The 1,153,433-nt window shown below is 41.4% G+C and overlaps 6 protein-coding genes, 6 long non-coding RNA genes, 2 other non-coding genes and 5 pseudogenes across 77 annotated transcripts in view, besides 37 other annotated features; 8 read left to right on the top strand and 11 right to left on the bottom strand.

Annotated features, from left to right (window-relative positions):
• Positions 1-68,151, top strand: part of SCRN1 (secernin 1) — a 70,187-nt gene extending 2,036 nt beyond the window's left edge. For 2 of the 5 annotated variants that reach the window (NM_001145514.1, NM_001145513.1), the window contains exons 2-8: positions 19,186-19,345; positions 32,894-33,075; positions 44,075-44,277; positions 47,378-47,572; positions 51,533-51,698; positions 61,622-61,802; positions 64,139-68,151. In NM_001145514.1, the coding sequence (NP_001138986.1) occupies positions 19,186-19,345; positions 32,894-33,075; positions 44,075-44,277; positions 47,378-47,572; positions 51,533-51,698; positions 61,622-61,802; positions 64,139-64,297 (1,246 nt within the window). In that variant the 3' untranslated portion in view covers positions 64,298-68,151. Of the gene's footprint in view, positions 1-19,185; positions 19,346-21,843; positions 21,928-32,893; positions 33,076-44,074; positions 44,278-47,377; positions 47,573-51,532; positions 51,699-61,621; positions 61,803-64,138 lie in introns of those variants that run through there. The other 3 variants (NM_014766.5, XM_047421085.1, NM_001145515.2) reach the window with 3 other exon arrangements.
• Positions 26,800-27,589: an enhancer, noted in NCBI's record as "NANOG-H3K27ac hESC enhancer chr7:30000281-30001070 (GRCh37/hg19 assembly coordinates)". NCBI's record gives its function as "activates a minimal SCP1, AML or CMV promoter by ChIP-STARR-seq in primed H9 embryonic stem cells {active_cell/tissue: H9 hESC(primed)}" and the evidence as "EXISTENCE:reporter gene assay evidence [ECO:0000049][PMID:30033119]".
• Positions 58,416-58,915: an enhancer, noted in NCBI's record as "H3K4me1 hESC enhancer chr7:29968955-29969454 (GRCh37/hg19 assembly coordinates)". NCBI's record gives its function as "activates a minimal SCP1, AML or CMV promoter by ChIP-STARR-seq in primed H9 embryonic stem cells {active_cell/tissue: H9 hESC(primed)}" and the evidence as "EXISTENCE:reporter gene assay evidence [ECO:0000049][PMID:30033119]".
• WIPF3 (WAS/WASL interacting protein family member 3) lies at positions 71,193-181,746 on the bottom strand. Of its 3 annotated transcripts, NM_001080529.3 has the most exons (9): positions 181,576-181,746; positions 153,440-153,586; positions 112,292-112,424; positions 109,114-109,245; positions 103,661-104,404; positions 100,037-100,186; positions 98,847-98,948; positions 83,892-83,968; positions 71,193-73,761 (listed from the first exon to the last, which is right to left on the bottom strand). In NM_001080529.3, exons 2-9 carry the CDS (start codon positions 153,527-153,529, stop codon positions 73,738-73,740), a joined length of 1,452 nt encoding a protein of 483 aa, NP_001073998.2. In that variant the 5' UTR covers positions 153,530-153,586; positions 181,576-181,746; the 3' UTR covers positions 71,193-73,737. The 3 variants fall into 3 exon arrangements, with proteins under 3 accessions (NP_001073998.2, XP_016868011.1, NP_001378902.1); XM_017012522.2 differs by lacking the exons at positions 153,440-153,586; positions 181,576-181,746 and adding an exon at positions 116,970-117,249; NM_001391973.1 differs by lacking the exon at positions 71,193-73,761 and having other exon boundaries at positions 82,756-83,968.
• Positions 75,622-75,726, bottom strand: LOC124901827 (small nucleolar RNA U13). Its single transcript, XR_007060663.1, has one exon. It is a non-coding gene; the product is annotated as a small nucleolar RNA U13 (small nucleolar RNA).
• Positions 97,138-97,677: an enhancer, noted in NCBI's record as "H3K27ac-H3K4me1 hESC enhancer chr7:29930193-29930732 (GRCh37/hg19 assembly coordinates)". NCBI's record gives its function as "activates a minimal SCP1, AML or CMV promoter by ChIP-STARR-seq in naive H9 embryonic stem cells {active_cell/tissue: H9 hESC(naive)}" and the evidence as "EXISTENCE:reporter gene assay evidence [ECO:0000049][PMID:30033119]".
• Positions 104,127-105,022: an enhancer, noted in NCBI's record as "H3K4me1 hESC enhancer chr7:29922848-29923743 (GRCh37/hg19 assembly coordinates)". NCBI's record gives its function as "activates a minimal SCP1, AML or CMV promoter by ChIP-STARR-seq in naive H9 embryonic stem cells {active_cell/tissue: H9 hESC(naive)}" and the evidence as "EXISTENCE:reporter gene assay evidence [ECO:0000049][PMID:30033119]".
• Positions 133,106-133,684: an enhancer, noted in NCBI's record as "OCT4-NANOG hESC enhancer chr7:29894186-29894764 (GRCh37/hg19 assembly coordinates)". NCBI's record gives its function as "activates a minimal SCP1, AML or CMV promoter by ChIP-STARR-seq in naive H9 embryonic stem cells {active_cell/tissue: H9 hESC(naive)}" and the evidence as "EXISTENCE:reporter gene assay evidence [ECO:0000049][PMID:30033119]".
• Positions 162,052-162,391: an enhancer, noted in NCBI's record as "active region_25802". NCBI's record gives its function as "activates an Ori minimal core promoter by ATAC-STARR-seq in GM12878 lymphoblastoid cells {active_cell/tissue: GM12878}" and the evidence as "EXISTENCE:reporter gene assay evidence [ECO:0000049][PMID:35858748]".
• Positions 181,101-182,010: an enhancer, noted in NCBI's record as "H3K27ac hESC enhancer chr7:29845860-29846769 (GRCh37/hg19 assembly coordinates)". NCBI's record gives its function as "activates a minimal SCP1, AML or CMV promoter by ChIP-STARR-seq in primed H9 embryonic stem cells {active_cell/tissue: H9 hESC(primed)}" and the evidence as "EXISTENCE:reporter gene assay evidence [ECO:0000049][PMID:30033119]".
• Positions 193,804-194,633: an enhancer, noted in NCBI's record as "OCT4-NANOG-H3K4me1 hESC enhancer chr7:29833237-29834066 (GRCh37/hg19 assembly coordinates)". NCBI's record gives its function as "activates a minimal SCP1, AML or CMV promoter by ChIP-STARR-seq in naive and primed H9 embryonic stem cells {active_cell/tissue: H9 hESC(naive and primed)}" and the evidence as "EXISTENCE:reporter gene assay evidence [ECO:0000049][PMID:30033119]".
• Positions 193,804-195,464: a biological region, named in NCBI's record as "hESC enhancers GRCh37_chr7:29832406-29833236 and GRCh37_chr7:29833237-29834066". NCBI's record gives its function as "regulatory_interactions: WIPF3".
• Positions 194,321-194,733: a transcriptional cis regulatory region, noted in NCBI's record as "candidate enhancer chr7.1421 targeted for multiplex CRISPR interference". NCBI's record gives its function as "positively regulates WIPF3 gene expression with high confidence in K562 cells {active_cell/tissue: K562}" and the evidence as "EXISTENCE:mutant phenotype evidence [ECO:0000015][PMID:30612741]".
• Positions 194,634-195,464: an enhancer, noted in NCBI's record as "OCT4-NANOG-H3K27ac-H3K4me1 hESC enhancer chr7:29832406-29833236 (GRCh37/hg19 assembly coordinates)". NCBI's record gives its function as "activates a minimal SCP1, AML or CMV promoter by ChIP-STARR-seq in primed H9 embryonic stem cells {active_cell/tissue: H9 hESC(primed)}" and the evidence as "EXISTENCE:reporter gene assay evidence [ECO:0000049][PMID:30033119]".
• Positions 203,632-204,226: an enhancer, noted in NCBI's record as "H3K27ac-H3K4me1 hESC enhancer chr7:29823644-29824238 (GRCh37/hg19 assembly coordinates)". NCBI's record gives its function as "activates a minimal SCP1, AML or CMV promoter by ChIP-STARR-seq in naive H9 embryonic stem cells {active_cell/tissue: H9 hESC(naive)}" and the evidence as "EXISTENCE:reporter gene assay evidence [ECO:0000049][PMID:30033119]".
• Positions 239,987-240,281: a silencer, noted in NCBI's record as "tiled region #13440; K562 Repressive DNase matched - State 12:CtcfO". NCBI's record gives its function as "represses a minimal TATA promoter and a strong SV40 promoter by Sharpr-MPRA in K562 cells {active_cell/tissue: K562}" and the evidence as "EXISTENCE:reporter gene assay evidence [ECO:0000049][PMID:27701403]".
• On the bottom strand, positions 245,633-303,100 carry DPY19L2P3 (DPY19L2 pseudogene 3; annotated as a pseudogene). Of its 2 annotated transcripts, NR_158194.1 has the most exons (9): positions 302,389-303,100; positions 300,855-300,975; positions 297,226-297,336; positions 293,629-293,686; positions 291,210-291,301; positions 263,936-263,982; positions 256,171-256,306; positions 254,676-254,801; positions 245,633-246,107 (listed from the first exon to the last, which is right to left on the bottom strand). The product of NR_158194.1 is annotated as a DPY19L2 pseudogene 3, transcript variant 3 (transcript). The 2 variants fall into 2 exon arrangements; NR_036482.1 differs by lacking the exons at positions 245,633-246,107; positions 254,676-254,801; positions 256,171-256,306; ... (2 more) ...; positions 293,629-293,686; positions 297,226-297,336 and having other exon boundaries at positions 300,011-300,975.
• ZNRF2P2 (zinc and ring finger 2 pseudogene 2) lies at positions 302,433-303,482 on the top strand (annotated as a pseudogene). The gene has a single exon (NR_027347.1). The product of NR_027347.1 is annotated as a zinc and ring finger 2 pseudogene 2 (transcript).
• On the top strand, positions 303,116-342,332 carry MIR550A3HG (MIR550A3 host gene). Its single transcript, NR_024278.1, has 2 exons — positions 303,116-303,481; positions 336,915-342,332. It is a non-coding gene; the product is annotated as an MIR550A3 host gene (long non-coding RNA).
• Positions 303,271-303,320: a silencer, noted in NCBI's record as "silent region_18048". NCBI's record gives its function as "represses an Ori minimal core promoter by ATAC-STARR-seq in GM12878 lymphoblastoid cells {active_cell/tissue: GM12878}" and the evidence as "EXISTENCE:reporter gene assay evidence [ECO:0000049][PMID:35858748]".
• Positions 307,426-307,520, top strand: MIR550A3 (microRNA 550a-3). Its single transcript, NR_039600.1, has one exon. It is a non-coding gene; the product is annotated as a microRNA 550a-3 (primary transcript).
• Positions 338,255-338,856: an enhancer, noted in NCBI's record as "H3K27ac-H3K4me1 hESC enhancer chr7:29689014-29689615 (GRCh37/hg19 assembly coordinates)". NCBI's record gives its function as "activates a minimal SCP1, AML or CMV promoter by ChIP-STARR-seq in naive H9 embryonic stem cells {active_cell/tissue: H9 hESC(naive)}" and the evidence as "EXISTENCE:reporter gene assay evidence [ECO:0000049][PMID:30033119]".
• Positions 338,857-339,459: an enhancer, noted in NCBI's record as "H3K27ac-H3K4me1 hESC enhancer chr7:29688411-29689013 (GRCh37/hg19 assembly coordinates)". NCBI's record gives its function as "activates a minimal SCP1, AML or CMV promoter by ChIP-STARR-seq in naive H9 embryonic stem cells {active_cell/tissue: H9 hESC(naive)}" and the evidence as "EXISTENCE:reporter gene assay evidence [ECO:0000049][PMID:30033119]".
• Positions 362,253-362,390, bottom strand: TMSB4XP3 (TMSB4X pseudogene 3; annotated as a pseudogene).
• Positions 365,427-365,721: a silencer, noted in NCBI's record as "tiled region #12919; HepG2 Repressive non-DNase unmatched - State 10:DNaseD, and K562 Repressive DNase matched - State 8:EnhW". NCBI's record gives its function as "represses a minimal TATA promoter and a strong SV40 promoter by Sharpr-MPRA in HepG2 and K562 cells {active_cell/tissue: HepG2 | K562}" and the evidence as "EXISTENCE:reporter gene assay evidence [ECO:0000049][PMID:27701403]".
• PRR15 (proline rich 15) lies at positions 420,959-424,419 on the bottom strand. Of its 5 annotated transcripts, none has more exons than XM_011515199.2 (2): positions 423,592-424,419; positions 420,959-422,069 (listed from the first exon to the last, which is right to left on the bottom strand). In XM_011515199.2, the coding sequence occupies exon 2, from the start codon at positions 421,922-421,924 to the stop codon at positions 421,535-421,537; it is 390 nt and encodes a 129-aa protein (XP_011513501.1). In that variant the 5' UTR covers positions 421,925-422,069; positions 423,592-424,419; the 3' UTR covers positions 420,959-421,534. The 5 variants fall into 5 exon arrangements, with proteins under 5 accessions (XP_011513501.1, NP_001316926.1, NP_787083.1 ...); NM_001329997.1 differs by lacking the exon at positions 423,592-424,419 and adding an exon at positions 422,501-422,721; NM_175887.3 differs by having other exon boundaries at positions 420,961-422,069; positions 423,877-424,419.
• Positions 421,933-422,796: an enhancer, noted in NCBI's record as "H3K27ac-H3K4me1 hESC enhancer chr7:29605074-29605937 (GRCh37/hg19 assembly coordinates)". NCBI's record gives its function as "activates a minimal SCP1, AML or CMV promoter by ChIP-STARR-seq in naive H9 embryonic stem cells {active_cell/tissue: H9 hESC(naive)}" and the evidence as "EXISTENCE:reporter gene assay evidence [ECO:0000049][PMID:30033119]".
• A 143-nt stretch (positions 424,420-424,562) lies between the features above and the next one.
• On the top strand, positions 424,563-478,069 carry PRR15-DT (PRR15 divergent transcript). Of its 4 annotated transcripts, none has more exons than NR_183548.1 (3): positions 424,563-424,607; positions 426,332-426,395; positions 472,937-478,069. It is a non-coding gene; the product is annotated as a PRR15 divergent transcript (long non-coding RNA). The 4 variants fall into 4 exon arrangements; NR_183547.1 differs by having other exon boundaries at positions 424,563-424,866; NR_183549.1 differs by lacking the exon at positions 426,332-426,395.
• Positions 436,030-436,744, bottom strand: GTF3C6P3 (GTF3C6 pseudogene 3; annotated as a pseudogene).
• CHN2 (chimerin 2) lies at positions 473,926-841,663 on the bottom strand. Of its 24 annotated transcripts, none has more exons than XM_011515105.3 (16): positions 841,509-841,663; positions 841,294-841,405; positions 695,291-695,329; positions 694,646-694,684; positions 633,591-633,629; positions 620,267-620,322; positions 594,544-594,575; positions 589,768-589,881; positions 587,426-587,711; positions 507,898-507,975; positions 492,218-492,302; positions 488,214-488,387; positions 483,433-483,510; positions 480,889-481,026; positions 478,848-478,953; positions 473,926-475,690 (listed from the first exon to the last, which is right to left on the bottom strand). In XM_011515105.3, exons 9-16 carry the CDS (start codon positions 587,561-587,563, stop codon positions 475,519-475,521), a joined length of 969 nt encoding a protein of 322 aa, XP_011513407.2. In that variant the 5' UTR covers positions 587,564-587,711; positions 589,768-589,881; positions 594,544-594,575; positions 620,267-620,322; positions 633,591-633,629; positions 694,646-694,684; positions 695,291-695,329; positions 841,294-841,405; positions 841,509-841,663; the 3' UTR covers positions 473,926-475,518. The 24 variants fall into 24 exon arrangements, 22 of the variants coding, with proteins under 22 accessions (XP_011513407.2, XP_016867211.1, XP_011513408.2 ...); XM_017011722.2 differs by lacking the exons at positions 841,294-841,405; positions 841,509-841,663 and adding exons at positions 658,222-658,239; positions 793,264-793,479; XM_011515106.3 differs by lacking the exon at positions 694,646-694,684.
• Positions 570,638-571,137: an enhancer, noted in NCBI's record as "H3K4me1 hESC enhancer chr7:29456733-29457232 (GRCh37/hg19 assembly coordinates)". NCBI's record gives its function as "activates a minimal SCP1, AML or CMV promoter by ChIP-STARR-seq in naive H9 embryonic stem cells {active_cell/tissue: H9 hESC(naive)}" and the evidence as "EXISTENCE:reporter gene assay evidence [ECO:0000049][PMID:30033119]".
• Positions 571,138-571,639: an enhancer, noted in NCBI's record as "H3K4me1 hESC enhancer chr7:29456231-29456732 (GRCh37/hg19 assembly coordinates)". NCBI's record gives its function as "activates a minimal SCP1, AML or CMV promoter by ChIP-STARR-seq in naive H9 embryonic stem cells {active_cell/tissue: H9 hESC(naive)}" and the evidence as "EXISTENCE:reporter gene assay evidence [ECO:0000049][PMID:30033119]".
• Positions 613,257-613,763: an enhancer, noted in NCBI's record as "H3K4me1 hESC enhancer chr7:29414107-29414613 (GRCh37/hg19 assembly coordinates)". NCBI's record gives its function as "activates a minimal SCP1, AML or CMV promoter by ChIP-STARR-seq in primed H9 embryonic stem cells {active_cell/tissue: H9 hESC(primed)}" and the evidence as "EXISTENCE:reporter gene assay evidence [ECO:0000049][PMID:30033119]".
• Positions 659,954-660,154: a silencer, noted in NCBI's record as "peak6458 fragment used in MPRA reporter construct". NCBI's record gives its function as "represses an SCP1 promoter by STARR-seq MPRAs in K562 erythroleukemia cells {active_cell/tissue: K562}" and the evidence as "EXISTENCE:reporter gene assay evidence [ECO:0000049][PMID:32103011]".
• Positions 662,439-662,964: an enhancer, noted in NCBI's record as "NANOG hESC enhancer chr7:29364906-29365431 (GRCh37/hg19 assembly coordinates)". NCBI's record gives its function as "activates a minimal SCP1, AML or CMV promoter by ChIP-STARR-seq in naive H9 embryonic stem cells {active_cell/tissue: H9 hESC(naive)}" and the evidence as "EXISTENCE:reporter gene assay evidence [ECO:0000049][PMID:30033119]".
• Positions 677,854-678,422: an enhancer, noted in NCBI's record as "H3K27ac-H3K4me1 hESC enhancer chr7:29349448-29350016 (GRCh37/hg19 assembly coordinates)". NCBI's record gives its function as "activates a minimal SCP1, AML or CMV promoter by ChIP-STARR-seq in primed H9 embryonic stem cells {active_cell/tissue: H9 hESC(primed)}" and the evidence as "EXISTENCE:reporter gene assay evidence [ECO:0000049][PMID:30033119]".
• Positions 683,867-684,367: an enhancer, noted in NCBI's record as "H3K4me1 hESC enhancer chr7:29343503-29344003 (GRCh37/hg19 assembly coordinates)". NCBI's record gives its function as "activates a minimal SCP1, AML or CMV promoter by ChIP-STARR-seq in primed H9 embryonic stem cells {active_cell/tissue: H9 hESC(primed)}" and the evidence as "EXISTENCE:reporter gene assay evidence [ECO:0000049][PMID:30033119]".
• Positions 684,368-684,868: an enhancer, noted in NCBI's record as "H3K4me1 hESC enhancer chr7:29343002-29343502 (GRCh37/hg19 assembly coordinates)". NCBI's record gives its function as "activates a minimal SCP1, AML or CMV promoter by ChIP-STARR-seq in primed H9 embryonic stem cells {active_cell/tissue: H9 hESC(primed)}" and the evidence as "EXISTENCE:reporter gene assay evidence [ECO:0000049][PMID:30033119]".
• Positions 699,122-699,899: an enhancer, noted in NCBI's record as "OCT4-NANOG-H3K4me1 hESC enhancer chr7:29327971-29328748 (GRCh37/hg19 assembly coordinates)". NCBI's record gives its function as "activates a minimal SCP1, AML or CMV promoter by ChIP-STARR-seq in primed H9 embryonic stem cells {active_cell/tissue: H9 hESC(primed)}" and the evidence as "EXISTENCE:reporter gene assay evidence [ECO:0000049][PMID:30033119]".
• Positions 774,367-776,141, bottom strand: NANOGP4 (Nanog homeobox pseudogene 4; annotated as a pseudogene).
• CHN2-AS1 (CHN2 antisense RNA 1) lies at positions 779,284-789,214 on the top strand. The gene is made up of 3 exons (NR_120522.1): positions 779,284-779,441; positions 787,507-787,562; positions 788,131-789,214. It is a non-coding gene; the product is annotated as a CHN2 antisense RNA 1 (long non-coding RNA).
• Positions 792,191-792,826: an enhancer, noted in NCBI's record as "H3K4me1 hESC enhancer chr7:29235044-29235679 (GRCh37/hg19 assembly coordinates)". NCBI's record gives its function as "activates a minimal SCP1, AML or CMV promoter by ChIP-STARR-seq in naive H9 embryonic stem cells {active_cell/tissue: H9 hESC(naive)}" and the evidence as "EXISTENCE:reporter gene assay evidence [ECO:0000049][PMID:30033119]".
• On the top strand, positions 792,803-993,618 carry CPVL (carboxypeptidase vitellogenic like). Of its 21 annotated transcripts, NM_001371255.1 has the most exons (19): positions 792,987-793,177; positions 801,707-801,807; positions 802,657-802,741; positions 803,706-803,833; positions 806,842-806,964; positions 813,396-813,519; positions 814,485-814,556; positions 867,183-867,361; positions 875,432-875,550; positions 892,037-892,151; positions 893,112-893,170; positions 895,552-895,631; positions 901,704-901,770; positions 915,831-915,953; positions 916,350-916,481; positions 922,133-922,231; positions 924,020-924,193; positions 957,495-957,677; positions 992,372-993,618. In NM_001371255.1, exons 8-19 carry the CDS (start codon positions 867,193-867,195, stop codon positions 992,480-992,482), a joined length of 1,431 nt encoding a protein of 476 aa, NP_001358184.1. In that variant the 5' UTR covers positions 792,987-793,177; positions 801,707-801,807; positions 802,657-802,741; positions 803,706-803,833; positions 806,842-806,964; positions 813,396-813,519; positions 814,485-814,556; positions 867,183-867,192; the 3' UTR covers positions 992,483-993,618. The 21 variants fall into 21 exon arrangements, with proteins under 21 accessions (NP_001334981.1, NP_001334983.1, NP_001358184.1 ...); NM_001371257.1 differs by lacking the exons at positions 813,396-813,519; positions 814,485-814,556 and adding an exon at positions 804,544-804,718; NM_001371256.1 differs by lacking the exons at positions 801,707-801,807; positions 802,657-802,741.
• Positions 798,288-798,437: an enhancer, noted in NCBI's record as "active region_25801". NCBI's record gives its function as "activates an Ori minimal core promoter by ATAC-STARR-seq in GM12878 lymphoblastoid cells {active_cell/tissue: GM12878}" and the evidence as "EXISTENCE:reporter gene assay evidence [ECO:0000049][PMID:35858748]".
• Positions 848,373-849,572: an enhancer, noted in NCBI's record as "CDK7 strongly-dependent group 2 enhancer chr7:29178298-29179497 (GRCh37/hg19 assembly coordinates)". NCBI's record gives its function as "activates an origin of replication core promoter dependent on BRD2, BRD4, P300/CBP, MED14 and CDK7 cofactors, with strong dependence on CDK7, by STARR-seq in HCT116 cells {active_cell/tissue: HCT116}" and the evidence as "EXISTENCE:reporter gene assay evidence [ECO:0000049][PMID:35650434]".
• Positions 860,082-865,819, bottom strand: LOC128966558 (uncharacterized). Of its 5 annotated transcripts, none has more exons than XR_008485572.1 (3): positions 865,612-865,819; positions 861,628-861,925; positions 860,082-860,240 (listed from the first exon to the last, which is right to left on the bottom strand). It is a non-coding gene; the product is annotated as an uncharacterized LOC128966558 (long non-coding RNA). The 5 variants fall into 5 exon arrangements; XR_008485569.1 differs by lacking the exon at positions 865,612-865,819 and adding an exon at positions 863,167-863,221; XR_008485570.1 differs by having other exon boundaries at positions 860,087-861,398.
• Positions 860,849-862,048: an enhancer, noted in NCBI's record as "CDK7 strongly-dependent group 2 enhancer chr7:29165822-29167021 (GRCh37/hg19 assembly coordinates)". NCBI's record gives its function as "activates an origin of replication core promoter dependent on BRD2, BRD4, P300/CBP, MED14 and CDK7 cofactors, with strong dependence on CDK7, by STARR-seq in HCT116 cells {active_cell/tissue: HCT116}" and the evidence as "EXISTENCE:reporter gene assay evidence [ECO:0000049][PMID:35650434]".
• Positions 905,706-907,970, bottom strand: CPVL-AS1 (CPVL antisense RNA 1). Its single transcript, XR_001744918.2, has 3 exons — positions 907,926-907,970; positions 906,776-906,913; positions 905,706-905,932 (listed from the first exon to the last, which is right to left on the bottom strand). It is a non-coding gene; the product is annotated as a CPVL antisense RNA 1 (long non-coding RNA).
• Positions 965,016-965,783: an enhancer, noted in NCBI's record as "H3K4me1 hESC enhancer chr7:29062087-29062854 (GRCh37/hg19 assembly coordinates)". NCBI's record gives its function as "activates a minimal SCP1, AML or CMV promoter by ChIP-STARR-seq in primed H9 embryonic stem cells {active_cell/tissue: H9 hESC(primed)}" and the evidence as "EXISTENCE:reporter gene assay evidence [ECO:0000049][PMID:30033119]".
• Positions 965,784-966,552: an enhancer, noted in NCBI's record as "H3K4me1 hESC enhancer chr7:29061318-29062086 (GRCh37/hg19 assembly coordinates)". NCBI's record gives its function as "activates a minimal SCP1, AML or CMV promoter by ChIP-STARR-seq in naive H9 embryonic stem cells {active_cell/tissue: H9 hESC(naive)}" and the evidence as "EXISTENCE:reporter gene assay evidence [ECO:0000049][PMID:30033119]".
• On the bottom strand, positions 974,885-1,008,287 carry CPVL-AS2 (CPVL antisense RNA 2). Its single transcript, NR_038965.1, has 5 exons — positions 1,008,156-1,008,287; positions 992,003-992,089; positions 987,199-987,285; positions 986,870-986,925; positions 974,885-978,231 (listed from the first exon to the last, which is right to left on the bottom strand). It is a non-coding gene; the product is annotated as a CPVL antisense RNA 2 (long non-coding RNA).
• Positions 1,001,544-1,002,043: an enhancer, noted in NCBI's record as "H3K4me1 hESC enhancer chr7:29025827-29026326 (GRCh37/hg19 assembly coordinates)". NCBI's record gives its function as "activates a minimal SCP1, AML or CMV promoter by ChIP-STARR-seq in naive H9 embryonic stem cells {active_cell/tissue: H9 hESC(naive)}" and the evidence as "EXISTENCE:reporter gene assay evidence [ECO:0000049][PMID:30033119]".
• A 21,636-nt stretch (positions 1,008,288-1,029,923) lies between the features above and the next one.
• On the top strand, positions 1,029,924-1,034,896 carry TRIL (TLR4 interactor with leucine rich repeats). Its single transcript, NM_014817.4, has one exon. The coding sequence runs from the start codon at positions 1,030,208-1,030,210 to the stop codon at positions 1,032,641-1,032,643; it is 2,436 nt and encodes an 811-aa protein (NP_055632.2). The 5' UTR covers positions 1,029,924-1,030,207; the 3' UTR covers positions 1,032,644-1,034,896.
• Positions 1,038,167-1,038,462: an enhancer, noted in NCBI's record as "tiled region #6215; HepG2 Activating non-DNase unmatched - State 4:PromP, and K562 Activating DNase unmatched - State 9:DNaseU". NCBI's record gives its function as "activates a minimal TATA promoter and a strong SV40 promoter by Sharpr-MPRA in HepG2 and K562 cells {active_cell/tissue: HepG2 | K562}" and the evidence as "EXISTENCE:reporter gene assay evidence [ECO:0000049][PMID:27701403]".
• Positions 1,133,941-1,134,140: a silencer, noted in NCBI's record as "silent region_18047". NCBI's record gives its function as "represses an Ori minimal core promoter by ATAC-STARR-seq in GM12878 lymphoblastoid cells {active_cell/tissue: GM12878}" and the evidence as "EXISTENCE:reporter gene assay evidence [ECO:0000049][PMID:35858748]".
• Positions 1,149,348-1,150,039: an enhancer, noted in NCBI's record as "H3K27ac hESC enhancer chr7:28877832-28878523 (GRCh37/hg19 assembly coordinates)". NCBI's record gives its function as "activates a minimal SCP1, AML or CMV promoter by ChIP-STARR-seq in naive H9 embryonic stem cells {active_cell/tissue: H9 hESC(naive)}" and the evidence as "EXISTENCE:reporter gene assay evidence [ECO:0000049][PMID:30033119]".

Below are 1,153,433 nucleotides of genomic sequence, written 5' to 3'. Positions count from 1 at the left end.
CAACCTGGAGGTCGTTTGATACCTACAAGCTCTTAAAAGAGATGTGTGCACATTGTAAACATCATCCAAGAGCAGTGCACATAACAAATACCAGGTTCTTAGATCAAGTTTCATTGGAAGAACTGATTTAGCGACACGAGGAAGCACCCAGGCATGAGGAAATGGGAAATTCTTGAAAGGTGACTCATTTTAGAATTTTTTTTTTTTAAACAGCCTTTCTTTCCCTTTTCACTTCCGTGCTGCCAGCCATCTTGTCTTTTGGGAAGGAGATACATGAGGAGGCAAATGCTTCAGGGATAATGGAATAGAGGAGGATGAGCTAAGGTCGGGGGGCAGAGGTGGAGGCAGTCTTAAGGAGCCTGCTGTCAACCCCCTTTTTACAGCAGGAAGGCTGAGGCCAGCGGGGCGAATGGACGCCAAGATCATATATCTGGCTGTCAACTGGCAGTGAGAACCCAAATCCAGGTCTCATAACTCCCCCGGGTTCCACATGCTACCTTTTAGAGCCTGGGGGAGAACAGCAAGTCTGTCATTATTAGGAAGGCAAACACTTCGAGCAATGGGAAGCCAAACTGTAATATGAATTACAAAGTCTATAGGTGTTTAAAGTCAATGACAACACCTTAATTTCCTAATTCAAGACTTTTAACTTCTTAAGCTGTATCTACCTCATGTTCACATTTTCCAGTGGTGAAACTGTTTCTATAGTTAAGAACCAAAAACATTATTTTAGTAAAGTCTTTGAGGCAAGAAGTACATTTTTTGATTAAAAATTGAGTTGCTTGTGTTTGTGGAGAACCATTAGGCCAGTTTATTTTGAAAAGGAACCAAAGTAGGCCATGCATTTCATTTTTTTCGACTGTTTCTAATTTTAAGTAAAAGTAAATAACAAGCCTATTGTAAACATAACTTTGAAGCAGTGAAGACAGGCTTTTCCTATGATTTGCATTTGACTTTTCTGAGTCATGAGTCAGTGACCTTAGATCTACTAAAGCAGAGCTAGAAATTGTGCATGGGTTAGTGTGAAGAGGTGGTGAAGATGTGGAAAACGTTTCTTCTGGGCATCTGAACCTTCACAGCCAGTGATGTGCAGAGGGAGAAGGTGGCAGGAGGCAGGGAACAGGGAGAATGTCTTGAGGCAGTGGAACAGATAGGAGCTAAATATGAATATATATATCGAAGTGAAGACAGATGCTGATGTGACATGTGCCATTTAGAAAACTAACTTGCAGCCGGGCGCGGTGGCTCACGCCTGTAATCCCAGCACTTTGGGAGGCCGAGGCGGGCGGATCACGAGGTCAGGAGATCGAGACCATCCTGGCTAACACGGTGAAACCCCGTCTCTACTAAAAATACAAAAAATTAGCCGGGCATGGTGGCACGCGCCTGTAGTCCCAGCTACTTGGGAGGCTGAGGCAGGAGAATCGCTTGAACCCGGGAGGCGGAGGTTGCAGTGAGGCGAGATGGTGCCACTGCACTCCAGCCTGGGCGACAGAGCGAGACTCCGTCTCAAAAAAAAAAAAAAAAAAAAAAAAATTAAAAAAATTAGAAAACTAACTTGCATTAGAGGATGAATGTGAAGATATGCCAAAGATATTTAAAATAGCAAGTTGTAAAAATACAGAAATGCATGCAATTTGTGTCTGTTGAAGAATAAGAATACAGATAAACAAAAGTTATTTTTTTTTAAATCCGTTTTCATTAGAGTCTAGATCTGTGCTGTTTCATCTGGTAGCCACCAGCCTCATGTGGCTATTGAGCACTTGAAATGCAGCTAGTTTGTATTGAGATATGCTGAGTGTAAAATATACACACAATTTCAAAAATTTAATATGAAGAAAGAATTTAAAATATCATTAATAATTTTATATTGATTTTATATTGAAGTAACATGTTGGATATATTGGGTAAAATATATTACTAAAAATAATTCCATGAGTTTCTCTTTACTTTTAAAAATGTGGCTACTAGAAAATATAAAATTGCAAATATGGTTCGCATCTGTCTTGCTCTCTCTCGAGACAGGGCCTCCCTCCGTCACCCAGGCTAGAGTGCAGTGGCACGATCTCGGCTCACTGCAACCTCTGCCTCCAGGGTTCAAGCGATTCTCCTGCCTCAACCTCCTGAGTAGCTGGGATTACAGGCGTGCGCCACCACAGCCCGGCTAACTTTTGTATTTTTAGTAGAGACAGGGTTTCACCATATTGGTCGGGCTGGTCTCGAACTCCTGACCTCAGGTGATCTGCCCGCCTCGGCCTCCCAAAGTGCTGGGATTACAGGCATGAGCCACCTCGCCCAGCCCTTGGATTATATTTCTAGTGGTTTTTAACAGGAACTGGAGGGTGGCTGAGCTCATAATGCTGTTTGTAGAACTGGGTATGTAAGGAGAAGTTAAAACAGAAACTGAAAAGGGGACAGGATGGACGGAAAAGGGACTACAAGAAGTGAGTGACCAGGGAAACTGTAAAGGGAGAGAAGGAGTATGTGGTGGGCTGGGACTGCTGAGTATGAGACTATGAAGCAGAATAAGCACACTACGTGGTGATCTAGGACATGGGGACAGTGGAGTGTCAGGGTCTATGGTGGTGGGACTTCAGCTAGGATGGAGAAATAGCATGGCTAACATAACTGCACAGTGCATTGGAAAGTAACTTCCTCATTCTGACACATCTGTGTTCCCATATCGAAATGAGATGAATACACCCCAGTACAGTGAGAGGGCCCTGGGCTGCAAGTTAGGGGACCTGGGACCTAGCTCTGGTCCCACCTCTAATTAGGAGTTTGGCCTTGAGCACACCACTTATCAGTCTCCTTCCTTTTATTTTTATTTTTATTTATTTATTTTTTGAGACAGAGTCTCACTCTGTCACCCAGGCTGGAGTGTAGTGGCGTGATCTCAGCTCACTGCAACCTCTGTCCCCCCAGGTTCAAGTGATTTCTCCTGCTTTAGTCTCCTGAGTAGCTGGGATTACAGGTGCGCACCACCATGCCTGGCTAATTTTTGTATTTTTTAGTAGAGACGGGGTTTCACCATGTTGGTCAGGCTCGTCTCAAACTCCTGACCTCATGATCCGCCTGCCTCAGTCTCCCAAGTGCTGGGATTACAGGTGTGAGCCACCGCGCCCAGCCCAGTCTCCTTCCTTTTAGGATGAGATGAACAAGAGCTGTCTACCAACTTCACTGGTTATGTTAATCTGTTAGATTTGGCCAAATTACCCAAAGCTACTTTCCCCACACAAGTCAAGACTAGATATTATCAAATTTTTAAATCTTTGTTCACCTTATATATTTAATTGGCTCCTTATTTTAATTTGTAATTCTTTTTTTTTTTTTTTGAGACAGAGTCTAGCTCTGTCACCCAGGCTGGAGTACAGTGGTGCTATCTCGGCTCACTGCAACCTCTGCCCCAGGTTCAAGCGATTCTCCTGTCCCAACCTTCTGAGCAGCTGGGATTACAGGCGTCTGCCACCACGCCCAGCTAATTTTTGTATTTTTAGTAGAGGCGGGGTTTCACCATGTTGGCCAGGCTGGTCTCGAGCTCCTGACCTCAAGACCTCGGCTTCCCAAAGTGCTGGGATTACAGGTGTGAGCCACCACGCCTGGCCCTTTAATTTGTAATTCTCTAATTGTGAGTGAGATAAATATTTTCTAGTAAATATTTTGGCTATTTATAATTGTTCTTCTTTTAACTGGTGCTTATATATTTTGCATATTTTTCCTTTGAGGTGGTCATCTTTTTCTTATTGGTATGTAAGAGCTCTACATATATTAAGGGAAATTATCTCTTTTTCATGTATTTCCTAGTTTCTCATTAAAAAAACTTTGCCTCACAAGAAATTTTAAGTTATTTTATAATCGAGTCTATATTTTCCTTGTTGAATTGAGTTTATGTTTTTGCTTGCTAATGTTATTTAAAAAATTTATCCATATGATTTGTATTTTTGTGGTTTTAATTGTAAAAATTTAAAATTCTAAATTATAATAATTTATTTTGGCTTAGGAGTGAATTGGGGATCTCAACAGATTTCTTTTTTTTTTTTTTTTTTTTTGGAGACTGTCTCACTCTGTCGCCCAGGCTGGAGTGCAGTGGTGCAATCTTGGCTCATTGCAAGCTCTACCTCCTGGGTTCAAGTGATTCTTGTGCCTCAGCCTCCTGAGTAGCTTGGCTCACAGGTGAGCGCCACCACGCCCGACTGATTTTTGTATTTTTAGTAGAGATAAGGTAATGCCATGCTGGCCAGGCTACTTTTGAACTCGTGGCCTCAAGGGATCCAACCACCTCAGACTCCCAAAGTGCTGGGATTACAGGCATGAGCCACTGCGCCTGGCCAATCTCAACAGATTTCATTCTTCCTTTCCCCATCCTGTTATAGTCAGTTATTCTGGCAACACTTATTCATCTCAGTTTCAAATTCAGTCTTCATCATATGCTAATTTCCTACATTATATGGCTATATTTCAGGACTTTCTACTTCTGATTCTATCAGTAACAAACTATCTTAATACTGGAACTTTATAATATAGTTTAATTCCATGCAAGTCTAGTATTTCCTCATTAATTTTCATTTCTGAAACTTGGCTAATCCCACATATCCTTTGCAGATGGACCTCAAGATCATTTTTTGTCAGATTTTCTCCAAAAGCCCTATTTATATGTTGATAGCTGTCATATTGACTCCACAGATTAATTTAGGGAGGGCTGACTTTTTTACATAACACTGAATCTTTCTAGCAAAGAACAGGAACATTCTCTGTTCTTTAAATCTTCTGCCATGTCACCATAAAGTCTTTTTTTTTTTTAATTATACTTCAAGTTTTAGGGTACATGTGCACATTGTGCAGGTTAGTTACATATGTATACATGTGCCATGCCGGTGCGCTGCACCCACCAACTCGTCATCTAGCATTAGGTATATCTCCCAATGCTATCCCTCCCCCCTCCCCCCACCCCACCACAGTCCCCACCATAAAGTCTTAAGAGTTTTCTTCATTGAGGATTTGTGCATCTCTCTCTCTAGTAAACTGACATAAAATGGCAGAATCCCTGTAAAGAAAACTATAGAACTCTAATGATGAACTTAAAAAAAAAGCTCACACCAAAGAAGAGACACTTCTTGGGCCAGGTGTGATGGCTCATGCCTGTAATCCCAGCACTTTGGGAGGCCGAGGTGGGCGGATCACGAGGTCAGGAGTTCGAGACCAGCCTGGCCAACATGGTGAAACCACGTCTCTACTAAAAATACAAAAATTAGCTGGGCATGGAGGTGCATGCCTGTAATCCCAGCTACTTGGGAGGCTGAGGCAAGAGAATTGCTTGAACCCGGGAGGTGGAGATTGTGGTGAGCTGAGATCACCATTGCATTCCAGCCTGGGCAACAGGGCGAGAATCCGTCTCAAAAAAAAAAAATGAAGAGACACTTCTTGCCCTTGATTGAGAAGATAGAGTCAGGGCAGCCTGGTGTTTAAGAGCATTTTGGAGTCTGAATTTTTACTCCACTACGTATTAATTATACAACCCTGGGCAAAGTACTTCACCACTTCACCATTCTTTTTTTTTTTTTTTTTTTTTTTGAGACAGGGTCTCGCTCTGTTGTCCAGGCTGCAGTGCAGTGGCATAGTCATGGGTCACTGGAGCCTTGACCGCCCAGGCTCAAGCAGTCCTCTCACCTCAGCCTTCTGAGTAGCTGGGACCACAAGTGTACACCACTACACCTGACTAATTTATTTTTATTTTTTTGTAGAGATAGGGTCTCCTTGGGTTGCCCAGAATGGTCTTGAACTCCTGGACCCAACTGATCCTGCTGTCTCAGCCTCCCAAACTACTGTGATTACAGGCATGGGCTATAGCACCTGGCCACTTCACCATTTGTAGCTTTCATTTTCTCAGCTGTAAAATGGACATAATACGTGTGTGATGGGTTATTGTGAGGATTAAGTGATTACACACACACATATATGTATATGTATGACTTAGCATGTTATTAAGCACATGGTGAATGCTTAATGTTCTAACATACAATTTTAGATGTTATGATTGTGATTATTTTAGCTACCCCTGTCAAATGAATCTGTAAATTCAGTATAATTCCAATCACAGACCCAGAGGAACACTGGAAACACTTTGTCAATTTTTTAAAAGTTTGACTTGGGAAACAAACCAATGGAAGAGCCCATAAGTGAGGAAAAGAGTCAGTGGGAGTGAGCTAGAGTATTGCTTGCTTTATGCCAGAGTATATCAACCACAGGCCTCCAAGACTTTGTGCCTAGCCTGTACTAGTGACAGGCGTGTCCTTTCCCGCTATTCTTTGCCTCCTTTCTACCCTCACTCCCATACCTACCCACAATCTGAGCCTTCTATGGAATGTTCTTCTCAACATCGCTTAGGCATGGTTATCAGGCTCTCATAGGTGGAAGGGATGGCAAAGACCACATACTCTCATTCATGAATTTTTTTGTGATAGGTGAGGTTCTTTATGTCCAAGAAGGTAAGAAGTGATGTATATGTTAGTCATTTCTAGCTGTCCTCCCTTCCTCAGAAGCTCCCAGTGTCATCAGGGCCCTCACCCAATCTTGTATGGGGCTGAAGGGAACTGGGTGGAATGTCAGTTCACTCAGTCAGGCTAGTAGATAGAGAGCCTGGGGCCTCCCAACTTGAACTTCACCTGAAGCTGGGAGAAGGAGCTTGAGATGGTTCATGATCTCTTCTTCTGTTCTTAATGATTATGTATTTAACCTAAATCTCCAAGTGCTTAATTTACTCCCCTGTCAGCTAGGCATGTTTGAAAGCTCTCATAAACATTTCTGATCAATATCCTAAGTTGGGTTACTAACTTTCTCTCTTGGTTGTGTTCATAGACAGCTCTTCCAAATGATAAAAACCTTGAGACATCTTAGCTCTGTTTTCCCTGCAGTTGAACATAGTGCTTGTAGGTGGTTAGGGGCTCAAAATATATTTTAGTAACTCATCTGACTTAAAAATCCTAACTAAAATTATGTAGTGATCAAAAGCTTTCCTGAGTATCTTTTTCACCTCTTTCTTAAGGTAAAGCTTTAGTGTATTTTTTTTTTTTTATTGCACTTAGCAGTGCCTTAGTGACCTGGAAGAATTAATGAAATGTCTTAAAGTGTTCTTCTTAAGCACTGAAATGATCAGATTTTAGAAAATAATTAAAAGACCAATAAAGCAATATGAGCTTGCTGTAAAGAATTTTAAAACTATATAACTAGATGAAGTAAAATTTAAAGTTTCTATCTCCCTATCCCCATCTTTACTCGCACTCTCAACTCCCAGTTAGATATTAATCCTTCTAGGTCTTTTAAAATCTATCTATCCATCCATCTATGTGCCTATCTTTCTATCTACCTACCTATACTTATATTTACATAAATGTATATGCACGCATATATAGGTATATACATATACATAATCATGTATTCATATATGTGTATATATTCCTTTTTGATAATAAAATGTTTTAAATTTGATAATGATAAAACACAACAAGTAGCTCTAGAATTAATGGACATTATTAATGGACTTTTACAAAGTAGTTTTAAATTCCACTTTGCCAGACATAAAGTAACCCTTTGTTTTTGGACCAGCAAGATTTACATCTTATTACCTTATTTCTTCTGTAGAAAATGAATGTTTGGCTAATTTTTTAGTGATGGAGAGTTAAATGGCTAACGACCATTTTAAGGATGATTGGGAAAATTTTTTTTAAATCCCAGTTTACAGAGTTAACAAAGTACATATCAAATCACATTAATGGGAAAAGATCAGAATACACAATGCACTGTTTTGATGGGAGAGGAAGACAGATGGTGGGAATAGGAAGGTCATAATTCAAAGCAACCTTGCCAAATTAGTGGACACAATGGCAGCAATGTCAAAAATAAGAACAGAAGGAAATGAAAGGACCTGAGATGTGGCTTGCTCAGTACCTCCCTATTTCCCACAGAGAATGCTTTTGGCAGCTCACCACAGCCTGCCTATTTCAAACACATCCTTCATCCTTTATGTCCATCATCATTACATCCCTGTTCTTTATGATCAAGTTAAAGGAACAAACCTTTCTTGAATTTATCTCTATTCCTGACACTCTACATATATTATCTCATGTAATCCTCATAACTGTACATGGTTGACATGGCCCCATTTTACAGATAAGGAGCTTAGTAAGTAGAGGAGCATCACCTGGAATCTGGGTCTATCTGACTTTTTTAAAAAGCCATAATATAACCTCTTAGAGTAATTATCCTGACTGCATAGGTCTAGCCTGTAGGGATAATCTTATGTAAATCGTTTTCTTCCTTTCTTTATATTTCTATGAAAGAAGGAAAATTGTTTTCCAACCTGCCATGTATAGGAAAACGTCTTTCTTACAGTGAACTTGATCTGACTATATTTTTCTAATTTGGCTAGCTTAAGTGAAAATGAATCCTACATAAGTTATCTGTTCCTTAATGCATTTTAAAAAAATGTATCCAAGAACAGATGCCATTCCATTAATCTCTCCTCTTTCCTTCACTTACAAAATCCCTAAAAGAGTTCTTACATGATAGATGTGCATGAAGACTGCATTTTTAAAAAGTGGGATCATATTTTGAATGCACAGCGGGGTGGATAGAGAATCACTGGGTATGGAGGAGTTCTTGCAGGTGGTCCTTGAATTCAAGTGTGTCCCAACATTGAATGGGCACGGCGTAATGAGACATGTATCTACACTATTATTTTTCAACTATGTAAGGATTCTATTGTCATTGCGTACCTACAGATTCATTAAAGGTGTTACTAAATTCATAACATATATTCATTACATATTTTCCCCAGCAAATTACAAGGACTGTTATGTGGAAATGTTCATGAATTTTTTTTTCTTTTTCTTTTTGAGATGGAATCCCACTCTGTCATCTAGGCTGGAGTGCAGTGGCGTGATCTCGGCTCACTGCAACCCCTGCCTCCTGGGTTCAAGCGATTCTCCTGCCTCAGCCTCCTGAGTAGCTGGGATTACAGGCACGTGCCACCACGCCTGGCTAATTTTTGTATTTTTAGTAGAGACAGGGTTTCACCATGTTGGTCAGGCTGGTCTCGAACTCCTGACCTTGTGACCCGCCCGCCTCAGCCTCCCAAAGTGCTGGGATTACAGGCGTCAGCCACCACACCCGGCGGAAAATTTTTGACATAAAAAAATTGGGAAACATCATATAAAAATATTTTGCATTATAGATAAATTCTGAAGTGACTTGAAGAATACTTTTGTAAAATGATTAGTTACCTATGAATAAATGTAGGTTTTGAAGCACAACATTCCGTTGAACTCTATATTTCCCTAGTTACTAATCTGCCACATGAATCACGACAATAAATTAGACATTTTGCTTTAATTCATATTTCTCATTATGACTGTATCTTGCAAATGAGGCAAAATCAGATGTGGCCAAAAGGTAAAATTAGTTCATTTGCCATGGCTGAGCTATGGGGTTCTCCCAGAGTCTCCGCCTTATTGCAGGGCCATACTTTTTAGCTGCAATTAATTGGATAACAGATTACTTTCATGCAACTCTTTCTTTTCTTTTTTTAAAAAATATTTTCGTTACATTCACAACACCATGCGATGTTGTGTATGGGGGGTTAATTCCATTTGTATATGAGGAAACTCTGGCTCAGAGTTAGAGAAGTCAGGATGGCTACTAGGGCCTGGTGTCTCTAAAGTGTGTCATTCTCTTGTACCTATACACATGGGGCTGCAGGGCTAGGCAGGCGGTATCAGTGAGTGCAATTACACAAAGGTGAGGAGAGGTGGCGCTTTCATTGGCCTCCGTGTCAGAGAGTGGAGGGGACAATAGGAAATACAGGCCCTGTTGAGAGGAGCCACTACCCAACTCCAGTCTTGCCATCATGCGGGAATGTGGATTTGGTGTTGCCAGATCTTTGAGTTTTTAGCAGAAGCCAAATATTTGAGTGTCCATAGGAAATCTCTGGATCTTAAAATATTAGCTGCTAATTCAGATTTCTAAAAACACAATCTAATGCAGCACTCTGGGCCAAACCAACCAAATCTGCAGTCTGTCACCCCTGTTCCACACCACGCTGCTGGGAAGTATGTCAGCTGCAGACTGGCACTGAAGACCACAGAGTTAACTGTCAGAAGTAGATATTGCCTTTGAAATTGGAGAAAGAGACTGTTAAGCAGCTCTTAAAAGACATGAAGTGACAATGAAGCAAATCTTCAAAAGGTGAAAGAGCATTTAGACACTTCAAGGAAAGTTTCTGAAGTCTGAACAGATAGGCTTTGACAAAGGGACCGCTTTCATCACGTATCCTTCTCTTGTTCTCACAATAATTGAGTCCTTGCTGTGTCCCAAATGGTATTCTGAGCACTTTGTAAGTAGGTATAAGCATTATCTCATTTAAATCTCACTGCAACCCTGGGAAGAATGAACTACCTATCATTATCCCTTTTTTATAAAAGCTTGGAGAAGTGACAGGGCTGAGATTTGAACCCAGGTGGGCTTCAAAGCCTGCTTACTCACTTAATAGCCCATACAGTTATTCTTCCATTACTTGGTTCCTCATTCAAGGCATTGAATATTAGGAGCTGGAATTCACTGGCTGTGGAGTCCCAAAGCTTTATGCTCTACTCTCATGAGCTTTCAATGAAACACTTAGTAAAATCTTTCTTTTGGGCAGAGCTTGATGAGTCTGAGCTAATTTATATAGATGACTTTCATCAGCTGGCATTTACATCCCAATTTTTAATTAGCTAATTCCTTTCCCAAACACTTCATTTATTCCTATTTCAATAGAAGGTTTAAAACAGAAAAAATCAATTTGTAAATGAGTATCATTTGTCCTGTTTTCAGTTAAGCAGGAATGGCAATCATTTAAAAATGAATTTATTAATGAAGAGTATAATAATTTCTCCTTTGCTTTTCTGGAAGGTGGTAATTCACAGTCATTGAATTTAAATGTATTCAGTCTGCTCAATAAAGCTGGTAGTGTGGAGAATAGGGAAGTCTAGCTGGACATTTGGGTTTCATTCTTTACGTAAGTAAAGGCAGTTGGTCATCGGTACTTGCAAGACGCTTAATAAACCGATAGCTTATATAGACAGTTATTTTCTTTCTCTTAGGCAGTCAAGGCTTTCTTTTCAATGGGTAAGGTAACTGATGAGGGATACTGTGTGCATCATTGAGATAAAGGTGCAGGGCAGTCTGGCAGTCATGCAGAAAAAAACCTTGCCTTGGCTCAGAGCATTCACGCCTTCAATAACTACTCACTGAACTTGAGGACAAAGACCTTTTCTCCCACACAGCTTCCTCCCTCCTCAGCTACACATTCTGTATGTGGTCTCCTAGTTACGAGAGTACAGTACTCCAGTCCCTCAAGCCTGAACTTGGGCCTCCTGCCACCAGTCAGAGGATGAATGCTGGTACATGCAGCTCCTTTGCAGTAAACTCCAGGGAAGCACTACTATCTTGTTCCCAAGAGGAAGTCATGAATCCTGAAAGAAGTTTGATAAGGAGGACAGTGGTGGTTAGAAACTAAGCTTAGGGATGCTTTATCATAGCCAATGGCACAGTAGCTAAAGCTGGATGGTCTAATATGGTAGCCTCTGGCCACATGTGGCTCTTTAATTTTCTAATTTTTACTTCTAATTGTGGTGAAACGCACATAGCATAAAATTTACCATCCTAACCATTTTTAACTGTAGAGTTCAGAAGTGTTAAGGACATCCATATTGTTGCACAACTGATCTCCAGAGCCTTTTCATCTTGCAAAACTGAAATCTGTACGCAGATTGTAAACAACTTATTCCCTTCTGCCCAGCCCTTGGCAACCACCATTCTACTTTCTATTTCTATGAGTTTTACTATTCTAGATGCCTTATGTAAGTTTTTTCGTGACTGGCTTATATCACTTAGCCTAATATTGGCTGTTTAACTTGAAATTAATTAAAAATTTGGTTCCTTCGTTGAACTAGCCACATTTCAAGTACCAGATAGCCCATCCGGCTGGTGGCTACTGTATTGGATGGTGCAGATAGAGACTATTTCTATCATCTCAGAAAATGCTCCTGGACAGCGTTGGTCTGAAGGAAAACTGGTGGCTCGCACTGAGAGCTGATTGGAGGGGGGACAAGGAGAAAAAGTAGCAGATATTTTTTTATACTCTGCCAACGTGAATAATCTGACTTCTTTTCTCTACCACAAAAATGTACCAGCTACATGATACCTTTACATTTACAACTTCCATCCTTATCCTAAACTCCAGTCTTTAATGTCTCCTCTCCTCCAATAGCATGCAACATTAAACTAATCAGTTGGAAAATACAGAGAACATAAATGTATAGTACAAACTACAGATAAATGCACTTTAAAATACTCTTAACAAGGACTTCTTAGGAAATGCTTGTCAGCTTACCCATCTATGGGAGTTAAATTAGAGTGTTTCATTAATTAGAACTGTCAGTGTATTGCTAACCTGGCAAGAATCCTAATGGGTATTTGCCACAAAGAAGCCTTATTCAGCAGACCTGCCCTTTTAGCCTGTTGCTTTTAAGTTTTTTCCTTAAGACTCACAGTAAGAAATGTTACATCTCAACATAGTACCTATAGACGCTTATATGTGCATGTGTATGGACCTAAACTTAAAATTAGAGTTTCTGGCATTAGTACTTACCCTTACTGTATGAGATGCATACATGCTTTCTAAAAATGCTTTTCTGAAAAAACTTGTTCCTATCCACTAAATTGATTTCATAAACCACAAAAAGGCCACAACATACAGTTAGGAAAACACTGTTTTGGATACACCCACATCCAGTTTCAGGCCTATAGTGTAACACTGAAGCCCCACCGCCATTTCTGGGTCCCCACGGCTCAGAAAGCAGCTTCAGAATTATGCCTCAAACAAGGAAGTTTTTTAAAAAGCCATCAATTATAGCTTTATTTCTGGACAAACTCTGTTCACTGATTTTAACACCCGTTTAAGTAGAATGTAGTTATGATGGAAAACCCCATCATCAAATGCTTATATTCTACTTTTCAAAGCTGAATATAAATAAGTTTTCTCATGTTCTAAGTTTTTATATTCGTGTATGTGATTGAGAGTTAATTGAATTTTAGGTTCTTTTTTTCTTTTTCTTTGTGAAGGAGAATATACATTTCATAACGTTGTATGAGATTATAAAGGAAAAGGAGAAAAATCTTAAAGCCAGTTTCTTGTGTCATGCATGAATAATTTAACAGTTTTTAAGAATCATGTAGGGCTGAGCACGGTGGCTCATGCCTGTAATCCCAGCACTTTGGGAGGCCAAGGCAGACGGATCACGATGTCAGGAGTTTGAAACCAGCCTGGCCAACATGGTGAAACCCCATCTCTACTAAAAATACAAAAATTAGCTGGGCACGGTGGTATGCGCCTGTAATCCCAGCTACTCAGGAGGCTGAGGTAGGAGAATTGCTTGAACCCAGGAGGTGGAGGTTGCAGTAAGCCAAGATCGCGCCACTGTACTCCAGCCTGGGCGACAGAGCAAGTCTCCATCTCAAAAAAAAAAAAAAAAGAAAGAAAGAAAGAATCGTGTAAACAAATATTTTAAAATGCATGTTTTATGTAATATATAAATGATGTAACTTGTCAGTTTTTTTTCATTTTAGTGTGAATGTCTGGTATGTTACCCAATATTTTGACAGATAATAGGAAGAGAATTGAGTTCCTTTGAATCACTTTCCGAAGGGTTTCGTCTCAGGTTCATGAGAGCTCTGGCTTCCAGACTGGCCAGTTTTTCTTTTCCCATGTGGACAACTGTAGGAGGCCAACTCACTATTTGTGTGAAACATAGTAATGAAACATTGTGTGCTCTCTGAGCAACTCTGAATTGGGCAGGTGTAAAAAAGGTAAAAGAAAGTATCAGAGAACAATGCCAAATAAAAAAATTCATCCTAGCTATAACTCATATAAGAATTTGCCACTTTTGAAATTTCAGATGTATTAGGATATAGATGCAGAACTAAAATTTTTCTTTAAAATTAAATTCCTAAATTGCTATTCTCTCCTGGGTTTACTTTAAAAATCATTTCTGGGATTATATCAGTAAAAATACTTATAGGAAAGTTGGAAATTAGAGGAAAAGATGAAAAAACAAAGAATATTTCATTGCTGGGCTCCCACTGTTAATATTTTGAATACATTTCCTGGGCAAGTATTTGGGCATAGTCTTTTTCTATCTATATTTTAAATAAGATAATTTATCTTGCCCCTCAAATCATTTCTTCATGCAATTAAAAACTCTTCACAAACATATATTTAATGGGTTTATAGTATTCTACCCGATAGATGTAGCAGACATTTTCAGCCAGTTCTCTGATGCTGGACAAGTAAGTTTCAGTTTTTCGCCTGTATGAATACCACTACGTGAACACTTATGCATACCCCTTGCCCATATTCCTGATTGTTTCCTTAGGATACGTAGATAGAAATGAAATTACTTATTCTATTTTCATCATTTCTGTCTGCTTTGTGGTTTCCTTCCTATCACAGGCAACTTCTTTGATATTGTCTGTATGCAATTTTCAACCTAAAACCTGACTTAAAAGCCTTCAGTGCTTTACTGTGTGTTGTGAAATAGACACTAAAGTACTTGATGTGACCTTCAAGGCTCAGTGTGGACCTGCCCATCATATACCCACCTCTCCAGGCCTCTACCCTACTTTCCCTGTCCTCAGTTGCATCAGCTTTTTAATTTCTTGGCTCCGTTCCTTTTCTCCAGTTGCAGGGCCTTCAGGCCTGCATGTCCTTTCTCTGAAACATTCTCCCTCCATTCACCTGTCTTTTGTGGAATAGAAAGTGAGACCTCTGCTTAGAGGAGGTGGTTGGAGATTTGAAGAAAAGTGAAGGTGTCAAAAATTCATTTAGGAAATAGAGGAATTGGCCAGACAAGTACACAAAGGATTCCCAGATAGTAATGAGGGCCACTCTCATGGTGTTTTCAGAGTCAGGATATGAGATTCGCACCAAGAGAAGTGTAATTGGCATCTACAGCTATGATTACCTTTAACTTATGTAATCTAAGTCAGCCTGGTGAGTTTTGTAGCTGCTTCCTAAAGTTTGTTTTCTTCAGTCTTCCGGAAGTGTCCCACCTCCTCTTTGCTAATTCAGTTTATATGGATGATAGCACATTTTGTCCTTAGAATAAGAGGACTTCACAAACAAGAACTTCTGAGATCACTGGAAGCCTTAATATGAAAATCTTCATTTCTGGGTTTCTTTGGGACTCTGTGTCACTGTCCCGTCCAATGGAGTTTCTACTAGCTACATGTGGCTATTTAAATGAAAATTAATTTACGTTTTGAATAAAATGGAAAACTGTGCTCCTTCATCAGTCTAACTACACTTCAATAGCTGCCTGAGGCTAGTGGTCACCATATTGAATGGTGGACATACAACATTTCCATCATTGTAGAAAATTCTTTTGGAATTTTCTACAGAAAATTTTCTTTTCAGAAAAGTCATCTCTGAAGCTAGTCAGTGCACACATGGTGATTCAGGAAAAATTAATGGACTGTTAGCCTGGGCTAGTTTGCTCCTAGGTCTGATGCACACTTTGCTGGTTCATCTAGCTTTTTAATTCTTAAAACAGACTTTGAAATTCTGCTCCCTGCTGGCATTCCCAGTCATTCACAAAATTTAGTGGAAAAGCCAGCCTCCCTTGGCCCACATACCCCTGGGCTTCTGTTGCCTATATCCTCATCATGATCATGCGACCCAGATTATTTGCTGACTAAGCAGGTGCCTTGGCCAAACAATAGGTGCTTGCCCAAAACCCCATGGGTTTTATTTATATTCTATAGATAAATCTCATAAATGCAAAATTGGTGGATTTCTACCATTTTTAAGGATCAAATAAAGTAAGGTTCTGCTCCTAGGCAAGACACTAGCTCTTTTGAAATGGCCCAGTGATGGGGAGAGAGGGAGCATATGAGATACTCGAGGCATCACACAAGATAAATGCATCCTTTCCCCATCTTATCTTCCTCTGGGTCTGTTTCACTTTATTTGTCTCCAGCAATTCCCCCGATGCCCAGATTCTAGTAGCACTCTATAAAGGCATTTGATTTCATAATTATTCTAGGTCTTTCTTGTGCATACACATTCTTTGTTTATCTCTCTCTACTCCTCCAGTCTGAAGATAAAGCCGTTTTTGTGAAAATGGGAAAGGTTAAGGGGAGAAAGAACTGGAGCCTCTTTATCTTTCTGGCTTTTCTTCCCAGAGGGAAGGGGTGATGTTCTACTGAGCTAGAAGGGAATTATTTTCAGAATTGTGGGGGCTCCTCCATTTCTCTGCACTCTGGGGAGGGGCCTGCCATAAACAATGCAGGGAAGAACTCTGAGTGTGCATGTAGAAATTAACCTGAAGTAGATTGGATATAGAAATAGCAATACAGTCCCATACAAAGAGGTTTCTAAACATAGAATATTGATGACTCTGCAATTTGGTAACTGCTCTAATTAGGAATGAGGCAAGTAGATTTTGATTGGTTTGCTTAATAGAAAATTTTAGATATTGCTCTATTTTAACAGTCAAAACCCAAATAAAGTTTTTTTTTTTTTTTTTTGAGACAGGGTCTCACTCTTTGCCCAGGCTGAGAGTGCAGTGGCGTGATCTCGGCTCACTGCAGCCTCAGCCTCTCCGGGCTCAAATGATCCTCCCTCCTCAGCCTCCCAAGTAGCTGGGACTACAGGTGCATGTCACCACACCCGGCTAGTTTTTGTATTTTTTGTGGAAACAGGGTCTCTCCATGTTGTCCAGGCTGGTCTCAAACTTCCAGGCTCAAGTGATCTGCCTGCCTTGGCCTCCCAAAGTGCTGGGATTACAGGCATGAGCCACCACACCCAGCCAGCAAATAAAGTATCCTATACTTATGCATCCTCCACAGTTTGCAAAACATGTTCTCAAGGATCATTTTATTTGATACTCTGATAAACCTGTGGGCTGTGGCAAAACATTTGCAAGAGGGAAACCTAGGCTCAGAGAGGTAAAGTGACTTAAGCAGGTCACACAGCTAGTAGGTGGTGGAGCTGAGTTTTGAATCCCATTCTTGTGCTTTTCTGAAAAGATTGCTGTACTTCTCACTTATATTTCAGACTTGTAAAATAAAACACATGGAAGTTGGATAATTGATGACACAAATACAATAGTTGGTACACTAGATAATGTTTCTTGAGTGCCTGTAATGCCAGGGGTTGGGGAAAGGGCTACTATGGTTGGATGGCATCAGTCCTGCCTTCAGGGAGCTTTCTTTGAAACAGGTAAAGAAATATACAAGCAACATATGTACATTATTTTATAACAAAATGGATGTATTAGTACCTGTGGGTGGTGAATAAATGAGAGTCCTTTATAGAAGTCTTTATGAAAGAAAGGGTTTTGAATCAGATCCTGAAGGATATGTACAAAGACTAAGGGCAGGGCATTCAAGCCAGGTGCAGAGGCATGGCGGGAGAAAAGAGAGATATTAGAGAGTCAGCTTCAGTATGGTGGACTATTAATAAACAAGAAAAGAACCCTTGTTTATCACTCATTTAAAATCTACTCTGCATAAGACATAGTGTACGGCTGCGGTTACAGCAGTGTGCAAAAGGGAAAGGTCCTTGCTTTCATATTGCTTAGATTTTGCTGGGAGAGACTAAATAATGATTGTTGGTAATAAAATAATCAAACAAGTATTTCAGATTATGATAATTACTTTGAAGGAAAAGGACAGGATTCTATGAGAGTGTATAGTACAGCAACACACATTAGAGTACTAGAGTGATATTTGAGCTGGTACATGAAAGAGGAGGAGTTAACCAGGCAGATTGTTTTGGTACAGGAAGCAGGGAAGGGAGTGGTGAGGACAAAGGATGGAGCATGTGCAGAGGTCTGGCAGGCACTGGAGGAGCTAGAAAAAGGCCTGTGTGCCGGCATTGTGAGAGTGGAGGGGTGAGTGGTAGAAGATGGGGCTGGGAAGGGGAAACAAACTTGATCATATTTTGGTCTTTATTCCAAGAGCCTTGGGAAACTGCTGAAGTATTTTAAGCAGGAATGGTGTGATCAAATCTTCCTTCTAAAAGGATCACTTTGGCTGCAATGCAGAGAATGTTTTGGAGTGGGGAGTGATAGAGGTTTTGGAGCAACCCCTCCGGAAGTTATTGTAGTGGTCCAGGCTGGAGATGGTGGTGGCTTGGTGCAGGGTGGTGGCAGTGGAGGTGGAGAGGAGTGGGAGGTTTCCATAGAGATTTAGGAGATGGAATGTACAGGACTTGGTGATATATTAGATAATGGAGAAGCAAATGGCAAGGATGGTTACCTTGGCTACCAAGATAAAGAACCTTGAAAAGGGAAGAAGATGAAATCAGCTTCGGATATCAGGCAGGCAGCTGGGTCTGTGGGTCAGAGGCTTAAGGTGAGAACCCAGCTGGAATTAAATGTGTAAGTCATCAGCATGTAACTGACAAGGGAAACTCTGAGCATGGATGCATTTTCCCAGATAGAAAAGATCATTAAATGAGGAAAGAAGGATGAAGCAGTGAGGATGTGCACTGGCCAGGTAGAACAAGCCAGTCCAGGAGCAGCTGGGGAGGTGGACGGAAAACCAAAAGGTGTTTGAGTGTTATGTCATCGAGGTGGAGTAAAACTACTAAAAACAACAAAGCAGGGTATCTGTCAATTGATCTGTAGACCCATTTCCTCATCACACCCCAAATCTGTTATGTGGTGGCTATGCATTTCTGGATCTGAGGCATTTGTGTAGTTAGTTTTAAGGTATGTTTATTTATTATTTTATTACTGTGAACAGATTGCAGTGTGTGTATGTGTGGTGTGTGTCTGTGTCTTCTGCCTAGAACAATAACCTCCTTTCCTTTCTCCCACATCACTGCACTTTTGGCTGCCGCTGTGGTTTGTTGCAAATCTGAGCTCATTTAATCCCACAGAGTATTAAACAATATCTGGTCTCGGTGGCTCTGTCATTCCACTGCAGGCGTCCCACCTTCATTTGCCAGCTGGGATCTCTTAATGAGCTAGCTGTGCACAGTTCAATAGTAAAACCCTTTTAGCTGGTGAAATATGTTTGAAGAACTCACTGTTGGAGTGTTCCATGTGAGGCCTGCTTCCACTCTTGCTGGCATTCTCTTTTCAGGATGGCTGCAGCTCCTCCAAGTTACTGTTTTGTTGCCTTCCCTCCACGTGCTAAGGATGGTCTGGTGGTATTTGGGAAAAATTCAGCCCGGCCCAGAGATGAAGTGCAAGAGGTTGTGTATTTCTCGGCTGCTGATCACGAACCGGAGAGCAAGGTTGAGGTAAGCCGTGCATTGCAGTCTCGCGAGTCACACTCTCTTTTCTCTGGCTTTGCCGCTAGCACAACCCTAACTTCTTGCTTGGAAGCTTGCTCACAAGTCAGAGCTATCATGTCAGTTCTGCTGATTCCTGTTTCCATGCAGGTTTGCTCATAGCCTTGAAAACAAGGTCATGGGAGAGCTCTATGCTCACTGCTATGGCCATTGTTTTATAATTAAGTGAAATATGTACATAGTTCTGAAATCAAATCTAAAAAACAAGATTTATTCATAGAAGTCTAACTTGTATCCTTGTCCCCTTTACTCCATGATCTTTTCCCCTATAGGTAATCATGTTTTGGAAGATCTTGGTTTATCCTTCCATTTGCAAAATTACACATATATATGTAACAAATCACACACACATGTGCATATTCATCCTGGTCCCTTTCCTCCTTTCTTCGATTAACAGCAGCATGCCATATATACTTTTCTCTACTTTGCATTTTTTTTCATTTTTATTTTTTTATTTTCTTCAATCAGCTTTCTCAGGTTGAATCTCTACTTTGTATTTTTCAACTCAAAACATATTCTGGAGATCACTCCCTACGGTACATGCAGGTCATAATTCCTCATTTAGAGCTGCATGGTGTTTCATTCTATGGATGTATCATAGTTAACCAGCCCCATATTACTGCTGGACATTTGGATTGTTTTCAGTCTATTGCTATTACAAACAGCACTGAAGTGGATAACAGCCTTATGCATCTGTCATAGTGTCTGGTCTCAGTTTATATATTTTTATCATAATAAAACATTATCCATTAATTCTTATTTCAAATCTTTTAAAAATACTATTTTTGTCAGTATTTCTTTGGGATAGATGCCTAGAAATGAAATTGCTGGGTCACAAGGTAAATAAAAATGTAATTTTATTAAATATTATCAAATTTCCTTCCATAGGTGGTGTACCGTTTTGCATTCCCATCAGCACTGTATGACAATGCCCATTTCTTCATATTCCCAGAATGTGTTGTCAAACTTTCACGATGGCTATTTTATGTTAATTATACTTTCTGCCATTTTACTAAATTCTTTTATTGGTTGTGTCAGCTTTTATCATTGCTTTTCTTGGGGTTTTCAGGTATATTTTTATATCACTTGCACATAGAGATTGTTTAGTTGTTGTTCTGTCTTTAATTGTTTTCTTGTTTGATTGCTTTGGCTTATAGCTCGGGTTTTATGTTAAGTAGTAGTGGAGATAGTGGGTGTCCTTGGCTCTGCACCTGACCTGAGTGGGGCTGTCTCTAGTGCTTCCCTATTAAGTAAGCTGCTGGTTTTGGGATTGAGATTTATATAGTTTTATGTGCCACTGCACCTGGCTTATGATAAAAAGTATACATCAGTCAGGTACAGTGACACATGCCTGTAGTCCCAGCTACCCTGGAGGCTGAGGTGAGAGGATCACGTGAGCCCAGGAAGTTGAGACCAGCCTGGACAACATGGTGAGACCCCATCTCTTTAAAAAAAAAAAAAAAAAAGTATACATGAATTTCTATTTTGAGTATTTCTAAAAACAACAACTCAAGAATAGATATTAAATTTTGTTAAGTATCTTTTCAGTAATTATGGAGATAATCACTTATTTATGTGATAAATTGAACCATCTTTGCATTCAGGGCATAACCTTCTTGGTTATGTTTTGTTTATAAGTGTATTTACCTGTGTGTGTTTGTGTGTGTGTGTGTGTGTGTGTGTTTAGATGGTAGTTTGTTAAAGGATGAAAAATCTGGAGAAAATAAATTAGGGCTAGTAAATGAAGAAGCTCTTTTCACTACATAACCTCTATTCTTTGGTGCTCTGTGCTTCACAAAATAAACTGATTTTTCTGATGATTGTGCTTGGTTTCAAATAGGCATTCATCAATTTGTATTTTCTTTTTTTTTTCTTAAATTCTTCCATTACATCCAATGTGTATTTTATTTTCATATCTAAATCTTAAATCACTGGCTCTGTTTCAGTTCTTTAAAAGCAGTAATCAGCACCAAAGAGCAACAGAACTCTATGAGGGGCTGCTTACTTTACATGAATTTAACAAAGGCACTGAAATGAACAGGCAGCTGGGCAGGGCTTCACATGGGCTGTCTGGATGGTCTGGTGGCAGACTGTCTCCTACTGGGCTTTCACCAGACCCACTTTCCTCTCTTACTGAGCCACTAACTTAATAAAAGCCCTTGCAACTTTAGTGGGATTTTCCTTTCGTATAGGTGAAGAAGAGTGCTAGGTTCCCTGGTGAGCATGTTAGGTTTTAAATGGGTATTCATCAATGAGTGAATGTCCATGTTATTTGGGTCCAAATGTTTCTCTCTTTTCCTGGAACAGAGTGGACTCTGTGTAGATAAAGTTTGCTGATTTGAGTTGTTACTGACCTTCCTTGTCTGTCCTCCCTGAACGTTTCTATCTTTTTTTCCCAAAAGACATACAAACTAAAATAATCTTTGATTTTTACATGGGCAGATTTAAGTTCTCAAAGGTGGCTGCACCAAATCCCATCCCAAGTGCCCTTCTTCCAGTGTGAAGGGCACTCCTTCCACGAAGAGGGAAAGGTGAGTCTATGCCCTTCACTCTCACTGTGAATCTTTGAGGGCTTGTGATTGCTCTGACCGGTGGAGCATGGTGGAAGTGATGCTATGTGACTTCCAGGGCTGGGCCATAAAAGGATACAGCTTCTCTCTCTCTCTCTCTCTCTCTCTCTCTCTCTCTCTCTCTCTCTGTCTCTCGGTCTCTCTCTCTCTGTCTCTCTCTCTCTCTGTGTGTCTCTGGTTCCTCTCTCTCTCTCTCGTTCCTCTGTCTCTCAGATGATTCCAGGCCCCAGACACTGGAGTGGAGACACATTATCCCTGCTGTTTGCTGTTCAAATCCATGAGCATTAAAAAAGTTGTTTTACACCACTAAATTTTGGGGTAATTTGTTAAGTAGCCATACTAACTTCAAAAATCACACAAAGCCATTTATAAACATGTCTGAAATAAATATTTCAAAAAAATTTGTTTTCTTTTTTGGAGGATAGGCTACATAACTCTTACTTTACTCTCATGGTTACAATTATTTTAAGGACGAGGCTAGATTCCTTTTGCTAGTTAACCTATGGTATATGATTACTCAGATATATTTAGGTTAAATCCTGTCCCCTTCCATACATAAGTATAGTGTGATATATACCATAATTAGCCTCTAAGGCAGCTCTGACCTCTCTTCTGAGTTCCATACCTGTGTTTTGAGCTGCCTCTTTGCGTTCCCACTTGCATATTCTGCAGGTGAAATAACCTCACGGGTAAGAAAGCAAATTCATTTCCCCCAGCTCATATATGTTGCTGTAACAACATATGCATTGTCGGCCACGTAGTTTATACTAGAAGCCCACGGGAAACGTCGACCCTCACTTCCCCCATCCCCAATGCACAGGGACAGCTGTCACTGAGTCCCGCTGCCCCCTCTCTTGTTTGTCCATCTCCTCCCCGCTGCCCCTGACTCGTTCAGACTGAGTCCATCTCTTTTCTGCTACAATCTTCTCATTTGTCCCTGGGTCTCTTTCTCCTGGGTTCTTCTCCCTACAGGGTTACCAGAATTTTCTTCCCAGAACATAGATAGCTCTACCACTCCCTTGCTGAAAAGTGTTTCGTTTTGTTTACAGGATGAGAGTCCAAGCTGATTTGTATGCCATTCAGAACTCTTCCCAACTGGCACCCTGCTCACTTTTCCTTTCTTTTATTCTCTTTCATTCTTTTCTATTTTAAATTGATAGACTATTTTTAGAGCAGTTTTATGTTTACAGAAAAATGAACAGAAGGCACAGAGAGTTCCCAAACAGCCCCTTACCCTGCCCTCTAGTTTACCCTGCTAGTAACGTCTGGCATCAATGTGGTACATTCGCTACAACTGATGAGCCAATATTGACACAGTATATATATATATATATATTTTGTTTTTTGAGACAGAGTCTAGCTTTGTCGCCCAGGCTAGAGTGCAGTTGCACAATCTTGGCTCACTGCAACCTCCAGCTCTCGGGTTCAAGCGATGCTCTTGCTTCAGCCTCCCAAGTAGCTGGGATTACAGGTGCCCACCATCATGCCTGGCTAATTTTTGTATTTTTAGTAGAAACGGGGTTTCATCATGTTGGCCAGCCTGTCTTGAACTCCTGACCTCAAGTGATCCACCCGCCTCGGCCTCCCAAAGTGCTGGGATTATGGATGTGAGCCACCGAGCCCGGCCTGATACAGTATTATTAACTAAAGTTCATAGTTTATACTCTGTGTTGGATATCCTGTGGGTATACCTATATGTATAATGACAAGCCATTGTAGTATCATAGAGAATACTTTTACTGTCCTAGAGGTTCTGTGCTCCACCTATTCACCCACCCACCCTAGCCCCCAGAAATCACTGATCCTATTGTGTCCATACTTTTGCCTTTCGTAAAATGTCACATAGTTGGAATCATTCAGTGTGTAGCCTTTTCAGATTGGCTTTTTTAAACTTAGTAATGTGCATTTAAGGTTTCTTCCTGTCTTTTCCAAGCTTGATGACACATTTCTTTTTATCACTGAACAATATTCCATTTTCTGGATATACCAGGTTATTTATCCATTCACCCACTGAAGGACATCTTAGTTGATTCTAAAGTTTGGCAGTTATGAACATAGCTGCTATAAATATTTGTGTGCAGTCTTTTGTGTAGACATAAGTTTTTAACTCATTTGGCTAAAGACATTTTAAAATGTAATTTTTCATTTTGAATAGGTAATCATATATTTATGTGGTTCAAAGATTGAATGATATTTAAAAGGTTCACAGTAAGAAGTCTTCCTCCCTTGTCTCCATCCTGTATAACTCTTATTAATTTCATGCATATCCTTCAAGTATTTTATGCAAATCCAAAAAAACTGAATATCAGGCCTTATTTTCTATTGTTTTGTGTGAATGCAGCACATTATGTATACTACTATTAAACATGATTTTTTAATATATAACTTTGAACTTACAGAAAAGTTCTGCACTTTCCTATTTTCACTTAACATTTTCTAAAGATTTTTCTATAGAGATTGTCCTTATTTTTTTCTTACAGCTACATAGTAATCCATTGTGGAGATGTACCATAGTTCATTTAATTAGTGCTCTATTGGTAGATGCTTGGACTCCTTCCAGTATTTTGCTAGTCCAGAAAGTGCAGCTGTGGAGAACCTTGTACATAAGTCATTTTGTGCATGTGTAGATACCATTGGATGTACTTCCAAATGTAGCATCATTGGGTCATAGGGTAAAGCTTTTATAAGAATTGACCTCCGTAAGGGTTATACAATTTCCTGCTTACTTTTCTATTCTCATTGTTAGCTCTGCCCTCTCAGCTTGTACCCTAGGCCCCAGCTACACTGAACTGCTTGCCTTTTCTTGAACAAATAACACACTTGCATTTTTCTGTGCTTTTGCTCTTTCTGTCCTTTGCTGAGAAGATCCTTCTTCTCCCCTCCTCTCATCTACTTGGTAGACTCCTGTTTATCCTTCCAGGCCTCAACACCAATATCCACTCCTCCCTTTAGCCTGATACTCCTCTATGCATGTCAATTGAAATTTACAACCACCTGAAACTAGGAGGATGAGTTCTGGCCCAGGAGAGAGGGGTCCTAGGTTCGTGTTTTGCCTCTCCCTTTATAGTGTCTTGGGCCTTTGAGCCTCTCTGAAACTCAGTTTCTTTATTTGCCAGATAGAGATCATAATACCCCCTCTGCCTGCATTACAGGCTTTAGTGAGACACACGTGAGCTGATGCATGAAAGCACTTTGTAAAGCTTTAAGGAGAACATTGTGAAGAAGGATTTTTTTTTTTTTTTTAAAGAATTGACTAATGAGAATTGCTGTGACTCCGGGTCTCAGTTCCAAAACTGTCTTTGGCACATCACATACTACTGAATCTGCTTTTCAAACTTACTCTTACCCCTTTAGTTCCCTTACAGTTACATCTGTCTCCATCTCCTATACTTGTACCAAGTACAGAATGATGGGTTCTTTCCATATTTAGGTCTAGGAGCCACAATTACTATCATGTAACTTTTATACAAGCAACTATTAAAATACAGACTTTTTTAAACTATGAAGAGTAAGAACTTTTCATAAAAACCCATCTATTCCTCAGCCATTTCATGACATTTTATGTTATTTTATGTTATTTTATTTTATTTTATTTTATGTTTGAGACAGTCTCACTCTGTCACCCAGGCTGGAGTGCAGTGGCATGATCTCAGCTCACTGCAACCTCTGCCTCCTGGGTTCAAGCAATTCTCCTGCCTCAGCCTCCCAAGTAGCTGGGATTACAGGCATGTGCCACCATAGCCGGCTAATTTTCGTATTTTTGGTAGAGACAGAGTTTCATCATGTTGGCCAGGCTGGTCTCAAAACTCCTGAGCTCAAGTGATCCACCCACCTTGGCTTCCCAAAGTGTTGGGATTACAGGCGTGAGCCACCATGCCTGGCCCATTTCATGACATTTTAAACATGTGTCCTGAGGTTTCCCTAGAAACCTCATACTTGAGTGTTGAGGTCCCAGGAAATCATTTTCTGAGAATATAACCCTCTATTATATAATTTATTATATAATAATTTAATTATATATAAACAATTATCTAATAATTATATAATTTAATTACATATACATAATTATATTTAATAATTGTATAATTTAATTATATGTAAATAATTATATTATTTAATAATTACAGTGTTTAATAATTATATGAAACTAATTATATACTAGGTGGTTATATTCTCAGAAAATGATTTCCTGGGACCTCAACACTCTCAAGTATGAGGTTTCTAGGGCAACCTCTGGACACATGCAAAAACCATGGAAAAAGTCGTGTGGACTCCTCATTCATCCACTCACCCACCTGCCAACTGATCCCCCTTTCCAGGCGGTTCTCCCTTCAACTTGTCCACTTAGCCTCTCTCCATCTTCTTGTCAGTCAGTCCCATCCAGCCATCATCTCCATATGTCAAGTTCACTGTATTTAAGACTAGAAGAGTAAGAAATAAGATCCTCCAGTGGGGGGGTCAGCCCCCCGCCCGGCCAGCCGCTCCGTCCGGGAGGGAGGTGGGGGGGTCAGCCCCCTGCCCGGCCAGCCGCCCCATCCGGGAGGTGAGGGGCGCCTCTGCCCGGCGGCCCCTACTGGGAAGTGAAGAGCCCCTCTGCCCGGCCAGCCGCCCCGTCCGGGAGGTGAGGGGCGCCTCTGCCCGGCCGCCCCTACTGGGAAGTGAGGAGCCCCTCTGCCCGGCCACCACCCCGTCTGGGAGGTGTGCCCAACAGCTCACTGAGAACGGGCCAGGATGACAATGGCGGCTTTGTGGAATAGAAAGGCGGGAAAGGTGGGGAAAAGATTGAGAAATCGGATGGTTGCCGTGTCTGTGTAGAAAGAAGTAGACATGGGAGACTTTTCATTTTGTTCTGCACTAAGAAAAATTCTTCTGCCTTGGGATCCTGTTGATCTGTGACCTTACCCCCAACCCTGTGCTCTCTGAAACATGTGCTGTGTCCACTCAGGGTTAAATGGATTAAGGGCGGTGCAAGATGTGCTTTGTTAAACAGATGCTTGAAGGCAGCATGCTCGTTAAGAGTCATCACCACTCCCTAATCTCAAGTAATCAGGGACACAAACACCGCGGAAGGCCGCAGGGTCCTCTGCCTAGGAAAACCAGAGACCTTTGTTCACTTGTTTATCTGCTGACCTTCCCTCCACTATTGTCCCATGACCCTGCCAAATCCCCCTCTGTGAGAAACACCCAAGAATTATCAATAAAAAAATAAATTAAAAAAAAAAAAAAAAAGAAATAAGATCCTCCAGCACAGAGTTCCTCAGTTTCCAAAATTACACTGGATTTTTTCTTTCAGCTGCAGTTTGCGATTGGAACATCCCAATTTTATATTCTTTAGTATTTCCCTTGTGTATTCAGGGCTTTTAACAACATCTCTTTTGGTTGCAGAGTAGGATGGATAAATAGGTATCAATATTTATAATACCTATTGATAAATAGGTATCCTCTCTGAGGATGCATCAGAGAACTCATCTCAACTTTACCCCAAATCCTGCCCTCCCTCTAGGTAGGCGTGTTGAGGAAGCAGAGGAATAACTTCCTGGATTATGGTGTGTGGATGTGTGTGTGTGTGGATGTGTGTGTGTGTATGCATGCATGCTCATGGATGGTACAGGTCCATTCTTACATGGTTGAACCTTCTATTTAGGAAAAAAATGGATCCAACATTAGACTACTTTTCCAGAAAAACAGTGGATTTTGGCTAAGGTTTACATTACTTATACTTGGTGTCCAAGAGGCTAATTATACCAGAATTTACAGAGACAGAATTCTTGATAACAAAGTTAGATTTGACACATAATATTTTTTAAAAGAGTCTTTCTTTGGTAATAAATATTGTCTCCATTATTTCCTTTCTTAAAGTCTTTATCATTTCCTCATTTTTTTTTTCAAATTAGCTTAAATTTTTGTCTGTTTTCCACTACATGAAATACCGTATGGATTCACTGTCGTCAATGAGTTTATATAACTTTCATGATTTGGGGGAGGCTTTTGGTAGATTATTTCCCCTTTCTTTATCATTGAAAATATTTACAAGAAGAATAGAAAATTACCAGTTAATGATGGCTGGTAGCATTGTTAGTAAAATTGTCCAGATGGAGGCTATATTTGTGATGTGTGGGGTGTGTGTATGTTGCGGGAGTCGGGGGAGCTGAATTTTAATTCTGAAAGTTATTTCTTACAATAGGAAAGTACAAGTCATTCTGGAATCAGAGAGAGCTGAGCAAAGCTCCATGACCACTGGACAGATTTCCTCCCTCCCTCCCTCCCTCCCTCCCTCCCTTCCTTCCTTCCTTTCCTTCCTTTCTTCCTTCCCTCCCTCCTCCCTCCCTCCCCCCACTTTCTTTCTTTCTTCCTTTCTTTCTTTTTTTGTTTTCTTCTAGTCAGCTCCAGAATCAGGAGTCCCCAGTCTTGTATGGAGTCAGAAGTGTCTCCCTCACTTCCAAGAGAACATGGCTTAGCAGAGGGCTTCCTTCCATAATGTCCCCTTTCCCAGATGCATTTCTGATCTCAGACCTTTGCATTGTTCCTCCCCAAAGATCTTATGCTTCAGTGAAATAAAAAACAGTTCTTCTAAAGTGTGGTTGAGGATGTTGCCCTCTGATCTCAGCACCTTCTTTTGTCTTTATTTAAACTTATATGAACCTTAAGAATACATTTCCTAAAACCAGTCAAATAGCAGGCAAGACACTGGGGTAAAAAAATAAAATAAAAACAAACATGGAGGGCATGGTGGCACACACCTCTAGTCCCAGCTACTTGGGAGGCTAAGAGGGGAGGATCGCTTGAGCCCAGGTATTGGGAGGACAGCCTAGGCAACATAGTAAGACACCATCTCTAAAACAAACAAACAAAATACACACATACACACACACACATATATAATTTTAAATAAATAAAAAACCCTCAGTGATAGTTATTAATGCTTCTTTAGAGCTACAAAGTTTTAAAAGCTAAAAACATCTCTCCAAAGCATCCCATTTTCTTTGCCATCTTCTCCCACCGTAAGAAGTTTGGCTGACTCATCAACTCATCTCACAATGGTTTTTGCTGGTGGTGCCAGGGTTGTGTTCACCATCTTGAGTACAGTACGAAAGGCACAATGGTTGTGTTTCATTAATTGAAACGTCTATTGTGTGAGTGTCTCTGTTTCCCCTTTCACTGGGTCATATCCAGAAATAGTGTGTGCTGGAATGTGGATGGGGTGAAGTGACGGCATGAAGCTGATCTTTCTTTTCATTTTCGACGTAATCTCACAAAATAATGAAGGGCTTGCTCTGTGGAATTGTTTTTGTCTTTGGCTCTAGGTTCTTTTCGAGGCTCATGTTTTCTATCCTCCAACCTAACCTGGCAGGTGGTCCCTGAGAGAGTGGCAAGCTCAGGACAGGCGGATCCTTGGAAACCCCCTGATTAGCACTGGGCAGTGCTGACATTTAGAAGAATGCTTGCCCACACTCCAGCTCTGGGCATTCTTATATTGTTATGTGACTTGGGCACCCAGAAGTCACACTAGCTGACAGATTTATTTTATGAAAGGCTGGGTGGGAGTGGCCATGGGGCAGAAAGACCAATTGCTCATCTCTTTCCACAGTTCACTTTAATAACCAAAGGTGAGACCAGCACCGTCTCTGTAAAGATCCATCTTTTAAGTGGTGAACACTTGCCTTTTTTCTTTTTCTTTTCTAATAGAAATTAAGCTAGGAATTTTGACTTGGGGAACTAAATTGTTTTTGCCACACTGAAAGAAGATGTCAGGTGCTTTTTGGATATTTGTACCTAGAGAAACCTCTTTTGCTTCCTCAAATCCCACTTCTCTGGCTCATTAATAATGTGGCAGTTGTAAAGGTGGGTGGATTTTATATTTAAAAGTGGCTGTGGAGTTCATGTTCTAGATGGCTGACTTTACCAAGTTGAGCTAATTAAATTTTGTGTAAGTGTTCCTGATTTTGTGAGATCTGCTCCCAAAGTGGGATTTTAAGTAGCCAGTCTATCTACATGAGACAAGTGTGTTTACCCCTCCCCAACCCCACCTGGTTGTGATTAGCCAGATTTAAAACATAATGGAGCAGGTGTGAATGGCTGTCATAGAAGAGCCCTTATGAGGCCCGTGCTCTGTGGCCCGTGACAAAGATGCAGCAAGGGGCATGTGTTCCAGGCTCGGGGCCTGTGAAGGGATCTGGCTGCCTGGCTTTCGGTCTGGTGCTTAGGAGGGCTGATTGGGCCCATCTGGCTACTTGGGGATCCCCTTCCTTCCTCACCATTCCGAGTTTGGCCTGAAAAACATCAAGTTGGCTGCATATATTTTGAACTCCTGCAAAGACCATCTGGTCTTTTTGATTCAATTGTCAACATTTTTTTAATCAGGCAATCTGTATTAAGCCCTTGTAGTTCTGTGCCTTAATGACATCATGGCAGCTCCCCCACATGGCACAGCAGGGACCTCTCTGGACCATAGAGACCCTTCACATGCCCCTTCCTCTCTTAAGCCCTTAGCTCTGTCTGGAGTACCTTGATGGCTGGCCCATTTTTTAAGGTCAACCCAGATTTCTCCCACGTGATACAGCCTCTAGCGGACCATGCGGATGTGTTTCCTCATTTCTTTGGACTTTTACCTTCTGTGCTCCCTTAGAGCTTTGTAATTTCTCCAGCCATCCATTCAGCCACCGATCCAACAAAAGGCTTATTGATGCCTGATATATACCAGACTTGGGGCATGTCAGTGAACTAAATAACAAAGATATCCCCCTTCCCTCTTGGGGCTTACACTCTAGCTGGGGGAGATAGTATACATAAACAGTACATGTAATAAGTCCATCAGTTCTGTAGTATTTCAGAAGGGGATAAATGGAATGGAACGGCAAAGAGGAAAAGCAGAGCTGGGCTGGGTGGATCAGAAGGGCAAAGCAGGAGGCAGTGGCACGATGCTTCAGGAATGAAGCAGGCAGGCCTGGGAGACACTGAAGCTGGCCTGGGCTCGTAGGAATTTGTGTGCGCGCCTTTGCCTTCCTCCCCAGCCAAAAGGACAGGGCCTGGGCCTCCTCACTGATTTTCTGCTTGCAGCATTTAGCACAAAATGCTTTGCATGTAGTTGGTGTTCTGTAAATAATTGGGGAAATGGAAATGAGTGTGTAAAAATGAATTTGAAGACAAATAAACCATTTCCTAATTTTTACTTTTTTTCTGCCCTTTTAAAAACCTGTATGATAAATCTGTGCTTAAGAAGCTGAGATTCTTTTCCTATTTACTCATTGTTTTCAAGACAAAAGTTGCCACTGGCACTCAGTGCGGACAGGGGTTTTGGAAAGTGTTGGTCAATGCCTGGACTACTTTTTGACATAGAGTGCAATGTTAAGATGTAAACGTCAATTCCATTTAGAAGAGCACAGAGGAGCAGAGTTTGATTACTGCTCTGGCCAGCTTCGTGCTCTACAAGAATCATTTTTTTTTTAAATAAATAACTTTTGGGAACTGCATAGAGGGAAAATCTTGAGTATATTTTATTGTCAGTTTGCCATGAAAAATTCAAGAGTCTCTTGAAAACCTCTGGATATAATTAGTTTTCAGTTTGCAAATATTTATCAAGTAAAATGACATTATCCCAGTGCAGAGCAACACCTTAACATGAATTGTGCAGACCCAAAGTCACCTGACCAGTGAGTGTGTGTGTCACACGGGTTTCAGCTCTTACCTGAGGTTTAGCGATTATGGGAAATCAATACAGAATAGCTTTGTGGGCTGCATTCAGTCGATATAGCTGGGTCTTGAGTTAAAAAAAGAAAGATCTAAGGCTGCTGTTGCTTTCAGCTGCCCCGTTTAAAATGTAAATGATTCCTGCAGCTGATAAAATTCTCCCTTGAGAGCTCCAGAGCACTGTGTAACTTAGAGACTTGAATTCAATACAGCGTCCACCACACAAAGGGTGTGTCATAGGCTCGTAGAATGTCAGAGTCAGGAGGCCCCCATGGGGAAGCTAGTTGCAGGTTCCTCTGCCGTGGGTCACAACGTGGGGAGGGGAAAGGGAAGCACAGGAGGGCGAGACTCTGAGGGTTACCCACATCCTGGTCCCGGGCCTCTTCCTCCCTTTGCCTGGACATACTTTGACTGATTTTATTGTGCTTATGATTCTGTGTAAGAGTTCGTGTGAAGAAGGTGTTCTGAGGTTAAAAATACTTGGGAAGAAATAGTTTGACTCAAATTAGCTCCCCCATTTTCCAGGTAAAGCCACTGCAGCCTGGAGAAGGTAAGATGCACCACTAAGTTGTGTGTTCTGCAGTTCTGACAGCAGCTGGAGATGCACCTCCATGGGACTGTTTCCTTCTGTGTCCACCTCACTGTCTTAGTGTGAGGATCAAATGGGACAGGCAGGAAATCCCACAGTGTAATGCAGTAGTTAAATGCAAATGTTATTATCCTTTTCTGTTTTCTACCACTAGAGCAACCATGTAGGTTATCAAACTGTGTTTCAGGAAACCCAAAGGGTCCTTGCAGGGGGACTCAGGGTTCTGCTTTCTTTAGGCAAAGATCTTCCCTTTTACCTGCTTTCTATCTTAGGCTTCTAGGTGAAGTTTCTTTTGAAGGTAGGGCTCGTAAATAGCTGTGTTCAATATTGGTGAATGCTGGCAGCCGCCTGTGCCTGTTGAAATGGGCAGGCTTAGGATGTTCAGGATGATGATTGGCTGAATACCTGGTTCAAGATGATTGCCCTATTACGTGAGCACCAGGAATAGATTGGCATAAGCCACACAGTCTGAAACTCACCATGGAGACTTTTGAGCTGCATTGTGAAGACTTAAAAATCAGGGTATTCCCAAGGCCTTTTATTTTTTGGCTCTGTTTGTAACTAATATGATGGTTCAGTATAAGTACCCAGGCAGAAATGAGGTGGTACCTGACAGGTGATGGCGCTTTCTTTCCTGTGTTTGTTTTTCAGTGCACTTACATTTCAATCGACCAAGTTCCAAGGACCTATGCCATAATGATAAGCAGACCCGCCTGGCTCTGGGGAGCAGAAATGGGAGCCAATGAACATGGAGTGTGCATAGCCAATGAAGCCATCAACACCAGAGAGCCAGCTGCCGAGATAGAAGCCTTGCTGGGGATGGATCTGGTCAGGTACTGCATGGTGATTCTTTGAAACAACTTCCTAGAAAAGGTTGGAAATGGGGACAGGATTTATTTCTCCCTAAACCTTGCATTTTTTAACATAATCCTTCCAAAGATGATGTGTGCCTTTTGATAGAAACTTTAAGATGATGAGATAAATGAGTGGATTACAATGGAATATTACTTAACAATAAAAAAAAATCAAGTGGCTGGGCATGGTGGCTCATGCCTGTAATCCCAGCACTTTGGGAGGCCGAGGCAGGTGGATCACCTGAGGTCAGGAGTTCGAGACCAGCCTGGCCAACATGGTGAAACCCCGTCTCTACGAAAAATACAAAAATTAGCCGAACGTGGTGCTAGGCGCCTATAATCCCAGCTACTCAGGAGGCTGAGACAGGAGAATTGCTGGAACCTGGAAGACGGAGGTTGCAGTGAGCCGAGATCATGTCATTGCACTCCAGCTGAGGCGACAACAACGAGTCTCCATCAAAAACAAATGAACAAAGAATCAAGTATAGATACATACTAAAGCATAATGATCTTGAAAACATTATACTGAGAGAGAAGCCAGACACAAAAGGTCACATATTGTGATTCTATTTATATGAAATATACAGAATAGGCAAATCCATAGAGGCAGGAAGTTAGATTAGTGGTTGCCTGGGGTTTGGGTGTGGGTGAGAGAATGGGGAGTGATTCCTAATGGGCATGAGCTTTCTTTTGCGGGTGTTGAAAATGTTCTAAACCTTAGATTGTGGTGATGGCTGCACAACTTTGTGAGTACACTAAAAACCACTGAACTGTACAGTTTAAATGGGTGGATTTTATAGTACTTGAAATATATAATATATATATAAAAATATGAAAAATCATAAACTAGAAAAGAAAAATAGAACAGAGATCACTTCCCTCCTTTCCTCTCTATGTCTCAGTTATTTTTTCTTCCTTTTTCCCCTCTCCCAGCCACTACACAGCAGAAGGAACCTGCTGTGCGAGCTGGATAGGGCAGGGATCTTTGTCTGTACACTGCTGTGTCATAAGCACTGGGAACTGTGTGCCTGGCCTGTAATGAGTGATCAATAACTGAATTTTGAATGAATGACTAAAGTAGAAGGTAGGCTGGAACAAAGCAACATTCTGAAATGCCTTTTTTTGTCCCTGAAATAGTGAAATGAAATAAAATCATGACATAGTTGAAAGAAGATTGGGCTGGGAGCTGGAGTTCTTGGCTTTCAGTGTGGATGTACCAAGTTACATCACCTCTCTGGGCCACAGTTTCCTCATTTTTTCAATATGAGGTCTAGATTGGATGACTTCCGAAGAACTCCCAAAGCTAACATCCTAGAAAAAGGAATGGGGTTGGATTTTGGTTTTGTAGGGGGAAATGGCACATTTAGACAGTGGTCTCGGGAACTCACTCCTCTGCCACCTGATGGAGAGGTCTGCGAGGGACACCCTTTTGGTAGCACAGTGACTTCCTGCCTTCCTTACCTTTCCTTACTGTTCCTCATTCTTATAAACTCAGGAGGAGCAGCTTCCCTGAGCTGGGGAAAAGGCAGAAAAAGCCAGTTTTTAAAAACCAGTTATATATAGCTAGTTTTCTCTTGATTAGCAAAATGAAATGTATAGAATAACAAGAAGTTTTTTTTTTTTTAGCTTATGTTTTGACAGCTCTCCAGTATTTTTTACTGTATTTGCAGTATGAGACTTATAGAACAGGCAAAATTACCATTTTAACAGTTGATTTCTAAGGGACAGTGGAAGAGGATTTTTTGCCTTTCTTCAGAGCACCTGATATATCTTTTTAAGATTATCAACCAATAAAGCAACAGGAGTTTACTGAATATCTACTTTGTTCTAGACTCTGTGGGTACATGAAGCAGCTCAAAGCTTCAAAGGGATTTTAGTCTGGTTGCAGGAAGAAGAAAATTGAGCAATGGAAATTTTAAGAATAATATAAGAAGATAGTAGGAGAGAGGTAACTCAAAGTGATCTGAGATTTGATGCCACGTGAATGGCACAGAATTCCAGGGTGTGGCCTTCAGCAAACACTGCGGGATGTTCACAGATTATCACAGACTGGTCATATTTGGGAATGCTTTGAGGGGCAGGTTCATTTGACCTGAAGCTGCAAGGCTGAGGGAGGTAGACACAGAAGATATGTTTGTCACAGACTTGGCATTGTGATAATTAGCAAGGTCAGGAGTAGATGACAGGGTGAGAGTTTAACCTTCACCATATAACGTTAACTCCATCTTGGGCTAGCCATGTCCAGCTATTGTAATAAAAAGGGTGTGAAGAGCACTGGTAGGTTCTTCAGGGTGGGGATGGAGTCACAGGCATCTGCACCTTAAGTGGATCTTTTGAGTTCATCTTTAAAGCAGCTATGATCAGTTCAGCCAAGCATAGCCAGATTTTGAAGGGTCATTTCATACCAACCAAATCCTAAAAGTAACTCATGCTCATTACCCAGCATTCTCTCTCTCTCTCTCTTTTTTTTTTTTAGACAAGTCTTGCTCTGTTTCCTAGGAGTGCAGTGGTATGATCTCGGCTGATTGCAACCTCCGCCTCCCAGGTTCAAGCGATTCTCCTGCCTCAGCCTCCTGAGTAGATGGGATTACAGGTGTATGCCACCACACCCAGCTAATTTTTGTATTTTTAGTAGGGACGGGGTTTCACCATGTTGACCAGGCTGGTCTCGAACTTCTGACCTCAAGTGATCCGCCTGCCTCAGCCTCTCAGAGTGCTGGGATTACAGGCGTGGACCACCACATCCCACCCCAGATTTCCTTTTTAATGATTTAATTCTAGTATTAATTTTTAAGAAGCTCCAGATGATATTGATACTACAAGTCAAAAAACCACAGTTTGAGTGGCAAGTTCTAGAGTAGTGGTTCTCAAAGTATGGCTGGTGAACAAGCATCACCTGGGAACTTGCTAGAAATGTAAATTGTCGGTCCCTATTTCACACCCAGGGGCCAGCAACCTGTTTTAACAAGTTCTCCAGCTGGTGCTGATGCACGGTTACGGTGAGAACCGCTGCTCCACAGGAAACTTTCTATCAGTTGGTTTCATTCTCTTAATTTGGGGCTCAGTGCCTCCCTAGGTATTGCTGTGTGAGGAACCACTACTTTCTCTGGCCTTGCTTGCACTCTGTGTCTAGTGCCAGTTCCTCCCTGGACAGCTTCTATGAGAGCAGGCTATGTCCATTTCACATGCTCTTTCAAGGGCCTGCTAGACTGTGGTTGATTATTCAATGAATACAGTAGTTGCCCCTATACTTATCCTGGTACTTTGCACTTTCCAGCAGCATGTGAAATCCAACCTCAGTTCAAAGAGACATAAGGGAATGACAGTAGCAATGTAATAGGCACTGATTTTAAGATAAAGGTATAATTTGTGTATGTTTCCTAGAGGCTTGTGGGAATGTAAGCATTAGGCAATATTGTTTTTATAATGCGTTTTCAGTGACATTTATCTCAAAGCTAAGCTTCATCTGTTATTTTTGATTCACTGTTCTCTGACCACTAGTCCCTTTCTCCTGAGGAAGAGGCATATAAAGACACGTACACATTTTTGCATGTTTCATGAAGTTGGTTCCAAGTAATGAGTAGCCAATAGAAGCTAACATAAAAGTGGGAATTTGGCCAGGTGCAGTGGCTCATGCCTGTAATCCCAGTGTCACACGATCCTTACGGTGTTGCTTTTCCAGCCGGAAACCTCTGTGGCTGGTGGCACCTTTGCCTGAGTTTTGGTCGGGCTGCTGGGCTTGTTCCACCACTTGGCCCTGCACACTGTACTCAGCTTATGCTACTGGCCTGGATCCCATGCCTTCCAAGCACAAGCCAGGCGCAGAGAGGAAAGGGGTGTGTGAGCAAGCATGGGGTCCAGCCACTGCACACAGCCAGGTGTGCCAGCTGTGGCGGGATGGGCAGCTCTAGGCGTTGGCACAGGCACTAGCTCTGTGCGAGGCTGCAGCTGGACCAGGCGTACTGCAAATGGCTTCCACTGCAGTCACCAAGAAACGTGGTGCCTGGAAGCTTGGAAATGCCAGGAACTGCAGAGCCCCAAAGAGAGTGTCACAGTCCTGGCTCAGGGAGCCCCTAGGTCTGGACTCCCCAAAGGGCTGCAGCTCTTCTCTCCTTTTCATCACCTGCAATTTTGCAAATGGTGGGGGCTGGGGGTGTGCTTCAGCACTGTTTGTGTTATAGCTCTTTCAGTCCCACCATTTGGCGGGTCCCAAGCTCTTGTCCCATGTTCAGGAAGAGTGAGATACATGGACAGCTGGAGAGTGAGCAAGGTGGTGAGGAGCTTCATTGAGTGACAGAACAGCTCTCAGGGGACCCAAAGTGGGTAGCTCCATTCTGCAGGCAGGTCATCCTGACGAGTATCCAGCTCTCAGCAGAGAGGAGACCTGTAGTGGGTAGCTCCCTTCTGCTGCAGGCAGGTCATCCCAACGAGTCAAGGAGGCCCAAACTTGGTAGCTCCTTCCTGCAGCTGGTAGTCCTAACGTCTGTGTGAGTCTGACTGAGTCTGGGGTTTTTATGGGCTCAGAAGGGAGGAAGTGTGTGCTGATCGGGTCATGGGCAAGCCTGGAAAAAGCACCATAAGTTCTCACTCTGGGCTGCGTACTCCACCCGGAACTAGCAGACCAGCCTCCGGGCTTCCGGCCATTCCTGGCTTGAAGGTGGGGTTTCACTGGGGACCTGCTCCTTTCCGCCCAGGAAACTGTCTGCCTCCTGCCATCAACGTGCCATCCATGATGTCCAGGTTTTTCATCTTGGGGGGCACTGGCAGGCCCACACTGAGCTGCCCTCAGCCCTCCCAGCCTCCCTCCTGTGCTCATTGATGCCCAAAGTCTGGAGAAGCCCGAGGCGGCAGGGGGCTGGTGTGTCAGCACCACCCTAAGCATGTGCACACCCAGCCAGGTTGCAATAGCACCTGGGCTCAGCCACAACTTTGCTCTGCACTGGAGCAGGTGCTGGGAAGCGGGAAGAGGTCAGGGAGCAGGAAGCAGGCACTTCCAAGCCTGTAGGGGCAAGGGCTTCCTGGGCTCCTGAGAGTGCAGGGATGCCCAGGTCCAGAGCAGCTGCAGCTGTGCCTGGGAGCATGGGGCTCCCACCCTGCCAACTTGGTAGGGGGTGGGGCTCCCACCAGCCTCGCAAAGCACGCAACCCAGACCCTGCCTCCCTGTTGCAGCCGGCATCTTCACAGTGGCTCCTCCAGATGGGCCACCACTGCTATCACCACTTTAGGAGGCGAGTCATGAGGATCACTTGAGCCCAGGAGTTCAAGACCAGCCTGGGCAACATGGCAAAAGCCTGTTTCTACAAAACAAATGCAAATTGTAGCTGGTTGCACTGTTGCATGCTTGTGGTCCCAACTACTTGAGAGACTGAGGCGGGAAGATTGCTGAGTCCAAGAGGTCAGGGCTGCAGTGAACCATGATTGCACTACTGCACTCCAGCCTGGGTAACAGATCGAGACCCTGTCTGAAAGAAGGAAAAAAGGGCCTGATGTGGTGGGTTATGCCCCATAATCTTAGCACTCTGGGAGGCCGAGGCAGGAGGATTGCTTGAGCCCAGGAGTTAAAGACCAGCCTGGGCAACATGGTAAAACTCTGTATCTACAAAATATACAAAATTAACCCAGTATAGTGGCCCACGCCTGTGGTCCCAGCTACTTGGGAGGCTGAGGTGGGAGGTTTGCTTGAACCCAGGTGGGGAGGTTGCAGTGAGCTGAGATCATGCCACTGCACTCCAGCCTGGGTCACAGAACGAGATCCTGTCTCAAAAAAAAAAAAAAAAGAGTGAAGGAAAGAAAGGGGAAATTACTTTCTGGTTGTTAGGGTGCCCTTTTTTTTTTTCTTTTTTTAGACGGAGTCTTGCTCTGTCACCCAGGCTGGAGTGCAGTGGCACCATCTCGGCTCACTGCAACCTCCGCCTCCTGGGTTCACGCCATTCTCCTGCCTCAGCCTCCCGAGTAGCTGGGACTATAGGCGCCTGCCACCATGCCCGGCTAATTTTTTGTATTTTTAGTAGAGACAGGATTTCACCATGTTAGCCAGGATGGTCATGATCTCCTGACCTCGTGATCCGCCTGCCTCAGCCTCCCAAAGTGCTAGGATTACAGGTGTGAGCCACCGCTCCTGTCCTAGGGTGCCACTTATAATCCAAGGTCTGTCAGACATGATAATGCCTCTGGGCCTCAACATGGATGAGAACTATGAAGCGTTTGGAACCTCTTTGTCAGAAGTATGCTGGTAAATGTTTAATAACCAGCCTGGTGGAGGGAAGGGGCAGCGCTGTTTGAGTCCTTTTTCAATTTCCATGGTGTAAATACTCCCACTGTGAGGGGTTTCAAGCTACCAACAGTTTCAGAACTGGCTCAAAATCCCTAAAATTTAACCATCTGCTCTCCAAGCTGGTAGCAGCTGGCTCCAGCAGATTGCTGCATTCTTTCAGTGTTTCTTGCCTCTTCTTCCCTTTGCATAACTACTTTATTCTTTTTTTTCCTGCATGCTGACTTTTGCTAGTCCCATTTGTGTTTAACAATGGCACTAAAACCTAGTCAATTCCAATATTTCAGAACATCTTATAATTCTGGACACATTCCATCAGACCTTCAGCATGTTAAAAATCACAAAAGTCCTTGGCAAAAGGCCAGTGTGAAAATTTGGAAAGGTCTGTAGTTTGTCTTTAGGTTGTTGGTGAATGTGAGGACTCAGGTGATTTAAAAGGAGGTTCAGTCACCATTTGTAGGCGGGAGGAACCTGTGTAATCAGAGTTACTATTTCCTGAACACTGTAGTAAGACATGCTTTGCACATATTATTTCATTTAACTCTCACAGTAACCCAATGAAGTAGGTCTCCTCCCCTTGAGAGTGAGGACACTGGAGCTTAGGAGGGTTGAAGGAGTTGCCCAAGGCCCCAGAGCTAGAAGGTGGCTAAGCCAGGGATCCCAGGGCCTGCTAGCCTCAGAGAGGCCACTCCTCTATGTAGTGGAGCACATTTTACTTCACCTGTCAATGACGCAGGAATTTCGGGACACTGAGAGATGGAGATAAGTCAAAAAGTTTCACACGCTCTTTCCCTGGATCACCTTCACATCCATCACCTGTGTTATCACTCGTCTTAGTCCATTTGGGCTGCTATAACAAACATACCATAGCCTAGGGGGTTGAAACTACACAAATTTATTTTTCACATTCCTAGAGACTGGGAAATCTGAGATCAAGGCACCGGAAGACCCAGTGTCTGGGGAGAGCCTGCTTGCTGGTTTGCAGACGGCCATCTTCCCCCGTATCCTCACATGGCAGAGAACAGAGAAAGAGGACGTGTTCTGGTGTCTCTTCTTTTAAGGGCACTAATCCCATCATGGTGCCTCCACCCCTCATGACCTCATCACCTCCCAAAGGCCCCGTGTACCATACCATCACACTGGGGATGAGGCTTAACATATGAATTTTTGGGGAAACCAGGGGGACAAGCAATCACTTCATAGCATTACCTTCCTGCTTCTAGCCCTCTGGCTGAAGGCAGGGAATTTCCAATTTCCAAAAGGTCCTGACCTCAGAAGGGCCTGGCAGACTGCTTGATTGTGGGGAGGAGGGAAGATTATTTGCACCTGAGTCCTATAAGAATACTAGGCCCACCTTTCTAAGGGGGCTGTGTTGCCTATTTTTATTACTTTTCCCAAGTCAGTGATTATATATCCATGGCAAATCTAGTTTTACCTGATTTGAGATAGAAAAGGACAGGGATCTCCTAATCCATGGAGGCACAGATGTTGAAAAGATAAGCAGAGTTTCTAAACAAACGGGCTTTAAGCAGGAGAAGTACAGGTGTGACCCATCTTTCTCAGTGAGATGTGTTAACTTTTCAGGAACGGGCAGGGTGAGCTTGACATACCTGTGAGAAGGTCATGGGCTCCCAGGGAAAGATTTTCCTATAAAACTAGGAATTGAATTCAGGAGCATCTAATTCCCAGGCCCAGAGCAAGCTGGACAAAGCACACACTTTGGAAGAATTCGAACTGCACAGAAGATAGATGTTACAGTGGAACTCTAACCTTGGCCCATTGAGTTTCTTCCCCTTCCCTGTCCTGGTCCTGCCCAGGCAGAGGGGTAGCAGCCAAAGTGAAATTAGGCATGGGGCCAGAGAGCACTGCCCTCTTCTGGAATCACATGAATCTGCCGCATGTAGGAGGTGAGACTGTTGGGAATGGCTTTAACATTGGCCTCTGGATGCCATGTGACTTGTGGCCCCAGGTCTCTCTGGCATCTCTTCTGCACCCAGTGACATGGGATTCATCTGCATTTCTCAGTTGCAGAGGGCAAGGGTGTAACCCTGGTGTTATTCACGGCCCATGTACTATGGAGCAGTTGGCCCTGTCCTCATGGCATGGTAGGAAGACCAGGTGGGAATAATCAGGTGGGACAAAGGGGTATCTCTGACCCATGGTCCTGGCACAAGGGATAGGAGGGTGAAATCAGAATTAGGTCTGTGGATAGTGCTGAGGTCCTGTTGCCAACTCTGCCAGAGGACATCAAAGTCAGCATGGGAGGGCAAGTGCAAGTCTAGGGCCTCAGTGTGGAATGCAAACAGGCAGAACATCAGAAGAGTACACTGGAAATCAAAAAAGATAAGTCACAAGCTCCGAAGACAGGGCTGTTACAGCTGGCTGTGTATTCACATGCTCCCAGCACATGTTTGCACGGGCAAGTTGGGGCCCTGCAAAGGCCCTGGGAACAGGATTCTGCCTGGAATGTCTGTATGAGGCATTGTGACCAGGGGGCTACCAGGGACCTGTGGAAGGGAGGAAGGAGGCCTTCGAGTGTGTACAACGTGGGGTTCTGAGAGGCACTCACAGCACCTTTGTTTGTTCCGGAGCCTCAAGGTAAGATGAGTGCCTGCTTCTGTTCCTTCTCTTTGGAGAAGATGACATTGACCAAAGGAAAAGTCAGCTGAATTCAGTCTTCTAGTGGGTTTGTTCTTTTATCCCTCTCCTAAGGTTTTAGGGTTCAGCTTTGTAAATCACTGCCTTGTAACCGAGTCTTGCTACATAAGCTTAAAATGAGAAATGTCAAATGAATTGTCATGTAATTATTTGACTATAAACATAAGCCTGTTATAATAATCAGCCTATAGATTAGTTGTATTAGCTTTTCTTCTCCCTGGCAGCACAGTGAAATATCCCTTTAGGAAGCATCAAATTAGATAAATTTGAATAGTTTTTACTTCTCAAGTTGAAAATTCACCAAGAACTGGCTTGTACCACCATTGTAGTAGCACCATTGCCCAGGTTCTAAGACTCCTGTGTTCCTGCCACCTGAATTATAATTTGAATGAACAGATGAATATGGACACTTCCTGAGTACATGGCATGTACCATCCTCTTTCATAACAGCCAGAGAGGGAGGTAGTATTGTTTTCAATCTGCAGATGAGAAAAATCAAGGTTTGGAAAGGTCACATTACTTAAGATCTTAATGCCAGTGAGTAGCAGAGCCATAGCTAGAAGCTGGGTCCATTTATCTCTGAGTCATATGTTTCTCTGCCACAGTGTTCTACCTCCAGAAATTTACTGACCACTTTCCTGGTCACAAGCACTAGCACTGCATATTTTCATGGATGTTATCTCATAAACCTACTCTTACAACAACTAAATGATGTGGGCGTTCATTTTATAGATGACATAAAACTGAAGTTCAAAATATATAACCTGCCCAAGGTCACACAGAGGGCAGTACTGTGCAAGAGAAAATGAGGAAGAAGCAAATGCGGGAGCCCCTGATAAACTCATCAGATCTTGTGAGTCTTATTCACTATCACGAGAATAGCACAGGAAAGACCGGACCCCCTGATTCAGTTACCTCCTTTTGGGTCCCTCCCACAACAAGTGAGAATTCTGGGAGATGTAATTTGAGATTTGGGTGGGGACACAGCCAAACCATATCAGTGCCCTCTTTAAAGGGTTTATTAATTGGAAAGGCTAGGGGGAGATGGATGTCTCACTTCAAAGGGAATACATATTCTTTTGATGACTGAAGCTGTAAGCCATACCAATAGACGTAGGCTGATAGGCAGGAGGAGAAATATGTAGAAAAGGCTGATTATGTCCCAACCAGCTGCCCATTCCTAATAAGGTCTCTGAGACAGAGACAGGACAACGTCCTCTCTGGACACAGGATAATGTCTGGCATTTGAACACTTTTAATAAGTAAGCAAAATACCTGGTGTAGAATAATAGAGATCAAGGCCAGACTTGGCCTTGGTTTCCTTTTGCCCAGGTTAGAGTCAGGAGGGAGTACATGCCACAGAGGGGTGGTTTTGTAAGGGCTAGAGCTGAGGTGGCCAGCTCTGTGGGAGACACAGTCAGAAGAGGGGAAGACACACAGGTGCCTTCCAAGAGGGAGAAGACACTGGGTTCCTGACTCTCCTGTGTCGAAGGGAAATGACCAAAGACAGAAAACACCCCTATGATTTTTTCTTTCTTTCTTTCTTTCTTTTTTTTTTTTTTTTTTGAGACAGGGTCTCACTCTGATGCCCAGACTGGAGTGTGGTGGCATGATCATGGCTCACTGCAGCCTCGACCTGCTTGGCTTAAGCGATCGTACCACCTCAGCCTTCCAAGTAGCTGAGACTGCCAGTGTGTCCCGCCATGCCTGGCTAATTAAAAAAATTTTTTTTTGAGGAAGAGGTCTCGCTATGTTGCCCAGGCTGGTCTTGAACTCCTGAGCTCAAGCAATCCTGCCACTCCCAAAGTGCTAGGATTATAGGCATGAACCACTGCACCTGGCCACCCCATATGGTTTTTTAAGCAAACATGTGAGAAGTGTGTTCTGGGATACAGTGCAGTTAATCAGTTTGCTTATTGTTCTGCAGACTTAACATGTTTACACATGTTGGCATGCTTCATAACTCGGCCTTGCCCAGTCTTTGGTTACTCTAGTAACAATCCTGTGGTATGAAATGACTGAAGTATGGTTCTGGTTTCCTTCCTGCAGGCTTGGTTTAGAAAGAGGGGAAACAGCTAAAGAAGCCTTAGATGTCATTGTCTCCTTGTTGGAAGAACATGGACAAGGTGGGAATTACTTTGAAGATGCAAACTCCTGCCACAGCTTCCAAAGTGCATATCTGATTGTGGATCGTGATGAAGCCTGGGTGCTCGAGACCATAGGGAAGTACTGGGCTGCCGAGAAAGTCACAGGTGAGTGGGTGTGGATGATGGAGAGTTCTGAGGACAGGGAAGGCCACAGAGATGGGGTGGCCTGCACGTACAGTGTCAGACCTGGAAGAAAGACGTGCCGTTGCAGGTCCTCTCTGTGTGGGACTGTCATGCTTTGGCATGCCTCTCATTTCTGGGAACCTCCAAGAAGAGAACCTGGAGTCTCCTGAACCTGGAGTGAAGCAGTCTCTTAACATTTCGTATTTTCTGTTTGCTTTCTGGGAAGAACCTGCTTTTGACTACCAGGAATTCCATGACTTAAACCATTACTCTATTAATTGGCCAAGAGAATGGTGACTCTTCTTGTGTAATAGGTCAACAAGTCCCTTCACTGGACAGTAGCTCCTTGTCACCCCCAACCCTGTAGATCTTTGTGCTTGGCATGTTCCTCTAAAATAGGAGTTTAGATCTGTGTGAGGACCGGTATACGCCACTCTGGGATTTCTTTGTGAGTGAAGTTCATTTATCTCACAGTGAGACAGTGTTTCTAGAAGAGCAGAGGACTAGATGATCCACCCAGAAGAATTTAGTGCCCATAAATTTGCTGCTCTGTGGCCCGTGCAGCATCTTGCTTCTAACACAGCCCTGGGGAAGTAAGTGTTAGGGGTGGGAGTGGTAGTTTTGTATCCCCACCTCAGCATCCTCATTTCTGGACAGGATGAGATCCCAGAATGGGTTAAAGGGCTTCGAAGAGAACTAAGTAGTCCTAAGAGGGAATTTTGGCCCGAGCAGCTCCTTGGGACTGGGTGGTGACCATGTGATGTGTGCACTGCCATTCTTCCCTCCTGTGCTAATGGTGGAGTAGTAGGTCACGACACTTCTCTTTCGTTGAACCTATTCTTGGCCTATGTATTTTTCTTAACTAAATTTACCAGGAAGTCTCTTCCAAGTAATCCAAAATGATGTTGGGGATGAAACTTGTGTGCCGTCCCTATCTTAGGGGTGAATTGAACCAAATTTGACCCGAGTTAGAAGCGGAAGATCTACCACAGTAGATGGGAATCAAGCCTGTTTTCTGTGCACAAAGTTAGTCCAGTGATCAGGGCTTCTCTGGATGATGGGTACGTTGTACTCTATACAAAATTGCCCCAGTGAGGCAGTGAAATCTAGACTGTGGCTTCCTGGCCAAGCTGTATGAAGGCTGTGTCTGTCTGGAGGAGGGGGTGGCCTCTTTCTATCTCAAAAGGGTGTAGAATGGGCTAGTGGTGTCCGTCAGCAATCACGGAGAGTTTCTCCACCTCATATGCCCAGCATGTACCCACCTACCAGTGTGTGTGCCTACTTGCCCAGCTCTTACAGTAGTTCTAGAACTAAGACAGCCAGTGCAGCCCACCAGGTCTCCAACTCTCCTACAATGCAGGAACTTAAAACTCCTTGATAAAAACCCCTCCTAAGATGAAGTCTTACTATTGAATGCTTCCATCAAGAGTGCTAGTAATCCATGCTTCAAAGCAGTCATATTGCTTTTAAGTTGAACCTAACACTTTTTGATCTATGACTGCGTTTCAAAAGCTGAGCGTCTCTTCAAAATGTAGCTTAAAAAATTACACAAAATGAATGCTTCCATTAGTTAACTAAATATTTAAATAAAAAAGAACCCCAGCCATTTCTTGGACTTACTGATTTCATGTCGTCTGATCCCAGCAGCGGTGTGATGGATTGCAGTAAGATTTAATGCACTCCGTCTCCCAAAGGCTAACATTCTTAAAAGCAAATGTCTACTATAAATCTGCCCACTGGGAAACTAATATCTGTAGAGTTGCTTACAAGAGTATTTTTTAAAATAACTTAGTAGGAATGATGTCAAAATCACTTGTTTAGGCCAAAACTGGTTTTTATTTTTAATTGTTTATAATTGTACTTTTATGGTCCTCTCTGAAAAGATAAATGACAAAGGACCAATGCCTACCAGCCAGGAATGCTTATTTCAGAAGTGTAAATCAGTGAAGCAAAACATACTGAAAGAACTTAGTCCAGCACTGATCCTGCCTCTAGGAACTGGTTTTCAGGCAATGATGGCTTTCCTGTAGCTTGTAGTTTATGTTCTTTATGTCACTTCATTCTCCAAGAATCCCTGGAAGCAGCAAATAGGAATGGCCCTTTTAAGCTAGCACTGATAACTTCCTAGTGTTTGTGCCCTAGACAGCATCTTGAAGCTGGAAGGCTGAGTTGTCCTGTGTGCATTTGCAGCTCAGGCTTCGAAGAAGACATAGCAAGCCAGCCAGCTGGTAGGAGAGTTTCTGGTCTAAGCCCTCATTCATCAAAGTGAAATGTACTCAGAATGCAGGCATTTCTAATTCTAGATTTATTTAGTCACACTTCTATTTTTATAAGAAAAAATTTCCCATAGATTTTTCAAACACATACACACACGCATGCACACACTTTATCTCACACACTCACACGCATGTGTGCACACACACATACCCAGACATATGTATATTCATGAATATATTCAATTATTTTAAAACAATTTGTTGTCATTGCCACTATGATTTTCTAAATGTTGAGACCTGAAAAAAAAGTTGAATGAAGTATTTGATTTGTATTTTTTAAAAAAAACCATATAGATTTGGCCAAGGAGTAGGGGTGTAAAGTGTTTTTCCAGGTGAAAAGAAATCAGACCAGGGAGGGGGCTTTCTATAGATGCGATAGAGCATTGCTGTAGAGGAACAGCATCTCTATTATAGAGGACTCCCTTGTGGATTGCTAAGTCTTGTTAGCTCAGTACCTCTTTCAAAGGACCTGTCCCTTTTTTTGCATGTAACTAATGAATGCTTGGGGCTTATTTAGCCAAAATGAAGAGCCTTACATATTTCCTGTTGATTATGCTTTTAAGATGGGTTAAGTGACTGTTGCTCATTTAAAATGTGATAATGCCCAGTCAAGACTGGTCAGACCTTTTAGGAGGTCTCCTAGAAAGAGACTCAATGATTGTCTGTTTCTCTCTTCAAAAATTAAATGGATTCCTCCCTGTAGTTAAAGTCAGTGTTTCAGGAAAAGGATTCCCTATACATTTCCATTTGTTGATTAAGTCTTTATAAGTATATTTTTAACTTATGGGGCTTTGCACTCTCTGCAGAGGGAGTGAGGTGCATTTGCAGTCAGCTTTCGCTCACCACTAAGATGGATGCAGAGCATCCGGAACTCAGGAGTTACGCTCAGAGCCAAGGTTGGTGGACGGGAGAGGGCGAGTTCAATTTTTCCGAAGTCTTTTCTCCAGTTGAGGATCATCTAGACTGCGGTGCTGGCAAAGACAGCTTAGAAAAACAAGAAGGTGAGTTAGTCTCTCCCTCACGATTCTCCTTCTCATACCCTTTCTCTTGCAGCTGTTTCTGAGAACTTGTCTGAACTTAGAAGGGTGAACAAAAAGGAATACAGAATAGTCCTTGTATGTAAAGACCAACTTCTGCTAAAAGTCCCTGATGTGCAGGCAAGAAAACAACTTGTATTTATTTTTACATGGTGCTTCCTCATCCCTGGAGGTTTCCTGCTCCTACCCATGTTATTCTCCTTTAATCTCTGATGTCATTGTGTTGCCTTTTGTAATGCTTACTGCAGCCATCCTCATACATCAGTAATTATATATTTGACTCATCTTTCCCTGCCCCGCTAGCCTGCTGGGACTTGAGGGCAGAGGTGTTGTCTCTTACTCATCTTAGGGTCCCTTTTTGATGCCTGTATAATTTTTTGTTCCATGGATACTTGATGAGTTGAATTCTTGCCACTCCGTCTGCCAACTAGTTACTAACTTATTTTATTTATTTATTTATTTATTTGTTTGTTTGTTTGTTTATTGAGACAGGATGTCACTCTGTTGTCTACACTCAAGTGTGTTGGCACAGTCTCGGCTCACTGCAGCTTCCACCTCCTGAACTCAAGCGATCCTCCCTCAGCTGCACCCCTGCTGCCATCCCAACAGCTGGGACTACAAACATATGCCACCATTTCTGGCTAATTTTTTTTTTTTTTGTAGAGACAGGGTCTCATTTTGTTGCCCAGGCTGGTCTGACACTCCTGGGCTCAAGAGATTTGCCCGCCTTGGCCTCCCAAAGTGCTGGGATTACAGGCCTAAGCCACCGCACCCAGCCCCTAGTTATTAACTTAAATCAGAATCCATGTTTAGGTATATGTGGCGACTAGATAGCTTCTTACTTTTGTGCCTATGTGGAAATCCTTCCAGAAAACCCACAACAGTCATTCTATATTTGTTGGTGATGCATGTATTTTATAAGGCGAAGTTTTGGATCATTTAGGACAGGGGTCTGCAAACTATGACCTTTTGGCAGCTGCCTGTTTTAAAAACAAAATTTTATTGGACTGTAGCCACACCCATTTATTTATATATTGTTTGGGGCTGCTTTCTCACTATAATGGCAGAGTTGAGCAGGTGCAACAGGAAAGTTTCAACGGAAATTCTATGGCCCATAAACCTAAAATATTTACTGTCAGGCCAGGTGCATGCTTGTAATCACAGTACTTTGGGGAGGCTGAGGCAGAGGATCACTTGAGGCTAGGAGTTCAGTTTAAGACCAGCCTGGGTAACTTAGCAAGACCTCATCTCTCCAAAGAAATAAAATTAGCCAGATGTGGTGATGTGGGCCTATAGTTCCAGCTCTTCAGGGGCTGAGGTGGGAAGATTTTTTAAGCCCAGGAGTTCAAGGCTGCGGTGAGGTATGATTGCACCACCTCACTCCAGCCTGGGTGACAGAGTGAGACCCTGTCTCTTTTTAAAAAAAACAAAAAAGAAGGAAAATGCTTCCTGACTCTTAATCTAGAACACTTTAGGACTTTTGCTATAGCACTTATGTAATATATTCTGGGTAGGAAGGTAAGAAAATACTCACTTTTAAACAGGAGCTTTTAAAAAATCAAAATTTTTTTAATTAAAAAAAAACTAGCTTGGTGAAAGATATTAAATAATGTTGCCAAAACATCAACTCTAAATCTGATAAAGCCTTTAGGTCTAGCTACTAATTTACAGAAAATACAGAGGATAGAGGAACAAATACGCTGTTTAATATAATAATTGCCGAGACCAGCTTGGTTGGGGAGACCCTAACCCAGTGGCGCTAGAGGAATGAAAGACACACACACAGAAGTGTAGAGGTGTGGAGTGGGAAATCAGGGGTCTCACAGCCTTCAGAGATGAGAGCCTTGAACATAGATTTACCCATGTATTTATTGACAGCAAGCCAGTGATAAGCATTGTTTCTATAGGTTATAGATTAACTAAAAGTATTCCTTATGGGAAACAAAGGGATGGGCCGAAATAAAGGGATGGGTCTGGCTAGTTATCTGCAGCAGGAGCATGTCCTTAAGACACAGATTGCTCATGCTATTGTTTGTGGTTTAAGAAAGCCTTTAAGCGGTTTTCCGCCCTGGGTGGGCCAGGTGTTCCTTGCCCTGATTCCGTTAACCCCACAACCTTCCAGCGTGGGCATCATGGCCATCATGAACATGTCACAGTGCTGCAGAGATTTTGCTTATGGCCAGTTTTGGGGCCAGTTTATGGCCAGATTTCAGGGGCCCTGTTCCCAACAAATAATGCCATGAGGATGCCATCTGCAAAGCTTACACTGTGCGAAACTACAGGAAAGATGACTCTGACAACTAAGATGCAAGCTGAGTGGGTGCGGTGGCTCATGCCCGCACTCCCAGCACTTTGGGAGGCCCATGGAGGGTGGATCACTTGAGGCCAGGAGTTCAAGAGCAGCCTGGGCAACATGGTGAAACCCCATCTCTACCAAAAAAATACAAAAATTAACTGGGCGTGGTGGTGCATGCCTGTAGTCCCAGCTACCAGGGAGGCTGAGGTGGGCGAATCACTTGAATCTGGGAGGCGGAGGATGCAGTGAGCCAAGATTGCGCCACTGCACTCCTGCCTGGGGGACAGAACGAGACTCCATCTCAAAAAAAAAAGATGCAAGGGGAAAAAACAAGAGGCAGAGACGTTTCCAATTCTGATTGGTTCCAATTCAAATCAATAGGCTCATTTATAAGACAATGAGGAAATCTGAACATTGGACAGTTGAAGCAAGCAAGGATTTGTTGTTAATATTTCTAGGTATGACATGTAAGTAGAGATTTACAAAGAGGATGTGAATGTGCCAACAAACCTCTCCGTGTGATGCTTCAATTCCATCATGGTGAACACAGACTGAAATAGTGTTTTAACAAATTATAACCCAGGGGAAGATGTAGAAATGGGATCTCATGTAATCAAGGATTTGTTTATCCATTTATCTGTGGTCACCGCCAACAGTCCTAATGGCTCTGAATATTCTAAATGCCTCTCTGTGCATATATTTCCCACCGCAGAGAGGACATTCTCCAAATAGAGTATTGACTCTGACCAGCAAGAGTTTATGGGAGCGAGTTTGGTGGACTGTGCGTAGTAGATTGTATGTACTTTCTTGTGGATATCTATTGAGTTATTGTACTGGTTGAGGTACAGCTAAATGCTGTAACAAAGACACCCCAAATTAACGTAGCTTAAAAAAAATAGTAGGTTATTTCTCTCCCATGTTATAGTTCAGGTATATACGGCCAGTCCAGGGCTGGTTACTGTGACTCAACACAGGAATTCCATTTGTGGTCCGCTTGTTTGCATCTCCTAGTTGGCAGGAAGGGAGAAAATAAAAACAAAAGGCAAACATACCTTGTTTATAGATGTGATGAGGAATTGCACACATTGTTTCTGCTTACCTCCTGTTGATCAACATTTATCACATGGCCACACATAGTCACAAGGGAAGTGGGGAAATAGACTGTAGTTTGGTAGTTACAGTCCCAGATGTAATTTCAGAGTTTTTATTACTAAAAAGAGAATGCAGTGAATGGATTTTAGTTAGTGGCCCGCCACGCCACAGTTTTGTGTTATAGCTACTCTTTTTTGTTTGTTTGTTTTTTTGAGACAGAGTCTCGCTCTGTCGCCCAGGCTGGAGTGCAGTGACGCGATCTCAGCTCACTGCAAACTCTGCCTCCCGGGTTCACACCATTCTCCTGCCTCAGCCTCCCAAGTAGCTGGGACTACAGGCGCCTGCCACCACCCCTGGCTTTTTTTTTGTATTTTTAGTACAGACGGGGTTTCACCGTGTTATGCAGGATGGTCGCGATCTCCTGACCTCGTGATCCGCCCGCCTCGGCCTCCCAAAGTGCTGGGATTACAGGCGTGAGCCACCGCGCCCGGCCTATATCTACTCTTTCCATTTGTCTGTCTTTTGTGTTTTTGCAGAAAGCATCACAGTGCAGACTATGATGAACACCTTACGGGACAAAGCCAGCGGAGTGTGCATAGACTCTGAGTTTTTCCTCACCACAGCCAGTGGAGTGTCTGTCCTGCCGCAGAATAGAAGCTCTCCGTGCATTCACTACTTCACTGGAACCCCTGATCCTTCCAGGTTTGTCCGAGGCCTGGTCACGTAGGCAGAACATAAGTGCTTCCCTTGAAAGCTCATTCAGCAAGTGCGTAGTAAGCGCCTGACCATGTCCTCCCCTTGGATAGCAAAGTCACGTTTTTCAGTCAGCTTCAGTGTGGGCAGTGTAGCACCAAGGGCTTTGATTAAGTGAATTCCTTGGTTTTAGTCACATAGTATTTATGACAGTCAGGGAATCTAGTAGTTCTTTTAAATTTATTAGGTTGGTGCGAAAGTAATTGTGGTCCTTACCGTTACTTTTGCACCAACCTAATACCAAATATTTACTCAGTATATATCATGGGCCAAGCATTGTGTGGTACATGAGGGATACAGAAATGAACAAAACACAGCGAGACAGAGAGATGTGGGAATGCTCATGATTTATCAAAACAACCAGTTCCTGTGAGTTAGAGAATAAAACAGTTCGGAGGCAATACAGATTGAAGCAACTTCAAGTGTACTGGCCCCTTCTTTAAGACATTGTGTTTTAGGGGGTTGCTTTCTGCCCATGTGCTTCAGCAAAAAGGCAGCATTACACAGGGATGAAGAATGCAGCCTCTAAAATGACCTGCCAGGATTGTGAATCCGACCTTTGCCACATAGTAGCTGAATAAGTTATTTCACCTCTCTAAGCTTCAGTTTCTGTGTTTGTACAATGGGGATAATATCAGCCCCTACCTTTACATGCTTGTTGGGAGGATTAAATGAGATAATCCAAGTCAATACATAGTAGATTTAACGATTATTTATGAAGACGATCTCTGATCTCCCAGGCAGACAGCAGCCCCTCTCCCCAGGAACATTCTGTCATGTATATCAGGAATCATATCATCAGTAGCTTAGAACCAGCCATCCAGTGGTTTCTAAACCTGTTCATTGCTAGAATCACTTGGAGGAGTTTTCAAAAAATACAGATTCCTTGACTGAAACCTATTGTATCAGAATCTTTGAGGTGGACCTAGGAATCTGTCAGGTAAGTCTGATCCTCAGCCTAGAAGGCTCTAGAAGCCTGCCCATTCCAGTAGGTTCTCTGGTGTTTTTTTGGGTGTTCCATTGGCTGAACATCATTATCAGTGTCTGAAAGTCAGCTTGTTAAACTTTGAATCTGCTTCCAAGGTATTTGCTGGTATTAAATTTCATTCCTTTTGCAGCTGAAAATATTTATTCTCCTTTTACTGTTTCAGGAATATAAGACAGTGATTGCATCTAGCTAGGGACTGGTTCTTAGATGACTCAGGGGAAAAGTGAAGCACCTCTTGTGACCCTTTGGCCTCATTTTTTAAACTACTGCCAATATCAATAGATGTTTCTAACCAGACCTGACTGCGGAACTCAGTATTAGCTGTTCTTAGTTTTTCATTCACTCGTTCATTCAACAAACACTAAGCACCTACTGTGTACCAAATATTGTGTCTGTTGTGTACCATGGATGAAGTGTGTACAAGGAAAGTGGTGGCACAAATGAGATGATGAAGGGGAAAACTTCACAGAGGAAGGAGCTCTTGAGCACTGGGCATTGTGAGAAGAATAGGGGTTCTTTAGGTAAAAAGCAGGAACAACAGTCTGGGTGGAGAGGACGGCACATGCAAAAGGCAGAGAGTCATGAAACCACATGACCACGGGCTAGAGCCGTGCATCCTCCTGTAGGTGATGCTGGTCACTAGGTGACTATTGCTCCTCTACCCCCAGCCCCTCTGTGAAACAAGCCCACCACCCTCCCGTGGCACCCGTCAGCCTTTATCTGTGAGCCTCAACTGCTCTACGCCGCTCCTGGCAGCCTCTCAGGAGGCTCCTCCTGTTTGAGTCCAGTTGCTATTCCCTTGATTTTCTCTCCCAGTTCTGAATGTTTGGCTCCATGGCCATACCTTCTACCCACTTTTTGTCCCACCAGATTTGGGGCTCCGTCTTCCCTTTGTGTCTGGGCCTCCCTCCTCCTGGACTGTGACCTAGTTTGCTCCCCTAATGCTGGTGGCTCAATAGCCCCTTGTGAGGACCCTGCTGGATGACAGGGGTACATATGGACATTTGGAGTTCTATTTTCAAGTGTCTGGAATGCTCTGCGAAGTATTTGGGCATGGCTTTTTAGGGAACAGGACCCTTCCAAAGAGTGAGTTGAGCTGAACCAACTCCTGTTGTCCCTGATGTCTCAGATACCAGCTCTAACTGTGCTCAGGAGACAGGGCCTTGTGAGCCCAGGACACCAACGTAAAGGAACTCCACTTCCTAGGCTGAAGGACATGGCCTAATCCAGTTATAAAAATGGCTGGGCAATAGCCTTCTGATAGTTAAAATAAAAAATTTTAAGTACTTTTAAAAGAAAATTATTCATGGTTAAATTAATTTTAAAAACCTTGTATTATAGAAGATTAAGACCCTTCTGGAAGACATTCGTTGTTATCTTCCATGGTAAAAGAGCTGCATTTCCTACCATGACTGTAGAACTTTCATAGGTTGTTATTCTTTCTATTCAACATTTCAGTTGTTTCTCTGTAATTGTGCTTGCTCGACTTACTGTCTTTTGTCAGCAAGAAACATAATTACCTTTTGTTAGGTTTTTAGGCAAGAAAGTTAGGGAGATTTTGGCTTCTGTTAATGCTAAAAATGTTAGAAATTGTTTCATAGTAGCAGACTTGGAAAAGAACAGCACTTTAGTCTTTATCCCTCCCAGTTAATGTTAAAACCAAAAAACGTGATCTTACCGTTGTTCTGCCTGCCTGGACACTTGTCTGTCCTTTTCTCACTGTATTAATTATAGATCTTGTCCTTGAAATAACTTGCGCTCACATCCTCTTTTCTACTCCCTCCCTCCCTCCTCCTACTATGTGCTAGGTAGTATGTAAGGTTGAGAAGTGGAAGGAGATGCTAAAGTCAGAGTTTGAATGCCTGAGGGAGATGCAGAAGTTCTTCACTTAATTATATTGAGAAGGCAAATTCCATCACATCAACATGTGTGCCACAGTCATTCAAAGAGTGACACTGATTGGCTTTAGTATACTGGTTCTGACTTTTGGAAACCATTTCCTAGGAAGCCAGCACTTGTTAAAGCTTCATTGATGTGAAGAATTGGAGAGGGGAGGAGTAGAGAGGTACCTTAGCATTGTGAGAGTGTAAAATTCGGAGTCTTACAGTGTGCTGGAGCCACGGAAAGCTGATTGTGAAGAGAGCCTCTCTTCCCAACTCCACATTTGGTGATGTCATTGGCCCCTTGAAATGGGCCACAGTGGGGGTATTTACACTACAGAAATTGGCAAATGCCATAAAACTGAGCTATTTTTTTCAGAGATATAGTTGTTAGACCAGTAAACCACTGAGAGGTCCCCACATGCAGGAAAATACACAAATAAATACTCAAGATACAGGCCAGGTGCGGCCGCTCACGCCTGTAATCCCAGCACTTTGGGAGGTCAAGGTGGGTGGATTGCTTGAGGTCAGGAGTTCCAGACCAGCCTGGCCAACATGGCGAAACCCTGTCTCTACTAAAAAAAATACAAAAATTAGCCAGGCGTGGTGGTGCACGCCTGTAATCCCAGGTACTCTGGAGGCTGAGGCAGGAGAATCACTTGAACCTGGGAGGCAAAGGTTGCAGTGAGCTGAGATTGAGCCACTGCACTCCAGCCTGCATGACAGAGTGAGACTCTGTCTCAAAAAATAAAATAAAATAAAATAAATAAGATACAGGATGGGTAAACCAGAAGGGGGAGAAAATGTAGAAGTTCTAGGAAAATAGGGTGTCTGAGCTACTTTAAGTAGTGGCAGGGTGCTGGAGAGATGCCAGGGACATTCCCCTCTACCCCACCTCCTTATTTGTATGTCTGTGTGTCTTTTGTTTCCTCCTCTTCTCCTCTCAGTGTACTAATCTTTTTTTTTTTTTTTTTTTTTTTTTTTTGAGATGGAATCTCACTCTGTTACCTAGGCTGGAGTGCAGTGGCGTGATCTCGGCTCACTGCAACCTCCACCTCCTGGGTTCAAACGATTCTCCTTCCTCAGCCTCCTGAGTAGCTGGGACTACAGGCACGTGCCACCACACCCGGCTAATTTTTTATTTTTAGTAGAGACGGGGTTTCACCATGTTGGCCAGGCTGGTCTCGAAGTCCTGACCTCAGGTGATCTGCCTGCCTCCGCCTCCCAAAGTGCTGGGCCAGTATACTAATCTTGAGAAGTTAAATTGGCTTGGGCAAGATATTACCATCTAGATAATTCAAATGTCAGAAACAGCTTTTTGTTACTGGAGCAAACATCATGAGCCTTGGTCAGCATGACTCATGCAGCCTTTGGAGCCACGTGGGGCACAGCCTGCACAGATAGACAGAGCCGAAGGCCCTAGGCAACATGGTGCCTACCCCTCCAATTCCATTCTGAATTCTTCCAACACCAGCTGTCTCCTCTCTCTGTCCTACACATCTGACTTTTCAAAACCCCCCAGAGCCGCCATCCTTAAGGCTGTTCGGTGCTTCAAAAGTACTGGCTCTCTTTCCCTTTAAAATGGAAACTCCCTTCATGGATTAGTTCTGCTCTCAGCCAGGTATGACTTTAAAAGTTTTTTTTTGTTTGTTTTAATTTTTGTGGGTACATAAAAGGTGTATATGTTTATGGGAGCCAGGTGTGACTTTGACTCTATGATTAAAGTGGCTCACAGTAAAGCTGGAATAAACATAGATGAACCACTCTGAGGGGCGCCTGCGTTTTTGAGAGAAACTTGGTATTGCAGGTTTATTTGAGATTGGTTCAAATTTGAGCAGCTTCCTCTGAACAGGGATTTATGTATTGTTCTTTCTGTGCTAACTCTCCTCAGTAGATTTGCCAGGAACTCCAGGTCACAGGAGCAGCCTGGTTTGTTGCTTGGAGAGTTTCTGCATCTTCAGTAAGAGCAGAGCCATGTTTGAGGACAACACTGTTGGCTAGCCAGTGATATTAAATTCTAAATTCTAAAGCATAAAAAGTATTTTATTTTTCTGCAGCAGTATAAGGTGTATGGAAAAACTAACAGAAGAATATAAGAGTGAGAGGTAGTGGGGAAAACTGACCTTGCATTTAGATCTGAATTTACTTCTAGATCTGCCACTTAGTAGGAATGTGATTTTGGACAAAGCACTTAGCTTCTGTGAGCCTCAGTCATCTCATATGTAAAATGGGACAGAAATGTTTGCCCTTCTTTGTTCACTGCTGTATCCCTAGTACCTAGAACAGCATCTGGTACTCAGCCAGGGCTCAACACATATTTGCTCAATGAATGAATGAATAAGAGTACCATGAGAATTGAATGCAGATGCTTTGAGAATTATGCTGTGCTATGAAATGTTAGAGATTTTCATGGTAATGTTGCTGTTCTTCCAAAATGAGAAAACAAATGATTGGAAAATAGTTTTTTTTGCATTGGCATGCTGCATCCCTCACAAGGCTTTAGAGGGAAAAATGGACAGATGAGGTAATGGTATATCCAGTGGAGTATGTTTCTTGGCTGTGCCTCAAATTGTCACTCAAGGCTAAAATTCTGCAGATCTCTGCAATGGAGTTTGGATGCCCACGCTGTGCGTCGTGTCATGGGACTGTGTGTCTCAGCCCTTGGATTTGTCTTCGTGAGAGCTGGATGCTGAGGGAGGCTTCCTTTAGTGTTGCTCATGGTCTCATTGATTTAACTGTCCCTCACAAGGTCCCTTTAAAGTAGCTCGGCCAGCTTTGAACCTCCTCATGAACTGGCTGCTGGGCTGTGCCTTGCCATTGGAAGCACTTTGTGCTTTTGGGCCCATCGTCTTGTATTCCTGTCACACCACACCACAGAAGTCTGAGTGACTGGGGCAAATTCCCAACCCAGGGTTTGGTGACTTTTCTGAAGGTTGGTCTGAGAGTCAGCCCTGAGGACAGAGGCAGAATCAGCCTTCTGGAACCTTCTCAGGTGTGTTCTGCATCCAAGCCATCCACGGGACACTCGGGGGCGTCCCATGCATGTGATGAAATGGGCCTCATCCTGGTCAGGTGGGCTGGACACGGTTGGGTGTATCTGCTAATTGTAGGTGGTGGAGACAGTTGGGTGTGTCTGTTAATGGGCTTATGTTCATTCAAGTAGCATTTAAGAAGCTACCGTCTGTGGCTTACCTGTGGGAAAATGTCAGAGTATCTCCTTATCTATTTGGAATTCTAAATGTGATTTTCTGTAAAGATTGATAAGAAATCAAAATGTTTGGGAACCACTGAGTTACCCCCATTCCCCTTTTCTGGGTACATAGACACAAATGATGAAACCTGAATTATAGATAATTTCCACATCCTGGTTTAAACAAATATTAATATTGCAATTATTATCAGCAATAATTTTTGTTAATATTTTATGTAATTATTATTTTTTAGATAACCTTATTTATTAGTTATATAATTTATTCAATCTCAAAAAAGCTTTTAACCACCTCAATACATTTAGGCTTTATATTTTTTATTAGTTGAGTATACTAAGCTTTGAAAAAATATTTGGAGAGCTTTGGCTGCTTTAGAATATTTTGGGAACCTCCTCATATTTATTATGTATTCTTTTTAAACTAAAATGGATAGATGAGAGGGACAAACTTATGGTATCTCTTCTCTTAGAAAAGCACCAGACACCCTCATTGATTAACCTCTCCATTCCAGTGAGCTTAGGGTGGGTTTAAAGTTACATCACATAGAGCATTCTGAGTTTTTACTATGCATTTATCCTATATTGAATACAGAAGACCCTGACTGTGGTTAGCATGAGCTTACTGAAGCTGGCATCACAAGTTTACAAGCTTCATGACAGAAATAGAAATAAACGAGTTGTAGAAGCTAGAAGGGACTGTTGAGATCACTGTAGTCAGATGAGAGCCAGAGAGGGAAAACATGGACCCACAGTGGGTCAGACGCAAAGCGGGGACTCACACCCCCGTTCCAAGTCCCAGCCCAGTTCCCTGCCCTGCTCTGTGGGAGGTAGCTCCGCCCAGCGGTGCTGCCAGGCTGTCCCCTTCCCTCACTTCTTGGCATGGCTCTCCCAAGGGGTCCTGTGTCAGAAGAGTCCTGAGATGCGCAGTAAGGGAAGCACTGAGGTTTTAGGAGTGAAATGGCAGGTTTCCTGATGAAGATACTGCTCCCACTTGGGTTTGGAGTGGGCTTTGGAGTGGCATGGGGATTGAATGAAGTAGCATTGCATGGGGCCTGCTCAGTAGGCTCCGCAGGAGGGCGTGGTCGCAGTTCCCTTGCCTGCCAGGTGTTGAGCCTGCACCAGTTCCACCGTGAAGCCTACCAGCCCAGGTGGGAGTCTTGGCTTTGCCCAGTTCTGCCCAGCGCAGAGCCCTGGAGCTGAGAAGATGTGAACCGAGCTGACTCTGGGCTGCTGGGTGGGAGCCCCGGGCCTGTCTACCACTGAAGGGTTTCTGTGCCAGTGAAAGAGGCTGATGCTGCTGAGGTGACATGCGCTGACTTCCCAGGAAACCCCGAGTGCTGTCTGGCCCTCAAGGGTAGGACGCCTGTCTGTAGTGAGACAGTCCTGCTGTCAGAGCCCAGAGGTAGCCTGGAGACAGCTGGTTGTGGATGGCTAGGCGTGCTCTCTCCTGGCCCTCCTCCTCCCCACTGCTCCATTGCAGCGAGCCCTCCATCTGCAGCCCTTTTGCAGAATCAACTGACTCACCAGTTAAAGAATTCAATTTCATATAGTAAAAATTGGTTTAAACAGTTTTAGGTTTTGCAATAATTCCTTTTTCATATTCAACAGCCATTCATTCAACACTCAGTAGAGGGGTATAGCAATCATCTATTTTCAAGGGGCTGTAGGAAGTGGAAGTGTGTGTTCCTTCTGTGCAAGGGTAGCTCCCCTATGTCTTTAGGGGGTCTTCTTTTGATGATGGCTAGGGAGGGTAGGTTCTTGGCAGGGCTTGACTTTGAGCAGGTGGGCGCAGCCTGGCATGCCTTATGCTTCCCAGTGGATCGGAGATGGGCCCAGTCTCCAATTATATTTGCGTCATCTATAGAGAACAGCAGAGTACCTGACACTAGTCCTCAACTAGTACCACTCAGTTCACCAGCTTGGGGTACGAAGGTCTCACTGCTTTTAATACTCAAATTAAATTAGTCTGGGCCCCAATTTTGCATATTGTGATCAGTGTCTTTCTTTTCTCACTTGAGACTCCTGTCCCATGGCAACATCAGGAAGCTAACCTAAGAGAGTACTTCTCATTACTGTTGTGTCTTTAGTAGTGCTCTTCAGACTGGGATATGTTATGAATCCGCAGGGATCTTGTTAAAATTGCAGATTCTGATTCAGCAGGACAGGGTGGGGCCTGAGGTTCTGCAGCCGATACTGTTGCTGCAAGTCCGAGGACAAAATTGGCTGGCAAGGGTTATTGGCTCCCAGTCCTTTTCAGGTCATGGCATACCTGAAAATAGTTTTTCTTTGTCTGTTTGTTTGTTTTTGAGACAAAGTCTCGCTCAGTCACCCAGGCCGGAGTGCGATGGCATGATCTTGGCTCACTGCAACCTCTGCCTCCTGGGTTCCAGCGACTCTTCCACCTCAACCTCCTGAGTAGCTGGGATTACAGGAGCACTCCACCACATCCGGCTAATTTTTTTTTATTTTTAGTAGAAACGGGGTTTTACCATGTTGGCCAGGCTGGGCTCGAACTCCTGACCTCAAGTGATCCACCTGCCCCAGCCTCCCAAAATGCTGGGATTACAGGTGTGAGCCACCATACCTTGCCCATACCTGAAAATATTCATACCTGTGTGCCATACTGGCAAGGCTGCCCTGGCTTCCTCAAGCTCCAGATGCCCCAGGGCTGAGGGAATCAACATCCTAGCTCACCTCTAGCCCACTTGAGGTACCCGAGGTGGGCCACAGTGCACCTGTTGAGAGGAGAAAAAAATGTCCAAATCTGACAAATCTGACCTATACATATGGGGCACATATGGGGAGTTCCTTCTCTCCTGCTGTTATTGCAGGTGCTGCCCCATGGTACAGCTGAAAACAGGCAATCCTTGGGACGCAGAGGTGCCCATGCCTGCCAGGAGCAGCCCTCTGATCCAGCAGTGTTTCCTCTGGATGTGGGGAGGGTAGGATAAGGCTCTCTCCCCGGCGTTACAGTTGGCCATAGTGGTCCCTTAGCCCGTTGGCCTGGGATCCCAGGCCACAGCTGTTTATATGCGTGGCTCTTGTGTGTGTGTGTGTGTGTGGGTGGGTGGGTGGGGGGGTGATGTATCCTAGACTTGTACAAGTACACACACATGCAGGCATACGCACAGCCATTTTCCCGAAGATAACATCCATCCTGCCGAGAGAACTGAATTGAAGAGAGCTGGGGGGCATTAGCTACCTGCTGTGCCCTGTGCTAGCTCTCTCACACAACCAGACTTCTGTGTGGTGTGCACCCTCCAAGGCCTCTTCTGTCATCTTTCTTACTCTGTCCCCTCCTTGGGTCTGTCAGAGATATTCCATAGATTTTTCAGTAAGGTAGAACCTCAGAAAAAAACTAAAAACAAACCCAAACCAAAAGGCCCTTCCTTTCCCAAAGGCTGCTTCTCAGACCACGGTATTAAAAAAAAAAAAGGCAAACCTCTCTCGCTCAGCTAGATGGCTCCTTGCACCGTTTCTCAGAACACTGTTTGTTTGCCTCACTTTTTATTGCTAAAAGAGTCCTCTCAAATGGTTCAGAACAAAGGAAGTCTGTTTTGATGTCTCTTTGCTGTAAGTAGAGGAATTTGCAGCTTGTAAATGGCTGCAGTTTTGCTAAAATAGCGACTAAAACATGCAGTTATGTCTCTCTTGGCACTCACCCACCCACCCGTCACCCACACCCACCACCCACCATAAGTTGGCTTGGGAAATGTTTGCTGAATAAAAGGACAGTCTCTGGGTGTTCCCGGGTCCCAGCCTCTGCCTGGCTGAAGTGCCTCTCCTTCCTCTCCAGGTCCATATTCAAGCCTTTCATCTTTGTTGATGACGTAAAACTTGTCCCCAAAACACAGTCTCCCTGTTTTGGGGATGACGACCCTGCCAAAAAGGAGCCTCGGTTCCAGGAGAAACCAGACCGCCGGCATGAGCTGTACAAAGCCCACGAGTGGGCACGTGCCATCATCGAAAGTGACCAGGTGAGCTTGCATGAGGGCCACAGAGGCGGAGGCGGAGGCGGGCGGGCGAGGTCAGCGAGGAAGGAGGCAGGGAAGCAGATGTCAAGCTAGACCCTACCCCCACCCATCCAGTGTGACCGGGCTTCTCCCAGAGACCAGGTTCCTGGGGCCTTTCCTAGAAGGCTGGTGTCCATTTTCCTGCCCAGGCTCTTGAAACCAAATAAGACAAAGCTTCTGCTTCTCATGTTATTTTGGAATTCAGCAGGCTGAGTATCTTACTTACATTTACTGTTTACGTAGGAATAATAGGAATATGCAGTACGTTAGGGATAACTGTTATATATTGTGTAAAATTCCTTATGTACTTTTGGGGGTAAAAAGTTGTTATTTGCTGGCAACATTTTATTAAAGATACAATCATATGTTGTTTCAAAAAAGTTCTGGAGTTGGCTGGTGGTGCTGGTTGCACAACATTGTGAATGAGCTTAATGCACTGAACTATACATTTTAAAGTTTTTAAATGGTCAATCTTATGTTATAATACATATGTTTTACCATAGTACAAACATAGTTTTAGAAAATATTCTCATATTCCTAGGGTTTTTTTTTTTTTTTTTTGTATTTTTAGTAGAGACGGGGTTTCACCCTGTTGGCCAGGCTGGTCTTGAACTCCTGAGCTCAAGCAATCCACCTGCTTCTGCCTCCCAAAGTGCTGGGATTACAAGCAGGAGCCACCGCGCCCAGACTCATATTCCTAGTTTTAAAAAAGAAGTCGTAATCCTTCAAAGTGCAGCTCTCCCCAGTCCCACACCTTTGGTTAATAAAGTGATAAGTCATCAATTCAAACAAGAAAACCACCCAAAGCACGTTCCACAGCACCCAGTGTGTCCACAGCAGCCACCCCGATGGACTTTATATAAATTCAAGCCTATATTTTGCTGAAGAGAGGAAGAAGGAACGTGCTTGTTAGACACTCATCAGTTTTCCCCAACTATTTATGTAACAACTTTTAATAGGTCCAAACTGGCCTGAAGGGCCCAAAAGGGGGACCTTTTGTGTAAATTGGTGCTGTGGACTGTGTGAGCCTCTTGCATTTGACATGGTGGACTATAGAAAAAGGATATCAAGAGAAAAATCCAAGCAATAAATCCAGATGAATTCAGAAAGCATCTCTGAGAAGGGCTGTCTCACTTTTCTGAGAGCTTGCCCTTCTCTTCCATAGAAGTGACCATTTGACACGTAAAGGTCGCACAGTTATTTTACATCTCTCCTCCCTGCCAGCCTAAAAAGGCTGGCAGATAATCGGAAGCATGCATGCTGCCACTGCATTCAACTGTGTTTTCTCCAGGGCTGTCCACATTAGTTCCTGATAGTGCTTATGTTCTTGGTGGATGACCATAAGCCCCAAGTAGATGAAAACTGTCGCTGTGTGGTGTATGGTGTTTTGGGTATTTGGTTCATTAGAATGAAGAGGTAGAAAGGGCTGTGTGTTCAAGATGAGGCTGCTGAGGCTGGTGGGTTTTGAAATTTACAAATGACTCTCAGGTGGAGTCACATGATGCTGCATGAAGCAGTGGTGGGCGGGTGGTGAGAGCAGCTTCTCAGTTCTGGGACTCATGGGGCAAATGAAAGCTTTCACTGTCATCTGCCATAAATGAGTGAGTCCCATGGAAGAAGTGAACTCACCATCTCAGAAAAAGAGTGAACAGGGGAGAGACATGGCACCTGTTTATTCATTGATCCATTTTTTTTTTCATTCAATGAACATTTTTTGAGAGTGCCCTCCCAGTCACTGGAGGATAGAAATGAGCCCAGTTCCCATCCAAGGGGCCACAGCTGCAGAGGCAAGCCAGCACAAGGTGGGAGACAGCGCCCATGGCAGGGGGAACGGTGTGGCACTGTGCGGGGAAGAGGAAAGGCTTTGCAAGGAAGCTGAAGATGGGTGCACGTCGACCAAGCGCTGAGAAAGGGGATGGCCCTCCAGAGGGCAGGGCCACCTGTGCAGGGGCGAGACAGCAGCAGAGGCTGGAGGGCTACAGTGAATTCAGTCCAGCTGAGGAGTGGGGAGATGCAGGGGAAGTGGTCTTGGATGTCAGAAGGGCCTTCCCTCAGTGTCACTCTGGGGTCTGGGCTTTGTCCTGAAGGCAGCAGAAAGCTGTGCAGGTGTTCTAAGCCGGGCAGTGACATAATCATACTGGCATTCTAGAACAATCCCTGCGGCAGTCGTGTGTGAAACGGAGTGTGGGGAGGACAGGACCTTGAGCAGGAAGCCAGCTGGCCCCCTAGAGGGTTTCAGTGTCCGCTGCAATGTCCCCTGCTATTTTGCTGACACCTAAAGCAGTCGTGTCCTTCCTCAGGAGCAAGGTCGCAAGCTGAGGAGCACCATGCTGGAGCTGGAGAAGCAAGGCCTGGAAGCCATGGAAGAAATCCTGACCAGCTCCGAGCCACTGGACCCTGCGGAAGTGGGGGACCTTTTCTATGACTGTGTTGACACGGAGATTAAGTTCTTTAAGTGAAGTAAGCGTTCCCTTTCCCCTTCTTATTTAAGACTTCCCACCTTACTAAATTACCAGCAAAACAAACCACTCTCCTGTTTGAGTAAAATGAGAAAGTTAATATGTGGCCTCCTTTTCTGAAGCCAGATCAAACTGTTACCTTGTGTTCCACCTTGAATCTCACAGCGTCCCCTTCTGCAATGTAGGTCTCCTTCCTGTGCAGTGTAACATGTATCCCGTTGCCTGTTGTTCGGTTGTGTGACTAATTGTGGATTTTAAGCTGCTATTATTGTATTTCAGTGGCAATGGACACATTAGCCTTTTACAAGAGGACTAGAGTTCATCAAGCCTTGAAAGGCAGGCTTCACAGTGCCGAGTTGGCGGGAAAAGCAAATTCTTTTGAAGTCTTAGTCTTTCCCTCAGTAGCGGTTTCTTTCAGGTTAACAAGAGGCATTTGTGCACACACACAGGGCTCTTGTGTGTGTTGTCAAGGGGACCCTCCGTGGCCTCCCGTGAGTGCATGCCTGTAGTGCACAGTGTCTCTACAGGTGTCTTCTGGGGGGCAGAACCAATTGGAAGGAAGAAAGGGACCCCTCTCCAGTCCTGGCTCCTTCCTACATCCTGGGCTCCTGAAGAAGCTGTCTTCCCATTTTCCATGCGCTGTGCTTATGTGTGGTGGACTGCAGAGCTGCTTCCACTTACAGGAGAGCTGATAATTTGTTAGCTGGAACCTATTCACTTCCGAGATTCAGACATAGCCATGCTGGTGGCCTTCTGAATCACTGCATGGATGTCCCAGGAGGCAGCTCTCCCCACACAGCAGCACAGCCATCACAGGATTCCTTGTGTAGAAATGATTCCCAGTCTAGTTACCAACAGCTAGTCTAGGAGTAATTGAATGGCCCTATGGCACAGTTCCACCCACAGAGTAGTGAATCTCTCAGCCAAGGAGGGAAAGAAAAGGAAGAACTCTTGACTATTTAGATTCTAGTTAAATATCTGGAATCCTAGCAGTCACTACATTATCTCAGCAGAGAGACTTTAATTAAACTGATTTGTTTCCAATGTCGGGTTCACTTAAAGGATTTGACTTACCACCAGAGCATAGAAAAGCATGCAAGGAAGACCAGATGGGCTTAGCATTGGGAAGACAGAGGGCAAGGAGGTGATAGATGGATATAGAAGCATTTCTCTGCAGGATACCAGTTCAGGCCCCACCATTCCTGCCAAGGCCATTACATCCCACAAACCCAAATACAAAGCAGCTGACTTCCCTGGATCTTCCCCCCACTCCTCACACCTCACATGTCCCAGGAGCTGCCTTCATTCAGGCGGGTAGCTGCACTGGGCATGGGGTGGTGGTGGGAGCTTACCGCCACCTATTCAAGCTCTCAGCTACTCCTGAAACGGGCAGAGATGATGAACAGAAGTGTATGTAAATACAGCAGCTAGTGGGAGAGCACCAGTTGGGCCTAATCCTGCCTCATCATTCTTGGCAGGAATCTGCAAATGGAAACATTGTGAGTATCAGCAATCTGGGAAGTGACAGGGTTAATAACTCCTTCCCAGAAGCTGTATCATGAGATTTTGAGGGGACCGAGCCCTGTTACATGGATGTGAACAGTGAGGATCAGAGGTTTTATCAGAACACATTCTTTTTTTCTACCAACTCTCCAGAGCGTGAGTATAGGAGTGCCATGAGCTTTTTAGTCAGCAGTTTTGTAAACTCTGTATATAAAATCATTAACCACACATTGTGGGTGATGGGAAGACGATTTCAGCTGACAGAGTTAATGGCAACCAATAATGGTGGCCTGTAGCTGCTAAGAGCTTCACGCAGGTTTGGCCTGGGCTTTCACTGTTGGTGAATTTAGAGTGTCCTTTTAGGTGGGGCGGCTATTCTAAAAGTGTCTTTCTATCACTGTTAAGGGGGGGGGAAAGTGAGGTTCGAGGATGACGTAGGTAACTCTCCCCTCCCAAGTCCATGTTCCAAGTGGCTATGTAAAGCAAGATGATACAGAAAGCTGCTCTAAAATCTCACTGAGTGATTTCACCTTCGCCTACTATGAAATGTCTCATCAGACCTGACATGTCTGAGATAACCAAGGTGATTCAGGATTTGATCAAAAGAAGTCTAGTAAGAATTAATTACACAGAAGCCTCCTTTCATTTCTATGGGCCAAACAAAGGCCATGGATAACCCTACCCGCTTTATGTCATTACCCATTGGGAAACACAATGGCTACTTCTGTTAGGGTACATTGACCTTGGTCAAGCATCTTAAAGAAGGCAACCCTAATTGAGAGCTGTCTTGGCTAATACTCTGCACCACAATTGTGATGTCCTAGTCCTACCACTAGAGGGCATGGTACAGCCTGGCAAAAGTTAAAAGGGGTGTGGCAGCTCCCATCAGGTCTGGAGGTGGTCTATAAGCACAGTTGACAGTTGTGCATTGGGATGGGTGGAGAAAGACGACAAGAGAGCAGAGAATCTGCTGATGTGGCTGCGCTTACTTTTAGTGACTTTATGTACTTATATTAACAGCTGGAAATAGGTTGTTGGGTTTTGAGCAGGCTGTTATAGTGAGGAATGTTCATTTTTAAATGTTCCTAACAGATTTTGCTTTTGAAAAATGCTTGTTACATGAATAATTTGTGGACCAGGGATTGCTTTTCTGAAGGCAGTATAGGGAACATGAATATTCAAGATGAAATACAAAAATTATGTTTAAGGGTCATAGTGTATAAGTAGCTTCCTAGGAAACCCTTTGTGTATCTTTTCAGACTGGGGTGGGGGCTGAGCATGCTTGTGCAGAAAGAAGCCATAGCCAGAAAGGACAGAATCTCTCCCCCACTCCCTTGCCCCATAACCAAACATAAGCTAGCTAGTCTTGTCTAATAGATGGGATTTACTATAGGTGAAGATAGCCCTCATATTCAAGGACAGAAGCTCTGGCAGGAGTAAATTAGCAAAGCAGAAATAGTACCCTTTCATTCTTGGAGGTGCTTTGAAATTTTAGGTAGAATATAATCGAAATTATGGAGGTTCCTTAGTGCTCAATAATATAAGACCTGGTGTTATTAGAACGAGTCTTTCTTATAAACTAACAGAGCAGGTATATGCCTGTTAGACCTTAGCTGTGGGGTTCCTTTACTATTGGGTGAATCATTAGGTATAAAAAATAATCATCAACCAGGCAAATTACTTTGCTTCCTAGCTGATGTCATCCCACATTGGTACAGGTGTTATTCAGTACTGGGTGGTTCAGCAGGGAAGCCGGGTGGGACCAGTGTGTCTGTCATGAAACCACTAACTGCATTCCTGACTGAAGAGCCATCTGTCATTTATTGGGGAAGGTCTTCAGTTGAGCTCTCAGCCTTAGGAAGGAAGCACGTGGAGGAGGGACGGAGGAGGTTCCCTTGCTGGGCATGCTTCGTAGAGGGCCAGGAGCAGCAGGTCATGTGCACATGCCGTTGCAGCACAAGCTTATGCTTCCCGTAGCCGTGGCTTTTCATTCTGCACAGTCCCAGGTCCCAGCTCCCCTCTTATGGTTTCTGTCATAATGTGCTTTATCTGATTGACTCCAAACATCCCGAAATGTCACCTGCAGATTTCTCGTGGGAACCAATATGTACATGTTTGCAATTATGCTGTGAGAATTTAAATGTGTTAGATGGAAAATGCTATTGGCAGGGAATAATAATAAAAAAAAAAGAAAATCATTCTGTTTCCTGCAGTGGGAACTGGCCATGTAGTCTTAACAGTCTTTTGTACAAATATCTACAAAGCAGATAATATCCCTATCCAGTGCTTGCCCTTGGAATTGTCTCTAAATGCATCAAGCATACAATAAAAAAAACTGAAATTAACATCCAGTGGAGTGGCCTCTTCTGTTTTGTGTCTCGTGAATAAACGTGGGCCTCAGTCGCAATATAGAAAATGTATGAGAATGGATATATTTTTCTGGCTAGAATCTTTAGAAAACAGTCAGTTCAGCAGTTTCTTGCATCATGTAATGTTCTGTGGATAAATTCAGTCTTTAAATATAAAACCACAACGAAATATCACCTCACACCCGTCAGGATAGCTACTATTGAAAACAAAAACAACAACAACAACAAAAAACCACAACCAGAAAATAACAAATGTGGGTGAGGATGTGGAGAAATTGGAACCCTTATGTACTGTTGGTGGGAATGTAAAACAGTGCATCCATTGTGGGAAACAGTATGGAGTTGCTCAAAAAATGAAAAACAGAACTGCTGTATAATCGGGCAATCCCACTTCTGGGTATACACAAAAGAATTGAAAGTAGGGTCTGGAAGAGAGGTTGCACACCCATGTTCATAGTAGCACTATTCACAGTGCTAAAATCTGGAAGCAACTCAAATATCCACAGATGGAAGAATGGAGAAACAAAATGTGTTCTATCCATACAATGGAATATTATTCATCCTTAAAAAGTGGAAGCAGATTCTGACATGCTACATGGATGAACCTTAAGGATGTTATGCTCTGTGAAATCAACCAGTCACGAATATTATATGGTTTCATTTCTATGAGGTACCTAGAGCAGTCAAAATCACAGAGACGGAAATTAGAAGGGTGGTTGCTAGGGGCTGGAGGTGGGGGAGAAATTGGGAGTTACTGTTTAATGAGTATAGAGTTTCAGAAAGTTTCGCAAGATAAGTTATGGAGAGGGATGGTGGTGACGGTTGTACAACAATATGAATGTACGCAACACGAATGAATTAAGCACTAAACATGGTAAGCATGGTAGACTTTATGTGTATTTTACCATAGTTATTAGAATGGAAGTCTAGATCATCAGAGTGGCTGGTACTCTGTGCCAGACATCTTGATTCCAAGGCATCAGCAATGCCACAACAGGAGAGGATGCCACTTAGGGAAAAAGCCAGCTCTCTTCACTCCTGTGACCCAGAAATGCCAGCTTGCTTTCCATGACTCTCCACTGTGACAGGTAAAACGCAACTGAATGTCTTGCTCGTGAAGATAGGACTTAGTCACCTGCAATGAATGACCTATTTCAAGGTCAGGGTAGATGACTGCTCTGTTTACATGATAAGGAGCTGCTAATTCTGAAATTTTATTCCCAGCTCTCTTTTCATAAACATTGTACCCTCCTGCAAAGCTCTGGGTGACAAAGCCTGTATTCTTTTGCTGGGGCTGCCGTCACAAAGTACCACAAACTGGGCAGCGTAACCAGGAGAAATTTCCTGGTTCACAGTTCTGGAGCCCAGACGTCCCAGGAATAAGACATCTGCAGGGTTGGTTCCTTCTGAGGGCTGTGAGAAAGAATGTGTTTCATGTCTCTTGCCCACCTTCTGGTGGCTTGCTGGCAATCTTCAGCACTTTGGGACCCATAGAAGCAGCATCCTGATTATCTCTGCCTTCATCTTCATGTGGCGTTCTCCCTGTGTCTATGTCTGTGTCCAATTTCTTCATTTTATAAGGACACCAGTCATATCGCATCAGGGGCCCACCCTAATCCAGTATGACCTCATCTTAACTAACGATATCTGCAATGGGCCTATTTCTAAATAAGGTCACATTCTGAGGTACTGGGGGTTAGGACTTCTTCAACCTATGGATTTTTGTGGGGACACAATTCGACCCATAACAGAATGGGTGGGTGGAGGATGCTGAAGCCTCCCGGGGCACCGTCTGAGAATTTGGAACTTGCTTCTGGAGTCCATGGCCCTTCCCATTAACTTGCTCCCTCTCTAGGAAGCACGTCTCTCACACTTAGCTCCATAAAAGGTGCTTACACTTCTAGCTACTTCACCACGGCCATGCTCAATGTGACTCTGAAGTTCATCATCCACTTTGTAGATTATCTTCGGCCCTTACTTTTTCTTCCCCATTCAGACTGGCCCTTTTGGCCATCAAAGAGCCAATCTGTACCTCCACCAATAAGAGAGCAATAAAACGGCCCCTTAACTAATTCTGATGCAAAGTGTGTAGTAACCAGCTTTGAAATTAGTTTCTAGATGAGATTTATTTCAGGAACATCTATGAATTTTAATGACTGCTCTCTCATTGTTATCCAGCAGCAGAGTTAGTGAAGTGTGGTCTGAGTAGCTCAGCAAATACTGAATGAAGTGCCTGGGATGCAGCCAGCAGAGCCCTGTTTGTGCCCAAGCATGGAACCAGCAAACTGGCTGCTCCCCGGGGTGCAGGGTGTGCATCACTGGCTCCGTTGTGATCCAAGGGTTGAGGGCTTGCCCATGTGTATTACATCATTGAATCTTCACCAATATACACTCGGGTACATATTTATGTCCCCTTTTGACAAATGAGGAAGCTGAGGCACAGATTGTAAGAGGCAACTTGTAAGAGGCAAAATGGAGATTCAGATCCTGGTTTGCCTTCTAAGCACTAGCTCTGAGATAGCTTGCCTAGCAGATAAATCTCACCTCCCCTGAACCCTGTTCCCAAAGGTCCACCTTAAAATACTACAGGGGGATTCAAGATGATTCTGTTCCTACAGGAGGCTTTTTTGGGGGGTTTGCTGAGTTGGGAGTGGGGACTAAGTGCACGTAGAGGGAAGGTTGTTCTATTTCAACACAATTTAGCAGAATTTATAAGCAATACACTGCCCATTCTGTGTTAATCAAACTGAATAAATATAGTGTTATCTACTTTTTAAAAAATGCACCTGAGAAATTTTTTTTTTCTTGCTTGTTTTTTCCAAATACCAATTAGGCTAGTTAGCTCAAGAAAGAAAGGCCCTGTTTCTAACACAGTATGTTACAGCAAGCACCGTATCCATGTAAATATCTATTTTTTTTCTATCATTCTTAGAACTTCAACTTCTCCTGATCCTTAAAAATGTTTGGTTTAGATTGATACTGGTGACCACCGATGGGTTTTAACAAGGAAACGACTGGAAGCATTTCCACTTACTAAAGTTTATTAAGTACAAAGAAATGAATCTGCGGAAGGAGACATCAATAAATATAAAATACACGTGAAACATTGGAGGAGTCACAGACTGCAGTGTCAGTGAGAATATGTGACAATGGCGGGGACTGTGTGACTCAGATGTCTCTAAGTCTGAGTTTACAGTCAAGGGGTTAAACCTTTACAGCGCCCAAGGGACTCAGTGCACCAGCATGAGCTCGAAGGGTTGTGAATTCAGTGATAGGTCTCAAGGGGAGATGGGATGCCACATTCCTGAGATTTCTCCCTAATTGCCATTTTTGGTTTCTGCTCCTTCCTCCCCTCTGTCCTTTTTTTTTTTTGAGTTAGGGTCTCGCTCTGTTGCCCAGGCTAGAGTGCAGTGGTGCCATCTCAGCTCACTGCAACCTCCACCTCCAGGGTTCAAGCAATTCTTGTGCCTGAACCTCCCAAGTTGCTGGGATTACAGGTGTGAGCCACCATGCCTGGCTAATTTTTTGTATTTGAGTAGACAGGGTTTCACCATGTTGGCCAGGCTGGTCTTGAACTCCTAACCTCAAGTAATCCACCCACCTCAGCCTCCCATGCTGGGATTACCTGCATGAGCCACTGCTCCTGGCCCGCTCTGTCCTTAAATAGTGTTATTTTAATTTCCATCCCAGCCATAGGAGACACGAATGTCTAAACACCTCATTAGGGCAGGCAGTCTACTCTGAAGGTGGAATTGCCTTTGTCTAGGGTCTTCTTAATCAGGATCATTAAAACTTCTATAATTATTTTACACAACTGTGAGGGCAGTGGAGTGGACACTGTTATAATAATAAATTCTGGCTTTTTGGAAATCTTCCAGAACCAATAAAACAAATTAGTTATGCCCAGAGCTGATGACCTGCAAAAACTTCTACTTATTTAGCTGTTACAGTTTGGGCTTGATTCATTCCCCTGGAGAAGGGAATTTGACCCTGGCTCACTTGCTTCCATCTGGAATGAGAAAGCACAGCACTGCTGCAGGACACCACCTGAGTCGTTACTCCAGACAACAGTGAGGCAGATGCAGTCATGTTTGCCCACACCCTCCTGACCGGCTGCCTTTCTGGATGGCTTGGTCTGTTCATGATATACTTCAGGGGTGAATGTGTGCGTGGGTTGTTGCAAAGCAAATTTCTTTTTCGCTGGTTTCCCTCCCCTCCCTGCCTGATTTCCTTTAAAGGGCAGCTATTTTGAGCACAGCCCAGGGATCAGTCTGTTTCCTTCTATTTTTTCTCCTTCCTCTGTCACAGTCTTCCCCGACCAAAGATGGGGAACATCAGGGGTCAGGCAGCAAGCAAAAACACATTTCCACTCCCTACAGGATCAAGAAGAGGGAGTGAAGAGCAGGACCAGCCCGGCCTGACCTTTTCCATATTCAGAGTGGCTGAGCTTGCACACATCTCCCCACAGACAGGTGCCCACCACAAGGGAATGAATGTGGAGTTGTCAGGCAAGGTTCTCCTTTAGCTCAGAAGGGAGCTAGGTTTTGCCTGACGGGTGGCTCCAAGGATCCTAAGATGGGGGCAGTGAGGCACTAGGTATTTGTGGCAGGTATTTCACACGATGTTTCGTTCTACACTTTTTCATGTCATATTTTCCATGGAAGTCCACACTCGAAGCAAGGGCAGAAGGGGAGACCTCTGAGATACAACTGGTAGTTTAGCATAATGATGAGTTGTGTATGTTTTTAATCTGTAGGGAAGAAATACCAAAATCTCATAAAGCTGGCTACTGGGATGGGACTGGGAACTTGGAGGGAACAGGATGAAAGTGACAGAGACTTGGGCACGAGGGACACTGTAAACAGTAGGAGCACTGGCTACTTGGAGGATTATTCAGTTACAAAAGGGGCCCTGTGGTTGGCATCGGAGGGCCAAGCCCACTCTTGCCTTTACTTTGTGATGTATTACATTAGGCAGCAAAAAAAAAAAAAAAAAAAAAAAAAAAAATTCCCTGTACTGCAAAATGGAAGCGAGACATGGCACCTCGTTCCCTGGAGGCTGCGCGGCACTGTCTGGGTGTGGGGGACACGCTACTTCCTCTGAGCTGCATCATTGATAAGGCATTATTTGGTTTGATTTTGCAGTTAGTGTGATGAGAATATGAAATTATGCCAATAAGAAGCCGTTGTGGATATTTATAACTTTGGGGCTACCTGCAAACTAAGGACTCTCTACAAACGGTTCAGAATCTAGGAAGGGCCAGCCTGCAAGCAGATTCACAGTCATGGAGTGGGCACTAGGTGGAGGGACAGGGCTCTATCTGTGCTGACAAATGCCAAGATGCAATGCAAAAAATGGAAAAATGAGGGGTGTTTTAAAAAATATTACCGAAATAAAAGTCAATTAAAATACTGCTTTAAAGCCCGTGCAAATCACATATTTACAATAAATAAATTCTCAATTCCAAGCCTGTATGCCAACTGAATTACAGCTTGAGCATGGGGTGGGTGGGGTCTGACATGTTGTTCTGCAACCTGGAACCCCAGGACCTTCGCTTCATCTGTCTTCTCACCGAAGAGTCTTTAGAGATAACTGTGGAAACATAACAGAACATTACCAGGTGGAGTTAGAAGACTCTTGCACATGAAAGCCTTCCTCCTCCACCCCCCCAAACAGGCTGGGCCCCGAAGCTTCTCATTCATGCAAGGCTGTCAAGTTTGGGGAGATGCCTATGCAAAGAGCTGACTTTTACCCAAGGGGCTGTGGGTGGAAACCAGATGAAATGGGGTATGTAGTTGATGGTATGTGAGGACCTAATACTGTCTTATAAACATTTATAGAACCAATCATCAGCAATTCACTTGACAGGAAGCTCAGAGAAATAAAAAAAACGTGCTGGAGACCCCAAGTTAAGGCAGTGGAAAAGCAAGAAACCGATTTAGGCATTCAGACTTCCAGCCCAGGGCTCCCACCCCATGCACTGACCACTCTAGCCATAAAAAAGAGCAGTCCCTGGGGTATTGTTTGCAATGTCTAGAACCCAGTGATTTCTCAATTGTTTTGTGTCTCACTGCAGTGAGAATTAAGATGGTATCCAGTGAGATACAAAGATCTTCTTGACTGTGGAATGCCCAAAGGAGACTACAATCCACTTTGAGTAGACTTGCAGGCGGAGATCAAAACCACCAGACTCAGGTGATCTGGGTGCATGCCTGCCGTGAGGCTGGAGACCAGATCCTGCACAGTGTGTGACACGTTGGTAGTGAGGAGGATTCTTGTCCCTGGAGATTCTAACATGCCAGGAAAAGCAGTGAGGCATTATGGAAGAAGCACTGAACAAGAGGTCAGAAGGTTTGGGCATTGTGACATGGGCAAGTTCTTCAAATTTCTAGAAAGTTTTCTCTTTTATAAAAATGGCATTAAAGGTATCTCTCCAGCTTCCATCACAGGGTTATTAAAAGGATTAGATGATATAACATATGCAAGCTAACTGAAAAATGTAAAGAGCCATACGAATATGAAGGAACATGATTATGATTATTACTATATTTTCCTGGTCACGGGAATAATATAATCATTGTAGAAAACTTGGAAATTGCATAAACGCCAAAAGAAGAAAGTACAAATCAGCCATAGTCTTCTAGAGTGAATGCCTATTAACATTTTTTCTCCATTTTTATTGTGGTACAATATAAATAACATAAAATTTACACTAGTAACCTTTTTTTTTTTTTTTTTTGAGACGGAGTTTCACTCTTGTTGCCCAGGCTGGAGTGCAATGGCGTGATCTCAGCTCACCGCAACCTCCGTCCACGGGTTCAAGCGCTTCTCTTGCCTCAGCCTCCCGTGTAGCTGGGATTACAGATATGCGCCACCATGCCTGGCTAATTCTGTATTTTTAGTAGAGATGGGGTTTCTCCATGTTGGTCAGGCTGGTCTCGAACTCCCAACCTCAGGTGATCCGACTGCCTTGGCCTCCCAAAGTGCTGGGATTACAGGCATGAGCCACCACACCCAGCTGACTAGTAATCATTTTTAAGTGTATAGTTTAGGGGTATTAAATACATTCATAATGTTTTGCAACCAATCATCAGTACCCACTTTTGTTTAACTCTTTTCATCTTGTAAAACTGAGACTGTACCCATTAAACAATACCTCTCAATTTTCTTTTTCCCTCTAATCTCTGGCAAGCACCAGTCTACTTGCTGTTTCTACTACCGTAAGTACTTAGGTAAATGGAGGCATATATGGTGTCTGTCTTTTGTGAGTGGCTTATTTCACTTAGAATAATGTTCTCAAAGTTCATCCATGTTGAAGCATATTTTAGAACTTCCTACTTTTTAAGCTGGATAATATTCCACTGTACATGCGTGTATCACATTTTGTTTATCCATTCATCTATCTATGATACTTGAGTTGCTTCTACATTTTACTTTATTTTTCCAAGTTCAGGTCAGACAGGTAATGTGCCAAGGTTGTAACAAGGTTCAGAGAGTGGCACATCTCACACATGCACATGAATACTCAATCATCACGCTCATGAACTACAAGAGGATCAAGTTGCTTCTACATTTTAGCTATTGTAAATAATGCTGCTATGAACATGGGTGTACAAATATCTCTTCCAGGCTCTGCTTTAGGTTCTTTTGGGTATATACGCAGAAGTGGAAGTGCCAGATCATATGGTAATTCTGTTTTTTATATTTTGAGGAACTGCCATACTGTTTTCCACAGCAGCTGTACCATTTCACATTCTCACCAACAGTGCATAAGGGTTCCATTTTCTCCACATCTTTGCCACCACTTGTTATTTTGTTTTGTTTTGATAGCAGCCGTCTTGATGTGTATGAGGTGGTATCTCATTGTAATTTTGATTTTTATTTCTCTAATGATTAGTGATGCTGAGCAACTTTTCCTATGCTCATTGGCCATTTGTTTATCTTCTTTAGAGAAATGTCTATTCAAGTCCATTGCTCATTTTTAAATTAGGTTATTTGTTTTCTTGTTGAGTTTTATAAGTTCTGTATATATCATGGATATTAATCTCTTATCAGATACACGATATGAAAATACCTCCTCCCATTCTGTGGGTTGCCTTTTCTTTTTTATATTGTCTTTGATATGCAAATTTTAAAGATTTTCATGAAATCCAGTTTGCTTATTTTTTCTTCTGTTGCCTATGCCTTTAGTGTCATATCCAAGAAATCATTGTCAAACCCAGTGTCATGAAGGTTTTGCCCTGTGTTTTCTCCTAAGAGTTTTACAGTTTCAGGTCCTACATTTAGGTCTTCGATTCATTTTGAGTTAATTTTTGTACATGATATTAGAAGGGGTCCAACTTCATTCTTCTATGTGGGGATATCCAGTGTTCCTAGCATCATTTGTTGAAAATACTACCTTTTCCCTATTGAATGGTCTTGGCACCCTTGTTAAAATCATTTGACCATACATGCAAGGGTTTATTTCTTTTTATTCTATTTATTTATTGCTTTTTATTCTATCCCATTGGTCTATATGTCTGTCTTTATACCAGTACCACACTGTTTTGATTATTATAGTTTTGAAATAGGAAGTGTGAGTCCCCTAGATTTATTCTTCTTTTTCAAGATTGTTGTGGCTATCTCAAGGAGTTCCTTGAGATTCCATATGAATTTTAGGATTCTTCTTTTAGGATTCTGGGTTTTTCTATTTCTGAAGAAAATGTCATTGAGATTTCGGTAGGGTTTACACTGAATCTGTAGATTGCTTTGGGTAGTATTGACATCTTAACAATAATGTCTTCTAACCCATGAACATGGGATGTGTTTGCATTTATTTATGTCTTATTTAATTTATTTCAGCCATGTTTTATAGTTTTCATTATGCAAGTCTTTCACCTGCTTGGTTAACTGCTAAGTATTTCATTCTTTTCTATGCTATCATAAATGGAATTGTTTCTGTAATTTTCGTTACAGATTGCTCATTGTTAGTGTGTAGAAATACAACCATATTTTTGTGTGTTGACTTTGTATCCTGCTACTTTGCTGAATTATTTCTAACAGTTTTTTTTTTGGTGGAATCTTTAGGATTTTCTACATATAACAACATATCATCTGCAAACAGAGATAATTTTACTTCTTGCTTTCCAATTTGGATGTCTTTTATTTCTTTTTCTTGCCCAACTTTGCTCTGGATAGACTTCCAGTACTATGTTGAATAGAAGCGATGAAAGCAGGCATCCTTGCCTTGTTCCTGATCTTAAAGCAAAAGCTTTCAGTCTTTCACCATTGGGCATGTTCACTGTAGATTTTTCATATATGGCTTTTATTATGTTAAGGGAGTTTCCTTCTATTCCTAGTTTATTGAGAATTTTTTTTATCATGAAAAGGTGTTCAATTTTGTCAAATGCTTTTTCTGCATCAATTGAGATGATCATGTGTTTTTTTCCCTTCATCCTATTAATGCAATATATTGCATTAACTGATTTTTATATATTGAATAATCTTTGCCATGCAGGAATAAATCCTACTTGGTCATGGTATATAATCCTTTTAATATACTACTGGATTTGATTTGCTAGTATTTTATTGAGAATTTCTGCATCAGTGTTTATAAGGGATATTGGTCTACGGTTTTCTTGTGTCTTTGCTGGCTTTGGTATCAGGATAATGCTGGTCTCATAGAATAGATAAAAAGCGTTCCCTCCTCTTCAATTTTTTGGAAAGCTTTTAGAGGGATTGGGTTAGTTCTTTGAACGTTTGGCAGAATTCACCAGTGAAGCCATGAAGCCCAGAGCTCTTCTTTTTTGGGAGATATTTGATTAATGGTTAAATGTCCTTACTAGTTATAAGTCTATTCAGATTTTCTATTTCTTTTTTTTTGTGGGTACATAGTAGGTGTATATATTTATGGGGTACATGAGATGTTTTGATACAGGTATGCAATGAGTGATCATCACATCAAGGAAAATCGGGTATCCATCCCCTCAAGCATTTATCTTTGGGTTACAGACAATCCAGTTATATTCTTTGAGTTATTTTAAACTGCACCATTAAATTATTGTTGACTATAGTCACCCTGTTGTGCTATCAAATAGTAGGTCTTATTTATTCTAACTATTTTTTATACCAATTAACCATCCCCAACTCCACTCCCCCGCTAGTTTGTAACCATCCTTCTACTCTCTATCTTCTTTTTCTTTTTTTTTTTGAGACAGGGTTTCACTCTGTCACCCAGGGTGTAGTGCAGTGGTGCAATCCATAGCTCACTGCAGCCTCAAACTCCTGGGCTCAAGCAATCTTCTCACCTCAGTCTCCCAAGTAGCTAGACTACAGCCACGCACCACCATATCTGGCTAATTTAAAAATTTTTTTGTAGAGACAGGGTTCGCTATGTTGTCTAGGCTGGCTCAGACTCCTGGCCTCAAGCAATTCTCCCACCTTAACCTCCCAAAGACCTGTGATTACATGTGTAAGCCACCATGCCCAGCCAGATTTTCTATTTCATTGTGATTTGGTCTTGGTAGGTTTTGTGTTTTTAGAAATGTGTCCATTTCATCTAGGTCATCCAACTTTTTGGCATAAAAGTATTTATAATACTCTCTTATAATCCTTTTTATTTCAGTTGGATTAGTAGTAATGTATCCACTTTCATTTCTGATTTTAGCAGTTTGAGTCTTCTCTGTTTTTTCCTTAGTCTATCTAACTAAAGGTTTGTCAGTTTTGTTAATCTTTTCAATAACCAACTTTTGGTTTTGTTGATTTTCTGTATTGTTTTTCTGTTCTCTATTTCATTGATCTCTGTTTTAATTTTCTTCATTTCCTTCCTTCTTGCTAGCTTTAGGTTTAGTTTGTTCTTCTTTTTCTAGCTCTTTACATTGTAAAATTAGGTTGCTGATTTGATAACTTTCTTGTTTTTTAATGTAACAATTTATAGCTATAAATCTCCCTCTTAGCACTGCTTTCAGTGTTCCATAAATTTTGGTATGTTGTATGTTCATTTCAATTAATCTCCAAGTGTTTTATAGTTTCCTTTCTGATTTATTCTTTGATCCATTGGTTGTTTAAGAGTGTAGTGTTTAATTTCTACAAATTTGTGAATTTTCCAGTTTTACTTCTGTTCTTGATTTATAATTTTATTCCACTGTGCTAGGAAAGATATTTTGTCTGATATCTATCTTTTTTTTTTTTTTTTTTTGAGATGGAGTTTCACTCTTGTTGCCCAGGCTAGAGTGCAATGGCACGGTCTTGGCTTACTGCAACCTCTGTCTCCTGGGTTCAAGTGATTCTCCCACCTCAGCCTCCCAAGTAGCTGGGACTACACGTGCCCACCACCATGCCCGGGTATTTTTTGTATTTTAGTAGAGATGGGTTTTCACCATGTTCCAGGCTGATCTGGAACTCCTGACCTCAGGTGATCCACCCACCTAGGCCTCTCAAAGTGCCAGGATTACAGGCATGAGCCACCATGCCTGGCCTGATATCTATCTTTTAAAATCATTTAAGACACTTAATTTGTGGCCTAACAAATGGACTCTCCTGGAAAATGTCTCATGTGCATTTAAGAAGAATGTATATACTGCTGTTGTTGGGTAGACTGTACTGTATATGTCTGTTATATACAGCTTTTTTGTGTTCTCTATTTCTTTCCTTATCTCCTGTCTGGTTGTTTCACCCATTATTAGGAGTAGGATATTTGATTCTTCAGCTATTATTATAGGTCTGTTTCTCACTTTAATTCTGTCAGTTTTGCTTCATGCATTTTGATGGTCTGTTATTAGGTGAACTAATATCTGTAATTGTTATGTCTTCTTGCTCTATTGAAACTTGTATTAACATATAATGTCCTTTTTGTTTCTTGTAAACTTTTTGATTTAATGTCTATTTTGCCTGATGTTAGTAGAGCCACCCCTGCTCTCTTTTGATCACAGTAGGAATATCTCTTTCCATCCTTTCACTTTCAACCTATTTGTCTTTATAGCTAAACTGAGTCTCTTGTAAACAGCATACTGTTGGATCAGATTTTTAAAAATCCATTCTGCCAATCTCTGTCTTTTGATTGGAAAGTTTAATCCGTTTGCATTTGAAGCAATTACTGACAAGGAGGGATTTACTCTGTCATTTTGCTACTTCTTTTCTATATAGCTTTTTTGTACCTCATACCCTTTCTTTTCTGTTTAGTTGACTTTTTTTGTAGTGAAATGTTTAAATTTGTTTCTCATTTCCTTTTGTATATATTCTATAGCTATTTTCTGTGTGGTTACCATGGTGTCTTAGTCTTTTCAGGCTGCTATAACAAAGCATCTTACACTGAGTAATTTATGAAAACAGCAGAAATTTATTTCTTAAATTTGTAGAGGCTGGGAAGTCCAAGATCAAGGCACCAACAGATATGGTGTCTTGTGAGGGCTCGCTGTCTGCTAGATGGTGCCTTCAAACTGCATCTTCACATGGTGAAAGGGATGAACAAGCTCCCTCATGCCTATTTTATAAGGGCACTAATCTCATTCATGAGGGCTCTGCCCTCATGGTTTATCACCTCCCCAAAGGCCCAACTTTTTTAATACTGTCACATTAGGGATTAGGTTTTGGCATATGAACTTTGAGGGACACAAACATTCAGGCCATAGCCCATAGGAATTACACTTAACATCCTAAAGTTGTAAGACTATAATTTGATTTTATAGTAGCTTAGATTCAATAACATACAAAATATCTGCTTTTTTACAGCTCCATCACCACTCCTTTTAGTTGTTGATGTGAACAAATTACATCTTTATATACTGTGTGCCCCAAAACATAAATTAATAAGTCTTTTAAATACACTAGTCTCTTAAATTATGTATAACCCTAAATATATAGTTACAAACCAAAGTTACAATAACACTAGCTTTTAAACTAAAAAATTTAAAAATGTTTTGTCTTTTAAATCATGTAGAAAACAAAAAGTATAGTTACAAACTGTTGTTACAATAATATTAGATTTTATAATTGGCCATATAGTTACCTTTAGTGAGGTCATTGTTTCTTCCTACAGCTTCAAGTTACTGTTTCGTGTCCTTTCATTTGACCCTTTAGGACTCCCTTGGGTATTCTTGCAGGGCAGGTCTAGTGGTAACAAACTCCCTCAGCTTTTGTTTATCTGTGAATATCTTAATTTCTCCCTCACTTTTTAAGAATGGTTTTGCCAGGTAGAAAATTACGGCTTGACAGTTTTTTCTTTTAGCACTTGGAATATATGGGCTCACCACCTTCTGGCCTTCAAAGTTTGGATGATAAATTTACTGATAATCTTACTGAAGATCCCTTGTATGTGATGAGTCACTTCTCTCTTGCTGTTTTCAAGATTTTCTCTTTGCCTTTTGAAAATTTGATTATAGTGTTTCTTTGGTGTGGTTTTTTAGTTCATCTTACTTTACTGAGCATTTTGGATGTTTATATTCATGCCTTTCATCAAATTTGGAGAGTTTTGAGCTATTATTTCTTCAGAGAGTCTTTTTTACCCTTTTTCTTTCCTTTCTCCTTCTAGAACTCCCACAATAAGCGTGTTAATCTGCTAGATGGTCTCCCACAGGTCTCTTAGGCTTTGTTCACTTTTAATTTTTTTTCTTTCTGTTCTTCTGACTCAATAATTTCAGTTGTCCTATCTTCAAGTTTGTTGATTCTTTCATCTGCCTGCTCAAGTCTGCCTTTTATTCCCTCTAGTAAATTTTTCATTTCATTTGTTGTATTTTTCAGCTCCAGAAAATGTTTTTTTCCTCTTTATTGATACTTCCATTTTGTTCATACATCCGTTTCTTGACTTTCTCCACATTTTCCTTTAGTTCTTTGAGCATCTTTAAGACAGTTGTTTTAAAGTCTTTGTCTAGTAGATCTCCCATCAGGTCTTTTTTAAGAGCAGTCTCTATTGATTTGTTTTTTTTCTTCCTTTGAATGGGCCATACTCTCCTGTTTCTTTGTATGATGTGATTTTTGTTGTTGTTGAAAACTCTACATTTTAATCTAATAATGTGGTAACTCTAGATATCAATTCTCTCTGTCCCCCAGGGTTTGCTGGTTTTTCTTATTGTTTTTGTTCATTTTATTTTTTTGATTGTTGTAGGCTGTCTCTGTGCTAAGAATCAGTCTGAGGTGTAATCTTAAGGTCTTCTTGGTCTTTTCTGAGCCTGTGCCTTTCCCTGGGCATATGTGGTCACTTTCTAATTTTCATCATATATGTAGTAGCCTTTGAATGTTCATCTTTAATGTTTGGCTCCCAAATGGGGAAAAAAAAAGAGCAAGGACAGGAGGAACAAAATGGCCACCAGCCCTTGAAATCCCCAGGAGGCCACTTCAGCCAGAGGGAAAGGGATTTACAACAATAAGAGGAGGTGCAACAATGGCTGCCCATCTCTTTATTTGTACCTCTGTGATCAGAAGCAGCAATAACCAATCAGAGAACAGATTCCCCAGTATCTGGAGGACAGGGTTTTTTTTTTGTGCCCACCTTGGCTCCTGCAAGCTGTATGCAAGCTGCTCCAGGAACACGTGCCCAGTTGCCTGCCATGGGGTGGGGGGTGGAGGATGAGTAGTTACTATTGTACTAAGAGCACAATTTACTGTCCAAGCTTTCCCATGGAAGTTTCAAGCCTTTAATGAATCCCAGAGTTCCAAAATACATGAGACAAATTACATCAGACAGATTCTGCCAATGCAATTGTTGTCCACAGATTCCTGGTGCTTTCTCCTCTGCCATCTTCTCAGAATTCTCTCTACCTGTTAACAATATTGTGTATATTCTTCCTGTCTTTTTTCCTGTGTATATATACTTCTTCCTTAACTACAATCATACACACAGTTTTGAACCTGTGATCGTCTAAGAATCGTTACTGCAATTCTTGCATCAGCTGTGGTTAGAAAAGGGGGATACTTATCTGCTAGAGGATGTACTTTTTCCTCTGAGGAACTCATCCTAGCTTCCAGGAACCTAGCCTCTTCCTTCTCAGGTCACTTTCCTTGATGTTCCACACAGTTGCAGAATTGCCTGGTTTAACTGCAAGTGACTCTGTAGTCTGTCACATAGTATTCAGAAATGGGGAGATTATTGTTCGACTGAATACATGTTTTCAAAGAAACAAAGGGCTTTTAAAGATGAGACCCTGTCATGTGCAGGGAAATGTGTCCAGGTTAGGAAATAATTCGGTTCAAGATGCCCTGGGTGAGATTAAAGGTGTTTCTTCAAGGACTGTCTTATCACAAAAGCAGCTGTCTGGCTTGCCTTCTAGTTCTGTTCATTTCTTGTGGGTACTAGTACTTGAATTGTGACTAAATTTGGCCAAAATCAATTATAACATTGGTGGGGGAAAAAAAAACTCCAAGTGTGCTAAAAGAAACCATGTATTCTACAGATGAGAGAGAATACTGAATTATGTTTTATACATGTTATTCAGTTTTTCTCACAGGCCATCATAACCAAGGAAGAATGGGAAGTGATTGGCATGATTGTTGCAGAATGTCAGAGTTGCTAAACTTGCTTCTATATGTAGTGGTGATTCCAGGGAAGCCCCCTTTTGTCACACTTCAGATTTTGAAATGGTGAGTGTTTCATTCTGGCTTGAAAAAAGGTCCACCAAATGGCTTTCCCTGAGGAAAAGGAGTGTGAGGAAAAATATAAAGCTGTTTAGGAGAAAGCATACCCTTACCATTTCTGTGCCTCCTGAGGAGAATTCCTGGTTTTACATTCAGAGACATGAGGCTTGTGTTACCTGAGAATTTCTGCCTTTGATGTCATCAGAGCTCTGCCCGACTGCTTCCGCTTGGAGCCAGGGACCAGGTGTACGGCCTGAAGGAAAAAAGAACAATCTCATTATCTATTGGCCCAGGGACCGGGTGTGCATGTTTCACAGAGAAACTTTCTCTAAATCAGCACTTAAAACAATGAAACCTTCAGGATCCTGGCCCTAGACTGTCTGTTTCCACCACTCCCATCTTCTATGTCAAAGACCATGGATGCAGAAGAGTCATGTCTAATACTCTGAGAAGAGAACAAATTATTAAGGCCCATCAAATAAATGCACGTTAGAACTTCTTTACCCAAATATACCATCTCCAGGGATGCTCATCCATTATCCACAATGTGCCCAGCAATACCAGGGCTGGCTAAAAAAGTAAAAGATGAGTAACTGCTGACAAATCAGGCCTCCCATCCATGAGGAACCAAATCATTCTCTCAAGTGTGCTGTGCTTAAGTATTACACAAGTTACATATGAATATCTTCTTATAGTTAAGAATTCAAAAAATAAAGGAGATAATGGAAAAAAACCTCAAAGTTCCTCTTCTCTTCTTGTTCCTCCCCCAATCCCAATTTTCTATCCCAGAGTCACCATGGCTAAAAGTTTGATGTTTATCTCTTCAATTTTTTTTTTTCTTTTTGGTATTTCCATACATACATCTGTATATATACAGATACATGTTTTGGTTGGTCTACCCAAGCTTAAATCCCCATTCCCAGGTGTTCCAGAACTCTCCCTTCAACTGGTTATTCCAAATGGTGTTTCCTCTGTTGCACTGGTAGGACACCTATCTATTCTGTTTCTGTCATGAACTAGGCATTAAATAATCATGTCCCAAAGTCTCCAGAACAATCCAGATTGCTGTGCTATTTAAAAAGCAACAGAAAAGCATGAATGTTCATTATAGACTATTTATAATAGTGAACAATTAATGACCTGTGTTCAACATAGGTTTTTAGGTAACGTAGGGTTCAGTATTACATGATGGAGTACTAAGCACCTGTTTTTTTATTATTTTATTTTTCATTTTATTTTATTTTTTAGACAAGGTCTCCCTCTGTCTCCCAGGCTGGAATGCAGTGATATGATCATGACTCACTGCAGCCTCAACCTTCTGGACTCAAGTGATCCTTCCACCTCAGCCTCCTGAGTAGCTGGGATCACAGGTGTGCATCACCACATTCAGCTAACTTTTAAAATTTTTTGTAGAGACAGGGTCTCACTATGTTTCCCAGGCTGGTCTTAAACTCCCAGACTCGAGTGATCCTCCCGCCTTTGCCTCCCAAAATTCTGGGATTACAGGCATGAGCTACTGCACCCTGCAGGAAACTGAATATTTACAAAGACTCATTTTGGAGAAATGAATTTGTATAAATAGAATGATCTCAACTATTTTAAAAATTCATTGAGAAATACATAATAATATTCTGAAATGTTTCCTTCTAAGTGGTAGAATCACCATTAAAAAAAAAAAACACGCTCTTTTTTGTTTGTTTGTTTTGAGACAGAGTCTTGCCACAGGCTGGAGTGCAGTGGTGCTATCTCAACTCACTGCAACCTCCGCCTCCCAGGTTCAAGCAATTCTGATTCCTCAGCCTCCTGAGTAGCTAGGACTACAGGTGCTTGCCACCATGCCTGGCTAATTTTTTTGATATTTTTAGTAGAGACAAGGTTTTGCCATGTTGGCCAGGCTTATCTCGAACTCCTGGGCTCAAGTGATCCTCCCACCTTGGCCTCCCAAAGTGCTGGGATTATAGGCATGAGCCACCATGCCTGGCCAAAAAACTCCCTTCAGAAATATTTTTTCAACTTTTCTACAACATATATAAGTCATTATAAAAACCTTTTAAGGTAAGGTACAATTTTTTAAATTGGACTATCACGTAGAAGGGTCTCTAAAACTTATAACACATTAATCAAATGGACACTGTAATTTTCATTAAAACTTCTTAATGAGTGCACTTGTCCTAGAATAAAGATATTTTAGAGCAAAATATATAGTAACTGCTAGATTTTTAGCTAGTTTATTAACTGAGCAAAAAGTAAAAAAAAAAAAAAAAGAAGAAGAAGAAGAAGAAAACACTAATATACAGCCCCTTGTCTAATTCCATGTGAGAGGGTAGCCTTGGAAATGACTGTTCTTAGATTTAAGAAACTCCTGTCCACTACAGAAAGACCTTCTAGGCCAGGGGTCTGCAATCTTGGCTTTATTGACATTTGGGCTGTATAACTCTCTATTGTGGGGGCGGTCCTGTGTGTTGCAGAATGTTTAATAGCATCCCCGGTCTCTACGCACTAGATGCCAGTTGCACACCCCAGCCCCCTGCTTATGGCCACTTGTAACAACCCAAAAATGGCTCCAGACATTGCCAAATGTCTCCTGGGAGGCAAAATTCCCCCTGTTTGGGAACCACTAGGCAATAAAATAGGCTTCACCATAGGTTAGCAATTCCCACTGGTTTTCTTTCTTTTCTTTCTTTCTTTCTTTTTTTTTTTTTTTTTTTTTTTTGAGACAGGGACTTGCTCTGGAGCGCAGTGGCATGATCTCAGCTTACTGCAACCTCTGTCTCCCAGGCTCAAGCAATCCTGTCACCTCAGCCTCCCGAGTAGCTGGGACTACAGGTGCACACCACCACACCTGGCTACTTTTTTATATTTTTGGTAGTAAAAAATGGGGCTTCAAATAGAAAAATAGAAACATGAAAATAGAAACATGGGGTTTTGCCATGTTGGCCAGGATGGTCTTGAACTCCTGAGCTCAAGCGATCCGCCCACCTCAGCCTCCCAAAGTGTCGGGATTATAGACATGAGCCATCGCACCTGGCTCTTCCCACTGGTTTTCATAAATATGACAAGAAACAATATTGGGGAGGTTAAAGGGGAATCAATTTCTCCCTAAAACAGAAAGGCAAACTCTGTCTTGTAAAAAAAAAAAAAAAAAAAAAAAAAAATCACTGCTGCTAGAAGTGAGTGGCCGGGACTTAGTCAGGGTTTGTCAGAGTGCTTTTAATCCAAATATTCCCTTAAAGGGAATTTCCCTTATGAGATGCCACCAGAATCTCAGAATTCAAAAGCAGAGCCATTCTGCTGAAGTAGTCCTTCACATGGGCTCCCTTCCCACAGAAGGGCTTTGCAGATTCACCAAATCAGGGGTTTTCACACTTGGGATACTGTAACTCATCAGCAGAAATATTGTTTACCTCTCTCCTCAATCTCAAGCACCTACTGCACTTAAGAGCAGGCTGAGTGGACACTGCTTCCATCTCCTGTCCACAGATGGCTCTTCTTCCCTCCCATTCATAACCACCCAGAATAACCACCAGCCCTGGGCTGCAATTCCCTCCCAGAATAACCACCAGCCCTGGGCTGCAATTCCTGTGAGCCAGGGAGGGGGCTTTGAAGCAAACCTAACTGTCAGCTCTGGGCCAACACCGTCTGACTAAGCTATGGGCTGCCCTGGCATCAGAGTGGAGAGACAGTGCAATGTGGTGCAAGGAGTGCTGGACCCCAGGGCAGAGAACTTGGACTCTAGCCCCAGCTTTGCCACCAGCTGTAAACAGGGCAGGCCACTTTACTTCTGCTTTGGCTTCTCTAGCTGTACAGGAAGGAGTTGGGCTGTCTGACCTCAAAGGGCCTTTCTTGTTCTTACATTGGAGGCTTCTCATCATCTCTAAGTGAAGGAAATGACAAGTGTGATTGGAAATGATCATTCTAGTGTCTTCTAGGTTTAAACCTTAGAGACTGCATATCTGGCCTTTCCTCTCATCCCCCACTGTTGTTGTCATCATTTTGGCTGGTATGAGAGCCTCCATCACTCCTTCCTCAACCTCCTCTCCTCGCAGAGAACTGAGCCCGCTCAGTCTCTGAGAGAGGTCACCCTGCATACCAGCGGACCTCACTTCCTGTCCACAGGTGCTTGGGCCAGAGGTGAGCTAATCATATTCTCTCTCCTGACAACTTGCAATTTAAAAAGTAGATTTCAAGATTGTTAAGAGCAATGCACATGTATTATAAAAACTTGAACTAATTAGTAAAGAAAATTAATATCACCCAACTTTCACCATTGAGCGATAACCACTTTTAATATTTTCGTGTACAGGCTGGGTGCAGTGGCTCACACCTGTAATCCCAGCACTTTGGGAGGCTGAGGCAGGCGGATCACTTGAGGCCAGGAGTTGAGAACAGCCTGAACAACATGGCAAAACTGCATCTCTACTAAAAATACAAAAATTAGCTGGGCGTGGTGGCACACACCTGTAGTCCCAGCTACTCAAGAGGCTGAGGCAGGAGAATCACTTGAACCTGGGAGGCAGAGGCTGCAGTGAGACAAGATTGCACCATTGTACTCGAGCCAGGGCAATAGAGTGAGCCAGGGCAATAGAGTGAGACCTAATCTCTAAATAAATGAATAAATAAATAAATAAAATATTTTGGTGTACATATTTCTAGTCTCTTCTCTCTTCTATTTGATCAACTTCTCCTTTTCTGCAGATACACGAATTTATTTTTTACAAAATGTAGATTTTATTTTATATACTTTTTTGTATACATTTTTTGGTATTGTTTTTACATAACAAGGTGTTTTTACGTAAAAAGGTAAACATTTTCCCATGTCACTAAATATTTGATAGCCCCATTTTGTAATGGTTACATAGCGTTCCATTGTGTGGCTCTGCCTCCATTTATTTAACCCCAATACTGGAGATGTGTGCTATTTCCAAATTGTTTTATTATGTAAATGGTTCAGCAATGCATATATGAGTGAACATTTTAATTTATTAATTCAACAAATACGTAAGGAGTGTCTGTGTGCCTCACTTTATTCTGAGAGCTGGAAATAAGCCAGTGAATAAAAACTGCTGCAGTCTCTGCCATTCAGGGCCTTACACTGTACTGCGGAGGCAGACAAGTAGCAGGTAAATAATGTCTGGAGGTGATAAATGCTTTGAAGACAATTAAAAAACAGTGTAAAGAGAATAAAAAGTGATAGGGCAGGAAGAGCTTCTGTCTTATACAGGGTAGTCAGGGGAGACCTCTCTGATAAGTTACTGCCATGGATTGAATCGTGTTTCTCCAAAATTCATATGTGGAAGCCCTAGCCCCAGTATGATGGTATTTGGAGGTGTGGCTTTTGGCAGGTCGTTAGGTGCAAATGAAGTCATGAGGATGGGACCCTCATGATGGGATTAGTGCCCTTATAAAACAGGACACCAGGAAGCTTGTGTGGCACCAAGTGTGCACACAGTGAGAAGGTAGCCCTCTGCAAGCCAGGAAGAGAGCCCTCCCCAGAAACTAAATTGACCAGCACCTTGATCTTGGACTTCTCAGCCTCCAGAACCATGAGAAAATAAATTTCTGTTGTTTGTGCCACCCAGTCTATGGTATTTTGTTATGGCAGCCTGAGCTAAGACAGGTACCATTTGATCAAAGATCAAGAGAAAGTAGGGAGACGGTCACATGGATATTCGGAGAAAGTATACTAAAAAGTACACAAAATAAAACCTAAATTTTGTAAAAAATAGTTTGTATATTTAGGTAGAAAAGAAATTGATCAAATAAAGAGAGAAAAGACCAGAAATATGTACACCAATGTATTAAAAGTGGTTATCATCACTCAGAACCAGGTATCAGAAGGAACAGCAAATGCAGAGCCCAGGAACAAATGTGTACTTGGAATGTTCTGGAAATTGCAGGTGTTGTTAGAGCACAATGAGGTAGGAGGAGAGTGGTGAAAGGGGAGGGAGGAAGTTCACGTAGGTCTTATGAACCATGATAGGAATTTCCAGTTGACTTGGGGCGAGATGGGGATTCCCTGGAGGATTCTGAGCGGAGGGGAGTGACTGGACTTGGACTGTAGACAAATCACTTGGGCTGCAGTGTGAAGCAGTGGATCCTGTTAGCAGGTTCCAGCAACAATTCAGGTGAGGAATGACAGTGGCTTAGGGCAGAATGGGAGTGGCAGAGGAGGTAAGAGAGATCGGATTCTGGGTGCATTTCAAGGAGAGACACCCGAGTTCACTGGTAAGTTGGATGCAGGAGTAGAAGAGAGAAGTCAAAGACGACTCTGAAGTGTGTGGTGTAACAAAAAACTGAGAAGGAGTCAGTGTACAGTGGAAGGAGAAAGGAGAGAGCTGTCATAAAATCTAAATGAAGAAGTGTTTCAGAAAGAGGGAGTGACGGGCTGAGGCTAGAGCCTCTGACACTGTAGTTGGCAACATGGAGCTCCACTGGTGGCCTTGGTAAGAGCGCTTACCATGGTGCTGAGGGGAGAAAGCCTGGGAGGACTTGGCTCCAGAGAGAACAGGGGGTGGGGAAGTGGAGGCAGTGTTGGCTAAGAGAAGAGCAGAAAAATGGCTCAGGGACCAGAGTAGGTCCAGAGAGATACTTTATAGACATTACAGTACCTTCATGGGTTCAAAGAAACAAAGGATTGTCCTGGAAGGACAGAAGCTGTGGTAAAAGAGTGGGGTGCTGGAAGACAGCTTTTGAAGAGGTATGGTCAGCAGTAAAAACCAGGCTTCACCAAGGAAAGCTCATCAGGGCAGAGGTTCTTACTCCCCAGCTGCCTTCCGCAAAGATGGAAATAAATACCCTCCTACTGGCAGTATGTTTTGTTCTCTGTCTTGGGACATCTAATTCTTTAATTTTTATGACATGAACTATTCCATACTGTTGAAATTACTGCAGTGCCTAATGGAGAGTTTCCATTGCTAATGGAAATAACGGTGCGTGTTTTTACTGTTAAGTGTAAAGTAACTCTATTTTAAAATAGGAGTTCAATCACAAAGAGATACCACCTCACACCTGTCAGAATGGCCACTATACAACAAAAATAAGATAAAATAAAAAACAGAAAATAAAAATTGTCAGAGAGAATATAGAGAAATTGAAACACTTGCACACTGATGGTAGAAGTGTAAAATGGCCCAGTAGATATGAAAACAGTATAGCATTTCCTCAAAAAATTAAAAATGGAATTACCATACGATCCAGCAATTCTACTTTGGGTATTGAAAGCAGGGACTTGAACAGATATTTGTACTTCCATGTTCAGAGCATTCACAGAAGTTAAGAGGTGGAAGCAGCCCAAGTGTCTATCAACAGATTAATGGATAACAAAATGTGGTACATCCATACGATGGAATACTATTCAGCCTTAAAAAGGAAATAAATTTTGACATATGCTACAACATAGATGAATTTTGAGGACATAAGCTAAGTAAAATAAACCAGGCTTAAAAAAACTAATGCTATATAATTCCACTTACATGAGGTACCTAGAGCAGTGAAATTAATAGAGACAGAGAGTAGAAGGGTATTGCCAGGGGCTGGGGGAAGAGGAGAATGGGGAGTTGTTCAGGACTTGGGATATAACCACAATTATGTTTGAAATGTGAATTTTTCAAGCACATGTGAGGTACTTGTTTATCTAAATCTCTCCAAAGGGCAAGGGCCTCAGTGAGTATCTGTTGATAGGAAGATGATGTCATTCTTTATACCATCATTATGTTAACAAATATTTGTGACCTTTGCATTTTTCCCAAAATTCCTACTGACAGTTTTTGTTCACTTTCTTTTTATTGTTGTAAAATACACATAACATACAATTTACCATTAGTGACATTTAGTACATTTACAGTGTTGTGCAACCATCACTTCTATGTAGTTTCAAAATGTTTCTATCACCCCAAAAGGAAAACTTAAAAAAAAATTTTTTTTTTGAGACAGTCTTGCTCTGGCACCCAGGCTAGAGTGCAGTGGCACCATTATGGCTCACTGCAACCTCCACCTCCCGGGCTCAAGCAATCCTCCCACCTCAGCCTCCCAGGTAGCTGGGACTACAGGCATGCACCACCACATTCAGCTAATTTTTGTATTTTTTTGTAGTGATGGGGTTTCGCCATGTTGCCCAGGCTCGTCTCGAGCTCTTGAGCTCAAGCCATCCACCTGCTTTGGCCTCCCAAAGTGCTGGGATTAGAGACATGAGCCACTGTACTCAGCCTAAAATTTTTTCAGAGAGAGGATCTCACTGTTGCGCAGGCTAGAGAGGATCTCACTGTTGCCCAGGCACAATCATAGCTCACTGCAGTCTCAAACTCCTGGGCTCAAATGATTCTCCTGCCTGAGCCTCCCCAGCAGCTGAGACTATAGGAGCACACCACCATGCCTGGCTAATTTTTAAAATTTTTCTGTAAAGACAGAGTCTTGCTATGTTGCCCTGGCTGCCAAAAGAAAGCCTTGCATCCATCAGTACTCACTCACCATTCCCTTCTTCCTCTTCTCTCTGGAAACCACTAATCTATTTTCTGTCTCTGTGGATTTGCCTCTTCTGGACATTCCATCTGAATGAAATTATACAACATGTGGCCTTTCGTTTCTGGATTCTTTCACTTACATAATATTTTCAAGGTTTGATATAGTTTGAATACGTGTCCCCACCAAATTTCATGTTTAACTGTAATCCCCAATTTAGAGGTGGGGCCTGGTGTGAGGTGTCTGAGTCATGGGGGCAGATCCCTTATGGCTTGATGCTGTCCTGGAGATAGTGAATTCTTGCAAGATCTGGTTAAGTGTGTGGCACCTCCTCCAAACACTCTCCCTGTTGCTCCGCTCCGTCACGTGACACAAGTGCTCCTCATTCGCCTTCCACCATGACTGGATGCTCCCTGAGGCTTCCCAAGAAGCAAATGCTGGCATTATGCTTCCTGTACAGCCTGCAGAACTGTGAGCCAATTACGCCTCTTTTCCTATAAATTACCCAGTTTCAAGTATTTCTTTATAACAATGTGAGAACAAACTAACACAAGGTTTATCCATGTTGTAGCAATGTATCAGTGCTTCCATCCTATTTCTTGTTGAATCATATTCCATCGTATGGCTACACCACATTTTGCTTCTGTGTTCATCAGTTATTTCCACCTTTTAGCTATTGTGAATAGTGCTGCTATGAATATTTGTGTACAAGTTCTTGTTTGAACACTAGTTTTAAATTCTTTTTAGCCTATACCCAAGAGTGGAATTGATGGGTCATAATGGTAATTATATGTTTCACTTACTGAGGAATCTAATGCATTTTAAAAACATTAGGAAAAAAAAACTAGGCTGGGTGCGGTGGCTCACCCACCCAACACTTTGAGTTGCCGAGGTGGGCGGATCACTTGAGGTCAGGAGTTCGAGCCCAGCCTGGCCAACAGGATGAAACCCTGTCTGTACTGAAAATACAAAAATTAGCTGGGTGTGGTGGTGCATGGGCTACTTGGGAGGCTGAGGCAGGAGAATCGGTTGAACCCAGGAGGCAGAGGTTGTAGTGAGCCGAGATCACGCCACTGCACTCCAGCCTAGGCAAACGAGTGAGACTGCCTCAAAAAAATGAAACAAAACAAAAGCGAAAAACAACAACAACAACAAAAAAAAACAACAACACACACAAAACACAAAACTAAACAAAGCCATTCACTCAATGGAAGAAAATAGCAAACACCTGCAGAGTGGAGACAGTGATGATGGCTAGTGGAAGAGCTAAGCGTGTGTGCTCGTGTGTGTGTCGTGTGTGTGTGTGTGTGTGTGTGTCAGAAAGAGAGACAGCAAACAAGCAGGTGGGGACAGAGGGCACATAGGAGACCACAGGGTATGAGAACACACTCATCTGATAGAAACAACACTGTCTCCCAGACCACGAAGAACTCATCTTGGGGAGCCAGGTCAACAGTGAACAAGAAGAAAACTGGTAAGGAGAAATGTAATCAGACAGGCATACACCACATCTGATTCACACTAATATAATTTAAAAGGTTCTGCACTAGGGCTCACAGGGATGACAGGAACATGCATATTTAATTTTGCTGGGAGGCTAGTGGAGTACTTCGTGTCCACCGATGCCACATCAATCTAAAACAGTATCTTAATTTTGAAATTGCACTTGCCCTTTCAAGTCTGTACAATGTCAGTTCATTTAATAGGCTGTTTAAAAAACTGCTCTTTGTAAACATCAGGAGATTATTTTTGGTGCACAGACTGCCAATTGCACCCTCCTGGCAAGCTGTGTGCAGTGAGGGGGTGTAGCTTTTCTTCTCTTCTTGAGGACGCGAGTGAGCACCACGGACATAAAATGCAGCTAGCTGTAGATTAGCACTGACTGAATCTGAAGGTTGAGGGACCCCACAGCACATTACTGAGAAAGACTGAAGAGCAGAAAGAGGTTTTTAGGAATCTGTTTTCTGGAATGGTTTAGGGCAGATCAGCAAAACATGACCAGCAGACCAAATCCAGCCCACACCTGTTTTTGTAAATAAAGTTTTATTGGAACACAGCCATGCCGATTCATTTATGTATTATTTATGGCTGCTGATTGATTTAATAATCAGCAGAATTGAGTAGTTGTAATCGAGACCTGCATTACTTCAAATATGTATTCTCTGGTCCTTTACAGCAAATGTTTGCTGACCTCTGGTTTAGGGTATAGGTTACAATTAAAAAGCCTTCAGGGGCCAGGTGGGTGTAAGGGAAAGCTGTGGGGCTTATGGCATGAACGTGGCCAGTCAGCAAACCCTGCCTCAGGGGAAGGAAAGGAGCCTGAATGAGCCAGTAGCTGGGATTCTGTACATTTGCATTTTCCAAGGGCACAGTTATTTCAATACTGCCAATAAGTGTACTGAATTAAATTAAGAAAAACAGTATACATTCTTGATTTACAACTTGGTGACAGTATAATAAAAGGAATTCCTTACCTCCCCCCTCAGCTTTCTGTCTAGGTCACCAAAGTCAAGTCCCATTTATTAAATGCTTGCACGGGCCTGGCTGTCTGGGAGGGACTGAGTTGACCCTGTTCATTGGCAGCTTAAAGCCTCCTGTCACACAGACAGACCTACTTCACGCACCCCGGCCGACATCATGGCCATGTCCTTCATTGTTCTATATTTCCATCTCCAAACTAATGGCCAGCAAATCAAGTCCTTGCCCTTGCCCCACCCTATCAGCCCCAGACCTGTATACCCTGCGCTCCACCTGCCACATGGCATCTCCCCCTTGTAGCCCTTTAGCCACCTCCCCTCACCATAAATGACAGGAATCCCATCACCTCCCCCTGAAACCTCCAGTTCCTTCTTGGTGTCACATTCTCCAACCAGCCCAAGGCAGGCACTCCTGGGATGCTGGCTCCTCCACTTTCCTTGATCCCATCTGCACCTGGTTCTCCAAACCCTGATCACTCTGAGGACCTCCTCCATCCAACCTCCCTTGCACAGACTCTTTTTTTTTTGTTTTTTGTTTTTAGATGGAATTTTGCTCTTGTCACCCAGGCTGGATTGCAATGGCACGATCTCAGCTCACTGCAACCTCTGCCTCCCAGGTTCAAGCAATCCTCCTGCCTCAGCCTCCCAAGTAGCTGGGATTACGGGCGTCCGCCACCACACCCGGCTAACTTTGTATTTTTAGTAGAGACAGGGTTTCACCATGTTGACCAGGCTGGTCTCAAACTCCTGACCTCAGGTGATCTGCCTGCCTCAGCCTCCCAGCACAGACTCTTATAATAGCTGGCTAACAGGTTCCCTGACCCTGGTCTCTACCTCCTCTGATCAAGCCACTGGTTATCTGTCTCAACCTGCATCTCATCACGTCCGTTCTCAGAGTTCACCACGGCCAAATGGAACTGGCCCTGGGTTCAGACAGGTGTGGGTTCAAAATTCCTGGCTCTGGCTTTAATCTGCTGTGAGGCTTTAGGCAAGTCACTTGGCCTTTTCCCTGTCTGGAAACTCTCTGCATTAAGGACAAATGATAAGGTATGCAAAGCACCTAGAACAGTGCCAGGCATGAACATCCACAGCATCCACTGCAGGGTCCATGACGGCCCTGGAACTGTCATTTAGTGTTTGCACTGACAGTTCTTCCCTGCTTACAGGTTCACGCTCCAATGCCTTAGGCAGGACACAGACTGTTAGAAGGCACCCTTATCTCCTTGTCTCCATAGGTTCATGTGCAGGCAGCCCCGTGCAGCCTGGCTCCTTCCGGCCCACTATGAGATCCAGCTGCCTGTTGATGAAGGGGGTCCCTTGGCTCTGCTCTCCTTGCCATGTGGAAAGTCCCGTGAGGCACACTCTGTGACTGTAGGGGGCCAGGCTCAGTTTCCTCATGTGTGAGTCCTGCTGCCTGAGGGAGTAAAGGAGCCTAATTCTGGGGCAGTATTAGGAGGCCTGCTGTTGGGGAACCTAAGCTGTGTCCTCCAATAAGAACACAAACACTTAGGTTTTTATCGAGCTGATTCCTGTGCATATTTCACAAGATGGGGAAAGGGGTGTTATATATGGACACACACTCCCAACCTTGCACCTCCGGCAGTCTGTATGGTCTTATCTAGCCAGGCACCTTGGGCTCTGATGTACCACGTGGGACAGATGGTTCCTACATGCACCCAGCACAATCACACTCTCTCCTGGGTCTGTCCTGTCCTCAGCCTGGATGCCTTCCCACCCACGTGGAACTGTGACCCTCTCTCTCTGGCTTTCAGGCCCCCAGCATTCACCTGCACCCCCTTGGCACTCTAAACAATCATTGATTAAGACACTCTTATGGGGTCTAATTCTCATCTATCTCAGGAGGGTGGTGGGTGCGTGGTGGAGGAGAGCTTGTTTCTTACACTTTGCAGCCTCTGGTGCCTACAGGGTGCCTGCCGTATGACAGGCGGTTCATGTGAGCGCGCTGAACTGAGCAAGGATGGGAGATGGACACAGCACCTGTCTTCCCCCATTGCTGGCCCTTCATGTTCTATTTAACCTTCAGTGGGTGGGATTTCCCTCCATCCTCCTTCATACTGATCCCTTTCTCTCTCTCTCAACTCAGAGCAGTTGGTATTTACATTTTATTAGAAAGGGCACACAGGGTTATATCTCTAAATGTACAGCCACGCAGGCCAGCAGAGAGATGTCCCAGCGGACCCAGAGATGAACATCCACCTGAGCACAAGGCAGGCCTGTGTTCCCCTCACCTGAGCACAGGGCAGGCCCACTTTCCCCCGACCAGAGCACAGGGCAGGCCCGTGTTCCCCACACCTGAGCACAGGGCAGGCCCTCGCCCCCTCCACCTGAGCACAGGGCAGGCCCTCGCCCCCTCCACCTGAGCACAGGGCAGGCCCTCGCCCCCTCCACCTGAGCACAGGGCAGGCCCGCGCCCCCTCCACCTGAGCACAGGGCAGGCCCGCGCCCCCTCCACCTGAGCACAGGGCAGGCCCGTGTTCCCCCGACCTGAGCACAGGGAAGGCCTGTGTTCACCACACCTGAGCACAAGGCAGGCCCGTGCCCCCTCCACCTGAGCACAGGGCAGGCCCTCGCCCCCTCCACCTGAGCACAGGGCAGGCCCTCGCCCCCTCCACCTGAGCACAGGGCAGGCCCGCGCCCCCTCCACCTGAGCACAAGGCAGGCCCGCATTCCCCCCACCTGAGCACAGGGCAGGCCCTCACCCCTTCCACCTGAGCACAGGGCAGGCCCACATCCCCTCCACCTGAGCACAGGGCAGGTCTGCGCCCCCTCCACCTGAGCACAGGGCAGGCCCTCGCCCCCTCCACCTGAACACAGGGCAGGCCTGAGCCCCCTCCACCTGAGCACAGGGCCCTGGGTTCCCTCCACCTGAGCACAGGGCAGGTCCACGCGCCCTCCACCTGAGCACACGGCAGGCCTGCATTCCCTCTGCTCTGCAGGAAGTTGAGTTCTGCAGAAAGGACTTCACTAAGGTCCCTCTGAAAGAAGACGGGCAAAGAGCCTGGCTCACGATTCCTGGTCTTAGGCTAACCCTGGACACTGATTTTCCATCTGGGTCCACAGAGGTCTGGAATGGGGGCTTACTTAGGGTGTCGGGTGGGAACGCATTTGACACTCACTCTATAATGCTGACTCTGGCTCCTGCCCAATCTGATTGGCCCAGTACCAGACAAGAATTGGCTCTTCCACCTCATCACCTCATTCTCTCTCTCTCTTTTTTTTTTTTTTTTTTGTGGATACAGAGTCTCACTCTGTCATCAATGCTGGAGTGAAGTGGCACAATCATAGCTCACTGCAGCCTCCAACTCCTGGGCTCAAGCAATCCTCCCACCTCAGGCTCCCAAGAAGCTGGGACTACAGGTGTGCACTACCACACCTGGCTAATTATTTTGTAGAAATGGAATCTTGCTATGTTGACAAGGCTGGCCTTAAACTCCTGGCCTCATGTGATCCTCCTGCCTCAGCCTCCCAAAGTGCTGGGGTTACAGGCATGGATCATGCCTGGCTCATCTTTCTACTCTTAAGGCTGAACAGTTAAGCTGGGTTAAATGTCCTCTCTTAAAGTCTGACCACACAATGAAATCAGGAGGAGGAGGGCCCTTACTGGGCTATTATTCTCAACCTTGGCTGTATGTTGGAATGACCTGGCAGCTTTTAAAAATCCTGACACCTTGATATTCTGATTATGTGGTTTAGATGTAACCTGGCCTTCAGGATTTGTAAAAGCTCCTTAGGTCATTCTAATATGTTGCCAAGGTTGAGAACCATTGACCTGAGGACATTCTCCATGTCACGATTTGCCAGAGTTCTGAATTAGGGGTTTTCAGGTTCCTCCTCAGTGATTGATGCAAAATATCCTATTTTGCTGTTATCTGGGTTGGTTAGTTCCCTTATCAAAAGCCCCAGGGAGGAGAGAGATGAGTGGTAAGTTTAGGCATCCAAATCTGATGCCAAACAGTTACCCTTAGTGTTCTATAAAAATCTCTAAATGAACACTTAGGTATCAGGAGAAATCAATGTCCTGAAAGTTCCAGAACTATGCACAGCACTACATCCTTGCAGTGGTACAGTGAAATCATGACATCATCCTTTAGACAGTCTGTGACCAACTGATGCACAGTGGGCACCTAATTTTGAAGGGTCGGGAGATGCCAGGAGTCTTATCAAGGTGGTACTTACTTCTGGGGATCTTGCTGGGGTAAATCTTCTGGCATGGTTTATATTCATCCGGAGGGGGAAAGTCTTCCACAGAATGGAACGTGAATTTAGACTCGAAGTCATCTGCACACAAGCGAAATGGAAAGAGTTACTCAGGTTACTGTCATGATCCAAGTTTTGATCATTTCCAGGAGCACAGAGATTACTCTGACTGCATCCACCGTTTTCTGTTTGCCTGCTCAGTGCAAGGATTTTAACAACAGGGCCATTCTCCCTAAGACATCCATTCACCTCTCAAGTTTTACTGGTTGGTTGGGATGGAGGGAAGCAGGAAGAGGGAAATCCAGTCACTCCCTGTCACCCACCTGAACTTACTTCAACCAATAACACCGTAAGGAAGCTGCTAAAGGGGTGGAAGTGGCATGGGGCTCTCCAGGGTCCAGAATCAGAGGTGGGGACCCTGGTCCCAACAAGGAACTGGCAAAGCCCCAGCAACCTGAAGCACCTGAGAAGCTCCTGGGAGGGTTTTGAGGGGAGGGAGAGGTGGGCAGAATGACTGGGGAATGGAGGAGCATGGCCTGTGTCTAGGGTGGGACCTGAGCTCCACAAAGCAAACAGCTTCTGCTCTGGGATCTGTTGGCAGGAGGGGAGGGCTCCTGTGGCCCTTTCATGGGCTGAGCCCCTGCTTTGTGATCTGGGCCTCTGTCAGACACTAGCCCAGCACACAGAAGGGATCGAAAGATTCCACGGCTTCACATCTGACCCCAGGTGACTTTCCTTCCTACCTCCATACTTGTACTCAAAATGTCCCTCTACCTGGTGAGTCTTCTATGTATCTTTCTCCTTATCCATATCATTCTACTCTTTCAGGCTTATGCATTGATTTCTCCATAGACACACACACACACACACACACACGCACACACACGCACACGCACACACACTCACACAGTTTAAATGCTGCTTTTCTTCCCTTTCTCTAATCTGAATTAGAAGGCTAGACAGTGGGCCTTGAAACTATGCAGAAAGCCTTGAAAGGAACCCTATTTAACAGAACCTATGGGCTGGTTGGTGCTGGAGTGAGCCCCTGTTCATGAAAGAAGCATGCACCCTGAGATGGCAGCACTGTGGCCAGCAAACTCTCTCTCCAGAGGTTGGGAGAATCACTTTCCTACTGGCAGCCAAACCGGCAGAGGGTGCAACCCACTTACCAATGATGTGCAGGCTTCCATTTCGCAGTTGACCTCCAGGCTGCTGCGTCGGGGTCCAGGCTGTGGCCTGCTGGCTCTTGCTTGAAAGCTCTGTGGTAGGTGATCTCGCAGGGGGTGCTGGAGGTGGATTTAGCTTTCCCCCACCGGCCCCTTACAGAGAAGATGATGGTGTACTCAGAAACACGGATGGGAATGGTGGATGCTATAACCTTATGTGAGATATTAGGCATTTCTATCTTCAGATGTAATATGATACAGCGAGTAAAAGGGCAACCTCTGGAGTCAACCTGCTTGGCACTGAATTGCAGTTCTCCTGTTGGGATAAGTAGCATAGCCTCTTTGTGTTTTAGTTTCCTCATCTGTAAGATGGGAGTAGTAATAGTACACCCACTTCCCAGGGTTACTGAGAAGATTCAATGAGTTGAATTTAAGTTGAGTGGCATGTAGTAAGTCCTCAATAAATGTTAGCTGCTGCAATAATATTAATGATGGTGATAACCTTCATCATCAGGTACAGCCCAAAGCAGGGGAATCACTAGAGAGTGGTAAGAACAGGAAGGGCTGTCTGTAGAAGAGGCCCAGAGGGAGGCTTGAAGAGGGAGCGGCCAGGGGCTTGTTCTGCCCCTGTGTCCCTGCTCACACTGGTTCTCCAGCACTGCAAATGCTTGTTTCTCTTTCCGGTCCACCTAAATCTTACGTGCCCTCCAGGGCCTAACTTGAATCCAACCTACTTCCTCCAGCCTTCTCTGATCATGCCTGAGAGGCTCACTATCTCCTTTGCCAATACTTTCCTGTATGGTTCATCTGGCAACCCAAAATCTGCTATCCTGGCACATCAGTGCAGGGGTTCCACTGCTGCTTATTTCTTCAGTGGCACTGCAAACATCACTTTGCTTCTTGAAATGATGACAATTACATTATTACTATCTGTGCTAAGATGTTCACAACTACTACCTCTCTCTTTTCCCCCCATGTTGGGCTAAAGTAGAAATTGCCCTTATTTTGAACATGGACAAACCAAGTTTCAAATCCAAAGATGCAAACAAGAAGGGCAGATATGAATCCCCATCCTGGCCTTGGGCTCACTACTCTGGAGCAGATGAAGGGGCCCCAGCTGCAGCAGGCATTCTCAGTCATCAGCCGCCATCCTCGTGTCTCATGTCCCTTCAGCATCTGCTCATCTTCTTTTCTTCCTCCCAACTGCCTTCCTCTCCCTTTCTGGTCTTCCCTTTCTGGGCACAAGGATCTATGAGGAATTTACTTGCTCCCACATGCAGTAAAAGGACTGCAGCCCCTCTTCTGGGTGAACAGCTGCCCCACTGTGTGGTAAGGAAATAATGCTGCTGGAGCTGAAGTTACATGCAAGCCCTTTATGCAGATTTCTCATTTCATATTCCTAATAATCCTATGTGAAAGGTGTTATTAGTAGGCCCATTTGTCAAATAAAAAAAATTCAGTATTAATAAAAAACAAACCCAAGTGGTGTGAGTTTCCACAGGAGTGGGTGAGGAACCCAGGATCTGAACTCATAGCCCTCTGAATCAAAAGCCTTGTTTTTGTTGGCCGGGCATAGTGGCTCACACTTGTAATACCAGCACCTTAGGAGGCTGAGGTGGGCTGATCACTTGAAGTCAGGAGTTCGAGACCAGCCTGGCCAACATGGGGAAACCCTGTCTCTACTAAAAATACAAAAATTAGCCAGGTGTGGTGGTGCACGCCTGTAACCTCAGCTACTCGGAAGGTTGAGGCACAAGAATCACTTGAACCTGGGAGGCGAAGGTTGCAGTGAGCTGAGATCCTGCCACTGCACTCCAGCCTAGATGGCAGAGTGAAACTGTGTCTCAAAAAAAAAAAAAAAAAAAAAAAAAAAGCTTTGTCTTTTTCATCACATCATAAATAGATGAAAATAACAAATATCAGAAGGGGCTTATCAGCCCAAATGCTGGCCCTCATGGTGACCAGTCAATTGAAAAGAGAATGATTAAAACCTTACCTCTTGTAATCAAGAGGCTTAAAAATATCTTTGCTCTTTGCACCAGGAATTCCCTTTAAGACACCAATACTTTTAGAAAAATATCAAAAACGTGGATTAAAATTTCTACAAAAGTATTTCTTAAAATATTACTCATAATAACAAAAAATGGAATCAACTTAGATATCTAACATGAGGAATATGGAATATATTGTCATGCTTATAAAGACATTTTAACAATTTGATAAAATTGTTTTTAACATAATGTTAAATAAAACACAGAACACAAAACTGTATGTGAAAAATGGTATTAACCATGTAAACGTGTACATATATTCAGAAAAAAGAATTGAAGAAACCTATCCAAATGGCAGTTTTCATCTCTGGGTGATGTTATTATGGGTGATTGAATTACTTAATTTACTCAGAGACAGCAGCATCTGGCTCTGTCATCCAATCTGGAGTACAATGGCACAATCATAGCTCCCCACAGCCTTGAACACCTAGATTCAAACGATCCTCCTGCCTTAGCCTCCCAAGTAGCTGGGACTATAGTTGTCTGCCACCATGCCCAGCCAATTTTTTATTTTTATTTTCTGTAGAGATGGGGTTTCGCTGTGTTACCCAGGCTGGCCTAGAACTCCTGACCTCAAGCCATCTTCATGCATGGGCCTCCCAAAGCAGTGGGATTACCGGTGTGAGCCATCCGTACCTGGCCAGTTTGAATTTCCGTCTATTAGCTCTGCAACAAGCTTGCGTTATTTTTAAGTCAAGAAAATACTTTTAAGAAGCTTTCTGCATCAAAAGATTTTCTAAAAGACAAAGGAATATGTGTGTTGGGGGTGTGCATGTGGATGTGTGTGTTATGAGTGTGCATATGTTTGAGTGTGTCTGCCTGTGTGGATGTGGGTGTATCTGTGGACGTGTGGAGGTACTTTCCATTCACAGGGGCACTAAAACTGAATGAAGCCTCCTACTAGCGGGATCAAGGAAATCAGCCATGGGGCATGAACGCTCAATTCAAATAACCTGTGCTGCATATGTGAAGGAATTATTTTTAATATTTGGCTCAAAATACAGGCCCTCAGTTTTCTTGAGTCAGCCGGAGAACCTGCGAAAACTAAGGCAGAGTGGGAATCCAGTTTACTGAGGGCCGGCGAAGATTCTGGCTGGGATCCAGATAGGAAAACGCGGGCAAATATAAAAGGAGGCCTGGTTCTGGAAACAAGCCACACTCACGCCCCCTCCACCTCAGGGAGGAGATTGGGAGTTGGAAGGTTGGTAGTAAGAATAAATAATCCCTCTCAAGCTCACTGTTGCCCTGTTCCAAGCACCTCAAACCTAAGAACTCACTTAATCCTTAACAACAAACCCAGGAGGTAACAACTATTGCCATCTATCCCCATTTTACAGATGAATAGAAGGGAGAACAGAGAGGCCAAGTGGTCGCCCAGGGCCACAGAGCTAGTAAGGGCAGGGGATCAAGGCCGGGATCCCTTGCTTACATGCAGCATGATTTTGGGCAAGTCTCTCTGCCTCCCTCACCCCTGGTGTCCATCTCTGAAACGAATACCTCCAACAATAAAGTCCTGTGCAACGACGAGATTTTATCGCACTCCACCAGGGGCACTGGGCCAGGCAGCGCTCCTTACCTGGTCGGCCATGCCTCTTCTTCTGCAGGAACGGCTGGGAGCCCGGAGGGGCAGGCGGGGCGGGCAAGGCCTGCGCACCGGCCTTCTGCGGTGGGGCCTGGAAGCTGGGGGATTTAGGGGGTAGCGGGGGTGGAGTTTCACTGCTGCTATTAACTCCTGGCAAAGGGGGCGCGGGCAAAGAAGCCCTCGGGGAGCAAGAAGCATAAGGGGGGAGCGGGGGCGGCGGGGCGGGAGGCTCCTGCGCATCTTGCGCAGGGCTGGCGGGCTCCGCTTTGAGCCCCGGATACCCACAAGGTGGGAGCAGAGGGAGCGGGGGCGGGATGGGCGGGAGGTGCAAGGGAGCCAGCTGAGGCTTCACTGCCTTGTCACTAAGAACCGAGGCCGGGGGCAGCGGGGGTGGCGTTGGGGGAGGTGGCGGAGGTGGAGGTGGTGGCGCACAGGGGACGGGGGGTGCAACCACCGGGAGGTTCCCTTTGGTCAGTGGGCCGGGTGGGGACACAAGCGGAGTTTTGATGGGGGAGGAAGAGGGAAGGGGCGGGGGTAAGGGTGGAGGCGGAGGGGGTGGGGTGGGAGGGGGCGGGGCAGGCACGTTGGGGCGAGGCGGGGCTGTCCTGGCAGCGCCATGCGCCTCGGAGGTATTGCCTAGCCTGGGAGAGGCAGGCGGGATAAGCGGGCCGCTGATGGTTTTGTTGGGAAGCCTGGGAGAGGGCGCGCGGGAGCCAGGGCCCTGCCCTGTCTTGCCACCTGGAAGTGAAAGAGATTCTGGGTTAGCTCGGCAATAAAGAAGGAGAAAGCCCCCGCAGGTAGGCGGCACTCAGGACACTCAAGCCTGCCCGCAGTGAGCTGCACTGTAGACCGCTTTTTCTGCACGTGTCCACTGAGAGGCCTCAGGTGCCACAGCTGTCACCCAGAAGGACCAACTGGACCAGATCCAAAGTCCTTGCCAGCATTAATGACAAGCCCAGGTCAGGCCTCCAGCCCTCCTATCCATGCCACCTGTGCTGTCATCTGCCTTGGGCCTCTAGTATCCCAGCCAGGGCCAGGACTGCCCGGGTGTCTTTTGCCCTTCCTAATCAAGGCCACACTCACGAACTCATTCACTGACACCCGCTAGGTCCATCAGCCCTTATGCTCTAATTTGGACCCTCAGGTGTACCAACCAGCACTCCTGGCTAGGGAGGTTTTCTTCACTCCCAGCATTTTGTGAAATTTGACTTTCTTTGTTTCTGTGTTGAGAGCAGAAAATTCATGATTCCCTGAATACATAAGGTAAGACTGGAGGGAGACATTTGCCCTTGACAACCCAGGTCCAATGACCTTGAACCTCACAGTTCTATGACCTCTGGAAGTTCAAAACCTCCTTTCCCAAAGACTTATGCTAATTCCCAAGGGTTTTGGCTTTCTCATCCTATAGATCCTTCATTGCATCTGCCCCAGCTTGAAATTCAATTCCTCTTTTAAATTCAACAACAACCATTGGCTCTTGATAAGCATTTGCGTTTGGTTTTCATGGAAGACTCAGGTGGAGCACGTCCCCAGGAGGGGCCTCTATACTCCGCACAGCCTTGCACCTTTTTGCCAGTTCTCACCCTTTTTTCGCTCTGCCTCTCTCTAATAAGAAAAAGTTCCTCTCGTTGTTTACTGCCTCGAAGTTCTGCAATTACTGCTTAGAGATGTCCTTGGAGTATCACTGTCTACTCAGGAGGCAGATTAAAATATTTCTTCCAGATTTAGTGCTCTTTTTATAAGAATTCTGGGGGGTGTTTTCCCCTATATTTTATAATCACCATGACAACATGTGGACAACACTTGAAAAATGATGTTTTCTCACACCCACTACTTCCTGGGTGCTGCAGCATGGGACCTGCAGCTTTCATTTCAGATTAGAAATCCCAGCATCTGTTGGGGGTTCTGAGATTTGCAGTACTTGAGTCTCCTGTGTGTTTACCCCAATCAGGGGCTAAGCCATACACTTAAAGTACTGGATGTCAAAAGCCAGGCCAATCAAAGCACGGCCTAGCAGAGGTGACTCAGGTGAAGCTAAGTAGGCAAGACCTTGGTATCTGGCTTTCCAAATATGAGCCCCTCTGGCTATAATGTGACAGTCACCTAGACCATAATATTCCAACCACATTATGGAATGGCTGTTCTTAAGGTAGGGTGAGGATGGTATTAGCAGGTGTCAGCTCAGGGATTCCTGCCTAGAAGTTCTCAAACCTTTTTCCATATAATACAAAAAGATGACGAGGAGAACCTAGGCAGCTGCCTAAACAAGGCAGAGCCTACCTACATGCCCAGTGGCTGAATGAAATTGAAAGGGATAATGAAAGTTTACAAAACAGAGCAAAGCCTACCCTTAAATAGCCTATCCAAACCTTTTAAGTAACTGAGGACACCATGTCTCAGAGATTCAAAAACCCTTAAAGTGAGTCAGTTAAAAGTAGGGGATCCTGTGTTGATGAAGCCACCAACCAAATGAGAAATGTGGGCAAACTCATTTTTATCCTAACATGCGCAGCAGAAGCGAGGGCGGGCATGCCCCTCAGGGAGGAAGGTGAGACTGCAGAGGAGAAAGGGGCTGATGGTGTAAGTGCAGGCAAGTGGAGGAGGCAGGCCTGGGCCGACAGAGAGCTCCGAGGGAGTTGAAGGAAGTAAGGGAGGAGGCTGTCCTTCACAATGGAAACCCGAGCCCTAGAAATCCAGAGAAAACACAAAGGAGGCCAGGAGGTGGCGGGAAAGGCCAGATTGAGGGCATCAGGGATGCTGTGCCCATAGGAAAGGATTCAGCTTTTAGAACATGCAGGTTTAGCAAAAGATGAAATATTTCTTCTTCCTCAAATCTGAATGTTCTCCAGAAGACCTTGGAAGTCTCATTACATATTCTATTCAACCCAGAAATAATGTTTACTCATCATATCTTATTGTAATTCTCACTCCCTTAGAGCTCTAGGCCAAGGTTGCATTATGACTCCAGGGTCCCTAGGCACTTTTGCCTTTGTGGGCCTCTTCTCTATTAAAAAAATATTTATATTCATGACTGCATTGGTACAAAGACAAATACATTCTTTGATCCTAAAAGGTCATATGTTTTCTTCTGATTTTAAAAGAAATTTAAATATTTTCATGGGTCCCTAAAAGTACCATGAGCCCATGACACTGTGCTATGGTCCCTAATGAATGTCAGCCACCACACTACCATTCACACATGCAATTCAGCAAGTATTTACTGAGCACCTGCCATGCGCCAGGCATTTCTATGGCAATGAACAAAACATAGTCCCTGCCTTCACGGAGCTTAGCTTCAGATGGATCAGACAGACAATAAACAGATAAACCAGTGAATACATGATATGTCAGGTGGTGCCGAGTAATACAAGAAAAGTAAATTGAGGAAAAGGAGATATGGAATGAAAGGATAGGACTAAACCTTTATATGGGATAATAAGTGAAGACCTCACGGACACTTTGATCAGCTGCCACCTGAGCAGAGACCTGCAGGAAGGGAGAGACTGAGCCACGTGGACACCTGCGGATGAGCCTTTCAGGCCAAGGGAGAGTCGGTGCAAGCGCCCAGTGGCAGCAACATGCTGGTGTGTGAGAGCAGCAAGGAGGATAGTGTGAGTGGAGGGGATGGCATGAACCACCAAGAAAGGTAGGCCAGAAGATCAGAGAGGGAGCAAAGGCTCAAGTCCCTTCCTCTGATGAGAAGGGGGCTGTTGGGAAAGTGCTGGGAGCAGGGAGCCACGGCCTGCCTTGCCCTGACATGGTACCCAGTCCATGTGTTTATCTGGTGGCTTTCTCCTTGAGTTTCCATCCTGGAACAGGCATCATTAGTCACTTCCTTATGGACCTCCATCTCTAAAGAGATAAATTCTTGTCTTCCCCATTACAGCGGCTCAAACATCTGACACTTATGTCCCACTGGTGACAAGCAGACCAGTAGGACTCCTGCTGGCTATTTTTGGCTGCTTCCTATGAAAACCTGACTGGGGCCCATTTCTCCCATCTTCTATGAAGAGAAACTGGTGGAAGCCTTCTATTCCAAAGGATATTTGTTTGATAGCACTCGGGAATTTTGAAAAAGAAGAGGACACTGAAGAATATCCACTGTCTTTATTGAGGAAGACCTTGTACTCTACCTTTCCTGCTAACCCCTCAGCAAAAATGAGGAAATGAACATGGCCCCTGAGAAGGTTCAAGTTGGATCTCAAAATATCCTAGAGTCTTTTTCTTTGCTGGACTTTTATTGGTGAGTGAGGCAGCATAATCATCCCATAACATTAAACAGTCACAGAAGCCACTGAAAAAGTTAGAAAAGTCGCATGATGGAAGATCTGGTACGAGGAAGGTTTGGGCCTTTGTATTTCCTCCTGTATTAATGGTATTCCTGGAGTTTATTCAGCTTGCTGGTTAAAGAGAACAAGAATAGGAAAAACAGGTTTTTTTTCTCAGAGTAAATTTGTATTTGTTCAATTTTAATGCAATATTTTCAAAACATCTGATGCCCACTGAAACAAAAATCACTGAGGTAGACTGATTACAGACATGGCCTTCATTACCCACTTATGCTTGATTCCATAATCTTTGAAATATGATTTTACAGTTCCTCTCATCAAGAGGCGAAGTCTATTTCCCCATCCTTGTGACTTGTTTTGGCTAAGAGAATGTGGTAGGAAGTGATACTTCTTAGACTTCCAAGTTACATCCTAGTAATACTTCCAAGACTAAGCCTCAAGAGACTTTATTTATACTTCTGTCTTCTCTCTTGGAACCCTGCTGCTGGCATGAAAACAAGGCCCAGACAGCCTGCTGGATACTGAGAGACCACGTGATAGAGGTGAGTCAGGCCAGTGGTTATAGCTGAGGCTCCAGAGGTTGGAAAAATATGAGAAATATAAGATTAGCAAAGCTACCTACACAACCTGCAGTTCTTTATAGATGCAAGAGGGAGCCCAGCCAAGACTACTCTAAGCTGCTAACCCACAGAATTGTAGGCTAAAAAATGATTGTTTAAAGCTTTTAAGTTTTAGGGTGTTTCGTTACACAGCAGTACCTAACTGATATGATGACCGAATCATTACAACTCATGCATTGCTAATGCATCCACAGTGATGTCACTATGAAGTTCTATTACAATTTGGACCTTCTGTTTATATACACTTTGCAGTCTGGGCTACCATCACGCCATCACTAAGTATTACACACTATTACAAGTCATTTTTAAGCTATTACAATGGAATAATTTAAACAGGATGATGAATTAAAAGATTTCTCAAGAACCATTTTGTACTTTGGAAGTTTCTAGTGCTTAAGGTCCCAAGAACATGATCTTCTACTCTATCATGCCCGTTCAGTAAAACCATGTTGCTTACTGGCATGTGTGGATTGCCCAGATGGTTCCACAAGTTAAGGAGATACAGACCACAAGGGAGCCAGAATGAATTCTTCCTTACCTGCTACATCCCGCTGGCCTGCTGGTCGCAATACAGGAAAGCCACCAGCAAACAGATCTCCCAGGGTGGGAGGTGTGCTCGCGCCTCGTGTGTTTGCAGAACCTCCTCCTTCTTTGTTGGTTCCTTTAGAACCTTTAGAGAGAAGACACAAATAGGCAAGGACTTGAGAGCAGAGCTGAGCAGCCAGGTCTCATTTCAGACCATGGTCTAACACTGGTCTACCACTGCCCTTGTCAGCCTTCCCATTCTCCCACCTCCAATGTCATCCTTTCACTCAGCATCCTCCCCAAGCACCCTCTGCCTTGATACCCTGTAGACTCACATGCCCTGCCCTCTCCAGTCCTACCAAAGAACTAACCATCTGTGCCCAGCTCCCCTGAAAAGTGACCAAAACAAAGGGACCTGAACACTGCCATTTTGTAGATGCTAACAGAGCAACTGGCAGCACCTTCGAATTAGAAAACCCAAATGTGGTAGGTGTAGAGCTGCTCTTATTTTCAACTTGGCTATGGAGGACTAGACAAAGAAAACCCACAGATTTAATTCAGTCAGTCATTTTAACTTCTTGTCCACAGAGCGCTGACCAGAACAGCAGGCAGGAGGTAAAGCCTGCCATGACTGTGCCCTGGCAGTTTCCTTCCTGTCTCTCCAGCCCTCAAGCCCCCAGCCCCTCGCACCTCCCTGCACCTTTTCATCTATGGAACGGAAAGATCATGAGCCCCTGAGGAAAGGTGTCACTAACTCCAGCCTTCCAGACATGTGTGATTACCAACTACAGAAAACGAGAAGATACTCAGCTTAGACAAGAATTCCTGGCAGAAAATATTTAACAACTTGAAGCTAATATGCACAGAGAAATTAGGGCACAGTGCCCACTGGTGGATGAAAGTGGCCAGATTATTCTGAGTATTAATATTGTACATTACTTACTCATGAGAATGATTAGGAAGTGAGTGTTTCAATGAAATTGATTTACCTGTTAATTAGGCTTAACCAATTCGATCATGGGTTTAACCAGAAACTAATTTTTAATGTACTCAATGTTGAAAATATTTCTCAATGTTGAAAATATTTCTTTAAAAATTTGTCTATCCTTGTGTGTTGACATTTATAATTACAGATAGGAGATATAATTCTATTTTTAGGACTATCTTTAAGAATTACCATCACGCACATCATAGCAAAACATAGGAAGACATAATAATACCTTACATTACAGGGTGAGTATCCCTTATCCAAAATGCTTGGGACCAAAGTATTTCAGATTTTTTTAAAATTTTGAAATATTTACATATACATAATGCGATATCTTGGGGAATGGGACCCAAGTCTAAACATGAAATGTATTTGTTTCATATGTACCTTTACACACAGCCTGAAGTTAATAAAATATTAATTTCATGCAATATTTTAAAATAATTTTGTGCATAAAACAAAGCTTGCGTTCATGGAGCCATCAGAAAGCAAAGGTGTCACCGTCTCAGCCTCCCATGTGGACAATCTGTGGTTTGTCCATTACCATCATTCCTGACACTGAATTTCTATGCTACCAATAAGCAATCATTTTCCTACACTTCTTCACACATAAGTACTTAGCAGTTAAAAATATGGCATACCATTAACACAGCAAAAAAATAATGTGTTCAAGGTAACTAAGCAACACAGTAGTATCACCAGAATACCCGGATCAGCTGTTAGACAACGGCAGCAACAAACAAAGGCAGGCTTTCAGTCTCCTGCGATGCTGTGTTTTGATTAAAGGTTACTGGACACTGGATCTCATTGTTTTAGGTGAGAAGAAACATCAGAAACCACTGAGAGACCAGGAAGTAGGTCCTCTAGAGTTGAGGCAGCATTCTGCTAGCTGGCTTTTAAAAATGTTTCCTCCAGAGTCATCTGCTTCATCAACAATGGTTTTTGTCTCAGAAGCCTCTCTCTGATTTTGTAAACTGACATCATTTCTTGTTCTGTTATGAATGTATGCTACTCTTGTCCTTCAGTAAACACATCATACATTTCCACCATGTCACCTGGAGGCACATTTTCTTCAGGGTTAACGTCATCTTCATCATTCACATGAGGCATCATGTCGACATTCAAAAAGTTTCAGATTTGGGATTTTTGGATTAGGGATGCTCGATCTGTACTAAAGAGTTCTGCATATATTATTTCAACTTTCAACAATCGACCAAGAAAAAAAAAAGGAGCCAGGTATTGTCTCCCCATTTCACAGATGACCAAACATCCTCAAAGAGGCTCCCCGATTTGTCTGGTTGCAGAACCAGAACTCAATGTGGGTCGTCTGACCTGAGCACAGGACTCAATTTACTCTGTCACATTCTAGAAGACAGCAAGCTTCAGTCATATCATCCTCTGAAACAGAATTCTTAATAAATCTTTCTCCTTGTGAAAAGTGAAACAAAAATTTTGCATTTTTTACAAAGTGAGCCCTTCACTTTCTATCACTGAGTTTAAGGACCATGTTGACACAAGGTGAGTGATCTTTAAATGTTACCCTACAAAGAATACACAAAACGTGGTGTGTCCATACAATTAAATATTCAATGATAAAAGGAGTGAAGTACTGATACATGCTCCAACATCTATGAAGCTTGAAAACATTATGCTAAGTGAAGGAAGCCAGCCACAAAAGGCCATATATTGCATGATTCCATTTCTTTGAAATAACAGAATAGGCAAATCCAGAGAGACAGAAAGTAGATTGGGTTGGCAAGGGCCAGGGACTAATGGGGAATGACTTACTAATGGGTATGAGATTTCCTTTAGGGGTGATGTAAATGTTCTGGAACTAGATAGAGGTGATTGTTGCAACAACATTGTGAATATAATAATTGGCACTGATTGAACACTTTAAAATGGTTAAAATGATGAATTTTATATTATGTGTATTTTATCAAAATTTTTAAATAGGTGTCCCATTGCAGAGTTGTTCTTTTTAGCATATGAAAAGGATGGAAGTTATGCTCTAAACCATTTGCAGATTTGGAGGGAAAGCTCTGGTTCTCTCGCCCACTTGGCCTGTCCAATGAGCAGGTCTGAGATGGCTCCATATGCATCCTGGGAAGCAGCTGTGGCCCCAGCCAGGGGTGTCTGGCTGTGCCTCACATGCCTGTCCTGTCTTTGGCTCACAGGAGGCCTGGCCCGGCTGCTCACTTACTCTCGATCTGCGGGGCACTGCGGTCGTTGATCTGCGTGACTTTGCGCAGGCGAGTTCCTTGCTGGATATCAGCCAACAGCGCACTCCGGCCTTTCGGATCTGCCCTTCGCAAGCTGGAGGTGTCTGTGCTTACCTGTAAGGGAGTAAAAGGGATTTGACTATAGTAGCATTTTCAGATAAGCAAAATGTCCTGTCTGCTGTCAGTTTCTCCTCTTGCAGTTCTCTGTCTTCCCCGTCCCACTCCCAAGGCTGATCTCAGATTACCTATGGGAGAGACACTTTTGGGTCCTGCTCACACCTCTTTTCCTGGTGACCTAGAAGGGACTCTTTATTTTAGATGACCAAGTCCCAAGTGCCTATCTTGTGCACAAGCTCCTGGAGGTCTTAGGGAGCCCTAAATCATAGCCCCTCTTTCCTCTCTCTTACACTCCCCACCCCAGGGCTTCTGTCCTTGAGTACCTGGCCCCTGCTCTCAGGTTTTGAATGATCATCCTGCTTGGTGCCCCAGGTCCCCTCCTGGACCAAATCCTTGACTGATTCCCCACTTGACGATGGGAGTTGCTCCTGTGCCCTGTCATCCCCTGGACTGTTCTGCTGAGCAAGACCGAAGTCTTGCTCAGTCCTTAGGTACTCACATCCTCCTTGCTATTGGGTCCTGGGTGGCTCATGCTGGGCCCATTGTGTCTCTTAAGGGAAGCAGATTCATGCTCTAGGAGCTGGCTTTGAATGGAGGATGGTGGTCTTCATGTGATCATGGAGCATAGGGGAGAACTGGGGAGCTCAGGGGAAACTGGGACCCATAGAGGTCAGAAAGTTGTGGAGAAAGGGAATGCAGAAGATTACAATGAATGTCTGGTGACTGTCTTCTGTGCCTGGGTGTGTTACATTAGTCCTCACAAGACCTTGTGCGTTTAAAGTGAGTTTGCCCTCATCTTACAGATGAGGAAACTGAGACTAAGAAATCGTCTGTTTGAGGCTACAGGGCTGGGGTTCAAACCCAGATCAGCTGAATCCCAAAGGCCATGTGCTTTTCACTTTGCAACGATGACTACCAAGGATACATGCTCTTTCATTAGGATAAGTGTCTGATGGACTGCAAGATGCTTCATTAATATATTTGCAGGAAAAAGTTTTGTCCTATTTCTGCAAGTAGCCCTGAGATACACCTGCTTCACTTCAGCTGTAGCTTCAGCTGACATGGTGGAGGTTTCCACGGGTTAGTAGAGCCAGGGAACACCAGAAAGAACATTAGGAGATTGGTGGCAAATAAAGGAGGGAAGGGGTTGCCCTGGAAGCCACAGCCAGGAGGATTCTCCACAGTTATAAGGTTCATACCAGCCACGTGACCTTAGAAATGGCTGATCATTTCTCAAAGCAAGAAATACTTGTTAGCCCTACTGTACGGGGATACCATGTATCTTTGGGTTTCAGCTTAAATATCACCACTTCAGAGGCCTTTTCTGACCCCAAATCTAAATAAGGCCATTCACTGTTTTCTCTGAGGGTACCATATTCCTTTTTCCTCTGTCACATTTATCATAGGGTATAAGTTTATATTATCATTGTGGAAAATTTCCATTTGTGATTATGAGTTGAATGTTCATTAACCCCAAGGACTCCACATCAGGAAAAAATATTCTGTCTGTTTTGTTCACAAAAATATCCCCGAAGAGTAGAATTGGATCTGGCTCAATAACTACTGTATGAACGAATGAATAAATGACTTGAGTGAGTGAGTGAATGAATGAACTAGACCCAGGGTATCAGAGCTGTCTTTGCTCTTAAGGGCATACGCATGCACCAAGCAGAGAGGCATACACTATAGCGAGTTAAGCCACTGTGCAATGCACAGCACAGGACTGGGCAGCCATGCTGGTTCCCCAGAGAGGAAGGCCACCAAGAGGCCAGAAATGACCATGTTTTTCAGGCTGAGCAGGCTTCAAGGAAGACATGAGACCTTAGAGGATCCCTGGAGTATAAATAGTATTTATCAATCCTTGCTATTGCCATTTTCTGTTTAAAAAAGGACAAACCAGGTTGGCTGACTAGAAACTCATGGGCTCTCTGGTGTCACAGACTAGAAGCAGAGGCAGTTGCGGTTTTGGCTAAAATGTGTTGAGTCCACATTTTCACTGGCAGACTCCACTGTGTGGGTTATGAACCTTATGCAGGTTTTGAAGGGCATAGGCTTCAAAGTCTGATTCTTGCTGCCTGGAAACAAGCTTTTGAACCCCTGAGAGGGACTTATGAATGATGGTCAACAAGAAAGTGGAGAGCAAGGAGCCTCAATCCTGATTCACTGGAGATATTATGTATGTATTTATTTATTTATTTTAGAAAGGCAGGGCATTTCCCATACAATATGCTTTTAAAAACCCCATATAAACCATTAATATCATGAGTTCATTTTAAGCTGCAAAATTTTAAGATTTTTAAAGTTTCCTCTCATTTTATTTATAAATAATGAATGACAGAAATAAGGGACCAAAGAAATATCACAACTGTAGCTAAGAGGGTATGAAAATTTTTGTGTGAATTTGGCATTACAACTTCAGGTATGCATTATGGTCAGGGAATTTGGGGAAAAAAGCGTGCTTTGTAATTTTCCTTCTAGTATAAGAAGATAACCCACTGAATTATAATAATATTCACAGCCCAACTCAGAGGAGCCTTAGGGAAGGCAAGGGTGAGAATGGTGCATTCTTTTCTTTAAAAAAGCAACTGGAATGATGAGAAAACCCCATCCCTCACTAGCCCTTGGGGATTGGAGGGGAGGGTCATCTCATCCAATTTAGACTGTTTATTACCAAAAGGTATCCCCCACTCCTTGACCTCGCCCAGGCCAGGCATTTCAGGTGAGGGCTGTGAAGAACGTTGCATGTCCTTAAAATGATGATTTTAACTTTGGACATGCCTCAATAAGTTCTTGACAATTCCACAGGGCAGATTTGTTAGTAAACATCTTCCAAGTCAGCAGGAGGACATGGCAAGTCACAGTGTGTTTACTTACACGGTGCAGTTCAACCTTGTGGGCTAAATTTAACATTCCCTCTCTGACTTCTCAGCTGTCTTCTGCTCCAGTGTCGGCCCTGATGAGCGCCCCGATGATCTCCCGCTAGAGGTCTCTCTCACCGGATCTTTTTTTTTTTTTTTTTTTTTTTTTTGAGATGGAGTCTCACTCTGTCGCCCAGGTTGGAGTGCAGTGGCGGCGCGATCTCGGCTCACTGCAAGCTCCGCTTCCCGGGTTCACGCCATTCTCCTGCCTCAGCCTCCCGAGTTGCTGGGACTACAGGCGCCCGCCACCACGCCCGGCTAATTTTTTGTATTTTTTTTAGTAGAGACGGGGTTTTACGGTGTTAGCCAGGATGGTCTCGATCTCCTGACCTTGTGATCCGCCCGCCTCGGCCTCCCAAAGTGCTGGGATTACAGGCGTAAGCCACTGTGCCCGGCCTCACCTGATCTTAATATAGTGTTCGCCAATCCTCTCCTCTCCTGTGCGGCAGGAAGGAATTAACAATTTTGTGGCAAAAGCGACCATATACAGTATATTTAGACTTAATTGGTTTTGCACAAAAGGACATATCCATTTGCACACTGAAGGCCACTTTACACAAAACCAGTCATTTCTCCACTTCATCTGCAATATTTATTAACAATTCAACCATAATTTGCTGTCTTAAAAAACCTCCTGCCACCTCAAGAATTCTTGTTACTGTGGTTACAGGATGCAGAAACAGGAAAGAAAGGATTTTCAAATATTCACTGAACGTTTCATGTTGTGCAATCCTGATCATGGGCAACGTCACTAAAAAGACAGTCAAGGGAGAGAAAGCCATTCCTGGACACTTTTCCCACGGCAAAACTATGCACCAAAAACTAAAAACACACAGACAAAACAAAACAAAAAAGAAGCCAACAAAACATTACTTCCAAGTTCACTCTTGTTTTGTCTCATTAACATGGTGCTTGAGTAGTGACAATTTGTTGGGTTTCACATAAAGCTTTTGTTGACTCAGTTCTACAGCAAGCTTCAAAAAAGACAGCCCAGAATCCCCAAAAGATGAACCATCGTAGAATAGACGTTCACCTTAGCTCATCCCCTTGGTTATAAAGGATGCAGACCTGAAGTGTGCCTGTGAGATTAGAAATACAAAAATTGAACAACAGTCTTAACAAAGTCAAGGATAGAATAAAAAAAATACGGAGGGGCCTTTTCTCTCACCTGGATACATTATAAAAGCTTTCGCATGTCCATTTGTCATTCCAACAAATGAGTCAACTGCCTTACAGCATAGGCTGGGGAAGGGAGATGACAGTCCAGCCCAGATCAAAACTTTGACATACACATCTCCTGCTATTTGGCACCCTGTCACCATATGCCATCCTCACCTTTCCAATACTCGTAATTGTGAAAAATACTAATAAAAACCTTAGCTGGTTGATTCTAATCTAGCGGGTCATTTCTCTCAACAAGGGTCCAAACCCTATCGTTTTAATACAATTTCAGCCTTGCGGTCTCCTAAAAGTAGCTTCTCCAATGTGGCCATTGAACCGAAAATTAGTGCACAGGTTTCCAGGCATACAAGCCTGCTGATCACCCCAGCCCTCAGCCTACCCCTGTCTCCTAAAACTTGGGGGCAGACAGGCGTCAGCAGCCAGGGTGTTTGCAGTTCATTACCAAGTCTGAATCCCAAGGACAGCCAGAATGGCAATGTCTCCCTTCTACTGTTGCCATCTTTATGTAGGAGAACACAGAGAACCTGGAATCCAAAAGAGAGACATGAAATATTTGCTTAAAAAACTAACTTTCTCCTGTCAGGTCTGACACAGTGTTCCCTGCACCCCATATGTGCATAAGTCAAGTTGTTCTAGAATGAGGTACATTGAGATCTAACAGTTCCAAGTCTCATTTTTAGAAACCCAAATATCCAATTCCAATCCATGCTCAAAAAGAATGCACCTGCTAACCTTCTTTTCTAAAGCCTGATTCTTTTTTTTTTTTTTTGGAGATGGGGTGTCACTCTGTTGCCCAGGCTGGAGTGCAGTGGCATGATCTTGGCTCACTGCCACCTCCCTCTCCTGGGTTCAAGCAATTCTTCTGCCTCAGCCTCTGGAGTAGCTGGGATTACAGGTGCACACCACCACGCCCAGCTAATTTTTGTATTGTTAGTGGAGATGGGGTTTCGCCATGTTGGCCAAGGTCTGATATCTTAAACAGTACAGTGTACAGAACTGTGACTGTTACCTGGAGCACAGAGCTGATTCACCCTGTGCCCCTTTGCTTCCCTGGAGGTAAAGCAAAATGAGGGGGTCTTTTTTTGGGGCTATGAGTCTGGTCCTGTTCTTTACACCCATAAAACAAGCATACCCATCAAGGTTATCTCATCCACTTTCATAACTTGGTTACTATCTGCAGCTGTCACATCTTTGCTTAGGGATGTAAAGGTCACCTCATACTCATCCCTTTTCCTTATTCTTAACAGCCAATCCATTGCAAACTCCTGTTGTTTTTCCTGATTTCTCAGAAATCTGTCACCTCTTCTCCATCGCTGCCATGATGCCTTAAGCAGGCATTCATCACCTCTGGATTCCCTTATGTGGTTTTCATGTCTCCTTGCCCTCCCCCACACAACAGACAGAGTAATCTTTATAAAAGATGTATCATTAATTGTGTCATTCTTTGCTGCATCCATTTGAATTGAATCCTGAGGATTCAAATCCCCTCACGATGCATAAGGCCCTTAGTGACCAGCCCAGACTTTCCACTCCTTGAGCCTTCCATGCTGGTGCTCACCTCAAGACCTTGGCTTGAGCTGATCTCTGCTCTTTTTACACTTGCCTCTTGGCTGTCTCCCAAGAGGCCTCTTGATCCTGGAAGTCCAGATGAAGATCCCTATCTGTGTTCCTAGAGCAACATGCTTACCCTTAGCAGAGCATCTACTACCCAGATCATGTTATTCCACTCAAAATCTGCAATGACTTTCCATCTCACCCAGTGGAAGAAAATCAGAGGCCTCATTAGTATTGCCTGCTGAGCTTGCCCAGATTTCCACGGGGTACCATGAGTTTATGTATAAATGCCAGCTTTTTCCTACCCAAACCAGTGTTATCAAGCAGTTCTACTGTGTGCCAATCCCTTCCTAACTACAAACTGCACATCTGGCAATATATTGTAGTACTAATTTTTAGCAACAATGAGAATTTCGATTCCAGTATTAATTCTAAGTCTCTTTAGTAGGGAATAATCAGAAAAATATAAGAATAAATGTTAGGGATGGGAAGAATAGAAAGAAATATGGAGAAAGAGAGATTTGGGACATGTGTAAATTGGGCAGATACAGATGGATTTCAGAGGCAGGGATTAGAGACTCAACTACCCCATAACTAGCAATTCAAAAGGACATTAAACATATAAATGGTGGATCAGACACTAGACAAAAGCATGTCTTTAAATGCACATGATGGTTACTTTAACTGGTAAAAGTAGTTCACAGAAACTTCTGGAAAGAAGGGGCTTGAAAAGATGGTAAATAGAAATCAGTAAAGCGAACCCCTTGAATAGTAATATAACCCAATATTATTTAAGATTTGAGTGCTAACTCTGTGCTAGGCATGGTGTTAAGAGTGGGGATACAGGTGGGGCGCAGTGGCTCACGCCTGTAATCCCAGCACTTTGGGAGGCCAAGGTGGGCGGATCACCTGAGGTTGGGAGTTCGAGACCAGCCTGACCAACATGGAGAAACCCCGTCTCTACTAAAAATACAAAATTAGCCAGGTGTGTGGCACATGCCTGTAATCCCAGCTACTTGGGAGGCTGAGGCAGGAGAATCTCTTGAACCCGGGAGGCAGAGGTTGCAGTGAGCCAAAATTGCGCCATTGCACTCTAGTCTGGGCAACACGAGTGAAACTCCATCTCAAAAAATGAAAAAAAAAAAAGAGTGGGGATGAAGTATGGGTAAGATTGCCAGGATGTTGTGCTTGGGGGGTGTATGTACATGTGTGTGCGTGTGTGCACATTCTCTGCATAATGATGTATCAGTCAGTAATGCACCACACATACGACGGTGGTCCTATAACAGTATAATACCATATTGTTATTGTACCTTTCCTATGTTTAGATATGGTTAGATACACAAATACTTACCACTGCGTTACAGTTGCCTACAGGATTCACTGAGTACAGTAACATGCCATACAGGTTTGTAGCCTAGAGCAACAGGCCATACCACATAACCTAGGTGTGCAGTAGGCTCTACCATCCAGGTTTGTGTGAGTGCACTCTAGGATGTTCACATGATGACAAAATCACCTAACAATGTAGACGCTTCAGAACATATACCCTTTGTTAATCGATGCATCACTGTATATATGTGTGTATATACACACATATATGTACATATATTTAATATATTTGTGTATGTGTGTGTATATATATATATATATACTTCTCATTATTTATACTCTAGACCCAGAGCCTCCTAGCTGGTCTCCAAAATTGGACTCTCATCTCTCTTTGAGACAGCCTTCAAATGATCGTTTTTAAAGTGCTAATTAACTCCTCTTCTCAAAATGCTTCAATGGCCCACTAATCTCTACCGAATCAAGGAATTCAGCCATACTGTCCCAAGATATCTTTCCTTGGCCAGTTGGAGCCTCATTTCAGCTGCTCTGGGTTTATCCCCTGTCTCTTCTTTCCCACTTCCAAGCCTGTGCTCAGCCCACCTCCTCTTCTGGGGATGCCCCACACCCCACTCTGCCATATCTGCCAAACCTTTCATCTCCCCGTGAAGCTCTTGACACCAAATACAGTTTACTTTAGAAAATGTATTTTTTCCACTTTCTCAACTAAACTTTTCCTTGTGTGATCTGCTTTTCCGCTGCCAAGGCACATCGTTTTTAATTCTCTACAGCACTGCTCATATCTTGCCCAGTATTATAGCTTCTACATATTGGTCTTGCTTCTTATTTTTGAGCACAAAAACTAAGCCACTCCACTTTCTCTTACCAGTGAATCCAGCTTAAAAAAACTGTGAGCAACCTATCAGTATTTTGTTGACATGAACTCTATAGAAACCTTAGTCCCTGGATCTTCGACTCTGCCTCCCCTGACATTTATCTGCTCCCACAAAGCACGCAGGTGTGGGAAGAGAAGTGGCTGTTTTTTGAGGTCACATTTCAGCCCTGATTCATCCTAATGTCTTCACCCTTTTTATCCTTTGGCCACTGTGTCCCTAGAGATGTGAATTCAATTCCGCACCATTCTCTCCTTTACAATGATGCCAATATTCTCAGGCTTTTAAGACTAAATTTTAAATTACGAGAAAATTTGATCTTCAAACTTAAGTTGGACCTAGAAAGAACAATCTCATGAACTCAAAAAAAAAAAAAAAAAAAAGCTGGGGTGTGGAGGGGGCGGGGGCAGAGCCAGGAGTCAAGGGCATGGCACCAGGAATAACTAATAAATAATACCTAGTTAGAACAGTGTGAGGTTTCATATCTTCTATTTCTTCTAGACAAAAAGTACTATCAAAAAGAAACATGCCCCCGCCTGGCAGATTAATTTGCAAACTAATGAAATAACATTACCGTTGTTATTTCCAACTCACAGTGCTGCTGGCCCTCAGTCTCTGTTAAGGGCTTCTCCCCATTCATCCAGGCTCGAAACCTCAAAGGTCCCTATGGCTCCTTGCTCTCTTTCTCATTTGAAATAACCAGTCTTTTACAGAGTCCCGGCTCCTTCTCTCTACTTAGAGTGCACACAGCGGTGACTTTGGCGTTTGGGTAAAGGAATTAACAAGACGGCTGCAACATGCAATGGGTGACAATGACAATACCAATAATAAAAAGAAATGGGAAGGCATTTGTATGTGCCAGGCACTGTCCCAACTGCTTTGCATGTATTAATTCATTTCAAAGGCCCTGAACAATTCTATAATGTAGGTGCTAGTTATGAGTATTATGTCCAGTCTACAGATGAGGCACAAGGGTGAAGCAGACCATCCACTGCTACCAAGTACAGAGCTGAGCAGTGAGTACAGGCAAGTTTGGCTTTCTTCATCACAACACAGCCTCTTATACCCAGGAAATACAAGACAGGCCTGAAGCTGGGAGAGCGGAGAGGTCCCACTGCTCTCTGGCTTGAGGCCAGGCTAGATGTTGCCTCACAAGCAGTGTGAGAGCCAGAGCAGGAAGGAGTGGGCAGGAAAGGGGCATCAGAGAAGGAAAAGGGAGGGTGGGTAGAAACAGACAGTGAGTGGAGCGCCGAAGAAGGCTGGGGCCAAAGGAGCTAAGTGCTAGGCTTTTGCCAGAGCCAGAAAGGACAGCCAAGGCTGAATGACAGGCTCTGAGAAGAGCCTGATGAGTGCATTAAATGCCAGCAGCCACCTTGGCAGGGGGACTGAAAGCACTTAAAATGGAAAGTGCACAGAGTAACCCTATGCTGTGTGGCTGATACCCTCAACTGTAAATAAGCTGTACCTGAAACTCCCTTGTCAGGTAACAGAGAACCTCTTATGGAGCAGCCCTGCTGGTCCACCTCTCTCTTGTGAGTGTTGGGCCTCTTCTCTCCTTGCTTGTCTCCCTATTGGCTGCAGGGCAAAATGCAGGGTCTTTGGCATTTGGCCTCCCTTTGTTGGCTCTAAAATAATAGTGGTTATGAACATTGCTCACATATGAAAGGAGACAAAGGTAATGAAAATAACTAAGCAAGGGAAAATTCCAAAATTTCTAGAAAGTTCAAGATGTTTCCACAGTATTGTCTGTTATACATGATAATGTAAGTGAATCTAGACTTCCTTTTTTTTTGAGACAGAGTCTTGCTCTGTCGCGCAGGCTGGAGTGCAGTGGCGCGACTTTGGTTTACCGCAACCTCCACCTCGCAGGTTCAAGCGATTCTCCTGCCTCAGCCTCCCAAGTAGCTGGGATTACAGGCATGTGCCATCACGCCCGGCTAATTTTTGTATTTTTAGTAGAGACAGGGTTTCACCATGTTGGCCAGGCTGGTCTTGAACTCCTGACCTCAGATGATCCACCTGCCTCGGCCTCCCAAAGTGCTAGGATTACAGACGTGAGCCACCATGCCCAGCCTAGACTTCCTTGTCTTACAGTCAGTTTCTAGGACCTTTGCATGAAAAGTCCAACAGACGCCTCTGGGTCCAGACTTGGATTGAATCCTAGAGAAACAATGACTCACAGCTAGCCCAAGGACAGTCCTGAAATGGTTGCATTGCTGGATCTAATGGAATTCTCTTCCATTCCAGAACCTTCTTCCAAATCTCTCTGGATTGGGCCCCTAGGTCACCAGACCAGGCTGCTGAGCATATGTGTTCTATAACTGTGTCATCCCTCGGCCTCACTCCAGTTCTAGGCCCTGTCAATGAAGAGTAGAGGCCTTTCCTTCCCTGTCTGCACCCAACAAGTCCTTCTTTGGTTTGCAGTGATCCTCCATACCCCTAGTGTCTCTGTGGTTCATGTTTTCAACATTCTTGGCTCTTCTCTGAGCCACTTCTTCCTGCTAGTTGGGCTGCCAAAAGCGTATTTACCCACTCGTTATTAAGAAGGCAGTGTGGTATAGTGGAAAGAGCTGAGTTCAGGGGTCAGTTCTTCAATTTACTATTCTGTTCTGGCTGTCTGCATTTCAGAAAGCATCTGGGTCCAGTCTGCCAGTGGCCAAGTGTGCTTGGTGGAGTAAGTCACCCCTAAAGACACCCAAGACAGCCCCTCTTTGCAGTTAAAAATGAGGGCTCCAGAGTCCCATCACCTCGGTTGGGATTCTGGGTCCACCATTTATTGGTGGCAAAACTTAGCCAGGTTACTTGACTTTTGAAGCCTCAATTTCCTCATCCATAAAATTTGGAAGAGAGTAATAACTACCACATAAGTTGTAGTGCAGATTAAAGGAGGCAATCCCTACAATGAGCTTAAAACAGGGCTTGGCACCTGGTAATTACTCAATAAATGTTAGCTATTAATATCAGTTCCCCCTAATAATTTTCAGCAGACTCCACCTTTTCCTGTTTTAAAGCTTGCATTCCCTGGAATAAAGCCAGAGATCCAATAAAAAGAAATCCCTGGAAGACAGCTGTGTAGCAGGCCTAGAAAATAGCCAGTTCAAATTAGAAAAGAATGGAACACATTCTGAGCAAGAGAACGTCTAAGAAGCTGGGCGATGCTGGGCCTCAAGGGAAGAAAGAATATGGCTCCCTTTCCTCAACCACTACTAAAAATAGAGAATCTGAAATGTGGGAAAAAGAGAAAATTGTCCAAGAAAGACATTGATTCTGAGTAACTTAATAAGAGTAAGAAAGGAGTTATCATATCTTACCCTATTAAAGCGTTGAGAGTATTTCGGTCACAAAGAGAGAGAAATGCAATCATACAATCCTATTTGTTTCCATACAGACAGTATTTGTACTTCATAACCCTAAAAGTATTGTCTTTCAGAGATTTTCAACTTTTAGAGACATTTGTAGAGACAAAGCAGGAAACACTTAATACGATTACACAACTGAACGCAAACGTTATCCTTAGCTATGAAGAACTGACAGAGTCCAGCAATATGTAGAAATAATAATAAACTACCACTAAGTGGGGTTTATTCTGAGAATACAATATAATAAAATCTGGTTCAAAATCAATCAATAAAATCCACCATATTAATAGTCTAAAAAAGAAAAATCACATGATCACATCAATTGATACAGAAAAAGCATCTGACAAAATTCAACATCCATTCATGATAAAAACTCTCAGCAAACTAGGAATAAAAGGGTACTTCAACAACCTGATTTAAAAAAATAAACAAAACTATAGCTGACAATACACTTAGTGGTAAAACATTTTCTCCCAAGATCAGGAACAAAGCAGGGACATTCACTCTCACCACTCTCACTGACCATCATAATGGAAATTCTAGCAAGTACAATAACATAAGACAAATAAATAAATGGCATAACAGATTGGGAAGGAGGAAATAAAAATTGTACCTCTTCTCAGACAACATGATTTTCTATGTAGAAAACTCATAGAACTGATAAGTCAATTTAGTCAGGTCATAAGATACCAGGTCAGTACACAAAACTATATACTGTACCAGCAAAAAACTGGAAATCAAAAATTTAAAAATACCTTAAAATATGCTCCAAGTACAAAGGAAATACTTACGTATAAATCTAACAAAACACGCACAGCATATGGATTCTTAAAATCAAAAAATGCTAATGAAAGAAAGTAGACCTAAATAAATGAAGAGATATGCTATGTTCATGAACTGGATAACTCAACATAGGAAAGATGTCAGTTCTTCCCAGGTTGATCTGTAAATTCAATGCAATTCCAATCAAAATCCCAGTAAGATTTGAAAATAGATATAGACATGCTAACTCTAAAATTTATATGGAAAGGCAAAGGAACTAGAATCATCAAAATGATTTTGCAAAAGAAGAGTAAAGTTGGATAACTCACATTACCTGATTTTAGGACTTCCTGTAAACTACAGTAATCAAGATGGTATGGTCTGGTTATGATAGAGAAATAGAGATTTATGTTCATATGAAAACTTATGTATGAATGTTTAGATCAGCCTTATTCATAATTGCTCAAAACTGAAAACAACCAAAATGTACTTCAGGAGGTGAATAGATTAATAAGCTGAGGACTACTACCCAGCAATGGAATAATAATGATAATAAAGGAAGAGCAGTGGCTGCCATGGATTATGGGTGGAAGGAAGGTGTGATTACAAATGGGTGGCACGATGGAGTTTTTAGGGGTGATGGAATTGCACTGTGTCCTGATGGTGGTGGTAGTTACATAAATCTATGCATGTGTTGCAATTTACAAAGTTGTTACCCTCCCCTGCAAAAGTCAGTCTTACTATATGTTAATTTCAAAATAAATAAATAAAAACAAACAAAATAAAAAATACAGTTGAGAAAAATTGGGACATGGAAGATAGAAAAGAGATGTAGCAAAAGGGAGAGGCACCACAACCTCATTTCACAAAACAGAGGGTGAAAGAATGCTGTCAAAAGCTGACCAAAAGCAACAGAGGCTTCAGTGTATTATTTAAAGTTACAAAGGTAACCACAAAAGGAAGTAAAAATAGTGCCATAAGGATAAAAAAAATAAGGAGGAAGGTGGGGAAGAAGAGAAGAGGGATGATTCAAGGAAGCTAAATCCTCATCACTCATAGTAGCAAGTCAACAGATGATGTCTCAGTGTGATAAATAAAGAAATAACAGTGTTGGCATATTATTTAGAGATTGCAACTTAAACTCAACACACTGCAATAAGCTTATTATCTCTCTTACACCCTGGCCAAAACAGTGAGCCCCATTAACGGACACAAACTACGCTTGCAATGTTGCTCCTTTCACTGCCGACTCTTTGCACAGCTCATTTTTTAACCATGGACACATAAAAATTTGATATGCCCACTGGGCCACTTGCTCAGTTCTAATTTCTTTTCATTTTCAGGACAGAGATGATAATATATCCCCAGGCCAACAAATGACCAGGCCTTTCCCAGCCCAAGTGACCATCCTTGCCGACTATCCCATGTCTTACTGACCTTTTATCATTTCCTGGCCCTACAGTATCTTTTATCATATGAGAAAGTTTAGACATCCGGAAACAACCAAGTCTGACATTTTCCCTAGGAAAAAGAAGGAGCATCTCCCCCAGCCTCATCTTGAACTCAAGCTGAGTTGTCTAATGGTCTAGTTTGTGTGTGTGTGAGGCCTTCACAGAATAAGGTAAGTGGGCCAGGAGGTGCTGCCAGCAAGGAATCTAAATGGATGTGTTCTGGGAAGAAAATGCCCCATGAATTATATGCCTCAGGGGACCCGTGGACACCATGGAGTGCCAGAATGACCTCCCCTCCCATGTCAGCAACCACACCAGGGCTTCCCGCTACTGCATGGCTGAATTGCTGCAAAAACACTTCCAGATAAATCTTCCCCAAATGCCATCAGTCCCTCTTCTGCGTAAGAATGGACAATGGCTCTGTCTGGCTCAAATATATCTTTTCCATGAAGTATGTTCTGAAAACTCTGGTGAATCTTTCTTCATTTACCTGATTTTCCCCAAATAACGATGACAACAACATCAGTGTCCTATGATTGCAAACATTTGCAGCTTATAAGTCTGTCCCTAGATATGATGGCATGTGAGTCTCCCAACAACCCTGAGGGGTAAATGTCAGTTCCTTCATTTTTCACCACATAAGCCCAGTGACCCTGCACGCCAGCCATTCAATCCGTACTTGTTTGACTTTCTTCTTCTATTAAGCACAACCATTCTGGTCTAAGTTCTCTACAAAAACAGACTCAGGCTGCTGCTCTTTAGAGGACAAATATCTATAATAAAGAAACAATAAACAAGCAATATATTAATAAATAAATAAATGGCAAATAGAAGGTAGTATAAACTACTATGCTAACAGGTCACAACGAAGAGAAAACAAAGGAAAGGAGGCAGGAAGGCAGGACTAAGACTGTGCAGTACCCCTGCCACCACCCCTTTGCCCTGTGTATTTAAGAAAAATCTCTCTTGTAAAGTTACATTTCTTTTCCTAGGAAAATATTTGTTATGTCCATATGTTCATGGACAAAAGGTCAAATATAAGCAAATATAGTAAATGAGTGCTTCCATATCATGATTTGCAAGTAAAGTATAAACTCTTCCACTCCCCCCAGAATCACCAAACTGAGGGTATTGCTCCCACTCAAACAAACATTCACTGAGAATCTCCTATGGGCAGGGACAGAGTAGGGGGAAATCCAGACACTTCCATATATTACTTCCATGGTGAGGCTCAGGAATGAGCTGAAACACCTAGAATCTACTCCATCTACCTCTGGGCTTTGCTGGCATTTATGCGACATAGATAAGTCATTTAAGAACGAGCTTAGTGTGCAGCCCCAGGCCTGCATTTCCAACTGGCTGCTGAACATCTCCATGTAAATATCCCACTAGTACCTCAATCTTAACACATCCAAAACCAAACTCATAATCTCTGCCCCACCCCCACCGCTCCCCACCGTGCACAAACACACTCCTATGCATCTCTTACTCCTATTGTGATACAGAGCTCAATAATATCTTTCAAGTTAACCAGACTTAAAACCAACAATTCCCTGTATCAATAATTTGTCAATTTTACCACCTATCAACCGTGCCTCCAAATGTATCTCTGATTCCTACCATCCTTTCTAGTTCTACTACAATTTCTTGTGTTCACTCTCTTTACTTCTCACCCATACCATTTGAACTATGGCTCCAATCTTAGCGATGGGAGTAGATCATCCTCCAGGGGTTATCTTAGTCTGTTTGTGTTGCTATAAAGGAATACCTGAGCCTGGGTAATTTATGAAGAAAAGAGAGGTTTATTTGACTTACAGTCCTGCAGGCTGTGCAAGAAGCATGGCGCAAGCATCTGCTTCTGGTGGGGGCTTCAGGCTGATTCCACTTATGGTAGAAGGCAAAGTGGAGCCAGTGTGTCCAGATCACATGGTAAGAGAGGAAGGAAGAGAGACAGGGGGAGGCACCAGGTTCTTTTTAACAACCAGCTTTGGAGGGAACTAATACAGCAAGAACGAACTCATGGGGAGCTGTCCCCATGACCCAACCACCATCCATTAGGCCCCACCTCCAGCACTGGGGATCACATTTCACAATGAGGTTTGGGGAGACAAGTATCCAAACTATAGTAGGTGTATAGGTGGAAGTGGGAAGTTTGAGAATCATGGATTTAAATGGTCTTCTAATGGGACTCTTGCTTTCAAAACTTTTCCTTACAAACTTTCATGTTGTTTCTCCAATTTAGTTCTCTAGATGCAGATCAGACATCCACAGACTTAAGTCAAAATTCACTAAGCACAGAGTTTAAGGCCTTCCAGAATCTGACCACGGTCCATGTTTCTACCCACCCACACACTACAGATGCCAACCACACATGCCTAGTTCTCCATTCCCTGTCCTGTCCACACAGTTGGTGTCTCAAGGCCAATTCTCAGGCATTCCCTCTACCTGACACAGCCTTCTCCAATTCTGTTTATTGAACTCACACTCAGCTTCCAAGGCCCAGCTATGAAGGCTCTCTCAGGGAGCCCTAAGTTAATCTGAGTCAGAATTAATTATTCCCTTCTGTGCATTTCCACTCTTATAAACTTATGTAAAATGGCCATGCATTTTAACAGTTTAACCCAGACAAGCAGATATCAGCTGGGGTTTCCCAAGCCCTTGAGATCGAGAGGAAACTGGCTCAGACCTCCCGCTTGACGCCCTCAGGAAGTACAATGCCTGCCAAAGACTTCTGCAATTTCAGGGGAGCTTGTGTCTCAGGGTCACATTTGCTTCCAGGTTCCTACTTTCATATATCCTGTCTCTGCTGTATTCCTCATGCTCTCAGAAATGCAGCTCAGAACCTTCTGGGATAGTCCCCACACCCAAACAAAACAAAACAAAACAAAGAAACCCCAAAACACTCACATAAAGCATTCCTGATAAGCACAGTAGATGTTATTGAAATGTGGTAGAGAACAGAAAGGCTCTCCCTCCCAAGCATCATCAACACCCTCACACTGAGCACTGGGCATCCCTGGCCCTCAGATGGCCTTTGATCTTCCCGACATGGAATGTCACCTGGTCCAGCGCTCCTTTTGTCCCAAACCTCAAACCAGTGTTCTGGATCTTCTCTCTCAGCTCCCTGCTCAACCGTCTTCTCCCTCTGCCCAGCCTCTTATGCATGGAACGAATTCTTCGCCTTGTCTCATGTGGTGTGGTTTATCCATTCTTACTGCTACCTTGTTCCTGCCCTCAAGTTCCAGCCCTACCTCCATAGTTCATGAAGATATTTCCCCAAAAACAGCTCCCTCCCTAAGAAGTGCCAACTGCAGACATCCTAGTTTCACATCTTGACATGTATCTGTCTTCTCCAAGTAAGTTCCTTGAGGCAGGAATTATGTCTCAATCAACCCTTCCAGTACTGAGCATAGTGTCTTATACATAATAAGCACTCTTAAAGCTTCATTAAAATAAAATAGGTTCTTCAATGTGAAAAATACAGTGGGAGCTGAAAATAGAAACAAGTATTTTTGTCATGAGAATCACAGAAGGGGCCCACTGGTATACTTAAAGTGTGACTCATACAACATACCCTCCTTAATGACACTCTTTGTATATTAATAAAATGGGGCCACCTCAAACTCTCCCTGAAAAGTACAGTAGCATCTGTTTAAGTGAATGCCAGCAATTCTAAAAAGGAGCAGAAATAAGTGGAAGGTCACGACAGCTGCAATGAATCAAAATAAAATGTAGGCTCTCATTGTTCTTAATCATCATCGAAAAGTCTTTATGACAACTATGATAGGCAGAGAATTTTGCTTAATGGAACAGACCAACTATCTGAGGAAGTACATTGTAACAGAATAAGGGGGGTGTATTTTTAGTTCACTTCTCTCGACTGTTTTTGTCTTGCACCTCCTAAAATTAGGCCTGCTGATTGAGGCTATATGTAATGAGAGTGGTGTGGGCTGATGTAACCATTGCTCTGAACCTAAGATATATCCTTACACACTGTCCTTCTTTTGTGCTGATGGGTCTCTGCCTCCTTGGTATTTCAGTGAAGTTAACCCACACGCTATGGAAGAGGCTACAGCCTTGTTGAGGGTGGGGTGAGGGGAGAAGCCATTTAAAGACCATGAAGCATCTGGAAGTCACAAGACTCTGAGAAATAGAATATCAATGTAGTTTAACAAACATCATCAACTGCCTTTGATGTGTCAGCTACTATTCTGATCTCTAGTATATTCCATTTCACTTTAAGAACCAAAAATACTTGTACTGGCAGAAAATATGGCTATGTAATATGAGAAAATATGGCTATGTAATATGACTGTAAGACACTTACCATAAAAACTAATACATAAACATTTTAAAGAAATCACATTAAAATGCCAATAATCTCTGGTACTCAGTCTGCTCATTTTGAGTAACAATAGGTTCATGCTGCAACAACCATGAAAAGGAGGGTTTTAAAGATGATGAATCTTTAAAAAATACAGAATGTAAGTCTTGATGTGCACAGTGGGAGAGGCTGTGCATGTGTGGCAGCAGTGGGTGTACAGGAACTCTCTGTACTTTGTGCTCAATTTTGCTGTGAACCTAAAACTGCTCTAAAAAAGTCCATTTAAAAATTAAATCACATATACACACAGAGATATATTCAATGTTTACATGGAATAGTTTAAAGAAAATCATACATTAAAGCTCCACAGTCATCAACATCCCTGGGAGAAGTCACTGGGTAGGAGGTGGGAGAATGTAGAAACCCCAGGTAACACCAATGGCCAACAGCAGCTGGGCCATAGGAAGCAGAGCTCTGAAAAGTGTGTCTTCTCCTTGAATTGGTGGACACCTGCACTGAGCTTTCTGGTTTATTTTGTCAAAAAATAAATCAGACATCTTATAAACCAGAAAAAAAAATCTGTAGAAGCCAAGTACTATGGAAAGGGTGTAGGAAAACTCTGCGGGAAAATCACTGTCTCAACTTTTTGTGGAATGAGTTGGGGCATAATCTACTAAAAATCAAGAAAAATAAATTCATCAATTTATATTTTCCAAAAGAATCAGGGACACGTTGCCATGATTCTTTTTAAGAGAAACAACTTAGTTTATCTTCTGAAATGCCAGATTATGGGGGAGCAAAGTTTAACTACCCTATGTCACAGGTTGGGGACAAGGTGAGGTGAGGGAGGTGGTTAGGGTGTAAGGTGAGGGAGGTGTGTGAGTTCCCAGTGAGGGCCCCAGCACTGTCTGCTCTGTGCTTCACGCTGGTAAGGAGGGCAGCCATTCTCATCCAATCCCTTAATCACCAAGGTCTCTTATCACTCAGTTCCCGCTCAGCCTACATTCTTTGCTACAATGAATATATATTACTTCATATTATCTCTTCATATGTCTTACCTGACGGCAGAGACAAATAAGGCTCCACTGATTTGGGTCTCCCATAGCTTAGCATAGTGATTTGCGAAAAAATAGACATTAGAGTAACTTGTGCCTATTGACTGGTGGATTTTGAGATTTGCTAATAAAATATGACAAGAGTGAAAAAATATTTATTCCTTAAACTTTCCATGTTGCCCAGAAGGTTCTTACATGACAAGTATTCTACCCCACCAACCTTCTGTCTAAGGGTATCATCCCATTTTCAATGACGAGCCATTGATCTGACAAGGTAAAATCAATATAAACAAATAAATAAGAATGACAATAAAATGCAAGTTCTGTTTTTAAAGAGATAGCTAGAAAGTTTTGTTTGGTTTTTCTTTTGAGACAGGGTCTCATTCTGTCACCTAGGCTAGTGTGCAGTGGCAAGTTCACACCTCATGGCAGGCTCAAGCAATCCTGGGCTCAAGCTGGCCTCCTGCTTTAGACTCCTGTGTATCTGAGACAACAGACAGCACACCAACATGCTCGGCTAATTTTTTTATTTTTTGTAGAGATGAGATCTCATTTTGTTGCTCATGCTATTCTCGAACTCCTGGGCTCAAGCAATCCTCCAGCCTTGGCCTCCCAAAGTGCTGGGATTGCAGGTGTGAGACACTGTGCCTGGCCTGAAGATTTTTACTTCTCAGAATTTTAAAGTAAGAAGGAAACTTAAAGTACGTATTAAATATGACCAATATTTAGGAGGAAATACCATAGTTTTTAAGGATAGATTAGGGAGATATACAATAGGGAATAGAATACAAAGGCATGAACAAAGGAAGAAGAAAAGATATGTATAAAAACCCCTAAAGATATGAATAAAGGTGGGAGATATGTAGGGTGGGGTAGGTTTACAATGGAAAAGGACAGATTAGCAAAGTCTGTGAGGAAGATAGCTATGTGTATGTCTATAGTCCTATCTACATATATACATACATATCTAAGAAACACACAAAAGTCATGTTGAGAGACATAGGGTTACCAGATAAAATACAGAATTCACAGTTAAATCTGAATTTCAGATAAACAACAAATAATTGATTTAGTGTGAGTTTGCTACACACTTATACTAAAACAATTATATGTCATTTAATTGAAATTCAAGTTTAACAGGGTGTCCTGTACTTTGATTTGCTCACTCTGGCAACAGAGACAAAATAATAAAGGGACAGTAGAGTGAGAAAAAATGGAGACAAAGAAAGGGCAGGAGTGAGATGATTTGTAAAAAGTGAGTTAACATTCACTTCTTGTGGTTTCTTTGGTACATGTTTGCAACTATCAGCCTACACTAAGTCCCCCTGAGGCTAACCCTGGGTCTGCTCGTCCACTCCAGCCATAACTGAGCCCCATCACTCCAGCAAGAATCAATTAGAACAACAGTGGCCCCCAAAAGGGAGCCAACAGCTGCTGCATGGCATGTGAGAGGGACAATTCACTTTGTGATTACTGAAAGACTGTCCTATAATGAATGCTGAGACCATCCAAGGTTGCAAGGAATTGACACAATTCTCCATATAAGCTTCTAGAAATAGCAGATATCTGTCCATTGATTCTAAATGCATTGCTACTGCAGCACACTCAGCAATTTATGTCATTAGAAGCAAAGCCCTAAAAGGCTCCTTCTAATCAGAGATTCTGCACTTTTTCTAAACAGTAGACAGAACAAGGCAAAACAAAGCAAGTACGACCAAAACAAAACAGCACAGACACTTGGGGGAAAGGATGTGCATCCACATCCATGTATGAGCACGGGGTGAAGATACAAGGTGCAGATTCTGTCCAGGAACACTGAATTCTGCCTCAAGAAAAATACGTTTACCCCTAAAAGCCTTTCCTCAGGTTAATGGCAGCATCTCAGAGGATGGAAGCTGGGACTTCATAGAGCTGAGGGAGCCTCAGTTGGTTTCTGCACACGCTTGCTAAGAAAGACATTGTGCATTAGTTTGTTAGGGCTGACAACAAAGTACAAAGACTGAGTGGCTTAAACCGCAGACACTTATTTTCTCAGAGTCCTGGAGGTTAGAAGGTCAAGACCAAGGTGTTGGCTGGCTGGTTTTTTCTGAGAGCCTCTCCCCTTGGCTTGTAGATGGCTGTCTTTTCCCTGTGTATTCACATGGGAAGTGAAGCACTAGCACTTCACTTTATCTTAATTACCTTTTCAAAGGCCCTCTCTCTAAATACATTCTGAGGCACTGGGGGTTAGGATTTCGACATTGGAATTTGGCCAGAGAAACATAATTCAGCCCACAAGAAGCTGAGTCTACGACCGAGTCACAGGCTGCGGAGCCAACACCCATCTCCCTCTACTGGGTGCCTCTGACATTTATCAAAGAAACGTGGTAATTGTGAACAAGCGACCTGGCCCAGGTCACTTCTGCTGCAGGGGAGTCTGTACACCTCAGTGGAAGGGATTCGTCATCTGTTAAACAGGACTCCTCAATTTGGCCCTGATGCATTTTCAGAGTGTGTCAAAGTCAAACAAGTGTTAAATGTAGTCCACCTGTTGGCATATAGTGCTATCCATAATAAAACATTAATACTGATCATCAGTGGTGGATGCTAATAGTGCATATTAAAATGCCACACTCCATATTTTAGCTTTCAATTTCATCCTACTTGGGATTAAAGAATCGAGCCACAGCTGAAAATACTTTTGAGGGTCTTATAATAGCATTCTATAAATATAGAGAAAATTCTGGGAGAAGTGCATCTTTTGTGCAGCCTTTAAAATTCTTCTTACATTAATGCCACCAGCAGCAGGTGGCTAGGCTGTGTAACATGAGGCTTTGGTGTCACTGGTGAACCTATGGAAGGATGTGCTCTCCTCACTGAGTGCGTATTTCCTGAGCAGCTCCAAAGGCCGGGTGCCTCACTGATTCATGCTGCTGATGCCAGGAACGGCAAGGCAAGTGCAATCTCCTTCCTTAGGGAGTTTACCAGCGTGCAGTGAAGGCAGGTGATACATAAATCATCCGAAGTGTAATGGTGTTTAAACTTCGTGAGATCCCTATCAGACATAAATGCTGCAATGAAATGTGAGCTTTTGTTTTACCGGTTCACATTAATTCCAAAGCCAGGAAAACGGTAGTAGAAGGAAAAAGAGCATCGCTATGCCCAACCACACCACCACCAGTGAACACCTGGATGGTCCTTATTCTCTACTAAGCTCTTCATATGTATTAATTCAATTAGTCTTCACATCAGCCATAATGAGATAGGTAGTATTTTAATAGAGAATGAAACTAGGGCACAGAAGATTTAAGTAATTTGCTCAACCAAGGCCGCAGAACTTCTGGGATGGCAACACAGGAAGTCTGGCTCAGGAATCTTAATCACCATGCTCTAAAAGAGCCTCTAAAAGAAGGGGCCACACCAGCCATGCAGGGCCCCTGTGTGAGAAACACTGTCAGAGAAGGCCATTGCTACTGGCCCTGTTGCTAGTCTCCTAATACTGACTGCCCTGGGGCTTTAGGGGATGCACTGTGGTGGAGGGGACAGAGGGCAGGGGATGGAGTCCTGTGGACTCTGAGCAAGCACTGGAGCTCACTGTGCCTGTTTCTTCCCCTATGAACCTGTCCCTGTGAGAAGCACAGCCATAGCAGATGCTGTGGGTCTCCCATGCACACCTGCTCAGCCTATTCCAGAGGATGACTTCACCTCCCCTCTGGGCTAGCTGCCTGTTGGACTCTGCCAGGGGAACTCCTAGAGGAGAAGGCACACCCCTGCAAGACAGATGGGGAAAGTGCCTGAGAGTCACAAGAGTTGGTGGAACGACTTGAGGCAGGCTCCACACAGTCTCTCCAGGATACAGCAGGGGTGCAGCCCCAGTTCCCCGTACACCCATTACTGGTTTTCCTCCCTCTTCTATTTCACTTCCTCACTCTCTTATCAGGGCATCCAGGAATCACCTCCCAAACAAACTACTTGCACCCAAAGCCTTGTCTCAGAATCTACTTTTAGGGGAGCCCAAAATTAGACCTTACCTGTCTCATGAAGGTGTTGAAAGATCCAGTGATATTCTATGGGGAGATGTTTTTTAATTTGTCACACTGCTGACAGCAAAATGTTAGAGGATTACTATTATGAATAATAACAGGAAGGTATGATTATAATTGCTGTGGAAAAGTCTCCCTGTCAATAAGTGACTTTGGACACACACTCCTTCCTTTTTCTAAACTTGTCCTCCCAACCTGAAACTCAGCCATCACCACTGGGTCTGTGTTAGAAATCCTGAGTTCAGGGTAGGGGGCAACTACATTTGGCAGCAAAGAGAACAAGTGGTTTCGCAATATGCACCTGTTTCTTGGGGAAGACATACAAGAAGTTCCAGCAGGTTGCATAGCCCTAGGGCTACTGCTCCAGGTGTCAAAGCAGTGAATCAGGGAACTGAGTGGTAAGATGATTCTTGTTGGTCTTGATTCTCTTGGTGTCTGGCTCTTGTTAAAGCAAGAATAATATGTCCTAATATAGCTGCCATATTTCAGTTCATTTCACTGAAGAACAAGGCTGTACATGATTTTGTATTTTAAAGAGTTTTCCTATGAAATCTCATTTTGTTCCTTCTATCCTCCTTAGGAAGCTGATGTGGTATGGTCATGGCACCTTCTACTTTTGGCCAGCCTCTCCCTGTTTTACTCTTGAGAACCCAGCCTTTGAAGAACATGTTTAAAGCTTTAGGCTAGGCATCGTGGCTCATGCCTATGCTTTGGGAGGCCAAGGCAGGAGGATTGCTTGACGCCAGGAGTTTGAAACCAGCCTGGGCAACAAAGCGAGACCTGTCTCTACAAAATAAATAAAAAATAAATTAGCTAGGCATGGTGTTGTGTGCCTGTAGTCTCAGCTATTTGGGAGGCTGAGGCAGGAGGACTGCTTGAGTCCAGTAGCTGGAGGCTGCAGTGAGCCATGATTGTACCACTGTACTGCAGCCTGGGTAACAAAGCAAGACTCCCATCTCAAAAATTAAAAATTAAAAAATTAAAAAAATAAAAATAAGTAAAATTAAAATAAAAAGCTTTAGAGGAGCCTTTCTCTTCAGGCATTGTCTAGCAACACTTTAAATGAAACAAAAGCAACATGAAACAAGAAAGAAAATCAATAGCACGCTCAAACCTCTCCCTATAGGACTGTCCCCACTGTGGGGCCTGAAGGGTGAAGGGCACAGAAATCCAAGGTTACCCAGAGGGCACTGATGAGGCAGATGTGAAAGAAGCTCAGCTCTCAGGGCACCCGTCTAGTCAGCCCAGCCTGCACCAGCATGCGGCCATGCAGCTGGTCTTGCCAATAGCCCTCACCATCTGTGCCAACAGCAGGAAAGAACGACATTGAACGTCATAAAGTCCACCGAGCCTTCCAGGTCCACTGCTTGACAATTGCTTTTATCTAAGCCAAACAGGCCAAGCCTGGCACTGTCAGTCACGGAAATTTTGTGTGCCTGGAACACAAAAGTATATTGTTACTTTGAATGTAAGTCAATGGTGAGGAGGGAGTGGTCTTGCATGACCCTGGTGAGGAGGAGCAGCCAGGGTTTTTCCCAGATGAGGGTCAGGATTTGATGATTCCATTGAAAAGATTCGGTCAAAAAAAGAAGAGGAGGTGGGCTAAAAAGTGACAACCCCAATAAGGTAAAGAGGAGCTGATGTGTGAACTTGCTTGTGGCCGAGCCAAGGAGAACATCGCAGACACCAGGAAGTGAGCTTCACATTCTGCTCTGCAGAGCCCTGGGGAAAGGGGGGTTCAATCTCCGTCCCCCACCTCCAGTCTCAGCACCCTCCTGAGGGCAGTCTCTCCTGGCACAGAAGCAGAAGGTGACATGGCCGGCAAGGTCGGGCCTGGCAAGAGCATAATACGACACAGGAGGGTTTGCTGTATTTCCAGAGAGGACAGTGCGAAACTCAGTGAGGCTGAGCACCATCCCGAGATGCCAAGGACTGGGGGAGAGGGGACTGCCACTGATATAACTGAACACTTAGTATGTTCCAGGATCTGTGCTGATGCTTTAAAGCATCATTGCAGTGAATTCCTTTACAACCCCATAAAGGTATTATTATTTCCATTTCACAGATGAGGAAAGTGAGGTCCAAAAGAATTGGCCCAGATATCAGAGATGACTAAACTCGGGAGCCAGGTCCACCTGACACACAGGCCTGTGGCCTTTTCTTTCTAGCTCAGGTATCCCTCCAACACATGGGGAAGGTGAGTGTGTGCCAGGTGGGGCATGGTGCTCTCTGGCCCCCTGGAATCATGTTTATTGGTGAGTCTCCATTGTCCCTCTTTCAATCCTCACTTTCTGTAGTGGTTCTCAATGGGGTGAGTAGGGGTGGCATGTTCCCCTGTGTGAGCCTGAATCTCTGTGGTGGACTGTGAGGTCTAAAGAAGTCCCCGGGTACCCATGTTGTGACGTCTTGAGAATCACTGAAGGGGCGCTGCCCTGCCCTGTGTAACCACAAAGAACCAGACCTGCTGTGCTCCTCCAGCTCGGGAGAGGCCCTGGAGTTTGGCTCCAAAACCTTCTCTTCCATTCTCCTTCATATTCCTAATTCAAGGCTCCTAAACCTTCTCTTCCATTCTCCTTCAAACTCCTAATTCAAGGCTCCTAAACTTTCTCTTCCGTTTTTCCTTCATACTCCAAAGTCATGGCTCCTGAACTTTCTTCCATTATCCTTTATACTCCAAAGTCAATCTCTCTAATTTTACATCAACCATTGCTTTTGGTTTTTCCTTTTAGGAACTACCTATCAATAAAATTTTACTTTTTTAGAACAAAAACTAGAGGAAGTTATGGGGAACAAGCATGGTGCCTCTTCACGAAATGAAGTTTCACATTCATGGAAAAACATGCTCCTTTTAAATGTAACTATCTGAGCAAGCAAGTATTAGTAAACAGATATAGTTTCTGATGACCCAAAAGGCATATGAATGAGTCTTGAGATATTTTAAATTTCCAATTATTCTTTTATCCCTAAAGACATACCCTTCCCTCTGACAAAAAGCAATTCCCAAAAGCAACCCAGAAGAAAATACAAACGATTGCTCTGATGATGCTAAGCCCTTAAATAACTATTCCACCACGGTCTTAGATTTAATTTTCTAGAAAACTCCATCATCTGACATGTTTCTGTTCTAGAACATACACTGACCTATGCTAAGGTCTAGCACAACCAAAGACCTCTTTTCCCTTTGATTGTCTCTTAATAGTTCAGATGATGGTCTTTAACAAATATGTATATATAAAGAAATACAAACACGTGTATGCACACAAATTTTTTTTTAAAGCCGCAACACACACTTTGTATGCTATCTCCATGACCAGAAGCTTTTCTCTTAGAGTTGGCTTTAAGGCTCCTTCCCCCTCACCACCTTCTGAAATTCTTCAACAATACAGTCACGAGAGGCATTTAGTCAGACTAGAGAACACTGAAGGTGAAAATTCTTCCATATCTGGTGTCCTTGGCATCAAGAAGAGTTGCCAACTGGGAACTTTTGATTTAATAATTGCCCCAATGTCCTCTGTGCTTTGTGGGAGAAAACACCAGCTAGTGATAGATGTCCTTGTACAAGGGCAGAGAACAGTAAATGCAACAGTTTCACAAAATATTGTTTGATATCTGGTGTTCCCATTTGGTCTGTGGTTTATTTACATAAAAAGTAGCAAGGAAGATTATGATGGCAAGTCCCACAGCTTCTCTGACATTCCTGTTGCTTGTATCCATTTCCACTCTTAGGAGAAAAGACCCAAACTATTGCATATGTCAACTCAACGATTAGGGCAGGAGAGCTTAAAAACAAAACAACACAATAAAACCTTAACGTTAATCCCTAGAAAAACAGGAGCCAGATTGGGCTAGGCTGGGGTCGAGATAAGGGGAATAAATCACAGTGACATACAGAATTTCAAGCAGATGACTTATGAACTTTTATTTTTTAAATTAAAAAGCATATAATATTTGATCTCAAATGCCCACCTGAATTAGTGAAAGCATGCTACATAACTCCTTCCTTGGTTCTGCCAAATCACTTATATTTTGCACTAAATGTGAGGTTGTTGATGTCCACTAAAGTTTTTTTACTATGAAAAATTGTTAGCATACGTGATGTGAGTAGTACAATTGAGCCTCCAGGCATCATCATCCACCTTCAACAATTATCAACTCCAGCCCATCTTGTTATGTCTTTCCACAACCCACGTTCCCCCTCCAAATCCCTGCTTATTAAAAACATATCCAACACTGTACGAAATCACCCACAAATATTTCAGTATATAGCTATAGAAGAAAAGAGCTCTTAAAATATAACAAGCATATTATTAAATAAAATTAGCTGTAAAATTATCTACAGTTCCTTTATATAAACCAATATCCCATCAGTGTTCAAATTTCCCTGGGTAGTAGAGTTTTAAATGAATGTTTGGCTCAGGTAGAGAAAGACCAACCCACAGCACTAGAATCTCAGCATCCCAAAGCTGCCACAAGGCCTAAAGAACTTCTTTCTTTGCTTTGGAGAGGGGCTTGGGCTCAGGTGATCCAGAATTCTTGCATGAGTATCACGATTAAACCTTCCAGGGAAACGCAAGTCTAGGGAAACCCACGTCCTTCCCTTCCCTCTTGGTCTGCTACTGGTGAAGCTGCTTGTGAAATGACGAACCAACGGCAGCTTAGAAAACAAAGTCCTCTCCAAATGTTTAAAATGTTTGAATGGAGCTGCCATCTCACTGGAGTGGATGCTCAGGATGCCCCCGGATCTTCGTGTATTTGTTGCTAGCTTTAGCAGTTACAGTCCTATAGCTGCACCCATGTGGGTCTAATCTGTGGCTGGTTCCAGGTACCTCCTGCTACACCCGTGGGCCCAAGTCCACTCAACTCAGCAAAAGAGGAGAGAAGACAAACCATTCCACTCCTAAGAATCATGCTGCAGGAGCAAGTACTGGCCCCATGGACTTGGAACCCCAGATGACCTAGAAATGGTAACATCTGCACATTGTTTGGAATTAAAACAATTCCCCAAAATGAAGGCCTCAGAAGTAGCCTCAGAGGCAAAAGTTTATCTCTGACCTTCACCTGACCTCTTGTCGCTCAGTCCCATTCTCCCCCAAGGCTAACCACAGAAACTAGAACCCCTCTTCCCCAAGGAGGGTCATAGAAACCAGAGCCCCTTTTCCCCAAAGCCAGCCATAAACCTAAAAATATTACTCTAACTCCCCACCGCCTTCAGTGTAAAAACTGGCCATAAAGAAATTATCTGACCTGTTTTGTTTGATTGTAGGTCATAAGACCTCATTCCAGAGAGGGTCTTGTCCCACACCCAGAAGGAAGGAATGCAGCTCAGGGAGGCCGAAGGAGTCTAGACAGACACACCTTGCTGGGTTTCCCCTGTTCAGTCTATTAGCATCGGATCTACCCTCTTTGTCTAATCATATTTCCACACGGCTGTCAATACTCTGTTCAACCTAAACATAAAATAGATAATTTCCGCTACATCGTTGGGTCTTTATTCTAAAGACTCCCAGGTACACGTTAATAAAATTTATATGCCTTTTCTCCTGTTAATTGGCCTCTTTTCAGTGATTTTTAACAAACCTTCAGAGGGCATAGGAGAAGCTTTCCCTTGGTCCCATACCACCTATTTTTGGGCTATTTTCAGACTGCCGGCCTGACTTCCCACTTGGATAACTCAGGTTCTCAATTTTGATCTTGGCTTCTAGTGTCTGACCTCCTGCCCTGTATTGACCACAAGGACTTTTGACCTGAACATGTCGGTCCAAGATCGGGTTATTTATCCAGTTGTTTTCCAGTCCCCAAAATGAAAGTAGGTACTATTTACTAAGGAGGCTCTTGGTAAGCAACAGCTGCTACTGCTATCTTATGGGATCCTCACAATAACTCTATGCCTGCTATACTCCTGTTCAGGGCATTAAAGATGCATTGTGAGCAAAATAGACAAAAACAATCCCTCTATGAAGTTTCCATTCTAGGAGCAATGTACCCTAGGAAGTGGCAATTATTAGTCCCATTCACAAATGAGGAAACTGAGGCTTAGAGTTATTAAGTAATTTGCTTGACATCCTATGGCTAGGAAATGGCACAGCTGAAATTCTGCTTCCAAGGTGTATGACTCTAGAATCCACGTTTTGTTTTTAATACACCAGGCTGCACCATTACATGATCCCTACTGAAGCAGACAGCTTAGCACAATGAGTGCTGATTGGACAACTGTGGGACACAAACGTGTTTAAACCTGTTTTTACACCCCGTGTTGTTTTTTGATTTTTGTTTTGAGACAGAGTTTTGCTCTTGTCTTCCAGGCTGGAGTACAATGTGGTGTGATCTTGGCTCACTGCAACCTCCGCCTCCCAGGTTCAAGCGATTCTCCTGCCTCAGCCTCCCGAGTAGCTGGGATTACAGGCGCACGCCACCATGCCCAGCAAATTCTCGTATTTTTAGTAGAGATCGGGTTTCACCATATTGGCCAGGCTGGTGTTGAACTCCTGACCTCAGGTGATCCACCTGCCTGGGCCTCCCAAAGTGTTGGGATTACAGGCATGAGCCAACGTGCCTGGCCACCATTGTGTTTTAAATACTCTATGTGGTACAGGTGGCATCCTGCTTTAACCAACTTGAAAACACATTCAGACTCCTCTATTGTGAACAGGCCTTATTAAAATGGAAATCTATTGCTAGCATGTACAAAGTGGGTACGCTGTGTTCCTTTCTGTGAATTTTTAAAAAATCTTCATGCAAAGCAAAAGGCACAGGGTCTATTCTCTTGGAAAATAATGAGTTGGAATGAGAAAGGCTGTGCCAAAAGATACTTTATGGCTTTTAAAATAATACCCAAGTATTAAATTTTGCTGTCCCTATATTTGTTACTTCTGATATAACTGCATTTGCTTTATAAAATATTCTTACTAAAATTTAAATGCATTGAGGGTGTTCTTTTTTAATTTTATTTCTTCTTTAAAAAATAACTTTCATATCACAGCCAGGTCCAATGTTGATGGTGTTCTCATACAACACAACGCAGAATGTTGTTCTGGCTTTCAAGGCTTAGGCTCACGGCAAATGGAAAATCGTGGTTGGTTAGCTCATAGTGGGTTTGCCTGGTGAATTACAGTATCTGCACTAAACTCACTAGATCAGGAAGAAAGGCTAGGAACTGAGTGCCTACTACGTCCTTCGGACTGACCTAGGCACAGACTCTCTGTCTTCAGATCTCTCATTAGCTGCTTTGTGACCATTGGCCCCAAGATCCTCCCTCATCCCTCATCCGACTCTGGTCTGTTTAGGAGAGAGCTCACAACATTATCTAGGCACATCTAATGCCTGATATGCAGAGAAGCAAGCTTAGGGATGAAAGGTGACTAATTCAGAGGGCAAGAGGGCTCTTTAAAGATGAGACTTCAGGATCCCGTATTCAGGAAATACTTAATGAAGAGGCAACATATGGTACAAAGTTTTAGTCTAGGAATAAGAAGCCAATTCTATACTCATCTTTCTCATGACCAAGCAGTGACCAATGTCATGCCCTGGTTTCTCTGGATTCAGGTTCTAAACTCTTCAGAGGCAGAGACTTAGTAATTTTGTGTGGCCAAAGCTCAGTTAAATTTGCATGATAGCCTGATCAAGGTTAAGAACACAGTCTGCTGTCACTGAGCTCAAGGGGCAGCCACTGTCCTCACTATGTGCCCCGCACTGCTAGCAGCAGAGACCCTATCCTTCTGAGCTCATCTGCCATTAGCTGTAAACGAAGACAAAACAAAACCGAGTTCCTTTGCACTGCATCTTCTTTTTCCATGCTGATTCTCTATCAGAATCTCTCTAAACCATGAGTTTTATTCCGAGGACAATATGCAATATGTTTTTTGTGTTTTTTTTTTTCCTATTAGAAGGGTGGAAGAACCAAAAAGCAAGTGGGGAAAACAATGGAACCACACAGAAAAAAAAAAAAAAGGAAAGAAAACAGCAATCTCAGGAGGCAGCTTGGAGGAAATGTGGAAGCTCTGGCCAAGGTATGGGGAGCCGAATCCATTGACTTCCTGGCTTTTAGATTGAGAGAAGTAGAAGTAATCCTTGAGAAGATCTGCATCGAAGGGCTTTTGGTTTAGCGCTTCAGAGCACAGCCGGGAGCCGTTCGGCCAGAGTCCCAATAATAGCCCTGCCCAGTAAGTGACGTGCCCCCAGTGCCTGAGTTAGCTCATCCTTAAAATGAGAACAGTACCTGCCTCAAAGGGTTACTGTGAAGAATAACTCAATTACTATGTGCTAGTCCACAGGCCAATGCAAAGGTCATAGTAAATGCTAGATAAGTGTTCATTGCCTAGTCATCAGTACCACTTACTGAACCCGTTCACGCAGCTGGAGGCAGTGGGGCACACGGCAGTTAGGCTCAATGGCCAGAAAGGCAGGGGAGGAATCCAGCCTCTACCCATGACTGGCTGTGTGACACTGGGCACGTAAGTAAACTTTCTGTGCCTCAGTTCTCTCATCCTTAAAATGGCACTACCGGTCCCTACCTCATTGGATTGTTGTAAATATTTAGATAATTTAGACAATCCATGTTAAGTGCTTAACACAGTACTTGGGGGCACAATAGCTATTTAGTAGATGCCTGTTATTATGAAGCATTATTGTTACAGGATCCAACTCAGCCAATGGGTAAGTGATAATTCATTCCTTTTTAAAAACCTTTTCTTCTAATTATAAAAGAAACAAATGTTCCATGTAGACATCTGAGGAGACGCAGACTCACAAAAAAAAGAAAATAAAAATCACCCAACCCTTTTCCACCCCAGATACCCAGTGATGACACGTTTTCCATGTCCTTACAGCCTTTATGTGAGAGTGCATAGGCAAGCCTGTGCACACACAGTTTTCTTTTACGTAATTGGGACTACACTGTCTACATGTATCCTGTTTTTCTCACTTCATGTTACCTGTCCTTTTATTAAACAATCTAGGAAACGTGACTTCCTGGCTGCCAAGCCAGCCCTCCACTGCAGAGATGTGGCGTGTTGGCTTGGCAGCCAGGAAGTCACATTGCAGAGTCCAGCACCACTAGATGTGGAGCTCAGCATGGGCCACCCCTCCTCACCCCACCTGATGAGAGCTTTTCCTCCCTGGGCAGGGCTGGTTCTCTAACCACCAGCAACAACCTGACGTGGGTGGAGTTTTTTTTTCCCTTTTATGACAAGAAAGGTTAAAGAAGGAAAGAACAGTTTGGGGAAAGAAGTAAGTGGCTCCAAAGATCCCAGCCTCCCAACGATGGTGACCTTCGCAAGCACAGCAGCGTACAGATGAAAAGACAAACCTGGTGGAGGGAGGAAAGGTTCGCTGGCAGTTTTCTAGGAATCGTTAGTTACCCTGGAATCTTAAAATATTTCCAAGGCAAAGAGCCAGAAGATTTGGGTATAACAGAAAGCTCCAGTTAGGAATCATTGCTCCAGAGACAAACCCTAGGGTCACCCTTTGGCATTGTACCCCCTGTCACCTTCCTGCCGTAACCCTCAGCTCAGACACCGCCTGCGAGCGGCTTATGCTCCGGGCTCCTATGAAACTCAACAAAGGCCCTTAACAAGCGCTCGCAGGCTTTTCTTGCCAAGTCCTGGGCATTATGAGTCTGTAATCGCTGCCTCCTGCACACCACTGCAAGCCCTCTCCTCTTTGTTCCTGCCACCCCTCCCACCTCACAGCTGTGAAAAAAGAAACACATTTAAATACCACCCTGAATGGCCCTTTGGAAGTATGAGTGGCAGGTCCTGCCACACCTCTTTCTCTTCCAGACCAAGGAAACCTGCTGCCAACACTAGCTCATTTTTCACTAAAGCCATGTTCCTGCTCCTGGTGTTCACCACCAAAGAAGAGAGGGAAAATCAAGTTTTTAGAATTGCTTAAAGACAAAGGTGTCATTTTGCAAACTGTTAAGCAGCAACCAAATGTCAACTTAATACTATCCTAACAGCTTGGCCTGATGCAAATGCCTTATCCTTATTCCAGTGGCCACTATCAGTTCCTGGTAAGCGTCCCCAGTCCCTCATTAGTGACACTAATCGAAGTACCAGAGTGTCAGGGGAACCTAAGTGAGTGACAGTGTGTAAGAATTTTTAAGCCTTTCATTATTCCAAATGAACCAGCAGACATGCAAATTACCTTTTCCAGAATATGGTGCAATATGCAATTCTACTAAGCACCCTTCCACCTAGCGACCCTCTGCCCCTGCATTTTTTTTTAACAACAGCAAACACAAAATTCCAAAAAAAGCTCTCATGAGACTTCAGAGGGCACTCCATTTTCTCCATTTTCTTTCACAGATTGGCATGTTTTTCTACACTGCATGCACCCCAGCATGTTAAAGACGGTGGGAAAACCTCCCAATATATGTCACAGCTTATATTTCCTACTCGAAAGCCCACTTTGCCGAGGAATCATGCAATCCTTAGACTACAAGGAGAAAAATCATGCCACTGAATTTCCTGAAAGCAAAGACTCTGGCAAACAGGAACGAGGGAGGAAAACAGCTAGGGGTGCGATAAGCCTCTCACTGTAATCTCCCTTCAGCATTCTATGAAACATCACTCCCGGAACGGGCAGGCAGAAATATACGGCACCTCAGTGTCTTCCTACTTAGAGCGTTGCTTTTCATGGTAAAAAGTGATTATCAAGCCAGTTTCCCCTTTGTATTTAAATAATAAGACATGGCCTGCCCTAGGTGAACTGTTTCTTCCTTAGGATATTGAAACTTGAATGGCAACATTAAATAATAATGGTATAAAAATCCACATTCTATTTTATAAATAAACACAAATGCTGTAGCCATAAACCCTACTGTCAGGCTTTGCCTGGGCAACCCAACTCCAAAGAATTTCTCAGCTGGTCAGTGACATGTAGGGAGAGTGCACTGCCCATGGTTAGGGACTGTGGCAAGAAAACCGAAATCACAGGCCCCCGAGGGGCTTCTTTGCTCATCTTGGAATCTACCAAGGGGTCAAAGTACAGTTGAAAGGAAAAGTTTGGTAAAATTCTGATGCATTTCAAATATCAAATCCATTCTATTTCCTTTAGATATATTTTTAGGTTACATCTTATAAGTAAAGCAACAGTAATAATTTAATTTTAAGTGGACCAACACACCATGTGGGCAATTTTGACATTGATATTGGATTTTATTTTTTATTTATTATTACTATTTTTTTGAGCCAGGCTGGAGTGCAGTGGTGTGATCTTGGTTCACTGCAACCTCCGCCTCTTGGGTTCAAGCCATTCTCCTGCCTCAGCCTCCTAAGTAGCTGGGATTACAGGTGCTCGCCACCATACCTGGCTAATTTTTGTATTTTTTAGTAGAGATGGGGTTTCACCATGTTGGCCAGGCTGGTCTTGAACTCCTGACCTCAAGTGATCCACCTGCCTTGGCCTCCCAAAGTGCTGGGATTACAGGCTTGAGCCACTGTGCCAGACAACATTGAATTTTAAAGAGATCAGACAAAGGAGCTCAAAAACTGGGGAACCAGAAGCAAGAAAAGAGGGAAAGGAGATGAAGAGAGCCCGTCTGGCTTTGCTTTAAGCCTGCTCCACAGCTTCAGCAGGCTCCATCAGCCCTTTTCTCTGTTCCACGCTCTTGAAAAAAGAAAAGATGCTCATCAGCGACGGAGATGAGGAGGAGCAAGAAGGGGTGAGGGGAGAGAGGTAGAAGGCTGAAACTAAAAAATGTTTAGCCTAATTTCCCCCTAACCTACTCCCCAGGTCTTCCAGAGCCGGTGTGAAGTTTGCATTTCGTTACAGAGGATCAGACATATCACACAAAATGATCCCCATCTTACAAAGATTACATATAATAAAACCTGACATGCTGGCTTATGCCACTGACAAAGGCTCTCTGCTTGACCAGAGAATCCTGACCTTGTAACCAAAATTTAACCAAGCTTCCAAAGCTTCTCCCAGGCCCATCTGTGCACTCCCTTGTAAAATCCAGTTTTGGCAAAACCCCCTGCTACGTCGGTTTAGCAAGAACGACCCCATCTCGATATCTGATCACCCTTGATATCCGATCAGGTGCCTTATCCTTCACCAACCACCAGGGTATGTCCGATCACCCTGGCTTGTCTTCAGTAAGAATCTTGTTAGCTGCATTCAGCCAGAATCTCCTTTAGCCCTGATGTTTCTTTTTAGTATATTCACTGACCCCCACCCTGCTCCTGGGCTATACATTCCCTCTTGCCCATGTTGTATTTGGAGTTGAGCCCAATCTCTCTCCCCTACTGCAAAATCCTATCCACCTGTTGTGATGGTCCTAAACAAAGTCTTTCTTACCATGCTTTCTACCTTCAAATATACTTTTTTCTTTCACAACATAGATGTTTAGAGTCCTGAACACTGATTATAAAAAGTTTTAACTCCATTTCTTAACCCAATTTACATAAATAATTGTTCATTCATTCATGTATTCATTCATTCAGTGAGTTGAGTACTTATTTCGAGCCAGGCATGAGTGACACAAAACATCAAATATAGACCCCAGTCAAATTTTTAAAAAAGTTAAAAACTACTACCTGCTCTGAAGTGGGGGGTTTGCAGATATAAAAGATATAAAAGCCAGTAATGTAGGAGGAAGGGACACCTGAGCTGGGATGACTGTGTAGAGCCTTTCCAGGCTCTCAATGGCTATGCAGAGGCCTTAAGTAGGAGACTCCAGGACAGGGGCACAGGAGGAGGTCTTAGAGACAGGCAGGGGCCAGACCATGCAGGATGGAGTGGGCCACAGCTCAACAGGGTCCAGGAAGTTCTCGAGAGGAGAAGCAGAGGATGTGCGCATGCAAGATCTCTGGCTACTGCAGTGGGTGGGTGGTGGGTAGTGGGAATGGGAGGCTGAATGAGCCCAGCTGACTGCGGGACAGGTGTTGGCAAACTTCTCTTGGAAGGGGCCAGGCTGTAAATATTTTAGGTATGTGGGCCAAGAGGCAAAAATCTAGAATATAATGTATATACTTATATAACAAAAGAGAAAAGAAACTTCCACAAAATATTTATTGACAGAACTCAGAACATAGTAATAATAATTGAGTAAAATTTTTAAAATTCAAGCCTACTAGTGAGAAGAATGGAATTCTTTGAGGAATAACATTTTGCTTAATTGGTGTTCTGCTGCTGTAGCATAAAAACAGTCATAGACAAATTGCATGAGTGTGGCTGTGCTCCAATAACACTATTTATGGATTGAAACATGAATTTCGTATACTTTTCATGTGTCACAAAATATTACTTTTCTTTTAATTTTTTTCCAGCCATTTGAAAATGTAAAAACCAGTTTTAGCTGGAGGACGATAAAAAACAGGTGGTGAGCTGGCTGTGGCTCAGGGGTCCTGGTTTGCCAGCCTCTGTTGCAGAAGGTCCCACATTCTGCATGTGTCTGATTGCTTGCTCATGAGGTCATTCATTCCGGGCAGATTACCACAGGGTGACGCTCTGTGCGCCTCCTTGTATCCAGCAGAGGCTTGTGATAGGAGGTCATTCCATTACACGTGACGGTAAGTTTGATCCATTTTAAAGAGACACTTTCCCCTTTGCAGTAAGAAGCATCTGTGGGTGATACTTCTGACCCTGAGAACATCTTTTTCCCCCACAACCTTTCACCCAGTGGTTTTAGCTTTCATAGATGATTCTTGTCTGAATCAATCACGACATTGGAAGTTACAAATTAATTTGGATATGATTTTTTTCTCTTTTAACCTTTTAAATTGTCCAGTGCCACAAATAGAAAAGCACATAAAATAATTTTGTACAGTTTAACGTATTTCTATAAAGTGATACTGTATGTCATCGCCACCTGTGTCAAGAATTAGAGTCTTGCCAGCACTCTAGAAGCACCCAGGGCCTTTCTGATCCTGAGTCCCCCACTCTCCTCCCAAAGGGTGCCATCTCCTGATTTTATGGTTATCCCTTTCTTGCTTTTCCTCATAATTTTACCAGCTTGTCTTGCATTCCTAAACACTGTAGTTTATTTTTTTCTGTTTTGGAGCTTTATATACATGGGATCATACAGCATGTATTCTTTTGTCACGTGGCTATTCCTCCACATTGTTGCATGTATTGTTGATTCATTTTCACTGCTGTATAATACTTTAGAGCATGACCATAACACACATTTTATCAATCCATTCTGCCATTGATGGACATAGGGGGTTGTTTCCAGTTTTGTGCTATTCATGCTGCTACAAATGTTCTTAACATGTCTTTTGGGTCATGCAGGCACATACTTCTCTTGGATATCTACCTAGGATGCACATGTTTAACTGTGGTAGGTGCTGTCAAACGGTTTTCCAAAGGGTTTATATCAATTTACACTCCCACCAGCAGTGTATGAGAGTTTCCATCACTCCACATCCTTGCCAACATTTGTCATTTTCTTCTTTTTAATTCTGATATGATTTTAATGGCTGCTTCATATACCATTTAGAGGATATATAATAAATTATTGAATCTGCTGTCATAAAAAATGTGGGTTGTTTTTTGTTTCTTTCTTTTTGGTTATTATTACAAGTAATACTTTCATTAATCTCCTATAGCTATATATTTCTGTATATCTATGATTAGTTACTTAAATAAAAATTACTTGAAGTGAAGCCATGTCAAGAAAATTACTTGAAGTGAAACTAGGTCCATTTTTTACTGACAAATTGTATCTTAGGGCATTTCACTAAGTTTTGCTCCCACCAAGAGTTATAAGTGCCTAGTTCCTAATACTCCAGCCAACATTTAAAAAGTATCTCACTAGGCTGGGCGCAGTGGCTCACGCCTGTAATCCCAGCACTTTGGGAGGCTGAGGCAGGTGGATCACAAAGTCAGGAGATCAAGACCATCCTGGCTAACACAGTGAAACCCCGTCTCTACTAAAAATAGAGAAAATTAGCCGGGCGTGGTGGCGGGCACCTGTAGTTCCAGCTACTCGGGAGGCTGAGGCAGGAGAATGGTGTGAACCTGGGAGGAGGAGCTTGCAGTGAGCCGAGATAGTGCCACTGCACTCTAGCCTGGGCGAAAAAGCAAGACTCCGTCTCAATAACTAAATAACTAACTAACTAAATAAATAAATAAATAAAAATATCTCACTAAACTGATAGATAAAAATGGTTTCTCATTATTTTAATTTGTTCTTATTAAACTGTAGTGAGGTTAAAATATTTGCATTTCTTCAATCTAATCATATCCTGTGCCCATCTTTGTATTCATCATTTCCATAGTAATCTGTAAGAGCTCTTTATATGCTAAAGACGTTAATTATTTGCCTTTAATATGTATTGTAAGTGTACACATTATTTTTCTACATAAATGTAGAAAATATGTTTTAAGAAAATATTAAAATTTACATGATTATTTTACTCCTAAATTGACCTGTTCTTCAGAAAGAGAAAGAGAGAGAGAAATGAAGGAGAGAATTCAAAAAATTTAACCAAATGTACAATTATTTTTATTATGCATTTAAGCATCTTTAAAGAAGAAATTCCCTAATAAAATATTAAATGTTATTGTCAACATTATCAAATTCTCTTCTGATTTTTGCTATTTATTACATATATTAAGTAGTTGATTTCATTATGCACAAAATGTGTTTTTCATTTGTTTGTTTGTTTGTTTTTTTGAGACGGAGTCTCACTCTGTTGCCCAGGCTGGAGTGCAGTGGCGTGGTCTCGGCTCACCGCAAGCTCCGCCTCCTGGGTTCACACCATTCTCCTGCCTCAGCCTCCCGAGTAGCTGGGACTACAGGCGCCCACCACCATGCCCAGCTAATTTTTTTGTATTTTTAGTAGAGACGGGGTTTCACCGTGTTAGCCAGGGTGGTCTCCATCTCCTGACCTCGTGATCCACTTGCCTCAGCCTCCCAAAGTGCTGGGATTACAGGTGTGAGCCACCATGCCCGGCCAAAATGTGTGTTGTTTCCAATCCATCATTTTATATCTACTTTTCCATATCAGCATAGATGTAAGTTGTTTTTGTTTTTGTTTTGAGACAGAGTCTCACTCTGTCACCCAGGCTGGAGTGCAGTGGTGCGATGTTGGCTCACTGCAACCTCCGCCTCCTGGGTTCAAGTAATTCTCCCTGCCACAGCCTCCTGAGTAGCTGGGATTACAGGCACCTGCCACCATGCCTGACTAATTTTTGTATTTTTTAGTAGAGATGGGGTTTAGCCATGTTAGCCAGGCTGGTCTTGAATTCCTGACCTCAGGTGATCTGCCCACCTCGGCCTCCCAAAGTGCTGGGATAACAGGTGTGAGCCACTGTGCCCCGCCAGATGTAAGTTTTAATTACCACCACTGCATAATGCAATTTTTAATTAACAGTATGACATAACACATTTCATTTAGTTCTCGTAAGCCATTTAAGATCTATTTTTTCGCTAGAATAAATAGCATTGTTGGACATATCCTTGCATAAATTCTTTTTGGTATTTTTAGGGTTAAATTCTTAAATCAGTCTCAAAAATAAAACTACCTGATTACCAGGGGAAAACTATGATACATACACATTTACTGTTTTCTTACAGAGAACACTCCAGAAAGACCTGTTCAACTTTTACTGAGTCCTAGACATTTGTCTGTCACCAGCAATGTTTAAAAAGGATTATTTTCTCAAACCTCCAATAACATGGATTTTGTTCAGTTTATTTATTCTGGCTAAATTTATGGGTACGTCAGTATTTGCAGTTATTCTAAGTTGTACTTCTTCAGTGCTTGCAAGATCCATATGATAGTTTCATGTGTGTTTACTTACAAACCATCACTTTGTGGCAATGACCTTGAATTTGACTTTGGGTCAAATTCAGCAGTGAAACTTCAATACCTATTCCTATTCTTTGTTTATATTGGTTAGAAAGCTCTCAAACGTAATTTATACTATGTGCTTTCTTTCTACTGTCTTGCAGGGCAAGAGCCAAGTTCCAGGCAGGTCTAAGCCCTTGGCACCTCAGATAGGGTCAGTGTCCAAACGAATGTCACGTGGGGTGACATCTCAGGCATACTCTCACCCTCACCAGGGCCTGTGGTCATGCAGCAGGGGCCGCAGGCTCTCCCTTCATAGCCAACACTCCTCAGGGCCATGTCATCTGCACATCTGAGGGAGGGTTGCATCCGGTGGGGAGGATGGCAGGGAGGTTCTGTTCCTGGCTTCTGCTGACTTGGCTCACACCATCTCTAAGCAGCCCTGTCTCTGTGTGCCATACCGTCATCTCGTTCATTTTCCACGGAAAACAGAAGCTGCGGAGCGGATGCGAGACGCCCCTCACTGAAGTGGTGTGAGGAATGGAAAATGAGTGTGAGAAGTGCTCCTGGTTTTCTTCAGAGGAAAAGTTTGCCATAAGCAGTAAGCACTAGCATTTTTCTGAAACCGTGTGTGCGGTGGTGATTTTTGCCCCACAAGGGGACATCTGGCAATATATAGGGCCATTTTTTTACTGCCACAATTGGGGGGTGCTACTGGCATCTAGTGGGTAGATGCCAGGGATGTTGCTAAACATCCTACAATGCATAGGACAGCCCAAACAACACAAATGATCTCACCCCAAATGTCAGTGGTGCCAAGGCTGAGAATCCCTGTTCCAAAACAAAATGACCACCCTCAGTGGCCCACTTCTAGACACAAACCAAACTATGAAACCAAGAGAGAACATTCAGCAACACGAACTGAAATAGCCTCGATTCAGTCTTGTGTAGATAGGGAAACTTCATGTAAGGATTTTATATCTCGTTGTGGCATTTCCTATTACACTAGGGGACTGAAGCTCAATCTCTCATTATCACCATCCAAATTCCACACTGGAACTTGACTTCACAAGGCCTCATTGGCCGTGCACTTTGGCATGGCCCATTGCGTGAGGTTTCCAGTGAGACAGAAAGTCACTCAGACTCGCGAGCCTGTACCAAGCAGCAGGAATGAGAAGAGAAATGAGGTAGACATCAGTAGACCAATGAGGTGGAGGTGGAAGCTGCCGAAGAATGGGGGAGAGAAATGGCTGAGCCAGGCTGGTTTGGAATCAGACTCTAAAGCTGCCAGATCCAGCCACCTAAGATGCCACCTGCCACAGGGAAGCTAGGCAGTGCTACTTCTGAACATTTAAAACCTTCTGCTCAAGTGTATTCAAGCAGTTTATGCTCCACAGTAAACCAATCAGAAAAAAAGGTCTTACCGGGGGTGCTGATGGTGGGGGAGGGGGAGGAGCCCCCAGAGGCGGGGGAGGTGGAGGCAGAGGAGGTGGGGGTGGCGGTGGCACTGGCATGTGTCACGGTGTTGATGTCTCCTGCTTATGAATGGTCCCAAGAGAGTGGCTTCTGCTCTGAAAAAGAGAAAAAGAATGGATTTAAACTTGGATTTCTTTACTTACATGCAGGAAATGTGTATCTTGCAGACATGCATATTATAGTCAGCTTGATTCTTTCACCTGTTCATTCATTCACTCATTTGTTCATTCATTTATTCACAGAGTGCCCACTCTGAGGCAAGCTTTGTGCTAAGTGCTGGAGATTGACAAAAGCAGCCAGATTCTAGAGATAATAGGTGTTAAAACTGATAGAATTTAGCTATTTGTGTCTCAGTACAAATAGAATATACATATATATGTATATATATATAGCAATCCTTCATTCCATAATAATTTTTCCAGATAACTGACTTCTACCTCTTTAGCATTAAATTTTTAGTTTTATCATTTTCAATCATTCTGCATAGACTCCCATTTTCCTAAGCAGAGCAAACAGAATGAAATGTAACCTTTTCTGAATGTCACAGGCTCAACATGAACTCATGATGCCAGCCTCGAGCAAGGCTTAGGGCGCTAGTCATTTTCCTGCCTCTTTCTCTCCTGTCAGCTCTTACTTTCCCTGCTATTCCTGTGTCATCATTTCTACCCAGCCATCTGGATGAGGATGGGCCACTCCTCTCCTCTGCCTAGACTTTCTATCTGGTATTTGCTATGCAGGGGGCTTTTTGGCATGATTCTGCCAATATGATTCTGTTTCAAATAGTTAATATTATAGGAGGTCTGATCTCTGGATAAATGTGTGGAGCCTGTATGTGTGCATGCATATGTGTGTATGTGGGCATGTGTCTTAGAACCCATAGCAAGGCACACTGCAAGGACTTAAAATCTGTATTAAAGAAAAACCCCATAGTTTATAAGAATTGGAAAAACCTATATAAGAACCTAAAAACAATCAAAGCAGAAACTGAAATAAACCTTACACTTGGGCAGGGGTGATTTTGTATTCCTGCTGTCCCTTTGGTTACTGGAGGACCAGAACAAGGCCTGTCCCTATGTTTTTTCATCTTTAAAATCCTGTGGCATTTATGTTTTTTCATGTTAATATTCTTGTCTCCACAGAGGCCAAAAGCATTTATGCAATGTGATGCTTTCTTGTTAGCATAGTCCACTGAATTTTGCTCACCTAATATGTTAGTTCTTTTTATCTTTTTATAAATGGCAATTATGTGACACACTAATCACACTTATTTCTACAAGAATCTTCTAAGGTCAGGGCTTCAACGCCCTAGCATCCCCATTTTTATAGATAAAGAAAAGGATGTTCAGAGACATTAACTCTTTTGCTCAAAGTCACCTATACTATAACCAGCAGACCTGGGATTGGAACCAAGGCTTAACAGGTTCTAAAGTCCAAGAATATCAGATTTATCATTTTAACTCCTTTTAAGTATACAATTCAGTGGCGTTAAGTGCATTCACAATGCTGTGCAACCAGCATCACTATCCGTTTCCAAAACTTGTTCATCATCCCAAACAGAAACTCTGTACCCATTAAACAATAACTCCCCACTGTCTCCTCCCCTCAGCCCCCAGTAACCTCTGTTCTACTTTCTGTCTCTATGAATTTGTCTAGTCTAGGTACCTCATATATGTGGAACCATACAACATTTGTCCGTTTGAGTCTGGCTTATTTCATTTAGCATAATGTTTTCAACTTTCATTCATGTTGTAGCATGGATCAGAAATTCATTCTGAATTATTCCATTGTACGTATACACCACATTTAGTTGAGCCATTCATCTATTGATGAGTGCCTGGGTTGCTTTCACCTTTGGGGTGTTGTGAGAAATGCTGCTATGAACATTGGTGTACAAATATCTCTTCAAGACCTTGCTTTTCATTCTTTTCAGCGTATATGCAAGAGTGGAATTGCTGGATCATATGGTACCATCTTTTTTCCCAGCAGGATTAATCTAAATTTGTACAAAAATTGAAAATGGCGTAAAATATGTGTGTCAGTGCAACTTTTTTGGGGAAAGAGTCCATGATAGTTTTCCTAAGAGTTCCAAGGAGGTGCATAAGCTGATTGTTGTACACAACTACACTTTTCTTACAAAGTATTTCAGGCTCCTTGAAAGAAGGAGCCTGATCATCACTGTGTTACTGCCTCATTCCTTGATATTAAAACAAGAACAGAAAGACCGAAAAGGAAAATACTCATCAGAGTCCACAGCATAAAACCATAGTAAAATTGAGCAGAGATCTCATGGGGTAGTACGTGTTTCTTTCAGGTAACATCAGTGTTATTTTATTACCAAAACTAAACTAATGGTGCACTAAACTAATACACACAATGACATAGGGTTAGACACAGTTAGCATTTTACAGGCTGGTGCTAAGGCAACTTGGATGCAGGCCCACAATTTAGTTGGAACAAGCACAAATTATCAGATATTTGTATTTTAACACTTTCTTTTACAGGAGGCACTGGGTCTATTTTTTATGATCTTTTATTCAGTGGCAAAAATATTTTTAGTCAAAAATTTATAGCAAAGATTAAAGAGTTGGTTGAAGTATTAACAGAACGAGAATATCTAGAGGTCTCATTATATAAGGATCTCATCTTTTAACTAAGACACATGACAGGAGACAGAAATGCTTCCCCTGGTGAAAAACTGGAAAAGGTGGGGAAGAATAACCTTTACAAACGGAAATACCACTTACCTAAGGGTTTTGTCATTTACCTAAGAAAAAATAACTGTATAAAGAGACTTTAAGGAGAACTGCAGCAGAGCTATTCCTGTAATCCCTCAGCACATGGCTAGACTGCATCTCCCAGCCTCCCTTGCAGCTAGGTGTGACCACGAGACTGAGTTCTGGTCAATGCAATGAAGGTCGAAGTGATGTGCTATTACTTCTGGGCTGGTTCAGAAAGACCTTCTGCCCACGACTTTTCTCTTTCCCCGCCCATTGACTGTAGCAAAGGTCCTATGTGTTGGCAGAGCCACAAGATGAAAGGAGTCCGGGTCCCTGACTCACCTGTAAGACTACCTGCCAAACACCTGATTAGACTTTACATATGTGAAAAATAAACTCCCATTGTGTTAAGCCATGAAGATTTTTGAGTTAATTTGTTTTATCCACTAATATTGAACCTATCCAATATAGGAACTAAATAAAATACAGTTGATTCTCATTATTCACTATAGTTATGTTTAGAAAGTTGTCATGAACACAGAGCGTGATGATTACTTTTATGTGTCAACTTAATTGGGCTAAGGGTTGCCCATCTGGCTGGTAGAACATCATTTCTGGGTGTATCTGTAAAGGTGTTTCCAAAACAGGTTAGCATTTGAATCTGCAGACTGAGTAAAGGTCTTCCTCACCATTGTGGGTGGGCGCCATCTAATCCGTTGAGGGCCCAGATAGAACAAGACAACCCATGGCCAACGGCACTAGGAGTCATGTCTGAACAAATCTTATCAAACACTTATATTTTCTCCATAAGGCACATCACGGCCTTCTTGGGCTTAAGAATACTAGGCAGCGCTTCAGCACTTTGCTTGGGGCCATTTTAAACTGCAAAACCACCAACAATAAGTACAAAATTTGGAAAAAATGTGGCATTACACAGACTGAGAGAGGAGCACTTGTTTATAGGATGAGAGCTGAAACAAGAAGGCAGAGTGTCCTGTTATTTCAGCTCAGCTGGGAACATGCTCGTCAGTGTCTACAGTTTTTCACCACTTTTCACATGCCTGGGAATGACCACAAAAGCACCGTGAGTACTGATTTTGGAGTTACAAATACACTTTCGTGAGTACACGTAGGTGAATTTGCAAATGTAGAATCTGCAAGTAATAAGGATTGGCTCTATACCTTTTTGACTCTCCCACCCGGTAGGTGCTCAGCACTGCACTGGGGACTTCTAAGACATTTTATGTAATCCTCTCAACAACCACGTGGTAGACGCTGATATTTCCATGTAGCAAATAACCCAACTTTGCCTCAGAGAAGTATGCAATTTCTACTAAATTTCAGAAAGATCATCAGAGCTGAGTTTAAAGCCCTGGTTTTTCTTATCTAAAACCTCATTTCTTTCTTTCTTTTTTTTTTTTTTTTTGAGACAGAGTCTCGCTCTGTCACCCAGCCTGGAGTGCAGCGGCGTGATCTCGGCTCACTGCAACCTCCACCTCCTGGGTTCAAGCGATCCTCCCACCTCAGCCTCCCAAGTAGCTAGGACTACAGGCACACACTGCCACCCCTGGCTAATTTTTGTATTTTTAGTATAGATGGAGTTTTGCCATTAAAACCTCATTTCTACTGTACCACATTACTTTATTAGCTTGATATGATTCAGGTCAAGTTATATCCCTGCTTCCATTTTGCAAAGATTTAAAAATATTTTTGAGACCCTTAAGTGAAAGAAACCCCATAAAGGTGGCTGTAATTCTTCTGCTTGCCCCTCCCTCACCTGAGCGGCCTTGGTTTCCGTCTAGTTTTATCTTTAGGAACCTGGGAATGCTTAGGTGCCACCGAGATGCTGCCTCGCTGAAGTCACAGGCAAGGATTTTTCAAAATCCAGGATTAGAGGATAGTTTTATATGTAGTGTTTGATGGCTGTGAAAGGCTTTTTTTTTTCCAGATACAATAATTAAGCAATTATCTAAAGAAGTATTTGTTAAAATCTGACAGTTGAGAATGCTGAGCTCCAGGAAGTCAGGGGCTGCACGCAAGAGCTCTTCGAGGCTTTGTGTTCTCTCAACCCATTTAAAAATGTTGTTTTGCTCTGAAGTGTATTTAAAATGTTTAGGATGTAAAAGGACAGATTCTCAAAGGCTTTTATACTTTCTCCCAATTCATGAACTATCGCAAAACAGCATCGAAATACACATCCAAGCACCATTAGAGGGTGGTGAGGGAAACAGAACTAACACTCACTTCCACGCGAGGCCCGAATACAGCACCTGCTCTCAGAACCAGGCGGCCCCAGGTTCCGCTTCCACCTTTCCCTTTTCCTGGCCGTGTGGCCTTGGTCAGGTCACTTTACCTTACTGGGCCTCCTTTTCTTCATTTGTAAATTAGGAGTGATAATGCTTAATTCTGTTTGTTTTCACTATTAAAACAAACACTGTATATGAAGACACAGTACACGTCCTGACACATACGTGGAAGTGACACTTATCATCACCACTACAAATAACTATGTTAAAAGCAGGAGTCAATTCAGGCACGGTGGCTCACGCCTGTAATCCTAGCACTTTGGGAGGCCGAGGCAGGTGGATCACTTGAGGTCAGGAGTTCCAAACCAGCCTGGCCAACATGGTGAAACCCCGTCTCTACTAAAAATACAAAAAAATTAGCCAGGTGTGGTGGCAGGCTCCTGTAATCCCAGCTACTTGGGAGGCTGGCTGAGGTGGGAGAGTGGCTTGAACCTGGGAGGCGGAGGTTGCAGTGAGCCTAGATTGCGCCACTGCACCCCAGCCTGGGCAACAGAGCAAGACTCTGTCTCAAAAAAAAAAAAAAAAAAAAAAGCAGGAGTCAGATAAATGCCCCAGGAGAGGTAGAGAGTGCTAAGGGATAGCATCATCCATTCAAACTTGAGGAGGAGGTGCAATAAAGAAACACTTGGTGGAAGTGATCTTATTTTTCACCAGGCAGAGAGGTGACTAAAGGAGTCTGTTCTAGTAAGCAGGAGCAGCAAATAATCAGAGATTTGGAAGTGGGAGAACACAAGCAGCCTGGGAGGCTCTGCATGTGTGGGGGAGAAGAGGAAAAGGCTGCCATGACGGAGGCTCTTCAATGACACTCAGCTACCCTGCAAGCATCTTCCTCCTTGGGCAGGGGTGCTCATCTGTCTTGTGGTTGCCCACCGTCTTTTGAACACTTACCCTATGCTGGAGGAATTTCCCACATTGTGAGTCCCACCTCCTCCAGCCAGAAGTAGGAACTCCTTCCCCAGCATCCCTTGCCAGCAGGGAGCAGGCTGTGACCACCCACTCAGAGGTGGGCTAAATAACAGGTGAAAGAGCGCAGGCGGGACATGGCTACAGGACATGGACCTGGGTCTGCAGTAGGAGCCCCTCTCAGCATGGGTTGGGTGATATTCCATGGGAATACGAGCCCAGTATTGGCCAGAACCCCCTACTTCCCTCTTCCAAAAGCCCCATATCTATCTAGATTTTTGCGCGAAGTTCAATTTTGAAATCTGGGTATGTAATTTAAAAAGCATTTTTAAAAGCCAGTGGGCCACAGAGCACAGAACACGTCTGCAGGTCGCACAGGACCTGCACTGCAACCTCTTTAGCGGGAGCTATTCCAGGGTGAGGGTACGGGCGCCCTACTTGATCCCTTTCTTTCCCTACATGTTCAGCCTGTCTGTACTCATTCAGAAGTGATGTGGACTGGGCTTGCCTCTCTTTTAATAAAAAATTATATATGTCTGTGTTCCAACCACACTTTGTGAGTTATTTCAGAAAGAAAGAACTCATGTAAGTAATTTTACACACTAGTTGCTCTCGTCAAACTCTTTTTTTTCTCCAAGAGTAGTCTGTGAGAGTACAGCTGTTCACACACAGAAAGTGTGCTTATGTTTTTAAATATAAGCAAGAAAGATTACTGCCACCATCTGACAAAAGCATGTGGGCTGGGTGCAGTGGCTCATACCTGTAATCCCAGCACTTTGGGAGGCCGACATGGGTAGATAGCTTGAGCCCAGGAGTTTAAGATCAGCCTGGGCAACATGGCAAAATCCCATCTCTACAAAAAATACAAAGAAAATTAGCCAAGTGTGGTGGTGCACACCTGTAGTTCCGGCTACTCAGGAGGCTGAGGTGGGAAGATCACCTGAGCCTGGGGAAGTCAAGGCTGCAGTAAGCTGCGATTGTACCACTACACTCCAGCCTGGGCGACAGAGTGAGACACCACCTCAAAACAATAATAATAGTAAAATAACACACTTGACTAGGAATCTGCAAATAAGGTACTCTGTGCAATCCTAACTTTGTATGTTTTGACACTGTTCCTCTTTCAAAGAAACACATCCCTTGTTTCTTTGGCTATAAAATGGGGCAGAGGGAGGAGAATAATGATTTCTCACTTCTGAACCAATGAAGGCTAATAAACCCCATGACGCAATATATATCTCACATTATGATCTCAGTAGGGTCCTGCCACCTCTAAGCGTCCATCATTCATCTATTAAAGGTACCTTGCGGCCAGGAGATAGCAGCCCACAAGCCCACGTGCAAACAAGGAACAAATAAAGGGTTCTCAACGTAAATGTAGTAAAGTTTCTAAAGCTATAAGTAAAATAATAAAAGAATTTTATTTTTAAACTTCTCTCCAGGTGATGATGAGAATGTTTTATGATGGTCACTTTCTGTTGTCACTTTCTTGTCATTTAATGAGCAAATTCTCTGTTCACATCTCTCTCCTTGGACTTCCAACCTATGAGACTGTCCTCTTTTTGGCCAAATGGAAGTTGCTGCTCTCACTCTTCTCAATGATATAAAAAATCTGTAAATATTTAGCTTTTGTGGGGAGGTGGGGCATGTTGGCCTGAGTAAGCAGAGAAGCCAGGAACAGGATTGGGGGAAATCTGATGAAAAAATCACTGAGCATGTATTTGTGCTCTAGATAACAGTGAAGCAAATTAGCCCTGACACAGCCCTTACTATGTGTCAGACACTGTTCTTAGAGTGTTTCATATATTAGCCCTTTTTTAAGCACCATGACACCCCAATGAGATAGATACCATTATTATCTCCATTCTCCAGATGAGGCAATTGAAGGATGGAGAGGTCAAGAAACTTGCCCAAGGTCACACAGTGTCATTAGTGGAGGAGTTGGTACTCAAACCCAGAGTGTCAGGCTCCAGAGGCCAGGCTCTTAAGCACCATACTAAGTAAGGCCACTTGTATACAAATGACTTTCGTGGTTTTTGTGACAGCCGCATACCTCCTAAACTCACATTTATTTAACATTTACTATAAATCAAGTCATGCTTTCAGTCAAGTAAGTTTATTTTGGAAAATAAACTTTATTATCATAAATGGAAAACCAATACCACTTGGTTTATAATAATGGAAAGTAATACTAAGAATAAATGGAAGGTAATAATAAGAATAAACACAGGATCTCAGGAAGAATAAACACTTGGAAGGTAATAAAAAGAAGGAAAGTAATAATAAGAATAAACACAGCCATTATTTTAAAATGTTTATACACTCTCTGAACTCATCTCCAGTTTCCCTAGCAATACCTAAACCAGGCTTTGGGGAACAGTGATCTAGGGTGGTATTTACCAAACTCCAGTGGAGGGTGAGTCACTGGAGATCTTGTTAAAATGCAGATTCTGATTCAGCTGATTCAGTAGGTCGGAGTTGGGGCCTGGGATTCTGCATTTCTAACAAGCTTCTGCGTAAGGCCGACACTGTGGATCTGGGGCCACACTGAGCAGCTCTCCAATGTGGAAGGCTGTAAGAAAGGCACCATCTCCACACAGACCTACTGAAGCACAATCTCTGAGAGCATCTTATCTACAGGGGAGTTTTATGCTCGCTAAAGTTTGAAGAACCCTGCTCTGGAACATCTAGGATGATGAAAGCATTCTCTCTCCCATAGAGTCAGAAGTTGTGGCCTTTGCTGAAAAGGCTCATTTTCATGTAGATTCATTTAATTTCAGCAGGCTGGGTCCATGCAAATGCTACTGTACTTGGAATTGAATATGACATACAAAGTGAAAGGGAAACCATTGCTCTCACACAGGCGACATGAACGATTTCTGACACCTGAGAAACACCAGCCCAGACATCGGCTCCAGAAACTGAACTGGCTCAGCCCTAACTGGGTATTAAAGTTAATTATCTGCTGAAGTGCTGAAAGGATTAATGTGGGTTTATCTATGTGAATTCTAAAATGGAAACACACTTTAACCACATCTAATATGAAACCTACTATGTACACATACTAAGATGAGCTCATACATTGGTTTTCTTTTATAGGACTCTTATTGAAATGCAAATTTGTTCCCAGATCATTCATTGAATTCACTCTAATTTTTGAACAGTATTTGGTGAAAGGAAAAAATGAAGATATTAATAATATTTATCACTGACTCAGGCATTTAAATGAGGGCTGAGTTCCATAAAAATTGTTATATGTGTGGTTCCCAAGGGTGAAAGGAGAAAATATTGATTTCCTGTCTTTCTTCTCTTTCATCCTTGAATTAATTAAGAACTGGATTTATTAAAAATACATGATATTAATCACACATTCACGAGTAAGCTGCATTTTATATAACAGTTATACTTCTAAAATAGGGTATCTCTAAGTTTTGGAAAATCAAGGTAAACCTTAAGCATAAAAAAGGAGCTTAATATTTTTTTTCCTTCAACTTTTATTTTAATTTCTGGGGTACATGTGCAGGGTGTGCAGGTTTGTTACATAGGAAAACACATACCACGGTGGTTTGCTGCACTGATCAACCCATCATCTAGGTATTAAGCCCAGCATGCATTAGCTAAAGGGAGTTTATTATTCAACGGAAACTTACAATTAATATCATAAAATAATGAGCCATTTTACAAAATGAATGACCACCTCTTTAATTTATGTTATGATGCTAGATTTTATACGAATGGTGTTTTTTGCTTTCTTAAGGCTAAGGTGGTAACTTTTCACGTTGTACGTACTCCAAAAATGCTACTATTCCAAAAATCATTGAGGAAATAATGTGCAGATGGGAGGTAGTATTGGGTACAAGAAGAAACAAATCCTTCCTTTCCAGGTTTTGGGTGCGACTTTAGGTTAGTTTAAGTGCTTTAACCTTATTCCTACTGTTCCAGGATAAGCAGATTCTGACGCCCTGGCTCCCTCATCCAGTTTGAAGTTAGGCTAAAACCTCAAACAGCCTGCAGCAAGGAGCCTCCCTCATCTCAGCTACCAGGCAGATTCCTTCCTGAGGCAGCCGGCACATCACTGACAGCCAAGTCTCACAAATCGACTACAGGTGTCACCTATCAGCGTCCATGACATCACTCCCAGGTTTAACATGTACTCCTCTCTGGGCTACTTACTATGAAGTCAGACTCCACATCTCATCCTCCACTGTGTTCTGGGCCTCCTCCGTTTTACCCACATCACACTGTTGACATTTTCTTATATCCTTTTTTTTCTTTTTTTTTTTTTTAAAAATACATCTCTAAGTCTGCCCATGGTATTCAGGCTGCAGGTCAGGGCCTTCACCATCTGGAAAATACCTGTTAACCTGCAAAACTGTGTTCAGGTGCCAGCTTCTCTGCATTGGCTTTCTTCTCCCTTTGGGAGGGCTAACTGCCCCTATAGCACTTTGCACTTTGGTCACACTTCTACTATGGTACTGAGCACTCTGGCAATTTTCTTCTTCTTTTTCATTTTCGTTTTGTTTTGTTTGAGATGGAGTCTCGCTCTGTCACCCAGGCTAGAGTGCAGTGGCATGATCTCAGCTCACTGCAAGCTCTGCCCCACCAGGGCCAACCAATTCTCATGCCTCAGCATCCGTAATAGCTGGGATCACAGGGATGGGCCACCATGCCCGGACCTATTTTCCTTTTATATGTCTCTGTGTCTCCCTTCACTGGACCATGGGCTCCTCAAAGGTTCAAAGATAGGGACTATGTCTTTGGGATACTGGTATTGCCAAAGCCAAAAGTAATGCCGAATGCCAAATGCCACTGCCTTGGTGTATTAGTCTGTTCTCGCGTTGCTATAAAGAAATACCTGAAACTGAGAAATTTATAAATAAAAGAGGTTTAATTGGCTCACAGTTCTGCAGGCTGTACAGGAAGCATAACGGCATCTGCTTCTGGGGAGGCCTCAGGGAACGTTTACTCATGGCAGAAGGCAAAGTGGGAACAGTGTCTTAAATGGCAGAAGCAGGACTGGGGTGGGGGTGCCACGCACTTTTAAACAATCAGATCTCGTGAGAACTCACTCAACATCACAAGAGCAACGATGAGGGGATGGCACTAAACCAATAATGAGAAACCGCCCACGATCCAATCACCTGCCACCAGGCCCCACCTCCAACATTGGGGATTACAGTTCGACATGAGATTTGGGCAGGGATACAAATCCAAACCATATCAGTTGGTATCAAGATATTTTTGTATCAAGGCAATGGCATATAAACAAGGAATCAGGCTCCCGCAAAAGATGGAGACAAACCTTGTTAGCAGAACACTGGGAAAGTTATATGTGAATCTAGAAATGAGATATCATCTTAATGATTATTAAAGAAAAATATTGCAAACTAGAAAAGGGAAGAGAACTGTCAAAGTTTCTGTCCAATGGTAGACCTCATTATCGGCGTGGGAATAAAATATATTCTGAATGTTGGGTTCTCCCAGGAGACGGAGGTTGCAGTGAGCCGAAATCGTGCCACTGCACTCCAGCCTGGGTGACAGAGTGACACTCCATCTAAAAAAAAAATGAATGTTGGGTTCTCAAAGCTTACAGTGCACACTAGAAAAGGCTTCTCTGGCATGACAAAAAGCAAGGCAATCAAAGAGAAATCATTTAATAGCTGGGAAAACTGGTTTCTAGTTCTGGCTGTAATTCCCATCTATTTGTTCAAGAAAAAGGTAGAATGTTTCTTCTTTCCTAAGTTGTATAAATATGAGGAGCAAAGGAGTACTGCTTTGAGATAAATAATAAAGAAATTTAAAATTGCATATGATCCTGTCCAAAAAACAAAGTTTTTCCAAATGTAATTTTTTAAAGTAAGGATATGGTGGCTTCTTGGAAATGGAAGTGGTCTCACTAAACTGCAGCAGAGAGGAGGCAGCTTGCTTTTAGATTTTTAGATTAAAAAACTCACTTTTCAAAATAAAGTTCAAGAAGGTCTTCCGGTTTTAAGACGGTAAAAATATCTGTTTCTTCCTTTTCTTGGAAATCATCTCAAGATAACAAAGAAAAAGAAAATTTTCTTTGGTAAAACTATATCTCCGTAACTCTGCACTTTAATGAATGAGACAGGACGGTTCATTGCTCAGGATGATCTGACACGGGTTGTGGATATGCTGTAGACGATACATTTGTGGCTGTAAGCCTCAGACAAAGCCTGCAGAGCCCTGCTCTCCAAAGTGGGAAACACTAGCTCCTTGGCAAAGAAAACCCATCAACTCTCGTTTAGAATAATGGAAAAGGGTGTGTAGGATGGCAGCAGAACTGATCTTAGACCCTAGACCCACCAGGGAGCAGAGAAGATGGCAAAGGCAAGGCATTTCTGTAGGGACATTCTAGGAATGAGGTAGGCCAAGAAGACAGTGAATCTTGGGCAGCCTCAAAGCTACCCACCTCTACCGGCTGGGGAAAGGAGGGTCCAAAATTATTTGCAGGCACAGATGCAAATGTGCATTTCAATGAGTCTTATAACACACATACTTCTCTCTCTCTGTGTCATAAGGAGTTCCTCCCTAAGCCAAAAAGAATTCTTGCTGGTCTAGAACTTGCCATGGTCATTTCCTCAAGTAAATCTGAAAATAGTTGGTCCAAGAAGAGTTGACCTCATTTTAAGATGAATAATGAAAAAGAGAACCAGTATAAGATCTATACCAAAAAAAAAAAAAAAAAAAAACTAAGAAAAAAGTAAGGAAAGGAATAGGAAAAGAACGATGATAAGTAAAGAACATTTATTAGAAAAAATACTGCTGTAAAGCAGATAAACACTGTGACAAGACATACAATTATTAACTTAAAGGATTTAATGAAATAATTAACCCTTTAAAACAAGGAATCAAAGAAAAGAGATAAGGACTCTGAGAATATCTAGCAAAATAATAGAGGATGAAAAATATCATGGCAGAAGTAAAAGAGAAAAATGAAGAACACACTAGAAGAAGCCCAAAGAAAACAGGTATTGTTGAAAACACACTGAGTACCATGGAGGATTGAGAAAAATGAGCAGAATGAAATGTAAATGGACAAAGAATTTGAAAGGATTAGAGAGAAACTGCTAGATATGGAAGACAAATGAAAAAGATAACTGGTTTTCCTGAGTAAAAGACATAAACAAATGGAAGAGAACAAATATTCAAACACATAATATCAAGCATATAATTTAAGAAAGCTTTTCAAAAGGAAGATTTAATTCTATACATTTAAAGGTACAAGGCAAGTCACAGTGGCTTATGCCTGTAATCCCCATACTTTAGGAGGCCAAGGCGAGAGAATCACTTGCACCAGGAGTTCATGAGCCTGGAAATATAGGGAGACCCTGTCTCTAGAGAAAAATTAAAAAATTAGTTGGGCATGGTGGCGTGTGTCTTGTCCCAGCTACTTGGGAGGCTGAGATGGGAGGATTGCTTGAGGCTAGAAGGTGGAGGCTGCAGTAAGCCGTGATCAAACCATAGCACTCCAGCCTGGGTGACAGAGTGAGATTCTGTCTCAAAAATAAATAAATCAATTTATTAATAAATAAAATAAAAGGTCTGTGATATCCAAAGGAAAATCATATAGTTTTGGAGACATATTAGCCATGCCATCATATCCCAGAGAAACAATGTGTGACCTAAAAGTTTATATCCAGCCAAACTGTCATTGTAGTAAGAAGGCAAGTGGCAAATGTTTTTAAACATGCAAAATGTGTGTTTCTTGAATTTGTATTGAAGATACCACTGTAGGAAAAATGTCAGCTAATCAAGAGTTGAGGAGAGAAAGTGGGGACAAAGAAATGGCAGTAAGTATTGAATTAACTGCTGAATCAAGACTGAAACAGCTATGGAAATACGCTATCGGAAAGGAATGGAACTACTATTAATCATGGCAAAATGGAAAAATGTAACTTGCAAAAGTTATCAGGTAAAAAGGAAGATAAAGTGGGAGATATATGCATGTTGATTCCTTAGCTATTATACTCAAGCATAATACCTTTAAAGTTAATAAATCAAAATATCTTTAAAGAGAATAAATCACGTCTATTTCTCACAGGAGTATAAGTCAAGCATATTAAAAGGTTTAGTTTTGGAAAAACTAAGAAAAAGTGATTATACCAACTAGAATTGAATGGTGGAAAGGAGGTTTGGAAAGGGATAGATGGGAGGTGGGAAGAAGTGGATATTCAGTATCATTTCTGTTGGGGAATCAGTGGATACTCTCTAAATTAAAAGAAACAACAACAGAGAATTATTATCATTATAAAGGGGATTGCTAGAAGAACTAAAGATAGGACACATCTCCCAAATGAATTACATGGGCACAAAGTAAGGAAAAAAACAGATCATGTAAAAAAGCAAATTAAGCAATAAAAAATAGAAAACAGAACACATAACAAAAATAATAACAAACATATCTGCCATATCAATACACATAAATAGGCAGAGCTCACATATTAAAAGAAAAAGCCCTCAAACTGGACCAAATTCAACTATATACTGTGTAAAAGATACACACCTGATTTGAAACAGAGAAAAGTCAAATCACCATAAAAACCATTAAACAAGGCAAAGAAAGATTCTTTATAATGGTAAAGGGAATAATATACAAAGTTTGAGTTAGCAGCCATGAATATCTATGTTCCAAATAGCAGTAACAAAATTAATAAAGCAAAGCTATAGGATATTATTCAAGGAAAGGAAGGCAAATGTATATTCAGATCAAGACTTTTATGGGTTCTCTCTCTGTCCTTATCATATTTAGTGGATCAAAAAAGTAAGGTTTTAAAATATATAAATAAAATAATTGCAAGGTACGGGGAAATATATGACTATACATTCTAAATATAGAAGACACATATTAAAGTGTCCCTAAACTAGCCACAGAAGGGACTATATATTAGCTGTAAATAGTGCAAAGAAAATCTCAACAAATTCTAAAATGTAGAAACAGAACAGACAATATTTTCTGTTCACAATCCTATCAAATGACAAAAATACAAAGAAAACTTTAAAATTCTATCACTTAGAAACTTTTAAACTTTATTTAACAGATCTTGGAACAAAAAGATGTGAAAACCAAACTTAATGTGTACTGAGAAAATAAGGATAATGAAAACATTGCATATCAGAACCTATGGAATGCAGCTAATGAAAAATTCAGAGCAAAAATCATAGCTGTAAGTAAACATATTTATAAAACAAGGAATAAAAAACTCTCAAGAAACATGAGTAACAATAATATGAACCTAAAGGAAGCAGAAGGGAAGGAATTAACATTTATTTGTGAATTTTTGAAACCAGATATTTAGGAATTAGGAAAAAGATAAATGTTTAAATGAATATATCTAAAAGCTTAGTCTCTGAAAAACAAAAAACAATAAAATAAGTAACCATCTTACCTTAACCAAATGAGGGGAGGGAGAAAGAGAAAGCACAGATACACAAAATAAAACAAGAGACAGGGAAAATAATGATAGATAGAGAAGACATTAAAAGATTTTGCTGAAATCTAGGTAAAGAAATCTGAAAACTTGAATTGAAACAGACAACCATTATGAAGAGTTGAATATGAAAACATGAGTTAATCAAGTGACCAAGACAAGAGAGAACATCTAAAGAGAAGAAATAGTGAAAGTTGTCAAAGATCCACCACCAAGAAGTGTGAAAGATAGATGGCTGAATTCTGCCCAACCTCTAAGAAGCAGTTAATTACCACTTAGCAGTCAGATCCAAACCTGAGAAAGAATAGAACAAATAAAAAAAGAAAACTACTGACCAATCTCATTTATGAATATGGAGGAAGAAAATAATAAGCATAAATGAACAGAATTCAGCAACACACTAAAAATAATACACGCCAACCAAGTAGGGTTTAAATGCAAAGATGTTTTAATGCTAAAAAACCTACTGATATGACTCACTATAGCAGGGGCATAAAACAGGAAAATCATACAATCATCTCCATAGCTGCCTCTAAATATCTATAACATAACTCAAAATACATTATGGCAAATGGAGAAAGACTAAACAAATTCCAATTAAAGTCAGGAACAAGACAAGCATGTCCACTATTGTCACTACTAGTTATCATTATCCTACAGCTAGTAGTCAATTCAATTAGATAAAAGAAAGAACTAAATTGTATAATAGTTGAAAAGAAGGAGGCTCAATTATCATGTTTTCCCCCCAAATAATATGGCAATATATATGGAAAACCTAACAGACTCCACGGAAAAATTATCTTAATTTTATATAATTAAATTAAATAAGTATACATATTATATATAATATTATATAATTTTAATTTATAGAATTAAATCAAATAATTTAATTATTTTAATTATTTTTATTTTTTATTTTAATTATTTTTTTTGAGATGGAGTCTCGCTCTGTCTCCCAGGTTGGAGTGCAGCGGTGTGATCTCAACTCATTGCAACCTCCATCTCCCAGGTTCAAGCGATTCGCCTACTTCAGCCTCCCGAGTAGCTGGTACTACAGGCATGTGCCACCACCCCAGTTAATTTTTGTATATTTAGTAGAGATGGGGGTTTCACCATGTTGACCAGGCTGGTCTTGAACTCCTGACCTCAGGTGATCCACCCCACCTCGGCCTCCCAAAGTGCTGGGATTACAGGCTTGAGCCACTGTGCCTGGCCGGAAAATTATTTTAATTAATAAGATAATTTAAAAAGGTAGCTCTTCCAAACCAATAAACTCCAAAAAGTATCCCTGTATATAAACAATAACTGCCAGAAAGTACTGTGAAGAAATAATTGTGTTCACAATAGCAACTTTAAAAAAGTATACCTAAGCATAAACTTAACAAAATATGCAAAGACATGAAATAAAACTTCAAAACATTACTGAGAAACAGTGAAGACGTGGAAAAACACACTATAGTCTTGGGTAGGAAGACTAAATATCATACAAAAGTTGATTTTTCTCTATATTAATGTATAAATTTAAGGTGATCATAATGAAAATACTAACTTGTTTGCTTTTTATAACTACTCAAGGTGATTTCAAAGTTTACATGGAAAAATAAAATCATTGGATAATAAACAAATAATAAAGCCATATTCATTAAAACCATTTGATATTGCTATATGGAGAATCAGTAATGGTAATAGACCTGAGAGCCTGGAAATTGACCTAGGTATTTTTGGAAATTTTGGTTATTATTTTAAAAAAAGAAAGACATTGGATATCAGTGGGGAAAAGATAAGTTATTCAACAAAAAGTATTGAGTAAATTGGGTAGTAATCTGGAAAAAAATTAAGTTAGCTAACAATGTAAGGATCTCATGCCTTACATTAAATTGCAAGGAATCAAATTTTTAATTTCTAAAAAAGGAAATTATAATCATACTAAAAATATGAGAGAATTTTTAAAATCTACAAGTCAGAAAGACCTTTCTAAAATGTATAGAAGAAAAGGTTTCTGCAAAGCAATAAATACATATCTATATACATAAAACCACATTAAATAAAGCCCAGTCATACTACAAATTGCAGGGAAATTACATTAAAATAAGTCATATTATAAACTGGGGGAAATTACAGTAAAATAAAAATTATAGTAAAATGGCTGTTTTATCTTCTCTATAAGGTGTTCCTACAATAAAAATCAATAACCCGATAGAAAATACACAAATAGGCCTAAACAGTTCACACATAAGGAAACATATATGGCAATTAAACACATTCAAAGACCCTCAATGTTATTCCTAATGAGAAAATGCAAGTCAAAACCACAATCAGATACCATTTTCACCTATCAAATTGGCAAAGATAAAAAGTTTGATATGTATGTGTTGGAGAGAGTGCAGGGAATCAGACAATTATTGGTAGGAATATAAATTTGTACAACTTCTGTGAAGGGTAATGGGAAAATGTAGCAACATTTAAAAATTCACATTTCAATTCTAGGAATTTATCTTACTGATCTTTCTCACGTGTGAGAAATAATTTGTACAGTGACAAAACTTGCAGCATTTGTTTTAATAGGAAAAGGCTGGAAATAGTGTATATACCTGTCAACTGAAAACTAATTATTAAATTATGGTTCATACATTATACTGACACACTAGGTAGCTGTCACAAAGAATATGGCAGCCCTGTATGTATGAACCTGGAATGATCTCCACATTGTGTTATGTGAAAAAAGCAGGCAGCAGAAAATGTATATAGAATGAGTTTGCAGCTGGGCAGGGCAGCTCATGCCTGTAATCCCAGCACTTTGGAAAGCAGGGGCAGGATTACTTGAGGCCTAACATTCAAGACCAGCCTGGGCAACAAAGCAGGTCCCTATCTCTACTAAAAAATAAAATAAAATAAAATAAAAATAAAAATTAGCTGGTGTACTTGTAGTCCCAGCTACTCAGGAGGCTGAGGCTTGAGCTCAGGAGATGGAGTCTGCAGTGAGCCATAATCAGGCAGGCCACTGCACTCCAGCTGGGCAACAGAGAGAGACTCTGTCTCTAAAAAAATGATGATGATGATGATGATGATAATAATAATAATAATAAAAGAACGAGTATGCCTTTTCTCTGGAAGAATGCATAACTAGGTGGTCTGAGGATAGAGTACAGGAAATATTTTACAGTGAACATCCTTTTTATACTTTTTGAAGTGTCATGTGCATTATTCCTTATTCAAAAAATTAATAAGCAAAAGTTCAGGATTACCACCTCAGAGAAACACTTTATTTGGGACAACTGTGAAGAAGTATTTTTAAAAGTATTTTGAACTATCCGAATTAGGAGATCTCTTTACACCTCAAAGGCAAATACAAATAAAGAAAAAGATTAAAATGGTCTTGACGATTTGGTCTAAAGGAGCAGCTGCTGGAGCCATCGAGAGTAGGACTCAGCACTAAGGGTGGGATTTGCTGTGCTGGCCTTGCACACAGACTTCCTGGGACAGCTGAAATCACCACCACAGCCATCCACAAGTTAGAGGCGACTGACCAGGTGCACTAGGAAAATAGGCAAGAGCAGAATAAAATAATTCTCCCCAAACCAGTCATAACCCCTACAGTTTAATTCTTCTGTTATCACACGGTTAACACACAACAAGGAATGGTTTTAAGACATGATGCTCTATTAGGCATGGATAATTTTAAGTTGGTTCCAGCTGTAGCAGACCCTGTCATTTATTAACTGTGAGAACACAAGCATGCTGGTGAGAAGGTGCACATGTCTGAAATAACACGTGGGGGCTCTGTTCCCCTAGCCACAAAATACTGCCTCCCTAGATCCTATGGACAGGTATCTTGGCTCGTCTTTTTTAGATACATGTAATTCATACGGATACTGTCAAAATGAGTGCAGATCAAACACCATCCCTTAAAACTCACTGAGCATCCATGCATGCCAGGAAGGACAACAAAAGGCATAAACCCTGGCTACTCTTTAGCCTTCCTTCTATGTCCGCAGGCAAATTTCTAACCTCAAGACATACACATTTGGGTGAAAACCAGAACAACAGCAACAAAGAGTCGAGCAAAAGCTTTTAAAATGTGGGGAAAGGGAATTTGAAACTCAGGAAAAATGGTTGCTTGCTTGTCTTGTCTTACTGTTTTTTTTTCCTTTTGTCTCCTCTGACTGTGTATTTCCAAATAGCCTGTCTTCAAGCTTGCTAAGCTTCTCTTTTTCTAGGTAGTTGTCTTACCTATTTCTGACGCTACTTTATTTTTTCTCTGAATCCCTGGAGAGAAGCATGACTGAAACAAAAATGTTTCATTGAAACGTTTAAACGAGTGTTAGAATAAACGGAAGCTTTAAGGGACATCGGAGACTTAAAATCGACTCCTATTGTTAAAAGGAAGAAGAAAGTACACTTTTGGTTGTTTTCCTTGGTTCTACCATGTGAGGGGAAAATGTCCCCTCCTCTAATAGGGCGGTAATAACTTACATCAGCCACATAGGAAAGGGGCCAGTTTCATTTTTGACTACACCTTTATTCCCTGGGCAGTCATGGTTGGTGTTTCAATACTGATGTACATGGTTGGGAGGGTGCTCAGTTAAACAGTTCACTGAGAAAAACAATAGTTCACATGTACTGAGCATATTCCCTACACTAGCAATTCTGATTGTCACTTACATAACTATCTCTCATCCCCCAAAACAACTCTTCACAACAGATGTTATCATCCCCATTTCACAGATGAGGAAATGAAGGCTCAAAGACATAAGGTAATCACCCAAGATCAAATAGCTAGGATGTGACAAAATCAGATCCAACCCAAGTGAATTTGATCCCAAGCCTGTGTGCTTTCCACAACTCCCCCAGCCTTCGACAAGCACATCAGTCTCTGCACAGTCCATGCAATGCAGCAAATATGTACTGAGCTTCTTCTATCTGTTAGACACTAAGCTAGCCATGCAACAAAACTATAAACACGAGTAGCAGGTAATCAATAAATGTTTGATGGATAAATAAATCCATAGCTACATGGTTCCTGCCCACAAATGATAGCTTGTAACACTTACTGAAGGTTACTATGTGCCAGGCACTTTTGTAGAAGGCAGAAAAGGAAGGGAAAAAAAGAAGTAATAATAAAGCACAGGGTATACAAGAAAACACAAAATAAGTTCCAATATATGAGTAATCATAATAACCGTAAGCAGGTTATTACATTTATTTTGGGAGGTGGAGGCAGACAGATCGCTTGCCTAGGAGTTCGAGACCAGCCTGGCCAACATGGCAAAACCCCATCTCTACTAAAAATACAAAAATTAGCTGGGTGTCATGGCACGCGCCTGTAGTCCCAGCTACCTGGGAGGCTAAGGCAGGAGGATCACCTGTGCCTGGGTGGTCGAGGCTGCAGTGAGCTGGGATAGCACCACTGGACTCCAGTCTGGGTGACAGAGCGAAACCCTGTCTCAAAAAAAAAAAAAATTCTCTTACCAAAAAGGCCACATATTGTAAGATTCCGTTTATAGCAAATATCTATAGAAATAAAAAATAGATTAGTGGTTGTCAAGGATTGAGGGGAGGGAGATGAGAAGCGACTATTAACGGGTTTCTTCTTGGGGTGATGAAAATGTCTGGAATTAAATAATGGCGATGGTTGCACAACTGTGAAAATTCTAAAAACCACTGAAATTGTGTATTTTAAAAAGCTGAATCTTATGGTATGTGAATTATAGCTCAATAAAACTGATTTTTAAGAAAAAAACTGCTGTAGCATTATTAATATCAGGAAAAAAGAATCCAGGGCAAAAAATATGAATAGAAATATAAAATAGTTTGGAAGCATACATGAAAATTTACTTAATTGTGCCATAAGTTACGGACAAGTAAAGTGTCAGAAAGAAATGTCTGAGCCAGGTCTTCCATGACTGAAGCAGGGGCGGGTATGAGCAGAGTCCTGCCCTGTGTGAGTGCATGGGTGCTGTGGCTTGGGGGTTGTGGCAGGAAGCTCACAATGCCAGGCTGTCAAATGCTGGGCTTTTGGACCTTATTTTGTAGGTTTTTAAAGAGAGGAAAGATGTTGTTAGACATCTGTGTTCTAAAAACAGCACCGTGGGGCTATGTGTGGAAACTGAATTGTAGGGAGAGGAAGGAGCAAACAGGTATATCAATTTGGGGACCCACATGAGTAAGGATGGGTATTTATTTAAATCAGAGTAACGGCAATGGGATAGAGCCAAGGAGGAAATCAGATTGGATGTCTGGGATGGGGAAGAAGAAAGAGCCTGGGGTGACCCCTTGGGTCCTTGGTGGTCAAGACAATGTAGTGTTAAACGAGACGGAGGAGAGAGTGGGAAGCGGTGGTCAATGAGCAGAGAGAATAGATTTTAATTCGAAACATTTTGAGTTTGAGGTGCTTTTGGCAAATGGAAATTCAGATCTGAAATTTAGAGAAGAAGCAAGGCTGACAATAGCGATTTAGGAATCTTTACACAGGCAGTTGGGTGCATTTCATTCTCTAACACTAATTCCATGAAGATCTAGAAGAGTACAACATTTAAAATTACTGAGTCACCTTCTGTAATTTCTAATTAAGTCAGACACATGGCTAATAATGGAAGTCAGTCAGGTGGCTGATACTGCTAGCTGCCTACTCAATAACCATTCCCTCTTCTTCCTCACAGCAGAAGCCCTAATTTGAGTGATGGGGTTGCAATTTACCCAGCTAAAAATATTTGATTTATCAGACTCTAATATATTTAGAACAACCCTGTGACACTGTTCTGGCCAATGAGATGCAGGTGGAAGTCCTAGGGAGTGCATCACTTCCTGAATAAAAAGGTAAAACCTCACTAATAGAAGGACATTAATTCCTTTATCTATTTGCACCTTCCTTGTCTTCTTGCCTAGACTGCAGATGGAAGCCTAGAGATACTGCAGCCATATCGTCATCATGAGGCAACCAGATTTAGGATGAAGTCCTATAGGCTAAGTGTGGTGAAGCAGGAAGATGGATGGATACTGGTCTCAGATAGCTCCTGCACAGGCCCCAGACTGCCTTTCTTAGGAGTCTAATTCCACAAGACAAATAAACAAATCCATGTAAGCCAGATTTGGGTGTGTGCACTGGTTTGGTTTTGTTTACTTTGGCAGCTGCTACAATTCACATCTGGATATATATACGGGAGTGGGGAGCTTAAAAGACATGAGCACTATTATTTCAATAATAAAAAATGTTTAAAAAATAAAATATTTATGCTTTCTAGCACTGGATTTTTCTTTTTCCAAGTAGGTAATAAAAATTTTCAGCTAAAGGGAAATTATGGACTGCTGGTATTAAGAAAATTCATAAATACATAATCATCTGTTAATGAGCACATGTGCACAATGACACCCTTTGGACTTTTCCTGGATGAGGTAAACTGATTTGGCTCATTTAAATGGCTTCAGCCAGAGCCAAAGTTCTTAAAGATGAGACTGTTCACTACCTGACTCTCATAAGAATTACAATCTTTGGAAGGAAGGCTCTGGCTCTTCCAGGCACTCAGTAAGCATAGCTAAGAATACAGAATGTCCCTGAACCACAGCATTTTGGCCCTGCAAAGAGCTTTTACTGAGCTGTGTGGGATTATGTCTCCGGAACTGCAGTCAATAAAGTTCTAGGAAACACTTACTTTTGCCTTCTACCACAGCACTTCCATTGTCTTTATGGCAGGGATGATGTTGAAGACTTAGGTCTCTATGGCAACAGTGAGTGCATTGAACACCTGCCAGGAGAAAGTTATCCCAGGTTTCAGGACCAGGAAAAGCTGTGTAACCAATCTGTTTTTATCTCATGGTCACTGTGGATCAGGTAACTATTTATGTTTTCTTTTTTGTTTTGGCTGCTGGGAAGCTCTGGCAAATTTTTACTCCCACCTCTGGAAACTATCCACAACTTATGATCTATTCTGGTTCTGTAAATTACCTCTGATTTTATCTCACTTTCTAACCCGTGTGTTCCCTTTACCTCAGTTTCATTATCTATTAATTTTATGTTGTTTGCTATTTTTGTAAACTCCTTGAACACTTTATGGAACACGGAACATTTAAGGCAAACAATTTTTAAAAGCATCAGATCATCATCATCATCATCATCATCATCATCATCATCATAATGGCTAATTGACTGAACATTGCTATGAATGAGGCACTGTCCTAAGTACCAAATCTATCTTATGGCTGGGCAAGGCAGATCATGTCTGTAATCCCAGCACTTTGGGAGGCTGAGGCAGGAGGATCGCTTAAATCCAGGAGTTTGAGACCAGCCTGGGCAGTATAGTCAGATCCTGTCTCTACAAAAAATAAAAAAAAATTAGCCGGGCATGGTGGCACGTGCCTGTAGTTCCAATTCCTCAGGAGGCTGAGGTGGGAGGATCACTTGAGTGTGGGAGTTGGAGGCAGTAGTGAGCTGTGATCAAACCACTGCACTCCAGCTTGGGCAACAGAGCAAGACCCTATCAAAAAACAAAAAAACAGAATAAATCTATCTTATTAGCCTTAAACATGAGATAAATACTATTATTATCCTCATTTTCTAGATGAGAAAACCAAAACACAGAGAGGTTAAGTAATTTGTCCAAGATCATACAGCAAATAAATGATGCATGTAAGATTCATGCAAAATAGTCCAGGGATTCTGACTTACATAAGTTATACAAAAGAATAAATAATTTCTTAAAGAAGCAGAGGCTTTTTGATTTTATAGGCTGAGCCCTAAAGGAGATAACTATTGGAAATCTCATCCATACAGTTATGCCTGATGGAGCCATATTAACAAAAGGGAATGAGACAGTGAAAGTTAAAACAACAGATAAAACACAACAAATAATTGTCTTTTGATCTTGGAACATACTTCCAGATATTCATTCATTCATTCATTCATTCATTCATTCACTCACACAATTACTGATTCCTCCACTTACACAGTCCTTTAATTCATTCAACAACCTTTAGGGAGTACCCCTCACTTGCCAGGCATGGGGCAGGTGCTATGCTGGGAATGGAGATGAACACAGTTCCTGCCTTCCAGGAGCTCAGGTGCAATAAGAGAGAGTCAGGTAGGTTGGGGACACCTTGGGGTTATGAGTGGGTTGATAAAAGACCACAGCAGGGTGCAACATGATCATTCTGAGAGTAAGTCAGCCTTCGGCTTCTGTCTCCCCTTTGATAAAGGAGTATGAAGAATCAGCTCCCTATAGGGCTGCTGTAGTGATGTCCTACATATAAAGCTCTTAGCCTAGCCCCGGGCAGGGCTAGCTAGTCATTAGCTCTTAAGGAACAGTGGATGGCAACCTGGGCACCTTGCTCAGACACACATGTGCACTCACACAGACACACGTCCTCAGAAACTCAAGCACTGAGACTGGCTACTGCCTCCTCCTAGCTAACCAAGAGCTGACTCTCACAGTCCATGTGCAGGCCTGGCACTCTCTCCTGGATGCCACCATCCTAGATGCGGTGTTAGCTGGAAAACACCACCCACATAGGATGAACATTCCTTCAAGATGCACTTGAAAATCTTCCTCCACAGTGCCTGGCCCACATAATGCCCGCTGGGCATTTTTGTCACGTTTACTCTGCTTTAGTTTACCTCCTTGGCACTTGAACACCGCAGTTCACTACACAATTCCCCTGCTGCATAATGGTCGGGTTCCCTCTTGAACAGGTCTAAGGAAAGACGCAGCTAGAATTGCAAAAGGGGAGTTTCAAGTGCCCTACTGGCTGAAGCCAGTGAGAAAACACGTGTGCTGCCCCTGCCCAGCATCGGCTGGGGAAAGGCATGCCTCTTCGGTTTTGTACAGTGGCTAAATAAAAAGCAATTAATCACTTTCTCACCAACCCTAACTCATATTTAATAGTTCCCCTCGAAGTTTGTTTTGTCATGCTGTCGGCAAAGTCAGTCAAACATTACGATTCTTTTCTAAATATTCCAGCAGCCAGATGGCAGAAGCACCACTGTGACAAGGCAAACTTGCCTAAAGATAACTTTGTGATGCAGAACCATGCTCGATGGCACTGGGCTGAGGGGACTCACCCAGAGCTATTTCTAAATTGCTCCCCTTAACCCACGTTCTTTACACCAAAACTTCCTAAGACAAACATTCAACTCTGCAACTTGAAACTGGTGGTAAAACAAAGACGTTTCTACCTCTTTAAGTTCGGAATATTAGGCAGAAAAATAAAATCACTAGAAGACCACACATCAGGACAAAGTTCTCAGGATTTCTCCGTAGATTTAAGGCTACTGTACCCTAATGTTTCAAATATTTCTGCACCAAAGTTCATATATATTAAATATTTATAACACATTTGCTAGAAAACACATTTCCTTCCTTTTGCTGAGTTATTTGTGTAGGTTTCTTTTTTAAAAACTTCAACATTAATAAACATATTTATAAATTCTAGAATGTAAAAAAGTTGACTGCCATCCTGGTGAAAATTCTATGTTTCCCTCTACTGTTAATCACATTTTGTTTTCTCGGATCTTTCCTAGGTTATATTCTTTATTCTTTGTGTATGTGTTGGAGTGACTGCAAACTCGCAACCTGTACTATATGGTTTCTGAACAATAAGTCTCCTAAAAAGAGCGTTGCCAGGCTAGACCAGCTGGCTTTCCCCTGTTCTTATAACTGTATGTTCTTAGACACACACACACACACACACACACACACACACACTTCCTCCATTCCTTCTGCTGCTGGGTAACTGCAATCTGTGACACAATGTCACACTCACAATTACGTGAAAACAGAGACTCCTAAAGGAACAAAAAGGGGGCAATGGCAGGAAGCCAGCCTACAAGTGTCTGTCACCCTGACCGCTCTGCCCCGATTCAGGTGGCCACAAATTGCCTGTTGAAGGTTGCCTGTCTAGAATTTGAAGTCTGTGTGCCCAGGCTGTTACCCTGAGTAAGTAATTTAACCTCTGTGACCTTTTATTTTCTCATCTGTAAAAAAGGCACAATAACAATATCTCTGTTAAAGAATTGCTGCGAATCACAGGAGGTGATGCACATAAAGGCATCTGCAGTGTATGTTTCATTTCCAGTTACTTCTTAACTTTCTTTTGCCCCTCCTCGCCACTTCTTTTCTGATTTGGTTTTTGTGGTTTTTAAATGTATCTTTGAAATGCATTAGCTGGAAAACTGCAGCAATCTGTGTGTTACCACAATGAGTGGACTTTAGCATCACATTTTTATTTACTTTTTCACTGAGGTAGAATTTACGTTAAGTGCACAAGTCTCAAGGGTATAACTTCAGTAATTCTTAGGTCAAGGTGAGAAGCATTTCTAGCATCCCAGAAGCCTCCCTCATGTCCTGTCCAGGTATTGACCTGGAGTTTATCTCCTTGCAAGGCCCAAAAACAACCTCTCCTCTGACCTCTTTCGTAATGATAAAGTTAAAAAAAATTGAAGGGAGGCAGGAGTCCCAGTGATAACTATTAATGCTGGGCACAAGAAGTGCACTCCCAGTCCTCCCTGTGAAGTGAGAAAAGATTCTGGAAAGGAGGAGGCGGAGGGGCACAAACCTTCTAAATCACACTGGTCATGCCAAACAAGGCCCTCATTTACAGCCAAGGACCCCAGGCACAGAGGCGAAGAGACAGCCTAACTTCCTGCTACAGAGTAACTTTCCTCCCCAATACAGCCAGTTACAAAGCGCCCTGAGTGTCAGGGATTGGCCACACTGTCCCAGGGCGCATGGAACCGCTCTCCTGGCCTTTCCCTGCAGAAACTTCTTTCCAGAGGGAGGCGCACACACGGTCCCCACGCCGCCCCGGCGCCCGCCACGGGCACACCCACGCGGCTGGCACGCCACCCTCCAAAGGCGCTGTTCCTGAGAGCCGGTGCCTGCCTGCCCACGGGGCCCGGGCGGCGCTCCTCCAGGTCCAGGGCGGCCGGGTGCCCGCCCTCCCCGCCACCTTCAGAGAGTGCGTGTCAGGGGCTGGGGGAAATCTGCTCTGCCACCTACCTACCCACCACCTAATCCTCCAAAGGACCCTAAACCCATTTGTGGCCAAATGTACATTGCTGGAGCACAGTCTGACTACTGACCCCAGGGGCTTGGAGATGAGCACGGGAGGGGTGTCCAGAGACCTGCGCTCTGTCCCCATGAGCTGTGTGACCTTGGACAAGTCACTTCACATCTCTGGAGTTGGCTTCCTCACTAGGGGGCTCCTTCTGTATTCCCCAAGCCACCTCCGGCTCTGCAATTTCCTAGCTCTCTTTTACTCCGCCCCAGCCCTTCCCGCGACAGCCCCCTCCCCAGCGAGACCCCAGCCTTTTGTTCCGGGGGCGAAGCGGAGAAGAGAGAGCGTCGCGAAGGACCAGGCCGAGGCGGCCTCGGTGCCAGGGGCTGCTCACCGGGGAGTCCAGTCCGGAGAAGTCACCAAGCAACCCCGTGGTGACCTCGCTCCCCACCCCGCGGTTTGTTTCCGCCCGGCCCGGCCCGGCCCGGCCGGGGCGGCGTGGCAGGGTGCGGGTGGGGGGCGTGAGCGCCGCGCGGCACGTCGACAACCTCCTGGGCCCGGGGCTGCAGCCCGGCGGGGGTTCCCCGGCCCTCCCACGCCCTCAGGATCTCTGTCCCGGGCCGGGCCACTCTGCTCCGGGACCGACCAGGGCGGCGGCCGCCACACCGCCCGTTCCTTCCACCCTCGGGCACCGACCCGCACCCGCGCGGGAAGCCGCTACCTGCAGGTGGCGGAGCCGGGGGCTGGACTGGACTCGAGCTCCGGCCGACGTCTCCGCCGCCGCCGCCTCCGGCTCCGGGCTCCGTCCCGCAGCGCCCGTGCTCCAAGCGGCGCCGCTACCGCCGAGCTGCGCTCGGTGCGCCCGGCTCGCTCCCCGGCCACCGGCTCTGGTGCTGCCGGGACGCGGAGGCGGGGCCGCCGCCCCCACCTGCTCGCAGGCTCCTGCCTGGGAGCCGCCGCCGCCCCGCGGCAGGGACACGGCCCCGGCGGGCGGGGTCGCTCTGGGACCCTGGAGGCGGGTCCCAAGTCGGCGGGCGCGCCTCCCGGGTACAGAGTCCCAAGTCTCAGCTGCGGAGAGACTGAGGCCTAAGGCTGGAATTCCCCAAATAGGAGCTGTTGCGCGGGCGGCACACGGCCCAGCACAGCTACTCTGGGGACACGCCACTCCTTGAATTTATTCCAAAATGTTGAGCCCTTACTAAGCTCCAGGCGGTGTCATAAGCGATGGGGACGAGAGAACAAGATTACCTCTTGCCCTCGTGGAGTTCACAGTCTAGAAAAGGAAAGCGACCAATGGGCGATTACAGCACAACCAAGAGGAGGCAGAGGCCTCCTGAGCCGGCTCCCAGAGGGAGCACCTGATCTAAACTTGGGGTGGGGAGTAGGTCAGGGAGGGCTTCTTGAGGAGCTGACGTCGACGAGAAAAACTGAAGACTGAGTGTGAATTAGCCAGGTGATGAGAGAATTATCCGGGTAGCCTGGGGAGGTAGATTGATGTCCCAGGTAGAGTCGAAGGGAGGAGAAAGCAGACTGAAAACTGAAATAGGGCCGGGCGCGGTGGCTCAAGCCTGGAATCCAAGGACTTTGGGAGGCCGAGGTGGACGGATCACTTGAGGTCAGGAGTTACTAGCCTGGCCAACATGGTGAAGCCCTGTCTCTACCAAAAAATACAAAAGTTAGCCGGGTGTGGTGGCGCTCTCTAGTCCTAGCTACTCGGGAGGCTGAGGTGGAAGGATCTCTTGAACCCAGGAGGCAAAAGTTGCAATGAACCACTGCACTCCAGCCTGGGCGATAGAGTGAGACCCTGTCTCAAAAAACCAAACCAAACCAAACAAAGAAACAAACAAAAACAAACCTGAAATAAGCTTGAAGAACGGAAAACCTTGCTTCTGTCACATTTCTTGTTCAGGCCCTTGGAGGATGCAGAAAGTTTGTGTCCGAGGCTGAATGCATTGCTGTAGGTGCTGAGATCATTGGGTGAGGATTCTGTATTGCCCATGTCCTGGGCATTCCTGCTAGTGGAGGAGCTAAGCGGGTACTCGTGGACTGTTCACTCAGCCTCGGTGTTTGAGTATCTGCCATGAGCCAGACACTCTGCAGGGCCTCAGGGCAAGGTGTCTAACTCTAAAGTTGCTGCTGGTCTGGAATAGAGGAGAAACCTGGCGCTCAGCGCTGTGCTGAGGCTTGTGTGAAATGTTGGGGACCCAGGTGAGGGAGCAGCCAATGCCAGCAGGGAAGATCTCACACGTGGATTGCAGCCTGTATTCAGGTTCAAGTTCTGTAGTGGCTGCTGTCAAAGTATGTTCCCCAAGCAGCCCTTAGCTGATCTCTTAATTACTCATGTTTGTAGCTGGGCAATGTGTCGAAAGCAAGGATTAATAATACACTTTTGATGTCTTTCACTCCAGTGTCGTCAAGAACATGGTTTTCTCTTTTGATTTAGGTGACGAAAGGTCTATGTGTAGTGAGTGGAAGCTGATGAGGCACTTGCTTTCCACCTGTTTGTCCTGAGTTCCTCTTGCCCTTTCCTCCTTTAGAATCATAATAGATGACCACAGGTATGGAACCTGAAGAACAGTTCTCCAACATAAAATTCATAAGCCCTCTTACATGGGTGATTGTTACTAAAACAAAAACAAAACCCAAAACCCCAAAACATGACCCAGCCACTCTCCTTCTCTGGACCTCCAGTGCTAAAGCTCACTAAATACATAACCACTAGTATTCTAATTCAAAAAGGAAGAAAAGTCAAACTATTAGAGAAGACATTGCCATGGGCCTAGAGAGTTCCCATCAGATCTCCTGAGCAGCCCAAGCATGAGCCAGTTGGATGGAAAGCCTGTTATTTATCTCAAGAGATGCTGGATTGGATCAAAGAATTTGTTTTTTAAAATGCCTGGTTGTAGGGATGGGGAGGTGGTGAGTGAGGAATCAATTTGGACATTTGGGGCTGAAAGCTTCAAGAGGCATTCCATTCAGGTGATCAGTGTTTTCTATCCATGTGAAGTAACAATACCATTAGCATCTTGTTCCTACGGACATTAGGGAGGGATTCATTTCCACCTAGCTCCACTAAGACAAATTGACTTCAAGAAGGCACTAGCTCTTCCTAGTAGATGGTACTTGTTCAGTGGCAGACACTGTGAATTGTCTTCCCAATTATCAGTCTATTCTCCACTTCTTCCTTAGTGACAGAACCCAGGATTATGATTGATCCAAGACGACCATGACAATCCCCTTCCTGATTTCCCAGTCTTTCTTACAGCTAAGGAAGTCATTGACCCAGTTCTAGCCAATGAGTTGAAAGAAGGGTCTGGTGGGGGAGCCTCTGAAAAATTTTTTCTGGTTCTGTCTTTCCTTTTCCCTCTTTTCTTTTTTCTTTTTTTTTTTTTAGACAGAGTTTTGCTCTTGCTGCCCAGGCTGGAGTACAATGGCACCATCTTGGCCCGCTGCAACCTCCGCCTACGGGGTTCAAGAGATTCTCCTGCCTCAGCCTCCTGAGTAGCTGGGATTACAGGCGCTTGCCACCATGCCCAGGTAATTTTTGTATTTTTAGTAGAGGCGGGGTTTCACCATGTTGGCCAGGCTGGTCTCGAACTCCTGACCTCAGGTGATCTGCCCACCTTGGCTTCCCAAAGTGTTGGGATTATAGGCGTGAGCCACCGCGCCCAGCCCATTTCCCACTTTCTTTATGATTTGAATGCAAATGAAATGCCTAGTAATGCTACAACCAGATTGCAATCAAGAGCCAAAGACTGTGAGGCCAAAAGGTCAATATAATTGGGACAACACACTGGGAAATAGAGTCAGTGTGGTATCACTGCGCACTTGAGCCAAAGTGTGCAACTGTCCACCTCTGGATGGACTATATCCTATGTGAGAAAAATAACCCATGTTTGTTTCAGCCTCTGAGAATTCGTTTTCTAATTTTGCAGCCAAATGTATTCCTAACTTATACTATGACCTGGTAAAGAGCAAAAACCTCCTCTTTTCTTCTCTTCACTCACCAAGTGTCTGCAATAGCTCACCTTTCACACCTTCCACTTGCAAACATATATTTATATCTGTTCTGTAACTTCTTGAGCTCTTCAGGAGAAAGGCACTCCAGAAATATTAAGTGTTTTGTACACATGTGCTCACTTCAATCTCTCAAATATGTACAGATCAGCTATTTTCTGGTGATACTGCACTGGTGCTAGGGGTGCAAAGATGAATTCACAGCCCTGCCCCCCAGGAAGCCAACAGCTTAGTAGAGAACACAGCTTGTGAAGAGAATATTGCAATTTTGGGTAGGAGAGGAGCTTGTGCTGTAGAGAGAGCTGATACAGGAGAAGAAATGATGAACTATCTGTAGAAAAGGAGGGAGCCTGCAAGACCTGAGTTGGGCATCCATTAATGAATGGAGTTTCTCCTGTCAGAAAGTGGGGAAGGGAGGGCATTTCAGGGAAAAGAAAGTCTGAAAGAGCTTGGTGGTTTAGGAGCCTCAAATGCTACAGGTCTGGAACCACACTTCAGGTCTTCCTTCCAAACCTGACCCACTCTGTTGCCCATCCCCCAATGCCCCCCACCCCCCGCCATCTAGTTGGACCACCCAGAAATTTTGTAAAGCTACTTTTCCCCCATCAACCCTCCTTGAGGTTGAGCCTGTTGAATCTGTCCAATTTTGCCCATCTGTACCACCAGCTGAGACTAGAGCCCATCATCACCTCTCTCCAGGACTTTCCCAGGAACCTGTTAGCTTTTCCCTCTGTAATCATATGCCACTTCTCTCTTCTAAAGCATTCTCCCCAGTGTGGCCGGGGAGAGCGTCTTGAAACCCAAAGCTGATCTTATCAATTCACATTATCTGTAGTTCAATGAATTCTCATTGCTCTGATGATAAAACCAAGATCCCGAGCTTTGTCTGAAGGCCCTCATGACCTGGCCTGACCCACTCTCCAACGCACCTTTCTCAGTCCTCCCCTCCATCTCTGTCCTCCAGCCATGTTGCCCTGCTTTCAGATCCTTTGACAGCAATATTCCTTCGTGTCACAGGCTTTTTGAATGTGCTCTTCCCTCTTTGTGAAGAAGACCCCAAGTGTCAACTCCTCTCCATCTTTCAGATCTCAACTAAACCTTGCCACAACTTATCTGAATCTCAGCTAGGTCACCCTCTTCTATAAGCTCTCAAAACCTCATGTACCTTTCTTTTGTGCATTTATTACAGTTGTATGATGACAATATCTGTTTAATGATGTAACATTTGTCCTCCAGGCTAGACTGTGGTATTCATGACCTCAGGAACCATCTCTGTCACCTTTGTATCCTTATCTCACAGCACAGAGGCTAGCACATAGTAGGTACTCAATACACATTTGTTGAGTTCTGAAAGAAATGAATAAATTAGGGTTGGGGACTGGAGCTACATATCTGAGGGTTTGTAACGTTTCTCAAAAAAAGTTTATATCAACTTTACTAAGGGATAATGTCATACAATAAAACGCACTCCTTTTAAGTGAACAGTTTAATGAATGCTGACAAATGTTTACTCTGATATAACCACCACCTTTATCAAGGTATAGACTATTCCATCTCCAAGAAAGTTATCTTATCCCCCTTTGCAGTCAGTCCCTATGCCCAGCCCCATGCAACTGAAATGAGAGAGCTCCCTGACCCCCTTGTGGGATGTGAGGCAGGGGTGTGGCTCATTTGTTTGGCCACTGCACACTCAAACTTCTTATGGGATGGGGAGCAGATGGGCAGGTGCAGGAGCCAGGGCAAGTGCTTTTGGGCTCTGGGCCCATAGTAGCATCTAGGGGTGGATGCCTGTGACTCCTAAAGCCCCAGTGGGCATATTACAGTGCTCTTTTAGCTCTGCTGTCTGCAGATGGCCTAAGTGTTAACCAGCTCAGTACCCTCTTGGTACCCAGGTTTTTGCCCAGCATCCAGGAAGAATCAGGTCACATGGACAAATTGAGGGACAGTAAATGTGGGGGATTTTATTGCTGGATGGGAGTGGCTCTTGGTGGGATGGATGGAGCTGGAAAGGGAATGGAGTGTGAAGATGATCAACCATGGAGTTTGGCCGTCCTGCAGCCGATCTCCTCTCCGACCGTCCCCAGCTGAACTCCTCTCGATGGTCAGACCCTCCTCTTATCTCCTTTGCTGCTCTGCTCTGCCGCTCTTTTGCTCCTCTGCTCTTTTGCTCATGGGGTTTGGGGTTTATATGGGTACAGGATAGAATGATGTGGCAGGCCAGAAGGCAACATTTGGGCACAAAACCAGGAATGTCTATTCCCATTTAGGGCCGCAGGTTTCCAGGCTTGAGGGTGGGGCCTTTGCTGGGGAACTGCCCTCTTTTATCCAGTACCTCCCTGCCTCCTGTCAGTATCACAACCACGGAGCTATTACTGTGGATTAGTTTTGTCTTTTCTGGAGCTTTGTGTACTAGAATCATACATGAAGAACTATTTTGTCCTGACTTCTTTCACTCAGCCTATGTGATTCACCCATGAGTTATGTGTTATATGTAGTTTATTCCTTTTTACTGCTGATTGGTATTTCATTGTATGGATATGCCAGTATTTGTTTAATCCATTTACCTTTTGGTGGACACTTAGTTTGTTTCTAGTTTTTTTTGATATTACAAATGAAGGTGCTTTGAATATTTGTGTACAAGTCCTTTTGCAGATAAATGCTTTTATTTCTCCATGGTAAATACTTAGGAATATAGTTTTAAGAATCATTAACATTTAAAACAAAGATAAAACCTTAGAACCACACTGAGATACTACTTCACACCCACTAAGATGGCCATAATTTTTGAAAGTGTTGGCAAGAATGTGGAGAAGTTGGAATCCTCATACATTACTGGGGAGAATATAAAATGGTACAGCTGCTGTGGAAAATAGTTTGGCAGTTCCTCAAAAAGTTAAACATAGAACTTCCATAGGACCCAGAAATTCCACTCCTAGGCATGTACCCAAAAGATTTGAACACAGGAATTTAAATAAAAACTTGTATATGAATGTTCATAGTAACACTACTCGTAATAGCCAAAAGATGAACACAATCCAAATTTCCATCAACAGGTGACTGGATAAACAAAATGGGATATATCCATACAATGGAATATTATTCAGCAATGAAAAAAATGAAGTACTGATACATGCCACAGCATGGATGAACCTTGAAAATATGCTAACTGAAAGAAACAGACACAAAAGACCACATATTATGTAATTCTATGTATATGAAATATACAGAATAGGGAAATTCATAGAGACAGAAAGCAGATTGGTGGTTGCCAGGGGTTGGGGAAAGAAAAGTGGGGAGGGATTGCTTAATGGCTACAGGATTTCTATTGAGGGGGATAAGAATGTTCTGGAACTAGGTAATGGCTATATTTGCACAAAGTTGTGAATGTATGCAATGCCACTGAACTGTACAGTTAAACATGGTTTAAAGATTAAATTTGAGACCAGGTGCTGTGGCTCATGTCTGTAATCCAAGCACCTGAGGAGACCAAAGAAGGAAGATTTCTTGAGGCCAGGGGTTCAAGACCAGCCTGGGCAACATACCGAGACCCATTCTCTACAAAAGAAAATTAGTCAGGCATAGTGGCGTGTGCCTGCAGTCCCAGCTACTCAGGAGACTGAGGTGGAAGGATCGTTTGAACGGAGGCATTTGAGGCTGCAGTGAGCTATGACGGCACAGCTGTACTCCAGCTCGGGCAACAGAGCAAGACTTCATCTTTCAAAAAATAATAGTTAGGCTGGGCGTGGCAGCTAACGCCTGTTAATCCCAGCACTTTGGGAGGCCAAGGCAGCAGGATTGCTTGAGCCTGGGAGTTTGAGACCAGCCTGGACAATATAGTGAGATCTTGTCTCTACAAATTTTTTTTTTTTGATTAGCCAAGTGTGATACAAGTGTGTATAGCAGCATGCCTGTAGTCCCAAGTGCTTTGAAGGCTGAGGTGGGAGGATTGTTTGAGCCTGGAAAGTGGAGGTTGCAGTGAGCTGAGATCACACCACTGCACTCCAGGCTGGGTGACAGAGCAAGACCTTGTCTCAAAAATAAATACATAAATAAATTTTATGTTATGTATATTTTACCACAATAATTCTAAAAGATAAAGCCTTAGAGGGGTGTGAGAGGCTGGGGCAGTGTTTCCCACCCTCTGTAAAAGCTATTCCTTCATGCACTACAACTGAGGGTGGGCATGTCTGTCAGCTCAAATGTAGCCCTGAGCCTTCTGTGCAAGTCTCTGTGCAGAGAGGAAGCTCCATCTTGCCATGAGGAAAAGTTAAGAGGCATGGCACTCCATCACTTAACATCAGGCCAGGGCCGTGCAGATTCCTGGGTTGAGAAACTTGACTTCACAAGAAGAGTACATAAAAGAGAGCAGGAAGTTCTATTCAAACACCCACACTGTGCCAAAAGGCAACCAGGGTGGCGATAGTTCAATATAGCTGTGGATGCATTTTAATCCCATCAGGCTGCCTCCAAAATTTCTCCTGCTCCAAAATGTGTTGCAAACACAAAAGGCTGAGATCTACTTTCTTCATTTTTTGGAGTGAGAAGAGAGGATAGTCAAGGCGTGTGGAGAATACAGGGCTTTACTGAACAGGCAGAGAAAGAGGAAACAATCCACAGGGCAGGTGGGAGAGAGGGGCAAGAGAGAGAGGAAAGAGCCCAGGAGAGTGAGGACACAGAAACCAAGGGGAGAGAAGACATGGCTGGTAGTGTCATGCTACACGGAAGTCACATTCAGCGGCCAAAACACGTGACAAAGGGAAGTCATCAGTGACCTTGGTATTTGCAAGGTCAGTGCAGTAGGCCACTCAGAAGGCTGATCTTACTGGGCTGAGATATGGGAAGTACCTGAGGAAGTAGAAACCACACTTCGAGTGTATTTTTCAAAAACCTTGACCTAGAAGAGAAACAGAGAGACAGGGCCATGTCTAGAAGAGGAGCAAGAATCTAGAGAAAGTCGAGACTCTAACATGTTGTAGGGTAAGAAAAAAAGATCCAAGACAGAAAAAAGTTTCAAGATTTAGGAAAGCAAGAGAATTGTAAATGGAGCAAGGCATTCTCTGAAATTCCTTCTTAAACCTGTTCTTTGAGAAACTGAGAAGAGCTTTGCTAAAGAATATTTTACAATATTTTTAAGACCTTTGATCCTTCCAAGTAAATAACATAAAGTAGTATAGAAAGCCTGGATCTTGGAGACAAAAGACATAGATCCAAGCTGGTTTGTCTATATCCACATTGCCAACTGGCTGTGTGATTTTCATCTTTCAGTAGTTTGTTAGATCCTTAAATCTTAGTTGTTTGAGGTGCAAGGCAGGTGCAGTCATTTCTGCTGTGCCTCAAAATCACTATCAGAATACCTAGAGGTGAATTCTATGAAATTCTTTAAAGTGCAAACACTGCATTTTACTATGAAGGGCCACAGAAATAAAAGAAACTACCTGTTTTACCGTATCGTATTTTTAATTAATCTGCACTCCAAAAACACCTACTGAAAAATAATTATTATTTAAAATAAGGACTGTAACTGCCAACTATTCTCACCTTGCAACCTCCAGCCTGTTATTTCGGAGTACTTCCCTTTGTCTACACAAGGGCCACCTTTTTGCACACTGTGAATACAAAGGACTGTCACTGCAATGTAGGAACAAGGGGTGGTGCGCCTCCTGAGGCCACTCCCTACTTCTCTCCAAGCCTGTTGCACTGCTAAGATTGCTTTTCTTCACCAGTCTTCTCTTGTCTCTTCTTTGCCAGTATGGTCCATTATTCACAAGGCAAACTCTGCTCTCAGCTTCGTGGTGGAAATGGCCATTTGGTTTACAGTAATTGACAGTTTTCTAAGGGCTTTCCCCTCCATTGTCATAACGATCATCATCACAAGTGGAGGCCTCAGTCACTCTATTTGAGATGATGAAATGGGGGCTTAGAAGTGAATGGGCTGACAACAGTCCCAGGGCTGGTGAGGAGCAGAGCTGTGAATGGAGATGAATCCTACTGTCTTGCCACCATGCCACAGGATGGTCATCTCACTGCCAGCACAGGGCTTGTTGCAAGGCACCTTTATTGAATGTGTGACTGGACAAATGACTCATGAACATTTCAGCTTAGTCGTGCCCCCTGCACCCTCCATCCTGGTAAGAGCTATCCTGTCCTAATGGAAGCTCTTTTTAGAGGATTCTGTTCTCTTTCTGGCTTGTTTGTGGTAATAGCACTGACACTCACTGATTCTCTCAAGTGAGGAACCTGGGTCATCCTAGTCTTCTCCTTGATTTCTACCACCACCATCTAATCCATCACAAAACCATTGACCTTCTGCCTCCCAGACACCTTTCCCTGTTGGCCCCTGGAGCCACTGCTTTAGCTCAGGCCTGGTCTATTGCTGTCATCTGCAACATGATGTTATGGGCTCCAATGCTGTGTTCCCTCCTCCTAACTCTTCTCCACCCTGAAGCCATAATAATCTTTCTAAAGCAAAATTTTAATCATCTAACTCACCTGCTTAGAGTTCCTCAACCACTCTCTTTTGAGCTTAAGATAAAGCCTAAGTAACTTAGTATCATCTACAAAGACCCCCAAGATTGGCTTCATCTCATCTTCTGACTCTGCCACCCCACAACCACACTGTGCTGCTGCTGTCCCAGAGGGCTCGGAGCCCCTCACATTCACCTGACTCTGCCTTCCTCAAAGCCACTTCTTGTCCTGGTATACCTTTTCCCTCCTTATTTCCCGGTGAACATCTTATCCTTCAGTATCAACACTCACCTATTCTGAGAAAGCTTTCTGAACCCTCAAGGAAGACCAGGGCTCCATTTCTCAATATTTAACATCCTCATCCCCTTTGTTCTTAAGCACTTAGAGCATGACATTGTAACTGTCTATTTGTCTATATCCTTAAGGGCAGAAATGGTGCCATTGTCCCAGTACCACCAGCACTGAACAAAATAGGCTTCACATAATAAGTCAGCACTCAATAAATCTTGAATTGATGAATAAGTTAATGACAGAGTATCTAATCCTCTTTTTCTTGCCTGTCCAGGGAAAATTCTGCACCAGAAAGACTACAGCTTAGTGGTGATAAGTCAACAAAAGTGGATGCTTTACTTCTCTCTTGGTGAGAAAGGACTCTAGCTTCAACCTCATGGTGTGAAGTCACAGAGCCCTTTAGAACAGAATGATAGAATAAGAAAGCAAACAGTTTTTGAGCAATCCTGACTTGGCTCTCTTTGTAGCTTTGCTTTTTTTTTTTTTTTTTTTTTAAATAGTGGGGCAAACTTCTGAACAATCATCACAGACATTTCAAATATGAAAACAAAAAGTAGTTCAAGGCCAAGTAGACATGCTTTAAAATTTTTTGCCATTTTGGGCTATCTGTGCTCATACTCCCTAAATAGAGTCACATTGTTTACAGGGATGATCAAGGATAGATTGTTCTCAAAAGTCCTGGAGTTCTGCACATTAGGATAACACGACATGGCATGTGACATGGTGATAAATTGCCACTTACTGGCAACGAGGAATAGTGATGACTTCTGTATCTAGTCAACCAGGTGACATAGCCAGGCCTTGGTCAGTCAATTCTCAAAAAAGAGAGACTCATCTTCCACCCACATCTAGAGGGTAACAAGTTCAAATACAAGATAGCCATGTTTCCCTGTCATTAAAGAGATTATTTCTTTTTATTTTTCAATGCTGGCATTTCTTGACCACAGAAAGGTTGAAGAAAGACATTGTGTCATGTAGAAAAAAAAGAATAGCATGCTTGTCTGATGGCATTGCCTACCAGTTTTCTATAGCTTAGTAAGAATAAAAGACTGGGTCTTGAAAACACTTGAAAAGAGATGATCATAAATCAAAGTACACCTTAATCAGCTTAACGTATTAATCCTTCTTCTTGGCTATTCAAGAGAAATAGTCAGGAAGCACTTAGTGAAAATGGGGGAAGGCATGAGCCTGGAAAAGCTTGCTGACGAATGAAACACCAGCCAGATTATTTTACCAAAGGGCATGTGATCCAGCTCAGAAAAAAAAAATGCATATAATTTTAGTGTGCAACTCCCATATATCTCCACAAAGCCAAAATCTGCATTATAATATAGAAGATGTAAACGGGCAGAAAATATACTTGCAAGTTCCTTAAGGACCATAAAGAACTGCTCATTGTCTTGGAGAGGAAAGGAACTGGAGGGGTGGGGGTGCCAGAGGCGTTTGAACCAGAGCAACTCCATCTTGAATAGGAGCTGGTTAAAGTAAGGCTGAGACCTACTGGGCTGCATTCCCAGATAGTTAGGCATTCTAAGTCACAGGATGAGATAGGAGGTTGGCACAAGATACAGGCCATAGAGCTGGCCCAAACCCACCAGAACCAAGATGGCGACGAGAGTAAACTCTGGTTGTCCTCACTGCTACACTCCCACCAGTGCCATGACAGTTTACGAATGCCATGGCAATGTCAGGAAATTACCCTATATGGTCTAAAAAGGGGAAGCATGAATAATCCACCCATTGTTTAGCATATAATCAAGAAATAACCATAAAAATGGGCAACCAGCAGCCCTTGGGGCTGCTCTGTCTATGGAGTAGCCATTCTTTATTCCTTTACTTTCTTAATAAACTTGCTTTCACTTTACTCTGTGGACTTGCCCTAATTTCTTTCTTGCCTGAGACCCAAGAACCCTCCCTTGGGGTCTGGATTGGGACCGCTTTCTGGTAAAAGGGGGAAGCTACCATCTCAGAGTAATAATAATAATAGCTAATATTTATTAAACATTTTCTACCTGTGCTTACCAGTGCCTATAGGCACTGCTCTAAGCACTTTACTTGTGTCAGTTCACTTCATTCTTACAATAACAATTAATCTTACTTTCTGGCCTCTGCTCTTAGCCACACTATCTCTGAGACCAGAACTTGGTGGGTTCTTCCAGGTGTGGGCAAACAATTGCACTGTGGCAACTCCAGTAACAAGCCCCCTTTCCTTCTTTTGATTTAAATAGAAAACAGAAAAAAGTTTTATTCAAGGTTCCTTTTATTTTGCTTTTAATGCTAAAGGAATATATTGTCCTTGGTTCCCTGTTGAGATAATTTGGAAAATACAGAAAATTACCAAGAATAAAATTACGAATCACTCACAATTCTTCTACAGCACAAATAACCACAGATAATACTTAAATGCATTTCTCTGAAACACATGAACACAGACCCATCTATATGACATATGTATACACCCATGTTCTGCTTTTTTCACTTAACATCATATCATGAGCAAGTTTCCTTGTCATTACACAGTTCAGTGGAAAGAGTGAAGGGACCCAGGAAGCTGAAGGTTTGTTTTATGGTTCACTCCTCCTTTGATGGTTCGACCTGGGAGTGACATTACTTTTGAGGGCACCTTGATTTCAAAATCTAGTGTTTATTTGTTGTCAGATTGAGGGCTACACCCACTTGTGAATGGAAAGTCTGCATCTGTAAAATAAAATGACATTTCACTAGAGGTCAAATCACAAGGAAGCAAAGAGGGGATGGGCACGCAGCTCAGTTATAGCAGAATTGAATTCGTCCTGCTCTTTCTCTTGACTGAGGGACAGCACTGAACCCCAGCTGAGCAGTGGAATGTAGGAGGAAGGCTTGATGTAGCTCTTGTTTTTCTCACCTCTGTTATCTACACTTTAAAGGCCCATTAACTGCCTTTCAGTTGCTATCTAAAGGAGACAGAAGCTTCTTAGGGCTCCTCAATCAACTCCTCTTTCAGAGAAAGAATGAAAGGGAACACCTGGGTACATTGACACATGTAAAATAACAGTGCATACATGCTGTCCTGTCTTTGTCAGCCCAGTAAAATGCTTTTTTGAGTAGCTGGATTTCCTAGTGACAAACTTACACAAGGAGTTTTCAAATAATACTTATCTTGGGAGAAATATTTGTTAGCTGTCTCTTTCCTTGATTCAGTTTGACAGATTCCTTCCCTCTACAATTTATCTCATTAATGCATTTTGCGTTAATTTTTTTTTTTAAATCAACAGTTAAACTAGATTTCTAAGGACCCAGGAATTTAGCAGTCTGGTGCTTGGTAAACCATTCCAGTGGATCTTTTGTTCTAAAGTCTTCAAATTGAATCAGTGAAACATGGACAGAAATACTATGTGTGTGTGTGTGCGTGCGTGTGTGTGGTACCTGCTGCCTTCCTAAGATAAAATGTCATTTCTTATAGGTGCTGAGATTGAGATATATATACCTTGAGCACAGAAACCTTGATTTCTAGAATTCACAGGACTAGTTGATAGAGTTATTGAATCACAGATAAAGATAAGATTAATCCAGATCAATCTATTAATTTATTTCTTCTACTGTTTTATTTCTCTAATTCCAATGAAAGATGCCACTGAAGTAGTTTGGATAATTTAGTGAAGGAATGACAGGATTGTTTTCATTTTTCAAAAATGTATTTTTTATTTTTTATTTTTGAGACAGAGTCTCACTCTCACCCGGGCTGGAGTGCAGTGGTGAGATCACGGCTCACTACAGCCTTGACCTCCTGGGCTCGAGCAATCCTCCTACCTCAGCTTTCCGATTAGCTGGGACTACAGGCTCACCATGTCTGGCTAATTTAAAATATTTTTTTGGTAGAGACAATATATTCCTTTAGTGGACTACATAGCCCAGGCTGGTCTCAAAACTCCTGGGCTCAAGCCATCCTCCAGCCTTGGCCTCCTAAATTATTGGGATTACAGGGATCAGCCACCATTTAAAAACTGATTTTTAAAATATCAAAGATAATGCACCTATTTTAACCATAGTGCTAAAATTCTTATATGAAAAACAGAATTTCCTTGCTTCGGTTTCCCCCTTCCTCTTCTGCTGAGGCAACTTTCATGCGCGTCCGTGTGAAGAGACCACCAAACAGGCTTTGTGTGAGCAACATGGCTGTTTATTTCACCTGGGTGCAGGTGGGCTGAGTCCGAAAAAAGAGTCAGCAAAGGGTGGTAGATTATCATTAGTTCTTATAGGTTTTGGGATAGGCGGTGAAGTTAAGAGCAATGTTTTGCGGGCAGGGCTGGATCTCACAAAGTACATTCTCAAGGGTGGGGAGAATTACAAAGTACATTGATCAGTTAGGGTGGGGCGGAAACAAATCACAATGGTGGAATGTCATCAGTTAAGGCTATTTTTACTTCTTTTGTGGATCTTCAGTTACTTCAGGCCATCTGGATGTATACGTGCAAGTCACAGGGGATGCAATGGCTTGGCTTGGGCTCAGAGGCCTGACATTCCTACCTTCTTTTATTAATAAGAAAAATAAAACAAAATAGTGTTGAAGTGTTGGGGCGGCGAAAATTTTTGGGGGGTGGTATGGAGAGAGAATGGGCGATGTTTCTCAGGGCTGCTTCAAGCAGGATTAGGGGCAGCGTGGGAACCTAGAGTGGGAGAGATTAAGCTGAAGGGAGGTCTTGTGGTAAGGGGTGATATTGTGGGGATGTTAGAAGAAACATTTGTCATATAGAATGATTGGTGATGTTAGAAGAAACATTTGTCATATGGAATGATTGGTGATGGCCTGCATACAGTTTTGGATGAATTGAGAAACTAAACGGAAGATACAAGGTCCGAATAAAAGAAGGAGGAAAATGGGTATTAAAGGACTAAGAATTGGGAGGACCTAGGACATCCAATTAGAGAGTGCCTAAGGGGGTTCAGCATAATTACTTGCTTGGTTGGCAAGTTTTTGGGCTCTATCCTTGAGTTTTTTTATGTTGTCATACACCAAGCCAGATTGATTTAGGTAGAAACAACACTCTTCATTTAAGAATATGCAGAGTCCTCCTTTTTCAGCAGTGAGTAAGTCAAGGCCTCGGCGGTTTTGGAGGACAACTGCAGCTTAAGAGTCAACTTGGGCCTGGAGGACTGATAAAGTTTGTGTTATGTCTGTGATGCTAGCAGAAGTCATTAGACAGGCTACAGAAGGTCATAACAGAGGTTGAAATGCCTGCTATTCCAGTACCGAGAGCAATAGTGGAGGCAGAAAGTCCTAAACCGACCATCAAGGGAATTAGTGGAACAACTCTTCTTTGTCGTGTGGGTGTCATGAGGGGAACAGGGAGCTCTTTGGTCCTATTTGCAAATTGAATTTTGGGGGTAAGGAAGACTACTGTGCATGTGCCTGTCCAATTAGCAGGTAGACACATGTAGGTAGAGGATCCACAGAGGAAGAAGAGACCTTGTGCGAGGCAAAACTGGAGATGTAAAGTAAAAAGATGAGAAGGAGAGCTGAAAGGGGTGTCTTGTACCTAGAGTCCTAGGGATCCAGCTAGGGCGGCAGCTGTCAGAGGTTGTAATGAGGACTGATTGGGGTAACTGCTTAGAGGGGGAGGTTCGATTTTCATGGTGTATGAGAAAACGTTGAGTATCTACGAGCAATCTTTCACTGTTATTTTCGGGGCTGGGTATAAGTAAACAAGAAGAGGGCCTGGGAGGAGAGTCTGATGAGCAAGGGGAAGGTAGCCAAGGATGGAGTGAAATACAGGGTAAGTGTCTTCCTAAGCAATAATTACTGCTAATGTTTTTAAGTTTGTCAGTATTGATAGAGGGCTTGTCTGTAACATGGAGCGGGAAGGCTCCAATTGTTTCAGTGATGTGTGTAGTTGGGCTTCGGAGATGAGGAGTAAATGAACATTGAGAAGGTAAAAGGTTACCTAGGGGAATTCCAGTGGGTCTTTGCCGAGAGATACATAAAGGAGTGGCCACAGGAATAGTAGTTTGTGTTGTGAGAGGTCTGAATATGGGGGGAGTAGAGTTAATATAAGGAGAAAGGTTTTTTAAATAAGTGCGAAGGAGGGCAGCAGCTTGCTGATGTGAAATGTCTGGGGAAGTCTTGCTGGACCTGTCTAGAAAGTAAATGAGTTCTTCAGGAGGGTAAAGGTGAGGGCTGTTAAAGGAAGTTCGGAGGTGTAGGGAGATGGGAGATGTTGCCCAGTCTGCCTGTAAGGCGGGGACAGCTGTGTAGGCACTGGAAGAAAGGGAAATGCAAAGCCAGCAGTTGTTCACTAAGGAGGTATTAGAAGCGGCTAGGAGAGAATGGGTAAGGTTGATAGTGTGGTGGAGATAGCTGGGGAGAGGTAGAGGGTGGCATAAGAATGGGAATGAGAATAAGAGTGAGTATAAAATAAAGAATAGAACTTCATCAGGGTGGAAGTATTGGAGGGTGCCTTGCCAGCAAAGATCATCTATCCACTCTAAGAGGGAGTTAAGAGTGGCAGTTTGGGGATAGCACCAAGAGATATCAGCTGTGATGGCTTGAAGAAACAGTGTAAACCAGTGGTGTAAACAAGAGTAGGGCATTTATAAGTAGTTGAGAATGGAGAATAGGAGTATGACCAGACAGAAGATAGTAGGGATGACTAGTTTTTTGGGACTCGGCCTAAGTGGTGGGGGTGACTTGGTAAAGTCCTGCTGCAAAAAGTAAGGTAAGGACGAGCAGACCTAATAGAATGAAGGGATGTATTAGGCTCATAAGGGTTATTACTGTTCTTCAGAAATACGAGTGAGTTTAAGGGAAGTAGGGGAGAGTACTTGCAACTTCCAGGAGGAAGAGGAGGGATTAGGCTGGCTGTCCTACGGACACAGCTTTATTCTGGAATGGTGAACCTAGTGGGGAGGATCCTGCAGGCAGACGGCAGTCGGGGTACTATAGATGATGAAGTGGGGTCCGGTCCATCGAGGTTGTAGAGTTTGAGGGGTCAGATTCTTAACAAGAACTGATCGTCCAGCTAGGGTGTCTTCATGTGGCTGGGGATCTGGAGTAGGCAAGAGAAGATTAGCAGCCTGTCTAGCCTGCTGGAGGACTGGAAGATAGTCGCCTAGAGGGCTGGTGTCTGGGATGAGGTTGGGGCCAAGCAAGAAAGTGCGTCCATATAAAAGTTCAAATCGACTGTACCCTGTAGCATCTCGAGGACAGGCTCTAATTCTGAGAAGAGCAAGAGGTAAAAGTACTGTCCAATCCTTTTTAAGTTGGAGGCTGAGCTTGGTGAGGTGTACCTTTAAAAGACCATTAGTCCGTTCTACCTTTCCTGAAGATTGAGGATGATAAGGGATATGAAGGTTCCACTGAATACCAAGAGCCTGAGAAACTGCTTGGGTGATTTGACTAGTAAAGGCTGGTCTGTTATCAGACGTATAGAGGTGGGAAGGCTAAACTGAAGAATTATGTCTGACAGAAGGGAAGAAATGACTGCGGTGGCCTTCTCAGACGCTGTAGGAAAGGCCTCTACTTATCTAGTGAAAGTGTCTACTTAGACTAAGAGGTATTTTAGTTATCTGACTCGGGGCATGTTGAGTGAAGCTAATTTGCCAGTCCTGGGTGGGGGCAAATCTTCAAGCTTGATGTGTAGGGAAGGGAGGGGGCCTGAATAATCCCTGAGAAGTAGTAGAATAGCAGATGGAACACTGAGAAGTTATTTCCTTGAGGATAGATTTCCACGATGGAAAGGAAATGAGAGGTTCTAAGAGGCGGGCTAGTGGCTTGTACTATAGCATAGCCTGCCTTTGCTGGTGTGTGGCGATTAGGCCTTGGAACTGCCATCAATAAATCAAGCATGATCAGGGTGAGGAACAGGAAAGAAGGAAATATGGGGAAATGGGGGGAACGTCAGGTGGATCAGAGAGATGCAGCCATGAGGGTCAGGTGTGGTATTTGGAATAATGTGGGAGGCTGGATTGAAGTCTGGGCCAGGAACAATGGTAATTGTGGGACTTAACGAAGAGTGAGTACAGCTGAAGGAGCCAGGGAGCAGAAAGTATATGTGTCAGGTGTGAGTAAGAAAACAGATTTTGGAAATTATGAGAGCTGTAGAGAGTGAGTTGAGCATAGTTTGTGATTTTTAGGGCCTCTAAAAGTATTAAAGCAGTGGCAGCCACTGCCTGCAGACATGAGGGCTAGGCTAAAACAGTAAGGTCAGTTTGTTTGGACAGAAAGGTTACAGGGTGCGGTCCTGGCTCTTGTGTAAGAATTCTGACTGCACTAACCATGGCTAGGAAGGAAAGGAGCTGTTGTTTTGTAAGGGATTGAGGTTTGGGAGATTAATCGGACACGATCAGCAGGGAGAGCACGTGTTTTTATGATAATTATGCCGAGATAGGTAACAGATGAGGATGAAATTTGGGCTTGACTGAAGTAATGGGGGCTGTCTATGAAGCCTTGCAGCAGTACAGCCCAGGTAATTTGCTGAGCCTAATGGGTGTCAGGGTCAGTCTAAGTGAAAGCAAAGAGAGGCTGGGACGAGGGGTGCAGGGGAATAGTGAAAAAAGCATCTTTAAGATCGAGAACGGAATAGTGAGTTGTGGAGGAAGGTATTGAGGACAAAAGAGTGTACGGGTTGGGCACCACAGGATGGATAGGTGAAACAATTTTGTTGATAAGGCGCAGATTCTGAACTAATCTGTAAGACTTGTCCAGTTTTTGGACAGGTAAAATGGGGGAATTGTAAGGAGAGTTTATAGGTTTTAGAAGCCCATGCTGTAGCAGGCGAGTGATAACAGGCTTTAATCCTTTTAAAGCGTGCTGTGGGATGGGATATTGGCGTTGAGCGGGGTAAGGGTGATTAGGTTTTAATGGGATGGTAACGGGCATGTGATCAGTTGCCAGGGAAGGAGTAGAGATGTCCCATACTTGTGGGTTAAGGTGGGGGGGATATGAGAGGAAGACGCGAAGGAGGCTTTGGGTTGGGGAGAAGGGCAGCAATGAGATGTAGCTGTAGTCCAGGAATAGTCAGGGAAGCAGATAATTTGGTTAAAATATCTCGGCCTAATAAGGGAACTGGGCAGGTGGGGATAACTAAAAAGCAGTGCATAAAAGAGTGTTGTCCAAGTTGGCACAAGAGTGGGGGAGTTTTCAGGGGTTTAGAAGCTTGGCCGTCAATACCCACAACAGTTATGGAGGCAAGGGAAACAGGCCCTTGAAAAGTAGGCAACGTGGAGTGCATAGTCCCGGTTTCGATTAAACAGGGGATGGACTTACCCTCCACTGTGAGAGTTACCCAAAGCTCGGTGTCCGTGATGGTCTGTGGAGCTTCAGAGGCGATCGGGCAGCGTCAGTCTTCAGCCGCTAAGCCGAGAAGGAGTCAGTCAGAGAGCCTTGGGCCAGAGTTCCAGGGGCTCTGGGAGTGGCTGCCAGGTGAGTTGAACAGTCCGATTTCCAGTGGGGTCCCGCACAGATGGGACACGGCTTAGGAGGAATCCTGGGCTGCAGGCATTCCTTGGCCTGGTGGTCAGATTTCTGGCACTTGTAGCAAGCTCCTGGGGGAGGAGGTTCTGGAGGAACGCCTGGCCGCTGCAGTTCAGGCCTTTGGAAGTTCTTGTGTGCTGGAGATGTGGCTGGGGTTTGTCTCACAGTGGAGGCAAGGAATTGCAACTTTTTTCTATTATTGTACACCTCGAAGGCGAGGTTAATTAAATCCTGTCGTGGGGTTTGAGGGTCAGAATTTAATTTTTGGAGTTTTATTTAATGTCGGGAGCAGATTGGGTAATAAAATGTATTTTGAGAATAAGACGGCCTTTTGACCTTTTAGGGTCTAGGGCTGTAAAGTGTCTCAGGGTTGCTGCCGAACAAGTCATGAACTGGGCTGGATTTTTATATTTGATGAAAAAGAGCCTAAACGCTATCTGATTTGGGATAAAGAAAAAGGAGTGTTAACCTTGACTATGCCTTTAGCTCCAGCCACCTTTTTAAGAATAAATTGCTGGGCAGGTGGGGCCTCCCACAGAACGAAACTGTAAGCCAGACCTGGTGTGAGGAGGGGAGGTGATAGGATTATAGGGTGGAGGAGCGGAGGCTGAGGAAGAATTGGGACCTAGCTCGGCCTGGCAAGGAGGGGAGAGGTCAGATAGGTCTGTAGAAAAGGAAGATTAGAAAGACTCAGTGACGCTTGGGGTTGGGACTGAGGGGAAGGAAGATTTGGGACGAGTTGCACTGGGCACAGAGACTAGGAAGGGACTGATGTGTAAAAGAATGCCTGGACGTCAGGCACCTCAGACCGTTTGCCTATTTTATGACAAGAATTATTTAGATCTTGCAGGATGGAAAAATTCAAAGTGCCATTTTCTGGCTATTTGGAACTACTGTCGAGTTCGTATTGGGTCAAGCGGCATTGCAGAAGAAAATAAGGCATTTAGGTTTTAGGTCAGGTGTGAGTTGAAGAGGTTTTAAGTTCTTGAGAACACAGGCTAAGGGAGAAGAAGGAGGAATGTAGGAAGGTTGCCCATAGTGAAGGAGGCAAGCCCAGAGAAAAGGGAGCATAGAGACATGGAGGGAAGGGGTTTGGGGGTTCTTACCCTCCAGAAAAGCGGGAAAGGGGTTGGGGCATGGAAATAAGGGATTGGGGTGCAGAGATACAAGGTTGGGGTACTTGCCCCTCCCCCAGAAAAGCAGGACTTGCTGCTAAGGGTGAAGGAGAAGGGGTTGGGGGGTTCTTGCCTCTGCCCCAGAAAATCAGAGAAGGGGTAGAGACATGGAGAGAAGGAGCTGGGGTACTTGCCCCTCCCCCAGAAAAGTGGGACTTGCTGCTAAGGGTGAAGGACCAAGGCAGGCATCCCTGCGTGGTCTGACACCGCTGAAACGTGGGTGAATGATCAGAGAGGCGTCCCTGCAATGGTTAAACACCAAGGGAAGGCTGCCTTCCCAGTCCGTGACCAGCGCCGGAGTTTTGGGTCCACAGATAAAATGTGTCTCCTTTGTCTCTACCAGAAAATGAAAGGAATTGAAATCAAGAGAAGGGAGAGATTGAAGTGTGGCGCCAAGAATGAAAGGAGAAAGAGGTTGAGGGATAGTGAGGGAGGTTGGAGAAGAGAGTAAAAAGAGGCCACTTACCGGATTTGAAATTGGTGAGATGTTTCTTGGGCTGGTCGGTCTGAGGACCTGAGGTCGTAGGTGGATCTTTCTCATGGAGCAAAGAGCAGGAGGACGGGGGATTGATCTCCCAAGGGAGGTCCCCCAATCTGAGTCACGGCACCAAATTTCATGCGCGTCTGTGTGAAGAGACCACCAAACAGGCTTTGTGTGAGCAACATGGCTGTTTATTTCACCTGGGTGCAGGTGGGCTGAGTCCAAAAAGAGAGTCAGCAAAGGGTGGTGGATTATCATTAGTTCTTATAGGTTTTGGGATAGGCGGTGAAGTTAAGAACAATGTTTTGCGGGCAGGGGTGGATCTCACAAAGTACATTCTCAAGGGTGGGGAGAATTACAAAGTACATTGATCAGTTAGGGTGGGGCGGAAACAAATCACAATGGTGGAATGTCATCAGTTAAGGCTATTTTTACTTCTTTTGTGGATCTTCAGTTACTTCAGGCCATCTGGATATATATGTACAGGTCACAGGGGATGCAATGGCTTGGCTTGGGCTCAGAGGCCTGACAGCAACCACTCTCTATTTTTGTTTTTTTTCTTTTGTTGTCTGCATCTATGTGTTTATAAATATGCATAAACTTCTATTTCTCAATCGTTTCTCAAACGTTTTAGACGTTATCATCTAACTTGTATCATGGTAGATGAAGATTTGCTTTTGTAATTGCTTAAATGTTTTTTTTTTATTTTTGAGACAGGATCTTGCTCTGTCACCCAGGTTGGAGTGCAGTGGTGTTATCATAGCTCACCGTAACCTTGAATTCCTGCGCTCAAGCGATCCTCCCACTTCATCTTCCCAAGTAGTTAGGACACACGTGGGTGCACACCACGACAGCTGACTATTTTTTTTTTTTTTTGAGACAGAGTCTCACTCTGTTGCCCAGGCTGGAGTGCAGTGGTGTGATCTTGACTCACTGCAACCTCCGCCTCCTGGGTTCAAGCAATTCTCCTGCTTCAGCCTCCAGAGTAGCTGGGACTACAAGTGCACACCACCACACCCAGGTAATTTTTGTATTTTTAGTAAGATGGGGTTTCATCATATTGGTCAGGCTGGTCTTGAACTCCTGACCTCATGATCTGCCTACCTCGGCCTCCCAAAGTGCTGGGATTACAGGTGTGAGCCACTGTGCCCGGCCAGCTGGCTAATTTTTTTAACTTTTTGTAGAGACGAGGTTTCACTATTTTGCCCAGGCTGGTCTCAAACTCCTGGGCTCAAGAGATCCTCCTGCCCTGGCCCCTCAAAGCATTGTGATTACAGGTGTGAGCCGCTGCTCTCTGGCTTATAATTGGTTCATTTATTTAAATTGGATTAGTTTTATTTGGATCTATTGCTAAATTTTCTTCCACCCCTAGTTTTACAGTGTAAATTTCAAATAATCTATCCATTATTTTCTCCTACTCTAAACTGGGCTGGCTGCTCCCTAGGCCTGCTAAACAGCTGCCATCCTGGTGGAATGGGAAGTTTCCTTATCCCCCTGGCAGAACTTGTGACAGGGCGTGGCTCTCTTCTTTGGTGCCCCCCTGCTCAAACCCCTATGGGGAGCATGCAGACAGGCAGGTCATGGGAAGCATGGTCTCCAACTCCATGGCAGTGTCTAGGGTTGAGTGTTTACAACTCCTGAAGCCCCAGTGGGCATGTGTTAACAGTGTGCTCTTTCAGTTTTGCCGTCCACAGGCAGCTTGTGTTAATCAGCTCAATTAGATCTTCTGTCTTATTGCAAGGACAGAGGGCTTTCTGTGTCCTGGGTTCTTGCCCTAGTGTACTGGAAAGCCCACATGTGGGCTTGGAGGATGGGTACAAGGTTTTATTGACTTTTATTGTCCTTTACTGGTGGAAGTAGCTCTTGGTGAGATGGATGGGGAGGCTAAAAGGGGGATGGAGTGGGAAGGTGGTCTTCCCTGGAATCAGGCCGCCCAGAGCCCAGACTTTCCTCCAACCGCCCCCCACTGAATTCCATGTCGCCTGCCATCGATGGCCTCCAAGTGTCTGCTGGTGCCTGTTGGTGTGCTCTTCTGCTCCTCTGCTCGTCCAGCTGCTTGTGTCTATGCCTGTTACTGTCTTGAGTTTGTATAGACACAGGATGGGGGGCGTGGCAGGTCACAGTAGTCTTCGAAAATGCAACATTTGGGCACAAAAACTGGAGTGCCTGTTCTCACTTAGGTCCGTGGGCACAAACCCGATGGTGGAGTCCTCGCTAGGGACCCTGCCCTTCTCTACCCAGCACTTCCCTGTCTCCCTCCCATATCACTGGGAATTCCTTCATCCTTCCTCCCATGTTGGCTCCACTGTTTCCTAAATTCCACATTCTCTTTTTTCTTAGTTTCTTCTCAAGAACATTTTTCAACAGTTGAGAATCTCTGTAAACTTGATTATTCATTTTTCCAGGTGTAGAACTCATGTTCCTGAGAAATTTTTTTTTTTTTTTTTTTGAGACAGAGTCTCGCTCTGTCCCCCAGGCTGGAGTGCAGTGGTGTAATCTCAGCTCACTGCAAGCTCTGCCTCCTGGGTTCACGCCATTCTCTTGCCTCAGCCTCCCGAGTAGCTGCGACTACAGGCGCCCATCACCACGCCCGGCTAATTTTTTGTATTTTTAGTAGAGACAGGGTTTCACCGTGTTAGCCAGGATGGTCTCGATCTCCTGACCTTGTGATCCACCCTCCTTGGCCTCCCAAAGTGCTGGGATTACAGGTGTGAGCCACAGCACCTGGCCGTTCCTGAGAATTTTAACGGTGCTGTTCCACTATCTTCTAGTTCCCAGGGGTGCTGCTGAGAGTCCCTTGCCATCCTTAGCCCTGATCCACTGTTTGTGAACTTAGCCTGGATCTTCTCTTTGTGTCCAATAATCTGAAATCTTATAAGGATGGGCCTTGGTGGGATCCTTTCTTATTCATTATGCTTGATCCTTAGCAGTCCATCCATCTGGAAATATATTTTCCTTATATGAATTCTGAGTAATTTCCTCCTATCCATTTTCTCTAGTCACTCTTCACAGACTTCCTGTTAACCAGAAATGGGACCCTGTAATAAAGACTGCTATTGCCTACCTAAATATATTTATATCCTCCCTTTCTTCCTTAGTAGGAAAACACTTATTAGTTGGCTGTGGTAAAGTACCCAGATAAAAGAATACATTTCCCAGACTCCTTTGCAGCTAGAGGGAACCAGATTACTGTTCTGGCCAATAAGACATCAGTGGAGGTATTGGTATAGGATTTCTTGGAAAATTGCTTTTGGCACTGACCTGGCCAGCTGTCCCTATGTCCTGCCTGGCTTCCTCTTTCCTGATACTGGAATGCAGACAGGATGGCCAGAGCTCCAGCATACTTTAGACTATGATGTGAATTTGAGGATAGTAGCCACATGCTGAAAAAGGCAGAATAAAAAGATAGAGGCAATCTCTCTGGAGCTGCCATATTAACCTTAGCTTGCCTATCTCCATTTGAGAGAGAATAAATCCTTGTGCATTTAAGCCACTATTATCTTTGGTTTTCTGTTATATGTACCCAAACCTAAGCTTTCTGACACAGACCTCCTAGACTGATACTCTAATTTTAATATTGTTGGCTGAGCGCAGTGGCTTATTCCTGTAATCCCAGCACTTTGGGAGTTTGAGGCGGGAGGATCACTTGAGCCCAGGAGATTGAAACCAGCCTGGGCAACATAGTGAGACCCCATCTCTACAAATAATAAAAAACAATTAGCTGGGCGTGGTGGTACATGCCTGTAACCCCAGCTACTTGGGAGGCTGAGGTGAGAGGATTGCTGAAGCCTGGGAGGTTGAGGCTGCAGTGAGACATGATTGTGCTACTGCAGTCCAGCTTAGGTGACAGGGTGAGACCCTGTCTCAAAAATAAAAATATTAATAGTTTTAACATTGTTTTCTCTGATTTGCTTTTTGGTGAACTTTCTTGGACACTTACTTGACATTTTCTTCTTTGGTTTGGCTTTCAGTTTTATAATTTTCCAGGGTTCTTTGTTTTGTGATTGCTCTTATCTCATAGTTGCAATATCTTCTCTTACCACTGTTTTTTGTTTATGGAGAAGTTTTCTATTTCCAGCACTGTTTCTGGCCTCCAAGTTCCTTTTTGTTATTTGCTTGTATCTCTGTTTTGCATGTTAGAAGCTTTCCCCAAATACCAGGTAATCTTTCATTGCCAATTATATTGAAAAAGTCCATTCTCCGGTTGGAAGCTCCATGTCCCTGGATGAGCCTTGTTGATTGGTAGGCTCCTAGCGGGGATCAGGAAGTTGACAGTCCTTTACTGGATAATCCCCTGATGTCAACATTTGAAGATGTTTTTCGCTAAGTCTATTGAGTTTTTCCAGAGAAGAATCTTCTAACCTCCCATGGGAGTATAGTCAACCTGATTGTGGAAATTCTGGGATCTGAGCAGGAGAGTGATACCTTACTGTTAAGTATGCAGATTTATAATCCTGCAATTTTCAGTCCCTCACTCTCTCCTCACCCCTCCATGGGGCCTGTTGTCCCAGTGCTAAAATTTCTCTGGTTGACTTCTTGGTTACTAAAAAACAAAAAGTAACAAAATTAGATATTGTTTACTGCACTCTCTTGACTTGGCTCTGGAAGTTAGTGAACAACGATTTAACATGAAATTTCTAGAATGCACTTGGTAGGTAGAATGTGGACAGGTTTTCTCTCCCCACCCAAAGATATAAATAAGCCATAAAATAAAGAAATTGGGACAAAGACCCATAGCAAAAGGCATGTGTGCCATCTCTCCATCTGCCATTGGCACATGCCAGATGGGCTGCAGGCAGTTGCCTTCTTTCTTCTTCCATATAACTATAGGCTCAGCAATTCCCTTGCTGCTTCCTTTGTGGGTTAAGAGAGAAGGATGGAGAAACCAAAGTTCTAGTTCTCACATTTCATGTGTGTAATGCTACTGATGTTTGCGATTGTAGTCAGCTTTCCATTATATTTGCCAATGAAAGTAGGTCATGGCATGGTGATACTCAGGTCACAGAAATGTGAACTGAGGAGAAATGACATGATGACAATAGTAAGAATAGCTGGCCAGGCATGGTGGTTCATGCCTGTAATCTTAGCACTTTGGGAGACCAAGACAAGAGGATCATTTGAGGCCAGGAGTTCGAGACCAGCCTGAGCAACTTAGTGAGACCTGTCTGTACAAAAAATAAAATAATTAGCTGGGTGTAATGGCTGTGTGCCTGTAGTCTTGGCTACTTGGGAGGCTAGGGTGGGAGGATTACTTGAGCCCAGGAGTTCAAGGATGCAGTGAGCTATGATTGTGCCTGGGCAACAGAGAGAGACCTTCTGTCTTAAAAAAAAAAAAAAAAAAAAAAAACTAGCTAATTGCTTGATAGCTAATTGCTTGATACTATATACACATTATTTATTTAATTAGTACAGCAATACTATGAAGTATACACTATTATAATTATCCCTGTTTGTCAAGTGACGAAAATGAGGTGCAAAGGGCTTAAGTAACTTGCTCAAAACCATACTGTGGACAGTGGAAGATCTGGGATTTAAAAAAAAGTCTGTCTACACTCGCTGCACAAAGGCTCTGTAATGTGTTTTATTCTCATTCATTTTGTTCTTTTTTAATCACGTGTCAGACATTAAAAATCTGTTGTATGTTTTTCTAGATTTCTTATCCATATGCTAATATTTATATTTTTGAAATTGGGATATAATTTTATCTTAGTTATGTTTTAAAGTAAAATAACGATGTTTTATAATAACTACCCAGAAATTCATTCATTTGTGAAATATCAATAGATCACCCTCTTTGTGCAGGGAACTGTGCTAGTCTCTGGGTAGGATAAACCCCATGGTATTCCTCCTCTCTTAGGCTTTAAATTTAGTAGTTTGCAGACACGCATTCTACCTGTTAAGGAATGAAACCAACTATCAATATACTAGCTTGAAATTTTTTAAAGTGGCTTAAAAGCATCTCTCATTAAAGAATTTTCAAACAAGCTGAAGACCCTATCTGACTTAGCCCATGTAATAGAGAGTCACATGTAGAATCAAATGTCAAAGCCTAAACTTTGGTCTCTGTCTTAATTTGCATTACTGCTATGAACCTTGTTTTTCTCATGTAGAAAATAGGGATAATAAGATAATAGGAAAGCTAGCCTATGTACAGTTACGATAAAGAAATGAGAGAATACACATGAAGCATAAGTGAAATGCATTGCAGAACCATATCGTCTTGGTGTTAATTAGATAATTGAATTAGTGCAATGAGAAAATTCTAAGCAGTTGAGGAGGCAACAGCTAATTAACCAAACAAATAATCCACTTCTCCTTTTTTAAAAAAGCACAAGTACTTGCTTAGGATTGGAACTGCTGGGCTTCCATCTTGATAATATAGTTATGGTTGCTTGGTGGGGTATAGATTTGCAAATAATAATTCAAAAACCATGTAAGCTTGGGTGCTTTAGTAGGTTGAACTCAATTAATCTAAGAATCTTCTCTATTCCTTCCTCACCCATCCTCCAGCATCAAGTTTTACTTGGTTGAGGTAACTGTGGCAAGTAAAAATTTGCAAAGTTGCTAGACTGTTGCTGGGTTTTGAATTCACTGAGGGGTAGGAGGATATGGCATGGAATCCAGTAAATAGTCAGGATTTCTCTTTATCTATCCTTTTAAGGAAACAGGGCAGGAGAAAAGATCTTTGGAGCAATCCAAAATCTTCAGGATTGGCTATTGGGCAGCACTCTGGTGATTTCAGCACAAAGGAATCAGAGACATTATTGCAATTATCCATAAATTGCACTTAATTTAAAGCTTGATGAACAAAAATGATTATGTCAGGTTTTATATAACTCCGAAGACAAGACTGAGGGAGGGAAAAGCAAATCGAAGCACTATTCAAGCTCAGAACATTAACTTATTGCATTCTATCAAGGATTTTTCTCCTTGGAATTACTGGGGAGAAAAACGGGGAGAAAGAGAGAGACAGAAGATGGAAATCTGTATTGTGTCCCTATATGAATTTGAAAAAGAAAATGTTCCCTAGAGACTGAGCTTCAAATGCTGCCCAATTTGACATTTATCAATTCTCCTGGGACATTTACTGCACTATCTGGGAATAAAAAGTGTATTCTAGAATACTTTTATGAACCCCTAAGATCACAAGTACTTGCTGGCACCACGATGTGTAAGGAAACAATAAGTCAAGAAGTCTAACCTTCCTCTTTCTTCCTGGGTATCTTATTATCCTCCCTCTGAACACCTTAGCCAAGGCTCCCAGCTCTGACATCCATTTTTATTTCGCTACTATTGCTGTTTGGCAGCCCTCAGAAGATGGAATCATGGTTCATTTTTGGTTTGAGTAATGACAGGTTTCGCCATTTCTCACCACACATTTCCAGGAGTTTTTAAAGAAATTGTCGCAGGTTAAATAACCATGGGCAGGCACCTTAATGCACTTGTGTTGGCAGCTGCTCTTTTTCCAGCCTAGAAAGTGAACAGTTCTCTCTCTCCCCTTCACAAGAGCATTTGAGAATATCTTCTATATGGTCAGGTAATGTCAAATTTAAAAAAAAAATCCCTAGAAGAGGTGATGAAAGAGAATCCATCTTTGCTCTAAAATTGAAAGTTTTTCAGATTTAATAAACTTAAACAGAAGGTAAAAATCTCATTAGTCCATAAAAAATCTCTTCCTCTTCTCTTTAAGAAGGGATTGAGGTTGCCCAGGGAATGATCCCTAAAGAAGCTTAGTGTCCTGGCCTAAGGAAGCCCCACCCCCACAAAGCAGGCTCTGCATCTGCCTCAAATTTCCACAATATCCTCAGAAAGAATTTTGAAAGCTCTCCCTGGGACTGTTTTACTGGGTGGGACTAGGGAAAACCATAGGTTTTGGAACCTTAAACCCTGAGTTCATGTCCTGGCTGCCACCTACCTGAGGTGGGATCTCAGGCAAGTAACTTAGCCATTGGGTAAGTTTCCTTTGTCCTTATCTGGATTTCTGGGCTTGATGACAGTACTAATACCCAGTCATTTCATAAAGCTGAGTGTGAAGCACAGTAACACTTACGAGGACACTTGCGTATAGCAGGTGCCCAATTAATTGTTGTTACCTCATTTAACTGCCCACTCAACATCTCCACGGGATGTTTCATAAGCATCTCAAACACAGCATGATCTAAAGGGAACTCTTAGTTCCCAAGTCCTACCCCCTTCCACCAGGCCCTCCCCGAAGTGATCCACCTTAGTCCTCTCCATCCTAGCAAATGGAGCTGCCAGCCCACCAGAATGATTTTGACTCCTCTTTCTCTTAACCCCTATAATGAATCAAAATCAAGCCCTGTTAGTTCTGTCTTCACAACTTACCCCTATCCCACCACTTTTTCTGCTGTTTACCACCCTGGTCTGAGCCACCATCTTCTTTTGCCTGGATTACTGCAATAGCCTCCCAACTGGTCTCTCTGCCTCCACTTTTAACCTCTGTACAGTCCATTCTTTACACAGCTGCAGAGTGGTCTTTTTAAAAGGTAAATCAGATCAAGTCACCTGCCTGAGTAAAACCCTCCAATGCCTTCCAAACTTTCCTCCACAGCTCACAAGACCCTACACATTGCTGCCTCTCTGACTTCATGTCTTACTTCCTGGCTTATTATGCCCAACTCACTGCCGTACTTGAGGCTTGCTTGCATCTCAGGGCATTTGCACGTGCTGTTCCCAGCCTGGAACACTCTCTGTCAGATCTTTGTGTGGTTGGTTCATCCTTATTATTCAGGACTCTGCTCAATTATTTCCTTCTCAAAGAAGTTTTTCTGACTTCCAATCTGTAGTCACTAGGGTCATTCTCTAGTTACTATCTGTAATTCTTTTTAATTTTTTCATGGTACTTATCATTATCTGAAATAATAATAAAAAAACCCAAACCACCAAATGCTCCTACTTCACTATCCAAAGGCTCAAATTTTAGCCAAAATAGGGCAAGCTGCCATCTGCCCTTCCCAGCAGTATGGTGGGATAGGAAGAACTGGGGTAGTAGAGTCAGATAGGCCTGGGTTTCATCTTGGTCTACCTTTTCCTTAATCTCTTTGAACTCAGTGCCCTAATCTATAAACAAAGATGCTAAGAGCTACTTCATAGGGCTGTCTGAGGAGCCAAGGAACTAGCATATGCAAAACAGCTCAATCCTTGATGCATGGAAGCTGCTTAATACATATTAGTTACCTCATGATAATAATGGAGGCATCTGCTAGGAATGCTTTTGGCTGCAAGTAACAGAAAACAAAATAGACAGGCTTAAACTATTAGAGGTTAATTTTTCTCACATAACAAGTCCAGAGATGGGATGTTGCCTGCTGATTGAACAGCTCAACAACATTAGGGCTGATGTCTCTGCATTTCTCTTGATTGTTCCCTTTTGGTCACATGGTGATTCCTATAGCTCTAGTATCACATTTGTGTTCCAGGAAGGAAGAATGAGGACAAGAGAAAAGTAAAGGTAAAAGGGCAAGGAGCCAGGACAAGCAGGCTTTTTCCTTCCCATCAAGAAAGCAGCCATTTCCTCTGAGGCTCTAACTGGCAGATTCTGCATACATCTCAGTGGCAGAACTGGGGCACATGCCATCCCTAGACCCATCACAGGTCGGGGGAATGAGATTGCTGTTCCAGGCAGAGATGCATTGCCTGGTATTCCCTGGAGAAAAATAAGGGTGGTGCATTCAGAGGAGGAATAGGGTGGTGGTAGGGGGAAATGAATACTGAGTAGATGATAAATGGTGTCTGTCACAAGGGTAGAGCCCATCTATATAATTCTGGTTAGAACAAAGGAAAACAGGAAACTTCCGCTTGGCACTGCAAGTTCCAAATGTTGATGGAGATGAGCAGAGTTTAGGAGATTTAAAAATTACTGATATATTTCCTAGAAATGGTCTTGCATACAAATCTGTCCTTCCTGCAATTGCTTGAATTAGATACATGGAAGTATTTAGGAGTCTCAATGTCAGGATCTGCTCAGGAAAATAATCCACATGAACATTAATGTACTATGTACTAAATCTAGGAAAAATTGAGATTAGCTTGTATTCATTTATTTTTTAAAATTGATTAATTAATTAATTTTTTTGAGACAGAGTCTCACTCTGTCACCGAGGCTGGAGTGCAGTGGTGTGATCTTGGCTCACTGCAACCTCCACCTCCTGGGTTCAAGTGATTCTTCTGCCTCAGCCTCCCAGGTAGCTGGGATTGCAGGTGCATGCCAACATGCCCAGCTAATTTTCATATTTTTAGTAGAGATGGGATTTCACCATGTTGGCCAGGCTGGTCTCGAACTCCTGACCTCAGGTGATCCACCCACTTTGGCTTCCCAAAGTACTGGGATTACAGTCGTGAGCCACTGCGCCCGGCCAATTAGCCTGTATTTAAAAATTTACTTTCGACCGGGTGCGGTGGCTCACGCCTGTAAATTCTAGCACTTTGGGAGGCCGAGGCAGGTGGATCACGAGGTCAGGAGATCGAGACCATCCTGGCTAACATGGTGAAACCCCATCTCTACTAAAAATACAAAAAATTAGCTGGGCGTGGTGGTGGGCACCTGTAGTCCCAGCTTCTCGGAAGGCTGAGGCAGGAGAATGACATGAACCTGGGAGGTGGAGCTTGCAGTGAGCCGAGATCGTGCCACTGCACTCCAGCCTGGGTGACAGCGAGACTCTGTCTCAAACAACAACAAAAAAATTTGCTTTCAAAAACTGTGTCTCTAACTCCAAGCACAGAACATGTTCATAGGCTGTGAAAAGAGGCTGTGATCCAATATTCTCAAATTGTCCTTGGCAAATGGTACCATTGGCTGAATGAAGAATTCACGGAACTGTGAGCACTGGTAGGTTGTAAAGACCTCAGCAGGAGGGTGTCAGGAACCGAAGGAGAAATCAGGCACTTAGAAGCACAATAAAATGACCAAATGATGGGCGTGAAGAAGGATCAAGGATAGTTTACTAAATAAGATGATAATCATGAGCATTCATGTTTAAGAAAGAAAAATTATTACACTAAAAGACTACATTTCAGTCTACAGTAATCCTGAGTATCTTTTGACAAAGAACCCGTATCAATATGGGAAGAAGCTGCTTAGGCATGCATTTTGCAGCAATGGGAAGTAAATCCATTCACCTGCTTGTCCATTTATTTGTTTATCCCCCCAAAAGTGAAAAAAAAAAAAGAAAAATTGTTGGAAACTGGAGGAGTTGGTGGGGGAGTGTGGCTGAAGCAGATCAATGGCTCCAAACCCAGAGATCTAAACTCAAGAGAAAGGAAGAAAAAAAATATACAACAAGGAGAGAAGGACTAAACAAAGACAAGCTGACATCTCCAAGTGCACCAACCAGTAGCTAAGGATGGCTTCAAGTGAGCTCAAGTGTAAGAGAGACTTGATATTCACCTCCTCAACCATGGCTCACTTAAAAAAAATACTCCCTACTATCCTGGTCATTGCAGGCTGCCATAACAGAATACTATAGATTGGGTGACTTAAACAACAAACATTTATTTTTTCACAATTCTGGGGGCTGGGAAGTCCCAGATCAGCTGATTCAGTGTCTGATGAGGGCCCTCTTCCAGGTTTGCAGATAGCTGTCTTCTGGTTGTATCCTCACAGGACCAAGAGACAAATCATCTCTCTTGGGTCTTTTCTTATAAGGGCACTAACTGCATTCATGGGTGCTCCACTCTCTTGACCTAATCATCTCCCAAAGGCTTAACTTCCTAATACCATCACATTGGGCATTAGGTTTCAACATATAAATTTGGGGAAGACAAAACATTCAGTCCGTAACACCTACTATTAGGTGCTTTCTTCTCTTTCAGCACTCTCCATCTTCACAGGGATCACACATAAAGATGTTCAAAGAAATTTACATTCCCACCAGGAGCATGTGGGGGCTCCAGTTGTCTGCATTCTCTCCCACTGTTGGTACTGTCAATCTTCTTTATTGTAGCCATTCTGGTGGGTGAGTAGTGGTATCTCACTGTGATTTAACTTTCATTTCCCTGATGACTGATGGTTTTGAGCAACTCTCTTCATGCACACATTGACCATTTGGATATTGTCTTTTGTGAAGTGTCTGTTCAAGTCTTTTTTTTTTTTTTGAGACTGAGTCTCATTCTGTTGCCCAGGCTGGAGTGCAGTGGCACGCTCTCAGCTCACTGCAACCTCCACTTCCACCTGAAGCAATTCTCCCTGCCTCAGCCTCCCGAGTAGCTGGGATTGCAGACATATGTCACCATGCCCAGCTAATTTTTGTATATTTAGTAGAGACGGAGTTTCACCATGTTGGCCAGGGTGGACTCGAACTCCTGACCTCAGGTGATCCATCCGCCTTGGCCTCTCAAAGTGCTGGGATTACAGGCATAAACCACCGTGCCCGGCCCCCTGTTCCAGTCTTTTGAACATTTAAAATTTTATTTTTATCTGTTAAAACAATTTAAAGGAGTCTTTCATACTATTTATTTATTAGATATGTGTATTGCAAATATCTTTTCTCCCAGTTCGGAGTGCAGTGGCATGATCTCGGTTCACTGCCAACTTCGCCTCCCAGGTTCAAGCAATTCTCCTGCCTTAGCCTCCTGAGTAACTGGGATTACAGACACGTGCCACCACGCCCGTCTAATTTTTTGTATTTTTAGTAGAGATGGGGTTTCACCATGTTGGCCAGGCTGGTCTCAAACTCCTGACCTCAAGTGACCCACCCACCCCAGCCTCCCAGAGTGCTGGGGATTAGAGGCGTGAGCCACCGCACCCAGTCTTAACTCTCTTAATGGTGTCTTTTGATGGACAGAAGGTTCTTCATACTAAAAAAAGTTTATCAATTTTTTTCTTTTATGGTTAGCTCTTTTCATGGTCTGTTTAAGAAACTTTTGCTTACCCCAAGGTCATTGCTATGACCTTGCAATGACCATTGCAATGAAGGGTTTCTGTTCCTTCAAAATTCATGTTGAAACTTAATTCCCAATGCAACAGTATTAGTAAGTGTGGCCTTTTGGAGGCAATTGAGTCATGAGGACTCTGCCTTCATGAATGGGATTAGGTGTCCTTATAAAAGGACTTGACAGAGGGAGTTTGCACCTCTTGCCTTTCTGTCCCTCTGCCATGTGAGGATACAGCATTTATCTCCTCCATCCGATTCAGCAACAGGGCCCCAACTTGGGAGCAGAGACTAGGCCCTTACTTGACAATCAAAGCTACTGGTGCATTTAACTTGGACTCTCAGCCTCTAAAACTGTGAGAAATAAATGTCAGTTCTTATAAATTACCCAGTCCATGGCATTTTGTTATAGCAGCACAAACAGACTAAGATAGTGATAAAAATCTCTCTTCTATATTCTTTTAGAAGCCTGATTAGTTTTGTTTTCACACTTAGATCTATGATGTCTGAAAATAACTTTTTCTCATGTAATCATCACAACTTCTCTTTCTAGTAAAACCTGTCAAATGCTTTAAAATATTTTGAATCTTTTAATTCAAAGATGTACAGTGTCACTTTTTTTTTTTTTTTTTTTTTTGAGACGGAGTCTCGCTCTGTCACCAGGCTGGAGTGGAGTGGCACAATCTCGGCTCACTGCAACTTCTGCCTTCAGGGTTCAAGTGATTCTCCTGCCTCAGCCTCCTGAGTAGCTGGGACTACAGGCATGCATCACCATGCTTGGCTACTTTTTGTATTTCTAGTAGAGACAGGGTTTCACCATATTGACCAGGCTGGTCTCAAACTCCTGACCTCGAGATCCACCTGCCTCGGCCTCCCAGAGTGCTAGGATTACAGGCGTGAGCCACTGCGCCTGGCCAGTGTCATTTTCAAGTTGAGATTTGAAGGGAGGCTATATGCTATTTATTTCATCTTGGCAGAGTTTCAGAAGTGCTCTAGGCAAGTTTCAAGGCTCTCACTAATGCACAGACAGCATCCTTCCTGCATTTCCACTCACAGTTTGAGGTCAGAACATGTTCACAGAAGCACCAGAAGCAGAGGGTAATGGAGATAAACAGCCAGTCATTATGCTCTTTGAAGCTCTGACCTTCCAATTTAAAGTAGTTTTAAAAGCCTTTCAATGTAGAAATACAATTGTCCTTAGGTTGCATTTTTTACCAAGGACTTCAAATAGTGCTTTTAAGCAAATCTCTCTGGGCTTCTTCAGCTTTTTGAGGCTCCAGAGGCCAGTGTAACCACAAGTGTGTTTTTTTCTGGCATATTGTGGAAGGTGTACTGCTCTGCCTCAGCTCACCCAGACCCTGTTGAGTGAGGCAGTGACCTTGCTGAGTGGGGCAGTGACCCTGCTGTCAAGTGGCCAGCAGCCATTGAATAAATGGGCAAAGAGGGCAAGGCTCCTCTTAATTTGGATTAAAACACATAGACATCTCTTATTCTGAGTAAGAATTGCCACTTTTAGAAGTCCCTCTGCATCCCAAATCAGAGTGATACATTCCTCTACTATCGATTGCATGTCTGCTTCCTGGCAGGTACCTTCATGTACTTTACTGCATTTAATCCTTGGTGCGAGCCCACAAGGTAGGTATCACTACTTCAGAGAGGTTAAGCAAGGTGCCCAAATTCATGTCCTAGCAATGGCAGATGTGGGGTGTGAATCCAGACCTAACTTTACATCAAATGTCCTCTGCACCTCTCACTTCTAGACAATTTCTTGAGCATGGCTCTTTTATGCTTCTATTGTGTGGATACTTTTAAGTCTAGGGTCCGTTTTTCATGGCCTTGGGAAAACTGTGAACCCTGAACTTTTAAGGAGTCTGTGTTTTCTTGCGTGATTGTGTGCACAGAGGCCTTCCCTTTGCTCAGATTCAGATTTTCGAAAGGTTCCATGAAATTGAAAAGTTTCAGAGTCACAGTGCTGGATGGTGATGAAGGAGAAACCCTGAGGTGGCCTTGCTCGCTGCCAGGCGTGGGCAGCCCACCTGGAGGTGGTGGGAACATTGGATGCAGCCTTGAGCTCTCAGTCTTTATCAGTGGGACACTCCTCCTGTTCCTGCTGTGTGGGGGCCCCGGAGCCTTCCCTGGGGCTCTGCTAACATCCCTCAACTTCAATAATACGCTTTCTTTTCTCTTGTGATTATAGGGAAGAATAATGATGCTCATAATAAATAATTAAGGGCCTTTGTAAATAAAACATAAAGTACAGAATGTTCTTCCAAGCTTTTTTCTGATTCTCTTCCCACGTATTTCCTCTTATTGTGATACACGCATCCCACAACAGTGTGCAGTCTTCAGACTGGCTAGAAATTGTGTGCAGACATTATTATTGTAATTACAGAATCTCTGGGTAGCAAGAAACGCATGCTACAGTTATTTAACAGGGAGCACCATGACAAGAACTGTAGTAAAGATTACTCCACTGAAGCTGGTATGGGTCAGAGGGAGAGGGAAAAGAAGGAGGGAGGGAGACGACATGAGGGGAAGATGTGAGCAAGCAGAAGGAGAAGGTATGAAGCGCAATTGGAATTGCAGATTTTTTGCAAGTGAGAGGGTTTCCATAGGTGTATTGGGTGATCCAGGAGGGGACCTATCTAGGGGGAAGCCTCATAATTGTGTATCACCTGGAAGAAGGAAAAAGAGCTGGCATCTGTTATGCCAAGTTAGGCATGATGTTAAGTTTGCTCAAAGTTTGGTCCGTGAACTAACAGCATTGGCATCACCTGGCAGCTTGTTTGAAATGCAGACACTCGGGCCTGACTTAGAAGTCCTAAATCATAATCTCCAAGTGATCCACATGTATATTCAAGTTTGAGACTCACTGAACCAGGAGACACCCAGACACCCACGCAGAGGGGCTGGTAATGGTGGTTACAGTGAGACATTAGTGGAAGAAGCCAGAAACCAAAATGATTGGACAGATGTTGTTGACAGGCAAATAAAGGTTTCTGTAGGGGGTGGAAATGGTTCCATCAAACTCTGGAGGTTTTATTAATCTATTTTTCCAGAATATCTTAAAGATTTTACCTCTGTAAAGGATTTTATATTTAAGTCTTTAATCTACCTTGAGTTGATTTAATGTATGGTGTGAAGAAGGAGTCCAGTTTCAATCTTCTGCCTATGGCTAGCCGGTTATCCCAGCATCATTTATTGAACAGGGAGTTCTTTCTCCATTGCTTGTTTTTGTCAGCTTTGTGGAAGATCAGATGGTTGTAGGCATGCAGCCTTATTTCTCAGCTTTCTGTTCTGTTATGTTGGTCCATGTGTCTGTTTTTGTACCAGGATCATGGTTTGGGGCCATGCCGTACATATCTACGGTGTATATGCACCGGATTTTCTTTTTTTTTTTTTTGAGACAGAATTTCACTCTTGTTGCCCAGTCTGGAGTGCAGTGGCACGATCTCAGCTCAGCTCAGGATCTCCGACTCATGGGTTCAAGCGATTCTGCTGCTTCAGCCTCCCGAGTAGCTGGGATTACAGGCGCCCACCACCATGCCTGGCTAATTTTTTGTATTTTTAGTAGAGACAAGGTTTCACCATGTTGGCCAGGCTGGTCTCGAACTCCTGACCTCAGGTGATCCACCTGCCTCGGCCTCCCAAAGTTCTGGGATTACAGGCGTGAGCCACTGCGCCCAGCCAGTACCGCGTTTTGTTTATCCAGTCTACCATTGATGGGCATTTAGGTTGAGTCCGTATCTTTGCTACTGTGAATCCTGCTGCAGTGAACATATGCGTGCATTTATCTTTATGGTAGAACTATTTATATTCCTTTGGGTAAATACCAGTAATGGGATTGTTGGGTCGAATGGTGGTTCTATTTTTAGCTCCTTGAGAAATTGCCACACTGCTTTCCACAGTGACTGAACTAATTTACATTCCCACCAACAGTGTATAAGCATTCCCTTTTCTCCGCAACCTCGCCAGCATCTGTTATTTTTTGACTCTTTAATAATAGTCATTCTAACTGGTGGTAGATGGTATCTCATCGTGGTTTTGATTTACATTTCTCTGGTAATCAGTGATGTTGAGCTTTTTCTTCATATGTTTGTTGGCCACATGAATGTCTTTTTTCGAAAACTGTCTGTTCATGTCCTTTGCCCACTTTTTAATGGAGTTGTTTTTCTCTCTTGTAAATTTGTTTAAGTTCCTTATAGCTTTTGGATATTAGAACTTTGTCAGAAGCATAGTTTGCAAATATTTGATCCCATTCTGTAGGTTGTCTGTTTAATGTGTTGATGATAGTTTCTTTTGCTGTGCAGAAGCTCTCAAGTTTAATTAGATCTAATTTGTTAATTTGTACTTTTGTTGCAATTGCTTTCCGAGTCTTCACCGTGAAACTTTTGCCTGTTCCTATGTCTTGAACAGTATTACATAGGTTGTCTTACAGGATTTTTATAAATTTGGGTTTTACATTTAAGTCTTTAATATAGTTTTTTTTTTTTTTTTTGAGACAGAGTCTTGCCCTGTTGCACAGGCTGGAGTGCAATGGCACAATCTCGGCTCACTGTGACCTCCCCCCCCAGGATCAAGCAATTCTTCTGTCTCAGCCTCCCAAGTAGCTGGGATTATAGGTGCCTGCCAAAACTCTCAGCTAATTTTTTATATTTTTAGTAGAGATGGGGTTTTGCCATGTTGGCCAGGCTGGTCTCAAACTCCTGACCTCAGGTGATCTGCCCACCTGGGCCTACCAAAGTGCTGGGATTACAGGTGTGAGCCACCGCACCTGGACTTTAACCTATCTTGAGTTGATTTTTGTGTATGGTGTAAGAAAGGGGTCCAGTTTCAATCTTCTGCATATGACTAGCCAGTTATCCCAGCACCATTTACTGAATAGGGAGTCCTTTCCCCATTGCTTGTTTTTGTCAGCTTTGTCTAAGATCAGATGGTTGTAGGTGTGCAGCCTTATTTCTGGGCTCTCTATTCTGTTCCATTGGTCTATGTGTCTATTTTTGTACCAGGATCATGCTGCTTTGGTTACTATAACCCTGTAGTATAGTTTGAAGTCAGGTAATGTGATGCTTCCAGCTTTGTTCTTTTGTTCTTCCAGCTTTTGTTCTGAGGATTGCCTTGGCCATTTGGGCTTTTCTTTGGTTCCACATGAATTTTAAAATAGTATTTTCTAGTTCTACAAAGGATGTTATTAGTAGTTTGATAGGGATAACACAATGAATCTGTAAATTGCTTTGGGCAGCATGGCCATTTTAATGATATTGATTCATCCTATCCATGAACATGAAATGCTTTTCCATTTGTTTGTGTCATCTCTGATTTCTCTGAAGAGTGTTTTGTAATTCTCATTGTAGAGATATTTCACCTCCCTGGTTTGCTGTATTCCTAGGTATTTTATTCTTTTTGTGGCAATTGTGAATGAGATTCCATTCCTGATTTGTCTCTCAGCTTGGCTTTTGTTGGTGTATAGGAATGCTAGCAATATTTTGTACATTAATTTTGTATCCTGAAACTTTGCTGAAGTAGTTTATCAGCTGAAGGAGCTTTTGGGCTGAGATTATGAGGTTTTCTGGGTATAGGATCATGTCATCTGCAAACAGAGATAGTTTGACTTCCTCTCTATTTGGATGCCCTTATTTCTTTCTCTTGCCTGATTGCTCTGGCCAGGACTTCCAATACTATGTTGGATAGGAGTGGTGAAAGAGGGCATCCTTGTCTTGTGCCAGTTTTAAGGGGAAGGCTTCTAGCTTTTGCCTGTTCAGTATGATGTTGGCTGTGGGTCTGTCATAGATGGCTCATGTTATTTTGAGGTATATTCCTTCAATACTTAGTTTATTGAGGGTTTTTAACATGAAGGGATGTTGAATTTTATCAAAAGCCTTTTCTGCATCTATTGAGATAATCATGTGGTTTTTGTCTTTAGTTCTGTTTACGTGATGAATCACATTTATTGATTTGAGTATGTTGGACCAACCTTGCATCCCAGGGATGAAGCCTACTTGATTGTGGTGTATCAGCTTTTTGATGTGCTGCCGGATTCGGTTTGCAAGTATTTTGTTGAGCTTTGTCCCAGACACAAGAGATAGTATGGGAAAGTCGGGTATTCCAATGAGCTGGAGGTGAGGAGGAGAAGGGGTAGGTGACAAAGGCTGAATGTGCAGGGATATTGAGTGTATATGTAAGTTCAGAGTTCAGAGGTTATTGACTAGATCCATTTGGCCAGGGTGTGATTTCCTGTGTCAAAGGGGTCGGAGATCAAGTTGTGTATGTAAGATAGGTAGTAGAATGAGGTCAGGGTGTGAAAGCACTTTACTTCTGGATTGAAGAGTATGGACTCTGTTCAGTGTGAATTATGGATTCCTTACACACATGATAAAAGCAAAGTTTAATGAGTCTAAAACATTAAGGTAGTACATCAAAGTGTGTAGGAATAGTATACAGATTTAAATCCCAGTCCTGCCACTTATCAGCTGGGTGATCTTAGGCAAGTGATTTCAACTCTTTAGGCTTTAGGGCCCTCATCTGTGAAACAGTGACAACAACAGCACCTCCATCAGAGGCTGGTTGTAAGGAAAATAAAGTTTACATATATGATGTCTTAGAATTGTTCCTGGAGTGGTTAGTTCCAACAGTTATTATTATTGTATACCTGGTTGCAGAAAGTAGACTGAAGATGGGGAAAGTAGAAATAGGGTTAAAGAAAGTCAGATTAAGTTGGGAAGAGAGTGGAGGCAGTAATTGTTGGAACTTGCCTCAGTACAAAAACAGCTGATTTCATCCCTGTGTAAGCAGCTCTCCTGTTTACCAAGGGCACTAATAATAACCGGCCCTTGCATCTGTTCTTCATATCACCCTGCCTCCCCTCCAGCTCACAGAGTGCTGTCCCACGCATATCTCCTCTTCCTCCTCCTTTTTCCCTGCTCCAGGCATGGGGTCAGGTCAAGCACACACTGAACAGGTGGGTGGTAGGGTAAGCAGGAAAGTATGTGTCCCCACTCCAGGGGTCAAAGGAAGTCTTGGCTCTGCCTGGGTCCCTGAGACTGCAGGCATTTCACTCACCTGCTGTGACCAGCTGTGTCAGTAGAGGAGAATATCACGGGTCGGCATCAGCCCTCCCTGGCACTGACCTGCCCTGGAGGCTCGCCTGTATCCTATCTCCTCCAGCTCTCACTCTTGAATTTATGGGGATTTAAAGGGATTGACAACTTTTCCAAAGTTGTTGGCTCTGGGACGTTTAACTGGTGGCTTTATTAGTTTGAGGATAAGGCATGTAGCTCAAAAAATTTACCTCCTTCCTTCCCTCCATTGTACTAAGTAGAATGGGTTAACACGCACCTCTTTTATTTATTTTTATTTTTTATTTTTTAATTATTATTATACTTTAAGTTTTTGGGTACATGTGCACAACGTGCAGGCTTGTTACATATGTATACATGTGCCATGTTGGTGTGCTGCACCCATCAACTCGTCATTTAGCATTAGGTATATCTCCCAATGCTATCCCTCCCCACTCACCCCACCCCACAACAGTCCCTGGTGTGTGATGTTCCCCTTCCTGTGTCCACGTGTTCTCATTGTTCAGTTCCCACCTATGAGTGAAAACATGCGGAACGAGCACCTCTTTTAAAATGGGAATATCTCTTGAAAGTAAATGTTAAACTTAGAAATAACTTACCCTTTATTATGAATTACTATAACTGAGTAATTTCCTATCTGCCATCAACAACATTAAGGGAAGAGCAATATTGTTGGATGGGTGTGGATGCCAGAAAGAACAACAGGATGATTTTGTAGAGTAAGGAACTTACTGCAGGGTTAGGAGGAGAGTGGGGGGGTCCTGAATGGAGCCAAGAAGTCAAAGGGCTTTAGGCAGAGGGGAAGAATGTTAAAGGGAAGGCAGCAGAAGGAGGAATATAGGTCACAAAGTGAAACGGAATGGTCCCAGTGGAAGTCTTCTTGACTATGGAACTAAGTCAATAGTGGATGGAAACAACTACCTGAACGTAATTGCAAATAATCTCCTGGGATACTTTAGGCATTTATGGCATAAACAGACAATGCTTTTTTGCAGAATAAACTCAAGGTATCTCACTGGAGACCCATACTCCTCCCCAGTTGAGTGGAGCCAAACTTTATGCTTACCCTCCTTCACTTCCCTGAATGAGCTTTCTGCTCCAGTCAGAATGTTCTACCTCCACCCTGTGGGCAGGCCCCCTTCCTGCGCTGGGAGTGCCCTATTCCTTCCTCTTTGCCCAGTTACACCTGCTCATACTTCAAGCCCAGCAAAAGTTCTGTCTCCCATAAAGTCATTCCTAATGCACGGCCACAGTGAACTTCCTTGCAATAATCTTGCTTATTATTGGAACTGGGTGGGTTTTTTTTGTTTTTTGTTTTTTGTTTTTGGCATTTGCTGCCTTATTTGTTTACCATTTATTTTTTGAAAGAGAGTGACTTTTTACATTAAAAATTAATATATGCTCTGCTAATCACAGAAAATTTGGAAAATACAAAAAGCCAGAAAGCAGAAATTAAATCACTCAGGAACCATTAAAATTCTAGTATTCTTCCTTCCTGCTGTTTTTCTCTTTATACATTTCTTCTTCACTTAGTTAATATTATGGACATATATAAATTGTATGTTCTGATTTTTGTAGAAATAACATTCATTTTTAATAAAAAATGGTCATTTGAAAACACAGAAAAGTGGGAAAAAACCCTCAAATCTCCCAGATTTCCAATATCTAGAAATAATTACTTCATACATTTTGATATATTTCTTCGTAGTCTTTTTCTCATATATTTTTACATGGTCAAGGTCATATTGTCAAGATCATGCTGCATGTATTTTAAATTCTAGTTAACCTGGAAGTATTAACAGATCCAGATGCTATGAAGAAAGATCTGGTGAAAGGTAATATTTGTCCCTGGATGGTTTACTAAATTTTCCAAAATTAAAGACTCTATGATCATTTAAATTAAGTTTTGAAGATGCAAAATATCATTATTCAAATTGCTCAGCCATAAAAATGTCCATTATGTTGTTCTGTGTAATTCTGCTTCTATAAAGGGAAAAAAAGACTTTTTGTTAAGTATTTCTTCTGGCATAGTGTTCCAATCAAGTGAAAACTTAGCCATTGTTAGCAAGTCCTGGAAGAACAACAGTAGTTATTGTTTTAAATAGTCATCAAACAAGTCAAGACATTCCATCTGATTTGTTGGGTGGAGACTGGTTCAAGAAACACGTATCCTTATACCAAGAAAGGGAGAAAGGAATATGACTAGTTAATTAAAATGACACAAGGTCAAACTTTGTCCCAAGACCTCAGGATCTATCTGGAAATACATAATTCAAAGAGATTCCTGAAGTTGGGGTGCAAACTGAATAAGAAGAGACCTTATCCTTTTGAACTACAATTTTCCCTTTCTTGCTATACTTTCATTAATCATTGATTTGGTTAGAGTATCTTCAAATAATTTTTTTCCAAAAAATCTACAGTAGAGGTTTCTCATGAGTAGTTGAGCATCTATTCATTCAAAATATCTATTGAAGTCACCATATGGTGACTTTATCTTTACTCCTTCGACCTGAGAATACTTAAAGGGTGCAATACTACTTTTAGGCAATATATGCTCCACCTTAACATGGAATGTGGAAGCAAGAGGCCTCAAAATAACCCAATTATTTTTTGTTTTTGAGACAGGGTCTCACTCTGTCACCCAGGCTGGAGTGCAGTGGCACAATCATGGCTCACTACAGCCTCAAACTCCCAGGCTTGGGTGTTCCTCCCACCTCAGCCTTTTGAGTAGCTGGAACTACAGGCATGTGCCAAGCCTGGCTAATTTTTTGGTATTTTTTGTAGATATGGGATTTCGCCATGGCTTCCAGACTGATCTCAGACTCCTGGGCTCAAGCAATCTGCCCACATTGGCCTCCCAAAGTGCTGGGATTATAGGCGTGAGCCACTGTGCCCAGCCCCAATTTTTTTATTTTATTTTATTAATATTATTTTTAATCCATGACAGCAAAAACAGAGACATAAAGGGATTGTATTAGTTAAGGTTTTTCAGAGAAACAGAATCTCTCTCTCTCTCTCTATATATATATATATATACACATATACACTATATACTATATATACAGTATATATACACTATAGTATACTATATATAGTATATAATATATATGCTATACATATTATATACATACATATATATATATATATATATAAAAGTAGTATTGCACCCTTTAAGTATTCTCAGGTCGAAGGAGTAAAGATAAGGTCACCATATGGTGACTTCAATAAATATTTTGAATGAATAGATGCTCAACTACTCATAAGAGAAATCTCTACTGTAGATTTTTTGGAAAAAAAATTATTTGAAGATAGTCTAACCAAATCAACAATTAATGAAAGTTAGTTTAGCAAGAAAGGTATATATATATAATATATATATCTACCTTATAATATATATATAGTATATATAATATATATAGTATATATATAGTATTAACAGATACTGATGTTATGAAGAAAGATCTAGAGAAAAGTAACATTTGTCTCTGGATGATTTACTAAATTTTCCCAATTTAAAGACTCTATGATCATTTAATGTAAGTTTTGAAGATGCAAAATATCATTATTCAGAGAGAGAGAGAGAGAGATTATTATGAAAGATTGGCTCCTGAGATAATGGAAGCTGTGAAGTCCCATAATCTGCCATCTACAAACTGGAGGCCCAAGAAAGCCAGTGGTGTCATTTGTAGTTTGAGTCAAAACCTGAAGGGATAAGGGTCAGGTGAGAAAATAGTATAAATCCTGGTTCAAGTCTGAAGGCCTGAGAACCATGAGCACCAACATCTGGGAGCAGGAGAAGATGGATATCCCAGCTCGAGCAGAGAGCGAAGTTACTTTTTGTCATACTCAGGCCCTCAATGGATGGGATGATGCCCACTTGCGTTGGTGAGGGAGATCTTATCTTCTTTACTCAGTCTAAAGATTAAAATGCCAGTCTCTTGTGGAAACACCCTCACAGATACACCCATAAATGTTCTACCAGCTATCTGGGCATCCCTAGCCCAGTCAAATGAACACATACAATTAACCATCCTGGAGATATGCTGCACCAGCCTTTGTTGCTGTCTTCTGGGGCTGAGTTCAAGCTCCAAAGCATCCCTCTGGACAGATTTTGTCTTATTCAAACTTAAGGAGGACTAGGGCTAGACCCTGTTTCCCAACTGCCTCAGAAAGCTTTTTAGGCTTACTCCATGGTAAATGAATCCCTCTGTCAGGATTCAGGACTAATATTACTTTTAGTTGAGAGCCCTGGGTCACAATTTGTATGGATGTTTGCCTATTTGATTGGACTACACTGTGGATTTCTTTGTCAGACTACATGGATTGGACTTTTTTTTTTTTTTTTTTTTTGAGACAGGGTCTCATTCTGTTGCCCAGACTGGAGTGCAGTAACACTGTCTTGGCTCACTACAGCCTCAACCTCCCGGGCTCAAGTGATGTGCCCACCTCAGCCTCCAGATTAGCTGGGACTACAGGTATACAAAATAACATCTGGCTAATTTTTGTATTTTTTTTTTTTTTTGTATAGATGGGGTCTTTTCATGTTGCCCAGGCTAGACTTGAACTCCTGAACTCAAGCCATCTGCCCACCTTAGCCTTCTAAAGTGCTGACATTACAGGTGTGTGTCGCTGAGCCTGGCTGGACATTGTAAAATATCAGCCCAATGAAGGGGCACAGATGCCAAATGAACACCCACATTTTTTTTTTGCTACTGCAAAAGCTATAAAGTTACACTCCTAGGAGTTACCTGGTTTTACTGTGCTAGAAAAGATTTTTCTGTTGAAGTAGAATTACATACCAGGAGAGGTTAAATGTAGGCAAAGATTAAATGCCCATTATCTACCGATTCAACAGTACAGTTTGGCTGGTCAAAAAAGCTGGAGGTAGGGACTGGGCTTGATGCCTGACTGTGGATAACAAGGACTAAATAAAGAGGTGGTTGTATAATAGTTATTGAACTGATTGAGGCTACTATCTACACTTGGTATGTTACTCTAGGTCTGCTATTGCCTCTTCTTCCTGATTCTTTAAGAAGTAGTTCAAGAGCACTTTGCTTTTGCTTAACATGACATGTAGTACCTCTTTATTATTCTGTTGCAGGGATATTTGAACTCACTAGAAATAGGGTCTTGATCCCTAGCACAATGGGAACAGCTCATTGAGATTCAAGTATTTTATTAAATTTATGACATCTTAATCATGGCTCCAACTAAGAAAGTGGCTTTTACTGTCCTTCATGCTGACCAGACAATGCTATTCACAGTCAGCTGGGCCTTGAATCAGAAGAGAGTCAACAGCCCCACTTCCCAAATGTCTTTCTTGAAGGGTACTTGGGCAGCAGTCCAAAGAGCTACTTTACAACTGCCAAAGACACATTGCTAACCTTATAGCTATAAGCTACAAAGAAAGACCCCTAACGCTTAGTTTGCCTCTTTGGATACAGTGAATCACACACATACATTTTATCAAAGCACTTGTGATACTTCACTGGACAACCAGGCCGATTTAAACACCTCCCCCACCCCCACCCTCTAGTAAGAAGCTTTGGAAGCTGTCTAGGGTACATTAACACAATCTCTGGCCTTAGGCCCCGTATCCCCTTCAGACCCTGAGAAGTTACATGTATTCATGACTGATTGCCTTGGTTCATTCCATCCTGCTGCAACAGAATACCTAAGACTGGGTAATTTACAAAGAAAGGAAATGTATTGGCTTACAGTTGTGGAGGTTGGAAACTCCAAGATTGAGGGGCTGACATCTAGTGAGGGCCTTCATCACATAGAGGAAGGTGAGAGGGCAAGAGGGGTCGAGAGGTCAAGAGGTCGAGAGAGAGAAGAGAACTGAACTCTTTCTTTTGTAACAAGCCTACTCCTTCAATAACAAACCCACTTCCATGATAACAGCATTAATCCATCCATGAGGGCAGAGCCCTCATGGCCTAATAAGCCCTCATTAGGCTTCAACTCCTAAAAATGTTGCATAAGGGTTAAGTTTCCAACACATGCTTTTTGGAGAACATATTTAAACCATAGTGCTGATCTCATAGATTATTGAAAATTTTTGGCAATGAGATTCTGTTAGTATTTTTTGATCTTTAAATTTTTGCACTTTGAGACTTCCTTCCACTGCTGAATATTTCAACCCTGTTTCTGAGCTCTAACAGGGAGAGATTGTCTCACTAAAGAAAAAATGTGACACTCTAACCTAACAACCCACCTCACTCTCTCTGAACCAAAGACCTTTGAGGTGGGAAAATGCCAAGAAAACTCCTATGAAATGGAAATGGTACATCCAATTGCAGGTCAAATCTGGCCCTCAAGTCCTGAGCAAAATTCATGAGCAAGTGGCTGTTCACATCTGGTGGCTTATAGGAAGAATCCATTGAGTGTGTTAGGGCCCTTGTGTCTCTATAGCTAACCACTTTCCTTCTTTTTTCATCCCCACCTTGACTCCAGTAGGTGGCTGGCAAGGTTAGCCTGGGTTGGGAAGAACTTCATGGACATAAATTTGGATGATTTCTGCCCTGTGAAGTCATTTCATGGTAATTGCCACAAAGTAGGTGACTGGCATTTTTGTGTGTGTTGACTTTTCAATGCTTCTTACATGTTCTTCTAGGATGGGGATGTGGTTGTGGCATTAGGCCTATGTAGCAGGTTCCCTCTTCTCTGTAGTAGACCCTCCTTGATCTGTGAAGGTAGCCTGGTGGCCTTTGGTGGCAGAATGATGACTTCCTGTCTGCACATAGCTTTTGCTGAGGGAAAAGGAGGGATGGTTTGGATCAACTCAGAGTTGTATTGGGTGTGGGTGGAGCTGAAGGTATGGATTACCTTTCTTCCATTCCATTCCAGATATAAGTAGGGAATAAAGAACAGCCTTCTTTGGGGGACTCAGGCAATGGCCTGTTGTGTAAACTTAGTGTCACCCTTAACTTGAACTGGAGGCAGGGGATTTTATTAATATTCTGCTCTCTCAGACAATGGTACAGGAGTAGCTGTCATCTAGCAGTGGTGCAACTACTTCCCTTGGTTCCACACAACCATATTCCTATCTTCTGCCCAGATGATGCCACTGGCAACTTGATACAGAAGGTCACCTTAAACCAGACTCAGATTGGCACCATGTGACCCCAGGACTGATTTTTCTGCAAGGCAAGCAGGCCCTTCCTTGCTTTTTCCTTGGACCTAATACTGCCTGTTCCCTGGGAGTTATACATGACCCTTGACAGGGACCCAAGCCCTGATAGCAGCAGCAACGTCTTAGCCTCTGGTGCCAATGGCAACAATTCTCTGAGGAAGACAAGGACACGGTTTTAGCCATTTTACCCAAGTTTTCCTCCCAAAGGCCTGATACAACATCTTCCAGTCACCCAAGGGAGATATTGCCAATAAGACAGTTAAGCCTCTTAATTTTAAGAGACTAGCTTTGACCCCAGAGTTTAGTTTTATTACTTAAACACTAGCTCTGAATTATTTGCTGCTTAGCCAGTGTGTGTATATGTAGTGGTCACCACCTTCCACTGCTTCTAGATTAATATATTTGGCCCAAAGTCTGGCCTTATTTGTAGTACTGCAGGGCCAGTCAAATGGTTGCAAACCCCCTCAGGCTGATCCTTGGGATTTTTTCCCTCCTGGATTGACCTGGGATCCATGACCAAACACTCTGGGAGGCCCTACAGGCCTTCACAAAGAACTTTTACTGGTGTTTTACCTGTTTATGAAACTGTCTCATTTGGTGATGTCAACAAATGCTGAAATCTCCACTGAAAATTTCATGTTTCTGCCCCGAATGGGCAGGCTTATGTTTCATGGGTCTCCAGGGTCACTGGGTGGATTGTTGGAGAGAGGCAAGCAGGGCTGTTTGTTGAATGACCCCAAGAGCTCAGGCTGACTGATAGTGGGAACACTGGGATGCTAACTCAGTTGCCCTTGGAACTGGGTGGCCCTTCTTCTACCAGCCTGAATCTAACTTCTCACAAGGTTGCCAGGCACTGAATGCCTGAGTTTGCAGATAATTCCCTGCAGGGGTGCCTGTGCGTTCAAACTGCTTGGTGCTTATGCCCCAATAGTTTATTCTTTACCTTCAAGGTTGTTCTCGTATTTGCATTATAAGAAGATGAAGAAGCAGAGAGGCAGAGTTCCTCCTTTGGGCCATAAGTGTGCCGTGTGGCCCGCAATATTGCCTCTCTGCATGGGATGATGAGGGAATGTGTGGGGAGGGGCAGACTGATGCCCTTTCCAACTGGCCATGTAAGTGTCCCCCAAGAACCCCTGTTCCGTTGCCCGCACCACAGGATACTTGGTATTTGGCTTCGTCCACCTTGCCACAATATCCTTTCCTTTATTTCACAGTACCTTTATAGGCCTGATTTTTTTCCCTTCTACCCATCTTTAAACATTCTCTGCTTAAGTCCCAGAATTTAGCAGAGATGCTTTTTTTTTTTTTTTTTTTTTAAAACAGGGTCTTGCTCTGTTGCCCAGGCTGGAGTGCAGTGGTGCAGTCTCAGCTCACTGCAACCTCTGCCTCCTGGGTTCAATTGATTCTCATGTCTCAGCCTCCTGAGTAGCTGGGACTACAGGTGCATGTCACCACACCTGGCTTGCTTGCTTATTTATTTATTTGATGTAGAGATGGGGTTTCACCATGTTGGCCAGGCTGGTCAACTCCTGACTTCAAGTGATCCTCCCTCCTCGGTCTCCCAAAGTGCTGGGATTACAGGTGTAAGCCACTGCCCCCAGCCCATGTATTTTTTTATGTATATTTTTTCTGTCCTGAGGAGAGATCCCCTACCTTCACTGCCTGGTTCTCTATTGGAGTCCATGAAATACGTAATACTCCTGCCTCGAATCCTGATTCCTCCTGATCATCTCACAGCTTGAATGTCATGCCAGTGTTGGTCTTCCCTACTTTTTCTGCTGTTTGTTTGTTCTTTTGGAATTGCAATCTTAAGTGCATTTACAGACAGTGCTGCAGTGGGGGAAATGTGAATGGCACTCTCATCAATACCAAAGGCACCCAGGAGAGACAGCTGCCTAGATCCCATGGGGTTCCTGACCCTGTTTCTCTGGTTCTTTGAGCAGAGGAGAAACATCTTTCAGGTGGACTGGCTTTGCTGTTTTATGCTGTAAAGTATAAGAAGACAAATAAGTACTTTTCTAAATATAGCTTCACTGTTATTTTCTGTGACTGGAGAATCATATTCTGGAAATTTTTGGTTTTCCTTGTGTTACAAGTTTCCACCTTTTTCTGCATCTTCATAGGCATTTTAACTGGAAGTTCAGAGAGACTTTCTCAGGGACTGCCATCCTGACAGCTGTGAAAAAGGAGATGTCCTGTTTCCAGCTCTTCATGTGCACGTTTGATTTGCCAGCTTACACTGGAAACTGTTCAAGGGAGGGGACCATTGCTTCGTTGAATCTCTTGCACAGAATAGGTGTGTAATATACATTGAGTGATTAATTAATTGGCTATTTATTGGCCATTTTTTTGTGATGGATTATGTTTTTCTAGAAGCTTTTCTAGTAAATCTGTAGCCTAGGTGCAGTGAAGAAAACATAAAGGCAGACTTCAGGACTGAGAGCGATCCCCTCTCAGTTCACCCTTCAGTATTCAGATAAATTTTTACTATAATTAGCTGAACAATAAAAAAATTTCCTAGTGAAATCTGGCTTTTCCTATTTGTTTCGTACATAAATCTTGACTCAAACATCACATTATTATAAGTTCCAGAGCAATGTCCTATTCCCCAGTCTCTGGAAATATTCATATAATAAATATCCCTAACTATTCAACTCTACAATTTAGAAAAATCTTGTTCCAAAAGCACATGGAGTATCTGTGCTCCAGAGTGAAAGAATTATGACATGTCCATATTAATTCACTGTGACTCAATTGAATATCATGTAGGATTATGTTCTGTTTAGGCAGCTCATTTAAACTTGTTTAACTTTTAGAGAGCTAGCTTAACTTCTGTTCCTCAATCAGGAGTAGTTCTAAGTTCTATTTCAATGTTGGTTATTCCAGAGCTGTCAGAAAAATAGATGTTTTATGGTCTAAAAATAAATATAATAAGTTCCCTTCTTCAAAAATGGCAGAACAGATTTTATACAACTGTTCCACCAAATTTACTGCATGACACTGGGTTTGGAAGGTCTCAGCAACCAGAATAAAACCATGGAAACTTTGGGGTTGGAAAACAAGGGCAAGAATGGAAAGTACTTCATTTCCTTCATTGTGCGAAGAGAGATAACATTAGCTCGGTGTGCTGGCCAAGAGGTGTGCAAATGTATACAGTGTTTCTGCAATCCACATTGGACCACCACCACCATAAACAACAAAACCCCAAAACAAAAACAAAGAAAATCCCCCACAACCCTCAGGAATGCAAAGACAATTTGTTTGCAAAGTTTTCCTTGGCATTTCCCCAAATTTATCAAGAATGACCTCTATTAGTAGCCAGACTCTGTTACTTATTATCACCATTTAAATCATTAGACCAGTGTTTCCTAAAGAACATTCCAGGAATTACTAGCTCTTAAAGATAGATGTTACTGGCTGGGCACAGTGGCTCACACCTGTAATCCCAACATTTTGGGAGGTCACGGCGGGCAGATCATTTGAGGCCAGGAGTTGGAGAGCAGCCGGGCTAATATGGCAAAACCGTGTCTCTACTAAAACTACAAAAAGTAGCTGAGCATGGTGGCATGTGCCTGTAGTCCCAGCTACTCGGGAGGCTGAGGCAGGAGAATCACTTGAACCTGGGAGGCGGAGGTTGCAGTAAGCAGAGATTGCGCTGCTGCACTCCAGCCTGGGCAATAGAGCAAGACTCTGTCACACACACACACACACACACACACACACACACACACACACACACACACAAAAGATAGATATTATTTAAAGAAAAGCTTTCAAGGTAAAAGAAGTTCAAGAAATACTGACTTAAACATGACTTTACAGGTTTATTGATTTCAGGACCCCCCCAATGTGCTGCTATGCAATGCAAATATCTAAAAGTGAGATATGGAATGTAGTCTGGGGACTCCATTTTCCAGCAACATAGTGAACCAGCATCTTAAAAAGAAAATCATCTTCACAAAACACCTCAGAAACTTTGGACAAAATACAGAACTGTATATACGTGCTTGAGCAAAATTAGAGGAATCTTCATGGGAAAAAACAAAGAAGAAAAAACTGGACCAGTAAGCTAGTTATGCTTCTGCCTGTCTAGTGGCAGGCAGGTTAAATAGGTCTAATCTCTCTGATTTGCAAGCCCACATTTTTCAAGAAGAGGGTTATAATAATAAACTCTATATGTGTAGTGCTTTTTAAATTTACAAAGTACTTATCACTAACATTAGGAAAGTGGCAATCAGGACATAACTTTACCTGGAATGCAGATGTCCTGCCCCCGCTCCTTCACATGATGTTATTTATGTATGCAAAACACATAAATGTAAATGGCACAGGAGAAGAATAAACATCTACTGGTTTTGCCAGGCCAGCATTTGTTTCTTCTTCCTTCTGTTAAAACCTCCCAGTTTTGCTTTGGGGAGCTGTCCTTTTGAATATAGTGTTGTTGGAACGGTCAATCATAGTGCTGAGGGGCAGTCACAGGAGCCAAGTAGAACCTCTTACCATGGGTTTGAATCTTGGAAGCAGGATCTCAAAGTGGGGAAAGGCAACATCTTTAAGCTGTTGCATCCTTGATTCTTATGGGCACCTTGGTTCTTATCTTTTCTGAGGTTACTGCATTTCATTGGATTCTGTGATCCAACCCATATGCTTTCATTAGTTTTATTTCCTCAACTTAGCCAGTTTGTTTCTGTTGCTTGCAACCAAAGATCTCTAACAGGTTAAAGTTATATCTATACAAATGTAGATGATGATGATTATTATATATTGGTGTGAGCCACTGAATTTTTTCCTATTTGTCTTACATTTTACAGAGTGGTACTATGTGAAAAACAGGGTCAGGATTAGGGTGAGTCAGGGTGGTGTCTAGGGTGCAAAACTGAAGGAGGTGTGTACTCTCGGATTCTTGCAAGAGCAGAAGTGGTACTTAGGGTCAGTTTTTTCTTAAGGGCCTGAGAGAAGCACTTACCTCTGCATTAAAGTGAGCCAATCCTACAATGTATGCATTATAAGCAAGTAAAAGGTTTGGAAATCCCCCATGAAGTATCCTTACCTCCACTGCCTGTTCAGAGATTGCCCCTTGGAGAGGAAGGAGCAGATATTATTCCAAAGAGACCTTTGATATGAGGGTCTTCGGAATTTCTTTTTAAAGTTTCATATATTCATTGAGAATGGCTTTAAGGGGAGTGGGTCTCAACTCTGGCCACCCAGTAGAGTCATCCAAAGAAATCTTACAAAACATCCAAAGCTTTGGTCCCATCCTCCAGAAAATTGAATCCATGTGGTCTGGGGAGGACCCGGTGGATCATCTCCCCAGGTGATGATCTCACATGCAGATGGAGTTGAGAACCAGTGCTGTAAGTGTACTGCATCATCTACATTTCCTGGAAGCTCTGAACTAGGCCCATAGCAGAAGCCTGGAGCCATAGGGTCGGGGCAGCTGAAGAGTTACTTCCATATCATAGGATAGAATTAAAAATCTAATTCCTCTCTTGCCAGATGTATGACTTGAGTCAATTACTTAGATTCCTTTTCTGTACAATAAGGATAATGATGTTATCAAAACTAACAGTATTGGCTGGGCATGGCGGCTCATGCCTATAATCCCAATACTTTGGGAGGCCAAGGTGGGAGGACAGCTTGAGGCCATGAGTTTGAGAGCAGCCTGGAAAACATAGTGAGACCCCATCTCTATAAAAAAGTTAGCCATGTGTGGTGGCACATGCCTGTAGTTCCAGCTACTTGGGAGGCTAATGTGGGAGGATCACTTGAGCCTGGAAGGTACAGGCTGCAGTGAGCTACTCCATTTTAGCCTGAGTGACAGAGCAAGGCCCTGCCTCAAAAAAACAAAACAAAACAAAACAAAAAAAAACAAAACCAAAAACCTTACAGAGACACTGTCCCAAAAAACAAACAAAAAACCCAAAAACGTACAGTATTGTTGTAGGGATTAAGTGAGATGACATGTGCAAAGCACGTAGTGCAGTACCCAGCATGTTAAAAAATGCTAGCCTTCAGTGTCATCACAGGTACCCCTAGGATTAAGTTAGGCTAGGCACCCACTCCCTGACAAGACACAGAGGTTCTCATGTATTTCTGGCCACTTATGAAGTAAAGGGTGTTCCTTTAACCAGGTACCACTGAGATGGCTGCAGACCCTGAGTGTCAGTGTGCATTGTTTCCTGATAGGTACGAAGGCTTTTCCTGGGGTAGCAGCCCCAAAAGCAGAGCACCTTCTGACCTGGGAGTCTGGCACAGTTCCAGCCACCCAGCTCTGTAGAGTTGAGAAAGCGAGGGCCAGTGGGGCTACTTATGCTTCTTTCTATCTGCTCCCTGGGCTGTGGGGCAGCCTTCCTCCCTTGGTTTCACTTTCTTAATTTCAGTCTCTAAGGTTCAGCCTTGAAACTCCAAAGGATACTGAGGCAGGTCACCCTCTCTAACCCCTGTCGAAAATTTTGCACAGGGGAAGGGAGCTGAGGAAGTCACAGAAATTCATGGGGGTGCCAGGCCCACACATACCTGCCTGTGGGGCTGAGTGGATTGGCAATGACAATGCTGACAGCTGACATTTACTGAGTACGTGCTATGTTCCAGATGCTGCGTCTCCGTTTCTCAGATGAAGAATCTAAGTTTCAGGGCCTCATCCAAAACCATACAGCTAATAAGCAGTAGAGTTGGGATCTAAGCCCAGGGAATTTTACTCTAGAACTCACAGTATTAACCACAGTGCTCCCTTGGCTTATATTTCTAAGGCACATGCTGTAACCACTTTTTTTTTTTTGTTTTTGAGATGGGGTCTCACTCTGACACCCAAGCTGGAGTGCAGTGGCGTGATCTTGGCTCACTGCAACCTCTGCCTCCCAGATTCAAGGGATTCTCCTGCCTCAGCCTCCTGAGTAGCTGGGATTACAGGCACGTGCCACCATGCCTGGATAATTTTTTGTATTTTTTAGTAGAGACGGGGTTTCCCTATGTTGCCCAGGCTGATCTGGAACTCCTGACCTCAGGTGATCCGCCCGCCTTGGCCTCCTAAAGTGCTGGGATTACAGGTGTGAGCCACCGTGCCCTGCCTATAACCATTCTTTTTTAGGGAGGTGTGGTATATGGCGCTACCCTGAATCTGTAGTCAGGATTTGAAGAGGGGAGAACAGACCAGTATAATTCTTCAGTGTTTGCTTGTGAAGAAGGCACCATGCATTGTGGTTGGTAGTGGTGACTGGAGAGAGAGATAGGAGGGGCACAGGCAGCAAGGTCCCTGCTTAAAGACAGTTATCTAGTTTGGAGAAACTTAGCTGGATAGTCAGTTCTTACATGCATTTGGCAAGCACTTATCATACACTGTAAAGAGGCAATATGTCTAGCTTGTTAGAGGGTGGGCTGTGGAGTCAGACTCCTGGCTTTGAACCCCAACTTCCCTGCCATTTTCAAATGACACTGGAGAAGTCGCAAAACCTATTTCTGTCTCAGATTCCTCCCCAGTAAAAGTGGGATATTAATAGTACCTCCTTTGTCTTGATATGAAAATTCAATGAGTTGATATATGCAGAACATCTTAGAACAGCAACTAGCTTAGAGTAAATCTTCAGTAATTGTAAACTGTGATTATACTATGTTTTTGGCACTGAAGCCACGTCGTGGTGAGTAAGACAGTGCCTGACCTCAAGAAGCTCAGTCTAGTACTGGAGAGAGGTAAACAAATACTTGCAAAGTGTGTGGTGTGAGAGAGGTGTGACAGGTGGGCGGGAGCCTGCAGCAGGCACATCTGACCCATCCTAGGTGTGTATGGTGCAGAGAAGTTAGCCTAGGCTTTCTAGGGGCACTGATGTCTGGGCTGAGTCTTGCAGGCCAGGGAGCTAGTCAGGGGGAGCTGTAGTGATCCAGCTGGGGGCTGAGCAGGAGCTGAAAGTGAACAGCTCACATCTGTAGGGTTGCCAGATTTAGCAACGGAAAGTACAGGATGCCCTATTAAATGTGAATTTCAGATAATGAACAACTTTTAAGAATAAGTATGTGTCATGCAATATTTTTAGTAAAAGTATGTCCCAAATATTGTATAACCACACACATTATTCACTGTTTATCTGAAATTCAAATTTCACTGGGCATCCTATGAAAAGTCTGGCAATTTTACCTTTCCACATTTAGGAAGGTGCAGTGTGTTTCAGAGTAGCTGGAGTGATGCAGGGAGGAAAGGCAGAGTGGGCGGGATGGGGCTCATAGGCACACAGGAGGCAGTTTGTAAAAGACCTATGCTATGTTAAGGGATTTGGATTTTATCCTGAAATTAACGATGAGCCCTTGGAGAGCTTTAACCACAAGGACATGAAACCACGGAGATAGCAGTGTCAGGTACGATGAAATGAGTGTTAGTTTCTATGGCCGAATAGCAAATTACTCCAAATTTAGAGTCTTAAACAGTAAACATTTATTATCTCCTAGTTTCTGTGGCTCAGGAATTCAGAGGCAACTTAGCTGGGTGGTTCTGGCTGAGGTTTCTCATGAGATCGTAGACAAGATGGTGACCAGAGTGGCAGTTATCTAAAGGATGCACTGGAGCTGGAGAATTTGCTTCTAGGGTGACTCACTCTAATGGTTGGGAAGGCACTGCTGGCTGTCAGCAGGAGAGCTCAGTTCCTTGTCACAGGGACCCACCACAGGACAACTTGAGCCTCCTCACAACATGACAACTGGCTTAGTGATCCGAGAGAGCAAAGTGACCTTAACTTTGGAAGTCACATGCCGCCTTGTCATTGCCATATATCCCAGTGCTAACACAGCTCAGCCCCGCTGAATGCAGGAGGGTCCTACACAAGGACGTACACACAAGGAGGTGGGGATCATGGGGTTATCTTGGAGGCTGGTTTTCTGGGATGGGAGGCTTACATGGTGATGCCTGTGACCTTGGAGGTGGAGGAGAATGATGGGCATACAGAGGAGTGAAGAAAGGCTGGGAGGAATAGAGATGTGGGAGAGGAGGGGAGGCAAAGAAAAAAAAACAGGAGGAAGGGGTGTTGGAGCGGAATGTAGTCTGTCCGCAGCAAAGGGCATCACCAAAGCCATTCCAGGAGGAACTAGATCCACCTCCTTCTCTCCTGGGCATGCTCCAAAGATGGTTGTGACCTCCAGAGAGGACCCCAAAAGAAAGCACAAAAACTAGACAATGGGAGGGCAGTACCCAAAAGCCCTGAGTTTCTGAGCAAAATATTGAACGTTTCTATGGTGAAATAGGAAGTTAATATGCTTAGGAAGAAAAAAGTGGTAATGATTCAAGGAAATATAATCACACACGATTTCAGTTTTAATGGACATGGGAGGAGCCATAAAAGTAATCTATCATCTATCAGTTATCTATCTATCTATCTATCTCAACTATCATCTATGTATCTACCCATCTATCAATCATCTATCATCTATCGGTTACCTATCTATATCAACTATCATCAATATATCTATCATCTATCAATCATCTATTACCTATCAATTATCTATCTATCTATATCACCTATCATCTATATATCTATCCATCTATCAACCATCTAATTATCTATCATCTATCAATTATGTCTATATCAACTATCATCTATACATCTATCCATCTATAAACCATCTAATTATCATCTATTAATTATCTATATCAACTATCTGTCATCTATATATCTATCTATATATCAATCATCTAATTATCTATTATCAATTATCTATGTCATCTATCATCTCTCATCTATCATATCTATCATCTATCTCTATCATCTATCTTCTATCTCTATCATCTATCTTCTATCTATCTGCCTATCTATCTATTTATCATCTATCTAATCTGTCATCTATTTTTTAAAGGGCCATAAACTTGTTAACATATATATATACACAGGCATTTTAACAAGTGTTTTCCCTGGAGAAGTGAGGATAGAAACTAACCCGTAGGAAGAGTGCCCTCTGCTGCTACTTATTCAAAATAGCTCCTCTGTCTGGCCATACCAAGGAAAACATCCTAAAAGGTTCTTTGCCTTCTGGCTGCTGTATATAACAAAAAATTAATAACTAACATCTTTACCTCTTAAAATACCTTTAAGATTTCTTTTCTGTTTTGTAGACAGCCGTGTTGCTACATTTTTCCATTTGATTTTATTCTTTCCATGGTTAACTGTAAAGCAAACATAATAAGAAACAGACATTGGATACTTATGCAGTACACAGAAAGCATTTCTTCCAAACTCTTAACTAAATAAAGTAAATCCTTTCCTAGGTGCACAAATCCATAGGTCAGAGGTCAAGATTACCCAACCAGGAATAGCTCATCACTGTAGGCTGGAGGAAATGGCTTTATTTACTCCAGAGCACCCAGGAAAATGTACTGACCTTTACAACCAGCTCTGCTTGCTATTCCAGGGGAAAGCAGGAAGGGAGGGGCGGAAGGACAGACCCATAAATGTTCTATGACAATTACTTGGCAGCACCGTTTCAAAGAAATAACGGAAGCCTTTACTTGGCATTCTGTACTAAGCAGTGCATGGAAATGGGTTGGTTTCAGCTCTGGACTGCCCACCCACACCTGGCCCCTCTGGGCATACTAAACACAGACAGGAGTGACACCGCTACCCCAGGTGTTAGCCTGGAAACTTCCCTCCCTTCCATGCATCATCCCTGCTTTCATCTCCGTAGTTGACAGATTCTCTGGGTCTGTTGTGTGGACTTTGGGATCAGCTTCTTAGCCCTTGCCCTTCTCTGAAACATCACTTTTGGCTCACTCTTTAACTCAGGACTCTGCAGGGCTCCTGATTCTGAAATACTTGCAACTTTAGGGAGAAGACACTCCCTTGGCCAGCTTCATCCCAGCCTCTAGCTGAGGAAAGAGGATTGGACATGCTACATTTTTGGGCAAGGTATTTATCTTCTCCAAACCTGTTTCCTCATCTGTAAAATGCAAATGATAAAATAACTCACATCATCAAGCTTTTGTGAGAATTATAACTGATAAAGGATAAATGTCGATTATTATAACATAGCAATAAATGTCGATTATTATAAAATAGTAATAAAACAAGTATTATGGAATATTATTAAAGTTTTCTTTTTCTTTTTTTTTTTTTGAAACAGAGTTTTGCTCTTGTTGCTCAGGCTGTAGTGCAATGGCACGATCTCGGCTCCCTGCAACTTCTGCCTCCTGGGTTCAAGCCATTCTCCTGCCTCAGCCTCCTGAGTAGCTGGGATTACAGGCGGCTGCCACCACACCCAACTGATTTTTTGTATTTTTTAGTAGAGATGGGGTTTCACCATGTTGGCCAGGCTGGTCTTCAGCTCCTGACCTCAGGTGATCTGCCCACCTCGGCCTCCCAAAGTGCTGGGATTACAGGCGTGAGCCACCGTGCCCGGCCCTGGTTAGAGGACAAATATTAATATATGGGTATCTAGTGGCTGCGACCAGGCCAGAGAGAGGAAGTTTAAAAAATCAAGGGAAGGAGTTTTGTCCATAAGTTAAGTTTAAAAATACATAACATGAAGTCTGGAGATAAATAGACCAAATACTAACAATGTTTATCTTTGGCTTTTTTGTTTTATTTTCAGCTTTTTTATTTTTTGTGGATACATAAGGGGTGTATATATTTATGGGTTACATGAGATATTTTCATACAGGTATGCAATGTGTAATAATCAGATGAAGGTAAATAGGACATCCATCACCTAAAGTGTTTATCCTTTGTCTTACAAACAATTCAATTATACTGTTTTATTTTAAAATGTAAAATTACATTATTTTTGACTATAGTCACCCTGTTGTGCTATCAAATATTAGGTCTTATTCATTATTACTTTTTTTTTTTTTTTTGAGACAGCCTCACTCTGTCACCCAGGCTGGAGTGCAAAAGGTGTGATCCCGGCTCACTGCAACCTCTGCCTCCCGGGCTCAAGCGATTCTCCTCCCTTAGTATCCTGAGTAGCTGGGATGACAGGCACATGCCAGCATGCCCAGCTAATTTTTGTATTTTTAGTAGAGACAGGGGTTTCACCACGTTGGCCAGGCTGGTCTCAAACTCCTGGCTTCAAGTGATCCTCCTGCCTCGGCCTCCCAAAGTGCTGGGATTACAGGTGTGAGCCACCACACCTGGCACTATTTTTTATACCCATTAACCATGTCCACTTCCCCCCAATACCCAACTACCCTTCCCAGCCTGTGGTAACCACCATTCTACTCTCTGCCTCTGTGACTTCAATTGTTTTAATTTTTAGCTCCCACAAAAAAATGAGAACATGCAGTTTTTCTTTCTGTGCTTGGCTTATTTCACTTACCATAATAAACTCCAATTCCACAACGATGCTTATCTTTGAGTGAGGAATTTATAGGTGATGACTTTTTTTTCTTCTCCTATTTTTCAAATTTTCTGTAATGAGTACTTTTTAAATAGAAAATACGAAATTTTGTTGTTAAAAAGCCATCATTTGTTCTTTCTTTTCACTGACTTAATACATGATTTTATTCTCAATCTAAAGCTTACAAGCCAGAGGTAAGGCTAAAACCCCTTATGGACACACACACAAACACGACTGCTGCCACACCAAACGCAGTCACTTCCCAGAGGTAGTCATGATATTAATTTTGTGCCGACCCTTCTAGATATTTTTCTATCCACTTATGTGTTACTGGCTCATTGATCAAGGGCAATTTGTGACATGATTAAACATGCTTTATTTTTCTTCCCTTCGTCTCTTCAGAACTTGTCTAGTGGGGGGTAATCATCTCTTGCCACTAGATGAAGAATAGGGCCATTCTAGAGGCTCTCTGGTCAGTCATAGGTGATGGACACTTCCACATTTTCTTCCGTCCATTTGGAAATTTTGAATATCCAATGTAAGGTATACAAGAAACCGTCCTATGCCAGAGGGGAAAAAACTGAGCCTAAATATGATCAAAACTGTAGATCAGTGGTTTTCAATGTTGGTTGCATACTGGGATCATCTGAGGTAGTTTAAAAAATTCCTGTGTCTCAGTTCCCCCCAGAGTCTCTGGTATAATTGCTCTTGGATTTGCCTGGGCTTCAGGGATATTTATTTAATTATTTATTTATTTATTTATTTATTTATTTAATTTTATTTTTTTGAGACCCAGTCTCACTCTGTTGCCCAGGCTGGAGTACAGAGGCGTGATCCCAGCTCACTGCAACCTCTGCCTCCCGGGTTCAAGTGATTCTCCTGCCTCAGCCTCCTGAGTAGCTGGGACTACAGGCACCCAGCAACACACCTGGCTAATTTTTGTGTTTTTAGTAGAGTTGGGGTTCCACCATGTTGGCCAGGCTGGTCTCGTACTCCTGACATCAGGTGATCCGCCCGCCTCGGCCTCCTGAAGTGCTGGGATTACAGGTGTGAGCCACCGTGCCCGGCCGGCTTCAGGGTTTTCAAGAGCTCCTCAGATAATTATAGTGGGCTACCTTTGAGAATCACTGCTCCGGATTTAACATCCAATTTATAGAAAATACATGGGAAAGCATAGAAGAACAGCATGGAGTGCAATAAGCAATAGCCACACTGGGACACGCTATAGGAGAAACACTCAGTTTCTTTATAAAAAGTTGTAAGAAAAAAAGATGAGGAGGAGAGAGGAACCTACAGGTTAAAAGTGACTTACAAGAAATTACTAATTGCAATGTGTGAAGAGATCTTTTTGGATCTTCAGGTGAACAAAGAAAACATATGAGAAGTTTTACACATCAAACAGGAATATTTGAACATTCAGTAGATATTTGATGTTAAGGGATTGTTTTTAATTTTGAGGCTACAATAATGTGGGGTTTTTTAAATTTTTGTTTTTTAAACTTTTATTTTAGGCTCATGGGTACATGTGCAGGTTTGTTATACAGGTAAACTCGTGTTATGGGGGTTTGTTGTACAGACTGTTTTATCACCCAGGTACTAAGCCTAGTACCCAGTGGTTATTTTTTTCTGCTCCTCTCCCTCCTCCCTACCTGAGACCTCGCATAGGCCTCGGTGTCTGTTGTTGTTTTATTTTTAAAACAGTTTTTCTCTTTCAGAGACATGTTGAAATAACTGAATGAAATATCTCCAGATTATATATCTGGGATTTACATGAAAAGAAGCCTATGAGAGGGAGGAGTGGGTGAGGGTGTAGATTAAAAAAAAATGATTGGCCTTGAGTTGATAATTGTTGAAGCTGGGCAATGGGTACATAGGGAACTCGGTATTCTGTTTCCTCTAGTTTTGTATGCTTAAACGTTTCCAAAATAAGAAGTTTTTCTGGAATGCTTAGTCCAAGATATTAATTAACAATGTAGTGCTTAAAGACAGAACATCTTTTTCCTGCTACAGAGTGCAGTCCTTGGCTGTCTGCTTTTGGGGAGACAGGTGTGACCATCTGTCTTGCTCCTTGCCCATCCCCACCGCCTCTCCCTTGCTGAGCGTTGCTTCCCAAGGCCAAGGCCAGAGGGCGGAGGAGACGTGGGCATTAGACCATTAGACAGCTCTCATCTACTGGATGGCCTTGGGCTCCCACCCTGGCTGGTTTTACAGCTGGCTTTTCCTGGGTTTGGTCACTTTGCTTGTGTTATGCATCAATTCTCTTCTCCCAAAAGACTTTTTTTTTTAACAGAGTCTCGCTCTGTTGCCCAGGCTGGAGTGCAGTAACATGATCTCAGCTCACTGCAGCCTCTGCCTCCCAGGTTCAAGCAATTCTTCTGCCTCAGCCTCCTCAGTAGCTGGAATTATAGGCGCCTGCCACCATGCCTAGATAATTTTTTGTATTTTTAGTAGAGATGGGGTTCACCATGTTGGCCAGGCTGGTCTCGAACTCCTGACCTCAGGTGATCCGCCCGCCTTGGCCTCTCAAAATGCTGGGATTACGGGCATGAGCCACTGTGGGCAGCCCCAAAAGACATGTTGAGCTTCTAACCCCAGTACCTGTGAATGTGCCTTTATTTAGAGAAGAGGTCTTTGCAGATGTAATCAAGATGAGGTCAGACTGGGTGTGGTGGCTCACACCTGTAATCCCATCACTTTGGGAGGCCGAGGCGGGCAGATCATTTGAGGTCAGGAGTTTGAGACCAGCCAGACCACCATGGTGAAACCCCATCTCTACTAAAAATTCAAAAATTACCCCAGTGTGATGGTGTGAGCCTGTAATCCCGGCTACTTGGGAGGCTGAGGCAGGAGAATCGCTTGAACCTGAGAGGCGGAGGTTGTGGTGAGCTGAGATGGTGCCACTGCACTCGAATGAGGTCATACTGGAATACGATGGGCCCTAAATCCTATGACTGGTGTCCTTACAAGCAGAGAAATTTGAGAACACAGAGGAGACACAGGTGAAATAAGGCCATGTGAAGACAGAGGCAGGGCTTGCATAAGCCAAGGAATGCCAAGGTTGGCAACCAAAGGAGTTAGAAGCAAGGAAAGATTATTCCCTAGAGACTTTAAATTCCCTAGAGAGCATGGCTCTGCTGACACCTTGATTTTGAACTTTGAGTCTGTAGAACTGTGAGACAAGTTTCTGTTGTTTTAAACCACCCAGTTTGTGGTACTTTCTTACAGTTGCCCTAAGAAACGAATACACTCGATCCAGACCTTCCCAGCTCTGGGGATGTCTCTTCTGCTGCACACTGTGTTATTTGGTCCCCAGGAATGCCAGCTCCAACTGCAGCTCCCAGGAGCCCAAGCAACACATACTCCTGCAATTGGGGTCCCTCACCTTTGCCGCTGGGTCCACTTGGGCAGGACTTTGCATTCCTCTGCCCTAAGTGGTTCAAAGAGTTTGAGCGGGTACACTCTGGTACTAGAGAAAATCTGAAGCAATTCACCTAGGTGGATGAAAAGGGACTTACGTACCCTTGATTTATTAAAATTCATTGTTCTTTTATATACATTTCTCTTTAAAACTCTGAAATGAACATTTGTTTATGCAGTATGACATGATTGAATAATTTATATGACAAGCTTAATAAGGCTGACATTCAATGAACAGAAAAGTAATTTACCTTTTAGTAATCAGAAAAACTTTCAATCCATTTTTATCTTATTTTTAAGTGTCTGTTATTAAAGCTTGTGATTTTTATTAATGTAAATAAGCCAAAGGGTGATTGTTTTTGACACACGGCATTGTGCCATAGTGTAATGGGTAGTTTCCTTCTCAGTTAACCTTCAATACTCTGTACACACTATTCTGAAATACTGGCATCTTCGAGCCTGGCATCTTCGAGCAGGATGCTACGTAAGGGAGGGTTAGCTGCATTGGAAGGGTCTTCCACATCCCAGATTTCAAGCATACTGCAACCAGGCCTGAAAAAAAGACATATATATCCATATTAGAAATGTATTCCTGTCTAGAGAAAATAGATACATAACACACATCTAGATTTTCAGAGACAAATTTATTTAATGTTAAATATTTTAAAGCGTCATTTCAAAAAACATAATTTCAATGTTTAGAAATTTAAAAAATAGAATGAAATTAAGTATGTTGCCTTTTCACATCTCATTTAACCAAATGAAAGACATATCCTAATAATAAAGCTTCAATATACATTCATAAATACGTATTTAAAAGCTCACTTTCAAGATGAAACAAACATAAAAATACTTTCCAAGTGCCATCACCATCTAAACATAAGGCCCATTTGCAGTAAAATAAGATAAATTAAAACCTAATTCAATTCCTGATGAATTTCATATTTTTTTAGCATAAACTGCCTTGGATTAGCATGAAATCATCCAAGGCAGGGACAGGAGACTCTTATGGCAATTTGTTTTCTTCAATTCTTTCCCATTTTGGGTGGCTCTATGACTGGGCTAAATGAGACACTCTCCTCCCTAGAGAGTAATCCTGGATGGCAGTCATTAAAGGGAAGGAGTCAGACAAAATTGATTTCTAATTTTTTAACATTTATATTGAAGTATAAGTTATACACAATAAAATTTCACCTATTTTATGTGTAAAGTTTGCCAGGTATGGGCAAATGTGTATAGATGTGTAAGCACTACCACAATCGTAATACAGAAAATTTCCATCACTCCCACAAGTTCCCTGTGCCCTTTTGCAATCTACCACCTTCCCCAAACATGGCCTCAGGCAACTACTGTGTTTTCTGCGCTATAGTTTTCTTTTTCTAGGATTTCATATAAATATATTATGTAGTCTTTTCATTTTTGGCTTCTTTACCATAGCATGTTTTTGATACTCATATCTGAGCTGTAGTTCCTACAACTTCTGTTGTGGTTCAGTAGTTCCTTGCTTTTTGTTGCTAAATAATATTTCATTGTATATAGAGAACGCAATTTGTTTATCCATTTGCAAGTTAATGAACATTTGAGATGTTTTGAGTTTTTGGTGACCATGAACAATGCCACTATAAACATTCATGGACAAGGCTTTTTGTGGACATATGTTATCATTTCTCTTAGGGAAACACCTAGGAGTGGAATTGCTCGGTTGCATGGTTATGTATGATTAAATGTGGATTTATCTTTATAAGCAAGTTCAAAACTGTTTTCCAGAGTAGATGCACCATTTTTCATTTCCACCAACAATGCATGAGAGTTTAAGTTGTATCAGTTTTTGTAATTTTAATCATTATAGTATGGTTATGGATGATTCAAAATATCTTCTTTGGTGGAATGTCTATTCAAATATTTTGCCAAATTTTGTGTTGTTTCTTATTGAGGTGTGAGAGTTCTTTGTATATTCTGGGTAAAAGTCTGCCAGATTTTTTTTAGCAGATGTATTAAGGCATAACTGTTCAATAATTACTCAATAAGCTGCACATATTTAGTATCCACTTTGATACATATTAACATATGTATACACCTGTAAAACAGCAGCCACAATAAAAATCATGAACATATCCATCTCTCCCAAAAGTTTACTTCTGCTTGCTTGTAATCCTAATTATTGCATGCTTTCTTTTTTGTCTGGCTTCTTGTCCTCAGTAGAATTATTTTGAGATCCATCCATATTGCTGTTCAATAGTTTGTTCATTTTTATTAGTGACTAGTATTTACATTGTTTGGATATTCTAGTAGTGTGTTTATACATTCATCTGTTGATAAATAAGTGGGTTGTTTCCAGTTTGGGGCTATTACAGAAAATAAGGTGCTATGAACATTTGTGTACAATTACTGGGATGGATATATGCTTTCTTTTATCTTAATAAATATAGTAGTTGTATGTTTAACTTTTTATAAAATTGCTAAACTGTCTTGCAGAGTGGTTGTACCATATTACTTTTGCACCACTGGTGTATGAGAGTTCTAAGTCCTCCATAGTGTCAGCAACACTTGGCATGATCAGTTTTTTTTTTCAATTATAGCTATTTTATTGTTTAGCGATATCTCACTGTAATTGGCATTTGCATTTCACAAATCACTAGTAACATCAAGCATCTTTTTGTGTGATTATTTGCCATCTGTCCTTTTGTCTTTTTTTTTTTTTTTTCTTTTTTGAGACAAGGTCTTGCTCTGTCACCGAGTGGAGTGCAATGGCACCATCTCGGCTCACTGCAACCTCCATCTCCTGGGTTCAAGCGATTATCCTGCCTCAGCCTCCTGGGTAGCTGCGATTATATGCGCCCACCATCATGCCTGACTAACTTTTTGTATTTTTAGTAGAGATGGGGTTTCGCCATGTTGGCCAGGCTGATCTTGAACTACTGACCTCAGGTGATCCACCCACCTCAGCCTCCCAAAATCCTGGGATTACAGGTGTGAGCCACCCACTGCACCCAGCCTATTTTGTCCATTTCTAATTGGGTTGTTTTATTATTATTGGGTTTTGAGAGTTCTTTATACATCTAGAGAAAGTCCTTTATCAGACATAGGCTTTGAAAATATTTTCTCCCAGACTGTGGTTTATCTTAATTCTTCCTAACACTGTTTATAAAAAAGCAGAGGCTTACAGTTATGAAGTCCTATTTATCAATATGTTCTCCTGTGGATCATGATTATGTTACTGTATCTGAGAAATCTTAGCGTAATCCAAGGTTACAATAATTTTCTTCCATATTTTCTTCTAGAAATTTTATATTCTTGGATTCTTAGTAGCAAGTTACCTTCTACTCCTAGTTTGCTGAGGGTTTTTAATCAGTTATGGATACTGAATTGTGTCAAATACTTTTTCCTGAATGTACTGAGAGGATGATGCGCGATGATGCGGTCTTTCTTTTTCAGTTTGTTACTGTGGTGAATTCACCTGATTGGTTTTCAAATAGTGAGACAACTTTGCATTCCTGGGATAAACTCCACTTGCACATTATATATTGTCTTTCTTTAATATATTGCTGGATTCATTTGTTGCAATTTTACTTAAAAATTTCACATATGTGTTCATGATAAATTTTGATTGGTTGTTTCCTTTTACTATAATGTTTCTCTCATGTTGGTATCAGGATAATGCTGACCTCACAGAACCAGTTGGGAAGTAATCCCTCCTTTTGAATTTTCTGGAATAGTTTGTAGAACTGGAATTATTTCCAGTGAAGATATCTGTCTTAAAGTTTTCTTTGTGACAATTCTTTTTACTATAAGTATAATTTTATTAACAGATATAAGGTCATTCATAATAAGGTAATAGATATAAGATTTTCTGTTTCTTAAGTGAGCTTTGGTTTTGGATCTTTCAAAGAACTTGTCCATTTTATCTATTTTGTCCTACTTAGTGCAGTAAAGTTGTTCCTAAAACTCCCTCATTATCCTTTTCATTTCTTCAGATTCCTGTAGTGATAAAATCTTTCTTATTCCTGATATTAGTAATTTCTGCCTTCATCCTTTTAGTTTGGGTAGAAGTTAATCAATTTTAGTAATCTTCTCAAGAATCGGTGTTTGGTTTTATTGACTTTTCCCTGTTTTGGGGGTAATTCACACTGATTTTGATTCTAATCTTTATGCTTTCTTTTCTTCTCCTTACTTTGGAGTTTACTTGTTCTTTTTTTCTAGTTGCTTAAGGTGAAGCCGAGTGACTGATATGAGGCCTTTCTTCTTTTTCTATTATAGGCATTCAACATAAAAACAAATCTCTCTACTGCTGTATCTGCATCCCAAATAGCGGGATGGTGTTCTCATTTTCCCTTAGGTCAAAATACGTTGAAACTAACCCTCCTTTTGTTTCTTCTTGACCATGGATTATTTGGAAGTGTATTACTTAGTTTCTAAACATTTGAGGGAATTTCCATACAGAATTCTGTTACTGATTTCTAATTTAATTTCATTGTAGTCAGATATTGTACTTTACATGATCTAAAGTATTTTAAATGTGTCAGTACTTGTTTTGTGGCCTAGAAAATGGTCTTTTTTGATAGTCTGCGTGTGCTTGAATGTCTATTTTGCTGTTCTAGGGTGGTGTGTACTATAAATGTCAATTAGGTCATATTGGTTGATGGCGTTATTCAAGTCTTCTGTATTCTTGCTAAATTTCTTTTTATTCTACAAATTATTTAGAGAAGGCTATTAAAATTTCTAACTATACTGTAGATTTGTCTATTTTTTCGTAAAGTTCTATCAGTTGTGCTTCATATATTTGAAGCTGTTATGTAAGTGCATAAATGTTCAGAGTTGCTACATCCTCTTGAAATATAGATCCCTTCTTCATTTAAAAATCCTTGTTTAACCTTGATAATATTCTTAGCATTCAAATGTACTTTGATGTTATTACAGCCACACCAGCTTTCACTGACTAGTAGTAGCATCACATGTCCTTTTCCTATCTGTTAACTTTTAACCTCTTTGTTTCTTTATATTTAAATACATTTCTTGAAAGTAGCCTATAGTAGGGTCTTGCTTTGCTATGCAATCTGACAATTCTTGCTTTTCATTTGTGGTGTTTAGAGCTATATTCATTTCCTATTGCTGCTATAACAGATTACCATAAACAGTTGCTTAAAGCAACATGTATTTATTCCCTTTCAAATTTTGGAGCTCATAAGTCTAAAATCACGGTATTGGCAGGGCTCCAATCCTTCAGGAGGCTCTAGAAGAAAATCCACTTCCTCGCCTTTTCCAGCCCTAGAAGCTGGCCTCCTTCCTTGGCTTGTGGCCTTATATCACTCCAACTTCTGCTTCTACCATCACATCGCCTTTTTGATCTCTTACTCTTTTGCCTCCTCCTTATAAAGACTTTGTGATTACATTTGTCCTACCTGGATAATAAGGATAATCTCCACATCTCATGAGCATTAACTTAATCACATTTGCAGATTTCCTTTTTCCATGTGAGTAACGTAATTCACAATTTCTGGGAATTAGGACACAGCCATCGTGGGCGGCTCATTATTCAGCCTACCACAAGTCCATTTACACTTAATGTGATAATTGATATGGTTAGATTTAAGTCTGTCATCTTGGTGTTTTCTCTCTGTTCCACCTGATCTTTGTCTCCCTTTTCCACTTCTTCTGCCTTATTTTGGATTGAGTGATTTTTATAATTCCATTTTAATCTTGTTTGTTGCCTTTTGGGTTCTGTCAGTTTTTGCTTCATATGTTTTGATATTCTAAGTTCATATGCACTCAAATTATTGTATCTTTCTCCTGTACTGAACTATTTTGCCTTATAAAACATAGTCGTTTGTAGTAATATTCTTTGTCTTAACATCTATCTTATCTGATATTTATACATTTTTCACTTCAGCTTTCTAATGTTTACTCACATGCTATCTTTTCCATTCTTTTTCCTTCAGCCAATATACATATTTGTATTTAAAATGCACCTCTTGCAGGCAGCCCATAGATAGGTTTTGCTCTTGTGTTCAATTTGCCAATCTCCGCCTTTTGTTAGGAAGAATTTAGTCCTCTTTCACTTTGAAATTACTGATATGGTTTGATATAGGCTTGCTATTGTGCTCTTTTTAAAAAAAAATTTTTATTTCAAGACATTTGGAGATCCACATTAAGTGAGAGATAATACAAGTAGCTCTTGTACAGTCTTTAGACAGTGTCCTCCGCCATGGTAACATCTTGAACATTTGTATAATATCACAGCCAGATAATTCACATTGATAGAATGGTGATAGAGAGCATTTCCATCACCACAGAGATCCCTTGTACAGCCACACATACTATACTCCCCCCACATTCCCACCCCACCCTAACCCCTCGCAACCACAAATCATCCATATCTATAATTTTGTCATTTGAAGACAGTTATACAAATGGAATCATACAGTATGTAACCTTTGGGGATTGTCTTTTCTTCATTCAAACAATTCTCTGGAGATTCATGCAGGATCTTGAGTGTATCAATAGTTTGATCCTATTGCTGAGCAGTATTCCATGGTATGAATAGATCACTATTATTTAACCATTCACCTTGCGAAAAACATCTGGGTTGTTTCAGGTTTAGGCTATTACAAATAAAGCTGCTATAGACATTTTTCTACAGAATTTTGTGTGAACACAACTTTTCACCTGTCTGCGAAAAAATGCCCAATACAATTGCTGGGTCTTAAGTTGGTTATATGTTTAGGTGTTTTCCCCTTTTATTTTTAGTTGGCAAGTAATACTTGTACATATTTAGGGAGTATAGAGTGATATTTCAATGCATAATTACAATGTGTAATGATCAAATCAGGGTAATTAGGATATCCATCACCTCAAATGTTTACCACCTGTTTGTGCTGGGAACATTCAGAATCCTCTGTTCTGGCTTTCTTGACATATACCATAAGTTACTCTTAACTAATATTCACTCTACAGTGCCAGAGAACACTAGAACTTATTCCTTCTATTTATCTGTAGTTTTGTATCTCTTAACCAACCTCTCCTTATCTTCTTCTCCTCCCTACCCTTCCCTCTCAGCCTCTAATTACCACAATTCTGCTCTACTTCTATGAGCTACTTCTTTGAGCTTCCACAAGTGACAACATGCACTATTCATCCTTCTGTGGCTGACTTATTTCACTTAATGTATCCAGGCTCATCCATGTCTAGGCTTGCCATTATGCTCTTTTTTTCCCCCACTGTTTTATTTATTTTTTGAGTGGTTTTGATAGGGATGACAACAAGCATCTTTAACATATCATGATTTACTTACCATTTAAATTGGGTTATTTCTAGTAAATCATACATTTCCATTTACTCAATTTTTGTGCTATTGTCATGTATACTTAATTTCTGTCATAAAGTAAAAAATATAATGGTATCACCTTTGCCTTAAATAATGTCTTTTAAAGCTTTTCAGAGAAGAAAAATGTATAGTGATTAATAGCCACATATTTACCATTTCCAGCACATTTCAGTATTTCTTGTATATCTGAGTTACCATCTGGCATCATTTCTCATCAGCTGACAGAACTTCTTGTCCATCCTGAAGTATAAATTTGTTACAATCAAATTATCTTAGATTTTGTTGATCTGAAAAATGTATTTTTGGCCTCCATTTTAAAAAGATAATTTCATTAAATATAGAATTCTTGATTTTTCATCTTCAGCACTTTGAATTATCATTCCAGTGTCTGTTAATTTCCACTATTTATGTTGAGAAGTCAGATGTTTATATAGCATATCATTTTTTCTCTTATTTTCAAGATTTTCTCTTAATCTTTGATTTTACCGTTTTGACTATAATGTGCCTTGCTTTGGTTTTCTTTGGGCTTCACCCAGTTGGATTTGTTGAGCTTAGCAGATCTCTAAGTTAGCAGTTTTTATCAAACTTGAGAAATTTTTGGACAACATTTCTTCAATGTTGTCCATGAACATGGACAGAAAAGAACATTTTTCTGTCATGTTCTTTTTTTCATTACATCTAATACTAAAATTATGCATGTGTTGAACTACTTAATGTTACGTAGGTCTGTGACTTTGGTTATTTTTCAACCTTTTTGGTTCCTGTTCTTTTGATTAACTATTCTCTCTTGATCTATCTTCAAATTCACTGAATTTTCTGTTCAAATGTTCTGTTTACATCTCAAAATTGTTGAGCATATTTAAATAATTTTCACTTCATTTACTATACTTCTCAGCTCTAGAATTCCCATGGGGGCTGGAGTGTTTCTATTTCTGCTGAGATTCCATATCTCTTCACTCATGGATACCATGTTTTCTTTTAATTCGTTGAATATATTTTTCTTAAGCCTTTGAATGTATTTGTAATAGTGGCTTTGCAGTCTTTGGCTGCTAAATCCAACATCTGGACCTACTTGTATCGGTTTCTATTAACTTATTTTTTTCAGAGTGTTGGTCATACTTTCTCATTTTAGTTTGCATCTCTGAAACTTTTTGCACATTGTAAATGATATCCTGAAGTGACTGTAGAACCTGTTTTGTTCTTCTGATTGCCAATGTATCATTCTAGGAGACAATTAATGTGCCTGAATTTCCTGTCATGTGCAGCAGCTAATATCTCTGCTTAGGAGTCTAAACAAAGGACTCAAAAGATCCATTACCCATCTTAGAATTTTATGATTTTTAGAGATTCAAAATTCAGAAATTAAAAAATTTTAATTAGGAAGTTTTTCTTATTATGTCATTTTGGTTTTTGTCACTTTCAAGTCTTACAAATCCAATATAATTCAACTATATAATACAGAATGCCAATATCTCACTTTGTTGTGAATTCAAATCCATATTTCAGATATCTAATAAAAATTTTCATAAATATTTCAAAAATTATGAAAAAAACTAAGTAGAAGATGTTAAATTGAAAAATCAGGATATTAAAATATACTATAATGTTTGGAATTAAATTCTACTTCATTGATAGTATAATTTTACTTCTCTAGATGAAATAATTTAAACTAAGATACCGGGATAATATTTTAATGAATTTAAATTAAAATTTCTTAAAGAATCAGGACTACTGTAATAAAGTGAAACATTTGTTGCTTAAAAATATACCATATCAGATAGCATAGGGTTAATACTCACTTAGTTCTCACAACACACCATGCCTCTTCTAAAACATAATAATTCACATGTAACTCCAACAATTTATCTCTTACTTCTTTGGCAGATTTTCGACTATATGTAGAATAAACTATTTTTGTCTGGGCCCTTTAAATTTAAACAATAGTTTAAAAGATTTTAAAATGAATGATAATAGAATAGACTAAAAAAATCGTACTAGCAAATTGAAATCTCAGTACTCACGGGATGGAACACTGATATACATGACTCAAAACAGCATCAACTATTTTGGGGATGGCAGTTTCCACATTCCTACTTATATTTTGAATGTAATAAAACTTACAGCAATTTTAATTTTGCATATACTGCTCATTAGTATATAAAATAGTCTAAAGCTGTCCTGGGAGCAGAGAACAGCTTAGGATATAAAATTTTCTTCTCATAATTCACCAAGTTTTCAGAGAATATATTCTGACAGAGACTGAATGTAGTGAAAACATATCTTTCAATGCTTAATTTCATCTAAAGAAGCTCTGACAAATACATGAATTGAAATTGAGTGTATCAAGTAGAACACTTAGACAATGGGCATCCAGGGTGTCAGAAGAGGTAGGAAAAGCACCTTCACAGAATCTTGAGAAATGGGGATGGTCACCAAAATATGGTACAATAGGTGATTTGACCGTAGTGGGAGTTCTTACAAAATCCTGACAAACTATCACTTATGCATTGGATGTTGCTTAGAATTTCAAGCATATGGGATGCTCAGTCACCACAGTGGTTTCCATGCCAGTTCACCACAGTAGAACAGAGAGAGCATCAGGTACATTTCTAAGGTGTCTGACTCCAACCCTGGCTCCTAGACAGCAGACCTAAAACTTATAAATAATTTAAAGATTTGCCTCTAACAATAGGCCAAAAATCCACTTTAAAAAAAGATTACCCTGAAAATTACTAGAATATCCAAAATAATTTTTTAAACCAGCCATTTAAGGAAAGCAAAACTTTTAGCCATCAATGGAAACTAGAGTTCTCATAATCGGCTAGCAAAAATACTCTAAATTTTCATGAAAGCACGTAGTGTATAATAGCAACTTTCATGTACTTTTTCTACCTGTCACAAAAAGCTAGTCATTGGCCACCAGTAAGATCTAGAAATCATTTCTTAAATCAGAGTGGGGCTTGTGGTGTACAGCAGGGGTTGGCAAAACACGACTGCGAGTAAAATCCATCCTACCTCCTCTTCCAATTACCTAGTAGTTTTACTGGAATACACACACACATCATAAATATGTGACACAATTGTCACTTTGGGAAAAACTGGCTTTTGCATTTTTCAGTTTTCAGAGGTCTGCTTGCTCCAGAGGCAACAGGTACGTATTGTCATTTCTGGATGGTTATTGTCATTTTTTTTTAACTTCCAGCATGAAAATGAGGACGAGTTTGTGTGTGTGTATGTGTGTCTATGCGTATGTGTGTGTAAAAATTTCCCCAATTCCTAAGAATTGGGAGTCACCAAGTGAGTCTTGATGAAATACTCATCGGCCGCCAACCTCAAGTCTGCATCTTCGTAATGTGGATGATTCACAATGGGATGAAGTGTAGACAGCTTCACGCTTGCCATTGTAGGCATGGCACTGCGAAGACAGCATCTGAAAAAAAAAAAAAAGGCTCTCTTCTTCAATGAAATGTTTTAAAGAAAATCAGAAGTTAAACTTACCTCTAATATGTAAACCCGAATTAAGAAGGATGATGCCTATTTACAAGACCATGGACCTCATTCTTTTATTGACTCAATAGTTATTCATTGTCTACTATAATAATAGCTGACTTTTGTTAAATGCTATCTTGGTGCTAGAAATTGTGCTCCATATTTTAACAAGAATTAAATAACTTAATTTTCACGATTCTAAGAGGTGGGTCCTCTGTTCTTTGTAGAATCTACAAACCGAGCATGTGAGGGGTCTGGGTTGTGCACTCATTAGAATCTAATGCCTGATGATCTGAGGTGGAACAATTTCATCCAGAAACCACCCCCCATCCCCCAGTTCTGTGGAAAAAAAAAGGTCTTCCAAGAAACAGGTCCCTGGTGCCAAAAAGGTTGGGGACTGCTGTTGTAGATGATGAAGAGACACAGCCAAGTTAAGTGACTTGCCCAAGACTGCACAGCTAGGAAGTTCCAGAGCCTGCCCTCTTAGCTGCTTCACTGAAGCTTCCTGCTATGCTAGAGCACCATGCTAACAGCAGGACTACAGACACACATGAAACAAAAAGAATGTAAAATGTCACATCTGTTCCAAGAATGTGAAATGCCAGGACCTGAGAGACTGCTATGAAGGGCAAGTCTCATGGGACATTTTTTCCAATGACTTTTGTGGCTGGTGAACTGTGGTCCTGTGGATGTGCCATAAAAAAAGGAAAACATTGTTTTCTTCCCTCAGATCACCTTTAATTAAGTTCTCAGAGTTACCATTTGACTTGACACCATTTATACATGCCATGAAATCATTTCACTACTTGCTGCTAGTACTTTTTGGTGTAATGACATGTATAAATTTGGTCATAACTAGAGATACATCAAAATCTACTATCTGGCTTCCATTTCATCTCTTGAAGCACCAGAAGACCAAATGCTTACTTCCTGGTACTTTTGTATAAAAAACAATTACATAATTGTGAAGGTTATTATTTTTAATCAGCACAATAAAATCAGTAACAAAGACAAGACATATTATTCAGCTCTACTGTAAAAAACTGTATGTTGGAGAGGAGGTGGAGCATGACGACCAAGTAGAAACCTCCACTGTTCATCCTCCCCTCAGGAACACCAAATTTGATAATGATCTACACAAAAAGCACCTTCATAAGAACCAAAAATCAGCTTAGGTACCAGCTTGGCCACAGTGGGGAGCAGCACCAAGCAGGCTCTTGTGGTCCCCGATTCCAGGCCTTGGCTCTTGGGTGGCATTTCTGGACCTGCCCTCGGCTGGAAGAGAGCCCACTGCCCTGAAGGGTGAGTCCCAGGCCTGGCAGCACTCACCACAAGCTGACTGAAGAGCCCTTGGGCCTTAAGTGAATGTTGGCAGTAGCCATGCAGTACCTCCCATGGGCCTGTGGTAGTGGTGGAAATGGAGAGAGACCCCTCTGCCTGGGGAAAGGGGAAGGAAGGGTGGGAAGGACTTTGGTGGTTTCAGCACCAGCTCAGCTGCAGTAGAATAGAGCATCAGGTAGATTTCTAAGGTGTCTCACTCCGGGCCCTGGCTCCTGGACAGCAGCATCTCTGGACCTGACTATGACCTGGGGAATCTTGCCACCCTGAAGGGAAGGTCACCAGCCTGGTTTGCTTTGCCACCTGCTGACTGTTGAGCCCTACACCTTGAGCAAACATAGGTGGTGGCCAGGCAGTAGTTACAATGAGCTTTGGGCAAGACCCAGTGCTGTGCTAGCTTCAGGTCTGACCCAACACATTCCCACTAGTGGTGGCCACAGAGATGCTTATGTCACCCCACCCCCAGCTCCAGGCAGCTTAGCACAGAGAAAGAGAGAGAGAGAGACTCCATACGGGAGAGAGTAAGGAAAGAGAACAAGAGTTTCTGCCTGCTAATCCTGAGAATTCTGGATTTTATCCAAGACCACCAACGTAGTAACTCTAAGAGTCTGTAATAGCTTCAGCGTTACTGGGCATGGGGTGTCTCCTAGTGCAGATACAGCTGCAGCAACCAGAAACTTAGATCACAACACCAAAGTCCCTTTGAATACCTGGAAAGCCTTTCCAACAAGGATGGGTACAAACAAGCCCAGACTGCAAAAACTATAATAAACACCTAACTCTTCAATGCCCAGACACTGACAAACATCCACAAGCATCAAGACCATTCAGGAAAACATGACCTCACCAAACAAAATAAATAAGGCACTAGGGGGCCAATCCTGGAATGACAGAGATAGGCGGCCTTTCAGACAGAGAATTCAAAATAGCTGTGCTGAGGAAACTCAAAGAAATTCAAGATAACACAGAGAAGGAATTGGTAATCCTATCAGATAAAGTTAACAAATAAACTGAAATAATTAAAAAGAATCAAGCAGAAATTCTGGAGCTGAAAAATGCAACTGCCATACTGAAGAATGTATCAGTCTCTTAATAGCAGAATTGATCAAGCAGAAGAAAGAATTAGTGAGCTTGAAGACAAGGAGTTAGACAGAGAGATAGCAGTAGGAAGTTTATTCAAAAGTATAACAGAATTTCTCAAAGCTAGAGAAAATATCAATATTCAAGAACAAGAAGGTTCTAGAACACCAAGCAGATTTAACCCAAAGGCTAACTCAAGTCATTTAATATCAAACTCCCAAAGGTCAAGGATAAAGAAAGGATCCTAAAAGCAGCAAGAGAAAAGAAACAAATAACATACAATGGAGATCTAATAGATCTGGCAGCAGACTTTTCAGTGAAAACCTTACAGGCCAGGAGAGCATGCCATGACATATTTAAAGTGAAGGCAAAAACCTTTTACCTGAGAGTAGTGTATCCAGAGAAAATGTCCTTCAAACCTAAAGGAGAAGACTTTCTCAGACAAACAAAACTGTGAAATTTGATCAACACCAGACCTATCCTACAAGAAATGCTAAAGGAATTTCTTCAATCTGAAATAAAAGGACATTAATGAGGAAGAAATAATCGGAAGGTACAAAACTCACTGGTAATAGCAAGTACACAGAGAAACAGAATATTATAGCAGTGTCATTATGGTATATGAACTACTTATATATGACAAGTAGAAAGACAAAAAGATGAACCAATAAAAAATAACTACAATAACTTTTCAAGAGACAGAGAGTACAATAAGATATAAATAGAAACAACAAAAAGGTAAAAAGTGGGAAGATGAAGTTAAAGTTTAGAATTTTTATTAGCTTTCTTCCTTTGGCTTATTTGTTTGTTTATGCAATCAGTGTTGTCATCAGTTTAAAATAATGGGTTATAAGATATTATTTGCAAGCCTCATGGTAACCTCAAGTATAAAAACATACAATGGATATACAAAAAATAAAAAGCAATAAGCTAAAACACACCACCAGAGAAAATCACCTTCAATGAAAGAAAAAGAGGAAGGAAGAGAAGACCACAAAACAATGAGAAAACAAATAACGAAATGGCAGGGGTAAGTCTGTATCAATAATAACACTGAATGTAAATGGACTAAACTCTCCAATCAAAAGACAAAGAGTAGCTGAATAAGAAAACAAAACCCTAAGAATCTGTTACCTACAAGAAACACACTTTACTTGTAAAGGCAAATATAGACAGAAAACAAAGGGATGGAAAATTATATTCCATGCCGAGGGAAACCATAAAAGAGCAGGAATAGCCATATTTATATCAGACACAATAGATTACAAGACAAAAACGATAAAAAGAGACAAAGAAGGTCATTATATAATGATAAAAGGGTTAATTCAGCAAGGGTATATAACAATTGTAAATATGTATACACCCAATACTGGAGCACACAGATACATAAAGCAAATATTATCAGAGCTAAAGAGAGAGACAGAGAGAGACAGATCCCAATACAATAATAGCCTGAGACTTCAACACCCCACCTTCAGCAGTGGACAGATCATCTAGACAGAAAATCAACAAAGAAACACTGAACTTAATCTGCACTGTAGATCAAAAGGACCTAATAGATACTTACAGAACATTTCACCCAACAGCTACAGAATACACATCCTTCTCCTCAGCACATGGATCATTCCTCAAGAATAGACCACAAAACAAGGATAGGCCACAAAACAAGTCTTAAAAAATTTTTTAAAAATTGAAACAATATCATGTATCTTCTCTGACCACAATGGAAAAAAAACTAGAAATCCGTAGCAAAAGGAATTTTGGAAACTCTACAAACATAGAAATTAAAGAATATGCTCCTGAATGACCAGTGGGTTAATAAAGAAATTAAGAAGGAAATTGAAAATGTTCTGGAAACAAATGATAATGAAAACACAACATATCAAAACCTATGGGATACAGCGAAAGCAGTATTAAGAGGGAAGTCTATAGCTATAAGTGCCTACATCAAAAAAGAAGAAAAACGTCAAATTAACAACCCAATGATGCATCTTAAAAAACTAGAAAAGGGCAAACAAAACCCAAAGTTAGTAGGAGAAATGAAATAATAAAGATCAGAGCAGAAATAAGTGAAATTGCAATGAAGAAAACAATATAAAAGATCAACTGGTTTTCTGAAAAGATAAAATTAACAAACCTTTAGCCAGACTAAGAAAAAAAGACAGAAGGCCCAAATAAATAAAATCAGAGATAAAAAAAGGAGACATTACAACCATATCGCAGAAATTAAAGGATCATTAGAGACTACCATGAGCAACTGTATGCCAATAAATTGGAAAACCTAGAAATGGATAAATCCCTAGATACACAAAACCTACCAAGATTGAACTATATAGAAATCCAAAACCTGAACAGACCAATCACAGGTAATGAGATCAAATCTCTAATGAAAAGTCTCTCAGCAAAGAAAAGCCCAGGACCTGATGGCTTCACTGCTGAATTTTATCAAACATTTAAAGAGAGCTAATATCAATCCCACTCTAACGATTCCATGAAATAGAGGAGGAGGGAATACTTCCAAACCCGTTGTATGAGACCAATATCACTTTAATACCAAAACCGTACAAAGACCCATCAAAAGAAAACTACGGGCCAAAATCTCTGATTAATGTTAATGCAAAAATCCTCAACAAAATACTAGCAAACTGAATTCAATAACATATTAAAAAGATTATTCATCATAACCAAATAGGATTTATCTCAGGGACACAAAGATGGTTCAACACAGCAAATCAACATGATACGTCATATCAACACAATGAAGGGGAATAAATCATATGATCATCTCATCTCCATAGATGCAGAAAAATCATTTGATAAAATTCAACATCCTTTCATGATAAAAACCTTAAAAAAACTGGGTATAGAAGGAATATTAGTGAACATAATAGAAACCATATACAGCAAACGCACAGCTAGTATCATACTGAGTGAGGAAACACTGAAAGCCTTTCTTCTAAGATCTGGGACATGACAAGGATGCTCACTTTTTACCACATTATTCAACATAGTACTGGAAATCCTAGCTAGAGCAATCAGACGAGAAAGAAATAAAGGGCATCCAAATTTGAAAGGAAGACGTCAAATTATCATTGTTTGCAGATGATACGATCTTATATTTAGAAAAACCTAAAGTCTCCACCAAAAAAAACTATCAGAACTGATAAATTCAGTAATGGTGTAGGACACAAAATCATACAAAAATCATTAACATTTCTATATGCCAACAGAGAACAATCTGAAAAAGAAAATTTAAAAAGTAATTCCATTTACAGTAGCCACACATAAAATTAAATATCTAAAAATTAACCAAAGAAATGAAAGATCTCTAGAATGAAAGCTATACAAAACTGGAGAAAGAAATTGAAGAAGACACAAAAAAATGGAAAGCTATTCTACGTTCAAGCATTGGAAGAATCAATATTGCTAAAATGTCCATATTATTCAAAGCAATCTACAGATTCAATGCAATTCCCATCAAACTACTAATGATAATCCTCACAGAAATAGAAAAAACGATCTTTAATTATATGAAAAAACAAAAGACCTAGAATAGCCAAAGCTACCCTGAGCAAGAAGAACAAAACTGAAGGAATCACAATACCTGACTTCAATTATACTACAAAAGTATAGTAACCAAAACATCACCGTATTGCCATAAAAACAGACACACAGACCAGTGGAACAGAATGGAGAACCCAGAAAGAAATCCATACATCTACAGTAAACTCATTTTTCACAGCAGTCTCAAAAACATACATTGGGGAAAGGGCAATCTCTTCAATAAATGGTGCTGGGAAAACTGGATATCCCTATGTGGAAGAATGAATCTACACCCCTATCTCTTGCCATATACAAAACTCAAATCCAAATGGATTAAAGACTTAAATCTAAGACCTCAAACTCTGAAATTACTACAAGAAAACTTTGGGGAAACCCTCCAGGACTTTGGATTGGGCAAAGATTTCTCGAGTAAATACCTGGGAAGCACGGGTAACCAAAGCAAAAATGAACAAAAGGGATGACATCAAGTATAAAAGCTTCTGCACAGCAAAGGAAACAATCAGCATGGAGTATGGGGTTCATGGAAATTCTCTCTACTGTCTTCACAATTTTTCTATAAATCTAAAACTATTCTATAAAGTAGAAGTCACAAAATAAAATCAAATATTCTACTTACAAATATAAAATGTAACTTGAAAACTACTATTAGGTACTATGCTCACTACCTGGGTACAATATACCCATGTAACAAGCTTGTACATGTGCCCCCTGCATCTAAAATAAAAGTTGAACACTAAAAAACATGTCATTTGAGATCATATTTCCCTCAGAAGGAAATTTTCATCACAATTTACTTCTTGGGTCCTATAGCAATTTACTTATGTGTGACTGATATGATACATTTTGCTGGCATCTGCTTATGCTAGTGACATTACTAAAGCCATCCAAAAATGTTATACAATAAATAGTTTTAACAATAAGTTTAGAAAAAAATTCATAAATATTCAGAAACACAAATAATTATACTCCCTCTGAAAGATAAAAAAGAGAGAAAAAGAAAAGCCTGACCAACATGGTGAAACCCCCTCTCTACAAAAAAAATACAAAAATTAGCTGGGCATGGTGATGCACACCTGTAGTCCCAGCTGCTTGGCAGAGCTGAGATGAGATGATCGCTTGAGCCCAGGATGTCCAGGCAGCAGTGAGCAGAGATCATGCCACTGCACTCAAGCCTGGGTGACAGAGCAAGACTCTGTCAAAAGAAAGAAAAAAAGAAAAGAAAAGAGAAAAGAAAGGCAAGGCATGGCAAGACAGAGAGAGAGAAGGAAGGAAGGCAGGAAGGAAGGGAGGGAGGGGGGGAATTCCAAAAATAAATCTTTAGCTTACTGACTTTAAATTCTAATGATAAATTATAATTTATCAATTTAAACTTTGAGTTATTTCACAAATATAAATATCTCCAAAACAAGTCCAAATACATATAAGAAATCTGTAAGAATAATATTTTTAAGAAAACATCTGTTTGGTTCATATCTCCTGTCTTAATCATAATGCTAAAGTTTAATGCATATTCATTTGAAAAATTAATGTTACAGTAAGTTATTTAATAATTGAATACAGTATGTTTTAAAAATGATGATATAATTACCTTAGATAAGTGTTTGTAGCTAAAACACACGAAATATCACGAACAGTCTGTGAATAGAATCAAATCAATGAAACTTTTCTAAGGAATACTGCAATATTTAAAATGCTCTGATTCATTAATGTAAACACTCCACCAAAGAAAGAAGTATTTTTTAATGTTTAAGGGAGTTCTCAGTAACAGGACGATCATACTATATATGCCTTCCTTTTCTCCTTCCGAGAAGTGACTTCACATCATTGAAAACTAAATGACCATCAGAAGTATCCTTGGGGTGAAAAATAAGCCACAATAGGACAAATAAAGACTGAGGGGTTTATAAGAAAGCAGCAAGGAAGGAGTGAAACTTGGCTGGCTGCAGGGATGAGAGAGGGAGAGAGACAGAGAGAGAGTTGTGTGTGTGTGTGTATGAAACTTGGCCGACTAGAGGGATGTGTGTGTGTGTGTGTGTGTGTATGAAACTTGGCTGGCTGCAGGGATGAGTGTGTGTGTGCACATTTGTGTATGTGTGTATGAAACTTGGCTAGCTGCAAGGATGTTTGTATGTGTGTGTGCGTGTGCGTGTGTGTATGAAACTTGGTTCGCTGCAGGGATGTGTGTGTGTGTATGTGTGTGTGTGTGTGTGTGTGTGTACGTACATGCCCCTGCTAGTGCACATGCATAGTTCAGGTTGTGGTGTGTTTGGAGACTAGGAATGTATTTATAAGTCTTGGATCTTAATTTTTTAAAATATAGGAGTTGCGGATCTAGCTATCAGTTTCTCTCACATTGCTGACTCTCCACTGAATAGTTAATTCATGCATTGGCCCCTCTAAGTGGAGCCTTATAAGGATAACTCGACATTTTGCCTTGATGGAAAAGAAACAGGCCAGTAGAGAAAATCTTCATTCTAGGCCAGCATGGGCCGAAAGAATGCAGGGCGGTAAACCTGCTCACATTTTACTCATTCCTCCTGGTTTCCTTTATCCTGACCCTTTCCACGTGGTCCGCAGGGAACTGGATCAAGGGTGAAACCACAGAGATGTCGAGGGAGATGCCTTTCTCACTCCTAAATTACTCACATCTCTGTGTAAACAAAGGAGTGAGAAGTGTGGCAACTAAAACTACATAGAGAAGATATGCAATTTGACTGTAAATACAGAAAACTTTCAACAAGAACACAACTGGTATGGTGGTAGGGAAATCGCGTTATTGTTATCTGCTTAAAAGTATACAATAAATACATACTGGCTTAAGACTTGATAGCTTGTAAATAATATAAATAAAGATAGCTCAAGACTGCTAAAAAAAAAAAAATAAACCCACTGTCTTTAACCATGCTTTTAGAATAACTCTCCCAGACCAACAAAACCTGCCAGTGGTATTTTAAGGATTGTTTCTTTTATTGAGATATTATTTTCTTCTGTCATGAAAACAGTGAACATGTAGAAAAATATTTTTTAATTAGCTATACAGAATTCTTCTACGCAAGCCCACTCAAAATAGATCAAGACTTCACTGTGCTTTATATTTGAAAGATACTAATGTAGTTGTCACTGGACTTTTCTTTCATAGCACCTATAAAAATTTTAATTCTTTAGACATTTGTGCGATTATCTGCTTCATGTTTGCACCCCCACCCCCAATAATCCAGGACTGTAAGTTCCAAGACAGGAGTGGCTACGTTTTATTTGTCTGGGTGTACCTACAATGTTAATGTAGTCCTTGATACACAGTTGGTGACTGGTATATATCTTTTGAAAGAAAAAATAAGAATACCTTTTATCATGGCTTTTTATAAAAAGATCGATAATGAAAGATCTAAATAAAAAACAAACTTTTAGAGAAAGAAAGAGTTTCTCCTAAAAATAACATGAAATTCTGAGCAATTTGCATGATTATAGTCCTTATATTGATGCCAAAAACAAATAATAATTTGTTTAAAAATACCTTTTTAAAGATAAAACATGTAATCACCATAACAACTGGAAGCAATAATGTCTTTGTGTATCTCAGCGGAGTCTGAAATACACCAAATTATTCAAAATAGTTACTTACGATTTTTACATTAAATTAGTAAACATCTATGTCAAACTAAGTGCCATGATAACATTCCTTAAAAGTAAAAGGTAAAATTTGTCATCAGCAGAATATATATTTATTGTCTTCCATGCCTTAATGAAATAATTAAAATTATAAAAATAGTTATAAAAAGTATTCCAAAAATTTAATGAAAAATTTATTATTTTAATAAAACTAGAATTGCTATATCTATTATGTTTTTCTTTTCTTTTTTTTATTTACATAATACTAAGTTTTAAAATGCGTGTTTACCGATCCCTGGGTCCTACATTGTAATTTTCTATACTACACAGCTCCATTATTTTCATTAGTGAAACTAGAGCTAAAAAGAAAGCTAACCAAAGTTAATTACTAAAACTATGAATAAGTACAGAAATAACATTGGCTAACTAATTCTGATGACCTGTTATTGTGATGATAAGGAGTAATTTACCATGTAACTAAATTATACATTTCTTAAAAGCAAGAAACCAGTTCATTTTCCTCTTTGCCGTGCTATAGCAAACTGCCTCATGGATAACTATAGTCAATAATAGTTTTTGAATGAATGGATGATTGGTTGGATGGATAAGAGAAGAATGTAAAATTCTATTACTTACCACTAATTCAGAATTCATAATAATTACACAAGGAATAATCAATCCAGTAGCAACTTTGTTATGTTCCATGAAAAAAATTAAGCTACAAATAGAGGAAAGCCCTGGATTGAGAGTTCTAGAATCCATTAGAATCCATGTCCTGATCTTGGCTTGTGTGTGCTTTAGGCAAATCTCTTAAGTTTTTCTTTATCTGCAAATGAAAGAACTATATGGCATGGTCTCTAAGAGCCCTTCCTGATCTTGTGTTCCATGATTCTACAAAGAGGCCAATTTTTTTTTCTTTTTTTTTTTGATACAGAGTCTCACTCTGTCGCCCAGGCTGGAGTGCATTGGTGCGATCTCAGCTCACTGCATCTCCGCCTCCAGGGTTCAAGCAATTCTCCTGTCTCAGCCTCCTACTCAGGCTGGGACTACAGGCATGCACCAACATGCCTGGCTAATTTTTGTATTTTTAGTAGAGATGGGGTTACCACCATGTTGGCCAGGCTGGTCTCAAACTCCTGACCTCACGTGATCCACCCGCCTCGGCCTCCAAAAGTGCTGGGATTACAGGGATGAACCACCACGCCCAGCCTATGTTTTAAAGCTTTATAGCATGAACTTTTTAAAAAGAATAATACCTTGCATTTGTATAATTAAAAATGAATTTTTATATGTTCATTAAAACTCATCAGTAGCATACCTTTCTTGGTAACACCTTGTTAAAAATGTTATAATATTTGGGGTGTTAACTGTAATAAAACTGAATTTCTTAAAAACAGAAACAAGCATTTAGACTTTTTCCTGAATGGTCCCATACTTCCAAGTGGCCTAGATTATTAAAAGTAGTTGACTGGTAATAATAATTATTACGGGTCATATAGTATGTTAAACACTCTTCTCAGATTATCTCATTTAACCATCATCAATAACTCTGTAAGATATGAGACTATCTTTTTTTTATTTTACAGACAAAAAAACGAGGAAGGTGGATTAGCAAGTTACAGTAAAAAAAATAAGTTGACCATTTCTGAGTAAAAATTTTGAGTTTCAGATTAAAAAAAAACTAGAGCAAAAACTCATAGTAGTAGAGAAGGAAAAAAGAAACATTCATACCGCTTTTTCCATGAAGTCAAATTTGGGAGCACAGGTGTATATTAAAGTATCAAATTCTGTATACCTTAAGATTCTGGCTGCTATAAGATCACTCAGGCAAATTTGGGAGAAAATAAAGTAAAATGAATTAAAATTACACAAATGATTATAGCCTATAGCCAGTAATACTTTATTGATGTAAGAATAACAAAGTTTATAGAGCAAATAAATCCAATGTATTTAGACATCCCTCTAAGAAAACAAAAAACTACAGTGAACCAAATATACGACGTGCTGACTTCTCAAGATAACTGAAAATTAAGAGAAATATCATGAAAAATGAAAAGTAGAAAGAAGTCAGAAAAAAATAAAGAGAAGATGATAAAGAGTGAGCTAAAATCAATATCTGCTGAGAAGAAACCACCATGTAGTTAATTACATTTTATAATAAGACAATTTATCATGAAAAACTATTTTACTTAACCTCTTTCAACATACATTGTAGGTCATAAGCTTTCTGTGCATTGTCAATTTCACAAAGCCTCACAGACTGATTACAATATTTGGGTATTTCTTGATGTTTTACAGACATATATTCAAACCACTGAATATGAGATCTGATCCTCATAAGAATTACAACAATTATACATACCACTTTGATCTTTGACTTAGCTATTTGATCTCCAAGGCTAAAAATAGATACCAACAACCAAATCCAATGCAGAACTTCTATTTTTCTACTGATTATTTACAACCTGCTCTTGGTGAGACAATTATTTTTCCACAGCATCCTCAGAAGGCCAGAAAAAGGAAAATATTTGGCAAGTAAACTCTTAATTCAAATTATTTTATAGGGACAGAAATTATCTTATAACAAGTTTGATGATTATAAGTGGTTTTCATTCAATTATTTTTCCTAATCTACCAGTACTCAAGGATAATTTAGAGTTGCAATTTATTTTTCTAATTTAGAGTAGGCCTGGTGACTAACAGTAATTTAACCAAACCACTATAATTTCAGGTCTTCCTCATAACTGTCACATAAAGGAAGTCACTCAGGACTACCAATGAAGTGTGTTTGTATTTTTTTTTTTTTAAGATTTGTAGGGCAGACATGGTGGTTCACACCTGTAATCCCCGCACTTTGGGAGGCCAAGGCAGGCGGATCACTTGAGGTCAGGAGTTTGAGACCAGGCTGGCCAACATGCTGGAATCCCATCTCTACTAATAATACAAAAATTAGCCAGGCGTGGTGGCACGTGCCTATAATCTCAGCTACTCAGGAAGCTGAGGCATGAGAATTGATTGAACCCAGGAGGTGGAGGTTGCTGTGACCCGAGATTGGCCACTGCACTCCAGCCTGGGTGAGAGAGTGAGACTGTGTTTAAAAAAAAATAATAATTTGTAAAGAGCTGGGGGTCAATGTGAAGTAAGTGTGAAGTAAGGCAAGAAACATAATCATGAACAAACTTAACAGATACATAAATAACTTAGAAGCTCTAAATAAAGTTTATCATAAGACATATATAATAAAGTTAAAAACAATAAAAAGGAAAGGAGAATGGGGAAATGTGTCAGACATACCAGAGAACAGCAGCAACAAATAAACTAATAAACCACCATGCAAAGCTAGCAATAAACGGCAAACGCTTACATTTAGAAATTTTATTTAATATAAACACGTTGTATGTTATATTGCATAGAGATAGCATTTGACCTTTTAGAGAAGTAATACTATAACCCCTTGTCAAAGTACATAATTTCAGCATCAAACAGGGCCCTAATTGGATAGCATTAAATGAGGTAAATTTCAACATTGATTATTGTATGATATACTCATGTAGGCTTATTTCTAAACAGAAAGTGCTAGAAATAAAAAGTAGATTCATGCATTCTTTTCTATTCCCTAAACCAGTTAGTTAAGCAGGGACTTAGGCCTTGAAGAGGGCTACTCTTTAAGACATTAACAAACAGAAATACCACATGAGAGATAAATGCTCTGCATGTATTTCCTAGAAAATGAAAAGATCAAAATTTTTTAACCTTCTCTTTTTATATAACGAGAAAGGCCTTAAAACATCAAATCATACATTGATTTTAGTCCATAGTTATAAATAAATAAAACAATACTGAGATTTTAAGAGCTCTGTATTTTCAAAGCTGAGGACAGCCTCCCATATGTTAACATCTGCAATAAATGGATAATTTATGATGTAAACAACTAATTATTTGTATTTTAACTGAAATATAAACAACTACTTAACAAACTTTTTAAAAGTTAGTTAAAATAAAAAACAAAGTTTTTTTTTTTCCTAAAAGTCCAAGTCAGCCTTCACGAATATTCTTTTTAGTGGGTTGCAATGATCACTGAACTGCAAGACTTTATTATTGACTCTGCCAATAACTCGTCTAGAGACCTTAAAGAAGGCACTTAACCTCTGTGAAATGAGAGAAGAATAGATGGTTTCAAAGTTTTCATTCAGCTACATGTTTATAAGAACTTTTATGTTTTAACTAAAAGTACTTACGTGGTCTGAAACGCCTAAGATTTTAGATGTCAGAAATTTCAAAATGATTGTTCCACACCACCAGGCACTACCTTGAATTAGTTAGAAAATAAAATAGAAGTCCAGTATTTAAAACTACAAATCACCCAGTTAAAGTATTCAATTATATCTATAAATGACATAGAAAAATTTTAATTATGTGAGGTATAAATGGTGAGGTTTTTTAAAAAAGTTCCTTTAGAAAATCTTGTTTAAAAGCAAAGAATTAAAACTGATGACACTGGTATAAAATATATGGCAACACTAGAATTCTACATATCCTAAATCTTTTTTTTTTTTGTCTTAAGGAGTGAAAAGGTTAATAGGCAAGAAAGAAAGAAGGAAGAAGAAAACAGCTCCCCGTACAGAGACAGAGGGAGGGGGGATTTGAACAAAGAGAAAACCCTGTGTGCGTCAGAAAAGTGGCTGCTCATACATATCCTAATCTGAAGGAAGTTTTAAAAGGTTACTTCCTTTTGATTTCTGTTAAGAAAAGGGAGTGTTTATGTGTTTGTTTCCAAATATTATTTCTCAGCTGAAAATCCATTTTTCAAAACACTACCTTAAAAGTTCTTCTACCACTCCTGTGGAAATATAGGCGCCCATCTTCAAGAAATAACAGTTTGAAATGTGAAAATTTAAGGTTTCCTTTAAGAAAGAGGAATATGAACTAGAACTGGCAATGAGGCTTCTGTTTTGTTGTTGTTGTTGTTGTTTATTTTTTGACTAGCCTTGATTAAAAAGGGAACAATTGTGTACTTCTGGTTAGCCTGGGGAAAGTTAAGCAACCTAAATTCAAATCTCTGCATATATCAACCAACAAGTAGAACAATACAATCACATATATGGATAAAAGGTAACAGCACAAACTTCAAATTACCTATGAATCGAAAAGGAAGCAACGAATCTATAGAGTTATACCTCAAGTCCCTGACCTATGCCTTTGCATAGAATGAGGGGAGACCCATAAAAGGATAAAGAAGAAAAGGAAAGACAGGGGTCAAAATTGGAACTAAAATAACCCAAGAAAGAGACAAGTCTATCATATGTGTAAAAAGAGCCCTGGGAGATTGGTAAATGGGAGTACAGAGCAGGGCCTAACAGTGAGTAGAGACAAAAACACTGATGTTAGAAAGGCATCATTTCTGGAAAGAAAGGAGGATAAAAAGGGGAGTGCAAGAAGGAAAAAGTATCCAGCAGGAAAAATGAGAACCCAAACCAAAAGACTATCCATCACTACTGCCATCAAGCACAAAAAAAGAAAAAAGTTATTCATTGAAAAAAAATCACACTATGCTACATTTTCAGAAGAGGTTTGCACTTGGACTAGAAAACACAAAATAATTAATAGATGAAAAAATGCCTATATAAATATCCAAAGCTTCTTTAAGAAGATAACAAACATGAAAGTCAAATATTTCAGCTAATGAAATCCACACCACTGAACGATAAAATCTCACAAAGCAAAAGAAAATTATGCAGAATTAAAAGTTGAATTAAATATCCTCAAACGAGCATTCAGAAATATTAAAAAAGCAATTTAAACAAGAAATTCAAAAACCAAGAACAGAAATGGGGAAAAAATCAGAAAGAAATAAAGAGTTTATTAGACACAGAAAGGGAATGAAAGAAAAGGAGAATATTATCAAAAATAAAAACGAAATCACAAGATGATTAAAAGAAAAGAAATTCAAATAAGTTAATGAAGGAATTGAAGTAAAGGCACTAAAACAATGATGAAGAATGAAAATGTTACCAGAGAAAGAAGTGAGAAGTATCAGAGAAAGTGGTAGAAATGGAAGAAAGGCACATAATTATAACTGGAGTGCCTGAAAAAAAAAAACACCACAGCAATGAATCAAAACTAGTGTTTAAATTATAATCCAAGAAAACTTTCCAGAAATAAAAGAAGACCTGAATAGGGATTTGGAAAGGATCCAGGGGGTACTGGAAAAAAATTAATCTGGTATGGTAAACTAACTCAAGACATCTTTCAGTAGAACTATGAAAAATGAAGAAAAATTTCTCAGAGCCTCCAGGCACAAAAGTCACATAATTTATAAGGGACAGAAGAATTTGGCTAGCATCAGACTTGTTAAAAGAAACATACAAACCAAAGCAGTGGTGTAGACGCATTTTTAAGAAACTTTAAAAAGTGAGAACCAAGGATTTTATATCTAGCCAATCTGTCATTCAAGTATAGATGTTATAAAAAAGGTTTCAAATATGCAATAATTGAGGAAATAATAGTAACCTTCTTAAATACAAAAAGTTTTAAAGAGAATCATATACAGGAACAAAGCAAATATAGTCAAATACACATAAAACTTACAACAAAGGTTTTCACATTATCTCACAAAGCAAAGACAGACTCAACTTATGCTACACAGGGAAGACAAATAAAAACAGATTCAGAAAGGTGAAAAATAGAATGATGGCAGCAAGCATGGCAGGCAAATACCATTTCCATATGGAAACTAAGGAAGACATTTAAAGCAAGCATAAGAAGCAAATTCATGGCCTCAAAAGCTTTATCAATAAAAATGAAAGAGTGAAAATAAATGAATTAAATCCTTGACTTAAAAATCTAAATAAAGAATAACGAAATAAAGTGAAAAAAGTACACAAAGGGAAATACTCATGAGAAGAATAGTCTACTATATTAACCCCTCTGTGTATCTGTTTTGCTGTTTTATATTTCTTCCCTATATTCTAGGATTCTTTCTTTCATTTCCTTTTTGTTTTCAGAAGTTTTTAAATTTTAAGTTCAGGCGTACATGTGCAGGATGTGCATGTTTGTTACATAGGTAAACGTGTGTCATGGTGGTTTCCTGCACCTATCAACCCATTACCTAGGTATTAAGCCCAGCATGCATTAGCTATTTTTCCTGATGCTCTCCCTCCCCACACCCTCCCCTGACAAGCCCCATTGTGTGTTGTTCCCCTCCCTGTGTCCATCTGTTCTCACTGTTCAGCTCCCACTTATAAGTGAGAGCATGTAGTGTTTGGTTTTCTGTTCCTGCATTAGTTTGCTGAGGATAATGGCTTCCAGCTCCATCCATGTCCCTGCCAAGGACATGATCTCATTTCTTTTATGACTGCATAATATTCCATGGTGTATATGTACCACATTTTCTTTATCCAGTCTATCATTCATGGGCATTTGGGTTGATTCCACACTATCAAAAAAGAGCTCATATAGCCAAGACAATCCTGAGCAAAAAGAACAAAGCTGGAGGCCTCAGGCTACCTGACTTCAAACCATATTACAAGGCTACAATAACCAAAACAGCATGCTCCTGGTACAAAAACAGGCACATAGACCAATGGAACAGAATAGAGAATTCAGAAATAAAACCACATATCTACAACCATCTGGTCTTCAACAAACCTGACAAAAGAACTTCAGTTAACCATTCTTTAAGGTTCTCTGCTAGCCACAAACTATCTTAATTTTCCTTGATTGGAGAATGTCTATTTCCCCTTCATTCCTAAAGGAAACATCCACTGGATATGTAATTCATCTTGACAAATGTTCTGCCACAACCTTCTGGCTTCCTTACTTTCACATGAGAAGTCTGCTACAATTTAAGTCAGTTTTGCCCTGTAGGTGATGTGTCATTTCTCCATACCTGCTTTCAAGATTTTTTCTTTTAGTTTTAAAAGTTAACTCATAATGTATCTTGGCATGGATTTCTCTGGGTTTGTCTTACTTGGGAATGGCTCAGGGTCTTCACTCTGCAGGTGTGTCTTTCACCAAATTTAGGATGTTTTTAGCAATTACTTCTTAAAATACTATTCAGCCCCACTCTCTTTTTCCACTCCTTCTGAAATTTTGATGATACAAATATTAGATCTTTTGATACTACACCATAGGTCCCGGAGGCTCTGTCCTTTTTCCTATGATTTTCTCTCAATTTAGATTGGGAAATTTCTATTGTTCTATCTTCAAGAGCACTGACTGCTTCCTCGGTAATATTCACTCCACTACCAAGTCCATTTACTGAATTTTAATTTCAGTTATTGTATTTTTCAGTTCTGTAATCACCAAGTTGTTCTTTAAAAAAAAAAAGACAATTCTTTGGTGACATTTTATAGCCTTTTCATTTGCTTCCAGAGTATTTAAAACTGCTCATTGAAGTGTTTTTATGATGACTGCTTTAAAACCCTTGTCAAATAATCCCCACATCCTATTCATCTCAGTGTTGACATCTGTTGATTGTCTTTTCTCATTCAAGTTGTTATTTTCTCCATTCTTGCTATGATGAGTGGTTTTTCTATTGTGTCCAGTACATTTTTTATATTATGTTAGAGACTGTGGATCCTATTTTAAATTTCTATTTCAGCAGACAGTCACTTTGTTTTTAGGTTTATCATGCAAGTCCTGGCCTACTTCTGTGTGCTATAGTTACAATGACAGTTTAGTTTTCAGAGTCTTTGCAGTGCTAGTGCTATTCTGGTCAGCTTGATTCATCTGGTGCCCTTGTGGTCCATCTCTGCCCCAAATCATGCTGCCGATGCAGGAAGAATGTACTTCCCATGTCCTGTTGCCATGAGGTGGAGGGTGAGAGACACCAGGATTGTGGGGTAGGAGGTCGGCAGAGAGCAGAGGGCTCTTTCCTGGGCTGCCTAGTCCTGGCAGGGCACCTGTTAGATCCCCGCTGCTGCTACCTGCATGGGCAGCCTCCCTGGAGGAAATAGTAGATACCAGACCCACAGCATGGAGAGTATTTCCCCGGACCCTCTTTCTGAGTGTCTTCTGCCACTGGATGGAGTTTCAGGAGATGGCAGCCTGTGGTTTTCTGTGAGTTCTGAGGTACCTAACTAGTCTGCCTTTCTATAGCATTGGGCTGGGATTGGAGCTACAGTTATGAAATCATGATTTCATACACACACACACGTGTGCACATACGTGCAGTGAAAGGGCCTAGAAACAAGGACACACTGGTAGTAATGAGTGCACATACCACTCAGGTCTTGGTTTCCAAATACCATTCTCCTCTAAAAGGAACCAGGGCTCCTTGGAAAAAATGGCTGATTCCAAGGCTAGCACGAGGAAAATCAAGAAAAGCCTGGAGCATTATAAATTTATAAAGACATGTCAAAGAGACATCCAGCTTAGGAACATTCAAAACGGCTAGGCCTGGAACTGATATTTGTGTATAACATATGGTTTTTCTCATATAGATAGACTATTCCAGCATCATTTAGTGAAAAGTGACCTGCAAGACAATCTTGCTGAAATTGCTTTGAATCTGAACATCAGCTGGGGAGAACTGCATTACATGAAACTTCATACACATAAATGTGTTTTATTTTTCTATTTGTCTTAGAATTATTAAAATAAATTTTCATACAAATACTATATGTATTTTGTTAGATTCATTCAGATTCTATGCATTTTTCTTCCTAATACATAAGGCATATTTTTAAAAAATGTTTTCTGTTTGTTGCCAAAGAATAGAAATGCAATTGATTTTTGAATATTAAACTTATATCTAGCCATGGTATTGAATTCTTCTAATTCCTAATAATTTGTCAATTATTTTATTCTTTCTAGGTAAATACTGATACTATAATAAATTTTCCTTCTGTTTCTTTCCTTTTCCTATTATTTACTTTTCTTGAATTACTAGGCTAGTTTGGACTTTAATAAAACGTGAAAAAGCACATTTATCTTTATCTTGATTTTAAACAGAACACTCTAAATACTTTATTATAGGTAAGACTAATGACTGCTGAATAATTTTACAGGGTTGAGAAAACTGTTATTTCTACTGTGTTACATGTTTTCATTACAAATGGGTGTTCAATTTTATCAATTTTATTTTCTGCATCTAATGGGATGATCATAAGATTTTTTCTCTTTTAATCTGTTAGTGTGATAACTTACATTTTTTGATTTTCCAGAAATGTCTTTGGATTCCTAGAATAAGCCAGATGTATCACAAGTGGATTATCTGTATCACATATATGGCTGTTCTTGAGTTACTAATCTTTTATATTTTGTGTGTAAGGAATGTTTTTAATCTAGGTGAAATTTTGAATCTATGCTCACAAGTAAGAATATCCTTTCTCAAACTATCCTTATCTGGCCTTAGTACTGAGCTTTAGATTATCTTGGAGGTTCCATCTCCCTTCTTGTAATGATTCTTATGCCTCATGGCACACACAAAGTTCCCCTTTGTAAATTTCATACGCGCTCAATTCGATAATTATCTTGCCACCAAAAACTGGAGTCTCCCATTAAACAGTGAATTTGCTTCTATTGATGTTAAACTCTAAAATGAATCACTTAGCTCTAAAAATACCTTGTTCAGGTTGTGTGTAATAAATACTTACCTTTGCCAAAGATATACAGAGCTAAAAACAGAAAATAATACCTAGGGGGCTTAAAAAACATGTAAGCTGAACATTTGGTTAAATCTCAACTTTTCTCTCCTTAGATTTTTTGTTTCTTTGATATTCTTGAATTTAAAACTTACTCAATTCATGTTCTTTCCAGTCTACTACTGAAAATATTGTTGAAAATGAAGACAGTAAATTTTCCTTTGAGTGCAGCCTTGGCAGAATTTTTTTGATGTTTATGGACACCTTCTGTTTACTGTCATTTTTCAATAGTTTGCAAATGAAATTCTGAACTTCTTTTGAGTTGAATTATTAAATTGCTCAATTTTTCTGAAGTGAAAGAATTATATATTACAAGTGTAATGTCGACATGTGAATTTCTACAAAGTCTGCATGCCTAAGGACAGGTGGCCTGGGTAAAGAGTCAAATTGGTAGAACCAATAAAGAATAACAAAAAGACAAAAAAAGCATCATGTCATTCATTCAACAACTTAGTGGACATATCTTTCTATATTTTCACCACCTAAAGGATGGGAGAATGCCTCCAACAAGGAGAAAATAGCAACTCCTTCCATTTTGTTCTCTTGTATTGTGGGTAGGAACCTACCTCCTCAACTTGTAACATTTCCAGACTTATCCTCTCAATATATAACATGAAAACATACAGTTCATTTCTTCTGTCACCTAGGGTGGAGTGCAGCGGGGTGATCATGGCTCACTGTAACCTTCCTGGGCTCAAGCGATCCTCCCACCTCAGCCTCCTGAGTAGTTGGGATCACAGGCTCATGCCACCATGCCCAACTAGTTTTTCTATTTTTTGTAGAGACAGGGTTTTGCCATGTTGCCCAGGCTGGTCTCAAACTCCTGGGCTGAAGCCCTCTGTCCATGTTGGCCTCCCAAAGTGCTGTGATTACAGGCGTGAACCACTGTGTGTGGCCCAGGGTTTATTTTTTAATAGAAGTACATCACAGACCAGAGAAAAAGAATATCATCTGTCTCATATTAAGAGAATTTAAGAGTTGCACTACCTGCCTAATAACTTATATTACTAGGAAACCATGGAGGTAATACGGGCCATCCATCTGCATATTTGGGAAGAAGCCAAACAAAGATTAGGTAGTGGCTGAGTTCAAATTAGAAGGGGCTGGGAGACTGCAAGGAAAATGTTAAAAGGACAAAAGTAATAGAGTCTAAAGTTGGAAGCAGAAGGAAAGAGAGATAGACGATGGATAGATGCAGAGGAAAGAAAAGGAGAAAAGTGGAAAGAAACTACAAACCTGAGTTATGTTGAAGGAAAGTTTAACTGAAGCTAAAGAGAGAAACTCAAGACATACAAATTTTAAAAAGCAAGACTGTATGGATATAGCAGAATGAAACATAGAGGAAAAGTGGTCTGAAAGTTAGTTGTGAAATACGTGAGCTAACTTCTTGAAAATGATTTCTAGTCTTTGCTAAGGACTATTTCCTTACATATCTATCTACCTTAGATAGTAGCTATTTTTAAGACAGTAGCTATTTATTAAATATGTCATTAGCATTTTAAAGCATATTAACTGTGTTTAGTTTGTAGAAATAAAAAGTAGAATTTAAATAAACTGCATTAAAAACACTGAATCTTACCCAAAAGTTGAGTTCAGATACTCCCAGTTTTTAAATTTTATTTCCTTTAGAATTATTGCCTAAAATGCACATAAGGGAAAATGAAACAATTCAATTCAATTAACATTTATATTTTATATAAATGGTACATTCCAAAAATTACATAGTCACCCTGTTCCATCTCAGCTATCACCAGCCATTTTCCTCCTTAACTGTTTATTTTTCAAATTCTGGACATGGCAAATTTCCTTGAGGTAAGAGTTAAATGGTTTATGTGTCAAAAAGCTGCCTCTTGAATCAAGTTATTTCCTCACTTAGACAACCTGGCCATTTTCTGCAGGATAATTCCTCTACAAAGGTAAATGGTATGTGAGCAGATGAGAGCATCCATGCAAGTCTGTATGTGAGTTATCCAGCAACATTAGTGAACTAAACTAACATGTAAATCCTTCCTCTCCAAACTGCCAAATAAAATATTTAAACATGTTTAAAAAATGTATACTCATGTGAAAGAGAAGGAACTTCTGATGCTAGAAAAAAGATGAATTTTTAAAAATACAATATTCATTAGCAGAGAGCCACCACCCCTGGCAGTCTTTATAAGTGCCTGTAGAATAAGGTCACAACTATAGGCTTGTATTGTAAAGGGAGGGCAGCAGAAGAGGCCTTGGGTCTATGCAAGGTAAGAAGTTGGAATTGAGACTAATACATAAAGCTAGGGTCCTCAAAAACTATACCTGCAGTGCTATGGACTTGAGTATTTGTGTCCACCTCAAATTCATAGACTGAATCTTTAATCCCCAGTCTGATGGTGTTTGGAGGGTGGGCCTCTGGGAAGTAATTGAGTCATGAGGGTGAAACCCTCATGAATGGGATTAGTGTGTCCATATTACAAGAGACTAGAGAGTTGAGGTCTCTCTCTACCATGTGAGGACACAGTAAAAAGGCTTCTGTCTGCAAACCACAAAAAGGGCTTTCACCAAGAACCAAATCAGCTGGGACCTTGATTTTGAACAGCTCAGCCTCCAGAACTGTGAGAAATAAATTCCTGTTGTTTAAGCCATCCTGTCTGTGGTACTTTTGTTATAACAGCCCAAACTGACTTAAGACACACAGTGACTAAGAATACTTCACCTACCATCTCTACAAGTTGATAGGTTATTTTTTTATTCCCAAGTTTGGGGTGAAAATAGTGCTCACATGAGAAACTGAATTCTTGGACTTGTATATTATTTAGACTTGGATTCGAATTTTGTATCATTTAGTTGGTGTAGAAATTCCCAAAGTGAGCCAGGATTACTAAACTTCCAATAGGAAAATATAAATGTATCAGATTATTCATTGCAACATTGTTTGTAAATGCAAAATTTAGGAAACAACCTAAATGCCCAGATATAGGAGAGTGACTAAATTACAGTAAATCCAAAGCAGAACACTAGGAAACTACCAGAAAGAATGAGGAAAATCTCTACGAACTGATATCCAGAATAGGTTGTTAAATGAAAAAAAAAGTGCAAAAGACTATCTTTAATACAAGAAGAGGAGATTTAAAAAATATACATGTAACAGTTATTAGTACTCAAAAAAGCCCAACTAAATGAGGTCAACCAGAAAACTAGTAAGATTTCTTACCTACAGGGAATAGGCAGTAACAGGGTGAAAAGAAAGGTGGAGAGAATGGGCTGGAAGGAATAGTGGGGAATATTTTCTGAGTATAATTTTATATATATATATATTTCTTGGGAATATTTTCTGAGTATAATTTATATATATATATATATATATATATATATATATATATATATATATATATATATATATATATATATTTCTTCCTCATTGAAACATGGTAATGTTTCACCCAAAGTAACTAAAATCAATCAGAATGAAACTTCAGCTTCTGTCCAAGTTTGTATAACAGAAACCACATTTACTTTCTCACCCTAAAAACCTAAAATACCAAGCCAAATAGATTATAGAGACAGCTATGAAGAATTATATGCCAACAAATTAGATAATTTATAAGAAATAAATTTCTAGAAACGTACAACCAACCAAGAGTAAATTATGAAAACACAAAAAAACTCAACAGACCTATAACTAATAAATCAGTAATAAAAATTTTCTCAACAAAAGAAAACCTCAAACCAGATGGCTTCACTGGAGAATTCTATGAAACATTTAAATAAGAATTCACACCAATCCTTCTCAAGCTCTTCCAAAAAACTGAAGAGAACACTTCTATACACATTTTATGAGGCCAGCATTACTCTGATACCAAATCCAGAAAAAGATACTACAAGAAAACTACAGGCCAGTATCTCTGATGAATATAGCAAAACAAAACAAATATTTCTATTAAAAATGAGCAAAGGACTTGAATAAACATTTCCCCAAAGAATAAATACAAATGTCCAACAGGTATTTAAAATGATGTTCAACATCACTTATCATCAGGGAAATGTAAATCAAAACCACAATGAGATACCACCTCAAACCTGTTAGGATGGCCATTATAAAACAAACCAAACCAAAACTAAACCAGAAGTAACAAGTCTTGGCAAAAATGTAGAAAAATTGGAATGCTTATGTACTGTTGGTGGGAATATAAAATAGTGCAGCCAAAGGGCACACCAGGTAGTCTACACAGAAGAGTTTGTTTCAGAGTGCAGCAATATTAGCCACAAACTAACCACTACTTTAATTCCAGCTAACAGATCTTAAAAGCAAGACCCGAAAAGATCAGCCTATGTTCAAGCAACTTAACTGCATCACAGAAAAAAGCTCAAGAGTATCTATAGGAATAAGAAAATATCCAGCAGCTAAGAAGGTAAAATTCACAAAGCCTGGCATCCAAGTAAACATTGCCAAGCGTGCAAACACTCAAGAAAACACAACCTCTATATGAGGAGAAGAAACAATTAATTGAAACTGACACAGATGACAGAATTAGCAGGGGGAGGCACTGGGGCAGTTACTGTAACTGTATTACACATGGTGAAGAAGTGGTAACAGAGAGAGAACAAGTTAACTAGAGACAAAAAATACTTCAAAGATACAAAATGAACTTTTAGATATGAAAACTACAATGACTTAAATGAGAAATACACTGGATGTGATTAACAACAGGTTAGATACTGCAGAAAAACAACCAGTGAACTCCTGAAGACACAGCAATAGTAACTATCCAAAATTAAATAAAGAACAAAAATAAACATAGGCTCCATGAACCACTGAACATTTTCAAACAGCCCAATATGCATTTAATGAGAGTCCCTAAATGAAAGTGAGGGGGGAGGCAGAAAAAATTTGAAGAAATAATAGCCAAAATTTTTCCAAATTTGATAAAAATTGTAAACCTAAAGATCTAATGATCTAGGATTCATTTCAATGAATCCTAAATACAAGAAACATGAAGAAAGCTATAGTAAGGCACATTATATAAACAAACTGCTCAAAATCAGTGGTAAACAGAAAATCTTATCTCTAGCTGGGAACAGCTAGAGAAGTAACATATTATTTACAGACAAAAGCATAGGGATGTCAACAGATTTCATAAGAAAAAAATGCAAACAAGACAAGTCAAGCAGCATCTTTTAAATTCTTTTTATTTTATTTTATTTTATTATTATTATACTTCAAGTTTTAGGGTAAATGTGCACAATGTGCAGGTTAGTTACATATGTATACATGTGCCATGCTGGTGTGCTGCACCCATTAACTCGTCATGTAGCATTAGGTATATCTCCTAATGCTATCCCTCCCCACTCCCCCCACCCCACAACAGTCCCCAGAGTGTGATGTTCCCCTTCCTGTGTCCATGTGTTCTCATTGTTCAATTCCCACCTATGAGTGAGAACATGTGGTGTTTGGTTTTTTGTCCTTGCAATAGTTTACTGAGAATGATGATTTCCAATTTCATCCATGTCCCTACAAAGGATATGAACTCATCATTTTTTATGGCTGCATAGTATTTCATGGTGTATATGTGCCACATTTTCTTAATCCAGTCTATCATTGTTGGACATTTGGGTTGGTTCCAAGTCTTTGCTATTGTGAATAGTGCCACAATAAACATACGTGTGCATGTGTCTTTATAGCAGCATGATTTATAGTCCTTTGGGTATATACCCAGTAATGGGATGGCTGGGTCAAATGGTATTTCTAGTTCTAGATCCCTGAGGAATCGTCACACTGACTTCTACAATGGTTGAACTAGTTTACAGTCCCACCAACAGTGTAAAAGTGTTCCTATTTCTCCACATCCTCTCCAGCACCTGTTGTTTCCTGACTTTTTAATGATTGCCATTCTAACTGGTGTGAGATGGTATCTCATAAAGAAAATTGCTGTTAACCTGCAATTCTACACCCAGGAAACATACCTTTCAAAAATGAAGGCAAAATAAAGACTTCATGACCAGGTGATTTGCACTAAAAGAAATGTTAAAGGAGGTCTTTCAGACAGCAGGAATACAGTAGGTCAATCTGGCTGTACACAAGTAAAGGGCACTGAGAATTGTAACTATGGGGTAAATATACAACATTTTAAAAGTTTTAATTATTTTTAAAAGGTAATTTACTGTTTAAATAAAAACAAATTTATTGAGATTTCTATTTCATATGTTTAAGTAAAATGTATGACAATAACATGAAATAAATTTAAAAATGCACTTTATCAAAATATGTGGGATGCTGATAAAGCAGTACTTTGAGAAAAGTTTATAGCACTAAACACCTGTGTTTAAAAAAAAAAAAAAGAAACAAGAAAGGTCTCAAGTCAATGACTTTGCTTTATACCTTTTTTAAAAAAAACCTAGAAAAAAAGATCAAAACCCAAAGTAAGCAGAAGAAATGAGGTAATAAAGATCGAGTAGAACTCAATGAAACAGAAAACAAAAACAATAGAGCAAATCAATGAAACCAAAAGTTGGTTCCTTGAGAAAATTAATAAAATTGATATACCTCTAACCAGACTGATCAGAAAAAAAAAATAGAACACAAACATCTAATACCAGGAATGGAAGAGGAACTATCACTACAGATACTATAGATACATAAAGAAAGAAAATATTATGCCTTTGACATCATAAATAAAATTTAAAAATTCCTTGAAAGATACAACCAAAGTTCACTCAAGAGGAAATGGATAACACAAATAGCCTTATATCTTATTAATGAAATAGAACGAAGCTTTACTAACTTTTTATGTTTTTAAGGAAGCTATGTTTGGGACCTAAGCCAAAAACAAAATTGCAAGAATATAAAATTTCAGTTAGAGTGTCATATTCAGGCAAAATGCTAAAAATCTCATGTCTGAGAAAGAAAAGGCAGTTTTAAAAGTAGTAATAAGTAAAACATAAAAACAAAAGTTTTAGACAGTAAAACACATATACAGTCTAGTTGAAAGTATAATCTGTTATAATATGACATGTATAATATACATTTCCAGTTTTCCTTCTATATATCACCAATACCATATGTATTAAATATTACCAAAGAGGAGGTACCCTATAAAACAGAATCGCTTCGATTTTATAAACTCTGAGAACCTATCTTAATATTTGACTTACATAAATTAAAAATGTTACCATGTTCAGATAACTGATCTTCTGAAATTTGCTTGGTTTAATGTATCCCACAACATACATGGGAAATAATGATGCTATCTGAAATAATATAAAAAAGCAAAAGTAAAAAAATATAGAAAACTAACACTTTACTATTCACAGGCAAAATAAATATAAGAGGAGGGCTACAGTTCTAATAATGGTAAGCAAAGGAATTTGAACCAACCTTCCCACTAAGAACTAGAATGGCTAGGAAAAATATAAATATATAAATAAAAATATTTTAAAAATATGTATAAAAGCCACAGATTATTAACAAAACAAATGAGGAATTTAAAAGATAGATGGCAATCTATACCGATGAGCATGACATTTTGGGCCACTTTTCTCCCAGAGGTATCTGCCAATTTCAACAGAGGCAGATACCTGCCAGCTGAGAGGCAGTTGGGAGACCAACAAGCTGAGCAGGCATTTCAGCAGATTCAGCAGTCAGAGTGCACCAAGAAGGGTGCTTTAGTTTGGAGTTTCGAAAGGCCATACTATAATAGTGAACCAGAAATCAAGCAGCCCTGAGAAAGACTGAAACCCATCTGCGGATCATCTCAATCTGATTGCATGAAGGTGGTTCAAGATTTATTAGTGCTTTTTACTCGCCTCTCCAATTTTTCATGTATAATGTCCAGCACCAAATCAAAAATAACCCAGCATAGATGGAGATAAGACACTATCACTAACACAATAGAAATAGATCCACAAAAGATTTAGATCAGTGATTAGCACATTTGTTATATAAAAGGCCAGATAATAAATATGTTATGCTTTGTTGGTCACACACAGTCTCTTGTATATTCTTTTTCTATTTTTGTTCTATAACCCTTTAAATATATAAAAACTATTCTTAGCTTGGAGATCACTCAAACACTTGTCTGGCATAATCAGATATGTCTTTAGTTTTGCTTCCAATGTTCAAGGAAGTAACTGATAGGATTGAAAATTCCAGGAGAGCACAGAAGTCATAAAAAAAAATTGGGCCAGGCATGGTGGCTCACGCCTATAATCCCAGCATTTTGGGAGGCCAAGATAGGAGGACTGCTTGAACCCAGGAGTTCAAGAGCAGCCTGGGCAAGACGGTGATACCTCATCTTTACAAAAAATTAAAAAATTAGCCAGGTGTGGTGGCACAATGAACTAATTTTAACCTTAATCTATGAAAAACACAATTAAGAATAAAATCTTAAAGTACTCCCAGAAAATAACAAATAACATTGAATTATTCCTCTGTAAGCATGAAATGCACACATACAAACAAAACTATATACATTAGTAAAGAAAAATAAAAGCCTAGTATATATGCAGAGAATGGCTAGAAAATCATCACAGCAATATCAAACTTACCCAATAGCTGCTTCTTCTTCTTCTTTTTTTTTTTTTTAACTGAGTCTCGCTCTATCACCTAGGCTGGAGTGCAGTGGTGCGATCTTGGTTTACTGCAACCTCCGCCTCCCCCTCGGTTCAAGCAATTCTCTGCCTCAGCCTCCCGAGTAGCTGAGATTACAGGCACCCGCCACCATGCCCGGCTAATTTTTTTGTATTTTTAGTAAAGACAGGGTTTCACCATCTTGGCCAGGCTGGTCTTGAACTCCTGACCTTGTGATCCACCCGCCTCAGCCTCCCAAAGTGCAAGAATTACAGGCGTGAGCCATCGAGCCTGACCCCAAAGAGCTCCTTAGTTTCATCAGTACCACTGGATTAATAAATTTGCTTGCAATGAAGTGATGCTCGTTAAAAATCTATTCTACTCTGTTGGCATGTGCAAATAATGAAAACCATAGAAAAATGTCCGTGTTATAACCTGAAAGGGGCCAACTATCATGAAGTAAAACAGAGGGAATACTTTAAACATGCAGCACCAATTGAGCTGGGGTTATAATTTCGTTCTTTGTAGGCTACTGGCAGCATGAGACTTCTTGGCAGAATTTCTCACTTCCAATATAGAATATTGTTATTATCATCAGTATTTGTTATGCAGGCAGGAGCTCTGATGGAAAAATCTTAGTATCATGAAATTTCATCAAAATTCTCCATTTACTCTCTGCTTCCCCAATTCAGTTTCTTGGTACTAGTTACATAGTTGCTTTGGAAACAGGATGTAGGCTCAGCTCACTTAAGGAATGATGAGCTTTATGATTAAAGCTCACAGAAATGGTGCCAGGAAAAATTCTGCTCCACAGACAAAACAGCCAACATTTAGCTGGATTAGCAGCAGAACTTCCTGCTGTGAAGAGTAGGATTGGCCCTTAGCATGCTGTGTAGCTTGGCACCCAGAATGATTCCCAGGACAAAAGGAAAATCTATAGGTAGATATATACAGATATTATCTCAAACACCAAAAATAACATTTGTGAATAAAAATAATAGAAAAACTCTTTCACATGTTGAGCCTTAAAATCTGTCAACTAATCAATACAGTAAAAGAATGTGGAATTACATTATTTCATAAAAATCATACCTTTAAGTAAACTTTATTCCCTATTTTGAAAATCTTTTAGGGCATAAATGTAACCATATTTAAAAATTTCTATGGAAACAACCAAGTACATCTTGCATTCAATTTAATTAATACATGCAAAGGAATATAAATCATTCTATTACAAAGATACATGCACCCATGTGTTCACTGCAGCACTATTCATAATAGCAAAGACATGGAATTAACCCAAATGCCTATCAGTGATAGACTGGATAAAGAAAATGTGGTACATATACACCATGGAATATTACACAGCCATAAAAAGGAATGAGATCAGGTCCTTTGCAGGGACATGGATGGAGCTGGAGGCCATTATCCTCAGCAACAGGAACAGAAAACCAAACACCACATGTTCTCACTTATAAGTGGTTGCTGAACAATGAGAATACATGGACACAGGGAGGGGAACAACACACACTGGGGCCTGTCGGGGGATGGGGTGGGGAGAACATTAGGAAAAATAGCTAATGCATGCTGGGCTTAATACCTAAGTGATGGGTTGATAGATGCAAAAACCACCATGGCATACATTTACCTACATAACAAAGCTGTACATCCTGCACATGTACCCCATAACTTAAAATAAAAATAAAAATTAATTTAAAAAATCATCTTACCTGTGTAAAAAGTATAAACTGAGCAAATTGCCAGGGAAGCATAAAAGCAACATTGGAAAGACAGAGTGCAATGAAGGGCCTTCTATCATTGCTCGAGGTCCTTAATAGAGAGAAGTGATACCAATAAGTTTCACCCTAAAAGTAGTCTGTCACTGAAAAGAAAGACTACTTGCAAAATGATAAAATCTAAATTATTCCATTACCTTTACTATAATACAACAAAATATAGTTAACTTTTTAAAGTATACTAAAAAGAAATTGCAATATTTCATGGCTTGCATGAAGCAATCAAAATTAGAGTTTTAAAAATAACATTGTACCAAAAAAGAGCCCCCATTGCTAAGTCAATCCTAAGCCAAAAGAACAAAGCTGGAGGCATCACGCTACCTGACTTCAAACTATACTACAAGGCTACAGTAACCAAAACAGCATGGTACTGGTACCAAAACAGAGATATAGATCAATGGAACAGAACAGAGCCCTCAGAAATAACGCCTCATATCTACAACTATCTGATCTTTGACAAACCTGAGAAAAATAAGCAATGGGGAAAGGATTCCCTATTTAATAAATGGTGCTGGGAAAACTGGCTAGCCATATGTAGAAAGCTGAAACTGGATCCCTTCCTTACACCTTATACAAAAATTAATTCAAGATGGATTAAAGACTTAAACATTAGACCCAAAACCATAAAAACCCTAGAAGAAAACCTAGGCATTACCATTCAGGACATAGGCATGGGCAAGGACTTCATGTCTAAAACACCAAAAGCAATGGCAACAAAAGCCAAAATTGACAAATGGGATCTAATTAAACTAAAGAGCTTCTGCACAAGCAAAAGAAACTACCATCAGAGTGAACAGGCAACCTACAAAATGGGAGAAAATTTTCCCAACCTACTCATCTGACAAAGGGCTAATATCCAGAATCTACAATGAACTCAAACAAATTTACAAGAAAAAAACAAACAACCCCATCAAAAAGTGGGCAAAGGATATTAACAGACACTTCTCAAAAGAAGACATTTATGCAGCCAAAAGACACATGAAAAAATGCTCATCATCACTGGCCATCAGAGAAATGCAAATCAAAACCACAATGAGATACCATCTCACACCAGGTAGAATGGCAATCATTAAAAAGTCAGGAAACAACAGGTGCTGGAGAGGATGTGGAGAAATAGGAACACTTTTACACTGTTGGTGGGACCATAAACTAGTTCAACCATTGTGGAAGTCAGTGTGGCGATTCCTCAGGGATCTAGAACTAGAAATACCATTTGACCCAGCTATCCCATTACTGGGTATATAACCAAAGGACTATAAATCATGCTGCTATAAAGTTTATTGCGGCACTATTCACAATAGCAAAGACTTGGAACCAACCCAAATGTCCAACAATGATAGACTGGATTAAGAAAATGTGGCACATATACACCATGGAATACTATGCAGCCATAAAAAATGATGAGTTCATGTCCTTTGTAGGGACATGGATGAAAATGGAAATAATCATCCTCAGTAAACTATCGAAAGGACAAAAAACCAAACACCACATGTTCTCACTCATAGATAGGAATTGAACAATGAGAACACATGGACACAGGAAGGGGAACATCACACTCTGGGGACTGTTGTGGGGTGGGGGGAGTGGGGAGGGATAGCATTAGGAGATATACCTAATGCTACATGACGAGTTAATGGGTGCAGCATACCAGCATGGCACATGTATACATATGTAACTAACCTGCACATTGTGCACATGTACCCTAAAACTTAAAAGTATAATAATAATAAAAAAATAAAATAAAAATGTTACTGTTACATGAAAAAAAAAATAACATTGTAATTTACCATTAAATATTCTAAATACAAAAGCTCGTTTTCCTCTACATCTGCATGACATTAGAAATTTAATACTCCAGCAAGGAGGTCAGAAAATAGGACACGGCGCTGCCCCTGCACACCTCAACATGCTTCTCGTGTATGTGTAGCAACAACTTTTATATACCACCACTTTTCTGTTTCAAAAAACATTGAAGAGAAATGTAAGTGCTGACAAAGTAATAAGTTAACAACTATGGGAAAAATTTAAGGAAAAAGAATCTTAAAAAATTAAAAAATCATTCTAGAATTCAGCTGAAGCATGTGGAAGTTTAAATTGTCCATTCTGCATTACTGAGATGTATTGGGAACGAATACCTTTTACCACAGAGAATTATAGTAACTTTTAGATAAGAAAGAAGAAACACAAACATATTACCTAAATAATAAAACTGTAACTGCTCCTTTTATAAATGCTGTATTGGATTTTGATGAATCTTTGTACAATCGTATATAAATTTTCAAAAACAAAATTCTAAATGTTCATATTGTTTATTAATGTTATCATAAAATACTCATTATGTACTTTGTAATCTTATATTTTTCAAACAAAAATTAGTTCTGACTAAGATACAGAGTATAGCACATGCACTCAATGATACAACCCTAAATGTTCTCATTAAGACATTTTATTCCATGAAAGCCCTGACTGACCAGACTGATACCACCTCAAAAAAATAAAAATAACCCACCTTCCTAGGAATTAAACTGGGAATGAATAGCAAGGGGTGATGAAGAATGGTCAGCTTCCATCACCTAATCTTTGAGAGAAGGCAAAGTGTAGAGCAAAGATATAGAAATCTGAATGAGGAGGAGGTTCCTAAATCCAAATTCAACCCCAGAATATACTTGTCAGGTTGGTAAGAAATCAGAAGTTAGCCTGCTCCATCCTCAAGGTTTGTGCCACTCCAGTACACTACTATTTACCACTCTTCAATTAGCTTTATCTGAGTGCCACAAATATTTGCATGGACGTGTGCAGTATTCTGTGGTTAAAGAGATAAATATGGCATGGTCCCTGTTTCCAGTGGTATTTTTAAATACATATAATTGGCTGGGCACAGTGGCTCACGCCTGTAATCCCAGCACTTTGGGAGGCCGAAGCGGGCGGATCACTTGAGGTCAGGAGTTCAAGACCAGCCTGGACAACATGGCAAAACCCTGTCTCTACCAAAAATACAAAAACTAGCTGGGGGTGGTGGTGTGCACCTGTAATCCCAGCTACTTGGGAGGCTGAGGCAGGAGAATCGCTTGAACCCGGGAAGCAGAGGTTGCAGTGAGCCGATCATGTCACTGCACTCCATCCTGGGTGACAGAGCAAGACTTCATCTCTAAAGAAATAAATAAATAAAAATTTGTGTATGTGTGGATGATTCATAAATTTACGGTTTTAAAAAACAAGGAAGAAAAACAAATGATTTTTATATAAGGCAGAATCTGCCAGGGACTAGTAGGTGAAGAATGGGGTCCTCTGGGAGTTTGGAGGAGATAGTGATCATTATTTCATTCAGTGAGAGTTCTCATTAGTATTCTATCAAATCTATTTCTCTGATAAGGCTATTTATACTATTCTACCACATATAGTTTTTTTTGTTCATTTCTCAGACCTCTTATATATCTAAAATGCTTATAAATGTAATCCCTACAAAAAAAGTGTATCCAAAAAAAAAGTTTGAAATGAAACTGGTTGTCCTGTTAGAAACATTGGTTGTTCAGAAATGCTTCATAAATATGTGAATATATGTACTCTTTATCCATCTAACTCCGCATTTCCCAAATTCGTTTGCACACAGAACACTTTTTTCATGGCACATTCATCAAAACCACAGGTTAGAAAACAACGTCAGGGTACCTAAACTTTGAAGAGAAAATGTAATTGTTTCTCAAAAACTTCTGAATCTTGGCAAACTATATACAAACACATAACTTTTGGTTTATTAAAATATAATGTAGTTATCTAAAACCTGTAGCCTACACTCTGAAATGGAGAGCAATTTTTACGTAGCAATTTTGAATTATTTTCTTAACTCTATACTCAATTTACTTTTAAAATAACTAAAAAATGGTCAATTTGGTAATTACAACTTCATAGGTTGAAGTATATATATATAATATATATATTTACATATTTTTTTTAGAGGGAGTCTCGCTCTGTTGCCCACGCTGGAGTGTAGTGGCACAATCTTGGCTCACTGCAACCTCTGCCTCCCGGGTTCAAGCAATTCTCCTGCCTCAGCCTCCCAAGTAGCTGGGATTACAGATGCACACCACCATGCCTGGCTAACTTTTGTATTTTAGTAGAGACAAGGTTTCACCATGTTGGCCAGGCTGGTCTCAAACTCCTGACCTCAAGTGATCTGCCCACCTCAGCCTCCCAAAGTGCTGAACTGAAGCATATTTTAAGACACTAAAATTATAATTTATTTGCCTTTGTTTTATAAATCGAAGTTACCTGAGAATCAAAGTTAAAATATACATCTGAAGTACAAGAAATGGATAGGAAAAACTTTCACGGAGAGGTGGTGTCCACATCACACGAGTGACCTGAAATCAACAAAATGCCCACTTTACATCATGTTTACTACAACAAACATATTTAAAAACCAGGGGTGAGTTTTTTTTCGTAATTTCAATACTAGGCTCACTAGATCCCATTTCTGAGTGTCTGGCATAGCTTCTCAGTTTTTGAAGCTCTCTTAACGCATGAGGCCATTAAGTAGAGAGCAATTAACTACCATGTCCAGAAACCAGCAACAGATATATCAGACCGAGCAAAATGAAACCCAAGGGACAAACAAGATTGTACGTATAAGAGTTGTGAGAATTCTGAGACTGACCAACTAGATACATAGTCCAGCCCTGCAGTATGATCCTGGCACATGATCCTGGCATCCCAGGCTTTGGGATATATGCATGCCAAGACAAACACCTAAACAAATGTCACCTAGGTCATTCGCAAGCACCATGAGAGTTTCTATGTAACAAGTATGAACGAATATAAATACACACTTTAAATAGCTAAGATTGCCTCAGATTTTGTAAAATGTACCTTAAAAAAGGTTAAGTATATATTTTAAAAACAACTAGAAGTATTTGGGAACTACAAATGTGATGCATGTAACAAAAGTATTAAATTTTCACACAAACTTTAAAATTACTTCTAAGACATATGGGTCAGAGTATTAGAAAAATTTTCCATCAAAAATTCTGAAATTCTAGAAAGAATGTGAATTCTTATTACTTTGCAAGAGTCTTAAAAGTTATTGCTCCTCTTCCAAGATACCAAAATTGTAAATGTTAGAAGAGGAATTGTGATACATAAAAGAAAGTCAACTTATACCAACAGTTGTCTGGCACACTCAGAGAAAAAGCTTTGTCTTTAAATCAGCACATTGCTGAATGTCAATGCATTTGTTTGCTTTAAAATAATATATATGGCTTTTATGTATAATTTTTATGATTCCTTTATCTAACTGATTTTTAAAAATTAACCCAACAGCAATGGATAAAAGTACTTCTACCCCGGCCGGGCATGGTGGCTCACGCCTGTAATACCCAGTACTTTGGGAGGCCAAGGCGGGTGGATCACGAGGTCAGGAGTTCGAGACCAGCCTGGCCAACATGGTGAAACCCCATCTCTACTAAAAACACAAAAATTTAGCTGAGCATGGTGGCACATGCCTGTAATCCCAGCTACTCAGGAGGCTGAGGCAGGAGAACTGCTTGAACCCGGGAGGCAGAGGTTGCAGTGAGCCAAGATCATGCCACGGCACTCCAGCCTGGGTGGCAGAGCAAGACTCCATCTTGAAAAAAAAAAATACTTCTACCCTATGAAACCTGTGTCATAACATATTAAATATTTTGCTCCCAAGAGCTAGGAGTCAGAATCTCTCTCTTTTTCATTGCCATATCCTCAGCATCTAACAGAGTATGGACATGGTATATACCAATATTTTGTTGAATGTATCCATCATATTTGAAATAAGCTTCTATGGGCTCTTTTTTAGGTGGACTATGTTTCACTGGGCTGAATTAGTAAGTTAATGTCTATTTTGAATTCAGCATTTTGCATTACTGAACAGACAGCATGATGTAACACAAAGAAGTGAGGGAGCAGGTGGCAGTGTCTTAACCGTGTCCCTGCTGTCAGGCCTGAGGCCTCTTTCATTATTGTTAAGGGGAGTGCAATGCATACAAAGTTTCAGTTAGTCAAGATAAATAAGTTCTAGAGATCTGCTATACAACATTGTGTTAACACTGTATTGTACACTTACAAATCTGTTAAGAGGGCAGATCTCATGTTACTTATTCTTACCACAATAAAAAAGCTGAATATATATGTTATACATATAAAATATATAAAAGTTTTTATAAAATATAACTATAATTTTATAATTAATAAAATATAAATTAATATATATGTGAGGTTTTAGAGGCAGACATAGAATGGGAAATCCAGCTTCATCATGTAGTAAATGTAGAATGTGGATAAGTAACTTAATTTTCTCTAAATTTAAATTTCATAACTTGTATGGTGAGGCTACCACCACCCACAAAAAAAGTTTAGTGGGAATAAATCAGATAATGTGCATGACATGATTCAACTCAACAAGTACAGTATTTCCTTTTCTCTACAGAATATATGTATATGTATATATTTACTAAAAATAAGGCAAGAGATTTCATGTTTGAAATTCTAGCTATTTAAACATTTCAATCAGCATGATTAAAATATCAACTTATAACACGAGGGTCTCTGAAATACTGTGAAGTCATAAGTAGTATACAATTATATATTGTTTCAATGAGTATATTTCTTTGTTCCTCTAAACCCCTTCTATTTCTTAAAAATTGCTTTCTAGAAAACAAACCTCTCCATGGTTGAAAAAGCAGCACAGTACTGTAATAAGACCTCCTAGTTGAGTCCCACTGTAAAAAATAATAATAATAAGAGTATACAATCAAAATTCATGTAAAATATAGTGAGTTTTTCACAAAATTACCTCAGAATTTTAAACCATAGTTTAAATCATATTTAAAACATAATAGTACTAAACCATACCCATGTGGTTGATGTTTAAATCCTGAATGTACAATCCTAAAAGGTGTACATATAAAGTAATCTCAATTTTATAATTTATCATAGCTAAAATACTTTCTAAATGAAATACATAAGGTGTGAACATAAATTTTTTTTGAGATGGGGTCTTGCTCTGTCGCCCAGGCTGGAGTGCAGTGGCGAAATCTCAACTCACTGCAACCTCCGCCTCCTGGGTTCCAAAGATTCTCCTGCCTCAGGTTCCCAAGGATCTGGGATTACAGGCGTGTGCCACTATGCCCGGCTAATTTTTTTACTTTTAGTAGAGATGGGGATTCACCATGTTGGCCAAGCTGGTCTCAAACTCCTGGCCTCGTGATCCACTCGCCTCGGCCTCCCAAAGTTCTGGGATTACAGGCGTGAGCCACCGCGCCCCACTGCATAAAGTAATTTTTAAGAAACAGGCTAGCACTTTAGAGTCTAGATCACATCCTTTGAATAACCTGAATAAAGGCAACTTTTTATTTTTGAAATTGGATTTAAGGGATTGAGAGATAAAGACAAGATTCAAACAGTTTCATGTAGCATTAACTTAGAACTGTCTAAACTACTGCAAATATTCTTTACTTGAGTCCCAGAGAAGCAATAATGCAGAATACAAAAATCAGATGAAAGATAAAAACCATTTCTTTTGTTGTTGTCTTTTTGTTTTTTTGTTTGTTTGAGAAGGAGTCTCGCTCTGTCACGCAGGCTGGAGTTCAGTGGCGCGATCTCGGCTCACTGCAACCTCTGCCTCTCCAGTTGAAGCCGATTCTTCTGCCTCAGCCTCCCGAGTAGCTGGGATTACAGGCGCCTGCCACCATGCCCGGCTAATTTTTTTTTTTGTTTTTTTGGTAGAGACGGGGTTTCACCATGTTAGCCAGGATGGTCTCGATCTCCTGACCTCATGATCCGCCCGCCTCGGCCTCCCAAAGTGCTTGGATTACAGGCATGAGCCACTGCGCCTTGCCCAAAAACAGAACTTTTTTAAAAAAAATAGAACATTTTTAAACCTGCCCAAACAATCTCAAAGCAATCCTTTTCCCTCAAAGTACTTTAATGAGCTTATATTTTTCTACACGGCATATAGAAAAGTGCATAAAATTTCTAGATTATAGAACTACTGTAAAGGGAACGTCCATGTAGTCACCATATAATTAATTGAAATAGAGAAATGATTATACTCAGTCTTCACTTGCAAGCCTCCAAGATAAGAATCAGCTACTGACCTGATTTTTGAGATTATCAACATAACTCTTTCTATACACATATCAAACTATGATTTACTTTAATCTGTTTTTAAACAACATACAAATGGAAGAATGCAGTATTTTTTTTAATTTTGTACCTGGATTCACTCATTCAAAATTATATTTGTAAGATTCAACCATGTTGTGTGTAGCTGCATAGTTCATTCATTCTCATTATTGTATACTGTTCCACCATGTTAATAAACCAAAATGTATTCATTTCTCTGTTAATGGATATTTGGGTTCTTTCCAGTTTGAAGCTATTGCAAATAATGCTACCATATTATTGTATGTACTTCCTAGTACACATGTGCAATACTTTTTTGGGAATATATATGTTAAATTAGAACTGCTGAGTTATAAGGTATCTATACCTTCAACTTTACCAGATAATATACACTGTTTACCAAAATAGTTGTACCAATTTATATGTCCACCTGTGGTGGATGAAAGCTCCTTTATCAATCTATTAGATGTGAGTTGGTATTTCACTGTGGTTTGAATTTACATTTTGTTTATGACAAATGATGGTGGTCAACTTTACATATGTTTATTGACCATTTGGTGTTCTTCTGGGAAATATCAGTTCATAAACATTTTGTCCATTTTTCTATCAAGTTGTCTTTCTTCTTTGTCTTTATCTTCCCACTCTAATATAAACTTCACAAGGACAGAGATTTCTCTTCTGTATTCCAAGCACCTAGAACAGTGCTCCTGGTCACAACAGGCTTTCAATAAATATTTATCAAATTAATGAATGGAATTTCTGGATAGTAGGTGGGGCGTACACTTTGTAAATATCTTCACTCACTTTCAGGTTTTTTTTATCCTACAGTTCTTCTGAGGTAAAATTGATAAACTCATCAAATTTATCAGTTTCTCTTCATGGCTGGATTTTTGTATCTTGCTTATCATTTCTTATTCCAAGTGATTTTTCTATATTATATGCTGAACACTTTTATAAATCTGTCTTTCATATTTGAGTGTTTAATCCAGCTTGGAGTATTATTTATATAGTTCCAAGTTTTCTTTGTTCCATATGATCTCCCAATCATTCCACGACTATTTTTTAAAATGCCTGTCCTTACCCACCAATCTGCAATACCCGCTCTTCCATATATCAAATGCTTTTAAATGTACATTTCTGCTTCTGGGCTGTACTCTATTTCGGTTATCTATTTGTCTATTCCTGTGCCAATATCACAGCGTCTTTTTACATTAGCTTTATAATATAGCAACAGTTGATAGTGCAAATCCTCCTTTTTCAAGAATACCTTGACTGTATTTGGCCCTTTGCATTTCTGAGTAACTTTTAAATCAGTTCATCAAAGTCAACAAAAAATATGTTGGAATTTTGACTGGTAGAGCATTGAATCTACAAATCTTTTTAATATCAAGTCTTCAATCAATCAATGTGGAATATCTCTCCACTTAGATTTTCCTAGACATATCTCAGGAATGTTTTAATCATTTTCCCATAGCTATCATATATATTTTTTGTTGGATTTATTCTGAGGAACGTCATGCTTTTAATGCTATTCTAAATAGCATCCTTTCAAAATTTCATTTTCTATTTGATCCTAAAGTATAAAATTTATAATTTTGAATTTTAATATTAATGTTTACATCTAGTAACATTGTATATTTTCTTATTGCAAATACTGTATCCATAAACTTGTAAAATTTTTCTAGATATATGATGTAATCTACTTTTAAGAACACTTATTTCTTTTTTTTCAAGTTTTCTAATCCTTATACTTATTACTAATTTTCTTTTTACGTACCATGCTGGATAGTATCCCTGGTACAACACTGACTATGTCACTAGTTTTCATTGATTCTATGCTAGTCTTTTTTATGCTGAAAACTTCCTAAAACAAAGAGTGTGTATATTTACTAATCTCTATATTGACATAAGCCCTATGAAAACTCAACAAATATTTGTTGAAAGAGCAAAACTATTAATTAATTTTAATTTTAATTTTAAATGTTTTACACGACAAGAATAACATTGTAAAGAAATCTGATGATTCAGCTAGGAATATGTTCCACTGAAAGAAACAGAAAACCTAACAAAAGTAGCTTACACAATATGGATGTTGTTTACTATATCATTCAACAAGAAAATGAAAGATAAGTACCTGTTGGCATTGGTTCAGCAGCAGAAGGATGGTAGGCCAGATATATCTGCTATTTTTATGGCCTTTCCCTTATGGTCACAAGATGACCGCTACAGCTCTGGGCATGACATCCTAGTGTAATAAAAGCAGGAAGAAACAGAGAAGGGGCAGCTAAGTCTGTCCTTTGTGAGAAAGGCAGATACTTTCCTAGATGTAACCAAAACTGACTTCACCTTAGTTTTCATTGACAAAAACTCGCTGATTTGGCTATCTCAGGGAGCAATTAAGTGTGGGAGCAAAACACATGACCGTTGAAATTAATTTCAACTTATCACCTGAGACCGGTCTCACTGCTTCTTCATCGTGGTACTCTTATCAAGATAGGCTAGTAGATGTAAGTGCCTGCCACATGTGATACAGTTTTTCCTACTGCTTTCTTAATTTCATCCTTAGAGAATACAATTAGAAATAAGCTGCTGTTACTGCTAACCAAAGATCTCCTCCAATGTTTTATTAATTTTACACATGAACTAGGAGATATTCCATTAAAGCCTTTGTTAGGAAATCTTAATTAGTCAAAAAAAAATCCTTAAGGGATAAAAGGGATGCCTTTGAGATAGAATTTTAGTGACATCTCCAGTTTCTGGTTACATGATATTGGTTAAGCTTCTGAAAAAATCAAATAAATCCACAAACTTTCCTGATATGAATCTAATCTCGTTAATTTTCCTTTTCATTCAATCAAAAAATATCAGCCGGTCTGTATAAGCCCACTGAAAGGTGTCTTAATTCAGTAGTAGTCTTTCCTCAGGTATGCTCCATACACGAAGAACAATCCCATCATTAGTCCATTTAAAATAAAGACTACACCAACATAAAAGCAAGCAGGATCTCCCAATCCTTTGAAAAGATACAGATAATCAGTGTTTAATGAATATATGACTCGAAAGCAATTGGGCATAATTATCTCAGTGCTTTGCAATCAAGAGCTTATGAATTTGCTCAAAGCATTTGCTTTCCAGATTGCCGCTGTGTTTAATTCTTTACCCTTATAAGAGTTTGTGTGTGTGTGTGTATGCAAACACATATATGTATGTGTGTATATATGTGTGTATATATACACATACACATATGTAAGCTCACCCTTAATGAGGTATTATATAGTTACACTTTATACTTTTTATAATTGCATTTGTACTTTCATCTAATGAATTACTATTATACTGTAATGATTTGTTGGGGATTCACATTTATTTAGGTGATGCTGCTAGTGTTCAGTGTCTGGAACTGTCTGTAGAACCACTTAATGAATACAAAAGAAAATCCATTGCATTATTTTTATCTTTTGCTAGGCTCTAGGAAGAGTTAAGATATGGTTTTGACTTCAGGGTACAGCTTTAGTCTATATGAAATGATCCAGTCATTTGATCCATTATTATGTATAGCTAGAATCTTAGTATATTCCATATAGAAGATCGTGCGTGTGTGTGGCAATATGTACTTTACAACCATCCCACATTTTTCTCAGAACAAGTTTATGATATTAGCTGATATAAAAATACTTTTCTTATGATTAAGAAAACAGAACATAGAATATTCAACTTGTCAAAGGTTATTTCACTTTAACTGGCTGGAGCCAAGGTCTGAAGGCTGGCCTTCTGATTCCCCCTGCCTCTCTGGTCACTCCTTTCAATCAGTTCCAGTAATTTCTCTTGTTTTATGTACCACTCTTTAATACTGGACCACCTTAGGCTCTGTCATATGCTCCCTTCATTTCTCCATCTGCACATTCTCCATAAAGAAATTCTTCCACATCCATGGCTCCAATGATCTATATACAGATGACTCCAACTCTACATTTAATCCAGAACTTTCTCCTTATTCTTATACCCAGATAGCCACTTGATGCCCCCACTCTGAGGTCTCTCGAGTACCTCAAATTCAAGCATACACAATGAAACATAACAATACAAACCTGCTGCTGTTCAAATGTTTCCTACCATTCAAAGGAGCTCAGTTACTTAAGCTAGAAACCAAACTGTGTTTCACATGATTCTTCACTCACCTTCCCCTCTCTTACCAAACAATTACCAAGTCTTGTCCATTCTACTTCCAAAATCTCTCTCAAACCCACATTATCCACATTATCTTTCCTGCATATCCACATTATCTTTCCTGCAATCACTTGCTGAGAATATAATAGTCTCCTACCTGGCCTCCCTGAACCTACTTTTGTCCCTTTACTAATATTCTTTCCATACCATTGATTAAATAATGTTTTAAAATGAAACTCTGTTAAAATTCTTCAATGGATAAAGTATAAAATCCTTCACCAGTGCACGCCTTTCATGATCTGATCCTTGCTTATATTCCCAGCACCATTTCACATCATTTTTCTTCTCCATCACTTCCAGGAATTCTAGCCTTCTTTCAGTTCTCTCTTGCTTCAGGATATTTGAATATGTTATTCCCTATTCTTAAAATACTTATCCTCTTACTCCTAATGTCAGTAATCTTATTTTCTTATTTGTAGTATCCCTCACAGTTGTAACTGCTAAAAGACCTCTTACAGCATAAACTCTATGAAGGTAAGGCCCCATGTCTAGCTGGTTCATCTCTGTGTCCCAAGTGCCAAACACTAACTTATCACTTATTGGGAATGTAATTAATACCATATTTAGGTGATCATTTTCACCACTCAGACAGGGTCACACCTTCTAGCTGATTGAATCATTGCAAAGTATCTCATTTTATGAGGCATTTTCTCCAATCCTTTACATTGTACACAAAAAAGTATAATTGCCCCTCAAACATCCTCATCAATTCTATTTTTACTGAGGGAATCAGTAAAAAATGTAAGGAAAATAGATTTAGTTTATATTCCAAGAGTTGAATGTTGTTACAGACAAGTCTAAAAATTTATTCATAAAATATAATAAGTCATGTTGTTAAGAATTTGAAGAAATGCAGAAAAAACAACAGTGTTAGTGTTATAAAAAGAGATACATGTGGCTCTCAACAAGAGTCTCAAGGGACAGCACCATATTTGAATTATAAAAGTGCTGAAATGCAAACATCTTAAATGGAAGTGACCACTATGTATCCTGGAACGCTGTTGGATGACTCCAAAAGTGGTTCTTTGACAAAGAAACCAATGTAGAAGATAAATAGGAAGAGTTTTATTAATACTACTCACGGACTATGAGCATATATAAAAAAGTAATGTTTCTAAATCAATCTATTATTGCATATCCGATTTTTAAATATGTATGCATAATTAAATTTATACATTAGCTATTACAAATAGATATTTGACTCTTTAATCTATCCTCAAAATTTATATATTGAAGCTACCCCAAAAAACATCTGTCTGTATCTTCGCATTCTGAAATAGAAGACTAACTTATAGTCAAGGTTGCCTTACAATGGGATATGTTAATACTCAAATTCCAAAATTTATACTCAAATTTGTAAGTACACAGCCTTCTCAGAAAACTACTTTAAAATGTAAAATACTCATTGAGGTGAGCCAGTTCTAATTTTTTTTTAAATCAACAACAGTATTTTACAATAATTCTTTAAAGTGAATCATAATATTATTAAATGTTTATGAATGTTTACAAATGACAGCATTTTTGGAAGAAACATGCCTTCACAGCTTTGAACTTCATTAAGAGGTTCTATTCTGGTGACATTCCAGCAGGTGTTAGTTTCTAGTCCAAATAAATTCAGTATTCCCATGGATGTGCGATACCAGGAGGCTATGATTACCTTTAAAAAGATAAAAACAAAGAGATAATGGAGGAAAATATATTCTCTTCATAATAATAATCTTTCCAAAATACCATTTTGTGATGGTTGCCTTAGACATTATAAATTCTGACAAATTTATTTAGATCATTTCACTTAGGAATCAGTCACTTCAAAATTATACATTATGCCTCTATATAGAAAAATATTATATATGTGATACCCAATTCTGTAATATAAATAATAGTAAGTCAATATAAAAGTATATAATTAAAATATGGTGATAATAGAAAAATACAAAGATTTATAGAAACATTTCATAATTCACTTCATTTAGATCCTTGAATTTATTCCTTCATAAAATATATAAAATATATTATAAAAACTGGAACAGAATGGAATAATAGCACCTGTACCCATTACAATTTTAACCAAGCAGAAGATTTAATTGACCAATTGTTTCCAAACTGCAAGCTATTTTTAAAAGTTCAAAGACAAAGAAAAAATAACAACAGAAAAAAATTTCCAACAGAATGTTCATGTCTCAGAGGTTTTTTAAAAATAACACTATACATTCTGGGAAACTAATGTGAAATCACTGGGGGGAAAATGTCAAAAAATAAAGAGTTGAAAAGAGAAAGCAAGCACCTCTTAGAGCTAACCATTTTTAATATTTTGGTAATTGGTGCGGTGGCTCACACCTGTAATCCCAGCACTTTGGGAGGCCAAGGCGGGCGGATCATGAGGTCAGGAGTTCGAGACCAGCCTGGCCAACATAGTGAAACCCCATCTCTACTAAAAATACAAAAGTTAGCTGGGCGTGGTGGCAGGCGCCTGTGATGCCAGCTACTCAGGAGGTTGAGGCAGGAGAATCACTTGAAATCGGAAGGCAGAGGCTGGAAATCGGAAGGCAGAGGCTGCAGTGAGCCAAGATCACAGGACTGCACTCTGGCCTGGGCGACAAGAGCAAAACTCCATCTCAAAAAAAAAAAAAAAAAAGTTGGTGATTATCTTTCCAGTCCTCCCCCTAGGCATTTAAAGCATGAAATTAGAGTTACTCAATACTACCTAATGAGATCATATTATCAATGTTAATGTAATATACATCACTAAACATCAAAAACATCTTGCCTCGTCTCAGAAGTGTAGTTTTATTATGCAGGTTGACACAGTAGGAAAAGCATAGCTTTGATGTCAGAATTGAACTCAAATTCTGACTCTGCAAGTTATAGTTTCCATGGTCTCAAGTAATCCTTCAACGGCTGTCAATCACTTCACCTCTCAAATAAGTTTAATAATAACCATTCTACAAGAGAAGTGAGATAAGCGCTCACATATACAGTCGTATATGTCCTATATGTCCTAAGTATAGTGCTGGCATATAGTATGCAGTGAATGCTTTTACCTTGTTAAAACATTCTGTTCTAAACTTACATTTTTATTTGTAAATGAGAAATTAATCCCCTGTGAAATTAATCTCGCAGGGGGAGGGAAGCGACGGTTGCCGGGAAGCGCGGGCCACCCCTCCCTCCCTCCCATTCTTCGTCCTCCCCTCGCGCGCCACCCGTTTTTCCTCTTTCTCCGTTAATAACGGCTGGGTGGCTGGGGGAGGAGGGAAGGTGGCTCCGGCGGAGTCTGGGCGGGCGCCTCCCACTCAGCCGCCAGCCGCCGTGGGAGCCGGAGGATGGCGGCGGTAGCAGCGGCCGCCGGAGACTAGGCGGTGCGGAGGCCCGGGGCGCCAAGCGCGGCGGCAGAAAGCGGCAGCGGCCCGTCATGGCGCACCAGAACCGAAACCAGCGGCAGTCGCACCGCCACCTGAGTCGCCCCTTCCTGCTGGAGACAGCGAGGGGTGCCTGCAGCCGGGACACCTTCTTCTCCGCGTCTCCTCGTCTCCCGCGCCCGCGTCAGGCCGCCAGCCTTGCCCACCGCCCCGAGAAGAGCGCGCCGGGCGCCGACTGCCCCTCGGGGCGCCGGGCGGCGGCCCTGGACGTGCGGGGGCCTCTCTGGGCCGGCCGCAGCGCCTCGGCCCTGCCCTCTAGCTCCCGCGTTCGCTCCTGCCTTCTTGGCTCTCGGGGCACAGCGCGCGGCCCGGTCCGGAGCAGGGCGGACATGAGCGCCAAGCAGAGCGGCCTGGCCGCCGCTCACGGCGCACGCGCGCGTACTCGGCTCGGATCTACCTTCCAGTAGCAGCGGAGTGGCCAATGGGACCGGGACCAGAGCCGGGGGCCGGAGGCCGCCGCCGCGGGGAGGTTCCCGGCCCAGGTGCCCAGCGCTCACCAGCCCGGCGGCGCCGCGGCGGCCCCGCAGCTGTTTCCTCGGGGGGGCGTGGCGTCGGGGGCCTTCGCGGCGCAGTCCTCTTTCAGCATCCCGAACAGCAGCAGCGGCCCGTAGGACTCGCAGGACTCGGTGCACAGCAGCCCTGAGGATGGCGGCGGCGGCCGGCACCGGCCGGTGGGCTGGAGCCCCGGCGGGCCGCTCCTGGTGATCGGCTCCTTACCAGCTCACCTCTCACCGCGCATGTTTGGAGGTACGGACCCCTCTCCACGCGCCCGCGCTCGGTCCTCCCGCGGCTGCACGTGGGCCGTGGCCGCCGGCTATTTTTACCCTTCTCCTTTTCTCCTTCGGCCGGGGCGCCGGGGGCTGCTTCCCGGCCCAGCCCGCGCCGGTCTCCATCCTGGGAAGAAACCCGGCACGTAACACCTGCGGTGTCGCTGCCGCGTAGACACGTGGTTTTGTTTTTAAACATCGTGAGCACCCACACCTCAGCGGGTACTCAGTAGAGATAGTCTATTTTCCAGTGAGTTGACTGGAGCAAATGTTGTTTTACAGCAAACCCACGAAATAGCCCTTGTGGTTGTGGCTTTTAGTACCAGGAAGTCAGGAGGAGACGGTTGCTAAATGTAGTTCTATCTGGTACTCGAGTGGGGCACAATTTTTAAAAGCCAAAAGTCAAAGGGTCTCAAATGAACTCTGAGTTACCATCTTTGGACTGACTTTTAATATAAAGCTGTAATCCTTAAATCTGTGTCAGTAGTCCCACCTACTATGTCACTTTAATTGGATGAATGCGTTAATGAAAAGTTTGTTTTCAAACCTCACTAAACTGCTACTTAAGATCACAGTTAATGTGAGTCCTGCTTAATTTGGAAAGCATTTAAAAAATGGAAAAGTTTCTTAGGGAAGCAAAAATTTTGCAACTCTGCCTACAAGGTACAGTAATTGGCTAGGTTCTTTTGAAGAGCAGTGTTGACTAGAGTTAAGGAAAAGTCAGTTGTGAAAAATGGACATTTTTAATAGCAAAATGATGTGCTTTACTGTAGAAACAGGAGGAAGGGTGCATTTTCCTGGGGAAAATGAATTCTTCTTCAGTTATATTTTATGCTGCTCTACTTTATTGCAAAACGCTAATATTAAATGAATCAAGACCACCTCCCCTTCCCGCTTTATGAAAATAAATAGAAGTATAGAAGATAAGCATTCCCATTTCATCGCATTATGTATCTGATATTAGAAGAATTCGCAACTGAGCACAGATGAGCAACGAAAACACCATCCCCTACATTTTTGTGCCTCTTTTACTTACATATTTGTAAACGTAGGAACTTTGAGTGGAGACTTAGTAAAGTGGAATACGTAGTAATTTATCTGTTGTGATGTTCTGTGCTATCAGCACACACGCCAGCATAAATTAAAAATAGGAATGTCATGTTTAGTTTTTCCCATCTTTTTAGTAACGCTTTGTACATTCAATATGGAACGACGCTTGACTTTTAATTAGCAACCTTGTTTTAAAGTAATTTTTGCTTCTTAAAAATATTCATCCCTCTTAAAATTGGGCCATTTTTAAAAGTCATTTGCTTTTGAGTAAAAGAACTCCACTGGTGTCTTTAAAGTGATTTGATCACAACTAACCCAGCAGTTGAAGTTGCTGTAGTCCACACTGAAGAATATAAAAGGCAGTTTCTGAGAATTGGTGATTAGTGCGAAAATGAAGGGCAAACTGGTTTTTAATATTTATCTTTATCTTTTTAAAGTGAAAATTTGCATTTAGCAGTTATCAAAAGATGAATATTTGTTTGCTAAAGAAGGGTCAATAGGAAAAGCCTTGTCAAGTTAATATTTATTTAATATGCTGATTTTTAAAAATTCATTTTCTAAGAGCTGATAATTCCCTTTGAGAAACATTATAGTTCTGTGGGTTTATTTTGTTAAGTAAATGCATTCTATTCAGAGCAAGAGACAGTTCAACCCCATGCTATTCCTAGTAAGTAAAAATACCTAGTTGCTTAAAGTTGGAGATAAAGCATTTATCTTTTTTCTTATCTAAGTTCTAGATTTGTGCACTCACTATAGTTCTTTTAGTGCTGTTGGGGTTGGGTGACTGGGGCCTAGTAGTACAGTGACACTTTCTGAGGAACTTATAGCAGCCTTTCTCACCCGGCTTTCTGGAGAGAATTGTGCCGTAGTGTGCAATGAATTTTAACTTTCAGCACCAGTGCATTTAGGACGGTTTTAGTTATGTATCATTCTTGGAACAATTGAGAAAAGTCACTGAAATAATTTCCTATGTTTGGTGATTCAGATGAGGAACCTCAGTTGAGAATTGCTGGAAAGGGATCAGAGAAATTACCTGTTCTTATTATATGACAGGATCAGATGAAAGTGCCACATCCTGAAATCTCTGTTGAGGCAGGGAGATGGAATACACTTATTTAAAAACCCATCTTAGTGGCATTGCCTTACTGAGATTTTTACCTATATTTTAGTGGACGGGTTATTAGGAAAACAATAGAAGCATGTTTCTCATCATCTTGAGATTTAGGGAGCTAGATGAAGAATCTTAAAAAGTTAGACTTGACTGTACTTCACATTTACTTAATTTTTTAGTATCTATTATAGCATTATTGTGTTTATTCAGTTACAAATTGTATAAATGGTTATATACAAATAACTCCATCTGAAAATTGATAAAAGGATTATTTCAGAATTAATGGAAAGTTCATATTGTTTTTTGTAAAACTTGTTTTAATTGTTGTTTATATTATTAACGTCTCCTAATAAGAAAATGTGGTACTTATAAGATTCAAAATTATTCTCTTGTGAGGTCTCATGTAATTTATAGAAAATGAAAAACAGTCCCCCCCTTTTATTTTTAACACTTAAGAGTCTAGCAAGTGGAATTGTTAGTAGTTCCCTCAAAATGAATTGCCACATTGAACGAGGAAGTTTTCTGTGTTGGTTTTATGTTTTGCTGTCTTTTGCACATCTATTTTGGCTATATACACTCTTATTCTCTCTAGAGAACTGGAAGAAAAATGCCTAATCCAGATATTTCAGTGTGTAGAAATTTCCTAGAATTGAGTTGCCGGACATCAGAATGTGATTATATTTAGGAGTTTTTAGGTGAAGTAAATCTTGTGCTTGTTATTCTTTCCAGAGTGGGGAGTGTTAAAGCGAACAGACGCTTTCTTGACTACTGCTAGTGTGGTCCATCACCTTTGTTTTAAAAAAGGTCTTAAGGGTATTTCCTAATATTTAAAAATGTTGATGGTATTTTAGGGTTTGTTTGGCTTTAATTTACGTCTACGTTTTTTTTTCCACTGTCAAGTAGCTATTGTTCATAGAGCATAACATGAGTGGTAAAATAGCCTTTAATGATGCAGCAAGGATGGGGTAGATGAATTGGGCTATAGAAATATACCAATACATGGAGATTATTTCCAGAGAAATCGTGTGGACTTCTATAATGTATCCTTGAGTCCAGAAGTGAAAATGTAAAATGACTTAATCTAAGACAACCAGTGGTGCTGGGTTGCTTTTGGCCTCCTGATTTTCTTGAGCTTTTTTGGGTGTGGCTTGCTCATGAGTATTTCAGTAGTCTGATTGTAATTCAGGTGCCTTGTTACTTGTGCAACATGTTTTCTTATATTGAAGGAGTGTGGGTTATCTCTTAAAACTGAATATGTTGAATAAGACCTGTATTTCTAGGACGATTTCTCTTAATTTTTAAGCAGATGTGAAGTTTTATGCTGTTAGGTTGTCTTCATCAATTAACCATTATGGAATTGGTCTCAGTTATCACTCCTTACCAATATCAAGTGCCAAAATGTTTGAATTTGGGATACTGTAATTAATCTACTTCCTATTCCTGAATGTTATTTTGTGCCATTGAAGGCTTTTATGGGGAGTGACCAAAGAGGAATGTTTGCCTCTTTCTAAAAAAAATGAGCCTTCTAACCACAACCCCTGCCACTCCTGAAGTAATAAGAATTTTGGTGGTTATTGTTCCTCACTTGTGATTTCATACCTTCGTGTTATATGTTTTGCTGTGTGTAAGTGTGGCCTGTGTCATGGAAGTTTCTGCTTTGGGGATTTTTTGGAACTATTCTTGACTGCAAGGTGGGGAGGATTGGTGAGTTGCACAGGGCATCACTGATCTGAGAGCAGCGTGACCTAAGAACCTGGTATTTTGATGCTTTGCTGGCTGGTGCAGTGCCTGAGGGAGTAAGAGTCCTGTTGTTGTAAGATAGTGTCTTACTCCCTCAGGCACATCTCCAACAAGTCTCTTGCTCTCCTCCAATTTGATTGCTTTGCCTGGTGACCAGTAAGTAAGTTCTTTTGATTACCAGATACATTAATTAGATATCAACTTTTAAACTATTTATTATTATTTGGGTTTGTAAGGAGAATTGCCCTAATATTAAACTTATTACATGTACTAAGTATTATGTACAATTGGGTATACTGGCAAATGTGTTAAAAGAGAGTGTAGGAACTGCTTTATGTAGCAGATTACTTCCTAAGTTTTACCTTATGTAAATATTCTTAAGAACTATTGTTTATTTGAAATGTTAGTCTGTGTTTTAATTTTGCATATACATGACATTTATTTGTTTAGAAATTGGACAAAACATAGGCCTTTTTGTGAACAAAGAGTTCAGAAATACCTTAGGTTCTGATTTTATTCATTTTCTTTTTTTTTATTTTATTTTATTCATGTTCTAAGCTGCTTGTTCACAAATAACTACAAATTTAGCTGTTCTAAGCAACACGTTTATTACCTCACAACTTCTATGGATCAAGAGGCTGGGCACAACTTAGCTGTGTCCTCTGTAAGACTGCAGTCAAAGTGTTGGCCAGGGCTGGGTTGTTATCTAGAGACTCAACTGGGGAAAGGTCTGCCCCCAGACTTCCTTGGGTTATTGGCTGAATTTATTTCCTTGTGTCTGTTAGGTTCAGAGCAGCTTGCTTCTTCAAAGTCAGCAAAGGAAGAGAGTCTATCAAAGGTGAACTGGTGCTATGTTCTTACATAATCGTGTACATGTAATCACATACAACCCATTGCCTTTGCTGTATTTCATTGATTAGAAGCAAGTCATAGGTCCAGTTCACGTGCAAGGGGAGGGAATTATACAAAGGTTTAAACACCAGGAAGTGTAGGAATCAAGAATAGTCCCATCAGTTCTGTCTGCCACATGGATTATAGACTTAGATTGACAGCTGAACATGCAACTTTTTTTTTAAACTCAGTTTTTATTTACTTTTAAAAAGTTGTACTAATGCATATGGTAAATATAGTATTAATAAACATGAATTGAGCCCCTTTTAGGGGCTGGGCATTGTAGATATTCAGGGTTCAAATGTGGGGCTTCTTTATGCACTGCTCAACTCTCCATTGAATTTGAGAGATGGATATGTGTGATCATTATACAGTGCAACAAATTCTGTAATAGAACTATTAACAAAATGCTTCGTGAAGTATCTTTGTCTAGGCTAGTCAAAAAATGCTTCACAGAGGAGGATACATTTGAATTGTAGTTTGAAGGATTTAGAAGTTTTATGGAGAGAGGGCACTGTAGACTAAAGAAAAATCCACAAAAGCTTGGGTTTTGATAGGGCATACTGAAAAGTTAAATATGTCTGGATTGTAGGGTGCATAGAGGAATGATGAGAACCCGAAGCTAGAAAAATAGAAAGTGGAGCCAGTTGAAGGATTTTATAGTGCTGTAGGTTTGTTTTATCCAATGAAGTTTGAAAGCAGGGGGAGTATCATGATTAGGCCATTGGGCACAATTAACATTCGTAGTTTACATGGATGGCAACCTTCTCTAGTGGTGCAGACTTCAGGCTGTATGCAGCAACCCTGATCAGGATTCAGTTCTTAAGGAGGAGAGTGTGATAGCAGGAGGATAAGTTAGGATTCTTTTAGAATATAACTGATAGAAGATGCCTACGTTGAAAAGATGGCATTGGTGAGGGAGAAGAAAAGTTAGATTTGATTGAGATTTCTAAGGTAGAACTGATAGAATTGAGAACCTGGGTACATAGTGATGTCTTTACCAGTATTAAAGATGAAAAGAACAAGTTTTAGGAAATGATAATGAGTTCCTTTTAGGCCTGTTAAATTTGAGTGGCTATCGGATTTCCATCTGCATAGAAGTATCCTTTAAGTGGCTGGAAACATGAGTCTCTAATTCGGGATATTACAAAAAACTGAGAAATCAATTTGCAGGATATAAATGATTCCAGAAAGTGGATAAGATTACTAAGGGATGAATATAGATTGATGAAGGACAAGGATGGAATCCAGAGGAGCAAGTATTTTAAGAGACAGGGAGAGGAAGAGGCCAGCAGTTAGAATTCAACCAGAGGGAAAGGAAGTTTTTTAAAACCTTTTTTTTTAATTATAAAAATAATACCTGTTCACTAGAGAAAAACTAACATACAGAAAAGCAGTGGCTCACGCCTGTAATCCCAGCACTTTGGGAGGCCAAGGCGGGTGGATCATGAGGTCAGGAGATCTAGACCATCCTGGCTAACACGGTGAAACCCCATCTCTACTAAAAATACAAAAAAGTGGCCAGGCGTGGTGATGGGCGCCTGTAGTCCCAGCTACTCCAGAGGCTGAGGCAGGAGAATGGCATGAACCTGGGAGGCGGAGCTTGCAGTAAGCGGAGATCGCGCTACTGCACTCCAGCCTGACCCACAGAGTGAGACTCCATCTCAAAAAAAAAAAATCGCAAATCGCTTATAATCTTACCACTAGAAATAACCAGAAAAAAGTGTTAATGTCTTTTATATATGTATTTGTTTTAGACACAAAATTTGGAACATTCATTTTTATATTGTTTTGATTTTAACCTTTCTGATGTTCTAATACGAAGTTTTAAAGCTACACATTTTCCTCCAAGAATTGCTTTACCTGAATCCCACTGATTTTGAAGGGTTCTTGTTAACATTCAGTGAAAAATGTATTTTAATTTCCCGTATGATTTCTTCTTGATCCATGGGTTACATATTCTTTGATAACGTGCTCTTTCCATTTCCACCAGTTTCTAACATCACATTAAAATTTTTTATAACATGATTTTTAATTATTACCCAGTATTCCAAAAATCACTCAAATATTTAATGAGGACCTGCTCTTCCGAACACTATTCTGGGGATACAGCAGTGAAGAAATAAGATAAAAATCCCTGCTTTTAGGGGCCTTATTATTCTATTTGGGAGAGATAGTAAACAAGTAAAATACATAGTGTGTTAGGGCATTGAGTGTAATGGAAAAAAATGGAGTGCAAAGGCTGATAGAGATTATGGGGTGGAGGCCTATCTATAGTTGCTATTTTAAATCGGGTTTTAAGGATGACCTCAATGACAAGGTGACAATTCAAGCAGAAAGTGAAGGAGCAAGTCATGAGGATCTCTGGGGGAAAAACATATTCAGGCACAGGGAGCAGTAACTGTAAAAGCCCTGAGGCATGAGTGTACCTGATATGTAGGTTTACTACAGCTGGAGTGCAGAGGGCTGTAGAAGATGAGAGCGTAGTGGGGTGGCATGAGGTTGGGACAGAATCATAAACTGCCTCATAACCACTGACCTGTGGTTTGCGGCTTTTGTTTTAAAGAGGGATGGAGAGACACTGGAGTATTTTTGTGCAGAGGATAGACATAATCTGACTTGGGTTTTAAAGGATTACTCTGGCTATTGTGTGAGGTGGCAAGAGTCAGCAAGGAGTCAAAAATCCAGATGAAAGATAACAGTGGCTTGGACTGGGTGGCAGTGCTGGAGGTGCTAAGCAGTGGCCAGATTCTGCATATCCAGTGTTTTGAAGATAGAGCCACCTGGATTAGATGTGGAGGTATGAGAGAAAATGAAGAGTCAAGGATTTATTTGGTTGTTCCTTATAGCTGAACATTTAGTTTGGTACAGTTATAATAAAATACTGTTGCCGTGAACACCTTGGTAAGCAAATTTTTACAGTTTTTTTTTTTTTTTTTTTTTTTGCATGGAGTCTCGCTCTGTCGCCCAGGCTACAGTGCAGTAGTGCAATCTTGACTCACTGCAACCTCTGCCTCCCAGGTTCAAGCGATTCTTGTGCCTCAGCCTCCCAAGTAGCTGTGATTACAGGTGTGCACCACCATGCCTGGCTAATTTTTGTATTTTTAGTAGAGACTGGGTTTCGCCATGTTGGCCAGGCTAGTCTCAAACTCTTGGCCTCAAGTGATTCGCCCACCTCAGCCTCCCAAAGTGCTGGGATTACAGGCGTGAGTGCCCGGCCAGTTTTTAGAAATTTATCAGCAACATGGGATTGCCAGAAACAAAGATGTGCTTTTCTTCAAGGCATTTGATCTTTATTGCCAAATTGCTCATTAGAAATGGAAACAGCTTCTAGCAAGGTATAATCTTTAGGACTATGTAAAATTTTTTAACCAATAAAAGCTTGTGAGGTTTTTGATATTTATAAGTGCAGATTGGTAGATATATTTCGAGTAATATCACCTGTCAGAGTCATTATTTCATTCAGGGCTCTTTTTTTTAGCAACAAAAAGATTTAGTGTGTCAGAAAATTATAGGTATATTCAGTCATTTGAATTTCATAAGTTCTGACCATGTGGAATATCCTAATTTTTGCTTGAATTGTGATTAGTGTGTAATAGTTCTTTAATTTACCTATTTATATATGAGCTGAGGAAAAAAAAAGAACAAAGAAGCCATATATACATAATGGGTTATTTATTATGTGTAATATGTTTCAGAGAGCCAGTGCTCAGTTGAACAATAAATTTTTCTATTTTTGTTGGTTTTTAATTTTTTTCTACTGTTGCCTCTATTCTGTTCTTTCTCATTTTGTAAAGTTAATTTTGTTCTTTCTCCTAGCTTTTAGTTCTTTTATTTTTTATTTATCATTTTTTAATGATAAAAGCGTTTAAGGCTGTGTTTACTTCTCGTTACATGTAGTCACTTCCCATAGCTTTGGATACTTACCATTTTCATTGTCATTGAGTACACATTTTTTATCTTTTAAAAGTCAGTTCTATCGAGGAGTAATCATGTTAACTGCATTTTGATATTTTCTTTTACTTGAAAGTTATTTTAAAGTGTGGCTTTATTGTGGTTATCCTTACTACTACCCTATCGTTACTTCTAGTGTTAATTTAGAAATATTGCACCGTGGCTCGGCACTGTGGCTCACGCCCGTAATCCCAGCACTTTGCGAGGCCGAGGTGGGTGGATCATCTGAGGTCAGGAGTTCGAGGCCAGCCTGGCCAACATGGTGAAACCCCATCTCTACTAAAAATACAAAAATCAGCCAGGCATGGTGGCAGGTGCCTGTAATCCCAGCTTATTAGGGGGTACTGAGACGGGAGAATTGCTTGAACCCGGGAGGCGGAGGTTGCAGTGAGCCGAGATCGCACCACTGTACTCCAGCCTGGGTGACAGAGCAAGACCCCGTCTCAAAAAATATAAAAGTATTGCACCATGGTCAGAGAATCTAAAGTCTTTCAGTTGTAAAGGATAGAAGCATAACTCAAAATAGCATTAGGTGGAAACACTATATATTGTTTCAAATTATTGAAAAGGATCCTAGGGTAACTTAGAGAATTGAAGGAACAAATGCAGGAACCAAGGCCCCTGGAGCTGAAATTTATACAGGGAGAGAGGGAGAGAGGGAGAGAGAGAGAGAGAGAGAGAAAGAGTGAGAGAGAGTGTGTGTGTGTCTTTGTGTCTGTGTGTGTCTGGGATTACAGGTGTCAGCCACTGCCCCCAGGCCCCAGTATGGGCCTTCTTTAAGCTGGGGCCTTGAGACTCTCTGTACTTCCAACTGCATGCTTTTAAAGATGATTATTATCAGAATTATTGCTGTGTTTAAATTATGTATAATTACAGGCCTGAAAGGAGTACCTTTCTCTGCCTCCAGCAGAAAGGACTCAGATTAGCTCAGTTTGAGTTCTGCGTCTGTCCATAAATTAACGAAAGCAGAGATGGGATGCACTTTATGTCCAGGCTGTATTCTGTTATTGTGGGGAAGAGTTTAAGTCTTCAAGTCATGTTTCTTGGGCTGACCTTAAGCAAGTTTCTTAGTTCCTCTGTACCCCCATTTTCTCGTCTCTAGAATCAGGCCAGGTGCATTGGCTTGCACCTGTAACCCCAGCACTCTGGGAGGCCCAGGGGGGGCGATTGCTTGAGCTCAGGAATTTGAGGTCAGCCTGGGCAACATGGTGAAACCCAGGTTCTAGCAAAAATACGAAAATTAGCCAGGTGTGGTGGTGCATGCCTGTAGTCCCAGCTACTCCAGAGGCTGAAGCAGGAGGATCACTTGAACCCAGGAGGCTGAGGTTGCGGTTAGCCAGGATTGCACCACTGCACTCCAGCCTGGGCGACGGAATGAGACTCTGTCTCAAAACAAAACAAAAACCTGCTTTTGTAGTATTATGAGGGTTAAAGTAGTCCACATACTTCATACCTTTATGCTTTTAACTATTGAAGGAGCCTCTTCAATGAATGAAAAAATTAAAACATCCAAGATTTATGCCCCACTTCCAGTCTCACCCTCCTCAGAATGACCATGTGCTTTACTCTGATACCGTATTCCTTTCTCTTCCCAACTGATCAGACTTTGCAAAAACAATCCAGTTTTCATTATTTTTAGAATGTATCTTTCTTATATTTACAAAATTCTCCCCTGAACATTTGAATTGAGTTTTTCAGCACATTTACTATGCCAAACACATGGTAAAAACTTTGTAAATATTGAATATTTCCCAAAATGTATTTGATAACTACATTATTATGTTTTAAGATGATTATTATCAGAATTATTGCTGTGTTTAAATTATGTATAAAAATGTATTGCTCTAGAAGGAAGTGGTAGGCTATGTTTTTATTTGTATAATGTAAATATAGGTAAATTAATTTTTGAACCAAATAGGCATAATGTAGATTATACAAATGGAGACAGTTATAAAATTGCCTTAGAAGTAAAATTATACTGTGCTTATAGCTCTTTTATAACCATTTGAATGTGTTACAAAGTGTTATCAGTGTGAGTGTGTTTTGTGGGCGGTTGGAGATGGTTGGAAGGATGGTTGATAAGGTAGGTCAGTGTTTTCATTAAGTGTGTGCTGCTGCTTCAGGGCAGAGGCTGAAAAACTTAGTTTTTTTCAGCTACATGATTTACTACATCTCAGGCAACCTGGATGACTTGGCATTTACTAAAGCAATTCACTGCTTTGCTGGTGCTTCAGCACCCTTCAGTCTGACAGCCCTGAAGTCTTGATTTGTAATTCTCCATATTTCCTGTCTATCATAGCACTTCTTCAAAAACAGCATATCTGGTCACCTTGAAATGTCAGTTCCTTAATAACTCCTTTTGTCCACTCTTCCTCCACCTTACCATACACAGAGTTCTTTGGAGGATTGCCATTAGTTTCTTTAAAACAGAATAACTAAAATTAAGAATATTTAATATTATTGGCCACTTTAAGTGTCTTTATAAATATTGAACTAATACAGTTACTTTCATATAGTAATTTATGTGTTAGGAAAGTTACTTCATAAGCACTATCTCTTTTGAGTCTATGTCATAAGAAGTCGGTGGTAAAGTAGACAATTGCTTTAGCTATTATCTGGAGATGAGACTCAGAAGTTAGATCAACCACTTGTAGTATTTTAAGTGTGAGTTATTCTGTATTGTAGTTGTGAAGTGTACAGAATCTAATTAGCTTTTAATAATTCAGAGTTCTTTTCACATTTGGCTGCTTTTCTTTTCCTGTACAATTTTGTGTTTTCTCTTTTGTCTTTTAAAAATTTGTTAGTTTAAAAAAACTGTTTAGTTTTACAACCCTCCCTCATTTGTATAAATCTCCTCTCAGATTATTCATATAATGAGTATTGCCTGAATTTCATTTTCTTGTTAAAGTCTCTTTGGAGACCCTCTGACCTACCCTGTTCTGAAATGATTATCCTATGAGATCCCTCTTTGTTCATCATCATCTTGGAAATTGTATTTGCCTGCCTCTCTCTTATGTTCAGTTTCCTGGTTCCTTGAATTTATGTGTCTTCTTTCTTGATGTTCTCCATTGTTTTTAGTTGATATAATCTCGTAGTTCCTACTGAGAAAGAATATGTGTAAGGTAAAATTTTTTTGAGGCTTCCATTCCTGAAAATATTTTATTTCTGCCCTCATTTTTGATTAGTACTTTGACTTGATATAGAATTCTAGGTTGAAGTTATTTTCCCTGAGAATTTAAAATGTGTTGCCTTGTTGCCTTCTGGCTTCTAGTGTTGCTGTTGAGCACATAGATGTCATTATGGTTTTTGATCCTTTGTATGAAAATTTCATTATTACATGCCTTGGGAGGGAACTGTTTTCATTCATTGTGCACCATATTTGGTAGGCTCTTTGAGTCAGCTGCTTTCTGTGATTTTTTTTCTGCCATTTTTTTCTTTGATGATTTAGATGTTGTACACCTAGAGTAATCCTTTGCTTTTTCTTTTTTCTCTTCAATTTTTTTATGTCTTTGGTTTTTGTTCTTTTTTTCTTTTGAGGGATTTATTTATTTATTTAAAGACAAGGTCTCGAGGCTCTGTCACCTAGGTTGGAGTGTAGTCGTGTGATCCTAGCTTACTGCAGCCTTGAACTCCTGGGCTCAAGTGATCCTCCTGTCTCAGCCTCTTGAGTAGTTGGGATTACAGGTGTATGCCACCATGCCCAGATAGGGACTTTTAAAAATGTGATCTTATAACTCTTTTGTCAGTTTTTATTTGTTTCTGTAATTTTAATTTTTAACTTAATTTTTAATGTTTTTTAAAATTTCTGAGGTCTTTAAAAAATAATGTTTTTTTCATATATTCCATTTTTGTTTTGTGGGTACAATATCTTTTTCTAAGAATATTACTGATACGTATTTACATGTGCATCTGTTTGTGTATAAGTGTATATATGTATGTGTATGTATATATATGTATGTGTATGCTTTGTTCCCTTTCCTGATGACTCGGTTTCTTCCCACTTGCTTTTTCTGTTTGTTTGGCTTCATTCTTTTGTTAGATATTTTCTTTAAATGTTTGGTGATCTTTGGCTAACTCCTGATACTTTTAAAGTGGGGGGCGCTAAAAAGCAAATTGGAAGCTCTCTGTGCATGTAGTGTCCTCTGTCTGGGCCATTTTCTTAGGAATATTACTGTCTTTTCTCTTGGGCTGGTCATATTTTCCAGAAATGGCTTTTCTTGCCTGGAATACACAGTCGTTTATGCTAGTGATCTAGGAGCAGAGTGAGAAGAAGATTGAGAGTCTTAATACTCAAAGTGATACTTTCATTTAATCTCCGTATTTAGTATCAATACAGGACCTCTGCCTTCAGCTATTCCTGTTGTCTGCAAGTCTAGAAACTTTTCCCTCTCCTAATAACAAACTTGTAGTAGAGTGCCAGGGTTGGGGTTGCTTAGCTGCTGCAAGTCAGGGAGGACAACTAGGAGATCTCACAGCTTCTTACGCAGACTGGCGATGAATCTTTCTCTTTTAGGCCTGCCTTCACCCCTGCTTCCAGGGATATCTTGTGCTTGCCAATTCTTGTGCCTGCTGTAAATCAGTTTGCTTCTCTGCTTTCCTAGTTCTGCAGTGAAAATTATTACTCATTAATTTTCTTTCCAGAGTCTAAAGGTACTGCTTTTTATTTCATCTTCTTGATTTTTTTATAGGCGTATTCCCTTTAAAAATTACATTTTTATCATTTTAGTAGGATGTTTGGACGGAGCGGAAACTAATGAATGTGTACAACTAGTTATCTTTACTTGGAAGTTTTCTTTTTTTAATTGCAGAAGAAATAAGAATTCACTCCTATAAAAATTTAGATGATGCAGCTGGGCGTGGTGGCTCACGCCTGTAATCCCAGCACTTTGGAAGGCTGAGGCGGGTGGATCACCTCAGCTCGGGAGTTTGAGACCAGCCGGACTAACATGGTGAAACCCTGTCTCTACAAAAATTAGCCGGGCGTAGTGATGCATGCCTGTAATTTCCAGCGACTCGGGAGGCTGAGGCAGGAGAATTGCTTGAACCCAGGAGGCATAGGTTGCAGTGAGCTGAAATCACACCATGGCACTCCAGCCTGGGCAACAAGAGCGAAACTATGTCTCAAAAAAAAAAAAAAAAATTCAGATGATGCAAAAAAAGTGAAAGTCACTTTCAGTCCTCTGGTATGAACATGTTCAACCAGTCCTCTAAGGAATCTAATGGTTTTCAAGCTTTTTTTTTCTTTTTTTTTTTTTTTTTTGAGACGGAGTCTCACTCTGTTGCCCAGGCTAGAGTGCAGTGGCACCATCTCGGCTTACTGCAACCTGTCTCCTGGGTTCAAGCAATTCTCCTGTCTCAGCCCCCCAAGTGGCTGAGCTTACAGGTGTGTACCACCGTGCTTGGCTAATTTTTGTATTTTTAGTAGAGACGGGGTTTTACCATGTTGGCCAGGCTGGTCTCGAACTCCTGACCTCAGGTGATCTGCCTGCCTCGGCCTCCCAAAGTGCTGGAATAAAGGAACTGTGTATTAACATGTTAACAATTCATAACTGCACTTTTTATGACATTTTGAAAATCTATGTATAGTTACAGAACAATGGGTTTTGTTAAACTGTATCACATTTATACTTGCAGAAATTATTTCATCATTATTAGTAGGAATTTTATTGGTTCAATAAAATTGGCAAAACTGAAAAAAATAGAAATTTATATCTTACAATTCTGGAGTCTAAGAATTCTGGAGTCCAAGAAAGTCCAAGATCAAGGCGCTAGCAGATTTAGCGTCTGGTGAAGACTGCTCTCCACTTCCAAGATGGTGCCTTGATGTTGCATCTTCTGAAGGAGAGGAACACTGTGTCCTCACATGGGAGATAGTAGGAGAATAAGAGAGCTTTAGTCTCACTCATGAGGGGGGAGTCCTCATGGCCTACTCACCTCTTGCAGGTCCCATCTCTTAATACTATCACATTGGCCATTAAGTTTCAACACCTGAATTTTGGAGGGGACACATTCAAATCATAGCAGTGCCCATTGGCATTTCTGGATTGCCAGCCTCTTTAACTCCAAGTCTGAGAAAATGAGGCACAAAGAGAGCCCATGGAACTCATAACCATGTTATTCTTTGGGTCTCAAGTCTGTCTTCTCTCTACTTTTCAGAGTCTTCTTATGTTTGATTTGTGTATAACTCAAAGGGTTTTCAGTTGTACTTCAAGGGAGTAATCAGGAAAAGTACATCCACTCCGTCTTCCCAATAGCAAACATTTGTATTACTTAAATATTTATATATCGTATAGGCAAGAGAGAAGGCAGTGCTGTGAGGGAAATGTATGGCACTAAAATGAATATGTTAGAAAAGAGGAAAAAAATCAATAATCTAAGCATCCAGTTAGGAACCTAGGAAAAAAAGAGCAAAATAAACTGAAAGCCAGTAGAATCAAGGAAATAATAAAGAGTAGAAATCAATGAAATTGAAAATAGAAAAATAATAGAGAAAGCTGTATTAGTCTTTTTTACATTGCTATAAAGAAATACCCGAGGACTGGGTAGTTTAGAAAGAAAAGAGGTTTATTTTTGCTCATGGTTCTGCAAACCGTACAAGAAGCATGCATGGTACCAGCATCTGCTTCTGGTGAAGACCTTAAGAAGCTTATAATCACGGTGGAAGGCGAAGGGGGAGCAAACAAGAGAGAGAAAGGTTCCAGTGGGGAGGGGGCAGGTCAAGAGAGAGGGAGCAACAGAGAGACGAGTGAGGTCCCAGATTCTCTTAACAATCAGATCTCACATAAACTTACAGAGGGAGAACTCCCTTATTACTGTGGGGCGGGAACCACGTCATTCATGAGGGTTCCACCCCCATGACCCAAACACCTCCCACTAGATCCCAGCTGCAACACTAGAGATCACTTTTCAACATGAGATTTGGAGGGAACAAATATCTAACTATATGAAAAGCCAAGGGAAAAAAGGAGCTGGTTCTTCAAAAAGGTCAATAAAGTTGACAAACCTCTAGCAAGACTGACAAAGAAAGAGAAGACACAAATTATCCATATCCATGTCAATGAAACAGGGGCTATCACTGCAGACTCTGCATACATCAAAAAGATAATAAGGGAATACTGTAAACAACTGTACACACTTAAATTTGTCAATTTAGATGGAATATACCAATTCCTTGAAAAACTCAAACTATTGCCATAAATAAAATCAATATAAAATAGATCATTTAAATATTTCTATAACTATTGAGAACTTGAATTCAAATGTAGAAATTCTTCAAAAAGAAATCTCTAGACCCAGGTATTTTCACTAGAGACTTCTGCTAGAGGTTTAAGAAATCATTAACATCAATTCTATACAATCTCTTCTGGAAAAGAGAAGAGGAAACACTTCCCAATTCTTTACCTCAAACTAGTATTACCTTGATACTAAAACCAACAAAGTACCAACAGTATCAAAACAAAGTAAACTTCAGACTGATATCCCTTGCGAATATAAACACAAAATTCCCAAACAAAATTGCAAAAATAGATTTCAATAATATATTAATTATATACCATGACCAAATGAGGTTTTCTTCCAGGGATGCAAGGCTGTTTCAATATTCAAATACATCATATTACATGTTAAGAGGCAAAATAAGAAAAATCACATAATCATATAAATTGGTACAGAAAAAAAAATTTGAAAGAATTCAATACCCATTCATGGTAAGAACTCTCAGAAAAAAAAAGAAATAAAAGGGAGATTTTCTCAACTGTGTAAAAATCACGTGCAAAGAACTTGTGGCTAACATTATGCTTAATGATTAAATACTGATGCTTTCTCCTAAGGCTGACAACAAGGCATGTATGTTCACATTCACCACTTATTAAACACAGTGCTAAAAGTTTTAGTGCAAAAGGCAAATAATGGAAATAAAAAGCATACAGATTAAAAAGTAAGAAATAAAACTGTCCCTATTTGCCCATGCCAGAACTATGTAAAAAATCCCAGCAAATCTAAAACAACAACAAAAAGATAACCACAACAAAACTCCTAGAACAAGTGAGTTCAGCAAAGTTGCGTGATAAAAGATAAACATAAAAAAATGTATTTTATGTGCTAATGATGGACACCAAAATTAAAATTATAATTCTATGACATGAAAAACTTAAATGTATATCTAGCAAAATACGTATAAGACTTAGATGATCAAAACTATACAATGCTGAGGAAAGGAATCAAAGGTGATCTAAATAAATGAAGAGATATACCATGTTCATAAACTGGAAGATTCAATAAAGATGTCAGTTCTTCCAAAATTGATTTACAAATTTAATGCAATTCTTATCAAAGTCCCAACAAGATTTTTGTAGATATAGCATGTTGTAAAATATATATGAAAAGGCAAAAAAGAAAAAAAGAACCTAGCCAAACCAATTTTGGAAAAGAATAAAGTAGGAGGAATCAGGCTACTTGCTTCTAAGACTTACTGCATAGATGCGTTAATTAAGACTACTGGCCAGACACAGTGGCTCACACCTGTAATCCCAGCGCTTTGGGAGGCTGATGTGGGCGGATCACTTGAGGGCAGGTGTTCAAGACCACATTGGCCAACATGGTGAAACCCAATTTCTACTAAAAATAAAAAAGTAGCTGGGCGTGGTGGCATGTGCCTGTAATCCCAGCTACTCAGGTGGCTGAGGCATGAGAATTGTTTGAACCCAGCAGACAGAGGCTGCAGTGTGCTGCGATCATGCCACTGCACTCCAACCTGGGCAACAGAGTGAGACTCAGTCTAAACAACAACAACAACAACAAAAACCTATATGGTATTGGCAGAGGGGTAGATGCATAAATCAGTGGAAGAGAACAGAGAACCCAGAAATAGACCCATACAAAATATGTCCAATTGACATATTTGGCAGAGGCACAAAAGCAATTCAGTGAAGGAAAGAAAGGAAAGATCCACTTTCAACAAATGGTGCTGGAGTAATGAACATCCATATGCAAACAAACAAACAAACAAACAGAATCTTGACCTAAATTTCATTCAAAATGGATCAGTTAGATATAAAATGCAAAACTCTTAACCTTTACAAAAAATACAGGAGAAAATCTTTATCTCTAGGGCTAGGCAAAGAATCCTTAGACTTGACACCAAAAGCACAATCAATAGGAGAAAAATGGACATACTGGACTTCATAAAAATTTTAAAATTTTTCTATGCAAAAGACCCTGTTTAAGAGAATGAAAAGGCAAGCTACAGAGTGGGAAAATATATTTGCAAGCCATATATATGAAAAGTAATTAGCATCTATAATATATAAAGAACACCCTAAGATCCAAAATTCATAAAACAAACAATTCAAATAGAAATGGAGCAAAATACATAAAGACACGTTTCACATACGGACGGCAAATAAGCACAAAAAGATGTACATCATCATTAGCCAACAGGGAAATGTAAATTAAAACCATAATGATATATCACTACATATGTGTAAGAATGAGTAACATAAAAAATAGTGACCATACCAAATGCAGGTGAGGATACAGATAAACCTAATTTTGGTTGTGCTTAGGTTGTATCCATTGACTACTGAGTATGTAGCACAAGGAAATTTGCATAGTTTCATTCATTCAACAAATATGATATTGAATCAGCTCCATATTCCAGGAAGTAGGCACCTGGGATACAGCTAGGAAATACATAATGGGCACGGGAAAACAGTAGAAAACAAGGTCATTCGCTGAGAGTGAAAGCGGGAGAGGAGGTTTGGGATAACTGGAGAGAGAAGATATGAAACAGGAGTCAAGGGGTTAGCAAAAGTAAGGCTCAAGAACTAAATCAGGATCTGTGGCCTATTTTTGTACCAGTAATGTGAAAAGGACAGTGTTTTCCCCCAACTTTTCCCCAGCAGTTTAAGCTAAGAGAGTTTAAGACTTATAGGGGAGATAAGGAAGAGCGGGGTGGGTGGGTTTCATGCCTTTCTCTAAGTGGCTGCTGTTCTCCCAGGCTTTACCATGGAGGATGCTTTCTGAGCACTCTTGCTAATCTTTTGTCAGCACCTTATGAGCTCTGTGTAAAAATGTCTGTAAGCAATTGCAAATTCCCTTGCTAACCCACACTAGGCATTTACCGACTGACTGGTGAACAATTTGAGCTGAGTTCTTTACCATTGTGTCTAGTGGCATGACCCGTATAATTAAATGCTTGTTTCTGTTCTCCTTGCACATGGTTTTTCTTTTTAATTTATTTTGGGTTATTTGATTGTCCTGTGACCTCAGCTCCCTGACCACTTCAGGAAAAGTTGTCAATTTGAAGACTGTCTGGCTTTTGTTGTTGTTGCTGCTGACATTGCTGGAAGGCCATGAGCAATGTTCTTTTTGGCTTTCTACATCCAAGGGAAAGCTGACCCAACATGATTAAATCCAACTCTCCATTTTCTCCGTGTTTATACTTGGGAATCTGATTATAGCTGGAGAAACACAATTCTGTTGGCTGGTTTTGTTCTCAGTTCAAGACCATCAACCTCAAATGAAGCCCTTGGTGCTGCCCAAGAAACTCACATTATATCCCTAGTCTATTCATTCTCCTAGACAAGAGGTCAGTAAGCTTTTCCTATAGAGAGCCAGACGATAAGTATTTTAGGCTTTGTGAGATAGTCTCTGTCTCATACTCTTTAATGTGTTTACATTTACCCCCAGGTTTGTATATGCATGTTTGGTTTGTTTATCTATTCATTCATGCATTTGTTTGGTATTTATCCTTTTTGCTGTTCTCTGAGTTTCTTGGATCTGTGGCTTGGTATCTGTCACTAATTTTGGAAAATTCTCAGTCATTTATTTTTCAAATGTTTATTCTTCCTCATCCTTTCCTCTCCCACTGGGATTCTAATTATGCATATATTAGAATATTTGATATGGTGTCACAGCTCTTAGATGCTCTTATCATTTCCTTCCTCCATTATTTTTCTCTTTGCATTCCTATTGACCTATCTTCATACTCACTGATTATTTCTTCTGCTGTGCTGTGTCTGCTGATGAGCCCATCTAAGGCATTTTTTACTTCTTGTTTTTATTTTCAGCATTTCCCTTCGATTCTTATAGTGTCCAACTCTCTGCTAAAATTACCTATATGATCTTGCGTATCATCTGTCTTTTCCATTTGGGTGTTTAAAATATTAATCATAGTTACTTAAATCTCCTGTCCAGTTGTTCCAGTATCTGTATCTTCTTTGGGTCTGGATGATGATTGCTCTGTCTCTTCGGACTGTGCTTTTTCTTACCTTTAGGTATGCCTCATAATTTTTGCTGAAAGTTAGACATGTTGTAGAAGACAGTAGACATAGAGGTCAGTATTTTTATGCTTGAAAATAAGAACATCTTTCTTACTGTTAGGTCTTTATTGTAGGTATTTGTGTTAATCTAGTTAGGGTGGGCTGGATTTGAAGTTTGTAATTGCTGTAGTTACCAAAGCTGGAGTTTGTTGCCGCTATGGACACTAGCGATTTCAAATTCCTCTAGTGGTACCCTGTTTTGAATTTGGTTTTGGGTTGTCCTTTGTGCTGCTCACTAGAAAGAAAATGCCTTGCAAAACTCACTCAGTCACATTCCACTGTGATTTTTACCAAAGGCTTGTTAATGTAATGGGTGAAGAGTGGCAGGTTTTCTGATGTTCCAATTAAGCCTCAATCTTAGACAGGTACTGTGAATTTGGGACTTGGGGGCTGTACCCTTCATAAGTGTTCCCTTCTCAAGGAATATGATTGTCTTTTAACATTTAGGTTTTTTTTTCTTTTTTCCTGCCTGTTCTCTTTCACCAGCTTCACTGGATACCCACCAGTGTCCTCAGACAATGGGTTTGATACCGTTCTCCCTGCAGATCATGGCTTTCTTTTCCTTAGGTGAGATTTCACAACTTGGGTGTGAGCAGAGTCTGAGCAATGACTGCTTTTCCTGTCCCCTAGCCAGCACCATAGGGAAAGCTTTCTCTAAATGCTTCCCCAATCTTCCCTGACAGAGCCTGCTCGCCTTCACATTTCATGCCAGCTCACACTAAGCCTGTAGCAATTCATTAAAAATTTCTGGTTTAATCTTTGTACCAGCTTATACGGCATTCAAAAGCATCTATCTCAGTCAAGCAGTTCCTATTCCAGAATGCTCAGTTCCTGTTGCTTTCTGCAGGCACCTGTCCTTGAAATTTTGCGTTGGTTGTCCTCTGACCTCAGTTTTCTGAAGGGTTCAAAAAAGGTGTTATCTTGCAGTTTGTCCAGCTATTTTCCTTGTTGTAGGAATGAGAGTGTCATCATTCCAGCTCTCTTCATCACCAAACTGACACCTGAAGCCTCCAGAAGCTAAATATATAAAGAATTAAGAGTTCTTTATATATTAGGTGTATTAGCCCTTTATCTGTGAGGTATATTACAAATATTTTCTCCTGACCGGGCATGGTGGCTCACGCCTATAATCCCAGCACTTTGGGAGGCGGAGGCAGGGGGATCACCGGAGGCCAGGAGTTTGAGACCAGCCTGGCTAACATGGTGAAACCCCGTTTCTACTAAAAATACAAAAATTAGCCAGGCATGGTGGTACACATCTGTAATCCCAGGTATTCGGAGGCTGAGGCTGGAGAATCGCTTGAACCTGGGAGGCGGAGGCTGCAGGGAGCCGAGATCACGCCACTGCACTTCAGCCTGGGCAATGAAGTGAGACTCTGTCTCAAAATAAACAAACAAAAAGAAACCAAACAAATATCTTCTCCCAGTGTATCAACTGTCTTTCGATTTTGTTTATTTATTTTCTTTTTTAAACTCTGCCTGGTTTTCCCTTTCCCATAGAAACCCCAATAAAAGCGATGGCCTAGGCTTTACCCTCAGTCCTGCTTCTGCCTGACCAAACTGTATCTCTCCTGTGGCTCTGTGTGATGTGACTTGTCCTCTTCTCCAAGGAAGTATTAGTCATAAATTCTTCTTTCAGTGGCACTGATCTGTGTCATCACTCAGTCAACCGCATAAATTAAGACCTAGGCACAGAACAACTCTGTTTCTATTTCTATAAAATTCTAGAAAATGCAAACTAAACCATAATGACAGAGAATATTAGTGGTTTCCTAGGGATGGGATGTGGGCAAAGAGAGACGAAGGAAGGAGGGATTACCAAGGAGGACAGGGAAACTTCGGGATGAGGGATATGCTCATTATCTTGACTGGTGATGGTTTTACAGGTGGGCCAAAACTAATCAAACTTTACACTTCATCTATATGACCAGCTATCATATGTCAATTATACCTCAATAAAGCTGTTTAAAAACATTTAGGGTATATCTACTGGAAAGTAAAACTTTTTAATTATAGACTCTATCATCACGTGCATAGAAAAATCCAAAGGATTCTACAAACAAGCTACTAGAACCACTGACTGCATCAAGATGCAGGTACAAAGTTAATATTCAAAATCAACTATATTTCTATACAAGAGCAACAAAAAATGGAAAAATAAAAAAATTTTAAAATAATACCATTTATAATAAAAGAATACTGGGGAAGACCATACATTGAAAAATACAAAACATTGCTGAGACTAATTAAAAATAATCAACAAAATGGAGATCTATACCATGATCATGGATTAGAAAATTCAGTATCATAGAGATGTCAATTCTTCCCAAATGCATGTACAAGTCCAACATAATCCCAACCAAAATCCCAGCAGGTTTTTTTTTGAGAAATTAATAAGCTGACCCTAACATTTAGATAGAAATGCAATTTTAAAAAGGAAAAACAAAGTTGGAGAACTATCTACAGTCAAGATTTATTGTAAAGCTACAGTAATCAAGACTGTGGTACTGGCATAATTATAGATCAAGAGAATAATAGAGTCCAGAAACAGATTCACACATAGTGTGGTCAATCAATTTTCAACGAATGTACCGAGAAAATTAATTCAATGGGGGAAAAGACAGTTACCACAATGGAGCATTTTTTTGGCATTCTGAAAATGTTTTGTAACTCAATTGTGGTGATGGATACATAGCTTCATACATTTGTCAAAATTCAGAGAATGGTACACTCAAAATTGGCACATTTTATTACGTGTAAGTCATACCTCAAAAAAGCTGATTTGGTGACAAAGATTTATATATGTTGTTGATAGAAGAAAAAAATCCAAATGCTGTTTAAACATGGTAATATATTTATTCCCATAAATAATAAGGGAAGAACAAATTAAAACAAAAAAGCATATCACAGCCATCATAAGAGTAAAAATCACAGGGTCTGACAATTCAAAATCTAATAAGGATATGAGAAAATTCTAGACAGCAGTGTGAACTGCCACATTTGCTTCAGACAGCAATTTAGCAATATGTGGTAAAGCTGAAAAAGCACACACTCTATAATAGCAATTCCACTTTTAGGTATATATCCTAGACAAAATATTGCACATATACAGAAGAAAACCATACGAAAGTGTACATTTTAGATTACATTGCTTGTAATTGAAAAATTGGAAATAATGTATTAAGGTGGGGAAATATATAAACTTTAGAATTCATAAAATGGTTAAAATTAAAGAAATATATATATACAGAAAGTTCAAAAATACAATTTTGAAGAAAAAATTCTACAGTGATACATACAGTATGAGATCATTTATGTGGACTTAAAGCACATAATAAAACAATCTGAAAACAGAGATTGGATGGATACACACACCAAATTTTAATAAAGGTATAAGTTGGACTAGAAGCAGAACAAAGGTGATTTTAACTGTATTTCTAATATTTTAATTATTTTAAAATAGCTGATGCAAAAATGACAAAGATTAGCATTTATTTATTCTAGATGGTTGATCACACATATTTGAATATTATTTTCTAAGTCTGTAGTTTTAAGCATTTCAAAATCTAAAGAATAATTTTTAAAAGCTATAAAAATATGAATAAAGGACTAGAAATCAGTAACTTTTAATTAATATGCTGGATTCTGGGACAACTTTAAACTCAACAGTAGTATTTACCATGGTGTCAAATTTAGCATTTATCTTGAGTTCACAAACTTGAGTTCACTAATTTTGTCTCTGTTTTTCAAATTTCTAGCGTTTACAGACTACTATAACAACCATACTCTTTTAGGCTAAGTGTTGGAAGATAGTAATAGATTTCTGGCTGAAAAAGAAGTCTTACTTTACTAACGTAACTCCAAGATCACTATTCAAGCCCATCATTCTCACCGTCCCTTCACGTGGTCATCGTGCCCACCTACAAGTTCTCGAAAGCCAAAAGCCCATCCCTATTTAGAACCGTTTTGGCTCCCATGACTCTCTTTTCCATTTGGCTTGTCTATTACCCTGGCCATTATTTACACACTAAGGTTCATTCTTTGAGTTCATGCGAGAACAGTTTCTGGGGTCTTTAAATTTTAAGAGAAGAACTTATGATATTCTGCTCACCTATAAGGATACACACAATTAATAAACCTGAAAGGTCCCCTCCCTTTCTTTTTAACAAGATTGTGCTTACTATTTATATCTGATAAAAAGGATCACTCTACAAATATTATTTGTCTCAAATTATGACTCACCTCTGGATAAAGATGGAAGCGTTTTACTGTATTAATTACAAGAGGATATTCAGTAAGCCTGTCATTCATAATCATCCACAGTCCTTCCAAAAATGAAGATGCTTCAATATTGTTCTTGAAGTAGGAATAATAAAGTCCCTTTTTTTTTTAAAGGCACATATTGTCAATGTAATTAAAACTTTAAAATATTTATTTTTATCAATTCTTTAGTACATTTTTTTTCTGAAAAAAAAAAGGTCAATAATAAGACTTCCTAATTACTCCTTGCTATTTTGCATTCTTGGACTTTAAAAAGCACGTATTTTCAGGTGATCACCGTACTATTCTTTCAAATTGTCTATAGGTTTTCAAACTAAAGAGTTGGAGGTATGGTCCAACAATTTAAAGAGTTTATCTAATATTGTCTTAAAGTGTGTAGACAGTACATGTTTAATTTTATCAAATCTGGGTTTTATCCCCCACATTTGAGATGCTTGAAGGTTGACCTCTGATTAATTCTGTCATAAACAGGGATGCCTTCATGCCTCTGTACAACTTTGCATATAGAAAATTACTTTTTTTCCCATGCTCTTAGGAAATAAAATATAATGACCATAAGCATCATGGGCAAGGAATCCAATGCTTCTAGCTTACTTCATAGCTCCATCTAATCCTCTGTACAAAGTGAAAGCTCAATGTCGATTGACTATTGTTGCTTACAAATGCTATGTACTAAAAAGCAGATTATTTTAGTGTCTTACACTTCAGCATATAAAATAAAGTCTTCATTAGGATAGTAGAAATGCTGTTGAGTTAAAATTCATGGATTAATCTCAAGGATCTAGAACTAGAAATACCATTTGACCCAGCCATCCCATTACTGGGTATATACCCAAAGGATTATAAATCATGCTGCTATAAAGACACATGTACACGTATGTTTATTGCGTCACTAGTCACAGTAGCAAAGACTTGGAACCAACCCATATGTCCATCAATGATAGACTGGATTGAGAAAATGTGGCACATATACACCATGGAATACTATGCAGCCATAAAAAAGGATGAGTTCATGTCCTTTGTAAGGACATGGAGGAAGCTGGAAACCATCATTCTCAGTAAACTATCGCAAGGACAGAAAACCAAACACCGCATGTTCTCACTCATATGTGGGAATTGAACAATGAGAACACTTGGACACAGGAAGGGGAACATCACACACCGGGGCCTGTCATGGGGTGGGGGGAGGGGGGAGGGATAGCATTAGGAGATATACCTAATGTAAATGATGAGTTAATGGATGCAGCACACCAACATGGCACATGTATACATATGTAACAAACCTGCGTGTTGTGCATATGCACCCTAGAACTTAAAAGTATAATTAAAAAAAAAATTCGTGGATTAACAACAGCATGTTGTGTCTTATTTTCCCATCAATTTCTTGTTTTCACTCCTAAAATCTAAAAGCAAAAAAGGGCCACATTGTTTAAAATGCACTCTCCCTAAAAAATGCTATATGCTATAATCATATCTGCCTCATCCAACACGAGTAACTACTAAATTAAAGGTTTGTTTTAGCTGGTGTCGGAAAGGCCATTACCTCATAGTTGATTGGCAAAATATGAGTTCATAAAGAATTTTCCTTTCTGCTTAGGAGGATAACAAAGCAATACAATAATTAAAGGATATCTAATATGCAAAAGTCTATATGTAAGGAAATATTAAATATATAAATAAGTTACTAATAACAGCTATTGTTTTGTGTTAAGTATCCTGCTATGTGTTGCCATTCATTATCTCCCTTCATTTTCCCTAAACCTCTCTAAGGTTGGCATTATTTCTATTGAGCAGATGAGATTACTGAGAATCTGAGAGGTGACCTGACTAGCCATGATACAATAAAGCACAGAACTGCTATTAGAATCCAGCAGTCTGTCACCAAAGTCCAGACTCTGCCACAGTTACACTCTTTATTTAATACTATTTTATATTCTGTCTTTGGAAATACCTTTAAAATGTTCAGATGTCATACATATGTTAATGTATCCAATGCTTTGAAACTTTATAGGGGCAATATAGGGATGAAAATTAAAAAGCAGTGACTGAGGGGCCTGGCATAGGCAAAATCATAGAGACAGAAAATAGAGCTGGGTGTGATTAGTGTTTAGTGGGTGGAGTTTCCGTTTGGGATAGCAAAAAAAGTTCTGGATGTGGACAGTGGTAATAGTTGCAAGACAACACGAATGTACTTAATGTCACTAAATTGTATGCTTAAATGATAAACGTATTGAAATTTTTTATTAGAAATTTAAATCTAAATTTTACCATAATTTAAACAAAAAGCAATGGTTAGAGTGAGGAGAGTCAGTTTCAGTGCTTCACTAGGCCCCCGACCAGCTGCGAGCAGATCTGGAAGATGGACGGTTGTGGTGTCTTCTAAATGTAAAACTGCAATTTTGGCATTTGCTATCCCACTTACTCCCCACAATAATTATGTGAGATGTGTACGGCAGAGAACTCCATTTTAAAGATTAAGTATCGAAAAACAGAAAATTATTTAAAAATTATATCAAAAGTTATCTCTTAAAAGAGATTATCTTGAAATCAAAAGAGAGCCAAATAATAATCATCATCAGTAAAAGACCCAGTAAAACATGGGATCTCCCAACTGTAGCCAAAGAAAAAGCAATTTCTGATAACATCTTATTTCATTCCCCTTTATCACTTCTTCAGTGCTTTCTTTGTCCTCCTTCCTCAGCTATTATAATTCATCTTTATTATCTTAAAAAGAAGTCTGCATTAGGAAAGGGTGAGAGACAATGAAATAAGTAACAGAAAAATAATCTCAAACACTTTACTATTTAAATAATAAACCTGGGTTATAGCTTACGAAACAGTGCAGTTCACCAAAAGCTGGTTTCAATTCCTAATACATTTCTACCTCATAGTCTCACTATTCTTAAACCACAGATTAATTCGTTAGAAGAAGAAATCTAACCATTTCAGTGGGAGAAGTCATCTAAGTCATCTCCCGTTCCAAAGATGAGAGGTGAGAGAAATGACGATCATTTTCAAAAAGTGTTACTAAATGTAACCTAGAAAAAAAATGAAGTATCATATTACAGTGAGAACAAGTTTCAAAACCAACACTAAAATAAGCGATAAGCAAAGTAAGAAAGCCATGAAAAAGAAAATAATAAATTGTTATAATATTGTTTTTATAATTTGCTTACCAACTTGTATGTTTTTAGGCATTTATAATGCAGTATGGCACACACCTGAAATTCCTTAACTCAGTGGTTTTTAAACTTAATTGTTGCCGGGTGCGTTGGCTCATGCCTGTAATCCCAGCACTTTGGGAGCCCGAGGCGGGCAGATCACTTGAGGTGAGGAGTTCGAGACCAGCCTGGCCAACATGGTGAAACCCCCGTCTCTACTAAAAATACAAAAATTAGCCAGCCATGGTAGTGCATGTCTGTAATCCTGGCTGCTAGGGAGGTTGAGGCAGGAGAATTGCTTGAACCCAGGGGGCAGAGGTTGAAGTGAGCAGAGATCATGCCACTGCACTCCAGCCTGGGCGACAGAGTGAGACTCTGTCTCAAAAAAAAAAAAAAAAGAAAAAAAAACCCCTAATTATATATCTAAAATTCTTGTGGCTTTTTTCACGCTCCCTTCCGTCCCAGGCCTCAAAATCAGAACAGAGGCAGGTTATTGTTTGTTTTTTAAGTTTCAAGTGATTCTAGTGTACCGGCCTTGGGAAATACCTCCATAACTGTTGAAAAGGGTTCCGAATATAATTTTAAATAAAATTACTTTAGATCAAAGCAGACTTACAATAAGTATAATATCACATAAGGGATCAACTTTCAAGTGCCAAAGAATACAGGTGTGTACTTGAAGACCTTTTAGTAGTGAAACTCAGCAGCTGTCGGCAGTGAAGAAAGGAGCATATGTGATAAACAAAATTAGCTGTGGTCAACAATTATGCTATAGCTAACTTATGTAGTCAGTACTTTCCAGTGAAGTTGAAAATAAAGCAAAGTTCCATACATTAACCCTGTTTTCCACTAACCGTTCTTTACATGTAGGCCATATGCCAGGGTACCAAAAACTGCAGGAATATTCCCTACCATTGCAGCCTCAGTTCTAATATCGAAATCTCCCTGCAGACTAAATGTCTAGAGCAGCACTGTGTCAACAGAACATAGGGGCACATCTCATACCTCCCAAGGGTAGAAATCGCTGAGCACAGGTAAAAATAAAATATTCCAGAGGGAAATATTATTTTACAAATTTTTATAAACACTTTTGTAAAATAATGTACACAGGCTTGCACACTGAAAGGCTCAAAGCCATTTAATTCTGTATAACCACTGCAGAATCTTTGTCTTCTTTTTTACCTGATTTCCAATTGGCAGGTGTTACTAAAATTTTATGACCAAAGTATTTTTTTTTTTTTTTTTTTTTGGGACGGAGTCTTGCTCTGTTACCCAGGCTGGAGTGCAGTGGCGCGATCTGGGCTCACTGCAGGCTCCGCCTCCCAGGTTCACGCCATTCTCCTGCTTCAGCCCCTGAGTAGCTGGGACTACAGATGCCCGCCACCACACCCAGCTAATTTTTTGTATTTTTAGTAGGGACAGGGTTTCACCGTGTTAGCCAGGATGGTCTCGATCTCCTAACCTTGTGATCCGCCCGCCTTGACCTCCCAAAGTGCTGGGATTACAGGCGTGAGTCACCGCGCCTAGCCATCACCAAAGTTATTTCACTGGCTGGGTGTGGTGGCTCATACCTGTAATCCCAACACTTTGGGAGGCTGAGGCACGTGGATCATTTGAGGCCAGGAGTTTGACACCAGCCTGGCCAACATGGTGAAACCTCGTCTCCACTAAAAATACAACAAATTGGCTGGGTGTGATGGTGCACACCTGTAATTCCAGCTATTCAGAATGCTGAGGCATGAGAATCACTTCAGCCTGGGAGGCAGTGAGTCAAGGTTGTGCCACTGCACTCCAGCTTGAGAGACAGAGCAAGACTCTGTCTCAAAAAAAAAGAAAAAAAAAGTTATTTCACTAACAACATATAATTACCATAAAATAAAGGAGGGTTTTAAATGAACTACACATGCAAAATACACTAGAAAAGCTAGATATTTAAAGAAACGTGTAGTGAATTATTTGGTAGCAAAACGATTTTAATTCACAAGTTACTATTCCCCTAATGCATCTGTTTTGTAAATGCTGCTTCACATATGAGGTTTGTAAAAAAGCAAAGTATACGTATAAATTGGTGCACATAAAGATGTTCTACAAATATAGCCAGAAGCTGTTTTACTGTATGCAAAGAGTGATGGCAATTTTTAATTCAAATGTTTTTAAATATTTCAAACTGAAACTAAATCTTACCAATGTAAAATTGCCACAAAGACGGCTGGAATAAAGAAAAAAAGAAAAGTTATTAAAAGCTGCTTTATTATAAAATACCATTAAAACAAGTATTTCAAATGTATTATTTTACATGTCTAGAAAAGATAGCACACAAAGCAAGACAGCCAGCTAATCCTGTCTCTATGAGCATAGGAAAAAATCCAGGACACAAAGCAAATTTTGAACAGAGCTTACCTGTCTGCAGCGGGGCTTGACAAGCAAAGGGAGAGACTTGAGAGAGTTTTTTTACTTCAGGTAATTGATAAGAGTGATGGAATTATAGAAGATTGTGACCTTTTTTTTTTTTTAGTATTATTTTCTATTCCTTTATATGAAATTTTTAAAAGAAGTAAATATATACAGTATGCTTCAGCTAATTCTAACCAAGAGGAGCCACTCTAGATCAGTTTCTCTAGCATTCATCGGGAGACAAATGCAGGCAATCACTTCCTCAGCGGCACATCTAAAAGCCCCATTGTGCAACTCAACCCTTGATGAATTGCAAGCTCTTTGCAAGCGCCCAGACCTAGGAGCTACTAGATGGCCTAGGAAACTAATCTGGAGTCACCTGTGCCAGCACCCCATGTATACGTAAGACTTCACCAGGGAGCTGGGAGACACTGCTCTGGGTATGGAGCTTTTACAGGAGCTGCAAACACAGCCTGTGCCCCTGTATGGTTGGGGAATTGCTTGTTTTCAAGGATACCATGGAGCTGGGGAGAGAAGAGTGGGGAATAGAACAAGTTAAAGCACCACAAACTTTGCTGTTCTTATAGAGTTTCAGCAGCTTTTCTTGAATTAATGCCCTTTAGATTGTTGTAAACCTTTGGTTAATTTCCAAAGTTTTGAAGAAAATGATTTTGATAATTTTCCAAGTATTTTCATTGTCGTCATGGAGGAGTGCATTTCCTTGGCTATTCCAGAAGTCCCACCTCCCTTCTGAGATCTTATAATGGTATTTCTTATGGTTATCCCAAATATACTTGGCAAGTCATCTTATAAACCACCAATAATAGCCTCTTAAAAATTCAAAAATCACTCCACTTGGCTAACAAAATAAATGCAAATTAATTCAATAATTATTGAAGAAATTAAATTTTTAAAAATTAAAAAATTGCAATGTTGAAATTCTCAACCAGGCTTATCCAGATCTTTTCCTATGTTACTAACTGTCCTGGGCTTATCTTAAATACTGCTCAGAAGATTTACTTGTTTTATACCAGGATAGGCAAAGTATGGCCCATGGTGTGTTTTTGGACTGTCCGCAAGCATGGTTGCTATAATTTTTAAAAGGTTGAAGAATTTAAAAGGTTCTAAAGATGCTCATTAACTGTTTATTAGGCTTCATTAATTTTAAAATATACAACTATTCAACTATATTTGTATCCTATTTCTAATTCTCCTAACAACCATATACACTGGCAAAAACTCTTCAGATGATATATAAGGAAAAGGTCAAATATACTTCCAAATTCATCCAGCTTTCCAAAGATGCTCAGAATCTTTCTGTGTCTCTCACTCCCTCCCTTAACCCACATACCACATCTGAAAAAAAATGATATGGTGTAACGATGCCAGTATTCTAAATGCTTGAAGGGCTTATCACATGCCCTTTCCAAGCTGTGAAGAAGCGTGTCCCCTGGACCCCGGCATCCTATCAGTCTCACCTCTGAAGGTGACCACAGCCTCATACTTCACTGCAACAAAGACCATTAGACGCCAGCACTCCCGACTTCTTTTATCTCCACTTTAACATTTCTCCATATAGTAATCCTCACTTTTCTACTCCCTGCCATCTCAGAAAAGGAATTCCCTCTCCTCTTTTCCACAGTTAGCTTCTCAAATTTGTGCCTTTAATTCTACCCCTCCCAAATATTCCAAGACTTGCTCCACTAATTATTTCCTCTCTTGGAATCTTAATATCATCCTCTTCCCTTGATCCTTCCCCTCAACCTTTAAAACTCCTAGACCTTAAAACACTCTCTGCGATCTGACAACCCTTCAAACCAATATACTCCCCATGTCTCTCTCTCCCCTGGTTCAATGACAAGATCTTTGGCCAACTTCTTTCTACTAAGTTCCCGTAAGTTTTTTTTTTTAAATGACCAACAACCTTTTAGTTATCACAATTCTTTTGTGTCTTTCTGTAGCATTTGGTTAGATTCTTGGCTCTCTTCCCCTCTCATCTTTCATCACACCAACTTTCCCAGTTCTATTTCTGTGACTACTCTGATTTTATCTGGTTTTTCCTTTTCCTCTCATCTCTTAAAACCAAAAGTTTTCCCCAAGTATCTGTCCTTTGCTGACTTTTCTCTCTTGGCAGTTTCACTCATTCTTAAAGTTTCGGTGCTCACGTCTACAGAGATAACTCCCATATCCTTCATTCCTGAACCTTCATTCCTGAACTTTCTCCCTTCCCAGGCTCCTCTTCTACCAGGCCACCCATCCAGTCCTGTCAAATGTCTCCATCAGCTCTCACCTATCCTCTCCTCTCCATGTCTTCTGTGGCTACCCTCGTGAAGACTATTATTGCCTGGATTCTAGTGCTAGTTTTCCAATTATTCTTTCTGCTTCCTTTCTCAGTCTCTCTTACACACTGCTGCCAAGTTAATCTCTGAAGCTCACTTCTGATCATGTCACTCTATTTAAAAATTGTTTGGTGTCAGTATTGGGAATGTACTATATGCCACTAAACTGTTCACTTTAAAATGATTAATTTTATGTTATGTGATTTCATCTCATTAAAAAAATTTTTTTTAAAGAAAAGAATTAACGCCTTCCTACAGATGGAGTTCAAATGCCTTACACCTAACCTTGAATTAGACTCTCCAAGGCTGGTCTCAATCAACCTTCTCAACTTATTTCCTGCTACTTCTTTCTCATGCCCTTCATTTCAGCCTACTTGGCTTTCATGTTTTCTGCCTCCTATGACTTTGATCATGCTGTTCTATCAGCCTCTGACACTTATTGATCTCAGCTCCACATATCCAAATATAAGCCTTTTGTCACAATTCGAATCTCACCTTTTCCTAAAAGTCTTCCCTGATCTCATTTCCCATTTCCCATCCTAAAGCATTTGTTCACACTTCTGAACTCCCATAACAGTCACAATAGTCACGCATTATTCACCAAACTCTAGGGTTCCTTCAATGCACGAGATGTTGGTGCACTGGAGCTTGTGTTGGGGATGGCAGTACAGCTTGGTTTCCAGGACCACGCTGATTCTGGATGGGGGATGTGTTCACTGGCATAATTAGATATCTGATAAAATCCAAGTCTGAACCTCCATCATTCCTCAAGTACTGTTAACACTTCAAGTGTGGGGACACATTCTACTTTGACATCAACAGTCAACTTACAGTGAGAAAATTACAATAATTGACATTAAGAGACATTTATCTATGACAGTTTATATCAGCAGCCAGTCTGACTTAGGGCCAGGCTCAAAACTGATTCTATACCAACAGCAACAACATTTAAGCTCCCTCTTATGGTACAGAAAATGAAGCGAATGAGGGAAAGGGAATGGGGGGAAGAAAAACCCTTCAAGTGCATAAATAAGGAAATCTCCTAATTGTAGGCACTGAAGCTCCACAGCAAGATGGAAGTCAATCGGGCAATATATATCTACTTTGGCCCTATTTCCATTATAAATGTTCTCAACTAATTTTTTTTTACTCCATTTTATTCTGCTTTCAGGTGCTGAGAAACATAATGTCTGTTCCCCAAGAGCCAGCTAATCATTTTTACTAAGTACGATAATTGGCTGCCCTGATTCAGATAACATATCCTTATTGTGACATAGGGGTGACTATTGTCAGAAAACCCTGAAAATGTTTTAAAACAAGAACTAATGGGGCTTGGCGATTCTTGCCACGCTTTTCCAGAGCTCGGACCTTGCTATTATTTGCTACTAGACACCCACAAACCCTTGCTTGTTAAACTGATCGCCTTCAAGACTCAAGAAAAGCGCCATGCGGCTCCCTCCTAGGGCTCTCCTGACCTTTCCTCACCAATGCCGAGAGTGGTCCTGCTGGAGAACGCACACGCCTGCAGTTCGTGCACCTTTTCCCGGAGCTGCACCAGGAAATTATGGATCAACTGGAAGCAGCCAAGAAGAAGGGTCTTGGCGATCACATCCAGCTATTCAGCCATCTCAGACTGCGGACCTCCGTGCACCCCCTGGCAGGTTCCCTCCGCCTAGGGTCGAAAGCTTCAGAGGCAGCCCCAACTCTTCCACTTCTTCCTCCATCTCTGGCTCCCAGGCTTGGGAGGCCCCGCGCCACCGCTTCAACTGGCTGGGGTGGGAAGATTGAAACGGCTCTTGAGACTCTGCTTTTGCGCTTACTGCTCGTTTGCCCGACTATTTTCTCATAGTCCCTATTCCAGTCAATTTCTGGCACAGCCCAGCTTGAAACTGCTCTTGAGCCTCCGATTTTGAGCTTACTCCTGGTTTGCCCGACTATTTTCTCATAATCCCTGTTCCGGTCAGTTTCCGGCACAGCCCAGCTTGAAACAGCTCTTGAGCCTCCCCTTTTGAGCTTACTCCTCCTTTGCCTGACTCTTTTCTCATAGTCCCTGTTCTGGTCAATTTCCGGCGCAGCCCGGCTTGAAATGGCTCTTGAGCCTACGCTTTTGAGCTTACTTCTCATTTGCCCGACTATTTTCTCATAGTTCCTGTTCCGGTCAATTTCCAGCGCAGCCCAGCTGAGTTGGGCGAGGTCTAGAAAGGCCTGACTCGCCTCTTGGCCTCAATGACTTGTACCCGCTGCTTTTGCAGACCTCCCGGTCTTCATGGCAACTGTGAAATGTGGGGTGGGGGGCGTAGGGTTGAAGCCATTCGCGCCGGTAGTCCCTGCATGTCCCCTCATGTGCTCCCCAGTGCGCACAGCACCCCAGCCTCCGCGCTTCTGGAAGCAGCCCAGAAGGGTCTTGGCAATCACGTCCAGCTGTAAGCCATTTCGCGGTCTCAGATTGCGGACCTCCGCACGCCCCCTGGCAGGTTCCCTCCGCCTAGGGTGGAAAGCTGCAAAGGCAGCCCCAACTCTTCCACCACCTCCTCCATCTCCGGCTCCTGGGCTTGGGAGGCCCCGCGCCACTGCTTCGACTGGCTGGGGCGGGAAGGTTGAAATGGCTTTGAGACTCCACTTTTGAGCTTACTCCTCCTTTGCCCGACTATTTTCTCATAGTCCCTATTCCAATCAATTTCTGGTGCAGCCCAGCTTGAAATGGCTCTTGAGCCTCCGCTTTTCAGCTGACTCCTCGATTGCTCAACTATTTTCTCATAGTCCCTGTTCCGGTCAATTTCCGGCGCAGCCCAGCCCAGTCCGGCGAGGTCTGGAAAGGCCTGACTCGCCTCGCAGCCTGAATGACTTGTACCCACCGCCGATGCGGACCTCCCAGTCTTCTTGGCGACTGTGGGGTGGGGGGCATGCGGTTGAAGCCGTTCACACGGGCAGTCCCTGCATGTCCCCTCACGTGCTCCCCAGTGCACGCGGCACCCCCGCCTCCACGCTTCCCTGAGCGTGCAGCCTTTGGTGAGGGCAGCCCCACGCACAGCCCCCCACACCCTCCCCAGCGCCTGCAGCCCCTGGTGCACGCAGTCCCCAAGCCCGCACGTGCAGCCCCCACCTTGCACACAGCTCCATGTACAGCCCCTCATACGTTCACAGCCCCAGTGGCGCAGAACCCATCACTACTCGCTCTTCACGCGCTTCACTGGGCGTGCAGCCCCCACAGCGCGCAGCTCAATGCAGCCTCTCCACGTGCTCCCCAGGGCCTGCAGCCTCGTCTTAACTTCTTTTGCCAGGCCCACACATACCTGCCTATGGCCTGAGTGGATTGGCAATGACAGTGGTGACAGCTGACATTTACTGAGTACATGCTATGTTCCAGATGCTGCGTTTCCATTCTCCAATGAAGAATCTTAAGTCTCAGGGCCTCATGCAAAACTATACAGCTAATAAACAGTAGAGTTGGGATCTAAGCCCAGGGAATTTTACTCTAGAACTCGCAGTATTAACCACAGTGCTCTCTTGGCTTATATTTCTAAGGCACATGCTGTAACCACTTTTTTTTTTTTTTTTTTGAGATGGGGTCTCACTCTGACATCCAAGCTGGGGTGCAGTGGCGCGATCTCGGCACACTGCAACCTTCGCCTCCCAGATTCAAGGGATTCTCCTGCCTCAGGCTCCTGAGTAGCTAGGATTACAGGCACATGCCACCATGCCCGTATAATTTTTTGTATTTTTAGTAGAGACGGGGTTTCGCCATGTTGCCCAGGCTGGTCTCAAACACCTGACCTCAGGTGATCCGCCCATCTCGGCCTCCCAAAGTGCTGGGATTACAGGTGTAAGCCGCCACGCCCTGCCTATAACCATTCTTTTTTTAGGGAGGTGTGGTATATGGTGCTACCCTGGATCTGTAGTCAGGATTTGAAGAAGGGAGAAGGTATTTGCTTGTGAAGAAGGCACCATGCATTGTGCTCTGTAGTGGTGACTGGAGAGAGAGCTGGGAGGGGCACAGGCAGCAAGGTCCCTGCTTAAAGACAGTTATCTAGTTTGGAGAAACTTAGCTGGATAGTCAGTTCTTACATGCATTTGGCAAGCACTTATCATACACTGTAAAGAGGCAATATGTCTAGCTTGTTAGAGGGTGGGCTCTGGAGTCAGACTTCTGGCTTTGAACCCCAACTTCCCTGCCATTTTCAAATGACACTGGAGAAGTCACAAAACCTATTTCTGTCTCAGATTCCTCCCCAGTAAAAGTGGGATATTAATAGTACCTCCTTTGGCTTGATATGAAAATTCAATGAGTTGATATATGCAGAACATCTTAGAACAGCAACTAGCTTAGAGTAAATCTTCAGTAATTGTAAACTGTGAATATACTATGTTTTTGGCACTGAAGCCACGTCGTGGTAAGACAGTGCCTGACCTCAAGAAGCTCAGAGTCTAGTACTGGAGACAGGTGAACAAATACTTGCAAAGTGTGTGGTGTGAGAGAGGTGTGACAGGTGGGCGGGAGCCTGCAGCAGGCACATCTGACCCATCCTAGGTGTGTGTTGTGCAGAAAAGTTAGCCTAGGCTTTCTAGGGGCACTGATGTCTGGGCCGAGTCTTGTAGGGCAGGGAATTAGTCAAGGGGAGCTGTAGTGATCCAGCTGGGGCTGAGCAGGAGCTGAAAGTGAACAGCTCACATCTGTAGGGTTGCCAGATTTAGCAACGGAAAGTACAAGATGCCCTATTAAATGTGAATTTCAGATAAAATAATAACTTTGAAGAATATGTGTCATGCAATATTTTTAGTATAAGTATGTCCCAAATATTGTATAACCACACACATTATTCATTGTTTATCTGAAATTCAAATTTCACTGGGCATCCTATGAAAAGTCTGTCAATTTTATCTGTCCGCATTTAGGAAGGTGCAGTATGTTTCAGAGTAGCTGGAGTGATGCAGGGAGGAAAGGCAGAGTGGGCCGGATGGGGCTGAGAGGCACACAGGAGGCAGTTTGTAAAAAACCTATGCTATGTTAAGGGATTTAGATTTTATCCTGAAATTAGTGATGAGCCCTTGGAGAGCTTTAACCACAGGGATGTGAAACCACAGAGACAGCAGTGTCGGGCACGAAGAAATGAGTGTCACTTTCTATGGCTGAATAGCAAATTACTCCAAATTTAAAGTCTTAAACAGTAAACATTATCTCCCAGTTTCTGTGGCTCAGGAATTCAGAGGCAACTTAGCTGGGTGGTTCTGGCTGAGGTTTCTCATGAGGTTGTAGATAAGATAGTGACCAGAGTGGCAGTTATCTAAAGGATGCACTGGAGCTGGAGAATTTGCTTCTAGGGTGACTCACTCTAATGGTTGGGAAGGTACTGCTGGCTGTCAGCAGGAGAGCTCAGTTCCTTGCTACAGGACCCCCCATAGGACAACTTGAGCCTCCTCACAACATGACAGCTGGCTTAGTAATCCAAGACAGCAAAGTGACATTAACTTTGGAAGTCACATGCCACCTTGTCATTCCCATATATCCCAGTGCTAACACAGCTCAGCCCTGCTCAGTGCAGGAGGGTCCTACACAAGGATGTACATACAAGAAGGTGGGGATCATGGGGTTATCTTGGAGGCTGGTTTTCTGGGATGGGAGGCTTACATGGTGATGCCTGTGACCTTGGAGGTGGAGGAGAATGATGGGCGTACAGAGGAGTGAAGAAAGGCTGGGAGGAATAGAGATGTGGGAGAGGAGGTGAGGCAAAGAAAAAAGAAAGGAGGAAGGGGTGTTGGAGCAGATTGTAGTTGATCCACAGCAAAGAGCATCACCAAAGCCATTCCAGGAGGAACTAGATCCACCACTTCCTCTGCTGGGCATGCTCCAAAAATGGTTGTGGCCTCCAGAGAGGACTCCAAAAGAAAGCACAAAAACTAGACAGTGGGAGGGCATACCCAAAAGCCCTGAGTTTCTGAAAAAATATTGAAAGTTTCTATGGTGAAATAGGAAGTTAATGTGCTTAGGAAGAAAAAAGTGGTAATGATTCAAGGAAACATAATCACACACGGTTTTAGTTTTAATGGACATGGGAGGAGCCATAAAAGTAGTCTATCTATCATCAGTTACATATCTAATGAACTGTCTATCTGGGATACCCTATCCTGTTTTAATCTGAGTGACTCTCTCTCAGCTGAGAGAGCTGGACAGACTCCATTTTAGCCTCTTCACTTGCAGTCCCCTTATCCCCCTCCCTTAAGGGAATAACTAGTGCAAGCTGACTCCAAGCACATCCAGGAATGCACTTACTGATAAGATATTGAGGCAAGCTGTACCAGCAGCTCCTGGGGACGTGCTCAGTGGATGGTACCCAAGCCCCTGCATTTATCTCTTTGTGATAGTTTAAGCCCCTGCACCTGGAACTGTGTATTTTTCTGTAACTATCTCTGTAACCATTAATTTTTTTTAACTTTTTGCGTGTTCTGCTTCTGTAAAAATTGCTTCAGCTAGGCTCCCCCTGCCCTATTTAGACCACGGTATAAAAAGAAATCTATCCCCTTCTTCGGGGCTGAGAGAATTTTGAGCTCTAGCCATCTCTCGGTCACTGGCAATAAAAGAACTCCTGAATTAGTCTCAGAGTGTGGCGTTTCTCTATAACTTGCTTGGTTACAACATTTGGAGGCCCCAGTGAGATCTGCTAGTGGGTGAAGACCGGACTCGCTCTGGGCTCCCCTGGACAGACGGCGGGCTTATAGGGGAGGCACCCCCTGAAGACGTTCCAGGGCCCTGTAGGCCACCGTCTTCTGGAGGGGAACGGATTGACTGCCGTTGTGCCCGGCCAAATTCAACTCCTGAGTCCTCAATCTCTGGTCTCAGGAAGGTAAGTCAGATCTGACTCTGTCTTTCTGGGAGGGAAATGGCCATGACGAGGGTCCTCCCTCAGACTCTGTCCATATTCCAGGATGCTGGAGGACAGAGTCCTGGTTTCTGTCATGTTTCTCTGTTAAGCTTCTCTCTCTCTCTATATATATATATAAACACACACATATATATGTGTGTGTATATATACACATATATGTGTATATATACATACATATATATGTTTATATATAGAGAGACGTCTCTCTATATATATGTATATATATAGAGACTTAACAGAGAAGCATATATATATACATATATATGTGTGTGTATATGTATATGTGTGTGTATATATATATATGTATATATATATATATTCTCCTTCTCTTGTTCAGGTCTCTAGGAGACCTCCATTTTAGAACGAGTATATACATATATATATATATATATATGTGTATATATATATATATGTGTATATATATATATGTGTATATATATATATATGTGTATATATATATATATGTAAAAATTGTAGTAAACTCTGTGTGAGTGAATGAGTGAATGTGGAGTTCAAGGGCTTGCGCTTGAATTTCCAGTTTGTAGCTCCATGTTGTAAGCTACGGAGTTCGAGTGGGCCCTCACCTGCGGTTCCATGGGGACCTCATAAGGCTTAAGGCAGCATGGGGCATAGCTCGATCCAAGCCAGGGGTTTATACCGGCCTGCCAATGCCAAGAAGAGCCTAAGTCCCCGCAAGGGGAGCAGCGAGGCGGGCCTCTGACTGATCCCATCACGGGACCCCCTCCCCTTGTCTGTCTATAAAAATTGTCATACTTGTTTATATATCCTAGTGTCTATTGTCCTGTTTGGTGTCTGTCTAAATTTTGTATGTCCGGTCGCCGATACTGCCTATGACAACTGGGCAAGGACTTCTTCAAGGTCCTCAGTACAGATTTGATATCTCAGGAGGTCAAATCTCTCATCAGTCGTTTGCGCTGGCCATCCCAGTCCTGCCTTTTCTGTCAGACACAAATCAGGTGTTGTTATGGGGAGGGGTGTGGAAGACATTCACCCGTTTGGGATTTCTGGCACAATAAAGATTGCTGGCATTTAGATTGCCATACTCCACACCCCAATGACTGGACCATCTCCTCCTTAGACCAGTGGTGGATTCAAAATAGCCACCCTGCAGACCTCCTTGCTCACCTTTTCTGTCATACCATAACTTTTCCCGTGCCCTTAAATAAGGCACTGTGCAGAGAAACCTACGCCCATACTGCTTTACTCCATCTGGACTCTTATTCTATCCCTCCGTGGCTACTCTCTTACCTTAGGAAAGACCCGAGTGGCCCCTTTCCTCCTCATCCCCATCCCTTACCCCGTACATCTCCTTTTCCTGTGTCACAGCAAGTCCAGCGCCTCCAAGACTTGGCTCTGCTCTCCCTCCTAAAACCCTTAAAAGAAAGGGCTGAGTTTGAACTTTCTGCCTTTCAGTCGTGGAGACACCACAGATATTTGGGCTGTAAGTCAAGAAGAGAGGGGGGGTACTTGAGGAGGCAGATCTTATGTGGCAAGAAGCATTAGCTATAGCTGTTTTCCTACTTCTTCTAGCTATAATACTTCTGTTCTTCCGATACTACAGCCTCCCAGGCTGTGAATATCTCTGTCCGTGCTGGGTTTAATATTTCTGCTGAAACCTTGTTAATTGCCTCCAGAATGGGAAACTCTTCTTCCCGGCCCCGTAGAGATTGGAGCCCTTTCCAATGTATGTTACAATGTACTTCTCTCTGGGCTTCTCAGAGGATTACGGAGTCCACCTTAAAAAAGGCAAACTCCAGACACTCTGTGAAGTAGATTGGCCACAATTTGGAACCGGGTGGCCCCCAGAAGGGTCACTGAACCCCACAACTGTCCAGGCTCTGTGGCGGGTCGTTGCTGAAACTCCTGACACCCTAATCAGTTTCCCTACATTGATCAATGGCTAGAGTTGGTCCGGAGCCCTCCTCCATGGCTCCGCTCATGTGCCATTCATGATCCCACCTCCAAGGTCCTTTGAGCCAGACCGCACTTCTGCCCAAACCCTCAGCTCCCTCGGCTCCTCCTGTAATGCCTCCTTCTGAAGAAGAGGACAGCTGTAGGTCCACTGTCCTACAACCCTCCTGCTTCCCCAGAATCTTCCCTTGTCTCCTCGACTACATCCCCTGTGGCCTCTCCGCCTATAGCCACCCGATTGCAGCCTCGGCCGGAGGCAGTGGCCCCCCTCCTCCTGTTGAGAGATGCCCAAATCCCTCTGGAGAGTGAGCGCACTGCTCCATTTTTAGTTTATGTCCCCTTCTCTACTTCTGACCTGTATAATTGGAAGGCTCATAATCCCCCCTTCTCTGAAAAGCCCCAGGTCTTGACTTCACTGATGGAGTCCGTGCTCTGGACTCACTGGCCCACCAGGAATGACTGTCAGCAACTCCTTTTAACGCTTTTCACCTCTGAAGAGAGGGACCGTATCCGAAGAGAGGCCAGAAAGTATTTTCTCACATCAGCCGGTAGACCAGAGGAGGAAGCCCAGGACCTCCTTGAGGAGGCTTTTCCCTCTACCCGGCCTGATTGGGATCCAAATTCCTCAGGTGGGAAGACAGCTTTGGATGATTTTCACCAGTATCTCCTTGCGGGTATCAAGGGAGCCACTGGAAAACCCATGAATCTGTCCAAGACAACTGAAGTTGTCCAGGGGCCTGATGAGTCACCAGGAGCGTTTCTAGAATGCCTCCCAGAGGCCCATCGGACTTACACCCCTTTTGACCCCGCGGCTCCCGAGAATAGCTGTGCTATTGATTTGGCATTTATGACTCAGGCAGCCCCTGATATTAAAAGAAAATTACAAAAGCTGGAAGGATTTGCTGGAATGAACACCAGCCAACTTCTTAGAAATAGCCCAGAAAGTTTATGACAATCGAGAGTTTGAAAAGCAAGAACAGGCAGCCCAGGTAGCTGAAAGAACTGCTGACAAAGCATCAAAAAGACAGGCAAAAATCTTAGTAGCCACCATCCAGGGGGGCAAGAAGAAAGGGCCCCCATCACAAAACACTGGCCAGGGGACCCCGGGTCCCCACCAGAAAGGCCAAAAAGGTGAGTGGGCTCCCCTACAAAGAAACCAGTGCATGTATTGCAAACAGATTGGACACTGGAAAAAGAAATGCCCATTAAAACCAGAAGAAAAAACAGAAAAGAAAAAGATCCTCATCCTCCCCACTGTGGAGGAATCTGATGATTGACGGGGCTGGGGCTCCCTCTCCCTTGGCCCCCAGGAGCCCATGGTGACCGTCACAGTTGGGGGCCAGCCTGTACACTTCCTAATTGACACTGGGGTGGAACAGTCAGTACTGCAAACACCCTTGGGCAGTGTCTCTAATAATAAGGTGGCTGTGCAAGGGGCTACTGGAGCTATTCAGGAATATCCTGTCACCCACTCACGAGAGGTGAGTTTGGGACAGAAAAGAGTAACCCACTCGTTTCTTGTGGTCCCAGAGTGCCCCTTCCCCCTCCTCGGACAAGACCTGCTTCATAAGCTGAAGGCATCCATCTCCTTCTCCGCCCAACAAGCTCACCTCACGTTAGGGGACCCAACACCCCCTACCGCCCAGCTCCTGCTAACCACCCCTCTGTTGGAGGAGTATCTCTTAGTTTCACCCTCACAACCACTGGAGAATAAAACCAATCCTCTCCTACTGGATTTACAGACCCTCTTTCCTCGCGTCTGGGCCGAGTCAAACTGCACGGGACTGGCAAAGCACCATCTGCCAGTAGTTGTAGAACTCCTGGCCACTGCCCTGCCAGTCCAAGTAAAACAATATCCTATGAGTCAGCAGGCTAGAGAGGGAATCAGTCCCCATATTCATTGACTATTACAAGCTGGTATACTCACACCATGTCAGTCCACCTGGAATACTCTATTTTTGCCAGTCCAGAAACCTGGAACAAATGATTACCAGCCAGTACAGGACTTGCGGGAAGTTAACAAGCAGACAGTCACCATCCATCCAACTGTCCCTAACCCTTATACTTTACTCAGCCTGCTTCCACCAGAACATACAGCATACAGTGTCCTTGACTTAAAGGATGCTTTCTTTGCTATTCCTCTGGCCCCCAAAAGCCAACCTATCTTTGCTTTTGAATGGACAGATCCTGGCTCAGGAGACACCACCCAATTAACCTGGACTCAGTTACCCCAGGGTTTTAAAAATTCCCCCACCCTTTTTGGGGAAACCCTCCAACAAGATCTTATACCATTCCGAGCCAGTCACCCTAACTGCACTCTCCTCCAGTACATGGACGACCTGTTTTTGGCTACTGAAACTACTGACAGCTGCCTGCAACACACTAGGGACCTACTTTACCTCCTTCAGGAACTTGGGTATTGGGTCTCAGCCAAGAAGGCCTAGCTTTGTCTTCCCAGAGTTTCCTACTTAGGGTACGAGATAAACAAAGGAAAAAGGGCACTCACTAGTGCTCAAAAGGAAGCCATCCTGTGGATCCCCACTCCCACCACCAAGAGACAGGTATGTGAATTCCTGGGGGCCGTGGGATACTGTCATTTATGGATATTGGGGTTCGCAGAAATTGCCAAGCCCCTGTATTCTGCTACTGGAGGAAATGGCCCACTAGTTTGGACTGACAAAGAAGAGCAGGCTTTTCAAAATTTAAAGATGGCATTAACTGAGGCCCCTGCTCTTGCCCTCCCAAATATCTCAAAACCATTTCACCTTTTTGTTCATGAGAGCCAGGGATTTGCTAAAGGGGTACTTACTCAGACTTTGGGACCATGGTGATGCCCAGTGGCCTATATATGTCTGAAAGACTGGACCCTGTGGCCTCTGGGTGGCCAAGTTGTCTATGAGCCCTAGGGGCAACAGCAAGCCTGGTCCAGGAGGCTGATAAACTTACTCTGGGCCTGAATTTAACACTTACAGCTCCTCATGCCATAGAGAATTTGCTACGAAGTGCTTCTGGCAAATGGATGTTGCGTGCTCGCATCCTACAATATCAGAGTTTACTGTTAGATCAGTCTTGTTTAACTTTCTCTCCCACAAGGTGTTTAAATCCAGCTACCTTGCTCCCTGATCCAGACCTTACCACACCTGTCCATGACTGCCAAGAACTGTTAGAGACTACAGAAACTGGCTGACCTGATCTCCAAGATGTGCCTCTAAAGGAGGCAGATGCCACTGTGTTTACAGACAGTAGCAGTTTCCTTGAACAGGGAGTATGAAAGGCTGGTGCAGCCGTTACTATGGAGACAGATATACCGCAGGCCCAGGCACTGCCGGCAGGTAACTTGGCACAGAAGGCTGAATTGGTCACCCTCACTCAGGCTCTCCGATGGGGTAAGGACAAACGTATTGACATCTACACTGACAGCAGGTATTCTTTTGCTACTGTACATGTACACGGAGCCATCTATCAAGAGCGAGGGCTACTCACCTCAGCAGGAAAGACTGTTAAAAACAAAGAAGAAATTTTGGCTCTGCTTGAAGCTGTTTGACTTCTTCAGCAGGTGGCTGTAATTCATTGCAAGGGACATCAAAGAGAAGACTCAGCCGTTGTCTGTGGTAACCAAAGAACAGACTCTGCAGCGGGAGAGTCAGCTCGGCTCCCGGTCATGCCTTTGACCCTGCTGCCTGCTGTGTCCTTTCCTCAACCTCACTTACCAGACCACCCAGAATACTCCCCAGAGGAAGAAAAACGAGCTTTGCATCTTCAGGCCAGTAAAAATCAGGAAGGTTGGCAGATTCTTCCTGATTCCAGAATCTTCATGCCCCAAACCCTCAGGAAAACTTTAATAGTCGTCTGCATTCTACCACCCATTTGGGAGGAGTAAAACTGGCCCAGGTTCTAAGGAGCCATTTCAAGATCCCCCACCTTCAGGACTTAACTAACCAAGCAGCTAGCTCTCCAGTGTATGGCTTGTGGTCAGGTAAATGCCAAACAAGGTCCCAAGCCCAGCCCAGGCCACCGCCTCCAGGAAGGCTTGCCAGGAGAAAGGTGGGAAGTTGACTTTACAGAAATGAAACCACAGCAGGCAGAGTATAAATACCTCCTAGTGCTAGTAGACACCTTTTCAGGATGGACTGAGGCATTTGCCACCAAAAACGAAACTGCCACCACGGCAGTTAGGCTTTTACTCAATGAAATCATCCCTCGACCTGGGCTGCCTGTTGCCATAGGGTCTGATAATGGACCAGCCTTCACCTCGTCCATAGCTCAGTTGGTTAGCAAGACATTAAACATTCAATGGAAACTCCATTGTGCCTATCGACCCCAGAGCTCTGGACAGGTAGAACACATGAGCTGCACCCTAAAAAGTACTCTTACTAAGTTAATCCTAGAGACCGGTGAGAATTAGGTAAAGCTCCTTCCTTTAGCCCTTCTTAGAGTAAGATGCACCCCATATTGGGCTGGGTTTTCACCTTTTGAAATCATGTATGGAAGGGCTCCGCCTATCTTGCCTAAGCTAAGGGATACCCATTTAGCAGAAATCTCACAAGCTAATTTGTTACAGTACTTGCAGTCTCTCCAACAGGTACGAGTCATCATCCAGCCACTTGTCTGGGGAGCACACTCTAATCCAGCTCCTGACCAGAGTGAGCCCTGCCACTTTTTCCAGCCGGGTGACCTGGTGTATGTTAAAAAGTTCCAGAAAGAAGGACTCACTCCTGCCTTGAAAGGACCTCATACTGTCATCCTCACCATGCCAATGACTCTAAAGGTGGATGGCATTCCTGCTTGGATTCATCACTCTCACATCAAAAAGGCCAACAGAGCCCAGCAGGAAACTTGGGTCCCCAAGCCTAGGCCAGGCCCTTTAAAACTGTGCCTAAGTTGAGTGAAGCCATCAAATTAATTCTTTTTATTTACCTCTTTTGTTTGTTTCTGCCTATTATACCTTCTGCTCCATCCTACTCTTTTCTCCTCACTTCTTTCACGACAGGACATGTGTTTGCAAAAACTACTTGGAAGGCAGGAACCTCAAAGGAAGTCTCTCTTGCAGTCGATTTATGTGCTTTGTTCCCAGAGCCTGTCTGTACCCACGAAGAACAATGCAACCTGCCGGTCATGGGAGTGGGAAATGTCGACCTTGCTGCAGGATGTGGACACACAGGAAGCTGGACTGGATGTGGGATCTCTAGAGGTGCAGAAAAAGGACTCCAGAGCGTTGACTTTTACCTCTGTCCTGGAAATCGCCCTGACTCCTCTAGCTGTCGAGATTCTTACCAGTTTTTCTGCCCTCACTGGTCGTGTGTAACCCTAGCCATTTTCCCTGGAGGATCAACCCGGTCCTCAACCCTCTCCATAACTCGCACTTCCCGTCCTAGACCGTGAACTATGGGAAATTGTAACCCTCTTACTATAACTGTCCGTAACCCTGGTTCAGCTCAATGGTATTATGGCATGTCATGGGGATTAAGACTTTGTATCTCAGGATTTGATGTTGGAACTATGTTCACCATTCAGAAAAAGGTCCTGGTCCCATGGAGCCCTCCTAAGCCAATCGGACCTTTAACTGATTTAGGTGACCCTATGTTCCAAAGACACCCAGACAGGGTCGATTTAACTATCCCGCTGCCCCTCCTTGTTCCCAGATCTCAGTTACAACGACATCTCCAACCCAGCCTGATGTCCATTCTGGATGGGGTGCATCACCTCCTTAATCTCACCCAGACTAAATTAGCCCAGGATTGTTGGTTGTGCCTAAAGGCCAAACCCCCACGTTATGTTGGATTAGGAGTAGAAGCCATGATTAAAATTGACTCTCTTTCTTGTCGTACATGCCCCCATGCCCTTACACTAGGAGACGTGTCAGGGAACGCCTCCTGTCGAATTAGCACCAGGTATAACTTATCTGCTTCTCCCTTTCAGGCTACCTGTAATCAGTCTCTACTTACTTCCTTAAACACCTCAGTCTCCTACCAGGCACCCAACAATACCTGGCTGGCCTACACTTCAGGCTCACTCATTGCATCAATGGGACTGAACCTGGACCTCTCCTGTGCGTGTTAGTTCATATACTGCCCCAAGTTTACGTGTACAGCGGGTCAGAAGGGTGACTTCTCATCGCTCCCCCTGAGTTACATTCCAGGTTTCGCAGAGCCGCCCCACTCTTCGTACCCCTTCTGGCCAGCCTTAGCATAGCTGGATCAGCAGCCATTGGCACGGCTGCCCTGGTTCAGGGAGAAACTGGACTAATGTCTCTGTCTCAGCAAGTAGATGCTGATTTAAGCAATCTCCAGTCAGCCATAAATATGCTACATACCCAGGTAGAGTCTCTAGCTGAAGTAGTACTTCAAAACCCCCGAGGCCTAGATCTGCTATTTCTCTCCCAAGGAGGGTTATGCGCAGCTCTAGGAGAGAGTTGTTGTTTCTATGCCAATCAGTCTGGGGTCATAAAGGATACTCTCCAAAAAGTTCGAGAAAATCTAGATAGACGCTAACAGGAATTGGAAAATAACACCCCTGGTACCAAAACATGTTTAACTGGAATCTATGGCTAACTACTCTAATCACTGGATTGGCGGGACCCCTTCTCCTCCTCTTGTTAGGTTTAGTCTTCGGGCCTTGTATATTAAATTGGTTTCTTAAATTTATAAAGCAGTTCATAGCTTCTGTCAAACTTACGTATCTTAAAACCCAATATAACTCCCTTGTTGTGACTGAAGAATCAATGATTTGATTACCCAAAACATGAGTGGGGAATGTGATACCTACCCTGTTTTAACCTGCCCCAAGTTTACGTGTACAGTGGGTCAGAAGGGTGACTTCTGACCCTTCTGCTCAGAGTGACTCTCTCTTAGCTGAGATAGCTGGACACTCTCCATTTTAGCTTCTTCACTTGCAGTCCCCTTATCCCCCTCCCTTAAGGGAATAACTAGTGCAAGCTGACTCCAAGCACATCCAGGAATGCACTTACTGATAAGATATTGAGGCAAGCTGTACCAGCAGCTCCTGGGGACGTGCTCGGCGGATGGTACCCAAGCCCCTGCATTTATCTCTTTGTGATAGTTTAAGCCCCTGCACCTGGAACTGTATTTTTCTGTAACTATCTCTGTAACCATTAATTTTTTTAACTTTTTGCCTGTTCTGCTTCTGTAAAAATTGCTTCAAGTAGGCTCCCCCTCCCCTATTTAGACCATGGTTTAAAAAGAAATCTATCCCGTTCTTCGAGGCCAAGAGAATTTTGAGCTCTAGCCATCTCTCGGTCGCCGGCAATAAAAGGACTCCTGAATTAGCCTCAGAATGTGGCGTTTCTCTATAACTCCCTCGGTTACAACATATCATCTATATATCTACCAATCATCTATCTATCATCTATCAATTACCTATCTGTATCAACTATCATCAATATATCTATCCATCTATCAATCATCTATTATCTATCAATTATCTATATCAACTGTCATCTATATATCCCTCTATCAATCATCTAATTACCTATCATCTATCAATTATCTATATCAACTATCATCTCTATATCCATCTATCAACCATCTATCATCGATTATCTATATCAACTATCATCTATGTATCTACCCATATATCAATAATCTACCTAATTATCATCTATCAATTATCTATGTCAACTATCATCTATCATCTCTCATCATATCTATATATCATCTATCTTCTATCTATCTATTATCTATCTAATCTGTCATCTATTTTTTAAAGGGCCATAAACTTGTTAACATATATATACACAGGCATTTTAACAAGTGTTTTCCTTGGAGAAGTGAGGATAGAAACTAACCCGTAGGAAGAGTGCCCTCTGCTGCCACTTATTCACAATAGCTCCTCTGTCTGGCCATACCAAGGAAAACATCCTAAAAGGTTCTTTGCCTTCTGGCTGCTGTCTATAACAAAAAATAAGTAGCATCTTTGCCTCTTAAAATATCTTTAAGATTTCTTTTCTGTTTTGTAGACAGCCATGTTGCTACGTTTTTCCATTTGGTTTTATTCTTTCCATGGTAACTGTAAAGCAAACATAACTAAGAAACAGACATTGGATACTTATGCAGTACACAGAAAGCATTTCTTCCAAACTCTTAACTAAATAAAGTAAATCCTTTTCTAGGTGCACAAATCCATAGGTGAGAGGTCAATATTACCCAACCAGGAATAGCTCATCATTGTGGGCAGGAGGAAATGGCTTTATTTACTCCAGAGCACCCAGGAAAAGGTGCTGAACTTTACAACCAGCTCTGCTTGCTATTCCAGGGGAAAGCAGGGAGGGGCGGAAGGACAGACCCATAAATGTTCTATGACAATTACTTGGCAGCACCGTTTCAAAGAAATAACGGAAGCCTTTACTTGGCATTCTGTACTAAGCAGTGCATGGAAATGGGTTGGTTTCAGCTCTGGACTGCCCACCCACACCTGGCCCCTCTGGGCATACTAAACACAGACAGGAGTGACACTGCTACCCCAGGTGTTAGCCTGGAAACTTCCCTCCCTTCCATGCATCATCCTTGCTTTCATCTCTGTAGTTGACAGATTTTCTGGGTCTGTTGTGTGGATTCCAGGATCAGCTTCTGAGCCCTTGCCCTTCTCTGAAACATCACTGTTGGCTAACTCTTTAACTCAGGACTCTGCAGGGCTCCTGATTCTGAAATACTTGCAACTTCAGGGAGAAGACACTCCCTTGGCCAGCTTCATCCCAGCCTCTATCTGGGGAAAGAGGATTGGACATGCTACATTTTTGGGCAAGGTATTTATCTTCTCCAAACCTGTTTCCTCATCTGTAAAATGAGAATAATAAAAGAACTCACATCATCAAGCTTTTGTGAGAATTACAACTAATAAAGGATAAATGTCGATTATTATAATATAGTAATAAAATAAGTATTATGGAATATTATTGAAGTTCTTTCTTTCTTTCTTTCTTTCTTTCTTTCTTTCTTTCTTTCTTTCTTTCTTTCTTTTCTTTTTGAGACAGAGTTTCGCTCTTGTTGCTCAGGCTATAGTGCAATGGCGTGATCTCAGCTCCCTGCAACCTTTGCCTCCTCGGTTCAAGTCATTCTCCTGCCTCAGCCTCCCAAGTAGCTGGGATTACAGGCACCCACCACCACACACAGCTGATTTTTTGTATTTTTAGTAGAGATGGGGTTTCACCATGTTGGCCAGGCTGGTCTTGAACTCCTGACCTCAGGTGATCTGCCCACCTCGGCCTCCCAAAGTGCTGGGATTACAGGCGTGAGCCACTGCGCCCAGCCCTGGACAGAGGACAAATATTAATATATGGGTATCTAGTGGCTGTGACCAGGCCAGAGAGAGGAAGGTTAAAAAGTCAAGGGTAGGAGTTTTGTCCCTAAGTTTAAAAATACAAAACATTAAGACTGGAGATAAATAGACCAAATACTAACAATGGTTATCTTTGACTTTTTTGTTTTATTTTCAGCTTTAAGTTTTTCTTTTTATTTTTTGTGGATACATAACGGATGAATATATTTATGGGTTACATGAGATATTTTCATACAGGCACGTGACATGTAATAATCATATCAAGGTAAATAGGACATCCATCACCTAAAGTATTTATCCTTTGTCTTACAAACAATTCAATTATACCGTTTTATTTTAAAATGTAAAATTAAATTATTTTTAACTATAGTCACCTTGTTGTGCTACCAAATGTTAGGTCTTATCATTATTTCTAACTTTTTTTTTTTTTTTTGAGACAGCCTCACCCTGTCACCCAGGCTGGAGTGCAGTGGCGTGATCTCGACTCACTGCAACCTCCGCCTCCCAGGCTCAAGCATTTCTCCTGCCTTAGTATCCCAAGTAGCTGGGATGACAGGCACATGCCAGCATGCCCGGCTGATTTTTGTATTTTTAGTAGAGACAGGGGTTTCACCACGTTGGCCAGGCTGGTCTTGAACTCCTGGCTTGTAGTGATCCACCTGCCTCAGCCTCCCAAAGTGCTGGGATTACAGGTGTGAGCCACCACACCTGGCACTACTTTTTGTACCCATTAACCATGTCCACTTCCCCCCAATACCCAACTACTCTTCCCAGCCTGTGGTAACCACCATTCTACTCTCTGCCTCTGTGAGTTCAATTGTTTTAATTTTTAGCTCCCACACAAAAATGAGAACATGCAAAGTTTTTCTTTCTGTGCTTGGCTTATTTCACTTACCATAATAAACTCCAATTCCACAACAATGGTTATCTTTGAGGGGGGAATTTATAGGTGATGACTTTTTTTTCTTCTCCTATTTTTCAAATTTTCTCTAATGAGTACTTTTTAAATACTTTTTAAATAAAAAATACGAAATTTTGTTGTTAAAAAGCCATCATTTGTTCTTTCTTTTCACTGACTAATACAATTAATACATGATTTTATTCTCAATCTAAAGCTTACAAGCCAGAGGTAAGGCTAAAACCCCTCATGGACACACACACAAACACGACTGCTGCCACACCAAACGCAGTCACTTCCCAGAAGTAGTCATGATATTAATTTTGTGCCGACCCTTCTAGATATTTTTCTATCCACTTATGTGTTACTGGCTCATTGATCAAGGACAATTTGTGACATGATTAAACACGCTTTATTTTTCTTCCCATCGTCTCTTCAGAACTTGTCTAGTGGGGGGTAATCATCTCTTGCCACTAGATGAAGAATAGGGCCATTCTAGAGGCTCTCTGGTAAGTCATAGGTGATGGACACTTCCACATTTTCTTCCTTGTGAGACAAAGGGTCCATTTGGAAATTCTGAATATCCAATGTAAGGTATACAAGAAACCGTCCTATGGCAAAGGGGAAAAAACTGAGCCTAAATATGATCAAAACTGTAGATCAGTGGTTTTCAACGTTGGTTGCATACTGGGATCATCTGAGGTAGTTTAAAAAATTCCTGTGTCTCAGTTCCCCCCAGAGTCTCTGGTATAATTGCTCTTGGATTTGCCTGGGCTTCAGGGATATTTATTTATTTATTTATTTATTTATTTATTTATTTAATTTTATTTTTTTGAGACCCAGTCTCACTCTGTTGCCCAGGCTGGAGTACAGAGGCGTGATCCCAGCTCACTGCAACCTCTGCCTCCCGGGTTCAAGTGATTCTCCTGCCTCAGCCTCCTGAGTAGCTGGGACTACAGGCACCCAGCAACACACCTGGCTAATTTTTGTGTTTTTAGTAGAGTTGGGGTTCCACCATGTTGGCCAGGCTGGTCTCGTACTCCTGACATCAGGTGATCCGCCCGCCTCGGCCTCCTGAAGTGCTGGGATTACAGGTGTGAGCCACCGTGCCCGGCCGGCTTCAGGGTTTTTAAGAGCTCCCCGGATAATTATAGTGGGCTACCTTTGAGAATCACTGCTCTGGATTTAACACCCAATTTGTAGAAAATACAGGGGAAAGCATAGAAGAACAGCATGGAGTGCAATAAGCAATAGCCACACTGGGAAACCCTCTAGGACAAACACTCAGTTTCTTTTTTTTTTTTTTTTTGAGACGGAGTCTCGCTCTGTAGCTATGGCTGGAGTGCAGTGGCGCGATCTGGGCTCACTGCAATCTCCGCCTCCCGGATTCACTCCATTCTCCTGCCTCAGCTTCCTGAGTAGCTGGGACTACAGGCGCCCACGCCAGGCTAATTTTTTGCATTTTTAGTAGAGACGGGGTTTCACCGTGTTAGCCAGGATGGTATCGATCTCCTGACCTCGTGATCTGCCTGCCTCGGCCTCCCAAAGTGCTGGGATTACAGGCGTGAGCCACCGCGCCCGGCAACACTCAATTTCTTTAGAAAAAGTTGTAAGAAAAAAAGATGAGGAGGAGAGAGGAACCTACGGGTTAAAAGCAACTTACAAGAAATTACTAATTGCAATGTGTAAAGAGAGATTTTTGGATCTTCAGGTGAACAAAGAAAACATATGAAAAGTTTTACACATCAAACAGGAATATTTGAACATTCAGTAGATATTTGATATTAAGGGATTGTTTTTAATTTTGAGGCTACGATAATGTTGTGGGGTTTTTTTAATTTTTTTTTTTTTAACTTTTAGGCTCATGGGTACATGTGCAGGTTTGTTATACAGGTAAACTCCTGTTATGGGGGTTTGTTGTACAGACTGTTTTATCACCCAGGTACTAAGCCTAGTACCCAATAGTTATTTTTTTCTGCTCCTCTCCCTCCTCCCTACCTGAGACCTCGGGTAGGCCTCAGTGTCTGTTGTTGTTTATTTTTAAAACAGTTTTTCTCTTTCAGAGGCATGTTGAAATAACTGAATGAAATATGTCCAGATTATATATCTGAGATTTACATGAAAAGAAGCCTATGAGAGGGAGGAGTGGGTGAGGGTGTAGATTAAAAAAAATGATTGGCCATGAGTTGATAATTGTTGAAGCTGGGCAATGGGTACATAGGGAACTCGGTATTCTATTTCCTCTATTTTTGTATGCTTAAACATTTCCAAAATAAGAAGTTTTTTTAGAATGCTCAGTCCAAGATATTAATTAACAATTTAGTGCTTATTTAAAGATAGAACATCTTTTTCCCACTACAGAGTACAGTCCTTGGCTGTCTGCTTTTGGGGAGAAAGGTGTGACCATCTGTTCTGCTCCTTGCCCATCCCCACCGCCTCTCCCTTGCTGAGCGTTGCTTCCCAAGACCAAGGCCAGAGGGCGGAGGAGACATGAGGGTATTAGACCATTAGACAGCTCTCATCTACTGGGTAGCCTTGGGCTCCCACCCTGGCTGATTTTACAGCTGGCTTTTCCTGGGTTTGGTCACTTTGCTTGTGTTATGGATCAATTCTGTTCTCCCAAAAGCCTTTTTTTTTGACAGAGTCTCACTCTGTTGCCCAGGCTGGAGTGCAGTAGCATGATCTCAGCTCACTGCGACCTCTGCCTCCCAGGTTCAAGCGATTCTTCTGCCTCAGCCTCCTGAGTAGTTGGAATTACAGGCACCCACCACCATGCCTGGATAATTTTTTGTATTTTTGGTAGAGACGGGGTTCACCATGTTGGCCAGGCTGGTCTCGAACTCCTGATGTCAGGTGATCCACCTGCCTTGGCCTCTCAAAATGCTGGGATTATAGGCGCCAGCCACTGCATGCAGCCCCAAAAGACATGTTGAGCTCCTAGCCCCAGTACCTGTGAATGTGCCTTTATTTAAAGAAGAGGTCTTTGCAGGTGTAATCAAATTAAGATGAGTTCAGACTGAGTGTGGTGGCTCACACCTGTAATCCCATCACTTTGGGAGGCTGAGGCGGGCAGATCATTTGAGGTAAGGAGTTTGAAACCAGTCAGACAAACATGGTGAAACCCCATCTCTACTAAAAATTCAAAAATTACCCCATTGTGATGGTGTGAGCCTGTAATCCCAGCTACTTGGGAGGCTGAGGCAGGAGAATCGCTTGAACCTGAGAGGCGGAGGTTGCGGTGAGCCGAGATGGTGCCACTGCACTCAAATGAGGTCATACTGGATTACAATGGGCCCTAAATCCGATGACTAGTATCCTTACAAGCAGAGAAATTTGAGAACACAGAGGAGACACAGGTGAAATAAGGCCATGTGAAGACAGAGGCAGGGCTTGCATAAGCCAAGGAATGCCAAGGTTGGCAACCAAAGGAGTTAGAAGCAAGGAAAGATTATTCCCTAGAGACTTTAAATTCCCTAGAGAGCATGGCTCTGCTGACACCTTGATTTTGAACTTTGAGTCTGTAGAACTGTGAGACAAGTTTCTGTTGTTTTAAACCACCCAGTTTGTGGTACTTTCTTACAGTAGCCCTAAGAAACGAATACACTCGATCCAGACCTTCCCAGCTCTGGGGATGTCTCTTCTGCTGCACACTGTGTTATTTGGTCCCCAGGAATGCCAGCTCCAACTGCAGCTCCCAGGAGCCCAAGCAACACACACTCCTGCAACTGGGGTCCCTCACCTTTGCCTCTGGGTCCACTTGGGCAGGACTTGAGCGCCTCTCTCTCCCACATGCCTATCCCAGCCCAAGGGAAACCCTCACCCATCCCTGACTTCGCCCATGCAGAAAGAGGTGGCTTTGCTCAGTGCAGTAGCACTTTCTGACTCCCACAGAAAGCACTTAGTTGGCCCCTTTCCTCTGTTTAGATTTCCTGGGCATGAGCCAGGAAAACCCCCCTTTTATATACCTGGTTTTCACTCTCTTTACACTTGAGTGTGAATAACAGAAATTTCCCTTCCCCTGGAAGTCTCCCCTCTCATCTCTCTGACCTTTTCTTTTCTTTTCTTTTGTTTGTTTGTTTTTTGTTTTTTTGTTTGTTTGTTTTTGTTTTGAGATGGACTTTTGATCTTGTTGCCCAGGCTGGAGTGCAATGATGTGATCTCGGCTCACTGCAACCTCCGCCTCCCGGGTTCAAGCAATTCTCCTGTCTCGGCCTCCTGAGTAGCTGGGATTACAGGCGCCTGCCACCATGCCCAGCTAATTTTTTTAATTTTAGTAGAGATGGGGTTTCACTATGTTGCCCATGCTGGCCTTGAACTCCTAACCTCAGGTGATCTGCCTGTCTCTGCCTCCCAAGGTGCTGGGATTACAAGCGTGAGCCACTGCACCAGGCCCACTCTGATCTTTTCATATCCCAGGTCTATCTGAGGTGTGCGAGAGCCTAGGAATCGGTGCTGAGCAGTTCCTTTGTAAATTATTCACACGGGGTTGCCTCATAATCACTCTAGTAACTAAATTACGTGTCCCTAGAACTCAGTTAATTGTTTTGTGGGTTGTTCTCCTTTTTTGGGTTGTAAATAACATCATATCATATATACTAAAACTAACTTTTAAATCCTACAGTATGTCCTAAAGATCCTTCAATGCTTCAATGATAGTACATATCATTTTCTCTTATTCTTTTTTTTTTTTTTTTTTTTTTTTGAGGTGAGGTCTCACTCTGTTGCCCAGGCTGGAGTGCACTGGTGGGATCACAGCCCACTGTAGCCTCAAAACCCTGGGCTCGAGCGATTCTCTCACCTCAGCCTACCAAGTAGCTGGGACTACAGATGCACACCACTACACCCAACTAGTTTTTATTTTATTTTATTGTTTGTAGAGACAGGGTCTCACTGTCCTGGCCTCAAGCAATCCTCCCACCTTGACCTCCCGAAGTGCTGCGATTGCAGGTGTGAGCCACTATGCCTGGCCCTGTTTTCACATTTTAGAATTCTGCCAAATGCTCTCTAACATGGGTACCTCACCTTATATTCTCTCCCACTGGTAAACTGTTAGGGTGTTCTTTTCCTCTAGTCTCACAACTCAAGGTGTTCTTCTACTTCTCAATGTAATGTTCCAAATTGTAGTGAACTCATATCAACTAACTCGCTAGAGTGCCTACTGATGAATTTCTTCACCTTGATATTATCAGCTGATACTCAGTAGTCATTGCCTCTTCATTTTAGTGCACCTTCCAGTATGGCAGAAATTGGAAAGCTTTACAACACATAAACAAACTATATTTTGATACTTTCCTGCAGGTAAGGTTCTGGATGCAAATTAGGTCCTGACAATGAGATGCTTCATTGGAAACTGGAAGGTAGAAATGAGGTTGCAGCATTTTTCTCTTGCTCTCTTGACTGTTTTCTGATGTCAGATATAGCCAGAGGATGGAGTTCCTCACAAATCCCTGAAGTGGTCTGGTGTCCAGTCTCTCCAGATTTGTGGGTGGTAAGGGGCATTTGCTGTGGTGCCAGTGATTCCCAGATACCAGCTACTTGATCTTGGATCTTATTTGCACTAGCATTACCTTGGCCGATGATCTCGGACTCAGTCATTCCAGGGGCAATCTCTTGATATTCAAGCTCCCTGGTTGGGACAGTTGTAATAGCTTCTCTGGTGAAACAGTTCTGCAGTGTTCTGGGCATAATTCCTGGAAACCTAGCCTACAGCCTAGTTCTGCCAAGTTTATAAACATCCAATTCCCTGTATTAAATCCCATTCTGCATAAAATCCCTAGGGTTGTATATGCTTCCTGCAATTGAACCCTAACTGATACAGGCTTGCTATATGGCTTCTAATTTTACTTCTCAATTATAGGCTATGGCCCTGCTTAGCCATAATTGATGGCCTCGGCTCCCTTGTTGGTAGACCAGGAAGAGAAAGTCTTGGTATTCAGCAGAATGGATTTCCACAAAAAAGTATTTAGCTGAGCCTCAGGTACCGGAACTAACAGATGAAAGAGACAATATTGTGTTGTGAGTAAACAGAACTCCAGGCTTAAATTCTGTATCCCATGTTCTGTTTGTGACTGTGTCCCTTACCAGCAAAATGACCTTCATTAAATCCCTTACTATGTCTGGGACTGAGTCTCCTTGACTTTAAAATAAGGGGTTCCAGGCTGGGCACAGTAGATCACACCTGCAATCTCAGTGTTTTGAAAGGCTGAAACAGGTGGATCGCTTGAGGTCAGGAGTTCGAAGCTACAGTGAGCTATGATCTCGCCACTGCACTCCAGCCTGGGAAACAGAGCAAGACTCTGTCTCTAAAAAATAAACTAAAATAAAATAAGGGATTTCAGATGACTTTTAAGGTCGATTTTAGCTCAAAGATTCTATGGTCCTATGAAATCATTATTACAAACCTAAGCACAAAATGGTTAAATGTTAAATAATGTCATGGTTCACTAAACCCTAAAACCCTGGCAAATGACAGGTCTGCTCCTCTTCCTCCTTGCTTTGCCAGTCCGTCTTGAGGCGTTAAGGTTTCTCCTGTTCTGTCTGCTTGCTTTTGTTCCATCTTCCATTAATAGTAAATTGACATAAAATTGCAGTTCCAGAGAAGTAGAGGTGTTGCTATGGAAACAGCCTTGATTCATTGATGTAAACATTAAGCTGTGGATGCTTATTCCTGAGGTGCTGGCAAAAAGAAAAAAACACAAAATAAATGTTATAGTAAGAATGACATTTTGTTTTCAGAGAAGGTGGACCACACTCTAAAGGCTTGCTCTGAAGGTATATGTAGCACATTCTTACCAGGATTCAGATCTACCCCAGGTGTAATGATGCTCCCTGACTCACAGTGTCTGATGTGACGCAGGAAGACTGAAATGTGGTATTAGTCCGGTCCCCCTGCACTTGTGTTACAAGGAAATCCCAGAACTCATCATGATGAACATAAAATAAAAATACCTCCGCTTTAGGCTTATTGATTGTGGCTCAAAATTGTCCCCTTTTGGGGCTTAATGAAATTTCATTTTTTCCCTCCAAACTGAATATCTCATTTACTTTCAGAAAGAAAATTTCCTAATTTTGGCCCTTTCTTTTTTCTTTGAGGGAGAGTGTTTAAAACTGTTTGTTTTTTAAACAAACATTGTGCATTCCTATAATTAAAATCATTTTAAACACAAAAAAATAATGGCACTCTGACTAAATGGCATTTAGTAGCCAGCAGGACACCTTGGGCCAGGTTGGTTTTACTCTAGATTTCATTGTCATCCCACCCCACTTCTTCCTTCACCAACATGCAAGCTCTTTTCCTGCCATGACAGCCAGATAGGCAGAAGGGAGAGGCAGGTGCGGCCCTCATCATCAGTGGTTCTCAATTCCTTGATGTGAACAGGACAGCACAGGCATTAAGCTTGATCTAGCCTCTTTGCATTGTACAAAGTTAAACAGCTAAGCAAAGTAAAATACGAAGGCAATACCTGTGGAATGCATACTGCACGTTGGCGTGCTTGCCTCATTGCAATTTGCCTGCTTGTTTCTATTCTGTCATTTCTTTGGAAGGCAGCAGATTTTTCTCTTGCGTTTCTGTATTCTTCAATTTCAACTTACTGAATTTCTTGATCTCAGCCACGTCAGGTTTGTCAGGCATAGAGGAAGTGGAGTGAGGCACGAGAGTAAATGGAATCTTGGCCTTTTCTGTTTCCCTCTCTCCCTTCCCCTTCCCCTTCTCCTTCCCCTTTCCCTCCCCTTCCCTCCCTCCCTCCCTTCCTTCCTTCCTTCTTTCCTTCTTCCTCTCTCCTTCCCTGCCTCCCACCCTTCTTCCTTCCTTCCTTTTCCTTCCTTCCTCTCTCTCTTCTTTCTTTCTTTTGTTCCTTAGCTTTATTGAAGTATAATGTATATACAATAAAATCCACTCACTTTAAGAGTACTGTTTGGTGAATTTTGATGATTGTATGCAGTATTTAACCTCCACCAACATTGAGAAACAGAATGGTTTCATCATCCTAAAAAGAACCCTCTTGTCCCTTTGCAATTGATACCCTTCACCCTCATCCCTAGTCCCAGATAACCACATATCTGATTTCTGTCACTATGGTTTTACCTTTAGTAGAATTTCATGTAAATGGAATCACACAGTATGTAATCTTCGTGTTTCACTTCTTTCACTTAAAATTAATGTCTTTGATATTCATCCATATTGTATAAATGATTCCATTCTTTTTTCTTGCTATATGATATTCTGTAATATGGATACACCACAATTTGTTTATTCACTCACCAGTTGATAGAAATTTGGCTTGTTAGCAGTTTTTGGCTATTGTAAATAATGCTGCTACATACAAGTCTTTGTATGGGCATGTGTGTTGTTTCTCTTGAGTAACTACCTTGAAGTTGGATTGTTGGGTTGTATGGTAAGTGCATAAAGTTTCATAGTTGTCTAAGAATCTGCCATGCTGTTTCCAAAGTGGCTGTACCAATTTGCATTCCCACCTGCAATGTATGAGGGTTCCAGTTGCTTCACAGCCTTGCCAACACTGGGTATGTTCTCCCAATTTCTGTACTAATTTCTTGGTAGACTAGCACCAATCTGTAGACCATACTTCATGCAGGACTACTCCAACCCATTCATAGGAATATGTCCACGGTCCTAAATATCATGGAATAAAGAACTAGGCATTCTGGTTATTGCTGACCAGAACAACATGTTCTAATGCAATACTCCCCCCAGCTCAAGAAAATAAATATAATACAAGTTTAGCTTTGTAGTTTTTTTATGGATTCTACTTCAATAAACACTGGGGTATACATCTGTTTGAAAAGCACTTTGAGTTTTCTTTCTTAAATAATAGAAAAGAAATGTAATATCTGTTTTTAAAAAATGAATACAAATCTAGCTCTGACATACCTTGTGCCATTGATAGCATGTCCATTGGCATCGTTTCTGGCCTCTTTAGCAGTGCCTGGATTGAGCTTGGTTGAGCCAGCCTATAATGGGTAGACACACAGCCAGGCTCAGGAGCAGAGGCAGTGACACATGTATTGGATGGGGTGGATGGAGTCAAGGAGATGCATCTTAAGCTAGAGTAGGAAAAAAAGACCAAGTTGAACACTAATTAGGAGCCATGGAGAATGGAACATACTGCCGGAGGGAACAGCTGCAGCAACTTTTCTAACTCAGGTAAGTTTCTCAAAATTTGGTGATAGGAAGGAAGAAAAACCATTGATCTGAGATGTCAGGATAGCCTGTTAGCTTTTCAATTTTCTGCCCCTTTAGAGACACACTTGAGTCACTGCCCAGCCAGATGAATAAAGTGCCACACAATTATGTGTGTAGATTAAAATCTGGATGCAACAGCCCCGAGGGCAGGCTGACTCAGCTGCTTATTTGTGACTAGAGAGCACATTAGAATAGAATATTCAGAAATGCACAAAACACACTTATCTCTAATCACTTATAGATGGTAGGTTGGATCTGAGTGGGGTTATTTTGCTGAATGGTACAGAAGAAGTTCTATTGAAAGATTAATTCTGCTGGGCGTGTTGGCTCACACCTGTAATGCTAGACTTGGGGAGGCCGAGGTGGGTGGATCACCTGAGGTCAGGAGTTTGAGACCAGCCTGGCCAACATGGTGAAACCCCATCTCTACTAAAAATACAAAAATTAGCCAGCAGGTGCCTGTAATCCCAGCTACTCGGGAGGCGGAGGCAGGAGAATCGGTTGATCCCAGGAGGCAGAGGTTGCAGTGAGCCGAGATCGCACCATTGCACTCCAGTCTGTGCGACATAGCGAGACTCTGTCTCCAAAAAAAAAAAAAAAAAAAAAGATTAATTCACTAAGGAGAAATTGCACTATACTCTGAATAAAAGTAGCCATAAGGTGTGGGAGATCCTGTTGAAATAACACTGCCACCTTGCTAGTGGGTTTTTTTCAGCAACATATTCTGGAATGGGATACAGTTATTGCAGACACATGAAGACCTGCATTAGAACAGGACACACATTTTTTCACGAAAAATAAGTTTTGGGAAAGTTTATGTTGAAGAGTTATTTTGGATAAGACAGGGCTACAAAAAGTAAAGTATTATCATTTAGAATTTTGAAACTCTTCTCTTTTCCCCTTCGGTATAATTAGCTTTAAGTGCATTTACAGTGGCTACAATAATTAAAATGTACTTATCTTTTTTGGGAGGCCGAGGCCGGTGGATCAGTTGAGGTCAGGAGTTTGAGACCAGCCTGACCAACATGGTGAAACCCCGCCTCTACTAAAAGTACAAAAATTAGCCAGGTATGGTGGCAGATACCTGTAGTCCCAGCTACTCGGAAAGGGCTGAGGCAGGAGAATCGCTTGAACCCGGGAAGCAGAGGTTGGAGTCAGCCGAGGTCGTGCCATTGCACTACAGCCTGGGCAACAGAGGGAGACACTGTCTCAAAAAAAAAAAAAAAAAAAAAAAGGACTTATCTTTAAGGCATAAAATACCAGTTAAAAATATCCAAGTTTATGAATAGGGAAGCAAAGCATTGTCAGATGCTTTATATAGTTTATATACATTACAATTTATTGTATACTCATTGCATCAGCAAGTATGAGGTCCTCTCTAAAGGACTGATTTAAATGTAGTAAATCATTTAAGTATGAAAGTAATTAGTGGACATCTGCGTTACAGGGGCTGGGCTGCTAGGCAGAGAGATGCCTGACTCACCTCCCTGCTCCTCAACATGCATGCTTTCCAAAATGATTCATGAAAGCCTTTCATAGAATCGGCTGCCAATTGCAACTCCCAGGCAGGAAACACATTAGTCAACTATCTGTCACACACCAGGAGAAGTGTTATTAGCCTGTGTCTAAGGGGCTCCTGTCCCAGGTTGAAGAAGAGGTTTCCATGTATCCCGAGACCCCAGAGATTTGGAGCCTTCGTTGTTGAGCAACTGTCGGTTATCTCTCCACTGCACAGGGACAGCTCTAGGAGGTAGCCCTGGTTGTTTCACCCCAAATTAATACCTGCCTCTCTGCTTCTGCTACAGGGCTGCAATGGACTGCAATGCACTGCAATGCACTTGGAGGAGGACGGGGTTGATCAGGAGCTCACTGCAGCCAGGAACAGGAAGGTAATACAGGTGCAAAACCAGGAAAGGTGTGGGGACTAGTTGTCGCCGGAGGTTTTAGTTTTTCTAGATGCTTTTTCTAACAGGCAATTAACTATAAACTGCTTCAAATTATTCTTGAAAAACCCTCTAACTGGCCCAACAATTAGGTACCAGGCCTTAGTAGATATAATAATTTAGTATCTTAATAGGTGGTTAACCATTTGGGAGAAAATAATTTAGATCTTCATCCCATATCATACATCAGCATAAATTCCAAACAAACTAAAGAATTAGATGTAAATGATTAAGCTATAAAATAAGGAAGAATAAGTAGCTGACTGGGTTTGGGATGGGGAAAGGACTTTCCAGGCATACAAATCAATACAATATTACAAAAGAAAAATTTGTAATAGATTTGGCTGCATAAAACATTTATTACATCCGTATATATATATTTTAAAACCACAACCAATAGAATAAAAATAAAGAATATAAAAATGAGTAAATATTTATAAATATTTGTAGAAGTGAGTTCATGGCCTTATTATAGAAAGATTCCCTTCCCTCAGTTTAAATTTAAATTAACAAAGCCTAGGAAAACATAATTCATAAATTTAATATTTTATGAAAATAGCAAATAACATTAAGATGTCCAGCCTCTCTAGGAACTAAAAAAATCTAAATGAAAACAAGATTGTTTCTTTTTAATTATCAAAGAGCAATGATATTTTTAGAACAATAATACACAAATATAACTAGATAAAGACCCTGTAGTTATTAGGTAGGGAAATTTGGCCATATTTCTTTAAATTTATTTTACTTTAGTAAATTTTTATCTATATCCTAATGAACTAGTCAAACATTCAAGAATTTATATATAAAATATTCATCCATTAATTTATCAAAAGTTTGAATTGACCCAAACCCCCAACATAAGAGAAATCGTATATAAACTACAGCACAGACACATATAAAATACAGTTTTTAACTATTTATTTTTAATTTAATTATTTAATTTTAAATTTCTGTTTTTAAATGTTAATAGTTATTTGAAATGATAATTAAATGATGTGAGCAATGTTCAGTGCACTTTGTGGAGCATCATAAATACTTTATTTCACAATGAAAAGAGTTCCTTATGTTTTTGATAATAAAATTAGAATGTAAAAGTAAAATTTAAAAAGTAATACAGAAAGCTCAAAGGAAAAAGTAAAAATTAACCAAAACATCATCTCTAAGTGATAAAAGATGTTAAATTATTGAATAGCCTTTTGTATAGTTTTCTGTGCATATATGTAGACACACAATCTCATGTACAAATTTACAAAGTATTATTTTTATGAACTAGAGCATACTTATCCTGAATTTAACTAATTTCCTTTCCTTCAAGATATTTATTTATATCTTTTAATGTGAAAATTATACATCCTCATCATCATTTGTAATGACTGCACAGTATTCTATTGTATATTTGTTCTAAAATTCAGTTAACTAGCTTTCCACTGATGGATATATTTAGTAAGTAAACAGGACCAGGGCAATGCAGCTGGACAGAGAGCTCAGTTTTAAGAGAGAGTCTCTGTTCCCCTGCTAATCTCTTTTCTAAAGCTGCAAATACAACGACAATCTTGTTTGTAGCTAATAAGCTCTAAGCACACAAGGACCAGGCACGCAAACATGTTCCATACCACCTGTGCAAGACATTGTCTGACCCCATCAACTGTAAGCTCCTGGCAACCCTTTAAGAAACAGGATTCAAGCTGCAAGGGTGAGGGGAGTCTTGATCCTTTGGGAAGCTGAGTTTTTCTGGTTCCAGTCCACCCATTCCAGGCAACCTGAGCACATAGTCATTGACTGAATAATCCTGCCCATCCCTCTCCCCAAGAACATTGTCCTGAAGACTCACTCAGAGGAAGATCACACCTCTAATAAAAACCTGCTTTTGGAAAAATTTAAAATGTTAGCTACTGAAAGGCACTCCTGGGGCTAGAGGGGGAGCTTGTCTTGTTTCTTCCTTTTCAATCTGGTGTTACTTTACAATAAACTCATTGGTCTATTCCATGGGCTTGGCTCAGCCTTCCTTGCAAATTACTTCCTGCAAAATCCTACTTTGCATATTCGAAGCTTATCCTTAACTCTTCCCTGTTGCACTTCTGCTATGACAATCCTAATTCTTCCCAGTCCCTGCCCACAATTCCTACCTAACTAGGGAAAACGTGGCATAATGCAGAAACACACAAAGCAAAGCACATGAATATTTTCCAAAATGTTTTTCTTATGGCATCCACACTTAAGTTCACATCCTTCAAAAAATAAATTTGTAACGTGTTTTTAAGCGATTGGTATTGTTAACACCAAGTATGAGATCCCATTTTCAGAGGTGTTTGAACCACAGCAACTCCATCTTGAATAAGGGCTGGGTAAAAATGATGCTGAGACCTACTGGGCTGCATTACCGGATGGTTAAGACATTCTAAGTCACAGGATGATACAGGAGTTCAGCACAACATACAGGTCATAAAGAGCTTGCTGATGAAACAGGGTGCAGTAAAGAAGCCAGCTAAAACCCACCCAAACCAAGATGGCGACAAGAGTGATCTCTGGTCGTCCTCACTGCTACACTCCCACCAGTGCCATGACAGTTTACAAATGCCATGGCAACATCAGAAAGTTGCCCTATATGGTCTGAAAAGGGGAGGCATGAATAATCCACCCCTTGTTTAGCATATCATCAAGAAATAACCATAAAAATGGGCAACCAGCAGCCCTTGGGGCTGCTCTGTCTATGGAGTAGCCATTCTTTTATTGTTTTACTTTCCTAATAAACTGGCTTTCACTTTACTCTGTGGACTTGCCCTGACTTCTTTCTTGCGTGAGATCCAAGAATCCTCTCTTGGGGTCTGGATTGAGACCCCTTTCCAGTAACACAGCTACACCCTGCTTTAAAAATTGTAATGGCGTCTCAAGGCCAACAGTGTAAGGGACTAAGCTCTTATCCTGTGTGGTATAAAAGACTTCATAATCTGACCCAGGTACCTCTCTTTCCTCGTTTTCCACCATCCCTTATTATGTTCGCTGTGGAAAACAGTTACGGTAACTAACTTGTCATCGTTTCCCTCAAATGGCTAATGGTATTTTATCACTATGTGACTCAGCTCAGATTTCTGCTTTTCCCTAGGGCTTCTTAATGCTACTGGCTCATCAGAATCACCTGGTGACATTTTTTAAATGTTTACTTGTTTATATTTCAAAATTTTTTAAATTTTGAAATTGTTTTAGATTTACAAAAGAGTTGTAAAGATAGCACATAGAGTTCCTGTCTATTCTTCTTTAGCTTCCCCTAATGTTAACATTTAAACTTAACTGTGGTACATTTATCAAAACGAAGAAATCGGCATTGGCATTTTACTAACTAAACTATAGACTTCCTTTGGATTCTGCCAGTTTTTCCACCAATGTCCTTTGTTCAAAGATCCAAACTAGGAAATCATATTTGTATTTACTTGACATGTCTCCTTAGACTTCTTCAATCTGCGAAAAATTCTGTTTTTTTCCTTGTTTTTCAAGATCTTGGCACTTTGAAAGAGCATTATTCCGGTATTTTGTAGAATGTCCCTCAGGTATGTCTGATATTTTCTTATGATCAAGCTGAGGTCATGGATTTGGAGGAAGAATACCACAGAGGTATGTGCCCTTCTCCCTGCATCCTATCGGGGGCACGTGATATCACCAGGAGTTTTCACTGGTCATATTAACCTTGATCACTTGGTCAAGGTGGTTTCTTCCAGGTTTCTCTAGTGCAAAGTTAGGTTTTTCCCTTTCCATACGTATTAGTCAACAAATCACTAAGTTCAGCCCACACTCAACGGCAAGGGAATGAAGTCTCACGTTTTGGAGGAAGAAGTATCTATCTACAGAAATAACTGTGACATGTGTTAAAACTACCACAGTAGCTGAAAATATCATGAACGAGATACTTTGAGGCTATGCAACTCTCTTGTTTTTCTTTAAAGTTTTGCCCACAAATTTTAATATTTAATATGTTAATTATTATACTGGTGTTCTAAAGATGATTTCTTTATTTCCCCCATTTCTTCTACATTCATTAATTGGAATTCCTTCTGTATTTTTACTACACAGTTCTATAGGTTTTGACAAACTCATATAGTCATGAACCCATCACCACAGTCAAGATGTAGAATATTTCCATTGTCCCTAAATGTTCCTTCAAGTCCCTTTGTAGCAACCTTATCTATTTGCTGTCTATATAGTCTTACTTTTTCAGAATATCATCTAAATGGAATCATATGTTACATAGCCTTTGAGTCTGGCTTCTTTCATTCAGCATAATGCATGAGAGTCATCCAAGTTGCTGCATATATCAATAGTTCATTCATATTTAGCAAAGTAGTATTCCATGTATAGATACAGTTTTTTTTTAAAAAAAAAATCTATTCTCCAATGGATGCACATTTGGGTTGTTTCCAGTTTTTGGCAATAACACATAATGATGCTATAAATATTCACAGGTGTGTTTTCATTTGAACATAAATTTCCTCTTTTTTGGACAAATAGCACTTGCTTAGGATTGCTGGGTATGAGAGTCATAATGGCCCCCCAAGATGTCTACATTTTAATTTTCTAATTGCCAAGACCCGTGAAGATGTTACCTTACATGGCAAAGGGGAATTGAGTTTGAGGATGGAATTAAGGTAGCTAATTAGCTGACCTTAAACTAGGGAGATTACCCTGGATTATTTGGTGGGCCCCATTTAATCACATGGGTCCTTCCTTAAAAGCACAGAAGTCCGAGGGATACAATGAGATGTTGCTAGGTTATATCATGAGTTAATTTTCTTACATTTCTGGAAGTCAGAATCCTAAAATCAAGGTGTTGGCAAGGCTCCATTCCTTCTTCAGGCTGCAGAGGAGAACCTGTTTTCTTGCTTTTACCAGCTTCTACAGGTGCCCACATTCCTTGGGCTGTGGCCTCTTCCTCCATCATCAAAACGCATCATCACTCCAACCTCTGTTCCATAGCCATTGCCTTCCCTCTACCTGCCTCCATCATCCCATTGCCTTCTGTCTTCGACTCTAAGGTTCCCTGTGGTCACACTGAGCCCATCAAGATAATGCAGGATAATCTCATCTCAGGATCCTTAACTTATCTGCATAGTCCCTTTTACCACAGAAGATAATGTGTTCACAGGTTTCAGAGGTTACAACGTGGGCATTTTAGAGGGCCATTGTTCAGTCTAACACAACAGCATTAAAAAAAAAAGTAAAAACCAAAAAAGCACAGACTATTAGGATAATCGTCTCATTCTGGTTTGGCTGAAACTTTTGAGTTTTTAGCATTGGAAGTCTTGCATCCCTCAGTCCTGGGCACAGTAATGGTTGCTCACCCTACCTGGTAGACACAATAAATGTTTAATAAAATGAACAAATAAACAGCAAATAGATCATGAACTTGCTAAACTAGAAAGAATCTTAGCATGTCATTTTGGATAGCACTTTCTGCTTTCACTAGGTAAATGTTAACATTACCAAAGATTCTCCACCAGTCATATCGATTCATTATCTGAGGCCTGAGGAATCCCAGAATAGGGAGAAGGGATTTCAGGTTATTTGGAGCAAAAAGGACATGCATTTCCCTTGTTCCTCTGGTGGCACAAATGTATTAGACCCAGGCAACTTCATCTTTGACATGAAAGGGAGTGGTTTGAGAATATAATTTTTTAAATATGAGACCTAAAACACATGTTTGAGGGTTGAAGAAAGTGAAAAAAGTACATAAGAGGAATGTAGGCTTCTGGCACAGCCTAGGGTTTCCTTTGAGGATGATAACCTTAGAAGTCTGGACCTCAGTTTCCTCATCTGTTATATGGGGTTAGGCCTGCCCATCCTTAACTCACAGAGTTGCCGAGAAGAACAAATGAGATCCCACATTAAAAGCACTCTGACAGGGGAGAGAGCCTGGAGTGAGATAATTTGCCTCTTTTTGCCTCAGTTTTCCAACCCATCAATGACGTTTCATTCATTCAACAGATATTTATTGAGCATCTTCTATGTGCCAGCATTCATTTTGCACTAGAATACAGCAGTGAATAAAACACAAAATCCCTGTTCTTCCAACAGTTATATTCTGGGACTGGAGACAAATAAGTATATATTGGGATGATAAGTGCTAAGAATAAGAATTAAAAAAATAAACTAGGAAGAAGGACAGTCAATGGGAGAGTGTGTGTTTGTTTGTTTGGTTTGGTTTTTGTTTTTGAGACAGAGTCTTGCCCTGTTGATGAGGCTAGAGTGCAGTGGCACAATCCTGGCTCACTGTAACCTCTACCTCCTAGGATCAAGAGATTCTCCTGCCTCAGCCTCCCAAGTAGCTGGGATTACAGGCATGTGCCACCATGCCTAGCCAATTTTTGTATTTTTAATAGAAATGCGATTTCATCATGTTGGCCAGGCTGGTCTCTAACTCCTGACCTCAAGTTATCTGCCTGCCTCAGCCTCCCAAAGTGCTGAGATTACAGGTGTGAGCTACTGTGCCAGGTTGGGAGAGTGTTATTTTAAAGAAGGTAGTCAGGGAAGGTGACATTTGAGTAGAGACTTCAGTGAAATGAGGGCAAGAACCATGAAGATGTCTGGGACAAGAGAGTTTCAGACAGAGGGAAGGGCAAAGTGTATGCAAAGCCCCTGTGGCAGGGAGTAGTTGTATTCAAGAAGCGGTAAGAAGGCCTGGGTCGCTGACGCACCAAGTGAAGAAGGATGCAGGTGATGAAACCAGAGAGGAAGACAGAGGTAGGGCAATGGTGATGGTTGCATAGGCTGTGGAAAGAAGGACTTTGAATTTTAACTCAGCCACATGAAAGTCTACCAGAAGATTCTGAGCAGAGGAGAAATATGATTTAACTTTCCTTTTAAAAGGATCGCTCCAGCTGATATCAGAAGATAGACATCAAGGACAAAGGCAGGAGCAAAGAGATAGTTGGGAGCCTCTTGCAGTAATGTTAGGGTGGAGGTGGTGGTGGTGAAAGTGGTTGCATTCAGGTTGTATTTTGGAGATACAGAGAACTTTCTGATTGATTGGATGTGGGCAGGGATGCCAGATAAAATAAAGCACCTGTTTTTTACTTTTATTTGATAAATCTGACAACCCTAGGTGTGGGGACAGAGAAGACAGGAATCAAGAATGACTCCCATGTTTTCAGCCTGAATAAACGGAAGAATGGGGTTTCCCTTGTTAGAGAGGGAGACAATTTAGTGATGAGGGGGTGTAGTTCAAGGGCTTAATTTTAGACATGTTAAGTTTGAGATCCATTTGATAATCGTAGATGACATTTGAGGCCACAAGACCAGATGAGATCCCCTAGAAAGTGAGTATAATTACCAAAGAGAAGAGGCCCAGGAGTCTGCCAGTGTTCAGAGGAAACAGCCAAGGAGATGGAACTCACAGGCTTTCATTCATACAGCTGTTGAGCAGTAAATGAATAAATACATGTAAAGTACTTACAACGAGCACATAGGAACCATTTAATCAATGGGAACCAGCCCTGCTTCTTTCCTTTTCTCTTTCTTTATTTCATTTTTTAAGGTTTTGAGTGAGAAATAAAGCAGTGCATAATTACAAGATTTGCTAATTTAACAAACACATTGAGCATCTACTGTCTGCTAAGTACTGTGCTGGGTACTGGGGAAATGGCCATGACAAAATGGACAAAATTATCTGCCTCCATGGAACTTACATTCTAGGAGAAGGAAGACAGACAATCAACAAGATAATAAGTCAATTACATGGTATAGCAGGTGGAGCTGAGAACTGCAGCTGCAAACAGAGTGCTGGGGCAGTGGGTAAGGAGGAACCATTTTAAATCTGATGTTCCTGAGAGGAACTGCTGAGATGCAAAAGTGAGGGAGAAGATCACATGGAGGACTAGAAGTCCCGGCTGGGGGAACAGCAAGTGCAAAGGCCCTGGGGTGGAGGCCTGCCTGGGCTGTCCAAGGTAGAGCAAGTAGGAGAGTGACTTGATTAGGGATAGTGGAGGGGAAGAGCAGCAGGCAGTGGGGTCAGAGTGATAGCCATGTGGATCCTGTGTGGCCTTGTAGGCATTGTCATGACTTTGGCTTTTACTCCCAGGGAGATAGGAGCCAGTGAAGGCTGACTGACCTTTACCCAATTCTCATTTTATAAGAATTTTTGTTGGCCGGGCATGGTGGCTCACGCCTGTAGTCCCAGCACTTTGAGAGGCTGAGTTGGGTGGATCACTTGAGGTCAGGAGTTCGAGATGAGCCTGGCCAACATGGTGAACCCCATCTCTACAAAAAAAAAAAAAAAAAAATGAGTCAGGCACGGTGCCTGTAATCCCAGCTACTTAGGAGACTGAGGCAGGAGAATCACTTGAACCCGGGAGGCAGAGTTTGCAGTGAGCCAAGATCGCGCCACTGCACTCCAGCCAGATCAACAGTGAGAAGCTGCAGAAAAAAAAAAAAAAAGAATTTTTGTCATCTGCCAAACTTATTTGTGAGAAAACACTAAAAGCAGAAAGAATGCTAGTTATATTCAAGGTCACTAAAAGCGAACACTGGAGAACAATTTGGAATGACTCAGCATTAGGAATTTAAAAATTCATTCATTTCTTCATTCAACAGGCATTTATTGCCCAGGAAACAAAAACAGGTCTTACAACATTGTCTAAGAAAAGTAACTGGCACCAAGATTAAATGCTTAATATTTATGTGACAATTATAATGCTATGCCCTGGATTAATGTCAACTTACAGAAATACTGCCCAAATAGGAATTCCAGAGTTCAATTTACAGATGAGGAAACTGAGGCCAGAAATAATAGACAACTTCCTCGAGATCAATGGTGGAGAAAGTGGTGCTAGTGTCTCCATGGCCACAGAGGGATCTATAGACCACCAAATACCTCTCTTTCTTTCTGTACCTCCATTAGCACCTGATAACAGTGCTGGGTAAAATAATATGGCGGAACTAAAAAAGTACAGGCAGATTCCCACAATGTTCTGCTACTAAGAGAAAAGCTCATGAGAATAGGCTATACCCTCCCTTCTTCCCTTTGTATCCAAATGCAGAAAGTGGTCTCTGCGGGAATTCAACCCCATTGTCATTGCTCCACTGACCCATTCAGCTGCCTGGGTCTGTGCAACTCAAGGTGTGTCCCGCTCAGCTGCCAATATTATGGAAAAGCTGCTCAGCCTGGGACAAGGGATTTAACTCCCTGGCCTCATGTTTTGTATCCTGAAAATGAGAAGCTTAAAATGAATACATGATCTCTGAGGATCTTTTCAGCTTGGAAATGTTAGGATTCTGATGAGATAGTTGCTTGAGATTTAGTGCACAAAAGAGAAAGAGGTGAAAAACAATTGGCTCTTCTCTGTTTTCACATTATTGGCTGTGTGGCTAAAGCTGGTACCTGAAATGTAAATATTCTGTGTCTCCTGACCCTTTAAAAAAATCTCTCTCTCTCTCTTCTTTAACCTCTCTCCTTTTTAATGTCTTTTGTTTTCTCTGATTCACAGTCAACTTTGGATTTCTATTAAACTTTTAAAAGGCTTGAGCCAATCTTTCTTGTAAATTGTGGTGGCCAGGGGGCAGCGTGGGAAGAAAGAAGAGAAAAGTTCTTGTTTCCACATGAATCACCATGGAGCAGCATCTGTCCTCAATTTTGGCAAAGCAAATTAAAGGGGAAAAGAGTTCTTATTCACTGGGAGAAAACAGAGACAGCAAAGCCCAGAAGCTTCTCTTTGGTCAGCCTCTCAATTGTATTCCCCCCTCTTTGCTGTCCTCCCAAGGGCTAGACATCCAACACTCCTACCGAGGTTCTCATGACATTGACAGTTTAGCTGGAAACCCAAGACCCACTCCTACTTTCCTGTGGGATTTCTCACTGCCTTCCCATGAACTGTCCATCCTGCAGCCCATGAGGGCGTGTCAGACCCAGAGAGAATAAGAGAAGGCCATGCAGCAGATGCCAGGCAACATGTCTGCTCCCAGTGGCCCCCAGTGGCTGGGCTTGGCCAGCCAGGCTGTGAAATCAGAGACAGCCCAGCCCTCCAGAGCACAGAGACTCCCGGCCACTCTGACTTCATTATCATGCAACTAGGGCACCGGGGCCTTGCCAGGGGCTGCTGCAAGCAAGTTTGCTTAGGGAGACAGCTGGAAAGATGGATACCATGGGCTTCTTTGTTCTCTTTGTTTCTTTTCATTTTGTCTTCTCTCTCAGCATCTCTTTCTGTCTTTTTTCCCTTCCTCACTTTCTCTTATCTTCCTTTTTCTCTGCATTTCCCCTTCTCTTTCTTCCTCCAACCTACGACTCTCTCACTTCTCTCCCTCCACATTTTCCCCATCTCTCCTTTCTCTATTCCCTCTTCCCTTTCTCTTTCTTTCTCTCTCTTACCTTTTCCTTACATGGAGGGTTTACCAAAGAGTTGCTCAAGGATTTATTAATCAGCTGCTGATGCACCAGGTGACCAGGTGGATGAACCCATCTCAATGAATTTTCAACATGGACACTTAGCAATCGTTGCCTGGAAGATTGAAGGAGTTGCAAAACATTTTCTTGATGTTTGTTCCTGCAAAAAACATTAAAAATAATAACTCAGCTGAACTCATGAGTCAGTTGAATTACTGTCTTTGGGTTTTCTCTCTGTCATTGTCTGTTTGTCTCTCTCTATTAATCTTTTTCTCTCAACTTCTCTGTCTCTCATACCCTAGTGAGAAATTAGAGAGCATCATTTCAAGTGTCAGTTAATCTGAAGTGAAGCATTATGGGATTATTAATAAACCAGGACTGAATTTCACTGAGATTTAGAAAGAGGAAGTTACCCAGTAACCTCCATTTCATTACATATCAAAGTGTTTTCTACTTTGGTAGAAGAGAAGTGACCTCTCTCTTCACTCAGGTAGGGAGTCCCAGAAAACCAGAGCCCCAGTGAAGTCCATCTAGAGGAATTTTTCACACGACCAACAGATAAATTTTCTTTCCAAGTAAAGCCAAGTGCTGGGTCCAGGGTGCTAGGCTATCAACACAAGCACAATGAGGAAGACTTCTCTTCCCCTCATAGCAGGAAAGAGGACAGCCATAAATATGTCCTGTGGGGTCTAGCAGGGCCCCTGTGAGGCTAGATGTGAGAAAGAACCCTTTCTGTGCCTCCCAGGGCCTGGTTGGCAGCTGCGCAGAAGGCTACTTCTCCTCAGGGCCACAGAGAGACGGGCCCTGAGGCAAAAGCCTTTGAGAGACCTTCATGGCAACCTGGAAGTTCACAGAATCCATTCTTAACCTCTTTCTTACACTCAGGCCAGGCCTCTGGCCCAGTGATTCTCACATTTAGTTCAAAGACCACTAGACTCCACCTGTACATCCGGGTGAGGGTCTTCTGAGGGAACTTCTGGTTTTGTTTATGTGGATTTACACAAGAGTCTTCTGTTGTCTAAGTTTAATAAACTTCAATGCTATTTCATCTAAAGCAGCCTATCTTTTTTTGGTTATTTTTTGGTAAATGTTGACATTTAATTGACTTCAATAATCTCAAAAACCACAATGGTGGAGGTGGTATTTTCTTTTCACTGTTGATGGAAAAAAGAGCTGAACACAGCTGGGTGCGGTGGCTCATACCTGTAATCCCAGCCCTTTGGAAGGCCAAGGCAGGTGGATCACCTGAGGTCAGGAGTTCAAGACCAGCCTGACCAAGATGGCAGAACCCTGTCTCTACTAAAAATACAAAAAATTAGCTGGGCATGGTGGCGGGCATCTGTAATCCCAGCTACTCAGGAGGCTGAGGCAGGAGAATTGCTTGAATCTGGGAGGCAGAGGTTGCAGTGAGCCAACATCATGCCACCGCACTCCAGCCTGGGCAATAGAGTGAGACTCCGCCTCTCCAAAAAAAAAAAAAAAAGAGCTGAACACAATTCTGGGACCAGAAATGTCAACACTCTTTCCACTTAAAAAATGAAGTATTAGGGAGATACTGTATTTATTATAAACAGATGTGGATCTTATACATTCTGTCAATTTTAACTGTGGAAATAGAAGTCCATCTATCTAAAACATGCACTACTGTCCAACTTTAAATTTATGAAACCTTTCTCTTACATCATTTCTGAACATCTTGGCATCTACTCAAAATCATGAGAAAGTATTACTCCTGCTAAATTCTGGTGTCCAAATTGTACAAACTGCATCTCTGTAGCTTTCTAGTTTCCTTCGTGTGTGTTGTGGAAAGAGTACTATTAATAGCTTTGGAGCAAGGGTTAGAATCCCAGTCCCACTCATTATTTCATCCCTCGGTGCCTCACTCCAGGGAGATTACAATATGTGAGGATTCAACAAGATCATGACAAAACACTTTGCAGGGCACAGGGACTGCCATGCCATGGAAGAAGAATATATTTACAAAACCAAACATTACCTTCCTCTGTGCGTTCGATGACCTGGGCTGCAGACCTTACTCTAGCAAACCGCTAGGTGGCACTAATTTGGGGACTCCTTCCTTTGCCGCCTAAAAGCATCCTGGAATTTACCACCATTCCGTCTCCTCAACGCTTGCCTAAGTGTTGGTGACTCAATCTGTGGATTCCACTCCAATTGGCTTAAGCCCAGTCATTTTGGGATGAATAATTGGCACTGCCATTACTCTAGGAACAAGGCACACATTCCATCTAGACCTGCAGGATAAGTAATACGGAATGTAGTCCGTGGAAAGAGACAGGTACAAAGAAGAGGAAAGAGACAAGGAGAGTGAAAGACAAGCAAAAAAGGAAGGATCCCTCCGAAGAGAGAGACTGAGTGATGGTCAGAGAAGGACAGAATAAAAGCATGATGGGGAAAAGGAAAGGGGAAGTGGGTTAATATTCAACTAAAAAAGGAGGGCTTTATTTTAATTTCTCATGCTAAGGAGCAAACAAACAAAAACACTGAAAGAGAGACTGCCTTTCCTTTGCAAACCAAGAGGCTTTGAGGGCTGTGTCCACAGAGCAGGTGAAGGCACCAGCTGCCCAGCTTGTGAATGCCAGAGATAAACAAACCACACCCAGTTGCCTTTCAACTATCCAAGATACCGTCTCCTCCCTGCGTTGCGGAGGTCGGATGACTGAGAACACAGCCTAGGGTCACTAAAAGGTCTGGAGTATGAGGGAAGGTACCCGTCCTTATTGTTCTTCACTCTGAAAATGCTGAGGCAGAAGCGATTCATGGGACATGAGAACTTTTTAGGCTCAAGGTTAATTCTTCAAGATAGTGAGCTGTCTGTCTCTGGGAAGATACAGACCAAGGATAGGACTGCCTGTTAGGATTCTAGGGGAGGAAGCCTGCCCTGAACCGAGCAAGAGGGTCTCCCAGACCGTCAGGGTCCTTTCTGAAGCCACCTTGTTTCCTATAAATATAAAAAACAGACCCAGCTGTGACAAGCTTCCTGGCTGTCTTTACCCACACCCCATCCACTTGGTGGTCTGAACTCGGGGCTGCAGGTAGGTACAGGAAGAAGAGGCTGTGGCCACTTAAGGTACGAAATAAACATTCCTGCCTTTTAAGCCAACACCTGCAGATTTCACCTCCTCAGTACTGGGGTGGAGAGGAGAGGTTAGGCATTCACTGCATGGGCCACAGAGGGCAAAAACTGAAAAGAAGTCAACCTTCCGAGAACTCGCCACTTTGAGAATATGATACCCTTGCAACCACCTAACTAAATATCTGCCATTAACTCAGTCTAAAAGCATGAAGTACTGTATTCTCCTGAGATTGGGGGAAAATACGCCTCACTGTACCAGTGCGTGAATAATCAAAGTGCTCCTTTCGTTCCCCATTATTCTCCCCTTTCTATTGATGTTGTTGTTTTCGTGTGTATTCATTGTCTCAAAAGCCTGATAACTCATTGTTTTAGAATGTTTGTTAAGGAGCCAGAAGCTAGACAGTCTGGGTCTGAATATTAACCTTGTGGCCTTGGGTAACTGACAATCTCTCCTAACTTCAGTTCCTTCATCTGTTAGGTGGAGCCAAGTTAGGTACGTACCTCAGAGAGCACCTGTATAAAAGAGGTGAGATCACATAAAGAGCTTAGTCCAGGGCCTGACACCATGCTATTAGTGATACAATTATGATATAAAAAACTTCTTTTGCATTTCTGCAATAATTCAGGTGGAGCCTGGCCCACGGACATGTGAATTAGTTCATGTGCTTTCTTGCAGAGGTTAATTTACTATTAGTTTTGAAGAGCAATTTGCAAAGCCAAGATGAGAAATTGTTTAGTGTGATAAAGACTGACTCAAGACCTACAAAAAGTGCTGAGTGAGTTGGAAGCTGAAGCACACACAAGAAAAGAAACAACTGCCAGCTCATAGTCACAGTCACCAGCAAAGCCCGAGGCATGCAAGTTTGCTTTACAATTGCCCTATGCTAAGTAGCCAACCTCTCGAAGAAAAGTTACTCAGCAGGAACTCTGATACCACCATATCACAGTAGCCTGGGACGAATTGAAAAGATCTCACACAGATTACCAGTCAGGTAATTCTTTGAAGAAAATGACCAAACTTTAAGTCCATTTTTGCACTAGTTCCCACATTAAAATATAATCTCATTTTAGAAGGCTTTAGATGATGCTTTATAAGTTGATTTGGAAACGGAGTTCATGTTTCATCTTCTGGTCCAACCGAAGACAACTCCAGAAAATACTTGCTGGTGGCCAACCTCCAGTTGGTTCTCGCTCTTTCAAACTTATTGAAGATATTCCCCACGCTGTCGAGACAGCAGAACCCATTTTATTTTTAGTGCGCAGAAATTCTTTCACTGTCAAAATGTTTCATGGACACCAACATGACGTGTGGTTTGTAGTTTTCCAGCAATTCTAGTTCTCTTGTCAGAACCACTTCTTTCCCCTGTGTTAGCATGGGTCCTTTGAGGGAGCAGGACCCATGAAACTGGGCAAAGCCAATCACCAATCCTATTCCTCTGGTCACAATGATTGACTCAGAGATGGCCAAATGACCTGTTTGTAACCACGGAGACAGAATGAGACTTTGCTGAGAAGCCTGGGAAAGAGTCAGGCTGCCTTCTGCTGTCCAGGTGATAGAGTTGAGAGCTAGAAGCTTCTGCAGCCTCTCTCTAAACCTAGAAAAGAGCTGCTCTGTGGAAGCTGAGCTGAGAGACGGAGAAAGTTCCCAGTGCATCACTAGAGCCATGTCTTTCCCTAGACTTTTCATTTAAATGAAATAATCACCTTTTCATGTGTGAATCCAGTTTGAGTTGGGGTTTCTACCACTTGCCACTACGATATCAACACCTGCCACACAGGATTGTTGTGTAGATGTAATAAGAAATGAAAGAATCCACAAGGAAACACCTAGCACAGCGCCTGGTTTAGGGATGTGCTATGAGCCCCACCCATCTGTGCCAGCAGCGGCAGCCCCAGGAGCGGTCTCACTAGGATGTGAGCTAGGATGCTCAAGGAAAAGCACCAAGCTAGGTCTGAAGGTCTGAAGGTTTGGGAAGGGCATAGAGACCTGCAGAAGAGGAGAAAAAAGGGATGGGAGTTTCAGGCATGAATGTATAACACACACTTGGGGTACACTGAATAGACAGACCAGTGAATAGAATGAGGACTCATGGACAGGAAAATGGTCAACCAGCTGGCCAGGCCGAGGTCTGGATTACTGCAGATCTAGGGTGCAGCTAAAGAGCTTGGACTTTTCCTGTAAGACACAGAGAAATATTGCTGCCTGACTTGACCTGACATATCAGCATTAATCTGACACTTCCCTGGCTACACTCAATGACTTGTCAGAGAGTACATTTCCGAGGCTCCTGCAGTGATGAAGGCCAGACATAGCCCAGGCCTGACCCAGAGAGAGGGCAGTGGATGGAGGGAGAGGCCAGCCTTGGTGCAAATGCTGTGTTCTCACACTGTGCACGTAGTTCGGCTCATGACCTCTTCTGTGCAGGGGATGAAATACTAGCCTTGAAACACCAGATCCCTTATTAGCCTTTGTCCCTGGGCAAGAAGAATGGAGATTCCAGGGCATTTGCTTTGTTTGGCTTGTTGAGTGATTATCAGTTTTCTGTTTCTGTTCTCTCACCACACCCTCTGACTCACCCTGTGTGCTATAGGCGTGGACTTCTTTTCAGAGCTTTATAGCAAATTTCTTTTTCTTCTGCAAATATCTCTTTTTAAATAATGCATTCAACATAATTATAAAAACACTCTTCTGATGTGAAAAATTCTCCACATATGCAGATAAGAAGGGCTTATTTTGAAAAGAAGTCCAAAGCTAGGAACATACAGGCAAGTGTTTTGAATTATAAGAATTGATATGGTTAATTTCATGTGTCAACTTGGGTGGGCCATAGTACCTGGATCTTTGGTCAAACATCACAGGTGTTTCTACGCAGGTATTTTTTGGATGGGACTCTGAGTAAAGCAGATTACCATCCATAATGTGGCTGTACCTTATCCAGTCAGTTGAAGGCCTTAAGAAAAAAGATTGACCTCCTGCTAAAAGGAGAGAATTTTGTCAGCAGACTGCTTTTGGATTTAAGCTACAGCTCTTCTCTGGGCCTTCTGCCTGCCAGTTCGCGCTGCAGAATTTGGACTTAACAGCTGCCATGCTCATGTAAACCAATTCTTTAAAATAAATCTCTTTATCCCTGCATATTTATACACACACATACATGCTATTGATTCTGTTTCTCTGGAAATCCCTAATACAAGGATAAATTTTTAAAAATTCCTACAAGCATTTTGGTTGGGAAATCAATGACTCAAACAGCCCTACCCCCACCAAAAAGTAGGAATAACAGAATATAGAGTTCTCTTTGCCATCCTTAATTGTGATTTTTGCTTTCTTTTTGACACTTGTTATGTAAGAGATTTTTGTCAATTTCCAAGAATAGCTTTTCAAATTTAAAATTTATTTCTTTATTTATAATTTTCTAGTATTAGAGAATGTAGACTGTATGCTTTCTGCTTTATGAAAATTTTAAGAATTTTTCTTATGGACTCATAGAAGTCTCACTGTTACCACAATTTTTGTAATGTCTCATAAATAGTTGAATGAATAGTATATTCTCTCTTTGTAGGGTAGGGACTTTGATAGGATAGAAAATTCTATACATCTACTAGATTATTGAAATACTCAATAACCTTTTTTTATTTGTCTAGTAAACTGTCAGATATGGAAAGTGATATAGTGAAATAACCTCCATAATAGTCATCCTCTGATTTCTCATGCATATGAACTATTTGGCTTTATACATGTTGGTACTGTATAAAGATACAGATAAAGTATATATAGATAAAGATTCTTGGATACAGGGGCATATTTTTCTATAATATAATATAATTTAATAATGTTAATATGACCCTACTTCATATTTTTTTTACTTGAATTAGATCTTGTTTAGAATTAATATAACCTCCTCCATGTAGTTAACTTTGTTCTCTAAAAAATTTTGCTTTGCTTTCTTCTGTTTCATTTTGTTTCAAGCCTCTTATAAGCAGTAACTGTGATTGCATTTTAAAAGTCTTTGTTATTTAACTCTCAGACTTTAATCCATTTATACTTATTCTTGCAATTAGTATGATTAGTTTTATTTCTTTTTTATGCTTTCTGTTATTTAGACTTCTTTATTCTTTATGGTTGTTTTTCTATATAAACTATATTTTGTTTTTAATATAAAAATTAACATTTAAAAATTATAGTAGTTTTAGCAATATTATTTAATCCATAGTTTTTTGAATCATTAATTCCATTTGAAATGATGTTTTTGACACCGTCTCTATTGAGACACACCATTTTGTACCTTTCTACTTCACTATACCTTCTCCTTCATGTTTTCTGTGTTTATATGATCGGCCTCTCACCCCAAGCCACTGTGTGTGTGTGCCTTGTGTTCCAACCCCGGGAGTGCCCTTGGGATGCTTTCCACTCCTGTTCTCCATCTACTCCATCAGTGGGCTCTCATAGCACCTCTTACTTTCCTTCATAGCATTTATCACAGTTTTTAAAAATTACACATCCATTTGATTAATACGTATATACCCTATGAGGGCAGATACCATGTCTGGATTGCTTACCATGGTAACTCCAGCTCTAGGCAGAGTAGCAGGCACATCAGACAACAAACTAATATTTGTTGGGTTCATGAATAAAGAAATGAGTGAATAACTGCTTATGGAAGCATAAATTGGCCAACATCCTGAAAAACTACACAGCACAATATATCAGGAGACTTAAAGATTGCATATTTCTGCATACAAAATCATACTCTTAGGAGTCTGTCACGGCGAAATCATCAGAAACAGGCACAATGATTTGTGTATAGTTGTTTATGAAAATGTTTTAAAAATCATTATTTCTTTTTTTGTATGCTTTCAGAAGTAATCATGCTCACTATAAAACATTCAAATAGGGCCCTGCATGGTGGTTCACGCCTGTAATCCCAGTGCTTTGGGAGGCCAAGGTGGGAAGATTGCTTGGGTCCAGGAGTCCAAGACCAGCTTGAGTAATGTAGCAAGATCCTGTCTCTACAAATTTTTTTTTTAACTTAGTGAAACATGGCGGCACACACCTGTAGTTCTAGCTACTTGGGAGGCTGAAGCAGGAGGATCACTTGAGCCCAGGAGTTCCAGGCTGCAGTGAGCTATGATTATGCCACTGTACTCCAGCCTGGGCAACAAAGAGACACCCTGTCTCAAAAACAAACAAACAAAAAGCATTCAAATAGTGCATCAATATAAAATGTAAAAAGCAAAATTATATTATCATATTCAAGATATAGCTATTATTAATTGATTGGTATAATTTTCTCCAAATAGTTTTCCTTGCATATATTGACATTATTATAAGAATTTTTATAGTAGTTTTTTCCAAAAATGGGATTTTAGAAACATATTTAATCTTCCTTAATGATTCAAAATGACACTATTTGCCTCTCAAATATATTCCTAAATACATATAAATCCATTTCAGTATACCATGATATATTTCCCCCAAACTCTGTACTGCTCTACACTCTCAGCCAAGGAGATCAACAGAGCAGGTTCAATTGTTCACTCTTGGCCAATGAGGGTTTGTGCTCCCTACTGCAACTGCTTTCAGCCAGTGAAATCTCCATAGGTCTATCAGAATTGTTCCATAAGATATGTAATTTACATTCCTGTGACTTCTCTTTCTTTAATTACTTTTAAATTCTGGCAGAAAGTGTACCTTTCTATTGACTAGCAAAGGGTTTATGGGTGATTGTGCTGCACCTGGCCCAAAGAAATAGATGAGAATCGTGCCTGATGTTGGAAATGTTATGAACATTCAAGGTACTTTAATGTAAATGGTAGGGGAAACAGAAGATAGAGATTAACAGACAATTAGTGATTGTGGAAATTCTTTGACATTATGAAGAGCATCATAAACAACACGTTAGCCTAGAAGGATGGACCTATAATTATATAAGCTGTAGCTGAAATCATGCCATGATTTCATGGAATTTAAGGAGCAGGAAAAAGCAACTGCTCATGTAGAATGTAAAAACTGCAGCTCCTTCAAGGCAGGGCTATAACAACTTGTATAAGCAGCTTACTCAGCCAGAGCCACATTTCCAGGAACTAATCAGTCCCCCATATTAAATGGAGTATATGTGTACAGTACAAAGTATCTGTATTATCCTTTTAATTTTTAACTTTATAATATATCAGTATATTCTGGACATCTTTCCATGTTAGAATGTGGATATTCTATCTAATTGTTTCTAAAGACTCCATAATATTCCTTTGTATTAGTTTACCATAGTTTATCAGGTTCCCTATTAATGGACATTTGGGTTGTTTCTAATTTTCTATATTAGAAACAATACTGCAATTGCCATATTAATATACACTTCTATCTAGTTTTTGAGACTGTTTTTCCATGTCCTCACCAACATGAGGAATCATCAAATGTTTTAAAGATTTTGTAACTTACAAGTGAAAATAATGATTTTCTTGTTTAATTTGCAGTTCTTCAATATTAATACAGTTGCTCTTGTAGGACATTTATGATTCAAATTCTATGAGCTCCTCATTCATGTTATCTGCCCATGTTTCTTGTGGGTATATTTATACCACTAAGAACTTGGAAATAACCTATATGTTTAATCAATTTCATACAATAAAATATTATGTAGTCATTATAAATTATATTTTCAAAGAATCTTTAATGATGGAAAGATTCACTATATGATAACTGAAAGAGCCTGTTGGGGTTGGGGGCTAGGGGAGGGATAGCATTAGGAGAAATACCTAATGTAGATGATGGGTTGATGGGTGCAGCAAACCACCATGGCACGTGTATACCTATGTAACAAACTTGCATGTTCTGTACATGTACTACGGAACTTAAAGTATAATAAAAAAAGAAAGAAAAACAGAATATAAAATTACATGTCATATATCATGCTGGTTTTGTTTTTTAAAAAGGCATAGAAAAAATGCCTGGAAGAAAATGCACAAATATATTAATGGGAGATTAAATTTGGGTGATGAAATTATAGGTAATTTCAAAACTTTATTCATTAATTTTAATATTTTTCCAAAACTACTACAAAGCCTATTTACTTATATTATCAGAAAGCACAAAATGCTCTAGTTTTATAGTTATGGCTGACCTCGAACTTGTACTGTTCTGTTCTGCAAGAGCTCTGGTGCTCAGGACCAAAGGTTTCTCATCCCAGTGGCCCCTTAAGTATGGGTGGAACCATGTAAAATAATGGGGCGAGTAGAAGGAGGCAACTAGTCATCCACATAAAGCCCAAATATGGTCCACACTGCACCGCTGGACCATGAGGGTCCTCTGATGGCCACTGACCAAGAAAAACAAAATCAAGTTTTGAGTTGTATGAAGTTGATTAAACATATAGGTTATTTCCAAGTTTTTAGTAATATAAATATACCCACAAGAAACATGGGCAAATAACATGAATCAGGAACTCATAGAATTTGAACCAAAAAATGTCCTACAAGTCCAAATGTATTAATATTGAAGAACTGCAAATTAAATAAGAAAAATCATTATTTTCATTTGTAAGTTATAAAAGCTTTAAAACATCTTATGATTCCTTCTGTTGGTGAGGACATGGCAAAACAGTCTCAAAAACTAGATAGAAGTGTATATTACTATGGCAATTGCAGTGATCTTCGTAATGTAGAAAATTAGAAACAACCCAAATGTTGATTAATAGGCGATCTGATAAATTATGGTTTTGTTTATCTTGATTTGAGTTTTTGTACTTGTGGAAAATGTGTAGTTGCAAGGATTTTCTTTGTTATGTAAGACTTCAGTTATGTGCAACAGGTAACCTCCTAAATAAATTAAGGTTTATTACAATTTGGTGTTTATAAATAAAATTGGACTTATTTTTAGGGCAACCCAGATTTCCCCACATTTTCCAGCCTTTCAAGTCCAACTCAAGTGCTCCAGCCCTCACCTCATACCATCTTCATAAGCACTTCCAGTTATTTCCCAGCTGCTCTTACTTTGCTCAGCTGCTCCAGCTTCCAGTTGGTTACCTTCGGTGGTCTTGCAGCTGAACATCTCTCTCCCCAGCCCCTTCCTAAGTCCCCAGGGATCGCTAAGCATGGCTGCTGATGTAGTAAACATGACTGAAGATTGGAGCTTGCATGGGGCTTCAAGTGCAGAAAAGGAAAGCATGAGACTGTCATGGACACTGCCTCTCCCTGGCGGCTGGCCGGCCTTTTTGCAAACTGTTGGCTCCCTGCAGTCCAGTTTCTATTCCCATCTTCACTCCTCACTGATCCTTGGGATTCCAGCAAATTGGGCGAGCATTCTTTGTGAGCATCATTCTATCTTGAGGTGACTGTAGTTTCTGATTGAAACTTTTGCTTTTGATTGATATGTTAATGTTTAGTTTGTTGTAGATGCTGTAGTTCACTCAATAATGGGAGGTAGTAAAATTTTTGTCAGTGACATTTGGGGTCTATCATATGCCTATATGTAGATTTTTGAGACATATGTGTAGTGTTTCATGTAAGAATCATCTAATCCTCTATTGTTAGAGTACTTGGATATATGCACAATTGTTCCCATTCCTATTTGTTTATACAAAACACTCCATTGTTTTCATTGAATTCCTTTCCAAAACAGCGCAGAAGTAGATGGGTTAAATTGGTGGGGATCTTTCACAAAGTCTAACAAGTGTGAGAGATATGGATGTGGAGACAGTGATATTAAAACTATTTAGCAGTTGGTAAACATAGGAGCCAATTAACTGGAAGGGCTCTGAATGTTAAGATAAAGGCAGGTCCTCGAGACCCCTTTTGGGGCAGATACTGTCTCTCTAGTTGCTGGATCCTGGGGAATAAGGGGATGTGGCGGGGTTCACACTGGCTGTTTACCAACCAGTATGGAAATATCTTAGCATTTTAGCAGCCAATAAAATCATACCAGTGCATACCCACTAAGTGTCAGTCCTGAATGTAGAGCTACAGAATTATAGAATCCCTGACATGGAAGATACCAGAAGTCATCTAAATAATCCTTCCAAAGGTGAGCTTCTCAAGAGCAAAGACCACAGTGCTTCTATGGGGACTGCTACCCCCACAGATGCTCTGTGACTGATGAGTGATTCAATGAGGGAATGAACCAACCCTCACTGCTGCATACATGACAAGTTGTCACCTGGCATTTCCTGATCATCTCAAGTGATAGCAAGTTCATCATCATGCAACGCTGCTGCTGATTTTGTTTGTGGATCCTTCTTATTTCTCTATAGGACTGTATGACTTCGAGTACTTTTAATCTTCTTTTATTTTCTGATAAGTATTTATAGCAAATGACTGGCTCTCTGTCTCAATGTATCTCCACATGTTGGAATATTTAATATAAGCTAGCATGTGTCTATTATATATATTGTTCTGATTTCTGCCTTTTTTCAGGCAACCTCCTCTTCCTATCACAACTTCTCAGCCTCAAAATGTTCTATTCTTTGTGCTTTAGCAATGGCTGATAAGGAATCAATAGCGAGGAGGCAGTGATATGAATGCAAAAAAAAGTGAAGACAGAGAGAAGGGGCCTAGACAAGCACCGAGCCCTCCTTCCCTTGACCTTAAGCTAAGATCAGCTTTTCTATAGAGCAATTTATGTGGACCTTGAACACCAGAGCTCTGCAGAGGGTGGGCAATCAGTGCTCCTGAAACTGCTGATGGCTTTGACAGCCTGGAGTGATTAGCACACAACCATGCTTGAAGAGAGTGCTATTTGTCCTGCTAATGGACCAAGCACATCAAAAAGGGTCTACAGAGAAGGCAGCCAGGCTGTATTTTCAAATCAACATACCAGCATCTAGTGTAACTGTGGGAGGTGTTTATTTTTTTTAGATTGCCCTTGAATCCCTTTTGGGGATGAATTTGATATGAGGATGTGTATGATTATTATTGTCCTTATTAATGATAATCAGAATGAAATACAAAGCGCTTAATAAACCTTTTTACTTTGCACAACACTGTGAGGTAAGCATTATTATTCTCATTTTACAGATGAAGATCACGCAGAAAATCAGCAGAGCTAGGCAATAAGTCAATCTAAAGTCTACATGCCCCTCCCTCTTCCCATGGATTCACGCCAAGTGACACGGAAAGCCACCGCCAGCTGCTGAGAAGGGCAGGACTGTAGGCTCACATTCTTCCCGACGCCAGAAAGGTAGAGGAGGTTTGGAGTTTTTTATTTCCTTCTACTTTAGAAAATGAAGCTTAGCATTTTCTCATTTCAACCATATCGAAAAGAAATAGGGGCTTTGAGGGGCTCAAGAAAAGGTGCAGTTCTAAGAATCTGCAAGTAAGAAGAATGGACACTTTACAGCTGTCTAACCACCCAAAGCATGCAGGGGTATCTAAATGTTCAACCTGTTAGGTAGGGATAACGTGCTCTTGTTACGTTTTAGAAATGACACTGTGGCTGCAAACAGTCACAACTGCCAACAACACTGGCCCAAACTTATTTGGTCATCAGAGAAATGCCACATGAATGCATATATGCATATATGTATACATATAGTACTTGTGTTCAGTCAATCCTCCTTATTCATGGAGTCCATATTTGCAAATTTACTGACTTATTAAAATTTATTCCAATTCCATACTTAGGATACTTTGGTAGTCACAGCCATATGCAGAGTAGTGAAAAATTCAAATCACCTCACGGGCACATAGGTTCCCAGGCAAGGTTATGCCTTCTTGTTTCAGCTCTCATACTATAAACAAGTGTCCTTTTCTGCTATTTAGTGCCATGTTACTCCCATTTTGTGCTTTTTGTAGTATTTTGCTGTTTCAAATGGCCCCCAAGCATAGTGCTGAAGTGCCAGCTAGCATTCCTAAGAACAAGAAGGTTATGATATACCCTACAGAGAAAATCCATGTTAGATAAGCTTCATTCAAGCATGTGTTATAGTTAGTGCTGTTGGCCATGAGTTCAATGTTAATGAATCAATAATACATATTAAGTATGGTGACTTTAAACAGAAACACACATAAAACAAAGTTATGTACTGTTCAGTTGACAAACGTTGTGACAAGAGGCACATCGGGGCTGGGTGCTGTGGCTTATGCCTGTAATCCCAGCACTTTGAGAGGCCAAGGCAGGTGGATCACCTGAGGTCAGGAGTTCAAGACCAGCCTGGCCAACATGGCGAAACCCCCTCTACTAAAAAATACAAAAATTAGATGAGCATGGTGGCGGGCACCTATAATCCCAGCTACTGGGGAGGCCGAGGCAGGGAGAATTGCTTGAACCCAGGAAGCGGAGGTTGCAGTGAGCCAAGATTGCGCCATTGCACTCCAGCCTGGGTAACAGAATGGGACTCCATCTTAAAAAAAAAAAAAAAAAAAAAGAGGCACACAGGAACCTAACCTCTATTTCCCCTGGGAGCAATGGTTCAGTATTTACTATTAAGTGAATCAGTGAATTAGTAATTCAGTAAAGTGGTGACTTTAAAAAACATAACTACTGTGACTAACAAGAACCAACTGTATGTTTATATGTATAGTATGAGTGTGTATACATATATGTGTGTGTATTTGTGCAATGCCTTATCTAATTCACTGAGGCCCTGAAAACTTAATTCTATATTATTCAGTGATAAATGATACCTGGAGAAAGCTATTATCATTCAATATCAAGTGCATTTTTCTTCATTAGAGCTTAAAGTTCCTATAATTGATCTTTTCTTCACTAGCAATATTTTTGAACAGTAATAATTTGATTGCATCAACATGAAAAATGTTACTTAACTAATTCTTGGAAGAGTGGGAGTATGTAGGCTAGAATAGTTTGTGAATGTTACTGCAAAATATTTACTTGGAATACGACTACATTCCAAGCAACATTTTCACTCCAGAAATCTGTCTAAGAGTTTGTTATCTAGTTAATAAATGGACTTTTGAACATCATGTCCTGTCCAAATCTCCTCGGTCACGTACCTTTAAGCAACTTAGCAATACCATTAAACACCAACTCAAACTGACTGAGTCAGACCCTCTGAAAGACTAATGCTACCTTTGCTAGGGAGGCCAAACATGAATCCTCCCAAACCTACTCCCTTCCCTGCTACCATGTGAGGGTGGAACAAGACACTTGTTAGTTTCATGTAATCTTGTTGTAGCAGTTCCAGCAGCTTTCTGGCATCTTCCTATTCTCCATGTTTGCCCAACTCCACAGTATCAACATGTCTTGAATCTGGGATAGAAATCAACTATGAAGAAGCAATAAAAAATAATACAAAGTTGTCATTTCTTATTTGATCATCTTCATAATTCCATTATTTTATAAAAAGCAGCATGTGTTGTCTAAAGAACCCTTGACTGGGAAACGGTATCATTTTCATCTATGATGTTAATTAACTGTTACTAGGCAAATGACTCAAGTAGGCCTGGATATTCTTATCTGTAAAGGTTGAGGTTGGATAGAGTATAATTTTAAAAAAATATTTTTATTTCAATAGCTTTAGGGGTACAAGTGGTTTTTTATTAGATGGATAAGTTGTATAGTGGTGAAGTTTGGGCTTTTAGTGTACTCATCACCCAAACAGTATGTAGTATACCCAACAGGTGATTTTTTTTAAATCCCTAACTCCCTCTCATCCTCCCCACTTCTGAGTCTTCAGTGTATCTATCACTCTGTCTGCCTTTGCATACCCATAGCTTAGCTCCCACTTATAAGTGAGAACATGAGGTATTTGGTTTTCCAGTCCTTAGTTATTTCACTTAGGATTATGGCCTCCAGTTCCATCCAAGTTGTTGCAAAAGACATTATTTTTTCTTTCTCATGGCTGAGTAGTATTCCATGGTGTACACACACACACACACACACACACACACACACGTATATACACACATGCTACATTTTCTTTATGCCAAATTATTCTTTAGAGTCCATTTCAGGTGAAAAAATTCTAGATTCTATGCTTCTACCTGGACTACTTGGGATAATCTTGGGATTTTCCCAGGTCCTCTTGACATTCAGAAGACTTCTAATATGCTGTAGACCATGCAAAATTTCTAAAACAATATAATACACATCTTATTGGATTTGGCAATAGTCTCATCCAGTACTGTTTGGCTGAAGAATATGTTAGTTTTTCTCCACGTCATCCTTAGACATCTTAGGTATTGATAATCTGTTAATTCATGCATTCAGTGAATATCATTGAGCCCCTATTATGGTTTAGGCACTTCACAAAAAAGACAAGGTCCCTATCCTTAAGCAACACCAAGATATGTGGGTGCGCTGAGTTCGATAATAATTTGGTACTCAAAGTAGATGAATAGTTTGATATCCTGTGAAATTATAGTCTTTAATATGCTCGACATTTTTTAAAAAAGAGAAAGATCAGCACCAAAGAGAAATTTTTTTATGTAACTCAAAGATATAGAGCTAAGTTTTATTTTATCAGCTATATGAGGAATTGTGTGTGACAGTCTGAGTTAATTGACATCGTATTTTTTGGATTTATCCTAGAATTGGTTTTAGAGATCATTGAAAACTCCCTCCCTGTCAAGCAGCTACCCCTGGCCTCTCCCTGTTTGCCTGTCCTGGTGGTTATAGCCTTTTATTTTCCCTTTCAGTAATATTCAAGCAAAAGATATCAGAAAGTATTTATTAAATAGCTTACTATGATAATTTTTGCCCTTGGTGCCTAAATATTGATTTTATTCTTTTTGCAATTTGTATAAGCCATTCAACACCTTTTTTTTTTTCTCCCTCCCCCGAGACGGAGTTTTGCTCTTGTGGCCCAGGCTGGAGTATGATGGCGGATCTCAGCTCATTGCAACCTCCGCCTCCTGAGTTCAGGCGATTCTCCTGCCTCAGCCTCCGGAGTAGCTGGGATTAAAGGCGCCCGCCACCACGCCCATCTAGTTTTTGCGTTTTTAGCATAGACGGGGTTTCACCATGTTGGTCAGGCTGGTCTCGAACTCCTGACCTCAGGTGATCCATCTGCCCCAGCCTCCCAGAGTGCTGGGATCACAGGCGTGAGCCACCAACGACAGGCCAACACTTTAATGATAAAAGATGAAAATAAGCTATTAGCTTAATTAACTTTGTGATATTTCTGTGTTCCAACTTAGCTAAAGTCATTTCATATCTGTTATATTCTGTCCTGACTAAATTTTGTTTTTTGGAGAGGGCAAAATCTTCTAGACACATAATCTGCTATATAAAGAATTATGTAATTCCTTTCATTAGATTTTATACCATTTCCTATATAAATCAATGTTTGACAAAGCAAATCATATTTTCCCATTAGCTTACATTATAATGGTAAAGCATTTTTGTTTACTTATACATTGATCTACAATTTGGGGCCTCATTATCCTCATTTTGGAGCCTTTTCCATCATTTATCCTCTGCACCTGTAAACGCTATGATAATTCCAAATCTAAGACTATTTTTGGTGAATCTTTTTTGAGTTAAAGAGTGTTTTGGTAATAAAAAATAATTTCTGTCCCTAAGTGATCTGTTTTGTACATTCAGATTTTTCTTACAGTTTGTTAATTTAGGGGCATTCCTATAAATATTATGGATTTAATAAGTAATGTTTCCTGGGAGTCTTGAAATATAGAAGTTATGATTTTACAATAAAAATATTTTAACCATTTAGGATGCCAGGTGTGGAAGAACAAGACCCCACATCTGCATAATCTTGCTTCTTGGAATCAAGTAAAATAAAAATTTCCTTAATATTCAACACGTTATTCTTTTCTTACAAAATAAAATAAATACATTTTGTATAGAAATAGTGCTCCTTATAACTTATTTTTGTCATTTAGTTTGCTGACCTATGGAGTTCACTGTGAACCCAAAATCTACAATCCCTCCTTAGATCTACCTAAACAGAAGGAAAATTAATATCTCCTTCCAGGTTTTAATCCCCCAAAGAAAGAAAATTATTTGTCTAAAGTATATTTCTAGAACTAGTCTAAAGAAAGTAAGATTTTGCTAAACAATTTGGCTGATTTTTTCTGTCTCAGAAAGTTAAGATTTTAAATCAAAAGTCACTTAGTGTGATCTTGCATTATCTTAAAACTCAATTATAATTAACTTGCTTTTCTAAAGAAGAGAGAGCTAGTCTTAAAATGAGACCTTTGCCATTTAATGCTGTGTTCAAATGTAAGTTAGAGAATTAGAAAAGATAAGGATCCCTATTGCAAGCTATTCATCAACTAAGAATGTATCTGTTCTTGAGATTGTTAAGGTGTGGTTGAAGTTAAATGATTTGCTCACAGAAAGAAATTTTTAAATACATATGGTAATCTTTGACCTTTACTATACTGAGTCAACTGAGTACAAGAGTAACTTCCCTTCACTTTTTTTTTTCTCCTCAAGGTAAGCATCAGATAATCTGGGAAGAAAATATCATTCAGAAGTTCATGTATACATGTGGATGGTAAATATATTATATTTTTGCTTTTTTTACTTGTTATGTTATGATGATAAGTTATCAAAGAGAAGTAGCTGCATTTCACTTTGAGTTTGATTACATGCTCAGAAATATAAATTTTGATGAAGAAAATGAGGAAGAATATTAAATAATAAAAACTATTTATTGCTGTCAACTAGATATCATGCTTAGCATTTTATGTAAACCATGAATGTATTCAATTACAATGATGGTGATGATAATCATGATGATAATAACTAACATTTGTTAGGCAACCATTATGTGCTCAGATGTGCTGGGCACCTGAGATACAACAGTGAGGAGGTGGGACATGGTCCCCGACCTTGTGGAGCTTCAGACTAGTGGTGAAGTGTAGACAAATCGACAGTTATGTAATGTAATGAGGCAGTGATGAGAGAAGTATAGGGTGCTGTAAAAGCATGTTGGGATGATGTCCAGCTCTTACTGGGGCAGAAGGACAAGGTGTGTATTACAAAAGGCTTCCTGGATGAATGGATATCAAAATAGAGCTAAAAGGATGAGTTGGCCATACAAAGGGCAAGAGTATTCTCAGAAGAGGAGTGAGCATGAAGAAACATCTAGAAGGTAGAAATAGTGTGGCATTTTTAAAGGACTGAAAACTTTTCAATGTGGTAGGAACAGAGAGTGCAAACATGAGAATAATGAGACACAAGCTTGGGAGGAAAGTTGGGGCTGCTCATGAAAGTCACATGTGAGGAGCTGAAACTTGGGATCAGAGATCATAGTGTCATGGTCAGATATAGAGCTTAGAAAGATTACACACTGCTACCATGCACATAAAGGCTGGGAGGGGGCAAGATTGGTGGCAAAAAAGTAAGTTAGTAAACTTAGAGTCATTTGGCAGAAAACAAAAACAAAAGGATAATCTTACACTAGAGGAGACACCATGGAAATGGATAACAAATGATTTGATTCAAGTGACTTTTAGGATGTAGACTTGCTAGGACTTGATATTAATCAAATGTGGGGTGAGGAAGATGGAGGGAAAAAGATATTTGGCTTGGGTTCCTGGGGAGAAGAAATTGGCATTTAATGAAATTTGGAGCAGAGGAAGAGGAACAGGTTTGAGGGTGAGGAAAAATAGAGCATTTAGTTTTGATGTGCTGAGTGTTAGGTGGCCATTGGATGATTAAGTATACCCAGAGTTTATTCGTGAGGAAACCAAAACTTAAGGGACTTAATAACTTGATCAAAGTCTCACAGCCAGGATTTGAGACCAGGTAATCTGGCTCTAGATTTCCTGCTCTTATAGACTACACTATACTGCTCCTTAAATTTCTGAGCAGACTTCTCTCCAAAGACAAGATCTCAAAGATCTGTTTTCTCTCAATACCTCTTCTTATCTGATCTTGTAGGACAATGTCAGGATTCTGGATTCTAATACAGCTGTGCTACTAACTACTTGACCCTGGGCAAATCATTACCCTTTCAGGTCACTGTCTGTAAAAGAAAGGAGTTGGAATAGGTCAGTATTTCTCAAAGGGGCTTTGGGAGTATGACTGGAAGGAGATTAGAAAGAGGTGAGCATGAGCAAATGGGGTTTATTCCAAGAATGCAAGGTTTGTTCAGCATTCAAAAATTAGTCAATGTGGGCTACACTGAAAAAAACCACATGATCATATCAATAGATGCAGAAAAATCATTTGACAAATTCAATATGCACTTATGTTGAAAACTTTTGAAAAACTAGGAACAGAAGGGAACTTTCTTAATGTGATAAAAGGCACCTATTAAACTTACAGCTAAATCATATACAATGGTGAAGATTGAACATTTTTGCTTTAAGATTGGAACAAGTTTCAAGATTAGAATAAGATTTTCATCACTCCTATTTAAGAGAATACAAGAAGTCCTAGTCAGTTCAATAAGGCAAGGAAAAGAAATAGAAGATATACAGATAAGAAAGGAAGTAATATAACTGTCACTATTTGCAGACAATATGGTTTTCTACATGGAAAGTTCAAGTAACGCACCAAAGAAAAAAAATCTCCTAGAGCTAATAAGTGAATTCAACAAAGTCACAGGCTACAAGATCAATATTAAAAAATAAATCACATTTCTATATACTATTAATGAAAAATTGGAGGTTGAAATAAAAAGTACCATTTATAATAACTCCAAAAATAAAATACTTAGGTATAAATATCACAGAATACTTACAGAATCTGCATGTTGGAATACCGTTGAATAAACTCGAAGAACTACATGAGAAATATATTGTACTCATGCAATAGAAGACCAAACATTGTTAAAATGTTAATTCTCCCCAAATTGATAACTTTATTACAATCCCAATAAAAATCCCAGCAGAATTCTCTTTATTTATTGACAAAATGATTCTAAAATTTTTATGGAAAGTCAAAGAAACTAGAATAGACAAAATAATTTGAAAAAGAAAAATGAAGCTGGGAGATTCATACTGCCTAACTTAAGACTTATGATAAAGTCACAGTGATCAAGATAGTGTGGCATTTGCAAAATGATAGACACAGAATTGAGTCTAGAAGTAGACCTATACAAATGTGTCCAATTTATTTTTTGACAAAGGTGCGAAGATAATTCAATGGAGGAAGCACAGGTTTTTCAACAAATGGTGATAAAACAACTGAATATACATATAAAAAATTAATCTATACTTTTTACTATATACAAAAATTAACTTAAAATAGTGCGTAGATCTAAGGATACAATATAACATTTAAAAACTGTTGGAAGAAAATGTAAGAGAACATCTTCAAAATCCTGAGTTTTGCAAAGAGTTTTTAGACATGACATCTAAAGTCTAATACATTTAAAAAATGCTAAATTGGAATTCACAAAATTAAAAACCTTTGCTCCATAAAAGACACTGTGAAGAAAACAAAACGCAAGCTAAAGACTGGGAGAAAATATCTGCAAATCGTTCTTCTGACAAAAGAATACCTAGACTATATAAGGAACTTTGAAAATTCAGCAAGAAAACAAACTCTAAAACAATGGACAAAAGACTTAGACACTTTACCAAGGAAGACATATGGATAGTAAGTAAGCACACAAAAAGATGCTCAACATTATTAATCACTATGGAAATGTGAATTAAAGTCACACTGAGATACTTTTATGTATCTCTTAAAATGGTTAATACAAAAACAAAACTGACAATATCGAGTACTGGCAAAGACCTCTCATACATTAGTGGTGGAAACACAATATAGTAATGCCACTCTGGAAAATAGTTTGGCATTTTTAAATAAATTTAAACATACCCTTGTCCTACATATTTACCATAGAGAAATGAAAATTTAGGTTCACCAAAAACGGGTATTCAAGAAATTGTAGCAGCACCATTCATAATTGCAAACACCTGGAAACAACCCAAATATTGCTCACTGGGCAGATGGATAAACAAGCAGTGGTACATCCATTAAATGAAATATTACTCAACAACAAAAAGGAAGAAACTAGTGATACTCTTGACAAAACTGATGGATTATGCTAATCAATGCATTATCATAAGTGAAAGAAACAAGGCTCAAAATGCTACAGATTGTAGGATTTCATTTATATGGCATTCTGCAGGAAAGAACCCTATAGGGATAAAAGTAATATCAGTGGATCAGTGGTTACTAAGACTTACAGGTGGGGGAGGATTTGATTAAAAGGGACCACTTGGAAGAAATTTTTGGAGAGAGGGGATCATCTGGTCTCCTGATTGGGGTGATTGTTATACCAGTCTATGAATTTGTCCAAACTCATAGAACTGTACACTACAAGGGATTTTTATCATATTAAAATTTAAAATATTTACAAAAATAATGGAAGATCACAAAATGGGAGATTCTTTAAGAAGGCTTAAAAATCCTCTCTGAAAAAATGATCAAAAATGCCTAGATGAAAACCCAGGGAATTTTTCAAAAAGTGTGTGAGAAATTTGTGAACAATGATGAAGTCAATGGGCAGAGGATGGCACTTAGGTTCCATACATGTTGTTCACAGCAAAACCAAACCAAAACAAAACAAAAACAAAAAAAAAAACAAGAAACAAAAACAAACAAAACAGTCAACTGCCCTTGCTCCAGCAGCCCTTGCGTCCTTCAGAGGAGCATTCCTTCCAGTGACCACTAGAGGCAGCACAGAGAAGCTTAAAGCCCCAACTTAAGCCCGGAAGATAATCCCCAAAATGATTACAGCCTCCTGACCTCTGCCTTTGGAGATTTTTCTGAGGGCACACTTGGCAGTTCTGGGCCACTTCCTCTGTTTAACTTACTTGGGTTGTGGGTGGCAGATAGAGCAGAGTGATGTGACAGCAGAAGCATTCCAAGTGGGTGCTTGAGGTGGCAAGTTTCGGGTATCTGCCTGAGCCCAGGAGACCCTGCATTGGCGAGTGGCCCGGGTCCCCTGGCTTCTCTTTAGGGTGATTGATGGGATGTGGAGCGGAACTTTCTGGGTGAGCAAGACCCTCTGCTCAGGCTTCTTCCCCTCTCACTGGCGCCTGCAGATTGGAAAGCAGAACGTGGGATGGGACAGGAAGTCAGAACAGCACAAAAATGAACTTGCTTAGTGTGGCAGGTGCATGGGGGGCTGGGGGAGGCTGAGGGAAAGAAGGAAGAGAGGCTGTGTGTGGACCGATGAGGACAAAGAGAAGCTCAAAGGGTCTGAGCAGACAACAACCCATTTTTACCTCATTGCTCGTTTTTGTTTCATTTTTTTCTTCCTCTCTTCTTTCTTCTCCTCTCTTTGACATTCTCTACCCCACTCCAGTCCCATCTTTTCCCTCTTCTCTTATGCTTTCTGTACATCCTTCCTTCCTCTCCTCCTCTCACAACAGTCAGCAGAGTAACGTGTATTCACTTGATGTGATAGGGAGGGACCACAGGAGCTAAAGATGATGTATTTGTTTCCTGTGGCTGCCAAAACAAATGATCACTAACTGGTGGCTTAAAAAAACACAGTTTATTCGCACAGTTCCGGAGGCCAAAAGTCTAAAATCAAGGTGTTGGCAGGGCCATGCTGCCTCTGGAGGATACAAGGGAACAGCCTTCCTGGCCTCTTTCAGGCACTGGGGACTCCAGGTGCCCTTGGGGCTCTGACTCCTAACTCCAGTCTCTGCCCTTCCTCTTCACCTGGTCTTTGCCCCTTTGCTGTTTCTGTGTTTCCTCAGCAGTGGCAATTAGTTGACTGAGTGTATGTGAATGATTATCCAGGACCCACCTAGGTAATCCAGGATAATCTCAAGATCCTTAACTTAATTATAACTGCAAAAACCTTTTTCCCAAATAAGGCCTTATTCACAGGTTCTGGAGGTTAGGACATATCTTTTTTAGGTCCATTCCATCCACTACAGGTGAGATCCCAGTCTCCAGGTAACATTCAGTTCTTCTGTTCTCCCTCATTCAGTAAGCCAAAGAAATAAACATAATTCACTGGTCCTGTACTTAGGGAACTAAAATCTGGTTGGATATCCATAATAAATCCTTTAACACACACACACACACACACACACACACACACAAAACCCCCAAAACCATATCATGAGAGTTGAAGAATATAATAACGCAATAATGTCATAACATAAATGTGATTAAAAAGCAATCTAGTCGGATAAATAAGACTAGCATATGTCTCATAATTAGAGACCAATTAAACCAATAACATGGTCAAAAACACACAAAGAATATCAACAGAGTTCACATAAAAAGATATAGAAATGTTCCAAGAGATGCTGAAGCTCACCTATAATAGAAATGCAAATTATAACTACTCAAGATATATACCATTTTTTACCTATTAAGTAGTTAAAATCCAAAAGTTTGATAAGACTCTATTTGGCAAGGGTATGAGGAAACAGCTCTTTTGTACATTGCTTGTGAGTGCTGTAAATGAGTACAACCCTTATAGATACAATGTGACAATATCAATAAAATTTATCTATAAAAATCTGTGGGCCAGGCACAGTGGCTAACGCCTATAATCCCAGCACTTTGGGAGGCCGAGGCAGCCAGGTCACTTGAGCCCAGGAGTTTGAGAACAGTCTGGGTTGTGAAGTAGAGATAGTGAAACCCCATTTCTACTAAAAATAGTAGAGGTGCAGAGGTGTTGGTGGTGTAGTGGTTAGCATAGCTGCCTTCCAAAAAGGACAAAAAGTAGCCAGAAATGCTGGTATGCACCTGTAGTCCCAGCTACTTGGGAGGCTGATTTGGGAGGATCGATTGAGCCTGAGAGGTTGAGACTGCAGTGAGCCATGATCATGCCACTGCACTCCAGCCTGGGTGACAGAGCAAGACTCTGTCTCAAAAACAAAACAAAACAAAACAAAACTGTGAAATCTGTACTCTTTGACCTAGGATACCTTCTTCTAGAATTTAATTTTACAGATAAACTTATCAGTTGCAAAATCTATGTTCAAATTATTCTATCTAGCATTGCCTTAAAGAGCAGAATATTGGAAATAAGCCAAAGATTTTACAATAGGAGGCTGGGGTTATGCCTGTTAGTGAAGGCAGAGAGCTCCATGGGCTGGAGTACAAGGGAAGTCTTACGGGAATGATGAGTCCCAGGGCTCAAGCTTCCCCTTCATTGTCCTTGTCTGTCACTCTTCTCAAACAGCAATCATCTTCCAACCCTGTTGTGTGTCTCTACACCCTTGATCTATTCCTGACCTCAGCTTCTACAACAGCCTTCAGCATATCATGGAGAGATTGAGAAACTCTCTCTGAGGTCTATTGCTAAGGAACATATTGAAACACATGCCCACTCTTTCCCGGAGGCTATCCCCATCAGGCTGATATAAACTTGCAAGCCCCAAATCCATCACAGCCAATAAAGCTATTCACTGCTCACAAGGTTCTGCATAAAGAAACATGCAGTTACTTGGTAAGTCTCAGTGGTGACCTTCTGGCATTTGGCATCAAAGAGCCTGATAAACCCTGAGTCTGTATCCTTAAGAGGAAATATAGGTAAGTGCTTGCACACACACACACACTCACACATTCAAATACACACATTCACAACACACTCACTCTAAAGTCCATTAGGAATCAATTTGTCAGAAAAGGCCTCATCATAAATTGCCCCATTTCAATGTCTTTGTGTTTCCAGACTCTGAGTTGATCATTTTTGGAGCAGAATTAGAGGCTAATGAAAACAAAACAGAACAAAACCATCCAGGAGCAGTGGGTCATGCCTGTGATCCCAGCACTTTGGGAGGCCAAGGTGCGCAGATCACTTTGAGGCCAGGAGTTCAAGACCAGCCTGACCAACATGGCGAAACCCCAGCTCTACTAAAAATACAAAAATTAACCAGGCGTGGTGGTGGTCACCTGTGGTCCTAGTTACTCAAGAGTCTGAGGCATGAGAATCGTTTGAACCCCGGGAGGCAGAGGTTGCAGTGAGCTGAGGTTGTGCCACTGCACTCCAGCCAGATGACAGAGGGAGACCTTATCTCAAGAAAACCCAAACAACAACAACAACAAAAAAACCCTCCAGAAATCCACAAAGGATTTGAATTCAGAAGACTCAACTTTTTTTTTTTTTTATTATACTTTAAGTTTTAGGGTACATGTGCACATTGTGCAGGTTAGTTACATATGTATACATTTGCCATGCTGGTGCACTGCACCCACTAACTCGTCATCTAGCATTACGTATATCTCCCAGTGCTATCCCTCCCCCCTCCCCCCACCCCACCACAGTCCCCAGAGTGTGATATTCCCCTTCCTGTGTCCATGTGATCTCATTGTTCAATTCCCACCTATGAGTGAGAATATGCGGTGTTTGGTTTTTTGTTCTTGCGATAGTTTACTGAGAATGATGATTTCCAATTTCATCCATGTCCCTACAAAGGACATGAACTCATCATTTTTTATGGCTGCATAGTATTCCATGGTGTATATGTGCCACATTTTCTTAATCCAGTCTATCATTGTTGGACATTTGGGTTGGATCCAAGTCTTTGCTATTGTGAATAATGCCACAGTAAACATACGTGTGCATGTGTGTTTATAGCAGCATGATTTATGGTCCTTTGGGTATATACCCAGTAATGGGATGGCTGGGTCAAATGGTATTTCTAGTTCTAGATCCCTGAGGAATCGCCACACTGACTTCCACAATGGTTGAACTAGTTTACAGTCCCACCAACAGTGTAAAAGTGTTCCTATTTCTCCACATCCTCTCCAGCACCTGTTGTTTCCTGACTTTTTAATGATTGCCATTCTACCTGGTGTGAGATGGTATCTCATTGTGGTTTTGATTTGCATTTGTCTGATGGCCAGTGATGATGAGCATTTTTTCATGTGTTTTTTGGCTGCATAAATGTCTTCTTTTGAGAAGTGTCTGTTCATATCCTTCGCCCACTTTTTGATGGGGTTGTTTGTTTTTTTCTTGTAAATTTGTTTGAGTTCATTGCAGATTCTGGATATTAGCCCTTTGTCAGATGAGTAGGTTGCGAAAATTTTCTCCCATTTTGTAGGTTGCCCGTTCACTCTGATGGTAGTTTCTTTTGCTGTGCAGAAGCTCTTTAGTTTAATTAGATCCCATATGTCAATTTTGTCTTTTGTTGCCATTGCTTTTGGTGTTTTGGACATGAAGTCCTTGCCCATGCCTATGTCCTGAATGGTACTGCCTAGGTTTTCTTCTAGGGTTTTTATGGTTTTGGGTCTAATGTTTAAGTCTTTAATCCATCTTGAATTAATTTTTGTATAAGGTGTAAGGAAGGGATCCAGTTTCAGCTTTCTACATATGGCTAGCCAGTTTTCCCAGCACCATTTATTAAATAGGGAATCCTTTCCCCATTGCTTGTTTTTCTCAGGTTTGTCAAAGATCAGATAGTTGTAGATATGTGGCGTTATTTCTGAGGGCTCTGTTCTGTTCCATTGATCTATATCTCTGTTTTGGTACCAGTACCGTGCTGTTTTGGTTACTGTAGCCTTGTAGTATAGTTTGAAGTCAGGTAGTGTGATGCCTCCAGCTTTGTTCTTTTGGCTTAGGATCGCCTTGGCGATGCGGGCTCTTTTTTGGTTCCATATGAACTTTAAAGTAGTTTTTTCCAATTCTGTGAAGAAAGTCATTGGTAGCTTTATGGGGATGGCACTGAATCTGTAAATTACCTTGGGCAGTATGGCCATTTTCACGATACTGATTCTTCCTACCCATGAGCATGGAATGTTCTTCCATTTGTTTGTATCCTCTTTTATTTCCTTGAGCAGTGGTTTGTAGTTCTCCTTGAAGAGGTCCTTCACATCCCTTGTAAGTTGGATTCCTAGGTATTTTATTCTCTTTGAAGCAATTGTGAATGGGAGTTCACTCATGATTTGGCTCTCTGTTTGTCTGTTATTGGTGTATAAGAATGCTTGTGATTTTTGTACATTGATTTTGTATCCTGAGACTTTGCTGAAGTTGCTTATCAGCTTAAGGAGATTTTGGTCTGAGACAATGGGGTTTTCTAGATATACAATCATGTCGTCTGCAAACAGGGACAATTTGACTTCCTCTTTTCCTGATTGAATACCCTTTATTTCCTTCTCCTGCCTAATTGCCCTGGCCAGAACTTCCAACACTATGTTGAATAGGAGTGGTGAGAGAGGGCATCCCTGTCTTGTGCCAGTTTTCAAAGGGAATGCTTCCAGTTTTTGCCCATTCAGTATGATATTGGCTGTGGGTTTGTCATAGATAGCTCTTATTATTTTGAAATATGTCCCATCAATACCTAATTTATTGAGAGTTTTTAGCATGAAGGGTTGTTGAATTTTGTCAAAGGCTTTTTCTGCATCTATTGAGATAATCATGTGGTTTTTGTCTTTGGCTCTGTTTATATGCTGGATTACATTTATTGATTTGCGTATATTGAACCAGCCTTGCATCCCAGGGATGAAGCCCACTTGATCATGGTGGATAAGCTTTTTGATGTGCTGCTGGATTCGGTTTGCCAGTATTTTATTGAGGATTTTTGCATCAATGTTCATCAAGGATATTAGTCTAAAATTCTCTTTTTTGGTTGTGTCTCTGCCCGGCTTTGGTATCAGAATGATGCTGGCCTCATAAAATGAGTTAGGGAGGATTCCCTCTTTTTCTATTGATTGGAATAGTTTCAGAAGGAATGGTACCAGTTCCTCCTTGTACCTCTGGTAGGATTCGGCTGTGAATCCATCTGGTCCTGGACTCTTTTTGGTTGGCAAACTATTGATTATTGCCACAATTTCAGCTCCTGTTATTGGTCTATTCAGAGATTCAACTTCTTCCTGGTTTAGTCTTGGGAGAGTGTATGTGTCGAGGAATTTATCCATTTCTTCTAGATTTTCTAGTTTATTTGCGTAGAGGTGTTTGTAGTATTCTCTGATGGTAGTTTGTATTTCTGTGGGATTGGTGGCGATATCCCCTTTATCATTTTTTATTGTGTCTATTTGATTCTTCTCTCTTTTTTTCTTTATTAGTCTTGCTAGCGGTCTATCAATTTTGTTGATCCTTTCAAAAAACCAGCTCCTGGATTCATTAATTTTTTGAAGGGTTTTTTGTGTCTCTATTTCCTTCAGTTCTGCTCTGATTTTAGTTATTTCTTGCCTTCTGCTAGCTTTTGAATGTGTTTGCTCTTGCTTTTCTAGTTCTTTTAATTGTGATGTTAGGGTGTCAATTTTGGATCTTTCCTGCTTTCTCTTGTGGGCATTTAGTGCTATAAATTTCCCTCTACACACTGCTTTGAATGCGTCCCAGAGATTCTGGTATGTTGTGTCTTTGTTCTCATTGGTTTCAAAGAACATCTTTATTTCTGCCTTCATTTCGTTATGTATCCAGTAGTCATTCAGGAGCAGGTTGTTCAGTTTCCATGTAGTTGAGCGGTTTTGAGTGAGATTCTTAATCCTGAGTTCTAGTTTGATTGCACTGTGGTCTGAGAGATAGTTTGTTATAATCTCTGTTCTTTTACATTTGCTGAGGAGAGCTTTACTTCCAAGTATGTGGTCAATTTTGGAATAGGTGTGGTGTGGTGCTGAAAAAAATGTATATTCTGTTGATTTGGGGTGGAGAGTTCTGTAGATGTCTATTAGGTCCCCTTGGTGCAGAGCTGAGTTCAATTCCTGGGTATCCTTGTTGACTTTCTGTCTTGTTGATCTGTCTAATGTTGACAGTGGGGTGATCAATTCTCCCATTATTAATGTGTGGGAGTCTAAGTCTCTTTGTAGGTCACTCAGGACTTGCTTTATGAATCTGGGTGCTCCTGTATTGGGTGCATATATATTTAGGATAGTTAGCTCTTCTTGTTGAATTGATCCCTTTACCATTATGTAATGGCCTTCTTTGTCTCTTTTGATCTTTGTTGGTTTAAAGTCTGTTTTATCAGAGACTAGGATTGCAACCCCTGCCTTTTTTTGTTTTCCCTTTGCTTGGTAGATCTTCCTCCATCCTTTTATTTTGAGCCTATGTGTGTCTCTGCATGTGAGATGGGTTTCCTGAATACAGCACACTGATGGGTCTTGACTCTTTATCCAATTTGCCAGTCTGTGTCTTTTAATTGGAGCATTTAGTCCATTTACATTTAAAGTTAATATTGTTATGTTTGAATTTGATCCTGTCATTATGATGTTAGCTGGTGATTTTGCTCGTTAGTTGATGCAGTTTCTTCCTAGTCTCGATGGTCTTTACATTTTGGCATGATTTTGCAGCGGCTGGTACTGGTTGTTCCTTTCCATGTTTAGCGCTTCCTTCAGGAGCTCTTTTAGGGCAGGCCTGGTGGTGACAAAATGTCTCAGCATTTGCTTGTCTGTAAAGTATTTTATTTCTCCTTCACTTATGAAGCTTAGTTTGGCTGGATATGAAATTCTGGGTTGAAAATTCTTTTCTTTAAGAATGTTGAATATTGGCCCCCACTCTCTTCTGGCTTGTAGGGTTTCTGCCGAGAGATCCGCTGTTAGTCTGATGGGCTTCCCTTTGAGGGTAACCCGACCTTTCTCTCTGGCTGCCCTTAACATTTTTTCCTTCATTTCAACTTTGGTGAATCTGACAATTATGTGTCTTGGAGTTGCTCTTCTCGAGGAGTATCTTTGTGGCGTTCTCTGTATTTCCTGAATCTGAACGTTGGCCTGCCTTGCTAGATTGGGGAAGTTCTCCTGGATAATATCCTGCAGAGTGTTTTCCAACTTGGTTCCATTCTCCCTATCACTTTCAGGTACACCAATCAGACGTAGATTTGGTCTTTTCACATAGTCCCATATTTCTTGGAGGCTTTGCTCATTTCTTTTTATTCCTTTTTCTCTAAACTTCCCTTCTCGCTTCATTTCATTCATTTCATCTTCCATCACTGATACCCTTTCTTCCAGTTGATCGCATCGGCTCCTGAGGCTTCTGCATTCTTCACGTAGTTCTCGAGCCTTGGTTTTCAGCTCCATCAGCTCGTAAGCACTTCTCTGTATTGGTTATTCTAGTTATACATTCTTCTAAATTTTTTTCAAAGTTTTCAACTTCTTTGCCTTTGGTTTGAATGTCCTCCCGTAGCTCAGAGTAATTTGATCGTCTGAAGACTTCTTCTCTCAGCTCGTCAAAGTCATTCTCCATCCAGCTTTGTTCTGTTGCTGGTGAGGAACTGCGTTCCTTTGGAGGAGGAGAGGCGCTCTGCGTTTTAGAGTTTCCAGTTTTTCTGTTCTGTTTTTTCCCCATCTTTGTGGTTTTATCTACTTTTGGTCTTTGATGATGGTGATGTACAGATGGGTTTTTGGTGTGGATGTCCTTTCTGTTTGTTAGTTTTCCTTCTAACAGACAGGACCCTCAGCTGCAGGTCTGTTGGAATACCCTGCCGTGTGAGGTGTCAGTGTGCCCCTGCTGGGGGGTGCCTCCCAGTTAGGCTGCTCGGGGGTCAGGGGTCAGGGACCCACTTGAGGAGGCAGTCTGCCCGTTCTCAGATCTCCAGCTGCGTGCTGGGAGAACCACTGCTCTCTTCAAAGCTGTCAGACAGGGACATTTAAGTCTGCAGAGGTTACTGCTGTCTTTTTGTTTGTCTGTGCCCTGCCCCCGGAGGTGGAGCCTACAGAGGCAGGCAGGCCTCCTTGAGCTGTGGTGGGCTCCACCCAGTTCGAGCTTCCCGGCTGCTTTGTTTACCTAAGCAAGCCTGGGCAATGGCGGGCACCCCTCCCCCAGCCTCGCTGCCGCCTTGCAGTTTGATCTCAGACTGCTGTGCTAGCAATCAGTGAGACCCCGTGGGCATAGGACCCTCCGAGCCAGGTGCGGGATATAATCTCGTGATGTGCCGTTTTTTAAGCCGGTCCGAAAAGCGCAATATTCGGGTGGAGTGACCTGATTTTTCAGGTGCATCCGTCGCCCGTTTCTTTGACTCGGAAAGGGAACTCCCTGACCCCTTGCGCTTCCCAAGTGAGGCAATGCCTCACCCTGCTTCGGCTGGTGCATGGTGCGCGCACCCACTGACCTGCGCCCACTGTCTGGCGCTCCCTAGTGAGATGAACCCGGTACCTCAGATGGAAATGCAGAAATCACCCATCTTCTGCGTCGCTCACGCTGGGAGCTGTAGACCGGAGCTGTTCCTATTCGGCCATCTTGGCTCCTCCCAAGATCAAGACTCAACTTTTTAGGACTTACTAGCCATGAAACCTTGAGTAATCACTTAATTTCTTGGAGATTCCATATTTCATCAAAAACATGCAGAGAAAAGTAGTATCTGCCAAATAAGTTAGATTCTGCTTTTTGACAAACCACCCCCCAAACTTAGTGGCTTAAAATGCCACCAATTAATTTTTTTGCACAATTCTGCAAATCACCGATTTGGAGAGGGCTCACCTGGATGGTTCTGGTCTCATGTAGGCTGTCTCAAGCATCTTCAATGAGTGCCCAGGTTGGTTGGTGGCCAACTAGTCTCAGGTGGCCTCAGAGGGACAGCTGGTCTTGGCTTCATGTGGTCTCTCTCTTCCAGTGGGCTAGCCCAGACCCATCTAAAGTTGGAGGTAGGGTCCGAAGAGAGAGTGGAGGCTGACAAGACCCTTTGAAGCCTGGATTTGGTGTTATAAACAGCATTGTGTCATCCCAAAATTCCTATATTGAAGCCTTAACCCCCAAAGTGGCTGTATTTGGATATAGGGCCTATAAGAAGATAGTAAAGGTAAAATGAAGCCATAAAAATGGGGCCTTGATCCGATAGAACTAGTGGCCTTATAAGAGGAAAAGTCATCAGGGATCTCTCTCTCAGCACACACAGAGAGGAAAGACCACACGAGGACACAGTGAGAAGGCAGCCATCTTCAAACCAGGAAGAGAGGTCTTACTAGAAATCAGCAATAATGGCACCTTGAATTTGGACTTCTAGCCTCTAGAACTGTGAGAAAATAAATGTCTGTTGTTTAAGCCACCCAGTCTGTGATATTTTGTTTTGGCAGCTCGAGCAGACTAATAGACTTGGAGTTGGCATAATATCACTTCTACAACATCTATTAGCCACAGCAAGTCATGAGACTAGCCCCACAGACAAAAGCTTAAGAAATAGACTCCACCTCTTGATGGAAGGAACTGCAAAGTGATGTAGCAAAGGGGTGTGGATTTAGGAATAATCATCAAACACGCCTGCCACAAACTTCTTGTATGGATCACATAAATCATGGGTATGAGAGTGCTTTCTAAATTGTAAAGCCCTATAGATTGTCAGCTATGATCAGCATTCTGGCCTCCTTGGCAGCAGTTGTGACTACTTCTCAGCTACTAGGCCAGGTGGAGTGGATTGTAGATGCTTCTGCATGGCACATTTTCCTCAGGGAGTTTTTGTAAGTTGTTGCCTAATGAATGAAGTCCTCTAATTCTTGTTATTAACCAGAGAGGTAGTTATGATTAGGACAATGTATTAGTCTGTTTTCACACTGCTATAAAGAACTGCCCAAAACTGGATAATTTATAAAGGATAGAGGTTTAATTGACTCACAGTTCAGCATGGCTGGGGATGCCTCAGGAAACTTATAATCATGGCAGAAGGCAAAGGGGAAGCAAGGCACCTTCTTCACAAGGTGGTAGGAAGGCCAATGAATGCAGAAGGAAATACCAAACACTTCGCCCCCATGACCCAATTACCTCCACCTGTTCTCTCCCTTGACATATGTGGATTATGGGGATTATAATTCAAGATGAGATTTGGGTGGGGACACAAAGGCTAACCATATCATTCCATGGCCCCTCCCAAATCTCATGTTCCTTTCACATTTCAAAACCAATCATGCTTTCTCAACAGTCCACCAAAGTCTTAATTCATTCCAACATTAACCCAAAAGTCCAAGTCCAAAGTCTCATCTGAGATGAGGCAAGTCCCTTCTGCCTAGGAGGCTGTAAAATCAAAAGTAAGTTAGTTACTTCCAAGATAAAATTGGGGTACAGGCATTGGGTAAATACACCCATTTCAAATGGGAGAAATTGCCCAAAATGAAGGGGATACAGGCCCCATGCAAGTCTGAAATCCAGCAGGGTAGTCAAATCTTAAAGCTCTGAAATAATCTCCTTTGACTCCATGTCTCACATCCAGGTCATACTGATGCAAGAGGTGGGTTGCCATGGCCTTGGGCAGCTCTGCCCCTGTGTCTTTACAGGGTACAGTCCCCCTCCTAGCTGCTTTCATGGGCTGGAATTGAGTGTCTGCAGCTTTTCTAGGTGTACAGTGCAAACTGTCAGTGGATCTACCATTCTGGGGCCTGGAGGGCAGTGGCCCTCTTCTCACAGCTCCACTAGGCAGTGCCACAGTGGGGACTCTGTGTGGGGGCTCTGACCCCATATTTTCCTTTCACAATGCCCTAGCAGAGGTTCTCCATGAGGGCTCCACCCCTGCAGCAAACTTCTGCCTGGGCATCCAGGCATTTCCATACATCCTCTGAAATCACCAAACCTCAATTCTTGACTTCTGTGAGCCTGCAGGCCCACCACCACGTGTAAGCTGCCAAGGATTGGCGCCTGCACCCTCTGAAGCAATGGCCTGAGCTGTATTTTGGCCCCTTTTAGCCATGCCTGGGACACAGGGCACCAAGTCCTGAGACTGCACAAAGCAGCAAGGCCTTGGGCCCAGCTCACAAAATCATTTTCCCCTCCGAGGCCTCTGGGCCTGTGATGGGAGGGGCTGCCATGAAGCCTCTGACATGCCCTGGAGACATTTTTCCCATTGCCTTGGCAATTAACATTTGGCTCCTTGTTACTTATGCAAATTTCTGCAGCCAGCATGAATTTCTCCTCAGAAAATGGGTTTTTCTTTTCTATCACATCAGCAGCCTGCAAAATTTCCAAACTTTTATGCTCCGCTTCCCTTTTAAACATAAGTTCCATTTCCAAACCATCTCTTTGTGAATGCATAAAACTGAATGCTTTTAAGAGCACCCAAGTCACCATTTGAATGCTTTGCTGCTTAGAAATTTCATCTGCCAGATACCCTAAGTTATCTGTCTCAAGCTCAAAGTTCCACAGATCTCTAGGGCAGGGGCAAAATGTCACCATTCTCTTTGTGAAAGCCCAGCAAGAGTCACCTTTATTCCAGTTCCTAAGAAGTTCCTCATCTCCATCTGAGACCACCTTAGCTTGGACTTCATTTTTCATATCACTATCAGCATTTGGTCAAAGCCATTCAACAAATCTCTAGGAAGTTCCAAACTTTCCCACATCTTCCTGTCTTCTTCTGAGCCCTTCAAACTGTTCCAACCTCTGCCTGCCTGTTACCCAGTTCCAAAGTCACTTCCACATTTTCAGGTATCTTTATACCAGTACCCCACTCTACTGGTACCAATTTACTGTATTAGTCCATTTTCACACTGCTATAAAGAACTGCCCAGAACTGGGTAATTTATAAAGGAAAGAGGTTTAATTGACTCACAGTTCAGCATGGCTGGGGATGCCTCAGGAAACATAATCATGGCAAAAGGCAAAAAGGAAGCAAGGCACCTTCTTTACAAGATGGCAGGAAGGAGAATGAATGCAGGAGGAACTACCAAACACTTATAAAACCATCAGATCTCATGAGAACTCACTCATTATCACAAGAACAGCATGGGGGAAACTGTCCCCATGATCCAATTACCTCCACCTGGTCTCTCCCTTGACATGTGGGTATTATGGGGATTATGGGGATTTAATTCAAGATGAGATTTGGGTGGGGACAAAAAGCCTAACCATATCAGACAGCAAGCCAGCATTTTTATAGCTAGAAAATCCTAAAAATAAATATTTCAACGAGTATCTCACTCAGTGAGTTTGAGAACAGGAAGTCTGATGGAATAGAAGTCTGATGGAAGTCCGATGAATAGAAGAAAGGAAGGATGCAAATCAGATTGGATTTAGTGAACTTGTCATCCACACTTACCACTTCCCTGAGAGACTGAGGGGAAAAGCAGGCTGCTGACTAAGGGGTGATCTGTGGCTACAGCCTTGGACTTTTTCCCATTGAAAGAGCTTCCCATGGGTCCTAAATCTGTGCCTAGGTTCACAAGCCTTCCTCTGCAATAGACTGATAGCCAGAGGAAGAGAACATTGTCATTCCCTGATTATCTCCTTACAAGCAGAACTCTCATTGATAATCATTATAAAGAGAGGTAATGCTGTAGGAACAGATAGACTGGCCAATTAGTGCCTCCATCCCAACTGAGAACAAGTTAACTTGCACAGCACAGCACATTTCAGAATTCTCCCACTGCGGAGGCTAGACATGGCCTCTGGCTTTGGGATGGAAGAAGCTTGTCCCCAGGAAGTGAATCTGTATGCCTTGAGAACTCAAAGAGGTTGAGAAGATGAGAGGGTAAGGAATAGGGCTTGCAGAAGAGAAAAATCCTAGTTTGACATGCCTCTAGGATCTCCAGGGAGAATGTCCCACCCCATTTAGTGCTGCTTCAGACTCTGTGACTGCTTTTGAACTCTAAAAACTTGATGAGTTAAGAGGCAGAGCATCACGCTCTGATGGTCTCCTACCTGTTGGCTCAGATACGTGTTGGCCCAGAAGCAAAGAGGGTGAGTTGCTCAGGATGTGAAACATCTTTAATGCCTCCAGGTAAATAACACTATCTGAGATGTAATTAATTAACCAAAATATCTTGAAAGGCTCCTGAATGATCCAACACCAGTCTCTAAACTATTATTGTTCTTACTACACTATATTGCAGGGCAAACTTAAGATCCTATTTTCTTTCTGCACCTACAGTATAATTCATTGCGTAGGACCTAATAGGCACATTGAATAATTGAAAGAATTAATAAACTCAATACGTATTTGATGAATACATAAATAAATGAGTATTTCTTTATATGCCATTCATTTATATGAATGGCATAGCCAGGGCTTAAGCTTATGAAGTATGTGAAGCAGTAACAACATCTCTGTCTTCATTTTTGGCTCCAAGGCCCTCATACAAAGGCCTGTGTGTACTATGTACTTAATAAGTAATTGTTGAATTGCACTGAAATTATAAAGCCTGGAAATTAAATATTACAACACAAAAATGAAGTGTTCCCACAATTAAAGAAGGCAATGGGTAAAATTCTACCCTTAACTCCTAAGAAGCCCTAGCTCTGTGTCCCTGTATACTGAAAAGAACTGACTTCTTTCCTCGAAATAGTCTCTGGTTCCTGTAGTCTTGGCTATACTAGAGTCGGCAGTGGCCACAGCTTCCCTTTTCTGATTATATCCAACAAGGGAGTGTGTGGGATGCCATAGCACTTCCTTTCAGAACTCTCATGCCTTTTGGAACCCTCGTTAGGCTACATCTCCTGCTCTGTGGTTGCCTAGGCTCCCCTGCCTCAACCTCTCCCTGTAATTCCTGAGAACTGTCCTTATTATAAAAGAAACTTAGAATACATCCCAGGGTGAAGATGTGAGTAGCTTCCTTCAATCAAAACACACTCTTCAGCAAACTCGGCTTGAGAGAGACTTTCTGCAACAGATGGTAGGCCAAGGCTCTAGGCTTTAAAATGCCCCCCAGGGACCTGCCAAGGAGCCACCTGAGGCCTGTCTTCATTTCTCACCATCATTGCCTCTGTGAAGCCATCCCAACAAAAAGTTCCCACCCACTGTACAGAAGTGAAGAGCTTGAGTAAACCGTGTGGATTGTGAGAATGAAACTGCTTCCTTGTCTTTCTTCTGTTTCTAGGATAAGAAATGCAGGGAGAATGGTGATTCTCAGGTCTTTAGAGATTTTATTGTTGAGAAAGTGGTGTTCTTGTAAGTACCCTAAGCGATGCCTAAATATTGCTGAAACTCACCATTGCATTTCCCCATAAAGCCAATTGCCTCTTCATTTCTCTATTTCACCACCTCCTTGGAAATCTGGGAACACTTTAAATTCATTCACTAAACAATCTCAGGCTCAGGATTCATTCTTGGACATAAAGATGACAACATAGAGTCCCACTATCCTTTTTTGTCATCTCAGGGACTGAATGTATAGTCCCCTCTTTTCCTCCATCTCCTAGACCTTCTCCTGTGTCAACTGTCCTTGACTTTTTGGAACAAAGACATAATCACAGTTTTCTAAAAAGCAGACTTCTTGAGATTCCTAGGAAGTGGATCCTCCAAATTCTAGATAGTTTTTAAAGGAAAACATTGAAATAGCTCCTTCAGACCAACTTCAACCCATTCAAGAGTAAGAATTTAAACAGCTGTATTATTGAGGACTTTTAGACTGTGTCATTCGTCTTTGAGAGATATGCTTTTATGTGCACTTAGGTCATGCAAACACCATGAAGTGGTGTTATCACATGCATTTACTAACAAGGGAAACAGAATCAGAGAGGCTAGTTAACTCCACTCAAGTTCTGTTTATATATGGTTGCTCAAGCAGCTGAAGTGTCCTGAAAATCACAGGAAGTCTGTGAAGAAAGAGCATATCTCAAGAGGTTCATCAAGCTCCTGAGCTCTTGGAAAACCTAAACCCCCGGAGGGTTTCTAAGTGGTGGAAGGAACGTGTTGTAAGACCTGGAGGTAGAAGAGAGATGGTGATCAATGGACTGAAATGAGCCTACTTTCACTTGAATGGAGAGTGTTTGGAGAGATGGCAGGGAGAGAGAAAGACAGCGAGAGAGAGAGAGAGCTGGAGAGAAACAGGCAGAGGCTGGACCAAGTAGGGCCCTTCAAGAACTTTAAATGATCTTGAATTTTATTTTGAAGGGATTGTCTCATCAGAGTGTGTTAAATAGAAGGAGATGTCATAAAAACTGATGCAGCCTGGTCCTCCCCATACTGTATTAACCTAGTGGTATTTCCTATGATATTTTCATTCATGAAGCTCAAAGCATTTAATGATTAGTGCTTTAGGACCTACTGGTATACAGTAACCAGCAACTTTTGCTGGTGGGGCATCATGGCAACTTGTCAACCAATCAGTGGGTCATGGCCGAGTCACTTCCAATAAGGTTTGAGGGGTTGGAGAGAAAAGGGGTTATTCTTTGAGCACTCTGTCTCAGTTCTAGGGGTAGTGGCTGCTCATTGGCATGAGCAATATATTCTTTAGGGTTCCCTTTACTTCTTAGCAATCAATCTTTGCTATGTGTAATAGTTCTTTATATTAAATATACTCTGTTCAAATTACTATGTGGCTTCTCTGTCCCGATTGGACTCTGACTGATTGACAACCCCCAGACATTTCTCTACCTGCCAGACATAACCTGTTTCCCCAGAGGAGAAAAGATTGTGGCCCTGCTAAGAGCTACATGCTAGCTGCTTGTTCTATCTGAAGGGTCCACTTCCTTGTAGATTAACCAGGAGTTCATGAAAGTTCATAAGGAATGAACATTGCCCCCTGAATTTTCCTGAGCTCCATGACTAAAATGGCAGAGAGACATGAGATCATATTTATATACTATAGTTCCTGCTGGGGGATAACACAGGTTTATGGATGTGTCTCAACAGGGTGATCAGATCTGCTTGGGAGAAGGAGGCCCGTAGCAGTTAAATAGAAAGAGATTCTTGAGTCTTGAAGGCTATTGAGGATTTGCCAGGCAGGTGGTGGGGAAAGAATATGCCCAACAGAGGCAACAGGATTGACAGATATTTGCAGACATGGCAAAGCACAACCATGCATCAGGGGTTGTCTGTCATGTGGAATAGCTGGACATGGTGAAGGGGTTTGACCTTATCCTGCAGGATTTCAAACAGAGTATGGAGAAGGGTGAAGAAACAATTGTCTTCGGGCCTCTGTGCCTGGAGGGAATGAATTCTTGACCTAGGAAAACATCATTGGGAATGGAAAAATTGAGTTTAAACAGAGTAGACAATCAGGTGGGTTGACAGAATTTTGGACCCTTAAGAGCTAGTTATGAGGAACAAATGAAGTAATATACACAAAAGCACACTTTTTGATGCTAATCGACTATGATAAGATATTTCTTCCACAATTTGATTCTGAAAATGAATAATGAGGCTTCATGTTCCTAGATAGCAGGATTACCCCCAATCGTTAGGCCAAATGGCAGTACAGTGGTGGTGGCATCCATAACATAGTTTATACTTCTCAGACTTCCCTCCCATCGCCCCACTTAACAATCAGTACTGGACAGCTGGTGCCTTTTGTTTTCAAAGTGAACAATGAATATTTTATGAGTTTACTTTCACAACGAGTTGCTCAGAATAGGAGAATACTAAATCAGAGTTTTAGAACAGGAATATAAACTAATTCCCCAATTTTACAGAAGAGTAGAGTAACACCCCTATCAACTAAGATTTATGTAAGAGCAAGTCAGAGAGAAGACTATATTCAGGTGTCTTGAAAACTGCAGTTTTCTGCTGCTATCCTTGCAGGGTATCAATCAAGGGGCATGCTTAATGACTGGCTACTAGAAAGAAATGCCTAATTCAGGATACTTATAACTCAAGGAAAATTCCTTATTCCTTTTTTTTTTTTTTTTTTGAGAGAGAGTGTTGCTCTTGTCGCCCAGGCTGGGGTGCAATGGCACGATCTTGGCTCACTGCAACCTCCGCCTCCTGGGTTCAAGCGATTCTCCTGCCTCAGCCTCCTGAGTAGCTGGGATTACAGGTGTGCACTACCATGCCCAACTAATTTTTATATTATTAGTAGAGACGGGGTTTTACCATGTTAGCCAGGCTGGTCTCGAACTCCTGACCTCAGGTGATCCACCCGCCTTGGCCTCCCAAAGTGCTGGGATTACAGGCATCAGCCACTGTGCCCGGCCACAGGAAAATACCTTCTTAAATGTCACAGGGAGGTCCAGCATTGGTCCCATAATCCCTACTTAACCAGCAGGTGAATCAGTGTCTGGTTCTTCTTAGGGTTAGGGATCTTCAGTTTCTTTAAACTGAATCTTCCTGATTTTAGGGCCAAAAATTTTTATTTCCTGTGTAAACAGTCTTGTTCCACACCTCAGAAATAAAGACACTCCATTCATGGATCTCATTATTGTAGAAGATTATGCCAACAACTTTGACATAATTATGAGTCTATCATTTCATCATCTGTAGTACAATTTTGTTTGAAAGCACAGCTGATTTCCTTGCTTTGAATTCCCAGAAGGACTGCTTTTATTCCACTGTCCATCTTATTTATCATGGTTGACGGCTATTGCCATTTCTAAATAAATGGTCAACTGTCTTCTTCTAAGGCAAGGTCTATTTAGTTTCCTTACATCCTATCCGCTTAGTGGTCATATTCTCTCACCATGAACACTATTCATCCCATGTTCCAAATCTGCATGGTCTTCTAACAAAGTGATTGGCAACACACTGTGCCTGCAGGAGTCCGGGAAGTCTCATGGCAGCCCCTTTTCTGTATCCCTGAGCCTCATGGGAATGCATGTGCAGTGCCTTGGAGGCAGGGTAAGAATGGGGTCAGGGAGTACAGAGAACAGGTGAGAAGAAACATACTGCAATGGGACAGCCAGCCCATCAGTGACAAACTTTGCTGCGGGTTCCACACTTGTTTCTAGTCTACGATATTTGTTTCTTGTTTTGTTTTGTTTTTTATTTTTGAGACAGGGTCTTGCTCTGTCGCCCAGGCTGGAATGCAGTGGCACAATCTCGGCTCACTGCAGCCTCGACCTCTGGGGCTTAAGCAATTCTCCCACCTTAGTCTCCCAAAGTGCTAAGATTACAGGTGTGAGCCATCACACCTAGCCTTAGTCTATGGTATTTACATGTTGACATCCAAATGTATAAAATATCTCTGGTCCCACTTTTTACTTGTCATGGAGGTAAACATGAATCTATCTCAACAAACAATCTTCCACATTTATGTTATAATGAAACCCTCTAAAAATAAAATAGACTTGGAAAAATCCATTTTCCTTACTATATCATGCTAGCTTTTTGTGTGCTTGTTTCTAGTCGATTGACACTTCTCAGCTGGGGAAAAAGAATATTCTTTCTCTCTTTTTTCATAAAACGTCTCTTGGGGTCACTGAATATGTGTCCTTTCACTTATTTCTTTCAAGTTTACCTTTCATTTGAAATTCTGTCTGCTCATTTTTAGTATTTGCTTCTTTCAAGGCACCCAAATATTCTTCTGCGCATCTCAGGAAAAGCACTATTTTTGACAAAGCTTTTAGCCAATGCTCATTAGGTTTCTATTTCCCTTCTAAGGACTTGGCAGGACTAGAATTGCTGAGTTCACATAATGTTTCGAAGCAGAAAAAATATTTCCAGGTGTTATACTAAAGGAGAACATCCTAATTGCATATGTAAAGTCGGGTTTGTGCTTTTGAAATGCAAGTCAGAATGTGCTGAACAATAGAAGTACAGACACAAAGGGACGTTCAGGTGACCTGTAATATGAGTCACTGCCCAGCCACCGATTTTGCAAGGAGAGTCACTGGGGCAAAAACTACCCTTTGTATATAATTATCGTGGTTACAAAAGTGTGTAGCAAATACACTGCTAGAGTTTTGTTCCTTTTTTTCCCATATCTTTGGAAGTATAGTGTTAAAATTTCTGATATGGCTTCCAAATTTGTGAGTGAAATTTCATTTGTAAGATAATTTAAAGAAAAGTTTCTGACTGCAAATTTAATTCAGCATTTTTTTTTACTATAAATTATCTCAAGGTTAAAAAAAATTAAATCTGTATATACTATTGGAATGTAATTAAACATCTGTAAAGCACATAAATCCCAGCAAGACACGTCGTCAAATTCTCTCATCTTCCTTATGCTCTTTCTGTCCCACCAATTTTGCTTGGTTTCTGATTTCACTGAGTTGGGATTAAATCAGTGTATTCCTCCCACTGCATAATTTAGGACTGCTTTAAAACGATGTAATTACAAACCTCAATGGCAGATTGTGAATTGCATTCACTGTCATAACTGCATTAGTATGGTTTTAAATTCTTTCAGAACAGTGGGGTAAAGATGTCATGTTAATATGGTAATAAGTTCCATTGCTCTACTATATGTCTGCTATTGATTATCTGCAGCAATTGTAGATTTGGATGGGATCCAAAATTAGACACAGAACCTTGAAACTTGCCAATGTTTTGTTCATCTACAGTAATTTTAAAGAAAAAAGTTCTTTAAAACAATAAAACTGGATGAAAGGGTTAGTATAGGATTTTAAACTTATGTAATTGCAGACTTAATTTTATAAATAGGTACAGTCCTGATCTATCGGTCTTCCTGAAGGAGGGAGAGAACATTTTGGGTAGTTACCTACTCTAATTTTGATTACTTTCTACGGAGTGAAATTGAAATACTTTTTGAAGGTTTTCCAAAGCCTTATTTGACAACATTTGCTATATTCACTCCCGTTGCTCTGCCAACCCCCAATCCTGTCCCTTATCATGAATTCTTTTTTCATGCCAAGTCTCAATTCCCTCTTCTTTTTCTGAATCTAGAGATGGTAGGCCCATTTAAACTGAATGTAGTCTGCCTCATCCAGGAAGCCCACCTGGATGAGATTTTGGTCACACACTTTCCAGTTTTACGTATACAATGAAAATGTCTTTTCATGCTTAAAAAAGTCCTCTCACATACTTTCTTTTAATTTAAGGTGTTCATAACCTCTAGATATACACTTTCCTTTAGTGTAAGGCCTTTGGTATGTGGAAACTCATGTATCAAAATTAGCTGTATTATTCTGCTGGCACCAAAGCTTGATTCATTAATTTAAATTCATTTCAGCCATCTTCATCAAATTTCTTTGTTAAATTTCTTTTAACAATCGAACTGTTTTGCTACTTTATAAATTACTAATTTGGGAGAAACAAAAAAATAGCTTGTCTACATATACAAATCGAGAAGCTATAATTAAGTTCCTGCTTGTCATTATCTACAAAGATATACACTTTGATCAATATAATTTTCCTGCCATGCATTTCTGGGTGTTTATAAATGAACTGAATTGTGGTGGGAAAAGATCCCAGTGCCTCTTAACGACTACAATAACTCTCTTGTAATTTTCTCAAAGCAAATGGTATTCGTTTACTCTTTTTCTTGAAGTTCATAATAAAAGCGAACAGCTTTTTGTTAAGAATCTTCAGGTTGTTAGATCTAAAGGGTCTGAAACTAGATAAATGCATACTTTAAGGAAATAAGCTTTTAAAGCAAAGGGGTGGGGAAAATACCCCCACCTCTTTAGCTGCGCAGAGTTCAGTCTTTTTTTTTTTTGAGATGGAGTCTCCTTCAGATGCCCAGGCTGGAGTGCAGTGGCACGATCTCTGCTCACTGCAACTTCTGTCTCCCAGGTTCAAGCAATTCTCCTGTCTCAGCCTCCCGAGTAGCTGGGACTACAGGTGCCTGCCACCACGCCCGGCTAATTTTTGTATTTTTAGTAGCGACAGGGTTTCACCTTTTTGGTCAGGCTGGTCTTGAACTCCTGACCTCAGGTGATCCACCTTCCTAGGCCTCCCAAAGTGCTGGCATTACAGACATCAGCCACCGTACCTGGCCTTGTTTTTTGATTTTAGACAATCGTTAGTAAGTTTAACAATGGATACTGAAAAGGATGTATTACTAGCATTGTAACTTACTATAGTCTATGAAAATGCACTGAAGTAAAAGGTGAATTTAGGAATAATGAATTGGTACCTCTCTCCCTTCCTCGAATTTGGCTGATAAATAGGGATATCTGGCTAACAAGTTCCAGTCCAGGTGTTGCTGGTTTCCAGAAATATTCTCTTCCCTGCAGCTTTCCACTAGTCACTGTTATGTTGTGTGGCAAATGATTAACTCTCACCTCGGACTTTGCCTGCCTGCTTTTAAGTATGATGGGATTCAGTCTTGGAATGGAAAAAATACAAAAGTCACCTTAAGCCTTACAGTGCAAGGGTTTTAATAGTCCACACTAAAATAGGCTGTACAGTTTTGTAGTTTAACATTAAAAGCAATCCTGCCTTATTTTAAAATGCTTCTACTTAAGAATGCTTCTTCCTCCCCCACTCCTTCACTTAAGGTATAAGTCTACCCCTAAAGTGCATTTCTCAGGCATTAAAAACAGCACTGTGATTTGCTTTCCACAGAGTCCTAAATAACAGCCACCTTCTTCATTTGAGAGGCTACAGAGTTCAAGCTGAGCTGTGACAGGAGCCAGGGGGCCAGGGCCCCAGAATAGCTTTTTGAAAAAAAAATAATTATGCCACCCTCCTCCGCGGCAGGTATCTTCTCTTACCACAAATAAATATTTAATGCATCCTTGGAGTCATGAAATATTGAGAACCCAATTGACACTTCAATTTCCAGAAAAATAAAATCATGAAGGCATTGTGTAAATATTCTGAATTTGGTGGAATGAGACAACGCGTAAGGGGGCGGGCCTGAAGTCTCGGGTTTGGAACTGGGGGTTTGGGGTAGTGCTGGGTAGGCAGTCCTGGAGCGCGCAGGCTATTGGGGCTACTGCTTGTCCTCGTGGGGGTCACCAGGAAAGCCTGCCTCCTCCGGGGACCTGCCCGCCTCCGGGAGCAGCGTGGCGCGCACTTTCCTCTTCTCCTTAAAGCGGCCGGAGCGCGAGATCTTCAAATTGCGGCGGCTGCTGCCGGATTTGTCCCCGTATAACTTGTCTGGTTTGGGGGGCTCGCCGGCGCCCCCGAGGAGATTGGGGTGCTGGTTCTCCCGGGAGCTGCTGGTCCAGTCCGGGCTGGGCGGCGCAGGTGGCGTGGGCTCCCCGGGAGCGGGCTGGGCGGGAGGCGGCACCCCCACTGCGGCTTCCTTGCTTTTCTTTCTGCTGTTGGTGAGCGATTTCCACCAGGGGCCGGAGCTGCCAGCATCGCCGCTGTCGGCCATGGCCGGAGGGCCTAGGGGCTCCCGGCACCCAGATGGAAGGGCCAAAGCGGCCCCTTTCTCCACGTGGTCTCCGGCCGTTCACTCCACCCCTTCCCCGGCTTGCCACACGTGGGCTGCGGGGTGGATGCTGAGGCAGCGGCCTGTGCTGGGGAAGAAAACAAAACTTGGTTACTGGGTTGGTTGAAGTCACGTGCCCCCCCCAGTCCCCTTTCCTCCCTTATGCTGTCTGGCACCGGATCGGCCAGGGTCGGAGCGACCCAATCCCGTAGCTACGTAGCCCACATTAGCATTAGACGCCACTGCGCCCCATAGGGTGCTGGCGGAAGTGTCTTCCAGGGCACCATCACCTGGTCTCTAGGCTGAGCCTTGAACTCTTTGGCTTCAACCTTTGCCTTTCCTTCAGGGGAAGTGCAGTGCAGTGGTCAGCGTGCCCGGGGGACCCAAGGGACGTTCCCACCCCTCTGAATCAACCCGTCTCTAGAGGGAAAATGACCGCCCTGTCCACACTGCTTGACTGTAGATGGACGCCAAAAGGTGACCCATCCGACCCAGGGCGGCCTCCCTTTGGATAAGCACCTGGGAGGAGGGCGCTGGGAACCAAGTGCATCCTCTCTACAGGTGAACGGTATTAATTAGTCCATGGTCAAACAGTCACGAAATTTCCCTCCAAGATTTGCCCCCATCGACTTTCGTCCCAGGAGCCTTTTCGATGAGATACTTAGGAGAATTTATATCCCAGTAGGAGAGAAGGACAAGCTTATGATATTTGTTTTGGTTCTTTTAAATTCTACTTTTGACCACTTCTGCCTTGTGACTTTCAAAGAAGCATGTCTAGACTTAACTTCCCTTGAAAACCGCCATCCTAATTCTTCCTTTTACTCCCCAGAGCCCAATCTTGCGTCTGTTTGAAGTCACCCCCGGCTGACGGTTGAGATGAAGCCAAGTATCAAATGGCCTCTTCCCTTAGTTTTGTATTAAAATATGCACCGAGTCTGTACGACGCAACTCAACTCTGGAGAATTTCAGTTACAAAGTAAAGGCTTCTCTTCTTTTCCTTGTGCAATTCCCTCCTCCCAAGGAGAAAGAACGCAACAAGGAACTCCGAAACAATGTGCTTCTTCCCCAAGCTTCTAAGACCCCCCCTCTGCAGAGCGAAAGGCCGCTTCTGAGCACTTAGGTGCGGGTACAGCAAGCGAGACTCCCAGCCCACTTTCTGTGCGGGGTCTCTTGGGCGCTGCCACCAGCAACGGCAGGATTCGCCTGCGCCGCGGCTCACTTCCAGGTTTCCGCTCGGCTCCTTCCCAGCCCACGCGCCGGGCGCTCCTGGGATTGGCGATCGCGCTGGAGAGGGAAACTTCGGCGGTGTTTGTTGTAGGAGGTTCTCCTCCCGGAACCGCCAGGGAGAGGAAGTCTGATCGCCTACGGGAGGCGGCGGGGCGGCCTCGGCTGCGCCCCGAAACCGCAACACCGGCTCCTCCCCAGGATGCCCTGAGGACACACTCGGGCAGCGACTTGAAAACAATACAAGAAAAAACGGCCAAAAGTTCTTTCGGTACAAAAGGCACCCACGCCCTCAGGCACAATTAGCAACTGCGTCTGCAAACATCCCATTCCCTCCTACTTTGCAGATCGGAAAAGCAACCCGTACCCCCAAGTCATTTACTAACAGTGGTGGTAAGGTGTCCTGATGCTGCTTCCTCTCCTCTAACCTACATTTTCTTCTTCACAATCATCAACTTTGTGAGCACGGAAGGGCTTTGTACGAATTGCGCAAGGAAAAGATGGCAAATTACTCAAAAGTACAGAAAACGGAGTCCTGGAGCGTCCGTGGTTTTCAGCCTCTCTTAGGGCTCCGGGAGGCGGGTACCTGGGAGGTACCAGGCAGCACCCCAGGGTGACCCCCGGGGCCAGGCTCTGTCTCGGCGGACGCCGAACCACCCCCAGTCGCTCACCTGCTCGGGCTTAACAGGACCCGGAGGCCTCGCGCGGTGAACGCGGCCGAGAGCACGAAGGGGGCGCGCTCGGGTCAACCTGGAAGCCGGGGCTCGAGTCCCTGGGCGCGGACTTGGAGAGATCAGGCTTCTGGAAAGTGTACAGGTCGGAATTCCCGCAGCCCAGCTAAATCAAGTGCTGCTGCTGGTCTCCTCTGGCACCTCCAATTGCTGCGCGCTGCGGCGGAAGCCCGGGGCTCGCAGCGCAGTCTGTTCTGGTCGGAGGGGGCGGCGGCGAGGGGCCGCCAGACTCGCTGCCCGGGTGGAAGGTCCAGGGCGGCTTTCCGGGCTAGTAGTGTTTCATTCGCCGGCGCGTCCCTCTTCCCTGCTAGCACCGCCCGGGAGCCGGCTGAGAGATGGGACCCTGGCTGTTCACTCCGGCGCATCGAACTTGCCTACGCGTCCGTAGGAACGCAAAAAAGACATCTGCCCACCTGCTGGTTATTTGCCAAGTGATTCGGGAAACCAGAACCCTGGGGCAGCTGGGGGAGAAAAGAAAATAACCCAGGAGGCGGTCACCGCTGCCACAGGTGCAGGTAGGAACTTCGCGTTCCCACCCTCCAGGGGAGGAGATTGGATCAGGCGCCAGCCTTGAGGTGTCTGATTGGAGAAAAGCTGTGCAGTGCCGCTCCCCCGACCGACTCCTTGAGAAGAAACGGCGGAGACCTGAGACCCGGAGGCTGAGGCTGTAGGTGGGCTCCGCTGGGTAAAAGTTGCCGCAGCAGCTGTCCCTTGGCCCCATCGCGATTTATTTTTCCCCCTTGCTTTCCGGGTCCCGGGATCCCAAGTTTGTAACTAACGGGAGCGAATCCACACCCGAGCAAAATGTTTGCGAGTTTCAGGCGCCCTTAGTTGAAAGGCTGTAATTAACAAGTCCGCTGTTTGCCAGCCAGGCGCCGTTGCAGGCGCTTTCTGTGGATTGTCATTTATTTCTCACAGCAACCCTAGGAGGTAGGTATTGTTATTATTATTATTCTCACTCGACAGGCGAGGAAACCCTAGCACGGGAAAATGGTTGCTCAGGTTTGCCTGTCTGGTACGTGGCAGAGCAGGGTTGGAACCCAGGGGGCCTGACTCTAGCTTCTACGGTCTTAACCACCACAACCTGCCAGTCTGAGACTCTTAACACGACTCAGTGAGGATGTGAATTTCCTTCTTTCAGGCCTGGAAGTCCATGGACAGCCACCCAACGAGGGCAGTGTAAATCCAGCCCTGAGCCACTGCAGGAAGTGAACCGGGGATTGCACTCCTGGTCACATAAGAGTACTTTTTTTTTTTTTTTTTTTTTGAGACGGAGTCTCGCTCAGTCGCCGAGGCTGGACTGCAGTGGCGCGATCTCGGCTCACGGCAAGCTCCGCCTCCCGGGTTCACGCCATTCTCCTGCCTCAGCCTCCCGAGTAGCTGGGACTACAGGCGCCCGCCACTGCGCCCGGCTAATTTTTTGTATTTTCAGTAGAGACGGGGTTCCCCGTGTTAGCCAGGATAGTCTCGATCTCCTGACCTCGTGATACGCCCGTCTCGGCCTCCCTCCCAAAGTGCTGGGATTACAGGCGTGAGCCACAGCGCCCGGCCAAGAGTACTTTTTATTCATTTGACATAAAGATATTGGCACAGGGCATTTTCACTAATGAAGGCAGAGGTGCAGCTTGCTTCATCTTCCAGGATGCTCTTGTTTCAAAAAACGATTTTGATGTTCCTTGAGCTCATATGCAAGCATAACTCCCCTGAAGGACTGGGTGTGGAGCAACTGAGCATCTCTGTTGTGAAAACTGTTTGCAGTATAAAAGCAGTGAAAGACAGCCGGGCAAGATGGCTCAAGCCTGTAACCCTAGCGCTTTGGAGGCCGAGGCGGGTGGATCACATGAGACCAGGAGTTTGAGACCAGCCTGGCCAACATGACAAAACCTTGTCTCTACTTAAAAATAATAATAAAAAACAAGGTGGGTGTAGTGGTGCACGCCTGTATTCCCAGCTATTGGGGAGGCTGAGGCACAAGAATCATTTGAACCTGGGAGGTGGAGGTGGCAGTGAGCTGAGATCCGGCCACTGCACTCCAGCCTGGGTGACAGAGTGAGACTCTGTCTGTAAAAAAAAAAAAAAAAAAAAAAAGTAGTGAAAGACATACTGCCTAACTCAAATAATTTGCAATATAGAATTAGTAGAAAAAATTTTTAGAGAGTATTTCAATTTGTGAAAGATAAAAATATGAATATATGATTTACTTTTTAGTTTGGGATTCTTTGAATTTCTATGATATGCACAGCACAGGGTATTTGGAAGTCATGCATTTTTATATATTTCTCGGGATTACTTTTAGAGCATAAACTTTCAATCACAGAAGCAGGATTGAACAAAGGCAGGCCACCAACTTTGAGGGGAGAATGGGATAATTCATCATAGTGCCATTACTTTACAGATGAAATTGAATCATGGAAGAATGCCTTTATCTGAGGAGTCATCACCACTAGGGAGCTATGGAGGTGGGTTTTTACGTTGTTGGTTGAGCATATGGGTGAAAATAAAAAATTCAGGAAAAGAAAATAAGTTCTGCCAACTGGCTCCTCAAGTGTGATTTTAACAAAATGGTCAACATTTTACTAATAAGCAAACCTCTACTAACTGCTGAAATTAACAAAAAAAAAAGATTATTTTGCATGCCCTTTCTCATTTATATTCAGCAACTTTGAACTTAATAACAACATCTTACAAATAACCCTTGTGTACGGGGAGGACATTGAAGGAGAGACATGAAAACTGAGGAGAGATTAGCTGAGATGCAGAGTGGGTGAGCATTTCAGATGGAGGAAGTAGCGTGTGAACAACTTGGAGGTGTGAAGAAATTGAGGTTTCTTGAGAGGCAAAGAGCAGGCGCATGTGATCTGAGTGAGGAGAGGGAGCTGAAGCTGGAGAGGTGGGTGTGACCAGAACATTCAGGACCACAACCCACTAAAGAGGAAGAACATGGTAAGATTCGCAGTTAAATGTTGTGCAGTGGTGTATAAAGAATGAATGGGGCTGGGCGCGATGGCTCATGCCTGTAATCTCAGCACTTTGGGAGGCCGAGGCAGGTGAATCACGAGGTCAAGAGATTCAGACCATCCTAGCCAACATGGTGAAACTCTGTCTCTACTAAAAATACAAAAATTAGCTGGGTGTGGTGGCGTCCTTCTGTAGTCCCAGCTACTCAGGAGGCTGAGGCAGGAGAATCGCTTGAACCCGGGAGGTGGAGGTTGCAGTGAGCCGAGATCGCGCCACTGCACTCCAAGCCTGGTGACAGAGTGAGGCTCCATCTCAAAAAAGAATGGGCCAGGCGCAGCAGCTCACATCTGTAATCCCAGCACTTTGGGAGGCTGAAGTGGGAGGATTGCTTGAGCCCAGGTATTTGAGACCCGCCTGGGCAACATGGGGAAACCCCCATCTCTACAAAAAAAACAGAAGAAATTAGCTAGGTGTTGTGGTGTGAGCCCGTAGTCCCAGGTGCTTAGGTGGTGAGGTGGAAGGATCACTTGGGCCCAGGAGTTCCAGGCTGCAGTGAGCTATGATTGCACCACTGCACTCCAGCCTGGGCAACAGAGAAAGACTTAAAAAAAAAAAAAAAGTGGATGGTAGAGGGGACAAAATGGGGCAATCAGGATACCAGTTAGGAACTGTTGGGAGACTTTAGGTGGGATATTCTGAAGCCTGTAGTACAGTGGTGGGAGTTGATTTGGTGGGGGATGAAGATAATTAGGTGGATGCAACAGGAATGTTGGAGATAGAATCAACAGGGCACTATTTCATTTAATTCCTACAAATAAGGAGATTGAGTTTGACTAGAAGCTGAGAAGGGAAATACTTTCACAGCCTTCCCTGTGACTAGGAGTGGCCATAGTGATTCAGTTTTGGCCTATGGGGCTATAAGGAAGACTTCTGGAAATGCTTCTTTTCCAGATAAAGGACAGAACCTCCTGAGAGAACATCTTTTGCCACACCCTTGATGCTTGCATTTAAGCACAGCATGAGGATGTGACGTCTGGTGTGACAGCAGCCAGTGAGGCAGCAGGGATGGGAATAGGACACGTCATGCTAAGGATGATGGCATGGGAGTGTGGAAGTGTCTAGGTCCTCGATTACACCATCCATTCCCTGAAGGAACCCTGGAACCACCTACCTGTGGACTTTTAGTTCAGTGAGATCGTACATATCCCTGTGGTTTAACCACAGATTTAAACACAGTTTTCTGTTACTTGTAGCCAAACCCATTCCTACTTGGTAAGGACTATTTTAGTTAGAGGAAGAGACGATATTGTCCAAAAGGGAAAAAAGCTAATATTGCCACATTTTTTTGGACTAATATGAAAAGTTCTTCCCAGAAGGAGGATTTAGTGAAATGTTAAAGTGATGGGCAAGTTTTTAGAGGCAGAGAATGCATCTGTAAAATTTTGAGTTAAGGGAATGGGTAGATAAAACATATGTATAGTGCATGGATAAGTAAACTGGGGGTAAGACCAAAAGGTGAGGTTCATCAGATTATCTGAGATATCAGTGTAATTTGACTTTTAAAGACAGTGTTAAACAATTAAGACTTATTTTTCTCCATTTTTGCATCTAGAACTGTTTTAATCTCTCCCCACCAAGACACACACACACACACAAATGGTTAGTATTACAAGTATAGTTGTGTTCTGTAACTATTGATCTGGGAATCATATTGTTTGGTTCTACAAGGAGGACATGGTCTGGCCCTACAGCTCTGTATTGTTAAGCTAGACATCTTACATGATAGATGCATTTAAAAGTTGATTCATCTATTTAGTTAATAGTAGATGACTTTTAATGTTACAATATTGACATATGCTTTAACTGGACAATGCTTACATTTCTTAATTTATCTTGTCATTATTTTTCAAAAATGCATTGATGATTTGGGTGAGGACACATTTTTTCTTTTTCTTTTAAAAAATTAGCACCAGGCCTGGTGGCTCATGCCTGTAATCCCAGCACTTTGGGAGGCCGAGGCAGGCAGATCACCTGAGGTCGGAAGTTCAGGACCAGCCTGACCAACATGGAGAAACCCTGTCTCTACTAAAAATACAAAATTAGCCGGGTGTGGTGGTGCATGCCTGTAATCCCAGCTACTTGGGAGGCTGAGGCAGGAGAATCACTTGAACCTGGGAGGCGGAGGTTGTGGTGAGCCAAGATCACGCCATTGCATGCCAGCCTGGGCAACAAGAGAAAAACTCCATCTCAAAAAAAAAATTGCTTCTTTTAAAAAATTAAATTGAACCTTTAAGTGCAATAAATATTTATACTCAAAGACAATAGAGAAGGAATTATTAGAGGACAAGCATTGCACTAGCAATTAAAATCAGATTTTTACAGGTTAACATGGCATCTGCTCTCTTAGCAAATCTGGCATTGAATGGTAGGTTGAGAAATGTATTATCTTCCTTTGAAGCATCTGTATTGGGAACTAGGCAAAGAGAAAAACAAGATGAGAAATTTAAAGAAATATAGAAATCTAGCTAATCAAAATGAAGAAAATAAGAATCACCTATGTTCTTTTCATTCAGGGATGAGCCTGGTTAATGTTTTGGTGTTAGTCCTTTTGAGCTTTTTGCCACTTGTTTTCATGTTTACTCTTTTCATTTTTTCCTTTCCCTCCCTTTCTTCATTCCTTTCTTCTATGGACTCCTCCAGCTTTTGGAAATTACGCATGTATCTCTCCTGTCCTTTTTCTTTATAGTCATCAATGTATGAGTACTTTACGATTTCTTTTCTTCTTTCTGTGTATATGCATCAGTGTTGTGGATTTAGAGAGTGGGGATTTTACCCATGCATGAAATTGGAATCCACTTTTTACAGCATCTCATCCTGTACCTTGTCAGGTTAACACACATGCACATCTAGAAGTTCAAAAATTATAGTCACAAAACATTACTAATTATTTCAGTTCTACACATTTTCCCTGAGTACTACTTGACCTAAGCAAGGCTGATTTCTTTGCCCAATGCCACCTTTCTCTGCAATTCATCAACACCAGCTGACTCTTCCTGACCCCACTCCTAGTCCCTGTGTCTCACGAGCCCTTTCCCTGAATCATAGGTCTGCAAGTCATCAGCCTCCCTGTTCACCCGTCTTAACAAATGGTCATCCAGTGTCTGTGTGATCAGTGCTGGGAATGAGGAACTCACTATCTGCTGAGTCAGCTGTCCCACAGGCAAGGACTGGGAGATATCTGTTGGTGCCTCTTTCTTAGAGTAACAGCCCTCCTTGCCCCTCCTCCCCCTTCTCCATAGGAACCTATTGATATTTTTATTCGCCCTTTGTTAGTCCAACTCTCAGATGTGTCTTCTACACTTGCTGTCTCCATTTTCTCACCCAAACTCCAATCTGGCATCTGTACCCCTCTCCTTCTAACATGGTTTCTCTAGGGTCCCCGGGCTTATAGGACATTTATCAGTCCTCATCTTTTTGACCTATCTGCAACATCAACACTGCTGGCTCTTCCTGAAAACATTCACCGTTCTGTCTTTTCTTCTTTTTCTCTCTGGCTGCTGCTTTGTCTCCTTTCCCAGTCTATCCTCTCCTTTCCTGTCATATTATGAATAAAGCTAAGCTTTGGAGCTGTTACCATGAGACAGATACCATGGTAGGTGCTCTCCATGTATTATATAATCCTCTTAGCATCCATCCGCTATTTTACAGAGGATGTCAGTGGTACTCAGAGAGGGCAAAACAGCCTGTGGTTAGTAGAGCCAGGATCCAAAATCAGGCAACCTGACTCCAGAGCTCAAGCTTCTTAACACTTCAGGATGTTAGAGTTCTTGAGGTTCAGTCCTAAGTCCTTTTCTGGTCATCGTTGCTATGCCCATGGCTTCAGGTTTTATTTCTGTGAAGATGACTTTTGAATTTATATCTTTAGCTTGGGCTTCTCTGAATTCCAGGTCTAAGTATTTAACTAGTTCTTTGACATTTCTGCTTGACTGTCTTAAAGGCACATAAAGCTAAATAAGTGTAAAATAGGGTGTCCCAACATTGTCTCCTCTTCTGCTACCTGCCCTTATTGCAGGTCTAAGTGACTGGTACCACATCTAGCCAGTAATGCAAACCAGAAACTAAGGTGTCTGTCTTGTCCATTTGGGCTGTTATAGCAAAATACCAAACACTGGCTGGTTTACCAACAATAGAAATTTTTTTCTCACAGTTCTGGAGGCTGGGAATTAAGGTACCGCCAGATTTGGTGTCGGGTGAAGACCCATGTTCTGATTCATAGACGGCTGTCTTCTTGCTTTGTCTTCACAAAGTGAAAAGGGTGAGGGAGCTCTTTAGGTTCTCCTTTATGAGGATACTAATCCCATTCATGAAGGCTCAGCTTTCATGATCTAATCCCCTCCCAAAGGCCTCGCCTCTAAATACCATTGCATTGGGGATTAAGTTTCAACGTAGGAACTTTGGGTGGACATAACCGTTCAGTCTATAGCAGTGTCCTTCTTGGTTTCTCCCTCTGCGGAGTCTCACATCCAGTGTGTCCTAAAGCCTGTCAACTCTCTTTCTTGAATGCCTCTTGCATCCAACTACCACCCTCCATTTCCGTTGCTTCTCTGTAATCTAAACTATCATCTCTCAATTGCAACCACAAAAACAACCTAACTTGAAACCCTCTGTCCACTTTTGCCCTGCTTCATCCTGTATCTTATGGTACCCAGAGTAACAATTTAACCTTATCTCCCTGCTTATAACCCCACAACAATGCCCCCTTGCATGTGGGATAAGAAGTGACATCACTCATAAAGTCCTATATAATTATATATGACCTATATAACCTAATTCTTCAGCCCCACCTCAATCCTCTCTTCCCCTCCAGCCACAGTGACCTCTGTCACCCTCAGTGAAACATTCCTTGACAATCCCCTTACCCCCAACGAAACCATATGGTACTTCCATAGCATAATTATTTAATGAAGATTGCTGTTCTTTATTCAGTGGTTTACACTTATTCTATTTTTGCTGTTTATTCCTTCTTGTATCTCGTAGTTTCTATCTGAGAATACTTCTCTCTGAAATACATCCTTTAGATTTTCTTTAAGTGAGGATTGGCTGGTGGTGAGCTCTTTTTAGCTGCTGTCTGATATTTTGTCCTAATACTGATATGATATTTTTGTTGTGTATAGAATTTTAGGTTGGCAGTTATTTTCTTTTAGTACATTGAATATACATTATTTCACTGTCTTTAGGCTTACATTATTTCTGCTGAGAGGTCAGCTGTCAATTTGTCCCTCTTTTGAAGGTGACCGGTACTTTCTTTTTTCCCTCTGCTGCTATTAAGATATTTTTTCTCCTTGCCTTAGGTTTTCTTTAGTATCACTGTAATGTGTCTAAGTATGGATTTCTTTTTATTTTTATACCGTTTGGGATTATATGCTGCTTTTTTTCCCTTCAGAATTTAAGACTTTATTTTCCTCTTCAATTTAAAGTAGAAGTACATTATAGTGTAGATCAGTTTCTTTTGCATAATTACTCATTTCAAGAATCTTCCACTTCTTTATACTTTCTTTAAAAAAAAAAGAGACAGGTGTCTTGCTGTGTTGCCCAGCTGGTCTTGAACTCCTGTCCTCAAGCAATCTTCCCACCTTGGCCTCTCAAAGTGTTGGGATTACAGGAATGAACTACTGTACCTGGTCTGCTTTTTAATATTTTTCATGTTTTTAAAAATACATATGTTGCAATTAAGATTAAGTTTGGCTATTAAAGAGTGACTTAAGAGAGTAGGTCATTTCTCTCTCATGTAAAAGAAGGCCAGAGGTAAGCAGTGGCAATTTCTTTTCTGCCTCAGCAGCAGCAGTAGTCACAGGTTTAGAATGACATTGACACTCACAGGACCCAATAAGCCTTGTGGCATCCAATTTGACACCCTGTTCATTTAACTTTGCAAGATACAGAACAAGAAACAGCACAACAACATGGCAGCATGAGGCTTATTTCAGCAGAAGGCTTTACTCCAGCCTGCCAAGTGTCAGCTCAGGTATAAGGAAACAAGATCATCCGGTGGGTGCAGAAGCCACCTGGCTTGGAAGCTTCATGCTCCATGAGAACTAATACCTGTTGAGATAGCCCATGACTGTAATTTCCAGGAATCTTTGCAATGAGGAACACTACGCTTAAGGAATCTCAAAACTCATGTTTTTCAATGGGCACTTATAGTACGTGTCATAGTCTTCTTGGTCCAGATACAGTTTACCAATAAGGGATCATCTTTAATCATGAAGATGATCCAGTATTGCCTAGTATCACAGTTGACATTCCATTATTACCTTGCCTAGTAGGCTTCCAGAGAAATGATGATGAAAGGCAAAGTCATTTTACCAGGGAAGAGAAAGGGTTTTGTTAACCCTTTACTCAGAGCAGTCCAGGGCAGTCTCACATAATCTGGACCCAATCTTCTCTCCTGCTGCTCTGCCACTCAAGGGTTTATTTCCAAGGTTGCTTTAAAGTCCAAGAATCCTGCTGGAGTTCTAGCCACCACATCCATGTTCTAGCAGAAAGAAAGAGAAAATGAGCCTACCTACTTCCTCTTATGCCTTTAAGTTTAAGGAAACTTTCTGGAAGCATCACTCAACACCTCTTATTTTTTTCTTGAGACAGGGTCTCACTCTGTTGCCCAGGCTGGAGTGCAGTGGTGCAATCACAGCTCACTGCAGCCTCAACCTCCCACGCTCAAACAATCCTCCTACTTTAGCCTCCAGAATAGCTGGAACTACAGGCGTGCCCCACTATGCCTGGCTAATTTTTGTATTTTTTGTAGAGACAGGGTTTCGCCATGTTCCCTAGGCTGGTCTTGAACTTCTGAGCTCAAGTGTTCTGCTCATCTTGACCTCCCAAACTGTTGAGATTACAGGTGTGAGCCACCGGGCCTGGCCCAACACTTCTAATTCCATGTCAATGGCCAGAACTTAGTCATATGGCCACATGAATCTATGGGGAAAGTGGGCACATTGCTAGTCTGAATAAGTTCTGGGATTCTGTTACAAAAAAAACCAGGGAGAACAGATAATTGAGTCAGGCAGTTAGCAGTCTCTCCTATACATATATATGGTGGGAACAATAGCTTCTTATTAAATGCTGACATTAGGCTAGGCAAAGTGGCTCAAGCTTGTAATCCCAGAGCTTTGGGAGGTTAAGGTGGGAGGATTGCTTGAGGCCAGGAGTTCAATACTAGCTTGGGCAACATAGTAAGACCCTGTCTCTACAAAAAAAATAAATAAAAAAAAAAAAAAAGAAAGAAAAAATTAGCTGGCATGATGGCATGCACTTGTACTTCCCAGCTACTCGAGAGGCCAAAGCAGGAAGATTGCTTGAATCCAAGAGTTCAGGCTTCAGTGAGCTATGATGGCACCGCTGCACTCCAGCCTAGGTGACACAGTGAGACCATGTCTCAAAAAAAAAAAAAAAATGCTGGTATGGTTTGGCTGTGTCCCCACCCAAATCTCATCTTGAATTTTAGCTCCTATAATCCCCACATGTGGTGGGAGGGACCTGGTGGGAGGTAATTGAATTATAGAGTGGGTTTTTCCTGTGCTGTTATTATGATTGTGAATAAGCCTCATGAGATCTGATGGTTTTATAAAGGGCAGTTCATCTGCACATGGTCTCTTGCCTGCTGCCATGGAAGATATGCCTTTGTTCCTCCTTCACCTTCCATCATGATTGTGAGGCCTCCCCAGTCATGTGGAGCTGTGAGTCCATTATACCTCTTTTTCTTTATAAATTACCCAGTCTCAGGTATGTCTTTATTCGTAGTGTGAGAATGGACTAATACAAAAGCTGAGACTAAAAAAGTCGTATAAAACTTGGGAAGATATATGTGCTTATGATTTGAAAATGCTTTTTATCAAGGTAAGTTGTTTTCCAATTAAATACAAGATTTTTTTGAAGAAACAAATTCCTCCTCCAGAACATTAGTTCTCTAACCCGTTAAAATAGTTACATCTCCATCAATTGTGAGATGTGATTAATGTGAGGTGTGTTTTAACTATTAATTTCACCTAGGCTAAACTAGGTGAAATTGCTGTTTTTTTGTAGTCAGATACAAATATTGACAATTTAATACAGCTCAACCTATAATACTGTATCTATATTTGTGAATAATTTACTTAAAAATACAAATTATCACAGATTTAGGTTACTGCCCTAATAAAATCAAGATTACAGTTGAATTCCAGCAATCTTGCTCTAGTGAAAAAAGAGTGGATTGACAGCTGGAATATTAGGAATTGTACCTTTATCTTTAAGCACTTCAAAATTCTTTTTCTGTTTCTAGATAAAATACATATTATAGTAGACTGAAAAATGGTCTCCCAAAAGATTTCCATGCCCCAGTCCCTAGTTTTATGCCTGTATATGTTATAAATTATGCAGCAAAAGAGACTTTGCAGATGGAATTAAGGTTATAGACCTTAAAATAGAGAAATTATTCAAGTGGGCCCAATGTAATCATAATCAAATGGACCTTTAAAAGTGGAATAGAAGACAAAAGGGTAGGTCAGAGAGAGGTATGATGAGGAAGTAACAGGAAAGGGGACATGACCCACCATTGCTAGCTCTGAAGAAAAGGAGACCATGAGCCAAGAAATGCGGGCAGCCTCTGGAAGCTAGAAATGGCCCTCCGCTGGCAGACAGCAAGGAAATGAGACTTTGATTCTTCAACTGTAAAGAACTGAATTCTGCCAACAACTGAATAAGCAAGGAAATGGATTTATGGCCCCCTAACCTGCCCCCAGCCTCCATAAAGGAATGCAGTCCTGCCAGCATCTTGAATTTAGCTCAGTTAAGACCAGTGTCAGATTTCCGACCTACAAAACTATGATGATACATTTTGTTGTTTTCAGCCACGGAGTTTGTGGTCATTTGTAACAGCTACAATAGAAAACTTATGTACTTACCTTAGTAAAACCTTGAATTTAAAGGACTCATCAGAGAACTGTCCCTAAAGTCATTTAAGCTGAATTTTAAAAAATTCAATTCATGTCTGGTCCTGAATGATTCTGGTAAAATAAGCTGTGATGTGACTGGATATGTGTGTATAGCCAACAAAACACAATAAAATAGTGAACAGCTGAAAGCTATACAGCTGGATATCTTTATATAAGAACACCAGAAAGCTCATAATGCATTATTATGAGAAACATTTCATTAGGAGTGACTTCTAAGGCAGCATCTTAAGTTTCTATAAACACAGAAGCTTCTGTCTCAGAAGGGATGTCATGAGGAGGACCAGAATCCTCTATGTCCACTTGCAGTGGCTTCTCCTGTTCACAACTCAGGTTTGAACTGTCTTTCATTTGAATCTTCCTTCCAATTCCAAAGGTTTATCTGAGGCCAAAGCTATCACTTCTTCATCTTCATTTTTATGTAGAAAGCTACAAATCATGTTGGGTCTAGAGGAGAAATCCTTATCCTTGATTTACAGCCATTCCACCTCACCTGTTTTCTCCTCCTTCCTTCTCTGTCAGAAGAGTTCTTGTCATGCTGACATCTTCCATGTATGGCACTTGTATTTTAGCACTGTGTACTCCTTGCCCTCTCTATCCACATGTTCAACATTTTCTTCAAATGTGACACACGTCCCAAGAGTGTCTTCAGACTCCCCAGCCAAGACATAGCTGTCCACTTGCAGAAAGGGCCTCTTGGTGTCAATTCTCAAAATTTTGCATTTATTTTCACATTTCGAGAGAAAGTCTGAATCAATAATTCCTGATAATTCCATGAGAACTAACTGTTCTCCCTCCTCCTTCATCCTCTTCTCCATCCTCTGGATTCTGTTCCTCTGCTACTGCCATGGTCCCACAGCTCTGGATTATAGGCTTCTTATTTCAGTTTTAGAAAATTTTCAACTATTATCTCTTCAAACATACTCTCTTCCCCATTCTATTCTTTATTTTTATTTTTTATTTTTTATTTTTTTTGAGACAGAGTCTCACTCTTCCACCCAGGCTGGAGTGTAGTGGCGCGATCACGGCTTACTGCAGCCTCGACCTCCTGGGCTCAGTCGATCTTCCCACCTCAGCCTCCTGAGTAGCTGGGACTACAGGCACAAGGCGCCAAACCTGGCTAATTTGTTGTACTTTCTGTAGAGACAGGGTTTTGCCATGTTGCCCAGGCTGTTCTTGATCCCCTTGGACCAAGCAATCTGCTAGCCTTGGTCTCCCAGAGTGCTGGGATTACAGGTGTGAGACACCCAGCCTGGCCCTCTTTCTTTTCTTTTTCTGGAATCCCAATTAGACATTTGTTACACCTTCTCAGTCTCCCCTACCATGCTTCTTAACCTACTCTTTTTTATTTTTTGCCTTCTTTGATGCATTCTAGAGAATTCTTTCTGATCTATGTGACAGTTCATTAATTCTGTCTTCTGCTGCATCTAAACATCTGTTAAATTCCTTCATTAATTTATACATTTTAACTTTTTCTTTTCTAAATGTTCTATCTAGTCTTATTTCAAATAGGACGCTATACTTTTCTATTCCTTGAAGATATTTTTAAACTTGTATTTTTAAACTTTAAACATACTAAACAGTTATTTTATAATCTTTGGCTGATACATTAAAAAATCTGAAGTCTTTGAAGGTGTTTCTTTGGTCTTTTTTTTTTTTTTCCTGCCAGTTTCCACTCATAGGGTCTTGTTTCTTGATATTCTTAGATACTATTTTGTGTTCCTCATTCTACTTTAAAAATTATTTTTGGAAAATTTAAGGCCTAAGACAAAGGTGACTTACTCTAGAAAGGATTTTCAAGAGGTTAGGGGAGTTACCAGACATGAACACTGAGTTCGTGGCTTGAGGTTTCTTGGACAAAACAACTGATCCATAGGAGCACTGCTAGCCCATAGTCACCCTCCCAGGGATCAGTCCATTCATTTTTCCCTCCCCTACAACCTCCTTTTTGTGCCAAAGTAACTTAACTGTCTGTGCAGTCTTGTGGGTGGATATGGGTATGGTTTACTTCTGGTTTGCCTATACCCTGATTTAGGAGAATCTCCTATTAATCTATTTTTGGTTAACCTTGGGTTTAATTGGTCGCTTTTGCTCCAGGGACTGTCAAAACTGGAGTTGTTTCTGTGCCCAGTTCTCAGCAGGAGAATTCATCCAAATAACCTAGCCTGCCACTGATAGAAATGAGTGTGTTTTAATTCTATTGTAAATGGTTTGCTTGGTGTTTGTCCCATTGACTATAATTTTCTTATTTATTTGTTTATTATGAGACTCCCTCACTAGAAAGTGAGTTTCATTTTTAATGATCATTTACATGATGTTTCCTATGTATCAGGTACAGCTCCATGATAAACTGTAAACATAAAACATAATGTAAACATTATCTCATTTAATGTTCCTAAAAGCCCTCTGAAACAGACACTATTATTATAACAGGTGAGGAAACTGAGACATCAAGAACTTACTTTATGTTCCTAAGGCCACACAGCTGGGAAGCTTAAAGGACCAGCGTCTGACCCCAGAAAGACTGGCTTCCAAGTCCCGGGACCTAACTAATCACTGTGCTGTGTGTTTCTCCATGAGTGCTAAGACATCTCATTGATGAATCTTTAGCACCTGGTGTGGCACCCAGCAATAATGGTTTTCAGTATTGTTGAATGAGATACCATAGAATGCATACAAATCAATGCTTCATTGATTATAACACTACTGACTTGTAAAAGCAAATGTAATAAAAATGGCAAAGAATACAATCCAATTTGTCATTACTTGTAATAATAGCTTGATTTTCTTTAATTCTGAAATGTGAGTACAACATGTAAACCAAAGTATCTGATACATTTTTGTTTTGTTGTTACCACATTGGAAGAATATTATATTGTAATGCCTTTGAAGGAGATAAAGTTGGGTGATAGGATACAGATGGGGCATATTGTAATGCCTTTGAAGGAGATAAAGTTGGGTGATAGGATACAGATGGGGCAGAATAATGACCTATCAGAGAATGGCTGCTGAGATTTTCTTAAATATTGTACTTAGGGAATAAATGAACGACTTGGAGGGCATGAAATCCTCAAATAAGGCTTCACAACGTGTCCATACTCTCTTAGAAAACAAAGATAATTCAACTTAGTTATTTGTTAGAAAATCATTGATGTGAGTAGAAGTCACGTGTTACCCTCCAAGGCAATGTTCTCTAGCTGATCACCTGGTTCCAGGTCAAAGCTGGGGTAGCCTAGCTCCTTTAGAAGGTGACCTGCTACCTGCTGTTGTTAATATCCCTTTTCAAAGCACTGATTTGGTTATGCTCCATTTGCCAGGTCTTATTTTCTCTCTTGTGGTTTGTCGATGTGTCAGCACATTACGTCACAGGTGCACAGGTAGAAGGTAGATATCTGATGGAAGGGTAACATGATGCAGGAAGTGAATCTTTTGGTTTCCTAACCTGTATCAAGGCCAATGTCAGATGGACATAGTTGGCAGGACTTAAAACATGGCTGCTTTCCTAAGTCACAGGCTGTCGGGAGGCTCAAGCAAAGTTTTGGGAGCTCATCTTTGCTCAGTGCTACCACAGGTGAATCTCATACTGTGCACTCTCACTTAGCATCAGGCTCATGCATTTGGTGTAACTGTGCTTACCTAGAGAGAGGAGCTGCTTTAGCTGCACTGATAGACCTTTTATTATAATAGTACATTTTGAATTTTTACGATGGGTTTCCCACTTCTAATGGCCAGAGCTACCATAAGAGATAGGAACTACCAGTCCTACAGTTTTATCTGTGAAAGTTGAAGCCATTTGTTTACGGTTAAAGGACCAGAAGAGGTGGAGTTATGTTGGTTAGGTTTGTGTTACTCTGCCCCTGATATGGTGTTCTTCTAATATGGATATTCAAATCTCATGCTGGCGTTTAGTTAATCACCACATTAATAAACATTTGTTAGTATGAAGGCTATTACATCAAAAGAAATAGTAGTATTTTTAAAATTCTAGTAGATCATTGTCTTCTAAGTTTCTTACTGAAAATAATGTTAAGTCATATGTGGCTGCTTAAGTATTAAGCCCTATGGAATCATAGGGCACTCAAAACAAAGCTCAAATTAACTCTAGGAATTGTAATTACATACTTTTTTTTGTGGAAAGACTCGATGGTTGGTTTGAATTACTAGCTGTGTGGCTTTGGGAAAATTACTTAATATCTTTAGGCTCTGGTTTCCTTATCTGTAAAGTGGGTACGATACCATCTACTTTTCTGAGTGGTTGCCAGAATTAAAGTACACAATGCATTTATTAAAGTCCCTAGCACAGTACCTGACACATAATAAGCACCAGTAAATGTCCATTTCTCTTTGACTAATGTCTTTCATTGGCTGTGTGGGAAAAGTATGTGAACAAACTCTATACATCAATCCATTCTAAGTGCTTTTTGGAAGTAATGGTAGAAAGTCTTACAGAACACTGTCATTATTGTAGTTTGGGGCCAGTTCCTCCCCGACTCCCAATAACATAACGTTAAAATTTACTGTAGAATATTTAATATACAACAACTTGCTATGAATCTGTTTTCAGCAACACAACAATTAAATCAAGCAGAAGTTTTCTGTATGTGATTCCAGAATGCTCTTTATCCTTTCAGCACTAAAATTGCATTACCTGTAGCTAAAGGAGGAAGTGTGCTCAGTTGAGCTTGAAAGCAGTGGTACGAGAAAAGGATTAGCAAATTGCACGACAAAGTCCTTAGAAGTAAGGTCACCACCAGACTGTAGCTGGGGCACAAGCCAGGGAATATGTTTAATATGTGCTGCTCCATTAGTTCCTGAAATCTTAAAACGTAACCTGCCTCAGTGAATCATAGCAGAAGGAGGAAAGCAACAGGAGCATCATGTCTCTGCTTTTTCAGACAACATAGCACTGATTTATTTTCAAAAATTTTTTTAAATTAAAGTAACTTATGTACATAAGTTTAAAAGTCAAATGTTATTGAAGGGCTTGGAGCAAATTATGGGGGTTTCTCCTCATCCTTTCCCTCAGTCCTCTTCTGCCATTACTTCCAACAATCTCAGCTTTTTATTTCTGGCATTTACGCATCTCCGTATTTCTAAATTACACGTGTGTCATGCTTTCTTTTGATTTATCAATATGAGCCATTCTGTAAACATTCTATAATGATATTTAAGAGTTTAGTTTTCTCATACCACCACGACTTCTGCCTCCCTTCTCCCATATTCCCACTAGAGAATATATCACAACGTTTGCGTAATTGACTATTCCATGTTTATAATATTGTGCCCATGCAAATATTGCTTAGGCTAAGCACTGTAGTGTGTAGATGTATATTTACATTCTTTTTGTCTTTTTCTGAAGTTAATGATGTCTTTTTTTTTCCTTTCAGTTTGCTGGTCTTTGTCCCTATTTCTACCCCTTTCACACTTTACAATGGCTTCTTCATGCTCTTTTTCTTTTCTTTTTTTTTTTTCTACAAGTTCAATCACATCAATAATATACATGCTGCATTTTGGTTTTCTTAGAAGCATCACCCCCGAACACCTCTCTCTGGCCTGCTGCACAGCCTCCTCCTGGGAATTCCTTGAGTTGGGTTCTTTATTTCCTGGATTTTGAGCGTTGCTTGGTGGGCTTGCTCGTTCTGGTGGAGCATGTCATCAGATGATGCAGCAGCAGAAGACACGGTGGGGGCATCCTCAGTGTCTGTCTCTAGTCACACAGTGACTGGTCTGGACTGTTTGCCCTCCATGCTTAATACACAGCTACCCTCCTGGGATCTCCTTTTACCCTCATTTTCAAGAGTCCCTTTGTTTCCTCCCTGATCCTGAGTTTCTTTCTTTGTTTCTCACATCTCATGCCTTCCTGGCTTACTCCCTCTGTTATACTCTCTGTCTTGGTTTCTGGTTCATTCTCTCAGATTTACCTCTTCAGTAAAGATCCATCTTCTGTTTAATTGGTTCATTCGGTATTTCATTTCACTGGCTTTTGAAAAAATTATACTCATTTTCAACTTCTGTTTTATGTTTTTATTCTTCTGTTACAGTTTCTATTCTTTGGTTTGTCTCTTTAACCATTTCGAATGTATTTATCTTACAATATTTTAGATTATTGCTCATATACCTTCACTTAGTTGATGGCTAATTCTGCTGTATCTACTTACTATATTTACTGTTACCTGCTTTTTCTTGCTCATTTTTAAATTTATTTTTTACAGTTGATTTACATTTTTTTATTTTTAACTTTTGTGGGTACATAGTAGGTATATATATTTATGGGGTACATGAGATGTTTTGATACAGGCATGCAATATGTAATAATCACATCATGGAGAATGGGGTGATCCCCTCAAGCATTTATTTTATGTGTTACAAATAATCCAATTATATTCTTTTACTTATTTTTAAATATACAATCAAGTTATTGACTATAGTCACCTTGTTGTGTTGTCAAATAGCAGGTCTTACTCTTTCTATTTTTTTGTGCCCATTAACCATCCTCACCTCCCCCTCACCCCCCACCTACCCTACCCCTCCCATCCTCTGGCAATCTTCCTCTCTCTATGAGTTCAATTAATTTGATTTTTAGATCCCACAAATAAATGAGAACATGTGATGTTTGTCTTTCTGTGCCTGGCTTGTTTTATTTAACATAATGCCTTCCATTTCCATCCATGTTGTTGCAAACGACTGGATCTCATTCTTTTTTATGGCCCAATAGCACTCCATTGTGTATAAGTACCACATTTTCTTTATCCATTCATCATGGGTGCTTAGGTTGCTTCCAAATCTTGGCTGTTGTGAACAGTGCTGCAATAAACATGGGAGTGCAGAATATCTCTCCAATATACTGATTTCCTTTCTTTTGGTTATATAACGAGCAGTGGGATTGCTGGATCATATGGTAGCTCAACTTTTAGTTCTTTGAGGAGCTTCCAAACTGTTCTCCATAGTGATTATGCTAATTTACATTTTCACCAACAGTGTACAAGAGTTCCCTTTTCTCCACATCCTTGCCAGAATTTGTTATTGCCTGTCTTTGGGATAAAAATCATTTTAACTGGGGTGAAATGATATCTCATTGTAGTTTTCATTTGCATTTCTCTGATGATCAATGACATTGAGCACCTTTTCATATACCTGTTTGCCACTTGTATGTCTTCTTTTGAAAAACATCTATTCAAATCTTTTGCCCATTTTTGATTAGATTATTAGATTTTTTATAGAATTGTTTCAGCTCTTTTTTTTAGAGTTGTTTGAGCTCTGGTTATTAATTCCTTGTCAGATGGGTAGTTTGCAAATATATTCTCCCATTCTGTGGGTTGTCTCTTCACTTTGTTTATAGTTTCCTTTGCTGTGCAGACATTTTAAAAAACTTGATGTGATCCCATTTGTCCATTTTTGCCTTGGTTGCCTGTGCTTGTGGGGTAATACTCAAGAAATTTTTGCCCAGACCAATGTCCTGGAGATTTTTCCCAATGTTTTCTCGTAGTAGTTGCATAGTTTGAGGTCTTACATTCAAGTCTTTAATCCATTTTGATTTGATTTTTGTATATGGCTAGAGATAGGGATCTAGTTTCATGCTTCTGCATATAGTTATCCAGTTTTCCTAGCACCATTTATTGAAGATACTATCTTTTCCACAGTGTATTTTCTTGTCACTTTACTGTTCACTGTAGGTGTAAGTTCACTGTAGGTGTATGTACTGTAGGTGTAAGTTCACTGTAGGTGTATGCATTTGTTTCTGGGTTCTCTATTTTGTTCAATTGGTCTATGTGTCTGTTTTTATGCCAGTACCATGCTGTTTTGGTGACCATAGCTCTGTAGTATAATTTGAAGTCAGGTAATGTGATTCCTCCAGTTTTGTTTTTTGTTTTTGCTTAGGGTAGCTTTGGGTATTCTGGGTCTTTTGTGGTTCCATATAAATTTTAAGACTTTTCAATTTCTGTGAAGAATGTCATTGTTATTTTGATAGGGATTGCATTGAATCTGTAGATTGCTTTGGGTAGTATGAACATTTAAACAACATTGATTCCTAGAACATGGAATATCTTTCCATGTTTTGGTGTTCTCTTTACTTTTTTTCATCAGTGTTTTATAGTGTTCATTATAAAGATTTTTCACTTCTTTGGTTAATTCCTAAGTATTTCATTTTATTTGTGGCTATTGTAAATTGGATTACTTTTTTTAATTTCTTTTTCAGATTGTTCACTGGTGGCATATAGAAATGCTAATGATTTTTGTATGTTGATTTTGTATCCTTCAACTTTACTGAATTTATCAGTTCTAATAGTTTTTTATGGAGTCTTTAGGTTTTTCCAAATATAAGACCATATCATCTGAAAGCAAGGATAATTTGACTTCTTCCTTTCCAATTCCATGCTCTTTATTAATTTCTTTTGTCTGATTGCTCTATCTAGGACTTCCAGTACTATGTTGAATAACAATAGTGAAAGTGGGCATCCTTGTTGTGTTTCAAATCGTAAAGACTTTCAGTTTTTCCCCATTCAGTATGATACTATCTGTAGGTCTGTCATATATGGTTTATATTATGTTGAGGCATGTTCTTTCTATACACAAGTTTTATGAGGGCTTCTTTTTTTTTTAATCATGAAGGGATGTTGAATTTTATCAAATGCTTTACCAGAATCAATTGAAATGATCATATGGTTTTTGTCCTTCATTCTGTTGATATGATGTATTGCATCGATTGATTTGCATATGTTGAACTATCCTTGCATCCCAGGGATAAATCCCACTTGATCCTGATGAATAATATTTTTATGTATTGTTGAATTCAATTTGCTAGTATTTTGTTGAGGATTTTTGCATCAATATTCATAAGAGATATTGGCTTGTAGTTGTTTTTTTTTTTATGTGTCTGGTTTTGCTATCAGGGTAATACTGACCTCATTGAATGTATTTGGAAGTATTCCTTCCCCCTTCGTTTTTTGGAATAGTTTGAGTAAGATTGGTATTAGTTCTTTAAATGTTTGGTAGAATTCAACAGTGAAGCCATTGGGTCCCGGGCTTTTCTTTACTGGGAGACTTTTTACTACAGCTTCGATCTCATTACTTGTTATTGGTCTGTTCAGGTTTTGGATTTCTTCCTGGTTCAATCTTGGCAGGTTGTACATGTCTGGGAATTTGTCCATTTCTTCTGGATTTTCCAATTTATTGGCAAATTAGCCAATACATTTGTTGTTCCAATTTATTGTTCATAGTAGCCACTAATGATCCTTTGATTTTCTGTAGTATCAGTTGTCTCATTTTTTGTCTCTGATTTTATTTTTTTGGATCTTCTCTCTTTTTTCCTTAATTAGTCTGGCTAAAGGTTTGTCAATCTTGTTTTATTTTTCAAGAAACCAATTTTTTGTTTCCTTGATCTTCTATGTTGTTTCTTCATTTCAATTTCATTTATTTCTTCTCCAATCTTTATTATTTCTTTTCTTCTACTTATTTTGGGTTTTGTTTGCTCTTGCTTTTCTAAATCTTTTTTAATTTGAAAAGGAGAGGAGACTTTATTTCTTAATAAAGCGTCACAGCCTGCGAGATGCTTTTCTAGTTCTTCAAGATGCATTGTTGGCTTGTTTATTTGAAGTTTTTCTTTTTTGATGTAGGCACTTATAGCTATAAATTTTCCCCTTAGTACAGCTTTTACTGTATCCCACAGGTTCTGATATGTTGTGTTTTCATTATTTATTTCAAGAAATTTTTCAATTTCCTTTTTAATTTCTTTAATGACCCACTGGTCATTCACGAACATATTGTTTAATTTCCATGTATTTGTATAGTTTCCAAAATTTCTCTTGTTACTGATTTCTAGTTTTATTCCACTGTGGTCAGAGACAATACTTGATATTATTTCAATTTTTTTGAATGTTTTAAGACTTATTTTGTGACCTAACATATGATTTATCTTTGAGATTGATCCATGTACTGAGGAAAAGAAAGTGTATTCAGCCATTGGATGAAATGTTCTGTAGATATCTATTAGATCCATTTGGTCTATGGTGCAGACTGAGTTAAATATTTCCCTGTTGATATTCTGTCTGGAAGATCTGTCCAGTGCTCAAAATGGTGTATAGAAGTCTCCAGTTATTACTGTATTAGAGTCTCTCTCTCTTTCTCTTTAGCTGTAGTAATATTTGCTTTATATATCTGGGTGCTCCAGTGTTGAATGCATATACATTTAAAATTGTTATATCCTTTTGATAAGTTGACCCCTTTATCATTATATAGTGACCTTCTTTGTCTCTTATAGTTTTTGTCTTGAAATCCATTTTGTCTAATATAAGTGTCGCTACTCCTGTTCTTTTTTGCTTTCCATTGGCATGGAATATCTCTTTTCATCCCTTTATTTTCAGTCTATATGTGTCTGTATAGGTGAAATGTGTTTCTTGTGGGCAACAGATAAATGGGTCTTGTCTTTTTTAAATCCATTCAGCCACTCTATGTCTTTTGATTGGAGAATGTAATCCTTTTACATTCAATGTTATTATTGATAAATGAGGACTTATTTCTGCCATTTTGTGATTTGTTTTCTGGTTGTTTTGTGATCTTCTTGTCTTCCTTTAGTGAAGGTGATCTTCTCTGGTGATATGGCTTAGTTTATTGTTTTTTGTTTTTTGTGTATCTGTTATATGTATTTTAGTTTGAAGTTACCATGAGGCTTGCAAATACTATCTTATAGCTCATTATTTTAACAAATAATTTGTTTATACAAACACACTCATTATTTGTTTGTATAAACAAATAAGCAATAAGAAAACCAATAAAAACTTTATACCTTAACTTTGGTGCCCCACTTTTACCTTTTTATTGTTTCTATTTATACCTTATTGTACTGTCTATGTCTTGAAAAGCTGTTGTAGTTATTATTTTTGATTGGTTCATCATTTAGTCTCTCTTAGCTTAGAGTAGTTTACTCACTGCAGTTAGTGTTACAATGTTCTGTGTTTTTCTGTGTACTTGCTATTACCGGTGGATTTTGTACCTTCAGGTAATTAGTTATTGCTCATTAATGTCCTTTTCTTTATGATTGAAGTACTCCCTTTAGCATTTCTTGTAGGACAGATCTGGTGTTGATGAAATCCTTCAGCTTTTGTTTGTTAGGGAAGTCTTTATTTCTCCTTCATGTTTTAAGGATATATATAGATTTTATATATATATATATAGTTATATATGTTATATATATGTTATATACATTATATATAACTATATATGTTATATATATGTTATATATATATTATATATAACTATATATGTTATATATATGTTATATATATATTATATATAACTATATATGTTATATATAGTTATATATATTATATATATAACATATATATGTTATATATATTATATATAACTATATATATATTATATATATATAGTTATATATATATAATTTTTTTTTACCAGATATACAATTCTAGGGTAAAACTTTTTTTGCCTTCATCATTTTAAATATGTCATGCCACTCTGTCCTGGCCTGTAAGGTTTCCACTGAAAAGTCTGGACATATTGGACTTGATTGTGTGTCACTTGTTTCTTTTCTCTTGCCTCTTTTTGGATCCTTTCTATATATTTGATCTTTAGGCATTTGACTATTAAGTGCTTTGAGGTTTTCTTCTTTGGGTTAAATCTGCTTGGTGTTCTATAACCTTCTCGTACTTTGATATTGGTATTTTTCTCTAGGTTTGGAAAGTTACCTGTTATAATTCCTTTGAGAAAACATTCCAGCCCTATCTTTTTCTCTGCATCCTCTTTGAGGCCAATAACTCTTAGATTTACCCTTGTGAGGCTATTTTCTAGATCCTGTAGGCATGCTTTATTGTTTTCTTATCTTCTTTTGTCTCCTCTGATGTGTATTTTCAAATAGCCTGTCTTCAAGCTCATTAATTCTTTCGTTTGATCATTCCTGCTATTAAAAGAATCTGATGCATTCTTCAACATGCCAATTGCATTTTCAGCTGCAGAATTTCTGCTTGATTCTTTTATTTGTCTTTGTTAAATTCATCTAATAGAATTCTGAATTCTTTCTCTGTGTTATCTTAAATTTCTTTGAGTTTCCTCAACACAGCTATTTTGAATACTCTCTCTCTGAAAGGTCACATATCTCTGTTTCTCCATGATTGGTCCCTGATGCCTTATTTAGTTCATTTGGTGAGGTCATGTTTTCCTGGGCTGTCTTGATGCTTATAGATGTTCATCTGTGTCTACGCATTGAAGATTTAGGTATCTGTTACAGTCTTTGCCTTGTGAGTTTGTTTGTACCTATCCTTCTTGTGAAAGCTTTCTAGATATTCTAAAGGTCTTGGGTGTGGTGATCTAACTGCATCTTCTTTAGGGGGCACCCCAAGCCTGGTAATGCTGTGGTTCTTGCAGACTTGTACAGGTACTGCCTTGATGATCTTGGATAAGATCTGCAAGAATTATCTGGATTACTAGGCAGAGACTCTTGTTCTCTTCCCTTACTTTCTCCCAAACAAATGGAGTCTCTCTGTTCTGAGCCACCTGAAGCTGGGGGTGGAGTGACACAAGCATCCCTGTGGCCACCACCACTATGACTGTGCCAGGTCAGACTTGAAGCCAGCACAGCACTGGGTCTCACCCAAGGCCTGCTGTAACTACTTTCTGACTATTGCCTAAGTTTGCTCAAGGCCCTGGGGCTCTACAGTCAGCAGTTGGCAAAGCCAGGCCTGTGCCCTTCCCTTTAGCGTGGCGAGTTCCCCTAGGCCCCTGGGCAGGTCCTGAGGTGCAATCTGGGAATCAGAGACTAGAGTCAAAAACCATAGAAGTCTACCTGGTGTTTTATTGTAGTGTGGCTGAGCTGGCACCCAAACCACAAGATGCAGTCCTGCTCACTCCTTCCTCCCCTTTCCAAAGACAGAGGAGACTTAGCCCATGGCCACTGCCACCACAGGCCCATGGGGAGTAGAGCCAGACTACCACTGATGTTCCTTTAAGGTCCAAGGGCTCTTCATTCAGCTTGTGGTGAATGCTGCCTGGCCTGGGACTCACCCTTCAGGGCAGTGGGCTCCCCTCTGGCCCAGAGCAGGTCCAGAAATGCCATCCAAGAGCCAAATTCTGGAATTGGGGACCCCAGGAGCCTGGAGAGTATGCCTGTGACCAAGCTGGGACCTAAGTTGCAAGACAAGGTCCCCTTTGCTTTTGAGACAAGCAGAAGGAGTCTCACCCCATAGCCACCCCAAGCAGGAGTCTCACCCCATAACCACCACATCTGGGAATGTGCTGAGTCTCACCTGAAGCCAGTAAGTCTCAGAGTGTCACCCAAGGCCCTTGAGATAGTTCCTGGGTATTGCTGCTTGTTACTCAGGGCCTAGGAGCTCTTCAGTTAGAAGGTGATGAATGCTGCCAGTACTGTGTCCTGCCTTTCAAGGCAGCATGTTCCCTTCTGGCCCAGGTTGTGTCTAGAAAAGTCATCCATAAGCTAGAGCCTGGAATGGAGGCCTCATGACTCTGACCAGTGCCCTATTCTGCTGTGGCTGAGCTGGTATCCGAGATTTAAGACAAAGTCTTCCCCACTCCTCACTCTCCTCTCCTCAAATGGAAGTAAGGGAGCCGTGTGCTCTGCAGCCTGGGGTTAGGGGAGGGGTGATGCCCGCACTCCCTTAGTTGCTCCAGCTGCTGTCTCAGCAGGTCTCATACCCCATACCCAGTCTACTGGCTCTGGGCCCAGATCAGCACTAGGACTCGCCTAAAAGTTGCAGTCCTTGTGGCCTAGACTGCCTTTCACATGTATTTAGAGCCCCAGAGCACTGCTAGCCTGTCGTGATGAGATCTGTGGGAACTCAACTTCCAACTGCTAAGATTGGCGATTCCCCTCTGGCTAGAGCTGGTTTAAGTGCTCCCTCTGTGGGCAGGCATCAGCTGAGGTTTTCCTTTCTGCTATAAAGGGGCAGCAGTGAGTTCAATGTCTCACAATTGCTGCATTCTCCCTCTTCTAGCACACAGAAATGCTCTCCGCACCACACCGCTGCTGCCAGGGAGGGATTCAAGACTTTTTCCTACCTGTTCAGTGCCTCTTTCAGCCATACAGAGTTAAAGCCAGGTACTGTGAGTGCTCGCCTGATTTTTGTTCTTATAGCGTGTGTGTGTGTAGACAGTTGTTAAATTGGTGTCGTTTCATGGTGGTGAGGGTGCAATTGGTGGAGGCTTCTATTGTGCCATCTTGGTCTGCTTCCTCTTGCTCATTTTAGATCTTTTAATCAGTTGTGATTTTTTCACTGTGAGCTTATCTTCAGAGGGGCTAAGTTTTTCCCATGAGAGAGTTGCGTGGTCTGTATTAGTGCGTATCCTTCCTCTGCCAGCACCCAGAATATCAGTCCAGGACTAATTCTTGTGTTAGCTTCTCTACTTGGGCTTTCTCCTACAAAATGGGCAGTATAAATTAGGACTTCAAAGATGCGTAAGTTCTTGGTTTGATTTTACATGGAGAAATAATTTTTTTAAAAAATCCACCAGTACTCTTTTCGTCAAAGGGCTACATTTTCCTGGTCTTTATTTACCTAGGTGGCAGTTCTTTTAGAAGATCCTGGCTTTATGCAGTGGTTTCAGTTCCATGTTCATACTTGGTACAGACCTAAATTTCATCTCCTGTTAAAAACTAAGCTCTTAGTTGTGAATTGGGTCAAAACTGCCCCATGCCCCACCATGGGTGCTCCTGCAGAGTCGGCTTAATCACCTCCCATACTGGATTTCATTTCTGTCTGGGATACTGGGATTCACTTTCTTTCTTATGGAATTAACTGTGCAGTTAGTTTTTAAATTATATTTTGTTCAACATTTTTAGATATTGGTAATAGGAGAATTTTTATGTTTCACTGTTTTTACTTTCTTCATTCATTTAACAACTATTTTTTGAGCACCTGTAGGCATCAGTCACTGAGATGTATCAATGAATGAAAAAGACAAAAACTTTGCCCTCAAGGTGTTCACATTCCTGTAGGGAATTATGGCAGTTACCGATAATAAATAAAAATAAATAAAATACTTATTAGATAGTAAGTGCTGTACAGAAAAATAAGCAGGGGATTAGAGTGTATATGGGAGGCATTACATATATATGTAAGGGGTATTACAGTTTAACAACTTTTAACAGATTTGAAAAGAAAATACAAAGATTACAGTAGAAATTAATGAAATGGAAAACAAAGTAGAAGCAATTAAACGAAAAGCTCAGTATTGTAAAAAAATAAATAAAATTGTAAACCTATAGGACTAGCAAAGATAAAAAAGATAGGAATTACCAACATCAGGAATAAAACAAGGGCTGTATACAGATACTGAGGCTCTTAAAAGGATAATAAAAAAAGGGAATACTATGTACAATTCAACCTACATAAATTCTGTAACTTAGATGAGATGGATCAATTCCTTGGAAAGCACAAACTCTGAAACTCACCATATATGAAAGATATACTCTGAATAGTCCTATAGCTATTAGAGAAATGAAATCCATAATTAACTTCCAAAAAGAAATCAGACTCAGTTTTACTGTTGAATTCTACTGCACATTTAAAGAAAAATTAACACTAATTCTATACGACCTCTTTCAACAAATAGAAGAAGAAATGATTCTCAATTCATTTATCAGTCAGCATTACCCTAATACCAAAACCAGACAAGGACATGCCAAAAAAAAAAAAAAAAGGAAAAGAAAGAAAAACTAGAGACCAATTTTTTTAGATATGGAACTGTCTCAATAAACTATTAGCAAGTCAACTCCAGCAATATATAAAAGGAATTATACACAAACACTATGTGGGTTTTATTCCAGGAAAGCAAAGTTGACTCAATATTTGAAAATAAATGTAATTTGCCAAAATAATGAGCTAAAGAAGAAAAATCACATGATTTCAATTGATGCAGAAAAAGCATTTGACAAATTTAACACCCATTTGTAATAAAAATCCTCAGCTAATGAGGAATAAAGGAGAACAGCATCTATGAAAAACCTACAGCTAACATTCTTAATTATGAAATACTAAACACATTCCCCTAAGAATGAGAACAAGGCAAGAATGTTCAGTCTTACCATTCTTATTCAACATAATGCTGAAAGTTCAAGCCAGTACAATAAGGCTAGAAAAGGAAATAAAAGGCACACAGATTGGAAAAGAATAAATAAAACTCCCCCTGTTTGCAGATGACATGACTGTCTACATTAAAAACACCAAAGAATTCACAAAAATGCTCATAAAAATGTGAGTCCAGCAAAGTTGCAGGATCCAAGATCAGCACACAAAAATTATACAAATTTCTTTATACTAGCAACAATCATGTGGATCCACAATTATGTAGAAACAGAAGTTAAAACAACACCATATACAATCACTCCCTCTACTCCCTGACTGAAAAAAGAGAAATGCTAGGTATAAATCTAGCAAAACATGCAAAGAACCTCTATGCTGAAAATTATAAAACACTGCTGAAAGAAATAATGAAGATCTAAATAAATGGAGAGACATACTGTGTTCATGGATTGAAAGACTCGGTATAGTAAGGTGGTTAGTTCTTCCTAAACTGTTAAACCTATATTAAAATACACTTTTAACAGATTTTTAAAATCAAAAACAATTCCAACAATTTTTTTGTAGATATAGACAAGGTTATTCTAAAATTTATGTGGTTAGGCAAAAAAAAATTCTGCAATAGCTATGACAATTTTGAAAAAGAAGAATCAAGTGGGAGGAATCACTCTAGCTGATGGTAAGACTTACTATATAAGTAGAGTAATTAAGACAGTAAAGAATGGACACTTAAGTCTATGGAAGAGAAAAAGAGAACCCAGAAATAGACCAAAACAAATATGACCAATTAATTTTTGGCAAAGATGCAAAAGTACTTCATTGAAGGAAGGACAGTTGATTCAACAGGTGGTCTTGAGACAATTGGACACATATAGGCAGAAAATGAGCCTTGACCTAAACATTATACAATATAACATCAATTTATGCATTTATAATAGATAATAGACATAAGTATAAAATGTATAACAGAAAAACTTTGAGAATAAAATAGGAAGCTCTTCTGGACCTAGAGCTAGGCAGAGTTCTTAGACATGACTAAGTGCGACCCATAAAAGAAAAAAAATTCTAAGTTGGACTTCATCAAAATTAAGAAAAAAACTTTTAGTCTGAAAAAGACTCTAAGAAGATGGAAAGACAGGCTACTGACCAGGAGAAAATATTTGCAAACCTCATGTTTGACAAATGCCTTCTATCTGGAATATACAAAGAATTCTCAAAGCTCAGCAGTGAAAAAATAAATAATCCAAGTATAAAATGTGCAAAAGATATGAACAGACATTTTACTAAAGTAAAAAGCCAGATGGCAAGCACATGAAAAGATGTTCTTGTATCAGCAGTGAACTGAAAATTAGAACTACAGTGAGATAGCAATGTTCTCTGATCAGAACGGCTACAATAAAAAAATAGTGTCAACACGGAATGCTGCTGAGGGTGAGCAGAGGCTTGATCATTCACATATTGCTGGTGGGAGGGTAGAATGGCACAGTGGCTCAGGAAAATTTGTCCATTTCTTAAACTGAACTTGCAAATATAACCCAGCAACTGCGCTTGCAGACATTGATCCTAAAGAGATTGATATGGTTTGTGTCCGTGTCCCCGTGCAAATCTCAAATCTCACGTTAAATTGTAATCCCCAGTGTTGGAGGTGGGGTCTGGTGGGAGGCGATTGGATTCTGAGAGTCCACCAAAGGGACTTCCCCTTTGGTGCTGTTCTTGTGATAGTGAGTTATCGCAAGATCTGGCTTTTATATATATATATATATATATATTATATACTTTAAGTTCTAGGGTACATGTGCACAACGTGCAGGTTTGTTACTTAGGTATACATGTGCCATGTTGGTTTGCTGCACCCATTAACTCATCATTTACGTTAGGTATTTCTCCTAATGCTCTCTCTCCCCCTGCCCCCCACCCCATGACAGGTCCCCATGTGTGATGTTCCTGCCCTGTGTCCAAATGTTGTCATTGTTCGGTTCCTACCTATGAGTGAGAACATGTGGTGTTTGGTATTCTGTCCTTGTGATAGTTTGCTGAGAATGATGGTTTCCAGCTTCATCCATGTCCCTACAAAGGACATGAACTCATCCTTTTTTATGGCTGCATAGTATTCCATGGTGTATATGTGCCACATTTTCTTAATCCAGCCTATCACTGATGAACATTTGGGTTGGTTCCAAGTTTTTGCTATTGTGAATAGTGCTGCAATAAACATACGTGTGCATGTGTCTTTACAGTAGCATGATTTATAATCCTTTGGGTATATACCCAGTAATGGGATCGCTGGGTCAAATGGTATTTCTAGTTCTAGATCCTTGAGGAATCGCCACACTGTCTTCCACAATAGTTGAACTAGTTTACACTCCCACCAGCAGTGTAAAAGTGTTCCTATTTCTCCACATCCTCTCCAGCATCTGTTGTTTCCTGACTTTTTAATGATCACTATTCTAACCAGAGTGAGGTGGTATCTCATTGTGGTTTTGATTTGCATTTCTCTGATGACCAGTGATGATGGCCATTTTTTCATGTGTCTGTTGGCTGCATAAATGTCTTCTTTTGAGAAGTGTCTGTTCACATCCTTTGCCCACTTTTTGATGGGGTTGTTTTTTTCTTGTAAATTTGTTTGAGTTCTTTGTAGATTCTGGAATTAGCCCTTTGTCAGATGGGTAGATTGCAAAAGTTTTCTCCTATTCTGTAGGTTGCCTGTTCACTCTGATGGTAGTTTCTTTTGCTGTGCAGAAGCTCTTTAGTTTAATTAGATCCCATTTGTCTATTTTGGCTTTTGTTGCCATTGCTTTTGGTGTTTTAGTTATGAAGTCCTTGCGCATGCCTATCTCCTGAATGGTATTGCCTAGGTTTTTTTCTAGGGTTTTTATGGTTTTAGGTCTAACATTTAAGTCTTAATCCATCTTGAATTAATTTTTGTATGAGGTGTAAGGAAGGGATCCAGTTTCAGATTTCTACATATGACTAGCCAGTTTTCCCAGCACCGTTTATTAAATAGGGAATCCTTTCCCCATTTCTTGTTTTTGTCAGGTTTGTCAAAGATCAGATGGTTGTAGATGTATGGTGTTATTTCTAAGGGCTCTGTTCTGTTCCGTTGGTCTATCTCTCTGTTTTGGTACCAGTACCATGCTGTTTTGGTTACTGTAGCCTTGCAGTATAGCTTGAAGTCAGGTAGTGTGATGCCTCCAGCTTTGTTCTTTTGGCTTAGGATTGTCTTGGCAATGCAGGCTCTTTTTTGGTTCCATGTGCACTTTAGTTTTTTCTAGTTCTGTGAAGAAAGTCATTGGTAGCTTGATGGGGTTGGCATTGAATCTATAAATTACCTTGGGCAGTATGGCCATTTTCATGAGACTGATTCTTCCTACCCATGAGCATGGAATGTTCTTCCATTTGTTTGTGTCCTCTTTTATTTTGTTGAGCAGTGGTTTGTAGTTCTCCTTGAAGAGGTCCTTCATATCCCTTGTTAGTTGGATTCCTAGGTATTTTATTCTCTTTGTAGCAATTGTGAATAGGAGTTCCTCATGATTTTGCTCTCTGTTTGTCTGTTATTGGTGTATAGGAATGCTTGTGATTTTTGCACATTGATTTTGTATCCTGAGACTTTGCTGAAGTTGCTTATCAGCTTAAGGAGATTTTGGGCTGAGACAATGGGGTTTTCTAAATATACAATCATGTCATCTGCAAACAGGGACAATTTGGCTTCCTCTTTTCCTAATTGAATACCCTTTATTTCTTTCTCTTGCCTGATTGCCCTGGCCAGAACTTCCAACACTATGTTGAATAGGAGTGGTGAGAGAGGGCATCCCTGTCTTGTGCCAGTTTTCAAAGGGAATGCTTCCAGTTTTTGCCCATTCAGTATGATATTGGCTGTGGGTTTGTCATAAATAGCTCTTATTATTTTGAGATACGTTCCATCAATACCTAGTTTATTAAGAGTTTTTAGCATGAATGGCTGCTTAATTTTGTTGAAGGCCTTTTCTGCATCTATTGAGATAATCATGTGGTTTTTGTCATTGGTTCTGTTTATGTGATGGATTACGTTTATTGATTTGCGTATGTTGAACCAGCCTTGCATCCCAGGGATGAAGCCGACTTGATCATAGTGGATAAGCTTTTTGATGTGCTGCTGGATTCGGCTTGCCCGTATTTTATTGAGGATTTTCGCTTCGATGTTCATCAGAGATATTGGTCTAAAATTCTCTTTTTTTGTTGTGTCTCTGCCCGGCTTTGGTATCAGGATGATGCTGGCCTTATAAAATGAGTTAGGGAGGATTCCCTCTTTTTCTATTGATTGGGATAGTTTCAGACGGAATGGTACCAGCTCCTCTTTGTACCTCTGGTAGAATTAGGCTGTGAATCTGTCTGGTCCTGGACTTTTTTTGATTGGTAGGCTATTAATTATTGCCTCAACTTCAGAGCCTGTTATTGGTCTATTCAGGGATTCAACTTCTTCCTGGTTTAGTCTTGGGAGAGTGTATGTGTCCAGGACTTTATCCATTTCTTCTAGATTTTCTAGTTTATTTGCATAGAGGTGTTTATAGTATTCTCTGATGGTAGTTTGTATTTTTGTGGGATCGGTGGTGATATCCCCTTTATCATTTTTTATTGCGTCTATTTGATTCTTCTCTTTTTTCTTCTTTATTAGTCTTGTTAGTTGTCTATCAATTTTGTTGATCTTTTCAAAAAACCAGCTCCTGGATTTATTGATTTTTTTAGAGTTTTTTGTGTCTGTATCTCCTTCAGTTCTGCTCTGATCTTAGTTATTTCTGGCCTTCTGCTAGCTTTTGAATTTGTTTGCCCTTGCTTCTCTAGTTCTTTTAATTGTGATGTTAGGGTGTCAATTTTGGACCTTTCCTGCTTTCTCTTGTGGGCATTTAGTGCTATAAATTTCCCTCTATTCACACTGCTTTGAATGTGTCCCAGAGATTCTGGTATGTTGTATGTTTTTTCTCATTGGTTTCAAAGAAGATCTTTATTTCTGCCTTCATTTCATTATGTACCCAGTAGTCATTCAGGAGCAGGTTGTTCAGTTTCCATGTAGTTGTGTGGTTTTGAGTCAGTTTCTTAATCCTGAGTTCTAATTTGATTGCACTGTGGTCTGAGAGACAGTTTGTTGCGATTTCTGTTCTTTTATATTTTCTAAGGATTGCTTTACTTCCAACTATGTGGTCAATTTTGGAATAAGTGAGATGTGGTGCTGAGAAGAATGTATATTCTGTTGATTTGGGGTGGTGAGCTCTGTAGATGTCTATTAGGTCTGCTTGGTTGCAGAGCTGAGTTCAGGTCCTGGATATCCTCATTAACCTTCTGTCTCATTGATCTGTCTAATATTGACAGTGGGGTGTTAAAGTCTGCCTTTGTTATTACGTGGGAGTCTAAGTTTCTTTGTAGGTCTCTAAGGACTTGCTTTATGAATCTGGGTGCTGCTGTATTAGGTGCATATATATTTAGGATAGTTAGCTCTTGTTGAATTGATCCCTTTACCATTATGTAATGACCTTCTTTGTCTGTTTTGATCTTTGTTGGTTTAAAATCTGTTTTATCAGAGACTAGGGTTGCAACCCCTGCTTCTTTTTTGCTTTCCATTTGCTTGGTAGATCTTCCTCCATCCCTTTATTTTGAGCCTATGTGTGTCTCTGCACGTGAGATGTGTCTCCTGAATACAGCGCACTAATGGATCTTGACTCTTTATCCAATTTGCCAGTCTGTGTCTTTTAATTGGGCATTTAGCCCATTTACATTTAAGGTTAATATTGTTATGTGTGAATTTGATCCTGTCATTATGATGTTAGCTGGTTATTTTGCCCATTAGTTGATGCAGTTTCTTCCTAGCATTGACAGTCTTTACAGTTTGGCATGTTTTTGCAGTGGCTGATACTGGTTGTTCCTTTCCATGCTTAATGCTTCCTTCAGGAGCTCTTGTAAGGCAGGCCTGGTGGTGACAAAATCTCTCAGCATTTGCTTGTCTGTAAGGGATTTTATTTCTCCTTCACTTATGAAGCTTAGTTTGGCTGGATATGAAATTCTGGGTTGAAAATTCTTTTCTTTAAGAATGTTTACTGAGAATGATGATTTCCAATTTCATCCATGTCCCTACAAAGGACATGAACTCATCATTTTTTATGGCTGCATAATATTCCATGGTGTATATGTGCCACATTTTCTTAATCCAGTCTATCATTGTTGGACATTTGGGTCTTTGCTATTGCACTCATAGATGGGAATTGAACAATGAGAACACATGGACACAGGAAGGGGAACATCACACTCTGGGGACTGTTGTTGGGTAGGGGGATGGGGGAGGGATAGCATTAGGAGATATACCTAATGCTAAATGACGAGTTAATGGGTGCAGCATCCCAGCATGGCACATGTATACATATGTAACTAACCTGCACATTGTGCACATGTACCCTAAAACTTAAAGTATAATAATAATTAAAAAAAAGAAAAATATAGAAAAAAAAAGAATGTTGAATATTGGCCCCCACTCTCTTCTGGCTTGTAGAGTTTCTACTGAGAGATCCGCTGTTAGTCTGATGGGCTTCTCTTTGTGGGTAACCCGACCTTTCTCTCTGGCTGTCCTTAACACGTTTTCCTTCATTTCAACCTTGGCAAATCTGACAGTTATGTGTCTTGGGGTTGCTCTTCTCGAGGAGTATCTTTGTGGTGGTCTCTGTCTTTCCTGAGTTTAAATGTTGGCCTGCCTCGCTAGGTTGGGGAAGTTCGCCTGGATAATATCCTGAAGAGTGTTTTCCAACTTAGCTCCATTCTCCCCATCACCTTCAGGTACACCAATCAAACCTAGATTTGGTCTTTTCACATAGTCCCATATTTCTTGGAGGCTTTGTTCATTTCTTTTTACTCTGTTTTCTCTAAACTTCTCCTCTAGCTTTATTTGATTAATTTGATCTTCAATCACTGATACCCTTTCTTCCATTTGATTGAATCGGCTATTGAAGCTTGTGCATATGTCATGTAGTTCTCGTGCCATGGTTTTCAGCTCCATCAGGTCATTTAAGGTCTTTTCTACACTGTTTATTCTAGTTAGCCATTTGTCTAATCTTTTTTCAAGGTTTTTAGCTTCCTTGCAATGGGTTCTAACATCCTTCTTTAGCTCAGAGAAGTTTGTTATTATCGATCTTCTGAAACCTACTTCTGTCAGCTCATCAAAGTCACTCCCCATCCAGCTTTGTTCTGTTGCTGGCGAGGAGCTGAGATCTTTTGGAGGAGAAGAGGCACTCTGGTTTTTAGAATTTTCAGCTTTTCTGCTCTGGTTTCTCCCCATCTTCATGGTTTTATCTACCTTTGGTCTTTGATGCTGGTGACCTACAGATGGGATTTTGGTGTAGATGTCCTTTTTGTTGATGTTCATGCTATTCGTGTCTGTTTGTTAGTTTTCCTTCTAAGAGTCAGGTCCCTCAGCTGCAGGTCTGCTCAAATGCCATGCTGGGAGAACCACTTTCTTCAGAGCTGTCAGACAGGGACGTTTAAGTCGGTAGAAGTTTCTGCTGCCTTTTGTTCAGCTATGCCCTGCCCCCAGAGGTTGGGTCTACAGAGGCAGCAGGCCTTGCAGAGCTGCGGTGAGCTCCGCCCAGGTGAAGCTTCCCTGGCTGCTTTGTTTACCTACTCAAGCCTCAGCAATGGTGGACGCCCCTCCCCCTGCCTGGGTGCTGCCTCGCAGGTTGATCTCAGACTGCTGCACTAGCAGTGAGCAAGGCTTCATGGGTGTGGGACCCGCCAAGCCAGGCACAGGATATTATCTCCTGGTGTGCCATTTGCTAAGACCATTGGAAAAGCGCAGTATTTGGGTGGGAATGTCCCCATTTTCCAGGTACAGTCTGTCACGGCTTCCCTTGGCTAGGAAAGGGAAATCCTGCAACCCGTTGTGTTTCCCGGGTGAGGTGATGCCCTGCCCTGCTTTGGCTTGCCCTCCGTGGGCTGAACCCACTGTCCAACCAGTCCCAACGAGAACCAGGTACCTCCATTGAAAATGCAGAAATCAGTGTCTTCTGCGTTGATCACACTGGGAGCTGCAGTCTGGAGCTGTTTCTATTCGGCCATCTTGGAATGGAGGAGGAAAAGATCTGGCTTTTTAAAAGTGTATAGCACCTCTCCTCCTTTCTCCACCTCCTGACCTGGCTGAGTAAGACATGCTTGTTTCCCCTTTGCCTTCTGCCATGATTGTAAGTTTCCTGAGGCCTTCCAAGCCATGCTTTCTGTACAGCCTGTGGAACCGTAAGCCAATTAAACCTCTTTTCTTTATAAATTACCCAATCTCAGGTATTTCTTTATAGCAGTGTGAGAACAGATTAATACAGAGATGCACACACAAACCTGTACATGAATGTTCATAGTCCCTTTATTCATTATATCCCCAAACTGGAAACAATCCTGATGTCCTTCAGTGAAGGGATGATGAAACAAACTGTCATATTGCCATCCTGGGAAGTACGTCTCAGCAATAAAAAAGGAACAGACTCTAGATGCAAGCCACAGCTTGACTGAATATCCAGAAAATTATGCTGAGTGAAAAACAGCCAGTCTCGAGAGGTTTCATAGTGTTTGAATCTGTTTATATAATATTCTCAAAATGACAAAGTTGTAGGTCTGGAGAACAGATGTTAGTGGTTGCTAGGGGACAGGGATGGGGAGCACAGCAGTGGGTGGATATGAATACAAAGAGGGAGCAGGAAGGAGTGCTGTTGTTGTGATAGATTTTATATGCATAGGATCCAGATTTCCTAGGAGCATCCCTCCTAGAGAACCCATCTCTGGTCGGGATTCAGGTTGGCTCCATGAGGAAGCACTCATGACCCTAAGGCTGACCTTTGGCGACGCCATGCTTCTTGGATCATGGCTCATGACCCCAGCGATCAACTCACCTGTGATAATCAGTGCCACATTGAGGCTAGAGTGCAGTGGCATAATCATAGCTCACTGCATCATCAAACTCCTGGACTCAAGTGATCCTCCCACCTCAGCCCCCTGAGTAGCTGGGACTACAGGTGTGCACTACCATGCCTGACTTCTTTTTTTTTTTTTTTTTTTTTTTTTTTTGGTAGAGATGGGGTCTTGCTGTTGCCCAGGCTGGTCTCTAACTCCTGGGCTCAAGCGATCCTCCTGCCTTGGCCTCCTCCTAAAGCACTGAGATTGGAGGTGTGAGCCAGAATGCCTGGACAGATTATATCTTGATTGTGGTAGTAGATGAATAAATCTATACATTTGATGAAATTGCATAAAACTACACACACACACACACACACACACACACACACACACACACACGTGGGTATAGGTTTAAGGCCTTGTGAAAACTGAGTAAGGTCTATAGTCTTGTGAACTGGTCAATTTCCTGGTGTTGATAATGTACTATAATTATGCAAAATGTCACCACTGGGGAAGCAGGGTGAAGGTTACTCTGGACTCTGTACCATTTTTCCAAGTTTGAATTATTTCAAACGATGAAGTTAAAAAAACTCCAAACAACCCCCAGTGGAATAAACAGAATTGTCTAGTGATGACTCCAGGGCTCCCTCTCTTTCTCATATTGGGAGGGACTGTGCTTGGACTCAGCTTCTCACTGGATCAGGAGCCTCTAAGAATTATAAGTGCTGGGCAAGCTGGCATTTTGTAGAACTTTCCTTGAGCATGTGGCAACCAAGCTTAGAATACTTGGCACCTGGGTCTAAAATTTTTATTTCTCTCCTGCAAAGCCACTCTCACCTTTGCCTTATAAAAAGGAGAGCAACCCAGGGAAGGTCCATGTCCTGCAGCCAACTCCAGTGGTGTATCCATCTGGGCCTCTGCCTAGGATGCGTCTCTACTGGGTATGCAGAGAAGGAGACCCTGTTTTTGCTGATCCCTTTCACTATGAATTCTAGCCTGCACTGGGTGATGCATGTTGCTGTGTGTCCAAGCTTTAGTTCCACAGACCTGAAGAGGGAAAGAGAAGTAGCCACTCAGATAAATGGTGAAAGAGCATTCCAGGCAAAAGGAACAGCAATGGCCAACTCCCCCAGGACTCGAGTGTGCCTTGCATGTTGAAGGAACAGCAAAAGGGCCTGAGCAGGTCTGGAATACAGTGAGCCGAGGCCATAGTAGTATGAGAGGAGGTGGGGGGAATTTATGGAGATCTAGAGAAGTCATGTACATAGGCCTGGGGCATCCACTGTAAAGACATTGACTTATTCTGAGTAAGATGGGAAACCAGTGGAGAGTTTTAGGCATAGCAGTGACATTTACGATAGCTTTTAACAGGATCCCTCTACTCGCTGTGCTGGGATAGACTCTTAGGGGTGGGATGTGGGGTTGGAGAGAGGCAAGAGCAGAAGCAAGGAGCTGAGTTAGGAGGCTGTTACAGGTGTCCAGTGAGAGACAGTGGTGACTTGGACCAGAGTAGTGGCAGTGGAGATGGGGCAGGTGGTAAGATTGTGAAGATATTCTGAAGTAAAGCCAAGAAGCTTTGCTGATGCTTTGCATATAGTGTGCAAGAGAAGGGAAGGAGTCAGAGATACCTGACTCATGCCCAGAAGAGTTAAAGGTAAAGGGCTACCCAACACTAGTAGGGTGAGTAGAGAGGGCTGCGGTGGAGTGAGCTGCCCTCTACCAATGGTGTGGTAGAGGTGTATGCATTACTGTGGGCCAAGTGGAACCTGGTGATTGCTTAGATGTGAAAGGGACCCAATCTAGGTCCAGCAATTCTAGCAGAGAAAGATGTTGGTTGTGGTAGGCAAGGGTCATGTTTTTTGGAAGCCAGGGTTGTGAAGATGGTTTCATGAAGCCTGTAGGAGAAGGCAGTGCTGTGTGAGGCAACCACAGGTGGGAGATCTCCAGGGCAACAAACAAGCAGACAGAAGGAGCCTGGGTCCCTGATGAGTATGCAGCTGCCGTATCAGACCAACACCACCCACCTGGATTTGATATGAGCGAGACGTCAACTTCCATTTTGTTTTATCTATTGCAATTTGGGTTTTCTGCCATTTCCAGCTGAACTTAATTCTAATTTACCAATTTTATTAAAGCTGTTTCAGAGAAAAGAACAATAGAGAAAGCTGTACAACTCCTCTTATGAGAGAAAAAATGGAATAGATGCTATTCAGAGACAGTTATAGGCCATTTTCCCATGTGTAGCTTGATGTAAATTCTAAAAAATGAAAGAAAGGAAGATAAAAAGAAAGGAAGGGAAAGAAAGGAAGAACACACTAGAAATTAAAGCAGCGTATTAAAAAAATACTACATGTGACCAGGTTAAAAATTTCCTAGGAGCACAATGGTGGCTTAACATTAAGAAATCTATTTATGTAACATACCAGCTTAACAGGGTAAAAGAGAAAATAGGACCTAAAGATCATCTTAAGAGATTTCAGGAAAAAAACCATTTAATAAAACACCACCCATGTGTGCTTTTTTAAAAAGATTATTTCTTTAGAACTAGAAGGGAACTTTCTTTGGTGGGTAACAGAATCACCTGAGAAGCTTGGTAAAAATACAAAGGTCCAGGCCCTTTCTTTTTTCAACAAACCTGGCATCTGTGTTCCTTTTAGTTCTTGAAGTGATTCTGACATACACCATGTTTGAGAATCATTAGTGTAGAAATTACAACAAACATCACGTTTAATGGCGAAACTTTAGCTATATTCTCATTAAAGTCAGAAACAAGGTGAGGATGGCTGCTTTCATCTCTAGCGGTCCTAGCCACTATATTAAGAAGAGAAGAAATAAAAAGTATGAGAATTGGTTCCATATGAATTTTAGGATTTTTAAAAATTTCTGTGAAGAATGTCACTGGTATTCTGATAGGGATTGCATATAATCTGTAGATTGCTTTGGGCAGTATGGTCATTTTAACAATATTAATTATTCTAATTCATGACCATGAGATGTATTGCCATTTGTTTGTATCCTCTTGGATTTATTTCATCAGTGTTTTGTATCTTTCCTTGTAGAGATCTTCTCCCTCCTTGGTTAAATTTATTTCTATGTATTTTACTTTTTTGTAGCTATCATAAATAGAATTTTCTTCTTGATTTTTTTTTTAGCTAGTTTGTCTTTTGTGTATAGAAAGGCTACTGATTTTTATAAGTTAATTTGTATCCTGCAACATTACTGAATTTACTTATCAGTTCTAAGAGATTTTTGGTAGAGTGTTTAGGTTTTACAGTGCACAAGATCATGTCATCCACAGAGACATTTTGACTTCCTCCACTCCAGTTCGTATGCCTTTTCTTTCTCTTGCCCATGGCTCTGGATAGGACTGCCAGTACTGTATTAAATAAGAGTGGTGAGAGTGGGCATCTTGTCTTGTTCCAGGTCTTAGAGAAAAAGCTTTCCACTTTCCCCCATTGAGTATGTTGTTAGCTGTAAATCTGTCATCTCTGACCATTATTGTGTTGAAGTACTTCCTTTTTATTGAGAGTTTTCATCATGAAGGAATGTTGAATTTTATCAGATGCTTTTTCTGCATTTATTGAGATGATCGTATGGTTTTTGTCCTTTCTGTTGATGTGATGTACCATATTTATTAATTTGTGTTTGTTGAACCATCCTTGCATCCCTAGGATAAATCCCACTTGATCATGATGTATTATCTTTTTTATGTGTTGTTGGATTCTGTTTGCTAGTATTTCGTTGAAGATTTTTGCATCTATGCTCATCAGGGATATTGGCCTATAAATTTTTTGTTGTGTCCCTGTCCGGTTTTGTTATCACGGTTATGCTGGTCTTATAGAATGAGTTAGGGAGAATTCCCTCCTCTTCAACTTTTTTGGAACAGTTTGAGAAGATTTTTTATTCTTTTTAAAAATCTTGGTAGAATTCAGCAGTGAAGTCATGTGGTCCTGGGCTTTTATTTGTTGGGACAATTTTTATTACTGATTCAATCTCATTACTTGTTATTGGTCTATTCAGGTTTTCTATTTCTTCTTGGTTCACTCTTCGTAGGTTGTATTGTCTAGGATTTTTCCTACTTCTTCTAGCTTTTCAAATTTATTAGTATATAGTTGTTCATAATCATCTCTAATGATCCTTGTATTTCTGTGGTATCCATTGTGACATCTCCTTTTTCATTTCTGATTTTATTTATTTGTGTCTTCTCTCTTTTTTTCTTTGTTAGTCTAGCTAATAGTTTGTTGATTTCATTTTTCAAGAAACCAACTTTTTGTTTCATTGATCTTTTGTATTTTTTTAGTCTCAATGCCATTTATTTATCCTCTGATCATTATTAGTTCTTTCCTTCTAATTTTGGGTTCACTTTGTTCTTGTTTGCTAGTTCCTTGAGATGTGTAATTTATTTGTTTGAAGTCTTTCTACTTTTTTTTGATGTAGTTATTTATTGCTATAAACTTGCCTCTTAATACTGCTTTTGCTGTGTCCCATAGGTTTTGGTATATTGTATTTCTATTTGTTTCAAGAAATTTTTAAATTTCCTTCCCAATTTCTTAACCCATTGGTTGCTCAGGAGCATGTTTAATTTTCACTTATTTGTATAGTTTCAAATGTTTCCTTGTTATTGAGTTCTAATTTTATTCTGTTGTCATCAGATATTTGATATTATTTCAACTTTTAAAAATTTATTGAGACTTCTTTTGTGTCCTAACATATGGTCAGTCTTACAGAATGTTTCATGTGCTGATAAAAGGAATGTGTATTCTGCAGTTGTTGGATGAAATGTTCTTAGGTCCATTTGTTCTGTGGTGCAGTTTAATTCCGATGTTTCTTTGCCAATTTTCTGCCTAGCTTATCTGTGCAGTGCTGAGAGTGGGGTGTTGAAGTCCCCAGCTATTATTATACTGGGGTCTTTCTCTCCTTTTAGATCTAATAATATTTGCTTTATATGCCTGGGTGCTCCAGTATTGGGTGTATATATACTTTCAATTGTTATATTTCTTGCCGAATTGATCCCTTTATTATTATATAATATCCTTTTTTGCTTTTTTAATAGCTTTTGGCTTAAAGTCTATTTTATCTAAGTATAGCTACTCCTGCTCACTTTTGGTTTCTGTTTGTGTATAATATGTTTTCCCATCCCTTCACTTTCAGTCTATGTGTGTCTTTACAGGTGTATTTCTTATAGGCAGCATATATTTAGGTCATGTTTTTTAATCCATTCAGTTACTCTAGATCTTTTATTTGGGGAATAGTTAAAGTAATTCTGAGTAAAAAGAACAAAGCTGGTGGTATCACACTACCAGACTTAAAAATATACTACAAAGCTATAGTAATCAAAATAGCATGGTACTGGCATAAAAGACACATAGACCAACAGAACAGAACAGAGAACCCAGAGATTAATGGACATATCTATAGCAAACTGATTTTTGACAAAGGTGCTAAGAACATTCCTTGGGGGAAGAATAGTGTCTCCAACAAATGGTGCTGGTAAAACTGGATATCCATATACAGATGAATGAAACTAGACCCCCACCTCTTGCCATATACAAAATTAACTCGAACTAGATTAAAGACCTAAATGTAAGATCCAAAACTATAAAACTACTAGAAGAAAACATGGGGAAATTCTTCAGGATATTGTTCTGGGAAATATTTTATGAGTAAGACATCAAAAGCACAGGCAACAAAAACAAAAACAAATGGGATTATGTCCATTAAAAAGCTTCTGTACAGCAAAGGAAACAGTCAACGAGTGTATGACAACCTACAGAATGGGAGAAAATATTTGTAAACTGTTCATCCAACAGGGGATTAATATCCAGAATATATAAGGAACCCTAACATCTCAACAGCAAAGAGATATTTTGATACAGGCATGCAATGTGAAATAAGCACATCATAGAGAATGGGGTATCCATCCCCTCAGGTATTTATCCTTTGAGTTACAGACAATCCAATTACATTCTTTAAGTTATTTAAAAATATACAAGTAAGTTATTGACTATAATCATGCTATTGTGCTATCCAATAGTAGGTCTTATTCATTCTTTCTTTTTTTGGTACCCATTAACTATCCCTACCTCTCCAGTCCCCCAGTACCCTTCCCAGCTTCTGGTAACCATCCTTCTACTCTCTGTGTCCATGAGTTCAATTGATTTGATTTTTAGATCCCACAAAAAAGTGAGACCATGTGGTTTGTCTTTCTGTGCCTGGCTTATTTTACTTAGTACGATGATCTTCAGTTCCATCCATGTTGTTTCAAATGACTGGATCTCATTCTTTTTTATGACTGAATAATATTCCACTGTGTGTATGTACCACATTTTCTTTATCAATTCATCGTTGATGGGCAATTAGGTTGCTTCCAAATATTAGCTATTGTCAACTTTACTGAATATATCAGTTCTAATAGATTTCTTGTGGAGTCTTTAGGTTTTTCCAAATATAAGATCATATCATCAACAAATAAAGATAATTTGACTTCTTACTTTTCAATTTGGATGCCCTTTATTTCCTTCTCTTGTTTGATTGCTCTAGCTGGGACTTCTAGTACTATGTTGAATAACAATGGTGACAGTGGGCATCCCTATTGTGTTCCAGATCTTAGAGGAAAGGCTTTTAGTTTTTCCCCATTCAGTGTGATACTAGCTGTGGGTCTGTTGATCACTATATTTTGTACATATTGAAACATCACTGTGTACCCCATAAATATGTACAATTAGTATGGGTCAGTTAAAAAGATAAAATATTTAACAAGTATGAGAATTGGAAAGGGACAAAGTTGTCCATATTTGCAGGCAATATGATTATACAAAAAGCCCAAGAAGATTATTTAGAACTAATAGAGTTCAGCAAGGTTGTTAGAGATAAGATTTATATAAATAAGCAGTGTTCCTAATATTTGTAATAACCCATTATAAAGCATATGAGAAACAATCTATTCACAATAGCAACACAAACTATAAAGTATCTAGGAATAAATATTATAAAATATGGGCATACACTTTGTGTAGAAAATTATAAAATCTTATTGAAGGGCATAAACACCCAAATTAAAGGAGAGCTGTATTATATTTGTGAAGGGAGATGTCTATTCTTTCTAAAAATAGAAATCAAATGCCATTCTTATCAAAATCCTAGTAGGTTTTCTTAGGATGTCATGATAGGAAAGACTAGACTAGGTGGTCCTAGAATTCATATGTGAGAGTGAAACATAAGAACGAAGACAATTTTGAAGAAGAGGAACAAGAATGGGAATAAGATCTTAATACTTATTATAAAGTAATAAAAATTAAAAGACAGTGTAGCATTGGTACAGAGCTAGATAAAATGACTAACAGATCAGAAAAGAGAGTCCAGAAACAGACCTATGCAATTAAAGAAATTCCATTATGACAAATTAGGAGACCCCTCTCCCTTTGGGAGAAAGGATGGTCTATTCTAGAGCTGTGCAATAGAAATACAATGTATTTGTATTTCTACCTATTTGTAACTTAAAATTTTCCAGTAGCCACATTTCAAAAAGTAAAAAGAAACAGGTGAAATAAATTTTAATAATATATTTTAACACCAAATATCCAGAATATTATTTAAACATGTAATCAGTATTAAATTATTGACATATTCTGTACCAAGTCTCAGCATGTATTCCTCTTGTTGCCCAGGCTGGAGTGCAATGGCACGATCTCGGCTCACCACAACCTCTGCCTCCTGGGTTCAAGTGATTCTCCTGCCTCAGCCTCCTGAGTAGCTGGGATTACAGGCATGTGCCACCACACCTGGCTAATTTTGTATTTTTAGTAGAGACGGGGTTTCTCCATGTTGGTCAGGCTGGTCTCGAACTCCTGACCTCAGGTGATGCACCTGCCTTGGCCTTCCAAAGTGTTGGGATTACAGGCATGGGCCACAACTCTGTCTCAAAAAAAAAAAAAAAAAAGAAAATCCAGCATGTATTATACACACAGTACATCTGGATTTGGACAAGTCACATTTCAAGTGCTCAAAAGCTTACATGTGACTAGTAGTTACAGTATTGGATAGCACAGCTCTGTTCAATAAATTGCACTAAGATAATTTATTGAATAGAGCTGCACTAAGATAGTTTGGTATTCACATGGAAAAAAATAGATTCCTACCTTTTGCACCAAAATTTCAGACATCAATGTGAAAAGCATAACTTGAATATTTTTACAAAACATATAAAAAAAACCTTTATGATTTAAGGGTCAGGATAAGAAACATAAAGCATAAACTATAAAAAAATTGATCCTTTATATTGGGAGAAGATATATACAATGCACATGATTGATTAAGAAACAGTTTGGAATTTATAAAGAACTCCAACAAATCAGTAGATGTAGAGAAAAAACTCAGTAGAGAAATGGTAAAAGTTATGAATAGCCAGTTCATAGAAGAGACAGTTAAGTGGCCATTAAACCAGAAAAGATGCTGAACTTTAGTGGTAATCAAAGAAATGCAAATTAAAACAAAAAGATGTCATTTTATGCCAACAGAGTAGCAAAATATTTAAGTCGGGTGATGCCAAGTGTTCATAAGGATACAAAGAGACAGGAACTCTCAAACACTGCTGATGAGAGTATAAATTGGCACAGTCACTTTGGGGAGCATCTAGCAAAGCTTTTGATATGCATTCCTCACAGTCTAGCAATTCCAATCTAGCACATGCAGACTTCAACAAAAACATTCATGGAAATGCTGTTTTCAATAGAAAAGAAGGAAACTGAATACCTAATAGTAGCAGAGGGATAAATTACTTAGTAAAATATTTTAGGACAGCTAAAATGAATGAAGTAGGTCTATGAGTATCAACATGGATACATTTCAAAAACATAAGGAGAATTAAAAATAATTTGTAGAATGTTAATATAGAGTATGATACCATTTCTATAAAACATGGCATAGATTGAATATACACAGTAAGAATATAAAAAGTGCCAAGGAATGAGGAAGAATAAATGGGATCAAGTCCTTTATTCTGATTTTTAAAATTGTTTTAATGCCATGCAAGTATGACAGATGTGAAGATTTTAAAGAGCTGAGTGGCAGAGGGATTGGCATGTTCATCAGGGACCTTGGCCATGAGCAACAGATCACATGCTAGCTGGTTTAAGCAGAAGGGATTTGTCACAGTGCATTAGGTAGCAAACTGAATCTTGAGGATAATTTGGATTTGTTGACAGATAGCATTCAAAGCCAGAGTGAATGTGATTGGCTAGGGAGAAAGTAGGGTGAGAAGCAGCCTTGGAGGATGCATCAGGGACTTGCATGTTTGGGCAGAGGAGCCTGAGCAGAGGATGCGGGACAGGATGTACCGAGGGGTGTGAGGGTTTGTGAAGGAGCCTCCACACCTGCTGCATGTCATCTGGCCTCAGTGATAGACCTGTGAGGTTGGTGAGTGGGGCCTTGATCTGTGACTGAGCCAGGTCTTGTGGCTCTAAAGCCAGTGCTCCACAGGAACACTTGATATGCATCCACAGGAACACGGGCTTTAGAGCCACAAGACCTGGCTCAGTCACAGATCAAGGCTATTAACATTTGGAACTAGGCCTCCTTAACTCACCCTTCAGCATGTTCTTTCTGCACACTCACTGTTGTCCATCATTTGGAGCTGGACTTCCAAATGGCTTCACTTCCAAAGTTCATTGGGTAGTAATAGTTACCATTCATGAAACTCTCTCATTTGCTAGACAGCCGTAAGTGATGGTGCCTTATCACTGTGAAGAAGGGATACTAATGGTTAAGCATTCTCAAACATTTCCCCAAGTTGTTGCGTATTTTAGAAAAGCATTTGCTTACCTACTTTGTTCTCCAAATATGCTGAGTGCTGTCCACAGAGTACCTTAAGCCTCCATGGAATAGGAACTGGTATTAGTTCATTTTAATGACAAGAAAACTGAGACCTAAAAAGCAAATTAACTTTCCGTAAGTCACACTATTAGAAAGAGATGGAGCTATGATTTAACCGGAGGCTGTCTGGACCCAGCACCTGACCTCCTCGTGTCTACATTGCACTAGATTCTAGCCAAATCTACCATTATCTGTGTAACCTGCAATTGAACTAGAGACTTAGATCTTCAGATTCTTCAAACTGACTTATTTTGAAGCTTAATCATTCCTTCTGGGGAAAAGGAGAAAGAACATGCTGAAGAGCGAGTTAAGGAGAACGTCAAGGAGAAAGCTTCAATAACCAAAGAGTTCAGATGTTAGCCACAGCTCCAAAAGACAGGAGTTACTGTGCATTTTCAGAATCTGCTTCTCGAATTATTCCCCTCCACTACCACACCAAAATGGGACATTTGAGTGCAGTATTTGTAGAAGGAACAAGCCATTAATTTATAAAAGTTTGGGGTTGGCTACTGTGTGCTAGCACAGTGCTGGGTAAGGGATGGGTAGGATGGTGAGCAAAGCAGATCGGATTCCAGTCCTCATGAAGCTTATAGTTTAGACAGTGTTACATTAGAGACAGAGTTGGTAATACGGTTATAGGGGTGGGACCCATGGAGATCTTGGTCATGAAGGGAGGAGTGTATGGGTGGGGAAAGTTCTCTACCACTTCTGAGAATCTCAACAACCTTCACAGTGCCGCAAAGCCCCTTTCTTTGCTAATGAGTCCTAGTTCATTTCAGGTATCCAAACACCTTGAGTAAGTTGGCTCCAACCCCAGGTCAGGTGTAAGTCCTGATTGCTCAATCAATGGAATTACCTGAAAGACTTGTTAAAAAAAAAAAAAAAAAAGAAAGAAAAAGAAAAAGATCGCAAAATGCTTCCCCTGGATTCAGTGAGTCAGGCAAGAGAATTTGCCTTTTTAACAAGTCCCAGTTCATGCTGTTGCTGATCAAGGGATCTCATGTTGTGAACCACTGATCTAAACTAATCCTGGTGATCTCATTCCCCTTGCTAGTGACTGGTTTAGCCACATGTGTGCAATGCAGTTCTGGCCAATGTAAGGGATTGTATGTTGGGGAATGTCATTCAGGACCCCTATTAACTTCAGTAGGGATGGCACCAGGTTCAAGAGGCCAAAGAAGAACCAGAGCCAGTAAATAAGACAGAGTGTTATTAGTGGGAAACTTACATACAGAGCAGTGCAGTGGCAGCAGGCTAGACAGGAGGACCACATGGTCTAGTGGTGGCAGGCTGGACAGGAGAAGCATATGGTCCAGTGACAGCAGGCTGGACAGGAGGACTACATGTTCTAGCGGTGGCAGGCTGGGCGGGAGAACCGCTGCCGCTTGTAAAAAGCATGCAGTTTATAGAGCATTTTCACTTAGCACCCTTCCCCTAACAACCTCCAGCTGTTAACCTTCATTGAACTCAAAGGGTCTTGATCCATAGGACAGGGCAGGGGCTCAGATGTTCCTCATAGATGAGAAAGTAATCTCCAGGTTTGCCACTCCCAGTTCCTCGAAAGTCCAAATACACATTCAGGCGTGTCTGCCACACAGCATCATTCTCAGGGTATGCTTAAGTAATTGCTGTCAGGTATCACTGTCTACTATACAGGGGACTCCTAGGAAAGTTTTCCTCACTGTTAAATGGGACACACAAGAAGAGAAAGGCATTGACTTGGTGGTCTTTGTAGCCTCCTTGTAACTATGTGAGCCAAAACCCAAGGGGAAATAACAATAATCCTAGGATGGTGGAGCAGAAAGACAGCACCGACCTTGGAAATGGCCCTGATGGCTGGTACCTCCTACATTCTGTGTCTGGAGACAAATATGTAGTACCCATTCCCCTTAAGAGTCCAAAACCCTTAACATGATCAGTTTCCTCTCTCTAGCCAGACTAACTTTATTGTTTAATTCTTCCAGTGCGATAAGCCTTTTCCTTGCCTCCAAATATTCAGTGTCTACCTCATTAATAAATGCTTGATACATACTGGTTAAAAGTTAATGTTATATTTTTAAAATAAAAGACTGATTATACACTGGATATTGATAAACTTGGGAATTTATAAACTGAGTTGGGTTTTCACAGGAGCCAGGACAGCCCAGGCAATCCTTCATCTATATGGTATGTTTCTTTCTGATGCTCTCTTCACTGTCCTTCCCTTAACCTTCTCTCTTCCTCTCTCTTCCCTTCTAGGCTGTTATCCTTGACATCTGCAGCAGCCCTTCCAAGCTGTGGAGACCAGGTCATCTGGAATGCCCATTTATGTCAATGGAAGAAAGAAAAAGGGGTCTCCTCCCATCCTCACCACTGCATTCTCCCACCAACCCTGCTCCTGTCCCACTTCCCACAACTCAGTTGTTGACAATTTAACAGTGGGTTTCTGGAAACAGTGCTGCCTCCTTGATGGTCTAACTAACTACCAGAGTTATTCTAACAGCAGGAATTTCAAGCCAGGTAAGGGGAGCTATGTCAGGCTGCCAGATGGTGGGGAAGACAGGTGTGGGTGAGCTGGCTTCAGACTAAAGGAAGAGGAGATCAAGTGTTGGAATCACATTTGAGAAAAGGAGTCAAGTGAACTTCATTACCCATTATAGAGGCCTGTTATATCCTTTAGTGCTATTTGGACTTGGATTGAACCTGTGACAAATCCTTTTCTTATGCTTCTTCCATCCCTGCTTCCATGTTATATCCTTTCCCCTTCTAAAATGGTAATAATGAGAAATAACTATTACTAATTACCCTAGAACATAAATTTCATTTAAGGTGTCACAATCAGATTATCATCTTCAGTTTTTCAGAGCCGCAAACTTCCCATGGTTATATGCAGGTAGTACTAAATGGATGGATCTGGGATCAAACTCAGGGCTTTCTGACTTTAAAAGTCTTGTTCTGCTACCCTCCAAGTGGCCTAGGGTGATTTGCCCTAAACGGTTCACCTCTGTATGATGATGCATCCATGCAGTGGGGCTTATGGAAAGTGAATGTGGAGCCTCAGGGCCTTAATCTTGAAGCAGGCTCTCTAGAAGGGAGCTTGCAGAAGGAGTGGGGACTCGATGAGATGCTGTTTTCTCATTGTGTTTCAGTGATGACTGAAAATTTGTTGCCAGCGTCTATCTGGAAACAATGTTTTGATGATCCACCACCCCATCCCTCCAAACCACTTTCTTGCACATACTCCAGAATAATAGACAGAAGAATTTAATACATGTGATGCTTTGCCTTCCATTTACACTATCATAAATTACAAAGTATTGTTCACTTCACAAAATAAAACCATTTCCAGATAATTTTTTGACAGTATCAAGAAGTACATAAACTACAACAAACAAATCTGTACAGTTGGGAGGAGGGATAATAGCAGGGAAGAGGTCAAACCTCCCTGTGCCAATGGAGTCCATCTGCATAGCCCTTGGGACTGTCCAGGTCAACAGTCACACAATGATGCTCCACGTAAAATAGTCATTCTCTTCTGCTCACTCCAAAGCAAGACTGGTGAGTTTACACAAATCATCTCAATCAAAGGAAAAGACATTGCAGTTGGATTTTTTAAAAATCTAGATTTACAGTTTTTGATGTTTTAAATATTTCACCTATGTTACAAAATATAGAAATCTTGGTGTGAAAGGCTCATGCTAAGATAAATATAACCAAGTGACTGGAACTGTAGTAATAAAATCATATTATCCACACAGAGCTACTTTTGTCAAGGAGGAACAAATATTTGGTAAAAACCAACCTTATTCTCACTTTAAAAAATAGGTTTGTAAAACAAGAATGAAAAACGTTGACAGTTATTCTGCAGATTCGCTTTTCACCAATACAGAAATGTGGCAAAAATACAATTTGATATTAACAGATGAATTCAGAGGGCTTGGCCAGGAAGAAAAGAGGGTAAGTGCTAACTTTTTACACAGACCAGATACATCCAGTGTTCTCAAATAATTTCAGGTAAAATGACCGCATTCTGTATCTTCTGGGATACACACTCATGATACGAAAAGACTATGACCAATTCCAAAGCATACTTTGGGAATTCACAAAATTTGTATGCATAGAAAGTGTGTGGACATTTCAGACCATCCTACAATTGCTATAAATACATACCATACAATAGAAGAATGCCAATGCTTAAGAGCAAAAACTATCCAAAGCAGGAACACAAGGGGCAGGTGAAATTTCATTAAAAAGCACTGAGGAGGACAGAGGTATGTCAAGATAATACTGCATTTGTGGTCAGCTTTTTCAGGGTGTCACAGCAAAATGAGGGACAAGGTACACAGGGTAATAACCAATGCACTGCATTGAGTTCTATTTGCTAAAAATAACAACATTCTCGTGGGTAAAATAAAAATACATTTTACGATACACGTTTCATTTAACAGAATTGTCTTCTTTTTGTAAGTGGAAAATGTATAACTGTATCAAGTACCTGTATGAATTAAGTTCCCTTTTATTACCAATAAGACTGAAGTTTAAAGGTCTACATTGTTTTTTAATAAATTAAAGATGTATTAATCACTCTTCCAGCAAACCAGACATACATAGGAGGCACAGCAAAAGACCCAAGGTGAGGGGCTTCCCTCACCTTCACCCTTGTTCTCACGTGGAGGTGGCGCATGTCTATGAGACACAGTACCCCACTCAGCGATCCTCTGCAGTCCAGGAAATTCTAGCACTTGCTTGGAAAACAAATCAAGTGGTAAGAAATGTTTTTATTCCTTTAGCTGTGTCAACTTGGATGGTGCTGGGGCCATTCAGCTCATTTCCCTGATGGATTAGAATAAAACGTCTTCGTTTTCTATTAAAATCTGCACAATCAGCTTTTGGTACCGCATATCATGCAGGGTGGTCAGGGTGCTGTCCTCAGGGGGCCTCATCAGAGTGGGCCCAAACACGATCCCCAGATTTTCTGCATTCATGAAATTGTCTTTTTCATTCATAGTAACCCTGCAAAACAAACATATAGAACAGAGACATTATGGAGACTTGAGGATTGATTTTATGTATTGATTATGTATGTAAGTCCCGATAACATCTCTGGTTCAGGAAATTGCAAGAAAAAGATTGGGAATCAGAACAGCAGAAAGGTATTTTTGGAAGGGTAATTTACTGATTTTTCGTTTTAAATTGTTGACATTGCCTTCGCCGGTGGAAATGAATTACTTATGTGAATCTGGCAGGAACACAATTTTTAAAATTAGAAAATTAGTCCTCCTTATTAAGTAAATGTGGAACTATCATTTGAGGAATACTGGTTTGTAGGGGCAGCAGATTCTGAGGCTGGCCCATGGTCCTTTCATAGGCCTTATACAGAAGGCGTTTTTTTTTTCCCTCTTGTGGCTTCCTGCTGGTCTGTATGCTGGAGAGTGGGAAGGGAAGGGCAGGATCCCTCTCTGCTGGGAGGACCGGTGCCAGAGGAGAAAGGTTATGTGTAGAATGGGCTGTCATGAATTGAGGAAGAGTCAGGCCGTTATCGTGGGGTGGGGGAACGGCTGGAATGTCGCCAGACTGGACGGCAGTTGGACATTATTTCTAGTTCCCACAGGATGAGGTCTACAGCAGTTGAAATTAAAAATCATTTCGACATCCAGGTAAGAACTGCAGAGCCTTTAAGAATAAAATTCAAACTGCAAAGCTGGTTTAACACCTTCCTCATGGAATAAAATTACAATCTATCTATCTCCCAGAGTTTTGTTTTCACAACTTTAAGTTTTAGAATGTTCATAATAGATGTAAAAGGGAATGGGTTCTCCAAAAATGAGCAAAATATAATTAAAATGTGTTTAGGAAAATATAATTAAAATGTGTTTAGGTTGTGCATAAAAAGCCATCCCTTTCTATTTCCTTATAACTCATTAGGATTAGCCATTGAGTATTATTTTAAGGTCAACCCAGTTTGTGTCATGTACATGCCACAAAGCCTAAGAAGAAGGTTGGAAAGAGGACGTTTCTCACCATCAAAGTGCCCACAGTTTCCTCTTAAGTCAGGCACTATGCCTGACTAAACAAGATGGCTGGCAAACCCACTATGATAAAGATACAGTATTATTGGCATTTAAGGTTCAGCTGAAAGGTGTCAGCATTTTTCTGGTAGTGGTACTTTGCCTTCCAAACTGTAACAACTGGATATTGATCACAATAAGTATTTTACAGCTAATTGAAAGCCAGATGTGATACCCATAGTTTATTATCTAAAAATTACTTGCACTCCTAAATTCAGTAAATTAATCAGAATGGGAATATTCTGAGCTAAATGTTACCATCACCCTGAATCTGAGCAACAATATTGTATGTCTTCTTGTATGTCTTATAAGGTAGAAAAATAAAAATCTCAATACCTACTGTTTATACAGTCCTCCGTTTGCTTCTTTTCACATACTAAGTAGATCTGTAAACTGGTCAATGTAGACAATTTTCGGTTCATTTTATTTTTATCAAAGAATGGGCTGCTGCCAAGTATCTTTCAAAAACACAGAGGCACACAGATGTGCCCTGATCCCTCCAATGTTATAACACCAATTCATCGACCTCATTACACATGTGCAGTGAAAGAGAGAGACACAAGGTTTAGGGAGAATAGTGTCACCAGAGGTTCTAGTGTCCCATAAACATCCAGACGTCTCCATCTCTGTCTCCCACACACTCACGCAGACAGCTGTGTGTGTGGCAGGTACTCTCTGAGATGGACCTCAGCGATCCATGCCTCCTGGAATTCATACCCTGCATCCCTTCCCCTAAAGTATGGGATGGACTTGATTTGCTTCTAACAGATAAAACACGGTAAAAGCAATAGGATGTCACTTCTGAGATTAGCTTACAAAAAGACTGTCTCTCATATTGGGTGCTCTTGCTTTTTTGTTCTGAGAGAAGCCTGTTGGCTTTTTGTGAGCTGCCTATGGAGAAATGCACATGGCAAGGAACTGAGGGTTGCCTCCAGCAAACTGCTGGTGAGGGAGTGAGGCCTTCAGTCCAACAGCCTTTAAGGAACTGAATCCTGCCAACAACCATGTGAGTGGGCTTGGAGATGGATGCTACCACCATCAAGCCTTCAGGAGTGAATTTTTTTGTTCTTGAGACAGCGTCTCATTCTGTTGCCCAGGATGGAGTACAGTGGTGCCATCTTCGCTCACTGCAGCCTTCGTCTCCCGGGTTCAAGCAATTCTCCTGTCTCAGCCTCCCAAGTAGCTGGGATTACAGACCCATCAAGCCTTCAGATAAGACTGCAGCCTCATTACAGACCTTGAACTGGAGGCAGCCAGCTGAGTCACACCTGGATTCCTGACCCTTAGAAACTATGAGATAATAAATGTTTACAGTTTTAAGCCACTAAGTTTCGGGAGCAATTTGTTACTCAATGAGAGAGAACTCACACATCCAGAAAAATAAGAGACCAGGCTGGGAATGTGCTCTCCCAGGAGGCAGGCAGTCTCAGGAGCCTGGAAAGGGGCAAGCAACAGGGGGATGAACAGGACACAGAGTACAGGGCTTGTGTCAGATGAAGATGCAGACACGGAGGCAGAGTAGTTAAAGGCTGTACATCAGCCTGCCTGGGATCCTGCCTTCACCTCTTCAAATCAGCTGTGTAACCTCCCCAGGCATCAGCAATCTCACAAGTGACACAAGGCCCCTAATGGCACCCCTTTCTTTTTCTTTTTTTTTTTTTTTTGAGATGGAGTCTCGCTCTGTTGCCCAGGCTGGAGTGCAGTGGCACGATCTCGGCTCACTGCCAGCTCTGCCTCCTGGGTTCACACCATTCTCCTGCCTCAGCCTCCCAAGTGGCTGGGACTACAGGCGGCTGCCACCACGCCCGGCTAATTTTTTTGTATTTTTAGTAGAGACAGGGTTTCACCGTGTTAGCCAGGATGGTCTCAATCTCCTGACCTCATGATCCGCCCACCTCGGCCTCCCAAAGTGCTGGGATTACAGGCGTGAGCCATCACAGTGGCGCCCCTTTCATAGGGATGATACACTGAAAGTGCCTGGAGTGGTTCCTGGCACAGTGAAACTCCAGCAGTTATGGCTGGGGAGGAATGCCGTCCACTTTTCCTCATGCATTAACCGCTCTAGGAGCAGAGCAGGCTTTGTGCACGAGACATGAGCTTACTTTTTGAGGTGGATCATTAGGTACCGGAGGGTTTCATAGTGGGCAGGAGGCAGCAGCATCAGCACTTCATGGACGGCTTCCAGCCTCTCATCTGCATTGGAGATTTCTGTGAAGTTCACGCATGATGGGTATTAGTTCAGAGTGTGGCATTCAAGTTTTCAGAGAAGTAACAAGAAGTTTTTGTTTTAGCCAGAAGTGGGGAAGGATTCTAATAAATTCATGCAATCCAAGCACTGTTTCACTTAATCAATTTGTTGGTGTCCTGTGTCATTCAGGAAAGAGTTTGAGGCTGAGCACCACATGCTTATTGAATGTCCTCTGGGTGGCCAGAGGCTGGACACTGTCCTTGCCCTCCATGAATCTGTAAACCAGCAGAATGCTTACAGTCAGGGAGCATATGTGCAGACTATGCTTTGCCTTCTTCTGAACACTAGATTTGCTAGAAATATCCCTCTCACAAGTTTTAATTTAAACTGCACCACATACGGTAGTATTGCCTTGCAGTTGTCTAATGAGTCTTTCCCTGGCGGACTTCTACAACCTAATACATTTTACAAGGCAAGGACATTGGCAATGAGCCACCCAACTCAGCCTGCACTCATGGCACTTCTCACCGTGGCGTTGGCATACTTAACCCCGGTGCACAGCCCAGGTTAGGAAGTGGAGACTGGACACATTAACAATGGGAGGAAGAGTACATGCTTCTGGCTTTTGGGTCTCTGATAGGTACTGGCAGCTACTCAAAGAAAACCCTCCTGCTATTCCTCCTGGAGTAGAGGATATCTAGATGCTAGAACCTTCTTTGCCAGGACCACTAGGGCCCCGGAAGGAGGGAATAGTCTTACCGGGGTCAGGGCCTCAGCTCATCCGAAAAGTGCATCTCACACTGATCCCAGCCTGCCTTTGTGTCTCCCCATCAGGCATCTCATTACTACATTTAACAGCATGCCTAAACTTTTCAACCTTTAAAGGTTTTTTTTTTTTTTTTAAATAAAAACAACAACAACAACAACAAGCAAAAACTTCCTCAAAGTGAGCTTGACTTCCGTGTCATGTGTCTCAGCATCTGAATCTACCTTTGGTCACTTTTGACTCTTCCTGGGCAAAGTGTAGCCCCTTCCCCCAGACCTGCCCCCTTTTCACTCTATTCCTCTCTCCCTCAGCAGTGGGCCCAAGTGCCAAACACTGAATGAGCAACCCCGGGCTGATGGAAAGCAAATCCTGATGTCCCATTCCTGGACGCATGAGCTCAGCTCTCCAAGCCTTGCTTTTCTTCTTTGTAAAATGGGATTATAATATTTGCCACATGGGGTACATGAGAGAATTAAACTGGTGAGACGTTCTAGTATACTGCTTGACACAGTGTATTCTGGCCCTCTATTCATTTTGAACAGCATCAATAGACAAAACTTGCTTGTGACTTTAACTGACTAGGAATGAAATTCTGCCTAACAGATAAAAGTAGTTAATCTAGACCAAGCTTGTCTAACCCGCAGCCTATGGGCCGCACATGCCCAGGACAGCTTTGAACATGGCCCAGCACAAATTTGTAAACCTTAAAACATTATAAGATTTTAAAATAATTTATTTTAAAAATTATTTAAAATTATCATTAAAGCTATCATTAATGTTAGTATATTTTATGTGTGGCCCAAGACAATCATTCTTCTTCCAATGTGGTCCAGGGAAGACAAAAGATTGGATACCCATGATCTAGTCAGTCCTCATTGAAGACTTTTTTTTCTGCTACAGAAATATTCATGCTTTCAACATATAATAGGCCTGACTGTGTTGGTTCCCAGCATACAAGGAACAATGTGGACAGAACTGCCTGACACATACATCAGCCCACAGAGTTCTTAGAACTGGTTCAGCTCAGCTGTTGAACTATGCCTGGTCAGCTATTTATTGTTGTGCCCTCACTTGACAAGACAGGCACAAATGCAATAATTTAAACAGTTCTGAGTTTTAATTATCTGAAGGTCAAAAGCACTGTACTTAAAAATTTGGTAGAAATAAAAAATTAATTTGAAGTACTTACTTGCTGCATCTATAAATTTGGAATAGGTATCATATGTGATGACAGGGATGGGTAAGTCTCTGAAATACAGTTTAAGGGCTCCAGTGATGATGTTTATGTCTGGATAGACATTGGCAGATATATCGGCCTTTTCACCATCTGAAAAACAATCAGTGATCCAAGTCCTAATTAGGACCTTATTTCACCAAGGCATGTACAGAAAGGAAAAAAAAAAAAAATCCAGCGATGAATGCTCCCTGACAAGTCTCAGCTAACTCTTTTGGCTTCTAGTAACACTGAAGTGTAGGAGGCAACAGAAAGGAGTTTGGTGAGAGGGAGGTAGGGTCTGAGGGTTTGTGCAGGCAAACGGGTGATAAAACAAACTTCAAACAGTGATTTGGGTCCCAGCCCCTGGTAATTTGCTAAATAGAAATTTAGCACAATAATTTGTATTATGGACACTAAGGTTCATAATAAAATGACAATCTAATCTGAAACAAGAGAACATCAAGAAGCTCTAATACATCTCCACCAGTGTTTTTTAGACTTGGATTTGGAAGTCACGTTCACAAAATGATTGTTGAATAGTTTCAGTTCTTATTGTTTCTTTCAGGCTCACTGAAGGGTTTGTTTGTTTGTTTTTAACTTGATCCTTCCTCCCTGATCCCCTAGGACTTTAATCTGGGAAACTTTACCCTTTCCTCTTGGATATGTGATGTTATATTTCTTATCATTCTTTTTTGTGTGTGTGAGACAGAATCTCACTCTGTAGCCCAGGCTGGAGTGCAGTGGTGCAATCTTGGTTCACTGCAACCTCCACCTCCTGGGTTCAAGCAATTCTCGTGCCTCAGCCTCCTGAGTAGCTGGGATTCCAGGGACGTGCCACCATGCCTGGCTAATTTTTGTATTTTTAGTAGAGAGGGGGTTTCACTATGTTGGCCAGGCTGGTCTCGAACTCCTACCTCAAGTGATCCACCTGTCTCAGCCTCCCAAAATGCTCGGATTACAGGTGTGAGCCACCACGCCTGGCCTATTTTGACAGTTATTTCACTTCAGCACTTTAAATATATTATACTAATGTATCTGGTATTTATTGTTGGTCCAGAATTATTTCTTTGTAGGCAGTACAAAGGATCAGCACAGAAGTTTTGACCTGCTCCGTTTCCAACCCCCAAAGTGCTGGGATTCTAGGCCTAGCCACCGTGCCTGGCCTATATTTCTTACCATTTCTAACAATAGTTCTCAAGACATTTTTTGACTTTTAGTTTTACCGTTAGGAAATACCACTCCAATTTGTCACAGACTATGACATTTTTTAGATAAAAATGTTTTAATCATATAGGAATTCTTAATATCTTTTGCATAAAGAATTAAAAGAATAAATGCCTCAGCAAATTTGGTTCTGAAGATGAAAAAAGCTGCCGATGTATAGAAAACAGTAAAAGCATAGAAGATATGCCATGTTGATTTCATTATTTACATATTTAGCAAACAGTTATTGGGAATCTGTCATGTGCCAAGCACCATTAAGCCCTGATGAACCATGGAAAAGAGATACTCTCTGCCAACCAACAGTTCTAGTTAGACTGACTGACAGACATGCAACTCAACAATGACAAGGAAATAGGAAGATTGCTATGCTGAAGAAGTGTGGAGAATGTGGGGGGATGTGGAAAAAGGAAGTGGAGCTCTGAGGTTAGCTTGGGGTAGTCAGCGAGGCTTCCTCAAGGAGGAAAGGCTTGAGCTGACCCCTGATTACAGGTGTTTGCCAGGCAGAGAGGTGAATACATTTCAGATAGACAGGACAATGTGAGCCAAGGCACTTCTTCATGGCAACAAATAGGGTGTATTTCAGGATTGCTGGAGTGTGCAGTACAGTAGGGAGGAGGAACTGGAGAGAAGTCTGAAGAGAGAGGGAGGGCTACCTCACTGATTTCACATACCACACTACAAAGTAGAGGCTCTATCCAGTAGGCTCTATCCAGTAGGGCTTCCATGTCTTGACTGGCTGTACCAGAATTATTTGGATTGCTTATTAAAAATACAGATTCTTGGGCTTATCCAGCTTTCTGAATGAGTCTTCAAGTTGGGTCCCAGTGACCCATATTTTTAACAGGATCCCCAGGATGGCCATGATATCTGACTTAAGAGATAGTATGTTCTAGAGAATATACACCACAGTTATAAAGAACAAAAGCAGTTCCCTCCTACATGTCCACTGCCTTCCCCTACATTAGTGCTGGGGGTGCCCTCCCATCCCTATGATCCCTTCTTTGGAGCTTTGAGAGAATGAGAAGAATGGGATTCTGAGACAGGGGATGCAGATGGGTACTCCAATGCCATGTGGATTGTCTGCCCATTGACAGTGATCACTTATCAATGGCTGTGAAGGTAACACTTCACCCAGTGAGGCAGAAACATGAGATTTGTAAGCCATTATTCCTCCGTTTCTTGAAGAACAACTCTTAGTAGTTCTGAAACCCCATTTCTACTATGATTAAAACCTACTTCCAATCGAGAAGGGTGTTAGGATGTCAGATGGCATTCAAGAAAGTACAAGCTTACCTCTGTCAAATGCCATTTTGACATCTTCAATGTGTTCAGTGAACCCAGAGACTCTGTAAAGGCCTTCCGATTTTAATCCTGTTAGAGAGAGAGAGAGAGACTGACTTTAGCTTCTTGAAACATCTAAAAAAAAAAAAAAGACTAATTTCACGTCTATACTACATGCTATCAGAAAATGAGCAAACATAGACAGTGATTTTATTTATCACACACTGTTGCATCAGAACTTGGACTTGTCTGTCTCAATTTCCCAGGCAAGTCTGTTCTCATTTGCCCATGTAGCAGTGGAGATCTCAATGGAAATCCAGTCTTCATCCTTCCCTGCTTTGCAAAGAGAACTGATATTTAAGATTCCCATGGACCGTTCCCTTACTTCCTTTCCTGTGTTCATGAGCTTGATGGACATGAATTTCGTCATCGTAGGAAGCAACCTGGCTTTCTTCCTAGCATCATCTTTATTAATTTTTGTGGGTACACAGTAGGTGTATATATTTATGGGGTATATGAGATATTTTGATACAGGCATAAGATGTGTAATAATCACAGCAGCGCAAATGGGGTACCTAGCATCATCTTAATCCATGTGCTATATTGTATGTAGCACTGTACTAGATACACACATGTATGTATGTGGGTATCTAATCTGTATTACTCTGATTGTATTGGAAAAAATTAGACTATTACAGCCTTTCATGTTTACTTGTAAATAAGACTATGTTAACTGTTTAATTAAAAACGGTTACTTGTTATACTTTTAGACAACTGATTATACAAACAGATGCAGGAAAATAAAGTTTTGGTTATTGCTTCTGGAAATTGGATCACTGCAAATTTAGGCTAAGAAAAAAAGACATGGTTTCTGTCCCTGGAGCTTATTGATTTGTTAAGATATGTCCTAAAAACGAGTCAGTTCCCAAAAGTATGAGCAGGGATAAAGGACTGGGTTTCAGACTTTGTATGTCACAAACTAGCTGCTATCAAAACTATAGCTACAGTAAAAATGAGCAAACAAATAGCCTCTGCTGCTGCCGCCATATATTCTGCCAAACTCTTGATAACTCACATATTCTCCTGTTTTTTCATTTGGAAAACATTTATGGAGTATGTATTATCTGCCATATATAAGGGTCTTCATTAGGTATGCATCAGAGACAACAAATACGTGGCGTAAATCACGAATACTTCCCCTCATCCCTCCTGTGACCATGACAGATACTCTTAGTTGATCTCAGCCCTTTTTCCCACTGAGCCCTATTTAGCCTCAGAATTCATCTCAGTTCCAATTGTTCAGGTGACCACTACTGATCAACTGGAGTTGCCACACAAGACGAAACCTGTGGGTCATCCTGTTCTAAGATGTTGGTGCATATGAGCACATCTCATTCCAGTTGGAACATGCACTGCCACAGAGGCACAGACCCAGTGGATTATGGGAGCCCCTAGCAGTGAACAATGAACCCTGCCTGTTGATGGATGAATCAAAGTTCTGGCCTCTGGTGAGGCTCTCTTTCTGGCTCATAGATGGCCACCTTCTCTCACACGTCCTTTCCTTGGTATATGTGCATGGAGAGTGAGAGAGCGAGCTTGCTCTTTGGTGTCTCTTCTCATAAGGATATTAGTCATAATGTTTAGGGTCCCTCCCTCAGGACCTCATTTAGCCTTAATTATTTCTTTGGAGACCTCCGTCTCCAAAGACAATCACACTGGAGATTAGGGCTTCAATATGTAAATTTGGTGGGGCAGGGGACACAAACATTCAGCCATAAGATTCACTGAGTCACTTTCAAAGAAATCCAGGTTTTCAAGGAACGTAGAAAAATCCATGCTTTTGTTCTCACTCATAAGTGGGAGTTGAACAGTGAGAACACATGGACACAGGGAGGGGACCACCACACACCGGGGCCTGTTGGAGGGTGGGGGTCAAGGGGAAGGAGAGCATTAGGACAAATACCTAATGCATACAGGGCCTAAGACTTAGATGACAGGTTGATAGGTGCAGCAAATCACCATGGCACATGTATACCTATTTAACAAACCTCCACATTCTGCACATGTATCCCGTCACTTTTAAAAAAAAAAATCTATGCCTTATATAATATGCCAAGTTGTATGGTTTGGATTATAATTAAATGGGGGTAATTTTCCTGACTTTAGCCCATGCTTCACTGAGCAAAGCGTCACCCTGTATTACATCGAGATGCTTTTTTAAGAAGCTAATCTTTGAAGGAAATGATAAAGGATGGTTAGAGTTTGCCAGAGTAGCAGAAGTTGCCAGCTATCCTTCCAATATTTGTTCTCCCATTCTTCTGTTGTAATGGAACCTTTGATTTTTAGAACAATATCCATTGCAGTGGCCATTAAACTCTGGCCCATGTGAGAGCAGAAGTGACATTTACAGCTTCTGTGGCCTTGAAGGAATGGAGCATGCTCTTTTCCACTTCCTGTTAAGTGAAATGCAGATGAGATGGTGGTGGCCAACTGTGATTGTGCACGCAGGATAGCACTCAAGCAGGACAGAGCAACAAGCTGCAGTGCCTGGGTTCCTGCCACGGTGGAACAGACTATTCCTGGACTGCTCCTGGGTACCTGGACTATTACTGGGCAAAGAAATAGATTTCTATCTTGTCAAAGGCACTGTTACTCAGGGTCTCTGTGACAGCACTGAGATGTACAGGCTACATAATATAGTTAGACAGATTTGGAGGTGGAGGTATGGGTGTGGGTCATTCCAAGAAAAGGCAAAATTAACATAGATTGAGTTCAGTAGATTGGACATTGTACTCGGTCCATTTATGTATCAAGTCACTTTAATCCTCACCAACCACCTTATGAGGTACAGTTGATTCCATTCATATTATAGATGAAGAAACAGATATGCAAATGTAGTAAGCAACTTGCCCAAGGTCATACTACAGCCAGTAAGAGACAGGGCTGATAATTTAACTTCAAATCCTTGATCTTTTCACTCTGCCACATCACGCAGAGACAAATGAACATAAAAGAACATTTGGAGAACAATAAGGATTTTTTATGGATGGAAGACAGGGAAAAGTGTTGGTAGTGGTGGCCCCACAGCTGGGAATGCGGGTGTCATACAAATTTCTCCCGGTGCATTCTCTGGTTCTGCTTGCATGCTTAGGCCCCTAATACCTGTCTGGGGCTCTAATCCCTGTGCTGTGACTCTTTTGGCATCAATTCCTAATTTGTGCTACTCTATCTCGCTCTTGTACTAGGCAAACTTAGTGCAGTGCCCCCTATTCTTAAATGTTAGACATGTCAGTAGTTATCATGCCTGAATTATCAGTTGTCTTTGGTAAGGATCACAATGGGAGGACCCCAGCTTCTTCAGAAAAGCCCTGACTGCAGGCTCTGGAGAGGCTGATAATCTGACCCCAAACTGCAGGGCCCAGGGTCACTTGTCCCAACCACTCATCCAGAGGCAGGGAATCCCTCCTTTCCTCTTACCCAGTTTAGCCACTGGATTAATATGTTCACCAGATCCCAAAGCACTCATTAAGCTCTGTCAGCCACAGTGGTGAAAAGATAGAAGGCATTTCTTACACTCTGGGATTAAATTAGCAAGTTCTCAGGGAACAGGATAGCTATGGTTTTCCCCCTCCATAGAAAAGGGAATAATTTCCTCTCTCTAAAAGGGTTGGGATAATAAGCTATGACATCCTCTTTAGTTGTGCTTTGGAAAAATGGGGTAGTTGACCAATGAATATATATGTATAAAATATATTAAGCCAATTAGGACACAATAATGGATAGCCAGTATAACAGAATATGATACATGGCAAAAGTGGTTTAAGCCTTATAGAAAGGCTCTATACATGGCCAAATCACCCAAATTATATCCGGCAACTTCAGTGAACATTTTGATACTGAACAGTGGCCAAAGAAAGCACAAATAAAGGAAAAGTGACTCATGTACAACATAAAGAACATTTTTTGGAATGTTTCTATCTTCCTTGTTTCCTTTATTTTTCATTGCATAGATCTTTTAAATCTTTGAACTCTCCTCTTCGAAATAAACGATGAATATTAGGAGCACATTTTTATGTGGTAGGAGATGTATGTGTTACTCAACAATTTCTTATTTAACAGAAGCACCTTTTTTTTCAAAGCTCCAATTCAAGCCTCACCTCTGCCATAACCCTTCTCACCGTCCTTAAATAGGATTAAAACATTTTGCTTTGTGACTCCATGGTACCCTGAACACGGCCATCCACAATGTTTATTTATTTGCTCCCCTGATTGCCCACTCTAAAGTATGAATTTCTTCCATGCCTCAGCCTCTCGAGTAGCTGGAACTACAGGTGTGCACCACCACACCTGGCTAATTTTTTAAAAGAATTTTGTAGGATGGGGTCTCACTATGTTGCCCATGCTGGTCTTGAACTCCTGGGCTCAGGTGATTGTCTGGCCTCAGCTTCCAAAAAGTGTTGGGATTACAGGCGTTAGCCACTGCACCCAGCTGAAGTATGAATTTCTTGAAGGTGAGAATGGTGACCTTTATTACCTCAATGCCTACCATATAATAAATGTTCAGTAAACATTTTTTGAATGCATATATGCATGGTTTATATATACAATGGAAATTGATATAGCTGGTTGGATTGAGTCTACCTGTGAGAGAGAGAGAGTGTGTGTGTGCGCACACATGCGTAGGTCATTTTCCCAACAAGAGTAGTAGAGCAACTCTGTTTCCTTGACAACAGTAAAAACAAACAATAAAAATAAAATCACTATACTACTATAATAGGAAGTATTTTCCAAACCTCTTGCTTCAATTTCCCGAATGCATATGTCTACCACCATGGGTCTCTGAGTGTTGTGAGCCTTCACAAGTGTTGTGAGGTCACAACAGTACACTTTCTTGATCCTCTTGAGATCAGGTTGGCAGTCATTGGGAACGTGCTTGGAACACTGTTTGTGTACGTTCAATCCACAGTCTGTAAACAAAGAAGCCACATTAGCCTAGCCCAGCCCTTTTGTCAAAGCACAACACAAATTATATGTTGCCAAAAATAAAAATATCACCACCCAAGGGTTTGACATATTTCTCTGGAACATCTATCCCGTTTCTAGGACTCTCTACAGGATAAATACAAGTATCATCTCTAATCACTAAACCCTTATATGATTCCATTTTTCTCGTTAAGCCTTCTCTGTCGCTGGACCTTAAGAACAGAACATCTGAGACAGCTTAGGTAATTGATCAGGTTTTTTTGTATATGTTTTCCTGTTTCAGGCTGGAACCCTTTGGGTCCACAAGTAGGTTTTCGGGTTTGGATTCCCAGACAGTCCTGGCTTATAAAGGGCACCTAGGGTTTGTTCCAGACTCTTTCCTTTAAGCTCTTGATGCTCCTTGTGTGGGAGGCAGAGTTACTCTTTCTGCAGGACTCTCTAATCTTTGCTTTGAGAAGCCCACGACCATTGGTATCCTCTTCCCCTTTCCTGGAAGGTTGCCCCATAGTTTCCAATCCCTTCCTCCTTGGGCAGTTTGGGTAGGCCGCTTTCCTTTCTACATGCCTTATTTTGACACCTGTGAGTGGAAATAATGCCTAACTATATACACCAGTAGGAGTACTTGAGAGTTTATAACAATACCATGTAATGTAATGTGATGATTATTTATAAAGTTCATATGAAAATCCAAAGCTGAAAAGGGTGCTTTTAAAGTTCAATGAAAACACGAAGAGCCTGTTAGCAGTCAATATCCACTGACGGAATTTCTCTGATGATAAAAAGGCACAGTTGGCCGGGCGTGGTGGCTCACGCCTGTAATCCCAGCACTTTGGGAGGCCGAGGCAGGTGGGCGGATTGCCTGAGGCCAGGAGTTTGAGACCAGTCAACATGGTGAAACCCTGTCTCTACTAAAAATACAAAATTAGCTGGGCATGGTGGTGGACCCCTGTAATCCCAGCTACTCAGGAGGCTGAGGCAGGAGAATCACTTGAACCCAGGAGGCAGAGGTTGCAGTAAGCTGAGATTGCGCCACCGCACTCCAGCCTGGTGACAGAGGGAGACTCTGTCTCCAAAAAAAAAAAAAAAAAAAAAGGCAGCATAGTCTACATTCTGCTACATTCTGAAAGGGAAAAATTCAATGCTGAAGTTGTTCAAAGTTGATGTGCTCTCTACTCAAAGTATCTTCTAATACTGTTTTCCTAGGCACAAAGAATAACACACACGTGCACACATGATAAGGAATATTGTAGTCATCTGCTTTATAAAATAGCACTTAAGCACACCAAGAACTTGAGAGGATCTAAACTTTTGTAAAATCAGTGGTAATTTCTAAGTGATTTTCATGTAATTTTTATTGGCTGAGTTCTCTGTCTACCTCCTTTCAAAATAAAAAAAACAAAAACAGTTCTAATTAATCTTTATCAACATGAGAAATTCAACAAAGCTCAAGTGACTTCAATAATATTTTGATACATCTATCTAGTGAATGTAAATTTTGGCTAACTGCGCTAAATAGAGTTGGCTGGGTTTCCTGTTGAATCCTCTTCTATAGAAGATCATAATAGCACCTACCTCCTGGCATTAGCCATGAGGCTCAAATAAAAGTTAATAAAGTGTTTAGCATAGTGTCTGAAATATAGTTAAGTATTGTATACATGTTAGGTCAAATAAAATAAATAGCAAATATGGTGATAAAAAAATGTAAGTATATCTGCCCAGCAATTCTGAAGTGATTTCATTAGGAATTCTTAGTATGTCTTACAAACTTCATTTAAATTTTTTTGTTAAATTCTGATAAATTTATCATTTTAACCATTTTTAAGTGTATGGTTTGGTGGCATTAAGTACATTCACACTGTTATGCAACCACTACCACCGGCCATCTCCAGAACTTTTTTCATCTTCCAAAGCTGAAACTATACCCATTAAACAATATAACTCCCCATCTACCCATCCCCTGTAACTACCATTCAACTTTCTACCTCTTGGAATTGCTGCCCTAGGTACCACATATAATAGGAATCATCCATGTTCATTTAAGACCTAAAGCAACAATGTGTTTATGTAGAGTTTAATACTGATATTTTATTAAAATTAAGATGTTCTATAACAAATGTAAAAATGCTCCATTTTTTACAAAGCAGTAGAAATCCATATTCTACAAATAAAGTCCAGTGCATTCTAAAAATACTTAAAAGATGTAATATATGGAAAGCTGAGAGGCAATGATGGTTCTTCCTAACCTTTCATGATCAGTTTTTAGCCTCCCTGCTGCTAAGAGGAAATATAAGGCCAAAAAGTAGCCATTGGAAAATACTAACAATATGGCCTCAGAAAATGTCTTATTTAAAAAAAAAAACAAAACCAGAAAAAAACCCCACAAAAACGCTTTTATCCCAGAGAAACTTGAAAAGTTGCTGTTCACAGCTAATATGAAGCCCAGAGTTTTGTTCTCATAATATTGACTTTGGACCAATTTCTTGCTGAAACTGGTTAATACCAGCAATTAGGGATATTTTTGATAGGTACAATAGGGACAGGCCAAATTAATGACCACTGAGTAATTCAGATATTCTACCCCTTTGCTCAGTGGCTGAGCTGGGAGATACGTTGTGGCTCCTGGCAAGTCAGTCTTTAGTGTTAAACAGAGTTTCTGAATATTTATGGAGAAGCTGCTTCTGAGCTATGTTGACCACCCCTTAAACATAGACCTGCAATGGGGGAGGTGGAACTACTTGAACCATCCAGGTATCAACACCGGTGATTGGTGTATTTACACAATGGAAGCTAGAAGCCTCTTCCAGGCAGAGAGGAGGACTTAGGGTTTACGGGATGCTGTGAGCCAAAATGGGAAAGATCACCTTAATTAGTGTCATTACCTTATTGTATTCTAAATGCTCCTGAGATTTTTAAAAATCATATCCTAGCAAGGAAGAAGTCAGTCAGGGTGTTGGTAGAAACCTGATCAATATCAGAGGAGGCTGGTCTTGCTCCCAGCCACAAGTGTTTGCCAGAAAAACCATGGCAACATGAATTAGGAAACCCAGTTACACATTAATTTGTATCATTTATCATTGTGTTAGATGTACCTTAATAAGATGTATGCTGTTAGCAATAGGTGTATACCTCCAATTCCAGATGGAAAATCACCCAGGCTTTCAAACTACTTTGAAAATATGTGATATCAAATCAAGGTGCATGGTTTCACTGCTAATCTGATGACAATGAGATACTGAGCATGAACTCTGGAATCTGGCTCCCATTGAATCAATATTCTATTCCTTACTGCGTAGCCAAGGGCAAATAACAAGCCTCTGTGTCTTTTTTTTTTTTTAATGGAGGATAATTGCATCTCCCCCAAGGTCTGTTGGTGAGGCTAATGACATGATAAATAGAGATTAACTGGTGCCTGGTATGTGGTAAATATTCACCAGCACTATTACTATTTTTATGTCTTACCTTTTGTAGCAAGATGGGGTAGGACAAAGTATGGCTTTTCTAGCTATGCAGTTCCATTGGAATTGATTTTTTTTTTCTTTTACGGACTACTGCCTATTGTAAGAGGCAGGTAGGTGTTTAAGGAAATGTACTTTTTGTTTTTTTTTTTCTTTTCTTGCATAAACATGATATATTCTTTTTCATTCCTGCAAACACTTGAAATAGTTTCCCCATTAAGCACAGACAGGCCTTGAACCCTGCAGAAGGCTAGACTTTTGAGCTAATCTGAGCACATTTCCCAGCTCTGGAGAGACATCCTCCAGCTCAGCACAGTGGCATTTCATATAATTGGAAAAGAAGAAAGTTCTGTGTCTACCTGAGCACCGGACCCCTTGGGCGATGAGCCCCCACATGAAATTGGCACAATATTCACACCAGTGTGGGCCTCGGAACGTGTGGACCTGTGATCCAAAAAGAAGAAAAATGTCAGAAAGCTCAGAGTCATTTAAAGGCAGGTAGCCTCAGACATGTCAATGAAGATCAGCAGGAGCGATCCCCCACTGGGCTTTTCCTTCCAGTAAAGCAGTTGCAAACAGATCCTGAGAAAACAGAGATGTGCTTTGATCTTTGAAAATCCTTCATCGATCCACCATGCCCCAGGACAGAGTCAGAAAGGAACGTGGAGAAACAGATTATAGGCCATGCCATCAGCTAAGGAGTAAGACTGTGACCACCCACAACAAGGCACTGTGTGGACAAACCCAAGATAGCCCAAGCTGGTCGCTATAACCTGCATTTAGCTCAGCAAGTTCTGGAAGGCAGAACTCAATTACTGTGTCCTTTTGACTGAAGTTTTCCCATCTCTACACTATCCAGGCAGGTATAAATAAGACATGATTATGGGATAATTAAAAGGTTCCAAGTCTTTGAGCTACTTCCAAAAAAGGCATTTTAAAAAGTAAAGGAGTTGGCTAAACATGGAGGCAACCAATAAGGCCTGTGGAATTGCTTTCCCCAGAGATAGTTTCCATATTCAGTAGGACTTGGTGTGGCCTTCAGGTAAGTAAGCTGAAAATCTTTCCTGGTTGACCAAAGTGCTGGTCTCATTGATTGATGCTCCCAGCCAGTTGTTAAATATTCTGAATATCACAAAGTAAGGATGGTCTTATCTCTGATTATTTTGAGGCATAGGTCCTCCTGTATTAAATTATGATTTAAAATGAAAACAAAACAAAGCAAAAATACTGGCATCAAAGAGCTTTAAGAAGGAAATGTGGCCATGGTCAATCTAAAATGACCATAGGCAGTCTATCGGGGCCATACAAATGTGCACAAAAATGTCCCGAATTTTTACAAAGTTAAAATGTTATAAAGCATTATAGAAGGCCTTTCAAAGTCATAAACCTCTATTAACAAAAGAAATGTAGACAATTTTTTTTTTTTTTTTTTTTTTTTTTTTTTTACAAACTGCTTTTATTTAACAAAAAAGCAGGATGATGAGTGTGGTCACAATTTGGAAAGGTGTTCATCCGAGTTCTGCTTAAGAAAAAAAGAGCCTCAGTTTGAGTTCTTTATTCATACATGTTAGTAATTGGGTGTACATAAAGAGGCAAACAAAATGGATCTGGATCTCTTCTAAGGAAACCAATGAGTAAAAGCAGAGAAAGATGATAAGCTAGTTAATAAATAAAAAAGAGCAACTTATAACTCTGTAATAAAGCGAAGTTATAGTAGTCTTTCTGGTATTTCAGTTTATCATATGCAAACTGCCTATTATATAGTTCCTGCTTTGAAAATGATGCCAAAAATTTCTCAACATTTTTCTAGGGAATGACCCTAAGAAATGACAAAGCATTTTTTAACAGGAATGCAGAGAATTCATCCCAGAAGGACTTACAGGGCCAAATGTCATAATTCACTTAGAGGCCTACCAAGATTGAATGCAGTACTAAAAGAGTTCCTCAGTAAAGTATCCTATCTAAAGTTGGACATTTTCTAAATTCAGCAATCATACATTTCTTAATATTTTACTAGAAATGCTCTTAATTATGGCAGCAAAGTCAATTGTTAATCTGCTGTGAAGATCAATTAAATATAATAAAATAATATGTAAAATGCAACTCCAGAAAAAAAAAAGTATAAAAAGGGCTACAGAAGAAAAAAAGATGAGGCTGCTACTAGAGAGACCAAGTGGGGCCCAACCTTAACCAGAATGGTCAGGAAAGCCTCTTTTGGAAGGTGACCAGATGTAAAAGAAGAGCCAGTTCTCTTCCACAGGGAAAGAGAAAGGGACAGAGATCATTCCCAGCAGAAGGAATATATGGAGGCCTTGCGGGAGCAAAAGAACTTGGTGTGGTGAAGGAACTAGATGGCCAGGGTGGCCAGAACACCAAAAGTTGCGGGGAGAGGAATTGGAGTGAAGCTGAAGGTAGGATAGGAAAAGTTACACAGGGCCTTAAAGGCTTTATTCATGAGTGTGGATTTTGTTTCAATCTAAGTACAGTAGGAAGTTCTTGGAGGACTTCACATAGATTTTTTTAAAAGATTATTCTGACAACTGTGTTGAAAATGAATGAGAGGGTGTTAATAGTGGAATAGATATGAAAACTATGTTGTAGTCTAGTTGAACAATGACAGAGCCTAACACCTGGATGCTGGCAGTGGAGATGGAAAGTGGAAGAATTTGAGGTATATTTTGAAGACAGAATTTATAGGACCTGACAGTAGAAGTGTGGGCCTTTGAGGGAGACAGGAGTCAAGAATGACTCTGAGATTCTAGCTTAGGAACTAGGTAAATGATGATACCATTTGCTGAGATGGGAAAGACACTCTTCTGGGGAGAAAGTGAAGAATTCCATTTTAGATGGGTTAGGGTTAAATGCTGCTATGATATCCAAGTGTTAGTGTCAAGCAGGAACTCATAGTTTGAGAGGTCAGAGGAGGAGCAAAGACCAGAGGTATAAATTTCACCATCTATGATGAATAGATGATATTTAAAATTGTGTGAATGAACAAAAAGTATGGTCATGCATCACTTAATGATGGAGCTACATTCTGAGAAAAGCATCCTTGGGTGATTTCATCATTGAGGGGGATCATCATAGAGCGTACTTGCACAAACCTAGATGGTAGGGCCTACTACACATCTAGGGTATATGGTATAGCCTATTGCTCCTAGGCTACAGACCTCTACAGCATGTCACTTTACTAAATACTGTAGGCAACTGTAACATAACAGTAAGTATTTATGTACCTGAACATATCTAAACATAGAAAAGGTACAGTAAAAATACAGTATAAAGGATAAAAAATGGTACACTTACATAGGGAAGCTCCATTATAATCTTATGGGTTCACCATGATATATGTGGTTCATTCTTGACCTAAATATTGTTATATAGCACATGATTATATTAAAGGTAGGGAGCAGAAAACAAAAGAGAGCTCATCCCTGAGCACTCAGTGTTCAAACATTTAGAGAAAACCAACAAAGTGTTCCAGAAGCCAAGAGGTGAAGAATGTTTTAGGGAATGAATGGTCAATTATGTTGAATGCTGATAAGAGGTTCAATGAAATAAGTACTAAATATTGACTCAGATACATGGAAGTCATTAGCAACCTTAGCAACAGCAATCTCTTTGGATGGCTGAGGGTAGAAGTAAGACTCAACTGAACTGAAGAAGGTAAGGAAGTAGAGAAATATGTGGGTACCTCCTCTATCAGGAAGGCTGGCTATGATGTTCAACAGAGACAGAGGATAGCTCAAGGGAGATGTGGAGTCAAGGAAGGACTTTTTTAAAAGATGGGAAACACCAAGGCAAGTTGACTTGTTGATGAACTTGATACAATAGGTAAGAGACTGGAAATGCAGAAGAGAGAAAAGATAAGCAAAGGAGTGATGATCCTCAGAAGTTGAGAAATGATGGAGTTTAGGGTATCTGTGGAAGCAATATATATTTAAGGAGAAGAACAGTTGAGATCTTTCCAGAATTCGTAGTGAGACACAAAATATTCAGATTAAAAAAAAGCTAAATGAAACTCAAATCAGATAAATAAAAATAATCTGTATCTATGCCATTATACTGAAATTGCAGAATACCAAAAGACAAAGCAAAATCCTAAAACAACAACAACAACAAAAACCAAAACAGGTTATCTTTGAAAGGGGAGAAATAGGTAAAAATAGAGTTTTCTTCAGCAGGAAGACATGAATAGATTATTGAATAATTTCATCAAAGTGCTCTGACAAAAATACTGCCAACCTAACTTTTACACCCAGCTAATTATCATCTAAGAGTAAGGGTGAAATAAAGATATTTTCAGACAAATGTCAAGAGTTTCCAATCACAGATGATCACTTGAAGAAATACTAAAGGATATACTTCAGTGAGAAGCAAATTGAATCTAGGAGGAAGGATTTCCAGAAGCAGTGGTGAGCAAGAAAACTGGTAAGTGTGGGTCAATCTAATCATGCCCTATTTGCATACAACAATAACAAGATGACTAACTGTAGGGGACTTAAACATGGGGTAAAAAAATGACATGGAAGTTTGAAGGGGATGAAGAAGTCTAAAGTTCTCTTAATTTGGGAAATGTAAGAAGAGCTACTAATTAACTGAAGAATATTTGAAGTCAATTATGCATGTATTAAATTTTTGATAATTTAAAAAAGGGTGGGATGAAATCCATTAATCAAAAAGAATATATGGCTGGGTGTGGTAGCTCATGCCTGTAATCCCAGTGCTTTGGGAGGTCAAGGTAGGAGGATCACTTGAGGCCAGGTAGAGACCAGCCTGGGCAACATAGTGAGACTCCATCTCTAAAAAGAGTTTGAAATTTAGCTGGGCATAGTAGCACATGCCTGTAGTCCTAGCTACTCAGGAGACTGACATGGGAGGATGGCTTGAGCCCAGGTGTCCAGGGCTAAAATGAGCTATGATGGCGCCACTGTGCTCCAACCTGGACAACAGACTGAGATTGTCTCTCTCTCTCACACACACACAAATACATAAGGGAAAAAGAAATATAGGTTTAATTAAACCAATAAAAAGCAGGGAAGGAGAAAAAAGATGCAATAGAAAAGTACAGTGATTGTAGAAAAAATCCTTATACAACTCTAATCAGAATAAGTGGCTCTAATTCATCACAAAAAAAGATTTTTAGATAACATTTTAAAAATCCTTTCAAGAAACACAACTAAAACATAACATGAGAGAAATGTAAGAAAGAAAGCCATACCCAGCAAACTAGCCAATAGAAACCCAAAATAGAGCAAATATATATATTTGCATTATTAGTGATAGAGATAATAGAGATTTATTTTTACCAGAAGTATATAATTTTGAGCTTTTATATGACAATATGGTCTCAAAAATATAAAGCGAAATTGAAAGACTTACAAAGATAAATTGACAAATCCACAATCATAATGATTTTGACATCTTTCACAGAAACTAGTAGATCAAATAGCTAAAGTTGATCTATGAATACGAAAGGGATCTCATATCCAGCCATTCAAAGAACACACACACTTTTCAAAACCACTTGGAATATTCGTATCAATTGACCACAAATTAAGCTTCAACATATACAAAAAACTGATACCATACATACCATATTCTGAATATAATATAATAACATTTCAAATAGAGAGCCAAAGCCCAGTATGTTTGGTACAGTACATTTGGTACCAGTAGTATACACTGGAAAGACAAGAAACCAAATCACACATATATGGATACTTGGTATATCTCAGAAGTGGCATTACAAATTAATGGGGGAAGGATGTCAGACAGATGAATTATATCCTATTTTCATCTTATTTCCACCTTTCCAGCAACTCATTATTCACTCGTTTGTTTGATATTTACATGCTGATTGCCTGCTTTGAACTTGGCCCTGTACTAGTCCTTGGATATACAAAGTTGAAATAGATCAGAGGAATAAGAACTGCCTGCACTCAAGGATCTCATTATCTACAAGAATAAACAGGCAATTATGTGTCAGGTGATACAGCAGAACACGTAGGAGATCCTATGGTAGTATAATGGAGAGAATAATAAATTCTTCCTAGAAGTCTGCGGAAGGGGATATTGAACTGGGCTTTGAAGGATGGATAGGAATTCACCAGCCTGGGAAAGATTGAGCAGGTGGGGAAGTGATGGTGTTGACTGGAGAGCAGATGACTTGAGGAAGACATTTACAGAAGAGAAAACAGCATAACCAAAGGCCAATGAAGGTGGGCTTAGGTTTTGAAAGGCATTCTTTTCTGGCAAATGGTGTTTCAAAAAAAAAAAAAAAAGGAATGACATCACGTTGGTCTCTGAAACATCTTGAGTGGATGAAATAACCTCATCTTAAATATCCCTATATCTTGGGGTAAAAATGAAAATGCAATATTTAGAAATTAAGTGAGTGGCTACATGTTTACTACACGTGGACAGAATGCATATTGACAAAATATAAACTGGCCTATTGTTTCAGGAAAAACAGGATAGGCTAATCACAGATTTTCTAAAATTTCACTTTTTTTGCCAATATTTTTAAAAATAATTGAGCACATCAGGATTGCATTTTAATGCTTATTATCACTGTCCATATTTACCAACATCCTTTCCCAACAAGTATCCCTACTGCCTTTGATCTGTTCTGTCCAGCCAAATAAATGCATAGACGTCTCGAAGAGCAAGTAGCACCCAGTGTCCCCACACAGTCCCCAAAAAATAAAACAAAATGAGAATAGAGCAAGGATGTAAAGTGAAACATTATTTTAGGCCCATTGCCTACTTTCCTTTTTGGTGATGGGCCATTGTTTATTTTCACGACCGATATATTGTTCAATTTTCTTTTGGATCCACAAGGACAATCTCTAGACAGAAGGCTACGTGTAAATGCTGAGGGCATGCTCTGAGCCCATTTTATTTGGCTTCTACTTATTATGTCTACTCTTTCATTGAAATATACCGTATCTTAAAATTCACTGGTCGGCTTTTTCCATTTTCTGAAGTTCACTGATTTGCAAGAATATCTTTTTAGAGAAAGAACAGTTTGAAAACTTGAGGGCAGTAACTAAAATATTCTAGACAGGAAGAAAATACTCCAGACAGGAAGAATGTCTGTCCAAGACTATTACACTAGGCACGGTCTGCCTGGAATTCAAAAACCACACCAAACAAAAAAGATGATATTACACGAGATAAGGTATGTTTGACAAATGGCCCAGGAATGGCTACTTTGCAAAAACAAGAGCAAGAAGAGTCATCCAGAAAGATCTCAGGCATTTAGCAAGTATCTCTCAACACAGCTCTTTCTAAATGAACAGGATGTTATTTGTCTCATAGCTGCTGAATCTGGAAGGCAGTATTCTCTGGTGGTTTTATACCAGATATGTTTTGATGGGTCAATGTAGACACCACCCAGATGTATTAATATCAGCTCAGCCTGGGATCGAAACTGTAAGAAGGAAAAGTACCGTTTATGACATGCTGCAGTTGAGAATTTTTGCTTTTTCTTACCAGTATACATCATGATTTCTTAGCCTCGGCACTACTGATTAACATTTTGGGCTGGAAAATTCTTTGTTGTGGGGGTCTGCCTCGTACATTGTGGGATGTTTGGCAGCATCGCTGGCCTCCACCCACTAAATGCCAGTAGCACTCCCAGCTGGGACAAATCACAAATATCTGTAGGCATTGACAAATGTCCCCCAGGGGTCAGGGGGAGGTGGGGGGGTGAAGTTTCCTTTATTGAGAAGCAGTGGTATAGATGGAAACCTTATTGCCTCAATTTGTCATTTTATTATTCATATTAAAAATCAGAATTTTATTCTTTTGCTTTGAAAAGGAATCTTCGGGTCAGAGGCAGTTTGTTTGTTTGTTTGTTTGTTTAGCTACTTTATGTTCACAGAAGAGAGAGCTAAAGTCCCTTCCAGCTACATGTGGCTGGGTTCTGGAGGTCTAGTCTAGTGTTTGCCCAGGGTTAACTGAGAGGCTGGAGGGCAGGCAGCCTATCCTGCGTCACCCAGGTCAGCAGCACAGTCAAGGCTTCCAGATCTCTGCCAAGGACTTTTCCTATAATTTACTGTATTTCCCACAACCATGTGACATTCATCTCATATGAAAAATTAGGTTAAACTTTGAACTCTCCCCTTTTGCAAGACCAGATGAAGTCCTAACCTTGAAGTGACCCTTTTCAGATGTACGAAAACACAGCAGAGGTGAATCAATCTATGACAGACACTCTGAGTTCCCTCTGAAAGGCTGGCCAAGGAGATGGGGCAGGAGAGCTGAGTTTCTCAAACCGGGCACCACAGATCCCTGGACTTCTCATTAGCAGCTGCCCTAGTTTAAGATAGGATTGCATTTCTAAAATATTGATTGTCTCAAAGCTTTCTGGGAGTCTCCCCACTGCATAAAGTAAGATGTCCTCATGCTACTTAACTTTGATCAGGTTTATGAGCACATCGACACCCACATCCTTTTGACACTTCCCTGCTCAAAAACCTCGAGTGGCTCCCCATTGCCAGTAGTGAGGTTTCTCAGTCTCAGCACTACTGGCATTTAGGGCTGCACAACTCTTTGTTGTGGTGGCCTGTCCTGGACGTTTAGTAGCACACCTGGCCTCTACTGGATGCCTCTGGAGGAAGGAGAGGGAGAAGGAGAGACAGAGGAAGGAAGAGATAATGAAAGTAGGGAGGGAAAGGAAGGAGGGAGGGGGAGAGAAAGAGGGAGGGAGTTAGAAGGAGAAAAAGAAGAAAGGAGGGAGGGAAGGAGGAAGAGAGGGAGAAACTGGCTCCAGGTATACTCCCAGTTCCTGTTTCCACCCGTCCCTGAGTTCTGAGTATTCCCTGGAGGCTTTATGAGACCATCCTGTATAATAGTCTATTTAGCTTAAGATAGTTTCCAGGGGTTATATTACTTGAAAACAAGGACTTTGTAATCATTATAATGTGGAGCAGGCTGAATTAGGAGGTAGACAAAAACAACTCCTCTTCATAGCACTCTGGGAGCAGAAACAACATTTTTTTAATAAAGCCATATATTTCCAAACCTGTTTATTCCAGTCTCACTTTGAGTCCCTCATTTTATATTTAAGGTGATGAGTTTTGCCTTTGTTTTGAATTTTCTTTCCAGACTTGTTTCTGGCAAAACAGCCTTTTCTGATTATTAACTTAAAAAACAAAACAAAACAAACAAACAAAAAAAAAACAAAACAAGCCCCCAACCATTCTGAAGCCAATTTCTGCCTGTGTCAATTTGCAGGTGCAATATCCAGCCATCCCTGTTCTCCAGGCACAGAAGTAGCATCAGATGGACAGAAAAGGGTGATAGACACCTGGGAGCTTGATAAGAAGGCAAGGCAGACAAAATGCTGGGAATGACACGAAGGGCTGACACACTTTTATGAGGTCAAGGGGGAAGAGGAAGAGAGAGGGGCTTGCATGCGGGAAGCAAAAAGTCTTCTTCCAAAGCAAATGACCACTAGACTGAGAAGAATGCAAAAATGAATGAAAGGCCTAGAAATCATCAAGGAGCCTCAAATCCAAACTGGGAGGTGGTGGTGCTGCCACGTCCTGGACAGGTGTTTTAGTGGGAGCGTGGGGACATATTCTTAGCTTCTTGAACTTCTAGTCCTGGCCTCCAGGATAGCACGGGGTGGGGGTTGCATGTTGAGAAGGAGCATGCTACAAGAGCACACGCGATGGGGTGTGCCATGGGAACGGGGTGCTCCTGGTGCATCCTCAGTCTGTCAGCAGAGTGGGGGACATATAAGAGTAAGTAGGGCAACCATTTCCCCTACGTCCTGATGGGATGCTTTTGAAAGGCGCCACACAGGACAGCTGTAGTGAACTGGGACAGATCCCTCCTCCCCCTTACCCGCCCGCTCCCATGGATCAGACACGGGGTAGCACTGCACAGTCACCATCCCTGGCAAATGGGGATTGAGAGCTGGCCCGACACATCCTGATAGGGCCTCCATCTCTCCTGCGCCATCTGATGACCCTGGCAAGGGCCCACTCCGTGGAAGGACTCTAGTACAATGAACACAGGTGCATACAACACACAAGCCGCACAAGAGGGCAAACTGCAGGGCAGGGAGTGAGGAGAGGGCTCCGAAAGCTCAACTGTAGGGAGATACGGTCCCCTGCTTTCTGCCAACGTGAATGAACAGCTTGTGGGCCAGGACTTGTTCTAGACACTGGGGTTTCTGCAGTCAATAAAACAGACAAAAATCCCCACTCCACGAACCCTCTCTCCCCACCCCCTCCCATCGGGAGTTTCCCTCTGGTAAGGGGAAGGCAGGCAAACACACACATAAATATGTACGATGTCAGCTGGTGATCAGCGCTAGGGAGAAAAGGGAAGCTGGTACAGGCTGGGCAGGAGGTGGAAGGGGGGTGGAAAGGGAGTGGGGAACACACAGTGAGGGGGGTTAGAACTTTCTGGGCCTCTGCTCTCCATCCATATTCCATATCGGGAAGAAGGAAGGGTATCCTGGAAGTGCATGGGGGTGGGAGAGAATTTGGCAGGAAAGAGTGATGCAGATCCCCATGCAGACTGGAGAGGCTGGGAACAGAAGCAGCAGGCTGAGTGGGGGAAGGGCCTGCTCAGGAGACTCTGATGGCTCCAGGGCCCAGGAATCATCATCTTTCCACCATCTGGCCCACCCCAACTGATGATTTAAATGTGATGGACTCCTTTCTGTCCCCGAGGTCTCTCCCCTGCACCTTATTCGCTCCTGGCACATTTCTGACTCCAAGTTCTCACTCCTGTTGTTTGCATAGCCCGGGTGCTCTTTCTTTCCCCTGTATAACCATCCTTGATCTATTTATCTACTTGGGCTTCAGCCAACTTTCCACCTACCCACGAGGATTCTTGGTTAAGGCTGAGAGAACAACCACACTGTCTCTTACACAGGATCTCCAGCACTAGGGAGCCCCCTCCTCTTTGAATGCTCACAGAAGCTTGTCTTTTACTCCTGTTTTTTTATACATCACCACAGGGTCAGCTTCAGGGCGCATGTGACCTGCGCTGTTGCACAGAGCCCTGTCCTTAGCATGGTTTAATGTGCTGCTGTCATAGTTTTGAAAGTCTCAATTTTTTTTTTTAACAAGAACCTCATATTTTCATTTTATACTAGGTCTCACACATTACCTGCCCAGTCCTGCATAATCAATCACACATATTAGTGTGAACTAATAGCTACATCATAAATTTGATTATAAAGTATAACACATACTCTGAATATGAACCAGCTACAGCAAATAGACACTTTCAACTTGCTACTAAAAATGGAAGCTCACCAGCTATTTTAAAGTTTTTTTGGTGCCTCTTTTAATGAAGAAATGCTTGGTAAAGATAAGAGACAAAGAATAACTAAGTTTCACCACTTTCTATCAGAGCAATGAAGCACTGATAAGAAAAATCCATGAAAACTTTTCTTTACAGATGTTAAAATCAATAGCCATGGAAATCAGCAGTTATGCCTGGACCAAGGGGTTGACACTTAGGAGCAATTAGATTACATCTAAAGACCTTTTTTCATGGACATAAAAATCTTTAATGAAACTGTAAACTTTAACATTACTGACAATGCATCCTTTAGGGTGAGGCTAGAGATCCTTCCTATTGAGGGTTCCTGAAAATGTCAATTACAGTTCCTATAACGGGTTGCATCGTATATCCCCCGAAAGGTGTGCTTCACTCCTAACCCTGGGTCACTGTGCATATGACCTTATTTGGAAATAGGGTCTTTGAAGATATAATTAAGACGACATCATACTGGATTAGTATGGGCCCTAAATCCCATGGCTGGCAACCTTATAAGAAGATGACAGATATACAGAGACATACAGAGAAGGCTATATGAAGATGGAGGCAGAGATTGGAGTGGTGTGTCTACAAGACAAAGAACGCCAAGGACTGCCGCAACCACAAGAAGCTAGGAGAGAGCTGCAGGGCAGTTTCTCTTTCAGAGCCTCCAGAAGGACCCAACCCTGCCCATACCTTGATTTCAGACTTCCCAGCCTTCAAAACCACCAGCAAATAAATCTGTGTTGTTTTAAGCCACCAAGTTTGTGGTCATTTGTTATGACAGCTTTAATAGAAAGTACTTTTTAAAAGCTAGGAGAAAAATGTGTGAAATCTAAATCTAAATCATCTAAGTCATCCATTTACTTTTTAAACAAACGAGGGGTATAAACCAGTATTGGCTACAGGATGGAATACATTCAAGGAAATAACCATCAGGCTTTATTTCATTTTCTCTTACATATAATTAATGAGAGAAGAAGAAAGAGATGGTAGAAAAGAGACAAAAGAAAAAAAGCCATGAAGAAGAGAGGGTAGAAAATAAAAGACTGAAAAAGCTAGATACAAAAATACAAGTGAGAGGCACAAAAAGATAATAATAGATGCTAACATCAAATGAATACTTACTGGGTGCCAGAGACCACGATAAGTGACTCGCATGTATTCTTTAAACCTCCCAACACTCCCATTTTATAGATGAGGGAACTGAGGCAGAGAGAGCTGAGCTCTTTGGAAGAACATGGTGTGGCCAGGAGTACTATGCGGGCTAAAGCTACCTCAGCACTGTGCTAAGTGTGGGCAGGAAGCCGAGCAAGCCGACTGCCGGGCCTCTGGGGTTGGCTGGCCTGAAGATTTTCAGAGCTCAGCCATAAGGTATTATTAGGGTGGACCATTCAAAAGAGAGCTGTTCCAGTTACAGCAGAGTGCCTCCTTAAATCAACTAGATAAACAGAGATGCAGTTATAAAATGAGCTAAATAACCGAGTGGTTTTTCTCTTGACAAACAGTTTTCATTTTAGAGAGGAGTCTGTTAATTTCACCATTCCTCCAACAAATACGTCTCAGTGCCTAGTAGGTACAAGTAACCCTAGGAAATCCAGGCTTTAAATAAGCAAAGATTGCATCAGCACACAGTGTTGAAAAGTATACAATTATTGCATGCGATGAGGTGCCAACTGTCCTTTGGTTCCCAAAGCTTTTGTTCTCAGAGCCGAATTTTACTTTGCTTAGACAAGCTTTGTTTGAGAAGCAAAGGCAGTGACTGTGAGCTTTCTGAGAGAATAGAGCGCAAGGTCCCAACTTAGGGAATGTTGGGGGTTTCTATTCATTCCTCTTGACAAAGTTCCTGGGCAGAGCAAAGGAAAGGGCTTTTTACCTGGGGTAATAGTTCTGACTGGGGCAAACAATCTTGTTATGGGGTAAGAAGAGAAACTCTACTGGCAAATTTGAATGTCAGGTAGGAGGCCTCTAGAAAAAAGTGCAGGCCGGGCGCGGTGGCTCACGCCTGTAATCCTAGCACTTTGGGAGGCCGAGACGGGCGGATCACGAGGTCAGGAGATCGAGACCATCTTGGCTAACACGGTGAAACCCCGTTTCTACTAAAAATACAAAAAATTAGCCGGGTGTGTTGGCGGGCGCCTGTAGTCCCAGCTACTTGGGAGGCTGAGGCAGGAGAATGGCATGAACCCGGGAGGCGGAGCTTGCAGTGAGCCGAGATCGCGCCACTGCACTCCAACCTGGGAGACACAGCGAGACTCCGTCTCAAAAAAAAAAAAAAAAAAAAAAAAAAAAAAAAAAAAAAAAAAGAAAAAAGTGCAGACAGCACCTAGCAAAGCCTATTATCTGATGAGCATGAAAATGTGATTATTTGTTCTTTTTATTGACTGCTTACTATATGCTATGCACATAGTAGCCTCAAATATTAACCCGAATTACAAATCAAGAAGGCTTCTGAATAAAGCCCATTAGAAGTTAATGTAAATAAAAAGCTAATGTAAAATTAAGGTCTGAAACACAAATTCCAAGCAGATGGCAGGGACCTAGGATAAGAATTTTCTTCCTTTAGTTCAGTTCAGTGGCTTGTCCCTAAAAACCTGCCACTGTATTTATAGCCTGAGCCTGCTTTTTGAATGTTCTTCCAAAAACCATGTAAAGTTTCCACCTAGAGTTAGTTGCGGGTGAGGAGTGGGGAGATTGAGGGTGGAAAGGGCAAGGAAGGACAAAGGGGATGCCTCATCTGGCCCCTGCCACTCATTCTTAAGGACAGTGGCACCAACAGTACCATCGAATGCCACAATCAACTGTCACAGCTACTTGAGGTCTGCTAAGTTTCAAAGATGTCTGTTTAAAACATGGAAGAGAAACGCTCCTGTCTGGCTTGTGTACTCCTCTTGAACAGCTTCTCTATTTTGTGCCTTTTCTTCTTTCAAGAGCTGTTAACGGTGAATAGCTTTTGAGTTTTTAAACAAATATTAGAAGAGCTGCTGGTGTTTTCCAGTGATAAGTAATATATTGTGTTAGCAACAGTACTACTTAAAAAATAAGATTTAATTATCTTTTAGTTTTAAAATGTCTTAAGATTAATTTTCCATTCAGGGATCTAACATTAAAAGGACTGAAATTAGTTTTGAAAATATCAACTATGTATATTTGTGTGTTTTTAACACAAGCTCAGACACAGAATATACATGGACAAGCTACTCCATGCAAACATATTATAGTATGGCATAATTCCAATTTCTTAACGCCAAATGAATTGGAATTTTCAAGAGGAAGAAAAAGAATTTACAAGTCCATGAAGATCCATCCTCTCATCACTAGTAGTGTATCCACAGGATGCAAAAAAATCAAGGATTTCTGCTAAAAATCAAAAAAACACTTTCTTAAGGCCAAAAAAAATTAATGAGGATAAAAATGGAAAACAGAGTAAAAAAAAAAAAAAAAACGGGAGGCATTTAATGCTCCAAATTAGACCTGTCAATATTCAGTGACGGGAGAAATATGAAAAGCTTTGGCATAGAAGAGGACCTATGCAATGCAATTCTTCACCCTAATGCTAAGTATGTAGGGCTGTATAATTCCATTCCTCAGTTCAATTATAGCATGCAAATGCCTGAGCTGCTGGCTTTCTAAAAACAGATGCAGGGAAACAGACCAAACTAACACCAATGTATATTTAATAGATGAATATTTGTCCTCAGAAAGGATCGGAAAGCAACAGAATAAAATCAGTTTCCCTCGTCACCTCTGACAAAAGGGTTATCTAATTCCAAGAGTCACTTGGGTTACTGACCCTAAAGGAAACAAGAATTTTTTTAAAAGAAAGCAATTCACATTTTGCTTCTCCTGCCTATTGTTTTCTTCCTGGATCCTCCATCTCCACTCTCCCCAACTTTCAAACTGCCAGCTCACTTTTTGGGGTGAAGCCTCTAACTCTAACCTGTCTCTCCTCCTCTCAACTGCAATTCAAGCTAGACAATTTGGCAGCAGCATCCCTTTCCAGCCCTTCTTGGAAAACACTTGGGCAAAGGAAACAGGCCATAATTTTCTGATGGCAGGCCCCTTCTACAAGTACCAGTCTGAAACGAACATAGCGGTCTTTCCAGTTTATAAATTCACTTGGGAAATTCCACTTAACCCCTCACCAGGTTTCCAGATCTTTTTGTTTGGTCTGGTGAGCAGGATAAAGGCTGTGACCAAGGGTGCCCCCCCTGCTAGCCGTACCCGGAGCACAAATAAAAGCTTCTGGATGGCATCTCCTGTCATTATTTGATTTCACAGGTGTCTACGCATAAAGGAAAGGAGTTAGCATCACTGAAAACAAAAGACAAAACACAAAACGAGAAACAGGCAACTGTTTTCCCTTGCTCGGAGACAGCAATATTCTTTACTGAGTGGAAAAGTACTGCTCAGCTCTCAGCAGAACATCTCTGACTGAGAGAGACTGGGCATGCTCTGTGTTTATTTCACTGGACATGGGAACGTGAAGTGGCAATGGGCCCAATTCTCCAAAACTAAGTCAACATCCAGATAAGGTGTTTCCAGGCATAAGCACTGAGCAGACTGCTTTCTGAGGTCTCCAGTTTGAACTGACAGAAAGCGCAGGTGTTAAGCTTATAGCTAAATGTGGAAAGCAAAGGAATTCATTGTCTCTTGACTTTACAGTCAGAAACCAGACGGAAACTATACACTGTACCTTTCCACCTGCCCTTTTGTAACAGAAGAAGGAATGCAGAGGCTTGCTTACCTTAAAGTTGTGTGTCTTCTCATAATTGAAGTGGTTGTCGTTGTGTGTGAGGGCAGCCCTTCGAACCAGGGAGGAGATCTGTGAACAGGCAAAGAGTTTGAGAGGGGGCCAAAGAAAGCCGCCTTTGACACCCACCTTCACCCCGAAGGCTACGGCCAGCAGTTCTTGGCGTTTCCTGCCCTGCTTAGACTTCCGAACCACAGCACACTTTTTCTCATTTTCCAGCCACAGTTCTTCAGAGAACATAGTGCCTGGATCCCAGCTCTTTCCAGTTTGCTCTGCAGAGCCCAGGAAGCCCTGTGCTGTCAGGATTTTCGAACCGCAGCTTATGTTAGGCGGCAGATTTGAGGCAGCTGGGTCCTGTCTGCAGCAGCCTCCGGCATGTGACCTGAAAGGCCCAGTTTGAGTGATGGAGGGGGCCCGGCTTCTGAATAAGGATGGGCCTGTTTTGTGCTATTTCTTAAGGCCGACGTGCGCCTGGAACAATAGCAAACATTCATGTGCACAGCAACCCCCAGAAGCGGTATCCAGTCAGCCACTGAGGATTCAGGGAGGCAGGGGCCGGCAGCCTGCTTTCTCCTGCCGCAGCACATTGCAAAGGAGAGGTCTCTCCTCCTTATTAGCACATTTCACACTCAAACACACCAGCGCACACACCCCCCAGCCAGCTCTGACGTTCAAAGTCTGAGGCTGCATCCAATTAATCTGGGGCTCTGAACCCCATCCTGGGCTGAGCTCCAACAGATTAAACCTTTAAACCCTGATGACTGTTTAATCTTATAGGGGTAAAGCCTATGTCTCTTTATTAAAAATCTGCCTTAGCACTTGAAAGCTTAATTTTTATTCTTATGCATGCATTACATTGGAACAGTCTGAGCACCAAATGGGATATCAGAGGAGAGCAAAGCTTTTCCACTCTGAGTTCTGCAAAGTTGCAGAATAAGAGGCAGGATGTCTTGCCTCAGGACACTCCCCGGTCTCTCCTGTCCTTCCTGCACGAACAAACTCTGCTCAAACCCACACAGACAAGACAATATTCCTTACCTAAAATCAAAACATCATAATTGCTTTTCTTTTAAATAAAACATCTTCAGTGTTCATTCTGTTAGTGCCCAAGCCTATGAAAATGGCCTCCTTCCTCTTAAAAGCATCATCTGTTTGATGGTCTCCCATGACCCTAATTCTTTGATCCTAGGTCTCCCCATGAAAAGAAGCAGGGAAATCCTGATGTCTTGGGAGTACTCCTGACTCATTGGTGAAGATTAATGCAGCTAATGCCAGACAGTAAAATTAATGCTTTAGGAACTAGAAAACAAGATCTAGATAACTGGGCCTTTATGTAGATGGGCAGTCCTGTCCTCTACTCAAACAAGGGCCCCATGCTGCAGTCCCTCCAAGCAGCCTTGTGAAGAGTAACCAAAGATCACTCCTTCCCATGTGTAATTCTTTATTCCTGGTAAACACCATGATTTTAACTTGGTTCAAAAGTTCATCCTCCCATTTCATCCTCTCATGACCTTCAATAATAACACCCAATTTTTACGTTAAGCTATTGAGCACAATAATTTACGCTGTGTCAGAGGACGTTAGAATGTGTCAAAGGCACTTAACTCATTTAATCTGCAGCATATGGGTGTGAGGAGCAAGATTTTTATTCCCGATTCTTTTGGATGAAGAGAGCAAGGCACTGAGAGGTAAAGCAATTTGCCCAAGGACATGCAGCCTAGTTTAAGTGGCAGAACCAGGGCTAGAACACAAAGCATCTGTGTCCAGCGCCCATGCTCCTCAACACTGTGTCCTGCTGCCTCGGTACACCCATGTGCTGCCTCATCCTGCCATCAGTCCTGACAAATGCTTTATCTCAGATACTGGTTGAGTCTGGCCTCTCCCTACCTTTCTTTCCCCACATAACTCAGACCCTTGTTATCTCTCCAGTCCACCTTACACATCGCTCTACAACAATCTTCCTAATCCACCCATGCTTCTCCATAGCTTAACTGTGTCCTGGCATTGCTGGTTTTTCATGAGCTGATCCTAATGTACCCAGCTCATCCTATTTCCCTACACTCCCCTCCACAAATCCTACAACATCTCTTCTGTGACATACTTAACTGCTAACCTTGGTAGCTTGCTCTGTTCTTTAGAATATTCTAGCATCCTTTCAACATATCTACATTTTCACCAACATTTACATTCTGATTCTAATGCTACCCTTTCCAAAAGGACTTCCCCAGACTCCCCACTGAAGGCCAACTGTGTCCTCTGAAATCCCATAGTGTTTTATCCACATTTTTCTGATTGCACTTGTCACTTTCTGTCTTGTATTATAGTGACTATAACAGCTCTTATCCCTGCCACACTGAGAACTCACTGTGACATGCTCTATGCTTAATTTGCTTTTGTTTCCCCCTACAAAAGTGTCTAATAAGAGTCCTTGCCACAGTAGACACTGAATAAATATAAGTTGCTAGAAAGCACATGTACATATAGGAAGCCAGGGTTGTGGAAGAAGGTGTGCAAAGAGGACTGCATGGTGCGGGGTCTCCAGTCCCTCCTGTGACCACCCATCCACTGCCTCAGCTTCCAAAGACAAGGTTCCCTCCAGGGGTCTACTCTCTTAATGGGCTTCACCAGGCCCCTTGGCCCTTCTTCCCACTGTCCCATTCTGAAGGACAACTGTTATGGCAGGCGTTAAGTGAAGGCTTGGCATACCTTTGCAGGGCTTCCCATCCTTAGTCTACAGGTAAAAAGATGGAGAGAAGCAAAAAGGGTCCTTTCCCAACCTTCACTGCTAGCAAAGCGAGAGAGACCTTTTGATGGTGAGCCATTTGTGTAAGGGCAAATTCTGTGATGTGGACTGGACTAATGACATGAATATACCATTTTTAGAATCTGATCAAATAACTATTTACATGGAAAGTGGCCAAAAGAATCTCCTCCTTTTGGTCTATGGATGGTTGAATACAATGAGATTTAATATTTTTTCATGTCTGTGCTTGTATGTATAACAAGTAATTTTTATTTCCATTTGTGACAGTGATTTCTTTTTCAGCTATTGATTCAATAGAATTTACCCAAACACAAGACACATTCAGACAAGTGAAGGAACCAACACTATTCCCTTAGGATGCTTCTTTACAGGGGACTAGAAGTGTTAGCCTTTGAGCGAGCATTACTGGGAGCAGTGTGGGTGACCTCAGATCACCCTCTTATTAAGGGAAAACTGATTACAGTAATCTCTTGGCGAAAACTTCTCTCTGAAATAACCCCATCACACAGAGCTCTTTTTTATCTCAGCTCCTCAAGGACAGCTCCTTGCCTTATTTTATATGCTCCGTAATGTCTAATATAGTGTTCTCTATACACAAGGGACATTTAATACATTTGCTGACCGTCTTCTTCTAATGAAAATTTCTACCTGACCTATTTTAATATATACATTCATGAGATGAAGCACATTTCCCTACATGCTCTGTTTGAACCAGGGATTCTCACTGGAACGAATGGTCTTTTGGGCCAGATAATCTTTTGTTGTGGGAGGCTGTCCTGTACGTTGCAGGATGTTCAGTGGCATTCTTTGCCTGTATTCACTAGATGCCAGTAGAGCCCCTCCCCCTAAGTATGTAATAAAAAATGTCTCCAGACATGGCCAAATATTCCCTGGGAAGCAACGCTGTCTCCAGTTGAGAATACTGGGCTAAATTAATAACACAAATATTAATATTTATATCATGCTTACTATGTGCCAAGTGTTATACTCAGCGCTTTGCATATATATGTGTATTTTTTTTTTTTAATTTTTATTGGTGGTTTTTTTTTTGAGACGGACTCTCGCTCTGTCATCCAGGCTGGAGTGCAATGGCGCGATCTCGGCTCACTGCAACCTCTGCCTCCCGGGTTCAAGTGATTCTCTTGCGTCAGACTCCCAAGTACCTGGGACTATAGGCACGTGCCACTGTGCCTGGCAAATTTTTGTATTTTTAGTAGAGATGGGGTTTCACCATGTTGGCCAGGCTGGTTTCAAACTCCTGACCTCAGGTGATCCACCCACCTTGTTCTCCCAAAGTGCTAGGATTACAAGTGTGAGCCATGGCACCCGGCCCACTTTGCATATTTTGACTCATTTAAGATTTAAAACCCTACGAGGTAGGTACTGTTATAATTACCCTTATTTTACAGATAAGGAAATGGAAGCTGAGAGTTTAAGTGACTTGCCCATGGCCACATAGCTGGTAAGTGGTAGAATATAGGCACAACTAACTGAGCCTATCTTTCCTCAAAGCCCTGAAGAACAAGTGTCTTTCCTTCTACTACACTTAACATAAAATTTACCATTTTAACCATTTAAAAATGTAAAATCCAATGGCATTTAATGCATTTACAATGTTCTGCAACAATCACCACTACCTAGTTCCAGAATATTTCATCACCCCAAAATGAAACCCTGTACCCATCAGTACCACTGCTCATTCTCTTCTCCTCCCAACCTCTGGCAAACACCAATCTGCTTTCTGTCTCTATGAATTTGCCTATTCTGGATATTTTGTATAAAGGGAATCGTACAATATATGGGTTTTGATATCTGGCTGCTTCTTTTTTCTTTAGATATTTCACTTAGCATGTTTCAAGGTGCATTTATGCTGTGGCATGTATCAGTACTTCATTCCTTTTTGTTGCTGAATAACAATCCATTGTATGGATATACCACACTTCATTTCCATTTATCAGTTGATGGACATTTAGACTGTTTTCACCTTTTGGCTAATTGTGAACCATGCTACTAAGAATATCCTCATACAAGTTTTGTTTGAACGCTTGTTTTCAATTCTTTTGGGTATACACTAAATCTATGCTTTTAAATATTGTTTAAACAGTCTCTCATCCCCATAATACTTACATTAAAAAATATGCAGTGGTTGAATGCTTGAATTACTCTCTTCCCCATTATAGTCTGTCAACGACTAGCAGGTCTGGTGTTCCCTGAACTGGTTTTTAAATAGGAGACTTTAGTTCTCCCTGAGCCCACTGTGAAAGCAGGTACCACTTAAGATACTTCTGGAAGTAGGTGGGGCTATAAATAAATGGTGACATAAGCTCACCACTTCTTTTTTTTCTTCTTTTTTTGATGAATAAAGGTTGGGATTCTATTTTCTAAGCCCTCTCACTGTTCTTCTTTCTCTCTACAATTAGGATCCTGGATCCAAGAAGGAATCAAGTAACGAGAAGGCAATGAGAGGTTGTCAGATATAGACAAGGAGGAAAGGGTGGGTCAATGGGCAGGAAGACCTGGGAAAATGGAGCCCTTTTGGGTGTCTGTGGACATACAAAGTGCCCAGGAAAGGAATGGTAGAAGAAAGACAAATACCCCTCTCACTACACTGGCTCTAATAACCTAGCATCATAAGCCCAGAAGGGACCTTAGAGGTTCATCTAAGCAATGGCTCCTCCTCCACCTGGCTTCAGTCAGGACCACCTCTCAGCTTCTAGGGAGCACAACATTGTGCTTTATCAGTACCAATTTCTAGAGAAGGTGATTTGCCACCAATCCACAACCTTTCCACAAACTTCAAGTAAATTCCAGTGCTACATTTTAAGGAGGGCTCTTTGAAAATGTCATCATTGGTCCTGTATGTCTCCCTGTATTCCAACCACAGTGTCTGTGCTGCTGATAGCTCTACAGTTCTGTTTATTGAGTCTGAATCTTCCTTAGGTGTTGACTGCCCGAGCTATACTCCTATTCCAAACACTGTCCTGCTGTTGCAGCCTTCTCTGCTTCATGGCAGTGCATGAAATGAAAATCAATATTACGAATGATGATGAGGGTGTGGTGAGGAGAGTTCTTTAATATCCCACTGGTGTTTGTGTGAACTGGCCTGTGTCTGGAAAAAAAAAGTTGGAGATGGATCAAAAGCCGGGAAAAGTTCATGTGCATTGATCCAATTATTCTATTTCTAGGATTCTCTTGAAAAGGTCTTCAGACTAAGATCTAGATAGATGGATAGATATAGAGATACAGATATTCATCAAAACAATATCAAGAAATGTGAAAAAGCCTAAACAGTCAATATAGGGGAAAAGTTAAATAAATTATGGCATAAAATGTAATAGGGTATTATGTAGACATTAACAAAGACAATTAAAAGAACATTTAATGATGAGAAGATTTGCCTCTGGTATAATGTTAGGTGAGAAGTAGGCTCCTGAGCCATGTATAGTATAATTCCCAGATTTGTAAGTAGGTATGCACAGAAAATATCAGAAGAAAACACACCAAAATATATTCAAAATACATTCACTCAAACTGCTGAAGATAAGCAACAGTTACTTCTGGGTGGAAAAATTTTAATTGACATTTATTTTCTTCTATATTCTTTGCATTTTTTTTTGAGTTTCCTACAATGACTATGTTCTTATTCCATTATATAAAAATGATTTTTAAAGTATATTATAAAACTCTTATTAGATTTAGTGTGCATGGATGATAAATTCTTAACCATTGAGATTGTCTAATCCCTCCTCCACCTTTTACAGGGGAAGAGACCAAGGGCCAGAGAGGTTCCACAATTACCTCTTATCAAAGAGCTATTCTACAACTAAATCTGGAAGCAGATCCAGACTCCAGCTTCTCCTGCCTTATACCTGCAGGCATCAGAACCCCCGGAGGGCTTCTTAAAACATATGGAGCCCCAGAGTTTCTGGTTCAGTCAGTATGAGATCAGGCCAGAGAATCTGCATTTCTGATCGGTACACAGGTGATGGTGATGTTGCTCGTCTCGGGGCCACACTTTGAGGACTCCAATTTTATCTTTCCACTGAACCTGTGGGTCGCAGCCTTGCCTGATAATTAGAACACACACACACACACACACACACAAAAAAAAAAAAACACAAACACACACACACAAACACCCCATGCTCAAGCTCTACCTCTGCCCAATTAAATCCAAATTTCTGGAGATGGGGGCTGGGCTGTAAAAATCCTCCAGGGGATTGTAATGTGCTCTTAGAATTGAGACTGACCACACTAATCTCAAGTGCTTCAGTTCAAGGGGATTGCCAGAAAAGATGAAAGTATGAACGTAGTCAGTGCTATTGACTAAATCCCCTCCAAAGGAATTAACGTTGTTTCAAACACAAAATATGATCATGTTTCTGCTCATGCTCACCCCACACCCACCTCCCATCATGCCACTTAAAACCTCCAAAGACGATTTAAGGCAAAGGCAAAAATCCATACCATGCCCTGCAGGGGCTTGTGGGGTCTGGCCCCTGCCACCTTTCCAGCCTCGCTTGCCACCACTTTCTTCCTGCTACCCTGAGAATGTATACACACACCTGGATGTATATTAGTATGATTTTAAAATTATGACCTAGGGCCCTCACTAGCCTGCTAGCCTTATGAAACAGGCCCAGAATCAGGTCTCCTGAGGTTCTTTCCATGGAAATCCCTGGCACCACATGTGTGGCAGACTGGGGGTGCTGGCTGCCCACAGCCCACTGACACAAAGACTCATTCCTCCTCTCTGTTCCTAGAGGAATTTTACAAACATCTAAAGCAGAAAAATTATTTTTAACCTACCTATAAAAGAAGAGTTCTATTAACTCTTCTCTGGTGACTACCATGATGCCAACATTGGCTTGACATTCAGGACAGTTCTGTTGCAGGAAAAAAAAAACATGCCCATTTTTCAGCAGCTCTCTGTCTTCCTTTCCTTCCATCAGAAATGATTTCGACTTTTATGAAGAGTTAGCATGCTCTTTTTTTTTCCCTTGGCCCATTGGCTCATTCCCTGAACATATGTCTGGGGTACTGGTGTTGGGTGATGACCCTGGGTGTCCCGTTATTTCCCCAAAGCCACAAAATGTTAAATCCTGCCCAGATCCAGGAACACGCAGCAAAATGCTGCAGCCATTCGTACAGCCCTGGATGGTGTGGGAAATCTACACTTTCCTTTGTTTTCACGCTCTGTGGGTCACACTAAAATACTTTTAATGTTGGTTGGTGGTATACTAAGGGTATGCCTACTACCTATTTCTGTGTCTAATGTGTGTGTGTGCGTGTGTGTGTGTGTGTGTGTGTGTGTATTTTGTTTTGAAAAGCTTCTATGGGGATTTTGAGGGGACTGGTGGATAAGGAGGTGCGGTGATGTCCACTCTGGTTTTTTGCTATGGCATTGTGGAGCTGGTTCTCTATTCCTTTTGGGAAGAGAAAAAACTAGAAATGCTAAGTGAAATAAGCTCCAATTGCCGAATGATAATCAAAGGGGTGGTTATCTTTTATCAACCCAGCCTGCTTGATCCTATGTACTTTGAACCCTCTTGCATACTGCCAAATGAATCATCCTTGCCTTTCCTAAGAATTGCCCTGTTTGTTATATTCTTTGTTTATGGTTTTCAGTCCTGAAAGAGGAGGAAGACAACAAAGACATATAACTAAACGCAAACACATTGCCATGGCGCCAAAGAAATGAGAAAGATCAGGGTGGGACCTGCCGTCTTTCCTGCAATTGGGCTAGTTCAAGCTGTATAGTCCTGGTTTTATTTGAGGCCATTTAAGCATCAGGTGTCAACGATTAACCTGGCTCAGTCCTAAAACTGCTGCTGACCTCCAAACCTGCTGCCTTCTGATCTGAGACAAGGTTCCTTGTCTCTGATGACACACCATGCCCAGCTGCCACGCCGATTATTCTCCAGGGACAGATGGCGACTCTCGATGTGAGAGACACACAGAAGTGCCGAAGGAACAGTCTTACTGCCCCTCCTAGAATACAATTTTGCCTCATTCAAAACAGTCACCGTTCACCCAACCTGAAAGGCCTGTATGTGCGCTGAAATGGACCAAAGTACCTTGTTTAGCAGCAAATAAATAACCTGATGCTTCCTGGGTTGGCTGATCGTGCAATGCTACAGTTGCTGTCCTTCCCACATGATACCACCAGCTGTTCTGCTGAGACTGATGTCAAAAATTGTGGCTAATTTCTGATGTTTCTCACAGACTTTTTAGATATAGAAATAAAAGATACTCCACCTCATAGAGGAAGACTTTGTGTTGCATTAAGGATCTCGCGCATTTCAACACGTCATTGTTATTATTTGCTTTTTTGTTTTGTTTTGTATGCAGTTTTTGAGAGAGTCAATATTAACAACAACATGTTTTACCATCAGAGTAATCCATTTCCTTAAATACGAACTTTAAAAGTCTTAGTCCAATTTCTCAAATGCTAAACTTTAGAAAGTATGGTAGGGTTATTCTTGAGAGAATGGAACATTTGTTAAATCAAACTCCTTAAAACTTTTGTAAAACTAAGATCCAAGTAAATAGTGTAAAACCTAAGGGAGAAGCAGCTATTACGAAGTTCCCAGCTACTATCTTCCTTCTTGCCCTAGATGACTTTCTTCTCATATTCCATATTCATTTGCTTTTCTCTGTATTTTCCTTGCTGATATATGACGCAACTCCCCACTTCTGGCCAAAGAAGTAAGTGCCCCAAATGACTGACATGTGGGTTTTCCTACAAAAGTCAAGACACTCAATTTCTAGCTTATGGCATCAAACTGCAATATTGATGTTGGGTGTCTTTCTCAAGCTCCGCTCACTCAGGGGAGCCTGGGAAATCCCTGCGAAAGGCCAGACATTTGTCAAATTGCATTTTCTTGTCCACTACTTTCTTGTCCAAATTATGGCAATTTGCAAAGCAGCACTACAGAATGTACCAAACATAGCCTCCAGCTACTCCTTTACCAGGTTCTGTGGTCAGAAGTTGGAGTAAGGTGCACCTTTATCTACAGAAAAAAAAATCAAATTAACCGGTTGTTTTCTCCATGTGAACTGCCCCATGTTAAAAACAACCAAGATACCTATGAAACAGGTTTTCAAAATTTCACAAATAAAAATATCTCCAATCCCTACTGTGCTTTTTACAGTGAACAATCACCCAAACAAAATAGTCCTTGGCGCCACTCACAGCTGTGCAGCTGATACTGCTCAATATAGTTCTTGGGGATATTTAAGAATGCAGTAGTCCTGAAACATGGATGTTGACACATTCCAAAGATAATCTAAGTTTATTTCTGGTCTCCTGTGTGAGTGGTGGCTGGGATTTCCAAAATCTACAATTGGTCCTTGTATTTGTGTTTGGGAAGACTAGCTCTACCAAGCGTAGGACTGTGTTGTCCCTTCCCAAATGGAATGTCAGAGTGTGTGTGATTGATGCAGACACCTCTCAAGCCACTCCCTGCTCTGGAAAAGAGACTGTCATGCTAATGAACAAGTGTAAATATTCCAGGGGAACACAGTTCAGTCTGAAATGACCACATGCAATTTGGCCTATGCTCTGTTTTAATGCAATACAATTATTCTTGGATATGTTGCAAACATAGCTCCTTCCTTCCTTCTCTCCCTCTTACCCTCCCTCCCTTCTTTCCTTGCTTCCTTCCTTTCTCTCTTCCTTCCTTATTTCAGCAAATAATTATTGAGCATCTATTATTTATCAGGCACTGTATTAGGCCAGTGAGATAGAACAGGGAACAACCACTCTAAGAGAGTAGACAACAAACAAAACTAAGAAGTACATTGTATATTCTTTTAAAAAGTGTTGGGAACCATGAAGAAAAACAAAGCAAGAACAAGGATAGGAAGTGAGAGGGAGGTTACAACTTAAATCAAGGTGGTCAGAAAAGGTCTCATGAGAAGGTGACATTTGGAAATTTGGGCAAATACGGGCCGGAGGTGATAGGTGAGCCATGCTGACATCTGGAGGAAGAACATTCCAGGCAGAGGGTACAGCACATGCAAGGCCATGAAATAGGAGCAAGCATGGTAGGCTCCAGAAATAGCAAAGATCAGGAACAGCTAGAGTGGTAGGTGCTAGAAGGTGAGGTAAGGGACCTAGGGCCTTCTGGGAAGGAATGGGACTCCCACTTTCACTCTGAGTGACGTGAGCAGCCACTGCAGAGTACTGAACAGAGCTGTGGTATCATCTGAATGACTTTACAAAAGCATTGCTCTGCCTGCTGTGTTGATGACTGTAGGGGGGCTAAAGTACATGCAGGAACATCAGCTAAAGGCTATGGCAGAAATTCAGCTAAAGGATAGACAGTGGCTTGGATGAGGGTGGGAGCAGTGGAGGTGATAAGGAATGGCCAGAATCTGGATATTGTTTCAAGGTAAAGTCTACAGGATTAGCTGACAGGTTGGATGTGAAGTGCACATGAAAGAAAGAATTCCAGGTAATGGTGCAGTTTTGGGCACGAGCAGCTAGACAGATGAAGTTTCCATTAAATGAGATGAAGAAGACTCCAGGAGGAGCAAGAGTGAAAGAGAAGGCCAGCTGCTCCATTTTGGGTATAGGAACATTGAGGCAGTTGGACTTACAAGCCTGAGGTTCCTGAAGAGACAGATGCCAGAAATCTACTTATGGGTAGATGGATTTTAGAGGAAGAGAGTTAGTGCAGATAGAGAAGAGCAGAGACCCCAGGACTAGGTTCTGGGACACTCCAATCATTAAGGGGTCAGAAAATTGAGAACTAGTCACAAAGAAAGACAAGGAAAGCTAACGCTCACAGGATAGGTATGATGGGGAGTGAGAAAGGACCACAGGGGTTAGCAATATGAAAGTAAGTGATCATCTTGACAGGAGCAGTTTCCAGCAGCAGTCGGGGGAATCTGATTGCACGTGTTTTAAGAATGGGAGAAGAGCACTTGGATCAGAGACTACTGTACAGCCAGTGCTGGGAGTACCGGGGAGCCAAGCACTGCAGTAAAAAGAGTAGGAACAGGTGGGATCCAGAGAGTTGGCTTGTTTCTCCTTTTAAGAAAGAAAGAAAGCTACTGAGATTTCCCTTGTCCATCATAAAACCACACCCCACATAATAAAGAGTCTGACTCCATTTTTATTGTTTGACTGCTTACTGATTGCAAGTCAAGAACAAGGCCAGTGCACTCCCTCCCTTGGTGTTGGTGGAAGTTCAAACCATGCAACCCCTGCTGGCATGAGAACACTTACCCAGCTCCGCCTCCTAACCACCACAGAACGCTGAGCCAGTCCCAGCTCTCTCAAGCCATTTTATGGACCTGCCTGGGGGTCAGTCCTGCTTCCCCCAGAAAGTCACATCATGTGAACAATAAAACTTTGTACATCCTTTTGGTGGAAGTATGGCATCATCAATCTCAACACCAAACAAAATTTTGGGTAGTCGGGCGGGGGGGGGGGGGGGCGGGTCCGTTTGGTTTCTGTGAAGATGTCATGGCGGCCCATTGGAGCTGAAAATCCCCTGAGATATGACCTATAATGACCTATACCTGCTCCTACTCCCCGACATGTTATCAATTCTCAGAACCCAAGACCCATGCTGCAAAGACATGATATTCTTTTGTGAAGAAGCAGCACACATGCTCCCTACCACTTAAAACATAGTGGTAGTTTCTAAATCTTATTAGAATCGTATCAGCAACAAAACAGAAAAAAAGAAAAAACCTAACAATTATTGAGCTCACGTTGTGCCAGGCAGGTTAACCATTTTCTCATTTATCTGCACAACCATCCTATGCCACTGGTATTATTACCCTCATTTCAGATATGAGGAAGCTGAGCTTAAGAGACTTCTCACTATGCAAGCTTGCACAGCTAATAACTAGGAATTGAACCCAGAGCAAGCTACTTCCAGAGTTCATTCTCTTAAACTTCATGTGATTCTGCCTCCACTTATCTGTCCCCCACTAGAGTGTAATATCCTAAGAACCCTGGACTTCATTTTCTAATCTCTTTGGTACCAAGAAACATAAAAAGCACTTAGCAAAGGTTTATGGATAAATGCGTGTGTCTGCAAACCTCCTGCTGATTTGCCCAGGTTCTCACAGCCAGTTAGTTGTAGAGTCAGGACAAAAAGTCAGGTCCTTGAACTAGCTTGAACCAAGCTCTTTCCCCTATGCAACAACAGATCTGATCCATATCCATGCTCTCCCACATTGCACAAGTTAAACAACATGCCCTACCCCACCCGCTACACACAAACACGCATATCAAACACAGGCAGGAAATTGCCAGACAGTGTACTCTGTTAAAATCATCTTAGGAAGTAATTTGGCCATGTGGATAAAGAGTTTCAAAATATTAATATCCTTTAAGATTCAGTAACTCAATTTCTAAGAATCTATCCTAAGGAGATGGTTTATAGCAACATGATTTCTAATGTGAAAAATGGAATATATTGTGCACGCTCTAACATCAGGAAATAGCTACGTACATATGACACTCATGCAACAATAAAAATGATGCTTGTGAAGAGTGTACAATAATATGGCTTTAATATGCTTCATAAAAAAATGTAGAATACAAAATGATAACTATACTATGCTTACAGGTATATTTAAAAAATCCCAGTGCATAGAAAATCATTGTAAGGAAACAGACCAATGTCTACCTTTTTTTATCTTTTAAAACTTCTTTAATTATATTACATTTATAAATGGTATGAGAAAAAAAGAAAAACTTTGCCACAGAAAAACAAAATATTTTTTCCCAGTTTTGTTTTGTATTTGAACTAGGAGAAAATGTTTCCCTTAGGGAAAAAATTAGGCAAGTTTCAAACAAAACTAGAAACTGAATAGATCTAAAGTATCAGAGTCTTTTGTGATCTAGATCTCACAGCTGGGATACATTTGCAGAAACTCTCAGATGTGCAAAACAAGTGGTTAAGTAACTTTATTGGAAATGAAAATTCTTAATCTAGCAGGTATTAAGGAAGGATTCACTTTCTGTGGGACTTAAACTGAGCCATTTTAGGGCCTCTATTGATAGAAATGAAAATCATTCCAAAATGCAAGAGAGATCACTATGACATGTACAAACATGATTTAGGTTAAATCCCTGAAGAAATTTTCATCTTTAGCCAAGAGAACTAAAAGTTTTAAAGTAAAAATACTGTATCATGCTGCTCTAATCATATATATTATTATTTGAAAGGCCAGGGGATAAAAGAATAATGAATATTATCATGTTCATATAACATAGATTCGCTCCAAATAAATTTATCTACACCCAGAAAATTACGTCTCAATATGTAGAGTATAGCTATGATAATTTTAGCTTTGGTAACCAATCTTTCTTTCCTTCCTTCCTTCCTTCCTCTCTTCCTCTCTCTCTTTCTCTCTTTATTTTGACAATTTCACTCTGTCTCCCAGGCTGGAGTGCAGTGGCGCAAACTTGGCTTACTGCAACCTCTGCCTCTGGGGTTCAAGCGATTCTTGTGCCTCAGCCTCCTGAGTGGCTGGGATACAGGTGCACCCCCAACACCTTGCTAATTTTCATATTTTTAATAGAGACGGGGTTTCACCATGTTGGCCAGGCTGGTCTCGAACTCTTGACCTCAAGTGATCTGCCCACCTGAGCCTCCCAAAGTGCTGGGATCACAGGCGTGAGCCACTGCGCTCGGCCTGTAATATTTCAATAATGGTTTGGAATGGAGGAGCTTCCATTTTACATAACCCAAAAGTTTTCTAGTTTAATTTTTGTTTACTTCAGTCTTATAATAACATGGCTCCATTTAAAATTTTTTATCAATAATGGAAGGTTTCCAGCCATCTCCTGAAGAGTTGTGTAAGAAGTCGGCACTGTAATTGGCCATGTGCAATTTGAGTTGGAAATGCAGTGTGCTTATCAAACCTGTGGTCATAGAAATGGCAATTAACTCTAAAAATGGTGACAAGTTTTTGTTTGCTAAGAATTTCTTGTTAGGAAGACTCTGGAGCTAAGTAAGCTGTCCAGGTTAACATTCCTGCTTCCACCCTTCATAACTGGGTGACCTTGTGCCAAGTTATTTAACCTCTTTGTGCCTCATTTCCTCAATGTGAGATGTGTATTGTAATAGCAGGTTCCTCAGAGGATGAAAAGTGCAACTTAAGTTGTAAGTTGGATATTGCTCAGATCTACAGCTGGCACCATTTTATATAGGTGTGTGCATGTGTAATTTAATGAATAAACTTTCATGATTATGCAGATGATGTTTTCAAAGTAAAGCATAATCTTAAGAAGGTGTTGACATTTGAGTTTAGCTAAGACTACATTTCCTTCATTTAATACAATAAGAAATCCCTCTCTGACCTGCCACAATTCCTAAACATAAAATCATTTTAATTTGATCAGAATCACTAGAAAGCTAAGATGAAGCTGGAAGGATTTTAATCACAAATGGCAGTTCTTCAGAGGCACTTGGCAGAATAAACATGAAGTTGCATGAAAGATGTGTAAATGCAGGCTGTGTCCTGAAATATTCTGATGATATCAGAAGGAAAAAAGGCAAGAAGGGGATGTGTTTTAGGATGTGAATTTATAAAAACAAACAGAATGAAGGATTAGGTTGTAGCTTAGATTGGTTCTGGGGATGAAAACACGGCTGGCGGCTTTGATCCTGGGCTCCATCTGGCATTGCACTCAGGAAAGAGCCTCCCATACTCCTGGAGAATGTGGGAAACAACAGCAGGGCAGCCTGTGAACGTCTCCATGGGCTCAAAACCTTCACATTCAGCTTCCTCACCTTGCACATGTAACTGGGTGCTGGAAGCAGATGGAGCTCCCTGTTCCTGTGATGCAGCAGGCTTCTTTGAGAGTTATGAAGCAGAGGACACATTTCTAAGCACAAACCATCAGCTACATTCAGGAGTCACCTGGCCAACCTGGGTGTATCATGAGTAGCCATTTTCAAAGGCAGTCACACCAAATCCAACCCTGATGCTTTAGACTACACCTAGTTCCAATGGTTCTTAGACTACTCATAGGACACTAAGCATATTTTATGAAAATCCACTTTTTTAAAATAAGCTCCAGGATACGTGTGCAGAATGTGCAGGTTTGTGACATAGGTAAACGTGTGCCATGGTGGTTTGCTGCACCTATCAACCTTTACGCAGACCCACTTCTATATCATCCAGTCAGGTTTCAAATTCATGTTCCTTAAAATATTAGTTGCTCGGTGATTAAATACAATTCAAAAAGTCAACATATATCACTTTCTTGGAGGATTACAGGCATGTCACTGTTTTAGAACAACCAGCATTTTCCAAACTATTTGCAAGGCCAATGAATACCTACCAGTACTAATGTCCGGGAAACTAATACTTGATACCTCAGGATTGTTGTGTTGATTGAAACAGGCAATACACATAGTTTCTAGTGCCCAAAACAAAATAAGGGCTCAATAAAGGTCAGCTATGATTATGATTAATCGTAACTATGCTTTAAATAAGCTTAGCTAGCCATCCTGCTGTACCCTGAACAATGCACACATAAGAAGACTGGTGTTGGTCCTGTCAACAAGTCCTGGGTGACACTGTGGGGAGTGGAAAAGGTTGTTATGTATCCTTTTTCTTCTATGAGGTGAGTCATTCAGGGCCAGTGGAGGGGGCAATGCCAGTCAAAGTAAGCACAGGATTACTGGCCACACCCGATGGCATAAGGTACAATTCAGCCATGTCGGTGCCAGGCAGGCAGGCAGGGCAGGAGGCACCACTGCTGGGCACTCAGTTCCACATCTATACACCAGCAGAGCTTGGACACATCTCTAGTTCTTGTGGGCCCCTCAGAGCTGCTATGATGTCTTGCTAGTCAGAGCCCAGGGTGTCATCTGAATCCCAGCATTCCACATTGTGACCTGTTTAACTCCCTGGTGCCAGAGAGTCTAAAGTCCCAAGATTTCCAGGCCCTCACCCAAAGTGTTAATATCCACCCACCTTATTTTCTAAAGCCATCTGATGGATAAGAAACCATCTCTTTAAACAGTCCTTTACCCCCAAATGACATCTTAAACAATCTGAGTCCACAGGAAACTGCCCTTTTACCCATAGCCCTGAGCACTTCCAGAAAACTGTTGCGCTCTGGTAAAAGCACAAAAGCCGAGACCCTAAGGAGAAAGAGTGTCTGTGGGGTGGGTGGAAGCATGGTGGCTATCACTGCTTTGGGCATACTTGTGTGGTTGCAGGTGGTTACTCTGTGGTCAACTGCTTTGCCCTGGTTTCCTTACATGGGCTCTGTTGCTCCATTAGGAAAGTTCACTGCCGCTGGTTTAGCTGGTAGCCAAGGGTTCCTCTCAAAATTGGCATAATCCAAGAGAAGCATTAAATTCAGAAAAAGAAGGAAGCATCTTCTTGCCACAATGTTGCCAGCACATTCTAGGTGTATTGGGAGGCTGGGGACCTGGTTCTTCCCTCACAAAAAGAAATGCTAGGTATTAATGAAAATGATGCTCAAAGGGCAATGAAATAAGGTGAGATTTCCTTGTGTTGGAATTCTAGGGCTCAGTTTCTAAAAACTGGGGATGCGGGGTTTTCTAAATGGCTGTAAAACTCTTTTACATTCCTCTGTTCAAGGTGGAGTGGGGAGGTAGGTCTCTTCCTTGGGAACCCGGATAAACTTGTAACTTACTTCAACTAATGTGGGGTGGGGGGAGGGGGGAGGGATGGCATTAGGAGATATACCTAATGCTAAATGACGAGTTATTGGGTGCAGCACACCAACATGGCACATGTATACATATGTAACAAACCTGCACGTTGTGCACATATACCCTAAAACTTAAAGTATAATAATTTAAAAAAAAAGAATATGATGGAGGAAATGCTATGTGATGCCTGAGGCTGGGTCATAAAAGGCAATGAAGCTTCTTCCTTGTCCACTGGCATCTTTGCATTGGAGCCATGAGCTGTTATGCAAAAAGTTCAACTATCCCAAGGCTGCCATGTTTGGGGGAAGCATAAGCTGCATGGAGAGGCCTCATGCAGGCACTCTGATTGACAATCTAGCTAACATCAGTGTGTGAGAGTCTTCCCAGCTCAGGTGCCAAATGTGTGAATGAAGGAGATGCCCAATGATTCCAGCCCCCAGATGTTGAGTTCCCCTCAAGACTTTGAGTCTTCTCAGATGAAGCCTCAGACAGGATGAAGCAGAAGCAAGCCATCCCTGCTGTACTCTGTTCTAATTTCTGACCCAACAGAACATGCAACCGTAAGACAATGGATATTTTATACTACTAAGCTTTGAGGCGGCTTGTCATTCAGCAATAGTGTCCAAAGCAGGTTTTGGTGATATGGTCTATAGCAGCCCTTTCCACTCCTGAAGTGAAAAAGCTAATGTCCTTGAGGACCAAGCACATATGTTTGTTCAGGTTTATGCAAACTCATCAAGTTTTTAAAAAAGAATTAATGCTCAGCAGTGTTATATATGACACTAAGTTTTACGCAGAATGCATTTGTATTTTGGCTTCCTGCACAAACAAAATGCGTGTGAAACAATGACTATATTTTTTCTATTATGAGAAAAACACTGTTCCAAGTACAATATTAAAATAGGTTAAATGAATGGGAATTTATAGACACAAATGTTTCAGTGTATATGACAAAAAAGGTATTTTTTATGACAGAAATATACAGTTACAATTTATTATATGTATGTATGAGACACTGCTGTAGGCACTTTGCATCCTCTCTCTTCCTTCCATCCATCCATCCATCCATCCATCCATCCATCCATCCATCCATCCATCCATCCAATGAACCAACCAGTTAACCAACAAACCAGTCAGACAATCAAGCAACATTAAGTGGACAATTCCTATGTGTCAGGTTCTGTATTAGGCTCTGGGCATCCAGAGTGAAATAATACCTAACCTCTGTTCTCATTTAAGGTAGTTCATAGACTAGAAGAAGTGTTGGCAGCCTAGGAAGTCTGACATCTCTAAAGCTTTGCTGTTCATCATTACTGTGCTTCACACATGAAACATGAAGGCCCCTTCCTCTAGGCCTATTTTTTAGTCTTTGGCTATTCTCCAGATCCCGAGAATATAAACATTTATTGCCTGAAAATAAACAAGTCTTCTGCTCAGTATATAGCTTAAATTTTGAGTTTGTATGTGTATAAAATCCCAGTAAGTTGGGACCATTACTCTAACAACTTGGACCTTCCTAGAATACAGTCCATCTCATCTGATATCATCCTTCTTTGTTCATCTGGTTAACTCCTAGTCACCCCTCCATCCTCCCCTGGGTCTCCCACTCTTTCTTTTGGCTCTATTCACCCTAAGTTCTACATGGTGGTGACTGTCTTGCTAATCACTGTATTCCTGTCTTTAGCACACTGCCTGGCTGTGTAGCATACATTACATGTTTCTAAATGAATAGAGAAATGAGTAAACTAAGGGCATGTCCTTGAGAAATACATACTTGATTGGTTGCTCAAAACATGTGGTTTCCCTGCCATTTATTACTTTGGCCAGGAATACAGATGGAGGAGAATGGCTTCAGTTACCCTACATGAGAATAGAATTGATGATAACCATTTATGCTACACAGCACAAAGTAGAGAAAATCATTATTGTGATGTGGAACAACATCGTGAGACAAGACCAATTACTATTTCTTTTAAGCATCTATCTAAGCAACCCTCTCATCTTACAGATGAGGAAACTGAGGCCCAGAGAAGCGGGTGGTTTGTCTAAAGTCCCCAAACAAATTGGTAGCAAAGGAGTTGCCTCAGAACAAGGCTTCCAGAAGCCCGATCCGCTGTTCTGCTTCCCTGTGCCTATGCAGCCAAGGACAGGGCTCTGTTCCCTCCACTAGCAGCCATTTGCTTCCCTCCGATACCAAGAGATGGCTCTGTCCAAAGAAGCCACACCTGGAAAGATTCTGGACTCTAAGAATTACTGATGCTCTAATGAAAGGTCCTGAAGCCAAATCAGAGCCCCTCAGATCTTTGCCTCTTCCAACACTTGCCTCATGACCTCTGGCCTTTTAAAACCATCCTCTCTTGGCACCTGTGAAACATCCTTTGTCCGAGGAACATCTATGAATTAGAAAGCCACAGAACATAAAGACCAGACAGTTTGTATTTACACCTCAAGACAGCGCTTTGCCTTTAGAAGGGTACCCTCTTAGAAGCTCCCTGCTGGCTAAGCCAGATAATACATAGGGAGGCACGAATCCAGGGCATGGCAAGTAGTAGGTGCTCAATAAATGTTGGATGGGTCTGAATTTGCCCCCAAATTTCTACTGTTACAAAAGGGTGATGGGTTTGCCCTTGCCCTCTTAAAGTGGAGCCTGTGGCAAGCTCTATTTGAGGGCGGGTGGGGCATGGGACCTAGGAATTATCTGGCCAATAATGCAGTGGTTCCCTAATTTTATTCCACATTAGAATTGCTCAGGGGGCTTTAAAAATCCAGAAGTCTACTTGGTACCCCAGATCAATTAAATCAGAATCTCTGGGGGTGAAAGCCAGGTAGCAATATTTTAATCTGGTGATTCAATGTACATATGCTAAGGGGAATTTGCTTTAGAAGAACATAAGGATCAGAACTGAGTTTGTGGCTGCCACCTTGGAAAGGGGCAGCCACGCCTGACTTGCCTGAGTGGCAGAGGGGGAGGCAGAGAACGCCTATTGTATTCTATTGTCTCGATGCCTCCTCCCCGTCCTGCTCCTCTTTCCTCTTCTCTGCCTCTTCTTGTGGTTGCCTGGTTTCTAATGGTAACGATAGACAAGCTTTTCGGGCTTCTTCTACCACTTGTGGGTTTGCTGGAGTCATGTTCTTGCTTTCTTAGATACCTGAGCCTGCCATGCAGGGAGGAGAGGGGGAGACAAGGAGCCCTGCTAGGGTGCAGGCTGATGTCACACCTGGCCTGCGGTGAAGGTGGCTGTCGTAACAGAGGCCCCCACCTGCTGCTATGGGCTGCTCTGTGAGGCTGGGTCAGCTCCTGGAATTGCTGCTTGACCTCAAAAGAGAATTATCTGTTCCTTCCCCACCCTGGACAATGAAACAGATGTTGTATTGCATCTTGAGGCAACTGTGGGCTCTCCACCTGACCCACGGAGGTTTTATCTCATGAACAACCTGCAGGGGAGGCGAGCTCGGAAAGTCTCATCCGAACTAGGGAGAAGGCCCAGCCGGCATGACCTTACCCTGATTCCTCCAGGGCTGCATCCACCTTTCAACAGTAAAAGGAAAATTCCAAATGACATGGGGAAAACAAAGGACAGGGAGGAATAGTGAGAGAAAGAGAATTAGTGGCAAAGGAGAAAGAAGTAAGGATGAAAACACAGGAGGGAAGAAACATGACAGTTTTTCCAAAATCCTACAAGTCTTTGGAAAGACACATGAGAACTTTAAAAAGTTAAACCGTGTGAACTTGAGCCTTTCATAGCCTTCCGAGCGGGAGAATCTGACCCCTGACCCACCGCGTTCCTGGCGAGGTGTACTGCATAGCACAGAATACCAAAGGATTCCCGAGAAAATCTGAAACTACATAAAAGGGAACCAGGAACTGGTCCCTGCTAGTTTAGTGTAACTTAATTCAAAACCAGGGAAACTTCTTTGTGAAAGGATCACTGTCAAATTCAAGGCAACAGAGTTCTTAACTGGTTGAATTTCATCTTCTGGGCATTGCATCTGTCCGCTCCTGAATTCTGATATTCCATCACACCATGGGATCATTACAGAAAGGACTTTGCAGATGAGATAGGTAAAGGGAAAGGCCAAAGCCAAATGTGGTATCTTCTTTGGTGGGTCTGCTCTACTAAAGCACGCTTTTACATAGCCAAGAGAATGTGGGAAACTAAGACGCTTGATAGAGGACGTTTGGATAATACTTTAGTTTGATCGAACAGTCATATGCTTATTACATACACACTTGGTGTCTTGACTGCTGCAACCTTGGCCAAGTAATCTGATATATTTGGGCCCTCACTTTCCTCACTTCTAAAGTGAGGACTTAGCTAGGACCACTTTCCATCTTCAAATGTTCCACACACATTAACTCCAGGCACCGGGAATACATTTGCCCTTGAGAAGTAAAAAGTTGGGGGCAGGGGTGAGACACATAAACAGATAATTATATAATATTGGAGAACAGAGGTAGGGCAGCTAACATTAGAATTCTACATCTATTTGTAATGCATGGGGTGTGTGTGTGTGTGTGTGTGTGTGTGTGTGTGTGTGTGTGCACAGCTATGCTCCTTATACAAACAGCTACTGTCTCATTCCCTTAGGAAACCAATGATCTAGTTGTATAACTTGTCTCATAGTTCAGAGATTCAAATGGAGTCAGCATATCCCACTAGTTTTAGAATCTGTCCCATCTGAAAATAGGGACCTAGGCTTCAATTATACAACATATCTCCCTAACCACACCTATGAAAACAGCTCACTGTATCTGCATTCCATTGGGAAAGTTTTAAATTAAGCAGGAATGAAAAACTATAACACTGTCTTTTGTGACATACAATAACAGGGGCATGGAGTTAAAAAGTTAACAAGGATTTATGACTATAATGCATGAAAGCTGTTTTTAAAAAGAGTGGGGAATTGAAACTGTAGTATTACTATGATTTATTTGTAAATTTCAGAGACAGTAACATGTAAGAACTTAAAAATATGTGCTAATTCATAAACAGAGGCCACTGAGTCATGGGTAAGCATGGCAGTAAAATCACTCCAGCACTGAGTGAGAGATTTGGTCCCCAGTACAGCTGCACAATTCATCAACGTCAGGGCATCTTGTTCCCCAGTGATCCAGCTGACTTCCCACGCACTGAAATGGAAGCGCGCACTGCCATGTCAGGACGTTTAAGCACTTCAAAGCTGCCCCTTTCAACACTCGGTTTCTCCTCATAATTACTTCTTGCGTTTCCCTCCTGATACTCATTTAAATGCTAAATAAAGGGAGAGAGTTCTCCAAGGCCAGAGACTTGCTGTTGAAACCTGGAGCAACCTCAGAGTGAAATTAAAATCAATTATACCCCATGTGGGTATAATTATAGTAACTTAATGAGTAGGAATATACAATGACTGTCTTCTGGGAAACAAACATACTTTGTTATGTGAGTGAGTGTGACAGGTACTGCTCAGCACTCAGACCGTTTCCAGAATCTCGTTCTCAGATTCATCAAATGGGGCTTGCAGAGGCACGGGGAGCTCTGAGACGGCCTGGGGGCTGATGACAATGCAAGGAACATGGTCTCCCTTTCCAAGGAGGTCACGACCCTATTATCACTCAGCGGGAGCACAGACGTGACTCTCTGTGCAGAGAATGTGGCAGCTTCAAGGATGTGTGTGGCTTGACTAAAGGACATGGTGCTGTCACTGCTGAGGCCAGCAGAGGAGGTACAGCCTGAAGGAAGCCTGAGGTCATCCAGGACCTGCTCTGATGGTGGCACTGGTTGTGGTCACTTTGTTGGGGGCCTCACGTTCCCGAGCTGCAGGCCATCGCCCGTGCTAGCTCCCTGCATGTCTATTCCACAGCTCAGAATGACTAGCATTAAAAATATTCAGGAGGTGCATCCTTAATAAGCTGAATATTTGTCCAGAATATTCTGGAAAAAGAGGCATACCAGTGTGCCTCTGTGTGACTGTGGCCTGAATGAGTTGAGAAGGATTCTGGGCTGCAGATGGGGAAGATGAAGGGCAATATCCCCAGGATCTTCCAGCTCCTGGTGCTTTCTGGAGACAAAGTGCAGGCTGCAGCGTGCCCTCCCCAGCCCAGGAGGCAGCCACCAGGGCCTGAGTCTGCACGCTCCCTGTGCCCTAAATGCCTGCATTCCTAGAACCCTCCTAGTCGGAGACCAGTGCTTCTCAAAAGTGTCCTCAGATCACCTGAATCAGAATATCACCTGGAGTGCCGGTGAAAACACAGACTTCTGGGCCCCACCTCAGATCTAGACATCAGAATGGCGAGAAGAGGGGTGTTGGTGGTGGTGGTGGGGGGGAGGGGGCGGGTGGTGGCAGGGGCAGGAATCTGCATTTTGAACGAGTATGCCTTGGGGACATTCATGCATTGTGAGCTTGAGACTTAAACCCTGGAGCTCATACAGTCATTTATGGAGCATGAATGGGCACAGGGGAACTTCACTTTCCCAGAGAATTTGCTCTCGATCCAGAATGGTTCTTCTTCTGTCCCCCTCTCTCTTTCTTCACCATGGGCTGGGCCAGGCCACATGAAGGCAGCTAATGACGTCTAACACACAGAGCAAACCTCACTTCAAGAAGCAAACATTTGGTCTAGTTGAGGAGATAGACATCTGAACAAATAATCACAAAACCCTCTGTGAAACAGGCTGTAGTAAAGGCAGGTTCAAAGTGTTCCAGGGGCAGGGTGAAAGAAGCAATACGTTCAGAGGAGCAGATGGGAGGTACTCCAAGGTCAAGGTCAGAAACATCTTCAAAGAAGTGGCATTGAGATGAGCCTTGAAGGAAGGGCAAGCATTTGTCAGACTGAGAAAGAAGTCTGAGACATATTTAGGGACAAGTCTGGCTTGGCCCCCAAACAGTCAATATTATGATAGAGTTATTATTATTATTGGTTTTGACTCCACCCTCAGACCTGCAGAATGAACTCATTCCCCCAAGGACTCTTCTTGGCTACTCCAAAGTTTAGTTGAGATTGGAAAATGCTTAGTGGTCTTGCTCTGAGCACATGGCTGCTGTTGTTGTTCTTAATGCAGGGTGAGCTGAGGAGTGGGGCTGCGAAAGGCTGGGCCACCACACGGCCAGAGGAGCCCATGAAAACAGGTTCCCACGCGGGCTGGGGGTAAACCACGGTCCTCAGACAAGGTGTCAGGTTATCCTCTGTTCTCTCCAGGGAGAAATGCATTGTTTGAATCCAATAGCTATCAAATAGCCCATGACACCCCTCCCCAACCTCTGGTGCCTGCCACTTGTTCACCACAGGCATGGCTTAGCTGAATGTTTTGACCTTTTAAAAATAATACTTGTAAGATGGATATCTGAAAATGGGCTAGGAACAATGGTACCCATTCAAAAACTGGAATCCCACAGTTCCTGCAGTGGTGGGGAAAGCCACACAAAGACACTAAATAGGAAGTCAGGAAACCGGGGTTCTGGTTCCAGTTCTGCCACCTGGGTGGCAGCTGGGTGACTCTGGGCACATCTGTTACCTTTCAGGGTGTCCTCAACTGTGCCGCGACTAGCTGATCTCTCAGGCCTCATCTAGCTTTAAATGTACCATTCTATTGGATTATTTTTCAAAGCTGTAGCATCTGATTGACACTCTTATTATGATTACTAATCCCGCATCACCAGCAAACTAGGGAATTGTACGAGGCAATCTTGGAACACCATGAGGACAGTCATTACCTTGCTGCTTATTATATTGTCAACCCATAGTACATTTTTAGTGGTGTGCTGGAATTGGCTCAAAATGTGTGCATTTCTTCTCAGCTAACTCAGTAACATTACATCCGTAGCCTGGAATCAGCCATGGTGGGAGAACAGGATTGCTCACCTGCCTACCCCTGCCCTGAAGGGAAGACATTCCTGGCTGTTGAATGTCAGCAGCACTAGCAGCATGCCACAGGTTATGATGCCTCTAAAAGGATCCATAAAATTGATTTTTAGAAATCAAATCATATTTTAAGGGGTTGTTTACAATATAATTTTAATAATTTTTAAAAGCAGTCTAGTTAAAAAATGCACTAAGGTGTTTTTTAAAAAGTCAGAACTGTTGACACATACTTTAGATACAGTAAAATTCACTCATTTTAAGCATGCGTTTCTGTGAGTTTTGACAAATGCACGTAGTCACGTAGCCATGGTAGGACTGCACTTCCTTGTTCCATCTGAAGTTAGGATGGCCACGTGGCTTTTTTTGGCCAATGAAATGGAAATAGTGATAGGTGTCATTTTTGGGCAGAAGCAGCAGGGTCACAGAAAGAGGAGGGCACTGGGCAAAGATCACAGTCATTCTGCACTGGGCATGTCACATGGGTAAGAAATAAATGTTTGATGCTTTGCCACTGACATCTGGGGGTTGTTACTGCAGCCTAACCTGGCCCATCCTCACTGGGACACTCATGATTGTGGATTAGTTGGCTAAAATGAGATGCAAATACAAAACCTAACTCTTTTAACATACTATTCAGGGCCCTTCACATACAAAAAATCTCAAACTCCATCTCCAGTTTTATTTCCAGACCTTCCCTCCTGGTATTGTAGCCATACTGGGTATTTGAAATTCCCTGATATGTAACAGCAATAATGACTAGCACTACTAACATTTATTGAGCACCTAGTATGTGCCACACACTGCTCTAAACACTTCACACATATTATCTCAGCTGAAGTCCCACATCTCTGCTCCCCTGTACCTAGCATGCCCTTCTCCCCTTTCTTTGCCCTAAAATATTCTACTTATCCTTTATGATCCAGTTCAAATGTCATCTTTGTTTTGAAGTGTCCTAATAAAATTGGTTGTGGCACCATTAAGCTCTCAGAGCATTTTGTGCAAAATTTACATTATGCAATTATGATTTGTCTACTGCTGTGGAGTCCACCTACCCTGTCCCCACCACTAGAGTTGGCACCCACTGGGCCATTTATATGAGGTGGAGATTTCGGGCCGTGACGGAAGGTGGGAGACTACAAGTCAGGATGAAAGGATGAGTAAGGGCAGCATTTTAGGATGCACAAGGTTTCCACATCAATCACAGAAAAGCAGGTACAAAGCTGACTAGAGGAATCAACTGTGACAGCGTTTTAGTCCAAAGGACCCGAGTGAATCTTTTAAAATGGAATCCTCTTATTATAGCTCATTAGTGGATGGATTTAGATTTAGCCTGGGTAGGCCTTGATCTCTCTATCAAATCCAAACCACCCACTAATAAACCCTGGAATGACCTAGTTAGGTTTCAATGTTGGGGGTAGTATGAGTGGTCCCTGCTTCCAGAATTTAATGATGCTTCTTTGGTACAAGCAGGATTGTCTGAAAATGAGCCCAGATGTTCACCCTGAATTATCAGGTTGAAATGCTATGGCGTGGGGGGGCGTCCTAACTCTCTCTCAGAGCTGGAGAGGCTCCTCTTCCCATGGGACAAGTGGTGTCCTCCTCCAGGGTAACAACTTTAGTCCCAAGGTCCCCAGGTGCTGTGCACTTGCCTTCCCAGACAATTTCTGTAAACAGCTGACACTCAAATCCAGGCTGCCTGGTGCCAAAGTAGTTTCATTATCTCCCCACTAACAAAAGTGCTCTCCCACTTGCCCTACAAAAAAGGAGATTATGGGGGTGGGAGTGGGACTGGGGAGGGTATGTTCCTCCCTGGACCACAAATCCAACCAGCAGAGTGCAGCGGCCTCAGCAGGCCCTTCTATCTTATCTGGCTGACCCTGACGTCAGTTTCTTTTCCTCAGTAAAGCCTGTTCCAAGGTCTAACTCATATTGTGAGATGCTGTGGAATTTATCCATTGGCAGATAGCAGGTGGCAACTTAGAATGAACTCATCATGCAAAACAATTCCCCCCAAAAAGCTGAAGAATCAGTGTCAACAACCAGCTAGCATTTTATAGTCTGCAAAGCACATTAAGAAATATAAATTTGTTAGACCCTCAAAAGTCATGTGAAAGAGACAGTTTTATTTTTATAGGTAAGGAAAGTCAGGCTGAGGAAGCACAAGCACTGCATGAGGTCCCACAGGGAAGAAGCAGTGGAGTCGGGATGAGAACTGAGCTTCTCTGATTTCTCCTCACTTGCTACCATGCCACACTGCTCTTGCTCTCCGGGACAGAATGAATGAGACCACCATCTACTCTTTCACTCTTCCTATAAAATGTTTCATGCTATTGACAATTCAGCTTTATATCAAATTACACTTACACAGTAGAGCATGCACCAGCCAACCATGGCGAGTCTTGCAGAGAATGGGGAAATGTAATTCTTCCTTAACAGAGACTGAGCAAATAAAGAACACTTTTAGAAAAATCTAAGAACAAGTCAATGGGGTAGGTTTCTGTGTGCCACCTGATCTGGCTGATGAAAATTCAGTGACCACAGAGGCACGCAGAGGCAAAGGAAGCAGGAGAATACTGTACTGCAGGTGTCTGCAGGAACATTACAGGCATACTGCAGGTGTACTACAGGATGAGACTTGGGTGAGGAAAGTGAGCTGCAATTTTTAAGGGGTACTCCCTCTCAGGTGCCGGCTCTGCCTTCACACACCCCCAAGAGTAAGGGCCTCCTTAACTTTTGCGCTCTAGACCCTTCCCTTCCTTCACCCGAGGCCCAGCCTGGCGATATTGTGTCCTCACCCAGGAGATGATGGTCTGTCAGATCCTGAGGTGCAATAATGAAGGCTGTGTCTCCAGAATGACAGCAGAAGCAAACTAGAAATAAAATGAAGTTGGATCCAAACGGCCTTGCTTGCACAGTCCCAACTATATAATTTGTAGGGGTCTATGCAAAATAAAACTGCATGTTCTCTTTTGAAAATTATTAAGAACTTCAAGAAGGCAACAGCAGGGCATTAAATCAAGTGTGGCCTGTCTCAGTGCAAGGCCACACACACGTGCAACCTGCCCAGGACCCTAAGGACCCTGCTGTCCTCCACGGGTGGTGTGGCGGTCATGATGACCTTCCTTCTTTAGCCTGATTTAGGCCTATGGGCATGCACCAGGTTGCCTAGGAGACCACCTCTAGGAGGTCCATGAGATGTCACATCAGTGGCTACTAAAAAAGCACTGGAATGGGATTCAGAAGACACAAGCTCTGGGTTTGGGCCTGTCTCGGATGCTAACTAAATTGTAAGACGGGGGGCTAATCACAGAGTGCCTTCACACCCTAGTTTCCTTGGTGGGATTGGCTTGTAGCTTTGAACCTCCAGGTCATGGACTCTCAGGGGCTCATGATTATTATATGTGGTTGGAGAATTCTCTACATTTGGAATAAATACAGCTTCCTAAAATTATTTCTCTCTTCTTCGCGTATATGACCATTTTAAAACGTAATATATTGTGATTAATTAATAAATTTGTAATTAATTACAAATTTATTTTAAAAACATTGTTGAATTTACAACAGCTCTTTATCAACTATGTCATTTTTTTCAATCAGTGGATTAAAAGAAAGCAGTAAGAAGTAGTTTCTGAAGACCTCTGTACTTCTGTACCCATTTCGCCATGGACTGGTAACAAATGGCTCTCAAACAGGCAGCTGTCTGTGCACCACGCTTAATCACAGTATCCATCCAGGGTCCTAATGCCATTACAAGCTGACAATTCACACGGAACTTTACCTGCCTTGATATCATTTATGTATTGAGTTGCTCTTTTCTGAGCATGTTACATGTTCTGGGCACTGTTCTCAGCATCATAATAGACAAAAATCTCTTCCAACCCCAGTCCAGTAACTTGTATTATTTACCATCTGTTCTTACTTGTGTGGCTAAAGCAGAAGTTAATGTGGTGGTGGTGGGGGTGCGTTGTTGTTTCTCTCTCTTTCTTATTTATTATGGTATAAGAAGTAATGAGGCCGGGTGTGATGGCTCACGCCTATAATCCCAGCACTTTGGGAGGCCGAGGTGGGTAGATCACGAGGTCAGGAGTTCAAGATCAGCCTGGCCAAGATGGTGAAACCCTATCTCTACTAAAAATAAAAAAATTAGCCGGGCGTGATGGTGGGGGCCTGTAATCCCAGCTACTCGGGAGGCTGAGGCAGAGAATTGCTTGAACCTGGGAGGCGGAGGTTGCAGTGAGCCAAGATTACACCACCGCACACCAGCCTGCCAACAGGGCAAGACTCCATCTCAAAAAAAAAAAAGAAGTAATGAAGTAATGTACCTACCATTCATCTGATGAATACATCTGTATTAGTTTTCTGTGGCTGCTATAACAAATTACTACAAGTTTGGTGGCTTAAAACAAGGCAAACTTATTCTCATACAGTTCTGGAGGCCAGAGGTGTGAAAAGAATTTTTGGGGCTGCAATCGAGGGCTGTGCTCCCTCTGGAGCTAGGAGAGAATCTGTTCCAGGCCTCCTCCAGCTTCTGTGGGCTTCCTGCATGCCTGGCCTTGTGGCTGCACCACCCCAGGATCTTCAAATCCTTCTCTGCTCCACTTCCCCCGGACTTCTCCTCTGTGACTGTCTGTGAAATCTCCTTCTGCCTCTCCCTTAAAAAGAGACGGGTGCTGGTATTTAGGGTCCACAAAGATTATCCAAGATTCTTCTTCATCTCAAGATTCTTAATGTAATCACATCTGCATAAACCTTTTTGCCAAGGTAAGGTCACAGTTATTGGCTCTAGGGATTAGGATCTGATATCTTTGGAGGCCATTATTCTGCCTACCACAAAATCCTTAAAAACAAACTCATTCTTGCTACCTTCCTTTAGTGTTAATTTGAGCTTCGTCTGCTTGGATTATGCTTAGTGAGGAGACTGATGATTCATGCTCACATGCAAACAAAAGTGTGCACTGCAAACAGAAGAAACTAACCTTTCTGTTTGCCTTCAAGAGATTCTTCAATTGATGTGAAATACACACCCTGAATTTCTTAAACCTGTACCACATCCCCTAGGGAAGATCCTGGAAGCCACTTCACGGAACTCAGAGTGAAATACTGACTAACCACAAATTAAGCTTGGCCTGTGATCGTTTTCTCTGGAAATAGAGAAAAGAAAGTGATAAAAACATTCTCCAAGAGTGGTTTGCTTTAGAACAGAGTAAACACCAAGTTACCACCCAGCTCAGTTTGTCTTTGCTCTTTGGGCTTGGCCTTGGCCTAAATTACTTCACATGCCTTGAACATCTGTACCCCTGCCTTCTGTAGCAGGGCCTTTACCTGAGCCCAGTGTCTGTTCATCAATGCCCAACCACTATAATGTCAATCACAGCCCACATTTATTTGAGTTAACTATAAGCCAGGCACTGTGCTCAACATACTACAGAACTCCATAAATGATTCTGAATGAATGCAAATAATCTTATTCATTTCCTAGCTCAAGGATCAGCAACTGTAAAGTACCAACAGTAAATACTTTACGATTTGTAGCCCATATAGTCTCTGTCCTGTCTGGACCACTCAACTCTGTCATTGTAGTACGAACTTTCCCATATTTTATATTTCAATGAATGGATGTGGCTGTATTCCAATAATACTTTATTTACAAAATGATGCCTATTTACCTCTGTTCTGGGCCTGCAGGACGGATTCTGACTTATTAGTCTCCCACCATAAGAATCTGAATGATTTCTATTGATTTAAGGACAACTTCAGATTTGCTTTCCATTATTACCGCTTCAAACCAGGTTTCCTGACACATAGATTATTTTTTTTCAGACACTCACCTTAATTCCAACACACCTTAATTATTTAGAGCCTCCCATTTTTCCTGCAATTCCTAAGTTGTTCTGCTTTTTCCCTTGTGTGAAATAATAAGGAAACACTTCACTCTGGGTTTATTCTGCTAAGTTTAACTTGCCGGCAAATAACTTAATGCTGCAAAGTTATCAAGTCTCTCTTGCAGTATGAAGCTCCTATGGCTGAATTTGAGCAGTAATGTCCATGAGCTGACTTGGTAACTTGTAAATCAGAAATGCTGGGTTTGATGAAGGGCGAGGTAGCACCATTTTTTACAGTGAATTAAATTCCGCACACATTTAGTATGGACCATGCCCTGTACTGGATGCCAGGACTGGTTTCTGTTCTCAAGGAGTTTACAGTCTGGTTGGGGATAACAGAAGCTAACAAACAATTATAATACAGAGCAATAACTGCTAAGGTGGGGGAGATATAGTGTGCTCTGGGGCACAAAGCCTTCCCCAACTCCCCAAAACAAGTGATGACTCCTCTGAGACCTTAAGGATGAGAAGGAGATAGCCAAACAGTGAGAAAAAGCCCAGGAGAATATTTCAGGCAAAGGGAATAGAATTTGCAAAGACTTGGAGGTGAGTTACAGGGTGATCTATTACAGAAATGAAAATTCATTATGGCTAGAAAGAAGAAAGTAAGGGAAGTGGGTAGTGATCTATGAGGCGGGATCTTACAGGATGTATTAGGAGACTGGGTCACATCTAAAAGCTTGGGGTGGGGTAGCTGGTGAAGAATGACTTTAAGCAGGGAAGTGACATGCTGGGATGTATAAACTAAAAGTAAAAACTAAAGAAAGAATTAGGAGAAAGCTGCTGTGTGTTTCTTCAAGTGGAGTTTAGAAGTCTTCAGATGACTAGGTCAAGATCATTTCCAACGACTAAGAAATCAATGGACCCACTTTGAGCATGATGTTGTGAAGTTCTGGGAATATCAAGAAGCTATTAATGTTCTAAAAGAAAAAAAAAACCCAGAAAGTTTCAAAAATAAGGAAAGAGGTATCAAAATCCCATTCTTTAATAAAATAAGGTATTGCGTACCTATAAGTGGAAAGACTAGATACAGAAAACTCAGAACTTGGAAATTAACACTGTACCTCAAAGGGCCATATCCCTGAAATATAAAACTGCTTAGTCAGAATAAAGGTCATTAACCACCAGCTCATGTAAATGGGGAAGGTTTCTGCAGTTTCCTTTTTCCAGTGATTTTCAAACAAACTTGCCAAATAGAATTGCCAAGCTCTTAAAAATACGGATGCTTGGGCCTCATCCCAGACTATCTAAACCAGAACCTTTGAAGACGGAAATTTCTATTTTTTTGCAAAGTTCTCCCAGTGATTCTAATATGCACCCAGGGTTGTTACTGTTTGTTAATAGATCAGTTTTATTGGGGTTATGACTGACATACAATAAACAGCACATATTTTAAGTGCACAACTTGAAATGTTTTCACTTGTCACTCATATCACATATCATGTTATCTATATACCTGGAAAACTACCACCACATTCAAGAAAATTAACATATCCCTCTCACCAAAAACTGTCCTTGTGCTCCTTTGAAACCCCTCCCTCCTACCACTGGTTTTGAGGTACCTGATTATGATGTGCTGGGTATAGATTTTAGTGCCTGGGACTTGCTAAGATTCTTGGATCTCTGGGTTTACAGCTTTCATCAAATTTAGAAAATTTGAGGCCATTATTTCTTCATATATTTTTGTGTCCTCCCTTTCTCTCTCATCTGTGTGGGGACTCCAGTTAGACATATATCAGACTGTCTGAAGTTGTCCCACAGCTCACTGATGATGTTTTTGTTTTTAAAAAAATTCCTGGATAGTTTCTATTTCTGTCTTTAATCTCTCTAATCTTTTCTTCTGCAATTTCTAGTCTGCTGTGAGTCACATGCAGTGTACTTTACATCTTAGGCGTTAGAATTTTCATTTCTAAAGGTTTGATTTGGATCTTTTTTTATATGGTCCATGTCTCAACATAACTTTTTGACCATAAGCAATACAGTTATAACGCCCATTTAAGCACCCTTGTCTGCTCATTGTAGCATCTCTGTTAGTTCTGGATTGACTAGTCCCCTCATAGATGATGTTTTTCTGCCTCTTCCCCCATCTGTAATTTTTCATTAGTTGACTGACATTCTGAATTTTACCTTGCCAGGCGCTGGGTATGTTTGTATTCCCATAAATGTTCTTCAACTTCGCTTTTGGATGCAGTTAAAGTTACTTGGAAACAGTTTGACCCTTTTGTGTCTTGCTTTTGTGATCTGCCGGGCGGATCTGGAGCTGGGCTCAGATAGGGCTAAGTGTGGCCCACTCCTGAGATGGAGGCATCCTGAGTACTCTCCCAAGGCCCCATGAATGATAAGACTTTCCACTCCAGCTGGTGGAGAAAACCACTATTTCTGACCCAGTATGAATGTCAACACTGTTTCCTCTAATCCTTTGTGTGGTTCTTTTCCTAGCCTCGCTAGTTTTGTTACATGCATGCACTAATACGGCTGAATTTGCTGCACTGATATCTGCTGAATACTCCAGGGAGACCCCTAACAGTAACCCAGATCTCCATTTCTCTCTTTGGGCAGCTCTCTCATCTTCCTTACCGGGTCGTGTGAACTCTAGCTGCTGGACCCACAGCAACTCAGAAAGTCCCCTGGGCCCTGCCTGAGTTCTCCCTCCCTGCATCTGCCTGGACATTCTCTCAGGGCAGTCAGCTGGGGCAATCGCAGAGCTAACCTCATTTGTTTCAGACTCTCAGGGATCACTGTTTTGTTGTCTGATGTCCAGTTTCTGAAACACTTTTGAGATATAGATACACATAGGGATCTAAGGCATATAGTAGGGACCTAAGGCAGGGCAATCTTAGGTCCCTACTGCTCTATCTTGGCAGGAGTTAGTCTAAAAAGGTGATTCTTTTTTGCTGTTCTTTTGTTTGTTTTTTAAATTTCAATAGTTTTCTGGAGAACAGGTGGTGTTTAGTTACATGGATAAATACTTTAGTGGTGACTTCTGAGATTTTGGTGCACCTGTAACCCGAGCAGTGTACACTAATGTGTAGTCTTTTATCAACACTTGGGTGTACACTGAAATCACCTGGACAGCTGTAAAAACTACTATTGTTTCTGTTCCCTACCCAGAGTTTCTGATGTAATTGGTCTGGGGTATAGCCTTGGCATCAGGGTTTTTAGAAGCTCCCAGATGATGCTCATGTGCCTCCAAGGCTGAGAACCATTGAGCTAGATGTTCGCCTTTCAAGAGAGCTGCACGAGTAGCCACTTCCGGCTCCACAGTAAGGCAAGAATCTCGGGGGCCCTTGCAAGCTTGGAATTCCGTAATTGGAGACCTAAATTTCTTTGCCTTTGGTACTACCATGATGACTAAACTGAATCTGATCTCACCCATTTGATGATCGATTTATTTAATTTGTTAGAAAATGCTATAGAATTTCATCAAATTTACTCTAGCTCCTTGGGACTCAATAAATATTTACTGTTTGGTAACAGTAAATATTTAACAAGAAAAAAAAACAAGAACCCCCAACAAAAAGCAAACCTGAGTTGATTATAGCAGTGATTACAAATGGCAACAAAAACAATAATGGGTTAAACATCTAAACTTAAAAAAGAAAAAACGGTCCTTTTGCAGACCAGTTTTACTGACGGCTCTCACAACAGTGCAGGATTTATTATGCTAATCATTTACTGCTTAATTGGCTACAGCTGATTAAGAGTACTATTATGCTTTAAGGACATAATACAGAGCTGGATTTTGCATAATTTATGCAAATCATGGTAATAAAAAATCTACATGTACCAACACATTTTTGGTGGCCAGATGAATTCATTTCATGATTTCCCAGAGTCTGGCAATGAAAATGTATTAACTGAGTTCAGAGACTCCCTCCATTAACAGGAGACATGAGTTTGGGATGAGATAGGCCTGTTTGGGGTATTTGTTCCCTTAAGTCTGGCTAGGAGGTAGGGTTCTCAGTGTTCCCAATAAGAATCTAGCTGGGACTCTTACTTATTCTGTGGGTCTGGGCTCCACACTAGTCTACTTACATGTACTGGTGGGATTTCTCCAGAATTGACACTAACTTTCTGTTCCAGAAGAAAGCGTGGAGGAGAATGACTAACCAAACATACCAGCTGGGACCAACAGACTAAAATGGGAGAGAATTTTGCGTAGCCTCTGTCTCTATCTCTTCATTCTGCTCAGATCTCTAGGCTTCAGATCCAGAATAAACCTCTCTTTTCTTCTATTCAAGATTCTTCCCCTTTCTTGTAATCCTCCTAAAGTGTCTTCAAAGGTATCCAAACCATCGAATGCCTGCTAGAAACTAACAACCCCCAAAATGTATGAGGCAGATCTGGTACCATATATCCTATTTGGTTCAAGGTTGAGGGTGGGCAAACTGTCCAAGAGTAGTGTGGTAAGTTGTCTGCATAGATGGCTACTAAAAATTCCTCTCATCTCTGGATATGCAAGCCACTCCTCCCATTGAGAGGTGGAATCTAGTTTCTTTGTCTTTGAATCTGGACCAGTCCTGTGATTGGCATTAGCCAAAAAGATATGGCAGAAAAGATGTTATAAAACTTCAGAGCTTAGGCCTGCAGAGGCCTTGAGTCATTTTGTAGAGAAGTTGAACTGCTGCTGGAAACAGAAGTCACGTGGAGAGAGAGAATGAGGCACTGAGGATGACAGACTCTGAAGGGAGGCAGGCCCAGCCAGCCTCCAGCCATTTCAGCTACAATAGCTCAGGTGCCAAGTAGGTGAGTGAGGTCATTGATATTCCTTGGGCCCAGATGAAATGCCCCAGACAAAACCATGTGGAACAGAGATGAGCCATCTCTGAAAGCCCTGGCCAACGTGCAGAATCATCGGCAAATGCTTCTTGGTGTTTAAAGTCACTACATTTTGGGGTAATTTGTTATGCAGCCATAGATAACTGAAATGAGTGGGAAATAGGATTTTCCGGTGTTAGTTACAAAGGGTTAAATAGAATTTTTTATTCTGAAATATAAAAAAGGTATGCATATATAGACTTCCAATATTTACACTGTTAATCCATTTATTTGTTTGTTACAGGGACTCAAGTTTCAAAGACTATATTACTTTTTCCATCAGCATAAATAAAATTTATAATGGTAATTTCTTTCACAATTCTAAACTACTGGAAGCTTGGAAAGTTGCTCTATAAGCAAAACCATGGGTGAGTATCTTAGATAAAGCAAAACTTAGAGAAGCCTTATGTGGGAACCATAATATAATGGTAGACACTTCCTCAAGTATTTCCTGCCTTTTCCTGAATTCTTGTTCTAACAAGTTCTTGTCTAGTTCTTATTAGGCTTGACCATATGACCTGCTTTGGGTAATAAAATGTGAGTGGAGGGAACATTAGTCAATACTGAGTGGGAGCAGGGAGAGCCTTTGTCTCACACCTCTGCCATCTCTCTCACCCCCCTGCCATCTCTCTCTCACCCCCTCCTCTTTCCTGAGGCCAGCACGTCTCAGATAAGGGCTGCTCCTTTGGCCTAGGTCCTGGAATGATGATAACACAAAAAAGAGATGCAGCCAACCCATGAAAAGCATGTGAGAAATAAATCTTTATTGCCATGTAAGGCACTGAGACATTGAGGTTGTTTGTAAACACAGAAGAGTAGAACCTATGATGACAGATGTGTGCCTGTGTGTATATATACACACACACACATAGTCATGTATTGCTTAATGACAGAGATACGTTCTGAGAAATGCATCATTAGGTGATTCTGTCATTGTGCGAACATCATCAGATGTACTGACACAAACCTAGTGTACTTACACAAACCTAGATGGCAGAGCCTACTATGTACCTAGGCTATGCTGTCATATATGTGATCTGCTGTTGACCAACTTCAGTACTTCTCAGCTTATACATCCAAATGGGCAAGACGACCTCTGCTCTGATTCAGTTCTATTTCAGTTAGAAATTCAATGAAATTGGGCCGGGCACAGTGGCTCACGCCTGTAATCCCAGCACTTTGGGAGGCCGAGGCGGGTGGATCATGAGGTCAGGAGATCGAGACCATCCTGGCTAACAAGGTGAAACCCCGTCTCTACTAAAAATACAAAAAATTAGCCGGGCGCGGTGGCGGGCGCCTGTAGTCCCAGCTACTCGGGAGGCTGAGGCAGGAGAATGGCGTGAACCCGGGAAGCGGAGTTTGCAGTGAGCCGAGATTGCGCCACTGCAGTCTGCAGTCTGGCCTGGGCGACAGAGCGAGACTCCGTCTCAAAAAAAAAAAAAAAAAGAAATTCAATGAAATTGAAAGCGATGGGGATTAAGTGGAGAAAATCATAGAAATGGAATAAATAAGGAAAAACCTAGGCAGCATTCAGGTATTAATCGCTGAAAAAATAAATGGCTGTTTTAAAACGACCTCGTATGTATGCAGTATCAGTGACAATATTGTTTACTTTAGCGGTAGTTAGGAGAATGGTTGTGGATACATGCCCAGTATAAATTGACATGAGAACACAGACACAATATATGCATATGACACTCTTGCATGTGGGAAAATGAAATAGTTTAATGGCAGAAATCCACCAGGTCAGGCTGTGTGCACACTGAAACCTGGCTGTGGGTATTGGGAATTAGAGGTAAATACCCTGAACTCTCAGAGTGGGATGGTTCAGTTATCAACAGACGATTCTGTTGTTATTTATACAGTCTGGAACTGAAAGAGCCCTTCAAATAACACTAAGCAGAGATAGCAACAACAAATAGAGCCAATCCACCTTCGAAATAAAAGCCCTGGTGTCCATGCAGATCAGGCTGAGCTCAATCAACCCTGCACAGAGCAGCCTAATCCTATTTGGTTGGCACGTGTCTACCCTCCCTCCCACATACACCACTATAGCTTTTAGGCCACTGTAACCTGAGATGCACCCATTTGAGTCATGAGAATCTGACCTGATGGGGAGTTACAACTAATACCCTTCCTGTGGCTTCTGAGCCACTTCTTTCCTTTCTTTCCAGATTTTTAAATTTGAGATGAAATTCCCATAACATCAAATGAACCATTTTAAAGTATACAATTCAAAGTTCATGCATGTTGTAGCACGTATCGGAATTTCATTCTTTTTACAGCCAAATAATATTCAACTGTACGTATATACCACCGTTTGTTTATCCAAGCATGTGTTGATGGACATTTGGCAGGTTTCTATCTTTTGGCTACCATGGGTAGTTCTGTTATGAACATTTGTATACAAGTGTTGTTTCAGTACCTGTCTTCAATTATGTGGGTTATACACCTAGATATGGAATTTATGAGTTATATGGTATTCTACTTTTAAATTTGTAAGGGACTGCTAGACTGTTTTCCACAGAGGCTGCACCAATTTACACTTCCACCAGCAATGTATGAAGGTTCTGATTTCTCCACATCCTCACCAATACTTATTTTCCTTTTTTTAAAAAAAAATTATAGCCATCCTAGGGTGTGTGAGGTAATATCAATGCGGTTTTGATTGCATTTCCCTAATGACTAATAATGTTGGACATGTTTTCATGTGCTTATTGGCCATTTGTGTATTTTCTTTGGAAAAATATCGATTGAAGTTTCTTGCCTATTTTTTCATTAGATTGTCTTTTGGTTGTTGAAATATAACAGCCTTATCAGATATATGATTTTCAAGTATCTTACTCCATTTTGTAGGTTCTCTGTTCACTTTCTGACAATATCCTTTGATGTACAAAAGTTTTAATTTTGATCAAATTCAATTTTCTATGTTTCTTTCTTGCTCTTGCTTTTGGCATCATATTTAAGAATCCATTGCCACATCCAAGGTGATGAAGACTTGCCATTTGTTTTCTTCAAAGAAATGTTTTCTTTTAAGTCTTCACTCCAATATTAGGTTGTTGATCCATTTTGAGTTAGTTCATGTAGATGGTGTGAGGTAGCCCAACTCCATTATTTTGTATGAGGATCTCCAGTTGTCCCAGCACTATGTAATTGAGAGATTATTCATTCTTTCTCCCATTGAATGCTCTTGGCATCCTTGTCAAAAATCAATTGGACATGGATCTCAACAAAAAAAAATGAAATTTATTTCTTCTCTTTAACTGAGGCTTTGTGTACTTTGATTATCACCTCCCCATGCTAAGAGAGTAAATCTCAAATGTTCTCATTATAGAAAATATCAAATATTAGGTGATGGATATGTTAATTAGCCTGATCTAATCATTTCACATTGTATTAAAAAAACATAACATCACTTTGTACCTCATAAATATATACAACTATAATTTGTCAATAAATAATAAAAAACAAAAAATAAGTTCTAGTATCTTTCAAGTCAAAAAATGGAGAAATATGAAATAAAAACTTCTACCAAAAAATCAATTGGCCACAGATGTATGGGCTTTCTTCTTATTTTGATGACGGGTTTGGATATCACACACCTTGAAAGCAGATTAGCAGTCCTTTGCACTGCATTTTCTCAAACTCCTTTTCCTCTCTGTGCATTCTTTTTTTTTTTTTTTTTTTTTTTTTTTTGAGACGGAGTCTCATTGTGTTGCCCAGGCTGGAGTGTAGTGGCATGATCTCAGCTCACAGCAGCCTCTGCCTCCTGGGTTCAAGAGATTCTCCTGCGTCCCAAGTAGCTGGGATTACAGGCATGTGCCACCACGCTTGGCTAATTTTTGTATTTTTAGTTGAGATGGGGTTTCGCCATGTTGGTCAGGCTTGTCTCGAACCCCTGATCTCAGGTGATCCACCCGCCTCGGCCTCCCAAAGTGCTAAGATTACAGCTGTGAGCTACCACGCCCAGCCTCTGTGCACTCTTTAATTGTTGTATAGTGATGATAACCATTGTGCATTCAAGCCCTCTAACATATATATTATTTTCACTGATTACTGTTACTTTTACTTTTGCCATTGGCTAAAGACTGAATTGCACAAACATTTTGTATCCTATAAATGCTATGTTTGTGAGGTTGTCTTAGGTATATACTACATTTTAGCCACAAAAGAGCATATTTAATGCAGATAAACTACCATGCTATAATCAGTGAGGGGGATGAACCTTGCTAGAATTTGTTGTTTTTCAGAATTTGGAGTTGTGTTCAATGTGTACATAAATTTTTGTTTCTAAACATACTGTACTAGGAGTCTCGCTTTCTTTAAAAGATAGTTCTGACAAAATGATTTCTTGTCACCAGTATGTGGTTTACAGTCAGACTTCAAGCCTGGTTCAAGTCCCAGCTCCTTCTCTTACTAGGTGGAACTTGAACCAGTTAATTAACCTTCACAAGACTCGGTTTGCCTGTCTGTAAAATGGAGATAATAACTCCACAGAGTTGTGAGAACCTAATGAGATAATGTGCATGGAAATACTTTATAAAGTGCTAGACAAGTGTGAGTTACTGTTAGTGTGGCTTTAATTCAACATCCACAGTGGTTGTTTTACATTATACTTAGGTCATTTATTCAATCAAGAAATATTTCTGACTATGTCCCAAGAACCATTCTGGACCATAGGCTCAAAGCTGTGAATAAGAGACACAGGAACCTCACTCATCTACTGAGCAGAAGCAGGACATAAGCCAGCAAGCATATCACTGAGGATGATGATGTCAGACAGCAGAGGGTCATATGGGGGATGTGGATGAAGAGGGCCTGAGTGAGGATGGTCAGCTGAAGAAGACCTTCTTAGAGGGGCGACACTGGAGCCAACACCTGAAGGACAAGAAAACGCAAGAATGGAAAGATCTTGTGGGGAAGAAGACCCCAGGCAGAGAACACCAGACATGCAAAGCCATTCTAAGGTGAGAATGAACATGGCAGAGTCAAGGAACAGGAAGAAGCCAGTTAAATTCAGTTCAACAATTTTACTGAATGGTTGTTATATACCAGGCAAAGTTCCATCCTAAGTACTCAGAATACCAGGCTGAAAAAGATTAAGTCCCTGTCACTACATGTCCAGTTTGGCTTCTGGTTTTCTATTCCAATGGCACCCACATATGTGTAAATATTCATGATGACAATATCATGACACAAGACTGTTTAGTTCTGTACAACTAGGGAAGTCTCCTTTTTGTCCTCTGAAAACCAATACAGGCAAAACCTCCTTAATAGGCCTGGTATACAGCAGACTCTCAAGAAACAGTAGGTTTTGTAGGATGAATAATAGGTTAATGAGGCAAATGTCACATTCATTAGCCCTCTGATAGATATGAGGTAAACAGGCATCTCTGGTTATAGACTAGTCAGTGAATCAGTGAAACTAAGATAATAGGAAAACAGTATCAGTGCCTCTCCAATGTTTGAAGAGGAATTCAAAATAATATTGTGAATAGTTCTAAACAATTGTTTCTACAATGTACAACTGTCTGTTTCTAATATTACTCTCAACAAAGGTTGTTTAATCAACCAGTAATGGCTATCTAAAACAGAATGTTCCAAAGGGAGATACAAAATATGAAGGGATATTTCCTGAAAACAAAATAAAACAGGACAAAAATCACATGATCTCATGGCATAAGAGGAGAGGAAAGAGGTTCCCCAAACAGTGCAAAGTAGGTAAAGTTACACTGGCTATCCATCTTAATATGAGTGCAAATGTGTAAAATAGATATCTGAAATTTAATCTAAGGAAATAGTTGAACATTTGCAAAGATTTAGCTACAAGGATGTTCATTGCAGAGTTGTTTCTAACATGGAAAAAAAAAAGAATGAACTTAAACATCTAACCATAGAAGGTAGTTAAATTAGTTACAGTGCATCCATCCAATGAATTGCTACGCAGCCATTAAAAATGATTTTGTTAAAGGTTATTTGGTGATCTAGAAATATGTTCAGAACAAATTGCTAAGAAAGAAAAAAAACCAGCCTTTGAGTTGCCAAATAATAAGATTCTAGTGTTACTTTAACCAGATTTAAGTAGAACTGCATGAATCTCTTGAATCTGCATAGTGTTTATTTCAATAGGTAAAAAATTTTAATGGTTCTCTAGCTACTTCTGGGTGTTGGAGGCTGGTGTGGGGTATGCCCCCTTGGGAACTGCTTCCTGCTTTGGCTAGAGTTGCACGCTGCTCTGTGTCTTACCCCTTCATTGACTGTCCTTTTTCTGCCCACCAGTATCCATGACAGACATCACCATTATCCCCATATGTTCCACTCTCAAATCTACATGTGTTGCAGATTTTACTACACTAAGAGATAAGGGTGAGGTAAGACCAGGAGGGACAGCTTCGTTAAAGTATCATCTAGAAATCCACTCAAAATTATATGTTAGACACCTGGGTTCTTAAAGCTCTTCAGCCATTCTTACTGACCTTGACACCCCAATGAAGCTCTAGCCTCTTGCTCTGACCCCTCTGGGCTCCATGTATATATATTTGTATATTTAACTTAAATATAAATGATATAATAGCTTTTTATTTTATTCCTGTCTTTTTCAGACTATGCTCTGAAGGCTTTTTCTTTCGAAATAATCTATATAGGTATTTTTTTTTTCCCTAAGCAAAGAGCTATCTACCCAGGAGAGAAATTATGCTAAGCCTCTTAGCAGGAAGAAGCTGCTTTTGGATTCTTAAGGTTTTTGGCCTATTATGGTTTTAGATATCTTTTTTTTTTTTTTTTGAGACGGAGTCTCGCTCTGTCGCCCAGGCTGGAGTGCAGTGGCGCGATCTCGGCTCACTGCAAGCTCCGCCTCCCAGGTTCATGCCATTCTCCTGCCTCAGCCTCCCGAGTAGCTGGGACTACAGGCGCCCGCCACCACGCCCGGCTAATTTTTTGTATTTTTAGTAGAGACGGGGTTTCACCGTGTTAGCCAGGATGGTCTCGATCTCCTGACCTCGTGATCCGCCCGCCTCGGCCTCCCAAAGTGCTGGGATTACAGGCGTGAGCCACCGCGCCCAGCCGGTTTTAGATATCTTAAATGCTGAGAAGATATGCACCAGCATATGGCCTTGGAAATCTCTACTAGGTCAGGTACAGATGCTCAACAAATGTTTTCTTAAATCTTTATTGTCTAATTTGTGTACAATGAAGATGTAATATTTAAATGACTTTTGTAAGAATATGGCAATAAAATACTGAAAAATTTAAAATTTAAAGATACAACAAATATATATTTACATAGATGTAGACATTGGCAGGAAATAGTATCTCTGGTGGATTTCAAAAACCTTTATTATCTTTGTTGCTTATCTGTATCCTCTACTTATTATTCAGTGAGCATATTATGTAACAGTAAGATCAAAGAGTAAATTTTATTATTATTATTATTATTAATTTTAATAAGAAGCAATAAACTGATATTAAAGTGTAGCTTAAAAAAAAAGGTTAGGATTGATTGGAATATAAAAGTTTAAGACCCGGGGAATTCTGTGAATGTGTATTGTAAGCCCAATACTTAGGAACCTATTTCACTGAATGTACACTGGAAGTTATTTATTCAAATATCATCCCAATTAAGAGAGAATCAGAAGTATCAGAAATTTGTTGGTTTATATTCACATGATTGGTTAATAACTTAGGGGACAAACGGTGTGGTCTATAGTCTGTCTTTGGAGAATTCAAATACTTTTTTGGGGGGTGTCACCAGGCACAATCCTTGGAAGTGCATGAGACCAAATGCCATTAAGAATCAGAAGGCAGGGCTGTCTCTCTTTAGTCCAGGGTCAGGGTGCCCTTCACATAGCCAAGCTGGGGACAACGGGGACTGAAATGAAACTCCAAGGTCAAAACTGTACCTTAACAAATGCTTGTTGAGCACCTATAAGTTGGCAGCTTTTTTCCCATCAATATTCAAGCGTAATATTCAAATAATCAATATTCAAGCATAATAGTCAATATTCAAACAAAATATTCAACTATAAGCATAGGTATATAAAAGCCAATTTACCTACTTTAAAAAATGTGGATAGGTACTGGAGTCCTTGACATGCTCCCTAGTCTTACTGGTCAAAGCGTGGTCTCTGGATCAGCAGCCCAGCATCCCTGGGAGCTGCTGAGAGATGCAGAATCTTGAACCCCAGCCCAGTCCCCAATCAGAATATGCCCTTTCAGGAGATCCCCAGGGCTGGAGGGAATTCAAAGGTTTGGGTGTGCCTCTCTAGTATTCTATGGTCTCCAACTTGAGGCGTCACTCCAGGGCTTGCCATGCATGCTGCATTTGTGTTTACAGGGCAGATGTTGCATCTTTAGGGCAAGCAAAATCTAGTGAGAGAAGACTGCTTCATTCCACACCTTAGTTAAAATTCTGGGCCGATTATCTCCTAGAATCCAACTTTCACCCCTTCTCATGATCCAAAACATGAAAAAAGAAAAAAAAAAAAAAAGGAGGCGCTTCTGATAGGATTTAGAGAAGTGTGCATAATTTTTTTTCTCAGCTTAATGATTTATTTGGCTGCTGCTGGCAGTTTTATCCACTCCAGCTTGAAGAAAAGTGCTTTTTCTGAATTCCTAGACTGGTGGTTCTTAACCTACAGCCTGTATCAGAGTTACCTGGAGGGCTTATTAAAATTTAGTCATGTACCGCATAATGACTGGTCAATGACAGACCACATATACCATGGTGGTCCATAAGATTATAATATTATAATTTTAACTGTACCTTGTCTGTGTCTAGATATATTTAGATACACAATACTCACCATTGTGTTATAGTTGCCCCCAGAATTCAGTACAGTACCATGCTGCACAGGTTTGTAGCCTAGGAGCAATAGGCCACACCATACAGCCAAGGTATGTAGTGGGCTCTACCACTTACTTTGTGTAAGTACACTCTATGGTGTTTGCATGATGACAAAATCACCTAATGACACACTTCTCAGAATGAATCCCTGTCATTAAGTGACATGTGACCCCCACAGTATCTGACTCAGAAAGTCTGAGCTGGGACCCAAGTATTTGCATTTCTAACAGTTCCCCCAGGTGATGCAGAAGCTGTTGGTCTCTGGTCCAGAGCCCAAGCTTTGGAAATCACTCTCCTCTCCTAAACCATTCACTTTTGGTTTCTCTCATTTGGCTCTTAAAAAATAATTGATGAACAGATGGATATGTTTACTGGCTTCTATTTTTCATTCTCTCATTATGATCTGGTTGGTTTTTTTGTTTGTTTGCTTGTTTTTGTTTCTTTTTTGAGACAGGGTCTCGCTCTGTTGCCCAGGCTGGAGTGCAGTGGTGCAATCTTGGCTCACTGAAGCCTTGACTTTCCGGGCTTAAGCTATCCTCCTAACTCAGCTCCTGAGTAGCTGGAACTACAGGTGCATGCCACCATGTCTGGCTAATTTTTTGTATTTCTTGTAGAGATGGGGTTTTGCCATGTTGCCCAGGCTGGTCTCAAACTCCTGTCCTCAAGCTATCTGCCTGCCCTGGCCTTCCAAATTGCTAGGATTACAGGCATGAGACACTGTGCTGGCCTGTTAATATCTTTTCCAAATACTGTACATGACAAGTTTCTGAAGGAAAGAACTATGTCTTTAGACCTGTGGTGACCTTCTCCAAAAGATATATTCAACCCCAGTACCTGCGACTATGGCCTTATTTGGAAATAGGATCTTGGCAGATGTAATAAAGTTAAGATGAGGTCATATTGGATTAAGATAGGCCCTAATCCAATGACAGGATTCCTTATAAGGAAAGAGGAATTTGTACACAGAGACCCACACAGAAAATGCCATGTGACAATGGAGGCAGAGATTGGAATGAGGTAGTCAAGGACTGCTGGCAACCACCGGAAACTAGGAAGAGGCCAGAGAAGATCCTCCCCTAGAGCCTTCAGAGAGAGCATGGCCCAGAAAATACCTTGACTTCTGACTTACCACCTCCAGAATTGAGAAGAAAAAAAAAAAAGGTCTGTTGTTCTAAGGCATGCAGTTCATGGTATCTGCTATAGCAGCCTGATGAAACTGACAAGGGGCCTTTACATTTCTCATGGCAGAGAACATGGTGGGTTACAGACACTCCTAGCTCTCTGGGATGCAGACGAGTTATAATCAGAACCACATTAGCAGCATCTAGTTGACTAGTGTGGTGATGCGGGGCAAAGAATGCAGATACTTACAAAAGAAAGTGAAACTGCATAGGCTTTCCTGGTGAGGTTCAAAACCCCCACCACCTAATCTATCTTAGTGCACTTTTCATTTTACCAAGGAAAAGAGTACAAATTAGGAGAGGAAGAAAAGATGGCCAAGAGGGAAGATCCTCAGAGGTTGGTGCACATCCAGGACACACTACCGGTTTATCTCTTTCAGTTGTGGTTAACAGAGAACTGTAAGATAGATTCCTTCCTTCCTTCCTGCCTCTCTCCCTCCCTCCTTCCTTTCTTCCCTTCATCCCTTCCTCCCTTCCTCCCTTCCTCCCCCTCTCCCTTCCTTCCTTTTTTTTTTTGTTTAGATGGAGTCTTTCTCTGTCACCCAGGCTGGAGTGCAGTGGCATGATCTTGGCTCATTGCAACCTCCGTCTCCTGGGTTCAAGCAATCCTCCTGCCTCAGCCTCCCGACTAGCAGGGATTACAGGCATGTGCCACCACACCCAACTAACTTTTTTGTATTTTTAGTAGAGACGGGGTTTCGCCATGTTGTCCAGGCTGGTCTCGAACTCCTGACCTCAGGTGATCCACCCGCCTTGGCCTCCCAAAGTGCCAGGATTACAGGCGTGAGTCACTGCACCCGGCCCTGTAAGGTTCTTTCTAGATCAGGCAACTCTACATCTAGGTTTGTCCACGACACTTCTGGTTTATTCCTGTACGTCTCATTTCACTCTAAAAAATCTATATCCATTAAATAGTCACTGTAATATAAATAATCACTTATGGTCAAGACAAGGAAAATACACTGGTACTTCCTACTCCGTGACCTTGGCTCTTGCCAACTCCCTTCAGCCCAGTCCTTCCCAGTTCTACACATCTTTCAAATCCCATTTCACTCACAAGATTTTCCTTGACCCCAAAGGTCCTTTTTGGGTTTCCGGACCTTATCACAATAGAACATAAAGCAACTATGACTTTGTATTCTATTTCTTTGTGTACACATCACTTTTTGCCAAAGTGTAACAAAAAAAAATCTCCCCCCACGGCATGTAGCACTGTGCATTTGGCATTATAGGGTCATGATAAGTGTCTGCTGACTTAAACACTGAATGAAAGAAATAGCCCTAAATAAAGCACTCCTGCCAGTAAGAGCTGATCCCTCTGATGGAAAAACTATATCCGTGCAAGAATTCTTTTTGGTAACCATTTTCTGGAATGTCTTTTTATACACTAGGAGTTACAGAGCTGTCGCCAACAGAAGAATGCCGGAGCTACAGCCTCCCAGTTGTCAGCTCTGGTTCCACACAAACCTTTTTCTTCTGGTTGCAGCAGACAAATTATAGCTCCAGAGAAAAACATAATTATATTCCAAAAGGCCAGGGACAGCTGCTGAAAATACCCTAACGATGAACAAAACAACAACGAGAGATAAACCAGGATTACCCGTGACGCATAGCTAGTCCAAAATAATCCAGGGATCATTATAAAATGATTTTACATCTGTTGTCCTCTGTTCTTCAGTCTAAAACTATTAAATACAGGTCTGCCAGGTACAGCGAAATGGATCACATTTCCATATGTATTTACTAATGATGTTGATTCCTTCCAGCACATACCCACACTTCCATTGTACTTATGGCTTAGTAGGCGAGTATAGTATAGATTCCTGAGTTAGGATCCTTTAATTGGCCAACCTTGAAAAGCTCCATTGCTTTCTGGGTTGCCCTGATCAGCAAACTTGGAGACAAATTATGGGGAGAGGGAAGTGGGTAGAGTTCATAGCTGACAGCAGGAAGAGAATAGCAAACAATACTAGACTAGAAAAGGTATTAGCCTTGGGCTATCCCTTGTGGGAACTTGGACCCCTGAAGAATGCCAATAGCCTATTGGGACATCACTGTATTATAGCAAGACATATCATTCATGCTTCTGGGTCAGGATGTTATGACTGAATGTTTCACCGTAGGAATAGCTACGGAATTTCACAGTGAGGCACACCGTCAAAAGGCAGTGTATCAAAGGAACCAGGGAAAACCGGTTCACAACTCTTAGATCCCACACTCACACTGGCAGTGAAAAAAAACAGGGAAGGTGGTTGAACACTAGGAAAGGATTCATAAGGAGATTCTTTTGATCCACTCAGCTGTGAGTCCCAAACCCCTAAATCCTGCAGAAATGGAGGGCACTTAACCGAAGTTGAAGCTACCTGAGCCATCTTAGGGTGAGATCCCAAGGCTGTCAGCCCGCAGGGTGAGATGAGAGGGCCCTGTCTGGAAAGCAATAGCATTTCCACCTAACTGAGCATTTCTCAAAATCAGGCCATCAGGACCATCTGGAAGGTTAAGGGACTTGAAAAGAGAGTTCTTTGTTGGAAAAGCAGGGGCTGATGGGAGTGTGGCCACTGGAGAATCTGTGCATTGCTAAGGTGGCCCTGTGGCCCTCCTCCCTGATTGCCCAATACAGGTGTTAGATGGTCTCGGTTCATGACTGTTGGCCTGGTGAAATCATGACTACCCCTGCCCCATTCACTCCCACTTTCACTGTCCGGTTTAGCAGACAGTTTAGAAGAAGTTATATCGCCACTTATGTATTTCTTCTGTTGCAAGAACTGTAGTCAGAGGGGTCTAGTGGACCAACCAACCTTCTAAGAACCCACAAACGTGCCCACCATGCCCAGTAAGTGTGAAGCCTTCTTAGGATGGTCTCAGTCAAGGAAGAACTCTCCCCACTCTTTGCATCCCTACCCTATGGGCAGTGAGCTAGGGAACAAGGGTGAAATATGAGGGAAGAAGCTGATCTCATCCCTTGCCAGGCAGCAGGCACCCTCCCGAAGTTAGCCGTGGCTAAGGGAGGAGAGATTTAACTCTATAATCCAGTTTGGATTTTCTAGTATTATTCAGGACTAGGAATTCTGATTGTCAAAATAAGCCTGTGTTTTGAGATTGAAAGTGATGGTAGGGCCTTCTATTAGCTACAAGTGGCTAGAAAAGTCAGGGGGCATAACAGAGCATTTATCCCAGGAGCAGGGGCAAAACTTCCCTAAATGTAAGCGTTTTAATTGGACAGTTGCACTTTGATCATATTCTATGAGTTGTGGGTGTTCCCTATACCAGGTACGCTTACTGGTTAGGCTTGGGGGCAGATTCTCTGCCCCCCAGTTACTCTCTCTTTCTTACTCGCCAGCAGGACCCTGACTAGGCTTAGGCAGCAACATGCAAGGATCCCAGGAATTGACTAAGAACAGTCCAAGCCAATTATGGCTCCTTGTTCACTTTGTCAATGACTGGCTTACAGGAGGGCATGGGACAGAGCAGGGGTCAGTGAGGGAAAGTCCGCTGGGGAGAGGCTTTCTCCTGTAAAGGGAGGGATGGAGAAGTGGAGAAGTCCCCTTTTTTTTTTTTTTTTTTTTTTGCTATCATCTTTCTTACCCTCTGCTTAGGACATTGTCACGTGATGCCTCTGTTAAGTTAAGCTTGGCCTAAAACTGCCTTCGTACATATTTTAAGTTTGGCCTAAAGGTGTCTCATCTCCATACATAGTGAATGGTAACCTACTCTGATGCGTAAACAGACTTTTTGATGTGTAAACTACTCTCGTAGCTGAGCTTTAGCCAACCAAATGTGGCCAGTTGTTTAGAGCAGACTCAAAAAAGGCCACGGCCCAGCTGTAACCAATCCAGCTGTTTCTGCACCTCACTTTCATTTTCTGTGCAACACTTTCTTTTTGCTGTCCATAAATGTTATCTGACCACGTGGCAGCCCCAAGTCACTCAGAACCTATTCTGGTTCTAGGGACTGCCTGATTCTAGAATCATTCTTTGCTCAACTAAACTGCGTTAAATTTAATTTGTCTAAAGCTTTTAACACCTGTGATGGAACAGCAATCTTCCTGTGCACTTGTTGACCAAATCAAGGGGGTAGGCCATGTAGTGGGGCTGGCAGAGGGGCAATGAAAAGAGCCTGGGTCCATGACAAAACCATCAGCTCCAACGCATCCTGAAACCACCATATCTTGGCCTTTCTGTTCAGGAAACAACAAATGCCCTGCACAGTTTAAATCTTTTAGCTGGACTCTGTTACTCAACAAAGATTTGCTACCTTTAAACTCTAAGAAAATATTAAGCAATATATCCTATGCAAAGCGTGTTTCTTTCTAAGTACAGTAGAAATGGCCTCCTAAAGGGGAGCATCCTAAAGTGGATTTACCTTTTCTCCTTGGAACAGCGTGCTTCTATTCTTTACAGAGGTCTTATACTGCCAATTAATTATAACACAAACAGCATATGAAATCGAAGATATAGCTACGAAGCTTAAATAGCTATACGCTAATTACGCAAGGTTCCTATATATAATAAAGTCCATATAAAGCACAAAAGTACACCATATTGTTAGATACATTTCCAAATTTATATGTAATATAAACATCTAAAATTAATCTAGTCACAACAAATATAAAAATCAAATTTCTACCTTATAATTTTATCTAAGTCTGTACTAGGACCCACTCAAGTCCTGCTCTCAAAGCTTTAGTATAAAACTCAATCACATTTTCCAGGGAACTGAACCTTGAACACATATTCCAGGGAACTGAACCTTGAAGTATGGGTGTGTGTGTGTGTCTGTGTGTGTGTAACTCATGCTTTGTTCCAAAAAGTGTAAGATGGGCAACCTGTGTGTTTCTTGTCAAAGGTCATCAATTTCTCAACTTATAAAGTAGATTTTATATAATTGGTATCAGATATCAAAGCGAACCAAAAACAAAACAAACAAAAGAGTCTCTAAATTTAGTTCCCACCATCTCTTACTGTTAGTTTCAAAGGAGATCAGAAATGTTTATAGACTATTTCACTCTTACTGCAATACCACCTGATTCTAAAAAGACTGATATCTCTTCTTTTACTTACTTGGTTAAATGCATAGCTATTTCAGATAAGTGTCTGCCAACTTCCAAATGACTAGGGCAAAAACTAGGCTCATTCTGGAATTTTCTGAAGTGGTCTGAGTATATGAAACCAAATGTTATTGCTCTTGGAGAACACTAAACAAGATACTTGTGATATGCATAGGGCAAGAGGCAATAAACCCTTGAAAACAGTCAACTACTGTAAAGATTGGGAGGCGGTGACCCATCCATTTCTGCTTTCTCTTGAGCAGTAGCCAGTTACAGTCCCCACTCAATGAAAATGCGAGTGGAAATGATGTGCTACTTCCAGGACTGGCCCATAGAAACCTCCCCAGTGCGGCCCAAAGAGACTCATTTTCCAGCTGACCAGAAAAGCCTCTCAGGATTTACATCATTGCATCTTCAACTCTGGTCTCAGAACCTCTTTATATTCTTTATTTAGGACCCCAAAAAGCTTTTGCTTCTGTGGGTTGCATCAGTTTATACTTACAAAGAAAACTTCAGAATATTAATACATTAAAAATACAAAAATATAAATTTTATAGGCCCTACGTGCTAATATAAGTAGTTTTTACATAAAAATTAACCATATTGGCTCAAACAAAAAAATGACAAAAGTAGCATTATGTCACGTTTTTCCAAATCTCTTTGTTATCTAACTTGATAGAAGACAGTTGGATTCTCACATCTGGTCCTATATTTCACTTGTTGTGTTGGTTGAAGAATATGAAAAAAAATCCAGGCTTTTGCAGAGACACAGTTGGAAAAGGAGGGCCTTGTGGAAATGGTCTGAATTTGAAATGGTCCCAGGGAACCCAGGGTTCTTGGATCTACTTTGAGAGCCAGTGATTTAGAGAGAGAGCCATAGGATGTTAGGAGTCTGGGTTCTTAAATGACCACAAACAATGCAACCCAACCAGAAACATCCCCATTGGACCATGATGCAAGTGGGAAATGACCTTTGACTGCATTAAGCCACTAAGATGTGGGAATGTATGTGTTATAGCATCTGGCATTATTCTAATTAAAATGCTTACTCATGTGGTGGTAACCCTGTGCCAGGTCTGTTTAAGCACTCTACTAACTCATTCACTCCTCTCAACAATCCTGCCAAGTTGTTGCTATCATAGTCCCCATTTTAGAGATGAGGAAACTGAGGCAGAGAGAGATTAAGTGAATATCCAAAGTCACACAACTAGTAAACGAGTTTAGCTAGCTCCAGAGTTTGTGCTTCCAAGTGCTCCCAATTACTTTGCCATGCTGCCTATAACCTTACCCAAATATTTCTCATCACCATCTTGCACCACCTATTCCAAACATGTCACATAAACATGAATAAAAAATGGCCGGATGCGGAGGTTCAAACCTATAATCCCAGCACTTTGGGAGGCTGAGGCGGGTGGATCATGAGGTCAAGAGATCGAGACCAACCTGGCCAACACGGTGAAACCCTGTCTCTACTAAAAATACAAAAATTATCTGGGCATGGTGGTGCATGCCTGTAGTCCCAGCTACTCAGGAGGCTTAGGCAGGAGAATTGCTTGAACCCAGGAGGCGGTGGTTTCAGTGAGACAAGATCGCGCCACTGCACTCCAGCCTGGCAACAGAGTGAGACTCTATCTCAAAAAAAAAAAAAAAAAAAGAATAAAAAATATACACTTGAACTAATAGCTTGCTTGGTCAACAGATATATGAGTAGCAACCAGTTTGGATGGGAGTTGGTAGCGGATAAACAGGAGAAATGCAGTTACCAAAGACTATGGAAGCGAGGTAGCAGAGTGGACAGAGGATGTGGTAGGCAGAATTTCAGATGCCCCCTATGACCTTTGACACCTAAAGTTACTCCCCTGATTATGCCATGTGACATCATGTTACATGATTATGTTATACGGTAAAAGGGATTCTGCAGATGTAATTAGTCGACCTAAAGACAGGGATGTGATCTAGGTGGATAATCATGAATCCTTTATTATTTATTTATTTTGAGACAGTCTTACTCTATCACCCAGGCTAGCAGTGCAGTGGCACAATCTCAGTTCACTGCAACCTCTGCCTCCCAGGTTGAAGAGATTCTTGTGCCTCAGCCTCCCACGTAACTGGGATTACTGCATGTGCACCATACCCAACTAATATTTGTATTTTTAGTAGAGAAACAGCTTCCCCATGTTGGCCAGGCTGGTCTCGAACTCCCGACCTCAAGTGATCCACCCACCTTGGCTTCCCAAAGTGCTGGGATTATAGGCATGAGCCACTGCACCCAGCCAGATAATCATGAATCCTTTATAAGCAGAGAGTTTTCTCCAGCTGTGGGCAGAAGGAGAAGTCAGAGAGATTAAGAGTGTGAAAAAGACTTGACACTGGCAGATGGACGTGATGACGGAGGGACCATGTGAGAAGGAAGATGGGAGCCACCGGGAGCAATGGCCAGTCCCCAGCGGACAGCCAGCAAGGAAGTAAGGAGCTCATATCTACAAACTCAAGGAAATGAATCCAGCCAATAACTTGCATGAGATTGGAAGTGCATTCCTCCCCAGAGCACTCAGATAAGAGTCCGCCTGGTCCATGCCTAATTGGGCCTTGTGATACTCTGAGTGGAGAACCTGGCTGAGTCTGCTGGACTTCTGACCTACAGAACTGAGTGAACATCTGAGTGCTGTTTTAACCTGTTAAGTTTATGGTAATTTGTTACACAGCAATAGAAAACTAGTAGTGAAGGTAACTCCAGAGAGACTGGATATGTCTCATGTCATTTTTTAAGCAAGAATGACTTTGCTAGGGTTAAAGGTCATGGAAGGAATCTAGGGGCAGTTGTCACTACTTCAAGCAACTAATGGCAAATAACCCTAAATGCCAGCAAGTTCTCCTATACAAACAAAAATAAATACGTAAAAGAAACTCAAATCACACATTTCCTTATAAATATTTCCACTTTACCACTGGCAACTTTAAACTACTAGTCCATAATTGTTTATTATTAACCATATAAAAGGTAAGATATTTCTGAAGGCAACATTTCTGATGCAAAAATCCCAGTGTCCTACAATCCATTAACCTCTCTTGCAGTCCACTCTTTTTTTTTTTTTTTTTTTTTTGAGACAGAGTCTCGCTATCACCCAGGCTGGAGTGCAGTGGCAGGATCTCGGCTCACTGCAGCCTCCACCTCCCGAGCTCAAACAATTCTCCTGCTTCAGCCTCCAGAGTAGCTGGGATTACAGGCATGCCTCACCATGCCCAGCTAATTTTTTTATTTTTAGTAGAGACCAGGTTTCACCATGTTGGCCAGGCTGGTCTTGAACTCCTGACCTCATGATCCATCCGCCTTGGCCTCCCAAAGTGCTGGGATTACAGGTGTAAGCTACCACACCCGGCCCACAGTCCACTCTTAAAAAGAAGTTCTGGATAAGTCCCAAGAGTTAAATACCACATTCATGCACACACCCTGTAAGATATGTACAGCAAATTCTCAGGGTTTTAATTGTTTTATATCAGTACAAATTAATTTATTTCAAGGGAGACATATACATGTATTTGAAAGTAAATTATATCAATATAATAATTTATTTTTATATACAGTATTGATCTTCCCTTAAAAAAATCATAGCCTCCTTACAATATGATAAGAAGTAGAAAAAATAAGATTAAACCAGGGGAAAAGTCAGAACACCTACCCGAATACCCCACTTCTGCTACAGTTAGGTCTAAAGTTCCTAGAAGCTAAAGAAGATTCTTAGGATCCATAAGATAAGTGGAAACCAGCTTCTAAGAAGAATTTTTCTCAGGACTCTTGGAGAAGTCTCTTTTATGGACTGTATTACTCAGTACAGGCTAGGTCATGCTGCAGGGTCAAAAGATCCCAAAACCTGAGTTTCTTGTATCTACCAAGATCTACATCTCAATCATGCTCCATGTCCTCTGTTCCTCAGCTGGGGGTCTGCTCCGTGTCTCCTCCCTCCGGGACTCAGCTGGCAGCACCCACCATCTTGGATGCTGCTGATTGCAGTAGTGGGAGGAGAAGACAGCTCTGGGCATCTTGCACAGGCAGACAATGCACTCATCTGGAAATCTACATCATCTCCTTTCATACTTTACTGGTCTGAAGTGCCATATGGCCTCACCCAACCGCAGGGGGGCTGGGTCTTTCATCCTATCATTGCTAGAGGGACAGCGAACGAGTGAGATCTCTCAATCAACACCAATGGCTGTCATAGAGATGGTTGTTAAGGGTGTGAAACAGTCCACATCACAATCAACAGTGTGTGAGTCACCAACATCCACTGCTTGTCAAATCTCTTGATGCAGGTGCAAAGCACCAAGCCAAAGCTTGGTCAGGTAAATACTATAGTAGGTGGGGCCAGAATCACAAGCTCCAGGATGCAGCTTTGTCAGCCTTGATTAATGTAAAGACAAAATCCTCCAGGAATAGGCCTCCAGGGGCCAGAGGGTAAAGGAGGTGAGGGAGGGTGGCTGTCTGACCAGACTGTGCTGAACTGCAAAGCACCTGCCCCATCTGAAGGCAGCGCGGTGGACGAGGCAGTACTTAAACTCTGGCTAAATTGGTTGCCATATGAGGCTGTGAACTTTGGCCTAACAGATTTTTTTTAAAAAAGAGAAACTAGAAATCCAAATGTTTGTAAAATCTCCAAAATTAAAAATATTTTTAAAAACAATGTACGAACCAGTCAAAACATGTCTGTCAGCCAGATGTGGCCTGTGCACTGCCAATTCATGGAGAAAGTCTAAGTTGCTGACTATTTAGAGAGTCAACAGTTGTGACAATTGACTGAGCAGAAGGTAGTGCTGATGTTCCCTTGGGGGAGGCCACCGAAAGTGGGATCTCACCTAACTCCGACAGGGGAAGTGAAAGCAAATGCCATCTTGTTTGTGGTCCTCATATTGAAATCACTGCTGAAGATGTCCTGGTTTAATAGGGACCAAATTCCTATTTAAAAAAAAACTGGGGAGATCAAGGGTCTTCCCTATGTGTTTCTCTACTATGTCCCCGGCATCTTGAACAAACCCATAAATGGAAGGTACTCAATAAAGATATGTTAAAGCAATGTGGGAGGTTGCATGGAACTAATTTAAAAACTATTTCTGTAGAACATGTCTGACGGCCTCTATTTCACCCAGGGACACCAAAAAATAACTTCTTCTTTAGGACTTTCTGGACAACTCTAAATCACTTACTTTGAATAATACTTCAGTGCTAAACAATGGAACTCTACTATAGTGGGTTTTCCGCCCTATAAACAAACAATTTCTATAGTGGCAAATTAGGCAACCTCATGTTGTCCCCAAGTAGCCCACCATGAGTGGGAGGCAGAAGAATGGTCCTTCCCTTGCAGCTATGAGTGGCAAGGACGTGGCACTGAGAGGTAGCCGCCAGGTAAGACCTGGCATTTGAGCCAAAAAGGATGCAGCTACAAATGGGGCATGGACTACAAACCAGCCTGCGACCAGGATATGGGATGTTTCAATGGATTCTGGCACAGAGAGATGACAACTCCTGAAGTCCCATGGAAAGGAGACGTAAGCCCAGGGGGAAGTGGGGAGAGGGAATCCCTGAACTGGCTGAATTTACTCTAAATTGACAAAGACTATGATATTGCCATTAGGCAGAATGGAAGCTTGAGATGGAAATTAAAATGAATTAAAAAGAAAATAAAGTGGCTACTTTCCACTTCCAGTTTTAGCCTGAGATTTCGTCCTTCCTGGAGAACCGTTGCTGGCCAGGTTTTCTGGGAAGCAGATTCCAAGGCCAGTGGCATGCACAGGATGCAAGATTGGGCAGGGGGAGGTATGGCAAGGCAGTCTCAACAAAAACCCCAGCTGACCCCAGGGAATTCTGAAGTGTGGCTGGTCCTTCAGACTTGTCCCAAATTGCAGCAAAGAAGCTGAGCTTTTATACCCTCAGGTTACACAGTCACTGGATGTGGGCTTTGGACAACACAGCTTCCTTCACCTGGGGGCGTCTGCCTGCAGCCTGCCCAGCTGCTGGGGGAATGAGTCTTCAGTCCTGCGGGGTGCAGGGGCAGTGCATTCCAGCACCCACTGATTGTCAGGGGAGACAAGTCTGGCCATCACTGGGCTGGGACATAAGCATGAAATAAACGTCCCCGTCATTTCCTTCTTTTCTCCACCCTGGGTGCTAACATTCTATGAATCTGGGAATTGAAAGCATTTCCTTGGTGTTCCTAATTCAGTTGAAATCTTTTCTATAGCAATTTATATAACGCTTTGATAGGCAAGGTTTGGTACGAACAGGCCAAAGTCAAAAGCAGCCTGAAGAAGGAAGTAGAATTAACAAGTCAAGTATGTAAAAAGAGCTGTAACAGTGTAAGTTACGAAGCACACCCCTAAACATGGAAGCTTTTTCTCTATTTTTCATTTGCATTTGCCCCACTTCTCCCAAAGTGTGTTTCTCAGAACATTAGTTTGAGAGATGTCCAGCACTGAAAGCTTTCCATGGGCAGATAAAAGTGGGAACCACTCAGCTTCCAGCCCCTCTGGGAGATTTCTGGGGTAAGCTAGCCCACCGAGAAGTCCTATGAAAAAGAAACCTGGTTAGCTTTGTAAGATGCAAATTTATCTGACCACAGGTAATAGCCCTGACATCTCGTAGAAATACCACATGATTCCAAAGAGTTTATTTATGTAAAGCAAGCAGTTTACTAATTTGTTTTGCTTTTCTAAGTAAATACTCCTTTTTCAAAACATCAGCAACTGCTTCTCTAAGTATATACATATATTTAATTTGTGAAGGAAAATCTCAGCTATGGCTACTTTGCTCAGAGAGTGGCCAGGGAGAGAGGCCGTCTATTAGATCTGGAAAATGACTTTAAAATTTGACCTTGATCATGCAGGAAACATCACAGTCAGAGACTTCATTTTTTAACCATGACTCTGGAACTACCTTAAAAACTAGTAGTATACCAGTGGCTGGAATTGATAGCACACCTGGCGGGTGCCGGCTGCTGCACCTGTGTGTATTTGACATCCATCAGGTCACTCAAAGGGCTGCTTAAAGCTCAGGCTGAAAGAGGTTCCACGCCCAACCTTCCATCATTCTTTTAAAAAAGATCCATTATAATAAAAAGTGCTAAAGTCATCCTTAAAATTAACACACTTGACCCGGAAGAGAAAGTCATTAAAAAAATCCTCACTTGGAAAACTAACACAAATACATGAATTCTGACCATGTATACTTGCTAATTTAAACAGAGTACAGATATTTCAAAGGAGAATGTTACATTTTTCTATTATAGCAGGGAATTTTATGTCCCTATGTGGCATAAAAATATACCCATATTCGGTGATTCCCATGTTAATAGTCACCAAATATGTGACTGGAAGTTCTGTGCATAGCTTGCCTGACAGCATTTCAGTAGGAAACGCTGTCTGCTTTCTTCAAGTCCCTTAAATCTTCCCCTCTGAGAAAATCACAATATATATGGGCCGGTGTTCAAATAGCTTCTTAATGTGGCCATGGCAAGGATGGGGGTGCTCTCATACAAACCATCGGCCAGCACCTTCCTGTGTGACTTACACTCACAGGCATGTGGTTGCCTTCATGGACATTCACGTACATTCTATCTCAGACGTTTATGAGCCCTTCTCTCACTTTCTCCTCAAACAGCTATTCTTAATTTTCAGCTCACCTTCTCTGAGCTAGAATGTTCCTGCCAAAAGAAGTCATTGGATGAATCCCTTTGGAGATGAAGAAATAAAGCAGGAGGAAGTGCAGGCATCAAGGAGCTTTGGTTGTCCCAATAGTCACTTCTCTTATGTGTGGTTAGGGCGGCAGGTGCAAGACTACTTGAAACCCAGTCGTTTTTAGCCAGTAGCCTCACATTCCTCTGTGCACAGAACTTTTTACCAGCTCTGCCTTCAGTTTTACTTCCTTCCAGAGCCGTTTCCCTGAGGACACTTCTGAGAGGCACTAAAGTAGCCCAAAGGCAGGAAATGGGGGGTAATTTTTAATTTGGGGAGTCTGCCCTTGGGTAGGCTGAAGATCTGAACAGTCCCAGTGCGGCTGACTCTGTTGCTGACTCTCAGACAGGCTGGCTTCAGATCAACCTCTGGTGCTGGGCAAGAGAAATGAACTTGAGTTGACCTTCATTGAAAGTACAAGAAAGGTGTTGGTACTATCTGCTTCTCTAGATTGAGTTTTTCTTTCTAAATTTAGTTGTGGTTTAAAAACCCATATAGCCGGACATGGTGGCTCACGCCTGTAATCCTAGCACTTTGGAAGGCTGAGCCGGGTGGATCACCTGAGCTCAAGATCAGCCTGGCCAACATGGCGAAACCCCGTCTCTACCAAAAATACCAAAATTAGGTGGTGGGTGCCTATAATCCTAACTACTCAGGAGGCTGAGGCAGAAGAATCGCTTGAACCTGGGGGGCAGGGGTTGCAGTGAGCCAAGATGGCACCACTGTACCCCAGCCTGGGCAAAAGAGCAAAACTCCATCTCAAAAAAAAAAAGAAAGAAAAGAAGAAAAAACAACCCATATAATCTAAAATTTATCATCTTAACTGTTTCAAGTGTACAGTTCAGTAATGTTAAGCATACTCACATTGTTGTACAATTGATTTCCAGAACTTTTTCATCTTGCAAAACTAAAACTTGTTGAACAATTCCCCATTTCCTTCTCCCCTCAGCCCTTGACAACCATTCTGCATTTCACATTCTGTTGCTGTGAATATGACTGCTTTAGATACCTCATATTAAGACAGTATTTGTCTTAGTATAAACAAAGATTCTTAGACAGAATATGTCTGACATATTTCACTTAGCATAATGTCCTCAAAGTTCATCCATGTTACAGCACAGGACAGGGTTTCCTTCCTTTTGAAGCTAAAGCTAAAGTATGTTCCACTGCATGTCTATACTACATTTTCTTTATTCATTCATCCATCCATAGACACTTGAGTTGCTTCTACCTCTTGGCTATTGAGAATAATACTGTTATGAACATGGGTATACAAATTTCTCTTTGAGATCCTGCTTTCAATTCTTTTGGCTATATACCCAGAAGTGGAATTGTTAGATCATATGGTGATTCTATTTTTGTTTCTTTGAAGAACTGCCATATTGTTTTCCATAGCAGCTGCACCATTCTACATTCTCAGCAGCAATGCACAAGGCTTCCAATTTCTCCACATCCATACCAACACTTGTTACTTTTTTTTTTAATTGTAGCTATCCTAATAGGTGTGAGATAATTTTTTTTTTTTTTTTGAGATGGAGTCTCACTCTGTCACCTGGGCTGGAGTGCAGTGGCATGATCTTGGCTCACTGCAACCTCTGCCTCCTGGGTTTGAGCAATTCTTCTGCCTCGGCCTCCCGAGTAGCTGGGATTACAGGTGCGTGCCACCATGCCTGGCTAATTTTTGTATTTTTAGTAGAGACGGGGTTTCACCATGTTGGCCAGGCTGGTCTGGAACTCCTGGCCTCCCAAAGTGCTGGAATTACAGGCATGAGCCACTGCACCCGGCCGGTGTGAGATAATATTTCCTTGTGGTTTTCATTTGCATTTCCTTAATGATTAATGATGTAGAGCATCTTTTCATATGCTTGTTGGCCATCTGAGTATCATCTTTGGACAAATGTCAAGTCCTTTGCCCATTTTTAAATTGGGTTATTTACTTTTGTTGTTGTTGTTGTTGAGTTGTAGGAGTTTTTAAAAATACATTATGGATATTAAACCCTTATTAGATATATGATTTGCAATATTTTGTCCCATTCCATAAGTTGCCTTTTCACTTTGTTGATTGCATCCTTTGACACATAGAAAATTTTAAGTTTGATATTATCCTTTTTGTCTATATGTGCTTTTGTTGCCTGTGCTCTTGGTGTCACATCCAAGAAATCACTGCCAGCCCCAATATCATGGAGCTTTCCCCTATATTTTCTTCTAGGAGTTCTATAATTTTAGGTCTTATGTGTAGGTAGTTAATAAATTTAATGTTAGTGTATTTGGTGAAAAGTAAGAGTCCAAATTCATTCTTCTGCATGTGAATATCCAGTATTCCCAATACCTCTAGACTGAGTTTTAATCTGGTAGTAGATTCAGAACACTGTGCTAGGTGTAAATTGGTGGTGATTATTTCTAACTATCTAACTAACAATTAAACAAAGCCTTGAGGTGTCTACCCCAGAAAGTTGACTCTAAGTTTGCTAGAAACTTTATACACAGGCACACCCAAGACTGGCCTAACAGTTGTCAGTTCTTGGAAAATTTAAAAAAAGAACTGCCACCATGTGCCCACTGCATACTGGTACGCTGAGAAGTCATCCTGACTGGCCCTTCAAAATCCAGAATTTCAGTTCATCAGAATCCCTCTTATGGGCTTATTAATGAATATTCATGTTGCTGAGTTTCGCCAAGCACGAGGCTAGACTGGCAGAGCTACCAGATACATAGAGTGCTAATTGACACATCCTGTGGTTGTCAAATTTGTTTAAAAATACTTGCATTTTAAACACTTAAATTAGGCACGCCAAGGAAAAAAGCACCATCCTGGCAGGTCTGGTAGTTCCATGTTCCAAAATCGAGGGAGGAGACCACGAGTCCTGGTCTTTCCACCTCCCACCAATGAATCTTAGTGAGCTTAGCCCCTGGACAGAGGGAAACTGAGGGAAGTAGCAGCTAGGCTGTGGCCCAGAACACAATACTCAACGGGGTGTATGCTTTCGCTAAGCCCAGAGGGCAATCAGATAAGCCATGCTTCCAGATTTAAAAACAAAACAAAAAAAGAATTCATTTTCTGGACATCCACTCCTAACATATGAGCTTGTGTTTGCTGGGCTCAGCTAACTATGGAATTAGGATTTCTTTAAAGCATCCCAATAAAGGCACCTACCACTCCCCAGTCAAATAGTAATTTCTGGATCTCACAACTCTCCTGCAAGCCCCTCAGCAACTTTTCTGAAAATGCCAAGGACTCCATGTTTGGCATCATGCCTCCTCCCCGCGCTTCCGCGAGAAGTTTCCGCAGCTTCTGTTCCTGCTCCCTACTTGGGTGTCTGCCTGGTGTGGCTTACATTTACTTAGTTAGCTCCACTTCCACTCCAAAACATCCCATCTGAGGGAAAATGCATGAAACATACGAACGTGAGAACTTCCACGAAAGGACAAACTGTCTGCCTCTGAAGTCTGTCCGACGTGGAGGCTCATTTTGTCTTGGAAATAGCACCGTTCAAAACCAACAAGGCGCTCCAGCAATCCTTCATCTCTCCACTTGACTCAGCAGACTGTATGGATTTCTGGCACCTGAGTTACCTGCCAAGTGGGTGTGCTATTCTACAGATTCTTCAGAAGCGACTCTCCAGCCTCACATGTGCTTGTCCTAGGAGCTGCCATCTTCAAGCCAGGCCCCTAGCACGTGTCTTTACTATGAAGCTCTGAAGCACATGCTCAAGTTCCAAGGTTCTCTCAGGCAGGGGCCTCTCCGTGGCACCATCTACAATACCTTACTAGTATTTTTGCCTTAATTTTTTTTAAAGAGGGCCTTCCAGAGCATATAAACTGCAAGCTTAGTATCCACTCCTAGTGGACTGTATTCTAAAACTTGCAAACTGTGTTATTCTTACCAGGATTCATATACCTTCGTATTAAATAGATATTAGTTTGAACCACATGAAATTGCCTGATTTTTGCAAATCAAAAACTTATCAGGTATCAACAGTGGCATTACGGTTCAACCTAAATAACTTCTAGGTTTTCTGCCTAATGGATCTTTCTCTACTTTTGGCTAACACGGTGAAATCCCGTCTCTACTAAAAATACAAAAAATTAGCCGGGCGTGGTGGCGGGCGCCTGTAGTCCTAGCTACTCGGGAGGCTGAGGCAGGAGAATGGCGTGAACCCAGGAGGCGGAGCTTGCAGTGAGCGGAGATCGCGCCACTGCACTCCAGCCTGGGGGACAGAGCGAGACTCTGTCTTAAAAAAAAAAAAAAAAAAAAGGGTTACAGTAAAAAAATGTCACAAAGACAATGAGCAACCTGGGAAAATTCCTTCCTTCCTCCCTCTCTCTTCCTTTTCCTTTTTTCTTCCTTCCTTTTCTCAACAAATGTTGATGAAGTACCTTGGAAATACAAAAGCCCATTTGCTGCAGCAAGTCCTGCGGGGTCACAGAACTGAGTGAGGCGCAGCTCAGGACTGCGAGCAGCTGGGGCCCTGGCAGGGGAGCCAGAAGGAGAGGACGCGCTGCAGAGGTAGCTGGTATTTCGAAGAAGGTGCAGGTGAGATGCTACCCGGCGGCATGCAAAGGAAGGGAAGGAGGCTTAGGAGGGCTCAGCCACACAGCCACTGGCCCTGAAGCCCACGCTCTAACCACTGTGCAGCACCTCCTCTGCAGGGGAGATGCCTGCAGGGGCCAGCAAGGAGCTCCACAATGGGAGGAAATGTCGCATCAAAGCAATCACTACTTAGAGAACGCCTAAGGTGCAGTTTGCTTATATTCTATGAGAGTCAGTATAAAAATGCTGGAAATATACATATACATATACATACACATATACACGCATACATACATATGCATATGATTACAGATTACATCTAATTAATCACTGTCATTTAGCCTTACTTCTCCAGTTGCCTTATATACTTAACTGTGCTACTCTACTGCCCGGGCCAGCGGTTTCAAACTGTGGTTCCCGGACCAGCAACATCGGCTGTCTCCTGGGAAGCTGGGCCGCTGGTCACACCTACTGTACTAGAAACGATGGGAGAGGGCCTGGAACTCTGTGTACTAACAAACCTTCTACAGGATTCTCATGTACGCTAAAATTTGAGAACTACTGGACTTGAGCCAACATGATTAGCAGCCTCAACACTGCTGCCCTTTTTCACCCCATTTTAAAGTGTATACTCTGAGTTGGAAGAAAACCTTTGCTCTCTTAAGTAACAACATTTCCATTTCAATATCCTTTAAACTATTTCATTAGTAGATAACTTTTTCATAGCTTCTAAAGGTTAAGACTGTGAAGTTCAGGTTAATGAGTATTTTTTATTTTATGATAAAATTCAACAGAGATAATATTTGAAGTCCACAGCTTTTCTGAGAAAGGCATATACTACAGTTCTGTCTTTGCAGGTAGCAGGCAGAATGAAGAAAGAATGCAAACACGCTAATTCATTCATCACTTATTCCAAGTGTATGTTTAAGGAAAATGGCAGAGGGCTTTGCAGAATAGAAGGTTATGTCTTGAACACAGAAGCCCTGTAGGTTAACGCAGCTCTGTGGGGCCGCATTTATCCAACCCCGTGGAATAATGGGTTTCCTGCTTCCTCCCACTCTTCTCCCCAAACCCAGTAAAACTTACAAAAAACAATTTAACCAACTTAGGCCTTCAACACTTACAAGTCTAAGATGACAATTAGCTTTGGTAATAGTGTCATCATTTAAAAATGGAAAAGGCGGGCTTTTAAAATTTTGCCTACAGCAACTGGGTTTTGAAAGCAAAAATGCAGATGCCTCAATGTTACTGCATTGATGTCCCAGAGCCCCAGGCTCTGTCTCCAGCCCATCCTCTACCCTGCCACCAATGTATCCTTCTAAAAATCACACTGCAGGCAGCTCCTTAAGCCATTTGGGCATAAGATCCACACTTTGGAGACTACTTTATGTGGCCCTTCCCAAGCCCGCCCATCTCCAGCCTCCCCCCTCTCCAACCTGGCCATCTCCCTCCTCGCAGCCTTCCCCTCCACCAACTGTGTCCCGAGGCTGGCCCAACTACTCCCTTCCTTAGAAGGGCCTTCTCTGCCAGGCATGGCCTGTTTTGTTTTTGTTTTTGTTTTTAGGACTCCATTCGGGCTCTTCTGGCTATAGGAAACAGAAACTCCACCCAAAATAGCATAGAACAAAAAGAAAGAGAAATGTACCAGCACAGAAAACCAAGGTGGGAACTCCCCACTTGAGCCTCTCCAGAATGAAGCTCTTGGTTTAACACATTCTCCATCTCTAGCATCAGCTTTCTTCCATGGCTTCATTCTTTGATGTCTGACTCCCCAAGTGCCAGCCAGGTGGCCCCTGTCGCTCCGTGTTTATGTTCTGTGCCTTAGCAAGTCCAGGCAGAAAGAGTCCACTTCTTTCTTAATTCTTCCAGCAAAGACCCAGGAGCTGCCTTACTGAACCTATGTCACTGGCCCATCCCGAGCTAGTCGTTGTAAGTGCAATTGGCAGCACCGTGTTTCACACAGATTAGGGGCTCAATGAATATTTAATTATTATTAATTATTAATAGTTAAGCATGAATGAATTAATGAAAGAACACGCCGGTGGGGTGTGCTCAGTGCAATGAGAACTGTATCTAAGCTACAGAGAGGCAGCCAACTGAAGGTATAACCAAGGCAGGCTTGTGTAGGTCAGGGAAGACTGCAGGGAAGGATATGCCCAGGATTGGTCCACAAAGCATGGCAGGAGTTCCCCAAGTCAGGACAGGAGCCTGGGGAAGGCAATGGGGAGGGACATTGCAAAGAACTGGAAGATGCTGTGTAAAGGCTGAGAGGCATTACACTGGCTGTTGGGCTCAGAAAACTTGAATTGCTCTGTTTTGCCGGCCTCTTGGACACAGCTAGGGAGAGGGAGCAGCTGAGGTGAAGCGACGTGTGCATGCGTGTGTTGGGGGACAGGGTGACAAGAAAAGGGTCAGAAAAGGCCTTGCATGCCACACTGGGGTCAGGCGGTGGTCAATCTCAGGTGACCAGGAGCTCTTGAAGAGGCTTTCCTTCAAGCCAGGACAGCTGGCGGCAGGGTTTCAGCTCCCCTGCCCACTGGGTGGTCATGAAGAAGTTACTTCCACCGCTCCAATTCCCAACTCTCAGAGCCGTTGTGAGGACGGAAGAAGGTGACAAACTGAAAGCCACCCCTATAGCACGTGGTATGTGGTCAATACCCCGTGCGTGCTAGCACTTCTTCCTTTCCTTGTGAGTAGGTTGATTTTTACACCGAACTTACTGGAGGGGAAAGAAAATCCAATGCATTAAAATCTCCATGTATATCATTTTACAATCCCAGAGTTCGGGGGTGTTTCAAAGCTACACTGAGAGAGAGCTGGGTCAGGCATCACTTCCTAACCTTCAGGAGGGTAACATCAATTTCAGTTTCCTCTCATCTGAACTGACTCCATCATGACTGGAAGAAGTGAGACACATGCTTGTGTCTGAAGACTCACATTTCAGACTCATCACCTTGCGATATAGTAAAGGTATACAGAGCTTTATAGTATTGCCCAATCCTTTTCAAATTCATATAGCTCAAGGCTAAAAATGCACACAGAGATTGTTCTCTTAGAAATCACAGAGGCAGGCATGTGTGTAATGAACACATCTCTTCTCGAGGAATTCCCTCAGCCACACCTATTTCTTCATAAGAACAAATCAGTCCAGAGCAGAAGACGATTAGAATCAAGCCACAAGGACACTGAGTACCGATATTGGGAAGAGGAAAATAATTCCTAATATAACGCTTTGTTTAGAAGCTTTAAAATGAGACACACAGCAAATCTGCTCACTGTGTCAATGTGGTCCAGTGGAAAGTACAGCCTGTTCGAAGTCAGACGAGCCACCTTCTAGCAACTGGCTGTTCGTGAAATGACCCGCAAGTCACAAGTTCTACGACCCTGGGCAAATCGCCTGGCTTTCCCAAGCCCCGGGTTTCTTGTTTCTTTGTTGGAAGAGGAGGAACAATGAAGTTAAGGGTTGTCATGAAGCAGAATGAAATAATGTAGTTTATGATAGATTAAAAACAATGATATGCTTAATACATGTAATGTTCTTTCTAGGGGGAGTAATTGTAACTTTCCTAAAATCATTTGAGATTAACATAATAAAAGTCCCTTATATCATGAATTATTTTCATGGAATTTATATGTACTGTGGTAAAATATAACTGCTTTTACTCTGTTAAAGGTGTGTTGGGACACGCATAGCCCACAGTTCTGTGTCTTACTTCTAATCCTCAACTTGGGTATTAAAGTGTCTCTTGCAAATGACAGTGCTTTGACTTTTTAAATAATTTTTTAAACCAATGAGTCACTTGAGAACAATCAAAGTTGCATGTGTAAACTTTAACTTTCTCTTCTGATACTTGGACTTCATTAAGTTCATAAATGGGGACTTAGGAACAAAGTGAAATATTAACTTTGCGGGAACTTCAAAGTGATTGTGTATAAGGAGAGAGAAAACCAACAGGGGCATTTATAAACTATCATCATAAGACCCGGCCAGACATTTTTTTATTGCAAAATGAGTAATGCCAGTTCTGCAACCTGGTCCAGAGGCCATGAAAACAAACCAATGTAGCCCTGACAGTTTCATTTCCATTAACGGCAATGGGAATTATTCAGGGAACAAAATCCTTCTTCTTCCCACAGTTGATCCAGGACCCCACCCACCCACCCCTACAAATTCTTATAGGCCAAGCCTTTAATTCTGAAAGACTACAAATGGAACTTTGACCTTTCCTTCTTCAGAGTCTACAGGTTCCCAACTGCTCATCTGTTGTACCAATGATCTGAGAGATACCCCTTCCAACAGAGGGCTCTCGTGGCCACATCCAATGCTGCAAAAGGGGCCATGTTTCATCCCATTCTGTTAAAAAAGTTTCCCGGAAATATCACAAGTTGCTGAGAATCTGGTTTACCAGGTTCATTAAGACTCTTTAGTGTCCTGGCGCGGTGGCTCACGCCTGTAATCCCAGCACTTTGGGAAGCCAAGGTGGGCGGATCACGAGGTCAAGAGATTGAGACCGTTGTGGCCAACATGGTGAAACCTGTCTCTACTAAAAATACAAAAATTAGCTGGGTGTGGTGGTGTGAGCCCGTAGTCTCAGCTACTTGGGAGGCTGAGGTAGAAGAATCACTTGAACCCGGGAGATGAAGGTTGCAGTCAGCCAAGATGGCACCACTGCACTCCAGCCTGGAAACAGAGGGAGACTCCGTCTCCCAAAAAAAAAAAAAAAAAAAAAAAAAAAAGACTCTTTAGCAGAGCGCCTTAATCTTACTGAAATGCATTTAACTGTAAGAGGTCTACATATATATATGTTGTGGAGCCAGGAGGTAAAGGATGACGGCTGCATTCCAGCAGTGGCTTCTGGGTTATTTCCCATGTCTGCCTGGTAAACAAGATGCTACATTCCTACCCATTTCAGTAAACACTAGAGGTCCCCTTTTTCTGATTTAACACCACCATTTTAAAGAAGGGTAGTGTGGATTATTGGATTAAAATTAAAATGAACCTGAACTTGAATAGCTAAGCTTCCTCAGTAATGGTGACAAGTAAGGTGAGTGGGAATGAAGGACAGCAGAGGTGGCAGGGAGCTGACAGGTGGGTTCCAGTTCTTGTGGGGATGATAGCAGCTGCCGACTTAAATGCAGCACCAACATCTGCTTACCCAGCTCAAAGGCAAGGCAGCAATGAACTGCCAGCAGTACTGGAACATCCAGAGACGGGGGCGGGCTGAAGGGCAGCTCCGCGAGAAGCTCAGATCAGGCCTCAGGACTCAGCTTCTCTCTCCCCATCTCCAGGCTCTACTTTCTCCAGGCTCCATTCTCAGGCTCTATCGGGTGGCGGGAAGCCTTCAGCAGCCCAGGCTCTACTTCCTGCCTAATTGAGCCAAGCAGAAAGAGGGTGAAAGGCCTGGCTCCTGGAACTCACGGTAAAAGTCTGTTGTCTTCCCCTGGCTCTGACTTGACCACATGGTCACCCTTGAACCAACCACCCTAGCCAGGGACACGGGGTCCTTCGGCTTGGCCTTGAATCACAAATCCACCTCTGGGATTAGTGGGCAGATATGACTCCACCAGAAGCTCCTACACTGAGGTGGCTCTGGGTGGCAAAAATGACAGCTACTCACTCTGGGGGTGGGGTGGGGAGACTGCCACATCCTGATGAAATAGACACAAAGATGGTAGCTGGAGAAGCCCAGGAGAGGTAACAAAGAGGGTGATACCCAGTACGAGGCCAAAGAAGGAAAATAATAGGCTCTGCTAAAATTGTGTTTCCTCCTTCCAACCCTCCTTGTTCAATGTCACTTTGAGCTTTGAGTCTTGGTATTTCCTCTGTACGGAGAAGAGAATGAGACCCAGTCGGTGGCTCCTCATTGGCCATATATATCAGAATTGCACCTGCAGAACTGTTTCCTGATGACACAGGCCCTAGGCTTGTGTTGAAGTCTAAATTTAGGTTTGTGTACTTGGTGTGTAGTTGATGTTAAATAGTGATACACAGGTGTTTGGAGATAGAGAAATGTTTATTTGATCTGATTAAAGTAAGAAGGTGGGGAAGGCAAGATTTTAAAAATTTGTTTTAATAAAAAGTAGAAATGGGGAATTTTTAATGTGGCTAGGGAGTAAGGGAGGAGAGTTTAGGGATTTGAGGAGGAAAGTCTGTGTTTTTAAAGTTTTAGATAATATTTTAAATAACTAGAGCATTATATGTAACAGTCATTCTTTAAAAACTTCTCAAATTTATAAATCAAAAGTTCAACTTTTACTATGTCTCACTACTTTCAACTTTTTCTCCCCTTACAAAGGTCTAAAATAATAACACTCTCCTTCAACTTTTTCATCAACTCCTATAACTTTTTCCCTCCAGTTTCTTCAAAAACAAAAATACAAAAAAAGACAAACTCCCCTAATTAGAAAAACAAATCAAAAAAGTCAAGTATAATCTCACATCCCATACTCAACAAAATACCCAATTTAGGTGAGGGGCTAAGACTCCTCAAACAAGAGTCTCTATTTCAACGCTTACCAATTAAAAAACTAAGTGCCAATAGATGACCCACAGACATAATGCAAATATACTCTCCATTTCTCACCTCAAACCTATTTAATTAAAAAAAAACCTTTAATCAAGAGAACCCTAAATACTTATCCAAATTATTGTCTTTTATCTTTTTAACATATCATCCCACCTAGACTAATAAACAAACATTAATATTTTACTCACAGCCAAAAACCACCATATAATTACTAAAAAGACAAAAACAGCTCAATTTCACCTTAAAAATGAAAGTAATCACCCTAAATCTACCAACACTGTTCCTACGATTAAGCCCAACTAAAATATAAACAAGACACTACCCTGTTTTAAACATTATAAAAATTTTCTTCCAGAATAAATTATTTAAAAGTCCCATGATTAAAAAGCCTCGATGAAATTAAAAACATTCAACAACCCCAGAGGGATCCCTAAAATTAAAACTCATATAGACTCAGCCTGTTGTCCCCCCACCGCCTAGTGAGAGCCACTGGGAAGAGCTCTGAGGTCGTGCTCAGGGCAGGCGCTTGGTGGGTCAGGTCCAGAAGAATGCCTCCTCATCATAGCCTGCCCAGTCCCCATAGGTGTACAGCAGTCCCAGGTGACAGCATCATTTACCTCCTGCAGTCAAAGGTGATAAAAGTGGTGGGACAATTCCTCTCAAACACCACTCTGGAGATGTCAAAATATAAACATCTTGAAAAGCTGGGCTCTTCATCAAACTGTGGCCCACCAATGTTTGGGGATCCCCAAGATCCCTTTAGAGAGTCCATGATGTCAAAACTGATTTTATTACAGTAATTGCCTTCTGTGATTGACATTGCAACTAACCTTTAAGAAACTACCACTTGTTGAATTGTGGTCTAGTATATATTTTAAAGCCCACATTTACCTGAAAAGGCTATAAGAACACTCCTCTTTTTTCCAACTACACATCTGTGTGAGGCCAGACTTCTTCCTATACTTCAAATAAAACAATATATCCCAGGTTGAATACAGGAGCAGATGTGAGAAGCCAGCTGTCTTCTTTTAAGCCAGACACTAAAGAGATTTACAAAAATGTAAAAACAATGCCAATATTCTCATCACTTTTTTATTTGGAAAACAGTGTTATTTTTCACAAAAATATGTTATTCATACTAACACATAATAGGTTTATTACTATTATGTTGAAAGAATTAATAAATATTTTAGATTTTTCTATTTTACTTTCTAATACCATAAATATCAAGATTTAACCCACATTAACAGAAGCTCTTTGGGGTCCTCAGTAACTTTAAAGAGTATAGAGGGGTCCTGAGGCCGAGAAGTTTGAGCACTTTTGGACTAGAATTAGATTCCTGGGATGATTTTTACAAGTCCTAGGCCCGCAGAGCTGCCCACGTGCTTATGCAGAGAAGGAGCACAGGCTACAGAACAGACACCCCAAGCCACTGTGTAGCCTGATCTGTGCTATAAAACTTGAGGAAAGTGGGATGACTCAATGGATTCATTGCTGAAAAATTTGTTCTTGCACATTTTCACATCCGTTAGGTTTGGTCCTTTGTGTCATCAGCATGTAACTCTCCTTTCAGCCACAAGATGGCACTATTTGCATAGAAAATACTTTCTCGGGAGCCGTGTCTCTAAATTAGCTGTTTCCTAGAGAGATTTTGGATGGGGACAAGGAGGGTTTGGCGTTTGGCCCATCATATCCCTCCATACGCTGAATGTATTAGGATGACTTTCCTCTTCCGTTCCTCTTTGAAAACACCGATATTGAGGAACTGGTAAAAAGAGATTCTTTCTAATATCCACCCAAAGAAACCACTAGCTGACCCCTGAGAGAGGGACTAACTTTTCCTTGCCCCTTCATTAAATTCTTTAATCCCACTTCAGTTAATTGTTTCCCATCATTTATATTTCAGGCAATAATCTCGGGAAAGGAGTCATGGAAAGGGAGCAAAGCCAAACCCTGAACCAGCACAGGTAACTGTAGCCACCAGAGTTAACTGTGTGAAGAATGTTTCCCCAGAGGACTTCTCACGTGTTGTGTAAAAGTAGAGAAAGAAGGCTAGGGTCTAATTTACAACATAAAAGAGCCTCAGGAATATAAGAGGCATGGGAAGAAGTGAGACAGGTGTCCTTGAAAGAAAATGCTCCAAAATGTCTGATCACCTTTACTCTCGTCTCCCCTTCCATCTAACCCAGGTTCTCAAGCCCTGCACTTGACAATCACCTGAGGAGCCAAAAAAGACCGACAGGTGCCTTTCACCAGTGAAGACTTTGATTCCATAGGCAGGTGGGGTCAAACATGGGCATTTTTAATATATATTTTTTAATTTAATTTATTTTTTTTTTTTGATACTGAGTCTCACTCCGCCGTCCAGGCTGGAGTGCAGTGGTGTGATCTGGGCTCACTACAACCTCCGCCTTCTGAGTTCGGGTGATTCTCCTGTCTCAGCCTCCAGAGTAGCTGGGATTACAGGCATGTGCCACAGTGCCTGGCTAATTTTTTTGTATTTTTAGTAGAGATGGGGTTTCACCATGTTGGCCAGGCTGGTCTTGAACTCCTGACCTCAAGTGATCCGCCAGCCTCTGCCACCCAAAGTGCTGGGATTACAGGCATGAGCCACCAAGCCCGGCCATGGGCATTTTTTTAAAAGCTCCCAGAGTGAGTCCAACCTTCAGTCAGTTTGAGAACCACCAAGCCAACCAAATCAGCAATTGCTCAGACTGAGTGATAAATCCCAAATCATTAGGGAATTCTGGTTTAAAACAATGCTTGGCAAAACCCAGTCTCATGAGCGGATGTAATCTAAGTTAAATCCATTCTCACTGCATCCTATCCCACCCCATTTTATGACTGCGTGCAAGGGCAGCAAGTCGGCTGGTCAGCATCATCAGGGTACCTGTCACCTACTATAATAGCTAAGTTATGCTCATCTTCATTTACCCTTGAATCCTGAGAAAAGACTGGGTATGTCAGTTACATGTTATTTCCAAAGAACCTCCTGCAGAGAAAATCTATAGGTTCTTTAGACCCTGTAATGCAAGTGATCTTTTCCAGCTCCATAATGCTTTCTGCATTAACAATTCAGGTTCTTTCTTTGGCAAATGAATGCACGCCTCTGCTTGGTGAAGGACAATGGGTAACACTATGTTTGAATCTACTGTCCTGAATGAAGTCACCAAGCCTCTCCACCCCCTAGGACCAAGACCCCCTCCACAGTGGCACAGTTGTGGATCCCATCCAAAAAAAAGGCCTCAACAATCTTAACTCTAAGATAGCTGCTGAAAAGCATCCTTTTCTATCCAAGCCTCCTTGGTGTCACTGAAATACTTTCTAAGCTATTGAGCCGGGTGCCTCAGTTTCCTGTCCTGCAAAACAGAAGGGTTGCATGAGATGGTCTCCACGATTCCCCTGCTTCTCCAGACTCCTGCTGCTCCTGATGCTACAAGGAGTTGGTGGCCAGATCTTAGCCCAGTGAAGGAAGGAGCACGTGCTGAGAGACGGTGCGGGAGATGCTGAGGCACCCTCTTGGTGAATTTGAGATACGCTGTTCCTTAGGGTGAATGTGGGGCAATGTGTTACATTTTAAAAGTCACCCATCCATTTTTCATTCAATCAGTGCTTGCTTCACCGAGTGAGGTGGAGGGCGTTAGAATTAGGAAGTAGGCTGAGGAGTAGCCTCTGCCTCCCACTGATCCACCTCTGGGGAAAGAGACAGACATAGAAACCACAGATTTTTAAATGCAGGTGGGAATCAGAACTGCCTAAAGCTTAAAACACACATTGGCGGAGGGCACCCCAGAGTCCCCCACACAGTGGCTCCTGGGAACGTGCATTTCTAACCAGCCTCCCAGCTGATGTTGATGCTGCTGGTTCCCGAGGGCCATGCTTTGAGAACCACTGATCAAAACAATGACGCTGGACACAGGGTGATGAACTCTCATAAAGGTGGTGTGCAGCATGCCAGGGCGGGGAGGGGAGGGGAGGCTGAGTGTGGCAGGTTCTATTCAATAGTAGAAAAGGACAGCTGCACTGGACTCCACAGGCTGCCAGGGATGCCCATGGCACCCACCTAGCTCTCCAGCATGCCTGGCCTGGAACTGGGGAGAATGTTAACAGCTCACAGGTACCCCTCAACCAAGAGGGGACAGGAGGTGATGCGTTAAACACTCCCACTTCAATTCCTCTTAGAAGCAGTTCTACCCGGCTCCTGAGAAGGTGATCAGCTCCACAACGTGCATATACCAGCCTCTCTCCTCCTCTATTTACCTGCCCAGCTTCTCCTCCTCTCCCTGGGATGCCTTTCCAAATTCCCCATCTGTACCAAACCCCAGTCTCAGGCTTTGCTTCTCCAAGGGGCCCAGGCTTAAACAGGCTGCAAATTTCCTGTAAGGAATTTGAACTCTGTCCTAGAGAAAAAGCAAATAAGAGCTGTTGCAGAATTACAGCAACAACAATAACACTCTGATGAGCACAGAGTCACCACGGGGACACCAGCCATGAGATGCGAGCATGGCACTGGGGAGAACCACTCGGGACAGGCTCAACCTTGTATGAAGACTTCTGCCAGTAAGCGAGGGCTGGACATTCACTCCTTGGCCTGGCCACGGCCTCTGTTCAAGCACATTGTAGGGAATCATTCCTAGGCAAAGATACCGGGACAGGCCAGCAGATCACATGATGGAAACAGTGAAACAACCAATGAAAGGACCACCTTGGATATAAAGGCGGGCAGCTGGGAAGGAAGAAAATAATTTAGAAAGAAAAAACAAACAAACAAACAAAACGCTGAGTGGGAGACAAGAGGGGAGAGGTTGTTCTCTGATGAAACAGTTCATCTGTAAAGGACAACCCAGTAAGGTTGGAAGGCCTTCAGTCCAGAAAAGGTAACTCTCTTTGGTTTTGCAGGAAGAAAGTAGAAACCAAAGAGGGCTTCGGTGCCTGCCCTAAGAAAGCAAGAGGACTCTGGGAGTTGGCTTGGCAGCAGTTTGAGAAAGGCGTGGTGATGGTGGGGTGGTTAATGGGAGGAGAGCTGGGGAGGGTCCCAGAGGGCACAGCTGAGGGGTCTGTGTGTCAGGGGAGGCAATGCCAGGAAGGAAGAAAGCAGCAGCCAATCCACTGCCAGGGGCAGACACACTGCACTGTAGTTAATGATGTGCGCCCTGTGCTATCATTACGCTCTCCCAGCTCCAACCTTTAGTAAAACTCTGCTAAACACAGACTCTTCGTTAAAGACCCCATGGAGAAATGAAAGTGTCCTATCAGCATCGGGTTGAGCTGAGAAGAAACAGCCTGGGTGCAGAGTGTTGGAACTGCCGTGTGTGTGTGTGTGTGTGTGTGTGTGTGTGTGTGTGTGTGTGTGTGTGTGTGTGTGTATGGTGACATAAGCACTCCATACAGAGAATGTTTCTTTATTCAGGGTATGCTTTAATGTATGTGAATTTAATACACAGCGCATTATTTTCTCTTATTTAAATTTTTAAATAGGGCACTGCATCGATCACGGTTTAAAATTCCAAGAGTCTGAAAGAGTAGCAGGGAAAAATCTCCTTCCACACTGTACCCCTCAGACACCCACTTCCCTTCTTCAAAGGCAATCAGTGATACTGGCTCTTGCATCCTTCAAGGGATATTTATGACTTTGCATGAAAAAAATATATGCTAAAGCTTTTTTTGGCTGGATGCGGTGGCTCGTACCTGTAATCCCAGCTACTTGGGAGGCTGAGATGGGAGGATCGCTTGAGCCCACGAGTTTGAGACCAGCCTGGGCAATAAAGTGAGATCCTGTCTTTAAAAAATAATAAATACATACAATTTTAAAATAAAAATCAATAAAAATATTTTTTTCTACTAGTTTACTCAAATAATACCATACTCCACACACCACACTGCTAGGTACTTTTCCATATAACGATTCCAAGTGCCCATTCCACATCAGCCCATATGAGGGTTCTCATTCATTCCTTTCCTGGGGTTGTGTGATATTCCTTAACATGGATGTACCATAATCCATTTAAGCAGTCTCAAATTGATGGACATTAAGGTCATTTTCTAATTTTTGCTGCTATAATGAACAGTGAAACGGATAAACTGGTATAATATATTCTTAAATGTGCTTTTATTATTTAAGGGCATGGATCATTTTTTCCCCACTAAAACACAGATGCAATTTAATATGACAAACCATATTTATTGAATAAAAATGTGCTGTCAAAAACACTGTTGTCATATGCATTGGATTCGTAGGGTATACTTTTTAAGAAAATACTAGTTATTATAGCTCGTAATAGCAGTTTTCTGCTTACATGATCTGTTTTCAGAAACAGATCATGTAAATACTGAGTACTTTTAGCATCACTTGCCTCAGGATGGCCCAAAACCAAGGGTGTTCGCTCAAAGCACTAAGGGCAGTGAGCACAGAATGAGGCACAACTGCTCAGTTGATTTAAGAAGCTTTGAGCGTGGAATCAGGAAGCCTGGGTCTGATTCCTCACCCTGCCACCGTGAGCCTTTCAATAAGATGGGGATGGTGATTCCTGCCCTACGGACCTGGCAAAGTGGTTCTGAGGATAAAATGGGAAATTAGTTCACATATGTGAAATGTGTTTAACACTAAATGTCTGAGCTCATGTTAAATCTCCTGTTATTCCTTTGTTGCTTACAGTGATGTGAAGGTCAGTAGATAATCCATCTATGGAATAAGTTCTGAAATGCGTTTCATAGAAGAAATGACACTGGATGTGACCATTTTAATTAGATGCACCGAATGGTGGCCCACATACATCATAATGTTTTTAAATCCAACTAAATAAAGAATCAGTGGGGAGACGGATCACTATTGGCTAACCATCACAACTTTTTTTTTTTTTCTGCCTTCCTCCCTGCCTCTCCATCTCATCTACGGTTATTAAAATCAAGTTTACTGCTAACAATCATGACTGGAGAGAAATCTGGGAGCCACTCAAATCTGATGGAGTAGGTAATCTCTTTTTGCCAATTATTACTGCGTTAGTATTCTTGGATACACAGGTAACATCGTCTCTCTGGATTCATTTGGAAACGATCAATAAAACAAATGAGAAAACGAAATTTAAGTACCTGGAAACGGAAATGCTGGTGTGTCTGGAATTGAGAAATATTAGGAAACCTGCTCATTTCACTCATTAAAACCTTCAAGACACGCCCTTAGCAAAGCAAACAGGTACCCTCCCCCCACCCACTCTTCTCAGTGAAGCCATTCACGTTTCCAGTCCCTCTTTTCTAGTCACTGACTCCATCGCAATGGACCACTGACTGCCTTTAAGGGAAACAGAATCTCTGGCAAGGCTGAGACCTTTAATAATTCCACTTGTCAATATAGGTCAGAGAGAAACGGATGGATTCGTACCAAGTAACTTAACAAACTACTAACAAAATGAGTAGCCCCAGCAAGTGACCAGGCCCAGTGTCCCTTGGGACAACCAAACATCACATCATTAGTGTCCAAGAAAATCCACACCACCGACACCCGTCCATCAAACTGCTCAGAGAGTTGGGGTGTCTTCCTGCAATATTTTCTTGATTTACCGTTTCCCAAAAAGGTAAATGTATATTGGGTGGCTCATTCAAAGTGATTATTAATTGGATTATTAATTTCCTCCACAATTTATTTTTGACAAATAAATACAAAAATATCTGCACAAGGGGGCATATTTTGAGGTACAAGTTTCCTGATAGGAATATTGTCCAGAAATATCAGTTTCTGTTGACCAAACTTCCCTCTCAGGGAAGGACAAGAATCTAGAAATATCAGTTTCAATACCCAGGATCTCAAGTCGGCCCTAACACAGAAGAGACACTCCTCCTGCTCTCCTCTTTTCCTTGAGCTGTTCTAGTGTGCATCCTGCAGTTTGTAACAGATTGCCTTTTCAGTGACTTTGCTCTCTGATTCAGAAATATAAACACTGCTTCAGAGATTTATTTTACAATTCATCTTCTGATTTGTCATGGCTGGGAAGGTCGGCTTTCATATTTTCTATTCTAAATTACTTTGGAACAGATTTTGCAAACAGACTAAGGAATGGCTTTTGTCTGGACCGGAACAAACTCTGAAAGTTGGGACTCAAGTCCTCTCTCTTTTGTTAAAATGTAAACAGTCAGAAACCCCACAATTTCCCAAAGCAATTATTTGGAAAAGAATAAACAGGTGCTTTGGAGACACTGGAGTTATAAAAAGAAAATGGCAAATTATATTTTCATGGGCCCAGCTGCTGCACTGATGTGATTCTGTGGAAGGTTCTCCTAGGATCTGAAGCTCAATCAGCAAATCAGTTGACATGATCCCTGTCTCCACCAACGGGACCACGGTGCCACCCCGCCCTCCTCCCTCTCAGGGCTTTCTGATGAAGCCCCTCTGCCAATGCCAGTCCCGAATCCATCAGCCCGAGGCTCCTTTGCTTCCCATTGACACTGGACGACGGGAGGCCCGTTCCGGTTTAACTAGGATTAGTGACCACTGGAAGGAGCAGTGTGGCGGGGCTGTAGCTCCTATCCGCTTATTTCTATCTGTCCCAGCCCTAGTGTGCCTGACAAGCCGGGCTCAGCACAGACTCTGCAGGGGCTGATTGGCGTGGCTGGCTGTCACTTTCTTTCAGTGGGAAACAGATAGGACCAGGCAAAGCAGATGGTCCCTCAAGGGGCACATCCCAAAAATCTGCTAGCAAACTCTGGTGGTGCCTTTCAAACAAACAGCAACTTACTGGAGAGGAAAATCAGATCTCCCTGGCCGCCTCCTGCCACAATCTACCCCCCGCCTGCATACTTGCCCACTTAGGAGTTTTTTAATCCTTGGTGAGGCATAATAACTTTGGGGCAAAGGACAGCTTGTCTTTCTACTTCCCAGAGATAGCCACGTTCCCATATCTGTCAGTGAAATGCTCCCATATCTGTCAGTGAAACCTGTTATCTAAGTAAGACCACCTTCAAGAGACCTGACCTGTGGATCATGGGCAGTCACCCAGTCCTAAGAGAAGCAAATACAAATACCACGTATTTGGCCGGCTGGGTGGAACTAAAGATGGAGCCAGTGACACCTCAAATGGTGACTGAAAACATGTTTCATCATAATACATTAATGGAGGTTTGTTTTTTTTTTCTTTCAAACTCCAAATAAACCCACAAATGACTTGGTAGAAGTCCTGGGTCTGACTGTATGAATTTGAACAAATCATCAAACATTTCTGGGCTTCATCTGTAAAATGAGGGGGCTGACCTAGAAGATTTTTTTTTTTTTTGAGACGGAGTCTCGCTCTGTTGCCCAGACTGGAGTGCAGTGGCACAATCTTGGCTCACTGCAAGCTCCCCGTCCTGGGTTCATGCCATTCTCCTGCCTCAGCCTCCCAAGTAACTGGGACTACAGGCGCCCACCACCACACCCGGCTGATTTTTTGTATTTTTTGTAGAGACGGGGTTTCACCGTGTTAGCCAGGATGGTCTCTATCTCCTGACCTCGTGATCCACCTGCCTCGGCCTCCCAAAGAGATTACAGGCATGAGCCACCACGCCCGGCCTGAGCTAGAAGATTTCTAAGGTCCCTTTGGCCCTAACATTCTAGAGTTCTTCGGGTGGGGGTGGGTCTCCTCCAACATTTCAGCAAATCGCACCTATAGTTAACCCGCCTGTTGATGCGGCATGGATTAAAACGAAAGGCTGCTTCCATCACACACAGCTCACCTTTTCCACCGCTGTGTGTTCTTCATGTGTGACGTTTGTTTTTCTTGGTTCATTTTTAGACCTGCTCAGCCTTCTGGATACTTTTTCTCTGAGTAGGGTGGCATATCCAATGTGTTCATAGATGGGGTTAGTTGTCATTTTTGAAATGTACTCGGCAGCTTTTGTTTCTATGTACAGTGTTATCAAGCCATCTGTCACCAGATCATGAATCGACTCAAACCTCTTCTCACCCACAAAGTGTTTCCCGTCGTGGAAGAGCCTGTAGTTTAAGGTCTGGTTTCCAAACCTGCCCGTGAGAGAATGAGGGATTACAACCACGTTAGAAATAAGCACAGTGTGGAATGATAACAATAGCAGCTAACGTTTTTTGAATACTTAGTGTATCCCAGGCACAGGGCTAAGCACTTGATGTGATTTTTTTTCCCCTAACGCTCACAGAGACCCTTTGAGACGGTATAATGGTTATGCCTGTCTTACCGCAAAGGTAACTGATGCTTGAAGAGATGGCGGTTCCTGCTTGAGTTTATATGACTGGAACGAGGCAGAGGTGGGGCTTAACCCCAGGACATCACATGGAGTCGTTTGATCCTAGAAATCACTAAGGTCATTGTCAGTATCCTTCTCATTTGTAAGGGTCAGAGGGTAATGCCTGATTTACAACTATGTTACCTGTAAACTTACTTAACGGGAACCAGCTCTCCTCTATACCTGGCAATTACCTCTGCAAGGGATGCCCTGTCCTGGTCCTGATGCCCCCTTGTTAACGCATCTTTACCACCTCCAGCAGAGCACCCCATGCCTTCCGCCCTAGTTGGTGCAGCAGAAGGGAAGCAATAAGGTGTGCTAAACTCCCTGCTGGAGCTGTTGCCAGTGTCCCCACAATCTAACCTAGAGGTTCCCTCCTCTCTGGGCCCTGACCTTCCATCTACAGCCCCTGCTTGACTCCCCACTACAACTGCCAGCTTCTGCTACTGAAGTGCTGGGAAGATAGGAAATTATTTTGCACACCTAGAGCGCATGATATAATAGCTTTTTAAGTTCGTCCTCATAATTACATTATTTAAGATATGCTGTAGACATGTTGCAACTTGGAAAGTGTCATTGCACAGCCATAATAGGGAGATGGTGCATGGAACACACCATTGTGGGCCTGGGAAGGGCTTCCATGGACACCATTCCCCCTATGGAGAGAGGGCTTTCCAATTCCGAAGAGTTCACAAATGAACTTTTGGAAGACAATTCAGTTCTGAAATTGGATACCTTCCCCGAAATGTATAGGGCTACGGCGAGGATCAAATGACAGAAAATATTTGATCAAGGTTTGAAAAGTGCCATAAATGTGCTGTCTTTCTTATGTTGTGATGTTTAATACTTGTGATTTTGTGGTAAAGGCTCAGTAGAGCCTGTTCTACTGGCTCATTGGCCTGAAGGGTCATGACTGCCCTCACGACAGGTTCCTGGGGTCAACAAGGTGAACCCTGAGAGAACCCCATGAGCAAATGCAGGTCTTGTGAGGTCTGCACGTGCAAGGCCAGGTGAAGGAGCCCTTCCTTCAACATGGGCTGCTGGGAGCTGAGGCAAAGACGCTGCAGCCTCGGCCAGCTAGATGGTGCAGGCAGAGGTGGCTGTAGAAACACTAACTTTCCAGATGGTTCTCCAGTTTACTGTGTGTCCATGATCAGAGTCCCAGTGTCCACACCTACCGATAGCATCTGCGGCTGAGGAAATGTAAACAAACTCTGATATACTGCTGGTGCTTCAGAAACAAGTGAAGATATCAAGTAAGGAGTAGGGAGGGGTAATTGTTTATGGTAGTGGGTTTCTGTGTGGGATGATGAGAAAGTTCTGGAAATGAATATGGAGATGTTTGTACAACATTAATAATGTACTTAATGCCACTGAATTTTACTTAAAAATTTTAAAAGGAGGCCAGGTGCAGTGGCTCCTGACTGTAATCCCAGAACTTTGGGAGGCTGAGACAGGCGGATGGCTTGAGCCCAGGAGTTCAAGACCAGCCCGGGCAACATGGTGAGACCCCATTCTCTTCAAAAAAAAAAAAAAAAAAAATTAGCCAGTCATGGTGGTGTGTGCCTGTGGTCCCAGCTACTCAGGAGGCTAAGGTGGGAGGCACTTGAGCCTGGGAGGCAGAGGCTGCAGTGAGCCATGATTGTGCCACTGCACTCCAGCCTGGGTGAGAGAGTGGGACCCCCCCCTCATAACATAAACATGGGAAAAATGATGAATTTTGTGTTATGTATACTCTGCTACAATTCTTAAAAATGGGCAAACATCAGTGAAGCCACTTGTACAGCAATGAAAACAAGGAATGAAATGCGCCTCACCTGAGAGCCAGCGTGTAGCATCCTGGTTGCCGCTGGCTTTCTCTAAGGATGTAGGCACCCTCCACGCCTCCAAGAAGCTCATCCGCCTGCTCCCGAGAGATGATCCCATGAAACCTGAAGGTACAAGACCATCAATGCTCTGAACAGACCACATACAGAATAAGGACCACAAAGAACTAGCCTTAAAAGGATGGTGGGGGCACCCAGAATCGACAGCCCCACAACTGAGTGAAGAAGGGGGGTGACTACTGCCCATCTTAAGTGACTTGGAACCACCCCTCACATGCTCCAAACACAAGTATTCAAGCAGGCAAACAAAAGGAAGGATGCCCAGTCCACCTGGCTTTCTGCTATTGTCTTTGCTTTCAAGTTGAAAATGAAAGTTGAAACAAAAAGCCAGGTTACTCAACCACCGCCCCCCCCCCCCCTTTTTTTTAACCATGGGAAATAACAGAAGAGCAATTACCAATTTAGCTCTCAGCTCAGAGAACTATGTGTTATCCTAATTGCAAGTGGACATTTATTGATTAGCAACCTGCTTGCTTCAGGTGCAGGGTGGTGTTAATTTTAGAGGCTCATTTTCTGGAAAGAGGTAGCTATCATCAACATTCTTCCAGTTATTTACACTTGGAGAGCAATAGCTTATGGGTATTTTAGAAAATGTACCTATTTTTCTTTTTTAAAGATAAATTTATCTTCTCTACCATTTTAAAACCCATACACATGCATGTGGAAAATGTGGCATATCCGGGAGGGTTGTGTGCTGGCCCATGATCACTCTGATGTGGAGGCAGTTGTCTGAGGCCCAGAGAGTGGACAGTGACTCCACAGAGGAATAGGGAGAGGTAGGAGTTGGGTCAGGAACCAGCCCACGTTCCCTGTTGCCTTTAAGTAAATACAGCTGCTCCTCCCACAGGACTGGAGATTTGATCAACCAGTATTTCATGGAAAGTGGGGCAAGCTGGGTTGGGGAAATGAGGCAGTCCCAAGGGACTTCAAGCTTCTGGGAAAGGAGTAACACCCCTTTCTAGGATTATCCAACCTTGGAGAACTTTGGATAATAAATCAGAGAATAAATTTTCTGGACAGAGAAAAACACCTTTACTTTCTTGAAGAGGAGGAAAGGGAAGTAAGCTAGACAAATTTTCTTTTGTTTTGTATTTTCCTCAGGAATGCAAAGATTAAGTTAGAGTACAAATGCAGAAGGATAACATTTTTAAAAGTGCCTATCACAATATTTATTTCCTAATTCCCTCTATCCTTAAAAAGTAGACCTTCCAAGCTGAAGCTTCTGTCCAAGGAAAGTGAGGTCAGAAGCAGCCTGTGGCTTTGTGTTTCAAAATCGCTTCTTAAAGGTGTACGGCAGTGATGGCCTGGAAGAAAAAGGCTTTCTGGCTTCCCAAATTTTGATTTTAAATCTCAACAGCTGATGTCTGGAGGTCTTGGAGCAATGCTCTTCTGAGTGAGGATGAATGTTCTGTGAATCCCCGGTTCTGGTGGGAGGGACTGAGGCAGAGCCCAGTCTCAGGGGGTCTAACTGGCCCTGCATAGCAGGTGTGGATTGGAACCGGGAGGCCAGTTTATTGGGGCCTGGAGCAGAGGTGTTGGAGCTTTGATAGTGAGGTCACTGGACCTAGGAACTTTGCGGAGGAGCCTCCTGTGCAGCCTGAGCCAGGTTGGAGAGGATGGGACAGATGGCCTGGGCAAAGAGCCCTGGGGGCAGCCTTGCGGATGGGTTGGCGGGTGGGTTGGCAGTGAGTGTGGGGGTGGGTGTGGGGGGAGGGACATGCAGCAGGAGAGTGGGAGGGGCAGACAGCATTGCCAATATTCCAACACATAAGTAGAAAAGACAAAAGCTGGGATGTCGAAGACACAGCCCGTGGGCCAGAGTAACAATAGCAGGACAGGGCACGCAGAGGGACCTGCCCCAGGTCACTCCAGGAGAAGGGACAGGAAAAGGGGTAGTCTCTAAACAAGGCAGTTAACCCAAAAGCAGCTAGATTTTTTTTTTTTTTTTTTTTTTTTTTGGAGAGAGTCTCACTCTGTAGCCTAAGCTGGAGTGCAATGGCGCGATCTCAGCTCGCTCACTGCAACCTCCGCCTCCCAGGCTCAAGCAATGCTCCTGCCTCAGCCTCTCGAGTAGCTGGGACTACAGGCACACCCCACCATGCCCGGCAAATTTTTTGTATTTCAGTAGAGATGCGGGGAGTGGGGGCGGGTCTCACCATGTTGCCCGGAGTGGTCTCGAACTCCTGAACTCAGGCGATCAACCCGCCTCGGTCTCCCAAAGTGCTGGGATTACAGGTGTGAGCCACTGTGCCCAGTCAAAAGCAGCTAAGTCTTATGTTTCTTTTTTAATTCTTGATTTTGAGTATGCATACTTTTTCTATTTTTATTTTTAATTGATATATAATTATTGTACATATTTATGGAGAACATGTGATATTTTGATACATAAGTACAATGTATAATGATCAAATCAGGGTAATCAGGATGCCTGTCACCTCAAGCATTTATTGTTTATGTTAGGAACATTCGAAAGCCTCTCTTAGCTATTTTGGAATATATAATAAATTGTTTTAACTATAGTCACCTAGAACTTAAGTTTTAATTCACTTGAATTGGCAAGTTTAAGTGATTGACAGCGTCAAACAGTGTCAATAACTAAATTAAATTCAATCATTCAAAAGAAGAAAATGACAATTTTGTGCACCTGAAGACCAGTCTGTGGCTTGTCATCCCCTTTATGCATCATTTTTAAAAGTCCAAATATCTCCAACCTATAATATCTAATATATTTGTATGACTGCAACTTGGTAAGAAAAAAGCAAGCATGCACAAAGACCAGAAAGAGATGAAGAGAAAAGGTTAGCAATGATTCTCTTTCATGGTAGAACTATGGGTATTTTCCCTCTTCTATTTTCCTTTATTTTCTAATTTTCCAAGTTAATTGGTATTAATTTATTAATTTTTTTTTGTACAAGGTCTCACTCTGTTGCCCAGGCTGGAGTGCAATGGTTCAGTTGACCTTCTGGGCTCAAGTGATCCTCCCACCTCCCACCTGTGGTCCTGAGTAGCTGGGACCATAGGCATGTGCCACCATGCCTAGGTAATATTTGTATTTCTTGTAGAGATGAGGTCTTCCCATGTTGCTCAGGCTGGTCTTAATCTCCTGAGCACAAGTGATCTGCCTTCCCTGGCCTCCCAAAGTGCTGGGACTACAGGCGTGAGCCACTGTGCCCAGCCATAATTTATTTTTAGAAACAGAAGTAATACCTGTGCACAGCAGAAAATTCCAATTTCAAAAGTTGAAGGTATAAAAGAACTAAAAATGCAAAATTCCTCTCTCCCTAAAGGTATCCATTGTCAATAGTTTCTTGTGATTCCTTCTAGGAATAAATGTGTATGTGCGTTTCCTGAATGAAGCATGTATTACTTTTTAAGTGGAAGAAAAAAACACCCTTCATTTTTTAAAAAAATAAAGGGAAACACAGAATCTGAAGGTTTTAGGCTAATTACCATCTAATAAAAGATGTTCCTTTTGGTAGTTAAGAAAACACTTCTTTAGTCTCAAGACTCTCATATGTTTTACATGAATTGGGGGTAAGAAGATGAGAATTAAAAAGTTATTTGACAAAACTTTTCTGCAAAAAGAAAATGCATAATAAACAGCTCCTTTTAGAATTCACATGCAAAAGTGTATATGGTAGGTTTTCATTTTCTTCTATTTTTTTAAATTAATTGTGCTATCTTCAAGGAAAAAACAAATAAGCATACTGAGGAAAAAAAGCCATACTACAACATAGATTAGACAGTAGGGGCATGGGGTAGAGAGGAGCGGAGGCCAGTGCCCCCAGGCAGGCATTCCAGAGGTGCTGGTCAAATTCCCAGGGTGCTGCGAGGAAGGTTCTGAAATGCAGCTGTGGCAATTAGGAAGGTGCACGGGGCTGGGACCCCTAAGAGGGTCATTAATCATGAAGATGAGGCTCTGACGGGTAAGGGAATAAGAGGAAGGTTTGAGATTGGCTGTGAGAGCTTGGAAGGTAGACTCAAAAGAGACGTTGCCTCACAACGCCTCCAGGTTGGACTTGGGAAGAAAAGTGATTGATGCATCTCCTCTCCCCTGGCCCGTTCTGCCTGCCCTCTGTGTTGTGCTGTACACACCATAGGCTTAGACTGCGAATTATTTTTATGGTCATGCGTATTTGCTGGGCAGTAGGTTTTGGAAAAAGTGAAACAAAACAAGAGTTGAAATTAAGAGAAAAATGGAAAGGGGAGTATTAAGGCAATTTGGCTACTACACCCGAGCCAAGAGATATCATCATTTGGGTTTTATGAGACTGCAGAGAAGTGGGATGCCTATCCTGACCACCGCACCGAGGTACACGAAAGTCAGGAACTCACATACAGTGTACCATCTTGGACACACCAAACGTTTCTATTGTGTTGAGGTAGAAAGTGAAATGAAACACTAACAGAGAGCCTCCATTATGAAAAATGCTGCCTTCCGTTTCAAGTACTTGCCAGGCACTCAGTAGCTCTTTTGTGGAGGGAAAAGTAGCGCAAAATGCTCTACCTCCCACATTAATGGAAACCAAGCACTTGACTACTATAAAAAATATTAATTCAAAGGAGTCTGATTGCATTTATTATCATTAAACTCTTGCACAATAGACATATGATGATGACCATATATTAGAAAATTTGTAATATTTAAATGACACATGAAATGACTACTTATTAAATTATTAAAACAAAGAATAGTATAATACATACTCTCTTCCATAATATTTTGGTCTGTTTTCCACCTATATTAAAAAGAAAAAAAAATTAATAATGCATTTGAATTCAAATCAGCTAGATAAAAATGCTATTCAAATAAACAGAACTAGGGTCCTGGTAGTAATTTTATTACAGATTGTATCCTCCAAATCAGAGATCCATGAAGCTATGGAGTTATAATCAGCACATTCCAGTATCAGGTAGGAATGACCTAGAATCAATCATTAGGCTCATTTCCCACCCAAACCCAATCATCCAATAAGAGAATTTTCAACAAAAACAAAGCGATGCTTATTTTAATATTAAGGAATTTGTAAGGATATTATAAGGCTTCATCCTGAAGGATAAAACAACTACTCTGTCATGAATAAAACATAAGCATTTATTTTACTCTGTGCCTAATTGTTTTTATTATGTATTTATAATTAAAACAAGAAGTCTACCTGGATTAAAAAATAAAGCAGACTTAACTTGATCATGTTCTAAATAAAATCAATATTTTAACATTCTTATTTTTTCAACATGTGGCTAATGGGCTGAAATTCATTTGACACCAGAGGTGCAGGCTACAGGGGACAAGATTTATGACTTGACTAAAACACAAACATTCCAGAAAGGATCTTTCAATCACAGCTTTAGCCTTGAGGTTATCACATCTGATTTTTCTCACATACATGATCATCTGCTTTCATAAGAGCTTTGTTTTCACATGTTTATGATGTTGGAGTTGGTGAGAAAGTGACATGATTTCTCATGCTCGGCCTTTGTTCTTCTCTCCTAACTCCAGGGACACTCAAAACATTGTAGAGCCACATTAAGTTATGGGTTTTTATGAATGGTTCTATGTATGACAGCAAGTTTATGTTTATTCACTGTTGTAGGATACGAGCTTGGCAGCTGTTTTATTCACAGTCATTTCTTCCTAGAGTCAAATGGACAGTTTTCACAGCAGGGCTCAGAGACAGGCACAGTAGCAGGATTTCATGATATGGGGCAGTTTCCTGGCCTAGCTCCATCCTCCAAGGGATGCAGATCTGAATAGGTAACAGGACACTAGGAGCTAGGGGAAGAGGCTCAGAAAGGCGGAGCTGGGGCTTTGGGGACCACACTCACAATGCTGCCTAGGACAAGCCTCGCTGGTACAAAACTTATCATCTAGACACTTCTAAATATGTGTTCACTCTCCTGTGCATTTTACACCTGAGAATTACTCAACCAAGCAGGACATCCATAACTTAATCTTCAAGGTTCAAAGCCTGCTCGGTGTCATTTGTGAAGGAAGATTTAAATAATATCATTAATAGAAGCAGAAAGTGTGTAAAAAGGCACCTGGTTATCTGATATCCTTTCTATAAATGATGTGTGCCATTATTCTACAGGCTGGTAAGCTTTTTAATGAGAATTGAATATGTTGTCATTTATATCAGTCTTTCGGCTTTCAAAGTTCTTTTTTAGTTTTATAATATTATAGACATGTGACTGTAAAACCAACATGCCAGAGAAGAAATTTAGAACTAGAAAAGCCAATGAAAGTTGAGGATATATAATGGCAAAATCTCCATTCTTTGAGAGGCGATATTCCAAAATTTGAAGTGATTCTCTACATATGAGGACGATTTTTAAATTTCCATCTTTTTGGCTGAACCGTAGCACAAGTTTGCAAAATCTGGGTGTAGCTCTCAACCCTATTCCCTTCCTGTATCTTCTTATTTCCCTAAAAGAGAAAGAGTTACTAATCTAACTTCCCAGATGAGCCACATGGTAATACTACTAACTCTTGGCATGCAGGTAAACAGTTAATAGATGCTGAATTTAATTGATTCTTAACAAGACAACAAATTGCTTTCAGTTCATCAACCAATGATAAAAATACACAGCACCCTTATGTTCTGGGCTCTAGGCTCAGGCCAGCCATGTGCATGAAGTAATGACCTTGCAGGTGCAGAGAGGAAAGGTATGAGGCGCTCAGGGGTGTTCTGCACTTGCAGCAGAGGGAAACGCTTAAGGAGAAATCTAACATAGACCCCCAAAGAGGGAAGCTGATATTTAGGGTGCCTTGAAAGATGCCAGATAAGATTCTGCCCAGAAGAGAGTTTGATCCAATTGAGGGACAAATCTTCTGAAAATGAAAACCACTAGAAAATAAAAGAAGAGCCCTGAATTGTGTGGGACAGGCATGGAAGAGGGCCATGGAATACGTCCCAAATATTGCATGAGATATATACTAATACATGATTCCTTGTATATCTGAAATTTAAATTTAACTAGGCATCCTGGTCCCTCCTTCCCTCTCTCCCTTCCTCTCTTCTCCCCTCCCTTCCTCCCTTCTACCCTCCCTTCCCCTCCCCTCCCCTCCCCTCCCTTCCTCTTCCCTTCCCTTCCTACCTCCCTCCCTCTCTCCTTTTCTCCCTCTCTTCCCCACTCTCTCTTTCTTTCCTAAATCTGGCAACCCTATGTAGGGGATAGGAAAGACAGAAGTAAGAGAGAGTAAAGATAGAGGATGTGGTTGGCCATCTGATAACTGCTTCTACTGGTTGAGGGCCATTTTGATAGCAATCCAATCTCTCCTTCCTTTTTTGTCTCTGAAGCTCGTAAAGAAAATATATGTGTCCTTGTTAATGTCAAAGAGAGAGAGAGAGGCTGGGATCAAAAAAACAAAATCCTCTTCTTTTTGTAAACTTTTTACTCACAGGAGTCTAAACACAGTCTCTATTTCTATACTTCACTAAGCTTTAAACCAGTAAAGAGCTTAATGTTTAAGTTAAATGGTGCTATACAAATCATACAACGTCTACATTTCTTCAAGGTGGATAATACTGGATCCTCAGATCCAGAAAGAATAGGTGGCTGGGGGCTAGGGCTCCCAGGGACAAAGGTCTGCCAAGAGACTAAGAACCTCCGTGCTGTGCCCCCAGCAGTGCCTTAGAGAAGCCTGACTCACTCCCTGGGCAAGGCTCCGTGTTGGCCATCAGTGGAAACCAGGACCCACCTGTGAAACTGAATTTAATTAAAGAAACTGTAACTCAATTTCTGTTTCCAATTGTATGAGATTCTCTTCAGTAGGTGTGAAGGCGACAGGATAGTTGATAAATAAAAAGTAAGGCAACTCAGAAATTCTTCTTGCATTCTCATTGAAAACTATGTTTGTTAAAATCAGGCAACTTAATAAAAAAATTTAGGCAGTCACATGGATTCAGAAAGGAATGGAAAATGCAATATATCATGACAAGAATGAAGACTGGTTCTGGAGCTTCCCTGCCACTGTGACTATCCTAGGACAGCAGCTGCAGCTGGTCAATCCATCACCTGGTGAACCTGGCCTTTGTGAGTAGGACTGACGGCTGTCGGATCGGCCATGTCTGCTCTTGGGATTTAGTGCTCTGACTCCAAGAAGTGAAAGCAGCTCATTCTTTTTAAGAGAAAGAAAATATGTAGTCGTGTTACACGGATTACTAGTTCTTCTAATACTGGGTCCTTAGATGATCCAGCTGGCTCAAAAAGGAACACCTCTCTTTACAGAGGGAGAGCACCAAGTAGGAGGTCATTGAGTGAGAAAACACATGAAATGGGTCCTTCCCAAGGCACAGAGGGTTTCACTGTATATGGTGTGACCATGCAGAATGGTGGCTGATTCTTTTTTTTTTTTTTTTTGAGACAGTGTCTCGCTCTGTTGCCCAGGCTGGAGTGCAGTGGGGCAATCTCAGCTCACTACAACCTCCACCTCCCGGATTCAAATGATTCTCCTGTCTCAGCCTCCTGAGTAGCTGGGATTACAGGCGCATACCACCGTGCCTGGCTAATTTTTGTATTTTAGTAGAGACGGGGGTTTCACCATGTTGCCCAGGCTGGTCTCGAACTCCTGAGCTCAGGCAATCTGCCCAACTCAGCCTCCCAAAGTGCTAGGATTACAGGCATGAGCCACCGTGCCTGGCCGGCTGATTCTTTTTAAAAATAAAACTGAACATTTTATTCTAAATAAGCATCATCTACAAGAGAATAGTCACCCCAAGGAGGCACAATACATGCCACTTATATCCCTGTTGACCAGAACATTTTTGGAATTTCTGTTTTGGAACTACCTTAATATATACCACCCTTTCTTGTGAATATCCTTAAAGGTACACTTCTCAAAATGACCAGTGTGGACTGGTCATTCAAAACAGAAACTTCAAGATGCTTGTTGAAGACTGCAGACAGCATCCCCATCTCGAACCAGCTGAACCAAAATTACTGAGGGTAGAGGTATGACGTGTAATTTAATCAAGCCCCCTAGATGATTTTAAAGCATATACTAAAGTCAGAATCACTGTATGTAGAAATATACATACATTTACTTTTTTGAGAATGGATTTGAGAGTGCATGTTATTTCAGCAAACCGGCATAAGTTATTTGGAGCCAAGACCAGTAAGTAAACGGGGTGAGTGACCAAACTAGGAAAAACATTCGAGACAAAAACGAGGCATGATCATAAGAGAATAAGATTTTCATTGTGACTTGCTCTGAAGGAATTTTAGAAGAGACGTTCCCAGCACGCTCTGAGCAACGGGAATATTAGAAGAGACATTCCCAACACTCTCTGAGCTATGGGAATTTTAGAAGAGACGTTCCCAACATGCTCTGAGCAATGGGAATTTTAGAAGAGACGTTCCCAACACGCTCTGAGCAATGGGAACTTGGCAGAAATGAAAGCAGAGCTTCCCAAGGTGACTGAAGGGAAGGGACCAGGCCCATGTAACAGATGTGTTAAAATAACATCCATGTTATGACTTTATAGTTACATCTCAAGTATAATTAAATTGTTAGCACTGTGACTACTGGAGATGGGCTCAGTCCTGTCCCTACTATCCACAGTCCACACACCGTGCTCCTATATATATGAGGCCATGCGAATGTTATGTTTTCAGCCCAATGGTCTCATCATCCTATGTTCATCCTCTGCACTCATCAAACCAGATGAGGCCATAAGTGTGTGCCCTCTAATATGTCTATCATTTTTACGTGGTCTTATTTTAAGATCCTGAATTATCTTTCAAATGAGCCAGATCACATGTGGGTTAAGACGGCAGGCTCTGGACTCAAACTGCCTAGGTTTGAGGCCAGATCTGTGGGAATTTAAGCAAGTTACCTATTTCTATACTCCTCAGTTTTCTTATCTTTAAAATGAGAATGATAATAAAAGTACCTGTCTCATGGGGTTGTTGTAAGAGTAAATGAATAAATATGTGTAATATGCTTGCAACAGTGCCTGGCGCAGACAGCCAGTCAGTTGCTATGAGCTATCACCGGGATCCTGAGAAGGTCTCCTCTGTATAGAAGGAAGGGTTAGGCCCATCCCTTGCTGTGTTCTTAGAGCTCCTTTTACATGTCTCCATTAGAAAACTTATCTCACCATATTTTAAATATTTATTTGCCATTTTTTTCCTAACTGTTCTGTGGAGCAGCAATTTTGTCTTCATCATTCACCTATTTCCAGGATTTCTGCCAATATCTGTCACAGAGTAAATGCAGCTACCCCTTGTTATCTGAGTCTCACCCATTCCTAAAAAATGTATAGCGCAGCAAAGCTTCAAACAGCAAGAGTCTATATTCCATTACTTTACACAGAAAACAAAATTCATTTTTAGAGAATGCAAAAATATCCATTTTCCAAATATTACTAAAATGCTCCTAAATAATTACCTGACAATCTAATAGCAATCTTTTCACAATATAAAACACTTAAAAAACAATTACCTAATTGTTTAACACTTAATGCAGTAATGAGTAGGTATATTTGTGTGCAGTCTACAGCTGAATAAATAGGAATTTCATTAGCCTTCTACACTGAGCATGTATTATAATAAAAATAAATAATGCAGTGATATTACCAAAGATTCGAAAGTTACTATCTAATTGGACCTGAGTTGGTAGTGCTCCTAGGGTCCTGGCCTAAACAAATACTGAAGGGCTAAACCCTCAGGGAAAAGGTAGGGAAATTACAGATATAATGTGCTATATGTTTAAACAGGATCAGGAGAACACAGATATGAGAGAAGCCCACCCTTTGTCTTTCAGCACCCTGCTACTCAGAGTGTGATCACGGGGCCAGCAGTATTGGCATCATCTTGGAATTTGCTAGAAATGTGGGATCTGCAATTCTAAGGGGATTCATAGATACATTAAAGTTTGAGAAGCTGCCACACATGAGAGAACGTGTCATAGCTGGTTTCTAATTGGGAATGGCTTTTAGCAAGTCCCAATAGCAAATATTCAAATAGTGAGTATTCGGAAAACAAGAGTGCCTGTCCTCATTGCATGTTTGCAGAATGAGACACAGAATATGCATGTGGACCCTTGCTCATCAATCCAGTTACTGTGGGACTCTGAGTAGATTATTACACTCCTTTGCATCTCATTTTTCTCAATTTTCAGTAAAACTGGGGTTATAAAAATGAGCTATTTTAATAAGGCTGTTTCACAGATTAGATGAGATACCCACATGTGAGACTTGGACCATCGTGGCAATAGGTTCTCATTTATTGAGTGGCTACTCTGTGCCAGGCAGAGTCCTGAGGGTTTCTCTCCTTTTGTCTCATTTAAGTCTCTAAACAATGCTCCAAGGTAAGTGAGTGCTGTTATTTTAAAGAGAACCACTAAATAGCATGAGGTCACAGAGCTAGTTAAGTGGCTGAGCCTAGATGGGGACCACCCCTAAGTACTGTGCTTCACTCCTTCTCCAGTAGATACTAATCAGCGCTAATGCCTTTGTTGGCTCTCAAAATTTACAGTTTGACTAAATACATTAGATTATCTGAATGGTCTTCAGTTTTCTTTGCTAGGACTCGAGACCTTAAAATCTCTCTTGAATGAACTGAATTCCATCAATGAATTGGCAAATGTGAACTTCGGAAAAATTTGCCTAGGATGGAGTGACATTTGGGGTCTCTCAAATATTTCCCTGTGATTTGGATTCACGTGTATTCCCAAACTACCTGGTTTATTTCCCAATGTATTTTTCAATTTTAAGGAAGACTTCTCAGTATTTTGCCAAGCTCCAAAGAACAGTAGGGTGACAGCTGCACAGTGAGAGACAGAAAGCATAATCCTTAAATGAGTTTGCTTTATAGTCAGATTATCATTGCCTAGATAAACACAAGTTCCTTTATGTTCAACACAAAGACATTTACAGAATATTGTGAGTCCTCTGTAAACAAGGTTTCCAATTATTGAAAGAACAAAGCTTTTGTAATCCCTCCGCAGCTGGTATATGTTAAGTTTTTACTTAATAGAAATAATTTAAAAACCCGACTTAGCAGCCTCCTACACAGGGCAGCTAGATTGCCGGATTTTCTGAGAGATGGATCAAGTAGGGGAGAAAAGGCTTTTGATGGGGGGATTTGTGCTGGTGATACTGGGGCAATTTCATCCACAAAAAATAAATACAGATAATTCCTTTTTAATTAGAAATCAAAGATTCCCCCACTGAAAAGGAGAGAAAGAAAATGCAAGTACTGAAATTTACACTCTTGTAGTCAAAGTGCAGAGCATAGAATGAAAATTGAGCAGACTCTAAAATCTCCCATTTCTTTCCATTTAGAATCTAAGGCCTAATTTTTTCCTCATGGCATTTCTTTAACACTTCTGGAAATCGAATAGGGCACTGATGAGGTGAATTCCTTCCTGTATTGATTAGAATGTACTATAAATGTCCACTGGTCAGTCTTTCTGTAATAAATCTCCTTAAAAGGTGACCAATTGCTTTGCTAAGTTCTGTACATACACACAAGTTGGATACTTTAGCAACCTGATCAAAACATTCTGTGAACTTACAGATGCAAACAAGTAGATCAGCTTAGGGGTGCTCGAGACAAAAGCAGTTCCCAATCATTTGGTTTATTTTCTGGCTTCACTTCTGCCCCCAAAATTTTCCAGAAATTATGATTATCAGTGATAATATTAGAGCAAACAAACATAAAATATTTTCTTTAGGCCAGTGGTTCTCAACTGGGAGGGGAGGTGATTCTGCTCCTCAAGGGACATTTGTCAAAGTCTGAGGAAATCTCGTCACATTGTTCTCTGCTCAAAATTCCCCACTGGTTCCCCAGTGCCACGTGGTCAAACCTACACAACTCAGCGGGACCTTCCCAGATCCCCCTACTTAAAAGTGGGACCTCCTGTCCTTAGCATACCAGGTCCCTCTTCTTTGGCTTATTTTTTGCCTCATGACAGTTTTGACTGTCAGGACTCGGGGGAGGGTATTCCTGGCCTCTAGTGGGTAGAATCCAGGATGTTAATAAACATCACACAGTACATGTGACAACCCCCTACAACAAACAATTATCCCCCTAAAAGGTCAATAGTGCCAAGGTCAATAAACCCTGCTTTAGACTGGAAGAACTTTGAATTGTTAAGTATTCCCAAGGAAGAATATTAGAAACATTTTTTTTAACCAAAAATGCAAATAAGCAACAAAAACTTTAAATACATTAAGTAAAATGGAGTAAAAGGAAGGCAGAAGGAAATATTTGCTTTTGATAATGCTGATAATTTATAAAGGTAGCTTTTAAGAAAAAACAGTACTGGTGAGAGACCTCCAACTACTTAAGGAAATATATCAGATGAATACAAAATGGAACAGACTAAAATGTCAGTAAGATTAATAAGGGAACCTCCTCCCTCCCTGGAAAAATTTTAAACGAGGTTAAACTACAAAAAACACTAAAGAAGAAATTTATTTCTTGGGAGTGATCAGCCATGCTATGCATACATGTGAATTAATGTTTGAATTCCTTACTGCTATGGGACTCCACACCTCACAGCATGTAGCTTTGAAATTTTGCCCTGATTGCTGGGTTGGAAACAAAACTTCCACCACTCACAGCTTTCCCAGGTCACAGAAGATTTCTCAGGAAGGAGTGGCTAAAGCACTGTCTAATGGCTGTCCAGTACGGGGCTCAGAGAAGTCATGTTTTCTCAGGGTTCATTACATAAGCACTACACACAATAAGTATTAATATCATAACAGAGGAAGGCAAATTGACAAAATTATTTATATTTATATTTTAAAAGTAATGCAAGGGCAACTACACCCAGACACACTCATACAAATACCCATGACTCGTGCATTGAGCCCTTTTGCTACTGGTTCTGATCTTCACCCAGTTCAGTCCTATTGACCTTGACCCAGAACTCCACTAAGGGGAGGGCCAGGAGGAGCAGAGGAGGAGCCAACATTTAACAAGTGCCTTCAGTGTGGGTATTTCAGGTCTCCCAACAAGCAAGTCACATGGAGACTGTCATTCCCATTTTGCAGTCGGGAAAAAGAAGGCCTGTATGGTTAACATTACTTGAAGATCATGCAGAGGCAGGGAGATGAGATCCAAACCAAGGTCTAATTGACTCCAAAGCCCATAATCTTTTCCTACACCAAAAGGAAGGGAAATTGCTCAAGGATAACAGATATAATGTACTTATAGAGAACACTGACTCTGCTGTTACAGATGGGTTGATATGAAAATTGTTAAAACCCTAAAACATGGCCATTCTGGAGACCTGGGTAGACTGATTAGTACTCATCACACTCATCACACCTAATGGCTCAGCCTCCTTTGCTCTTCACCCCTGTGAATGCTACCATCCAGCGTATCACCCACTCAATGCCCAAGCTAGAAATCATAATCTCTGACTCCTCCCTCTTCCCAACCCCACTTGCAATCTGCCACGAAGTCTTCTTCATTGTATGCAATTCCTTAATTGCTCTTAAAACGGTCCCTTTCTCTCCAAGTCCACTGGGCTATCTACTCATCTAGACTACGAAAGTAGTCTCTTTACTGGTCTCCCTATATCCTTTTATCACCTTCCAATCTGTCATTCACACTTAAGTCAGAAAATGCAAGTCTTGTCACATTGCTCTCAGCTTAGAATTCTTCACTGTTTCCCCACTGCTGCATGGTCAAACATACACAACTCAGTCGGACCTTCCCAGACCACCCTCCTTAAAAGTGGTAACTCCCCTCCTTGGCATACTCCATCCTTCTTTTCTGGAATATTTTTTCCCCATGACATTTATCATCATCTGATATACTATATATTTTACTTATGTGTTATGATGATCAATTTTATGTGTCAACTTGTGGGGGCCACGGGATTCCCAGATATCTGACAAACATTATTTCTGGTTGTGTCTGGGACGGTGTTTCTCCAAGAGATTAGCCTTTGACTCAATGACTGAGTAAAGAAGATGGCCCTCCCCAGTGTGTGTCAGTACTATCCTGTCCATTGAGGGCCTGAATAAAACAAAGAGGCAGAGGAAGGTTGTATTCATGCTCCCTCTTCCTGACTGCTAGAGCAGGAACACCGATCTTCTCCTGCCCTTGGTATTCTTGGTTCTTAGACCTTCAGACCCAGACTGGAATCAACACCATCAGCTCGAGAGCTCTCAGGCCTTCCAACTACACCACCTGCAACACACACATACGCACACACACACATACACACACATACAATTGGTTCTATTTCTCTGAAGAACTCTGATGAATACATTTTTTTGCCAATATCTTCCATTCAAATGGAAACTATATAAGGGCAAAGATTACTGTGCTTTGCTTACTGCTATATCTCTAGAGTCTAAAACAGTCCTGGCCCTTCCCAAGGGCTCAATACGTATTTACTGGATGAACACATGAATAGCATCTAGGATCTTCCCTGGATGGTCCTTGCTTGTGTGTCCAGAATATGTTCTTACTGACACACATGCTCTTGCCCCACGACATCCTCACCCCTCAGTTCTTCATGTTCCTCATACATAGCTTCTGTAGTTTCTGAAGCACACCCTCGGCTGCTCATACTTCTAGGATATTATTTGGTGGGGTTATGTCCTCTGCCTGGAATTCTAATATTTGTTCTTCAGTCTCTCTATGCCTTAGCCTGGCAAAATCTCACTGATTTAATTTAAAAGTAAGAGCTGAAATGCTGCCATCCTGGGGAAGTCTCCTGCCTCTGAACTTTATAAAAGGCCTGAGTTAGGGCCGTGGCGATCTTACTGGGATTGGGATTGTTGGCTTTTATGAGCTCTCAATGTGAGCTCCTTGAGGGAAGGGCTCCTGTTTCTTCACCTCTGCTGTCCCAGCATATTGCTCACGGTGTTCACAGAGCTCAGCCTCATGGCATAACACAATAAGTGAAAGGCAGGTTTGCTTATGCTCCCAGATCCCTTTCTGGGGCTCACTGAAATTTCAAAAGGGGTATCCATGGAAAGACTGGCATTGGTGGTAGCTCACACCTTGATGCTTTATGCTTCCAAGCTACGGGACAAAACTTGTTCCCCTGTCTGCTTTCTGAATCTCCAGAGTGAAGACTGAAGACCACAGGCAACAACTGTGACTTCGAGCCAGTGATTCTGCTAATCGAAGTCCCTCACATTCTTTAGAGGGTGAACATGTGAACCAACATAAGCCACCCAGATGCTCTGCCCCTGGAATTTGAGACTTGAGTAGAAACCATTAAATGAAACTGTTAAGAGTTGATTCACATGCATGGCAGAGCCTAATAACAACAATAATCATTAATAGTTATTGAGAACTTATGTACCAGGCATTGTTCTAAGCACTTTCTTTACATATATCAACCCTGTCGATCCTCATGATTACCCAAGAGGTAAGATCAGTTATATCCATTTCCAGAGGACTAACTGAGGCACAGAGAAGCAAGGTGCAAAGGGCAGGTTGGACTACCCTGGAACTCTGACGCTAACCATCACCTCTTATTGCCCAAGGTCTGTCAGTCTTGCTTCAAATCCTTTCTCAAGCCCTCTGACCAGCTTTTCTTTCCATCCAGGGAATTTCCTCATATCCTTCTAACCACAATTGGTCCGCCCTCCTAGGCCCTGCTTTTTTTTTTTTTTTTTTTTTTTTTTTGCTTAGTTTAGTGAGAATAGACTTTTATTGCTTACAATAGAATTCTAAGTGATATTTCCATTAAATCAAAATCTCCAGGGCTGGAGCCAGGGTGTCTGTAAGGTTTGCCAGGCTCCACAGGTGATTCTGACTCACACCCAGGACTGAGAACTATGACTTTGGGCAGCAGTTCCAAAACCCTGAGAGAATAAATATTATCCTAGAAGCTTAGGACACCTTGGCAGCACCTTCCCATTGATTTTGATCCATTCTCACAGTGGGCTTCCAGGAACACCCAAAAGCCCAGCCATGAGTGGCACTCCTCTATCCAGCCCTTCTTCCCAGCAGCTCACTTTCACCCACTCTTCTTTGCTACATCTTCTTTGGCACCGTGATTCCTTGGCTCCATATGTTGGCTCTCAAAATCTGCCTTAGGCCCTCCTTGTTTGGACAACCCAATTAGGCATACTTTTCTGGCACGAGCCTGGCACTCTGTTGGCTAGAGTTTTTTGTACTCATCTTTGGCATCCTGGAGCCACAGGTCCAGGTGAAATGAATGTTTTCTCCCATCAAGCCAGATCCCCAGGAGGCCATGTTGGCTGGGCTGGCTGGCTGACCTCCCAACCAGGGCCAGAGAATCAAACATGATGGGCTGACTTGTCCACACTTCTGATCGACCAAACAGGGATTTTACTTTAAAATAAGAAATACTGTAAAGGAGACTCAAAATCCAGAATTTAATCATGAAGATAAATGTTATCTTCACATCTAATCTTATGTTCCTCCAGCTTCCAATTATGCATCTTCCTTTCTTTTGGTCTTCAGTGCAAATGAGAATCTGAGAATATTCTCTACAGAATAAGGCTTCCATTATTAAAAGCCATCTCTGTGCCACTAGATCGCCTGTTCTTCCTCAAACTAAATAATCCTTGTGCCTTTGACCTTTTCTAATAGGTCCCAATTTCCAATCCTTAATTCATCTTCATTATTCTCCTCCAAACTCTCTTTAAATTCTCCACATACCTTTTAAGCCCAAAGAGCTTGAAGTACCCAACAGAACTGAATCAAATCAAGGGAAAACTCATGCTGCTGTTAAATTTCTAGAGGAAAAAAGATTGGGTGAGTATACTCATTTAATTCCTCACTCTTGTTAGTAAATTCCTTCCATCAAAGCTTAATGGTATTTGGGTTAAGTGGTACTATACGTACTTTGGAAAAGGCAAAGTGTCTATCATTCTTAGTTTTCTCCCAGAAGTTACTTTTTTCTCTCTCTCCTAGAAATGTAAGAGTATTAAGTATTCAAAGTGATGGATAAAATTAATCTACCTAAAGAAAAAGAAAGGAGAACAGAATCTGGGAGATGGTAGAAATTCAAGGCTTGTCTGTTTTTGCATTATAGCTCCCTAAGGAGCCTTTTTAGACAGGTTTTCTCTCAAGCACCTCCCCACAAAGGAATTTTAATATTACATATAGACTGTATATCTGTTTATGTTCTATATAGGTATTTGTGCTTTATACATATAAATAGTAAGGGTTTTTTTTTTGGTAAGAACCAAATTTCTCCACTTTAGGGGTGATATTGCCCCCTTTGAGAACTCATTGTTCACTGATAACGTCATGACCTTCAGAATGCTTTTACATATATTCTCCCACCAGGAGGGTGGAATTGTATCTTTGCCTTCTTCTTATAGACAAGGAAGCTGCAGTTCAGAGTGATTAACTAATTTGCCCACAGTCCTGCCCAGGGATAGCAGCAGATTCAGAGTTAAAACCCAATTCCTGATATCAGGGCCAGCACTCATTGCTCTATATTGTAATGATTACATAAAATCCAGAAGCCTGTTCTCTATTAATTTTTTTTTTACAAATTACCTACTTTAGCATTTCTGAAGCAAGCACTCCTCCCAAAATAATTCCCAACATGGTAATAAATAAAAGAGTAGAAGTGCCTTATTAATGCTTGTCCTTGCTTTCAACTATGCTTTTTCAGAAAAGTTCTCTATTCCACATTAAAAATTCTTGAGCATGGCTTATAGTGTTTTCGACAGCTCTCATGCCAAGTCATCCTCCCACCTGTCAGGGCTGTGCACCCAAGAGAATGTCTTTGTTCCATGGGCCAGAGCACATCCTGCCACTCTTCTCACACAGTCTTCATTTTTTCTTCTTGACGTTTTATAATGAAAATTTTCATACATACAGAAAAGTTGAAAGACTTTTACAGTAAACACCCATATACACATCATCTAGGTTCTACAGCATTTTTACTATTCTTGCTTTACAGCATATATATTTTTTCATTCCTCTATCCATCCATCAATCCAACTTTTAAAAAATAGACTTCAGAGTTAACTGCAGATGTAGCACTCTTTCCTCAAAGGCATTGGCATACAAATTATTAATCAGAATTCAAGAACATATAGGAGGCTAACACCAGCTTTGTTCCTGAAATTTAAGTCAGTTTAGCTTCCATGTTCAGATGTTGCTACCAAATAAACAGATCCCACGCACCCCTTTAACTTCCTGCTGATGGAGTGCTGTGCCACCTTTGCTAACAGGCTTCCATCTCTTGAAGTGGAGAAAGTGACCATCAGAAAGAAGGTCAAAGAACACCTGCGTCTTGTAACTGCTTTGGCCTCTTTCATTAATTTATGCATGTTAAACATGAAGGCCAAGTCATCTCTCAACATGGCTTGGGATCAAATTCATCCTAAATTCCAAGGCTGAAACTCCTTTTTTTTCCACTAACATTTATGTAGTACTTGGGAGATGGTAGAAATTAAAGACCAATGCTTCTGATAAATAAATGTCAGGCACTGTTCTAAGTGCTTTATGTATATTAACCCACTCTTTTTCTTTTTCTTTCTTTCGAGACGGAGTCTCGCTCTGTCTCCAGGCTGGAGTGCAGTGGTGCGATCTCGGCTCACTGCAACCTCCGCCTCCTGGGTTCAAGCGATTCTCCTGCCTCAGCCTCCTGAGTAGCTGGTACTACAGGCATGTGCCACCACACCCAGCTAATTTTTCATATTTTCAATAAAGATGGGGTTTCCCCATGTTGGCCAGAATGGTCTCGATCTCCTAACCTCGTGATCTGCCTGCCTCGGCCTCCCAAAGTGCTGGGATTACAGGCATGAGCCACCGCGCGTGGCCTAACTCACTCTTTAAAGTTACTTTTAGTGTAAGACCAGGGGTCGGCAAACTTTTTTCTAGCAAGGGCTATAAAGTAAATATCTTAGGTTTGGGATCATATAGTTTCTGTCTCAAGTACTCAGCTCTGCCATGGTAGCATGAAAGCAGCCACAGATAATATATAACAGAATGAGTACTGCTGCGTTCTAATAAAACTTTATTTACCAAAACAGTCTCCAGGATATAGCTGACCAACGCCTATGCTAGACGAAAAAGCATGAGAGTCCATTCTCCAAAAACCAGTTTCAGGACCTCTTATTCTTAGCTCAAAACACAGAGCTTGCCAATGCCTCAAAGGCCTTTTTATTTAATGGTGGGTCAAATCATTCCTTGTTCATGCTCTTTCATCTTTTAATGCACTGGGAGGAGAGAATCATTAATTTTTAAGCTACGGCATACTGATGCCAACTTAAGAAATCACAATGAACTGAGGTAGAAAATGGCTGAATTACATTTTTAAGCAACTGAGACTAATGAAACACTAAGGAGTCTGAGCTGCATCCTTGACTTGAAAGGTGTTGATGAAACATCATTAAGCCTGGTCTTTGAGAAGCCATGGAACCCTGAGAACCATGACAGAGCAAAAGGACAACCAGAGTAGTGTAATTACAGACTTGGTAGAAATACCCAGGGAGATCCAAGAACATTCATCAAACAATCGATGTGTAATTACCTAGAAGGACGCAAGGTGCTGGATGGCAACCAAATATGCCTTTGTTGGGCTGTGCCAAGGCTATTTAATTTCTTTCCACAGAAGATGAGGAAATGACACTGGCCATGTAAATAAGGAGAAAGAAAAAGATACTATCGTTGAAGCAGAGCTTGCTTTTCCGTCCAACAAGACAGAGACATGGTGTACTTAGAACTAATGTCAAGTGAGACTGTGATTTGCTAAAGGACATAGCCAAAGAAGATTATTACCAATGGCTCAGTCAGCATCAGCCAGATGCCAGGCGAGTGGTAGACTGAGGCAAGGAGGTGGGCCTTGCCCAAACCACCTGCTCTGGACTGGCTTTTATTAGCAAATTCGTTATCTAAAATCCTGAATTGAGAAATGCTCATTAAGCACACAGAGGATGGACTGAGTGAAGAAACTAGCATCTTGGAAAACAAATGCAATTAAAGCATTTCTGACATACGATAATGAATTTAGTATTTTCATTAAGGCAAGAGGACATTAAAACCAGAAGGAAATCTAGCAAGGATTCATGCATAGCCACAGATAAGGAAAACACCTAAAAGATCCCAAAAGAGCTGGAATTCATAATAGTATATGCTGAATATGAATGAACATGAATCATCATATTAAGACTGAATTTGAGGCGGGGCGTGGTCGCTCACGCCTGTGATCCCAGCATTCTGGGAGGCTGAGGCAGATGGATCACCTGATGTAAGGAGTTTGAGACCAGCCTGGCCAACATGGTGAAACCCCGTCTCTACTAAAAATACAAAAATTAGCCAGGCATGGTGGCAGATGCCTGTAATCCCAGCTACTAGGGAGGCTGAGGCAGGGGGCTTGAAACTGGGAGGCGGAAGTTGCAGTGAGCCGAGATCATGCTACTACACTCCAGCCTGGGCAACAGAGTGAGACTCTGTCTCAAATAAACAAACAAAATAAAACAAACAAGCAAACAAAAAAACCTGAATTTGAAATAGCTTTGTTAATTAGTAACACAAACATAACATTAGAAGTATAATACCAGAAAATGGAGGGTAGAGGGAGGAGATCAGGCTTAATCAAGTACTGACCCCACCCTTACAAGCAGGATTCACATTTGGTCTCTGCAACATAAAAGAGTACAGGAAAGTTAGAAATAGCAAAGAAGAAAGACAAAATATTTTTAAAGGGTGGAAAATAACATCTGGGAGGAAGTACATCTGGGAAAAATAAGGAAGGCTATGGGTGCCTACACTGAAATCCGTGAATAGTCTAGCACAAGTGCTGAGCAAATAGCAAGCATTACCAGGAGGCAAAAGCATCTTGAGTCTTCTATCCTAAGGGATTAGGGAGGAAGGATGAAATAGAAAGCAGAGAGAAGCAAGAACAGTCCTTAGAACAGTAGTTCTCACACCCAAGGCGGCATCAGAATCCCCTGAAGAGCTCGCTAAAACACAGATTGCTGGGCCCCATCTCCAGGGTTTGTAATTCAGGTGTGGGATGGGCCACAGAACCTGCATTTCTCACCTGTTCCCAGCTGATGCTGGGATCACACTCCGTGACTCACTGGATTAGAAGCCCAGCCATTGATATGAACTATCTGGGTTGGAATCTGGCCTTTGCCCCTCTTGTGCTTCCTGTCTCATTTCCTCCTGTGTAAAGTGAGAGGGATAACAAGCCCCATGGGATTGTGGTGGGCGTAGCATCCATAAAACTCTGAAGCCGGTGCTCAGGGCACAGGAAGTACTCCATATGTGATAGCTGTCATTTCTATTAAAAGACTGACAACAAGTAAATAATTAGGTAATATCATTCAGCATAGTCATATTAAAATTGAGGCTGTCTGAGATTGCATCATCCACATTTTTTCCAATGGAAAGCAGAATCAAGGTCAGAAATCTACGTCCAAGCCTCTCAGTGCTTGGTTGGACAGGCCACACGCCAGTAGGAGACATGGCTTATCTGGAGCAAAGTATAACCTGCCTTTATCAGCATTATTTCTCAGTTACAGTTTAACCAGGTGAGCAAAATGTGAAGCATGTCTTTAAATCCTCACTATAGCTCCAGCATTATGCACCTGCTCCTTTTCCTGGATAACCCTGGTTACACCCCAAAACTTGTGGGGCCTGACCTCTGAGTCACAGAGCAGACTTAATATGGGGCTGCTGTAGGTAGCAACTCCTATGGAGGTGTGACATTTGCTCTGTGTTTGGATGAGTAAGGTTGGTGTTACAAAAGCCAGTACCTCCGCATAACAATTGTGTCTCAGTTTGGATCCACACTCTCACTACCACCACCACCTGAGATCAATGAGTAATGGGATCTTGGGTTCCAGCTGTCATAGGCTAGAGGAGGATGGCAGAACACATGTTGTAACACACGATGCTATCAGTTCTTTTTTTCTAAAACAATGAACAATACCACATAGTATTCCAACTCTACTAATTAAGGGAATATACCTTTTCAAGTGAGATGTTAAGAAATAAAAATCAGCCAGGTGCGGTGGCTCACGCCCGTAATCCCAGCACTTTGGGAGGCCGAGGCGGGTGGATCACTTGAGGTCAGGAGTTCAAGATCAGTCCAGCCAACATGGTGAAACCCTGTCTCTACTAAAAATACAAAAATTAGCTGGGCGTGGTGGGCACCTGTAATCCCAGCTACTCGGGAGGCTGAGGCAGGAGAATGGCTTGAACCCAGGAGGTGGAGGTTGCAGTGAGCCAAGATCATGCCATTGCACTCCAGCCTGGGCCACAGAGCAAGACTCCGTCAAAAAAAAAAAAAAAAAAAAAAAAAAAAGGGCCGAGCACGGTGGCTCATGCTTGTAATCCCAGCATTTTGGGAGGCTGAGGCGGGTGGATCACCTGAGGTCAGGAGTTCAAGACCCGCCTGACCAATATGGAGAAACCCCATCTCTACTAAAAATACAAAAAATTTAGCTGGGTGTGGTGGCACATGCCTGTAATCCCAGCTACTAGGGAGGCTGAGGCAGAAGAATCGCTTGAACCTGGGAGGCGGAGGTTGCGGTGAGCCAAGATCGCGCCATTGCACTCCAGCCTGGGCCAACGAGAGCGAAACTCCGTCAAAAAAAAAAAAGAAAGAGAGAAAGGGAGAAAGGGAGAAAGGGAGGGAGGGAGGCAGGAAGGAAGGAAGGAAGGAAGGAAGGAAGGAAGGAAGGAAGGAAGGAAATAAAGAAATAAAAATCACCCAGAGAGATTGAAGAATCTTCTCCGGAAACTTTGCCTATTATCAATCACTGTTTAATTTCCCATTTACTTTCCTCATTCTACTTTTGCCTCATCTTATGTCTTGGCATATGTACTGTTCTCTGGTGGCCCTCTCCAGCTCACCTCACCTGCTCCCCTTGGCTCTGAACTCCATAACAGCTTGGTCTCAACAGCCCTTACCCAAGCGCTTATGACCTCACCTTGGAAATGTCTAAATATGTTCTAGGTGCATACTTGCGGGGATCTGTATTATTTTAGAAGAAGTTCAAAGTATTCCAAAGAGAGTGAATTTGGAGGCAGGGGGAGTATGCACTTTGGTAGATCACAGTACTTGTCAATAAAAAAGAAAGTTTTTTGTTTTTAAAAAAAAAGCAGAAAACATTTGGTTCTATCTTTAGGGAAAAAAATTCATATGTCAAAATTTTATTTCTAACATTGGTGTTACTAGATTTTTCCCCTGTACTACATCAGGTCTAAACCCAAAGCAAGTCCAGTTCAGAAGAAAACTGCATCAAGAAAAAGGCCTGACAGCATCAGTGAGTGAGATGACAGCGTGGAGGAATAATGATGGGAAAGTCCTTCATTCTTGATTGTGTCGGCATTAAGGGGGAAAAAAAGAGACAAGCAGAGAAAGTCTAGGATGAAAAGAAAAGGAATAGTTTTTCTGCAAGGGAAGAAATAGCCTTCTGATTACTACACATAAAGCCAATTAAAAGGTAATGAGATTGATTTTTGTTTGTGGCTTGTAGAATCAATCTCATTACTTTAAGACATACCTTGTCGAGATGTCTTAAATCAGTAGAGTTTTCACGTTCCCCCAAATGCACTTTGTTTTAAAACATTTATTTCAATAAATAAAAGAAGAAAAGGGGGAGAACTGTGGAATGGTAGAAAATCCCTTAGAGTTCATTTAAAATCTGTGATTCAAAATGTACTGAGTTAGTTGAAAATGATATGGTCAATCAATATGGCCTGTTAAGATCTTCCAGACGTGCCTAAGACAAGATAAATGTCCTCGAGCTACAAGATTGTGAAGTCTAGATATGATTAATACAATTTTAAAAAGCATAATGAAGAAATGGAATGCTTTCGAAGGTTTACAGGAACAGTTTTTAGAAATAAAGATAGAAAAGAGTAAAATCAGTAGATATTTAGAACACCAAAAACTAGGGAAAACTGCATAAAAGAGGGTAGGAATACTTAAGCAGTGTTTAAAAAATGAATACAATTCACTGGAAGGTAAAATAAGGTAGTGAGATACTACTCCAACTTAAGATTGGCCACTGCCGGCCGGGCGTGGTGGCTGATGCCCATAATCCCAGCACTTTGGAAGGCTGAGGCAGGCAGATCACCTGAGGTTGGGAATTCAAGACCAGCCTGGCCAATATGGTAAAAGCCTGTGTCTACTTAAAAAAAAAATGAGCCAGGTGCAGTGGGGTACACCTGTAATCCCTGCCACTCAGGAGGCTGAGGCAGGAGAATCGCTTGAATTTGGGAAGCAGAGATTGCGGTGAGTCAAGATAGCGCCACTGCACTCCAGCTCGGGGGCGACAAAGCAAGACTCCACCTCAGAAAAAAAAAAAAGATTGGCCACTGCCATCAGTACTTGGTCTAACTTCTGACCATCAAGAAAAAAGCTGATTCTGATCATGAATGCTAGAAATCTCTACCATCCATTTTTGCATTAAAAAAGTTTTCCAAAATAGACTATTCCACAGCAAGAAGGAAATGAAGCTATATAAAATGGAGAACAACTTGAAATAATAGTATGCCATTGTATTTCCCTTTTTTGAAATTGCTTTTTATAATCCCATATTCACTATAGCGATTTCAAAAAAGACAAATGACACCAAATCATTTACAGTCACAAAAGAACTTCTGCTTATTTAGTGTAGGCTTGAGGTAATTTTAGGGCAACTTGACTTTCAATGAGTCACACAAGTAAATCTTGCCATTTTGGCCTTTTGGAGAGGCCAAGAAGAAACTTGGATTAGTCCAGGAAAAAATTTTAGTCTGTGTTTAAGTTAGTACCTTAACAACTGCCAAAAGTCTAGCTCACTATCCTAATAACAGCATTGAGTAAATCTGATATGCTATTAGTAATAGTTTGAGAATCCCAAATTCCTTATGCTAGCAATCGCTATCCTTTTTTTTCATCATTTTGAAACTTACTGATTTATTTACTGATTCCCCACTGTTGCTTGGCTATGCTCACTGCTAAGGATATATCTATGATTAAGACTGATGAAGTCTCTGGAGGTTGTATTCTCCTGGAGAGGCATATACAAGCAACAATCAAATATGTTAAGAAAGTGTATCAGAGAGTATATAAAGTGCCACAGATACAATAAACAAGGCAATATGACAGAGACGCTCCAAGGGTTGGGGAGGTGCTACTTTTTTATGGAGTTTAGGAAGGGCCTCTTATTACGTGAAATTTGACCTGAAACCTAGACGTGCAGAGAACCTGGGTCTGAGAATTTCAGGCAAAGGGCAAGTGCAAAGGCCCAGTGATAGTGACAGTGCTTTTTTCTTTTTCTTTCTTTCTTTTTTTTTAATGAATGGGAATAGAATCTAGTGGGGCTAAAAGGCAGTGCACTTGGAGAAGAATGGTACAGACAGGGCAGTGACAGACACAGGAGGCAAACTATGGCTCATAGGCACGGCAAGAAATTTGTTACTAAGAGTAACAGAAAGCTATTGAAGGGTCTAATTTATATTTAACGATGATGATTTGGGCTCCTGTCTGGTGACTGGAGTGTGTATGTGTGTGTGTATATGTGAGCTGCAGGGAAGCTGCAAGGAGTGGAAGCAGGGAGATCAGGTGGGAGGCTCTTTACCTGCAATGAAATCCAGGCAAGAAATGACAATGGCCCAAACCACACAACATTCATGGGGATAGAGTACAGTGGACAATGCGAGATATATTTGGAGATAGACTTGATGCTAAGAATGGAGGAGAAAGGGGTGAGGGTAGGGAAGGGAGAAGTACAGGTTTCTGAAGTTAGGTGTCATCCAATGGAGCGGGGCCTAGTTCTATTCTGAACATGAGGCTGGTGGTGGCCTGTGAGACAGGTGGTGGCCTGAGGAGGTCCAGTGGACAGGTGGATAGAGGTGTCTGGAGCCCCGGGTAGAGGTCTTGGCTAGAGAAACAAATTTGAGAGTCAACATTCCACACAGTTTGTGACAGACAACCCAGGCACACATTTGGTAACTAATAAATGCTTATGATGTGACTGACTGATAGTTGATGGAAAAAGCAGTGAGAATTCTGCATATGGGAAGATGTTTTGCATCTGTCGGCATGGAGTGTTCAGGAAGTGCCAGCAGAGCATCAGGTGCTGCGGCTGCCCAATAAATATTAATTTGCAGTAGTAAAGCTTCAAGAAAGCAATGAACTGTTATTTCACGACCTGATCCTGCCTGGCTTAATTGGCGCCAGAGCTGTTGTTCAGCTGCTTGTACCTTCTGTTCCTCATCCTCAGTATCTTTTTTCCTGGTTGCTTAATTCCGGACCTGGGCATCTTGCTTTCTTCTTGATCACTGCCTCTTACCCTTACATTCAGAGAATACTGTCATCACTTCGACTCTGTCCTTAATGACCAGTTCAGAGCCTGTTCTTCACAGGTTTCTGACTCTGCCATGAATCATGAACATTAACTGAGTACCCATTATGCAGCAGGCACTGTATTGGACACTTGACCCACATATGCCATTTATAGCAACCCTGCAAAGTAGATGCTTATCTGTAGGTTAGGCCTTAATCTCCCTGAGAGAGTAAGTGGTTGGCTCTGTGTTAGGTAGCTAGAAAGTGGTGGAGCAAGAAGTCAAAACAAGTCCAAGCTGACTTTGCAGCTGAGCTCCCTGCTTTCCTGGATTTGCTAAGTATGTGGGTTTTGCCTGCTGAATCAGTCTGTACCCTTGACTCACCCAGCTCTGCAGCAAAGTCTACTAAGTAGTTGGTATCTGTTGATAACCACCATGTATCAAGGCAGACTGGCCTACGTCTATACCTTAGAGGGACACTGTTCCACATCTCTCTAATTGCACACTTTGCTTGGTGCTCTAATGTGGGTATTTATCACGTTGAACTGGCAGGTCCTAATCTGGGAGAGGCCCATGGCCCGGGAAAGTATGAGTCATCAGAGAAACAACAGAGATTGAGTATACTGGAGCTACCACGCTAGGGACCAGGGAAGAGTAGCTGGGAAGAGATAGATTGAAGACCAAGAAAAAGGGCCCAGAGCTGCGTAGAAGAGGAAGATGCGGGCTCTTAGCTAACGGATGAGATGTAATAGGAAAACGTACGTAGAAAAAATTATAACTCATTGTTTAAAATAAACAGCCTTTACTGCTTTATGTAAATATGTAAATAAAGCTTCAATCTCCCTGGCCACAAACTCACACAGAAAGGCTTTCTGTCTTCATTAGGCATGTCTCCCAAGCATGCAAGTGTGTTACAAGACAACAAGACGTATGACTAAGCACCGTCTGTAGTAGGGGAAAACTGTTTCACCATCATGCAAGAGAAAGTGGCGCCTTCACTTGCAGGAGGCCAACTCCTGGGAGGCTTGGGAATTTAGGCAGGAACTATCTGCAGTTAACATCACACTGGAGGACCAACTAGAGAACAAAGGGAACTGAAGCTACTCCTGCAGACACTCATCTGAGCAGCACCTGTTCTTCCAGCAAACTTGACCTGTTACTATCTGACACCTGCCTGGCTAGATGGGCCCCATGCTGCCTGCTGAGGAAAGGGAGCTGATGAATCTCCATTTCACGTTAGGTTTCGTGGCAGAAATGGGATATGGAATTCTAGAGGAAAGCAAGCATCAACCAATGTCACTTACTAATATATCAAATTGGTAAGGTCAAAAGGTGAAGAGCATGGTTTAACAGTCAGACAAGGGGGAAACAAGAGACATGGGCACCATATTCTTTAGTCACAGCAGATGGTGATGGCACTGCAACAGCAAACAGACATGCAGTGGACCCTCAGCCCGCTGGATGGTTGAAGAGTTTCAGTGGAACTCTAGGAAGAGTTTGTAAGAGGATAATCCGAATCGCCTACCTCCACTGCTAACACTCCACCTGCCTTAAGGGCAACTGACATGGTTCCAAGGATTTTGAGAAACCGAGAGGTTTTTTCTCTCTATCTCTCTCTTTTTCTGTCTCTTTCACACGCACATACATATACAGGGACAAAATCTTAAATATATATTTAATTACATCATACTTTTGTTGTCTTTTATTATGATATTCAAAATGCCAATAGCCAAGTTCTTTGCTATATTCCCCACAACAAGGCCAGAGCTGAAATACAGTAGGCTCTCCATATATATTTACAGAATAAACAGATAAATGAATGACTATTTACTATCTGTTTGCATTTCAAGTTCTGGTGCCTGATCTTGCCCAGTGTCTTTTTATTAATGCCCCTAGATAGAGTCTTTAGTTGTATTCTAATTTTACAAAGTTTTTTTTCATTGAGACATTTAAACTCCTCTACCTCCTTACACATGGCAATAATTTTTCTGATGGAGAAACACTCAGTAAAAAGCAGGAGTGAAGGAAATTTTAGCAACTTGTGTCTTAATTCACACTGAGAACACCCTTATTTAGTGCATCTCATTCAAAAATTTATATTTACCTATTTTCTCTCATTTGAAAAAATATTGAATATCATTGGATTTGATTATTGAATAACAAATAACATATTATTGAATATATTATTTGAATATATTGACCGCAGAGTTAGTGACAGGACAAGATCAGAGTACCAAATAAATGGAACTCATCCTGGATTTTTCCTTAAGCACCAGATATTTCCTCCTCTCCAGCCACATGCCTAGGATGAGAAAGTCTACTGTGTACTAAAATTGAGATGACTTGATAAATTTCATTGCCCTTCAACAGATGTAAAATTTTATGTAGAAAAATGTATTAAACCATGATAACTTGGCTCTGAGTATGGGTATGCAGGTACCTAAGTCTTTGAAACAGGTTCAAAACCAGATCCAAAAAGTACTAATGTTCAAGAGTGAATCTCAAGAGTGTTGGAATTGGAGCCTTTCCCCCTTGATAAGGCATGCATGGCACTTTAAAAGCTATCCGTGGCTCTATATTTAATCCCATTAATAGCAAAAGTAAGCAAGGACCCATGGGCCTTTGATTTGAAGGATATTAAGTATGCTATTAAAGAAACTGATCAGAATAAAAAGAAAATAGAGCCTTAGTCCTGCCTTTCAAATCTTGCTGGCATCCCACACAATCAGAGAACTGATTAGTGAACTAAGGAAAGTTAGAATTAAAACCTCATCACTTTTTTGTAAGGCTTTATTATTTTAAAATGTCATATAAATATGACAAAGCATAAAGATTTACTAAATATGGGCGTTGAAAGTACCCAGAAGTTTATTATTCCCTGTACTTTCTCTACTGTAAGCATTTCATAATAAAAAATGCTAAAAGAATCAAAAGGATATTAACAAAGAAAACATCCAGAATACACATTTTTTGGTGTTTACAAAGGTTGTTTAATTTGTCTCGGCAATGGTTAAAAATATGAGACATCTGAGTCCAAGTTGGTTTGTTAGTATTTTTTAAATAATGTCTGATGTCAAAATATAGATTATGAAGATGTTAAATTTTTTGACACTCCAACAAATGTTAATAGAAATCAACTCCCAGGAAACCTGAAATCCCTCCACTCTCTACATAGTGCTGACAATTCATCATATTTAACAAGGTGTATTGGAAATAGCTGAGCACTGACCTCCCGAGGACAAATGATTCTCTTGGGACGAGGTGCCTCTTGCTGTAACTGATATACTGCCAAAAAAGAGAGAGAGAGAGAGAGAAATAATTAGAATTAGAATACTGCAACACATATCAACGTGCCTTCAAATATTTCCACCTAAGTACATCTCAAGGATTGTAAATATAAAAAAACAAGAGAATACAGGCACATTTTTTAGACTGGAAAAAGTCAGATTATTTATATGGAAATTAGTCACTGTGAATATAAACTTGCAAAATTGATTTTTTTATTCTTATAAGGCCAATTTAGTTTCATAATTGTTACTGGCATTGTTCATTTTATGGCTTTCGTGGAAGACTAAATATGGCTAAAATTCTTTTGACTATTTTAAAGATGAAATTCTACTTGTGAGTACCTGAGTAGTAAGATCATATAATAGGATTCCTGAATTTAAATGCCGATGTCTCTTGACATACCAGGAAAAGAACTGGCATTTTAAGAGGAGTGTGATTCTCTGAGATGTTAGTTATGGACAAAGACATAACTGATTCTGTGAGTGAATGAAACACCAAGCCATTTCTCTCTCTTTTCTCCCTCCATTTTCCCCCTGTCTATCACACTGCAAATTCACATCCATTTGATGACTTCCCATCCATTGTCATTCCTCTTTCCTAGGCCCTTTCTCATCTTAAATAATAATAACTCCTTCCTAACCTAATTTAAAGACAGACTTTCAGGCTTAGGCAAGGAGGAAGGCAGGTCATTGTATATAAAGCAATCTATCAGACAATTATTTGTGATTTTTCGGAACATAATGAGTGATTTTTCTGCTGCTCAGCTAGTCTGTTTATTTCTGCTAAAGGGAAAAGCTATCCTAAGCAGGTACCTTTGGATTCTACTTCTGTGAAAATACAGGTTGAAAAAAAAAGTTGATGTTCTCTTCAGAATCCTGAAGAGGAAATAATTAATTTTAAATGGAATAAATCTACAAAAAGTTAAAAAGACTAGATCTGATAAAGTCTTTCTAGAAAATGTAATAAGATAAGCAAAACTTTCTGATCTATTTTTAGGTCTAAAAATAAAAAATGTAATTGAAGGGTAGTGATCATATGGAAACACAGATAAAAATGATGGAATATATTTTGTAACTATGGCTCCCCAATGTCTTTGGCTGAATGTGGTTATTTTCTTACCTAATTAGTGTAGACTACCTGGTTTTAGCACAGAGAAGGAGCTATCTAACCCTTTATACATTTTGAAATGTACCACATTTCTAAGTATAGGTCACCCACACTAATGTGTCACCTAAAGATGACTGTAGTCATCTGTGAAAGGAAAACAGAGTTCACCACAACCCTTTAGCTCAGAAGGACACTAAAAATGACAGATAAAAAGAAGGCTTCTACACACCTGCCTCCCTGTAGAGGAAGAGCCTTCAGATCCCAATGAACCAATACATGGAAAGTGGGACTAGTGGGAGGAAAGATGAATGGCCTTGCACATAAGATCATCAACCAATTGGCACCTACTGTTCACCTTGTGCTATCTCTTTCCATTGGCTTCCATGGCACCACCCTCCTGGTCTTCACCCTTTGATCCTGGCTGCCTTTTTCCTATGCATGTTGCTGCGCCTCCTCCTTCTCTTCTACCTGTCCACTGACCATAGGAGAGGCCCAAGGCTTACCTTAGGCCCTCTTCAGGTCGCATTCTCTTTCTTCTCCCTAGGGAATCTCCTCCACCCCTAACGCTTCATTTATCTCCTACACACAAAGGCTCCCACATCTCTGCTCAGAACCCTCCTCTAAGCTCCAGGATGTATATCTTACTTCCTACAGATTCCTCCTGATTTTCTCAAAAGAAAAGGGACCTCAACTTCAACATGTCAAAAGTTGAACTCAGGATCTTTTCCTCCAAATCTAGGCTTCTGGGAATTCTGAGATCAGTGAAGGAGCCATTATTCATCCTATTTCTCTAGACACCAGCATCCTAGAAGTTGTTCATCACACCTCAGATGGTCAGTTCATCGACAGACCTGTCACGTTTGCTTTGTAACATCTCCAAAGTGTGTCGACTCCTCTTCATCACTATCATTAACACCCTACTCCAAGTTCTGGACTCTTCCCACCCTGCAGCCTGTTTTTTCCCTGGTGGCTAGAGTGACTGTTTTAAAATATCAATCAGACCATGTCACTCCCCTGCTTAAAAGCCTTACATGGCCTCACATTGCTCTCAGAGGAAGATCAAATGCCCTAAATGCTTTTGCCTGTCTCCTTCTACAGTGTTACCATGTGTCATGCTCTCTGCTCAGCCAAGTTGGTTTCCTCCCCTTTCCCTAAATACACAGTGTTCCCTTCAACCTCAGGGCCTTTGCGTATGCTATTCCTTCTGTCTATGACATCTTCCTCTCCTCCTTCTCTACCTCTTGTTATCTGCCCCTTATCATCATGTCCTTAGTTCAAATATCAACTTCATGAAGGAGTCTTTCTTGACATCTCTCACACCAGATCCAAAGACATCACCCTAGTCTATGCTCTTACAATCCCCTGTACTTTCCTTTATATAACTTATCAACAACTATAGTTCTGTATTTATTGATGTGAGTTCCAAAAACAATGATTTCTCCCTGCATGTTGTAAGTCCTGCCACGAAGGAAGGGATCATGCTTGTTTTTGCTTTGTCTTGTATCTCCAGGTTTTGCTGAGGTGCTATGGATATAAATATAAATAAAACCACAGCCTCTACTTTCAAGAACCCTATCAGCTTTAGTGAGAGGCCCAAATGTTTTTATGAAATAGTACAGTAAGTACAGGGCTGGCAGGGATCATCTTTTCAAGGCTTGGTTTACCAATCTCTGTTAGAAGGAAATAGTTAAATTAACTATGGTACGTCTTCCGATGGATACCATGCCCCTGTAATGAGGACTGAGAAAGCTCTCTATGCACTGACCTGGAACAATACTCTTGACATTCTGTTAAGCAAAAAGAGCACTGTAAAATACACAGACACACACACAACCAAAAATACATAGAGTACACATTCATTTTAAGAAAGGGAGTAAAATAATAATGCATATTCAGTTTTGTTTACATCTGTATAAAGAAACTCTAGAAGGAACAAGGAAGTAATAAAAGCATTTACCTTCAGGGAATAAAAAGAAAGACAAGGACAGGAATGGGACAAAGATTCCTCAATGTATACTTTATGTTGTTTTGAGTTTTGAATCATATGTATTGCTTATTCAAAAGAAAAAGAAAAAGCTATAAGAGATAAAGTCAGAGAAGGCTTCTTTTAATACGTGAGGAAGAGTTGGCCAAAGACAGAGAAACAGTTGTAGACATTCCTCTGGCTACCCCAGTATAGCTCGTGCCCTCCTTAATCACCAGGGAGGCTGCATGGAATTCCTTTATTCCTCTGGAATCACCCCCAAAACTACTAAGCTGCTTTTTAGCAGGATGTTACTGTTAATGAGCATGCAATGGCCATCTCCTAAAATCACAGAGGAATTGCAGAATTCACATTCAGAGAATCCTGCCCACTCTTCTCTTCCCATTGTCAATGCCTCTTGAAGCCAACAGTGATATATGGTTGAAATGGCTTTGTGAATACCATTGTTAATGGAGGTGGCAAAGGATGCATACCTGTTATAAAAGAGAAGCATTTTTAGCTAAGTGCTCTTTTGCAATTCTTACAAGCAAATATGTGAGCATCTGCTATATGCAAGATACCACAGTCAGCATTATGTGGAGGCTTTGAGGATGAATGGAGAGTCTGGGAGAAGAGAAGGGCACCAGCATACCAAGTGCCTGCCATGTGTCAGGAATAACATGTATTGAATCTTCTTAAGAAACCAGAAAAAATAACTTTGTGTCATTATCATTCTGGATAGGGATGAGGAAACAGTGCAGAGAAGTTAAATATTTGCTCCAGGACATAGAGCTAACATACAGCCTTTTGATTCCAAAGCCCCTGGTCTGTTTGTTGGTTTAATTTTTTTAAGAGATGGGGGTCTCACTATGTTGCCCAGGCTGGAATCAAACTCCTGGGTTCAAACAATCCTCTTGTCCCCACCTCCCAAGTAGCTGCGAATACAGGCGGGTGCCATCAACCCTGCTTCCCTGGTTTATATCTCCCATGCCTCAGGGCTTTTGCAGTTACTGTTCCTTCTACCTGGATTACTCATTCCCAAGATATCCACATGGCTCGCTCTCTCCCTTCATTCAAGTATCTGCTTAAACCTCACCTTATCAGGGAGGCCTTCCCTGACTTGCCTGTATAAAATTCCACCCTATCCCTCTGTTCTCTTATATAGTTTTAAGTTTCTTCACAGCACTCATCATCATTAACACAATTAATAAACAAGAAATAAATATTATGTTTATTTATTTTGTGTACCATCTCCCTTGATTAAAATGTAAGCTCTTTGAGGGCAGGGATGTTGTTCTGTGCACTGCAGAATCCCCAGCAACTAGAACTGTGCTTGGCACATAGTAGATGGTGGTGGTGGTGGTGGTGGTGTTTGAGATGGAGGCTTGCTCTGTTGCCCAGGCTAGAGTGCAGTGGCACAATCTCGGCTCACTGCAACCTCCACCTCCTGGATTCAAGCAATTCTCCTGCTTCAGCCTCCCGAGTAGCTGGGACTACAGGCACGCATCACCATGCCTGGCTAATTTTTGTATTTTTGTAGAGACAGGCTTTCACCATATTGGTCAGGCTGGTCTCGAACTCCTGACCTCAAGTGATCCACCTGCTTCGGCCTCCCAAAGCACTGGGATTAGAGGCGTGAGCCACCACGCTCAGCCTTGTAGTACATGTTTAATGCATATGTGTCCCTTTATTCCTCTTGAATCAGCCCAATACTACTAAGCTGCTTTTTAGCAGAATGTTACTGACAGTGTGTGTGTAACAGGAGTCAAAGGGGCCATCTCCTAGAATCACAGAGTTCCAGATCTAAGAAGGACTATAGAATCCACAGCGAGAGAATCCTGTTCACTTTTCTCTTCCCATTATTAATGCCTCTTGAAACCAACAGTGATATATGGGAAGTGTGGCTCAAGTGGCTTTGTGAACACATTTTTAATTATTTGGTGAATGAACAGACTGTATCTAATGGCCCATGGGTCACAATCTGTGCCTTCGAGGAGATGCCAGTGATGGGGGACATGCATGGAGACACAAAACCAAGGTGGGCCAAGTACTTTAATAGGGGAAGAGGAGGAAGCTATTCAATGTACTCAAGTGGTCAGAACAACTTCCCAAGGGAAGAGGCAGGGAGCTCTCCTGAAGGATTAGAAGGGTTCTGCAGGTAGAGAAGAGAGAGAGTTACAGATAGAGGAAAGAGGAACTGCAGGGAAAGGAAATGATGAGCTGACTGGTCAGCAAGAGGCCAGTGTGGCTGCTGAGCCAGGGCGTGGGATGTGTGAGAAGGCCATGTGGGGCTGGACCTTGAATGACATGCTGGGGACCGTGACTGTCCTCCTGTCTGTAACAAAGGGACAGTCACATGTTTGAGCAGGAGCCATGATCTACTCTGTTTTAAAATATTGGTAATAGGGATAAGGTTATTCAGAAGAAGAAATGCTGCCCTTTTCTGGGCACAGACCATGTGCCAGGCATATTATATGCATCTTCTCACTTCATCTTCCCAAAAAGCTTCCAAGGTAACTGTTATTCCCCTCACTAATAAGGTAGCGGGGTTGCCTGCCAGCTTTGAAGATGCTCAAGGTCACACAGATCAGAGGATGAAATGAAGATTCATTGCCTTGATTTCCAAAACCCAAAGGCTGTAGTTTTCAGCCTCAGCCAGTGGTTGCCTAACTAGATGGTGGAGAGGTCCCATGAGGAGCTGCTCACATTAGAAACTCCTAGGAGTTATAAAATAATACAGATTCCTAGACTCCATCTCTGGCATTGCTTACTCTCCCAGTCCGGCCAGGGGCCCCCAGATCTGTTCTTTTTAAAGCTCTTCAAGAGACTCATGCATATCCAGGAGTAGGAGCCACTGTCCTTTGCCTTGCTGAAAGAGGGATCAGACATGGGGAACACTGGAGACAAGGAAGCAAGAGAGAACAGTGTTTTACTGGTACACAGATGAGGTTGTGAAAGTGTGAGTTAAGATAACACTGGTGCAAATGCAAATGAGAAGGTGAGTTGATGGCCTCAGAGATTCAAAAGAGAATCAACAAGACTGGTTTACAAAGAGACCCTGAGCGGCTGAGAGATTGAGATGCTACTATACAAATAAAGGATGCAGGTGATGGAACATTTCTGGACAGTTCCTCTCCTATGTCAACAGGCTAAATCCCATAGCTGCATTCTCTAGGAACCCTCTGAGCTTTAGCAAAGAAAAATTTGGTAATTCACCAATCTCACAACCAACAAAGAACAATCCCCAGCCAGGGGCGACTTGGAGGAGGGAAGGGGAAGGCAAACCCCAGAAGCGAGGAACTGCCACCTCTCTCTCCTGGCCCCTCGGCAGTAGACATCATTATTTGATGACTTATTTCTCAATGAGCAGGTCTCAGAATCTGCAAAACCCTGTTCTATGCTGTTCCAAACAACAGAAGTTGGCAAGTAGGCACAGAAGCCTATTTGCCATCTGGGTTACCTGGCTGGCTATAAAGATAATGAGATGACAATCAATTACCACGGCAACCATATAAAAATAAGGCCCAATCTCCTCTCTTAGCTTCAAATGAGAGCCTGCCCATCATTTTCAAGGTTAGCTATAGCATCCATGAAAAAAATCTCTGAGGCAGAGTTGAATATAACAGAAATTTATCGCATAATCTGAAAACGTTGCTTCTTGAATTTTCCTTGTTCAACAAACACATTTCACAAGTCACATGCAATAATGTATGTCAATTCTTGGGTGGTCTGTGAGCTGAGAGGTGACGTGATGGAATTACTTCTGCAGCAATGTCCCAAATATGTGCCAGGAATTCCCAGCCCCGGGCCCTCTGCCGCACACCAGAGAATTCTTAGCACCAGAGTAAGCTGTTTGGCAGGGGTGGCAGCCACTGGGGAACACGGAGGTGGAGCTCCCTAACTCCCCAAGAAACCCAAAGCAGATTAAGAAATTGTGAGCTCACTGACAGACTGTTTTACTTTTTCTTCAGTAAGAAAACTTGACTCACTCTGGGAACAGAATCAGACGGCTAATGGGTGAAAGCCCACAGCCTGGGTGGCCTTGAAGCCCAGGCCAGCCCCATCAGCTCCTAAGAGATCCTGCAGGGATGGCTTCTAACAGTCTACTTCTTTCTAAGGAGGGTATATGGACCCAGGAGCTGAACCCAGGCACTTGGCCATGACGCTGAGCCAGTATGACCCTGCTCACTGCTCATGTCTTCCCGATTTTCATGGGAAAACCTTATAAGCAGGGAATTGTAGGTGCTTTAGGTGTCTTCCTTGGCTCAACCCCACCCTCCACCCTGCCATGGGAAGGCCTTGCCTTCCTAACAGAATGTCAATTTTTTTTGTTTTTTTGAGACGGGGTTTTGCACTTGTTGCCCAGGCTGCAGTGCAATGGCATGATCTCGGCTAACCACAACCTCTGCCTCCTGGCTTCAAGGATTCTCCTGCCTCAGCCTCCCGAGAAGCTGGGATTACAGGCATGCACCACCATGCCTGGCTAATTTTGTATTTTCAGTAGAGATGGGGTTTCTCCATATTGGTCAGGCTGGTCTCGAACTCCCAACCGCAGGTGATCTGCCTGCCTCGGCCTCCCAAAGTGCTGGGATTACAGGCGTGAGCCACTGCACCCGGCCAGAATGTCGAGTCTTAATGGGGATTTAATTATCTTGTCTAATGGCACTGTGAAAAACCTCTAGGAGGAGATGACAGTTGCCCACACACTGAGGGGTTTCAGGCGTAAGTATGTATAAGAGAAACCTGTGGGGTTTGATACATTGCAGATCCCCCCACTTTTCTGATCCAGAGATCTGGGGTAAGGCTGAGGAATAATTATCATAAATATCCTCCCCAAGGGATTCTGATGCAGGGATTCTGCAGATCAGGGTTTTGAGGCTCTAAACTTCAAATCTGTAAAACAGGCACAAGCTATGCCTGAGTGACCTGCTGCCCAGGGGAGCCTCCAGGGAGAGCTGTCAGCCACTGCATCTGCTGCCTAATTGGCACTTGGCCTCTTAAGAAAGAAAATCTTTCAGAGCATAACCATGGTGATTGGCTTTTGAACTTGCCTGCTCGAGGCATAAAGTTCATACAGTTCTGGCTTAAAGTTTAGAATGTAGCTTTATTATTATTTTTAAGTAAACTTGAAAGTAGCTCTTCTTTTAGAGCATTGAAACCAAAGCTTTCTCAGTGACGTCATCAATGTTTCTTGTATTCAGTCTTGAGAGTTAAGAATTAGCTGCAGATGTATGATACTTTGGGACAAGATTATTTTATGGAAACAGCTCAGTAAGCCATGAAGCTTTTTCCTTTTTTTTCCTTTTCTAAGAAAAGGAAAGGAACAGAGAGGGCAGGGACTTAAAGGCCATCCCGTGGCATCACCGTTCCTTGAGTCAACAGCCGACCTTATCCATCTTAGTGGCCCAACTCCAAGCACAGTGCCCGGCTTAAGGCAGAGACTTAATATGCATTTGTTGAATGAAGGAGTGACTAAATTAATGAACACTATAATTTATATAAAATATTGAGAGAGCTGATTTCTTACCCTTCTAAATTTCTTAGCCAGATATTTATGGTTGCCTTCCCAGCATCCATTTTCATCTTCCTCCTTCCAATATTACTCCAAATTTTCCAATCATGTTATACAGGGTTATATGGGGTTGATCCTTTCCTGAATTCCAGTAGTGAGTCCTGATTGGTTTAGGGCAGTCAGCACATCCCTGACCACAGTGATAGAGTCAGGAATGGGTAACCCAGGTCAATTAAGACTGAGACTCAATTCCGAGACTTTGTTAGATGTGTCAAGAAAGTAGACTGTCTCTTTGCCTGTTGCTTTTGGATAAGGAAGCACAGCCCTGATATTGTTGATAGTTACAGGGGGATCCCAAGGGAAGAACATAGTAAGAGTAGGGTGAAATCTAGGAAAGCGGAGCCAAGAAAAGAAGAAATATACACTGGATTTTGGTAATGTCATTTGAGTTGCTGGAACAGTCATGTCTGAAGCCAATGCCTCTGCACTTTTGGCTTAAGTCAATCAATGTGATTGAGAGTAGTATTCTGTTGCTTGCAGCCAAGAATAAAACGTAGAAACCGCTTCTTAAAATCAATCATTAGGCTGGGCGCGGTGGCTCACTCCTGTAATCCCAGCACTTTGGGAGGCCGAGGCGGGCAGATCACGAGGTCAGGAGATCGAGACCATCCTGGCTAACAGGGTGAAACCCTGTCTCTATTAAAAATACAAAAAAAATTAGCCGGGCGCAGTGGCGGGTGCCTGTAGTCCCAGCTACTCGGGAGGCTGAGGCAGGAGAATGGCGTGAACTCGGGAGGCGGGGCTTGCAGTGAGCTGAGATAGCACCACCGCAGTCCGGCCTGGGTGAAAGAGCGAGACTCCATCTCAAAAAAGAAAATAAATAAATAAATAAATAAATCATCATTAGAAATTGACTAATTTTCTTTTATTTTTAAATTAAAATTTTTTTTAGAGACAGGGTCTCGCTGTTGCACAGTCTGGAGTGCAATGGTGTGATCGTAGCTCCCTACAGCCTCAAACTCCTGGGCTCAAGTGATGCTCCCACCTTAGCCTTTTCGAGTAGCTAGGACTACAAGGCATGCCACCATGCCTGGTTAAGACAAATTTTCTTGTAGGAATAATGCCATAATTGGGGCTAGTGCTTCATAACAAGAATCTGACATTAAATAAGTCAAAGTTATGGCCAAAAAAACGTCAATGAAAACAAGGACATAGCTACTTACTTGTCTAATCATTGCAAATAATAAATTTTTAAACCAAGTCCTATGCTATGGCAAAAATATACTGTCTCTAGTAAATATATGAGAGAATTGATAGTACCGAAAATTGCTAGAGTTTAAAAAAGTGTGTGATGGAAGAATATGGAATCCATACATGATATAATGAGTTAGACATCAGTATCTAAAATTAACCTCTCAAAGGATAATTTGTGAACATTTCAAAGAGAAAGGCTTGGTAATTTCTGGGGTTCACAACGGGTTTACCAACAGTTTATTTAAAATAAAACAAATTCAATATTCTGATAGCTTTGTTGGACTTTCATATCAAGAAATGGTATCATTTTAGCATATTTGGATTTTTTAAAAAGCATCTCATGAAGGCCCTCAGATTCCTTCTCCTAGTCATCCTTCAAGACCCACATGCAAATTTGACCTCTTCTATAGTCTTCTTTCCCAGGAGATAGAGGAGTAGCATTTTGTTACCAGAATTCATTTGCATTTTAAGTTTATTGGTTTACATCTGTCTCCTTGACTAGATTGTACATTGGAGGGAAGTATAAGCCACATTTTATTCATTGTTGATTTCTAACACTTATTCTCTGACATTTAGAATGTATTTGCTGAAAGATTAAACAAATGGATGATATTCTTGGAAATAAGATGGAGTAGCATGAGCTCGATAATTCATACGTGGTCTAACACCCAAACTCAAATAACTCATGGATCCAGGATGACCAAAAGAGAGTTCTTCCTCACTGGTGGTCTGTAGGGCTTTGGTCAACATGTTTTTGATGCCGTGGATGGCATACTCCCCTCACTTTTGGAGAGCTACATCACTAGATGCTCTCAAATAGAGCCTGGAGGACTATTAGTTGGATATAATAAAGAGGAACTTTTGCAAGTAAAGTTTTATGATTATAGAGCAAATTTTTAAAACACACAACTTGGTTAGATCCAAAAATCAAACTTAAAACTAATACAGAAGGGTTAAAATTGATACTGTTAAATTTAAGTAGCAAGGATTTTCCAGCTTCCTCAAGACATAGAAGTACTTTTAAGAGATGTTACTGGGTGGCCCAAGGTCTCTTAGAAGAAGGCAAAATGAATTTGAGCCAATGCCATCTTTTCGCTTCAGCAAAGCTTTCGGTGGTGGCATTCTCTCAACAAATATTTATTGGGTCGTTAATGTACGCAAGGCCATGCGCGAGCCAGTGTGCAAAGCACAGTAAGTCATGGAACACCCAATGCCTCTCACTACAGATATTCTGTTGATTTACTGTCAGAGCTCTTCACACTCCATTAGGAAACAAACAAACAAAAACATCCAAGTACTAAGTCATTAGCACGGCCTTTCAAAGTAGAAGATCGGAATACAGAGCATTAGATTGGAAGGGCCCTTAGAGACCCAGCACAGCCCCTTTATTTCACAGATGGAAGAACAGACTTATGTAACGAAGAACAAGGTGCCTCTGTATGTGCTGACAAGGAGAGATAAAAACAAGATGTTTGTGAAGTGAAACAAGCAAGCTGAAGGACACAGCATCAAGCCATTTTTACACAACAACAACAAAAATGCCTAACATGAAGCATGCACTTTTAAACAATCAGAAGGATCTCCCTCCCCACATTCACAGAGCTCAGCTACTGGGAAAGGAGAGAGTGGACTGGAATATGGGGTGGGGAATTTGTGGATGTTGGGAAATTTTTACTCTCCGTTTTATGTATTTCCCTAATATCTGTCTTTTATGTAGCTTTGTATTGCTTTTGTAACAAATACGTACATTCATATTTATATATGTGTGTGTGTGGCTGTGTGTATATATTATATATCCATACATAATATGTGTATTTATGTGTGTGTGTATACATGCACATAGGTATATATAAGATTCTGAATAGAATGGACAAGTCTTGGACACGTGCAGGCTGTGGGTTCCACTCAGAATGCTACCCCACTAATTTTTGTGAAAACTTCACCAAGTTACTTAGCCTCCCTGAGCCGTGGTTTCCTTACATGTGAAATGAGATAATAACAGTCTACATAGGCCTGGTGTGGTGGCTGATGCCTGTAATCCCAGCAATTTCGGAGGCCGAGGTTAGTGGATTGCCTGAGCTCAGGAGTTCAAGACCGCTCTGGGCAACATGGCAAAACCCATCTCTAATAAAAATACAAAAAATTATCTGGGTGTGATGGCGCCTTTAACAGTCCCAGGTACTTGGGAGGCTGAGGGGGCAGGATCACTTGAGCCCGGGAGGTGGAGGTTGCAGTGAGCTGAGATTGAGCCACTGCACGCCAGCCTGGGTGACAGAGCGAGACCCTGTCTCAAAAAAAAAAAAAAAAAAAAAAAAAAAAATAGTCCCATCTGTGAGAGTTGTGGTAAGAATTCGGGACTTGGCTGCTTGGTGCGGTGGCCAGCACAGGGCAGGTTCTTGATGGGGAGTGGTAACCCTGGCAGCTTCGTTAGGAATGCTAATGATGACAGCAGAAGCAGAGCCTGAGCCAGGGCCTGCGCACCCTGGCTCTGGACACAGTGGGCTCCTCCTACCACAGTCCTGCCCTCTCTCACTGGGGAGTTCCTGAGTCAAGCATATAGTACTAAGAAAAGAGGAGACAAGGCTTAGGCAATGATAGCCGCCTGCCTTCACGAGGGGAGCTAGGTGGGTAACTGATGATCAGGCAGGATCTGTTTCTAAGAGTCACCCTTGGTGACCAAACAGGTTCTTCGCTATCTGTTCATTTTTCAGCATTGATGTCATATGATATTTTATCCTTAGAATGATTGGCCAAAAACATAATTCATAGAAGTCAACACATTTGTCCTTGCCGATCAACTGTGTAAAAAAATAAATAAAAGTGGCTGGGCGCGGTGGCTCATGCCTGTAATCCCAGCACTTTGGGAGGCCGAGGCAGGCGGATCATCTGAGGTCGGGAGTTCGAGACCATCCTGACCAACATGGAGAAACCTCGTCTCTACTAAAAATACAAAAAAATTAGCCGGGCATGGTGGCGCATGCCTGTAATCTCAGCTACTTGGGAGGCTGAGGCAGGAGAATCGCTTGAACCCAGGAGATGGAGGTTGCGGTGAGCCAAGATTGCGCCATTTCACTCCAGCCTGGGCAACAAGAGTGAAACTTGGTCTCAATAAATAAAAAATAAATAAATAAATAAATAAATAAATAAATAAAAATAAAGCCCCAAACTGAAAGGCAGAGAGTCAGAAAGTCCACCCCTCTTTTCTAAGCATTTTTGAAATGGGCCACAGCTGGTTCTTGGAGGCCTTGGTAAGAGGAGGGGGCTCTGTTAATCGTCTCTGACTAATCTTTTTCCTCAGTGGAAAGAAAGATTTGGGTTTTCAGTGCTGTGAGGTGGGAACGCTTGTGTGCACTACATCGCTGGCAAGAATTGTTCAGAAAGGCTGGCCTGCTAACGACTTCTGGGGAGATTTTCATTTCAGGTACTCACAGTATGATTTCCATATAGGAGGCTGGTATTCTTCAGCATCTAGAATGAAAAAAAAAAAAGAAATCCATCATCAGCCTGAACGTCAAGCTGTCAACATGTGTCTTCTCTGGAGGAACAACAGTCTGTCCACAGTACTTGCATGCGGGTCTCAGGGGGACTCTCTTCTCATTTAGGGAGCAGTTCCAGACACAGGGGAGGGGATGTGCATGGAAACCTTGTGGACTCAGCACCACTTTCTTCAGCTCATGTACTATGGCAGATCAATTGCTTAACAATTTTCATAGAGCCCAGTAAATCAAAAAAGATTTTTAAAGCAATTAACTTGATTATACCCTCTAGTAATCCTTTCAAATGGTATTTACTTAACTTGGCATAGTAAACATATAATTCATCTCACAGTTTCCAATCAGACCTTTAGCCCATTTATGAAGACTTGAGGGCAAGACGCAAAGCGGCAAGTATGTAGTATTAAATCTGCAGAGCTGTGCAACTCAACCAACTGAACTCCTAAAATACTCGATCTGACAGCAGAGACACTGATGATTCCATTGGAATTGCATTATCTCTTTGAATTAACTCCAACGTGTGACTTAGAAAATTTCCAGAAACCTCTGAGCAATCAGAAATGTCAGACTGACAGAGTTACAACAAAGTGGAGAGGCTGAAATTGTTATTCATCCATCTAGGAAACAGACAATGAAAGAAAACCTGCTTGTTCAGTCGACTCAACCATCCCAATGCTGACAGCTGAATTTATAAATTCTGATGCAGTTATTAGAGTCGTCCTGCACTCACAGCTATAAGGCCTTGGGAAAACACGGTCTAACTCATAGAGCAGAAAAAAATCCTTTTTTTCCAAACTACAGAACGTTGATGTGAGGGAACCTTGAGAGTTCTCTAGTTCAGCACCTTTAGATATGGAAACTCTGTTCTCATCATCCTCTACCGCTGGTGCACCACAAAGCCTGCCCTTAGACTACCCTCGTCCTTGTGTTCCTGTCCTGTTAAACTTTTCTTTCTTTCTTTTTTTTTGAGACAGAGTCTCGTTCTGTTACCCAGGCTGCTCACTGCAACCTTCGCATCCTGGGTTCAAGTGATTCTCCTGCCTCAGTCTCCTGAGTAGCTGGATTACAGGTGTGCGCCACCACACCCAGCCAATTTTTTATAGTTTTGGTTGAGACGGCATTTCGCCATGTTGGCCAGGCACATCTTGAACTCCTGACCTCAAGTGACCCACCCACCTTGGCCTCCCAAAGTGCTAGGATTACAGGCGTGAGCCACTGCGCCTGGCTGTTAGACTTTTCTGAACTCATTCACGAAGAAAGGTGGTTTGAGGATGTTTTTCCACCTGAGAAACAAATATGCTCTTTATAAATAAAAACTAACTCAAGGGTGGTTTTCTTCCCCAAATCATACTCACTTGTGCAGCTTAAATGGAATTCTTTCACAATTATTACCTTGCTCTCTGGGGCCCACTGTATCACAGTGCTCAACTAAATGCCTCCCATGCTCATTTCACACAAACAAATCTGTACTGTTAGGCTTGAATTGTCAAGAACCTACAGAGGGATAGTCAGCCACCTAGGCACACACACAGTCAGTGCGTTAGTGATGGTTTACCATGTTATTCAAACTGGGTTTTGCTAAATCAATGTATTCATGAACTCTGAATATTTTTGTCAAAGTAAGAGAACAGTGTCTTATAATAGCAAGGCTTTAACCCAAACAACCAATTAATTTCATCCCTTAGGTGACACAAATCAATTTCAATGGGTTAACATGAGTATTAGTTTATAAAGAGCATTCAAATAAAATAAGCAAGTTGATGAGTTTACAAAACAAATTCTAGTCCCATCCATACAATGCCACCTCATCAGAAATGCCAGGCATTTCTGACGTTTTTGTTTTTTGCTTTTTTTGTTTTTTGTTTGTTTGTTTTTTGAGACAGAGTCCCACTCTATCACCCAGGCTGAAGTGCAGTGGCATGATCTTGGCTCACTGCAACCTCTGCCTCCTAGGTTCAGGCAATTCTCCTGCCTCAGCCTCCCAAGTAGCTAGGATTACAGGCGTGTGCCACCACACCCAGCTAATTTTTGTATTTTTTAATAGAGATGGAGTTTCACCGCGTTGGCCAGGCTGGTCTTGAATTCCTGACCTCAAGTGATCCACCCGCCTCAGCCTCTCAAAGTGCTGGGATTACAGGCATGAGCCACCGTGCCCCGGCCCTCTATGTTAAAATGTTGAAGGCATCTTCAAAAATATTTTTTTCAAAGATAAATAGAGACACACACACATACACACACACACACACACGACAGACTGCACACAAATGCAAATCCCTGAGATGCCACCTACTCAAAGCTGTAATGTCTTCTTATTTTGGATGAGGTTTACTCTATGACGCAAGCACAACCTCCAGACCAAGAAGTGGTCAAGCAAGTTCAGTATCTAGAGCACCGCCTTCTATATACTCGGGGAAGGTCTCAAGACAGAAGATGAAGTTCCCCTTTCTGCAGATCTTTAGTATAGTCCAGATGCTCCACTTGGATCTAAGGTCTTCTTACCTAAAGTCAGAAGTTCAGCTAAGGTGACCTCTCACTGTCCATTTCAGTCTTGTTGTTCTGTGGAAACCCTAGAGTTTTGTTTCATCTGAAACACTGGCCCCTAAATTAACACTCCTTTAGGCTGTGGGCTACGTAAACAACCCAGTCTGTTCCAGATGCTCCTTGTTGGCAACATAACCTAGAGGAAGAAGTCTGCCTGCAGAGACTGGAGATCACAACACTTCCTGGTGTAAAATCCTCCAAGGTCTTCCCTGCACATGGAATAAATTCCAAGCATCCTACTGTGGCCCATGGGTCCTGCATCACTGGGAGCCTGCCCGCCTCTCTGACTCCACCGTAGACAATTTTTCCCTTTTTTCACTTATCATCCAACTACACTGGCTTTCTCTCTGTTCCTAAAACAAGCCAAGCTCTTTCGAGTCCTTGACCTTTGCTCTGATGGACTCTGCAGGTAAAATGCCCTCCAATAGATCGCTGCATGGCTCACTGGCTCCATCGCATAGGGCTCAGCTTGATGTCATCACTCAGGGGCTCTACCTGCCAGGTTCCTGTAAAGTGGCCTTCCCCCTATGCCAGTCACTCTCCTCACAGAGAGCTGATTTTTCTTCACGGCACTATTACCCTCTGAAATTATTTATTGATTTGTTGGTTTGTTATGACTGCTCTCATCCTCTATTAGCCAAACTCCATAAAAGCAAGAATTTTGCTTCATTCACTTCTGCGTCACCAGCCTTTAGACAGGTGCCTGACGTGTAACAGGCATTCAAAACAAAACAAAACAAAACAAATGTATTAAATGAATGAATGAACTCTCAGGGTTCAAATCCTATCTCTGACAACTAACGGCTAAATAATTCAAAGGAGGTTATGTAGCTTCTTTTTTAAAGAACCTCCCAATGTTCATCTTTGTAAAACAGAAAAAATAAAAGTACCTATCTCATAATCTATCTCTTAGGGGCACTGTGGGAATTTTTTTTTTTTTTTTTTTTTTTGAGATGGAGTCTTGCTCCGTTGCCCACGCTAGAGTGCAGTGGTGCAATCTCAGCTCATCGCAACCTCCGCCTCCCAGGTTCAAGTGATTCTCCTGCCTCAGTCTCTCGAGCAGCTGGGATTGCAAGTGCCCATCACTGCAACCGGCTAACTTTTGTATTTTTAGTAGAGATGGGGTTTCATCATCTTGAGCAGGCTTGTCTCAAACTCCTGACCTCGTGATTCACCCACCTCGGCCTCCCAAAGTGCTGGGATTACAGGCGTGAGCCACCTCGCCCGGCCGCATTGTGGGAATTAAATGAGACAATGCATATGAAATTCTTGGGACAACGTCCGGTCAATAGCAAGTTCTCAGCAGAGCCCCACTAATGTCATTAATGAGTTGTTGTTATTGTTACATCACCTCGCCCTGATCCTTCCCAGGTGAGCCCGTGCTGTTGTCTTCTCTCTCTTCACTGCAGCTAATGTCTGTCTCTATTCTTGCCCCCAGATCTGGAGCCTGTCATTAAGTTCCAGGGCTGTTGTCATGGAAGGTTTTTCTTTCCCATAAAAGAATTCAAAGTGAGGGGCCATTTGTCATGCTTCAGTGGAACAACTATAATTACCTTGGCCTTAGAAATATGTTTCACAAACCACTAAAGCACACTGTCAGGAGGCCTTGGTCAAGCGTCAGAGCACAAAACATTTTTAATATGTTGAAACTAATCTTTAGTGCCTCCAACTCTGCCCCACCAACACACACACATATTTGCCCTAATTTCAAACAATACTTTTCAAAGATCAACTTGCGTCTTGGATAGGCTGACACTTAAAAAAAAAATAGGTTTTCAAGGTCATTTAGTTCACTTTGTCATTTGGCAAATGAGGAAAATGAAATGCAGAATGATTAAGTGGTTTCCTCAAGGTCATAAAACAAGTTAGAGGCAGAGGTGAGAGCTTTGTCTTCTAGACCTCTGACACATCATTCATCCTTGCCAGGCAGTCCCCCCAAATTTACATATATTGAAATCAAGAAAACAAAACTATTATATATGTTACTTGAATTCTTGTGAGGCTTAAAAGAAAAAATAAAATAAAGAAAGAAAATTAGTGGTGTGAAAAATTGTCATTAAGCCAAATGGTGGAACATATTCCATCTGTGCACACACACGCATTGCATAAAGTCCAGGAGATACAAGGTACTGGAAATAGTGACAAGATGAAGCATAATGTGTTCTGGAAATGTATTAGTTTGTTAAACATTTTGAAGAAATAACGAAAGGGGAGGAAGTAGAACAAGAAGCCCCATATTAATAAAAAAAATTATCCTTGAACGCAGAAGACAGTTATATATTTTTAGAAAGGAACAATGAATTATAAAGATCAAAGAGGCTTAGAAAGCATATTGCTTAAAAACTTTGACTAATATGTATCTAACCTTTAAAAAATGCGTCAACCTTTTGACTCAGCAATTCTATTCATGGGAATCTAGCCTAAGGTAGTAATTGAACACATGTACAAAGATATAGATGAACAAGATGTTCATCGCTCTGCTGTGTGTAAGAGTAAACCTAAAAGCACAGAAAGAAGGGAGTGGTGAAATAATTATCATAGATTTAGTCATGAAAATGAGAGTTTGCGGTTGAGAGCATAGCCTCCGGAACTAGATTGCTTAGGTTTAAAACCCAGCTCTGTCACTTACTAGCTGTGTGACCTTAAGCAAGTTATCTTCTCTGTATCTCAGTTTTTAAAATCTATACAATGAGAGTAATAATATCACCCAACATACAGCATTGTCATGAGCACTGGATGGGTTAATATTTATAATGCTTAATCTGTAAACAAAAAATCACAAATATGTTTCACTTCATGAAAGCCATGTGTAGGAGAAAGCTAAAAAAGAAGAGACTAACAGAACGACAACAACAAAAGAGAGATTACTCCAGATAAAGAGTGCCATAAGAAAATTTCCTACTGAAGGGTGGGCGTAAGATAAATTAGGAGAAAAAATAACATACAATGTGTAGTCTCATGCCTGGCATACAGTAAATGCTAAACTTGCTGTTATTATCTACATTTAATGATAAGAAACTACTTATGCTACATTGTTAAGTATTAACAAATCAGGTTATAAAATAATTTATTAAATATAATCTCATTTTTAAGAAAAGGTAAATATTCATATATGTAGAAATTATCAAGGAGGCAATAAACCCAATTATTAAGGCTTGCTATACCTGATAGTAAAAATACTTGTGATTTCTATTTTCTTCTTCTGCTTACTTGTATTTTACAATTTTCTGTATATATTGCTTATATAAAAATTAAAAATAATGAGAAATAAATTTGTAGGAGTGCTAGTTTTTTTTAAAAGTACACTGACTAAATAAATCACCACCTCAAAAATAAAGTAGATATAAAAAGACCCAACAAAAATAACTGTTGTAATAACACACACAGCATGTACAGTATTCGTGCAGGAAGAGCTAGGAGTGAGACAAAAGACAGTTATTTCTGCTGCAAAAGGTCATGTCCGATTCCTTTGGCCCTCTTTTAAAAATTCTGTGAAACAAATATCAACGAGTAATTCTAAGCAGGCTGGGAAACAGGTGTCTCCTCTCATGAAAGGATGGGGAAGGAGGGGGAAGATACAGATGCTTAGAAAATGATCAAAACCTTTAAAAAATGGGTAATAAGACCGTTGAAATAATCCATAAAGAATCTGAACATGTTAAGAAAAGAAAAGAAGAGGAAAGAAAAGCGGGTTAAAGGGGCCTGGAAGTGCAGGTTAAGACTTGAAAGCCACCTTAAGAAAACCTTACGTGCTAAAGTTTTAACTAAACCCCAAAAAGATGATGCTGCTGTTCTGGTCTTTGAGGGAAAACAAAGAATTCTGGGATTAGCCTACAGAAAGCTCCTCCATGTCTGAGAAAGACTAGGGAACAATCGGGGCAATAGGGAATAGGTGGCATAAAAGCTCATCTTCCTGGTTCAAGAGCACAGCAAAAATAAAGTAATACCTCCGTTGTTTTTACTGAACTTTAAAGTAATACACCATTGCTGAAAAACAGAAAAAGTCCAATAATTTAAACATGTACACTGTAGAAAGTTCCCAACCTGAGGGGGAAAAAAAAGCACCATTAAGAGATTTGTGTGAATCCTTCCAGATTTTGTTCTGTGAATAGCTAGAATAAAAATTTACAAAAATGGTTTCATACCATACATACTGTTCTGCAATTTGCTGTTTGAATTTCATGATATTGTTTTAGCATCTATCCATGTCAGCGCACATAGATCTATGTTATTTTCTTTTTATAACTGTTGCTTGGACTTCCATTACATGAGTATAGCAAAATATACTTAGTTCATTTATGTAATAATTTCTAATTGATGGACATTGAGACTATTTTCCACTTTGGGCTATGATATGGCTTCGGTCTGCGTCAATTCAAGTTTCATCTTGAAAACTGTAATCCTTACGTGTTGAGGGAGGGACCCCGGTAGGAGGTGATTGGATCATGGGGGTGGTTTCCCCCATGCTGTTCTGATGATAGTGGGTGAGTTTTCACGAGATTTGATGGCTTAAAAGTGGCACTTCTTTCTTTGCTCTCTCTCTCCCTTGCCACCTTGTGAAGAAGGTGCCTGCTTCCCCTCCGCCTTCCACCATGATTGTAAGTTTCCTGAGGCCTCCCCAGCCATGCAGATCTGTGAGTCAATTACACCTCTTTCCTTTATAAATTACCCAGTCTCAGGCATTCTTTATAGCAGTGTGGAAATGGACTGATACAGTCCACTATAAACAATGCCACACTGATACAGGTGCAGTATAGATTCAGGGAAGTTGAACTGCTGGGTGAAGGGTCTCTGTATTTTTTATTTTAAAAGGTCATTTTATTTTAAAATGGCCTTCAAAATAAGTTAGGTCAATTGAAATTCTCAGCAACGGGTACAAGAATGCCCATTTCCCCACACCCTCTCTCACCAACACTGGGCTGTTATCAATATGCTCTTAATTTTTGATGCCTTAAGACTCAGTTAGAAAACTCACAGATGAGACTAAGTATGCATTTGCAGGGAAGCAAATGGAGACACAGAACGCTCCTGGAAGTGAACCTGTGGAAACATATGGCCATGGAGTGCAGGGAACATACGCGAATCCACACGTTTGGATGGCTGCAGCTGGAAGGCTGTATTCTTCCAGGCATTTTTAGCTCCAGAAATATGTTGATTTGATGGAATCACCTGAGGAGCAAGTGTAAAGGAATTTGGAGACTGATTAATGAAGAAAAATTAAAGAACACATGTGCTCCACTTGGCAAAGTGACAACTGAAGAGGAAATACCTGCAAACATCTGGGAGAGCCAGATTCCTTCACTCGGCTCAGTGGAGGATGACTCGACTCACAGAAAAACACAGGTAGAGGCTTTGGAAAATGAAAGGAGCCAAAGTTTCACCGATGTAGAGAATGAGCTATCAAGGAAGTTGAAGATGACCTATTTTTAAAGAACATTTCAAATAAAGCTGTGTATATGGCATCATTTAAGAAACAGAGGGGAAGGACTGGGTTTCTCCCTCTGCCATCCCCTCTCCCAGAAAAGCCAGATCTGTGCTGTCACTTTTGATTTACTGATGCATACATTTGTAAATGGGCTGCAGTAGGCTTCTTCCAGGGAAGTTGGGTGAAAACAGGTTTTTCAGTCAAGCATGGAACAGCCTCACGATGAGATGACAGTTCAGAATTTGTTGGGTGATTAGCTTAATGGGCCCAGAATGGGTTGGGATCCAAATGAAAGCAAACAACAACAGCAGGAGTGGGATGTTGTGTCTGTGCACATGCTACAATATGTCTTTGATACATACATTATGCCCACGCTTGGGTCCTCAGCAGCACGTCCTCATGGACAGAGTGTACAGCCTGTAGCTATGATCTTGTCAGGCCAGCACGGCCAAATGGTGCCAGGCCTGAGCTGCGAGACTACCTGGAGGTCATCCTGACTGCTGCAAAACACCCAGATCTGAAGGCTGTTAGAGACCTTGCTTGCTAATGCTGGTTCCCTGCACTCCCCTGAGAAATTAGACATCCATGTATTCTCTTTGGAAACTCTGCTTGGGTAAGGGATGAAGGCCTGCTGTCAGTCTGACTATGAAACTCATAGCACGGATTTTTCTAACTGCTTGAGTCCCACTTGCAGAGAATAGTTAGTAAGACAAATTCCAGGAATTACTGCTGGACCCTGAGGCTGGGCCCCAAAGACAAGGGAAGTAAGTGACTTTCTGAAGATGATGAAGCCATGGAGGGCCTTGGGCTGGAGCCTGTGGTCACTAGAGGGCACCGGGGCCACATGGAGCTTCTGTCTTGAGCTACTTATTCTGTACACAGAGGCATGATGAGATTCTCCCATTCAACAGGTACTTATTGGATAAATGCAACGAGCCAGTCCTCGGGCACAATACGGTGAACAGGTAGAGAGGCCTTACGAAACTCTGCACGATCTGGCCCCCGGTCAGCATCCCCTGGTCATCGCATTTGTCTCTCCTCTTGCCCTTTAGCCCTCATCCACTCTGGCTTTTCTTTTGCTCCTCGAACACACCAAGACCATACCAGTCTTAGGGATGTCATGCAGTCTCTTCCCTCTCGCGTGCACACTGCTGGCTTCCTTATCATGGGATCTCAGCGTAAATGCTCTGGCTCCTCAGAGACATCTTCCTGGACCCACCAACCTACAGCATTTCCCCAGATACTCTCTTCAATTCTCTGTAGAGCCTTTTCACCATCCGAAACGTTTTGCTGTGTGGTTATATATTTCTTTGTTTACGTTTTGTCTTCCCATGCTAGACAGATAGCACTGTGAGAGTAGGAACCTATTTATCTTGTCCTCCAATGTGTGGGTCAGCCTTAGCCTGTTGGGTACTTTTTGTGAATTAGAAAAAGCTGTCTTTTTCAGGCAGGTGTACAGCTTGGCAATTAGACAGCACCTGTGTGTAGAGAAGATGTTTCCTCTGAGGGACAGAGCCCCAAGCCAGAGCATGTGGCCTGGAGAGGGGAGCCCAGGCTGTGTTCAGCCCCCACTTGCCCTCTCAGCTAGGCACAAATGGCACAACTGAAGTGGCCATGACTGCTGTATCCCAGGACACAGCAGGTGCTCAAAGTGTTGGACAAGTAAAAGACAGAAACCCAAAACTTGCATTCTTCTGAGGGTCCCAAACAAATAACAAGGCAACTGTAACATAGCAAGAGGATGCATACAAGGAGCATTGATGGTGGTAGGACTCCTCAGCCTTTGGAAGGCTGCATGGGGCAGGGGCAGTCAGGCTCTTCCCACACCTTGACGGATCACCTCTGCCTTGAGTAGCCCTGTCCAGGGTCCTTCAAGAGCAGTCTCAGAGGAGTGAAACCTAAGAGCAAGGCCTAAAGTCCCCAAAGACAAAGAGAAGAGTAAGTTCTGTTACCACAGCACGTGGAGCCCAGTCAAGCAGATAGGCTATTGCCTGGACATCTACTGCAGAAGCCCACAGTAAGGAGTGTCTATGTGGATGGATAGGCTCTTGGAGGATACACAAGCTGAGGTGTGGCCTGCAGGAACCAGAGGCAAGACAGGACATGGCACTGAGAGCCAGAAGTGTCTCAGCTTGCTGGCTGAAACAGGCTCTGTTGTGTCTGGATGGGTGGCCAGAGGGTGTTTTGGAGGGGTGAGGGATTATATTAAAGAAGTAAGTAGGGGCCAGATAATTAAGCGTTTTACAACCATGCTAAGGACTTACCTCTTCTAAAGGGCAGGGAAAATGCAAGCGGGGATAATACAGAGTCCAGACTGTATTTGAGAAGGATCATTGCAGTTGAGAGTGAAAGTGGACTGGAGGATGAGAAGATGGGAGAAAGAGAAGAGAAGAGGCAGTGAGACCAATCAAGGGACTGTCCAGTAACCGAGGAAGGTGACATTAATGATCTGAACTTGAATGGTGGCAGTGGAGACGGAGAAAATGGGATGGACTTGAAGGACACGGAGAAGACAGAATCTACAGGCCTTGATGACAAGCTGGACATGGACAGGGAAGGAAAGGAGGGAACATGACTTCTGGCTTGGGCAGAGGAAGATGAATGGTTTTTGGCTTAAGCATCTGGATGGGTAGTGATGCCATTCACAGAAAGGGGCAGACCAGGGGAGAAGCAGGCCTGGCAGACAGCAAGGCTCTCAGCTTTTGCTGCTGGAAAGCGATGGCTGAGGAATGGCCAAGTGAACATCTCTAAGAGACCTGCAGTTCAGAAAAGAGGCCTGGACTGGAGATCCAGGAATGGAAACCCCAGCATACATATGGCAGCTGTAGCCACTAAAGTAGATGACATGACACAGGGGGAACATGAGAGTGGGGGAGGGAAGGCTTTGACAGAGCCCCTGAGGAGCACCAGCACTGAAGGGATGAGAAGAAGAGGGAAAGAGGCAGAGACCAGAGCGATAGGAGAGAAACCCCAAGATGGGGCGACATGAAAGGCAAAGCACAAGACATTTAAAAAGGGGGAAGTGGTTAACAGAGGCAGCAGCTGCTCCAGTGAGATACACATGGAGAGAGCTGTTGCTGCAGCAACATGGGGGTTTCTCATGACCTTGCAATGGGGTATGGGTGGAAGCCACAGGCAAGTGATGTGAAGGTCAAGTAGAAATTGAGAAAATAGAGCTTGTAAGAGGGAGGTTTGATGGAGAAATGAAAGCAAATGGTGGCAATACAGGGAGACAAGGGGTTGAGGGAAAGAAAAGACACAGGAGCTTCAATTTGGTTATCATCGTCATTACCTTTGCCAAACCACTGGCCATGTCCCTGATCTCCCTCTCTCCCGAGGCACTCTCCCTACTTGCTGGTACAAAATGCAGATTTATCACAGCCAGCTGGAGATGCTTTCCTGGTGGACAATTTCCTCTTTTATTATTCACACACTTCCTCCCCTGCTTTCTTTGGAGACAACCTCACCACCACTACTTCTATTCAACCTAGAGGCCTGTCTCTCCTCCCCAGACATTTGCCTTCCAGTAGCTCCCTGCCTCTTTACAAATTATTTTCATCAAAGGAATGTTTTCCTGGCCTTCCTCCAGAAGAAGCCCTTTTGGGTATTCATTTATTCATCCAACAAATATTTACCCAGAGCTTACGCCCTAACTGGCACAAAATAGTGCACTAGACATGGGTGCAGATATAAAGGCAAGATGCAGAATCTAACCACAGGAATCAGTTAGGAGAAGAAATAAGACATCAACTTATTCATTCATCCAATGAGCACTAACTGACTGCCTGCTGGGTATCCGGCCCCTGGCCACATGTACATATCACCATAACACAAGGTAGAAAGCGGAGTGTTATAAGGGCAAGATCAGACCTAAAGTGCTGCTAGAATGGAGGGAGAAGATTATTTTACTCAGTTATTTCTTAATAGTTATTCTTTTATTCATCTCCTTCCTGAAGAGGTTAGCTCTTAGACAAGGAGAAAATTTAGATATATCCCCAGTCAGCTCTCCACTCTTTCCATTTAGAAGAGCCAGCATTTTCTCCTACTATAATGATATATTTTTTGGTGCATCTTGAGTTCACTGTGGGCATTTGTGTCTCTTCAGATATATGATGGTTGTGGCAATGACAGACAAACCTCTCATTAAAGCAACCCATAGATCATGGCCCTGGCATTGTTATTACTGGCAAGCCAAGAAATATTTTTTTGGCCATAGTATATTCGGAGTCAAGTAGTCCTGAAGTAGAGATGGAAGAGAAGCTGAGGTCCTCCACTACAAGTGGAAAGGAATTTTTAAGTGCCTGGTTATTCCAGATTCTGGGATAGTCCCCTTCCATACATTATCTGGGATCTTTATAACTTTCCTGAATAATCTCTCCATCCATTCATCTGTTCATCCATCCATCTAACCATCCAGCCATCCAGCCATCCCCTCATCCATCTACCCATTCATTCTTTCAGCAAATACTTATGTGCCAGGCACTGTACCACAGGATAAAGATATAGCTGCGACCAACGCAGATCCAGTCACTGCTTTCAAGGTGCCTTCAGTCCAGCAACAAAGGCAAATGAACATCAAACAAGTGATTGTAAGAAACTACAAAAAGCGTTCTGAAAGACAAAGTTCAGGGTGCCCAGGAAGCATGGAACAGAGGTCCCTGAAGGTATGTTTTTATCTCTTAGAAATGAGGGAACTAAAAGAGATTATAGTCACTTTCCCAAGGCCACATGGTTGGTGAAAAGGTAGAATTCAAATCCAGATCTGTTTGGCTCTGGAGTCCATTGATTTTTCTCCCTATGACCCTAGTCCCATAGGAGGAATCAGCAGTACAGAAGCTAAAGTGAAATTTTCAGTTCTTTCTCATGTCTGGTCTGCTTCAATGATAGAACATGGTTTGAACATTGTAGAAAACAGCACTAGAGAATTAGAAAAAACTCATGACATTATTTAATTTTCTGCCACCTTTTAGAACAAATAAAGTAAAATCTCACTAACTGAGATGCCCCCCTCCCTCTCTCCCTCCCATCCTTCTCTCCTCCCTCCCTCTTTCTGTCCCTCCCTGTTCTTCCTCAAGGATCCTCTGCATATCAGGTACTACTTGCAACTCTTCCCCAGATTTCATTGTCAATAGAGATACTATTGATCTCTATTTATACAGATACAGTGCTCAGTGCTGGCCTGGCAACAAATGGGCTCTCTGATCTAGCACAGTCATTTCTCGCAACTGGCACCATCCATAACAATTGGTGCGGTTAATATAATTGTAGTAATTCATATCAAGAATGGGCATGTCGGCAGCCAGTCACTCTGGCCCATGCTTGCCACATCCTTGTTTGTCTTACAGGCTGAAATCAGAGCCCACTGCAGTGGAACTGGACGGACTATCAGAGGGCTACCGACTGTACCTCCACACGTGAAGGAGGGAGCTCTAGAGAGGGGAAGGATGAGAACAAGGCAGAAAACCGTGCTCTTGTCAATAACCAAGAAGAACCTGAAAGATGACAGTGGGTTTCTTGCCCCAGCTCCACTCTCAGTTCTGGGTGATTTGGGGCTACTCCCTCAACCTTGACCCACATGGGCCTCGGTTTTCCCATCTGTGAATATAGAGACGGGGCTAGACACTCAGTAAGCGCTCTCCTGGTGGGAAGCTCAAGGACGCCTTCAATTCTCAGTCGCCTAGCAGCTGCATTCTCCTACCCAGACCCTGTGATTGAAGCTGTTTGACGTGACTCAAAAGTTCTAAGGCAGCATGTGGGTGCCAGCAGTTGTGGTGAAGCCATTCTTCCTTCCTTAAGGAAACAAGCGCACCCTTTATGTGCCAGGGAATTACCTACATGTCCCATATATGTGCCGAGAATTAGTCTAAATGAGGACATGCTTTATGCCAAAACACACTCCTGGCCTGTGAGGGAAACTCAGTAGGTGAACTCCTGTCCTCTATCTTGTCCTATATTTTCTCCCTGGGGAGGTGGGAGCAATTTGTCTCTTGGCTTTGTGCCAGCCCGTAGGAGCACTGTCCAGTTGGTACACAGTTGCCTTCCTGGTGGTCTAGCTCTGCAGCACCTGGAGGACAGTTAAACCTGCTTAATTTGGGGGCTCAGTGGTTAGCAAGCACACATGGCTAATAGCCTTCCTGCCTGCCCTTACTAATGAAAGTGCCACTTCAGCCTGGACCTGCTCTGCAATGTTTGATTTGTTTGTTCAGGGCTGCTAAATATTGAGGCCCCCCCCCAAGCAACCCCCTGCAGAAGGCAGTGTGCATTTTCCTGATGAGATCTTCCCCCAAAAGATTTCTGAATATAAAAACTTTTCATAACATAAAGGAAATGGTCAGATATTTACTCATAACACTTAATTCAAATAGGCATATATACCTGAATTCATTAATTCAGTTATTTGTACAAATTAAAACTCATGCTTAAAATAATACACAAATTTAGAAATATTGCTTTCTTCAACTCGATTTCATGGAACAACTTCAATTTTTCTGCATGTATATTTGAGCTTCAAATGATTTTTAGTCATCTAAGACATTTTTTCCCACAGCACATCATGCTTGCTTGTTCCTTGATCTTTTGAAAGAAAAAAAATTGTAAAGTCCCTGTCCAATGCTGCCACTGGACACTTTATCCACTTACAGTCACACTTTCACATTATATAAGAGCAGCTGGATTTTATTCATCTTGAAGGTGGTCTCCACAACATAGCCTTATTATATTGCTATATTGGCATATATATTATATTATTATATACAGTATTGTTATTATTTTTTTTTTTTGAGACGGAGTTTCATTCTTGTCACCCAGGCTGGAGTGCAGTGGTGCAATCTTGGCTCACTGCAACCTCCACCTCCCTAGTTCAAGTGATTCTCCTGCCTTAGCCTCCCAAGTAGCTGGGATTGCAGGCACGTGCCATCATGCCTGGCTGATTTTTGTATTGTTAGTAGAGACAGGGTTTCACCATGTTGGCCAGGTTGGTCTTGAACTCCTGACCTCAGGTGATCCACCCGCCTCAGCCTCCCAAAATGCTGGGATTATAGGCGTGAGCCACCGTGCCCGGCTAGCATTGTTATAATATGGCTAACAAAAAACAATATTGTTATATTGCTTTTTAAAGATATCTTTTAAAATCTGCTGTGGAATACTATGAAGGCACAAAAAGGAATGAGGTGGCTAATATCGAAAGCTCTCCAAGATGTTCAATTTTAAAAATGAGGCATAGCTCGGGGTTTCAGTGCATGAAACAGGTCTGGAAGAGACTGCTAAGGGCTGAGGTTGTGTCTGTCTGCAGAGGAGATCTGGGTGGCCGAGGGTCAGGAGAGGTAGGGAGATTTGGTTTTCACTTATATCCTTTTACATAATTTACATTAAAAAAAAGTATAGCAAACTTTTTAAAAGGTTGTTTACAATTACATTTAGCACTTGTTTAAATATACCTAGGTTAAATTTCTTAGCTTCCTTTTTTAAAAATGATTCCATGAAGTGACCACTACAAAGGTCCAAAACTATCCCTGATTAACATCATTTCAAGTCTACTGTGACTTTTCCAGAATGTAATTGAGGGTTCAAAATAAATTAACTGAGTAATCCAATAGTATGACAGGCTTTGTATAAAATAAAATCTAAGATAACATTCCTTTTGTGAAAGATAATTTTGACAGATATCATGTAGATATCTTAGCCTTTATTAATAGTCTTTCATTACGTTGTTAGATGTTTTGTATGCAGTGTCTTATTTAATACTCATAACCAGGGCTGGGTGCAGTGGCTCATGCCTGTAATCTCAGCACTTTGGGAGGCTGAGAGAGGGAGATCACTGGAGGTCAAAAGTTCAAGACCAGCCTGGCCAACGTGGTGAAACCCTGTCTCTACTAAAAGATACAAAAATTAGCCAGGCATGGTGGCACTAGCCTGCAATCCCAGCTACTCAGGAGGCTGAGGCATGAGAATTGCTTGAACCTGGGAGATGGAGGTTGCAATGAGCTGAGATCGCATCACTGCACTCCAGCCTGGGTAACAGAGCAAGACTCTGTGGCAAAACAAACAAACAAAAAACTCACAACCAGCTTATAAAACAGGTATTATTAGTCCCATTGTACAGGCAAATAAACAGAGGAATAGTGAGGTTGCCCAGAATCACATAAATAATCACATATATTAATCATATAGTGAAGCTGAATATTCAAATCTAGCATTGTCCGGATCTGAAAAGCATACTTTTCTTCATTACAAAATTCTGTCTCTCATACTAGACACTGCAATGTCCTAGGACTGCACATATATTATCACACTTCATTTCCAAACAGCACTATGAGGTGGGTACTCTTATCCCATCTTACAGACTTGGAATCTGAAGCCCACAGAGGATGGTGCCTTGCCCAAAGTTGGCCAACTCATTTGTATCCCATAAGAATAAATTATGGCCAGTAACATGTACACCCAATAGTCATCTTGGGAAGACTGACCTACCATATTTTATCATAGCAATCAAACTCATTTATGTCACAACATTCAAGCTGTTACTTCAGTCTCTCTGTAAGTATATTAAGCCTGCCTTCATCTATTTCCAACCTAAACCTTACCCCTTACTGTAAGACCAGTAAAAATAGATGGGGCCCAGTCAGGCTGTCTAGTTGGCTCTGATTCTTGAAGCCTCCTGAGACTGGGAGCCTCCAGTTTTCCTTTCCTTCTGGGTTTTGGTGTTCTGTGGTTTCTTATCACTTGCTTTAAAAATAACTTCAGGGAAAATATTTCTAAAGATCACACGCACTGCATTAGCAACACTTCAGACACCCCATCAACCACACCACAGAGCAACAAACAGCACAGGAAGCGTGTCTGTGATGTACAGGAAGAAGCAAGAGTAAGGACCCAACAGCCGAAACAATCCCTCACAACCTGCAAGATGCTAACTGAAAGCTCCACATTAAGCTCTGCATTAGCATGCATTTATCACTTCCATGCCAAATGCTTGAACAAATGTATGCAGGAAGGAAAGCTTTCCTGTCACCCCGTGGCAGCCTGGGTGACAGCATCAGTAGGTCTATGATTAAAGGGTTAAGAGTAAGGCAAACAACAAGTGGTCCCAATGATTTCCGCAAGAGAAAGTATTCACATTACATAACAGAGTGAGAAGAATAGACCCCCTCTCCGCACTCTGCTGTTATGAGTGTTGCATGTCTTCATAGAGTTGGGGACAGCTGTACTGCGTGCTGGCAGCAGTCATATCCTCTTGCTGTTTGCACAGTGGGACATTTGTCTTCCTAATCGCAGCATGTGAAAGTTCCTACTTCCACTACCAGAGTCTGAAACTAAAATTAAAACAAACCTTTCCTTAATAGTTAGCTCCTGTCTGAAGCTGTTTGTACTGGTACCCTCTGTTTATCTATTTTCAGCAGCACGGTCATAAGGAGGAATTGTATATTTACACACCTGTGCCTTTATAAAAGATCATTTGTTCATGTTCTCCTCTCTCCATTTAACAAACATTTACCCATCACTCTATTCCTGATCCCAAGTTAGGCACTGGGTACACAAAGATGACAAAGTCCTTTCCCTGAAGCAGCACCCAATCCTAGAGGGGAAGCAAGCAGAGGGGAGTGTATGAAGGAGTGCATGCAAGGGTGGTGGGTGCCGGAAGACAGGAGCCAGGTTCCTGGCAGGGGCGAATGGGAAGCTAACAAGGAAGACCTCACAGAGGAGATGACATTGGAGCTGGGCAGTGACGGATGAGTAGGAGTTTGCCAGGCCCTGTGCCAGGGAGGGAGAGAAAGGTGGAATGCTTGTTGTTTTCACTTCAAGCATTCTGAGAAGCAAGGAGACTTTCTGGTTTGCATGTGAAGCTTTTTTTTTTTTTTTTTTTTTTTTTTTTTTGAGACAGAATCTTGCTCTGTTACTCAGGCTGGAGTACAGTGGCACAATCATGGTTCATTGTAAACTCAGACTCCTGGGCTATAGAGATCCTTCTGCCTCAGACTCTGGAGTAGCAAGGACTACAGGTGTGCAGTACTATGCTTAGCTAATTAAAAATTTTTTTTTGTAGAGACAGGGTCTCACTATGTTGCAGGTTGGACTTGAACTCCTGGTCTCTAACTCCTAGGCTCAAGAAATCCTTCCACCTTGGCTTCCCAAGAAGCTAAGACTACAAATGCATGCTACCACACCCAGCTAATTTTTGAATTTTTTTGTAGAGACAGAGTCTTACTGTGTTGCTCAGGCTGCACTTGAACTCCTGGGCTCAAGTGATCCTCACCCTTGACTCCCGAAGTGCTGGGATTACAGGTGTGGGTCACCATGCCCAGCCTCAACGGCGTGTTTTCTCACACTGGATAGTTAACCATTTTTATTGGGAGTCAGTTCCTCAACAAAAGCCGTCTTTCAGTACCTGTCTTACATAGCCAAATACTGGAGGGTCAGGCAATCTTTCAAAGCTGACAGATTTCAGGCTTGCAATCTGTCAGAGGGCAATGAGAGGGCCACAAGGGAGATTCTCCAGGAGGAATCTGCTGTCCCACCTTCTCTTGTAGGCAAACGGCCCATTAGCTCTTGCTGCTCATGGAAAAACTCCCATCACGACTGTCCCCAGTGAGTATCTTCTGGCTTCTGGTAGAATGAAGAGGTGTGAGTCCCACTGCAAAGCTACCCCACTGGAGCTGTCCGTGTGTCCCCTCGGTTTTCCCTGGCAGCTTTACTCTCCTCAGCACCAAAGCAGAGCCGAATGCTTGTACACACCAGGTGCTCAATAAATGTTTGTTTGCTCAACCCACTGGGTGACCACTATTAAAGTGGAGGAAGAAAACTAAGATTCTCTTTAGGAATGTCTGCACAGCCATTGGTACTGCTTTTACAGTGCACAGTGCAACTGAGGCAAACCATCTCCACTGTTCACAATGTTGACAGGACTAGTCAGGCACAAGCTGGCAGATCTGATTAAAGAGGAAAAGAACAATCGAGTTTATTGTAAGTCTCCTTCCTCGCCAGGATTTGCAGAGTGCCTTACCTGACACATGCAGGCTCTAGTACAGACTACCAACTAGTATGGTGAGGATCTGGCTGTCAAAACTCAAAAACTAGAAAAGGAAAAAGCAAAGAAAACAGCCAGAAATGACTAGATTTGGGTTCCCTAAATAACATACTGAAAGGTCCTTTATCCTCAGTGCTTGTGTCTGCTGAAGAAGCACTTACTGAGAGCTTCCTATGTCCACAGCTTCATGCCCTCTATGGCAGGAAGTGGGTGCTCCTCTCTGGGCCTTATCAGACCATTTATACCAATTAGTAGTAATGTCTGAGATCAAGAGACTGAGCCTCCAGCAAGGGCTGTTTTTAGGTTTTCATATGCAACCTTTGGCTTTTCAGGAATTGGTTCTATTTTCAGAATTAATCTGTTATATTGCAATAGGCATTTCTACTGGGCCCAGCACCATGACAGAGAATGCATGAGTGACTCCATATTGTTCCACTCCCGTAAGCACCACTACCCTAAATAGATGGCTCCAGAAAGAAGGCATGCTCTGTTCTTGACCACTATTGAAATGTTTACTGATGATTTTAGATGTCTTTTTAGATGCCTTTTATGTCACCAATATTTTCAAAACTATTATATTCAACCTATTCAAAAGGTATCCACTGATTAAGATAACTTATCTCTCAACACTTAGGAAATGAATCATTCCGGGTGTCAGTAATGTCTTAGAAACAATGCAAACACTAAGTATACAAATACACTCCTGCACATCTTCCTGTCCGCACATGGAGGGGTATTTCTGCATTTGACCTTCCCACTCCACTCTAGTCCTTTGACCCTAGCCGTTACACTTAGGGGACAGAGTCACGACAAGCATGAAACTTCCTTTTTTGTTGTTGTTTGTTTGTTTGTTTGAGACAGGGTCTGGCTCTGTCGCCCAGGCTGGAGTGCAGTGGTGCAATCACAGCTCACTGCAGCCTTAAACTCCTGAGCTCAAGTGATTCCCCGACTTCAGCCGCCTGAGTAGCTAGAACCACAGGTGCACACCACCGCACCTGGCTAATTTTTAGAACTCTTTGTAGAGATGGGGTCTTACCATGTTGCCCAGGCTGGTCTTGAACTCCTGGGCTCAAGCGATCCACCCACCTTGGGCTTCCAAATTGCTAGGATTACCGTGCCTGGCTGAAACTTCTAAAACCACAGAATTCCACACAGAATTACATTAAGAATGTTTCTAATTTTTCACCATTGTGGCTTTGTGATGTCAAATTGCCATGACTTGATATGCCAACATTTTCTACACTCATCATGTAGGGTAAAATAGTCACTATGAAATTGAATTTAGGCTCCCAGCACTTTGGGAGGCCAAGGCGAGTGGATCACTTGAGGTCAGAAGTTTGAGACCAGTCTGGCCAACATGAAGAAACCCTGTCTCTACTAAAAATACAAACGTTAGCTGGGCATGGTGGTGAGTGCCTCTAATCCCAGCTACTCAGGAGGCTGAGGCAGGAGAATCACTTGAACCGGGAGGCAGAGGTTGCAGTGAGCCGAGATCGCGCCACTGCACTCCAGCCTGGGCAATGGAGGGAGACTCAGTCTCAAAAAAAAAAAAAAAAAAAAGAAAAGAAATTGAATTTATCATTTGGCTTTTGAGATGTATTTAATCTTTTCTTATAGCAAGGTGGTCAAATCCATTGATTGTCAAAAGCCAGGTAATCTTCAAAATGTCCAGAACTGCAGGACTCCATGCACACAGCACTGCGCATTTTCTATCATCATCTACCTTTTCTCACCAGCTCACACACACTCATCTGGTCCCTGACTCTCGGCCATTACTGCTGAAAATCCAGAACTCACCACTATGAAAGATACTGCTTCCGGCAGCCACTGGTTTATGGGTGGGTTGGGGTGAGGGTGGAGCATAAATTGGAAAACCAGAAAGAAGTCTCCAGCTGGAGAAGAAATCAGCCAGGAAAGCGCTAGTGGTAGGAATAGACCATGTTCAATATGAAACCGTGCCATGATTTCCTGAATTTAGAGCAGCATTCTGCCCCTAATTCCCAAGTCTGCTAGCGCATTATGTTCATCCAACCTGCTTCCAGTTTTTATTTTTAAAACTATACAAATAGAATGGGCTAACTTAAAGCAATCAATTTCATCTGTAGTTCTTTTTTGGATCCTTTTTCCTCAAGAGACCCCAATTTCTTCCTGAAATGCTCTTAGCTGCATGTACCTCTCCCACTCACTGTGTCATCTCCTCTCCAAAGCATGGTCATTTTCTGAGAACAAGACTCTGAGCAGGGCTCTGAGACATCTTTCAACAGCAGCCCCGGCATGAAGCTTTAGCAGCTGTTGGCTCAGAAAAGGGCGGGTCAGGGTATGGTGGCATAGTCCTCCACTGACGCCTGGTGTGGGACAGCCGTGGAGGATGGGATACAGAACTAGATGTGCCTCCCCTGTTCCCATTGCTGCTCTGTACACCCCAGCCCAGCTCTGTTCTGCTGGGAACCTAGCATCCTTCACTTACTCTCTACTTCCTACTTCCCAGCTCCACAGACTACCACTGTCGGAGACAGAAGCATGCCTCTCCCTGAGCTGTGAGAAGGGAGAGAGTGTGGGTGCTTCTCAGCCCACTACAGCCCATGTTTCCTTTGAATGAACATGAATACTCCATGCCGTTATCCTCACCTCCTTTCTGACTCCCTGTGCAGAGAGGACATCTTCCTAGACAGGATCCCAAGCCAAGATCGAGCCGTCGTCTCTGTAGAGTACAGAAGCTCCTCAACTTATGATGGGGTTATGTCCACATAACCCCATCATAAGTTGAAAATATCATCAGTCAAAAATGCATTTAGTAAACCTAACCTACCAAACACCATTTAGCTTGCCTTAAACGTGCTCAGAGCACTTACATTAGCCTACAGTGGGGCAAAATCATCTCACACAAAGCCTACTTCATAATGAAGTATTGAATACTTTACACAGATGGACATTTTGTAGACATGATGGGATGTGAATAACATAAAATATACTATCCAAAAATCACTTGGCAACACAGTACACTGTGGAGGATGGGCTGTTTACCCTGGAGACCGTGTGGCTGACGGGGAACTGTGGCTTACTGCCACTGCCCAGCATTGCGAGAGAGCATTTTAGGCCGTATCACCAGCCCGGGAAAAGATCAAAATTCAAAATTCATAGTACGGTTCCTACTGAATGCATTCCGCTTTTGCATCCTCATAGAGTAAAAAAATTGTAAGTTGAACCTGACTAGTCGGGGATTGTCTGTATTAGCAGCTAGCAGCTGTATTTAGAGTGCTCTGTTCCAGGCTAAGTATTTTACAATTATCTTTTCATTTCAGCCTCCCAAGAACCCCACAGGGTAGGCACGATCATTTTCCCTACTTTAAAAGAGAGCAAACAGAGCTTCAGAGAGAAAATTGCCCCAGAAAGCCCAGCTGGTAAGGGGCCAAGCTTGGGTGGAGCTTGGACAGTCTCGCGCCACTGCGGGAGTTCTCAACCGCTGCTCCATGAGGCTGTTTATTTTCTCCTTTGGATGGATATAAATCATATTAGAATATTGGCCTTTTTTCTTTCAGATCACACAAGCCAAATCTTCACCCAAATTATCCTTCTCTTTTTTTTTTTTTTTTCTTTTGAGACAGAGTCTCGCTCTGTTGCCCAGGCTGGAGTGCCGTGGCGCAATCTTGGCTCACTGCAATCTCCACCTTCTGGATTCAAGCAATTCTCCTGCCTCAGCCTCCTGAGTAGCTGGGATTACAGGCACGTGCCATGTTGGTCAGGCTGGTCTCAAACTCCTGACCTCGTGATCCACCCACCTCGGCCTCCCAAAGTGCTGGGATTACAGGCGTGAGCCACCACACCTGGCCCCAAATTGTATTTCTTAGGGGAACATTGCACTTGTGTTCTTTTAACCACCCTCTGCACTCCTTCCCTCTCCCAGTCAATCCAATGAAAAATCACTGTTCATAATCTCCCGATTTTGAAGGGAAGAACTGATTCTCCGACAAGGGGTAGTGTCTGCTTCTCCCAGGGGTCTCTTCCATGCCAGGGTGTTGACCTCTACCAACCACACTACTTCAATTCCGTTTCCTCTGGCTTCAGGTTCAGTCAATGGAAGGCAGGGCAGGAAAGAGGGGGTGGCGGGAGAAATGCCGGAGGTACTGCTCTCTCCTTGCTCCAGTGCTGCAGTTCAGGCAGCAGACTGGACCCCCTACAGCCACCACTGTCCCAGTTCCTCTTCTGTGGCTCTAGCCGTCCCCAGGCTCCAGTAACACAATTTCCTCTTGTTGCCCCCTCCAGACCCGGGGTTGGGAATGGCTTCCCACTCTTGGCCACTCCCAGATGCTTCAGACTCTCTTAGTTCTCTCAATCTGCCGACACCTCTGTCAACAGACCCTCCATTAACTGCTCTTCAACATCCCAGCTGAGTGTGCCTTCTGTCCCCACAGGGCCTTGACAGATGTCCTCCGTCACCCCCTAGACCATAGCAAAGGCTAAGACAAGACCTGAGTATGACTAAGATAATTTATTTTTTGTAGTGATCTGACTTGCTTTTTATAAACTGGAGTCATATACGTTGCCCAAAAGGAGAGGGAACTTGGACATCCTTCTACATTTTCCATAACTCTGTCTCTGTTCCACATGGCAGCGTAGGGAGAATTTCAGGCCCACAAGCAAATTCACTCCCCACTGCGATGTTTAAATGGGTTAAATTTAGAGTATGAATAAACATTGATCCTTGCTACGTACTACCTAATTTCACATCTGTAATAAACTTCCCATGCTATACCATACACCTTTAAATGGACTCACTGTATGCAACGGGACTTTCGTCTGAGCCTCTACTTTTTCTAAAAATAAAAGCAATAACACCACCAACGCTCTCCCCTTTCCTTTTCTGTGATGTATTCTGAGCACAAGCAAGGCTTCAAAGTTAAGGGGTTGTTTTCCTTTTCTTCATATAATACGCCTGCACACAGCTGCAATTATGGGATTTCTAAGAATTTCAATGATATGTTCTTGATGCTAAATTATTACTTTGTTTTTCTAAAACACACACTTATACACAACATCCAAGAACATGAATTTGTCTCTGGAAGGTCAATCAGAGGCCAAATTTACTTTCAAAAGACAAGTTTCAGCAAGGCCACCTTCATGAATTCTTCATTAATTGCAATAAATAAATAAAAACCATCTAAGCGGGGGACTCTCTTTTTCTTACGTTGTCCAACTGTGTAAGGTTCTCAGAGTGGTAACAATTCCCAACTGTACTCACACAGAAATGACCCAATCTGACCCTGTGCACTGGGATGAAGGTCAACGGTGCAATATCGTAATCATCTTATACACCCAGAGCCCAGTAGGAAAGCACTTTACTACGAACCACTATGTTGAATGAGGCCACTGTTATTTTACAAAAGAGACTGGGAAACATAATACATTTCAAGATGACTTTAGGATATGAACATACACTGAGGTGGAACACATTATTTCAATAAGAAATGGGTTACATCAGTAAATGTGATTAAATACATAAAATCCTATTACAACAACCTGACCAGCTGTTGACGTAGGTACTTTGAGAAATAGGGAAATATAGAAGATGATTCTTACCTTCAAGGAGTTTATAGTCTGGCCAGGTTAGAGCATAAAAAGAGAATTAACAAGCACATGAAAATAGGTACTGAAAGGTGAGATATGAATAGTCCAGACAGTGAGAGCTCTGGGAGTTCAGAAAAGTGAGAAACCACAGAAAACTGTCATCTAGATTCCTCAAGGAAAATATTTCTTCTCTGAAAAGCCACAGTTCCTGTTTTAAGAGTTATAAGAGGAAACTTTAAATGACCTAATTCAAACATGTTTTCTTTATTGTACAGATTTGCCGACTAAACAATATAATATTAAAACGCTTTAGGATCATCCAAACAATGATAAAAATGCACTTATTTCTTAATCTGTTTCTGCAGTTTACAGACACACTATACATTAATTATTACTGAACTGGCAGGAAGTACACACGACTCGAGAATAGCTGGCTTTCAGAGAGTGAGGGCGGTGAAATTATATTCTTTCCTCACCACTTTTCTATTGATCTTCTTACAGCAATTTCAGAAATGCTGCAAACAAATAATTTACATCTGATAAGAAAAGACAGGCCCAGAGAAGATAGGTGATCAAAAAATGAGAAAAATCTCTGGTTGGCCCATGTTCTATTATGAAGGGCACACTGTCCCAATTGCTGACTTTTTTTTTTTTTTTTTTTTTTTTTTGCCTTATCTGAAGGTTTAAAGCTAGTGTGGAAGGTAAGGAGGAGTTAAACTCTTCCTGTCTGTTTGCTGTCAACACTCATAATTTGCCAGCCATACTACTATTTCATTTCACTGTAGTGCATAGCAAATCGTGATCAAGCTCAGTAGAAACAGAAGCCATTCTTGGGTTGGGCTAATGATCTTCAAAGTGCAGAGGAGGGAGTCTCTTTTTCCTCCTCCTTTTCCCTTCCAGTCTATCTGCTGTCCCATTCATTTTGACTTACTTGGAATTGAAAAAGCAACATTTTTCAGTCTGCAATGAATAACCCCAGACAGTTGTGAAACTGCTAAAAGGATTCCATGTGGCCCTTTTAAGTATGAGCATGATTCTTCAGGTAGTTCATAATCAGTTAATGGTGCCCCAAATGATTTTTAGCTGTCATAAGCACCATGACTGTTTTCTGAAGAATTTAGAGATGTTTCTTCAGAAATGACAGCAGTTATTGCAAAACTTTTCTTTTCATCAACAGATGGTGGAATTTCTTTTTTTAACTTCCAATTACGAAAACATGTCTCGACTTGTCATTTTAGGCTATTGTAAGCATTTGACCTCCAGCATAAGGCACAAGGAGAAACAACCGTGTTTACCTGAGACTCGATTTATAAATTAGTATGTTGATTCAGGGTCTGGATTAGCCTTTTTCTGCTGTTTCTTTTTTTTTTTTTTAATTCAGCAATAGTGTGTAATTTAAAATGTCAGGAAATGGTAATAAAAGAGTGAAGGTTTTTTTCCTGCCTAGTAATTATGCTTGAGTATTAAAGTTATAATATACAAAATAAAAACTATGGTTATTTAGCATTTAAAAATTTTTTCTTCACACCATACTGTTGGTATAAAAGCCTCTTTTATACACGTTTCTCTGATTATCTATCCACATGTGCATTCTCTATATAAATTCAGCCCAAGTTAAACTCTCAAAAGAAATGCTCTTGTTATATCTTCATCTCAGTCTTTTTTGGCCATTCATCGGCTTGAGACTAAGGGGAAAGAAAAAAAGACTTTGAACTAGAGTAAAATGAACTAGCCTGTACTCTTGCAAATCTAATCTAAAATGAGTGTGTACATTGGACAAGCAGTCTTGTCTAAAAAAGGAAGTGTTTGCCTAAGTTAAATAAAGAATGACCATGTAGAAAATACGATTCAGACTTCTCGGGTTCCAGATCCAAGGAGGAGGGTCACTGTTACAAGGCCGAGCAGAAATGAAGACGCTGCCCAGGATGAACTCTCTTTAAAGACTCACAGGCTGGAGTCTCAAAGAACAAGCATTTTCATGGACACTAACTATCTCTGTGCCTATGGAGTATCTCAGCTTTCTGTTCAAAACGTCTATAGAATCCATGTCTGACAATCAAACATTATGCTTTGGAGAGGTTATTTTCTCTGAAGGTGCTGATTTTTTAAACTTTTTTTGTCTTACCCATTTTCTCTGGAAGGTTGAAAGAAGCACAAAGAAACAACATTCCGGCTACAAAATGAATAAAAAATAAGTGCAAAGACCAAACTGTTAAATTAACTTTAAACTTTACGATTCAAGGAAGAAATTTTAAATGTGTCAAGTTGTAGGCAGCATTTAAGGCCGTAAACTGGTTATTATCCTATAGCATTTATACGGCGCTCTAGGCTCCAGATGCTTCACAACCACTAATTACACACTTCTCTGGCTATCCCAATATGGGAGCACCGCGTCATTAACCACATTTTACAGGCAAAGAATCAGGACTTAAGTGATGGGCCTCAAGTTACAGACTAAACAGAAGGTAAAAAGAAGGAATCGGATACTTAGAGTCTCCAGTCCAAGCAGACATCTTGCTTAGGCTTATCTTAAAAATGGAAAAGAATTAAATATCGCTCCAGATATAAAATATTTTATCTCAACAGTGAGAAAACTAGAAGTTTCGGCACTCTCCAGAAGCAAAACCGAAGTCCCTGAAGCTGATCCACAGCAATGGCCCTCAATAGCAGACATCAGAGTCCCCTGTAGGGATTAGCAAAACACAAACTCCTGAGCCTTATCTCCAACTTTTCTGGTTCAAACAGTCTGGGATGGGGCCTGAGAATTTGCATGTTTAAAAAGTTCCCAAGGGATGCTTATGTCAGTGGTCTGGGGAGCTCACTTCTGTGAAACCGACCTTCTACTTCACCTCAAAGCCCTTTATCATACACCTCAGGATCATCCCTCTCTCCAGCATTATCTCCACACTGGTGCTTCCCTTCCTGTTGGCTTTGCTTTCCAGCTTCCTCATCCCTGACTTAAGTCAGATGTCCTATAGGCAGAAATGAGGCCATGTAGCAAGGTGATTAATAGCCTTGGTTCTCAGATATATCAGGTTGCCTCCATTCATCTGAAGTTTAAGTACTTCCATTGCTATACTTGTAAAATGGGATAGAATAACATCTATCCTATAGGATTAATTTAAGGGTTAATTGAGGTAACCCATTAAAGCACTGGATACCTAGCATGGAATAAGAGCTCATTCATAATTATTATTATCAGTACATATTCATCCAACAAGCATTTGTGGAACACCTACTATACTCTATGAAGGATCGTGGAGGTAGAATGACAAGTCTGATCCCTGCTCTCAAGGAGCTCAATATCTAATTTTTGAGCTAGATGGGGTCCTCAGAGTCATCTATGATATTACACTACATGGACACTACAAAGACAAGCCCATTAGTAGGAAAAGACAAAACAAACCAAATAAGACAAAGCAACAACAAAAACCTTTCTTCAAATGAAAGCTTAGGCAGAAGACCAATAGGTAAGTATGGAGCTGCTCTGGTGAACAGGGACAAGGGAGGACAGGATGTCTCTCCACATGTCCATCCTGCCTCTACCCAGGCTTCCATGGAATGCAGCTCTTTAGAAAATCAAAGAATTGGCCAGGCGCAGTGGCTGACACCTGTAATCCCAACACTTTGGGAAGCCAAGGCAGGCGGATCACAAGGTCAGGAGATCAAGACCAGCCTGGCCCACATGGTGAAATCCCGTCTCTACTAAAAATACAAAAATTAGCTGGGCATGGTGGCACTCACCTGTAGTCCCAGCTACTCGGGAGGCTGAGGCAGGAGAATCGCTTTAACCCAGGAAGCGGAGGTTGCTGTGATTCGAGATTGCGCCACTGCACTCCAGCCTGGCGACAGAGTGAGACTCCGTCTCAAAAAAAAACAACAACAAAACAAACAAACAAACAAACAAACAAACAATAATTTCTCTAAAATCGACGAAGACCCAAAGAGGTGACGTGACTTGCATATAGGACACACAGCCAACTATAGTGGTAAAGACGGGATAAGATTAGGAGAAAGTATCTTAGAATCACATGCTGGGAATGACCTTACAGATGATTTAAAGTTGATCCAATGTTCTCATGTTATAGAGAAGGACACAGAGGTCTCAGAGTCTATTTAGAAGCAGATCATGAAAATATGGTCCAGTTTTCCTAACTCCTAATTCAAGTTTTTTTCAGCTACATCTCTTACTTCAGTTCCTGCAAACATACTCCAAGATGGAGCATTTCCCCTAAAGAAAATGGGCGGCTCTTCACCATTCAGTGGTGCCAGGTACAGTGTCCTGGGAAGGAAACATTTTTCAGACCAGCCGTAAGTGAGCAATTCAGGGTGTTTTCCTTTAAAAGCCACACCCACTCCTGCAACTGCATAGGCTGAGTTAGCAGCTTTGCAAAGATATTAGCACCTCACTGGTTGTATTATGTTTCAAAGTATAACCCTTCTCAGAGGTACTCCCATTTTAATAAGATTCACTTAAAGACTGAAAGTAACATTTGAAAGAACTTTGTGAGGCTCAGAACCAGGAGAACATCAAAGAAGGCCTGAGACAATTGGCTGCCTTTCATAGTATGGTGCTGATGGAGGTCAAAAAGAGCGCTCAATTCCTTTTCCAGCTGCCATTGGCTTTCCTACTAAGGAGGAGTGCCTTTGGATTGCCAAGGACAAAACAAAGAAAGCAGACCCCAAGGCGTGATGAATGGGTAGGACGAAAACATCTACTGCTCCAAATGAATTCAAATCTCACATCTGGGCAAACTGTGTCATGGGCTTAGAGGAAAATCAAATGACATGGCCAACCCGCTGGGAGAGTCTGTTGAGGAAGACATGATCCATCAGAGCGGGACAGAATCAAGGAATTAGGCAAATGCCTACAATTTTTAAAAGGGAGAAAGGGAGAATTCTCAAAGGTACAGGTGGCTCAGCTAGAAATTGATCCCAGAAATAATAATGGATAGACTGTAAAGGGAGTCAAAAATGGTGGTGCCCTAGGAGCCAACCCAATCCACAAACCTGAGAGACCAGAGAAAATGAAGCAGACAAGGGGGACTTCAGCAAAGCATTTTAGACACAGAGACAGGTAGCTCAATAACTTGATGATTGACAATTATAGAGTTACAAAGGGCATGCATTAGTTGATAGGAAAGTATTTCTTGTTCTTATCCCAGGGAATATTTAATCAAAAGCAGGGAGCATTCTTATCAAAACTATCCATGTACAGTGGATCAAATTAAACTTCCCTATATTTACAAGAAATAAACCCTTTACTCTTTCTAGAATAAATGCCCAGAAGCTTGGATTACCACCTGCAGGGGGTGGTTAATATATTAGACAGCAAAATGTGGATTTAAAAAGACCTGAATAGCTTGGCACCAAATTCAATAAAATTTTCAGTTGAGAGATAGATGTAACTTTCTGTCAAAAATTAAAAAAAAAAAAAAAGTCACAGCTGATGTTAGAAGACACGATCTAGCAGGGGTACATATGGTACAGATGCAGAGATTGTCAACAGTGTCACTCTAACAGTAATGAAATGGCTTTGCAAAAATTCTATCAGTGAGAAAAATTGTAACAGCTGAACTAACCCAACCCCTATCTTGCCTTTCCCTAAATTATTCCTGGGCTTTTGGGCCAAGCGGACTTTGAGAGACATTTAGGCTATGGTTTAAATGATAAAAGGTCTCCCTCAAAATTCAATCACTTTTATAAAGCTAATGGGAGGCCATCAGGCTGTGTGGAGAAGAGATGCATGCGTGCTGCTAAGGTGCAGGTGTAAACGATTATCAGCCATGATTCCAGAAGTTGTAAGATACGCAACTTCAACTACTCCTGCAAATAGCATCACTATTGTAGAACCTAAGATGGGCCTTTTGAGATATCTTTTCAAGTGTTTTGAATGTCTTGACACTTACGGCTCCAATGGACCCACCAACCCCACTCCTGTGCCCGCCCCCCACCTCCCAAAAGTGATTCAACCCACAGGAGGACAGCTTCAACCCCCTATAACTTTTTTTTTCTTTTTTTTGGTTTTGTTTTGTTTTTTTGAGACGGGGTCTCGCTCTGTCGCCCAGGCTGGAGTGCAGTGGCACAATCTCTGCTCACTGCAAGCTCCGCCTCCCGGGTTCACGCCATTCTCCTGCCTCAGCCTCCCCAGTAGCTGGGACCACAGGTGCCTGCCACCACGCCCGGCTATTTTTTCTGTATCTGTATTTTTAGTAGAAACGGGGTTTCACCATGTTAGCCAGGATGGTCTTGATCTCCTGACCTCGTGATCCGCCCGCCTCGGCCTCCCAAAGTGCTGGAATTACAGGTGTGAGCCACCGCGCCCAGCCTCAACCCCCTATAATTTAATCTCTGCCCCAACCAATCAGCAGCAAGCCCAGCCACCCCACCCTTCCCCCTAAACTGCCTTTGAAAAACCCCTAACTCAGGAAGTTTGATGAGATGATTTAAGTATGAACTCCATCTCCCACGTGGCGAGGCGGCCTCATGTCTATTAAGCACTTTATTTACTACAATGCTGTGGTCTTTCTTTATGTAGCAGGCAGGAAGAATCCCTCAGGCTGTTCCAGTAAAGTATGACAAAGCTACCAAAAACTCTGTAATCTTAGGCTGTGGTAGCAGAATAATGAGGGGGCCATCTGCTTTGGTCAGACTACCTGGAGTGTAGTTCTGGGATTGGAATACGTCTGGAGGAGAGGATTCAAAACCTCATCATGTAAGACACAACTGAAGAAAGTTGAGTGAGCAATGTCTCTGAGTGAGCAGGGTATCCATCTTCAAACATCTGAAAGGTCAGATGTTGATGTGCTCTGCGAAGTCCAAGGCTGCAGAGAAAGAGAACCAGTGCCAATACAAGCAAGCACTTTCTTTTTTTGTTGGGGGGGAACGGGGGGGACGGATTCTCACTCTCTGGCCAGGCTGGAGTGCAGTGGCACGATCTTGGCTCAACTGCGACCTCTGCCTCCCAGTTTCAAGCATTTCTCCTGCCTCAGCCTCCCAAGTAGCTGAGACTACAGGTGCATGCCATCACACCCAGCTAATTTTTGTATTTTTAGTAGAGATGGAGTTTCAACATGTTGGCCAGGATGGTCTCGATCTCTTGACCTCGTGATCCTTGGCCTCCCGAAGTGCTGGGATTATAGGCATGAGCCACCGCACCCAGCCACAAGGAAGCACACTAGTGGTCTCCAAAAGTTGCTTCAGGAGGTAGGTCGTTCCCCATTACAAGAAGCTGTTAGGCATGGCTACACAGTGCTTCCCAAATCGAGGCATGTCTATCCTCTAACTCTAGGCCGTCCCTGACTAGGAATAGTGTTGACCTGACTATATTTGCAGTAAATAATTCCTTTGTGGAGTAAAGACCTAGGACTTCATATGACCAGCTGAAAGAGCTACTTCTATGAGCCACAGAACCGTATTGAAATCCTAATAAAGTCAGTGTAATGATATGTTGACATTATAGAGAGCTTTCATCTATGGAGCTCAGGGCATTTTCACACCAATTATTGCTTTTTATCTTCACAATACTCCTACTAGGTGAGGAGGAGGAGGAGTAGGAAGAGGAGGAGGAGAAAGAGAAGTTTTATTTTGCCCATTTTGTAGCTGGAGAAGCTTGGGGAGATTTGGCAAAGGCTGTTCCATCATCACAGGGGTGTGGGGTTTAGAATTTGTAACCTGGTTCTTTACCAATCTCTATTGTCATGGGTTAAAGCCACATCCCACCTTTCTGCAGGACACTGCCCCTGCTACAAAGCATTTGAAAGCAACCATAATCAAGGACTGAGCCCACACATTTCGTTCCAGGGAAGGCAGAGACCTGCTGGTGGAGACAAACAGAGCCTTTAGGAAACGATGTGAGAAAAGCCATTTGGCCCCTAGGAGTGGTGACTGACAAGCAAAGCCAGTTTGAATAGCCCTTTACCTCATATTACTTCATTTTCCTCAATTATCTGAGGGGTTGATAATTCTCTGGGATGGGAAGCAGATCCAAAATGGCTTTTAACAACACATGAAAATATCCAAGGGCTAAGAGCACTCTATTTTATGTTTCTATTATGGTATTTAACACAGTATGCCTTAAATTAGATTGGCAAATGTCTCTCTGACTAATCCATAAGATCTGCAAAGGAGGTGTTAAACCTTCCTTGTCTGTCAGAAGGTATAGAAAAGTGGGTTTGGCTGGGCGCGGTGGCTCACGCCTGTATCCCAGCACTTTGGGAGGCTGAGGCGGGCAGATCACATGAGGTCAGGAGGTCGAGACCAGCCTGACCAACATGGAGAAACCCCGTCTCTACTAAAAATATGAAATTAGCTTGGCATGGTGGTGCATGCCTGTAATCCCAGCTACTCCGGAGGCTGAGGCAGGAGAATTACTTGAACGCGGGAGGTGGAGGTTGTGGTGAGCCGAGATTGTGCCATTGCACTCCAGCCTGGGCAAGAAGAGCGAAATTCCATCTCAAAAAAAAAAAAAAAAAGAAAGAAAGAAAGAAAGAAAAGAAAAGACGGTTCAAGCACTGTCCCTGAAATTAGATTGCTGGAGTTCAAATCCCAGCTCTACTACTCATGAGCTGGGTGACCTTGGGCAAGTGGGTCACCTGCTCTGTGCCTGGCTTCCTCATCTATAAAACGAGGATCATAGAGGTATATCCTCCTTCAGAGGATGGCTGTGAGGAATAGATCAGCTTACCTATTAGTGCCCGGTCCCTGGCATGTGCGTTCCATGTGAGTCTCCATTTTCACTCTATAGACTGCTGAGCACAGCAAGCTCTTAGCATGGTGGCTGAAACAAATCTATTCTCTACTCACCTGCAATAAGATCTTGGGTTGTCTGCACAAGAGGGACAATATTAGAAAAGCATGTATAAATGAAATGCACAGATAACCCAGAATCTTAATTTCTGAAAAAATTTTCAACTATTTTCTGTAATGAAGCTTTGCAACCAGAACTGCTAACAATCTGTAAGCATCTTCCCTAGACCGTTTTGTAAAATAAATAGTGAGGTTTTAAAGCGATCTCATTCTCAAGGAAGTTTTAAAAGAAGCCACTTTAGAATGTCCCATGAGGGAGAAATTTACCAATTGCTCCTAGTATTGGACCTCATTTTAAGTGATTCAGATTCTGGTGCCTGAGAATAAATCGAGATGGGACCCATGTGGTCTCTATGCCTGCAGCAGATTCACCTTTGCAAACAGGATATGAGGTGAAAGGAAGAAAGAACATGTGAGAAGACTGGAAAGAATGGACCAGGTGGCCACCACCTGACAGAAAAAGATGTTCCCTCATCCTGGAAGGAGTGCCAGGACAAAGAGAAAGAAAGCATGCAAGGACAGAACCCCAGGGAAATAGGCATCTAGTGTGGGTGACGAGACAGTTTGATAACAAGATTTGGGAACAGTCATTAATATTACTACTATTCCAATTAGCATCTGGGATCCAACTAGCTGTTAGATGTGAGTGAGGAATGATGCCATATCCTAGAAATTGCTCTGTTGGTTTTGATGTTTCTTTCATATTTACTCGGGTTTCTCTCTTTCCATAAAGAGAATTTTTTATAATAAAGTTGCAGAAAATGTGTGATCACAAATCTGTGGGGAGGCCATCAAAAAGCCACCCTGGCAAACCTTTGCAAGGATGCCCTTGTTATTCAGACCTGCAGGGCTCTGTCAACCTGATTAGCACCCCCCTGCAGGGGGCGAGGGGGTGACAAATGGATATCTTCCCTTGAGACAGAGACTGCAAAAATTAGAAGCCACAGTTTGGTGGCTCTGGGACCCAATTCTCCTGTGTCTCAAGTTCATGTTGTCACTCGGCATGGTGGTTAAGAGCTCTGCTCTGGTCTGGCAGACGACATGTGGTTCTAATCTAGTTCTGCCACTTTCTGGTTTTGACCCTGGGGAAATGCTTTCACTTCTCTAAACCTCTGTTGCTTCCTCTTTAATAGAGAAATCTATTGGACACACTCCTCAGGGAGACTGGAAGGATTCAGTGAGCTGATGTAAGTGCTGAGCAGAGTTCCTCACTGAATATTGATGACCAGCAACCTACTCATCAATTCCCCACTTTACACATATTTTTCTCTAGTAAAGAGTCACGAAAATGCAGAAATAACCAAAAGCCAGGGCCAGTGAGGTCGGGGAGGGGAAGGGGCACAAAGGCACTGGTCACGACAACACTGGCTCGTTCACTGTGAAAAAGCTAGATGTGACGAAGGGCTTGGTGCCACTCGGTTCCAGAGTAAACAAATGCCCAGATGAGCCACGGCCCTGTAAGAAAATCCCAACACTGCAATATTGTGAACAGACAGCCTCAGGCACCCATGGGAGTGAAGAGAAATGCTGGAAATAAAGTAGCTTTGTGGAAATGGAGGCCAACTCGGGAGTGCTAATCTGACAGCGAAATCTCATGCTAACCTAGTGTTATCTTTTATCAAAAGAGCTCCTGGACCCTTTGACCTTATATCAAATATAAATCAACAATTTTGGCAGCTGCATTGTATCTGAACAGTGTCCACAGGATGTTAAATTAAAGGACATCTGGGAAAGCACCATGCACCATGCCTGGCTCCAGAGAATACAAAGCACACTTTGGTGCTAGTATAAAAATAAGGTGATAGTTGACTTTCTGCACCAATAATGAAGGTGCTGAGCTGATTTGCACCCACAACTTTTTTCTCCTCCTCCTCCCCTCAACATGTAGAAATCACTCAACCTCAACTCGCTTGGAGCCTAGTACTTAAAGCGATCTGTGTTATTTTTGTTAACAAAGACGTGCTGAGAACTGATGCTTGAATCTTTTTCTTTTTGTGATGATTCCATCAAAATGTTTCATGCAGGAAGACCTTTACAAAACTCCCAAGAAGTACATAAGAGTTTATGGTAGACAATGGCTTTTAAATGTGCAAATTTCACACACATAGTTGCATGTTTATGCACGAAACCATGTCCTACAGAAGCATCCCGTTTCTCCCTCAGTTCCCGTCTTAGCCTCTGCCCTGTGTCTGAGGGGAGGGGCTGCCTCCCAACTGGACAAAGAGTGGAGAACAAGTCAGCTTGCGGTGTGCACTACTCTGGGGCTTGTATTAAGGAAACTGGAGCTTCCAGGAGCTATAAGCACCTCTGCACAGCCCTGCCAGCCATAAGAGTCAAGCTAAACAAATTTACAAGGAAATTAAATTTTTCCTTTCTATTTCATGGGAAGATGAGATTCTTCTCTATTGTTAGGCCCAAACTATAATGTTCCTTGCAGCTTTCATTTAAAGGTAATAGCTATTTGTTACTGTGCAGAATCTGTTAATTTAGGTTTATAAATTAGATACAAGGTGGTTCACTGAACTAGTACAAGTTTCTTGGCTTAATCAATTTGCAAATGCCAAGGTAAAAAAAAAATCAAATAACTGCAGCAAAAGTTACCAGGAAAAAAATGACTGTGACTGGCTCAGGGAGCTACCTGAGGTGCAATAAGAGCCTGTGAAGAAGTGTCTCTTTTAGGGCTCTGACCTTGCCCTTGTCTCTTCTCACTCTACATCCTCCCAGGACAGGCTCAGCAGCCCCCTCAGGCCTGGATGAATTCCACATGGCTTCTCCATTCCAGACCTCTCTAGAACCCTCTGGGAAAGGAGTCGACAAACTTCCTGTAAAGGGCTGGAGAGAAAATATTTTAGGCTTTGTGGGCCACCTAGTCTCTGTCGCACCTATTCAACTCTGTCCTTATTGTGTGGAAGTAGCTAGAGACAATATGTAGGCCAATTAATTTGGCTGGGTTCCAATAAAACTTTATTTGCAAAAACAAGTGGAGGCCAGGAGTTGGTCTGTGCAGCCATAGTTTACTGATCCTTGCCCCAAGATCCAACTGCCTACTAGACATTTCCACCTGAAAAATTCCACAGCTGCCTCAAAACCCAACATTTCAAGGCTAGACATATTCTCTTTAACCCCTAGTCTTCTGTAAACACAGCAACACTCATGGACCCAGGGCTAACACTGGGGCATCATCTACATTCTCCACCCTGGCATCCTACAGTCAAGTACCACACATCTGTTTTTTGTTTGTTTTTGTTTTTTTGAGACAGGGTCTCGTTCTGCTGCCCAGGCTGGAGTGCAGTGGCACTATCTTGGCTTACTGCAACCTCTGCCGCCTGGGCTCAAGCCATCCTCCCTCCTCAGCCTCCGGCGTAACATGTACAAACACACCACCACACTGGGCTAATGTTTGTATGTTTTGTAGAGACAGGCCTCCTCCATGTTGTCCAGACTGGCCTCGAATTCCTGAGCTCAGGTGATCCACCTGCCTCAGCCTCATATCTCATATGTCCCACTTCAATTATATGTTCCCTGAGTGCAGGGACCATGTCTTACCTATGTTTCTAATGATCTCTCCCTCCTATTGTCTAGTTTAATGTCTGGCATACGAAAGAGGTGCTAAAAACGTTTGATGAATGAATGAATGAACTGTTTTAGCAACTCTGGGGCAGTGCTTCTGAAACTTCGATATGCATGTATATCACCTGGAGACTTTGCTAAATGCAGATTCTGATTCAGTAGGTCTGGGCAGGGCCTGAAATCCTGCATCTCTATTAAGTCCCCAGGATACTGAATGCTTTTGGTCCATGGACCACACTTTGCACATCGAGGATCTGGGAAATATCCTTCGGTCCCAAAGTGCCTAAACACAAAGAGATTCTTCCCCAATTCTGACGCATATGTTGATTTTTTTTCCACAGTCATCATTACTCGTACCAATTTAAAACTCCAGAGAAATTAATAAAATAGTTTATGGCATCAAGTGACTTTTAAATTTGCAGAGTTTACACATATTTCCATTTCTGTGCCTCGGACTATTTGCTGCTTCAATTACTTCCTCCTTCCCTATCTACTTCTATCCCTTGGTGCCCACTTAATTTAATTTAAACATAACTGTGCTCATTATCTGTGTAGCAGTCCTTCTACAGATGCTCTGCCAATGCAAGACTTCCTTACCAAGATGTGTTACTTATCATGATTGTGCAAAATGTCTTAAGCAAATTATTATTGTTCAGAAATTCAAAAGAACAATTTGTTTTCCCAGAACTCTAGTACAATGACTAAATCGAAACCTATTTTCAAGCTACCTACACCCCTTTTTGTAGCAATAAAACATTTTTTTTTATCAGCAGAGCAAATAATTGCATACAGAGTTCCAGGGACCACATGATTCCCCCGCTACCACACACCCTCCAAAAAAGGAGACTATACCAAGATTATCTGGACAGACTCCATACTCTAGAAAGCTTAGCTATTTCTTTGGCAAATTAGAAGTATAATCCCAACATTGTGGAAAAAAAAAAATCACACATCTTTGTATGAATTCAGTAAATGTTGATGTCACATTGGGGGCAGCAGCTCTAGCTACATTCAACTCTACCTGAAAACTGGCTTTTAGTATAAGCCATGGATCCATAACACATAGGCTAGTTTACAACAAGTAATTTCAGCATTTTTGGATAATTACATTCCCTCCGACAATTTCTAAGGAACCTGCATGATACTGAACTGTGTCAGAAAATAGGTGCTACAGTGAATATGTGATTCTAATCAGGCTTTTTTACCATGGAATTATAGTAAAATGCACTATAATCAACTCATATAAATTGCTCTGTGCCTATACTTATCTCTAATGAAGGGAAGCAAATTGCCTTACCTGAAATTATAAAAGAAAATGATTACAAAGGTATGGAAGTTTATAGGCATCTTATAAGACCTGATTTTATTATGCATTATATAGATGGCAAAAAATTCCTATTTATCCAGAATCTAAATGACCAGGAAGCTCAAATAAAATGTGTTTCATGGGAATTTGTTTTTATGTGCTGAACTGCAAGATCCTGAAGGGTCTTTAAGATCATCAAAGAAACATGAATGCTCACACAACTTTAGAGCTGTAAGAGGTGTGGAGTTCACATGGCCCAACCTGTCCATTTGACAGCTGCGTGCTGAGCCCAGGGGAGAGCATGGCTTGCCCAATGAATTTGTGACAAAGCGAGACCTAGATTTCAGTTTCCCTCATACCCCACAAATGGTCTTTGTGCTCTACTAGGTGAATGGTATTAAATACCACAGCCTTTTGTGTATTCTAATTCTTAGAAATTTCCTAATTTATGCATGGTCCACCCTTGCTAAAATTTCAGCATACACCATGATATCTTAGAGCTCCCTTCCCACTTAATCTTCTCTCTTAGCATTTTCACGATTTAAAAAAATCATCTGTATTCCCCATTAGCAGGCAAGATTCCTAAGGACAAATAACTTTTTTTCTTTTATTCACTGCTGAATCACCTAGAACGGTACCCAGCACAAAGTGAGAGGTTGAGAAATAGTTGTTGAATGAAAAAAAAATGAATCGTTTATGATAATCCTCAAATCCCATCACTGCATTATCAGAATACCCCATTTTTTATGTCATCTATTTGACACTTTTCCAGAACTTCTGATGTGCCAGGCATTTTACAAGGCTGAGGTGAACCACAGAGTAATAGGCTTATTTTATTCATTCAGGGAGCTTAATTTAAGGTGATCCTATTATTGTAACCTCCTAATGCAATGTCATCTCTTATCAGCTTAATTCTGCAGACTGTAGCTATGTATTACTCCCTGAAGGAATTATTTTCACCTTCAACCTGAAGTTAGGACTCATGATTCAGCAATCTGCTTTCTGGGATCATACAAGGGAAATTGCAATCTTTGTGCTTGCTTGCCAAAGCTGAGAAAGATGGAGCAGATCAAAATAAGCAGGATTTGCCAGGCAATTTTGACATATTCTTCCTCTCACATATAACCATCACAAAGTAATGCATTTCATAATGAGAAGATCCTTGCACTAGAAGCATACATAGTATCACATGTCTCATCTTCTTGTTTCTCAGGTAATCCACAAAACAGAAATAAATACATCGCTTTGTTTCCCAGAAATATGAAAAAAATAATAATTTCATAAGAATTCAGGATATTATACAATATTTTCATAATTGAATACTAAATTACAGTAAGGTTAACTCTTCTACATTGAGGATGCTGATATTTTACAGTGTAATTAGTTCTGAGGGATTTGGTGGCACTTGGAATTCTCTTGCCCACATAAACCCAAGATGTCGTTTTAATCAAGTGGCAGCTTGATTAAATATAACAATTATATATATATATAAAACAAATATATAATTAAACATAAATAAACAGCTTATAAGACGCTAGAAAAATAAACAGCAGTAAAGGCTCAATTATTCACCCTTCAGTGGAAATGCAAGTAATTTTTTAAAAACTGTTTCCATTTCACTTTGGATCCCTACCTATCCTCCTCAGTTCATCTTAAATGGTCATCTTGAATGCTCTGCCTCCCTGCTCAGTGAACTCTCACTTCTTGGAATTTTCAGTGAATTAATACCTTCTTTGAATATTTTTGTTGGTGGTGATGTTACTTTCTAATTCCTCTTCCAGGTTAAAATAGTTTTACACTTAATTTTATTTTTCATTGTGACAAAATGCACACATCAAATTTATCATCTTAACTTTGAAGTGTACAGTTCAGTAGCGTTAGGTACATTGACATGGTTGTGAGACCAATCTTTAGAACTCTCCTCATCCTGCAAAACTGCAACAAGGCCAATTAAACAACCAATCTCCATTCCTCCCTCACTCCAGCCTCTGAAAATCACCATTCCACTTCCTCTATTTGTGAATTTGACTACTCTAGGTACTTCATATAAGTGGAATCATATTGTTTGTTGTGACTGTCTTATTTTACTTAGCATAATGGCCTCAAGGTTCATCCATGTTGTGGCATGTATTAGAATATCCTTCCTTTTAAGGCTGAATAACATTCTATTGTATGTAGAATCCATATTTTGTTTGTTCAGTGGACACTGGAATTACTTCCACTTTTTGACTATTGTGAATAATGCTACTGTAGCATGGTGTACAAATATCTCTTGGAAATTTTGCCTTTAATTATTTTGGATAGGTACCCAGAAGTGGAATTTCTGCATCATATGGTCCCATGCTAATATCAACATTAGTGTATATACTGGCAAGCACTAAGGACGGGAGATTTAAAAAGAGGCCACCAGGAATACACTGGGCAGAATGGCTCTAACCAAATAGGAATGGCACTCCCTAGACAGAGGCTGAGAGCCTGTGACTCCAAGGAGCTCTTGCATCGTGTACAATTTCTAAAAACGATGAACGCTCGTAGTAAGTTATTTCCATAAACCACCTTAAGACCCCCATCTCTGCTGTAGAGGAGATAAAGGGTATGAACACGAAGAGCCAGAGGGGAGAAGAAGGAGAAAACAAGAATCAAGGTATCAATGAGTCTCTTAGAGGAATTTTCCCAAGTGGACCATTGTAGGAGTGAATGTTTTCGGGTTTAGGGAGCTTAATCTTTGCTTCCAGGGTTGGTCAAATACTGTATCTCTAAAGACAGCATTTCTCTAAATGAGATGCTTTCCTAGAGTGTGGCCCACCTTGGCAGGCAACAGAGAGCTCAGCAGAGGACTGTAGGGAGTGTGGGGCCTCGGGTAGGGCCAGGGCTGCTTCTGCATTTTTCTGAGAGTGAGCTGACACCTCTGGGAACTCAATCAGGAAGATCATCTGCCTCACCTGCTCTGTGAAGATGTTCTCATTACACCAGAGTTCCTCTATTTCAGGGGAATCCTCCCAGTTTGGGTTCATAGGGCCTTGACTATTTCTCCCCCAGTCCTCCTTAAAATGTGACCATTTGTTCCTGGGGAAAAACCTGAATGCAGGCATTAACCCAGGAATTCCACTTATCTCTGGAAGGCTGAGGAGGACTAGGGCTGAGGGAAAAGCTTGGTTTTGGCATTGGGCGGGTCATGGGTGACTTGTGAGCTGGTTCAGTGAGGCTGGAAATCTACGAAAGAATTAAAGAATTGAGTGGACTGACAGGGATAGAGGAATACTGACAATGTTTGGAAGAGAGTCCGATAAAAAAGAATACATGTAAAAGATAAAGTTCTGGAAATATGAGTTGTATGATTACCCAAGATTCAGGGAAACTACTGATAAATGCAGAGGCTTCCTATGGTCACACCATAGCCATCAGAATTCAATGTAGGGTCTAAGGAAAGAGTGCTTTGCATTCATGGAGACTGGAGTGTGGGGAGGCAAAAATGAAGAAATAGCATATTCTGGTGGTATATTTTAAGCTGGTATTTTGCAAGTATAATAGGTTATTTCTATTCCTGTAAGACTCCATTTGTTTTAAAAATAATGCCATTATTTGGGAATAGTCTGAGTTTCTTAATACATCAATTTCATCTTAATAAGTGACACCCTAGAAAAATGTATTCTTCAAGCAGGAGAAGCAAATTTTTTTCAGAGCTCCACTCTCTCTACGGCAGTAAGCAACATGTTGAAGAACATGTTCTTCTGCACGCTCATTATTATTTAGGTCACTTAGACTATTAATCCTTTTGAATCTCTGCTGTGTTACAATAAATCAGAAACCACATCGACATTGTGAGGTTGCTCTGACCTCTATAATAAAGTTAGCTTCTTTTCCCTTCTTCTGCCCCCAGACAAAATCTATGGCATGTGGTGACACACACTTTGGTCAGATTAATTCCTCTCCATTTTACCTACAGTTTGAAAGAGAAAATCACATTGTGCTTGATGAGTTTTGATCAACTGTTCAAAAAAACATATTTGGCAAGGTTCAGGGGAACGGAAATTAAGAAGCAAGGGAGGGAGAGAATGAGGTAGGAAGAAGCAGGAGGGATTGAGATGGTTTCTCAAGAGAACAGGTGGAGCAAAGCAGAAAAAAAGTGGAAAAGATAAGCAAGAAAGAAGAGCATGAAGAAATGAGAAATGTAATGCCATTTCAAAAAACTGTTTTCAAACCATTGAGAAGCAACAGGCAGTCATGATTCGACCACTGACAGCTCGCTTATATGTGACCAGTTACAGAGCTCTGATATGACAAATGAAGGATTTGTATTAATTTCCAGTACTGTAGTTGCCTCAAATCATACCCAAAATTTAAAAGAAGAGAACTAGAGAAGCATGGATACAGGAGTAAAAATGTCATCTAAATATTACCTCAATCATTTACCTAACTTGCCCTTGACATGTTCTTCTAGAATCTAAGTCACCCCCCTCCTCCATTATTGAGGGCAAGACTCTTGATCTGTTTTCTTGCTTATTTATTTCAGGTGGGTGCTTAAAACAATGCCTGACACATGGCAGATGCTGAGTAAATACTCGTTGCCTAAATAGCCATTCAATCAGTGTTTATTATGAGATTCCTACATGCCAGCCCCTGGGCTTGGCACCAAAAAAATACAGATAAATTTAACACATGATCCCCCCTCTACAATGTGGTAGGGGAAGAGAGACAAGTGAAAGACCTTAGAAATATGAGAAGCAGCAGCAGATATATATGCTCAGCATAGAGATGCTGGAGCCACACTGCCTGTGTTTGAACCTGAATCTTATTAGTCCCTATCTGTGATGTCTTTGCAAGTTGCTTAGCCTCTTTGTGCCTCAGTTTTCTCATCCGTGAAGTGGGGCTATGATCCTCACAGGGATACAGCCAGGATACGGGAGAAATATAAAGTACCTGGCACAAAGTAAGTGTCAGGAAGCGCAGTAGAGATTAAAAGGTTCTGTGAGAGGATTCAGAACAAAGAGTGAGGCATAAAGAAGGATCAGTTCTGGAGACAAAAGTGGGGACTGCCAGGAAAGACTCCAAGAGAACACGTGGCCCTTGAACCTCTTAAGATGGATCACATTTGCCAGGTTGTCGGTGACAGGAAGGACAATGGAACGGTGTAAGTGAAAGCCAGGAGGCAGGGAGTCCCATCAACAGGTGACAAAGGCAGGGGCAGGGAGAATATGATGGAGGGACTGGATACAAGAGATGCTAACAAGGCTGAATCTACAATGAATCTACAAGGCTCGGAGACTTATTAAGTGTGCAGTAGGAAGGGAAAACATCTGTACTGAGGACAGACAGAAAAGCAGGTTATGGGGCTTTTTAAATTGCACATTAATGACTTGTTTTGTTGTTTAAGAATTCTTTCAATAGTTTTCTTTTTAATAAACAAGTAATTATTTGGAGAATTTAGTCAATGTCATAAACTGAATGCTTGCATCCCCCTAAAATTCTTATGTTGAAATCCTAACCTCCAATGTGATGGTGTCAGAAGGAGGGGCTTTTGGGAGATGATTAGGTCATGAGGGTGGAGCCCCCAGAAATGGGATTAGTGCCATCTAGAAGAGACTCTGGAGAACCACCTTCCTCCTCCCACCATGTGAGGACACAGTGAGGACACAGGCCCTGTTTATGAATCAGGAAATGGGTTTTCACCAGACACCAAACCTGTAAGAAACAAATTTCTGTTGTTTATAAGCCACCCACTCTGTGATGTTTTTGTTATAGCAGCCCAAATGAACTAAGACAGTCATCTAATTTTTAAAATACCATTTTAGAATTTTATATCACCTTTCAAAACAAATATGTATTAAATACAGAAAATTTGGGAACTACCGTTGGGCACTAAGAATAAAACAACAATCACTCATAATCCCATTTACTGAACTAAGCATCCCGTTTCAATCTTTATATTTTCCATTGTTTATATTTGTATACATTTTAATTGCAAATACAGGATCATATGGTACCCACTGTTTTGCAGCTTGATTTTTAAAAATTAAACATGAATGTGATTATATTCATTCAATATTCTTCTACATGTTCAATTTTAATGGCTTCAAGTATTCCACTCTATGGATGTATCATAATTTATTTTTATCTCCTCCCTTATGTGAATGTATAAGTTGTTTCCAGTTTTTTTTCTATTACTGAACATTCCTGTTGATACATCTTTGTCCACATACTTGATTTTAGTGTTCATTTTAATGTATTTTATCCGTGTAACCATGTTGAAGTAAGGGAAAGTAAGTTAAATGTAGTTTATTGTACTCTTCACAAGAATTAATCCAGCCACAGCTTCTTGGTCCCCCCACCTAGGAAATGCCATGTGCCTGCCCCATGAGAGACAGAACAAGGTGGGAGAGGCCCATTTGAGGCAGGGAGTCCTGCCTGGCCAGTGCTTCCAGGGTACAGGCACTTGGGCCCCTTCAGCAGCATTCCCCAGACCCTAGACAACCTGGATCCATGTAACAGCCACAGCAGGGCCCATGAGCCCGCGAGGTCTCCACCCTCACCTGCAGGAGATGAGGCAGCAACCAGCCTGCGTGGCAAAGTGGCCCAGCACCTCCCTTGGAGCCCTACTCAGAAAATGGGAGGAGAAGCACATTTGGTGGCAAGGCCAGAACCTATTCCCATCAGCTCCTTGATCTTCGTGAATCAACAGAAGAAAACACAAACTCCCGAAGTTACGCAACTGGATTTGATTATGCATCATTTATTTCCTTGGGTTAGGCATTCCACTTCTCAGACTGCCACATGCCACTAGCTCATGCTAAGCCAGAAAGGACAATGACAATGGGAAAGAAAAGGAGAAGCAAAATTAGAAAACTCCTTCATCTGAGGTGGCATGCTCCCACCACCGGGGGCCACTGTGAATATATTAATAGGAACAGGTGGTAGGAGGAGAGGAGCCAAATGCTTTGTCCTCTATGAGTGGAGAAGGGAAGGGTGGGGGAAGAGTTAGGATGGTATCTGAAAGGGTCTACACTTTCTCAGAAATACAAGAGCAGAATTAATCAACCCAAATAAGGAGAGCACTGCTACTCTCAGGCTGCTCATCTGGAAGACTGGACTCAAATTCTACAACCCAAAGAGCGGTGACTTTCCAAACACTTTTTGAACCGTAGGCCAAAGTCCTTTATTTCTAAAAACAAAAACAAAAACAAAAAAAAAGCTTTTGGCTGCTTCTTGAAATTTATTCTTGTAAAAGACTATGACCTATTTATTCTGTCCTTGCTATAATAGTGGATACCCTCTAGACAAGGTCTATGCTTTCCATTCATTCACTTGTTGGGTCATTCATTCATCATCCATTCATCACATACTAATAAACTATTCTTGGTGGGTAATCTACTCTGTGCAAGATGTTGCATTGCCAGGTTTGTGCACATAGTAGTGAGCAAAACAGACATGTTCCTATCCTCACACCCTTCTGGTCTTGGAGAGGAACACAATTAACAAAGAAGCCAAAAAATTATTGAGTATAAAGTGCAATGGAGGAACTAAATAAGGTGTTTTCATAGAGGCTAATGAGACAGATCTGCTTAGCACGGTTATAAGAGGCATCTCTGAGGAAGGGCAGAACAGGGCTATTATCCACCCAACTACTGAATTTTCCTCCTGGGCACACAGGAAGACTACATGCCCAGCCCTTCACATCCAGGTGAGGCCATATGGAATGTGGCCCAGGTGATGTTCATTCCAGGCCCAGCCCACACAATCCTCCACGCATTCCTTGCTCCTCAGCAGGTGACTGCAGAGATCCTGCTAAGGATTCCGAGAAGGCACCGGGGGAAAGAGAGGTCACAAGCTGGAATGGTTGGTGGCTGTGTGGAACAAAGCAGAATCCCAATTCCTATCCCAACACACACACACACACACACCCCAACCACCTTGCACTGTGACGTGAGGGACACGTGCTTTATTGTTTTAAACCACTAGGATATTGGGTTGTAAGTGATAGCACTTAGACTCTTCTGACTAACAGAGGAGGAAGGGTTAAGCTAAGGCCTAAAAGATGGGAAGAAGCCGGTTCTTGGAAGATCTGGAATAAGGGTATTCAAGGCAGAGGAAACAGCATGAGCCAAGGGCCCACGGCAGGAAGTCTGAGGAATGGAAAGACAGCTGGAGGAGTGGGAGCTGAGAGAGTGCAGCGTAACATAAGGTAAGGCTGGAAAGACAGGAAGGAGAGAAAAAGCAGGAGCTTGTAGACAACAATTAGAGTTTGGATTTATTCTACATTCTCCATACTTTTCCAACTCCTTTGACACAGTTATTTGTATGCCGAGATACCCAGTAGACACTATTAGCTGATTTATTTAAAATGACCAAAAATCCAGAAAGATGCAGTGCTAAATGCATTAGTTTTCTACTGCTGCTTTAATAGATTAGCACAAACTCAGTGGCTTAAAAAAACAAGAATTTAATATCTTGAATTATGGAAGTCAAAAATTCAAAATAGGTCTCATTAGGCTCAAATCAAGGTGTTTTCTGGGCTGGGTTCTTTCTGAGCAACATCACCTGGGCCACATTCCACATGGCCCCAATTGGATGTGAAGGGCTGGGCATGCAGACTTCCTGTGTGCCCAGGAGGCAAATTCAACAGCTGGGTGGAGACGCTAAGGAAGAATCTATTTTGTCCACCTTCCTTGACTCCTGGTCCCTTCCTCTCTTTTTCAAAACCCAGCAGCAGAGCATCCTTCAATGACTCTCTGACTCTCACACTCTACTTTGCCTTAAATGGGCTCTTGTGATTACACTTGGCCCACTCGGATAATCCAGGGTAATTTGCCCATCTCAATCAAGGTCACCTGGTTAGCAATCTTACTTCATCTGAAATCTTAATTCCCACTTGACATGTAACAACATATTCACAGGGTCCAGACATTAGAACAGAGACATGTTTGCAGGGACCATTATTCGGTTCACCACAGTAGGAATACCATTACTTGTAAATTGATGTTGACTAATCATACTCACCAACCTTGTAACTCATAGACTCCTTTTATTCTTTCCCTTCAAACTGGATGATTTGAAAGATCTGATCTCCAAAACAAACTGAACTTATTATGTAGTTACTGATAGATAATTATTCCATTAGCTTTTTTATTAGGCTTTTAAAAATGTATAAAAGAGGCTGCAGACCCCTCAAAACATCTGAAGTGATTGTAAGTTGGGAACCATTAGATTTACAGACAACTGAGCTTCTCAAATCTCAGTTCCCTTGGTCTGGTTAAATGATTTAGCTGAAGGCGAATCAGCGAACACTGATAGGATATATCCAGGCACATCTCTTTCCTGCTGTCCCCAAAATGAGAGATTACGGATGTCCTCTTGAAAATGTCACCATAAGAAAATCATACTCTTAAGAGGAAGGAGGCTTGGACGTTACTAGTCACATCTTTAACGCTGAGAGCTAATTATTCCACATGCTTCACACCACTGGATGGAAACACTCATTATTGTGTTAGAGGACAGGAATCTGGCAATTCTGCAGAATGCAAATCACCCAAAGCCATTCCACTCAAGCTGGCCTGATTAAGTTTGCTGTCAGCCCTCAAGGATGCTAACAAAGCTACTGGGACAGGAGGGAGTTCACGGCAATTCTTACATACTGATTACACTGGATTAAGTGATTTGCTACATTTAAATAATAAACAATACACTTGAAAAATCACCTTGAACACAAGATTCCCTGGACATTTGTTCCTGGGGATGAATGTGTCACAGGGCAAGGATATAACAGTTCATTCAGCATGTGCTCTATCGCCTTGGGCTTTAACACCCAGGGTCCCCCTTTCCTGCCACAGCCCCTCCTCTCAGTTTATACTCATCTTCTGACCAATCAGCACTCTCTTAAGTGACACCTCACAAAGGAATTTTGCCTTCCCATCACATCTCTTCTACATTTGCTGCTTTGTGAATCCTCTATTATTTATTAAACAAGCAACTCAATCAGTGCGTTCCTCCTTTCTTTTGCATGATGCCAGTACCTCCATTTTCAGAGATACCAATAATTAACTTCCTAGCAAATGCTTACCTTGACTGCAGTTTTTAATCTTCAGATATCCTCCCAGGAAACTGATAAGGCAATAGAATGCTTTCAAGTCTGCTTCTTAAGACACCACCAGTTTAGGGACCAAAGATTTATTGACTTACACAGTGCGCTATTGAGTAAATCAATGAATAATCACATACCAGCTTCCATAACAAATCCTAAATAGGCCCTAACTTATGACGGGACAGAAAGTAAAATTATGGTATTGGGAACATCCTGAGATACTTGTCTGACAACGATTGTGCATTTGGCCCACAATCTTCACTGCTTCTCCTTTAGCTATACCATTCCAGCAGAGCTAGAAGTGAGCATTCTAGATATGAAACACAGAAATCTAATATAGTAATAAAGATTCAAGTAAGCATGTGTCTAAGTTTGGATGGGGAAAAGGAGAGGGAAAGAGGAAGGGGTTGGAGGGGTAGAAAGAGGGGAGAAAGAGAGAAAGGAAAAGGAGGAGGAGGAGGAGGAGAAAGACGAGGAGGAAGGAACGGGAGGATGGAGGGGAGGAGAAGGGAGGAGAGGGAAGAAAGATTTACATATGAAATAGATGCACATTCTTTTTCAGAAGAGTAAAATTTGGGCCCAAAGAGTTAGCTTCTGGGCAGCCAGTGTGGCTTTCTACACAAGTAAACTTTATCAGGCTTTTCATTCTGCGCAATGCCAATCAAATAGCTAACTCTACAATTGCTTTGATTACTAGTCTCTAAAAATTATCCAGCTATTGACCCAACTTTCCATTTTATCATGCTTAAGAATTAACAAATGCAAATTTTCTTCCAAATCACAAGCTTTGTAATAAATAACGATAAGTATCAAAACTAAAAAAAAAAACTGATCTTTATCATAGAAGAGACTATCCCTGTTAGAATGTTGGGTGCTGAATATTTTATGATTTAGAGCATGTAGAATATGGACAGCAGGTAAAGGGATGTTTTCTCCATGCCATTTCTTTTATTCATACGTAATGGGGTTGCCTGACATAGTAAGAGCTTTAAAAAAACATTGTTGGATAAGGATCTTTTATACCTCTTTGAAACCTTATAAACACTCTTCTTTCTCTGGAATGATTCATGGGGTCCTCAGAAAAACACCCCTTTCCCCGGCAACAATCACTGGGAATTTCCTGGCCTGCCTGTCGTATCCTCTGTGCAGGCAAACGCTGGCTGTTTAGAGCTCCTTCCTTGGCCACTGGAAATCTGGAGGCTCACCCTCCCTTCAGTGTCCCTTTCCCCTCCAAGTAGCTCTCCAGGACAGGATCTAAGTTGAACCCATGCCAACTGACCTTGGGGCCTGGCTCACATCTGGTTCACGGGAAACAGACGTATCCTCCGCCCTGACAATTTCTAGATACTCAGTCATCCCCTAAGGCCACAATCTCAGAGCAACCTGCCCTTTAGATTTTTCAGAGTGAGTCAGGTCCCAGTCTATTGTGTCCTTCAAAATGCAGACGACACTTATTTAAACCATTCAAGAGGTCCAGCTGAAGCCTCTCTCTCTGGGCCTGGGGCAAGAGGCTGGCCTCCCCCTATATCTTCCTTTCTGGAGAGGGCGAGATTTAGAACATAGCACACAGTTTGCTCCAATATTCTACATGGGCGAGGGCTTAAGAGTCACAAAACCAGTTCGTGTGCAAATCTTTGTACTCCTGAAAGGGGGTCTTGGACCAAATTCTTAAATGGCACATTTAATGTATTGGGTACCCAGGCAAAACCTGGATTAAAATAGTTCCATTTAACATAGTGTTATATAAGAATACTCCATTTTATCCTAAAATATGAAATGCTAGAGTTCCAAAGCAGATTCATTAGGACAGTTATGGTTCACTTGATTACATTTTACATTGTTTCATGGTGTTTAGTTATGAGGTATCATCTCTCTCTACAATTACAATTTGGCTAAGCCTCTCTGAATATGTTTATTTGCTCCTTCAGTCATTTTTGGTTTCTTAACTCTCAGCTACGTCTCGCACCATATAAATCTCCTGGGGATGCCAAGGATTAGGCTTCAGCAATCTGCAAATTGGGTTGGCTCTGTTCTGCCTCTAATTTATGTCCTCTACACTTCTTGTACTTCTACTAAACCGTGGGGTTGAAACATTCGAATTAGGATATTTTTAAGTACTAACTCCAGTGGCTTTTTGTGTGTTTTTCATTTTGTCCCTCTACCCAGTGACCCTGACCTATTCAATCAGCCAAAGACACTGCTTTTGCTACTTTTTTTTTTTTTCTTGAGATGATGTCTCACTCTGTCACCCAGGCTGGAGTGCAGTGGCACGATCTCGGCTCACTGCAATCTCCGCCTCCTGGGTTCAAGCCATTCTCGTGCCTCAGCCTCTCGAGTAGCTGAGATTACAGGCGCATGCCACCACACCTGGCTAATGTTTGCATTTTTAGTAGAGATGGGGTTTCACCACGTTGGCCAGGCTGGCCTCAAACTCCTGACCTCAGGTGATCTGCCAGCCTCAGCCTTCCAAAGTGCTGGGATTACAAGCGTGAGCCACCATGCCCGGCCTGCTTTCATGACTTCAGAAAGAAGGAAAGAAACACAAAGCAGAAAACTAAGAAATGGATTATCTTCTGCTTCGAAGTCTTGAGCCCTGGCATGATTTGGAAGGATAGGTGTTAAGTGATCCAAGGCTCTGAAGAAAGTCCTATAGGCTGGGGGAAGCTAGTGAATGGATGGAGGTGGTGGAAGGGTATTAGACACCGGGGAGTCCCTACGGAAGGGCCCTAAACTCCACCCACCTCCAGGCAGATCCTGAGAGGAGTGAATAATAACCTCCCAGGTGGAACTGGGAAATAAGAGGGAAGGGGGCATGGCACTTGCCTGTGCTGGTAGAGGCGGGGAGGACAGGGAGGTGTCAGGGTGGATACGTCTGCTTGGTGTGCCTGCGCCAATGACTGAGACAACCCAGGTGGGTCCTAGTGCCCCAGCACATCACAAGAACAGGTGAATGATTCCCGCAGGCCCCAAAGGCGGCGCATCAATGGGAATAAGGCTTATGCAGCCTGCCAAGTTTCCTTCTGGAAAGAAGGATGATCCATATGCATCAAGCGTATCATGAAAATAACTTAGAGAGAGCCAGACTTTAAGCTGTCTTGCTGTGGGGAACGTGGGCCAGCACGGCAATGACTAGGGGGATGAATGACTGGGGACAGGGAAACAGACGCCAGCATCAACGCACAATGGCAAGGCATAGACAGCCTGTTGCCCCTGATGTGAGGTACTGAGTCAGACCCCTGGAACCTAGATGGACCTGGAAGATGGGCGGGACCGGGATCTGTCACTCTAAGCTGAATACTATTTAATCACATGTGTATACGTGTGTATAATGGAACAGTACTTAGCTTGAAAGAGGAATGAAATTCTGACTTGTGCTACAACATGCTAAACTCTGAAGACATATGCCAAATGAAATAAGCCAAGCAAGAAAAGCATATGATTCTACTTATATGAGGTATGTGGAGTAGTCAGTTCAAATACAGAAAGTAGAATGGTGGCTGCCAGGTTCTGGAGAGGGGAGGAGAATAGAGAGTTATTGTTTAATCGGTACAGAGTTTCAGTTTGGGAAGATGAAAAGGCTCTGGAGCTGGATGGTGGTGATGGCCACATAACACTGTGAATGGACATCAAACTGTACACTTAAAAATGGTTAAAATGGGGCTAGACACAGTGGCTTACATCTGTAATCCCAGCACTTTCAGAGGATCGCTTGAGCCCAAGAGTTTGAGACCAGCCTGGGTAATATAGTGAGACCCTATCTCTTAAAAAAAAAAAAAAAAAAAAAAGAATTAAAATTTAGCTGGGTGTGATGGCACATGCCTGTACTCCTAGCTACTCAGGAGGCTGATGTGGGAGGATCGCTTGAGCTCAGGAGTTTGCAGCTGCAGTAAACTGAAATCACTGCACTCCAGGCTGGGCAACACAGTGAGACTCTGGAAGAAGAAAGAAGAAATACGAAGAAAGAAGGAAGGAAGGAGAAGAAGGAAGAAGAGGAGGAAGAAGAAGAGGAGGAAGAAGAGGGAGAAGCAGCAGCAGAAGAAGCAGAAGTAGCTGCAGCAGCAGCGGTGGCGGCAGCTAAAATGATAACATTTATGTTATGTATATTTGACCACAATTTTTAAAATCACGCTCGCTAAACTGTAGCTCTAGAGATCACTCTGTTAGAGAGAGACAGCCACGGGTCAATGCAAAAGGCTGAGGGTCCTTATCCTTGGAATTCTCCAGCCTGTGACATTAGGTCCTGCCTTAGGGCTCCTCTGGCTTTGCCCATGTTCCTCAAGGGGAAGTGCATCTCACAAATTTCAGTGCCACAGGTAGACAGGATGGTGTTTTGCCTCCTATCCCCAAAGTGGCCAGCTTCAGTCTAGCTAGGGCTGCAGATGGCTTCGATGAAGATAGTGGAAATATATGTTTAAGTCGGGATTTCTGTAAATTTTTTTCCTAGACCAAAAAACTCAAACATGGACCTATTTGAAGAGAAAGGGGGAGGAAATCTACCACCATGATAACAAGCACTTCCTTCTGTACAATGTGTTAAAACTCAAAGAGTGCTCTCATTTTAGTGCAATTTTTTAAGATTACGTAGGGTGAGTAGTATAATTCATATGCCATAGATGAGATGAGATGAGGCAGAGAGATGTTAAGAAACTTGCTAAGGTCGCCCAGCCAAGCAAGAGCATGAACAAAGACTTCAGCCCAAGTGCCTGGAGTCCAGATCTCCAACTCTCTACAATGTAGCAGGTTCTCCCTTCAGAAAAGGATAAGAGGCATCCTGAGTGGGCTTGGATCATCCAGCGTTCAGGACACAACAGAAAGGCCAGGAGCATCTGGGATCCTCTTTTAGGGCAAAGCAGTCTACCTGGTGCTGCACTTAGATTCCAGATGAATCCAAAAAACTGTGTGTGTGTGTGTGTGTGTGTGTGTGTGTGTGTGTGTGTGTGTGTACCTGTTTGAGGCCCTGCTTTCAAATACTTTGGGTGGCAAAGAGTAATTTTTAAAAGCATTCTATAGAAGAAAGTAGGAACTGCTAGAAAAACATAAAATAATTAAATTTACCTCATTTAAGGATGCATGAGGGAAGCTATTGTTAGGGTTTCCTGAGCTGACATTATAAAAGCTTTTCTTATCACAAGCTTTTTAAGAAAAAATGACAAAGGACTTTCTGGACTCTGTGTTTATTAGGGGACTATACAAATGACAGTATTCAAAACAATTGACAAATTTTAAACTTGTCATTTATATGTTTAATAAAACATTACAGCTTTAATTCTCAAAATTAACTAAAAGAAAATGGAAAGATACTCATTCAATTTCTGAGAATTTTCATCTTATGGTTATTTCATACATATAAGAATAAACACATTTAAAAAATATTGCACATGGTAACATGTAGCTCTAAGGAATATCATGTTTTACGAGATAAGCTCATTCCTTTCCTGTGTTTCATCAAATGCCTACAAATAAATCACATTTTAAATGGGGGTGAAGACTAGGCATACTTGCTGCTTAAAGAATTCCTGAAAAAAGGGGCTTTTGGAAAATATTTCTTTTGTTATTCAAATAATCACCTGCTAATTTATCTGCTTCATTAATTCAGAATTTCATGTTTTGGTGTTTTTTGAAACAAGGAAACTTTTCAAGTCTGAACACTGAATCACTACTTTTTTTTAGCTTTACAAATTTGACCCACCATATCATTTTGTTGACTCCAAGTATTACGCTGCATCTCTGGCTATTTTGAGCACAATTAGAAGTAGAAAATAGCATCACTCAAAATTGGGAAGAAATATAAAAGGGCAATGTTTTCCCAAGATTGTCCATTCAGAAGCCAGTGTCAAAGGCCCAGGAAGGCATTCCTGCCCTAATGAACTACCTGACCCTTGCCCCACCCTCCTCTCCCTAGCTCACTTTTGTTTCTCATATGTCACTAATGGCCAAGTCCTGTCTCTTCTTTCAGGGTCTTTCTTGCCTCACCCTCACCTCCTATTTTTTCTGAAATGCCCTGAAGGCTTCAACACCTCATTTGGTCTATTGCATCTGGTTCCCTCATCCTACACTCTGCTTACCATTGCTTCTGCTAGAAATTCCACATTCCTTAGCTTGACATGTAAGACGTTCCATAATCTGGCAGCTCCTGCTAGCTGGCTTCCTGCCTCACAGATTGAATCCCAGGTTCCACCCCGGAACAGAAGAGGCCAGGCTCCTCCCCACTGCAAAGGGAAAAACATCCCACGGCTCCAGTCCGTGCTCCCATCTTTCTTCCCAGTCTAATTTGCACTCAGTACTCTGGGCCCCTCTGGGTTCCTGCCTCCAGTTTTTTACTCTATGTTATTTTCTCTGTTTGGAATCCCATTTCCCCATGCCCATGGCCCATCCCCAAGTTGCTTCATCCTCCAGGTCTTCCCTGATTCTCCTTCTCGGGAACTTATGCTTTTATCTGCACTCTCATGGACAGTTGTCTACTTGTTTCTTAAAATGCTTTCTACATCATCAGTTATTTGTGTTTCTAGCTCAGTATTCCATGCCTTCTACTTAATAGAAGCTCAATGGAAATACAGGAATTATGGGACAACAAGCAATATTAGTAACCTCATTTCATAATTGCATTACTCTTATAAGTTAGAGTTTTGAGTCATGTGCATTAATAATAATAATACATTACATCCATGTTGTGCTTTCCAGAACTATTATCTATTATCTCAAGACCCCTGACAAAGGTGACATCCCCATCCTTATTTGATGTATGAGCACAATGAAGCAAAGAGCTAGCAAGCAGCAGAGGCGGTGTTGCTGGATACAGTGAGCAAAAATTTCTGAAAGTACTAGAACAGAAAACACTCCCCAAAATGAAACTCAACCTGACTGCAAATCCTTTGTTAAGGTCTCCCAGACAGCACTGCCTATGGGGTCAGGAATGTGTTGATTTAGGTGCCCCATGATGAACACACATGATAAACAAGATTTCAATGAAACCAGACAGTACATTATCTTATGACAACAGAAATCACCACGGATCAGTACTGGTTATGTTCCTTAGTAAGACAGCCAAGTAGAAAGGGGTCCCCGGAGAAACTCCGACCGGTCTACGCAGTGGGAGCACGGGGTGGAACCATAGGATGTTTGGTCCTTTTGCAGTGGTGGGGAGCCTGGCCTCTTCTGTTCCAGGGTGGAACCTGGGATTCAATCTGTGAGGCAGGAAGCCAGCTAGCAGGACTCTCGCTCTGCGGAGAATCCCTGCTTCCCCTTTTTTCCCAATAAATTCAATTTTGCTCACCCTTCAAAGTATCTGAGAAAAAATAAGAGGCCTTGGTAAAAATAGTTATCCTTGCTGCACTTTATGCAAATAATCAGGCCCAGTATAAAACTAAAGTCTATTTTGCAAACAACTTAGTCCTATCATAATTTTTTTTTTAACAAAAATGAGGACTGGAGAAAGAGAGAAATTATGTTTCAAAACTTATCATACATTTGTCATTAAATTCTAAACTCATTAGTAGTTTTTAAGTTTTTGCCTACATTTTTAAACTAACCTGCTTGTTCTTGTAAACCAACCAGCAATCTCCAGCTGCAGCTCAGAAGGAACAAAAGGGATGAGGCATTTAAAAACCTGGATCGATATTCTAGTTCTAAGCAATTCTCCTGCTAATCCTGCCAGGTGATGGGGATAAATAGGATGCCCATTACTCGGAGGTTTCCTTTTTGGGAAAATGAAAGCAAGGGAGCTAACCAAAGCCAAGCACCGTGCACCCAAATCTCAGCAAGCATTACTGTAGCCACCAGTTACCTGGGCATGTCACAAGACATCCTTTTCTATCCCTTGTTGGAGAAGGACTAAGTTCCACAGCTTCACCTTAGCATTCGGCTTATAAGGAGTCCATGCAACCCCCCCGAAACACATTTTTGTCCCAAACTTAATTCCAAGCTTCGGGTCAAAGCCCTGGTCGCGGGGGAGGGGGGACGGGGGAAACTGGAGCTAAGAAATCCAAAGGCAAACAGTAACCTAGGTTAACAGAGCACAAGTGAGCATGGCTAATTCCTGCTGATGAAGCCAAGCCTCTTGTTTCATAAATAAGGGTGGTGCTACTATCTATGGCATAAATGAGGTCTGGGGAACTCCAAGGCTACTAACAGTAGTGGGGATAGAAACATAAGTGAGAGCAAATAATTCTTATGCTTTAGGCCGCCCTGCTTCATAGGTGAAAGCCGCTTTGGCACCCGTGGGTGGTGCCTGCCGAAGTCACCAAGGCCTCGGGGATGCAAGGAAGATGCTCTTCCTTCTCTCCCTCACGAACCCCAGGTATTTGATAGCAAAGAAGGGAACTAGGGACTCCTGCTCTCCTCTTTCTAGACGGGTAGCCATTCATCTTCAGTCTGTACCCCTTTCAAATGCATCCTGAACCCCTGGGACTCCTTTAAAAAACGCCTTCTTTTTTCCTCTCTCCTCCCCTGTCCTCTTTTCACAGATAGGTAATCGTGTCTCTGTTTAATGGGTCATTCCCCTCGGGTGCATCCTCCAAACTGGGAAAGGTTAATTTCCCAAGCCTTAAACTAGTTGGCTTAGGACTGGGCTCGGTGGGGAGGGAACCCAGAAGCCCAACATGCTGGCAAAAGGGTAACGTTTTTGTACCAGCCGGGCTTTTGGCCGCCCTCTCTCTGTGCAAACTACTAAAAGGCCTCGGGATTTTTGAGCTGTCCTTACCCTCCCCCCACCTTGTTTCGTTTTAATACATGTTTTCTAATAACCTGGTTTGTCTCTTCTCAACTTCAGGCCATCAAACTCCAAATGATCACGCAACCAGAGCCTCAGCTGATGGCCCCTTCTTCCGGGGATCCTCAGATCGGTCTTTGAGGGAGCTCTGACTGCCGTTTCCCCAAAACAGCGCCCCCTGTCAGCAGGAGGCTAAGATGGGTCTTCATCCTTATCCTTTCTAACTGCAGTCAGATGGACTTCTTCAGAGCGGAGAATGAGACAGCCAGGTGTAAAGGGGTCCCCAGAACACTAGGAGAATGGGGGGTGAGGCCACAGAATTTAGTGCCCTTTGCAGGGGCGAGGAGCCTGGCCCCTCCTGTTCCAGGGTGGAACCTGGGATTCAATCTGTAAGGTGGGAAACCGACTAGCAGGAGTCTTGCTCCGCTGAGGGTCCCTGTTTCCCCTTTTTTTCCTTTTCACCCAATAAATTCCATTTTTCTCACTCTTCAAAGTGTCTTTGAGCCTAATATTTCATGGTCTTGTAACAAGAACCCTGTCTTTACCTGAACTAAGAAGAATGTCCTACAACGTTAGGACAGATCCCCTTCTTAATCCAGAGGAGCCATTAACAGAGCATCCTCCTGGACCTGCCCAGCTCCCAAATGCAAATCTCCCCTCCAGCCAGGATCCTGTCATAGAGGTAAGTTTGTGCATGAATTCAGGTTACAGGCAAAGTGTTTACCCCTAAGAAGTCACTCTGTACCTCTGCAAGACAATTCATAGTAAGTTCATTAAACATCTGGCTGTAGTTATGCCCTTGAGGACTGCTAAATAGATTTAGAGCACTTTATCTCTTCTGTCCCTCATTTTTTCAATGGAGTACACATAAGCTATGAGAAAGAAGCACTTTTAAAAAGTATTCAATGAAAGGAAACCCTGCCCTATAACATGCAAATACCTTCAAGGCCAAAGCTAACTGAGTCTGTTTGTTAGGCAAATGAAGCTAACTGAGTCTGTTAGGGAAATGCTCTCTTGAAGGTACCCTTCCTCTTCTCTGGAGTATCTGACATCTCTCTATTGTTTTACTCCACAGCACTCAGAAACTACAAGTCATTTACCCAGTATCATTGAGAATCCTTACAAATACAGCATTTTAGCATATGCTTCAATAAAACACATTAGATATAGCTAGAATTTTTAAAAGGTGATTACGGCTGGGCATGGTGGCTCACACCTGTAATCCCAGCACTTTGGGAGGCCAAGGCAGGTGGATCACCTGAGGTTAGGAGTTCGAGACCAGCCTGGTCAACATGGCGAAACCCCATCTCTACTAAAAATACACAAAATTAGCTGGGCGTGGTGGTGGGCGCCTGTAATCCCAGCTACTTGGGAGGCTGAGGCAGGAGAATTTCTTGAACCTGGGAGGTGGAGGTTGCAGTGAGCAGAGATCACGCCACTGCACTCCAGCCTGGGCGACAGAGCGAGACTCTGTCTTAAAAAAAAAAAAAAAAATGGTGATTACACACGGACAGACCTTTCTCTTTTTAGAGTAATCCTGGCCTAGGGCTTCGCAGCTACAACACATATTTATTCAACATGGACAAGCCTGTGGTGCCCACAGACAGCTCAGCTGCCAAGATTGCACCAACTCTCCTTCCTCTGGGACCCAATGCCCAACATCTCAGGCATCAGTGAAACCTCCCACAAGACCCTGCTGGCTCAAGACCCTTTGCCAATTTGCCTAATCCCCTCTGCTGGCAAAGGCAGTAATGCCACAGAGGCCAGATCTGCATTAGTCAAAAACTTGCTTATCAGGGGCTCACTTAGAGCCCCCAAAAGCACTTGCCTGCTCTTACTAACAAATATTATGAAAAGAAGTAAGTAGGCTCAACAGACAAGTCTCACTGGGATTTGACCATGCTACCAGATGAAAACATTGGTAGAAAACACCTCAATAACCATAAAGCGATTTCCTCACAGTTTTAACTCTCTCATCTTTTTTAATTTTTTTTTTTTTTAAATAGATGGGTGGGCTTGAACTCCTGGGCTTAAGTGATCCACTTGCCTTGGCCTCCCAAAGTGCTGAGATCACAGGCGTGAGCCACCATGCCTGGCCCTGATTTTTTTTTTTAAAGGGGTTGTTTCCATTTCATTACAATTCTGAGTGCCTTTAGTGTCCAAGGCATTTTCTAGGTGCTGAAAATACCAAAAAAGTATGATATAATCTTGCCCTCAATGGGTTTATAATCTGTGTGTGTGTGTGTGTGTGTGTGTGTGTGTGTTCACAGCTAAACTGAGGGATATAGTCGGCCCTTCGTATCCCTGGGTTCCACATCTGTGGATTCAACCAACCACAAATCAAAAATATTTGAAAAAAATGGATGGTTCCATCTGTACTGAACATGTACAGACTTTTTCTTTGTCATTATTCCCTAAACAATACAGAGTAACAACTATTTACATAGCATTTACATTGTATTTGATATTATAAGTAGTCTAGAGATGATTTACAGTTTATGGGAAAATGTGTGTAGGTAATATGCAAATACTATGCTATTTTATATAAGAGACTTGAGCATCCATGGATCTTGGTATCTGTGGGGGGTCCAGGGAACCAATCCTGCAAAGATACAGAGGATGACTGCCCTGTGGCTTGCTTGTTCTAAAGAGCATAGCACACAGCGGGATCCATGAGGACTGCAAGGGTCTGGGAAGGCTTCACACACAAGTCTGCATTTTTGCTGGGCCTTGAAGGGAATGGAATTTCAGCAAGCATAAATAGAGAAGGAATTTTTGAAGACAAAAACATACGTGAGAACAGGCAGGGAGGGGATGGTGCTGTGTGCACTCAATGTGCTGACACGTGTGGGGAAAATAAAGTGGTGACCTGTGACATTTCTACCTGTACAGTAGGCCTCAAAGACAGAAAGCAGGGATTTGCTGCATTTTGAGCAGAGTCTCTCAGGTCTACACTTATAATGCCTCTGAATCAAACGTGCTGACTTAAGATCTCAGCTGCTTCTCTCTGTTTCTGTCCTTGTCTTTCAACGCGGCACAAAAATGGTATCTTCTTGCGGTTACAAGGCAGGCACGAAGGACATATGCCCAATTTACAGTTTTGAGAAAGTGTTTCTGTGGATACAGAAAGGCTGGCAAAATAAGAAAGGCATGCCACCTTCCAAATATTTGTTGTTTTTGTCCCCAAACACCCCTGTTTTTCCCAAATCATGTAACTGTAAGAAAATTATAAATCTTTTAAATCCCTGTACAAAGACTCCCAAAAGTATTTCTCCAAGTACCCTACTAGCAGTCTCGTGAATATTCATTCATTCATTCAACTAATATTTATTATGCACCCATCACATACTAGGCACTGTTCCAGGTGCCGGAGATACAACAGAGAACACAACAGATAAAAATTCCCACCCTCAGGCCGGGCGCCGTGGCTCACACCTGTAATCCCAGCACTTTGGGAGGCCGAGGCGGGCAGATCACGAGGTCAGGAGATCGAGACCATCCTCGCTAACACGGTGAAACCCCGTCTCTACTAAAAACACAAAAAATTAGCTGGGCGTGGTGGCGGGCGCCTGTAGTCCCAGCTACTCGGGAGGCTGAGGCAGGAGAATGGCGTGAACCCGGGAGGCGGAGCTTGCAGTGAGCCGAGATCGCGCCGCTGCAGTCCAGCCTGGGCGACACAGCGAGACTCCGTCTCAAAAAAAAAAAAAAAAAAAAAAAAAAATTCCCAGCCTCGTGGAGCTTATATGCACAGAGACTGACAATAAATGAAATACATACATAAAACACATAGTGAGCGAGACAATGAGATGTGCTAGGGGGAAACAGTGTGGGAAAGGAGCGCAGGTAGCACCTGTGCCTTTCAAGTACGTGCTTGAATGGACAGAGGGACGGAGAGCCATGCGGACAGCTAGGAAGAGCACATTCGAAGCAGGAGGCACAGCAAGTTCGGAGGCCCTGAAACACAGCCTACCTGTTTGCGGGAACTGCAAGGAGGCCTGTGTGTCTGGAGCTGAGTGAGGGAAGGAGAGAGGAGCGTGATGTAAAGACAGAGAAGTAACAGTGACCAGAAGTCTGAGGGATGATAGTGCAGTTTGTGGAAGCCAGAGGAGCACCTTCAAGGTGGAGGAAGTGATCAACATTCGCAAGCGTGGCTGAAAAGCCAAATAAGGCAAGGACTGAGAGTGGACCTTGGAGTTAATATGGGGGGGGGGGGGGGCATTAGCTGCCCTCAGAAGAAGGGTGTAGGTAGAGTGATGGGTCAAAGCCCGACAGTCCTTAATTCAGGGGAAAATCGAGGATGCAGGAGGGAGAAGGGGCCATTGTCAGCAGGGCCAAGGGGACAAGGTGGGAGGGAAAAGGATTTAATGGACCAGTGAATGGGGCCCTTAGGCAGCAGCAGGGACAATCACCTTCAGAAACAGCAGGGAAGGCAGAGCATCTGGGCCTTGAGATTGGTAGCTGCAAACGAGTGCTGCCAATCCAGACTCTCTCCTGACAGCTCTGTCTTTGCAATGGAAGCGGGGAGTGGGGCATGTGGCAGGTGAGGAAGATGAGGCTCAGCATGCAGAGGCTGGCTCTGAGTGCAAAGACGGAGGAGTGACATCATCTGACTTACATTTTGGAAGCTCTCTCGGGCTTCTGGGTTCAGAATAGACTGAAGAGAGGCAAGAGTGGAAACAGCCAGTTAAGAGGTTATTGTAATCCGTGACAGATATATTTTCTTCCCCAAGACTAGGGTGGTGACAACAAAAGTAGAAAAATAATCAGATTCTGAACATATTTTGAATACAGATAAAGGTGGAAGAGTCAATGAAATGCAGGGTGTTTTACTTTTCCCCCCAAACCAATACAACAAAACCAAGAGATGTTATTACAGCATTGAAACAAAAATCAATAACATTTCAGTCGCTTTTACTGACAACGATCCAGTTTTTAACTAGCAAATATTCCAGAACTGTGGCAGTATCAATAAGTGATGCCAGTGAATACATAAAAATCTGTTGGCATTGCAAAGCATTATAGAAGCGGAAGCTGTAGTTAAAAGCAAGGCATCTGTGTCTGTTCCAATATGCCAATTGGCAGGGGTGAATCAATAAATCACAGAAGTAGTGTAGAAAAATATTTCAAGCCTTCCAAGATCAAAGAATAGATTGTAAAATATTAACTTGATGTCCTTTTAACTATTTTTTCTCAATATTTATTAGTGTTTGACCTCCCTTGAAACCTGAGTTCCATTATAAGCTCTTTTGGTAAATGGATTGAAAGGTTGTCTCGGAGCACTCCAGCTTCCCTAAGTATTTTCTATTCTCCAGTGAAATACTATTAGTCTGCATTTTATAGTAATGCTCCTCAGCATATCAAAAACATGCATCTCTGTTCAACACAGAGAAGAATTAAGGGTGCTGGCCCGTCTCTCGCTCCATCCTCTGCCTCCCATAACTAAATGTATGTAGATACTCCTACAGATAAAGTGTGGATATACAAATTTGCACATCATGGTAAAAGTGTCATAAAATCCTCCGCCCCGGTAGTTCATAAGGCCTACTTTAAACATATTGAATTAAATATTTAGGGCTTGCAACAGCCAAAATATAGGAGGAGCCAAGTCCTTCTCTTTGTATTTATAGCAGGCAGTAATACAAACAAAACTTCCGAGAGTAAAGGGCAAAAGTCCTTCCTGCTCTTTCCCTATCTCAGGTTTAGTGTGGAAAACATTCGGTGCTAACTTTTGCTACACAGATACTCTGTGCCATCCTAAAGGGTATACAGGATAGATTCATGTAAGAATCGTGGCAGTTTTTGATCAAACAATTCAACTTCTAGGATTTAATACTTAAAAAAAACATTAAGGATGTGCAAAGCTTTAGCCACAAGAATGTTCATTGCAGCATGGTTTATTAGAAAGAAAAACTGGTATCAACCTAAATACGTAACAATAGTTGACTGGTTAAAAAAAAGAAAGTTCCATCCATGCAACTGAACTATGCATAGCCATTAAAATAATGTCAAATACTTAAAGATATGAAATATGTCCATGGTAGATTTTGAAATTTAATGGGAACAGTCTGACCACATTTAAAAAGAAAATACATATTTACATGTATATATGTACATAAAAGGCAATTAGAAGCATTACCTTTGTTACAGTAGGGAGTCAGGCAGACACAAGCAGGGCAGGAGAGCACCCCTCCACCACCAACCGGGAATGTCAGGAGACCATCAGGTGATGGTCAGGCAGTTGTTAATCTGTCTCTTAAATAATAATTGGTTGCAGCTGGTGCCAGGGAACGGCTGGCTCCCAATAGATAGAAAACACCTGAAACTGGTGATCAGCTGCTTCTCAGTAAGATCTTAGAAGTTGGGTGAGTGGGCCCAAGCATGCGCACTAAGAGGCAAAATGGTGGCATTTAACTGGTATATGACCTTCCTCTAGAAACACTCCGCTGGTAAGGGAAAAGCACCTCAAGTGAGCATGGGTACAACTCCAGTAAACACACTGCACCTGTGGCCCCTCCCAAGTGCTGGCGGGACACTGTGCATGCAAACAACCCACCCCCAGGGAAGAATAAGGGAAGAAGAGATGCAACCCTCGGAAAGCATGCCAACATATAAACCCCAAGTCAAAGGTCTAACCACACGCTTGAATCTCTCAAGTTGCCTGCTTGGCTCTCCTCTGAGTGTCCTTTACTTCCTTTTGTTCCTGTTCTAAATTTTTTTAATAAATTTTCACTCTCGCTCTAAAACTTGCATTGGTCTCTCACTGTGCCTTATGCCCCTTGGTTGAATTTTTTCTTCTGAGGAGGCAAGAACTGAAGTTGCTGCAGACCCGAATGGATTTGCCACCATTAACACTTCTAAATGTAGAATTTGCAGGCAGGTCATCCATTTTGCTTATCTATACTTTGTTCTAATTTGTCCATAAATATCATCTTATTACTTGTGTAATTCGCAAAGTACCAGTAAAACTTACTAAACGTTATTCATGGTGGCACACAAGTCTCACGGGAATACTGCCTGGCCAAACAAAACCCCTATTGCTCCTGACCTTGCTGGCTTTCTAGATATGTGGCTGTGTGTGAATCTAAGCCGTAAGATGGCCCAGAGATGGTCTTCTTCCATGAATCTCTGACAGTCTGCTCAGCAATCAGGCTGACTATATTCTTCAGATATCAAATGGAAAGAAATGGGAACAGCAGCAGAGATTCGCTATCCACAGAACCACAAGGAACAGAGCGATAAACACAAGCTTCAGGTGGGATGTGCCACAGTGCTGGGTTCCTTTGCATAAAAGCAAAAGGGACTGTTCAGAGACAAAATATAGCCAGAACATCTGTTGTTAGGGAATAAAGGTATGCAGAGGCCAAGAGCAAAGGCCCAGAAAAAGAACGTGAATGCAGCATGTTTGGTCAAACGGTCCTTGTGCTTTAAAACAGTGCAGTTAGGGAAATGCCAGGTAATTTCAGGAACAAGGCCCAAGCAATTTACAAAGATTCCTTTAAATTAAGAGTGAAGTCCCTAAAGATCCAAATTCTAATACCTTGAACTTCAAACAAACTGCTTTAAAAGCAACACTAAAACCTTCAAATGCAAAGTAGATTAAGTGCATGCTCCATCTGTAAGAGCTTACTTACCACAAACTCAATTACTTGTTTCAAAATGAGATACAGGTTGGTTTGGATTTACTGATAGGCTTGTCCTGATAACTAAGAATGACAGCTGTAAGGGGAGAAAGCTTCAGTTCTCTTTTTTGGTAACATTTAAAGTCAAACCTCCGGGTAAATGCATATGTAAGTAGCCATGCTTTGCAAAGCAAAACAGTGCGGCGTTGATAGGCAAAGTCAACACCCTATTGACTTTTATCTTTTGTGCCATCTATTTCAATGTAGGAAGTGCTGGGGCATATTTGTCTTTGAAAATAGTCAAGTTCCCCATCCCCCACATCTACCTCCACCCCGCAGGATAATGCTTGTTCCAAAGAAGTATTTTCTTTCCGCCATCACCCTCTGTTCAGTTCTAGAATTTGCTCTTATCCAATGTTCGCCTGTTTTCCAGTTCTGAGCAGAGGGCAAAGCATGTGTGCCTCCCTCTCCCGTCGGCTTACTCATGCCTAACCCGTAGTCCTGCTGGCCTTTGGGATGCTGCCAGCATCCCCCTCTCGGAGACATCTGTTGCCTTGCTTAAACCAAGAAGCCTCCCAAGCACGTGACGGGGCCATGCAGAATTAGAGAGTGCCACCTCCAACAAGAGGCGTATGTCCATCTTGCCTCTCCCTTGTCATTTCCTCCTCTAGCCTCAGCCTCAACAAGTGGCCGAGCCTCACACAAGCTGTCAGGGACAGATGCTATGTGAAAAGAGGAAATTGGACTCAAAGATGCTACAGCTTTTTTAATTAAGTCCAACCTACAAGCCAAATAGCGAGGCATGAAATGAATACTTACTTGCAAATAAGCACCACGTTTCTCAAAAACAAATGCGTTGGTGCGGGTTGGTAGGCACCTCCTTAGCTTTCTCAAAAATTGTATTGTTCCTCATTCAATGCCTCAGATAGTTTCACCTCGGCAGTGGGAAGTGCATTTTGTGCTGGAACCTGGGCATCCTAAGTTTCCTTTTGTGATTTTCTTCCTCCGGCATCCCAGGGCTAGTTGAGTTGGCACGATGAAGCGTGTCCACACACAGCCAAATGCTCAATCTCATCTATTTCTCCCTTGCCCCTCTCACTCCTGCAAATCCCCTGAGTGCCCACTACATGCCTGGCCTGGCTTTCCATTCTAAGAAAAAGGAAGACTAACACTGTTGTGGCTTCTGTCTTCCCAGCCCTCTGAACTGGTTCTACTTATTTGCTTTGTCTCCATTTCTTTGTCTCCATTGTCTCTAGTTTACTATTTGTTTTCAATTCTGGTTCCTTATTGTTCCTCTCTGTGTGCTCCCTGCTAATTAAAGCTGACTAGAGCCACTGCTGCTATTCTCAGCTGAAATGGCCAAGCCCCTTGATTATTAAGACAGTGAGGACTCAGGAAGACCACATGGATTTTTGAGACAGAAGAAAATGGGGGGAAAAAAAGAGTAAACAAATCCCTTTGGATATAGAAAGAAAAGAGATGGGAGTAACCCTAAAATATACACCACAAATTCTAAGGAATCACAAAACGCAGATGAGTCTCATTAACAGCTACATTTTTCTAATTTCTTTTGCATCATTTCACAACCACAGAGAAAATTAAACATGTTATTTAAGATGCTTAAGAAAGCTCTTACACACTTCAAAATTAATAAGGAAGGAACCTCAGCTATCACATCCTGCCTGTTTTACAGACTGGGAAACCAGCGAGAATTGACTTGTCCAAGGCCACACAGCCAAGCAGTTGCTGAACCCAATGGAGATTCCCAGGTTTTCTTATTTGCTCCCTATTCCCACACACAGCTCCAGCCAACTACCCACCTTCCCCATTCAGTGTGTTTTTAAATTTTTATTTATGTCTAATATACTAATATATTTATTTTAATTTTTCATAGTTTATTTTTTCATATTGTCATTTTAAATACTGCATGAATTGGAAATAAAGGACATAAAGTATATGCTTGTTATGAAAATCTAATTGCAGTGTTCTGAGGTTCCTTAAATAATTGTGACATGCAGTATTTTTTAAAGACATGCTGAAGACCAAATTGCAAACAAATGCAAGCAAGAAGATAGGAAGAAGAAGGAAATTAGCCAGTTCCAAGACCTTGCTCATTGCTGGACAATAATCAAGAAAGGAATATCTAAGTTTGGATTATTTCTATCTTAGGGTCATTAAGGAAGACAAAATTTAAACCTGAATATGAATTTGATTTCACTGAGTCTACTAGTTAGGACTCTTTGGGTTAAGTGACAACAAACACAACCCAAACGGACTATCAGCAAAAGAAAATTTATTGTTCTTTGAGCTGAAAAAAATCAAGGGGTGGGTCTCATTTTAGTCATGTCTTGGCATAGGGCTCAAATGATGACTAACACTTGTATAGTACATACCAAATGCTGGGTGCTGTTCTCAGCATTTCACATGACTCACCTGACCCTCACTAAGACTCCATGAGTAGGTATCATAACAATTCCCACTTCACAAATGAGTAAACTGAGGCACAGAGACCAATCTGGATAGAGTGACCACATTTGTAAGTGGCAGAACAATTCAAACCCAAGAAATCTGGCTGAGTCTAGAATGTAGTCACTTCCCCCTCATGCCCCCAGAGTTCAGTTTGCCTCCATCTCCCATCTCCACTTTCTCTGTGTTAGTGCCATCCTCTTTCAGATCCCCACTTCCTGGGGGCAAGGTGGCTCAGATGGCTTGAGCCTCAAAACCTGAAAAGTTCAGTGAAGAAGACCAAGCGTATTTTTGCCAGGAGACTCAGCAAAAGTCTCTCTGCCCTCTTGGTGCCTTGAATCAAACAAGGGAGAATATAAGGTTCTGATTGGCCAGACCTAAGCTGCATACCCGTATAAAGTAGAGCATAGAGGGGACTCCACCAGAAACAAATGGACTAAAAATACAGGAGAAGAAAAGGGTCCCCATCCCCAGGGGAAGGGAGATAGTTATTAGAGATGGTAAATGAATACTAGGTGAATGCTGCACTGTCAAATTTAACCACAACTAAAACACTTCTTTTTCAATGATCAAACAGAAGCTCTTGGTCTTCAGGTAGCATAGGTATCCTATAAGACCCATGGCAACTTTCACGTTTATATAAATGAATGTGAATAAAGGAGAAAGGTATATGAAAAAATAAACCAAGACAGGCTTGTGATATATTTATAATCGCAGACTATCTCCACCAAGCCCACTCATATGGGCTTTATGGTCTCTCTAAAGGAATTGTGGAATCACAGCATCTCCACTTTAGGGTGGATCTGGGAACTCATCCATCCCAAGATGCCACATGGAGCAGTGCTGTCAAGAACAATGACCCCACTTTACAAAGCAAGTCTTATTTTTCCCCTTACCCTCTGTTTTAATATAAGGTGTGGCTGGTAGAGAAATGGTGAAATGAGAGGAAGAAAGGGTAAGGCTGCAGAAGACGCTGGCTTCGCCCCTGCCCCACGGAAACCTCAGAGGTAAACACAGCCTTGTCCCTTCATCTCCCTCCCCACCCCATCCCCACATGCAGACCCCACCTTTCCCTGCACCCCTCCCACCTATGCAACTTGTCCTGACTTTTACACTGGAGCCCTACCCTATTTCTTATGATAAGATACCCCAAAAAGATTCCTCCTCTGAAATAAAGATGAGGCCTGCCACAGTCATTTAGGTACTCCAAGGTTCACTGGTATCCTCTAAGTAGTCTTTACCTTTTCCCAAGGGAATCTGAGTAAGGGGAAAAAAAAAAAAGATGAGAGAGAATGGAATCATGGGGGGCGGGGGGGAATGGTGTTTATCTAAGGAGGAGCAAACTATAAAAGGGTGGGTATGAGGCACATCCTCGAAAAGAGGCTCCTACATGTTTGTGGGCATGCAGGAGGAGCTCTAGTGACCTCCTGGCTTGGGAAGGCAGAGAAATGGACTTAATGCCTGTACTTGGCGGCCAGGAAATAGTTCATTATGTTTCTGGTGGTACCTTTATGAGTTGGATCACTGCCATTAGATGATACAATTAGTTGGATTTGTAAGTTTTTGAAGGACCCAAACACTGGGAATAGTCATCAATATGGTGCTAGAGGGCTCTGACCTCAGCCCTGTCTGGTTCCAAAATTCTGTCAATAACTCCGATGAGGATATTTATGGCATATTTGTCCAATTGAGAGTTGAGGTGATGCTAGGGAGAAGAGCAATATTGTTGGATGACATAATCAGGATCATCCAAGATATGCACCAGATCCCTGATGAGACACAATGGTGATGAATGTGAAGCCTGTATTCAGGTTAAAATAAACACACCTAAGTACATGTTGGTGAAGACATACCCTAGCAACCACATATGTGAAAAGGGAATTTTGATTGACTCTGCGTGTGGTATGAGTCAGCACTGCATTGTGGTTGCGAAAAAGCAAATGTGGTCTAACGCTGCATTCATGGAAACAGAATATTTAGACTGTGGCTTATGCTAGGCTTGCCGTATTTTATGTGAAGCAGACCACACCAAAAATTTTGTGCTTAGTTCCTGACCTGACTCTAAGAGAAACACAGGCAAACACTAGGAGAGAAGGGACTGGCAGCTCCTTTGTGGTCATGGAGATGTTTTGTCTGGAAAATAGAAGGCTTCCATGAAACGTGAGAACTGTCTTTAATGAGTGATGCATTCTCCTATGGAAAAAGAGTTCCATTTGCTCTGTGTATCACCTATGACTGGACCTGGACCAATAGTGGGAATTACGGTGAGCCAGATTTCAATGCCACAGAAGACTTTCCAAAGGAACAAGGTGTCAGGATGTTGTAGAGGGAAATGTAAAGATGAGTTGTTGGATCAGATCAGTGGTTCTCAAACTGTGTTCCCCAGAGATTCCTCAAGGAGAGGAGTGCAAAGAACAGAAGCGGCTCACACACCCCACAGCAAGTAGAGCAGCTCCCCCAGTCTGCTTGCACAGTGGCCATCTGCTGCAAAGGAAAAGTTTGATTAAACAACTGGGCTAGATCAAAGTTCCCCATTCAACCCTGAAGTTCCAGGATTTAGTGATTTTTGAGATGACGTCTCTGAAGAGGCTGCCTGGAGAAGGGAGGATGCATGTGAGCTCTGCAGCCAGAATCACGAGGTTCAGATCCTTGTGCATTCATCTGTTATTGCTACAGAACAAATTAACACAAACTTAGCAGCTTAAAACGACACCCACTCACTAGCTCACAGTTGCTGTGGGTCAGAAGTCCAGGTGTGGCTTGGCTGGGTCCTCTGCTCCAGGTTTCCCAGGTTGAAATCATGGAGTCAGCTAGACCGTGTTCCTTTCTTGAGCTCAGGATTCTCCTCTCAACTCATGTGGTTGTTAGCAGAATTCACTTCGCTGAGACTGATGACTGAGGTCCCCATTTCCTTGCTAGTTGTTGGCCAGGGACCACTCTGAGCAACCTTAAGCCTATTCTCAGGTTCTGGCCACGTGGCCCCTTCCCATAGGCTGTTCACAACAGGCTGTTTGGTTCTTCAGGGTCAGCAGAAGAATCTGGAGCTTCAATTATCTTTCTTTAGGGAAAACCTGGAGCCTCTTTTAAAGAGCTTGCCTAGGCCAAATGTGGTGGCTCATGCCTGTAATCCCAGCACTTTGGGAGGTCGAGGCAGGCAGATCACCTGAGGTTAGGAGTTTGAGACCAGCCTGGCCAACGTGGTGAAACCCCATCTCTACTAAAAAACAAAAATTATCCAAGCATGGTGGTGCACACCTGTAATCCCAGCTACTTGGGAGGCTGAGGCAGGAGAATCGCTTGAACCCAGAAGGTGGAGGTTGTAGTGAGGGGAGATCGCACCACTGCACTTCAGCCTGGGACAGAGCCAGACTCCGTCTCAAAAAATAAAAATAAAATAAGTAAAAATACAAAAATTAGCTAGGCGTGGTGACGCATGTCTGTAGTCCCAGCTACAGACAGGGAGGGAGGCTGAGACAGGAGAATCGCTTGAACCTGGGAGGCAGAGGTTGCAGTGAGCCACTCCAGAGTGAGACTGTGTCTCAAAAAAAAAAAAAAAAAAAAAAAAAAAAAAGAGCTTGGCTGGGAACGGTGGCTCCTGCCTGTAATCCCAACATTTTGGGAGGCAGAGGCAGGCGGATCACGAGGTCAGGAGTTCAAGACCAGCTTGGCTAACATAGGGAAACCCCATCTCTACTAAAAATACAAAAATTAGGCAGGCATGGTGGTGCATGCCTTTAGTCTCAGCTACTCGGGAGGCTGAGGCTGGAGAATTGCTTGAACTCGGGAGGTGGAGGTTGTGGTGAGCCAAGATTGTGCCACTGCAGTCCAGCCTGGGCAACAGAGCAAGACTCCATCTCAATAAAAATGACAATAAAAATAAAAATATAAATATAAAGAGCTTGCATATTTAGGTCAGGCCCATCCCGGACGTCTCCCTTTTGATTAACCCAAAATCAACTGATTAGGGACCTTACTTATTATCTGCAAATATCTCTTTATCCTTGCTGTATAATGTAACCTAATAAAGAGAGTGAAATCCCATCATTTTTACTAGTCCTGTCCACATGGAAGGGGAGAGGATTCTACAGATCGTGTATACCAACCGAGGGGAAACTTGGGGGCAGACCATCTTAGAATTCTGCGAATCAAACCTAGCTTTTCCGCTCAGTGCTTCTGGCCTTGGGTGAGCTGCTCAGCTACGTCCTCTGTCTAGTGGGGAAAATGATTTCTCAAGGGGTTGCTAAGGCAGCTAAACAAGTTAATACACAAAGCACTCAGAACAGTCACCTGCCACCAGGTAAGCACGTAAGGAAAGCTCTAAGGTACTGTTATGCAGGAATACACGGTATTCCCAGGACTGACTGACTCCAGTGGAGGTCAGACATCGACGCACTCTCAGGCAGAAGCAGCACGAGGGGGTCAGATAACACAGCTTCCAGGAGAGGTGGCTTCTCTTTTCTCTCCTACTGGCCAGCTGTCCTCTTTGCTGCCACTTTTGCTATTTGGCTTTCACTTCCTCTACCACTCGGGCCATCCACCACCTGCTGATATTGTTCCTTTTCTCTGTTTTCATTTTCTTCTTCTTCTCCAATCTTTTTCATCTTTCTCTGTTGCTTCTTTCACGATTCCTATTTTTTACACTGGAAGATTTATCGTTATTAGCTATTGCCAGCAAATAAGATTATGTCTTTCTCTGTCGCGTGATCTTCATGGCATTTGTTCTTTTTGTTAGTATAAACTGCTCACAGGCTCTTAAAATATTTTTTAAAGCCTATATTTGGTATTGCTTCAGATGATTAAAGGTATCAAATTTATTTTCCCTTTAGGTAAAAAATTCTCCTTTACTGAACAGATACATCAGAAAATAATGTTTTATCTTTCAAAATAATTCAGCATTGGAATTTGCTTTTAATAGAAAAATCCACCAGTACAGTTAAAACATTATTTATTTTATAACAATTATTTTTCAAAAACAATTTTCAGGAACGCTTCTATAGTGCAAAGTGAATCATCCCTGGTTTGCAATTTAGTTTGTCAATGTAACATATAATGAGCCACTAGCAAAAGGAAAAAGGAAAGCTATTTCAGTCTGCGAAAGTCCATGTAGACAGCCAACAGCTGTAGCTGTAAGCAGTATTTAAAAACATGACACATTTCAGCACTGTACCCTGCACATAGTGGGCACTCAGTGGAAACTTCTGGAGTTAAATTGAGATGTGTCAATCACAATCTGTTGAACTGAACTGAGGAGCTATCTCAATAAGAGACAACCATGAATCCCTGTCATTCTTTCTTTCACCTAATACCAAACTCCAATGTGAAACAGAATTTACAACACAAACAGAAGAACCAGTAGCAATGAACACAGCTTGTATGGACAAATGAGCTGACATGCATTATCAGCTACATCTTCACTGCTTGTCGAAAACCAGATGAGGTCATAGTTCCCATCCCGGCCTGTTCTATCACGCCACTGCCGAGTCAACACAACTGTCTCTATGTTATTTATGGAGGAGGCGGGAGGGAGTCCTGAGTGTTCCCACCACCCAGTGCCGAGGCAGCAGAAGCTGTTAGCTGACATCCTCTGACGCACCGCATACTCAGGCACAACATGAGATGTGTTACAGGAGCCCCACGGCCATCTGTACTTCAGGGAGATGAGGACAAGGAGGCATCTCCCGTGTCAAAACAACCCCTGATAAATATCTCTTAGGGGAAAATGGCTTGACGGGGCTGTACGGTGTCTCCCCTGACATGTAACCATCACTTCTCCCAGCAGCAGGTAGAAGAGCTACTGTGTAGGGGAGAGAGGGGGATAAGGATCCTTTGGATATGTTGACCCATTTTCCAGCTCATGAAGTTGTTTTAAACATATTATTTCATGTGATCCTCATAGCCACGGGAGACCTTGCCAATAGGAGGGGAACTTGGAGCCACTATGGACAGAAATTTGGCAACAAGCATCAAAATTACAAATACACATTCTCCTTGATGCAGCAATTCCAATCCTAGGGATTTATCCTATAGATACACTCACATGTGTGTGAAATGAGGCAGCACTCTTTACAAGAGCAGAATATTGAAAACAACCTAAGTGTCCCTAAATAAGGGGTTCCTTAAGTAAAAATGGTGCTGTATCCTTCCATGGATAATTTTCAGTATGCAAACAAAGCAAGGCACAGAATAGTGAATAGTAGGTTATCATTTCTGCAACAAAAAAAAGAGGAAAAAAGAAGAATATGTGCACACACAGTGCTAGCTTGTACATGCAAAAAATACCCTTTTAAGGGTACACAAGAAAATGGTATCTCTGAGAAAGGAACTGGTGGATTGAGGACAGAGCACAAGGGAGACTTTTCACTATTTACCATTTTATGAATTTTGAGTTTCATAACATCTAAATCTATTGCTTATTCATATGCTTAATTTTCAAAAGCATATGAGGTGGGTCAGTGTATTTTATCATACAATGTATATAATAGTGTTTATAAGTTGTAAGCCTCCTGAGTAGCTGAGATTACAGGCATGCGCCACCATGCCCGGCTAATTTTTGTATTTTTAGTAGAGATGGGGTTTCCATGTTGGCCAGGCCTGGTCTTGAACTCCTGACCTCAGGTGATCCACCTGCCTCAGCCTCCCAAAGTGCTGGGATTATAGGCATGAGCCCCCATGCCTGGCCCCTACAGATACTTTAGTTATGTGTTCCTATCACTCATTGGTTTTTGAATGAAGAACTCAAAGCTGAGGAAGGTAGGCGACTTGCACATGATCACACCATTGGCAGGCTTTCCAGGCTGTTCTCACGTTCCAAGTTTATGGCTGAACATCTGCCTTCTCTGTTCAGCTGTAAGTAACAAAGCCTAGGAACCACTTCTACACCCAGTGCCTTGTAGAGTGTCTTGTACTTAGTAGGTTTGTTTACCTGTAATCCTCTCTCTTAGGTTTCCTGTCTCACATTACCCACAGCCTAATGGGTAACTCCAACTGTAAGTTCCTCAGATGCCCAAAACCAACAAGCCCCCAAACTCAAGCCATTAACTTTCCTGTCCCTCTAAAACACTGCTCCTCTTCCCTATTTTTATTTATTTATTTATTTATTTATTTATTTATGAGACGGAGCCTCGCTCTGTCACCCAGGCTGGAGTGCAGTGGTGTGATCTCAGCTCACTGCAACCTCTGCCTCCTGGGTTCAAGCAATTCTCCTGCCTCAGCCTCCCGAGTAGCTGGGACTACAGGCGCCCACCACCACGCCCGGCTAATTTTTGTATTTTTAGTAGAGACGGGGTTTCGCCATGTTGGCCAGGCTGGTCTCAAACTCATGACCTCAGGTGATCCACCCGCCTCAGCCTCCCAAAGTGCTGGGATTACAGGCGTGAGCCACCGCGCATGGCCTCCTTTTCCCTATTTTAAATCATAAAGAACACCTCCTCACTGGCCTTCATCATCCCATCAACTCTGTCTCTTAAGTGTGATCACACCTTCCAGTTGTCATCCATTCTAGCTTCCACTTTCTCACCTAGGGGCCTCTTGATTTTGACAACAGCCTCTTACTAGGACCCCTGCTTCTTTTCTTACCCACCACCCTAATTCAGACCCCCACTGCTGCTAGAATCATTTTGCTAAAACAGACTTGATTGCATTTCTCTTTTACTTAAGATCTTTCTTTTGGTCTGCATCACCCACAGAAGTTGGGACCTCTAGACTGGTTTCCAAATCCATCTTCCAGATTCAACTTGCACAACTCCCCTCCCCATGAACCACACACTCCAGGCCCACATCACACCCTGCTCCTGCCTTAGACACACTGGTCCCTAACCCAAAAATGCCTTTCCTCCTGTTTTCCGACTGGGGAGCCCCATTCCCTGAGTTCCCTGACACCTCAGCCTTTCACTCCAGCCTCTCATACCCACAAGAGCCATCTGTATGTACCTCTATTACAGCACCTCTGAAACCGTCTTGTAGTTAAGTGTTTCTATGAAGGTCTTTCTCTAGTGAAGGTATTCCCAACATGTGGAACAAATTCAGGTCTCCATAAATGTTTGTTGAACAAATGCATTCCAATGTCTAAACAACTAACTTGGCACTTCGTGCATATGAACTGTTAATATCTAAAGTGCCACCTATAGCAATAGTTTTCCTTCAATCCAATATGTTTGTGGTATCCCTATTAAGAAGGACAGCTGCCGCGTGAGGGATGATAAGGAAAGCATACTCTGATTTCTATATTTTTCGGGGGTTGGAGCATAATTCCAATAACCAGAGAAATTCAGTTGCCCTTTTGACATTGTAAATAATTTCCAGTTGCCCTTTCAACTCTGTAAATAATCACAACTTACAGTTTTGGGAATACTGCATTAATATTCCATAAAAGAAAACTGATGTGCTGAATCCCTTGGGTGAAAACGATGCTGCCGCTCAAGCTACAAGCATGGCTATGGAAGGTCCATTGCAGAGAGAAGGAAGCAGGACCCTGAGTGAAGGTGGGGGTTGGGGGGGGACAGCTGGACCTCCCTGGGGACTTCCTCTGGAGGGAGACAGGCCTGGGGGGAGGCAGCAAGGGGAGGCATGTTCATGAAGGGCAGTCTTCTTTATCAAACAGGTGGCAGCCTCGCGAGTCTAGCTAATCCTTCTAATTACAGAGGAGCTGGCTGCCAGCCAAGACCAAGGGGGCCAATTTTAACTCCTTATGGGGGAGGGCTAGCAAGCTAGACAAGACCCCCGCCAAACAGGTGGCGGTTCATGGCCGGATTTCCAACTCAGCAGGGCACTGGGGTCCCTCGGCAAAATAGAGGCCATCATAGAAGTTCAGTCACAGAAACTGGGCCAACCCTGTGGAGCCTGCAGCAAGGTCGTGGTTTGGAGGGTATGGGGTGCCCAGGGCTCTCCCAAGATGCCACAGATACCAGCCCTAGAGAAGCAAGATGAATTCTAATCTCACTGGCAATGGGATAGAACCTACTAATGAGCTGCCTGACTTGATCAGTCATTGGCAAACTGTGGCTCATGGGCCAATTTTGGGCAGCCACCTGGTTTTTTTTTTTTGTAAATAAAGTTTTGCTGGAACACAGCCATGCTCATTCATTTATGTATCTTCTATGGCTGCTTTTGCTCTACGAAGGCAGAGTCGAGTAGTTGAGACAGAGACCATATGGTCTGCAAAGCCTAAAATATGTATTGTCTGCCCTTTACAGAAAAAGTTGGCGAAACCCTGGTCTGGTAAATACCCAGGCTGCACCTCAGATCAATTGAAATCAGAATCTCTGGTGGCAAGACCCAGGCATAAGTACTTTTTAAAGCTCCTCAGTTGATTTCAATGTGCAGTCAAGGTTGCAAACCACTGCTCCAGCCTGATGCAGTGACTCCAAGGGGCAGCTGAAAAAGTCATAGTAAGTTTCTGCCTGGGCTGAATACGTCACAGACAAGGTGGTTCAGCACTTGGGCTCTGGGGAAACACAGGCCTGATCTGCATCTTCACTCTACCACATACTCGCTATATGACTGCACACACTCAACCCCTCTACACCTCAGTTTCTCCGCCTGTAAAATGGGGATAATAACAACACCTAACTTACAAGGTCATTGAGGGGCTGAAGGGGAGAATGTGTGTGGAGCTCTGGCATTGTGACTGGAAAACAACTACACTCAATAAATGGGAGCTAAAAGAGGTAGTGGCGGAGAGTTGGGCTGAGAGGCTGATGCCATCATGGTTTAGAGCAGCTGAAAAAACTGCAGAAACTCTCAGGCCTGGCACATGTGGTGTAAGAAACTGCCTTGAAGACGCTGCTGGGAAAAGCCACAGTATGTGTGCAATGACTTTACAGCCAACAGGTGTGGGCAGGCTGGTGTATGGTTCAGGACAGCTCAAAGACACTCCACTGCTAAACTCTGCCCACTTCTCCCCATGCTTGAAAGGGTTCCCTGTTCTGGGCCCTAGCTGACATTCCAGAATACAACTGTAGCTCCTGGTGAATGCTTGTTAGAGACTTTGATACTGAACCCTGAACCCTACTGCTTGGATCACATACCGGGGCTGTGGAGCATTTGTGGGTACCTGATTCCTGCTTTGCAGATGCCTCCTGCCTGCCTACCTTTGTCCTGCCTTCATGCCAGTATGGGCTTGACATCAGCCTGCCAAACTTGTAGTCAGGTAACACACGGTGGACTCTGGTTGGCTATACACAGAGGACTGTTCCCTTGGGCAGACAATCTGGCCCCTAGAGATGCTCCAATGATATCCATGCCTTGACCATTCAATTACAAAGTGAAAGTCATGCTGCAAAATTCTGGGGGCTCCTTGCTCAGCTAATGATCTGCATCTGGGGTGGCGGGGAGGGTCCCTGCATTTCACAGACACAGGACCGGGTCTTGTTCAAAGTGAGTGACCTCTCTCCTGTCTGGTGTAAAGACGAGTGTCCCCTTAAATGCATGATCAGTGAAGTGTTCTTATGAATCCTGGCAACATGTGGTAACCCACTAAATCAAGAAATGGTGAGCCACAACCTTCATCAGCTGAGCCAGGGGCATGGCTGTTTGCAGTTGTCCAGCCCTTCTTGCGTATTCATTTAAGGCTTGTGTTAGAACAAGATCAAGCAGAAAATCCTGGCCAATACCACCTTGAATGTAAACAATGCATCTGTAAGGAAGAGAGGCTTAGCACCATACCAGTCCTCTACCTGTGGGGTCCTGCACCTCAAACTGGCATCATATATAATGATCTAAAATAGCTGGGGGTCAAGCCACAATTTTAGGGCCAGCGCCTCAACACAACTGGAAAATCCAGGAAGCAGCTAGTGGGAGGATCTAATTATAATGCTAATGATGACGGCTATTTACTGGGAGCTTACGAAGTGCCAAGTGATTTATTTACATGCAATTTCTTATTTAATCTTTACAATCATCCTATGAAGACTTGGAGAATTCAGTACTTGTGCAACCACACAGTTTTTAAGTGGCGGAACTGAGATTCCAATTCAGGTGTCTCTGACCCTAAAGCTCCCAGGAGCCCCCACTTAATACCATAAGCTGTACAGCCTTGGCAGAGAGAGCCAGTGATGCCTGCCACAGAATCATCCTGCTCCACCAAACTGCCTTGGACAGAGACAGGGAAATAATATCCAGGCCCCATGGGACAGCCTCCAGTCAACCTGAGAAAAACTGCATCCCTCCACACCCTGGAAAGTTCTGCCTCACTCCCAGGGCTCTTCTCCTGGGTTACAGCCTCTACACCTCTTTTCTACATTCTCAGGTTCCCTTCAGAAACTCCACGTGGATTTCTTTCCCAGCCCCTCCTTACACTGTCCTACTCAGGTGCTGCTTGGAAAGCTCTTGCATCTGATCTCTCCCATCTCAAGTCAATGATTTACTCATTAAAGAAACAACCACTTCCTTCCCCCAAATACTAATGAAAAACTATCATGCGTGTTTTGTTTTTTTTTTTAAGTTTTAGATTCGGGGGAACATGTGCAGGTTTGTCATACAGGCATATTGGGTAATGCGGGGTTTGGGCTTCTAGTGAACCTATCACCCAAATAGCGACCATAGTACCCAACAGGTATCACATCTTTTACCTTACCAAAAAAGCACAAAAAATCTAATTCTGTCACCTGCAGAGCACAACATTGCAACCTGCTGAACTCAAACTGGGATGTAATCCCTTTCCACCTCCCTCTGGACCACCAGCCCTGCTACTGCACTGGTGAAGGACACCAACTCCGGAACCAGACTGCCTGGGCTCAGTCCTGGCCCAGCCATGTGCAACCTGAGTGACCCTGAGAGGCCCTGAGAGACCTCACTTTCCTCCTCTGCAAAACCGGAATAATAATAGTACCTCCTTCAAAGGGCTGTGGTGAGAAGTGAGACCGTATATTACATACCGAGTACTTAGCTCAGTGCTGGCATGAGATAAACACTCCACAAATATTAGCAATTGTTCTTACTAGTTGTGATTATATTGCTATTCTTGCCCTGGTTATTATATATTCATTTATTTTAAAATTACTGCCCTGCTTTCAAAACGGTGCAGATAATCATAGAGTCTTACATGTGGGAAAACACTCAGGTACAAAGTTAAAGTGTTCTCTTGACTTGTCCTCAAAATATAGTGCAGTACTTTTAATGGTACTTGACATTTTCTCCAAGACTTGACCATATATTCTCTAACTTAATTCCCATGCCAACCTGGAAAATCCTACTTTGCAGATGAGAAAACCAAGTTTCAGAGACACCAATAATATTACAATAATGTCTGATATCTATTTTGTACTTTTTAAATATTATACACTATTTTAAGAAACTTATACGTATACTACCTTTTCATTCTCAAAACAGCCCTATGAGACTAAGATTATTGCTATACCCATTTTACAGGTGAGGAAACTGAGATCCAGAGAGGTTAAGTAACCATCAAGATCACAGGGGGCAGAGAGAGAATGCTGGCTTTCTAATTCCCTAGTGTGTGGCTTGCACGCTACAGTTAGGTTTAGCAGGGGACAAAGAGAGACCAGACCCAGGGCCTTGCTATGGTGGCATAGTCACCACCCTGCCCAACACCCTCCTCCCACACCCTTTCCTCTGCGCTGGGTGATCTCTGACTCTCCTCACTGTAACACTCCATGATTGTAAATGAATCTACAGACACCATCCTTCCGCCAGCCCTGGAAAGATCAGAGCACTGATGCAGGTAGTTTTCCTAAAGGACAAAGAACAAAGCTGAATATTTTTCTAGCCACATTAAAAATGATATTCCTGTGTTAGAATAACATCAAAATGTGTTGTGTTTTGTTTGTTTTAATAGCTTCTCTTTGATCTGCACTTTGGCCGCAGAACTCACTGGCTGTACCCACTGTCATTCTCTCCAGCGGGCATAGACTGGCGCTGAGTGAAACTAGCCCACAATCCTTGTAAATCACTGCTTTCCATTCATGCTTATTTCGCTAATGCCACCGCTCAGCCACTGTCTTGATTAATGCAGGAAAAAGGAGGTTACAATTAAGTGAGATGATTTTGCACCCAGGAAATAGCAGATGAGTTGGATAAACTGCACAGTTATTGGTGAGTAAAGAAGCAGATTTAAGCTGCCCTTGGGTACTGGAAACAGGAAGCTCAGAGAGACCTTGGAGCAACTGCTCCTCTCTTACAAAGCCTTTGGTAATTGTGAAGAGGAAAAACGTATGTGTTGTGCAGACGAAGTGGAGCACATGCAATTTGAGATTCAGATGCTGAAAAGCAGGGAAAGGAGCCTGTCTCATGCTCTGGATTATCCTGTTGCCAGTCCATGAGCAAGAACTTGGCCAGCCTGTCCAATAGGACGTTCAACATCAATCTTATTCTAGCTTGTCTCGGGGATGCTTTCCCGAATGTTCGTAAGCACTATTCAAATGCCAAAAGCCATGAAAAGGATTATTTGCTTGGGACACCATGCCCATTTTCTGCTAATGCAGAAATGTCATCATACAAGATGGCCACATATTAAACACAGAGAGAGGCAAGTTTTGGGGAGTGTGCACCTAGGGAAGCAGTTCTCAAAGCATGGTCTAGGGAACCCTGCAAGTCCTTGAGGCCTTTTTACAGGGGATCTGAGATATTGAGACATTATTTAACTTGTTCACTCTTATTCTCTCTCAAACACACAGTAGAGTTTTTCAGAAAGTGCATGACATGACATGGCAACAGACTGAATGTAGAAGCAGATATGAAATCCAACCACCTCCCATTAATTCAGACACTAAACAGAGCTGCAGTAAAGTAAAACAATGACACTATTTTGAAAAATATTTTTCAATAATAAGAATTTATGAAAAAGACAAGAGGCAACAAATGTTGGCAACAATAGGGAGAAAAGGAAAACCTAGTATAATGTTGGGGGGAATGTAGACTGGTACAGTCATGGATAACAGTACAGAGAGTCCTACAGAAATTAAAGTTGGAATGATCATAGGACCCAGTGATCCCTCTTCTGGGCATATACTCAAGAGAGACAAGCTCATCACTTCAAAAAGATAGCTGCACTCCCGTGTTCACTGTGGCATTATTCACAATAGCCAAGATATGGATACAAACTAAATGCCCACTGATGAACGAACCAATAAAGAAAATGTGGTGTGTGTATATATATATATATATATATATATATATATATATATATATATATACACATATATATATATATGCATGATGGAATATTATTCAGCCTTAGAAAAGGAGATCCTTCCATTTGCCACATCATGGATGGACCAAGAAGACATTATGTACAGTGAAGTAAGCCAGACAAAGAAAGAAAAATATTGCATGATCTCACTTATATGTGGAATTTAAAAAGCTCAAATACACAGAGATAGAGAATGAAACAATGATTACCATGAGTAGGCGGTAAAGGGTGGGGGAGAGAAAACGGAAAGATGTAGGTCAAAGGATACAAAACAGCAAATATGTAGGATGAACAAGCCTAGAAATCTAATGTACACCGTGAGGACTACAGTTAATAAAATTGTATTATATTAGGGATTTTTGTTGAACAAGTAAATTTTCTTTTTTAAGCCAGTCACACTTAGATTTTTAGCTGCTCTTTCCATACACAAGAAATGTAATTCTGTGAGATGCTAGGTATGTTAATTTGCTTTACTATTGTAACCATTTTACTGTCTATATATATCCTATAATATCATGTTGTAAACCTCAAATATACACAATAAAATTTGTTTTTAAAAATGCGTGTTGGCACATAATAAGCATATGGTTTGAAGTAAATTGACAAATCATTTTTTAAATTTCTGAGTTTTAATTTCTAATACGGCATATATTGACTGATACAAAATATTTTGGCACCTCAATTATTCTTAAGAGAATAAAGATGTCCTGAGCCCCAAAAATCTGAAAACCACATAGAAGAATGTGGCAACTTTCTTTTTAACCCAGTGGAAGCCTTCCTTCCTCCTCCAGCCCCATAGACAAGCATAGGGCTTCAGATTCACCCATTTTCTTGGTCTTGGGCACAGGTTCTTTCTTTAGTAGCCTCATTGCCTGCCTTGCCCCAAATCTATATGACTGAATTGTATTTATTCTGCTCATGGCTTTGGTCCAGGAGGTTCACAATAGTTTATTCTCCCTGGCAAGGCAGAGAGAATGGCTTTCCTTAGCCCCTCAGCTCTCAACGAGGCATAGTCCAGTGCAATGAGAACTGTCATTTCCGCCTGGACCATCAATCAATGAAGATAGATGCACTTCTGTAGGCTGACTGCAGGAGGGAGGTGAGTTTAGACCTGGGAAGTGAGATGCTATCCTGAGCCTGGGCTACAGAGACCGTGGCGGACTCCGTGTCTGTCACGGGGCAGGAGAACGGCCCATCCAGTCGGCAGCATGTTACAAATCAAGCATCCCCTCCATGTCTGAAAGTCACGGCAACACCAAAGCCACAGGAAGAGCCACATTCTCTGCAGGTTCCACGGACCTTGGAAGCCCTCCTTGCAAACAAAGCTGGAGCCCTTTCTCCATGTCTCTCCTGCAATCACAGTGAAATAGTGATTTCACCTATAAAGAACTACTGTGTGGATTTCATCTATAAAGAACCAGTGAGCCCCAGCTACATGCAGTATGAAGTGTTGGTGGGGAGGAGAAGTGCAAAGGTGAATAAAAAATGCTCCCCCGCTGCCCTCCAGGAGCTGCTCAAAAGCAGCAAAATGATCAGACTCCAGTTTTAACTCACGTCTCTTACTTGGCCTGCTTTTCAGAGGCAATGAGAATGTTTGATGAGAAAAGGCAAGGCCACCAAAGAAAGCAGTAAAATGAAAGCCCTAAATAATTCACAACACTGGATAACCAATGTCTGAAACAGAATCGATTCTGCACAAGAAGTCACTCTGTTTCTTCCTTATAAGTGTTATTTCTTAACCTCAATTTTCAACCTGAACAGCAAGCACCTGATTTCCTACCAAACTGAAAATTGTCCTGTGTTTCCTGGATGGGCTCAGGTTCCCAGGAAGGATTCACCAGAGGGGCTCTTAGGAGGCACCCAGCCAAACAGACACCCAGCCCAGAGGGCGTCTGAGAAACGGAAAGGGACTGGGAACGTTTTTGAATTGCAAAATGCTTCATCTTTAGAGGACACTCCAGAAACATGAAGTTTTGTTTTAAAAAGGCTGCCAGTGAAAATACGTTTAATCATTACCTGTTTATCTAACACAACCAGGAGCAAACAACCAGAGGGTTTTCACTAGATGCAGACAATGACCAGGGCCTTGAACTTGTCTCCGGACTGTTGGAGTTAGGCAGGGACCTACCACAGCCAAAGTTAAATCAGGCTTGATGCTTAAAGACCAGGACGCTGACTAAAAGAGGGAGTTGGTGACACAACTCCACCCCTTTCAGTCCACTTCCTCTCACTTCTTCCACCCCCACCTCAAGGTTAATCGTTTCTGTTTGGCAGAGTTTTGAATCCTGGGAACTGTCTCACTTTAAGCCTCTTCTAATCTTTTACAAAGATTATCAAGATAATGTAGTTCCACATCTCTGGCACTAGGAACATCAAAAGCCCATTAATTAATTATATGCTTTTAAGGATTATCTGCATGGAAAATATGAGAATTATAAATGCAAATACATATTACAAAATCACTATTCCTATCAGAAAAAAAAGCCATCTTTTTCTCTTGGTCATGAATTCCTTTCTCCCGCCTTCCCCTGCTCTCTCTTTCTCTCTCTCCAGTGCCTTATCTCTCTCTTCTTAATCAGTAACCACAATTGCATTCTATGATTTCTAGCCTTCTGCTATACTCAAACATTAAAAAATGACTCAATAAACTTTTAGATCATTTTTTATTTTATTATTATTTTTTGAGACAGAGTCTTGCTCTGTTGCCCAAGGCTGGAGTGCAGTGACATGATCTTGACTCAATACAACCACCACCTCCCAAGTTCAAGTGATTCTCGTGCCTCAACCTCCTAAGTAGCTGGGATTACAAGTGCGCACCACCAGGCCTGGCTAATTTTTTTTTTTTTTTTTTTTTTAGTAGAGATGGGGTTTCACCATGTGGGCCAGGCTGGTCTTGAACTCCTGGCCTCAAAATGATCCACCCATCTCAGCTTCCCAAAGTACTGGGATTATAGGTGTGAGCCACTGCGTTCGACCTAGATCATTTTTTAAATGTCAAAATTGAAAATCATGAATGCAGCTCCTTCATTTAAAATGCAGCCTAAAGGGAAGTGCATGAGCTTTTCTAGAAGAGCATGCTGGATTCAGAGTCCAGGTTCAACTGTGGGGACTGAAACAATAAGACTACCAGCGAGCAAGGTTATCATGAAGATAAAATAAACTAACACCTGTGAAGCATTTAGCTCAATGCCTGGCATGGAGAAAGTGTTCAACAATTGACAGCTATTATTATTATCAGGAAGCATTTATGATTTAGGCCACAAGTCAGAAAAGGCAGAGAATGAGAAGGACAAAGATCATACATAGCAGGAAGTGTTTCTTAATTCATCTGTGCCTTCTACTTAAATTGGTTTCACAGTGGATAAAGCACTTACATTAATTTCTCCAATCCCCAGAAGCAGGTAGGTAGATAGGACAGGTGGTATTATTTCATCTGATGAACCAGAAAATGAGGGAGGGTCAGAAGCCTATTAGAATGATTTGAGGGGAAGGTTTCACGGTCATTAACTGGAAAAGCTGAGACTATGATGGGAGCCACACCGTTCCCAGCCCCTGGAAGGGGACTGTTTTCTCTGTTTGCCTGACATCCTCAGTCCTTTTGATTTATGATCCTTCCTCCTCTTATGAACTGGTTGCTAAAGAATTTAAGATTAAAATGCTAAAGTTCCTCTTACATTGCTGGTGGGAATGTAAATTAGTACAGCCACTATGGAAAACAGCATGAAGTTTCCTCAAAAAACTGAAAATAGAACTACCATATGATCCAGGAATCCCACTGCTGGGTATTTATCCAAAAGAAAGGAAATCAGTATATTGAAGAGATATCTGCACTAACAAGTTCATTGGAAGACTATTCACAACAGCCAAGATATGGAGTCAACCTAAGTGTCCATCAACAGGTGCATGGATAAAGAAAATGTGGTACACGTACACAATGGAATATTATTTAGCCACAAAAAAGAATAAAATATTTTCATTCTCAACAAAATGAATGGAACTGGAAGATATTATGTTAAGTGAAATAAGCCAAACACAAAAAGACAAATACTGCATGTTCTCACTCATATGTGAGAGCTAAAAAAAAGTTGAACTCATGGAGATAGAGAGTAGAATGATGGTTGCCAGAGGCTGGCAGAGTAGTGGGGAGAGGGGAATAAAGAGAGGTTCACGGGCACAAAAATACAGTTAGATAAGATCTAGTGTTCAGTAGCACAATAGAGTGACTATAACTAACAATAATTTATTGCCTATTTCAAAATAACTAGAAGAGTGGAATTGAAATATTCCTAACACAAAGTAATGAGAAATGTTTAACGTGATGAATATCCCAATTACCTTGATTTGATCATTACACATTATATGCTTGTATCAAAATATCACATGTTCCCCACAAAATATATGCAACTATTATGTATCCATAAACATTTTTTTAAATTAAAATGCTAAAGTCAATGCAATAAAAAGCGAATCTCTAATTATCTGACCGTGGCCCATTTGAGTGAATCAAGGTGTTTCCTCTTACCCATCAGGTAGAAGCAACAGACTCCCTTCCTTTCCTGGAACAGTGCACCTTCTTTAGGGGGTGAGGCTGCTGAGGATGGGTGTTGGGGAGAGAGCTGTGCCTCGTGCAGGGCCTTGGCTCCCAGCAGCCCAGCTGTTGTGTTGCCTTCTGTGGCTCCAGCTCCATTTAGCACAGATCATTACAAGCTGGCAGCTGTCAATTATCCAAGCCAGACAGACTCCCCATGGCATTCCACATCTGGAAAAGCCTTCCCTGGGAATTGGTGCAGAAGCATCCGTGCATTCCACATCTGGAAAAGCCTTCCCTGAGAATTGGTGCAGAAGCATCCGTGCATTTCCACCTCTATTTATTATCTTCAAATCTCCCTGGAGATTATTATCCTCCAAATGCAAAGATCAAGAGAAGTTGAAAATGCACACAGTACTTTTTACCTTAAAAAAAACTCTAGCCAATCCTAATACTCAACAAGATTATTTTTCAAATGGTATGAAATTGAAGGACATTGTGTGTGTGTGTGTGTGTGTGTGTGTGTGTGTGTGTGTTCTGGTGAAGCCGTGGATGAAGGACATTTTTTAAAAACCATTAGAAATGGCTGATAAACTAACAATTTACACTTCCTCCTATGTTATCAAAAATGGATGACATTTTTTAACCCACCACATATACTAAATATGGATAATTTGTTCCCACACCCTTAGTTTCAGGAGTTTCACTAAACAAATAAAATAAAGATACTCAAAAGGACTTCTGTCCTAACACATATATAGGAAAAATATGCTGGGTACAGGAAGTAAAAGGTTTCAGTATAAAATATTCAGTCTCCTCAGTGGAAAAGAACCTTCCATAACACAGATCAATAACAGGCTGCTTCCTGTTTACTCTGCCTAACTGGGGACTTTAGTATAAAACCTGATTACTGTTATCAGCAAGAAGCTGATTTGGCTGCTCTAAGGAGAGTCATCCAAATTAAAGATTCCCCAAGTCACAGCTTGAATGATCCTAGCTCATGTACACAGAAAGCTCTTGAGTCTCTCCTTGTCCATCGGGAGGACTCTGTCTTGAAGAATGGCCTGATTCAACTTAAATTGTTCATCTAGGCAGCAAATAACAGATTCCCACAACAGGGACACATTGACATTCCAATCAATGGAAAACTGGAGAAAATTCAAAAGGGTATTAGTGCCTTGTTCTGGGTTTTAGGATTCACTCCATCAAACTCTTCTCTGTGGAAAAGTAGGTGGCCTTTTGTATGCTTTAATAAGCCACAGAAAAATATGCACTTAGGCCGGGCATGGTGACTCACGCCTGTACTCCCAGCACTTTGGGAGGCCAAGGTGGGAGGGTCACTTGAGGTCAGAGTTCGAGACCAGCCTGGCTAACATGGTGAAACCCTGTCTCTACTAAAAATACAAAAAATTAGCCAGGTGTGGTGGCAGGCAACTGTAATCCCACCTACTTGGGAGGCTGAGGTAGGAGAAACACTTGAACCCAGGAGGCAGAGGTTGCAGTGAGCCAAGATCACACCACTGCACTCCAGCCTGGGCAACAGAGGGAGACTCTGTCTCAAAAAAATTAAAAAAAAAAAAAAGAAATATGCACTTAGTGCCTAATGTACAGAGGGCGCTGAGTTGTCCCATAAAGATACAGCGTTGTGCATTGGATGACATGCCTGCTGGGGAGAATGCAGGAGAGGTCACAAGGCACTCCAGGCAAATGCCCACGGAGTAAAAAGTTCTAAGAGCTACTACAGCAGAGGGGTGGGTGGGGCTTGAGACAGGTAAAAAAGCATCAAAGGGAAAGGAGGGATTGGACCCATATTGATTCTTTCCATTAAAAGACTTCAGACACAAAGTGTCCTTGGCTTCTCACCTTGAGGAGGGAGAAGGGCCAATTGCACTTCATCTGTGCTCTTCCAAAAGAGGAGACAGAGGCCCAGCCTAGGTTTCTGGCTAGGTTTCTCGACTAGAAGAGGTGGAGGCTTCCTGGAAGGAGGTCTGGACCTAGTTTGGATACGAAGGGATGGCAGCAAGGAGAAAGGCAGGCAGTGCTCAGAACCTATCTGCCACTCCTGTGGAAAATGCACTACAGTGGAAAGAATCAGGGAGTGGACCTGAGTTTCAAAATCTTGCTCCACTTTCCCTGGCTGGATGACCCTGGGTAAATCATAGTCCTTTCCAAATCTCAGTTCCCTCGACTGTCAAATGGGGTCATGCCTGCCATGATAGGGGGCCTGTTAACATTAAATAATGCATTTAACACTTGAAACACAATCTCTTGCTCATAAACGATCAATAAATGCTAGATCCCACCTGAATTTCCTCACACCATCTTGCGACACATTAGAATAACAATTACAAAGACCACAGCCTTGTAATTGACCGACAAAAGCTGTTGCTGGTCTCTCTGGCAGAAAAGATGGTTAGTCTGTGGTTTAGGAAATATACTCTTCCTATTAGAAGGTAATACCATCTCCTGTTTCACGTCTTATTGGATCACCCATTCCTTAGACCCTTTGTCGGTGTTGACGGAATGAAGAAGAGGGAGGAGGGAGGAGTTACAGAAGAAAGAAGTATTTATCAAGACTTTATACTCTGGACCAGGCCCTCTGGTGAATGCCTAGTGAGGAAGGCCCAATGGTGTTCCAGTTTCCTAGGAAACTCTTCTTGGCGCCCTCATACTGGAAGTATGTGGTTTGTTTTGGGGAACACACACACATTTTACACACATCTTTGACAGCCATTCGGGCAGGATGTCTCACTGCCAATGGCAGGACTAATATCTAAGTTGGATCTTTTTTGGGGGGAAGATGGGGTCTTGCTACTTTGCTCAGGCCTTGAACTTTTCATCCTCTCACATCAGCCTACTGAGTAGCTGAGACTACAGGCACAAGTCACAGTGCTCAGCTTACTGTACTGGGTCTTCTTGAGGTGACTCTTCACTCATGTGACAGTCAAATTTTTACCTTTTAAAACAGACTTCATGGGCCTTTTCCTTGTTGTTACGCTCATCCATCAAGACAGAGGATGCTCTCTGTACTACAGTAGCTGACATCAACAGCCTTTCCTCCTCAGCTGTCACTCACCAACCAGGCCCAAGGATTCTCCTCCCTACATGCCAGCCCACTGCTTTCCGAAACCAGAGAGAGAGCCCTCTTCTCTCATGTCTCTCTCAAGCCTGCCTCCTGCCTCCAAGAAAGTAAAGAACTTTATTCGGGGAGTGACAAAGGCAGGTACATCCATGCTAACCACAGAAAGTTTCTATTTCAGTCATTCTGTCTTCACTCCAGGAGTCCCTATTGTCTACCCACATCTCTTAAGCAATTTACAAAGCTCTGTTAATTCATTCACAGCCTGCTCAGCTTCAGGGGCCTTAAGGAGGCAGAAGTCAAACTCAAAAGAGCACGAGGTTTCCAGAGGTTTCAAGAGAGTGGGTTTGGCCAGTCTAAGTCTAGCAGAGCGAGTGGAAGTTGTGCCCTGTTCTTTGGCAACAGATCAGATAGCAAATCCAATGAGTAATCAGAGAGTAAGGAAGCCAGGCAGGAAACCAAGAGCGTGCTGAGGAAATGGGGAGACTGCACAGTCAGGAGGCAACTTGGAGCTTTCTGGAAACTTGAAGTTGCTTCTAGAGTCAGGAGAAGTTGAAGGAATAGGGGCAGCGTTGTGGACTGTGCTGGGAAATAGCCAGAGACACCACAGAAGGGCAGCCCATGATGCCGTCCCTATTCCTTCAAAGTCTCTAGACTCTAAAAGCACGTCCCCCATTTACTCAACATAAAGTTGCCCAAAGGCTCCACAATGGATACTTTCTACACTCCTGATTTCACTATGATTTCAGAGAAATGGTTAGTTCTGAGATCATTTCCCAATAGATTAAATTTTTGCTAAGAAATAACAGATCTCCTTTAAAAAGTCTAATGATTTACTCTACCTAAATTAACTTGTTTTTTTTTTTTTGCTTTTAACAGTCAATTGACTTTTTTAATTTTTAAATTCTTTTTTTTTTTTTCCCCTTTTAGTATTTATTGATCACCCCGGGTGTCTCTCGGAGAGGGGGACTTGGCAGGGTCATAGGACAATAGTGGAGGGAAGGTCAGCAGACAAACGTGAACAAAGGTCTCTGGTTTTCCCAGGCAGAGGGCCCTGCCGCCTTCCGCAGTGTTTGTGTCCCTGGGTAGTTGAGATTAGGGAGTGGTGATGACCCTTAACGAGTATGCTGCCTTCAAGCATCTGTTCAACAAAGCACAACTTGCACCGCCCTTAATCCATTCAACCCTTAGTGGACACAGCACATGTTTCAGAGAGCACGGGGTTGGGCGTAAGGTCATAGATTAATAGCATCCCAAGGCAGAAGAATTTTTCCTAGTACAGAACAAAATGGAGTCTCCCAGGTCTACTTCTTTCTACACAGACACAATAACAATCTGATCTCTCTTTCTTTTCCCCACATTTCTCCCTTTTCTATTCCACAAAACCGCCATTGTCATCATGGCCCGCTCTCAATGAGCTGTTGGGTACACCTCCCAGACGGGGTTACGGCCGGGCAGAGGGGCTCCTCACTTCCCAGACGGGGCTGCTGGGCAGAGGGGCCCCCCACCTCCCAGACGGGGTGGTGGCCGGGCAGAGGGGCTCCTCACTTCCCAGACAGGGCGGCCAGGCAGAGGGGGCCCCCCACCTCCCAGACGGGGTGGCGGCCGGGCAGAGGGGCTCCTCACTTCCCAGACGGGGCAGCCAGGCAGAGGCGCCCCCCACCTCCCGGACGGGGCGGCGGCCGGATGGGGGCTGCCCCCCACCCCCCACCCGGGGCCTGCCCCCCAGCTCCCGGATGGGGCGGCTGGCTGGGCGGGGGCTGCCCCCCCACCTCCCAGACGGGGCGGCTGGCCGGGCGGGGGCTGCCCCCCAGCTCCCGGACAGGGAGGCTGCCGGGCGGAGACGCTCCTCACTTCCCAGATGGGGCGGCTGCCGGGCGGAGGGGCTCCTCACTTCTCAGACGAGGCGGCCGGTCAGAGACGCCCCTCACCTCCCAGACGGGGTCGCAGCCGGGCAGAGGCACTCTTCACATCTCAGATGGGGCGGCGGGGCAGAGGCGCTCCCCACATCCCAGATGATGGGCGGCCGGGCAGAGACACTCCTCACTTCCTAGACGGGATGACGGCCGGGAAGAGGCGCTCCTCACTTCCCATACTGGGCGGCCGGGCAGAGGGGCTCCTCACATCCCAGATAATGGGCAGCGAGGCAGAGACGCTCCTCACTTCCTAGACAGGGTGGCGGCTGGAAAGAGGCGCTCCTCACTTCCCGGACTGGGCGGCCAGGCAGAGGGGCTCCTCACATCCCAGACGATGGGCGGCCAGGCAGAGACGCTCCTCACTTCCTATACGGGGTGGCGGCCGGGCAGAGGCTGCAATCTCAGCACCTTGGGAGGCCAAGGCAGGCGGCTGGGAGGTGGAGGTTGTAGCGATCCGAGATCACGCCACTGCACTCCAGCCTGGGCAACATTGAGCACTGAGTGAGCGAGACTCCGTCTGCAATCCCGGCACCTCGGGAGGCCGAGGCGGGCAGACCACTCGCAGTCAGGAGCTGGAGACCAGCCCGGCCAACACGGCGAAACCCCGTCTCCACCAAAAAATACGAAAACCAGTCAGGCGTGGCGGCGCGTGCCTGCAATCCCAGGCACTCGGCAGGCTGAGGCAGGAGAGTCAGGCAGGGAGGCTGCAGTGAGCCGAGATGGCGGCAGTACAGTCCAGCCTCGGCTCGGCATCAGAGGGAGACCATGCAAAGGGGAGACGAGGACCGTGCAAAGGGGAGGGGGAGAGGGGAGAGGGGAGAAGGGATTCTTATTTTAAATTGTGGTAAAATACATATAACATAAATTTTACCATCTTCACGATTTATTTTAAGTTCCGGGGTATATGTGCAGGATGTGCAGGTTTATTACATAGGTAAACGTGTGCCACGGTGGTTTGCTGCACCTGTCAACCCATCATCACCTAGGTATTAAGCCTGACATATATTAGCTGGTTTTCCTGATGCCCTCCCTCCCCCTGCACCCCCATCTTCACCATTTTCAAGTATACAGTCAGTGGCATTAATCACATTCACACTGTTGTAAAACCATCACCACCATCCATCTTCAGAATTGTTTCTCTTTTGCAAAACTGAAAGTCTACACCCATTAAAATCTAGTTTCTTTTTAGTAAGGAAGGTTCACTTTAATTGACAAAAGTAAGAGAAACAATTAGTTAAAGAAGAAAAGGATTAGAGAATTGAATGAAGTCAACACAAAGAAAACAATTATATTTAATCTATTCTCTCTACTGATTTCAAAGAAAGATCTTTATCATCTAAATTGACACTCTAATCCTGATATAATTTAACTCTCTTTAATACACTCTCTTTAGTTTAGCCTAGTATAGAGAAATAGTTTAAAGTATTAACCACAAGGGTTACTTTTGTAAGTGACACAAAGCAAGGTTAACACTTTCTTTGACATGTGTTAAGAACAACTATGTGTATTTGTGATATGAAATATTCTACATGGTGCTAATTCCAAATACCTGAAGTTTTCCTTCTAAGTATCTTATCAAACTAGTACTGTGATACACAGAAGAGACCTTCTGTGCAGTTAGATAGAAAGTTGTTTTTTTGGTTGTTGTTTGTTTTTTGAGGCTGAGTCTGGCTCTGTCACCCAGGCTGGAATACAGTGGCACAATCTTGGCTCACTGCAACCTCTGCCTTCCAGATTCAAGCGATTCTCCTGCCTCAGCCTCCCGAGTAGCTGGGATTACAGGCTCACGCCACCATGCCTGGCTAATTTTTGTATGTTTTGTAGAGATGAAGTTTCACCATGTTGGCCAGGCTGGTCTTGAACTCCTGACCTCAAGTGATCTGCCTGCCTCAGCCTCCCAAAGTGCTTGGATTACAGGTGTAACCCACCACGCCTGGTGCACCACTTACTTTATTGCTCTTTAAAATAATCTAATTTTAAAAGGTTTGTGTATAACGATATCTAACATACAATTTTGTGAGGGCAGAGCCCATATATAACCACTAAACTGTGCAGATTTCCTTCCTTTTTAAAGTCATTCCATTAGGTGACCTCTATGAGCATCCAATGCTGGTATTTATTTGAAGTAATTTCAGTAATGTGTTCTGCCCAAATATTTTCTGTGGTTCAAAGAAGTGAACTATAGTTCTAGTTAAGGCAAAAGACCTTTGTAAGGATTCCAGTATAAGGCAAAGTCCTAAATTCTGAGGGATAATGTTTTCAAGAGAAAATAAATTATTGTACATTTGGATAGATACTCCAGACAACGTGTGTGGGCTAGAGAAATACTTGTGGTCCTTAGGGTGGTAAGCAGGAGCTCAAGGTTCTAAGAAGGAACACCTGAGACAGGGCCCTGCTGGAGGAAATCCCAGCGTCCTAGCAGGGGAGGTGAAGATAACCGCCAACTGCTCTCAATGGGTTTGGAGATGAAGTGGAAGGTACTAGCAGACAGGGAAATGACAGAGCTTGGCCAAGTTAGGGAGGCAATGGATACAGTGCAAACACCAACCCCCTCCGCCGGTCATTAAGTAGGCTGCATGGCCTCAAGCAAGTTACTAACCTCTCTGAGCCTCCATGTCCTTCCCCATTCTGTAAAAGAGTTGTTTGGAGAATAATAGGAGATAATACATAAAACACAAGAAAAAGTAAATAGCTAGCTGGATAGAGAATTCCTGAAGACACTTGATGAAGGATATCTATTATGACTGAAAAGTAGGTGGGGGGGTATCATTATCACCTTCAGAGTTTCTCTTTGAATAGGTCATTCCCAAATCTGCATTAAAAAATCATGTTCTAATTTCCCCATCAAAAGGGTCAAAGTATATTAGAAAGAAAATACAATACAATTGCAAAGTGGCTTATGAATTGGGGATTATTTCTAAATGACATTCTCAAAGAGCTGTGAATTACATGTGTCAGAATGAGATGAAACGTGATGAGGGCAACAAAGGATTTCTTTCCTCTGCTATTGGGAGAAACTACCACAGACACCACCTCATAAAACAGGTCCGGTGTCCAGAATTAGCAGGCTGGAAAATCACACTGCTGAATAAAATATTCACCTGAAAAATGTACTCCAAAATCGTGAAGGCTAAAGGTAGTAAGAGGAAACACTGAGCTATGGAGTCAGAAAATAGCTGACCCATAAGGAAGCTTCTTATAAGGGATCCCGGCTGGCAGAGCTACATCCAGGGCTGGAAGGTGGAAGCCCTGGGCACTTTTTCTGCACCTTTCCCTCGCCCCACCATGGCCACCCCTTCTCCAGATTCCCCCCTCCTCACTGCAATGGACCTTCACTCAGTGGCCCAAAAAGCTTTCTGAAGCACACCTCTGATGCTCCTCTCCAGAAGGTTACCCAGTTCCGCAAATGAAAATACTGCCAATGAGAGATGACAAAATTAATCACATGTACGCTACTTTACAAAGAATTTTATAAAATAAAGTACCTGATATTTTATTTTTTAATGGATAATGCACTGACATGACTCAAATCCGAAGTTAGATAGAAGATCCAGGTGCGGTGGCTCATACCTGTAATCCCAGCACTTTGGGAGGCCAAGATGGGCAGATCACCTGAGGTCAGGAGTTCAAGACCAGCCTGGCCAACATGGTGAAACCCCGTCTCTACAAAAATACAAAAATTAGCCGGGCATGATGGTGGGTGCCTGTAATTCCAGCTACTTGGGAGGCTGAGGCAGGAGAATCGCTTGACCCTGGGAGGCAGAGGTTGCAGTGAGCCAAGATCGCACCACTGCACTCCAAGCTGGGCAACAGAGCAAGACTCCATCTCAAAAGAAAAAAAATTAGATAGAAGAATCTACATAGAAAAGTCTGACCTCCACTCCGGCCTCTAGGGGTAATCATTTTTCATTAGTTTCCATCTATATTTCCACTGTTTTCCTTCCAGCTATACTAAGGTATAACTGACAAATACAAATTCCATATATTCAAGATGTATGATGTGACAATTTGATATATGTATACATAGCGAAATTATTACCACAACCAAATTAATTAACACATCCTCACCACACTTTGTTTCCATTGCTGTGTGTGTGGTGGGAGAGTGAGGCCACTTAAGATCTACTCTTTTGGCAAATTTCAAGTATACAATACAGTATTAATTATAGTCACCATGCTATATGTTAGGTCCCCAGAATTTATTTATCTTATAACTGAAGTTTGTACCAACTTCTTTTTGCAAATAGTACCAATATAAAAGATGTGTATACATATGACATATGTATATATATTATATAGTGAATATATAATGAATATACACACACACATTCTTACCACACCCTATTTTACACAAAACGGAGCACCCAATATCCAATCTTCTTGCACCTTGCTCTCTTCTCTATATCCTACAGATCTCTCCACACTCACACATAGAGATCTTCCTTCTTCTTTGGTTTTGGGTTTTGTTTGTATGTTTGTTTGTTTGGGTTTTTTTTTTGAGACAAGGTCTCAGTCCGTCACCCAGGCTGGAGGGCAGTGGCACAATCTTGGCTCACTACAGCCTTGAACTTCAGGCTCAAGTAATTCTCCCACCTCAGCCTCCTGAGTAGCTAAGACTACAGGGGCACACCCCCATGTCCAGCTAATTTTTGTATTTTTTGCAGAGTTGCAGTTTCACCATGTTACCCAGGCTGGTCTCAAACGCCTGGGTTCAAGTGATCTGCATGCCTCCGCCTCCCAAAGTGTTGGGATTACAGGCATGAGCCACTGAACATGGCCCATTCTTTTTTTTTTTTTTTTTAAGCTACATAGTACTCCACTATGTGCTACACCACAGTCTATATTCTACTAGTTCCCTATTGCTGGACATTTGGTGTTTACAACCTTTTGGGATTACAATAATGGCACAGGCAATAACCTAATACATATGCTATTTCACACTTGTAAAGATAGAAAGATGGAAGTGGGATTGCATGTGTACTTCTGTTAGATGATGCCAAATTCCTCTTTGCAGAGGTTGTACAGTTCTAAGTTCTACACACTCATCAGTAAAATAAAGTTCTGATTTCTCTTTTGAAAGTTTTGCTCATTTTATGTTTTTATCTCTGTTATTTTGTGGGTCTCACGCTTTTGTAGCAGGCATATTTATAGAAGGAATAATCAGAAGCTGTGTCCTCACTACTTCAAAAGAATAAAAACACTTCATTTCACTACTCAGAAGTGTCAAATTAGTAGTACAGATAGCAAGTGCACAACTTTGGAGGAGCTAGACATTCTGGGAGATGCAACAGACTTAGACTTTATGGAAGAAAAGGGAATTAACAGGCCGTGGAGAAAACAGAAGATGAGGCGAGCAGAGAAACACTTCCAGATCCCAAAGCAGAAATAGTCAGAAAGTGAGCCAAGAAGGATGAGCAAATTGACTGGACCAAACAAAATATTGTGTAGACTCTTGAGCACAAAGCTTAGAAGTGTAGTTTGAGGCCTGATTGTAGAAAACCTTAAATTCCATAAGGGATCATCTAATCTTTAAGACTTAGGCTATATAAAGGGTATCCAGATGTCCTGGTTTTCCCAGGATAATCCTGGTTTATCCCTGTTGCTCTAGCAACTCCTTCACTCTCAAGAGACCCAGTTTGGATGACAATTACATAGTTGGTTGTCCTAGCTATAGGGACCACCAAAAATCTGTAGGCAAGAGAGAGAGATGAAAGTAGTATTTCATCAAGATAAATCTGAGGGGCTGGGCGCAATGGCTCACACCTGTAATCCCAATACTTCGGGAGGCCAAGGCAGGAGGATCACTTGACCCCAGGTGTTTGAGACTAACCTGGGCAACACGGCAAGACCCTATCTCTAGAAAAAAAAAATTAGCCAGGGGTGGTGGCACGTGCCTGTAGTCCCAGCTACTCTGGAGGCTAAGGTGGGAGGATCACTGGGGCCCAAGAGGTCGAAGCTGCAGTGAGCTGAGATCACACCACTGCACTCCAGCCTGAGTGACAGAGTGAGACCCCGTCTCAAAAACAAAAACAAAAGCAGATAAATCTGCATACTTGAGTGTACAGAATGGATAAAAGAAGAGAGGCTGGAAATAGGGAGAGCAGGATATCGCCAGGCCGAGTAGCAGGAGGAAGGACAGAAGGCCTGACTCTGCTTCAACTAGTTTAGAGCAGGGTCATTTGTCTAACCTCTCTGAAGCTGCCATTTCCTCATGTGTAAAAAGAAGACAATGGATTGGATGCAAAAACATCTTTTCAGTTATAATTCTCCAGGGCCCAAGAGATTAGAGCTGTAACCTAGGTGCTGGGATATGTGGAGGAGTGGAAAGGAGAAAAGATGAAGGGATGGTGGAGGAGAGGGAGCAGTCAGAACAGTTGTGCCCAAGGAACAGGGACAGCAGAGTTGCTGACACTGGCATATGGAAGAAGTGAAGACCACCAAACTGCTGTGAGATACTCCCTGGGCTTGGTTTTTTTAATACATGTGCTGTATTGAGATGACCGCAGGCCACTGAAGTGGCGATTGAAAGACACATATAGGACACAGTGGTGTGACCAAGCCAAATGGAAACCAGGGCTAGGATGGACCACACTTAGAGCCATCTGGCAAATGGCCTCAGTGAGGGTTGGTGGTCATTCACGGTACTCAGGTGTGGTCAAGGAAGATGGTGGCCAAGACAATGGGTGAGTAAACCTATTTTCTGGTGGAGGCATCTGAATTTCAGACCAGGCAGCCTGGGAAAGCAGGGCAGGTTTTTAACAGTAAGCCTAGTTGACAGCCCCAGTCTTAATTGCCAAATGCTCTGAAGGAAATCTATTGCCTTACTCGGGATGTATTTAAAGAAAACTCATGCTACCCAGATGGCCTGGGCTCCAAGAAAGTATCACATACATTGCTTAGGGTTTGTTTCCCCCAATGACAAAAGGAATTTTCAGCCAGAACTCCTTGCTAATACAAGGTCTTTGGTTAACAGAGGGCCCTGTAGGTAGGTTTGGATCGTGGTGGGGGGGCGATCGGTTCCTCCTCAAATACTATAGAATTGGCTCCCTGGCCTGCCTAAGTTCCTCTAGGTTCCCTACCCTGGAGCCCACATGGACAGCTTTCAGAAGATCATCGAGATCACCTGTGCCAGACCAGCCTGATGTAGCCATAATTTACCTTGACTAGAAATTGAACTTTAAGTCCTTGAACAAATGATCCATGAGCACCAGCTTCTGGCAGAATATACTGGGGAATGAAAAGATCCACCCAGCTTCCACCACTTCTTTGTAATGAGGTCAGAAACGAACAACTAAATCACCTATAGGCAAGCTGCACTGCATACACCCAAAAATCACAAGGTAAAGGTTAAAATATTGTACTTGTGTTAAAATTGAAAGAACAAAAAATGCCCGTTGCTCTTCTTTCGAATGTTCACATACAAACCTTTTCTTATCAAGAAAGAACACTTGAAATCGATAAACATTAAAACTATGTGAGAATGAGTCATTACACTCCAGCTTTATTAGAGATAAAGTGTTCTCATACTGTCACATGATTCAGTGATTCTGAAATAGACTGAGAAGTTATCTGGGGCTTGAGGGCATATGTCTCATTCATTCACCCAAAAACACCTGGCACACCCATGGCATTTAAATCAAGTTTATGACATGGCAGCCTCTCACTGGGTCTAGAGCTGACCACAACCTAAAGGTGAAAGCTCACTGTAACATCACACCTAATTGTTTACATGAAATGAACGAAAAGAAAGAAAAAAGGCATGTGTTACAAGTCAAATCACTCTTGTCTGAGAAATGTCTGCTCTGGCTGTCAGGAACTTAAATACCAAAGGAAAGGTAAATTGGATTAAGTTACATTTGGAAGAGCATTCCAGTAAGAGGCTTGGTAACTTCTGATTGCATTTAATAGCATTAAACTGAATCAGTTTCTAGATAATGGTTTTTGCATACTGCAAGTTGCATTGATAGATTCTGTCCTTACAGAAGGTATACCTGTGTAAAGGACTAAGATGAAATCAGCCTGCAAAGAGAGAAATGATGTCAGTAAACCAGTCCAATTCTCCACAACTGCCCATAAAAAAGGATATATAAAAGATGAGAAGGGAGACATCAATCATGGCTGTTTGTTTGTTTTTATAAAAAACCCATTCTGAACTTGAGTCACCCAGCTTGCCGTCTTGGCTGTCTGCAAGGTCAGTTCCAACTAACTGCCCAGTTGTCCCATTGCCTGTATCACACAGTCTATAAAACACAAACCTAGATTGAAAAGAAAGACAAGAGAAAAAGAAAACCCCCAACTAATATATATATACATATTTTTTTAAGAGATCACTCAGCTTCTTCCTCTGACCTCATGGCTGGAAGGTTCTAACAAAGGCTTCTCAGTGTGGAGGGTGTTCCGTCTCCTCCTTGCCTCGTGATTATTCCTTCCCACGCCCCAAGATTTAGGACTGGCTGGGGGTCACATGGGCCAGGCCACAGGAGCCCTGCCTTTGTCATCCTGACTCTGCCGGGATGGGGCTGGCTGGGCTCTGAAGTGAGCTCGATGGCCTTCCCTGGAGCCACATGCCTGTCTGAAACTGAGTGCCTGAGACAGTGACCAGGCAAAGGGAAATGCAGAAGCAGGTCTCCCTCTGCACACAATCCACCGGGCATGTCCAGGGAAAATTACTTCCACCCCTCTCCTCTTCTGCCCCTCTCTATGACCATCAGTAACCCACTGTCCATTCTTGGGTGCCTGTCTGGCAGGCTCCTGGTGTAAATGGACCTGAACTCTTTCCTGTGTTCCCCTGGTCTTCCAGTACCTCCTCCCAGTGGTCTCACCACTCTATGACCTGCACGCTCTCTTGGTAGGACAACTGCATGCCGTTGCTCAGAATGACTTCTGTGCTAGACAGGGTGTTGCTAGTTGAGCACTCTGACCAATCTCCTTTAAGCAAACCTGCTTGAACTACAGAAACTGGAAAGCTAAAAACTACATTTCCCAGACTCCCTTGCACAACAAGTCTAAATGTGACCCAGGCTCTGAGGAGCAGACACATTTACATGACATTTGAAAGGAGACGGTGCCAAGCAGTGGCTGTACAGAGAGATTGGCCCCTCCTAGAGACCTAGTATGTGTGATTTTTCTGGGGCAGCTCGCAGAGATTCTCATGTCCAGTCCCCGGTAACCAATGCTGGGTGTGAGTGGTGGTGACAAGGGAGTTACTACTGGAGCAGTCGTGGTTCTCTAAGGTCCCTAAAACCCTGTCATAAGTCATTTTCTGCTTAAACTCCTTAGAGCGGCTTCTGTTGTCTGCAACTAACAACATTAATCAAAACAACTTCTTACCTTATACCTTAGGTTTTTTAATCCTTAATGTAGTATCTCCTCCTCATTGTTACAGAACGTGCTTGAGATACATGCCTCAAATTTCACTTGAGAAAAGGCAAGTCTCAGTTACTTTGAATATGTTTTATATCAGCTTTATAGACTAGCATTAGCACTAGTCTCCTCCATTAATTCACTTAACAAAGATCTATTACAGGGGTACTGTGTACCAGGTGCTGAGATGACCATGGTACACATATAAGACACAGTTCCTGCCTTCATAGAGCTTATCATCTAGTAGAAAAAGAATAGCGGCTGGGTGTGGTGGTTCACGCCTGTAATCCCAGCACTTTGGGAGGCCAAGGCAGATGGATCACGAGGTCAGGAGTTCGAAACCAGCCTGACCAACAAGGTGAAAACCCGTCTCTACTAAAAATACAAAAATCAGCTGGGCGCAGTGGCGCAGGCCTGTAATCTCAACTACTCAGGAGGCTGAGGCAGGAGAATCGCTTGACCCTGGGAGGCAGAGGTTGCAGTGAGCCGAGATCATGCCACTGCACTCCAGCCTGGGCGACAGAGCAAGACTCCGTCTCGAAAAGAAAAAAAAAATAGCTACATTTATTTAGCATCTACTCCTACCAAACAGTATAATTGACACTTTAAATATTTAACTCATATAATTATCAAAATAACAGACACCATCATCCTTATTTTACAGTTGAAGGAACTAAGGTTCAGAGAGGATAAATAGCTTGCCCATGACCAGAATTTTATACCTAGTAAGGGATAAAACTGAATTTAAATTCACATAGTTGACTCTAAAAGCTGCCTCCAATATAAACTGTCAATGCTTTGAGGGTAGGAAATCTATTAAGTTCATCTTTGAATCCTATAGTTGGAAGGCTCATCTAGCCCAATCTCCCACCTATTCCAGAGTCCCTTTTATAGCAGATGCTGCTAGTTTCCTACCCCAAATCCATAATTCCCTGCTTCCTCACAAACAGAATGCCTAGTTTGTTCAGAGCACCACTGAATCCAGCTAAAAACTAAATTTCCCAGACTCTCACATTTATTAGTGGTCATGTGACCCAGTTCTGTCCAATAAGAATTCAGCTGAATGTGCTGAGGATTTCTGGAAAAGTTTTGCTTTGTCAACATGAGCCACCTCTTCCTCCTTGACACTTCTTTCTGCTGGAATGAGCAAGTGAGGCTGTAGGTAGGGCAGCCATCTTCAGGCAGCATGGATGAATGCCACATATAAGGATGACAGGCCGGAAGAGAGAAGAAGCCTGGGTCCCTGATGGCATCAGGAGGCTTCTACACCAGCCTTGAAGACACAACTCAGCACATCTTATTATGTGAAAACTTTCTTGGGAATCCCTATTTGATGAAGCCCCTATAGTTGAGTTGCTGTTGGACAGGGACTGAAACTCAGTCTCTAACTGATACACTGTCTTCAACACTCTGGATGACTAAGAATCGACTTATATCTTTCCCGTGATGGGAAACTGTCCCATGAGAAGCCACTTACATGTTTGGATGGTCCTGTAGAAAATATTTTTTCTTCTCCTTAAACTGAAATCTCACTCTCTATAAGATGCATAAGAATGCAATTTTAGAGGGCCGGGCGCGGTGGCTCACGCCTGTAATCCCAGCACTTTGGGAGGCCGAGGCGGGTGGATCATGAGGTCAGGAGATTGAGACCATCCTGGCTAACAAGGTGAAACCCCGTCTCTACTAAAAATACAAAAAATTAGCCGGGCGCGGTGGCGGGCGCCTGTAGTCCCAGCTACTCGGGAGGCTGAGGCAGGAGAATGGCGTGAACCCGGGAAGCGGAGCTTGCAGTGAGCCGAGATTGCGCCACTGCAGTCCGCAGTCTGGCCTGGGCGACAGAGCGAGACTCCGTCTCAAAAAAAAAAAAAAAAAAAAAAAAAAAACAAAGAATGCAATTTTAGACAAACAGCAAATAAATACCAACTGTGCATGTACCAAGTACTTACAGACTATCTCGTGTAATCCTGTATAATCGGCCGGGTGCAGTGGCTTGCGCCTGTAATCCCAGCACTTTGGGAGGCTGAAGCTGGCAGATCATGAGGTCAGGAGTTTGAGACCATCCTGGCTAACACGGTGAAACTCCATCTCTACTAAAAATACATAAAATTCACTGGGCATGGTGGCGGGTGCCTGTAGTCCCAGCTACTCGGGAGGCTGAGGCAGAAGAATCTCGTGAACCTGGAAGGTGGAGGTTGCAGTGAGCTGAGATGGCACCACTGCACTCCGGCCTGGGCAACAGAGCAAGACTGTCTAAAAAAAAAAAAAAAAAAAAAATCCTGTATAATCTTATGTGGTAGGTTTTATTATGCCCAATTTGCATAATGAGATCACAAGATCACATTCTAAGGTTCTGGATGGACATAAATTTGGGGGGACATTATTCAACTTGCCACAGTGGCAAAATTTTTACCTAAACCTCAGTTTCTCTCCTAGCCCAGAGCCTTTCTATTGCTGTTTGTGGGTTAATGAGAATGAATTTGGTCTATTTAAGTATATATAGCATGTGTAAGATTTTTGAGATGGATATAAAATTTAAAGCACCTTCAAAAACCACTGTCACCCTTATTTTACATGTTTGAATCTCTAAAATAAGTGCCATGCATCAAGCCCTATCTTCAATTACATATAATTAGGTTCTATTTTTGTGATGAATACCTTACTAGTTCCAAATCTGGCTTCGTTTTCACAGTTGAAAGTAAACACTCACAGTTTTCATGTACTGACATATTTCTCTTCATTTCAATCTCAGAACACTATGTTGAGGAAAGAGTGAAATCTCTGTTTATCAAATATTACTAATATGTCTGAATTATCTTATTCTCTCTGAAATTCTGTGTAAGTGTTAGTTACACGAAGTTACCTTGAAAACACTGCCTCGCATTTATTCAGTACTCACCATGTTCGGTGCTTGATATATATCTCATCCCTATAACAACACTAAAAAGTAATCTTATTAGAAGGCAGGTATTTTATTTATTTTATTTTATGTTATTTTATTTTATTTTTTTCAGACAGAATCTTGCTCTGTTGCCCAGGCTGAAATGCAGCGGCATGATCACGGCTCACTGCAGTCTTGACCTCCCAGGCTCAAGAGATCCTCCCACCTCAGCCTCCTAAGTAGGTGGGACAACAGGCACATGTCACCACACCCAGCTAACTTTTGTATTTTCTTGTAGAGACAGGATTTTGCAGTGTTGCCCAGGCTGATCTCGAACTGCTGGGCTCAAGCGATCCGCCAGCCTTGGCCCCTCAAAGGGCTGGAATTGCAGGCCTGAGCCACATGCCTGGTCTGGTATTTTATTTTAAATCATAATCCCTTGCAAAACATCCTGCATGGTAGATATATAACAAATGTTTACTGATTAACTTTAGTATTTCTATTCAATTTTGCCATCCTTGCCCATAATTAATAAGTGATCAAAATATTACTAAATTGTAAAGAAGTTCAGGCAAGCTGGGTGCAGTGGCTCATGCCTGTAATCCCACCACTTTGGGAGGCTGAGGCGGGTGGATCACCTGAAGTCAGGAGTTCGAGACCAGCCTGGCTAACACGGTGAAAGCTCGTCTCTAGTAAAAATACAAAATTAGCCTGGCATGGTGGCGGGTGCCTGTAATCCCAGCTGCTTGAGAGGCTGAGGCAGGAGAATCGCTTGAACCCTGGAAGCAGAGGTTGCAGTGAGCCAAGACTGTGCCACTGTACTCCAGCCTGGGTGACAGAGGAAGACTCTGCCTCAAAAAAAAAAAAAAAAAGAAGAAGTTCAGGTAAAAAAAGGGAAGAGTCTTCTTACTAGGTGTGGTGCTCCATGTACATTATTACACATCAACAAGTAGGAAGCAACTTAAGGTTTAACCGGAAATCAGAGTTCCTAGTCTAAAATAGTCTAATTATTTGTAAAGTACTTTTGTATTATTTAAGGAGTCATGTTATAATTCATGAAAGTCTCATGTCTTCTGTACCTTCCTACATCAGACACCTCTGTTGCTGTTGCCTGATTCTGTGAGACATGCACTCCTTACATGGGTGAAGCATAACTAGGTTAATCTCCTATCTGTAACATTTCAGGATAAAAGGAATTTTAACTCTGTTATAGAATTATCAAAGAAGAACCCTTTGGTCATTTAAGGATTAGAAAGAAAGCACTTCTGATCCAATGAATCTCCTATCTAATTTTGGTAATGGCTATATAATTTCATTTTTGCAATGCAGATAAAAGGATATTTTTAAATGGGAATATATTGATAAAGGTGGTGCTGTAAAAGCTACAAATGGCTAATTCCTGCTCTCTTTCTTTCATCCCAGGGAGTGCCATGACATTATGCCTGTTAATAGAAATCTGAGCTAACTGATGTCTCTGGTAGTGAACAGAAGCAAATATAACAGACAACATAGTTGCAGATGAACAATAAAATCACATGTTGTGCTAAATATGGTTAAGTCGGTAAGGTCTTGGCAATGCAGATATATTCAGAAGCCTTAGACTCTCTTCACCAGGCAAGAGAGTAGAAGAAAAGGTAATTCTTACATATGGTTTTACAACTAAAATTGCCACTTGTTTAAATTCACATTTTTAAATTTTTAAAGAATGGAATTGGTTATTGGTATTCATGTCGCTACCATTCCTGAAAAGTCTTTCCTATTTTTTCCTTATAGATGTAAACTATCACAAAAGTAAATGTAATATCTGTCTTTTTTGACAATTTATTCCATAATATCTTTCACATTGGAGCGGCTATTAAGCTTAAGTTGCTTTCCTGGAAGCTGCAAGATACACGTGGATGAATACATTCTCTACACTCAAATAACCTGTAATCCAGCAGGAAAAAGACAAATGGCTTAGAGCAGAAAGGCCGCAGGACAACCTAGCGGGTTGTGACGGTTAGGTGTCAACTTGCCTGGTTAAAGAACACTTAGAAAAGAAACCTAGTAAAGCATTATTTTGGGAGTGTCTGTGAAGGTGTTTCTAGAGGACGTTGTCATGTGAGTCTGAGTGGGTTAGGTGGGGATGATCGGCCCTCCATGTGGGCAGGCACCATCCAACCAGCTGGGGGTCTGGAAAGAACAAAAACAGAGAAAAGGTGAATGTGTCCATCTGTCTGCTGGAGCTGGGACACACTCTTCCTCTCCTGTCCTTGAACAATAAGCCCAGGCTCCCTGGCTTTTGGACTCCGGAACTTACACCAGCAGCCCCGCCGGTTCTCAGGCCTTTGGCCTCAAACTGAGAGTTATGCCATCGGCATCCCTGGCTCTGAGGCCTTTGGACTTGGACTGAGCCATGCTACCAGCATGCCAGAGTCTCCAGCTTGCAGATGGGCTGTCATGGGGCTTCTCGGCCTCTATAACCACAAGAGCCAATCCCCCAAATAAATCACCTCTCCTGTCTCTATATCTATCCAGCTAGCTAGCTATCATATTGAGTCTGTCTCTTTAGAGAACCCTGACCAAAACAGGGGCAAAAGAAGAACTTGTTTTTGACTACTGGAATCACAGAACTCCTCAAGAGGAAGTAACAACTGATCTGGAACAAGAAGAACAGATAGGCCTGGTGATGAGAGAGGGCACACAGGGTACAGGAATGGCATGACAGAGACACAGGATTCTAAGCCCGGCTCATCTCCAGAGTCACATGGCCAGAGCTTAAAACATGAAGTATTCAGGTTCCAGCACCCAACTTACTGGTGTGTGTCTCTCAAAGTAGAGCCTGAGAATCGTATGTTTCGTTTCCCCAGTAGATGCTGCTGAGGGTTCAGGTTTGAAGCACTGGGAAAAAAGTAAGAATCTACAGGAAATATTCAGAGCACAAGAGAGGCAGAGAAGACTGAGGCCTTGAAATGCCAGGCTTAAGAGGGAGGGAACCACCAGAGCTCTGCGGATAGTGCGATGACACGATCAGAACTGTGTTTTGGGGAATGACACCTGGCAGTGGCCTAAAGGCAGACCTGATGAGGAGACTCCAGGCAGGGAATTCATCAGCAGGTTGATCATGGCCATCCGGGTGAGACGCAGGGCCCAAACTAACGTCACAACAGCAGAAGTTAAGAGGAAGAACTGAAAGCTGCAGACAACAGGGTGGGAGACTTGGTTAATGAGCTGGAGGAAGACTAGGGTCGCAGGTTGGCAAGGGAGCAGGCTGAAGGCAGGTCTGACTGCAAGAACCAGTGTCCCATGTGGCTGCCAGTCTAGAGCTCAGGTCTCTGGTCCGATAGCACATGTCACTTCTTCCTGATATTGCCACCAGCTGCTAGGACCACTGCCTGCTCTAGTACTTTCTCTCCAGACGCTCTGGCCCACACTTTCAACTGCCTGGCCAGACTTGTTCCCATCACCTGCAACACAGTCAGATCACATCTAATGTCTGTGCTTCGCTGCAAGGGACAGGGCCTACTTTCCAAGCCCCAGACGCCCTCCAGCCCTCCTCAAACCCACTGCCAGCTGGTTGGTCTCTGAGCTCTGCTCTTACAGACATGGTGGACTGGCCTACTCTGGCATCACTGCCTGAACAAGGCAGAGAAAGCACATGGTTTCACATGCAATGATGCTGTTTCTATAAAAATGATGACTCAACTAAAATCAAAAACAGTATAAACACTGACCACCTGAGGATAAAGAGCAGAGAGGATTTGGGGGTTGCATGATTGTTGTTTTGCTTTGTTGTGTTTTTAATTGGAAAGCAAAGCCATGGAAAGAGAAAGCTGGCAGAGGAAATAACAGAACAGCTCCTTTCCCAGTGGATCAGGCGGTGATACCACCAAGGTCAAGGCTGGCTGTGAAAGGGCAGGGTTCGTGAGGCACCATCGGGGCGGTGAGGCTTTTTTGCGTATTTTGTTTTGTTTTCTGTCACCCAGGAGCTGACAATCTTTGCAAGGGGAAAGAACAAATAAATTCTGGCCCCTTCTTAGCCACTGCACAGACAGTAAACAATGCTGGGGCACTGAGGCAGTCTCTGGCAAGCTGAGCTCAGGAAGCAGGTCAAGGAGGGCTGTGGGCAGAAGGCTGGGGGAAGCATGTGGCCCTGGGGCAAATGGGCACCTGATTCTGTGGAGGGTGTGGGCAGCCACTTCCCTGAGTGCCGGAGAGGGGTGAAAGGAGGCAGCCAGGCCTGTGTGACACATGTGGCAGGGAGGAAATGTCTGTTCTGGCAACCTTGGGTCACTGTGTGATCACATAAACATCAGTAATATTTGAAACAGAAATCCAAAATTTGTGATTCTTACTATGCCTCTGATCTCAGTCCCCAAGCTCAGATGCCAAACCGCTCTCCCTACTCTTATCTCTGCACTTGCTGTTCCCTCTACCTGGAGTGCCCTCCTATCCCACCTTCTCAGCCTGATGAAATCCCATCCATCTTTCAAATCCAGGCAAAGATGCCAACACTTCCATGAAATACTCTGACACTCCCAGGCTCAACAGACCCTACAGCCTCCTCTGATCTCATACAATACAAGGTACACACCTCCATTATGACCCCCACATGATACATGCCACTCTACACTGCTACGGACTGAGTGTTTGTGTGTCTGCCAAATCCTAACCCCCAAGGTAATAGTACTAGGAGGCGGGGCCCTTGTAAGGTGTTTAGTTCATGAGAGCTGGCCCTTCATTACAGGATTAGTGCCTATAAAAGCAGCCCCAGAGAGCTCCCTCATCCCTTCCACCATGTGCGGGCACAGTGAAAAGGCACCATCTATGAGGAAGAAGGCTCTCATCAGACACTAAATCTGCAGGTGCCCTGATCCTGGCCTTCCTGGCCTCCAGAACTGTGAGAAGTAAATTTCTGTTGTTTATAAGCCACCTAGTTTAGGGTATTCTGTTATAGCAGTCTGAATGGACTAAGACACGTACTTAAGTTATGTGAGCTACCTTTCAGCCATGGATGTGCCTTGTTTACCTTTGACTCCATAGCACCTGCAAGCAGGTGCTCAATGGCCCCTGTGAGCCATATGGATCACATTTCAAACCCATCACTTACTAACAGGGAAATCAATGAATAGAAACTATGCCAATAATGGCTTTACTTTGACCCTTCACTCCTTGGAAACAAGGAGGGAAGAAGTTCTGATGGTCTTCCAGAAGACTATTCTGGTTTAGCAACTACCAGCAAATAAGTCCCTCTGAGACTGTCCACTCCACATCAGTGCCCACCTACCCCCAACCCTCCCAGCCACGTGGAGCAGGACCAGGAAAGAGACAAGAGATCTCTGGGAACCTCTCCGGTTCTGCCTGAGACAAGAAGTAATTCTCTCCAGGCAGCATAAATCCTACAGGTTGATGTCATCATGGGTGTTGCCACAGCCTCTTTTAGAAAGCAGGGGAAAGTTGCTTTACACTAGGGGTCTTCCTCTTGGTAACACAACTTCCTTGGTATGCTACCAAGACTTTGCCAAGTGCTCTATGGATGTTTGCTGAATGAAACAAAATTCCCTCGTCACATTTTATTAGATATCCTTACCTCACCCTTAGAGCCTTCCTAATGGAAAAGAAGATGAAGTTGGCATTAATGCATTCATTTTGCCTATGTGCACAGAGCCCCTCCTTATCAGGAGCCCAGCAGCAAAGGCTTCGACAAGGAGATATCCAAGATGTATTTGAAGCATGGGAAGCAATTCCACAAGCTGAGAGGTGTGGAAGAGAAGTGTTCCAAGTGGCCTGAAGAGCGGAGTAAAGGCGTGGAAATGTGAAAGTCGTGAGTGTGTGCACAGGGTTCTGCTAGTCCTTGTCATACAGTCCCCACCAGGGAGGCAATGTCAGTCCTGTAATTAGCTCAGGTTCTCAAGCCAGGCATCCAGGTACTGGCTGTGTGGCTTTGGGCAAATCCCTTAAATTCTGTGGGCTACATCTTTGTTATTGGTAAAATAGTGATGATAATACCTTGCAGAGTTGTTCTAGGAATGCATAATGCACGTAAAGGGTGTGGTTAAAAATGCATAAAATAAATGGAAAATATTATCATTATCATTATTATGTTATAAGCTCCTTGAAAACAGACTATTTCTTACTCTTACTTGTCCCCACTGAAGTACCTACCACCTTGTTTTGCCCAAATTCAAAAGATACTAAGTATGTGCTAACTTAAATGTATCTTCTTGCCACTTTAATTCTATCATTGTTCCCTGGTTTCTGTTTTCCTCTTTAAAGAAATGTTCACTACCTTTTGTTAGCCTGATTAGACATTGAAGAGAGTCCACGGACACTGGATGCTTGAAACACAGATCCTATCCACCTTGAATTTACAGATTAGTTAAGGACCGCTTGAAAAATCCACAGTCAACTGTAATAAATAGTAAAGTAATAAAGTTCCCATAAAGAAGAAATTCTATGAGGCGCAGAGTCTTAATAAAAAATAGGTAGGATTTTAATAAGCAGAGAAGAGGGAAAGACAGAAGGCATTGCAGGTAGAGACCTTACTGAAGAAATCGATACAGGAAAGTGTGTGGCATGTTCAAGAAACCATAGGTAATCTGGCCTGGCCAGTATGAATAAGAAATTGAAGACACGGCCCAAAAAGTAGTGTAAGGTCACACTGGGAGAGAACTAAAGACCAAGATGAAGATTCAGTACTTATCTCATGAACAATGGACAGCCACAGGTGATGGGGCCTGGGATCACAGAGTTTGAGGTCTAGAAGGTTTATATAGAGGGAGAGTTCACGCCTCCTTAAAAGACCAGGAAACCAAAGTAAGGGAATTTAACTTGCTCAACGTTACACTGGTCATTATGGCAGAATTGGGATGAAAACCCCAGTTTCCTGATTACCAGTCAAGATCTGTAAGCTCCATACCAGGGAGATGACAATATATGGTGTTCACATAGTACCAGGGAGATGACAACATATGGCGCGCACGTACACCACTTCCTTCTTCCTTACCCAAGGCAGACATTTCTAATCGATCGGGGCTCCTTCCTGGTGGTGCAGGTCCAGCCTCACCATCCTCAATGCACAGCTTCAGTATCTGCCGATAGTCGGCGCTGCCCCTAGAGGTGAAACCTATCAGCCTTGAAGCCCTCACCTTGCTGCCTTAAGACAAAAATGCTTGCTTTGAAATTCCCACAGAGAATAGCAGAAATGACTGAGGGAGGACTCAGTCACTTACAAGAGTAACTTGGTTGGTGCATCCCTCTGTGTGGGAGGTGGATTGTATGCTTCATGGTCTTAGACATTCTGTCACCAGCCAATGAGAGGGGTTACCCAGGGCCACCTCTATCTGTTCTCTATACCACCTTGTCTGCTCATCAAAATTACAACTGAAAAGCAGAAGGGGAAATCCCAGACTCGGAAATGACAGCCCGAGAGCATCAATAAGTAAACACATCACTTAAGATAATGATGAGGAAAGGGGAAAGTGGGTGTGGGGAGAGAAAATAATGCATTAACCCACAGACTTAAAACTAAGCACCATTCAATGTTTCCTTTTTAGTTTAGAAACCACTAACTAAAAATGAAGAAAAAAATCAGGAAGTTCCCTCCTTAGTGTTAACAATAGAACAATCCAGTGTGCTGTTACAGGGGCAACTTCTTTTTAAAAAGAGAGGCACTGAATGTTCAGATCGGCAAGATCTTGACTGGTAGTTTGACTTGAGTGCACTTTGACATCTAAAAATAGAGTTGTGATGGAGATAAACTGTAATTAATTTCAGACTTATTTAAATTACGTATTCAACATTGAAAGGATATACTGGCAAGAACGCTAACAACGAATGTGGGAATTTTGGATTCTCTTTCCCTCTGTAGCCTTGAGGCTGGTGAAACTCTCCTTGTCTGTCTCTTCTAATTTGTCCCACCCCAACCAGTGATGAGCACCTACCTGCAAATATTTTGCAAAAAAACTTCTGGAGTATTTTAAGATCCTTCTCATTCAAAATCTGTACAACATACACAAAGTAAAATTATAATAAACTATGATAAACTCCCTACTTTATAATAAACTGGTAGATTAAAATCCGAATGTAAAAATAGGCAAATGAAGATATTGTCATATAAATGGTTTTATTCATTTCCCCAAAGGACTTCCCATAGAATCCCCTTGGAAAAAAAAGTGCATGCAGTTTAGCTGATTCAACTTAGAAAACTCTGACTGGTCTACAATTTTTCAGGATTACACTTGTGACCCAAAGTGAAGGGCATCTATATTCAGTGGACTATGATGGTCTCAAATTGGGTGGAAAATGCCAGGAATAGAATTGTTCTATGAAAAATGAGACATAAAAACAAAAGAAGTCACATATTTGTAAAAGATTGCTTTTTTTGTTCTTGGAGTTTTCCCATAACATTAAAAAAATTGAAAAAATTGAGTCCTATTTTTCTGAAAAGTAAAATCCTCCCCATGCCGTATTTACATCTTAGTAATTAACTGATTAGATTAAAATAGATTTCTAATAGAACTAACCCAGCTCACAGAAAACACAAAATATGTCCATTAAAAATTTTCACAAATATCTCCCTCAGTGATATTTATTTGTATGCTTGCTTGTCAATTATATAAATAATTAAGGTATTAATAAAATTAATCTGTTTCCCTGCACGTGAAAATATTTTTTAACATGTGTGGAAAGTTTAAAGCTCATTTCCAGAAAAAAAAAAAGTTGTCATGAAATAAAAAGACAAGCATTCACCCTGAGAATCACAATTACCACTTTCCTCATAGAAATGTCATCTGAATCTTTCACTTTTCTTCCTGTCCTTTTTTTTTTTTTTTTTTTTTTTTTTCAGAAGGAAAGTCAGTTCTGTATATTTTTCCAGACTATAAAGTATCTCACTTCAGGATTTTAGCATTTAAACTTGTACCCTTCTTTATCTAAGTTTGCTCTTAATTAATGTAAATAAGCATCAAAGAGAAATTGCAATACTTTCTGAATATAATTGGCATTGGCATGGTATTCTATTTAGAGCCTATCCACCTGAACCCAGTTCTAGAAAGAAAAAAAAAATGCGTAAAAAACTGAGAAGCCCATTCTGCAAGCAAACGGCTGATGCCTTAAAGATGCTGCCATTGGCTGAAGGATTTCATATAAACACAGTGTTGACATCACAGCCAGCAGTATGCAGAGGGCAGCCACAGTTAATGTGCAGCTCCCATTGCCCTTTGAATTAAGGTGGGGTCTCTGGTGATTGGCACTTTTAATTTTTACTCTCAACAACGCCAGAGAGATAGTTTTATACAGACACAGCAGCACAGTCTCTGGTTGCTGGAGGTTTGCTATCTGCCTTCCAAAGCCTTTGGTGAGGATTGTGACATGGTAGAAATAGATATATGTCCTTTAGAGGCAGCCTGCCTAGGTTCCATGCCTGTTTCTGTCACTTATAAGCTACATGACATTTGGGCAAGTCGCTTAACTACAAAGAGAAATAGATGAGTTACACAACCATAGGATGGTTGTGAGAATTAAATGAGTTCTACAAATGCACCTGTGTATAGAGCCCTTGGGACAATGCCTTGCACATGGTAAACACCATGGAAGTGTCTGATATTACTATTATGTTCCATATCTTATATGCATAGCATGAGATCTCTAGGTAATTAATGAAGATTACATCAAACTTTCTTCTTAAGTTGCCTAGGTGGATGGTGGCTCTCCTCTTGGCATAAATTTTGGGAGAAGAAAGGAGATTTTTGTTTATTTGTTTATTTACCTCTCAAACTAAAATTATGTTTGCCACTCAGCCCTCTAGTTTGCCACTAGCCCATCTAGCAGATGGGAAACTGTGAGGCCGTCTTTCCTCCTCCTGGACAAGTTCCTTCAGGACCTACTACCTGGCACTCTCTCCTACCCTCTCTCCCTCCCCTCCTGCCCAGCTTTGCCCTTTCCTTCACCCTTTAAGGAAAAGTGTGACTCTCACTAAGACTACAGAGTTCCTGAACTGCCCCCATGTTCTAGAAGGTTTCCCCCCATGGTCTGCCTGGTAGGCTCCTTTTCATTTTCCAAAACTTGGCTCAGCTACCACTGAGACAGCCAGGCGGGAGAGGGTCCCCAGAGAATCTCTAACCAGCCTGTGCACTGGGAGGAATGCACACTGGGGTGGAACCTTGAGAAGTTTGCACAGTTTGCATTGGGGAGGAGCCTGGCCCCCACTCTTTCTATGTGGAAACTGAGATTCCAAAGGCCAGGTGGGAAGCACTCTAGCAGGGACTCTGGCCTAGTGAGAGACCCTGTTTCCCCCCTTTTCTTCCTTTTCACCCAATAAAACCCTGTTTTAGTCACCATTCAAATTGTCTGCGAGCCTGAATTTTCATGGCCATGGGACAAAGAACCCCGTCTCTGACTGAACTAAGAAAAAGTCTAGGCCAGGCACTGTGTCTCACACCTGTAATCTCAGCACTTTGGAAGGCCGAGGCGGGAGGATCCCTTGAGGTCAGGAGGTCAAGATCAGCCTGGCCAACATGGTGAAACCCTGTTTCTACTAAAAATACAAAAATTAGCTGGGTGTGGTAGCATGCATCTGTAATCCCAGCTGTGCAGGAGGCTGAGGTGGGAGAATCACTTAAACCTGGCAGGTGGAGGTTGCAGTGAGCTGAGATTGCCTCACCGCACTCCAGGCTGGGTAACACAGTGAGACTAGAAGAAGAAAGAAGGAAGAAGAAGGAAGAAGGAAGAAGGAAGAAGAAAGAAGAAAGAAGAAGATGAAGACGAAGACGACGACGACGACGACGAAGAAGAAGAAGAAGAAGAGGAAGAAGAAGAAGAAAAAGAAGAAGAAAGAAAAAGTCCTGCAACACCACACCTTGTTTGACAGCCCTCCCACTCCCCACCGCCCCCCACCCTCATCTTTGGTCTGTGGCATTGCTGGCCTGTGGTTCTTTTCATGATGCTATGATTTGTTTCTTTTCATATTTGTCTCCTCCAAGAGGCTGTGAATCTCATAGGAGTAGATGGCATTTTATCTTTTTTCTGTACACACAGCACATAGTAAAATAACTGGTCCCTAGCAGGTATTCAATAAATAATTGTTGAAAAAATATATAGTTTCTTCTACCTGCCCAAGACTAGCTTTCTGCCTCAGACTGTCATTCAGCTATGATTTTGCAATCTTTTTCACCATCAAGCATTTAAGACAGATGTCAGATGTGCTGATTCAATAGCTCCTACCTGTCTCACCTAAGAGATGGAGTCAATACTCATTCTGCTTTTGAAGTGAGATACAACACTGGAGGGAAGGGGTGAAGGGGAAAGGGGACCAAATGCTCTTCAAATAGTTCCCGGGGAAGGCACCTCATCCTCCTTTTCAGATAAGCAGGTCCTTGGGGGCCAGGCTCAGGGGACAGTGTACCCCAAGAGCCTTCCTAGGGTGTGGTGGTTCATGGCCTCAGCCTGCACTAGGGAAGCCCAAGGTGGATACCTCAATTGGCTCCATCCAAGGGCCAAATGCCAAAGCCAGCCAGTCAGCCCATTCAGTGGGATCATCATTGGTAAAAGGGTGGCTGCCTGCGGGCTGGATCTGGCCCCAGATATATTTTGTTTGGCTCACAGGGTCTTGAAAAAATGTTTGAGTTAGTTGCCAATGTCTAAAAATTAGCAGATTATGCATTTTTTTAAAAAAATCTAGATTTCTAGCTTAACTAGAAGAACGGGCAACAATGGGTCCCTCTCCCTGATAGGAGCACTTTGTGGGAGGGGACCAGTGCTGCCCTCTTTAGGTGGGGCATGTGCTCTGCAGTTGCCCAAACTCCCCACCTCACTGAATTACTTCAACTCTCTGAGCACTATGCAGAGGAGTTTGCAACTCCCAGGCCAGGCTCAGCAAGAGAATCCAAGCACTGAGGCCAGGATATGTGATCTGGAGGAATCAGATCAGAATGTGGGAAGAAGCCCTGAACCAATGGGACAAGAGCTTTTTGTAAGAACTTTGAGACTTAGGCCAAGGTAGGGAGGTGATATGAAAGGTAGGGTTGAATGAAGGCTAGAATTAATGTGACAGATTTTTTAGAAAGTGTGAGAGTGGATGGCTTGTTGAGGGGTGTGTGTGTGTAAAATTTCATATCTCCAGCCAGCACATCTTTTCTGAATTCCAGATCTGTTTATCCAACTGCCTATTTGACACGTCTAATGGGCATATCAAACTGAACATGTCCCAGTGGAACTATAGATGATTTCCCCAAACCTGCTTCTCCTAACATCTTTTCCATCTCAGTTAATGGCACCTCTATTCATTCTTCAGTTGCTCAGGTCAACAACTTTAAGATTATTCCTGATTCCACATGCTCTCACCCCCATGTCCAGACAGTCAGCAAATCCTGTTCTAGCTCTACCTTCAAACCCCTCAAAATTCAAGCATATGTCACTCCCACTGCCATCACTCTGGCCTGAGCAATCATCTCCCTTTGAGATTATTGGAACAGTCCCCTAAATGCTGCACCTAATTCTGCCCATGCCTCCTGTAGTCCCTTCTCCATACAGAGGCCAGACCGATCATATGAAAATAAAAGTCAGGTCACATCATTGCCAGTTCAGCTGCTTCCAGTGATGTCCCATGCACTCAGAGTGACAGAGCCTCTGCTGTGACCTACACGATCTCCTAAGATCTATGAACCACCCTCTCCTCACACACGCCAACTTCCTTCTGACTACTGCCCCGCCTTGCTCATTTTCTCCAGCCACTCTGGCTCTCTTGCTGTTCTTTGAACACTCCAGGCATGTTCCCACCTCAGGGTCTTTGTCCTGGCTCTTCCCCTACCTAGTATGTTCTTTCCCCAGATATCCACTAACCAGTCCCCTCATTTAATTTAGGCTTTGCTAAAAGTCCCCACCTTGGGAAGGCCCTCCCTGATCATCCTATCTCAAATTCAGCCCTTCTTAATACTTTATATCCTCATATTTGCCCCATTTTTTCTTCCCTAAATTGTACCTATTTTTGTTGTTGTTGTAACTCTCAGCTAGAACATAAGCTCCTTAAAGACAATCCTCAATACATTTATGTGTCTTGTTAACTACCATACCCTCGGTGCCTAGAAGAATCCATGGCACATAGCTCATGATCAATATATGTTAAATAAATGAATAAATACATATTATTTCTATAAGCTATTTTTAAAGATCATACTTACATATGATCATTCCCCATGCAAAAGTATTTAATGGTCTGCCTGATGACATGAAATTAGGGGATAATACACATAACAGACCCGAAGTTTTAATTTCATAAAGAATATATATGGGCGGGTGCGGTGGCTCACGCCTGTAATCCCAGCACTTTGGGAGGCCAAGGCAGGCGGATCCTGAGGTCAGGAGATCAAGACCTTCCTGGCTAACACAGTGAAACCCCATCTTTACTAAAAATACAAAAATATTAGCCGGGCGTGGTGGCACACGCCTGTAGTCCCAGCTACTCGGGAGGCTGAGGCAGGCAAATCGCTTGAACCCGGGAGGTGGAGGTTGCAGCAAGCCGAGATCGTACCACTGCACTCCAGCCTGGGTGACAGAGTGACACTCCTTCTAAAAAAAAAAAAAAAAAAAAAGAGAATACATATTAAAGTATGAGTGTGTGACACAGATTCAGATGATGGAGTGACAGAGACTTGCAGGACCACATAACACAATGCTGTGCCGTGCAGCAGGAAAGATAGTTCTGCTCCTTTTAAACTTCCTGGCCCCTCGGAAGCACGTACAAAGGATGACACCATGGCTAGAATTTTTCATGTGCGAGAGCTGTCCACTCTGCAAGCATTATTCAACCCCTCCTTTGTCCACTGGTCTCCTATATGCATCTCTCATTTATCTGGCTTTGGAACTTCTGTTTGTCTGGCTCTGAGGCCTCCAGCTCTATTGCCTAATCTCCTGGCTCAGAGCTGATCTCCTGCCTCCAGGCTCAACCCTGCAACCTCCTTTCCTGTCTGCTTTAGCCTAGAGGTTAGATGTTGGACAGAAAGGAACCCAGAAAAGTTTCTGGCAAAGGCACTTACTCCATTGAGATGCTTTAAATTTTTTCCTTTCTCTTTTCCATTAGACTTTTGAAGTTATCTGGAAAAAAAAATCAAGTTTTGTGATGACTTCTAAGAAGACATAAAACTGAAATCTTCAGAATAGCTTTAGACAAACACGTGTTGAAAAGGTATGTCATATTCCTCCAAAAATATGCGGTTTGAAGCACACTTTAAAAGGCATGGGATGAGGAGTTACTGAAACATCAGGAATCTGATGAGGAATTTACAGACCTGCAAAGGCAAGGCACAGAGCCTGGAAATCTAACACTTTCCACCAACTTTTCCCACTGAGCCAAGTGTGAGATAAGACACTGCTAATTCTAATCACATTGAAATATTTTCTATCTCATACATTATAATGGAAAATGGAAAAGGGCCATCCTGGAGTTATAAAGGTTTGTGTAGCTCCAAAAACTAGGTGGAGCTTAGGTATTGGTTGGCAGGCTGTTAGCAAAGAAAGCACTTCAGCTGTTTCGGTACTGTCATCCTTGGCACCTTGGGGTAGGCAGAATAATGGCACTAAAGATGTCCATGTCCTCTTCCCTGGAACCTCTGAATACCTTACATTACACAGCAAAGGGGACTCTGCAGCTATGATGAAGGATTTTGAGTTGGATGATTATCTTGAATTACCAGGGTGAGCCTAATGTAATCACAAGAGGCTTTATAAAAGGGAGGCAGGAGTCAAGAGAAGTGATGACAGAAGCAGAGGTGAGGGTGATGTGGGGCCATGAGCCAAGGAATATGGTCAGCCTTTAGAAGCTGGAAAAGGCAAGGAAATTGATTCTCCCTTAGAGCCCCTAGAAGGAACCCATTTGCCAACCCATTTGAGAACTCTGACCTTACATAAGTGCAAGCTGGTAACTTTGTATTATGTTAGCTATTAGATTTGAGATAATTTGTTATAGCAGCAACAAGAAACAATACATGTCTCTGATCTCACTCCCACGTTCAGTCCTTCAGCAAATCTAGTTGGAGAATGTCCTAGGTCTTCTAGGGTCCAGGCTAAGGGAGAAGATATTGCAGTTGTGTGTGAAATCACAACTCATGTAGTGGCAGCTCTTCACTGACTGCACAGGAGCAACCTTGCAAATGGCCACGGCAAGTTCCATGCAGAGGGCTGCAAGAAATGCCAGACACACTAGGACAACCAATGTATTTACTGAGTCACAAAGATGGGCTTCAAACCAGGCCTGGGATGATCTCACTGTCAATTACTCTATAGGGGAACTTGTAAGAATAGTCAGGATCCACTATTGGAGAAATCCAAGAGACAAGTGAGGGTATTACTCACTGGCCTCAGTATACACTTATCATGCCTTTTATCTTCTCACAGAAATTCTACTCTTCCCCTCAGGCTCTCCTTGTACTTCTAAACTCCTTTCTCCTCCAGGGAAGCTTATTTCAAGACAAGATCTGATAAACCTATTTGCTAGAAAGTAAACAATGGCTGCAACATTTAAACCATACCTCCAGAGGGTATCTGCTTTTTATTTTTTCCTGTCCGACTTTTATTTTAGGTTCAGGGGATACATGCACAGGTTTGTTCCGCGGACAAACTGTGTGTCATGGGGGTTTGGTGTACAGATTATTTTGTCACCCATGTAATGAGCATAGTACCCAATAGGTAGTTTTTGAATCCTCATCCTCCTCCCACCCTCCACCTTCAAGCCGGCCCAGTGCCTGTTGTTCCCTTCTTTGTGTCTGTGTATGCAGTGTTTAGCTCCCACTTATAAGTGAGAACATGCGGTATTTGGTTGTCAGTTCCTGTATGAATTTACTTAAGATAATGGCCTCCGGCTCCATCCATGTTGCTGCAAAGGACATGATTTCATTCTTTTTTATGGCTACATAGTATTCCATGGTGCACATGTACTACATTTTCTTTATCCAGTTTGCTGTTGATAGACATCTACATTGATTCCATGTCTTTGCTATTGTGAATAGTGCTGTGATGAATATGTGCTTGCATGTGTCTTTATGGTAGAATGATTTATATTTTGGGGGGTATATATCCAGTAATAGGGTTGCTTGGTTAAATGGTAGTTCTGTTTTATTAGTAAGTTCTTTGAGAAATCTTCAAAGTGCTTTCCACAGTAGTTGAACTCATTTACACTCCCATCAGCAGTGTATGTGTTCCCTTTTCTTCATACCTCACAAGCATCTCGTTTTTTTGACTTTTTAATAACAGCCATTCTGACTGGTGTGAGATGGTATCTCATTGTGGTTTTGATTTATATTTCTCTAATGGTTTGTGATGTTGAGCATTTCTTCATATGCTTGTTGGCTGTGTGTATGTCTTCTTTTGAGAAGTGTCTGCTCATGTCCTTTGCCCATTTTCTTAAATGGGGTTGTTTGTTTTTTTTGCTTGTTTGTTTAAGTTCCATAGATTCTGGATATTAGACCTTTGTCGGATGCATGGGTATTTGCTTTTTAACAAAGATCAGAATAAGACTATAAGTGCCTTGAGGACTAAAACTACATCCAGTTTCTCTATCATTGGCATCTCTCATCCCTAATACCATGCCTGGAACTAAGTTGGCCTTAGATCAATACTTACTAAATGAATTAATAGAACTGTACCAGTAGACAGCATACCCCCTCCTATGCTATCTCCTCTAAATGTTGACACTTCCTGATACAGAGATAAAAACCTGTTTTCGTGACAGCTCTAAAACAAATGAGACCTTGGGAAAAGGCTTATTAAAAATAACCATCATGCTAATGTTACTTTAGCTTTCAAATCACTTTTTAGAACACCAACTTAATTATTCTAATGATGCAAAATCTTTCTTAAAAGTGGTGAGTACAGAAGGCTCATGTGACGGGACATGACATTGCCACAGTAGATGAGAAATGGAAAAGAAAATTTTAAAGTTTCAGTTTGACTGAACAACAAGGGGTACAGATCTCTAAATTACCATGTAGCTTTGATGAGCATTCACAAAGCCTTCATTTACTTAGAACTTCAAAGCATAAGATCGCTCTGTCCAGAAAGTTCCTATGCTCACCATTAAAACCTCACCACTGACTGAGCCTTTAAAAATCCCATGCAAACTTAAGAGTTATAACCTGGGGCCAATGGAGGGCTTCAGTGAGGTTTATGGGCCCCATTAAATTTTATGATTTTGTGCACTGAATTATTTTAAAAGAATGAGTCTGATCGAGGAAGGTTTAGAATCTGCTGCTTTAAGAAATGGTACCAGACATTACGTCATTACCATAATGAAAATCTGCCCTTTTTTAGTGTCATGATCTCAAACAACTAATATTTTCATTCACTCGGTCACTATATCAGTTTCTTATTGCTGCAGCAACAAATTACCATATACTTGGTGGCTTAAAATAACACAAACTTATTATACAACAGTTCTGGAGGTCTGAAGTCTGAAATCGTTCAAGGTAAAATCAAGGTGTTGGCCGGGCGCGGTGGCTCACGCCTGTAATCCCAGCACTTTGGGAGGCCGAGGCGGGCGGATCACGAGGTCAGGAGATCGAGACCATCCCGGCTAAAACGGTGAAACCCCGTCTCTACTAAAAATACAAAAAATTAGCCGGGCGTGGTGGCGGGCGCCTGTAGTCCCAGCTACTTGGGAGGCTGAGGCAGGAGAATGGCGTGAACCCGGGAGGCGGAGCTTGCAGTGAGCCGAGATCCCGCCACTGCACTCCAGCCTGGGCGACAGAGCGAGACTCCATCTCAAAAAAAAAAAAAAAAAAAAAAAAAATCAAGGTGTTGGCAGGGCTGCATTCTAGGGAAAAGAGAATCCATTTTCCATTTCTTGGCCTTTTCCAGCTTCTACAGGCTGCCAGCAGTCCTGGGCTGGTGGTCTCCTTGCATCTTCAGGGCCAGCAATGGCCCGTTGAGTCTTTCTCACTTTGCATTTTTCTGAAACTGACCCTTCTGTCTCCCTCTTTCACATTTAAAGGACCCTTGTGAATACATCAGACCCACAGGAAGATCCAGGATAATCTCCTTAATCTCAAAACCAGCTGAGAGAAACCTTAAGCCCATCTCCAACCTTAATTCCCACTAGCCACACAACCTAACATGTTTACAGGTTCCAAGTGGAAGTCGACATCTTGGGTGGGAGTGCATTTTTCTACCTACCACTGTTACTTCACACCTGTTTTGAGCACCCACTTCTAGTATGAGGTTTTGTAAGAGATTTTGAGGATAAACTTTCTGATGTGGTCCTCACCAGGTGACAACAATAAAAGATGAAGACAATAGCTGCCGCTGTGGAGCATTTGCTGTGTGCCACTCCATTCTAGGCATATTACATGACTTAACTAATTTAATCATAAAACAGCCTAGGAGTTAGGTGATATGATTATCACTATTATAGAGAAAAGGAAATGAGGCACAAAGAACCTGTGTTTCCTGCCCAGGTCATATAACTAGTTTGGTGGCAAGGTGCAGTTTAAACACAGGCACTCAGACACTGGTACCTGAGCTCTGAACCTGTACTAGTTTGTTCTCTAGTATGACATTGAGAAAACTCAAAGCAAGAGGGGGCTTTAATTAAGTAAACAAAAGTAATATAAATCGTTGAAATAATGTAAATTTTCAAGCTAAATAAGGACAATGGAAATTAAGTCATAACAAGGATGTTAAAAAGGTTGGACCATAATATGTACACATGAGGACAATTCAATAAAAATAATCAATGGATAGTCACTGTCACCACTGTCCGTTTAAAATAATGTCTGTCACAAAAATAACTGAAGTTTTCACAGGGAGTATAAATAACAGTTAGAAAGAAGCCTGCAAAATTTAATGGTACCCTGCATTCAATGAGCATTCAACAACTCTAAAATATGTGAGTGCACACCGATGGGATACATGATCAGCTCAGATGGAAAGGAATGACCTCAACCAAGCCCCAACACTGTGAAAAAGACGCACCGCTATTCTTGGATGGAAATAAATATATCAGATCACTCATCGTGTTTTCAAGTTTGAAGCTACCAGAATGAAATTAAATCTGCAAAATTCAAAGATGACTGCTTCTTAGACAAGGAAATAGTATCTGTTGAATATAACTCTACAGGAAAGAGAAAAAGGAGAGCTAGAGAATATTGTTTCTCAAAGGAAGAAAGCAGCTGTGACTCCAGGAGAGTAATTTACTGAGGCTTCCTGGCTGTAGACGTAAAAGGATGAGAAGAAATCTGACAAGATGAAAATAAGAGCTGGCCACTAAACTAGAGAAAAGGTTAGGAAAGTACAATGCATTTTTTTAAAATAGCTTTGAAAGGAAGACTGAAAGAAAGAGTAAGAAAAGAGAAATTATTATTTTAAAGTGTCATTTCACTCTAATTCTGACTATAAAAAAAAATGACAGCAGGGTCCTGAATCTATTGTCTCCTAATGAAGTCCTCATAAAACGTCCTAGGTTTACAAGTCTGTTTACAAATCCAAAGAGGAATTTCCTCTCTGGCCTTTCTCAACCATAGCCCAGGGTCTCAGTAGTCAAAGCGTGCCCTTTCTGCTCCTAACACAATCACCAGGAATTCTATGATTCAGAAACAAAGACACTGGAGGGAAAAGTTGTTGCTGTTTGTGTAAGGAAAAGCGGTTTACCCTTCAAGTGATTGACCAGTTCTGTAATATTATTAGAAATAAAAATAAATACTTAAACTGCAACAATCTGCAGACACTCAATTAGTAAGATGATCTGTTCAGATAGGAACCATGATCACATGTGATGATAAGGATGAACAACAAGCAACATACAACCAAAAAAGGAAACACCCTGTTTAACTAAAAATGCGGAATGTTCAAGAAGCAGCTTGTATTTCCCTTATACACTGTAACCAATAATTTAAAGTGCTAATGATAGTATCAGAGCTATAATTTGGTCCCAAAAGAAACATCTAAAAGGCTAAAATAAATAAGTTGGAAAACATCCACCCCCAAAAGTGCAGTACTAACTTTTTTTTCATATTTCCACAGCAGTGCCCCTATGCAATCTTTGGGCTTTGCTGAGGACAATATGTTACCATTAAGGAGATATCTCTTTGTTGCTGTTGCTTAATAGCTCAGAGCATCAGATGAGGGGAAATAAATGGCACAGCACACAAGGTGGGGATGGGCTGCCTATGCGTAATGCGGTAAAGACAGATACGTAGATAAGACTGTCCTTTTATACAAAAATGATGCCATTGAACATCCTCCTCCTCCGAAACACACACCTTTTCTCCTACCGGGGATGAATTTTTGCTCATTTCACCGCACTCTCCCAGTTCTTCTGCTAACACATAACCTGTTTGCTGTGGCTGCAGAGTACCGTGGCAGTATTTAAACAGTGGACCAAGTACCAAGGTCACACTGGCTCCTTGTGCAACTTTGAGCCGAAAGTAAGCCAGCAGATACACAGTGATGTACAGAATATTTTTCCCCAAAGCAAGCACAGTACTGGGTCAGACACATGCCATATAGCTTATTGGAACTGTTTCGTGTCCTCCCGCCAGGCTCATCACAATGCAGTCTGGTATGCTGGAAAAAAGGTTTATGAATTCCTGGCTGTGTGATCACAGACCAGACAAGAAACCTTGCTGTACCACATCTGCAAAACGGGCCTAATACAAATGCTTGCTGGCACCATAAGGTATTTTAAGATGCAAACTGATTATACACCTGGATGCACTTTATAATAGGTAAATATTAGAGTACAATGTGTAGACCTGAGTAAATAAAGAATTGTCACTACAGGAAATGAAAAAGGTTTTGTAGATAAGACACAAAAAAAATTTCAAGATTTGGGAATGTTAAACAGGGATGGATATTTGGTGGAGAAAAAAAGAAAAATCAGATCATTTGATCATCTTTAAATATGTAAAAATCTTTCATTGAGCAGCTGAAATAAAAACAATTGAATTAAAGATTTGTTTTTATTTTTAAGAAAGAGGAGGCCTGGCATGGTGGCTCACGCCTGTAATCCCAGCACTTTGAGAGGCTGAAGCAGGCAGATCACTTAAGGACAAGAGTTCGAGACCAGCCTGGCCAACATGGTGAAACTCCGTCTCTACTAAAAGTACAAAATTTAGCCAGGCGTGGTGGCACATGCCTGTAGTCCCAGCTACTCGGGAGGCTGAGGCATGAGAATCACTTGAGCCCGGGAGGCACAGGCTGCAGTGAGCTGAGATCACGCCACTGCACTCCAGCCTAGAAGACAGAGCGAGACTCTGTCTCAAAAAAAAGAAAGAGGAATTGGGTTTACACTATTTTATAAAAGATTTAGGTAAGTTATTTTTACAACGAATTTTTGTTTAGTAAGACAATACCATGTGCGTCCCTAGAAATCTTAACTAGGCAAACACTTTTCTGAGGCAACAAAATACAAGCATTCCAGAAAACAGCCAAATGATCTTAGATAGCCTTCTAAAGCAAATTTGGCAATTTTTTCTCTAAAGGGCCAGACAGTGAATACTTTACACTTTCCAGGCCACACAGTCACTATCACAAGTATTCATCTCTGCTAGGGTAGTGGGAAAGCAGCCATCGACAATACCTAAACAAATGGGCATGGCTGGATTCCAATAAAACTTATTTATTTATTTATTTATTTATTTTTGAGACAGGGTCTCCCTCTGTCTCCCAGGCTGGAGTGCAGTGGTGTGATCTCAGCTCACTGCAGCCTTGACCTCCTGGACTTGAGCAATCCACCTACCTCAGCTTCCCAAGTAGCTGATACTACAGGCACATGCCACCATGCCCACCTAATTTTTGTACTTTTGTAGAGATGGGGTCTCCCCATGTTGCCCAGGCTGGTCTTGAACCTCTGGGCTCAAACAATCTTCCCGCCCTCTAGAAGAGTTAATATTACAGGCATGAGCCACCACGCCCAGCCCCAGTGAAACTTTATTTACAACAAAAGGTGTCAGGCTGGATTTGGCTGGTAGGCCTTCGTTTTCCAATTCTTCATCTAAAGGTTCTTTCCAGTCCTAGGATTCTAATCTGCAAAACACAGCTGTAGCAAATGGTGATAAACCAAACGAAAATGAAAAATACCAGTATACTACTGAATCTGAACGGTATGTCACTGGAGCCAGTGCCATTCTTTCTATCTAGATCTTGGGAATATAATTAGTAAATCTTCGTAATCAGCTCATTAGGATAATACATCATCAGTGATTTTTTTTTCCTTTTTAGCAAAACATAAAAATGTTTACATATGTTTATAGCTGTGATATCCAGACTTTGTAATCCAAGTGTATAATATTACAATCTGGTGCACTAGGAAGCATATGCCATCTGCTCAGCTTCTTCATCCTGCCTGCCAATGGGAAGTATTTTTAGATAAGGTAAAGACATGTGTGGGTAGACACTACCTTTGTCCTTTTTCTAGCTGCTACTCTTTTGTCACTCTTTTATCTCATCCTTGTTCCTCACCCCACCCCACTCTTGCAAAGCACATTGAAACAACACCCTTCTTGCAAGAAGGAGGTCAACAGCGGGGAGGAGCTGGTCAGTCCAGGTGAGGGGGCCACAGCTGGGCAAACCACTCCAGAGAGCTTTCAGGGTGAAAGCTGGCAATCGAGTCCATCCCTGAATCCATGGACCAGAAAGGAGAGCATGTCACTCTGCTCAGAAATCAGGCCCGACTGGAGCAGAGCGGGAGCAAAAGGAAGAATGGGCGTGAAAGCAGAGCTCAGGAAGGAGGGCGGTGCAGCGCCAGAGGCCCATTTTTTTGGCACCCTGCCCCAGGGCATGTGGGTGGATTGGCCTACTTGAAACCTTGGGGTCAAAGGAGACAAACAGCCCCCCTTACTACTGTGCCTGCAGCCAAAGCACCTTGGACTTTGATCACATCAAATTCTCTGCCCTTGATGTATTTATTTCCCAATATTGCCCAATGAGGTTTTGTGTTTTGTTTATTTGTTTTGTCTAACGAGTGAAAGGAATCACATATTGCTGGTCTAGTCATTTTAAAGATGTAATACACACACATATATGTTTATGATGCGTATTCATGTTACACATTCACATAGAAATATGTGTATATGTATACAGTCATTTGTGGCTTAACTCACAGGGTATGTTCTGAAAAATTCATTGTGAGGGGAGTTCATGTTGTGCGAACATCATAGCGTGTGCTTACACAAACCTAGACAGCGTATGCTGGAGCCTATTGCTCCTAGGCTACAAACCTGTACAGCATGGTACTATACTGAATACTGTAGGCAATTACAGCACAATGGAAAGTATTTGTGTATCTAAACGTGGGAAAGGTATACTAAAAATACTGCATTATAATCTTACGGAACCACTGTGGTATATGCAGTCTGTCGATGACGGAAACATCATGGTGTGGCACATGACTCTCTCTCTGTCTCTCTCTCTCTCCACAAACACACAAACACACACACACACGTGTGTGTGTGTGTGTGTATATATATATATATTAGTGTGTGTACAGGTTTTTTTTTAAGGTAGCTTCTATGTTAATTAGAAGCAATGACTTGTAGATATCTGGATTTTAAGGTAACTTGATATCATGTTTAGAACTCAGAAAATATATAGGGCTGAGAATTTGTCATACAATCTGAAGCCTTTAACTTAACAATAAGCTTGTTGGATGCCAGCATCCATGAATGAAGGAAGATTTTTCAATCTTGATTTATTAATGGGAAACCCAGGCTAAAACAATGAAAGAGTGAAATTCTTTTGAACTTGGACTACAGATACTTGGTGTGTATCACTTGGGTTGTTTCTATTCCAAGTGACAGATGACAGAAGCACCAATTCCAATTGGCTTAAGCTAAAGAGGGGAGGGAAAAGTGCTGAGGAAGTCAAAAGGTCAGGAATAGAACTTCAACCACTACTGGATTCAGGTTCCAAAAAGGAAAATCAGAATTCAGTTCTCCATCTCTCAGCTCTGCCTCCACAGGTGTGTGGTCTATCTCGGGTCCCAGGCAGGTGACAGCAAAATGACTACAGTTCAAATCCAGCAAGCAAAAGCTAGAGCAATGGCCAATAATTCCAATGAGGTCATCTTCCCTTTCTGGCCCAATCCCTGAGGTTCTGGGCGAAGCTGGTCATGAGCCACCTCAGGAAGCTGCAGACCTATATGGACTTACGATAAAGTGGGCACCATAAGAAAATTAGGGGCTTTTACCATGAGAAGGAGTAGTTCTAGACAGCAGACAAACCTTTAACAGGAACTCAGTACGTCCATCCCTCTAGAACAAGGAACAATTTAATGATGTACAGGATGCTGCTGCCAGAAAGGAGATCACTGAGTTGGGAAAGTGACTCTAAGTCAGAAAAATATGAAAATGGAATCTGGATAGTTTAATGTAGGCTGCAGTGCCCAGCAAGGCATGGAGACATCTTCTCAATAAGCTGCCTGCTGCCAGCGGGGTGCACCACTATTACAGTGGGAGCTATTGGGAAAACAAGATCCACAAACTCTGCTGAAACACATGGTCTGCAGTAATGCTACACTAGACACTGAAGTAGAATAGGCCTAGAATAGTCTAACAAAATGACAGCATCATGTCCCATATTGCCATAGGTCTAATGTCTTGAGGTCAGGGACCATTTATGACACCCTCATGTGCACAGCAGTGACAGGAACTGTGTGTGTGTATTCATTACAACTCCATTCTGAAAACACGAATGCCTCCTACCTATGTTACAGTGTTGGCAGCCTTTTTCATTCTCCATTTTGTAGATAGGACACTTAAGGACTAGGTGAAGGACACTCATTTCAGGGGAAAACAAAGACAAAAATAAGTTATCAAAAAACCTTACAATAAAATTATCTTCGTTATGTTAATTATTTGGGGCATACATGGAAGACATTAAGAGCAAAATTAGGATCACCAGGATAATTCCAGAGGAAATTCGAAAAGTCATAGCATAGGCAAATTGATATAAATTTGACTCTGATTGTATAAATGGATTTTGATTTTGATTTTTTTATATTGAGTGAGTGTTCCACTCCCTACGTTGCTATATATGTAACAGCATATGACATTTTAGCCATGCTCTTAAAATACACAGACTCAAACTGATGCTGGTGGTTACTGTGCACTGAAAATAAATAGGATAAAGCTCTGTGACGTTTCCAAGATGGAACTAAGACAGTAACTGTCTTCATGGCAGGAAATATTGTTTATTTTTCTATTTAAAAAAAATTAGATGTGCTGTTTTTCAGCTGACTATAAAAAATCAGTGACTCTTGTTTGTGTTTCATGCTGCTGTACTCTGTGGGCTTGGCTATCCCCAGTATTACCTAGTTTACATAATGGAAGTTTTCAAAAAGCCTAAATACTTAAGGACTTTTGTTCATTTTTCCCCGCTCATAATAATAGATTTCTGAAAGATCATTTTAAAATGTTAAATTTCCCTTCATTTTTCAAAGTATTTGTAACACTACAGGCAATCAATTGAGAAAAGACAGCTCATTGTTCTGTGTTTTTTCCCCACAGAGAATTTATGTCTCAAAAGATATTTTTTAAGAAGAAAGGTTATTTAATACGTCTCCCTTGCCAGCCCAGAAATTGTTATAAATTCAAAATTCATTCTTGTACAATGTTCTTAATTATAAGATAAGTAATCTTTCTGTGTTAGTTTAATTCTATCCTATTTATGTTCTCAAGTAGAATGACACATTGCAAATACCATTTGGGGAGTTTTATTAATAAACGCCTAATCCCATGCCTTGTAGGACATGTCTCAGAATAATGTTTTAACTACAGTAATGCTCAGTGACTAACACCCTTTCAATAGTAACTGTCCCCTCAACGTGAGGCAAGGCATCTTTTCCAGTGTGATTAGTGGTGATTCCTCAAAAAAGGGTCTCAAAGTGCTCACAGCAGGTGATTAGCTCCAGTCTCCTTGCACCTTCATAAGGTAGCAAGGATTATCAGCTTTGCTCTACTTCTGGATTAGGTTTTCCATATCCTGTAAAACCAGGATAGGAAACGAAGAGCGATGCTAAACTACAGCACTAATGTCCTATACAATCAAACTCAGTTTTGCAAAACAAATATTTGGAGATAATGCTCTAAACATGCATATACACATCTCTGTTGAAATGGATAGTCAGAAGGCACTCAGGCACACACATTTGCACACAGTTTTTCATATATTGGTTTTGGTGGGCTGATCTGGGAACTTCATCACTGTATATGATATTGTTTGCTATTGTTTCTTTTAGAGTCCGTACATATATATGAGCCCAAACAACTACTCTATAATAAAGTTTGCAGATTTGGTAGCAACAAATCTTTCCAGGCTAATTCTCTATGTCCAGGTACAACACAACAATGTTATGATTAGGCCATGCTTTCCTCCTCTTGATTTAGACAAATTATGGATTAATTTAAATTATTCGTGAAGTATTTGATGACAATCAGGAGAAAAAATTACATTCATATTCTATCTGTTTTAAATCTATAAGGAGTTTGAAAAGGGCTCCTTTTCAGATCTCTGGCTTTAGCAATTGCCTGCAACTAAAAGCAATCTTGCTGTGATTGAAAATGGAGGTGTCAACTCAGGCAGGCTACAAATTGCCAACACAGGGAACAGTCATTTTAAATTACTTCCAAAGCCCAGATAAATTCTCCTGAATGGAAATCTGCCTTTATCCTTATTTTCTCTCTCCGGAGATGATATGTGTTTTACTCATTATGAATCATTCTCTCCATTCCTTTCTACTAAGGTAAAGAACAATGAGAAAAATACAGACAGCACTATGCTGGGCTCTGTTTATGGCATAAGGCATATAACAAATAAGATTATCTTGTGATTTAACATATGAAAAAATATAACATGTTTGAATAGCACTTTAGCAACTATAAGATTATTTTAAATATAGAAATGAAAACATGGTGGAGAATTCTTTAACTTTATCCCCATATGGATTAGCTGTTATAGGCCATTTCAATTGTTCCTCACAATAATCTCTTTGGTAAACAGAGAAGATATAACATTCCATAATTTCTGCAGATATTTAAAACTGAGACAAAGATATTAAGTGACTAGGGTCACACAGTTAGTAATGGCAGAAATGGCTCCTGAACCTTTAGCTTCTGAATTTCTCTCCTGTAATCTTTCCTTAAACCAAGCAGGATTTAGAAATAAGCTCGGAGCATTCAACACACATAGAAAAAAATGTTTGTACTGTGAAGTTCCTTCTCACTATAACTTAATGTTACTTAGTTATGAATATAACTTAACTAAAATTTAACAGTATCTGACCATGGCCTAAAAGTCTATCCTTTTCAGTTATATTTACTGTGTTTACACAGAGTATCACTTAATCACAAACTGTTTCATAATTTTTCATAATTGGAACATTTCTGGAGGAAAAAGGAACTATATTAATGATTAAGAAGTAAGGGCTTCTTAATTTGGACAGCAATCCCACCTAATTGTTCGTGTTTCAGAAGTAGCCCTTAGAATGTTCCAATTTTAGAACATCAGCTGTGACAGTCCTTCCCGCCATGTTCATTTGCTGCTGCTACTCCTGCAGTGTTTTCAACAGTCTGGCCCACCTTTCCCTTGATGAAAGTCTTCCTGTTCTTGAAATAGAAAAGATTTGAATTTTACTGCCTATAGGGTTTTAGAGAGCCAAGTCAAAAGAATTTTAAGAGTTTTAAGTCAATAAGAAATGGTGCATGGGTATGGTGTCAATACATCGCAACTAAAATTTTTGTTCACTGCTGGTGGAAGGGCAAACTAGTGAAAGCACTTTAGAAACCTGCTGAGCAGTATTGTGTAAAGCTGAATATATTATATGTACCTCATGACCTAGCAATTCCATGTGTATATAACAGAAATCTGTGCATATGTGCATATATAAGAATATTCATAGCAATATTTTTTGTAATAATCCCAACTTGGAAGCAACCCAAGAGTCTATCAATCACAGAATTACTAAGTGTATACAATTAAATTTATAGAAATTGGAATCCCCTACAGCAATAAAAAAGAATGAACCACAGGTAGACATAATATATAGATAAATCTCAACATATGGATGTTGAGTAAAATAACCCAAATATGAAAGTGTACATAAGTAAATCTTATATGATTCCATGCATATAAAATTCAAAAACAGGCAAAATTAATTTACAGCTATGAAGTCAGCATAGTGATTGATATGGGGAGTGGTGATAATTAGTGTTTCATTGGAAGACCTGAGTATATTAGCTACATCTACCTGGATGGTATGAGAAGGCTGTGGACACAAGGCAAGACTAAATGAGAGGGGTTTGGGATGCCACTGCCAAAAATTGGAAGAAGACCTGATCATATAGGGTTTGAACCATAAGGACAGAGTGGACAGAGTGAATTATTTTCTCCAAGTCACCAAAAATCTGTGATAATAGCTTGACATTGTCAGTCTTTTACATGTTAGCAATTCTGGTGGGTGGGTGGTGATATATCATTGTTATTTTTATTTGCATTTCTCTCATGACTAATAGTGTTGAGCATCTTTTTATGTTTACAGTAAACTGTGATATTCTCTTCTCTGAAAGCTTTTTCAAGTATTTTGCCCAAATTTTAATTGGGTTGAGTGTACTTTTCCAACTGCTGTGTAAGATTCTTGATATATTCTGGATACAAGTACTTTGTCAGATATGCATATATCTGTAACCATTACTGCTGAACTCTATTCTATTCCTTTGCTCTATTCATGTATCCTTGAGCCAATATCATACTATCTTAATTATTGCAGCTTTATAATAAGTCAATATCTAACAACATAAGTTCTCCATGTTTTTTCTTCTTTAGTTAGTATTGCTTCAGTTATTCTTGGTGTTTTGTATTTCCACTTAAATTTTTGAACCAGCCTGATAATTTTCACAAAAATTAACTGATTTTTATTGGGATTGCATTGAATCTATTAATCAAATTAGGGGAAACTATCTTTACAATCCTCTAATCCAGGCACATGATTATATCACTCCATTTATTTAAATAATCTTCAGTTTTTCTCAATATATTTTGCAGTTTTCACGGTGAAGGTTTTGAACATCTCTCATTGGATTTACTGTTTCTTATTTCTGAGTTCTCTATTCCATTCCATTGCTCTGTGTGTCTGTGCTGTTTTGGTTACTGTAGCCTTGTAGTATAGTTTGAAGTCAGGTAGCATGATGCCTCCCACTTTGTTCTTTTTGCTTAGGATTGTCTTGGCTATTCAGGCTCTTTTTTGGGCTCCATATTAATTTTTAAATATTTTTTCTAATTCTGTGAAGAAAGTCAATGGTAGCTTAATGGGAATAGCATTGAATCTATAAATTACTTTGGGCAGTATGGTCATTTTCACGATATTGATTCTTGCTATCCATGAGCATGTAATCTTTTTCCATTTGTTTGTGTCCTCTCTGATTTCCTTGAGCAGTGGTTTGTAGTTCTCCTTGAAGAGGTCCTTCACTTCCCTTGTTAGCTGTATTCCTAGGTATTTTATTCTTTTTGTAGCAATTGTGAATGGGAGATCCTTCCTGATTTGGCTCTCTGTTTGCCTGTTATTTGTGTATAGAAATGCAAGCAATTTTTGCACATTGATTTTAAAGATCTAGAAGCAGAAATACCATTTGACCCAGCAATTCCATTACTGGGTATATGTCCAAAAGAATATAAATCATTCTATGATAAAGATACATGCATGCGTATGTTCACTGCAGCACTATTCACAACAGCAAAGACATGGAATCAACCCAAATGCCCATCAATGATAGACTGGATAAAGAAAATGTAGTATGTATACACCATGGAATACTATGCAGCCATAAAAAGGAATGAGATCATGTCCTCTGCAGGGACATGAATGGAGCTGGAAGCTGTTTTCCTCAGCAAACGAATGCAGGAACAGAAAACCAAACATCCCATGTTCTCACTTTTAAATAGGAGCTGAACAATGAGAACACATTGCCATATGTGGGGAACAACACACTGGGGTCTGTTGGGGGTCGAGGAAGGGAGAGCATCAGGAAGAACAGCTAATGAATACTGGGCTTAATACCTAGGTGGTGGGTTGATCTGTGTAGCAAACCACCATGGCACATGTTTACCTATGTAACAAACCTGCACATCCTACACATACATCCCGGAACTTAAAACAAAAGTTGAAGGAAAAAAAAAGATTTACTACTAGGTACTTGATTTTTTAACGTTACTATAAATTATGGTTTAAAATTTCATTTTTGAATTATTTATTGCTAGTATAAAGAGACTTGATTTTTTTTACACTGACCTTGCATCCAGCATTCTTGTTAAAGTCACATTATTTTCAATAATTTTATATTTTCTATGTATATAATTACATCATTTGTGGAAAACAGTTTACTTCGTTCTTCTCAACCTTCATGACAATTTTTTCTTGGCTTATTGCATTGGCTAGAATTGCCAATTGGTGATCTTTTCTTGTTCCCAAACTCGGAGAAATCATTTATTACTTTATCATTAAGTATGCAGTTATATAACATCAAAGAAATTCCCTTCTATTAGTTTGTTGAGAATTTTTATTATAACCAAGTGCGGAATCAAATTAGTCTTCTCTACTGAAATAATTACATAATTTTCCTCTTTGATTCTTTTAACGAGGCTTTGATTGGTTTTTAAATGTTAAATCAACCATGGATTCCTGGAATAAATCCCATCTGATCATGACATATTCTTTTACATATCCCTGAACTTGATTTGCTAATCAAATATTTTAAGATTCATGAAAGATACTGGGTGGTGGTTTTCTTTACTAGTAAGTTCTTGTCAGACTTAGGTTAGGCTGATTTCACACATGATTTAAGAAATGTTTTATCTTTTTCTATTTTCTATAAGAGTTTGTGTAACACTGGCATTATTTCTTCCATAAACATTTGGAAGAATTTATTGCTAAAGCAATATTGGTCTGAAATTAAATTTAGGGGAAGGCATTTAATTGTCGCTTCAATTTAAATAATAAATTTAGGATTTTTCAGATTTTAAATTTCTTCTTATGTCTGTTTTGGTAAGTTGTGTTTTTAAAGAAAGTTGTTGATTTTCTCTAAGTTGTCAAATTTATTGACATAAAATTGATCATAGTATCTTATCTTTTTGATCTCTATGACATATAGTGGTGATCCCCTTGTTTTTTTCTGAAATTCATTGTATTTTCTCTTCTTTTTTCCTTGATTGGTTTGCTAGAGATGTATCAATTATATTAATCTTGTCAAAAAAAGCCCCAGTTGTTTTTGTTAATTTTCAAATATTATATATCGTTTCCTACTTCTATAATTACTGCTTATTTTGGCTTTCTCTCTCTCTCTCTCTCTCTTTTTTTTTTTTAAGACAGGGTCTCCCTCTGTGGCCCAGGCTGGAGTACAGTGGCATGATCTTGGCTCACTGCAACCTCTGCCTCCCCGGTTCAAGCAATTACCATCTTTGGGTTTAATTTGCTGATTATTTTCTAGATTCTGGAGTTGGAGGTTTGAATCATTTATTTTCAACTTTTCCTTTTTTTTTAAATTTTTTTATTTTTTTGAGACAGAGTCTTGCTCTGTCACCCAGGCTGAGGTGCAATGGCGCAATCTCAGCTCACTGCAACCTCCGCCTCCTGGGTTCAAGTGATTCTCCTGCCTCAGCCTCCCGAGTAGCTGGGACTATAGGCGTGTGCCACCACGCCCAGCTAATTTTTTGTATTTTTAGTAGAGACAGGGTTTCACTGTGTTAGCCAGGATGGTCTCCATCTCCTGACGTGGTGATCCGCCCACCTCGCCTCCTAAAGTGCTGGGATTACAGGCATGAGCCACGGCGCCCAGCCAACTTCCTTTTATCATTAACAAATATCCCTCTTTATCTCTCATGATAATTTTTGCATTAAAGTCTACTTTGCCTGATATTAATATGGTTATAGCTTTTAGTTAATTTATGCATGGTATATATATTTCTAACATTTTACTTTCAATCTTTCTCAGTCTACATAGTATATCTTAAATTTTAAACTTAGTAAAGTATCTTAAAACCTACTAGATTTAAACTTACTACAATTGGTTATCTGTATCCAGTCTGGCAATCTTTTAATAGGAATGTTGAAACCACTTATATTTGATACATTTACTGATATAGTTTCTTATAAGCCTACCATCTTAATTTGTTTTCCATTTATCACACCTATTCTTTGTTCCTGTATTTCTTCTTTTCACTTTCTTTTTAGTCATTCAAGTGTTTTTAAAAATATTTTTTCTCCCTTATTAGCATTTTAATTGAGCTTCTTATATTATTATTTTAATGATTACCCTAAAGATTGTAAAATACACCTTTGACTTATTTCAGTCCTCTTTAAATTAGTAATTTTAACCTTTCCTAAAAACGTTTCTAAGCAGCTTCCTACACAGTGGTGGGAAACGGTGAGTGTTTCTTTCATTACCTTGACTACACATGAGTATAATTTGGCCTTGGCTCTAGGAGAGTCGACTTTTTCAGGTCTGAATGTGGCCTGGGCCACTGCGGTTTCAAAACCCATTCCTCGTGATTCAGGATTTATAATACGCACTGCATCAGTCTCCGACAGAGCCTGCCCACATTTAAAACAGCCTAAACTTCTTGTCTGTATTAGAACCTAACTTTTTTTTTCCTTCTATTTTTTTTTAAATTATATTATTATTATACTTTAAGTTCTAGGGTACATGTGCACAACATGCAGGTTTGTTACATATGTATACATGTGCCATGCTGGTGTGCTGCACCCATTAACTCGTCATTTAGCATTAGGTATATCTCCTAATGCTATCCCTCTCCTCTCCCCCCACCCCACAACAGTCCCTGGTGTGTGATGTTCCCCTTCCTGTGTCCATGTGTTCTCATTGTTCAATTCCCACCTATGAGTGAGAACATGCGGTGTTTGGTTTTTTGTCCTTGTGATAGTTTGCTGAGAATGATGGTTTCCAGTTTCATCCATGTCCCTACAAAGGACATGAGCTCATCATTTTTTATGGCTGCATAGTATTCCATGGTGTATATATGCCACATTTTCTTAATCCAGTCTATCGTTGTTGGACATTTACGTTGGTTCCAAGTCTTTGCTATTGTGAATAGTGCCGCTATAAACATACGTGTGCATGTGTCTTTATAGCAGCATGATTTATAATCTTTTGGGTATATACCCAGTAATGGGATGGCTGGGTCAAATGGTATTTCCAGTTCTAGATCCCTGAGGAATCGCCACACTGACTTCCACAATGATTGAACTAGTTTACAGTCCAAACGCTTATCTTACTAGGATATAACCTTTTAACACAGATATTGTATGATTCCACCACTCCACATGCCTACCTTCACGAGGCATGACTTTGGCTGTCTGGTATTTATGGTTACAGGTAAGAAGGAAAGAGAGTCATGCTGGCGAGTGAGGGGGTGGAAGGGGGTGGGAGATGGGTGGGAGGGGACATCACAATCCCTAATGAGACTAACATCACCCAGGGCCCTTTAGAGCTTTGTAATTAGTTCCAATTCATTGTTTCCTTTTAAGTGTCTTTTTTTTCTTAAATGTAAGATGAAAAGGGTTAAAACTACAGGCTAAAACTAGTTTTATTAATATCTGAACTCTACCAGTCAATTTCATGTTTTAAGCAAAAGTGAATGTCTTCTGATTGCAATGCTAGCTCATCAGGATGATAAGCCATCTAGGGAATCCTGGTTAAACTGCTCTACTCTCAGTTCCTTCAAATCCAGGAAGAGACATACATGTCTTTGCGCATAAGCATTAGTTCACATTCAGATTAAACTATTGCCTTCCAACCTGCTGCCCAAGGGATGATGCTGAGATGGCAAATTATCAGATACGTATCTTTTATTCAGATATCCTTAGGAGCATGTGCACATTCTAAAGGAAATCACTTTTATTTGCTCCGAGCTATTAAAGGAAGAACTAGAATGAAAAACAGTAAATCCAAAGGACTTCAGGGCCTTAAAGACATTCTATAACCTATATCCCAACTAAATATTTGTATTCATATAAAAAGCGCTGTTAGGATTCTTTCATCATGAAGATTAATTTTCTATTTTAATTAGAAATATTTGATACGTCATAAACTTTCAGGGCATTTTCAGCTAACAAAAGTGCCAAGTGCTTGTATTAAATATTTCCACAATGGCCCTCCCAGTCTACACATTTTAACGCAGGTCATGATTTTACAGTCTCTTTTCCATTCAAACTGAAAGACTGATAAAGAGCCCTTGAGTAGTCTCCAGATAGGCTGCTGAAGCTAAGGAATGTCCTGCATGCATTTAGTTAGTTAAAAACATGCTGAGTCTTACATAATTACTGTGTTGAAGCAATGGCAGTGGTAGAGCAATAGGTCAGATAACTACCGTGGTTTACTCATTGCAAGGCACAGCCTGAGATAATATAAAAATAATTATATGCACAAACCAGATTTTCCAAACTGCTTATTTCATTTTCTAGGTCAGTATAGCTGGTCAAATCCCTCTGAAAGTTAAGTTTTCCAGCTGACCACAAACGGTTAGTTCGCTTACATTATTTCTGTAAAATGCTGCATATATTTAGATGTTCAAAGGACTATGATATTTATTCTGACTCTCTGGAGGTTTTTCCTCCTAATAAGTACTGTTAGTACACTGGGGAGAAAGAGCAGATCAAAAGCCGTGCTCCTGTAAAAGCTTAACACCATCTTCATTACCATGTAGTTAAAACCTCAGGTACATACAAATAAGTTCCAAACTGCTTAAGACTGAATCCATCCAACAATGCAAACATAGCATTCGCATTTCATAAGTATAGCCGGTTAATTTCCCCTTCGTTCTGATTCATCTGAGCCTCAATAATCTGCACTAAAAAATTGCCATGGTATTATTTTACCTTTATAGAAGAAAAATTGATAAATCAATTGGTCCTTGTGATTTCCAGGCTAGATCAGCGGTTTCCACTACCTTAAATTTAAAGCATCCGTTATCTGAAACCAACACAGACCTGAACCAGCTCACTGAGAGGCTGGGGAGAGAGAAGAGCTCAGCCTCAAGGAGGCAAGAAGCAGGAAGAAGGGCAGGGGCCAAAACCTTGGCGGAATGATAAGCTAAAAAGTGACAAAGAAAGAAATGTAATTTGATAACAGATCTTATTTGAACATTTCCACAAAGTGATAATAGACAGTTTTAGGAAATATGGCCAGTGGGTTTCAAAATGGGCACACTTGCCCATTAGGAAGAGACAGCACTTGATACAGTTTTTGGCAAGCTTCCAACCTTGTCAATTATCTCAATCCTAGTGCAGTCTTCAATCCTGGTGGGATTTCCACCTACCCAAGCGCCTCTACCAATTTCCCCAACCCTAATTGTCTTTTCCTTCCTCCCAGATATACTGCAGAGTCTCCATGTCTCTGGAAATTAATCACTATTTGAGAGATTAATTGGAATTTCCAGGCTATTAATTGTAATTTCCTCTTCCTCTGGCTTTTTTAATTTTGAGGAAAATCTACAAGGACTCTTTCAGCAACTAAAATGTATACTAAAAACAAAGAAGTTCCAGCCTCTCCCAACAATAGCTGCTTCTCTGCCATTTCTACTCGACAGCTTGCCAGTCATTACACCTGGAGAATTACTTAGGCGTAGTTACAAACTCCACCTGGGGATTTTAAGAAATTGGCTTACATAATAAGATTTAATATTTAAATGTTAAATGATATCATTTCCACTCTTTAAAAGAACGCGTTCATATTCAGAATCAGTCACTTAAGGAAGAAGAGTGCATAATTTAAAGCCAAAAGAAAAGATAGTAGCTAACGCTTTGTCCCATAGGTTATGGTCCTTGGAACATTTTCTTTCCCTGAGAAATTGAATCTGCCTTATTACACAGACATACACTTATGTGCAACATCCCACAATGACATACACATACACTCACATATACTCACACACTAAAGACCTAACTTCCAAGCAGAAGCAAATCCTTGCCCTGGAATGACATAGCAACAAGTACTTTTAATTCCTATTGAACCAGAAGTAAATGATTCCTGGCACAGAACATAAAATTGTAACTCAGATAGAAGAAAACACCTTAGGAAACAGACTTAGGTGAGTGTGCTGATTTTAAAAAATGCTTTCCTGGCATTAAGGAGTTACAACTACAGTTCTGGCTCCAGGCTAAATAAGACCCTTAATTGGGACCTCTGGGAGGCCTCCCAAGACTGTGACATTTACAGAAGTCGAAAGAATGAGAAGTTGGGAGTGCCTCAAGTAGCTAGGACCACATACTCTGGGAAAAATGGACAGTGAATGCAGAGGACGGCCTCAGGCTTCTTTTCTGTCTAAGGGCTGTACCTGTGCCACTGTAAGACTCCCCGTGCAGAACTTCTGCTGGCATCTATGAAACGGCACAAAAATCTCAGACTGGGTAATAATTTAAGGGAAGAGTTTGAACTAAAATATTTAATTGTTAATGACTTCACAAGTTCTGCAGAGTTTCACAGAGTCCAGATTCACTCTCAAACTTTGGACTGTGAACTCCTTTACAGTGAAGTTCATGTCTCCATTTACTCAGTCATTCATCCAAAAAAAAGTTTCCAAGAAGTTCTGGTGTGGCAGTGTCTCTGCTAGTAGCTGGTGACCCAAGGGCCCCTCCCTTCCTGGAGTGACAGTCCACTGAGAACAGACCGAATAAAGAGTTACAAATGGACTGCTACGTATCTATTTATGTCCTCAAAGCCAAGCATGGTGGCTGGCATCCACTCTGCACTCACGTTTTATGAAAGAGAGATGAGAAAGAGGAAAGAGAAACAATGAGAAAAATAAGGTTCAGGATATTGCCATCTCCCTGCCAAGTTTCATAGATAAAATATTTGGGTGATTAAGTAAGAGGCATTCAATGGTGGATTCTTACATAACATATATTCAAGTGTAAAAATATGTCCCTACCTCCGCCTGAAATTAGGACTATTAATCATCTTCAGAAATGACGAAGTTTTCAGTAACGTAGCCCCTATCAATTAGTTTCTGGCCAATAAACTGTTGGTGAAGATTAGGAAAGACACCACAAGAAGATGAGCATTACAGTATTGACTGAGGATAATAAATTCATGGAATAGAAGGAATTCTGTAAGAGTTGAGATTAACTTGAAGCCTCCTGTCAAAGCGTCAATACTGATCCACAAAGGCATCCATCCTGGTAGAAACGAGGTTTCCTAGAAAAGTCAGACTTTAATGAGGTTATAACATATGGATAAAAGGGAATGACGGGCCAGAGGACTAGGGAGAGGGTACTCCAGCTCCTGCATAGGAAAAGAGGTAAAACATTAACAAAATGTGAGGGATGCTGCTGGGTGCCAGTAACCATGCTAAGTCACTGGGGTGGTACCGTGATGACTAAGACCTAGGGCCTTACTCTAGGTGTTTACTGATAATTACTCAAGAGCCACAGAAAAAGAGGCCATATTTGAGCATAAATGGAAGTCTAAAAAGGGAAATCGGATCGAATTGACTCATTTCTGGAGATGAGAAAGTATTTATTTACCAGGGGGCTTTAGCAGCATCCAGAAACACCATCTTTGGAATCAGGAAGGAGAAAGCATGACCACGGCTTCATTTCATTAAGGTCACTTGTGTTTCCCTTCTGAGACTAATGAATAAAGACACTGCTGATCAGACTAAAAAGCGCAATTATTGCTTGTGTGAATGTATGCACAAAGATTACAGTAATGCAGTATTCTTTTTTTTAATGTTTAAGCTGTATTTTTACTCATTGAAACACTAGGTGAAATCAGGGTAAAATCAACTAAAGGAAAAATAGTTGTTTCATTCATTTGTACTTAAACCAACTAAAGGAGTACTAATGTCATCATGATGCAGTAAATACAAGACCTCCTTCTACAAAGATTAGCATCACCAAAAAATTAGGGGATATAGTAAAACAGAACCAAAAAAGGTGAGGAAATCAATGAAGTATATTACAGCTTAACCCTTTACCTCAATAGTTTTTAAAAAATAAGTAAAGCCTCCCAATCCCAAAAAATAGGAATATGCCTTCATCACACAAATTTGTACTTGTATTTCTTATTCTTGAGGTTAGATTCTAAACCCTGAAGATATTCAAACTAGTATTAGATCTACTTATCTATAGCCAGAGACAGCTTCTATCATGTTGTCCTTAGTAGCCAAGGTTATTAAAACGTCTTTTCTCCGGAAGATCCAATAGGAAAAAAAGAAAGAAACCTCTCTGATTAGGCTCCAACCATACTGTATCCTCCATCAAATTGACTGGATAGGCATAATGGAAGCCAGAACACATGGTTTCCATACAAGAAAAATCCTATCAGGGAGGGGAGGAGGGGAGAGGAAGGATTCAGCCACTACCCAGAGTGAAACTGAGTAATATCAATTTCACTCATCTTCACACATCTTCAGGTTGCGTGTTCGTGGAGTAGTTTAGGAATAAATCCATGGTTTGTGGAGTACTAAAATACCTAGTCATTTGCTTATTACATTAAGGCCTTCCCCTGCAGCTTCCAAGGCAGCCTCCAAGTCACTGGAAGGTGAATTTGGCTGGAACTGCATGCAGGACTGCAGAGATTCCTCTCCACAGTTATAGAAGGGACTGTTCCAGGCCTGATTGTTCCAGGACTGGGTGCACCAGGTCTGAGTGTTCCAGGAGTGGTTGCTCCAGCACTAGATGTTCTGGGTCTGGTTGCTCCAGGATGAATTGTTCCAGGTCTGGTTGCTCCACATTGGAAGGTTCCCAGTCAGGTCACCAGTCATCCCTGGTGGTAGGAAGAGTAGTGGCTGGGGTAGGTAGGTGCTGAGGCCTTCCGAGTCACACCATTGCTATTCTTCGGCCAGTTGTTTTTCTGCCACCTCTTAGATTTCATTCTCTGGTTCTAGAACCAGGTCTTCACCTGTTTGTAGCTGAGGTTCCAGATATTGGAGAGTTCTTGCATCTGCTGGAGGCTAAGGTATTTCTGTCTCTGAAATCTATCATTGAGTACACACAGCTGGGTGGAAGAAAACACAGTTCTGGTCTTCTGTTTCTTGACTGGGACCTCGTCTCCCTTTTTTGGGGCATTATTCTCTGCAGCAATGGGTTGTTTGCCTTTGGGACTGGTGGAAGAATCAGGGCTGTCCTGAATAAGCAGATCCATGGAGGAAGAAGAGGAGAGACAGTCTCCGTGTGAGGCATCTCAGCAGAAGACATTTGCAAGGATGGATAGTTTTCTTCAGGCCCACAAATCACAGCCATAGGTTAAGATTCTTTACAGTCGGATGCTTCGAAGCAAGGCAAGCTTTGCAGACAAGCCAGATCCACACTCATGTTAGTATTGAGGAAGAGGGGGAAAAAATTTAAGAGGTGGACTGGAAAAAAGGTTAAGGCAGCTTTAAGACTTTTCTGGAAGATGTTAGAGAAATATGACTTCCAGAAGCAAAAGTATCAAGAAGTTGGGATGAAGTGAGTTGCCTCCACAATAGCAGGAGGTAACTAGCTCAGTCCAGCCCAGCATTCTTTTTTTAAAAAAGAGTCCCTATCTTTTAGAGATACCATCTGAAATATTTACAGATGAAATGATGCCAAGCCTGGGATTTGCTTCAAAATAATCCTGGGTATGGGATGGAGTGGAAGTGAAACCAGGCTATGATGCGATCATTGTTGAAGTTGGATGGTAAGAGGTTCGTTATAGTTTTCTCTTTACTCTAAATATATTTGAAATGTTCTTTATAAAAAGTTATTAAAATATACATTTGTAATAAAAGCCCACTGTAGGGAAAGACGAAACTTTTAAATGATCATTCAATAAAATAGTGCTACGCAGTGTAGCAAGTTAAAAAAATTAACAAAATCTCCTTGAACATTATGATTAAATAGTACTATGGGCCTATAGGGTGTTCTGTATACCGCAACCATGCCTTGAGCAGGCTAACTGAATCTGCTACATCTTTGGAGTTCTGGACCAATTTCTAATCTGTTTTCCAAAGTGCCCATCACCACTCTAGAGTGGATTCTGAAATCAACTTGTGGGCCCTGATAGTTTTTAGATAAATGAAGAGAAATACAATAGAAAAGACAGTCTCAGAGCACATCATATATAACAGGATGAACTCTCTTTGTGGAACTTCTGTTTCTGTGTGTGTGTGTGTGTGTGTGTGTGTGTGTGTGTGTGTGTGTGCCAACATGCAGCATTTGTGTTTAGTCTAATCTCAACATAATAGCCAGAATGGATCTGTTAAAACCTCAGTCAGGGCCGGGCGCGGTGGCTCACGCCTGTAATCCCAGCACTTTGGGAGGCTGAGGCAGGCGGATCACGAGGTCAGGAGATCGAGACCATCCCGGCTAACATGGTGAAACCCCATCTCTACTAAAAAAAAAAAAATACAAAAAATTAGCTGGGCATGGTGGCAGGCGCCTTTAGTCCCAGCTCCTCAGGAGGCTGAGGCAGGAGAATGGCGTGAACCCGGGAGGCGGAGCTTGCAGTGAGCCGAGATCGCGCCACTGCACTCCAGCCTGGGCGATAGAGCGAGACTCCGTCTCAACAACAACAACAACAACAAAAAAAAAAACAAAACACCTAAGTCAGATCATGCCACTGTCTTCTAGAACCCTCCAGGGACAACCTATCTCAGTGTAAAAGCCAAAGTCCTTAGGGCGGCCTACGAGGCCCTCCATGATCCGCCTCCTCCTCCCTGCCAGTCCTATTTACCCCTTTCTCACTCTACTGGCCTTGTTTCTGTTCCTGGAACACACCAGGTACACTCTCGCATTGGGACTCTGCAGCTGCGGTTCCTTCTGTCTGGAATGTACTTTCTCCAAATATCTGCATGGCTGGCTCCCTCACCATCAAGTGTCACCTTCTCAGTAAAGCCTTCTCTGACCACTAAACTTAACACTCAGACCCCCTTACCCCCAGCATTTCCTGTCTCCCTTCCTGCTTTATTTTTCTCCATAGAACTTATCACCCTCTAATATACCATATAAATTAATAATTAGATATAATTATATATATAAGATACACATTTATATATACAAATTATATATAGTTCCTTTGGTTTATTGTCTGTCTGTATTTAGAAATTCCACAAGGTCCAGAATTTTTGTCTGTTTTGTTCATTGCAGTATCTCTAAAATCTGGAACATGGTAAATAATAAGTACATATGGAATGAAGTATTGGTGTGTGCACGGTGTGTGTGTGGGGTGTGTGTGTGTGCCTGTGTGTGTACGTGCTGGGTTTCATAGTGTAGGTCACATTCCAAAAGGCTTGTATGATACCGCCTTGGAGCATACTTGGACTACCTCTGGGCTTACTAAGAGTGAAGACTGAAAAGCAATTACGGTACAGACACCCAACAGTCCTCATGTCTTACAGGCTGGGTGCCTGGAACAAATGATGCCACTGGTAATTGCTATTTGAAATATGTGTATATGTGAGTGTAACTGATTTACACACAAGAGGGTTGTTCCCTTGGGGGACCACCAAGGCACCATAAATTGGCAAGAGGAAACAGGCAGATCAGAAAAATCATAAAATTTTAAGACCCTCAGAGATGATCTGGGCCAAACTAATAATTCTACACATAAGCATCAAAGTCACAAAATGATAACATAATTTGCCCCTGGACACACAAAAAGTAAATGCTGAGAAAGAACTACCATAGACTTAGGTCACGTGACCCCTCATCCAGTGATCTTTACGCACCCTGGCCCATCACAAAACTGAAAAACAGGAATCTGCTCTCCAAAACCCTCTGCCTGTTCCCTTTTCCTTGGGAATAACCTGAAATTATTTCTCCAATTAGGCACCAATACATTTATTCCACTGGACTTGACCGTTTGTAGGAATCTCTGTTTTAAAAACAAAGAACTGCTAATGATCACTATTTCTCATAAATGAAAGCCTTAAAAATTCCCTCCCATAGCAAGCGGCAGTGGGCTGAATCATCTACTATTATTCCCTGCCTTTCTAATAATATAGTTCCAACTTACATCAGGCGCAGGGATGTTAAAGCCTGTCAAGAATCAAAACCTTCAACCCTCACTGTCCTACTTCTCATTAGAGCTAAAGACTCTATCCAGTTTTAAATTAATGGATTTATATTTTTTTCATAACCATAAAACAAAGTGCTTCAAACCATAAAGCACTAACAAGTGAAAACAACATATGAGTTGTCAGTCATCTTAATGTAGTAGGTTAGCAGAACATTTTTTTCAGGGAGTGATATTATTACTAAGTGAATAGTTGCACTAATTGCTTGGCTCTCAACTAAGACTATAATAAGCTTTTTGACTATGAGAGGCCATGCGTCTTGGAATTCTCAGTGTTTTGTTGGTGGCCTTAGAGACTCTAAGGGCTGAGGACATTCATGACATAATTGTGGCGGATGTTCTTGGTTCCCTCTTCCCCCTTAACAGAACCCTGTTCCGTTCAGGCCTCCTCACCCCTTCAGGAGAGGCTGGACCATCTGCACTCCAGGAAGGGGGTCACAACTGGACTAAGTACATCCAGGGAATCCTATTCCCTTGCCAGTGATTGGTTCACACCTAAGCATATGACAAAGCTGTAGCCAATGAGGCAAGGGGAACTTTGCTGGGGGGTGGGGGTGGGGCAGGTGTGTCTGAGAAAGTCTTTTTTATCTTCCACAGGGTGAGGAGGAAGAGATTTCCCCTTCTCTGTTTCAGATATGATCCCAGGGGACTGCTATTGTCATCTTGACCCTGTAAAGACAGTGAGGCTGAGGACAAGGCCCCCCGACCAAGAGGGCAGCGCTAAGAGAAGGAGACAGAGCCAGATACTGCAGTGTCTACAACCACGGTACCTCAGCACTTTGTTTTAGAGTTTTCTGTATTTGCGGTGAAACGTCCTAATCCTTACAATAATTGCATCCTGGAATGGTCTGGTCAGGATGTGAGGAGGTGTGAATGTGTTATATGTGTTGGTGTTAGCATGAGAAAAGTTTGAGTGAACAGCAGGTCCCAGGAACAGTGAGTCTTTTGTTAGAGATGGCTTAGCCCGTGACATTAGAAAGCAGGAGGAGCAAAGTCTAAAATCTGATATGTCAGGGGAACCGCAGAGGCCAGCGCAAGGCACAATATCATCCCCACGTGTGCTGCTGTCATAGGGTGCCCAGGGTGGCCAGATTTCACCTGAGGGAAGACACAGAACAACAGAGTCACTGTAGCCCGTGCCCACTTCCTCTAGGGGTTGCCAGGAAAACACTCTGAATGAGACCTTAAGGAAGAAGTTCTAGTACTTGCTTTGTCTTCACACTCCCGTGAAGGGGCATTTATTTGTATTTTGTGGGGGTGCCTGTCTCAGGTGTCCTATGGGAAAAAGGAGGAAAGGCCATGAACAACTTGAAGGGGAGCCAGCCATCCTATACATTCACGCAGGCCATTGGATACTGAAGCCTGCCCAAAAAGTGGCTACCCAGGGACTCAGTTCCCCAAAGACGTCTGTCTTTAGCTTCATTAATTCCATGACAGGGCCAATCTTCCTCCAATTAACAGAAAGTTTATCTACCTAGAGGAGTCTCTATACTTGGGAGGAAGAAGAGGACTTTTGCAACAACCTGGCACTCAAAACCAGCAAGTATTAAAAAATGTTCATTGACTAGGTTCCTTACAGTGAACAATACATGGTTCTAGAAAATTTACTATTTATAATCACTCATATTTTCCATGTGATCTGATCAAATGCATTTTTTCTTTACTTGTGTGGGGTAAAAGTAAATACTGTCAGAACCTCTGTGACAGCTACAAGCGTGTAAAATTTAAGTCTTTCTAACAAAGTCTTTGTAGTACAATACCGTGATCTGTTGTGATCAAAGGGTGTCGGTTCTTTGATTAGAAACAACAAAAGAGCCAGCAGATGATATCCTTGGAAACGTCTGTACAAGCATCCATCTAAGTGGGGGCATATGGAGGCAGCCACAGACACATCACTGTGCGAATAATACTCAGGAGCATCAGGCACACAGTAGAGAAACTTGCTTCCTGGATGACTCACACTCTACTTCGAGGCCATAGAGTTGTGGCCAGAGTTTAAAAAGCTGGATAAAAAGCTAATTAACTAGTCATAAGAAATGCACTAATTGCTTTGTCCAGCATTAGCAGAGGGGACCTACTGCTCTCCCTCATTCTTCAGTGAGAAGGAGGGTGCCATGGCCTTTTGGGGATACTGGGGAAGGGAGGCATTTATCTAGTGGAGGCTGAACTAACCAGCCCTAGAGAGCAAGTCTCTATGGAACTATCTGAGAAGGTCAGGGGCTGGCTGCAGAAAAAGATGAATGTGGAAATGAAAAGGGGAAGAGAAGGGGCACCCCCATGTATTGAGCAAGTTATCAGTGAGTAGGGATTGAAATGCCTCCCATCTGATTGCAAGCATCCTGTCCAGGAAGGCCTTAACCTATGGGTTTGTATTTTCTGTTTGCTCACGTTATGACTGATTCACCTTCTCTTTCTTACAATATCAATTTCTATGCTTTCTTAAAGTAATGGCTTTATTGAGCTATAAATCGCACACCCTACAATTTACCTGTTTAAAAGCAAACAATTCAATGACTTTTAGTTTATTCACAGATATGTGTAACTATTAAGTATTACCACAATCAAATTTAGAACAATTTCGTTACCACAAAAAGAACTCATACCTATTAGCAGTCACTCCCCATTTCACTCCAAACCTCTCAGCCGCAGGGGACAACTCATCTACTTTCTGTCTCTAGGATTTGCCTATCTTGAGTGTTCCATATGCGTGGAATCATATAGTATGCAGTCTTTCACTTCTTTCACTTAACATACTGTTTTCCAGGCTCATCCCTGGTGTAGCATGTATACAGCATCGCTTTTTGAGAATCTCCCTGTGGCTCTCCATGTTGAACTCTAGCTTTACTACTTATGTTTCTTCAGTGTTCACTATTCACTCCTGAAATGTGCTTGTGAACCACAAATCAAGGTAAAAAGTCCTGATTCAGATAAATTCATGTGATTCTGCTCAGAGTCTCCTGTTGCAAGTACATGCAAATAAGTTAAAAAAAAAATTTCTAGGCCAGGCGCGGTGGCTCACACTTGTAATCCCAGCACTCTGGGAGGCCGATGCAGGTGGATCACGAGGTCAGGAGTTTGAGACCAGCCTGGCCAACATGGTGAAACCTTGTCTCTACTAAAAATACAAAAATTAGCTGGGTGTGGTGGCACGCACCTGTAATCCCAGCTACTCAGGAGGCTGAGGCAGGAGAAATCCTTGAACCCAGGAAGCGCAGGGTGCAGTGAGCTAAGATCATGCCACTGCACTCCAGCCTGGGCGATAGAGTTTTTTCCATCTTGGGGGAAAAAAATTTTTTTCTAAAAGTTACTGAAGGCCTGTGACTAATGTGAACTGGTGACAGGGTCCTTGCAGAACTGATTTACAAACAAGAGATAAAGGAGGGAAGGGGCTACAGTTGCACTCCTATGACAGTAACTGAGTGCTTGTATATGTCAGACACTGTGCTAGGCACTGGAGATCCAGCAGTGAACAAAACAAAAATAGCTGCCCTTGTGAAGCCGGTATTTTAGTGATACATGATAAAATTATTTTAAAAAGAAAAGCAAGGGAATAAGGTGAAAATTCAGAGTAGTGGTTACCTTTGGAAGGAGGGAATGAAATATGATGGGGAAGGAAAGAGAGAGGAATACAGAGGAAGACACAAGGCTAGGTAATGTTCCTAAATTGGGTGGTGGCTTTCCTAATAATTATGTGGCTACGCTATTACTGATTTTTTTTGTATATATTGCATCTTACGTAAAATGTGTATAATTTTTTTTTACATAATAAAGAACCATTCCTCTAGATGGGAAAGTATAAACAGTGGTGTTCCTTGGATTGACTGAGCTAATTTAAAATGTTGGGACTGCAGGATGCATATTGGAGCTTTACATAGAGTAGAGAAACTCTAAGTTGGCACGATTACACTCCAAGGATTTGAAAGGCTGATGAAGAAAAGCAAGGTAAGGTATTTAGGAGAAACTTTTCCAGTTACCTTAGAAGATCACGAGTTCTGAGTGGTCACTTACCACTCAGGAAAGGAACCTGTGGTGCATCTTATTAGAATATGAGCTTTATGAGATCAGGGATTTTTAGGTTTTGTTCACAAATTTTCAAGTTTTTTCACAGCCATTCACACATTCGATTCTAACAACTAGTATTATTAGCCCATTTTACGGATAAGAAAATAGAAACTCTGAGAGCTATTTGGTGCTGGTGTTTGGACCAGATCCCCAGCTTCCTAGAGCTTATAACACAACGCCACCCTTGGACTGTGTGGTTCCAATGAACCCACATTAATTCATGAAACCCAAAAATGGATGCTAAAAATAAGTTTCAGAGAGTTAAATTTAAAGCAATAGGAAGAAACACCAATTCGCTCTATAGGTAGAAAATGGCTGAAACTCATTCCTGTAAGAAGGAGCACAAGCTGAAACTACAGATGGATTCAGACATGTTTACATTAACTCCTGAATGACAGATTTACACTCAGCTATTTATGAAAAGTAAGATGTCTGCAGGGCATTTCCTCCCTGAAAGGCTGTTGTGCATTTTTACAAAATACCCTTACTGCTATTACTTTAGAATGCGGAACCAAATAAGTACTGTGGCAATTACTATGTTCTTAACCCAGATGACATCGTTTAACTCAAAATCATGTCTTACATGTGTAATTGCCTAGGATTTGCTGTGATTCTATTTCTAATCTTAATCTGATATTAATTATTTCAGGAGAGTTTACAAAGCTTCTGTCAATTGCTTTTTCCACTGAAGAATTCATATTCCGAAAAAAGGCATGTGGATTAGTTTGGCTGCTTAAAGCAAGCATAGGACTCGGGCTCTCCTGAGACCAAAGTTCAACCCTAGGGCATATTAACATCACAGAGAACAAAAACTTCTGTGCCCTGGTCACCGGGAGTACCTTCAACCCTAGGCATTGATCATGAGGCAGATCCAGAGAGGATATTTGGCTAGAGCTAACCAGGACCCCAACCAGAAATTAACAACTCAAAGGGTACCTACTGAAAGAGAATAGTGCTCTCTGTGTATATGAAAATCAGCAAAAATAGTATTATTTACCAAATAAGTATGGTTTACTGGATCTCACTGTCTCTGAGGACAAGCACTGTAAAACAAAATGGTTATTTTTTTGTAATAAAGAGAATTTGAATGAGCAACTTAAATCAATATTAGGCAGCCAAATTATGTGTATTAATATCTACATATCATTAGCATAATCCCAAGTGAATTATTTCATTACTAAAAGTAATGCTAGAACTGACTTTTCATTTCCCTTGATATTAACTTATATACGATATAAATTTGACTGGAAATAATTGGAACCTAATCCACTTCCACTTTCTGTGTATACATATATACACACACATACAGAAATACAGATATGTGTGGATGTGTATGTAAACCCACATACTTATCCATGGCAGGACATCACGGTACAAAGGCTATGAGGCAAGAGTTTTCTACACACACACACACACACACACACACACACACACACACACACACACACAGAGAGAGAGAAAAACGTGTGCTTTGTTTCCTCAGCTTCTCTTTCCAACTTCATAGCATTGCAGGCTTTCTTTGGAAGGAGGCGTATACATAAATCTAACAAAAATACATGAAGTCTAGAATTAAACTGAAGCCCAAACAAAACAAAACACAAAATCTGTCTAAACAAGAATGTGACAAATGTCCCAACCTGTTCCTCTTTATAGAACTTCACTTGAAAGTCACTATAAAGATTCAGAAAAATTAAGGACATCTCTCAATGTCTGGGACTAAAACCAAACAGGGACCTGAGAATCAGGGCTGAGTTGCCTTGGTAAGTTTCTGCCTTGGTGAATGGAGGATAAGTAGACAGGGCTACAGGAGCCACTGAGCAGTGCATCAGCAGGTTTTGTATGGCAGATTCTGCGATCAAGGTTAGAACATTCTCACTGGAGTCATCCAGACCACAGCTGTCCAATACAAATATAATGTAAGCCACGCATGTAACTTCAAATATTCTAGTAGTTACCTTAAACACATTTTTAAAAAACAGGTAAAATTAATTTTGTAAATATATTATATTTAGCTTAATAGATCCTTTTTTTTTTTTTTTTTTTTTTTTTGAGACGGAGTTTCACTCATGTTGCCCAGGCTGGAATGCAATGGCGCAATCTCTGCTCACTACAACCTCTTTCTCCCGGATTCAAGCGATTCTTGTGCCTCAGCCTCCTGAATAGCTGGGATTACAGGTATGCGCCACCATGCCCAGCTACTTTTTGTATTTTTAGTAGAGACCAGGTTTCACCATGATGGTCAGGCTGATCTCAAACTCCTGACCTCAGGTGATCCACCCGCCTTGGCCTCCCAAAGTGCTGGGATTACAGGCGTGAGCCACCGTGCCAGGCCTAGATCCAAAATATTATCACCTAAACATATATTCAATATTTCAAAGGTTATGAGTCAGATATTTTATATTTTTTGGCTTTGTACTAAGCGTTTGAACTCTAGTGTGAATTTTACACTTGTAGCACATCTCAATTCAGACTAGCCATGTTTCAACGGCTCAGTAACCACATGTGGCTGTCACACTGGACTGTGCAGGTCTAGGTCTTGAGAATCAGGCCCTTAGAGGTCAATGGCACACCCCAGCCTCTGACACATGCTGCAGGAGATCTACTGCAACAGCCACGCTCCCTGCTTCCCATTTCTTTGCTGTCCCAACAGTCTCTTGGGCTTATTTCATGGAAGCAACATCATGTAAGAAAAAGCATTTCACATTGCTAATATGGCATTATGTGAAGTAATAAGGAAGCGCTAGGTTTCACTTCCTTGAAAAGGACAATACCCAGCCAGTACTGAGGGTGCAGAGGGCAATGATGGGGCCCGATAAAATCCAGGAACTGGGCCTCCGATGAGAAAAGAATTGCATAAGGTTATCACCCAAGTGCTTCTGTGATTCATATTGCCCTAAATCAATGATCTAAGTTATGTCAATAAATAATAAGCCACCATGTCACAGTCTTTTGGTTATTATAGTTTCTGAATCCAATGGCCTCAACATTCACCTCTTTCTTGACAGTTAACTTGACACTTTAAAGACACCTTCCACCTTCCCATTTTGTTGCACTTGAGGATGGTAACAGAAGTTCAAGGAGAACTGTTTCCTTTTCTTAGAAACTGTCATATTCCTGCATCTTATTTGCATGCATTTCCCCCCAATTAAATGTGCTGAAAATTCCAAAAGCTAACTTTATTTTCTAAAAACCAATGCATTTGCTTTGCCCTGATGTGGGCTTTTTGTAGAAGTAAAAATCCTTCTAGCTAGCTGCTGATGGCCAGGTTGGTAGAAAATCTCTTTTAAATAACACGGCTTGTATATGCCACTAGCAACCTCAGTCCACACATTCACAGTTTTCCTTACGATGTCTTTAAAGGAGATTCAATGGTAAGATCCAAACTTTTTGAACATGGGCACTTTTTCCTCTTTGAGGGTGAAATCAGAACTCACTGTGGGTTTATTTGAAAAAGAAATTGAGTTGCCATTAGGGAAACAACAAACCACTTTTTAAATAAAGCTTGAATCATACCTCAGGACTACAGAGTTTATAAACATTTTCAATTACCCTCCCCAATATCATCCTCCAGCTGTCATTCCACAGTTTCCCTCGGGGTCATAAAGAAATTACTTTTTTAAAAAGTCAATTTGCAAAATTAGTAAAAGATAACCTAAACAGCACAAGCAGCACACACAGCAATGGGAGCGCTCTGGATCAGATTTTCTCTTTTTAGCTTGTTGATTTTACATTAGTTTTGTCTCTGTCTTAGAGAATTTCCTGTAAAAAATGATAAAAATGTTTTGTGTCTGTGTAGTCCAATATGGTAGCCACTGGCCATGTGTGCTATTGAGCACTAGAAAGATGCCTAGGGTAACTGAGGAACTGAATATTTTTACACTTAAATTTAAATAGCCACATGTGACTAATGGTTACCATACTGGACAACACAGCTATACACAGGGCAGACCTAAGCCACTTAAATCTTTGTGCCTTTATGGGTACAACAGCCTGGAGATCTGAGGCCCATTTAAAATATAAAGCGCTTTATGACTTCTTTTTTGAAAGTATTAAGTAATTAAATAGAGCAGCCTCTATGAGGCCAGAGAGAAAAAAAAAAAAGTCTACAAGAAATTCTCTAAGGATGATGCTACTCTTTAGGATGAGCCAGGAAGTGGGTGGGGGGAGCATTAATGTCACAGGAGCTTGGGTCCTAGATGACAGTTCCAGCTCTAGCTCTGCTGTCAAGTAACTGAGTGGCATGAGACAGTTTCTGAGTTCCTTGGGCTCTGATTTTCTTATACAATGTTGGAATCTGTGAAACAACTACCAAGGTTCCTCCTTGCTCTCAGTCTAGTCAGTCCAGCTCTTATTTCTTAGGAGATTAAAACTACTGGTTGATTTAAAATAATACTTTACACTGCAGTACAAACAGGCTGAGGTTGAGTGATTTTGACAGGCCAAACTGTTGAAGCAAAGGAATGCTAAAATTAGTCCAAACTATAGAGACTATATTCAGATTAGTCTCACAAAGGTGTACAATTAATTATAAATGAGGAGAAAGGCAGGGTATTTGCACAAACAGCTAGTGGCTGGCCCTCCCAGAATGCACAGCTGAAAGGTTAGTGGCCAGTTGATGATACACTCATCCCAATTCTTCAGCTTCAGGCCCCAGAGGACAGCCACCTAGGTTCCATTGCAGAGCACCCTACCTATAGGGCCGGCCCATCTCTGACTGCCGTTTCCTCTAGCCATGGAGACTTTAAATGAACCTCTGCATTTGTTTGTAGCTTGGAGACACATCATTGTGTTCTGTCACACCAACCAGCCTGCACCAGAGACACAGGTATCCATCTTGACCCCCTAACCTGAATCCATGTGAGAGACAGAATACCAGCTTCCTTCCCCATGGGCCAAAGGGAAGGAAAAGCAGGAAGGTGCCTAGAGGATTTGCAAACTACGAACAGTAAAGAAAACCAAATGTGGGATTGATGAAAACATCTCTAAATAGAAATCTGACCAACAACAGATGAGAGAAGAAAAAGAGACAAAAGGGGGGGGGAAGGGGGGAGGGGGGAAGGGGCGAAGGGAGGGAAGGAAGGAAGGAAAGAAGGAAGGAAGGAAAGAAGGAAGGAAGGAGAAGAAGGTGGATAGAGGGAGGGAGGAGGGAAGGTAGGGAGGGAAGAAAAGAGGGAGGGGGAGGGGAAGAATGGAGAAAGGAAGGAAAGAAGAGAGGGAAGGAGGGGGAAAAAGCCATTTTGTTTTGAAAATTAAATGACATATTTCAGAAGCCATGAAATGAGAATACATACATTCATAAAAGATAAATGATTGGTGGGTGATAGGGGATGCTATTAATCATATGTCTGTCTATCACTAGGTTCATGTCTTTTTCTCTGTGTTTGCCTTGACAGGAATCTTGATCTTCTGGCAGAAAACTCTTCCAAAACATTCCTATGTGACACTGCTCATGTATAGGTGCTCCAAACCAAATGTCCAGTTGCTTCCACCATTGTGCAAAAATGGGAGACCCTGCCGAGCAGCAGATGGCCCTCAGCACGGCTGACACTCAGGCCAGGCCCCAGGTGGCAGCTCTCAGAACACACTGTCCAGCTAAACCCTGCACAGACTGGCCGTTGAAAATACCTGGTGTTCACATTCCCCAAAAGTTGGGCAAATGACAGGGTCACCCAGTGCACTTCATGGGGTCAGTGGGGAGAACCAGCATTTCAGCACAAGTTCACAAATCACTGGGTCCCCCTTGTCAAACACTGCAAATATGTAGCATGCTAAGAAAAATCTCCTTACCTCTCAGACTCTGTATCACTCAGTTCATCTGAGTTGCTACAATGGACAATAAAATCTAATAAGTTAAAATGAGGTATGGAATGCTCAGGAGAAAAACAACAAGGACTAGTACTCCTCATCTGAGTAAATAATTTCTCTCACAGGGTTAATTTTAGCTTTGCAAGTTTTTTATTTGAGATTATATTTTAAATCACAATTTGTGCACGTGTGATTTAAAATAAAAAAGGCAATCAAGTCTTTCTGCCAGTCTAGGTGATGTGAAATTTAATTATCGAGCAGTTATCATTAAAATAAACGCAAAGCAATTTTTTAGACATAATTGAATATTCCAGAAGAAAATTTCTGAAAAATCCAAAGGTCCAAAAGAAAACTTCTCAGTGAGAATGTCTGTTTCAGTAAGATACCCTGTTTTGTAGTATTGGATGCAGAGAATTTCTAGTTAGACATACATAAGTCTTGCCAGAATTACTATAGTTCAGTTTTGCCACCTGCATCTAGAAATATGGAAGACTTATCTACGTTACTGGTTTTGACTCCCCAATAATGAGTAATGAAAATTCCTATTTATCATTTCTACATCAACATCAGTGTGATAGCAGAAAACAGCATGATTTACCTGGCCCACAATACTGTTGTATAGAATTTAAAGAAATAAATACCTCAATCCATTCAGGAATGTTCTTTTCCCAATTAAGGTTTTGAAGACTGCACCTAATACTGACTTGTTATCTTTTTCTGTTTGCATTTTAATTTTAAAAGTCTGTGTCAACTTTATTTTGATAATACAGTGGGTTTACGTTTCCAAATCTTAACTTCTTATCCCCAGGGTTCCTTTAATATTTAATGTTTTACCCTTTTCAGTTACTGAGAACATCTCATATCTTCTTTATTTATTGATTTGCTTGGGTTGATTTTTTTCTTGACTGTGAAATTATCCATTTGGCAATCATATTGCTAATATGCAAAAAGTTCTTATTTTAATTATACAAGCAAATGTAACCCATGATTATTAAGAAGACTATTTTGCAAATTGGCCGTTGTTTATCTCAGAATATAACCAAGAACCACAGGCTAAATTAGAAGCTTAAGGATAAGAACTTTTTTTTATTTTTGCAATTTAAAATAATAAAGGTAATCAAAGCTTCCTGCCAATCTAGGTGATTGTGAAATTTAATTACCAGTAGTTATTAAAACAAAGGTAAAGCAATTTCTTTTACACATAATTGAATATTCCAGAAGAAAATTCATGAAGAGTTCTCAGAAAATGTATTTTTAAATTAATTGTAACCTGATTATTTCATTTGTTATGTCTCAGTTGGTACCATAGAATAAATGACACATTTGGGCGATGTAGTTTAACAGCAGCTAGTGAGAGCAAATTCTCAGGAAAATCAGGCAACTTTGACCTTAATGCTGAGCAAATTATTAGATCTTTACTCTGCAAACACAAACATACCTAAATCTCCCGCAGCTATTCCTCTATGAGAGGTATAACCCATGTTGACTTCACCTCTGTCTATGCTGGATGCTACAGAATTAACTGTTCCTTTTTCACTGCTCAATTGCCCAAATGTCCTACGGCTTCCAGAGCTGTTCCATCAAACCCACTGCTACCTGAACAGAAAGAAAACCTCCTACATCAGCAGCAGCAATGAGTGAGCTGGCAGCTCTGTGCATGATGCTGCTTATGGGCCTGTAAGCATAACTTTCCCAAGAAAGAAAGTCAAAATAATGCCATGAACTTACCCATCTCCAGGCCTTTACCTAAGCTCTTCTCTCTTCCTGAAATGTCTTTTTCTCCATTTGTTTTCCGGAAAAATTCTACTCAGCTTTCAAGGCCCAACTCATATGACATTTCCACTGACCCCTCTAATTTGACTAAGTCAATTCCTCTCCTCTGCACCCTTCTCCACAGAATTTGTTTTATCAAACTGGAATAGAGGTTGCTGTTTGCATGTTTGTCTCGGCTGCTGGAGGATAAGGGAAAAGGATCTTGACTCATCTTTCCATGCCAAACACTCAGGGCTATGCCTGAAACCTGGAAAACACTCGCGTGCTTATTTAATGAAGCCCAAAATTCAAGATCAAATTTAACGTGTGATGAAAGAAGTGGATTGTGTGTTGGATTCATGTCTCCACCTAAATTCTGAGCCCGTGAATGCCTTCTTTTTCATTCCTCAAAGAAGTAAAATTTATTCACATTAAGCATTTATTAAATGCTAGGCCCTGTGCTAAATACTCCACACACATTATTTCATTCAATCCCCAAGACACTCTACCAAGTAGGTCTTATCATCAGTATCAGCCTCATTTACAAAAGAGGAAATTGAGGCTTGGAGAAGTTAAGTAACTCACTCCAAGATACCCAGCTGGTCGGTGATGAAGCCAGAATTAAAAGACAATACTCCCAGAACTTCAGAGCTAGAGGGAATCCTACAATTATCTTTCCCCCTTAGCCTTCTTGAAGCTGAGGTTTATAACTTACTGCCTGGCACATAGTAGGCCCTTGAAAATAGTGATTAATACATTGACGGAGTGCCCTAATTTCTCAGATTCTGGCCTTCCCCTGAGAGAGCCCAGCTGCCACCACAAATAGACTCTATTCTTTCTGCCCAACACCTCTCACAGGTGTGAATTGCTTGTGTCATCTGAATTATTCATGATCCACACAATGGTAAGTGTGCTTTAAAAGAGAACTACAATGCTGTATTTTTCAAGACAAAGTGCCTGATTAATTGGGGAATTAGGCAGTATAAACTCATGGGCTAGGCTGATTCATGCCAAACAATACATCCATGCCCACTTTTTGAATTTCAGTTTTCACATAATTTCCCATTTTCCCTTAGGATTAAAAATAGGGGTAAATAAAGCAGGAAAAAGAACTATCATGGGCATCTCTAACCTATCTGAAAGCAATTACCATCATCTAAATCTCATACTGTGTTGTTTCAAACCAACGTATTCTTCCGAAGGCTGACTTAGGATTTTCAATCAGGTTTCTTAAGCTACATCAAGATCTGGAAATTCAGATGCCACAGCAGCTGTAATTCATGCCACCAGTAAATCATGTGACACCACCAGCTCCTTGTCCTTTCTCCTTTCGTCTTTTCTTTTGCCCCACCAGTTCATTTTCTAGTGGGCAGTTTTCTGAGAGGGATAACCATATGCTAATAGAAAGCCAACACCACTGTATTTTAAATTCAATGTTAGTCAACCAAAATGAATTGAAAAACAGCAGCAGTGGTTTGAGGGTACTAAAAATAAACTGTAGCATTTGCTGAGTTCTCAGAATTAAAACCACGGCGGTCAACTTGTTGCTGCTCTTAATAAGATATGACTTCTGCCCCATTGGCTGCCACTACTAGAAACTTGAACTATATCACACACCTAACAACAACGTGTTTTCAATTAGTTGGCAGTGATCGAGAAAGGAAGTGCCATTTCCCAGGAAGTAAATCTGCCAAGAAAGATAACAGATGGCTTTCAAGTGATCACCTTGTGCCACATCACAATTGCACCTTAGTCAAATTCACCTTGCATTTATGATTTAGTGAGTTACACATCTAAAGCTGTGGTTGCCTTTTTGCCCTGCTTGCTATCCAATGCCTCCAAAAAGGTGTTTCTTCCTTTGAGTTTAATTCGCGAATAATAATAAAAACAGCCCAATGGGACTTAATACAATATTAATATATTGAAGCACTTCCATTAGGACTTCATGACCTTCTTGACCCTTAAATACTGTATACTACCCTAAATGTCTTATCAGCTATCCCTTTGGGTTTGTCATTAAAGTTTTCAATGACCAGAGAGGTACAGGAATTCTACCTAATGCATCATTCTGATTAGAAACCTGTCATACTCAGAAACCAGTGGGTCTGCCTCTATTGATTCCTACTCCTTCAGATTCATTAGCAATTTTTTTCTCTTCAATTAGACCCGATGATCAACCATAGAAAAGCTGAAAGAAGCCTTCCCTTTGCTCAACCATTCTTAAAAGGAAAAAAAATGCATGCCTTGCTAGTGAAATTACAGCCACTATTATCAGAAAATCTCTAAGGAGTCTCTCTCTCTCTCTCTCTCACACACACACACACACACACTCTCTCTCTCTCTCTCTCTCTCTCTCTCTCTCTCGTAAATGTGCCAAGAGTCAGAGGATGGGCTCGACCTCTCTTCCCCTAACCCACTTCAATCAGGATCAGAAAGATACATCCCTTCATTGCTGCTGTCTAAAACCCATGCCCAAGCGAGTGTCTCCATAGAGCTAATTTCTGAAACAAACAAAGAAAATCAAGTCTGCGAGGAGCGAGGGTTTGCTCCCCTCTGCTCCGGATTTGGGTGTCCAGGGTAGCGGGCGCGGCACGGCAAACAGGTCGGGGCGCTCTGCTTCACCCCAACCTTCTCCGCCCCGCCAGCCCCCGCTCCAGCTGCGCCAGAAAGTGCGAGCCTGCCCGCTCCTTTCGCTTTTCGCTCGCTGCACTCCAAGCCCCGGAACACCCGCGTCCGCACACTAAGGGCACCACCGCTCTCCCACCTCTGCGCTGTCAGATGTCAGGCGCGGAGGTGCTCTGGGCACCGAGGTGCTGGCGAACCAAACAAGTATCACCCCGGACGCCTGCCCCCATTCCGAGAGAGCGGGCGGGATGGCCACAGGTAGGCTCTGTCCATCCCAGGCTGCGGGGCGAGGGCAGTGGGGCGAGACCCGGCGCGGCAGCAGCGCCCGACGGGCTGAAACTCACCGGAGGACACCGACGAGCCGGACAGGCTGGAGTTGCTGGACGCTGCCATCTCCGCGCGCCCCTCGCGTCGCTGCTCGCTCAGCCCCGGTGCGGACGCCGCCGCCGCTGCCCTCGCCCGGCCGCTCGCAGCCTCCGCGGCCCCCAGCCCATGGCAAAGTCCTGGGGACGCGCAGAAAGCACCAGCCTCCGGACTCTGCCTGCACTTCCTGCTCCACCAGATGACGCGCTGCCGCCGCCGCTATTTATTTGTGGTTTCCGTCCCGCTCCGCGCCTTTGCACGCTTTTCTATGGGTGTCAGGGGGTAGGTGGGAGCAGAGGGAGGCCGAGGGGCAGCCGGGACGGGCGGATCTCGGCTCCCGCCGAGCCCCTCTGCCGTCCACGCTCCCCTGTGCGCGGCTGGGACCAGGGCGTCCTGGCAGCTCCGAGCCGCCCCGCCAGCTCCCGCACCCTCTCCTGGGCTCCCGCCTCTCCCGCCGCACTTCGAGTAGACCGGGCAGAGGCGGCGGGAGACGGACAGACAGAGCGACCTCCCCCTTCTCCCTCCGCCCCAACTCCGCTCGCGCACACACAAAGGAAGAAGAGGAGACGCGGTCGCTCGGGGGGTGGTTCGGCTGCTGCGGGCTTGACAGCTCCCGCCACTGGGGCTGGAGGGGGAGGCTGCGGACTGCTGGACAGGGGGAGGCGGGACGGGGGACCGGGTCCCCGGGGTGCTGGGGAGGCCGGGGCCGGGCGCGGGGCGAGCGCGGCTGCTGCGCGCAGCGCTGCTCCTAGGATTTGAAGGGGATGGGGAGGGAGGGTGTGGGGGAAGGTGGTGGGGCTCACCGCGCCCCGCCGGGCTCTCGAGCAGCGAGACAGTGGGGGTGGGGGATCCAGAGGGCGAAGGCGGGATCACTAGGGCCACGGTGCTAGGCAGAAGGGAACCTGGGATGACAGAGCCACTATGGAGCGCTCCTTCCACTCCTCTCCAAATTGTCCTTTGTTGCTCTGGAGCTGACGGTCCCTGCCCTGCAAGAAGGTGCGTTTCCTAAAACACCCGGGAAGCCAACCCAGCTACACTTAAGTAACCCAGCCACGGACAGTGCCCGACGCGTCCGTGGGCCTCTGAGGTTGGCCTTCAAAGAAATAGAGCCGTCCAAACGTGTCATCAGGCCCACACAAAGCTGGTGTCAAAGAGAAAGAGGTTCTCCGTGCCTTGCAAAAAAAGATTCTCACAAAAGACTTAAGACTTGGCAGCAGGTCCGACTGTGCCCTTTCAGGATAGGAACTGCTCAGGTGTGTGAGAGAAAGAGACTCGAGCACAAGGTGTGTCCCTTCCCCCTGTATTTAAACCTAAATTAATTTCACTGGGAGGAAATACCATGCAGATTTTTTTTAAGTCTGTTTCACGCTCCCAGCGGGCTAATCGGTTCTTTCAATCCTAAAGCAACAGAAAACTGTGAAATTTGAAGAGAAATTGTTAGATCAAAGGAAAAAGCAAACATTAAAGGAATGAAAGTACTCTCATTATATAGCAAAAATGGAAAGTGTTCACATTGGGGTAGTTCAACTTTTTAAAACATGGTTAAAAGAACATAGTCAATTTAAAAATTATCAGGAGTGACACAGAACAGCAGCTAGGCCCTGGGGATCCACATCAACCAAGGACCTAACATACAGTGAATAATGAATGTTAAATAATCACAGTACGCACCCACGTCACATTTTCTAGTTGATTAGAACTTAAAAAAAAAAATCCCTCCAGGATACTATCCCAGTGTGTCTTCTCATTAAGGTCCATTTTTTAAAAATACACCTTGCTAAACTGTTAAAGGAGTGTGAGCACTCTTCAGTCACGTGGGACTGCGTCTTCCTACCCCTCAACTGTATGGACCTTGAAACAGCCCTGGCTGGTCTAAGGAGACCCAAGCGCCCGCATTTTCCCAGCCCCTACCACTATCCTTCATTTTGTGGACTGCACGAAATGATGCAGTTCCTAATCTGGAGCCTTCAGGGACACGTGACCCATCACACACTTGGCTTGTTGATCAGATCAGAAGGAACTTACTGTTTCCCCAGAGTTCTTCTGATAGAAAACAGCACTTACTTGTTTGACTAGTAATCTATGTAGCCCCCCAGATCTTTAGATGGTGGACTATCTGACTTGGCTATGTCGCCCGGTAGAATTTTACCATCTGGGCTTCGAAGACAACTGGGTTCAAACTCTGGTTCTGTCACTTAGCTGCGAACTTGAGCAAATTACTTAGACCTACTGAGCCTCAGTTTCTACACCTGCCACAAAAATCTGATAACACAGGATGCTGTGAAGATTAAATAAGATGCTATGTGGAAAGCTACAGTGTACCTGGCATGAAGTTTGTGTTCCAAAGTGATTGTAAGTTGCTCACTTTAAGGAAGGAATGTATAGTTTGAAAAATTTTTGCTTTCTTCATTGCATCTGGAGATAACTAATCAACTGTGACCTGTTCTACTAGGGGGAAATGTCTTATCTTCAATCTATGGCTTATATTTCTTGTCCCAAATTGTGCAATAGGGTAACAGGTTTCATTATTCATCTCTGAAATTTCACAAAAGGACAACAGATTATGTTTCTGCAGTTCGGATACTCATATTTCCCTTCATAGTGTTTTAACTGGAGAAAGTAAAGCATGGCTCTGTGAGGCAGATTATTTTTATTGTCCTAAATTGACAGATGAAGGGACGGGGGTATTTGCTGTGAAGGCACCACCTGAAGGCCCTGTGCTGTACAGAAGTAGAAAAAAGCTGAGACTCATGTTTTCCTGGATCCTGGGGCCAGAAGAGGAATACAAGGCCAACAAACACGCTTGCTGAACAGAGAAGTGCTGATGGGGGAGGCCCAGTCTGTCGGTGTGATATGAGCTATAACTTTGACACCCATTATTTTGAATACCAAACAGAAAGCTCCAGGTTCAGAACTAAAATCTGAAAGTTGATTGATCATCTGGATTGATAAAGCCATAACCAATGCAGAAAACTCAACATGAATAATCATTCACTATCATCCTTCTTAGATTCAGGAGCCTGAAGGCTGGCTGCTCCTTGCAAAAATGTTTAGTATCAGTAAGTTATCAGGACATGCTGGAAATAAAATGCTAACATCCCTCTTTGGTAGGCTCAGGGACCTGTTTGTGGACCTTCTAAAGTATTTCTCCAAATGAAACAATGAAAAAGTTATCATCTATTTTATTCATTTATGTGTTGCCTTAATTCTAGGTAATACCTATTTGCCAGTGGAAAGAATATTGGTGCTACAGAAATCTTAATTGTTTGGAAAGTAGAATTTTAAAAGACATTTCTGCCTTTTTTCTTCAAATATTAAAAGACTTATGGGATAAACGGAGTCTTGTGGATAATGTGGGCTTCTTAAGAATAAAAATTATCATTTTGTTTTAACTTAGCTTTCACCTGGCATTCAAAGCCTTCCAAACTTACCTTTCCAATCTAATCTCTGTTCCCCCCTTTCACAAAGGCAACCCTCTTTCATGGTGGCCTATGCCCTTGGGGCTAGCAGCACTGGATTCTGCCATTCCTTCCTGCTTCCCATCCTACATACCAAAAGGGTTCAACCAGAATGCACCTTCTCTGGAAAGTTTTCCCTGATTCCCAAGGCAGAAAATAACTCTTCTTCTGTTGGATTTCTCTAGTCCATCTACTGTACCTCTCAATGGGCAGATCTCATGCTCTGTCTTATTTTAATGGTACTTTTGGTATATATTTCATTACCTTAGTCCATTAATAGCGGGCTTGGCCTGGTGGCTCATGCCTATAATCCCAGTGACTCAGTAAGTTGAGGTGGGAGGATCCCTTGAGGCCAGGAGTTTGAGACCATCCTGAGCAACATGAGGCCTCATCTCTAAAAACATAAAAAATAAATTAGCCAGGCGTTGTAGTTAACCTGTAGTCCTAGCTACTTGGGAGGCTGAGGGGGGAGAATTGCTTGAGTCCAGAAGTTCAAGGATGCAGTGAGCTCTGTTGATGCCACTGCACCCCAGCCTGGGAGACAGAGTGAGGCCCTGTCTCAGGGAAAAAAAAAAAAGCATGGTGGGGGCAGGATCCTTGTTTGCCCAGCCCCTGTATTGTCTACCATACTTTGCATACAATAGGTGCTCAGTGGATGTTGTTCAATTGTTTACTCATTGAGTAAATGAGCAAATTAAGGACATCTGTAAATGGTTCTCTTGTATGCCAGTTCCTTTCCACGTTAGTAGCTGTGACCACTGAGCTACAAGACAATGAGTAACAACACATCTGCAGCAAAAGAAAGAACTTGACGGTCATGTAAGGATACTACCTTTGCTGTGATCAAAAAAGACTGAAACGGTGAAACATAAGAATAAAATCTTGATGGAGTAAATATTTGCAATCCCCACCCCACCCTCCTTCACCGGCTGTTACAATTCACATGATTTATTGTTTGCAGGGTAGCTCTTATGGTGGTGTAATTTGTTTATTTTGTTTCACCATTCTTTTGAAGTTTAAAAGCAGACAAGAAAGCACTGCAGGGTGAACGTGGCTGTCATAGCAGGAGCTGTGCTCCCTCACTGCAGGCATTCTGGAGTGTTTTTTAGTGAAGGTCATTCCCTTTCCCTGTGCTAAACACAGAATGAAATACTGTATTCCTTACTTTCAAGATTAATCCAGTGGTGGGCATTCACAGGAGAATAGCAGGGCTATTCGTCAACTAGCTTTAAATATTTTATGGCAAGTACTCTACCGTACCCTGAAAGTGGTCCTTTTGCCATCAATTTCTCAACATCAAAATGCTCTTTTGCTGTAGTGAGAAATATTTCGCTCTGTAGTTTAAGCCTTATTTCAAATACAAAGACACCTAGTCCTGAGAAAGAGAACGCATTGGCTCTTCTGAGGCAGGCGTCACTAGGGGCAGGAGCTGAGAAACCCGCTGTTTCCTCAGGAGGTGCACAGACGGCCCAGGATGGGTTAATGAGCAGGCAGCTCAGACGCCGCAGGTAGCGGCCCTGCCTCTGAACAAAGAGGAGTCCACACCTGGGGTGCAGACAAAGGGAGGCCGCCTCTGCTACCCAATTCCCAGTTCACATCGCCTGCTGCTGGGGACCCCTAGTGGCGGCACACGACGCAGGCACAGGTATTCCTGCATCGTCTTTCTCACTGAGCTGCAGGGGGGCTTGGGGGTATTGCCTGGAGTATCCTATTTGGCCACTTAGCTTGGGCGGATCAGATCGGCACATGCAGGCACTTAAGGCATGCCATCCGCTGCAGTCTCTTTGACTGGAAAGACAGAGAGGGAGAAGGGGAGTGTAGGGGGTGGGGGGCCGAGAGAGAGAGAGTTTTTCTTTCTGTTTGAAGAGAAAAACAGGATAGCATTCAGAAACTCATTGAATATGTTTTCTTCTGCATGTTGCACCTTCTGGCTTTGTTCCCTGACACTTCAGGTTACAAACATCTTTTCTGTCTTCAATGTCCTAAGAGAAATCTAGGATAAACTAAAGTGAAGCCAGCTGTAAGCCTGCTCTGGGCAAAAGCAGGGAGTGAGTTTGTTTTTCGTGTCTTCTGCGGGGGTTCCTATGGCTTTATGCTCTTTTTCTATGAAAATTTGCTTTCATAACGATATCCAATATATTCATTCTCTACTACCTGTTCATTTATTCAAGCATTCATTAATTCACTCAGTCATGTTGACTAAACACTCATTATGTGCCAGGGAGTATACGAGGCCTGGGGAATAAAGATATGAGGGAAACTGGCTGGGCGCGGTGGCTCACACCTGTAATCCCAGCCCTTTGGGAGGCTGAGGTTGGGCAGATCATTTGAGGTCAGGAGTTCGAGACCAGCCTGGCCAACATGGTGAAACCCCGTCTCTACTAAAAATATAAAAATTAGCCAGGCGTGATGGTGTGCGCCTGTAATGTCAGCTACTCGGGAGGCTGAGACAGGAGAATTGCTTGAACCCAGGAGGCAGAGGTTGCAGTGAGCTGAGATTGTGCCACTGTACTCCAGCTTGGGCGACAGAGCAAGAGATTCTGTCTCAAAAAAAAAAAAAAAAAAGGTATGAGGAAAACTATATCCTTGCTGTGGGGGATCCTACAAAACAACCTTGACTCCTTCCTGTGACATTTACATTTCAACTGGGACAAATTTTTAAAATAGCTATAGAAATGATTTCTGTTTGGGAATTATAGCTATTATCCATGCCGGTGACGACTTTCTTTTCAGCAGTTTTGTTGTTGTTGTTGTTTTTAACAAAACGTCCAAAATCAAGCCTCAAAGACTATTTCTAGACAGCTGGCATTTTCTTATCCACAGTTTTAGCTTGTCAGCCCAGGGAACCGAGCAGATCCTGTACTCTGAATGTCCTCTGCCTTCACTCCCCAAGAAAATCTGAATCAATATTTTCATTTCTTTCCCTGTAGCAGCTATACGTTCAATAACAAAACAGAAATCCTCTTTTTTTTAAAAAAAAAATAAAAAAAGGAGAGTAAATGGGCATTGAAGGAAAGCTAACAGACACAATATCTGAGCCAATCTTCTGATACAGAAAACATATTTTGGCCTTTTACAAATATTCCAGATTGTCTGTAAAACAAAGCATGAGAAAATGATTCTAGGAAAGTTTAATATGTATTTATGGAGTCAAAAAGACCTGGGCTTCACTCCTAGCTTGTCATTTATTAGCTGTGTGACCCTGAGCAAATTATTTAATCTTATATTCTTGGTCTCTAAAATGGGTTAATAATCCCTATTTACAGACTTTGTGATGATGGAATGAAGTGATAGATGTAATATAGTGTCTAAAGCATAAAAGTCCAGTTAGGAACTCTAGGTGGCCTCTGTTCCTTAGAGCAAAGTATAGCGTGCTCACATCTGCTTTTCTGGAGTAATCTGTGAGAATTAAAGTCTGATGCAAAAGTAATTTTCATCTCTCCCTACCACCCCCCTGTTACATCACCTCTATGCGAGTATATTAAGACATAGGAGCCAGGCCTGGGCTTTGAAGATAAATCTGAGTTCAAATCCTAATTTAGCTACAGATACTTTGGTGATCTTGGACAAATAACCTTTCACATTCACAGTCTCCTCATCAGGTAAAATGGAGATAATAATATACCTCATATTTATGTAAATGAATGTATGCCCAACAATAATGTTATTAGCACTCAATTATATTCTGCACGGCAGGTAGTTTTTAACTGTGTATTAATTCCTGGGGAGAGAGTGGATGTTGACAATACATCAGGATCTTTTTTTATTTTTTATTTTTATTTTTTGAGAGGGAGTCTTGCTCTTGTTGCCCAGGCTGGAGTGCAATGGTGCAATCTCGGCTCATTGCAACCTCTGCCTCCCTGGTTCAAGCGATTCTCCTGCCTCAGCCTCCCGAGTAGCTGGGATTACAGGTGGGATTACACCACAACACCCAGCTAATTTTTGTATTTTTAGTAGAGACGGGGTTTCTCCATGTTGGCTAGGCTGGTCTCAAACTCCTGACCTCAGGTGATCCGCCCACCTCGGCCTCCCAAAGTGCTGGGATTACAGGCGTGAGCCACCGTGCCTGGCCATACATCAGAATCTTTAGGAAGTGGCATGTATAATATAACAGAGTACACTCAAGTGCTCTCTGTCTCTCTCTTTGTCACACACACACACACACACAGACACACAAACACACACACCACTAGATGATAATGTCTTACATCTGGACATTTCCCCACCCAGTCCCATTGGGTGAGAAACCTGGTGGAATTTCAAAGTAGATTTCAATAAAAGTATAGACAGATTACTTAAGCTCTCTGCCAAATTTGGCCCCTATAAGATAAAGGAGTGGAAACCAACATTTGATGACCACTACTACTGCTCCAGGTATTATGACCACTCTCACCATGCTTTCTGCCATTAGTGATATAGAAAAGTCACTCTCCTTAAGTAATCATTTCCTATGTGCCAGGATCATGCTAAACACTTTGTATACATTGTCATATACCCATAACAATCCTGAAGTGAGAATTGTTATCCTCATTTTCCATTTGGGGAAACTGAGGCTAGAAAACTTATATAATATCTTAATTAAAATGCTCAACAACTCCAGCTGTAGATATTATCATCCCTGCTCTTTTTGGTTAAGAAAACAAAAAATTAGGGTAAGTAATTTATCAAGGTTACAGGCATTAATTTGAACCCACCTTTGGCTGATTCATTCCAATACACACTAAAAAAAAAATTACCCTTTAGTTTTTACTTGAAATTTCAGCCTGCTGTTATGGTAAGTATTTTCCTGTTTGAGACTTTAGTCAGTTGAGAAGTCTTTAAAATACATGTTCTTTGCTTGAATACTCATGTTTTTATTTTTATTTTTCCTTCCTTCTCTCCCTCTCCCTCCCTCCCTTCCTGCCTCTCTTCCTTCCTTCCTCCCTTTCTTTCTTTCCTTTCCTTTCCTTTCATCTCTGTCACGCAGGCTGCAATACAGTGACACGATCACAGCTCACTGCTACAGCCTCTACCTCCTGGGCTTAATCCATCCTCCCTCCTCAGCCTCCCAAGCAGCTGGGACTACAGGCACGTGGCTGCTTTTTAAAATTTTTAGTGGAGACAGGGTTTTGCAATGTTGTCCAGGCTTGTCTCAGACTCCTGGGCCCAGGTAATCTATCCACCCTGGCCTCCCAAAGTGCTGGTACAGGCGTGAGCCAACACGCATGGCCTACTTATGTTTTTCAATTTGAACCTATGATGATACTGTCATTTTTTTTTTGCCTAAAACATAAACTTTGGGGCAGGCCAGGCTCTGGGGAACTCATAGGACTTGTACTCCTGACCCCAAGGGCCCTGGCAAGGACAGGCACAGTATAGGAAGACTAAGAAGTCATTTGCCTGAGTGCAGGAATTTCAAGGGATCAAAATTATTCCCTAATCAAAAACTCCATCCTGTTCAACTTCCAGTTGCTCAGAGTTCCATAGTTAGAACTTTTACTTCTTAAACTTACTCAAACAATACAGTGAGCATCTGCCATAATTTGATCACCTCTGGGGAACTGAAGGAATTAAATAACGATTTTCACATGGGCGAGTTTCCCTATCCCTAAAAGCTAAATTTAATTGCAAGGAGGGACCAACACATAGGACAGGGCTGTGCAACCTTTAATATATCTACATATTGGTCTTGCTAAAATGCAGATTCACATCCAGGGGCAGGCCCCTGAATTTCCAACAAGCTTGGAGGTGATGTGAATAATTTTGAATAATAAAGGTCCTAGGGCGATGGTTTGCAACTCGGGGTATATATGAGAATCACTCAGAAGGCTTTTAGAAATCCCAATGCCGAGATCACGCTCCAGAATAAACAAATCAGAATCTGAGGGTGGCAGAAGGTAGAAACCAAATATCAGCCTTTTTTTTTTTAATTCCCAGGTGATTTTGATATGCTGCTAAGGTTTGATAAGAGAAATGAGATTCAGAGAACAGATTATATTGTTGAAGAGCTTGACTGGAAATGGTAAGAGCTAATGTTGCTCCATGTTTTTGCCGGGATTGTCTCTGGTCATGAAGGAAAGAGAGGGAATCAAATTCTTATCAAGAGCGTGTAACCACAGACATCATGATATGAGAAAATAGAATAAAATCTAACATTAGCATGACATTTTCTCAGTCAATGTGGGGCAATTCTTCTTCAAATTTTGGTCCATGTTATGATCTTTAAAAGACACTTCTCAATGAATAAGCATAAACAATAGGCACTTAGGGTCACTCCCACAAGAACAGCCAGCTGTCAGTGAGGCAGATGTTTTCCAGCAAATCTACTCTATCATTTCTCAATCATAAAGAAGATTAGAAATGGGATTTTCAGTTCAGATGGGGTTGAAAGGTGATGTTTATGCCTGAGAAATACTTCACACCACAGCTAGAAAAATTGGTTTGGAGAAAAAATATCTCACAACTTCTTAGGTGTTCTGAATATATGAAAATAAAACCCTCAGCTTGGACAGAAAGAGGGGGTATCACAGACAAATGCACTTAGAGACATCTACTCTCAATGGTGGCAGCAACAGAGAGGCGAAAGTATTTTAGCTGACTCTTTATGCCCAAAGATTTTTGTCCTTATCCACATAAACTCCCATTCCTCAGGGCTGGCATTGAAAGGGTGAATAATTAAGTCAACCACAATGTTTACAGTGGTTAACTCAGGTGTGATGCTTAATTTTATGCGTCAACTTGATTGGGCTGTGGGGTGCCCAGGTATGTGGTCAAACATTATTTCTGGGTGTTTCTGTGTGTCTTTGAATGAAGTTAAATTTAAATCAGAACACTGAGTAACACAGATTTTCCCCCAGTATGTAGATGGGCCCCATCACATCAGTTGAAGGCCTGGAGAAAACAGAAAGGCTGACCCTCCCTTGAGAGTAAGAGAAAACTCTTGTGATGGCCTTTGGACTGATCATCAGCTGTTTTCCTGCCTTCAGATCCAAACGGAAACATTGGCTCTTCCTGGGGTTCCAGCCTGCTGTCTTGACAGGAACTATACCATCAGCTCTCCTGGGTCTCTTACATGCCAAGTCATCCTGCAGATCTGGGACTCACTCCGTAATCAGTGAGCCAATTGCATATACTAAATCTCTCTTATCTGTATATCTCATACAGTCATATATTTTCTCATATAAATATATATATGAGATACATAGATGTATGAGATATGAGATATACCATATATAATATTCCTAAATATATATATCATATATATCCACTATATATCTTATATATAGATTGTATATGTATATCTCCTATATATATTTCTTCTATAAATATCTCTTTTATCTATCTATCTATCTATCTATCTATCTATCTATCTATCTATCTATCATCTATCTGTATCTTCTGTACAGTTAGTAGTCCTTTGGTATCCATGGGAGATTGGATCCAGAACCCCCACTCAGATATCAAAATCTGCATATGCCCAAGTGTCTTATATAAAATAGTGTAGTATTTGCAGATAACCTATGCATAGCCTCCTGTATACTTTGAATCATGTCTAGATTACTTACAATACCTATACTATGTAAATGCTATGTAACTCGTTGTTATGCCCCATTGTTTTTTATTTGTATCATTTTTAATTGTTGTTTGTAATTTTTATTGTTTTTTCTAACATTTTTGGTTGGTTGAATGCATGGGTGTGGAATCTACAAATATAGAGAGCTGACTGCATATGTATCTCCTATTAATCTATATCTAATCTACATATATCATATATCCTATACATATATCTTCTATATATCTCTCTTATTGGTTCTCTTTCTCTAGAGAATGCCACCAATTCAGCACTTAAAAAATTCTGGGCCAGGTGTGGTGGCTCACACCTGTAATCCTAGTACTTTGGGAGGCCAAGACCGGCAGACCACTTGAGGCCAGAAGTTTGAGACCAGCCTGGCCAACATGGTGAAACCCTGTCTCTACTAAAAATACAAAAGTTAGCCAGGTGTGGTGGCACACACTTGTAAACCCAGCTACTTGGGAGGCTGAGGCAAGAGAATTGTTTGAACCCAAGAGACAAAAGTTGCAGTGAGCCGAGATCATGCCACCTCACTCCAGCCTGGGCAACAGAGCAAGACCCTGTCTCAAAAAAAAAAAGGCTAGGCACGGTGGCTCACACCTATAATCCCAGCACTTTGGGAGGCCAAGGCAGGCAGATCACCTGAGATCGGGAGTTCGAGACCAGCCTGACCAACATGGAGAAACCCTGTCTCTACTGAAAATACAAAATTAGCCAGTCATGTTGGCATATGCCTGTAACCCCAGCTACTCAGGAGGCTGAGGCAGGAGAATCGCTTGAACCTGGGAGGCGGAGGTTACAATGAGCCAAGATTGCGCCGTTGCACTCCAGCCTAGGCAACAAAAGCGAAACTCCGTTTCAAAAAAAAAAAAAAAAAAAAGTCTGCCATGTTTTCCAGTTGCCTTCGTACCTGTCTCATATAATGGGAAGATTCTGGAGGGCAGCAATGGTGCTCTGCTGTTTTCATATATCCCTTCTTTAACCCAAGAATCTTTCCTGTAATAGAATTTCAAAAATGTAGAATCCAGCTGAGTGTTTATCTTTGTTCTGGATTCTCAAGCCATTTAAAGGCAGCAGGCTGTCATGATTTTCCACACAAAAGGGCAAAAACGGGATTAACACAATAGGATGCTGTCTCTACTCTCATCTACCCTGTCCAAGGAATTTAATTTCCTATAAGCCTACCTCCAATTCTCCTTGGGACAGTTATATTTAAGAACCTTAATGCTTCAGACCCTCTTTTGACATTAAATCTTTGTCTGCTGAATGCTAACAATCTTGAGGGACATTGGGTTTACTCAATTTGTATTTTTAGACATGAGTGTACGTAATTGTGTAGACAAAGTATTTGAACGTTGAATTGATATTTTAAAGTTTTGATCCAAATGTGTGATATTGGATAAAAATACTCTAGGAGGCTTAACGTGGGTAATACAGACTAAACTTGTCAAGTAGTTAAATAGGATGATCTGGCAGGACTTATGAAAATGTCTGAAGAATATTACAACTTTCTACGTTTTCTTTTTGATCTGGGTCCCCATAGCCCTATTCTGCTACACTCTATGTGTCATATCACAATGAGGAGCTTTTGCTTTTTACTGCTGCTTATGATCTTATTTCATTATTGGTAGGTGGAACACTATCAGATTAATACAACTCTTTTAAGGCATTGAATAGAAAGATTCCACCACTGCTAACCTTCCTCTGCGCTCCTATTTTTCAAACTCTATCATTACCTTCTCTTCTGTAGAGCATCCTGTCACCATCTTATAATAGAAGTTCAGTTCATTTGCATATGCATTTGCAGGTTTTCATTAAGAGGAAGACAGCAGAGTGATTAATGAGTGTTAGTTCTCATTTTGCAAAAGGAATATTGTCTTTTTAAAAAATATTCCATCTTTCAGAGCACTGAAAGAAATAGTTATAATTTAAGTAAGAAAAAGTCATTTACAGCATTTATGTTATTTAAGATGTTTTGCTTATAAAGTAATCCATGCTTACTGTAGATATGTTAGAGGCAAAAAAGAGATAAGTAAAACAAAAAAAGAAATCATCCATATTCCCTCCACCATGAATAAATACTTAGGTACTTTTCCCCCCCTTAGGAATTAGCAGTTTAGCAGCCTGATTTTTGCAGTTTACATTACATAGCAATATGAACATTCATGTGGAAAAAAAGTTTGTTAGGACCTATATAAAAAAGTGTCTATTTTGGAATGTTAAGATCATTAGTGTCTACTTTATTTAGTTTTTCTAGATTGTGTAATTTTTAAAATGAATACATTTTACTTTTCTAGTTGGAGGCCATAATAAAGCTACTTTCCTTTTGGAATGAACTTGTACAATTATTTCCTATGTCTTATAGATTCCTAATGTGACTTTTAATGGCAATATAAAATTCCTTTCTATTAATCTACAATAATTCATGTTGTTATTCCTCCATTGATTGAAATTTAGGTTGTTTCACAGTTTTTGGCTTTTTCTGAATTACTCTTGGACAAACTTCCTTACACATAAATCTATATGTGCCTTTCTGTTTATTTTCTTAGGCTTGATTGCTGTAAGTTGAACACGTCAGTGGCATGGGCACCAGCTGCACAACCCTAGGAGCCACCAAACACAGTATATTCTATATAAATGTTGCTGCCAGGAGCCCCAGTTCAAACTACAATGTGAGTAACGCCTGCTGGAGTAGAGCAATAGCTGAAGCCTTGGTCAAAGGCTATGAAAATGTTTAAAGCACTAGATAAAAATTGCCAAGCTGCCTTCTGGAAAAATTGTCTGAATTTATATTCATTCCAGAACTCACCACATATATCATGACTGAGAATTAGAATATATTTTAAAACACAAATTCCCTAGGAAAAAATGGCCTCCCATTGCTGTATTCATTTGTATCTAACTGATTACTAGGGAGATTAACTTTTTGCTTATGTCTACTAGTCATTTGTATTTCTTCTTTTGCAAACTGCCTATTCATCTCTTTTGGCAAAATAATAGTAAGTACTGGGTACCAGTGATTGGTACCAAGAGTTGTTTATGTATGATCTTACGTACTCTTTTCAATTACACTGCAAGCAGTCATGCTTATTATCTCCATATTACAAATTAGAACTCCAAGAGGTATACGGATGATACGAGTCTTGTCCAACATCACACAGAATGTGACAGGGCCTGGATTTGAACCCAGCTCTAACTCCAGAGCCTGAGCTCTTAATCACTGGACTCTAGTGCCCCTTAATTAGTGTGTTAGTGTTCTTCTTATTAGTTTGTAATAACTCTTTACATAGTAATTATAATAACTTTTAATTGGTCAAATTTGTGCCAAAGGTATTTTTATTGGCTCATCATTTGCCTTAATTTGATTTATACAGATTTAAGTCATTTTTATATCAATTTAGATGACTTTTTTTTTTTTGAGATGGAGTCTTGCTCTGTTGCTCTGTCGCTCTGTCGCTCTGTCGCCCAGTGCAGTGGCGCGATCTCGGCTCACTGCAACCTCCGCCTCCTAGGTTCAAGTGATTCTCCTGCCTCAGCCTCCTGAGTAGCTGGGACTACAGGCATGTGCCACCACGCCTGGCTAATTTTTTGTATTTTTAGTAGAGATAGGGTTTCACCGTGTTAGTCAGGACGGTCTCAATCTGTCCTGACCTTGTGATCTGCCCGCCTCAGCTTCCCAAAGTGCTGGGATTACAGGCGTGAGCCACCACACCCGGCCTAGATGTCACTATTGGTACGTTATCACATTTTAAAAATATTCTAAATTTGATTCACAATATTATTAAAATGTTTGATGTGAAATATTTTCCTTTCTAATAAAAAAACTATTGGGGAACAGATTGACTTCGGAATATTAAGAATGAAACACATGTAAGCATAATATGTGAATATTTGGAAATGAAATAACCTACATCATTGATGAAAGGACATCTTATTTCTCATTGATATTTCCACTGTCTGCAGGGAAATATAATCATTTGAAAATACAAGACAAATAGCAAAAGATCAATAGAATGCTTAGCAATGTAAGTTATCTTAATGCTTTCAAAATAACAGTGACCAGATTTTTTGTTTGTAATACTTAAGTTGATTTGCTTGCAATAATAAATAAATCCTCACATGCACTAACTCAGTTTTGCAAAGCATAAGAAAACAAATGAACCTCATAAATGCTATATAGCCCCTCCACAAATGTCCAGTTCTTACCCGTGTTTTGCATTGATATAAAATAGAATAGCTATTAAGTATTTTGTAATTTGAGAAATAAAAAACCTGGTAATTATTGATGGTTTCTCTACTTAGAAAAAGGAGAATATTTATTTACATATATCAGAGTAATTCTATTTGGCAAAGGATATATAGCAAAATAATCATTTGTGTTACTAACATCTGCCTTGTTCTTGCTTATGAAGAAGACTTAGGACAAGTATCAGAATCTTTCCTTCTCACTCCTGAAGAATTTGTGTTGAGTCTGGGTTCCTGGATTTTCTAGCATCTGAGAGTGGTCAAAAAATTCTCAGACTGCAAAACTTCAGCCTGAGTTTCTGTGCAGAGCATTCTGGAGTCTTTTCTTCAACAAGGCTGACTGAAGAAGGCTGACACTGTGTGGGAAGGAAGGCAGAACTGATCTAGCAAAGAGTGAAGGGAGCACTCTTCCTCATGACTTGGCGTGGGATGGGGTGGTTCTTAAGGATGGCATCCCATGCCCACTCTCATGCAGTGCTGTGTGAGGGGATGGAGCCTTCTGAAGGGTTCTCCCAAGATGGCAGCATGGCCTAACACAAATAAGCCTTATGCCCAAGCTTGGCAAAAAGAAAATGGAGGGGCTGTTTTCAAAGGGTCCATGAGGACTGTAAGTGTGTCAGCATGATATTGGAGGATCACCTCCTGTTTTCTGACACCAAGAGAGATGCTGGGTCCCCTATAATCCTAAGGAGGCAGGAGACCTCAAAACCATAACTGAGGAGGTGCAAATGCTGGTTAGCTCTGGTAGGTGGGGTCCTGCCTGGACTATAATGTCCCTTAAATGGTGTGTTAGTGTTCTTTTTATTAGTTTGTAATAACTCTTTACATAGTAGTTAACCTTTGATTGGTCAAATTTGTGGCAAACCCATTTTTATTGGCTGATTATTTGCCTTAATTTGATATATCATAGGGATTTAAGTCATTTTTCATATGAATGCAGATGGCTAATTCCACTCCAAGTTGTGAAATTAATTAATTAATGCCAAACAGTCATTCAACAAACAATAACTGAGCCCCTACTATGATCCAGGCATAGGTATAGACCCTGAGAATATAACAATAAACAAAGTCCCTGCCCTTAAGAGGCACAGACAATGAACTGCTTTTTTTAAAAAGATAACTTCAAATGCTGAAAAATGTGTTCAGATGAACATAAAACAGCATGTCAGGCAACGTCTCTCGGAGGATGTGACATTTCAGCAGAGACTTGATCTTGCAGGTCTGGAGGAGGGAACAGCAGATTTAAAGGGCTGAGTCAGACACGAGCTGGGCATGTTAGAGGAACAGGAAAGGCGGCCAGTGGAGCTGGCGTCAAAGGAATGAAACCGCACGCAGAGGAAGACCAGGTCAGAGGCTGAGTAGATGTCAGATCCTAGCAGCCACGTGGGTCATAGTGGAGACTTTCTGTTTATTTCTAGACACAATGGGAAGCCACAGAAGCTTTTAGGAAGGGGATAACATGTTCTGATTCATACTGAAAAGATCACTTTGGCAGCTATGGAAAAGGATAGTAAGAAGAGCAGGGTGCACGGTGGCTATGTGACTATTCCAGTGGTTTCAAAGAAAGGCTGATGGTGTGGACAGAGGATAGTAGCAGTGGAGATGGCAAGACACCATCAGACTTAGGGTAGAATCTGACAACACTTGCTGATGATGGAATGTGAGGCATGAGATAAACAATCATCAAGGTGACTCCTAGGTTTTTAGCTGAGCAGTTAAATGGCTGGTGGTGCCACTTGCTGTGATGGTGAGGGCTTGGGGAGGGGGAACTTTGTGTGGGGATGGAACCGAGGGTTGTGTTTCGGACATGTGAAGTTTGAGGCACCTATGAAATGTCTAAGGAGATGTCAAGTAGCAAGGTTTGGAGAGAGGTCTGGGTTGGAAAAAAAGATTTTGGTTATAAAGTGAATGAATGAAAGAACAGATAGATAGGTGGGAGCATAATGAGATGGGTAGGTGTTTAGAAGTAAAGAGGGTTGGGGTATAGCTGGTAAAGTGGATGGATGGATGGATGACTGCACAGATGGATGGATGGACAGATAGATAAATAGGTAGATATTAATAGATGGACAGATAGATAAACAGATGGAAGAAGGAAAAGAGAGAGAGAAAAAATGAGGGGACAGAGGAAAAGCCAGTAAATTAAAAAAAAAAAAGTGAGGGGGCCAGGCACGGTGGGTCATGCCTGTAATCCCAGCACTGTGGGAGGCCAAGGCAGGCAGATGACTTGAGGTCAGGAGTTTGAGACCAGGCTGGCCAACATGGTGAAACCCCATCTCTACTAAAAATACAAAAATTAGCCCAGCATTGTGGTGTGCACCTGTAATCCCAGCTACTCAGGAGATTGCGGCAGGAGAATTGCTTGAACCCGGGAGGCAGAGGTTGCAGTGAGCAGAGATAGCACCACTGCACTCCAGCCTGGATGACAGAGTGAGACTCTGTCTCAAAACAAAACAAAACAAAACAAAACAAAACAAAATAAAACAAAAAAAGAAAGAAAAAAGAAAAAGATCTCCTATATAGGTATAAATTACTTTAAGCAATCTGAAGATTAGAAAGGAATAAGTTTCCCAGTGAGTAAATTTTTTAGTGTCTCTGTGCTAGAAGACAATGTTCACTAAACTAAAAATATTTTATCTTAAGGAGATAACTATTTTATATTTGCCTCTTCCATCTATATTTTTTCCCCTCTCTTTCTTGCTTTCTTTTGTATTAAATGATTTTTTTTCATTCCCATTTTCTCTGTATTTATTTGGAAGTTATAAACACTGTTTCTATTCATTTAGAAGTTAACCTAGGCATTTTAACATATAAGCTAACGAAGCCTAATGTTTATCCATATTCTTACCATTCTGACCAATGATGAAAGAGCAAGAGGTTGCTTTCCCTTTCCTTCCTGGCTTCCTATTTATATGCTCTTCCTTCTAGTATTTCAGCTCAATCTCGTTTTTTAAACACCAGAAGTTAGCCATTATTTGTTGTTTTATACTGTCAACGTTAATTTAGGTTTAAACAGAAGTTTCCCATTTTCTTGGCTCAAAATTCTTTCTTGTATATTAGATCTTCCTTCTGTATTCTTTTTTCTTCCTAAAAAATACCCTTTTAAAGCTTCTTTGTAAGGGTGTCTTAGTAGTAATCCCTTTCAATTTTTGTCTATAAATGTCTTTACTTTGTCTTTCCTTTGGAATCAAAGTTAGATTTGTATAGGATTCAAGCTGACAGTTAATTTCCTTCAGCAATTTGAAGAGACATACTGCTAATGAAGACATACCCATTGTGTTCTGACATGTTTTCCTGCCAATAAGAAGTCCACTATTAATCTAGTTATTATTTCTTTTTGGCATTTTTTTTTCTTTTTCCTCTCTGTTTGGGGGAATCTGAAGCTTTCCTACAGTGTATCTAAATGTGACTTTATTTTTATTTATCCTGCTCAGGACCTATTGGCCTTCTTGACTTCTCTTCTGGATCTTTGTAGTCAGAATAAATAAATAGTCATGGTCTTTTTTTTCTTTTATCTGTTTTTTTTTTCTTGAGACGGAGTCTTGCTCTGTCGCCTAGGCTGGAGTGCAGTGGCGCGATCTTGGCTCACTGTAAGCTCCGCCTCCCAGGTTCACACCATTCTCCTGCCTCAGCCTCCCGAGTAGCTGGGACTACAGGCGCCCACCACCACGCCTGGCTAATTTTTTGTATTTTTAGTAGAGACGGGGTTTCACCGTGTTAGTCAGGATGGTCTTGATCTCCTGACCTTGTGATCTTCCCGCCTCGGCCTCCCAAAGTGCTGGGATTACAGGCATGAGCCACCGCGCCCGTCTGGTCTTTTTTTCAATTATGGAAAATAGTCATGATCTCTTTGAATATTGCCTAATCTGTCCTAAAATGTCAGTGAATTAGACATGTTAGACTTTCTCACTCAATACTTCCTAACCCTTCTTTCATATTTTTCACTGTTTTTTTGTTTTGTTTTTTTCCCTGTGCTCCGCTTGGGTAACTTATCTTCTACTACTCTCCTTCCCGTTGGCTATCAATCAATTTATCTGTGTTAGTCTGTTCTCATGCTGCTAATAAAGGCATACTCAAGATTGGTAATCTACAAAGATAAGAGGAAAAATTGACTCAGTTCCATACGGCTGGGGAGGCCTCACAATCATGGTGGAAGAGCAAGGAATGTCTTACATGGCGGCAGGCAAGAGAGTATGAGAGCCAAGTGAAAGGGGAAATGCCTTATAAAATCATCAGCTCTCAGCCAGGCATGGTGGCTCATACCTGTAATCCCAGCACTTTGGGAGGCCGAGGCGGGCAGAAAACCCGAAGTCTGGAGTTTGAGACCAGCCTTGCCAATATGGTGAAACCCCCTCTCTACTGAAAATACAAAAAATTAGTCAGGCGTGGTGGCATGCGCCTGTAATCCCAGCTACTGAGGGGGCTGAGGCAGGAGAATCACTTGAACCCAGGAGTCAGAGACTGCAGTGAGCAGAGATCGTGCCACTACACTCCAGCCTGGGTGACAGAGAGAGGCCCCGTCTCAAAAAAAAAAAAAGGAAAAAGAAAAAGAAATCATCACATCTCATGAGACTTATTCACTGCCATGAGAACAGTATGGGGGAAGCACTCCAAAGATTGAATCATCTCCCACTGGGTCCCTGCCACAACATATGGGAATTATGGGAGCTACAATTCAAGATGAGATTTGGGTGTGGACACAGCCAAACCATATCATTATCTAATCTGCTGCTTATCAACTGAGATGAATACAATTTTTATATTTTTCATTTATAGAATTTTGTTTATTTTGTGTCTCTCTCTCTTCTAGCTTCTTGTTCCTGTATCTCTCTAAAAATTCTTTTTTTTTTTTTTTTAGATGGAGTTTTGCTCTTTTTTGCCCAGGCTGGAGTGCGATGGCACAATCTTGGCTCACTGCAACCTCCACCTCTTGGGTTCAAGCAATGCTTCTGCCTCAGCCTCCCAAGTAGCTGGGATTACAGGTGTGTGCCACCGTGCCCAGCTAATTTTGTATCTTTAGCATAGATGGGGTTTCACCATGTTGGCCAGGCTGATCTCGAACTCCTGACCTCAGGTGATCCGCCCAAGTCGGCCTCCCAAAGTGCTGGATTACAGGCGTGAGTCACTGCACCTGGACTCTCAAAATTGTTTAATCATTGTGTTGGGTATTTTCTTTCTGCCCCTTCCAAATCCACTCTACCATGTTCCATCCTGCTTTGTGCCCCCATGGCTAATCAGCTGAGCAACCTGTCCCTTGTCTGGACAGGTTCCTGTCCCTCTTGGGGGAGAAGCAGACCTTGGCTATGTACTGGTGTAGCCTCCAGGCCTCGAAAAGCTTTACTGTCTCTCCTCAGGGACTGATGACTTTTGCTTCTGTCCTTTCCCCAGAAGCAGATATGTGCCTGCATACCAAAATATGGAAAGACGGGATTGCTGGCCCCCCTCCAGAGGCAGAGGGCTTTGCTTCTCAAGGGCTTGCTGCTTCTTCCTGACAGCTTAATTAAGGCTTTTGCTCCCATGAGAGGAGCATCAAGGTGTGGGGGCAGCCACCTCCTCCTGCATCCTGTGCCACCAAACGGGGGGGTCTCTCCAGCCTTTTGCCCTGCCCTAGTCTTCCTCAAGAGCACCCCCTCTTCCCCATGGAGACTATGAAGAGAAGCTTGGGAGTGTGTGTGAACTCCGCTTGTGTCTGGGCCTCTCAATTATTCTAAATTAATATGAGATATGAGTGCATACTCAGTCTTTAGAAATTCTTTTTTTTTTTTTTGAGTCAGTCTCCCTCTGTCACCCAGGCTGGAGTGCAGTGGTGTGATCTCAGCTCACTGCAGCCTCCACCTCCCAGGTCCAAGTAATTCTAGTGCCTCAGCCCCCCAAGTAAGATGGAATTACATGGGATTACAGGCATGAACCACCACACTCGACTAATTTTTTTTTTTTTTTTTGGTAGAGACAGGGTTTCACCATGTTGGACAGGCCGGGCACCTGACCTCAAGTGATCTGCCCGCCTCAGCCTGCCAAAGTAAGGAATTCATTATTTTTAAAAAAATATTTCTTCTTACTCACTCCATGGCAACAACCCCCTCCTTCCTCCCATACTCTGCCAAAGGTGCAACAATTTCATATCCTGCCTCTCATTAGAGATGCTTTTTATCCTTTGAAGTTTACTTTCCTGGTTGCCTTGTGACCTCAAGTCTCTGATGAGTTTAAGGAAAGAAAGTTATAATATTGTACACTGTTCCTCATTTTCTTGTTGTTAGGATGGGGGTGACATTCTCTCGTAGCTTTCTATATTCCAAGCAGGAGCAGAAATCCTCATGTATTATTAATAGCACCACCTTTCACTTCATAATCACTGTGGGCTGGAGGATAAATTATATGGCTGCAGAAAGTTAGGCCCCCACTCGAGGCTACCAGCACCTGGCAGATGCATTCAGGGCAATGCCAGCTACAGGGCTTTTTTTCCTCTGGGTTCCTGCTTAGCTTTCTGGCCTTAGAAGATTTCCTTGACTTTCCTATAAGCTTAGGTGTGCATTTTTAAAAATGTTTTTTTAAAAACTATCTCATCCAGCTTTTTTTTTTTTTTTTTGATACAGAGTCTTGCTCTGTCACCCAGGCTGGAGTACATTGGCGCAATCTCAGCTCACTGCAACCTCTGCCTCCTGGGTTCAAGCGATTCTCCTTCCCCAGGCTCCTGAGTGGCTGGGATTACAGGCACCCACCACCATGCCCAGCTAATTTTTGTATTTTTAGTAGAAACAGGTTTTTGCCATACTGGCCACGCTGGTCTCAAACTCCTAACCTCAGGTGATCCACCCACCTCGGCCTCCCAAAACGCTGGTGAGCTACCACACTCGGCCTTATCCAGCATTTTTAAGTGGCAGAAAAGCTTCTCCAGATATCTAGTGAGTCATACAGCTGGAAACAGAAGTTGAAAAAAAAAGTTTTATAATATTAAAATGTTAAGGTTTTACTTCTTTCCCAATTAACATTAATGATTCTTGAAATCGTTGGTCAGATGACTGTATGTCAAAAAGCAATGGTTAATATGAAATTAATATTTAAAAAAAGGAATCTGTTAATGTCAAAGATGGACTTTACTAAGCTTTTCTTAAATATTCTAAAAATTCAATTTATCTGGAGGGTGTTAACATGAATAATTTAAAATTCATTTCCCAACTGCAAGGGAAATCAAATTGATTCCAATGGTTTTCCTGAATCTGAAGGCTTGGTTATTTTTAATAATTTTTTTTGGATGATAAATGGGTGGCAATATGATGATAGATGAGACAGAGATTATTGTTACAGCATATTAAGAAAACTTTAGACACTGATGCTATCATAACCAAGGGTGAGCCTAGGTGTAGAAGTCACAATGTTCCTGAAGCAGAATGTTGGTCAACTGGATGAGACCAGTCAACTAACAGAAATCAGCTGTGATGCCCACAGCAACCATGCTTTCAAGAACTCAGTGGGCCGGATGCTGGAGAGTAGGTGGTGCTGTTTTAATGATTTACAGTAAGATGCCCCATTAAAGGACTGAATCATTGCAGGAATCCCCCCATATATGGAAACCTAGGTACTCCCTGGGTTCCTTCTAGGTGGCAATGTAATCCAAGCGTATAAACGTGATACTGCTGACCCTACATCTGATTTGGCCCATCTGGCTGACTAGGGGGCTGTCTCCACCATTCCATGAGTTTTTTCTCCTGTGTACCACCCACTGCACCCTGCATTGTGCACTCTGTTGAGGAGGACAATTACTTCAGATACAGCTGGATTGTTCTTTAAAGTCAAACATATGGGAATTGGGGGCTTCCCTCCAAATCAGTTCGTAAGTCCATTTGTAAGAACTATATGTGACGGCATGCTTGAAAGCTTCAGCTACAACAACTTCATTTCTTAAAAAGTGATGGATTCAATAATGTTAGATGGATTTGATAGGCATGTATTATATTATGGAAAAATGAAAATGCATTCTCTGGAGACACACTGGTAGATTTCTAAATTATGTCATATGCTTGGATTTAGCCTGCAACAACTGCTATACTCTGAATTGTTCATCTCCGGACAAGTATTTAGTTTGTGGAATTTGATTTAATAGTGCCCCTTAAGGTATTAGAGTTTGTCTTTCCGGTCCACGTTAAAAGTCTCTGACCTTAAACTCTGTACAAAGAAAGCCCTTCAAAGAAAGCTCGGGGCTGAATTGAGGAGGATTCTGGGTAGAATCCTCTCCGTCTGGGATCCCCACCCTATTAGTTTACTTGAGGTGTGGCGCTCCTTCTAACAAGTTCAGCTTGAAGACTCTGAACTGGCTAATGCCGTTGTTTATTCCATTACATATGTATTATGTTGGTTTGTATCCCCACAGAATCACCAAGCCCAGTTTACAGGTTGTTCTTCTTTATAGACCTGTGAAATCCCCTGGGTGTTCCAAAGAGCTTTGGGGTTTCTGGGAATGTGGCAGAAAGAATACAGTAGGACGCGTATTAGGTGATGTCTGCGCTGTTCCTTCATGTGAAAGAGCAGTGCGTATGTAAGCAATGTTAGGGCTCTGCAGGCAAGAGTCAGAACTGGGGGGAAACCGGCAGTTCATTATGTCCAGCACCTTCCATCTCAATTGACACATCTCATAAAGTCGTTTTTTAATAAATCAGCTGAGTCATAGAGAAGTGTAAGTGATATGGTTTGGCTGTGTCCCCACACTAATCTCATCTTGAATTCCGACATGTTGTGGGAGGGACCCCGTGGGAGGTAATTGAAGCATGGGGGCAGGTCTTTCCCATGTTTTTCTTGTGATAGTGAGTAAGTCTCACGAGATCTGATAGTTGCTATAAGGGGAAGTTTTCCTGCACAAGCTCTCTCTTTACCTGCAGCCATCCACATAAGATGTGACTTGCTCCTCCTCGCCTTCCGCCATGATTGTGAGGCCCCCCCACCAGCCATATGGAACTATAAGTCCAATTAAACCTCTTTCTTTTGTAAATTGCCCAGTCGCGAGTACGTCTTTATCAGCAGTGTGAAAACAGACTAATACAGTAAGTCATTTTTGCCTGAGATTAGATATTACAGAAAGTCACACAGAAGTGTTCCATGAAGTTTAGAAATAAAAATTCTAGAAGACATACATTTGTCATGTAATGGTTGATTTTTCTTCAAAATATTCAGTGAATGTACAAAACCCATTTTAAACTAAGGACATGTACAAATTACTTAAATTCGTCCCCAGATGAACAATTGGAGAAAATATGAATAATGGGGGAAAATCTAACATGTGCAGTATTCAAAATTAATTAAAGAAAGGGCAAATCTTTGGCATCAAATGGAACAATGTTTTACTAGAGGTATGCATAAAAGGAACACTGACATGAAGGAAAGCATATTAAAATCTTGTGTTTGAAGATTCACTGTTCCCTAGAGTTGCTCTAGTAATTAAGATTAGCAAGAAATTTGTCAGATATTAAAACAAAAGAAGAGTTTCATCAGTATCACCAGCAATCTATTGTTAAACATAAAGTAGCCAAGGAAGCACCTTAGGACCATGTTTAAGAGCTCAGGGAATCCCCCTCCACCCCATAGGATTCCTGTCAGTTTACCTCCAGAGAATGGGCTTCTGCTAGAAGTCTGGGAGCACTGGATTAGTCAAGAAGGCCAAATACAAGGATCAAAAGGACACCACAGCTGGGCATGGTACTCACACCTGTAACTCCAGTGCTTTAGGAGGCAGAGGCAGGAGGATCACTTGAGCCCAGGGGTTCAAGGCTGCAATGAGCTATGATGGCGCCACTGCACCCCAGCCTGAGCAACAGAGCAGCAACCTGTATATACATATATATATACACACACACACACACACACGTATATATACTTATATATATGTGTGTATATATATATATACATCTTATCCCTGCCAGGTAGCCATGGAATAAGGATGTGAAGGTCTATAGGCACACCAGCTCTGACTGAGCAAACAGTGGTCAGAAGGGAGGAAGAAGCTTTTCTGGATCAAATGTGTCAAGCAGGCCCTGAGAAGAAAAGACAGAGCAGCACATGATGGCAGCCATACATAGGACATGAAAAGGCAGAAGCCAAAGAAGAATAGGTAGAAAAAGCCAATGGTCCTGTTTTGGTCTTTTCAGTTACTCTTCAGTACACCGTCAGCTACTTAATCTCCCTTTCCTCTTGTTTAAGTGAAAGATAATATAACAATAACAAAACAGTTGTATTTATTTTTAACATAACATTATTGTATATAAACATTTATATAAAAACAAAATAGGACAAATCACTAATGGTAAGTTTTTAAAAATAATTAAAATGGTGTGTTTAGAGGGGTATGAAAATGGAATTGTTAAACTCTAAAAGAGCACACTGTACATGAATGCCTTAGAAGAAGCAACTCAATAGGATGATATATTTTAAGGGATTGAATAATAGAATGTTCTTCCCAGAATCTTCTACAATGGTAATATCAGCATAGTGCATTTATTCGTAGTACAACCATGTATTTTGAGTAACATGCCTTTCAAAAACAGTACTGAATATACAATGCATAGACCACCTAGAATAGGTATGAAAGAAAGAAAACTGAAATGAATAAAATGGGGAAAATTCCATGTTTTATTCTATGGGAGATAAATTTCTTATATATCCATTAGAATTGCCTATGAAAATCAAACCACAATTTGAGTCCATTTTCCTCATGATATTCTAATAACCAGGACTTCCATTTTCATCAAATAGAATTTATTATACATTTACTTTTGAATCACATTGGGCTGGGTATTACTTAAAACATGGCGAATAGAAATAGTTCATACCTCTTAGAAGCTTATAGATTAAATGGATAGTGGTAAACACGCATATGTAAAAATCATGCACACATAATACATACTTAGTAGTACATGTCTAAACAACATGAATACATGCTAAACTAAATTACTTCTAGTGCTTTTAGCATAATATAATGGAAAAATAGTTTTTAAGTGTGTTTAGCCATCTGATTAGCTGAGACACAAACTCTCCCTGGAAGCCTACAGCTGAGGTTTGAGGGGGAAGAGGGAAAGCTTTCAGCCTATACAGGTTGGGGGATTGGAACAGAGACCCTCACATAACACTGGACCTCCAAATTGCAAAGAGTTCTTACCTTTAGAGATACACAGATGAAACTATAGGATGTCTGGCATTTTCTTCAAAATAATCCAGGGGTGGGAGGAATGGGTAGAGATTACAGATGCAAAAAAGATTGACTATGAGTCCATAATTATAGAAGCTGGGTATGGCTACATGGAGGCTTATTAGAATATTCTATTTTGTATGCTTGAAATTTTCTAAGATAAAAAGTTTTATTTAAGAACCATTAAAAGAAAAACCAAAAATTGTGTAATGGAATTGAAACAAAGCTGACACAAGATGAGAATCCAAAATGTCTAAAGAACTTCTAGAAATCAATAAGAGAAAGACAAAGAAACCCATTGAAAGATGGTTTAAACAAACAAATAAACCGACATTTTATGAAATAAAAAAATGCCCAGACCAAACGTCAGAAGATGTGCAGTCTCATTAGTAAGCAGGAAAAAGCAAATTAAAACCACAATGAGATATTCTGTATGTTATGATATGCTAGGTAATATTGTTGCCACCAACACCCAAGAATCATACCAACAAAATTTTACTTCTCACTCACACAAATGTCCAGTTTAGGTCATCTGGGAACTGTGGTCAGTCATCTGTTCATTATGATCACTCATGTTCCCAGGGTCACACAACAGTTACCTCCGATGTTGTAGGCCTCCTTGTCAGAGGGAAGGAAAGCATGGGGGTTTTTGCATCAGTAAGTAATTGCTCCAGCCAGGAGCTGGCAGACATTCCTTCACAATTCATTACAAGTCAAACTCACTCATAACAAGGATTTAGGAAGTGCAATTCCTTCTACTATGTGCTTGGAAGCAGAGAAAACTGGAAATGTTTAGGGAAAACAAATGACTTTCACAGATGCCAGTTTTTTTCTATCAGATTGGCAAAACTATATAGTCTGACAAAACCAAATATTGGTGAAGATGTAGAGCAATAAAAACACTTACACACTTTTGACTGAAGAGTAAATTGGTACCACTACTTTAAAAAACAATTTAGTGTTATTTAGCAAAGTTGAAAATTCATATAGTCTTCGACTCAGCAATACCACTCTAAGATACATACTTTAGAAATAGTTTTGCATATGTGCACCAAAGACATATTCAAATATGGTCATAGAAGCACTGTTTGTACCAGCGAATCAAACAAGCAAAAAGAAAAACTGGAAATAGCTCTCATGTCCGCAGATAGTGGATAATTTTTTGAATATTCATTTAATGAAATACCATTTAGGATAGAATATGAATGAACAGATACATGTTCATCTGGTTGAATTTCAGAAACATATTGAATGAAAAAAGTAAGCCTAGAATTATTGTATTTGACAAAGGTCTAAAAAAGTTAAAATTAATATATTATTTTAGGATTACATACTTAAGCAAAAATAAATAATTAAAAGTTAGTTTAACACAAAATTCAAGATATTGTACCTTTGAGTACACTTTGAGTGTATCAAGGTAGGGATGTTACCAGGGACAGATTTAAGGTATTGATAATATTCTTTTCGTCAAGTTGTTTGGAGTTGTAAACATTGTTCACTTTGTTATTATTCTTTAACTTGTACATATACAGTATATGTACTCTATGCATGCAAAAAAGCATAGAAATATATCTTATATTGTGGAGAAAAATCAGTCAATGGAAACAGAACAAAAATGACACAGATAGTAGAACTAGTAGTCAAGGACATTAAAAGAACTATTATAAATATGTTTCAAATGTTCAAGAAGGTACAGGAAATAGAAAAACAAAAAATAGAGAATATCATTGGAATAAAAAACTGGTTTTTTGAGATCAGTGAGTGATAAACCTTTAGCTGGATTCATCAAGAAAAAAATAGAAATGATACAAATTATTAATTATAGAAATGAGAGAGAGGATACCAATACAGTTGTAGATACTAAAAGTATAAGAAAATATTACAACCATCTTTTTTGCCATAATATTTGACAACTTAGATAAAATGGACAAATTCTTTGAAAGAAACCACCTGCCAGAGATCACTCAAGAAGACATAGATTACCTGGATAGCTCAATAGCTATTAAAGTTATTAAAGGCTTCTAACTATAAAGCTATTATAGTTAGAAACCTCCCCATAAAACAAACAAACGAACAAACAAACAAAAACCCAGAAAACACATCAAGCCAAGATGGCTTCTCTGGTTAATTCTACCAGACACTTAAATCAGAAAGAATATCAATTCTACACAAAACTTCAAGAAAATCAAAGAGGATAAAACACTTTGCTATCCATGTTGGGCGCAGTGGCTCATGCCTCTAATCCCAGCATTCTGAGAGGTTGAGATGGGAGGATTGAGGCCAGGAGTTTGAGACTAGCCTGGTCAACATAGTGAGACCCCACCTCTACAAAAACAAAAACAAAAAAAAACTGGATGTGGTGGCACACACCCGTGGTCCTAGCTACTTGGGAGGGTGAGGCAGGAGGGTCACTTGAGCCCAGGAAATCAAGGCTACAGTGAGCTGATATTGCACCACTGCACTCCAGCCTAGGCATAGAGTGAGACCCTGTCTAAAAACAAACAGACAAACAAAAACCCACTTTGCAACTCAATCTATGAAGCCAGCATTACCTTGATACCAAAACCAAAGATATTACAAGAAAAGAAAATCTACAAATCATGTCCCCTGTGAACATAGTGACAAACACTGTTTATAAATTTTACCAAATAAAAGGTTTATCTCAAGAATGCAAGGTTGGTTTAACATTTGAAAATCAACCCATGTAATTCACCATATTAATACACTTAAAAAGAAACACCATATGGTCACCTCAATATATGCAGAAAAGCATATGACAAAAATTCAACATCTATTCATGATGAAAAAATTTAAAAAAGAAAAGAAGAAAATTCAACCACATAAAGGGCAGCTATGAAAAGCCTACAGTTAACACCTCACCTAATGGTGAAAGACTGAATGCTTTTCATTTAAGAACAGTGCAAGTATATCCATTCTATCACTTCTACTTGTCATTGTAACAAAGATTATGGCAAATGTATTAATGAAAGAAAAAGAAATAACAAAGGCATACAGGTTAAAAAGAAAGGCATAAAGCAGTCTCTATTAACAGACAACATGACTGTGGAAAATTCTTTGAACCAGTATAGGTGATTTAAAAAAAATCTAAGAAACCTACACACACAAAAATATTGGAACTATTCAGTGAGTTTAGCAAGGTTAAAGGATAAAGAGTAATATATAAAAATCAATTTTGTTTCTATACAGTAGTAAAGATCAATCCAAAATTGCAATAAAAATACCATTTAAAATAGCAGAAAATATGAACTTAAGTATTGGTTTGAAGAAAACTTATGCAAGACCTTTATATCAAAAACCATAAAACATTGTTGAGATAATTGAAAAGATGAGATATACATGCCCATAAATCAAAAACTATATTATTTAGATATCTATTCTCCCCACATTGATCTTTAGATTAAATGCAATGCCAATAAAAAAATCAGCAGGCTTGTTTTTTAGAAATTGACAAACTGATTCTAAAATTTATATGGAAGTTCAAAAGATGTAGAATAGTCAAAAACATCTGAAAAAGAATAAAGTTGTAGAACTCACACTATACACTTGAGTTTATATTTAGGGTTTATCATGGAGCTATGGTAATCAAGACAGTGTGGTATTATCATAATGATAGATATACAAAGATCAATGGAACACTCTAGAAAGTTTAGAAACAGACCCACACATATATATCAGTTGACCTCTTTCAAAGGGAAACTGGGTGAAGAAATAATAATCTTTGTTTTTTTTTTTTTTTTTTTTTTGAGACAGGTCTTGCTCTGTCACCCAGGCTGGAGTGCAGTGGTGAGATCTCGGCTCACTGCAACCTCCGCCTCCCAGGTTCAAGTGATTCTCCTGCCTCAGCCACCAGGGATGCTGGGATTACAGGCATATGCCACCACGCGTGGCTAATTTTTGTATTTTTAGTAGAGATGGGGTTTTGCCATGTTGCTCAGGCTGGTCTCTTCTGAGTTCAAATGATCTGCCCGCCTCAGCCCCCCGAAGTGCTGGAATTATAGGTGTTAGCCACTGTGCCTGGCCAAAATTGAACACTTTTGCTCTTCAAAAAAATGAAATGAAATGAAAAAGAGGAAATGAAAAGGCAAGCCAAAATCTGGGCAAAATTATCTGCAAAATATATATTTTATGAAGGGTTTGCATTTTATATAAAATAAACCCTTACAACTTAATAAGAAGAGAAACAACCTAATTAAAATACTGTGCAAAAATCAAATAGACATTTTACAAAAAAGAAACTGTACAAACAGGAAATAAGCACATAAAAAGATGCTGGACATCATTAGTCATTAGGAAAATTCAAGTTTAAATCACGGTGAGTTGACACCTAGCATGATGGCAATAATCAAAAAGACACAATAAGTGTTGGGAAGGATATGGAGCAACTAAAACTCTCATGCACTGCTGGTGGGAATGGAAAATGGCACAACACTTTTGAGAACAATTTTATAGCTTGAAAAGTTAAACATTCTCTACTATATGTGTCAACCTAGGTATTTACCCAAGAGAAACGAAAGCATATGTCCACATAAGGACTTGTCCACGAATGTTAACAGCAGCTTTATTTGTAATAGTCAAAAGCTGGGAACAACCCAGATGTCCTTGAACAAGTAAATGGACAAATATATTTCAGTCCAATTCAGCAATGAATTCAGCAATGAAAAGGAGTGAACTATTGATATGCATAACATAGATGAATCTTAAAGTAACTACACAAAGTGAAAGATACCAATTAATATAATTGTATTTATTTAAAAATTTTAAAAATGCAAGCTAATCTATAGTAATGGAAAGCTGATCAGCAATTGCCTGGTGACAGAGATGGCAGGAGGGAGGAAACTTTTGGGGGCAATGAGAATGTTTGTTATCTTGTGATGATGGGTTTCATGGGTTCATACATAGCTGAAACTGATCAAATTGTATACTTTATATTTAGCTTATTGTATGCCAGTTATACCTTAATAAGATTGTAAAAAAAAATGGATATTGTCTCTTAGGTAATAATTGCTCATATGCATATGCCCATTAACATATGTGTCAATTTTCAGGGTACCATATTCTTTGCTTAGAGCAGGAAATAGAAATATAATATGAATCACATATGTAATTTTAAATTATCTAAAAGACACATTTTTAAACATTTTTAAGGTTGAAAATAATTTTAATAATATATTTTACTTAATTCAATATAGAGTATTTTAATCAATATAAAAACTATAAGCGAAGTATTTTACAATGTTTTTCATACTAAGTCTTCAAAATCCAGTATATACTTTACACTTGTAGCACGTCTTAGATTTAATAACATTTACAATGGAGAAACAGATTCATATATCAAACATGCTTAAAAATTTTCCCATAATAGAATTGAGTATCTTTTTTTAATTTTTAATTTTGAAATAATTACAGACTCATAAGGAGTAAAAGTAGTATAAACAGATCCCATGAATCCATCAACCCATGGTAACGTTTTACATAACTATAGTTCATTATCAAAACAAGGATATTGATTGGTACAATTAACTACACCTCATGCATATTTCACTGTTATTTATATGTATTCAAATGTTTTATCTGTCTCTGTGTATATTTCTATAACGTTTTATCACATGTACAGAATTGTTTAAGCACAATCACAACCAACATACAGGACTGTTCCATCACACAAATGATCTCCTAGTGCTGCTCTGTTATAGTTAGGCTCTCCCTCCTCTTCCCTAACCTTTGGCAGCCATTTCATTTATCTGTTTTCTCTGCAACTTTGTCATTTTAAGAATGTTGTGTAAATGAGATCATACAATGTGTAATCCTTCGAGACTGGCTTTTGTCACTTGTCATAATGTTCTTTTTTTTTTTTTTTTTTTGAGATGGAGTTTCACTCTTGTTGCCCAGGCTGGAGTGCAATGGCACGATCTCGGCTCACTGCAACTTCCGCCTTCCGGGTTCAAGTGATTCTCCTGCCTCAGCCTCCCAAGTAGTTGGGATTACAGGCATGCGCCACCATGCCCAGCTAATTTTGTATTTTTAGTAGAGATGGGGCTTCTCCATGTTGGTCAGACTGGTCTTGAACTCCCGACCTCAGGTGATCTGCCCGCTTTGGCCTCCCAAAGTGCTGGGATTACAGGTGTGAGCCACCACGCCTGGCCATCATAATGTTCTTAAGATCCACCCTAGCTGTTTCATGTATCAGTAGTTTGTTTCTTTTTTATTGCTGAATAGTATTCTACTATATGGTTGTGTGTTCAACTATTCACCTTTTGAAGAGCATTTGGGTCATTTCCGGTTTTTGGCTATTACACATACATTTGTGAACAGTTTTTGTGTGAATATAAGATTTTACCTGCCTAGGATAAATGCCCAGAGGTACTGTTGTTCAGTTGTATAGTAAATGTGTGTTTAACTTTTTAAGAAACTGCCAGATGCCCAGAGTGGCTGTACTGTTTAACATTGCCACCAGCGATGTCTGAGAGATCCAGTTTCCCTGCATCCATGCCAGTGTTTGGTATTATTAGTATTTTTTATTTTAGCTATTCTAATAGGTTTATAAGTGATCTGTCTTGGTGATTTTAACTTACATTCCCCTGATAGCTAGTGATGCTGAGTATCTTTCATGTGCTTATTTGCCAACTGTCTATCTTCTTTAGTGAAATGTCTGTTCAACTCTTTGGCCCATTTAAAAATCAGATTGTTTTCTCACTGTTGACTTTAGAGAACTCTTTATATATTCTATAGATAAATCTTTTACATATGATTTGCAAATATTTTCTTCCAGTTGGTGGCTCATCGTTTTCATCTTCTTAACAGGGTCTTTCACAAAGCAAAAGTTTTTAATTTTTAAGTATCTATTTTTAAATTCAAATGGATTTAAATTAAAAATTCAGTGAAAAGGCCAGTCTACCCATCGTGGTTACCTACTGAATAGCAGAGGCTTAGAGAATACATGGAATTTGGTTAGGGATCATTCCAGGTCCGGGACCACAATAACCAGGACCAGGAGCATGAATGGGTATGAAAAGTTAAAGTGAATAGACAGACCCAACTGGCAAAAATGTGGGGTTCGAGATAAGTAGAGGGGGTCCAGCTGGAAAGGGAAGTTGGGTGTAGATTGTGAAAGTTGCTGCATGCTAAGAAAACTGTTGAAATCTTATCTGGCAGGCTCAGTGAAATCCTTAGGTTTTCCTGACCAGGAGAAAGATGTGCTATAGGGAGTGTTTTAGGAAGATTCACTTGGTAACGGGGTTCAAAGGGGACTGGAAAAAGAGTAACCATGCTGTCCTTCCTTTGCTTCAGTTTCCCTGCACAAACCCTCATGTGCTAAGACATGAGCCTGGTCAAGGCTAATGTTGAAAACATTTCAGTTTTTCCCCTAACCTTGAGCACCTTCCTCTATCTTGCTCATCATAGATAAGGTAGAACGAAGGGGTTTAAGATAATATCTGGTAAGAAGTCAGGTAGCTTCTAGGTATTATACAGAAAATAAGTTTATAGAGTTGAAAAGAAGGGTGAGAAATTAAAGTTTAAAAAAGCAGGAAAAACTCAATCAGAGGAAAGACTCAAGAAAATGACACTTGTTCTTAATATTATCTCAGGGGTGACAGATATTTATAAAATTAATCTGTAGCTTTTCACGTTAATCAAAAAATAGAAAAGACTATCAACCTAGTGTCAATGATTAATAGATATTATCATTTGAATGTGATAAATAAGTCAAGAGGTAGACTGGTCTCAGGGTGGGTTTGTTAGATCAACGTCATTAAGAGCCCAGGCTCTTTTAGCCCTTCCTCTCTGCCTCAGTGCATATGTGGTTTTTCCTCATGGTCACAAGATGGCTACCACAGCACCAGGCATCATCACGTTTTCACAACACACCACCCAAATTAGGAGTCAAGGTGCTGGGGTTAGGGCTGAAGATTGTGGTACTTCCCCTACCTTCTGACAGGGAGAAAAATCTTTCCCAAGCCCTCCATTAGAATTCTCATTATATTTCACTGACCAGGACTGGATTACACACCCACTTGTAGACCACTCAGTGGCAAAGGGAAAAGGGGTAGCCATGACTGACTAGGGTCAAACATGACTCAACTCCTGGGTACATTATTGCCCAAACTAAAAGGAGATACCAAACAGGAAGGGGAATGACATGGATAAGCCAGTAACGTTGTCAGCCACATACAGGAACAGGAAAATTGATGGGAGAACATCAGGGAATCAGATAAGTTTTATGAAACATTAGTCTAATAGGTTCCAGAATGTACTGCTCATGTCTGTCACCGTGAACATCTGGCACCAACTTCACACACTGTGGGTGGCCAGTACATATTTTAGATCAACTGACTCTAGAAAGTAGCAAACTGAGTAAGATTTAAACATGTAGAAATATTATGAGGGCCAGGAAACCATGTTGATCTTAGGAAAGTGAGCTTTCTTTATCAGAGAGCCAGAAGGACACAATGTTTAACTTTTAGTGAGGCAAGATAATAATGAAGATTGGCTCTCCACAACACTGTGTGCTGATGGACAGGGCACATCTAGTCAGAAGATGACCACCAACCAGAAAATGACGTGCACCCATGGGCACACAAAGGATGCCATTTGGGGACAATTAATTACGTCCTTCCACAAATACTTAAGCATTATTTTATGTCAGGCACTGTTCTAGGCACTTGCATTACACTAGTTGAGACAAATCACAATAATTTCCTGTTTTCATGGCTTATTTTCTAGCATAAGAATGAGTGAATTACATAGTAAGTCAGCAGGTGATAGGTGCTTTGAAGAAGAGACAGGACAGAGTAAAAGGGATCAGTAATCCCAGGATGTGTGCTGTGAGGTAGGTTAAATAGGGGGGTCAGGGTAGATCTCACTGAGAAGGTGACATTTGAGCAAAATGTCCTCTGCACGAAGCGGGGAAGGAGGAGGCATAAGACTTGTGTGGGAAGAGGTTTTCTCGAATTAGCCACCCCATTTCATCACTCTACATAGGAGAACTACAATGATAACACATACATGTTACATGATAAAACACATTTGAAGTGCTTTACTTTTTAAAAATAATAGGTTTTCATTCATCTGAAGCAACTTTCAAGGCAGATAGTTTTCCAATACTGCCATCCAAAACATTATTCTGGTATAGAATAATTCATCCCACCTTTAAGACCATGAAGGCTCTGTGATGCCAGGATGCTGCAGGCATTTGGGTTTCAACCCTTATTCTGCTTCTAACCAGCTGTGGATAGTGGAAAACCACGTGACCTCTTCTGTGCTCAGTTTCCTCTTCTGCAAGTGGAAGAAGCTGAATAATTTTCAAGGTCCATCTCAGGTCTAAACTTCTGTGACTCCCAGATAAAGAAATCTGCTTGCAGGAGTCTGCACAATGCTTTCTCACTGGCTCTGGGAGGGCTCCTTGTGCTGTGTAGCCCATTAGGAAAACACTGAAGAGCCACCTAATGACTTAATGGGCTTTAAAATGGGTGGCTAGGTTTTAATTTTCTCTGATAGCAGATTCCCTGAGGGAAAGTGTACTTTACAGTGGATAATAACTACATAGGATATTTCGATTGCCGCAGGGTATCTTATTTGGAAATCAGTTTTCAGTTACATTCCTCTAGCAATTTTTACTATCAGAACAAAATGAAAGCCCCCAAAGGAATGTTTATACAGAGCTGAAATGTGTTGGAATGTCAGAAGTATCTCTCTAAGAGTTAAGCATCTGTAAATATTTAAAATAGGGTGAAATCACAAATACTGCTACTACTAATCTCTTTCACATTTGATTACAGTCCAAAAAGAACAAGCAAAATCTCCAGGAACACTTTTATATTAAACTGTTAACTCTACGGCCATGTCTAATGACTCAAATTATAAAAGAAAGTTGGGTGAAATGCATAATTCACCTATTCAGGCATACAGTCAGCTCTACACATGTGAAAACAGATCTCGTAGAGGATGTTGAAGGAAATATTTTCCTCTCTGGTAAACTTAAGTATCAATATTATCACATAAAGACTAGGCTACACAATAAAATAAAGTGAGCCATTCTGCCTGAATTTTCAGGATTCAGCTATCCCCACTCTTACCCACACACATCATAGCTTTACACATTCCTCTAGTTTTCTTTGGTTATGGATCAGACATCATGTTACATGTTTTAGTCACATCATCTGATTTAATCTGCTCTACAGCAATAAAAAGTAGCAATTATTTGCTCTATTATAGGATGGTGGAAACTGAGGTCCTAAGAAAATATGTGTGTGCTATAAACTGCTTTTCCTTCAAATGGCAAAGAACACTGAAGGAAGATAGTCCTTGATTGTAGACATTCATTCATTCCGGAACTCATGCTCTTCTTAATATACTCAACTCTAAGGAAACCTTCCTACCAATACAGCCCACTCCCCTCTTCTTAACCAGTGTTCAGTGGAGATGGGAATTTGGAGGAGTGATGAGCTCATTGTGTCTTTTTTCTCCTTTATTTGATTACCTCCCTGCCATCTTGCCTTTTCTGGGCTAAATGATAACACTTCCTTCCGTTTCTCTTTGGAACCATTTTCAAAAAACATCTCTTTAGGAGTGGAATCACAAATGAGAAACAGTATTTTCATAAGGAAGAGTAAAATGAAAGGACTGCCGGAGCATTTTTACATTAGCACATGACATTTCTAATAATCTACATAGAAGGATTTTTTTTTTAGCATCCTCCTAAGTGCCTCTTTGAAACCTCTGTGACATATGAGATAGCTACTGACTAATTTGTTCTGGCAGAAAAATGAGTTTAGTGTTATTGAAAATATGTTTTCTATCACCAGATCTTGTTCAGGTCATTGAGTGGCTTTTCACTGGTGAAGGGGAGTAGGATTTATCTCCAATGAAACATTATGGAGCGGAGAGAAATAACATTTGACCTATCCCAACATTAGCAAAATGCAAATCATAGTCAATTTTCCATAGGGTGATATTTTCATACTTTGGATTTTTGTAGTTGTGCATCAGTCTGAACATTTTAAAGCAAGGTGAATGAAGGGTCCATGAAAGAGACTGTGAATAAGCCACTGTGCGAAGCTAACTTTAAAGTTTCCAGCTTAGTGACTGAGATAACGCCATTTCTCTAGAGAAGTTCTAAATATAGAGGAATAATGGATAGCAGTTTACTGCAAGCTATGTAGTGCCCTAAACCAGCAGGGGCTGGGCATTGAGTGGAGAAGGATTGCAATTTTGAGGTTGATTAAAGATGCAGTACTGACAGGTTCCAATGGGTGTAGCAGGGTGGGGGAGGGGTCGCATCTCATTCTTTTTTTCCTCCCCACTCAGAGGTGTGGGTAGCTGCAGTGTAAACTGCTGATGTGGGTGATTAGGATGTTAAGTGGGAGAAAAGACAGCTCTTCATTATTCTTTTGGAAATAAAGAGGGATAAAATTCAGCAATCATCAAGCCTTTTCATTTCCCTACAATTTGTCGGTGCAGCTAGGAGGCTGGCTTCCTTTCCACAGACGAGATTACTTCCTGCTGACATCAAGTGGGGGTAGGGTGGACCAATGTGTGAAAAAGAAAATTGAGCTCGAAGGGTAGCTTTTGTTTTGATGTTTGTTAGATGTCTTTTCTTGTGTTAAAATTAGATGTATCACCTACTGGCAGCCACAGGATTTTCATGTTGAGAATGCAAGGCAGATTTTGCTAGATAGATCTCCAGGTGCATAATCCACTGTCAGTTTTGATAAAGAATTATGACTTCTTGGACTTTTTCTTTAGCTATGCAGAAGCTAAAAATCTGATAATTTAGCATAATGCTTGTGTAAGCTGTGCTGGAGAGTAATACATAGTCGCTTTCATACTAACATAAAGCTCCTTGGTCAAAATTACACCAATAATGCATATTTAATTAGCGTTTATAGATATCTAAAGAGGAAAAAAAACCCACAAAGTTTCCCTCACAGATGACCTTTATCGGGGATGCCTTAGCTGAGTTCCTTCAGATGCCTCAGGGCAAAATTTCAGCCCCAATAAAAGGAGATGACATATGGCTGGTTATTTCACAAGATCGCCATCTTTAGATTGAATTTAACTTTTTTTTCCTCAGAGCTAGAGCTTTATGGAGTTTTCGGGTTTTGGAGGTAGCTTGATGGTACAGTGCCTCAGATTTATAATTTCTAATTAAAATGTGTCCTTCATATCAATTTTAGAGAAGTACCAAGCTTAATTTTGGCATTTAATCATCGAAATTTGTTTTGACATTTTTGAAACACAGATCCCAATACTAAGATGTAATTACTTTGCAACAGATTTGCAAGGAAGGCGACAGGCCACAGAAGAACTTCTAAACACAGGCAAAACCAGACGAGTCCAGTGGGGGAATGGAAGATAGACCTGAATGTCAAAAAACTCAAAAGTAAATATATGGTTTTCCAGTTTTCTCTGTCTGAGGGCTCACCTTGCACACATTAACTCTTCCCTCTCTCACCATGCTTCGCCGGTTTATCCCTCAGCACTCTTTTGATTTAAGGGAAGAAAACCAATATTAAATGTAAAAGTAAGTTTTCTCACTAACAGCCCAAGGGGCACAGCTGGCTAGGCTGTGCAAGAGCACGTGGCCGTCTCTAGATCTATCGGCTCAGGGCCTATTTCCCAGCTCACAGACCCTGACAGGACGCTCCGATGTGGTCTGAAGGACAGAGGGCATTTAGAAATGTCCTCGCCTTTCCAGGTGTCCTGAGGCCTAGAAAAAAAAAATCCATCACAAGGATGAGATTTGTCAACAGGACCCCTCCAGCCAGCCTACCCTCCTGGCTCCCGATGAGGGAGGACTGTCCACGGTTGACCTTGCTAAAGGACAGGATTTAAAAACACGGAAGCAGGACGATGATTGGAAGAATCCAAAGCTTGTATTCCAAGCTTCAGATTGGAGTGGAGGCAGCTAGACAAAGAGGTGAGAAAAATGGCAGTTTTGGTGTCAGAGAGACCTATGCTTGAATTCCAGTTCTGACACTCAGTAGCTCTTTGATCTTGGACACATGTTTGAACATCTCTATTCTTCTGTTACATCCATTAGAAAATGGAGAATATAATATCTACCTTTTCGGGTTACAGTAAGGGCTGAATGACCTCATGTGTGATACACTTAGCATGACTTTGGCTGGTAGTAAGGATTTAATACCTTTTAATTTCTTTCTTTTCTCTCAGCCTTGTCTTTCCTCTTAGCATTGGAAAGAGTTCTATTTATTTATTTTTGATAATGGCTTTTTAACTTATGTTGTTAAAATGTAGTTGTTTTCCCTGAAATGGTGCAACCCAAGTTTAGATAATAATAATACTTCTTTATTTTCATTTATTTATTTTTTTGAGATGGAGTGATATGGTTTGGCTGTGTCCCCACCCAAATCTCATCTTGAATTCCCACGTGTTGTGGGAGGGACCTGGTGGGAGGTAATTGAATCATGGGGGCAGGTCCTGTGCTGTTCTCCTGACAGTGAATAAGTCTCACGAGATCTGATGGTTTTAAAGAGGGGAGTTTCCCTGCACAAGCACCCTTCTCTTTGCCTGCCACCATCCATGTAAGATGTGACTTGCTCCTCCTTGTCTTCCACCATGATTGTGAGGCTTCCCCAGCCACATGGAACTGTAAGTACAATTAAACATCTTTCATTTGTAAATTGCCCAGTCTCGAGTATGTCTTTATCAGCAGTGTGAAAATGGACTAATACACGGAGTCTCACTCTGTCGCCCAGGCTGGAGTGCAGTGGCGTAATCTTGGTTCACTGCAACCTCTGCCTTCCGGGTTCTAGAGATTCTCCTGCCTCAGCCTCCCAAGTAGCTGGGACCACAGGTACGTGCCACCACACCTGGCTAATTTTTTTTATTTTTAGTAGAGATGAAGTTTCACCATGTTGGCCAGGCTGGTCTCAAACTCCTGACCTCAAGAAATCTGCCTGCCTCGGCCTCCCAAAGTGCTGGGATTACAGGCATGAGTCACCGTGCCCAGCCTAATAATAATACTTCTTTAAATATCGATCAGGTGTGAACTGTTTCATGACATCTAGAGTATAAGAAGTGTCATCTCTTTTTATGTTTTTGAAAAAGAATCCAGTTTGAGCTCACACCTGCTGAGTTTGGCAGGAACATCCAAAATCTACAGGTGAAGGGAGGCAAAGAGAAGGGATGGGGAAGCCCCACCCATTTAGCTCATACAGACATGCTAGAGGCTGATTCACTGCATACGAATGGAGAGGGGCCTGATCTCCAGCATTTACACTGCTGTTGCCCTTATTGTTCCTTCACTTACTCAGAGCTGCTGGCTGGGGCCCCTCCTCTGTCTGCTGGCATCCTGTTCCACAGATTCTGCAATGAGAAGCCCACCACCCTCCTCCCCAGGGGCAACTGTCAGAATAAATGAGGCTGTGATGTGGTGACAAACAGGTCCTAGATATTAGTTCAGTTGACTCTCGAGAAATGCAGAGGTTAGGGCTGTCAACCCCCTGTGCAGTCAAAAATGCACATATAACTTTTGACTTCTCCAAAACTTAACTACTAATAGCCTACTGTTGACCAGAAGCCTTATTATAACATAACAATTAATATATTTTGTATTTTATACATATTATATACTATATTATTACAAGAAAGTAAGCTAGAGAAAAGAAAATGTTACTAAGAAAATCATAAGGGAGGCCAGGTGCGGTGGCTCATGCCTGTAATCCCAGCACTTAGAGAGGCCGAGGCAGGTAGATCACTTGAGGCCAAGAGTTCGAGACCAGCCTGGCCAACATGGTGAAACCCTGTCTCTACTAAAAATACAAAAATTATCTGGGTGTGGTGGCACACACCTGTAATCCCAGCCACTCAGGAGGCTGAGGCATGAGAATTCCTTGAACCTGGGAGGCGGAGGTTGCAGTGAGCCAAGATCATACCACTGCACTTCAGCCTGGGCAAAAGTGAGTGAGACTCTGTCTAAAAGAAAAGAAAATTATAAGGGAGAGAAAATGTATTTACTGTTCATTAAGTGGAATTGGATCACCATAAAGGTCTTCATCCTCATTGTCTTCACATTGAATAGGCTGAAGAGGAGAAGAAGGAAGAAGAGGGGTTGGTCCTGATGTCTCAGGGGTGGCAAAACCAGAAAAGGTAGAGAGGTGGGAGAGAAGGTGGACACACTCAGTGTCACTTTTCTAGAAAAAAATCCGTGTATAAGTGGACTTGTGTAGTTGAAACACATGCGTTCAAGGGTCAACTGTAGTTTAAATCAACAGATGTTTATTTATTTCCAAGCCTGCCTCTTTCTTTGGAGGCTTGGGGCAAGAGTACACACAGAGGCCCACATACCATATGTCTAGATATGTAACACTTATAAACCAGGGAACAAACTGTTAAATGAAATATACCCTCTTACCTTGAAAGATATACCTTGATAGCAACCTAGATAATCAATTTGAGTTTATAATTCTGAGACTTCCTGAAGTTCTGTGCTACAACATGGTGGTGTAGAGTGCTACCTTTACACCTGTCCTTCTCCTGGACATCCTTCCCTGTGCATCCCAGCTCTGTAAGCATGGCCTTTGGCCACCCCTCAGATAGAGGATGACTCCAAGGAAGAGTGGCATGCAGGCTCTGGAAGCAAGCTTGTGGACATTTGGGCAAAGAATTCTGAGGTCCTTGTTATTCAGACCATGGAGGAGAATTTGCAAATATGGAATCCACGAATAACAAGGATCGAGTGTATTTTGTTTTGCTTGCCTGTTTCTTGTCAAAATTTACTGAGAGAAACTTAACAATGGGGTGCACCGAAAGAGACAAAATGGCGTTAACTCTTCCAACCGTCTCAGAGCAAAAGAGCCCAGAATTTAACAGCTCTGTGTCAGGTCACTTTTCTACTGAGAAGAAGGGATAATTCCTTTTTTCTTTTTGCTGATAGATCTCTGGGTGGGGTGGATGGGAACAAACTAAGCCCAGGCAATTTATATCACATTAGTGATCATGGTGTCACATGTGGCATAAGACAGGCACTGTATCATTTAGCTAGTGCATTCAGACTCCTTGGCTCAGTAAAGGTGGATAGAGTGGGTAAGTTGTTATGACTTCCATTTTCAAATGAGGAAAGCAAGAAAGATTTAGCCAGGAACTGAGAATAGAGAACAAAGAGACCTGGGGACTGGCTTTCTGGCACCTTTTCTCTTTCTCACTGCTTGGTGCTCCTAGGTGTAGCTGTCTCAGAATCAAGGGGGAATCCTTTAAATCCATAGCAGTTAACCCAGCAAGAAGTTCTGAGCAGTCTAGCCTGAGCTGCCACGCATAAAAAGCAACATAAGGTTTTATGCAATTGCTTGAGCATTCCTACCAAGAAATACCTTTTGCCCATTTTACTTGTATTCCTTTATTTGGTGATGTGACCTAGTTCTTGAAGTTCTGGAAAACCCTTCAGAGGCTATAGAGTCACTTTTCTAGATAACCCACTTTGGATCATGCAACTCTTCATAGGCACAATATGAGTAAGCAGAGCACCTGCACTAACCACTATTTCCATTCGAAGAAAATAAAATAAAACCTAAACAAGAGAAAAAGAGGAGACTCCAAATACTACTTCACCTAAGGGAGTTTGTTTACTATCTGTTTGTCCTTTGCAAATGTCTTTCCTTCAACCAGTGAATGACCTGCTTGCTATGGGCCAGACATTGTGTTGATGGCTATACATACAATTTCGTCAAATCCTCAGATCAGCCTTGTAGGATTGGTGGTGTTCTCTTCCCATACATGAGAAGGCTAAGGCTTAGAGAGGTTAATTAACACAGCAAAGGTCACACAGCTAATGAGTGGCTGAGCTGGGATTCAGATGCCATCGGTCTACTCCTAAGGCCATGCCCTTAATCAGATACTATCCTGAGCACACTGGCAGGTTCATCATAATATCAATATATACCTCGCAGGGCTGATGTGAAAATTAAAAGAGATGATATATATAAAAAGTGTTGGGCAAACCATAAAATCCTTACAAAGTTTCACTATGATTATTTCTCTTGGTTTTACACAGGGCTTGCTCAGCTGTCCTTAGTGGCCATGTCTATATTAATCCCATAATTTATCCTTAAATCACCGAAGTCTTATTTGCCTGGCTTTTTCCATAGCCGAAGGGAAACTGAAAATATGCCTTTTGTAAGAAAGCCTTAACACCTGCTGCTAAAGGGCGCTAAACCATCTGGATCGTCAAAGGAGTATAGGCTCACTTACAAAAGACGTAGATTAATTTGGACATTGTTTCCCTACATAAACCAGGCATAAGGAGGCAAGCAACCCAGGGAAGGATAATCATGCTAAGAGTGGAAGCACTTATTAGAAATAATTACCATGTAATTATCCACAACTTCCCTGGAGTCTGTAGCCTGTGGCTAGTCTTAGGAGGTGCCCCTTCCTTACCAAGTACAAGGAGACTGAAGCACTTCAATAAGTTGATCAGGGCATGTGTCTGTGTCTTAGAGCTTGGTTACCGCCACCTGGGCCTACTTCTCACTTAATGAAGCCTTCAATGCTTATAGCTGAGGTGCAGAACAGCTGTAGACTTTCTTCAGCTGGATCTACCACCCACCCCTCCCTTTTTTAATAGCACAGTGTTGTTTTGCAAGTGTGTGGGTGTGACACATCTGGCTTCGTTCCTTAAGAAAAGTGTTTATTGAACAATTAATTGTGGTGCATGGGGGCTGTGACATTTCTCTTTTCGCTGTGCCTCTGAGCTGTGTTTCCAGGCTACCCGGTGGCCCCATTGAAGATCAGTAACAACACTGAAAAGGAACAATGGCTATAGAAGCCTTGACAAGTGCAGGGAGAGACCTAGACACTTCCAAGAGGGGCATGATTGCCTACAAGGTTAATCAATTCCCCTTGTTTCCATTGCAGCTCCACATTTATCTTGCTGGCAGCAGCTGCAAATGTAAAATCAGACCTACAAACTTAGACAATTGGAATTGTATTTACCTGATCAAGATGTGTAAATGATCTATTCTCTGTGTCTTCTTAACTGGAATTTAAGGAGTTCAGCAAAGCTCCGGCTATAGGTCAGTGAGAAGCATGTTTTTGTGTGGTGTCCAGATACAATTTAGTTGTCTTGGATAGACAGTTGGAAAGAACTGCAGTCACAGCCTAGAATCTTGATTGTCATGATCACCATTATTATTGTTACAGCTGCCATTTTTTGAGCCTTTATATATGACAAGCACTTTATATGTACTACTATCTTATTTCTTCCTCTTGATAATACCGCAAGATAGCTAATAGTATTTTTATCATGTACAGATGAGAAAACTGAGATTAAGTAACTTGCTTATGGTCATTAGGTGCAAGGTTCTAGATTCAAACTGAGTCTGACCCATGCTCTGAACCACTAGGGCTTAACAAACCCAAACCTCACTAGAATATGCAGGTGCAGAGAACACAAGGGCTTGTGATCGACCTGACAGTTTTAAATCTTGTTTTCAGGAAAGCCAATCAAAGAAGGCTTAACGAATCTCTTTGCAAACCGATTTGTTGGCCAACCTTTGAATATTCTCAATACAAGAGAAGGGCTAAAAATATCTATTGCAGCAGTGAAGTGGCCTTATTTTGAAAATGAGTCTTCATAGAAGTAATCAAGCTAAAATGAGGTCATTAGAGTGGACCCTAATCCAATGTCATTGGTGTCCTCATAAATAGGTGAAATTGGGACACAGAGACAGACACATGGAGGGGAGACACTGTGAAAAGACACAGAGAGAAAGCCCTGGAAGGCTGAAGCAGAGATTGGGTTGATGCTGCCACAAGCCAAGGAACACCTGGGGCTACCAGAACCTAGAAGCAGCGAGGAAGGATCCTTCCCCTCCAGGTTTCAGAGGGAACCTGGCCCTGCTGGCACTTTAATTTCAGACTTGTAGCCTCCAGAACTATGAGACAATAAATTTCTACTGTTAATAGCTGCTCAGTTACAACCTCCCTGGAAAGCACATACTCCTGTCCTATGGTTCTATTCTGTTCTGTACTATTTTGTTCTATTTTATTCTCTTTCATTAAGAAAATGGATTTCCAGGCTGGGCACGGTGGCTTACACCTGTAATCCCAGCACTTTGGGAGGCCAAGGCAGGTGGATAACTTGCGGTCAGGAGTTCGAGACCAGCCTGGCCAATATGGTGAAACCCCGTGTCTACTACAAATACAAAAAATTAGCTGGCTGTGGTGGCGGGTGCTTGTAGTCCCAGCTTACTCGGGGGGCTGAAGCAGGGAATCGCTTGAACCCGGGAGGTGGAGGTTGCAGTGAGCTGAGATTGCGACATTGCAGTCCAGCCTGGGCGGCACAGTAAGACTCTGTCTCAAAAAAAAAAAAAAAAAAAAAGGGAAACAGACTTCCCAATCTACTAATTTTGAACAACATCAGTCTCTAGAGCTCAGCATTCTTGCCCTTTCCAAGCTGGCTCCAGTCTAATTTTCTAACCTCAGTATTAGTTAACCCCCGACCCACCCTGAACACGCCTGGTGTCGCACAGTCCATCTGTCCAAGAGCACAGCATCAACCTGAGTGCAGGTGGCCTGCTCATTGCCTGTGCTGCCACCTTTCCCCTCAGTGGCTATTCATTTTTTAATGTCTAGCTTCAAGTCACCTCCTCTGACAGGATTCCCCTGGCTCTTCGGGCAGAGTCATTTGGTCCCTGTCCTCTGTTCCCCCACACACACACTTTATCAGCCCCAATTACAGCTCTTATATTGTATGATGGGATCAATCTGTGTGTCCCCTTCATCCCTTCCCCACAACTAAACTTCAAGTTCCCTAAAGAAGACTATCTTTTTTCTTGTTTTTTCTTTTTAATCAAGTGTCTAGCACAGAACCTGACACACGACAAATCCGAATACAGGGTACCCCAAAAAGGTCAGTGCAGTTTTAAGCTTTAATAACTTCTTAAGTCGAAATGCTACAAACTTACAAAACTCATTTGAACGTTTACTTCTTTTGACTCTGTTTTAATTATTTTAATAAATGTAATTTTCTCTTCTGGTTAATGTATGCCATATTTCACTCAGGGGAACTGAAACAAAAATTAAAGTTAAAACGTGTTATTCAACATTCACAGAGATAAATAGTGTTAAATTAACTTTCAAATGGTGTTCTTATAAGTTGCAGCATTTATAGCCTTGAGGTTACTAAAACTGCAGGAAGACTTTTGGGACACCCTGTTTTTGAATAAATATGCTTACAGCATGGCTCCTCCTGTGTTTACTGTAAAATTCAGTTTAGTTTTTAAGTGGTTCCACGTGGGCACAGGTATTCTTTGGCCAGTAGTTGTCCTTATACTTAGACCCAAGGAGCCCTTGTCCAGGGCCCACACTTTAGAAGGCAAATTCCAAATTCCCTCCCCAAATGGCACTGAGCCTGCTTCAAGGGTCTGCACGCCAGCAGCAGTGTTATCTGCTAATGTCTGTACTCCCATGGGCGAACATTGCTGACTCTGGTGTTCATACTCTTGTGCCCAAGAGGTGGCTGGGGGACAGCTGCTTCTGGGAAGCTTGACCGAGCTTCCACCAATGGACTAGAGCCCTGTGGGAAGAGAGGAGGTGGCTGCAAACCAGGAACTGGAAATCGCCTCTCCCTGCACCATCATATTTAAGTGCAGATCATCCAAAGTTTCAATCTGGCCTTTCATGTCAATTCCCAAGGTATATTTGTCTAGGTAGGAAGGTAGAACTTATTGTACTTAATCATTTGTTAACTTTGTTTATAACTTTTAAATATTTAGGTATCTGGCCTACAGATCTCTGTTTGTACTTTTGCCCTGGGTCCTGCATATATTAAAGGTGGGCTGATTTTGGCCTTAAAAGAATTATTTTCCCACAAACAGATTTTTCTCCTTAAAGAGCTAGGTGGGTAGGAAGTACTTCCATATGGAAGGTATGATAGCAAAGAATGACTGCAGTCACTGAGCACATACTTTGTGCTGGGTGATTTACACATAGTTTTTCAGTGAGTCCTCACAACAACCCAATAAAGTAGGTACTTAGGAGAAAACAGATATTCAGTGACATTAGTTTGTTCCAGCTCGTAAAACTAGTGCTTTAGTTAGCCTTAGTTGCATAACAAACTACGCGAAACTGAAAGTGGCTTAAAACAATTTTTCCCCCTGACTGTCGGGTTGGCTGGGCTGCTCTACTGCGGGTTTCCCTGGGCTCACTCCTGCAGCTAGCTGTGAGGAGATGGAGGTTGGCCCGGGACAGTGCAGAAGATTCCCCGTGGCCTCTCCCACCTGTCTGGCAGTTGACGCTGCTGTTGCTGATAATGATGACCCTCCTTTATTTTGTGTTATCTACTTGCCATTGCAACCTCCTTGCCTTTTTTAGTTCTTGCTCCCGTACTGTCTGGCTCGATGCCCAGCACCTGGTGGTGGCTAATAATATACACTCAGGTCACTTACAAGCAATGTGACCCTGGATGGGTTACTTAACCTCACTTAGTTTGTGTCCCCCAATTGCAAAATGGGTATAATGGTACAGAACACATCAGGTGGCTCTGAGACTCCAGCGCAGTGATTCAGGAGAGTGCTTGGCAGGACAGTGGCACTTGGTGCGAGCTTACTGCTAGTGCAGCTGGAATGTAGACCATCAGCGAACGTGTGTTGCCTTTTTAAACAGTGGGAATCAAACACCACTCGCTTTCCAAATGTAAATCCTGGGCTTGCAAGTAAGTCCTAGAGTGCAGAAATAATTTCAAAATACAGGGTTGAAATTTTAAGATAGCAGCTTTTAAAAACTGGGAGACAAAATCAAAATAAAACAAAGGGACAAACCAACCTGAATGGCACCCCGCCGATGCTCTTCATTAATTTTTAAGATTCCACCCTGGGGCTGCTTGCTTCTTCCAGCATGGGAAGCGCTGACTTGATGCGGCCAGGTTTCTGGGACCAGGAGGTTGGGACACGACGACGCACTTTTTGCCCTGTGGGTCTGGGTCATGTGAGCCTAGAGGAGCGCTTAAAGGCTCGAGTTCTGCAGGGTCCTCGTGACTGGGTGGGGCTGCCTCACTTCTGCCTGATTTGGGAAGCGCTGCAAGGACAACCGGCTGGGGTCCTTGCGCGCCGCGGCTCAGGGAGGAGCACCGACTGCGCCGCGTAAGTGCCGCCTGCCCTGCGTGGGTCGTGCCAGCTCAGCGGGACAGGTCCTCGCCTCGGTCCCTCGGACTTAGGGAGCGCGGGGCAGGTAGTCTCAAAAGCCCTCAGCACCAACAGGGGAGAAAGCACCGTAGAGTGAGACTGGAGTGGGGTGGTCGTGGCCGAGTCAAAGTTCAAATTGGAGCATTGGGGATGTACTGCGTGCGCCCAGCCGAGGGAATACTCTTGAAGTTTCCTGGCACAACTGTCGCACCCGGGGTTCTTCCAGGCTAGAAGCCGTCTCCTACTCCAGGAGCTCCTCCGGGGAAGTACGAAGCTGTGGGGTCCTCTGCCGCTCTTAGCGCGGGAGGGTGGCGGGTGCAGGACACTTTCCCTTACTCCCTCAACGCGTGTTTTGGGGATGTGTTGATTTCGTGGGTGCTCAGAAGCAAGAGAAGCGGAAAATACCTTCTATTTTGAACGTGCCCAAAGCAGGGAAACTTGGCTTCTGCCTAGGAACGCATAGGAAGACTTTTATTCTTGGAATGTAGGATTAGCAGAAACCAAGGGCACAGGAGACAGGTGGAAGCAGCTCCCTGTGAAGTGATACAGAAACAAAAGGACTTTGGAATATTTGTGGATTTAAATCCCAGTTCTGGCCTTGGCTAGTGAGTGACCTCGGGCAAATTATTTAAGCCTACTAAACCTCAGTCTTTCCATCTGAAAGATGGAGATAATAAGTTTTTCTTTTTAAAGAATTGTTTTATTGGAAATAGAAATAACATACAGAAAATGCCTCCCTAGCACGGGACTTGGCTTTTCAGCTAAGTGTAATTTTCCTTATCAGTTATGATTGATGATGAAGTCTATGGTGAAGACAGAACAAAATAATGTTTAAAACTCTGGCCATATAATGACTGTGGCTATGCATGACCCGTGTGCAGTCACCTCTGAGCCCCCCACCTTCACTGCAACCCCAGTGGGTCCCAAGCAAGGTGCTTGGGTTTTGGAGCTGGACAATTCTGTGCAATTCCTGGTTCCGGTATCCACTACTTGGATGACATCAGGGACGTAACTTATCTTCCACAGCCTCAGTTTTGGCATCAGTAAATGAAAAAGGAGCCCCTCAGTACTTGCCTTTCCCTTCCCCGGCTAAATGTACAACTCATTTTTTTTCCATTCTTTGCTTTGGGATGAGTAAGAACAAAGATGTAAGCAGAGTAAAAAGTCCATTGAGAATACATTTTATTAGCTTGGTAAATAACGTTTAAGAAAGTTGTCCAAAAGGAGAATTGGAGCACTTTTGGAAAAGTACACTGCACCGGCTTTGTTGGCATATGAAAGTCTGCATGGTCGTCAAGACCGTTTGGCTAACTGGGCATTCTAGATGTGTACCTCATGCTAGTCTAAGTACAGGGGCAACCCTTTATAATGTAGTGTCAGTGTTCTTAACCAGATGTTGTTTTATTAATCTTTTATAGGAGATGATTGTTTGGGAGGGGCAATTGATCCCCCAATTTATATAAATCCAGTTTATAAATCACTTTATAGTGGGATTCTACTAGCCTGAGAAATAGGTGGGTTTTGACTGACAGTTTGAATGACTTAGAAGAGTGTTAAGAAAGTCCACTGGGTTTACCAGTTCACTCCCCACAAAAAATAAAAACAAGAAGCAAATAATATAACAGAATTCTAAAAATGAGTTTGTTTTTGTTTTGGGAAGCATCTAGTTTGTCAGAGGAAACACTGAGTGTTGAATACTACCCTGGGATGCACAGAACTAAGGCAATGAGAGGGGAGGAACTCAGTTCTTGCCCCAGGTATCATCAGATATCTGTTTATTAGCACCCAAATACTCAAGGTAAATAGTAATGACCCATTCTTTCTTTTTTTGAGACAAGAGTCTCACTTTGTCACCCAAGCTGGAGTGGCACCATCTCTGCTCACTGCAACCTCCATCTCCCGGGTTCAAGGGATTCTTGTGCCTCAGCCTCCTGAGTAGCTGGAATTACAGGTGTACACCACCATGCCCGGCTAATTTTTGTATCTTTGGTAGAGATGGGGTTTTGCCATGTTGCCCAGGCTGGTCTCGAACTCCTGACCTCAAGTGATCCTCCCACCTCGGCCTTCCAAAGTGCTGGGATTACAGGCATGAGCCACTGTGCCTGGCCAGTGACCCCTTCTTAATAGGAAGTATGGTTCACTAAAGAGCAAACATGATTGTTTTAGTTTACCATTTCCGATGGCTTTATAATGTGAGATTTTCATTGACTGAACTAAGAACATTTAAAAGAAGTAGGCAAGCTTCTCAGAATTAGAAAGATACCTCTAGAACAATGACTCATTAACGTCTATATTGACTTGTGAGAGAGGTAAGCTGGGCAAAAAGCTAAGAACTGTACTTTCCTGGTAAAAACAGTAGTGGAGTTTGAACTTTTATACTATATTTGCAAGCTCAAAGATGTAAGCCTTAATAGACAGTTCACAAGACAGCTGTTACAGCGTATCTGAACTGAAACCAGGGTATTGAGATTGCTCTCCCTTAAGAGATATTAGAGGTATAACCTTGAACATGAAATCACATGCTTTCATTGCTTTAACTCAGACCCTGGGGTGCAGGACAGGGTGGTGGTAGTGAAAGAGGGGGAAGGACTGTGTCCTTAGATCTTGGAGCCTGAAAAAGCAAATTCTTAGCAGCTTATCTTTCCAATATAGTTGGAACTTACCTCCTACCTTTTTCTCTCTAGTCTGATTCTAGTTATTGGTTGTCTTTAAATTGCTTAGAATTGTTTACAGGCCAAAATATTTACTTTGAACCCTAAAGGTAAGCTCTTCCTCCTTTCCTTTTTGGGACTCTGTATCCCATTACCCCTCTTTCAAAAAGATAGTGCCACATATCTTTTTGTACTGTATGATTCTTGGGAGAGAATGTAACCCAGGTCCCAAGCGATTCATTTTCTCATTTATTTATTCATTTAACTAATTTTTTCCCAGTGTTTGATTATGAAAAGGTTTAAACTTTCAGAAAAGTCAAAAGAATTTTGCAATCTAGAATCTACCTAGATTCTATTATTGATTAGAAGCCAGGGTATTGATTTCAATTGATTAATCAACTGGCATTGATTAGTTCCTACTGTTTGCCTGGAGGTTTGCTCAGCAAAGCTGTAAAAACATAAAAGGCAGGGTAGGGTTAGGGAACAAGGAGAGTTTTGATTTGGCGGAGCATAGGCTAAGAGTTTGTGAAGGAATCATGTAACTTTGGTTTGAAAAGTTATGTTGAAGTTGTATCATGGAGGACATTAAATTTCATCGTAGAAAGTTTATACTTTTTCCTGGTTGCAGGTGGGAGCCATTGAAGGCATGGGAGGAATGGAGTGCCTTGTGTTTTAGAAAGCTCACTGAAGCATCAGTGTTAGGCTAAATTGGAGGGAAAAGGACCGGAAGTCTGAGAGATGTGTTAGGAAGCTTTGTAAATGTCTCGGGGCAAGTAAGGGTTGAACTGTGGATAGAATGGAGAAAAAAGGAAGTAGAATAGCACTTGGTGACAGATTTGACTTGAGGACTTCTGGTTTTAGAACTCAGGCATCTGCAATTATAAGGGAGCATCATTAAGAATCTGGAAGTCGCTGGGCATGGTGGCTCATGCTTGTAATCCCAGCACTTTGGGAGGCTGAGGCGGGCAGATCACCTGAGGTCAGGAGTTTGAGACCAGCCTGGCCAACATGGTGAAACCCTGTGTCTACTAAAAATACAAAAATTAACCAGGCGTGGTGGTGCATGCCTGTAATCCCAACTACTCAGGAGGCTGAGGCGGGAGAATCGCTGCAACCCGGCAGCAGAGGCTCCAGTGAACCGAGATTGCACCACTACACTCCAGCCTGGGCAACAGAGCAAGACTGTGTCTCAAAAAAAAAAAAAAAAGTATCTGGAAGTCATAGAAGGAGGAAGTTTGAGGAGAATGATGACGTCCTGTTATAGAGTCAGTGGGTTTGAGGGGCTGATTGGTTATCCTTTTGGAGGTGACAGCTGACAGTGGTGATACTGTCCTGAAATGCCCAATAGCAATGTCAGGACTGAACAAACATTTGGACTAGTGATTAATACTCAAGGGGTGGTTGAATGGGAATGTACGGAAAGAGAAAAAAGGATAAGATCTTGAAGAAAATCTGAATATATGGAGTCCTTGGAGCAAAAAATAAATACAGGTGTTCAATGATCTGTTAGTATTTTAATGCCTGTTTATCTACAGTGTTACTATAGCTGCAGTTCTCATTAATAATTGACCACAGTTCCTAACTAAAAGACCATATCTGCACTAGTAAAGTGAAGTAAGTCTTTCCTTTTCCCATTCTGGGAAGTTCAGGGGGTAAGGTGAGGCAGAGGAAAGAAGAAGAGAAAGTTAAATAAATTTTTTTATCTAGGACTTTTAGAGCATACAACGCTTTTTCCAGGTAACCCACTTGCAGATCAGAAGCCAGGTAATTTAATGAACTTGTCTATCTTTTCACAAGGCAACAGCTACTTTTTTTTTTTTTGAGATGGTGTCTCACTCTGTTGCCTAGGCTGGAGTGCGGTGGCACAATCTCAGCTCACTGCAACCTCTGCCTCCTGGGTTCAAGTGATTCTCCTGCCTCAGCCTCCTGAGTAGCTGGGACTACAGGCGTGTACCCCCACGCCTGGCTAATTTTTATATGTTTAGTAGAGACAGGGTTTTACCACGTTGGCCAGGATGGTCTCCATCTCCTGACCTCATGATCCGCCTGCCTTAGCTTCCCAAAGTGCTGGGATTACAGGCGTGAGCCACAACGCCCGGCCAAGGTACAGAGTTTTTAAGTGGCAGAAGCCACATTTGAAGCTGTGAAGGCATACTTTGTTTTTTTATTTTTTATTTTTATTTTTTGAAATGGAGTTTCACCCTGTCGCCCAGGCTGGAGTGCAGTGGGGCGATCTTGGCTCACTGCAACCTCCGCCTCCTGGGTAAAAGCGATTCTCTTGCCTCACCTTCCCAAGTAGCTGGGACTACAGGCATGTGCTACCATGCCCAGCTAAGTTTTGTATTTTTAGTAGAGACGGGGTTTCACTATGTTGGCCAGGCTGGTCTCCAACTCCTGACCTCATGATCCGCCCACCTCAGCCTCCCAAATTGTTGGGATTACAGGCATCAGCCACCGTGCCCGGTCTGAGGGCATACTTTAAATCTTTCATGCTATTCCCACCGGACTGCATTGCCTTCCTATATGCTACTGACTGTATGCTAGGTACTGTGTTAGGCGTTTGCACATGTAGGCTCCTTACTGTGGCCCCTCTGTTTTGAGAAGGTGATCAGCAGGGAAGCTCAAAGCACATTGCACAATTGGTTGTTGCACAATTGGCAGGATGTCTGCCCTCTGATTGTGCCTTGTTTTCACCCAACTTCTTGAACTCTACAGGAAGGGCCAGCCTCTCTCAGAAATGCCAGCCCCTAAAGCTGGTACAAAGGTCATGCAACCTTCCTACTTCCCTGAGTTCAACAATCACTTCATTCATTCTCCTTAAGATCATACCTAAAATCCTGGCTTATTTAAGGGTGAAGTGGAGAAAAGCTCTATTTTCACTTATGCATTTGTTTTACCCCATCAATCTTCTGCCTTCCCTCATTGTCCCACAGTTGTGCCTGTCTAAGGTCACTTTTTGCTTTTTTCTTATTTTCCTTCCCTGGGGAGTCTTTGGAGAGAGGGTGCGATAGAATGTGTAGCCTGGAGCAAGATTACCCCCAGTTGACTATGGAAGCCCTGAGAATTATGCTGCTTCCTCAATGCTTTTTTCCCAAAGTTAGAAGTAGCAAGTTGTATAGTGAGTAATAGGATTTGCATTGTGAATGGGGTCTTCCTCCAGTGAGGACTTTACTAAGTGCAGTGTTTATTTGTAGTGGGGCACAGAACTGCATTCCTCATGCTTTATGACAGTATTTAGGGTTTACTGGTTTTCATGCATGTCTCTCTTTGCTAGAATGAGGGCTCCTTGAAGGTGGATACTGTCCCCTTTTCATCTTTAACTACTCCACAAGTTTTAGCAAAGTGTCTCACCCTTTACTGTATGGTTAGAAAATCTCTGAAGAGTTGAGTTCTGTTAAAGGAGAGAAAACTATTTGTATAGAAGAGTGTGGGTAGAAGCCTGTTTGTTTGTTTGTTTGATGTGAGACAGGGTCTTGCCACATTGCGTAGGCTGGTCTTGAACTCCTAGGCTCAAATAATCCTCCTGCCTCGGCCTCCTAAAGTGCCGGGATTACAAGTGTGAGCCACTGTGTCCAGCCGAGGCCTGCATGTTTGAATGGATCAAGAAATGTGATTGTTTAGTGCTGAGGGAGGGTAGGTAGGTTGCAGGGAAAGGCCTGGCTAGGGAAAAGCTCATATGCTCCTAAGTCAAGCAACAAGAAATGTAGAACGTGAAATAAAGATGAAGCCATTCTGAGTCATGTGCAGACCGTGGGAAATATCTCCCTGTATTTGACAAAAGGGGAAATGGCAGCCATAGCTAATTCTGAAGATGAAAAGTGTTCCTGCCTGGGTTACTTGATGAAGAATATTATTAGCAATCAGCAAGTCAAGTGGAAATAATTTGTTTTGTTTTGTTTTCTCCCCTTCTAACTATTGGCATGTTGGTAGAATTAACTTGGCTGGCAGGAGAATGAACCGCCTGTGCCGTTGGGACACAGGAGATTTCTGAGCTGGCAGACTGCACACTCCATGTAAAACCATGACTCTTTCCACCATTCTTGTGTACACGTGTGCCTGAACATTGGTGTCTGCAAAATCCGAGACGTCTGTTTCAGAGAAAAATTGCTGGAAGCCACTGATTTAGAATTTTAATAGGATTTTTAAAAAATCTGTGCTTAAAAAACATGTAATTTAATCAGTGTTGTAGCCCCCCTGCCCCCCCAAGAATAGCCTTTCTTAGGTTTCTTAGGTTGTCTTACGAACACTGACAGAAATGTGTAGGTTCAGGGCACCTAGAGCAGATGTGGAAGTTCTTTCATTAAGGTAGCCTGCGTGAATCATCCCTGTGACTCAAAGCCTGAAGCAGTTTTAGCCTGATCTCCTTGGCTGCATTTTTAGAATCTTAGACATTCCAAGCTGAAAGGGATTTTGGGAATTATATAGTCCATCTAATCTCCAGAATTTACAAATGAAGGAACTGAAGTCCAAGGGGAGAAGTGAATTGGCTTGCCCAAGGATATACCTGTTGGCAAAGTGAAGGCTGGAACTTTTGACCTTGTACATTCAGGAATTGTGGCAGAGCCTTTCCTGCTCGTCTTAGAATGTAATGTACTATAGGGAGCCCGCAGCCATCCTCTACGGTCTGGCTTTATTGTCTCTTTTCTCCCTATTTTTTAGTCTCCTTCTACCTTTTCTCAGCACACCTTTCAAGTGGGATGGAAGTTGAAACCCACTCAGCAGAGAATATGAGAAATACATGTGTAATGACACAAAGTTAGGTGTGTTAGCATTATGTCCAGCAAAGGAGGACACATACCCAAAGGTTGGGAGAAGTGGGAAGAGGCCTCTGAAATATTTGGCCTTGTGCTGAATGAGTCGAAGGAGGGATCAGGGAAGAGGTACCCGCTGGATTAGCTGCTGCCAAGTGCCCGTGGCAGCTCAGGAACTTAGACTCTCAGCAGTCTCTGTTCAGGAGATGGGAGGGACAAAGCGCTATCATTGGTAAGAATACAGCAGTTGCTCAGAAAAAAGGACTGTCCATCATACTGCAGCTGCAGAGTGGCCTTGGGTATATAGAAACATTGTTAATGTTCTGTTGGGAGCATCTTAGACTGATTAGCAGCAGAGCTGATTTTCACTCCCAGGGATCTGGGTCTCTCTCTTTCTCGGTTAATGGCACCACTGTCCACCCACCCAGCCATCTAAGTCACATCTGGGATCATCCTAGATTCTTTGTTCTATTTCAACTCTAATATATAATCACAAGTTTCTTCCAGTTTTACTTTCTTCTTCTTCTTCTTATTATTATTATTTGGAGACGTAGTCTCGCTCTTTTGCCCAGGCTGGAGTGCAGCAGCGTGGTCTTGGATCACTGCAACCTCTGCCTCCGGTGTTCAAGTGATCCTCCCACCTCAGCCTCCTGAATAGCTGGGATTACAGGCACATACCACCAAGCCTGGCTAATTTTTGTATTTTTTTGTAGAGACAGGGTTTTGTCATGTTGGCCAGGCTGGTCTGGAACTCCTGACCTCTGGTGATCTTACCCACCTTGGCCTCCCAAAGTGCTGGGATTACAGGCGTGAGCCACTGCTCCCAGTCAACCTTCTAATTATTTTTAAGTCTGCCCTCTCCACGCTATTATTACTAGTTTCCAGCCCTAGTTCAAACTCCTGTCATCTTTATTCTAGATTATTGTGAAACATATTAACTGGCCTTCCTGCCTGCTGTCTTTCTGGCTTAAGTCCATCCTTACATTGATGTTCATAGTACTCTTTTCAAATTATCAAGCCCTTCAGTAGTTCCTAGTCACTAGAGGATAAAGATTCTTAGCATATCTAGAAAACTCTCCCTGATCAGCTCTCTACTGACTTCTCTAGATTCCATCCTATTTCTCCACTTCCTACTTATGCTTTTCTCCTGCCTCTGTATTGGTTATCTATTGCTGCATAACAAATTTTTAAATGCTATAAATTCTATGACCTCCCAAAATAGTGATATAGGCGTTAAGAAGAAATTATTTGGGCAGATAGTGAGAGTACAGGAGTCCTCGGTAAGGTTTTCCTTTTAATGAAAAGCAGACCCCAAATCATTTTCTTTTCTAACAAAGAGCAGCCTGCCTATAAAATTGAGCTACACACATAGACAAGTAAGCTGGAAGCTTGCACAGGTGAATGCCGGCAGTTGTGCCAATAGGAAAAGGCTACCTGGGCTAGGCATGTTCAAAATGGCAGCTCCGTCTTCCCTTTTCCTTTCCAACCATGTGTACAGTAGGGAACAGACAGTAATGCTGGCCAAGTGGAAAGCCCATTTGCTTAATAAGGTTAGGGTGAGGTGGCCAGCTTCCCTGCATGCTATGTAAATGTCACACCTGGTCCAGCCAATCTGTGGGCCAATCTTTGTCTATATAAATCAGACACCACCTCCTCAAGCCTGTCTATAAAATCTGGTGCACTCCACGGAGGGCCAGATTTCCCATTCAGATGCCCCTCTCTTGCAAGAGAGAGAAGTGTTCTCCTTTCTCTTTCTTTTGCCTACTAAACCTCTGCTCCTAAACTCACTCCTTGTGCGTGTCCATGTCCTTAATCTTGGCATGAGATGGCGAACCCCAGGTATTTACCCCAGACAGTGATGCCACCTCAATAGGAGAGACAGCAGCACATGAGGGAAGTATAGAGGGATTCATTTAATTAGGAGTTAAAGTCAAGGTTGGAAACTAGTTTGGAGGTTTGCAGTAGTCCAGGCAAGTCACAATAAAGAACTGGATTAGGCCATGAGAGTAGATTTAGAGAGGTGAAGGTGAATTTGAAGAACATCTAGGAGATTCAGTTGGTGATTGATTGGCTGTGGGAATGCAGGGCCAGAGAAAAATGGATAAATAAAGAATACATCCTGGATTTCTGGCTTTAGTACTTGAGTTGATGGGAGTATTTCCAACCAAGATGAAAAATAGGGAAGTAAGGACAAGTTTAGGGAAGGAGATAATAAGTTTAGTTTTTGAGTTCTTCTTAACTACTTTTGATTTTTGTCAATATAATAAAAGTAATGTTATAATTCTCATGATAAAAAATTTTAGTCTTCTTCTCCCCACCTCCCCATCCTTCTCTTATCTCTGAGACCTCCTCTCATACTTTTACCTGTCTGTTCTAGCCTTTAATTCCAAATTTCCAAGTAATCTGCCTAATCTGTTTCTTGATTTATTGGTTTTAGGGTTACACCTTTTATTTGAGGTATTTTCTATTGACTTATTCAACAAGGTGAAAATTCACCACTTTTACATACCTTACCTCCTGACTTTCCTACCCTCCAACCTGTCCAAATGGTGATATAATTTTCTCTTTTGCCAAATCAATATCTAATATTTACCTTATTATGTAAATATGCTCACTGCTGAGCCAAGTAGTATACTATAATTGCAATCCATGTCTTGTACAGTTTTATTTTCTTCATCAACTTAAAAATTTCCTCTTTGGATTGTTCTATTTTCTCTATCACTCTTATAACTTCTGTCCAAACTTGCTGACAGAACTGTAATATCCTTATTGATATGATTTTTTACAAAAACTCATGCGGTAGTCAGTTATAGATATATTTCTTCCTTGAGGACATCTCATGTGGATCCCCCTCTATCTTACTGCTCCAATATGCAGTGGTTGCTCTTTAAATATAACTGTTATTCTGTGATTTCACTTCCCCTCTTCAGTCCTAGTTCCCCTGTTAGTGGGCTCCCATGTCTTCCTCTTTCTTGGTTTACATCCTTGCTTTGGTGGACCACATTTGCCAGTAGCTTTCTGAGAAGTGGTATATGAGAAACAAACAAACAAAAAAAACTGGCTGGTTCCCAAGCTGTATATGAGGTGAAAAAAATTAAATTAAAAATAAAAATCAAAATCTAGCTGGGTGTGGTAGCTCACATCTGTAATAGCAGCACTCTGGGAGGCTAAGGTGGGATGATTGCTTGAGCCTGCAAGCTAGAAGCTGAAGTGAGCTGTAATTGCAGCATTGTACTGCCACTGCAGCCTGGGTGACAGAGTGAGACCCTATCTGTAAAAATAATAAATAAATAAAAATAAATAAATAACTCTTATGTATTTCTGAATATTTATTTATTCTCATGATTGATATAGGCTGGGCGTGGTGGCTTACACCTCTAATCCAAGCACTTTGGGAGGCTGAGGTGGGTGGATCACGAGGTCAGGAGTTCGAGACCAGCCTGATCAACATGGTGAAACCCCGTCTCTACTAAAAATACAAAAAAATTAGTTAGGCATGGTGGCGTGCACCTGTAATCCCAGCTACTCAGGAGGCTGAGGCAGGAGAATAGCTTTAACCTGGGAGGTGGAGGTTGCAGTGAGCCAAGATCGCGCCACTGCACTCCAGCCTGGGCGACAGAGCAAGACTCCGTCTCAAAAAAAAAAAAAATCTAATACAATTTTGGCTTTTGATTCTTTTTATGTGATACCATTCTCTTTCTGTCTTCTTCTCTGGAAAGTTTCTAATAGTCACTTCTGAAATGTGTTCTTCATCTTTTCATTTCTTGATCTGGGAACTTGATGGTTCCTTTAAATCTGAAAAATCATATCTATACCTCTGCAGATATTTTCGCAGTATTTCTTTGATAATTTCTTACCCTGATTTTTTTTTTTTTTTTTTTGAGGCAAGGTCTCTCTCTGTCATCTAGGCTGGAGTGCAGTGGTGCGATCATGGCTCACTGGAGCCTTGACCTCCTGGGGCCCAAGTGATCCTCCCACTTCAGCTCCCTAAGTAGCTGGGATCACAGGTGTGTGCCACCATGTCTGGCTAATTTTTTAAACCTTTTTTGTAGAAATGAAATTTCATTATGTTGCCCAGGCTGGTCTCGAACTCCTGGGCTGGAGCTATCCTTCTGCCTTGGTCTCCCAAGGTTCTGGGATTACAGGTATGAGCCACCTGATCTCCCCTGAATTTTATCTGCCATCTTTTTCTGGAACTCCCATTAGTCAGATATTGGTCTTCTGGAACCAATCTTCTAATTTCCTTATCTTTTTTCTTCCTATTTTTTAAAGTTCTATTATCTTTCAATTATATTTTCTGTGAGATTTCTATAACTTAATTGCACTGTCCTTTTATCAAATTCTTAAGATTTCTTAAGATTATGTTTTTAATTTTCAGAAGCATGTTCTTGTATTTTATTCTGTTGTTTAATGGATGCAATATCTTCTCTTATCTCCTTAAAGACATTTTGGTTTTTGGAGAGTTATTCTGCTTCATACATTGCTATTTCTTGTGAGTTTTTATTTTTGTGCAGTTTCTTTTGGATTTTCTACCAAGTTGGAGGCTTTGCTCAAATACCCAATGGTTCCTTGAAGTCTATTTACATATTAAGTGTGAGAAACTAAATTGCTGGTTGGACACTGTGTTGAAGGGATTTGTCAGCAGTTCACTGGCTCCCTGCAGTTGATTGGTGGATTCAACATGCTTCATTAGAGGATCCTACATGTCATTATGTGTAGGTTCTTTCTCTAAGAGAATGCAGTTGTTGCAAAGAAGAATTCTTCAGTCTCCTGCAGAGGCTGAAGAATGAAGGTATAGAGTCCTTACTGCCTACATTCTTTCTGCTGAGTGTTCAAGGGGCTGGGGTCTGTCAGTGTGTAGAATTTCTGAGTTTTCAGTAGGGTATCTCTTCCCCAACTTTCACTGTTTCTTATATTCCCAAGTCTAGAGTGTCTCTACTGAAAATGTCCAAATAATGAATTTGCTGCAGAATAAGGCTTTCACCTCTCTTTTAGACTGGGGAGGGACTTGAGGATCTAAATGCTGTTATAGACTCTTGCCAATTCCTCCATTTTCAGCCCCATACTTTACTTTTGCCTTCTGCAGTAACCAGTACTTACCATTTTTGACCCTTTCTGTAGTTGTATGGTTTGAATTAGCTTGTTTCTTATTTATATTCTGCCTTCATTCTCTGCAAACTATCTGTTCACTTTCCATCTAACAACAAAAATTTGATCTGCCCCATTTACTGTTATCTCTTCTATTTTCTTGGGTATTGGGATTTATAACTTTAAAAAATGTCTTTACTCTCATTTTAGAGAGGTTTCATGAGGGGACAGAAATAAACAAATGTTTCTGATTCACCACGTTTCAGCAGGATTAAATGCCATTTTGACATGTTGAGTTTCATATACCCATGGGGCATCAGGTAAAAATGTTAGGCAGGCAGTTGGATGGATGAGGCAGAAGCTTTTGAGAGGCACTCTCATTTTGAGTGGTGTCCACAGAAAGTGCTGGTTAAAGTGATGAGACCACTCTTTAGTGTGTGGAAGTGTGATAAGCTGTGGGCCAAGGATAGACTTCTAGAAGAATTTTAGAAGATCTATGAAAACACAAATTACAGAAGGCAAGGCATCGATAAATTTGCCAAAGGGGCACTGTCAGCATGTCAGAAAAGTCAATAAAGATAAAGACAGATTTTTCTTTTGAATTTAGAAATATGGAGATTATTAATGATTTTGGCAAGATGATATGCACAGAAGTCAGAATACATTAAGAAAGAAAACAGCGTTTTTTGTTTTTTTTTTTTTTGCCTTCAGAAACTGCTGACAGAAGCAATAATAGAGGGTATTCAGTGGCTTATGAAGCAGATGAACCAGCCTGTGGGCTTTTTCTGTTGTCTGCACCTTGGATACTATACGTAGTGGATTTTCAAATACCTAATGAGGGAATGCATGCAGTGACTTTGTTGCCCTTGCATTAGCTGTGTGAAGACATTTTGGCTGGTTTGATCTGAGATGTCATTTCTCATCCTCCACTTTCTCTTTTCAGGGTTGGTGTGAGCAAGCCAGACTGTATGGGGCTTTAAATTCTGGGTATGACTGATGAAGCTGATACTATTAACCATGTCTTTCTTCAATTGTATATATGATGAAATTTTGCAGGATAATAGAGACAGTGGAGTATAGGGGTTACACTAGAATAAGACCTAAATTCCATTTTTGAGGCCTCTGAGGGAGCTCAAAACACAGCACTTTGTCTTTCTTTCATGAGTTCTGAAAAAATTGAGAAATAAGAAAGAAGAGCAAGGCAGGAGGACAGTGAAACATCAGCTTGATTAACGAGGGAGGCTGGGCTGGAATGGCACTTTTCCTTTTGGGCAAATGGGTTTCCTATGACTGATGCCTGACTGAGCAGACTTGCCCAGCAATCCTCAGATTCACACAGGGTTTAGAGAGAAAAGCACCGTTTCATGTGGGGATGGGGAGTGAGGTGAGCCCAACATGACCAGTTTATCCAAATGTACCCATAAGGTGAACCTTTCTGCCTGACACCCTACCCCTACGGAGGGAAGAAGGCAGCAGCAAGGGGCCAGCAGTGTTACACTGTTGGACTTCCTGGACACTGATAGAGATATCCAGAGCTGGGAAGAAGCAGTGCCCTAAAATACAGGTTAGCTTTCAATACCCAGCACGAGCCTGTACCTGATCCCCCTTCGAACCACTCCGACCATCGCTCACCTGGCCCCCACCATGGGCTTCCATCTGCATTGTTTCCTGTTAATGGCCTTTGTAGTCACTGTTCTCCTGCCAGGAACTCTCTTCTTCCTAGACACTGTCTCATGCCCTCAGATCTGCTCAGATGTCACCTACTCAGGGGGGCCTTCCCTGACCACCTATCTCAAATAGTGCCACTGCTTGACCCCTTTCCTCTCTATTCCGTTTATCCTGCTTTGATTTTCTTAAAAGCTCTCGCCTATCTCTCTTCCTCAGTTCATGAAGGCAGATGCTGTCTGTTTTATTCATTGTATGAGCTAAGGATATATTTATTCAGTGAATGAGTGGATGGTCCAGTCAACTTGGAGTCTGTTCCAGGTCAGCTGCTGCCTGGAGTATTATCACTTGCAAAGTGGCCCAGTCAGCATGGGCCTCTATTGAAGTGCTACACTAACTCCTTTCAAGAGTGGAGGTGGGCCAAGGCGCAGTGGCTCATGCCTGTAATTCCAGCACTTTGGGAGGCCAAGGCAGGTGAATCGCTTGAGCCCAGGAGCTCGAGACCAGCCTGGCCAACATGGCAAAATTCCATTTCTACAAAAAGTACAAAAATTAGCTGGGTGTGGTGGCATGCACCGGTGGTCCCAGCTACTCTGGAGGATGAGGTGGGAGGATCATTTATGCCTCAGGAGGCGGAAGTTGCTGTGAGCCAAGATTGTGGGTGACAGAGTGAGACCGTGTCTCAAAAAAACAAAACAAAACAAAAAAACACAAAGAGTGGAGGTGAAGCTTGAATGAGACAACATATGGAAAAGAGCTGAGAAATGTACTAGAATCATGGAAGCGAGTCCTATAGAGTGGTTACTGCTACAAATAGTAGTCACTCTTTTAGAATCAGGGAGAAGTTTCTTGTCACTTCAGGGAGTGGTGGTTAAACTGATGACATTGCCACATTTACTAGGATTATCCTCATATAAAATGTTCTCATTCATTGTTCCCAATCTTAGCCTGTATTTGCCACCCGGTGTATCCTAATGTTCTTATTTGAAAATGCTAATTATAGTAGGCAATAGAAAGGAGGCAATTCTTTTTTTTTTTATTTTTGTTTATTTTTATTTTTTGAGACGGAGTCTCACTCTGTTGCCCAGGCTGGAGTGCAGTGATGCGATCTCGGCTCACTGCAAGCTCCGCCTCCTGGGTTCACACCATTCAAAAGGAGGCAATTCTAAAGAAGAACAGAGCTACACTGACTTGAGCAAAACTAACAAAAATTTCTTAGTGGAAGACACTGACTTTGCCATGAGATTTTAATGTCCTAAAGAGTAGAGAGCTTCACTTACCCCAAAAAGTAATTTCTGAAACTGAAAGAAGTACACTAGAAATCCATTATGAAGCAATCTGTGGACCTGTGATTTTCACTTCTTTACAGATAAATATGCCTTTCAGTCATTTGCAATTTCAGTACCTATAAATTCTGCAAATGGACAAAACAATCCAGTTTATTCAGAATTCCGTTTTTATCAACAGTTGCATTGAGGCAGATTTCGTTATATTCTGTCGTTTATATAGTGGTATATGGAAAATACGTGGACTTTGACATCACCTAGATATGGCTTCAGATTCCAGCTTTGCAACTCAATAGCTGAGGGGGCATGAGAAAATTATTTAACCTGGGACTGAGTTTACTCATATGGATATGTCTCATATAAAGCTCTGGCCTTAGGGCTTGTCTAAGAATAGTGTCACAGTCAAGAAAAGGTGTGCTGTCTGTTAGTGAACGGCTATGAGATGTTCTGTAACAAGGGAGCCCATTTAATTGTATTTAACCCAGACTTTCCCAAATGTTTTTCCTTATAAAATCTGTTAATATAGACAGATAAAATCTGTCTATATTATAAAATCTGTTAATATAATACAGAATTGGTATTCCATAAAGGACCCTGTGGGAAATCCTGGCTTGCATAATGCCAGACATATTTGATGTAAGAAATCAGTTTTGCTTCCCTTTTCCAGCTTAGTGTTGGCCAGTCAGAATTTTCACTGGACGCCTACCAGGCAACTTAAAGTAGAACTCTTGGGGTTTTGTGCCTTCACACCCTCCATCCCAACTCCTTCCATAGTCTTCCTGATCTCCAATCATGGCCCCACTATTCATGTATTAGTTTCCTAGGGATGCTGTAACAAAACACCACCATCTGGGTAACTTAACAGAAATTTATTGTCTCACAGTTCTGAATGGTAGAGTCCAAAATTAATGTGTCAGCAGGACCATGCTCCTCCTGAAACCTGTAGGCTACGATCTTCCCTGCCTCTTCTAGCTGTTGATGTTTACCAGCAATCCTGGGCTTCTTGGCTTGTAGATACATCACTTAGTGTCTGCCTCTTCGTCACATGGCATTCTCCTCTAAAGTTCCCTCCTCTTATTATAAGGACACGAGTTATATTGGATGAAAGCCCTGCCCTAATCCAACTCCAGCATAATCTCATTGTAGCTAATTATTAGGTTGGTGTAAAGTTACTTTTAATTAAAAGTAGTGTGGCTCACACCTGTAATCCCAGCACTTTGGGAAGCCGAGGTGGGCAGTTCACAAGGTCAGGAGATCGAGACCATCCTGGCCAACATGGTGAAACCCCACCTCTACTAAAATGCAAAAAATTAGCCAGGAGTGGTAGCACACACCTGTAGCCCCAGCTACTTGGGAGGCTGAGGCAGGGGAATTGCTTGAATCTGGGAGGCAGAGGTTGCATGAGCTGCGATCGTGCCACTGCACTCCACCCTGGCGACCGAGCGAGACTCGTCTCAAAAAAAAAAAAAGTAATGGCAAAAACCACAATTACTTTTGCATCAACCTTACTACGTCTGCAAAGACCCTATTTTCAAATAAGGTCATATTCTGAGGTACTAGGAGATAGAACTTCAAAATATCTTCAGCTCAGCACATAACAATTCATGCAGTTACTCTGGGCAGAAAACAGGTGCCATCCTTGTACTTCTTTTCTTTCCCTTAGCCATTATGTCTGGTCTATGAGCAAATATTCATGGATCTGCCTTCACAATGTAGCTGACCATTTCTCATTACCTCCCCTGCTACTCCTTGACCCCAGCCTTTGTCATATCTCTTGGGTTATAACAGTGGCCTCTTATGAGGTATCATGGTTCCATCCTGATTCTCCTTAAGCCTACTTGTTAGATAGCAACCAGAGCAATCATGTCACAGTGTAAATCAGATGATATTCCTCCCTTGCTCTAAACTCTCCAGTGGTCTCCCATTATCATTAGAATAAAATGCTAACACAGATGAAGGAAGATAAGACTCTAGGAGCTCTGCTTTATCTGTCTCTCCAGCCTCATTGTGTACCACTCCCTCCCCTATTGACTGTGCCCGCCAACCCACAGTAAGCACCTTGTTTGCACTGCAGGGCTTTTGTACTGTTTCCTCAAGGCTGGCTCCCTCTCAGTCTCAGATCATCTACCCAGAGATGTGTTTCCCACTCATTGTTAGCTGAAACACTTGCACCCCATCTGGCAGAGAGCAGAGAAAGTTTTTTTCTTTTTTTTAATTTTTTTTTTTTTTTTGAGACAGAGTCTTACTCTGTTGCCCAGGCTGGAGTGCAGTGGTGCAATCTCAGCTCATGCAACCTCCACCTCCTGGGTTCAAGCGATTCCCCTGCCTCAACCTCATGAGTAGCTGGGATTACAGGCGTGTGCCACCATGCCTGGCTAATTTTTGTATTTTTAATAGAGACAGGGTTTCACCGTGTTGGCCAGGCTGATCTTAAACTCTTGACCTCAAGTGATCTGCCTGCCTTGGCCTCCCAAAGTGCTGGGATTACAGGCATAAGCCATCATGCCGGGCCCAGAGAGAGTTTTGTCACCACTCATGAAGCGAAGCACTCAGGAAACAAAAGGAGAGAAACAGGAATGAGATAGCTGTCCCTGGGAGGGAAAGGATCAATAACTAATGGGTATCCCCAAATCAGATTTACATGAGTCACAATCCAAACAAATGATTTTCTTCTGCTAATCTGAATTTGGAAAGGAAATCCCTACCTAGGAGCAGAGATCCAAGAGAGCTGATCTTGGTTTAAAAAAAAAAAAAAAAAAAAAAAAAAAAACTCTTAACTTTTTGTTGTTTTTTTATTGGTTGTCCCAGGATCTCATCTGCAGGTTCTGGAACTAGTGGGGTGTCACAGCCACCCCATGTTGGCTGCCAGAAACTGTAAGGGGAGAAAAAGAATATCTTTTCCTCATCCATCACAAGGTTCATGGCTGAGCCCCTATAACAAATAAAAAGAAAAAAAAAAAAGATTAAATGGGAAAAGTATAAAAGTTATATTTAATGTAAGTTTTCAGTGACACAGAAACCTTCAGAAAACGAAGCCCCAAGGACCCAGGGAAAACCATGTGTGTTTAGGGACAGTTGTGCAGAAGTGTAATTGGAGGACAAAAGAGTGTGATCTAATAGTAATAATCTGGGGAACTCAGCGAGGCCTATTTGTTCAGATTCCTTTCAGCCTCGGTGTGACATTCCTTCCCTCTGGGTATAGGGCAGGACCCCTCTGGAATGAGGGTCTTATGACCTACTTTCAGGGGAAGTAGGTCAGAGAATTCTTTCATGGCCAGCTCTCAGGAGAAAAAGGTGGGAAAAGGTCAGAGAGCAGCCTTCCTGCTTCTGCTGTTTTTTCAATTTCCTGCTGTTTAAAATACTCACTGTGCCAAGGTGCCATTATTTTGGGTTATCATGTTGTGAGCCCCGACACCTCAGTTCCTTGCTTTACCACTTACTAACTGTGAACCTGAGCAAATCACTTAGATTCTCTGAGGATCGGTATCTCGTCTATAAAATGAGATGACAAGGTAAGGTTGTTTGTAACCCTTACCTTCCTGGTTAGAAATAAAAAATATAAAGCAATCAGTACAGTTTTTTGTACATAGTAAGCATTCAGTAATTGGTAGCTATTAACTGGTATCATTATCATGATGGTGCCTTTAGTCACAGGCATGGCCCTTCTATTTCAAAACTGTTGAAGAACATGTTGGGATAATGTTTACATTTTACTTTCCACCACATGCCCACTTAAATTTCCCTTCTGGTTGGAGTGGGATTTCAAGGAAAAGCTCTAGACTGTGGTGTCAGATTATATTATTTTCTCCTCTTCCTGATTTTTCTCATTCTCTCCCTGCCACACACCTCTAGTTTCCTTTTCCTGCACATCCAAGGATATGGTGGCAGAGACAGGGATGACTAATTCGTTAGAGAGATTAGACATCACTGTCTGATGCCAGAGAGGAACCTGTGAAAAGGAGATAGGCGTGTCTCAGTGCCACTTCAGCAAAAGGTTGCCCTTTACCTTGCATGCCATGACTGTGTCCTCCCTGGGAAAAGAGTACTTCAAGAGTGTTGTCCAGGGTGTCAACATAGTGAGACTCTGTCCCTTAAATAAATAAATAAATAAACTCCTGGGCTCAAGGGATCCTCCCGCCTTGGCCTCCCAAAGTGCCAGGATTACAGGCATGAGCCAATGTGCCGGGCAATAACTATTTTAATTGCAGCTACAATGGTTATTATATGAAAGATATGTATCCTTTGATTGGAGTAATCGATAGTGTAAAGTGGGGAAGTGGAAACGAGTGAAGGGGAGAATATAAGGCTGGTTTAAATACCTGCTCTTTGTTTGTTTGTCCTCATCCTGCAGGTTTTGTTTTTGATTCTTTTTTCTTTGGCAAAACACACACCTCCAGTGGCATTTTCAGGTTTCTTTTCTTGAGGTCTTGCAAATCTGATTATGCTACTGGTTGATCAGGTAGGGGAGAACTGGCCAGGATTTTCCCTTTTTGTCTCTTCTGATGGTCAGGTCGATTGGAATTGGAGTGTGAGCTAATGGAAAATAGCATCTAGCTCATTTTACCAATAATGAAGATGAGCCCAGTATGTGCAGGTAAATGTTTAACAATTGGCAGTCTGAAAAAAAGAAGGCCTGATTTCTGGTGTTTGCTGGTTACTGTGGTATAAATACTCCTACCATAGTTGATTTCAAGCTACCAACAAGATTACTGAACACATAGTTGGAAAAAGATGCCCAGAAGCAAATCATCATATGTGTAATCTGTCTACCACACAGATACAAAAAACATAACTCTAGATCACAGATAATAGTAAAATGTAGTAAAATCATTAGGAAATGATAAGTTTTGAGTACTTTGAACATATGTTTTAAAATGTAACTTCTTCAATAACAGTTTAATTGTTAACGGTGGCTCTGTTGAACAACTGACTCTCAATATTTCTGAAAATTTAACCATCAGCTCTCTTGCGCTGGCTTGAGCACATCAGGTGGGACCCAGAGAAGTTACTGTCTTACCAAGGTCCTCGGATGAGTCATGGCAGGACCTGGGTTATTACAGAGTTGTTTCTAAAAACCAGACTACTCTAGACAGATTTACTTATCAACGTTTCTTTTTATTCATTTGTTTATTTATTTACTCCATCCTTTAACAATCCATAAAAGGGATTTAAGACTATTACAGGCTGTTATTATCTATTGAGACAGTAAGAGTCAGAATATTTGAATATATCTGGAATAAAGGTGGGAGAGTAGGCCGGGGGCGGTGGCTCACGCCTGTAATCCCAGCACTTTGGGAGGCCGAGGCGGGTGGATCACCTGAGATCAGGAACCTGAGGTCAGCCTGGCCAACGTGGTGAAACCCCGCCTCTACTAAAAATACAAAAATTAGCTAGGTGTAGTGGTGGGTGCCTGTAATCCCAGCTACATGGGGGGCTGAGGCAAGAGAATCGCTTGAACCGAGGAGGCGGAGGTTGTAGTGAGCTGAGATCGCACCACTGCACTCCAGTCTGGGTGACAGAGCGAGACTCTGTCTCAAAAAAAAAAAAAAAAAAAAAAGACGGGAGAGTGGAAAGCAGATGAGATTTAGAGCCATAAGTAAATTCTGGCTTTGAGTCTTGGCCTTGTCATCTTGATCAAGTCAGTTACTCCTTGGTAAAAGTTTTCTAATCTGAAGATGAAGGAACTGGACCACATGAACATTTAATATCTTGTAGGTCTAAAATATGGTTCCTTATTTAGATTCATCAATTCAATAATATTTGCTTAGTACCAACTATATGCACTCTCATTATGAACTGTACTCCAGGCAGAATGAAATTCAGATATGATAATAAATATTATTATAATAGCATCTCACATTTATGCAGAGCCTTCTGATTTGCCGAAGAGAAAATTTACTTTGAGTCTCTGGGATTCTGTGGCTTTAGGAGATCAGGACATATCTTAACAGAATGTTAGAGAAAGAAGAAGCTATTCTAGAAGTACAAATAGAACCTTATTCCTAGGAAACAGAAGAGGTCATACCCAGGTAGTAATAAGGAATAAGCACTTTTTCTGCCATGTCTAGCAGTTGCTTCACTTTGTTTTTTTAAAAAAGCAACAAAATTACCTTTTTTCTGAGTATAAAATTTTTGTAGAAAATTTAGAAATTATTAAGAAGTATTAAATAAGGAAAAAAACCATATATCCAATCTAATATCCTGCTTTTCTTTACCTAATAATATTTTATCATATTTTTCAAAACATTCTTAGTAGAATCATTTTAATTGCTGTATGTATAATAATTTTATCTTTTTGGTATATAGTAACTTATCTGATGTCTTACTGTTGGAAATTTTATTTATTGACAATTTTTATTATTCTAAAGAACACTGTGGATAAATAGCTTTGTTCCATATCAAAAATCATACATTGGACACATGATTTTCAACTTTAATATTTAAGGTTTAGTAAGACAATTTTAGCAAATTATATACTTTTGACCTTTAGAGTCTTTGATTCTGTTGATATTGTTTTGTATTTACCCAGATTTTATTCTGTTTCTAAACATTTATTAAGAAGAACATTTTGTTTGAATTCTTCAATATGATATGTTTGAACTGGAAATAGCACCACTGTTTTCATATTATTTCAAGTAGGTATGATAAAGTGTAGGGTTAACAATTTTCTTTTTCAACTTTCTGTGGGAGATATCCTCTGTCTAGTATAAGGTTTGTTGGTTTAGAAATTGCTCAATAAATGTTCAATAAATAAAAGGACTCATGCTAATTTAGGATAAGCAAAAACATATGAGAGGGTGTTTAAAAAACCCACTTCTCCATTTATGATAATAGCTTTCATTCTCATAAGGAGAGATAACAGCTAAGCACAGTTCAGGAATTCTGACTGTTGAATGAGAACTGTAAAATGAAGTATGTCGGTGCTTTAATTCACCTGAATGGGAAACCATGACTCAGATAGTTATTTGATTAAATGTTAATGAGATCTACTAAATTGACCCAATTCTTACTTTTATGTATTAGATTTATATCAATTAAAACAGGACCAGTTTTACCTGTTTTCCTTTTTTAACATCTTTGAGTCAACATCTGCTTACAAGGGAAGTGCTGTAACTACCCTGGTTATTTAAATATTAATGGCTTCCATTAAAGGGAGCTAGGGATTGGCAGCAGGAAGATTGAGAAATTAGATGGCATGATTGGTTTCTTGTTTCTGTCCCCAGGGGAAAAAAAAAAAACAAAAACCTCTTACTGGAAGAGCTTCTTCCATTATTTTTTTTTAATATTGCATATATATATATATATATATATATATATTTTTTTTTTTTTTTTTTTTTTTTTTTTTTTTCTGAACCAGTTAGAGAGTAAGATTGTTGATTTCAGGCATCCCTTGAAAGTAGCTGTGCTATAAAAGCATCAGTGTAAACAAGTTCAAGTAATTTAAAAAAATGTTTTCACAGTGCCATAGAGGTCATTACCCTGGGGCTTCTTGGGAACCTAATTTCAGTTCCTAAATTCATTTTGTTCTTTATTATAGTCAGTAATAGGCAAAAGCATTTTTTAGCTCCATCCTGGATTTGGTTGGCCTTATTTACATTAAGTGTGGGGAATTCTAGTAAGTTAACCCTGAGAGACATGACAAGGGTTATATATTCAATCACATTATAATTATAAACCTTTATCTTACTGGGGAAATGTGCCTGAAAAGCTTTTAAAATTTGCTATAACCAATATTTTCATGTTATGCCAAATTGGGTTGTAATAAGCATGTCGTTAAAAGATTTTTACACGTTTTGTATTTTTAAGATGTTCTAATGGCTTGGCATTTTAAAGCACTGAACAAAAGCAGGCATTATATTTGCATAATTGTGTATCTCTTTTTGCATCCAGAAATGTGAATGTGTGGAGTACCCTTTCATTTCATGTATTTGATTTAGAATTTACAGCTAAGAACATAGATCATGCTTAAATAGCAGGAGTGCAGAGTCATGTAACGGCCCTGGTGTGCTTGTCATAATTCCCTACTTAGCAAGGTCAGGATTAGGGTGAGACAAGAGAGGCACTACCTCAGGTGTAAAACTTAAGAAAGTGTCAAAAAAAATTCAAGACTAGTAATATGTTAATGTAATAGTTAAAAAACTGTATAATGCAGAGAAAAATTAATGATAATAAAAATGGTCAACATTTTAGATCAAGATGAGATCTGACCCTGCATCTGTACCTCCCTCGCTTCTCCCTAGTCCTGGCCTTCTCTACTTTCATGTCCTTGCATGAGACACTCTTTTGATTCAAGTTTTCCTTACCTGAATTTGGTGACAATAGTCCTCACTTTCCTGGTGACAAGGATTTTTTTCCTTGGCCAAATTTTAGTCAGGCTTCTGAATCTCCTGCTAGGCCTGTTTGTGCACGTCCTTGTAAAATCCAGTTTTAGCAAAGGACACTAGCTAAGTCGTTTTACCAAGAACCAGCAACATCAACATCCGATCGCCTCAATGTCTGACCAGGTTTCTCATCCTGCACCATCCCCCAGGTGATGTCTGATCACCCTGGCCTGTCTTCAGTGAGAATCCTGTTAGGTTTAGCCAGATCCACCTTACCCCAACGCTTCCTTTGAGTAATTTTCCATCCACTGACCCCCACACTGCTCCTTGGCTATAAATTCCCACTGGCCCGTGCTGCATTTGGAGTTGAGCCCAATCTCTCTTCCTTGCTGCAAGACTGTTGACTGCAAGGTCCCTGTGCCTGTCATTATCCTGACAAAGTCTTTGTCTCCATGCTTTAACAAATACCATTCAGTCGTTTTTCTGTAACACTGGTGGAATTAGGAGATTCAAATCATCTACAAATACATGGGAAAGCCCACTATAAATATAATTTACATATTGATGTTCAAGTAAATAATTATACAGTTTTATGCCATTATTATTATAATCTCAGATGAATATTCTAAGCAAACATCAGATCTGAAGATCTTTGGAAAGCTTTGTGCTAATGGTTTGGGGCCTAATGTCTTTAATTTACTTATCAGCTAGCAATAAGGGGAGGAACCTAAGGGTAGTTGTAGGACCCTCCCCCCTTTCTTTCTTCCTTCCTGTTTTTGTTTTTGTTGTTGTTGTTCTTTGATACAAACTGGGGCTTTATAAGAGATAGAGAACATAACCAGAAATCCATTGCTTCTTTGAAATTTCCCTGAAAGGTGTGCATGGATGCCTGAGGTCTCACCTTTGCTTAAGCTGTTTCCACCCACCCATGATGCCTTTCCCATTTCTCCCACCTGTCTGAGAACCATTCACCTTTTATCCATATCCAACTTGGATAAGGCCTTTCTGTGATCTTTCGGCCTGAAATGTGCTTTCAATCCTCTGCCCTTCTGTGGTGGCATAATGGTTTCTACCACCCATTTATGGTCAGTTACAGAGTTCTTGTTGTTCTGAGTCTTTATCTAATCCTCCATTGAATTTACTTTCCAAACTGCATTTTAAAAAATGTCAGTGGTTCACTCCTATAATCCCAGCACTTTGGGAGGCTGAGGTGGGAGGATTGCTTGAGCTCAGGAGGTCAAGGCAACAGTGAGACGTGACTGTGCTACTGTACTCTAGCTTGAGCAACAGAGCAAGACTCTGTTTAAAAAAAAAAAATCAGTAATTGAAAAATTACTGACACTGTAAATCCCTTGAAGAGTCTCCCATTAGCCTTTGAATTTAAGAGTAAGCAGGGATTGGGTGTGCTTATTTATGGTGCTATCCAAGGTCCTTGCAGAGGGCCTTTACACACAATATTTTTTTTAAGTGAATAAATGAATTTCTTGCATGTAAAAGGGCCAGGTAAATATTTACTCTTATGATTCATTTTTGGAATGCTGTTTTTATCCTAGACCCTGAGAGATGGTTGGTGCCATGTGGAAGGTGATTGTTTCGCTGGTCCTGTTGATGCCTGGCCCCTGTGATGGGCTGTTTCGCTCCCTATACAGAAGTGTTTCCATGCCACCTAAGGGAGACTCAGGACAGCCATTATTTCTCACCCCTTACATTGAAGCTGGGAAGATCCAAAAAGGTAAGTAAGTTTAATTAAATCAGAAAACCACTGGCATGAGTTCAACAGTTTCTCTTTTTTTTTTTTTTTTTTTTGAGACGAAGTCTCGCCTGTCACTAGGCTGGAGGTCAGTGGCGCGATCTCAGCTCACTGCAACCTCCGCCTCCCGGGTTCAAGCAATTCTCCTGCCTCAGCCTCCCAAGTAGCTGGGATTATAGGCACAAGCCACCATGCCCAGATAATTTTTGTATTTTTAGTAGAGAGGGGTTTCACCATGTTGGCCAGGATGGTCTCGATCTCTTGACCTCGAGATTCACCCACCTCGGCCTCCCAAAGTGCTGGGATTACAGCTGTGAGCCACTGCACCTGGCCAATAGTTTTTCTTAAAACAAGTAACCCATAGGATGCAAAATATATTTCAGTATTTTTACTCAGTTGTTTTATTTCAAATATATATATATATATTTTGTTTGTTTGTTTGTTTGTTTGTTTGAGACAGAGTCTTGCTCTGTTGCCCAGGCTGGAGTGCGGTGGCGCAATCTCTGCTTACTGCAACCTCTGCCTCCTGGGCTCAAGTGATTCTCCTGCCTCAGCCTCCTGAGTAGCTGGGATTACAGGTGCCCACCACCATGCCTAGCTAATTTTTGTATTTTTAGTAGAGATGGGGTTTCACCATGTTGGCCAGGCTAGTTTTGAACTCCTAACCTTTGGTGATCCACCCTCCTCAGCCTTCAAAAGTGCTGGGATTATAGGCATGAGCCACCGCACCCAGCCTATGTCAAATATTAATGACTTGATGTCATATGTTGTCTGAGTTTTTAGCTAAAATGAGAATTAGCCGGGGTTGAATTACCTGCATGGTTGAGTTGCAGCATTTTATTTATAAGACTAGTAGAGTGCCTGTCCCCCAGTGGTCACTTAATGCTAATACTATCCTTAAAACTTACTATGAGTCAATCACTGGTTCCAAGCTTTCTGCATGAACTTATTTAAACATCTCAACATCCCGGGGAGGTGGACCCATTTTACACATGTGAAACCAAGGCAGAAAGAGATTGAGCTACTAGCCAGAGTTCATGCAGATATCAGCTGGTGTGTAGGCTTCATACTCAGCCTCACTGCAGCCTCCCTGCTGTGCCCCGTTATCCAGCAAGTCTGGGCCTTAGTTTTCTCATTAAGATAAGATGGAGCTTTAACAACTTACCCAACTTACAGAGATGTTATGAAAATCCAATGAGATAAGGCACGTGAAAATCTTTTGTACTCTATAAGTTGTTCTCCAAATATGAGTGTTTGCAATTGGCTTTATTTAGAGATTGTGGGTTTTTCTATTGTTATTACCAATAGGAAAAAAGGTATCACTTAGTGTTATCAGAGGCTAAAATTTATGACCTGCATCTGCTCTTTTTTTTTTTTTTTTTTTTTTTTGAGACAGAATCTTGCTCTGTTGCCAGGCTGGAGTGCAGTGGTGCAGCCTCGGCTCACTGCGCTCTGCACCTCCTGCGTTCAAGCGATTCTCCTGCCTCAGCCTCCTGAGTAGCTGGAACTACAGGCATGTGCTACCACGCCCGGCTAATTTTTATATTTTTAGTAGAGATGGGATTTTGCCTTGTTGGCCAAGCTTGTCTCAAACTCCTGACCTCAAGTCATCTGCCTGCCTTGGCCTCCCAAAGTGCTGGGATTATAGGCGTGAGCCACTGCCCCCGGCCCTGTATCTGCTCTTAATGCTTCTTTGCGCTTAATCACTGTGCGAGTAAATGATTTCAACTTTCTGGACTTCAGTAGGTTCCTAAGCTATAAAACAGTAGACAGGTAGCTATTCTGAGGAGCTGTTTGCAAAGAGCAGCAGAAAAATGGGGTAGTGGCTGGAGGGAGCACTGGGGTCCAGGAAGGGTCTTTAACAGAATAGGAGAGAATGTTTGTTTGCTGATGGAAATGATGAGTGGGGAATTGGTTTGGTTTGGGGAACCATTGTTGGAGACTGTGTTTAAGAAGGTGAGAGACAGGGATCTGGCACACAGGGGCCCCAAGGTTGTCCCTTGTCACAGGTGGGAAGGCAGAGATGGTGCCTGTGAAGCTGGCAGGTTGGCAGATGTGATGGGAATGAAGAAGAACACCGGAAATTTTAGACAAATGGTCATTTTAAAGATCAAAAGCAAATCTAAATACTCTATAAAGAAGTTTAAAATAAAGCAAGTTTTATTCGTTCAAAGTGTTCTCACAGCCAATAGGATGTCATTGTTTTTTGGTTTTCGTTTTACACGAAGACATTCTTGTATTTTAAGGGTATGTGTAAGTGCTGTTCATATGTCTTTTTCTGAAATACACATTGGCTTCAAGTTTCACCATCTCTTTTCTAAGGAAAGATGAAAAACTTTGATAATGTATTTAGTGTATTTTAAAAAGGACTGATTTTTACCTCACAAGAGAAGTCTTGGGAAGATGGCTGCCCCACCATATGGGCTGATACCATTAAGATGCTTGTGAAGAGGCAAAGTGTCGTTAAACCCTCCAAATTGGATTACATGCACGTATTTCAGCTTCCTTAACAAGTGGATTCTGATGGCTTAGATTTCTGTTCATTAACAGTAAATCAAAGCAAACCATTTAATGTAGGGATGAAAAGGAGTTAAGTAATTGTTATAACCAAATTCTACCAATCCACATATGAGGAAATTGAGACTGAAATACTTTATCCGAGTTGCCCAACGGGATGTGTGCAGTAGAGTTGGGTAGCAGAGATGGGTTTAGGACCCAAATCTTCTGACTTCTGCTCTGTGATTTGCCTACTATAATTTAGTTCTGTTTGTTTCAGAAGCTTCTAAAGTGTTCTTCTAAAGTGACCAGATGCATACACACAAAACAATTAAGGAATTAGGCAGTGCATACTAAAGTACTAAAGTATTACATTTAAAGTAAGTGCACTGGAGATTCGGAGGAGGAACCTATCCCTGTCGGTTGGCATAATCGAGGGAGAAAATACTAGAGCTGTCGTAGTTGTAAAAATAATAAGTAGCTAACATTTAGTCATTATATCCCTAGTACCTAGCATAGTACCTATACATAATAGGTATGTATAAATATGTATGGAATTTAAATTTGGGTACCAACCATGTGCCAGGCATTGTGCTTTACATCCATTAGCTCATGTAGTTCTCAGAGCAACCCTAATGAAGAATCCATAAGCATTGTTCCCATTTTACAAATGAGAACACTGAGGCCCGGAGAAATCAAATATCTTGCCTAGGGCCATAAAACTAGTAAGTGGCAGAGCTTGAATTAAAACCTATACTGGCCAACCCCAGGGCCCATGGTATGAACCACTATGCTATATGAGCAGCTCTGAATTAAACCCTATACTGGCCAACCCCAGAGCCCATGATATGAACCACTATGCTGTATGACCAGCTCTGGACTTCAGAGTGTCGGGTAAGATTTACGTAAATAGCGAAAGGTCTGTGCGTACCAAATGAGAGAAACAGCTTAAACAAAGGCATTAAGTGAAAGTGACCATGGTGTTTCTGTATCATACATCTGGTGGAACCAAGTAAAAAGAATACAGAGAAATCCATCTGAGAGACTACTGACATCTCTCCTGTTCTTGTCTTTCTTGCCTATGAGCATTTCTCAGTTATGGGTATTAGCAGCAGCCAAGAAAGATTCCAAGGGAGGTAGTTTTATCTTCCACCCTCCCATGTCAAGATTGGTAGATCTTCATCTGATGATTGACAACATTTAAAATATTAAATCTGTGTATAATATCACTTCCTGAAGTTATGTTACACAGTCAAATTCTTTGAACAGAATTTTAAGTGGCTGATTCAAAATCTGGTACATCTGGGTATTCAAATGTAGCCCTGACAACATAATTAAGGATAATTTTATTCATCCGCTTTGCTGAAAGTTCAGGAAGCTCTGGACAGATGGTCAGCTCACTCCCCTAAATCCCTTTTGTTTATCGAGTCTGTCAAAACCCTAGGAACGTGAGTCTTATTATTGCAATGGAACATTTTCGAGATAAACAGTAGCTCGCAAAAAAACAAGGGAAATTTTTAATTTTTAAATCCTCATTTAGCTGGCTTAGTTTTATGTAATTGTAATTGCATGTTTACTTTCTCTGAAGCTAGAATAAATCTTTACTCCCTGAAACAAAATGAAGTAGGAGGCACATTTTAGCTTGTTTATAAACACTGCATTTTCACACTTTAAAGACTATTTTACTGGTAGGTCCTAATTTATTGTTACTTATGATCTGATAATGTCTGTCCACACTGGTGATAACTTGAGTGTTTGTGAATCTGGCATGCATGCTGATTAGCTGGTTCAAGCCCTTTGTTGGTCACATTCCAATGTTTTTGAAAGTGTTAATATCACAAACATTGGTTGCAGCAGTAAAAAACAAGGAGGAAGTAAAATCACTTCAAAGAAAACCTTTTCCTTTTTAAAACTGTTCTAAACATTTGTATTGTGAGTCATGGTGCTGGAAAGATAGAAACTCCTCCATCTTGGGAGTTTGTTTTCCACATTCCATTAATAGAAGGATGCACAGGACATTTGAAAATATAAAAAGTCATTTTAGTTGATGACATTTTAAATTATTTTACTGGGATTTAGTTAGTGGAAATTTAAAATTTGAAACAGGGCAAAACTTTTTTTATGGGCTAGAGAAAAGTTCTAAATTTCTTAAGATCTTTTAGCAAGGTCTGCCTTAGGAGGTTTTTGTAGAAATAAGCCAATCTTGGTGCCTTGTCAGTAGGGCTTGTTTTAGTTCATTCATTTATTGACTTGTTCATCCATTCATTTGTTAACATTCATTCATTAAAAAGTATTTATTGAATGTCTTAGGTGTGTAAGTCAGCATGCCGAGTCCCAAGGTATGCAAAGTTAAATAACACAAATTCCCCACTTTCCAACCTCCTGACCTAGGAGGGAAGGTCTGAAACATACTCAAGTAAAAGGTAGTAGAGAAGCTACTTTGGCATCCTCAGGAAGGGAGGGATGAGTGAACATCTGAATCATTTGAGAGCAGTCTGTGGACCCTGTGTGGTGCTGGTCTTGGGAGAGATAGATTGATTGAATCATCCTTTCCTCTGTTCCATTCCCTCCAGCTCCTTTCTATTATATATTTTCTCTTTTTCTCATTATACTTTGACCTTTCTCATTTTTGTGTTGTCTTTCTCAAATCCTCTTCTTCCCATTTACCTCTCTGTGGTCCACATCTCACTCATTTCCAATCCACAGTTTTTACTTCTCTACTCTCCTTTTTTTTTTTGGGAGGCAGGGGGTGGTATCTGTTTGATTTTGAGAAGATTAATAGTTTTGCTAAAAATATTTCAAAAGCATTTTAAAGGCTGCCCAGCCCTGGGGGGTGATCTTTCTCTGGGCTAATTAAGAGTGGAAGTGAAGAAAGGGAGAAGAAAAACGACAGATGGCGGGAAGAGTGGGAGGGGAGGAGTGGCAAAAACCACTTTCCCCAAACACCTCCCTTTTCTTTCTCATAAGATCCTCACCTCTCTCTCTTTTTCTCTGGCTTTTTTTCTGATGGAGGAGGGATAGACCTCATTGGGAACAGAATGTGAAGACCAACAGAGGTTGCATTAAGCAATCTTCCCTGGGAGAACCAGGCTGAGCCAGAAAAAGGAAATTCTTCTAGACTTCACTTGGAGTGGCCAAAGGCTAATGATAACTTTCCCTTCCAATTGACTGAACCCATATTTTATGTGCAGTGCTAGGCTAAGGGTTCATATGCATTTTTGTTGTTTGATCCTCACAGAAAGCCCAGGATAGCGGAATCAGTATTTATATTTTGCATAAAAGGAAAGAGGCTCAGAGAGATGGAGCAACTTGCTGGGGAGTCCTAATCTAGTTAGGATTCCAAACCCAGGTCTGTCAGGCTAGGAAACCCATGCTCTTCTATTGTGCTAGCCTAACAGGACCCTCAAGGACCACCTGTTGAGACCTTTCTTTTGTCCCCATGACCTCCTCTGCTCAGAGGTGCTCCCTGTTCCTAGTCAGCAGGTGCATTTCACAGACAGCAACAGTAGTTCTGCTCCCTACCTGCCAGCTTCTTTATATAGATTTTACATGTGGGGGCTCTTTTAATCCAGGTGGCCCACAGGCAGTACATCTTCCATAGAGGAGAAACTGAAGAACAGGGAGGTTAAATGCCTGTATGGTGGGTCACCAGCTGGTCTATAGGAGCACTAGGATCAGCAAAGGAACTGTGTGGTCTAGATGAGAGGTTTTCCTTTTGAGAGGCATGCCTATATATATGTTTTTTTTTTGAGACAGGGTCTCGCTGTGTTATCCAGGCTGGAGTGCAGTGGCATGATCATGGCTCACTGCAGCCTTGACCTCCTGGGCTCAAGTGATCCTCCCACCTCAGCCTCCCGAGTTGCTGGGACTACAAGCACTGCCACCATGCTCAGCTAAGAGGCATGCCACTACTTCCCTTCCCACTCCTTGCCACCTGCACCTTCTGACTCACTCTAGTTGAAAGCCCTGGGGGAAGGAACAAACTCTGCAGCCTGACTGCTGTGTTTAATCCCAGCTCTCCTCTACTAGCTGGCAAGTCACTTAACCTCTCTGTGCTTCAGCTTTCTTATCTGTAAAGTGGGAATGAGAACTATACTTCCCACATCATGTAAAGCCCTGGTATTCTGGCCTTGTAAAATAGGAACTAGTGGTCCCAAAACAGCAGTGTGCTGGTAAAAGTTTAGCAACCAGCCCTTGCAGTCAGGACCCTGACTTGTAGCATCTATTCCCTTGAGTGTTAATATTGTCACCTTGGCTTATTTTATCCTGTCAATGTCTCTGAATGCTGAGCTGGGAAAAGATGCTAACAATTAGCCTTCCAGAGCCTAAGGGCTCCACCTACCGTCAAAGGCATCTTTAGTCGATGGCATGTGAGGAGTCAAGCTTCCTGACCTACTAGCCAGTCTCCAACTTAATATGGCTCAGACTTACATCGCTTTTCTTGAGTGACTGGTTCCTACTGGGGACACATTCTTTGTCACCACTAAAGGATTCTTCTTCACCCAAACTTTCCCTTTTACTTCGCCACCACATTCTGCTGTTTTCTGTTCCTTTGCCACTCCCTTCCTGACCACTACTTCCCTTCCCACTCCTTGCCACCTGCACCTTCTGACTCACTCTAGTTGAAAGCCCTGGGGGAAGGAACAAACTCTGCAGCCTGACTGCTGTGTTTAATCCCAGCTCTCCTCTACTAGCTGGCAAGTCACTTAACCTCTCTGTGCTTCAGCTTTCTTATCTGTAAAGTGGGAATGAGAATTATACTTCCCACATCATGTAAAGCCCTGGTATTCTGGCCTTGTAAATGTCAGCTCCTAGTAGCATTCTTTACTCCTGGGCATCCTTGGCTGTCTAAGCATCCCCAATTACTCCTTCCCTGTGCCTGTCCCAATGGTGCCATAAGAACGCCAGGACCCCTGGCCCCCACAACTGCCCCATTGTCCTATTTGGCTCCCCCTGAGTAGCCATGAGGTCACTCCCAGTCTCCCCACTGTCCACCACTGTCCACCTTTCCCCAATGTCCACAGCCACCCACACTCCCATATGCCTCAGCCCACTCCTCTTAGTAGATGTGACAGGCTTTTTGCCTTCATGAAAACAAGAGCGTGAAGGACACAGGCCTTCTCGGGGCGAGGCCGAGAGCTGCTTCACCACATTGTTACTCTTGCACCCCACTGTTTCAGGTCAGGTTACTTTATCCTGCTCCTTTCCATGTGGCCCAAGGTGATCACCTTGGTTTATGCAAGGTGTAATGATAGGAGATTTTCTTTTCTTCTTTTTAAAAGAACTTAAAAAAAACCTTATTACAGCTTATAAAATATATTTGGGCACCCCTCCCCAAAGGCTTAAAACTTTCACATATCCTTGGCTAAATTGTGAACGTGGACTATGTGGGATTGGCCAGGGGCAGGCTGGAATTTGCTGAAGGAACTACCTGTCATACCAGTTCCCTTTTAGCTTATCTAATCACTCCATTTCATCCAGACTGAGATAGATGGCTCACATTTTTGTTGTTATTGTTTTCTGTAATCCTTGGGTAAATTTTTTTTCCCCCACTAGGAAGAGAATTGAGTTTGGTCGGCCCTTTCCCAGGACTGAACATGAAGAGTTATGCCGGCTTCCTCACCGTGAATAAGACTTACAACAGCAACCTCTTCTTCTGGTTCTTCCCAGCTCAGGTAGGTGCCCAACAGAAAGAACACCAGTGTTCAAGACCTGGCTTGCCGTTTGAGGGTAGAAATGTTAGCCTACCGAGCTACAGGTCTTTAAAAAAAAATCTCATAGATTTTTTCTAAAAATAAGATTTTTGTTTTTCTAAAAATAAGCAAACCTGCATGGTGTTCCTATTTATGGGCAGGAAACAAATGTTTTCTGCGGGAGTGGGAAGTGTCCAACTTCTAAATTTCTTGCAGCCTTATTTGGAGTGTTAATACTACCACCTTCTTCCTGCCACAGTCTTCTTCCTATCATTTTGTTGTATTTTTGTTCTAAAAATACTTAGGGCAGGGATGGGTCAGGGGAGCCCAAGGAGGATAGGAAGTAAGGAGATTCCTGAAGTGAACAGGTAATGCGTGGCTAAGTATGTTTATATCTAGTCAGCCATGGCCTTGTATAGCTGCGCTGTCTGTGGACTCCTTCATGCACTCAGTACCCACTTATTGAGCATATTCTGTTCTGTGGGGGCCACAGAGGAGACAGAACTGAACTCAGACTCTATGGATCTTTAGAAGATTGGGAGGATTGCCGATCTAGGAAGGCTTCTGGCAGGAAAGGCCATCACTTTCCCAAATCTCTATAGACAGAGGTGGGTATGTTTTTCTACTTCACCAATCCTATGTAGTTCACCTCTAGATTATGCCATTCTTCTGTATGAACAAGACATTTTTAGCTTAGAGGTGCTGTTGCGGGTATTGCTGGAAGCGCTGAGAAGCAAATCTTATTCCACTGCAGAGTAATTTTCTGTTTTCATCCTCCAAATTGGATTTGTTTTACAGGCTAGAGAAAGCAAAGAAAAAGCTATCCCTATGGAGGGTGTTATTTATATTTTCATGTGATTTGCATATAGCTGGGTTGCATCTGTAGTAACTGAGTAAATTGCTTGGTCCAGGGTGGTTTTCAAGTTACGTTGTTTCTCCTGGTACTATTGAGTTATATTTTCTTGACTTTTCTTTCCTGCTCTCTCAACTACATGGCCTCTGACATAGTTCACCCCAAAGCAGCCTGTGGTGGGATGTGGTCAGGTTGGGGCATGTAAGAAATGGTGAAAAATTCCAGATCCTTTGTCGTTGGGCTCACAGTAGCCGTCAGCCTGTCGTCTTTTCTGGAAGGCTTTCTTGGCCCCTAGAGAGGGCTTCTTATTTCTTCGTCAGTGTTGTGTTGAGTGAGGCAAGTGAGATGCCTAGAGCTTGCAATGCAAGGAGACACTCACCCTGAGGGTCATACAAGTGCAAGGTCAGCACTGGAGCCTGAGCACCCTCCAGTGTCTTGCTTGGTGCCTCCCATAGGTAGAGCCCAACTGGGAGCCAGGTGGAATCGGGTGGTCTAGCCCATAGGGGTCTGCCTAACAGGGCACAGAGCGGGATGGAGGAGAGTGATAATAGGCCTTCCCAGTCTCTTAAACTTTATGCCTTTCAGAAATATTCTGTATGTGTGCATTTTTTATATCATATCTATTGATGTCATTGAATGCAGTCATTTATCTGCAGTAACTTCTTTATATTAGTTTTCTCTTGCTGCTATAACAAATTGCCACAAACTTAATGTCTTAAAACAACGCACATTTTATTTCACAATTCTGCAGATTAGAAGTCTGACACAGGTCTCCCTGGGCTGAAATCAAGGACCAGTAGGGTTGTGGTACTTCTGGAGGCTCTAAGGGAGAATCTCTTTTCTTGCCTCTTGCAGTGTCTAGAGGCTGCTCGCATTCCTTGGCTTATGGTCCCTTCCTCCAGCTTCAAAGCCTGCAAAGGCAGCCTGAGTCCTTCTCACAGCACATAATCTCCATGGTCATGTTTCCTTCTCTGACTCTTGTCTTCTACCTCTGTCTTCTAAAAGGACTCTTATGATGACATTTGGGCCACCTGGATAATCCAGGATAATCTCCCTATTTTAAGGCCAGTTGATTAGCAACTTTAATTCCATCTGCAACCTGAATTCTCTTTTGCCCTCTAACCTAACATATTCTAGGAATTAAGACACTAACATCTTTAGGGAGTTATTATTCTGTACAAAATGGATACTTGAACATTTGCCTAGATTATTGAGTCTCGATATGTTTTCTCTCAGGGATTCTCACATGTTATTGCATACAAGAATTCTCTGACTTCCCCCAGAGATTCTGACTTGTAAATTGGCAGAAGCCAGCAGGTTGCAGAATTACCAAGTGAACCATTCTCTGTGAAACCACTCCAGCCTATGGGCCACTACCCTCTGCCTGAAGCTCCTGGCTGAAAAGTGACCAACACGCCTTTTACCAGAAAGAAATGCCTACAGCAGCCAAACCCAGACAGAGGTGATGTGTTTCCCATGTTGAGGGTTGAAATGAGGGGAGTGAAGAGACCTGTGCAGCCTGTGGAGGTTGGCTTCCCTAATCCAGCTTGCGGATTCTCTAAGAACTGTTAGGACTGCTTCCCCATCTTCTTTCCACTCTAGTCCTCCTCCCCCACTCTAGCTGGAGAACTCCAATTCCTTACTTTCCCTTCTGCTTTGTTACTTGTTTTTGACACCAGTCAGTTCCTTGTTACCCTCTGAATGTTGAGTCTTCTTTGGTAATGATCCAGATTTGTAAAAACAGGAACTAAGGGTGAGAGAAGAGATCAGATGGAAACAAAGCAAAAACCCAGTTTTTTTCTTTCTCAGGTTGCCTCTGGGCAGGTGAACAGCTATGTCTAGAATGTAGGTGGTGCTTTGGCACCGTAAACCTGTTCATGGAAAGGAATTTAGTTTGCATGCTCTACTGGTTGCCAGACTGAAGTCTGAAAACCCCCTTCATTAAACAATGACTGGACTGTTGGTTTTTGCTTTTTCCCCTTAATTAAATGAAAACCTAGCTGTGCATCCCCTGACCAGGTTATGTTCTTTTGAGTCCAGTACTGTAGCCATAAACACAACCTAAGATGATCCCAGGAGACACAACGGGAAAGAATGTCTTTAAGTGTACATGGTGTTCTGGTGAGAGTGATAGATGAAGCTTCGGGAGAAGAGGGGCAGAGATGAAAAAACGGTACCCACAGATGGGTACCACCATGTGGCAGCCAAGATAGATTGTTCCAAGAACCTCTTACCAGGAAGCCCACATGCAGAGCCAGATATCTGAGGCTTCTGGCTATAAATTATGGAGTCACACCAGTTTGGGTGAAGGAGATAAAGCAGGTGTGACAAGAAGAAGCAGTGGTCACTGAGACACATTTGGCAGAGATATTAGTTCATTGTCTGTCATAGGGAAGCAGCTGATATTGTCACCAGGGGAGAAATGACCCCTTTAAAAAACTGAAGGTAGAGAAAATAAGAGATCCAGGAAGGATGGCACACTTGTCATATCCTCTGAGTATTTTTTGGGGGGATGCTGTTTCTTAAATTAGTTTTGTTTTCCTGTTATTGCTGTGAGACTGCCCTGTTATTGTATACAAATCAGTGCAGAATAAATTCCAGAACTTGAAATTGGTGTGCAGTGGGAATACAACCTGCAAGAGAAAGGAGTAGGCATTTTGCATGGGATAAAAAGTATAAGGAAACTAGCAGAAATGTAGCAGTTATAGCTGCTGGTAATTGAACACTGACTATGTGCTAGGCACTGTGCATTTTCTTATCTAATCCTTACCTGAACCCCATGAGGAAGGAATTGTTATCCTCATTTTATAGATGAAGAGATTAAATAATCAGCCCCAAGTTACTCAACTAGAAATTGGCAGAACTGGAATATAAAATTAGGCCTCCGATGTGGAAATCCTTGAGCTTGGCCGTCATGTGTTAGATCCAGAGAAAACGAGTCATGGAAGGCACTTGAGTATAGTGGCCAAGACTACAGTCTCTTCGGTAAGTCAGGCTTGGATAGAAATCTTGGCTTCGCTGCTTAAGCTAAAGGTGACCTTGGGGAATTTCTTAGTGTCTCTGAGCACTGGTTTCCTCATTTTAAAATGGGGACCAAAATACCTACTTGGCAATGGTTTTGAGACAGAAGAGATAATAAGGGAAAGCATTAGAGTGGCACCTAAAACATAGTAACTATAGTTGCTATTGTCATTATTTCATTATGATTACGATTATTATGGTTATTATTACTTTTAAAATTATTAACACAAATAATGTCAAGAACTAAACCAGTCACAATTTGAGAGGTTACAGATGACAGCAAATAGAGGGAAATTGTAAATTAGAAGGACCTGAACCCCAGCCATCAAGGTGGATTAATTGCTACCAGGTCAGGAAATTACTAAGTGAAATTGGGATTTTTTTGCACTGAAGAAGATAAAAAAGACATAGAGATTATTACTCTTTAAAGTCAGCATCCTTCTCATTGGAAAAAAAATAGCTAGTATTGGACTTTGCCTTATAGATGTAGGAACATAGATAATTCATTGGACACATTTAGCCAAAACCTGCAGATCAGTTACCTCAAATGCCATGGAGCCAAAACCTGGGGCATTTAGAGTCAGGCCTAGGCCCCTTCACGGAGGACCCCACCTTGATCCTCAGGCCAAGAGGAAAGGCCCAGATTCCTGGATTTGAGAATCTAGTGTCTATGAAAGATCAGGATTACACTGCTGAGGCCCGTGAGGTGCTGGGGCAACCTACAGGAAGGGCTCCCTCTCAGGATCCTGCAGGCTGGGCCCTGCTGAATCAGATACTAGGATGATCAGATAGCACAATCAGCAGTCAATTGGAGAGAAAATGAACCGCTCTAATGCTCCTGGTCCAAAACAAAAGGCGTTCTCTCTGGCAGTAGAAGAGCATGTCCCAGAGGTGCCTGGAAGCCAACAGAACAGCCCTTCCTGGGGGTGAAGGCGTGGAATCAGGCCCCACCATACTTCAGCATGGTGCCATGTACACTCCCTCATCTGCACATCTGAACTTCTCCAGTAACACAGTTAATGTGGAAGAGGACAGGAATTCCCAAATGTGCTACTGCTCACCAGAAATACCTGGAGAGCTTTGGAAATATGACAGATCTCCCAGCTCATTGTCTAGCTGCACCCAGCAGAGATTCTGATTCTGCAGATCTGGAGAGGGCCCAGGGATCAGTGTTTGTAATGTGCTCCACAGTGGTCCCAGTGCAGCCAGTCAATGGGCTGGAATTTGGGAAAAGAGATCTAGAGGTTTGGATACAGGGATTCTAATTCCAAGTCTGCGATTCCCGGCTGTATAACTTGGGAGATGGCATTCGTATTCTCTGGGCCTCAGTTCTCTCATTTAGAAATAAAGATGTTAAACCTAGTGGATTGCTAAGGCTCCATCCCAGCATTACATTCTGTGGTTCTATAGTTAAGTATAAAAATATCCAGTAACTCCAAATCAGGATGTGGATTGAATGAAGGAGCCCTTGAACGTGTGGCCTGTGTGGTAGCCAGCCTTCAGGCTAGTTCCCAGTGCTCTTCATTCATCCCTTGGTGTATGTGCCCTTGGGCAGTCCCCTCCCATACTGAATCAAGGCTGGCTTTGTGACCAACATGCTAGCAGAAATGATGATGTTTGACTTCCACGGCTACCTTATAAAGGGCAATATTACTTGTGCCTTGGTCTCTTGAATCTTTCAGTCTGAGGAAAGGATGCCATGTTGGGAGGGCACTCAAACAGCCCCATGGCTGAGCCTCTGTGGAGAGGAAGTGAGGCCTCCACCCTCCAGTGGGTACCAACCTTGGAAGAGGTTCATCTAGTACCAGTCAATCCTTCTGATGACTGCAGCTCTGGCTGATTCCTTGACCACAGTTTATGGGAGACCCTGTGCCAGAACTGCCCAGCCAGACACCCTCAAATTTCTGACCCACAGGAATCCCGAGAGATCAAAAATTATTATTGTTGTCTTAAGCCATTAAGTTTTGGAGAGATGTTGTGCGGCATTAGATAACTAACATAGCTTCTTGTCTTGTACTTCTAGGCTGTGGCTGTGAGATCTTGTGACAACTAGCATATACTCCCTGCCTGGGGGAAGGATGAGGACATAAGGAGTGGGGATTACTATGCGAGCTACTTTTAATTTTTGTTTTTTTTTGCCTCTCAGCTCCAATTCTACCCTCTTCCCTGTTCTGCCATAGTAGAGCTCTCAGCATTTCTCCTTTGCAGCAAGCACAATATTAAGCTTTGTCAGTAGAGGGTGCTGGAGAGACATTGCAGGAGGAATTTGTCTTCTCTTTCTGTGCCTATGTCCTGCCTTTGGCTTTTTCTTGGCCCCACTGCCTAGTCTGTCAGCAGTGTGTTGAGGTGGGGGGTGGGGACATCCAGTGACACTCTGCCTTAGCTATGCACCCAGACCACCAAGACTCTTAGCAAGATGATATCCCTGGCTCTGTCCAGGTGATCACCTGGCTGTGGCCCTCCCAGTATGAACACAATATACCCTAGGCCTTGCCGGTGAGCAGGCTCCCTACAGCCCTGCTCTCTCTGCAGCCCTCTCACTAGCCTTGGCCATTTGCACCCCAGAGGGTCGTTCCCTTGTCCCTCCCAGTGTGGACACCGTGTGCTCCAGGCTGTGTGCAACCTTTCAGGCAAGCAGGCTCCCAGCCTCCTGAGTCTCTCTGTGTCCACCTGCCAGTCACAGCCCACCTGTTCCTATTTACCCAAGGATGGTTGACCAGCTTTGGACCAGGGTACTCAGTGAACTTCTCAGCTACTCAGAAGGCTGCAACCATACCTTCTCCACCGAGGTCTGGACAGCAGCCTTGGGAAGGGTCCCCTCCCTAACTTATGGGCTTGTCCATCTGTGAGCACTCTCCCTAGCCCAGGGCATTCTTTGGAATTCTCTTTGTATATGTATGTTTAGTTCTCTGTAATAATGAATACTTCTAGGTATTAACATTTCCTTGTTCCTTAGTGGACATAGGAAGCCTACCCAGCATTCTGGTCTTTGGCCAACACTGAGGATGTGGCTGTGGGAGAACAGGCCCCTCTGGTGTTTCATCTTCACTTTTGCCCAAGGGTGTCTGTGATACCCATGGCTGGCTGGGGCCAGAGTAAACACTGGAACTTGTAACAGAATTAAAGGTGAATGTTTCCAAGTAAAAAAATAAATTAAATAAAAAATTAAAATGACTCTGTGGTTTTTGACTTCTGATTGGGCCTTAACTGATGCAGGTACCATTCTAAATCTTTCTCCAGCCCTGAGACACCAAGGGCTGGACATGTGGTCTGGCCTAAGGAACGAGTAATAGAAAAGCCTCGGGAGGAAAGGCAGTCAGTCTTTCTGTCTCAGCCCTATTCTGTCTGAGACCACAGGATTCCCTCATCTGTGCTTCATTCTTCTCCCTTGACAGATCAACATGCTTTGCTTCTCCAGGCACTCGGCCAAGTATGGCCAACCTTTCATTTCCAAGTTTACCTGTCCTTGCATCATGTAGCCAGCAGAGATTAACTAGCACCCATGGCTGCCACAGTCTGGATCACGTCTTCTTCCTTGGTCCAGTCAGCTGAGACTGAAGGTGCTGGGTATTAGCCATGATATAAACATGGCTAGCAGGCTAGCCATGGATGAATGGAGACTCATTTCTTAGAGAAGGGGACATGGACTGGACAGATTTATTAAAATATATCTCAAAATGTATCTAACACAGGTGGATACAAATCCACCAGCAGTGCAACAAAGATTTGGAGATCACAGATAATTGTCTTCTTCAAACTGACTCTATTTATCTTCTCTTTGCTACGTACTTAATGGCATCAGAGATATAGAAGAATAGAGGGTGTCAGAGACAAAATAAAAAGAAAGTAGCTTAAGGTGATGTTATAGATCACCACCCATAGGTATAGGTATATTTGAACACTCTGCAGAAACTTTTGCATGCCTGATTTCCTTTGTGGAAATGAAATAACATAGAGAGAAAGTAACTAACTTTTGCATCAAGAAGGGAAAGTAAGGTGTCTTCTCCACACCTCCCTGCATCCGCCCACTTCCCTATTCCTTATAAAGTATAACTTTCTGGCAGGAGGCACAAAGAGAATAGCCATAACTATCTCATGAAGGAATGAGCCAGGTAGAAAGGTTAGGAAGGAGAAAGTTAGGATTCTAATGGGGTGTAAGCTGGTACAAATCAATGAGACAAGCCAAAACTTGATGAGAGTCAGGAGCTTCGGAATGATGCAAGAAGGCCTCAAAACAAAAAAAGATTTTGAGGCTGGGTGCAGTGGCTCATGCCTATAATCCCAGTACGTTGGGAGGCCAAAGCAGGTGGATCACTTGAGGTCAGAAGTTCGAGACCAGCCTGGCCAACATGGTGCAACCCCGTCTCTAATAAAAATACAAAAATTAGCCAGGGGCTGTGGCAGGTACCTGTAATCCCAGCCACTCCAGAGGCTGAGGCAGGAGAATCGCTTGCACTGGGAAGGTGGAGGTTGCAGTGAGCCAAGTCGTGCCATTGCACTCCAGCCTGGGTAACAAGAGTGAGACTCCATCTCAAAAACAAAAAACAAAAAAGATTTTGAAAAAATTAATTTTCTGTATGATGGTGCCATGGCAGCAGTCATAGTAAAGGAAGATTTGGTGAGTAGTCAACACCAACCACTTGAAATAAAATTTCTTTGAAAAACATGAATGTCTTTAGCAACTTGTGTGTATGTGTTGAGTGTGTGTGTGTAGAATTAAAATGTTATGTACCTATTTAACAATTCTAGTCACAAAATTAATTGCTTTAAATAAAAAGCTCTGCCTTGATTAATACCATTAGTGTAGCAGCTAAAGTATTAGCTGAACTGGGATCTGTATGGCAAAATGGGAGTCCATTTAAACATACTTGTGGGAATTTAAAGACATTTACTTGGGGTACTAATGACTTCAATTAAGGTAGAACACATTACTTAAACCAAGCAAATGATCAGCCTCTGCATATAGAAGTGTGAAGAGGGCCTTAATTAATTTACTAATTGCACTTCTCATCTTAAGCAGTGCCATTGATTTGGATCTGTTAGTGGTTTAGTTGCTGTTTTCTCTAACCAAGCGTGGCATTCCTTATTGGAGATAGGAAGAAAGGGGTGCTAGGGATATGTAACCAGTCCTGAAGATTGGCAGATGCCTGTCTACTTTAAGTGACTTTCCGGTCCAAAATGTTGCCCTAACACTTGTTGAGATTCCTAAAATTTCCAAGGGTCACTCCAATAAAGTCCTCTTATAAAACACAATCATGAGGCTGGGTGTGGTGGCTCATGCCTGTAATCCCAGCACTTTGGGAGGCCGAGGCAGGCAGATCATGAGGTTAAGAGTTCGAGACCAGCCTCACCAACATGGTGAAACCCCATCTCTACTAAAAATACAAAAAAAAAAAAAAATAGCTGAGCATGGTGGTGCACACCTCTAATCCCAGCTACTCAGGAGGCTGAGGCAGGATAATCACTTGAACCTGGGAGGTGGAGGTTGCAGTGAACTGAGATCACGCTATTGCACTCCAGCATGGGCGACAGAGCAAGCCTCCATCTCAAAAAAAAAAAAAAACAAAACAACAATTATGTTTCTTAAAAGTACTGAAATTGGCAAGTTTTTAGCACCCCCCCCCCCCCCCCAGTATATTAACTTACTGTTTCAGTGATAGGCATATGGTCTGAGCAGAAGGTTATCTCTATTCTCTCTTTCTCTCTGATGCAAAGGAGGGCCTGGGGGATAAGGGCTGATGGAAGATGAGGGTGGAAAGGAAGACTCAGGGCAAAGGTGATGCTGTCCAGGGAGGGTATATCAATCTGGGGAACAATAGGGCAGACAGGATTTAGTACTAGTTTTGTTTCAATGAGTTTCACTTTCTTTGAATGACATTCCATTAAGACATGGAGTAGATTTTTCATCATCATTGTGAATAAGCAATGGAATTTGCTAATGTGAGAAATTGTGAAATTCCTTTTTGTAGAGATTCTGGCAGAATAGATAACTTCTCTCTTTCTGGGCCGTTCCTTCTGGAAGAAACCCTGAGGAAAGAGTGTCCAAGTTCATGGGTTGGTCACCAGGGGTCGCCAGAAGAATCGAAAGGGCTTCTGAGGCAAAGCCATAGTTGCTTCTTGTGCTCCAATAAAGGGCCCAGGTTTGTGGGACCCGCGGGCCGACCCTCTTCTGTTGCTAGGGAGACTTCTCACTTAAGTATTTAGGATTCCTTTGTTCTTTCTTTAATATTTAGAACTTTTTTGTCCGTTCCCTTTTAATCATCAGTTCTTGCTGCAGGACTTTGACCTTTAAGTCATTAGTAGAGGTTTTATTTTCTTCTTAAATATGTAGTATGAGGGAATTACTCATATTTTAGATCTCAGCTCAAATGTTACCCTACCACCAGAGGCCTTCTTTAAGTACTTAATCTAGTGTCTCTCCATTCCTCTTTCATATCACTCATTTATTTAGTTGCTTGTTTACTGTCTTCCCACACCAGCAGAAAAATCATCAGAGCTGACACTTAAATAGATGTGCCAGGCACTGTTCTCAGTGCTGTGCATATATCGACTCTAAAACTGCATGAAAACCTTAGGAGACAGACATTAATAGTATCCATATTTTCAATCAGAGGACGCTGAAACACAGAGGAGTTAAGTAACTTGCCCAAGGTCACAGAGCTACAAAATAGCATAGCTGGAATTCAAACCTTGGCATTCTGGCTCCAGAATCCATGCTCGTAACTATAAAGTATTCTGCCTGCTCATGGGTAGGAGTTGGTCTGCATCCACAGCCTTAGACAATCCCTGTGAGTAGTTGGCGTTGTATGTTAAATGAATTAATACATTGTGGTAAATTCGTAGAGTGCATACTGTTGAGCAAAATAATGATATGTATTGATATAAAGAGATCTTCACAACATATTGTTAAGTGAATAAGCATATATAGAGTATAGCCTGGTTCTATTTTTGGAAAAAAAACGTGTGTATGTATATTGCATATATAATAGCTATAGGATATGTCTATATGTGTATGTGTAGAGGAGGACCATAGAGAAAAATCTGGAAGGGTAAACATAAGCATCTCCATGATCATCTCTAGGAAGTAGAATTTGTCGGGGAAGAGGGGCTGTTAAAAATACCTTCACTGAAGAAAAAAAAAAACCTTTAGTTAAGAATAAGTACTGTTTTTATAATAGAAAAAGTTTTAAGAAAAATTTTAAAGCTTTTTTTGTTTTGAGACGGAGTCTCGCTCTGTCGCCCAGGCTGGAGTGCAGTGGCGCTATTTTGGCTCACTGCAAGCTCCGCCTCCCGGGTTCACGCCATTCTTCTGCCTCAGCCTCCCAAGTAACTGGGACTACAGGCGCCCGCCACCACGCCCAGCTAATTTTTTGTATTTAGAGACGGGGTTTCACCGTGTTAGCAAGGATGGTTTCGATCTCCTGACCTCGTGATCCACCCGCCTCAGCCTCCCAAAGTGCTGGGATTATAGGCATGAGCCACCGCGCCCAGCCACATTTTAAAGCTTTTGAAAAAAATAAATGCATTAATTGTCTTGCTTCATACACTCTTGAATTACAACTTCAATATGGTAAATGTTTTTAAATTCCTGAATTTTGTAATGCTGTAAATGAACTAAAGTGGTCATTTCTTCATTCGGTCTTAAGTATTGCAATGTGGTTTTGTTCAGGAAGTCTTTTATTCTTTCCAAAGTTGAGAGTTGGCTAAAGGCTGCATTCTCACAATTGACAGCTGAATATATCACCCTAAGGATTGTCACATAATAACCTCATGCCATTACTGTGGACATAATTAATATTATACTGCATATCATGACATTTGATGCCATATTATATTACAAAAGTCTGCATGCTGTGACACAACTGACTCTTGGGGTTTTGGCATTGAACACATATACTTTTATTTTCCAGATCTGACTTTTATGTTTTATTACAGATAAGGGTGACATTAGTTCACAGGTTGGTTGGCCCATCAAAGTAGAAAGATGTATGTGTGGGCTTTTCTTTAAAAACAGGCTTCTTCCAGGGTTATTGAGCCTCATTCACCTCCTCCAGGAAAGTAAATCAGGAGCAAGGTCAGCTGAGGCTGGAGGTGTGTACACAGATCTTGTTATTTAAGCATTCCAAGAATGCAGTGTCCTGTGCTTCAAAGTTGCATAATAAAGATATTTGGCACTGAGGTGTTTGACTTGACTTTGTAGTGTGGGCTCTCAGGGTCAGGCTATTTTTCTGAGTCCAGAGGTCCGGTTCATTGTGCCAGGTCACAGGAAGGGACATGGAAGGCCAAGGGAGGATAGGGTGGAGGATAGGGGAGGACAGGCTGGAGACCAGAGGCCTGAGATATTTAGAGGGCAAACTCTCCATCCACCTTCAGACCCTTGGCGCCGCCTGCACATTAGAACCACCTGGGAGCTTTTGAGAAAGACTGATGAGGCCTCCTCCCCACAGACCAATGGAATTGGAATCTCTGGGATTTGGGCCTAGGCAGTAGTATAAAAATACTACTCTCCAAAAGAGAAAAGCTCTCCAAAATGTTTTAATGAGCACATTGCAGCTTCTGGGAGTTCACATGTAGTTTAGGAAGGAAGTGGGGCTGGATATCCGCTGGAATCAGTTGGACTCGCAGCATCTCACACTCCCTGGGAGGCTGGGAAGAGCAGGGGCTACCTTCCACCCAGATCCCATTGTTTTTCTACCTCTCATATGTGTAATTTGCTCCTACTGCTGAGTGAATACAAGTGGAAGGCAGTACTGGTGAGTGGATCTGAGAGGAGATAAAAATCACTTATTTAAACAAAACACAGCTCCACAGGCAGGTTGGGGCAGAGCTGGTTATTTTTATTCAGCACATTGGAGTTTACAGCATCATTTCATGTACATTTGCTCCTCAGAGCCTTCAGGCAATCCTGTGAGGCAGGCATTATGGTCATTTGACAGACGAGGAAACTGAGGGCCAGGATGGCACAGCTGTTATGTGGCCAACTGGAACCACAGCCTGTCTGGCTCCCAATTCCACGGCTCACTCTGCTTCCAAGCAGCAGCTTAAAAAGGCTGTCATTGATTTTCATTTTTTCTGCTTTGACTTATTATTATTATTATTTGAGACAGAATCTTGTTCTGTTGCCCAGGCTGAAGTGTAGTGGCATGATCTCGGCTCACTGCAACCTCTGCCTCCCAGGTTCAGGTGATTCTCCTGCCTCAGCCTCTAAAGTAGCTAGGATTACAGGCATCTGCCACCATGCCCAGCTAATTTTTGTATTTTTAGTAGAGATGCGGTTTCACCATATTGGCCAGGCTGGTCTCGAACTCCTGACCTCAGGTGATCTTGCTGCCTCGGCCTCCCAAAGTGCTGGGATCATAGGCATGCGCCACCATACCCAGCCTCTGCTTTGACTTATAAAACAAAACCCTCATTCTGTTGACTTGTTCATAGACATTTGAACACTTGAGGCAGGGGGAATAACTAGTAAAACTGATCAGGGAAGTTGTGGGCTACAGGAGCGAGAATAAAACCACCACACAGCCCACTTTCCTATTCTGTCATTTACAGATAGATTGTGTTCAAGCCATCTACAAATTCCTCGTGATTATCTATTATAGCAATAGCTAATATTTGGAGAACACATACTATACAGCTGAGGTTTATGAAAAGGAATTCATTTAATCCTCCCAGCAAGCATACAGTGTAGCTACTATTATTGATCTTTTTTCAATTTTTATTTTATTTATTATTATTATTATTTTTTTGAGACGGAGTTTCACTCTTGTTGCCCAGGCTGGAGTGCAATGGCGCAATCTTGGCTCACCGCAATGACCGCCTCCTGGGTTCAAGCGATTCTCCTGCCTTAGCCTCCCAAGTAGCTGGTATTACAGACACGTGCCACTAGGCCCAGCTAATTTTTTTGTATTTTTAGTAGAGATGGGGTTTCTCCATGTTGGTCAGGCTGGTCTCGAACTCTTGACCTCTGGTGATCCGCCCGCCTCGACCTCCCAAAGTGCTGGGATTACAGGCACGAGCCACCGTGCCTGGCCTATTGATCCCATTTTTATAGGTGGGGAAACTGAGATCCAGAGAGCTTAGGCAACTTGCCAAAAGTTACACACTGGTGGGTAGTAAAGCCTAGATTTGAATTCAAACAGTTTGGGGCAAGAGCTTCCATGCTTATTTGTTATATAATACCGCGCTGACCCCTGGAGCTTCAGGCTGCTCATCAGAGGCCTCAGTCGGACTCTTGGCTTCTACCATTTCTACCTGTTTCCTTAGTCATAATAATCATTTATATTTATTGTGCTTTTATCATACATTAGGCATTGTTCGAAGGGCTTTAATTATGTTGCTTAATTTGTTAACACTCAAGAATGAGCCCGAGAGGTGGCGCCTCATAGGAGGGGTGTGCCCCAGCTCATGGCCATTCTTCCCAGCACCTATCTTGTAGCAGGTCCCCCTGGGCCCCTTTCCAAAGCCGTGAAGGACTCTATCAGGCTCTTGGTGACTGGGAAAGTTCCTCTGTGCCCTCTGTGGCCATGGTTAGAACTCTGCTCAGCTCTTCCTGCAGGTCTTGGCGGTGGCATCCCAGTCACCTTCTCTTGAGTCAGTCTTGCCTTCTGCCTCAGCCTTCTCCCGCCATCCAGGTCAATGGAACGCATCCACTCAGACCTTCCAACAACACCTTGATTTGTCTGTATAGCCAGGCCAAGTCAGAGGTGGTGGGATTTTATTCTGGGCTGAAGCCAGGGGATCCTTGCTGACTAACCATCCAACGAGCCATGCCATCATGCAAGGGCCCACTGTTAGGTCCTGCTAGAAGCCAAGCAGGGGAGCCAAGTAGAGCTTTTTCAGGTGGTTCTGGGGGATTCGCCTGGCGACTGTGCCTTCCTCCCTTTCTAAGTCTGTTCTGGTGAGAGGGTTTCCCTTGTCATTTCCCTTGTGCACAGCTCTGCTGTCTGGCTCTGCTCCTGGCTGGATCCTTCTCAGCTTTCAGGGCTCAGGGCAGCGCTCAGACCTCATTGAAGCCTTCGCTAATCACCTTCTCCTTTTCAGCCTCCAATGACTCTTAAATCACCCATATTTCCTTTTCACACTCTCCAATCATTGTCTTTAATTATTTATTTATTTGAGACAGAGTTTCACTCTTGTTGCCCAGGCTTGAGTACAGTGGTGCTATCTCAGCTCACTGCAACCTCTGCCTCCCTGGTTCAAGGGATTCTTCTGCCTCAGCCTCCCAAGTAGCTGGGATTACAGGTACCCGCCATCACGCCCAGCTAATTTTTTGTATTTTTAGTGGAGATGGGGTTTTGCCATGTTGGTCAGGCTAGTCTTGAACTCCCGAACTAAGGTGATCCACCCGCCTTGGCCTCCCAAAGTGCTGGGATTACAGGCATGAGTCACCGCTCCCAGCCTTGTCTTTATTTCTTACTTACTGCCTATATTGCCCATGCAATTCTAAGTTCCAAGAGGACATGCGTTTTCTTCTTCACTCAGTGTTCTGTGTACTTAGCTCCCGGCGCTATGCCTGGCCCATAATGGGTGCTCAATAAATACACATTGAATGAAATAGTTGAAAAGGTCTCTGTCATTGAAGGTGATGGTATTGACACTACGGCCAGTAGCTCATTTTCAACATCACCGCCCTGCCAATACCCTTTTCTAGTTTATGTCTCCCACATCTCCTAAATAAATCTGTACCTTGTTCAGGGTTTTGTCGTTGTTATTTGCGTTGGCTAAAGGCCCCTGGGGCTGTCTGCTCCTCCTCATTTTTCCACCATGTTGAATGAAGTTGTCCTGGTCCCTATGGACACATTCTTTTTTTTTTTTTTTTTTTTTTTTTGAGACAGAGTCTCGCTCTGTCACCCAGGCTGGAGTGCAGTGGTGCAATCTTGGCTCACTGCAACCTCCGTCTCCAGGGTTTGAGCGAGTCTCCTGTCTCTGCCTCCCAAGTAGCTCGGATTACAGGCATGTGCCACCACGCCTGGCTAACTTTTTGTATTTTTAGTAGAGACAGGGTTTCACTATGTTGGCCAGGCTGGTCTTGAACTCCTGACCCCAGGTGATCTGCCTGCCTCGGCCTCCCAAAGTGCTGGGATTACAGGCGTGAGCCACCGCGACCAGCTGTGAACACGTTCTTAGTGAGTAAAATCAGAAAGGCGTTTGGGCTCTCAGTGCAGAAGGGAAGGTGTCACTGAGAATGGATTCTTTGTTGTGCCTCTGTTGGGAATATGTGTGTTAAATGGAAGAGTCCCAAATTTTAGTTTAAACAGCTAAAAATATATAACCATGCCCCAGGCAGTATGCTAGATGTCTGGCAGCATGCACAAGCCAAGCATCTACATTTAAGGAGCTTTCTGTCTCTTGTTGGGAAAAGACTTGACTGCATGATAAGAAGACACCAGCATATGAGGCACAGCCTCATTCAAAGAACCAAAGATGATCAGTACTTTGCTCATAGTGGAGAGTGGTTACTGAGGTCTGGGGAGGTTTTGTAGGATTTAGTCACAGCCCTGTAACACAGAGAGGATTTGGGTAAGTTTGCTTGTGTGTGTTCTGTAGCCTTAAGTGAGTGTTCTGTGTGGTCACTGGTTTTACTGTTTCCTCTAGATACAGCCAGAAGATGCCCCAGTAGTTCTCTGGCTACAGGGTGGGCCGGGAGGTTCATCCATGTTTGGACTCTTTGTGGAACATGGGCCTTATGTTGTCACAAGTAACATGACCTGTAAGTATCCCTTGCACTGTATTTCCTATAGAATCTTTCATCTGAGCCTCATACCTGCTCCAAAACTAATTTAGAGTAAACACTGAACCACTATGAATAGCTTAACCGTTCCAGATTATCAAAACACAACTTTCTGGCAATATCCATCCGAGAAGGAGGAGCCTCGGGGTGAGTGTCCTGACTGGGCTGCTTTCTCCCTTGAAATTTGGGTGAAAAGTTCTAATCCGCTTTCTTGCAGTCTGCTGCTGACTCAAGCATTCTGGGTTTGCAAAACAGTTGGTATTTATTACTATTTGGGACAGCTCTTTGCAGTGGACTAATGGGTGGAATTATATTCTTAATTACTCACATGAACTAAACACTTTATGGTTCAGTCACACTCATTATCTGATAACTTGGAAGCAAGACGCTATTCCCGGTGGGGGCTGAGGCGGAGGAAGGATAAAGAAAGAGCAACATCTGGCTGTCACTAAGTTTACCTTCATCTCATTTTGTTTTTTTTTTTTTTTAATTTTGTTTACTTCCCCTGGGTCAGAATTTGGAGTGTGAGCCAGTTTGTGACTCAGTATAAAGGCTTATGTGCCAGTTTTGTTGAAGTAGTTCTGTTCAAGAGATGGAGCATTAAGGATGATTGATTTAATTGGACATATGGATATTATTGCAGAGGTGGTTGGTGGGTGTTTTTTCATGAACCAGCTTTGTTCCAAGCTTTTGCTGGGTTTTGTTTCCAAGCTTTATCTCAGGTGTAGAAACACTCTGGGCTGGGGGAAAGTAAAGGAGAGGAGTGGGGAGGGTAAAGGTGCAGGTGCCTGTTCCCCACCATGAGAGTGTGCAGCACTGTTAGAGGGTACGCCAACAGCTCATGAGGACCGTGGGGTGTGTTGGGCTTCTGACCACCATGAGGCCTCGGTGGAATGCTTGTCCACGACTCTATCTCACCCCTCTTCTTTGTTTTCACAGTGCGTGACAGAGACTTCCCCTGGACCACAACGCTCTCCATGCTTTACATTGACAATCCAGTAAGTCCGGGATGACCCTGTGAGCTGTCAGTGCTGGCGTCTCCTGTCTTTTATTTTTTCCTTTTTATTAAGTACATTTAAAAAATAGATTTCGTTTTTCCTTTTGAAAATAGAATTTAATCTGTAAAATTAAAACCATTTTGAGATTTAGTTTTTCTGTTAACATGTATAATCATATCGGAGTTTGGCAATTTTCCTTGCTGCCTTCTCTCATTTCCTCATTTTTTTTTTTTCTATTGAGATGGAGTCTCGCTCTGTCGCCCAGGCTGGCAGCTCACTGCAACCTCCGCCTCCCCGGTTCAACCTGGTTCTCCTGCCTCAGCCTCCCAAGTAGCTGGGATTACAGGCGTGTGCCACCACACCTGGCTGATTTTTGTATTTTTAGTAGAGATGGGAGCGTGGGGTGGGGGGTGTTCACCATGTTAGCCAGTCTGGTCTCAAACTCCTGACCTTAGGTGATCCACCTGCCTTGGCCTCCCAAAATGATAGGATTACAGGTGTGAGCCACCACGCCTGGCCCATTTCCTTATTTTTAATCCTATGAGATGTCCTGTTCACTGAATTAGGTAACCCAGGAGGAGGAATTCATTTCTTTTCACTAACAGTTTGGGTTCCTTATATCACAGGTTATTATATAGTGTCAGAACTTGTAATCTTTCACAATCGTCTAATCTTTCACATAGAGTTATAGATATAAAAAGTCAAAATGGGTCTCCACTTTTTTTTTTTAATTTTTATTTTTTTGAGATGAATCTCACTCTGTCACCCAGACTGGAGTGCAGTTGCACCATCTCAGCTCACTGCAACCTCCACTTCCCAGGTTGAAGCAATTCTCCTGCCTCAGCCTCCTGAATAGCTGGGATTACAGACTTGCGCCACCATGCCTGGCTAACTTTTGTATTTTTAGTAGAGATGGGATTTCACCATGTTGGCCAGGCTGGTCTTGAACTCCTGACCTCAAGTGATCCGCCCACCTCAGCCTCCCAAAGTGCTGGGATTATAGGCATGAGCTACTGCTCTTGGCCTCCTTCACTTGTTAAGACAAGCAACATGCTTCATCTCTGGACAAAAAGTGATACTCTCCTTGGGGAGGTCTTCTGATATTGGTTCTATTAAGGTGCAAAATAGGAGAGAAACTTAGGGTCAGCTTCTACAGATTTGGAGTATCTTTGCCCTCTTAACTAAAATCTTTAACTTCTCTCACTTTTCAGATGGTCCAAAAGAACACAAATAAAAGCGGAAAAAAATGTCAACATGCTCTTTCCCCCACCTTGTTTTGTCAGCCTTCCATTTTCCTCATCCATAACTGTGTATTTAAGTAAAAGATGAATTAAACATCCTTGGGTGTTTGGAAAACAAAAACACAAAAATCTTTATACCAGATAGGGAGTGCATTCCTTATGCAAATTGTTGACATAAAAATAGTAGCTTCTTCTTTTGAATTTGCAGTTCAGTTTCTTTTGAATTTGCAGTTCAGTTGTCTGTGAACTTCTAGGTTCTAATAAGAAAATATTAGTTTAAAATTAGTCTTAATTATGTTAAAACTCCTTACCTACTGAAGATGAAATGGCTTAATGGCCATATTTCTTGCAAATAAAGACAAGAAGGGGGAGGAGGAGGAGGAAGAAGAAGAAGAGGAAGACAATGTACAACTACCTTTTTCTTCAGCCTAAAGAGTTTCTTTCTTTTTTTTTTTTTTTTTTTTTGGAGACGGAGTCTCGCTTGGTCACCCAGGCTGGAATGCAGTGGCATGATCTCAGCTCACTGCAATCTCCGCCTCCTGGGCTCAGGTGATTCTTATGCCTCAGCCTCCTGAGTAGCTGGGATTACAGGTGCCCGCCATCATGCCCGGCTAATTTTCGTATTTTTAGTAGAAACGGGGTTTCGCCAGGCTGGTCTCAAACTCCTGACCTCAGGTGTTCCGCCCGCCTCAGCCTCCCAAAGTGCTGGGATTACAGAAGTGAGCCACTGCGCCAACCAAGAGTTTCTTCTTGGCAGGACAGAGCCATGCACTCTCCAGGTTTCAGAGAGGAGACAACTTTGGATCTTTTGATACTGTAGCAGGGGATGGAAAAGATGAATCCTTCTTCCTTAAATCAACATCTGGCAGGGTCTCCACTGAGGCACAGGACAGCTCAGCCACTGACCCCAGGGCAAAGCTCTGTGTTGCTGTTTTATTTGGGCTTTAGGGGGTGGAGAGAATAGGTGGCACCTAGCATCCTCCTGGGAGGAGGGCTAAAGGCATAGGGGGGCAACGGCAAAAATCTGAAGTCTGAGCTTGGCCTTTGGAACAAGGTCACCTTCCAGTGTGGGACCTCTCTGCAGGTCCCTAAGGCATGTGTTTCTCTGTGTTTATACCTGCGTGTTTATTTCTCCTGCAGGTGGGCACAGGCTTCAGTTTTACTGATGATACCCACGGATATGCAGTCAATGAGGACGATGTAGCACGGGATTTATACAGGTAAAATGCTCCTGCTTTCTCTTGGCTTTCCTAAGACCAAACATTTTTCTATCTCAATAGGAAAATTATTCTAGTGTTGGAATTTTTATTGACTGAGCCTTATAGTCCAATTCCTGAAGATAATTTAAGGATATTTTCACATCCACACACACAGAGCAGAATTTTTCAATTAAAGATTATTTTTTAAACCTTTCAACCAGACATCTGAAAGGTTTCTACTTGTTTTCCAAATTTGTATTTAACTTTGCATTTGCAGGGAGACAACATCTTTTCAGATATTTGTTTGTTTCTCAGGATTCTTCTTTTCGTGGCTTTTGGATGCAATTTTTTACTTTTTGCTTCTATTTCATGACTTTTCCAGGCTGAAAACTTAGCTTGTTAGTCTCTAGTATTCTCTCTTCTTCTTATGAAAGTTTTGTTTTGCTTAAAAAAAAAAAAAAAAGGAAAAATGTAAAGTTGTAAGTCTGGCCAAACAGTGTCCATATAATTTCTCCCTTTTTTCACTCATATTAATCATTGCTATTTTTAGCATTTTTAAAAAAAAGCAAGTGACCTTTCTTATTTGGTCAGATTTTTCCAGTCTACAAATTATTACTAGAGACCAAGTCCTAGATTCTTTCTGGTCACTAGGGCACCGCTTTATGTATTATAATAATTTACTAAAAGAACCCTAGTGGCCAGAAGGAGTTAACTAGCTCCCTACCCCACACCTCCACCAAGCACTCTGTTAATTACTACCAATCCTCAAAGCGAAAGTGCATCTAATAGGAGTCAGAGTTTGCTGATCTCTGACAAAAGCTTTCCGTTTTACTTTTCTTTCTCTCTGAGGCAGATAGGTGGCCGGGGGGAGAGAAGAAAGAACTACTTCCAAGCCCCTTTCCCAAAGATCTCTCCCTCTGCCCACCCAGAAAAGAATATGGCTGTTGTCTTCTCCACTTTTGTTTGTTTTTCACATGTTCCATGATTCGATCACTTCTATTCAGTTTCTAGGGGGATGCCCAGGGCCCCACACTTCTGCTTCCACATACAGTGGGGTCCTAGGGACATATTTGCCAAGATGCTGACGGGGTGTTCCCCCCAGCACCTCCTCCCCTTCCCTCCACAGACGTAACGGACGGCAGTCCTCCTCACAGGCTTCTTCAGAGCCAGGGCCAGGGCTCTCTTGGCACTGTGTGCTCTCTTTCTTCAGATTAGAAACCTACTCCCCGCCCCCACCTCCCATCCCTCTTTGGTTTAAATCCAAACAAGCTCAGTGGTTAACTAGCAAACACCCTGAGGGCAGAGGTTCTGTATTGAAGAGATGCATCGGGCCCCCTCTAAGACAGAGCATCACTGCCAAGCCGTTTCTGTCTTTCCTTCCCCTCCCCCAAAGACAGTTACAGCTTCCAGTTGCCCCTCCATATGGGGATGTCGACTGCTGACATGTGGTCCATCTCCTCTTTCCTGACATGTAAAGGGAACCTATTTCAAAGCATCTATTGTTTATAGCTGTTGTAGTTCTTTTTGCTTCGGGCTCTTAGAACTGGAAAATAGCTAATCAAGGGTGGTGCAGAAAACTGATTTCAGCTGTTTCCTTTATAGTTTACACTATTCATTTCCCTTTGTGACCACATTCTTCTCTCCAGCTCTCCAGATGGGTGTTTGGAATAAGAGGGTCGCTTCAAAACCTGCAAATGGGCTACTACAGGTTTAAAGAGTGGAGCTTTCATTTTCTCCCTTTGAAAACCAACTTTCTTTTTTCAGAAAATCTCATTCTTTTTGACTATTAATAGTGCATGGCTGTAAGGAGACATTTACCGTTCACAGTTTTGCTGCTTTTGTGTTTGGAAATAAAACTTTTTCACGAACAAGATGTTAAAATACTCTCCCACTTTTCTTATTTGGAATATGCTATTTAGTCACAATGCCTCTCTGGTTTAAAACAAATTATGAAATGTATTAACTTTGATTTGGAGTACACTAGCTGGTGCCAATCTCCTTCTGCCATTGTTTACCAATTGCCTATTATGTGCCAGCTGCTGTTCTTGGTGCTGGTGAGACAGTAGTAAGCAGTCCTCAAACCCCCTGCCCTCCTGGTGCTCAGTCTAGTGGTGGACCTATAGTTATTTTCTTAGCAGCCAAATGGAAGTGCTGCTATAGTTTTCTCCTACATGTTGGTTTGCAATGGGAAATGATATGTAGTGTTGCTAAACAAAGCTTCATAGCAATGCAGCTAGGAAGCAGGCTTCCTATATTAAATGAGAAAACTCTGTGTCCTGTGCCAGGTGGAGAGGATCATGGCTCAGCCTTGCTAGATGTAGAGTGAATGCAGAAGAGGCTCCCTTCACGGGTTCCAACAGAGCAGCACTGCCAGGATTCCTGTTGCTGAGCTTGTATCGGTCCAGTGCAAGGCAGATGAGCCCCAAAGTGGGGCTTAGCCTGTGAGGGGTTTTGGATTTGCCCAGGAAAGAATTCAAGGGTGGCCAGGTGTGGTGGCTCACACCTGTAATCCCAGCACTTTGGGAGGCCGAGGCAGGCAGATCACCTGAGGTCAGGAGTTCCAGACCAGCCTGACCAACATGGAGAAACCCCATCTCTACTAAAAATAGAAAAATTAGCTGGGCTTGGTGGTGCATGCCTGTAATCCCAGCTACTTGGGAGGCTGAGGCAGGAGAATCACTTGAACCTGGGAGGCAGAGGTTGTGGTGAGCCGAGATCACACCACTGCACTGCAGCCTGGGCAACAAGAGCGAAACTCCATCTCAATTAAAAAAAAAAAAAAAGAATTCAATGGTGAGATGGAGGTAGAAGAAAATAGCTTTATTGAAGGGGCAGTGTTACAACTCCGTGTCTGCTCCTGCAGGGCTACTGCCTAGTCCGAGTAGCAGCTTAGGGCAATTTTGCAGTTGTATTTAAACCCACTTTTAATTACATGCAGATTAAGGGTTGGTTCATGCAGAATTTTCTAGGGAATGGATGGTAGCTTTTGAGTCTTTGGGTCATTGCCATGGAAAGGGGTGGTAACGCCTGGGTGTTGCCATCACAATGGTAAACTGACATGGCCCACTGATAGGCATGTCTTATGGAAAGCTGCTTCCGCCCAGGCCCTGTCTTAGCTAGTCCTCAATTTGATCCAGTGTCCAAGCCCTACCTTTGTAGTTGAGTCCCACCTCTTACCTCAAGTCCACTGCCAGTGACTGTAGGTACACTTTGCTTGGCTTTTTTGGCATGGAACTTTTGCTTAGATTATCTGAAACTCGATTATCCTGAATGTTGCTTGTGTTTATGATTATGCTTCTGACTCTATTAGAACTGACCAGATTCCAGTGCTGTCTTTGGGTCTACAATGCATGATCATGTCCACTCACCTTTTCTGCCCTGCATCCACCCAATCTCTGTTTAAAAACTTATCTGAGGAATAATTTTCTCCTAGTCATTCTTCCTTGCAATCTGTTTCTCTTTTTGGTCCTTTAAGGTACCTTTCTGCGAGCAGAGAGCCCTTAACTAAAATTCTGTTTATGAGACAAGTCCTTAGCACAATGCCAGCAAGGTGGCCAAATGGAATCACCAAGAAGAAGCATGCTTCTTGTGCCATGTAGCTCTTGTACCTGAATAAATGCATGGAGTGTGCACTTGTGAACACACATGCTTATGTATTATTATTATTATTGAGACGGAGTCTCACTATGTCGCCAGGCTGGAGTGCAGTGGCGTGATCTCGGCTCACTGCCACCTCTGCCTCCCAGGTTCAAGCAATTCTCCTGCCTCAGCCTCCTGAGTAGCTGGGACTACAGGCGCCCACCACCACACCCAGATAATTTTTGTATTTTTAGTAGAAACGGGGTTTCACCACGTTGGCCAGAATGGTCTCAATCTCTTGACCTCGTGATCTGCCCGCCTCGGCCTCCCACAGGTGTGAGCCACCGCGCCCGGCCACTTATGTATTATATATATGTTTAGCAGATCTGCTTCTAAAATTTGTAATTTCATGTGGGCTTGATTCTAGATTCTATTTTCTAGAAAATGCTCACCATGTAATAAGAAGAGTTCTTGACTAAAATACAGTTAAATGAGCAAATGGCATATGTAAATCTAATTTACTAAATTTACTTTTTTCATTCTTCACTCTCTTTTAAGAAACAGGAGTGCTACCACGCTACTAAGTGCTTGCTTAAAAAAAAATAGCCAGTTTTTTGGCTGTGAAATAAAAACTGAAATTGAAACTCGATGATAACTTCCTCAAGTGGAACTTGAGCTGGAGAATCCTGCCATTTTCGAGATAGAAGTAACCTGGGAGATTATCTCTGACCAAGATTATCAGATAAAACACAAAATACCCAGTTAAATTTGAATTTCAGGTAAACAACAAATAAAATTTTAATGTAAGTATATTCCATGCAATATTTGGGACATACTTATACTAAGCCATTATTTGTTATCTGAAATTCAAAATTAAGCCATGTCTTATGTTTTCATTTGCTAAATCCAGCAACCCTAATGACTCTCCAGCAAATACTACAAGGAAATAAGCTTTAAGCTAAAGCCAAAGGCTTAATTGAGATTTACTATGCTAAATTATCTCCTGCCATTCCAACAAGCAGGAAGAGAGAAAAGGAAGTAGATTTTAGCCTGAAGGTTGGAGAGGGAAGGGTGGAGAATGAATGCCTATTTTTATCTGCACTCTAAAGCCAGCTTATTGCCAGCACAAACATAGAAGCTATAAAATGCAGCTTCTCAGATTTAGTTGCTACAAAGGCCACTATAAATAATGAATACAGAAATACACCGAAACTCTACAGTAGTGTTTCATGGTGAATTTTTATGCAGCCTTTGAAAATTAAATATAGCTAGGATCATGGTGATTGTAATGACCCAATTTTGCCTCTTTGTAACCCTTGAACTTCGCCATCCTCCTGGGTTTTCAGAGCCTCCTTGCCTTTCATCTTCCTGGATGGTTCATGGCTTTTAGTCTCTCAGCAGGAAACTGGGCCAACAACCTCCCCTAGCTTCGCAGGCACTGCAGTCTGGGTCAAAACACTCATAGAGCTACTGAGTTTCACAAGTTTTTGTTTTCCTTTTTTTGAAATATTTTGTTCAGGTAAAGAATCATTTAAAAATCCACTGTCTTCTTGCTTATTATGAAATCACTCCTTGAGTCTGTTAAAATCTATTTCATCACTGAAGTGGCTATTGGCATTCTTTTTTTTTTTTTTTTTTTTTGAGACAGAGTCTTACTCTGTTGCCCAGGCTGGAGTGCAATGGCGCAATCTCAGCTCACTGCAACCTCAGCCTCCCTGGTTGAAGTGATTCTTCTGTCTCAGCCTCCTGAGTAGCTGGGACTACAGGCGCGCACCACCATGCCTGGCTAATTTTTGTATTTTTAGTAGAGATGGGGTTTCACTATGTTGGCTAGGCTGGTCTCGAACTCCTGACCTCGTTATCCGCCCACCTTAGCCTCCCAAAGTCCTGGTATTATAGGCATGAGCCACCGCCCTGGCCGGCTGTTAGCATTCTTTAGTAAATGTGTTTTTCTTTTTTTTAGCCCAGAGCCTACTGTACATTTATTTCAATATCTGTGACCATTTGCTGTTTTTCTTTTAAATTATAGTCATCTTACAGTTTTTCTGTTCTTTGGTTATTAAAATGTGGCATTCTTGGAGCTCCATCAGAAATGTTCAGAGTCCCCCACAGTGGGGGTTGGTAAGCAACTAAGACTTCCCTTACTTCACCACAAACCCGGGCTAATGGGATCATAAAGTTTGCAGAACTACCTCCAAGAATTGCTACGTAACATGTGAAACCTGTATTATTTGCTCAAGGTGCCCTCAACAGTTAGATGATCCAAACTGGTATATCAGTAATTTGGAAACATGCCCAGAGTATTGATGTCCACTTGTCCAAACTTCTTATTATCACAAAGTAAGCCCACATGTATTGTGTAAATAAAATGTCCTACAGGAGCTCATAGCAGAGTGGTATCTTATTTCAAGTGTGAAACCTATTGCCAAAGAGTTAGATTTGATATCCTAGCATGAAGAGATCCTGAATCATTTTTCTGATTAATTTGTGTTGTTCTTGTTCTTCTTTTTGCAGTGCACTAATTCAGTTTTTCCAGATATTTCCTGAATATAAAAATAATGACTTTTATGTCACTGGGGAGGTAAGTAGAAGTCACGTTTCCTTGTGTGCTTCAAACATCACCAGAACTGACATATATTATGAGTGTAGTTTGTTCATTTAAAATCTATATATGTATATACATGTACACATACATATCAATATTGATTCAGCCTTTATTCAAAATTCTCCCAATTATCAAAATGCCCTTCATATATATATATATTTTTTTTTAGTTGGAGTTTTGCTCTTGTTGCCAAGGGCTGGAGTGCAGTGGCGTGATCTCGGCTCACTGCAACCTGCGCCTCCTGGGTTCAAGCAATTCTCCTGCCTCAGCCTCCTGAGTAGCTGAGATTACAGGCGCCTGCCACCATGCACGGCTAATTTTTGTATTTTTAGTAGAGATGGGGTTTCACCATGTTGGCCAGGCTGGTCTTGAACTCCTGACCTCATGATCTGCCCGCCTCGGCCTCCCAAAGTGCTGGGATTACAGGCATGAGCCACCATGCCCAGCCCTTTCATAACATTTTTTAAATCCCAGGGCCCAATGCATGCTCACATATTACCATGGGTGCACTAGGTAGGCTCAGTCATCTGCCTTGTTTGTTGTCCTCATCATTCATGATGATGATTTGAAGAGTCCAGGCCAGGTGCTTTGTAGAATGTCCCATTTTCTGAATTTGTCTGATTTTTTCCTCAGTGCTTAGGTTATGTCAAAACATTTGAGCAAGATCATTACATAGATGGTGTGTACTTTCTGGTGTGTCACATCAGGAGGCACATGAAGTCAGTTTGTCCCACTGTTGGTGATGCTAAACTGGATCACTGCGTCAAGGTGGTGTCTGCCAGATCTTGCCATTGTGAAGGCACCTGTTTATGTTTGTAATTAACTCATAATTAAAGACCATTCAAACACTGTTTCCTCAAAAAATGCCATCCAGTAGTTTTAGCATCCACTGATCTCTGTCTGAATCAGTTATTACACTGGGGGTGATAAAATGGTGATTTTTCTAATGTATCTTTCTGTGGATATCACCTGGCATTCTTCCATAGGGAAGATTTTTCCCTTTTCCTCCTATTACTTACATTTAAAAATAGTACTGTGGATTCACAGATTGTTATTTCTATTTGATCTGTTAAAATTTGTTTTTTATTTTTGATGTTTACATTGCTTTAAATTTGGTCACTGGGAACCCCTTCAGTTGGCTCCTGTGCCCTTTTGACCGGTCCCCATTAGCCTCCAAGCATGTCCTTGCTTTTTGACACAAAGGTGTGTTCCAGAAGCATCTTGTACTTCTTGTACTTTCCCTGCCCTAGCCTTGGAATCAGTCAGTTCTTCACAGAATGCTGTTTCTTTTTCCTGGGGAATGGCATTTAAAAAGCAAGTGCTAAGCACTAAGTGGCCCATTGCTGCTGGGATGTCATTGCTTTTAGACAGTCTGTGGGCAGAGCTAGGAAACAAAATGACTTCATACTGATACCCATAATTCTAATTCCATACCACAAGGTTCTCTTCTCTTTTCTCTGTTCTGTATTTTTTTACCCCTTCTCCCACATTGAGGGCTGTGGTTCCTAATGGCATCAGTGTGTTTCCTCTTTTGATTGCTTTTACAATATGCCCAATATGGTTTCAGAATTACTACATGTGTACCATTACCAACAAGAAACATCAAAATTACTTTTAATATTTTTTGCTGCAATGATTTTTATCCTTAAATTGTATCTCACTACACACCTATAATCAAAGTACTGTGTTTAAAAGTTAAAAGAATTCTATTTTTTAAGGGAGATTATGTTAAAATTTAATACACAGTTACATTCATTTGTCTATGTTGGTTTCAGTTTTAGGGTTTGCTTTTTTCATCCTTTTTAAGATTATTTTAAAAATGTGTACCAGCCAATCATTTGAGAACACAGGTGCAGTTCTAGGTGCTAGGAACATAATGGTGAATAACACTGAAAAACAACAAAAAAATCCATGCCCTACATTCTAGAGAGGTAGGCAGTGATAACTAAAATATGTGCTAGGTACCACCATCAGGCAGGGACAAGTGTCATGAAAGGATGCAGTAGGGCAAGGGCTGGAGAGTGAAGGAGGTGCTATTTTGGATAAGATTGTCTGACGAGATAATGAGCAGAACCCTGAATGATGTGGTGGGGTAATTTCTGCAGTATCTGTAAGAAGAGCTTTCCTGGCAGAAGGAACAATGAATGCAAAGACTCTCCAGTGGGGACAGGCTTGGCAGGTTCAAGGAAAAGCACAGAGCTGCTGTGGTAGGAGCTGAGCAGAAAGAGGCCAGTGGATCCTGCAGGGCCCGGCTGCCTGTGGCAGAGTTTGGACTTTATTCTAACGGTAATGGGAAACCATTGAGGGTCCAGTGTTCACTGAAAGAACATTTAGAATTGAATTCAACTGAGCACAGATATATTGAGTATCTGCTATGTTTGAGGCACTGGACAAATATTAGGAATTCAGTGATTTATGAGATATTGACTCTGCCCTAAATCTGAAGGTCGAATAATTACAATACAGATGAAAGGCACAATTAGAGAAATATTATCTCTGATCCACGAGTCTTGAAAAAAGAAAAAAAAAGGAAAAAATTAGACAAGTAACTGTAAAGACTAATAGCCCCAGGAAAGGTACCAGTAGCTACCTCAGTGTGGGATCCTCAGGAAAGGCCAAGCAGAGGAGGTGACAATTAAACCGGGTTTTGAAGGATAAATAAGGGTGTGTTAGTTAAGGCTCTTGGTTGCAAGTGACAGAAACCCTATTTAAAGCAGCTTTAGTGAAACAGGGCATTGATTGATTTAACGTCAGGTGTGGCTGGACCTGGGTGCCCTTACTTTGTCATCAGGATTCTGCCTGTCATTCTTTCCTGATCTATGTACTTGGCTTTGTACTTTTCTGGTTTCATTCTCAGGCAAGTTCTTTTCATGTGGTACTCCTGCTTCTCCATCCATCCCAGGGCAGGTATAGCCTATCCATTCAACTTCCCTTTCCCAGTAATTCCAGCCCTCCAGATTCCTGAATCTCAGATGATCCACTTGGATCCCATGCCTATCCTAGAACCACCAGCTGGACCCAGGTGGTTGGAATATACAAATTGGCCAGAATGGTGCCTGAGGCCCACTCCACACCCTGGGAGGGTAGGGACCAGGATGGGGGGCCCTCACACTCTGAATCATAAGGCCTGAGAGTTGGAAATGAGTGGTCTCCAGAGGAAGATCCAAGTGATGATGCCAGAGGAAGGGCTGTAAAGATGCTGGCAAGCACATCTGCAATGTCCACCTTCAGCGAGGGAAAGAGAAAAATGGTCCGAGTTTTTCCATGGGAATGGCAAGTAACTGGAACTAGCAACTTCTCTCTTTCTTCTCTTTATAAGCTATTTGGAAGGGATGTTCTGACTGATTAGCATACTACACTTTAGGTTTTTTTAAGCCAGTTATGCAGTCAGGACAACTTAGAACCTCTCCTGGTAATTTCTGCCTGTTCCTTGTCTTTTAACCAATTTCAGAGCCAGGTTAGGGAAGTGAATAGGAAGTGACACTCCCATTATTTGGCAACAACCCTGGAAAATGCCCATTCTCCACCTCCCACAGAAGAGTGGTCTACTTCGTGTGTAATGCCTTGTCTTGGAAATAATGTGGTGATGTTGTTAACCATGATGTTGATGTTGATACAAACCATGATGTTTGGCAAAACTGCCAAATCCCAGATGAAAAATTTGACTTGGTTATTTCACATCTGCCTTGTGGTTTTATGCATATAATTTCCTAATGTGTGTAGAAAAGGACAGTTTTCTTTTTACCTTCCTTGCTGCCAGGATGAATACTTTTAAGGAAACCTGTGCCTTCTGAGTGGTGAAGGAAGATGTGAGGTAGAGATGCCATTGTCAGGAGATATCATCCTCCCCGAACTACATGGGATACGTTCAGTCTGGGGGCACTGCTCTTTTCAGAAGAAAAAACACTAAATAATGATGCCTTGATGGTTTATTATGAATATTAGAATATTATGAATATTTATTCAGTCTAGTTTGTCCCATCTGGGTTGTCTTCTGTTTTAAGGCCATGTGGCAGAAAAGAGAAGTGGAAGGCGTTCTGGATTAATCATTTGGAGACCTGGGATTCAGGGCTGGCTTTGCTCCTCCCTGGATGATTTCAGAAAAGTCTTTCAGCCTCCCTGGGCCTCTGCTTTTCATCTAACAATCAGATGAGTTGTTAAACTAGATCACTTCCAGGGATATTTTGCTTTACTAGAAAGTTCAAATTCAGTTATCTAGACTCACTCTTTAAGTATCTGTATGTAATTGCAGTTTTAACGTAATACCTACCCATTTTCCCTCTCGCTGCTGCCACCACACAAAAAAAAATTGTTCTAGATTTTTCAAGAAAGAAAATTCCTTTCTCTTCTAAACTCTTAATTTTCTCACACTCTTAGGAAAGCTGAATAGTGCTGCTGAGTTTGTAGAGCCATCTTCAAAAAATAAATGCACAAATTCAGAAATGGTTTTCTGCTTTTCAATGTAAATGCACCAGACCTAAATATCTTCACATTTGTGTGCTATGAATGAGAGGAGCCTGATGCTCAAGGGGTCTGGAGCAGCTGTTCAGAACCTTGATTTGGTGTGAAGCAGTCTGGAAATAATAATAGTACCTACTGCATAGGGTTGTTTTGAGCATTTAATTAGATAACCCTCCTCAGATATTAGCATAGTGACTGGCTGTGGTGAGTACCCAACACATGATGACTATTATTACCATTCATGCTGAAAAGCTGGGCTAATATATTATGACTCCCAAGCATACAGCCTAATGCCTGGAGACAAGAGCTGAAGTGTTAATAGAAGCTCCGCTAACTCATTGCTGGGATATGGCATTTCCCCCTCTACTCTGTGTCTATTATTTTGAAATCATTTTTAAAAGCAATAGTTACTTTGTCTAAAAAAAAATGGAGCTTAGCAGTTGACATTAGAAGTTGTGCTTGTTTTTTATATGGACAGCAGCAAAATGTGTCAGGACCCACCCCAGGCTCCCTGCCTCACCGTGTGGACGATGGTGTGGCCACACCAGAGAAAGTGGCGTGGGCCTGCCCTCAGTGCAAAGGAAAGGGGAGAAGCTGCTTTGTCTTCTTCCTCCTCCTCTTCATTTCTGCCCAGAACACCAACTGGAATTAATTTTCTCTAAAAAGAGACAAATGTGTCTGTAAATCACCCTCCTCAAGGCATGAAAAAAACATACTTCAAAAAGAGAAATAAGCTGTGTTTAATTCCCATAATTAACTTTCTTTATAAGTGTTATCCTTTCTGAGCCAGTAGCTATTAGTGAGATTGCCCTTGTTCTTGAGGCACGGACACATTTAGCATCCTCTCAATTGTACATGAGCCCAGGTAGAAGTTAAAGCAAAACAGCCCTCACGGGAAGGCAGGTAGGTGACAGGATCAGGGGGACCGCCCATTGTTCTCTGAGCCTGTGGCTTTATGTGCCGCTCAAGGGAAAGAGTCAGTGCACGTGGGAGGTTGTGGCAGTGGATGGGAACGCTTCCAAACTAGCAGGGCATGTGGTTAAAACAGAACATCTCTTCTCCATCAGCAAAAACGGGCAGACTCTCTTTATAAACAGTTTTGCAACCATAATTTATTTGAGAACCCAATAGAGACAAAACTTTGAAGCTATTTAAAAATGAATTAGGGAGCTTAATGGGACACTTTATCTTCATCTGCATGGGTGAAGTCCCTGTTGGAAGTACAGTGTCTGACAACCTTTATTGAAATCATCATGGCCCATTGGGTTAGGTGGCAAGCTCCCAGTATGCGAGAGCCATGTTTGTTTCTTATTCAATACTAAGCACGGTGCTTAATGAATATTATAGAATGGAGTTCATGCATGGCTGCCTTTAGATAAAATAAAAATATTGATATTTATTTCCTGCATCTTTTCACCTACTTTTTTTTTTTTTTTTTTTTGAGACAAAGTGTCACTCTGATGCCTAAGCTGGAGTGCAGCATTGCCATCTCAGCTCACTGCACCCTCCAATTCCCGGGTTCAGGTGATTCTCCTGCCTCAGCCTCCCGAGTAGCTGGGATTACAGGCACGTGCCACCATGCCCGCCTAATTTTTGTATTTTTAGTAGAGATGGGGTTTCACTATGTTGGACAGGCTGGCCTTGAACTCCTGACTGGGTGATCTGCCTACCTCAGTCTCCCAAAGTGCTGAGATTACAGATGTAAGCCACTGCGCCCAGCCCCTTTCTTTTTTTAAAATTTTTATTTTAGGTTTGGGTGTACATGTGAAGGTTTGTTACATAGACAAACACGTGTCATAGGGGTTTGTTGTACATATTATTACATCACCCAGGTATTAAGCTCAGTACCCAATAGTGATCTTTTCTGCTCCTCTCGCCTCCCTTTCATTGCCCTTCTCTCCCTGTACTATGTCCCAGGCCCTGGGGACTCTCCTTTGGCCTCCGTTGTTTTCCAGGGCCATCTTCCCACCTCAGCCATCCTCTCCTCAGTCTATTGTGCACAGCTTCTATTTCTCCATGCTTCTTCCATCTGTATCATGATTGTTCTGTTTCTGTCCCCCATTCTGACTTGTTGTCAACTCATTGTTCCATAGAAAGGATCTGATAAATTAAACCCAATAGGGTGGACTCTCAACATGTTTGCATTTGAGTAGAGAGCAGAGCCTACCTGATGGGTAGATATTTGTAATAGGGTAATTTCAAGCACTAACATGCAAACAGAAGGGTGGCAACCAAGGTGGGGTGGGAGAGCGATTCTAGAAGTAGGCTTATAATTATTAGCATTCTATGTAAGCCTGTACCATCATCCTGTTAGCCTGGGCTTGGGATCATGTAATTTGATGGCTAGAAGTGATACTTCAAGAACATCTAGTTCATGTATTTTATCTGTAGATTTTACTAGAGAATATTTATTGAGAATGGACTGTATGGTAGACATCATGCTAAGCACTGTTTTATGCATTACCTCGTTTAATCCTAACAGCTGCCTTATGAAATAGGTGCTATGATTATTCTTCCCATTTTACAGGTGAGGTGACCGAGGCTTAGTGAGGTTAGGTATGCCTTACCAAGGTCACCCAGCCAGAAAGTGGAGGAGCCAGCATTGGAACCTAAGCAGTCAGACTCCAGGGCCTGAAGATGGTGGTGAAGAAATGAGCTAGTGGTGCAGCCTTGTTCACCAAAATGCTTGTTCACCAAACTGGGTGCTCTCACCTTGAACTTGCACTGTCTCTAGGACCTGCTTCAGATTCACTTTGTGTCTGAAGGGGAGTCAAACATCCCCTTCCATATTTTATGCTGAATCTCTAAGGTTATTAACCTTACACAAACAGAAAAGAAGTTCTCTAGCTTCTTGAATGTCTCTGTCTTTCTGGCCAAGACTGTTTTAATCATAAAGACTTGGCTTTGATCATTAAGTTTTATAGAGTAAGTGGAAGTTTCAAGTGATATAAGGACTTGAAGTCTTTGGAATGCAATTATTTCTCAAGGCTTGGAACTTGCTGAATTTTATTAGATAGCATTCAAGCTGTTTTAACTCTTGAACCTATGACAAATCTCTATTTTCAGTTATGTTCATCTGCACTTGCCAATATTTTCTTTTTGAATTGAAAATGGATTTGTGACTATTTAATGATTTTAATATTACAAAAATCAGGGTTTAAGCTGCAACCGAAGAACTGAACAAGGGCATATGGAAATGTTTGCAAGTTGGATCTCTGGCTTTTGGACAGCATATCCAAATCAAATCGATACATATGTACTGAGGTTGCACAGAAAAGAATATGAGTAAATCAGAAGTCATTATAAGCTTTGTTGGAAATGAATTACCATGCTGGAGCAGGCAGCATAGAGACATAAATAGTACCTGATTAGATGAGATGTTTAGGTTGAGAATGAGAAATGCTAAGTTACATCCATTATGCAGCTTCATCCTTCTGAATTGTATCTACAGTGAGCAAACAAAGATTCAGTTTGTTGACTGCGGCCCAGTGTGTTCAGACTCTTTATTTAAAAGTCAAATTAACTGTAGTCTCCATTTTAAACAAAAGGGTTTATTCATCTCATTGAGTCACCTGGCTTCACGCTGGATTTCTCCAAACTGGCACTGAACTCAGAGTAGGTGGGAAAAGGATGCATCTTGTTCACCTATGCCTGTCAATGATGGCTTTTTCTTTTTTAAGGAGTATCTTCTCAATAGAAAATAAGAATATATCATTTGGGAAGCAGCATGTATTTTTGCATAAGTTTATGTGACTAAAAATTGGCTATAGATCAAAATGTTTTTGCTATATGTCTATGCCTGTAGATTTTGCAAGTTTCTTTTTAAGCCCATATTAAAAAAGAAATAGATACTTTGATAAAGTCATATTCTTGTTGGAAGGCTCTTTTTTTTAATTGCAGCAGTATGGTCTTGAAATTAGATGACGCATGGTCTGGAAATGTCTAGGAAGTTATAGCGATTACCACAACACTGAAATTCCAGCTTTCCTCATTCATTAATTTTCTAAACTGGCCATTTTAAGGCCACACTTCTCTCTTCAGAGAAAATAATGGTACTGAGGAAGTAAGATTCTACCCTAGGCTAGATGAAGCCAAGGTAGGTCGCCCTAGCCTAGTCTTGCCCTCATGGTGCCCATTACACCGAGGTTTTCACCAGGTTTTGTGGCTTTCCTGGGGTGTTCAGTGTGTGTATAAAGTTCTCTGTGAGGCATTGAAGCTGTCTTCTTCCCTCTGGTCTTCTCCCATAAATGGGTGGCAGCTCTATTGTAGTCTGTGCCTGGGATGAGCTGGAGAACAAGGGAATGATATGACTGATTCCAGAAGGGCAGTGCGCCTTGATGCCTTCTGGGGATACAAAGGAGCTCTCACCAGCCCAGTAGTGAATTCTTCAAAGAAGGATTTTTTTTAGTTCTGTGTAGCTGGGGAGAGTGGGGTTCAAGCAGGGCAGGGAGCTTAGAATGACCCTCAGGGTCCTCAGTGTACCATTGCTGAAGTTGACAACTCCCTCTTTCCACCTGCCAGGCAAAGGGTAGGAACTAAGGCCTGTGGATGGTGAAACTTTGTGTCTAAGTTTAGCTGTGTCTCATTTCAAAAGCCATTGCTCATTATCACTGACAAAGTTCTGAATTTTTTCACCATGAAATGTGTACCTAGAAGCAAGGCAGAGAATGAGTGTATAAGTGTATCTATTTTTTTTTTCTACTAAACTTCAGAGAAATGTAGTCAACTGAGAGTAGCTGAAACAATAGTAACTGCTACCATATGTGAAATTTCTGTAAGAGGACATTGTTTCCATTTTAATATTATTCTCTGACACTATTTGTTTTCCTCTGGAGGAGCTGATTGAAGCTGGACTTTAGCTATGAAATCTTTTTCCCTTCCTTGAAAGTAACCAAATGGCAGGTTACAGTAAGTAGGCTGTGAATGTTGTTGAAACATAAAAGAAAAGAGAGATTCACGCAAAAGACACGATTACAGGTTTTCTCTACATCCAATTTCATTGTGTTTTTACACATCTGGATAATTAACCAAACATTGCATTCTCTCTATTTTTACAAGTACAATGTGCTCCTCACGGGATTTCCATTAGGCTGGAAAAAAAAATCGCAAACCAAGATTCAAAACTACTATTCAGCTATGATGTTGAGGCCTTTTTCTCTCCTGGGAGAAATAAAAGATTGAGAGCTGAATTCTGAGATCCTTCTGATGTAGGAGGAGAATTGGAAGTTTATAGCCTCTTTAAGCTCCAGCAAATACAAGCATGTACAAACACACCCTAATACCTCTGGTCCTTCTTGTTGGAGGTGAGCTCGAAATATGGTCACCATGGGAAAAATTAACCAAGTAAGAGCAGTGCTGGAAATCGCAGCTTGAAGCTCCTTTAATTATTAGAAAGGAATAATAAGGGCACCCTAAAAATTCTGATGTGTTGAGTGCTAACCTAGTTTGAATTCTGTTAGATGTGTTATGTTTATCCGGCTGAGCTTCTCATTCGAAGGTCACTGCCAAATCCTAAAATAATATGTGTTCAGTTAGTTTCTGGCCACACTTTTCCTCTTTCTTTTTAAAATTGCTTTGGTATTGCTCTGAGCTTTTATGAGACCAGGGTCTGATCCCATGTTAGGTTAGTGTTAATTCACAGACCTCAGGGGCTTCATTGACCAGCTGCTGCCCACACTGGCGAACACCATGGGGAGGTCAGAGAAGCCACGGGACCAAGAGTTCTGGTTGTTGTTGCTGTTTTCATTAGAACTCAGAACAAAAGAAGCAATAGTTCATAAAATTACAGAATCACTGTTATAAGCCTAAGGGACCATTTAGTTGATTTCTAATCCATAAGGCAGTCACACCTAAATTCTTCTCCTGAAATATGGGGTTCTATAAAATATATACAGGAAAAGGCAAATGAGGTAAAATAAAACACACTTGATTTATTACCTGGTTGTCTTTTGAAGTACTTAATGGCGGTCAGAGAATCATTAAATTGAGAAATAAATGATTCAAGAAGAATAAATGAGTCTGATCTTGCCAAAAAAAAAAAAACTATCTCAACAAGGAGAGTGAAAATAACTGAAATTTTATTACAATATTTCAGTGCCTGTTTTCCATAAAAATAATTCTATAATTGTCTTCTCTGTGACAGCCTGAGTCACTCAACCAATGGAATGATTAATGAAAAAGGCAATGACGGATTTGTCACACTGACACAAAGCAAGGAAGTGTGATAGTCATTAGAAAGTTAAAAAAAAAAAAAAGCTAAGATCATCACTGTGAGGTTGGCAGATGTGGACTGAATATTGAAGAATTTCATTTTGGATATGGTTATAGTACTACTCATCTGTTTTGTTTTTCATAAATGATCAGCTTAGCAAGCTTGGAGTAGATAAACCCAAGATGTAGTTCCACCTTGGGGGACCTCAGACCCGTGGTATATTCCAGGACCATTGACTGTCAGTGATGGCTTTTTTTTTTTTTTTTTTAAGAAGTATCTTCTCAATAGAAAAGATTTCGTTGACTGAAATGCAATTAGATATGACAAAGGGGAGCTGCAGAGACAGCCAAGCCAGGGTAGAATTCCAGCCAGGCATGTGAATGAAATGCACGGGCCCTTGTTTTCATCACTGTAAAATATTGGAAAACAATGTTTATCTTAAATTGGCTTAAAGTAGGTGAGGTAGCCTGGCTCATAGTAATGCTCAAAAACTGAGTGGGTGTTCCTTCTTAATTCCCTGCCTGGATATATCCCAGATACCCAGATACACATGATGGTCACTGGGGGAAAGTGCCACAAAAATGCAGATGTTTCAGCCTACGTTTGTCATGACTACCTACCTAGCAACTTAAAGTACATGCCCTTCCATGTCAGAAAGGGTCAAGAGAGATGTTTTATTACCAGGTCTTATAACAAGAAAATTGGAGTGATAATATCACTGGAAGATAAACTTTTTGGCATTTGTACCAATTTCTGATAGGGGAAAAGTATTTAGAAGTAATGCCAGATAAGTCATTCATTTATCAAGTGTGTTTTTATTTACCTATTTTGTGCTAGGCAATGTATACATTATAGAAATTCTAATCTAAGAAATCGTAAACTTTGCTCTATCATGTGTCAGTCATGGTTTCCATAATATAGTTTTGAAAGAAATTGTGACCTTTATGAGGGCAAGTTTTGTGCTTTATTCATTTTTGTGTCTCCTCAAGTATCTAGTATAATGCCTGTATTAGTTCATTTTCACGCTGCTGTAAAGGTACTACGAGAGAGAGAGAGAGAGAGCATGGGCAGGGGAAACTGGCTCTTTTAAAACCATCAGCTCTCGTGAGAACTCCCTCACTATCATGAGAATAGCATGGGGGAAACTGCCCCCATGATCCAATCACCTCCCACCAGATCCCTTCCTCAACACATAAGGATTACAGTTGGAGATGAGATTTGGTTGGGGACACAGAGGCAAACCATGTCAATGCCTTTGACAGAAGAATTGCCCAATAAACTATCATTGAATAAAGACTATATAACAATACATTTTTACCAGTAAAATGGTTACTCAGGGAAATGTGCTTTTTTGTCATTTTACAGAAATTGTATTTGATAAATGTTCACTTATTGTCACTAACAAGAGAATGTAGCACAGTTAGACAACAAACCAAATTTCAGACATATGAACACACCTTTATATTACACAAGGAAGCTAAAATGTACTTACAAGTATGAATGGATAAATTGCTTTGATTCAATACTTTACCTAAATAATTATTATTGCACAAGAGAGCTGTATCAATGAGGAGTTCTTGGATAAATTACATAAATGATATTGTTTTATCATTGCTTGGAAGGAGTTTAGGTTTTGGAGTCGGTCAGCTCAGGTGTAATTCTGGCTCTACAACTTAACCTCTCTGAGCCTCAGTGTCCTCATCTTGAAATGGGAGTAATGATTATCTTCAGCATATGATTATGGTGTGGATAAAATAAGAGCTTTCAGGGGTTCCCAGCCTTTGAACTACAGACCCCTGGAGGGCCTTGGAGATGCTGTGAAGGGTCTGTGAACTCACAGGTATCCACATAATGTCTCTAGTCTGTTTTGAACATAGATGCATTGCTCTTTTTCAGATGTCTGTAGATTCATTTTAAGATTCATTCATTCAACAACTATTTATTGAGCACTAACAAATATACGCATCAGTCATAGTGGACTCAAGTAAACAAAACAGACAAATGTCCCTGTATTCACGGATCTTATATTCTAGTATGGGTAGGAGAATAACAGTATATAAGATAAGTAAGTAAAAGTTTGTTGGAGAATGATAAGTATTAAGGAAATACTTAGGAAAGAAAAAATATAGGACATTGAGGGAATTTGCCATATGGGGGCCTGTGAGAAGAGCATTCCAGGTGGAGGGAATGGCTGGTCCAAAGGCCTGGCAGACATGTGCCTGGTATGTGCAAGGAATAGCATGGAACCCAATGGGCTGGAAAGGAATGAGCGAGAGGGTGGCAGGGGTTGAGGGTAGAGAAGGGAGCAGATCATGTCAGCCCTTATGCCTTTGCTTTTGGGAAGATGGGAAGTCATTAAAGGATAAGGGCAAAAGAAGGAGGCCAATGAGGAGTCTACTGCAGTCATCCAGGCCAGAGATGATGTGATGGAGAAGGGGTTGTGAGAAGACATTGGACTCTGGACAGATTTTGTTAGAATAGGTAGAGCTGACAAGCTTGGCTGATTGACTTCTGTGGAATACGAGACAAAGAGAGATATAACGAATGGCACCAAGATTGTTGGCCTGAGCAGGGGAGAAACAGAATTAACATGAGATGAAAGGGAGGCTGCCTCAGGGTTGGGGATTGGGAGCTTTATTTTGAACATGTGCAGTTTAATATTAGACATACAAGTGGAGATATCAAGAAGGCAACTTTTGATGGAAAGAATGCAAAATGCAAAATTATTTGAAAAATACTGCTGAGTCAATAGTAGCTCTTCCAGCACAGTCTTAAAGTAGAACCGTTACCATGTTTGTTAGGGGAAATATATCTACAAAATATTCTGACCTTGAAAAAGGACCTTGTGCTGGAAAAGTTTGGAAATAGAGATGAGTTCAAGTGAAAATTTTAGTGGCCAATAAATATTATTTTCCTTTTCTGCTTCTCCTATTCCTTTAGTACATGTTGATTTCAAAATTTGCAGCATTATCAGATTTTGAAATCTTAATTTTAAACTTGAGATTTTTTTCCCTCTAATCTTTGAATAGAGCTTTCTGGTAAGAGATGCCTAACACATGGCAGAATTGTGTTCTCCCAAGTTATTTTATTTTGGAAGGAAATTAGAATGTTCACTTATTACATGTTCACTTGTGATTTTTTGTGCATCGAACCTGTTCATGTCATGTGGTGCTATTTGAGACGACAAAAGAATTGGAAGACAGAGGTTTTTGCTATTATGGAATCTATAATGTGGGGTTAAGAAACAGATGGTATACCTCATGTGGAAAGATTGCTCCTTCATTGTTATTTTAATTAGCTTAAGTACATTTAATTTTACTAGCATCCATTTGTGATTGGCCATTTCAACATCTGTCCTTCTCAGTCTTATGCAGGGAAATATGTGCCAGCCATTGCACACCTCATCCATTCCCTCAACCCTGTGAGAGAGGTGAAGATCAACCTGAACGGAATTGCTATTGGAGATGGATATTCTGATCCCGAATCAGTAGGTTTCTCCTTCTGACTTTCTATTTTGTCTCTTAGGGGGATTAAATGCCTTTTTATCAGATGGAAGGCTCCTCTTAGAGGTCTAACTTTTGATAAGGGAAACACCAGTTGACTTTATGACTTAAATCTCCTAATTTTTACCAAATGTTTCAACGTATCAATTTACTGTGTCAGCTTACATTGGCTGTCAGTGCAAATGTGTGTGTGTTTGTATTGTGTTGTGTTCTGTTGTGTGTGTTGTGGGGTGTATATGTGTGTGTGCATGTAATTATCCTACTTGGCTAACCAGCACAATATTAACAATTACAAAGGATTATTTCACCAAGCAAATGGGCTTCCTTAAGGTCTCTTTCTCTCCCTTTGTCACATTGATGTGTGTCTTTTTTGTCCTCAGATTATAGGGGGCTATGCAGAATTCCTGTACCAAATTGGCTTGTTGGATGAGAAGCAAAAAAAGTACTTCCAGAAGCAGTGCCATGAATGCATAGAACACATCAGGAAGCAGAACTGGTTTGAGGCCTTTGAAGTGAGTTCTGGGGGCCCTGTGCTGCCCTTGAGCAATTAAAACCATCTGGGGAGGGAGGGCGGGTGAGCAGGAACACCTTGGTGCTCAGGCATTTTTTTGTTAAGAAGGTATATCTGTTATTCCATTGGAGATCGGGAGGCGAGTTGAGTGGCCTCATAATGAAGAAAAGGACTGTCTGTGTTCCTTTGAATTTACTTTGGCTATATTTTAAGCCTGAGATCATCTTGGAGTGTTTATCTAACTGTGTCTTTCATTAACCGTTTTGATTTCTTTAAATGCTGTGGAGGCCCTCAAGGCAGACTCTATCATATGGAAATCAGAAGAAAGGCAACCCAGGAAGTAGAGGCATATGCTTCACCATCTGCTCTAAACCATGTAGAAGAGTTTTATATCCACAAACAGGGTTTCAGCTGGGAGAAATGACCACAGTGTGTAACAGATGACATGTGACACACGTGTCAGGAACAAAGATTATAAAGTGTAGTAATTTGAAACTCTTACAAAGGGCCATTGGTATTTGTGCATATCCTTTCATTGCTCCCCTAAAATTAAACTTGAGAATCAATAATTACGTTCTTCACTCTTTTCTTTCTCAGTTATTTAAAATGTAAGAATATACTAAATATTAGGATACAGGAAGTTGGGTTTTTTTTGTTTTTTTTTGCTTTTTTTGCCAATGCAGACAGAGCCATGTGTAAACAATCTCCCTGAGGGGCTTTTTGCCGTATTTACTATACAGCCATCATGTTTGACATGGTAGTAAATGAGGCAAGGTCTGAATTTCGAGGGCTTTAATTTGTTTGTTATTAGACACATATTCTGTAACAGTATATCTAATGTCGTTATTGTTATTAAAGCAGAAATCTGATATTAAGTCTTAAGGGCATTGCAGATCAGCCAGTTCAGATCAAAATAGGAGACATGCAACCTTGGAGAAAAGGGTAGAGGATAATACAAAGTTATTTTTCATTTTACAAGTAGGGTGTTGGGACACTATCAGAAATCCCCCAAGGCAGTGACCGCCCTTGCCGTGAATTCTGATAGCAGCTAGCTGTGCAAATGGATGGAGCAAAGGGAGTCCTGAGCCATCCTACAGAGCTCCACCAGGCTCTCCTTTCTCTGTGTCAGGACACTAAATGTGGCTGCAAAGTGTGGATTCAGAATTTCTTATGCAATTGTAAACACAAAGGAAGAGGGGTCTCCTGGGGCACATGTAGGATCATGCTTCCACTTGCAATGACAGTATTTTCAAGGCTTTCTGCTGTGGTAGTCACAGAGGGGACGAAGGAGTGAAACTTCAGTATTTAGAATTAATACCAAATTTTATGTGGCATGAGACCAATTTGCAATTGAAACATTTGATATGTTTTTAAAGAAGCACACAGGATAAAGCAATTGTCAAGAGCAAGAGCATTTGAGAGGCCCATATTTAGAAAAAAAGCAGAAAGATGACTGGTACATAATGCAGCAGGCTAAACACCTACAGGATTAGTGAAGCTGTAGAAAAGTTCAGGTGTGTTGTGTATTCAGAGATAATGAGAACATGACCCACGAGGTGAGAATCTCTCCCAAACCGGATACGTCAGAAACCGGAACCCCAAGCAGGTAAAACGTTTGAAGGCTTGGAATGTCTTTTTGACCATTGGTCCCGTATCTTGAGTGATGAATTAAAACAAGACCTTTGCTTTTTCAAGGAAAATAGATAAAATGATACTTAGGACAGTAAACAACTTGTGGTTGAAATGTGTTTCAGTGACTGCAAAGGAAGACTCCAACAAATCCTGAAACCCAGGGGAATATAAATGTCAGAATCTCAAGCCTAAAATGATAAAGCCTGTTTGACGCTCTGATCCTTTAAAATGATTTAATTAATCAAAGAGTAGTAACTCAGAGCTGGAGAGTACTCTGGAGATAGGTCATCTACTGTCCCTATGCATTTACATGCACACACACACACACACACACACACACACACACACACACACACACACACACACACACATTTACTGGTGAGTGGAGAGGATGCCGAGCCCCAGGGGATAGCAATGAATTGCCGAAGGATACACAAATAGATTGTGGCAGGCTGAGGACTGGAATTGCTTCCCCCATTTCCACCACAGTATTTATCCTATGGTAATTTTCAGGCATTCTGTAAAAATCCTGGATCGTCTTAGATATTCTGCAAGATGTGAAATGACTGATCCTCTGTCCAGTATTACCTCCCTTTCCATGATGATTTTCTGAATCACAAAGTTCTTAGTTTCACAGGTCTTGACCACCCATGTTATTTTTTGACAACAACTGACTTTTTCTTTTTTTTTTTTTTTTTTTTGAGACGGAGTCTCGCTCTCTTGCCCAGGCTGGAGTGCAGTGGCAAGATCTCAGCTCACTGCAACCTCCACCTCCCAGGTTCAAGCCATTCTCCTGCCTCAGCCTCCCGAGTAGCTGGGATTACAGGCACTCGCCACCACGAATGGCTAATTTTTCTTATTTTTAGTAGAGACGGGTTTTCACCGTGTTGGCTGGGCTGGTCTCAAACTCCGGACCTCAAGTGATCCGCCCGCCTCGGCCTTCCAAAGTGCTGGGATTACAGCTGTGAGCCACCATGCCTGGCCAACAAATGACTTTTAACTCTTTCTAAAAGCAAAGTTATTCTTCAAGGTTGACTTTATATTCCCACTGGTGTTGAAGATAATTTCTAACAATGAGTTCCAAAAATGATGTGTGCATTCAGAATGACCCTGGCCTATGGTGCCCCATCTGGGTGAACAAATTAGAAAAAGACACCTCGGCCGGGCGCAGTGGCTCACGCCTGTAATCCCAGCACTTTGGGAGGCCGAGGCGGGCGGATCACGAGGTCAGGAGATCGAGACCACGGTGAAACCCCGTCTCTACTAAAAATACAAAAAAGTTAGCCGGGCGTAGTGGCGGGCGCCTGTAGTCCCAGCTACTCGGGAGGCTGAGGCAGGAGAATGGCGTGAACCCAGGAGGCGGAGCTTGCAGTGAGCCAAGATCGCGCCACTGCACTCCAGCCTGGGTGACAGAGCGAGACTCCATCTCAAAAAAAAAAAAAACAAAGAAAAAAAAAAAGAAAAAGACACCTCCTCTGTGGTGATGCAGTCCTGTGGGTTCAGGACGGGGCAGGCAGATGCCTCCATTGTGTGAGGATAAGAGGTGGCCACTTCTCCAGATGCAGCCCTGAGCCAGGCTCTCCAGCTCAGCGAGCAGAACTTTGGCTGGTTCCCTGTCCCTTTGCACCCCTTAGCCACAGGCATCGCATGGAGCTGCACAACCAGATGTGGGGCCCTGAGCAATGGTAGCATTGGTAGAGAATACTTACTACCACCTCCACCCACACCGCCTTCTATGGTGATAACCCTTTTCATTCTTGGCCTCTAGCCCCATGGCAATAGGAACTTGAATAAGTTCTTTCATGTTTGAAAAAGAATATGAATACAGGCCGGGGGCGGTGGCTTACACCTGTAATCCCAGCACTTTAGGAGGCCGAGGTGGGCAGATCACAAGGTCAGGAGTTCGAGACCAGCCTGATCAACATGGTGAAACCCCGTCTCTATTAAAAATACACACACACAAAAAAAAATTAGCTGGGCGTGGTGGCAGGCGCCTTTAATCTCAGGTACTCGGGAGGCTGAGGCAGGAGAATTGCTTGAATCCGGGAGGCAGAAGTTGCAGTGAGCTGAGATCTCACCACTGCACTCCAGCCTGAGTGACAGTGCGAGACTCCATCTCAAAAAAAAAAAAAAAGAATATGAATATAATAATTAGTCTATTTTCTCAAGCATTGAAGCATGGCCAGAAGGAATTGGCAAGTAGGAAGCATTGCAGGCTGACTGCTGGGAGCCAGTGTGTGCGTGGTTGAGTGTGCAGGCTCAGGAGTCGTGGCCTAATCATCTCATCTCTGACATTATTAGTGAGGTGTCCTCGGCAAGTTGCTTAAACTCATGTGTCTCAGTTTTCTCACCCATAAAATTAGAATAATAATACCTTATCTGATAAGAGACCTAAATTTGTACTTGATAGATTGTTTTTAACATGTGCTGACTTCATTTCTTTGAATTCTTTTGTAAGAACTCCTTACAACTTAATATCATCATCAACAACCCCCCTCCATGTCTTCAACCTCTTCTGTGACTATTTTCTTCTCTTCATCTTCTTGCTTTGCCAGAAACCTGGCTCTCCCCTGATGCTGCAGTCCCTGTGGTCCTCTTGAGTGGGGGCTGTTCTCTCTCTTAGCTTGTCTGTATCACTTGGTTCATAGGTGGAGTAGGTGTCTTCCTTGCTCATCATGTGACTTTCAGATCATGTTCCCTGCCTCCTCCTAAAGCATTGAGCTTTGACTCTCCTGTCCTCAGACAGGGCCTCTGACCACTTCCAACTGTGTCTGCCTACCAACCCCTGGTTACTCCCTCTCATTTGAATAGCTGAGCTCCTTCCTCCCTGTCACTCTCTGCAGCATTATTCTTGTCATAATTCCTGGTAACTGCAGGATCCACATTGACGATCCTTTTGGGACCTGGTCCTTGGTGCCTCAGCCTCCTCTTTTTCAATGATCTTGTTCTCCTCCTCATCTTAGCTGCTGATTCTCATACCCTAAAATGCTGGCAGCTGATCCACAATCACACATTCAAACATCTTTCTCCAACTACCACCTCCTGTCCGAATCTCTTCTGCTAATGTACTGATCTTACAGCCCTGCAACCTCACTACCTTTCAATCCATTGATCCTCCTGCCTCTCCACTATCTCTAACCCCCTCAAGTCTCCATTTCTCTAATTACCTGTCTTCAACCCAGGGTCAGTCATTCCATACATTTCCAAGCCCAAAGCTCTTTTGCATTTCTTCCAACTCCTTTGGCTGAACCACAGCCCTGGCTCAATCTGCCTCTCTGTCAGGCTGTGCTTGTCTCCACACAGCTGACAATGGCTGGAGGAAAGCATGCAACCATGCTGACTGCTCTCCCGCTCAGCTGGTGACTGGGTTTTTTAATGTCAGCCCAAAGATAACTTCCACCAGCTCCAGGAACCTGCATCTGCACCATATCCTGCGTCTTCTCTCCATGTCATCTGGTGAGCAGTTCATGATCCATGTTAAGGCACCCTTCCCACAAGGCTTACTCCCATAGGCAAGGCCTTTGAGCTTACTGTGTCCTCTGCCTGGAACCTTCCTTCCCCTAGATGTCTGCATGGCTCTATTCCTCTCATCCAATATGTCTTTACTCAAATGCCACCTTCTAAGTGAGGTCCTCTGTGACCTCCTCTCTACATTGTCCCATACACACATGCACACACATGACACTTCCTACTCCTCTTTAGTTTTCTCCTTGTCATTCCCTAACATACTCAAGAGTTTATCACTGTCTACCATATGATATAATTTACTTAGAAATGCTTGTTGTCCCCCACCAGAATAAAAGCTCCATGGGGGAGGACCATTGGTCTGTTTTGTTGATGGCCATTTCTCCAGTGCCATGACAGTGTCTAGCACAGAGAATATGCACAATAAGTGGGCGCTGGATGAAACAATAAAGGAATGAAAAAGTTGTTGAATAAATGAAATGACAAATGTCTGTACATTTTTATCCACACTGATGTTTTCTTTCTTTCTTTCTTTCTCCCTCTCTCCCAACCTAGATACTGGATAAACTACTAGATGGCGACTTAACAAGTGATCCTTCTTACTTCCAGAATGTTACAGGATGTAGTAATTACTATAACTTTTTGCGGTGCACGGTAATGACATTTTAAAAACCATAATAATGTTTGCTTAAAACTTTTGGCAAAACCGAACTTCCTTTGATTTGGGAAATATTATAGATGACTTTATACTAGACCAACATGTCCAAACTGTACCGCGTGATGTGGTCTACTAACCCATAGAATCTTTTCCTCATCAGTGTTGTATACGTTATAATCTGACCACTGAGAATGTGTGATATTTCAGATAACTCAAAACAACTTCTGATGAACATGATTTCCCCCAAGTAGAGCTTGTTATAGAGGCACTTTTGTGAAGGACACAGGCTGGGATTGGAGTTCTGGGTCTCAGGTCCCAGAGCTTCAAGTCTGTTTACGAGTCTCTTGAAAATGCCCACATTCTTTGTTCTGTACTTAAGACGCTTGGATAATCAAAACTGCCAAAGCCTTAATGAAAATATTTGCTTTGTCTTACTTTTAAGATGTTTAATGCATTTAGTATGGCCCTCACTTCAAGCCTTCTGGAATATTTCTCAAAGTATTCAAGTAGTTTGTTTCATAAAAGTAGGCCAAAGTTGATATCTTTTGTGTAGAATTAGTCAAACAGAAGGAGCCAAAGTAGGTGTTTGAATTTGTATAATCTTTGTCTAATGCTTATGACAATGCATTCTGTTTTTAAAATTGCCTGATTTATGAACTAGTTTGTAAATAAAGTATAACGTTAGTTTCAGTGGAATTCGCCAATGCTGCAGTTTTGGATTTAGATTCTACTAAGAGAAAAACATGTGGTAGACAAGACAGAAACAAAATTTGTGATGATACCTTTTTTTCTTTACAACAATATATTCACAGTTAGTAAAAATTGTTGATGAAGCACAAAGTTGTCAAACTCAAACTTTAACAGTTTTTTTAATCCTTGTGTAACTGTTTTTTTTTTAAAGCATTTACTCCTTTCTTTCAGTATAATGATTATTACAGAGACTTTATTGCAGTTTTTTTTTTAATAAGCTTCATGGACAACTTTTCTTCTGTCTTGTGTCCTTCATAAAGTATCATCTCTTTTCACATTTGACATATTTTCCCCTTTATTATAGTCAATCCAATTTTGTGTGTGTGTGCGGTTTTTTTTATTTTTTAATTTTATTATTATTATACTTTAAGTTTTAGGGTACATGTGCACAACGTGCAGGTTTGTTACATATGTATACACATGGACACAGGATGGGGAACATCACACACCGGGGACTGTTGTGGGGTGGGGGTAGGGGGGAGGGATAGCATTAGGAGATATACCTGATGCTAAATGACGAGTTAATAAGTGCAGCACACCAACATGGCACATGTATACATGTGTGTGGTTTTAATAAACAGCAGAACACAGAAAAGAAATTCTTAGCTTTAAATCCAGCACACCACCAACCTGGCCCTTGTGATCCATTTGACCTTCTTTCCAAAGAGCCACCAACAAGGAGTGAATTGATTTTGATAATCTCATCTCTTTTGTTTTCTCTCTCTTTGCCTCTAGTGGGGTTGCTAATGGGAGTCACAGATTGCAAAAGATTAGTTTCTGCAAAGGAAAATCCTGTATTTGCAAATTGGGTATTTTAAGAGTATTTTAAGGGTATTTCAGATTTCTAATTAGTAAAAAGATTCCACCTAAATTATCTCAAAACCTCCGAGTTAAAATTTCAAGAATGGCGACAAGTTAATAGTCCCGTCACGTTTCTCCATGTTGTATGTTATGAGAAATTCACAGCTTTTCCCAACATACTGTTCCTGCCACCAATCATGTTCCCTATGTCTTTCCAATGCCCCTTCTGCCAGGAACCTGAGGATCAGCTTTACTATGTGAAATTTTTGTCACTCCCAGAGGTGAGACAAGCCATCCACGTGGGGAATCAGACTTTTAATGATGGAACTATAGTTGAAAAGTACTTGCGAGAAGATACAGTACAGTCAGTTAAGCCATGGTTAACTGAAATCATGAATAATTATAAGGTAAGAGAGCTACTTCAGTTACTATTTTAGGAACTTTCAGATTACCCAGAGCAGAAGTGATTTGTAATTTGAGTCCTGCCTTTTTTTTTTTTTTAACTTTTATGATGTGTCATTAGCATAAATAACAGCCCCTTTCTTTGTTTGATTCCAATTCAAAGTTTTATATTGTTCCTTTTAATTTAACCACTTTTGCCGTTGTGGTGACTTATACCTGTAATCCCAGTGCTTTGGGAGCCTGAGGCGGGTGGATCACCTGAGGTCAAGATTTTGAGACCAGCCTGGCCAACATGGTGAAACCTTCTCTCTACTAAAAAATACAAAAACTAGCTGGACATGGTGGCGGGTGCCTGTAATCCCAGCTACTTGGGAGGTTGAGGCGTGAGAATCACTTGAACCCGGGAGGCAGAGGTTGCAGTGAGCCAAGATCGCAACATTGCACTCCAGCCTGGGCAACAGAGCAAAAACTCTGTCTCAAAAAAATAAAAATAAAATAAAATAATTTAACCACTTTCCCCTGATTATTCCTTAAAATGAAATTCCCTTTGGCACACACCACTTCTCATCCTTTCTTGAGAAAGGAAGAGTTGCAGAGCCAAAAAGATGACTGGCCGTGTGTAAGAGCCAGATTTCTCTTATGTGTTGCTTTGTTACATGAATCCCAATGACGTCAGGGATAAATGAAATCAACTGGTTATTCTGAAAATGCATTTTGCCTAATGGTTGTATTCATTCACTTTACCCAATCACAGTGTTTTGAGTCTCTCCTTAGGGTGTGAGGTTGAAATGATGAATGAGAAAGGGTCCCTGTTTGGAAGTAGGTCAAGTCAAGCCATTGTGCTGTCTGGTTGAAATGCTCTGCCTTTGCTGCCAGTGGAGGTGCCAGTGGAGAGTGAGGTCACAGAAAAGGAGCCCTGGAGGTTCAGGCAAAGAAGACATGGGCCCTGGAACTCCCACTGGGAAGGAGGACACCAAGAGCAAATGACATGGGGAAAGTCAGCCTGTGTATTATTTCTTTCCTGGTACTACGCTCTCAGCTCCTCCTCTGGTCCTCCAGTGCTGTTAGCCTTTGCCCAAGGGATCGTCTCTAGGGCAACTCCGAAGGATGCCTGTACTGATGACTGGGGAGACCACCACTGAGTGATCCACTTCCTCCCTATATCCTGTTTTGAATGAACAAAAAACAGGGCAGTCGGCAGCCCATAGGATTTTTGTATGAATTAGAATAAAGGCATCCTCTCCTCAAGATACTTTATTTCGATCTTTCAGAAATTGTCCTGATATACTGCCTTAGTTAAAACCAGACTCTTTACTGCCATTTGCTGGCATGCTGAATATTCATTTCTACAATGTGTATATTAGGAATGGTGTGTCTTAGGATTGTTCAGTGCACAATCTGCAATACTATCCAGGCAGTCCCTGGCCAATGCACCCTAACTAGACTGTGGTTTAGAATATGCCAGACCTAGGAGGCCCATTTCTGGGTCCTGCTTCTAGTACAGTGTTGGACACGTAACCATTGTTGAAAATAGTTTAAGACCAATTATATGCCAAGTCTACAAACCCATTATAAACCTGCAAAACTTGATGAAATACTTACTTTCTTGGAAAGAAAGAGTCTAACTAGGTCAGGCCAGCATTTCAGCCATCCTTGTGTTTGGTTTTCTTGGGGACATGTAGTGGCCCTTAGTGCTTGCTGCTTCAAGACTTCTCAGAGGACCTCCAGAAGGCACTGCTGTTTGTCCTCTCCTCTGAGCTCTCAGAACGCGTTGTCTTTACCCCCATAGGTGTACATGGCACACTCTAACGTGCAGACTCTCAGTCTGACACCCATACCACCACCAGCCTGGAGCAGATGTCAGGAATGAATGAATGATTAGTGCTGTATCAAAAATATATCTATAAACCTGTCCATAATCCATTAGGTGCTTATTATCCACAAATTTATTAAACCAAAAAGAGGTTAGCGTTCATGTCTTAAAGATGATGTTCTGTAATGTGATGTTAAGGAATGGAACGAGTGAATTTTTTTGAGAGGAGAGCAGATAAGTTTGATATGTGTTATTTGTGCCCTTGGGAGATATATTTTCTCACTGTACACACTTTTTTTTTTTTTTTTTGAGATAGAGTTTTGCTCTTGTTGCCCAGCTGTAGTGCAATGGTGCGACTGGCTCACTGCAACCTCCACCTCCTGGGTTCAAGCAATTCTCCTGCCTCAGCCTCTCAAGTAGCTGGGATTATAGGCATGTGCCACCATGCCCAGCTAATTTTGTATTTTTAATAGAGATGAGTTTTCTCCGTGTTGGTCAGATTGGTCTCAAACTTCTGACCTCAGGTGATCCGCCCACCTCGGCCTCCCAAAGTGCTAGGATTGCAGGCATGAACCACCGCACCTGGCCTCACTGTACAAATTTAACTAGAATATGATTCCTTTCTCAGCCATGTGAGGGTAAGGTGGGACAAACAGCTTACCTGATGACATAAACTCTCCTTATGTTTTGACTGATAAAGGAGAATATATTGATTAGAGGTGATCCTGCATTTTGATATTTAAACTTCTCTGTCCCTCTTGCCCATGTATCCTAAACTTACCACTATGAATTCCAATAAAATCAAAATCCAGTATTTTCTAAACTTTTCTTTTCTTTTTTGAGACAGAGTTTCACTCTGTTGCTCAGGCTGGAATGCAGTGGCACGATCTCGGCTCACTGCAACCTCCACATCCCGGGTTCAAGTGATTCTCCTGCCTCAGCCTCCTGAGTAGCTGAGATTACAGGCACATGCCACCATGCCTGGCTAATTTTTTTTCCGTATTTTTAGTAGAGACAGGGTTTCACCATGTTGCCCAGGCTGATTTCAAACTCCTGACCTCAGGTGATCCACCCGCCTCGGCCTCCCAAAGTGCTGGGATTACAGGTGTGAGCCACCGTGTCTGGCATAAACTTTTCAACTCTGAATCGGTTGCCAGAAAAAGAAAAGAGTTTAGTGGTATAGATAAACCATATTTCCATAAAGAAACAGAACAAAATATGCCACCAAAAAGTGGCTGCTGCTAAAACAGACAGCATGTTCACTCACGCAGCTGGCAAAGCGCTTGGGATAGTGATTATCTTTGGCTTGTCTGTTAATGATGTTGAACCTCAGTGTTCAGAACGGGAATCAGAACAACCTAGGTTGGCTTAAAACGTTAGTACCATTAAAGTCATATTTATGTAAGACTCGGTACTAATTTGTCATAGAAAATAGCATGCCTGTTTCTATTCATAGGAACTAGAGGTCTTTTTCCAGTACTGGGTTCATTTTGGCCAATGTGGAGCATCTCTGATGGTTGAAGGAAGACCTTCCTGGGTTTCTGGAATTACGTTTTCATGTAGTTTCTGTATAAAAATTAGCTTCTCTGTAAACTACGTTAGTTTCTATGTAAGCTACGTGAAAACATAATCCTTTTCTTACAGTGATATACAGGAGATGCATACTCAAAAGTCATTTTCCTTTCAGTAATTTCAGATGTTTGGGTGGTAAATTGAAATATCATATTGGCAGTTTCAAAAATAACTAGAAAGAGAAACAATCTGTTGGGCTATTTGAATTCTTTATGACTGAATGAAGTCAAAACATGATCAGGACTTTTAGGAGTTAGCTGGTTAATAGAGTATGGTGGTTATGAACATGTTCTTAAGTTGCATATCTTGAGTTTGAGCTCTGGTTACACCAGTCACTGGCTATGCTCCTTTGGGAGAGGAAACTTAAACTCTCTGCGCTTTGGCTTCCTTGTCTATAAAACAGGAATAAAAACAGTATTTATGTGTGAGTTTCTGTGAGGTTTAAATGAGATTATATATGTAAACACACTTAGAAGAGTGCCTGATGGTTAGAAGGTGCTTATTTATATATATATAAGCTATTACCAAAAATGTTCAACAAATTTTGTGAAAGTCTTTAAGATCTTGCTACATTCAAAAGTTATACAAGAAACCCTGGAAAACACAAAAATAAAAAAGAATGGACAGGCTTCCAGTTTCCATTCCAGTGTGTAAGAAGCTTAGAAGTCTCCACTCCATTGTAACAACAGTAAAAAGCCAAACAAACTGAAATATAATCAAGAACTCTTTTTAGATTTGTTGAAACTGAGGTCACAGGGCAAATTGCTGCCCTCCAAAATTAGAGAGAGAGATGAATATAGGGAGTCAAAACTTAACAGGAGCAAACCTGTAAGTAGAACCCTCCATGGAAACAAATGGTGAGGAAGGGAAACCTGAACAGTAATTGGTAAATTACTAGAGGCTCCATAGGGACAAGTCTGAGAGTTTAAAACACCATGGGTGGGGAGAGGACTCAGCCAAAGGTCACTTGTAAATGACCTTTATTATGTTGAGGGACTTTTCTTGTATACCCAGACTGTTGAGTGTTTTTATCAAGAAAGGATGTTGGATTTTGTTGAATACTTTTTGTGTCAATTGAGATGATCATGTGGTTTTGTCTTTCAGTCTGTGATGTGTCACTTTGATTAACGTACCTATGTTAAACCAGTCTTGCATGCTAAGGGTAAATCCCACTTGATCATGCTGTAGAATCTTTTTGGTGTATTGTTGAATTTGGATTGCTAATATTTTATCGATAATTTTTGCATGAATGTCAGAGTTACAGCCTTGCAGTTTTCTTTTTTCTTATGATATCTTTGCCTGGCTTAGGAATCAAGATAATACTTGCCAAAAAATCTATGATTAATATGCTAAGGATTTTAATGGAAAAAGTAGACAACCTGCAAGAACAGATGGATATTGAAAATAGAGATATGGAGATTATAAGAATCAAAAGGAACTGTTAGAGATCAAAAACACTGTAACAGAGATAAAGAATGTCTTTGGTGGGCTCACTAGTAGACTGGACACAGCTGAGCTAAGAGTAGCATGAGGATGTAATAAATAAAAGCTTCCAAAACTGAAAAGTAAAGAGAACAAAGACTTAAAAAAATTTTTTTTGAATAGCCTTAACTGTGGGACAACTACAAAAGATGTAACATACACATAAAGGGAATACCAGAACAAGAAGAAAGAGAAGGAAATGGAAGCAATATTTAAAGCAATAATGATTGCAAACTTTCCCAGATTAATGTAAAACATCAAAGCACAGATTCCAGAAGCTCAGAAAACATGGAGTCAGATAAATGCCAAAACAAAATAATCAAGAAAAGGAGGCAAGTCATATGGAAGCTTCAAAAAAATCAAAGATAAAGAAAAAAAGTCTCAAAAGAAGCCAAAGGGGAGAAAAACCTTACCTATAGAGAAGCAAAGGTAAGAATTACATCTAGGTTCTCCTCAGAAATCATGCCAACAAGAAGAGCATGGAGTGAAATATTTAAAGTGTTGAGAGAATAAAACCCACCAACTTAGAATTCTGCACCTTGCAAAAGTATTCCTCAAAAGTGAAAGAGAAATAAAGACTTTCTCAGACAAACAAAAATTGAGGGAATTTGTTGCTAGTAGACCTGCTTTGTAAGAAATGTTAAAGTAAGTTTTCAAAGAGAAGATAAGTGATATAGGTCAGAAACTCACATCTATATAAAGAGAAGAAGAGCATTGGATAATGATTAAATGAAGATGACATAATTATTTATGTAGAAAATCCAGAAGAATCAACAAAAAAGCCTCTTGGAATTAATAAGTGATTAATCATAACAAGGTTGCAGGATATAAGGTTAATATAGAAAAGTTAATCACTTTCCTATGTACTCCCAATAAACAAGTGAAATTTGAAATTAAAACACAGGACTATTTACATTAGCACCCTTCAAAAATGAAATACTTAGATATAAATACAACAAAATATGTATAAGATCTATATTAGGAAAACTGCAAAACTCTGATAAAAGACATCAAGAACAACTAATAGTTGGAGAAATATTTTGTGTACATGGATATGAAGACTCAATATTGTCAAGATGTCAGTTCTTCCCAACTTGATCCATAGATTCAATACAATCCCAATCAAAATCTCAGTAACATTTTGTAGATAAGGATAAATTGTTCTAAAGTTTCTAAGGAGAGGCAAAAGACACAGAATAACCAACACAACATTGAACAAGAGGAATAAAGTCAGAAGATTGACATTACCCAACTTCAAGACTTACCATAAAGCTACAATAATTAAGATATTATTTATTGTAATAATTAAGTATGGCATTGGCAAAAGAATAGGCAAATAGGTTGATGGACTAGAATAGAGAGCCCAGAAATATACCCACATAAATATAGTCAACCGATCTTTGATAAAGGAGCAAAGGTTATACAATGTAGCAAAGATAGTCTTTACAACAAATGGTGCAGGAACAAATGGATATATCCACATACAAAACAAAATAATGAAATAGACACAGATCTTACACCCCTCACAAAAATGTTCTCTGAATGGATTGTAGACCTAAAGGTAAAACATAAAACTATAACACTTGTAGGCATTAACTTAGGAGAAAATCTAAATGACCTTGGGTATGGTGTTGATGTTTCAGATACAATGCTAAAGGAACAATCCATGAAAGAAATAATTGAGAAGCTGGACATCATTAAAATTAATAACTTCTACTTTACCAAAAACAATGTCAAGTAAATGAGAAGATAAGCCACAGAGTGGGAGAAAATATTTGCAAAAGACACATCCGATAATGGACTGTTAACCAAAATATATTTTTAAAAACCCTTATAGCTCAACAATAAGAAAATGAACAACCCAATTTAGAAATGGGAAAAAGACCTGGGCACCTCACCAGTGAAAATATACAGATGGTAAGTAAACATATGAAAAGATGTTGGCTGGTTGCCAGTGGCTCATGTCTATAATCCCAGCACTCCAGGAGGCCAAGGCGAGAGGATCACCCAGGAGTTTGAAACCAGCTTGGACAACATAGAGAGACCCTGTCTCTACAAAATAAAAATAATTAATTAATTTATTAGCTGGATGTGGTGGTGTGCACCTGTAGTCATGGCTACCTGAGAGGCTGAGGTGGGAGGATCACTCGACCCCAAGAGTTCAAGGTTGCAGCAAGTCATGACTGTGCCACCGTACTCTAGCCTAGGCAACAGAGTGAGACCCTGTCTCAAAAAAAAAAAAAAAAAAAGAAAAGGAAAAGATGTTCAACATCATATGTCATTAGGGTATTACAAATTAAAGCCATGAGATACCACTTCCAGACCTATTGGAATAGCCAAAATCCAAAATACTGACAACACTAAATGCTTACAAGGATGTGGAGCAATAGGAACTCTCATTCTGGTGGGAATGCAAAATGATACAGCCACCTTGGAAGACAGTTTGAAAATTTCTTACAAAATTTAATATACTCTTACCATACCATTCAGCAGTCATTCTCTTTGGTATTTACCCAAATGAACTGTAAGCTTGTGTCCACACAAAAATCTGTACAGGGCTATTTATAACAGCTTTATTCATAATTGCCAAAACTTGGAAACAACCAAGATATTCTTCAGTAGGTGAATGAATAAACTAGTCCAGACAATGAAATTTTATTCAGTGCTAAAAAAAACGAGCTATCAAGCCATGAAAAGACATGTAGAAAACTTAAATGCATATTTCTGAGTGAAAGAAGCCAATCTGAAAAGGCTACGTACTGTATGATCCCAACTATGTGACATTCTCTAAAAGGCAAAACTATGGAGACTGAAAAGATCAGTGGTTGCCAGGAGTTGGGGGAGGGAGGGATCAATAGGCAGAGCACAGAGGATTTTTAGGGCAATGAAACTATTCTGTGTGATACTTCAATGGTGGATACAAGATGTTATGCATTTGTCAAAACCCATGGACCGCATAACACCAACAGTGAGTTCTAATGTGAACTGTGGACTTTAGGTGATTTGATGATGTTTCAGTGTAGCTTTGTTAGTGTAACAAATACATCGCTGTGGTGAGGGATATTGATAGTGGAGGAGGTTGTATGGGAGAGGGCATAAGGGGTGCATGGGAACTCTGTACTTTACACTCAATTTTGCTATGAACCTAAAACTGCTCTGAAACACAAAATTTACTAATTTATTAATTTACCTTTTTTTAAGTTAATTGTCTTCCTAGTAAAGGGGATAGATGCTAGTATATTTGATAATGGGTAGATTCAATTCCTACATCCAGCAGACTGGTAAAGTAGACTCTGTGAAGGAAAATACAACTAAAATACAATTGAATTCAGGATAAATGACAACAAACATAATTGTAATGCCTTTAATAAAATGAAAGTGGATCTGAAAACAAAAACAACACCAGAAAAACAAAAGGCAGAGAAGGGAATTCTGTGGAGCAAGAGCAATAAGGCAGGGTGGCCCTGAGAACCAGTGTCCTCAGTGCTGGGCTGGCAGCTGGCAGCTGGGCTGTGGGCCCAAGTAAAGTGACACTGCTGACCTGAGAGCCCAGCACCAGGGCTGGGACATGTGGAGGGCCCAAACTGGTCCCACAGTGCTAGGAACTCTGGCAACTAGCAGAAGCAAATACACTTAACTTAGTGGTAGGGCCGGGCACGGTGGCTCATGCCTGTAATCTCAGTGCTTTGGGAGGCTGAGGTGGGCACATGACCTGAGGTCAGGAGTTCAAGACCAGCCTGGCCAACATGGTGAAACCCCATCTCTACTAAAAAAGTAAAAAATTAGCCAGGTATGGTGGCGGGCGCCTGTAATCCCAGCTACTTGGGAGGCTGAAGCAGAAGAATTGCTTGAACCTAGGAAGCAGAGGTTGCAGTGAGCCGAGATTGCACCACTGCACTCCAGTTTGGGTGACAGAGTGAGACTCCCTCTCAAAATAAATAAATAAATAAATGAAAAGAAAATAGAGGTGTTTACAGTCTCTCAGATTTTTCAAAAATATAAAGCCATTTTCAACAAAAATGTAAGCTTGTAATCAAAAGTCACCTAACACAAAAGTAAACAGGCTACAGCCTGTGAATAAACAGAAACAAATATAAGAGAGAAAGATAGCCAAGGCACTTTCAGATATAGGACATATGAGAGATAAAACAACTATGTATGAAATATTTGAAGGCATAAAAATGGAGTTACAAAACAAGCAATAAATGAGAAACTAATAAATATGGCTAGGCAAATTTGAAAGAGAACAAATTGTAATCATTAAAAATGAATGATACAGTTGTTGAATTTAAAACTCAGTGCATGGGTTAAAGAGTAGATTAGACAGTGCTGAAGATAAATTTAATGAATCAGAAGATAGATCTGAAGAAATTACCAAAATGGAACACAGGAAGAAAAGATAAAAAGTTTGAAGGGAGATTAAGAGGCATTAAGAAGAGAATACTATATGTCTAAGCAGAGTCAGAGAGGGTAAGAACAGAAAGAATGAAAAAAAGCCATTTTTAAGAAACAGTGGCTGAAAATTTGCCATATCTGATAAAGGTTATGAATGCACAGACACATGTACTGAAGCACATATACAATAAGCAGTGGGAGAGAGAAAATAAATTCATATTTTAGGTGGTTTTAATGAAATTGAATAATAGCAAAAAGCAAAGAGAATGTTTTAAAAGTCAGAAGGAAAAGGCAGGCCATCTACAAAAGGAGGACAATCAGACTGACAGACTTGTCAGTGACAGCAATGGAAGGCATAATATCTTCAAAGTGCTAAAATGAGATAACAATCTAGAACTACATTTCAAGTAAAATGGTAGAATAAAAGTATTTTCAGATTTAACAAAAAAATTATTTCAAGTGCATTTAGAATCAACAGATTTTCACTAAAGGAGCTTCTAAAGAATATATTTAGGAAAAATAAATTACTCCAGAATTATTCCAGGAAGAAAATCTGAGCTACAAGAAGAAATACTAACTATAGAAATTGATAGAAATAATATTTTATCAATGTTAATGTTCTGGTTTTGATCATTGTACAATGGTTGTGTAAAATGTTAACATTTGTTAAGGCTATGTAAAGGGTATACTATTTATTTAACAGATTTTGTTTGTTTTGTTTTGTTTTGTTTTGTGACAGGATCTTGCTCTATTACCTAGGCTGGAGTACAGTGGTGTGGTCATATCTTACTGTCTCAAACTCCTAGGCTCAAGCTCTCCTCCAGCCTCAGTCCCCCAAGTAGCTGGGACTATAGGCATGTGCTGGCTAATGTTGGCTTTTCTTTTTCTTTTTTCTTTCTTTTTTTTTTTTTTTTGTACAAACAGAGTTTTGTTCTATTGCCCAGGCTGGTGTCAAACTCCTGGCCTCAAGCAATCCTCCCACCTCAGCCTTCCAAAGTGCTGGGATTACAGGTGTGAGCCATTGCAGCCAGCCTCTGTAGCAGATTGACTGAGATATAATTTACATACCACAGAATTCACTCATTTCAAATGTACAAGTTAGTGGTTTTTGCAACTGCAATTTTCTCTGCAGCCATCACCACTATCTAATTTCTGAACATCTTCATCACATCTGAAAGAAAAAAGAAAAAATCCCCTATTCATTAGCAATGATTTCCACTTCCTCTTCCAGCCCCTGGCAACCACTAATCTACTTTCTGTCTGTATGGATTTGCCTATTTTGGATATTTCTTATAAATGAAATTGTGCAGTATATGGCCTTTTGTGACTGTTTCTTTCACTTTGTATGTTTTCAGGGTTCATACATGTTATAGCATGTTCATTCTTTTTACTGCAAAATAATATTCCTATGTATGGTTATACCACATTCTATTCATCCATTCATCTATTGATGGACATTTGGCATGTTTCCACTTTGTGATTATTGTGAAAAATGTTGCTATGAATATTCATGTACAGTGTTGGTGTGAACATATGTTTTCCATTCTCTTGGGTAGATAGATACCTAAGAGTGGAATTACTGGGTCATATGTTAACTCTATATTTAACATTTTGAAGTTCCAGTTTCTCCACATCCTTGTCAGCACTTGTTATTGTCTGACATTTTGATTCTAGCCATCCTAGTGATTTAAAGTGCTATCTCATTGGGCTTTGATTGGCATTTCCCTAATGATGAACGATGAACATCTTTCTATGTGATTTTTATTTTTCATTTTTATGTTTTTTGGAGAAATGTGTATCCAAATACTTTGCCTATTAATTGGGTTGCTAATTAATTGGGTTATTTGTTTTTTATTATTGAGGTGTTAAGAGTTTTTTTGTTTGTTTGTTTGTTTGAGATGGAGACTTGCTCTGTCGCCCAGGCTGCAGTGCAGTGGCATGATCCTGGCTCACTGCAACCTCCACCTCCCGGGTTCAAGCAATTCTCCTGCCTCAGCCTCCTGAATAGCTGGGATTACAGGTGCATGTCACCACACCTGGCTAATTTTTTATATTTTTAGTAGAGACAGGGTTTCACCGTGTGAGCCAGGATGGTCTGGATGTCCTGACCTCATGATCCGCCCGCCTCGACCTCCCAAAGTGCTGGGATTACAGGCGTGAGCCACCGTGCCCAGCCTGAGAGTTCTTTATACATTCTGAATACAAGTCCCTTATCAGATATGATTTTTTTTCCTATTCTCTGGGTTGTCTTTTTATTTTCTTGATGTTGCCCATCAAAGTCCAAAAGTTTTAATTTTGATAAAATCCAATTTGTGTTTTCTTTCATCATTTATGCTTTTGGTTTGGTTTTTTTTTTTTTTTTTGGAACTGAATCTTCATTTCATTTTAGTCAAGTTAAAAATAGGTTTAAAAACTAATACTCGAGTTGGTTATTGGAAAACATCCAAGTATTCACAATTTGGGTGTGTGAATCTACTTTTTTTTTTCTGTCTCTATTTTATAAAAATTTTTTTCCCCATAGGTTATTGGGGTACAGTTAGTATTTGGTTACATGAGTAAGTTCTTTAGTGGTGATTTGTGAGATTTTGGTGCACCCATCACCCAAGCAGTACACAACACACCCTGTTTGTAGTATTTTATCCCTTACCACCCTCCCATCTTCCCCCAAAGTCCACTGTATCATTCTTATGCCTTTGCGTCCTCATAGCTTAGTTCCCACACATCAGTGAGAACATATGATGTCTGATTTTCCGTTCCTGAGTTACTTCGCTTGATAGTCTCCAATCTCATCCAGGTCACTGCAAATGCCGTTAATTCATTCCTTTTTATGGTTGAGTAGTATTCATATATATATATTCATATATATATTTGGAATATATATATGTGGAATATATATATATATTTATATTTATATATACCACAGTTTCTTTATCCACTCGTTGGTTGATGGGCATTTGGGTTGGTTTTGGTTCCACGGATTTTGCAGTTGCGAGTTGTGCTGCTATAAACCTGTGTGCAAGTATCTTTTTCATATAATGACTTCTTTTCCTCTGGACAGATACCCAGTAGTGGGATTGCTGATCAAATGGTAGTTCTACTTTTAGTTCTTTAGGAAACCACACTGTTTTCCATAGTGGCTATACTAGTTTACATTCCCACCAACAGTGTAGAAGTGTTCCCTGATCACTGCATCCACGCTAACATCTACTGTTTTTTGATTTTTTGATTATGGCCATCCTTGCAGGAGTGAGGTGGTATCGCATGGTGGTTTTAATTTGCATTTCCATAATCATTAGTGATGTTGAGCGTTTTTTCATATATTTGTTGGCCATTTGTATATCTTCTTTTGAGAATTGTCTATTCATGTCCTTAGCCCACTTTTTGATGGGATTGTTTGTTTTTTACTTACTGATTTGTTTGTTGTAGATTCTGGATATTAGTCCTTTGTCAGATGTATAGATTGTGAAGATTTTCTCCCACTCTGTGGGTTGTCTGTTTACTCTGCAGACTGTTCCTTTTGCCGTGCAAAAGCTCTTTTGTTTAATTAAGTCCCAGCTATTAATCTTTGTTTTTATTGCATTTGCTTTTGGGTTCTTGGTCACTAAATCTTGCCTAAGCCAATGTCTAGAAGGGTTTTTCCAATGTTACCTTCTAGAATTTTTATAGTTTCAGGTTTTAGATTTAAGTCCTTAATCAATCTTGAGTTGATTTTTATATAAGGTGAGAGATGAGGATCCAGTTTCATTCTCCTGCATGTGGCTAGCCAATTATCCCAGCACCATTTGTTGAAAAGGGTGTCCTTTCCCCACTTTATGTTTTTATTTGCTTTGTCAAAGATCAATTGGCTGTTAGTATTTGGATTTGTTTCTGGGTTCTCTATTCTGTTCCATCAGTCTATGTGCCTATTTTTATACCAGTACCACGCTGTTTTGGTGACTGTGGCCTTATAGTATAGTTTGAAATCAGGTAGTGTGATGCCTCCAGATTTGTTTTTTTTTTTTGCTTAGTCTCACTTTGGCTTTGTGGGCTTTTTCTGTTGTTGTTCCATATGAATTTTAGAATTGGCTTTTCGAATTCTGTGAAGAATGATGGTGGTATTTTGATGAGGATTGCATTGAATTTGTAGATTGTTTTTGGCAATATGGTCATTTTCACAATGTTGATTCTACCCATCCATAAGTATGGGATGTGTTTCTATTTGTCTTGTTTATTTGTATTTATGATTTCTTTCAGCAGTGTTTTGTAGTTTTCCTTAACATTTTGAAGAACTGCCAAAGTGTTTATTGCAAAGTATCTGGGCCATTTTACAATTCCACCAAAATGGATGAGTTCCAATTTCTCCAGGTCTTTTGCCTCCTTGGTTAGGTGTATTCCTAAGTATTTTATTTTTTTTTTTTGCAGCTATCGTAAAAGGGGTTGAGTTCTTGATTTGATTCTCTTGTTGGTCACTGCGTATAGAAGAGCTACTGATTTGTGTACATTAATCTTGTATCCAGAAGCTTTGTCGAATTATTTTATCAGTTCTAGGAGCTTTCTGGAGGGGTCTTCAGTGTTTTCAAGGTAAACTATCATAACATCAGCAAACAGTGACAGTTTGACTTCCTCTTTACTGATTTGGATGCCCTTTATTTCTTTCTCTTGTCTGATTGATCTGGCTAGGACTTCCAGTACTATGTTGAAGAGGAGTGGTGAGAATGGGCATCCTTGTCTTGTTCCAGTTCTCAGAGGGAATGTTTTCAACTTTTCCCTATTCAGTATTATGTTGGCTGTTGGCTTTTATTACATTGAGGTATGTCCCTTGTATGCCAATTTTGCTGAGAGTTTTAATCATAAAGGGATGCTGGATTTGTTGAATGCTTTTTCTGCATCTGTTGAGATGATCATGTGATTTTTGTTTTTAATTCTGTTTATGTGGTGTATCACATTTATTGATTTGTGTATGTTAAACCATCCCTGCATCCCTGGTATGAAACCCACTTGATCACATGATGGATTATCTTTTTGATATGTTGTTGGATTCAGTTACCTAGTATTTTGTTAAGGATTTTAGTGTCTATGTTCATCAGGTATATCAGTCTGTAGTTTTCTCTTCTGGTTATGTCCTTTCCTGGTTTTGGTATTAGGGTGATGCTGGTTTCCTAGAATGGATTAGGGAGGTTTCCCTCTTTCTCTATGTCGTGGAATAGTATTAAAAGGATTGGTATCAATTCTTCTTTGAATGTCTGGCAGAATTCTGTGTAAATCTATCTGGTTCTGGACTTTTTTTTCGTTGGTAATTTTTTAATTACCATTTCAATCTCGCTGCTTGTTATTGGTCTGTTCAGGGTATCTAATTCTTCCTGATTTAAGCTAGGAGGATTGTATTTTTCCAGGATTTTATCCATCTCTTCTAGGTTTTCTAGTTTATGTGTGTAAAGGTGTTCATAGTAGCCTTGAATGATCTTTTATATTTCAGTGGTGTTGGTTGTAATGTCTCCCGTTTTGTTTCTTAATGAGGTTATTTGGATTTTCTCTCTTCTTGTTAATCTTGCTAATGGTCTATCAATTTTATTTATCTTTTCAAAGAACCAGCTCTTTGTTTCATTTATCTTTTGCATTTTTTCTTGTTTCAATTTCATTTATTTCTGTTCTGATCTTGGTTATTGCCTTTCTTCTGCTGGGTTTGGGTTTGGGTTTGGTTTGTTCTTGTTTCTCTAGTTCCTTGAGGTTTGACTTTAGGATATCAGTTTGTGCTCTTTCAGTCTTTTTGATGTAGGCGTTTACGGCTATGAACTTTCCTCTTAGCACCGCCTTTGCTGTATCCCAGAGGTTTTGATAGGTTGTGTCATTATTGTCGTTCAGCTTGAAGAACTTTTAAATTTCCGTCTTGATTTCATTTTTGACCCAATGATCAGGTTATTTAATTTGCATGTATTCACATGGTTTCGAAGGTTCCTTTTGGAGTTGATTTCCAGTTTTATCCCACTGTGGTCTGAGAGAGTGCTTGATATAATTTCAATTTTCTTAAATTTATTGAGGCTCATTTTGTGGCCTGTCGTTTGGTCTATCTTGGAGAAAGTTCCATGTGCTGTTGAATAGAATGTGTATTCTTTGGTTGTTGGACGAAATGTTCTGTATATATCTGTTTTTTCCAAGGTATAGTTTAAATCCATTGCTTCTTTGTTGCCTTTCTCTCTTGATGACCTGTCTAGTGCTGTCAGTGGAGTATTGAAATCCCCCACTATTAATGTGTTGCTCTCTGTCTCATTTCTTAGGTCTATTAGTAATTGTTTTATAAATTTGGGAGCTCCACTGTTAGGTGCATATGTGTTTAGGCCTTTGACTGTTATATAATGTCCTTCTTTGTCTCTTTTAACTGCAGTTGCTTTAAGTTTGTTTTGTCTGATATAAGAATAGCTATTCCTGCTCACTTTTGGTGTCTCTTTGCATGAAATGCCTTTTTCCACCCCTTTACTTTATGTGAGTCCTTATGTGTTAGGTGAGTCTCCTGAAGGCAGCAGATAGTTGGTTGGTGAGTTCTTATCCATTTTGCAGTTCTGTATCTTTTAAGTGGAGCATTTAGGCCATTTGCATTCAATGTTACTATTGAGATATGAGGTACCATTGCATTCATCGTGCTATTTGTTGCCTGTGTACCTTGTTTTTTTTGCCTTTTATTTTTGCCTTTTAAATTGTATTTTTGTTTTATAGGTCCCGTGTGATTTATGCTTTAAAAAGGTTCTGTTTTGATGTGTTTCCAGGATTTGTTTCAAGATTTAGAGCTCCTTTTAGCAGTTCTTGTAGTGGTGGCTTGGTAGTTGTGAATTCTCTCAGCATCTGTTTGTCTGAAAAAGACTGAATCTTTCCTTCATATATGATGCTTAGTTTCACTGGATACAAAATTCTTGGCTGATAATTGTTTTGTTTGAGGAGGCTGAAGATAGGGCCCCAATCCCTTGTAGCTTGTGTGGTTTCTGCTGAGAAATCTGCTGTTAACCTGATAGGTTTTCCTTTATAGGTTACCTGGTACTTTTGTCTCACAGCTCTTAAGATTCTTTCTTTCGTCTTAACTTTGGATAACCTGATTGGACAATGTGACTAGGTGATGATCTTTTTGTGATAAATTTCCCAGGTGTTCTTTGTGCTTCTTGTATTTGGATGTCTAGGTCTCTAGCAAGGCCAGGGAAGTTTTCCTCGATTATTCCCCCAAATCTCTTTTCCAAACTTTTCGATTTGTCTACTTTCTCAGGAACACCGATTATTCTTAGGTTTGGTCATTCAACATAATCCCAGACTTCTTGGAGGCTTTGTTCATATTTTCTTATTTTTTAAAAATTTATCTTTGCTGGACTGGGTTAATTTGAAGTCTTTGTCATCAAGCTCTGAATTTCTTTTTTCTATTTGTTCAGTTCTATTGCTGAGACTTTCGAGAGTATTTTGCATTTCTATAAGTGTGTCCAATGTTTCCCAAAGTTTTGATGTTTTTTCTTTATGCAATCTATTTCCCTTGACTTCTTGTATCGTGCTTAATACATTTGACTTTATTTAATCTTCCCTTTTCCAACCATTCTGAAACTGCATGGTTTCTAATGCAAATGGCTCCCTTTGCATTAGAAACACCTGGGGTGCTCTAACAACACCTAATCAGGCCCACTCCACCAAAGATTCTGATTTAGCTACCTACTATAGCAACCAGCACATAGTAGTATGCAATAAAGTTGGAAAGAAGGAAGGGAAGGAAAAGAAAGGATGGAATGACGGAAGACAAATGGCTTGTTCATTTGTACTATAAACCACCTTTACAATAAACATATATTCAATTATAAGTGCAAATAATCCACCACCTCAAGTACCATTGATTATATCATGTATATTCCTTAGTCCTTAGTCTTAATCAGCAGCATTAAAAAAATGCGAATGCACTCTCATACACTGATTGTAAGATGTATCCTCATTTTAAAAATAATTAAACATGGTGATGAAAGGATAGGGTATCTCTAGAATCTAGGAAATGCAACCCACAGTCTCCAGGAGCTTTGGCTTTGAAATCTCTGCTCTTTGGAGAGGTCCCCTGGTCCCGTATTCCTTGTGATATAGAATTTACATTGTTATTGTTTTTCTTGAAGATTCTGAAAATGTTTTCAACCCCCTTTTCTCTGTCTGGTTATAGTTCCTGCCTTGCTTAAAAAAAAAATCATTTGTGCTGTATTTTCAAAGACCGTGTATGAGTATGTGTGTGTGTGTGTGTGTGTGTGTGCACGCGCGCACGTGCATGTGTGTGTCCTTGAATTTGAGGTTGTTTGTGTTTCTAAGTGGTCTGGAAGGACACTGCAGTTTTAAGAGGAACCATCTGCAAATGCCAATTCTTACTTGCACTTGTGCTTTTGAAGGTTAAGTTGCCTTTGGGTAGGGCTTAATATGCTGTATGTAAAAGTTTACCTGGTCGGGCGCGGTGGCTGACGCCTGTAATCCCAGTACTTTGGGAGTCCGAGGCTGGCAGATCACAAGGTCAGGAGTTTGAGACCAGCCTGGCCAATGTGGTGAAACCTGTGTCTACTAAAAATACAAAAAAATTAGCCGGGTGTGGTGGTGCATGCCTTTAATCTCAGCTACTTGGGAGGTTGAGGCAGGAGAAGTGCTTGAACCCGGGAGGTGGAAGTTGCAGTGAGCCGCGATCACGCCACTGCACTCCAACTTGGGTGACAGAACAAGACTCCATCTCAAAAAAAAAAAAAAAAAGGTTCATCTAGTCAGGAAATGGTAAATATAAAGTTACATTTCCCTGTCACTTATCATTCTACAGCTCATTAAATTTCACCTAATTGCATCTTCAGAATTCAGGATGTTAGTGTTTCTTAGCTTCACTACCAGACTGAAATCTTAACACCCAGGTCATTAGAGTTCTATTTACTTATCCCAGGCTATCAAAAGATCTTCCTTTAGGAATGGCGAGTTCCTGAGTAATAAATGTGACTTAGAAGTTTGAAAGGTAAATATTCCAGCAAATCTAACTCATTTTGTTAGTCATTCTAATTGCTTGTGGCATTTTCCATCATAACATTTTTTGATGGCAAAATGTTGATGGTAATCATGGCCAGGAAACTAGATTTGATAAATGTCTAGCATATCAAGAAAAATTTAACACTTAAATGATACTAATTCTTCAACTGTTAGTTGGACTTTAAGCTTCTGTCAAACCATGATGGGAAAAGTCTGACTGTGTTGACTGTGAGCTGTATGTGATTTCCCCCTAGCCCTTTGAAGACAATGAAGAGAATGCCAGTATCATTTCACGAAAACTTCTGGGAGGAGGAAGTAGCTCCCAGTGAAGCATGACTTCTGCAGAGAAGGAAGCTAACTCTAGGACATTTATTTTATGTAACTATAGTCTATAGATAAGCAACTGCCACATTATAGGCAGATAAAAATAGTGTACATTCGAAAACCAATTTATACTGCAGAGTTCCTTGTGAGTTCATTTTATCTGTATCCGTTATAATCCAAATGCAAGAGTAGCATTACTTTTTTTAATGAGGCATACTTCTGGGCTTTTTTGATTTTTAAGCATTTCAGAGAATAAAGGGAAAAGAGAATACCTATAAATTATGAAATTGATTTCGATTCACCTAAACTTGCCATGCTTTCGACATCTTCTCTTGTTCATACTTTATGTTAGATGAAATGTTCACATGATAACCCGTGTGTGTTTGTATTTTCTCTTCATTCTTTCATTAAGCCATTTAATAATATATTCTTCCCCATGAGATGGTTTAAGTTGTTTTTCTTGGTGCACACCACCATCATGTCATAAAGGCTTTATTTTGTTGTTGTTTGAAAGTGTCTCATGCTTAAAACATTAGAAAGTACACTTGTGATTGTGGCTACAGGAAATGTAGAATTTCATCTAGAGTTACTTAAACATGGCATGGTGAGAGTGGTTCAGAGAGAAAGATAATAAATGACAATACCATTTGCTATGCAGATTCCAGAGATCTAAAACCCAGTAAGCTAAGAAATGTATATTTAAATTCAGTTGCTATGAAACCCAACTGGTATGAAACACAGGCGATTACATCCGTTGACTTTACTTTGAAAAGACAAATCGAGAAAGGGTGGAGAGAGTATTCTTTTCTGGATACAATTAGTAGTATCTGTTGTGCAATAAATGTCACATGCTGTAGTGGCTACTCCATCTTTATTCCTTATGTCATAGTATAATAGGAGATGTAAAAAGTCGACGTAGATGTTTTAAAAGACTGGGCCACTGGGAATCACTGGGAATCCAAAGCAGTGTGTGCCCACCACCATCTAATAAAGTGTGAGAGGATATACGAAAGGTTTAATTTTTTAATTTAAAACAAAAGGAAATAAAATAAGCTTTGCTGACTCTTTTTATTATTATTTTTTTGAGACAGAGTCTCACTCTGTCACCCAGGTTGGAGTGCAGTGGCATAATCTCAGCTCACTGCAACCTCCACCTCCCGGGTTCAAGTGATTCTCATGCCTCAGCCTCCCAAGTACCTAGGATTACCGGTGCCTGCCACCATACCTGGTTAATTTTTGTATTTTTAGTAAAGATGGGATTTTGCCATGTTGACCAGGCTGGTCTTGAACTCCTCACTTCAGGTCTTGAACTCCTGCCTCGGCCTCCCAAACTGCTGGGACTAGAGGGATGAGCCACCATGCCCAGCCTCATGTATAATGTACAGATTGGTCCTAGGGGGCTGATTTGGTCTGTATGTCACGGTCACACATCAGATGGTCTAGAGCCAGAATGGAAAGCCAATGCTTTTGTCTTTGTTTTTCCATCATCATCATCATCATCATCATGATTTGAGTCTGTTTGCCATACAGTCTGACTCCAGGCCCCATGCTCTTTCCACTCCAGTTTCCTCTTCTTTCGTGTGAGAGTGGATGACTTAATTCTGTGGCAGTTGACCCTGGTCTGTTATCAAAAAGAGAAAGCCACGTTGTCACACTTCCCACTGCCGACAGAAGCCCCAGTCATATGTTCTGGGCTCTTCCTAGGGCTTTTTCGTTGGATTTGCCTGGTCTATGTTGTAGAAGTTGTCTAACCACCCACACTCCTGCCATGAGTCAATCTGTGCCATCTACTTGCTTATGACTGTTATTATTATCATTGTTCCCAAGTCTTGTCATTGGGTAATGATCAACGCAGCAGCACAAAAGCAGAAACTTTTTGCTCTGGGCAGAAGCTCCTGATGCCCTCCTTCTTGATTTCTGGCTTTCCCCTCTACTCTTTTCACTCTGAAGATTCTTGTCTGTTTCTTCAGCCTCCTGACAGTCCCCATATTTGTTACAGTGATTTGCACATTCCTTCTAAGCCTGTTTGACATTCTCTGGAAAGAAAAGGGAAAAGGATGCTTTAGTCTCCCAACAGGGGAGAGTTGTGTTTTTGGAAGAAAAACAACACCAAAAAACCTAATTGCAAGGTAATGGGGTGGCTTTGATGAATAGAACCATTGAGAGCATGGGGCAGAAAGTCTTGCACCTGACTGATACCAGGTTTTCCTGTCTAGATAAAAACATAAAGAACACAGAGCACAGACTTTAAAAAAAAAAAAGGTAAAGAAAAGTAAGCTGTGTAACCAGGCACTTGCCTTCTTTTATGAGGAGATCAACCTGGTTGGAAACCTTCCACTAACTTTGCTATCTACCAGGGAGGGGGTGTGGGGATTGATAACAACAGGTGGGAATTAGACTCCTGGCAGTAGCTTTTCTGGTTCTTTGGATGTGTGCCTACTACTGTCGCTCTCAGTCCTCTTCTCAGAGAAAGGCAAAGTAACCTTTATTCAAACTGGAATTTTCTCAAGCTGGAAGGCAAGTTTGTTATGGGAGGAGAGAATGCCAATGGGTCAGCCAGAATCCAAGGAGGGCTGCACTTTGCGGAATGCTCTGCTCCCTGACCACACTAGGGCCTCCCCGTCCACTGTCCATATCCGTTTTGAGAGCTTCTGAGCATCTCTAGGTTAATGCTTTTTGCAGGCTGTTTAGCATTTCTCCTGTGATGAGGCTGTCCTGCTCTCTGCTGGCATTCGGGACCACTTTAGCTGGGAAGGATCATTTCCTTCCCATTAGTGAAAGGGAGCACAGCTTTCCTGTTTTATTTTTTCCCTTTCTTCATAATCCTTAATGTATTCACTCAATTACTAGTGGTACTATTATTTTTTGTTTTTTCTTTTGTTGTTTTGTTTTGTTTTAGAGACAGGGTCTCACTGTTGCCCAGGCTAGAGTGCAGTGTCATAATCATAGCTCACTGCAACCTCAACCTCCTGGGTTCAAAAGACCCTCTCACCTCAGCCTCCCAAGTAGCTGGGACTACAGGAGCATGCTGCTGTGCTTGGCTGATTTTTTTAACTTTTTTGTAGAGAGAGGATATTGCTGTGTTGCCCAGACTGGTCTCAAACTCCTGGCCTCAAGTGATCCTCCTACCTCAGCTTCCCACAGTGCTAGGATTAAAGGTGTGAGCCATGGCACCTGGCCCATTACTATTATATTTTGAACTTAAGTGACAGTAGTAATGTTGGGGAGCAGAGAGCTGGCAGGGCAAGCCAATAGCAAGCAGGTTTTCCCATAGTTCCTGTCTGCTCCCCTGTAATGATAGCTATTATGGGAGTATCTGCTGCTCCTCCTCCACATGGACATAGTTTCCAATTTCCTTAATCCAGCTTCATGAACCGCAGACCGCTCCTCCGAGAGTGGCTGTCCTTGGAAGTTACTTACTTCTGTTACTTCGCAGCTATTGACAGAGAGGACCAATTTTCTTTCCAGTATATACCAAACCCAAGGTATAGCAGTGCTGTCCAATAGAAATATAATGCAAGGGAGATATGTGCATTTAAATTTTCTAGAAGGCACATGAAAACTATAAAAGAAACAGGTGAAATCAATTTTAACAATATATTGTCCTTAACACTATATATATATAATGTCATCATATTAATTTTAATTGATACTAAGAAATTATTGAAATATTTTACATTCTTTTCTTTGTACTGAGTCTTCAGAATCCTGTGTGTATCTTAGATGCACATAACAATTTTGACTAGCCACATTTTAAGTGCTTATAATACACTTTATTGAAGAATGTAGGTCGATACCATAGATTTAACTGTCTATAAATTAAAGCATTTTTTTCTTTGCTCTTGCAGGGCCGTTTCTTATTGGTTGGGTTGTATGCAAATGTGTGTTTGTTAATTAAATATATTTAATGATGTGGAGAAAGAAAGAAATTGGCTCCTTGACCCACCTCCTAGTAGGGTAATAACTTTGTCAAGCACATTGCAGTCTTTGGAGATGACCCTTAGGTGTGACCTTGAAGCTGACCTTCTGACAGGCAGGGGTACATTCCTCCTCTGGAGAGATTTGTCTGTGGGAGTGGGTGAGCTTGCTCCTGGGACAGTCAGTTTATTAAAATTCAGTTATTGGGCCAGGCGCGGTGGCTCATGCCTGTAATCCCAGCACTTTGGGAGGCCAAGGCGGGTGGATCACTTGAGGTCCGGTGTTCAAGACCAGCCTGGGAAACATGGTGAAACCTTGTCTCTACCAAAAAATACAAAAATTAGCCAGGTGTAAACCCGGGAGGCAGAAGTCGCAGTGAGCCGAGATCGCACCACTGCACTCCAGCCTGGGTGACAGAGCAAGACCCTGTCTCAAAAAAAAAAAAAAAAAAAAAAATCCAGTTATTGATCATGGTCAGAGGAGATTCTTGAGAGGCAAGGGGATCAGAAAGCAGCCATGAGAGCAGACCCTGAAACAAGAAGCAGAGTAAAGGACTGACTAGAAGGGGCCCCAGGACTTTTATATTCAAGCAAGAGGACAAGAATTATTCTGGATCATTCTTAAAAGTCGTTTAAGTGTGCTGTTCTAGGTAGGGAGCTTTTTTCCAAAGATCATTGCATCAGAATGATGGCTTTCTGGATCCTTTTCAAGTTGGCTTTGTTGTTCCCCACTAAAAGCAGCAAAATAATTTAGAGTTAAGGTGCAAGAAAGCAGGAATAATTTTTTTTGGCCAAAAGACATTATTTATATAATCGCTGGACACTGACTCAAACTTGCTGTTCCACTTCCATTCTTCTTTATTCATCTTGACAAAACCAGCTGGTAGGGGGATGGGAGGCACATGGGGCTGTTTATTCTAAGTTCACTTACTCTCTTGTCTTCCCTTTTCCTTAAAACGTGAAAGCAAAATATGTCTCTTTTTAAGAACAACTTGGTTGCAGAAATGACTACTGTTTCATTCAATTTTTCTACCAGTCTTCTTCAAGCAGGCCTTGGGGACTCAGGCCTCCTGAGTATTACATCCCTAAGACTCTGCACAATTACCAGGAAGAAGTATGGCCAACAGTGAGAGTGATGGACAGCTGAGGTCAACGCATTATCCATGGACAGATAACAAGTCTGCCCCCAGTCAGGGACATTTCTTAAATGTTATACTCCTCAGCTGAATTAAAGTTTTCTTCTGCAGCTGAGCTTTTGGGAAACCCATGGGAATTATTGTTTGTTGAGCTGGATAATAGTGAAATTAATTCTTTTCTGCTTAGGGGGAAGGCACTGGTGGGACATGCTAATTGCTTCAGTCCAAAAGAACTCCTGGCCACATTAGAGTTTGTAATAGAAGAATGATAAGTAAAGCAGCCAGAAGAGGAAGTTTGGAGGGCTGATTTGCAGGAGTTTCATTGATTTAGCATCTGTAGGGAAAATTCCCTTAAAAAAGAATTTTTTTTTTGGATTAGTGAACAGGAGAACATTCAAAACTAAGACAGATAGAGGCCAACTGGGAATGCTGTGCAGCCTGGAATAGCTTAGGCTGCTGTTCAATCATTTCCCCAAACAGGAAACCACAGAATGTTAGAGATTAAGGTCACTAGATCATTGGGAAAAAAGCATAACTTTGTCTGCAAAGTATTATGATATATTGTAAATGGACCAGAATATAAGCATAAATCTTTCGTCTAAAAATGCAACAACAAAAATCCATCCTTCTCACAAAAGCACAATTTGCTTTCCTGTTGTGCTGAGATACCAAAGCCTCCTTCTCTGGTATTTCTGTAATTTTCCTAATAAGTAAGAGCTGTAAGCAGGGAATAAAGAGAAAAGTTTTGTGTTCTCTGTCAGTAACATGTGTGCTTTTTTTTTTTAACCACAACAAAAAATGGTTAAAGTTTAGAACAGTAAGTGGACCTCACATGATTTATTTTCAGTCTTAGCCTTTCATGCTAGCAACAATGAAAATAAACTAAAATGCACACTTATATACATTTCTGTCTCTAATCTCTCAGGCTGTATTAAAAGCACAGAGTTCTTTTTTCACCTCTGATTATCATCATGGCACTGCCTGACTTAAATTTTAAGTGAAAATCTGTGCTTATAGAGTGTGGAATCTTTCTAGGTGTCTGTAAACGTACTCTTCTGCAGGTATCTTTGGCTAAAATGGTTGCTTTATATCTGCCTTAAATTATTTACCCCTCAGAGGCATACTCTATTTAAAATAAGGGTTAATTCTCATCTGATTCTGTTCATTAGGTCTTTACTAGGAGAAGGTTTTCTTGCTGAGATAGTTAAACTCATGAATAAACTGCTGATTTATGTGCATCTAGAACCTGAAATTCAATTTATGATTTGAATTGTTAAAAGGACTAGCATTTTAGAAAGGTTTAAGTGAAACTGACTTTTCTTGGCCCCTCTTCTAAGGAAAACTTAAAGAATGAAAGCATAAATTTCCCTTTCCTTTTCTGAGTATTCACTGCTTTGAAAAGTTAAAAAAAAATCTGAAGCATTTGAAAGACAGGGGTCACAGCTTTCCATACCTGTTCCCATGGTACTTAGTCCTTAGTCTCTCCATAAACGTGTCTGTTGAATAGGCAGAGATCTCATATGAGTAAACTAAAAAACAAACAAAACACACTACATACACAAGTGAGCATGCCCTCTTCTCCAACTCAGACAAAAGGCCACTTCCCTTCCATTTCAGATGGAGGGAACACTTAACCACCTGCAAATCCAGGAAGGAAGTGAAATAAATGGATAGTGTTGGATTGAGACCTACTGATCTTTTTTACCCATGACAGAGGTATGGATACAGAGAATATTTTTCTCTTCTAAGAAAAACAGTAGCATAAGCATTGAATAAATGACAACCACCCTGTGCCTGTGTGTGTGAGGATACCAGGGCAGGGGTGGGGGTGTGCCTCAGGGTTACAGCTCCGCAAAGTGTTAGCTCATTGTGGCTGAGAGGAAATACAGGCCCAGCCTGGTCAGATCTCCGAATATTTAAATGCTGACTGTCTTAGTTCAGGCTGCTGTAACATAGTAACATAGACTAAGGGCTTAAAAACAAGAAAAAATTGTTTCTTACAGTTCTGGAAGCTGGAAATCTGAGATGAGATTACCAGCATGATCAGTTCTGGTGAGGATCTCCTGGGTTGCAGACTACTGACCTCTTTTTGTATCCTCACATGGTGGAAAGAGTAATAGAGAGCTCTCTGAGGTCTCTTTTGTAGGGGCACTAATTCCATTCATGAGGGCTCTGCTCTTATCCCCTAATCACCCTCCAAAGGCCCCATCTCCTAACACCATCACTTTGGCTGTTAGGTTTTCCACATTTGAGTTTTGGGAGGATACAAACATTTGGTCCATAACACTGGCATCTAAATGGAAAAACAGTTACAACAACACCATTTGGACTAACCAAATACATCTGCATGCTGAATGCAAGCCTCACACAGCCAACTTAAGACCTCTGCACTCCAGTATAGGAATTTATTTTTTAGTTTATCTTTGATAAAGAGCAATAAAAACATTGGTAAAACCTGCTCTTCAAGTTATAGGAAATCTTTAGGTTTGGTATCCTATTTGCCCTCCTGACAGCTGTGGGATGTAGCTATTTCCACTATTTAGAGGAGAAAATTAAAGCTCAGAGTGAGTAGATGACATATCCAAGATCACTCAGTGAGCACAGGTCTTGCGGGGCTGAGGCAGGGCCAGAGGTCAAGACTTCTGTCTGAAAGTGTCGGCTACTTTTATAAGCTTCTGCTGTTAGTTCTGTCCAGTCAGTGGCGTGCCTGGTGCAGTTATTTATGGAGTTCTAACTCCTCCATCCTAAGTCACAATTCTAATCCATAGGTAACATTTCATTTGGAAATTGTTGTACCGTTGTGTACTTTATCATGCTTCACATGCATCATGTTTCATAAATACTCCCGATTCATATGTGCTTTTCTTTTCTTTTCTTTTTTTTTTTTTTTTTTTTGAGATGGAGTCTCACTCTGTCACCCAGGCTGGAGTGCAGTGGTGCGATCGCAGCTCACTGCAAGCTCCGCCTCCCAGGTTCACTCCATTCTCCTGCCTCAGCCTCCCAAGTAGCTGGGACTACAGGCGCCCACCACCATGCCCGGCTAATTTTTTTTTTTTGTATTTATTTTAGTAGAGACGGGGTTTCACCGTGTTAGCCAGGATGGTCTCCATCTCCTGACCTTGTGATCCGCCCACCTCGGCCTCCCAAAGTGCTGGGATTATAGGTGTGAGCCACCACGCCTGGCCACTTTTCTTATACCCATTGTGCAGATGAAGAAACTGAGCTCTAGATGGGCTAACTCAATTAAGATAATACTGCCAGTTAGTGGCAGGGGTCAGATTCAAACCCAGCCATAGAGTTTATGCACATAACTATAAACATATATCCTTAATGTCAAAGAGTCACACTTTAGGTTTGCCACTTGCTTGTGGAATTACAAATATAGAATAAAGCACCTGTTCAATGTGTTCTTATGGAGGTTAGTGACCTTAGACAGTAGTGAGGCAATGTGGAAGAGCACTTAGAAGCACACAGTTTGGGCTCAGGTCGATCTGAACTTGAATTTCAGTCACCTGTTGGGGGATCATGGTACACTGACTTACCTCCTTACACCTCTGCCTCCTTGTGCCTAAAATGGGATAAATAACACCTGCCTTCTGAGAATGCTGTAAAATGCTTAGCACAGTTCCTGGAACATAATAAGAAAAACAACAAGAGAGTCTTATTATTACTCAAAAACTTCCTTTTAAAAGCCATAGTCTTTACCACACTTTTCTAGCATTTAAGTGTGGGGGAATTCCATGTGATTTTGAATTCCAGGCTTCAGAATTAGAAGTTCCTTTAAAAGAGTAATACATGAATTTATGGCTCTAACTTTCAAGAAAAGACTGAGATGCAGTGGCCAATGCATGCAAAATTAGTAGTCAAGGGTGTGTTATTATTTCGAGAGCTTGAATATATATAGAGTTCAGGTTTATCCTGGCTGGATTTCTTCCTACAGTCGGCCTTTTTCTGAAAGAGTGAGATTGACAACCAAGTATTTGACACAGAAAGACCATCCCTATATTCTGAAGGTTTATTTAGAAGAAGTGCTGTGTCGAGTCTCTCCAATCATTATCAGATGATCAACTTGCTTGAGAAGGAGGAGGACCTAATACTCACTGACCTCTTATTCTGTGTCAGGCACTGTGCTGGGAACTTTGTGTACATGGTCTCATTAGTTCTCGTTACAATTCTGTATAGTTCGTCGCATCCTCATGTCCAGAAAAGGGGCTGAAGCTCTTGGAAGTTCACCCACATGTCTACGAGTTCCAGTTATGGTGTGTTGGCATGCACTGCACTGGTCCGAAGGTGTATGAGTTTGGATTTCATGGTTTCAGTGACAGAAATAACTCTGCTTACTTGAAGCATGAATGGAATTGATTGGAAGACAGGATAGGTCTTAGAATTCATGGAAAAACTGAAGAAGTGGGGTGAAGAAAGAACAGCAGATTGGGGAAAATTCTAGGGATCTAGGAAGCAAAACTAATGAGTAGACTTATCAATGAACTCTGTGTCCTCTGCCCATGATTCCAATTCCAGGGAAAGAGCATTTGAGTGCCTTTACTTAGGTAATGTGCTTATCCTTTGCCAGAGGAGGCAGGACACTGTGATTGACAACTCCCACCAGGGCTGTATCCACTGAAGGTGTGGGTGACCCACAAAGTACAGTTTCCAGGAGAAGGGAGAGTGGACCTGGGCATGCAAAAGCAGCAGATGGTCACTATACAGCACCACATGAAACCATTAAAGAGCAGAATCCATACCCTGTAATTGTCCATCGGTTTTATGGGGTACCAGGCACTGTGCAAGGCCTGGGGATGTAGCACGCACTCGGGAGCTCCTGTTTTTAAGGCACTGCTGGTATTTCACAGCGGTTTAGCAAGGCCACTCCCCACCAACTGTGAGTAATGCCCTCACACACATCCTGTCCATAGAGCCAAAGTGAGAGGTGACTAAGAGATGTCACCAGGGCCAGACAAACAGAGCAAGATTGTTTCTGAACCGGAGATGTGAACTGTGTCTCATATGCAACTAACTCTCAGTTTCCAGCAGCTTTTGGTAGCACTAAATGGTTAGCTGCAGGGAGTCAATAAATGCTTGTTGGTTTGAAGGAACTTTAGCTCTTTTCTTAAGGAAAAATTTTAGGTAGAAGGGTGGAAGTCGGGATCTAGGACTCATTCTGTTGCCTCACAGTATCACAGTTTCCATAACAGTAAAGTGGAGGCGGACAGTGGAACACTTCTGTTCCTGACCTTGTGAAGCAGTACAAGAATAAAGCTCTATGCACATGAAAGCAGGTTGAAAAGCAAGAAAGAATTAATAATAATAAAGATGCTTTTCTCATCTCTGCCTTTTGACAAAGAGGAAGAAAAAGATGCTTGTGGTCCAAGTCACCAAATGCCGTCTCTTGGAAAGGCTTGAATTCTGGAATGAGTTTTTAAAGACTGTCTATGAATTAAAATTAAGCTTTTTACCTAGTTGTCATGAAAAAAAAAATGAGAGCTGGTATGGTAGTATTTGAATTCTTACAAATTATTTCTCCAAAAGACTCATCTTTTGCCAAACTGAGGTATCCAACCTCATAGCATTATTGTTCTTTTTTTTTTTTTTTTCCATTATAAAAGCATTCTAGGCTGGGTGCAGTGGCTCATGCCTGTAATCCCAGCACTTTAAGGAGGCAGGTAGATCACTTGAGCCCAGAAGTTTGAGAGCAGCCTTGGCAACATGGTGATACCCTGTCTCTACCAAAAATACGAAAAATAGCCAGTCTCATAACCTGGTCTCTAAATTAATTAATTAATTAAACTTTTTAAAGAATTATTTTGTAAAAAACGATGAGAACACATGGACACATGGGGGGAACAACACATACTGGGGCCTGTCAGGAGGGTGCAGGGGGAGGGAGGTAATGGATGCTGGGCTTAATACCTAGGTGATGAGATGATCTGTACAGCAAACCACCATGGCACACATTGACCTATGTAACAAACCTGCACATATACCCCTGAACTTAAAAGTTGAAGAAAAATAAATCAATAAATAAAAAGCATTCTATGGCCAGGTGCGGTGGATCATACCTGTAATCCCAGCATTTTGGGAAGGAAGCTGAGGTGGGCAGATTGCTTGAGCCCAGGAGTTCAAGACCAGCCTGGGCAACATGGCGAAACCCCGTCTCTACAAAATATACAAAAAAATTAGCTGGGTGTAGTGGCATGCACCTGTAGTCCCAGCTACTCGGGAGGCTGAGATGGGAGGATGGCTTGAGTCCAGCAGTTGGAGGTTGCAGTGAGCCAAGATTGTGCCATTGCACTCCAGCTTAGGGGAACATAGTGAGACTGTCTCTTAAAAAAAATTTAAAAAAAGGATTGTAACCACATTTGCCAAAAACAAAACAAAACAGAAACCTAGAAGATAGCCAATCTAAAATAAATCAACCATAGCTCAAATAACTGTATTTTGATTTGTTCTTTCCCCAGGTTTGAAGCATTTTTAAATATGTGATAATTAGAGTACAAACAAGTGAAGTCTCAGTTTTTCATTGATTTTTTTCATAAGATAAGCATTTTTCTGTGACATTGCATAACCATCAGTTTCACTAAGCTAAGCAGCCAGCCCTCTAAGGAGTAAAAGAAGTCTCTAAAAGCAGTGGCTTTGCTCCCTTACCAGAGGCCTACAGCTGACCAGAAAGGAAAGTGAGGAAATGCATGTTCAGGGCACTGCCTAGTACGTCGCTGGAGACCAACTCCAACCAGCTCTTTCCTTGTTCCTTGTTTTGTTCCAATCACTATTGACAAGGGAAGTGTAGCTAAAAGCTGCATTCATCTCTGTCTCCTCCCTTCTGTCTTTAGACCTTGTTGCTTAAAATACCAGCAAGCCTTAGGGGTAAGTTTGCTCCAGAGTGTCCCAGTTTTAGCACTGCATGTCTTGCTGGGCAACTCCTGTCCAGGGCAAACTGGGACAGTTGGTCACCCTACCGGGGGAGAAGTGGGATGAGTGTGTAGACATATTTGGCCAACCTGTCCTTGTCAGAGCTAAGTTCCTCCCTGGAACTTTTCTATCAGGATGTGGGTAGCCAGCGTGTGCCCTTGGGCTTCAGGACCACCCCTATGCCGTGCCCACCTGCTTCTCATGCTCAGCCACTGGGTCCTAGGCTATCTCATCCACTCACCCAGCCTAGAGGCACCTAACTGGGATATTCCTATAGGGGCTCATGAGAGTAAATGTGACATTTAGGTGCAAATAAGAGCTCTGGAATTCTTATATTTAATGCTGGCCTGCCTTTGAAATCACTTCTCATGATCGTTATTCTGATTTCTTTTTTGTTGCATTTGACTTATGTGCCCTTCAGAAATACAAAATGGTTTCCTTGCTTTGCAAAGGAAGGATTTCCATTTGTACCCAAAAGTAGACCTTCTACACATTGCCTGTGCGAGATTGTGCAATTCAGCTCTTTGCTGTTTCTTGGTCCAGAGAGTTGGTGCTCTTGTTATGATAAGTCTTGACTAACAAGATAAGTCTTGACTAACAACTCAGGGATGGTCCTCATTCCATGTCAGTTCAACATGTAATATAATGCTGTACATATAAATGTGTTTTTGCTGTAACATGGGGACTTTGCTATTGTCCCTTAAGGATGAAAAAAACATCACATTGATTTCAAAATATAGTAATGATTGTCAGTAAAGAAAGCTGTGGGAGACACATGAGAGATGCAAGCTGCCTGTAGTGGCCATGGAGAGTAAAATTAAATGGATGCACTATGAATTTGCTGATTGATCAGCATCTTTTACACTGAATTCTAGAAGAAGAATCACTTTATGCTTGATGATCTTTGCTAATCAGCTATAATCAGGTCTTCGTAGAATGGTGAAGTAATTAAGTCTTGTTCACTGGTACTAATCATATATAATTGTTTCCATACTGTTGGCCAAAACAACTATAGGAGGTTTTGCAGAGGCCATGAGTACTCAAGGTCTTTGAGGTAATTTCTCTATATAAACAATGCAAATATTTTATTACTGGAGTTCAGTTGAATTTTTTTAACAGGCTTTAAATCTATCAGGATTTTCCTGTGGGTTTCTTCTTAGGAGAGTGGGGGTGGTGATGGTGACTGAGTAACATGAAAGGCCCCGTGTTCCTGCAGTGGGGGCCCAGGGCTCTTTCATCTTAGTCTGACTGCTGTCCCACTGCTGCTTGAGGATTTGGAGTGTGTAAAAGTCCTGGGCTTTTTAATTATGTTTGAGCCTTTTAAGAACCCGCACCGTAAAGGGAAAGACGGAAACTTATGCAGTGAAATATTTTATATCCAATTTGAGGATTCAACCAAAGGTCTCCACTCGGGCCAAATCAGAGCCTTCAAATAGATCAAAAGTAGCATGGAGTTGAGGCCGACCTCTTTGTTGGAGGTGGAGTGGCAATACTTTATGATAATTAATATGTTAGTTGCATAAAAGTAGCGTAAGAGTAGAAAAAAAGGAGAGTATATTACTCAGATTTCCACCATCTAAATATTAACATTTTTCAAACTTTGTATTCCATATATGTGAATATGTACATTGATTTTTATAGTTATAGTTGTGATATACATTATACTTGACTTTCTGCTTTCATACTTAACATTATGTGATAAGTATTTCCCACATTGCATCATGGTTCAATGAAACATTTTAAATGGTCTTATAATATCCTATAGAATTCTTATACTGTTGTGCATTTACCTACTCAATTATAGGACTTCTGGATTGTGTTTGAGTTTTTCATTATAAGACTCAATGAATATATATAATTTTTTAAAATTTCTTTGGACCTGTTTTCCTAGAATATATTCTACAAGTTGAAATTACTGGGACAAGGAATTTCAACATTTTTAAGTTTGGGGGCAGAAAATTGGCTACTGATTTTCTGAAAAGAAGAGCCATTTTATACTGTCCCCATTAGTTCTACAACTTTATCAGAATTGGGAATTATCTGAATTATTTTTTCAAGCAAATTGAAAATTGCTTTAGGATTAATGAAAAGAGTTACCTCAGTGTTGTTTTTCCTATGATAAACATCAGTTTGACACATACAAAAAATTGTATTCTAGGAAGAAAGAACATTCCTCACTGTTGACAAGCAGCTATCATATTTTTAAAAAGGAAGTTTTGCAAGTGGCATGGCAGGCATAGTTGCTTCCAATAAGAAACAAATTTGAGGCACCTGAATCTCTCTGTCTGCTGCTGCAAAAAAATTATACTTGCTACTGAAATCAATGTAGGAGAGGAGAGCAATATGGATTAGCAATACCCAAGAGAAAGCTCAGCTTGCCAGCGACTGCACTGCCTGAAGTTGAAGTTAATGAAATGCAGGCTTCATGAAAATCCTAGGGGGTAGTATTCCTTAGTTCCACTAAAATGTAACCACAGTCTTCCTTCTTAACATAGCCATAAGTCCAAGTAAAACCTGTATATATGTATCACTGAGTAATACAACACAAATGTTTTTGCAACCAAGAGAGGCCTTTATGCAGATTACTATGAAGAATTCAGTGGTAGAGACAAGGCTTGAGTTTATTTCGGATTGTTATTCTTTATGGCTAACTAGAAGAAAATCTCAGAGAGATTCATGTCTCTTTTTCTCTCTCACTGGCTCACTATTTATACCTAGCTCGATTCATGAGCTTCACCTCCTGAATCTTGCATTTGCTGATGGCTTGATTTCATTTCAGGTTCTGATCTACAATGGCCAACTGGACATCATCGTGGCAGCTGCCCTGACAGAGCGCTCCTTGATGGGCATGGACTGGAAAGGATCCCAGGAATACAAGAAGGCAGAAAAAAAAGTTTGGAAGATCTTTAAATCTGACAGTGAAGTGGCTGGTTACATCCGGCAAGCGGGTGACTTCCATCAGGTAGGAAGATGCTTGGGAGCAGGCAGGTTGTGGGAATGGGAGAGCGGGATTGAAAATAAAGCCTGAATAGCAATGAGACATGGCCGACCTTAAGCAAAGCCATACAACAGCCAGTGTGTGTCTTCTGTGGCCCTACTTTCCACAGAGAAGAGTGGTCTGAGTTCAGACATACATAGGACTAAATATAAAACCAGACAAAAGTTTAGGCATTGTTCAAGAGGTAAGGAGACAATTCATTAAAAAGACAGTGCTCAGTCCAAAGAGGCAAATCATTAATGAGAGAATTGCAGTCTATTTGGGGAGAGAACTTGGCAAATTATAAAGGAAGTTTCAACACAATCTCCTCTGGCAAATGTATGATCACATTTTTATATTACATGTGGAGCCTCAGGACAAAATCTCTCTAGCTGACACCCTAGTGCAACTTCCACTGCGGGGTCAGATGTTACTCTCATCATCTTCCTTTCTTGCAATGTCCTCTTCAAGTGTTGGAATCATGGTTATACTGGCCTCATAAAATAAGTTGGGAAGTGTTTCCTCTTTCTGTTGTTGGAAACGGTATCTTTAAGTGTTAGGAGAATTCACTGGTGAAGCCATCTGGGCTTGGAGATTTGTTTGAGGGAAGGGTTTTGTTGTTGTTGTCGATATGTAAGTGTACATCTTTATAGAATACATGTAATATTTTGATACATGTATTTAATGTTAATGACCAAATCAGGGTATTTAGGATATCCATCACCTCAAACATGTATCATTTCATTATATTGGGAACATTTCAAATCTCTTCTAGCCATTTTGAAATATACAATATATCGTTCTTAACTATAGTCACCCTACTGTGCTATTGAACACTAGAATTTATTCCTTCTATCTAACTGTCTGCACCCCTTAACCAATCTCTCTTCGTCTTCCCACCCATCCCCACTTCCCAGCCTCTGGTAACTATCATTCTATTCTCTACCTCCATGAAATTAACTTTTTACGCTCCCACATGTGAGTGAGAACATACGATATTTGTCTTTCTTTGCCTGGCTTATTTCCTTTAACATAACGACCTCCAGTTCCATCCATGTCACTGCAAGTGATAGGATTTCATTCTTTTTTATGGCTTAGTAATATTCCATTGTGTGTATATGCCACATTTTTAAAATCCATTCATCTGTTGATGGACACTTAGGGTGATTCCATGTCATGGCTATTGTGAATAGTACTATGATAAACATGGCGTGCAGATATTCCTTTAATATACTGATTTCTTTTCCTTTAGAAAAATATCAAGTAGTGGAATTGCTGCAGCATATGGTAATTCTATTTGTAGTTTTTTTTAGAAACCTCCATATTGTTTTCTATAATGGCTGTACTAATTTACATTCCTACCAATAGTGTATGAGTTCATTTTCTCTGCATCCTCATCAGCATCTGTTATTTTTTGTCTTTTTGGTAATAGCCATTATAACTCCAATGAGATGATACCTCATTGTGGTTTTAATTTGCGTTTCCCTGATGATTAGTGATGCTGAGATTTTTCCATATACCTGTTGGGCACCTGTATGTCTTCTTTTGAGAAATGTCTATTAAGATCCTTTTCTCACTTTTTTTTTTTTTTTTTTGAGATGGAGTCTTGCTCTGTTGCCCAGGCTGGAGTGCCGTGGCAGGATCTCTCGGCTCACTGCAAGCTCCACCACACCGGTTCGCGCCATTCTCCTGCCTCAGCCTTCCGAGTAGCTGGGACTACAGGCGCCTGCCACCACACCCGGCTAAGTTTTTCTATTTTTAGTAGAGATGGGGTTTCACCGTGTTAGCCAGGATGGTCTCGATCTCCTGACCTCGTGATCTGCCCCACCTTGGCCTCCCCAGGTGCTGGGATTACAGGCTTGAGCCACCACGCCTGGCCCTTTTCTCACTTTTTAATGGTATTATTTATGGTTTGTGCTCTTCAGTTGCTTGAGTTGCTTGTATATTCTGGATATTAGTCTTTGGTCAGATGGATAGTTGGCAGATATTTTCTCCTATTCTACAGGTTGTCTCTTCACTCTATTGATTGTTCCCTTTGCTGTGAAGAAACTTTTTAGTTTAATATAGACCCATTTGTCTGTTTATGGTTTTATCACCTATGCTTTTGGGGTCTTAGCCATAAAAGCTTTACCTACACCAGTGTCCTAAAGTGTTTCCCCTGTTTTCTTCTAGTGGTTTTATCATTTTGAGTCTTATGTTTAAGTCTTTAATCCATTTTGAGCTTATTTTACATGGATATGGTGAGAGATAGGGGTTTCGTTTTTGAGCTTATTCTATGTGTATATGGTGAGAGATAGGGGTTTAGTTTCATTCTTCTGCATATGGATCCCAGTTTACCCAGCACCATTCATTGAAGAGGGTGTCCTTTCCCCAGTGTATGTTCTTGTCAGCTTTGTCAGAGATTATTTGGCTATAAATATGTGGATTTATTTCTGGGTTTACTATTCTGTGCCATTGGTCTATGTGCCTGTTTTTGTACTAATACCTTGCTGTTTTGGTTGTTATTGCTTTGTAGTATATTTTGAAATCAGGTAGTGTGATGCCTCCAGCTTTGTTCTTTTTGCTCAGTATTGCTTTCACTATTTGGGGTCTTTTTATTTCTGTGACAAATGCCATTGGTATTTTAATAGTTATGCATTGAACCTGTAGATTGCTTTATTCAGTATGATCATTTTAACAATATTAATTTTTCCAATCCATGAGCATGAGATGTCTTCCATTTGTTTGTGTCCTCTTCAACTTCTTACATCAGCATTTTATAGTTTTCCTTGTAGAGATCTTTCACCTCCTTGATTAAATCTATTTTAAGGTTATTTATTTCTTTTGTAGCTATTGTAAATGGGATTGCTTTCTTGATTTCTTTTTTAGCTAGTTCATTATTAGTATATAGAAATGCTAGTGAGTTTTGTATGTTGATTTTGTATCCTACAACTTTACTGAATTCATTTATCAGTTCTAAAATTGTTTTGGTGGAGTCTTTAGTTTTTTCTGTATAAAAGATCGTGTCAGCTGCAAAGAGAAACAGTTTGACTTGCTCTTTTTCAGTATGAATGCCTTTTGTTTCTTTTTCTTACCCAGTTGCTCTGGCTAGGACTTCTGGTACTATGTTGAATAGGAGTGGTGAAAGGGGACATTCTTGTCTTGTTCCAATTCTTAGAGGAAATGCTTTCAGCTTTTCCCTATTCAGTATGATGATGTTTGTTGTATATGGCCTTTATTACGTTATGGTATGTTCCTTCTATGCCTGATTTGTTGACAGTTTTTATCATGAAGGGATGTTGGATTTTATCAGATGTTTTTCTTAATCTATTGAGATGAACTTACAGTTTTTGTCTTTCATTCTGTTGATGTGATGTATCATGTTTATTGATTTGCATATGTTGAACCATCCTTGCATTTCTGGGATAAATTCCACTTGATTATGGTGTATTATCTTTTTGATGTGTTGTTGGATTCTGTTTGCTAGTATTTTGTTGAGGATGTTTACATCTATATTCATTAGGGAGATTGGCCTGTAGTTTTCTTCTTGTGTGTGTCCTTGTCTGGTTTTCGTATCAGGATGATAGCCTTGTAGAATGAATTAGAAAGAATTGCCTCCTCTTTAATTTTAAAGAATTAGTTTGAGAAGAGTTTGTGTTAGCTCTTTCATATAAGTTTGGTAGAATTTGGCAGAAAAGTCATCCAGTCTAGACTTTCCTTTGTTGGGAGAATTTTTATTACTGATTCAATCTCATTATTCTTTATTGGTCTGTTCAAGTTTTCTATATCTTCCTGGTTCAATCTTGGTAGGCTGTATATGTCCAGGAATTTATCCATTCCCCTAGGTTTTCCAGTTTGTTAGGCTAAAGTTGTCCATAATAGTCTCTGATGATCCTTCGTATTTGTGTGGTATCGATTGTAATGTCTCCTTTTCCATTTCTGATTTTATTTATTTGGGTTTTCTCTCTTTTTTTCTTGATTAGTATAGCCTAGTCTAGTTTATTGATTTTATTTATCTTTTTTAAAAACAGGCTTTTTTATTTCATTGATCCTTTGTATTTCTTTTTAGTTTCTATTCCATTTAGTTCTGCTCTGATTGTTATTATTCCTTTGTTCTAATTTTGGGTTTAGAACAAAAGATAATGGGTTTGGTTTGTTCTTGCTTTTCTAGTTTTTTAAAGATGCATCTTTAGGTTGTATATTTAAACACTTTCTACTTTTTTGATGTAGGTATTTATTACTATAAACTTCCATCTTAGCACTACTTTTGCTGTATCCTATAGGTTTTGGTATTTTGCGTTTCCATTTTCATTTGTTTCAAGAAATGTTTAAATTTTCTTCTTGATTTCTTAATTGATTCAATGGTCATTCAGGAGCATGTTTTTAATTTTCATGTGTTTATACAGTTTCCAAAGTTTTCCTTGGTATTGATTTCTAGTTTAATTCCATTGTAGTCTTAGAATATACTTGATATGATTCTGATTATTTTACATTTGTTGAGATTTGTTTAATGGCATAACAAGTGATCTGTCCTAGAGAATGTTTCCTGTGCTGATGAGAAAAAAATGCATTATGTAGCAGTTGGATAACATGTTCTGTAAATGTCTGTTAGTTCCATTTTGTCTAAAGTGCAGTTTAAATCTGACGTTTCTTTCTTATTTTTCTGTCTAAATGATGGCCAATTCTGAGACTGTTTGTTGAAGTCCTCGACTATGATTGTATTGGAGCCTATCTCTCCCTTTAGATCCAATACTATTTGCTTTATATATTTGGGTGCTCCAGTGTTGGCTGCATATATTTAATATAATTGGGATGGTTATATCCTCTTGCTAAATTGAAAACTTTTTTTTACAATTTTTATCTTGAAATCTGTTTTATCTAAGTACAGCTACTCCTTCTCACTTTTGGTTTCTGTTTACATGGAATATAATTGTTTATTCCTTTACTTTCAGTCTGTATGTGTCTTTGCAGCTGATGTGAGTTTCTTGCAGGTAGCTGATATGGTTTGGATGTTTGTCCCCTCCAAGTCTCAAGCTGAAATGTGATTCCCAATATTGGAGATGGGGTCTGATGGGAGGTGATTGTGTGATGGGGAAGATTCCTCATGAATGGCTTTGCACCAATCCCTTGGTGATAAGTGAGTTTTCACTCAGTTCATGTGAGACCTGGTATTTAACAGAGTCTGGGACCTCCTCCATCTCTGTCTCTTGTTCCTGCTCTTGTCATGTGAAACACATGCACCCACTTTGCCTTCTGCCATAATTGTAAGCTTCCTGAAGCCCTCATCAGAAGCTGAGCAAATGTTGGTGCCATACTTGTATAGCCTACAGAATTGTAAGCCAATTAAACCTCTTTCCTTTATAAATTACCCAGCCTCAGGTATGTTTTTATTATGATGCAGAATGGCCTAACGCAGTAGCATATAGTTAGATCATATTTTATTTTTATCCGTTCAGCCGGTTTATGTCTTTTATGTGGGGAATTTAATCCATTTACATTCAAAGTTATTACTGATAGGTGAGAACTTATTTCTGCCATTTTGTTCATTGTTTTCTGGTTGTTTTATATATCCTTTGTTCCGTTCTTCCTCTTTTATTGCTTATCATTGTGGTTTGATGGTTTTCTGTAGTGGTAACATTTGAATCTTTTCTCTTTCTCATTTATGAGAAGCCAGTGAGTTTATACTTTCATGTTTTCTTGATGGTAGGTATCGTCTTTTCACTTCCAGTTATAGGACTGCCTTAAGCATTTCTTGTAGGGCCAGTCCAATGGTAATGAATGTCCTCAGTTTTTGCTTGTCTGGGAAAGACTTTCTTTTTCCTTCTTTTTTGAAGGATGGCTTTGTGGGTATAGTAATCTTGGTTGTCAGTTTTGTTCTTTCAGCACTTTGAATATACCATCTCATTTTCTCGTGGCTTATAAGTTTCTGCTGAGAAAACTGTTAGTCTGATGGGGATTCCCTTATATGTGCCTTGACAATTTTCTCTTGCTAATTTTAGAATTCTTTCTTTGTCTTTGACTTTTGACAGTATAACTATAATATGCCCTGGAGAAGACATTTTTGGATTGAATCCATTTGGAGATTTTTGAGCTTCCTGTTCTAGATGCCTATATCTCTTGCAAGACTTTGGAAGTTTGGGGCTATAATGTCATTAAGTAAGCTTTCTATGCCTTTGCTTACCTCTTCTTCTTCTGGAACACCCAAAATGTGAATATTTGGTTGCCTGCTTTATGGTGTTCCATATGTCATGTAGGCTTTCTTTGTTCTTTATTAAACTTTATATATATGTACTTTTTTGTCTGAGTTATTTCAAAAGACATTTCTTCTACTTCAAAAAGTATTCTGCTTGATCTCTATTATTGAAGCTCTTGATTATATTTTTTTGTTTCATTCATTGAATTCTTCAGTTACAGGATTTCTGATTGGTTCTTCTTTATGTATCAGTCTCTTTGATGAATTTCTCATTCTGATTATGAACTGTTTTTCTGATTTCCTTCTATTATTTATCTGTGTTATCTTGTATCTCGCTAAGCTTCTTTAATAACACTATTATGAAATCTTTACCAGATATGTCATAGATTTATTTTTCATTGAAATCTGTCACTAGGGAATTATTGTTTTTTTACACATATCACATTTCCTTGCTTTTTCATGTTTGTTTGTTTTTACATTGATATCTGTGAATCTGGTGTAACAGTCCCTTCTTCTGATTTTTTGAATTGACTTTTGTAGGAAAGATGTTTTCCAATAGATGTGTCTGTAGGGTTGGTTGTGTAGGGCACTTTGGTTTTGATTTTGGGTGGGCACAGTAATGTAGTCTTCAGATGACTTCTTCAGCTATAATCAGTGTCAGTGGTATCTTCGAGTTCCTCAGTGGGTTAGGCTGTGGTTTTTAGTAGACACTGTAGTGAGGTTTTGCTATGGATTGGGACACCAGGTGGGCCAGTTCTTTGGCACCAGTATGCTGTTTCTTGGGTTCCCAGGTGGCATACATGGAAACTGGTAGAAGCAGGTCTGAGTGGGCTGATCCTTGGGCCTTCATATTATTTGGCTGAGTCCCTACCCAAATCTCATCCTGAGTTGTAGCTCCCATAATCCCCACATGTCATGGAAGGGACCCGGTGGGAGGTAATTGAATCATGGGAGCAGGTCTTTCCTGTGCTATTCTCGTGATAGTGAGTAAGTCTTGTGAGATCTGATGGTTTTATAAAAGGAGTTCCTCCACACAAGCTCTCTTGCCTGCTGCCCTATAAGATGGGCCTTTGCTTCTCCTTTGCCTTCCATCATGTTTGTGAGCCCCCCTGCCACAGCCATGTGGAACTGTGAGCCCATTAAACCTCTTTCCTTTATAAATTACCCAGTCTCAGGTATGTCTTTATTAGCAGCATGAGAACAGACTAATACAGGCTTCCAGGTGACTTGCTAAAGTGCTGGCAGTGGCAGCAGTAGGCCAGGCTGGCAAGTGGATCACTGAACTCCTGGGCAGTGTGCATGGCATCACCAATGGCGATAGCAGTAGTGGGCACTAGCACTGATGGCAGCAAACTTGGTGGGCCAGTCCCCCAGCCCCAAGGTGGTACATATACAGGTGACTGCTCGTGGAGGTGATGGCAACAGGCTGGGAGTGGACATCCTCAGGTCCCTGGAAGGAATGCATGGGCTCCAGCATTGGCGGGAAAGGTGTATTGATCTCTAGGCCTCTGGATAATGTGCATATGCACTGGCAGGCTGGGGAGGCCTGTCCTTAGCACCCCCAGGTGTGGATGTGCAGGGCAGGCATATTCCCAGGCCTCTGGACAATGCCCACAGGCACTGGTGAGGGTGGGGCCAGGTGAGCTGGAGCTGTCCTCAGGCCCCTCAATGGTGTGTGCATACAAAGGCTGTGGCAGGCAGGGCTGATCAATTCCCAGGCCCCCAGACAACATGCACAGGCACTGGCAACCTGTGCGGGCCCATTGTCAGCTCCATAGAAGGCATGTATGCATGCCAGTGGCAGTGGGTGGGGTAGGTCAATCCCTAGACTCCTGGATAATGTTCATGGGCACAGGTGAAGGCAGTGCAGAGGCAGGCCTATGCTTAGGCCTCTAGATGGCATATGTGGGTGATGCGTGTGGCAGTGTGTGTGGTTGATCAATCCCCAGGCCCTCAAATGGCACACTAGGATGCCAGTTGTAGTAGCAATGGGTATCTTTAGGCACTTTGATGATGTATGTGGGCACCAGTGGCAGTGGGGGTGGTAGGTCGGCCTCCTGGTTCCCAGATGATGCGTGTGGGCACTGGTGGTGGTGGCAGACAGGCAGACCTGTTTTTAGGTCTCCTGGTGGCAAGCAGACCGGGTTGATCTCCAGGACCTTGGATGGTGTCCTTGGGCCAAGAGGCAGGCTAGATGGGCCTGTCCTCAGGTCCTTGGACAGTGCCTGGGTGAGCCAGTTCCCAGGCCCTGTTAAGATATGTGCAGGTGTGCAGCCACCCTGCTGCTGGGGGGTAAGGATTTGCTGTCAGTGGCAACAGCCCCAGGCAGGCAGCTCTCAGGCTCTGGAGAGTACATGCTTTGGCTCCCTTTGTCCCTAGGGCAGCCTCCCCAGTGTGTTTCACTACCCATTCCTTGGGGCGTAAGACATTGCATGAGCTAAAGTTTTGGGGACGCATCTGCACTGCTGGCTCCAGCCAGTATCGTGATGCTGTAAACCTTTGAGTAGATGTAGGGGGGTGTCTGCAGGGGTTCAGGGATGTAGATATGTAGTGGGTATTGGGCCCCAAAGGTGTGATGTAGTCTGGTGGGGGCCGGCCTCTCAAAATGGCACCATGCCGTAGCTGCTTGAATCTCAGGGGATGTGTGGGACCCAGTGTGAACATCTTCTGTAGAACAATGTCATTACATGGACTCCAGGCATCTCTTTATACTAGTCTCAGGGCTTGTGAGGGCTGAGGGGCTCTCCTGTGGCTAAAATTATAGGAGTCTGTGGTGGGAATATGGACTGCTGACTGCTGGGAATCTCTCATTTACCTTTTACCCACAGTGGGAGTTTCCCCTGGCTCTGAGTTGATCTTGGCTGGGTTAGCTGCTTCACTTCCCTTTCCTTCTATGCCTCAGAAGTTCCCAGTCACTTTCCTGCTGAATTCCATTGTTTTCTTTAGATGTTCTATTTGACATCTAATTATCTATTTGCCATTCTGGTCCTTCTTCGTGAAGGAGGTGACAGCCAGGTGCGTCAGGCAGCCATCTTGAAGCCCCTCCAACGGAGGGTTTTCAATTGCAGATTCAATTTCTAAAGTAGATATGGGATTACTTACCTTTTCTGTTTCTTCATGTGTCAGTTTTCATAGGCTGTAATTTTTTTTCAGGAATTTGTCTATTTCATCCAAAATTTCAGATTCATTGACATAAAGTTGCTTTATAACATCATCTTTTTTTTTTTCTTGAGACAGAATCCCACTCTGTCTGCCAGTCATGATCTTGGCTCACTACAACCTCCGCCTTCTAGGACATGAGGTCATATCTCAGCCTCCCAAGTAGCTGGGACTACAGGCATGTACCACCACACCTGGCTAATTTATTTGTATTTTTAGTAGATACAGGGTTTCACCTTGTTGGCCAGGCTGTTCTCGAACTCCTGACCTCAAGTGATCCACCCACCTTGGCCTCCCAAAGTGCTGGGATTACAGGTATGAGCCACCACGCTCGGCCTGTAACATCATCTTAATATGATTTAATGTTTCTTAAGATCTCTGGTGTTTTTAGTAATTAGCACCTCTCTTGCCTGAGGTTTAACAATTTTATTCTTTTCAAAGAACCAATTTTTATCTTTATTTTTCTTGATTATATTTTTGCTTTCTCTTTTATTAATTTGTGCTTTATCCTTATTATCTTCCTGCTATTCTTTTCATTGTGTGTGACTATTGTTTTTTTAAAAACAACATGAATTTTTAGCCTTTATTTCTAAAATATGCATCCAATGGGAGAAATAAATTCCTGTTGTTTAAGCCATCCACTATGGTATCCTTATAGGACTGTTGAGAGGGTTTGGATAAGTTAATAAGCTTAGAGCAATTCCTGGCTCATAGTAAATTTTGCTATTTTTATTTTTATTATTATTACCCTGGATTGCTTACAAGAGTACATATAACGAAGAAAAAATTATAAATAGTAATAGTCAGGATTCAGGAAAATATGTTTATTGAAAGTCAACATATAAGGGAAAGTTGGAATATTAATATTCAGGCCATTAAGGGCATATTTGAATGTTGAGCTGCCAGGGAGTGGTGGACATGTTACCTCCCCCCATCTGCTACACTACTTTGTGATAAACATCTCACCAGGCACACACACGATCTCCTCAAGATTATTTGATGGCTGCCTCCACCACCTGTTATTTTATATCCCCTGAACCAGCCTTGTGAAATGCTCCCAGGCCTGGCATCCCACATGTGTCCTGCTTGGCTCTTTGCATAAAACGTCCAGCTTGGGAGGCCAGATTGCTGCTTCAGGGCGACAAGTCCCACAGAGGTGGTAAAAGGAATTGGCCGCCAGTCAGAAACTGGTGGCAAATATCACACTCAACCCGCTGACTCTTCTTGTGAATGCAAAACACATTTAGAGATGAAATGGTACTCCTCTGGCTGCCAAAAAAACAAGTAACAAAAGAAGCAAGGCCCACATATGTTTGTGATAGTGAGTGTTTTACCACGCAGCAAGGGATCTGCATTTTGTATAGGTGATTTTAAAATGTTGGCAAAGATCCTTCCCCCTTAGTGCCTCAGCGTTGGTTTGGGGTGGTTTGTGGAGATGAGGGTTATGAGGAGGGAAAAGCACTCCCGTGTGAACAAAGGCATTCTCTGTGAGGTTTATCTAAGAATACTGTCCAAGTGTCAAGCGTCTGATAATGAAGAAAACGGACCTTAGCCATGGACTTGCTTTTCAGCATTAGACACACAAAACAGAAGCATGGGTATGTGTCTGCCAAAAAAGCAACCTCATTCTCTGCCAAACACTACAGCTCTTAATTTAAAAAATTGAAACCAAAGTAGACTTGTCTCTGGATGGTTACCTAAAATGTCCACTTAAAGAAATGACAGCTCTCCTAGGGGAGCAGTACGGTACCGAGAGAGGGAGCAATTTTCCCTGTGTATTCACATCAAGCCATGCCCAGAGAAATCAAACACAGCTCCCACCAGCCTTCAGAGATCCGATGAAGAGCAAGTGCTTCTTGTTCCTCCTTGTTGGCTCTGACCTAGAAGGTAATAAGTTTTTGGTATTGGTGCCATTTTAAGGATTGGACACTGCCCTGTTATATAATCCGAGCAGCAGACTTTCTGAGCGTCTGTCAAATTTAGAAGTTGTCTGTCAAATGCAAGGTCTGGACTAACTTATTTCTAAGATATCACCTAACAAAGATCCAAAATATCTATATTTCATTAATGCCCAGAGGGGCTCAGCCAGCAATGCAATGTGGAATAGTGTAGTGTCTTTCAGCAAATGTCATAATGCTCTCTATGCTTACATAGATATGTAAATATATATATATATATATTTATACCTATCTCTATATACCATATACCTATCTCTAGCCACTGAGATAGAAATATACACAAAATGTAAATCTCAGGCTACGTGATAACCAAAGTCATGGGTAGCCTCTGCACTGGCATTGACCATAAACCCTTACAAGTGTTATCTCTGGGTCCCAGAAGTTGAGTCCTCTTTCTCCTTGTCTGTTGACAACCCATGGCCATTGCTCTCAAGGCCACCCTTTTGGGATCTTTCTGTGCCTTTCTCCAAATATCAAAGTTGCTGTTCATTATCTGAGTTGATATTGTCACTGCATTTGAAATGTAGGACATTTTATTCTTAACATGCCAGCCCTAAGGAAGTTTTGACTCCACATTAAGAAATTTAAAACTTTGGCCGGGCAGGGTTGCTGACGCCTGTAATCCAAGCACTTTGGGAGGCTAAGGTGGGTGGATCACTTGAGGCCAGGAGTTCGAGACCAGCCTGGCCAACATGGTGAAACTTCATCTCTACTAAAAATACAAAAATTAGCCAGGCATGGTGGCACACGCCTGTAATCCCAGCTACTCGGGAGTCAGAGGCATGAGAATCGCTTGAACTTGGGAGGCAGAGGTTGCGGTGAGCTGAGATCGCGCCACTGCACTCCAGATTGGGCAACAGAGTGAGACCCTGTCTCAAAAAAAAAAAAAAAAAAGATTAAAAATTTTAATCGGAATAATAACCATACTGAGAAATTGCTTTAAGATTTTTTTTTTTAGAATAAATGTCATTAAGCTGAATGTCCTGGAGAAAGAAAACACTTCTGTTTTTTTCATCGTTATTTTATTGAAAATATCTTTATTGACACAAATTATTTTTCATATAAATATTGAAAAAATGTTGAGTCATTGAGCAGTTTTCATTTTTACCGAATCTTACTGGGTGTAGCTTCTATAATCATGAGTTTTGCATGATCTCCAACAGGCTGATTTTCCTGATTGCAATTTGAGCCCTTACTATTTTTATTTTATGTTTTCACTGTCAATATCAATTCCATTTTCTTCCAAAACTACAAGATGGATTATCTCGGCTAGGTTGTATTTAATGGCTGGAATGAATTTTAGGTCTCATTTTCCAGGGAAGGGAAACTGAAACCCAGAGGTTAAGTGACTTCCCTGAAGTATCCTACCCATTTCATGTCTGAGCTGAGGTTAGAGTCTTGGCTTACAGCCCAGAGATTCTCTACTTCACAAGCATATCCACTACTGGAATAATGGAATCACAGCAGTATGCTGGTACAGTTAAAATTGGAGCCTATATGCATGCCTACCATAATTAAAGCAGGGCCGAGAAATAATGTATTTCACATCTAGTGTTAGCTCTGAATCCACACCCAAGGTGACCACCTCCTATAGACAGAGAGAAGATTGGGGTTTTTTGTTTCATTTTGTTTTGTTTTTTGAGAGGGAGTCCTGCTGTGTTGCCCAGGCTGGAATGCAGTGGCATGATCTTGGCTTACTGCAACCTCCACCTCCCAGGTGCAAGTGATTCTCCTGTCTCAGCCTCCCAAGTAGCTGGGATTACAGACACACACCATCATGCCCAGCTAATTTTATATTTTTAGTGGAGATGGGGTTTCACCGTGTTGGCCAGGCTGGTCTCAAACTCCTGACCTCAAGTGATCCGCCTGCCTCGGCCTCCCAAAGTGCTGGGATTACAGGCGTGAGCCACCACGCCCAGCCGATTGGGTTTTTTACAAAGGCACTAAGATTTGGTGGTGAGGCCAGGTTCATATAATGTCAAGAAAAGTTATGGCTTTATCGGGGAACTTGTGATATTAAAAGAATGCATGCTGAAATTGGCCAAAATGAGCAGAGAGAATATGGTGGGCAGTGTCATGGATAAGAGAATATGGGGCAGGGCACAGGGCAGAGTGCATAGTCTGGCTCATAGCCTGCAGCTTGGAGAGTGAGAGGTGGGAGAGAAACCAGAATGGGAACATCAGGCCTGGATAGTAGACAAGGAGTGTGTGTTCCATTGTTTAAGCAGTGGGGAGCCATCAGAGGTTTGAAAGCACATTTTAAAAGCTGTTCTTTGGGAAGTTTATAATGGTAACTTTAGGATGAATTCAGGGTGAGGAAACTCTAGAAATAGGAAGTCATATAAGGAGCTTTATTGGAAGAAGATTCTCCATCTATTTAATACGTCCACCTTCTTGATATTGGTTTGGAAGTCCTGAAATAGAGGTCGTGGGGAATAAGGTTTGGAATGCCCAAGCTGTGAGGACTGATTCCCTGTTTGAGAGATGGTGTTCACTGTGTGTCCCCACCAACTTAAGATCACTGCATGCTGGCGTCCCTGGCACTTCCTCAATGGCCCTAGTAGGCATCCTCAGCCCCCTAAAGCACAAGCCCTGCACCAAGACTTGCACCTTGACCTTGACCTGGGTTTAGTATATGGAGCCCTCAGGCCCGTGGTCTGCCACACTGTGCTCAGGGGCTTCTCCCAAAATGTCCTGGTTTCCAACAGGAATCAGACCTTCAGCTAGAGGTTACATCTAGGGAAACCAAAGGGAAGGAGCACGCCACCCTGAAGCTTGACTGTTCTGGAAAGCCCTCACCAATTGGAGGGGGTCTATGACATGAGAAGAAGGTGGAGTTAGACAAACCTGGTTTAAACTTTCATTTTGCCGCTTGCTAGCTGTGGGCTGGTTACTGGTCCTGGAAACTTTTTTTTTTTTTTTGATATGGAGTCTCACTCTGTCATCCAGGCTGGAGTGCAGTGGCATGATCTTGGCTCACTGTAACCTCCACCTCCTGGGTTCAAGCGATTCTCCTGCCTCAGCCTCCCAAGTAGCTGGGATTACAGGTCCCCACCACCACATCTGGCTGATTTTTGTGTTTTTAGTAGAGACAGGGTTTCACCATATTGGCCAAGCTGGTCTCGAACTCGTGACCTCAGGTGATCCACCAGCCTTCGCCTCCCAAAGTTCTGGAATTACAGGCATGAGCCACCATGCTGGAAACTCTTGAGTGAGAACAGTTACTTCATAGGGGTGATGGGAAGGTCAAAAGAGATGATAAGGATGGCGACCGATGATTCCGCATCTGTGAGCTCTCAGGCCACGGTCTACCACACACTTTTTTAATCCACAATTTTGTGGAATCACAGTAGCTATCCTATAAACTATGTCATGTTATTTACTAACTCATAACTGAAGAAACAGAAGCTTCACCTGAAAAACTTGCTTAAGGCTTTGAACAGTAATAGTATCTGAGATTTGAAAATTCAAATTCTGACCTTTCCACCACCCCACAGTGTCTTTAAGTACCTGTGAGGGGAGTGCAGTGGGGAAGGATGAACTGTAGCCGGATCTAGGCTACATGCCCCGCTGTATTAGTCTGTTCTTGTACTGCTATAAGGAAATACCTGAGACAGGGTAATTTCTAAGAAAAGAGGTTTAATTGGCTCACAGTTCTGCAGGCTGTACGGGAAGCATGACGGCATCTCCTTCTGAAGAGGCCTCAGGGAGTTTCACTTATGGCAGAGGGCAAAGCTGGAGCAGATGAGAGCTAGCCGGGGAGATGCCACACACCTTTAAACCTTTAGATGACAAGATCTCGTGAGAACTCACTCAGTATTGCCAGGACAGCACCAAGGTAGACATGGTGGGGAAAGCACCATTCATGAGAAATCTGCCCCATGATCCAATCACCTCCCACCAGGCCCCACCTCCAAATTGGGGATTACCATTAGACAAGCAATTTGGGTGGGGACACAGATCCAAACCATACCACTGCCCTTGGGGTATGTGGTGATGGTGGCAAGGCGGTGGTGTGGTGGTGGTGGACAGAATATTTGGCAGCACATGCTAACCACCATAGAATACTTGTTCCCTAAATGAAAGAAGAGTTCTTAAAAGGAGGAGGATGGAGGAGGCATGGTTCATCTGCAGAAAGCAGTAACGACCACAGCTTCCTAATTGTGCTTTTCTAAAACTCACATTAACTTTTGTTTGTTTCTTGACTACACACAACTAGAATGTGGAGGAAAGAATGACTCTAGTCCTTCGAGTGGACGATCAGGCTAGGATTTGAACATTTTCACAGATAGTCCACAGAAGGAATGACAGACAGCTAGCCACCTGCCTTTCTCGGAATTACTGCTGACAATTCATTTTTTGTGTGTTTTATTAAGAATTTTAAACAGCTTAGGAAGCATTATGAATTGTTTCTGAAGGAACAGTTCCAGAAGGGTCTTCAGCAGGTCCTTGATAACATTGACATGGTCAGAGGAAGCAACAAGCAAAAAAATGTCACTTTTGCATTTGACTAGATGAGAGGGAAAGAGAAGTTTTCAAAAACATATTGAATGGAGGAAAATAACTGTTAAATAGGCTTAAGGCAATGATAATCAAATATAGTTAATTCCCTGGAAAAATGTTTTAGCTTTGGCTGGGCATGGTGGCTCACAACTGTAATCTCAACACTTTGGGAGGTTGAGGTGGGAGGATCGCTTGAGCCCAGGAGTTCAAGACTAGCCTGGGTGGGCAAGATAGTAAGACTCTGTCCCTACAAAAAAAAAAATTAAAAGAATTAACCAGGTGTGGTGGTGCAGGCCTGTAGTCCCAGCTACTTGGGAAGCTGAGATGGGAGGATCACTTGAGCCCAGGAGGTCGAGGCGCAGTGAGCTATGTTCACGCCACTGCACCCCAGCCTGGGCGTCAGAGTAAGACCCTGTCTCAAACAAAACAAAACAAAACAAAACAAAAAGCTTTGGCTTTGTTAAGGAAATCGGCAAACAGAGTCTTCATCTCCCCCACCAGCAGTCGCCTTCTACAATGATGGATGTCCTCTTTCACGGGTTCTTTGTCTCTATCTTCCAGACAGGGGCAAAGTTCCTCTGTCCACTTATGGAAATCTGACTGTGGGCAGAAAACCAGAACACAGTAATCAAACCACACCCCACCTCCCAGCCAGAGAGCTTCTCTGAAGTCACAGGTTAGGTCCTCCAAAAGCAGGCACTGAGGCAAAGTTTGGGGTGCAAATAGTTTGTTAGAGACCAACACCTGTGGAAGGAAGGGTATAGGAGCAAGACTGGACCAAGGGAGAAATAAAACTGTGATACAGGCCAGACAAACCAGGCAGGGAACTCTTGGGAGCATATTTTCTATCAGAGTGTCCCACACTGGGCCAAAATAGTGAGGCCTTTTATGCCCAGCTCATTGACTCACCAAATTTGGGCTGCCCCAGGAAGGTCATCATCTTGGGAAAGGCAGCTCTTTGCAGCTGAGGCAGACCCCGAAGGAGCTGACAGCTGGGGGCTGTCTGCTGAATGCACTCCCTGCAGTGGAGCAGCAAGTACATCCTTGAAGAGAGGTCCAGTGGGGTGCATCTCTATGTCTACCACAAAGGCCACCCAGATAATGTACTTGCTAGCTCTCATGGATTTGGGGGCAGGGAGTTGGGAGCAGCGGGAGCTGGTGGTTTGCCTAATATGGGAACTTGGTCTTTCTTTGTTTGCATGACATAAAATTTTGACTAAGCTCTCAGTGTAATTATGTCTTATATCTGCCTTAGAAAGATGGATCAGGCCTTGGTTTTTAACTCATATCAAGATTCCAAGATAGGCAAGATGGATCTTTCAGGAAAAGGATTAAAGAATCATCAGAAAATATTTCCCTTTTTCAGTTATTTATCATGGAATAATAAATCACTCCAAAACTTAGTGGCTTCAAACAATTTATTATTTCTCACAAATATGTGGATTGAGTGAGCTCAGCTGGGTGGGTCTGATTCAGATGGGGTAGGCTGAGGTCACATGTGCAGCTGCATTCAGCTGGGAGTTTGGCTAAAGCTGGGACATCCAAGATGATCTCCTCTCCTCCAGTGCTCTCTCCATACCACCTCTAATCATGTAGTGTCCTGGCCTGGACTTTTCCACAATACAGCAGGCTGGTGTTCCAAATGGAAAAGCAGAAGATGCCAGTCCTTTTAAGGCCTGTACTCAAAAGTCCCAGAACATTATTTCCATTTCATTCTCTCCTGGTCAATGCAAAACACAGAGCAAAGCAGATTCCTTTTGGTGGGAAGAATGGCAAAGAATCTGGAGCCATTTTTAATCTCCTCCTTTGCCCTAAACCAATGTGTCTCAACCTTTGCAGATACAGATTTCCACACCTGCTCTGTAGATACCCTGATTTTATTGGTCTGGGGTGGAACCTGGGCATTGGTATTGAAGCTTCAAAGAGGTTTCTAATATGTAGCCAGTTTGGGAACCCTAAACTATGATGTCTTTTGTCCCTCTATTGATAATGACATGGCTTCCATCTGGCAGGAACCCCCATGTGGCATATGTTTGGAGAAACTTTCATTCTGATTCCTGAAGTATGTTCTAAATCCATTTTTACTTACAAGCTAACCAGAAATTTGAGAACACAGTTTTACTCTTTACAAATCAGCCATTGACCTGAAGCATTGTCTCTGTCTTCCAGTCAGTAGTATCAACTGGTATGGCACTGGTTCTCTGAAATCATCAGCCAAAACCTTAATCTAAATTGTAGACTTCAGTCCCTGCCATGCACTGCAGGTTTACAAGTGGTCTTTGTTCTTTTTAATTATTGATAGATCACTGGCAATTTAGACTTGTAAGAAAACTCTTTTATTTGTTTAAAAGCATTAGTTTCCTTTTCCCAGCAGTTTTGTGCTGTACTGAAACAACGTGTTCCTGGTGTGCAGTGCTCTTAGATAGTAGTGTGTCTGTGTTGCCTTTCAACAAAGAAAAAACTACCAAGCACTGTCTGCTTTAAACATCATCCAGAGTGATGGTTTGCAGCAAAGATGTCCACTAGCCACAGTGAATTTTTTTTCTGGATAATAGATTCATACAATTCCATGTCAAAGCAAAGAAAAAAAAAGTGCCACATTTTAGACTGTGAAGTCTTATTATAAGTAAGCTCAGTATTTCCATTAGTTACTCATTAGGCTATTTAATAAGGATTCTTAACCTGGAGTAAGGGTCTGTGGTTAGGATTCAAGGAGTTGTCAGTGAACTTGGAAGGGAAAAAACTGCATCTTTATTTTCTCTAACCTCTAACTGAAATAGCATTTCCTTTCATTATGAATTGTGAAATTTCACATTTCCTTCCATTATAAATGTAGGCAACAAATCACAGTGGCACAGCAGTACCTTTGACTTTTGTCACCAATAGAAAGCAAAGACATTCTCATACCAAATACCACATACACTGTTATAGATATGTTGAAAACCTTTTATCCTTATCACTAAAATTAAAATTATAGTAGTTTTCAGACCCTCTGGTTTCTCCTACTGAATGTGCTAATATACAAGTATGTATGTGCTATCTCACAATTTTTTTTTACTGTTTTGATGATTTCAGTGGAGTGTTTCATTTGCAATCCTAGCAAAGCCTAGGATTTGATTTTAATTCACTGTATATTATCTATGTATATGTGTGGATGCATATGCACTCTGTATTAATTATGTATGTATTTATTTTAAGGCAGGGACTTGCCCTGTCACCTAGGCTGAAGTGCTGTAGCACCATCATGGCTCACTTTAGCCTTGAACTCCCAGGCTCAACAAATCCTCCCACCTCAGCATCCCAGGTATCTGGGACCATAGGCACATGATACCACACCTGACTAATTTTTGTATTTTCTTGTAGAGATGGGGTCTTGCCATGCTGTTCAGCCTGGTTTCAAACTCCTGAGCTCAAGTGATCCTCTTGCCTTGGCCTCCCAAAGTCCTAGGATTATCGGCATGAGCCGCCATGCCCAGCCAGCATGCATTTAGAAACATTATTGTGAGAAGGTAGTCCACAGGCTGCACCAGACAGTCATAGGAGACTGTAGCACAGAAACAGATTAAGAACCCATGCATTAGGCTATTTGAATTGTTGAAAATAATTTATAGATTCTCCCCAGCCCAAATCACCTATCACCTTTGGTGATACCAGACAGATTTTATGAGCTAAACTATCAAGTAGGCTTGAATTTTGTTTCTAGTTGATTACACTGGCAATTCTAACTACTTTTGTTACCATATTCAAGTGACATTATAGTATAGGGATTAAGAGAATGGATACTGTGTTAGACTTGGAATAGATCCCTGCTCTACCATGTACCAGCTGTATGACCTTGGGCAAGTTACTTAACCTCTCCAAGAACCCCCTCACCTGTGAAATGGGGATAATATTATCACCCACCACTCTCACAGGAGGGTTCATTATTAGGATGAATTGAGATAATGCTTATAAATTACTTGACCCTCTCTCTACCTGGCACCTAATAAGCATAAAATAAATGTTGGTTTCTATTGCCATTAGGGAGCTCTCTTAGCATTAATCTATTTTCACAGGGCAAGAACCTCTTGCTCTGTTCATAGAGTCCTTAAGAGACATTTTGTATTAAAGTTTCAGATGATGAAATGAGTTCAATATTGTCTGTCAGATAGGCCTGAAACTACCACAGCTGTATCCAGTTTTAACTTGACTTTAACAAAGAGACTGTCTTGTCAAAAGGTAGTAGTAGCAGAGAGGGATGGGGCGGTGTTGGACATTTTGCTATATGACAGCCTAATAGGAAATAAAAGTGGCTGAATTGAGTAATGAGTTGTTTCTAAAGCATTGAGTCCCTTCTAGTTTAACAATAATTTGAAACATCCCTGTTGACAACAAATGAGGTGCATCCAGCCTTTTTTTTTTTCTTTTTCTCCTGTTTGTACTGAGCTTCTAACATATGGAAGACAGGAAATATAGGAGCTTACATTTAGAGAGTAAAAAACTATCAAAACAAAACAAAAAAAAAATTTGGCAACTTATTGCTCTTCTGCTGTCCAGCATGGAGATGTGGGTATTTATTTTTGTTCCTAATATTTATTTTTTTATACAGCAACCAGAGTCCCAAGGTTTAGATTCTGGCACCGGCTCTGTCATCTTAGAGCTGCTTGCCAGAGGGGGACTTCCCACTTTTGACTTTGTTTCAGTTCAATTGCTTCTCCAGGCCTTCCCCACATACTGTTTTTCAGACATGGGGCCAATCTCATCATCTCTGTGTAGGGGAGAAGAAAAAAGCACAGCAGAGAACATGTTAAATTTCCTAAAGATTCATTTTTGCAAGGATGGCAGCATCAGCAGGTGGTTTTTCTTTTCTTCTTTTAAATTTAAAATTGAATACATACCAAAGAATATTTACCATGCTGTCTAAGATAAAACAGTGATAAATGAACACTTTTGTACTCACCAGCTGGTTTAAAAAATACGACATTGCCCTTCCTAATTACCCCTGGAGGTAGACTACTGTCCTGAATTTTGCTTTTACCATCCCCTTTCTTTTTTCTTTGTTAATAGTTTTACTGCAGACATACGTATCCATATATAATATTTTACTTTTCATGTTTAATTTTATAGAAAAGAAATTATTCTGTATGTATTTTGCAAAAACATACTTTTGCTATTCAACGCTGTATGTGAGATTCACCCATGTTGATATGCTCAATTGTGTCTTATTCTTTTTCATTGCTGCATAGTATTTCATCATATACGTGTTATTCACCCATTCCACTGCCGATGGACATTTGGGTTGTTTTCAGTATTTTGCTTCTACAGATAGTGCTGCTATGGACATTTTTGCACATATCTCCTTGTGTCTGTGTCAGCCTCACTAGATAATGTTAAACTGTTTTCCAAATTGATTATTCTTGCCGGTAAAGTATAAGAGTTCTGATTATTCCATGATCTCAGCAAACACTTGGACTTGCCTCTAGTTCTTTCACCTGAGCTTATTAAATTAAAGGAAGGCTTACTGTCCTTTCTCACGTCTAAAAGTCATGGTTTGTATTCTCTTTCCATAGCTGTCTCCTGTCTTTTTTTTTTTTTTTTTTTTTAATGCCATCAAATTGAAGGACTCTGGCATACACACACACAGCGAAGGCAGAGTGGACATTTCACATCCAAGTCCGGGTGGTTATGTAGGTTCATTTTTCTTCTGGGTGTCCTGTGCTGAGGTTGGCTAGCAAAATATCCAGCTCAAAAAAAAAATCAGAAAGTTATTCCCTTAGCACCTTTTCAATTCAACTCTGCCAACAGTGGCTCAGTAAGAAGCAGCAAGTAAATAAAATCAACAGATTTCAGCTTATGCCTTGGGCTCGCCAGCAATCCCCAGACCACAGGGAGAAAATGAATCTTTTTCTCACAAAATTCCTCTCACTCCCATCACTTTTCCATTGAAACAACAAGGCAGAGAAGTTACTTTATTGACTTGCTTTCCTGTGAGTCTTACCAGAAAATGAAGAATAATAGTAATTGGCAAATACTACCCACCCAGTTCCTTAGCTAGCACTTCTCACATCTGCTTTATGATATCCTTGCTGGCCTGATTTTATTCATTTCCTAGTGCTCGGCATAGAAACCACAAGAACTAGCAAAAAAGAAAAACACTGCATTTATATAAACCAATAAAACTAGTGAGCATTTTGTGGACATTAAAAGAAACATGAGGGCTATCCCACATTATAAATTTCAAAATGCAAGTTTTTGCCTTGTGGTATTTTAAAAGTTTTAAGATGCTATTCAGGAACACTCTCAATAACTGTTTTAAATTGTTGTCGTTTAAACGTTTTTTCCTTTTCCAATATCCCACTTGCCTAGTCTTAACTAGTCTCCTTCCTCACCAATCTGCCCTTCTGTGCTTTTTCCAAAATGCAAGTTTAACTGTGGTTGTTTTCCTTGTTTAAAACCACTCACTAACTCTGATACCTGCAGGATAAAGTCCTAACTCTACCTGGATTAATGAAAAGATTTGATCTGGCCTCTGTTTCCTTTCCCAACCTTAACTCTTACCCTCTCCCTCCTTTGCAATTAAAATGTTGAAAAACAAAATACCATATCATCCCCCAAACATGCACCCAGAAATTCACATGGGATTCCCTCCTCTTGCCTTGTGAGGCCCTTTGTACTCCTCTGACACACCTGGAAAACTCCCATTTGCCTTTCATTCTTGGCAATCTTGGTATGCTTGATCTTTCCCCACATTACCTCCTTCTTGGCAACTCTCTCCATCTACGTACATCTCCTATTGTATGTACTACACTGGGGTTTCACACTTCAACTCTTTAATTGCCTTCCTCCTCTACTCGATGCTAAGTTCCTTGAGGACAGGAATAATTTATTTTAAAAATATTCATTTATTTTTGTAGCATACCCCTTAGCACAGTTCTTGGCACTGAGTAAATGTTCAGTGAATTAAAATCAAATCGGCCTCTACCTCATTCCCATGCCCCTCTCCTTTGCCTCTGACTGTGTGTGTGTGTGTGTGTGTGTTTTAATACTACATCTCTCAAGGAGTGTCATGATTGTTCACCAGTTGTACACACCAAAGTGTCTTGGAGGAAACAGAGTAGACATGCTGAGATAATGAACAGTTCAAAACAATTCCCTTCAAACTAAAGACTACACTGTTTATGTCAGCTAAAGACTATTTCCTTTCTGTGTTGCATGGGAGAAAAAATGAGAAATATTCTGGGACACAAATTTATAAAAGGAGTTGTAGAAATTTCATTACCTCAGTGCTGACTAGAGCATCCTCTCCTTTAAAAATAATTGAATTCCTGGTTTTTGTTTTTTTCCCTTCTCTTAAAAACCACACAGCTTGCTTCCTGAAGACAAAGGAAATAATAAACAATAGCAACTCCCAATTTGACTCTGATTATTTGCCAAAAGTCTTCTTAGTTCATGTGGTTCTATTTCATTAGAGAGGACCGATTAGCATAAGAAGAATGCTTCTAAATTAAGCTACCCAAATATGCACTTAGTTAGTACTCTGGGAGCTAATTTATTGTATTATTTAAAATATAAATTGGCTAGCAAATCTATTTATTGAGGTGTAACAGCTAGGCAACAATGCGTAACTTTCTCTTGGCTGTTGAGTGGTTTTTAATCATCTATTGAAATTTAACAGAGAGCCATTTCATTAAATGGAAAGCGGATAAATACTGAGAAGTCTGTATTTTAGAGTATTATCCACACATGGAGAATGATATTTGAGGAACAAAGAGGGAATTGGGATTTGCTTTTTAAACAGTAACTTTTTGTTGTTTTAATTTGAAGTGTAACCAAAGACTCACAAAATCACTTGTGGGGATGTTAAAGCAAGAAATAAACAAATAAGGCGGAAGATGGAGTAGGGTAGAGAAATAGAGGGATGGAAAAAATTGTGTTAAGATAGTGCTACGTTGTCAATTAGACTAATGCAGTATTTTTGCCTTGTACAGTTTTGGGGTTGGCAGTAAAAACTATGTACCTTGTTTTATTTTAACAAATGGCATCATGAAAATATCATGCTATTTGGCATGCTGTGTATTCTAAATTCCCAGAACCTAGAGACATTTAGGGGTTCTGGGGTTCCCTTAGGCTGTGAGTCGAGAACATAGTTGAATCCAGATACCCTGTCTGGTCTGGAGTTCTCCTAAACAGATCAGCTCTGGAGCATCTCATGGTGCTCTGATATAAATGGAAGAGTCTTGTAGATGTTGTAGCATGGTCTTGAAATTCTATCATTGTCACTTATACTAGAACTCAGTGAGGGTAGGCAGAAATGGAAACAAGTGACAGGCCTTTCTCACCTTTCTGCAAATTTTTGAAATCTGGCTCATCTGATTTCCAGAGCCAAGGTTTCAAAGAAGTTTTAGACCTTGTAATTTACGATAGGTGGATGTTCCTTAGGTTCACGTTGGAAAGAAGAAGAATGTCAGAATGTTTCCTCTTTCCCCAGGACAGCCAAAATGTCAGAGAACCAGGAGTCTGAGGGTAAACTGAAGAGAGAGGGCACTGATTTGTAGTATTTGCCAATTTCCATAGTGTAAATACTCTCACGCAGCCAATTTCAAGCTACCAACTTCACACCACTAAACATGGAGTTGGGCAGCAATGTGCACAGTTGGTTCTCCTGATCCAGTGAGGGAGTGCCCACACACTGCTGCTAGAACTATCTTGCATTGCTGTCTGCAGGAAGTAAATCTTTAGCAGGTTAGCCGGCTCTTGTTTCCATGGTACACAGAAGATGATGAGTCAGGATCTAAGTCCTTGCAGCACTCCTGGCGAGAGCATTTACTGCTATAACCTCTGCCCCTTCCTCCCCCACTCTTATTCTCTCTTCCAAAAGAAAACTACAAATGTAGATCATAAAGCTAGATATTGAGTAAGTATAAATAATGAACTGGATTGTGCTTTTTATCCTCTTGTGGATATCAAGTATAAAAACTGGACAGGGAAGGAGAGAATGAGGATGGGAAATCTTGATTACTTTTTAATTGCATCAAATCCTGTGTGGTAAAGTGGGTTCCTAAAAGGGGAAAAAGACAGAACAGTTTTTTGCCATTCTGCTACGACAAGTAAGGTCTTGCTTTCCTGGCATTTCTGTGTAGGAAGAAGAGGGTGTTTGGCATTGCATGTGGTGAAAGGGGAGAGAGGGTGGAGGGAAAGAATGGGATGGATCATGGCATTGGCAGGGATAAAACTCACTGTAGACACAGTTAAGTTGAGTGCAGTGACAGAGGTTTGCTTTCACATTCAAGCTGCTTCATTAATTTCATTGGGGCCTTTTCCAAGGAAAGGGAGGATTCATAAAAGGGAAATCAAAGAAGCCTGGAAAAGAAACATTTCCCCTTCTGAAGACTGTATTATAATCCTTTTTTCTGAAAAAGTACAGTAATGAATGTTATATTTATTAGTGCTGTAATTTCTCCTCTTCACTTCTTAAAGGGAAAAAAATACTCTGTTTGTCATAAAAACTCTGATAATAGTAGTAGAGTGACCACTGGTTGAGTCCTTATTATCTTTGTAATACACTGGCACATGGTACAAACTTAAGACATATTTGTAATGGGCCAGGCGCGATGGGTAATCTCAGCACTTTGGGAGGCCGAGGCAGGAGGATCCCTTGAGCCCAGGAGTTTGAGACCAGCCTGGGGAACATGGTGAAACCCCGTTTCTACTGAAAATACAAAAAAAATTAGCTGGATGTAGTGGCGTATGCCTGTAATCCCAGCTACTCGGGAGGCTGAGGCACAAGAATCACTTGAACTCAGCAAGCAGAGGCTGCAGGGAGCCAAGATCACATCACTGCACTCCAGCCTGGGCCACAGAGTGAGACCCTGTCTCAAAAAAAAAAAAAGAAAAGAAAAGAAAAAAAAGACATATTTGTAGACCAGATGCCCTGCATCATTTTATAAGTATTGTCTCTGAATCCTTACAAAAAGTTATTCATAGAGTAAGCAACCATTCCAGATTGCCTGACCCTTTTTTACTTTTAGCACTCAAAGCCCTATGTTCCCAGAAACCTCTTGGTCCTAGGCACAGTGCGACAAGTGGTCACCCAAATTCTTATCCCCATTTTACAAATGAGAAAATAGAGATAGTTAAGTCATTATGCCAAAGTCACAGAACTGGGCTCAAACCCTGAGCTACCAAATCCCAAGTCCGTGCTCTTAACCATCAGGCCAAATGGCTTCCTATTATCCTGTACTCTGCTTTTAGATTTTCATTAACTATACTGCCCAAGGAAAGAGAAAGCTTCAACTTCAATAATTCATCCCAACCTTGCTGAAATTAACACAGAAATTCTTGGAGTTAATACAGAGAAAATTTTCCATGACTTTTTTTTTAATAGACACGTTCAAAGCACGTCTAACTGATCTGGTGAAATAAGGCTAACAGATTTGAGTGAAAGGTCTTCACCTCTCAGGTGTTCATTCTGTATCTCTCTAAAAGGAAGGAACGTATCACAAGATTTCTTCTCATTTGAGTACCCTGATTGTCAGAAGTCTGTTTCTCATATCATGCAGTAATGCCCCTTCCACTTACTCTCATCCTTTTATTCAATCTATTATTTGGAAGTCATACTGCCCTCCCCTTTTACCACTATTAACTTGATAATAGTAGATTATTTTATCTATCCTTTATGTTTATGTAGAGATTATGACATATATCCTGATTTAAGAAAGTCAGCTTTGAGTCAATACATTTACCATTGTCCAGATATAAAAGTGTACCTTACAACAGGGGCCCCCAATCCCTCGGTCACAGACTGGTAACTGTTTGTGGCCTTTTAGGAAGCAGGCCACACAGCAGGAGGTGAGTGCAGGCAAGCATTACTGTCTGAGCTCCGCCTCCTGTCAAATCAGTGGCAGCATTAGATTCTTATAGGAGGGGAACCCTATTGTGAACTGCGCATGTGAGGGATCTAGTTGTGCGCTTCTCATGAGAATCTAATGCCTGATGATCTGAAGTGGAACAGTGTCATCCCCAAACCATCCCCCACTCCCCAACACTGTGCATGGAAAAACCGTCTCCCACAAAATTGGTCCCTGGTGTCAGAAAGGTTGGGGACTGCTGCCTTACAACACTTTAACTCACTTTACACCCTTTTTGTGCAAGTACTGTCTTTTGAAAAACTTCTACATAGTTCAAACTCCAGAAGACATTATTAATTATTGATACTCCTTACTTGTGTTCACATATGTAAATTCTCAGTTGCTGTTCATTCTCCTCTGCATTTTCATGTTTCCATTACGGATAATTTTCCTTCTGTCTGAAGAACAGTCTTTCGTACTTCTTTTAGTGCAGGTCTGCTGACAAAAACCTTTTCCAATTTTTTGTTTCCTTGAAAATATCTTTACAAGGTCTTCATTTCTATACAAGTTCTAGGTTGGCAGATATTTTATTTAAGAACTTTCAAGATATTATTTCACTGTCTTCCAGCTTTCATTGTTTCTGTTGAATAGTCAGTTTTCTTGCTGCTTTGAAGGTACTGAAAGTACTGTTTCCTTTTCTGTGACAGCTTTTAAGATTTTCTCTGTCTTTGCTTTTAGCAAAATGCTATTCTCTCTGTGTGTGTGTGTGTGTGTGTGTGTGTGTGTGTGCACATACACATACTATAGTGTAATATACTATTACTAATATACTATTATGTGTACTATGATGTGGTTAGTTTGCTTTGTGTTTATTCTATCTAGGATTCATAGAGCTTCTCAAAACTGGCTTGGTAACTTTTGTCAATTTTGGAAATTTTTCAGTCAGTATCTCTGAATGTTACTATTTGTTTCTTTTGCCCCATTTCTTCCTTATCATTTTATCCTAAAATTCCAGTTAAACATAAGTTAAATGTTTCATGGTTTCATGTCGTCTTCTTCTTCTTTTTTTTTTTTTTTGAATTTTCATACCTTTATTCTCCATGCTTCAGTCTGGATATCCTCTACTGACCTAACTTCCAGTTCATATAGTGTTTCTTCTGCATGCCTAATCTATTGCTAAAACATCGATCGAGTTCTTAATTTCAATGAACAATGAATGAGTAACTTTTTAGTTAAAGAACTTCCATTTGATTCTCTTGTATATATTCTAATTATCTTGTGAATTATTTTTCTATACCTAACATCTTGCATATTTTGTTCACAGTTACTTTAAAATGTGTACCTGGTAACTCTAATATCTGGATCATTTGTGGTCTCTGTTATCTTTTTTTCTCCTTAAATTTTAGTCATTGCTCTTGTTCTTTGTCATGCCTATTAAATTTTATTAAATGTTGAAGAAAATGTACAAAAAATATATGAAGAAAAATGTTATTTTTCTTCCAAAAGGATTTAATTTTTTCTAGAAGGCATACAGAGTAGAGGCATATCACCTTGATAAAGTTTGGGATTGAGACGATTGATTCAGTGCTTGATTTCAAGGTTTGTGAGGACTAACCTGTTTCTGGTTTGTTATTACTTCCAAGGCATTGTCTTTCACGGATCTGATGGAAAGCCTGCAGTGCTTACCAGTGCTGTCCCTCCTTGACAGGCTTGCAACTCCAATTTTTTGTTGTTGTTGTTTCTTTTGGGGTTTTCTTTGTTTTTGTTTTTTGGTCTCTCAAGCACCGTAAGACTAATGAGCTTTTCATTCTCTTATCTGCCGCTTTTGACTTGGCGTCTTGGTCAGAGAAGCTTAAAAATTGGTGAATTTCCCAAAGGGAAAAGCAGCACAAAATGTTAGGCTCACTTCCTTGTGATTCCCTTTTCTCTACGATCATGGCCTCTCTCAAGGCTTGGTTGCTCTCTGATACCTTTAAACAGCTTATTTTCTTTTTAATTCAGCTTCTATTGTTTTCTGTGGAATAAGATTGGTTTGGTACATGCTATTGTGTCACAGTCAGAAGTGGAAGTCCTAAATTACAAACAGTATTGTTGCAACTGATTAAGATGGTGTACATAGGAAGCCCCTTGGGGATGTTGTAAAGGAGCACCAAAAGTTTTAACTGCTCTAGAATATGTACCATTATGATGGCTACATGTGGGTCTCCTGAAGCACCTAGAAGCTCCTTTTCTCATTCTATTCAATAACCATTTGCTACACCAGAGGTGTACAGTGGGAGACCTCAAGAATCGTTTCCCTGAGTGCTGTTGAAGCAACTCCCAGCCTTGATCTCTGCTGTTTTTTCATTCTTTCGAAAGTGACTTATTGCATTCTTTGTTAGGAAGTGTCTGCTAACAAGCTTTGGCTTGTTTTTTATTCTCGTTCCCAAGTACCTTTTCAATATATTTTTATTTGAATGCTATTTACGTTATTTCTACTTATAGTTAGTGTCTGAAAGCAAACTAAAAGATAAGATTTAGTAAATGTGGAATGGCATAAAAGTAGTGAAAAGAACTTACATGTAAATCAGAAACCACAACAAGCAGATTCTCTTGAGGGTATGCATCTTTCTATACTGGAAAGCAGAAACAATAAACCAATCCTACATATTCTGCCTGCCAAACTTGCAGCTCCCATGTGGCTCTTTTCTCTTTCCTGGTGAGTAGCACCACCTTTGCAAATCTGCCCATGTCAGAAGCCTGAAATGGGGAGGATTTGTTGGGGATGGGTAGAGAAAGTCTCACTTAACCTTTATATCGGATTAATCACTGATTTTATTGGTTCCATCTTACTACCCTCTTCTCCTTCCCCTTCTCCCCATCCCTCCCATGAGCCCACATCCTCTCACCTGATTTGGTAGTCTCCTAATTTGCCTCCTTGTACCAGTATGACTCCCTTCCAAATTAGCCTTCTCCTTAGACATTAAGTCATTTTTCTACAATGCAAACATAAGCATGTCACTACCCTACTTAAAACCCTCTAGGATATATCCAGAATAGGCAAGTCTATAGAGACAGAAAGCAGATTAATGGTTGCCAGGGGCTGATGGGGAGAGGGGGAGTGGGAAGTGATTACTGATGTATATGGGTTTCCTTTGGGGTGGTGAAAATATTCTGCAACAAGATAGTGTGAATATACTAAATGCTACCGAATCATACGCTTTAAAATGGTTAAAGTGGTAATTTTATGTTAAGTGTATTTTACCACAGTTGCTTTTAAAGCCCGATAGGATAAGGTCCACTCATCCCAGCATGTCACTTGGGGCATCACATGGTCCCACTAGCGTTTGCCTGTTCATCTGTCTCTTCTGTTTCCCTCTATTCCTGCATGAATGGGACGACATACAGACTGCTGCATGCGCCCGCAGCTTCACGGCCCCTGCATTTCCACACAGAATTTCCTTTGTCTGCGGTGATCCCTCTGCTGCACGTGCCCACAGTTTCATGCCCCTGCATTTCCATGCCTCCTGCATTTCCACGCCTCCTGCATTTCCACACACAGTTTCCTCTGTCTGCGGTGATCCCTCCACCCCCACCCCACCCACCCACCACTCTCCGTCCAGTGATCTCCTTCAAGACCCCCAAGAAGCTTCCCCTGACACATCTACATCAACAAGCCCACTGTGAACTTCCCTCTCTTTTCTGTCATCTAAACAGGCACAACTGGGAAACCTTTACTGGCAGGTCTTTGTTTCTAGTTCCAGGGAGAATTATATTGTTTTCTAAAAAATAAAGTGGAATGAAGCTTTAAAGTGTTTGTATAACCCTGTTGAAATTCATGACACATTTGTGACCCCCTGGAACATCTGGAACACATGAAGTTAGAGGCTGCAGCTCTAGTGTGGAGGCACCCAAAATAGACAGTTCTATTCAGGGAGCCCTGAGATTAATCTTGTCACATTTAAATACGTAATTACAGCCCTGACACATTTTGTTACTCACCTCTAAAAGCTGCCAAGTGGTCTGTTATCTTTGATTTGTGAATGGTGAGTGGCTTGATTATAAACAAGAGTGGTTTATTTTTCCACACTCAAAAATATATTTATTTTTGAAGTTAATATCAGTAAAATGCTGTATGTGAATCTGCTTAAGAATATGCTTTGTTTGGGAATTTTGTGGCATGTGAAACAACTTTGTCCCTTAACAAGCTTTCTCTTCCCGCAATATTAATGACACAATTTACAATGCCATTAGGGTCATTACACATGGCAGCTCAGAAATTGGACCAGGGTCAGGTAGGTCACTGAGAGGAAGAGTAAGAACACCTGACCCCTTCAGCGCTCCTTCACCACTTGATAATTATGGACAGGGAAGGTGTGTGTGAGTGCGCATGTGCGTGAGTAAATACCAGGAGAGCGGATACCCAGGAAGTGAGGTCATGAGTAGGTATTAAACAAATTTCTACTTGTATTCATGAGTAGGTGTTAATCAAATTACCTTGATGTAAACAGAGAATTCCCTGGTTTGCCACAGAGTAGAAAAAAATTCTCAACAGTGGTTTTCAACAAGCAGTTGGAACAACAGCATCAGCATTGCTTTGGAATTGTTAGATATGCAAATTCTTAGGCCCTGCCCTGGACCTTCCGAATTGGAAAGTCTGGAGGTGATGCCTCACGATCTCTTTTAATGAGCTCAGGTATTTTTATGCACGTTCAAATTTGAGAGTCATTGTTTTGTTTTTTCGTTTGTTTTTGAGGTGGAGTCTCACTCTGTCGCCCAGGCTGGAGTGCAGTGGTGCCATCTTAGCTCACTGCAACCTCTGCCTCCCAGGTTCAAGTGATTCTCCTGCTTCAGCCTCCCCAGTAGTTGGGATTACAGGCGTGCATCACCATGCCTGGCTAATTTTTTTTTTTTTAATTTTTAGTAGAGGCAGGGTTTCGCCATGTTGGCCAGGCTCTTTCAAACTCCTGACCTCAAATGATCCGCCCACCTCAGCCTCCCAAAGTGTTGGGATTACAGGCATGAGCCACTGCACCCAGCCAAGAACCATTGTTTTAAACAACCTTTTTTAAACCAAGGTTTTTTATGAAAATGTAGGAACACCATGTTCTAGGGTAGTTTAGGTTCATATAAGCATATATACATATATATTCATTTATATTTAGAGATGGGATCTCCTTTTGTTGCCCAGGCTGGAGTGCAGTGGCTCAGTCAGCTCACTGTAGCCTCAAACTCCTGCAATCAAGCGATCCTCCTGATCTCAAGCAATCCTCCTGATATAGGCATTTTGATTCTGGATTTTCAATATAGATAAGTGTTGGAAGAATAACGAAAATGACCAATATTTACTGAAGACCATCCCAGGCCGGGCACTGTGCTAAGTATTCCAGGGACATTATTCCACTAACTCCTCACACAACTCACAACTACCCCACGAGGTAATACTTGTTTCCCAATTGTAAAGTAAAGGAACCTGAGGCTCAGTGAGGTTAAGTTCCTTGCCCAAGGTCACACAACGTGCAGTGCCTCTTGCCATGCTCCTGCACTCTGACTTCTGAGCCCAGGCTGTGAAGCACTGTGCTATCCTTTGTTTGTCCTTTGTTAGCTGCAGCACTGGTTCTGGGGGCAGGATGACCTTTAGCTCTTGGGTATTCAATTTATTGGTGTTCCGGACCATTGCTGCCAAACTCATTTCCAGTTGAAGCAGCTGGGTTTTGTCACACATATGACTTTGTTAAGTGTCCTCAGCTGAGCTGAAGCTGCACAGAAATCACTCATCAGATTCCTGCCAGGGCCAAAGATATGGATGAAAATCTGCAGGAAGAAATGTCTAGCCTGGGATTGCGGGGCGGCAAAAGTTTCCCTCTGGAGTCCTATGAAGGGGTTCTTGTCACACATGTTTACTTTCAGTTTGTGATAAAAAGTGGGCATGCTGGGTTTCCAGTTGCAAGCTTCTACACAAATGGTAGATGGGTTTCACAGTCATTGCAGTGAGGCACAAATGACCATTGATCAACTGCAGCAAAACACAAAAGTTTCACATTTGCATGTGAAAGAGTTAAGTCTGGTCCCACATCTGCAAATGGGATCTGCCTCCCTCACTGTAATATGTGAAATACAAAAATACAGAAAATTATGTTTATATCTGCAATAATTTTTTTCATCAATAAACCTCAGAGGGCTATTGAGAGGTGAATAAAAATGTTCCGTGACTAAGCTGCAAATTTCAGTTCAAAGATAAGGAATGATTGAGTAGAGGGTTTGATTAAAAACACCACACCGGTGTTTGCATCAGAAGTCAGGGTTCTAGCTAGTTATCTCACTTAACAATTGTGTGACTTGGACAAGCCACTGAATAATTCCAAATAGCTCAGTCATCTCAATGCTCATGTGAATGGTGCTCCCTGTAGTTGTTCAGTGCACAGCTTGTATAGCTGCGAGCTGCAAGGTAAATATCATCTAATAGTGTTAATCCTACTTACTGCACGTCAAGGTTGTAAGATGGAGGGTGTTGGGATATAGGGGCAGATTTTCAATATAATAAATGTACTATCCAAATATACTTTTTCTGCCTCAGTTTCCTTCAGATTGAGACAAGTAGAAGAACCCAGCCTCTTAGGAAGGGCCTTGTGAAGGTGACCTTTAATTGCTGATCGTGATTCTGCAGCTAGAAGTTACTGAAAGTGATGTCCTTTTTGCATACGTTTATTCACTTCATGCACTGGTACCTCCTGTCCATTCTCCACATATGGAACGAGACATCTCAGGCCAGGCTGACCTCTCCTGCATGTAACTTCCCAACACTCAGTGTCAGTCCTTGCCCTTTTGGCACTGAATCATGACAGCTTCCCGTTTCCCTCTACTTGGAATATTAGCTGACGCTAGAGGCTTAACGAGTACAGAGACCAGTCCCCTTTTGCTGATTGGATCTCATCATTAGAGATGTTTTAGGAATGCTTTATATCACCCAACAAGGGCTTGGGTTACGTAGGTGTCTGCATTTGTCAGAACTGGTGAGTCTACACTTAAGACTAGCGCATTTCATTGTATCTTAACTTGACTCAAAAGAAGAAAATCTGTAAACACATGTTGAACTCTGATGAATAATGTGATGCTGAAGTGTGTGGGGGAAGTGCACTACATGCCCATTTTACTTTGAGATGTGTCAAAAATATAAGATGGATTAGTGGATGGGTGTGGGATGCATAGAGGCACCCTTATGTGAGAAAGCAAGTAAAGTGAAAGTTCATGACTCAAAATCGTCACTATATGAATTGTTTTCGAATTTGCTATGTTTTAAAATGTTTTATAATCCAATATTAGGAAAAAAAAGAATGTTCTAACTCTATGCTGCTCAAAACATGACTTTCTTTCATTTCAAGTGTCAAGTTTTTTGTTTTGTTTTTTTTTTTTTTGTTTTTTGGTTTTTTTTTTTAAGAGATGGGGTCTCATTCTGTCAACCAGGCTGGAGTGCAGTGCATGTGGCATGATCCTAGCTCACTGCAGACTCCAACTCCTGGGTTCAGGTCATCTTCCTGCCTCAGTCAAGGATGTTTTTGGTTTTTTAATTTTTTTGAGAACCAAAATTTCCCCTTCATTACTGATAAAGGCTAAAATGGAAGGTATGGCTCAGTGTGAGGGACAATTGGGCTGGCTAACTGAAGGGTGGAATTAAGTAGACAATCCACCCCATTGCAGGCAGACCTCACATACCCCAGAAGTAGTGGGCTGGAGGTGGGCCTCACCAGGTAACACTTGCAGTGCAGCACTCTCAACTGCGGGGAGCAGGCAGATCACTCTCTAGAGGAAAAAGACAAGGAATAATTTTCAATTTTTACACTCATGAGAAAAGAATACAACTTTGCGTAAAATTAACTAAGCTTTAAAACTTTTCTACCTTAACATGCCTGTTACAAAAGCCATCAACAGCCAGATAGGCAGCTTGTCCAAAGGCATGCATTGGGAGAATATGTTCTGTATTTCATGTGAGTTTTAAATAGAGTTTAATCTGAATGAAAACTTTCCATGTATTTAGAATATCCATTTCTCTAAATTTCCGTTCTTTTACTTTTTCTTTTTAAGGTAATTATTCGAGGTGGAGGACATATTTTACCCTATGACCAGCCTCTGAGAGCTTTTGACATGATTAATCGATTCATTTATGGAAAAGGATGGGATCCTTATGTTGGATAAACTACCTTCCCAAAAGAGAACATCAGAGGTTTTCATTGCTGAAAAGAAAATCGTAAAAACAGAAAATGTCATAGGAATAAAAAAATTATCTTTTCATATCTGCAAGATTTTTTTCATCAATAAAAATTATCCTTGAAACAAGTGAGCTTTTGTTTTTGGGGGGAGATGTTTACTACAAAATTAACATGAGTACATGAGTAAGAATTACATTATTTAACTTAAAGGATGAAAGGTATGGATGATGTGACACTGAGACAAGATGTATAAATGAAATTTTAGGGTCTTGAATAGGAAGTTTTAATTTCTTCTAAGAGTAAGTGAAAAGTGCAGTTGTAACAAACAAAGCTGTAACATCTTTTTCTGCCAATAACAGAAGTTTGGCATGCCGTGAAGGTGTTTGGAAATATTATTGGATAAGAATAGCTCAATTATCCCAAATAAATGGATGAAGCTATAATAGTTTTGGGGAAAAGATTCTCAAATGTATAAAGTCTTAGAACAAAAGAATTCTTTGAAATAAAAATATTATATATAAAAGTAATGATGAGTCAATTCTTGATAAGCAGATGCTCTTATGCAGAGAACAAACTTAATCTTTGCCTTTTCATTTTCTTTTTCCTTCTTTGAGTTTGAGGTGTACACACTTCTGAAAGAGCCTGCAGGCTACATTAGTTATAAGAGCCATTTTAATTTGGGCTTCAAATTCTCTACTTCTTTTCCCCAAATAAAGAACAACCTAATTTTGTATCATTGTTAGAATATCAAAAAAAATTAAGATAAGCTGGCATCAATATATACATTTATAAATATACATTCATTAGCAGTTTTCTGACTAAAATGTCACATCCTGGCACATCTTTTCGATTTATGCATCATGTGCTCACATCTCTGAAATTCTACAAGACGTGTGGATTTTTCCACATCACTTCCTTCTCATATTACCCATCTATGAACTGGCTCACTGGAGAATTAAATTTAAAAAGTCAAAGCCTGTTCTTGCGGCAAATAGTTTATGGAGTTTATTCTTTTAATTTCTCATGTTGTGCCTGATTACGTTCAGGTTTGTGATCTTCCTTTTTAAATTGTTCATTGTACCCATGTCCTAGAAGTCATTAAATCAAATATTCTGATCAAAAGCAGATTTTAATTATTGCAGAGAATAAACTGGGACAGGGTAGGACGCAAGAAGTTTTTCATATAGCCCCATCTGCAAGTTAAATTAGCTGTATTTAGTCTCATAACTATGTACTGGAAAGGGCACTGACTGGCTGGGAGACCTGGGTTTAGTTTCATATGGATCACACATGCACTGGACGTTTTAGGAGAAGTCACTTCACCATACCAGCCTCCCAAAAACTCAAGGAAGGTAGCCAGAAGAGGAGACTTCTGAGGTTCTTTTGGGTTCACATGTCACTAGAGTAGTACCTATTTACAAGGGTACTATGAGATGATCCAGTTTATCCTCATTATTTCAAGAATTCCATGTTTGCAAATGGAGTCTACTTGCTAAAAAATGTATTTGTAACCCCAATATCAATACACTTGCTCTTTTGAGGTCATGTACAGAGTGGCAAAAAATTTCAGTTGCCCAACATATACATTCCCAGCTGGGGTCAAAGAAGGAGACGCTCTGCCTTCTTGTTTCAGCTTTCATACTGTAAAAAATCGTCTTTTTTTTTTTTTTTCTTATTAAGACGGAGTCTCGCTCTGTTGCCCAGGCTGGAGTGCAGTGGTGTGATCTCGGCTCACGGCAACCTCTGCTTCCCGGATTCAAGCAATTCTCTTGCCTCAGCCTCGCAAGTAGCTGGGATTACAGGTGCGCGCCACCAAGCCCAGCTAATTTTTATATTTTTGTAGAGATGGGGTTTTGCCATGTTGGTCAAGCTGGTCTTGAACTCCTGATCTCAGGTGATACTCCCACCTTGGCCTCCCAAAGTGCTGGGATTACAGGTGTGAACCACCACACCCAGCCCAATTGTCCTTTGCTAAGTCTGTTTAGTGCCACATTTTTTTCGCATTTTTGTGCTTTTTTTGTGGCTGATTTTGCTTTTTAAAATGGCCTCAAGCACGGTGCTGAAGTACTGACTAGTGTGCAAGAAGACTGTGAAGCGACTTACAGAGAAAATACAAGCAGGTATTTTGTTTTTTTCAGGCATGAGTTAAAGTGCTGTTGGCCCTGAGTTCCACGTTAATGAATCAACATTTTAAAGGTGACTAAGAAACACACTTAAGGTTATGTATTGATCAGGTGACAAGAATGTTGTGACCCACAAGCTTGAAGGAACCTAAACCTGTATTTGCCTTAGAAGCAATGGTTCAGAATTTGCTAATTCTGTCTGCATAGATGTTACAGAACATAGCTACAGTGGATAAAGAGAATTGATATCTTTCCAGAGCACTTAGCATAGGGAATAGCACAGGATAATGGCTCAATACATGGAAATTGTAGATGTTTTCATTTTTATCATCACCCTGACCCAGGTACTAGGCCAGTGGGGAGCGCTGAGGTGGCGGTGGGGGCAGAAGTTGGCAGACTTTCCAGGGGCAACCCTAGCCAACTCATTTGAGGATACAGTTCTATGAAGATTGAATCTGGCAAGTATTTTACTTTAGAAGAAGAAAGGAAAAGATTGAATCTGGCAAGTATTTTACTTTAGAAGAAAGGGAAACTAAAGAAAAACTAGTTTTTGGATTTAATTGTAGAGAGTCCTTTGTGTAGAGACTCTCCAAGTACAGTGCATGCCCTCCACAGATGTTCAAGACAATCCGTTACAGTCCAAGGAGAAAATACTAGAATGTCTGTCTATATTTGCTTCCTTTCAAAATGAGAACACAATTAGGCTTTCCTAGTATGTAATGCTGGATTCTCATGATGCCCTCCCTCAGTTCAGACATGAGACAGTCAGATGTCTTATGTGACTGCAATTGCTGTAGGTAGACCACATCTGCAAAGAGGGAGAGGCACATGGAGGAGGTCCACCGAAGCGTCTTCTCACGGTCCTGCGTCTAGTAGCGTATTGCCAATAATTGCAACTGACATTCATATAGGATGTTATCAATATGATTAGTTTCATAAAAACAAAGCCTTTCAAAGAGTAGGATGATTATAACACTGCAATTTGATGGCCAGTGGTCAAGGGGGACTGCTGTACCACACTGCTTATCTCATGGCAGTGCACTTAAAGGAGCTGTGGAACCTGAGGTTGAGTCCTGGATCCCTTCTTTGACAAAAAGACAAGCACTGCAGACGTGCTGTCATGGCAAGTGGCGATTGTTAGTATGTCGCCTAGCAGATACGTTTTTTAAAGTAAACACACAGTCCATCTTTTCAAGGTAGAAGTGATATTTTCACTTAGTGAAATTAATTAGTGAGAAAGTTAACTTCTTCTCAAAAGAAATTGAATCGATGGCAAGAGCCTTTTGAAAACAGATGTTTGGAAATGTTCCCATCTTACTATATGCACATTACAAAAACAAAACTAAAAAACCCTTAAAAGCAAAGAAAATTTCAACAATTGTCTTTGTGTAATAGATGAGACTGAAAAATGAGTTTTGGGAATTAGTGAAGCTCATCTGATGAGGCATTTCTTCTATTGGACCTACATACCTCTGTTAAGTGTCTTTTTCAGCTCTGATGGACTTTGAAACCAAGCATTAAAATAAACTGTATGTATAGCCAGACGTATGAACGACTATATCACAAAAGGGTAACCCAAGACTTTTTGAAAATGACAAGGCATATTCAACACATTGGTCCTATCGAAGATATTAACAGTAATATTTTAGAAAGCATTTTTTACCATTAAAAATCAAATACAATTTTTAAAAAGTATTTAAAATTTATCTTTATTTTATCCTTTTGCAGTTTCCACTCTGATTAAAATTTCATAATGTAAATATTGTTAGTACAGTAGTGGCATGATTACTTTATAAATGAAATAATTTTATATATGATATATTTATAATATAACATTTATAAGATATAATATATAAATCTAATTCTTATAATTATATATTATATGTTATATCATTATATATAATTATATAACATTTATAATGTATGAATATATAATTTTTATATATCTATATATAAATAAATATATAACAATATACTTATAATCTATTATATATTATATATAATTACTTATAGAGTATAATCATGCCACTGCTGTATTAATATTTACATTATGAAATTTTAATCAAAGTGGAATATATTATATATTAAATATATATTATATATGTATCTTCAGTAATTTTTTAATAAAGTTGACAGCAAAAAGATTTGGAGACCACTGTTTGAGATGACAGAAAGTCTAAAAGTAGCCTTAAACTTTGTTCCAATTTCGTTATGTTATTAAATAAAAAAACGCAAGGCATCTAACAATATATGATGCTTTCTTTTATATGAAAGAAAGAAAAGGAAGACACACACGCACACACACCCCTGAGTTTCCACAGCTAATGGCAGAGCCCATCAGGAATCAAAGTGGGTCTCTGTTCAACCCCATCCTCTTCCCATCAGGCACCCTGCTCCGGATCCCTCAGCTCTTCTCGCCTATCAGTGGGTAGGCATTAGGGTCTGTACTGCCATTATTAATGGGCTTTACTTTGAAAGTGGTGTAAACCAGACCCTTGGAAACTTTTTGATGCAGTATCTGCTCTGGAGACCCAAGAGGGGCTAATGTAAATTTGAATTGTGATTCTCTGGAAAGTACTAAGAGCTTTGAATTAATTATTGATTGATGTGAAGTCCCCAAGTTATCTTTTCTAATGCCACCAAAAATATGACAGGTAAGACCAGAAACCAAGGGCTAAGATCTTGTGGTGAGCTGCTTGACTTAAACTCTGATTTCCTGAGGAAAGTCTGGCGTTCCCTTTGTTTCTTCTTGTGAATAACAGCGCCCCCCGCCCCGCCAACTCTTACTGCTAATGATACATGGGCCTGGGCTGTGTCCATTTTGTGCCATGTAAGCCTCTGGCTCTAAGCTCAGAAACCATTTCATTCTCCATGCTGGGCCCCTGAGGGGTTGACCTCTGGTGGTCAGGGCCAGCTGCAGAGATGACTGGGAGTTGCCTGTTCAACTCCACCATCACACAGGAAGTGTGTGCCCTGGGGTGAAATATAGCTACCTGCACAGATGGGTTTACTTTTTCTTGCATATTGTAGCAGTTATTGTTATTAAAATTCTGAAGATTTAAAAAACATTCAGAAAACCAACCTGAAAGGGATTGATTTTGTTGCCTCTAAGACACCGACCCTAGGAATTAAAAGCAGACTGCTGTGATTTATATCTGCTCAAACCCAAGAAAAGACATCTGCTCAATCATTTTAAAGGGATTTTTGGCAACTTCAGGAGTATGACGCGGGCCGTCTGCATTCCCCTGGGTGCTGTGTGTGTCAGGACAGCAAGCCAGGGCTGCGGCTGCTGCTCACACAGATTCACAAGGAACTTCACTGCGTCTAGCCAGGTCTTTTGGGCAAATGTTAATCTTTTTCTTAAATCTTTAATTTTCAAATTGCAAAAGAAAGAGCTGTTCATTGCGAAAAACTCAAATGTAAAAGCTTCCTCTCACCAATCCCACACCACAGCCAGTGGCAGCCACTGAAAACTCATCTCATGCTGAGGAGGGAGGGTGGGCCACCTTGAACTCAGTGTCATCAGGACTGCACCCAATGGGGGACAGACAATTGCCCACCACCAAACAAAACAAAACAAAATAAACCCAGGGCATTGTCACTAGAAGAAAGGGAGCCTGGATGTTGCGCAGCCAGGAGCCAGAAAACATCCACCATATGCAGATATTAAAGCTCAGTAAAAACATTAAAGCCAGTCTCTACATTTTGACATGCAGTGGGAATACACACTGGTGATTTCCCTAATTTCCCAATGAATGTTCACAATCAAAATTCACATGTACACCTAGTAATGTTTGATGATACTTTAAATTTTCATACATGAGTCAAAGGGAGCAAAAGAAGTGCCTGAGGGACCTGCGAGTATGCGGGGATGTTGTGTGATAAGAATAGGAAATCTAGACACTCAGCACCAGGAACAGAAATTGCCCCAGACTCCTGCCTCAGTCACACTTCCATCTTACAGCAGGATGTGCCATGTTAATCTTCTTGAAGACGTGCTCTGGGTGCTGAAGATATGAGGACAAATCTATGCTCTGCCGCTGAGGTGCTCTAAATGGGGACAGATGCTTATGAAGGGAAGGCTGGTGACCACTGCATAAATAATCCCAGTGTGCCACCTACTTTAATAGATGAAGGTCCGAAGTGCTTTGAGAACAGAGGACAGAGGATGACTAATTACTCCAAACCAAGGAGTGGGGGTGAGACTGGAGACCTTCCAGGGGGAGAGAGTATCACTGGTACAGGCCTGGGCATCAGCATTACTGTGCTGGAGCCTGCTAAGCCTCCAAACACGCCAGTATCTGCCTTCTCTCCTCTTATTTTTGTCTTCCATCCCATGATGATTTAATTATTTTGTTGCAAAATCTGAATTTGCAAATGACTGCCCTAAACTTCTGTCATGGGAGAGTAGAAGGACTGATTCCCTTATTACACTGATTGGAAGAAACCCCTAATGGCCATGCTTTAGTTTTTCCATCTTGTCTCTGTAGAGCCAGGAAAGATCTAGAAGGCTGTTTCCCTGCAAGCCCATCCATCAAGTGGCCTTGGCGGCGTGTGAAATGGCATCTCCTTACTAAAATCCTCACACGTTGCACCGTAACATGCCAGAACATGCTGTCATTGACCAATTTCCCATCTCCCCTGGGAAGAGAAACATTCTTTAAGGAGGACATTTTGAAATGGCTCCATAGTGTGACTCACTGGAGGACAATGCCAAAGGCTTTGGGGCAAAAATAAACAAAAGTTAAAAAAAAAAAAAAAAAGTAGATTCTATCAAAAAAGGTTTGGAGTGATGTTGCCCTGGAAAATGGAAGCTGATCTTGGACTGGATGAAGGGTGGATTTTGTTTGCTCCAATGAGGTAGTTTCTTCAGGGTAAAATTCCACTAGAATGTGTCTTCCTTGTTAGGGCAGAGGAAAAGGAATCTCTAATCAGTCACGGTTCCCTTAAATTAGCTCCTCTGTCCCCGAAAAATGTTAATATTTGTTAGGCTAGAGCCTCAGAACAATTCCTTAAGAGTTCTAGTTTCTTAAGGAATGAGAAATGCAATTCTGTTTTGGCCTCATAAGTAAACCAAGGTCCATGTGGATTTGCTTCTAGATCACATTCTTCCCTCACTGGACAGTCAGAAGAGAAAGGTGCACCATCCCGGGAAGCATGCGATTCTGAGCCCCGGTTCCAAATTTTCTGCCATTTCCTACCCTTCAGTGGAACGTTTTTCTCTTCTTGGGCTGGATTAGAGTAAAAAAAAAGAGTTGATAGTCACATATTCAATGTAGAAGCATTAAAGGAAGAGAAAAACAATTCAGTAATCCTGTGTGATTAGGACATACTCAGTTACGTAAACTGAAACCAGGTGGCTTAAAACTACCAGTGCCAACAACTCCAATGGAGTTGTCTTTTAGTAAAGAAAATGCTAGTAAGGCTAAGAATGCAGAGAGGTTTGTGTTATTCTCCCCTACTTCTCACTCCAAACAAATCCTTAGATCCCCAACAGCAGGTACCATAAAATGAAAACAGAGATGAGAATATAGAGAGACAAGGAAGGTGTGGGAAGCCTTGGAAAAGACCAAAAGGAGGTGAAATGGGATGAGTTCTTGAACCACCAGCAGCAACGTTTGGTACCACCCCAGAAAGTGAGATGAATGTTAAGCTTGCCCCTTTCTCCCTAGCCCCAGGTGCAGGTGTAACCCCCACCTTTGAAGCCCAAGGTGCTGCTGGTCTTTGTGATGAGCCATTTCTCCCCCTCTGCCCAAAGCCACCAAGTGAAGAAAACAACTTGGCATTTGGAGTAGACAGCAGGTGATGACAAGCGTCTCTGGGGACAGAAGTTCGACAGCGGGAAACATACCATGAGAGCTGGCAATGACTGGTTGCTACGTTTTCATGTGTACCATGCTGAGGGATTCTAGCATCTTGATAAATTTACAAAACAGATAAATTGCTAATAAATGGCATAGCAATAAGAAAGAGAGAACTATCTACCAGAAATCAGAGAGTATAAAACATAATACATGCCTCAAACTAGATATGCGATTTAAAGGCTATTTCTTCTCACATCTGCCTGGACAGATTTTATTAAATCACCATAAAAGGATTCTGTATTTATGGGAGAGAACACTTGAGGTTGTACAGGTCTACACATTTGCTCCTCAGTAATTGACACCTTTTTTGTTCACTGGTGCAGCTGTTTCAAACCATGTCCACTCTCAAACTCCAAGATGACACAGTGTGGCTTCCCTTATCTCAGCGAATGGCCTTGTCTCCTACCTTACTGAGAAGATCAAAGCAACCAACACCATATCCCTCAATTTTCCTCTTTTACCACCACATACTCCCACAGCATCATGACCCTGTTCTCTTCCTATCACAGGGAAAGTCCTGCCTTCTCTTCTGAGCTCCCTGCCCATAGCTCCAGCTGTCCTGATGGAAACTCAGATTCAACATGACCAGCCTGTTCATCCTCCCGCAAACCAGCAGCTTCCCTTCGTTTTCCCTGGTCTGTGAGAACATCCACATTCTTACCATCAACAGCTTTCTCTTGTCCTTCTTTTATATTCACCCAGTGGCCAAAGTCTGTTTACTCTTCTTCAGCAGTATCTTTTGCAGCTCGTTCCTCCTTTTCCTTCCAGTTTCTAGATGATTGCACAACCTACTGAAAGGTCTCCCTGCTCTAGTCTTTCAACAGTCCCAGCCATTAATCCATCCTAGACAGCGTTGCTATTTCATTTTCTAACACAGCAGTCTAATCAACTCACTCTCTGACTCAATGGCTGCCAACTACTTAAGTTGATGTCAAAACACCCTGGGCTCTGAAGGCCTGCCACAAACTGACTCCAGCCTACTTTTTTTGGTTTATTTTCTCACTGCTCAAATGTGTCTAGTCAGATGAGATGATTTACCTTCATGCAAACACCACTTCTATTTTCTTTCTGCTCCTGCCTTTCTGTTCGGTGTGCTCTGTCAAATGAAATCCCGCCCAGCCTTTGAGACCCAGCTCAAAAGCATAAGAGGGCCAGTAAGCCTCCCTCCTTCCCTGTTCTCTTTACCCACTCCCTGCTTATAATCATGTTCTTCTGTGCATTCTCTGTCTCACTCCAAGAAAGCACGTTTCTGCCTTTAGTCAGAGTTACTGACGTTTTCCTTCTTCATTGCCCTTTTGAGCAGGTATAGCTGACCCGTGTACTTGCTTTAGGGAGGTGAGCGGCAGGATGAGATGCAGAAGGACCCTGGGAGCATTTCTGGCTTTTGTCTTCTAAAAAGCCAGAGTCCAAGGGGAGGATTGGGTTTGAGGAAACAGAATGGCTTGGAAAAACAGGCAAGAATTGTCAGACTAAAAGGTAATTCCCCTAGCTGAGGCAAGGAGCAAGTTCGGCAGGTTCTTCCTGGCAGGGGCCAGGTCTGGGCCAGAGCCGGGAGAGGAAGAGCTTCCAGCTGGAGGAGCTGGGGAGCGGGGGCCACAGGTACTGAGGTTTTCAGCCTTGCCCAGAAGCAGCAGAAGGCCGCCAGGCACGAAGGGACTTTGGGGACAGGCACAATGTGATGGCCTGATTGGCAGAGGACCCTCTGAAATTTTCCACTCTGCCAGCAGAGTGGGAATTCATAATTTTAAAAATATCATTGTAGAAAATAGAAGCCACATTTCTTATCACCTGCATTTGTGGATCGGGATTCATTCTCTATATATTCAAGTACACCTAATACAACTTTTCCCCTTGAGGAAGAGCACCTGACTTCAAGTCAACAAGACTTAGCATGCCACTGTTCTGCGTCGTGGAGATACAGCAATGAGCAGGATTAAAGACCCTTCCTCAAAGACAGTGCATTCCCGTGAGAGGTCAGTGTTCAACATGCATACATATCTACATGCATACAGAAAGACATATTGCTAAGTGCTATAATGAAAATCTCAGCAGGGTAAGGAGAGTAAAGCCTGATGGGAGGTGAGAGTGTGATCCACGGAGGGGCCAGGAAAGTCCTTCCTGACAGCTGATGTCTGAGCAGGGCTGGAGTGAAGGGCAGCCATGAATCTCACTTGTATTGGGCAGAGTCCATGACCGGCACTGAGGACCAGCAAGGGGCCCAGGCCCTGAGAAGAGAAGCTCAGCTACCCCAGGGAGAGCTTGGTGATTTCAGTGCCATAGAAGGTGGCAGCTCAAGGTAAAGCCTTGGGACTTGCTTCCTTTGCTTCCCCAGCAGAGTGCCAGGCACACAGAATGTGCTTAGAAAATACTGACTGAAAAAGGGAGGGACCAAATGTGGATATTTATTCCACACTGAGAAGTAAGACATAACACATAAAAATATAAATAAATACACAGAACATAAAAATGGCCAAAATGCCCATAGCCCAGATATAACCACAGTATTATTATTCCTCTAGTCTTTTATTGTTTGCAGATTCTATTTTTTCCACACCGGAGACAATACCATGTCCTGTTGTCTTCATTTAATCATACTGCAACTTTTAATGTCATCCTTTAACTCACTGAAATTCAGTTTCTCTCTAACTGGCTCCAACAACTGGGGCAAAGAGGTCATGAGGCAATTGACCCTTTCAAGGGTCACAGAGGGTGCTCAGTAGCCCTGAATTTTATAGAAAGGGAGACCCGTGGGCCACCAAACCCTTTGAAGACCAATATCCTGTGGCGGTGTGCTGGCCCACACGACCCCTCCTGGCCCCTGGCTGCAGGTGCCAGAGTCTGGTCTCTGGCCCAGGAACATCCTTGCTTCACAATTCTCAGGGATTTGCCATCATTAGCAAGATGGTGCCTGTGAGATTTTCCTCTCTCTGTTTGGGGTTGAAGTATTGGAACATTTCCTAGAGAGGCATTTTGTTCCTCTCAGGCCTCTGCTTTTACTGCTAGTGGCCGCCCCCAGCTGTTCCTAATTCTCTCTCTGGATGAATGACTCAGCTTGATTCAATGTCTACAACTTGTGGCTTCTTAAAGGAGCCAGACCACTTTGTAAAACAATGAAACAGAGCTCAAACCAAGTAAAATTACCTAAGAGTACAGCCATAAATTAAAATACATAAAATGTATTTATTTTCAATGTCCAAGATTACAACTCTTTGACTATGAAAATAAACATGTGCCTGGCTTTTAAAAAAAAAATCAGAAAGAACTTAATAGAAATCAGACAGCAAGTCTACACTCTTCTCTGATGCAGCCTCCTATTGTTCCATCTGCTTTGGGCATAGCTCTTTCTGGAGAAGCTGTGGGACCTGTTCTGAGGTGGCCTCTTAGCCCCAGGAGAAGTGGAAGGGGCATGTTGACAGCCAAAAGGGAGGGCTCTGTTAAGTGTTCTTGGAGTAGATGCAAATTTTACAGGTGAACCAACATTCTTAAGGTCTGAAGATGTCTTTGGCTGTGTTAGATTTGCTTTTGCCCATAAGCAACAAATGAATTTATTCAAGACTTGTATTACCAGAAGGAAAACAAACCTAAGCCAGGACAAAATTAATGGGAAATATAAGGGTAAAAAACAAACTCCATAATCACCACCAACAAACAACCCACAGTTTGGTGGAGATGATTAGCATCAGATGGAGAATGGCGCCCAGGTGCCCAGGTGCCCAGGTGGGAGGATGTCCAAAGACAAAAGCAGCTGCATCTCAGCTGGCACCACCCAGAACACCTAAACCACTTGCAAAGACAGAAGTACTTCCTTCCACCCTCCCTCTCTCTCCTCCTCCTGCTGCTTCTGTTCTTCTTTCCTCTTTCCCTGGAGCAATGGGGATGTTCTAGGTTGGAACTTTCCCGAATGAGCGGGTCCTGTGTGATGGGGCTGAAGATAGAAACTGAGGGATGGGTGGGTGGGATTGTAGGATGGTAGTCATCTAGGAATATAGGCATGATTTCTTATCACTCTCCCCACACACTGGATTTCAAATGAAGACTTCCCTGACTGAGATAATAAAAGGTGCATTCAGCTGCCTCTATGGCTGTCTTATAATCAGTTCATAAGGAGTTGATGGGTGCTTTGAGCTTAACCAGACCTGCATATAACCTCAAGTCTAATTCTATCATGTGGCTTCTAATGCCATCATATGGAGCCTCTGGCAACAAGGCCATTTTCCAGTTGTTAATATCTTCTCCCTTCCATGCTCATCCTGCCAGAATCATTTACAGCTCTGTTTCTGAATCTACCCAGAAACGATATATTTTTTTCTTTGGCAACATGGTATCCAGAGAACAACACTTTCCTAGAACAAATGGATATAAAAGTTCTGTTCATTGCAATCAGCACAGTAGCAAAGACCTTCAGAGGTCTTGGTGTCACAGAAATTCTTGGATAGTATTTTTAACTTATAATTTTTATTACATTGGCAACTACACCCATTTAATGAAGAAAACTAGTTTGTTTTTCATATTAACAATTCATTAATGTTTTAGTTCATTCCAGAAAGCCTTAAGAAAAGCTACGAGGACAGGTACTTTTGTCTGTTTTATTCTGTCCTGTGTTCACAGCTCCTAGTGGAGCACCTGACACTTCGTAAATGTTCATTCATATTTATTGTTGAATGAACTGAGGTATTTTCTAATGGGAAATTGTGAGTTTGGTCATCTTTTCAATTTCATGGTATTTTATGTGAAATAGAATTGTTTATCCACCTTTAAGTTAAGGGAAGTTTTGACCTAGTTTTGCTCTTTAGAGGCAATGAGACCCTTACAAATAGATTTTTTAAAAAATCTAGCTTAATTTAAACTCATAAACTACAATAAGGTATTTAGAAAGTCAACCCTTTCTTCCAGTACGAATACAAATTCTATTTTGTGTCATGGCAGGACTGGAATATTCCTCTGTTGGTTACAAGCTGAGACCTGCCAGCAATAACAAACTGATGGTTCCCGCTACATTATGCCCGAGAAAAGGATTCTGGTAGAAGAGATGTAATTCAAATTAGATATGCTAAGATGAAATCTTCTCAACTCTTTTCATCTGTGGATAAACAAACCAAAAGCGAATGTCTAATTCTGAAAAATACTCCATATTGTTTTCTTCTTAATAACTCAACTACTTAAGCCACTGGTTGAGGAGTTGAAAAAATATAAAATTTCAACCTCTGCTTTTCGCAGTTAGAAAAAAGCTGATTTAATAGCTTAGAACCCCAACAACCGTTGGCCAAATCCCACATGAAGCTGTGCAGTGATTCTTAAGTGGCTTTTTAAAAGACTCTCTCATTTATAATGAAAATATAAACTAAAATCCAGACTGCCATATGTAATCTTTTCCCAGAGAGAAAAGCTTGCTCCAAATTTGTTGACGGCTAAAGAGAAAGCCAGTGAGACTCCCAGCAGTAAAACTGGGCCAGGATGAAAGAGGTAGAACTGAATCCTTTGACCAAAATTCAGATGGAGACCTATGTGTTTTCTGGGATTTCTATGAACCTGAACATAGGGAATATGTACCAGCAAGAGGTAAAACTAATTTGCGATCATGTCAAATCTGGAGCTTCTAATAGTTCAGTCTTGCACTTCACAACTTGCATGTGGAATTCCAGTGAAAAGAAAAGCAATACGCGTTAAGAAATCTCCAATGTGCCATTGAGGATTTAGGGATGAAGTTTCCATGTTCTTCCTGTTTTGATAGTTTTAAAAACCAGTTTTTGTTAACGGTGTATCTGATCCAGCTGTGAACTTATCTGTGAATGTGACTATCTAGAAAATTAGCAAATCAGTTACCATTTATCTTAGGTAATGCTGTTTCGTGTAGTAAATGATCAGTATAAACTATTTTTGTTCAATATTACAGTGAATATAAATGTTATATATAATCAATATAACATATAAGTACTAAAACCTTTTCCTTTACATGCCTTCTTTCTTTTTTCCACTGAGTACTTGAAAAAACAACTCTTGCACATCTTCTAGGATTCAGCCCCATGAACAGGAAATGTGATTTAACAGCACTTAAGCTTCTGAGAGTTAAATGAATCTGGCTATTGATTGCTTACCAGCATTAGGTGGGTTATCAGAAATGTATGCTGTTAATTTGGCTGGCAATGGGATTGACAGTATAACAGCACTACCACCGAAAGCAGCTTTGGTTTTAATCTCTAGAACTTTTGTACCAAAGCAGCTTGGATCTGCCAGGGATTTGTGTTTTAAAGGGATTATGTTAAAGATTATTAAAGTTGAACCCTCAAGGGACAAGGCTGGATATTCATGCTAGAAATGCAACTCCGGATCTCTACCGGCCAAGTCACTTCTGAATGTTTGAGGATTCCTGTCACACTCTAAGTTGCTATGAAAGTGTAGACTGGCTAAAGAAAAATCTTCCTTAGGAAAAGGCTGATTGGGAGTTGGCAAGGCAACTATAAACAGGACCCAGCCTTTCCCATTTTAGAACATTCAACGAGTCTAAGAGCTGGAAATGGAACGGCAGAATCATCTGAATACCTAAAAGTTAAGAAGATAGCAAAAGTGCACTTCATTAATTAAAGAAGATAAAATCAAGAAACAGAGTTGGGGGATGGAGCTAGCAAAGAGCTAAAGAGGCCTTCATTCTGTGGTCAGTGGAAGCAGTGTCAGATGGGTGAGATGGCCTGAGGCGGCCTCACGGGGCTGAGGGCGTTGAACAGGTCCAGGCAGTCCTCCAACCCTGAGCTGGACCAAAGGGACTGGCTGCACAGGCTGAATAAGAGGCACTGCCCACAAATCAATTAAAATATTTCATAATTAAGAAAAAAGCATTTCTAAAGCACAGTGCCCCAGGAAAGGAATTTGGAATAAGCCCAATAATAAAACAAACTGGACCTCTATTTGAGCTACTATCCTATGTGGAAGTGCTGGCTGTGTCATGAGCTCCTTCCTCAAGAGAAAACCTAAGACCTATGCAGGGCTCTTCCTAGACTGCCAGTAGGATGACACATTCAGGTGACATGAATCACAGAGGAGGGAGGTACTACCAACCCCCCTCCCAACATGACACATTTACATATTCAAAAGATGACAAAAAATCAAGCTCCGAGTGCTTGCAATTCATTTGGAAGAGATAAGGCTAGGACATAGCCGAACAATACTTCAAAATACTTATTAAGCAATAAATAACCAGCTGCAGTTGAACGCTCTCTAGATTCCACAGTCTAGTTTAATCCTATTTCAGCCATTTAGATTCCTGCATAAGAGCTCTGGCGCGTAAAATTCCAAGTGGGGTAAGACACAAAAATTTCCAAATATATGCCTTGATAATACTTTCCTGAAATGGAAATGTACTTACTACTCTTATTGATTAAAAGAGCAGATTGAGAGCAGTCTAAATATCCATTATTGGGTCTTCTCATATAAATATGATGTATTCCTGTTTTGTTTGTTTGTTTGTTTGGGTTTTTTTTTTTTTTTTTTTTTTTTTTTTGACTAGAGAATGAGGAAGCTCACTATGGACTGATATGGAAGGAACTATGTATCATTCAGTGCTCAAACACAAAAGTAGAAACCTCTCTATATATCTCAAGCAGAGTAGGATGGAACACAGGAAATTGGTTAAAAACTACTGGAAGGACTGAGGAGCAAAAAAAGAAGGGGCTCTTACCCAAAGAGGCTGGGAAGCTGCCACTGGCCCTTGGCTGAATCCTGTCAGGGATACTCAGTGTTGATCTTGCTGAAACTATCCCCGGATTGCTGGAGCCCAGAGCACAGGCAGTCCAGGCCAGCTGGGGAAAATGGCTAATCTCCTCCTCCCACACTGGAACCTAGCACCAGCGCCTCCCATGAAACCAGCTGGATGAGTGAGTCTGGGAAAGAGGATGGAGGATTATCCAGAAGGGTGGACTTGGACTTAAGAGTCAAGAGACACAATCCAGCACATCCACCCTTTTGCTACTCAGCATCCACACATTCCATTGTACGCACCCTACAGCAACATCACACTTCTTCCTCACAGAATGCAATTTTATTCCTCACACAGATGAACACAAGTTCACTCTCTCCCTAAAACAGATAATTCAGAGTAAAACCCTGTAAGATAGTGGCCTCAGCCACTGTATTCATCCCAGGGTGATGTTAAATTTTTTCCTTTCAGACACCATTGCACCTTTTATAATGGATGTTCTACAACCTAAAGGCTAAGTTGTAAAATTAACCACCAACACTCAGTGTTATGCAGAGTAAACAAAGAAGAAAATGTGCATAGCTGCTACGGGTTTTGTTTTGGTGACTGGTAACAAAACTAGTTGACTGATGATGATAATAGTTAAATAATAATTGAGAATGAACTTCTTCCAACGTCCATTCCATCTTCCTTTTACCTTCAGCCAGCAACTGAAGTTAGTTGTCTGGGGTTCTTTTCTTGGCAAGATTATTGAAACCTTCATTTTTGAAGGGTCTAAGTCTTTAGCTGTCCTGCAGGTTGCAATATTATTCCAGAAACTTTTACTCTTGGACATGGAAGTGCTAAGAGGCACCCAGGAGAATTTCCAGGGCTTCAGACATAGTCCTCTCTGCCACCATTGTGTGTCACGGCAACCCAATTACTCCCTGGTAATAATTCTGTTCAGTCACCCCAGCCAGAAAAGTAACCCTCTTCTTTGCCTGTCCATTTAGTGGCAGAAGAAACTTGAAATGGGCAGACAGAAGTATCGAATTCCAGTTCAGTGGAACGTTATTGTTTCCCCTAGAGGAAGCGTTCTCTCCTAGGAATCAAGACCTTTAAACCAGCTGATCTATGTTTTGTAGAAGGAGGGCAAATATTCTGTGAGTGATATTCAGGATGTGATAGTGAGAGTAGCCACTCTCATTTTTACCCCTTGACTCCCAGGTCTGTGTATCCTGACTATGAGAGACATAGCATCACTCATTTGCTGATTCAAAGCATAATCTACGTGCAGTAAGAAAGCCACCTAGACTGCAGGCAGTTATCTTCCAGATGGTACCATTTTTGAAACTTCAGTTATCTATTTCTAAATTTTGTAATGATAACTACCTTTGGGTGCTGGAGTACATGGTAATCCAATAAGTCCCATGGGCATGATACCAATGCTGTACTACTTTTGCTGTAAAATTAGTTCTTTGGTCACAAGCAAAGAACTTCTTTGGTCATAATCATCATGCTATTAAATAAGGCTCTGTGTTAAGTTCACAGATGGTGGTACTGATAAACCCACTGCAGGCAGTGAATGCACAGCATATTTAGAAATAGTGTCCCAGCCTGGGCAACATAGCGAGACCCTGTCTGAACAAAAAAATTTTTTTTAAAAAAGAGCTGGGCATGGTGGTGAGTGCCTGTAGTCCTAGCTACTTGGGAGGCTGTGGCAGGAGGATCACTTGAGCCCAGGAGTTCAAGGTTATAGTGAGCTATGATTGCACCACTGCACTCCAGCCTGGGTGACAGAGTGAGACCCTGTCTCTATTTAAAAAGAAAGAAAGAAAAAATAAATAGTGTCTATTCTAGAGGACAAAATCATGTCCTTCATAATAGAAGTTCCATGCAATAATCTGATGGCTGACTGGTCCCCCTGGGGAATGACTCCACATCAGAGACTCAGAGATGGTAGAGCCCCTGTCAGCAAGTTAGTCATTTATCAGTGACAGGAGCCAGACCAGTTTGATGAGGGGAAGTCCACATTGTTGAACTCATGTCTGGCTTCTCTCCCTGCCACAATGGCCATGCTCTTCATGAGCCTATTAAGCAAGCCTCGGGGTTGCTGGAAATGGACTGACTGACATCCACAGAACAGGCTATCCTGTCAGTGGACTGCTGAGGGCCTCATCAGTGGATGCCCTCTAATGAGAATTCATATGTGATAGTGCCCATAGGGAAAGGTCCATCTGCAAACCTTTTTCCTAGACTTCGTTGTCACCAGTATGCTAATAAAACCATTAATGACCCATCAATTGGTATATATCTCGACTTCTGGCCATCTCTCCCTCCAGATAACATGCTCAGTGTTTGGTCCTGAGAGAGCTCCTCTTACCACGTTCCTGATTTGGGCTGCAATGCTTCAGCAGTCCACATCTACCTGGTGCCTGCAAACTGCAAGGGACCATCTGCGAACCAGGCCCAAATGTTTTCTTAGTCTGTCAACAGTCAATCCTAAGAGGTCACAGATGTGGACTGATGGTGAATTAAAATTGCAGCAAGAATAGATGCTATGGAAGTCACAGCCACTTGCTCTTGAAACTTACTTGTGCCTGAAGGACCTGCTCAAACCGAACCTGGTATATACTATTTTACTACTTACACCTGATGATGGATTTCTGCCATGCATGCCTAACCTTATGGCTCAGAGGACTGGTGTATTAGTTGTCTGAGTTTCCTGAGTAATAAATTACCCCAAAACTTCACAACATGCATTTATCATCTTACATTGTTTCTGAGGGTCAGGAATCTGGGAACAGCACAGTTGGGAGAATCTGGCTGAGGGTCTCTCACGAGGCTGCAGTCCAGTTGTCAGCCAGTACTGTAGTCACCTTAAAGCTTAACTAGACCTGCTGTAGCCCAATGATTCTCACCTTAAAGCTTAACTAGACATGCTGTAGCCCAATGGTTCTCAAATGGGGGTGATTTTGCACCCCAGAAAATATTTGGCAATGTCTGCAGACATTTTCAGTTCTCAAAACTATGGGGAGTGATGCTACTAACATCTGGTAGGTGGAGGCCAGGCATGCTATTAAACATCCTGCAATGCACAGGCCCGCCCCACAGCAAAGAATTGCCTGTCCCGTAAATGTCAATAGTGCCAAGACTGAGAAACCCTGCTCTCTCTTGAGCCCTTTTTTGCACTGGTCCCTAGACAAAACTTGCAGCGTAGTAGGTAACTCACAACATTGCTCTGAACAATAGACTCTAAAAGTGTTTATGTTACCTCAAAAATAAAAAGACCCACAGAATATTATAGCTCTTCTTCGTGATAGGTGGTACAAAGTACAGTAATTTGTCTTTCACTTTGGAGAGGAAATGCCAATATTCTCCAGACCACACTGGACCCCTAGAATCTTCACCAAAGCAATAGGCGTTTGATTTTTCTTGGGGATCATCTCCCACCCCCTGGCATACATTTGTCTTATTAAGGCATGTACGATATTTGCTCCTTGCTGCTCATCATGTCAATTACACATCAGCAGGATGTTCTGCAGGATACCAAGATGGTCCAGGCTCCTGCAGACTAGTTCTCGTCAGAGAGCAGGAGAGGTAACGCAGGCCTGAGGTAAGATAGGGAGGTGTTTTGCCATTCCTCCAGCTGCTTGAGAGCAAGCTTCTTCTGGTGATATTTGCTAATTTGGTATCGGGGGGAAAAAGCATCCACCAGATTCGTAGCTGCATACCAAGTGCCAAGAGCTCTGCTGTGTTATCCAATAAAAGAGACTACATCTGGTCTAGTAACTTGTTAATGTTGTAAGAATTCACAGTCATTCTCCAATAACCATCTTCCTTCTGTACATGCCAGACAGAGGAGCTAAATGAGGACACAGTAGAACAACTCTTGTACTGTTCAAATGTTAGATAGAAGTACTAATCGCTGTCATTTCCCCAGGGATAAGGTATTGCTTTCAGTTTACTCTTACATAGGAAGGGGAAATCCCAAGAAGCTTTCACTTGGCCCTGCCTACCATACTAATACTCACCACACAAGACAGAAAATCCATATGGAGATGGGCTCTTTTTGTTTCTGAGATGACAGCTCCATTCAGGAATGGGAAGATAACCACATCGCAGGTGAAGAGACCCACTGGAATCCAATGAAGCAGCCACAGGTCCAAATTTCATTTACTACCTGATTACCAATAAGTGATACCCCCCTCCAATGGGTCAGAGGCATTTTGGGTCTCTAGAGATTAGCATAGACTCAGAACCAATGTCCAGAAATCTACCAAAAGCCTGGATATGCCCCCTTCCTCAGTACACAGTTACCCTAGTGAATGGCTGCATGTCTTTTGGGGAAGACTGAAAGGAAGATTTATGCTAGATACTTATAGCAATGTTATAGGGGCCTTCCTCAAACTTCCCAATCCTCTCCTTCATCTAAACTTTAGAGTTCTCAAGCCTTAGCATGCATCAGAATCAGCTGAAGTGAAGATTGCTAGGACCCACCTCCTGAGTTCTTGTGTCAGTGGGTTTGGGGCAGGGTCTGATAATGTGCATTTCTAACAAAGTCCCAGGTGATGCTGTTGCTGCAACTTCTTGGCCACGGTTTGAAAATCGGCAATCTAAGGATTTCTGTGTTTTAGAACTGACTCAGGTCTGGAATGTAGATGAGAGGCAATGACTCTCCATTGAACAGCTCAGGTTTCTATTCACTAGACCTAGAGATTTTCTGATTATATAAATCAGATAATTCTTAGTAGACTGCCCGTCTAGTTTGTCCTAGGGCCACTATGAATAGTGAGCCAATAGCAAAGGTCTCTGTATGCTACGACGTTCCGCTTGCTGCTCCATTATGACCATTACGGCAACTGTGCCCACCTTGCTCCTGGATAAGAGCTGCCACCTGGTTCTGCCCCTCCAGGAACCCATCATCCATTAAAATCAAGAAGTCTTTTAATGAAGAGGTCTTCTCTCAGTGGGGTCTCTTAAGAAGCCCCAACAAGACAGTTGGCTTGAAACATGTGCCAACTCTGGAGAAACCTGACCACATTAATGCCAATCAAGAAAGAGCTTTTCTGCTCTTACCACTCTATCTCCCTACATTCCCTACATCCTGGAAGGGCCAGAAACTGTGGCGTGCCTGAGTTTCATCCAGGCAATGAAAAAGAAATATCTCAAGGATTGGATTTTAAAAGATATTGGGGGCCAGGTGCGGTGGCTCACGCCTGTAATCCCAGCACTTTGGGAGGCCGAGGTGGGACGATCACATGAGTTCAGGAGTTCGAGACCAGCCTGGCCAACATGGCAAAACCCTATCTTTACTAAAATACAAAAATTAGCCAGGCATGGTGGCATGTGCCTGTAGTCCCAGCTACTCGGGAGGCTGAGGCAGGAGAATCACTTGAACCCAGGAGGCGGAGGCTGCAGTGAGCCAAGATGGTGCCACTGCACTCCAGCCTGGGTGACAGAGTGAGACTCTGTCTCAAAAAAAAAAAAAAAAAAGATATTGGGAAGCACAAATAAGGTTGCTTTATAATTGAACCCTCTAAGACCTGTTTGTTCAATGTACCAGTAATAATGGCAAATGGTGTGAAAACATATGGAGATGGTTATATCTCCATAGAGAAGGCAGACTACAAAACAGCATGTTCTCAGACACAGCCAGTTTCCCAGATCCCCAAGGGACCATGGAGAAAGGCAGCTGTGGATGGTCCTACCATGAGCCGTGAGGATTCTGCCATGGCCCAAGAAGCAACTCATGGGTTTTAATACCCACCTGGCCCTCTCTCACACCTGATTACTCTGAAGAGTCTGCAAATGTGCCTACCCACTCTCTGGGTGCAAAACTACCTCAAGGCATTTCTGAGTGTTAAATAAAAGACCAAGCAAAGTGAAAGGCAATTTCATGGAGCAACCCCCAGGAGGTCCAGACTTTAGGCTGTCTGAGTTCAATCCTGAATGTCCCCATTTGTTGGAGAGCCTATCAATTCCTCTCTTTAGTGAATAAAATGAGCTATTTAAATATATACACAAGTCTGTTTCTGGATTCTGCTCTACATGGGCACCAGGACAGCAAAAAGGCTACTGGGACCACAGCAATGTGAGCAAGAAGGGTAACAGGAGGTGAGATCAGAGAGGGATGTTCTGTGTGTGTGGGTTGGGGGGATATCACATACAACCTTTAAATGCTCAATGAGATGGGAGCCACTGTAGGGGGTTGATCAGAGGGGTGACATGACTTGATGAGTATTAACAGAATCGCACAGCTGCTGTGTTGTTCTAGGGAGAACAGATGGTGGGGGCAAGAGTAGAAGCAGGAGAGTGTGGAAATAATCCAGAGCAGAGAGGACAGCTGCCTGTACTAGGGTGTTGGAGACGAAAGTTATGCGAAGTGGTCAGAATCTGGATATCTTCTGAGGGTAGAACCAATGAGACTTCCTAATGGCCTGGAGTGTGAACAAAAGGGTGAGGTCAAGAATGAGTGTAAGGGTTTTTGTCTGAGTAAATAGAAGGATGGAATGACTGTTGCCTAATGTGGGGAAGAGTATGGGAGGAGCAGGTTTTAGGGACAAGACCAAATTTTAGACATGTTTAATTTGAGATTTCTCTATGGTATTTGAGTAGAGACATCAAGTAGGTAGCACAAGACACAAGCCTTGCCTTTAAGAGAGACACCAAGGCCACGGACAATTTGGGTGTCTTTAGGGTAGAAACAGTATTTAATGCCATGTGATTACAGTAGATCACTGATGGAGGGAGCACAGAAGGGACAAGGTCCAAAGACTGGGTCCCAGGCACACCAACATCAAGACATCATGGATACAGGAACAAATCAGCAACAGAGAGTTGGAAGGAGCAGCTAAGGTCAGAAGAGGGGGTGGTATCATCAAAGCCAAGTGAAGACAGTGGTCCAAGAATGGATCAGCTCTATCAAAGGCTGCTCAAGCAGAGTAAGACAAAGGCCAAGTACTCACCACTAGATATAGCAACAGTCATCAGTGACTTGCTAAGAGCAGTTTTGGTAAAGTAGCAAGGCTGAAAGTCCTAACTGGAGAATACTTGAGAGGATGAAAAGAAAAATGAAGACATGGAGTTTATACATCATTTTTCTAGAAGTTTTGATGCAAAAGGGAGCACACAAATGGGGCAGTAGTTGAAAGGGCAAGTGAAGTCCATTAAGGAATTATTCTTTCCAGATGTGAGAAATGACAACATGTTTGTGCTCTGATTAGAATGATCCAGTAGAGAAAGGGAGACATTGATGAGAGAAAGGAGAAAGGAGAGAATCATTCAAGCAATGTATGGGTGCCCACCAGGCAAACAACACTCTCAAACACTGCTGGGTACTGGCTCAAAAACTGTATACTGGCTCAAGCTTTTTGAAGGGAAATTGGGCATAATATGTAAAAATGATAGATGCACATATTCTTTGGCATAGCAATTTTCGATATTCTATTCTGCATTGAAATACAAAGACATATCTACATGTTATTTATCACAACATCACTTATTACAAGATTGTAAAAACCGGGAAAAACATTTAAATGTATATTGATAGCAATGGTTGAATCCATACTTGGAATATTACATAGCATTGAAAATAAGGTGATCTACATGTGCTGATATGGAAGCATCTCCAAAATTACTCAAGTAAAAAATATCGAGGTAGAGAAGACTACATGGTATACTTCCACCTGTGGGGGAAAAACCGGAATAAAGTAATACATAAAGTTATATAGAAAACATAGATTTTTATATATGCATAAAACATTTCTGAGAGAACTCATACTTTCCATTGAATATCTTTTTCCAATGTTTCCATTTATTTTAAGAAATTCATTTATATTTCATTAAAAATTAATGAAAGTATAAAAAGTATTTACTAAAAATAAAAAAAGTAAATTTAATAATTTTGGCTGTACACTATTTTATTAATGTAAATGTTCTTACATAGTGTTTAAGGAAGAAATACCACTATCTTCTAGTGTTGTTTTAGAAGGTAATGAAAAAAGACACCCAATAAATCTTTTTAAATAAATTTTTACTGAACCAGTAACCAGCAAGGTCTTTATTCAATAATTTGCAATTTTGGAATATAAGTTCTCTCTGCATACCGAATGTAAAAGGTTTTGGGTTTCAAAGTGTATTTCTGTGTATTTCTGTTGGGCACACTACATGCATTCAACAAAAACTTGTTTGGTTAAATCTGATCACTAATTAGATGAATGTCAACCCTATCCATTTGGGAAATAGAATTTAAATACGAAACATTATCAAGGCTCCCTTTTTTTAAAAGGTGAATTTGTTTCTGTGTATACATATATGTGTGCTTAATAAAGATTAGCTTCTTTTTATTTTCAGCCTATTGGACAGAATATAACAATGCTATGAGCTAAACGAGAAAGCCATTTTGATATAATTTAGCAAACTATTTAATCATATTAACAAGTGAGAAGCTATGAATTAACGGTGGAAAGGAAAATGAGAAGGAGAAGACCAATTTCCAGAAGCAGAAATTATCCCTGAGGCTGGAGTTTAAATGTGTAGCTATACGGAATTAAGAGGGTATTTTAAATATAAAGGCTTTAGAAATTAATAGTTCTTAAAAATAAAGAACTATAACCATTAGGTAACTCTAATTGGGTATAGATGGGAAAACGGAAGGTGGAAATTAATAATTTTTAGTGTCTGTCAGCTAGGAATCTTTTATTTAGTACTTCATGAGCAACACTGACAACCATATTGATGATCTTGATGGATGACAAGACCTTGAACTTCTTTCTAAAGCATCAAGACTACATGTTTTTCAATATTTCTAGTATTAAGCATACTTACTGTAATAATTTTTTAAACTAGCATTATATGCTACATAATATTATCATATATAACAATACTGATTTCTCACCATAAGAATTTTTTTAAATTTAATTTTATTTTTTGAGACAGAGTCTCACGTAATAATATTTTAAGCATTAGGGTGTCTCTGCTATTTAAGCACACATGTTTTTCCTTTCCCCGGTTTACTGAATTATTTATTAGCTACAGAGTATTCATGCTCTGTGCTAAGAGCCACTTCTCTTCCCTTCTGCAACTGGAGCGCAAGTACATATTCTATTTCATTATCAATTTTAAAACCTACCTGAAGCTAAGGAAGTAATTATTCATAGGGATGGAATCGCTGGGGTGGGAGTATATTTTTAAAAACATTAGGACTTGTTTTTAGTACTGGGTGTATTTGCTGCTTTTTTTTGTTTGCTAATAGACAATAATATATAGGCAATGCATAAAATCTTCACACTAAGGTACAATTATTTGTAATCAAGATCCACACAATGACAGGCTTCCAAGACTAAAAAGGCTAAAACTTGGTTTGCTGACAAAAGGTTCATCCATTTCAACTCAAACAAAAAATGATTGATGAAGCATTTGCACACCTGTTTGGGAGACTATGGAAGATGCTGTAGACAAGTATTTTTCAAACTTTATCGCACATACAAACCATCTGGGGGTCTTGTTAAAATACAGAGTTGAATTCACAGATCTGGGGTGGACCAGGACATTCTGCATTTCTAACATGGAAATCCCGATGCTGCTGGTCCACAGACCCCACCTTCAATACTGTAATCCTGGCTGCATATTATGGGGAAACTTAAACTGTGCAAACCAGGAAGACAGCCCTCACCAGAACCTGACCACTCTAGCATGATGAATTCAGACTTTCCAGCCTCCAGAACTGTGAGAAAATAAATCTCTTTTGTTTAAGCTACCCAGTCTATAGTATTTTGTATGGCAGCCAGAGCCAACTAACATACCAGGTGATTCTAATAATACACAGCCTCGGTCGACAACCATTGTTGTGAAGGGCATTGAGATGGCATAATCATAACTCTGTTTTAGGACATTTACTTACTAGGGAAGCTAAGACCTTGGCCTTAAAAAGTCACAGGTAGTTGAGTGTAAGACTGCTAGAGTATTAAAAGATTCAGAATGAGACAGCAGCCAGGGTTAGACTAATAAGCAAAGTGGACTGTGTCACTGCTTCACGAGTTTGTTAAGGGCTCCATTTTAGAAAATTAAAGGCATAATTTAAATTATACAATTAAAAGGCTGCACAGATATTATTCAGTTTTGACCACTCTATACAGGTATGTAATTAGCACCCTAAAAAAGATACGGACCATTGCCATCAACCCAGAAAGTTCAGTAGTATCCTGTCCAGCCAATTCCCACCATTACCAGAGGCAATCACTGTCTTGATTTCTATCACCACAGATGAGCATTGTTTCAGAACCTCACTTAAATGGAATCACACAGGAAGTGCTCACACAATCTGAGCTTCAGTAATGGTGGGCACTAGATGGCATGTGTCTTCTTATGTAACTTCAAACGAAAACATATGACAGTGCCCAAGATGTATTCTAGACTAAATGTATTAACATGAACCAACCAAACTCTCAGATCTAAATCACAATTTATAGGAAGTACAGAGAACAGAGGAACAAGCTATGTTGGACAGCATGGGGAAGCAATCAGACAAGTACTGTGAAGAAAAATTAGTAGATGAAAAGAACAATTTTAGATTTTAAAATATCTAAGCATTACACAAACCAGATATAATGGATGATCCTGATCTAAATCCTGATTTGGGCAAGCCAGCTTTGGGGAGACATTTGGGAGAGAATTAGGGTAATTTGAATATAACTAGGTATTGGATGCAATAAAATTTTATTAACAGGGAAAGAGAAATACTACAAGGAAATAGGCAATTTACAACATTATGATCTCATTTCAGTTTTTCATTTTTTTAAAAAAGCATATGTATGTGTATAAAAAGATCTAGGCCAGGTGCAGTGGCTCATGCCTGTAATCTCAGCCCTTTGGAGACCGAGATGGGTGGATCACCTGAAGTCAGGAGTTCAAGACCAGCCTGACCAACATGGTGAAACCCCTTCACTACTAAAAATACAAAAATTAGCTGGGCATGGTGGTGTGTGCCTGTAGTCCCAGCTACTCGGGCTGAGACAGGAGAACTGCTTGAACCCGGGAGGCAGAAGTCATACCACTGCACTCCAGTTTGGGTGACAGAGTGAGACTCTATCTCAAAAAAATAAAAATAAAAAGATCTAGAAATACATATAATAAAAGGTTAACAGTTATAATCACTAGTTGGTGTGTACATTAGTTTTCTAGTCTGGTGTGTACATTAGTTTCTATAGTCTGCCATAACAAACTTCCAAAATTTTGGTGGCTTCTAGCAAAACAAATCTATGATCTTACAGTTCTATAGGTTAGAAGTCCAAACTGGGTCTAATGGAACTAAAATCAAGGTATTGGCAGGATTGCATTTCTTTCCGGAGGCTTGGGAGAAAATCAATTTCCTTTCCTTTTCCAGCTTTTAGGGGCTGCTGGCATTCCTTGGCTCCCCCTCCTCCATTTTCAAAACTAGCAATGGCTGGCCAGTCTTTCCCACATTACATCACCCTGAACTTCTCTGCTTTCCTCTTCTACTTTTAAGGACCCTGGTGATTACACTGAGCCCATCCCATACTCTAAGATAATCTCCCTATTTTAAAGTCAACTGTTTACCAACCTTAATTCCATTGGCAACCCTAATTCCTCTTTGCCATGTAACCTAAACATATGTATAGGTTCTGGGGGTTAGGATGTAAGTATCTTTGAGGGACCAGTGTCCAGCCTACCAGGGTGGGAAAAAAATGTTTTATGTTCTTGCTGGTTATCTTTATTTTGTGACTTTCTACAATGTACATACACTGCTTCTGTAATAAAAAGCTAATCTTCATTTAAAAATAAATATAATGGTGGAGGAGAAAGAAATACAATAAGTGGTAATATTGTGGAGATCCTGAATACACACCTACAGTAGGAATGAAGAAAACAAACTTAATTATATGTGAGAATAGGTATTGGTGAGGTGGAAAACTGCCACTGAAAGAATCATATTTAAAAATGCTACAGTTCAAACAGTATGTATGAATGGGCAGATGATTTATTCTGGAAAATGTTAAGTATCAAACAGTGACTCTAGCTATGACAAGGACACTGTGATAAAAGATTCCTGTGAAAAGTATGCATAAAAATTTTCAGAAAATATTAATTCAAGTCCCAGCATTGTCATCACTTACCAGCTGTGTGACCTTATGCCAGTTACTTAATCTCTCTTTGCTTTGATAGCATTATCTATAGATGGGACTAACTGTACTTTCCTCAGGGGTCCTTGAGGGATTAAATGATTTAATACTGGTAGAGGGCTTAGAACTGTGCCTGGCACATGATCAACCCTCTGTAAACGCTAGTCATTAACGGTTATTACTCTGGCAGGTGTTTGTAGCCACCTGTTTCAGATGGAAAACCACTCTGGAACTTTAGTTAAGCTGGTGCTTACATGCCATCACTCAGGGAATAATGAGAGTCACCTGCTGATTATCCATGAGGTTCTTAAACCCAAGGATACTAGCTCAATTAGCTAGTATCAGTAGCTAATTAAGAATTTCAATAGTGAAACTATAGAAATTCTTCCCAAATGGCTAAGTTTCCAGGAAACACCCCTTCCATGTTAGCCTGGTGACTAAATAATACTTCTGAAGAGTCAACAGTTATTTAGCCTAGATTGTTAATGTGCCAAACGGTGCTTTCAACTATGGGGTTCTAACACCTATATCCTGATGGAAAGAAACGTCTAATAATTTGCTAGTTTGAGTGACAGCTTGGGGACAAAGCAAAGAAGCTTTCCAGAACTGTGAGAGACTGGAGACAACTTCAGTAAATATTATCCTGCTCACTGTGGATTAATGTTAAACTGGTTGGATACCATGAGTTGTTGAATTGGTCAAGCACAACGTGGAAAAGCACCTTCCATTGTAGAATGTGACAATTTTATGTAAAACACTGTATTGTATTCAAAGAACTGTAACATCAACAAATTTCAATGAATTCAAAATGTTCCATTGAAGAAATGCAGTCAATTCCTTACTGTTTAAAGCTAGAAGGGCTCTTTGAAAACATGTAACCCAGTGTTCCTCAAACTAGGTCAACAGTTCTATCTCCCATCCCCCATTTCTTTCTTTGTTTTCTGTAAGATTTCTCAAAGCTTTGTATGTGCTATTGCGCACTGTGAATCTCCAAGACTTAGACATGGTATTGAGGGCCAGTCTGACTACTGGCTCCTTTCCTTTACATGTCATCTTTTCATAACTCAAGGGCCACTGATGATGACAAGAACCTTCTGGGCAAACATTGATGTATCATCATGGACATTACATCAGACAGCAAGAAACTAATGTCCAGCACCGTCAAGTGATTTGCCCTGTGAGCTCAATGACTGCAGAGCTGGCCCAGAATCCAGGCCTGTCTATGCAGCTATCCAGAGAGAACCTGTGGGCCGAAGATGTGTGCTCTGGGCCCAGGTGGCCTGGAGAAGGGCTATGAAACCATAATAAGATGGAAACAGATGTACAAGGAAAGACAGTAAAGCCAGTTACCTGGGAATGTGGCTTCCTCCTCCTTGTTTTTTGCTGAACCTAACATTTATTAAAGACCTACAGTTTCAGAAAAGACCCTATGTTGGATGTTACAGAGAACACTACGAAACTGTGCAAAAGACTTGGTTCTGCCCTCAAGGACCTCAGATTCTCATTGAAAAAACACGCATGAGGTTGAAATGTTGGCAACAATTCTATGTTCATACCATTTGTTGTGTTCTAAGCAGTTTCACATACATTTTACAAAACTCTTACAGTGGGCAAGTATGATTTCTCCCTTTTTATAGATGGGAAAATGAGCAACTGATCAGGGAGACTGTGATGTGGCTCAAGGGCAAGAAACACAGCAAGTGGACCCCACATACACCACATGGGTAGTTTATGACAAGCATTGGATTTTTTTAAAAAATGACATTTGCAAATGCCTCTGGGGTTTTACACTGTATACAATAAATTGTCTGACTAACCAAGGTTATTTCTAGTACCAAGATAGATGTTTAAAAAATGTTTCTAAGAAAGACATTTGTAATGAAGCAGGGCATGGCAGGGCATGGCAGGGCAATGGAGAAAGCAAGAGTTGATATGAATGGCATCATATACATTTTTTACCAAAGATTTTTAGCTACAAAAACAAACATTCACTGTAAAAAATTTTGATTGTAGAGAAAAATAAAATGAAGAAAAAATATCTGCAGTCTCACCAACCAAAGAAAAGCAGTGTTCAGCAAACTCTTATCCTCCAAATTTCTAAAGCCATGAACGCTATAAAACCTGATCACTTACGTTAAGCTTTTGAACATTCTTCAGTTCCAAATATCTAAGTGGTAACAACACATTTTCCTTTTTCAATCTACAACATATTACAGCAGACAAAGAAAAAGATGATGGAAGCATTCATGTTTGAGGTTTCTCAATTATATTTTGGATATGAAGTAGGGATGAATGGGGGGCTGGGAGTGTCATTATGGATCTATTAGCATTCTACCAACAGAAATATTTGCTCCTGCCTACAGCAAGGACTCCAGTGCTATGTGTGGAGGCTTTGATCTTGCGTCCCACTCCAGCATATGGTGTTACTAAGCATAATCAAAGTGCAAATCTTCATAGAAAATTACAGAGACTGAAAAGGGGATGGATGCTTCCTTCCTCTGATTTCCTTTCCTGCCATGTTCCTGGTTTTAAGTAAAAGAAGATTTGGCCTTTTGATGAAATCTGCAAACACTTTTAGGGTATTTACACTGTATAGAGTCAATTATTTAACTGTCCAAGATTGTTTTCATTACTGAGACTGACAGAACGTTTCTTGCCAGGATAAAGCCCCAGTTTTCGGCAGCATGGGTCTAAAGCTGCCTCCCTTATTTGGGCCCTATACAGTGACATTAGAATAAGGAGACATCTGCAGCTCTAGGGGAGGGAAGGAAGGACCCATGCACCATCCAGGTTTGGATAATAAATATTTGAAAATTTACAGGATGAGTTGCTAATCGTTTTTGTTGTTGTTTTGTTTTTTTGAGATGGAGTCTCGCTCTGTCTCCCAGGCTGGAGTGCAATGGTGTGATCTCGTCTCACTGCAACCTCCACTTCCTGGGTTCAAGCGATTCTCCTGCCTCAGCCTCCCGAGTAGTGGGATTACAGGTGCTCGCCACCACGCCCAGCTAATTTTTTTGTATTTTTAGTAGAGACAGGGTTTTGCCATGTTGGTCAGGCTGGTCTCAAACTCCTGACCTCAGGTGATCCGTCCCCCTCGGCCTCCCAAAGTGCTGAGATTACAGGCATGAGCCACCACGCCCGGCCGAATTGCTTATCTGTTAAGCTGATACTCTTCAAAAGAGATAGAGGTGACCTCCTACAAACAGTTTTAAGCCATTAATTATAACAATTCAGATCAAGTTGTGAAACAATAGAACTTTTAAAGAATTAAATTCCCTTTGAGTATATGTCAGCTCCCTGAAGACAGTGGGATACCATTTCTGATTTATAAATTGAAAATAAAACTCACGCTTTTGTCAAAGTTAATCATCTTCACCCTCTCAACGTGCTATTGTTGAGTATGAATGACTGTGATGAACTTGGGCCCAGAGACGTAGGCCCCAGGCAAGTTTACAATTTGGAAGCATTTGGACCCAAGAAGCCTCTGTGTGTTGTTTCTCATGGTTACTGATTATTGTGCCCAAGCTTCATGCAAATTGTTTTAAATAACATCATTACGAAGAAAAAAGTGTTACATCTAAAGCACCATTCAGAAATTTGAATCAAGTACAGGTGAGTCCACCTGAAGCTGCTGGACACTGGCACAGCAGGGCTGGTTGTTCCTGGCTGTTGTCTTTCCTGACCAGTCAGTGCCCAAACCTGACTAGCCAGTGCCCTTGCTGTACCAGTTGTTAAATATTTTGAATATCACACAGAACTGGCCCCACTGGTTGTACATACAGGCAGATATCAATGGGGAGCCTGCTGAGGCTCATCTGTTTCTGTCGTGGTCTGCACTCTCCCATTACACTGGTGGATCATTCCAGAAGTTAGCTAACCTCTCTAGCTCTTAGCATCCTCTCCTCCAAACTGGGGATATGAATAATCCTCACCTAATTCTCTCCTGAGATTTAGATGGATGTTAAAACCAGATATTAGACAGGAAAACTTATTAAAATTTAAAAAATAATTTTGAAGAAATACATAGTATTTGTATACCATTTAGAAAATAACAAAAAGTAGAATGAAAACATGTATTTTCTCGCCACCTAAAGACGGTAACTGTTAACATTTTTATTTTGTTTCTTTTCCTTATCTTTACTAAAACTTTGACAATTCAACAACAGTTGCTGAGCACCACAAAAATGAAATAAAACAAGGCTATTGCCCTTCCAGTTTCGTGGGGATATAAATGGCTAAATAAATGTTATTAGTGTCATGTGGAGAAGGCCCAATAAAAGAATAGTGGCAAGTGGTATCATAAAATACAATTACCGTTCTGGTTCCCAGACAGGACAAATATTTCAGTACTTAAGAGATACATTTGTACCTACAGCATCTCCTAAGGCTACTGACTCAATTTCATTTTAAGGGAAGACAACATTATATTACTGCTATAAAATTTCAGTTACATGTAAACAAACTCCATACTGTAACCATAAACAACATTTGGATCTGCCTTACTCCCTAAGTCATTATACTCATTCCACATCTGCCTTGCCCTTTTGGCTTGCCAGAAGTGCCTACAGTTCACTGTAGTTCTTGCAGATCCACAGTCTGTTTATATGTTGGTTTCAAACAATCAGGTTTCTTTGAACTGATGGATAAGGATTTTCCTTGGACGTAAAAATCCAGAGTGTTGGAACAGTCACTTTGTAAATGGCCTGAGACACATACACATGTTCGCTTTCCACAGAGGTTTTCGTTCTTCCTTATTTTCCTCTCGAAAAATAATTGCTATTATAGCATATTATTCTCATTGTATTACCCTAGGATGGTACTATCCTTCCGGATTATTGGCTTTTGTACATTCATCTTCCCAGCCATGCTGAGCTCTCTGAAGGCACCGGCTTTGTCTTATTCCTCTTTCTATCGTCAGCCTCCCAGCAAAGGAGATACTGAAATGTCTCAGTAAGCCCTTACAAATTCTAGTTTAGCAGTTCCTAAGCTTGGGTCTTCACCAGGCAATACCTGGTAACGTGCTAAATAAAATCTCTAGGCTCTATTCTGAAGGTTCCAAATCTGATTTTCTGGGGGTGGGGCTAGGATCCTATATTTTTAAAGAGCTCTCTGTAAAATGAAGACAATAATCATTTCTACCCCACCAGGTAGTTATGGAAGTAAATGAGTTATTTTATGTAGAGTGCTTAGATCACTGCCTGGCCCTCACTAAGCACTACATAAGTGCCGGTTATTATTATATTATTATTGTTGTTACATGATCAGCCAGTCATAAATAGGTGTTTTGAAGCACTGTCTATTGGTTTTCTCAAACTTGAGTGTGCATAAAAATCATCTGGTAGCTTACAAATGCAGATGCCACAGCTTTGCTGCCCAGAGATTCTGATTTAATAAGGCTCGTACCTAGCCAGGGACCTGCATTCCTGTATTTCCCAGGAAATGGAGAATTGGTGGATATTCTGTAAACCAGTGGGTATCTCATTCGCATTCCTGATCCCGAGGACAATAAACTTGTCTCTCAGGCTGGGGCTAAGATGCAGCTCATAGAGAGAAAGACAACTTTGGGGGGCATTTGATAATATGCCAGCTAATCACTGGGGAGTCTCCTGTTTCCTACTTCGTCTGTGTCAGGGGCCACACTGCCTGTCTGGGTTTGGCTCCCATGAGAGGAGGAGACTGCTACCATTCCTGCAGGCTGCCTGAGTAAGCTCCAGGATGCTGCTCCAGCAGAAGTGGGCTGGCTCCACCTCCTCGCACCCCCTGCAGCCAGACCTCTCCTCCCCCTTACCCATCCCGCACTAGGGCACTGCCTGACCAACTCCTGCCAGCTCCAGGAGCTGCTGAAGACATGGCCTGGAATCCTTCATACCTCTGTAGCTGAAGTTCAAGGGAACCACAGGTTGCTTGGGAAGACACAGGTGCACAACCGTGGCAAGCCTGAGAAGATTCCATGCCTGGGCAAGACCCCTGAGAGCCCTTACGCCACATGTATGTGCCATGGACCCAGCCCAAACGCATTTGTGCTTCTGACCTCTGAAACTACCCTGCAGTGCACTTGAGATTTAAAGTGCAAGCTTTCCAAAAGTGAAATGACAAAGCTCTTGTCTTCTCTCATGAATGGCATTCCTTCCTGGATTTCCAGTTGTGATTATGCAAATTATACACTTAAGTGTAACCAATACTTGAATCTCCTAGAACCTGATCAAGTGGGGATCCATCCATTAACAAAGACATTACATAGTTAAGAGACATTCATTTACCTAGAGACAATAGTGTCCTTGCTTTTACTAAAAAGTATTGCTTTTTATAGAAAATTAAGCACAGCCTATGTTATAATAAAGTAGAACTTACATTTCTAAAAACCGCTTTCCAGCCAGGCGTGGTAGCTCACGCCTATAATCCTGGCACCTTGGGAGGCCGAGGGGGGTGGATCACCTGAGGTCAGGAGTTTGAGACCAGCCTGACTAACATGGTGAAACTCTCTCTCTACTAAAAATACAAAAATTAGCTAGGTGTGGTGGTGCACGCCTGTAATTCCAGCTACTCAGGAGGCTTGAGGCAGGAGAATTGCTTGAACCTGGGAGGCAGAGATTGCAGTGAGGAAAAAAACAAAACAAAACAAAAAACCCACTTTCCTTCAAACTCCTGATTTTTTTCTTCTTGTACTTTCTAAAATCAAAGTACATTTACTTTCTCCCCTCCAAAAACAGCTGCATATAGACAGGCCTGTCTTCAAAATTTGAGAAGCCCAGGATTAGAGTGTGAAAGGTCACTCACTGGCCCACGGCTGTCCTTCCCAGCTCTGGCTCCTGCATTATGAGGGGTCTTCTGGGGGCCTGCCAGTGGAAACTCCAGCCTGCATCTCCAGATTCTTTTTTGCATAGCTGCCCCCTTGGTCTTCCCTTGGCCCTAGGAGTATACACACTTGTGGCATGACTGGCCACTAGGAAAACAGATGTGAAGGCAGCCTATATATACTTAGGCAGTTACACAGGGAATTCCAGGGTCTAGAGAACTCTGAGTAGGAAGCGGGGTATGGGTGTGCACATCTCCTTTGAGGCCTGAAATCCTGCTCTTATTGGAAGGTGCACAACCAGAGGAGGACTGGAACACAGCCCTGTAAAGCACAAGGTCCACAGACAGCGCCCACATTGGCCTGGTTGAGGAGATGCATTCACAGTATCTACAAGATGCCTATGTGCGTGGTATAGCTGAATGCCTCAGTCTGGATGCTCTATCCACACATCTCACACCTATTGCTGTCACAGATTTCAAGGACCTAGAAGGCAAGAACTAGGAAGACAACATTTTTTTTGTATAGCACCTACTTTGTTTATTTAGGCAGAGATTCCTCTTGAGGTTGTAGTGCAAATATGATTACATCAGCTACCTGCTGAAATCCTTAAAGGGGAATAAAGGAATATTTATTTCAAGTCACTGTATAAGCTAGGGTGTATGATACTGTTAAAGAATAAGTTAATAAAGCTCACCCTAAATATGCAGACAGAAGATGTGGAGGTTTCTAAATCCCTCCTTGCATGTGTCCCCAGGCTTCTCCTCCTTGAGCGTCTGCTCACCTTCCTCTAGGTAATACCACTCACCCCTCAAACTCAGCACAGGTTTCCCCTCTTCTAGACGCCTTCCTCACACTCTCAGGCCAGGTGCTGCTCCTCAGGACTATCACAGCTCCACCCCTCAGCGCTCATCTCCTGGAATTATCATTGACTCACCTCCCTGCAAAGCCAAGGTCCCTGCTCACCCACGAAGTCACCACTGACTACCCTGCCAACGATCTCATCTTTCTCTAAATTCAGAACTTCCCTCTATCACTTGACTATATTAATTGCTAAATGGGGCAATTACTGTGAAACATAGAATTATTAAAAATCATTTGTCACCCTGTGTGGTGTGGCTCATACCTGTAATCCTAGCACTTTGGGAGGCCAAGGTGGGAGGATCGCTTGAGACCAGGAGTTCGATGCCAGCCTGGCAACATGGCAAAACTCCCCCTTTATAAAAAATACAAAAATTAGCTGGTCATTGTGACAAGGGCCTGTTAGTCCCAGCTATTAGGGAAGCTGAGGTGGGCAGATCACTTGAGCCCTGGAGGTCATGGCTGCATTGAACGGAGATTATGCCACTGCACTCCAGCCTGGGCAACAGAGTGAGATCCCACCTCAAAAAAAATAATTTTTGTTTTTGTGGTGTTCTCTATTACTGCCTTATATTATTATCTAACCTTTCAATGCATTCATTGCCCTTCCCACTAGATTGTCATTGTCTTCAGGTGAGGATCTGTATCTTTCCTTTAATTTTCCACATTGTTGCAGAGTACGTCCTCAAAACTTACGTTTTCTCAACACCTTGGATAGGGGAAGGGCCCTTATTTTTTAGCAAGATGGTTTATATAAAGAAACAATAATTAATAATTAACAACTCCTCCTTGTGTATTCTCATTCTCAGCAGGGGCTGATCCCAAAGGAGCCGTTGATTAAATGCTCCATTCCCTAGAGATAATAAATAATAATGCTTCCCCAACTGAGCCAGGCCTGAACATTTTTGGGCCTAAAGACTTTGAAGATCACTGCAAGTCCAGGCGTAAAGCAGGAGGGCCCTGCAAGGAACGTTTACCTTAGGATCTGTGAAGGTTATTATGTATGTGCACACGAGCAGAGCCTACCCCAGGGGCTCTATTACTGTAGGAGAGTTAATGCGACTGAATCACCAAAATGTGGCAGAGACACTTTCATGTTGGCAGAACCAGTTCTGTGATTTCTTCATGTTCTAGCCCACAGCAGGATGGAGTAAATACTCCCTTCAGACACCTAAAAGGGGGTGGTGCCTCTCCTCAGCTACTAGTCCAACGACGTCAAAACCCAAGCAGCAACTGTCAGACTGGGTTCACCTACCCCCTTCTGATGGCCTTCTGCAGGCAACCTTGTGCTCCCCCAAACTTCCTGTAGAATGCTGGCGGACTCCGTGCTGCCCAAACTTCCCGCAGGGTGGCACCTGGAAGAGCAAGTGACTTAACAACGAGGAAGGCCAGGCGCGCTCCCACTGCTCAGAAGCGGCTGGTGTACTCGTCTAAAATAAAAAGGTCTCTGTCTGCAAATCCCGTTTGCTAGCCCGGTAATCCTCCCCCGCCCCCGGCCTAGCGTGTCCGGCCCGTACAGCTGTTTTTAATCCCTACTTTTCTCACTTGGCATCCCGGGCCCGGGCTGACCAGACGCGGAGCCACTTAGTGTTTCCTCCTCCCCCTGCCGGGGTCTGTCCTCCCTCTGCCGTCTCCTCTTTCTCCGCCTGCGTCCCCGCGGGCAGAGTGTGGGAAGAACGAATTTCCGCCCCGTTTGCTCTCCGCTCGCAGACTTGGGTCCCTTCCGGACGCAGCCCGCGTGCTCCCCGAGCTATTGCACTGGAGCCGCCCTCCCCGTCCGGGACCGCGAGCGAGAAGGTGCCGTCTGCGGGGGCCGAGCAGCCGGGGCTCTGCTGCCAAGCCGCGCCCCGCGAAGCTCTTGGAACGGCTCCCGCCTGCAGCTGGGGAATCCACTCGGCTGGGAGAATCCGCGCCAGGGAATCCAGCTCTCCGGACTCAGCTGCAAACAAAAAGCGCCGGGTCTTGCTCCCTCCTCCCGCCCGCCGACGCGCACCCGGAGAAACAGTTTTATACAGAAATGCAACAAGTAGTACCCGGGGTCTGCAGAGCGCCCCGCGCCGCCTGACTTGGCCGGGCGAAGCCCGCCTGCAGAGACCCGGGCCGGCCTCCGGACAAAGGACGGAGGAGGGGCTGGACGGCGCTGCGAAGTCCGAAAGAGGCCATTTAGCGACTCTGGCCAGGCTAAGGGGAATGCAGAGGAGACACAGAGCCGGCGGGCCAAGAGGACGATCCGGCCGCTGCACGCAGGGCGGGAGGCGATGGAGGCTGCCCGCGCCTTGCGCCTCCTGCTCGTGGTGTGCGGCTGCCTCGCGCTCCCGCCGCTGGCCGAGCCCGTGTGCCCGGAGCGCTGCGACTGCCAGCATCCCCAGCATCTCCTGTGCACCAACAGGGGGCTCCGCGTAGTGCCCAAGACCAGCTCGCTGCCGAGCCCCCACGACGTGCTCACCTACAGCCTCGGCGGCAACTTCATAACCAACATCACGGCCTTCGACTTCCACCGTCTGGGGCAGCTCAGACGGCTGGACCTGCAGTACAACCAGATCCGCTCTCTGCACCCCAAGACCTTCGAGAAGCTCTCGCGGCTGGAAGAGCTGTACCTGGGGAACAACCTCTTGCAGGCGCTCGCCCCGGGCACGCTGGCCCCGCTGCGCAAGCTGCGCATCCTCTACGCCAACGGGAACGAGATCAGCCGCCTAAGCCGCGGCTCCTTCGAGGGCCTGGAGAGTCTAGTCAAGCTGCGGCTGGACGGGAACGCCCTGGGGGCGCTGCCGGACGCGGTCTTCGCTCCCTTGGGCAACCTGCTCTACCTACATCTGGAGTCCAACCGGATCCGCTTTCTGGGCAAGAACGCCTTCGCCCAGCTAGGCAAGCTGCGCTTCCTCAACCTCTCTGCCAACGAGCTACAGCCCTCCCTGCGCCACGCGGCCACCTTCGCACCGCTGCGCTCCCTCTCCTCCCTCATCCTCTCGGCCAACAACCTGCAGCACCTCGGGCCGCGCATCTTCCAGCACCTGCCACGTCTCGGCCTGCTCTCGCTCAGGGGCAACCAGCTCACGCACCTCGCGCCTGAGGCCTTTTGGGGCTTGGAGGCCCTGCGCGAGCTGCGCCTGGAGGGTAATCGGCTGAGCCAGCTGCCAACTGCGCTGCTGGAGCCTCTGCACAGCCTGGAGGCGCTGGACCTGAGCGGCAATGAGCTGTCCGCCCTGCACCCGGCCACCTTCGGCCACCTGGGCCGGCTGCGCGAGCTCAGCCTGCGCAACAACGCGCTCAGCGCCCTATCCGGGGACATCTTCGCCGCCAGCCCAGCCCTTTATCGGCTGGATCTAGACGGCAACGGCTGGACCTGCGACTGCCGGCTGCGAGGCCTGAAGCGCTGGATGGGCGACTGGCACTCGCAGGGCCGGCTCCTCACTGTCTTCGTGCAGTGTCGCCACCCCCCGGCCCTGCGAGGCAAATACCTGGATTACCTGGATGACCAGCAGCTGCAAAATGGATCCTGCGCGGATCCCTCGCCCTCAGCTTCCCTGACCGCTGACCGCAGGCGGCAGCCCCTACCCACGGCCGCAGGGGAGGAGATGACGCCACCTGCAGGTCTCGCGGAGGAGCTGCCGCCGCAGCCGCAGCTCCAGCAGCAGGGGCGATTTCTAGCTGGGGTGGCCTGGGATGGGGCCGCCAGGGAGCTGGTAGGCAACCGCAGCGCCCTAAGGCTGAGTCGGCGGGGCCCGGGCCTCCAGCAGCCCAGCCCCTCCGTCGCTGCCGCCGCGGGCCCGGCTCCACAGTCCCTAGACCTGCACAAGAAGCCCCAGCGGGGCCGTCCGACTCGGGCAGATCCCGCCCTCGCGGAGCCCACCCCAACGGCCTCTCCTGGCTCTGCGCCATCGCCCGCCGGCGACCCCTGGCAGCGCGCGACGAAGCATCGTCTGGGCACGGAGCACCAGGAGCGTGCCGCCCAGTCCGACGGTGGGGCCGGGCTGCCGCCGCTGGTGTCCGACCCATGCGACTTCAACAAGTTCATTCTGTGCAACCTGACGGTGGAGGCGGTGGGCGCAGACAGCGCCTCGGTGCGCTGGGCCGTGCGCGAGCACCGCAGTCCCCGGCCGCTGGGCGGCGCGCGCTTCCGCCTGCTCTTTGACCGCTTTGGCCAGCAGCCCAAGTTCCACCGCTTCGTCTACCTGCCTGAGAGCAGCGACTCGGCCACGCTGCGCGAGCTGCGCGGGGACACCCCCTACCTGGTGTGCGTGGAGGGCGTGCTTGGGGGCCGTGTCTGCCCTGTGGCTCCCCGGGACCACTGCGCGGGGCTGGTCACCCTACCGGAGGCCGGGAGCCGGGGCGGCGTCGACTACCAGCTGCTGACCTTGGCCCTGCTGACGGTCAACGCGCTGCTGGTGCTCCTGGCCTTGGCGGCCTGGGCGTCTCGCTGGCTGCGTAGGAAACTGCGGGCTAGGCGGAAGGGCGGGGCCCCGGTCCACGTTCGGCACATGTACTCCACCCGACGGCCCCTGCGCTCCATGGGCACCGGCGTGTCCGCCGACTTCTCGGGATTCCAGTCGCACCGGCCACGCACCACCGTGTGCGCGCTCAGTGAGGCGGACCTCATCGAATTCCCCTGCGACCGCTTCATGGACAGTGCGGGCGGCGGCGCGGGCGGCAGCCTGAGACGGGAGGACCGTCTCCTGCAGCGATTTGCCGACTAGGTCCAGGGCATATAGAGACCATCTCATTGGCCCTAAGGAGCCGCCTCTCCGTGAGGCCCACCAGCCCACCTCAGGGGAAGTGCCGTTTTGTGCACTTGCCAGAGAGGCCGGTGGGGACAGAGGGCCAATTCGGGCACCATCCCCCAATTCCCAATACTCGAGAAGTAAATGGATGGTACTTGGTGGTCAGAGCCAGAGTAGGGGACAAATGGATGGTGGGATGCTGAGGTCGGAGGCTTCGCTTGGAGGCTTTGACACAGCTATGCGAATGGCTTTTGTAGCACTGCAATGCAGAAGCCAGGCTTTGGGGGTAGAAAGGGGGTGCTTGTGCCCCCAACATGGCCAGAAATATTTGGGTGCATGCTTTTTGTTTGCTCAGTGTCAAACAGAGAAGTTTTGTTTCTATTTAAGGAAGGAACTTATTACCATTACAAAGGAGGCTTGGCCAGGGACTCCACTGGTTTGGTGATCTCTGCCAAGAAGGGGGATGTAAACAGGTGGTAAAGTTTAACATACCCGCCAAGGAACTCGTTTATGTTGGCTGATAGAGCATTCAGGATACCTTAAAGTTTAATAAGAGACGCATTTTTTTTTTTCAAAAATGTGAAAAGCTCTGACATTTAACGAACTGACCAATAGACTCAAGGACTGTTTTAGTTGGACTGGGCCATTTTATTATGTTCCTTTTAATATTAACAGTACAAGAGCGCTTGCTGACTTCGAGGATAACTAAGATTACATACTTTCTCAGGAGAAGGCTGCATGCAAGACTTCTCTGTCAGGGTTGCTCCTGTGGCTTTTTTAATTTTATTTTTTTAAACCTATATATGGAAAAGGAAATTTCAATGCCAGATTTGATAAAAGAATGTGATGTATATGTAGCTGATGACCCACTGGGGAACACCAGTGTTCCAGTTCACTTACCACATCTGTGACAGTGTGTTTAGATTGGAATAAATGTGATGCATTACTTCTTATGTTTTTATCAGTGACATGGTTGACTGTGCCCTAATTCTCTTGAGTTGCAGTTAAGCAATGAAGGTTATTTCCTAATAGGGAAGCAAAAGGTGATTGTCAATTGATAGTTTAATGTTTGACCACATTAGTGTCTTTATATGAAATAGTAGAGGGGAAGAAATTATAGAAAACAAATGTGAAAAAAATACACCAGTGGGTATCTGTTCTACTAAAACCAGAAGATTGTTATGAGTACTTAAACCTCACTGTGAAATAATGATATATTTTGCAATTAATCCCTCCCCAACTGAGTGTCTTACTGTGTTATTAAATCTTATCTTTTAGTTAATAGTTGCAGTATTTCTTTTAAATGTTTTTGTTTTAAACTTAGGGGTAGGATCCTTTATTTGTTCAGTTGTTTCCAACTATTTGGGATACTTTCATTCCCTGCTATTTATGAAGTACATGTTTATCACTAAGTGTAGTGGTTTGGTTTACATTAATAATTTTATGTGTGGTCTAAAAATGCAGTCACTAAGAGAATGTACACTGTGGTTATGGTCACAGTGGTTATGGATTTATTGGCAGTGGAGTACCATGGAGGTCACTGCAATGGTGCTAAGGCTGACAGTGGAATCTTCTGTTTAGGGCCTTAAGCCCCTGAGGGTCCTGGTGACTCAGGGAATCCATCACAGCCCCGGGTCTTTCACCCCAGTTCACTCCTTTTATGTTTGGCCTAGATTGACCCATGCCTGCCCTCTTCTCAACAGCTGAGTAGGGAACCAGCCATCTGAATGAGCTGATCGTTGTTTATGTTCAAATGAGTAAATGTCCAGACCACTTAAAACTACAGCTGCTTTTCTGGCAGTCTCGTCTGCGGGGCCAAAACTTAATAAACCACAGGAAATAGACTGTCATTCTTAGTTTGCTGCCAGGGCTTATTTTAGATTGAGAGCATACTGGTACATGAGAGCAGTAGTGTTGTTTGCTCTTATTTTCAACCAGGGAGCTATCTGGCACCTTTTGTGCTCCTGGCTTTTTTCAATCATAGCACTATTGCATCTCCTAGCTATTTCTTTTGCCCAGCAGGGTAATATTGAGTCCCATTGCAAGTATGGACAAGGCCTCTGGTTCTCCTCACCACCCACCTTTTCAGCCATAGAACATCACTGAAAATGCCTAATGCCTGGATCTGTGTTCTACTTTAGTTTCACTGGGAAGTCTTTCAGTGGGAGATGAATAAATGTTATACATTGTTATGTCCAGTTATGTCAATAAACCCACTAATAGAGATAATTTGTTGGAGTTTCCAAATATTTTATACACTTTCATAATGACACAATGCAGTTCCCATTTATGGAAATGAAACATAAGCTTGATGTCTTTCTGTCCTTTTTAATGTTTTTTATTTCCGTTTTCATAGGTGAGTATGGACTTTAAGAAAAGGATGTGTGATGTTATGTGCAAAGAAACAATGAAATGGCTCTAAAAGCAGATGGTCAGCCACAGCATGAAAGTGCTGTTGGACACCAGTGACATCAAGGTGCAGGTGATCGGGTCTCAGCAGGCATTGCCTGTTTAAAGGAAACTGATGAAAAGTCAAGCCCTTTGGCTCTCATGGTCAAAAATATGAAGGAATTATCTTGAGCTGGAAGTAATTTTTGATTTTTGTCACTACACAGCTTATGAAAAGATAACATTCCTAAGGAAAAAAGAATAAACTTGGTATGAGTTAGGAGTATTCAGTGAAAGAGCCACTGGCCAGTCTGTAATGTTGTGGGACCTTCAGGTCAACCAATGGGATTACTGCTTCCATAATGCAGGGGATTTTGCAGGGCTACCAGGTAATAAATAATTAGCATGTGATCAGAACACCTTCACTAAATTGTCACACACCTGATTGTCACCAAAACTACAGCAACATATATGAAACCATTAAAAGAGAGAACTGAATTGCCTGTTATTTGTGTTTAAGCACTCCCTCCTGTTCTTATAAGACTGGAAGGTAAATGGTGATGAAGCATATTAGTGCTAGAAGTTTATTCCCAATTCCAGACCATGGCCTAGTATCAATATTGTCACCATCCTCAGAAAGTATAGCATCATGAAAGTTGGGAATGATGGTAAGGAAGTGATGAAGGCACTTAGTCATTAGAGGGTTGCATTCATTCTTTTTACCTAATTTCTACCTCAGCTTCCTCATCAGTTAAAATGAGCAGCCTAAGAATCCTGATTGCATAGTGCTATTGTGAGGCATAAATGGGTAAGTAGCATTCAACAACGCCAGATACACCACAGATGTTCAGTAAATATGAGATGTAGCAGTGGTAGTAGTATTTACACAGGGCAACAAATTGTTTGATTAAGAAGTTTCAGACACAAGGCATTTCTGCTTAAGCCATAACCAATCAGAGGATTCAGGTAATGGAATTATGGTAACCCTTCTCCTCCTCTTTTTCTAGTTAATTGAAACATTTGTGTAATTCTTTTGAAAAGTGTCTGTGCATGTCCTTTGCCCACTTTTTAATGGGGTTGTTTGTTTTTCTCTTATAAATTTAAGTTCCTTACAGATGCTTTGTCAGATGCACAGTTTGCAAATATTTTCTCCCATTCAATGGTAGCTTGTCTGTTGACTCTGTTGATAGTTTCTTTTGCTGTACAGCAGCTCTTAAGTTTAATTAGATCCCATTTGTCAATTTTTGCTTTTGTTGCCGTTGTTTTTGGTGTCTTTGTCATGAAATCTGTGCCCACGCCTATGTATGGGATGGTATTGCTTAGGTTATCTTCCAGCATTTTATAGTTTTGGGTTTTACATCTCAGTCTTCAATCCATCTTGAGTAGATTTTTATGTATGGCATAAGGAAGGGGTCCAGTTTCAATCTTCTGCATATGGCTGCCTGGTTATCCCAGCACCATTTATTGAATAGGGAGTCTTTCCCCCCTTGCTTGTTTTTGTCAGCTTTGTCAAAGATCAGATAGTTGTAGATGTGCAGCCTTATTTCTTAGCTCTCTATTCTGTTCCATTAGTCTATGTGCCCTTTGTTGTACCAGTGCCATGCTGTTTTGGTTACTGTAGCCTCGCATAGTGCAAAGTCGGGTAACGTGATGCCTCCACCTTGGTTCTTTTTGCTTAGGATTGCCTTGGCAATTTGCCTTCCCATTAACTTATAGATAGTATCTTCAAGTGTCCCTTTATTTAGTTTACTTAAAACAATACTTTGCATGCACAAATACTTTTTTTCCTAGGGATTTCAAGTCACTTCATCCTTTTCAGTCATGTGGCAAATAGTATTCTTTTCATTTTGCATGGGGAGACTGAGGTATTTGGAGATTATGCTTAACTATTTTAATTACTGAAATAATTAGGAAAGAACGTATAGTTTCCTGATACCTGCTTGCTTTATCTTAGGGCAGAGTATCTAAATATTCCATTACAACTGTTGGAAAGATTTTTAAGTTACAGGTGGTGAGATTTCTAATTGACACAGAACTGTGAGTGGCTTTATAACTTGGCTGTGAAATGGTATCAGATGCTAGAGGGAAATAAATTGTCATGCCCCAGTATTTCAAGCAACAGCATCTTTCAACTATGTAAATCCACAAAATTTCTTTCAAACTAATGAAAGCTTTATAATGCTAGCTCTGTGCCATAGTTAATGCCGACAGGACAGCCCTGTTGCATATTAAGACCAGCTGTGGCCATGTAGCAGGCTTCAGTTTACCAAATTACAGTTTTTTTGGTTAAGTAATTCTTACCCCACAGCTGATTTCACACTCGGCTCTTAGTATATGGGTACTGAAGTGTGTGGAAACACACTTTGAATGGTGGCCTCCATCCTCTTATTCCGTTCTCTCCTAACTCTTGTGTCCTTCTAAGGATTGTTACTTTAGGAAATTAAAATAATTACAAATTAAAACAAATACCCATATTAGCACCACTCAGTAATAGTTAACATTTTGTAATGTTTGTTTTCAGTCTTAAATGTCTCTATTGACAAATACCTTTGGTTTCCTTCTCCACACCTTGTCCTCAAAGCCAACTACCATTGTGACTTGGATGTGTTTCCTTCTAGTCCATGTTGAAATGCAGTTGATTCTTTTATTCACAGTAAAGTCACCACAAACACTGGATTCATGAATGCTGAACCATTGCTCCTAGGGGAAATACAGCACTGGGTTCCTGCAAGCCTCTGGTCACATTTTCATCAATCAATATGTAACCTTAATTTATGTATGTTTCTATTTAAAGACACCTTATGTGGTATATATTGTTGGCTAGATGTGGTAACTCACACCTATAATCCCAGCACTTTGGGAGGCTGAGGCAAGAGGATTGCTTGAGCCCAGGAGTCTGAGACCAGCCTGGCAATATAGTGAGATCCCATCTCTATAAAAAATAAAAAATTAGCCGTGCATGGTGGCATGTGCTTGTAATCCTAGCTACCCAGGAGGCTGAGGTGGGAGAATCGTTCGAGCCTGGGAGGTTGAGACTGCAGTGAAGTATGATGGTGCCACTGCACTCCAGCCTGGGTGACAGAGTGAGACCCTCTCTCTCTCACACACACACGTGTGTGTGTGTGTGTGCACGCGTGCGTAGTTGGTTCACTGACACTGAACTCAGCCAACAGCACTATGACTCATGCCTGAATGGAGCTTATCTAACATGCATATTTTCTCCATAAGACACAGCTTCCTGCGCTTGGGAAGCTAACAGCACTTCGGCACTATGCTTGGGGAACCCTTTAAACAGCAAAGTCACCAGCAAAAAGCACAAAAATGGGGAAAACGTGGCATTAAATAGACTAGGAAAAGGACTCTTGTTAACAGCATGAGAGCTGAAACAAAAAGGCAGAACATCACCTTGTTCAGCCTCAGCTGGGAACCTGAATGGCAGCTCAGATTTTTCGCTGCCCTAAGCATGTCAGCGAATGACCATGACAGTGCTATGGAGTGTTGATTCTAGGGTCACAAACAAATTTTGGTGAGAAAATGAATTCACAGATACATAATCCGAGACTCAGGAAGGTCAGCTGTACTTTTTTTTTTTTTTTTGAGACGGTGTCTCACTCTCGCCCAGGCTGGAGTGCAGTGGCGCGATCTCGGCTCACTGCAAGCTCAGTCTCCCGGGTTCACGCCATTCTCCCGCCTCAGCCTCCCGAGCAGCTGGGACCACAGGCGCCCGCCACTGCGCCCGGCTAATGTTTTGTATTTTTTAGTAGAGACGGGGTTCACCATGATCTTGGTCTCCTGACCTCGTGATCTGCCCGCCTCGGCCTCCCAAAGTGCTGGGATTACAGGCGTGAGCCACTGCGCCCCGCCGGTCAGCTGTACCTTTTATCCTCCCAGCTGCTTCTGCTGTGCCCCTTACCCCTATTCCTTTTCTTTTTTATTTTTCTTTTTGAGATGGAATCTTGCTCTGTCACCCAGGCTGGAGTGCAGTGGTGCCATCTCGCTCATTGCAACCTCCGCCTCCCAGGTTCAAGCAATTTTCCTGCCTCAGCCTCCCGAGTAGCTGGGATTACAGGCGTGCGCCACCACGCCCGGCCAATTTTTGTATTTTTAGTAGAGACGGGGTTTCACCCTGTTGGTCAGGCTGGTCTCGAAATCCTGACCTCAGGTGATCCGCCTGCCATGGCCTCCCAAAGTGTTGGGATTACAGGCGCGAGCCACTGCACCCGGCCGCCTTTTCTAGATGCCATAAATTACCTTTTTTTTTGTTTTTAAAACCCCGTGAGTAATCTTGTCTTTTAAATTGGTAACCACACCTACTTTGGGATTGTTTGATATTTTCTAGTGATGCGCCTATGAGTTTTGTTCCCTTGCTACGTGTGCACAATTTTTAAAAAATTAATAGATTTATTTATTTTTATTTATTTATTTATTTATTTTGGAGACAGAGTCTCGCTCTGCCACCCAGGCTGGAGTGCAGTGGTGTGATCTCGGCTCACTGCAACTTCTGCCTCTCGGCTTCAAGCGATTCTTCTGCCTCAGCCTCCCAAGTAGCTGGGATTACAGGCGTGTGCACAGTTATTATTTCTTCTTTGGGGGTGCTTACCAGACATTAAAAATGCAGCTACTCTTGTGTCCTTTCTCCCCTCTACCCACTTACCATTCCCCATTTGTCAGGAAGGGCTCCACAGATGAGAACGGCTAAGTATATCCCCTGACCGCCATCTGGCCCGGGCTCACCCTTCAGAAGGTGTCAGTCCCTGTATCCCTTTTATTTGGAAAGGCTCTTTGACATTCTTTTACTCTAAGGCATTCTTTTACTTGCCAAGGAAAAGGGTGACCGGCTCTGAGAAGAACGTAGTTTGCTTCTTGGAAGCTCTTATTTATGTACATTTACTGCCTTCACACTCATTATTTGGTGACATGGTTGTTGTTGTTTTTTTTCTATTTCTTTTTTAACTTCTGAAAACACACACACACACACACACACGGCTTTTTGTTGTTTGTTGTTTTTGCTTTACACATAATTTGACTAAGGCTGTTCTCCTTCCTCCTCTTTGTTAGTATCACAATTATTTCTACTTTCTGTGTCTCGTTTGGTTCTTCTAAAAAACACATAATTTTAAACTTACCAAAAGAGCTGCAAGAAAATTTCAGGAAACTTCTGTATACCCTTGGGCCAGCTTTCCTAATTGTTAATATTTGTCCTGTTTGCTTTCTCATTCTCTCTGTCAACTACTTAAGAATAAACTACAGACATTATAGGTTTTTTTTTTTTACCACTAAATATTTCAGTTGTATTTCTGAAGAATAGGACATTGTCTTACATAACCACAGTACAATTATCAAGATCAGAAAATTTAACCCTGATAAAATGCCATTATCTAATCCACAATCCATATTCAAATCTATCAACTGTCCTAATAACATTCTTTTTAGCTGTTGCCTCCTGGTGCAATCTAGGATCATGCATTAGCTATCATGTAGCCTCTCTTTCCATTTTCTTTGCTTTGATTTTCTTCTTTCCTAAAGTAAGCTATATTGAGGTGTAGTTTACATACAGTAAAATTTACCCCTTTTGAATGTATAGTTCCATCAGTTTTCACAAATGCATACAATCATTTAGCCAGCACCATAATCAAGATATAGACCATTTCCTTTACCACAAACAGTTCATTTGTGCTCCTTTTAGTCAATGCCCTTTCCCATAAATTCAATCCCTGGTGATCTCAGATTTAATTTCTCTCCCTATGGTTTTTCCTTTTCTAGAGTGGCATATACATGGAATCATACAGTATGTAACATTTTGTGTCTGGCTTTTTGAGTAGTATTCCATTGCCTGAACATACCCCACATTGTTTATTCATTCACTGGTTCAAATTGGTTTTAAAAATAGATCCATACCTTATGGTGTGAGATATGGATCAAGCAAGCAAGCAAGATTAATGTTTTTTTGTTTTGGTTTTATTTTTTCCATATGAATATATAGTCATCCAGTACATTTTGTTATATATAAAAGATAACAACCAATTTTTCAGCATTGAATGACCTCTGCAACTTTGTTGAAAACAATCAGTTGGCCCTATATGTGTGTCTATTTCTTGAAACTCTATTCTGGTCCACTGATTCGTATGTCTATTCTTGGTCCAGTACCAAATTGTCTTGATTACATAGGCAGTCTTGAAATCAGGTAGCATAAGTTCTCCAAATTTATTCTTCTTTATCAAAGTTGATTTTGGCCAATTAGCTTTTTGATTCTCCATATAAATTTTATAATTGGCTTGTTATTGCCTGAAGAAAAATGTCTGGTGGGATTGTGATCTTGATAGTATCTTAGTCCATTCAGGCTGCTGTAACAAACTACCATCAACTGAGTGGCTTGCAAACAACAGAATTTTATTTCTCACAGTTCTAGGGGCTGGAGAGTCCAAGACCAAGGCTTGGGCAGATTCAATGTCTGGTAAGGGCCTGCTTCCTAGCAGACAGCTGTCGTCTTGTTCTAACCTCACATGGTGGACAAACCAAAGGAGCTCTCTGGGGCCTCTTTTTATAAGGGTACTAACCCCATTCATGAGGGCTCTCTCTTCATCACCTAATCACCTCCCAAAGGCCCCACCTCCTAAAATACCATCACCTTAGGGGTTAGGATTTCAAGGTATAAATTTGGGGAGGGAGGAGACACAAACATTTAGACTGAGGTAGATTGCATGAAATCTATAAATGAATTGGGAAAGAATTGACATCTTAACTGACTCTTGATCTGTGAATGCAGTGTGTTTTTTAATTTATTTAGTTCTTTGTAATTTATCTGATAAATGTCTTAAAGTGTTCAGCCAACAAATCTTAAATCAAATATTGTTAGCTCTATAAGTATTTCATGATTTTGATGTTATATAATAACATCGAAAGTATACATGGCACTTTTAGAAAATTTCAGTTTCCAATTGAACATTTTCTAGTCTATAGAAATAAGTTGGATTTTATACATTGACCATTAAACTTAGTTCTTGTAGTTTTTTGGCACATTCTTTTGAATATTTCATGCATATAATCACATTGTCTGTGATAAAGATAATTTTATTTTTTCATTCCCGTTGGTATGCCCTTTATAAATTTTTCTTGCCTTATTGCACTGGTTAAAAACAGCAACAACTCGGGAGGCTGGGGCAGGAGAATCACTTGAACCCGGGAGGCAGAGGCTGCAGTGAGCCAAGATCACCCCACTGCACTTCAGCCTGGACAACAGAGCAAGACTCCATCTCAAAAAAACAAACAAAAAACCAAAAAAACAGCAACACACTGTTTAATAGCAGTAGTAAGAGAAGGCTTCCTTGCCTCACTGCTAATCTTAGGAGTAAAGCATTCAATCTTTCACATTAAGTATGATATCAGCTCAGTGTTTTCATGATGCCTTTCATCAGATCGAGGAAGTTATAATTTGCTGAGAAGGGATGTTAAATGTTGCCAGTTGCTTTTTCTGCACTATTGAAATGATAGTATGACTTTTCCTCTTTAATCTGTTGATATGGTGAAAATTACATTGATTGATTTTTGAGTTTTGAACCAACCTTGCAACTAAGTGGGACAAATCCCACCTAGTTATGATATATTATCATTTTTATATATTACTGGTTTCAAATTCTTCACATTTTATTAAGGATTTTTGTATTTATGTTCATAATGGATTTGTCTCCAGTTTTCCGTTTTTTTGTAATGTCTGTTTTTGGTTTTGGTTTCAGAATAATGCTGGCCTCATAAAGTAAGTTGAGAACTGTTTCTTCCAATTCTATTTTCTGGAAGAGCTTCTATAGAACTGGTATTATTTCTTTTCTAAATGTTGATAGGTTTGCCAGTGAAGGCTTATTTGCTTGAAGTTTTCTTTGTAGAAAGGTTTTTTTCCCCATGAATTAAATTTATTTAATGGATTTAGGATTCTTCAGATTATCTAATATTCTTGGATGAACTTTAGTAATATGTGGCTTTCAAAGAATTTGTTCATCTCATCTAAGCTATCAAATTTATTGGCATAAAGCTTATTGGAATATTTTCTTCTTATTATTTTTAATATTAGTAGAATCTATAGTAATGTTCCCCACTTCCATTCCTGATACTGGAAATTTGTATCTTCTCTCTTATGAGCCTTGGTAAAGAGTTATCAATTTTATTATGTCACATACAGATTTGTTTGTCAAATAACATGTCCATAACCTTTAAAAACTGTTTCTTTTTTAGCCGCATTTATTGTGTATAGTAAAAAAGAATTTTTTTTTTATTTGACAGGCTATGTTTTTTGAGACTTTGTACACATGGACAGGTATTCTTAAATTTGTGTAATCTTTAGGCTAATATATACAAATTAGCACCCAGAAATATGTTTTCTTTATACTTAGCTCTTCTCTTTCCTCAACATTATGTAAAACATGGGGGGAAACCCTTTCCAAATAAAATTAATATGAGACTCCTTTTATAATGAACAGCTCTATAAATCAGATTACATTTAGGTCACATCTAAGAAAGTTCCAGTGAAGGAGAGTAAATAATTGTGTCTGCTTAACAGCCCTGTGGTTGAGGCTTTTGGTGTCAACTTCAGAACATTATCAATCCTGGTATCATGATTTCCCACTTAGACATCTTTCTGAGTATTGCATTTGCTTGGAAAGGAACCCTGTGCTCTTTTTGGCAGCATATATACTAAAATTGGAATGATACAGAGAAGATTAGAAAGGAATCCTGTCTTGCAAAAAAAGCAATAACTGTCTATTGTGCACATTAAATTTTAAACAAGTGCTCAATCTGAAACCAAAATTGGTTGGAGAAGAGGAGCACAATGGATTAGAGATATGGTAGAACTCTTATTTTGTGGAATAATTCATAGATGCTCCTCTCCTGGTAAGGACTGTGGCAAACTTACTACTATACAATCACCACCAGGTCTCAAAATTGTAGATAGACAAATAAATAGCTCATTGTTTAAAAGAAAATAAAAATGCTTAATTTTAATATTGCCTACATTAAAGATATTACTGACTTACAATATGGCAAATCTTATAGAAGGGAGAAGCTGTATTTGAGATTTTTATCTTGGTTTTATACATGTATTAAGAAACCTGTAATCCTAGCACTTTGGGAGGCTGACATGGGAGTATCGCTTGAGGCCAGGAGTTCGAGACTAGCCTGGGCAATATAGGGAGATCTCGTCTCTACAAAAAATTAAAAAGAAATGATTAGCCGAGCATGGTGGCACATGCCTGTAGTCCCAGCTACTCAGGAGGCTGAGGCGGGAGGATTGCTTGTGCCTGGGAGGTTAGAGGTTGCAGTGCAGAGAGCTGTGATCACACCACTGCACTCCAGCCTGGGCAACAGAGCCAGACCATCTCTGTCTCTCTCTCTCTCTCTTTCTCTCTCTCTCTCTCTATATATATATATACACACACACACATACATATATATACATGCATATGTACACATGTATTATTTAATTTATGTAAGACTCATTAAGCATAAACTACTTTGAGGCATAGGGTATTTTGTTTATTTAATTTAGCAGACCTTTATAAGCATGTATTTTGTGTCAGGCATGATTTTAAGAGCTATTCCTACACTAATTCATTCAGTCCTCGTAATATCTACCCTCTGAGGTAGGTACTGTTACTTTCTCAGATGACAGAGGAGAGGAGGAGGAGACAGAGGCACAGAGAAGTTATGTGTCTTGACGGAGGTCCCTGAGTGGGGAGCTGTTGGAGCTGGATTTGAAGTGACACTGGCTGGCTCCAGAGTCCTTGTTGTCAATCCTGATAACTTTTGTCACCTCATGTGTACACAAGATGACTTATAAAAATCAAGGGATTGTTCTTAGGGTGCATGGTGAAGATTTTTTCCCTCCCGTGTAATGCTAAAACCCATGCTTTAGTTCTAACCAATTTGGCCTTTTTTTTCCCCACCTATTTCTCTCAATTTATGTAACACATGTATGGGGCGCTATCCAGTGTTACATTATTTATACTTAAATATTTAATGAAGGACGTGCAGTTCATCTTGCAGCCATAAATACTTCACTCTGTCTTGACATGTAGGGTTAGTTCTTTCCACTGGTTTGTGAGCTCCCTAAGGACAATCATTCTATCTTGTATTTCTCTTTGTGTCTCCACAGGGCCTGGCTGGCTTTGAATAGAATTCCTGGATACCTGCTTATTGATGAGTGTTGCAAGGCAGCTGTTCAGTCCTTTCCCACTGAGACACACATGCCAGACACTGTTCATAAAAGTGATATTCATTCATGTGTTGGGGGCAAGTCATTTACTAGCTGTAATTTCACCCAAATATACATTTATATAGTCATGGTTAAAAATTGACAGATACTGTAAGACAGTACATTCAACTGGAAGCACAGTACTTTTTCTATCTTTAATGTAGAAATACAGTTTTCAAAAATGAGCATTTGGATAATTTAGTACAGATTTCTCCCCTTAGTGCACTATTTGTAGATTTCATATTGCATATAATAAATCTGGGATTATGTCTTATTTATGTCCTATCACCTAGCATGGTGCATTTCACATAGTAGGTTCTCAATAAATGCCAGTAGAATTTTTAAAACCTTGGTAAAGCATTAGTCCTCTTACAAAGGGAGTGACAGTAGGAGAAATTTTTCATCAAAGATCTTTGGAACTACTGAGTCTGAGTTTTTGCTTTATAGGACATGGAACAAGATATTGTTGCATGCACACTGATGACTTATTTTTCACCTCGTCCTCGTTCTTGAGTAACTTCTTCCCCCACAAAATCATGACTGAGACCAAAAAAAATGCAAGGCATAGCAATAATTTATGAATTTCTTTCTGCACCAGAAAGACATAAGACAAGTGTTTTTGTGAGATAAGGAACATTTCAGCAACACTGTGAGGCATGAATTAAGGTATAGGCAACTGGTCCCACCAGGTGAATGATTATCTGCAGTTGCCCGAGTGAGCTGTCTCAATGGCTGATGAAGCTGCTGACCTTGACATATTTATCATCATTACTCCAGGGGGCAGACACCAATATCTCTATTCTTGTGCATACATAGCCAGAAAAAGAGGCACAGTCCAGTGGAAAAGAATGTATGTGTATAGATGTGTGGTGTTTGTGTGTCTGTGTGTAAGAGAGACAGAGAGTGAGAGAGAGAGAAAGACAGAGTATTTGGTTCTTACATCTTCCTTCGTCTTTTAACTTTTTTCTGTTTTTACTGAAAAGGGAAAATGGCATTAGGCTCTCCTCTAAAAGATCAGATTCACAATAGCTCCTCAGTCTGCAAGACTTCAAGGGACATAGTTTTTCCTTATAAGGGAGCCGAGTAAGGCTGCAAAAAATAGATGATCTGTGTTATCATCTCTCCGGCTAAGATTGCCGGATTGCCATCTGATTAGAGGAGGCCAGAGTGAGGGATGTGACCCTGGATAATGCTGGTGCTGTGTCCTCCCCTCACCCCAGGATGGTGCTGATTACTTTCTGGCCTGGAGTTTGAAATCTGTTCCACTGTCCCATGCCTCTGGCCTGGCTTTCCGTGTTTTGCTGGCATTCTTAGGTGTCCCTTGGCTTGTGGGTACATCACCCTGATCTCTGCCTTCATCTTCATTTGGTGTCCTCCTGGTGGGACTATCTGTGCCTAAATTTCCCCTTTTTATAAGGACACCAGTCACATTAGATTAGGGGCCCACCTCATTCCAATATGACCTCATCTTAACGAATTGTATCCACAACAACACTATTTCCAAATAAGACCGCATTCTAAGCTACTGGGGGCTAAGACTTCAACATACAAATTGTAGGGGAGACACAATTTAACACACAGCAGCATCCAATCCATTGATGGTGATTCACTTGGGAGCTTTCTCTTCATTATGAATTTAACAAGAAAGAGGCAGGAAAACGCAGAGGAAATGGTGGAACAGTCAATCTTTTCTGACAAAGGATCTGGATGTGGAAACACGAGGCCTGGGGAATGGAGCGTAGGCCTCATACTCGTTCATCAGAACAGTCACCTACTGTCAGAGGACCCTGAGGGTATCTGAGTTGAAATATGACGTATGGGTCAAAGAGCGCCTAAAGCTCCAAAGCTTTTTGCAGACTCCCAGTGGCATGTGAATTTTAGCTGCCCAGGCAAAATTACTTGAAATCTTTGGCCTTATGCCTTTAGAAATCTGAAGGTGCTCACCTAAGAGGCCTGCCTTCTCTCCTGTGTTCTCGAATGTGGAGGGGTACTGCTTGGGAAGGAGCAGCTCCTTTGTAAGCGTCCGGTCTTCTCAGCCACTTGACTTCCTAATAGTACCGTGTTTTAAAAATAAATTTCCTATTTCCTTAACAAATATCAAAATAGAATGAAATTCAGCCAAGACTGGGTGCCGGGAGCTTTGTTAGACCCTTGTATGTCTAATCTCAGTTCTCACAGAAGCCAACAGTATGCCTATTTCCATTTCCAGATGAAGCCGCAAGGCTCGGCGTTCAGCGACTTGCCCCAGGGGCTCAGAGGAGGTGAGCGACAGCCCAATCCTATGCACTTTGTATTTGGGTGTCAATTTTTGAAGGACGCAGATTGCTTTTTAAAAAATCTTAAATATCACATTGAGATAAGAATTCATTTTACCCTGTTGAGCCTGTCATGTAAAATGAGGAGTGTGGATTTAGATGATCTCTATGTGCCTGTGCAGCCCGAAAATGCATCTACAATTATGATTTTTATTTTCCTGTTTTGGATGTAAGAAGGAGAGGATGTAGGCTGTCCATCTGCTTTTTTTTTTCTTTTACGATGGAATTTTTAACATCGCATCATGGAATTTCCTGGATCTCAACCAAGTATGCACATCCCCGTCTCCCAGAAGCTCATCTATTTTTGACTGCAATAGAATTAGAATCTGGTCATTTGGGGGGCAATCCCTTTGGAGGGGTATTTTTATTTTCTCTTCTTCAAAAATATATTTCATTTCTCTTCTTCAAATATCCTTGTGCTCCTATTGCTTCCACAGATGTTCAGAGCTGGCCACACACAGCCTCATTTGCACTTGGCTGACAGGCAGTAGCCTATTGCACTGGCCAGAGAAACACTACACCTTTCTTTGCTGAGACTGGATTCTGCTCTGGGCACCTCTCCTGTGGAGCAAAGGGGGCCAACCAACAGGCTTTGACTGATTTATTTCAGGAAGACTCGCTTGTTGATGGATATGGTAATCATGCCAGTAAAATTCAATTACTGTATCCCTGAGGACCGTAGCAAGCAATAATAAATTAGGGAACATGAGCTCTGGAGTATCCGAACTGAAATTATAATGGGAATATTGAAAAACAAACAAACAAAAATCCAAAGCATTCATTTATAGATGCTGCAGTTTTCCCCACCAAAAATTAGTTCAATAATAGATGCTGCAGTTTTCCCCACCAAAAATTAGTTCATCAACTAACCCTGTGTTCTTGTCATAAAAGAATATGCCTTAAACACAGCCAAGAACATTTTATCTTAATTACTTAGTATTGTTGTAGCTCCCAGAGCACTCGTGCCTTCTGGGTAATGGTACACAGGGAGGAAGCAGCCGTCTGGAAGGGCCTCCCAAGGCCACCGCACTAATCCATGCTGGGCTCACACACACTCGCTGCTCATGGCCTTGGGTTTCAGGTTGCCATCCAGGGCTGAGGTTTGAATGGAAGTTGTCATCTCAGAAGGTCTGCCTAGCACTGAACCACTGACATCCATCAGGAATGTCAAGTCGTGCATTGTCTCATTAACTTGAGCCAGCTTTCCTGCTATCAGATCCTTTTTCATTCCTGGCCTTTCCACCCTGTCTTTCTTCCTTTGTTTAACAGTTCATGGCTTCTCCTGTTTGTGCCTTCAGCCCGTGAGTTGTGCATGCGTCTCCTCCATGCCATAAGTAGAATTTGCAGAATTAGCTGACATTTCTTGTCCAACATAAATTTTAAGTGCTTGAAGGGATAAAGAACAATCAGGCAGTCTTGTTATATCTGCAGACTCTATGGTCTATCCCCAGATAATTTTGAAGTTACAATGGTTTGTCATGAATGTCTTCCTTCACTTTATCTTCTTTCTCACCTGGATCCCAACATTCAAGTAGATAACAGAACTGATAACCAGGGGAGATATGAAGAAGATGACAGAGGACCTAAAAATATTTTCTGAATCAGTAGCAGTAATTTTCCACCAGTAATAAATATCTTTTGGGGTATCCACTAAGACCAAACCTGTTTCTTGGAAAATTGCTACCCTTCTACCCACAAGTACATGAAGGACTGTAAGCCTGGAACATACTTAGTTTACGTGGCCAGATGGAAATGGCCAAATCCTGACCCAGGCTGGGCACCATAGAATTTTTCTCCCAGAAGCTGAAACATTATCCAGTTAATTGGTTTGCTAGAGTTTGGAGATGGCAGGGCTCTGGAGTTTGGGGCCATTATTTTTAGCTATATGAACAGTGCCATGTGCACAGGAAAGGGAGAGGGTGGTTTTGTAATGAAGCAGAAGTGTCAAGAGAAGCAGAGAACAGAGATGGTCCAGACATGGGCAAGTCACTGCCTTGGTTCTGATGACTGTCACATTCTGCTTCTAGAATGTTTGGGAGGCCGGCTGCACTCCATTGCCTACCCTTAGGTTTTCCCAGTAAATTCTCTTTTTTTGCTTTGGTTGGTCTCAATAGGAAGTTTTGCTATTTGTTTGTTTTCTTTTTTTTTTAACTGGCAAAAGAGACTTGAGATGTTATAATACCATCTAACACTTTCTTGGACTTGGATGGCATTTGAGGACAGGGGCAGGAAGGGCCCTGGCATGATACTTTGAACAGTAGTAGTGTAGTCGTGGTAGTAGGTCCCACCAGCTCCGTGTTAAATGGGTGGTTAGAGTAGGCCTGGCAGTGAGAGTGGCCTTGCTGGAGAGGGTTACTGTCCTTTGGTAGAGGAACATCCCCCATTTCACCCTCTGTCCCTGCTCCCATCCTGGTGTACACTCTCTCTGTAAGCCCTTGTCCCCAGCACTGCACCTCAGGCCTCAAACCTTCATTACCTCTTCACTATTTTGCCTTTTAGCCAATGCCTCTACCATGCCCATCTTCCTAGGACCTTAAACATTTTTCTAAGATGTTCACAAATGATGAAAAATTATAAATTATCTCATTTGGGCAAGGGAACTGACAATTCATGGCAGCATACTTTAGGACTTGCCAAGATTAGGGGTGATTCTTTCCATTACAATGAGATGGAAGCTTCAGGACATCAAGAGACAAAAAGCAGCTAGAGGAGCTTACTGTCCCTTTATTTCCCATGAAACACAATGCTGCGCGGTGCTCATATTGTGCCCACACTGCTTCCTGTGCTTCGCCAAAGCGGGGATTTCATCCAGCATCCCAGCTGTTCTGGAGCCTGTGCTGGGGTGGCTGGCTGGGAACTGAGGACACAGAAGGGTGTTGCTTTCACGCCACAGTCGTGCTTGGGCCCTCTGCACAGGCAATCAGTGACTCCCTCAGGGCAGAAGGCTGTGGGAATGTCCAGTCTGACTCTGTCCTCATTTGGCCCATGTCCACTATCAGAAAATGAACGAGCAAATACAACCTCCAAATAAAGGGGGACTTGCGGAGGAGATTGTAGTTCCCACTCCCTTGATGTTAGCTATCTTCTGGAAAAAGGGCATGAGACTTAGTGTAACTTGTTTAAGAACCATGGTCACAATTTATTAGCCTCTTCTGTTCTCCTTAGAGGGGAAAAATCGTATATAAGGTGTTGAGGTCAACTATTACACAAACCCAAGTATGCCCAGCCCCGTACTAGGCATCTTGCAGCACCTTATTTAGATGTCATAGTGGTCCGACAGGAAGACATTATTACTACTAGTTTTCCAGCAAGTTATGTAACATGCTGAAATAATCACCCGCCTGGTAAGTAATTGACATGGAATGTGGACCTGAGTTTAGCTGATGCCTAAAACTATGCTAATTCCACTGCAGTGTAATTCGGTATTTCTTAGAGCTTGTCTGATAGGGCACTCAGGGTGAGGTGAGCACTTGTTAAAAATCTGATCCTGGGTCGTGTTGCAGATCTGACATCAGAATCTTTTAGAAATGGGTACAAGAATTTGCTCCAGGTGAATCTCATCAGGCAAGTTAGATAAATGCTGCTGTAAAGCCTTTTTTTAAATAAAAAAACAAAAAAAAACCACAGTAATTCTTAGTGAGGTGTGCACTAAGAAAGTCTTTTTTCTTTTTCATTAACTTTTTATTTTGGAATAACTTTAGATTTGCACATAAGTTGCAAAAATAATACAATTTCCATATACTTCCTCTCACCTAATTTCCCCTAATGTTAACCTCTTAAAAAACCATGGTACAGATGTCACAACATCAACAAATTACTATTAACTTCACTCCAGACTTTATTCAGCTTCCACCTATATTTACCCTAATGCCCATTTACTGTCCCAGGATCCAATCCAGGGTACCAGAGTGTGTTTAGCAGAGAGACTTTTGGTAGTATATATGTTCTGAACTAAAGCTAATCGTGAGCATATCTACGGCACAGCAATCGCACTCCTGTATGTATTTGTAGCAAATGGCATGTATGAAAATGTTTACGGCAGCAGCCTCCAATGCAGGTAAAACCTAGACACAGCCCATCCATAGCAGAATAGATAAATAAAATGTATATTCATGCAATGGAATATTGTCTAGAGACGAGAAGGAATAAACTATTGCTACTTATAATAATGAGGATGAATCTTGCAAACACGATGTCGTGGACATGATGCAATGCAAGAAAGAGCACACACTCTAGGCTTCCACTTACAAAAAATTAAGACAGGCAAAACCAAACTATGCTATTTGAAGTCAGAGTACCTTTGAGAGGGGTGGTGACTGAGACGGGCAAGAGATTTTGGAGTGCCGGAATGTTCTATTTCTTGAGCTGGATGCTGGTGCCATAGGTGCGTTCACTTTGTGAAAATTCATCAAACTGTGCACTTCAATATTTGTGCAGTTTTCTGTATATATTTTATTCTTCTTTAAAATTCATTAAACACAGACTGAAGTGTTTCTATGGAAAAGCAGCACGGTGGGTTTGGGACAGCAGCTTTCATTTATATCTGAAAACAAATTAGCTTCATGCAGCAAATTGGATACAACTGACTGTGCAGTCACCCTGCACTAGGAAACAAGCATGGCTTCCTGGCTAATTAACAGACACCGGGGCATCCTCCTCCACTCAGAAATGTTCATTGCCATGTGCTTTTAGGGTAGGGTGTGATTTTTACAATAAAGAGGTTTGCCAGCTGTTGGTGTGACATGCATCCTTCCTCATGGAGTGAGGCTATGCTGCTGGGACACATGGAGAGACATGCTGTCCCCAGGCATGAGGAGCAGCCTTTCATGTGCATAGGTGACTGCCAGAAGCAGGGTGCAGGCCGCCCTTCTTGTCCTGGTCAGAGCTGTGACATCAGGTAGGACACATCACCAAAGACTGGGCATAGTAAGTAGGTGGTCAGATCAAACATCACCTCATAACCCCTCCCTGTCCCAACAGTCTCTGTCACCACTATCCTCTCTCCCTCTGCCTGCCCCACCCCCAGCCAGCCTTACACAGCAGCAGCTTCTCCAACCACTAGTTCCACTATCTCTGTTTTCAAATCCCACCCCGGCCCCAACTCCTTCTCGCTTAGAGCCCTCTTGTGTCTTTTCTGAAATTTTCCAGTTGTTTCCCAATGCTTCCTTCTACCTGCCTGCTATCTAGAGGTATAAAAGTGGTCCTTTCAAAAACTGAAATGTGCTTGTTTGGATTCTGGGATTAAACTCCATTATCTCCATAACTGTGAAGACAAAGCTTGCCCCCTTGTACTAGCTATGGTCTGGATGTGTCTCCCAAATTCATATGTTGAAACTTAACTGCCAATATGATAGTTTTAAGAGGTGGGGTCTTTAGGAGGTGCAGAGCCCTCATGAATGGGATTAGCAACCTTATAAAAGAGGTTGAAGGGAGCTCCCAGGACATTTTTGCCCTTCTGTCATGTGAGGACACAGCATTTGAGGCACCAACTTGGATTCAGAGAGCAGCCTTCATCAGACACCAACCTGCTGGTGCTTTGACTTTGGACTTCCCAGCCCCCAGAAGTGTGAGAAACAAGTTTCTATTATTTATAAATTACCCAGTCTCAGTTATTTGGTTATAGTAGTACAACTGAGCTAAGATAGTACTCAGGTCCTATATGCTCTTTCTGGAATGTTCTCCCCTTAGCCACCAACAAGGCTTGTTCTCTTGCCTCCTATAGAACATGTTTCAAATGTTTAAACTAAAATGCAACCTCCTTGTGCCCCTTCTCATGGGTGTATTTTGCCTTAGTCCTTGTCATATAATATATGCTGTGCTTCACCTGTCTTCTCTGTTTTTTCCTTCAACTTCAGGACCTTGTTCCACTCTGTGCCAGTGGAATTTCTGCAAAGGCAGGGATTTTTCTCTATCCCAGTTGCTCTCACACTGCCTGGCACATGGTAGGGGCTCAATGTGTTGAATGCACTATGGAATGAATCTGAGCTTGGCTTACGTGTCCAGGTTTATCTTCTGCTATATCCCTACAAACTCACTGTGCCCCAGTCCCATTGATCCATGAAGTTCCACATCACTCCCCCACAAGGCAGTGCACGCAGTTCCTTCCTCCCGCAATACCTGTCTCCCCTTTCTACACATGCCAAGCTTGTCTTCATCCTCTGGATTCCACTGGAGCTTCAGCAACTCCATAATGCCTTCCCATGGTGACACACAGTGCATGGACCATGCTAAATGCTACTGGCTTGTTCAGGCCTCAGCCTTCCCCAGAGACATTAAGCAACCCCAGGGCCAGACAGGGCCATTGTATCTTTTCCCCCAGCCTGGTTCTTTAGATGTGTGATGAGAGAATACATAAATGGCATCCCTAAAGACATACAGGCAGTTAGTGGCAAGGAACACACTGGTTTCCAGATATGCTGGTCTTCCATTAATGGTACATTACTTGTTATTTCCGTTAGAGAACTCCTTTGAGAAGACATTCTCACCTTCCTGAAACTCACATTCCTCAAATTCCTTACATTAATCAAAATGTCATGTGATTAATTACTTTTCATGAAGTGGCCCCTACTGCATAGATAGATTTTAGGCATGAAGATTTCTGTGAGATTTTGAGATGTTTTGAAATTACTCAAGCAAAAGAAAGATATCCTGGGCAAGCTGGAGGTTACTGTAACCTCCAACCTTTTAGCTGGAAGTCTGAAATTCTCCCCTACTTTCTTTCCTGGATGGGCGGAGCTTTATCAAGGCTTTCTTATTCATTTGAAATTGTCTTCTCTCAGGGGCTCAGTCAACAGTGGCTTTGGAGAACTGAGCTCTTTTTCTGGCTTATCTCCAGGCCCTTCGAGGGCTGGTGCCTGCACACACCTTCTACAGGCAGCCTAAATGCTAAGGTGGAGGTTGAACTTAGGTCATGAGGTCTTTTCATTTTCTATCTTCCTTGTTGGTCCTGGCATCTCCTCAGCACAGGGACCAGGTAACACTAAGGGGAAAGCATTCAGATTAGCGCATGCCCATCGCGGCACAAACCCAACCAGATTAGGCAGGGACCAAAGTCTCCCCCTTCTTCACTCCTCCCCGGCAGCCTGAGGCTCATTTTCCCTTCCTGCTTGTTTTCACCGGTTGCTAAGCAGCGTGTAACATGCTGGCAGGGCTTGCGGCCGCCTCTCTTCTCCCAGCAGGCTCTTTGGATTAACCCCGTGTGGAAAAATGGAGTTTCAAAACAGGGGGCTGTGTCACAGTCCAGAGAAGCCAGACCCAGACTTGATAACAAGCCACACCTTGCTTTGAGGGGCAGGGATTCGAATGGGCCCCATCTCCAAGGCCACTGGCACTTGACTTTGAGTTCTGGCCCTACCCCTTGGTAACTGAGTGACTTCTAGGAAGCGACTGACCCTATCCAACTAAGTCTTGGTTTTCTCATCTGTGAAAGGGGTTAGGCCACGTGTGGTGGCTCATGCCTGTAATCCCAGCACTTTGGGAGGCAGAAGCAGGTGGATCACCTGAGGTCAGGAGTTCGAGACCAGCCTGACCAACATGGTGAAACCCGTCTCTACTAAATACAAAAAATTAGTTGGGTGTGGTGGTGCATGCCTGTAATCCCAGCTCCTTGGGAGGCTGAGGCAGGAGAATTGCTTGAACCCGGGAGGCAGAGGTTGTAGTGAGCTGAGGTGGTGCCATTACACTCCAGCCTGGTTAACAAGAATGAAACTCTGTCTCAAAAAAACAAAAATAAAAACAAAAACAAAAAAGAAAGGGGATAATAGTGCAATTTCTGCATATGTTGTTCTGAGGATTAAATGAGAAGTATGAAAAGTGCCCAGCACAGAGTACATTACGTGGTGAGAACCCAGAACTCACGGTGTGTTAGCTGCTGGTCATGCGATTTTCACAGCAGTGCCGTGTCTATCATCTGCCTCCACATCACTGCAAGTCACCTGGCTAAGGTAACTGTTGATATTTCTATTTTAAAGATGGAAAACACAGGCAGAGAGAGGCAAGGGGGCTTGCTCAAAGCCAAACAGCTGAACTAGTGTTGGAGTCAGGTTCCCTAATAACTTGTTTTGTGTTTTTCCTTCTTTGTCACAGCACCCCAGATGTATCTAAGTCTCAAGGTTCCTTCCATCCGGACTTTTCTTTGAGGAAGAGAAATTAACTGGAGGCAAGCGAGTCTGTGCACCTTGCTTCCCACTTTGAAACAGTATAACTTTTGATCATTACTAAATCATCCCCAAGATGAAAACTATGTGTGCATCCATTGTCTGTCTAGCATAATGGGAATGAACAAATAACATAAACTTCACGTGAGACTATGAGGACCGGACAAGGAAAAGTTGGCCTTGAAGTACGTGGTATGAAATCACGCTTCCAACCTGTAGAGTGACAGGGCTGTAGGAAAGCTGAGCTTCATAAAATCAAAGACAGTGAGAGTTTGTCATACCACCCAGGGAAAAGTGGGTAATTTTAAGTCTTTTTCTCTGGACTCCTAATGATTCTAATTATACTGCTTCTGCTTTTTAGAGTCAGTTAATTCAGCTGGTTGCCAAAAAGGCAGCAAATTTGATCCTTGAAACTACAATTTCACTTTGTTCTGTTATAGCCCTGGGCTGCACTTTACCCTAGCCTGGTCCAGGTCTCTTGGGAAACCTGGTGAGAGGAGGAGGGGAGTGACTTTCCACTCTTTTGTAAAATTAACTCTAAGACTATAAGCACTAGGTGGCATTTGAGCATCACTTTCAAACATTTTTGTTATGTCCTGGACCATTGTGTAGTTAATATTTTCTTTAAATTCACTCATTTATAATCTTAAAAGTTTTAAAATATGTATTAGTCGGGATAGTCTAGGCTTTGTTGCAGTAACAAATAAACGCTGATATTGCAAAGGCTTAACACAGCAAAGGTTTGGTTTTCCATATGAACAAAAGCTCAACGTCACTGATCATTAGGGAAATGCAAATCAAAACTACAATGAGATACCATGGTGATTGTTCAAAAGTCAAGAAACAATAGATGCTGGCAAGGCTGTGGAGAAATAGGAATGCTTTTACACTGTTGGTGGGAGTGTAAATTAGTACAACCATTGTGGAAGAAGGTGTTGCCATTCCTCAAGGATCTAGAACCAGAAGTACCATTTGACCCAGCAATCCCATTTCTTGGTATATACCCAAAGGAATATAGATCATTCTACTAGAAAGACACATGCACACGTATGTTTATTGCAGCACTATTTACAATAACAAAGACTTGGAACCAACCCAAATGCCCATCAATGATAGACTGGATAAAGAAAATGTGGTACATATACACCATGGAATACTATGCAGCCATAAAGAGGAATGAGATCATGTCCTTTGCAAGGACATGGATGAAGCTGGAAGCCATCATCCTCAGCAAACTAACACAGGAACAGAAAACCAAACACCACATATTCTCACTCATAAGTGGGAGTTGAACAATGAGAACACATGGACACAGGGAGGGGAACATCACACACTGGGGCCTGTCGGGGGATAGGGGGATGAAGGGAGGGAGAACATTAGGACAAACAGCTAATGCATCCGGGCTTAAAACCTAGATGGTGCGCTGATAGGTGCAGCAAACCACCATGGTCCATGTATACCTATGTAACAAACCTACACATTGTGCACGTTTATCCTGGAACTTAAGGTAAAATAAAATAAACTAAAATAAAAAAGGTTTAGTTTTCATTCATGTGAAATCCAATGCAAGTCAGATGACTTTCCAGGGCAGCTTTTCTTGGGGACAGATGGCAATGCCTAAATCCATGCTCACTCCATTGTATAATGCCACCATCTCAAAATGTGACCTCCAGGGCCACTGATGCAGAGGAAGAATGACTGGAGGGCTGTGCACCTGCTCGTCAATGCCTTAGACCAGAGGTTATATAGGTTTCCACCCCATTTCATTGGTGAAGACCAGTCACATGACCCTCCCCCTAAGTGCAAAGGGGCTGGAAGTGGAGGTGCACACCAGGGGTATTTGCTGAGCACAATTGCCTTACCCAGAGATGGGAAATGAAGACTGATGTTACCACTTGCTGTGCAGAAAAGATGGTCATAAAGAGATGTATTGAGAACAATGTGTTAAATTCTAGGTAGATATTTTTATCTGCTAAACATTCTTGGCTTTCAGCCTCAGGTGTATTTAGTTTGTCCAAAAGATGTTGATAGGAGAGAGAGAGAGAGAGAGAGAGATTAAGACATATTACCACCAGAGACTTTCTCCCTGAAGAAATCAGCAATGTTGGCCAGACACGGTGGCTCATGCCTGTAATCCCAGCAGTTTGGGAGGCCGAGGTGGGCAGATAACCTGAGGTCAGGAGTTCAAGACCAGCCTGGCCAACATGGTGAAACCCCATCTCTACTAAAGATACAAAAATTAGCCAGGCGTGGTGGCGGGCACCTGTAATCCTAGCTACTCGGGGGGCTGAGGCAGGAGAATCACTTGAACCCGGGAGGCAGAGGTTGCAGTGAGCCGAGATTGCGCCACTGCATTCCAGCCTGGGCAACAAAAGTAAAACTCCGTCTAAAAAAAAAAAAAAAAAGAAAGAAATCAGAAATGTTGAAGGATCACTGGGTAAGGAATAACTTTCTCATTACATGATTCAATGTTGTTTTATACCTTGTCCATGTCCTATCTAAAATCAATCTCTTTCCACCTAAAATCATCTCAGCCATGGTCCACATGCCACGCTCTGGGAAAATGCTGCCCTACTGGGCCTGCGCCCGTGACTTGCAATCTGCTTCCTGTGGTGGTGACTGTGGTGTCACCATCCAAAGCAGTAGCAAACATTTATGAAGACTGACTGTGCACCTGGCACTGTGCCTGGGCTACTGAGGACAGAGTTGACAACAAATGTCCTGCCTTTAAGATTTCATAGAATGGTCGGGCGCGGTGGCTCACACCTGTAACCCCAGCACTTTGGGAGGCTGAGGTGCGTGGATCACCTGAGGTCAGGAGTTCGAGACCGGCCTGACCAACATGGAGAAACCCTATTTCTACTAAAAATACAAAAAATTAGCCAGGCATGGTGGCACATGCCTGTAATCCCAGCTACTAGGGAGGCTGAGGCAGGAGAATTGCTTGAACCTGGGAGGCAGAGGTTTGCAGTGAGCTGAGATAGTGTCATTGCACTCCAGCCTGGGCAACAAGAACGAAACTCCATCTCAAAAAAAAAAATTTCATAGAATGAGAAGAAAAATAAACTTGTAGTTACAACACAGTGTAAGAAACACATCTACGTAACTATAAGGTGCTAATGGGGTGAGTATCTGAGGAGTGACCCTTGAAGGGCAGCAGATTTTTTGAGAAAAATTCTGTAATAACATAGTTGTGTAGTGTTCACTCTTTGATGTTATTTCCTCTAAATTTTTCCTTCAGTGGTATTAGTGGTATTCTATTCAAGGTGAAGTCCAGTCTACTGGTAGAAGAATTAAAAACCCAGCTAGTATTTTCTAGGTACTTTGAATTGAGTGTCCCTTGAGGCATCAAATATTCTCAGAGGGCAAATGATAAGCCACACCACACCATTGCAGGATATGGGGAAGCGGATTGCAAGTCACAGAGAAGGTTAATAACAGTGTCAGATCAGTACCGTGGTTATTGATTGAAGCAACTCAATGTAGGCCAAAAGGAGTGAGCTGTGGTGTTGACTGGCAGGTTCTGGTCCTGCTTCCCTACTGTGCACCATTGACTCTGTGCTCGAGTTGCCTTCTTAGTAAAATTACAGGACTGGGCCAGATGTGGCTCCTGCACTATGGATGTTCTCAGATGCAAAAGAAGCTCTCTTCCTCAAGCCCCCTACCTGTAGATGAATGACCTTGGAATCCTGGCATTGTAAGTTTAGCTTCAGCCATCCCATCAGTTGTTATTCTGGTGCATTTAGGTTGGATTTTTAGGTGTTGGGGGAAATAGTATGAATCTCATCACCATCGTTTTCATTTATTTATATCTTATTTAGTACTACTATGTGCCAGGCACTGTTCCAAGTACTTTTCCAATATTAATTAATTTAATCTGTACAATGATGGGTACTGTTATCACACCCATTTTAGAGGGGGGACAACTGAGGTTCAAGGAGGTTAAATAACTCGCTCAAGATCAGCTGTCTAGGGAGGGGCAAAACAGGATTCAGTTTCAGGCAGGCTGGGTCTTGAATTTGTGATCATCACCCTGTACTGTCTCTGGACAGAATAATTGAATAATAATAAGACAAAGATGAAGTATGCAGTAATGACCCATTAAAATAAGATTTTTTAAAAAAAATTAAATGTGATAAGACAAGGACAGATGTGGCACATGCCTTTGGGCTAAGTCCTTTAGAAGGGAAACAAAGAATGAATCATGTACTATGGGAGAAAGAGAAGACAATGCCTACGCCCTTATGGGCCTACCAGGCTTTCTACCTGTGAGCTCATTTGCTCCTTACAAGACCCCAGGAGGTAGGTGTCATTATCATCACCATTTTACAGAGGAGGCTGAAAGACTTGTTTAAGATCACACAACTAGTAAGTGGAGGAAGCCAGGTCCCTGACTAAAGTGCCCAGAGGCTCCCTTAAGGGTGGGCTGGGGAATCCACATCAGAAGGCTCTGCCAGTCCGGGTCCTAGTGGGCAGATGCCTTGCAGTAAATGGGTCTCTGTGCTGCAGGAATCTGAAAGACCAGCTTACCTGCGGCAACACATTTCAATCACATGGAGCAGGTCTACTTAGGGGAAAGATGCACAATGCATAGGAGATGCCTGTCAACACTGAGAAGAGCTGAAGTGCTGAGGACTGAACCACACCCTCACTGGATGGAAATGCATCTACAAGCTGTGCACTCATGTTTGACCCTGGTCAAACCTTGGCACTATGAACATCTGCAGGGGATGATTCTTTGTTATTAGAGGTTGTCCTATGCATTGTAAGATGTTGAGTGACATCCCTGGCCTCTACCCACTAGGTGCTAGTATCTATGTAGTATCTATGTTCACCCCATCCCCCAAGCTGTGACAAACACAAATCTCTCCAGACAAGGCCAAATGTTCCTTGGGAGGCAAACTCCCCTCCTCCCCTCCCGGCCCCCGGTTGAGAACCACTACTTTGATCTTATACTCTGGGCTTATGAACGGTGAAAGCTTCCAGAAACTACCCTGTTCTGATGTCGAGGAGTTCAATATTCCCTAAAACTCCTCCCAACTCTCAGAAACTAAGAGAGAGAGAGAAAAAAATGATGGGTTAGCTTCTGCAGTGCAGATACTTTGCCATTCAGTTAAGTGTGTATATTTGAGGGGGTGTATGGATATGGAGAACAGGGATTGGAAAGCCTACTCACCACACTTCTTCACAATACCTCTATTTCATTCTATCTGTATGCTTATTATTTCAGCTCTTCTCATGTGCGATCAAATTCTTATTTTGCAGCATATTGCCCTCTAGCGGTCACTTCTCTTTGTAGCACACGGAAGAGAGGCACCAATACAAATCGCTTTTTAAGAATGAAACCCAGGAGGGAACTGGCTGGGGGAAGTGGACGTGGTTCCACGAGCCGGGTAACTTCTGGCTTCGCGGATTGTGAGCAGCCGGTTTCTCCTCCGAGCCGCGCCTTTTTCCTTCCCAAGCCCCACCCTTCCTCCTGCGAGCCCTCTCCTCCACGTTCCAGCACCCAGTGGCACTTTGCTTCTCCCGCCGGGATACCGGACCTCTTCTTTGCAGAGAGAATTCAAAGCTACTTCCATGTTAAACAGAAAGAGCATCCTGTGGGTAGAAATATCCGACGAGGAGCGTTTTCCGAATGCCCGGAAGGGAGTTGCTACGTGAAAAATAGACATGATGCGCTGAAAAAAATATAGATGATTTGTTGTTGCTCTTGGTTCTCAGCCGGACCTCAAAAACAACCCCAGGATTTTTTTCCTCCAAAGTGGAGCCAGCTACTTTGCAAGTGCTCCCCTTCTTTCTCCTTGCCCATCCCCAGACCATTTAGTTAACCTCAGTGGGACAGGAACCGTCCTACAAATGCATGTGTTTGTCGTCTTAAGAGCTTTGGTAAGCCTACTTAAATTTCAGACAGCTAGAGACTGTCACAGTGGCTTTCTTCTGTCGATAGGTGACATTGTGTAATTAATAACCCTATAAAGCCTTTGAGGATAGCTTTTTCTTTTAAAAATGGAAGCCCAGAGAATTAAGACAAAGAAAGCTACTCTGTGGAGTTAAACGTCATCTTCAAGGAGGAAATTTTTAAAAGTACCTCTACATCTACACGTGGGCTTCAATTATATGTCTCCAAGGTACAGCACCCAGACGTCAAACCACTCAAGCCTGGATGGTGAATTTATGATAGAGGTTGACTTCTTTGTAGAATAAGTTTTCTGTTTCCACAAAATAAAATTGTATTTAGGGGTATAAGCGCCAGAATTTCTTTTAGCAATTAATCAAAATGAATGACCAAAAAGTTTAATTCTAGACTAGAGCTATTAAATTACTTCCGAGCTATGAATGCAGTTTTGATTTTAGGCCATATCAATCCAGGAAAACACAGAACAATGAGCCTGGAGGGTCAGATACTGTGAAGAGCAAATTTGCAGAAGGCTTTTGGGTCGGCAACAGTTGGGTTTCCTTAAGATTTATAGGCTTCATAGGATAGACACACACTTCTTTATTTCTGCTCTGTATGAACACTCAGCAGATGAAGTTCCACTAACCGCTTTCCCCTGCCCCCACATTTAAAAAGCTTTCTCCTTCTCTTTTCTTTTCTATCTCTGTGAATGGCTTAAACAGCAGCCTGTGTTTTAGAACCATAAAGCGTGCATAAACGTTTCATAAAAAGAAATAGAAAAAATGGAAATCTCCAGTGTGAATATGTGTTTATAAGATTATTTAACCCCTTTTACTTTATCACCTTACTTGCTCTGACCCTGAGACCCTAGAATGACGTGGGCCTGAACCCGAATCCTCGGGTGATCAATACTACCTAAAAACAAAGGTGATGTCTATGGAGGGGCGCAAAACAAGGTTTCCCATAGGAGGACTTGCCAGTCTGATCAGTATAACTAGTGAACCCAGATAGTGTGGGTCCAGGAAGTTGGTATGACGCCAAGCTCCCCACCCTCAGAGGGCTCTGGTGTTCCCCGCTGAGGACTCGCATCCCGTTTATAGCTCTGTAGATGTAAGCAGCCAAGATGATTTGGGGGAATTTCTGTGTGACAAAGGAGACAAGAGGCTGTGGAAACCTTCCGTAACAAGTGGTTGAATTGTTTAAGGGATTTTCAAAACCCTCTAACTGGAGAAGCAGGATGAAGGCGAAAGAATACATGACTGATCATTGCTGGCTAACGTAATCAGGTGATTTGTGTTAACAATATGCCACAAAATCCCAGGAACAAAGTCTAGGTCCTGTCTTTAGCCATGTCGTGTCCACGGCAATGTGGACCTTTTATCTGATTATTGGATGGTCCACTGAAGCCATCTTTAGGAATTTAGAACCTTCATAAGAGAAGACGAGATTCAGTCTATGTGGAAGGGTGTTTTTTTTTTTTTAAAGAGGCGCTTGTAATGGTGGTGACTTTCCTTCCTTAACATTAAATGAATTACTAACTCTACATATAATCTTGTGCATTTCTGTCCTTCTTCCCTTCCTTCTTCCCTTCCTTCTTCCTCCCCTCCCTCTCCTTTTGCAGGAAAACTATATTTCAGGACTATGCCCAGCAATGATGGCTTCAAGATCACAATAAATTGTTTAGCTTTTTAGGGGATGAGAGGCAAAATGTTTAAGCACTGGAAAAAGGCACAGGCAGGGGAGATCCTGATTTTGTGAAGCCCAAAGCTCATATGATTTCTTTTAAAAAGAATATACAATTACAAATACAAAATTAGGCAGGAAAGTGAACATTTCTTTAGAATGAAAAATGATATCACAAAAAATTATTGGAGACTTGTAAGTTTAGATCCTTTTTCTCATGAAGATCTCTTTAGGCAATTTACCAAAAATGGCTGATTAGAAATGCTTTCTGATTGCAACCCAGCTTCCTCTCTTCTGGAAAACTCGATGACTCCTCACAGAACTCACAGAGGCCTGTGAGGAAGAAGGGCCTCAGGCTTCAGCTTCACTCGCTTCTCAGGAGTTTGCGTCTGGTCTCAGGTGCCACCTATTTAGAGTGGCCAGCAGCTGATAGTGGTTTATAAACATACAGGTAGGTCCTGGCCATCATAGCGTCAGGGTCCGGGAAGCAAGCAGGGCGGCTCATGGACGAGGAGAGCAGTTTGGGTGTGCAAGACAAGGTCTGGATTCAAGTCCTGCTCAGTACTTACCAGGTGGGTAAACTTGAGGTACTTTACTTCCTTCTTGGAACCTCTTTTTTTTTTTTAATCTTTTCTGTAGAACAAAGGTAATTAAAAGAGATCGGGTTGGGTGCGGTGGCTTACTCCTGTAATCCCAGCACTTTGGGAGGCCAAGGCAGGGGGGATCACTTGAGTCCAGGAGCTCAAGACTAGCCTGGGCAACATGGTGAGACCCTGTATCTACAAAAAAAAACAAAAACCAAAAACCAAAAAACAAAACAAAAAACCCACAAAAATTAGCCGGTAGTCCCAGCTACTAGGGAGACTGACATGGGAGGATTGCTTGAGCCTGGGAGGTAGAGGTTGCAGTGAGCCAAAACCGTGCCACTGCACTCTAGCCTGGGCAACAGAGCAAGAACCTATCTCAATAAATAAATAAATAAGAAATCACGTATATAAAGCACACAGCAAAGCATAGGATAAACACGCAATAAGCCTTTATCTGAGAGTGAAATGTATTTTAAAGTTTGATACTGAAAGTTATGTGTGTGTCTCTTTGCATTTGTCTCATCCCTTCCCTTCCCTTCACTGTTGACTACAAGAGACATTGGAAATCATTGAAAAATCCATTCCCTAGTTAATGTTCCCCGGCTTGCCTTTTATACTATCTGTCGGATCCAATCCATCATGTATGTAATCATATTTTACATTGGCTGCTCTATGAATAAGAAATGAGTGGAGGGTGTTTTGTTTTCTACCTCTTCCCTATCATGAGGGACTAGGTACAGGATGCAGATTTCAGCTCTACAGCTGAAGGGCGCAGATAGTAAATCATTTTACATGCCTAGGATGGAAGACAAGCTCCTTGGGGATTCTGTGATGGTGGTGGAAGAGGGGCCTTCTTCCTGATCAGCACTTTGGGTGCCAGCCTGCTCTGGTCAATGGGAAAGAATGGAAACCTTAGAATTCAACCATATCTGCCTGGGCCTGGGGTGGGATGAACTAAAAAACCAGAGCCTCAAGGTGGCTTGGGTAAAGTGCCTACTGGAATTTACACTTTCTCACAAGCATCAGAGAGATGTTAGGACACAAAAAACTCTTTTGTGCTGCAGAAGATTTTGCAATCTTTGGGTGCCAGGAAAGGTTTCAGTTTCCTTAGCTGTAAAATAGAGATCAAAGCCCCCTTGCTTGCTTCACTGGATCATGTGGAGAACAAAATATAAGCATGAAAGTGAAAACACCTCGCACATCTAGGGAGAGCTTGCAGTATTGCTATGAAAAGTGGTAGCATAAATTAACAGCATGAAGCATTTATGTATCATTTCTCCAACAACCCACTTTTCAGCAATGATTTCCTCACATTTGCATTTTGGTGCTGTTTTGTTGTTTAGATACGAATTAATGCTAAATGTTAAACTCTACTGGGTTCTCTCATTCAAATTGGAGTAACACAGGGAAGGCAATTCTTGTATTCATGGTCTTCTGTTTTCAGGGGGCCGTGGTCTCCTGCAAAGTGCTAAAGCCTCTCTCAAGTATGATGAAACAGCGCCACCGTGTGGTCTCGAGGCTTACCATCATTCACTCATTTGCCTTTGGATTTTTACGGAGCATTGGTCAATAAACATCAGAATATGTGTAAATGCATATTGAAATAATGGAAATTGAGGTAAATTTGGTGGAATCCTCCCATAGCTGTATTTGTGAGCACTTATTAGAGAAAGTATCCATTCATCATTGGCATGGACATGCTTGAATAAGGTTTGTGAGTGACAACAAGCTTAATATTGTCCAAAAGTCTATCTTGGCGATGGTGGTAACTAAAAAATGCATTTTTCCAGAATATCTCCCTCCATTCTCTGATGAAAGAGTCTATATAATGTGTGTATTTCATGAAATGCATTTTATTGTATGCGGAGGGGGAGAGAGAGGTATATAAGGCAACATATATTTAACAGAAAATAAGAATGAAAAATTGTAAAAGTCTTCTTGGCTAGGGCCACTCATTTATCCTGAAGTTAATCAAGCAACCAAGACCAAAGCACTTTGGGGAGCGGCGTGGTAACTATGCATTGGACTGTTACTAAATAGATGAGCCTTTGCCAGGAAATATTTGTTAGGGATAATAGCACAGCAAGGAATGGTTCTCTTCTTTTTAAAATGGCTTATGAATGACAATAACAATAATAACTTACTGTGTTTATTTAGCCAGGCACTGTCTGAAGCACTTTGCCTGCATTGTTCCGTATATTAATTGGAGAGGAGTTCAGTAATGGCCATTTTAAAAATATAATCTAATTTTAAAAAATGCTAGCCAATGTAAGCAGACACACATTCGAGATAAGAGCTAAGCCAGTGTCATTGGCGCTAGACTCAATAGCTCTGAATGCGCTGGGTGGTTGATTCCCTCTGGTGGCCATTCTGGGAATTTACAGATGTAATGCAAATGTCACACAGTACTATAATAATCACAAGCACTGGGATACATATTGGTGAATGCAGTCCTGTCCAGGGAACATGAAGCCACTGGGATGTGACTGTTAGAGTATGACCATCTTTGTTCTTATTACGTTCCTGCTGTAGATGAAAGAGAGAGTAAGTGAATGATCCACTGATGTGCTAGGATTCAATATGGAATGTGGACAGGAGCATACAAAATGATGGGCGTTAATAAGGGGCTAACATGCCACTCTCTGTTTTCCCCTTCAGCTCTGAAATCAAATGGGAGAAAACATTGAAAATGTTAAATAACCGAATGGGTAAGTAAATTGTGTTGTATCCACTGGATCCATTTGAAATAGAAAGCTTCTTTTTATAATATACATTACATCAATGCTCAAGCATTTGTATGTATCTATACATAGAAAAGATCTAGAAGGATAGTTACCAAGTTGCTAACAATCGTAACCTCTGGGGATTAAGGTGAGGACAGGGCAAGAGGATGAAGACTTTTGTCTTTTACTTTATCATTCATTTATTAACACAAACTTGTATTTCTTTTATAATGAAACAATCAAAGTAAACAAATTATAAGAACCAAATATATGCCCCTCTGAAATGTAACATGCCCTGAAAATGTGATAAGTGGGTTAGGGAAATGTTGTAATTCATCTTACGTTTTAGAACTTCACAATATATAGCTTTAAATATTAGCAATCATAGAGCCCCTCTAAAACAGAGTACTCTAAAAGTTTTAGTAGAATTTGTATTAATTCCCTGATATTTTTCTTGCTTTTGAACTTATGAAATGGAGGAGCTTACTTGACCACAGATCTAAAATATTTTCGTTACTTGCTGAGGAGTGTGTGAGCCACCAGTTAAGGCAAGAAATTTGGAATTCTGCTTCCAAGTTCCAATTTAGCTATTCCTTTATTTGTTGATCTTATTTAAAAAAATGTCTTTTCCTGCAAAGCCAATCCAAAAAGGCACATAGTGTTTTGTACACCACAATTATTAAAAATCACTCTGATTCCATGTATGTATATTAGAACTTTGAATCAAAACATTTAAGGTGGTTTTGGAAATCTATATCTAATGTTTAAAATAACATGATATAAAATAGACATTGGTTTTGGGGTGCGGGATAAGGAAAAGGGAGGAAAGGAAAGTGTAGGGACATGAAATGGGGCCAGACGTGAGATGAGTCCACAACATACACTAATGAAAATGAAGTTCTGCAAAACTTTTGGTAAGGGTGAATCATAGATTTGGTTTGCAGTTTACTAGCAATTCAAAGAAACAGGGTAAGCTCCAGGAGTCGCAGGCCCACAAGGCATAGATGAGTCGATTGTTAAGGAGGAACAACAGCTACTGGGCTACTAAGACAAGAAAAAATTGTCTCCTGCTTGACTGGGTTCTAGTTAAAAATAAGATGGTGTTCATCAATCGCAGAGGGAGACGCAGGAGAAGGAGATGGGATCCAAATCCTGGCAGGCTCCTTACTCCTGGGTTGGAGGAAAGACAGCTGTCCCCAGTCCCTCAAAAATTTTTATTTTCCATTTTTAGTAGCCTGCCTTTCCCATCTACCCTGACCCCAACCTGAACTTCATCCTTTCCTCAGTGGGCCCTGAAACGTTCCCCAGTTCTTCTTTATCAGACTAAGCTCAATGAAATGGATTTACTAGACTTTTTCATATTTATGTGTGAGTGATTAATAATAGATTCTGCCCCTGCCCCACTTAGGGCATGGGCATTTATTTTTTGTTCTCTTAGCATGGCAGCTGGGCAGGTGGTCTCAGTATACGTTTGTTATAACAATGGTTACATTTCACTTGGCAACATCATTTATCATCTCCTGTGACTTTTCACTGTATTTACAAATTCCCCTTTGGCTGTAGAGATCACAAGTGAACTCTAACAGATTAAATTATGGCAACTTTATTTACTGCATCCTGGGTACTATCTTCCATATATTTTATTCTAGAATTGTTTATTTTCCTACAGCCATTGCTCACTGAAATTCAGGGTAGGGTCTACTGTGACCCCGTCATCTTTTAAATCAGTCTTTAAACAAGGCCATTCATTCCCAATGGCTGTTTGTGTCATTTCCCCTATCCGCCCGCCTGCTTTAGTGTTCTTCATTTAGCATCCAAGTTCACACATAAAAAACACATTGTGCAATGACCGACTGTGATGGCCTGACCCGGGGCAATAAATGGACTATTCATCTCACCAACGTCTTGGCCTCAGAAGGAGACTTGAAAGGAAAATAAACAAAGTTGTAAGTTTGTGTAGGTGGAAACTTCCAGATTTCCTTTCCCAGACAGCACAAGAAAATTAGGCCAAATGCCCATAAAAACGTAGGCTCTGACATTCTTTGATTCTGCACAGTTTTCCTATACATAGGACGGGAACGTGGTGTGAGCCCATCAAGCGTCTTACACTAAGTAATGGATGGGCCTATTCTAAGACTGGAGATTCTTGTTAGGGCCAGTGTTCCTGCTAATTAACTTGGGTCATGAGTGGACAATGAAGGTCTCAAAGCAACAAAATTTACAGAGTGGGCACACATGGACCAAGGTCAGTGACGGCCTTGGGGAGGAACTGACGCAGCGAGGAGCTTGGAAACCTTCTCCTTCCACTTTGGCCTACCCGATGCTGCAGCATATCTGCCATGCCGTCTCATTCCAAGTGTACTGTGAACAATAAGAACACATCATCACTTCCCCTCTAGGAGGGTCCATGTATGGGACCTGCCATCAAGTAGCAAGTAGCTGGTTGATTTACCAGGAACAGAGCCATATTAGTTTACAGGTTTTCTTACAAAGGAAGTGGCAAGAGTGCAATTGGCCTTAGTGAGGAGGGGGGATTCATGCTGTTGTAGGCTATGCCTCTGCTGGTGTGAATTATTATGTATCTACATCTGGATTGTTCTTCAGCTGGTCTATGCTCAACATGCACCTACCAATATGTTTTTGATAAATATTTTCTCTTACAAATATTTTGCTTAATATCAGTGGATGCTAGTTTGTTTGAGGCATAGGGGTTTGTAACTGATTACCTTTATGGCGGATTAATCTGTTGTCAATACAGAAAACCATTCTTTGATTCATGCAGTATTTCAGGCTGTGAATTGCCTCTACTGATATTATGATATCAGAATATCAGAATATGATTGCTACCTCTGCTTACTTTTAGTTTGCATTTTCTTGAAAACACAGTCTAAAATTTGCTTTGAATTTTTAACAAGTTTACAGTGAAGTGTGACAAACATACAGAAATGAGAATAAATAGCTTGATGAATATTCCATAGCGAACACTCCAAGGTAACCAGTTTCCGGAGCAAGAAATGGAACCAGCACCCCAGAAGGCCTCTTCCCCAGTCCCCCTCCCAGGCACAGTTCCACACCAAAAATAAACACTAACCTCATTTCTAACACTATAGACTAGTTTTGCATTTTGGTACCTGATATAAATGAAATCACACAGCCTGTACTTTAACTTCTTTCATTCATCATTATGCTTATGATATTCATTCATGTGCTCACATGTAAAAATAGCACACAAATTCTCATTCCTGAATAGAAATACATTTTATTGAATATACCGTGATTTATCCATTTTGCTGGTAATGCACGTGTGGATTGTTTCTGGTTTTTGGCAATTGTGTAGTGCTGCCATGTACATTCTTAAACCTATCTTTCATGCATATATGTATTTTTTGACTTGGTAGAAAACTGGATTGGAATTGCTGGGTAATTGGCTATGGTAATATTCAGAGTAGATAGTGCCGAAGAGTTTTCTAGAGTAGTTGTAACAATCTCACTCCCAGCACCAGTGGATTAGAGCTTCGGTTGTCCCACAGCACTTGGTATTGCCAATCCTTTTACTTTCAGTCATCCTAGTGGAAATGCAATGATAACCCATTGTAGTTTCAGTTGGAATTTCCTTAATGTATAATGATATTTAAACACTTTTTCAATTGGCAAATGTTTATTTGCCAATTGAACATTCTCTTATGTGAAGTGATTGTTTGAGTCCTTTTAATTTGCAGAAATTCTTTATCTATCCATCATGTAAGTCTTTTGTGAATATGCATATTGCAAAATATCTTCTCCCACTCTGTGGTCTGTCTTTTCACTCTCTTAACGGTGTCTTATAACGAATAGAAGTTCTTAATTTTAACATACGATTATTTTTTCACCTTTATGATTAGTGCTTTTTTGCAACCTGTTTAAGAAATCTTTGCGGCTGGGCGAGGCGACTCACGCCTGTAATCACAGCACTTTCGGAGGCCGAGGCGGGCGGATCACGAGGTCAGGAGATCGAGACCATCCTGGTTAACACGGTGAAACCCCGTCGCTACTAAAAATACAAAAAAATTAGCTGGGCGTGGTGGCGGGTACCTGTAGTCTGAGCTACTTGGGAGGCCAAGGCAGGAGAATGGCGTGAACCCGGGAGGCGGAGCTTGCAGTGAGCCGAGATCGTGTCACTGCACTCCAGCCTGGGCAACAGAGCAAGACTCCGTCTCAAAAAAAAAAAAAAAAAAAAAAAACAGAAATCTTTGCCTACCCCAAGATGATGAAGATACTCTCCGAACACTTTTTTTCTTCAAGTAGTAGCTTTATTGTCTCTCATACTTATATTCCTCAGTTATCTGTAATTATTTTTGTGAATGGTGAGATGAGGGATGAGGGGATTATGGGAGCTTCTCTCCACCTTCCCTTATGGCTATACAAATTAACCTAGCACCATTTATTGAAAAATATATACTTTCCGTATTGTACTGTAGTATTACCTTTGTCATAAGTCAAGCAACTGTAAAAGTGTGCTTCTCAATACTCTGTTGTGTTTCCTGGTCGATTTGTTTATTCTTGGACTATTGCTGTACTCTCTTATTTGTCTATAATTTATTTTTAACTTTTCTTTGTCTTTTTTCTTTAGACATGTCCCTTATTAGCAGCATATAACTAGATGTAAACGTTCTAAATCCAGTTTAAAAATTATCATCTTTTTGTCTGGGCATCGTGGCTCATGCCTGTAATTCCAGCACTTTGGGAGGCCGAGGGAGGCAGATCTTGAGGTCAGGAGCTCGAGACCAGCCTGGCCAACATGGTGAAACCCCATCTCTACTAAAAATACAAAAATTAGCTGGGCATGGTGGCGCATGCCTGTAATCCCAGCTACTTGAAAGGCTGAGGCAGGAGAATTGCTTGAACCCGAGAGTCAGAGGTTGCAGTGAGATGAGATCACGCCACTGCACTCCAGCCTGGGCAACAGAGGAAGACTCCGTCTCAAAAAAAAAAAAAAAAAAAAAAAAAAAAAAAAAAAAAGAAAGAAAGAAAAAAGAAAAAAATAATCTTTTTAAAAAGGGATTTTGGCCTGTAATCCCAGCACTTTGGGAGGCTGAGACGGGCGGATCACGAGGTCAGGAGATCGAGACCATCCTGGCTAACACGGTGAAACCCCGTCTCTACTAAAAATACAAAAATTAGCCGGGCGCGGTGGCGGGCGACTGTGGTCCCAGCTACACGGGAGGCTGAGGCAGGAGAATGGCGTGAACCCGGGAGGCGGAGCTTGCAGTGAGCCGAGATCGCGCCGCCACTGCACTCCAGCCTGGGCGACAGAGCGAAACTCCGTCTCAAGAAAAAAAAAAAAAAAAAGGGATTTTGGATTTTTTAAGGTAACTATAGCTGATATGAATGAATTGTATGTTTCAAGATAGCTAGAAAAGCGGATCTTGAATGTTATCAGCATAAAGAAATGGTAAGGTTTGAGGCAATGGACATACCAGCTACCCTGATTTGATCATTATACAGCATACACAAGTATTGAAACACCCCCCTGTACCCCATAAACATGTACAATTATTACATGTTCATTATAAACAACATTTTTTAAAAGGGAGATTTTTCTAAGGCATTTGTATTTTTTGTTATGGTTGATGTGTTTGGCTTATTTTTATGTTTCCTGTTTTGATTTATTTCATGTTTCTTTTCATTGCTTTATTTTTAAAACATCGAAACCCTAAATAATTCTAACTATTAAAATTGGTAAGTTGACAGGTATTAATTAGCTTCTTTTCAGTCACCTCTTTGGTATCAGTTCTGCTGCAGCTGCCTTGTGTTTTTTCTCAGAGTCCCAGAGCTTTAGAGGTCGAATCTTGTTTTCTGCTTCCACAGCTACCACCTCTTACTGGCTTCATCGTTTTTGCCTCTCTCCTGATCCTCCAAGATATTTACCCACCTCCTTGATTTTTGTCCTAAAGCATCACTTTTGCTCTTAACCATTTTACTGTCGATTTCACTTTTTTGTTATTGGAATTTTAGCTTTCTAGTGTTTTGCTGAGTCTCAGCCTCTGAGCCAAGAGAGAGACCAGAAGAGACCATCAGGGAGGAATAAAGCCTGTTTCTGCCTTGTTTGGTTTTGGCCTGGCAGGTGTGTTTTGTGTTGCTAGCAAACCCTCTGGGCTTTACTGCTCTTCAGTTTTTAGTCCAGCCCCGTATTAGTAGAAGTTAATGAAAAATCTTCTGAGACTGTGGTAATAAAGTGACTGTGAGTCTAAGTTTTTGATACTATGAGATTTCATATTTTCTTAGAAGTGGGCAGATTTTAGAAAAGCATTGAGGGAGGTCCCCTCTGAAATCGCTAACAGTTATAGGTACTAGAATATCTTCTTCCACTATTATATAATCAGCTTTCTAATGTACTTTTCCACAAACATATTTTTAAGTAATAACAAAAACTATCAATATAGAGACTTCATGTTTTAGCAATCTTTCAATCTTGTTTTCTCATGAATTCTTTATAAACTATCCAATGCCATTCACTCACCTTTTTAATAGGCTTTTTAATAAGCCAGAGTGTTGTATCTTCTGCTAGCTGTCTGACCTTGTATAATTCACTTACTCACTGATGATTTGGGTTAACTCGATCCAGATAATGAGGTAATTACATTAAACTGATTTCTAAGATTTCTTAAAATAAAAAATTCCACACTTTTCTAAAACATCATACAAAATTGTGCTTGGGTTTAAAATTATACCCAAATTGGTCTCAAAACAAGCCAGCTTACAGAAATCACAGTTCTTGGCACTAATAAGCTGTCTTCCTTAGCAATTTCTTTTCATTGACCAGAAACTTCTGGCATTGTTCATAACCAAAATATGTCTGATCTGCTGCTTCTCACTGGTTAGGATGGTAAAATGAATGCATCATCACCAGATACACTTATCTATAAGACCTTTGCAATTGCCACTTCAATGACTTCTGCTGAGAACAGTGCATGGCTAACATATTAACCCACTCCTGGGGGACAAACAGGATCTTGCAGTGGGGAGGTAAGAGGAATCTTTAAAATTCTCTGAAGAGATAAAAGATAATAAAGAGATATTAATGATGCTAGAAACATGAAGTTATGATCTATACATATATGATCTCTTTCATGTACATACATTTCATATTGTTTTCCCTGCTATTCTACCCAAAAAGGAAAACATTTCTTTTTTTTTGCACCATTTATTTATATATATATGTATATATATATGTATATATATGTATATATGTATATATATGTATATATATGTATATATATATGCATGTATATATATATGTATATATACGTATATATATATGTATATATATATATACACACACACACATAAACACACACATTTTTAAATTTGTAGTTGTGGTAAAATACACAGAATGTAAAATTTACGAGACTAACCATTTCTTTTTTTTTTTTTTTTTTTCCGAGACAGAGTCTTGCTCTGTTGTTCAGGCTGGAGTGCAGTAGCATGATCTTGGCTCACTGCAACTTCTGCCTCCCAGGTTCAAGCAATTCTCCTGCCTCAGCCTCCCAAGTAGCTGGGATTACAGGTGGCCGCCACCATGCCCAGCTAATTTTTGTATTTTTGTAGAGATGGGATTTCACCATGTTGGCCAGGCTGGTCTCGAACTCCTGACCTCGTGATACTCCCGCCTCGGTCTCCCAAAGTGCTGGGATTACAGGTGTGAGCCACTGCGCCCGGCCAAGATTAACCATTTCTAAGGGTACAGTTCAGTGGTGTTAAATACGTCCACATGGTTATGCAACCATCACCACCATCCATCTTTATAACTCCTTACACTTTGCAAAACTGAAACTCTGTTTCCATTAAATAACCCCCCATTCTTCCCTCCCACCAGCCCCTGGCAACCACCATTCTACTTCCTATCTCTATGAATGTGGCTACTCTAAGTACCTATATAAGCAGGATCAGAAAGTCTTTGTCTTTTTGTGACTGGCTTATTTCTCTTAGCATAACGTTCTTGAGGTTCATCCATGTCGTAGCTTTTAAGGTTGAATATTCTATTGGGCGTATAGACCACATTTTGTTTATCCATTCATCCATTGATAGATATTTGGGTTGCTTCTACCTCTTGGCTATTGTGAATAACGCTGGTATGAACATGGGTGCACAAATACTTCTTTGAGATCCTTCTTTCAGTTCTTTTGGATAGCTACTCAAAAGTGGAATTGTGAGCTCATGTGATACATCTTTTTAACATTTTTTGAAGAACTTCCCTACTATTTTTCATAGTTGCTGTTGCATTTTATATTCCCACCAACAATGCACACGTTTTTAAAAATAGCACTAGTTATTTTCTGGTTTTGTTTTCTTTTTGAAGTAATATTATTATTTATACATACATTTTTTGTTTCAATAGCTCTTGAAGTACAAGTGGTTTTGGTTTCATGGATGAATAGTATAATGGTAAAGTCTGAGGTTTTAGTGCATCGGTCACTTGAGTAGTGTACCTTGTACCCAATATGTAGTTTTTTTATCCCTCACTATCTCTCCCACCCTCCCCACTTCTGAGTCTTCCATGTCCACTCTATCACTCTGTGTGCCTTCATGTCTTCATAGCTTAGCTCCCACTTATAAGTGAGAACATGCAGTATTTGGTTTTCTGTTCCTGAGCTAATTCACTTAGGATAATGGCCTCAGCTCCATCCAAGTTGTGCAGAAGATATTATTTTATTCTTTTTTATGGCTGAGTAGTATTCCATGGTGTATATATATATATATATATATATATATATGTGTGTGTGTGTGTGTGTATATATATGTATATATATGTGTGCGTGTATATATGTATATATATGTGTGTATATATGTATATATATGTGTGTGTATATATATGTATATATGTATGTGTGTGTGCATACATATATATATATATATATATATATATAATCCAAGATACATGGGAGGCTGAGGCAGGAGAATTGCTTGAACCCGGGAGGTGGAAGTTGCGGTGAGCTGAGATCATATCACTGCATTCCAGCCTGGGCTACCGAGTGAAACTCCTTCTCAGAAAAAACAAAAATAATAAAATAAAATAAAATGAATAATAAAATGAAATAATTTTAAATGTTAAAGAAAAGTTTTGCTGAAGATTTTAAAGTGTCACCTCCAAAAAATTTTTCAGAGTTCACAATGGGAATGATTTTAGCATCAAAGACGTTGTTTCCAGCCTGTAAAACACCATTTTTACCCACAATGAAGCTAAGTTTAATCCTCAGGAAAGTAGGGTTAGCACAGACCTGTGGTGTTTTAGTACCAGAGATTCTTGGAAATGACCTGTGAGATTTATAAAAAGCTTCCACCAGTGAATTTAGAGAGAGGCAAAATGAAATGTGTCCAACACCCTGCCCTGTCTGCATTTGTCTTGCAATGAAAAGGCCTTTAAATGAAAGCAGGTGTTGCTCTGCAGCTAGGTGAGACAGTGTTCATAAAATACACATTTATCTACTTGAAGGATGCAGGGCGTATGACCATTTACATCAAAGGCAGAGTTGGGGTACCCGGAGATCCTCAGCCAGGCTACACAGACACCCACAGGCCAGGATAGTTTTAAAACCAAAAAAAAAGTTGGTGAGAAAAAGTTTCAAACAAGAGGCCTCTGTTTTGAGGTGTTTTTTTCTTTTTGCAAATAAGAAATTTAGGCAATTTAAAATAAGAATAGAAAAAAGTAGCTACAAAGAAAAAAAGGTAGCTACAAAGAATAACATGTATTCACAATCTGTCAAGAGTTATCACTTTGTGAGCAAAACATTGTCCAGACTTTTTATTAAGGGGGTCTTAGACATTATCTAGTCTAACCCCTTTATTTCACACTTATTCTGGTCACAAACATTGATTCAGGCCTACTATACACCATGCAAAAGAGAAAATTGAGGCCAGAGGAGTTAAGTGGTTTTTCCAGCATCAGGCGGGATCTAATAGTTATCTATGTAGGTAACAAATTACTCAAAAATGTAGCAGCCTAAAACAACACACTTATTATTTCACAGTTTCTGTTGGGGAGGAATCTAGGCACAGCTTAGTTAGGTCTTGGCTTCAAGGTCTTCTCACATCCCTGCAATCAATGTATCAGCCAGGGATGGGATCTCATCTGAAGGCTCAAATGGGGAAGAGTCTGCTTCTGAGCTTATTTATGTAGTTGTTGGCAGAATTCTTATCTTTTAATGTTGATGAATTCAGGGCTTCAGTTTCTTGCTGAATATTGGGTTGAGGTATCTCAACAGTTTGTTTCATCTAACCCAGTAAGACAGTAAGCGTGCTGTCAAAATGAAAACCATCTTTTATAACCTAATCATGAAGCGACACTCTCCCCCATCAGTTTTGCCATATTCACCTGGTTAGGTAAGACAAGTCACTTGGTCCAGCCAACACTCAACAGGAGGGGATTCTATAAGGTCACAAACACCAGGAGGTTGGCATCACTGAGGGCTGCCTTAGAAGTTTGTCTACTACACAGAGAAAATGGCAGGACTTAAAAAATACTACTTTGTGTTCTCTGTGCTATAGGAAACAGACTTCAGGTACATAATAGGAAAATGAGTTTTTCTTTTTTCGAGCCATGTGGAGTGGTATCTGGAGAGAAATTCAGTCAATTTTCTTCAATATAATTAAATCAAAATTAAATTAATAATTTAATTTTCTTAATATCCCACCAATTGCTTAGTAGTTTAAGGAGGTAATCAAAAAGGTTTTCCATATACCAGTCATAATCCAAGGGGCCATTTCTTCTCACTCCCTACATTAATCTACTTCTATTAGGGTAACCATATAATGTATCATCCAAACCAGGGCACTTTGGGACGTGGAAGTAGGTACTATTAGTATTTACTTCAGAAACTACAGGAGTAATCCATGGTCATCTCTGGTAAACCTGGCCAAAGAGCCACCCTACTTATAGCCACAATGGAAAGCAATCCTGAGCCAACTTGGAAGTTCAAAGCTTGAGGGATGAGGAAAAAAACAGAGGCTTGCAATCAACCCTGACCATTGGTGAGGTTATAGGTCTGCAGCCAGATAACCCTGCCATCCTATATACCAGCTGGTTTCTCTGTGAGCCTTTTCATGCAATCAAGGAGCTCTGGAAGCCATGAAAGGGTCTTAAAGCTCTTTTATCACTTCCCTATGGTCACTTTTCATTTCTCTCCCTGTTGATTTCATGAACAAATATGAGGTGCGCCATGCCTCTTTCAGAGTTTTGTGATAGCTTTATTGTTCTTGAGCCCTTTTATTTCCATTTTAATATTTCAAAATACAGTCATGCAGGTTATATGGGCAAGTTTGCCCACTATTGATGTTTGAACAATGGAGTTATTTTTTGATATAACATTGGCACCATGTTTTCAACGGAAAACATTACTCCAGGATTTCAAATGCTTATTTATCAATGAAAACCTGAAATACCACGGTCTATTAGTTGTGCATTCCTCTTCCTCTTTTAACACTCATTCTATACACTTGCAAACTAAGCATATAGCAGGCATTCACAGAACTACTTGATTAATTAAAGGCAGTGAGCATTTGAAAGTATTTGTTAAAGCTCATGGAAATACTAACTGCCTGCAAAGGAAGCATTTATTTGATAAAAATATCTGTTGAAACGAATACTTTCTTTGAGAAACAAAGCTGGCAAAACATTTACTTTGTTTGAATCCATGTACTTACTACTTTAAATAGAGTTTTAAAACATGAAAATCATTTCTGTATGTACACGGCATCAATTAAAAGTGAGGTCTAGCAAAATCTCTCCTATAAAAGACTTTTAGGCTGGGTGTGGTAGCTCATGCCTGTAATCCCAGCACTTTGGGAGGCTGAGGCTGGTGGATCACATGAGGCCAGGAGTTCGAGACCAGCCTGGCTAACATGGTGAAACCCCATCTCTACTAAAAATACAAAAATTAGCCGGGCATGTTAGTACCTGCCTGTAATCCTAGCTACTCGGGAGGCTGAGGCAGGAGAATCTATTGGACCCAGAAGGCAGAGGTTGCAATGAGCTGAGACTGCGCCACTGCACTCCAGCGTGGGTGACAGAGCAAGACTCTGTCTCAAAACAAAAAGCAAAAAACAAAACCAAAAAACAAAGACTTTCTAAGAGTGAAGTACAGTCAGCCCTCTGTATCTGTGTGTTTCACATTTGTGGACTCAACCAACCATGGATTGAAAACATTTGGAAAGAAAACTGCATCTGTACTGAATATGTACAGACTTTTTTGGTCATTATTCCCTCAACAGTACAGTATAACTTTTTTTTTAACAAGAGAAAACCAAACATGTTTATTATCATGTGGAGTGCACATCACGTGCAAGAAATCTCAATGAAAAGTAACTCAAAGCAGTGGCTTAGTATTTTACAATATAATATCTAGGTTTTTTTGGTATAACAACTATTTATATAGCCTTTACATTGTATTAGATAAGTGATATAGAATAATATAAGTCATATAGAGATGATTTAAAATATATTGGAGGATTCCATAGGCTATATGCAAATATTATGCCATTTCGTATCAGGAACTTGGGCATCCAGGGATTTGGGTATCTGCAGGACATCCTGGAACCAAACACCAGAGGGACAGCTGTATACACATGACTGAGCTGTCCTCCGATGACACGTTCCAGAACAGCATGTCCATGTCTTAGCTGTCCACCGAGGCCTCTTCCTTGTTTTCCATCCAGTCAACTGTGGTAATCTTCACAGTTCCGTTTTCCCATCTCTCTGCACTTTTTCTTGACCACAAAAAGAATTCCATATTATATCTGATAAAATATTTCAAACTTTGTAAAAAGGCATATAATCAAATACATATAGCACTACCACTCCCCAGAGGCAACTATGGTTTAAAATTTAAAAAAAATGAATATTACTTTGATTGACAAATCATAATTGTATATATTTATGGGACAGAGTGTGATGTTTTGATATATGTACATAATGTGAAATGATTAAGTCAAGCTAATTAACATATCCATCACCTCAATTACCTATCAATTTTTATGGTGAGACATTTGAAATGTACTATCTTAGTTATTACACAGTACACTATTATGGATTATAATCACCCTGCTGTGCAGTAGCTCTCAGAGCCTATTCCTCCTGTCTATCTGAAACTTTCTATCTTTTGATCAGAAATTACTGTTCCCTCCCTCCTCACCCCCTTCCCTCAGTCTCTGGTAACCATCATTCTACTCTCGACTTCTATGAGTTCAACTTTTGTAGATTCTACATATAAGTGAGATCATGCAGTATTTGTCTTTCTATGTCTGGCTTATTTCATTTGGCATAATGCTCTCCAGATTCATCCATGTTGCAAATGACAGGATTTTCACTCTCTTTTAAGGCTGAATAGTATTCCATTGTGTATATATACCTTATTTTCTTTATCCATTCATTTGTTAATGGACATTTAGTTTGATTCCATATTTTGGCCATTGTGAGTAATGCTGCAATGAACCTAAAAGTGAACATTTTTTTCCCCTGACATATTGACGTTAGTAGTTCTTTTGAATATATACCCAGAAGTGGGACTAATGAATCATGTGATAGTTCCATTTTTAGGTTTCTGAGGAATCTCCATACCATTTTTTATAATAACAAATTTAAATTCCCACCACCAGTATATAAGAGTTTCCTTTTCTCTCCATCTTTGCTAACACCTGCTTTTTCTTTCTTTCGCTCTCTCTCTTTTTTTTTTTTTTTTTGACACAGGGTCTGTCTCTGTCACCTAGGCTGGAGTGTAGTGGCGTGATTTCAGCTCACTGCAGCCTCCGCCTCTCGGGTTCAAGGGATTCTCGTACCTCAGCCTCCCAAGCAGCTGGGATGACAGGCGCCCACCACCATGCCTGGCTAATTTTTGTATTTTTAGTAGAGATGGGGTTTCACTATGTTGACCAGGCTGGTGTTGAACTCTTGGCCTCAAGTGATCCTCCTGCCTCGGCCTCCAAAAGTGCTGGGATTACAGGCATGAGTCACTGTGCCTGGCCAGTTTTTTTCCTTTTTGATAAAAGCTGTACTATACTAATAGGTGTGAGGCAACATTTCATGGTAGGTTTTTTGTTTGTTTGTTTGTTTGTTTGTTTTTTTTTTGAGACAAAGTCTCACTCTGTCACCTAGTCTGGAGTGCAGTGGCTCGATCTCAGCTCACTGCAACCTCTGCCTCCCAGGTTCAAATGATTCTCCTGCCTCAGCCTCCTGAGTAGCTGGGATTATAGGTATGTGCCACCACGCCTGGTTAATTTTTGTGTTTTTAGTAGAGATGGGGTTTCACCATGTTGGTCAGGGTGTTCTTGAACTCCTGACCTCTTGATCCGCCCACCTCGGCCTCCCAAAGTGCTGGGATTACAGGTGTGAGCCACCGCGCCCGGCCTCCTTGTAGTTTTAATTTGCATTTCCCTCATGCTTAGTGATGCTGAGATTTTTTTCATGTGCCTTTGGCCATTTGTATGCCTTCTTTTGAGAAATGTCTGTTCAGAACTTTTCCCCATTTAAAAAAATCAGATTATTTGTTTCCTTGCTATTGAGTTGTTTTGGTTCCTTATATATTTCAGATATCAAGCCTTTAACAGATGTATGGTTTGCAAATATTTTCTCCCACTCTGTGGGTTGTCTCTTCACTTTTTTTTTTTTTTTTTTTTTTTTTTTTTGAGACGGAGTCTTGTTCTGTTGCCCAGGCTGGAGTGCAGTGGCGCGATCTCGGCTCACTGCAAGCTCCGCCTCCCGGGTTCACACCATTCTCCTGCCCCAGCCTCCCGAGTAGCTGGGGCTACAGGCACCTGCCACTACGCCGGGCTAATTTTTTTGTATTTTTAGTAGAGATGGGTTTCACCGTGTTAGCCAGGATGGTCTCAATCTCCTGATCTCGTGATCTGCCATCTCGGCCTCCCAAAGTGCTGGCATTACAGGCGTGAGCCACCGCACCCGGCCCTCTTCACTTTTTTATTGTTTCCTTTGAGGTGCAGAAGCTTTTTAGTTTGATGCTGTCCTATTCGTCTATTTTTGGTTTTGTTGCCTGTGCTTTCAGGATCATATCCAAAGAAATCTGTTTCACAATCCAATGTTGTGGAGCTTTCCTCTTATGTTTTCTCCTAGTAGTTTTACAGTTTCAGGTCTTATATTTAAGTCTTCAGCTATTTTGAGTTGGTTTTCATACATGATGTGAGACAAGGGGCTAATTTCATTCTTCTGCATGTGAATATCCAGCTTTTCCAACACCATTTATTGAAGAGACTGTCCTTTCCCCACTGTGTGTTCTTGGGACCTTTGTCAAAAATCAATTGACTGTAAATGTGTGGGTTTATTTCTGGGCTCTCTAGCCTGTGCCATTAGCTGACATATCTGTTTTTACAGAGGCAACCATTATCAACAATTTCTTATGTAGCCTTCCTGAATTTTTCTATGTATATACAAGCATATAAACATTTATATATATATATTTCTTTTTTCTTTCTTTCTTTTATTCTTTTGTTCTTATTTACACAGAGGGGAGAATGCTATCATACTTAAAAAAATACTCTTTACAGTATAGTTGGAAGATCTTTCCATATCAATGCTTGCTGTTGGTCTCCCTCATGTTTAGCAATGCTCCAAGTATTCCACTAACGGGTGTACCATATTTAACATGGCCAGTCCTAAGCCCTTAAATTGTTTTCTGTTACTAAAAACTTGCTGTTGTGTACATCATTTATCTCTGTGTATGAGTACAAGTGTATTCATTTGTAAATCTCTGGAAGTAAAATTGCCAGGTCAAAAAGTATATACATTTTTATTGTGCTAAATATTGTTAAGCTGAGTCCATTTACACCGAAGATATCTCCAAACACAGAACCAACTTACACTTCCATCTGCAGAGAATACACATCTTATTTCGCTCCTTAACTTGTGTGTCATCAAACTAGCTCCTCAGTTTCCTAGGTGACAAGCTTTCCTTTTTTTCTGAGTTGATTTTCTGGAATTATGACTGTGGCCAAGTATCTTTTCATATATTTGTATTCCATTTAGATTTCATTTTTCTGGGAACTACATGTTTTCATGCAGTTAATCCTTGCCCATTTTTCTATTAGACTCTTGTTTCTCCACTACCCACCCCCTACAATCTGAAAAGTTCCGCTAGCTTTGAGTTGTGCGTTTATATACATATATACCAAATCCTGGATCAAGAGTTCTTAGGAACAATCTAACCACCATAATGTTCTTATATACGGTTTTTACTACCCTTTAGCTATTATGGCTCTGGGCTTTAAAAAATACACAAGGTCTGTCTTTTACAGAATGGATTTCAATTTTTAACATCAGCGCTTAGGAAGGCCTCTCTCCCATCTTTCCTTAATGAAGTGCGTGTGCTCAGCACGGCACACAGCTTTCTGGTTCTATGAAGACATGAACTCGGGTCCTGGTTTTCATTGGTTCTCTCTGCGTTGCTGTCAAATACTGTGATGATAATAAAAATAATTCTGTGCTTCACTTTGAAGTGTTAAAGTTGGGAGTCACTTGGAGAGGCTGATTTTTATCTGGCCAATGTGGTGCGGGTTTATGAAACTGGGACGTGGGGGTTTGTCTTGATCTAGCTAATGCGACTCTTCAGAGAGGCTATGTAAATAGAAAATATTTATCCATTCGTTTGATTTATATATTTTCTTAAACGTCATGATTTACATTCCGGTTCTCTATCTCTCCTTATGTTGCTTTCTGAGAAATGCAAAACCCGTGGGGAGAGAGAACTGTATTTCAGGATCTGGCTTTTGGGAGATTTTCAAATGTAATTCCCATTAGTATCTTTGGAGGCGGGGCTGCCCAGTCCTTCCTAAGCCAGCCAAATGTCTGGAGGGTAATGGATTATCTTCCTCTCAGCGGACTCCATGGGAGATATTCTCAATGGTTTATGCATTCTGGCTGGAAAATGCTCCCTGCAGACATGAGGGGAAAATTCTTCCTGTGTTCCCCAACAGAGGTCCACGGGGATTGCATCTGGCTCACAAAGTGTAAACCCCGTGTACTGTAAAGAGAAGATCAAGGGCAGCGTTGGCACTAAGTGGTTGTTCAAAAGGTTCCAACTGTTATAAGTTTTCAAAAACAGAGAGTGAGTGCTTGTTGCTTTAGCCTCAGGGAATACTTGAAGAAGGTGTCTTTAAACACCTCCTTAAAATGCCCAGATTTTAGCAGGAAGAAAGAAGACCATAGTGGGAACAAAGCTATCGGTTTCACTTTTGGCTAAGAAAATAGAAAGGCAGGAAAAAACAAAACAAAACAAAACAAAACAAATCTTCCGGAGCAAGCTTTTATGATCCTCTGTGCAGAAGATATTTTCAAATTGAAAGCCAAACAATGGGGAACCAAAAAATTATTTGGTACTCAAAAATACTTCCTTGACATAGAATCATATTGTGCTAGAGTTTAGGTGTCTGTAACATTTTTTGTGATGAAGCAACTGGTAAGCTTAGTAAATGAATAATGTGCTTTTGGAAAATCAGCAAGAAAATCTTTGAGAGCAATCCAAAGAAACAAAAGAGCTTTCTAAAAAAATCTTTGGGGTGGAGTTGTTTCTGTATCTCAAATCTTGGATCAGGAATATTGGAAGATTGATACTATTACTCAGTGTGCATTAACCAATGTAACTTTATCACGTAATGTTTTTCTGGTTGTTCTACAGAGCTTAAAGGACAAAAGGTTAGCAAACACTTAAATTACTGGTCACATTAAGCTTTTGTTTTGTGATCCTTAGGCTCAGGGGAGGCCTACAATTGGGGTTTGAGTAGATAAAAGGCAGATTCAGGGAATTATTTATTTTGCTTATTTTTTTTCCATCTGGGCTTCCACATTAATTGAATGGATTCATTTGGTGCCATTTTCTTTCCCTTTAGAATTTTGGTCATGAAAATTAAGAATCATAATTCTAATATCTCACACAGTCGGTGAGTAATGGCAGAATGCTTTATGGCTCTGACCTTTCTAGTTTTCTAAGTTTTGATTTGCTGAGTTCTTTCCTCTTCTTTCTTGCAGTTTACTTATTATGATTATTAATGAGGAAGCAGAAAAATGGCCATTCAGTCAAACTTTAGGGAATGGAACATAATAAACGGTCTCTGTCTGGGATCTAACATTTGCCCCTAAATACGGTAATTATTAGGTTGCCTGATGATGTGCTGAATTTTACAAGGCTCTTATTAGGGAAAGAAAAAGAACATAATAAATCCACTAATGTGGGTAATGACTGGTATGGAAATTGAAAATGGTTCAAAATTAACCCACTCTTTTTTTCCATCTTCTAAATGCTCCCTGGGTCTTAGTATTATTCATCATATAAGTATGCTTGTTTTTCTCTCATTTTGACTAGTCCTACATTGCCAAGAAGCTCCAGAATTATTTGCAATTAAGTGCTGTCTGGCTTTACACAGGCATTGCCAACACATTGAACAGAATCTGATAAAAAAATAACAAACCTACATTAGTAGATTGATACACAAACAGCCTGTAAGGCCTTTGTGTCTTACTTATTGTTAGTTCCCTCACACACTGAGCAGTGGGAACAGGGAGGCTTACGGTAAGTGGGAGCTCTTAGCGTCGCCACTAGATACTCAATGATGCCTGCCGAAGGGTTACTTAGCTTAGTTTTCTCTTTGGGCTTTCCCACTTTTGTGTGATAAAAGGCAATCTTAGAGTAAATGCAGGACTTTTGATGTGCCTTTTAAAGAAGCCAAAAGACAATGGGTAAAGTGGGGTGTGATGAAGATTGTGCAGGGAGACTATGAAGGAATGTGTTCTATTCTGTAGCTTAAAAAATATTGGAGGCGTGAGTCTTCACTATTTGCGACGCTATTGTCTAACTTCCAGCTTGCATAAAACACTGCATTTATAAAATACATTTTTCGTAATACATTGGATGCCTTTCTAAAATGTAGTTATTTATTGAGGATAAAATTGAAAAAAATGAAGTATGATTGAAAAGAGACTTTGATGTCATCCCAAATCTCTCTTCCTTCTATTTAAACACCTTCTATTGGTGTTTAAATTTTTTTTAAAAGCTTAATTGAAATAAAGATATAACTCTACTAGGAGCAAATTCCAGCTCTACACAACAAAATAAAAATAAAAAACAAGTATTTAAAATAAATAGAAAAGTATGTCTATTCAACAAATGGTTTGGGATTTATTGGGATAAATTGACTCACTATTCAGAAGACAATAAAGCTAGACTCCCACTTGATACCATGTATGTAAGTAGATTCCAGATGGCTTAAAATGTTAAACATTGAAAATAAACCCAAAGAACTATCAGAAAAAAATACAGGCATTTTTTTCTTAAACCATAACCTGAGGAAGAGAAGACCTTAATAAGCAAGATACAAAACTCAACAAAACAAAAAGCCTCTGTGTGATACCATAAATAAAATTTAAAAATCATGTAACAAACTGGAAGGAAATAGTTATGTAATAGACAAATGATTAATTTTCAAATCTATAAAGTGTGCCTATTAATTAATAACAAATTATCAAGAAACCGTCAGAATAATATACACAGGAAACAAATAGTTCATTCACACTAGAAATACAATAATGGTCAATCAACTGAAGAATTCTGAGCCTCATTTCATTAGTCATCAGGTAAAATAATGAAATACCGCGTATTACCTATCATTGGTAAAGATGGAAAGGACTTATGTGTCCAGCATTGTTAAATATGAACAAAATAATACTAATGAGGCCTTTTTGAAAGGTAGTTTTATGATCTCTGTCCAAATTAAAAGTTAATGATATGTTTTGAGATTCCTCTTCTAGTAACATTGCCTAGTGAAATATTCACACGTGTGCACAAAGATGTATGTGCAAGGCTGTGCAAAGCTGTTCACCAAAGTGGTCTATGTAAGTGTAAAACACTGGGGTACTAGTTTGCTAGGGCTTCTGTGATGACAGATTGGGTGGCGTAAGCCCCAGAACTTTATTTCCTCACAGTTCTGGAGGCTAGAAGTCCAAGAATAAGGTGTTGGCAGAGTTGGTTTCATTCTGAGGTCTCTCTCCTTGGCTTGTAGATGGCTGACATCTGTCTCTGTCTTCACATGGACTTTCCTCTGTGTGTTTCTGTGTCTGAGTCTCCTCTACTTACAAGGATATTGGTCATATGGATTAGGGTTCACCCCAATGACTTATTTAACCTTGATTACCTCTTTAAAGACTACGTATCCAAATAAGGCCACATTCTGAGGTTTGGAGGGGTTAGGACTCAACATGTGAATTGTGAGGGAGGGGACACAATGTAGCCTGTAGCATATGAAAACACACTTAATGTAAAATAGGAAGTGATTATGGTTCATTCAGGCTATATACTAGTATATAGTCATTAATAAGAATGAAGTAGACCAATGTAGGATTTACAAAATATTGTTAAGTGAAAAAAGAGTCACAGTGTATAGGTGTATAGTATGATTCCATTAATATAAATAGAATAAGAAGAGAAATGGATTTGAGTACTTATCAGTGTATATTTTGAGAGAAAGAGAGAATTGGAAGGGTGAACACCAAAATATTGGGAGTCGTTGCTTTGGGGAAGAGGTGGAAATGGGGTCAGGGTGGAGGGAAGGGTAGCGGATAAAGGGTGTTTTTTATTTTTCTCGGCATACTCATATTTGCTTGGATATTTTACCATGGGAATACAATTTTAACTTAGAAAATGACATGTACACATACACAAAAGGAAATTTCAAGTTTTTTGTTCGACAAAAGAAAACTTATAACTATTTAACTTACTAGATGTTTTAAAAATTCCATTCTCTACAGAGTTGAGAGCAGCCCTAATTCAGTTTCTCTGCTCTCTGCTATTTGCTTTCATGGGGAATGTGGATCAGTGCTCTGATCAACTAGCAGAATGACTTTAAAGGACAAAATGCCAAAGAGAAGCCAGAGAAGGCTTCACTGGGGCATCACTGAGGAAGGTGGTGGGGAAAGAGCTAGCTTGCTAGCAGGGCAAGGCCCTGATGAGAGCATGGCAATTGCTGTCTTTCTGGTTACTCTCCACCTCCCCCTGGCCTGGGATCCCAAGAGCTGTCAGAGAGGGGATTGGGGGCAGCAGCTGGCCCTGAGCTAAATCTTCAGAATTGGCTGGGGATTAAGCCCCACCTGTTGGGAAGCTCTGAACTGGAGCTCAGCAGGAAGTTATACTGGTGAATAGGGAGACAAAGAGTGGCAAAACTTCAATCCCTATCCTCTGTAGTCTGAATGTTTCTTGTCGCTCTCAAAACCTTAGATCTAAATATGACACTCAGTCATTATCACACATACCATAGTTTAAGTAAGAGCAAGTATAAATGACTGGTTTGTTCAACTGAATGTGGCTTCGAAGGTGCACTCCAAAGAGTTTTCCTCCCATATAGAGTATACTATATACTCTCTTCTTACCACAGGGAGAAGAGTTGGGAAGACAAGCTCTGAGTGTCATAATGTGAAGATTCTTGGGAGATAAGTCAATTTGCAACCCAATATTTTTAAAAAAAAGTGTCATGGTGGATAAATGTGTCAGGATTGTGGAGCTTTCAAAGAAAGTGGGCTTTCAACGATGACTTCTGGGGCATGGTAGGCTGGGGAAATCAGAGAGGTGGCCAGGAGTTACAGTGAAATAATCAGAAAGAGGGAGATTGTTTCTGGTAAAAGAAAATCCAGAACAAAGGCTCAGTTATGAGAGTGTGGACTAGTGAGAAGGGCTTGCACAAAGAAAGCTGGAAGGTGCTCACTGGGGAGGAATAGAGTTGCTGATAGAAAGTGCTTTGTTCTTTTTCTGCCCCTTTTCCTCCATATGAAAGTATCAGACATGATACTGGTCACCCACCTTAAAAGCATGGTGAAAATTCATGGATTCAATCTCGAATGTACTGTGAAATATTAATTCCCTTATTTACATTTATTGCTGTTTTTATTTTATGATGATTATTAGAATTTTCCCTAATTTCATGGAGCAATACGGCAGCCGCCACTTCTACAGACTCATGGGGAGAAAAGTCTGCTTTGCCAGGTGCCCTTGATGTTATCCAGCATGGACGAGGGGCCACATCCTAAAAGGAGGGGTTTTCAGAAACAGATGAAGTGAAAAGACCAACCCAGATTTTCCATTTGTAAACTCTTCTCAAAATCACAAGAAATGGAAATGAAGAGATGTACTAAAAGTAAATGTCTCCTAGGTAAATCGCATGACCTATTCCCAAACCCAATCATATTCTGTAAGAGAAATTACCCAGCTTTACTCTGATATAATCTCATTCAGTATCCCTTAGCATTCACCCCATTTAGGCAGCATTCATATGCAATAGAGCATTAATTAGAATAGATTATGCTTAACTAATGAACAGACACCTTTAGAGTATTAATAAGGTAAATCTGGTCCCAGGCCATCTTTCTTTCTTTTCAAAAAACATTTATTGAAGTATAATATGCATATTGTGCAGTGCACAAATCTTAATAAACTCAATGGACTTTTAACAAAGTGGATGCATCTATGTCACCACCACTCAGATCAAGATACAGACCATTCTTATCTCCTAAGGGGGCTTGATCATGTTTCTTTCTTTTTTTTTTTTTTTAAGATGGAGTCTCACTCTGTCGCCCAGGCTGGAGTGCAGTGTTGTAATCTCAGTTCACTGCAACCTCCATCTCCTGGGTTCAAGCGATTCTCCTGCCTCAGACTCCTGAGTAGCTGGGACTACAGGCATGTGCCACCATGCCTGGCTAATTTTTTGTATTTTTAGTAGAGATGGGGTTTCACCGTGTTAGCCAGGATGGTCTTGATCTCCTGACCTCGTGATCTGCCTGCCTGGGCCTCCCAAAGTGCTGGGATTACAGGCGTGAGCCACTGCGCCCGGCCTTGATCATGTTTCTTTTCTAGGCATTTTCTCTTAAAGGTAACCATGATTCTGACTTCTACCATCGTGATTAATCTTGCCTGATTCAGAATTTTCTTAATCATATAGTTATGGGCTTTTGCATCTGATTCCTTCATTCAGCACCACATCTGTGAGAGTCATTCATGTTGTTATGTGAGGTCGTAGTTCATTCTTTTTTGATAATTCTATAGCATTCCATTGTGTGACTATACAAGCCAATATATCTCTCCATTCTATTGTTGATATGCATTTAGGTTTGTTTCTGCCTTTGGGATCAGACTGTTCTAATCTGTCATGTACATGTCTCTTGGTGAACATATGTAGACATTTCTGTTGGGTGCAAATGTAGGAGTGGAATTTCTGGGTCATCAGGTGTATGTGTGTAAGCTTTAGTGGATATTGCCAAAAAATTTTTCCAAAGTGGTTGTACCAATTTGTACTCCATTCACAGAATATGAGAACTCTACCTCCTTGCCAACATGAGTTATTATCATCCTATTTAAAACAATACCTTAGTAGGTGTGTAGCATCTTCTTGGAGCTTGAATTTGTATTTTGCTGATGGCTAATGATGTTGAGCACCTTTTTGTATGCTTATTGGCCATTTGGGTATTTTCTTTTGGGGTTTGGGCAATAATTTCAAAGGACTCAACACTGAATGCCAAAATCCCATATGCTGAAATCCCAAAAGATCAAAATTCCTAAAGTCTAAAATTTCAAAAATCAGAATCCCAAAAGACCAAAACCTTGAAAATATAATTCTGGAAAAAATAATTATAAAAAAATTTTTCATAACACATTTATTTGCATTTATAAAAGGGGATTTGTTTAAGAAACCAAAAACAACAGAATACTTCATAGGCCACTTTACATAATAAAATAGATAATAATAACATACATATTTTTGCAAATATAAACAGGTATACTAATGGCAGTCACACAGGTGTAAAAATGATGAGCAGGTAAACCATATTTGTAAAGAAATAAGTCAACAAGCAAAATGTACAGGCATAGCTCATTTTATTGCACTTCACTTTATTGTGTTTCACAGATATTTGTGTTTTTTACAAATTGAAGGATTGCAGCAAACCTTCATCTAGCAAATCTGCCAGCACCATTTTTCCAACAGCATGTGCTCATTTCATGTGTTTGTGTCACAATTTGGTAATTCTTACAATACTTCAAACTTTTTACTCCTATGATATCTCTTATGGTAATCTGTGATCTTTGATGTTATTGTAATTGTTGTGCGGCATCACGAACCGCACCCATATAAGATGGTGAACATAGTCTATAAATGTTGTGTGTGTTCTGATTGCTCCACCAACCAGCTGTTCCCGCAACTCTCTCCCTCTCGTCAGGCCTCCCTATTTACTAGGATATAACAATATTAAAATTAGGGCTGATCTATACCCCTACAATGGCCTCTAAGTGTTCAAGTGAATGGAAGAATTGCACATCTCTCACTTTTGATCAGAAGCTTGAAATTATTAAGCTTGATGAGGAAGGTGGCATGCCAAAAGCTGAGACAGGCTGAAAGCTAGGCCTCCTGGGCCAAACACTTAGCTAAGTTGTGACTGTAGAGGAATAGTTCTTGAAGAAAATTAAAAATGCTACTTTAGTGAACACATGAATAATAAGAAAGTAAAATAGGCTTATTGCTAACATGGAGAAAGTTTGAGTGGTTTGGATAGAAGATCAAACCATCTACAACATTCCTTGAAGCCAAAGTCTAATCCAGAGCAAGGCCCTAACTCTTTTTGAATCTATGAAGGCTGAGAGAGGTAAGGAAGCTGCAGAAGAAACATTTGAAGCTAGTAGATGTTGTTCCATGAGGTTTAAATAAGGAAGTGGTCTCTATAACATAAAACACAAGGTGAAACAGCAAGCGTTGATGGAGAAGCTGGAGCAAGTTATCCAGAAGCTCTAGCTAAGATAATTGATGGAGGTGACTACACTAAACAACAGACTTTCACTGTAGATGAAACAGCCTTCTGTTGGAAAAAGATGCCATCTAAGACTTCCATAGCTAGAGAGGAGAAATCAGTGCCTGACTTCAAAGCTTCAAAGGACAGTCTGACTCTCTTGTTAGGGGCTAATGCAGCTGGTGAATTTAAATGGAAGCCAGTGCTCATTTATGATTCTGAAAATGCTAGAGCCCTTAAGAATTATGCTAAATCTACTCTGCCTGTGCTCTATAAATGGAACCACACCTGGATGATAGCACATCTGTTTTCAGCATGGTTTACTGAATATTTTAAGCCCACTGTAGAGACCTATTGCTCTGATCAAAATATTCCTTTCAAAATATTACTACTCACCCAAGAGCTATCATCCTAGAGTTCTGATGGAGATCTACAAGGAGGTTAATATTTTCATGCCTGTTAAAACAACATCCATTCTGCCTCCCATGGATCAAGGAGTCATTTTGACTTAAGTCTTACTTAAATACATTTTGTAAGGCTATAGCTGCCGTGGATAGTGATTCTTTTGATGAATTTGGGAAAAGTCAATTGGAAACCTTCTGGAAAGCATTCACCAGGCTGGGCGCAGTGGCTCACACCTGTAATCCCAGCACTTTGCCAGGCCAAGATGGGCGGATCACCTGAGGTCATGAGTTTGAGACCAGCTTGGCCAACATGGCAAAACCCTGTCTCTACTAAAAATGCAAAAATTAGCTGGGTGTGGTGGTGGGCGCCTGTAATCCCAGCTACTCGGAAGGTTGAGCCTGGAGATTTGCTTGAACCCACAAGGCAGAGGTTACAGTGAGCCAAGATGGCTCCATTGCACTCCAGCCTGGGCGACAAGAGTGAAACTCTGTCTCAAGGAAAAAAAAAAAAAAGATTCATCATTGTTGGTGCCATTAAGAACATTTATGAGTCAAAAGAGGAGGCCAGAATATCAATAATGATAGAAGTTTGGAAGTTGATTCCAATCTTCATGGATGACTTTGAGTGATTCAAGACTTCAGTGAGGGAAGTCACTGCAGATGTTATAGAAATAGCAAGAGAACTAAAATTAGAAGTGGCACCTAAAGATGTGACTAAATTGCTGTAATCTTAGATAAAATTTGAAGGGATGAGGAGATACTTCTTATAAGTGAGAAAAGAAAGTGATTTTTTGAGATGGAATTTACTCCTGGTGCAAATTCTGTGGACATTGTTGAAGTGACACCAAAGGATTTAAAATATTACATAAACTTAGTTGATAAAGCAAGGTTTGAGAAGATTGACTCCAATTTGGAAAGAAGTCCTACTGTGGATCAAATGGTATCAAAAAGTATAATATGCTACAGAGAAATCTGCCATGAAAGGAACAGTCAATTGCTGCAGCCAACTTCATTGTTGTCTTATTTTTAGAAATTGCCGCAGTAATTCCAACCTTCAGCAACCAACACTCTGATCAGTCAGCAACCATCCGCATCAAAGCAAGACCCTCCACCAGCAAAGATTACAACTTGCAGAAGGCTCAGATGATCATTGGCATTTTTAAACAATTAAGAAATTTTAAATTAAGGTATGTACACTTTTTAAAGACAATGCTATTTCACACTTAGACTACAATATAGTGTAAACATAAATTTTATATGCACTGGGGAACCAAAAAGTTTGTGTAACTTGTTTTATTTTGGTGGCCTGAGACTGTATCCATGATATCTCCAAGGTATGCCTATATAGATGCATATCATTATGGTTGGTAATTGTGTGCATTGAGTTTATAATGCAGTCATTTGAAATACCATGACGTAAGTCTTTTGATGAGATAGATAAAAAACTATGATGGGTCACCCCTGCATGTGCAGTTGCCCGAGGTTGGAAGATCTCAAGAAATTTTATCTTTCGCAAATACGGATGTACAAAAGGACATCTCTTCATTTGTTGAGGAAGTTTCAACGTTCTTATGAGTGCACGCAGCTCTTATGCACAAAATCAACATTGTGATCGTGCACTTTTATGGAGCCAAATTTGCAAAAAACACATAAAACAAATGAGAACTCTCTAAAGGTCTTAACATAATGTATACCTCTAATATTGGAAATGATGTGAAGACGAAATGCATAGTATAGTGAATTGACCCTATGTGTGAAGGGGCAGAAGTCCTACACAGTTGAGTAACTTGGAATGAGAGGTTTTTTTTGTCTTTTTCGCCTGAGTTTTCACTTCTTTTGTGATCTTCAAAACACTCACTGCACTTGTATTTGGAGAGTTTATGTGGTCTACACATTTTCTAAATATATGCTGTCCATTTGAAAGTTTGATTATGGCTCAGCTGTTACAATTAAGCAATTTCTGCTTTTGCAGTACCAATAATAATTAGCTTTAACAGTTTTGTCCTTCCCCATTAAAGAGCTACATATGCTTAATTTATAAGAGCCTTTTTGCAAGGGAAAATTTCACAGATCTCTTCCACTGTGTTGGAAGAAATAAAGTAAGAAGGAATTATATTTACTTTTTCTAACACCAAATTTGTATTAGTCACTGTTCTCCAGAGAGACAGAACTAATAGGATATCTATTTATCTACATAAACATATGATGCAATTATGGTGGCGGAGAAGTGCCACGACAGGCCACTCTCCAAAAGCTGGAGACCTGTGGGATCCCGCTGGTAGGGTGGCTGTGTCCAAATCTGACGGCCTCAAAACCAGGGAAGCGGATGGTGTAACTCTCAGCCTGAGGCTAACAGCCTCGAGACCTGCAGGGACTGCTGATGTAAGTTCTTGAGTCCAAAAGCCAGCTATCCTGGAGTTCTGATGTATAAGGCAGCAGAGGAAAAGTTGGTCCCAGCTCACAGAAAAAGACCCATTTTGCTTTCTGCATTTGCTCTCTCTGGACTCCCAGCCAATCAAATGGGGCCTCCAACAGTAAGGCCAATCTTCCCCTCCTAGTCAATCAGACTTATAGACTAATCTCCTCTGGACACACCCTCACAGACGCACCCAAAACAACACTTTACCAGGTTTCTGGGTTTTCGTTAATCCAGGCAAGTTGACACAATTAAAGTTTGAGAGTCAAGAAGTTGTGCATATCTCAACCAAAATAATTGTATAGAAAACCACACCTAGACACATCAAAGTAAAACTGCTGAAAAGCAAAGAGAAAGTTTACAATAAATTAGGATGAAGAAAACAACAAAAGTAAAAGCCAAAATCAATGAGATAAATATTCAAAAGTGGAAATTGACAAAGCCTAAAGTTGATTTTTAAAAATATTAGTGAAATTATAAAAACTTCAGAATTGCTTTGGCTATTTGGGGTCTATTATGGTTCCACATAAATTTTAGAATTATTTTTTCTGTTTCTATGAAGAATGCCATTGGGATTTTGATAGGGATTGCACTGAATTTTACATATTGCTCTAAGCCGTATGTTCATTTTAACAATATTCTTGCAATCCACAAGATTGGTATCTTTCCATTTATTTGTGTCCCCTTCAATTTCTTTCATCAGTGTTTCATAGTTTTCAGTGTATACATCTTTCACTTCCTTGGTTATATTTATCCCTAAGCATTTTATTTTATTTTATTTTGATGCTATTGTAAATGAGATTATTTTCTTGATTTCTTTTCAGCTAGGCTGTTATTTGTATCTAGGAATGTCATGGACTTTTGTACATTAATTTTGCATCCTGTAACTTTATTGAATTTATTTATTAGTTGTAACAGTTTTCTGCTGGAGTCTTCGGGGTAGTCCACATTTAGAATCATGTTATTTGCAAACAGAGATAATTTTATTTCTTTATTTCTGATTTAGACACCTTTTATTTCTTTTTCTTGTCTCATTGTTGTTTTATCAATTTTTCATTGATATATAATAATTGCACATATTTATGTGGTATATATGATAATTTGATACATACATACAATGTATAATGAGCAAATCAGGGTAATTAGGATATCCATCACCTCAAACATTTATCATTTCTTTGTATTGGGAACATTCCAAATCTTTTCTTCTAGCTATTTTGTAATAGACAAAAAATTGCTGCTAACTATGATCATTCTATTGAACAGTATAATTTATTCTTTATATATATAACTGTATTTTTATACCCTTTAACCAACCTTTCCTTTTTCCTCTCCTTCCCCTGAACCCATCGTTCCCAGCCTCTGGTAACAATCAGAATCTGGTAACTTTCTATTTCTAACTAATTTTAGACTCTCAGAAAAGTTTGCTTTCAACCTTTAGAAGATCAACTTTTTAGCTCCCACATATGAGTGAGAACGTGTGATATTTGTCTTTCCATGCCTGGCTTATTTCATTTAACATAACGACATCTCGTTCCATCCATGTTGCTGCAAATAACAGGATTTCACTCTTTTTTATGTCTGAATACTTTTTTATTGTGTGTGTGTGTGTGTATGTATATATGTGTATATATGTATATATATTTTTCGATTTGATTTTTGTATATGGAGAGAGATACAGATCAAGTTTCATTGTTCTGCATATGCATATCCAGTTTTTCCAGCACCATGTATTGAAGAGATTGTCCTTTCTGCAATGTATTTTCTTGGCACTTTTGTAAAAAATCAGTTGGCTCTAAGTGTGTGGATTTATTTCTGGGTTCTCTATTGTGTCCCATTGGTCTATGTGTCTGTTTTTATGTCAGAACCATGCTGTTTTGGTTACTATAGCTCTAGTATATTTTGAGGTCAAATAGTTACAGCTTTGTAACTTTTGCTTTAGCAAAAGTAACTTTGTAACTTTACTTTGCAAAGTAACTTTGTAACTTTACTTTGCAAAGTTACTTTGTAACTTTACTTTGCAAAGTTACTTTGTAACTTTACTTTGCAAAGTTACTTTGTAACTTTACTTTGCAAAGTTACTTTGTAACTTTACTTTGCAAAGTTACTTTGTAACTTTACTTTGCAAAGTTACTTTGTAACTTTGCTTTAGCAAAAGTAACTTTGTAACTTTGGCAAAAATCTTTGTAACTTTGTAAGTTACAAAGATGCTTACAGCTTTGTTCCTTTTGCTTTAGCTATTGAGGTCTTTAGTGGTTCCACAGGATAGGATGTAGCAGCAGTTCAGCTCAGGAATTGTGGGCCACCAGGCAGAGGTGGTTCAGTGGTGACAAAGCCTGAGGGATGAAGGGGTGCAGTGACTACTGGCCCCCAGAACGCGACACATTCCAGCAGTGGCTCTGGTTTCAAGGTAGCTCAGTGCAGTGTCAGTGTGGGCCATGGGGAGGCAAGGCACAGTGTCAGCTCCTACTCTGAGTGGTCAAGGCATGCAGCAGTATGGATTCTGGACAGCTCCTGCAGCTGGACATAGCACCTGTGAATACTGCAGGAGTCCCCAGTAGTGAAGACTGTAGTTGTTCAAGGTGGTGATGGGGGTTGTCAGGGTCCTTCTGTTTTCCTTTTCCCTGCAGGGAAGTCCCTCCTGGTTCCAAGCTGATCTCGACCGGGGGATGGGTGGCAGAGGCAAGGTGTTTCCTTTTGTTCTCTATGTGACCATACTGGGTTTCTGTGCTCTACCGGTTCTGCTATTTCTTTGATGTGCTCTGGCACTCTCCTTTAGTTATTTTCATCGATGTGTGGTTGTTTGCTAGTTTGGCTGTTTGTCAGGGAGATAAAGTGCTAGGGATTTCTAATTGGCCATCTTGTTCTGCCTCCTCTATTTAAGCTTTTAAGAATATATTCTACTTGTTTGGTTTAATTTTCACATTTTCTTGAGAATATTAATGGTAATAGACATTTTAAGGTCTTTGCCTGATGACCTCCGTATCAGGATCCCTGTGATTGTATTTTTGCTTTACATTCTTGGTCATTTGTTTCTACTTCTTGGCATACCTATTAATTTTTTTTAACTTTCTATTTCTAACTAATTTTAGACTCTCATAAAAGTTTCAAATATAGTAAAAAGAGTTTCATTAAGACACTCTTCTATATGAAAGAGATGTTATTTCTCCCCATTTATTTATTTGGTTGCTTATTTATAGCATTATAGGTTTATGGATATTTATTTTATTTCATGGGTTGCAGTCCAATACTATCGTTATTTATTTTGGCCCTCGGATCATTCCAGCTTTGGTTATGAGGAGCCCCTTTAAGTTGGCTCTTTTGTCCTTTTGACAAGACCCCTTACGTTTTTAGCACTTTTATTACAGGAGCTATTAAGAAATTATTTTAGGCAGATAGGGTAAAACAGTCCTCAGTAAGGCTTTTTCTTTTAATAAAAAAGCCACCCCCAAAAACATTTTTTTTCCAACAGAAAGCAGCTTGAAAAACCAGACCGGCAAGCATTGGTATGTAAATGCTGGTGGCTAGAAAACAAGTCTACCCAATATGGAGGTTACCGCCCTCTTCTCCTTGTCATAATGTGTGCCAGGTGTCATGGCTGCCTCCAGATAAAGCCACAGGTGCAGGACATCATGGTGACCCGTATTTGCATATTAAGAGGCTAGGGCGGGAGGGCCAGGTTTTTCCTGGGCTACATGAATGACACACCTGGTCAAACCAATCCCCTGGACCCTATGCAAATCAGACACCGTTTCCTCCAGCCTCCCAGTAAAACCACCCATGGGGTTTTCAGTCTGGAGTCCCCCTCCTTCTACTAAAAATACAAAAAATTAGCCGGGCGTGGTGGCAGGCACCTGTAATCCCAGCTACTAGGGAGGCTGAAGCACGGGAATTGCTTGAACCTGGGAGGCGGAGGTTGAGGTGAGCAAAGATCACCCACTGCACTTCAGCCTGGGTAACAGAGCAAGACTCTGTCTCAAAGGAAAAAAAAAAAAAAAGAAACTAAGATCTGAGTGCTAGATGGGTTTGTTGCTTCTAGGCCCTCTTAGCAATGAGAGGTAGGAAATATATCTGTGCATACTTACACATACACAAACATCCATTTTATTTCTCTATCTGTATAGACTCTCAAAACATGAATTTGCATTGAAACCTCAGATTCCAGTCCAGCAGCAAAGGTTCATTTTAGCCTCCTACTTTCCTTACTTGTCACTTCTTTGACGGTGAGAAACTTGGTTTTCATTATCTACTTATTTTTTCAGTCCTAGCATATGCATAAACTAATTTCAGAATGGTTAACCCGGGCTTCTATAAGAAACAAATTTACCAACTAGGCTACAGCATTTATGTATAGTTCTTTTTGTCTTTAGTACCAATCAAAAATCTTGTTGTCCAAAGTTACTTAAGTTGTTTTTTTCTCTCTCTGTCACCCGGGCTGATGTGCAGTGGCACAATCATGGCTCAATGTAACCTGAACCTCCCAGGCTCAAGCGATCCCCCTGCCTGGGCCTCCTAAGTAGCTGGGACTATAGGCGTGAGCCACTACACCTGGCCAACAAGTTAGTTCTTTTCTTCCTTACTCCCTTCAGTGTAGTTATGTTCTTTGTTTACAATGTAGGTAAGTTAATGTGGTATTGTTTGTACTCCATCTTGAGTTCCCTTCACAACCTGGTTGGTTTGAATTGTTTATTTCTTTGAATGCGTGTAACATTACTATGGTTGTAGGAGTGGGATCTATACAAAAAGATATACTCAAAAGTGTTACTCCTTCCTCACCCCATTTTAACCTCTCCCATTCCTTTCTTCTATCTATTCCTTTCCCACCTACCTGCCGTAGTTCTTGGTTTATCTGTCACCTACCTGCTATAGTTCTTGGTTTATCTTTCCTGTGTTTCTTTTGTGTAAATGATCAGAAATGTGTCTTTTCTTATACCTTCTTCTCTGCGCGGTAGGTAGCATGGTATTCATTCCCTTATTCCCTTTTGTACTTGCTTTTATTTTTTTTTTTTTTTTGAGACAGACTCTCATTCTGTTGCCAGGCTAGAGTACAGTGACGTGATCTTGGCTCGCTGCAACCTCCACCTCCCAGGTTCAAGCAATTCTCCTGCCTCAGCCTCCTGAGTAGCTGGGACTACAGGTGTGTGCCACCATGCCCAGCTAATTTTTGTATTTTTAGTAGAGACGGAGTTTCACCATGTTGGCCAGGATGGTCTCGATCTCTTGACCTCGTGATCCACCTGCCTGGGCCTCCCAAAGTGCTGGGATTACAGGCTGCACTTGCTTTTTACACTTAGCCTGGTATCTTGAAGATCACTTCATATCAATTAATAGAGACGTTCCTTTTTTTCATTTTCTTTTATCTTTTTGTTTCTTTTTACAGCTACATAGTATTTCATTGTGTGGAAGTATCACAGTTTATTCAGCCACTCTCCAAAGTATGACTTTCAGGTTGTTTCTAATCTATTGCAATTTTACAGAATGCTACAGTGAATAACTCTGAATATGTATTTTTGTATTGTGAGATGTGTATCTTCAGTGTAGATTCCTAGAAGTCGGATTACTGTCTTAAAAAATAAGTGCATGCAGAGTTTTGTTAGGTATTTCCAAATTCCCTTCCAGGAAGATTCTGCCAGTTTGTATTCCCATCAGCAGTGTATGAGAGTACCTGTTTCCTCACAGCTTTGCCAACAAAATGTATTGTCAGGCTTTCTAAGTTTTGCTAATCAGTTGTTGAGAAATGGTATTAATGAATGATTATCATTTTACATATGTTTTGGAACCATTTTACTATGTCTTTATGAATAGTTTATGCCTTTTTCAATTTTTCTATTACATTTTGCTTCCCAACCTAAATGCTCATCAACCAAAGAGTGGATAAAGAAAATGTCATATATATACACCATGGAATACTACTCAGCCTTAAACTGGAATGAAATAATGACCTTCACAGCAACTTGGATGGAGCTGGAGGCCATTATTCTAAGTGAAGTAACTCAGGAATACCAAACATTGTATGTTCTCACTTATAAGTGGGAGCTAAACTATGAGGATCCAAAGGCATAAAAATGATATAATGGACTTTGGGGACTCAGGGGAAAGGTGGGAGGTGGTGAATGATAAGACACTACAAATTGGGTACAGTGTACACCTCTCGGGTGATGAGTGTACCAAAATCTCAGAAATCACCACTAAAGAACTTATCCATGGAACCGAAAACCACCTGTACCCCCCAAAACTACTGAAATAAAATAAAAATAAAATTTTTTTGGTTCCTTGGCCCTCAATTTTTAAGCATTCTCTAGCCCTTTATCTGTGAGATATGTTGCAAATATTTTTTCCCAGTTTGTCAGTTATCTTTTGGCTTTTTAAATTGGTATTTTGTTTGTTTTTTGTCATAAAAACCTTTTTATTTGTCAAAAGTTACCTTTTATCTCTTTTTCATTGCCTCTGGATTTTGAGTCATAGTTAGCAAGGCTTTTTCCTACATTAAGATTAAAGAATAATTCAAGTACTTTAGGTTTTCACTTTTTTTCTTTATATCCCTGAAGTGTTTGGAGTCTATTCTTATGTATACTCTGAGATATGGATCTCATTTTATCTTTTTCCGAATGTGTACTCAATTGTCTAACATCATTTATTTTTAAACATCTTTACTCCAGTGGTTTCAAATGCCATCCTCATCGTATACTACTTTTTCTTATATGAGTCTTTCTCTGAATTTTCTACTCCACCTCACTGGCCATGTGCCTTTGCCATGTTGTTTTAATTATAGAGGCTTTATAGTATGTTTTAATGTCCACTACTCATAAGTGTCACCTTTAACTCCATAAAATAGCTTGTTGGTGCTTTTATTGGCATCACATTTCATGTGTAAATTATCTTAGGGAAAATTCACATCTTTTATAATATTAAACTATCCTGCCTAAGAACAGAAAATGTCTTTCTATTTGTTCAAATCTACTTTTTTTGTCTTTCAGGAGTGTATTAAAATTTTCCTTATACATATTTTACACACTTCTTTTTAAGCTTATTTCTAAATATTTTATCTTTTTGGTAACTATTGTAAATGAGGTGTTCTCTACCATCATGTCTTCTAACTTTTCATTGTTTGTGGACATGAAAGCTATTGATTTTTTCTGTCATTTTAATATCCTGCTAGCTTACTCAATGTTTTATTGTTTGAGTTAGTTTCATCATTGATTCTGTTAGGTTTTGCTAGTATACTGTTATAGCATCTTCAAATAGAGAACATTTTACTTTAGCTTTATCCATTCTTAGGCCTTGATTGATTTCCTTTACCTGATTACTTTCACTCATAACTCTAGTACAGTGTGGGATAGTAGAAGAGTTAGTGGTCATCCTTGCCTTGTTCTTTATCTTAGTGAAAATGCCTGTTAATGTTTTATTAAATATGAAAAATTATATCGAGTATGAAAAATTATAGAGAATCTGAATAGTTATTTTCCTGAATTTGGAAATTAATTTTCTTCTAATGGGTACATAACAAATGAAAAAATCACTCTTTGATCTAGTTGGGACTGTTAGTTTCTCAAGGTGTATCACTGTTCAAGCTTTCAGGTAAAAATCATTAAAGACTTGTTTTTGTAGGTTTGGGGCCCCCGTTTTTTAATCTTTGCAGGACTATAAAACTGTCAAAATCTCTACCACTTAATTGATACTTTTGGTTTAGTTTCACAAATTTCACCTTATACATGTGCATTTTAGGAATCAGCAAGTACTGTGAGTGGAAATTAATGCAGAATCTTAAGGTATCCTAAGAGTACTTTTCCCCCGTATCTTAGCATCATGGGGTATCCTCTGACACCTTCAAACAGCTGGATTTTTTTTCTCTTTGTATTCTATCCAGCTTTGATGGTGTCCTCAGCAGGACAGATGGTCTGATACCAGGTACTCCATTGAGCTGGAAGCGGAAGTTATCTTCAGGTCATATTTCTCAAGTGAATGCTATTTCCTGGTGAATTCTGAAGACCCAGTAAGACTAGATTTTGAAGATAATTGAGTGCTCACATTGGGATTTATGCGTTTTTACTGAAACTGATTACCACACTGGCATGCAAGAAATGCCATTGCCTCAGGCCATTGATATTGGAAATCTGAATAGCTATGCCCTAGTAGATTTTGGTTTTAGCAGATACCACTTTGAAGTTATTGTACATCTTCCCTGGTTATAATGCTCAGATTAGAAATCTTAAATATTTTCAGCTCTCCACTCTCCTTCACTTTTCTTATTAGGTGAGTTGCAAAAACCTACTGATTTTTGCCTCTTCTATAACTCTTCTCTGTCCTTCACTTTCCATTCTCAATGATAGCGCCCAGATTCAGACCCTATTGTCCTTTTCCTGGACAACTTTCATAGCCACTGTCTGCTCTTCCAGCCTCTCATTTGAAACGCCCATCTCCCTTCTAATCTATACTGTATGCTGCTAACAAAGGTGGTCAACCTAATAAATAGTTCAGAGTATGAAAATCCCCTCAGAAACCTCTCCACTGCTTAATGAAGGAAGTCCATCATTATCTGATCTCACATTATAATCTCCTCCACAACTTCTCCCATTCATTATCCCATGAATCTCTTATCCAGTTATTCTGTCCTTGAACACGCCACACAATAGCTCACCTTCATGCTTTGGCTCATGTTGTTTTCTTTGATGAAACCATCCTTTTAAAATCTTCAAATTTTTGAAATCCTACTCATCCTTAAAAATCCTGCAGAAGTTCCAGAAGCTCCTTGAAATCTTCCCTAGTCCTTCTAGCCAGAATTAATTGTTCCTTCTTTTGTATTCCCATAGCATTGCTTGTAATAATATTTAGCACTCGCCTTGTATAATATGGAGGTAACATATATTGAGTACTTACTGTATGTTATGCTAGAGAATGAGCTAAGCTCTTGACAAACGTTATCTCATCCATTCCTCTATATTCAGTGAGAAAAGCACTAAGAACTATTGTTATCTTCATACATAGAGGGGGAATTTAGAGTGATTTATATGTCTTTTTTACATAATAAAAACTCATTCAAAGTATATAACTTATCTGATAAATTAATACCTACTATTCCAGTGCCTTCTACAAAGTAGAGTCTTGCTAAATAAATTTTGTTGAGACAAAGAGGCTCTTAATTGGATGACCTCCCATTGGCCCGGAAGTCTTATTATCCATAAGAGGTTCATTCACTCCCTTCAGGAAACTAAGTCAGGTAACATTTATTGAACTCTTACTATGTTACCCTTTATATATTTCACATAATCTTGACCAAAGGTTCTGTTATGTTTCCCATATTACAGGTGAGGAAACTAAGGTTTTAAGGAAGTTAAGTGACCCGCCTATGACCACACAACTAGTAAGTGTTAGAGCCCAAACTGGACTTCATGCTTTTTGTCTCCAGAACTAGATCTCTTAACCATTATGTTATACGGTCTTATAGAGCTAATGGTAATTGTAATTGATTTCAAATTGGATGTGTGAGGTATATTTGTCTTTTCAAATTTATCTTCACTTTTTTCCTGGAGACATAGCTTCCCAGCTAGAGACTAAATTTCCTAACAATCTTTGCAGTTAGGTATAGCTATGTGGCAAAGACTTTTTTGCCAATGAAATGTAAGCTTCAGAGATGTGAACGATTTCCACATTACTTGTCAGAAAGAAAATTATTTGCCTTGTTTTTCGTCTTTTTCTCTTTCTCAAGAGTTTAAAACCAGGCAAAGCAATAAGTCATTTTTGATCATTTAAATAAAGACAACATTTTAGGAATGACATATTAGCAAGATGAAATAAATCTAAGTCCCTCGACAGTTTTGTGGAGCAGAACTGCCCACTATCTATGTATGTGAAAGAGAAATAAAATTCAATCTTATTTAAGCCACTATATTTGGTGGTGGCGGGGAGCTAGGGGAGTTTCTGTTATAGCAGCTTAGCCTTTATTAACCTAATACACCTTTATTTCAAATTGATGCTAAGGATGCTTTTCTGGAGACAACTGGAAGCTTCTCATCACCATATTCTCAGAGTAGAGACAGGTATGAACCAAGCAGTTACTTACGAACATATCAGCAGCAAACCAAGCATCAATGAATAAATTACAATACTAATGACACAGTTAAAATGTTTTTCTTCATGCTTTATGATCACCAGTTTGAATCTCTTTCCACTGTACACTTCATTTATGTAACCAATATACTATAATAGCTTACAATCCAGCCACAGGATGTTAATATTTTTCTTCAGCTAATATACGGCAAACACTGAGAATTTAATGGAATAAACAGCTGGGTGACACTGAATATATTCTTCTCAGTTCACTAGATGCACACAGAGGGGAAGAACACTACCCAATCAGGGGATTACAAATGGGAAGACACCTGGCCAGATGGTAATGAAGGGAGATAATACTCTCCCTTCTCCCAGTCTGGAGAAGTGGAGTAGGCACCAGAGGACTATTCAAATACTGAAGTGTCCGAATATGAGAACTGTCCAAGTGAAAAATCATCTTTATTCTATATGTGCCATGAGCCAAGGTGGGACTTTGTTTGAAAGGCTAAAAACATTTGGGTTAGCAAAAAATCCAGGTTAAGAATGAGAGAATGAAAGGTGAGAGCAAGAAGAAAGGAAGGAAGGAGGGAAGAAGGAAAGGAAGGAAGGAGGAAAAGGAAGGAAGGAAAGGGAGAAGAAAGAAAGGGAGGGAGGGAAGGCAAGGAGGGGGAGAAGGAAGGAAAGAAGGAAGAAGTGGAGAGGAGAGAAAGTATTTTGGAAAAGAAAACACTACACAAGCTGGATAGGTAGGTTAATTTATATTCCTTCCTTAGAGGTCATAAAACTTTCCTTTGGCGCCTCCCTCGGCAGATGTATGACACACCCAAAGGAAGTCTAAGCAGGGGCTCAATGACACAAGAATCACACCTCATCTCAAGGTCCTTCCAGCTTCTGGCAAGGCTTTCTGTGAACTTGACACTTATGCAGAGTTTTGTTCCTGAGGCAGGCACCTCCCTTGTATATGCAGGAAAAAGCCAGAGGTGACTTAGAAGCAACTTGGCTCCGAGGTCTAACTGGAGGGATTTTATATTTTCCAGTGGTCTGTTTGCCATGCCACCATCTATGCCATGGTAGCTAAACCCTGGGTGAGTTAGGGACTCCCATGTAAATTTTCTGCTAGTCCATCAAGTAGAGCCGGAGGTAGATTAGGCTATCCATAGACTTCCCCATGGCAAGTGCAGCCAGGGGTCCATCTTATGGTAGAATATGGGGGCCAAGTCCTCATAAATATCCTTCAGGAATCTCCATATATATTCTGGTTTCCTAGTGAAGTCCATCATTACAACCTTCACTCCTTCCTGAAGAACTCAGCCTTTTCACTTTATATACACGTTTTTTCCCCAGAGAACTTCGGTGAGTGGTCCCTGGCATGGGATTTTTTAGCTACAGCATTCTTAATGATGAATTTGCAATAATTTATACTGATGGTTCAGGAATGAGAATGTAAACTTCCATAGCGCAGTGTTTCCTGGAAAGACTTTCTCTTCCAGTAAATATGAAGTCTAACATGGACTCATATATCACAGCTAAATGTTTTCTGGTTTGAATCATTTGTACTTTCAAAAGCATCACTGATAAAATGTTAAAGAGATACATTTAAACATTATTTAACAAACCAATCTCAAGAGTTTGTTTAGAAGACTATGAGAGATAATAGAAGGATATACCATTTACAAGCTATTAGGAGAACAAATGAGATAACTAAAAATATCTGATTAAGCTAAAAAGATAGGAAAACACAAAAGAACAAATAATAGGTGGGACATGTAGAAAACAAATGGCAAGATGGCAAATTCAAACTCAAACATATTGGTAATTATATTCAATGTAATTGAACGAAAAACTCCAAATGAAAGGTAACTTTGTTTGTTAATAAATAACAAAACATTGGTCAGGTGTGGTGGCTCATGCCTTAGTCCCAGCACTTTGGGAGGCCCAGGCAGGTGGATTGCTTGAGCCCAGGAGTTCAAGACCATCCTAGGCAACAAGGCGGAACCCTTTCTCTACTAAAAATACAAAAAAATAGCTGAGCATGGTGGCCTGCGCCTGAAGTCTCAGCTACTCCTGAGGCTGTGGTAGGATCGCCCGAGCCTGGGAAGTTGAGGCTGCAGTGAGCCAAGATTGTGTCCCTGCTCTCCAGCCTGGGCAACAGAGTGAGACCCTGACTCAAAAACAAAAACAAAAACAAAAACAAAAACAAAAACAAAACAAAACAAAAAAACAAAAAGAACAAAAAAACACGAATATGCCACTCACACGAGACTTACCTTAGATATGAAGAAAATAGAAAAATTAAAAATAAAAAGGTGGAAAAACATATACAATGCACACATTAAGATAATGAAAACTAAGATAGTTATTCTGACGAAAAATGGACTTCAACACGAGATAGTACTAGAGATAAAGAGGAACATTTTATAAGGACAAAGATCTAGCAAATTCAATCCTGAATTTGTGTGAAATAAATAACATAGGCTTACACTGTAGAAAGAGAAAAAATTGGCTGGGTGTGGTGGCTTATGCCTGTAATCCCAGCACTTTGGGAGGTTAAGGCAGGTGGATCACAAGGTCAGGAGTTTGAGACCAGCCTGGCCAATATGGTGAAACTCCAACTCTACTAAAAATACAAAAATTAGCCAGGCGTGGTAGCAGGCGCCTGTAGTCCCAGCTACTCGGGAGGCTGAGGCAGGAGAATTGCTTGAATCCAGGAGGTGGAAGTTTCAGTAAGCTGAGATCGCTCCACTGTACTCCAGCCCGGGCGACAGAGTAAAACTCTGTCTCCAAAAAAAAAAAAAAAAAAAAAAAAAAAAAAAAAAGGAAAAAAATTAACAGAACTGAAAAATAGAAATAGCCATATCTACAATCATAGGTATAAATTTTAACAAATCCCTTTCAGAAACTGATAGGCAGAAAGAAAAGCATGGGCCCACCTCTTCCATAAAAATAGATTTTCAAAATCCTCAGCAAAATATCAGAAAATGATTCTTTGTGATCACTTTGGGTTTCTTCTGGGGATACAAGACCAGTATTTGAAAAACTATGTAATTCTTCACATTATCAGAATAAAGAAGAACACCCAAATGATCATCTCAATAGCTGCAGAAAAAATATTAGATAGAATAAGCCCCCATTCTTGATAAAAATTGTTAGCAAATGAGGAATGGAAGGAAACTTTGCAAATTTAATTAAGTGTATCTCCAAAAAAAAATCTAGCTCCAACTCCGTGTAGAAATATTGAAAGCTTTGGCTGGGCGTGGTGGCTCATGCCTGTAATCCCAGCACTTTGGGAAGCCGAGATGGGTGGATCACCTGAGGTTGGGAGTTCGAGACCAGCCTGACCAACATGGAGAAACCCTGTCTCTACTAAAAATACAAAATTAGCCAGACGTGGTGGTACATACCTGTAATCTTAGCTATTCAGGAGGCTGAGGCAGGAGAATCGTTTGAACCTGGAGGTAGAGAAAAAAGAAAAAAGAAATATTGAAAGCTTTCTCTGTGAGATTGCAAATGAAACAAGGACATCTGCTGTCACTGCTGTGTTCAACGTTGTACTGGGGAGGTCCAACCATGTGCAAGGCAGCGACTGCTGGAGCGCTCAGAAGCGGTGGAATCTCAGGAAAGGGTTGGCCCTTTGAATGGAGGAGCCTCAAATCCAGCAGCCTCTTTCTAGAGAGGTCTGTGGTCTCAACAGAGTTGCACTTAGAACCAACAAGCATGAGAAGGAGCCTTAGAGAATCTCTGATAATATCTAGGGTTGACAAGAAGCTTTGGGGACTCCTGAATGACCAGGAGAGAGAAAGGTGAGAAAATCCCGTCTCAGAGAGCTGAGAACATTCCTGAAGAACCTTAGTGGGTGTTAGAGGCATATAAATATTGAAGTAGAATTATGTACAGTATTGATGCTTCCTCAACTTTTAAGAACTATTTTTGTTTATTCTGTGAGATGTCCGGGCTTTCGTTGTACTCTACAGAGCAATGAATAATTTTTTAGTATTAGTACATCCTGAATATTGCATGGGATGTACTTATACTAAACAGCTGTTTCTTTGCAATTTATTTACCTGGGCATCGTGTATTTTATTTGCTAACTCTTGCAACTCTATTGATACAAGAATTATAAATAATATTGAAGAATTTTGATTATTATATAACTGCCATCCCTTATCAGTTGCATTTGCATTTATATCTATAAATACAGATCTAAAAATGTAAACATTATACTTATTTTCTTTTGGTAAAATTTCCTTCTAATTTATTGTGGCCAATGTGTCCCTAAATGCAGAGTTTGTGTTACTGGTAGACTGTTGAGTGGAGAGATTTTCCTAGGTTGCAGGGCACCAAGAAAAGTGTGATCTGAAAGGATATTTTACAAGTGGAGAGGGAAGAGAGTTTATGGGTGCTCTGGGAACCTGGGTAGAGAGGAGGGGAAGCTGGGAAACTGGGAGCACCCAACAAGCTTTAGAGAACGGATTTTGAGCTACTCTTAATTTGTAATCACAGCAAAAATCAAACTTCCTTTGTTTGCCTTTGCCCCCTGCTGGAGCTCATTAATTGTGATTGCTTTTGTCCACCTCAGCAAACACTAAAAGTGCTGTTCTATAGACACCCCCTTTTCCTGCTCTAGCCAAAATTACTGAAAAAATCATCCGCTATGATTTTAACACTTACATTTGTTATGGAAGAGGCTGTGGTTTCAATTCTGCTTTCTTTTCATTACATCACTTCTCTTGCCTGAATATATTTCCTGCCTGTATTTCAATTTTCTTTTCTTATCCATTTTATCCTTACTAACTATTGATTCCCTCTCTTGAACCATATTCATGTTCCCTCTAGTAGATAGTGATTTTTAAATATACATTGCCAATCTTTTCAACTTTAATATTTTTCACTAGCCAATTTTCAAAGTTCTTTAAAATATGCATTTCTATAGATACACATTTCACATGCCCAGGGCTACTTTTTATGCACTCTACCATGTACCTGACTGGACTGAGCATTATGTGTACTATATTCTCTTTCTGCACCTTCATAGAGAATATAAAACTCCATTCATAAACATGACTTACAATACATCCCGGGCACAACATTTAAGATTATTTGGTTTGTATGAATATATCTCTACTGAGGAAGTCCAAATAAACAGCCTAAGGAGTCAATGTCACCACTGAAAAGAATTTATTCAACATTCACTGCACAGAAAATGCTCAGAAGATTTGTGTTGTTTATACAGAATGAATTATAAAATGTGTGGTCCATAGAGAGCCAAGAGAGTTCATAGCAGAGTTCCTAGGACCCGCCTGAGAAAGCTTCCAGTTCATCCAGGCACCTTGTCTTAGCTTTATAAACATGAAGTTCTATATAAATAATACTGAAGAAATGCAAGACATGTTAGCATTAAAGCCCCTTCAGAATAAGCACAGAAGTTAACATCTTCACGTGCCTTTATTTTCTAATGGAGCAGAAAGTGTTGATCATTTTTTGCAAAATAGCTGATGTCTTGGAGCAAAAGCAGAAAACCAAATCACTACCTTCATCTGAATCACTGGGAAGTCTGAATTATCTGTGTTTTAAAGCAACAGTTCAATGACCTGATAATAGGGTATAAGCAACAGCTAAAGTAACTCGTGTGTATTTCCAATGGCAGCTACCTTAGACCAGTCGTAAGGGGCAGAAGTTAGATAATAGATATTATTTGTAAATAAACAGTGGACCTAAACCCTTAACATCTTTCTATCTCTCATTCTCTTAATTAGAATGTTTGAACCTCATTCTTTCCCTCAAAATCTAGTTGTAGCCCAGTTACCAGGAGAGCTACCAGATATCAAGACTTATTATAAAGCCAGAGTAATTGCGATGGTGTGGTTTTGGTGCAGGGAAAGACACACTGATCAATGCAACAGCATAGAGGGCCCAGCAATATCTCACACACGAGGCAATCTGATATGAGGAAGAGGTGGCATTGCAGATGACTAAGGAGGTGAGTGAGTGAGAGTGTCTCTCTCATTAAATATGTTGATTGAGATAACATATTTAATGAATCCCTGCTTCACATGACAGGCAAAAAAAAAAAAAAAAAAAAAAAAAAAAAAAAAAATCCCCAATAGATTGCACAAAGCAAAACTTCAAGACTTTTCGGAGACAAAGAGAATATCTTTATAAACTTGAGGAAGGAATAGATCCCTTAAAGAAGACACACACGCATACAAAGAAAAGTTTGATACATTTGACTACCTCAAGGCTGGGCATTTCTGTTTACCAAAGGTCACTCAAAAAGGAGTGGAAAGGTAAAGCCACTCAATGGGACAAGATATTCATATCACGCATAATTGGCAAGAGATTAATATTCAGTATTAATAGCAGACTATGATAAGTTGATAAGAAAGAAACTAACAGAAATTAGAAAATAAGCAAAAGAAATAAATAGTTCACTGAAGAGGAAACATACATGGTGAATTAAACTGTGAAAAGATGCTCAACCTTATCAGTAATCAGGGAAATACAAATAAAAACTATAATGGGATTTGTTTTATATCTTCTTGATTGGCAAACATTTAGAATTTTGGTAGTACACAGTGTTGATGAAACTGTGGTTCAGCAAAAACTCTCATCCTCTGCTAGTGGCTTTATAAACAGATACAACCACTATGGAATAAAATTTCAAGCGATAGTTGAAAACCTTATAACTCAGAAACTCCACTCTGAATTACATAGTCCAGAGAAACTCTTGGTCACTGTGTTCCTGGAGACACATAGAAGTTTGCTCAGAACAAAATTGTTCATAATAGCAAACACAGAACAGCCTAAATGTTTATGGACAAGAGAAGAAATACATACACTATGGTGTATTTCTAATAAAGCATATACTGGAGCAGTGAAAGTGAATGAAACTCAGCAGCTCCCAAACCACGAAAGAATTTCAGGAACATAATGATGACAAGGTGCCACGATATGCCATGACAGCACTTCTATAAAACTCAAATACGAGGAAAACTAGGCAACACATTGTTCAAGGCTATGTACATACAGGATGTAATATTTTTAAAAAACAGCAAGAGAGTAAGTGCAACATTATCATAGTAGTTTTCTTCAGGAAGGAGGCGGAGCATACCAGTAAATGTAATATAGTGGTTTAAGTTGAGTGACGAGGTCACAAGCTCATTTTATAATATTTTCAAAGTTTATATATGCTATATATATTCTCTTTCATGTATCAAATATTTCATTCATTCATTATCACCATCATCAGAGTCATCAAGGACTCTTGTAAGTTTCAGAGATTTTTTTTTTTTTTTTTGAGACAGAGTCTTGCCCTGTCACCCAGGCTGGAATGCAGTGGCACGAACTTGGCTCACTGCAACCGTCCACCCCCTGGCTTCAAGCAGTTCTTTTGCCTCAGTCTCCCTAGTAACTGGGATTACAGGTGTGCACTACCACACCCAGCTAATTTTTATATTTTTAGTAGAGACAGGGTTTCGCCATGTTGGCCAGGCTGGTCTCGCATTCGCTACCTCAAGTGATCCGCCCACCTTGGCCTCCGAAACGGCTGGGATTACAGGTGTGAGCCACTGCGCCCGGCCAGTTTCAGAGATATTATTCCAACTTCCTTAACCTTTGGAGATCTAGGCCACGAGAGCTTCACAGAAAGGTTAGCCTCCTTTCGTTCATTTTCTCAGAGGACTCCTTTCAGGGTCTATTTACTAAACCCTCCTCCTCCCTCCGCTCATTTTGCCAGTTTTCTGCTCTTCACTCTTCTCTAACCATTCCCCTGGACCCTTGGCCCAGACAGCCCTCTCAGGCTCAGGGATTCTCATGCACACACAAGCAAGTGGGCCATATCTAGTCTCCTACAACTTTAACCTCGATTCAAACCTTAAGTCCTGCTGGCCTGGGAGGGGTGATGGAAGAGCAGCACCCAAGTGTGGCAGCCTGAGAGCCATAGAAGCATTAACAGAGAGGCCAAGTGAATAATTCTGATGCTTGAACCAAAGGACTTGACCACTTACTAATTCATTTAGCTAATCCTTAGAGCTATATTCCTAGAGTACATACCTTATTTAGCCTAGGCTTGGGCAGATTCTGAAAATAAGTTGGGATAAGATGAATAAAAGTTTATTGTCATATAATGCATTATCTGAACTTGAATTCATAGTGCCAAGGCTCTGTGGATTATTTAAACAGCATAGATTAAATTTTTATTGCATATTCCCATGATGAATTTTACACATGGGTCGTGGTAGATGGAATAATGGCTTCCATTTCTTCTCCCTTTCTTGTATGCATAGTTTTTGCCTTGTTACTTTGCAGATTTCTCCTCTAGAGGTATACATCCCTGCCCTTTGATTTGGGTCCAGGCATGTGACTTGCTTTGGCCAATGAATATTGCAGGTGTGACACAAATGGAGGCATCACAGATATGCCACTGGTCCCAGTGGCTGGTCTCAGACAAATGAGAGCTCTACAGAGCAGACCTAATTTGGATCTGCAGCCTGAAGTCAAACACAAATGAGATCAGCAAAGCTATCCCAGCCAACCTGCAGATGCATTAGACTGAATACATGCTTGTTATTGTATCCTACTGAGTTTTGGGTGGTTGACACAGCATTGTTTTGACACCAGGTAACTGATACCCTGGTGTAAGAATTACCACAGCTTTTCAAGGGACATCAAGTATTACAGGGACTGCTCGGCAGTAATGACAGTTTTCACCAACACATCATTATCCTCTCTTATCACCATCATTATTAGGAAAGTGTCAAGGGTACAAACTTTTGGTCAAAGGGTACAGACTTTCAGTTATAAGATGAATAAGTTATAGAGATCAAATGTACAGCCTGGTAATTAGAGATAATATTATAATAGTGTTTTGTTTACTTAAAATTTGCTAAGAGAGTAGATCTTAAGTATTCTCACCAAATACGAGCACAGAAAAGGTAAGTAGATGAGGTTATGGGTAGGCTTGATTGTGGTAATCATCTCACAACATATACATATATCAAAACAGTACGTTGTACACTTTAAATATATGCACTTTTTATTTGTCAATTATATCCCAATAAAGCTGGGTTGGTAGGTGAGTGTCATTGCTGAGAACTCTGAAGCAGATTTTCTAAATTTGACTCCTGGCTCTCCTTCTTAATAACTGTGTAATCCTGGGCAAGTGACTGCTTTAAACCTTACTTTTCTTATCTTCTTACTGTGTCTACCTCTTGGGGCATTGGGGTATTCCCAATGCTTATTACCATACTAAAGGATCTGAGAAGTCCCACAATAAAGACAGCTTTAAATTTCTTTAATCTGGTTTAACTTTGAAATCCTTTGATTTGTAGAAAACTGTTCAATATCTCACGGGACCCACATCACTTGGGACGTGCTAGTGTGCAGCCGTTGAACAATGAATTTCAAATGTGGCTTAGTGTCAGCAACATAGTCAAATGCCCTCCATTGCAGGGGCCTTTGCCAGGTTCTAAAACATTTCCTTTCTAGCAACAATAAAATATCACTGCCCTTTTCTCATTTTCTGCTTGTATGATAATAATTAGCAAAGTCTTACCTTAACTCTCCAATTTTAAGCATTAAAACCTTTGGATAACTTCTCAAATGTAAGACAGAACTTGATCCATTTAAAAGTGGGAGATTAAAATTGAGATTATTTATATTGCCCACAGAATCACCAGTTTTTCATTATTTTTTCATGTCTATGTACACTGTTCCAAAAATGAAAACATCTCTGAGCTCTTGCCAAAGAACCAAATTCACATTTTCATCTGCCTGCTGAACAGTTTTACTAGCATCTGAAATTCAAAATGCACCAGTCATTAAATGAAACTATCCTTCTTAATTTATTCAGTGGGGTTAAGACAATACCACTCTCACGAGGACCCCAGTGGAAATCCCAGAGTTATTTGTTCTTTTTCATGTCATTCTGTTTCCCTAATCCCGAGCGTTGCTGGGTCTTATAGATTTTACCCCTGTTCTATCCTTTATATCAGTCACCTCTTTTTACTTCTGTTATGATACTCAGGATCAGGAGGTGGCAAACTCTTTATGGAAAGGGCCAGATCGCAGATATTTTGGGTTTTGTGGGTCCATATGGTCTTGATTGCAACCACTCATCTCTGCCATTGTAGCTTGAAAGTAGCCACGGATGAAATCTAAATGAATGGATATGGTTATGTTCCAGTAAAATTTTATTTACAAAAAAAAACCCCAGGCTAACTGAATTTGCCAACCACTGCTCTAGGTCACCCCTCTTTATCTCCACAACTAGAACTTATGTTTGTTTAGGGATTTATATGTGCGTGTGTGTGCGTGTGTGTGTGTGTGAGTGTGTGTGTGTATGTGTGTTAATGCTTTGCAAACTCCCACACATTGCACACTATAAATATTATTTTAGTTGGCAGAGAAAGAAAGTGAGATTTGGAGGAATTAAGTGACTTCCCAAAATCTCTCAGAGGAAGTGGCAGAGCCAGGATTCAAACCTGTTTTCTGCCTGAAAGCCTAACGCTCTGATGATGGAAATTATCTGGACCACTGTCTCCTCCATGGCCTCCTGGACTTTTGCTTCCATCCTCATTATTCAGCCTAATAGTATGACCACACCATTTTTCCAAGGCACAGCCTGCTTCATGTGATGCCTCTGCTTAAAGCCTTCAGTGGATCTTGATTTCTCCACTGTGTACAGACTCATCTAGTCTTCAAGACCTTCCACAGAACAGTAGAAACTGCTTTTCTGAAAATAACTACCTGGCTGTTGTGTTGAAATCCTACTTTGTACCCAAGGCCTACTTTATGCAGCACCTTTACTGTGAATAATTTTCTACCCAACTCTCATGAGTTGAGTTCTCACGGAAGCAATCTCTGAGCTAAAGTTTCACACTCAGGAATGCCCTTGGCTCAACACCTGTGGAAGAGAGAAGAAGAAAGCAGGAGCTACAATGAACCACAGATGCAGATGACACATGGGGAGATCGGGAGCTGGAGTGGTCCTTAAGAAGTGTCCCGAGTGAGCCTAGGTCATCAAGCCTTTTACTTCTGTATCAATCAGTCAGGGCTGTGGGCTTCTCAAGAAGGGGCATGACCTTGGACAAGGTGGCTCTCTGCAGATGGGACATTCCCTGAAGGGGCTGACAGCTAAAAGTCATATGCCCCAAGCACTCCCAGCAGCTGGGATGGGCACTTACTGAAAGGGGATTATCATAGCATCTACCATATCAATCATATGTTGGATTTCTTTATAATCCCTTGATTCAACATTTCTTACACAATTTCCTATAATCTACTTTGTATTACAGTTTTATATATACTTGCATTTCTATATTTCCATAACTCTATATCCCTTCTTTGTGAGCTCCCTCAAGGATGTGGTATAGAAAAATCATGGACTTGAGTCAGATATACCTGGGGTAACTGTCGGCTTTACCTCTTACTAGCTGTGTGAGCTTGGGCAAACCCCTTAACCTGACTGGGCTTCTGTTTCCTGATGTGGAAATCGTAGTACCTATTTCACAGAGTTGCCTTGAGAATAGCAGGAAGTGACAAATAGGAAATGCTCGGTTTCATAGGAATGCTTGATAAATATTAGTTTTCTTTTTCTTGAGGGAAGAGACTCATTTTGGTGTCCTCTGGAGCAATTGTCATAGCGTCATAAACATAAATAACACTTGATACATCTTTGTTGAATTAAATCTTTGAAAGCTTCTTTAAATTCATTCTGACTACTGGTATGAATTCCTCATGCATGAAGGGCATATCCATATTGGAGCTAACCTAGAGACTTTGGAAAGAGGAAGAAGTGAAAGAGAGTGAGAGATGGGGGTTAGGAGAGGGAAAGTAAAGGATCTTTTAAAATTTCTTTGTTTGTGTGGGCCTGAGTGTCTGTATATACATGAGACTATTGGGACCACTGAGTAAACACTTCATGAGTGTCTCTTGTTGAAAATCCATCACTTGAGAACTACAGGACAGCAACAGTCAAAAAAAATTAACCAGGGTCTTTGTTCTCATAGTTGGCAGTGCTAATGACAGTTCTGGCCCTTTCCTTGAGGCTGTAATCTCTTTTGCAGCAAACAGCAGTAAATGTCAACTCTGAAAGCCACCCAGTTTGACAACAAATGATTTAAACACTAAGGGTGACAAGAAGACTATATTTTATGGAGCCATTGGGCTGGCTTTGAGGACTTCCTTGCTGGCATTTTATATCAGATGGGCAAAAATGCCTAGAGTAGCAGATGGGGAGTGTCAGCCTGGGAGGTTTCTTTCTTTCTGTTTTTTTTTTTTCTTTTTTTTTTTTTAACTCTCAGCTTGCAATAAAGGGTAGAAACTGGAGCTGATTTGTTACTTTAAAAAAAGAAGAATTTTCGAAATTCTCACGGTCTGTATTAAGTGTAAATCGGTTATTCCAGAGAATGATACCATCTTAGTCTCAATTAGAAGCTAATCATGCATCTTAGATGCTATTACTTGTAAATTCCCAAGAAACCTCTGAGGTTGGAAGCAATATCTTTATTTATCTGGAAATTCATTATTATTTCAGTGGAATATTGTCAACTGAATTTTTCCAAAAGACAAAGCTTACTAACATGCGATGGCTCTTATCACTGTTGTTGCCTTGAATGCAAAGCCACAGCAGGCTATGATCTTCACAAAGGTGCCCAGCCAGGGAGGTGAATGGGGATTGAATCAAGTCTATGTTCAGGAAAGAAGCTCTGACTGCATCCAACACAATGAGGCCTCCTTTTCTAAAACCTCAAATGCTTCATGGAGGGCAAATAATTTTCATAATTCAATTTCTCTTTATTATGCATAAGAGTTCAGAAAAGCTCAAAGAAAAATTGATGCCCCATCGGGAGGAGAAGAGGAGGGAAGTAAGTGTAGTAATATAAGGCCAACACAAGGGATTCCTGTGGTATTGGAACTGTTCTGTATCTTGACTGTAGGGGTCATATACAAGTCTACACACATGATAAAATTGCTTGAAGCTTACTCAATACACACACATGCACAAATGAGTACAAATAAAATGAGAAATCTGAGTAAGATTGATGTAGTATATCGATGTCAATAATCTGGCTGAGTGATTTTCCTATAGCTTTTCTAAGATACTACCATTGGAGGTAACTGGGTACAGGTCACATGGGGTCTCAATTATTTCTTACAACTGCATGTGAATCTACAATTACCTCAAAATTAAAAAGTTTAATTAAAAAAACAGATGCTCCAGGCCAGTGTGGTGGCTCAGGCTGGGTGCAGTGGCTCACGCCTGCAATCCCAGCACTTCGGGAGGCTGAGGTGGGAGGATCACTTGAGGCCAGTAGTTCAAGACCAGCCTGGCCAACATGGTGAAACACTGTCTCTACTAAAAGCACAAAAATTAGCTGGGCATGGTGGTGCACACCTGTAGTTCTAGCTATTCAGGAGGTTGAGGCACAAGAATCACTTGAACCCAGGAGATGGAGGTTGCAGTGAGCTGAGATCACACCACTGCACTCCAGCCTGGGTGACACAGCGAGACTCTGTCAAAAAAAAAAAAAAAAAAAAAAAAAAAGAGTTCCAGACTTCACAACAAACTATCCCTTTTACAGGGTGGTCCTCTTCCTATTTATGGCAAAGCTTCAACTTTCTCAGCTAGTGAGAAAAGATGAATGGCTTATCCTATTTTATTAACAGTAACACAACTTGGCCAGGGCCAGAGGGAAATGATTCTTAATCACTGTCTGTGTGCATCATAACCACCTTATCAAGAAGATTTTTCCCATTGACATTTAAGAGAGAATATAAATATGGGTGTGTATGTTTTAAGTAAGTCCCAAGAGGCAGAAGCTTGAGATTACAAATCTTCAGAAGTGTTTTAATAGTCTGTCAAACTCAGTTGACAATGTTTTATCAATTATGGAAGCTATTTCCATAATGATAAAATTAATGGTTTAGAAAGAGATGAAGAATTTCTTTGACCTCTAAGCACAAAAGACATCCCAGGGGTTGTGCAGATAAATCAAACACAGTGTTCCCTGTGTTAATGAAGAGAATCCATTTCAAGAGTGCACTTCTGTTCCAGAGACATCATTAGCAGGGGAAGGAAATAACAAAGTACAGGGAAAGTTCCAGGGTGTCAGATAAAAGGCAGCCCAGATTAAGAAAATATTAAATGCTAACTAAAATGCAATCAAACATCACCGAAAACACAAACCACACTGTGGGGATGGCGGGGATTCTGGTTTTCATGCTGTCTGTATTTTCAGTTTGAATAAAGGATTTCAGGGGCAGAGAGACATTTCCTGGGGAGGGTATTTTCATCTCCCCTTTCTTCACTCTTTCACAACTCCACACTCAGCCCATTTGATTTTTCCTGGAAAAATAAAACTATAGGCACACGGACAATGGGCCCTTCTGAAAGCTCATCAAGGAACCCGTTTTTAGATGCTATCAGTGCACCACAATCCCTTTCCCTATTCGCTTCTTAATTCTGCCTCTTTTTCTTCCATGCCTATTGTCTCTTTCAGATTTATTTAGTAGTGTTCCACCCATGCTGGAGGAAACTTAAGGATGGGTGCTTTTATCCTTTAAGTAGCTTTAAAGTCAAATAAATGAATACACATTACATGAATCTGATGTATAATAACACTTTTTATTTTCCTAAGCTATTTCAGAGAGGGGTGATATCCCTCACACAGAAAGCACTAAATTTCCTTATGCTTCTGTAGTAAAGCTGATGGTTTCATTGATTACAGTTAATACTAGCTATGCACTGGGCCAGTGAGTTTCTCTAGATCAACCGAACACAGAGCCTTTCATACATAAACCTCATGAGACAGGGCCGACACCTGTAAGAGGCAAAAGGCAGATGAGTCTTCCCCATTGTCAATATAAGAATTACAGAAAACTTAAATTTTAATCTTTGAAGGAAATGTTTCTTTATCAAGTGGGAATGCAGTCATGTATTGCTTAACGTTGGGGCTATGTTCTCAGAAATGAATCAGGTGATTGCCATTGTTTGAACACCGTAGAATGTACTTACACAAACCTAGATGATGTAGTCTGCTACACACCTAGGCTGTAGGGTATATATAGCCTATTGCTCCTAGGCTACATACCTGTACTGCATGGTACTGTACTGAATACTGTAGGTGATTGTAACACAATGGGAAATATTTGTGTATCTAAACATAGCTTAATATAGAAAAAGTACAGTTAAAAAAACTGTACAAAAGACAAAAACTGGTACACGTGTATAAGGCACTTTTCATGAATGGGTTTGCAGAAGCCTGGAAGTGCCCTAGGTTACTCAGTGAGTGAGTGGTGAGTGAATGTGAGGGCCCAGAACATTGCTATACACTAGCACAGACTTTATAAACACTGTACACTTAGGCTACATTCAATTTATTTAAAAATTGTCTTTAATGATTTAGTTATTATAACTTTTCTACATTATAAACTTAACTTTTTAAACTTTTTGACTCTTTTGTTATAATACATAGCTTAGAACACAAACGTACTGTACAGCTGTACAAAAATATTTTCTTTATATCCTCGTGCTATAGGCTTTTCTCTATTAGTTTTTTTTAAACTTTTTAAACTTTTTTGTTAACAACGAACAAATGCACACATGAGCCTAGGCCCACCCAGGGTCAGGATCATGGTCACCAGCTCCTTTGTCATCTTACATGGTTTGTCGTCGACTGAGACGTCATCATTCAGCCCACGACTGTAGCAGGGTTCAACAGTTTGGTTCCGGATCATTCAGTTTGGTCTCCTGATCTTGGTCAGAAAGAACTCAACAGAGCTATTACGTGAATAAGCTTTATTCTTTTGGAGACTTTGACCAGAAATCATTTATATTCATACCATGTAAGTTGTCCTTTATCTAGCAAATTGGTGTTTTGGATTAAGATCTTTGAGGACACAGACCATTTATCTTCGTATCTTTTACAAAAACCTATCCCAGTGTATGCATGGTAACTGCCTGAATTTCCACCTGTGTGTTCGTGCTTTTCTCTCACGCTGTCTCTTCCTGCTCCGCACACCCATTGCGACCCTCCAGTGGATTCCCCTTGCTCTTCGGCTCTCGGGATAATGGCTAAAGTCATCAGCACAGCTGTTGAGGCCCTGTGTGATCTCCCTTACCTCCTTTTGCAGCCATCCTGACCCCCATCAACTCCCCAACCCCATGGAAAGGGCAAATCACGTCCTCGTGGAAGTCTTCCCTGATCTCTTTGAGCAGCTCATCCCCCAGTGAAAGGTACTCAGAGCACATGCACCTTTCCTGGCAGCCCCATTACATGGCAATTTTACATCTGTTTGTGAGCATTAAAATTTAGTTCCTGGCCCCTTCACTAGGCAGTAACTTTCCTGGTGGCAGAGATTGATTTTATTTTCTTGCTTTGCCGTTAAATCCCCAGCACCTAACATCATGCCTAGCACACAGTGAGTGTCCAATAAATGTTTGTTAAATGGATGCATGAAAACATGACACAAAGATATCTTATTGTTGGCCAGCTCTGGAAGTGAGGCGTGGGGGAGAAAAATCACAGAAGGGAGTATGGGCAAAGCAGAGAGATGGGGACTGCATGGCATATCTAATTACTCTACATAACAAGGAAAGAGCATGAAATTACATCCCAAACGCAAGAGAATTGCACAATGTAAATTCAACCCACGTGGAGATTCAGGGACAATGTCTCAGTTAATTCATTTTACAAAAGATTTCTTAAGCACCTACTAGGAAATGTGCTCAGTGGTAGGGGCACTGTGATAAACAAAACAGCCTAAGTTCCTGCTTAAGGGGGATTGAGTTTTATATTTGCAAATAAATATTTAATCTATAAATTGGGGTAGACCTACAGAGAAAAATTAAGTAGGATGAGAGGAAGAGCATATTGAAGGTACTATTTTAGATAGGGTAGTCAAGGAAGGCCTCTTGCTAAGGTAACATGGGGCAGAGACCTGAATGAGGGCAGTCGGGAGCCTTGTGGATCCTGGGACGACAGTGTTCAGGGCTGAAGGAAGAGCGATTTCAAAGGCTTGGAGGCAGCGATGTGCTTGGTAGAGGAGCAGGTGGAGAGGAATGCCTTCTTCAGATATGGGGTTCATGTTAGCACTCTCTATCAGTCTCTCCTTCTTCCTTCATTAGATGAGTTCTCTATGCCTGGTCAGGACAGGCTCTGCTCCTGTAAGCTATGAGGAGTCCTTGTATCCCATGTAAAGGTGCCCAGCAAACAGGAGCTGTGGGGGACCTTCCAGCTGATTCTGTCTTGACCTTTACTTATTAGTCATCTACTTTTCCCCAGACTGTTCTCATCTCACCCTTTATGCCTGACTGCCAGCTCTGCCCCTGCCTTCTCTTGACTGTGACCCTCACTTAGGGCTGTTAGGTTGACCTGACCTGAGAGCAGGTTCACCGTGGCACAGACTCTGCTCTTCAGGGTGCCTCCTTAGACTTTGTTGGGTTCCTGGGGCACAACCCGCATGGGTTAGCCATTAGCAATCCTTGCCAAGGGGCTCTCTGATAGACTTACAGTGTTAGCCCTCCAGAAATTTCAATGTCAAAAATACTGGGTAATTTTGAAATTCTCAAACCCAAAGGCTTGCCTTTTAAATGGATGCAGAAGAGATTTCCATACAGAGGAGGGGGCTGCCTCTGCTTAGCATACTTAAGCCACATCCCTGACATGGTCTCCACGTGATTAGAACATTGAGCCGACTAACAATATCATTAACAGTCCTGTTATCTCCTGGGAGAGGGAATTCACAGTGATGATGGCTCCCTGGGTCTTTTCTGGATGATAGGCCTGTAGAAAAGGGTGTGGAAGATGAACATCAGCACCCTCTCCCTCAGAAGTATACAGTAATGCTCAGTGACGGCTCGGAATCTCACTGGCCAAGTTCTGTCTTTCCTCTGGAATGCGATGAATGTTTGCATTTTTCTTAGGAAGACACTGTTAATCTCAAGAGACATAAAATAACATGCAGTTCCATGGTAGTTTAGCTTTTAAGAAATGCAAGGAATCATTTCTAAGCGGTGGTGGAAAGGATTGTAACAATGGTGGAGATGGAGAAAGTTATGAAGCCACTGTTATTTATGATTGCTCTAACATGCTGTTAAAATAAACTCAAATATTGTAACAAAGAGAAATAATACTGCCTTCTTCCAAACTTGGATAGAACAGAAGGAATTCCTTTATACCCCTAAGGGTTTTTACAAGATCCAGTTTACAAGCATCAGCTATTAAATTACAGTCAAGAGCTTAGTTTCCGGATATACATAGGCTGCAAGCGTGCAATTGAGAAGAACAATGGAATTTTCTTGTGGTCTTTCTGCTAGCAATGGTATGTCTTCCATGATTAGAATCATTAGATTATTGGTAGAAAGGACCTCTTTTTACACATTTGTTCCAGCAAATAGTTGGTTACTTGAACAATAATTTCTATTATAAGACTTACTAACACATCAAACCAATATTGAGTAAGCCTTGGTAAATGATACCTTACCCTGGCATCTACTCCTTTGTTCATGTATCTAATTTGTCCTATTTATAGTGTTGAGAGATGAAGGACTTTTAACAGGATCTTTATTTGCTGATTAACTCAAGGCAATGGTGAATATCAGTCACTACATATACCCTTTCTGATACTTATGCAAACACAGAGAGAAAGTATGCTGGGAATTTAAATAATAAAAGTTCCACACTTATGCATTCAGTTGATGATTAATATATAAAATGAATATAAATAAGAAATCAAAGTGTAGGTGGGTTGAACTTTGTGGTGGGCATGTCCTCATTTCTGCCTGCCCTTTTCTATCTGCACTCTCATTTCCTTCAAGGAAAACAGATCTCAGTGGAAGCCTCCTAGCAGATCTGTGGTATGAGAATGCATTTGGCTTAAGTTGGCCAGAAAATGTTTCTTTAGCTTTTAACCAAGGATCCGAACTGATGTATACTTTATGAAGAACAAGGAAAAGAAGTAAATCAATAGACCGGGCGCAGTGGCTGACGCCTGTAATCCCAGCACTTTGGGAGGCCAAAGTGGGTGGATCACCTGAGGTCAGGAGTTTGAGACTAGCCTGGCCAACACGGTGAAATACTGTCTCTACTAAAAATACAAAAATTAGCCAGGTGTGGTGGTAGGCACCTATAATCCCAGCTATTCGGGAGGCTAAGGCAGGAGAATCTCTTGAACCTGGGAGGCGGAGGTTACAGTGAGCTGAGATGGCGCCATTGCACTTCAGCCTGGGCAACAAGAGCAAAACTCCATCTCAAAAAAAAAAAAAAAAAAAAAAAGTAAGTAAAGAGTGATCAAGATATACTTAATAACTATGACCTGATGAAAAACTAAAAAATTAATTCTGCTCTATATTCCCCAAGTTGATCTAGTGGGAAAGGAACTTTCCACTGAGGCAAATTCTATTCAGGCACGTAATTATCTTTCCCTCTACAATGACATTTTCTTTAGTTTCCTCCCTGTAAATAGCAGATAGGAAAAGAACATATTTTAACATCAATGAACATGGTGGAAATAAATGGGTTAATGTTCGTGCTTCATCTTAAATGTCTTGGATAGAAAGTGCTCTGTTAGAACAGCGGGTTATGATTACTGACTGCTCACTGGGGATGAAGAGGAGAAAAATCAATAGTCATAACTTCCCTGGTCAATAGTGTTTTCTAAATCCCTATGTAGTCTGACCTGAGTTATTTCACTTTTTAAAACTGAGAGTCGTGAACAAAAAAAATTAGCATAAAATAGCATGCTTCTAATATTTTAAAAAACTGCTTCCTATTTATTCTCCTCTGTTGTCTTTTCATTCAAGCCCTGTGTGTGCAGCCTGTCGCTGACAAGGAGAGTGAGTCTTTGGGTCCTTTCTGTATCATCAGCATCAGTATTGAGGCTGAATGGGCTGGAACCAGGCAGATCCAGCAGTGTGGGGAACGGCTGGTTCCCTCCCAACCCAAGCACACTTAGTTTGCCACTAGAACACCTCCCCGTGGGCTACTGAGATAATGAGCCACTTCCTCCTAGTGTTATTTATTTCAGATCTAGGCAATGTTAGATGTAAACAGTCCTTGCGAGACCCTTTGGTTTAATCCTGTCACATTTTGGAAAAGAAAGCAGAAGCCAAAGAGAGGTAGAATCTAGTCTAAAATAACATGACTAGTTTGGGCATAGGAGAGAAGACTGGAGTTTTATTTCTAGACATGACTTTTAGCCTTTAATGGGAACCACTGAATTTGTCCCACAGAAGTCAGTTTGAGGCATGCTGTAGTGGTCAGTGCTTTATCTAGTGAAACCAGACATTGGTTTTATATTGCAGGCAACACTGTCCCATAGAGCTTTCTGTCACAGTGGGAATAGTCCATCTTAGCACCATCCATGTGGCCAACGGGCACCTAAATGTGACGAGTGTGACTGAGGAACCGAATTTTCTTCAACTTTGTATTGTACAAGTGCAGAAAGCCCTGTGCACCCTTCACCCGGCTTTTCCTGATGTGAACCTCTTACAGAACCCACTCAAATGAAGACATGAACCTTGGCACAATGCTATTAACTAACCCACAAAATTTATTCAGGTGTCATCAGTTTTTCCACTACTGTCATTTTTTTCCTGTTCCAGGATCCAATCCAGGACCCCACATTGCATGTGATCATCATGTCTTCTTAGTCTCAAAGAACTGAATATTTAATTGGACTTCATTGTAATTTAAGAGGCTGCCAGTGGCTAGTGGCTATTAAACAGGCAGTGTGGCAGGAGTAGACAAACCCCTTCACATCCATTGCCTCCATGAATGCCAATGGCAACCCAATAAGGAGGCATCGTTACTTCCAAGCTGCAGGGGAGGAAAGTGAGGCCCAGCCGGGCGGTGACTCACTCCTGTCACGTCACCAGCGAGCAGCAAAGTGGTTGAAAGCATCCAGGGTTTTCTGACCCTCGGCTGCATGCATTTTCTACTTTGCCACAGCTGCCTTCCCGAAGTGACACATGTGACTTAGAACTCACAGGAGACACTGCTGTAACATTTATTACTAAGATATGTGGAAAAATCTATATGTCTTAGGACATCTTTTAAAAAGCAAACAGCCCTCTGGAGTGGAAAAGGTCTCACTATTCTGGAAGAGCAGCTCCTCCTCTCCCTGCCCTCTGGATCGATGTTGGATCCAACACCCCAGTCTTGGGACCTCTTCTGTATTTACACTCTCTTCCTAAGTGATCTCATTCAGTTCTGTGGCTTTAAATAACGTTTATAAACTGATGGGCCCCAAATTTATATCTCTAGGCCTAATCTTGCCCTGAAACTCCACCTGCTTCCCTCCTATAGGCATGTGAGTGTCTACCAGGCATTGCAAACTTAGAATTCTTGATACTGTACCCGCTCCAATGCCCCAGCACAGGCTTCTCCAAGCCTTGCCATCTCTGTAAATGGTACCACTACTATCTGTTACTCAAGCTGAAAACCTGGAAGTCAGTCTCAATGTCTTTCTCTCTTGTTCTCACTTGCAACATCCAAACCATCTGCAAGTGCTGTTTCTCCAAAATATAGCCATGATCAATCACCGCTTCAAGCCCCATTTTCCTCACCTGGGCTACTGCCACAACTTCCTGCTAATCAGTCCCCAATTAAATCTTGTAACTTCTCTCCTTAAAATCATCTAATGGCTTCCCATTGCCCTTAAAATAAAATCCAACCACCTTGTGATGGCTCAAAAGACTTGAAATGATCCCCCTCTAGGTCTCTTTGTTCTCTTTATTCTCCATGTACGGCATTTCAGCCAATTCAGATTTTTGTCAAATTGAAAAGTCAAACCCACCCAGTTCGAACTTGTCCACCTCAGGGCTTTGCAACTTCTGTTCTCTCTGTCTAGAAGCCCCACCTCCAGATCTTTGCATCACTGGTTTCTATTAATAGGGTCTCCGCTTAACTGTCAGCTTTTCCTGGACATCTTCTCTCACTGCCCTCACTCTGTACCACCTTGTTTCCTTAGTAACACTTACTTGCTTGTTGAAATTATCTTACGTGTTCTTTTTGTTTCTGTGGTTATCCTAGCTAGAATGTCAGCTCCATGAGACCCAGGGCCTTGTCACTCTTGGGCACTGGATGTCCAGCACCTGGAAATGTTTGGTACATTGTAGAAGCTCAATAAAGATTGTTGAAGAAATGAATAAAAGAGGTCTCCCCTGCTAATATTTATGTGTTGGGTCCCCAGTTGTAATGAAAATTCATTTCTATTGCCCGCTCAGTGGTTTTCTGAGTGGCATTCTAGGGGGAGAACATTGCTGGATCAGTCTCTCTGGTGATATTAAGAAAATGGTCAGCCACAGCTCGGTGGGCCTCACAGTCACATAGATAACAGAATGACACACCAGAAATTACAGCCAGTGTATTAGGCAGGCTAGGCGAGACGAGGCTGCGGTAACAAATGCATGCAAAACCGCAGTGGCTTAATATGACAAAAGCTTTTATTCACACTAACTCCATGGCAGGCTGGGTCACTTTCTAGTGTATCTCTTCTCCATGTGGCAAGTCAACAATGGGGACAGCTTAGATATTATGATGGTGTCATCAATATGAGTGGCTTCCTGGTATCATCACAGCAGGGGAAGAGAGAGTTGGCCATTCACACTCCAGCTTCTAAGTACTTTGGCCCAGAAGCAACATAACACTATTTCTGATCACTGCCCATTGGCCAAGATTCGCCATGAGATCTTGAGACATTGCAAGGGAGCTTGCAAAATGAAGGATTAAATGAATATTTGATGAGTAGAAAATGTCTCTGCCATAGTCTACCCTTGAACACACATGAGACAACTAATACCTCTCCAGGGTAATGATCTAAAGTTCCGTCTGGTTATTTCATCTAGCTCGAAGTCCAGGATGTCTAGGTGATGAGTCCATCAGGACACGATGAGGCTTACTGTGGTCCTGAGACCTGTGCGCTAAAATGATGTTATCTTTCCTCCCCATATACACCCAGCATACAATGGTGGTGCAGGAAAAAAACATGCTCCCTTTTGGCAAAGAGAAGATTGTGGGACACACAGCAGTCTCTGGTCAACACCAAGGTCCAGGGTTTTCCATGGTCTTTGTTTCCAACCTCTAGAAGTTTCTTCCTTTTTATTATTCCATTTGGTCAAATATAAAGTGAGTGTGAGGGAATGTGCCCTTCTAGAGAGCTGTGTGGCTTTCTCAGATCATCTCCTGCTTGCAGAATATTAGGGCCCAAGGTCATTTTAAGTCTCAAATAGTCTCTTTCAAACCAAGAGCAGTTTTCTCATCTATCTGCTTCCAGTCAATTCTATGCATCAGCAAAATGACCCTCCACTGTTCTTTTAGAGAAATGACCTAATCTTTATTTCCTTGCTTTCTTACCTCCAAGACTCTCAATGTCTCAAGTTAACAGTGCTGTCTGCTTGGTGGGAAAACTATCCCTTTCGGAGGATTTTAACATGAGTCTTTCAACCCAACAGAAAGGTTTTCTTGGACACCACACCATCCGTCTGATTTTTGTCCTGGGTTTATTTGTGTCTTTATTGCTCAAATGTTTTCTCAGTACTATTAGGAATCAAGAAGTGGTCCATTGACCAATTTTGATCAGGTCTTGAATTTCTGGAATGTATTTTCTTTGTTTTCTACTTGCAAAACAGCCATTTCTGTCTCGAGCTTATCTGCTTCTCCTAACATCTTGCCACACATAGTCCATGGCAACTTCTTTTCCCTGAAGCAGTAGGCTCACTACTCCTGCGACCTCCTACACCATGGTTTGCTATATTATGGCAGGCCACAGACTGCATAGTATGGATTACGATTTTTGCAAAATTTGACATTAATCTCCTCCCTGTCCATTACCTAACCACTGAGACAGTGCCGCATATTTCAAGTTTGAGTTTTTTTTGACATGGCAGCATCCCTGGATTAGGTGATCTCCAAGATCTCTTCAAACCATAGTGTTCTGTGATTCTAAAATGATGCATTTGGCTTCTCCCACAGTAGAATCCTGTTGCTCAAACAATATTGTTGAAAGTGTGTGAATTATACCCATACAGAAATCAGTACTCAGAGTAAATATCGATGTGTATTTTCCTCCTTTGCTTGCTTTAAAAGAGCAGAAGGAGATAAAAGAGGCAGCAGTGTAAAACACATGAAAGCCTAAAATGAGATAAATCACACATGCTGTTACCACCTCTGGATAACCACTGCTAAATTTGATGTATGTGCTTCCAGTGTTTGTTCTAAGCATGGCTATATAAAGGTATATACATATATTTTTTAATTAACATGGAATTAAATTATTCACCCTATAAAAAGCAGTAGTATAACTTTGGTTGTTAAGTCTTCCATATTTTTGGTGTAATGGTACTGTGTTGATCCAGTAAAAGAAGAAAGACATTCAGGGAAAAAGCTATCTGGTGTGAGAAGGCAGGGAGGAACAGAAGCTAAGGAGGATTGGGGAGGAGTAATTTCTATGGCCAAAGAGGGTGTGGTGGGCACAGGCAAGAGTGATTCCACCTTTCTGAGTCTCTGGCAGCCGTACAGGAAGGAGTTAATGGCAAGTGTCAGCAAATGACCCCAAACAGAAGCAGGGTTGACAGCTAAAGCCTCAGGTCTTAGCACTAGGAAGGTCAGGCTTCAGCCACTTTCTTCAAGAGTATTTGAAATTCTCATCATCCTGGGCTTTGTAAGAGAGACAGTCTAGTTAGGGCACGGGATCATGGTCACGGTGGGAACCGGTGGGGCTTTAGGAAAAGCAGGGCCCAGGGGCTATTTGTCTTCACAGCCAAAGTTCTCAGAATGCTGGGTGAGGAAGGCAGTTGTGCCTCTCCAGGGGCAGTCAAGGTAGATTAAGGAGACTGACTCAGCAGAAAAAAAATTAGAAAAGATCTTTTTGAATCCTTCCTCTACCAATAATGAGCTATTTGACAACTTCGGGCAAGTTACCTGATTGCTATGATTGTTACTTTCTTCATCTGTAAAATAGAAATAATAAAAATACTGAGGTTGTGGTGTGAAATCAAGATGGCGAACATAACTAGCGTGCCTGTGATGGTTAATACTGAGTGTCAACTTGACTGGATTGAAGGATACAAAGTATTGATCCTGGGTGTGTCTGTGAAGCTGTTGCCAAAGAAGATTGACATTTGAGTCAGTGGGCTGGGAAAGGCAGACCCACCCTTAATCTGGGTGGGCACAATCTAATCAGCTGCCAGCACAGCTAGAATATAAGCAGGCAGAAAAATGTGAAAAGAGAGATTGGCCTATTCTCCCAGCCTACGTCTTTCTCCTGTGGTGGATGCTTCCTGCCCTTGAACATCGGACTTCAAGTTCTTCAGCGTTGGGACTCAGACTGGCTCTCCTTGCTCTTCAGCCTGCAGACAGCCTATTGTGGGACCTTGTGATCGTGTGAGTTAATACTCAATAAACTCATATATTGCATTCTAATGTGGTGAAGAATGGTTCTTAGGAACAGTGAATGACTGTGAATTTATTCACTCATGCAGTTTTTCAACAAATGTTTACTCAGTCCTTTTGTGTGCCAAGTAATCTGGCAAGTTCTGGCATTCAGTGATGAGCAAGAGAGAAAGTTTTCTTGAGGAGCTGGTGGCCAAGTGCAAGAGCTTAGGCAAGAAAATCAGCTACACATTTGGGCAGCAGTACCTTCAATGAAAGATGGATCACATAGGGATCTCACCTATTTTTATCATGGAGAATTTCTTTTAAAAAGATGTACTGAGCACTTTGGGAGGCAGAGACAGGAGGATTGCTTGAGCCCAGGAGTTTGAGACCAGCCTGGGCAATATAGTGAGACCTCATCTCTACAAAAAAAGAAAAAATAAAAATTAGCCAAGTATGGTGGCAAGCACCTGCAGTCCCAGCTACTTGAGAGGCTGAGGTGAGAGGATTGTTTGAGCCAGGGAGGTTGAGGCTGAAGTGAGCCATGATCACACCACTGCACTCCAGCCTGGGCAACAGAGCAAGACCCTATCTTAGAAAAAAAAAGATGTACTGAAATTAATACCATAAAATTTTGTTCAGTTTGGGTGGTAGGTATGTGAGTATTTGTTATTTTGTTATATTTACGTATGTTTGAAATATCTTATTAAATAAGAAAATGCTACATTGTGCCAAGAGCAATGGTAGGGATTAACTTAGGATATGAAAGGAACAAAGATAAATCCACCTGCCAGCTAGCCCAGAAAGAGTGTGGGAAGCAGTGGAGAGAGTCAAAGAAAGCTTTCAAGAAACCACTGACACTTTAAAAAATGTCTTTAGTTTTAATTGACAAAGACGAATTGTATATATTCGTACAATGGGGTATAATGTGATGCTATGATACATGTATATATCATGAAATGATTAAATCAGGATGTCACTCCACATATTTATGTTTTCTTTGTGGCAAGAACATTTAAAATCTACTTCAATTTTTTAGCAATTTTGAAATGTGCAATACATTATTGTGAGCTATAGTCACCATGCTGTGCAATAGATCACCAGAGCTTATTTCTCCTGTCTAACTGGACTTTGTACCTTTTGACTATCATCTTCCCCTTCCTTCTCCACCCCCACACCCAGTCTCTGACAACCACCGTTCTACTTTCTACTTTTGTGAGTTCAACATTTTTAGATTGTACGTATAAGTGAGATTTTGCAGTATTTGTGTTTTTGCACCTGGCTTATTTCACTTAGCATAATGTCCTCCAGGTTCATCCATGCTGTTGCAAATGACAGAAAATATGGTGTACATATATAATGGAATACTATTCAGTCTTAAGGAATTTTTGTCATTGACATTTCTTTTAAAGTAGGGAGATATCACGGGGGGATTTGCATTTTAGGAAGATGAATGAGAGAGAATAGCGATATGGAGGCAGAGAGATCAACAGAAGACCATTTGCCCCAAGAAAAGATTTGTGAAGGCCTAAACCCATGTGGGGATCAGAGGGAGGAGCAGGGACTAGAGGTACTCTTCAGAGAACCCTTACATCTTGGGTTCTAGTTGGATGTGAGAGCTAAGCAAGAGGAAATCTGGAATGCCTCTGAAATTTCTGTCATGAGCTCTTGGGAGAATGCAGTTTCTGGCATTGTTAATTCAGCTCGTGTTTTCCAGATGATTAAGAGGTTAGAGGCAAGAGAAAGAAGACGATGAGGTTCCTTAACAAAGTGTTACATTCGTGGTTCTTATGGTATGCCCAAGTGTCCACACAGAGAGAATAATGGATTCAGGAGAGAGGTCCACGCTAGAGATAAGGACTTGGAGGTCAGCAGAGGTCTGTTCATCTCTCGAGGAGGGAGAATAGATAGGAATAGGGTCAGGAAGGTGGCCAATACAGAGCCTTGAACACACCTACTTTAAAATCTGGAGGAGTGGGGGTGAGAAGGAAATCCTTCTAAAGAGGGCTGAAAAGAAACAAACAAGACAAACAGGAGATAAAATCCAGACAGAGTTGTGACTGAGCCCAAGGGACGGTGTGAATCTCCAGGAGAAAATAGCCCAAGAGGTAAAAATTCATGGAGAAGCCAACAGAATATCCATGAAAGTTATCCACTTAATATAGCAAGCCATTTGCAGGCCAATGATAATTACAAAAGCCATTTCAGGACACCAGATTGTAGAGGGTGGACTTGTAGCATGGTAGGTGTTCATTAAACATTTGTTGGATTGAATTACACAGGGTTACTGCCATCCTGGAACAGGCCTTGATGCTCAGGGAAGGGGTAGATGTTAGAGAAGGAATGCGGTCTTTATTGGACATTCCAATTTGGTCTAGGACCAGTAGCCCTGGATCAATCTAGAGAGGAGGCTTCCTCTTCCCAGCCTGTTGAGTCTTTGCCAACATTTTACTGCTCTGATCCATTATCAGTGTGTCACCCCTTTGCCATGCATAGAAACAGTAAGTGCAAAGAAAATGCACTGTGGGGGTGGATGACTCAGGAGGTTTGGCAATGGATAAACAGCATTTTACCTTTAGTGGTGATAGATAGAGGGCCCGCAAGGCAAAGACTGCTGTCTGCTTCTCCTCACAGGCGTCCTCCTCCTACTGTATTTTTGTGTAGCTCCAAGCATGCCACAAGTACCCACAACAAACCATTAATTAAAGCTGGTTTCTGGTCTAGGTTTAAAAACTCCAAAGTTGTCACATGGAGGGGTGTGTGTGTGTGTCAGAGGGAGAGAGAGAGAGAGAGAGAGCTTCACTAACCTTTATAGCCACTGCCTCTCTTATTCACCCATCTAACTTAGCAGCAGGCACTGAAGCCCAAATCGAAGAAGAAACCCAGTGTGCTCTGTCCTTGGAGGTATCTCCAGAGTACAGTGTCTTGTGCCTGCCACTGCTAGACATTCAGAGAATACTGACTGACAGATAGGAGGGATGAGGTGGCATCTTCTGGCACTCTGAATTTCCTTCATACTTTTTCTGATTTGGATTGTGTGGGTTGTACCAGCTAGTGTTCAACCTCAGACACAGAACCAATATATCCATTCAGAGATGTCTTACTAGGAATTGGCTTATGCTGGCCGGGCGCGGTGGCTCACGCCTGTAATGCCAGCACTTTGGGAGGCCGAGGGGGGTGGATCATGAGGTCAGGAGATCGAGACCATCCTGGCTAACACGGTGAAACCCCGTCTCTACTAAAAATACAAAAAAAATAGCCGGGCGTGGTGGCAGGCGCCTGTAGTCCCAGCTACTCGGGAGGCTGAGGCAGGAGAATGGCGTGAACCTGGGAGGCGGAGCTTGCAGTGAGCCAAGATCGTGCCATTGCACTCCAGCCTGGGTGACAGAGCAAGACTCCATCTCAAAAAAAAAAAAAAAAAAAAAAAAAAAAAAAAATTGGCTTATGGTGTTGTGGGAGCTGCCTAAGCACATCCAAAGTCCACAGGACAGGGAGTCAGGAGGGGAAGCTAAAAAGCAGAATGGAGCTCTGGGCATGGCTGCGCTGTTGTTCATGGATGTGACCTCCTCTCTGTCTCGGTCTCTGTCTCTCTCTGGGGAGTCTTGGCTGTGCTTTGAGGGCTTCCGACTGATTAGGCCAGGCCCACCCAAGTTATCCAGTATAACCTCCCTTACTTAAAAGTGAACTGATTAATGACTTGAATGACATCATCAAACCCTTTCACAGTAACAGCTAGATTAGTGTCTGGTGAATCAATGGGAACTTTAGCTTAGTCAAGTTGACATATCAAAAAAGCCATCACATGGGGTTAAGAATAATGTTAGAGATCCTGTGGATAGGTAAAGAATAGGGTGTGTGTGTTTGTGTGCATGTGGGTGTGTTTACGCGTGCGCGCGTGTGTAGGGAGGGAGGAAGAGGGAGTTGGAAGTCTTGGGATCCTCCTTTCTCTTCCCTTTGAAGTCTCACAGAAGTCTGTCGGGGGAAGATAATTGGCGTCTAACACCTTGCCGAGGGAAACCATGCCCTGAGGTTCTGCAACCCCGACACGCTGATGGAAGAACCATGTTTGCTGGCAGAGCCCCTGGTCCAGTGCCTTAGATAGGAGGCACCCACCCCGCCGGCAGGGCTGCTCCACAGTGTTGTGCGGCATGGCGCCTGGCGCCGGATGATTTCCCCACGGCGGCGCCAGAGGGCGCCCGAACTGAGGATTCGGCCCAGGACTCCCAGAGGAGACCGGCAGGTGCGGCGACGCCCAGGACTCCCGCACGCCCCGCGGCCCCGGCACGGGCACCGCACCTTCCCTGGCTACCAAGGCTACCTCCTTCACGTGCACATTTCAGGGATGGGCAGGCCGACTCCTGGGAGCAAGGAGCTTGTCTTTGTAAAGGGCGGGAGGAGGTGGCTGCTGCGGAGGGAGGCGGCAGCCTCAGGGCCCGGGAGGCTCCGTGCCTCTCTAGTCCATGCTCTCGGCTCCTCCCTCTTACTCTCAGACCCAGGGTCAACTTTTCTTGGGGCTCGGACTTTCGGAAGGCTCGCTGTCCCAGGAGGGAGTACGGCCCCGGCATGCGCTCCCCGACTTGGCCACCGCCTCCCTGAAATCCTCCCGTGGGTGCGCAGCGTGCCCGAAACTCAGCCGAGGTGCCCCCTCTGCGCGCTCCACACCCGGGCTGCTGCGGCGTGCAGCGGGATCTGCGCTTCCCTGCCACTTAACCGCCCCTCGCAGAAGACCCTGCCCCCTAAAAAGTCAGGGCCCAAGGCAAAGAAGCAGGTCTTTTGCGTAGTTTTTGTTTTGTTTCAATCAGGAGTTTAAAAAGGATGTGTACTAATGTCACCCTTCTCTCCGTTAAACGTTCAGAATCTTAATGCAATGCTTTTTAAAAGCAATACAAATTTTGAGGGAAAGAAAAATCACTAGAGGACTTTATGGTTAAAGGTTTTAATGCAATGGTAGTATTACAAAAATAACTGGCATAGTTTTTTTTTTTTTTTTTGCAATTCTCAAAGGTGGTGGTGAACAAGGACAAAACAGATCAGACAGTTGGAAATAATAAAGAAAGGCTTCTGCGCTCATAATTTTCACTGAAAGTGCTCATAATTTGCACAACTGGAACAGTTAAACACTCAGTGAGACTGAGCAATAAACACATTTCTCACTCAAACATAGCAGAGGTCAGGGAAGGAAGCCCGTGTTCTTCTTTTCTTGTCGGATGTAGGCACCTCCCTGGCCACAGCTTATTCGTGTGGTTTTGGAAAACTCTGACAGAAATGAGTGTCTGGGAGGCTTCTCAGTTGTCAAGAGGCTTCTTATATTTCCTAAAGAAACTCAACCTAGATTCATTAAGCCAAGTCACAGAGCAAAGAGAATTAAATATTTTTCTAAGGCTGCAACTAATCCTGAAACTTATAGTGGGGGAGGGGAATCTGACATATGAAAGGTCTGTGATATTTTTATGGAAAATGTATAGAGATGTTGTGTTTAAATATCCTCAGATGAGGAAAAATGGATTTTTTTTTTGTTTTTTCAAAACAAAAACCAAATGATTTTCATCCTCCTATTCCCAGACCTCTCCTTATAGACTTCAATTAAGTATCCTAACGTCTTTTTTTTGAGTCATTTAGGAAAATACTTATATGTCAGTGAAAGCAGGGAGATCCTTTGAAAGATCTTGCTAATGTATGTTAGAGTAAGGCCAGCTCTTGTATTTATGATGGTTTTTCTTTTTCATCGAAATTGTAGGCTCACATTAAGGATTTTCCCTCCCTTTATAAACATCGGCACAGTGCCGTAACTTCCTTTATTTGCAATCAGTTATCCCATGGTTAACAAAGAACTTTTTTAGAGAAAAATGTGGCCTAATGAAATTCAGTAATTCTTTATATAAAGAAAAAAGGATCTTTTATATGCATTTTTATATGCATTAAATATATAAGCATGGTGTGTACCTGGTAAAGTTGATTTCTGCTGACGATGTAACACAGGTAAATCAACATAGGGTCTCTAGCACATTATAGGGTACACTTTATTGGGTTTTACCTTCAGGTAAAGACTTCTATTAAGAATATACAAGTGCCTGCATACCTAACCTGCCTTGTTTTCCACAGGGCTGTATACATAATCTCTTTTTAAAAATTTGTTTAATCAAAGCTTGCTATATTGAATACATTTAATTGGAATCCAGTGGTTAAAGAATATAAAAATTTACTGCTGTAGAAAAGTTTTGATTAGTGCTTTCCATTAGTGAGTGTTGTTGAGTAAACCCTCTAACAGCATATTTGAGTTCAGACAAGAACTGACTTAGCAAAACAGGTGATACTTTCAACTGTACAAATATATTATTTCCCATAAATATTCCTAATGAAAGAGGTGGTCTGTTTCAGAGGAAGTAACTGCAATGACGACTTTTAAATAATCGGAAAAAAAGTTCCCAACCTTGATAAATATGTGCACAGGGACTGAAAGGGTGAATTATTAGGTGAGGAAAGGTAGAGTCTAGAAATCCTGCCCCATGTATGTTATAAAGTAAGCTGCACAAAAGCATGGCAGATAGCATCTGTGAGCCAATGCCATTTTCCTGCATCAAGATCTTTCCCTTTCTTCTTGCATCAAAAAAGTGAATTCAAATACAAAGAAAGGATGTTTTACCCTACTGAAATGTTGCAGGCAGAAGAAAGTTTGTGCTTTTTCTTTTTTTTACAAAAAAAAGAAAAAGAAAAAAATACGTTTGAACAAAATTAAAATACAAGAAGGTTCAATTCTCAGAATTTAACAATTAATTTTCATTCAGTGCTTAGCTATCAACTACAGACTTTATTAGTTAACAACAAAAGCAAAGATGCAGGTTTAAAAGGGAACTTTGGTTCCCCTTTTCCCATTTATGATTCTCCAATTCAGGAAGGGCTACATTTCTTTTCAACTATGTGTTTAAATCTGGAATCAAGATGGGAGTAGTTAAACCACCGGCTGTGTCATGAAGTAACAAGTCAGGGTTCTGTGTCTCAAATGACAAACGTCTGACTTCACCTATTGCATGGAAAAGCCCCATGTACTGGAGTCAGAGGTCTGAATCTAGATTTTTCAACTATAGAATTCCAGCCCATTTTTAGAGGGAGCTAAGTGCTGTGAATATCTTCATGCACATGAAGTGTGTGTGCGTGTGTGTGTGTGTGTGTGTGTGTGAAGGCAACACAAGTGGGCAGGGCAGTAGAAGAAAGGGAGAGGAATTGGGGATGCAGAAAGCCTCTGCTTTGGAATATTACATGTTTTCCTTTTCTATTATTCACAATGAATTTAAAGAATATTTTATAGAGAAGTAAATCCCCCCTTCTTTTTCAAAATTAGTGACAGTTGTAGGTGACTATTTTGTTCTGCCATTGTTCAGATGTAGTGTATGAACAATGTCAGGGATGTAATGTATGACCGACTTTTGTGTATGATACCCACTTATAGATTGAAAACTGAAAAAGTTCAGAGAGAAATTTGTGTACACACAATTGTTCTTTCTCTTTCAATATCACCACTGTTGGCTGACAATGAAAATGTGAAGAACATCTCATTTTGTGTTACATCCCAATGTTCTGTCTTTGCAAAAGCAATACCTCAATATAATGGATGGAATTCAATGACAGTGGCAAACAATACTACTTACAATGCTATGTATGAAAAGAATGTTATACCATAACAGTACATTGCAGAAAAATGACATTTCATGTTAGAATTATTTGATTTGATTGTGGTGAAAAGAAAAATGCTAATGTACTAAAATAAACTAGTAAGCAGTCAAAAAAGCAAAATATGTAAAAGCATCTGATTTGTCAGATGAAATATATTTGATTACTACTCATCTAACATTCTACTACCAGTTTAAATAATTTTATTAATTAAATCTAAAATTATACAACATGTTAATCTTGTAGACTAAAAGGGGAAGGAATAATTGAAAGCCTGAATATTATAGAGTGAAGTTGAATTACTTTTAGGTATGAGAAGAGCCCTTTTCACAGTGTTACTTCCAAGTGGGTTTGACTGACTATTGATAACTTCCATTTGTAAGTAGCCTCATTTGCATATAAGCCGTGTATATTATGTCATTCAATAATAATAATTTTAAAACTTCTTTTATTATGCACCCATGAGGTACCTGGCTCTGCCCAGAGTGGATTTACACAAGGAATAAGAAGGATCCAGCTTGTTCCCTAGAAGGCACAGTCAGATGTCTTAGAAAAATTAAACAAGTCACTATGGAATCCAGTGTACTTGTTGTTTAATAAATGTTTCTTATTTACTAACATTCAAAACGTAATCTCCACTCAGTCCCAAGAGACTTTTTACAAATTCTGAATTTGTGTGGTTTTAATTAATAAAATGTTTCTCTAGCATTTCCAAAAAACTGTTTAGGTTGAGAGTTTTAAAACATCCTGGATATATGATCATTCACTCTTTATTGCCACTCTATATCTTGAACATATCTTTATCACCTATACCAATTTTTCTATACACTCCTCCCCTGTAAAAGTGTCTGTGAGGACAGAGATCTTTCTAGCTATCCCAGAACCTTTTGTTTTGAATGAAAGAAGAAGCTAACACATTTAGAAATGTGTAAAAAATCCACATTAAAAATATTTTAATTGAAAATATTGTTCTTTTAATACAAAGTAATGGATATTCTGAATTAAAATGAAAGTCATACCATAAAGAAAATGATAAAGAATAAAACAAACAACCCAATGCTCAGGAATGCGGAGTGCTTACATGTTAGCATTTTGACATATATTTTTGTCTGGACATTTTTCTGTGGATATATGCACACCTTTTACAACCCAAAATATGCATTTATATTATACAGTCTAAACTACTTTTTCACTTAACAATGTGTCAGGAGCATATTTTGATATGAATAAATACAGAATCTTCATGACCACTTTAAAAGACTTGAGAACATTTGATTTGATTGTGGTGAAAAGAAAATGTATACATATCAAAATTAATTTAATCAACTTTCTATAATTATCCATTTGTACTGTTTTGGGGGGGTTGTTTGGTTTTGTTTGTTTTTATTTGGGTATGCCATCATAATTTACAAACAGTGGTGAAGAGTGCTTTCTCTCTCTCCAGCAAAGACCAGTTTTAAAAACTCCATGCACGCACTCAAGAACCCATTTTTCATTATGTCATTATTCTGCTGCACTAGAGTGTTTCACATCTTCTCCCTGAGCAGTATAGTTTTAAAGTAAATTTGGTTTCTTTAGCCAATGTTTGGAGTGGCAGGAAAAGAAATTATGGAATACATGGATTCTGCCTGTATGACTTATAAGTTTGGGAATAAGACATTCTGCCAGTAGAGACAGCAAATCACTCCACAAAAAGGCGCCAAACAATCGGAAAGCCTTGACTAAAGCGAAGATCTCTAGAAAGCCACATATTGCTATGAAAAAATCGACTTCTAAAATCAATTACCTTGTAATGCAGGCAGCAATGACAGTCTAAGAAAAAACCTATTTGTAAAATACTTCAATTCTTCGTTTGGAAACGATAGGTGAAAGAAATACGGAACTTTAAAAAATGATGGTTAGGCCGGGCGCGGTGGTTCACGTCTGTGATCCCAGCACTTTGGGAGGCCGATGTGGGCGGATCACGAGGTCAGGAGATCGAGACCATCCTGGCTAACACGGTGAAACCCCGTCTCTACTAAAAATACAAAAAAAAAAAAAAAAAAAAAAAATTAGCCGGGCTTGGTGGCGGGCGTCTGTAGTCCCAGCTACTCGGGAGGCTGAGGCAGGAGAATGGCGTGAACCCGGGAGGCGGAGCTTGCAGTGAGCTGAGATCCTGCCACTGCACTCCAGCCTGGGCGACAGAGCCAGACTCCGTCTCAAAAAAAAAAAAAAAAAATGATGGTTATTTTTTAGATGTTCAAATTACAAAATTATGGCTTAGAAAGGTCAAGAAGAAAAATGGCTAGAACATTTCACTGACTGCCTGTATTCGTTATCACACCCCACGGGGCCTTGAAGGAGTGACAAAACTGCTTGCCTCCGTGCTACCCTTTGTGGTCATTTTAGAACACACGAGTTGTGATTTTTCAGTAGCGTCGCCATTGTCATTTACCTATGGCTGCTAGAACAAGAGACGGATATTTTCTAGAATGCTATGAAGTCAAAAGCACTCAAGACCCCCTCCCTGGGACATATGCACTAAGGAGGGTACGAAATAAAACAGGGCTGTCTAACCAAAGCTCTGTCCAGCGTGCACAGAAAGTTCTAGAAAGAACGAGTACTTCTGAGTGTCGCTGGTTGAAGATGCATCTAGGGTGATTCTAATCCTATTATGGAATTCTCTGATTTCACTGATATCTCCAGTTTTAGTCTGGACTAAAATCCTGGGTCCTAAATGAAGACCTAGTCCTGTGTGGGGTGGGGAAGGAAGCCAGATGCCCTGTGCCTCCCTGCCTTCTCCCCGCCATCGTCTCCCACCGGGAGGGCCGCTGTAAGTCGGGCCACATTTGGCTTGCTGTCACAGCGAGGATGACCACAGCCCAGGGCGGCCTGAACAACATCTTCCTCTGTCATATTTTGATAGTTCCCTACTGTTTTCCTAACACAGATGAGGCCGGGTGAGCCTCTGCAGGGAAGTTACTGTTTCTTTCCTGAGATGCTCAGCTAGGCCAGGGCGGGGAGCAGGGAGGGCCCGGCTGAAATCCTGGCGCGAGCCTGAGTGGACCCCACCTAAAAGCTGACAGAACACACGGTCCCGGCCCAAGCTGTTCCGCAGATGTAACCGGTTGCCTCCCAGCTCCAGCTGATGCAGCTTAGAGGATGAAATGGCATCTTTCCCTGAGGAACTTCCATTCCTGAAATTTCACTCAGGAGATGGGCTGCCTGTGATAACCGTGCAGAATAAAGACGGCCTTTCACACCCAGTCCTTGGCTGACCTCGGAAACAGGAGACAGACCCATGGTGAAGGAAACCTGTGCAGAGAAGACCCCTGGGCGGGCACAGCCCCTTGTTGGTGGTGGTGACGCTCTCTGCCCCCGCAGAGCTTGGTGGCTGGCGTGGGAGCCTGGCCACATGTCCCAGGGCGTTTGGGGATGAACTGAAGCAGGCGTCTGGAGCTGCTGGTCTAGGTATTTATTATTTCATGGAATTACTGCTGAGTGACAGGGGCTCCTTGCGTCCTAGCAGACTGGCATCCATGGAGCATATTTTTAACGTGAATTGCAAAAGAAATAACAAAAAATATGAAATGGCTAATTAGCCATTTCACGAAAGTCCTGCCTGATGACAAGTTTTCTGGTCAGTCTCACCATTTGCTTATTTCCAAGTGGGATGAAATCAGAACCCATGAATCCCGGACTCAGCTGGGGCTGGGAATGGAGGGGGCAGGGAAAGAAGGAATAAGGCTGAACTATTCAGTCTACCTTAATATATTTATAATGTATTGGGTGAGTTAACTGCTTTTTGGAAAGCTCTGGGGGACACCTCAGTGTTTGGTAGAATGGGGACTCTTAGTCACATAGCACTTGATTCTAGCCTAGTCTCCTCTAAGACACTACAATGGGACATGACTTTGCTCTCTGGGAGACTTCGAAAGCCTTCAAAGCAGGTAATCATGCTCTTGACGTCGGATGAAGACCTAAGTCTATTAATCTGTGCAGGAGTATGCCTTTGGAGTTAATACTTTTGGAGATTAAAAAAATGAACAAAAAATGTTTCCTCCATTATTTGACAAGCTAACACTTAAATAACTTCTTATTTAGAGGTGGGGGCACAAAGAAGACAACACACTGATCCACAGATTCCACGCAAGATCTTTCACCCATGAGGAAGGAATATTATGAATTGCATTAGTGTTTACCTTTGACCTACATGAAAGAAGAAGATCAGTCCCAGAAGGACAGTCAAGCACACACCAAGTAGAAGGGAATACGAAGGGACTCAGATTTCTCTTTTATCTTAATATGTATGGGCTAACAGGCTAACATCCTAAGTCATGTTAAGAATCTATTTCCCTTAGCATTATATATCCATCTTAGGATCTTGGTGTTTTGGTGAACGTTTCACTGCACAAAATATCCCAAAATGTAGTAGCTTAAGCCAGCCATTTTATTTTGCTCACTATTTTGTGGGTCAGGAATTCAGGAAGGGCTTGGCTGGGCAGTTCATCTTTGATCCATGTGACGTCAGCTCAGGCTTTGGGGACCAGAGGCTCCCTTCCAAGATGGCTTCTCCACTTACACGTCTGGTACCTCTGTGCTCCTTGGCATCTCTCTCTCTCTCTCTCTCTCTCTCTGTGTCTCCCTCCCTCCACATCCCCTTCCTCCCTTCCCACATGGCATCTCATCCTTCAGGACCTTTACATGGGGCTTGGCTGGCTCCTAAGAGGCAGGAAGTGGAAGAAGCCAGACCAGCTAAAGGCCATGCCCAGAACAATGAATGTTGATTCCACTGAATTCTGTTGGTGAACACAGCCACATGGCCCGCCCACATTCCAGGGCTGTGGACCTATAGACTCCTTCTCTTACGGGGACACAGCAGAAAGATACGTGGGATGAGATGTATTGTTGTAGTCACTTTTAGAAACTATCATCTGTCACAGGAAGATACAAAAACCTAAAAGCTACGCTTAAGAAAGTTTTTATTGTTGTTAGGACATCATCTATAAAGTGTTCATTTAACACTCTGATAGCAAAGGTTGCATTTCTGTCATAAATTCCACTTCCTCTGTGCCCATTGGGAACCTCCATGAGCGTCCCCTCCGCTCAAGCACCCACTCTTCCCTGAAGCCCACCAGACCATCTGTCACCCTTGCTCTCGGCCTCCAATCCTGGGCTCACCTCTCAGACACCACTTGTCTAACATTCCCTGTGCACTCTTACTGCTGGATTGTGAGTCAAGGCAATAATTGTGTCTTTGTCTTATTTGTCTCTATAACTTTTAAGTGAGTTTTCTTAAAGCTCAGTTCACTTACATTAACTGACTTAATGAATGAATAAATGTTAGCCTGATTCCAGGAGCTTGGCTCAATAGTTTCAATCATGTTGGTTCAGATAAGTGAGTATAAACTGAAAAAGGAAGACTGGTGTGTGGGTGGGAGTGTTTTAGTCTCCAGAAGTGGCAGAGAGAACCTGGATTTTCAGATGCAAAGTAGGGATAAGCAAGTCATCAAGTCAGGGAGAGCCAGCTTTAGCTCTCCCTTTTCCACTGCCGTCATCTTATGACTTTGGCTCCCTGGAGACAGTTCCTACACCAACATGGCTGCAGGTCAGGATGGCCTTGGAAGGACTCCTTCTGTTATTCAGACCACTGGCATGTGCAGATACACACATGCATGCCTATCTGTCTATTTATCTATATCTGTCTACCTAGAGAGAGAGAGGGAGAAAGAGAGAGAAGGCACTGAAAACATGACTTTTATAGTAATATTATTATTGATCAACATTACAGCCTTGTTGTAGGGAAGTTAAAGACTAGAATTACTCTAATACTTCTCAAATCTAGGACATATTATAGTGCATTTTACATATATAATTTTCTTCAAATACATTGCACCAATAAACAAAAAACCTGAGAAGGCCGAGAAGGCTTTTTTCTACTTGCATGAGGGGTGAAATGAATCCACATCTCCTTCATCTGATAATACCACTGACAAGAGAATTGAAGAGCTGCAAATAGCAGCTAACCAGCTTGTTTATCTCCATAAAATATGATTTAATTAAACATTCTTTTCAGCAGCTTGTACCAATCAAAGCATTAGGACTTCTCTGGCTGCCAATTACAGCCTCTCAGGAGGAAATTATCTGGAAGAAAGATAATTTTCTCCACCTTGAACTGGGAGTCAGGGAAAATATGAAAATAAATATTTTTGGTTTTATGTTTAGCAATTTTACAATTTCATATTTAGCTCTACAGTGTCTATTTTTTCCTTTAGGCCAAATGTCATTTTTGCTCAGAACATTTCAAGGTAGTTTTCTGGCATTTTAATTGCGTTTCTGTAGTTTATCACCTTTGAGCTTTGCCTACTGTCCAGAATGGTTTATTTGTTACACCGAGGAAAATGTAGACAAAAGTTTGTGTTTGCCTAGTTGGGAAGCAGATTAGAATGCCCAGATAAAAAGGGTAAGTTAGTGATCTGCTCTCAGCAGAAAGTCCTGCAGCTGGGGGCAGTGAGGTCACCAGAGGCTCTAATCCTACAGGAGACTTAGAAAACCCCTCCCAAATTCAGCACCATTTAACACGCTTATCTGATAAAATTTGTTAGCACCAAAGCTATCAGGCATGAGGTCGGGAAATGACTGATTTGGGGTAAGGGGACCCACTGAATCAAAGGGATGGTGGTACCATTCAGAATGAATGCAAACCGGGGAGCCCAGTGTGACCTCCTGAAGGAGCACAGACATGTGGTTTTGGGCTGGAGAACTCTCTGAACCCCTGGATGAATGGCTCTCCCAAGGCAAAGTCAGTGAGAGATGGCCAAGAGCTGCACTGTGCATTTCAATCCACGTGTGCTTTTTCAGGGAGATTGCAAGTTACATGTTCACATGTCTATCATACGAACTGCCTGAAGGAGTTATATGAGAAAAGTGAAGGCATAGCCTGTGCATTGTTAGGCAAAATATTCTTGCATGTGGGTATAAGAGCCCTTACATAGGATTTTTATATTTTCATTTTATGTGGGGGCCAACTGTGTGTACGTACATACCAGATAGGTGATAGTTAAAGGTGATACATTGATAGACAGATACTAGGCAGATAGATATAGTAGGCAGATAGATTGTGTATATTTCTGACATTATTATGGAAGTTAATGGCATATATTCAAACACATTTCTGAGCCTTTTCTCAGTGCCAAGCTCTGTACTAAGTTCTAAGTTCCATGTGGGGTTATAGAAATGAGTAGGCTACAACACCGATCCCACAGATGCTATAGCTTCATGGGAGAGAGAGACAAACACATAAATATTGATATGAAGTATATTTTGATAATGCTATGATAAAGACATAGCTGAAGCACTGTGAAAGTAGCCAGATAGATAACACTCTAATTGGCAATTTTTGGAAAGGCTTTGTGAAAGAACAGGCAGAGGGCCTGGGCTTGGAGAATGCAGGAGCTTGGCAGACAGAAATCAGGGTAGAGGATCAGTGGAGGGATTCCTGGAAGAGGGAAGTGTATGAGCAAAGTCATCCCTGGAGAAGATACAGGTCTTGCATGGGAAAAGGCATCACTGGGATGGTGAGGGCAGAATGGAGGGGGAAGAGGCTGTAGATGATGGAGGAAGATGGAGGAAAAAGGTAGATTATGGTGATTCCACAGAATCACATCTGGATGCTCTAAATTACTGAATCTGGGCTTTGCTTGGTAGACACACAGGAGCCACTGAAGGTGTCTAAGGGTGGGAGTGTGTTGTGTGTGTGGGCAGGTGTGTGCTTGAGTGTGTATGTGTGTGTACACAAGCATGTGTGGTGAGTGTGTGTATTTGTGTGAAATGTCAAAGAGAGAGAAAGAGAGATAGATGGGGTGGAGGGGGAGGGAGACAGAGAGAGAGAGAGAGAGAGAGACAGAAGAGTTATGTGCTTTAAATAACTACTGGGATGGCAGTTTGGTAGTTACAGGGACATGAATGGAAGCAGGGCAGGCTAGGTAGGGCATTGCAGTCATTCAGCTCAGAGCTAATGACAGCCTACAAAAAGGAAGTGGACACAGTAAAGGGGAGGCAGGTTTAAGTTTTATTATGAAGCAAACTTGCGAGGGTTTGCTAACTAATTAGAACAGGGGGTGAAAGCATGGGAAATATGAATAGGGGCTCTGAAACACCAAACTGGCATAGTCTTGTCATGCCTGAGATGGGGAATGAGAAGAAGGAACAAGTTTGCATATCCAAGTATTCATTCATTAATTGGATTAATGGCAAATCTTTGGCAAATGATTATTGAGCATGCTGCAGGCACTGAACTGGGGACTGAGATATAAGGACTAGGGCAGATATGGTGCTCCAGGGGCTTGGAGCAGAATGTCATAAGAGTAATTAGGTTCCAAGTTACAGATTTGGGAGTTGTTCTTCTAGAAGTGATCCATGAATCCAGGGGACTAAATGGTTCATTAGGGAGGAAGTTCTTTGGCAATCTGTGGGAAGAAGGTTGTGGAGTCCTGATAAGATAAATAAGTAGCAATGTGGAAGGGCCCCAGTTGTGGGAGGGCCACAAGTGGGAAAGAATAATGAGCAATTGTTCTGAGGGATGGCCAATCACAAACCCACAGGCACAAGAACCTTCTTCCTAGGGCACAACGACCTTGTTCCCCACAAGCCCCCTTCAGCATGATCCTATAAAACTTCTCCCCAGCCCCTGCCTCTGCAGACAGTCCCTTCTCTGCTGTGCTGCCCATTGCAACCTTGCAATGTATTTTCATAGTTTAATAAATCTGTCTTTCTTTACCTACAGCTGTCTTGGTACATTCCTTTACTGCCTCAGCCTCTGGGCCCAGATAGTAGCTACCTGTGACAAAGATCTCATGAAGTTATTTGATCCCCTCATCCTCAGTGCTTAATTTAGCATGACTTAGCAAGTCTCTTTCTTTGCTTCCTTCCCTTCCTTCCCTCCCTTCCCTCCCTTCCCTCCCTTCCCCTCCTCCCTTCCCTGACTTCCCTCCCTTCCCTTCCTCCCTTCCTCCCTTCCCTCCCTTCCCTCCCTTCCCCCTTCCCTCCCTTCCCCTTCCCTTTCCCCTTCCCCTTCCCCTTCTCCTTCCCCTTCCCCTTCTCCTTCTCCTTCCTTCCTTCCTTCCTTCCTTCCATCCCTCCTTCCCTCCCAGAAAAAGAGCACTAAGAAAGAGTGATTGTTTCAGGGATTCTCCCCATTAAGGAGAAATGCATTTTTGTGCATGCATGCATGCACACATGTGTGTGTACACATACCTATGTATAGCCATTTGGTTCCTGAAAGATATTTGAAGTGAGCTAAAGCATCTTAGCCTTGCAAGAACACCTGTTCTTTACCTTTTCCTATGATTGCAATGTTTCATGCACAAATATTTTAATTTTTCTTAAGTGAAATTCACCTAGATGCAACTTTTCTTGAACGTAGTTAAAGTAATAGAGACAATCACATTGAAGAATTGCTTTTCAAGAAGCACATTGTGGTGTTTGGGCTCTGAGGTTGTGGTAGTCCACACCTTCATAATCTCTTCTCCCCAGCAGCACCATGGCCACTGCTGCATTGTTCTCCCAGTCCTTAGAGACTGACCTGCTCAGGTTCATTAATGGTTGGACTTTCCTTGGTATTTGCTTACATAACAATATCAGGACACATGTCTTTAATATTTTATCAGGTTTAAAGGGTAGTTTTCCTAGCATGGCATTGTGTGGCCTACAGAACAAACTAGGAGGGAGAAAGAAGGCTCTTGGCTTGTAGTAAGCAACATGACTTTAATATACATTCTGATATTAAACATTTGATTAACTTGATAACGAGACTGCAGGTGGGTATTAAGATGTTGGTTTTTGCCTTATCATAAAGACAGCTATTAAAGAATAGTGCACTTTACTTAAGTGTATCTCCCTTAGCTGGTGTAATGGACTCCTGAACATAAAAGTCACATAGTCCCGACCTGTGTCTATGCTGCCTGCTTGTTCTGGAGAACCGGGCACGGTCTAATTGTTTGATTTGGCTGTTTGCATATGAAAATGGAGTTCAAATGCTTCTTATAAGTGAACACTTGGAAGGGGAGTGGAAATGTATCCATTAGCTAAAAGAGCTGAATGCACTATAGGATGTAGAAGAGCCACTCTATTTGATTATTAAGTGTTTTGTAACCTGAAACTGTAAGTTAACAAGAATAAAATGAAATGACCCAGGAGCAGAACATTCTTTTAAACCTGCAAATGAGAGAAGCAACACCCCTTGTGGCTACTCTGAGAAATGGCCAGGATCCCTTTAGATATTTTCTAGTTGGCTAACTGATTATAAAACAGTGTCTGTCTGCTTGGGAGACATTATTTTATAAACAAATATTTCACTGTTTCCTACCAATTAAAGCCACTCCGGGAAACAAGTACTTCTACCTAAATCTTTAAACAATCGAATGTCTTAAGGCTGGCCTTTGAGTAGGCTGGCTCTTAGGATGGGAACCATGATCCTAGCTGGAAACATTTGCAGTATGTTCTAGTTTTTTCTATGAAAGCTCTTTGGCTCCCTTGCTGTTTGTCTTCTTGATGGTTATATTAAATTAACAATGTTAAAAGAAGGAGTTTTCAAATTTGAGTCTCCTGGGGAGCTTGTGAAGACACAGCTTGCTTGCCTCATTCCTAGAGTTTCTGGTTTAAAGAGTCTGAGGAAGGGCATGTAATTTTGCATTTCTTACAGGTTCCAGGTGATGCAGCTGCTGTTGGTCCCAGGACCACACTTGGAGAGTCACTAAATTCAGTGATTTCTGAGATCCCTCCCATAGGTGCCCCCAGCAGTCCGGTGAATTTAATGGAAGCTTTTCTGTCATGATAATTGATCAACTAAAAAAAAAAAAAAAAGAAAGAAAAGAAGCCTCCTCTGATTTCTATTATCCAGAAAACTAGCTAATCTCTACCAGAAAGTAGACTTTTTACAACAATCTTAGAATCTTAGGTGTATTTAATTAGAGTAAGTGGTAGACAAATGCAAGCTGAAATGTTGGATTCTTTTCCCAAGGGAAAGGTGAATTGACTGTTGAAATTTCTATTTATGAGTTTTGTTTATGAATGGAATGAGTTGCTACTTTATAGAAAATTTAAAGTAAGCATTCAACATGTAAAATATTTCTACCTGATGGAGACCAGAGGCATAAGTTAGGGCCAAGCAGTGTTACTGGGTAAAAAGAAGGTCTGAGGCAAGTGTTGAAGAGAGGAGTCAAAAAGGAGCAGAGAAAGGCTGAATTAGAACTAATAGTAGATACTGCCTACTACATAGTTTTTTCTATGAAAGCTCCTTGGCTACTTTGCTGTTCGTCTTCTTGATGGGTTATATTAAATTTTTTTTTTCTTTTTATTTATTTATTTATTTATTATTATTTTTTTTTATTGATCATTCTTGGGTGTTTCTCGCAGAGGGGGATTTGGCAGGGTCACAGGACAATAGTGGAGGGAAGGTCAGCAGATAAACAAGTGAACAAAGGTCTCTGGTTTTCCTAGGCAGAGGACCCTGCGGCCTTCCGCAGTGTTTGTGTCCCTGGGTACTTGAGATTAGGGAGTGGTGATGACTCTTAACGAGCATGCTGCCTTCAAGCGTCTGTTTAACAAAGCACATCTTGCACCGCCCTTAATCCATTTAACCCTGAGTGGACACAGCACATGTTTCAGAGAGCACAGGGTTGGGGGTAAGGTCACAGATCAACAGGATCCCAAGGCAGAAGAATTTTTCTTAGTACAGAACAAAATGAAAAGTCTCCCATGTCTACCTCTTTCTACACAGACACGGCAACCATCCGATTTCTCAATCTTTTCCCCACCTTTCCCCCCTTTCTATTCCACAAAACTGCCATTGTCATCATGGCCCGTTCTCAATGAGCTGTTGGGTACACCTCCCAGACGGGGTGGTGGCCGGGCAGAGGGGCTCCTCACTTCCCAGTAGGGGCGGCCGGGCAGAGGCGCCCCTCACCTCCCGGACGGGGCGGCTGGCCGGGCGGGGGGCTGACCCCCCAACCTCCCTCCCGGACGGGGCGGCTGGCCGGGCAGACGGTCTCCTCACTTCTCAGACGGGGCGGCCGGGCAGAGACGCTCCTCACATCCCGGACGGGGCGACAGGGCAGAGGCGCTCCCCACATCTCAGACGATGGGCGGCCGGGCAGAGACGCTCCTCACTTCCTAGATGGGATGGCGGCCGGGCAGAGACGCTCCTCACTTTCCAGACTGGGCAGCCAGGCAGAGGGGCTCCTCACGTCCCAGGCGATGGGCGGCCAGGCAGAGACGCTCCTCACTTCCCAGACGGGGTGGCGGCCGGGCAGAGGCTGCAATCTCGGCACTTTGGGAGGCCAAGGCAGGCGGCTGGGAGGTGGAGGTTGTAGCGAGCCGAGATCACGCCAATGCACTCCAGCCTGGGCACCATTGAGCACTGAGTGAAGGAGACTCCGTCTGCAATCCCGGCACCTCGGGAGGCCGAGGCTGGCGGATCACTCGCGGTTAGGAGCTGGAGACCAGCCCGGCCAACACAGCGAAACCCCATCTCCACCCAAAAAATACGAAAACCAGTCAGGCGTGGCGGCGCGCGCCTGCAATCGCAGGCACTCGGCAGGCTGAGGCAGGAGAATCAGGCAGGGAGGTTGCAGTGAGCCGAGATGGCAGCAGTACAGTCCAGCTTCGGCTCGGCATCAGAGGGGGGTTGGGTTATATTAAATTAGCAATGTTAAAAGAACGAGTCTGTAGAAGCAGTATGTTTATGAGTGGATGAAACATGTACCGCATCAGTGAATATCTGTGGTCTTCTTAGGCCCTTCGGTCCTGTTTCTACTACGTCCTTTGTATAATTAAGGTTTCCAAACCAAGGCCACCTGATGGAGAAACTCTAAAGGATATCAAACTTGAAAGTGCTCATGGATGACCTGGGTTCTTATTAAAATGCAGATTCTGGTACATTACGTCTGGGGCAGGGCCTGAGACTCTGCATGGCTAACCAGCTCCTAGGTGATGCCAGTGAGGCTGGTCCATGACCACCAGGACCAGCTTCATGGGCATGCACCAGTGCAGTTGTGCAGAATTGGGTCCTAAACCATCACATTAATTTCTTCTGATCATTGCTTTATCCTCTTATCTTACAGCCATGACATCAAATATTTGGTCGGCTTGTATAACTACTGCCACATACTAAGCTAGGGGTTTTATGTTTCTCTCCCCTTGATCTAAGTGATCCTGACACTTGCTAGTTTGTAGCTGGAGATTATTTAGCAAATGCTCTGCTTTGCTATTTTTCAGATCTCTCTCTGAGACAGGCTTCTTTCTCCTGTGCTAAATTGTTAGTTTGTTTTCATTTTTCAGATAAATCTCATTAACTGAGTTTTGGGTTTTGAAGTCAACTGTAGTTTTCTGAACCTTCCCCTTGCCTCTGGGCCCTGAAGATGATTAGGAAAAAGCAGGCAGTGACCCCCATGGCTGCCTCTGAATCACCACTGTGTCAGGGATAAGTAGCTCCCAGCCCAAGGAATGGATGATATCTGGTGGTTCTTTTTACATGAATATGTCAGCTACCTTCATTTGTATAATTTCAATTCTTTTCAATGCCAGATGCATATTCAATCCCAGTGAGCTGCTGAGCGGGCAGTCTAATAAATTTTCATTAAGCATCCTCTGTATTTAAGGCACTCATAGGATACTAAACTAGGTTATCAAGTTGGTCATAATCCAGCAGAAAAACTTGGATGGAAGGGAAATTTATTTAGGTGAAGACTGACAGAGTGTTCTACAGAGTGGTGATTCAACAAGTAAGGAAATGATGCTGGTGTATTGACAATAGCCTTGCAGGAATCAGGAGTACAGATAAGTGTCTTCTTCCTGATCCTTTCTGAATCCCTTCAGCTTGGGTTTTCAGCATCCATGTTAGCCAAAGACAGATCTGGCTACTTCCATGAAATTGTCGACTTTTTTGAAATTTTCCTACAGTCAACATACTCAGTGATTATGTTTTGTAGCTAACATGGGGGAAGTCCGAGTTTCTTAATCTGCAGGCTTTTCCTCACTGTTGCAAAACAAACATTTTCTAAGCACTGCACTGGCATTCATGTAACGTCTCATAGGCATCTCATGAGATATGTATTGTTTTCCTGATTTTACAAATGCAGTAACTGAGGCTTTGAGAGGTTAATTTGCAGGTTAAACAGCCAATGATAGAACCAGCATGTAGGCCTGGAAGTGCTGACTTCAGGTCCATTATACTTTCTACTGACTCGTGGGATTTGTGCATTTAAAGAATGTTCCTTAATGTATTGTTCATTTCCAATTTTTATTTTTATTGTTCCTAATGAATTTGCACTCTACTTTGCTGTTTGGAAGAACTTTAAAATTGTTTAGAAAATGAATAAAACTAAGTGGCTTTGGGAGATTGTTTTTGGAAACTCTCTAATTTGAATCTAAATATTTTAATCTTTTATTAGTTAATGCTATTTGATTTAATCAAGAACTGGCCAGGTGCAATGGAGTTAAGTACCATCATTCCATCATTAATGCTTAGTGCACAGAGCTTGGATTTAGACTATTGTTGTAGTAACTGGGCCTCCCATTTCAAAGTTCCCAGGATTTGAGAGGCAGGCTGCTTACCCAAATAGACAAATTAGGCCATGTGATTTGGACAATATTGGGAGATTTTTATTTCAATGAATTAAATCAATCTGCAGCCAGTTTTAATTTACTTGAGGTTTAGTTAAATGTCATTTTCTTTCCCTTTTCTGTTTTATTTTAAAAGACAATATTCTTATTTTGTTTTTATGAACTCAATTTGGAAAGCAATAATACTTTTAATTCCTGGGGCCAATAGACAAAACAAAACAAAACAAAACAAAACATTGGCCTAGAAATCAGGAGGCCTGGTGTCCAGTTTCAATTGTGTGACCTTGACTGAGTCATTTAACCACATTGGGCCTCTGATTCCTCATGGTAGAAGGAGAAATTTGAACTAGCTGCTCTCTGAAGCTTCCTTCCAGTTTTAAATCTGACTTTGCTATTATTGCTTATTTATACTAGAAAAAAGCATGAAAGTAAATGTTTTTCCCTATCTTCTGCATTACTCAAACTAGGTTAACTGCTATTAAAAACAAAAGAAACAAAAACCTTAATGGATTAACAAAATGGAAGTTAACTTCTTGCTTCTACAAACTCCAACATGTTGGTCAGCTCTCTTGGGCATCCCTCCTACATTCAGTGACTCAGGGATCCAGGCACCTTTCATCTGGTGCTCCTTTGTCCTTCTGTGGGTCCTCTGAATCCTCTGCAAAATCCTTATCAGGGGAGTGATGTGAGTCTGGGGCATCTCGCAGAGGTGTTAGGGGCCAGAGCAGACTCCATTGGCTATAACATGTCATGTGATGCCACCTGGATATGGTGGGCTTAGGAACCATAATCCATCTGCGATTGCCCAGAAGGAAGACAAAAAGGTTTGCATAGCATGGTCTCATCCACAGTTCATTAATTCAACAAATATTTATTGAGGGCTACTCTATACCATTTCACTGTAGCTGGCACTGGAGTATGGCAACCTACTCTCTTCCTACGGATCTAAATTCTAGTGGGGGAAATCATGTGGCTAGTGTGTATGTGTATATGCATGTGTATATGTACATGAATATGTATGTATGTAATCTATTTCTAAAATATCTATATGAACTCTGAGATTAAAAATAATATCACAAGTAATAACATTTTAAGAACTTGCTATAGACTAAGCATCATTTTAAGGGCTTTATATATATATATTTTTTTATTAATCCTTGAGCAATTCTATGCAGTAGATGCTATTAATATCCCCATTTTGCATATTAGTAAATGAGACAGAGTTTAAATACCTTGCCCAGGATCAGACAGCTAGAAAGCGGCAAAGCCAAGCTCCAAATGCAGGTAGTTTGAAGCCAGAGTTCACACTCTTACCTGTTGCTCTGAAAGCATGTGCCTGACTAGAGTGACAGTTCATCTAGCTGTATCTTTCTTGGTACCTGCCCAAATTAATTAGCTGAAAACTAAAGAACACCTGAAAGTGGATGTGTGAAAGCACTTTGCAAACTGGAAAACATTATAATGTGA

This window comes from Homo sapiens, chromosome 7 (assembly GCF_000001405.40).
Source record: "Homo sapiens chromosome 7, GRCh38.p14 Primary Assembly".
NCBI classification, from domain to species: Eukaryota; Metazoa; Chordata; class Mammalia; order Primates; family Hominidae; genus Homo; species Homo sapiens.
Note: the sequence above shows the minus strand (reverse complement) of the source record. Positions and strands in the feature narration are given on the sequence as shown.

Excerpts from the sequence above, each read along its gene's own strand:
- TRIL (NM_014817.4), top strand. The coding sequence starts at position 1,030,208 with ATGGAGGCTGCCCGCGCCTTGCGCCTCCTGCTCGTGGTGTGCGGCTGC.
- PRR15 (XM_011515199.2), bottom strand. The coding sequence starts at position 421,924 with ATGGCCGACAGCGGCGATGCTGGCAGCTCCGGCCCCTGGTGGAAATCG.
- CHN2 (XM_047419839.1), bottom strand. The coding sequence starts at position 694,814 with ATGTTGATCACTTCCTCCACCTTGAAGGTGCTCCTCTGGCTTCCACAA. Across the intron at positions 594,576-620,266 it reads GAATCATTTGTCCTCGGGAG|GTGGAAAACAGACCAAAATA; the intron begins GTCAGTGCTCAG and ends TTTTTAATATAG. Across the intron at positions 475,691-478,847 it reads CTAATGATCCACCTCAAAAA|GGTTACTATGAATGAAAAAG; the intron begins GTAAGCTCATGT and ends TTTGTTTTGCAG.
- WIPF3 (NM_001080529.3), bottom strand. The coding sequence starts at position 153,529 with ATGCCAGTGCCACCGCCACCCCCACCTCCTCTGCCTCCACCTCCCCCG. Across the intron at positions 104,405-109,113 it reads AGGCCAGCGGGATGTAGCAG|GTGGCAAGACAGGGCAGGGC; the intron begins GTAAGGAAGAAT and ends TTTCACTTCCAG. Across the intron at positions 100,187-103,660 it reads GAAGAGGCATGGCCGACCAG|GGGCCGGTGGGGGAAAGCTA; the intron begins GTAAGGAGCGCT and ends CTTCTCTGTAAG.
- CPVL (NM_001371264.1), top strand. The coding sequence starts at position 867,193 with ATGGTTGGTGCCATGTGGAAGGTGATTGTTTCGCTGGTCCTGTTGATG. Across the intron at positions 895,632-901,703 it reads GTAGCACGGGATTTATACAG|TGCACTAATTCAGTTTTTCC; the intron begins GTAAAATGCTCC and ends TTCTTTTTGCAG. Across the intron at positions 922,232-924,019 it reads ATAACTTTTTGCGGTGCACG|GAACCTGAGGATCAGCTTTA; the intron begins GTAATGACATTT and ends CCCTTCTGCCAG.